The 1,153,433-nt window shown below is 41.8% G+C and overlaps 8 protein-coding genes, 4 long non-coding RNA genes and 1 other non-coding gene across 63 annotated transcripts in view; 7 read left to right on the top strand and 6 right to left on the bottom strand.

Annotated features, from left to right (window-relative positions):
- Positions 1-280,558: 280,558 nt before the first annotated feature.
- On the bottom strand, positions 280,559-347,512 carry LOC135973814 (uncharacterized). The gene is made up of 3 exons (XR_010590845.1): positions 347,452-347,512; positions 291,945-292,064; positions 280,559-280,779 (listed from the first exon to the last, which is right to left on the bottom strand). It is a non-coding gene; the product is annotated as an uncharacterized LOC135973814 (long non-coding RNA).
- Positions 347,513-372,082: 24,570 nt separating this feature from the next.
- LOC135973813 (uncharacterized) lies at positions 372,083-374,622 on the bottom strand. Its single transcript, XM_065558866.1, has 2 exons — positions 373,647-374,622; positions 372,083-372,652 (listed from the first exon to the last, which is right to left on the bottom strand). Exons 1-2 carry the CDS (start codon positions 374,221-374,223, stop codon positions 372,177-372,179), a joined length of 1,053 nt encoding a protein of 350 aa, XP_065414938.1. The 5' UTR covers positions 374,224-374,622; the 3' UTR covers positions 372,083-372,176.
- A 47,209-nt stretch (positions 374,623-421,831) lies between these two features.
- Positions 421,832-449,011, top strand: ERCC4 (ERCC excision repair 4, endonuclease catalytic subunit). Of its 2 annotated transcripts, none has more exons than XM_065559956.1 (11): positions 421,832-422,147; positions 423,917-424,097; positions 426,144-426,339; positions 427,688-427,895; positions 434,291-434,471; positions 434,843-434,971; positions 435,998-436,108; positions 438,941-439,523; positions 442,068-442,166; positions 442,931-443,043; positions 446,111-449,011. In XM_065559956.1, the coding sequence occupies exons 1-11, from the start codon at positions 421,974-421,976 to the stop codon at positions 446,842-446,844; spliced, it is 2,709 nt and encodes a 902-aa protein (XP_065416028.1). In that variant the 5' UTR covers positions 421,832-421,973; the 3' UTR covers positions 446,845-449,011. The 2 variants fall into 2 exon arrangements, with proteins under 2 accessions (XP_065416028.1, XP_005306816.2); XM_005306759.3 differs by having other exon boundaries at positions 438,941-439,529; positions 442,074-442,166.
- Positions 449,012-457,869: 8,858 nt separating this feature from the next.
- Positions 457,870-488,807, top strand: LOC135973811 (zinc finger and SCAN domain-containing protein 29-like). 4 transcript variants are annotated; one of them, XM_065558864.1, is made up of 5 exons: positions 457,870-458,891; positions 464,859-469,459; positions 476,533-476,745; positions 476,980-477,172; positions 481,381-484,672. In XM_065558864.1, exon 5 carries the CDS (start codon positions 482,486-482,488, stop codon positions 483,554-483,556), a length of 1,071 nt encoding a protein of 356 aa, XP_065414936.1. In that variant the 5' UTR covers positions 457,870-458,891; positions 464,859-469,459; positions 476,533-476,745; positions 476,980-477,172; positions 481,381-482,485; the 3' UTR covers positions 483,557-484,672. The 4 variants fall into 4 exon arrangements, 2 of the variants coding, with proteins under 2 accessions (XP_065414936.1, XP_065414937.1); XR_010590841.1 differs by lacking the exons at positions 476,533-476,745; positions 476,980-477,172; positions 481,381-484,672 and adding exons at positions 484,679-484,714; positions 488,238-488,807 and having other exon boundaries at positions 464,859-464,882; XR_010590842.1 differs by lacking the exons at positions 476,533-476,745; positions 476,980-477,172; positions 481,381-484,672 and adding an exon at positions 488,238-488,807 and having other exon boundaries at positions 464,859-464,882.
- Positions 488,808-504,225: 15,418 nt separating this feature from the next.
- MRTFB (myocardin related transcription factor B) lies at positions 504,226-679,569 on the top strand. Of its 10 annotated transcripts, none has more exons than XM_042861634.2 (16): positions 504,226-504,358; positions 565,341-565,538; positions 631,579-631,644; positions 634,665-634,720; positions 636,818-636,893; positions 639,073-639,234; positions 639,806-639,987; positions 653,202-653,348; positions 657,697-657,944; positions 659,839-659,992; positions 662,421-663,443; positions 664,959-665,114; positions 667,545-667,694; positions 667,983-668,120; positions 669,754-669,814; positions 673,488-679,569. In XM_042861634.2, exons 2-16 carry the CDS (start codon positions 565,385-565,387, stop codon positions 674,021-674,023), a joined length of 3,309 nt encoding a protein of 1,102 aa, XP_042717568.2. In that variant the 5' UTR covers positions 504,226-504,358; positions 565,341-565,384; the 3' UTR covers positions 674,024-679,569. The 10 variants fall into 10 exon arrangements, with proteins under 10 accessions (XP_042717568.2, XP_005306809.3, XP_005306812.2 ...); XM_005306755.5 differs by having other exon boundaries at positions 504,227-504,358; positions 639,803-639,987; positions 653,205-653,348; XM_005306753.5 differs by having other exon boundaries at positions 504,228-504,358; positions 639,803-639,987.
- LOC135973812 (uncharacterized) lies at positions 666,852-722,655 on the bottom strand. 2 transcript variants are annotated; one of them, XR_010590843.1, is made up of 5 exons: positions 722,445-722,655; positions 718,023-718,077; positions 701,388-701,567; positions 694,159-694,391; positions 666,852-667,367 (listed from the first exon to the last, which is right to left on the bottom strand). It is a non-coding gene; the product is annotated as an uncharacterized LOC135973812 (long non-coding RNA). The 2 variants fall into 2 exon arrangements; XR_010590844.1 differs by lacking the exons at positions 666,852-667,367; positions 694,159-694,391; positions 701,388-701,567 and adding an exon at positions 710,994-712,896.
- A 554-nt stretch (positions 722,656-723,209) lies between these two features.
- Positions 723,210-723,281, top strand: TRNAT-CGU (transfer RNA threonine (anticodon CGU)). Its single transcript has one exon. It is a non-coding gene; the product is annotated as a tRNA-Thr (tRNA).
- An 8,530-nt stretch (positions 723,282-731,811) lies between these two features.
- On the top strand, positions 731,812-855,778 carry LOC135973809 (uncharacterized). 4 transcript variants are annotated; one of them, XR_010590837.1, is made up of 7 exons: positions 731,812-732,511; positions 835,716-835,793; positions 837,604-837,847; positions 841,025-841,197; positions 845,344-850,228; positions 853,790-853,845; positions 854,110-855,778. It is a non-coding gene; the product is annotated as an uncharacterized LOC135973809 (long non-coding RNA). The 4 variants fall into 4 exon arrangements; XR_010590839.1 differs by having other exon boundaries at positions 837,604-837,717; positions 853,790-855,778; XR_010590838.1 differs by having other exon boundaries at positions 731,831-732,511; positions 850,125-850,228; positions 853,790-855,778.
- A 1,988-nt stretch (positions 855,779-857,766) lies between these two features.
- On the bottom strand, positions 857,767-871,283 carry LOC135973810 (uncharacterized). Its single transcript, XR_010590840.1, has 3 exons — positions 870,577-871,283; positions 863,549-863,606; positions 857,767-863,304 (listed from the first exon to the last, which is right to left on the bottom strand). It is a non-coding gene; the product is annotated as an uncharacterized LOC135973810 (long non-coding RNA).
- Positions 871,284-884,596: 13,313 nt separating this feature from the next.
- On the bottom strand, positions 884,597-1,039,406 carry PARN (poly(A)-specific ribonuclease). Of its 13 annotated transcripts, none has more exons than XR_010590833.1 (25): positions 1,038,912-1,039,115; positions 1,038,131-1,038,208; positions 1,037,102-1,037,181; positions 1,034,768-1,034,835; positions 1,034,595-1,034,676; positions 1,033,016-1,033,076; positions 1,031,842-1,032,007; positions 1,031,113-1,031,178; positions 1,030,686-1,030,724; positions 1,029,207-1,029,249; positions 1,028,359-1,028,439; positions 1,023,456-1,023,512; positions 1,021,681-1,021,758; positions 1,016,314-1,016,357; positions 1,015,778-1,015,820; positions 1,012,251-1,012,326; positions 1,009,766-1,009,876; positions 1,009,610-1,009,679; positions 994,555-994,610; positions 989,185-989,271; positions 986,762-986,828; positions 974,929-975,003; positions 926,738-926,927; positions 911,854-912,047; positions 884,597-885,539 (listed from the first exon to the last, which is right to left on the bottom strand). XR_010590833.1 is itself a non-coding variant. In XM_065558855.1 (24 exons), exons 1-24 carry the CDS (start codon positions 1,039,090-1,039,092, stop codon positions 885,487-885,489), a joined length of 2,079 nt encoding a protein of 692 aa, XP_065414927.1. In that variant the 5' UTR covers positions 1,039,093-1,039,406; the 3' UTR covers positions 884,597-885,486. The 13 variants fall into 13 exon arrangements, 8 of the variants coding, with proteins under 8 accessions (XP_065414927.1, XP_065414931.1, XP_065414930.1 ...); XR_010590832.1 differs by lacking the exon at positions 986,762-986,828 and adding an exon at positions 927,904-928,047; XR_010590834.1 differs by lacking the exon at positions 926,738-926,927.
- A 5,400-nt stretch (positions 1,039,407-1,044,806) lies between these two features.
- BFAR (bifunctional apoptosis regulator) lies at positions 1,044,807-1,062,609 on the top strand. 4 transcript variants are annotated; one of them, XM_065558852.1, is made up of 8 exons: positions 1,044,807-1,044,924; positions 1,052,260-1,052,595; positions 1,053,454-1,053,655; positions 1,054,010-1,054,173; positions 1,055,371-1,055,515; positions 1,055,970-1,056,140; positions 1,060,025-1,060,227; positions 1,061,311-1,062,609. In XM_065558852.1, the coding sequence occupies exons 2-8, from the start codon at positions 1,052,315-1,052,317 to the stop codon at positions 1,061,501-1,061,503; spliced, it is 1,359 nt and encodes a 452-aa protein (XP_065414924.1). In that variant the 5' UTR covers positions 1,044,807-1,044,924; positions 1,052,260-1,052,314; the 3' UTR covers positions 1,061,504-1,062,609. The 4 variants fall into 4 exon arrangements, with proteins under 4 accessions (XP_065414924.1, XP_065414923.1, XP_065414925.1 ...); XM_065558851.1 differs by having other exon boundaries at positions 1,044,866-1,045,005; XM_065558853.1 differs by lacking the exon at positions 1,044,807-1,044,924 and adding an exon at positions 1,050,458-1,050,917.
- Positions 1,062,610-1,100,037: 37,428 nt separating this feature from the next.
- Positions 1,100,038-1,126,097, bottom strand: LOC101940500 (alpha-N-acetylgalactosaminidase-like). 11 transcript variants are annotated; one of them, XM_065558847.1, is made up of 11 exons: positions 1,125,966-1,126,082; positions 1,122,707-1,122,754; positions 1,120,363-1,120,451; positions 1,118,941-1,119,062; positions 1,118,071-1,118,239; positions 1,114,050-1,114,224; positions 1,112,817-1,112,994; positions 1,109,340-1,109,434; positions 1,108,162-1,108,323; positions 1,105,112-1,105,309; positions 1,100,038-1,101,874 (listed from the first exon to the last, which is right to left on the bottom strand). In XM_065558847.1, the coding sequence occupies exons 5-11, from the start codon at positions 1,118,223-1,118,225 to the stop codon at positions 1,101,605-1,101,607; spliced, it is 1,233 nt and encodes a 410-aa protein (XP_065414919.1). In that variant the 5' UTR covers positions 1,118,226-1,118,239; positions 1,118,941-1,119,062; positions 1,120,363-1,120,451; positions 1,122,707-1,122,754; positions 1,125,966-1,126,082; the 3' UTR covers positions 1,100,038-1,101,604. The 11 variants fall into 11 exon arrangements, with proteins under 11 accessions (XP_065414919.1, XP_065414921.1, XP_065414920.1 ...); XM_065558849.1 differs by having other exon boundaries at positions 1,125,922-1,125,981; XM_065558848.1 differs by lacking the exon at positions 1,125,966-1,126,082 and adding an exon at positions 1,124,961-1,125,090.
- Positions 1,126,098-1,126,379: 282 nt separating this feature from the next.
- The window catches only part of ZC3H7A (zinc finger CCCH-type containing 7A), a 47,759-nt gene continuing 20,705 nt past the window's right edge, over positions 1,126,380-1,153,433 (top strand). For 2 of the 9 annotated variants that reach the window (XM_042861628.2, XM_005306745.5), the window contains exons 1-10: positions 1,126,380-1,126,518; positions 1,139,903-1,140,006; positions 1,141,616-1,141,655; positions 1,142,538-1,142,735; positions 1,143,972-1,144,130; positions 1,148,796-1,148,876; positions 1,148,963-1,149,004; positions 1,149,846-1,149,879; positions 1,150,847-1,151,133; positions 1,152,412-1,152,619. In XM_042861628.2, the coding sequence (XP_042717562.1) occupies positions 1,139,939-1,140,006; positions 1,141,616-1,141,655; positions 1,142,538-1,142,735; positions 1,143,972-1,144,130; positions 1,148,796-1,148,876; positions 1,148,963-1,149,004; positions 1,149,846-1,149,879; positions 1,150,847-1,151,133; positions 1,152,412-1,152,619 (1,117 nt within the window). In that variant the 5' untranslated portion in view covers positions 1,126,380-1,126,518; positions 1,139,903-1,139,938. Of the gene's footprint in view, positions 1,126,519-1,126,554; positions 1,126,693-1,126,848; positions 1,126,990-1,139,902; positions 1,140,007-1,141,615; positions 1,141,656-1,142,537; positions 1,142,736-1,143,971; positions 1,144,131-1,148,795; positions 1,148,877-1,148,962; positions 1,149,005-1,149,845; positions 1,149,880-1,150,846; positions 1,151,134-1,152,411; positions 1,152,620-1,153,433 lie in introns of those variants that run through there. The other 7 variants (XM_065558840.1, XM_005306746.5, XM_008172829.4 and 4 more) reach the window with 6 other exon arrangements.

The raw sequence follows: 1,153,433 nt of genomic DNA, 5'->3' as shown, positions 1-1,153,433 counted from the left end.
TTGTCCAAGTTCACGGAGCTAGTCAGTGGTAGAGTCAAGAATAAAACTGGAGTCCTGACTTCAAGGGCCAGTTCTCCTCTTACTTATATGGGTGTAAATCAATGGTAACTCCAGTGAAGGCAGTGTAAAACTGGTGTGGGATAAGAATCAGGCAATAGGCCACCTGCTTTAATGAATAGAGAGCACTCCTTTATTCAGCATAAATACATCCCAACCCAAAGTTAATTAATGGTCAGAGTGATCTGCAGTGTGTGTGTCTGTGTATGGAGCCAACCTTTTCCAAAGTGGGGTGATTTGTCCCATATCTACTAAAAATACATTTACTTCTGGAACTACATAGACTGTCAAGTGAGGTCACAATTATTCCTAAATCAATATATTCAATTCAGATTTAAGTGATCTCAATTAATGTTGCAAAGTGCTTTGAAGAAAAAAGGTGCTGCATAATTGCAAAGTATTATGATTATACTAAAATTCTAGACTCTTTGCTTTCTTCTGTGATAATAAGCAGCACAAGCAGTATCCACTAGAATTTAGAGACTGTTTGAAGTGGTATCATTTCTAAAATACTATTTCAGCAGATTTAGGGCGTAAGTAAAGGAGAGGGAGGAGAGAGTCAAAATGAAAGAGAAAATGTTATCACTCTCTCTAAAACTAAAGAATGCGTAAATTGAAAATATTTAAATTAACTTTTTGAAATTTATAAGAAATTCAAAAGACCAGACTTAAAAGCCAGCAGTATCTGATAAAATGGATGCAGCTGACATTACCTTTTTAGCTTTATAAAGGCATTTGAAAACTCAAGCTTTAGGGGATCAGAAGGGAAAAACAAAATGGATCAAAAAGGGTGGTCAGTAACAAAACATAAGGACTTTACAGAATTAGTGAAGGCAGCCACACACTGTTCCATTTTTGAAAGCACTCCATTTTTTTTTAAATAGGATTAGGGTCATTCCTAATTGTTTCTAGAATAAAGGTTTGTGGTGTTTATTTGCTGGGCGCCGTCTTTTCTGAGTGATTAGCTTTATGAAGATTAGGTACCAGTAATTTCTGAAATGCCACATGTAAGGTAATTAGCTCACAGCATGTTTCAGCTTGTGCTGCCCATGAGAGGAGTTTATTGGGTCTCTGCTGAGAGGAGGATTATAGGAGCTATCACAAACAGGGAAGCAGTAAGTTAAAAGAAAGTTAATTCTTCATCCCAAAGTGGATCTATGTTGGCTTAAAACACTTGGTAAACTACTGTAAAGAAGCTCACTCTGTACCACTGCCTGTGGTAGAGATTTAAAAGAACAATATAGACTTGGTCCTTTCGCATAGCAAACAGCAGATGCAAGAGAAGACCAACATAGTGGCAGCCACGTCATCACAGGTTGGCCTCAACATCCACAAGGACAAGACCAAGATCCTCAAGATTAACTCCATCAGTAATGACCCAGTCACACTGAACGGAAGCCCTCTGGAAGAAGTTCAGTCCTTTACCTACTTAGGCAGCATCATCGACCAACAGGGTGGCACAGATGCAGACATCAAAGCAAGGATCGGTAAGGCAAGAGCAGCTTCCTTACAGCTCAAGAACATCTGGAGCTCCAGAGAGCTGTCTTTGGCAACAAAGATTCGACTGTTCAACTCCAACATGAAGTCAGTCTTATTGTATGGAGCTGAAACCTGGAGGACAACTAAAACAACCACCAGGAAGATCCAGACCTTCATAAATAGTTGCCTTAGAAGGATTCTCCAGATCCGTTGGCTAGACACCATCAGCAACATCTACCTCTTGGAGAGGACCAGTCAACTTCCAGCAAAGGAAGAAATTAGAAAGAGAAGGTGGGGCTGGATAGGACACACACTACGCAAGCAGCCAACCAACATCACTAGACAGGCATTGTGGTGGAATCCCCAAGGCAAGCGGAAAAGAGGCAGTCCAAGAAACACCTGGCGACGTGACCTTCAGGCTGATAGCATAAAAATGGGCTATAGCTGGAATCAGTTAGAGCAAATGACCCAGGATAGAGGACTCTGGAGATCTGTGGTTGGCGGCCCATACCCCGATTGGGGTGACGGGCATGAGTGAGTGAATGAGTGACAGTTTGTTTCTATTTTTGTTCTGCTAATGAAAAGTTTGTGGTGCCTCAAGTTTCAGAGAGCTTTTGAATGATGGCACTTCGACTCAGTATTAATGCAATCATATAGAACATTTATTCTGAGTTGTTTTCTACACAGGGCTAACCATAATCCCAATCCAGCAAACATTTACATGCATGCTTAACCTCTCCTAATGGGTCCACTTACATGTATGAAGCATATGCATTAGTGTCTGTGGGAATAAGCTCTTGAAGTCCTGTACCAGAATACACAAAGCATCATATTAAACCTGGGTTGGATCATATGGGATGGTGATCTCATTTAGCTGCTTCACCGTCCTTGTCATTACGGTTAAAAGAATTTTCCATCTTATTACACTACCTTTTAGAGAAAACCCTTTCCATAAATTTCATCTGTTTTATTATGAGCAAGATTTTTTTTGCCTCTACTTACATGAAAACCCCTCACCACAGTATATGTCAACATACAATGACTCATTTAATTGGTGGGTGGGAATATATGTTAATGGAAAAGCTAATGAGACTATCAAACAAATTACCTGGTAGGACTAGGAAGGACTGAAACTACATTTTAAAAATATGATTACTAAAAGACAATCAACATATTTAAATATAAGGTGTGGAATAAAATGGAGAACGTTGAAACTTACTTCTCCATAGAAAGATGCTATGCAATTTAAACCTACTTTATAAAGGGTTTAGACAAGAATATTGTGGTTGCCTTAGGCTATAACCAGCTGCAAAGCTTCAGGGTTGCTATAAATAAGGTTTGTTAAAGTTCTTGGATGGAAAGATAAAACAAATAGAAAGTTAAATCTAGGTAGAAATAGTGTTGAAACATTATAATTATTCAGACCAGTTTTTAATATTGTATTAATTTTAATGACCTCATTTATCAAAAGTCTTATGAAGAGGATGACTAAACCCTAAATGGAGAGAGCTTAATGTATTCTGCCTAAAACAACAAAGGATTTCAGGAATTCATGGCTCATGTTTATAACCCGACACACGAAGTAATCTGACTCATAATTCTCTGCTCTGTAACACTGAAAATCAGGGATGATGCTAAAAATGTCAACCTATGCTAGGAAAAGCAGAAGTACTAATAAAGCTTGAGTTAACTCTTTTAAGGAGTTTTAAAGATGTCTCAGTGGCACTCTAAAGCAAAATTTGACCTCTTTTGTTTCCTATTTCCCATTTTAATATAGGATATCTCTAAATTAAACAGAAAACGGTATAAAATAAAAAATCAGCAACTCCACAGAGAAGAGAAAGTACAGAAAATTATGAGCAGAATATTAACAGTCTTCATAAAATAAAGATAGGAAGCAAAATCAGAAGACTAAATTCTCCTTTGTTACACCTGTGCAACCCTGTTGGCTTAATTGGGGTTGTATAGAAGTAACTGACAAGAAAATTTGGCCATATATTTTATTAAAAAAAACAAAAAACAATTATTTATGTTATATGGGGCAATCGGTGTATTTCATATAGTAGTTGCATTTAAAATGTTCATTCTTACTGATATTACAGGTTTCAGAGATATTCTGTATGCTAAAAATGGGGAATAATGCTAGAACCTCTAATATCACTACAAATATGTGATATTCAAAACTAAATGATATTTTAAGAATATCCACTTAAGTTTGAAATCTATTGAAGGGAAGTAGTTGCTGTGAAAGGCAACATGGAAATTTTCTGAAAAGGTGTAATTTACTTTACATTAGCTGTATCCATCAACAATGATTTAAACATCATAACTAAGACATTGGACTTTCCTCTTCAAATGAGGATAAAATGGTTCTTTTCCAATTCATACTGGGGCTGCTTTATCTAAATACAGATCTCAACAGTATATTCTGTATCCATTCCACATGCAAAAATTCATGCTGGTATCAATGGAATCTCCACATGGGGAGCAAGGAAAGCATTGCCAATAAGATAGCTATAGTGTGAAATGAAGAGAATTTTGCCCTATTCTTGAGAAGAATATGTATCCTGAAGTAAAGTCAATTTATTTATTACACTTTTGTTAATAAATGTTCCTTTAAGTTGAGGCACATTTTTCATGTAAATCCCATTTCTCCTTTCCTTGCGTTGATGGCCGTTGGAAAAGCATTTGATGAAGTGAATTGGGAGATTCTATTTCAGATTTTAGATACCTTTAATATGGGCATGGAATCTCTCTATTGATTGAACATTTTATAGCCTAATCCTACAACATCAGGTATGACAGTGTGTATTGGGACTGGTTCGCTTTGTCTAAGGAAACAGAGAGCATTGTCCTCCATCCCCTTTCCTATTAGGTTTAATTCTGGAGCCATTTGCAAAAGAGATGTGAATGGTTTAAATAAATGGAAAATAAACATTTTATTTTGATGATTCTATGCTTCTGCTGACATTTTGCTGTACTTAATACCTTAGCTGATAAAAGCCTTGGCTGGGGAATGGGGGTATTTGATTTTTGGTAAATATATTTTCCAGATTTAACATTAATTTTAATAAATATAAATTATTTGACATGGCCAGTCTATAGTCTTATCACATTTGTAATTGACAATTTCAATGAATAAGTGAAGGTGCTAAACACCAGAGAAGCAACCCACAAGTTTGGGGGTCAAGGCAAAAGGCAGGTTACAAACAATGTCCACTAAACTAAAGCAATTTAACTGCATGGCTTCCTGCAACCACAACCTTCCCATTATCTCAGGATGGATCTGTTCCCTGAAGAGACCTTAGCCTCAACAGAAGCAGAACTCTCCAGAACTTTTATCCTTTTATAGTAATTAACTCCAACCATATTTCCAATCATGATGTAAATTGCTTGGCAACTCCTTAAATGAGGGCACAGGCAACTATGGTAGATTTTCTGCTCAGGAAAATATATAAGCCTCTTCTGACAATCAGAGTACAGGGTCTAAACACAACATCGCAAGCATAGTAACACTTGGTACTTTACAAATATTATCTAGTTCTCAGCATCCTTGTGCATCAGGTTAGTATTGCTACTCCCATTTTACAGGCTGAGAAGCTGAGGAAGAGAGGCTAAGTGACTTGGCTGAAGACACAAAGGAAGTCAGTATCAAAACTTGGATGTAGCGTTTAGAACATAAATCATTATCCCATTGAAGTCAGTAGCCAAACTCCCATTGATTTCAACAGGACCAGGATTTCACCCCAGGAGTTCCCAGCTCTGAATCTTCTGTAACACTAAATCTTTCTCTATCTACTACCTTGCAATGTTAGTAAAAGTAAATAAATGAAGTTGTCTATTTTTTAGTGCTTTTTTACTCTAAGAGGTGATTGTGATGTTGCCTCAACAGTGAGAATGAAAACAATGCCCCAGCAAATGAAATTCATCATAGTGTCGTCATCTTAGACTGTGATCAAAATAGCACATATACCACAGATTTATTTGGTGATTAGATTAAATTAAAAAATCAAACAAACCAATGTGAAGTAAAATGGAGAGTGCATCTATGTCCCTTTTTCCTTTGAGTGTACAGGGAACCAATATTAACAAACAATGAGAAGGCTGTAAAAGAAAGGCAATTTCACGGAGCATCCTTTTGTTCTCATATTATGAGGGTGGGTATGGTCAGTTTTCACTAATTCTTTCTAACGTTGAGCACCTCCATCAAGTTCCCTAAACCTTTTTCATTCACAGTCCTCTAAACTTTACAGTCTCGCATATCAAATGTTAACACTGCCACTCTACTAGCCATTCTGTAGATCTTCTTGACACCTTTCTTGTGCGGAGGCTGCCAGAACCGAACATGGCGCTTCAACTAAATGTTTCATGGTGGGATATAAACATATTCTATAACCTTGTATATCATCTCACAGCAAAAATGGAAGAACAGCAAGTAGAGGGGTAATTTGATTCAGGGGTTATGCTGCCTCCTCTCCCCCCATCGGCTTTTTTGGAGGCTTAGTGCAATCTACTGTACAAAATGAAAAAGCAAACAGTGTGGTTTTGGTTTTTTGGCTTTATTTTTAAATTATTGCACTGGATTGTGAAATTAAGCTCAGCAGGAAAGAAAGTTCCTGTACAGATTTCCAAAGGTATTGCATGCTCTGGTTAATTGTGCCAGCCTGGAGTGGCTGATTAGCATAATTAATCTAAACCTCTGATTACCCAAAGGAGGGAGATGTTCCTGGATGCACAGGTGAGATATAGTGGATGACTCTCTCAGAGGCAAATATACCATAGCTAATAGTAAAGAATTCAGAGGCTTGTTTTGTTTTTGATTTTTTTAAAAGGGATAGGAACGGAGTTAAGATAGGGAGAGTCAGTTTTAGCCCAGTAGAGTGTAAGATGGGAGGACTGCTTGGTGATAGGGTCTGGGCTGTAGGAGGAATGACACTAATAAGATAAGGGAATCAAGTATAACTATTTATTGGCCCAAAAACTCTATTGTACGTCAAAGCCAGTACCAGAGACCCTGGAGAGTGAGCCCAGGAGGAAGCCGAACAAATAAAATGATAATATTGTTTAATATTATTACTAATCACTTGTATTATAGTAGCACTAGATTATTAGATCCCAAGACAAGAAGCATAAAATCAGAATCGTCGGCCTGGAAGGGACCTTGAGAGGTCATCTAGTCCAGTCCCCTGCATTCATGACAAGATTAAGTATTATCTAGACCAGTGGTCTCCGACCTTTTTACACCCAACATCACTTTTTGAATTTAAGGGCAACCCAGGATCTACCCCGCCCCACTCACTCCATCCCCGCTCTCTCCCTTTCACCGGGCTGGGGCAGGGGGTTGGAGTTCAGGAGGGGGTGCAGGCTCTGGGCTGGGGATGAGGGGTTCGCAGTGTGGGAGGGGGTTCTGGGCTGAGCCTGGGGGTTGGGGTGCAAGCTCTGGGAAGGAGTTTGGGTGCAGGAGAAGGCTCCAGGCTAGAGCACAGTGTTGGGGTGCAGGAGAGGGTATGGGATGCTGGCTCTGGGAGGGGGCTCAGGGCTAGGGGTTGGGGTGCAGCTTCCCACTGGGAGGCACTTACTTTGGGCAGCTCCCGGTTGGCAGTGCAATGAGGCTAAGGCAAGCTCCCTGCCTGTCCCAGCCCCACACCACTCCCGAAAGGAGCCAATGTGCCCCTATGGCCCCTGGGGAGGGGCTGGAGGGCACATGGCTCTCCACACTGCCCCTCTCTGCCAGCAGCGCTCCCTCAGCTCCCATTGGCCACAGTTATTCACATGCTAAGAAAGTTGTAATGTGTTTTTCCTCACGCTTCAGAAAAATCACATATCTTGGCTTTGATGTCAGAGCCATGAAATATTCCTTTTTGGGGGTGGGGTCGGGGGGGGGGGACTAGCTGGCAGTGGGATGTTTACTCTGTTTCATATGGCATATACATGTGTGGAAAGACCAGTCATATTACAATTAGATTCTAACTTTTCCATGGGAGAAGAATGTTCTCTTTTATTGTAATATACACTATGAGCTGGTCTGTACTAAAAGATTAGATCAAGCCAACTATGTCGCTAGGGGGTGTGAAATATCCACATCCCTGAGCAACATAATTAAGCTGCCCTGAGTGCCTGTGTAGACAACATTAGATTGATGAAAGAATTCTCCTGTTGGCCTAGCTACTGCCTCTCTGGGAGATGGATTTAATACAGTGATGGGAAAATCCTTCCTGTCGCTGTAGTAAGGGAATGAGTACACTACAAAATTAAGTCGACCTAACTTATGTTGGCATACAGCCGCCACAGTAATTACATCACTTGTGCATGTCTAGACTCTTTCCTCCTTGTGTTGGTGGTGCATGTCCTCAGCAGGGGCGCTTGTATCAATTGTTCTGCCATGGTGGGGCATTGTGGGATGGCTTTTGAAAGCCAGTCACAGTCAACATAAGAAATTCAGTGTAGACACTGCGTCAACCTAACTTCTTCAACATTGACTCTATGCCTCTTGTGGAGGTGGAGTTATTAAGTTGGTGTAGCGGGGCAGTTACGTCAGGAGGAGCAAAATTTTAATGTAGACATTTACATATGTAGGTTGATGTAAGTTGCCTTACGTCGACTTAACTCTGTAGTGTAGACCAGGCCTAAGTGTGTACACTGAAGTGCTGCAGCTGTGCTGCTGTAGAGTTTGAAGTGTAGCCATAGCCTACATGTTCCATACATTCTGCCCACCAGAGATATAGCAACTCAGCATATTCTCCTCAGAAGCATTCATTGCATTGTAAAGTGAATCAGTCACCAGTACCCAGAGCTATTACAGTCACTGATTCAATAAAGCAGCTTGCTATATTTTTCACTGTCAGCTCTCTAGCATCGAGCCGTTTACTTTGTTTAATTTAACCATAGATCCATTTTCTATGTTTAAAAGTAAAGCCATCCAAATGCTAGCATCAATTTATAACAACTCTACAAATTAAGACAAGAAACAGTCCTGCATGTTAAGACGGTGATTAACTCTTATTCAGCAAACTGAGGTTACACAACATGTCTAATACTATCTGAAATGGCTCCAAACTGCCATATTTGGGTTCAGGTTCCAGCATCTCCAAAGTTCAAAGTTGTTTGAGCCACACCCATCTCTAAGCAACACAAGTGCTTCTCTTGTGCTTTCACTCATTCACACGTTACTTTGTTCTTTTCTGCATGGCCAACTACTCACTGAGAACTAGACCGTGCTTCAGTTTGTGTGCAGAACACCCATTGACATGGGTGAGGACTGACTCAAGGGAATGCTATCCATGGACACAATAGTCAATACAGCCCATAGCACTAGAGATTTCACCTATTGTGCATTTGCTCTCAGGTTATACTTAAATACACTTTATGGGCTAAACCTGTCTTCCTGCAACAAAGCCTTAGTAACTGAGCAGTGCACAGGTGAAAGCCACAAGGATCTGATACAGAAATTCCCCCCCACACACACCCTGTAGAGCAGTAGCCCCAGCAGGTGTTGCAACCACTACTAAGGGTATGTCTACACTACGGGATTAATCTGAATTTACAGAATTCGAATTTTGGAAACAGATTGTATAAAGTCGAATGTATGCGGCTACACTAAGCACATTAATTCGGCAGTGTGCGTCCATGTACTGGGGCTAGCGTCGATTTCCGGAGCGTTGCACTGTGAGTAGTTGTTCCCATAGCTATCCCATAGTTCCCGCAGTCGCCCCTGCCCATTGGAATTGTGGGTTAAGATCCCAGTGCCTGATGGGGCAAAAAACATTGTCGCAGGTGGTTCTGGGTACAGCCTCACCCCTCCCTCCATGAAAGCAATGGCAGACAACTGTTTCGCGCCTTTTTTCCTGGGTGAACACTGCAGACACCATACCACGGCAAGCATGGAGCCCGCTCAGCTCAAGACAGCAGTCATGAACATTGTAAACACCTCGCACATTCTCGTGCAGTTTATGCTGAACCAGGACCAGAAAAACAAGGCGAGGAGGAGGCGGCGACGGCAGCGCAGCGACAAGAGTGATGAGGATATGGACATGGACATGGACACAGAATTCTCTCACACCGCGGGCCCCGGTGCTTTGGAGATCATGTTGTTAATGGGGTAGGTTCTATCCATGGAATGCCGATTCTGGGCCTGGGAAACAAGCACAGACTGGTGGGACCGCATAGTGTTGCAAGTGTGGGACGATTCCCAGTGGCTGCGAAACTTTCGCATGCGTAAGGGCACTTTCATGGAACTTTGTGACTTGCTGCCCCCTGCCCTGAAGCGCCAGAATACCAGGATGAGAGCAGCCCTCACAGTTGAGAAGCGAGTGGCGATAGCCCTGTGGAAGCTTGCAATGCCAGACAGCTACCGGTCAGTCGGGAATCAATTTGGAGTGGGCAAATCTACTGTGGGGGCTGCTGTGATGCAAGTAGCCAAAGCAATCACTGAGCTGCTGCTACGAAAGGTAGTGACTCTGGGAAATGTGCAGGTCATAGTGGATGGCTTTGCTACAATGGGATTCCCTAACTGTTGTGGGGCGATAGATGGAACCCATATCCCTATATTGGCACCGGAGCACCAGGGTACACAGTACTTAATCCGCAAAGGTTATTTTTCAATGGTGCTGCAAGCACTGGTGGATTACATCACAAGTACTCAGGGCAAAGTAATCATTAAAAAAAGCTTGCTTTTAAAACAAGTGTTATATTTTAAAAGGTAAACTCACCTGAGGTCCCTTCCATGGGGTCATGGTCTTGGATACTGGCTTGGGAGGGTACTTCAGTCAGGCTGAGAAAAAGATCCTGGCTGTTGGGGAGAACGGAGTGCTGTGTGCTCTCCGCAAGCTCGTCCTCCTCCTCCTCCTCCTCCTCTTCCCCGTCTGCAGAATCCTCAGGTGTGGCTGATGAGATTACCCCCGCCTCGGAATCCACGGTCAGAGGTGGGGTAGTGGTGGCGGCCCCCCCTAGAATTGCATGCAGCTCGGCATAGAAGCGGCATGTCCGCGGCTCTGACCCGGAGCGACCGTTTGCCTCCTTTGTTTTTTGATAGGCTTGTCTGAGCTCCTTGACTTTCACGCGGCACTGATCTGAGTCCCTAGTGTGGCCTCTCTCCATCATGCCCTTGGAGATTTTTTCAAAAGTTTTGGCATTTCGTCTTTTCGAACGAAGTTCTGCTAGCACTGAATCCTCTCCCCATATAGTGATCAGATCCAGTACCTCCCGTACGGTCCATGCTGGTGTTCTTTTTCGATTATCAGCCTGCATGGTTACCTGTGCTGATGAGCTCTCTGTGGTCACCTGTGCTCTCCACACTGGGCAAACAGGAAATAAAATTTAAATGTTCACGGGGCTTTTCCTGTCTACCTGGCCAGTGCATCCGAGTTCAGATTGCTGTCCAGAGTGGTCACAATGGTGCACTGTGGGATAGCTCCCGGAGGTCAATACCATCGAATTGCGACCACACTAACCCTAATTCGAAATGGCAATATCGATTTCGGCGCTACTCCGCTCGTCGGGGAGGAGTACAGAAATCGATTTTAAAAGCCCTTTATTTAGAAATAAATGGCTTCGTTGTGTGGACGGGTGCAGGGTTAATTCGATTTAACGCTGCTAAATTCAAATTAAACTCATAGTGTAGACCAGGCCTAAGAAATAATAACTGGCAATTGTGCAATAATGGAACACTTGTCATACCCATTAACCCCTACTCCACGTGTGCTGGGACACCAGAGAGTGTCTTGCAGCACATACTTCTGTGGCACTCAGGGAATGAGGTCCTTTGTGTAGAGCTCCAAGCATTCTGAACTCTCCCCTTTCCCCCACAGTGACAGCAGATTGACCATCAGGGCTCTCTGCAGCAGCAAAGAAGGGTCAGGCTTAAGTCCTATACTATACATTTAGGTATTTATGAGCAGAAAAGGCTGGGTGTCCATTGGCTAGTAAAAACCAAACAACAAAAAGAAGTACCAAATCCCTTATGGCACCTATAAAATGACATAATTGCATGTGTCTCTATGTCTAATAGCCGCATTCACCAAATATAAAACAAAATCCCTCCACACTTAGAAAGGTTATTACTATCTAAAGAAAAGTAAACACTGTTCAGCACAGCATATTACATACATCCTGTCACAACCCATAACACTCTAGCTGCCCAAGCTCAAAAGCTGTATGAATGTTGTCAGTTGTGTGCACTTGTGGCATTTGTTTCCATGGTGGATTAACAAGGTGAGCCTTCAGGGAACGTATAATTATAAGGGAGACCATTCCAAGCCTAAGAAGCAGCAAGAATTAAGTGGATTCCAGCTTAAAATATGAATACTTCTACCAATCTTGTAAAGTCCACTATGACATACAGTAATTAATTTTGCAAGGTGCATGTGAATACACACTGCCTGAATCAAGCCTTCTCTATTAAAACCTGTGGGCCCTAGTCACTATGAAAAGCCTTTTCATGACTTTTCAACTCTAAAGCATCCAAACGTGTGTACACTCTCTGTGGCTGAAAGAAACAGGAGGAACAAGAATCCCTGTCAAGGATAATAGTTTGCATTTTTTTTTCTTTCCTCTTTTTCTCATTGATGTAGCCAAAGGATCACACATCAGGATATAAATTAAATGTGAAATGCTGTTTGAGAGCTTCAATTACAGACAGACTTACAGATGTTCTAAAGTGAGCAAAATATTAATCTTTTCTAGTAGCAAACCTTTCAAAAGCATGATGTGTAATAACTGACTAGTGGACCAGGCGATAGATTAAATTCACGGCAAGGAACATGGTATTAAGATTGGACAGAGTAAAGTGGGGTGTTCCATAAGAGAGCTTATTAATTAAATGACTATGATACTTACATAACTGAAATAATGCTCTATATTAAAGTCATTTTCCTAAAGACTTCAAAAAGCAGTAAATGAATATCAGTGGACCACTCTATTCAGGTTCTAGAGTTGACCTTGTACCAAATTAATTGCCATCTGTTTCTGCTTACCTGCTCCTTCTGCTGGTAGCGTCAATATACCCGAGCAGAAAGAAGGAACAAAAAAAGTTAGTTGAATGCTTTTTCGTAAGGAAAAAATTTAATTAGGTTAAAACATTTCCTTGATTTTATGCTTCTCCGATGCATTATGTTCTCCAGATTTGCAAACTAGTATGTTACCAGAGTCAACACTAGCCCAGACCATTTGTATGTTCAAGATTTTTCTCATTCTTTATCCGCCCCCCCCCAAAAAAAAATCACTACTTAAATTTCAGTTGCTCTCAGATATTAAATACAAGTCAGGGGAGAAAACATGTACATTAGCAAGACTGTGTGATATTTTTTCCATACAGAATCTCCTCTCAAAGCCCTTCCATGGTGACCTTTTGCTCCAGCATGCCACTTTCTTGAACAATGAAATTAAGATTGCCTTTAATTGCATGCCAGCAGCTAAACGACAATGTTTAAAAAATTAGTCTGTCATAAGATAGGGCAGTAGAAAAGTGGATGTGATGGTAAAAATAATTGCAAAATATCTGCATATATAAGGTGACCCTTATTTTAAAGTTGCTTATTTTAAGAAACATCTCCTATTTGGTGCTCAGTGTGCCAGAAAAGTCAATATAGAACTCGTCCCATATTTCACCAGTGATGATTGAAAGGATAATCACAGATACAAATGTATGATTTTGTACCATGAATAAAACATTGCTTTGTCTTATATGGTTTATCTTACCTTTATTACCTTGGTCATTCTATGTAAACAACAGTACAACTTCCGAAAATATATACATATCTATGTCCATGCTATATTGGACCATTTAGTAAATTTTACAATACATAATATTAAGTGCAGTTACTATCATTAAAAAAATCACAATGGATTAATCTTTCCCACCTGGTAAATATTTCCTTCCAATGGAATTTATTATAACAAGGTTTTTAATCAAATTAAGTAATATAGTTCATCAATAAAAGAAACCACAGTTATAATGAAGAAGTATAAACTCAGCAGGATATTTTTTTAAAACTGACCCACTTGTCAACACAGGTAGTATTTTCATGAACACCTAACTTTACGACTCCACTAGCTGTTCTATATTTAACTTTAAATGCAAAAGAGCATAATTCACAATCATATCATAAAAATGTAAGATGAAAGTGACAAAGTTTGCCTGCATGTACTCTTTTTCTTTAACACTCTTTGCATTTGATTCAGTAGGTTTTAACTGAGCTTCAGTCACAAAGCAGAGGAGTTTATTTATTTATTTATTTATGTATTTTATGGCAAACAAGAAAGTACAAAAGGATTCTATAAAAAGAGAATTTTCCTCATTCTTGAGTTTGGCCAAGTCTTGATTTAATCCATCAAATCTACCAAACTTTCAGACACCCCTTTCATCTCAACTCCATTCTAAAGAGCCTGAGGTTTGTTTTGACAGGACTGGTTTTCCCTTGAACTGCAAAAAAAAACCCAAAAAACAAAAAATCAGTATGTTGTTCACGATTCAATAAAGGCAAAAAAATAGTAATTGTCAATGCAAATGTGCTGCCTGCTAACTTGGAAAACTGCATACAATGTTAATAATGAATCATGCTCTTAGTCTCATATGTTTTTGTAGAAGCACTTTATGAAGAGTTGACTGAACCGGATTATCAATTTCTATGTGCATGTGGTGACACAGTTTTTTCCTAAATGCTAACTGCTGATAAGTGCAGTGAGATGATTTAGTTTACAGTACTCATCTACCAAGTGCAAATTTGTTCATTTTCTTCCTGCTCCATTTTACAGACTTCTAATTCTCAGTAAGTGGGAACCCTTCAGAGACCTCGTCAAACTAGGGGCAGCCAATCACTGAAAAAAGTGAATTTACCTTCCTTCCTTCTTCCCGCTGCTCCACATACACTGCTTTTTAAAGCATAAAACAAATGAGAGGCAATTCACAGTTAGAACTCTGAAGAATCACAGTTAAGGTGCGACGTTTAGAAGAGCATGTGTAATACAGATGAGTCACCACTAAAGAAACCAAAAGGAACCTAAATATTTGGTCTATTTGCCAAATTCATATATTTTTTTCATACCAGTAAGTTACCTGGATCTATGAGCTAATCTATCTGGATGATGATGTAAGACCAAAAGACCCCATTTTAAACAGGCTGATCTTTATAGCTTGGCACTTCCTCCTTTCTGAGGGAGAAAAACAAACCTTTGAATAGACAAGGTGGGTGAGATTATACCTTTTATTGGACCAGCTTCTGTTGGTGAGACTAGCTTTCAAGCTTACACATAGCTCTTCTTCAGGTCCCCTCACCCACCTTCTCTCTCCAATATCCTGTGACCAACATGGCTACCTCAACACTGCATACAAACCTTTGAATAGTGATCCTTGGTAAGTGTGATTCTAATAAGTAGGATGAGAATTCTATTCATCTTGAATTATATTGTTGCATCAGCCTGCTATGTATAGGTGTCCTTTTTATTATTATTACTATCTCTGGGAGTGCGGATATGGATAAAGATCAATACCTAGAAGTCCAGGAAAGAGGAAAAATTAACAATGAGTTTTCATCACTAGGATGGTGAGGTAGACTTTGTTCATCACTTCAGTCAAACAATATTTCAAAATGTGGGGTACTTAAGGAAAGCAAGTCGCTCTGTCTCTTCTTTCACCCACCTTCTCTGCATGCACCCTTACCTCCAATATCTGCTTTTAAAGGCATTTGTGATAATAGCTTTGGAAAGGAGTCCAATCCAGCTGTATGCACCAGGTAACAAGATGCTTTTGTGCCCCTTTTGAATGCCTCTAAGTTTGAGAAGACTTAAATGAGCCATTTCTTCTCATCATTAAACATGGGAGTATTGGGGATATGGATGCAGAGAAGAAATCAAAGAAGACTAAGGGGAAGGAAATAACAAATACAAAGGCAGATAAAGAAAAAAATGTTTATTTCAAATAAAACTGCCTTCAAAATTCACTTTTTCTCCTTTAAAGAAGCTACGTTATTTAGATGTATTATTCTGTTTGGGAACATTAACACATTGGATCTAATTTACAAATTTTAATGCCAGCTCATTATTTCAGTGGTCAGACAATAGAGTATATGGACATGATTAACAAAAGAAGAATGCCAGAAATAATGATTGGAATAGGTAATGAGGTCCAATTTTATGCTCTTTCTTCTGTTTCTCTATAAAAAAATCTATAATTAGTCTGGCAAATAATGATTTGCAGAAATATCATTCATGTTATTTCATGCAAAATCATTAGTGGTATTCAGTAGTATTTTTATTACCAGAGCTCTTTAACAGCTCAGAACAACAATTTACTTATCTTCAGGAAGCCAGTCTATTTCTTTAGATAAAATAAAAATGGTCTGAGACCAGGGTTGCCATAGATACAGTAGAACCCTTCAGCATTGTGCTAAAACACACCTGTTTTCTAGAGACTTTAGGAATTAACCAGGAAGCCACATTTCTAAATAAAACAAGGGCAGTGCAAATAATGTTCTATTCCAAACTCATCTGACCTGCTGTTTTCTACACCACAGGTCATGCAGGCTTGAAAGAATCAGAAGACCGGAAAAGAGAATTTAACTCCTGGTGATCCATCTATGAGCAAATGGTGGAAAAATTCTGTTAACATTTCTTGGATCATGTTTACTGCCTCTCTCAATTACCTTTCTTTGACAATTCATTTTATTCACATAAATATCTGGTGAACACTCACATTCAACAATGTGACCTCTTCAAGCCCATCTCCCATTTTTAGAGGCTACAGTCATCCATACAGGGAAAAAGAAATAATACCATGTGACTAAAGAAACCAATCAGACAGCTTAAATATTGAACAGCAAGTTATCAAAAGATCAGCAAAACATTTGCAAGCAAATACACTAGTTGAAATATGTTCACATAAAACACTCAAATTATTTTGAATGATGAATTGGTATACTTGCTCAATTAAACAAATAATTAATGACTAATGACTAATTAATAATTAATGATTAAGGACTGAATTCAGGTCCGGGTTTAAGAAATTCCTCCCATTTTTGAGTTATGCAAAAATGGGGAAAACAAACACTTTCTGATGTAAAAAGATTAGCACTTCTTCCATGCACACAACTCAAATGTCTAAACTGTACAAGCTAGTTCTTGCTGAATACCAGTCTCCAGCCGGGGTTATAAATAACAACGAATTGGAGGGAGCAGCAGGGGTCTTAGAGGAAACCTATAGGCTCAAGTGCAGATTGTCCTATCGTTTCACACAGATCTTATGGGTAGAGCTTGTCATGAATTTTCTGTCAAAATTATTATTGACAGAAAATTCAGTTTCTGTAAAATCAAAATCTGCCACAGGAAAATTTCACTTTTGCTAACGTTTTTCAATTTTCTATTGGGAAAATCTAAACAAAATATTTTATTTCAAGTCAGTTGGACCTGACTTGGAATATTTCAGTTTGTTGAACTCACCTGAAACATTTCATTTCTATTCAATTCAATATTAAGTTGCATTTCCCTATTATGACGCATTGCCTCATAGGAGTTGTAATTTGTGTCTGTTTCTCCATCTCTCTCTCCTCCACCTTCCCCAGCCCCTATTCTCCCCTATGGGCTGAGCTCTCTGGAAGACTACATCTTTCCTTATACAAGAGGGACCAAATTGACTCCCTTCTGATCAAACCTGTGTAGTGTATCATGGAAGTCACGTGGCTACAAGTGCATCATGGGAGATGTAGTCCAGCCAGGCAGCCTAGCTCTTAGGGGTGAGTGGGGGCATCAGGCTCCTGAATTAAAACTCCAATGAGATAACATACCACAATAAGAAAACAAAGATAAAAGCAGCAAAATGAAACATTTTGATTTGGGGAAAGGTCAAAATATTCCATTTCAACTGAGTGTCAAAACAAAACATTTCACCATTTCTGAGTTGAGTTTTTTTTTTAAATAATTTGTTCCACAAAATAAAAGATACATTTCAACATTTCATCCTGATTTGGAACATAAACAAACGTTGACATATTGGAATTTCTCATGGGACAGAAATTTAAATTTTGCTCAGCTCTACTTATGTGCTTTCATGGCTAAAACACTGCTTCTTCTGCAAAAGGGCAAATGGTGCCTCTCACAATGAACTTGGAATAAAAAACTATGAAAGTTCCTCCCTGTGTTTTTGGGTAAGATCTGGCTCAATATTGAAATTTTAAATATAAAAGTCTGGAAACAACCTTAACTCACCAAACATTGTACATAAAGTATGGAATATCACTGAAGGCAAGCGCTGTTTAAATACATGTCTAATTCTGGTCTCGGATCTGCTTACACAGTTCCAGTTTGCTTCAATGGGACTGATGTGGCTGTGTATGCAAGATCAAGTTTGAGCCCTCTATGTTCAATGTGGATAAATTACGATTAATATGATGAGACTGTTCACACTGTGTTTCCTGACTTTTGGGGACCTTAACATTCTAACATTAATGAGACAAATGTTTGTATTTAATTTAAGTACTAGTGCCCTCTGCTCGCTTTTGAATCCTGTGAAAGATGTGAGAAACCAATAATTTGTGTGGCTGCGAAAGACTTAACATGAGACTATCGTCTATTGCTCTCGGAAAGCATTGACAGACAGTTTGCTGAGTAAGGTCTCCCCTTTTTTGAAGTGTGGGGCTTAAAAATAAACAGAACTGATCAATATGTATGTCCTAAATTCAGGAATAGGAAAATATGCCATATAGGGAAGAGGATTAGTAGGGGAAAGGCAAGATAGAAGTCAGTGAAGGATAAGAATAACCTCACTAATTGCCCCTAAGTCCTAACAGTGGCCCTTGAAAACACTATCAATTTCACTAGAGCTGTACAAGAAGTAAATATCTGCTGGCTGTAAAAATCCAGGTATACCATGCACTATGGATCTGATGTCTAGAGCTGCTGAGAACCTGCAGCTCCCATTGACATCAGCTGGGGTTGTAGGTGCTCAGCACCTCTGAAAGCAAGCTCTATACAAACATACATAAAGAGAGAAAGCAAAATTTAGAAGAGTGAGATTAACCTTTACCAAGGGCACTAATCAATTTGTATGCTGTCCTTCACGGAATGATCCCAGTCTGTTTTTTTTTTAAATTTGTTCTCTTTCTTAATTATATACACAGTACAGTGATAACTCTTACTGGTAGGCAAATAAGCAGACAAAGATAGCAGCACACTTCTCTAGTGAAGAGATTATAAGCAAAAATGCAGTACTCATAAAACTTTAGCAGAAGGATTCATGGCACCAATTATCATCTCACTCTCTTATATCCATTGCAATCCATTCTACATTAGAGAGGGCATAGGAAAGGTCAGGCCTGGAACAGTACAAGAAATTACAGAAAACAGACAATGAAGCAACTCAATCAAAAGGAAGCATATCAGAGAGCAAGGACACAAGACTCTACTACCTTTGAATCTTGGAGCCTTCCACACTGCAAATCAAGTGCATTAACAGAAATGAAATGTTTTTGTCTTTAAAGTATGGAAATCACCTTTCCCAGTCCTTTCAACAGAAGTTTCATCAAAGTCCCCAACAAGTGGCCCATAACATTAGATGGGAAAGCACATTTGTTCTATCCCTGGGGAAGAATTAACTGTAAACCTACATCCCCCCACCCAAAGCTATATTTTAAAAGGAGCGTGTACATTCCAACCCAAAACAAAAACATTACCAAAACACTATGCTATATATACAATTCCACCCATAGGGAGAGGATGAGAGAAAGAATAAAACCACATAACAGATTTTGTCAGGTTGCTTAATGCAATTTCAGTTCCAGCTCATGCTAAAGCCACAGATCAATTTGCTTGTGATGAATGTCAAAGAAATATTAAAAGGTCATAATGTGTTCAAACCAATTCACTTGTTAGTATAGATCAAAAGAAAATGTTGATGGTATTGTTTTCACTTATCTGTTGATTTACATTATGTGTATCCTGATACTTAATTAATCCTAGATCAAAGAATGTATTAGTGTTTAGATGAGAATTTACTTAATGTGTAAAACTGCATGAAAACTAATGAAGGATTGTTTCTGGCTATCACATTGTCCAGGAAAACTAATGAAAGATTGTCTGCCTGGCTGTAACTAAATGCATTATGTATGTCTCTGTAATTGCGTTGCCCATTAACCAGGACTGAAACCTTAGAACTGTAAATGAGAAGCATACTAACTTCAAAGTATGGGCCATTGTGATCAACAATGGGAAATCTATGGACCCCATATGGTGATGGAAACATATGCCAGACTGCTTTCCAGGGAAGACAGCTATAAGAATGAACCCTGGGAGCAATCCTGTATCTCTGAGCTGTTTGGACACTTTCGGGGGGCATTCCAGATACACGAAAGAGATCCCCAAAGTTGTTTGGGTTTCCCTGAGAGACTTATGGAAAACCAGCAGATTACTATACCTCTGCTACTGTTGAGTCTGAACTTTTGATGAGCTTAAACTTAACCCAGACTTGATGTCTCTGTCTGAACTTTTAATCAAAGCTCTGACCTGCGAACTACTCATGACACCCCCCTCCCCTTAAGTAGCCATCTCCCCTTTTCTCTTTCTGAATTTACATTTTAACCTGTTTTATCCTGTAGAATCTTGATTGATTATACATGACCATTATGATCTGTTAATCACTTTGTTTACTTCTGTGTATAAATATTGATGCTCACCCCTAATAAACTTGCCACACTTACTCTGAAGCTTTTCAAGCTAAGGATAGTGTGAGCCCGTTGATCAACGAATTGGTGTCTGGTCTCTGACAGATTGTGAGCCCCATACCAACTCTGCACGAACTCGGGTGCTGGAGAGGTGAGTAAGGACTTGCTTTTTACCTAACACTACCATTTGGATTTAAAAACTCTGATTCACCTCCAATGAATTTTATCTGCTTTAACCTCTGAATAACTCACATTTCTTTTTCTTAGCTAATAAATCTTTAGTTAGTTTACTAGAGAAATTGACTACAGCATTGTCTTCGGGGTAAGATCAAAAGTACCCATTGACCTGGGGTAAGACCTTGTACCAAACCTGTGCCCAGGGGTGAATTTCACTCCAAGCGAATGGTGAGTAGTGAATACTGATAGTAATATCCCTGGTGAATAGTTGTGAGGAATCCACAGGCTGAAACATAAACAGTGAGGTGGCAAAATTTGCAGATGATACTAAACTGTTCAAGATAGTTAAGACCAAAGCAGACTGTGAAGAACTTCAAAAAGATCTCACAAAACTAAGTGATTGGGCAACAAAATGGCAAATGAAATTTAATGTGGATAAATGTAAAGTAATGCACATTGGAAAAAATAACCCCAACTATACATACAATATGATGGGGGGCTAATTTAGCTACAATAAGTCAGGAAAAAGATCTTGGAGTCATCGTGGATAGTTCTCTGAAAATGTCCATGCAGTGTGTGGTCAAAAAAGCAAACATGATGTTAGGAATCATTAAAAAGGGGATAGAGAATAAGACTGAGAATATATTATTGCCCTTATATAAATCAATGGTACGCCCTCATCTCGAATACTGCGTACAGATGTGGTCTCCTCATCTCAGAAAAGATATACTGGCACTAGAAAAGGTTCAGAAAAGGGCAACTAAAATGATTAAGGGTTTGGAATGGGTCCCATATGAGGAGAGATTAAAGAGGCTAGGACTCTTCAGCTGGGAAAAGAAGAGACTAAGGGGGGATATGATAGAGGTATATAAAATCATGAGTGATGTGGAGAAAGTGGATAAGGAAAAGTTATTTACTTATTCCCAAAATACAAGAACTAGGGGTCATCAAATGAAATTAATAGGCAGCAGGTTTAAAACAAATAAAAGGAAGTTCTTCTTCACGCAGCGCACAGTCAACTTGTGAAACTCCTTACCTGAGAAGGTTGTGAAGGCTAGGACTATAACAGAGTTTAAAAGAGAACTGGATAAATTCATGGTGGTTAAGTCCATTAATGGCTATTAGCCAGGATGGGTAAGGAATGGTATCCCTAGACTCTGTCTGTCAGAGGATGGAGATGGATGGCAGGAGAGAGATCACTTGATCATTGCCTGTTAGGTTCACTCCCTCTGGGGTACCTGGCATTGGCCACTGTCGGTAGACAGGATACTGAGCTAGATGGACCTTTGGTCTGACCCGGTACGGCCTTTATGTTCTTATATTTGCACCAACCAATGGTATAAAGCAATTTTGAACAAATAAATTTGTAAAATAACAAAATCTGTTCAATTCACACAAAAAAAAGGGGGGGGGGATTCAATTGGCTGAACAAACCATCTGCTACAAAGAGTTTGTCCCGCTCTAGAGTAAAATACAAGTATTTTCTTATTTAACCTTGATTTTACACATTCAAATTGTCGAGCCTGGAAACTACGACGAATTTAGGGTAGTGTGGATGCAAATCGACGATATTGGCCTCCGGAGCTATTCCAGAGTGCTTCATTGTGACCACTCTGTGTGCTTCTGAATGAGAAGGTGAAAGTTAGACAGTGATGACTGTTTTGTCCATTATCATTTACTTAAGTGAAGGTGCACTAGTCTGTTATACCATTTTTCTTTTCTTCCCCCCCCCTTTTTTTTTGGTAGAGGTATTAACAGTCTTAAAGATTTGTACGTAGGTATGTGTCGGCAGTACCGTCACTTCAAACTTCCACCAGGCAAAGTTCAGGTTTTAGACAGTCCTGTGAAATCCTGCCTTTCATCTTTGCTTCACTACATTGACTGAGCCACTCCATGGGCTGCTTTTCCATTGAATTAACATCCATTGAGCAGAAGTAAAATACAACGTTTCAACTGAAAACAGTTTACAAAGCATTCTGGGGGTTTTCATCTTTTTCAGAAATGGATCCAAAATGTCTGCTGCACATGATCAGACTTTAACAACAACATCTCCAGCTCATCTCATAGAATCACAGAAAAACAGGGCTGGAGAGGACCTTAAAAGATCATCTAGTCCAGCCCCCTGCACTAAGGCTGGACTTTCCTTGACGAGTGTTTGTCTAACTTGTTCTTTAAAATCTCCAAAGATGGGGATTCCACAACATCCCTTGAAAGCCTATTCCAGTGCTTAAATATCCTTATAGTCAAAACGTTTTTCCTAATATCTAATCTGAATCTCTCTTCCTGCAGATTACCCCCATTACTACTTCTCCTATCTGTGGTGGACACAGAGAATAATTGATCCCCATTCTCTGTCTAGCTGCCTTTATCATATTTTAAAACTGTTCTCTGGCCACTGTATCTGAAATAAAGTAGATGGTTGCTACCCATCCTGCCAATGGGCAGCAGGATATAGACTGGAGGCTTTGATTAAAAGATGCTAGAATGTAATAAAATGGATGCAGCATATGTTTTTAATATCTATACCAAGTAATCGCTGTTATTCCCTTTCCCCTATAGCTCTACCTGATACTCTAGCTCAGGGCTGTAACCAGGGCGGGGCAAGTGGGACAGCTGCCCAGGGCACAAAGCCATGGGGATGGAAAATGGGGTGGAGAAATGCCATGAAAAAACAGCAGGGGGTGCAAATATGCTTGCTCACCCCAGGCACTAAAATGTGTAGATACAGCTCTGCTCTAACTCATAGTTTTACTTGCCCTATCCTAAAAGTACTAAAATAGAACCTCAGGATTTTTAAACAAGCACAAGTCAACATTCATTTAAACAGCTTAATCTAATATACCACTTTGGATTCCTGTACACTGATATTTGCTCAGTGCCTTGATTTGTTTCCAGTGGTTTAAAATAACCACCTTGATGACTTGGTGCAATTTTCTTGGAAGGTTTCAATTAGAAAGCTGAGCTCCACTGAAGCCAACTTGCACTGTGAATTCTGTTATATTATTAATGTCATCTGATATCAAGATTAGCTCCCACTCAGTACTAAATCTATTTTAATATCACTTGTCCTCTCCTGAATGTGTCAGATCCCAGCCTGAGCTACACTGTATTGCAATTTTTGATTAGAATTTTTAGAGATTTGTTCAGAGGATTCAAATTGTCTTATATAACATAAAAGACATCTTCAGTGAAAGAAAGAAATAGAGCGTCATGTAGTACAATAGCACTTCTGAATTTTCTCTTTTCCTGTGATAAATAAGGAGTTCTGCAGGAAATGCTATGTGATCATATAATTGGGACTTTGAATCATTACCTCCCCTGTACCTTTTCATTTTCTCTTTGGCCGTTCTAAAGATAGTCTCTTCTATTTAAGGTCACTGGACTGGTATGAAGATGTGAAGTACTGTTGGAATGGGTTCACTAGTGCAGCTCTTCTCCCACATGGTCTGAGGCTGATCACCATAGCAGATTAATGTCTTTCTAAAAGAGACACAACCACAAATTGTTGCACTCGATGCAGGAATCACTGGGTGAAGTCCATAACCTGTGGTATGCAGGAGGTCAGACTAGATCATCACATGTCTTTCTGGCCTTAAAAATCTATTAAAAAGATGCTTGGGCACTCAGGGCCAATACAAAATCCACTGAAGTCAATGTGAGTCTTTTCCAGGCTTCAGGGGAGTTTAGAATGGGTCCAAAAGCACTTGGGAAGTGTAACAGGGCCCTGGTTCTGGAGTGCGTGCATGCATGTGTTCCTACAATGTGTTCCAAGGGTTGGCCCTTTAAGATTGAGGGACTACATTCGGGGAGCACATGATAGGTATCATGTGACTATAGGCCGCAAGCAGTGCCTGCTATAAATAAAGATTATCCCTATAGGGAGACCAAAAATCAGAGAAGGACCCAGGAGTGGGGCTCTCCACAGTAGCAAGGAAGGGCTACCAAAAGAGTAGGCTATGCCCTCCCTCTCCCCAGCGGTGGAAAGCTGGAAAAGTCCCTGTCCCTAAGCATTTGGTATTATTTTGAGCTTTTTGTATATTCTTAATAAACCCACACCGAGGAAAGAGATGTGGAATGTGACTCAAGTATATGGCTGTTATTTGGGCTGCCCCAGCTTGAGAATCTGCTCACTGGCTTTCAGGGGCAGCAAGAGCAGTGGGATGCTGTTTTTATTAGCTGGGCCATTTCATAGCTCCATGTGGAGTCAGAGAGAAAACCTATGAGTAGGGGAAGAAATTAGGAAAGGAAACTAAATTGAAATGAGAGATTGAGCCCAAAGGAAGAAAGACAGAGGTGGGGAGGAGAATTAGATCCTACACAAGGACCTTAGCTGACACATGGCAGGGGCTAGGTCTTCAGCAATTTTGAAGTGAAATTGTGTGGGTATTTTAATGTTTAAACTGATTTCAAACTATTCAGTGTCTCATTGGGGTTCTCTTTATTTCTCTTACACTTTGTAGTTTTTATTTACCATTGGGAAGCACCACTGCAGCTGTTTTGCTGCATTTGCTCAGGGGAATGTCAGAATGTCACCACCCGAATGGCTCATCAGCCTTACTCATGCTGCTGTCAGTCATGCCAGGGGCAGATCACTTATTATAAGTCAAGACAACCTGCAATATACTTGTAGCCATATATCCGCCCCAACAGTGACAGGCTGATATCTTCATCAGAGTAACTGCAGCAGCTGACAAATTCACAGTTCAATTGTTGCCCAGCTTTAACTGCTTCCTTGCTTTAACAAAGTACTAAGTATATGATGCTTGACGTGAACACGGGTCTGCTTGGAACATCCCATCTTGACCCACTTGCACTCTAATGACATCATATGGAGGTTGTAATGATGATCACTATGTAGTAGCTTGAATAAAATTTGGAATAAAATACAGCAAAAGTGAAGGGATGCAGGCTCTAATGCAGCCTGTGGAATGTTCTGTTCAGCACAAGCATATTTATTCATTGTACATGGACCGTAACTATGGATTGCATACAATTTACCATCTGGCTCCACAGGAAATGGCATCGAGCTCCTAACACGTGGGATAGCTCCAGGGGTTCTATGTGAATACTTTGCCTGACAATCGTTTGAATGATATGTCTCAGCCTGCCTCACTAATTACATACCATAAGTTAACTTGACTATCATATACTTAGCCATAACAATAAGTTGGGGCTAGTGAAGCATGAGTCCACACCATCACTACAGAGAAAGAGATAAGGAAACTTGAACTGATAAATAAATTTAGGTTTGAAACAAGGATAATAAGGAGGCAGGAGTCTGGCAATCTCAACTAGGTCCAATAAATAATTTCTTAATTGTGGATTTAGAACTGGAAGGGACCCTGAAAGGTCACTGAGTCCAGCCCCCGTCTCACTAGGAGGACTAAGTACTGATTTTTTGCCCCAGATCCCTAAGTGCCCCCCTCAAAAATTGAACTCACAACCCTGGGTTTAGCAGTCCAGTGTGCAAACCACTGAGCTATCACTTCCCCCTGCTAGATAATCATTTATCATGCAACAAAAAGGAACACTCAGGAATACAAAACAGAGAGCTGTGTAGGAGTCAATAAGCCCCTAAGCAAGGAAAATGCCTATTTTCATGGGCATGACCCTTCCAATAAAATACAAATACAATGTTATATTTTGTGCATTTTTAGAGTATCAGCAGAAATTATGTGTGTCCCACGAGAAGTCTATAGGGCCCCAATTCCACCAGTTCTCTCTGTAAATATTATTTACACACCCAGGCAGAGCTCTGCATGCAGGATTGGGGCCTAAGTATTTTGTCAATTGAGTTGTGAATCAGCTCATTTGAACAGCATTACATACACTGATTGAGAAAGGTCACACTGGATCCAATCCTTCATCCCTTGTTCAGGCAAAAGTCCCTTGTAATTGCATGTAAATGCAGTATACAGGGTTATTAGCATTCATTTCTGAGGGCAAAGGTATAGCAGAAAAAAATAAACAGAAGAGGAAAAATGAGGTGGGGGTGGGGAGACACTAGATGAGCTCAGAGAATAGTTTGCTCAAGAATAATGCAAATTCACTACCTGGAGCACACAGCAGGGCCTCTTCCCTAATGACTCTTCTAAAAATCCTGGAGCATCTAAGGAGCAGCGAAGAAGAAGCATGAGATCAAATATATAGGAGATCCCAAGCCTTTAAGCTGAACAGTATGAATGAATAATTCATTTTATTTATTTATTTCAGTTTTTAAATGAAGTGCCTAGAAATCTCTGTAGGTACATTTATACTAAAGAACATATTCAAATCTTTCCTCACACACTACAACCCAGACAATCTCAAGGCAGATGGGTAGTGGCTCCTTTAATGCCCGCTCCCCTCAGGAGTTGGAAAAGGATGGCTGTAGGGTTGCCAACCAAACACTCTTGCCCTGCCCCAAGGCCCTGCCCCTTCTCTGAGGCGCCACCTCCCGCTCATGCCATCCCCCCTCCCTCCGGCACTCACTCTCCCCTACCCTCACTCACTTTCATTGGCCCCAGTGATGAATCAGTGGTTTATGTGCTAAATTCTTCCTACTTATTCCTTTCTTCAGAATCACATGAACAGGTCACAGAAGCCAGTAACTGGATGTGCAGGCATAATAGTGTGCATTTGTCCAGCAGGCAGGTGGCTGGTTCCCCTGGAACTTCACTGCTGGGCCTCAGTGGCAGGGCAGCTGTGAACTGGTATGGATGGATGGAGGAGTGAGGGAATGATGTTTGGATCCGCATGGATTGGGCCCACACGTAAGCAGCCAGTTCCCCTGGTGGTTCACAGCTGGGCCTCCATGGTGAGGCAAATCTGAGTTTGAATGGCAAGAGATGTTCTGGGACCAGCTGATGACCGTCTTACACTCTTTAGCAGCTGGGAAGCAGCCACCTGAAATAATTATTGTACACCTGGATGAAATCCCCTGGGATTTTGTTAGTGGGTTGACTTAGTCATCAGGGCACAAGAGAGATTTAAGACAGATCCACGACCTTTTGCCAGGAGTGACTGTAAACGGATCTGAAATGCTGCAGCGATGGATATGGCAGGGAGCTGCCAGGCTTCTGTGGGCTGACAAGGACAGAAGACATGACGCATTTGGAAAGGGAAGAGTCAGTATTAACCAACCAAAAATATACTATTTGGCATCTGGGTCATTCAGGATGATGGAGTATATCCTTCTGATGGGGGAGTGGATACATTTTTGGCTGACAGCTATCTGGGAACCTGACTGGGAGTGAGAGGGAGGGCACTCAAGCTCACCGTTGGCACCACTTGTGGCAGGAGTCCAATGCAGGTACTCGTTCCATAGGGGGGTTGGTTCTCTCATAAACAGGAACTAAGAGGCGAGGGAATGGTGCTGGTACAGTAAGGAGAGAATGTCTGGTACAGTGAGGAGAGAACCTCCTTTCCTCAGCCACTTTAGCCTCGCACAAGGGTGGATAGAGGAATCAGCTGTGGAGGGATGGGGTTTGATGGCAGCCCTCGACCCCGTGGAAAAGATTAAGAAAGGGATGATGATCTGCACTGTACTAGTTATTGCTGGTAGTTCCTAGATGAGTTAAGTTTATGAAGTTGTAGCCTAATTAAACCACATCCCTTGCGTCATGCTCTTTCCTTGTTCAAAACAATTGCTTGTTCATGTTTAAACATTACTGCCCTTAGCCACCTTACTCTCCAAGCCCACCCCCATCCTTGAAGGCCTGGGAGAACAGATAGGCTCTGAAGGTTGACAACTGCTGGCAGAAGCAAGTGGTATGTTCAAGGGCTGCTCAATCACCCTGCCAGCTTCCCCTCCCATTGAACCAAGGGGCTGCCAGCTGCAGAGCTTTTGCTAATCTCCACTGCTGATAATGTAACGATAAATGGTAGAATTGCTGTGCCAAATTCTCCACTGGCACAACTCCACTGACATTAGGCCAGCAGAGAATCTGGCCTACAGTCTAGACCAGATCCCAGTGCAACATACTGATCTACAGCGACACAATTTACAAGTACATATTCAGTAGGCAGTGGCATTCCTGCTTCATTTGTTCCCAAGCCAAATACTTCGGCTGTAAGTGCCTCTATATTTCAATTCATGGTAAGAAAAGAAAAAAGAGCAACTTCCAGTTTTGTAAACTAATGCATATTTCCTTTTAACCCCCCCTGTAGGTTTATGTGGTAAAGATCTGTCACAACAGAAAGTTTAAAGTAGTATCCGTTTAAAAAGAATAAAGTTTATGCAAGTATTAGGCCTCTCGTTAAATAGTTTATGGTGCGTGGCATCTTGATAATGTCAATGAGCATTCCTAGACACATTAGATAAATGCTGTGGTGTATAAATAAGTACAGAGTGATGCATCTAATTTTATTTTCATTTCTCAAATATTCTTAACAATGTTCTTAACATTAAAAATTTAATGTTCCAATAATATTTACATGTCCATCCCTCATTTCACTTCAACTAGCGCACAGCAGAATTCTTCCTCCTTTTTTTCCCCATTTGAAAAATGATTTTAGGTGTCCAAATTGACACACTGGAGCACCTACCCTTGGAAAGTCATGCTCCTTTTCCCACCCCTCAAGATGGACATCCAAAAATCACAAGTAAGTTTTGAAAATCTTGGCCTTCCAGTCTTATCTGGAATGTGCCCAACAAAGTATACTGAATGATATTCAGTTCATCCATCTCCAAAGTACTGTGGACTAATCATCTATATTGCTATTTCTTAGATTGTAAGATCTCTGGGGCAAAATCCATGTTTCCATATGTGTTCATGGAGTTCCATTCACAATGGGACCCCATCCTAACTACAGTTTCTGAACTCTACTGTGGTTCTAGGTATTCTTAACCTATAATTTGGGCCTCTCAGCTAATGAGATATTTTTAAAAATCAGCTTAATCAAGGATTCAATTGCTGTTGTTTTTAATTTTCAGTTTCATCTAGCCCCCTCAACAGAAGAATTTATCAAATAAAGATAAATGTAAGCCCTAGAATCAAGATAATGGTATTTACATTCAAGTTGAATTAGAGTTGTATCCAAACTACAAAGTTATTCAGCTTCACATATGCAGATTGAAACTCCAGAATTTGAAATTAACATATAAGCTGACATCCCTCATCCTGTAACAACCTCCCTTCTGCACCCCTTGGACCACCACACATAGGCATGACACTTTGGAGTTTCTAAGCACCAGTGTGTTATTTATTAAGTCCCCTCCACCAATTCACCTATATAGCTTTGTGCAGCAGTGCACAAGTGGAAGTAAACTTCCCCCTTAGCCCACTCTCCGGGGAGGGAGAGGGCAAAAATCTCACCATCCTGTATCCCTTGGCCCAGGCCAGCTTCCCTCCCCAATCCCCCCTTCCCCTCCTGTTTAACTGTTCCCACCTGGTGGGCTGATTGCTCTCATCAGCCTCCTCCTGAATTAAGCCAATGAGCATCCATCCCACTAACTGAATGCACTGGGGGGCAAATAGCTAGTACCTTTGTGAGCAGAGTGCTGGAGTAGCTCTAGGCTCCTAGCACTCTGTTACACACTTCCTCTTCCCCTTGCAGGGTGTCCAGATGTGGGATTTCATTTCAGCATTCATGAATTGGAACAATATTACCAATGAATTCATTACACACAGATATTTTATTCAAGCCAAGTACCTAAGTAAAACACACAGCATTATGACAGAGTTCCTGTAACAGATTTAGAAAAAGAATATACTATTTAATTGTATGTGAAGTATATTAAAAAAAAAATAATGAATTGCTCAGCTTGCTACCTACAGCAATTGTGGGGTTAAGTTACAATATTATTTCCTGCTCAGTTTTACAATCCTGACCCGAGTTCCCATTTTACCTTGGTTAAAAAGAAGAACAAATGTACATTTTCCAGAATTTGTTTTGCACACTATATATACAGCTGTACAAGAGCTTTTCATGCTTGCAATTTGTACTGCAATTACAAAAGACAAAAATATATTGAGTGATTGAGTGAAGCACATTTACTTTAAAACTTACTGTACCAAAATCAAGAGACTGACTCAACAGCAATACTGAGATCAATGCAGTTTAGGAGGGCTTTACTCATATAGCAAACCTCTCCTTTGAAGAGTTTTCACAGCTGTTTTGAATCTTCATGCCCCAAGAATGTTGCCTTTTCCTTTGCAAGGAATGGTTTGCTCATAATCATAAATAACATTCCAGTTGTTTGGCTATCATCATATAAACATCAATAACTGATTTTGTCTTGGAACACTGTTCTAACAAAGAAAATTTCCAAGATAAGAATTTAGAATTGTACAAACATGATGTATTGGTAGCACTAATCAATGCAATGGATAGGGTAACATGTATGTTTGGCAAAAAACAAATACACAAAACAGTTGAATTTCTGCTTGTTAACATTAAAATCTATTTATATAGGGATATTATTAATTTTAAAAAGTCATTATTATTTATGCCCACAGGATGTCTCTGCTAGCAATGCATTTTAATGAAAAATCTGAAAGGCAAGCAATGGAAAACTGTGTTCTTTTATAACAATAAAAATGCACAAAGGGCACCAGAGGAGACTAGTATAAAAATTCAAAACCTTGGTGTCTAATTCTTTTTTTGGGAAAACTCACATTTATACCTGAAGTGAAAGTATTTAAATAAAAAAAACTTTATTCCTACCTCAGTTCACCTTGCTTCTAAAGAAAGTCACATTTTGTAAGGAAACTGTGCTAGCTATAAAACTTTGCCTCATTGCTGAGGGTTCCCTTTACATACATTCACACACAGCTCCCTTTATGACAAACAGCCCACTGCAGCAGAACCATCAATCTTTACATAGATTTGCCTCTGGGCATGCCTGCTTCTTCCCTTTTTTCTCTCTATCCAGGTACTTATATGGCCCTCATAGCTACATTATCACAAAAAGAGGAATATCCCTGTGTGATTTCATGCATTCTGATTTCATGCAGGCTATCGGAGCACTCTCTTCAAGGGTCTGAGTCAGCCACCCTTATTCTTGTTGAGTACTATGATCCCATTCAAATCAAATGCACCACTTGCAGAGTTAGGCATTACTCAATGTGAGTAAGGGTTGCAAAATCATGCCCTGAAAGAATTCACATTTGTGTGAGTTGTAAAGAGAGGCTGTGAGAAAGAGGCTGCAGAGACTTTCAATTTCCTCATACTGACAGGAAAGGTTTAAACCTGCCATCCCCCACTGTCTGTTGCTATTAGTCACAGTAAAAATAGTCAGGGCTGGAGGGTAGCAAAGAGATAGCAACAAGATGACATGAGACACGAGGGTACTTTAAAATGACAGAACACATTAATTGGTAGACTCCTGCAGCAGCTCATTCAAGAGTTTTAACGATTAATGCAGATAACATTGGGCACGTCTTAAAATATAGGAAACTAAAACAAAATTACTAGTACCCTGTGTGTGACTCTATCATCAAGAAGGTTGTGAGGTTGAGATACTTGTATTCCCTGATTTATAGGAACAGCCTTTGATGGACCATTGGATTATTTTGTCCTTTAACGTTCCCAACTCTCTGCTACAAAACAAAAAGCCAGCCAGGATTCTGAGTGTTGTAGTACTGCAAGATTTGTATAGTCTGCTTAGAAGCCATGGTATCTGTATTACACTTGCTCCTCAAGGGCTAGCCGTGCCAGGAGTTAGAATGGAGAAAGCATGCCACTCTGTGTGGTCCACACTGGACTGCCTGCCCTAGCACACTCAAAAGAGTACAGACCTTTCCTTATAGGAGCAACTGGTGAGGAGTGTAAGGATAATAACTGTGAGAACAGGGACAGGGTAGTACCCAGAGGCATTCTTGAGGCACAATGTCTCCTTATGATGCACCCTTAACGATGGGCCACATGTTCCAATTACTGTCTAGCCCTAAATCCATAGTGCAATATGAAAAAGAGCAACATAAAAAAATAAGTATCAGAGGGGTAGCTGTGTTAGTCTGGATCTGAAAAGCAGCAGAGTCCTGTGGCACCTTATAGACTAAATGTGAGGAGAGCATGAATAAGAGAAGCAATAAACTGGAACAAAATAAGAGAATGCAAGATTTGTCTTTCTTGACACAACCACCAGCAGGGGCAATCTGTTTAAAAATGAATTATCCAGAAAGAGATACAAAATCAGAGCCATTGTGGCCATTGTTCTGCTTAGCATTAAGATCCACATAACTGAGCAGAGTGAGAATAACAGTGACACAGTAGATCTGCCTTAGTATAATACTTTGCATTTCTTTACCACTTGACACTCACAAAGTATTTTACAACCATTGATGGCCTGATTCTGTTGCCCTCACCCATGTTGAGCAGAACCACAGTGGACTAAGATGCTACACAATGTGCAGAAAGGTGAAAGAATCTGTCTCTAATTCATTCAGCCTCACAGCTAGAGTTGAATCTGATTCCCAGCTCTCAAATCATTAGGCCATTTAGACCCTGTTTCTCAACCTTCATTGAGTAGGTAGATTCCTTTCTGTGAGGAGATTGAGTTAATATATTTTGTACATAAAATAATAAACAGCTTAAAACCTTTCACAAACCCATCCCCATAATATGAAGGAAGAGATAATACATTTCAATTTCCTGAATTAATGAGTGATAATGATAAAGGGTTGTTTTTAATGCCGTAAAGAGTGTTGATGGATGCCGATAAATAATTTACTTGGCAAATTTAACAAAGAATAAATGCGGCGATTAGCATAAGGAAGGATTATCTCCATTTTGTATGTTAAGATCATTCACTGTGGCTCTCCTCCTATCCTGCATATTCCTTTTAAGGCTTAGTTTTTCCTTCTGTCTGTTTCTTTTTGCTAGGCAGTTGGACCTAACTTGCATATTTTCATCATAATCTCTGCCCAAGAGAACTTTGTGGCATTGTAGCTAAGAGTTAATGTTCATGAGAAGTGGGCATTTTCCTGTTTGATAGAATCATCCCCATGGAGTAAAAACCTCACACCCTTCTGCATCTACACGCAAAATGTTAATTGCCTCTGTTTCGCTTCTTTCACATTACTGGTTTTGATTTCATCTAGATCATTCACTTCATTCAACAAGCAATAGCCTCCTGGGTACTGTACTAAATTACAGACACAAAAACAATACCAGATGGTGTCCATGGATCACTTCAAGACTAACTGAAACCCTGACCACATAATTTTACAATGGTGTTTTATCAAACTCTGAACTTCTGACATTTACCTTCTCATTATCCCTGACAATGTGCAGAGCAATGAATTTAACATTAACACTGCAGAACCAGCTTTAGTGCTCAACTTAGAATTCCATTAGTAATATTTTTACTCTTCATCTCAGTGTGATTTCTGGGTGGTGGGAGCTGAAACCTGCTTGCCTTACTAATGTGAGTAGGCCCAATGACTTCTTCCAACAGCTAAGTTTTAACACACATCTGCAATAGGTTCATTATCTCTTGACACCGGCCATCATCTTCCTTGGGAGTTTTATTCAATATGTACCCCCTGACTATATGAGAGAGGAAACAATGGCAGTTAGCCTGGCTTTATCTCAAGGGTTAGTGTTTATAACAAATTAATGTAGCCAGAAAGAATAGAAGTTTTCTGGTTTCTTATCACATGTTGGTATGCCGTTCTAGCCACCCAAAAGCATTCTCCCATTAGTCAAAACTACAGTCTTTCTTCTGAGCATCTGTGCAAGCAGTAGGGGAAGTCAAGCTGGAAAATAACAAATTATTCACCAGGGACCAGGTACTGCCCCTAGACCCTGTCCAGGATATGTGAAAGTTATATTCCTCTTGCTGTTACAAGGAGTTGTATAATTGCACTTTCCTGAGTCATCACATTCATGCCTATCCCTCCTCAGACTTCCCACTAGAGCTGAAAAGTAGCTTGAGTTTCCCCCAGGGCACTACCAGTGGTGCCTGGGTCAGTGATGCTAAATAAATACATCAATCACCTGGGGCTATCCTAACCTCTGCTTGCAGATCCCTGCAGCTTCCCATCATAAATACCTCCATCATTGGATTTTCTGCCATTGGAGTCCCTGCACCTGAGGTTACACTGAGCCTAGCCTAGAATACATTTGTAAAATTCTTATACGCTTTACCTCAAAAGCTTCTTAATTAAAGAGAGACTGTAAATAAGCACAATCAGATTGTTAGTGTGTCCTCACCATGAAGGGAAGCCCAGGAGCCATGCTAAAAGGGACCCTCCCCACATATCCATTTAAAAAAAAGAATTGTGTGATATCAAATCCCCTTGATCATTTTTCAGGAAGTGGAGTATCGTGTATCACACAGGGTAATGGCTTTTAGAAATGTTTTTGTTCACTTTAAGATAATAATTGTGACAAAGTAAGAAATAAAAGATTCAAGGCTTGTGTAAACCCTTCACACTGCCTACAGCTGGAGCATTATTTAAATAGCCTTCTACTCTGTTCCTTAGCGATTATAACCACTTAGGAGTTTGATTATAATTTTCTTCTAGGGGCTCATTTTATAACTAGGACCAATTTGATTCATTATCCCTCTGTCAGCATCAGGAGACTTGAAATCAGCTATCATTATAATCTCACTTTCATTTTAAAGATAAAGTAAAAAAAAAGAAAAGAAAAAAAGTCACCAGTGAGATCACTTTATGGATTGTCAATTCATGAACTTCATTAGAGACCACATGCTGTTCCCACAAAGGCATTTGAACCCATAGAAAAAAATCCCTGCTGTGTCTGATGTTCAAAAACCTCATCTCCAGTGAGCTTTAGGGTTATTTTTTCCCCTCTTTTTCTTGATGATTCTCACACCTGCCATTGGAAAATTCAAGGAAATCTTTACAGAAATGATCTTTTAAAAAGCAAAAGAAATAATATTCCTAAATGAGGAGAGAACTAAAGCTAAATAAATATTGTATTGCAAGCAGTTCTTTTTGATCTATTGTTTCAGAGTTAAATAAATCTGAATCAACGGATATATGTGTGATAGTACGTGCATGTTTCATCAGCTGAGGATGGAGTATGCTAATGTTAGAACCAAATGATTAGATTTAACACAAGAAAAACCTTATCCCTGAACAATGAGCAAATTAAAAAACCCACCACACTAAAAAAAATTTCACACCACAGTTTCTCTCCATGTGTTGTCCCATTGCATATTTCAAGGCTGGTAAATGATATATGTTATGTTTCTTCCATACACAGAGAACCACCACCATATACCCTCAGTACAAATGACTGTTTTCATGTTGCTTTTCCTTAATCCAAAATATCTTGACAAGAAATCAGTGTGTCTTGCTCCTCGTTACAAACTGCAAGGGCTCTGAAAACAAAAGGGTTGCATGGATGGTTCTCGGAAATATAAAGGAGCAATACACAAAAACAAAAGCACCACCACAATCTTAGGCCAATATTAATTGCAGCAAGTCTTCCAGTTTCAGAACAAGATAGTAACTTAATGATTAGCTGGTTGGGTCTTCTTAGCAATATCACATGAATGTTTAAAGTCCACTTGAATACAAGCATGAAGAGCCTGATCTAGCAAGATGCTGACACCTCTCAGTTCCCTTTGAAGTTAGTGGGAATTAAAGGTAATCACTTCTTCACAGCAGAGCTTCAGCACCTTGCAGGATTGGGCCTGAAACACAGGCAAGAAAGCCTTAGCACCAGACAAATGTACTGTACCTACATAATAGATACCAACATACATAATATGTAACTGGGCTCTTGAGAGTGGGGTGGAGTGGATGGAAACATAGGGTTGATTAAGATAGGGCTAGGAGCCATCAAAACAAAATTTCAGGTCCTGAATAAGACATTACGCTCTCTCTACAAGCTCCTTTTCCTGGGCCCTGCCTAGAGACTCCTTGACAGGTGGCAAAGCTCTTCTTCCACTCCCCTTCATCCAGACAAACTTTACCTTTCTGCTCATCCTAGTTCCTAACACACGTCCTTGATAAGAGCTTTGTCTTCCCTTCCCATCACAACAGACAGTCTCTTAATTTATCACTGCTATAGCAGGGCCATCTTAGAACACCAAGCCCATGTCCCCAAGATCCAAGGATTCCATCTTAACCTGCTCCAACAAGGCATTTCAAAAGCTTTTTTGTGCTTCTGCCATTGAATGCCATGTTCAGTACAGTATTGCAGGCTTTAGAAACATGCAGCTACCAGAAGCTTGTAACCCAAATGCTACCCTTCTGCACTACTCCTACAATGGGTATTAAATACAGGTATCTGAGGGCAGAATTTGCCCCCACTGGGATCTTTTTGTATTTGCTCTCTCATTTTTATCTGGCTCCCTGCCTCCCCCAGGCCTTCAGTGCTCTGCTTAGGGTGACCATATTTCCCAAAGGGAAAACGGGACACTGCATGGGGCTGACCTGAGATGCCTGCCCGCTCATGCTCCCCCTCACACCTCCCCTGTAAGGCTGGAGTTGTTGATCGCTGTAACCCTGGCTGCCCCCACAAGAGGCTGTCGCTGGAACCCTGACTGCCCCCCGCACAAGCCCTGCTTCTCCCCCCCCCCACCGCAAGGGGCTGGCATCCCCCCCTCGCACCCTGCACATTCCTCCGCACTGACAAAAGTGGGCATTTGTTCTGTTTGCTCTTCCCAACTGATCAAGTTTTGCCAAAAAAATAGGGATGGCCAGGACAGAGTTTAAAAAAGGGACTGTCCTGGCCAAAACAGTCACCCTAGCTCTGCTGACAATGGGCATCCTTGGCATTGAACTTGTACTTATAAAAAGCAGAATCAGGCACCATTAATAGCTCTCACTAGTTTTTACAAATGAAATCAAAACCTTCTAGAGGACATCTGTCACTTATGAAGCTCTACTGAGCCAGACGCCTAAGCAACTGACCTTTAAAAGAGAATTTCACATGGCTCAGCTGCCCCCCCCACCCCTTCTTCCCTCTTAGCTGCCCATGCCTGGCTCACAGTAATACTTTGAGGGAGTAACCAGGCCATTTTCAAGTCAGTGTTCTTCCTGTAAGCAACTATAGTGGAAGTACATTAAGTTCCTGATATAGCTTTTGAAATAGGCACTTGGGGCCAGCCAAATGATGTTAATGGCAATGCTGCACTTAGATGGAGGGAAGCATGTTACACTTTGATTTAAAACTGGCTCAACCTTTGCAAAAAGAAAGTAAGACTTGGAAGTGGCTTTATTCTGTAAGAGTCTGGTGAACTTAGTTGCTGTGTCAATGAGAGATAGGAGGAGAAAGATGGGGAAAGTCCAAACCACAGGTGGAAGTCCTGGTATCTAATCCAGAGATTTAAATAGAGTTTAAATTAATGTTCTTCCATTTTTTGTTTTTCTGATATAAATCACTCTTCATATTAGAAAAATATAGTTTTTTCCATAAATTGTTTAACTTATAAGTAGTTTTCAAAATGGGACAGTATCTCTTATGTCCATGAAGACAAGCAGTGGAATGTTATATAAAAACATGTCAAGTGATTGCCAATATATGGATTAACAGACCAGAAACACATGCCCCAGTGTATCTTAATGCTCACAAAATGAACTGAACACTGTTTTGTAAATAAGCATAGGAAATGCATTTTACATTGACATATTATAGTATATTCTTGGTATGGTGAGGTAGGTATTTTGTAAATTCTCATTTTCAGAAGAGATTGGCACATGCTGAAAATTGGGATGAAGATCCTTATTTGAAATTTCCCTAAATTTGGTGATGAGGAGATCCAGGCTGAGAGGGACTGTCTGCAACATTCTGGTCCCAATCGGGCTCAGAATTTGGATTCTGAACACCTTAGAAGATCAGGGTTGCATGGATCCAAGGATTGGGGACCATCACTAGCTGCCAGTGGTAGAAAAAAGGAGCATAGGTTCCAAATGAAGGAAGACTCCATACCATCATTTAGTATTAACAAACATGCGTAAGAAAAGTGCCCCAATCCTCTTTATGTGGCTTACCCACCATTTGTGACAAATATTGAATTCTCTGATGGGTTAGCACTTGTAAACAGCAGGCAGGACTGTCAGGAAAATGAATTTTCATTCAGCAAAATCCAAATGCAGCTCCACCCAGGTATTTTCCTCAAGGCTCAGTCAGCTTGAAGCAATGAACAAGGAACCTCAAACTCACCACTTTGTCTGTTTTTCTAAAACAGTCTCAGTTTAAATTGATTGTGTCTGAACAGTTATAAACCTCCTTTAGCAGCAATCTCAGAGGTGTTTCAAAAGTAAGTTACCAAATGTGGGTAGAGTTATGCTAAAAAGCAGGACACAGCTTAAAGGAAAGCATTATAATGGCATTAAGTTGCAAAAGAATAGCTACCCTGATGCTATGGGAACAAGATTAGGGCCTTATGTTCGCTATACATTTTTCAAACATAATGGGCTTAGCCTTTAAGGGAAAGGTGCTAGCGATACAGCTTTGGCATCATGCACTTGGCATCCAACCTGCAGAATGGCATTAGCATTAACTCCAGAGGAAGCCAATTGTTTGCTATGATTCTGGCATATAGGGAAGGTAAATACACATTCACATTCTAGAATGGTAGTGGTTTGGAGAGGCCTGGAAAAGCAAACCTAAACATGACCAGGACCTTGAGCTTTGCAACCTCTGCCCTGATTAACCCTGCCCTGAAACTGGGATGGTGGAGGCCAATGTGCTCTTGCCAATGGCTGCGGGAAGCAGATGGACTGTAAGAGTCACCTCCACCACCAGCCAATTACAACCAGCCATTCTACCATTCAGTCTCCGGGACTTTTTGCTAGATGATACTGTAAATAGCCTCATTGTGAATATGCTCACAAGAAAACCCAGGGTATTTAACAGACACATGCTAGCCGCTGTTCCATAGCGCCAAGCTTATTAACAAAAGTGTGTCAGATGAACAATTACTCATAAATGCCAGAGAGACACAGATTAACCACACCATGGAACAGTAGGAAGTTGCAGCTTCTGCCCTCAGAAATTAAATTAATGTAAAAAACAGAGTTGCAAAGGCAGGGCAGACATTGCCCAACACCAGTTTAGCTCCCCAGATACTAGCATTGCTAGAGTCTTATTAAACTGACAGCTTAATTTGCAGTGTTGAAGTAAACAAGAAACTGGCAGTACACCATGGCTTTTACTGATGAACTCTTCTCCTGCTATATGTTCCAGCAAGTACAACATAGGAGGATCTCCCATTCAGCATGTCCAATCCACAGGTTAAATCCTTAGAGTGGTAGTAACAGGATGAGGATTAGCTAGTTGGACCCAGAAATTTGACGAGGTCAAGGATGTCACGTTTAGGCCATCCTTGAACACCTCATTTTTATCATCACATGGATGAACTTCTGTAGTGAAGCAGTTTGAGAGTTCCAGTCATATCAATGGAGTGCCTGACATTTTCAAAGCTATTTGGCATCCCACAGGATGCAGGAAAGGGAAATAGAACAGACAATGACAATTTATGAGGGAATGCAACATATTGACAAAAATTTGAGGTTTAGTTTGTTATCAGATTCCAGCCTGGGGATTATTCTAGTTGATAAATTGTACAGCACAGTGAAAAAAAAGGTTCAGAAATATTTGCTCAAATGTTAATGAATTAGCTTTGACTGTGCTCACTCCCCATTTGTATCAACTTTCCACTAATATTCTACCAAAATGGCAAGAATATTTACCTAATTCAACTCATTTGTAAGGAAGTACCGCAGAATATTCAGAGAAAGTTTATTTCAAATTTAGAATCACAAATATACAAACCAAAAAATATGTCAATTGGTCCAAAAATCACCTGAAACTGATGACTTTCTGGATGTGCTGCATGAATAATTTATTTGGTTGGGTTTTGGGGGAAGGATGAGAGTATGTTCCTGGGTAAGATGGCGGTGAGTGCCTTTTCTGGGTTTTTTAAAATTTATTTACTGGCTGAGGTAAATTGTCTGCATTTGATTATGCTTGCTGGCATAGTTAATTTATATAGTAGTATTTAATGCTGCTGGGTGATTATTGCTATTATAAGTTTAATTATTGTTAGGGGGTTCAGAGCATCTGTATAGACACTTCATTTTCATTAAATATAAACAAACAAAAACTCACTCTTAGAAGCAGGCTATCCAATCAGGGGATAGAAATATGCCATGGGACCCATGTGTCTAATCAATCTGGCTCCAAATTTCACATATTTAATATTAAACTCAGAGTGAAAAAGAGCAGGAATTATTCACAGCAATTACTCTGTGGATAACTATTTACCTCTCTCCATTCTGAAAACTGACCATTTATTCCTACTCTGTGTTTCCTATCTTTTAACCAGTTACCGATCCATGAGAGGACCGTCCCTCTTATCCCTCTTATCCCATGACTGCTTACTTTGCTTAAGAACCTTTTTTGAGGGATTTGGTCAAAGGCTTTTTGAAAATCTAAGTACACAATATCTACTGGATCCCCCTTGCCCACATGCTTGTTGACCCCCCTCAAAGAATTCTAGTAGATTGGTGAGGCATGATTTTCCTTTACAAAAACCATGTTGACTCTTCCCCAACAAATTATGTTCATCTATGTGTCAGACAATTTTGCTCTTTACTATAGTTTCAATCAGTTTGCTCAGGACTGAAGTCAGGCATACTGGCCTGTAATTAGTGGGATCACCGCTGGAACCTTTTTTAAAAATTGGCATCACATTAGCTATCCTCCAATCATTTAGTATAGAAGCTGATTTAAATGTCAGGTTACAAAGCACAGTTAGTAGTTCTGCAATTTCACATTTGTGAATACCATCTGGTCCTGGTGACTTATTACTATTTAATTTATCAATTTGTTCCAAAACCTCCTCTAGTGACACCTCAATCTGGGACAGTTCATCAGATCTATTACCTAAAAAGAATGGCTCAAGTTTGGGAATCTCCCTTACATCCTCAGCCATGACGACCGATGCAAAGAATTCATTTAGTTTCTCCGCAATGTCCTTATCATCCTAGAGTGTTTTTAGCATCTGATGTACTTAATTTTTTCCCTATTACTTTGAGTCTTTGGCTAGCTGTTCTTCAAATTCTTTTTTTGGCCTCCCTAATTATGTTTTGAAACTTCATTTGCCAGAGTTTATGCTCCTGTCTCTTTTCCTCATTGGATTTAACTTTCACTTTTTAAAGGATGCTTTTTTGCTCTCACTGCTTCTTTTACTTTGTTGTTTAGCCATGGTGGCACTTTTTTGGTCCTCTTATTAGGTTTTTTAATTGGGGATATACATTTAAGTTGAGCATCTACTATGCTGTCTTTAAAAAGTTTCCATGCAGCTTGCAGGGATTTAACTTTTGGCACTGTACCTTTGTTCTTGTTGAAGGTTGCAGTGGCTCCAGGGAAGATAAGCATTACAAAAGCTCTGGAAGCTGGTGAAACTGCATGTGTGATATTTCCAGGAAGCCAATCCACAGCTTAGAGAGAAGTTAATGTTCATCGAGGAAAATGTTCTGCAGTTGATTTGGGGGAACATGATTTATCACAACTTGGAGGTACAAAGGTAGATACAAAAACCTTTGCAGTTTAAGGTGCCCATAGTGCTAAGCCCACACATACTACATTTATGAATCCTATACATCAAGCACTTTGAACTATTCAGTAATTATTAACAGTAATAACAATGCTGCATGCCACATTGTTTTAATGAGATAAAACATCAAGTTTAAGTTGCACTCATTTATCTTCATCTCCACCTACCGAAGATTCAGTCAATAATCTGTCATTAGCACTGTGTATGTTGTGCAGAAAAACTGCTAAAAAAATATAAACACCAACGTCTGCATTTCTTTGCTCTTGTTTTACTCTTAAAGCAAAAGATTTTCCTCAAAGAAAAACTGTCATAATGGAAATATTTTCTCATCTAACTCTTAATCTTAAATCAACTGCGTTGTGTTTTCCTCGAGGACATCAAGAAGGTATGTGCAGCTACACCTGCTGAATACCTTGGGGAGAAGTGAGCTATTGGCAATTACAAGAATGATTTGTCAATGTAAATTCATATTTAATTAAAAGAGAAGACATTTAATTTGCTCTGTAAGATAAAGGCAAAATACGATTTGATCCAATTATTCTTTAATGTTGGAAATTAATTTAGTGCTTTTAACTACACAGTAAGTCATATTCCATTGTCATCTTCTTCCCTTTCAAAAAGTTTCATTTAAGTTTCTTTGAAGGTGTCTATCTATTCGAACAGGACTCAGGGCCATGCAGCCTGTGGTGGGAGATCTCGGAAGCATTACAGCCCAGGCAGGCACAGTGTACCCAGGAGTCCTCTGGGAGTATGGCCCTCAGGATGCCACATGCCATTCCCAAATGGGACTAGCTTCGGTGGCCAGTGCAGAGAGGGGGCTAGGCATATCCCCACCTCTCTCCACCCCTCTGGGGAGTCTAATGCCTACATTGATTCAAAATGTCCACTTGCTCAGGGCTGCACAAGATTATGTTTGTACCCAGTTCCTGCAAAAGGAGTAGCTGTTCACCCACTGAGGAGCCAAGCACAAGCAAGTTCTCATTCTTTTACTCCAAGATTTTTTCAGACTAATATTAGCATTTAATAAAGAAAATTGTACACCATGTTCCATCCCATCATGTCTGCAAATGAGACACGTCTATTTCTTAGTTATACTGCACTTTGACATCTGTGGAGAACATCGGAACTAACATACCAGTTCAGACCGGTGATCCAGTCTCCATTTATTTCCATACATGTCTGACAGAGGGCAGTACCAAATACTTCACAGGAAAGTGCAGGAAACCCCATAATGAACATTTATGGAATCACATGTCTGTGGGTGAAGTGAAACCTCACAACGAGTGGAAAGGAAGGATGTTCCAGCAGTTAGGGCATTAGCCAGGGACTTAGGAGACTTGGATTTGATACCCTGCTCTGCCACATACTTTCTGTATGATTTTGGGCAGACCACTTAGTCCCTCCATACTTCTGATGCATAAATGGGATAATGTCTCTCTACCTCACAGAAGTGTTATGAGAAGTAATACATAAAAGATGATGATGTGCCATATAAGAATCTTAGATAGATGGCTGGGTAAAGCCCTTCAACCATAGTGTTATACTCCTTATACATTTTAATCCCATTTTACATAGCTCCTATTAGTCTTCTAGTTTTGACAGATGGCTTTCATATCTGTTAGAATTTACATGCCTTAGTGTGATATTTTGTGATATCATCGGTCATTAAGGAAGTTGGTATTGCCAAAAAAAGTCACCTTCTCCTCATATTCAAAGATCTGGTATAGGTGGTGTCTCTAAAATAGAAAGGCAGATTTGGAAGCACTTGGTGCTTTAAATTTTTACTTTAATTATCTGGAGGCTGTCACAGTTCAGGGTGAGCTGGACCTCTCTCCCCCTCACTCTGTGGGCATCCCTTCCAAGTATCAAGCCTGCACATACACTTTTCCCAGGGTGCAATCCTGCAATCCACTCTACTTGTCTACCAACCATGTTTCCTCAGCAGTTCCCAACTGGATTTTGCCCCTCAAAACTGGGTTTTGCCCACTTCACTTAGGAAGTCGTGACTAGTAGGTAAATGTAGTGACTCATGACAGCTTTTTCCACACAAAGTGTTATTTATTTATCCATGGAACTATAGTAAACAAATGAAAAAAGGGATAATACAACAAAAAGGCAAAGCCTACCCTTTCCCTCAAGACTTAGGCTATGTCTACACTACCGGTGTAAGTCAACCTACACTACGCAACTCCAGTTATGTTGCTAATGTAGCTGGAGTCAATGTACCAGATTCCTGGTCAAGCCAGACTCCTGATTCCAAACTGGTTGAGGTAAACTTCAAAGGAATTAGGGCCTGGCAATTAATTAATTAATTGGCAATTCAGTTAGATTCATTGTCTGCCTTGACTATAAAAATCACCTAGGACAGAGATAATCCTTAGTGCTGCTCCATATAGTAGCCCACATTACAAACACACAGAAATGCACATAATATTCATAAAAAAAAACCATACAGCTATCTCCCATGTTCTTCACACAGACTAATGACATAATATCTGTACACATAAGTAAAAAGTGTATATATATATATATATACATACATACACACACACACACACAAATGTTATGAAGATAAATGTCCTCAAATAACCAGCTTTGAAAGACATCTACATCTACAAATGTCTAGATTAATGGCCAACTTTCAAAGGTCTTGCTTAGCAATTAACTTGCTTCATTCGTTCTCTGTGTGAATATGAATCAACAGCCTCTTATCAGCATTTTCCACGCTCCTCATCTAGTAGTATGTTTTAACCCTGAAAAGATTGTATTAGAGCTTGGGTGTGTGTCTGCGATTGCTATCTTTGCAACTAAATATACAATCAGAAGAATTTATCTCCTGTAATTCAGAGTAGATGTGCTTCTTCAGTAATTATGTGTGTAAACTATGTGTTTCTGTAATTGAAACTCTACAGGGTACAATAATTTATTGAATCTATAATTTATTACAGCACTTCTCCAGCTTGTGTTGCAATCTCCTTGCTTACCCTCCACAAAGTGTTTTAAACATTAGTCACATTTTTAAAGTAAATTTTATTGTCCCACAGATAGTGACAATTATAGCAAGATCTAAAACATGAAAGCATCCTATACACTGAGGGGAAGAGCTGAGAAAAGGATTTAGCATGAATTTCATACTAAGACTAAATACCTAGAATTGAACATTTTGTTTTATCTCCTCCTGAATTCTTCCCACCCACCTCTGTTGTATTTACTCAATAATATATTAAACAAACCCCGATTCTGGAAAATACGCACTTCACACAATAGATATTTATAAAGAACCACCTGTTTTCACATATTAACCCTTCCATATTTCATCCTCTCCTATAGGATGTCTTCCTGAAAGAAACACCTGCATTTTAAAGGAAATTATAGGAAAGCACTCACATCATACCCCATGAATGCAAAGCTCTTGGGAACAGGTGGACTTAATCACCACTAGATGTACCTCACACAATGGTCATCAGTTCCTTCTGCTAATCAGCATCACCTGGTAGCTTCCCCCAGCATTAAACCACCTAAATCTCATCCATTTCTCTATTTTAGAGAGACGCTGTAAAAGTAAGGAAACTGAACTGTCTGGATCTGCTAGAAAGGAGATGTTGATGTTAGTGCTTAGTCATCTTTCACTGAAGCGTACAGTGTAGTTGTAGCCATGTCAGTCTCAGGATATTAGGGAGACAACCTTACCCACCTTTCCTCCTTGTTTGAAACAGCAGTAAGTACTGCTGGGTGGGCAACTGAATTTCATTTCAGTGAAAAATTTCAAGGACATTTTTTCATCATGAATTGGGATGAAAAGCTAAAACAGATGGTCCATGGAAGTGAAATTTTGCAATATTTCATTTCAGAAACATTGCAGTGGCAATGTTTTGGTATTTCTGAAATTAAATATGCTCCCCAGGCTCCTAGCCTCCCTAGGAACTTCTAAGCCTGGGAGCCCTGGTTCCACAGTAGCCCACCAAGTGGGCTGCTGGGGAGCTGGAGCATAGAAGCCCTAGCTCCCATGTTTCCCACAAGGTGGGCTGCCGAGAACCCTGAGCTCCATCGGAAATTTCATTGGCATACATGTTCCCATAGAATGTTTTGATTTTGATGACCTGGCATTTTCCAATAGAAAAACAGTTAGAAACTTTCTAATCAGCTATAGGAGTAAGTCAGGCTGTGCACCTGAACCCCCTCCTGGAGGGCTGCCTGGCCTATAACAGCCCAGCTCCAGTAGGAGGAAAGAGAATCCAGAAAAGTTGCCCCTTTACAACAGTGGTTCCTTTTCCCTTCTTGGACCTAGAGAATCCACAATGGTGTGACACATCTCCAGAGGGGAAACACCCACCTCTTCCATAGGTTTTGAAACCTCTCCCACTTGTGGTGAGACTTTCAAGGAGACTGTGATGGGCTTCACTCACCACTCTAGCTCTTCCTGTCGGCTGTCACGGGAATTAGCACTATTTGCCAGGGCGCCCTCCTCTGGTGGTGCACTGACACCATTGCTTTCATTCCAGGACCCACACCACTCCCAGGACTGCAGTGTCCTCTTCAGTGACACTGCCCTCCAGCTGTGCCACACTCTGTGTTCCCCCTTCTGGGGGGACCTGCAATCTCTGTCCAGCCACTCCCTCAGTGATGACTGCAGCCCATTGTCCCAGGACCACTTCCCATATGGCTCCAGCACACTCTTCTGCCTTACTTCAGGTCCTGAGCTTGCAGGCCCTAGCAGCCAGACAGGAGCTCTCTCTAGCTCCCCCAGTCCCTGCTTGCAGCACTGCTCTGTCCCAGGTGATGGCAATCCTTCCTCATGCTAGGGGCCTGGTCTTAGCCCCTTGAGCTCCAGTCAACTACTGAACTCTGCTCTGCCCTGCAGCCCTTCTTATGAGAGCCTGATGGACCATGATTGGCTGCTCCTCTGAGCCAATTCCTAATTGGCTGCCTCTGGCCAGCCTCCCTGGGGCTGCTTTTAACCCCCTTTCTGCCAGTGAGGGGCAACTATCTCATCAAAGAGACCCAATAGCTGTCCCAGTACACAGGACTGCTGATACACCACTGGTGGAGGAGGAGATGGCTCAGGGTGGACACTGGCAGCTGGTTACTTCTGGCAGCAGGCAGTGCTCCACCCCTGCTCCGAACCCTCCTGCCGTGGTAATAGGTAACCGTTATGCTGTTCTTGATACAGGAAAGAAGGAATCACCCCCTACAGTAAAGGAGGAGAAGCCTCGTACCCCTAAGGCTGGGAGGTCTGCTGCCACCACTGCGAATAGGAAACGTAGGGTAGTGGTGGTCGGAGACTCTCTGCTGAGGGGGACGGAGGCGCCCATCTGTCGCCCTGACATTTCATCTCGGAAGGTATGCTGCCTGCCGGGAGCCCGTATCCGAGACGTTACGGAGGCATTGTCGAGAATTATCCAGCCCTCTGACTACTACCCCATGCTACTCATCCATGTGGGCACAAATGATACTGCGCGGTGTGACACTGAGCGGATCAAGAGTGACTACAGGGCTCTGGGAGTACGGGTGAAGGAGTTTGGAGCGCAGGTGGTATTCTCTTCAATTCTTCCTGTCAAAGGTAGGGGCCCGGGCAGAGACAGATGCATCATGGAGGTGAATGCCTGGCTGCGAAGATGGTGTCGCCAGGAGGGCTTTGGCTTCCTAGACCACGGAATGCTATTTGAGGAAGGACTGCTAGGCAGAGATGGCGTTCACCTTTCGAGGAGGGGAAAGACCCTATTTGGACACAGACTGGCTAACCTAGTGAGGAGGGCTTTAAACTAGGTTCGACGGGGACAGGTGAGCAAAGCCCACAGGTAAGTGGGGAACATGGAGACCGGGGAGATGGGTCGGAAATGAGAGGGAGTGTGGGCTATATTGTCAGAGAGAAAGGAGGGTCAGGACAAAACTGGGAGGAAAGATCAAACCAGTATCTTAGATGCCTATATACAAATGCGAGAAGTATGGGGAATAAGCAGGAAGAACTGGAAGTGCTAATAAATAAATACAACTATGACATTGTTGGCATCACTGAAACTTGGTGGGATAATACACATGATTGGAATGTTGGTGTGGATGGGTACAGCTTGCTCAGGAAGGATAGACAGGGGGAAAAGGGAGGAGGTGTTGCCTTATATATTAAAAATGTACACACTTGGACTGAGGTAGAGATGGACATAGGAGACGGAAGTGTTGAGAGTCTCTGGGTTAGGCTAAAAGGGGTAAAAAACAAGGGAGATGTCATGCTAGGAGTCTACTACAGGCCACCTAACCAGGTGGAAGAGGTGGATGAGGCTTTTTTTAAGCAACTAACAAAATCATCCAAAGCCCAAGATTTGGTGGTGATGGGGGACTTCAACTATCCGGATATATGTTGGGAAAATAACACAGCGGGGCACAGACTATCCAACAAATTCTTGGACTGCATTGCAGACAACTTTTTATTTCAGAAGGTTGAAAAAGCTACTAGGGGGGAAGCTGTTCTAGACTTGATTTTAACAAATAGGGAGGAACTCGTTGAGAATTTGAAAGTAGAAGGCAGCCTGGGTGAAAGTGATCATGAAATCACAGAGTTTGCAATTCTAAGGAAGGGTAGAAGGGAGAACAGCAAAATAGAGACAATGGATTTCAGGAAGGCAGATTTTGGTAAGCTCAGAGAGCTGATAGGTAAGGTCCCATGGGAATCAAGACTGAGGGGAAAAACAACTGAGGAGAGTTGGCAGTTTTTCAAAGGGACACTATTAAGGGTCCAAAAGCAAGCTATTCCGCTGGTTAGGAAAGATAGAAAATGTGGCAAAAGACCACCTTGGCTTAACCACGAGATCTTGCATGATCTAAAAAATAAAAAGGAGTCATATAAAAAGTGGAAACTAGGACAGATTACAAAGGATGAATATAGGCAAACAACACAGGAATGCAGGGGCAAGATTAGAAAGGCAAAGGCACAAAATGAGCTCAAACTAGCTACAGGAATAAAGGGAAACAAGAAGACTTTATCAATACATTAGAAGCAAGAGGAAGACCAAAGACAGGGTAGGCCCACTGCTTAATGAAGAGGGAGAAACAGTAACAGGAAACTTGGAAATGGCAGAGATGCTTAATGACTTCTTTGTTTCGGTCTTCACCGAGAAGTCTGAAGGAATGCCTAACATAGTGAATGCTAATGGGAAGGGGGTAGGTTTAGCAGATAAAATAAAAAAAGAACAAGTTAAAAATCACTTAGAAAAGTTAGATGCCTGCAAGTCACCAGGGCCTAATGAAATGCATTCTAGAATACTCAAGGAGCTAATAGAGGAGGTATCTGAGCCTCTAGCTATTATCTTTGGAAAATCATGGGAGACGGGAGAGATTCCAGAAGACTGGAAAAGGGCAAATATAGTGCCCATCTATAAAAAGGGAAATAAAAACAACCCAGGAAACTACAGACCAGTTAGTTTAACTTCTGTGCCAGGGAAGATAATGGAGCAAGTAATTAAGGAAATCATCTGCAAACACTTGGAAGGTGGTAAGGTGATAGGGAACAGCCAGCATGGAATTGTGAAGAACAAATCATGTCAAACCAATCTGATAGCTTTCTTTGATAGGATAACGAGCCTTGTGGATAAGGGTGAAGCTGTGGATGTGGTATACATAGACTTTAGTAAGGCATTTGATACGGTCTTGCATGATATTCTTATCGATAAACTAGGCAAATACAATTTAGATGGGGCTACTATAAGGTGGGTGCATAACTGGCTGGATAACCGTACTCAGAGAGTTGTTATTAATGGTTCCCAATCCTGCTGGAAAGGCGTAACGAGTGGGGTACCGCAGGGGTCTGTTTTGGGACCGGCTCTGTTCAATATCTTCATCAACGACTTAGATATTGGCATAGAAAGTACGCTTATTAAGTTTGCGGATGATACCAAACTGGGAGGGATTGCAACTGCTTTGGAGGACAGGGTCATAATTCAAAATGATCTGGACAAATTGGAGAAATGGTCTGAGTTAAACAGGATGAAGTTTAACAAAGACAAATGCAAAGTGCTCCACTTAGGAAGAAAAAATCAGTTTCACACATACAGAATGGGAAGAGACTGTCTAGGAAGGAGTACGGCAGAAAGGGATCTAGGGGTTATAGTGGACCACAAGCTAAATATGAGTCAACAGTGTGATGCTGTTGCAAAAAAAGCAAACATGATTCTGGGATGTATTAACAGGTGTGTTGTGAGCAAGACACGAGAAGTCATTCTTCCGCTCTACTCTGCTCTGGTTAGGCCTCAGCTGGAGTACTGTGTCCAGTTCTGGGCACCGCATTTTAAAAAAGATGTGGAGAAATTGGAAAGGGTCCAGAGAAGAGCAACAAGAATGATTAAAGGTCTTGAGAACATGACCTATGAAGGAAGGCTGAAAGAATTGGGTTTGTTTAGTTTGGAAAAGAGAAGACTGAGAGGGGACATGATAGCAGTTTTCAGGTATTTAAAAGGGTGTCATAAGGAGGAGGGAGAAAACTTGTTCACCTTAGCCTCTAAGGATAGAACAAGAAGCAATGGGTTTAAACTGCAGCAAGGGAGGTCTAGGTTGGACATTAGGAAAAAGTTCCTAACTGTCAGGGTGGTTAAACACTGGAATAAATTGCCTAGGGAGGTTGTGGAATCTCCATCTCTGGAGATATTTAAGAATAGGTTAGATAAATGTCTATCAGGGATGGTCTAGACAGTATTTGGTCCTGCCATGCGGGCAGGGGACTGGACTCGATGACCTCTTGAGGTCCCTTCCAGTCCTAGAATCTATGAATCTATGAATATAATTTCTGTCCCAACCTCTTTTTTTCCTGCAATTCTTTTCCATGTGACTCTCCATGGAAGGCCACAATTTGGCACTAAGTACACTGCCCTGCACTGCCCTCCATCAAATGCACACATTCTTTTACCATCTCACCTTCAGACTTTTTGCTATTTTATCTACATTTAGACATACATTTCTTTGTCTTCCATTCATCGTTGCAACCAATAAAGCCAAGGAAGAAAATGAACTCTGAGTAATGTACTGAGATTCTTTCATAAAATTCTTTAAAAGCTAATTATTCACCTTTGAATAATTTGAGGCACAGTGCCAAAGCTCTAACCTTCTCCTAAATTCTAAGGCTTCTTTTCTTTACTATTTAGTGACATTATTGCTCACAGCAAAACATCATCCACAGCACCATATGTTAGTGAAGAACCTCAATAAGTTGCAGCTATTCTTCTCAATAAGGATAAGAATCTTCCCTTCTTTTACTAGGACTTAGATAAGGCAGGTGACCAAGACTGGACTAAAGCGTACGTGCTACAGGTCTGTGCCTAGGGCCTCAACTCTGGACCTAAATGAGAAGGTCAGAATCTCAGCTGTCCATTTTTTTTTTAAACAAAGGAATTTTTTAGCCCTTATGGTTGCAAAGAAATGCTTAATAACGTGACCTGAGTGTAACTGATGAGGTGACATTTGCCTGAGGCTGCCGACCACCTGTGACAATAACTTTTAACAGGGTCACCGATGGCACATATCTCTCTGGGCTATTAAGTCCATGACTCACTGCTCTGAGGGACCCCCCCAATTCCACAACAGCAGGGAGCCTCAAGTATGGCAGGAGAAGAAGAGCACAGTGAGCTCAACCCACTCACCCAAGTTACTTGAGTAAATACTGGGGCCACTCTACTTCCACCTCAGCCTCTCTCCGGGATTAAGGGAAGATAGATTCCTGCTGCTGCTCCTGCACCTCTAAGAAGGGCTCCTGCCACCACATCTACAAGTGGAGGGGTGAGGTCTCAGGAGAGCCTTGTGGCTGTGTGTAGAACCTTGCATTACTTCAAACAAGCCCTATAGGTGCCATCTCCATTTCATTTCTTTATCTGTCTTTCAGCATATTCTGAGTAAGGCTGGCAAGGATATGCAATACCTGAAGAGGACTCTTCTGCTTTTATTGGAAGACTTTTGCGGCAACTGCTGCTGCACTTATAAAAAGAAGAGTACATCCTCAAGGTCCTGCTTTCTGCTATTTGAGCAGTTGCAGGTCAACTGAAAAGCCTGAAATAACAGTTGAGATTAGAGAATGTTGGTAGCTTAGTCTGTGGAATCCAGTCTGAGTTAGAGCTATACCTTGAAATATTAAGTACTCAGTAACACAGACCCAGTGAATCACTCCTGGAAAATTCTTGAAAGTATTGTTTAGCTCACACCCCATCTTAAATATTTACAGCTTATAAAAAGAAAAAAATCTACATTTTACAATGAGTTTTTGCAGATTTATAACCTTGATACCAAGGAGCCTGTCAAGGCTGGATCCCCACTTTGAACTTTAGGGTACAAATGTAGGGGCCTGCATGAAAACTTCTAAGCTTAACTACCAGCTTAGCTCTGGTTCCGCTGCCACCATTTCCCAATTTTTCCCTCCCTGGGAAGCCCTGAGAAACCTTTCACCATTTCCCTGGTGAGTACAGATCCAAACCCCTTGGATCTTAAAACAAGGAGAAATTAACCATCCCCCCTCCTTCCTCCCACCAACTCCTGGTGAACACAGATCTAATCCCCTTGGATCTAAAACAAGGAGAAATTAACCATTCCCCTCCTTCCTCCCACCAACTCCTGGTGAATCAAGATCCAAACCCCTTGGATCTTAAACAAGGAAAAATCAATCAGGTTCTTAAAAAGAAGGTTTTAATTAAAGAAAAAGGTAAAAATCATCTCTGTAAAATCAGTATGGAAATTAACCTTACAGGGTAATCAAACTTAAAGAGCTCAGAGGACTCCCCTCTAGTCTCAGGTTCAAAGTACAGCAAACAAAGATAAACACTCTAGTAAAAGGTACATTTACAAGTTGAGAAAACAAAGGAAAACTAACACGCCTTGCCTGGCTATTTACTTACAAGTTTGAAATAGGAGAGACTTGTTTAGAAAGATGTGGAGAACCTGGATTGATGTCTGGTCCCTCTCAGTCCTGAGAATGAACACACTCCCAAACAAAGAACACAAACAACAACCTTCCCCCCCCAAGATTTTAAAGTATCTTGTCCCCTTATTGGTCCTTTAGGTCAGATGCCAGCCAGGTTACCTGAGCTTCTTAACCCTTTACAGGGAAAAGGATTTTGGAGTCTCTGGCCAGGAGGGATTTTATAGTACTGTACACAGGACAGCTGTTACCCTTCCCTTTATAGTTATGACAGAGCCAGATCCTGCTCCTCTAGAATTCAGTGTGAGTTTTGCCTAATGACTTCAATTAGAACAGAATTGTTTTCATTTACTCAGAGATAATCTAGGTTTAAATGACCCAAGCTGGTACCTATAAGTATAATGAAGATATCCAACTTGCCTGCAAGTGCTTATGCCAGATTCTGTGAATTTTTTGTTTGTTTTCCACGAATGGAAACATGGACTGTAAAAGGCAGTTCTAGAAAAGATGACTTCACCACAAACATTGCCATAAATTATGTCATCATCTCAAGTACCACTTTGAGGGGAAGGATAGTTCAGGAATATTAATGGGCCAATATGAAGATAGGTTACACAGCCTATTTGTTGTAAATTTCACTCATAGGAATATTCATCATGAATTTCAGAGTAACTCCTTAGCTACAACAAGGAACTGGATCAGGCAGGCAGCATGTTAATAATTCATCCATTAACACTTAACCTTCAGAATTTCTTTTTCAGTAAACACTTAGAGGTGACTTGACTTCCACTGGTTCAATCCATCGTTATTTCAGATACTTCCTTACTTTAAACAGGGGTTCAAAGCCATAGCAACAGAACCACCCTCATCCTCTTAGGCTGTAATCGCTTGGGACAGAGAACTTGTCTACCTTGTAATTAATAAAGGCCCTAGCACAGTGGGGCCCTGATCCTAATTTGGGCTTCTGATTGCTACTGTAATGTAACATTTTAAATGAAACAAGGAAGAGTTTATTAGAAAATCTAATCTGCTTAATGCATGTTGTGAAAAATGGACAAGTAAAATGTTCTGAATGAACTACAGTTATTTAGAATGCAATAGAAAAAACTAATACTCCCATTTCACCAGTGTGAGGATGGTGATGTTCAGCTAAGATCAGTGCTACCTAAAATAAAGATATATTCCACATCTCATTGCAATACACAGAAAAAGCTGTTTATCAACATGAGTAGAAGACTGAAAAATATGGTTATGATGAGTGGGATTGAACAGACATAAAATGCAAAATGGAAAAAGAAGCCTATTCTCTGATTTCTTGAAAGGAATGGAGATACATACTACATAGTGGGTTTTGGTTACTTTTGAAGAGTTACGGGTAAGTACCTTTACTTGTAAGTACCTTTACCTGTTTAAATATAAATATGATAGTCAACAATCACTTCCCTTTTCATTATTATAAACCTCTGTAATTAAAAACAAGCTCTCCATTCTGATTAGAGTTTCTACTGTTTAGTCTGTATGTTATTTAGGGCTTGTCTACACCAGTGGCTTTCAACTTTTCCAGCTTTTCAACTGTACTCCTTTCAGGAGTCTGATTTGTCTTGTGTACCCTCAAGTTACACCTCACTTAAAAACTACTTGCTTACAAAATCAGACATAAAATACAAAAGTGTCAGCATACTATTACTGAAAAATTGCTTTATCATATAATTATAAAAAAATCAATTGGAATATAAATATTGTACTTACATTTCAGTGTATAGTATATAGAGCAATATAAACAAGTCATTTGTATGAAATTTTAGTTTGTACTTAATTTGCTAGTGCTTTTCACGTAGCCTGTTGTAAAACTAGACCTCTGCATACCCCCAAGGGTACACGTACTGCTGGTTGAGAACTACTGCTCTAAGTCCTTGATTTTGAGATATCTGGTGTAGGGGTTCTTTTTGTTGTTTGATTGTAGAGGTCCTAGCACAATGGGGGTCTTCAGGTACTGCTGCAATAGAAATATTAGTACATAATGTAGTACAGTACAAGCACACAAATATGCATTATGAATAGCTGTAACCCAAATAAGAGGTCTCAAAACAAAGCCCATATCCCTTCAAAGTCCTCTCTTATTTTTCAGCCTTACAATATGAAATCTGCACATTTGCTAGAGCCCAAGTCAGCTGTACTGAAAACTTTTGCAGATTGCATTTACGTAAAATAAATTTTTCTTTCATCAGATGGCCTCTACCACTTACCCGGTGATTTTTTTAATAAAAACAACCCTATCTCACCTTCTGTTTCATGTAAAATAAAGATACTTTGATCATTGTCTTCACCACTACTTATTTACTATCATTCACACACTGGCCCTAGTTTCTTTTCAAAAGATAGACAACGACTTGTTTATATTGTTCTATATACTATAGCAGCAGTTCTCAAACTGTGGGCAAGTTTGTTTTAATGGGTTTGCCAGGGCCAGTGTTAGACTCACTAGGGCCCAGGGCAGAAAGCTGAAGCCCGAGCCCCACTGCGGGGGCTGAAGCTGAAGCCCAAGTTTTTAAGTGAGGTGAAATCAGACTTCTGAAACAATATGAAACAGGTGGATAAACAGGCAATAGTAGAGACAGGTGTGTTTGCATATGTTATTAGTCACACCTGGCCACTAGCCTAAACAGCAACTTACTCTAATACTGTATCATTTTCTTCCTGACTCCATGACAGAAAAGAAAATTACTGTATAATATCTGTTGCTCACTAGGCATTTCTAAGAATATGTGATCAAATCTGGGATGTTTTTAATTTTCTGGAACTTATGTTCAAATGTTTGTGTTTCCAAAATGTCAAATGACTATAAACTGTGGGAGTACAAGGGGATTTTAATGAAAAAACACTAGGCGACTTCAGCTTTCCGGAAAACATTTCCACTTTCCTTGGTGAAATGGTTTTTCTGTTGCTAAATTCTTTCCCACGGGACAGAATAGGAAACAAGTTTAGTCCAAACAGATGGTTGGTTTGACAGCAGCAAACTACAACTGAGAATTAAGCCATGTACAAAAATCTGGATCATGATGGACTATTTGCCTGCATAAGAGTGTCTCAAGACTCTAATTTGAAAGAATATTTTGGAAGCCTTTTGTTAGTTTGTTCAGTTGAAGTACAGAGGATGAACAGACTCTGTAGTCAGCAACAAACAGGAAGTGTGAATCAATTCATTAGGAAGCTATTCACTTTTTCTACTAAACTAAATGTTCATTGGCTTAAGACTCCAGGCTCTGGTTCACGTCTCTTGAAATTTCTGATTTGTTTCAGTTTTCCTTTAAATCCTCATTTTGCTTCTCTTTTCACTAAGGCCATGTCTACACTACAAAATTATGTCGACCTAAGTAACGTCAACACACAGCCACCATAATTATTACATTGCTTGTGCATGTCCACACTATGCTCCTTGTGTTAGCAGTGCACGTCCTCACCAGGAGCACTTGTATCAATGTAGAGCGCAGTGCACCATGGATCGCTATCCCACTGGGCAGCTCGCCACCATCCAGCACAGGGAGGTTTTGCGATGCCTCATGGCAAACCTGGAGGTCACTCCTTACTGTCCGCCATCTGTGACAGAAGCATGGATTCTGAACAGTTCTGCACTATTATGCGTTGCGAGTACAGGGCACCTGATCCTGCAGTATTTGCAGAGCTACAAGAGGAGGCTAGATTGCTGTGGGACATAGAAAGAAACAATTCCAAGTTGTTGGCAGCCTCAAGGAGCAGCAGCATACAATGGAGCATCAGTTCTGGGCCCAAGAAACAAGCACCGGCTGCTGGGATCGCATTGTCATGCAGGTTTGGGATGACAAGCAGCAGCTGCAGAACTTTTGGATGCGCCAGTCCACATTCCTGGATCTGTGTGCTGAACTCGCCGCAGCCCTCCAGCGCAAGAACACCAAAATGAGATCCACACTGACAATTGAGAAGTGAGTGGCAATTGCAACACCAGATTGCTACCAGTCAGCTGGGAATCAATTTGGAGTTGGGAAATCCACCAGGAGGGCTGTTGCAATGCAAGTGTGCTTGGGCCATTAATCACCTCCTGCTATGCACGACAGTGACTCTGGGCAATGTGCAGGATATAGTGGATGGTTCTGCAACAGTGGGTTTCCTGAACTGCAGTGGGATGATAAATGGCACGCATATCCCTATTTTAGCATCAGACCATCTTGCCACACCATACAGCAACAGAAAGGGCTGTTTTTCTATTGTAATGCAAGTGCTGGTGGATCACCCAAGATGCTTTACTGACATCAACATGGGCTGGTCAGGGAAGGTGCATGATGTACACATCTTTAAGAACACAGGACTCTTCAGAAAGTTGCAAGCAGGGACTTTCTTTCCTGACAGGTGGATTACCATTGAGAATGTTGAAATGCCAATATTGATCCTGGGAGACCCAGTCTACCCCTTGCTCCTATGGTTCATGAAGCTGTACACTGATCACCTTGACAGCACTGATGAGTGCTTCAAGTACAGGCTGAGCAAGTACAGAATGACAATTGAATGTGCCTTTGGCTGTTTGAAAAGTCACTGGTGCTGTCTACTTACCAGATTGGACCTCAGTGAAAAAAAAGCCTAATGGTTATAGCTGCCTGCTGTGTCCTGCATGATATCTGATTTTGAAAAGTCAAGATACCAGGGCTATAAGAAGAGATCAACGTGGAGCCAAACAGCTCAGGGATGCTGTGAAATACCATTTTAATAGTGAGCCAGAGTATGTTGCTTTAGTGGGCTCTACGTGGCCTTGCTGTGTTGAAGACCAGTACGAACCTTTTAGTGAGTGCTGTATGTGTAGGAATATAACATTGCCAATGGACCTACTAATATTGTCTGTGACTTATATTATGAGTTCTGTGACAAAATGAAGTAACAGGAAATTGGTGGGTGTCATACCAGCTCAGCACAATCGAGTATATGTTGCAAACTAATAAAGTTAAAGTATGTTACAAAAATAGAATTTTATTCTGTAACCATACAAATAAAAAACACTTATAACTTAGTAAAACTTAATAAAGTAAGGGGAAGGAACAGTCATTTCCATTTCAGGTATACATACACCAGCTGTGTCTTTCACAGGTCAGTGTGTGTGCAGCTGTGATTGTCTTTAATGTCCCGTAGAGCAGGGGCAGGGGAGGAGGGAGGGAGTGTTAATGGTAATGCAATGGCCCCTTATGCCACATGGAATGTTGAGGGTGGGGGGTGTAAAGAGGTCCTGATATAGAGTTATTTATGGGCTGCAGAGGGACGCAAGCATGGGATTGTTGAACTTTCAGGTCCACCAGAGTCTCCAATATCTCTGTTCGCTGCCTGAGAAGCACAAGCATCTCCTGCTGCATGTTCCTCTCCCTTTCCAAAGCCTTTCTCCTCTCCACTTTATCCTGGTCCATGCTGTCTGCAAGGATGGGCCTCCAGGCCCTGTGCTCACTCTCTGATGCAGCACTGGCTTGGAACGAGTTCTCTTCTTTCCCCTTCTTATCTGGTTCAGGTGTTCTGCTGGTGAGGAGGGGAAGACCCTCAAGCCCACAATACCAGCAGCTGAAGTTACAACACACAGAGGTACTATTGTCTGTATTCACAACCAAGATTGAAACTCAGGATACTGAACTCACTCCCTTTGATCCACACAAGTTGTAAGCACTACATTCTCACTTCTCCTTGGGATTGATACAGCACAGCACCAGTCATGGGACTAGCCATGGTGAGTATGTCCCAGGGTGGGGATTGGGGAAATAGCTCAGACATGAGTATATGTGTATAGGGCAATGGAACTGAATATTAGCACCATTTTCCACAGGCGGTGGATATCTCACGCCTGAGGATAATGGAGGCAGAGAGAGCACAGCTACTACAGGCATTCCGTGGCCATATGCCACTAGTCTGTGTATTGCAATGGTGCCTTCTGAAGTAATCACTGAATGGCATGGGAAAGTGTCCTATTGCGGCAGAAGAAATAAGGCAGCCCTCCCCAGAAACCTTTGCCAGAGGATTGCAGCATGTACCCAGAAGTTGAACACAACAATCAAAAGTTGCTAGGTGTAGTCACCAAGCCGGGCAACCAGGAAAAGGAATTTCAAAAGTTTACAGGGCTTAAAGGGGAGGGGAGGTTCCCTGTTCCCCTGGCTAGTTCACAACAGTGACCAGAGCAGTCAGAGAGGGGCATTCTGGGACATCTCCTGGAGGCCAGTAGCAGTCAATGTAAGTAACACAGTGTCTACACTGACACTGTGTCAAGCTAACTATCAACTTTGACTCCATGCCACTCAGGAAGGTGGTATCATTAAGTCAGCACAGCAAGGCAGTTACATCAGTGGGAGTGAAATTTAAATGTAGACACATCCACAGCTAGGTCAACATAAGCTGTCTTGTGTCCACTTAACCATGTACTGTAGATCAGGCCTAAGACTATTCTTCCCCCTAATAAATTATTAGACACTCTATAGACTCCTCTTCACTTCCATTGAAATCAATCTTCTGTGTTATATGACCAAGGTAGAGTCACAGAAAGAGTCACTTTCTTCTAATACTGGGCAAGGAACTTTTTAATTTAAAATAAGTCACTCTGACTGAATGTATGTGATTGTATAGGAAATGTCTGTGTGTACAAAAAGCCATAGTGGCTAGAAACATTTTGCTTTGTGGTATTGTTTTATGTTTAATTATGTCTAACTGGCATCCTATTACTGAGGCCTATTTTTACTTTGGTACTGCAATAAAAATACTAGAAAACATCATTGTTTCGTTACACTCATTATGTGATCTTGTTAAGCATGACTATTATTTCTGTCCAAATAGACCCCAAATTGTAACTTTATGCTTTGTTTACCTCCAGTTAAGTTATTTACAACTGAACATATTCCCTGCTAATGTAACAATAGCACCAATACAGCCAATGAACTATAACAGCTCAGTAGATCTTACAATTTAACCCAGCTGTGATTATCTTAATTTCTTTATGAAGCAAGAGAAATGAGCCAGTACTGTATAGTATTAAAAAAAATCTATTTAAACCTGGCAACCTCAAGATCTTTGTTGAATTGCAAAATAGTCTCTGAGCATAGCCCCCATAATTCTGTACTTCTGGAAAGGAAAAATTAACATCACTAAGGTTTAAAAGAAAAAGCACAAATGTTCCCAGCTCTGCTGTTAGTCTCTGTAGGTTGCTATGTTTCTGAAGCTATTTTAGGCACGAAAGCCTATTCAGAACATATCTGGATACCCACAAATGCTGACAATTGTATGGGGGGGGGAATAGGTCAATTTTTTCCATGTTATTGAAAAGATTATTTTCAAGTGGTAGTTTCTGATAAAGAAAAAAAAAGGAGGGTTGCAAAGCAAATCTGGCGCTTTAGACTTCCACCATTTGTGTTACTTATGTAGTAAAAGCGAACATACACTGTAGTGATGCCCAAACACATGGAGCTGAATTAGAATGATTAACTTAGGCACTGATGCTTGTTACTAGTCATTTATAGTGTGTGTCATCTTAGAAGTTGAGTCCAACAGAGTTCTCTCTGATTAGAACTTTATGGAAAATTAAGTAGCGCTGGCACTTTAACATTTGTAAACTAAGAAATTGCTTTGGTGATGTTTTGGACCACCTTAATATTAGAAATGAGTCCAAACCAATCCCAAGCACTAAGACTCCTGAATTTTGCCACCAGCCCACCCTTCTTCTATTCCAGCCTTGCTCTCTCTAATAAACATGAAACAGGAATGTACACTTTGTGTTGCTTGCCCTTGCACATCTTCAGGTAACATTCAAGGTCAAATTTCTTTACACTTCTAAGCTGACTCTTTCAGCTTTTTGCAATTTGCTTAGTCTCTTTACTTCAATTTTCCCGTGAGATAAATCATTTAGAGCTGGGTGAATAGCGAGAAAAGATACCCTTGAACAGTCAGTGACATTAAAATAGAATTGTGCTTACACCAAGTTTACATCCCTTTTTTATTTACTGCTTATAAACATTTGTGTGAACGAAGTTTTGTTAATATGAACATTAACAACATTTCAGGCCCAGAACAGAGATTCATTTACTAATTACACTAAATGATAGCTGCATTCGTGGAAGTAGTTTCTCATGAAGGTTGGGCCTTGTAGTCTGGGGAAAAGAAACAATACCATCTGGCTTAGGCTACCAGTCATGTAGCTCTAATATCAAATTGTGAAAATAAAATACTCAATACAATTCTCACAGCACGCAATTTGGAAGGAATCCGTGGCCCGAAATCTGTTCCATACAAAATACTAATTGACAATTCAAGTAGCCAACAAATTCATAAAAACTGTAGTCTGTATATGGACACTTTGTAACCAGGAATAAGAATTGCATTCATCAATACATTATTTATTGCGAGTTGATTGCCTTGCTCTGATAATATCCACCATATTTCACAGGAAGTGATGTGAGGATTTAAGTTTATGTCATGTTTAGAAGATGGAAAATGCAATAAGGGCTAAGTAACATTGTTATTATTGTTGTTTCAGCTTGCTCTGATTACTTCTGCACATATATTTAGTGCTGTTGCAATGCTAGTGTGTCATGGTGCCCTAGATAGTATTCACCCTCAGTTACTATAACTACTGCTGAAATAGAAAAGCTTATATAGTTTTAGATGACATTGTTGATTGCATAACAATTGCTGCATTTGCCTGCATACAATCAGTGAGCTACACGCATATAATTCATTGTTCTAAATAACATGGAAAGTGCTAAATTAATGCCAATAAAAATACAAAATAATACTATGCCTACTCCTGCCACCTGTACTCAAGACAAACATATCTGCAGTTATTCGATAAAACCTGGGTTTCTTCCCATATTTCAAAAATTTTAGGTACTGAAAACTTTAAGTTATTGCAATACCTCATATGAACAGCCATGTGAATCAGACTTCAGGGATATTTATCAATTAGCAAAACATTCCAAAAAGGAAATTCTCTTTAAACGGACTTTGCCTGTATTTTTCTTCAGTGAAAACTAAAGCGAAGAGCGTTCCAAAGCAGACACAGAGAGGAACAGCATGTATTCTCGACTAACTTCTAGCAGAATTAATGCTAGCCCTTCATTCTCTGTGCCATCTCCATGAATAAATGATCAGGCTTCATAAGTATGCAAATTTATTACAGCTCATTAGTTTCTTTCGAGCACACTATTAATAATAAAAAGTTTTCATAAAAAAAGAAATAAAATCCATTAGATAGTAGGTTAAAAATGTGGACAATTACATCCTATGGGATCTATTTCCCCCTTGATTCACTAAACTCCCATTGACACTAAAAGGAGCTCTGCTCTTATCATGTATTTTTTAATACCTTCAGTACAGGTATAAAAAAAACAACAAGGTAAAATGCAGTAGTTTCATGTATATTTAGAGTTTTACAAGCTTGAACATAATCAGAACTAGAAATGGGCAGAATCAGCCACTTTTCGTTCATATGGCTTTTGGTGAATATTTCTGGCAGGTCTGGATTGCAATTTCAGGACCCCCTCCTTTCCATTTTAAGTTTCTGGTTCAGATGAAGCCAAAAACTTGGGGCCTGATATAAATCAGGAAGTACTTCACTCAAATCAATGGAGTTACAGATGTGAAACTGTAATGAGAGGAGAAGAAGGTCTCCAGAGTGAAACTTTGTGTTTCTACAGCTTTGTTTATGGACTGGTGATGTTTGTTAGTTCTAACATTCTTAGCTAGACTTATTCTCTTTGAGCAAATATTTCACCAGATCACCACTTGATCATGACATATACAACATTGTCTCTTTCCACCACCGATGGCAATCTCTCCTCGTCATCATGAGCTCTCCAGAAGGGAACATCATGCCAAGTGCAATTTATAAAGGAAAAAAGACTGTGTTGTGGTACTGCAACACACTCCATGATTGCAGATGTAAATAGACTTAAATAGTAATTCAGCATGGAATCATGCTTCTCAAACTTGTGCTCAGGAAAACATTCAATCCATATCTTTTCCTCTTTCAGAGTTATGGCTGAAAATTGCAGTTAGGAATAGGAAAGGACCCACTGCCTACAAAAATAACATCTGCTTTTCCAAATAATCCATTAGTTATCTCTTTTGCTGCATTTGTTTTTGTAATCACAAATTTCTAAGATCACAGGTTAGATGGTGCCTTTAAGACAGCCCCATAGGATAAGGGATGTGGAGGTCCACCACCCCAGTGGGAAAACCCAGACACATTGCTCTGAAGTTGACACAATGCTGCTGGGAGTACAACTGCTACCATTTCCTTTGGAAAAGTCCAGCATGTGCCCTCCATCTCTCTTCCATCTGCTGGCTATGGCCAAGGAAGGGTGGGAAGCACCACCATTTGCAACTCCTACATTCATCTCCTTTAACGAGCCTAACATTACTGTCAATGCTAGATTTAGGCATCTACACCCTATGTGCTAGGACTGGGATTGTGCTTGGCGTTTGTGCAAAGCACCAGGTGGAAGGGAAGGCTCCTTAGTCTTCTTCCCTCTCTTATGCACTACTGCAGGCTAAGACACAAGCTAGCCATTACTGTTTGTCAACAGAAGCTTCCTAATTACTAACAACTCCCTGGCCATCTCCAGCCTGATTCATGGCCACATCCTACTCCCTGTAATGGGGCACACTCACCTCTCATAAGCACCCTCTTGGCCGAGTATGTACGCCTGCACTCTCTCACTCTCTCTCTGTGGTATGTCTACAGTAACTCAGCCCTCCAGCCAAGTCATACACACTCTGTCTGTGTGATGAAAGCAAAGCAAAATCCCTACCAGGGTACAAGTCTAACAGGGGTCTCTGTCGTCGCCCTCTGTCATGTCTCCCTGTACAAGAGTTTTGCCGGGGCTTGACCCTTTCCGGGCTCCGGGGAGCCACACCGACTCACTACACACCGTGGCTGGGCCCTCTGTCTGGAGGCCGGGTTCCTCGTCGGTCCTCGCTGTCCTGAGAGACACGATAAGCCCGACCCGAGCTTCGGGAGGACTCCAATGTTATGTCAGGGTTCAGGCCCTCAGTCAGGGCTGAGCAACAATATAAAGTCTTTATGCCCCGCCCTAGGTCAGGGCGGGGCAACAAATGCTGGGGCAGGCCCTCAGGCCCTCAGTCAGGACTGAGCAACAATATAAACTAAGACTCAACAGGCCTGGGAGAGGGGGAGACTGCCACCCACGGGTTGGGTGGCAGGGGGGATGCAGGCCCTCCCACTCCACTGCGTTCCAGCCTGGGGCCCTAGCAGCGGCAGAAGGTCTGCTGCTTAGTCAGTGGGGATCCTGGCCGCAACACACTAACATAGGCTCTGGCAATGCTGCAGTCAGATTGAGGTCGGCTGCCCCCGGGCTACTTCCACACTCCCCCTCTGGGCCTACCTGGGGGCCGGTGTCGGCCTCAGGGAGATCCTGGACCATGGGTTCGTCCGGCCAAGCGTCGTTCGGTAGGTCCGGCAGCTCCTCCAGGTACAGGGCGCAGGGCGGGCCCGGCGGCTCCTCTGAGTAGTGGGCGCAGTGCAGGCTCGGCGGCTCCTCTGGGTAGCGGCGGCCGCCCCGGGCTGCAGAGGTTTCCCAGCCCCGAGCTAGGCTGGAGACGTCTGGTCTCTTCGGCGGCTGGGGCCTGACTGAGTTCTGAGGGCCAGCCTTTATACTTCCGGGTCGCTGCCTGACCCCGGGAGGGGTGGGCTCAGCGCTCCCTGGCTCCGCCCACTGCAGCCTCCAGATGGGCTCTTCCCCCTCTGGGGCGCCGGGGAGCCACACTGACTCACTACATACACCCCCCCTCAAGTCTGGCTCCCGTTCTTTGGGGCCAGACCCCTCTGTCCCCCCAAGGCGGGAAAGGAAGTCTGCGTTTGCATGTTCCTTGCCAGCCCTATGCTGGATGGTAAACGCGTAGGGTTGCAAGGCCAGATACCACCGCAGTAGTCGGTCATTGTTGTTTTTCATTCTCATCAACCATCAGAGGGGGGGCATGGTCTGTGACTAGCAAGAACGGCGCCCCAAGGAGGTAGTATCGTAGGGCGTCACAGGCCCAGTTTTATGGCGAGCGCCTCTTTCTCGACCACGGCGTAGTTCTTTTCACGGGGGAACAACTTTCGGCTCAGGTATAGAACCGGTTGGTCCTCTCCATCAATTTCTTGGGATAGGACAGCCCCCAGCCCTACCTCTGAAGCATCTGTCTGAACCCCCGGTGGAAGTCGGGGCTGTATAGGACCGGTTCCTGGCAAAGACACGTCTGGAGTATCCGGAAAGCGTTTTCACACTCTGGGGACCACCATATGTGCCGGGGGCTGTCCTTTGTCAACAGTCCAGTTAAGGGAGCCGCGATGGATGCAAACTGGGGAATGAAGCATCGATAGTACCCGACGAGTCCCAGGAACTGTCGGACTTGGTGTTTCGTGGTGGGGGTCGGGCAGGCTGCCAGGGCTTGTACGTTCCCGACGAGGGGCTTCACTCATCCTCCCCCTATGGTGTACCCAAAGTATGTGGTTTCCTGCCATCCGATGCGGCATTTCTTTGGGTTGGCTGTCAGTCCCGCCTGCCGTAGGGCTCTCAGGATCTCTGCCACCTGTTCCAGGTGGTCTTCCCAGTGCCGGCTATAGATCCCAACATCGTCCAGGTAGGCGGCCACATAGTCATAATGGGGCCGCAGAAGGCAATCCATTAGTCGCTGGAACGTCGCCGGGGCCCCGTGGAGGCCAAAAGGCATCCGGGTGAACTGATACAGTCCCGTCGGGGTGGCGAATGCGGTCTTTTCTTTAGAGGAGTCATCGAGCGGGATCTGCCAATACCCCTTACTGAGGTCGAAGGTGGTGATGAACCGGGCCTCGCCTAGGCGGCCCAGCAACTCGTCTACCCGGGGCATCGGAGAGGCGTCGAACCGTGAGATGGCGTTCACCCATCGGAAGTCTATACAGAAGCGTCGGGTGCCGTCAGGCTTGGGCACCAAGACCACCGGGCTACGCCACTCACTCTGCAATGGCTCGATGACTCCTAAGGCCAGCATGGCCTGTACTTCTTCCACCTCCTGACGCATCCGGCATGGCAAGGGTCTGGTCGTCTCACGGATTACCTTCCCTGGCTCGGTCTGGACCGAGTGACAGACCAGGGTCGTGTACCCGGGTAGGGCCGTGAAGGTGCTTGGGAAGGCCTGCAGAAGACATTTGGCCTGCTGGTGCTGCTCCTCCATAAGGGTGTCGCCGAGCACGGGGCCCGGGGGGTCCTCGGTCTGACATGCGTGGGGCCTGAACTCCGGCTCTGGCGGGTAGGGATTAATCAGCAGGCCCTCCCGCTCCTGCCATGGTATCAACAGGTTTACATGGTAACGCTGCGTCTTCTTGCGTCGGTCGGGCTGGCGGATCTCGTAGGTGACGGGCCCCACCTTCCGAGCTACCTCATAGGGCCCCTGCCAACAGGCCAGTAGCTTCGACTCGCTCGAGAGCAGGAAGAGCAGGACCCGATCACCGGGTTCAAGTCACGCACCTGCGCCTCCCAGGTATAAGTCTGTTCCTGCCGGTTCTGGGCAGCTTTTAAGTTTTCACGGGCCAGGGCCCCAGCCTGAGCAACGTATTCCTGCAGCTGGAGGACGTAGTGCAGGAGGCCCTGAGTTGGAGAAGGGGACTGCTCCCACGTTTCACGCATTAAGTCCAACAGGCCCCGAGGACGGCGCCTGTACAACAGTTCAAATGGGGAGAACTTGGTTGAGGACTGGGGTACCTCGCGGATAGCTAACAGCAGGGGAGAGAGCAACTGATCCCATCAGCGTAGCTCCTCTGGGGGGAATTTTCGAACATTTCTTTGAGAGTCCGATTAAATCGTTCCACCAACCCGTCTGTCTGCGGGTGGTAGACGGAAGTCCATAATTGTTTGATCCCCAGGAGCTTGCAAACCTGCTGCAGCAGGCGGGAGGTGAAGTTAGTGCCTTGGTCCATGAGGATTTCTCGGGGCAACCCCACCCGTGCGAAGACCTTCACCAGTTCTCCGGCGATGGTCCGGGCGGTGGTGCTCCGCAAGGGAATGGCCTCCAGGAAACGGGTGGTGTAGTCCACGATAACCAGGACATACTGGAACCCCAACGCACTCTTTGGGAGGGGTCCCACCAGGTCCATGGCCACCCGTTCAAATGGTGTTTCCCCTATAGGCATGGGGACAAGGGGAGCCTGGGGTACCCTATGCTGAGCAGCTACCTGGCACTCCGGGCAGGAGCTACAATAGTTCCTCACCTCCTGGTGAACACCAGGCCAGAAGAACCGGGTTAAAATTTGGGCAAGGGTCTTCTCCTGGCCCAGATGCCCAGCCACCGGGATGTCTTGCGCCAACTTCATCACGGCACGCTGGTGACACCTCGGTACCAGTAGCTGCATTTGGGGCTCCTTCGTACGGGCGTCACAGTCTACCCGGTAAAGACGGTCCCGGCGTAATTCGAAATGGGGCCACTGGGTCGCCCGCTGGAGGTCGATGATAGTCCGTCGATGGCCGCTAGTTGTTCATAGGCCCCACTAAGGGTGAGGTCAGCTCTCTGGTCACAGCAGAAATTGGGAGGAGGGGCTCAACCTCGGGCCCAGGCCGGGGGTCATTGGCCTCTCCAGTTCCTGCCTCGGGTTCTGGATCCTCGGGCTCCTCTTCCGGTAGTGCCCCCTGGGACTCCCCCTCCAGGGCTGGGGTGACCGGAGGATCTCCTCAAAGGCGGGCCAGTCCCACCCCAGGATCACCGGGTACGCCAGTCGAGGGGCTAAGCCCACTACGATTCGGTGGGTGACGCCAGCCACTGTTAACCGGACCCAGACACTAGGGTACGGCCATACCTCCCCATGGATGCATTGCAGGTGGATTGTCCCCATGTGGGGGTCCGCCTGGGGTCCTAAAACCTGGCACACCAGGGTCTGGCCGCAGCCTGAGTCGATCAAGGCCTGGGTGGAGTGGTCACCGACAACTACTGGGACCGTGATCTTGGGGGCCTGTGGCAGCCGGGCCCTGGTGTCCCCTGCGCAGACCTGGCCGAAGCTACAGTCCATGTCCGTACAGTCCCGTTGCAAGTGCCCCGACTTCCCACAATGGAAGCAGGGCCCTAGTTCAGGACGGCCGCCACGGGAGGGGGCTCCCCTCGGACTCCTGGGGGGCTCCGGGGAACTCACTCGGCACGGGGGTGATTGGCCCAGTCCGAGGGGGAGGTTCCGGGCGTCTGAGCTGAGGCCCCGGGCGGGCCTCTTGCCCGCGGCCCAGATTCCGCGGTCTGGTCGGGGCGTCCCCTCTCCGTTCGGTGTTCAGGCGTTCCGGTCTGGGGTTCTGAGCTCGGAGACCGGGTGGGCGGTCCCTGTAAGGTAGGGGGCCAGAAGGGTGGCCCCTTGAACCTGGGGCCACCCCGCGACCAGCGCCACCCGTTCGAACGTAACCAAGAACGCCTCAGGGTCATCGTCGGGACCCATCTTGGTTAGTCGGACTGGGACGGCGGTGTGGGGCGACCCCGTCCCGTCCCCTGGCCGCAGGTCCACGGGGGGCGACATCGCAGTCACAAGTTGCTGCAGCCGGTCCCCCAGCTGCTGAATGAGCTGCTGCTGGAGTTGAGCGGCATGCTGCTGCTGCTGCTGCTGTAGCTGGGCAGCGGCCTGCTGTTGTTGCTGTTCGAGCTGGGCAGCTGCCTGCTGCTGCTGCTGCTGAACGTGGGCGGCCTGCTGTCGCTCCTGGCTCTCAGCCAGCAGTTGAAACAGTCGCTCCATCTCCATGGTTCTCGGGGCGGGGGAAGAATCTTCCCCGTCAGGCCCTTCTCACAGGGCCCAGGGATCAGTATCCCCACTTCTGGTACCACGTGTACAAGAGTTTTTCTGGGGCTCGACCCTTTCCGGGCGCCGGGGAGCCACACTGACTCACTACACACCGTGGCTGGGCCCTCTGTCCGGCGGCCGGGTTCCTCGTCGGTCCTGAGAGACGTGATAAGCCCAACCTGAGCTTCGGGAGGACACCAATGTTATGTCAGGATTCAGGCCCTCAGTCAGGGCTGAGCAACAATATAAAGTCTTTAGGCCCAGGCCCTAGGTCAGGGCGGGGCAACAAATGCTGGGGCAGGCCCTCAGGCCCTCAGTCAGGGCTGAGCAACAATATAAACTAAGACTCAACAGGCCTGGGAGAGGGGGAGACTGCCATCTACGGGTTGGGTGGCAGGGGGACGCAGGCCGTCCCACTCCACTGCGTCCCAGCCCGGGGCCCTAGCAGCGGCAGAAGGCCCGCTGCTTAGTCAGTGGGGATCCTGGCCGCAACACACTGACATAGGCTCTGGCAATGCTGCAGCCAGACTGGGGTCGGCTGACCCCGGGCTACTTCCACACTCCCCCTCTGGGCCTACCTGGGGGCCGGTGTCAGCCTCGGGGAGATCCTGGACCATGGGTTTGTCCGGCCAAGCATCGTTCGGTAGGTCCGGCAGCTCCTCCGGGTACAGGGCGCAGGGCGGGCCCGGCGGCTCCTCTGAGTAGCGGGCGCAGGGCAGGCCCGGCGGCTCCTCTGGGTAGCGGGCGCAGGGTAGGCCCGGCGGCTCCTCTGGGTAGCAGGCGCAGGGCAGGCCCAGCGGCCGCCCCGGGTTGCAGAGGTTTCCCAGCCCCGAGCTAGGCTGAAGACGTCTGGTCTCTTTGGTGGCTGGGGCCTGACAGAGTTCTGAGGGCCAGCCTTTATACTTCTGGGTCGCCGCCTGACCCCGGGAGGGGCGGGCTCAGCACTCCCTGGCTCCACCCACTGCTGCCTCCAGATGGGCTCTTCCCCCTCTGGGGCACCGGGGAGCCACACCGACTCACTACACTCTCACAAACTGTCCCTGCTCCAGGATAGAGCAGTGCCCCAAGGCTCCCTCCCTGGCAACAAAGTCTTCACCCTCTTAGGGTCTTTCCAACCACAACTCTCCAGCTGGGCCACTGCAGTTCAGTTCCCCTATTTGGGGTGGCTTAATATCCAAGACACTTCGGCCAGTGGCTAACTGGGGTTTGGGGGGGACCTGGGCCCACCCACTACTCTGGGTCCCAGCCCAGAGACCCTGTAGATAGCAGTTGTCCGCTGTGTCCCTTTATCTAAGTCACAATGCTGCTCTAATTCCATGGGCCACTTTCTTGCGGACCTGTGCCATCTTCACCCTTACCCCAAGGCCTTGTCCTGATAGAGTCCCCACAACCAGCTCAGGTCCCTTTTCACTATCCCTGGCTTTGGGCAGCAGTACCTCATCTGAGGTCCTGCAGCTCCCTCAGCCAGCCACACACCATCCACACTCCTCAAGCTCTAGCAAGGAACTGAAACTTATGCTGGCCTTGCAGCTCTTCTTATATTGACCTGCTGGGCCCCAATTGGCTGTCTCCAACACAGCCACTCTAGGCAGCTTGGAGGACCCTCTCCACTGCCCTTTTCTGCGGGAGTGGGTGGCAGGGCCACAAGGTCTCCAGCAGGGGGCCTCAGAGGGTCTGATATATCCCATCACACTCCCGTTGAGGTCAACAGCAAAACTCCTGTAAAAGTGTTCCATTGTAGCGAGGAGGCGTGGCCTCTCTCAGATGCGGACGTGGACCGAACACTGAAAGCTGCCTGGTGGTGGAGCCAGGAGGGCCATACCCCGCACGCTGGAAGCAGAGGGGCAGGACAGGAAGGGGAAATATAAAGGCTGGCCCAGAAGCTCAGTTGGGAAGAAGCTGCTGGAGGAGAGAGATGTTTCTTCCCTGCTGCTGGAGTGGAGCCCTAAAGCAAACTGCTGTTACCTCAAGGACCAGCATGAGCTTCCAAGGAGCCCTTATGCTCTTGATGTGGAGGAACTGTTACTGCTACCCTTGGCAGTGTACCCTGGGGAGATTGAGGATGATCCCTGGATCCAAGTATGCCCAAGGGGGAGAGAAGGAAACAACCCAGGGGAACCAGGCGATAGTCTGCTGGAGAGTGAGCATGAAATCAGGTCAGGGTGTTGTGGGTGGATCCCTGCTGACCCAGTGGCAGACTACTCTACCACTGTTAGGGACCTGGGTTGGGATCCGGTAGAGTTGGGTGGGCCCGCATCCCCCCTGCCACCCAACCACTGGGGTGGCTATACTCCCCTTCTGTAGGTTAGGAGGCCTGTGCTTCTCTGCTCACCCCAAACCTGAGCCCCATAGACTGTGTGTGGTGCTCACTTGATAGACTAGACTGGGGCTACAGCTCTGCCTGATTGCAGGCCAGAGCCCTGACTGCTTGTTGCCTTGGAGTGCTTAAAGGATGAATAGACTGCTTTTCAGGTCAGAGCCTTGGCTGCGTGCCGCTGGGTGAATAAACTGCTGCTGCTCTGCCCGGCTGCAGACCAGACCCTTAACTGTTGGCTACACCGCCCTGCTTAACAGCTAGGTGGATACACTGCTACCACTCTTCCTGGTTACAGGCCAGAGCCCAGACTGTGTGCCCGCCCTGCTTGCAGGATGGGCCCCTTGAGAACCGCTAATTTCTCCCTTTTCCCTGTTTGGAGAAGGCTTTAGCAGACCCAAATTGCAAGAAGGCGTGGCCTCCCTCAGACACGGATGCAGAGGGACAGCCCTGCCAGCCTACATCCGTAACCATGGCAATTCCCATTGACTTCAACAGCCAGAATGGCCCTCTCTTTCGCAGACACCAGAATTGTATCCATGATAAGCTGAGAGACAAGAGTTGTCCAGACATCACTAAAAGAATCAGGCAGAGGTGGAAGTCTGCTTAGGGAACACTGCACTTCTTTTTCCAAACAAATGTCTTGGTCACATAACAATGATGGGGAGGAAAAAGGGAAATACCATTTCTTCAATAAAACATTAAATTTGTAAATATAAAAGCTTTCTGGAGTAGGGCTGGGTTCTTTGTAAAGGAAATTGATTTTAAGGGGATACCATTCTCTTTCCCTGTCTTGTATAATCTCTTTTCTTTCTAAATAAAGGTGAAACTATATGTCCACATACAGTAACACTGGTCTACAATTTTTGAGAAGTTGTCTGCTTCAGAGATAAACTATGCTATTTATTATGTATTTTGATATGCTGAATTCAAATATGAAAATTAAAACAACTGATTGGCTACTGTTTCTAAGATATTTAAGTTTTTACATTTTATGTCTATGTATATTGTGTAGATAGTGGAGTTTTAATTATAAATTGTAAACCTAGGTCTTTTCATGTGTTTATGGTTGCTTTACATGATAATATTTCACCTGTCCTGTTTATGTAACACTTTAAAAATCAGCAAAAGAGTTATATAAATAAAATTTATTATGAAACAAAAGGCAAAAAACTATTATGTACATAGTTTAGTCGATTCAGTGTCTACTCGGCGCTTCTTGGCTTGTCTCTTGTATTCATTAAATGGAGCATCTCTTGTCACTGTCCAGCAATCGTCTGCAAGCATTGATGGGCTCCATTTGCCCTGATAGCATTTCTCCATTGTTGCAATGTCCTGGTGAAATCGCTCGCCGTGCTTGTCGCTCACTGCTCCGCAGTTCGGTGGGAAAAAATCTAGATGAGAGTGCAAAAAATGTATCTTTAGTGACATGTTGCAACCAAGGCTTTTGTATGCCTTGAGGAGGTTTTCCACCAACAACCTGTAGTTGTCTGCCTTGTTGTTTCCGAGAAAATTTATTGCCACTAACTGGAAGGCTTTCCATGCCGACTTTTCCTTGCCACGCAGTGCATGGTCAAATGCGTCATCTCAAAGAAGTTCACGAATCTGAGGATCAACAAAGACACCTTCCTTTATCTTAGCTTCACTTAACCTTGGAAATTTTCCACAGAGGTACTTGAAAGCTGCTTGCGTTTTGTCAATGGTCTTGACAAAGTTCTTCATCAGACCCAGTTTGATGTGTAAGGGTGGTAACAAAATCTTCCTTGATTCAACAAGTGGTGGATGCTGAACACTTTTCCTCCCAGGCTCCAATGACTGTCGAAGTGGCCAATCTTTCTTGATGTAGTGGGAATCTTTTGCACGACTATCCCATTCACAGAGAAAACCAGTACTTTGTGTATCCAGTCTGCAGACCAAGCAAGAGAGCAACAACCTTCAAATCGCCACAAAGCTGCCACTGATGTTGGTCATAGTTTATGCACCTCAAAAGTTGTTTCATGTTGTCATAGGTTTCCTTCATATGGACTGCATAACCAACTGGAACTGATGGCAAAACATTGCCGTTATGCAGTAAAACAGCTTTAAGACTCGTCTTCGATGAATCAATGAACAGTCTCCACTCATCTGGATCGTGAACGATGTTGAGGGCTGCCATCACACCATCGATGTTGTTGCAGGCTACAAGATCACCTTCCATGAAGAAGAATGGGACAAGATCCTTTTGACGGTCATGGAACATGGAAACCCTAACATCACCTGCCAGGAGATTCCACTGCTGTAGTCTGGAGCCCAACAGCTCTGCCTTACTCTTGGGTAGTTCCAAATCCCTGACAAGGTTATTCAGTTCACCTTGTGTTATGAGGTGTGGTTCAGAGGAGGAGGATGAGAGAAAATGTGGGTCCTGTGACATTGATGGTTCAGGACCAGAAGTTTCATCCTCTTCCTCTTCCTCGTCTGACTCAAGTGAGAATGATTCTGGTGCATCAGGAACCGGCAGTCCTTCTCCGTGAGGTACTGGGCGGATAGCTGATGGAATGTTTGGATAATGCACAGTCCACTTTTTCTTCTTTGACACACCTTTCCCAACTGGAGGCACCATGCAGAAGTAACAATTGCTGGTATGATCTGTTGGCTCTCTCCAAATCATTGGCACTGCAAAAGGCATAGATTTCCTTCTCCTGTTCAACCACTGGCAAAGATTTGTTGCACAAGTGTTGCAGCATATGTGTGGGGCCCACCTCTTGTCCTGATCTCCAATTTTGCAGCCAAAATAAAGGTGATAGGCTTTCTTAACCATAGTGGTTATACTGCGCTTTTGTGATGCAAAAGTCACTTCACCACAAACATAGCAGAAGTTATCTGTACTGTTCACACAAGTACGAGGCATCTCTGCTCACTTTGGCTAAACAGAAATGTGTCCCTTTGCAAAATCAAACACTGACAAATAAGAGAGCACGACACTGTATGATTTCTAGAGCTGATATAGGGCAATTTGTTCAGCAGAGTGATGTAAGCTTCGTTATGATTGCATCATCCATGACTTCTAGGAATAACATGATACAATTCATATCATGTATGACGCAATACCAGCTTCAGATTGCATCATTCATTGTTTTGCCTAAAAGGCAAGTACTGTCCAAACCAAGTCATAGATTTATTCATAGATCCAGTCAAAGATGTAGTTTAGTCATTTCTGGTTTAAATTGAGATCCCTTCCCTTTATAACTCACTTATCCTCCGCCATTCCCAAGTCAAGGGTCGTATATACTGACCCAATAGCATATCTTGAAAACTAGAGCCAATCAACAATTTTAAGCATCATTTTCGATCTCAGTGACCCAGAATTAGTAAAGTTTGACTACATTTATTTCAGAAGCATTTTGGCTGTAGAGCAGTGTAATTAGCTGTATTGATGATCCGTGCACAAGAACTATTTTAAAAGTGTGTCCAATTAAAAATTCAATTGCCTGTTCCTCCATTATTCTTCAGAAATGAAGAGAACAATTGAAACTTTCCATCAGTCATCTGGCACATTTCAGCTGGTCTTAAGAAGTCAAAAGGTTTTTCAGAAAGTAAATTTTAACTTAGCATAACTTAGATTGTAGAGAAAAATCACAAGCAACTTTCCTCCTGTTATGCTAATGTCAAACAGCCTCTTAAATATAAAATATTAACAATTCTAAAATGAAAAAGCAACCCACACCAAAATATATGCATGCTGATATGACAGCTGCCAGAATGGATAAATGAGCAGGCTTTCTGCAAAATGCCCTAAGGAGTTTCATAAACATATAAGGTATTGTAAATTTGGGTTGGGCTATGTAATTTGGTACTTAGCCACAGATTATCAGACCTCTAGTGAACCATTTGATAGTATTTCAGAATTCTAGCAAATAAACATTTCAACTCTCCTGAGCTGCAGTGGTCACATAGCTTTCTTCCTAGGCTGCCGATGGACTTCAGTGTGCAGTTTTGCATGTCAACCCATGTCAAGTAGACTGCAATGGGTTGCAAGTAGAATGCAAATAGGGCCAGATTCAAAATTCACTGTGCCTTTCCACTGACTTCAATGGTCTTTGGATTAAGATCCCAAATCAATTTTTTTATATCAGCAAAGAAAGCAAAGCATAGTTTTTTACTCCAGTGCATGCATGTGCTTTACTGGTTCATGTGGTATAGCTGCACTTGGTGAATTCACTGAGGAGCAGGCCCTCAGCCATCCCACCAAAGCTGGGGAAAATTGTGACACTGATTCAATAGGCAACTCAAATCTCTGTCAAATCTTAGTCAAAATCAACTTCATAGTAGAATTTTGTGTTGTGTGTGTGAAGGTATTAATATGGGATCTAACTAATTACTTCACAATGAATGAGGAAGATGGAACAACCCTCCAAGAGCACGCTGAAGTACTTTCCTCCTGACAGCCAAATCACTGAACATATTGGTGAGGAGAGGAGTATCTTGGATCGATCCCCAAAAGATCTCTGATTAGCACTCTTCACAGAGAGCCAGAGAACACTGTTAACTCAAAAATGATTAAGAATACAGGACAAAAAATGTAAATATCCAAAATGTGGACAGCTAGAGAGAACATGAAATACCATGTTAATTTAGCATCCACAGAAATGTCTCCCTGCTTGCCGACAGCTCTCTTCTTGTAGGCTACTTTGTAACTGGCATTACCATTTAGTTGTTTCAGGCTCAATCCAACTCCCATTAATGTCAGTGAGAGTTTTGCCATTTACTTTAATGGGAGTTGGATTGGGCTATTAGCAAGCAGCATGGCATATACAAGGGAACCTGCTTGCACTGACTTCTTTTTTTTAGGGGACTTTAATAAACAAACAATTTTACTATGAGCAGAGATTCACTACAGCACAACTCCAGAGAATCATCTTTTTACCCTCATGTCTGAAGGCAGCCAGGGCTCTATCCTACTTCAACTCTTCTGACTAAGCAGAGGAGCTGGTGCTAATCCCTTTTACAGTGGAACCTTCTTATAGCTGCAGGAAAAGCTATCTACCTCTTCCACTTAAGGAAAAGTCCTATAGAATTTAACAGAGTATGATAGCCTGTCTACAGACCTTTTGCATCATCTTATAGAATTCTTAGAGAATTGAATCCCTCATATAGAATTCTATAAGATGGTTCAAAATAGTTGTGGAAAGGTATCATTTTCTACTGAATTCTACAAATATTTAGGGTAGTTGTAGCCATGTTGGTCCCAGGATAATAGAGAGACAAGATGGATGAGGTAATATCTTTTATTGGACCAACTTCTGCTGGTGAGAGAGACAAGCTTTCGAGCTTACACAGAGCTCTTCTTCACCTCAGGGTCAGAAAACCGGAAAGAGCTCTGTGTAGACTCAAAATCTTCTCTCTCTCACCAACAGAAAGTGATCCAATAAAAGTATTATCTCACCCACCTTGTCTCACAAATATTTAGACTAGTTTCTACTGGATTTCATCCCTGACTTTCCCATAAGGGAGCAAAATGAAAATCCCTTGGAATACATTGAAGTAACATGGGATTCCATTTCACTATTCATTCTACTGTATTCATCTTCCAGCCAAATACATGTTTTATTGTATTTAGTCTTAAGAAATTTAATCTGTTTACATCAAATTAGAAATAACACTTGTCAACCTCTGCCCCTGTCCCTATTGATTTTAATGACTTTTTTTCTGAATTAGCATTTTAATCTCTTTATTTGTCCTTTTCCCTCAGCTTTATATTTGATCCCACAGCATATTGGATAAGAGTCATTGCCTACCATGGTGCTTGTATATTTTTGTCTTTAAAAATGTAAGATATTTAAGAAGTTTGTTTTATTAGTAATTATAGTTAATTGCTAAGATGAACAAGGAAAATAGCACATAAGAGGTTTTTTTTAGAAACTAAACAATTAGTTTTAGGTTATCTTTACCATAAAAGCAGCAACATATTAGCAAATGATTTCCCCTTTCATTGCAAAAACTGAATTGAAAAGTCTCACAAGTAACTCATAGCCAAAACAGAGAAAGACTATTATTGTCAATACTGAAACTAGTTGGATCCAAACTTGGTCTGGAATCAAAGAAGTATTTCTTTCACATTTTTGCACAGTTCTGGGGCCCAAGACCTTCGCAAAGGAAAACACAGATGGAGGCCCTATTTATGCAGAAATCTCCAAACAAACGTCAGAATTCTCATTCATATCCTCTTCAATTTCTGTTAGAAACCAGAACACACAGTACATTCATTTTCATGAATTGTTGCATGTAGATAGGGCCTGAAAGGCTCCTATTAACTTTAGTGGGCTTTGGATCAAGCCCATGGCTCTTGATGTCAGCCACAGAACACACTTCTGAATCCCACTTTGGAAGATGACATAACACCTTCAAGTCCTGTGTGTGTAACCCAAAGACTGTCACCACATGGATAAAGGGAGACTTTAATCACCCTGATATCTGCTGGGAGAGCAATACAGCGGTGCACAGGCAATCCAGGAAATTTTTGGATAGTGTAGGGGACAATTTCCTGGTGCAAGTGCTGGAGGAACCAACTAGGGGCAAAGCTTTTCTTGATCTGCTACTCACAAACAGAGAAGAACTAGTAGGGGAAGCAAAAGTGGATGGGAACCTGGGAGGCAGTGACCATGAGATGGTCGAGTTCAGGATCCTGACACAAGGAAGAAAGGAGAGCAGCAGAATACGGACCCTGGACTTCAGAAGAGCAGACTTTGACTCCCTCAGGGAACAGATGGGCAGGATCCCCTGGGAGAATAACATGAAGGGCAAAGGGGTCCAGGAGAGCTGGCTGTATTTTAAAGAATCCTTATTGAGGTTGCAGGAACAAACCATCCCGATGTGTAGAAAGAATAGTAAATATGGCAGGCGACCAGCTTGGTTAAACAGTGAAATCCTTGCTGATCTTAAACGCAAAAAAGAAGCTTACAAGAAGTGGAAGATTGGACAAATGACCAGGGAGGAGTATAAAAATATTGCTCAGGCGTGCAGGAGTGAAATCAGGAAGGCCAAATCACACTTGGAGTTGCAGTTAGCAAGAGATGTTAAGAGTAACAAGAAGGGTTTCTTCAGGTATGTTAGCAACAAGAAGAAAATCAAGGAAAGTGTGGGCCCCTTACTGAATGAGGGAGGCAACCTAGTGACCGAGGATGTGGAAAAAGCTAATGTACTCAATGATTTTTTTGCCTCTGTCTTCACGAACAAGGTCAGCTCCCAGACTGCTGCACTGGGCAGTACAGCATGGGGAGAAGGTGACCAACCCTCTGTGGAGAAAGAAGTGGTTCGGGACTATTTAGAAAAACTGGACGTGCACAAGTCCATGGGGCCGGATGCGCTGCATCCGAGGGTGCTACAGGAGTTGGCGGGTGAGATTGCAGAGCCATTAGCCATTATTTTTGAAAACTCATGGCGATCGGGGGAGGTTCCAGATGACTGGAAAAAGGCTAATGTAGTGCCCATCTTTAAAAAAGGGAAGAAGGAGGATCCGGGGAACTACAGGCCAGTCAGCCTCACCTCAGTCCCTGGAAAAATCATGGAGCAGGTCCTGAAGGAATCAATTATGAAACATTTAGAGGAGAGGAAAGTGATCAGGAACAGTCAGCATGGATTCACGAAGGGGAAGTCGTGCCTGACTAACCTAATTGCCTTCTATGATGAGATAACTGGCTCTGTGGATGAGGGGAAAGCAGTGGATGTGTTATTCCTTGACTTTAGCAAAGCTTTTGATACAGTCTCCCACAGTATTCTTGCCGCCAAGTTAAAGAAGTATGGGCTGGATGAATGGACTGTAAGGTGGATAGAAAGCTGGCTAGATCGTCGGGCTCAACGGGTAGCGATCAATGGCTCCATGTCTAGTTGGCAGCCGGTTTCAAGCGGAGTGCCCCAAGGGTCGGTCCTGGGGCCGGTTTTGTTTAATATCTTTATTAATGATCTGGAGGATGGTGTGGACTGCACTCTCAGCAAGTTTGCAGATGACACTAAACTAGGAGGCGTGGTAGATACACTAGAGGGTAGGGATCGGATACAGAGGGACCTAGACAAATTAGAAGATTGGGCCGAAAAAAACCTGATGAGGTTCAACAAGGACAAGTGCAGAGTCCTGCACTTAGGACGGAAGAATCCCATGCACTGCTACAGACTAGGGACCGAATGGCTAGGTAGCAGTTCTGCAGAAAAGGACCTAGGGGTCACAGTGGACGAGAAGCTGGATATGAGTCAACAGTGTGCTCTTGTTGCCAAGAAGGCTAACGGCATTTTGGGCTGTATAAGTAGGGGCATTGCCAGCAGATCGAGGGACGTGATCGTTCCCCTTTATTCGACATTGGTGAGGCCTCATCTGGAATACTGTGTCCAGTTTTGGGCCCCACACTACAAGAAGGATGTGGAAAAATTGGAAAGAGTCCAGCGGAGGGCAACAAAAATGATTAGGGGTCTGGAGCACATGACTTATGAGGAGAGGCTGAGGGAACTGGGATTGTTTAGTCTCCAGAAGAGAAGAATGAGGGGGGATTTGATAGCAGCCTTCAACTACCTGAAGGGGGGTTCCAAAGAGGATGGAGCTCGGCTGTTCTCAGTGGTGGCAGATGACAGAACAAGGAGCAATGGTCTCAAGTTGCAGTGGGGGAGGTCCAGGTTGGATATCAGGAAAAACTATTTCACTAGGAGGGTGGTGAAACACTGGAATACGTTACCTAGGGAGGTGGTGGAGTCTCCTTCCTTGGAGGTTTTTAAGGCCCGGCTTGACAAAGCCCTGGCTGGGATGATTTAGCTGGGAATTGGTCCTGCTTTGAGCAGGGGGTTGGACTAGATGACCTCTTGAGGTCCCTTCCAACTCTGATATTCTATGATTCTATGATTCTATGAAAGGCCTTTTGCCTTATACAGTATTCCAAGCTCTGATGGAAATTAATTTTTCTTTGACTTATCCACACTCCATTGCTCTGCTCTATATGTCAGTTTGTTTCTTTCAGCTCCATTCCCTTTGCACCAAACATGCTCCACCCAATTCTCTCTTCTTTGTGATCTCTTTTGTTTTCTTACATACACACAAGTTTCCTCGCCTTGTCACTGGGAATAGCCTCTTCGTTCCCATCTCACCCTCTAAAACCCTCCTTAAAAGTCACTACTCTTTCCTAGCATTTCATGGCTGACCTCTTCTCCTCTGTGCCTATGTTCACTGTTGATCTTTTAAGCATTACTGGTCCAAACATTGCACACCCAAAACTCCCACTAAGGCCAAGTATTCAAAGACTGGACCAGAAACCTATCCTATCATAACCTTTACATCAGATCTGTCTACATTAGAGTGTAAGTGCTTCAGAGCAGGGACAGGGACCAACATTTTCCAAAACAAGAGCCTAAAGTTACACTATAGTTTACGTATTTAGGCATCCAAATAAATGGCCAGGTTTTCAAGAATGCTAACTACCCAGTAGCTGTCACTGAATTTAATGTGAGCTGCTCTGAATGCTTAACATTTGAAAATAAGATCACTCACATAAATGCCTAAAACTAACATAGGAATCTAATTTTTGGAACCCATTTTTGGAAATCTTGGCTCTTGTGTTCCTATATGTTTGCAAGGGATAATGTATACCTAAGGCACTATATAAAAAATACATTATAACAATTCTACATTGTTTCAGTGTCAACACTTAAATATATTTATCATCTAACATGATTCTGAAGTTAACATCTATTTAAACAACTTTTTAATCTAAATAGTAAACCATAATACACAGTACTAAGTTATGAAACTATGCCTGAGGGTAGACTTGCTTATTACCAAGGGTTCTGTGCATTCACATCACACACAAATTGTACTCTGCAGTAAATTTTAATTTATGTTTTTCTTTACCACTATAAACAATTTTATTGCATTCCTGGGAAAGAATTGGGTCTTGTTTTGTGGCTAACTAGAGGCCTTTAATTCCCCGATACTTGTGTTTGTGCTGTATTTCCATTAACTTTTTGCCACCTATGGGGTTATAAATTAACACATTCTCACCACTCAGCTAAATTTTAAAAAAGGAAACAAGGAAAAAAGAAACTACTGCCGATCAAAAATATTACTCGGGTTTTTTTTTTTTGTTTTTTTTTAAAGAGCTAATTTCTGGAGTAAATCAATGTAATACCAATTGCAGAGCTGTTTGCAATAAAATCTTGTTTTGCATTCCATTGACATAAACTTACTTCTTTAATAATTCCTAAAAGAAGTAGCACAAGACTATGTATACTTTTCTTTTCTCTGTCTTTGTTAAACTGTAAGCGCCTCAGTACAGGGACTGCCTTCACTTTTGCAATGAACACTGCCAAGCATATTGTCAGATCTTATTAAGAATAGTGAAAAACAACAGCATTGCAGACAACCAGCTAATAATCATGTGCTCATTGCCTACTCAAACCTAAAAGACCCAAGGGCAGTTTCAATTTTCAGGTCATATTGCAGAATGTAGATATGATCAATGTAATTAGAAAATTATTGACTAAAATGAGCTTCTCTTTTACTAATGACATGGAAGATGGTTTAGCTTTCAGATAGATGTTGATATGCAGCACTGGGATTTGGGTAATATGCTGGAATGATGGCAGTAGTGATGGATAAATATTAAAAAAAAAGTTTACATGTTCAACTATGGTTTTGATCTAAAGTCAGGAAGTACTTTCTAGTGGTTAAAAACTGGAATGAGAACCAAGAGAGCTAGATTCTATTGCCCTAGACTTGCTGTGTGACTCTGAGCCTCCATTTCTTCAGCTACAAAAGGTACATATACTTTTTATAATACCTGCCTCAAGGAGTGACTGACTTGGACTTGGAATATAGGGCTTTCACCTCTGCCTTCCAACTTTGGCAGCCTCCTACTGCAGTCTTATCTTCTTCCCATTTCATTTTAATGCCTTTCAGTTCTGCTTCTGTTGTGTGTTTCCAAGTTGTCCTTGGTCTATCTTGTTGCCTCTTGCCCTAGAAATTTCTGTCCTGTTATGTTGCTCGGTTCTTTCCTCCATGTGTGTCCTAGCCATCTCCGTTTTCATTCCATAACTTCCTGTCCTATCAGTTTCTGTTTTCCTGCTCCAAAGCTCCTCATTTCTGATTTTTTTCTGGCCATCTGATGTTGAGGACTTGTCTAAGGCAGCTGTTTATAAAAAACCTGGAGTTTAGACAGTAAGGTCTAGATAAACCTCCAAGTTTCAATGCCATATAGTAAGATAGACTTTATAAAGGTGTCAAATATTCAGAATTTAGTTCAAAGCATAGATGCTGGAACTAGGGGTGATTTCTATTAATAACAGGGTTAACAGTTGGGTTCAGTGGCTCTCAGCCCCCACAATACAAATTGTTCCAGCACCTGCTTCAGAGGGCAAGGTTTCTGTTTCTCCAGATCAGCTTTAGGGTTCCAAAGGCACGTCTGGCTTTCGTTATTCTGGCTTGTGTCTTCATCTGTTCCACCTGTTCTGCTTACGATGCTATTGAGAATGAACCTCTTCTATGTCAGTCCCAGAAAGTGTTATTGATGTTTCTTGCTGTGTGTTGATTCTCACAGGTTTCTCTGTGTTGGTTTTAAGCCAAAGTAACTGGCTGGAGATTGTTTGTTTTAGCTTACGTATATCTGTGACTGGAAGGTTATGTCATCTGCAATGTCGAGTCTTCTACCTTCTGTGTGAAAGTCCACTGTATGCTCCTTAGTTGTTCTGTGATCTTTCATATTACCCTGCCCACAGGGCTGGTGCTACCATTTAGGCAAACTAGGCGGTTGCCTAGGGCGCCAAGATTTGGGGGCGCCAAAAAGCGGTGCAGCCAATTTTTTTTACTGCGTTCCTATGCCCCCTCCCTGAGCGCACGGTCGCCGCTCCACTTCTCTTGCCTCCCAGGCTTGCAGCGCCAATCAGCTGGGAGGAGAGGAGAATTAGAGCGGGGGCGGTGTGCTCGGAGAGGAGGCAGAGCAGAGGTGAGCTGGGATGGGGAGCTACCGCAGGGCTCCCCGGGGGGGGAGCTGCCACTGGGGGGAGGCGCCTCAGGGCAGAAGGGGGGGAGCTGCCACGGGGGGGAGCACCTCAGGGCGGAGCGGGGGGTGGAGAGCTGCCGCAGGCTGGGGGGGGGTGCAAAGTGGAAGTTTCGCCTAGGGTGCAAAACTTCTTTGCACCGGCCCTGCCTGCCCATTACCAATAGGAAGTTCCTGGGTGACATAAAGCATCCTTGTCTAATGCCAATAGTTACCTCGAATGGCTTACTCAGTTTGTTAAGTATTACTAAGTATGTTACAGAATCATAGGAATGGAAGGCTGGAATGGACCTTGAGAGCCCATCAAGTCTGGCCTCCTGAGCTTAAGCAGGACCAAGTAAACCTAGACCATTGCTGACAAGAGTTTGTCCAACCTGTTCTTAAAAACCTTCAATGATGGCAATTCCTCAACCTCCCTTGGAAGCCTATTCCAAAGCTTAACTACCCTTACAGTTAGAAATGCTTTTCCAATATCTAACCTAAATCTTCCTTGCTGCAGATTAAGCCCATAACTTATTGTCCTACCTGCAGTGGACACAGAGAACAATTGATTCCCAACCTCTTTATAAAGGCCCTTAACATATTTGAGGACAGTTATTAGGTCCCCCCTCAGACCTATTTTCTCAAGACTAAACATGCTCAGATTTTTTAACCTTTCTTCATAGGTCAGATTTTCTGAAGTTTTTATCATTTTTGTTGCTCTCCTCTGAACTCTCTCCAATTTGTCCACATTTTTCTAAAATGTGGCACTCAGAACTGGACACAGTACTTCAGATAAGACCTCACCAGTGTTGAGTAGAGCAAGACAATTACCTCCTGTGTCTTCATACGACTCTCCTATTAATACAACCCCCGAATGATGATAGCCTTTTTCACAACTACATCACATTGTTGACTCATATTCAATTTGTGATCCACTATAACCCCCAGATCCTTTTCAGAAGTACTACCACCTAGCCAGTTATTCCCATTTTGTAGTTGTGCATTTGATTTTTCCTTCCTAAATGCCGTACTTTGCATTGTTCTTTATAGAAATTAGGTTGGTTTGGCATTATTTGTTCTTGACAAATCCATGCTAGCTATTCCTTATAATCCTATTATCCTCTAAGTGCTTACAAATTGATTGTTTAATTTGTTTCAGTATCTTTCCAGATATCGAAGTTAGGCTGACTGGTCTATATTTCCCTAGCTCATCTTTGTTTCCATTTTGAAAGATAGGTGCTATGTTTGCACTCCAGTCAACTGGGACCTCACCCATCCTCAATGAGTTCTGCAAGATAACAATGGTTCTGAGATTCTTTTCAACTAGTTCCTTAAGTCCCCTAGGATGAATTTCATCAGGCCCAGACAACATGGATACATCTAACTTATCTAAATATTCTTTAACCTGTTCTTTCCCTATTTTGGCTTGCATTCCTTCCCCCTTGTTGTAAATATTAATTGTGTTGAGTATCTGGTAACCATTGGCGTTTTTAGTGAAGACTTAAGCAAAATAGACATTACACAATCCAACCATCTTGATTCATCAGATATTAGCTCTCCGATCCTGCTAAGTAGAGGACTTGCACTTTCTTTTTTGTTGCTCCTAGTGTATTTAAAGAACTTCTTCCTATTTCCTTTTGCTATTTTCATAGAAGATATGAATGCTATTCACAAACTTCTGGGGTATTCCATAGTGGCATAATTCTATCAACCATGTCAAAGGCTTTTTGGAAATCTATAGAATTCATGTAGAGCGCTGACTGGCAGAGTTACATAGCCTTCCTGTTCTTGTCATAATCTTGTATCTACTGCTTTCTTTAGTCTGTCCAGGATAAAGATATCTAAAACTTATCCAAACTATCTGAATCTCTTCTGAGAACAGGATCTCATGATATTTAAGTTTTTGACAGAGAGAGACACTAGCAGATGGGGGGAAAACGTATCCAAATGTTTCAGAACGTTAAAAAGAGGTTTAATTCAAGTTTGAATCTAGAAATGGGTGGAGTTCCCCAATCTGATTCAACTCCTCCCAGATTATCCATCACATTACCATGGCTCTATCATAGAATTACAGGAATGTAGGACTGGAAGGGACCTCAAGAGAACATCTAGCTCATTCCTCTGCACTGAGGCAGGATTAAATATACCTAGACCATCTATGACAAATGTTTGTCTAACCTGTTCTTAAACCTCCAGTGACAGCGATTCCACAATCTCCCAAAATAACCTGTTCTCGTACGTAACTATCTTTATAGTTAGAAAGTTTTTCTTAATATCTAATCAATATTTTTGTTGAAAATTAAGCTGATTACCTCATCATACCCTGGGTGGACATGGAGAACAATTGATCCATGTCCTCTTTGTAATAACCTTATACATATCTGAAGACTTATGGCCTCCCTCCCACACATACAGTTTTCTCTTCTATAGACTAAACATGCTCAATTATTTCAACGTTTCCTCACATGTAATGTTTTCTAAGCCTCTTATTTCTGTTGCTCTCCTCTGGACTCTCTCCAATTTGTCCACATCTTTTTAAAGTGTTGTGCCCAAAGCTGGACACTGTACTTCAGCTGAGGCCTCACCAGTTCCATGACCTACATATGACACTCCTGCTAATACACCCTGAATGACATTTGCCCATTTCAGAGCCCTCTGTAGGGCATGCCAGCTCCTTAAACAAATGATTAGCCCATGGCCTCCTTCAAACTCCCCTTGAGACTCTGCAACAACACTCCGCAATTTGCTCAGCCAGCAGCAAATCCTAGTTATCTTCTCCAATGAGGTGGGGGAGCCTGCAGTCGAATCCAATAAAACTGGAAAAATCCACAACCTTATTGCAGATCCTCTTGGTCCTTGTTCTGCTCAACCACTTTGCCCTCCAGTCTGGCTCTCACGCCTCATATTTATAAACTCCTTCCCCATCCCTTGAGTTTCCACTGCTTCCACTCTCAGAGTGTGATTGTGGGTGTCTCCTGCCAGCTGCTTGCCCACAATGGAAGTCACCCAAGTAGCTTCAAACAGCTAATGATCATCTCCAGTGCCTGCCACAACCAATTTCTGAATGATTCTAAGCCATCCAGCAGAGTCACCGTGTGCAGCACTGGCAAGCCTGTAGGCACAGAGTCCCCTAAAACAAGAACTATGTCCTACATACTGTTCCCTCCCCTATTTACCCCTCTAAATGCTACAATGCAAGTATGTGGGTTACATACTTATAACACAATGACATTTTCTGTTTGGAAAGCACCCATTTGAGGGGCCTTTTGCTTTCTGTTGCCATTTCCCCTGAAGGAATATTTGTACTGAGACATCTTGCTGAAAACTCTGGCTTCTTTCCAGATCAATTTCTACTGCTTTTCACTTGGCTGTCTGATTTTCTTATTGCTCCACCTCTCTCATTCCTGATGCTAGAGGACGTGTGTGACATATGGCAGTTGAGAAATCAATGTTGTGACTGGACCAGCAGAAACCATGAGAATTATATGGATTTATCATATGACCTTGCTCTACTCTTGGAAACTGCCTGTCATACTGTGAATCAGTGTGACTTGACAGGTCTGATAATAAGATTTTACTATTCCAGAATGTGTTGAAAAGAAGGCTCTCTTTCAGCACATGGAATGAGATGTACTTTCTCTCACAAATGGAAAGGTTACAGCTACATTAAGGGGCTTGTTTAAACTGACAAGAAACCCAGAGCTAAGAATGACACTTCATTTTTAATCCACCTTGTATTACACAGGTCTCCAAATTGTGGATTTAATTTTACCATGAGACAAATTCTGCCCTTAGGTACATGCATTCACCTCTGTAATTGCCAGCCAGGAACATCTCAAGGCAGAGTTTGGCCCACATGTACTGCAAGGACCACACCATATCTCTAAGATTAGTTTAATGATGCTTTGTTTCTTTTAATTTGACCTGATTATTAGTCAATATGTATGTATGTAGTTTCATGGGTAAAAATGGAAGATGTGGTGTGGTGTCCAAGGACTTGTCTACACAGTGCTTTAGTCCACAACAGAGAGGTGTAAACTGTAGTCCACACTAGCATGTCCCGCACTAACTGGCCCATGTGAACCCTGCTGGTGTGCATGAAAAATTCCCTACTGCACATTAATGTAGTCCCATTTCAAACAGTACTATGTTAACGTGCACGAGGAAATGTTTAGTGTGCACCAACGGTCCACACACTACTACAGACTAAAATGTACAGCCCGCTGGTGCAGATTAAAGAGCCATGTAGACATGCCCTAAGTTTCACATAAGAATTTAGAAAGGAGTGATACCAGACTCTGCCCAGCCCAATTACCCTATACAATCATCAGGCCTAAGCAGTCCCCTAGGGGGATAGTTTCAGTTTCTTAGAGAGCCAGCATGACCTGACACACATGTCAATAAATGGGACCTAAATAAATAAGCCACCATCTGACTAAGTGGCAGTTAAGAAAGCACTGGCCCCAAAGCAACTAAAGTGTCTTTCATTCTGGATATGAAAGAAAATGTGCCAGCGATTCCACTGAGTCCACTAGGGACTTTGCTATTGCTATTAAGTGGAAGATATTCAGATATTATGAAGATGAGGCAATATAAAAATCTGTAGAGAAATATATAGATACTGATCTTACAAAACAAATAGAGGAAAATTTAGCTTTCCATGTCAAACTATTGGCAAGAACAACAAATCTGATTACTGAGAAAGGAAGTCTGAAATCACAGTGTACAGGTACCATTTCATCAGCTAAGACATCCTAATTTCAGTACTCTCCGGAGACCTGCAATAACCATTTTCTGTTTGAGCACCTGCGTTAATTTATTGTTGACATTTTAAACCCTAATGTATTTCTAGGTGTAGTCACAGATGGCACACAGTACTGTTTGGTAAGCCTTCCTCTTGTGGCCCTGACTAAGAAGAATTTATGCTCCATTCAGCCCATAGACTCGGTATAAAGGAAGTTCGGGAGGTGTATGTGTGCACTGGTGAGTCAGGAAAGAGAAAAGGCACAGGCAATAATTGGGAACTATTAGCCTAAATACTGTAAGACATTTCTACAAGTACAGAGCTCTTAAGATCGAGTAGAATTAGATATAACTTAATTTTGGTCACCTGTAAGGAAGGCTGTTAATTTTATTACCGTGCATATTCCTACTAATCTAATTGTGGCTCCAGTGTTGGAATAGAGATACAGGAATTCCTTTATGGAGGAGTGGCAGAACTTGGGGGATAGGCTAGTGCCCCTGCAGTGGAAATATTAGAGGGGTGGATCTATGTCTCTACTCTCCCAGTGTTTGGGAGATGAGCACATTAAAGGGACTTTTGGGTTGTCTGACTGAAGAACCTGAGGGGAAAAGGACACTGCCCGACTTACTTGAGGGTGGGTCTTTCGCTCATGGTTTATGTTTATGAACCCTAGTTGCGGTGATTTACCAAATTAATGCTGAGTTACTTCCCTCCTTTTATTAAATTTTATTGCTACGAGACTGTGCTTGTGAGAGAGGAAGTATTGCCTCTTAGAGATGCCCAGGGGTGGTGTATAATTGTCCCAGGTCATTGGGTGGGGGCTCAAGCTGGTTTTGTGTTGCATTGTTGAAAAGGAACCCCGAGATACTGAACCCGGCTCTTGTTGCTGCTGACTCCACCTAGCAGAAGGGTTACAACTGTATGTGAAGTTATGAAATTTTGCTATATGTGTGTTACTGAAATATACTGTGAGGTTGGGAACACCCACAATCGGCCTTTCAGGTACAACAATGGAGTAGCCAGATGCACTGATGGCCCATTGAAGGGAATCCGCTCTCCCAACAACCATCTATACTTGACCCATGTCATAGCAAAAGATCTTTTCAGTAAGCTAGAAGAAACTATGCAGAAGGGAAGTGAAATCATGATTTGGCCTCACTCACCCCACAACTCAACACCTGGAAACACATCTGGAGGACAAAGACTGAACTGGAGGAGGGTGGTCCCGGGCTGGAACGCAGTTCCTGCCTGTGTAGTGAAAATCTGTGATCTGTTTATGTACCAGGGTGAGATATTACCTGATTCAAATCCTGGTTAGTTTATAAAACTCAGATTGCAAATTTACTTTCATTTCTTAGGTAACCAACTTTGATTTCTATGCTTACTACTTATCACTTAAATCTTTCTGTAGTTAGTAAATCTGTTTTATAGTTACTTAACACAAGGGTTTTGGTTGAAGTGCTTGGGAAATTTCAGCTCAGTTTACAAAGGCTAGTCTGTGTCCTCTCCACATGGGGAGAGGGGTGGCCTGGATAATGAACTTACATTGCTCAGGCTTCTGACCAGGGCAAGATGATATAGTTCTGGGGTGTAATGCGGGGGGGAATTGGCTGGAGACTCTCTACTGTTGGTTCATGAGTGGCTGGCAAAGCATTCATGTAACTTGTGTGTCCCTGCCTGTGGATGTCTGTGTAAGTACAGTACCTGCCAGATGTTTGTAATAGCAACAGCATCACAGTGTGAGAGGGATAGCCCAGGTAGGTGGGACAGAGGGGTCAGTGGTCCCACAGTCCAGGTTGCACCCTGGAAACCCCATCACAGCCTGGTCCCACCAGCTAGCCACCATGCTACTAGTGGAGACACCTGGCCCAGGGGAATGGCAGGAGCACATTCACCGGCTACTGGGGCAGGGTGGGGGATGGGACAAAGTTCCAGAACCTGGCTGGTGGACAAGGAGGTACACTGGGCAACAGCCTCTGGGTTGAGGACAGGCCAGTGCACCAGCCCTGGAGTGGGAGCTGGGTGGGGCAGTGGGGTCAGCACACAGGGGGGCAGTTGCCTAGGATATGCTGTACAAATGGCAGTAGGAACTACAGGGATGCCCCTTCCCAGCCTGTAGCTAGCTCCTCCCCCCCCCACCCCCCAGTCTCTATTGCCCCTCATTTCCCCACTTATCTCTCCCCCCCTCCATTCATAGGGAAGGGTTTAGTGTTTAAATGAATACGTTTGAAGGGGGGAAGCTCCCTGTGAATGGGGGGGATGGAGGGATAGGAGGGGGAATAAGGGGAGCTAGAGACTGTGGGAGGCAGGCCAAGCCAACCATTCCAAGCTGGGATGGAGTGTTGTCTCAATAGTTCCTCCTGCCATTCCTGCACAGTTCCTCAGCAGCTGGCACCCTATGCATCAATGCCCCACTGGCCTCCACCCACATGCCAGGTCCCTAGCCCATCCCCCACCCTGGTTGCTGCCACATGTGTTCCTGCCCCTCCCCAGGGCCTGGTGTCTCTGCTGAGACCCACAGTAGCTGGGAGGTGGGTTTGGACTGGACCAGGGAGTCCTGTCTGTTCGTCAGTGGCTGGCCAGATATTGTGCACCACCAGCTGGCAGCTGCTTCGGCCCCTTCTCTGGGTCCTACTTTTGTGTTGGTGTTCGCAGGGGAGGAACATAGCCGTGTCCCACTCTGCTCTGGCTGCCACAAGATATTGTAGGGGAAGAAAACATTGTTGGGGTGGAAACATGTTCCCTCCCCAATCTTTCTATTGCACTGGTGCTAGCCCTCCTCCCCTCAATTCCACCAGCACAGCTTTTGGACATCTTAGATATGCTCTTTACCTCTGTAGAAACACTGTGTATCACTCGTATTGTTTTCTTTGGTTACAAGAACCAGACAGAATGTATAGACCCTTTTATACCTGTCTATTCTCTTTTGCAGTTCTGAGAACAGACTGTGTTGATTATCCTGCAGGCTTTAGATAATCAGAACTACCCAAAAGGGAAAATGAATATGTGAACCAGGAAGCACTCACAAACCATAAGGTTGCCATCTGTTCAGATTTTGAAGGGACAATCTTGCTCACTGTAATTGGTATTATCAAAGACCACATGAGAGAGGGACAGCAAAAGTCTTTTGAGGGAAGCCTGAGAAGAGAAAAAAGCTCCAAGACTTCCACAGAAAGTAGAAAAAGTAAAGACATGTGAGACTGAAAACTTGACAACCTTAATCAACTATTACCATCTCATTTACATATGAGAGCACATGCAAATGCAAGTGAAGAGAGTAGAAGCTTACTGAAAATTAAGAACCTTAAATAATAAGCTATGCACATTTAGTATTCTATTTACTCTCTTCTATTGTTTTCTTTCCTAAGTAATTATGCATGCTATTAAGGTCACAACAAATACCTCTGAGAGTATCCATTAAAATGAGATCAAAGGAATGAGCACATTTCAAAGAAAACCTGTTCTTGATGCACGATATAGAGTTTGGCTAGATTTGCCTAAGGTTTGTTTTACCCATGTTTTCAAATATCCAAATTCTGTGTCAGCCTGGGGCAAGATGCCACAGTGAGTTTTACCATCAAATGGTAAACATATGGGACACCAGAGTTTGGGAGCAAACAGAAGCCTCTTGCTTTCCAGGCTTACAGAAAAAAAAATTTGTAATAGCAGTAGGGGGAGTGAAGAAAGAACAAAGAGTAGTGCCAATAAAATTCTCCCTTCCCAGCATCCCACACTTGCTACCTACTGCATATAGCAGTAACGTTAGTGCTCTTGGTGGTTGTCCTAGATCAGGGATCGGCAACCTTTGGCACGCAGCCCATCAGGGAAATCCGCTGGCTGGCTGGGACAGTTTGTTTACCTGCAGCATCTGCAGGTTCAACCAATCGCAGCTCCCACTGGCCACGGTTCGCCGTTCCAGGCCAATGGGGGCTGCGGGAAGCAATGCGGGCCAAGGGATGTGTTGGCCACCGCTTCCTGCAGTCCCCAGTGGCCTGGAATGGTGAACCGTGGCCAGTGGGAGCTGCAATTGGCCGAACCTGCGGACACTTCAGGTAAACAAACCATCCCGTCCTGCCAGCAGATTTCCCTGACGGGCCACGTGCCAAAGGTTGCCGATCCCTGGTGTAAATCATTCAAGTTAATAGTGCTACACTGATTCATATCAGCTGAGGATCTGGGAATTGGTGTCCGTATCAAGGCAACCAGACAATGGGAAAAGCTACTTCTGGCAAGGGAATTGTTCAGAGCCAAAAGGAAATACAACATCCTTGGTCTTTCATCATCATTGCTACCATCTTTTTCAAGTAGAGACAAGGCCACACCCAAATCCCCCAACGTTACTGCTCAGGTCCATCTCTAATAAAGGTTTAGTTACTTGAAAAAAGTGTTCTTCAGTCTCTTCTACAAATCTTACCAGCTGACTTATTTTCTGACAACCTATTTACATCATTCTTCATCTACACTGTTGCGTCTCTACTTTTTCATTTTCATAAGGTGTGCATCAGTTACCACAATTTCTTTCATGCTTGTCAACTATTATTCTGAATAAGGCAGCATCTATTTCAGATATTCTCACTGCTTTTAACTGTTAACTTGATATATTTGTAATGGACAGATGAAACTACAAGCATGGACCCGATGTCATACACTTGCCAAAGCCAATTAAATGTATATCTGAAGGTGAAATTGGCAAAAATAAGAATGCAGTTCCACTGCTTCCTACTGCCTCCCAACCTGGGATAAACATCAATAATTGCACAGTGGCCTATTCAAATGGGACAGCCTCAGTTTCACACCTTTCTCCAGTTTTCAGGGACTCTATCCATAAAACATGCTTTAAAGGACTGAAAGGCAAACAGGATTAAGGAATCATTTTGGCAGCATAGATAGGAACATTTTGGGTGAATATAATGTCAGAAATGACCTTATTTGTACTACAACTACAGGAGTTACTCAGTATAGATTAATATAGGATTTGCTACTACTCTCTTCTTGATTGAATATATTCCTATATTAACCATTTTTGTAATGGTCCTGACAAAAATAAAATTATTGTAAATTCTCTGTGTTCATTTATAGCTCTTAAGGTTTAGCTGATGCAGTTCATCCTTATTAACCCACATACATTTTCCATAATATAGTACCTTGTTTTGGGTCAGATTAGGGGTTGAAATAAAATCACTTTCAGTTGAAAACAACTTTGATTTAACTTAAGGGGTTATTTGAGTTGCTTTTTCCCCAATAATTGCATGACACTTAATGCAGCAATTGGCAACTTCAAGTGCTATAAGTGCTGTAGTTAATGCAAATCCAATATTGGTTAAGAGGTGAGTTGATTACAGTCTACATGGGGAACAAATATTTGATAATGGGCTCTTCAGTCTAGCAGAGAAAGGTTTAACATGAAGTTCAAGCTAGACAAATTCAGGCTGGAAATAAGATGTAAATGTTTTTAACAGGGTAATAACTACTGGAACAATTTACCATGGGCTGTGAATTCTCCATCAATGGCAATTTCAAAATCAAGATTGGATGTTTTTCCTAAAGATATATCTAGGAATTATTTTGGGAAAGTTCTATTGCCTGTGTTACACAGGAGGTCAGACAAATTATCACAATGGTCCCATCTGGCCTTGGAGTCTATGAATATTATAATAGCTCGAGAGTCCATTGTGAAGAGAAAGGTCTTCTGATCTTTGCAAATGAAAATGGAATTTATGACCACAAATTAAGGAGGTGACTACGTTGTTTGGTTCATTATTACCTAGAACTGATATTGCAAGTTAAGTACAGCAAAACCCAAAATGGATCCTAAGATTATAAAAATTAACAAGGTAACATTTGCTTTCAGAAAAATAGCTGATAAGCATCCTAAATATGGGGGGAGAAATCACAAAGGAAATCTCTCTTTTTTTTAGACTGAGAAACTGTAACACAACCAAGTCTAATAAGTTTAAAAAGTGTCTCTTCATGCTCTTGTACTTTAAATATCTTCATTTCAGAAGCTTTTCATCTCAGGATACTTTGGAGGTTCAAATCCTGTCTTAGGATTCTGTTCAAGAGTGAAAATTAGTTTGTGCCCTCCTCTTTTTGCCTGGTAAATGTTTGCCACAATTGGTAATGTCTGAATAAAAAGATCTGGACTAAAAGATAGCTACAGGGCCAGTTTGAGGTGCACTACCAGAGAAGTGCAGAGATGCTTTGGGTTAAAAGAACCATAAACAATTTTCATCTACAACTTCGATTTGAGCCCAGGCATCTAGTAATGCAAAGCTAGCACAAGTAAGTCCCTACTCAAGCCAGACCTTTGGCTAGTTTACATACTAATTAGCTGTTAATAGCCAGATTCATTCTAGCATAAGCAGGTTCAACTAGCATAGCTGCAATGGAGCCATGCCCATTTACGCCAAAGGTGAAGCGACCCAATAATCATGTGTGTCAATACATGTTGCTTCTTTAATAAGCTAAATTAATAAATGTTACAGAGAAAGTAAATTGGGCACTTCCATATACCCTCTCTCATAATATAAGAGGCACAGGGAAAGCCAAAGAAATGGAAAGGCAACAAATTTAAAACAGATAAGGAATTTTTTTTTTTACATAATTTATAACTATTCTGTGGAAGAAACTCACTTCCTCAAGATATAAGCTAAGAGTTTTGTAGGATTCAAAAAAAGGGTAATGGGAAGCTCCAGTTACATTAGTTAGACTAACATACTGAATAAGGAATATATCCCCTCATACTTCAGGGCATAGACTAACTACTAATAGAAATTAAGAAGAAACTTCCCAAACTGTGGTCTGTAGAGTACTCGCTGCAGACAGCTGGCTGGACACATGGTGCTGCCTCTTCGCTTTCGTTCCAGCTGCTAGACTGCAATAAGCGATAGCTAAACATGCATCTCTTCCACAATCTCTTATTGCCAAGCTTGCACCCTGCAAACCCATTTGATCTTGTTTGGGTGCTGGTCACATTCTCCCAAAATAAAGTTGATGCCTGCTAACCCCAATGCCTGGGCTTTCTCCCCTGATATTACACATTGCACTCTCCTGCCAAATCATTTTTTGAGCTATCTTTCTACCATGGACCTCCAGACCTGCCCTCTGCTGGCTATATTCCCAGAATTGTGTTATATTTTTAAAAAAATCTACAACAGTTTACTAGTAAATATTTTACATGCAAAGAAAAAAGATGTGTACATTGTGTCCAACCATTGTCCTTCATATATATATATAAGGTGAATTATTTGTATCAACTAATAGTAACACCATATATATATGGTGTTATTATTAGTTGATACAAATAATTCACCTTATATATTTTAGATAAGATGCATCATTTATTCTAACCTTTAAAGCTCACATTTAATATTATGATGACATAATTTTAAGACTTTAAATGGTGCTTCTGGGACCAGGAAAGGTTACATTGTATAGACAAGTGCTAATAATTTAAGCCTCTGTAATAAATGATAAAGTTAGAAGAGCAATATAATTAACATTTGGGGAAATAGATGCTTGGCTCTCAGAAGCTCAGCATAGTAAAAACATTCATAAAAGAAGAGTATCTATTCATATTCACACTTTTGGAAACCTTATTATCTCACAGAAAGGAAATTGCTTCAGCCCTCAGCACCAATATTTTGGAACATTTCACTTTTAAATTCCTTTTAAAAGCAGTGATTCAAAAGCTTAGGTATGATTACATGGGGATGGCACTGGGATCATCAACATATTACAAGTGATGCAATAATCTCCTCTTTGTCTATCTACTTCACTAAAAGAATGTTGTTTGGAAGGATTGTATGCAAGTAGTTTGTATTGAAGGATCTGCTATTTGCAAAAGTAATATAATCAAGAAACCTATTCTTCCTAACAATTCTATACTAAATTCCCTTACTAGAGCTTGCAAATGGGTACTTTTTTGGAGAAGGTAAAATATCTTTCATTATGGCCCCAATTCAGTAAAGTATTTAAGACTGTGCATAATTTTAAGCAAGAATAGTCCCACCAAAGTCAATAGGAGCACTTACATGCTTAAAGCTTAGCACTACAGTTGGTCAAACATTTTTCACCAAAATGAAAATTTTAATGACAAAAACTCCATGTTAATAAAAAAAATCAGTTTGTCAAAAAATTGAAATCTCAAGACGCTAACATTTTTCAATTTTCATCAATAAAAACCCCTTTTGGTTTGTTTTTATGACAACCTGAATTTCAAAGAAAACAAAAAAAATATTCATTTTCCTTGCAACTATTCACTGGCCAACTTTATGAAGTACATGCTACAGTACCTGGCTGAATTAGGGCACATGTGGAGTTCGAGGGGGATAATTTTACATTGAAAATTACTTAATTGTTAAAGAAAAAGACAAATTTAAACAGTTTGGGTTTTGCGGTTTTAAATTTCAAATTAATTTCTCTCTTTAAAAATATCCCTGGCAGTTTGGGACTTCAGAACCTTGCCTAGTTTGAACCAGACACACTAGCCTGCTACAAACATAGACCTAGGTCTGAACCACGTCCCCTAAAAGCTACAGGCTTAACTGAAAACAGCTTAAGAAGTGTTCCTGTCTCCAACACTCAGATGCCCAGTTCCCAATGGGGTCCAAACCCAAAATAAATCCGTTTTACCCCATATAAAGCTTATACAGGGTAAACTCATAAATTGTTCGCTCTCTATAACACTGATAGAGAGATATGCACAGTTGTTTCTCCCCCCCCCCCCCCGCATTAATACATACTCTGGGTTAATTAATAAGCAAAAAGTGATTTTATTAAATACAAAAAGTAGGATTTAAGTGGTTCCAAGTAATAACAGACAGAACAAAGTGAATGGCCAAACAAAACAAAATAAAACACGCAAGTCTATGCCTAATACAGTAAGAAAGCAATTACAGATGAAATCTTACCCTCAGAGATGTTCCAGTAAGCTTCTTTTACAGACTGGCCTCCTTCTAGTCTCGGTCAAGAAATCACTCACACCCCTGTGGTTACTATCTTTTGTTCCAGTTTCTTTCAGGTATCCTTTGTGGGTGGAGAGGCTATCTCTTGAGCCAGCTGAAGACAAAATGGAGGGGTCTCCCAGGGGCTTAAACAGACTTTCTCTTGTGGGTGAAGACCCGCTCCTCTCTCCTGTGCAGATTCCAGCTCCAAGATGGAGTTTTGGAGTCACATGGTCAAGTCATATGTCCATGCATGACTCAGTCCTTACAAGCCCGGCCACATTCTCAGGAAACTCAGATGTGGATTGGCATCTCAAAGTTCATTGTTAGCTTAAGTGTTTCTTGATTGGGCACTTACTGAGAATAGTAAGGAAGCTGACCAATTGCTTCACTGAGGCTACTTAAAATTAAACAAGTACATAGCCAATATTCATAACTTTGAATACAAAAATGATACATGCATACAAATAGGATGAATATATTCAGTAGATCATAACCATTACAGAGATATGTTACATGGCATATGTAACATAGAACATATTCCAGTTTTGTTATATATACATTTATAAGCATATTTCCATAAAGCATTATGGGGCAACGTCACACATGGTGGGTTGTTTTGTTTTTTTAGAGGGGGTTAGATAAAAAACAAAATCTCCATCATCAAATGCCTTTAGAAGTTTTATTTCAGCTAATGCCCGTTAAATCTATGCATTATTTTCAGTAAATAATACAGTCACTACAAATTAAGGACCAGATTCTGTTCTCCCTCACTCTGATGTAAATCCAGAGTAGCTCCTGAGACTTACTCTGGATTTCCATTGGTACAGTTGAGAGCAACATCTTGCCTACCATAATTTTTACAAGGAGATTTTTGTTGTCATTATATTTCACATTGATAAATCTTCCACAGCTGCTAAATTTTTGTTAATAGATTTCTCTTTTATATTCCTAATTCTTTGCCACACATCAACACACAGCTTTGGGCATCAGGTGGTTCAATGAACCCAAGTAGTCATTGGAGTGGATATTATTATAGAATAGATGTCTGTTTTGGTAGACCTATATGGCTTAGGTCATGTGGTAACTTTTTTCACTGTTTAGGTTCTGGCTGACAATGTTAGGTGGGCGAGGAGGACCAAGTAAAGTTATGGGCACATCCTCAGCTGGTGTAAATTGTCATATCTCCATTAGCTTCTGTCAAGGCTGATTCCCAAACTGGGATGTGGTACAGCCCTGTAGGCAAAGAGCAACTGCTGCAACACTAGGTTCCAATCATTGGAGTGCTCATTCACGAATTTACGTATCATGGCCCCCAAAGTCCCATTAAACTTTTCCAGTAGGCCATTTGTTTGATGGTGGTAAGGGGTGGTTCACCCCATGAGCTTCCCAAAGATGTTTCATGGTCCCTGCCAGAAAGTTAGTTCCCAAATCCATAAGGATGTCTGAGGGCCAACCTACCCTGGAAAAAATGTCTGCCAATGCCTGGCTCACGCTTTTAGCCTGGTGTTGCTTAGAGCTACTGCTTCCGGCCATCGGGGGGCAAAATCCATGAAGGTCATTATGTATAGCTCTCCTCTGGGTGTCTTCTTAGGGAAAGTACCCAGAATATACACAGCTACACACTGAAATGGAACCTCAGCCTTGACCTGGTCTTGGTGCCTGGTCTGGCACACCTCACAAGACCGGACATAGGTAGAAACGTCCTTGCCCATTCCTTCCCAGTGAAATGATTTCCCCAAACGGTCTTTGGACCTGTTCACCCCAGCATGACCACTAGGGTGATCGTGGGCTAAGCTCAAGAGCTTTTCCCTATACTTAGTTGGAACTACCAACCGTCTCTGAGGATGCCAGTCCTCCTTGTGCCCACCAGAAAGAATTTCCTTGTATAAGAGTCCTCCTTCTACAACAAACCTGGACATACTGGAAGAGCTGAGAGGCAGTGGGTCACTCCGTGCTGCCATCCAAGCTCCCTTGAGGCTTTCATCCGCTTCCTCTGCCTGGAACTGCTCCCTTGATGCTGGAGACATTAATTCTTCGCTGGGTTATGGACTTGGGGTTGGTCCCACTGGAAGTGATGCAGGTGATGGGGGTGTCTCCGTCAATTGTGAACCGCTCTCTGTTGGTGCACTAGGTCACATTTCAGGCTCCAGTTGAGCTTCTTGCGCCGGTTTAGCTGCTGCTGCAGGTGCAGGCTCTGGGGCTCCCTTTGGTGCTGGCTCCCTTGACTCTGGTGGGGTTGCAAGCACGGGCTCTGGTGCTGACTGCTCTGCCAGTTCCAATCCTTGGGCTGGTTCTGGCTGGGTCCCAGGAACTGGATCTACAACTGCTACCATAGACTCTGGTCTGGGGTCTGGTTTCACCACCTCTGGCTGGGTCCCTGTAGGAGGCTCAGGAATGGAGTTCGGTGTGCAGGCCAGTTTAGCCTGGCTGCAGGTGACCATCTGTAGCGGGGTGGTTACCCCGCTCCTGCCCTGAAGGGCTTAAAACAGTCAGGGAGCAGGGCTGGGGCAAAGGAAAAGCTACTAGGCTGATTGGGGGTGTGGCCCAGCTGTGGCTGCTTCCCCAATCAGGCCTCAGCTGGCCCTATATAAGAGGCTGGGAGCCAGGAGCTCAGCAGACTCTCTCTGCCTTCAGAAGGAGAAGGGCTTGGCTGCAGTGAGCTAGAGAAGAGTACCTGAGTGGAGCAAGGCTGGGGAGCTCCAGCCTGGAAAGCCCCAGGCTGTGTCCTAGTGGGAGGCTAAGGGGTACTGGTGGTTGCAGAGGGCAGCCCAGGGGTAGGCCAAGGCAGCAGGTCCAAATCCAACCTTGCCTGTGATGAGTGGCCTATACTGCAGTCTGCCCCAGGGAGTGGGAGCTTGATGGTGACTGGCAGTGGCCTGGTACTGAGGTGAGGTAGAGGTAGTGGGTGGGGATTCCCTGGGGAGGGGAGATCCTAGGACTGAGGGGTTCCTGCTAGGGGGCAGCACCCCAGGTACAAGGGCACTGGGGTCCTGGGAGGGACACTGGGCCAGTGACAGGCAGATCACTGGCCTGCAGAGGGCGCTCCTGGGTCAATGAGCTAATTCCCAGAAGAGACCAGCAGGAGGTGCCGCAGGGGTGAGTCTGCCCCTCTATACCATCCCCGCCCTTTTTGTTAATCTCACATGGTTGGCTAAATCTTCTCCCAGCAGCATGGGAGTGGGATAATCATCATAGACTGCAAAAGTCCATATTGCTGACCAGCCCTTGTACTGGACAGGCAACTTGGCTGTAGGCAAGTTAAAAGAGTTGGCCTTAAAAGGTTGCACCGTCACTTGGGCCTCTGGGTTGATGAATTTAGGGTCTAACAGGGATTGTGGATAGCTGACACCTGTGCTCCAGGGTCTCGCCACACAATATTCTTCCTCCTGCTCACAGTTTCGGTTCGCTCTGGGGGCGTTTGCGAGGCATCGTTGAGACCCCGGGGTGATGAGTTGCAGTCGGCTGGTACTCCTGAGGGAATTGGCCTTCACATGCCCCAGCTCATTACATTTGAAGTGTTGCCCAGCTGACTCTGGGCAGGAGTGAGGTGGGTGGTTGGAGAGTAGGATGGTGGGAGGAGAGGGCATCTGGGGTTTCCCTGGCTGTGTGGAGGGCTCCTCCTTGCGAGGTGGGGCCTTGGACTGACTCCAATGGTGGGGTGTCATCTCGGGTTGCCCCTTCTGGTATCCACACCAACTGCTACTAGCTTTTTTCTTCTCTGCTACCTCCACTCATTTGGCTCCGATCTCCTCACATCTCCATTACAGTTTTGGGCTTCCCATCTAGGATTTACCTTTCTATTTCCCCAGGAACACCCTCTAAGAACTGCTTCATTTGTATTAGGAGAAACAGATCTTCCAGAGACTTAACATTTGCTCCCGATATCCAGGCATCCCAATTTTTTACAATGTGGTAGGCATGTTGGGAAAATGCCATGTCTGGGTTCCACCTTAGGGCTCTGAACCACCAATAGACATGCTCAGGTGTTAGCCCCATCCCAATTCTGGCCTTTTGTTTAAAAAGTTTGTACTTGTTCATGTGTTCTTTAGGCATTTCAGCTGCCACCTCTGCTAAGGGTCCACTGAGTCGTGGTCTCAGCTCCACCATATACTGATCTGGAGGCATGCTGTATCCAAGGCAGGCCCTTTCAAAATTTTCTAAGAAAGCCTCTGTATCATCGCCTACCTTGTATGTGGGGAATTTTTTGGAATGGGGAGCAGCACCTAGAGAAGGACTGTTAGGGTTGACCCAGCTTAGCCTTTTCCAGCTCTAAGCACTTCAGCTCCACTTCCAAGTGCTTTGCCCCTCTCCTCTCCCCCACTTCCACCTCCAAGCACTTCTCCTCCGCTTCCAAGTGCTTCATCTCTAGGAAGAAATTCCTTTCTTCCACAGTTGGAACTCGACCTGGGTTAAGGGCATCCATTTTGGCCCCAGGATCTCAGGTGGGGGAGGGCTGGGAAGTCTCTGGTCCCCCATCCCCTCCCTGCATTCTGTCATGGAGCTGGATGTCTGGGCTGGATCTGGGTCTGTCTCCTCTGGGGGATGCAGCTTTGGGAAGACTGGTTGCTCTATGGCCCAACCACACCCTCATGCACAGGACTGCCCTACTCTAGCCTAGCTATTTTGTTGCCACGAAGCTGGAGAAAAAAAAATAAACTGCTTGTTGGACTCACTGGCTTGGCACGCTGAACCCTTTTCGTGTCTGTTCCCCCTCAAGCAGCAAAGAAAAGAAAAAAGGAAAAAAAAAACTCTCTGGCTTTGCAGGCTGCCAAAAGGAAAAATGTGTCCTTTTAAAATCCTGAGGTCTGTGCTTCTGGTTCAAAATGATCCTACTGCTCTGCCACCTTGTCAAGGATGATTCCCCACTCTGGCACTTCGAGTGCAGAAGGTGGGGGCCCACAAGGATTTTAAAAATTAATACTGGCCACTCCAGGCTTGTATTAAACTCCCAAGGTTACAGCTTTTTTCTGACCTTGGATGGGTAGATGCTGCCACCACCCAAGTGCAAAAAACTCCTTTGAGAACCCAGGAAGGCGCAATTAGGAATTCCTTCCTGTAGGGTATCCTCAGGCCCTTTCACCCCCTCCCCTCCAGGGAAGAGCTGAGAAAGAAAACAAAGGAAATCAGCTGTTGCCACCAGCTAATTAAACAACATATGCACAACCCTCTTAGGACACACAAATCCAATCCTGTTCTTAAAAAAAGGTAAATTTTATTAAAAACAAAAAGAAAGAAAATACATTTGGAACTTAAGCTTTTTGTTAGATTTAAAAAAAACAATTAAGCATCAAAATAGCTCTCTTGAGGTCCATCTTAAAGGTTACAAGTAAAACAAAAGCATCTGGGGTTAGCACAGAGGAATCCATAACACCATTAAGGTCAGAGAAAGACACCTCCCTTCCTATAACATATAACTTATATGTGAATGGTATCATAATTTCAAATATTTTTTTCATTAAATTCCCACTTTTAACTTCCATTATCCTGAAGGCAAATTCATCCTTACAGTTCTTCATTCCCCATTGACCAGGGTGGGAAATGCTGGGGTCACTTTCAAGCACTTCCTAAGGTTAACAAATTCAAATGTTCCAATTACATCTAGGCTGGGTCAACAGAAATTTTGGTTCCTGGTTTACTAGCCACCTGAGAAACTGAAAAGGTTGCAAACTCAAGCATCCTTATTAGAGGGCAACTAGCTTTATTATACACCAAGTTGCTTTGAAAAATATAGCTTAATGAATACAATCAAACTACAGGGCTGGCTAGGGAGAGGTATTAGTCAGCTCTCATTGTTGATGGTCTGGAAAATCCCAGAGGAACCCTATTTTAAAACGTTGATCAATTCCTTATACTTAATGGCAGTACAGAGACATATTGTATGGTTTTTCCTGATGGGGAATTTGCCTTGTCATGGATAAGATTGAAGTTTACTACCTCTCTCATTTCTCCACTAGCGATTAAAAGCCAGTGGTTATACTACTTATTTCTCTACCAACGTTTTCAGAGTTTAATGTCATCTAGTAAATTGAGGTCAGGAAACTAGTTCAGAAATGTAAGCCTCCAGTCTGTTCTCTTGATCCTTAAGTTTACTGATGCCCATTAGCAAACTGCTAATGAAAGCTCTCCCAACTGTATTAAATTGCTTCTGCAGTTCCTAAAACAACCCATTCGTAACCCCAATCCTTTCAAGAAAAAGAGTGAATTAGATCATGACGTACATTCCAATTATTGAGCAGCGTTTAATTTACTCCTTCTTGCCAAAGTGCTCAAGTGGGTCACAGCCAGACAATTGTCTCGATACCTTGTTGTTAGCAATCTTTTAGAGTGTTAACAAGCAGGTTTGCAACCCATTTGTTGTACAGAGTGCATTGGTTTGGTGGTGAAAGTCCCGTTTCTCAATGCACATGATAATTCTATATACACATGACCAAGCATTATCAGATTTGTATGACTAATTTCTGATTGCATTTTGGTATCATTGATCTTGCAATCAAGCTGAAGATAGGTTTTTCAGCAATGATACCAACTTGTGGCTTTATTTACTTAGCCATATCATGTTTCTTGTATATTCTCCTGGGGTTTCGTTTTTGCTCCACTATTATTCAATGTTTACACATTCCTTTCAGATTAAATGACCCAACAGAATAGGTTAGCGTTATATATAGTATTATTTGAATAATAATAGTGCTTCTCTGCAATTTATTTTATCACCTGTTTTTAAATATTAAGGCATGATATTTAATATGTTCTTAAATTAAATGTAATTTAATGAAATTGTTATATACATGGGGCCGACATACTCTACATCTTTTGATCTCCGTTAATTTTAGGGTTCTCTCCTCTCTTGGTGTTAAGTTTATGAGCAGTATCTGTGTGACCTCCTACAGTGCTTGACTTTAGTATTCCAAATTGTTTGATTAATAATGTTCCATTAATATAGAATGCAGCAGTTGGAATTTTGTTTGGTTCATGACATTCCATGACAGATCAAATTTTGTCCCAGTTCCTCTGATTACCATTTAAGTTTTACATTAATTTATAAAGATCTTGAGTTGACTTGGAAAGCCCTTCAAAAACAGGAACCAATTTGCATTACCTCAGAATGAGTACTCCTTGCTCCTCTTGTCATCAGTTGGACTGATTTAGATCTATCAGCTTCAGTGCCAAAATATGTCACCTGAAATGACAACCTACAGTAAAGACAATAGCATGCACTTGTTGTTTGGAGTTAATTGCCCTGGATAACAAGAATGTTCCTACTCTCATTTTGTTTAAGTGCAAATTTAAGATGTATTCTATTTGTTTTAACTTGTTTTTTAATTTATAATTAACTGGGCTAACTGGATTATGTAACTTTTACTGTAATGTTACTGTATTATTGTTTGAGATTACTATCAGCTGTAGAACTATTAGTGGTTGCAGTTAGTTATATTTTTTTCAAAAGACATTTGCTGAAATGGATCCAATGTAAAAACTTTTTACAGGATTCTAAATTATACCAGTCTGACTTTTTATACAACCACTGTACTAATATAGTGGTTCTCAACCTGTGGTACATGGCTAGTCACATGTGACCTTAGCAGCTGAAGACAAGAGTAGAGTTTGCAATATTAAACAACTTTATTCATATTACTTTTCCATGGAAGAAATTGCATTGATAGTCAACTGCATGCGGACAGGGCAGCGGCCTGGAAGAGGCTGCAAATAGGTAACTGGCCTCTCTCTCTCTCTCTATTAAAATGCACTCTGCACTATGAAAGTGATTGAAAACTCCTGACTGAATCTGTTTAGCAAACTTGAGTTTTTTCAACACAGATTCTTCTGAGCCCAGTGAATAGAATCAGATATTTGCCTCCCTTAACTCCCTCCCCCCACCCCATCACTGCTAGATCAAACAGTATGGATTTCTTACTAACTTGATTACCTACACAATTTCCATTTAAATGAATAGAATTACTTAGTTTAAGGAGAGGGATACTTTATACGTGCTCTTCTAAACCATTTATACACAATGTTGTCATTTTAAAATTGTATGGCCCTATGGGACCAGCTTCCACCTTGGATCGCTTCATCAAGAGCAAGTCTCTGTTCCCATTCAAGAAACATCTTACCATCAAAAAGCAAAATTTTAAAAGCTTCTATTGAGACTACAAAGATTCTCCTTTGGAGAGAATCCTCATTGCCTGTAAATGAGACTTTCCAAATACTGCGATGTGATATCACATGGAATGGGCAAGTGCTCTGTGGCTGTAAACTGATGGCACTGTGCATCTTTGAATATTCTGCATCTTGGAATACTAAGCATTTCATCTTGTAGTGAATAAACTACTTTTTTCTTCATAATCCTAGTTGATTCTCTTGTCCTGTATTTTTTAAACTTCTGATGGAATCCTTTGGGGATTCTGCTCCTCTTTTTTTATAGTGCTCTCCCTACTTTGAGAAACATCTCCAACTGGGAACATGGCAATAGGCAAACTAGATGGGAACTCCATGCTGTTTCTTTGCTAAGATGTAGATTTTTCACCCATGTCCCTTTTCCTGCCAATGAACAGCCACTTAGCAGGTGATGGCCCATTTGTCCTTGTTTACACCTGGCTCAGGCATCAGCTTGCCCTTTCTATTTGAGGAACTAGTTTGGCCACGCCCCAGACTTGGAACACGTTTTAGTAACACCATACAGTGGAATTTTATAACTTTACATACAATGTTGCCACACATATTTTATCAATAATGATCAGCAAATTATGAGTTTTCAAATGATATCTCACAAGGAATACTTTGAACACAGATTATTACAATAGTGTGCAAGGAGTGAATACAGGGGTACGTACGATCACAGGGATATGCCTACATCAGAACTGGAGGACTGGGCTTAAATTACATTGCAAATCATGAAATTCAGGAGCAGATTTAAGATTCAGAACAAGGGCAGCAACTTCTACTTCTGTTCAGCTGCATTTACTTGAACTTCATGACATTAAATTTTTATTAATTGACCTTTATTCATAATGATCTTACAAAAAAGGTATCACACAACAAGGAGCAAAAGACCAGTGGTATGGTTAACACACTGGGCTTTAGACACAAGCAGACCTGGGGTCTAGTCCTAGCTCTGCTACAAAGCTTGTGTGATTGTGGGCAAGTCACTATCTTTCTGTGCCTCAGATGCCCGCCTAGAAAATGGAATATTTTCCCACCTCACATGGTTGTTTTGAGGATAAATTGGCTAACAATTATGTGATGTTCAGATACGATAAAGCCAGGGGTTATATTAATAAATAGACCATATGGAAAAGACTCTATGTTACCAGGAGACAGACAGTGGGATTTGAATCACAAAATGCCACCTCAATTTATTGCACTTAATCATCTCCTTTTATTTTCATTGCTCTAATGCGTTGAAACAAAAGCCTCAGTTTCCTTTCCTCACAATAAAAAGCTGTTTGTTCACACATTATCAAAATGTATTCATCTGCTTCATACATACAAAGATCACACTGACACCACTTTGTAATTTTACTTCTATTTCAGCTTAATTCATATTTGAATTAGAGTTGTGTAAAATGTTTCACATGTAATGCAGATCCAGGCAATGCTGCTCTTTTTCTGATGTTACAAAAAAGGTGGACATTCTCCCTCCCACATTCTCTTATTGTTGTCTCATGATATTACTTGCTGTAAGCAAGAAGCAATTATCATCATGAAATCCCAGTGTGCTTAGTAAACATGGGGAGTGAAAGGCTAACAAAGGACCTGGTATCACGTTTGTTTTTGCCAACATACCATAGGCATATACCATGTGAGAGTGAGAGGAATAATGATGGTTTCAGACATAAATCCCAACATGCATTTGGCTTAGAGATATCAGCTAAAATCAAGATAATCAATGGTGAGGTGTTAAAGGATAGATGAAAGCATACACAACAACAGAAAATGGTAAGCACTGTAAGTGTACAGAAGGAAGATATGCCTTGGTTAAGATTTTTAAAACAGTCTTACCCTCTCTAACACACAAAAGTTAATTTTATAAAAAATGCATTAGGATAATACTCCCTCCTTCCCTAGTGAACAATTCATTTTACAATAGAACCTCACAGTTACGAACACGTCGGGAATGGAGGTTGTTCCTAACTCTGAAATGTTCATAACTCTGAACAAAATGTTATGGTGTTCTTTCAAAAGCTTACAACTGAACTTTGACATAATAGAGCTTTGAAACTTTACTATGAAGAAAAATGCTGCTTTTAACCATCTTAATTTAAATGAAACAAGCAAAGAAACAGTTTCCTTACCTTGTCAACTCTTTCCCTTTATTTTTTAGTAGTATATGTTTAACAAAGTGTGTACTGCATTTGCTTTTGGGGGGGGGGGGAAGAGGACGCTGCTTCCTGATTGCGTACTTCCAGTTCCAAATGAGGTGTGTGGTTGACCGGTCAGTTTGTAACTCTCGTGTTCATAACTCTGACATTCTATTGTATTTTATAATGGGGTGACTGAAATCTCAGACACTTGATTTTTTAACACGAATCATAGTATGGTTAGAATTCATGCAAGTCCCACTTCATCAGAGATTCTCCAGTGACTCAAAACTGCTCACATGACAATTCAATCACATGCATGAGGCATGCAATCGATGCTTATCTGCTTACATTCTTCTATGACTAAAACTGCCTTTAAGGTCCTGACAACAAAAATAATTGCATTAAAAAGATGTTTTCACTCTGCAAGCACAGAGCTCTTTGCAAAAGGAATACAAAGAATGAAGAGCTTTTATCTTTGCACTTAAAAGACTACATATAAAGGGGTGCTTTTTTCCCCAACAATGCTGAGGGTAAAAGAATACAATAAGAATTCTGTGTATTCAAGCTCTCTGAAATATCGATCAAGAAGATTCTTCTCTTCAGAATTTTTTTTATGTTTCTTTTCCTTACAATGAAAACTTCACACAATTACAGTAACACTGTTACTAATGGGAAGAAGGCTTAGAAAAAGAAAGAAACACTTATTTTACCTATCTAGTTGAAACCCAGGAATTAAAAGAGCAAATTAGGTGGATAAGCCCAGCAATACACTTCCTATTTCCCTTGGTGTCTGCCTTAATTATTCCTTCAGTTAGCAAAACTGATTTAGATCTAACATGCCTGTCTTAGATCATCACCAGTTGTGAAAAGTAAAGCTACCACAGAGAATTCAAAAATACGTTGGCTCATCATGTGATGTTCATTTTTTCATGTATCATGCTGCAAAATGTTATAATGAAACATCAATGCACAGTGCTAGGGAAGACAGAGTTATGGCACAGACAGCGCCCGGTGTTAGGGGATGGCAAGCAGGCAACTGCTCAGGATTCGGCTTCAGCCCTGGGCACCAGCAAGTCTAATGCTGGCCTTGGGCATGGAGTTGTTAGAGAAGGCAAACTATGGAATTTGCAGTGGTATAGACTGAGTAATTCTTCAACGACTGTTGTTTAAATAAGTGTGGCAGTAGCAGTTCTTTGCTATATCCTTTGATGGATGCAAAGGCAGAGCAAGCAAACTTCCAAATTATGAAGTGGGGGGGAGGGGGATAGACAAAAGCCAAAGGGATAAATTCACCATTGACAAAAAAAGGGACAGTTCTCCACTGAAAAAATTCAAGTTGGCCCGCATATGCAACAATAAATTTGAATCAATGTGTCGAATTTTGTTCAGTTAAATCAGCGTGTCTGAATCTGATTTTCCACTCACAGTAATTGTACACCCATGTAACTCCATTGACTTCAATGGTGTTACTCCAGTTTTATATCAGTATAAACAAGAGATTATTTTGGTCCTATGTATTTAGTCTACCAGTAGCTGATGCTACCATTTTAAGAGCCTCCGGAGTTGTGCACCTTGAAGTATACTGGTCTGGAAATACGTTCGTTTTCCTGTCCCACAAAATGTTTTGACATTTCCAAATATTTTCCCATCCTGAATCAGGTCAAAGAATCAAAATACCAAAAATTTTCACAAACCAAAAATCTGAAAAAAAAATTGGTTCAAGTCAATTGTTTTGGACATTTTGTTTTGGACATTGAGACATTTCATTGTGATTTCAACCATTTTTAAAAAAACAAATTCAACTCAAATTATCTTAAATTTCAAAATGAAAAGTCATTTTAAACCAGATGACTGAAAATTTTCATTTTGAAAATGTTGAAATGGGACATTTTGATAATTTTGAAACTTTTTTCAGAAAATTTTTGACTTGAATAATTCACTGAAACTGACCCTTTCCCAAATTTTTGTTCTAATCAATCCACATTTTTGACCCCAAAAAAGTTTAAGGCACTTGTGTATTTTTGTCTTTGACTCTGCAAATCATTGTGATGCAGGAGTCAATATAAAAGGAAATCGTTTTACTTGTTTATCATGATTTATTCATTTAAACTAGGCCTTTCAAGCAATTAAAAATTAATCGAATTAATGGCAGTTTTAATCACACTGTTAAATAATAGAATACCATTTATTTAAATATTTTGGGGGTTTCTACATTTTTCAAATATATTGATTTCAATTACAACACAAAATACAAAGCATATAGTGCTCACTTTATATTATTTTTATTACAATATTTGCACAATAAAAAAATAAAAGAAATAGTATTTCATTGCATACAAGTACTGTAGTGCAAACTCTTTATCATGAAAGTTGAATTCACAAACAAAGAATTTTTTTTCCCATTATTGCACTCAAAGATAAAACAATGTAAAACTTTAGAGCCTACAAATCCAGTGAGTCCTACTTCTTGTTCCTTCTTTAGAGGAGTCTTGGGTTACTGAAGGGGTGTCACGGGGTTGATACACCCATCACCCTTTGCGTTTTGGTGGTTGCATCTGTATGGCTGCCCCCGATCTTGGGGCTGTGTGGCCCTATGGCTTTAGTCAGTGATACAACCCTTACGATCAGGGCAGCACAGCCTGATGGACGGAGTCAATAACAGCCCCTGCTATGGTGCTGTGCGGCCCATAGCGGCCAGAGTCAATAATACGGGGAGTGCTAGGGAGCTGGTCCACCACCCCGGGATGGATGGTGGTCAGGATGGGGGACCCAGGCCTGCCCTCTCCACCGAGTCGCAACCCAGGGCCCTGTCATTGGCGGGGTTGCCCACCACCCGCTCAGTGGGGATCCTACCGAAACACACCAAGCCTGTCTCCGGTTCTACAACCACTTCCCCACCAAGTTTCCCTGAGTCACTTCCTACCCGACTCTCAGCAGTTCATAGTCTCCGGGTCTCCAAGATGTCTCCCCTCTCTGTGGCATCTCAAACCTGCGTATAGGGGTCCGTCTCTGGCTGGCTGGCCTCCGCATCCTGGCATGCAGGAGGTCCTCCCTCAGCAGTCAGCAGCACTCCTCTTTCCTCACCGGGGGTCAGCGCAGACTGAGCTTCTCTGCTGCCTTTAATATCCTGTCTCCAGTTGGATTGTGTCCAACAGAGCCAAGGGGGCATGGCCTCCTCAGCCAAGAGAAAAGGGTTAACCCCTGTTGCACTGGTGCGGGGTTGATATCCCTTGTGACGGGGTGTAAGATTTTTTTATCTAAGAAAGTCAGCATTCTGGAGATGGGAGGGGTGTGAGTTGTGCAGAAAAATGGTGAATTCTTGATGTTGCTCCTATTGGGTTGGGTTTCTGAGCTTGCCAGGCTCACCTTCTGTCCAGAGAGGAAGAGTTTCATCTTAGAAATCTGCATTCAGTGTGCGGGGAGGACATGGGTGGAGAAGAGGAGAGACCAAGCAATGACTTGTGCAGGAGAGTGAGGGAAGTGTCTTGCTGCTGCTTCTGAAAGGGTGGTTTCTGGTACTCGACTCCTCAGGCTCACCTCCTTTTCTCGAGCAAGGCGAGCTCCCTTCATGTGAGCGAGCCCTTGTTTGCAAGGGAGGGTAGATTATACCTCAGGGACTCAACATGTGGCAGGGGAGGAGAGGCTAGGTAAGGTGACCAGATGTACGGTTTTCCACTGGAACACCCAATCAAAAAGAGACCCTGGCAGCTCCAGTCAGCACTGCTGACTGGGCCATTAAAGGTCCGGTCGGCGGTGCTGTGGCGCTAAGGCAGGCTAGTCCCTACCTGTCCTGGGGCACTGCGCTGTGCCTCGGAAGCGACCAGCAGTTCCAGCTCCTAGGCAGGAGCTCTGCACGCTGGCCCCACCCCGAGCACCTGGCCAATGGGAGCTGGAGGCGGTGCCTGTGGCAGGCGAGAGCAGCCCTGCCCTGCCCTGCTGCCTAGTGTCGGCCCTGCTGGCCACTTCCAGGTCATGCACAACGCAGTGTCAGGACAGGCAGGCAGCACTGCACCGCTGACTGGGAGCCGCCGAAGGTAAGCCCGTGCCCGAGCCCCAACCTCCTGTCCCAGCCCTGAGACCCCAACCACCCAGAGCCCCCTCCTGCACCCCAACCCACTGCCCCAGCCCTGAGCTCCCCAAATCCTGGAGCCCCCTCCTTCATCTCAAACCCCTCATCCCTGACTCCCCCCCCGGGCCTACACCCCCAGCCCAGAGCCCTCAACCCCCCCACCCCAACTTCCATCCCAGCCCTGAGTGCCCCCCCAAACCCAGAGCCCCTCCTGCAACCCAACCCCCTCATTGCCAGCCCCACCCCAGAGCCTGCACCCTCAGCTGGAGCCCTCATCCCCTCCTGCACCCCAAGCCCCTGCCCCAGGCCAGTGAAAGTGAGTGAGGGTGGGGAAGAGTGAGCCACTGAGGGAGGGGGAATGTAGTGAGTCAGGGGTGGGGATGTGGGGAAGGGGGCAGGGCCTCATGAAAGAGGTGGGACTAGGGAGTTCAGTTTTGTGCCATTGGAAAGTTGGCAATCCTAAGGCTGGTACCAGGCCCCTGTTCTCTATGGGGTACCTCCATAGTGAGGGGTCTGTGGGGGGAAATGAGGCATGCTGTGGGGGAGGGGTCGGTCCCTGGAGCAGGAGGCCAGCTGGTCAGGATCCCCATCTCTCCACCGGAGCCAGGATGGGGGGCACTTCCTCTTTTCTCTTCTCTCCCGGCCTCCAGAGACGGATTGGGTTACTGCGACTGAACGGACACTGTCAGGTCCCTCCACAAGTCAATGCCTCCTTACCCGCCCAGAAGTATGTGATCAATGCCATTAAAAAAATTTAAATGTTAATTTTGTTTTCAGTTAATTGCAGGCATTAACTGCGATTAATTAACAGCCTTAATTTAAACCATTCTGTCTAAAAATGTTATGAAGCAAATCCTACAGAACTGGAATACTTCTCTGTTTTTCATGAAAGTAAAGAAAAATAGCAACATTCCTTCATTTCTGGAAGACTTCTTGGTTTCAAAGAAACAAGATGTATCAGAAGCCAACTATCCCACACATTTGTTTTTGGTATGTGGCGGTGATAAGGCAAAGGAGTCCAAGCTTCAAAACATTATCAAAAGAAGCCTCCTTCCTGTGTCCTTGACAGAGACAGACAGAACAGACATGTGTACAAAAAGTCAGGAATCAATACTGGCTTGTTTTCCTCCTCTGAAACTTCTGTCATGTCAAGCTGATCAAACCACTCTCCTGAAATCTCTTTTTCCAGAGCAAAACTGCTCTCAGCTGCACCATCTCTTTCACCTTCTCTTACCGATTGATAACTTATTCTGCTCAGTTTCCAACCTACCAGTTTTCCCACTCACCTTTACTTTGGTCTTCTTTCATATGGCACTGTACTTCAGTACCTCTGTAAAATCAAAATGAAGATAATCAAAACAGCTTCAAAAATCACCTTTTTAAATGTCAGTATTTTCCAAAATTACTCTAGGTTTTATCAAAATAGTATCCCTATTCAAAATATCTCCTTCCACCCACCCACATTACATTGTGAAATAAATGAAAGAATGTGCATGACCATCATTGTCTGAGATTAGCATCACAATATCTGATACCCCCTCAGAATAATGAGATCTGGTGCAGTAAAGCATAAGGACAAAATAATTCATTAAGCAATACTCTTAGAAGAAACTCAGGCCTGCTTTTTGTTGTCCTCCAATTGTTGCACTAAACTTCCTGATTCGTTCAGTCCTGTAGTAAAGCTACAGATACAGAAGAATGGTGGCCATGCAAGTATTTAAAAAGCACAATGTGTTCTAAATCATTAAATCATTAAAGAAATTTCTTTTTTGTAAGTTTTTCTAGCAAGACTGCAAGTGTAAAAATATTGAACAGATTCCTGATCCCGGAGGGGCCTAGTTTCCTCATGTAATAAATTATGTAATTAATTTAAATTAATGATTCAAACCTTAAAAAAACTAGAACGTTTTCAACATTCTCCTGTCAATAGCTGATCTATTGCCAATTAAGCAACAACTTTGCTTTTTATTTAAGCCAGTTTCTCGCTAATGTTCTTGATGTTAACAAAAAGTCAATGGGAGGCTGTGATTGCTACATTGACAATGCACAATTGCCTCATAGAACTTAGTTCAGTGTTTCATTAGTAAAAAAAAGGCATGTTTGTGCAACTACTGGTTACAAACATCATGTGTGTACTCTTCAAATTTAAAATGTAACCTGGTTTAGTTAGTTAGCCTATAATGGATGATAACTACTGCATTTCTTCTGAGCAGTTACAACAGTACTACAAGAGCATGGTGATTGTAACAATGCAAGGAATACATTATATATCAGCTGTGGCCAAACTTAGTGACCCTCCGAGCTGCATATGACCATCTTCAGAAGTTCGAGAGCCGGGGTGCTCCTGCCAGGGTTCAGGGCTTCAGCACCATGGGAGGAGCCTGATGGGGTTTGAGGCTTCAGCTCTGCTCCTGCTGAAGCCCTGAGCCTCGGCAGGTTCATCCTGAAGGGCTGAAGTCCTGAGACCCCCCCGCCCCGCTGAGCAAAAGCCCCTGCCCCATCACCCTGCTGCAAGGCAGAGGTCTCAAGCTCCACCCCCCCTCCCACATCTGGTGGAGAATAGGGAGTGTGAGGGGGCTACGCAAGCCATACTTTAACAGTAAAAGAGCCACATGTTGCTCGTGAGCCACAGTTTGGCCACTCCATTATATACTACATTTCATTGCTTGGAGCTTTACTGAATTAAATGTTTTTTTCGTTGTTTATTAAGCCAAGGTGCTATATATAAACACTACATGGCCTGGATCCTGGTTAATAGAGACAGTCTTGCCTCTTGTGCTCCAGCCTGACATATAGGAAGCTTACAGACTCAGACTAATGGACTTTAAGACCAGAAGGGATCATTATGATCATCTAGTCTGCCCTCCTGCAAATCATAGGCCACAGAACCTCACCTACCCACTCCTGTAATAGACCCATAACCTCTGGTTGAGTTACTGAAGTCCTCAAATCATGAATTAAAGACTTCAAGTTACAGAGAATCCATAAATTACACTAATTTAAACCTGCAAGTGACCCAGGCCCCATGCCACAGAGGAAGCAAAAAAAAAAAACAACAACAACAACAACGTCTCTACCAGTCTGATCCACGGGAAATTTTCTTCCTGATCCCAAATATGGTGATCAGTTAGACCCTGACCAAGTAGCTAGACTCACCAGCCAGACACCCAGGAAAGAATTCTCTCTAGTAACTCCGAGCCCTTTCCATCTAGTGTCCCATCACCAGTTGATGGTGTTATTTGCTGCTAGCAGTCGAAGATCGGATACATGCCATTACAGGCAGTCTCATCATACCATCCCCTCCATAAACTTATCAAGCTCAGTCTTGAAGCCAGTTAGGTTTTTTGCCCCACTGCTCCACTTGAAAGGCTGTTCCAGAACTTCACTTCCCCGATGGTTAGAAACCTTTGTCTAATTTAAAGCCTAAATTTGTTGATGGCCAGTTTATATCCATTTGTTCTTGTGTCCACATTGGCCCTTAACTTAACTAGTTATTTAACTCCTCTCCCTCCCTGGTATTTATAGTGAGCAATCATATCTCCACTCAGCCTTTGCTTGGTTAGGTTAAACAAGCAAGCTCTTTGAGTCTCCTTTGATAAGGTAGGTTTTCCATTCCTTTGATCATCCTAGTAGCCCTTTTCTGCACCTGTTCCAGTTTGAATTCATCTTTCTTAAACATGGGAAACCAGAATTGCACATAGTATTCAAGATGAGGTCTACCCAGTGCTTTGTATAATGGTACTAACCCTTCCTTGTCTCTGATGGAAATACCTTGCCTGACACCTCCTAGGACCGCATTAGCCTTTTTTACAGCCGCATCACATTGGCGGTCCATAGTGTAACAAAGCCACGTTGGTCCTGTCTCTTCCTCAGTCCACAAATTATGCGGGGACTCTTTTGCCGGTTCAACCCCCTGTGCAGTTTATTTACAGTTGCATCCCACCACCTTCACAGCATAACTAAGACCTTTCCCAAGCAGAGAAGAGCAATCTCTCTCTCCCTCTTACTACCTGCTTCCCCCCTGTGCTCTTTCTTCCTGTGCTTATTTGTGGGCTCTTGACTAATGGCTTAATTGGCCTTTCTGCCCTGCCCACAAATTTTGCACAGCTTTGCATAGTCAGTTCCAATCTGCCTTGCCTGACTGGAGCTGCTGTGAAGAGTGCTGACTCAGGCCTTTGTACCTAGCACTCTGTCACAATAGTCATCCTGTGATCAACCAATACACCTGGGTCTTTCTCCTCCTCTGTCACTTTCAACTGATAAGTCACCAATTTATAGCAAAAATTCTTGTTGTTATTCCCTAAGTTCATGACCTTGCACTTTGCACTATTAAATTTCATCCCATTTCTCTTACTCTAGTTTTCAAGGTTGTTCAGATCTTCTTGTATGATATTCAGGTCCTCCTCCATAATGGCAATACCTCCCAACTTTGTGTCATCTGCAAATTTTATTAGTACACTCCCAGTTTTTATGCCAAGATCATTAATTAAAATGTTAGATAAGATGTGTGCCAAGACTGACCGCTGAAGAACTCCACTAGTAACTTCCCTCCAGCCTGACAGTTCATCTTTCAGTATGATTCACTGTAGTCTCCTCTTTAACCAGTTCCTCATCCACCTTTCAATTCTCATCTTAATTCTCAACTTCTGCAATTTAATACTTCCCCACGTGGATCTGTATCAAATGCCTTACTGAAATCTAGGTAGGTTAGATCTACTGCATTTCCTTTGTCAAAAAGTCAGTTCTCTTCTCAAAGAAGGAGATCAGGTTTGTCAGGCACAATCTACTTTTGTAAAACCATATCGTATTTTATACCAATTACCGTTTACCTCTATATACTTAACTACTTTCTCTTTCCAAATTTGTTCCTAGACTTTGCATACAATTGAGGTCAAACTAAAAGGCCTGTAGTTTCCCAAATCCCATTTTTTCCCTTTCTTAAAACTAGAAACTATATTAGCAATTCTCCAGTCATAGTGTACGACCCCCGAGTTTACAGATTTGTGGGCTTGCAATTTAATATGCCAGTTCCTTTAATATTCTTGGATGGAGATTATCTGGGTCCTCTGATTTAGTCCTATTAAGCTGTTTGAGTTAAGCTCTTGCTATCAGTCCTCAGATTAACTTTGGACTGCTGGAGGATAGGGTGAATTAGATTCTGTTTGCAGTTATATAAGTGCAATTTCAGAGTAACTCCACAGAAGTCAATGGCTATTCTAGATTTATACCAGTGTAACTGAGAACAGACTAAGAGTCTGATCCATGCTGTCTCAATGGGCTCCTGAGTTCTGGAATTTCCTTCCCCTTTTGGTAGAGAAGGACCCACATAGTTGACCTTCAGGCGACACTGAAAGGCCTAGTTATTCACTCATGGTCAAATTCTGTTCTCACAACAGTGAAAATCCAGCTTTACACCTATATGATGGCAGTATCTAATTCTCAGATACTACAGTGATGGACACAGTTACAAGAATCTAGGTAGATTAGATAGTTTAAGGGGATGGCTAGTCAGGATTTTTTGGGGGGGGATTTGCATGGCTTCTCTTGAATTGACTTGCTTTGTCCATTTGCAGTTGTGACACTAACACACATGTACACATATCCAGAACTTGTGATAAGTCCATTTTATAAACTGAAAGATAAAGACAGACATATTTGGAGGTTAAACCTTGAATATTCAAACTGATTTTCAGGTCAAGCAGCAAATGAAGGTAAATTCTGGATGGGATTTTCTGAAACACTCAGCACTGGCCCGACTCTTTGCTCCAATTAGAAGTCTTTAGGTGGAGTTAGGACAGTACTGAGCACTTTTGAAAATTCAACTCCAAAAGTACACTAACACGCAGCAAAAAGTGGTGAAACTCTAATAAGATTCAGGTCCTTTTGAGAGTCTCAAGAAGTCTAAGGAAATTCTGATTGTTCCATAATTTAAATTAAACACTTCCACGTTCAATGTAAAATTATAGCACAGTACATTCACATTGATATTTTGACATTAAGGTCAGTATAATACATGACTGGGGAACAGAAATCCCCAGGTGGGCCAGCAGGGAAAGCAACTAACAAGAGTACTTAAGTTAAAGAATTCCCCCTTGTCTCTGGGGAAAGAGAATCACTCCAAATGGATAGGTTCCTGAAGCCTTGCCAGGGTGGTGGAAAGAATAATCTCATCCTAGTGGCCCCTACGGAGGGTCATGGTGAAGATCTCTGTCACTCATCCCTCACTTGAGCCCAAAAGGATAGGGTAGTGACACTACTCAATATATATTAAGTGGCATGCAAGAAAGGGGATCTTATTCAAAACAACTTTGTGTGTCACCGTGTATTATCACTTCCAGTCATATGCGGATACTTGGTTCCTGTAGAGGAGCAGACTCACCCAGCGGCACCTCCTGCTGGTGACTTCCGGGAATTAGCTCTTCCAGCATCCTGGAGCACCCTCTGCAGGCCAGTGGTCTGCCTGTTCTCTGGCCCCCATGTCCCACCCTGGATCCTGGTGCCCTTTTACCCTGGCAGTATCCCCTCAGTCTTAGGGTCTCCCCTCCCTGGGGAACCCCCACCCACTACCCCCACTTCACCTCAGTCTTGGCTACTGCCCAGTCTCCATCTAGCCCCATTCACTGGGGCAGACCGCAGTATCAGCCACTCATCACAGGCAAAGGGGTTCGGACCTGCTGCCTCTGCCTACCCGTAGGCTGCCCCCTGCAACCCAGTACCTAATAGGCCTTACCAGGCCTGCAGCCTGGGGCTTTCCTAGGCCAGAGCTCCCAGGCTCCCTTGCCCTTTCCCCAGCCCTGCTCCACTCTAGGCATTTAGTTAAGCTCCCTGAAGCCAGGCCCTTCTCTCTCTGAATGCAGAGAGAGAGACTGAGTGCCTGGCTCCCAGCCTTTATATTCAGGCCAGCTGTGGCCTGATTGGGGCGTGGCTCAGCTGCAGCCGCTTCCCCAAACAGCCCAGCTTTTAGAGCTGCAGCCCTCTTTCAGGGCTGGTTTCAAGCCCTCCAGGGCAGGAGTGGGTGTCCATTCCGCTACAGTTCCTTAAATGTCACATAAAGCACTCTTATCTGTTACTCTCAATCAGAGCATTCAGTACTTAGTTTTGAAGCTACTGGTACCATAATGACTAAGTTTACATGAAAGGGCCACTTACTTTTTTTCTCTGATTCCAATGTCCATGTAATTGTTTATAGGATTTAGTTATCACACTACACTTCTGTACTTATTTAAAAAAATAAAAACAATGACAACAGCCTAACATCTATGAGCAAGCAATAACTCAAACCTAATATAACAGGGGAAATTGATAAGGAAATAGAACTCGGCTTTGAGTTTCAAAGGAATTAAAAGGTATATTAAATAGTGGGAGAGAGGCTGGGATGATTTTTTAAACTTAGTGCCTTTCTTTCAAATGTCCTTAACAAAAAAGTACTGAGCTGTCCAATCTCCTGCTTGTTTTTCCTTTTGGTTCTGATTTGCTAAAATACAGTTTTGTTTAAAAAACCCATAATTTTCATTAAAATACTCCTCAGCTGGTATAAGTTAGCACAGCTCACTGACTTCAATGGAGCTTCAATCATAATGCACTGACTTCAACGGAACTATGACAATTTAAACCAGCTGAGGATTGGGCCCCTCATATGACGTCTATGAATGTTAACATTTATTACAATTGCCTATCAAGTATACTATAAAACCCTATATTTTAAACTCATTACTGATCAAGCAGAAGAATTCCTAGATCTTCCATTGATGGCTTCTGCTGGTTAACCATTTCTCAGCTGATTGGCCTCAGTATCCCATGAGGTAAGAGCCTTTCTAAACATTTCTTAAAAACTAATAATACTTTACTAATGTCCACTAAGACAAAATTAAGACTGAGTTAAGCATAGTAATAAACTTGCATATGTAATGAAATCAGTCAGCAAGGACTTACACAGAGAAATGTAAGAGTTAGTCCTTTAAAAACACTTGCTAGTGAACCTATTAGCAGCTGAAGCATGAAGCTTTCTTGGCAGTGTGCTGTGCTCCCTGTCTCAGGCACCAGAAGAGTCTTACTGTTTTCACTCAATAATCAAAGATTAATGTAGTGTTTTCATGACAAAGGAATTTATACCACCCATTTTGCCTGATGTGTTTGTGGATACTTCAAGCACTCATTTCAATACAGTATGGACATGTTTATGCATGATGCTCATTTCCTTGCTCATTTGCTTTAAAGAGAACTCATTTCTACTATTATCTGACAGAGAAACTGAATAAAGGAAGGCTTTGTCTTATTAGGCAGAAAAATCCCATGTACATCCCCGAGGTAATCTAATTGAAATCAGGGAAGTCAATGGAGTTACACGATGGAAAGAGTTAGTCCAAAGTGTTTTGGTTATGTATTTTTCATGAGGTTCCTCACCTTTATGCAAAACAAAATTGATCTGCAATACACATTATATCATCAACATTTTTCTGAAAAGAACTATCTTTGAATAGGCAAAGTACAAGAGCTAGTCAATGGAATGTGAAAGAACAACTATAGCCTGATAGAGTCAAGAAATCATATGAGAATTACCCAAAGCTTTCAGATCCTTCTGCAAAAGTGATTCAACAGAGTTTTCTCAACTTTGGACCCTCAGGCAAGAGCACAGAAGAAATGGTTACCTACCTTCCCGTAACTGTTGTTCTTCAAGATGTGTTGCTCATATCCATTTCAATTAGGTGTTTGTGCAACGCATGCACAATTGCCAGAAGGTTTTTCCCCTAGCAGCACCCGTTGGGTCAGCTGTGAAGTTCCCTGGAGTCGTGCCTTCATGGCGCCGCATATAGGGCCCTGCCAACCCACCGCTTCTCCAATCCTTCTTGCCGGATTACTCTGACAGAGGGGAAGGCAGGTGGGTTTGGAATGGATATGAGCAACACATCTTCTCCGAGAATAATGTGGCCCCCTCAAAAGGTAGGTCTTGTATTGTCTGCTGCACCTCAGCAGGTAGGTCTGAGGCCTGTAACCAGGAACAGCGACACATGTACCATCCGGCCACGGTACCAGAAAAAGGGTCTGGGTCATGTCCAGCCCCTGTCCTCTGTGCCTGCTCCTCCTCGATACCTATGAGTCTGCATCAGAGTTGGACACCGAGGAATCAGACCGCAATGACCAAGGCAGTGCGATTCCAGGGGGATGGTGAGCATCACCGTGACATTGAGGGTTTACCTCGGGATGGCACCGGTGGCCTGTGTGGTGCCGGTGGCTTCAGGGTCAATGGTCTCTCAGGCACTGGTGAGTGCGGATCCGTCAGGGCTATAAGGTCCTGGGCCGCCTCAAAAGTCTCTGGGGTAGACGGAAGGTCCAGGTCCTCCTCCTGTCCCTCTTCCACTGGCGCCAGACTCAACGGGCCCACTTATGTACCCGGAGTCAGTGGTGCCGCTTGTTGCACCGCTGGAGAGAAGTGACCTGGTATGGGTCACATTCCCTTAACTGTCTCACGCTCTGGCGCTCGAGAGGGGGAGCACCCCCTGTCAGTCTTCCTGTGCGTCTTACAAGGCACAAGTTACTGGGAGCAGTGCCAAGGCTCACGTGGTGCTGTCTTTGGTGCTGGAGAATGCTGGTGCTGAGGGTCTCTAGTCCCAGAGTCCTTCCTTGGTGCATCCTCCCTAATCGAAGAAGGTGCACTGCGTACTGATGCAGAGGAACCCAGTGCTGGATCCCCGGGCCTCGACTCCGATTGTGGTTGCACGGCTGCCTCCATAAACAGCAGCTTTAATCTATGGTCCCTTTCCTTTTTAGTGTGGGGATGAAAACTCCTGTAGATCTTGCACCTGTCTATTTGGTGCACCCAGGCACTTTAGACAGGCTGTGTGTGGGTTGCCTTTGGGCATCAGTTTTTGGCAGACCCCACACAGTTTGAACCCCTGGGACTGAGGCATGCCCCGGCCCAGACAAGGGAAAGGAAAAAAAACAGGGAGAAGAACCCCTGATAACCACTAAAATTTACCTATCTAAACTACAACTATAACAACTGTCTAAACTATTTACAAGAAAAATTAAGCGAAAGCTACTAATATATTTCCCCAAACTTCACCCTGAGATGCTACTGAGATCATGACATTTACACCTTGTCACGGAGGGTCCTGCGTGTCGAGAGGGGCCACCCCTATTGGCCCAGTGCAGGGTTGGTACACCCTGCCGCATAATCGTTTGAACTCCCTGTGGGATCAGGCAATTGCAATAAGAAGTGCTCGGGATGCCTGGCAGGGGTGAGCAAATAATCAGTCCACAGCCCCTGTGTGGGACAGAGCAAAAGCAAACCGTCTATGGCCCCTGAGCCTCTTTGCTGGGGCAGGCAATAGCAGTTGGGGGTGTTCAAACCCTCTGGGCAGGGCAGAACAAACAATCAGTCTGTAGCTCCCAGGCAGGACAGAGCAAGCAGACAGTCTATGGCCCTGAGCCTCCTGGTTGGGGGAAGCAATAGCTGTTGGGAGTGCAGACCCTCTGGGTGGGGCAGAACAAGCAATCAGTCTGTAGACCCCTGGTGGGACAGATCAAGCCCTCAGTAGCCTCACCTAATGGCAAGTGGGCAAGGGGGGTAGGGGAACCTGGGCCCACCTTACTCCACCGGGTTCTGAACCAGGGCCCTATGAAGCTGGAAAATTCACAGTTAATGTTTTAAGCATCAGCTCATAAAACATTCCCTGGCTCACTTTCTACCACAAGGCTCATCTCGGGCATCTCCTCAGCCGGCAGTGGCTCAGTGTCCCAGTCGGTCTCCGCTGTCGGCTGGTCGTCCACAGTGTAGTCCAGGTCCATATTTCCCACATCTGGGAGTGTCACAGGTGCCTCTGCAGGAGCATGCAGCACACGTCCTTCCTCCTCCTCAGCCAGCCCAGACTCAGTTGGGCTGCCTCCTTTATCTGTCCCTTCCACCTGGAGCATGCGCAGCAAGCAGGGGTGACGGGGGTGTGATCTCCTGGGCCCACAGTGACTGGTCAGGTCCCGTTGGCCCAATGTAGGGTTGGTACACCCCATCACACCCCTGTTAAAGGGATGGTGCATTAATAATACTCCATTTATCATCTGGCTGTAGTGCTCAAAACACTCTAGGCTGGTACACTCTCCTGCTATAGATCCAATAACAAACAAACTGTAGAACCAAAGAAATCAAGTTATAGCTATAAGGCATCATCAATCATTTAAGACGACGTAATCATAAAGAAGTAGTTAAGGGGTGGAAAACTAGAATAGACACCATTGTGCTTCAGTGTTAGTAGGCAGCAGTGTTGGTTTCCTTGATTTTATTATGCTGTGTGAAGACAAATAATAAGATCAGACTTTTGTGTTGTGAGACTTTTTCTATCTCCCGTCTCTTAAAACTTAGACTGATTTTACTCTATAGATAAACATATGCACTAACTAAATTAGACCTGGCACTCATGAACTTTAAAAGCTGTGTGCTGAGTTATGAGCTGAGCAATTGCACTATTATCCCTGTACTGCACAATGAATAAATCATTATATAATGAAACCTATATAGATAGATAAAATCAAACACTTTTCTTGGTTGAACTTTCAAGGAGATTTTGGTATTCCAATGGAATTAAGGAAGGGCTGATCCTACTGTCTTTGTTAAACTTAAAAATGTGTGCCCCACCTTGGTTCCATTTTATGCCACCCTATCTTCCCATTTCTTTGCTCCCAATTGTCTGTTTCCCCTTTTCTCTCACCTGAACGCTGACAGAACAGTTGAAGATGATGGAGTACATTTCTCAAGTTATGAAGGAACCATAAGTAATAGGCAAATTTTCTGTTAATGTTTCATAGAATCATAGAATATCAGGGTTGGAAGAGACCTCAGGAGGTCATCTAGTCCAACCCCCTACTCAAAGCAGGACCAATCCCCAACTAAATCATCCCAGCCAGGACTTTGTTAAGCCTAACCTTAGAAACCTCTAAGGAAGGAGATTCCACCACCTCCCTAGGTAACCCATTCCAGTGCTTCACCACCCTCCTAGTGAAATAGGTTTTCCTAATATCCAATCTAAACCTCTCCCACTGCAACTTGAGACCATTACTCCTTGTTCTGTCATCTGGTACCACTGAGAACAGTCTAGATCCATTCTCTTTGGAACCCCCTTTCAGGTAGTTGAAAGTAGCTATCAAATCCCCCCCTCATTCTTCTCTTCTGCAGACTAAACAATCCCAGCTCCCTCAGCCTCTCCTCATAAGTCATGTGCTCCAGCCCCCTAATCATTTTTGTTGCCCCCCGCTGGACTCTTTACAATTTTTCTACATCCTTCTTGTAGTGTGGGGCCTAAAACTGAACATGGTACTCCACATGAGGCCTCACCAATGCCAATTAGAGGGGAATGATCATGTCCCTCAATCTGCTGGCAATGCCCCTACTTATACAGCCCAAAATGCCGTTAGCCTTCTTGACAACAAGGGCACACTGTCGACTCATATCCAGCTTCTCATCCATTGTAACCCCTAGGTTCTTTTCTGCAGAACTGCTGCCTAGCCATTCGGTACCTAGTCTGTAGCAGTGCATGGGATTCTTCCCTCCTAAGTGAAGGACTCTGCACTTGTCCTTGTTGAACCTCATCAGATTTCTTTTGGGCCAATCTTCTAATTTGTCTAGGTCCCTCTGTATACTATCCCTACCCTCCAGCATATCTACCACTCCTCCCAGTTTAGTGTCATCTGCAAACTTGCTAAGGGTGCAGTCCACGCCATCCTCCAGATCATTAATGAAGATATTGAACAAAACTGGCCCCAGGACCGACCCTTGGGGCACTCCGCTCGATACCGGCTGCCAACTAGACATGATGAAGACACTAACTAACCCCCATTTTTGTCCAATGACTACAGAGATGTTAACTGGCCACTTCACCTTGAATGGTCTGTTACAGTATGAGTTAATTAGTTATGCTAAAAAATCTTTTTCACCTTGTATTTAGCTGTAACGCTCTGTGTACCTTTCCGAGACCTGAAGAACACCTCTGTGTAAGCTCCAAAGCTTGTCTCTCTGATCAACGGAAGTTGGTCCAATAAAAGCTATTACCTCACTCACCGTGTCCCTCCATACAGATGGAGGGTGCCCGTGAAATTATTTTTCCTCATTAGAGGATTTTAGCCCTTTATAAAATGTTATCAAAGATGTTTCCTGCTTATAGAGAAAACAAACCATTTTACATACATTACTGCAGTATGTGTAACCCTTGTGACAGGGATTGACAGCAGTCAAAAAGGGCCAGGTTCAGTTTTCTAGGGTTTGCCTTAAAGTCTTAACTAACTCCAACTTGCGACCCATCTAGAAACGTGGGAAAATACGTCTATCACCCTGGGCGTCCAGATGGGAAATACTTCCCCACTTCCAAGCACTGAGTCCAAGGACTTAAAAACAAGAGAACTTTATTAGAGGAAGAATAATGGGGTGAATAACAGAATAAATTTTGGGAAACCAGCAATTAATAAATCAACAAATTCCATGAGGTAAGACACCCACACCACAGGGTGACTTAACCAGAGTTCCAGCCTCTGTCCTCCTGGCAATTGTGAGTGGTTGGTGGGTCTACTCACTTCCCTCCTCCCCAGCTCCCCACTCCCAGTTAGTTGTCCCAGGTGAAGAAGTCCAAGGATGCTGGCAGGCCAGTGTTGCCTGAGCTGCTCTGAGAACTCTACCACCTGACCCAGATGGGGTTAGGTCAGCTTTAATTGCTGGGTAGAGAGGCTCACATCAGAGTCTTTAAGTAGGCTGCTGCTCTCTCTGGACCTTCAGCCCACACTGCTCTACTCTGCTCCAGTTGCCACTGCTCTGCCTCATCCATCACCTCCAAGTGCTGCCACCACCACTCTGCACCACCAGTTGCCTCAAAACTACCCTCGGGTCTACAATAATCAACATTTCTACAGCAGCCTCAGCTCAGCTCTTTAGAGAGAGATCAGTGGCATCTAGGACCATTTACAGAGTCCTTACCACCAGAGGGCACTCCCAGCAGAAGACAGGAACCGGCCACCCAGCCAACCTTCCTCTCTACTCCTTTTTAGTTCTGTCCGGGCTCCCTTACCCACCTGGGCCTGACAACAGTCTCAGCAGGATGATCACAGACACATCCAATGTCGATATCTTGTCTTTGTATTTCCCAACAAGGTCAACAGCATTTTATTGCCCCCACACTCAAAATTTAACTGTATTTTTACCGAACGGTCACATAACTAACATGCAAATGAGGAGTAGCCCATTCAGTCAATTCTCCTTGATCTCCAACAGATGTCGGCAGAGAACTCCCTTCCCACCAGAGACTGGGCCCATCTGCAGTTCTTAGTCAGCTCTGGGCCACTCTTCTCCCACTTTATCAACAGATCACAGCAGAGAGCTTATTACTTTCCAAGGATATATGCTACAGAGTTTCCATATAGAAAACCAAAGTCAAACAACATTGATGAAAATGCAATAAGAACATGCTGGCTTCTTAAAAAGAGGCTGTATAAATTCTAAAATCACTCATTTTTACTCTGCACACAATCTCTCAATAATTCTAGCACTCATGTTGGTATTTTCAAGCCTACTTTCTAATACTAATGAAATCTATTTATGAAAACTTGAAGAAATAATTGACTTGGAATGAAGCAAAACAGCTTTTTTTATGTGGATACAGAGAGACTCTGATCTGACAAGCACAGGTCCAGAAACTGCTGGGAGAAATCTGTACTATTTTCTACAAACTAGACCTATGTCCCTCATGATTAGTGAAATCCTGTAAGCTACGTTTGAGATCACTATTGACAGAGATTGCAAATCGCTCTTTTAGGCAGGGCAACCTACAAGCAATTCTATGCCAACTGGGTCTGTGCTCAAGAAATTTTCTCTTGAGATTACCAAGCTCAAAACTACCATAAATCTTACCCCAGCCCTACATATATCTGCCACAAGATAAAATGCCTAGGACAACATCAGCCATTTGCTTTCAACAAAGCAAAAACACTTGGATGAGAAACAGCTGGATCTATCACATGGTTAAGATTAACTCTAAAGTTATAATTTCAGATAATGTGACAATAAATCTCAAAAGAAAATAAAAGTAACTTTGCCCATTACATGAATATTTGGGGTTCCTGTGTAAGTAGAAAAGTGAGCATTTGTGTGAGTAGAAAAGTCCTAGCTATGCATTATATTTATTTGGGAAGGACATTTGGAACTGACTGAGCCTTTCAGTAATTAATGGTTTGCATTTCTAACTTTAGAATTCCTTTTGGATAAATGGTCACTGACAGCCCCTTAACTTTTGGTTAATATATACACTGACTAAACCTGTATCAAACAGACATATTTCCACACCACTACCACAAATTACTTCCTCTGTATAGTCTAGAACAAGTTTTCAACTTGGTGATATACCTGATTTATTGCAACTTGATTTATTACTTCTTGATAACTTTAAGATCCTATATTAAATTCATTCATTTAACCTTCAGAAACATCATTCTATAACCTTCTTTGTTAATTATCTATGAATTCTTATTTATCTTTCCATTACATTTTCATTAATAACACAGATTTGTAGGAATTATTGATGCTATTCATAGCTAAGCAGTCCTAATTCAACAATCCATGAGGAATATAGTATAAGGTATTCAGATAACTAAAATTACTTTTACTGAATCTATCATAGTGCTCTCACAAATTATTCTATGGCATGTACAGTGTAGTGTGTGCCACAGAATTGTAAGATCTGATTGTCAGAGATGGTGAGCACCTGCAGCTCCCAAACACTTTCGCTGAAGTTGTGAGATCTCAACACCTTTGAAATTCAGCCTATAATGTGTATACTAGGTTACAAGGAGAAAGAGATTCCTATATGACAACGGGTAATGAAGGTCATTTTGAGGTCTTTATCACAAATGAGAATTTCATGTGTATTTCTTCTTTGTTACAGTCAGATTAATTTTAAGTGAGATTTTGACATCTTCTAGAAAAAGTGTGAAAAAATATTTCTCTCTCCCCTTTTTTAGGCACAAAATCTCAGAGGAATAATACAGAGGAGCAATCATATTACTGCTCTAGAGACATCATTATTCTTCTCATGCCACTTTTTACTTCCCTCAAAGATATGTAAATGGATTACCTGAACAATGGCAGCAATGGTACTGTAACTAAGGTGATGTCAGCAACTCAGCACTTCTAGGATAATAATCTGCTATTTTTAGAAGTTCATAGCTCATAGCATGTATTTATGGGCTGAAATTTGTCAGATTAGGGACGCGACCAGGAACATATTTCTTACAAATCTGGCCTCTCCCATTTTGTCACTTAAAGAAAAATCTTTATTATTATAACTGTTGGAATTGTCACTCTGAACAGGTTTTAGGGGGCAGGTTACCATTTGAAAGCTAGTTTCCTATGAAGAAGGTCCATTAAGGACCACTATGCCAGATAGCTACAGGTTTTTAGAGTAGCTCAAATTGTTTAAACTTATTGAAATAGGCACAGAATTGCTGGGGGGGGGGCTGAGGGGAGGGTTTGAGGGGAAAGGGAAATGATACCAAACTATAGTTTCATTTATCACCCTTAAGAATTGGAAGTTTTCCCTTGCCCTTCTCTCCATCACAAGTGAACAAATTTTGGATTATTTGAGCCCCCTTTCCATCACCCATTGTTTCAAGGAAAAGACAGAGAAAGTGCCTGTGACAGTCTGTATCCCTTTGTTCACCCTTTTTGCAAGACTAGATATATTTCATACAAAGTATGCCTTGTGAAGTGTCATTTCAAAACCCATAATCTGCTGATCATTATTGTCCTAGTAAAATATGTATGGCAATTTTATGTAAAATTATAAAATTCTACTGTATAACATTACTGAGATATGTATCAAGTTTAGAAAAGCAGGCACAAACCAGTTCCTCAAAGACAAAAGACAGACTCAGCCAGGGGTCAACAAAATCAAATGGACGGCCATCTGGTTAAGTGGCCTTTCATTGGCAGGAAAAAGGTGTAAGTGAGAAATCAACCTTCTGTCTACTGAACCTTAGCTGGAGATGATTCTCAAATGAGAGGAAAACATATAAAGAATGGGGAACAGATGCCCCAAATCATCTCTCCCTTCATCTCTACTCATGACATCAACAACACCTGAAGGAAAAAGGAAGCATCACTGGATTGGGGAGAGATCCTGGCAGAAAGGAATTCAGCCAGTAAGACTACTAGAACATGTGGTCAGAGAGACCTTTGCTTTGAATTCACTCTAGCTTGTTAAGTTTGGTGTAAGTTGCATTTTATTTTTTATTTCTATGTAACCAATTCTGACTTTTATGCCTCATTACTTGTAATCACTTAAAATTGATCTTTCTGTAGCTAATAAACTTGTTTTATTGCTTTATCTAAAAACCAGAGTGCTTCTATTGAAGTATTTGGGAAACTCCATTTGAGATAACAGGATTTATGCATATCATTTTCTATTAATAAAATGATAGGCTTTATATAAGCTTGTGTTGTCCAGGAGAGAGCTGAGCAATACAAGACACATTTCTGGGGGAAAGCCTAGGCCTGGGAATTTGCTAGTGTTGCTCTGCAGTGTAATCCAAGGATGACTGGCTATAGTACTCTTGCAGTATAGCTAGGCATAATTTACATGCTGGAGACTACATTGAGCAGGCCAGAAGTGGTTACTCTCACAGCAAAACAAGCTCCCCAGGTTGGACAGCTGAGGGGACACAGCTGTTCAACAGTCCAGACTGTACCCTGGGGAATGTCACAGTGACTCAAGGGACCTTCATCTCTGTTATCTTGTGTCACTGTTACAATGCCAAAAAAAAAGGTGTTCCCCCCCCCACATTATGACTTTAAATGTTTCTCAAACTCAAGCCTAGCTTGCACACAAATTGCAAGGAAGAGGATCAGTTTTTGCTAATGACACAAAATATTCTTCTGTCATGATTTATGGAGTGCTCACCCATTTCCATAAGAAATACTTTGTTTCTTATTAAGAATATTTGTGTTTCAATAATATTTTTCCCTATTGCAAGGAAACAGATTTCCTTTCCTTTCACTTATTCTCCCAATGATACATATATTAAAGAGTCATTTCCTTTTTCTCTGCTTTGCAAAACAACACAGACTTATAAATGTATCATAAATAACATATAGTACAAGAATAACTTATATTTGTTTTAATTTTACCTTTGTGACAAATGTATTCTGATTTTAATTGTAATCCTTGTGAACACTAGCTAATCACTGTCCTTGAAGAATAGCTTCTTATCCAAAATTATTAATATTTATATTAGGAAATTTAGTGCAGATGGACTGACAAATCTTGGAGAGTGGCATTCTCTATTTACAACTCAACTGGTATATGCACAGGCAGTGGTGATGCCAGCTTCCCTATATTGCCTTGCTAATGTGCCTCCATCCATCCTGATCTAGAGGGACCACTTCAAAGGATGATGGAATGATTCACTCTCCATGACCATTCGATCTTTAGCCTATCTGCTGGGACTGTCATCTAGGGTGCTAATTAATGCCAGTTGCACATGTGATTTTTGCCCCCTAGGAACTGGATTTGACCATTAATTTATTTCACAGATAGTCTGTCAAACCCTCTAGTAACTGCTGAAACTTTATATTAGAAAGAAGAGGCAAATATTGCAGATTTGCCCCTCCTCCATTTACTGACATAAGTTTCCTGTAAAGTTTAAATATTATGGTAATTGGCATTGTGTTTATATGATTGTTAGATAAATTGAATAGATAAAACATAACTAAGGACAATGTCATTTCCTCACTTAAAAGGGAAAAAGAGTTAGATTTTGAATTTGAAAAGCAAACAGAACAATTTGAATGTATTTTAAGGAAGAAGGTGTCAGAGGAAGAAGTGAGGTCAGAAGCCATCATCCCTTTAGAGAAGATGGCACTGCTGTAGCTACAAAAGACAAGAAACTTTATCATTAGTATTGCATTAAAATCCTGTATTCAGGGTTATCATTTCTGACAAATATGTCAGTTCTGCAAAGAAATGAAGAATCTTGGGGACCTCATCGCTAATGCATCTTTCACAGGTCAGCTTCCTGCTGGCGAGACAAAGGTAATGAGAGGTAGAGGGGAAAGAGTGGAATAGCCGGAGTGATTTTATTAATACAGTACTGAATATTTATGGGGGGGGGGTTTTCTATCCCCTCATTGCCACCCAAACTCCAAGGATCATACCATAGCCAGGTGGGTATACATCATTTTCACATTCTTTGTGAGCATGCTGCTATTTTGACATGGGGTTTAAACATCAACTTCCTTATTTCTACTTTTACCAGAGTCAGCATACGATGTGCTACAAAAAGCAAACCCATCCTGATATTTAAACCTGTCTACTATTTATTTGTTATGATAAAACATGAGAGGAATAGTAGTTAAGGTAATTAAAAAGTTTCATGATGACAAAATGGAGCAGTCCATTTAGGAGTGTCCTTAAACAAGGAAGTGGGGAAATGACTCGTGATACAGCCCATAGCAGTAGGAACAACATTACAAAAAAGGACTTAGTCCTAACAAAAATATTCAAACTTTTTTTTTAAACTGAGACCTTGTCCATCTCTACAATATAATAGCAACATTGGGTGAAATTCTCATATCTGCTCTGGCCTTTTTATGCCATGTAAACAGGCTGCAGTAGTGTAACAGGGACCTAAAAGCCCAGTTTTCCCTGGCACAGGCACTACAAAGAGACCATACAAACACCTCATGCCTTATCTGGCAGTATTTACACAGCCGATACAGGAGCTACCGGGCAGAACAATGTGATGCCATGCAAGCAGCCCTGCTGGAAGACACAGAGTGGAGCAATTCGCAGTTGCTGGCAATAGTCACGCATCACCTTGACGTGGTTGAGCACCGTTTCTGGGTCCGGGAAACAAACAGTGACTGGTGGGACCGCATAGTTATGCTGCTATTGGATGACGAGCAGTGGCTGCAGAACTTTCGAATGCGTAAGGACACTTTCCAGAAACCGTGTGAGAGCTTTCCCCAGCCCTGAAGCGCGGCAATACTAAAATGAGAGCTGTTCTGACAGTGGAGAAGTGAGTGGCGATAGGTCTGTGGAAATCTGCAATGTCAGACTGCTACCGGTCAGTGGGGCATCAGTTTTTCTAGTGGGTAAATCTACCATGGGATTTGTTGTGATCCAAGTTTGCAGGGCCATCAACAGACTTCTACTAAGAAGGGTAGTGACTCTGGGCAATATGCAGGACATAGTGGATGGTTTTGCTGAGATGGGGTGCCCTAACTGCAGTGGCACGATGGAACGTGATGGAATGCATATCCCTATCTTGGCACCAGACCACCTTGCCAAAGAGTACATAAACCAAAAGGGGTACTTCTCAATGGTGTTGCAAGCGCTGGTGGATCACAGGGGCTTTTTCACTGACATCAATGTGGGATGGTCAGGAAAGGTGCATGATGCCTGCATCTTTAGGATCACAGGTCTGTTCAGAAAGCTGCAAGGAAGGGCCTTCTTTCCAGACTGCAAAATAACCATTGGTGATGTTGAAATGCCAATCATGATCCTGGGAGACCCAGCCTACCCCTTACTCCTATGGCTCATGAAGCCGTACACAGGCAGCCTGGACAGCAGTAAGGACCAGTTCAACCATAGGCTGAGCAAGTGCAGAATGGTGGTGGAATGTGCCTTTGCCTGGCATCCAATTTTGAGCAGCCATACACCAGGGCAATAAGAAGAGCACACCAAGGTGCTCTGTTTCTCGATGAGACTTTGAAAACCATTTTAAGCAATGAGCCAGAGTAATGTGACACTTATCTTTGTTCTTCCTTACTGAACTGACCCCTCCAGTGCATTTTCTCCCTTGTAAACTCCAACCACACCAACCACCGTGTGTTGAATGAATAAAGAGCTTTTTCTCCTCAATCCGTTAAGTTTTATTATGTACACAAACACACAGAAACAGCAAAGAAAAATAAGATAATTTGGGGCAAAGGGCTGATAACACTGTGGGGGGAGAAACAAGGGAAGCTTGCTTACAGATGCACTGCAATAACAACCAAAGGTGTAGGAATGGGCACCTTCTGGTCCTTCTATCCTCCACTGGTGTTGAGTGCAAGGGACACTGAACTTTCCCACCCCTGCCCGCCTCATAAAACATTTTGGGGAGGAGGATGTAGAACTTGGCGATGATGGCAGCAGGTTCAGCATAGGCTACAGAGGGACTCTAGCATCCAGCTGCCTTTCTTGAACCTCAACCAGACCATAGGCGCCAACTTTCTCAGCGCCAGTGGGTGCCCACACACCCCTGCCCCTTTCCCCGCCCCTGGCCCTACCCCAACTCCACCCCATCCCCGCCCCTGGCTCCACCCCCATTCCAACCCCATCCCCAAAGTCCCCGCCCTAACTCCACTCCCTCCCTGCCCCTATTGGATCCCTTCCCCAAATCCCCGCCCCAGCCCCACCTCTTCTCCCAGCGCGCCGTGTTCCCCCTACTCCCCCCTCCCTCCCTGCCCCGCGAATCAGCTGTGTCGCGGCACAAGCACTGGGAGGGAGGAGAAGCAGGAAGCAGCGGCAGGCTCACGGAGGAGGCGGAGGTGGAGGTGAGCTGGAGCAGGGGGGCGGGGTAATGGGTTGCTGACGGTGGGTGCTGAGCACTCACCAATTTTTTTCCATGGGTGCTGTAGCCGCGGAGCACCCACGGAGTCGGCGCCTATGAACCAGACTCCTCAACATATCTGATTGCTCCTTCATAATTCGCAGCACAGTAATCACAACCGCTGGCTATTGCAAGAGTCAGTTTGCTGCTCCAGCCCTGGTGAGTAAGGCCACGAGGCATGGGTGAGAGAGCTTGTGCTGCTGCTTTTGTGAAGACATCCTTGGGATCACAGGTTGGAACTTGAGAAAAGCCTCCTTTCCCCTAGCAACCTGGATGGTGCTTGAGGACTGGAACCAGTGGAAAGCCCCCAAATAGTTTGTTTTTTTACAAAATCAGCACCAGGTCAGGAGGGGGGGAAGGAGACAAACAAGAAGCCACCACACACACACCCATTTTTTTCCAATGCTGCTTGCAATACATGGTGATCCCTTCCAACCACAATGATGGCACATTTGAGAAAGCATGGTTGTGTGACCCAGATTTCATCAAACAGGGGGGTGGATTACTTGATGAATTGTTTGCTGTTTAAGGGCTAACACTGAAAACTTTCCCCGTTTCCCCCAGGCGACCCTATATGATATCACTCTCCCGAGTGTAACAGAGGTGGCAAGGAAGCAAATGCTCCAAGCATCTGGGTACAGACCTGCAATGCTGTGTGCTGCAACGATGCCAGTAGAGTTAATACTGGAGTGGCGCAGGAAAGTGTCCTAGTGTGGTGGACAAAATAAGGCAACACTTCCCAGAAAGCTACTGCAAAGGATCGCAGAGTACCTCCATGAAAGCTTCCTAGAGATCTCCATGGAGTATTCACGGGCCATCCTCGTGCACATAAACAGTTTTTTTCGGAGAACACCCTCTGCATAGCTGGAGTGACCACCGATACTCACTACACCTATTTTTGTTCTGATTAAACATAAAAAATAATAGCATGTAACCCCTACAGTTTGATTGGAAATGTGTACTCACCAGAGATGCCTTCCCTGACATCACGCTCCACCGCCAAGTGGTCCAGTGAAGGGATAGGCTCCAGGGTTAAAAACAATTCTTGGCTGTTGAGCAGAATGGATCCTCCACTTGCCTGCCTCACATTAGAATCATAGAATCATAGAATATTAGGGTTGGAAGGGACCTCAAGAGGTCATCTAGTCCAATCCCCTGCTCAAAGCAGGACCAATTCCCAACTAAATCATCCCAGCCACGGCTTTGTCAAGCCAGGCCTTAAAAACCTCCAAGGAAGGAGACTCCACCACCTCCCTAGGTAACGCATTCCAGTGCTTCACCACCCTCCTAGTGAAATAGTGTTTCCTAATATCCAACCTGGACCTCCCCCACTGCAACTTGAGACCATTGTTCCTTGTTCTGTCATCTGCCACCACTGAGAACAGCCGAGCTCCATCCTCTTTGGAACCCCCCTTCAGGTAGTTGAAGGCTGCTATCAAATCCCCCCTCATTCTTCTCTTCTGCAGACTAAACAATCCCAGTTCCCTCAGCCTCTCCTCATAAGTCATGTGCTCCAGACCGCTAATCATTTTTGTTGCCCACCGCTGGACTCTTTCCAATTTTTCCACATCCTTCTTGTAGTGTGGGGCCCAAAACTGGACACAGTACTCCAGATGAGGCCTCACCAATGTCGAATAAAGGGGAATGATCACATTCCTCAATCTGCTGGCAATGGCCCTACTTATACAGCCCAAAATGCCGTTAGCCTTCTTGGCAACAAGAGCACACTGTTGACTCATATCCAGCTTCTCGTCCACTGTGACCCGTAGGTCCTTTTCTGCAGAACTGCTACCTCGCCATTCAGTCCCTAGTCTGTAGCAGTGCATGGGATTCTTCCGTCCTAAGTGCAGGACTCTGCACTTGTCCTTGTTGAACCTCATCAGGTTTTTTTGGCCCAATCCTCTAATTTGTCTAGGTCCCTCTGTATCCGATCCCTACCCTCTAGTGTATCTACCACGCCTCCTAGTTTAGTGTCATCTGCAAACTTGCTGAGAGTGCAGTCCACCCCATCCTCCAGATCATTAATAAAGATATTAAACAAAACCGGCCCCAGGACCGACCCTTGGGGCACTCCGCTTGAAACCGGCTGCCAACTAGACATGGAGCCATTGCTCACTACCCGTTGAGCCCGACGATCTAGCCAGCTTTCTATCCACCTTACAGTCCATTCATCCAGCCCATACTTCTTTAACTTGGTGGCAAGAATACTGTGGGAGACCGTATCAAAAGCTTTGCTAAAGTCAAGGAATAACACATCCACTGCTTTCCCCTCATCCACAGAGCCAGTTATCTCATCATAGAAGGCAATTAGGTTAGTCAGGCACGACTTCCCCTTGGTGAATCCATGCTGACCGTTCCTGATCACTTTCCTCTCCTCTAAGTGTTTCATAATTGATTCCTTGAGGACCTGCTCCATGATTTTTCCAGGGACTGAGGTGAGGCTGACTGGCCTAGTTCCCCGGATCCTCCTTCTTCCCTTTTTTAAAGATGGGCACTACATTAGCCTTTTTCCAGTCATCTGGGACCTCCCACAATCGCCATGAGTTTTCAAAAATAATGGCTAATGGCTCTGCAATCTCATCCGCCAACTCCTTTAGCACCCTCGGATGCAGCGCACCCGGACCCATGAATTTGTGCACATCCAGTTTTTCTAAATAGTCCCGAACCACTTTGGAGTTCTTTCTCCACAGAGGGCTGGTCACCTTCTCCCCATATTGTGCTGCCCAGTGCAGCAGTCTGGGAGCTGACCTTGTTCGTGAAGACATTCTCCTCCTCCTCCTCTTCCTCATCAACAATGTCCTCCTCATTGTTGCTTAAGGTCACCCAGAGTTCCTGGGTGGTACCCACAGAGCATTTTGGGGTAGTGGTGGGGCTGCTGCCACGAATTACATGCAGCTTCTCATAAAAGTGGCATGTCTGTGGGGCAGAACCAGATGACTGTTCGCTTCCCTTGTCTTCTGGTACTCTTGCCAAAGAGCCTTTATTTTCTCTGGAGTAGCCCTTCTCCTCCATGCCCCACGCAATCTTGGCATAGATGTCAGCATTTCTTCTGCTAGATCGGAGCTCTGCCTGCACAGACTCTTCTCCCCACTCAGAAATATGATCCACCATCTCCTGTGTACTCCATGCTGGAGCGAGTTTGTGGCCTTGAGTCTCTATGATCAGCTCTCCATGCTGATCAAACAGGAAATGAAAATTCAAAAGTTCCTGGGGCTTTAACAGGGGGGCAGCTGTTTCCTGTGTATCTGGCTGACGTGCAGGGGAGTTGAAAGTGCTCTTCAGAGTGGTCACAGTGGAGCACTGTGGGACACCTCCTGGAGGCCAATTCATTCGAATTACAAAATGCAGTGTCTACACTATCCCCATGTCGACCCATGGATGTTGAATCAAGTGCTATACCTCTCACGGAGGTGGAGTACGGAAGTCAACTTTACAGGCCACTTTGATTGGGGGAAGGGAGTCGGTAGTGTAGACACATACATCATTAGATCAACTTAATGTGGCTTATGTTGGCCTAAGTTTGTAGTATAGACCAGGTCTATGAGCTCTATGCTGCCCTTCTTAGAAGTGTAACACAGAATCTCCCCCATTATCTAGGGTTGGTATTATCCATCTACTTCTATTACTGGAGAAGAGTATTTACAACAGGGAAGTGGGCATAGCTCTTCACTGAAATCTGCTTATTTTACTGGATTCAGTGCTGACACACTATTATGGACCACTGCTAGAAAGTAGCTTCTTGTCACCTTAAAAATACCCAAAACCAGAAAATAAAATAGTGTCAACAGAGCAAATGGTAAGTCTGCAAAACTAGCAAATGGATTATTTCCAGTTTTGCCAAGGGGGTGCTTAGAAGCACAGATAACTCTGCTAAGTACCAGAGCTATGTCACAATTCATTTCCAGTACATGCTACATTTTAGATAGAAGGGTTCTGGAGACAAGCAACAATAAAAGAATAGTTAAGGGACTGAAAATATTGGGACTGTTTAGTTTTGAGAGGAGATGAATAAAAGAGCTCCTGATAGAGTTATAAAGTGTGAAATAGAGAAAGTAAGTCGGGTGTTCCTGCTTATATTTATCCTTTCACAATACACCATGAAGGGACTTCTTCAATTAAATTGAAAAGAAACAAGTAGAATCTGATGAAAGGAAGTATTTTTTTTACACAGTGCATAATTAACCCGCAGGACTCATTATTTCAAAATACAATTGAGGGCAAAAATTTAGTAGGATTTTTTTTTAAGTATTAGCCATTTCTGTGAATAAGGAGAAAATAGGATATGAAAAAATTGAAGGATACAGAATCATAGAATATCAGGGTTGGAAGGAACCTCAGGAGGTCATCTAGTCCAATCCCCTACTCAAGGCAGGACCAATCCCCAACTAAATCATTCCAGCCAGGGCTTTGTCAAGCCTGACCTTAAAAATCTCTAAGGAAGGAGATTCCACCACCTTCCTAGGTAACCCATTCCAGTGCTTCACCACTCTCCTAGTGAAAAAGTTTTTCCTAATATCCAATCTAAACCTCTCCCACTGCAACTTGAGACCATTACTCCTTGTTCTGTCATCTGGTACCACTGAGAACAGTCTCGATCCATCCTCTTTGGAACCCTCAGGTAGTTGAAAGCAGCTATCAAATCCCCCCCCCCATTCTTCTCTTCTGCAGACTAAACAATCCCAGTTCCCTCAGCCTCTCCTCATAAGTCATGTGCTCCAGCCCCCTAATCATTTTTGCTGCCCTCTGCTGGACTCTTTCCAATTTTTCTACATCCTTCTTGTAGTGTGGGGCCCAAAACTGGACACAGTACTCCAGGTGAGGCCTCAGCAATGCCAAATAGAAGGGAATGATCACGTCCCTCGATCTGCTGGCAATGCCCCTACTTATACAGCCCAAAATGCCATTAGCCTTTTGGCAACAAGGGCACACTGTTGACTCATATCCAGCTTCTCGTCCACTGTAACCTCTAGGTTCTTTTCTTCAGAACTGCTGCCTAGCCATTTGGTCCCTAGTCTGTAGCAGTGCATGGGATTCTTCCATCCTAAGTGCAGGACTCTGCACTTGTCCTTGTTGAACCTCATCAGATTTCTTTTGGCGCAATCCTTTAATTAGTCTAGGTCCCTCTATCTATACTATCCCTACCCTCCAGCGTATCTACTCCTCCTCCCAGTTTAGTGTCATCTGCAAACTTGCTGAGGGTGCAGTCCACGCCATCCTCCAGATCATTAATGAAGATATTGAACAAAACCAGCCCCAGGACCGACCCTTTGGGCACTCCGCTGGATACCAGCTCATGTTCAGGGCATAAGTCAGCCACTAACTGGGGTTAGAAAGAAATTCCCCCTATGGAGAGATTATGCCATAATTATCCACTATGAGTGTGGGGTGGGGTGTAATATTTTATTTTATTTTGCACCTCCCTACAGCATCTTTTACTGATCATTGTTACAGACAGGATACTGGGCTAGACAGAGCGCCGGTATGAGCGGGTATGGCATTTTCTATCTACTTGCATCCTAAAATCTATAATAATTTGACTTTGTCAAGGTAACCTGTGGGGATCAATAATAACTAAAACAAATTTATAAACATTAGCACAATCAACCCAAGTAAATTACCAGAGCAAAAAATAAAAGCACAACATCCTCTTCCAAAATACATACAACAAAACAACACCAGACAAAACAGAGAATGTAACCAAGAAAATCTTTAGGGGAAGTTCCATTCATGGATCCTAAGTAGAAAAAGCAGTCTCCTGCCATATCAAGATTATGCTTTGGGATAGTCGAATCCTGCTTTTAGTTATTGATATAGGCTAAAAAGTGCTTTTAATAATGCTTAAATTTTCTTAGTCTTTTGCCTACATACATATATTCCTCTCCAGCTGTAACATTCAGTAAGCACAGCAGCTGTCTGCAATCCATCTAACCTGAAACACCCAGCCATTTCACTCTAAAACATTCAATGCATGTGTTTTTAAAAATAAGTCATGTAATATTCTACATTATTTAAAACCTTTCATCATTCTTTGAAGGCTACTGTAAACAGTCGCTGCAGGGGAGTTCATTTAAATATATTCCCTTTGAACTGCAAATTGTGTATGATAGAAAACAGAATGACACATACAATTTTACCTTTTTTCCTGCTAACTGTTGTTTACAAATGTTATACGCTCTACTTTAGAATTCAAGGCTTTTTCAAGCCTCAGGCAGATAATTATCATCAGTGCTGGAATGAGGAGTGTGTGGTAGTATAGGCACAGTGCACTTGATGGGCTTTATTGTTTTCTGGGGGAAATTAAGTGCCATTCAAAATTGGCAAGCAAGACCATTTGAGGCAGAGATTCCCAGCTTCAGGAAAAAGCAACTCTGATATCAGAATCAGTTCCCAGTAGTGAACACCCTGAACAGGGGAGGTGAAAAGGCATGGAATATTCTGGATACTCAAACACTCCAGACTTATTTCTATAAGGTCAGAAGATCACTACAGAAGAGGCAAAGCAGGGCATAAAAATTTATCACAGCCATGTGTCCTGGGAGTTGTTCAGCTGCCTAGACTACAACCATGATGGTACCTGAGCATTTTGTTAAGAGCTGCATGTTAGGAGCTACACACAAGAAGCCATTTGCAGTGCACAACACCACAAATTTTATTGGTCCTACAAGACCCAAGAACAATGTTGTATATAAAGCACTCCTGCAGCAGCTCCAACAGCTCCAAACAATTCCCAGGATTGGACACAGCACATTTACTTAATTAAATAATCATTTTAACAATAAATGCTAGGAATATGTTTTTTTAAAAGTAGTGTAAGGTAAAGTGCAAATACTTTCAGGATCACAATGTCTTCCAGACACCAAGCCATATTTATTCCTTGGACGAATTTGGGCCATCATTTTGAAAATACATTCCTGAAAGACCTGTTATCAGATCCCCACTTAGTTATCCCTTTTCTTATCTTTTTGCAGTGGGTCAAACATCATTGCATGCACTATTCAGCGTGTGGGCATACTATGGATTTATATAGAGGCATTATGATATTTTCTGTTTTATTAATCTCTCCCTTTCCTAATGATTCTTAACATTCTGTTAGTTTTTTGACAGCCACTGCACATTGAGCAGATGTTTTTGGAGAACTATCTACGATGTCTCCAAGATCTCTTTCTTGAGTGGTAACAGATAATTTAGACCCCATTATTTTGTATATATAGTTAGGATTACATTTTCCAGTGTGCATTACTTTGCATTATCAATACTGAATTTAATCTGCCATTGTGTTGCCCAGTCACCCAGTTTTGTGAGATCCCTCCGTAAATCTATGCAGTCAGCTTTGGACTTAACTATCTTGAGAAATTTTGTATCATCTGCAAACTTTGTCACCTCACTGTTTACTCCCTTTTCCAGACCATTTATGAATATATTGAATAGCACTGGTCCCAGTACAGATCCTTTGGGGCAGGGGTGTCCCTCTTTTAACCAGATCCATGAGAGGACCTACCCTCTTATTCCATGACATCATATGGGACTCAAAACCTTCTTTGGGCAACTTTTTATTTTTTAAGGGCTTGTCTATACACTTGGGAAATTTACCTAAATAGCTATTCCAGAATAATTATTCCAGAATCGCTGTTTCAGTATAAATCCCCATGTGGACACTTACATTGTGGAATAAGAGTGCCTTTTTCTAATTTAGCTTGATCCAATTCCAAATGTGATTTGGACTGTGGCCTCAGATTGTTTTAATTCAGCTCTGGGACCCAGAAGAACAACATTTCAGCTTTTGATATTGTTAGGTACACCTGATGCCCCATCCAGTTTGTTCTGTACAGAGTTCCTGTTTTTCCCTCTCTAATATGGCTAAAATTTCACTGTTGCTCTGACATTGTGAACCCAATACTACAGCTATGACACACTGCCACTGACTTCACTGGAAGTTCCACACATGGAATATTTAGGATTAAGCCCTAAAATTGGGATTTTCAAAGAAGCCTAAAGGATTTAGCCATCCAGCTCACACTGAATTTCAATAGGAGTTGGGTATTAATTCCATTAGGCTTCTTCGAAAATCCCAACCTAGATATTTACACACCCTGAGCACATAGGGCTATATATATCTCTGTGTGTTTGTTACACATACATGCTGCATCCAAATTTTATGAACATGCATATGCGTGGAAAATATATTGTACCAAAAAAGAACACATTCTAGCATAATTGCATCAAAACTGACTTTAACAACTTGCATTTCAAAAGCTTCCTTGGATCCATATTCTGCCACCGATAATTAGCTTGCATGCGTCAATGATTACACCATTGTTATTTGATTTTTATTTTATTTTATTTTGCCACCAGGAAAATGTTTCAATAGTACTGCAGTAAGGCAAGTCAAAAACTATTGAGGCGATAAACTGAGTTTCATTCTAAATCTGAATTAAGGATTATCATGTCTGTTATAATATACAATGATTCAGAGGTTATTAATTTCTACACTGAGTAACATATTGAACATCAAAATGAATATCTTGCATTTGTTACATTTTTCCAAGGTTTTTCCAGGGTGGGTTGGTGGTGGGGGGTTTTTTTAAGTGTAAAATTATTATTATTGATTTACTGGGCCAGTTTCTCTTCTCTATTCTTCTGCATTTATGTTACTCTGGCTGTGCAAAGAAACCAAAATAAGACCAGCTGGGAATTTCTCCTAGCGTATGAGAACCCTCAGCTGGGATGGCAAGTGGGCATTGGATACCTCTTGTCTTCTAAAAAAAGAACAGGAGTACTTGTGGCACCTTAGAGACTAACAAATTTATTAGAGCATAAGCTTTCGTGGACTACAGCCCACTTCTTCGGATGCATATAGAGTGAAACATATATTGAGGAGATATATATACATACACACACATACAGAGAGCATGAACAGGTGGGAGTTGTCTTACCAACTCTGAGAGGCCAATTAAGTAAGAGAAAAAAAACTTTTGAAGTGATAATCAAGCTAGCCCAGTACAGACACTTTGATAAGAAGTGTGAGAATACTTACAAGGGGAGATAGATTCAATGTTTGTAATGGCTCAGCCATTCCCAGTCCTTATTCAATCCTGAGTTGATTGTATCTAGTTTGCATATCAATTCCAGCTCAGCAGTCTCTCGTTGGAGTCTGTTTTTGAAGTTTTTCTGTTGTAAAATAGCCACCCGCAGGTCTGTCATAGAATGACCAAACAGGTTAAAGTGTTCTCCCACTGGTTTTTGAGTATTATGATTCCTGATGTCAGATTTGTGTCCATTAATTCTTTTGCAGAGAGACTGTCCGGTTTGGCCAATGTACATGGCAGAGGGGCATTGCTGGCACATGATGGCATATTGTCCATCTGCTTGCATTTGGAAAGGAAGATGATGTCTGTCTGTATCTGTGCGAGTTTTTTCATGAAGTTGATGGATTTCCACTCCATACGGCTAAATGCAGTGCCTTGCATAATCTTGCCTTCTGTTTGCTATGGGGAAACACCATGGAAGATCAAAGATATGTAATACATTGACTGTAGGCATTTAAGGCTTTTACTAATTTCTAACTTGGAAATACAGCTTGGGGGAGGGGGTGGGAATTAAACCTAAGTATTTTAAATTAATTTAAAATCTCTTATTTGGCTAATACTTATATAGCACCTTTAAATACATGAGAATACTTATCTGAATTTGGATCATTTAGATCTTTGTTCAGAATGAGGAATGCCTCATAAAAAAACACCACATGGTTATATTGGCCGGTTGGCAAACAGGGCTGCTTGAGAATCAGAAGTTGTGGCAGACCGGGCTATTTAACTATGCTGCTAAAGTGACTGATTTAAAAAACAACACTGTTTGATGTGTTTTCATACCAGGCTGCTTCTAGGCCTGGGCAGAGGATCCAAATAGGTCTCTCAGTGAGTTTGTTTGTTCTTATTAAAACTTCCTTAGAGATTGTGAGATTTGTCATAAGGATTTCTACACCTCATTTCAAAGATACACACAATCAACTCCTGCTTCCTAACCTAATTTGTAAATGGAAATTGTATACTACAGCCATCAAATTTAATTTAAAGAAACTGCCTCCCTGTCTCTCACTTTGTTGCCAGATCATAAGCCTCAGGCTGCCCAAGCATATATTTAATTAACCCTTTGACTGCTGTACCATCCTCAAAGTCACAAGGTTGACCCCCCAAAAATTTTAATTAAATCTATATTAACAAAATATTAATATTCATGAAATGATATTTCCAGTTCTGAAATGCAGCTCAACAAGAAGTTCACAGGTCCTGGTGCTACAGCAGAGAACATTACAAAAAAAGCTTCTTCCAATAGGTTTGTCTAATATGAAACATACTCTGTTTCCATGCCACCACACAGGAGATGTTTTTTGTACATGTATTTCAGGCCCGGATTGAGCAAATATGTGATGACGTGGTACTCCAGCACCTCCTTTTGCTGGCTTCTTATTCTGTAGAATCTAAGTTTTTATTTTTAAAATAGTAAGTTTCTAGCTATTGTGGTTGCTGAGGTAGCTTTGAAAATATGAACTGAATGCATATGCTGTAATGATGTCTGTGCAGAACCTGTTGCTAACTATTTCTCTGTTCATTAAAGCACATAAGAAAGGAGAGAGAAGAACTGCACAATCTGTGCACTATGTACGGGGAGTGACAGCTCATTTTGGCATCATGAGTGAGTGAGCTTGGGAGATTTCTCACCCCCCACCCCACCCCACCCCACCCCCAGCGCCCTGCAATCAAGAAGCAAAGTCCAACGATGTTCACAAGGCATTTGAGCCCCTCCCCCTCCCCCAGTTGTCTGCTAAACTCAAGATGTCTAGAGGGATTTACAAGCCTCACCAAGCAGAAGCCAAGCACAAGGAGTCCAACAGAATTCATGGGAGTATTCGGATCCCACTGAGCCAAGCCCAAGAACCCAGAGAGAATGTATGATCGTATTTGAATCCCTCCAGACAATCCACTTCTGTGATGTCTCATATAGGTAGCACTTATTTTGTGGGCAGAGTTGGAAGAGTCCCACCAGCTTTTTACCCCCTCAGCCTCACCCCATATGTATTGATGCCCACTGAGCAAACAAGAGAATCAATATATTTAATTATAATTAGTAGAGATGGGGGAACCATTTCAATTAAACCAGGAACTGTTCCAAGATTTTTCCCATCCTTTGAAGTGAACCAAAACCAAATCACTTCTGAGGTTTATAAAGTTAAGCCCCCTTCCCCTTTCATTTTGGGAATAAAATCTGAGCTTGATGTCTGGACAGTCCCAGGTCAAGATATCACCCAAGGCTAGAGAGCTCCTGAGATTCTTCACATCTTGTGAGAAATGTGGCATGTCTACTTGGGAACCCATCAGAAAATCCTGAAGCAAAGGGGCCAGATTCATCCCTGGCATAATTCAACTGAGTTCAAAACTTGCCCATAATGTAATTCATCATTTAATACATTGCCACCATCACTAGCAATTTCCTAATAACTCTATATTTTTACAGGCTAAATAGAATCATCACTTATACAGGGATCATAATCAGAGTTCCTGCCAACTCATGTGGCAACTGAAGAGCAGTCATGATAAAACTCTTATTTTGTCATGGAGGTCACAGAACCCATGACATACAGCAGCCTCCATGACTTTGGCCAGTACCCCACAACTCCTGGCCTCTGTGGGCAGTAGGGCCGCCCCAGAGCTCCCGGCCTCCATGGGGGTAGGGGGTAGCCTGCAGTTCCTGGCCACCATGGGGACCCCACAGCTCCTGGCCACTGCTGGTGATGGGAGCCACTGGGGCTGGTAGCAGACCCCGCCACTCCCGCAGCTGCTTCCATTCATTTTTCTTTATTGCCCGTGACCTGTCCATGACTTTTACTAAAAATATCCATGACAAAATCTTAGCCTTAGTCATGATAGATGGCTTTAGCTTTCCCTAAAACCAATGCTGTCATCTTCACTACAGATTTATCAAAATACTTAGGGGCTGATTTAATGCCCAAATGAAGTTAGCAGGAAGATTCCCATTGAATAAAATGGGTGCTGAATAAGGCTTTTATCTCCTGTTGAAGTCAATCAGAGGTTTGCCATTGCTTCCAGTAGAAGGAGGACTGAGTCCTTAATGGGGTGGGATTACTATAGAAATATCAGTTTACCTGTTTATAACTTTACTCATGGATCTTGCCTTACAGAAGTCCTACTCATTGATTACTCTGCAACACTGATTGCCAGTTAATTGTTTGCAGCATCTGTACATTAGTTACATTTTCCAACAAGATGTCATGAATAGGGCCCTACACCTGCGCCTGCTCAGTCTGACAACCTAATGAACTGAGCTGGGCTGAATTGTACACGTGAGAAAATATGGAAGTTATTTACTTCAGTATTTGTAGATGAACAATACAGAGCATTGTGATATCATCTTGATTTTTTCAATATTAACTTCCAATTTTTCTCTGTACCAAAATAATTGGAAGAACTACCCTAATACTAAAGATGAAAGATAATGTTTTCACCTCTCTTAGCCAGAAGGCCGAGAATTCATCTTCTCCCTCAGTACATTACAATTACCACTTTCTCTTGTCCTACCCGTGTTGTACTTTTAAATAACATATCCTCTTGTCTTGTATTGCCTTGTCTTATTCAAAATAACATATTGCACGGTCACTGTTGTCTTAGTAATAGTTACTGACTAATGCAATTGAGGTGAAGTAGCCAATACACTATTAACTTTACAGTTTATTGGGTTTAGAATTCATAAAATAGTGTTTGTAGGAAATTAAGTGAACTGAGGGTGGGTCTGGCATCACTGATTGCTTACAAATTACTCCCTTTATTTTCAAATATACTTGAATTCATAAATGCCACAAGCAACATAATAATCCAATTACACTGGATTATTCATAAATATCTGATGCTTATATTTGACATTTGATATTCTTGTTTAGAAACAGATTAGGTAAGACATATAGTTTTCTTCCAGGTCCCTAATTAGAAACTTTTTTAAAGACAAGGTTGATGATTGGCAAATAGCAAATAATACATTTCTAGTACAAATTCATGAAAATTTCAGGAATCACAAGAATTCTCATGAATAGCCAATCATTATCTAAATATATGCAAACAACAAACAATATGCGTCTATAAATACCAGGAATAGAATTGGAAATATTTATTTTCATAATGGCTTAAAATTCACTCTGATGCAAACAGACAGCAAAAGGTCTATGCACCAGTGAAGTCCCACTTAAGATCTGTGTTCTGAGAACTTAGTAAAACTACAGTGTGCATAGCTCTTGTCTGCATACGGGATGAATTGCATCTTCTTTGATCAGTCCTTAACAAGTTTCTCAATATCATCAGTCATTTACAGTTATATTTTTCAAAAACCTTCATGAGAATTTAGCCACACACTTTGCCTTAAAGCCACACAGCTTTACATTTCTATGCCATTCTTGGAAAATTGTTATGTGGATTCTACCACCACAGTATCTGTTAGCAAGAAAAAGGAAGAAAAAAATCTAGATCCCTTGCTGCTCTGATCTATCAGCCATGCACATATGTTTAATGCTTAAGGTTGTCAACCAAAGCCTCTTAAACATCTTTTTCTCTCTGCCTGCCAGCCTTTACTAGTTATACATAAACAAAAACATGTCAGTAACAGGATCAAAAGTAATGAATTGCTGACCTCAGCCTATGATGTTGGATCCCTAGAAGCTAGCTAGGTCCATCTGCCTCGGTGCCAGTGAGGATTTAAATATTATAAGAGAGTTCTCAGGATTATGTTTCCATATACATTTGGAATGCTATAGGGTGTAAGCATGAAGGAAGCAACACATTTTTAACTTACAGAGAGGCAATGGTAACCTTTCCTGTCAAGTGAAGTACTTTGTTAAAAGCTAGCTTATTTCTTTGTACATTTAATGTGGAAGAGGCTACGGTTACCTAGGGCCCAGGGAAGTGAACAGTAAAACAAAATCAGGCAACTTGGCTTTTTGGCTGGTTTTACATTAAGGTAAAACATTTTTTGCTAGTTTTACATTATCATCTTTTGCAACTTTTGCTTACACTGAAAATCTGCCTTTATAGAGCGAAATCATTTTTCACGTAGTGACACTGGAATGAGGGTATCACAGTCAGGAGAGGGAAGGATTTAACTTGCTGCACCACTCAGTTTCAAATTGATTCCTACTATTATGGTAGTTCTTCAGGGCACAATTTTTGTTCTTTTTAATATCTTATATAATGCTGTGCCCAGTGTCAGTATTTATTGCAACCAGTATTGATCAACTACCACAGTAAGTAAAGGGCAAGAGGAGCATGTGGGGGAGGAGGGGAAATCAAAAGAGACATTTCACAAGTATTGAGAAACCATTTTTGCTTCTATTACTCAGTTGTTGGGTCTCATCTGTAATTTTGCTTTCATATTGGCATTCATAGCAGCGGAGGAAGTTAGCTGAAATGATGCTTTATGTAGTTGTGGAACAGCTGAATGGGGTATACTGAAAGGGAATTTACATTTACCAACTAGATGATATTAGGCAATAAATCATAAGGACAAAAGAGAAGCAATGCTGTGGTAGATAAAGGAGAGAAAAGACAAGAATGTATCAAAGAAGTATCTATCATAGAACGGAAGTCATAACCCAGGAATGACCGAAAAATGCTAACACACCAGCAAGATATAATTTCATCATATCATTCAAAGTACCTAATAAGGAATTGAAACTTGCCTCTGTATGACACTTTTTGGGGGTTTACTCATCATCCACTGTCCTAGCCTCTAAGATAGACCCTGCTAGAGCCACTGCCAAGGTTTCTACAGTACTAACTAATAATCTTACATACAAGCTATCAAGTGAGCAGTTCCAGTCACCTCAATGAGACTATCCTGATGCATAAAGTTATTAATATATTTGAAGGAATGGGGACATCTCTACTTAAAAGGACAGACAATGGAAAGAAGGATTCATATGCTGCTCTCAATACCCACCATATGTATTTGAGCTGGTTGGAAAACGGGACGATTCAGAAAGATTTTTCTAAAAAAATGTATGTTTCAATTTTTCATTGAAATATGTCTTGTTGAGATTTTCTGACCAAAACTAATATGTACACTATGCCCTGTTTGGTAGCTCTCTTGATAGGATGTAGCCTGTGAGCAAAATTTAGAACTGCTCCTTCTCTTTATCTTAGTTACTAACTGGGCTGTGGAGACTGATGCTTTGGGATTCAACCCAGATCTGTATAAGGTTGTGTAAGACACCATCTGCCCTGCAACTCTGGGTGCCTTGAATGCTGTGCTGCTGTGACTCACAGCCCTGGCACCAACAACCAGCATACAAACATGCAGATCACACCCTGACTTCCACCACCCAGTTACTTTTTTCAGGGTGATCCCAACATCCCCAGTCCTGAATGTCCCAAAAATCATCTGCCATATAGTATCCAACTCTCTCCCTGAAAACGTACTGAAGTTATTAAGTTCACTGGTTCCTTAAAGAAACAGTACTCAGCAACTTATTACCTTAACCAGGGTTAACAAACACTGTCTTTTAATCAAAGCACTGAATTGATTATGGTAAAAGTAAAACAAGTTTATTAAACAAAAGGTCATAGGTTCAAGATGGTTTCCCTACTTACAGCAACTTCTCCAGTGTGAGTGGCTGTTCCAGCCAGGCTCCATGCTTACAGAATCAAAGTGCTGGTTTCTTTGTTCCCTCAAGAGATGGATGACAAAATGGCTTTCTGTCCTTGCTTATATCTTCCAAAGTTCAATGACCTTGCTTCAGAAGGCAGGAAGCCCACATGGGGGTTCAGCTTTCTGTGTCCCCCAGGGAGCTGATGACATGTTAATTTTTGCAGTTTCTTCCCCAGCGTGAAAGACAAGAGGCTATCTCCCCCACTTGCTAGTTTGATGGTTTTCTTTACCTTTTATGTAAATGTACTTTCACTGTCTCTTTCTGACAGCCAGGCTAGTCAGACAAGCAAATGCACATTCTTTTATCTAAGGCAGACTGTGCTTATGCATTGCCCGCCAAACACATTTTAAGAACATAATTATAACTCTCTGTACACCCTCATACATACAACATGCAAGAATATTAATGATTAGTGAGTTTTTAATTTTCCAGAGATATACTACATGCCACCTTTTGGGTATATATCATGACAACAGTGTGTGAGGTGTAGGGAGTATATCAGGCCTGGCAAAAGTTGTTGACACAGAGTAGTGAACCACCAATGCATCTCTGTGTTATTGGAAGAGACAATGGTATCCTCACAGAAAGTCACAGAGCTATCCAGCTGGCCCAGGGCAGGATGTCTCAAGACAGCCAGGTGATGTATTTTACTGCTGCTGTAAAAATAAACGGCATGCCACACACACACCACAGCATGTACTTCTGAGAACAGTAAAATTTCAGAAAGGCTGTAGGCCTGAGGTAGTATTCAAACCCCCTTCAAACCATGGAGTGCCAACAAGTGTTATCCAGAAAATCCTCAAAAAAGCTTTTGGGGGGTATCCCACCGTGTGTCTACATGGATTGGAGAATGGAGGCTCCATTACATTATCTTCCCCACCATCAAACCCATGCAATACAATTCAGGATTATCCCATAATTTACACATTTCTACTTATTTAATTTCTCGGATATATACAATGGTTTTTGTCACTGTCACACCCCTGTTTGAGCTCCTCTTATTGTTCATTCACCAGACTGATGTCTTTGGATCCATGTGCTAGGTGCATGTGCTTTAAGCTCCCCCTGGCTCTCGGGAGGTTCCAGGCACTGTTTTCTCCTTTGGCCTCTAGGTTCACTCCCTGGGCATAAAATGTCTATCTAGTACCCCTTTTCATCAGAAGTGGGATGCTGCGGTCCAGCTGCCCTAGGTCCTAAGCCAGGGTTAAACCTCCCCTCCCCACCCCTCCCCCTAGAGTCACCAGTTGCTTAAGCACATCCTCCCTAGAGCTCCACTCTAGTGGGCACTCCCATTTACAGTTTAACCCTTCAGGGATGCATTATAGTTGAAGCAAATAGACATAGGGATTTCTTAACTAAACACTCTTTTCTTTAGATGGCACAAGATATACACAGATCTAGGCAAATAAGAATCACATGTATGCCATTCCCTGCCTCTTTCCTCATCATCTGCCCAGCTTCCTTGAGCTTCAGCTGGTCCTCCCATTAAAAGGTTCCTTCTCCCTCTCCCCTTTGTGCTCCTTTCTCTCTTTAGCCTCTGAATTTTTAAAAGTTAGCATTAACACCTTGCTTCCTTTGTTCCCTCTTTGTGGATTTTCCATTCCTTTGAACCCTACTCCTCCTGCAGACAAGGTGGGGGAGAACTGGTCTTAGCCAAATTGCAGCTATCACATTGTTCTGCTATTTATGGCCAGACCTGTTCAGTTATTGATAGTCTTTAACAACTGTCCCATTCAGAGGCAGACAATGAGGTACCCCTCCCTGTCTCCATAGCATCAGTTGCATCTCTGGAAAGAAATTATCTCCTTGAGACCAAGAAGGTAGAGAGAGTGTAAACTGAGTCACACCATTTTTATAAAATATAGACATTTTTCATGTTCTCCACAGTGACTATCAGACAATAAAACACTTTGTTTTGTGACAGCTCATAAATGACAGTTGACAGAGCCTTGAGCACCAGCTGTTTTGGCTTCTTCTCATTTGCTTCACAAATGGGAGGGACATTTACCTAATTCTGAATAAAAATAAAATACGATAAAGAATGTAGAAGCTGTGTTCTGAAATTCAAAATGTGTTGATGTTGAAAGCTACTAGGAGGTCTAGCCACCATTGTGTGGCCATTCTTCAGCAGAGTGTTAGTGTCTTTAATTAAAAACTTGTAAGACGGTAGCATGAAATCAATATGGTTTACAGCAGGTCCCAAACTCCATGGGAGCTGATCTATTCTTGGAGCACTATTGTTGCAATTTGTTTTCAATGCCTCTGGCCTTGCCCTAGCTTTAAGGCAGCAGCTAGCAACAGTGAACAATTACTATCCATTCCCTTTTACCTACTTGGAAAATGAGCTTTTGTCAGCACTGTGCATCTCTGTTTGTTCAGTTACTTTCTTGCATTCCACTGAGGATGTGTGGATACTTTTTTTCCATGGCAACCAGACAAGGCAGGGGAGCACTTCAGTTCTATTTGCATAATATGGGGCATCACAAAAAAATCACAACCTTTAAGAAAACATCTCACTATGTAAAGTACTACAGCAATCCCCTTCAGGAAAATGAGCGTGCAATACAGCCTAGATTGGCCAGACCTCACTTATCCAAATCCTGTTATCTGAATCAAACTCATGTCCCACTTCGGGTTCAAGATAAGTTAGGTTTGGATAATTGTGGCAGTTCCTGATCCTGCCAAACACTCTGGGAGTACTTCCTGCTGCTGTCCCTGCCAACAGACATAATGATAGCATTTGGGTATACCCAGCCTACCACTTTGCCTGTCTAATATGCCCAGTAAAGCATTAGTATATAAAGTTTAAAATGTTATGCACAAAGCCCCTGTTACTATACCAAACTTTGGGAACGCTGAATAGCTGTTTATAATCAGGGGAGTCTGCCACAAATATTTCCAAGAGCGATGCTTATTCCAAAAATCTGATAATATTTGGAGTCCTGGCCCTTTAACATTTCTCAGTACCTTAAAAGGATTTCCTGCCCTGTAGGGTAAGTTCAGTTAACACTGAGTTTATGTAAAACGGACACTCCTTTTCTGAATGATGAGGAATTTTTAAAGAGTCAGGATTGCCTGTTGGTGTACATATACATATACTGTTTCTTAGGATAGGCACATGTCATGAAGTTCAGAGCTTTGTCTTTCCACACCTTTTTTCCTTTTAATTTAAATTCATTCATTTTCATATGTGATTCAACTCTCTGTCAACAACAACAAAAATTAAAATGTCTTTCTAGTGAAAGGGAAGCTTGTGGTATCATTAGGAATATAAAAAACCCTCAGTACCATCAGAAGCCTGCTTGGCACAAGCGAATAGCTTGTACATGGGGTGTGTCGAGCACATATATACATATATACACACAAATTGCATATACGGGGCAAGATCCCTAGCTGGTGTAAAACAGCTCCACTGAACAGCATTTACACCAGCTGAGGATCTGACTTACTGTGCTTAATTTCAGTTAAATTTCCTCTCAGACTCCCGTTTGTCCCATTTCAATATATATATTATTCACTCTGCTTGATCTCTGCTCCATTTTCCACTTTACTCTTTGACTAAGTTTTTCCCCCCTCTCTCTTCCTTTTCCACCATATCTCCTAAGAAGAATATGAAACCAGTAACATTAGCATTCAAGTAGGTTTTAAATTAGGCAAAATGAATTAGGCCATCCCTATTAATTACATTAAATGTATAGTCCCTTTGTTGTCCAGGAATTAGAGTTGAACCTTTACAAGAATGGAAAGTTAGTGTGTTAAATGAAGTCAGAACCAGCTAAATGAGTAATGAGTGACAATATCCATGGGGTACCAATTTCTATTACTCTCTGAACTAGAGCTAGCAGATGAGGAATCTGCTTTGAGGATGGTCTAGGCACTTGTATCTCAGGATTTGCTCCTATGTAGTTTGAAAGAAGCTGTTTTCTTCAGTCAGCCTGAAAGCTTTGCATGCTGGGATCTTTTGTGCCTGCTGGATGCTATGTGGTTCACTTTTCATTGCTCCAAGTCACTATTATATGCCTATTTAAAAAAAACACAACAACTTGTTACTGGACTTACAGCTGTGTTTTACAATCTGGTTTTAACTCAACGGTTGTGGATCACATTTGTATAAAATGTCTCATTCCTGCATTGTTTCAGCCTACATGAATGCATGATTTAAAAAAAATAGTCATGACAGGAAGAGATGCCATCCTATAGCAAAAGAAGAGGGAGTCTCTCAATGGAGAATTTTCAGGTATAGTTGAGGTGTACCTCATTTTCAGGTATAGTTGCAGCAGCTAAAAGGGAATGCTTCTCCATAGAACCTATGGTATTCATGGCCTCAGGAGGTTATAGAATTAACTACTGTGAGGAAAATTCTGCAGGCAGTGTACTGTTAAAGCAAAAAGGTCCTTTTAAAGAAGGCTGAATGACAATAACAATAATAATGACATTTCTAATTATTCATACTAAAATCAGGGCAATCTAATCTCAAATTTTATGGCATAAGGGATAAGGGGGGAATTTCCCCACCACCACCACACTGCACATCTTTACCTGTTAGTTTTCCTCTAGCCTTCTTCTGAAGCAACCCTGGCTCCTGTTACAGCAGGATGCTAATCTTGATGGACAGTAATCTGATTCAGTATGGAAAATCCTGTCTGTCCTATGTACTTAATGAGACATTCAGTGAAGGATCCAAAGGGGTCACCCACTTCAACAAATCTATCTTCAAATTTTAACGCAGTATCACAAGTACACAGTTAATGCCAGAGCACGAGGGAAGTCACAGATCCAGCAGTGATAAATAAACTACCATAACAAGTCAAGACACATATGCACCTCAGTCAAAAGTCCCAGGGCTCAGTGTGAAAGATGCAACCAAATTTGAAACAGTTTACTTCGCTCACACAGGCACTGACTAAACAGTCAATGGTTCTCTATGCAGCCTTAATTTAATCACTTTACCTCACAATTTTAAAAAATTAGCCTTTGCCCTTTTGATTACTGTATGAAATAAAGTAACATAGAAAATAATCAATGGTGATTCAATCAAAGTGTCTGCATTGACCCGCATAATACTTTAACTAGTTTTAAAACAACTTCTCTAGCTACTGCCCTTAGGCCAGAGTGTCTCTTTTTACCACGTGGAGGGGAGCCTGAGGTACAAGAAGCTGCAGGCTCAGTATAGAGAAAGCAGGACTCCTGTCCCTAAAAGACCCTGCAATTATTGGAAGGACAGATAGACCAACTAGGTGACCCTTGTAAACATAAAAGATGTGTGGAGTGGTTAACAGTCCATCCCTGAGGAGCCGAGAGAGGACCTGCTGACCCTCTTCTGCCAGGCAGCAGCATTGAAAAGGGGGGCTTGCAAGATGAATACTGCGAAAGACAAAGTTGCTGGGCAATAGTAAAGCTTGTTGGTAGGAAGTGGGTAACTGATGGGTATTTTGAAGATGGTGCAATCTTGACAGTTGACCCAAGATTTCAGATATTCTTGTCAAACAAAGGCTGGGGCTTTGAGTTCCCAGCCAAATATAAAGCTAGGCAAGTTGTGCATGGTTTCTGACTCACACAGTCCTAGTGACAACCTCACAAAGGCTTCACTGAATTATTGCCATTCATGGAATTACCTTCTGGTGAAATGCTTCTGGAGATAATGTCCTAGTCCAGCAGAGAGCATGAATATATCATATATGGCTAATTGGGGCTATGTTGTAGAGTTTGTCAGAGGTAACACACTGGGCTAATTCAGTCCATTAAATTCACTGGAGTTATATCAGGAATGAAAATGGTCCAACACTCAGCTTCTCTCTAGTAATCACTTAGGTAGGTGATTCTGTCTGAATGGATGTGTAAAGTGAAATTATAATTCACTTTCTTCTGTGTGATTCTCAAGCTCACTCATGCATCAAAACACATTTTAAACTCAAAACACATGTGAAAAGTTTCATTTAAGTGACTTGCCTAGCATTGCACAGGAACTCTGTGGTAGAAGGAAAGATAGAACCCAGTTCTCCAGGGTGGCATTAATTTGCCTTATCTATAAGACTGTCCTCTCTCTTCCTGCAATCCCCTGCTTTATTCAGAAAAACACTTTCCATTTTCTGCAACAAAGGAATCAGGGATCTTACACACAACAGCCTCGTTCAGTAAACAACCCTGATTCAACCCCAGAGCAGAATGGAAAAAAATAGCAAATGATCATGTAATTAAAGACTGTATCATATGCAAACACAGAGGGGAGCTGAATTAAAGTTGCACCGGCAACCTTAATTCTTGAATTTTCCTTATTGTTGAATGCTTGACTTTGCAATATTAATGTTCTTTTAATGTAATTTCTTGTGTAATTTCCAAACTGTTCATGCAGCATCATATTGACACCCAAATGGTTTGTCATCGGGGGTGGAACATTTAGGTCCACTGCACAGACTTCTGCCACTTGAGTTACTGGAGTAAATCATACCAGTATAGGTTTTTAACCTCTACGTGGACATGTGCTACAGGGAAATGAAACATTTGCCAGTAGATTTCACATTGACAGCAAAAAAGAGACAGGCTCCCTGCTCTCAGTCCTAGTGTCTAGCACCAACCTGGCCCAGTGCATCCATCATAGGGAAAGTCTGTCTTCTCCCATGTAGTCCTGGGCTGGAGGGAGTAGGCTCAGTTGCTTTGTGTGGGTGGCACATGTTCAGTCCAGTCACATGTAGGAGCTCTGAAAGGATGAAGCATCCTCAGTCATTCTGTAGAGATGCTGCATGTGCACTATGGTCAGGACTAAAACCTATGAGGGGATGACACATGCTTAGTGAGGATGGAATCTTCTAAGATTTTAGCTGTTATGCTCTAGCAAGTCTACCGAGCATGTGTGAACTGCAATTTTTCAAAGACTGAAAGTTGGCCAAAACTGTGGGGATATTCATGGGGATGGCGAAGGCACATCCCTGACACAAAGGCCATCCCACTGCCAAATTTCAAGTTTGTGCTCCAAAGCATGTGGACGCTACAGCTTTCCAAAGAAAAGGTCACCAGAACTGTTTTAATATTTAAAAAAAAATTTTTCCTAGTCTCATTCTTGGAAATGGCTGGACTGTTATAGCTGATATTTTCCAAAAATAATTAAGCCTGAGGCAGACACCCAGGATGGAAAACTTTTAGCCTGAAAGGTTAAAGATGGCAAACTTCTAAGCAACTGAAAATAGGGTATTCTAATGGGAAATGCTGGGCAACCTCAATATAAGGCTACCCAGCCCTACCTATAATATATATAGATGAACAAAAGCCAGGTAATGTAAAACCCATGGAAAGGAAAGACCCATACAAGTAAAAAGGAACAGATATTTTTACAGGGAACAACTAACACAACACAACTTTTTTAAAGAAATGAATGGTAAACAGATACTCTCCTATATGTTTGGAATGAATAATCGCATTTATTAAATTAGTTTGTAAAGTCCGACATCTCATAAATAAGACATAAAACTAGAATCTCATATGAAAGTAATGCAGCAAACAGGGCCGGCTCCAGGCACCAGCTTAACAAGTAGGTGCTTGGGGCGGCCAAGGGAGAGGGGCGGCATGTGCAGCAATTCGGGGGCGACAGGTCCCTCACTCCCTCTAGGAGCGAAGGACCTGCTGCTGAACTGCCGCCGCCAATCGCGGCTTTTTTTTTTCCCCCCAATTGCCGCTGCTGGTTGCGATTGCGATCGCGGCTTCTTTTTTTTTTTTTTTTGCTTGGGGCGGCAGAAATGCTGGAGCCAGCCCTGGCAGCAAAAGTTAGACAAGTAGGAATAAATATAGCAAACAGAAGACTGCAGGAGAAAAAAGTAGCAAACTTGCAATGAGCCAAGGGAAGAGTTCTAACAGTCAACAATGAATCTCTAAAATAAGACATGGCTAGAGTGTTTGCAAAGGATTTTTCTGAGCCATTGCAATTCTTTTATACAGCTCCACTATTTTTCCCAATCCTCCTTCTGCAATTCTCTAGCTTCATTGCTTCTTTGTTAGCTCTGATCACTCGGTCTGCTCTTAGCTTCTCTGAGCACTTTTCAGATACTCCCTGCCACTCCAATCCTCTTTCTGAGCTCTCTGGCCATTACCCCATTTGTGTTTCTCCCATTCTACAATCCTCTCTGAGCTACTTTTTCAGCTACCCCATTTCTCTCTTTTGTTTTTCTCATCTGTTCCAATCTCCTCTCAGGGCACATCAACACTGCAAAAACAAAAACCCCACAGCTGCGAGTCTCTGAGCCTAGGTTAACTGACTTGGCACCCAGGGCTCATGTTCTGGGGCTAAAAATAGCAGTGTATACATTCCTGCCTCAGGTCTCATCATTCCCACATGGGCTGGAGCTCGGGCTCTGAAACCCGGCAAGGGAGTGCCTAAGTTGGTTGACCCAGGCTCTGAGACTCACTGCTGCTGCTGTTTTTTTGCAGTATAGACATACCCTTAGTTCCCCTCTTCTATTGTCAGCTATTCTCTCTCAGCTCCCCGGCTGCTTAAAATCCTTCTTCAACCCCTATAAGCCTCTCAGAGCCTCCCTCTTAGTTCCCCTGTTTTCCCTTTTTATTCACAGCTTTCCTCTCTGTAACATCTGCTTCTTCTTGCAAGACTTCACTGAATTACAGCATTCCCTTTGGATTCTGCACAAGCCATATTATTAGATAATTATTTCTCCTTTCTCTTTCCACCCTCCTGTGTTTTCCCACTTCCCCTTATACTACTCACACTGCTTAGTGGTTTCCTCTTCTAACCATCTGCTATATTCAAGTGAATGGTTGCAAACAGATGTGACCAGAAAACAGACCAGGCAAGAGGATAAACAATTCAGTAAGCTGAAAGGGAGAGTGGCAAGGAAGGACCTAAGGCAGAGGAGGACAGAAAACACCACTGGGGTTTAAAGAAGGTAACATATAATTTATTTTTCTCTTTTTCCTGAGAAAGAGTCAGAAGGAAGTATAAATTCTAGTTCTAAACACATCTGGGTTTTCCTTCTCTTATGGCAACTGCATTAGGACTACTGAATACCTCTTATCTATCCTGATAGCCAAACACCCTGTCCTATCAGTGCAGGTCCAAAAGGCAATTCAGAGTCTTGCACAATAAATCCTTATACATTTCAATGAGCAAAAATCTATTAAGCAAATGTACTTCCAAGCAAAGGAAGGATTGGGGAACCCGATTCATTAACCAAACAGTGAATTACACACTCTGCCTGTATTTTGGGGATTAGAACTGAAGGCTTGTGCAAAAGCAGATGGATATGTGAACTAAAGTGAAGGAAGAACATATGTCATTGTGAACAGAAATCAAACAGGGACTTGAGAACTGCCCCCCCCCACACACACACACACACCAGTCAGTGTGCTCTCATCATTCACATGTTATAATTTTTGTAATGAAAAAGCAGAAGTGCTGTCTTCAGGTGAAATTCATCTCTGTGCAACACAAGGCATAGACATCATTAAAGCCCCACCCAGAAATGTTCTGGCTGAATTTAAATTGCACAAACTTTTTGAATTTGAATACACAACCTTCCCATACTCTGAGGGCCTAAATGGATTTGATTCCACTTGTGCTGGCACTCTCCACAAGCATGAATTTCACCAATACTATTTTTTTCTGCAGGACAAATTCTAAATTTTTTGCTCAGTTTTTCCTCAGTCTTTATTCAGGCAAAATTTCCAATGGCCTGGTTGAGTAAGGCCTTAGTAAAAACTGAGCAGTGTGAGGGCTTTGGCATTGCATGAATAAAATGGAACAAAAAGAGAGGAACAATAACACAAAACAATTAGCTTTAATGGTATCATCATGATGTATACAAGCCATAACTGAGTAACCATGTGATCTTATTGCTGTATCCACAGTCCTTCCTCAACCGTGCTCTCTATTATTTTTCACTCTCACTGTTTGCATCAATTCTAAAGTTAGATTGTAACCTACTTAGGCTGGGAACATGCCTTTCTGTTGTTCTGCAAAGCACCTAACACACTTTTGAGCATTGTCAATAAAATAAAATAAAATAAAATAGCAGCAACCCTCCAGCCAGGATTTCCAAAGGTGACTCATGATTTTGGTGCCCAACCTAAGATGCTTGAAGGGCCCATTTTTCAGAGGATGGGCACTCAAAATGTTTCAAGTTGGGCACCAAAAAAATCGAGGCACTGAAAATCACTAGTCATGCTGATGTCCAATCTTCTTATCCCTCCTCAATCCCAGATTATAACTATTTAATATTTTTCTTCTGATACTGAAAAAGCTGGCATTAATGGAGTTACCAGTTCATCTAAAAATGTTTCTCCTAAAATGCAATAAGAAGTCCCAAAGTGTGTATTTTTATTTTAATTATAGTATTTCATTCTTCACTATCTGCATATGATATCACAGAGCTTGCCTTTCATCCTGTATAAATGCAAGGTTTTTTAAAAACTCATCAGTCAGTTATCAGATGCACAAAAAGGAGCACCTTTTGCACAGTGCATCCTGGAGAACATTTGAGAGAAAATAAATTAAATGTGTGTATTCAACTGGACTAGGAAAAGCAGAACAAAGCCAAATTGAAATATGTCTCAAATTTGTTTGAAATGTTCAAAAGTTGTTCAGGAGTGGATGTAATATGTGGTGCTAGCAGGGTCTAAGACCTTTGCTCACTACAATTAGAGTATGTCATATTTGGGTATTTAACTGTGGTACCTGCAGATTGTAAAGTATATACACACTCATGAAAGCTGATGCCAGACAGCTTCAAGGGTTCTGATTCTTGAAGTGCTTTGATCAAATTCTGACATAAATTTGGAGTTTCACAAACAACCAATAAAGTGACTTAAGCACAGGAATGAAGTGCATATGGATTTTAGTGCCTATCAGTAGCACTTCGGAGGAAGCTGTACATTCTGAAAAGTGTTTTCCAGGAATCAAATACAACAATGAAATCTACAAAGCATGAATTAAGGTACACTCCAGCCAGCAACATGTAAACAGTGATGTTTCACTCTAACTGCATTTCTAAGAGAATGGAAGGCTGATTTGATAACTATGGAGAAGAAACAGAGGGGAGTTGATAATCGTTTTGTGAAGCCTGACTTTGCTAACAGAAGAAAGATGAATAATTCTGGTATTGACCTTCTGAGGCAGAGAGCTACTCATATTACCCTGGCACTTAGCTAAAAGCATTTCAGTTTCAAACAACTGATGAACTTTCAACCTTCAATCTCACTGATACATGTCAACCAAACTAAGACAGATGAAATAAATAATGACCAAAAATGCTGTGTATCATCCATATAACAAGCTAAAAGGACACAATTTATGGCTTTTCACTGAGGTTTTTTGCCATTTGTCATTATTAAAGATCCCATAGCATTGTTCACAATGGTAGCAGTGTTACCTGTTGTGTCCTGCTCAAATTGTAACTCAAGTAATTATAAGACCGAGGAGTACTTGTGGCACCTTAGAGACTAACAAATTTATTTGAGCATAAGCTTGTTTGTTAGTCTCTAAGGTGCCACAAGTACTCCTCGTTTTTTTTTGCTGATACAGACTAACATGGCTACCACTCTGAAACCTATCAAGTAATTATATTCTGCTTACTGAAGATTACCTCTATGGTTGCCATTGAGTCAAGTACTTTTTACTTCTTATCATCAACTCTGATGTAGTGTTATTATAAGCAGTTGTTAGATACCACCTCAAAGGACTGTGAAGCAATTCTTACTATATAGATCGGGGTAGGCAACCTATGGCACACACGTGGAAGGCGGCATGCGAGCTGATTTTCAGTGGCACTCACACTGCCTGGGTCCTGGCCACCAGTCCGGGGGGCTCTGCATTTTAATTTAATTTTAAAATAAACATTTAAAAAACCTTATTTACTTTACATACAACAATAGTTTAGTTATATATTATAGACTTATAGAAAGAGACCTTTTAAAAATGTTAAAATGTATTACTGGCACGCGAAACCTTAAATTAGAGTGAATAAATGAAGACTCGGCACACCACTTCTGAAAGGTTGCCAACCCCTGATATAGATAATGGGTGAGTCTGTTTATAAAATACTTTGGAATCCTTAGGGTTGAAAGCCAGTCTATAAATGTAAGTCACAATAATCACTCTTTTGTTTAGTGGTAGCAGAGTTAACTTTCTCTCTCTTTTCTTTACACTAAATGTAATCCCTTTATTGCTTTGCTCCTACTTCTATTTCTATTCCTAGTCCAACACCGAGTATAGATTTGTGCTAAATGTTACATTTTTCAAACTCTTAGCATAAACTGTTCAAACCCTTAGTCCCAAACCAGTTATTTTTCATATCTATTTCTCTTATCCCCTAAAGACCATATTCAATGAAGTCCTTGATGGCAGCAGGAGTTGTGTGCATGGATTGAATACACACACCCTTATTATTTACAATAACATAATTTTGTGTTTCATGCCTATCAGGGACTGAAGGTAATCAATTTTGATTTATGGCTATTGTTGAGATTGATGGTACTACCTATTGCTATGTTTGCTTGGCATATTTGTTAGCATAGTAAAGTTATTCTTTATGGGCCCAATCTTGAGGTCCTTACTGAGTTCTTACTTAGAGTAACTGACTTATTTTAGTAAGAATATAGTATTGATAAAGAGATTTGTGCCTGCATTATGCCAAAATTCTGCTAATATTTAAGGGCTTGTCTTCACAGAGAATTAGTGCATGACAAGTCAGGTTATAAATCTTTAGCACACTATTCTGCTGTGCACTAGTTGCTGTGTAGACCCCAATTCCATCTATTAATTCCAATTCAGAACAAAACAAATTTCAAATTGTTGGAATTTCCCATAGAGCAGAAATTCTGGTTTCCAACCAGCCATAAGAGACACCCCGAGACAAAAATAAAAGTCAGGACAAACATAAATAGATGATTATTGCAGATAGCTATTTAGAATATTCAAATAAGGTAACATTAATTTCATGTGGCTAGGAAGAGAAATTATAATGAATTGATAAAATATTTTTACATGTAGTTTAAAAACAGACTAAAATGATTTCAGAGATATAAAAGAAGCTACAGAAAGAAGACTGAATGTGTCAGCTGCTATATAAAATATAACTGTGTCAAATAAAGCTTAAAAAAGAGATGCTGGAGAAAGACTGTCAACTTTTGACATACGTATCAAATTACACTTAAGTCTTTTATGTTTCTAAATGTACTCCTTGGGGGTCTATTTTTAAAAGTTCATCAATGAAGTCATAAAAATATGATTTAAAATAACTTATAACATGATCTTTTAAAAACTGAAATGAAAAGCATCCTCAGAATACCCATAGTATTCATTGTTTTCATAAACTTTAACTATTATATCACAAAATGACAAAGCACATCATATTATACATGACTTGATATGATATTACATGTCATTACATACTACTATTGCCATAAAGTAATGTAAAAATAATAAAAACAATGCAAAATGAAAAAAATCTAAACAAAAATTTCCTTTTGAAACAAAACTGATTTTTTCTGAAGCAATTTTCAAAACAGATTTTTTTAAATTTCTATTTCACAGGAAATTTCAAAAATATTTGTATTCAATTCAGAATAAAATCTAATTCTGAAATGTTGAAATTTCCTGCAAAACAGGAATTCCAAGTTTCAACCAGGTCTACTGAGAACAGATGCCCTTTGACAGAAGAGGATGTTAAAGAGTTTGAAAGCAAACGGTTCTAAGCATTTTCCTCTTCCTACCAGCAACACCCCAGTCTTTACCCTATTGTCTTTCATGCATATACTGATTTTGCGTTGGTATTGAAAAAGCTGCTTTTGGTGCTGTTTATGTTTGAGATAAATGATGTGTAGAGTGTGTGTACTGTTGGCACTTTGTCCCCTGTTGTTTCATCAGTTCTCCCAAAACTTTCATATAGATCAGGGGTAGGCAACCTATGGCACATGTGCCAAAGGCAGCACACGAGCTGATTTTCAATGGCACTCACACTGCCCAGGTCCTGGCCACCTGTCCAGGGGGCTCTGCATTTTTTTAAATGAAGCTTCTTAAACATTTTAAAAATCTTATTTACTTTACATACAACAATAATTTAGTTATATATTATAGACTTATACAAAAAGAGACCTTCTAAAACATTAAAATGTATTACTGGCACGCAAAACCTTAAATTAGAGTGAATAAATGACGACTCGGCACACCACTTCTGAAAGGTTGCCGACCCCTGATATAGATGTTGAATAAGATGCCTACTAATCTTGAACTGTGAACTTGTAACTATACCATCACATAAACTAAGTAGGGTTAAACCTAGTCTGAACTTGGATGGAAGACGTCCCAGGAAAACGTAGGACCCTGAAGAGTTGGTGAATCTGTATATGACTCTTTCCTTTCATTCAGTACAGATCCACTGTGAGGTAATATTAGGGGCACTGTACTATTGCAGTGGGGGAAGGAATAGCTCATAGCATGTTAGAGAGACATCCCTCTGCTCAATTTGGGACTGGCAATACCAAACTCTAAAGCAGTGGTCTCCAATCTTTTTACGCACAAGATCACTTTTTGAATTTAAGTGCAACTCAAGATCTACCTTGCCCCTTCCTTGAGGCCCCGCCCCTTCCCCAAAGCCCCACCCCACCTCACTCACTCCATCCCCCCTCTCTCTGTCACTCACTCTCCCCCACCGTCACTCACTTTCACTGGACTGGGGCAGGAGGTTGGGGTTTGGGAGGGGGTGCAGGCTCTGGGCTGGGGCTGAGGGGTTCGGAGTGTAGGAGGGGGCTTTGGGCTGAGCCTGAGGCAGGGGTGCAGGAGACAGTGAGGGGTACAAGCTCTGGGAGGGAGTTTGGGTGCAGAAGGGGGCTCAGGGCTGGGGCAGAGTGTTGGGGTGTAGGAGGGGGTACGGGGAGCTAGCTCCAGGAGAGGGCTCAGGACTGGGGGTTGAGGTGCGGTCTCCCACCGGGCGGCACTTATCTTGGGCAGCTCCCAGCCAGTGGCGCAGTGGGGCTAAGGCAGGCTACCTTAGGCAGGCTGCTCCAGAAGGGGCCATCGTGCCCCTGAAGCCCATGAGGGGGCACTTGGCTCCACGTGCTGCCACTCTACAGGCACTGCCCCTGCAGCTTCCATTGGCCGCAGTTCCCCGTTCCCAGCCAATGGGAGCTGCGGACGTGGTGTTTGCAGGCAGGAACAGCATGCTGAGACCCCTGACCCCCCCTCCCCCAGGCTGCGGGGGCATGCTGGCCACTTCTGGGAGCAGCGTGGGGCCAGGGCAGGCAGGGAACCTGCCTTAGCAGCAGCCCCGCTGCACCGCTGGACTTTTAATGGACGGAGATTGCGATCAACTGGGAGACTCTCCAGGATCGACTAGTCGATCGCAGTCTACGGGTTGGTGACCACAGAAGCGTAGCTAGGGGGATGCAGGGGAAGCAGCTGCTTCCCCTCAGCAAATTTGCCAAAAGCGGCGCCTTTCCAAAGGCGGCCGCCAGCCGGAGGAGCGAGGCGGGGTGCAGGCTGGCCGCCAATAGCACGGCCGGCAGCCATGGGGGGACAGTGGGCGCACACGCAGCCGGAGGAGCAGGGGGGCGCAGCATGCGGCCCGGCCCCGCAGCCATGGCCGGAGGAGCGAGGGGGGGCACAGGCTGGCTGCCCGCAGCGTGGCCGGCAGCCAGGGGGGGCGGCGGGCCCGTGGCCGGAGGAGCGGGGGGGGCGCAGCTTGGCGGCCGGAGGAGCGCGGGGGGGGAGGGGCGGTCAGCCATGTGGCAGGAGGAGGAGCCAAGGGGGGCATGGCCAAAGGAGGATCCAAGGGGGGGCGCCTTTTTTAGGTTTGCTCCCCCTCCTCTTAAAAGCTGGCTACGCCACTGGGTGACCACTGCTCTAAAGGAAGTCCTGCTCATTCCTCCTTAGAGAGACACAGGGTACGTCTATACTTACCTCCGGGTCCGGCGGTAAGAAATCGATCTTCTGGGATCGATCCCGGAAGTGCTCGCCGTCGACGCTGGTATTCCTGCTCGGCGAGAGGAGTACGCGGAGTCGACGGGGGGAGCCTGCCTGCCGCGTGTGGACCCGCGGTAACTTCGAACTAAGATAGTTCGACTTCAGCTACGTGAATAACGTAGCTGAAGTTGCATATCTTAGTTCGAAGTGGGGGGTTAGTGTGGACCAGCCCAAAGGGATGAATGTACAGAAATCCCAAACAATGATAGTAATGATTATAATCTCAACAAGGTCAGATCTAGTACGAAGCTTTCCCATAACAATTCTTGAACTTGTAAAGACATTTAAGAGCATTTAAGACAATTGATGTACTTTATAATGACAAAGAAGGTTTCAAACAAAAATTGCACTGCTGAACACTTTTAATCCATACATATGAGGCCTGTAATTTTTTCCAGCTGGTTAACAACTCAAATGAACACCTACAGTAGGATTAATTCTATTAGTACATTGCAGATAATGTCTTTCATTAGAAATCATACATCATCTGTCTTATATTGTCTAGCTAGAATGCATAAATTCTGTATGCATGCATGACAAATGAAGGCTCCAAGTTCAGTAACAGTGCTAAAGTTTTAATGAGCTACCTTGTTGTCCCTTTACAATAGCTGTGCATTTGGACTTTGAGTAAATATTACTGAATTAGTGTAGAAATCTGATTTCTAAGTGGGACATGAAGAATAATGCTGCCTTGTGCAGACTTTGGTAAATCTATAAACTTTATGTATTTTTGTCCTCTACCTCTCTCATTATAAATTCAGACTTTCCTCAGTTGAAGAAATTCAGAGGACTCTGCAGTTGAATTCATGATTACTATCGGACTTCCAGGAAATGCAAGTTAGTAGGCTCCATTGGAAAACTGGCTTTTCAGGTACAGATCAAATTTAATATCCAAGTGAGGTGAAGAATACAACTGTCTACAACACTCTTCAGATGAAATACAAGGGAAGGAGATACACTAATCAGTGTTTTAATATAAACAACAGGATTTGTTTTTTGTCTCATGTTTCCTTGTATTCCCTCTTGTCTGTTTCTTGAATCCATCTGTTGTGTCTTGGCCTTTATTTAGATTGTAAGCTCCTTTGGGGAAAGAGATGTATTTTTGTTATGTGCTTATACAGTACATAGCACAATTGGGTCCTGATCTATGACTGAGGGCTCCCACAATAATAATAATAATTTTATCCTTAACTTTAAGCATGTCAATAGGACTTCAGCACATGCTTAAGTGCTTTCCTGAATTGTGGCCTCGGTTCACTCAGTGGTTAATTTTTCTCTCTCAGCTTGGGAGGTTTGGTTAATATTGGTTATATTTTATTTCTGCCAACCTTTTTAATACAGCAAAAGCAAAAAAAGAGGAATTACACTTGGCTAACAGAGGGTAGCAGTGGAAGGAAAGTTCTTGGAAGCTAGAGGATAATTTCAATATGAATATATGGCAGCTCTTCTGATCTGAGAACTCATGGCCCTACTCTGGATTGGGATCTCAATGAATATCATCAGACTTTACATTTTTTCCAAAACACTGGTATCCATATGCATATCTATAACTGGCCAAACCTTCCCAACATACATGCATCCATATCTATCATGAATCTTTGCAATCACTTGAGGAAACATGCCTGATTCTTCTCTCACAACAATATTAGCTGCATAATCAGAATCAGGCACACAGTATGCACTCATGAGACAATTCATAGAATCATAGAATCATAGAATATCAGGGTTGGAAGGGACCTCAAGAGGTCATCTAGTCCAACCCCCTGCTCAAAGCAGGACCAATTCCCAACTAAATCATCCCAGCCAGGGCTTTGTCAAGCCGGGCCTTAAAAACCTCCAAGGAAGGAGACTCCACCACCTCCCTAGGTAACACATTCCAGTGTTTCACCACCCTCCTAGTGAAATAGTTTTTCCTAATATCCAACCTGGACCTCCCCCACTGCAACTTGAGACCATTGCTCCTTGTTCTGTCATCTGCCACCACTGAGAACAGCCGAGCTCCATCCTCTTTGGAACCCCCCTTCAGGTAGTTGAAGGCTGCTATCAAATCCCCCCTCATTCTTCTCTTCTGGAGACTAAACAATCCCAGTTCCCTCAGCCTCTCCTCATAAGTCATGGGCTCCAGACCCCTAATCATTTTTGTTGCCCTCCGTTGGACTCTTTCCAATTTTTCCACATCCTTCTTGTAGTGTGGGGCCCAAAACTGGACACAGTACTCCAGATGAGGCCTCACCAATGTCGAATAAAGGGGAACGATCACATTCCTCGACCTGCTGGCAATGCCCCTACTTATACAGCCCAAAATGCCGTTAGCCTTCTTGGCAACAAGAGCACACTGTTGACTCATATCCAGCTTCTCGTCCACTGTGACCCCTAGGTCCTTTTCTGCAGAACTGCTACCTAGCCATTCGGTCCCTAGTCTGTAGCAGTGCATGCGATTCTTCCGTCCTAAGTGCAGAACTCTGCACTTGTCCTTGTTGAACCTCATCAGGTTTTTTTTGGCCCAATCCTCTAATTTGTCTAGGTCCTCTGTATCCGATCCCTACCCTCTAGTGTATCTACCACGCCTCCTAGTTTAGTGTCATCTGCAAACTTGCTGAGAGTGCAGTCCACACCATCCTCCAGATCATTAATAAAGATATTAAACAAAACCGGCCCCAGGACCGACCCTTGGGGCACTCCGCTTGAAACCGGCTGCCAACTAGACATGGAGCCGTTGATCACTACCCGTTGAGCCCGACGATCTAGCCAGCTTTCTATCCACCTTACAGTCCATTCATCCAGCCCATACTTCTTTAACTTGGTGGCAAGAATACTGTGGGAGACAGTATCAAAAGCTTTGCTAAAGTCAAGGAATAACACATCCACTGCTTTCCCCTCATCCACAGAGCCAGTTATCTCCTCATAGAAGGCAATTAGGTTAGTCAGGCACGACTTCCCCTTCGTGAATCCATGCTGACTGTTCCTGATCACTTTCCTCTCCTCTAAATGTTTCATAATTGATTCCTTGAGGACCTGCTCCATGATTTTTCCAGGGACTGAGGTGAGGCTGACTGGCCTGTAGCTCCCCGGATCCTCCTTCTTCCCTTTTTTAAAGATGGGCACTACATTAGCCTTTTTCCAGTCATCTGGGACCTCCCCCGATCGCCATGAGTTTTCAAAAATAATGGCTAATGGCTCTGCAATCTCACCCGCCAACTCCTTTAGCACCCTCGGATGCAGCGCATCCGGCCCCATGGACTTGTGCACATCCAGTTTTTCTAAATAGTCCCAAACCACTTCTTTCTCCACAGAGGGCTGGTCACCTTCTCCCCATACTGTGCTGCCCAGTGCAGCAGTCTGGGAACTGACCTTGTTCGTGAAGACAGAGGCAAAAAAAAAAATCATTGAGTACATTAGCTTTTTCCACATCCTCGGTCACTAGGTTGCCTCCCTCATTCAGTAAGGGGCCCACACTTTCCTTGATTTTCTTCTTGTTGCTAACATACCTGAAGAAACCCTTCTTGTTACTCTTAACATCTCTTGCTAACTGCAACTCCAAGTGTGATTTGGCCTTCCTGATTTCACTCCTGCATGCCTGAGCAATATTTTTATACTCCTCCCTGGTCATTTGTCCAATCTTCCACTTCTTGTAAGCTTCTTTTTTCGTTTAAGATCAACAAGGATTTCACTGTTTAGCCAAGCTGGTCGCCTGCCATATTTACTATTCTTTCTACACATCGGGATGGTTTGTTCCTGCAACCGCAATAAGGATTCTTTAAAATACAGCCAGCTCTCCTGGACCCCTTTGCCCTTCATGTTATTCTCCCAGGGGATCCTGCCCATCTGTTCCCTGAGGGAGTCAAAGTCTGCTTTTCTGAAGTCCAGGGTCCGTATTCTGCTGCTCTCCTTTCTTCCTTGTGTCAGGATCCTGAACTCGACCATCTCATGGTCACTGCCTCCCAGGTTCCCATCCACTTTTGCTTCCCCTACTAATTCTTCCCTGTTTGTGAGCAGCAGGTCAAGAAAAGCTCTGCCCCTAGTTGGTTCCTCCAGCACTTGCACCAGGAAATTGTCCCCTACACGTTCCAAAAACTTCCTGGATTGTCTGTGCACCGCTGTATTGCTCTCCCAGCAGATATCAGGGCGATTAAAGTCTCCCATGAGAACCAGGGCCTGCGATCTAGCAACTTCTGCTAGTTGCCGGAAGAAAGCCTCGTCCACCTCATCCCCCTGGTCTGGTGGCCTATAGCAGACTCCAACCACGACATCACCCTTGTTGCTCACACTTCTCAACTTTATCCAGAGACTCAGGTTTTTCTGCAGTTTCATACCGGAGTTCTGAGCAGTCATACTGCTCTCTTACATACAACGCAACTCCCCCACCTTTTCTGCCCTGCCTGTCCTTCCTGAACAGTTTATATCCATCCATGACAGTACTCCAGTCATGTGAGTTATCCCACCAAGTCTCTGTTATTCCAATCACATCATAGTTCCCTGACTGTGCCAGGACTTCCAGTTCTCCCTGCTTGTTTCCCAGGCTTCTTGCATTTGTGTATAGGCACTTAAGATAACTCATCGATCATCCCTCTTTCTCAGCATGAGCCAGGAGTCCTCCCCTCTTGCGCTCTCCTGCTTGTGCTTCCTCCCAGGATCCCATTTCCCCACTTACCTCAGGGCTTTGGTCTCCTTCCCCAATTCATGAACCCATTTTTTTCTCAAATAGGGCTGTCTACAGAAGTTGTTCAATATATTTGAAAAAAAAATCTAAAACATGTTTGTTTTATAAAATGATGGGAATTGTACTTATCCACAAAAACGGATTTTCAGTACTAACATGTAATGCAGCTTGTTTACATTTAGTTCTAAGCAAGCAGAAGTATAGATGAAGAGATAATAATCAGTATTAGGCTTAGGATTTCACCCAGTTCTATCTTATTTTGGCATAGATACTGTCCATGTGACTTTGGTCCTTTCATGTGTGAAGAAATATGGTACTGTTAAATAAACATAATCAAAGTTTCTCCAACACAATTCTTCATCACATCTGATGTTTACTTCAAGTAAACTCTTTCTCCATTCTGAGTCTTGAAGTCTTAGACATGTTGACAGTGATAATGAAAGATGTCAAAACAGGGTGAGAGAAATTAACTTTTTTTAAGAACTGAAACTTTATACACACACAAACACACTACCAATGATTTAGAAGGTCTTCAACAATCTTCCTGCAAAATCTCACTGAATACTGAGGCTCAGAACCCTAGAGCCAAGAAACTCCAGCTAATCTTTAAGGATGAGTGAATCTCAGAAGGTTCAGAGATCATAAAAAAATCCAAAAAGTTCATACACTATTCAAAATTTATCTGAACTTCTCTACTCTGAAAAACTATCGTGAAAATGTCCACAGAACAGTCTTTTTCTGAAGATTCTTAGCAATTTGTTTCCAGTTTAAGATGCGTATCCCTCAAGAACACTCTCACACAACATCCCCGAACTTTCAGTATCACAAAGAAACCAGAAGGAGAAAAATGGCTTCTCAATCTACTGCAGGCTCCTCTCCTTCTGGGTGTATTTCAATGGGGATACATCAAAGAAGGCTACAATAGCTGTGCAATTTAACATCTCTCTGTGCCAACAAATGCAAATCAGGCTGTACATCAGAAGTGGCTGAAATCAGTGTCCAGGTGGTAGCAGTTGGTGGTCTCAGTCCTGTTCTTAGTAGACAGGTGTCCATATAACAAAACAGCCCTCTCTTCACAATAAGAGAGGCATCCTTGTTGGCAATCTCAGGCATGAGGTCAAAGATTGAATAGGCCAGGTGAACTAACCTCTTGCAGGGCAGTAGATGAGGATATTCACTGGTGGACATTTCTGGGGAATTGTGCTGATGCTTCCCCTGTTTTGGCTTCTCTGTGGAAAGGAGACATCACTCTTCAAAGTGGCTTTCACCGGCGTTAAATTCACTTTTTACAAAAATTTACATGACAGAATTGCTTCTAGGGATGATAACAGCAAAGTAACCAGTACCCTTTCTCATATCCAGTTTTCATTTGACACTTATTAACAGGTTTACTACTACCACCTCTGAAGGACTGTGTGAACAACAATTTATAGTGAATTTCACAGCATGGCAACCAAAAGGCATTTGAACATTCTATTGAGCATTTAAAGTAATGTAGAAATATCAACCTCCCTGTATCATTCTGGGAAAGCATTTCAGAAGAAATGGACAGGGCACTGACAACATTACAGAGTACAGCATCTATTATTGCTATAAAATACATACTTCAAAGACATAAAGTACTGAAATTTATCTTCGAGCAAGGAGTCTTACAATCTCTCAAGATGAACCTTTTCAATTAAAAATCAAAGGATTCAATATTTGACAGCAGCACTAAAACTTTAGAATGAGCACTACCCAGATATATAACTGAAGACGTGACTTTATAGTCCAATATGTCCAAAGTGAATTCAGAATTATTCAGTGAATATTTAAAGTTTTACCATAGCAGAATTTGATTTGCTTGCCTGTAGATAGTTGAGTTTTAATTATTTATTTTTACTCGTTTGCTGAGTAAAAGTGCAGCTGCTGTGCTTTTATTGTTTATCATTTATATGCCATAAAGGACAAAACAGCTGAAGGCTAACAACACTGAAGGGCAGAAAAAACATGGGCATTTGGCTGCTAAACCTCTGTTCATCTCTGTACTGTGACACTTCTCTCTGGAGTCAGTGCTTAGCAATAAACTCATTTAATTGTTCAATGTCAGTATATCACCCCACAACTAACCTCAAGTCAGGTAGGTGGGAAATGATCTAATTCCCAAAACCCCAGTCACTGAGTCATGACACAATGAAAAAATTAAGTTCTAAAGCAGATCTAAGAGCTTGTCTACACTTACCAGAGGATCGATGCTGCAGTCAATTTAGCGGGTCTACTGGTCTTTCCAGTAACTATCACCAAGTCATTTAAACCTGGACTGCATTAAGTACTGGAGAATTAAGTCTGGAAAACACCTGTATTGGCCGAGACATTGGCTAGATGCCCTAATAAATCTTTTCCATCTTTTTTAATGATTCTATTGTTTGACTACTTAAGGCATCTTTTCTTGTTTGTGTCCTATTTAATAAGAACATTTTCAAAGCATCAGTGTGTTGTTTCTACAAGTCTAATTTACATTTTCCTAATCAGCAGCAATGACAAAATTTGAGGGCAACTTACATCAATAACACGTTCTTTTTGCTTCCTAGCTAACTATGCATATTTAACAAATACCTCTTTGCAATCACTGAAATCTACTTAAATAAGTAGTGTCTGTACACACCAATGTTTAGTCATTGCAATTTTTGTCCTTTGTCCAAGGGAGGAATTGATAAGGAAGGAATTCACCATATGCATTATGAAATATTCATCTACAGTGATGCAAAGCAGATTTAGTCACTTACCAACATATATTGTGAAAAACTTTTTGAAGATTTTTCACTTTGGGCAGACCGTGGGCAGCCCATGTTTGAAATGTCACAAAATGCATTCCAAGGAACCAGGAAGGTAACCACCTCATCTCTTGTTGCACCTGACAGGGGTAGATGCTGTGTGTCCTGAATTCCCATTGACTTCAGCACTTTACACAATCAGGCCCCCTCTGAATAGCAGAGGCCATGCATCTTTGTGTAACTTTCTTGTGGAATCTTACACTGGAGGCTTGATAGAAACAAAACTCGCAGTGACTAGAACAGGAGAATTTGTCTGTATAAAGACAGCAGGATTGTGTCCACTGTGACATGGCTCACAACTGGGAGACTTTGAGCACAAGGGTCAAATCCCGTAGGACCTTTGTCACTGGCTTCAGTGTGACCATGCTTCAGACCCAGATGAGAAGTTTGCAACCGCTCCATCAGTTGAAAAGTTGATATTAAGCTATTCAGCCCCATGATTCCAAGTGAATATACCATCTCATTCCGAGCTTCTGAAAGGCTTACTTGAAAGATTCAGGTAATAGATTCATTTTAGTAAGTCACACATTAAAAAACATATTGTATCTTTTCCTTGCTAGAATTGCTGTCTTGTGTCTTTGGTGAGATAGTAGAATTAAGATAAATTTGGAGAAAAATATTTTATCTATAGCACATAAATATTTATAAGTAATTTGCTCTTTGAGGAGGAACAGCCCTAAATAGAACTGCCTGGGCAAGTATATCTGTATTGGAATGGAAAGTAATTGTTCTGGCTAGAATCCCATACTCTGTAGCATTTGCTGGTTGCAACACATACATCATTATATAGGCTACCTTTGGGAGACATCCAAAGACCAGTCTGTAGCCTTCACATCTACTTATTATCTTATGGGAATGTGTGCTGTTAGCTATAGAACAAAACTAAACTAAAACTGTGTCACACTTTCAATCTAGATAGGTAATTAAATCACCAAAAACAATGGACAAACAGGAAGGGCCCCTTGCATTTTAGAACATACATATATAATTATATTCAAGCTGTGAGCAAAGTAAAGAGAATTCAGGTTTAAAACTGAAAACTATGTCTCTGATGCACCCTGTTATACTGTAGTAGGCACTGCAGCATGCAGTTTCCCAGTCTGGGGACTTTGCAGACACAGACAAACTATACAGCCTAAAAAAACAGGAGTACTTGTGGCACCTTAGAGACTAACAAATTTATTAGAGCATAAGCTTTCGTGGACTACATATGCATCCGAAGAAGTGGGCTGTGGTCCACGAAAGCTTATGCTCTAATAAATTTGTTAGTCTCTAAGGTGCCACAAGTACTCCTGTTCTTTTTGCGGATACAGACTAACACGGCTGCTACTCTGAAACCTATACAGCCTAAAGTTCTGCACTGTTACCAGCTTTTGTGGTATTTAAAGCTAGATGGTGGCTATAAAGCCAAGCCCATAAGGTGTGTAGAGGTGCACGTGCTCCTGGAGACATCATACATTATGCAGACACAACAGGCCCAAGGACCATACAGAACAACTCAGAACAACACATTTACGCTGGGCCAAAGGTATGCAAGTCTAGTCCCCCAGCACAACAAATGAGCCAGGCTGCTGTAAATTACTCCATCTGTGAATAGCTCTAGAGGTGGCAGGGAGGAGAGTTGCTATGGAGCCACTTTGTTAGCACTGTGACACCAGATGATTCTCCTACATTGGGATGGCCACATCAGATTTAGAGAGAACATTTTAAGACACTCTAATGTCATCATTACCACAGCCCCAGAGATCCGGGTCTTTGTCTTCAGTGGGAGTTCAAGGCACTCAGTACAATGCAGGAGATGCTCAGCCACACACTGGACCAGGCACAATACCTCTTGGAAGGTTAGGTAGACGGACCCCTGAAAGACACTGGCAGAGTGCATCATGTGCTCCCTCTCACAAGAATAACACACTGGTTGATACGTAGGGGAGGAGGTAGAGCCATGGCCTCAGTCCCACCCATATCCCATTAGGGAGATGAACTCTTGTGTTCAGCACTGACTTTGAATGGGTATAGCATTCAGGAAGTGCAAGGATTGTGGTTGTTCTAAATCCCATGCTGGAGCGGAGATGAGGGCAAGGCTTTTTGCACACTCTCTGACACCCCTTCCAACCTCTGCAGGGACCAGTCATAATCTAGTATCTAGAATATTCTCCCGCTGTTAAATGTGTGCAACTTCCATTGACTGATTACTGGTTTCTGGGGAAGTTGTGTGTATGTCTCATTTTGTGTCTTGGCTTTGAGTTTCATCTTTTTTTTGTTTGTTTTTGTAGGTTCTAGTCAGGCTTTTCCCTGAATTAGTTGAATGTATTTGTGAGTGTACTGTCAAAGAGAGGAGGAAGTTTTATCATTGACATGCTATGGCGTTCAAGGCTTCTTTGGGTTTAATGTCATGTAAATGGACCCATTAAGCTTTAGGAGTGTTTGGACAATGACCTAGAAATGCCAGGAATAACCAGGTATGTGGCTATATTAAGGACACAACTTTATTAATTCAATAAACCAATCAGAAGTAAAAGAGAAGTTAACTTACATAATCAAAGCCACCCCAAAAAGAAAGATAGGCAGAAAAAGGAGGAAGACTCATCCTGCCCAGGAAGCAGGGCGTGGGGTAGGCATTCACAATGAATGTATAATAGCTTCTTATTAATTTCCAAGGTACTTAATTTGTAATCACACTTTTTTGTATTAGGTATACTAGATCCATGCAACAGAATAAAAGATGAGTAATATCTTAGGCCAACGAAATTCACCTCCAGTGAAGAGGGCCAGCACAGGCCTTATGCACCACTTAGGCCTTCAATACAGGGGTGAATGTCACTTAGTATTGCATACTAACAGCAAATCATCATACCAATTGTGTAGTTAAAAAAAAGCAGTGAGAAGTATGTTTACTACATGAGTAGTTATATTTAAAGCCTGAATATTTTGGACATACTTGAGCCATATTAATCTCAATGAATGAATACACCCATCACGTGCAAAGATGAAGCTCTCCATCAGTTTAATAATTGGTGAACCTGCCTTCTTTCTTGATTACTTCTGCTGCACACCCCCCCCCCCAAAGAAAAAGTATTTGTCATGATTCATGGCAGAAACAGATGCTATCTCATATAAAATCATAAACAAATATCTTTTCTGGCTGTGCAAGCTTGGATAAGCTATATGTATGTTGTGCTTCCAGTCAAATTATTGATTTAATACAAGTAATTCTGTATTGCCTTATAAAAATGGCTATTAGTGAGACAACCCAAGAAATTAAATTTATCGCCACGGTTAGTGAACATTCTACAAATAATCTGTATTATAATAGAAAGCTTAGGCCCATTCCTACCTTATCAGGACTTGTCAGAAAAAGTGATTGACTTTGATTATACACTTGAAAGATTATAAAATGGTTGGATAACTTCAGTGGAATGCAGTGAATTACACATTGAAGTATTCATACTGATTCACCCTAAAATTTTGCTATGTACCTTTAACATCTAGCCCTTCTTTTTTCAACCATAGTTAAAAAGCAAAGAATACAGATTTATGAAATCAAAGTAAAGGAACAAACATTAAAACATTAAAGCACTTCAGAAGATGATCGAACCCCTTCTGTATAAAATTCTCCTATTGCACTTCTAGAAAGCACTTGTCTTATAGAAATGATTCATTAACTTTCTAAGTGGTGTGTTTTCTTATTTTGAGCATTCATTTCACAATATGAAAATGCCTTGTCAGATCAGTCCTAGACACTATCTATTAAAATGTTAAGTTACACCTGATACAATATAATTATAGCACTTTTGACATCTTTGTGTAGCACACACATGCATAACGCATATTTTGCTGGTGTTATTCTTACATTAAAGGGAATAAACTAAGTTTTAAAGTTGTAAAGAAATGTTGTAATGTCAAACTGAAATTTACTATAAAATTTGACCTTAGTTTCCACAAGTTTCATTACAAAACTAAACCACAGCCATGCTACAAAACAGTCTCACAGAAAAATTTGTGACCATGCAGAGATAGCCCAAAAATTTTTTAAGCCCAATTTGTCTGGCTTTGTATGTTTAAACCTGATAGTAACTATATTTCAGTTTTGTATTAAATAGTTCACAGGCCTCTATCTGCAATACTAATGCACAGAATGGCAATTTATACCACTCTTTTATTGAATAATACCTTGTTCCTTTTAGTCAAAAGCACATTTAACATTCCTGAATGATGGGCAATTTTTGAAGTTTCAAAGACATATGAATTCTAATATACTCTGGAAAAAATGTGAGTTAACCCAGTAGCTATTCATAGAATCATAGACTTTAAGGTCAGAAGGGACCATTATGATTATCTAGTCTGACCTCCTGCACAATGCAGACCACAGAATCTCACCCACCCACTCCTGTATCAAACCTATGTCTGATCCACTGAAATCCTCAAATCCTGGTTTAAAGACTTCAAGGTGCAGAGAATCTTCCAGCAAGTGACCCATGCCCCACGTTGCAGAGGAAAGCGAAAAACCCCCAGGGCCTCTGCCAATCTGCCCTGGAGGAAAATTCCTTCCCGATCCCAAATATGGCGATCAGCTAAACCCTGAGCATGTGGGCAAGACTCACCAGCCAGACACCCAGGAAAGAATTCTCTGTAGTAACTCAGATCCCTTCCCATCTAACATCCCATCATAGCCATTGGGCATATTTACTGCTAATAGTCAAACACCAATTAATTGCCAAAATTAGGTTATCCCATTATACCATCCCCTCCATAAACTTATCAAGCTTAGTCTTGAAGCCAGATATGTCTTTTGCCCCACTGCTCCCCTTGGAAGGCTGTTCCAGAACTTCACTCCTCAGATGGTTAGAAACCTTTGTCTAATTTCAAGTCTAAACTTCCTGATGGCCAGTTTATATCCATTTGTTCTTGTGTCCACATTGGTACTGAACTTAAATAATTCCTCTCCCTCCCTGGTATTTATCCCTCTGATATATTTATAGAGAGCAATCATATCTCCCCTCAGCCTTCTTTTGGTTAAGCTAAACAAGCCAAGCTCTTTGAGTCTCCTTTCATAAGACACAAAGAGTCCTGTGGCACCTTATAGACTAACAGAAGTATTGGAGCATAAGCTTTTGTGGGTCAATACCCACTTCGTCAGATGCATCAGATCCAGACTAACACGGCTACCCCTCTGATACTTTCATAAGACAGGTTTTCCATTCTTTGGACCATCCTAGTAGCTCTTCTCTGTACCTGTTCCAGTTTGAATTCATCCATCTTAAATATGGGAGACCAGAACTGCACATAGTATTCCAGATGAGGTCTCACCAGTGCCTTTTATAATGGTACTAATACCTCCTTATCTCTACTGGAAATACCTCGCCTGATGCATCCCAAGACCGCATTAGCTTTTTTCATGGCCATATCACACTGGCGGCTCATAGTCGTCCTGTGATCAACCAATACTCCAAGGTCCTTCTCCTCCTCTGTTACTTCCAACTGATGCGTCCCCAGCTTATAACAATAATTCTTGTTATTAATCCCTAAATGCATGATCTTGCACTTTTCACTATTAAATTTCATCCTATTACTATTACTTCAGTTTACAAGGTCATCCAGATCTTCCTGTATGATATCCCGATCCTTCTCTGTATTGACAATACCTCCCAGCTTTGTGTCATCCGCAAACTTTATTAGCACATTCCCACTTTTTGTGCCAAGGTCAGTAATAAAAAGATTAAATAAGATTGGTCCCAAAACTGATCCCTGAGGAACTCCACTAGTAACCTCCCTCCAGCCTGACAGTTCACCTTTCAGTACAACCCGTTGTAGTCTCCCCTTTAACTAGTTCCTTATCCACATTTCAATTTTCATATTGATCCCCATCTTTTCCAATTTAGCTAATAATTCCCCATGTGGAACTGTATCAAATACCTTACTGAAATCGAGGTAAATTAGATCCACTGCGTTTCCTTTATCTAGAAAATCTGTTACTTTCTCAAAGAAGGAGATCAGGTTGGTTTGGCACGATCTACTTTTTGTAAAACCATGTTGTATTTTGTCCCAATTACCATTGACCTCAATGTCCTTAACTACTTTCTCCTTCAAAAATTTTTCCAAGACCTTGCATACTACAGATGTCAAACTAACAGGCTTGTAGTTGTCCGGATCACTTTTTCCCCCTTTCTTAAAGATAGGAACAATGTTAGCAATTCTCCAGTCAAATGGTACAACCCCTGAGTTTACAGATTCATTAAAAATTCTTGCTAATAGGCTTGCAATTTCATGTGCCAGTTCTTTTAATATTCTTGGATGAAGATTATCTGGGCCCACCGATTTAGTCCCATTAAGCTGGTCGAGTTTGGCTTCTACCTCGGATGTGGTAATATCTACCTCCATATCCTCATTCCCATTTGTTATCCTACCATTATCCCTAAGCTGCTCATTAGCCTCATTAAAGACTGAGGCAAAGTATTTGTTTAGATATTGGGCCATGCCTAGATTATCCTTAACCTCCACTCCATCCTCAGTATTTAGTGGTCCCAATTCTTCTTTCTTTGTTTTCTTCTTATTTATATGGCTATAGAACCTTTTACTATTGGTTTTAATTCCCTTTGCAAGGTCCAACTCTACATTGCTTTTGGCCTTTCTGACTTTATCCCTACATGTTCTGACCTCAATAAGGTAGCTTTCCTTGCTGATCATTCCCATCTTCCACTCTTTGTAGACTTTCTGCTTTTTCTTAATCACCTCTCTGAGATGCTTGCTCATCCAGCTTGGTCCACAACTCCTGCCTATGAATTTTTCCCCTTTCTTGGGATGCAGGCTTCTTATAGTTTCTGCAACTTTGACTTGAAGTAATTCCAGGCCTCCTCCACCTTTAGATCCACAAGTTCTTCAGTCCAATCCAATTCCCTAACTAATTTCCTTAATTTTTTTAAGTTAGCCCTCTTGAAATCAAAAACCCTCGTAACAGATCTATTTTTGTTTATCCTTCCATTTAGTTTAAACTGAATTAGCTCATGATCGCTCAAAGCAAGGTTGTCCCCTACGACCATTTCTTCTATGAGGTCCTCACTACTCACCAAAACCAAATCTAAAATGCATCCCCTCTTGTTGGTTCAGCAACTACTTGGTGAAGGAATCCATCAGCTATCACATCCAGGAAAATCTGAGCCCTATGATTATTACTAGCACTTATCCTATTGATTGACTGATGTCTGTTGACCAAATATGAAATTAGTTTTTCTCTACATACTGAGCAATATGTCAGACATGCTGTGCACTGTAACACAATTAGATGGAGGATTTTTGTTTGTCTGGCAGAGGATAAGTGAGAGAGACAGAGAGAACAGTATTTTGAGGTATCTATCTTCCCATTTTGCATGACTGACACTAGTGTTTTTAAACTCATGATTACAGCAACTCAGATAAAATAAATTGAATAATTTCATGGATTTCAAGATAAAATACATCATTTGGCTAATATTTTAATTATTTGCTCAGTTAACAGAGAAAAGCTAATTATTTGTTAATATATACAAATTTCCTCAAGATTTTTCAGAAAAAAATGGGAATAACCAATTCTCCTTGAAAAAGTAGCCACAATGGGAGAAAATAATACTTTAATGACGGATGATGTTATGTTCACCTCTTTTTTGTCAAACTGACAATTTTGGCGTGTGAGATATTTTTGGTGTCATAATTTCACTCTCCTGGCACCTCTCTACAACTGAAGTCTTGTGTCCTAAAGCCACCATCATCGAACTCAGTAAAGAACAAGGACAATTTTCCCCAAATAGACAACTTCCATTGAAATCCAAGAATTGAAAGTGTCGGTTTAAAAGAGAAAGAGGAAAGAAAGGAAGAGAAAACAGGTCGAACATAATGATGATTGGGACAGTACGGGGAGGATTTCAGAAAATCCCTGATCAGTGATAGCGTACAATAGTATTCCAGCCCTTTCCCTAGTTTCTCCTATTGCCACATGCTTCAGTTTCTGAAATATTAATTCATATAAGTCATGTTTTGAACCAAATAAAAGATGAAAGCTCTGAAAAATGGGTAACCACAGTACTATTAGTCCTAATGTTACAAAGCCTTCTAATTTACTTGAACTAAGTTCCTAGTTGTTATCTCTGGAATTTATTAGGTGGAAGGGAATAGCTGAATGGTATTATTCCTTATGGTACACCAGGGCCATTTTCAATTTAGCATCATAATCTTACCTCTGTTTACAAGCATCTACTGAGAAAGATAAAAAGTGATGAAAATTCCACCTAGTTTGAAACCTCCAGAGAGTAATCTTTCCTAAGAGGCAGATATTTATCACAGAAATGTAGGCTTGGATAGGACCTCGAGAAGCCAACAAGTCAAGCCCTATGAGTTTAAGCAGGACCAAGTAAACCTAGACCATCACTGACAGGAGTTTGTCCAACCTGTTCTTAAAAACCTCCAATAATGGGGATTCCACAACCTCCCTTGGGAGCCTATTCCAGTAGTTAACTATCCTTGCAATTAGAAAGTTTTTTCTCATATCTAACCTAAATCTCCCTTGCTGCAGATTAAGCTCATTACTTCTTTTCCTACCTTCAGTGGACAAGGAGGACAACTGAACACTTTCCTCTTTATAGCAGCCCTTAACATATTTGAAAACTGTTATCAAGTTCCCCCCTCAGACTTCTTTTCTCAAGACTAAACATGCCCAGTGTTTTTAACCTTTTTTCATAGGTCAGGTTTTCTAAACCTTTTATCATTTTTGTTGCTTGCCTCTGGACTCTCCAATTTGTCCACAGCTTTCTTAAAGTGTGGCACCCAAAACTAGACACAGTACTCCAGATGAGTACACCAGTGCCAAGTAGAGTAGGACAATTATCTTTTGTCTTATATACAATACTCCTGTTAATACACCCCAGAATGATATTAGTCTTTTTCACCACTGGATCATTTTGTGAGCCACTATAACCCCCAGAACCTTTTCAGCAGAATTACCAACTCCCCAGTTATTCTCCATTTTGCATTTGTGTATTTAATTTTTCCTTGCTTAGTGTTGTACTTTGCACTTGTCTTTATTGAATTTCATCTTGTTGATTTCAGACCAATTCTTCAATTTGTTAAGGTCATGGTGAATTGTAATCCTGTCCTCCAAAGTGCTAGCAACCCCTTCCAGCTTGCTGTCATCTGCCAATTTTATAAGCATACTCTCCACTCTATTATTAAAATTGTTAATAGAAATATTGAATAGCACCAGACCCAGGGCAGAACCCTGTGGGACCCCACTAGATACATGCTCCCATTTTTGATAGCAAACCTTTGAGTATGGTCTTTCAACCAGCTGAACACCCACTTTACAGTAATTGCATCTAGACCACATTTCCCTAATTTATTATATTTGTTTAAACATTCCATTTTGTTTTAATCTATCAAGAGCCTAATCTTTCCAGTAGATTTAGGTTCCAGAACAACAGAAAATGCCCACATGCTGCTGTTAGTTGTATATACTAGTCCTTATTTTAGCATGCCATATAAGTGTTCATTATTGTTTCTTACCCCATTAGGGGATGCTAACATGCAGGTTTTTTATTGCATCACCTGTTCAATGCTTAAATCAATGAGACATTCACCACTGTACAATCTTAGTTCAACATTAAACAGTTTCAGTTCCAATTGAATCTCCAGGGACTTTATTCTCATTCATTATATAGAGGTACATACACTCTTGGCTATTCATTGTTAGGATTAGTAGTCACATTACAATGGTGTTGATGTGTTTCTCATCCCCACTAGGAAAACACATTAGGTCTGCAATTTGCAGGAATTTGAGTTTATCTTTCTTTTATTATGTAACTTACTATAGCTATATACTGCAGTGAGCTTCCTAGGAAAATCTATGCCCCAAACTTTTAGGTTAACAAGATTATAAATAAAATATTTTTAGATTAGGGAAAAAAACATTGTGGTTAAAGTCCACTTACAATTTTGTGAATTGAATTTACTTCTCAGTTTCCACTTATAAACTACAATTTTCAATTTTCAATACACTGCAAATATTTCCAAATCCTGACTGATTCAATTACTGTATTGTCTGTAAATCAAAAACATATGCTGTACAGTATCAGAGGGGTAGCCATGTTAGTCTGAATCTGTAAAAAGCAACAGAGGGTCCTGTGGCACCTTTGAGACTAACAGAAGTATTGGGAGCATATACCCTCTGTTGCTTTTTACATATGCTGTACAAACACTTTTGTTCTACACTGTCAATTGACTAGGAAAACCAAATCTCATCTGAAAGAGGATTTTGATCACTTCTTGTGTAAAACTAGAGGACCGTATTAAAGCATAACTGAGCCCATCTGAGGCAGCTCCCTGGAACCACAGGAGCTGAGCAGGGACTTCCTTCTCCAGGGGCAAAAGGTCCCCCAAACCCTTCTTTCCCTTGATATGTGTTATTAAAAAAAAATGTGGACCAGGTACCTGGGAAAGAAGAGAGAGAGGCAGCAGGAGCTATAGATTTCAGAGTCCCAGGATCTCTGATGTGAGAACCTATACTCCATATAGATTAGATTCTGGATCGTGGCTCCAGCTGCTTTTCCACTGCTTCAGCAGTGAAAGTCTGCTGATCTGATTAACTATGCCAGTAGGAGCCAATTCAGAAGCATCCAAAGCAGGAACTGCTACACTGAAAGCGAGAGGGTAAATGGGACCCCCTCTAGTTCACCCCCCCCCAGATTCAGAAGACATCCCCGTGACACATACACACACACTATTGGGGCACCAAACCTCTGGGGGTTGCTGTTTCTCTCTCTTGCCCAATGGCTATGAGGAAAAACTGCAGAGAGGAACCAACTGGTAAGAGCAGGAGCAGACAAAGCAGGAACCTTTGGACATTCTGGAAATTTCTACCGTTTTGATAGAACAGTCTCTGCCCTGTGCTGACTGGCGGTTTGCTCCAACCCTGTTCCTCCCTCAGAGTCGCTTCACCTCAGTTTCACTCCATACATGCCCCTCTTTACTCTCTTAACCCTGCCTTGTCTCCCTCACTTCCCTTCCCTTTTAATGGCCTCTCTCCCTTCATTTTTCTTATTGCTTAGCTCATACCATCCTAACTAACTCTACCAAAAAAATCTGCAGAATGAACATGATGTTTGCTGCCAGCACATTGTTCACTCTGTTGTGCGTTCTACCCTTCCCCCCACCCTGTGACTTTCTTTTCTGTTTAGATCGTAAGCTCTAGGGGCAGAGACTGTCCAAAATGTTTGTGCCTAGCATGATGGGGCCGCATTCTTGGTTGGTCCATAGGCACTACCATAATTAACATGATTAATAAAAAATTGAATGGGAATTCCCCTAACATAAGGGGAATCTTTGGGTGGTGTAGATGAGTCTGGTGTCTTTATATCACAACCCAACTTGCGGCTGTCGGAGAGTACATGGCTGGGTGGACAGGGTTCTGGCAGGCATGACTGCACTTCTAAAATTCCTGACTTCCAGGACAACCTTGGGGCCATGGGAAGCCAGGTTCCAGTTAGAACAGCTTTGAGACTGCTCTGCATTATGCCAGGGATGAGGCTGGTCCCTAGTTACCTCCTGAAGCAGAGGCCCACAAAGATGGCATACAGTGACCTTCCCCACTACCCCCGCCCCCAACGCACACACACCTGTGCCATGGTGTGCCATGGGCATAGCTTGTGCATCAGCCATAATTCAGAATTGGGGTCATGTTGTTTAGGTGAGATAGAGTTGTCTTAAAATATATCTAAATACACTGGCATTTTCAGACCTAGTCCATAAAGCCAATGCCACTGGTGACTGTCATTCTGGCACATGAGCATGCCAAGAATTGTATTGACTGAGCTGCCAAGAACAGGTAATTGATGACACGGTAGGGCAGGCACCACACCATTATCTGCATACATTACTCTGCTTTTAACCTTCTTTGTCTGATGCTTATCGGCAGCCATTCTCTTCTGCCTTACACTGTTGACAATTAACCCTATATTCCTTTGGGTGATCTAAATGGCCCACAACTTTTGAATTCAGAAAATCAGAAACATAACCCTTATTTGAACACTCAATTTATCTGACGTGAAATGGCAGCATTATGTTCTCTCCCAGATCAGCACAATGGCAACACACTGATACACTGTGTATAAAACCTGCTGATGCGCGTAATTTGCATTAAAATATAGAAACACAAATGAAGACAGATAATATATAATAAAACTCCTTCTGAAGAATGTATTGATTCTTTTCATTGCCCTTACTGGAACAATGCAGAAGAGCTGTCATAAGTAATAACTGGAAAGTTTTTTGAGTGTCGCAATAAAACTCCTTTTCTGCATTATGTAAAAAATGAGATTGTGGAACCAAATGAAAGAAGAGACTACTTGTTGCGTAATGATAAACCTTAGGGATGAAGGCAAGTGACAGATGAACATATCAAGATTTATTTGGCATATAAAAGGACAAAACTAGATATTATGGTGACTGATGCTTTATATATACCATAGATACAAACAATTATCATAAATCCAGATTAGATCTATTCAACCCTCCTTTACACTACCATAATTCTGTGGTCTTCAATGGAGCTACTTCAGATTTACACACAAGAGTAAGTGAGAGCAGAATCAGGTCCCTGTGTCTTATTTTATGTTCCAACTTGCCTCCTAAATTATCTGCCACTTAGATATTTATCACTAACAGTGTGCAATATAAATCATCTCTCATGGACCTCTGTTTGTCTAACAGCTTACTCAAAACTCAACAGAATATTCAATTTTGTCAATTACACTTTGTTTGCAAATCAGTGCATATAATTTAATTCATACTGTAATCTAAAAAAGTACAGAACCTGACATAAGTGTTTAAGGTTGAACTAAGCTTTTGTGGATGTGTGATGCCTTTTCATTTTAGCAAATGGTGAGCAGGTGATGTAATGAGAAGTGTCCACTCTGCAAATAGCTTTCAGATGCATTTTTAGCACAATGCACACAGAATTGGGCACACAAACCTGAGTCCTAATGCTCCATGATCCACTCTAAAGATGTGCCCATTTAAGCAGAAATAAAGAAAAGAGTTGCAAGTAAATTAAAATGAAAAAGTAATATCTGGTGCTTCAAACATTCAAAGATTGTTCCACTCCAAACTGACAAGAAAAAATATCAAAGCTTTTCCTAAACAACACACTATACTAACAGATAAGGTTGACATCCATAAATGATTAAACATTGTACATTTCTTAAGAAGGAACTGCATTTTTACTTGCTTGCCAATTATGTCCTTGATTTTGATCTTGGTGTAAATTTGGAGTAACTACAATGAAATCTAAAGGTGATATTCATTATTGGTGGAACGCCAAAGCATGTGGCCTCATGATAGCTGCTTTTTCCTTATTTCAAAACTAAAAACATTTTGGAAAAAATGGTAATATTTTTTTTTAAAATGTGCTCACAACTTTTCCCCTTTTCAACCCACTCTACTCAATACCCTTCTGTACGTTATAGCAACTTGACAACTGGCAGTGACTTTAGAGACCAACCAATATTAGCTATGCTTATCCAAATATGAATTTCAGATACTGTTATTTTACGTAGATTTTGTTTCTAAACCTGGTGGCTGCTAGATGATGGTTGTTAGGGGAGGGTGAACCTAGAAAAGTCTAGGTAAAGTTTCAAATTTGGCCTGACCTCCAAATAAAGTCAGATTTCACATCGCCTGAAAAGCCAGCACTGAAGCTTTTATTCGTAGCTTTCCTATTTCCAGATGCAAAATTATACTCAAGCACCTTTGGTAAATCGCAGGATAGTCCAGCTGAAATCTCTAAATCAAAATAATCTTTCAGAGAGTCCTCAACCAAGAAACGTTGTGGGTCTCTGCTCTTCTGGTTCTGAAATATCAGAGCAAATCACTTAAATGGTACAAAGTCACTACCTTTGGTGTCAAGCTTCCTCTTATTGAAGCCAACCAGAGGTTTGCCATTGACTTCAATAGGAACAGGAACCAGGCCTTTATTTGCTGTTGATTTTCTCTCCAGGTCACCAGAGTAATGTCTTCTATCTAGGATAACTGCATTTAGTTTTGGAACAAGGCAATGGGGGTCAATGCAACAGTGAACAGTAGAGATCAGAAAACCAAAAGCAGTTGCTTAGGTTACACAAACCTATTAACAGGTGGTACAGATAAAAGTGGCAGACATGTTTCCTGGAGTTGTTTGACTTCAACCAAAACAATCTCTAAGTCAGTTGTGAACAGATGTCCAAATGTTGACTCAGAAGTGAGGAGGACAGAGAATGAGAAGAGTGACTTGGCTAGAGTTCATGGAAGAAAATTAATGTCTCTTTCTACAACACTGAACAACTCCCTTCCTCCCCCCCCCCCCGCCCCCCAAAATGCATTTCCTGCTGACTAACTGGGAAATACAAAAATGAAACACTCTCCAATATCTGTCACACCAGGGAGGATCCACCTGCTGTAAATACCACTTCTCAGTGGCAAAAGTCAGCATGGCTAGTGAAGAAGATCCATTTGAGAGAGATTCCATAACACAGTTATAATCCTGCCTTATTTTCACTACTTAGCTTGTTCTTTATTTGCTTCCAAATGTTTTTGTTTGTTTTCCCTCTTCATACTGCCACACTTAAGTTGTACAGAATGTTCCCAGGACAAAGAAATTGGCCCACTACTCAAAGCTATTGGGTAATTAATTTGGCTGCTGAATAATCAATCCAAATTGTTTTAAGTTATTCACAGTCAAAATCATTTTGCAGTTAAGCTAAAAAAAAAGGGAGACAAACTCCTGACCATTAATGGTGACTGGAGTTGCTTAATGATGAACTCACACTAGGTTCATTCAGGGCAGTAATCAATTCCTTATACGTTCTTCACTGAAGGCTCTATCCATCAAATGTAGCTTCTCCAAGAATGACAAAACTGCTTGTGCCATAATGATTTTCCTTCATGTTTATCACTAAGAAGCTAATCCATCACTTGGCAAGTACTTGTTTGCTGTTATTCTACCTTCAGGTCTTTTAAGAGTCAATAGCTGTCTGTGTTGACTAGCATGACCTTTACCTTGCATACTTATGCTGTAACATCTTTGTGAGTGCACTTATCACATACACCAAAGCCCAACTTATTAACAACACACCACTTAAATGCTAAGAAAACATCTGTTGCTACATGAAACAAAACATAATGCTTATGACATTTGTGCTTGTTGGATTTTGGAAGCAGCACTGCAGCTACTGCAGACAATTTAAACTTCCCCTAAAGTTAAACAATGACATTAATTCTGGCAGGTTTTCCAATTTTGTATTCTACATGAAAAGTTGTGGAAAAAATCATAATGTTTTGCCAAGTGAACCAATACATATTCCTTTTACATGGGAATCTCTACTATGTATAGTTGTTTTCCTGTGTTTATCAGTAAAACATAATAAATCATTCAAATCAACTCCATTTGGCCCCAAATTGAGATTGTAAAAATATATTTTATATGAGCATAGAAAGATTAATCAGCACAAATATATCAACTTTTGAAAAACTCCCACGGAGCTCTGGGCCCTTTAAATCACTGCGGGGAGCCCTGGGCCCTTTAAATCGCCACTGGAGCCCGGCTGCAAGAGCCCTGGGGCTCCGGCAGTTGGGCTTGGGCAGGGATTTAAAGGGCCCGGGGCTCCGGCCGCTGCAGGGAATCCCGGGCCCTTTAAATCCCCACCGGAGCTTGGCTGCCAGGGCCCCGTGACTGGACCGGCTTCTCCAGCGGTGATTTAAAGGGTCCATGTGCTCCTGCCGCTGCAGGGAGCCCCGGGCCCTTTACAGGGCCACTGGAGCTCCAGCAGCCAGGCTCCGGTGGGGATTTAAAGGGCCCGGGGCTCCCTGCAATGGCAGGAGCACCGGGCCCTTTAAATCCCCACCCAAGCCTGGCTGCAGGAGACCCAGGGTTCCAGCAGTGATTTAAAGGGCCAGAGGCTCCGGCTGCTGCAGGGAGCCCCAGGCCCTTTAAAGCGCTGCCCGAGCCTGGCTGCTGGAGCTCTGGCGGTGATTTAAAGGGCCCGTGGCTCCCCGCAGCCCTTTAAATCGCCGGTGGAGAAGCCTGTCCAGTCTGCCCCGTACCGGCTTACTTTCACCTCTGGTTCAGTTCCCAACTCTACTACAGCTTTTCTTTGTGACCTGGGATAAGTGAATTAACCTCTCTGTACCTCGAGTCCCTATCTGTAAAATAGGAAACAGGAAAAAAGTTCTCCATCCTTTGTCCTGTCTATTTATATTTATACTCTTTAGGGCAGGGACTGTCCTACAAAGCTTACAAAGTGGCCAGTGATCAAAAGTATTCTGAAACAGGAAGGGGAGCTCTCACCATCCAAGCTAAGCAGGAAGAATTGTTGTGAAGGGGCATTTTTTACCCAAATGAGGAGGAGCTTCCGTTACTCTAAATCCTGCAAGGGGGTCAGGAATGGACAAAAAAAATCCACAACTTTCAGTTCAATACTGGCAAATCTGCCCTGACTATTTCCTTTAGAGCAGTGGTTCTCAAACTTTTTTTTTTTTTTTTTTTTTTTGGTAGACCACTTGAAAATTGCTGAGGGTCTCGGCAGACCACTTAATGATCTTTCCAAATGTTGTTTGTACCGTTAGCTAACTATTGTAAAACGCTTTGGATAAAAATGCTATATATAAAAAAACTTAATTAATGTTTTTTTGTTCTACAAATAAAAGCACACCATTCATATTTTAATATTTTAATTTTAATGAGTAGTTTTACCTTTCTAATGCGATGGATGTGCCCTCTCTCCCCTGCTGTGGCAGCCTCTGAGCTGGGGCTGGGAATGAGGGGGTTCTCTCCCCGGCAGCTGCAGCCCTGGAGCTGGGGAAAGTCTCCTCTTTCTCTGGCCGCCGCAGCCCTGCACATCCCAAATTCCCCTCACCCCCTCTTCTCACCCCACTGCCTCCTCCCACCTACCCCCCCTTCTCCCCAAGGCCACCACCTCACCTTACATGTGCGTCTTCTCCAGAGTCCAGGCACCTAATTAGTGGAGCCACACCTGCACAGCTCCACTAATTAGGTGGGTGGCCCTTCATTATCTTGTGTGCTGCCTCCCAGGCATGCACCTTAGAGGGAACTACCTACAGATCACAGTTTGAGAATCTCTGCTTTAGAGGCCTCTTACCAGCCACCAGAACTTGTTGTATCTCTACTACTCAGGAGGACAATTCTTTTATATTACATGCGATTATATACACATACTCGCTCTCGCTCTCTCGCTCGCTCTCTCAGCAGAATTGGTAGCATTCCATATTATTAAGGTTGCCTGATTTTTCCTGTTATAAGACCCTATGTTCAGTTAATTATAACTTTGCTAGACTTCAATCGTTCGGGCTGACATTTTCCGTGGTGGATGTCTGCCTTGAGCTGAGGTTTTTTGGAAAACATCAGCCAAAATATTTCAGCCATTCCCGAGGATGAGGCTGGGGGGAAATACATTGTTTTTCAATATTAAAATAATTCGGGTGACCAGGAGAATTTAGTTCAATTAAGCATCATCCTGGTATAATGCAAGTTAACGACAAAGTGAAACAAACATCTACCCAGTGTAGCATCCATCCAGCTGTTCTCAAGAGGATACACAAAGTTAATGAGCATAATGAATCTTATTCAGGATTCATTGATCACAATTAGCATTAAAGCACTGATCAGCTTCTACCTACTCATCATTATGGCTGAACCTCAGTAAGGGTAATCTTCATGCTTTAAGAGCTGCCTGAAATCCCTGTTATACTAGCACCCGGAGCTAATATCCATAGAGCTGTTCTCAGCACATATGATGCGCTAAAGATTCATATGTCCATTCATATGCCCCTTCATGCTTCAACCACCATTATAGAGGACATGCGCCCACGCTGATGACGGGTGCTGCTCGATAACAATCCAAAGCATGTTTATTTTCATTATCTGAGTCAGATGCCACCAGCAGAAGGTTGATTTTCTTTTTTAGTGGTTCAGGTTCTGTAGTTTCCGCATCGGAGTGTTGCTCTTTTAAGACTTCTGAAAGCATGCTCTACACCTCATCCCTCTCAGATTTTGGAAGGCACTTCAGATTCTTGGATCGAGTGCTGTAGCTATCTTTAGAAATCTCACATTAGTACCTTCTTTGCGTTTTGTTAAATCTGCAGTGAAAGTGTTCTGAAAATGAACAACATGTGCTGGGTCATCATCTGAGACTGCTATAACATGAAATATACAGGGCTGCCCGGGGGGGGGGGGCAAGCGGGGCAATTTGCCCCAGGCCCCGGGCCCCACAGGGGCCCCCACGAGAATATAGTATTCTATAGTATTTCAACTTTTTTTTATGGAAGGAGCCCCCGAAATTGCTTTGCCCCAGGCCCCCTGAATCCTCTGGGCGGCCCTGGAAATATATGGCAGAATGCGGGTAAAACAGCAGGAGTTCAGTCACAAATTTAATTAATACATTATTTTTAACGAGTGTCATCAGCATGGAAGCATGTCCTCTGGAATGGTGGCCCAAGCATGAAGGGGCATATGAAGGTTTAGCATATCTGGCACATAATTACCTTGCAATGCCGGTTACAAAAGCATCATGCAAATGCCTGTTCTCACTTTCTGGTGACATTGTAAATAAGAAGAGGGCATCATTATCTCTTGTAAATGTAAACACACTTGTTTGCCTTAGCGATCGGCTGCACAAGAAGTAGGACTGAGTGGACTTGTAAGCTTTGAAGTTTTACATTATTTTGTTTTTGAGTGCAGTTATGTAACAAAAAAAAAATCTACATTTGTAAGTTGCACTTTCATGACAAAGAGATTTCATTATGGTACTTGTCTAAGGTGAATTGAAAAATACTATTTCTTTTGTTTATCATTTTTACAGTGAAAATATTTGTAATCAAAAATAATATATACGTTGATTTCAATTACAACACAGAATACAATATATATATATGAAAATGTAGAAAAACATCCAAAATATTTAATAAATTTCAATTGATATTCTATTTTTAACAGTGCAATTAAATCTTGATTAATCATGTTCAATTTTTTTAATTGCGATTAATTTTTTTGAGTTAATTGCATGAGTTAACTGAGATTAATTGACAGCCCTAGTATGAACCTTTATTTTCAACGTTTTAAAACTGTGAAAAATATTGTATATATATTTAAATTTTCCAGGCTAGAAACTAGATTTGTAGGAACTTTTATTTCCTTTCTTGGTAGTATATGAATAAAATAACCACCAAAGGAACAAAACCTTTGAAATTAGCATACAAGTTGAGAATGGCCACCCCATCTGAGAAGGAAGGGTGTCACGTTTAATCAAACTAGTTAGACCAGGTGTTTAAGAAAAGATTAAATATTTTTACTAGTTTTAGATTTTCCTTTTCTGCTTTTTCTTTAGCTAAAGAACAGTTGTTTTCATGAAATTTGGCAGGAACTTGACCTTTTTTCAGGGAGATAAATTACTTTTTCATAACATTGGATCAAATCAGCAATTCAATTCCATAGATCAACACAGTGGGAAATTTGATCAGGATAGATAGAGGGTTCCACTGAAAACAAATTGGTTCCAAATAAGATGAACCAGCCTCAGTGGAAGAACAAAGCATGTTGCAGTTTCTGTAAGGATTTCCACTTGAAAAATAGGAATGGATAAACTGGTTTAGGTAAAAAGGCTTGAACTTTCACTTATCTCTCCCACAACCTCCAAACCTGAACTGGAAACTTGTCCATTACAGTTAGTGTAAGTTCTTGTAACCAAAACAGACTTTTAGATTATTTCCCTCACTTCTCCAACTTTTATGGTACAGTAGCAGCAACATCTTTTTTAGTATATAGTGCTAGAGAGAGCGGCCATAATTAACGGTAGCTGTGAAAATAATGAAATAAATAGTAATATTATGCAATCTGTGTGTGTTGCAAGGAAACATTGGACTGAGCTGGGAAATTCAGAACTGATTCTGAACTTCAGATTGTGATCAGATCCAAGGTTGTGATCAGATCCAATGTTTGTAAGTGATTGCGCACAGTGGGCACTGATCTGTAACCTTCACTTACACTTCAGTAGGACAATTCCTACAAGTACTGCAGAACTCAAGTTAAGTATGGGTTACAAAATAAAGGTTGAGTGTAAGGGGATAATGAAAATGTCATTATAAAACACTTTTTCACAAAGACCTGTGTAATCTTTTTCCTCATGTCTGTCATTGGCATGCCCTGCCATCATGACAGACACTACCCTGAAAAGTAATTCCTGATTTTCTGGAATCTAACACACATGGGAACAAATCCTGAATCCCTGACCCAGAGAGTCATTTCTTAGGTCCTGATCCTACAAACACTAATACACCAGCACATGTAGTAATTCTGCTTGAAAATGAATGGCAAAATATGGCCATGAGTAAGGATTTCAGACTTTAACTCTGCTTTTCATAATATCCTCATTATACTGATGGTAAAAACGGCATATCAACCAGTTTATTTTGTATATGCTCTCCTAATTCTTATAAAATAATAATTTGCTTCTTTTTTTGTTAAGTGCCAGATTATACAGTCCTCTCCTTTAATGACCTAGTTAGTATTAATAGTTGAGCATCATGGCATCAGTCACCAGAAGAAGAGCAGTGGGAAGTTTAACAACATTAGCTACCAGATTAAACTAAAGTTTGCCCTGGAGTAAAGAAATGGAGAAAATGTTGCGATCAGAATGGACTAACCCTTGTGACAGGGCATTTACTAATGCAAACTGCCAATCTTACATCAGTGCTAATGTTCACAGATAAGCAGGATTTTCTCCTCATTAAAAACTAGCTTCTAATGTTGCAGAAATTTTACATTGTACATAATTATTCTGGAACAAGTTATGTTTTGTTACTTCCTGTTTTCCAATGCAGTTGCTGCTCTTAGACTCCAGCCTTCATTTACCCAAAGGCAAGACTAAAATCAGCTGATTCCCCAGAGTTCAGAAGACAAACAGCATCTTGGGAGCGAGAGAATAAACAGCTCTGGGAATGCTGAATAATTGAAACAAGCTACATCTGCACTGATTTCTCCCTACCCCTCCTTTTTTCCCTTCTGAATTCTCTGCCGTTGTAAAGACTCACTCTCTCTCTCTCTCTCCTGCTCTTTCTCCAGATAAAAACTGCACACCCTAGACATAGAAATAAAGCCAGGCAATAGTAGAATATACAATTCAGAGACATTTTTATGATAGCTGATGAAAATCATGAAAATAACTTGTACTAATGTAGATTATTTGGATTTCACTTGTATTCATTTTTGCTCACCTGAATAACAGATGAGGTGACTGAAAATCAGCAGACTATTATTACATCATATCAGCTCCATCCAGCATAGCCGGCTATGCTATTAAGAAGTCAAGTCAGCCTCTTTTTACCACTAAAAAAGACTGCTGTTTCAGAAAGGATCTCCTTATGGGAGAAGTCCTACAAAATGTATTAGGGATGAAGCCTATAGTTTAAAAAACTATAGCATTTAGCTAAGAACATATCCCTGCTATAGAAAGCTCAGCATTCTCTATATTACATTCTAGGACTTTTCCATAAGAGATGGTGAGGCAAGGAAACAGCGCCTTGGAAATTCACAGGGATTTCCTCACATAAGATACTGGTGGCTGATGATGCAGAGTTCTGCTTTGCAATATGTATCTAGGAATGAAAAATGCTGGTTGAGACCTTACCAGGGAATCTGACTCCTAAGGAAGGAAGACATAGTGCTATAAGGCTAGGGAGTACTATGAGACATTAAACCACCACATGAGATGATTGGGCAGGAGTAATAACCCTCCACACACATGTTCAAAGATGCATGGGCTCTGTTTGTCCTATCAGGAAATTTTGGGTCCCAGGCCACTATACATGGGACAATGACCCCTCCAATGCTCTTTTTTCTCTTAGATAGGTGAGTAAAAGCAAACAATGAGCAGGCATCTGCCACAATAAGCTCATTCCTTCAATGGGCTACATTGCAGCCTGGCCCCCTGTGGAATCCAATTCAAGTCAATGAGAATCTGAAGGATTTCACAAGTTAACATTAGCAGATCCCACTGCAGAACACAGGGCATGTTGCAGGTTGGAAGGAACCAACTTATTTTTAAAACATTATTGCATCCAGGAAAAAGAGACCACAAAAAAGGTGGTTAGGACTGTCATTATCATCAACATGGGTGGAGACTGAAGGGAGAGTAGTTATGTCAAAAGAAGCATATATTATTATCTTTTCTTGTAATTCTTCACACTATACATTTTCTCTCTGATGAAAAGGGATGATGTGACTTTGCATAAAGTAATAATACTGTAGATAAGCATGAAAAGAAAACTGATTATAGGTCAGATTCTGAAGAAGAAGAAGAGAAGAACAGGAACAAAAGAGCAATGACATGCTGTTACCATGAACACCACAGATATTATTTTGCTCAATAGGTTTAATCCCATTAAAGTTGCTGCTTCTTCAAATGATGCCAGTGCTCCAGCAGAAAGAAGCATAAAACAAAATTGAGATTCACTAAGCGTAACAATGAAAAGTGTTTTAATACTTTAAGTAAAAGTATTCTCTGTGTGGAGCTGTACTAGGTTTGGCTGTCTTTGGTAGTAAGGAAACTGTCAGAATTTTAACTAACTACTCAAAACTTTCCTCTTATCAAGGGAACAGTATAATTCCATCCATCAGAGGATCACAAAGTGCTTTACAAACATCAGTGAACTTCCCTTGAGATAAGGACTTAGTATTGTCCCCATTTTCAATGGGAAAATGGAGCAGAAAAATGTTAAGAGGTTGGCCCATGATCACACAGGGTATGTCTTCACTGCAGAGTTAACTCGGGTCATCCGCATCCAGACTGAACATCCCTTGTTAGCCTAGTCCAAGTGTGAGCAACCACACTGCAAAGACATGCCTGAATTACTGTGTCCTTTTTGGTGTTGCGCTCCCCCGTATGTGTCCCTAAGACTTCTGGGGACAAATGCTATGGGATTCTTTGTGCTGCAGTAAATTAAACTGCTCTATGATTCTTTGCCAGTGAATTGTCATCCTGGCCATGTGTGGGAAATTGTGACAAGGCAATGGTAGACTATTGGTACTCAATCGATTTAGCCCATGTCCTCACTGCAAGGCGGCAGGTCACTAGCCCAGCATCTGAACTTTAGCCTACAGCCTTAGATGAATCAGCTGGCCTGGGCTGAAAACATCACTAAACTTGGATGAGATGATTGGGGAGGGGGGATGACAGGAGGGCAGGTAGGGGCAACACATGAGTAACAGCCCACGTGAACCCTGGAGTGAAGATATCCCCACAGTGTGTCTGTGGCAAGGTTGAAACTAGAACCCAGATCTCACAAGCCTGTGGCTTCCCACAGAACAAACTGTCCTCTTTAGAGAAAAATCAGGAAGGTGTAAAGAAAGTTACTAAGTTAAAACTTTTGAGAGTTACTCCTATACAAGGGGCAGATTCTGCCACCATTATACACATTGAATAGTACCCTTACTTTGCAAGTAGTTCCACTAAAATCAATGTGGTTTTCATATTGTAAAGTACTGCTCAACATAAGTGTGAAAATTCTCTCCTTTCTCTTCAAGTTGATATGAGAGATGAGATTACTGAAAGAAGCAGCCTCCCTTTATAACCCAAATATGCGGTAAGTAGAGAAGATCTAACTATTTTCTGAAAAGAGGTAGATCAGGCATTTTCTGGAATTATGACTCCAATACCTCTGTAAAGGCCAATTCCCAATCAGCTTCCCCCTTGCTTTGAGGTGGAGGGAGGTAGTAATTTGCAGCTGGCCAGAACCAGCAGCAAATTGACATCCATGCAGTAGTTCAGCTCACTGGTCAAGGCCACAGAGGGCACAGCTAAGTCTTTACTCCCTCTCTCCCCACCTTCTTTGGGTGAGGAGGGTTAAGAGGCAGTGCTTAATTTGTGCCAGGGCTTGCCAGGGCTGAGCCCCAGCACCTCTAGTTGTGGCAGTTCACATCAGTTGTGAAAGTAAAAAAAATTGCTTGAGCCCCAGCACCTAATTGCTTGATCCCTGGCACCTCTTTCATTACAAAATAAGCACTGGGTAGAGTGGGAAGTAGTGGCAATGTGCCTGCCTACTCCCGGACCTAAGGTCAAAGTGGTCTGTACAGGGACATAAAGGGGAGAGAGGCTGACTACCTTTTGTGCCCCTGCGTGGGTACATAGACCAAATCACATTCTATCCCTTTGACTTCCATCATAAGAGCCAGGCCATGAAGTCATAAAAATACACCAGAACCATAAAGCCCAAAGATACTAGTAAAGCCTGTGACAAGAAAGGAAAGATCCTGCTTTAAGTGGATTGGTTTTGCAATCCTGCCCATCCTGGCGAGTCATGGACCCATAGCCATTCATGGACACATCTTCCATGAACTTATCTAGTTCTTTTTTGAACCCTGTGATAGTCTTGGCCTTCACAATATCCTCTGGCAAAGAGTTCCACAGGTTTACTGTGCGTTGTGTGAAGAAGTACTTCCTTTTGTTTGTTTTAAATCTACTATTAATTTCATTTGGTGACCCCTAGTTCTTGTGCTATGAGGAGTAAATAACACTTCCTTATTTACTTTCTCCACACCAGTCATGATTTTATAGACCTCTATCATATCCCCCCTTAGTCCTCTCTTTTCCAAGCTGAAAAGTCCAAGTGTTATTGATTTCTCCTCATATGGAAGCTGTTCCATACCCCTAATCATTTTTGTTGCCCTTTTCTGTACCTTTTCCAATTCCAATATATTTTTGTGCCTTTTTATTAACTTATCTATGTAGTGCCACTGAGTACATCACTTCACAATAAGTAGAGCATGCCAGACAAGTAAGAACCCAGCACCAAAACAGCTTACAATCCAAAAGGAACACATGGGTTCAATACAGTACAAAGCAATATGGAAAGGGGACTGTGCAAACTGATGGGTGAATAGCCATTGTGTCTCTCGAGCTTCCTTTTTCCTCTAAAGGATCCTTCTCTGAACTACCAGCAAGTCAGGCAAATTACAGGGTGTATTCTGTTGATGAACGAACAGTTCTAGACATCTGATTTAAGTGCTCAGTGCATATATTTGCTATTTAAGTCAACCAGCAACAAGGTAGTTTCATGCATAATTGAGAGGAAAAAAATAGCAGGGATCACACTTAAAACAGAGTAAAAGTGTATGCAAATTTAAAGTTTCCTTCTAAGTTTCCCTAAATTCCATGCAATCCTTTGTGGCAACCCAAGCAGGGACTGTACTGATGACAGCTGCCTTTGTGAGTTTGCCAGAGAGCAGCCGGCTGCTTTCCAGCAAACCTGTAAAAACAAAAGTTACTACAAATTCGTTACAAGCATCAACTGATGTACAAAGTATCATAATTTGCATAAAATTGCATTTACTGTGCTAGCAGTTATCACCATTACTAACAGTTCAACTCCAGCAGCTAGAATTCTGGATTTTAACCAATCTGTCTGTTTAACATTCTAAAGAAGTATTTTCAGATGTGTCTAAGCTTCTTAACAGCCACCATCACTTAAACCACTTTGAGATTATTCTGCTATCTTTGAGATTTAAAATAAATTGTATGTGTTCTCTACTAACATTTGTACACTACCCACTTCCATTATCACACTGGAAGAATATTTAAGCAGCATTGTACTGTGTTTTTTATAAACTTCATCCCATTAATATCATTAAATGCATTCTTAGCAGAATAATATGGCATTATCTACCAGACGCAGTCATTTCATAGACCCCTACTTAAAACATGTATAGCCTTATTTTTGCAAATCAAACTGTGTGAAGTGTCCCTTTGCAGTTAGGGAGAGACGTTTAACTCAAAATGCAGTCCTTGATCCAGCATCCTCCTGGAGCCCCAGTGGTTTCAGTATGTCTTTGAAGCCACCAGAAATCAGTGCAAGCCTTATTCAAGTCTCATTATGTCAAGAAGCAAGTGCATCACAACTGAAGGGTGGTCTTCATTTAATTCAGCCATCAAGATGCTTATGGGATCTTATTACCATAACTGACCCACTGTTCAGAGGGTTACATGGCCCTTCTTCCCTCCCTTGTCATCTGTGACTGATCCACAGTGGGATAGCTGGCCCTGTTAGCAGGTGGGTAACAGAGTTAGTCTGTTAGCTCAAGTGGTAGTGTTTGTACTGCAGGCCTGAAAGTCCAAGGTTCAAACCTTCCTGCTAGTCTCTATTGGAGTTGCTACTTAGCCTTTGTCCTTCCTCACCACATCCCCTCCTCTACTGCTTGTTGGCTTAATTCATGTCTCAATTTTAATTATAAAGCTCTTTGGGTCACAGACAATGCACTTTCAGGTACTACAGCACAATGAACATTAATAATACAATGTGTACCCTCTCTCCTCTTACATTCTGCCTATCAACACTAATGGTATTCTGAACTGGACTATATAATGCATTGGGATGGAGTCAAATTCTGAACTGGATTATTAGTTGATCAGAATCATTGTTTTACATCATTGCCTTTAAAAAATTGGTAATTTTATAAACCTGCACTTATTTTTGTCACATCTATTCAAAAACCTTTTTCTTAACTTTAAACCTATGAGTGAAATAATTAAAATTTCACACCAAAATCTGATTACATAATTCTAGATTAATTTTGCCTTAATTCTCCAGTTGGTAAGAGAAAAAGGGTTGTACAATATATGCTAGACACTTGCCAGCAAAAAAGGTACTTTGTCATCTCAGTGAATGAGAAATTACATGCATACCACCCATTAGGGATGAGAAATGTGCAAGTGAGCCCCTGGCACAGAAATGAAACTATAACAACAATGTGAGTAGGAGGAAAATACCTGTCCCTTTTATGCAGGCTATCCAGCTTTGAATTCCTTTACATATGCGGAAAGGTAGAATTGTAATTATAACTAAGTTAAAATGTAACATTAGAACTGATGGGAAGGTAAAAAGGTGCATGAAGCAGGGAATGTTTATATCAAGAAACAATGCCTTGTTTAGACTTCCAAACAGTTTCCTTTTATTCCATCCACACTACCATTTTCTACTGTAAGTGAAAATAAAATAATGTAGTTTTAATATTTAAAATGTCCTGTCACCATTCTGATGAGGGTACTCAAATCTCATCTGTGACAATAAGAAAGAAATTCCCCTTACTCTTGGTGTGTGGGGGAGAAGGGGTACCTTTATGATTAACAGTAATGGTATCATATTAACATATATCTGGAGTACACTACTTCCATATTTATGCTGGCATTCAATAACTGCCTGATATATATCACTAACTACTGGATAAGTTACTGTGGTTTAACAAATTTTGCAAATTGAGAGCAAGAGTGTTCTCTATAACATGACAAAAAATTTTAAGCAGAATTGCCAAATATAGCTCTGCCACCAACTTCCTGTGTGACGGTGGGCAAGTCACTTAACCTCTGTGTTTCACTTTCCCCTCTGTAAAATGGAAGTGATAAAAAAACAACACTTACTTACCTGCCGAGTAAGTGTTATTCTTTGAGATGTGTTGTGCACATATACATTTCATTGTAGGTGTGTGTGTGCCCAGTGCACTCAAGTTAGAGACTTTTGTCAGCAGTACCACCAAGCGGTGCACATGCTTCTGCTCTGCATGTGCTCTCAAATGAGGGCATAAACGGAATGTGGCCACCATTTCCCTTTCTTTTGCACTGCTTTATATGATGTCCGAAATAGTGGGGAATGTGGGAGGGTCAGGAAATGTATATGTGCACAACACACCTCGAAGAACAACAGTTACAGTACAGATAAGTAACTGATTTTTCTTCCTCCAAGTGATTGTGCACATATACATTCCAGTGTAGTTCCCTTATGAGTGGAGGAACTTCAGATCATCTGAAATGAGACTGCAACACAGACTTGCCAAATCTGACATCATCACAAGAAGCTTGAGTGATGACATCATGAGTGGAAAAGATATGCATGGACGATGGCATCACTGCCTTGCAGATACAAGCTATTGGAATATTGCTCAGAAAAGCTGATGAAGTGGACTGAACCCAGTGGAGGAGCCATTAACATGGCGATTTCAGTGGCCATTGAATGTGAAGTGTCAGTGGCAGCTATTGCTGAACGAAGAGATATACAAGTTGTAAAATGACCCTCAGAAACCTAAACTAGAAACTAGTTCCTATATTCCATTGGCAACTTATCAGCAAATTTAGAAATGGCAGAAAAATTAATAAAATTATATTTAGGCCAAAGAGCCTGATAATTATAATTCTATGATAATTGGCAGCTCTCATTTGAAGTATGGCAGTGGAATAAACCTTACAACCATATAAATCTAATCTCTTAAGTCCTTATTTCTGGGAGTGACCTTCGATGGGTATTGACCAGACTGCTTATTTGCAGTTGTGACCACCCAGGAATCAGGTACTTGGTGGGTAACTAAATAGACAGTCTTCTTGAGGCTCTTGGTATTGTCTGTCCACTTGCTTAGCCATAGGAGGTATAGAAGCCAGGGTCTGCCAGAGAGTCTTTTGCTGAGTCTAACAAGGCTTCGTGGATAGGAAATGCCACGCTTTCTGGAGCAAGAGTGTATAAATGTTTGAGAACGATGTGCAGATTCTCCTGTACAATCTCTATCTGGACCCCTAAAGAGGTAGCCACGTACCTCATGAGGTCCTGGAAAACTCTGAAGTCGTTTGGGGAGTAGGGGATGTTGACTCCGGAGCAAACACTTCATCAATGAAGAGTAAGAAATGTGGGAAGGAATGTCGAGTGACTCCTCCAATAATTCTCCCTCTTGCATAAGGTCCAGTACAGCAGGTTGAGGAATGGTAGCAAGATGCTGAGATGATGACCACTGTGCTAAAGAAAGAAGAGACTTCCTCCTAGAAAGTGAATGAGACAGAAGCCTAGTGTCTCTCAGAGCAGCCCAAGACCAATAAGGACATAGAGGGTATGACCAGGGGTTCTCACAACAAATTTTGTGGTGGCCTCTGAGTGCAGCCACCAACTCTTGCTGGTGGTCACTCTGACAAACCTGTCTCTCTGTCCCTGCCTCCCATGGCCCTTCATCGAGAAGGTGGGTCGGGAACTCACTGTCTGCCTGCGGAGTCCCAACCTCCCCATGCCCCAGTCAGGCGGGAGCGAGGGAGATTTGCAGGGGAGTGCCCTGGCGACCACCTCCACTGAGAAGAGCTGCCTACACTGAGAAGATCTCTCCAGCACTGTGCACATGGCTCCATGTGTCTCCAGAGGCACTGTCCATAGACCCCGAGGAGCTGTGTGGTTCAGGGCACCGGTCCCTCCTGGCGGCACCTGCCTAAACACCAAGGTAATGCATCTTGCTGTCCTTGGTAACAGCTATTCAGGAGCAACAGCTGGGTGCTGCAGGTAGGGGCTTTGCTCTCCCCAGTCTCCGCCCGTGCTTTGAAGGCTGTTATGGCCGCAAAAAAATCCACCAGTGGCCACATCTGAGAAACACTGGCAGAGACTGAGTCATCCATGGTGGGGGGACCCCAAGCTGTAGCTTCCCTGTAGGGAACTTGGTCCAAGTCTTTAGTTCCGGTATTGGAAGACCTGTAGGGTGAGCTGAAAGATCTGAAAGGAGAAATAGATTCTTCCCTTTCAGAGTCCAAAGAAGACCCATAAACCTCTTCAGAATAGGGATGAGCAGTTCCTGTCAGGATTCTAGGTGGTCTGGGCATTAGAGACAGACAAGGCTGAAGAACAGTATGCTTTCGTGTATCTATATCAGACTCTTCTAGGTTCTACTGCCTGCTGCATGGACTGATTAAAGCTCCTGTAGGATAAAATGGGAGAAGAGGCATAGATAACAAGACATTACTCACTAGTGATCCTGTCCCTATCCTTTCTTCTTCCATCCTTTATGCCACCCAAGTGTAGCTTGGAGCAGTATCTTTCTTGTCCTCACTTTCTTATCTCTAAGTCTTGCTTTGGAAGCCTCTTTAACTGGAAGAATTGGGGCAGACTGCAGATGAAGTACCACACTTGATTTTTTGTCTCCTACTCCCTGATCTGTGGGTCAAAGCTAATCATCAAGTCTGTTGCCAGGTACGATAGGAAGAGAGAAGAATAAAACAAAAGGATTATTGGAGTAATTTGGAGTAATTCTTTCATTTCCACACTCCAAATTATGGGGCTTCATTTTAGTAAACTCTGGATATATATATAATGGAAAGGGATACCTCTAAGCATAATAGATACACACGCTATATAACTACTCCTGGGGGAATTTTGAGCCACTGCACATGTGCAGAAACATGCCCCCCCCCTCAGATTCTCTTTGCTTCCCCACAGAAAAATGGTTTCTGTGGGGAAGCAAAGAGCAGCTGCAGCAATGCTTACTCGCCCCTCCTCAGCAGTGCGGGCACATCTGTTTAAGCAGCTGGGGGAGACGTTAGTTACTGCAGGGAGGGGAGGGGGTCTGGGGATGTCCTGGCTGCCCAGGGACATTAGTTCCAGCTGGGCGGAAGTGGGAGGAGGATGAGGAGGACGGAGTCAGAGTTCCCACTCCCCTGCATGGAGCAGTCGGGGCTGGGTCAGATCAACCCCCAGAAACCTCCCCTGGCTGCAGGAAGCTCTGCACCACGGAGGGACTTGGCATGGATGAGAGTGGGTGCAGGGGGGGATCCGGAATCACAGGGATTAGACAGATGGGGGAGCAGCACGCCCCATTGTTCCTCAGCCACGGGGGGGAGGGGTCACTATATGGAGAGCTGCTCCCCCTGTCCGCCGAACCCTCATGCATCTAGATACCCCCACTGAGCCTCCCTCCCCACTGACTCCCCCTGCATCTAGAGCCCCCTGCACCCAGAACCCTCCCACCCAATTCCCGTCATGCATCAGGAGCCTCCTGCACCCAGAACCCCCCCACCAAACCCACCAAAACCTCCCGAGCCTCATTCCCTGCACTGGGAGACCCCCCCCACACCCAGACCCCCACCCAACTGAGCTCCAACAAGCTGCACCCTGCCACCTACCCCACCAAGTCCCACTCCCCCAGCACCCAGACCCCCCGCTTAGCCCTAACTACCTTCATCTGCAGTCCCCTGCAGAGTCATATTCCCCCTGCACTCAGAACCCCCAACGAGCCCTTTGCATCCAAATCCCGCCTGCACCCAGACCCTGCACCAAGCTGCCCGCACCAGATTGCACCACACAGAACCTGGTGCTCTTGAGGGAATTCTGCACCAAAAAATAAAAATTTGTTCAAAAATATTAAAATTCTGCAAAATTCTGCATATTTTATTTGTCAAAATAACACTAACACAATAACAATATAATCACACAATTTTCAATTATTTTGGTAATTTATTTAAAAATACTTGTCAGCAAATAACTAAAAATTGTGTGATTATGTTGTGTTATTTTGACAAAGTGTGCAGAATTGTAAAATATTGTGTGTATAATTCTTAATTTTTGTAGCAGAATTCCCTCAGGAGTAATATATCTACTAAAAATGCAATGTCCAGCTCACAAGGAATAATAATACACCTTCATTTCTGAAAAAGGTAAATGTTTTTATCTCTTTTCATAAAATTAGGAAAGTGTTGCTGTATCCAGCATCTCTTTTTGTCTCAGCTATAGCAGTCTGCCATCATCCAAGTGAAATTTAAGAAAGATATGCACAGTAAGTGTGGCACTGTTTAAAAAAAAAGAAAATTCTGCAAAACTGGTGTATTATTTCCAAACAGTGCTGCTGTGATTCTTTTTAGCACAACTGAACATGTTGGAATTTAGGTAAGCAGGAAGTAATTAGGGATATGGCTAACGCTTTGGCCATAACAGTTCTATTATTGCAGAAAAAGCTAGAATTCATAATAGTCATAAATAGCCAGAACTTCCATTTTAGATTTTACTTGGAAGTTAGCAACTCTAGCAAGAGTGCCCACACCCATTAAAGTTGTGCTGGGCATTGGTCTGGTACCAATTCAAAGGAAAATGTCACCTACTGAATCACTTTTGGTACCACCTGAATATTCTCCCATCTCTGAATGAACTCTGCAGGACTTGCTAAGGTTTTGAGAGCTGACAGCAAAACAGCTCAAGGTCCTATGACTCTGGAGGGGACATGACAGTTTCAAACCCATTACAAACATTTTAAAAAAATGTTAACTGGAAATTCATATGGAAAAGAAATTAGTGAAGATCGAAAACACAGGCAGTGTCCTTTTAAATATAATACTTTGGTAACAATTTTCATACAATTTTCATGACTAAAAGATATTTGTAAAAGATGTACAGTGATGTAACAGAATACATTCTTTTATTAATTGAGAATTGATGAAGGCACCAAATTGAAGTGAAATGAAATACCTTTTCTTAAACATTAATACATGTAATACATCACTCTTGTTGTCCATTATTGTGTCTTAATACTGGCTAAAATGATGAAATGGTTAAGTGATCTCATAAATAATGATATAATGATTAAAATGAAGTAGACATTAAAAAACAATAATGTTGCTTAGTCATTTTCTTGGCATGAAAATTTCCTGGCAGAAAGAAGTGGAAAACAATTTTATTTTATTTAAATAAAGATTGTAAAAGTAGCTCACTATCAAGATTTGTCTGCAGATTGTTCCTTATGTATAAATTTGCACCTGTGCAGAGAGCCAGCACAAAGCCTATTTTGAAGGCTTAAGAGGTGCATGGGCCTTGTGCTGGCCCTCTGCACAAGTTTAACCCAGGGGTATTGCTCAAAGTTAGCATCAAGATGGATTCAATATCAAAAATATATTTGGCAGAAGAGCCCCAGACACTGCTCCTAAAACAGTCCTACCACTGGGACACACACATAACACTGCTCCATTCAAAACAATATGCAAACAAAATATCAGAGTCACAAACTTACTGCCATGTCAACTTTACAGACCATTCATGGGTGTTAATTTAAAAGAACAGCTCTTGCAGATGAAAGATTTGCCAGGGAAGAGCAACTTTGGGGCCTCAGCTGGGACAGCGTACATTCCTGTAGCAAATTCCAAAGCAACAGGACTTCATTAATCAGCGCATCAACCATAACACAGGACTTCTGCCTGAGGATTAGCACCTGCACCCAGCCTGAACGAGAAATTAGGGAAGTGGGAAAGGAATTCTTTCCCCAGACAGTAGAGATGCTTTCTGTCCATCACTATCTCTGAAACTGCAGTAGCCGACATCTCCCACCCAGGGGACAAGGAAAGGAGGATTCACAAAGCAACAGATCCCACAGCCCCACTTCTCCCTCTGCCCTAGTCTGTTGTTGCCCTGCTACCAACCACCTCCTGCACGCTGACATGCAAGAATGCCATTCTGTGGCAGTTTCCATGCCGAACTCCCCAAAACCCATCCTCTACTTGTGTAATGGAATGTGTTAGTTTTACTGGTAAGGGAGCATAACCATAGGGTTACCATATTTCCACAATCAAAAAAGAGGACACTGGGGGGAGGAGCCCTGCTCTAGCCCTGCCCCTGCCTTGCCCCGCCTCCATCCACTCTCTCCCACTTCCCACCCTCTGACTGCCCCCCTCAGAACTCCCACCCCCCCGCTCCTTGTCCCCTGACTGCCCCCTCCTGGGACCCCTGCCACTAACTGCCCCCTAGGACCCACCCCCTATCTAAGCCTCCCTGCTTCTTGTCCCCTGACTGCCCCCTCCTGAGAACCTCCCACCCTAACTGCCCCCCTAGGACCCTACCTGTCCCCTGACTTCCCTGACCCTTATCCACACCCCCCACCCCATATTCACACCCCCACCCCCAGACAGACCCCCGGGACTCCCATGCCCTATCCAACTGCTCACTGCCCCCTGACAGGACTCCCAGAACTCCCGACCCATCCAACCCCCTCTGCTCCCTATCCCTGACTGTCCCAACCCCTCTCCACACCCCTGCCCCCCTGAGAGCCCCCCCCAAACTCCCGACCCATCCAACCCCCCCCGCTCCCTGTCCCCTGACTGCCACCCTTCTCCAACTCCCCGGCCCCCTTACTGTGCCGCTCAGCTTAGAGCAGGTGTCTGGCTCCGCGCCCCAAGGAGTGCCCCACCTAAGCGCAGCCGAGTGGCGTGCTGAGGCTGTGGAGGAGGGGGGAAGCGGGGGAGGGGCTGTGGCCGCCGCTGCCAGCCCCACCACCGCGTTCCCTCACAGGCGCACAGCCCCACCCCTCAGCGCTGCCGGGCGGTGTGCTAAGGCTGCAGGGGATGGGGGAAGCCGGGAAGGGGCTTTGGCTGCCGAGGCCCCAATGCGAGCGGTGCTCGGCTGCCCTGTCAGCCGCTTTTCGGTCGATAAATAGCCGACCGGGGGCGGAAATCCCGGACATTTTTAGATTTTTAGAAATCCCCCCCGGATGGCTATTTAAAGAGCGAAAAGCCAGACATGTCCGGGAAAATCCGGACGTATGGTAGCCCTACATAACCATGGAGTAGAAGATAGGAGTAGCTCCATAATGAGCACATAAAGCAAGCTACAGTGCCCTGCCTAAAATTCTGTCCTAGTCCTGCCACAGCCTACAAAACAGCCTTAAGTGTATTTCACTCCACAAAAATGGCAATTTTAAAAATAAAGTATCTCGTGAACCATCACTTCTCTTCATTCCCCTTGCACTAATGGGAATACAGGAGTCCACCCATAACTGTGATGCACACTGCACTTTCTGCTACTGCTGCATTTCACTTTAAATGCAGACAGAGGTCAAATGTAGTTTACCATAAATGTCAATTTTTTGTTAAAGGGATAAAAGAGACTGAGTACGTCTGTGCAGTCTTTGCACTGAGTTAGCAGCTTATATAAGTTTAGAAGCAAGAATGATAGATGAAAATAAGTGCTGAGATGTTGAAGGTCATAATTTTCATGATTTAGGTGCAAGTTTTATCATGATTTTTCAGTTTTTCAGTTTAGAATCCAGCAGAGGTTTACGACAGCTGCACGGGTTTTTTTGCTTTAGAGTACTCCAGACAAATATTAGTAATCTGTCTCTGTCTACTATGGCTGAAGTTGGACATAGTCAGATATCCCTTTCATTAACTCATCCCCCAAAACAATGCATGGTTCCAAGTAGGTATAAACTGCCACATTTTTATGACAGAAATGTTGGAATGCTGTGGAAAACTGCAAGTTAACTTCTGACTTGTTGGGACATGTGTGGCTCATTATACTTCACACTTATTATTCAGGAGATGGGAATAGCCCTCTGGATGAGGAAGCGAGAGCGCAGGACAGATAGGTCCTTAGGGAAGAAAGAGACAAAAAGTTTAGGCTGGGGAAAGGAATCCTAGCAGCAGCCAAGCCTGTGGAAAAAGCTTAGGTTGGGTTTTATGTGATGTTTTGGGACACCCTTTTTGTTAATACAACCAGACCCCAAGAAATGATCAGTTTTCGTAAGAGATGTATAGAGACTATCAGCTTCCACATGGTATCCTTAATTTTAAAAATATCAAGAAAACCCAGCACAGAAGTGGGATCTACTCCATGAGTCAATTTTTTTCCTAACATGGAACCTAGCAGCAGGTATATATTGAAAGCATTTTACAGCAACCTCAAATCCATTATTTTTGATGCTACAAAAACTACACTTCTTGTTACCGTAGCAGCCCAAGAGAAACATAATTAGATGTATTCAATAGATGACCAATGTAAACTTGCCACAGCTTTTAATTACAAAAAACATCTGTGAAAATATATATGCTATTTTTTAAAATAGGACAATGGCTCATACATTGACTCTAAACTAACTTCATTTGGGGAACCCAGCAGTGATCCAACTTTAGAAAGCAGAAACCCATCCAGACAGATGGCAGAAATTGCTAAAAGCTACAATCAAGTCATAAGCACACTGAAGAATCATAGACTCATAGACTTTAAGGTCAGAAGGGACCATTATGATCATCTGGTCTGACCCCCTGCATGCTGCAGGCCATAAAACCGTCCCTACCCCTTCCCTGGACTCTGCTGTTGAAGTCCCCAATCCTGTGTTTTAGTGACTTCAATCGGCAGAGACCCTCCTGCTAGTGATCCCTGCCCCATGCTGCGGAGGAAGGCGAAAAACCTCCAGAGGCTCAGCCAATCTACCCTGGAGGAAAATTCCTTCCCGACCCCAAATATGGCGATCAGTAAGACCCCGAGCATATAGGCAAGAGTCTCTAGCCTGACCCCTGTTAGCCATTATACTATTTACCTACCATTGCTTGGTTTTCCTTGACTGCTATGTTTTACCGTTAAACCATTCCCTCCATAAACTTATCTAACTTAATCTTAAAACCAGACAGGTCCGTCGCCCCCACCATTTCCCTCGGAAGGCCGTTCCAATATTTCACCCCTCTGACGGTCAGAAACCTTCGTCTAATTTCAAGCCTGAACTTCCCCACGGCCAGTTTATATCCATTCGTTCTCGTGTCCACATTAGTACTAAGCTGGAATAATTCCTCTACCTCCCTTGTATTAATCCCTCTAATATATTTAAAGATAGCAATCATATCCCCCCTCAGCCTTCGCTTTGTCAGACTAAACAACCCAAGCTCCTCTAGTCTCCTTTCATACGACAGGTTTTCCATTCCTCTGATCATCCTAGTCGCCCTTCTCTGCACCCGTTCCAGTTTGAGTTCATCTTTTTTAAACATGGGAGACCAGAACTGCACACAGTACTCCAAGTGAGGTCTCACCAGCGCCTTGTACAACGGAAGCAGGACCTCCTTATCCCTACTAGATATACCTCGCCTAATGCATCCCAAGACAGCATTGGCTTTTTTCACCGCCACGTCACATTGTCGACTCATAGTCATCCTGCGGTCTACAAGGACCCCTAGGTCCTTCTCCTCTTCCGTTACTTCTAACCAATGCGTCCCCATCTTGTAACTAAAATTGTTATTAGTCATCCCCAAATGCATCACTTTACACTTTTCACTATTAAATTTCATCCTATTTCTGATACTCCAATTCACAAGCTCATTCAAGTCTCCCTGCAGAATATCCCTATCCTCCGAATTTACAACGCCTCCCACCTTCGTATCATCCGCAAACTTTATCAGCCCACTCCTGCAATCGGTTCCGAGGTCAGTTATAAATAGATTAAATAAAATGGGTCCCAAAACTGAACCTTGAGGCACTCCACTAGTAACCTCCCTCCAACCCGACAGTTCACCCTTTAATACGACCCGCTGCATTCTCCCCATTAACCAATTCCTTATCCACCTCTGGATTTTCATATCGATCCCCATGTTTTTCAGTTTAACCAATAATTCCTCATGGGGTACAGTATCAAACGCTTTACTGAAATCCAGGTATATTAGGTCCACCGCATTTCCCTTATCTAATAAGTCCGTTACTTTCTCAAAGAAGGAGATCAGATTCGTTTGGCACGATCTGCCCTTCGTAAAACCATGTTGTAATTTATCGCAATTGCCATTAACCTCCAGGTCCTCAACTAGTTTCTCTTTCAGAATTTTCTCTAACACCTTGCACACTACAGATGTTAAACTAACAGGCCTGTAGTTACCCGGATCACTTTTTTTCCCTTTCTTGAAAATAGGAACCACATTAGCTATTCTCCAGTCATGCTTCCACACACTTTTACATAGCTTTGAGGTATAGTATATGACCAGGAGTGCAAGTAGGGTGGTACGCTCCAGTATGCAGTACTGGCAAGAGATTTTTAGCAGGTACAAGGTACCGGAAAAACTTGGGGAGGCTAGCCTCCTTCCCCCTTCTGCTCATTCTTTATATGAGTTTAACAGGCTTTGTTTAAGTTTGTTAGCATATGTATTGTGCTGTTAAGTTGGTCAGGAGCCCTCAAGAGGGGAGGGTGGAGGGGACAGAAGGTGTATAAGCAGTGTTTTTGATTCATGATCCAGCCTCTGGACTATGAACATATACTGATGGGAGCAGCCTAGCCAAGGGACTGAGGACTTTAAGGTAATCTGGAGCCTTCATATTTCCTTGATCCTTTGCAGATGGACTTATGAGTTGGATACAGTACAAAGACTGTTCTAGCCTCATTGATTGCTGATTTCTCCCTTGCAATGGACAACGATCAGATGTCTGCTAACTTTCTCACATGAGTCAGCAGCCTTTGATACCTGTGGTATAAGCAACATAGCCCTTGCTTGAGTGGTTTTGTTCTTTCCTCTCCAAATGTCAAAGCCTGTTCCTATTGAACTCAATAGCAAAACTTCTTTTGATTTCAGTGGGAACAGGATTTGGCCCCAAGAGATCAGAGAATGTGATTTTGATCAGTTGCTTATCTGCCCAGAGACAGTTCTCATGCATGTTGTGCCAGGCTGATTTTGAGAAAAAAAAAAGGCATGGAGCTTACTTTTTAAAACAAAGGCAGAAAGTAGCAGTAGAAATTGGTAAAGTGTATTTTTAAATAGCATCATAATTAATATGTATTGTGATGGGGCAAGGCCAGATGGCTATAATAAAGTAGTGAGGACCAGGTATGTTAGCCCCAGGCTAAACAAATCCCTGGTACCATGATAACCAAATGGCAGTTGCTCCAGGTTAATTAAGACACCTGGGGCCAATTAAGATCCTTCTAGAAAGCAGTGGAGATAGATAATAATAAAATAAAATAATAATAATATATTGAGATATACCTATCTCATAGAACTGGGGGGAGGGATAGCTCAGTGGTTTGAGCATTGGCCTGCTAAACCCAGGATTGTGAGTTCAATCCTTGAGGGGGCCACTTAGGGATCTGGGGCAAAATCAGTACTTGGTCCTGCTAGTGAAGGCAGGGGGCTGGAGTCAATGACCTTTCAAGGTCCCTTCCAGTTCTAGGAGATAGGATATCTCCATTATTTATTTATTTATTTATAACTGGAAGGGACCTCAAAAGGTCATTGAACTGGAGAGAGTTGCTTGGGACAAGGATTCAGGGGCAGGGAAACAGCAGGGTAGCAGGAGACTGAGATTAGATGAGGAGCCAGGAAGGAAGACTAGGACTGGTGGGACAAGGAGGCAACCAGTTTTGCACTCACCTTATAGTAGCTCCATCTAGGTTGCATTTCCCTAGTTTGTTTATGAGAAGGTCATGCGAGACAGTATCAAAGGCTTTACTAAAGTCAAGATATACCACATCTACTACTTCCCCCTATCCACGAGGCTTGTTACCCTGTCAAAGAAAGCTATCAGGTTGGATTGACATGATTTGTTTTTGACAAATCTATGCTGATTGTTACTTATCACCTTCTTATCTTCTAGATATTTGCAAACTGATTGCTTAATTATTTGCTCTATTATCTTTCCGGGTACAGAAGTTAAGCTGACTGGTCTGTAATTTCCCGCCCCGGGTTGTCCTTATTTCCCTTTTTATAGATTGGCACTATATTTTCCTTTTTCCAGTCTTCTGGAATCTCTCCAGTCTTCCATGACTTTTCAAAGATAATTGCTAATGGCTCAGATATCTCCTCAGTCAGCTCCTTGAGTATTCTAGGATGCATTTCATTAGGCCCTGGTGACTTGAAGACATCTATTTTGTCCAAGTAATTTGGCCCAATATGTTGGCCTGTCATTAAGTGATAAGACTTCTGAGTTTTCCTGACTCTCAGCTGAATATTGAATGGCCAATATTTGACAGAAAAGGCAAACCTCATGGCCCAAAAGCAATTAGACACAACACTGTCTGCATTCTCTGTGCACTGGGAAGGGATTTTTTTATTCTATTCATCATTCACAACTTGGAATAATTCCACAAAGATGGATAAGTCTCCTTAATATAAAAAACAGTAGAGAGATTTGCTTTGTTGTTTTTGTTGATTTGAAAGTTTAGGCACTTTGAGCACAGAGAAAGATGCATGTTATGTATGTCAACTAAAAAACACAATTAGCCAGATTAATTGTGGTGGTTGATATGACTCACAAACACTTTCTGAGACGTATGTAATTTCTAGTAGTCTATCCTCTGAAACTTTAGGTTATATCCCAGTACCTGAATCTAAAACTGGAAGAATCTGGGGGGAGGGGGAAATCACAAAGCTGAAAAAAATTATGAGCCCAATTAGCTGGGAGAAAGAATTGAATCAGAAAAATGTGAGTGATCATTGGAAACTGTTTAAGAACACCTTACTAGATGCCCCAAAAGCCACAATCAAGGAAGAAGGCCATATTGGTTAAAGAAAATGATCTGGTTTAGAGGGGAAGTGAAGGCAGCTATAAAAAATTAAATAAATTATATGTAACAAAGGGAAGAAAGGGGAAGTTGATAGCAATTAATATAAAACAGAAGCTAGGAATTTAAACAATTGATAAGGGAATCAATGAGACACAGAGAAATATATGTCCAGTGAGTTAAGGGCAATAAGAATTTTTTTAAGTATATTAGGAAGAAAAATAATCCTCACTGTGGTATTGGTCCATTATAAGATGCAAATGGCAGACTTTTCAAGAATGCAGAAAAGACAGAAGTGTTCAATACATATTTCTATTCTGCATTTGGTGAATAAACAGATGATGTCATATCATACGCTAATAACACTTTCCATTCCACTAGTATCTCAAGAGGATGTTAAGCAGGAACTAGTAACGTTTGCATATTTAAATCAGCAGGTCCAGATAACTTGCATCCAAGAGTTTTAAAAGAGGAGACTAAGGAGTTCACTGGACCATTAATGTTGATATGTTGATTTTCAATAAGTCGTGGAACACTAGGGAACTCCAGAAGACTGGGAGAAAGCTAATGTTGTACCAATATTTAGAAAGAGTACATGTAATAACCCACATAATTATAGATCTGTCAGTCCGACATCAATTCTGGGCAAGATAATGGAGCAGTTGATACAGGACCCAATAAAGAATTAAAGGAGAGCAATACAATTAATGCCACTCAAAATGGGTTTATGGAAAATAGATCCTGTCAAATTAACTTGTTATCTTTTCTTGATGAGATTACAAGTTTGGATGATAAAGATAATAGTGTTGATGTAATATATTTGGACTTCTGTAAGGCATTTGACTTGGCACCAGATGATATTTTGATTAAAAAAACTAGAATGATATAACATTAACATGGCACATATTAAATGGATTAAAAGCTGGCTAGCTGATAAGTCTCCAAATGTAGCTGTAAATGTGGAATCATCTTTAAGCAGGTGTGTTCCTAGTAGGGCCCTACAGGGACCAGTTTTTGGACCTGCTGTATTGAACATTTTTAATCAATGACCTGGAAGAAAAAAATAAAATCATCACTGATAAAGTTTGACAATGACACACAAATCAGGGAAAGGGTAAACAATGAAGAGGGTAGATCACTGATACAAAGTGATGTGGATCACTTGGTAAGGTGGGCACAAGCAAACAATATGTGTTTTATTATGTAAGTATATATATCTATGAACAAAGAACACAGGCCATACTTATGGGATGGAGGATTCTGAAAAGGATTTGGGGGTTGTGGTGGATAATCAGACAAACATGAGCTCCCCGGGCAAGGCTGTGGTCAAAAGGGCTATTGCAATCCTTGAATGCATAAACAGGGGAATCTCATGTAGGTTATCTTATCTCTGTATTTGGCACTGGTACGACTGCTGTTTGAATACTGTGTGCAGTTCTAACATCCACAATTCAAGAAGGATGTTGGTAGATTGGAGAGAATTCAGAAAAGACCCCTAAGAATCATTAAAAAAAAATGGTCTTACAGTTTCAGACTCAAGAAGTTCAATCTATTTAACTTAACAAAGAGGCGATTTGATTACAGTCCATAAATAACTATTTGGGGAACAAATATTTGATAATGGGCTCTCCAATCTAGCAGAGAAACATATAACATGATCCAATGGCTGGAGGCTGAAGCCAGACAAATTCAGACCAGAAATAAGACTTAATTTTTTTTTAAACCGGGAGGGTGCTTAACCACTGGAACAATTTACCAAAAGGCTTGGTGGATTCTCCATCACTGGCCATTTTTAACTCAAGAATGGAAGTTTTTCTAAAAGATACACTCTAGGAATTATTTTGCGGATGTATTCTAGCTTGTGTTATAGAGGAGGGCAGACTAGATGACCACAATAGTCCTTCTGGCTTTGGAATCTATGAATCCATGAAAATATGCTGGCTGACAGTCTTGTAAACAACTGAAAGCTGGCATCAATATGTGAACTACTGCTGTTCTATCTGCAGTACATGGCACGTGGTAGTTACTCAGTGTATAACGCAAAGGAAAGCCATTAGAGAGAAAACTCACACAACAGAGCTAGGAATGGTACAATAAAAAGGGTGCCTTGTAGCACTGCTTACATGATTTCCTGCTTATTAGCAAGAATATTCAGTATGAGATTGGATGACATGACTGAAAAACATTCCCTGAACCCGAAGCTGTAAAGCTTTCTGTTCCTCCTCCTCAGACTCAGTTAAAAAGAACATACTGTTCCTTTATCTCCCTTTCTTTTCTGTTCATGGTTTTTTTAAATATTTTTCCTCCTTCATGTTATATTGATGATGCTTACTTCACTTCTAAGTAGTTTTTTCTGGGTAAGTTCCTTGGTTGTTCAATATCTAACCTGCACGCTTTTCTGGGCGAGGGAATGGGGGGAAGCGTTATTGCAGAAGGTTAGTCAGGGGAGTCAGGCAGCCCAGCTCTTCAGAAGGATTTTGATGTGGTGCTTGGGCCATCGCTAGCTGGGAGCATTATGGTCATGCTGTGAGATTCATATTTGTAAACCTGCAATATGGTAGATATGTTTTGTAATTTTACTGTAGCCTAACATCTGAACAGCTCAGCAGCAGTAAAGAGGTTTTGCATTCCCAGAGAGAATCCTTAGTCCTAGCTGCAGTCTAACTCCTAAGACCTACAAAAAAGTGTTGATCCACTGCCTGTTTATGCCAATATATAGACTTCTCCCAGGCATTAGCCTCAGTGATTACAGTCTGAAATCATACCTTTTAAATGCGTGAGAGAAGGAAGAACACTATGGGAGCAGTATAATTAGGTTACTCCATTTTAGACTGCAGCTAGAACTCATGCAGGATCAATCCATATACATACAGATTATGTCAATAAATTGCAATATATTTTATATTTTCTATATAATAATATATGCAATATAATACTCAGATTTAAAATACCTTAATGGAAGCCAACTCCCTTTCACATATTTAACTCGCATAAAAACTCAGGGCTTCACTTTTCATCTATGATCTCAATTAGGCCTGCTCTAATTATTCATTGCAAATAAGTTTTACAATTAATATAGTTTTGGTTTCTTTTAATAAAGCATTTCTATACCAATCCTGATTTCTACTAATGTATTGGTTATTCATAAGTGTCTCCTGAATAGTTTTTGCACACAAATTTCAGCCTACAGCTTGCTCATGAAATATTCACTTTGTTCATAATTCCCACTATCTGATTGGTTACTTAAATCACATAGTACTTTTCCACTATTAATTGATAGAAATATTTTTAAAATGGAAGATGGAAAATAACGAATAGCACACTTTCTAGTACAAATTTTGGATAAACAATCATTCACACTAAATTAATTAAATATAGGGTTTGCATAAATATTTGTATTCAATTAAAGTACAATTACTTACCCTATAGTAACTCTGGTTCTTTGCAATGTTGTGGTCAGTGAGTTCTTGTAGTCCCTCTGTAGTGGGGTGGTCACCCGCTCCTGCCCTGAAGGGCTCAAAATCAGCCCTGGGAGAGGGCTGAGGCTGCGGGAGGGCTGCTGCTGAGGAAATAGCCACAGCTGGGGCCACGCCCCAATCAGGGCCCAGCTGGCCCTTATAAGAGGGCAGTGGGCCAGGAGCTCAGACAGAGTCTCTCTCTAGCTTGCTAAGAGAGGAGGGCCTGGCTGCTAGGAGCTGAGCAGGACACCTGAGTGGAGCAGGGCTGGGAAAAGGCTAGAGGAGCTGGGGAGCTCCAGCCTGGAAACTCCCCAGGCTGCAGGTCTTGATAAAGGCTGGAAAGGTAGTGGGGTTGCAGAGGGGCAGCCCAAGGGTAGGCACAAGCAGCAGGTCCAAACTCTCCTTGCCTATGATGAGTGGCTTTTACACTGCAGTCTGCCCCAGTGAGTAAGGGGTTAGATGGTGACTGGCAGTAGCCCAAGACTGAGGTGAGGTGGGGATAGGGGGATAGGGGTTCCACTGAGTGGGGAAACCCAGACTGGGGGTTGCTGCAGTGGGCAGAACCCCTGGGTAAAGGGCACCGGGATCTGGGAGGGACACGGGGGCCAGCAGCAAGCGGACACCTGCCTGCAGAGGGTGCTCCGGAGCTGGAAAAAGAGCTAATTCCCAGGAAACCAGCAGGAGGCATTGCAGGGGTGAGTCTTGCACCATTACACCCTCATTTATAGGAAGGGGTGATTCTGGCTGAACAGGCAGTTGTCAAAAGATCAAACACTTTATGAGAATTTTCCAATATGACTAATATTTCTATCTCTAGCATCTCTGGAATTCTGATAAGGAGCTCCTGGAATGAATAGAAGTCATCTGGTACCAACACCACTTCATTAGGTGGTGATGATGAGAGGTTTTTTGGTGGTGAAGCTGGATGCTGGTGTTGCTCAGCCCCCAAATCCAGTTTTCTTGGTGGCCCTCTGCCTGGCACAGGTGATCTGGACAGAAAAACTAAGGGGAAAGTGCTCTCTTCCTTTTTTCTTGAGGGTAGCGACCGGCTCCGAGAGGTATAAGATGGTGGACCTAGTAAGGCCATGTCTGGCTTGTCTGATATAGTATAGTCCAATGCCATTCCTGTAGAGATGATGGTTGGGTCCTGTAGGGAGAGTAAGGAGGCCTCTTCATGACATCAATCACAGATCATAGAGGAGAGGGTTTTCTGTCCAAGGACAGCAAGAACATATACCCCAATGATGGAAAGGAGAAATAAACCACTTGTGTGGGCAGAACTAAGGACTACAGCTCTCTCAGTACCAGGATCTGTATTGGTACCAGCAGGAGCTTTTGTGCCAATGGGTGTCTCGGTTCTTTCCGAGGTGAATCATCTGCTATAGGCACTGATATTGAGGGGGGCACTGCTGGATCTAGGCTCAGTGTTGGAGAAGTCCACCCAAGTGTATTAGGCTGCTCCTTATCTCCAGCCCTTGGCAATGTGCAGGACTTGGTAGATTTGCCTCCAGAAGCTTTACATAGTTTGTCCTTGTGGGAAGACACTAAGGCCTGATTTTTAAAGGTATTTAGGCTTTGCTGTGCTCAGCATCACAATGCCTAACTGTTTTAGGAGCTTAAGTCTCATTTTCAAAAGGGATTTGAGCATTAAATCCCCATTAACTGTCTACAGGATTTAAAATCTGGGCCTAAGCTTTTCCTGGAGTCTCTGCCTCTGTGTCTGGTGTGGCCCCTCGGTGCCATACTTTGGTACTGGAAGGATCAGTGTCTGTAATGCCAATGAATTTGACTTTGGCACTGGTGTTAATGCCAGGTCCTTTCTTGGTGCTGTCTTCTCCAGGATGGTCTTTGGGGTTGCTTGTCTGCTAGACAGGGCTTTGGATGAAGTCCGTCTGTCTGTTGTTGGGACTCTGGTGCTTGTCTCCTCAGGATCTGAAGGAACATTCATAGATTGCTCCAAAAGAAGACTCTTCAACCAGGCGTCACATGACTTACACGTTCTTGCAGAGAAAGATATGCATACCCAACATCTACTCTGTATATGGGACTATTCTAAGCAGAAGAGGCACCTGCTGTGTCCTTTCCACAGAAAGAGTACATCACAGGATGAGCACAGCTTGAAGCCAGCTGGTTTTGAATCCACCATGTTGAGAAGCCACATACATGGGAATATACAGGGTGGTCTGACCATAATATTCAGTTCAGACAGGTCAAGGATGCTCATAGCAGGTGTATATCAGCCACTAGAGGGTCCCGGGGTTGGGACCCAGAGTAATGGGCGGGCGTGGGTCCCCCCCATTCCCTCTTGTACTGCGCCTGGCCATGCAGTGGCTGAGACAAATTGCAACCAGCCCTTGAGACAAGGGGCTAGACTTTGGAGGCTGTGGTTGGCCACTGAGGCAGGTGCAAGGACTGTTGCTAATCCCAGAAGGGAGTGAGGATGGACTAGGGGGCACTGCCAGTGGGCAGTGGCCTGAAGAAGGACACCGTCAAGCGGGGAGCAACGTGGGTCCAGACGCCAACAGAGGACAAGAGACCAACGGGACACTGCCAGCAGAGCACGCTCCCCATAGACGGAGCTAATTCCCAAAGCGACCAGCGGGAGGCGCGCCACGGTGGTGAGTCCCAATCCCGTCACATCTGCAATCAGTTACATAAAAAGTAACATTGTTTTGTGGCACTAGTCTCTCTCTTATAAAGCTACCTTAAAAAAAGGATTCAGCTATATAAATCTATTTCTATGACACATACAAGAATAATGGCACTTATTAACGGTGTATGAATTCAACCCAAACATTTTCCCAACAAGTGGGAGAGTTAAGCACATTCAAGCTGAACCCATTTAACGAAATCTATTATTTCAACACATTCAGTGAATGAAATCCTGTGCTGGCCAGTACACAGATGGAGAGCAGAGATGCTACCCTATGTATCTTCTACCACAAAGCTTTATCCACTAAAGTAGGATTCCCTCAGGTAGATGTTCTCTGGATGTTTTTTGCTCATCTTCTGAATAGCAGAATCTCTCTCCCCAGGTAGTTATACTATACTTATCACATGTTGCAAGCCACTGAGCCTCCTATGTTACAGACAACCCTTCAGAATGGGGCTTGTGGGTCTGGAGAGAACCTGCAATGCTACTAGAATGTGGGGAGAAGAAGCTCCCTATTCACTTTATACCCCAGCTCCTGGAGGATTGAGCCCTGTGTATTTCTATTATACCAGACAAAATAAGCACGAAATAATCAATCCTTGGTTACTTTAAGGAAACATGAATATTTTCTAATTAAAAGTATCAGTTGCTCTATTGTAACTTAGTTCTGACAGGTACATTAAGTACAATATAATGATGTTGTGCAATTATGACATGGAACCTAAACAAAAGAGCTTGTTTGGTTTTTTTGCTGAGTATTGTAGAACGTACTTGCATACAAAAAAGTGGGAGTGCCCTCAGTGCATTCTTGCCAGATTATATTGAGAAATGGAGTGACAAAAACATAATGATGTGTAGGGACCAGGACACTCAATACCAAAAGCATGGAATGGGAAAAGATGAGTGGAACAGGGAGAGGATATGCTTACTCTGTCCTTGCTCCTTACCCACAAAGTTAGGGCTGTCTTCTTATTTCAGAGAGCTGACAGCTTTTTCTGACCATTTGATATTCAAGGGGCTCTTCTTCACAAACTCCATTCAAGCTACTTTTAGGCTGACTTTTTGTTGGTCGTATCCTCAATTATTATTCTCTTCCGTTTTTTTCCTTTTAATTTATTTTCTGTACATGATTTTCTTGACATCCCTCAGCTTGATATTGGATTTTCTCTGAAGCAAGCATCCACCTTATCCCCTCATATTCCCCTTTGCAGGTCATTTACTTGAAATAACCAACAGCAATTAAACTAGACAGCAAATAAGCTGTAATAATCAGAATTTGATGTAAGTTTCAAATGAATATGGGTGTACAATGTGTGTCACAGTAGGAACCCAAATTACACCACTTCATCGTGGCTCCAAGAAGTAGCCTACAAAAGTTATAAATGAGTGTCCCGAATGAATGCTCTGGGAACAATTCATTGCAATTGCAGCAAGAGTGCTAACAAAATGAGACCTCTGGCTTAAACAAACACCTACCAATGTGGGACAGTAATAATCTAACCAAGGATAAGTGTCTATCTAAGTACACAGAACTTCCAACAAAGTACAGGGCCCATGACATCAACTGATGTTGCATTACCTAACAAGAGCTGCATGTTTACTTGCTGGTTAGAGATCCTGCATGAAATCTAAGCTGGAATTGTCATTAACGGTAAAAGATCATTCTGAAGTTGAGGATTTCAATAGCTCAGACATAGGTTAGGGGTTTGTTACAGGAGTGGGTGGGTGAGATTCTGTGGCCTGCATTGTGCAGGAGGTCAGATTAGATGATCATAATGGTCCCTTCTGACCTTAAAGTCTATGAAGTTGAGTTGCCATTGTCTGCATGGAGATGAGATGGAGACAGTTTCAGAAAAAAAGGAACATATCCACCATCCAAAGACATATTCCTATTTGGGACATTTGACATCCACATACAGAACTACATGCACTCGACAGCCAGAATGCCTGTGGTCTTAAAGCCTGAGTAATGGGACAGCATCAGCTTAACAGAGAAAATGCAAATGAAATCACCATTGCAATTAACGTTCACTGAAAAAGATTTTCTGGGGATATATGCGCTCACTCTTCTCCATCCCATCTGCAAAGGGTCAGTCCACTTGGGAAATTTTACTTCAGTGGGAAAATGAGAAAGTTCCAATGGATTTTAGACAGACCTGTACAAAAGCTTTGATATAAAACTCCCAAACCAAGTTAATTACAAACCTGAAACTTACTTTAAGTTTCTGAAAAGTTCAGTTTTACAACCTTTCAAAAGAACCTGAATCAAGTTTGGGACAAACCTGTGGCATTTCAAGAGAGCCCATTCTCTCCATGGGTTCTATCTCCCTATTCCTCACTGTGGAGTTTCAAGAGACCTTCCTGCTGGAACCTACCCGGAGAGGGGATTTATTATCTCTGTTCTAAAATAGGCAAAATTTTGGGGGTTCAGGTGGATTTTGCTTAAAGTATCAGAACTCATTACTCAAAGCAAGATGTAGGGGTGCAAATCCATGTGAAATGAAGCCAAAGCTCAGTTTTGCAAACCATAACCACAGAGATTTGCATAGTTCTACACACAACAGGGCACTTACTGAGTGGCAAGCTGGGGAGTAAATCTACAGCATTTCAGTGTGCTACGCACTCACTGTCTGCAAGGACCCTGCTGCTGCACATGAAAAGTCCCCTAGTGCCCATTGACATGCTGTGGTTTTAAACAACAGTATGTCAATGCACACACTAGGGAACTTTTTGTAAGCAACAGCAGGTTCCACAAGGACAGTAAAAGCATAGAACGCTGGAGCGCTGTAGATTTATGCCTCAACTTCCCACATAGTAAGTGCTCATGTAGACATGCCCACAGAGAAACAATAGAGATTTATTACATACTCATATGGAGTCAGCTGGTTTTTTTTTTGTTTTTGTGTGTTTGTTTTTAATCAATAGCACCATTAAGTCAAAAGCAGAAGACAAGCAGTCAAAAAGGACCATATCTATAGAGTGAACTAAATCTTCAGCTGGTATAAGTCAATGGAGCTACACCAGTCTATACCAGCTGATCTGGCCCAATAAGTGTAAAATTTATTCCCACATTCTTTGTAAAAGAGCCAAAGTTCATACATAAAAACTGCTATAACAGTCTACTTCAGCCAATTTACTGTAGCCCTCTACAAAGGAACTGATAATCCAGGAAGTTCATCTCCTTGAAGAAAACCAGACATTCTCCAAATGATGTAAAGCTATTTTTTAAATAAATTAAATAAGAGTTTTTTTATTCCCAAACTCCAAAAGAGTTCAAGGAATCTTGCTCAAATTTTCACTTTTGATCAGAGGCACAGCTTAGAAAATTTCAGCCCCAAAGGTAATGGAAACTATGAGCACATGGTGGGGTGGCAGGAGTAGCTATTTGCTATTTGCAGCCTTATGATGAGTATATAGCAGGGCATTGAGAGATTGGCAGTGTTTTGTCTAATCCCAAGAAGGTACACTGGGATTTACTTCAGTACAGTCATTAAATTACAGTGTGAGCAAAGAAAGCAATTGATACATCAGACTATAACCAGAAGTCTCATAAGTATTAGTATGGAGTGGCTTGAAAAGCAAAAATTTAACCGCAAATGGGGATTTCTTCTCTATGAAAATGTTCTTAGTTTTCTCAAAACTATACTTTAGGATTTGCTAACTCATAGAGAGAGATTACCCAGGTGGAAAGCAGAGCCATTGATATACAGTATACATTCTACTCAAAGCATATATATATATTAGAGAAATTTCATGAATATATATATATATATATATTCATGAAATTTCTCTAATAGGAAACACAAAGGACCCAGAGATATTCTCCAAATGATAAATGTCAATCAAAGAACAATGTAACAGAAGTTCCAAATGCTAAAAAAGTTTTATATACTTAAAATAACACTAGGAAAGTATTCCTATCTACTTGGTTTAATTCTCTTAGGAAAAACTCAGTTACTCACCCAATCAAGGCAAAATCTTCTCCAATCATCCCAGAATTGCAAGCACTTTTGAACAATTTTTCACAAGATTACAGGCATTTTCAGAGGGGCAGACTCAACACATAAACTTCTCTGAACAATCTGAGAATCACTTTCCATTGGGATGGCCCAAGACAGTACAACCTATAGCAAGATAACTGATTTCACAAAAAGGTCCCATAATGGCATCAAGGGCAAGCAGCATATAGCAGAGCCTGAAAATGAATACTGTTGATATTAGAACATGTACAGGGGCAGCCCTAGACTAGCTGCCAGCAACTGGCACCCTAGGCAAACCATGCAATCAGCGTCCCCAAACCCCAAGGGAAGATCTAGGCTGAGGTTTTGGTAAACTGGGAAACATTTGGCCCCTTTTTACCTTTTAACGTTTTTTAAGAGTTTTTTTTTTAAACAGAGGCTTAATTATTCAGTTTGTCCATCCATCTGTCCAACCAATGTTTCTGAGATCAGATAAAATAGAGACATGAAATTTTCAAACTAGATTTGTACATGACAGCTAAATGATATTTCAGTACAATTTCAAATAAAAATGCATTAAAAATGTTAATTATAATTTTTATTATTACAAATCCAAAATCATCCATTATGCTATCCTACTTTAACTGCCATTACCACCACATCCAATATAGAAAGAAATAAGAAAACTCTTCAATGAACTTTAACCTGTATTTACAAATCACTCCAAATAAAAAACACTCTGTGCTCTTAAAACATGACTTGTCTTGCTTTAAGTTTTTAAAATTCAGTCACTAGTTCTTTTAGATCCAGTTTTCCAGCTATTTCATGCTCTATTGACATCGTGGCAAGTCCAACAAGTTTCTCTTGCACCATTGTTGAACGCAGATATGTTTTTATCAATTTTAACTTTGAGAAGTTACGTTCCCCACTAGCTACGGAAAGTGGCAAAGTTAAAAGAATGCGTAGAGCTATAAAAATGTTTGGAAAACTGTCTGTGAGTTATTTTCACAAACAAACTTCAGTACTTCTTCAGGAGTGGAATGTTTCTTAAGTCGTCTTGAAAAAGCCTCAAGCTCACTACACAAATCTGTAGCATCAATGTCTTTTGAATTTTCATGAGTCAATGGCGACTCCAGTTTTAAACAAAATTCTCTTATCCATTTTGCTATTTTCTTTTGCAAGCTGTGGCTATCCTATAGAAAGCCAAATACTGACTCTAGCTGCTGCATCTGTTGAAATCTTTCATCAACCGAGTGAATAGCAATATCAAGGACTGCGAAGTAGAAATTCACTTTGAACCTTTGTTTTGGATTCTGAATGGGTGTGTCTCATCCTTCATACGAAAACTGCTGTTTCTTTTGCCGAATGCGAACTGGCTCTGGTTCAAATTCTGTTGGAAAGTCTATTTCTTCAGGAAGCTCGAGAGAATCTACCAGTGTTCCTTCGAACCCTTCATCACTTCTGAATTCCTCCAGAATATTTTTAGTTTGCTGCAGTTTTTGAATAGCAGAATGTATGTTCAAGTTCTTTTCCTGAAGCTGCTTACTAGTGAGATTAATCTCGAAAAGGATATTATACCACAAAATGAGTGAAGTCACAAATTTGAACTTGGAAAGGCCATTTACAAGCATCTGCATCTGAACATGCCGTATTGCCAGATGATCCAGTAAAGGTAGAATCATCAGAAATTTCAATTAGGGCATCATAAATGTTTCCAAGTTCATAGCGAAGAGGCTTCAAAGCATCACATCTTGTCTGACTAATTGGTTTCACAGTTAGAGAATTCACATAACTAGTCAGAATCTCCCAATGGCGTGTTAAGCCTGAGAAAAACACAAACACGTTGCACCAGGTCAAAGAAACTGCTTGCCTCCAAACAGCATCTCGCAGCATCATTGACAACCAAATTCAGAGAATGCACACTGCAAGGAACAAAAAAGGCCCTAGGATTGATTTCCATCATTCTCCTTTGCCATTGTCTTTACCCTTCATATTACTCCCATTATCATAGCCTTGGCCACATAAGTTTTCAACAGATAATGACATTGTTTCAAGCTCTTGTAGAATAGTTTTAGTCATAAATGCTCCAGTCGTCTCCTTCAGTGGTACGAAACCCAAAAAATGTTCCTTTATGAGCATTTCAACATTATCTTCATTTGCAGACGTTTCCATATCCACAAAACGAATGATCACCGTCATTTGTTCAACATGACTCACATCTGGTGTACAGTCCAGTATTATTGAAAAGTATTTTGCAGAATGGGAAGCTTCTACAATTTTCTTTTTAATGGCATCCTAGAATACTCAAGGAGCTAATAGAGGAGGTATCTGAGCCTCTAGCTATTATCTTTGGAAAGTCATGGGAGACGGGAGAGATTCCAGAAGACTGGAAAAGGGCAAATATAGTGCCCATCTATAAAAAGGGAAATAAAAACAACCCAGGTAACTACAGACCAGTTAGTTTAACTTCTGTGCCAGGGAAGATAATGGAGCAAGTAATTAAGGAAATCATCTGCAAACACTTGGAAGGTGGTAAGGTGATAGGGAACAGCCAGCATGGATTTGTGAAGAACAAATCATGTCAAACCAATCTGATAGCTTTCTTTGATAGGATAACGAGCCTTGTGGATAAGGGAGAAGCGGTGGATGTGGTATACCTAGACTTTAGTAAGGCATTTGATACGGTCTCGCATGATATTCTTATCGATAAACTAGGCAAATACAAATTAGATGGGGCTACTATAAGGTGGGTGCATAACTGGCTGGATAACCGTACTCAGAGAGTTGTTATTAATGGTTCCCAATCCTGCTGGAAAGGCGTAACGAGTGGGGTTCCGCAGGGGTCTGTTTTGGGACCGGCTCTGTTCAATATCTTCATCAACGACTTAGATATTGGCATAGAAAGTACGCTTATTAAGTTTGCGGATGATACCAAACTGGGAGGGATTGCAACTACTTTGGAGGACAGGGTCATAATTCAAAATGATCTGGACAAATTGGAGAAATGGGCTGAGGTAAACAGGATGAAGTTTAACAAAGACAAATGCAAAGTGCTCCACTTAGGAAGGAAAAATCAATTTCACACATACAGAATGGGAAAAGACTGTCTAGGAAGGAGTACGGCAGAAAGGGATCTAGGGGTTATAGTGGACCACAAGTTAAATATGAGTCAACAGTGTGATGCTGTTGCAAAAAAAGCAAACATGATTCTGGGATGCATTAACAGGTGTGTTGTGAGCAAGACACGAGAAGTCATTCTTCCGCTCTACTCTGCTCTGGTTAGGCCTCAGCTGGAGTATTGTGTCCAGTTCTGGGCGCCGCATTTTAAAAAAGATGTGGAGAAATTGGAAAGGGTCCAAAGAAGAGCAACAAGAATGATTAAAGGTCTTGAGAACATGACCTATGAAGGAAGGCTGAAAGAACTGGGTTTGTTTAGTTTGGAAAAGAGAAGACTGAGAGGGGACATGATAGCAGTTTTCAGGTATCTAAAAGGGTGTCATAAGGAGGAGGGAGAGAACTTGTTCACCTTAGCCTCTAAAGATAGAACCAGAAACAATGGGTTTAAACTGCAGCAAGGGAGGTCTAGGTTGGACATTAGGAAAAAGTTCCTAACTGTCAGGGTGGTTAAACACTGGAACAAATTGCCTAGGGAGGTTGTGGAATCTCCGTCTCTGGAGATATTTAAGAGTAGATTAGATAAATGTCTATCAGGGATGGTCTAGACAGTATTTGGTCCTGCCATGCGGGCAGGGGACTGGACTCGATGACCTCTCGAGGTCCCTTCCAGTCCTATAATCTATGAATCTATGAATCTATGAATTTGCTAGGATTTGAATCAGTTCATTCTGCATATTTTTTCCTAAGTAATGAACCTGTGTTTCATGATCAGTTATTTTACGTAGATGCTCCTTCATGACTGGAAACAAACAAAGCTAGGTATTCAACAAATTTTAAAAAGTTTACATTACCTGGAGTGTATAATTTTTCATTTCTACCGTGGCCATGGAATGCTAAATTTTACCCACTGAGAACTCTCACTAAAGCAGACGCTCTAATATTTGTTGCCAATATTCTTTTTTCCCTTGATCACACACAAATTTTCTTCATTGATAGTTTTTCCTTTTTTCAATCCTAATTCAAGTTCTTTCCAATTTTGAAAACATTCCAAATGTTCGGTACTTCTTTCATGTGAAGAGAGACTTGAAGATATGTTTTTCCAGGCCTTCGAACCATTTTCAGTAAGTGATGTACCAACTGCTTGATTTCTAAACAACTTGCAACAAAAGCAAAACACTGTCCTTCGACACTGGATATTGTAACCAGTTTCGATGAATTTCTTCCCCATTAATTAGTTTCCTCTTGTAATGCTGAGCAGAGAATTTTCATTTATTTCCAACCTTAGGGAAGGGAAATTCATGAACTTGTTCAGGTCCATGTTCCACGAGAATTTGCCGCACACCATCATCACATTTGGGTCATGAAGCTGGGTCCCCATACTGTAACTTGTTTGTAACTTCCTCATCCTTTCTTCCTTCTATTTCATTTACTTCAATTTCTGCATGTCTCTCTGAAGGTGAATAAATTTTCTCCACTTCCATATCAGTCTGATGCTGTGAGCTGCCTTCATCTAGAAGTAAGTTTCCATCATCTTGAGTTTCCAAACTGCTTTTTTGTGGATGTGAGCTAACCTCCTCTCCAAGTAAAATTCCTTCATCTGGATGCTGTGAACTGCTTCCATCTTTATTTGAATTAAAGAGAAAATATTTCAGGAAGAATCCCTGCTGTTTTGCTTGGTCCTTCCTTTTGTTTATGATATTCAGCTCCTGAGGGTTTTCTTTTTCCTCTTTCTGCCATGGGGCATTTGAATATTGTTATGTACTGTGCTCCTGACTGCAAGCATTATAGCATTAAGGATGGCTGACACACTACATGGTTGGCAATTTAAACCACATTGCAGCCATCCCAACACGTCTTTTCACTGCTTAAAGGTTCAATGATTAGTAACATACACTCACTTACCTATTAAAACAGTTAGTTACAGCATTTACATGGAAACAAAATGACCTTTTTCGACATTATAACCCGACACTGGTTGTTTGGAAAGTAATCCCCTTCCCCACGGTTACCCACTTGGAGTGTGACATCATCACTTTCATAGTCTATTAAACGTTAATGCTGTTACTTTTCTTTTATGGACCTTATTTATTACATGTGAACCAGTTATAACAAAGAAAATTTCATAATTATACAGCCCAATAATAACGCTAAGGTTTAATAATGCTTAAAGATACTCACATTTTGGATTTATAATGCTGAATGACGTTATTCTTTATTCTTTGGCACCAAGAAACAATTTTCCACCGTATTCACTCGATTCTTAACCATCTACCAGTGACGTGTGTTAAAATGACCGTTTGACTTGTATCTACTTGCGATATCTCCAGTCTACATGAATTTCCGGCTATGCGACCTTGATGTATATTCGAGTTAGGTGTCACTAGCATTGCAGCTCTTGCCGCTGGCGGATGTGTTTCATTATGGCTGAGTTATTGCTTATCAAAATTGCAGAGTGGGTCATCTTGACCCTATGTCGCAAAATGAAAAAAAATCGCTAAAATATTATTTATTTTTGCAGTAAATAAAAGATTTGACATATTAATAAATTCTCAGAAATGCAGAGAAATGAATTATAATTCATGTTCCCTCCGTACATGCACGGAAATTGAAATAATGACATCTTTTTTTTTATTTGATTTTTTTCCTCAAATTTGGCGCCCCATTTAACTTGGAAGCCTAAGCGACCGCCTAGTTTGCCTGTATGGACGGGCCACCCCTGAACATGTAATACAATTAGAAAATAATGTAGCAATTAAAATCACTAAATTCATGTTTTAAGCATTATGGTCTCAATCCAGAACATGGCCTTCTGACCCTTACAAGTATAGGACAGACCCAGACACTGACCTAGATGGAAATATGGCTTACCTCAAAAGCCAAAACAGATGCTCCCACTCAGTGGAAGCAAGTTTATGCAATGGGGTGGCTCACTTCTTATACTACAGTTACTCTCAATATGCAGGACTGTCCATTGCCCACATCATCGTGAAGAGTCCAGGAGCCATGATCTTCACCCATACAACAAAGAGGAAAGAGAAAGACTGCCTGCTACATCATGTGCCCAGTGTAAAAGCTGGAGCCCCATCTCTGGAGTGCAAGAAAGAGAGAGTTTGAGACACAAAACTGTGGCAGACCAATGATACTAAAGTTAAACCAGCATAAACTACACAAATGTCACTATAATTACCTATGAAAAAGCAACAGCCATAAGGTTCCATGGATATTGCTAAAGAGGGGAAACCTTCTCTGACTAGATTTCTTCACCATCTATTTATAGAGTTTTAAGGATAAGGGCTTTTTAAAGACTATTATAACATAGGATTCCTTTGTGGTTTGTTTTTCTGGCAAAGGTTTTGCAGTTAATTGGGAGACTACTTCAATAATAAATCAGTGAAATGTTTTCAGTTAATTTTTTTAGTACGTTTTCAATAATAAAATAAAATATCAAGGTACATATAATAAATACAATACCCAGTTATAAGGGTCAAGTAAACCCAGAAGAAGAAATAAAGATGCCATCACTGCAAACATGGTATTCTGAAGGAAGACAGTGTTTGGCAATGACTTATTCAATAGATCAGGGGATCTCAAACTTTATTTGATGCCCTCCCCATTTTGAAAATATTTCAGGCTCTGATGACCCTCCTCCCCCACACAAAAGTGATAGCAAATTACAGTCCATACTCATAGGCACACTAAATGAAGTATGTAATCATTATTCCTGCAGTTAAAGATGCCGAAGCCTTTCAAAAAGTGTAAAGCAACAGTTTTCAGGAATAAATAGGTGGATATTTAAGAAACATACTTTCTGACAAAAAATAAACAACAGTATACAGTTTGGGGAGCTGGAAGCCTTTTCCAGCAATAATCATAACATTATCCAAGGATTGTGGATTTATATACAACTATATACAAACAAGTATCTGAACACTTAATGCAAGGGGTGCTGCTGTTTTCAGAGTGGTAGCCGTGTTAGTCTGTATTAGCAAAAAGAACGAGGAGTACTTGTGGCACCTTAGAGACTAACAAATTTATTTGAGCATAAGCCTTCGTGGGCTAAAACCCACTTCATCGGATACATGCAGTGGAAAATACAGTAGGAAGATATATATATACAGAGAACATGAAAAAATTGGTGTTGCCATACCAACTATAACGAGAGTAATCAATTAAGGTGAGCTATTAGCAGCAGCTCCAGGAAACTGAAGCAGCCCCTTATATCATCCTCCACATTCAGTTTTGCCCAGTATTTATTCTTTAAGTATGTCAAAGCTGAGAAACCAGATTCTCATAAGTAAGTGGTTGTGAATGCGAGAAGCACTTTACTTGCTGCAGTTGAGATTTGGGGATAGTCTCTTCAAGGGAAAACCAGAAGTGAGCCAGAGGCTCCGACTGGAATCCCTGCTTCAGAATGGAATCTCACGAGATGTCAATCAATTCCTTTGAGCTTTCAAGGTGAGATTTGAATTTGGAGACAACTGGTAGTCAAGTGGGTTTCTTATTCAGTTAGGTCACAATCAGCAAAATATTTCAAAAACTGGGCTCAGAGTGTAGAGAGATGTTCAGCTATGTGTTCTTTTATATCCCCAACAGTGACATCATTGGATGAGATTTCCAGGAGATCGTTCAACATTGAAAACATTTGAATTTTTTGTTGTTGACTTGTGACTTCCAAAGATCCAGTTTTTTAGTAAAGGCATTAATTTTGTCATTGAGTTTGAGAATGTTTGTTTCTTTTCCTTGTAGTGACTCATTCAATGAATTTAAACAATCAAAAATATCTGCTAGATATGCTAGTGCTGCCAACCCATTTGATGTTACTTAAATGTTTCTCCAGGGTAAAATCCACTTCAGTCAGAAACAACGAACCTCAAATCTCAATTCAAACAGACAGGTTAAAACTCTTCCCTGTGACAGCCAGCAAACCTCTGTGTGCAGTAATAAGTGCTGGTGCCCTGATCCCATTTCTCCACAGAGACTTGTAAAAAGTCAGGAATTCAGCAGTTTTGCTTTAATAAAATTAATGATTGCTACAGCGTCACTCAAAATACAATAAGGATCCACGTTCCTACCAGCAAGAGCCTTCCTGTGAATCATGCAGTTTGTCCACTGGGCTTCTGGGGCCACTTCTTTAAGTCTGTTCACAAGCCCACTCTTGGTACTAGACACAGCTTTTGTGGCATCAGTCCAGATCCCTACACAGCTGTTCCAGTTAATGTGCTCCCCTGCTATAAAGACATCGAGGAGCTTAAATATTTCCTCTCCCTAGTATATGTCAGCAGTGCCTGGCAGAAAAGAAAGTCTTCTTTTACTGTGTTTTCCCAAATGTACCGAACATAGACCAGTAACTTTGTTACTCCTGAAACATCGGTGTATTCATCAATCTGTTAGGAAAAGAACTTGCTCTTTTTAATTATTTCCACCACTTGCTCTCGTATGTCATTGGACATATTGTCAGTACGACAACTCATTGTATCATTTGATAGTGGAATAGAGCTCAGCTGAGCGGTAGCATCTTTGCCAATCATAATCTCACACATTTGTTTAGCTGCGGAATAATAAGAGATTCGGCTATGGCTTTTCTGAGACTTTTTTGCCCTAGCAATTAAAAGCAAAACAGCATAAGACACCTCCAGAGTTTTGGCTATCATGGTTGCTGATTTACATATAACAGTTTTTTGTTGCTCAAGTTCATGAATTTTTCTTTCAAAAAATTCCACAGACTTCTCCACATATGTAGAATGCTTATTTAGTTTTAGGCTGTTATCGGCCAAAACTTCACAAAACACACTGGGGACTTAGATTGTTTTCTGAGCCAGCATAAGTAAATCCAAATGCCAAATAAAAACATCAGTATTTTCTGTTTTTTCAGTTTTTATTACCGCATTTATGACTCCTGATTCCACCATCTATGTCGGCTTCACCTCCCCTCCTGGTGCCACATACAACAAAACGATCCATTGATTTTACAGAATTAATTTATTTCAGAAATTACAGTACTGTATATTTTTTTATTTTGGCTACCTATTTTTTTCCCACTGTTAGAGTGTGGGTGGGCCATCTTCAACAATACTACAAAAGTGGTACGTCAGCTTCCATGACAACAAGGCCCATGCTTAGGGAAGTGACACAATCACTTTTAGCAGACCAGTAAAACACAGCACAAGGGTGGGTCTTTATGAGAGTTAAGTAGCTGTACAGTAAAACACAGCAGGAGGTCTGGCTGAAGCTGAAGTCTGAGCCCCACCGCCCATGACTCATGCCAAAGCCCGAGGGCTACAGCTTCAGCCATGGGTAGCGGGGCTCAGGTACAGGCCCCCCGCCCAGGGTGGCGAGGTTGGGGCTTTGGCCCCCGCACCTGGGGCGGTGGGACTGAGGCAGGCTCAGGCTTTGCTCCCTCTCCTGGGGTCGTGTAGTAATTTTCATTGTCAGAAGTGGGTCGTGGTGCAATGAAGTTTGAGAACCCCTGATCCAAAAGTTACTGCAATATTTTTGTGATCTCATGACCCCCGCCCTCCCCCCCACACACACACACACACAATATCCTTACGACCCCCTTTTGGATTGGGACCTCTAGTTTGAGAAATGCTGCAATACACTATGGTAGAGAAGTGGGGGGGTGGGGGTCAGATCACATGATTTGTTTCTGCTCCTTGGATATGACTAACTCTAAGAATGTGTTTTTCAGTATAAATATTCAAATTTATTACTTCAAAATTCATTTTTCATGAATTAGCTTGAATATTCTACTTAAAGACAGTTTCCACAAATATTCCTGCCAATAAACTGTGTTAGAATATTCAAGGAAAGCAAATACAAAAGGTGAGCAGACACATGAAGCAAATTCAATTAAATATTGAAAAATATTCTCTAATCCTGAGTAAAGTCTTCTATAAACTGCTGCCTACACCCAAAAGTCTTTGGGCCAGCACGTGGATCCAATATGTTTTAATAATGTATGGAATTTGGTATACCCCTTTAAGGATTATTCCTTTACACCATAATAAGACAATATGTCATTTTGTTGAACCACATTATTAGACAGTGCACATTTTCTCTAAAATTATAATTTGTATTTAACACCAACACATATTGGTATGTGGAATCACAGGAATTATTTGTATTTTCCTTATAGGGTTAAACCTTGATGTGAACTGTTTACATGGTGCCTGCCTTTGTCATCTGTTCTGGGAATAAAGAGAAAACAGTTATATTGAAAAGATGTTTTTTCTTGCACATTACAATGTCAGGCCTTGCTCCAGGGATACCCATCGTTTGTCTTCTGCAAATAACAACTCAGATCCTCAGAGTCCTCTGCTTGGTTTGGGAAAATGTTAGTTCACAGCTTGTCCTCAAGCACCTCTTTATAACAGCAATGAAAAGCCAACTTAATAAAGCCTTGCATGCTGGGCTTGTGCATTATGAACTGAATTTATGAACATTGCAGTCATAATATCTTGAAATCACAGCCTTTCCATCTGTATTTCAGTTAACAGTTTGTATGTGGTATATAAACAAATTCACAGACTATAATACAAATATATCATTTCAGTAAAAAGTAATGACCATAAAAACAGACTCATAGATTTCAGTAATGATAACTGTTCATATGTAGGAGGAATTCCAGTCAGATCAGATCATCTTTTACCCTTCTAGAAGGAAATCATTTTATTGTCCAACTCACCTAGCTTTGACTATGGTCTAATTAAGATAGCATTTGTATACAACAGAAAATCCTTAGTGTGCATCACAAGTTGATTAATGTGGAATTTTTGTACATCACTTTCTTTAACAAGCCACTGATTTGAATATCAAGTTTTCTCCACTTCTCTGCCACCTTCACTACACAAGTGTGATGGACTACGCTACTGTCTTATGTGCAAATTGTGAGCTGGAGAGCTATCTTATTTCAGTAGGCTGAGCCGTCCCCTCTACATCTTCTTTTTCTCTTTGTTCTTACAATTGTTATATTTGTTGGCACAAAATAATGGGCAAAAATCTGATCTCAGTTACACTCATGTCAATCTGGAGAACTACAAAGAGGCCAATGAAGTTACACCAGATTTACATGGCTGTAACTGCGATCAGAACTTACCCCTCTTCACTCAGTTGATTAAAACTAGAACTGTCTCTTTAGGTGTTTGCCTCATTGAGAAAGAGAAAGGCACTCAATGTTATTCTTGGTATAATGCAGTTAGAAGCATTTTATCTACTTCGCTTTTATAAAAAGTGAGCATCAACTGGATTAAGTAGCAAGATACTATATGCAGGCCATGGACAGACTGGGGCAATTCAACCCATTGCTTCCTGAGCATGATTCATCTTTCACTTACATTAGTATATAACTCTGCTGACTTCAAGTTAATTACTCTAGATTCTCACTGCTGTATGCAAGGGGAGAGTCGGACCTCATGCATAATAGTTGCATTGCTAGGAATTATTTGCTGTATTTTGCTCTTCAGTATGTGACTGAGTCCAACTGCATATACACAGTATTGCCATCTCCACCCATTCATAAGTCATTAGTCAGGCCCTCAAACAGCATGAGACTGATTTTAAAGAAACCCCCCACAAGATTTTAAAAATATGATATATTAATATATGGGGGTCAGGGAGTTGTAAACTGAGCCCTGCCACACAGGACTGAAGCAGAAGCCTGAGACCCACCACCCCGGACTGAACCCCAGGGGCTTTGGCTTCAGTACTGGGTGGTGGAGCTCAGACTTTGGCTTCAGCCCTGGGCCCCAGTAAGTCTAATGCCAGTCCTGGTGACCCCATAAAAACAGGGTTGCTACCCACTTTGGGGTCCTGACCCACAGTTTGAGAACCAAGATTATGCAGTTTTCCTCAGCTCTTTCAGCATTAGCTGTAGCTGGTCAGTAGTCTCTCCAAGTAAGGCAATATTATCTCCATACTCGAGATCCTCTAAAGATGGATCTTGAAATTTCAAACCTCATCATCTGTCCTCAGTGAGCTTTATCATCAGATGTTCTAATAGACTATTAAATAATGTAGGTGAGAGAATGCATCTCTGGCATACCCCTGATTCTACCGAAAACCAGCGTGTAATACAGTCGTTGACGCTTGCACAGCTAAATGTATCAAGGTGTAGTTCCTCTGCTAGGAACACTAACTCCTCAGGCAACCTATACTGGTATAGCAGTATCTACAGTGAGTCAAAAACAGCTGCAAAAGTGGCCCTGCAGTTTTCCTCTATAGGAACCACCCATTCTGGCTCTCACCCACTGGGTCTAATCCTTAGATCACTGTCTCCCCCCAAGTGCCATCAAATGGACTAACTGGGCCGTCAGAATCCCTGTTTACAATTTATTTCAGTGTAATGTATACGTCCCATCACGATCCTCTTATTAAGTCACACTACTCACCATACAACTTGAATATGCAAGTACAAGTGGCATCCCTTATGGTCTTTGCTGTAGCAGACCCTGGAGCAATAAATTCAGTTGTTGGTTGTCTGTAATTACAGCTTGACCCATAATTGTCAGCAACCCAATACATCCTGAAGTACTCTGCCTTAAGTTCACAAACATTATAAATGACACCACATGCCCCAATCATATGATCAAATGTATGGCATTAAACACTACAGTCAAACAAGTCAGTAAGGAGCACCCTCTGGCCTTTAGTTGGCCAAAGGCATATTCTACCACCATTCTGCACTTGCTCAGCATGTAGCTAAACTGCTTCTTGTCTTGGTGGAGCACATCAGGATAAGGCTTCATTCACCAGGGCAGCAGAAAGTACCCTGAGTCACCTAAAATCACAGTTGACACAGATACTCCATTGATGATGTTCAAAAGTTCTGGGCATACTGCAAGTCATCCCATGTTTCAATTAGGGTTGCCAACTTTATACTCGCACAAAACCGAACACTCTTGCTCTGCCCCCTGCCCTGCCCCTTCTCCAAGACCCAGCCCCTTCTCATTACATCCCCCCTCCCCTGTCACTCGCTCTCCCCACCCTCACTCACTCATTTTCACCGGTCTGGCTCAGGAAGTTGCGGTGCAAGAGGGGATGAGGGCTCCAGCTGGGGGTGCAGGCTCTGGGGTGGGGCTGGGTATGAGGAGTTTGGGGTGCAGGAGGGGGTTCTGGGCTGGGGATGAGGGGTTTTGGGTGCAGGGGGGCTCTGGACTGGAGCAGAGGGTTGGGTGCGGAGGGGTGTGAGAGCTACAGCTGGGCATGCAGGCTCTGGGGTGGGGCTGAGGGGTTTGGGATGCAGGAGGGTGCTCCAGGCTGGGAATGAGGGATTTGGAGGGTGGGAGTGGGATCAGGGCTGGGGCAAAGGGTTGGGGAGCGGGGCTGGGGTGAGCACTCCAGCTGGGGGTGTGGGCTCCGGCTGGGGTGCAGGCTCTGGGGTGGGGCTGAAGGCTCTGGGGTACAGGAGATTGCTCCGGGCTGGGACCAAGGGGTTTGGAGGGTGGGAGGGGCATCATGGCTGGGGCATGCAGTTCTGGCACGGGGAGGTTAGGGCTCTGGCTGGGGTGCAGGCTCTGGGGTGGAGCTGGGGATGAGGGGTTTGGGTATAGGAGAGTGATTTGGGCTGGGACCAAGAAGTTTGGAGGGTGGGAGGGTGATCAGGGCTGGGGCAGGGGATTGGGGCACAGGAGGGGGTCAGCGGTGCAGGTTTCAGGCAGCGCTTACCTCAAGCTTCTCCCAGAAGCAGCGGCATGTCCCCCCTCCAGCTCCTATGCGGAGGCATGGCCAGGCGGCTCTGCACGCTGTCGCATCTGCAGGCACCACCCCCACAGCTCCCATTGGCTGTGGTTCCTGGCCAATGGGAGCGGCAAAGCTGGCACTTGGCACAGGGGCAGCGCGCGAAGCCCTCTGGCTGTCCCTACGCCTAGGAGCCAGAGAAGGGACATGCCGCTGCTTCCAAGAGCCGCGTAAAGCCAAGGCAGGCAGGGAGCCTGCCTTAGCCCCGCTGGACCGCCAACCGGACTTTTAATGGCCCAGTCAGCAGTGCTGACCGGAGCCTCCAGGGTCCCTTTTCAACCGGGTGTTCTGGTCGAAAACCGGATACCTGGCAACCCTAGTTTCAATCACAATGTGGTCTTGCCTATGTGTGTTTGTGTTCCTGGCCCAGAAATGGTGGTCTACCTAGGCACCATCAGCCGTTAAAAACTGCATCAGGTCCCATTCAGTTGCTGCTGTTGTGCTGCTTATAATTGCAAGCTGTTGTCTCCATCTTCTCTGGCCCAAAACAGCCTTTGAAACCCTGCCAACATCTCCTGGCAGCAGCTTGTGCAGAGGCACAAAAAAAGAAACACTACCGCCATAAAAAGCAGAAGCTCTTGGTCCTGGTAATTAGGTAGAGTAGGATCTATACCTTTGGCACGTAACACCATACCATCATGACAGCTGGGTTACTACCAGAGAATTAATTTTGGGGCCTAGACCATTTCCTTTCATAATTCCAAGAGTGAATAGACAAATTGCACCAGAACACCGTGTGAATGACAGCATAAAGCAATGCTCTGACTTATGACGCTACATATCTCTGAATACAAGCCCAGATAGCTGTATTGTTTGTCATGGCAACATGCAGACATGGGGCATGACAGCCACGTGCTAATATTGACAATGTGGTCACGCAGTAGCAGGACAGGTTCCCAGGAGTTGACAAGCATGTGATTACTTACCCTGTGGTTAGTGTACAGCGTAGACAAAACCTAAGAAAGAACAGAAGCTCAGCAAAATAATAATAGGGGGGAGGGATAGCTCAGTGGTTTGAATATTAGCCTGCTAAACCCAGGGTTGTGAGTTCAATCCTTGAGGGGGCCACTTAGGGATTTGGGGCAAAAATCAGTACTTGGTCCTGCTAGTAAAGGCAGGGGGCTGGACTTGATGACCTTTCAGTTCCATGAGATAGGTATATCTCCATATATTGTTATAAAAACACTGCAGGTGATACAATGGTCTAGACCAAAAGACTTTCTAGGAATGTTTTAATTCCTCTATGGGTGATTATTCCTGTGACTTGGAATTTTTATCCATATACATTCTACTGTGTGGTTCTCTCCACTCAGAAATGCTTTCTTGTTAGATTCTATGGAATCTTGCAGGTAAAGTGCAACACCTCTGCTTTTGATTATCTGCTCTTCTTGTAATTCTTACAGCCAGCTAATATTATTGTCTTGCATCTTTTGGTAGACACACACTACATTGTGAGATTTTTCAGGGTGCCTAAACTGACTCTTGATGCCATTTACTGATCACTGGAAGGACACCTGATGTCTGTGCCTAACTAATTAAAAATAATGCATTTAGTAGCTTCCCGCAGTGTTCCATGTAGATCAAGCTGAAAGGCAACATTTGGCTCTGGATCTGAAGGTCTCCTAAATTTGAGGACTACTTTCTGGGATTTTGGTAAGAGGTGTTATCAGACATATGGTAATAAGGCTGAGATTCTCACAGTCTACTGTCAACATCCTGAAAAGAGTAATCAGGACCAAGGCTCAGAGCAGGGTCAAACCTGAGGCTGAGAGTAGCACAGGAGTTCGTAGTCAAGTTCCAGGTCAGGATCAATACCAAGGATTAGAATCCCAGTCAGGTTTCATGGCCCTGGTCAGGAAGTGAGGTCTAAATCAAGGCAAAGACAAAGTCAAAGCCAGGAGTTCAAGAACAGTGAGCACAAATGATTGTGGCAGTTACAGGAGATCTGCACAAAGTCCTGGACACTGCTTGGACTGTCCCTTGGGTTTATATAGGGCAGGGTGCCAATCAGGAGCCATGAGCCTGCTGCCTGTTAGACCCCTTAAGGCAAGACTTCCCATGGTCTGTATCCACAACAGGTGGTGAGTATTAGAGCATAAGCTGGTTATAGCTGTTATTGGGTAGTTCACTATCTGGTAGATCTGGGTTTGAGACCCACAGCACCTTACACCTACTAAAAGATTTAGCCACATGACTTCCATTGAAGCTAAAGAGAAGTGTGAAGCTACATACCATAGTTTTCTTTGGAAACTTTGCCCTGAAGAACTTTAAATCAGAAAAGAGTCTTCAGGATAGTCCTCAACTCTGCTGCCTTCTTCAGCAACAATAAGGCAATTAAGCCCCAAGGACTCCCATTCAAGAGCCTCTCTAAGCATTCACCACACAGGTTACTAAAGTACATTTTAAAGTTCTTCTTTCCTTTATTGCAAAGGCACCTGCAGTGCCCTCATGTTTGGTTTTGCTTCTTGGCTTTTGACATTAAAGTCTACACAGCCTGTATCTGTAAAGAATTTTACCAGCAGTATGAGTAAGCGATGACACAGAGGCCAAGCCTGGCTCAGACTCCCTGATGATGATTGATGATGCATGCCCCACAAATAAGGAGAAGCTACCAATACAAATGATGTTACTGAGCAATTTGTGTGCTTCTTCCTTATAGGCTGCAGATTAAGAGAGGAGAAGTGGCTGTCCTCCAATCCTGGTAAGGGTGGCATATTGCAATAAAAAGAAGCTTTCTGTGCAGAAGATAAACCATCTACTGTCACTGCTGCATCTGGAATTAGTAGGGGATAGTGGAGTAAAAGAAAGAAAACTGGTAATGCCAATTACAGCTGCTATTGCCTTGGCAATCTCTGAAGTCCTTGCCCTGACTTTACAAGCACCCTCAATTCCTTTCCTCTTAATTAAGGTTACCATATTTCAGCAAGCAAAAAAGAGGACGGGAGGAGCCCTGCCCCTGTCCTGCCCTGGCCCCGCCCTATCCTGCCCTAGCCCCGCCCACTTCCCCCCCTCAGAACCCCCAATCAGAACTCCCCCCTCTCCTTGTCCCCTGACTGCCCCCTCCTAAGACCCTCTCCCAAACGCCCCCCAGGACCGTACCCCCTACCTGACTGCCCCAACCCTTATCCACACCCCCACCCCCACACAGACCCCCGGGACTCCCACGCCCCATCCAACCACTCTCCACCCCCTGACAGCCCCCCCCAGAACTCCCGACCCATCTAAACCCCTCTGCTTCCTGTCCCCTGACTGCTCCGATCCCTCTCCCCACTCCTGCCCCCTGACAGCCCCACCCCCAGAACTCCCAACCACCACCACCCCGCTCCTTGTCCCCTGACTGCCCCCTCCTGGGACCCCTGCTCCTAACTGCCCCCCAGAACCCCACCCCTACCTAAGCCTCCCTGTTCCTTGTCCCCTAACTGCCCCCTTCTAAGACCCCCCCCCCCAACTGCCCCCCAGGACCCTACCCCCTACCTGTACCCTGACTGCCCAAAACCTTATCCACACCCCCACCCCCAGAAAGCCGCCCCCGAACTCCCGACCCCCCCCGTCTCTTGACTGCCCCCTCCAGAACCTCCCTGCCCCTTCTCCGACCCCCTGGCCCCCTTGTCGTTGGCCTTCGCCTAATGTCTCTGTGAGCTTGCTCAGGAACGGCCTGAGCCTCTTGTCCCGGCACGCTGGGCAGGAGGAGCGGAGGAGGAGCTCCAGACTGCCGGAGATGATCTGCGAATGCAGGGAGGGAGGGAGTGATCTCTGCTGCAGGGGGGAGGAGGGGCTCTGTCTGGCTGTTGGAGCCCCATGTAAGTGGCACCATCCGGCCGGCTGCCCTGTTAGCCGCACGCGCTCTGCATGGGGGGGGGGGGGGGGAAGTCCGGACATTTACAAATTCCCCCTGGACGCTATTTTTAGCTCAAAAAGCCGGACATGTCCAGGGGAATCCGGACGAATGGTAACCCTATCTTAATGGTGCTGCATTTGCCATGACAGGCACCAGCACATACCCCTAGTTTTTGCTTTGTGCATGGAATCTCTTGCAAAGCTTTATTAGTTCTGGTAAAAGGAATGAGGATATTCTCTCTCCCAGTTGTTATTGCTGTTACTGTTAGATTCACCATCCACAAGCTGCCTCCCAGACTGCAAAGGGTAAAAACTGAAAATATGTGCTTCCAAATTCAAGAAACTATAGAGCTGTTTGTGTAATGGTCTGAGCAAATGGCAAGGAACTATCCATTTATGCCAGGAACTCTTGAGTTCTATTATTTGTTTGTACTGTGATGGTGGTTAGGAACTTCAGTCATGGACCAGGGTCCTATTGCGATGCTCTGACACTTATATCCTGCACATAGCTTTGCAAAGTCACTTAACCTCTCTCTAAAAAAGGGAAAATAGTACAGCAATATTCCAGGGGGATTGATTCTTCACTCTCTTGCACATTACATAGTCATTTACATAAACACGAAGTGGGCATAAACAGCTAACAAATCAAGTTCTCCATGCTCTTATGTGGGTGTAAATGGCTACACAAGGTGCAAAGCAGCAGAGAATCAGGCCCCAGGGGTTAATTTGCCACAAACTACATATTTTTGCAATATGTCTCCAGATGTTTCTCATAAGACAGTTAGAATTCCCTCTCTCTCCAAATATTTCTATCTGTGACTGAATATTGCTAGTCCCATGGCTAGGAATCAATCCTGAGAAAATATGTCACATCAAGAAGAATTCATCCTTTGAATGTTGGTTCTCCCCTCAGGGACAATACACACATTTCATTTTCACCATGCACAGTTTCGCTTGTGAAAGCTTCTCTTATTCATGCCAAAAACTCATACAACTGTACTGGGGAACATTTTAGCTGCCAGCTTTTTTTCTTTTCCTTTTGCAAGTTCAGCAAAAAACAACAACAAAAAAACAGTTCTCCTCAACATACAAAATGCTTTTGCACAATAGCTCTAACTGCTACTGTCACATCCTCTGTTGCTAGAACCATTTATCAGCTCTCTCTTACTGACAGGGCAAGGTTCAATCTCAGAATATTACAATGCTAGGAAAGTGCATACCAATATATAACATAGGAACTCTGGGTACAGCAGGTCATTAGACATTCTTGGTTACTTTGTGATACTTGAGTTGTCTTGTGAATATGTTTTTATTGAATTTTTATACAATTTAAATTTAAATTACAGGTGGGACAATGGGTATAACAGCCTCAAACAGAAACTAAGGGTATGTCTTCACCCGATATGGCGGGTAGCAATCGATTTATCCGGGATCGATATATTGCGTCTTGTTAAGACGCGATATATCGATCTCCAAACGCGCTCACCGTCGACTCCGGAACTCCACCAGAGCGAGCGGCAGTAGCGCAGTCGACGGGGGAGCCACGGCCGTCGATCCCGCGCCGTGTGGATCCCAGGTAATTCAATCCAAGATACTTCGACTTCAGCTATGCTTTTCGCGTAGCTGAAGTTGCGTATCTTGGATCGACCCCCCCTCCCCCCCAGAGTAGACCAGCCCTAAACAGTACTTTAGTGTCAAAGAATAGGGTGCATCCTGTGGGTAACAGTACGTAATACAAATATCATATATTGTCAGGAATTAGGGCCAGGTGGTTAGGTAATCATCCATGTGCCAAGATTTCACATTAGATAGAGAATAGTACTCCAATCTTGAAAAACAGATATGGGCTGGGAGCAAGATTCAGCACCATGACACTTGTCTGTGTTATTCTGTAAGGAAGGTGCTTAGACCTGATCCAGGATAGAATTAAAGTACGCAGTTAACTTTAAGCATGCAGTTAATGGGACTTAAGTATGTGTTTAAGTACTTTCCTGAATAGGAGTTTCAGATACCAAGGTGATATGCATGGTTTCACAGCTCCAGTTGAGCACCACCTTTTGGCCACTCACCAGACTGCTGTAAAGTCTTCCACCAGCTGGATCCCATGTGTTTTAAGTAGGGCTGTCAAGCAGTTAAAAAAATTAATCATGATTAACTGCGATTAATCGCATGATTAATCACGCTGTTAAACAATAGAAAACCATATATTTAAATATTTTTGGATGTTTCCTACATTTTTCAAATATATTGATTTCAATTATAACACAGAATACAAAGTGTACAGTGCTCACTTTATATTTATTTTTATTACAAATATTTGCATTGTAAAAAAACAAAAGAAATAGTATTTTTCAATTCACCTAATACAAGTACTGTACTGCAATCTCTTTATCATGAAAGCTGAACTTACTTTTTTGTACACAATTCTACATTTCTAACTGCATTCAAAAATAAAAATAAAGTAAAACTTTAGAGCCTAGAACAGGGGTGAGCAAACTATGGCCCATCAGGGCTTTGGATCCGGCCTTCAGGATTGCCACCCCTGTGGCGCCGCGCGCCACTCGCAGAAGCAGCCAGCACCACGTCCCTGCATCCCCTAGGGGAGGGGGGAGCAGACGGCTCTGCGCTTTGCCCTCGCCTGCAGGCACCACTCCCTACCCCCACAGCTCCCATTGGCCGGGAACGGGAAACTGCAGCCAATGGGAGCTTCGGGGGAAGTACCCACAGGCGAGGGCAGCGTGCCGAGCCCTCTGTGTCCCCCCCACCCCACCCAGGGGCCACAGGGACATGGTGCCTGCCTGAGCCCCGCTGCCTGCCACTGCCACCCTAGAGCCGCTCCAGGTAAGCAGTGCTGGGCCGGAGCATGCACCCTGAACCCCTCCTGCACCCCACACCTCAACCCCTGGCCCTGAGCCCCATGCTGCAACCCACACCCCTCCTGCACCCCAACTCCCTGCTGTACCCCTCCTGCATCCCAACTCCCTGCCCTGAGCCCCCTGCCGCACCCCTCCTGCACCTCAACCCCCTGCCCTGAGCCCCCAACCCCTGCCCTGAGCCCCCTGCCGCACCCCTCCCTGCACCGAGCCCCCTCCCACACTCCGCAACCCCTCCTGCATCCCAACTCCCTGCCCTGAGCCCCCTGCCGCACCCCTCCTGCACCTCAATCCCCTGCCCTGAGCCCCCAACCCCCTGCCCTGAGCTCCCTCCTGCACTCCGCACCCCTCCCTGCACCGAGCCCCCTCCCACACTCCGCAACCCCTCCTGCACCCCAACCCCCTGCCCTGAGCCCCATCCCACACTCCATGCTCCCTCTTGCACCCCAACCCCATGCCCTGAGCCCCCTCATATACTCCGCACCCCTCCTCCACCCCAACCCCTTGCCCTGAGCCTCTTCCTGCACACCACACTCCCTCCCACATCCCAACCCCCTGCCCCAGCCCTACATTCATGGCCCTGCATGCAATTTCCCCACCCAGATGTGGCCCTCAAGCCAAAAAGTTTGCCACCTAGAAAGTCCACTCAGTCCTACTTCTTGTATAGCCAATCGCTCAGACTAACAAGTTTTTTTACATTTGCAGGAGATAATGCTGCCCGCTTCTTGTTTACAATGTCATCTGAAAGTGAGAACAGGCACTGTTATAGCCGTGTCACAAGATATTTATGTGCCAAGTACGCTAAATATTCATATATCCCTTCATGCGTCAACCACGATGCGAGAGGACATGCGTCCATGCTGATTATGGGTTTTGCTAGATAATGATCCAAAGCAGTGCAGACTGAGGCATGTTTATTTTCGTCATCTGAGTCAGATGCCACCAGCAGAAGATTAATTTTCCTTTTTGGTGGTTTGGGTTCTGTGGTTTCTGCAGCAGAGCGGTGCGCTTTTAAGACTTCTGAAAGCATGCTCCACACTTTGTCCCTCTCAGATTTTGGAAGGCACTTCAGATTCTTAAATCTTGGGTTGAGTGCTGTAGCTATCTTTAGAAATTTTACATTGGTACCTTCTTTGCATTTTATCAAATTTGCAGTGAAAGTGTTCTTAAAATGAAGAACATGTAATGGGTCATCATCTGAGACTGCTATAACATGAAATATATGGCAGAATGCAGGTAAAACAGCAGGAAACATATAATTCTCCCCCAAGGAGTTCAGTCAGAAATTTAATTAATGCATTATTTTTTTAATGAGCATCGTCAGCATGGAAGCATGCCCTCTGGAATGGTGGCCGAAGCATGAAGGGGCATACGAATATTTAGCACATCTGGCACGTAAATACCTTGCAATGCCAGCTACAAAAGTGCCCTGTGAATGCCTGTTCTCACTTTCAGGTGACATTGTAAATAAGAAGCAGGCAGCATTATCTCCTGTAAATATAAACAAACTTATTTCTCTTAGCAACTGGCTGAACAAGAAGTAGGAGTGAGTGGACTTGTAGGCTCTAAAGTTTTACATTGTTTTGTTTGTGAATGTAGTTATGTAACAAAAAATCAACATTTGTAAATTGCACTTTCACAACAAAGAAATTGTACTACGGTATTTGTGAACTGGTGAATTGAAAAATACTATTTCTTTTGTGTATCATTTTTACAGTGCAAATATTTGTAATAAAAAATAATATAAAGTGAGCACTGCACACTTTGTACTGTGTGTTGTAATTGAAATCAATATATTTGAAAATGTAGAAAAGCACCCAAAATATTTATTAAATTTCAATTGGTATTCTATGGTTTAACAGTGAGATTAAAACTGCGATTAATTGCAATTAATTTTTTAAATTGTGATTAATTTTTTCGAGTTAATCATATGCGTTAACTGTGATTAATTGACAGCCCTAGTTTTAAGCTTCCAGAGTTTTAAGCTTCCAGAGTCCAGTCACTGCCCCTCACAGGAGGGTCCCTGGGCACACTCTCTAGGTGTAAATCTTCTATCTGGTCCCCCCTCCTGACAGCTTAACGCATGGAGCCCACTGACCAGCCCCTGGAACAAGTCCTGATCCCTCAGACTCCCATCGTAGCTTTTAAACACTCCCTTTCTCAAAACTCCATCTAAAGAGGTGAGATTTCTGGTTTACCTCTTCAAGGGAACACCTGGAAGGGATAAACGCTTAACACAAAGAGACAGATTTTGCACAAGAGTCTAAACCACCATTGCACTTTCTTTAACTGCATGAAAAATACCAAGATTTATGCAAGAGTAATAAACCCTAAGCAAGTATCCCTGCCTCAGTTTCCTCACCACTCCAGAGCAATCTTTAGGTTGGGCTCAAGGTCATCTGGAGCTATCCAGGGTCCTGCTGTTCACAGTCCTTGAGTTGGGTTCTGAAATATGGAGCCTTCCCAGACCTTGGCTCTCCTTCCCAGACCTTGGCCAGTCCATCCCTTCCCCTCTCCTGACCAAACTTGTGTGGCTCTTTCGAACCTTCCCCTGTGAATCATTTTAGAACCTTCTGAACCTTCCCCTGTGAATCATTTTAGAACCTCGTGCTCTGTCTCACTCTGTCCTGCTTGGAGAATTGACACTCTCCAACCCCTTTCCTCCTCCCTGAAGACCAACTTGGCTGAACTTATTTCCCATCTCAGGCACCCTCCTTAGCATAACTATTGTGGGGTCAGAATACAATCATTAAGATAGACCACTCTCCACTGTCTATGGTCTACTCTAGAAGATGTGATGCAGCCTTTGTCTGCTCATGCTGGATTCCACATTTACAGAGGGAGATTCGGTGATGCAGCAATCTTCATAGCAACAATTTTATAATATCAATCAGAATGTATAAGTTGTACAAACAGATCCCCCAAATCATTACACATGGTCTAAGAACTAAGGCCCTAATATCCTGCAAACTCTTACACACAAGTAACTTTATGTACAGATTAGTCCCATTAATTTCAATAAGACTATTCAAGTGCATAAAATCACTTGTGTGTATAAGAGTTTGAAGGATCACGACTGTAGATAGCTGGAGAGCTAAAAATAAGGGATTACAGAATCATTTTCTCAGTAGTGCGCAGAGTATATGGTTGATTTATGTTTTTTCCCCGGAAATCTGTTGGAAAACAGCAACATGAATGCCCAACTCTAACAAAAAATCAAATTATGCCAAATATTTGGAGCCATTGCTCCAAGACACCTCATTCTTACAGAAATATTTCAGTTGTTCTGTTGCCAATGCCAGTGCTGGAACGAATATTAGTCTTGTAGGTGACAGCTATGCTGCCAAGCCTTTGTTTTCAGGGAAGCTGTAATTTGCATACCTTTCAGCATCTGCTTTTTCTCACAATTACATTTTATTAGCTTAAACTTCTCATTCATGCCCTTTTTAATAATACTTAGTACTTACATAGCATCTTTTTCACCATAAGCACTCTGCAAATATTGACTTATTAATACCTACATCATCTCTTTCAGGGAGAAAAATACAAACTATTCTCAGTGTGCAGCTGAGGAAACTGAGGCAGAGAAATTGAGTAATTTGCCCAAATTCAGAGATGGAAACAGAAGTCAGGAAGTCCTGGTTCACAGGTCTGTGCTCAGAACAGTAGATCACTCCTCTTCCAACCATCCTTTTCTAGAATTATCCATATGCTCTTTCCTGTCGATATCACCAAATATTCTACTGCACTGCAAAATCTACTTAGTAACACCTGTTTCAATTAAAATAAATCTTAGTGCCTTCTTCTGCCCATGTACACACACAAAATTATATGAGCACTTGTCTTTGTAAATCTTTTAGAAATATGTCTAAGTGTGCTGAAATGCAGTTATCTATCCTGAAGAGAATTGTACACATGCTTAATGGAGGGTTTTTTGGGGAGCTGGGGAGAAACGGAAATAAACTTAGCTTCCCATTTTGCCATCGTTTCTTGTATGTGTTTTTAGTAGTAAATCAACACAACAAAAAAATTATTATTGATAGTTCTGCACAGATATTATGGTGAGTAGGCCTGTAAAAGTACCTTCATATATTGATAAATGCCATGCCGCCCATGCTACCTTTGAAGTACGCAATACATTCTAGGGCATGTTTTAAATAATTCCCTTAAAACTTACCAACCTGTGCCTTGATTTCTGTCTTTACATAACCAGTTTTTGTCAACCTCAGATATTCTTTTCCTAAACTTTTAATTTATTTTTGAAAAGTTAGATGCAGTTTTGATATTGGAAAAAAAATTGACAGAGAAGTATATATTCATATGTAAAGGGTTATACTCAGGACTTTTTTCTACAGAGGACAGATGGAATCTATCTGATATGACAATTTTCTTTGTTACTGTTTTGGGATTACAGCAGAATTGTAGCCAAACTAATTGTGCTGTGATGGTTAAGGTTGCATCAGCATTTTTATTTTAAATCTGTTTTTAGGGAGTTAATTCATAAATAAAACTTTATTCAGGGTGGAAACCCTGACATACAAGAGTGTGTTTATTTTAAGAGAACTTGAAAAAGGAATCTTGGCTTGATTAATGAAAAGAAGGTTGTGTTGTCAGTAGCTACCGGTGGTGCTCTGCTCTTGTTCGATGATGATAACAGTCAGCTGCGTGCGTGTTCCCTCTGTGTGCTGCCCCGGCTCTGCGCAGATCGCTGACACAGCAAACCCCAAGATTACCCCCAAAGACCACAGACTCTAGTAAGGTACGAAGGAACCCGAGCCAGGTTTATTGTCAAACAAAGCACAGTAATAGTTTCCCGTAGACTCTACAGGACATACTACGAATTTGTGCCCCCTGGCAATGGACCGGCTCAGTCAGTGGCGGGACTTTCTACTGCCCCCTAGGCCAGACAAAGATGCGCACTCCGGGACCTACTTTTATACAGTTACAGGACAGATTACTCATCCCTACTGACGTATTGAGGTATGGCCCCTGGGCTCATTAGGGTGCTATCTCCCCCTTTTATCATGTTGTTTCAAACAAACAGATCTATCCATCATGCTGTCCTTTTGACCCTGTCTTTAAGATGCACCTGCCTGTTCCTTGTTATGTCTGTGGAGTGTCCTCGTATCGGGATGTCCAGGTGCCATCTTGGCACAAGTTCCTCTTATTAGCACTTATACGTGAATGCACCTGCTTCTAACAACCCTCTTTTCGCCAACGTCTGTGAGCGGGGCCTGCCTCTGGCTCACAGCCCAGCTTTTGCTTAGCAATGCCTGGTTCAGGCTTCAAGCCTCAGACTGGGCCTCTGACACAAGAGTTTGTTTCAGGGCCTCATCTTACTACAGGTTGCTGATTAGTAATTCATAATTTGAACTCATAACCCCTCCAATGTCATATACATTCTTAATTAAAGGAATTTGTCAAACCTTTTGTTGATAATACAGCTTAGTCTCTATTGCTAACTTGCAATTTAAAAAAAAATGAAAACCACCAGACACAGAGGGTTTAAATATGTAGTATGAGGGTACTTCTCATTTTTCTATGGATAGTCAAAGATTTTTATTACAATGAACATGTGTAATTATCTGTTGTGTTTAAACAAGAGTCCAAAGCACTCTATCAATTACATAGTGCATGTTTGTAAAAAAAAATAGCCTGCAGTATACATTTATTTATCTCATTTTAATTATATATAGGAGGTGGCTTAACCTAATTTGAAAGCTTTTGCAAAAGGCCCACATGACCACATAATGTATGAACTGTTCCACAAGTTAACAATATTTGCTGGGGTGGGAGAGGGAGTAATCCTGTTTTTTAATATTCCCAAGGACCTGGAACTGCTCTAGTGCATCCATTACCAAATATGCTTTGTAAGCCTCTCTGAGACAAAAATATTGTCAAAATTCAATACGAGTCAAAGGACAGCAAGCCAGAAAATTCAAAAATAAGGATGAGAGACCTTCAACCTCATTCTGTTCCCACTTACCCTGGTGCAGCACTACACAATACTCATGAGATGTGAACACCTCGTGGTGAGAGTCGGTAACTGGCTTGGATAGCCAGGCGGATTGCGGAGGACGAACCCACATCCCACATTTAGTGGGGTGTGGGATGGGGTTGGGCAGCCCCATATGGTGCCACATGGATGCCCCCCTGGTAAGGGTAGCCTCCCCCAGGTACGGGTTGACTCCCCCTGGTAAGGGTTAGATTCCCCCTGGTAAGGGTAGTTTCCCCCAGGCACGGGTTAGTTTCCCCCTGGAAAGGGTAAGTTTCCCCCAGGTACGGGTTAGTTTCCCCCTGGAAAGGGTTAGTTTCCCCCTGAGAAGGGTAAATCTTTTAGCTATGGAAAAAAGTAATTTATATTTTTATACCGGATTGGCGCTGGACCGGGTTAATAACGCCCCCGCTGTTGGCTTTGATGCCCCGGCTGACAGTGTTAAATATATTAGGGGTGTGATTAGGGTCGCTGGACCAATGGATAAAATGGTGTGGACTATAATGAAGTCTCATGAGAATGAGAGTGAGAATCAAGTCCTCCCAGTGGAGCATGGAGAGGAGGTAGAGGAGAATGTTTGTGATGATCATGGTGAGGAGATTTTATCTATCTTACCGATGGTTTTTACAAGGGACACTTTTAATGATTTAACTATGGACAGTTTTAATCCAGATTTTAAGTATTTAAGTACATTTGATGATCCATATGTTAGGGAATCAAGTACTGATTTTAATAGGGATCGTAATAAGGATCTTAACAGTATTGGTAGTAATATAAATATATTAGAAAGTAGTTCGTGGAAGGATGGGGTTTTTTATTTAGAGTATCCCGTTGATAGTTTTAATTGTCCAATATGTCCCCAGATATTACCAACATTTGGTAAATGGGCCAAACACATTAATGTGGTTCATAAAAGTAAAGCCATACGAGTTGTATGTAGTAAATGTGGAAAATCTTCTCAATATCATAATATAGCTTGCCACTACCCCAAGTGCATACCCAAGAAGGCGGATACCCCAATGAAGAGCCATACGTGCTCGGTCTGTGGGCTTGGTTTTCATACTAGATCTGGATTGAGCCAACACTGTAGACATAGACACCCTGCTGTGAGGAATGAGCAAAGAAAAGAAGATATGGCTGCTAAAAGTAAGATCAAAGAGGGATCGACTAGATCTCGTATATGGACTAAAGATGAGGTTGCGCAGCTTATACAGTTGGAAAGGAAATATATTGGGAAAAGGAATATAAATAAATGTATTGAGAGCGAGATGAGGACCAAAACGAATAAACAAATATCAGATAAAAGACGAGAATTAGCAAAGAAGAAGTTAGTGGTAACAGGAGATAGGGAGGAAGTGACTGAGGTAGAGGACATTAGAGTAAATATATTAGAAATTCCGCCCCCAAGAGAGAGGATTTTCCCACTAAAAGGACATCCAGAAGTGGATTTAGTGGAGAAAATATGTAAACGGGGAAAACAAAGTAGGGAGGGAAGAGAAATAATAAATAGTTTAGGGGAAATTGAAGGATTATTAAAGGAGGATTTAACAAAAGCTCTCGGATGGGCAATGTTGGAAAAATTATGTTATTCATTAGTAGAGGGACAGGACCCTAGAAATGAAAGTCAAATAGAGTTGAGGAATAAAGGAAAAGGGAAGATTAGAAAGGAGGGGAGAAGGAAGCAATTTAATGCAATTAGGAGATATGCTACAAAGAAAGCTAAGTATAAATTCTATCAACAATTATTTGATAAGGATAGAAGAAGATTGACTCGCATTATAATGGGAGAGCCAGATAAGGCTAAGTGTGCTATCCCTATGAAAGAAATTGAGGAATACTATGTAAATATTTTGGGAACAATTGGACATGGTAATATGATAGGGTGGCCATCATCCACAGAGAATGCGGATAATGATATATTAATGAGTCCGATCTCTGTGGATGAGATTAGAATAGCTTTAACAGAAATAAGAAAAGATAGTGCTCCTGGCCCAGATAAAGTAAAAGTGAGCAATTTGTGGGATATTTTTAATCTAGACTCCTTAATACTTACAAAAATTTTTAATATATGGTTTCTAAATAGACAGGTACCAGATGAATTTAAGAAAAATAGAACGATTTTAATACCAAAGACACAAGATGAGGAGGAAATGAAGAAGTTAACATCTTGGAGACCATTGACAATTGGGTCAGTTTGGATTAGAATCTATACCAAAATATTAGCAAAAAGACTGGTGGAAACAGTTAAGATATGTAGTAGACAAAAAGGGTTTATATCCGCCCCTGGGTGTGAGGAAAATATTGCTATATTAGATAATTTGATTAAAGGGGCTAAACGAAATGGGAATGAAATTGCAATAGTGTTCGTAGATCTGGCTAAAGCATTTGATTCTGTGGGACACGGACATATAATAGCCGGGTTGAGAAGATTTGGTATAGATGAACATTTTATAGATATTATTAGGGACCTTTATGATAATTGCACAACTAGGGTATGGGTGGGTGATGAAGCTACTGAGTCTATTTTAATTAGGAGGGCGGTCAAGCAGGGTGACCCGTTGTCCCCAATTTTGTTTAATATTGCTATGGATCCCCTTTTAACTAGATTAGAAGTAGAAGGAAGTGGTTTTTATGTTAAGGGTAATAGTGTCACGTCATTGGCTTTTGCCGATGATGTGGCAATTTTAAGTAGCTCATATAAAGGAATGATCAAAAATTTGGGTATCTTAGAGGAGTTTTGTAAAAATACTAATCTCTCTGTTAATGTGAAGAAAACGAAAGGCTTTCATATTTTAACTAAACATAAAACCTATGTAGTTAATCCTAAGGATAATTGGCAGATAGGGTCAGAGAAGATTGAATATGTTCAACCAGGGGATTTTGAAAAATATTTAGGGGCTAGAATAGATCCCTGGATAGGTGTAGGGGGACCGGTACTTAAAGAAAAATTGAAAGATTGGAGTGAGAATTTAATTAAGGCCCCATTAAAACCGGCCCCAAAAATATTAATTTTACAGACATACATCTTACCGAAGCTATTTTATAATCTTCTTTTAATAGAACCCCCTTTTAATCTTTTAGACGATCTTGATGTGTTAGTTAGAAAAATAGTTAAAGAGATTTTACATTTACCTCAGTGTACCACAGATGGGATATTTTATTCTAGAGGTAGGGATGGTGGTTTAGCTCTCACTAAGTTTAGTGTGCAAATCCCAAATATGTTAATTCGTAAATGGAGGAGACATATTGTCTCGAGAGATGATTGGATGGACCTATCTTATCTATATGCAGGAGAAAATCTTGTGGATAAAATATTGTCATTTAGTGCAGTAACATCTCATCCCAAGAAATGGAGGGAAGAGGAATTTTTAAGATGGTCGGAACTGAGATGTCAGGGAATAGGGATAAAATATTTTAAAAATGATTTAATTAGTAATTCGATTTTTAGAAACTCTAGTAAAGTTAAATCGTCAGCGTATATCGCAGCATTGCAGCTTAGGGCAAATATTTATCCTACTAGGGAGACATTAGCAAGAGGAAGAGGAGGTGTGAATGCTCTTTGTAGATGGTGCGGTAAAGTGCGGGAGACTGTTCCCCATATCTCAGGACAATGTTATAAGACTAAGAATGCTAGGATAAAAAGGCATAATAGAGTAGTGTCTGCAGTTGTGGATAAGGTTGGTAAATTAGGGTGGAAGGCAATGATAGAGCCCCATTTGAGAAATAGTAAGGGTGAGTTAAGAAAGCCGGATATTATATTTATAAAAGGAGATACAGCAGTGGTGGTTGATGTTACAGTGCGATGGGAGGATAATGCCGGAAGTTTGGAACAAGCCCACAGTGAGAAGGTGGCTTATTATCTTGAGTTAGAGGAAGAAATTAAAAACTTAACGGGAGGTAAAAATATCCACTTCTTTGGTTTTGTGCTTGGGGCACGTGGCAAGTGGAGTGAAGGTAATAATGATTTGTTACAATTATTGGGAATGGACAGAAGTAAAAATTTTAAGGAGAGTATATGTAGACTTGTTTTATATTCCACTATTGGTATGATGGCTATATTCAGTGACAGGTAAAGATCCCGGAGTTTCCATTCCGTGTATCTTGCCAAAACTAAATTTTAGCTATTTTGGTTTCCATGCTCTAAATTTTCAAATTTTTAATATTGTTTTGAACATTAACATATTTAGTGTTATTTAATATCTGCCCTTCAATAGAATGGTTTTAACTATATAATAAATACTTATTAATGGATGAAATTCCAATTTAAATCATTAGTTTATTTATTTATTTATTTTAACTACTGGATGTGGATGCGGACTGGCCGCGTATAGTAACCAGGAAAGGGCAGGTAGTCACGCCTGTACATAAATAGGGGGTGGAGTTCTGGAGGGAAGTTAGGAGCAGGGGTCCCAGGAGGGGGCAGTCAGGGGACAAGGAGCAGGGGGGGTGTTTGGGAGTTCTGGGGGGGGCTGTCATGGGGCAGGAGTGGGGAGAGGGATCAGAGCAGTCAATGGGACAGGGAGCAGAGGGGTTTAGATGGGTCGGGAGTTCTGGGGGGGGCTGTCAGGGGGTGGGGAGTGGTTGGATGGGGCGTGGGAGTCCCAGAGGTCTGTCTGGGGGTGAGGGTGTGGATAAGGGTTGGGGCAGTCAGGATACACGTAGGGGGTAGGGTCCTAGGGGGCCAGTTAGGATGGGGGGAGGGTCTCAGGAGGGGGCAGTCAGGGGACAAGAGGCAGGGAGGCTTAGGTAGGGGGTGGAGTCCTGGGGGGCAGTTAGGGGCAGGGGTCCCAGGAAGGGGCAGTCAGGGGACAAGGAGTGGGGGGGGAGGGTTGGGGGTTCTGAGGGGGGCAGGAAGTGGGTGGTCAGGGGCGGGGTTAGGACAGGACGGGGGCGGGGCTAGGGCGGGGCTCCTCCCGTCCTCTTTTTTGCTTGCTGAAATATGGTAACCCTAGCCTGCACCCCACCCCCCCAACCCCTCAACCACCTGCCCCAGCCCAGAGCCCCCTCCTGCACTCCCAACCCCTCATCTCCGGCCCCACCCCAGAGCCTGCACCCCCAGCCCAGAGCCCTCAGCCCCCTCCTGCACCCCAACCCCCTGCCCTAGCCCAGTGAAAGTGAGTGAGGGTGGGGGAGAGCGAGCGGCAGAGGGAGGGGGGATGGAGTGAGCGGGGAGCAGGGTCTCTGAGAAGGGGCGGGGCCTCAGGGAAGGGGCAGGGTGGGGATGTTTGGTTTTGTGCGATTAGAAAGTTGGCAACCCTACTATGCACCTTTGCTATTCCATTTTCTTTATATGATGCCTTTACAGTGACCATAGTCTTCAAATTATGCTCCTCACAGACACCTGTGCAATTCCATTGCTTTCAGTGAAGTACTGATTGGAAATTTGTAAGCAGTTCTGCTGATGATGCACAAGATGAAAAAGACTATAGTTCGCTCACCTGCAGCTGTATTGTTTTGGAATGGTAAGGGTTGTAAAAGGCAGTAAAAAATGTATTTCAGTCTGTAAAGTGACCAAATGTGACTGAAGAGAATCAGGAGATAGATCTGTTGAATATGAAGGTGCCAGTTTAACCTTCTCTTTTCATAGCAGAACTGCATTTCCACAAAATCCATACCACCAAAACCTTGCCCAGTATTATTTGTACTAACTTAATGCTCAGGATTCCAACATTAGGGACCCATTTTACTGGTACTATTTGGAAACACAATAAGATATAGTCTGGGCCCCTGAGAGCTCACAGTCTAAACAGACAAACGGTGTGAGGGGCGTACAAAGAGGGGAAATGATTTTCCCAAGGTTAGCAGCAGAGCCAGGAAGAACCCAAGTCTCCTAAGTTCCAGTCCACTGGCCTGTTCACTGGATCACTGACAATTATATGTCCCCACAGGAGTAGTTTAAGTGAAGTTTGCATAGTGCAGAACACTTTGCATAGTTCCTCCACCATGGGCTAAATTTCACAATAAGATTAGTTCTTTGTATAATGTTGTCAACCAACCATGTGCATTTGGCCTTTTTCTTTTTAGGCTTTTTTTCTTCTTCCTTGTTATAAACAAACTTCCAAGCCAAGAGGAGAAATATTAGAGAAGGACTGCTGAACAGCAATTGTTACCTGAATGCAACTTGATCTGTAGGTGAATTTACAGAGGCAGGCAGTGCCTGTGCACCTGAGCAAAGAACTGGGCCGTGGACTGCAATGGCGATTAATGCTCTTTATGAAGTGGAAAAAGACTCAGATGAGGCAGACACGTTGCTATCAAAAGAAACTAATGTTATTTTTGCTTCAGGAAGGAATGTGCTGTCAGCATCTGTAAATCATTTCCACATCAAGGGGTATTCAACCTTTACATTTAGGACATGTGTTTCCCAGATTTTGTTCAAATGAAATGCCTCTCCTGAGCCTTGTTTATCTGCCTATTTCTTCTCTTGTCCATTTCATACCCTTTTGTTGTTTAGCATCTGCTCCCTGTGTTGAATTAAGTTAGTCCAGTGAGTCCATTCAGTCCAGCTTAGCTCAGCATTTTTTCATCTCACAAAACAGTCCTTTCTGTTGAATTCCCATGCATTTGGAAGGTACACACACACACACACACACACACACACACACACACACCTGTGCACATACTTCCAACTTTTAATTATTTACAGTGGAAAAAATCAAGTTGTTTTCATGACAATTGCTGGCATGCAAAGCATAAAATATCAACTTGGCTGTCAGAAGTTATTTGTCTCATCTAACTGAAAAGTGCTACCAGTTTAAATACGCACTTTTAAAAAAACAACACTTTTTTATTGGAAAGAATAAAATCACAAGCCATTTTGGTTAGGGGGTTGGGTTTTTTCTTAATTTTTGGTAACAACAGTAAATCTATCTCTTATTAAATCAGCATTTCCTCCACTTCATTATAGAACTGAAACAAGTGAACCCACAACTGAGAAAGAGCTGTGGGTACTGAACATGGTGGGAATTTTCAAAATAGTTTAAGAATGTTAGGCCCTCAACTCCAATTGACTATCAATGGAAGTAGGGAGCCTAACTCCCTTGGCTCATTGAAAATCCCAGTTTATAACTTCAAAGAAAAAAAAGGAAAAAGAGTTACACTGAAAGTGAATTTTTACAGACATACATTTATCATACATATATACCAACAAAACATACATATGCAGAGATGACAGCGATCTGATAAAATGCAGAACGATGGTGCTATTGCACATAACAACATGCAAGGGCACGCTGCAAAGCCTATGACGACCAATCCATTGCCACCCTTCCAACATCCTCTGAGCAGCTTCAAACAGCTGCCATTTTGTATTTAAGATCAAGCTGTCCAAGATATGCTTCCTTCATTTCCTCCAAAATCAAACTGACTTTATTTGGAATTTTGTATTCTTCAATTAGAGAGCATCTACCCCAAAACTCTGCATGCACTTGAGAATCTTAAAAACATGTTATTGAACAAAGATCCTTTTGTAACCCCCCAAATCAAATCAAATAGCCCATTGAAAACTGAAATAAATATATAAATAAATAAATTGACTTCACCACAAAATCCTCTGAGTGGCACATAACCGCTTACTCATCCCTACCTATCACCCATCTCTTTATGGGCAAGGGAGAGTAAGAGGGCCTCGCAGCACAGACTAAAAGGTTATCACACTTGGGCTTCTACAGGAAGAAGCAACTTCCAAAGGCTTGAGGACTTGAGATAATAAAATGGTAATATTCAGTCCCAGTGGGGTAAAAGGTGATGTATGTCCAAATCTACCTTTAGGTCACAGGTAAAACTAAGTTTAGTACTCCACAGTCCACATCACAAGCCCACCACAAAGATGGCACAATTGCAAACTCTGCTTCAGGAAGGCCCACTACTGGAGGAGACAATTTCATGAAATCGCCCTATTCCTATTATGATTTAAAAGTCACTTTACTGGAAAGAAGCACATAATACACAAGTTAGCCTTAGAACAGGGGTTCACACAGTAAAATTTTTGGTGGCCTCGAAGTGTGGCCATCAACTCTTGCTGGTGGCCATGCTGACAATTTTTCCCAAAATACTTAATTAACTTAAGGAAAAACAAATATATATGCACATACACATGTCCAAATCATTGTAATTTATTGAATCTTTTTGCAGACTCAATAATAAAAACAATGTACAATTGTCTCTCTTCTTTACAGGACCTAAATGGAACAGAAACATAAATAAGGTGTTCTGCAGGTTCTTGTCTTTTTTGTTGTTGCTTCTTTTCCTTTTTTGTTGTTGTTGTTTTTTAAAGACTTGTTAGCTAGTAAGTCTGCTGCTGTGAAAAGTGATATTAACAAACATACAAATATCACTTTTCACAGCAGCAGACTTACGCAGTCCTAGCCAGCCTGTGGACAAATTAAGACTTGGATGGGGAGATCGGGAAGTGGGGGACGGGGGATGGGGGGGAATGCATGATGGGCCGGCGGAGGCAGCGGGGACCAGGGGCAATGGGGGGGGTGAGCCCTGCACCCGGGGGTTGGAGCCCTGTGGCCAGCGCCTGCTGCCCACCACCCCGAGGCTGGAGCCCAACCCTACATCCCCAGGAAGGTCGGGAACTCAATAGTTGCCTCCTCCTCCAGCATTTGTGTCTCCAGAGGGAGGCAGGGTCCAACCCCTGCTGGTGGCCCACGGGGAGGGACCTCTGCTTTGTTTCACTGCCCAGGAGGCTATGGCCGCATTTGAGAAATGCTACCTTAGAATATACTGCTACTTGCACTACACCAGCTAAATTCATTCAAGTATTGCCTTATATAAATGCAGCTTTTGCACTGTAATTTCTGCTATTTGCTCCATCAAATATTGCAAACTGGTCCACAGAGCACACATATTGAATACTGAGGCACAGAGTACAGAAGCATGATACACACTACAACTTCAGAATTCCTCAGTTAGATAAAGAGGTACTATTTCAAACTACTTTAACAAGTGGTAAATCAAATACATTGCTCATTATTGCAGCTACAGTGTACAACATTACTTGCACAATATTCATAACCATATGGTAAGACAGAGCTGTGGTGCCTGAGGCACTGAGAACAGAAGAAGATTTTAAAATGGTATCTTATTGCCTTAAAACAGTAAGTAGGATTACAGACTCCTCTCCCAAAATGTACTCAGGGTGCAAATGCTCCATTAGATTGTGGGTTATTTCCTTGTGCAGTCTGGTGGGTGTATGTATTCCTACAACTCTGATCCAGATTCCTGCCTGGCTTGAGGCTCTGCTCTATCATAACTTTTGAAATATTGTTGCAGTATTCAGAACAGCAAAGCACACACCCAAACACAACAGTGATGGGCATCAGAGGCAGACCTGCCACCACTAGAGTGCCACAAGACATGAGGATCCTTGGTTAGTCACCAGAAATTCTGATTTTACCAGGACAATTTTGAAAGTGCATCTGTTGTCCACCAAATATCCTGGCAAATCCTTCAGTTCTTGTGGTTTACAATTGGGAGTGTCCTTCATATGTTAGCAGGCCCACCCATCTTCCTGGGTTGCTCTGCTGGCTCTCTGCTACATTGCAAAAAGTGTAATGTTAATTAACGTGTCAATCATTTGTGCCCACAGTTTATCCATTTAATGTCTAAATTCCGGATTGCACCTTCAAATCATAGGCCAAGCTGTCTCAATGATCAGTCTCAGGTGAAAACTGGTCTGAAAATTCAGGTCTGAAAATCTGACCCTATATCTTTTTCACTCATACGTGATGCTAAAGAAGCTTCAAAGAGACAGTGAAGCCAAATATAACCTGGCCTAATGTAAGAACTTCATTATTTCAAAACTTACAACTTTTTCACAATGAAGGGGAGCCAGATTCTGCTCAGTTATGCCAGTACAACCTCCACTGACTTCAGAGCAGAATAAGACCTGGCAGCTAGACATCAACATATCCTTCAACACTTACCCCATTAGGTTCTCATCCAATGTCTCTACTAGCTATAAGAAGAACAGGAGGACTTGTGGCACCTTAGAGACTAACAAATTTATTAGAGCATAAGCTTTCGTGGACTACAGCCCACTTCTTCGGATGCATATAGAATGGAACATATATTGAGGAGATATATATACACACATACAGAGAGCATAAACAGGTGGGAGTTGTCTTACCACCTCTGAGAGGCCAATTAATTAAGAGAAAAAAAACTTTTGAAGTGATAATCAAGCTAGCCTAGTACAGACAGACAGTTAGATAACAAGTGTGAGAATACTAACAAGGGGAGACAGATTCAATGTCTGTAATGGCTCAGCCATTCCCAGTCCTTATTCAAACCGGAGTTGATTGTGTCTAGTTTGCATATCAATTCTAGCTCAGCAGTTTCTCGTTGGAGTCTGTTTTTGAAGTTTTTCTGTTGTAATATAGCCACCCGCAGGTCTGTCACTGAATGACCAGACAGGTTAAAGTGTTCTCCCACTGGTTTTTGAGTATTTTGATTCCTGATGTCAGATTTGTGTCCATTAATTCTTTTGCGTAGAGACTGTCCGGTTTGGCCAATGTACATGGCAGAGGGGCATTGCTGGCACATGATGGCATATATCACATTGGTAGATGTGCAGGTGAACGAGCCCCTGATGGTATGGCTGATGTGATTAGGTCCTATGATGATGTCACTGGAATAGATATGTGGACAGAGTTGACATCGGGGTTTGTTACAAGGATAGGTTCCTGGGTTAGTGGTTTTGTTCAGTGATGTGTGGTTGCTGGTGAGTATTTGCTTTAGGTTGGGGGGTTGTCTGTAAGCGAGGACAGGTCTGTCTCCCAAGATCTGTGAGAGTAAGGGATCATCTTTCAGGATAGGTTGTAGATCTCTGATGATGCGCTGGAGAGGTTTTAGTTGGGGGCTGAAGGTGACAGCTAGTGGTGTTCTGTTATTTTCTATGTGCTGGGTTTCTGTGTGTTATCATAGCTAAGACCCTAACCAAGACCCTTATTGTTTCTGCATCAGTACCAGGTGAAGCAAAAAGTCTACTGGCCGAGGCGGGCACCGCACTAAGCTTGTGTCAGGTGGAATTTGCTCACTGTGAACAAAAAACAGACACTATTTAACATAAAAACAGACCTTGAGTCTAACGGTTGTATTTCTGTATTTCACTGTACGTCTATCACACAGGTCTCAACCTACATATCTGTAGATCTACAGAACAAATTCTAGCAAGGGTAATGTATGAACATGCCAGAAAACCCTCACCCCACAGCAGGAGTGCAAGACATTTGACACTCCAAGACTGGACATTGACTCTTGCCAGCCCAGTGAAACCTTACAGTGACACTACTCTGTAGGGCAGGTCTACATTTACAACGGTGCAGTAGTACAGCTGCACCGCTGTAGCACTGCAGTGAAGATGTTACAATGCCAACAGGAGAGCTTCTTCCGTTGGTGTAGTAAATCCACCTCCACAAGAGGGAGTAGCTATGGCAACAGGAGAAGCTCTCCTGTTGACAGAGAGCTGACTACAATGGGGATGAGGTGGGTAAAACTGGGTTGCTCAGGGATGTGGATTTTTCACACCCTTGAGCGACATAGTTATATTGATGTACATTTTTATAGTGTAGACCTTGCCTTAGTCCCTCTGCAGTAGGAGTCATAAGAGATGTAATGGAGTATAGCCTGCTGCTGGGGGCCACAATTCACAAGTGAATGCACCTGTGACACTGACACAACACCAGCCACTGTGCACAGCTTCCATATAAATCATTACTTTTCTTGGTAAGTACAGACTACACAGTGTGGACTACTGCAGATAGTCAAAATTGAGGCACATTCCTATTTCGGAGGAGAGTTATGTAACTTGCTCTGTATTTGCCAGAATTCAGCTCTGTGATATTCATATGTCTGAAACACTGATATCAGTCCCGATTGTTTTCTGGAAATTGATCTTAACAGTCTGCTTATTTTAAACTTTGTTCATTGGTGTTGGATACTAGGCTTTTTTCCCTTCTTCCGAAAAGGCGTGCATAGGTTTTATATACTCAAAGATGCATAAGTCATTATAAAATGATGTAATTATGGGAAGGACATGTAACTGAAATGGATGATATTGAATAATAAATAAGGGTATACACTAGGGATGTAAATACCATTTAAAAAGCTAACCGCTGAAACGATTTAAAATATTTCGTTTAAACAGTTAACGGGGCCGCTGCTCCAGCTGGGCGGCACGATTGGGCCCACTCCGACCGGACGGGTGGCGCGGGGCTGCTGGAGCTGGCAGGCCGGGTGGCACAGGGTTAACCGTTAACGCCAGTTACATCTCTAGCGTACACCTTCATCATGGGAAGGTATGGGCTCAGCATTGGTCACAATCTCTCTCCTGCTCTTTGTTCCTTAGCAGATTCCTCTCGGAGGCCTAATATAGCACTGAAAGATGCTATCACAGTTTTGGCACTACTAATATATCGTGAGAGTCTAAGACCCACTACTAAGGTGCCACTACAGCTACTTTCTCACAGCAGCGGACTAAAATTGCCATTACAATGTATTTTCTCTGCTGCTTATGCTGCAGCACAGGCAACTCATTTAGGCAGCCTTACGGGGTAGCATGGATATACCAAGACAATATTTCACACATTTTCATACAATGAGATATAGAAATTCTCCACTTGTAGCTGATTGACAGAAGTAATCATACATATGGTACATTCTGTACCTACTCTGCCTTTGGAATCCTGGACTGAATCAACAGAAAATACATAGAAGTCATACAGTGATTTGCCCTTGCAAACCACTTTATACTTGCAGAATTAGTACTTTGTTAACTATATTAAAAAGTCATTGATTCAGTGCCACTAAGTGTTCATTATACGGTAACATTTGTGATCTGCCAAGCTAGTTAACAGCACACAAAATGTTTTAAACCATTAACCAGTTTGTAGTGATATTCTTTTAATTTTTTAAAGAAAATCACTGTCCTCCCCAAATCCCCTTTATATATATTCTTAGCAAAAGCTATCAACCTTTGGCCTAGCATTAACAGTGATTTGTGTACTGACTGTACTCTGTATTCTTAAAATTGGTTAATTGGTAAAGCCAAGTTTTATTTAAAAGAACAAAAAGAAATTAAATTTTAATTCAGTTCCCCATGGTCTTGTTAATTATAGGGTCTACTACTTGACGTACACATCTCCATAGTTTCTCCATACATGTTGCCAGCCATTTATTTAGATAATAGTGTTGCACCTTTTTGACCCTTGCAGATAGTCAACATTTGGGGTCTTGGGGATATTCCACTTGGAAATAGAAATTGGTGATAGTCAGGTATTTCTTTAATTCAGCTTTGTTTATTTATAAAATATTTACAAAGTCCTGTCTCTCTGAACACAGAAGGAATCAAATAGCAAGAAACAGCTTCTTTCGCTCTCAACACTAAGGGTATGTCTACACTATGAGAGTAGTTCGATTTTACTTAAATCGAATTTTTGGAATCGATATTGCAAAGTCGAACGTGTGTGTCCACACTAAGGACAGTAATTCGACTTTGTGAGTCCACAGTAACGGGGAAAGCGTCGACATTGGAAGCGGTGCACTGTGGGTGCACTGTGGGCAGCTATCCCACAGTTCCCGCAGTCACCGCTGCCCATTGGAATTCTGGGTGGAGCCGCAAATGCCTTCTGGGTAAAAAAAATGTGTCCAGGGTGCTTTTGGGTAACTGTCGTCATCCGTCCATCACTCCCGCCCTCCCTCCCTGAAAGCGCCGGCGGGAAATCAGTTCGCGCACTTTTCTAGTCAGTGACAGCGCGGACACCACAGCACTGCGAGCATGGAGCACGCTGCAACCATCGCTGCAGTTGTGGCCGCTCTCAACGCCTCGAAGCTTATCATCCACCTTTCCCTGAGGCAGATGCAGATAAGTCAGGCGAGGAGGCTACGGCACCGCGGTGAGGGCCTGAAGTCTGAGAGTAGCACAGACCTCTCAGAAAGCACGGGACCCAGCGCCGAGGACATCACGGTGGCAATGGGTCATGTTGATGCCGTGGAACGGCGATTCTGGGCACGGGAAACAAGCACTGAGTGGTGGGACCGCATAGTGCTGCAGGTCTGGGATGAATCCCAGTGGCTGCGAAACTTTCGCATGCGGAAGGGAACTTTCCTTGAACTTTGTGAGTTGCTGTCCCCTGCCCTGAAGCGCAATGACACCCGGATGCAAGCAGCCCTGACTGTCCAGAAGCGAGTGGCCATAGCCCTCTGGAAGCTTGCAACGCCAGACAGCTACCGGTCAGTCGCGAACCAGTTTGGGGTGGGCAAATCTACCGTGGGGGTTGTTGTGATGCAAGTAGCCAAGGCAATCGTTGATGTACTGCTGTCAAAGGTAGTGACCCTGGGAAACGTGGAGGCGATCATAGATGGCTTCGCAGCGATGGGATTCCCAAACTGCGGTGGGGCCATAGATGGAACTCACATCCCTATCCTGGCACCGGACCACCAGGCCAGCCAGTACATTAACAGAAAGGGCTACTTTTCCATGGTGCTGCAAGCACTGGTGGACCACAGGGGACGTTTTACCAACATCTACGTCGGATGGCCGGGCGAGGTTCATGACGCTCGTGTTTTCAGGAACTCTGGTCTGTTTAGACGGCTGCAGCAAGGTATTTACTTCCCGGACCACAAAATAACTGTTGGGGATGTGGAGATGCCTATAGTCATCCTCGGGGACCCAGCCTACCTGCTAATGCCCTGGCTCATGAAGCCCTATACTGGCGCCCTGGACAGTGAAAAAGAACTCTTCAACTACCGGCTTAGCAAGTGCAGAATGGTGGTGGAGTGTGCTTTTGGCCGTCTCAAGGGGAGATGGAGAAGCTTACTGACTCGCTGTGATCTCAGCGAAACCAATATCCCCATTGTTATAGCAGCTTGCTGTGTGCTCCACAATCTCTGTGAGAGCAAGGGGGAGACCTTTATGGCGGGGTGGGAGGTTGAGGCAAATAGCCTGGCTTCTGATTACGCACAGCCAGACAGCCAGGCGATTAGAAGAGACCAGCGGGACACGCTGTGCATCCGGGAGGCTTTGAAAGCTAGGTTCCTGAGTGAGCAGGGTAACCTGTGACTTTTAAGTTTGTGTACAGAGAAGCTGAACCTGCCCCCGTTTCTTTACCCAGTTAATGTTGACTATCCTCTCCAGTTACATACCCCCTTCACCCCCTTCCAACACATGTTTCGAAATAAAATCAGTTCTACTTTGTTAATGAACACCGTTTTCTTTATTACTGTTTTTGCGGGAATTTTTTTAAACTGGGACGCAGACTGTGGTGGGGAGCGGGTGTAGTGTAGTGACGCAAATGAAGCTTCTAAACTCAAGGATTGACAGGCTCCGCTGTGGTGGGCTGGTTGTTTCAACGGAGCCTGTCACCCCTCCTGATCGGGACTGTGTGTATGGGGGGGCTATGTGACTTTGTGGCAGGGGGAGGACGGTTACAGATCTCCTGCTGCGTGGCTCTGTGATCCTGCATAAGGACCGCCGCTTAAGATCTGTAACTGCCCTCCCCCGCCACAAAGTCACAGAGCAACCCACCCCCCACCACATAACATGAAAACCACCTCACAGACTGACCAGGGTAACTAGTCACTGCACTGTGTATGTGCCCTGCTGCTGTACCTGCCCCCGCCTATGTACCCTGCCAAAGGTGACTGTCCTGTCCAATTACCAACCCCCTTTCCCCTCCTCCTCCAAAAGAACATGATGGAAACAGTAGTTAACATAAATGTATTTTTTATTATCAACTACGCATGGAACTGGGAGGTGAAACTTGGACGGGGGCTTGTGTCAGGCGGGAAGGAAAGAACTTGTCAAATTTTGGGGAATGAGAGCCTTCTACTACTAGAGCTCTCTGCAGGGGTGGAGTGAGAGTTAGCACGGACTCTGCCGCCCCTCCTTCTTTGGACTTTGGGTGAGGTGGGTATGGGACTTGGTGGCGGGGGAGGGCGGTTAGAGATAGACTGCAGCGGGGCTCTGTCCTCCTGCCTCCATTCCTGCAGAACATCCACAAGGCGCCGGAGCATGTCCGTTTGCTCCCTCAGTAGTCCAAGCAGCGTTTGAGTCGCCTGCTGGTCTTCCTGCCGCCACCTCTCCTCCCGATCCATGTTTGCTTGGTGCATTTGGGACAAGTTCTCCCGCCACTGGGTCTGCTGTGCTGCCTGGGCTCGGGAGCAGGCCATAAGCTCCGAGAACATGTCCTCCCGTGTCCTCTTCTTCCTACGCCTAATCTGCGCTAGCCTCTGGGAGTGTGATGCCAGGCTAGGTTGTGAGACAGTCGCAGATGTGGCTGTGGGAATGGGAAAAAGGGAGTGAATTCCTCAGAAAGATAAATGTAGTTGTGAACAAAGAACATAGTCTTTCTCTGTGAACAAGACCATGCACAGCACCTATCACATGCGCACTCAGCACAAGGTCGAATTCTCGGCCTTCGCATTCAGTGCCTGGGGTCTTGCACAGCACATTTGAGAAGCGGGGCAGGACAACGGAATTTCTGTTGCAGGCAGACATGGTAAGCCATAGACTTGTGGCAGCTTAAAACTTTAATATTAGAAATGGCCTCCTTTCACATTGAAAGCAATGTCAGTCCCTGCTGCCAGCAATCCGGCAAGCAGGAACTCTGCCCCTGTCCCACCCCCTCGCGGCTGTCCCCGGGAACGATCCCTGTAGGCTGCCCCTCTCCCGCCTCCACCGCGTGGCTGCAAACCAGCGGTTACAGTTCTGTAAAAGAACGGGCAAGCAGTCCCAACACTAACATTCCCCTACCTAATTCAAAGCAGGTCACCATGAGCGACATCACCCTCATGAGGATCTCTGACAGCGAGAAAGAGAGAATGCTCCGGGATAGCCTCCAAAGACCAGGGCCGTATGCCGCCCTGCTGTGCAGAGCAATGATTCCCGAGTACTTGATTGTCTCATGGCGCGGCAATGTGTCATACTACGGAGGACCCAATAAGGCCGCTCTCCCCAGGAACCTGATGCAACGGCTTTCCAATTACCTCCAGGAGAGCTTCATCAAGATGTCACAGGAGGATTTCTGCTCTATCCCCGGACATATAGACTGCATTTTACTCTAGCTGCACTAGCAGTGACTAAACAGTAGAGCGGCTTGGGCAGGACAATCATGCAAAACCGGACATTGTTAGATTTTTTTTCAATAGTTGCACTGCCCATGACTGAACCGTTAAGCGCCTAGGGCAAACTAATCATGAGAAACCCATTTTTGTTATTGTTAATATTCCTGTTCTGTTAAAAATAAATGTTTAGATGTTTACAACACTTACTGGCTGATCCTTCCCCAGATTCTGTGTCCGGGGTAACGGCTGGGGACGGTTGGTAGGGGATCTCTGTAAGGGTGATGAAGAGATCCTGGCTGTCGGGGAAATCAGCGTTGTGAGCGCTGTCGACTGCCTCGTCCTCCTCATCTCCTTCCTCATCTTCCCCGTCCGCTAACATGTCCGAGGAACCGGCCGTGGACAATATCCCATCCTCAGAGTCGACGGTCAGTGGTGGGGTAGTGGTGGCGGCCGCACCTAGGATGGAATGCAGTGCCTCGTAGAAACGGGATGTCTGGGGATGGGATCCGGAGCGTCCGTTTGCCTCTTTGGTCTTCTGGTAGCCTTGTCTCAGCTCCTTGATTTTCACGCGGCACTGTGTTGCAGCCCGGCTGTATCCTCTCTCTGACATGTCTTTAGAGATCTTCTCGTAGATCTTTGCATTCCGTTTCTTGGAGTGCAGCTCGGAAAGCACGGACTCATCGCCCCACACAGCGATCAGATCCAAGACTTCCCGATCAGTCCATGCTGGGGCCCTCTTTCTATTCTGAGATTGCACGGCCATCACTGCTGGAGAGCTCTGCATCGTTGCCAGTGCTGCTGAGCTCGCCACGATGTCCAGACAGGAAATGAGATTCAAACTGGCCAGACAGGAAAAGGAATTCAAATTCAAATTTTCCCGGGGCTTGTCCTGTGTGGCTGGTCAGAGCATCCGAGCTCGTACTGCTGTCCAGAGCGTCAACAGAGTGGTGCACTGTGGGATAGCTCCCGGAGCTATTAGCGTCGATTTCCATCCACACCTAGCCTAATTTGACATGGCCATGTCGAATTTAGCGCTACTCCCCTCGTCGGGGAGGAGTACAGAAGTCGAATTAAAGAGACCTCTATGTCGAACTAAATAGCTTCACGGTGTGGACAGGTGCAGGGTTAATTCGATGTAACGGCGCTAACTTCGACATAAACACCTAGTGTAGACCAGGCCTAAGAACACTCTTTTTGCCTGCACCCCAACCCAAAAACCTCTCCCCAGGTTTCTTCCAGGGTCAGACACCATGCATTCAGCTGCTTGATCTGGCTCTGAGTCCTTCCCAGTTTTCTGTCTTCTGCCTTCCCTCACATACTACCCTTCCCCTCCACCCCAACAAAAAATAAATAAATAAATAAATAAATAAAACCCAATACTCGGCAAAAAGACCCTCCATCCACACAATCAAAAACTCCTGGGCAGACTCTACTACGCCTTGTTTTAGGTGAGGCCCCTTAACTGTCTCACAACTATCTTATATGAAGGGTGCTTTCAGATATCAGTTTCAATTAGATTTTAACTCGACCCATAACAAGGTTTCAACCAGCTCGTACCACACATATCCCACCAAGTCCACACCATGATGGAACTGTGTCACACAACAGCGATTATAAAGTATTCCAGTATCTCTGAAAACTGATGTTTGCAGTGCACATCCTGAAAGGTGCTGAATATCCTCAACTCCCAGAGTGCCACCAATTTATCTGAATTTAACACCTTCCTGGAGAGAGCAGGCCCTGTAGAGGGGCCAATCTCAAACCCGCAATGAATGATGCAGATTTACTCTATTCCCCCCCCTCAACTGGACACAAAACTAGTAGAGATACTAGTGTACTAAAATAATCTTGACCCCTCTTGTGCAGCTGTGGAGGGTAGCATTACACCAGAGGAGGACAGAATTTGAGGAGGATGCACAAGAGGTATATATACCTTGTGGAACAAGGATTCCAGCTCCCCACTGCACATTGCCTTGCAGGAAATAGATGACAGAAGAAGGACAGGCTAGGAAGGAGCAGGGGTGGTAGAACAATTTGTATAGTGGGGGTGCTGAGACCCAATGAAACAAACTGTAAACCCTGTATATGATAGAAACCATTTTAAGCTGCCGCACCTCCAGTACCCCTACTTCCCGCACCTATGGCAAAGATTAGAGGTGGAGGGGAGAAGATCCACCACTTCTTGAACCCACCAACGAATATATTCCAGTAGCTCTGAGGGGCCTCAGTCAACGGCAGGGACCCAGTGTGTGAGATACTGTACAAAACATATAGCAAAGGAGAATTCCTGCCCTGAAAAACTTAGAGCAGACGTAGTAAATAGGTGGACCACAGGCCAAATCTGGACCACCAGATGCTTTTGAACAGACCCTGAAATCTTTTTATTTACTTATCATTATTGGGTTTTTTTAATTATTTTCTCTGAAGTCTGGACCTTGACTATATCTTGACCAAGAAATTTGGATCTTGAAAAAAAATAATTGACTACCCCTGTCTTATAGTCTAAGATAAGACAGACAGGGTGGGAGAAAGTAAATATTAATTTTCTCATTTTACACATGGGGAACTGAAGCACAGAGATTAAATGACTTTCCCAAGGGCAAGTAGGAAGTGTGTAGTGGAGTCAGGCTTCAACCCAGATTGCCAATCCAATGCCATCTTTTTCCTTTCAGAGTTTGGCACAGGTGACACAGATGCTACTGCAGCCTCAGAACTTCAGTAAGTGGCTGCAAAGTAGCCACTCCACAGCTTGGGAGCGAGGATTCCTTCTCCCTGTTCCCCATGGAGTTCCCAGCTACTCAAGCTGTGCTCTGATTTACAGTATTTGCCATAAAGGAATTTCAGCCAAAAAACAGCTTGATTGGCTGAAGCTCCCGAGCTCTTCTAAGTTGGAAGATAGAGAGTGCATCAAGAAATAGAATGGCTTCCATAGCAACATCTCTTTCTCTCAGGTATTTCTAGGGCACCTGTCGCTGTGGTATCTAAGTGCTGATTCTATTCCATGGAAACAGTTGCAGAGAGTGAGTGTTGCTTGCAGACTTGTAAACAGCCTTTTACATTATTTCAGAAAGTGAATCTGTATTATTGCCAGACTAGTATCTTGTGAGGAAAGGCAGAAGAACATGTGCTCAGCTGCTGTTTTTGCACAAGCACCCAAATGGATAACCATGTAATAATAATAAAACTTTACACTTCTACAGCACCTCCCAACCAAGGATTTCAAAATACTTCATAAACATTAATGGCTTAGGCATCACCATACCCCTTCAAAGTGAATATTATGAGCCCAGTATTACAGATTAGAGCTTGGCTACACAGTGGGGGTGTGATTTTTGAATTGCGCTAACTTGTTGCAGATTAATTGGTCTGTGTAGACCCTGCTGGTGTGAACTACAGGTTCTCAAGTGAACTTTAATACAGTACTGTTTCAAACAGCACTACGTTAAAACACACTAGCAAGGTCGACACAGAGCAATTAATGTACAACATGTTAGTGCACTTTAAAAATCACACCCCCATAGAGTGCATTATCACACCATATCGGCAAATCCTCGGAGTTACTGAAGCCAGAGAGATTAAGTGACTATCCAAGGTCATACTGTAAAGGCACAAAATGGATTCCAGACCTTTCAGTTCCAAACCACAAGACTAATCTGCCTTCCAGTTATGGGAACTACAAGTAAACTCACATATTCCTCACAACCTCCCACACTCACTTCTTGTGGGAAACCCCCAATGCTAATTTGTTACATTAAAAATGCTATCACGCACCTATTTATATCAAATAAAACTTTATACAATAGAACTTCATTGTGTGCCACACCCAGTGCTTTAAGTTTTGTCTATTGCCATTATAATCTTTTTAAATGTCTTTTTCAGCACAGAACAACCCCATGTCCCAATGAAAGAACTCCACTAACTCTTATCTCTATGAAGAATTCTACCAAAGATAATAATTAATTAGTTTCCACACTCCTGTATTAATTATTCTGATGAAGAGGAGAACTTGACCCATTATTGAGAGGCCTTTATTGAGGGGCCTCTAAGAATTAGTACTTCTGGAAATCACTCTGTCAAATCCACATTAGTGAGCAATGTCTTCCATCTGGCATGTGTGAGCTACATGTCACTGCTAGAGCTGGGTGACATTTTTCAGACAAATAGTTTATTCATGTAGTTTTGGTTAACCTGAAATTATTCATGAATTTAAAAAGAATTCACCAAATAGTTTCAGTCCCCCCCAAAATTTTCAGGACTCACATGTTATTTACAAAATGGCAGCGGTAGCAGCAACGGGAGATGGTGGTGGTGGTGGTCTCCTTATAACATTTTGCTCAGTGCTTAGGGCATTCATTGCAATATGGGAGACCTGTGTTCAAAGCCCCCTGCATCCTGATGTGGAGAAGGGATTTGATCTTGGGTCCCCCTCCTCTCAGGAGATTGGACTATTGGATATTCTGGGATGGGGTGCTCTCAGTCTCTCTTGTTGAAGCTATTTTACTGTGTATAAATAATTAAAAAGTCACTGAAGCAAGGACTTGAGCCTGGGTTTCCCACATCCTAGATGCGTGCCTTAATCAATGGGTGTTAGAGCCATTCTCCCTCTATGTCCTTGGCCACTCACTATACACCATCAATCATAGTGGAGCAGTTTGTTTATGTTCACCAGGATGTCTCATGACTCCTCTGTAGAGATTGTGATGAAACTTTCACGGAGGTACTCTGCAATCCTCTACCAAAGGTTTCTGGGGAGGGCTGCCTTATTTCTTCTGCTGCGGTAGGACACTTTCTCATGCCACTCAGCGATTACTTCAGCAGGCACCATTGCAGAACAAAGGCTAGCAGCATCTGACTCTGGGCAGCATCAGGACACCAGCAGCAGTTGTGCTCTCTCTGCCTCTGTTACCCTCACGAGTGAGATATCAGCTAAAATCACCACTGCCTGTGGAAAACGGTGCCACCATTCAGTTCTATTGTCCTATACACACAAACTCATGGCTGAACTACATCCCCCATTTCCCCCCTCCCCCACACACACTTGCAGCTTTCTGAACAGTCTGGTGTTCTTAAAGATGCATGCATAATGCACCTTCCCTGACTAGCCCATGTTGATGTCAGTAAAGCATCCCTGGTGATCCACCAGTGCTTGCATTAACATAGAAAAGTAGCCCTTTCTGTTGATGTACTCTGTGGCAAGATGGTCTGGTGCTAAAATAGGGATATGCATGCCATTTATCACCCCGCCGCAGTTTGGGAACCCCACTGCAGCAAAACCATCCACTATGTCCTGCATTGCCCAGAGTCACAGTCCTGAATAGCAGGAGGTGATTAATGGCCACTGCGGTGGACTTCCCAACTCCAAATTGATTCCAGACTTACTGGTAGCCATCTGGCATTGCAAGTTTCTGCAACGCAATTGCCACTCACTTTTCAACTGTCAGTGCAGCTCTCATTTTCATGTCCCTGTGCTGATGGGCTGGTGCGAGTTTGGCACACAGATCCAGAAATGTGGCCTTGCACATCTTATGCTAAACTCTTACAGACATTTCACTGAGAAGCTCTAGTACCTCCATGCTGAGAAAGGGTTTTAAATGTGGTGGTGGGGGGGGGGGATCATCCTGTTATCAAGAATGTGCATTTTGCTGCTCCTGTAAAAATCTGCCCAAATTTGGCCAAGTTGTGAGTCTCTGGAAATCAGAGTTCATAAATGCTCAGTAGAGATTTGTTAGAGTTTGGCATCCAAATTTTCTAAAGATTCCACCTGCACTGTATGTGGAAACTTATTGACTTCCAAATGGCTCATCATCAGTGTTCGAACCTTTAATTCCGTAGTACAGACCTCTGCCACTTGCTCTAACAGAGTAACTGATAGCAGTAGTTGGCTGTCATCCTCTACATTGGCTGGCCACTAGAGATGAGGCATACATTTCGCCTGTGGCTATTTGCCGACAGCAGAGGAGTGTTGAGACTCAGGAATCCTGGGCTCTATTCTGAGTTCTGAAGAAAGTGTGCTTTAGTGGCTACAGTCCTTTCTGTCCTCATCCCCATGCTAGCCCCAGTCCTCCTTCCCCCCACCCTTCAGCTTCTTGTCCAAGTCTCTCCACTTGCTAAATCCCCCAGCTTAGCTTCTTGCCCTTCTCCACTAGAGTCAGGATGCATCTTCCTTCTATTTCACATTGCCTAGGTGCCAGCTGGGGGAGCATTGAGAATATAGAAGACACAGTCTCCCTGCCATCCATTCCAGTGCAGGTGGAATCTTTAGAGAATTTAGATGCCAAACTCTAACAAATCTCTACTGAACATTTATGAACTGAGATTTTCAGAGACTCACAACTTGGCCAAATTTGGGCAGAAGAATCTGCATCAGAGCACCTACCAGGATACACAAAGGAATTGGAAAATGCAATAGACACTAAACAAGCTAAATTGTGTGAACAAAACTTATCCGCCGTAGATTTGCTGTTAATCTTGTGTCTTTTGCTACTTCATCAATGGGTCAAGACAAAGGAGTTAATACTAGTGGTAAAGCCTTTAAAGATGTGGGACATACCTGATTTGTGGAAGAAACTTTTGTACATGCTAGGGATGGTGATAAGACAATCGCACAAGCTTATACCTGTAAACAGGCTGGTAGCTTGGCACAGCAGCAAAAGCATAACAGGCCTATGCTGCTGTGTGGAAGGGGAAACTGAAGCACACTGCCTCATGGCATTGCTGGCTAAATGCCAAGACACCTACACTTTAACGGATATTGCTGTCTGCATTCTGTTAGCAACACTACACCCCAACCTATTTTCAGGCACCCGGGGACCAGGAACCCCAAACCTTGCTAGAACACTTGTGAATGACATCATACGGTTTAAAGGTACTGAAAGGGGATGTGACCAGAGACAAACAGGGATTTTACATCTACTGCCTCTGCCATGGACAGTGTCCAAGTCTCTGGCAGTAAGTTCAGGAGGAGGGTGTGATGTTGCACCCCATAATGCTTTATAGAACTATGCTTATGAGTGTAAATATGACATAACTGGAATATGTTTTATGGTAGATATGCCATGTAATATATCTTTGCAAAGGTTATGTTCTACTGCATGTCTTCATCCTATTTGTATGCATGTATCATTTTTGTATTCGAAATTATGAATATTGGCTATGTACTTGTTTGATTTTAAGTAGCCTCAGTGAAGCATTTGGTCAGCTTCTTGAGAAAAGACTATTCTCAGAAAATGCGCAATCAAGAAAAACTTTATGCTGACAATGGACTTTGATAGATGCCAATCCACATCTGAGCTTTCCTGAGAACGTTCTGGCTGACATATGAACCATGGCGTCGGCCTGTAAAGAACTGAGTTATGCATGGACATGTGACTTGCCCAAGTGACTCCAAAACTCCATCTTGTAGCTGTGATGCTGCATAGGAAAACAAAAGGAGTTTGTATAAGGCCTGGGGAAACCCCTCCATTTTGTTTTCAGCTGGCTCAAGAGATAGCCTCTCCACCCCAAAGGAGGCCTGAAAGAAACTGGAACAAAGGACAGTAACTACAGGGGTGTGAGTGATGACTGGACCCAGAGTAGGAGGAAGTCTAGTCTGTCAAAGAAGCTTATTGGAACATCTCTGAGAGTGAGATTTACCTGCATTTAGTTTCTTAGTATATTAGGCTTAGACTTCTGTGTTTTATTTTATTTTGCTTGGTAACTTACTTTGTTCTGTCTGTTATTACTTGAAACCACTTAAATCCTACTTTTTATACACAATAAAATCACTTTTTGCTTATTAATTGACCCAGAGTAAGTAATTAATTCCTGGGGGAGCAAACAGCTGTGCATACCTCTCTATCAGTGTTACAGAGGGCGAACAATTTATGAATTTACTCTGTATAAGCTTCATACAGAGTAAAACAGATTTATTCAGGGTTTGGACCCCATTGGGAATCTGGGTGCTAGAGACAGGAGCACCTCTTAAGCTGTTTTCAGTTAAGCCTGCAGCTTGTGGGGGACATGGTTCAGACCTGGGTCTGTGTTTGTAGCAGGCTAGCGTGTCTGGCACAACCAGGCAAGGTACTGAAGTCCCAAGCTGCCAGGGAAAACTGGCTCAGAGGTAGTCCTAGCAATCAGGTGGCAGTCCCAAGGGGGTTCCTATGTCCCAACCCCTCACACATACAATCATAATATTTTGTACTATCAAGGATTACCATTAGGCATATGCAGAAGGGTGGCAAATTAAGGTTGCACAGGCAACCCAAACACTGGCATTTCCTAACTTTTGGTGTTTCCTAACTTTCAAATGCTTGACTTTGTAACCTTAACATTATTTTCATGTAGTTTTGTGTATGGAATATATAGACTCATAACAGGATACATAACACAAACATACCTAAATACCTGTGTTATGTGTGTATAGATTTTAGACTAAGCACCAGTGTCATAGGTTACAGAGACAAATAATAAAACTATGGTATAAGTCCTGATCCTCGGGTGCAGCCAAGCAGAGCTGAGTGACACTTTGTTCTCTCGTCATCCCAAGGGGCTGTTTTAGGCAGAGCTGGCTGGGAAACTGAAGAAGAGGTTAAGTACCTTGTACAGTAACTGGCATTCTTCAATATCTGTCCCCCAATAGGTGTTTCACTTCAGGCTGTGCGCAAGCCCATGCACTATTGATCATAGATTTTTGTCAGCAGTGTCCTCAGATATGCACCTGTGTGCTAAATATCCTCATGCTCTAGGGCCTGGTCCCCACTAACCCCCCACTTCGGACTAAGGTACGCAAATTCAGCTACGTTAATAACGTAGCTGAATTCGAAGTACCTTAGTCCGAACTTACCGCGGGTCCAGACGCGGCAGGGAGCTGGAGTACCGGCGTCAACGGCGAGCACTTCCGGGATCGATCCGGGATCGATTTATTGCGTCTAAACCAGACGCGATAAATCGATCCCAGAACATCGATTGCCTGCCGCCGGACCCTCCGGTAAGTGTAGACGTACCCTAGTACAAGAGTATATAGAGGAGGATGGAATCGCCACCACTCCACTTCTTTTTGAACCATGAAAATCCAGTAGGAAGATTCCCAGGCAGAAGGGAAATCATTGGCAATGATGGTGGAAGAGACATAGCCTTATCTGGCGAGGAGGATTTGTGGGAAGACGGTGTTGTTTTTCCCCTGATGGCTCTTGTTCCTCTTCAAGTTCCTCTGGTGCTTGTTGCTTTTGGTGTGTCTTCTTACTAGATGGGACCCTGTACAGATGGTCACCAGAAGGGGTCTAGAAATTCCAATAAGCCCACTGAGGTGGGACATAAGAGAACATAAGAAAATAAGAACAGCCATACTGGGTCAGACCAAAGGTCCATCTAGCCCAGTATCCGGTCTTCCGACAGTGGTCAATGTCAGGTGCCCAAGAGGGAAAGAACAGAACAGGCAATCATCAAGTGATCCATTCCCTATCGCCCATTCCCAGCATCTTCCAAAAAGAGGCTAGGGACACCCTCCCTGCCCATCCTGACCAATAGCCATTGATGGACCTATCCTTCATGAATTTATCTAGTTCTTTTTTGAACCCTGTGTGACAGACCCAGACCAGTGGGGTACAGGAGTCTGGTAGAGGGCAAATATACTGGTCACTGGATGAGTAGTTTTCTGTTCCCTGAGTGACCAGAGCAGGGGCTGCACTAGAGTAATCAGGAACCTGCTAGAACCAGTTAAGGCAGGCAGGCTAATTAGGACACCTGGAGTCAATTAAGAAGAAGCTGCTAGCATCAATTAAGGCAAGCTAATCAGGGCACCTGGGCTTTAAAAAGGAGCTCACTTCAGTTTGTGGTGCGAGTGTGAGGAACTGGGAGCAAGAGGCGCAAGGAGCTGAGAGTGAGAGGGTGTGCTGCTGGAGGACTGAGGAGTACAAGCATTATCAGACACCAGGAGGAAGGTCCTGTGGTGAGAATAAGGAAGGTGTTTGGAGGAGGCCATGGGGAAGTAGCCCAGGGAGTTGTAGCTATCATGCAGCTGTTACAGGAGGCACTATAGAACAGCTGCAGTCCACAGGCCCCTGGGCTGGAACCCGGAGTAGAGGGTGGGTCCGGGTTCCCCCCAAACCTCCCAATTGACCTGGACTGTTGGTTCTTCCAGAGGGGAAGGTCTCTGGGCTGTTCCCCAACCCACATGGTGAATCTCTGAGGCAAGAAAATCCGCCAATAAGCACAGGACCCATCAAGATAGAGGAGGAATTTTGTCACAATATATATAAATGGAATTCAGATACAATTTTTACCACTAAAAGGATCAAACAAATCTTGCTTAAACCATGTAAAAAATACTTTAACTCCTCTTTTAATAGACATCAAATCTCTTTCTAACCCTCACTTAAATTTAAGTATTAAAACTTTAATTAAAAAAAAAAGAAAAACTTGCTTTACATTGCTGAAATTCTATTTATGACAAACTGCTGCCATGTGTATATCACATGGAATGTCAAAACAAATTGCATCACATTTTGCCCTAAAAAGGTGCAGATTTTTTTTTAATAATTATAAAAAGTAAGTTGTTTATAAAAACCTAAATTTGAAACCGCTTAAGCACAGTTTCAAAAACTTTGAAACATACCATTCAAGTTATTGTTGTAGGAAGAGAGCCTGAAACATAAGGCCTTGTATCAGAAGCCTGGTGTGAGGCCTGAAGCCTGAACTAAAGTAATGGTCAAGCTTTGCTGATATAAAGCAAAGTGAGCAGAAGTCAGGCTCTACCTGCCTGTAAACTCACAGAATCTGGCAAGAGCAGGGCTGATATTGCAGAAACAAACATTCCTAAGAAGTGCTAAGCACAAAACACACAGGCAAACAATTTCAGAAGGATGGTACCAGAACACCCGATACCAAGTATGGTACAAAATCCTCCCCTCCAAAGGTAATGAGAACAGGTCAGGATGACAGTGTGATGGATAGAGATGTTTTGATCAAATCAAGTACCATGTACAAGGTAATGGCTGGTAACAACCCATATCAGGGGGCAGTAACTGAACACGTCCAAGGGGCAATATGTAGCTTGTTTGTATTGATGTATAAAATGAAGTCTCAGAGGGAGTGTCTTTGGCTGGCCTAGGGGAAAGTCCTGCCATTAACTGAGCTAGTCCATTGCAGTAGGCATACATGTGTTAATGTACCTGTAACCATTGAGCCAGGACATTAGGACTGTGCTTCGTTGACAATACACCTGACCGAGCTCCTTCGCTACAAACGAGTCTGTGGTTATTGGGCAGTGTGATCGAGGTCTGCTGTGCTAACTCTGTGAAGAGCTGGGACAGCACACAGAGAAAACATACATGCAGCCAAACATCTAACAACATCTATCAACACTTATTTATGTCAGGATTATTATTGCTTTTTGAAAACATTTAACAGTAAAACTTCTCACAGCACTGACAGAAAGCTGATACAACAGTGACAGTCTGGTGTATGTGACGTCACAGAACAACATAACCTGTGAGAGTGTGATTCTCTGACCTGACTTGACCGGGTGTACTACACCAGATTCAGCGTGAGGGAGATAAACCCATATAGGAAAGAGAAGCTCAAACAAAATAATTAGCAATTTCCCAAATTGGCTACTTTTGGTAAACTGACAAGAGATTTACCTTTTTTTTTTTTTTTTTTTTTTTTGCCCAATTCAATCCTGCCCACAATAAAGTACATTTCACCCACTCCTGCTATTATGGCAGCAGGTCCTGTGGGACCCGTGGGATCCCAATCCCGCTGCAGGTCTCTACTCACTGGTACGCTTTTTGGGATATCAGTTCTTTCAAGTTGCTTACCACATCAGCAGTGACAGTCAGCGGGGCTTTCTGAGCAACCAAATCCCGGGTATGGGGTGAGGTGACAGACCCCCATGGGTCTGTAAGACCCTGTTTATTATTAAATGTAACTATTTTCACTTTCTCAGTTGGGCCTCAATTTCCATCTCAAGAATTATTTGTCACAGATGTTTAGTTTCACAGCTGTTTTAAAAATAACAAAAAATTCTTACAAACATTTGAACTCTTTGGTATTACACCTGTTAAATGACACTGTACTCCTTCCCCAAAATTCTCATGATTCTTGCTCTGTTCTTTTCTCAGTTAAGACATGAACAACAAAATGATGAACTAGATATTTTTGGTCATGATTTTCAGGAGTGACAAGTGATTCTGGCTGCCTCCATTTTAGAGTGCCCAACTTGAGACACCTTATAGAGGCCTGATTTTCAGAAGGCCCTGAGCACCCATAGGAATAAATATGTAAATATTGGGGAGATGTTCAGATACTCTCTCTACGGTGTCCATGTAAGTACCGAGATCTTTTTCCAATGAAGCAATGCAGTAGGGTGAGTTAATTAATGCTTTTGTTTTACTAAAAGTGAGAAGAGACACTTTTTTTTCTGAGGTATGTGTGAGTCTGGATACCTGATTATCTGAAAGTGGTTTGGAAGAAATGTTAGGTCAGGTACTTTAGTATCCTCACCCATCTGGAAATCAGATCTTAAATCTTCCAACAAGTTTCTGATTGTTACACTCTCCATATATTGTTTCAACTATTTTTATGCAGACAACTGATAAGGGAATATTTGTGTGACACACAAGGCAAAGAGATATTTTCAGTGATGTAAAGAGAAACTTATAAAGTGCTTTTTATATATGCATTTCAAAATTATCAAAAGCATCCATCACATATGCAAATTTAGAAGATACTTTTAAAGAGAACATTCCTGCAAGGAGGATTCTGAAGGGGGAAAAAAAACAACAGAAGAATCCTAGTCCTTATGATCCTGCATTGCAGGGAGTGGGATGTGAGTCCTTTTTGAGATACACACACGATGGGAGCTCATGAGAGATAGCAGATTCCCAAGCCTATCTGAGATGAAGGGGTCTCCTATAAGAATAAACAACTAGCCTTCCCTTTGCCAGGGTGAGATGTGATTTTGCATTTTATTTTTGCAGTGTTCTGCCCATTGCTTCCAGATGATGGAAAAGCAAACAAAAGGATTCTTTGGCTTCTGTGTTCTGGTTCTATGTATAGCAGAGAAAAGTCAGAGCAGTTCATTAGAAATATTATAATTAAGTCATGCAGTCACCAGATGTGCAACAAAAAACAGAAATGGGTTCAGTTCTGAAAATTACATCACAGGCAAACACATGCTGTGAATACACAGAGAAAACCCACAGCAAAATGCAACTTTTTCTGACAGACTTTGGGAAAAATGTGATTAGCATGTTATTTGAATAATCTAATTTCCCATTATGTCCATTTTTATGATCACATAATAGTTGGTTTAATGCAGTTTTTGGAGTAACTCATTGTAAAAGTTCTCTTTTCCCCCCTCTTTTCTTCTAATTAAGAACCATAAAAGTTGGAAATGGGTGGAATCAAAATAATCGATTCCTGTTGGTGCCATATCCCAACTATGATAATAAACACCTAATTCAGAGAACTGTAGACTGTTGGTTGCTCAGAAATACATAATTTTTTCTTTTGTATGGAAAGAGAGGTGGCAAGTTATAATAACCAATTCCAGATTACTGAGCCAGTGAATAGCCTCAGATATGGCTTGGTGTAAGTCTGAGATGCCATCAACAACAATCAAAGCAGGCACTGATTTACAATGTGGTCCACAGTTTCTGACTGGTGCCTATAGTTACAGTGTGCTGTCTATCATCTGCCAGAAGTGTAAAAGATGACAGCATCTGCCATGTGATGTTCTGAAATGGTTCAATGCAGACCATTGTTTCTGGGGAAGGTTGAAGCCTGGAAGTTCTATGGTGGGGTAGGCAATCACTGAAATGAGTGAAGTCAGTGTCACAACCTACAGTCCCCATGTTAGGTGGTAACTATAGGAGTCATAGAAGTGGCCAGAGTGTGCGTACATCTAGAATGTCAGCCTTTTACACTTCTTGGGTATTACCTCACCTTCTACTTTGTTACCTTTCCCATTCTCCAGCCTTTTCTTTATTTTACCCCCTTTATGGTTTTACAAGGTGTCAAAGATTATTGTTTTATAATTTCCACTCTTTTTAAAATCTACAAACCTCTGAAATCCCCCCTCTCTGGAGAGGCTCAGAAGGTTTTGAACCAGTTTTGTAACTTGCAACCTCAAAACAGCTTGAACAAGCTTTCTATCTCATCCCTTGGGTTGTTCAGATTTACTATCCAATCCCATCAGCCCATAAAGCATGATTCCTTTATGGCAGGGACCATAATTCCTATAAAGTATATCTTACCAAATTGCCATCTGGCTTCATCATATGAGTTACTACACAAAGTGCGGGGGTCTCTGAACAGAGCTATTTCCGAGCAGATATTCTCCCACCTCATCCACACCATGTTGTAAGGGGTATCAAAAATTCCCCTTCCCGAATCAGAACAGTCCCTTTCCCTCTGCTCTGTTGCTGCTACTGCCTCTGAGGCTATAACAAGTGCTACTACGCTGCATGCTCAGAAGTGCCATGTGGGGCTGGCTGGCTGAAGGTGCCGCCTCTTCCCGTGCCAGGCAGAGGCTGCTTCTGAGATGCAACAGAGAGCAGACATCCACAATGGCTTCCTCTGAAGGGCATGGGAAACCCATGAGAAATGGGGCCTGCTGTAGTGCCCCAGATTTGAGCAGGAGAACGTGTAGGCCACCAAGTCCAGGCAGTAAGAAGCAAAGAATGAGGGTAGGGCAGAGAAGAGGGGAAGAAAGGGGGAGTGGAAAGGCCTGGAATAAACAGAGTGGAGCAAGGAAGTAGGACCTAGAATGGGGAAGGAGGGAGAGCAAGAGGAAAAGGGAAAGTCCAGATTCTGGAAGCTTCAGAAAGAGAAAAGAGATGATGTGGAAGTGGTAGAGAGGCAGTGGAGAGACAGGAGACCTGGAGGAGAAAGGAAGCAAAAACTTCTCCCCCTGGGAAACCAGTGCACCTAAGACTGGCCCTGCCATCCTGATAGCTTTACCATGTGAGGGGCTATTTTCTGCCATCTTTGATGGACTCACCATCATCCCATCTTACATCAGGCCCACACCACATATCAACCAGGGATAGGAACCTGGCCCTTTTCACAATAGTGTTTCCTTTCATCACTGAACACCTCAGTCAGTAGGCATTGTCACAAGAGAAACATACAGCTCTCCCTCTCCATGGATGAGTCTCTGCCTACTGCACAGAATAAACTAGAAAAGAAACTATTACTTACCTTATAGTAATTGAATCTTAAGATGTATTGTCCATTGTCCACTGTTGGGTGCAAGTGCACGCAATACATGTGAATTTGTATTCTTTTGCCAGTACTCTCTGATGGAACCATTCCTGCATCCTGAGTGTCCTCATGCCTCCCATCTGTGGGCATGAAGTGTGGGGTGACTCCTACCATCCCTCAGATCCTTCGCCATTACAAAATCCAGATATTGTATGACCCTGTAAAAGTGGGGAAAGAGGGTGGGTTGTGGAATATATATATATTTATATTTATAATATGGACAACCACCGTTACTGTAAGGTAAGTAACGGTTTCTTCTTCAGGTGCTTGTCCATATATATTTCACTGTGGATGATTCACAAACAGTAATCTAAATCACAGGAAGTGGATATTAGATGTCTACCTCAACAATGATTGTAGACAGACCTACTAAAATGAGCATCAGATCTTGATGCCTCCACTATGGAGTAATGCTGCATAATCATATGCACTGGACCCCAAGAAGCTATCTTACTTATCTCTGGTATTGGAACATTTCTCAAAGAAACTACAGAAGCTGCTTAAAGTTGTGGTGAAGTGGGCTGTCACTCTCAATGGTGGGTCTAAGTTGGCCATTTCATAGCACAACTTAATATATTTAGAAACCTAGTCTGAAAGTATCTGCTTTGATATGGCATGACCTGGGAATTAGAAAGCAATGGGAATAAAACCCCTCTCTCCTTTGTTCACAAAGCACTTCTTCCACGGCTCTGAGAATTAGTAATGGCTATATCTCTTGAATGTTAATTCCCTGGTAAGAATGACATGGAAGGTAAACATGGGGCTGGGGAGGGTCTGAAATTGGATAGAATAGCTCATCACTATGACTTCCAGGACACAGTGATACATAATAATAGTGTTCCACACCCTACAAAAATAAAATAAATGGTTTCCAAATGGAGGGGATATAAGAGGGAGACTCACCACTCCTGACCAAAGAGTCAAATTTGCTGCTTTGACAACACGGGCTAGTGAGAAAACATGGAAGCGAAGGGAGATGGTTTCCTTAGACATTTCTGGCACTTCTTGGGTGGCTAATGACTAACTGTTAAGTACATATCTACATACTACACAGTGGAGAGTCTACACAGTGAGAAAAAAGGTCAAACACTGCAAGGTCTGTCTAGTAGCCATGGGCAGTGAGAAGCAACTGAGGGAAAGATGGGGTGGCCCTGCTTTTATGCTCTTTGATTAGAGGCACAAGAACACTCAGGGGACAGCTGTGGCCCCAATGGACACTGCTGGACAAAATAATCCTAACTCAAGTGCACAGGGCGCATGAGCACCCAACTGTAAGCACTTGAACAACATCAAGATTCATACCTGATTCTGTTCCCACTGAAATAAACAGCTACATCCCATTGACTTTAATGGAGGCAAGCTCAGACCCAAAACAAGAACTGATCCCCTACACGGCGAAATATGATGATATGCAACCAGGCAGCCTGCATAGTGCTTCTTTCTCACTGTTATTAAAATAAACTACAGTAAGAATTTGTAAACCCTATAAAAATGAAGACAATCTGCTATTATTCAGCTGCACAAGATATTCAATTATGCCCATGTAGAGGATCCACAGATTGTTACTTGCAGAGCTGACACATACATGATTGCCCAGGCAAAAATCAATTCTTCTATCACTGATTCTATTCCTGGAGTCTTTTGGGGGTGGGGGTGGGGAAGGGCAAAAGGAGAATTAGGCTCCAAGTTATGGATCTGAATATAAAATAACTAAGCTAGAATAGGGAAGTAAATTAGACAAATAGTAAGAAATAGTAACAGGTAAGCATAAAACAAAAAAATTGAAGAAACCCAAAAAAGGGGTAAGTGACATGCAGAGAACAAAGAGAAATTAGCAATTTAAGAAGAAAATGCCAAAAGATCTGCAGAAATAATTTGGACTCGTAGCAAATCAAACTAAACAATAACTTGGTTACAAACAAGAGCTGGGGGAAGTGAAGGGAATTTCAGGAAAATGTATCACATATTTAATGTGTGCACTCTATTGGCAAGTTAAAATTGTAATTAAGTGAGCAAGAAACCTGTCATTAATTACACTCATAGGCACCACTAAGATTTCTTAAATGAAGTTGCCTGCATTGCTGCACCTCTAACAGAGTCTAAGTGACAAATTGAGGGGCAGGCTGCAAATTAAAATGTTCATTCTTCAAGAGTCAGTAGGGAACCCACATAAAAAGTACTTGGAATTGTTGTTGTTTTTTTTAATATCAAATTATTTTTCCACAGACAGCATAAGTTATAATGTCTCTGTGTGCAACTGTAACTGAATGGAGAGCTCGTTTGAATATAGTTGTAATACAGGACCCCAATGTGTGGCCCACAGATATCAAAGCTCAATTCAAACCTGGACGTGGTATCCCTAACTCAGTCAGGCTCTCAGAAAGGAGATGACTAACATTGCTAACATTAGGTTCTCCATCCTCAGATAAGCACAGCCAACTTAGAACTCTCCATTAAAAATTAAAAAGCCTTGCTACATTGGGTGTCTCTCCAATCACATCATGCATCTTAATTTGATTACCACTTCTGCATCTCTCCTCCCAGTACCTACAACTCATCCTTAACAGTATTTTCTGTTCTCTGCAAACTTTTCCACTAATTATCCTCATTGCTGCCAGACAACAGACATAGACCTCTGCATACTCCCTAAGATACCCAGCTGCATAAATGAAAGGGAATTAATTCTCCGCTCTTACATAGTGTGGTAATTTTATACTTTTTTTAGCTAAACTTAACTTTATATTAACACATGTTGGCTTGAGGGAAGTTTTCTGTTTTTTTTTTTTTTTTTTTTAGCCCTCACAAGTTAGACCCATAAAGTTTGGATAAGCATCCAAAGGAAGATCTCACAACTTTTTGCAGATTCATTCTTCATTATGGCTGCTTGGAATTTTGGAATTTAGAGGAAAAGATGTCCAAGTTTTGAATAAAAACACTTTTTTTTTTAAATGATGTTTTTCCTATTTTTCTATCAGTTCTGCCCAACGCTAATTACACAGTCATCCTCTCAACTCAAAAATGCTTACTAATCCACTCCCTGCTGTTGTATTCTTAGGGACAGAATTACAAACATTAGCTCATACACCCACAAAATGTACATTGAGAAGACGATAGGCATGGTCCACCAAACCCATCCAGCATGAATTGTTTACTGTAAATCAGGGGAAGTACTTGACTCCAGTCAGAAAGCCACACACACAAAAAGTTTCAGCAGCGTTCTTCATCTGGTAGAGATGAGGAATTCGTAGCTTCATCGAACTTACCGCAAAGCTACTTTTGGCTTTCATTAGTTCAGCCTAGGGTGACCAGACAGCAAATGTGAAAAATCGGGACAGGGGATGGGGGGGGGGGGTAATAGGAGCCTATATAAGAAAAAGACCCAAAAATCTGGAATGTCCCTATAAAATCGGGACATCTGGTCACCCTAGTTCAGCCCAAGTCCTTTATCATAATCAGCCGGGCCAACAATTTATACTTTTGGTCTCCCTAATGGAGCATTTTAGCAAGCACCAACAAAAAGTTGTAAGATCTGATTTTCAGAAGTGCCAATAACCTGCAACTTCCATTGAGTTCAACTCGTGGTACAAGTGCTCAGCACATATGAAAAACAGGTAAAATATGTGTGGGCAAAACTAGTAACCAAGCACACTGCATGAACATTTGCCCAAATTGCATGACTTTTTTTTCCAGATGCAAAAGCTTTCTTTTTTATACAAACAGTGGGTGTGCATGCAACTGTTGAGACCAAATGTGGCTCTTACTTTCTACTAAAGAAGCTAGTGAAGAATGGGAAGAGTCAAAGGAATAAAATTATACAGCAGCTACACTAAACTTCTTAGAAGTTAGTGAATCAAAACTTTGCCTGGCTTTAAAAATACAAGAAGGTTTTATAAAGGAATGTTACATGCAATGATCCTTACACGATCCATCTTCTGAGCAGATCTACTGAACACATTTTCAAGGCGGCATGGTGAATAGGGAACTACAGCAGGAGTCAAGAAACCATGGTTGTGTAATGAACACTTCGGCTAACCTGCTATGACATTGTGCAAACAATTTGGTCTCTCACTCTCTCTCTTTCTGCTCACATTCTTTGCCTTGTTTATTTAGATTGCAAACTCTGTGTGTACATACAGTATAGCACAATGGGAGGCCCCCAATCTTGGTTAGTGCATCTAAGCCATAATACTAATAATACTAATTCTTGTAGTAATACTAGTCCAGTAAATTGATGCAGAGCTGAAGAACATGGCCTTGCAGGTATCAGAAAGATATCTGAGATAATTCAAGAGAATTGTTGTGCTATGCTGTAAGATCTGGGGACCGTAGCAGCACCACCTACCTGGTCTGGTTTTGGCTAGCAGCTGCCTCAGTTTCTTCTCAGTTCCAAGGCCTGACTACCTGCCTGCATTCTACATGTGTGAGGTGCTGGTCTGTCCCCGCAGCCTTGAAAGGACACACTGCTACACCCCGTGTTTCAGGTCCATTTTACAGGGCACCATTTTATTAATTTAAAAGACTGTTACCTTTTGTACCTGTTGTTCTTCGAGATGCGTTGCTCATGTCCATTCCATTGTAGGTGTGTGTGCTCGTCACATGCACCGGTGCCGGAAGTTTTTCCCTCAGTGGTATCTGTAGGGGACTAGCTCTGGTGCCCTCCGGAGTGGCGCGCATAAGCGCCGGTATAAGGGGCGCCACCGGCTCCCCACTCCCTCAGTTCCTTCTTGCCAAAACTCCGACAGAGGGGAAGGAGGGTGGGTCATGGAATGAACATGAGCAAGGCATCTCGAAGAACAACAGTTACAAAAGGTAACAGTCTTTTCTTCTTTGAGTGCTTGCTCATATTCATTCCATTATAGGTGAGTCCCAAGCAATACCATGGGAGGCGGGTAGGAGTTCATGGCTGTGTCGATTGCAACACAGCTCTGCCAAAGCCAGCATCATCTCTGGCTTGCTGGGTGATGGCATAATGCGTCATGAACGTGTGTACCGGAGACCACATGGCGGCCCTGCAGATGTTCTGGATAGGGACATGCGCCAGGAAGGCAGCCGAAGACACCTGAGCCCAATCGAGTGAGGCTTCACTATTGGTGGAGGCACAGCCTGCGCCAACTCATAACAAGTATGGATGAAGGCAGTGATCCAATTCAAAATCCTCTGAGAGGATACTGGAAAGCTCTTCATCTTGTCAGCTATCATGAGAAAGAGCTGGGTCTATCTGTAGAAGGGCTTGGTGCATTCCAGGTAGAACACCAGGGCACACTTGACATTTAGAGTGTGCAGCCGCCTCTCCTCATTGGTCATGTGAGGCTTTGGAAAGAACACCAGGAGGAAGATATCTTGGTTGACATGGAAGTGCAACACCACCTTTGGCAGGAAGGCTGGATGGGGCCACAGTTGGACCTCGTCCTTGTAGAATACCGTGTACGGGTGCTCCGAAGTGAGGGCTTCAATTTCCGAGACACACCTCAGCGAGGTAATAGCTACAAAGAATGCAAAATTCCACAACAAGTAGGAAAGGGAACAAGAAGCCATAGGCTCAAAGGGCGGGCCCATGAGACTGGAGAGGACCAGGTTGAGGTCCCACTGGGGGACCGAGTCCCGGACCAGTGGAAAGAGTCTTTCAAGGCCTTTCAGGAACCTAGTCATCATGTCATGCGAGAATACCGGTCTACCTGAATGCAAGGGAGGAAGGCTGATATAGCCACCAGGTGAACCTTGATCGAAGAGAAAGCGAGGCCCTGGGGTTTTAAGTGAACAGGTAATCCAGAATTGACTGCAGAGACTACTGGGTTGGGGAGATACTCTACTCTGCTGCCCAGCATGAGAAACGCTTCCATTTTGCTAGATAAGTTGCTCTCATGGAGGGCTTTCTGCTCTCCAAGAGAACCTGCTGTACCTGACTAGAGCAGGCTTGTTCCTCTGGATTCAGCCATGCAGCATCCAAGCTGCGAGGTGGAGTGATGTGAGGTTCGGATGCAGCAGCCGACCATGATCCTGCGAGAGCAGGTTCGGGCGGCTGGGAAGTGCCCAAGGGGCTGCTACGGCCAGGTTCATGAGCATACCGAACCAATGCTGGCGAGGCCATGCTGGGGCAATCATAATGCCTTGTCCCTCTTGATCTTTAGGAGGACTTTGCTGATGAGCAGGATTGATGGAAAGGCATACATCAGGTTTCCTGAGCAAGGCAGGAGAAAGGCATCGGAGAGTGAGCCTCTGCCGAGGCCTTGCAGGGAGCAGAACTGATGACACTTTAGGTTCTGCCTGGTGGCGAACAAGTCCACTCAGGGAGCTCCCCACTTCTGAAAGAGCATCCTGACAACCTCCGAGTGGAGGGACCACTTGTGATGAGAGAAGAAGGACCTGCTGAGGCAATCTGCTAGCGTGTTCTGGACGCTGGGGAGGTGCGAGGCTTCTAGGTGGACCGCATGTTGGATGCAGAAGTCCCACAGGCAAAGGGCTTCCTGGCACAGAGCTGACAAATGAGCTCCCTCCTGCCTGTTGACATAGAACACAGAGGCCGTGTTGTCTGTCAACACCTGCACTACCCGACCATAAAGGTGGGGAAGGAACACTGCACAAGCTAGACGGATGGCTCTGAATTCCCTGATGTTTATGCGTAGCGAGAGCTCCTCTCGACCATAGCCCCTGCATTCGCAGTGTGCCAAGATGCGCTCCCCATCCAAGGTCGGACGCATCCGATATCAGGGAGACTGTGGGTCCTGGGCTCGCAAATGGCACACCTTCCAATACCAGCACTGGGTCGGACCACCATTGCAGGGAAGTAAGTACCCATGACAGGATTGTGAGGAGCTTGTCCAGGTGATGCCTGGCTGGGGAGTAGACTGACGCCAGCCACATCTGGAGGGGGCGTAGTCTGATCTTGCGTGCCGAACCACGTACATGCATGTGGCTATGTGCCCCAATAATCTGAGACACACCCAGGCAGTGGTGAGCGGGTGGGTCGTGACTTTGGCAATCAGATCTGACATTGCCCTCAACCTGGCCTCTGGCAGGAAGGCTCTTGCTCGAGTAGAGTCGAGGACTGCTATGATAAACTCTATTCTTTGAACCGGAACCAGTGTTGATTTTTGTTCGTTTATCAAGAGGCCTCAAGCTTGACAAGTGGCACATCTCGACGCTGCGCTGGACATGGACCTTGGAGCGGCCCTTGATGAGCCAGTCATCGAGGTATGGGTAAATCTGGATACCCCGACATCTGAGGTAGGCCGCCACCACCGTCATGCAGTTCGTAAACACCCTTAGTGCCATTGCTAGGCCAAAGGGGAGCACTGTTAATTGGTAGTGGGTGGTCCCAACTTCGAAATGTAGGAACCATCTGTGTCCGTGAAATATCGATATGTGAAAGTAAGTGTCTTTCAGGTCGAGGGCAGTGTACCAGTCTCCAGGATCCAGGGAAGGAATTATGGAGGTCAGGGAGACCATGCAGAACTTCAACTACTTGAGATACTTGTTGAGGCTCCACAGGTCGAGAATGGGACATAGCCCCCCTTGGCTTTGGGATCAAAAAATAAAAGGAGTAAAATTCTTTCCCCCTCAAATGCAGAGGGACTTCCTCCCCAGCTCCCACTCACAGAAGGCCCTGCACCTCCTGAGCGAGCAGATGCTCATAAGAAGGGTCCCTGAAGAGGGATGAGGGTGTGGGGGGAGGGAGGGGTAGAAATAAACTGGATGGTGTACCCCCCTGATACTGTGCTGAGGACCCACTGGTCCGATGTTACAGAAGCCCAGGCCAAGAGGAAGGGAGACAGACAGTTGGGAAAAAAGCAGGGGTGCTGGATCCAGGACATAGGCTGGAAGGTCGCCCTTGAGCGCATCCTCAAAATGCCTGCTTATTACCCCATTGGTTGTGGGTAGAGCTCGAGAGAGCTGAGGGTGCCAGCTGTTGGCTTGTCAGTGCTTGCAGCTCCTACCCTTTCTGTGGAAGGGATCTGTTCGGGATTGGCCCCCGAACCTGTGGGAGTGCTGCGGTTTGAACCACTTTCTTGCAGGAGCTGGCATGTAAAGGCCCCGTGAGGACAAGGTAGCCCTAGAGTCTTTCAGGCCATGGAATTTGCTGTCTGTTTGTTCCGCGAGCAGTACCAGGCCATCAAAAGGGATGTCCAGGACGCACACCTCATGGAAATGGCCAGAGCCATGCTCCAGGTCGCGGCGTCAGCTGTATCTGAGGCTGCTTGGAGGGCTGCCTTGGCCACAGCTCTGCCCTCATCCAGACAGGAACTCCTTCCTGGGCTCCTCTGGAAGCGAGTCCTCAAACTTGGGCATGGACTGACAAATGTTAAAGTCATAGCAGCCAAGTAGAGCTTGACGGCTGGCTGTCGAATAAATTTTTCTGCCAAAGAGATCAAGCCTCTTCACCTCCTTTTTCTTAGGGGTCGATCCCGATTGGCCCTGCCTATCACGCTTATTGGCTGCCGATACCACCAGTGAGTTAGGAGCAGGGTATGTATATAGGTATTCAAATCCCTTAGCAGGGACATAATACTTTCTCTCCACCCACTTGCAAATGGGGGGTAGGGAAGAGTGAGTTTGCCGCAAGGCTTTGATCACTTTTACCACTTCCTCGTGAATGGGTAATGCCAACCTGGAGGGGGCTGCTGCACTCAAAACATCAAACAGGGAGTCGGAGGGTTCTGCCAACTCCTCGGCCTCTAACCCCAGGTTCGAAGCCACCCTCTTAAGAAGCTCCTGGTGGGCTTTAATATCATCCTGGGGGACTGTGTGGGAAGGTCCCGCTATCGTCCCTTCGGGCGAAGAGGATGAGGAGGTGGGTAACGGCGGCTCTGCCACCTCCATGGCTTCCGCTAGCGAGCCCCAGCTGGAGCTGGCTGACCCTGGGGATCTTGGTCTAACTCTGCTTCCAAGTCCGAGGGTGGGCGGGAGACAGTCGTTGACTGTTTCTCAGGTGCCTCTGAGACTGATTGGTCCCCCTGCGATGGTTGAGGAAACCCCCATGGGTTCCATAGCTGCCAGAGAGCCGGCGATTGACCTTGGGGCCATGCGGGCACTGGTGGTCCTGATGGAAATATTGGTGCCCCTGGTGGGTGGCCCTGGCCTGCCAGTAGATCTTCCTCTTCACTCTCTGAGCCTGAGGAGGGAGCGACACGTCTGGGGGACCAAGACGGTGCCAATGCTGCCTGTCTACCCCAATCCCATCGGGCTTTTCCATGTACTGGGAAGACAGCTCCCAGTGCCATGCCTCTGGTGACCAGTGGTGGCATTCCACGGATCGGCGATGGTACCTTGGAGATCGATGCCTCACGCTTCGAGAGTGGTGCTGCTCCGTGGATCAGGAGCGAAAGGATCGACGTCCCGGCTCTGGGGATTGACGTCTTGCCCGTGGGGATCTGCACCAGTGAACCGGCAACAGGACTCTGGGGAGTCTCTGGAGTGGTGCCGCGAGCTTGGAGATCGACCCTGCCACTCTAGGGACTGGTGCCGGGACTCCGGGGACTGGAAATGCGCCTCCATAGGTCTGTGCTAGACAGTCAGCGAACGATGCCAGGATCCCAGGGAATGCTGTCTAGAGTCCGAGGAACAACGCCGGGAACTCTGACAGGTAGTGCTGCTCTGATGAGTGCTGACGGGGCATTCCCTGCATTGGGGAGCGGTGCCGCACCAATGGGGACCACTGGAAAGGTCCCAGGGCGGGTTTACCTGTCGAATGGGGCACCTTGCTGGCCTGCGTGTGTGGCACCAGAAGGGACAATATGTCCTTAGTGGCCTGAAAGGCTTCCAGCGTAGATGGCACTGCCAGATGCCAAGTGCCTCTGCCGCTTCCAGGTGTGGCAGGCAGGTCACTAAGGGGGCTCGAGAGCTCAACAGGTACTGAAGCCTGGCCACCTTCCAGAGGGGAAGAGTTGCGACGCACGGGTCTTTGCTTTCCTCCGGCTCTTTCCTCCCCTTTACAGGATGTAGGAGAATGCCCTCTCAGTCTTTCTCCGCTTTTTAGTCGGTACCGGGGATGGGGATTGGGGCCAGTCGGAGGCCAGTGCTGGTGGTGCGCTCTGCACTAAAGCTGTGGTGCTTTGAGCAGAATTCGATCTGGCCGGCTCTGAGGCCAGTGCAAGGGCCGACTCTATAATGAGCGCTCTAAGTCCAATGTTCCTCTCCTTTTTGGTTCAGGGCTTGAAACTCTTACATATGCAACACTTGTCACTCACATGGTTCTCCCCCAAACACTTCAGACAGCTTTCATGGGGATCACTGACTGGCATAGGTTTTTTTGCAGCGGTCACAAGGCTTAAAGCCAGGAGACCGGGGCATGCCCCATCCCTAGGCTAAGTCCCGCAAGGGACTAACTAACTACTTCTAACTTATACACTAAGGGAACTAATACACTACTCAAACTTTCTAAGAACTATCTAAAGGAGAATTCGTAACTAGGCACAGTTGGTAAGGAAAGCTTGCGGAGGCAAGGAGACGTTGCAGCACCATCACTGGTGGTAAGAAGGAACTGAGGGAGGGGGAGCCAGTGGCGCCCCTTATACCTGCGCATATGTGCACCACTCCAGAGAGTGCCAGAGCCAGTCCCCTATGGATACCACTGAGGGAAAAACTTCCAGCAGTGGTGCATGTGGCAAGCACACACACCTACAATGGAATGGACATGAGCAAGCACTCGAAGAAGAACCAAAACTCTCAAAGTTACATAAAGCTCACAATAAATGCAGGCTTCTTGGGACTCAGAGGCCTTTTACTCTGACCCCTCCAGCCCCTTTCCCTATTTCAGGACTAGTCATGGGAACTAGTAACCTCCTTCCTGCAGCCCCCTTCAAACCTTTATAGGGAACACATGACTCTTTCCCAGCTGGGTCTGATAATTGAGCAGGGCAAGCTGACCCAAGCCTGACTCTTAAGGATATGTATACATAGCCTATGGAAATGAGTCTCCCAGCATGGGTCAATAAACTTGGGCTAGCAGGGCTCATGCTGGCGCTCTAAAAATAGCTGTGTAGACAGCACTTTGAAGCTGCAGCTTGGGCTCTGAACTTCAAAGCGATCTCTACACAGCTATTTCCAGAGGCTATTGGGCTCACATGTCTATCAGCCCTGGCTGGGAGACTTCCGCACACTGTGTACACATACCCTTAAGTGCCAGGCGACACTGTTACAGGGACACATTCCCCTCTTTATGCATGCACACATATAAACACACACTAATCCTGTACCTCATGGGACCTACACACAAAAGTTCAAAGAGAAGCCTCTTATGTTTATGTGGAATAATCCTCCCTTTGATATGTCAATTTTATTGCACAAAAAGGTGGAAATTATATTCAAAAGTAGAATGAGTACTTACCCTTCAGAACAAATAAGCTTTACAAAAATCTGACTTTCATGGTGTTGGTATAATATCCTTTAATTAGATGTCAAAGCAGCAATCAATAGACATATCAAGTAAAAGCTGAGGGCCATGAACCTGAGATGGGAGAGGAAGAAAAGGAAAAGAAGATGATATGATAATATATGAGGTATAAAAACAGGTTTGTCATCACCTAGTTTCCCTGAAAATCATCCTGTTCCATTACCAGATGCTAAGACAAAGCACCTGCTAGGGAATCATAGAGAGGAAAATGCCACAAATCCTCTCAGAAGACATACAGCAAATCCTGCAGCCTCAATGGATTACCATATGTCTGTGGGGGTGAGGGGGAGTCAGAGAGGCAGAATAATCACATTGCAGATGCAGCCAGCTCTCTAAAGTGGTTTAGAAAATGAGCCAATGAATTATTTAATTGAAAAAAGGAGTATTTCTACACATGGCCTCCAGGGTTGTGGTTACCCTGATGGCAGATATCAGGCAATTCAAATGAACATATTTGTCTGTCTTTCTATTTGATGTATGTATAGAAACAGCACGCTAGTAAAATGTGAACTTTTCACAAAATACTGGGGCTTACAGCACACTGCACTTAGTACAACGTTCTCCCTCTTCATTTAAAAGATAACTGTATTGGTGCAAAAGGCATCACTTTATTTAGTGATTAGCATGCAATGTTGGAGGCTGCCAGAAGATGCCACTATGTTTTCTGTGAGGATTATGTTCAGAGACGGACTCTATAATAAAGGCCAGGGAGTTAAAGAAAGCTGTAGAGAAAGGACGGGGTAACTACAACCTGTTTGTGCCAAGTCTGCATCCACCCTGGTTCAACATGACCACAGAACTCTACCTCTCCGACTTCATTTCTCTTGTTAACTCAGCCTGGTGTGGAACATGTAGATTTCTGCCTGCTGTAGTTTCATAAATTTTGCAGCAAATGCTTTATATAGTAGGGTGGAGGTGGGGTTGGCAAGAGAAGAAAGGGAAATGGTCAGTTTCAGAAGAATTTTACAGTATCTTGGATTATGCTAAAAAATAGTGTCACTCTATGGTGAATTCAGAAAGCTGGAACTTGCACTGTTAACATAAGAAAAAATCAAAGGGAACAGTATTTGCATATTGGGAGATGGGGTTAAAATAATCCATTTCTTATTTTTAAATTACCCTGTTTATTAAGGTATAAACTAATATATGCTTTTTTGGGTCCTTTTCAAGTAGTATTGGTTCTGGTTGGGGGAAATGAAGCATAGATGTAGTAGCATTAATTTAGTCTGGTGATAAAGTCTCCTTGTTTGCTAATATCTAATCTTTTGAGACTCCATTTCCTGATATACATTGTTGCTAATGTTATATTACAATATCTAATCATGTACAGCATTGCTAATATCTATTTGTAATAAAAAAACTTTTTTTTCTTTTTCCTCTCAGGACAGCATATTTATTTTCATCAATGGGAAGGAAGACATATTAGCATGACTGCAAACTTCTTCCAAGAAGATATATTAATGTCATCTGAGCAGTTTAAGGCTAAATATATAATACCTTATATACACTTTTATGGTTATCTGCAAATTAGGCATTACATCAACTCAATTTTTTGCTTTTCAGCTGATCATCATATTTTCTGCAAAGGAAATTGCGCAGGCAGAGGGTGGTTCCCCAGGGGATTTCTTCATTTTACATATTTCTAAAATCTGTCTCCAAAAGATAATAAGAACAACATGAAAAATCTGTGGGACAGGAGATCTTGAGGAAGGAAAGGTTACTTACCTGTACAGTAACTTGAGTTCTTCAAGATGTTTTGCTCCTATGGGTGCTCCATCACAGGGTGAGCGCATGCCCGTGCACTCTTTGTCGGAGACTTAAATTAGTCCATGGGTTTGCATCTGGGCACTATGCAACCCTGAGCTCCAGTTCAAGGGCATACAGAGAGAGGTGGATCTGCCAGCACTCCAGTTCCTTCTCAACCAGGAAGCCAAAGATGCTATAGCAGATGACAAGGAGGGCACACCTACTGGGACAAAACATCTTGAAGAACTCAAGTTACTCGTACAGGTAAGTAACTTCTCTTTCTTCTTTGTGTTATTGTCCCTAGGGGTGCTAGACTGCAGGAGACACCCAAGCAGTTTCTCAGTGTGGAGGCGGGTGCTGAGAGGCGGATCCAAGACAATTCAGAAGACTGCCAAAATACATGTCAGTCCTGGAAGTAGGCAGGATGGTGTAATGCTTGGAGAACCTGTGAACTTAGGAACAGGCTGCTGCCCTGCAGATGTCCAAGATGGGAATGGCTCTAAGAAGGGCTATGGATGTGAACCAAGCCCTGATGGAGTAGTCCATTACTCTACGAATGGGATGCACTCCAATAGCACCACAGCAGGGAATAATGCAACTGGAAACCCACTTTGACAGCCTCTGAGTAGAGATTTGTTGTCCCCTCATCCTTTCAGCAAAGGATACAAACAGTCTGGGGGCAGTTCTGAAAGTCTTTGCCCTGTCAAGATAGAAGTCAAGTGCCTTTCTGACATCTAAGGTATGGAGGCTATTCCCTCCCTCCCCCCTTGAGGCATGAGGTTTGGGATAAAATACTGGCAAACAAATATCTTGATTAATATGAAACTCTGATGAGACTTTGGGGAGAAAGTGAAGATGCAGGCATAAAAAGTAGTGTATAGTGGATCAGCCATGAGCGCCCCTAGTTCCCCTATCATCCCAGATAAGGTGATGGCTACCAGAAAGGAAGTCTTAAAGAAGAGGTGAAGGAGCAAACAGCTACCCATCAGTTCAAACTTCCTTAAGTTGTTGAGGACAAGGTGACAGTCCCAGGTGTGGGGTTCTCAACATGAGGAAATAGATTAGGTAAGCCTCTAAGGAACCTAGCTGGGGTACGGTTGGTGAACACAGAAACCTTTTCAAGAGGCAAGTAGAAGGCTCTAATACCAGCCAGATGTACCCTGACCCAGCTCATTCACAGTCCTCCAGAACCCTTCTAGAGCAGAGGTGAGCAAACTACAGCCCGCAGGCCACATCCGGCATGCAGGACCCTCCTGCCTGGCCCCTCCCTTGATGTTCCCCCTCCCGCGCAGCCTCAGCGCACTGCACCGCCGGCGCAATGCTCTGGGCAGCCGAGCAGCGCAGCTGCAGAGCCGCGGCCTGATGCGGTGCTCTGTGCAGTGCAGTGGCGTGGCTGGCTCCAGCCACAGCTGCGCCGCCAGCCACCGGTGCTCCAGGCAGCGCAGTAAGGGGGCAGGAAGCGGGAGGTTTGGATGGAGGGCAGGGGAGTTTGGGGTGGTGGTCAGGGAGCAGAGATGTGGATAGGGGTCGGGGCGGCCAGAGGGTGGGGAATGGGGGCGTTAAATGAGTGCAAGGGTCCCGGGGGGCAGTCAGGATGGGGCAGCAGGGGGCAGTCAAGGGTTCTGGGGGTGGTCAGGGAGAAGGGGTGGTTGGATGGCCTCTTCATGCCTCCCCACCACATTTCGCCTCTTCTGAGAACCATCCAGAAACCAGGCCTTGAGGTATAGGATGAGAGGTTATGGTGGGTTGTGGTGCTCAAATTCTATCAGAAGATCCATTCTGAGAGGGAGATGCAGAGATGCCACCATCAAGAGGTGAAGCAGGTCCAGGTACCACACTTGTATCAGCCAAGAGGGTGCTATCAGGATGGCCACTTACTTGTTCTTACTTCAGTTTGATCAGGGTCTTGAGAATCAGTGGCATAAGGGGATAGGCATAAAGAAGAGTGCGCATCCAGGGAACTAAGAGGGCATCTCCCATGGAATTGTGACTGACTCCCCCATGGAGCAAAAGAGTGATATTTTGTGTGGTGTTACAAAAAGATCTGTCTTCAGAAGGCCCCAGACTTGGCAGTTGCTGTGAAAGACCAAATTGTTGAGTTCCTGTTGCCCTGGATTTGAGGGTTGTATATACCCCAGAATGTGATCAAGCTAATTGCAACCATTTTATGTGCACTCAGCCACTATGAATTAATGAAATAGAACACCACAAGTTAAGGTTAATTTGGAGACAGGCTTTCAGAAGCAAGGTCATAACTACTGGCAGTTTTGCTAATCAGTATGGGAGGAGGGGAGGAAAAAGTAAATAACTGAGAATGAAAAAAAAAGATGTGGATGGATAGCCTTGAGTCTAGACCCCTCTGATAGTAAAAGATTATTGAAGGTTAGGAAAAGTAGAGGCTTAGTAGGGATGATGATTTAGTAGGGGTCATTATGTTCTATGTGTTTAGTAGAAGTTGGTTATAAAAAGTTCAGATAATAGAGTGTATTTGGGAGCAGTCCTTGGGAGCCATCCTGGGAGAGATGTTTTCCTGACATCTTTACTCCCCCGGCAGGGAGGCGTTTGGCCAGCGCTGTCCTGTCATTGATTACTCAATACAGTCTCAGAATATAGGTAAATATCTGGGATGTTCTAAACCTATTGCTCATGTCGGTGCGTGCTTAAATCTAATAAACTGCTGTGTTAGACAAAAGCATGCTTACTTGCATTACTCCTTGATCAGACAGAATCACTGAGTTCCTGTTGATTTATTCCTTTCACCACCTGGAGTGAAATAGTTAAGTTGGCCCTGTTGGGGGTTCTGATAACTCTGGGTTACATTCCCACTACTGATTCTGCTGGAAGTGTCTGCTCAAGAGTCTGTTCAAGACTCTGCCATGATGGTTTGGATGTCCAGTAGGTACATTGCGGAGATCTTTATGCGGTGGGAGGCCAGTTCCCCAGCCTTAGAGATTCTGTGCATAAGTACAGGGATCTTCCTCCCCCGTGTTGATTCAATATACTGCCACCCTGTTGTCTCACATTATTCTGACTGAGTGGCAGTCCCCTAAACCCAGGGGACTAGTTTGTCACTTTTGACCTATAGGATGCATATTTTCAAATCAGTATGCATCCCTTCCACAGTTGTGTCCTGCACTTTGTTGATGGCATGGGGCATTACCAGCATCATATCCTCCCCTTCGAAGTTTCCACTGCCCCAAGGGTATTTACAAAGTTCCTCTCTTTTGTAGCAGCTTACCTGTGATGATGGGGCATAACTACCTTTCCTTACTTGGACAATTGGCTCCTCAGGAGTTGCTCCACCCTGGAGGTCCAGTCAATGACCAGCAAAGCCTTTGCCTTTTTTCAATCCCTGGGTTTGCACATACACCTGGAAAAGTTAACCCTTACACTAGTTCAGCAAATAGACTGCATTGGAGCCACTTCATGTGTACGAGCCACCTTCTTGCATCCACCACCAACAAAGATGATTACAACTGATGCCTTTCTCCTAGACTTGAGAGACCATCTCCAGGAATTCACAGGCCGAGGCAAACAGACTCTTCAGGAAGCCTCTCTCTCTATATCAACAACCTGGAACTGAGGGTAGTTTGCTATCAGTGCCAACACTTCCTCCATGCCGGAATGCCACTCAGTCAGAATAATGTGAGAAATTTATGATTTTTTTAAATCCTATGATTGTGAAATTGACCAAAATGGACTGTGAATTTGGTAAGGCCCTACATATAGCTGTTTAGGATCCTGAGGTCTAAGATCAGCCTCCAACATCTATTTCTTTTGGGGACCAGGAAATATTTGAAATAGGATCCTCTTCCCACAAATTCCTGGTGAACCAGCTTGATTACCCCAGGCCCAAGAGAGACTGGCTTTCCTGCTTTAAGAGAGCCTCATGAAAGGGGTCCCTGAAGAGGGAAACAGAGGGAAGAGGGGGGGAGTAAAGCAGATCTGAATAAAACATCCTATGCAAACCACCTTTAAAATCCACCTGTCCAAGGTTTTGTGTTCCCAAACAGATAGAAGAGAGGGAGAGAGGGTATCTGAAGTGGGGATGGGGGGCGCTGAGCCATGGGTTGGCACAGCATAAAATCCAGAGAGGGGGTGGTAGTGACCTTCAAGCAAGTTGTCAAAATCACTATTTAGAGGAAGGTGCAGGCTGGGAGTTCACCATAGAAGAAGACTTTTCTTTTGGGGGCCCTTTCTTTCTGAAAATTGATTTGCTCTTCTTTAAGATCAGACTCACTTGATCAAAGATCAAACATGAACCTGACATGACTGAAGACCAATTTCCTTGATGAGCCTCTCAGGAGCCAATCATCCAGGTCTGGAAAGATCTGACTTCCCCTCCTCCTGAGAAAGGCCACCACCACCTTCATGCATTTGGTAAAGACAAGTAGTGCTGATGACAGGCTGAAGAGGAGAACTGTGTACTGGTATTGATGGTCAGTGATGAAGAATCTGAGGAACTTCCTGTGACCTGGGAAGATTGCCATGTGAAAATAAGCATCCAGAAGATCGAGTGCAGCAAACCAGTCATGATTCAGAGCGGGAAGAATAGTAGCCAGGGTACACATGCGGAATCTCATGTACTTAATGGGTTTGCTGAGAATGTGGAAATCAAGGATAGGTCTCATTCCTCCCTCGGATCTGGGGATCAGAAAGTACCAGGAGTAAAATCCCTTTCCGAGAAGATGATGAGGAACCTCCTCTGTAGCTCTAGGAGTATACAGGCTTTGTACCTGCTGTAACTCACGAGGGGGTCCCTAAAGAGGAATGGTAAGAGGATGGGAGAGGAGGGAATGGATAGGAACAGAATGGCATAACCCAATCCCATAGTGCTTAGGACCCATAGCTATTGTCTCCCAAGCATTGTAAAAGTGAGACAGCCTGTTCCCAAGAATCTGGGGTATACATATGTCACCGACAAAAATGCCAGTCAAACAGACTCTCTAGCCAAAGAGTGTAAAGGATGGGTCATCTGACTAAAAGCAGTCCTAGAAGATTTCCTCCTCTGTGATTTATGCCCCTTTCTGGGGAAATCTTGCTGCCTCGCAGGGTAGGAGAGCTGACAGAAATATCACTGAGGACGATATTGCTGTTGTTGTTGGTTCCCAAAATGCCGTCTCTTTGCAGCCTGGATATAAATCCCCAATGAGAGTAGAGTGGTCTGGGAGTTTTTGAAATAGTGTAATGTCTTATCAGTTTTCTCCGAGAATGGAAAGCGACCAAACAGCAAGTCTTCTATGCTTTGCTCAATTTCAGGAGCTAGACCACAGTTATACCATGAGATTCTTCTCATCTTTATAGCTGAGACCGTGAGCCTAGACAAACCATCCACTAGATCCAGGGCTGATTGTAAGGATGTCTTGGCCCCTAAAGGACCTTCCATAACAAAAGACTTGAACTCCTCCCTGGAGAATTCTGGTAACTTGTCCACAAATATTGACATAGTCTCAGATCACAAAATCATATTTCGATAATAGAGCCTGCTGGTTCTCAATGCACATCTTCAAGGAGGAAGTAGAATAGATCTTTCCCTCCCACAAATCTAGCCATGGACTCTTTTTCTTTAGGCATAGATTTACATCTTCCCTGTCTCACTCACTCATTTGCTGCCTGTCACAATCAGGGAATTCAGAGCTGGAGGAGAGAAAAAAGATTCAAAGCCCTGCATTGGCACGTAGTATCTTTTGTCAGTGTGCTTTGCTGTAAGTGTTAACAAAACTGGGGTATTCCATCTCACTTTAGCATGCTCTAGTAGTGCTTCATTTATAGGGAGAGGGCAACTCTTCCAGGAGTCAAGGCTAGAGGATATCCACCAGCACAAACTCAACCTGAATACCTAAAGCCAATGCCATGGGTTTGAGCAGATCCTGATATGATCTGAAATCCTCTGATACTGGAGAGGTGGACATGGGTACTACTGCATCATCCAGCGACAAGGATGATAATGTAGTTGGGGACAATGGAATCCTTTGAGGAAGGACATCTGACTGTCCCAAAGGTTCAGGATGCCCTAATGCAGAGGGATCCCCCTCTGCTGGTAGCTGCAGATCTGATGGTTCCAGCTGGGAGCCTATTGAAAGTACATGTGATCTCGTCCTAGAGTGAACAGATGAGCGGAACTTCGCTGAATGAGGGACTTCGGCAGGATTCCATGGAGGCCACTGTGGATAAGGATATGACATCAGTGGCCAGTCTGAATTAGGCTAGGGTCCCTTGTCTCTGCTGTGGGAACCATACCAAACCCAATACTGACTGATTCCCGCTGTGTCTCAACAACCTTCAAGATGGAGAGTGAGGTGGGGAAGGGGAGGTAGATTATTCTGATCTTGACTATGAAGATCCCTTCAAATAGCTTGATGGTGCTGGTGGAGCCACTCCTGATGGGGCTACCAAACGTCCATTGTTATCCCTGGCCCAACCCGACTATGCCATCAGTACCGAAGGAAGAGTCAATGGCTCCTTGAATAGTGGTACCAGCCTTGTACTCATACTGGGACCCAAAGAGGCATCGGTACTGAAAACAAAGCTGGTCCCGGGCCAGCAGATGCAGACTGCACCATAGTCAGCATCAGTACCAAGGATTCTATCTGTCTCAACGATGCCCTCGGTGCCAAGCAGAAAGCAGACAACGCCAGTGCATTCTGGGTAAACTGTGGTTCAGTTTGCCACCAATCCAGGGGGAGCTGAGGACACCATGGATGATGCCACTGCAGTCAGATGGTCTGGGTAAGAGGTGAATCAGAGTGGAAACCGACAGTGCTGCCACACACGTCCAAGGTACCGGACTCAACGGGTGCCCCTGAGATGGTACCAGAGTTGATGGTACAGACTCCCCCTGCTCCTGCCTTGGTAGCAGAGGGTAGAATGATTGCTCTGCTCTATCCTGCAATTTGGCATAATATGACACACAATCACTGCTCAGGAGAGGTCCAGAACACTTTTAGCAATAACATTTTCAGTATAGAAATGGCACTATTGTGTTCATCATTATCAGAGTAAAACATCAAGCCAGTCAATTGCTTCTCACTGATTTAAAAAGAACACTCCAAAACCAGGGTGGGGAGAAACATTTGATTCTCTTGTTTTTAGTATTGAAAATGGTAATATACTTCATTGACAATTATTTTAATCCCCTCTATCAAAATACAAAAGTACATTTATGAGCACTGTTGTATATTTGTGAGATTTTCTTCTACAAACTGCAAAGTGGGGATTACTCTTGCTCTCATTTTAAAACTGTTTACTAGACTTGGTTGGCATGGTTTAAAGCAGTACATTCTCTCTGGTAGGTTCTAGCATTTTCTGCTGTGCCTTTCAGGTTGATAAGGGATGATAAAGTTGCAATTTTCTTTTTCATTTTGCAGTACTCCTTATTCTTATTTAATGAAGCATAAATATGGATAGCACTTTCCTCCTCATATTTAGTTGAAAATTTTTGATGACTGAAAATGCACTTAGCTGCAGAAGTGACTGCCTTTAACTAGTCTTGAAAATAGTTTTCTTTCCTCTAAGTATTGTTATATGGAGACTAATTGTTTGCTCATTTCTGAGGAGTACCTTTATGGTTTTCATGTTCATGAGCCACTTTCTCTCTCTGAAATAATCTATCCACATTAATGCATGGTGTTGGTTTTAGAGAAGGAATAAGGAAAAGCTTACATAGTGTTTAGCTTGAACAAGAAAACATTTTCCTGTAATAAAGATGGGGAGGCTTGTACAATTATTGGTTAAGGCTAAACTAAAAGATATGTTCTGTGTGTAGATGCTAAGCTGTTCAGTGGTTGCTCACACATATTATTCCCTTTTCTTTTGCAGAAGGGATGGGAAAGGATGTGCCACTAAAACAAAGGTATGATATTTTACATGGTTTTCTTTAATCATTTTTTCCCTTTTCTCCAGTTGGCAGTACAAAGAACTCTGGAGCTGGAAAATTTATCTATATATATTCCAAAAATGCTCTTAGAATCTGAACTGCGAACACATACAAACTAAAGATTAAGGACTAGACTGAGTCAAGATGGGTCAGGGTGTACATTATAAACATTCCTGCACCAGCTACTCTACTTCCATTCCAAGAGGACGGGACAAGCAGTGTTACCAAGTAGCTTCCCTTTCTCAACATTTCCTCCAACTATCATTTACTCACTTTGGATTGTGCTGCTCTCTGTGTGTCTCCAGTGGAGGACAGGTTGAAGCCACTCTATGCTGCTGCATTCTCTTTTTCTAGTGCCCTTTCTGCTGTCAGGGCTTATGTCAGCAGAAAGAGGATAGAAAATTAAGTGAATCAGCTATATACCTGGATAACATTTTCACTTTGTTGTTTTGTCAAAATGGGAGGCTACCTCCCTGCTCAGCATCCCCACTCTCCACCACACACATAAAACTTGACTGAGCTAGCACACACAGTTCACTATAGGTAATGAGTCTGTGGCTAACGGTTGCTCCAGGCTCATCACACAGCAGGTCACAGATAGAAGGCTACAAAAGTGAAACATGTATAACTCACAAAAAAGACAATAAGGGGAAATGTAATCCTGTAAGGGAGCTTGGCCAAGATCCGGGACATGACTTGTTTACAACACAAAGATTGGAAATGAGTCAATGTGATGCTATAAAAGAGGCAAGCTAGAGATGACTGGGTGACCCATAGAACTGGCAATGAGACACTGAGCTTTTCTTCTCTAGGTCAATTGTTCAAACCTGATTTAGGTTGTTAATGATGACCAAAAGTCATTACCATCCTAATATGGTTTGCTGTTCTATGTGAAAGTAGTTAGTGTTGCCAGATTAATTCCTATTGATCCATATGACCACCACAAGAGGTCCTACTTGACATCCTTGTTGGCACTCTTAACAGGGGGCTGTAGGACTGAATTCACATAGAAAGCAATACCTTGGAAGTAAGAGGAAGTTCACTAGTGGGGTTCACTGTGTTGTACAAATGTATGCTGTGGATAAATAGGATTCAGTCTCCAGGATTATCCATGTGGTACCTTTTCAACACAAGATTCAATAAAGAAAAATAGGAGAGGTTTCAGCTGAACATGGAAAAAGGCTTTTTCACCGTGAGATGCACTAGAATGTGAAACATGCTGCCAAAAGGCCAAAAGCCAAGGGCTAGCATCACACAATTCAAGACTGGTTTGGATATCCATACAGTATCTGGTTATGGAAAATAACCAAGAACATTTGGATAACACGGACCATAAACAGGCCAATTATTTCTGCTGAGATATAGAGTACGGGCTGGGCAAACCTACCATTTCTTCTGTCCAAAATGGTAAGGTTTTGTATACAGCCATTATTGTTTATGAGCATTAAAGCTGCAAAGCATTACTAATCAGTCACTTTGCAATTGTTTGCTTTGACTGCTGATTCAATTATAAAAAGCTTGAAAATGCCAAAATCTTTATGTACAGTCAGATTTGGGGGAAATTTTACAGTGTAGTACCCCATTCATTGAAGTCAGGGGGTTAGGGGACCAGGCAATATAAGCATAGAATTTAGCCAGATGTATTCTGTGAACTCATTTCAGCTCACAAACCACTAAGATTACCTGACAAATATTTCTCCCTACCACTATAAGATTTTTCAGCTGCTGAAGATGTTCTAAGGAAATCGTGAATGCAGTCACTAGCAAAACTGTAGACATCATAATTTCTAGAGGAAAATATGCTGGAAATAACTTTTCTAATTATACAATGCAGGAGTCCTTTAAATAGTGAAGTGTCTTCACATTATCCCCAACCACAGTTCGACAAGACCTTCGGTTCCTACACTTGTAAAACTGACATATTACTTTTAAGAACAGGAAAAGCAATATACACATATTGGAAATTACTCTCTCATCTCTGGAATGATCTATCCCCCCAAAGTCTCATTATCCTGCTTTCACAGAAGGGATCAGAAAGCCTTAGGATTGGATACACAAGTAAATATATGTATATTGTGTGTGTACGCATGCATATACATATATGAGCATGCACGCGCACACACACACGCACACACACACGCACCCCTCAACATGATTATTTATCAGAACACAATGTGGTGAATGATGCTGAAGTGCTGGATTGAGTCAGCAGCATCTGTGAAACAGATCGTAAAATGAATTACAGCCCAATATGTGCATCTTATTTTATTTGTTCTTGAAATCCCAGTTTTACAAGTTTAGGTAGCAAAGGCCTTACCAAACTTCAGTGTTAGATGACAAATTTTCCTCTAAAAATTGGACACATACAGTATCGAACTTTTCCTTCATATAAATTGTTTGTGCTTTCATTCCCAAAGCAACACAGGAAAGCATTTCTGTTAAAAGTTTATTGCCATATCAGGTTAAGAATTGAGCAGCATTATCTATGTTCACTAGAATAAGCCTGCAATATAATACTGTGTCTGTGCAAAAAAAAGGGGGAATGAGGGGGATAACAATTCTGAACACATCAGTTAGCGCCAGTTAAAGGAGAAGGAAACATTTAGTGAAAAAAATCACACGCACCACCAATTCTACATGGGAGGACAAGGAAAAGGGAAATGGAGAAAAATTAAGCTGTCATCTATCTATCTATCTATATGTTGTGTGTATTATATATATACACATATATGTATGTGAAGAGTTTAGTATTTACATATGAACTCTCTATTATTGTTTTCGCCATTTTCATTTGGCAGGAATAGAAAAGGGAGACTGTAAATTGCAGAGCTTTTGTCATTTTTATCCCTTAGTATGCATTTGGATAATGGAGCATAACATAAAGGCTTCCTCTTCATCATATGCCTAATTATGGCCCTTTTAAACCACATATGAAGAGAAAGATTATGCTTTTTCTTCCCCAGTCCTAAAGTCTGAGTGTGCCATATTTGTGGCACTGCTGGCTGGCCTCTGCAAAAGCTTATCTGTGACCAGACTTGTATTTCTCTCACAGCAGCACAGGGAGCTGCTACTACATAATTGGGCCATCCCACAAAAGGCTTATTCTGTACATTAGAGCCCTTTTAAATGAATGCCTGTATCTGGCAGGAAGAGTTCTATCCCATGCACTTTCAGAAAGCTACTAACCAGAATAATCAGGTCACAAAAATTGAAAGCTCTTGTGTTGTATTGGAGCAAAATGACAGCTGCGTTCTGCATCTAAAGTGACTGCACTTCAAGTCATTTTACATTGACTTAACTCCGCAATGCTTGGGTTTTTTTTAAAGTTTCGAGATCACAAAGTACAAAAACTTTTATATAAATACATTATGAATGCCTTCCTATCTTTCCCTGCATTTTATTATTGGTCTGGGTTTATGACATGACTTATGCATTCCAGAGATACCGTATATGCTGCTGTTTCCACACATAGGGAAAGTACTTAATCCAAAAAGTAAATACATTGCTAACAAAAAAAAATGTCTGCACATTTCTGTATCTGGTGAACTCCAGGGAAATACAAAATAGACTACATTTAGCATGTGTATGATACAATGCAGATCACGTATCTGGATGTGTAGCCAAATGAACAACTTTTTCCATTGTAGAAGTAAAAAATATTAAAACCCACAAAATACTCCAAAACCAGCTTTCCCCAGTTTGAGGCTTTAACAGTGTATGATGGGGCGCCTGCCCCACACTGGGCTTTAAGGGGTTAATAGAGCCCTAGGGAGGCCGCACAGGAGGCAGCCAAATCAGAGAAGGGCTGAAGGGAGCAGTCAATCAGGGCCAAGCAGGCTCATATAAACAAGGAGTTGCAGGGCAGAGGAAGACAGTTCTCTGCTAGGAGCCCAGGGAGGAAGGACAGTATCTCTGGAGGGCTGAGAGAACTGCTAGCACCCTGGACAGAGCAGTGCTGCTAGTAGGGACCGGGGGAGTGAGCGACATCTCCTGGCTGGCTGCTGGGGTTTGCAGGCTAAGGCCCTGAAGCAAGGGCAAAGAGGATGCTGGGGCCACGAGGAAGTGACCAGACAAGTCGCTGCAGTAGCCACTAAGGAAAGAGGCTTAACAGGGGACTGCAGGTCCCCTGGAAGGGGGTGCGCAATGTGTGTTGCTGAAGAGGATGCAGCAGTCCTGGGAGAGATGTGGGTCCTAGAGGAGGAGTGATGGTGGCGAGGCACCAGCCGAAGAGGGTACACTAACATCAGAGCCGGCTCCAGCTTTTCTGCCATCCCAAGCGGTAAAAAAAAAAAAAAAAGACCAGCAGCGGCACTTCGGCGGCAACTCAACCGCACCGCTTCTTCTGCGGTATTTCAGCGGCGGGTCCTCCCGCGCTTCCTGTTCGGTGGCAATTTGGCGGCAGCTCAAAGAGGAAGAGAGTGAATGAGGGACCCACCGCCGAATTTCCGCCGAAGACCCAGACGTGCCGCCCCGATACCAGATGGAGTGCTGCCCCTTTGAATTGGCCGCCCCAAGCACCTGCTTGCTGGTGCCTGGAGCCGGCCCTGACTAACATTTTGAGCTAATCCCCAAGACAGCCAGCAGGAGGCACCAGAGTGAACTCCATTACACAGTGGAATATATCACAGATACTTCCCTAAAACGTCATGTCTTTTTGGAGTTACATACAGATCATATTAGAAGGTTCTGCTATGCCCTGACCACAGATATCTACAAAAGAAGATCTCAATTAGTGTTTCTTAGGGCAAGTACACTACAGCTCTACATTGGTGCAGTTGCACCGATGCAGATGTACCACTGTAGCGTGTCTGGTAAAGATACGCTGTGCCAATAGGAGAGCAGCCTCCCGTCAGCATAATTGCTCCACCTCAGTGGGAAGTGGAAGCTATGTTGGCAGGACATAGCACTGGTGTGGACAGCATGAAACTTGCATCACTCGAGGGAGGAGAGGCTTTTTCAGACCCCTAAACAACGTAAGTTAGATCTACTTAAGCAGTAGTGTAGACTTCCCCTTAGTTTCGTTCTCCCTTTGCTGGTTTCCTTGAGGGATTCAATCCACACGAACACACAGGCATGGGTATGCCTGTGGGAGGAAGGGAGGTCTTCTACAGCTGTGGGCAAATGTTTACCTATCCAAAACATGAATATAACTGAGGTTGTCTCTACTAACTTTCAGCCTAATTATTCTCTAGGTTCCTAGATAAAAAGGTAATAACACTGGTCTACAATTTTTGAGAAGTCGTCTGCTTCAGAGATAAAATGTGCTATTTATTATGTATTTTGATGTGCTGAATTCAAATATGACAATTAAAACAACTGACTGGCTACTGTTTCTAAGATATTTAAGTTTTTACATTTTATGTCTATGTATATTGTGTAGATAGAGTTTTAATCATAAAGTGTAAACCTAGGTCTTTTCATGTGTTTATGGTTGCTTTACATGATAATATTTCACCTGTCCTGTTTATGTAACACTTTAAAAATCAGCAAAAGGGTTATATAAATAAAATGTATTATGAAACGAAAGACAAAAAACTGTTATGTACATAGTTTAGTCCTATTCAGTGTCTACTTGGCGCTTCTTGGCTTGTCTCTTGTATTCATTAAATGGAGCATCTCTTGTCACTGTCCAGCAATAGTCTGCAAGCATTGATGGGCTCCATTTGCCCTGATAGCGTTTCTCCATTGTTGCAATGTCCTGGTGAAATCGCTCACCATGCTCGTCGCTCACTGCTCCGCAGTTCGGTGGAAAAAAATCTAGATGAGAGTGCAAAAAATGCATCTTCAGTGACACGTTGCAACCAAGGCTTTTGTATGCCTTGGGGAGGTTTTCCACCAACAACCTGTAGTTGTCTGCCTTGTTGTTTCTGAGAAAATTTATTGCCACTAACTGGAAGGCTTTCCATGCCGTCTTTTCCTTGCCACGCAGTGCATGGTCAAATGCATCATCTTGAAGATTCGTGAACTTCTGAGGACCAACAAAGACACCTTCCTTTATCTTAGCTTCACTTAACCTTGGAAATTTTCCATGGAGGTACTTGAAAGCTGCTTGTGTTTTGTCAATGGCCTTGACAAAGTTCTTCATCAGACCCAGCTTGATGTGTAAGGGTGGTAACAAAATCTTCCTTGATTCAACAAGTGGTGGATGCTGAACACTTTTCCTCCCAGGCTCCAATGACTGTTGGAGTGGCCAATCTTTCTTGATGTAGTGGGAATCTCTTGCATGACTATCCCATTCGCAGAGAAAACAGCAGTACTTTGTGTATCCAGTCTGCAGACCAAGCAAGAGAGCAACAACCTTCAAATCGCCACAAAGCTGCCACTGATGGTCATAGTTTATGCACCTCAAAAGTTGTTTCATATTGTCATAGGTTTCCTTCATATGGACTGCATGACCAACTGGAATTGATGGCAAAACATTGCCATTATGCAGTAAAACAGCTTTAAGACTCGTCTTCGATGAATCAATGAACAGTCTCCACTCATCTGGATCGTGAACGATGTTGAGGGCTGCCATCACACCATCGATGTTGTTGCAGGCTACAAAATCACCTTCCATGAAGAAGAATGGGACAAGATCCTTTTGACGGTCACGGAACATGGAAACCCTAACATCACCTGCCAGGAGATTCCACTGCTGTAGTCTGGAGCCCAACAGCTCTGCCTTACTCTTGCGTCGTTCCAAATCCCTGACAAGGTCATTCAGTTCACCTTGTGTTATGAGGTGTGGTTCAGAGGAGGAGGATGAGAGAAAATGTGGGTCCTGTGACATTAATGGTTCAGGACCAGAAGTTTCATCCTCTTCCTCGTCTGACTCAAGTGAGAATGATTCTGGTGCATCAGGAACCGGCAGTCCTTCTCCGTGGGGTACTGGGCATATAGCTGATGGAATGTTTGGATAATGCACAGTCCACTTTTTCTTCTTTGACACACCTTTCCCAACTGGAGGCACCATGCAGAAGTAACAATTGCTGGTATGATCTGTTGGCTCTCTCCAAATCATTGGCACTGCAAAAGGCATAGATTTCCTTTTCCTGTTCAACCACTGGTGAAGATTTGTTGCACAAGTGTTGCAGCATATGCGTGGGGCCCACCTCTTGTCCTGATCTCCAATTTTGCAGCCAAAATAAAGGTGATAAGCTTTCTTAACCATAGTGGTTATACTGCGCTTTTGTGATGCAAAAGTCACTTCACCACAAACATAGCAGAAGTTATCTGCACTGTTCACACAAGTACATGGCATCTCTGCTCACTTTGGCTAAACAGAAATGTGTCCCTTTGCAAAATCAAACACTGACAAATAAGAGAGCATGACACTGTACGATTTCTAGAGCTGATATAGGGCAATTTGTTCAGCAGAGTGATGTAAGCTTCGTTATGATTGCATCTTCCATGACTTCTAGGAATAACATGATGCAATTCATATAATGTATGACGCAATACCAGCTTCAGATTGCATCATTCATTGTTTTGCCTAAAAAGCAAGTACTGTCCAAACCCAGTCATAGATTTATTCATAGATCCAATCAAAGGTGTATTTTAGTCATTTCTGGTTTAAATTGAGATCCCTTCCCTTTATAACTCACTTATCCTCCGCCATTCCCAAGTCCAGGGTCGTATATACTGACCCAATAGCATATCTTGAAAACTAGAGCCAGTCAACAAATTTAAGCATCATTTTCGTTCTCAGTGACCCAGAATTAGTAACGTTTGACTACATTTATTTCAGAAGCATTTTGGCTGTAGAGCAGTGTAATTACTCCAAATAAACCAATATTATCAGTGACTCAGATAATTCAAAAGCAGCCAGCCAAAAGTTATTGGCTCAAGCTGTAAATGATACTACCTCTAAAGACAGTAAATAATCCAGAAAGTAAGTGAAATATAAATGCTCTGAAAAACATCAGTTAAAAGGCCAAATCCAGTCTGAATTTGGGAGTCATTTTGATTTTAAAATCAGAAAAGAACATATTAGGAATAGTTTAAATGAAATAATGCATTAAGGTAATTTTTTTCATAAACAAATAGAATATAGCCACATATTGGCATTTTATAACTAATTCTACATTGTATGTAAACCTTCTGTCAGGTGTTCTATAGAATAATATAAGTTCCAAGTTCAAGTAACAATATTCCACTGGTCACAGTCAATGCTCATTTCCATGGTAAAACAGGTCAAGGCTCAACTGGAAATATTCTCTCTGTCACCTACTCCCAGAATAATACGTTAAAGGTTTGATTTACCATTCTGGTGCTTCCCATCTCAACAAGTGACAGACACTGACTCAGCTGAGGACTGGAATAAATTAGCAGGGCAACACCTCACTGAAAGAGTTTAATAAATATAACAAGAAAACCAAATTACCATTAATGGAGCTGATTTAAAAAAACATCATTTGGAATATTTTTGTGAAGTGTGGCAACTTCACTCAACTATTTTAGTTATCGGATCACATTATTCGTCTATCACAAGAATTCAAGTAATAGCGGGTTTATTCATTAAAATGATTATGGATATTTAAAGTTTCATAAATGTTGTCACAAAAGATAGGATTCAGAAAACTGAACGTGTTATTTATTATTTGTCCTCTACTAATTCTCCTGCTTAAAAAGTTTCAGTGATGGTACAGAATAAATACCATGCAAAGAATCACGAGAGTGAACAGTGGAAGCCAATCATTCACATAGGTTGAAATATATTCATATCAACAAATCAGCAAATACTTGCCAATACTGAAAACATACATTGAAACCATAGTTGGTTTGCAAATTTTCTAACAGAAAAAAGGGCTTACTTATTTGACTGATATCAACAAGCAATGCATGATTGTACACACAAACACTGAAATGGTGACAAAGCGAAGGATGAATCCAACTGCAATTCCCATCTCATTCCAGCTAGAACAAAGGGAAAAGTCACTTTCCAGCAAAATATTGTTAGTGCATGTGATGAGTGATCTTTCTTGCCTAGAAGCCCTGCAGTTTGAGTGAAGATGCTATTACCATTTGAATCTTTCTACCATGGTTCCCCACATCTATAATTAGAAAATACAAATGGCCATGCTGGGTCAAACCAATGGTCCATCTAGCCCAGTATCTTGTCTTCCAACAGGGGCCAATGCCAGGTACTTCTGAGGAAATGAACAGAACAGGCAATCGTTGAGTGATCCATCCTCTACCATCCACTCCCAGCTTCTAAACAAGGAACACCCATCTAACCCTACCACAGAGACAACCTGGGGTGCTGTAACCTAAACAGGAGTCTCATCAGGAGACAATTCATATCTGGCTCCTTTACTCTTATTCTCCTCCTGACAGATAGGATAGCACCCCTACATTCTCAAGAGAAAGAGGAGTCCCTTCTTCCTTAGTACACTCAGCAGAACACAGGGCACTGCTCCACTTCCTCTCATCCCACTACAGACCAGCACAACAGATAAGCCCTCTCTCTACCTCAGCAGGAGTTGTGGGGAGAAAAGGCAAGTGAGATCCAGTCAGACTTACTCTTCCTTTCTTCTCAGCCCATGTGCTAGGTCCCTGATGGGACAAAAAGCTGGTCCCTGATGGGACAAAAAGCTTGTCCCTCAGGGAAGGTTGGGATGGCAAGCAGCTCAGGTCAGCAAGAGAGATTTTATTCTCCCTATGGAACAGAGGATAATTTGCTGACTGACAACCCATAGAGGGATCACATTTATACAACGTTAAACTTAGGAAAATTTTTTTCCTATTTAAACAAATTGCTCTTTTCTGAATATTCCCCCCACTCCCTGCACTTTTCACATTTGGTCAATACACATGCACATGAAGAAGGTGAGTTATTGACAGAAATAGTTGTCTCAGCATTGCAGAAGACTTTAATGTGCTCAGCCCATCTTTAACAGTTCTGTGCAACATTCCTGCTTTCCTTTCCAAATATTTAACTTTAAATGTTTAAATGTTTTGTTTTAACTCTCTACAAAGGAGAAGAGATGTTTAAAATAGTACAATAGATATAACTAGGACTAATGGGATGAAATTAAGTAAAGCATTTAAACTATCAGAAATAGCCTAGTCATTGGGATATATATATATTGCTTTAGAAAGGTGAGAGACTAGATAGCATATGAGCTTTTCCCTCCCTAATTTCTATAAGTCTTTCAGTTATGTAGTAAAGAAGATTCCAGCTCTCTCATTCAGAGCCTGCAGGGAAAGTGAGTCTCTGAGCCAAAAGAGAAGTCTTAGAGTCTGCTCTCACAATATTACCCAGGTATAACTCCACTAACTTCAGAGGAGTTACTCTTGATTTATACTGATTTAAGTCAGAGGAGAATCAAAACCTAGGTTTTCCTAAAGAAACATCCAGTTTAGATATTTAAGAAAACCGGGTCTTACACAGTGTGTATTGGGTTTTGAAATACCACATTATGTGATACAGGGCAAAATTCATTTTCAGTATCCTTCTGGGACAACCTTGAGTTTATTTTTTGTTTGATATTGTTTGTACATTCCATCACATTTATTTGCATCTATCGTAGTGGAAGGTAAAGGGCAAGGGTCAGGAAGTGTTTTTGCTTTTCTAGAATTTACTTAGGCTTGTGTTAGTCATTTGGCATGTTCTAATTCCCTTTTACATCAGATACCTTAAATGTTTGTTGTGTTTATTTTAAGTTCCATAAATGTTTGGGCCGGAACACCTATATACAAAATGTATGAATTATACTGAGTAATCCATACCACAGAGCGCTCCTAACTTTAGACCAAACAATGCTTATCCAGTTAAGTAGCAAGAATAAAGCAACAGCAGGACATTTTGGCTAACGATTAGTTGGTTGGGTACCCACAAAAAGGTAATTCTATTAGCAGCATGTACTTTGCCACAGCAAGTACTCTGCTGCCTATATATCTGTATCAAGAACAAGGAAAGACTAAAATGCAGTTTTATTTTGAAAGCAGGAAGTCACTTTGAACAATTATATTCAGACAAAGACAAGGAGAAAATCTGCTAATATCATGCCCTCCCTCAGGTATATATTAATGAATATTACATTTTTCAGATAATATGTTTAAGTTCCTCAGAGAAAATATGAGACCTTACATCCTTTCCTAGGTAAAAGCTGACCAGTTGTAGATTCTTTTCATTTATTTTTCTATTCTCCCTTTTGCATTTGTGGAATTGTCATCCATAATTCATTTGTGCTGGCTGGTATGATGTGTATTTGCTTAGTAATCAGAACATTCTTCAGATGCTTCAAATTGTGCTCATTCTTTCTATTCTATTCCTCCTGTAAACAGTGCTGCACTGATAATTATGAAAACATTTTCTCCTTCTCATATAAAACTAAGTAATCACATAGCAATTTTAACTTAATTTACATGTCTGAGCTCTGCCTCCTGTACATTAATTTGCTTCAAGGGTTCTCCTAGCTACAAGAAAATAAAGCACTTTTACTGACGATAATAGTACTGAACCAAAGGCAAGCCCCTTATTTCAGTAAGTTAGTAGTTCCTAGTTACCTGCAACATATAACATTTAACTACCGTTTAAAATAAAACAACAAATATTGAATATACCAGTCTGTTGTGCTAAACAGCAAGAAGACCCAAGTTCAGAAATGAGCTCAAGATCTCAGGCCTCAAGGATTAATGATAGTTGAACCTCAAATGGTTCAGAGTTTCATTTTCATTCAGATAAGCATCTGATGCCTGTATGCTTATCAGAACTATTCAAAATTAGGATTTTCAAAAGTCTTCAGCATTGGCCTCTCGCTACTCCCAGTGAAGTTGATCCTAAAACTCTCTGACTTCAGTGGAAGCAGAGTCAGGCCAACACAGAGAATTTCTGGAAATTCTTAACTGTAAACCTGGATTGAAAATCTCATGAGAACAAGCTTTTCCTTTGAAGGCCAAGATTTTATTATTATTTTTAAAAGGGTGTCTAAAAAGTTAGTCTCTTAAAAAAATGTAAGCACCGTCACAGTGCTAAAATCCAGCAGCTGAACCAAAACTCTGGTAACTTGGAGTATGTCTACACTGCAATAACACACTTGTAGCAGACCCATGTCAGCTGACTTGGACTTGCAGGGCTTGGGCTGCAGGACTATAAAGTTAGTGTAGATATTTAGGTTCAGGCAGGAGCCTGAATTCTGGGACCCTCCTCCCTTGCAGGCTCCCAGGACTCAGATTCCAGCCCAAGCCCAACTGTCTACGCTGCAATTGTATAGCCCTGCAGCCCACGCCCAAGTCAGCTGACACAGGTCAGCTGCAGGTGTTTTATTGCAGTGTAGACATACTCCGGCACTAACTAGTCCCCTCAGAGAAGCCCTGATTGACGGGTGGAATACTCATAATCAGATTGTGGGCTGATGAGTTAAGGGGCTAATTATCCCAACTGATGGGAAGGTAGTTAAAAAGCACAGGAAGTGTAAAAGGAGAGAGGACTAGCAGAGCCATGGGGAAACAAGATCTCTCTCTGGTGAGATTGCTTCCTCTTCCTTTACCTCTCCCTGGAGAAAGGGCTGAGGACTGAAGGACATCATAGGTAGAAGTGCAGCATGGCAGTTGTGATGGTGGTAACATAAATAAAAATTCATGGAGATGCTCACCATCAGGAGGCATCAGAGACTGTTTGGGACCCCAGGGTGAGAGCGTAGCCTGCCCTGTTACAGGCACCTAAATAAGGTGTCTGATTTTTCAAAGATGCTGAGTACCTAGTATCTCCCATTGATGTTAGTGAGAGCCACTGGAAGCTCAGTACTTTTAAAAATCAGACTACTTATTTAGATTCTTAAAAATGAACTTAGGCCTGGTCTACACTACGAGTTTAGGTCGACTTTAGCGTTAAATCGAATTAAGCCTGGACATGTTCACACGACGAAGCCCTTTCTTTCGTCTTAAGGGGCCCTTTAAACTGGTTTCTTTACTCCACCTCCGACGAGGGGATCAGCGGGTCAGAATTGGGGTAGTGTGGACGGAATTCGACATTATTGGCCTCCGGGAGCTATCCCACAGTGTTTCATTGTGACCACTCTGGACAGCACTCTCAACTCAGATGCACTGACCAGGTAGACAGGAAAAGCCCCGCAAACATTTGAATTTCATTTCCTGTTTGCCCAGCGTGGAGAGCACAGGTGACCACGCAGAGCTCATCAGCACAGGTAACCGTGATGGAGTCCCAGGATCGCAAAAGAGCTCCAGCAGAGACCGAACAGGAGGTATGGGATCTGCTCGCCATATGGGGAGATGAATCAGTGCTAGCTGAACTCTGTAGCAGTAAATGAAATGGCAAAATATTAGAAAAGGTCTCCAAGGCCATGAAGGACAGAGGCCATAACAGGGACGCATAGCAGTGCCACGTGAAAATTAAGGAGCTAAGGCAAGCCTACCACAAAGCCAGAGAGGCAAACGGAAGGTTCGGGGCAGAGCCGCAAACATGCCACTTCTACGCGGAGCTGCATGCCATTCTAGGGGGTGCAGCCACCACTACCCCAACCGTGTGCTATGACTCCGTCACTGGAGAAACACACAGGGAAGAGGGTTCGGGGTACGAGGAAGATGAGGATGAACATAATGTAGATAGGTCACAGCAGCAAGGAAACGGAGAAACTGGTTTCCCCAACAGCCAGGATATGTTTATCACCCTGGACCTGGAGCCAATAACCCCCGAACTCACCCAAGGCGTGCTCCCAGACCCTGAGGGCACACAGGGGACCTCTGGTGAGTGTACCTTTGTAAATATTACAAATGGTTTAAAAGCAAGCGTGTTTAATGATTAATGATTAATTTGCCCTGGCAATCGCGGCCAGTACAGCTACTGGAAAAGTCTGTTAACGTGTATGGGGATGGAGCGGAAATCCTCCAGGGACATCTCCAGAAAGCTTTCCTTCATGTACTCCCAAAGCCTTTGCAAAAGGTTTCTGGGGAGGGCTGCCTTATCCCGTCCGCCATGGTAGGACACTTTACCACGCCAGGCCAGTAGCATGTAGTCTGGAAACATTGCATAACAAAGCATGGCAGCGTATGGTCCCGGTGTTTGCTGGCATGCAGACAACATCCATTCCTTATCGCTCTTTGTTATCCTCAGGAGAGTGATATCATTCACGGTCACCTGGTTGAAATGGGGTGATTTTATTAAGGGGACATTCAGAGGTGCCTGTTCCTGCTCGGCTGAACAGAAATGTTCCCCACTGTTAGCCACACGGTGGGGGGGGAGGGGTGAAGTGATCATCCCCGATAATTGGGTGTGGGGGGGGCGGTGAGGGGGGTTAGTTGGGTTTGTGCTGCATGTTAACCCGGAAACCGCAGCCCCTCCTTTTACATTGCAAACCCATTTTAAATGGCCAACCCAATGGGTGCTTGGTATGGGAAATGAGGGCGCTACTGTTTGAAACCATTCCCACATGTTAAGGAGGTAAAAAAAGCCAAAAGACTGTGGCTTACCATGGCTGCCTGCAAGCTGAAATCTGTTGCCTGGCACTGCGTGAGTGATCTCTCACACCAAACCGGCAGGCCCTCAATATAAGAGGAAAAATGCGACCTTGTAACAAAAGCACATGTGCTGTGTAATGTGAACAGCAAAATTTAACGTGAAAGAGTGTACCCATTGTTCTCTAAAATGTGTCTTTTTTAACCACTCCTCCCTTCTCCTCCACCAGCTGCAAATGTTTCTCCTTCACAGAGGCTAGTGAAGATTAGAAGGAGAAAATGGCGGACTCGGGATTACATGTTCACGGAGCTCCAGATGTCCTCCCATGCTGAAAGAGCACAGCAGAATGCGTGGAAGCAGTCAATGTCAGACTACAGAAAAGCACAATATGAACGAGAGGAGAGGTGGCGGGCTGAATCGCGGGATGAACAGAGCAAGTGGCGGGCTGAAGATGATAGGTGGCGTCAGCTTGCAGACAGAAGGCAAGAGTCGATGCTCCGGCTGCTGGAGCATCAAACTGATATGCTCCAGCGTATGGTTGAGCTGCACCCCCCCCACCCATCCCAGGCTACCTTGGCAATTATCCCCCTAGTTGTGTGATGAATTAATAAAGAATGCATGAATGTGAAGTAACAATGACTTTATTGCCTCTGCAAGCGGTGCTCGAATGGGGAGGGGAGGGTGGGGTGGTTGGTTTACAGGGAAGTAGAGTGAACCGAGTGGGGGGGGGGGCGGAGGGTTCATCAAGGAGAAACAAACAGAAGTTTCACACCGTAGCCTGGCCAGTCACAAAACTCGTTTTCAAAGCTTCTCTGCGCACCGTGCCCTGCTGTGCTCTTCTAACCGCCCTGGTGTCTGGCTGCGCGTAATCAGCGGCCAGGCGATGTGCCTCAACCTCCCACCCCGCCATAAATGTCTCCCCCTTACTCTCACAGATATTGTGGAGCGCACAGCAAGCAGCAATAACAATGGGGATATTCTTTTCGCTGAGGTCTGAGCGAGTCAGTAAGCTGTGCCAGCGCGCTTTTAAACGTCCAAATGCACATTCCACCACCATTCGGCACTTGCTCAGCCTGTAGTTGAACAGGTCCTGACTCCTGTCCAGGCTGCCTGTGTACGGCTTCATGAGCCATAGCATTAAGGGGTAGGCTGGGTCCCCAAGGATAACTATAGGCATTTCAACATCCCCAACGGTTATTTTCTGGTCCAGGAAGCAAGTCCCTTCCTCCAGCTTTCGAAACAGACCAGAGTGCCTGAAGACGCGAGCATCTTTCGTTGATGTTGGTGAAACATCCCTTGTGATCCATCAGGGCTTGCAGCAGCATTGAAAAGTACCCCTTGCGGTTTATGTACTCTGTGGCTTGGTGTTCCGGTGCCAAGATAGGGATATGGGTTCCGTCTACTCGCTCCACCACAGTTTGGGAATCCCATTGCAGCAAAGCCATCCACTATGGCCTGCACGTTTCCCAGAGTCACTACCCTTTATATCACCAGTTCTTTGATTGCCCTGGCAACTTGGATCACAGCAGCCCCCACAGTAGATTTGCCCACTCCAAATTGATTCTCGACTGACCGGTAGCTGTCTGGCATTGCAAGCTTACACAGGGCTATCACCACTAGCTTCTCAACTGTGAGGGCTGCTCTCATCCTGGTATTCTGGTGCTTCAGGGCAGGGGAAAGCAAGTCAAAGTTCCATGAAAGTGCCCTTACGCATGCGAAAGTTTCGCAGCCACTGGGAATCGTCCCACACCTGCAGCACGATGCGGTCCCACCAGTCTGTGCTTCTTTCCCGGGCCCAGAATCGGCGTTCCACGGCATGAACCTGCCCCAGTAACAACATGATTTGCACATTGCTGGGGCCTGTGCCTTGTGAGAGGTCTATGTCCATGTCAATTTCCTTATCACTCTCGTCGCCACGCTGCAATCACCTCCTCGGCTGGTCCTGGTTTTGCTTTGGCATGTTCTGGCTCTGCATATACTCCAGGACAATGCGCGTGGTGTTCATAGTGCTCATAATTGCCGCGGTGATCTGAGCGGGCTCCATGATCCCAGTGCTATGGCGTCTGGTCTGAAAAAAGGCGCGAAACTAGTATCTGACGGACGGAGGGAGGGGCGAGTGACGACATGGCGTACAGGTACAGGGAATTAAAATCAACAAAGGTGGCTGTGCATCAGGGAGAAACACAAACAACTGTCACACAGAATGGCCACCCCAAAGATTGAACTCAAAAAAGACGGTTACTCACCGTTGTAACTGTTGTTCTTCGAGATGTGTTGCTCATATCCATTCCATTAGGTGTGTGCGCGCCGCGTGCACGATCGTCGGAAGATTTTTACCCTAGCAACACCGGCGGGTCGGCTGTGGAGCCCCCTAGAGTGGCGCCTTCATGGCGCTGAATATATACCCCAGCCGACCCGGCGCCCCCTCAGTTCCTTCTTGCCGGCTACTCCGACAGTGGGGACGGAGGGCGGGTTTGGAATGGATATGAGCAACACATCTCGAAGAACAACAGTTACAACGGTGAGTAACCGTCTTTTCTTCTTCGAGTGCTTGCTCATATCCATTCCATTAGGTGACTCCCAAGCCCAACTTAGGTGGTGGGGTCGGAGTGAGACATTGCTGTGTGCAAAACTGCTGATCCGAAGGCAGCATCGTCCCTGGACTGCTGCACTAGTGCATAGTGTTCTGTAAACGTGTGGACTGACGACCAAACCGCAGCTCTACAAATGTCCTGGATCGGAACTTGCGCCAGGAAAGCCGTCGAGGAAGCTTGGGCCCTCGTGGAGTGAGCGGTGAGGTGTGGTACTGAGACACCTGCCAGGTCGTAGCAAGTCCGGATGCAAGACGTAATCCAGGAGGATAGGCGTTGTGAGGAGACCGGTGATCCTTTCATTCGGTCGGCCACTGCAACGAAGAGTTGCGTCGTCTTTCTAAAGTGCTTTGTGCGGTCAATATAGAAGGCCAGGGCCCTTCGCACGTCCAGGGAATGCAAACGTTGATCCTGGCGAGTAGCATGTGGTTTAGGGTGAAAAACCGGGAGAAATATATCCTGGTTGATATGAAATGGAGAAACCACTTTAGGGAGAAAGGCAGGATGTGGACGAAGCTGCACTTTATCCTTGTGGAAAACTGTGTAAGGGGGCTCGGATGTAAGCGCCCTGAGTTCAGAAACGCGCCTTGCTGAGGTGATGGCTACGAGGAAGGCTGTCTTCCAGGACAGGTACAGAAGTGAACAGGTGGCCAGTGGCTCGAATGGAGGACCTGTGAGCTTGGAGAGAACCAGGTTGAGGTCCCACGTCGGAACGGGCTGACGTTGTTGTGGGTACATCCGGTCTAAGCCCTTGAGGAATCTAACGACCATCGGGTTAGAGAATACCGAGGACGCGAGTTCCCCTGGGTGAAAGGCCGATATAGCGGCCAGGTGAACTCTAATTGAAGATATCGCCAACCCTTGCTGTTTTAGGGAGAGGAGATATTCCAAAATAAGAGGAATAGGTGCGTGCAATGGGGACGTGGCTCGTTGTTCGCACCAACAGGAGAACCGCTTCCACTTGGCCAAGTATGTGGTCCGTGTTGAAGGCTTCCTACTGCTCAGCAGAATCTGTTGGACAGAGTGTGAACACTGTTGCTCTGCCTGGGTGAACCATGGAGCAGCCACGCCGTGAGGTGGAGTGATTGCAGGTCGGGGTGACGCAGCCGGCCGTGGTTCTGCGTGATGAGATCCGGATACAACGGAAGCGGGATCGGTGTCTGAACCGAGAGTTCCAGCAGCGTGGTGTACCAATGTTGTCTCGGCCACGCTGGAGCGACCAGAATTACCTGTGCCTGGTCTCTGCGCAATTTGAGCAGTACCTTGTGGACCAGAGGAAACGGAGGGAAGGCATAAAACAGGTGGTCTTTCCAGGGAAGGAGAAACGCATCCGAGAGGGAGCCTGGGGCTCGACCTTGCAGGGAGCAGAACACGTGGCACTTCCTGTTGTCTCGAGATGCAAACAGGTCTATCTGGGGAAACCCCCACTTCTGGAAGACGGAATGTATGATGTCCGGACGGATAGACCACTCGTGCGTTTGAAAGGACCTGCTGAGTCGGTCCGCTAAAGTGTTCTGGACTCCAGGGAGGAACGATGCCGTGAGATGGATTGAGTGGGCGATGCAGAAGTCCCACAGGCGAATGGCCTCTTGGCATAGAATTGACGAACGTGCTCCTCCTTGCTTGTTGATGTAAAACATGGCCGTGGTGTTGTCGGTGAGAACTAACACACAGCGGCCCCGTAGGAGATTGAGAAATGCCTGGCACGCCAGGCGCACCGCCATCAGTTCCCGAACATTGATGTGTAGGGCTAGCTGAGGTGCAGTCCACAGGCCCTGGGTATGGTGCTCGTTGAGATGGGCGCCCCAACCCAGAGATGAAGCGTCTGTGACCAGGTGCAGAGAGGGTTGTGGGGCGTGAAACGGCATCCCTTCGCAAACCACATTGTGATCTAGCCACCATGTGAGGGAGGTCAGGACCGAGTTCGGGATTGTGACCACCATATTCAGGCTGTCCCGATGTGGGCGGTATATTGATGACACCCAGGTCTGGAGTGGGCGAAGCCGAAGTCTGGCATGCCTGGTTACGTACGTGCAGGAAGCCATGTGACCCAGCAGGGTAAGGCACGACCTCACCGTGGTAGTTGGGAAGGCCTTGAGTCCTTGGATGAGGCTCGTGATGGTGCACAAAAGCGATTGTCTGGCAGGATGGCTTGTGCGCGTCTGGAGTCTAGAACCGCACCGATGAATTCTATTCTCTGGGTAGGTTCTAGAGTGGATTTGTCCTTGTTGAGTAGGATACCCAACTTGTTGAATGTGCGCACTATGATGTGGACGTGATCGCGAACTTGTTCCTTGGTGCGACCGCGTACCAGCCAGTCGTCTAGGTACGGGAACACCTGTATCCCTTGCCGACGAAGGTACGCTGCCACGACAGCCATACATTTCGTGAAGACCCGTGGGGCCGAAGATAGGCCGAAGGGAAGGACTGCAAATTGGTAGTGCACCCTGTTTACCACGAATCGGAGGAAGCGTCTGTGAGGCGGGTAAATAGCAATGTGAAAGTATGCGTCTTTCATGTCGAGGGCGGCAAACCAGTCTCCAGGATCGAGGGAAGGGATAATGGCCCCCAGAGAGACCATGCGGAACTTCAACTTTACTACGAATTTGTTGAGTCCGCGCAAGTCCAAGATGGGTCGCAGACCTCCTTTGGACTTGGGGATGAGGAAGTAACGGGAATAGAATCCCCTGCCCCTTAAATCCACCGGAACCTCCTCTATGGCCCCCATGGCGAGGAGCGTAGAGACTTCCTGTATAAGAAGTTGCTCGTGAGAAGGGTCCCTGAAGAGGGACGGGGAAGGGGGGGAGGAGGGGGGAAATGAAGGAAACTGGATAGCGTATCCCCTCTCCACCGTGCGGAGGACCCAACGGTCCGAAGTTATAAGGGACCAAGCACGGTGGAAGTGGGAGAGGCGATCCCGAAAGGAGGGGGCTGGATCCTGGGGGATGACTGGGGCGCCGTCCTCGACCGCACCTTCAAAAGTTCTGCCTGGGCCTGAAGGTGGTCTAGGTGGCCCCTGGTTCTGGCCAGGTTGAGGGCCGGTCCACCTTCTTCTACCACCTCGCCCTCGCCTCCGGGCCGAGTCCTGTCTCTGACGAGGCGGGGGGGGGTAGAAGCGCTGAGGCTGCGGCCTAAACGGCCTGCGCTGGGGGCCCACAACATGCATCCCCAGGGAGCGCATGATTGTTCTCGAGTCCTTGAGGCTCTGCAGGCGAGAGTCCGTCTTATCTGAGAACAATCCATGACCCTCAAAAGGCAGATCTTGTAGGGTTTGCTGCAGCTCCGGAGGCAAACCCGAAACCTGAAGCCAGGAGATCCTGCGCATAGCGACACCCGAAGCCAGGGTCCTCGCCGCTGAGTCTGCAATGTCCAAGGAGGCTTGCAAGGAGGTCCGAGCCACCTTCTTGCCTCCTCTACCATGGCTCCAAACTCCTCCCTGGACTCTTGGGAAATCAACTCCTTAAACTTCCCCATAGAGTTCCAGGAGTTGAAATTGTAGCGGCTCAGTAGCGCCTGTTGGTTCGCCGCTCTAAGTTGTAGCCCTCCGGCTGAGTAAACCTTGCGGCCAAACAGATCGAGCCGCTTAGCCTCTTTTGATTTAGGCGCTGCAGCCTGCTGGCCGTGACGCTCTCGTGCATTCACTGATTCCACCACCAGTGAACACGGTTGGGGGTGGGTATACAAGTACCCACAGTCCTTAGACGGGACAAAGTATTTTCTTTCCACCCCTCTCGCTGTGGGTGGAATGGAGGCAGGAGTTTGCCATATCGTATCCGCATTTGTTTGGATCGTGCGGATCAGAGGTAACGCCACCCTCGATGGGGCATCTGCTCCAAGGATATTCACGATCGGGTCGTGAACCTCCACTATCTCCTCCACCTGTAGGTCCATATTACGGGCCATCCTACGCAGGAGATCCTGGTGAGCCCGAAGATCTATCGGAGGGGGACCCGTACAGGAAGTGCCCGCCACTGCCTCATCCGGAGAGGAGGAAGAGGATGCCTCCGGTGGCACTGGATCCAAGGGGGGGTCCTGATCCCCCTGCTCTTGGGCCGGGGCATCACCTGCACTTGGGTCCATGGTGTCGGGTGGTGTGGACACTGAAGCCTCCATGCCCCCTGGCGGAGGCCGAGAGATGGTGGACTCCGGGGCCCTTCTAACGGAGTGACCCGAGCGAGAGGTCGAAGCTATTGGAGCCCCTTGCGCCTGATGGTACGCCCACGGGGTCCAAAACGACCAGTGAGATGGTCCATGAGAGTGGTCCTCTGCCATCTCCTGCCAATGGCCCAAGTTTCGTTCCTCGGCTTGCCCTTGAGGGGGATATGCCGATCTCGACAGGTCCTCCGAGGAGCGAGACACCGATCTTGACGGCCATGGCGGTGCCGAGAGAGATGAAACGAGCCCCGTGGGCTGTGGTGCCGCACGGTGCCGGTCTGGAGATGACCTATCTCTGCGCGGTGCCGGCGATCGGTGCCGGGACCGCGATCGGTGCCGATGACCTCGTCGGTGCCGGGAGTCGGATCTGGACCTCGACGAGGACCTGGAGTATGCCCGGTGCCGGGAGCGGCCCCTCGACGTCGAGCGTCGACCGTGGCGGTGCCGAGAACTACGTCTCGACGTTGATCGGTGCCGACGATCATAGCGGTGCCGAGACGTAGAGCGGTGCCGCGAAGAAGATCTTGGCCGCGAGTACGACCGGTGCCGAGACGGTACTCGGTGCCGGGACTGCGAGCGGCGTGGGGACCTGCTTCGGGACCTGGATAGGTGCCGAGGTTCCAGCCCTTGTGATGGAGGGCGCATCAAGGCAGGTTTCCCCCTCGACTGGACCGGGCGAGTCAACGGTGCCGTCGGTGCCGGTGGTTGAGGCGGTGCCGGCTCCGTGAGAGCTATTAAGTCTCTCGCCGCCGCGAAGGTCTCTGGCGTCGACGGGAGGCACTGTATCACCGCCGGCCTCGGTGGAGACGCCGTCTGCACCGGACTCAACGGCCTCGGCGCCGGAGTCGACGGTGCTGGAGGCACCTGTTTCCGGTGCTCCACCGGCGTACGCGGCTCTACCCCCGGCACTGGGGGAGCCAGCGTCTTCGGCACGGAGGTCCCCGTCTTATGGGCTTTCTTATGCCCTGGGGATAATGACCGGCGCCGAGGCACTTGCCGTGCTTGCGGTGCCGACGAGGTCCGGTGCCGGGAAGGCTCATCTGACGCCACTCGCGTGGTCGTCATGGCCGGTGCCGCCGGGGCACTGCGCACCGAGGCGCAAGGTGCCGGGGCTTGACTTGTGGATGGAGCGTCCGGAGTAAGTGCCGCCTCCATCAGGAGTTGCCGGAGCCGAAAGTCCCGCTCCTTCTTGGTCCTTGGTCTGAAGGCCTTACAGATCTTGCACTTATCTGTTTGATGGGACTCTCCCAGGCACTTCAGACAGGAGTCGTGCGGGTCGCTCGTGGGCATAGGCTTAGCGCAGGAGGCGCACAGCTTGAAGCCGGGAGCGTTGGGCATGAGCCCGGCCCCGCGGCCGGGGGAGAAAGGGGGAGACGACCCCCTTAATCCCCTGAACTATTAAAACAACTAGACAACTTTTAAAACTACAACACTAGGACTATAACTATAACTATAACTACGAATAATGAAGTAAGCTAGGGAGAGTGGAGAACAGCTAAGCAGCGCTCCACAGTTCCAACGACCGTCAGGGGCGGTAAGAAGGAACTGAGGGGGCGCCGGGTCGGCTGGGGTATATATTCAGCGCCATGAAGGCGCCACTCTAGGGGGCTCCACAGCCGACCCGCCGGTGTTGCTAGGGTAAAAATCTTCCGACGATCGTGCACGCGGCGCGCACACACCTAATGGAATGGATATGAGCAAGCACTCGAAGAAGAACCCTGGGTTTAGCAGGCTGTTGATTTCACGGAGGGAGGGGGAAGCAAATGAATACAGAACAAATCTATTTTTTACATCTTAAGCTGGCAGACGACGGTGCAGCATGACTGATAGCCCTCGGCATCTTCTGGGTGCTTGGCAGAAAATACTGGGTGCTTGGCAGAAAATAGCATACTACGACTGATAGCCATCATCGTCGAGATTGCCCAGGTGCCCATGATTGACAGCCACTGCAGTACGACGACGACGGATACCAGTCGTAATATACCATCTTCTACCAAAAGGCAAGGGGCTGCTGCTGTGTGCAATGCAGCCCCACGTCTGCCAGCCCCACATCTGCCAGCACCCAGATTGCCGATGAAGGCTACCAGTCATACTGCACCGTCTACTACCAAAAGGCAATTAGCTGCTGCTGTGTAGCAATGCAGTACCACGTCTGCCGGCACCCAGAGGACATATGGTGACAGTGAGCTCAGGGCTGAGCTGAGCGGGCTCCATGCTTGGCGTGGTATGTTGTCTGCACAGGTAACCCAGGTAAAAAGGCGCGAATCGATTGTCTGCCGTTGCTCTGACGGAGGGGGAGGTGCCTGACGACATGTACCCAGAACCCCCCGCGACACTGTTTTGCATCATTCAGGCATTGGGATCTCAACCCAGAATTCCAATGGGCAGCGGAGACTGCGGGAACTGTGGGATAGCTACCCACAGTGAAACGCTCCAGAAGTCGATGCTAGCCTCGGTACTGTGGACGCGGTCCGCCGACTTCATGCACTTAGAGTATTTTATGTGGGGACACACACAATCGGCTGTATACAACCGATTTCTATAAAACCAGCTTGTATAAATTCGACCTAATTTCGTAGTGTAGACATACCCCAAATGAACTTAGGAGCTTAATTTTAGGCACGCATTATTGAAAATCTTAGTTAAGATCTCCAGAGCTTCTGCTTCATCTCCTGCACAAGACACCAAGAGGATGCAGTTTTTCTTGTTGTTTTAGCCCTTCTGATCCAGTCCTGGCTGGAAACAAAAAGTCGAAAAAACCATAAGTGTTTCTGTACTGTGGAAAATGTTTGTTTAGAGTTCAGCTATAGAAATGGGCAAAGGTTGACAGCATTTAATGACTTAAAATTTCTGAACTGGTTCTCTTTTTCTGCTGTGGATGACCAGTATGTCACAAGAACACAGATGTTGATTCTTAGAAGTGTTATAAAAGAGAACTGGTCTTGACTCATCACCTCACAGCAAGTGGAACAATTCCCACATTTTTCATCCAAATTCCCCACTGTTTCAATTAAAATAGATGGTATAAATACTTTCCTACTGTCATGCATTTATCATAAAAATCTTTAGAGAAAGCAAGACAGTACCAGAGGTAAACAGGAAAGCAATCTGAAGTATGAAAGGGAAAAAAGTTATAAGAAATATATGTAAAAAGCTAAAGGGATACTCTACTGTTTTCACTTCATCTTTATAACTCTAACTGTTCTAGTCCCATAACTAATAATGGTGTCAAGTTGCTAAAACTTTTAGCATTGAGAATATACCAGGCCTACCAGCTGTATGATAAGCTAGCTGAAATACAATTTGAGAGTTGGTCAGTTGGCCCTGTGTGTTATTTGAGAGACAGACAGAATTAATTTGGGGCTACACTTCCATTCTATTCTATCTAGTTTCTTATACTGCCCCCCTCGCTGTAGTATCTGAGTGCCTCCCAGCAATGCATCAGTTTCCCCCTTTGTAAAATGGGGATAATAATACTTACCCTATTTGTAAAGCACTATGAGATCTACTGTTAAAAGCACTAGGAAGGAGTTACTAACATACGTAGGCTGGTAAGGATTGGGAGTGGCAGAAAAACACTACTTGATGTCTAGAACAAGAGGACACAGAATCTATGCTTGCTCTGCAGTAACCCCATGATTGAATAACTGTAGTATTAAAAAGGAGTCTCATCCAGAACTGGTCCAAAGGAAATTAAATACAACATGAAGCCTTGAGGGAGAAAGGCTCAAAGGAAGCCGGTGCTACAGAAGACATGGAGACCCTACATTTACTGAAGATATTGGAAGAGGAAGATAATTCAAGGTGCACAGATGGTTGGCCTGAATATTTTACTTTGCCCCCCCCCAACCCCTTGTTTAAATAAAGGAATTTTGAAGGCTCCAAATATTTCAGCTTGGAAGAAACATGCCTGAATTTGTAGCAGTACAAAATGTACCCAAGCAACCTTAACATTTATTGAAGGCTTATGTGCAGCTATTTCTCAGTATATGAAAATCTTATCAGACCCTAATAAAGATCACAACTAGATAACCTGGAGGATGAAATGGAAATCATCTTTTCAATTTTCTAAGATAATTGAGGGGTAAGTTTAGAACAATGACCAGGCAAACAGCTTCTATGTCTTTTTTTCAAAAAATGTTGTTACACCTTGTGACAAAAAGTGCCATTCCTATACCCCCAAAACTTGAAGTCACACCTGGAAAGGTTTTGGATTTATTAAATACACAGCTGAATCATCCCACAGGAAAGATTCAGTCTTTGCTCTGAGAACAATGACACTTTCTTACATTTATAGAAATGTCCTCATACTCTTCCTTCTGTTGTATACATAGGCTTGGAAGGATTAGATTTTTGTTGGTAAATGTGGTAAACTTCAATTCACTGTATACAAACAAATACAAAATTTCCATTGATTAATCTAGATTTACAGATAGGCTAAGTAAGAAAAAGACTGCTTGAGAACTTTATTAGGATTTGATTTAAGGATATTTACTTTGTATATTTTGAGATGTAATGCTGACAATTTATATTTTAACAGTTAAAGCTTTAACTTTTGGAATCTTAGTGTCTACTGTCATTAAATAATTGTCTCCCCCCTCATAATTTTGCGTAACTGTGAAAATTTTAAATTGATACAAATTCAAAAAAATTCTTATAAGCAAACATTGATATCCATTGAAATAATAAAAAAAATTGAATTCTGCCAAGCCTATGTATACCACATTGCTATCAAGCTCTTGTGTGCAGCAAGATTTATCAGTTGGATCCCTAAGGCTGAACTTTCATCTTTCTACTAAAAAGAAGATAAAATATAGGGAAAAAAATGAAAACAAAATATTCATTTAGTTCACGTTTGGTGAATGAATCTCAACCGGCAACCAGACATTGCTGGGTAGGAACCACCATTCCCCAAGGATTCTGATGTCCTTCTATAATGCTAATTAGACTTCTCAAAATATCCAAGTTCCAGTACTTTAAACAGGCAAGAGCATTTTATAACAGGGAGAGGAAAACATAACATTATCCCCTGTGTAAAAGAATAATGCAGAGATGAGGGAAAGCTCAGCGATGTATCATAATAGATGGCTAACCCTGCAGCACATTCCTCCAGCCAACCAAGTATATAAAGGACAGAGCTTGTAGGGTTTCTGTATTTGTTCAAGCTAAAACATTCATGAGCTTGTAATTCTAACACAATGGCTAGCTAGCTCCTGGAGACACAGCCTTGATGCTCAGCAGGGACATTCTATTCTAAACTGACACATTTCATTACAGTTTCACAGTATTTACAGGTCATTTGGGGCATATCAAGGGCTCAACTGCTGAAGCTGATCAAGTATTGGTTGTAGAATGATATATATTTTACACTATGCTGTGGAAAAGGAGATAGATCGTGTACACTACATTTTTTTCTAAATGTTCCTATAAATTTCCAAACAAAAGAAATTTGAAGCCAAAAATAAGATGGGGGAGGGAGAGATTGTCATCTTTCCAGCTACAACTGGGTCAAAAGGCACTCAGAATTCACAGTGATGAACAAACTATAAAAATGAGAAGGCACTCTGTAAAGCATATTAGAGAACTGGGTTAGTCAAGTTGTGTTGGTCAAATATACATTAAATAATGTTAGGAAAATGAATGTTATTAGAAAATATAAAGGAATTTTTGTTTTTGTATGTGTTTATGCTGATACAGCACTTCAGATTTTGCTAATCAGAAAATTGGTTTCTGTGTCTTACCTGTAACATTTTTGGCCTATGCAGATAGCAGGGTAAAGCAGAGACAAGAGAGAGCTGTTAGCTTTGCAGTAAATCGGGTGTACACCCCCTCCTCTCACAATAAGACAAGCTCACAAATAAAAACCCAAAGCCACAAAAACAGACCAGTAAGAAGAATAACAACCTGCTGTAAAATAAGAACTGCATGGAGCCAGTGGGAGTGACAGCACAGAACAGATGTGTTAGAAACAGATGGATAAAAGCACGTTTTAGTAGACTAAGCAAAAAAAAGTAGTAGTTTAGGTTAGTTATTGTGATCTATGCATGAGAATGTTTTAATTAGTGGTTTAGAATGGAATCTATATAGATAAAGGTACAAAAGAGGTAACTTGGTGAATTGAGTTTGCATGAAGGTACAGACAGGGGATAAAAGATAGATGGCTCACAGTAAGAAAGTGGAGAAGACACAGGGGAAGAATATATGGACACAATAGAGACCAGAGATTTGACAAGGGTCACCGTGTCCTCCACGGAGGTAAAGATCATTTACTTTTCTTGCCGTATCTGTTTTTCACGTATATGTAATTCATAGGTGATAAAAGTTACCTTTTTGTAACTGGTGTTCTTCGAGATGTGTTGCTCGTGTCTATTCCACAATAGGTGTGCGTGCTCGCCACGTGCACCGGTGCTGGAAGTTTTTCCCCTAGCAGTACCCGTAGGGGGGAGCGCCCCCCGCAACCTCTGGAGTGGCGCCTGCCTGGCGCGGTATAAGGGGAACTGTACGCTCCCCCTGCCCTTAGTTCCTTCTTGCCAGACAACTCCGGCAGAGGGGAAGGAGTGCGGGATGTGGAATAGACATGAACAACACATCTCGAAGAACATCAGTTACAAAAAGGTAACTGTCTTTTCTTCTTCGAGTGATTGCTCATGTGTATTCCACAATAGGTGATTCCAAGCTATACCTTCTGGAGGTGGGTAGGAATTCACAAGTTCTCAGGACGGAGTACCACCCTGCCGAACCCAGCATCATCCCTGGTTTGGAATAGTGCGAGGTGAACGTGTGAACCGCAGACCACTTGGCAGCCCTACAAATGTCCTGTATAGGGACGTGGGCAACGAAGGCAGCTGATGAGGTCTGCACCAGAGTCAAGTGTGCCCTCACAATGGGCGGTGGGGGGACAGCTGCCAGCTCATAACAGGAGTGGATGCAAGAAGTGATCCAGTTAGAAAGCCACTGAGAGGAAATCGGCTGGCCTCTTGCATGCTCAGCTGAGGCAACAAACAGTTGCGAGGACTTTCTGAATGGTTTGGTCCACTCGAGGTAGAAAACCAGAGCCCGCCTCACATCGAGCGTGTGGAGACGGCGCTCCTCACTAGTCGCGTGAGGCTTGGGGCAGAGGACTGGTAGAAAAATGTCCTGACCCATGTGGTAGACGGAGACCACCTTCAGGAGGAACACCGTGGGGAGGGGGGATGGGACGGGACTGAGCTGGACCTTGTCCTTATGAAAGACCATATACGGCGGCTCGGAGGTCAGGGCCCTGAGCTCCGAGACCCGCCTGGCAGACGTGATACTAACCAGGAAGGCCACCTTCCACGAGAGGTGAGACCAGGGACACGTGGCTAACAGTTCAAATGGGGATCCCGTAAGACGAGCCAGCACCAGATTCAGGTCCCATTGTGGGACCAGGGGCTTAGAATATGGGTAAAGCCGGTCCAAACCCTTAAGGAACCGGCCGGTCATAGCATGGGAGAACACAGTGTGTCCTTTCACCGGGGGATGGAAGGCTGATATGGCGCCAGGTGCACCCTGTCTAATGAGGGCACCAGGCCCTGGGCCCCCAGGTGGAGGAGGTAATCAAGGATAAGCTGGATTGGGATGGTTGTTGGGGACACACCTTAGTCCGCCGCCCACCTAGAAAACCAAGACCACTTCACCATATAGGAGCGGCGAGTGGAGGGCCGTCTACTTTCGAGGAGGATCAGCTGAACCTGTTCTGAGCATGTCCTTCCTTGCCACCTAGCCACTGAGAAGCCACGCCGTGAGGTGAAGAGCTGCCAGATTGGGGTGGAGGAGGCGGCCCTGGTCCTGAGAGAGCAGGTCCGGTTGGAGCGGCAATGGCCCCGGAAGAGCCACCACCAGGCCTGAGAGGGTCCCGTACCAGTGCTGCCTGGGCCACACCAGGGCAATGAGGAGGACCCTGGCTTTGTCCGTCTTTATTTTCTCCAGGACCCTGCTGATCAGAGGGAACTGGGGAAAGGCGTAGAGAAGCTGGCCTGACCAGGATAGGATAAAGGCATTGGAGATAGCGCCCTACCCTAGGCCCCCCCCAGAGCAGAACCAGTGGCGTCATCGGTTCTGCTGGGTTGCAAATAGGTCCACCTGGGGAGTTCCCCACCTTCGGAAGAGCTCGTGGGGCACTTCTGGGTGTAGAGACCACTCGTGCTGAGAGGAAAAGTCTCTGCTCAAGTGATCCACCCTCACATTCCGGGTGCCTGGCAGGTGAAAGTCTTTTAGGTGGATGTCGTAGCAGAGGGCAAAGGTTCGGGCCCCGCCTTGCCTGTTGATATAGAACATTGAGGCCGTGTTGTCCGTGAGGACCCTGACTACCTTGCCCTTCAGGTGCGAGCGGAAGGCCATACACGCACCGCCCTGAGTTCCTTGACGTTTATATGAAGGGTCAGGTCTTGCAGAGATCACAGGCCTTGGGTCTGAAAATTCCCCACATGGGCCCCCCAGCCAAGGTCCGATGCATCGGACACCAGCTCCAACGACAGGGCCCTGTCCCTGAACGGGACCCCTTGAAGCACGTTGCTTGGGGCGGACCACCACCACAGGAAGGTGATCACCGAGTTCGGCACGGTGAGGACCTTGTCCATTCTGTCCGTGGCCTGGGAGAACTTTGAGGCCAGCCAGAGCTGGAGGGGCCTCATCTTGAATCTGGCGTGGCGGACCACATATGTGCATGCCGACATGTGACCTAGCAGCTGCAGGCAAGCCCTGGCTGTCGTCACCAGGAACCTTTCAGGGTCTCTAACCTGTCTGGCGGGAGAGAGGCCCTGGCCAAAGTTGCGTCCAGGAGCGCCCCGATAAACTCTATGCATTGGACCTGGACTAATGTGGACTTGGTGTTGTTTACCAACAGGCCCAGGGCGGTGCATGTGGACAGGAGGAGTGCCACATGATCCCTTACCTGCGATCGGGAGGTGCCCTTGACCAGCCAGTCGTCCAGATAAGGGAATATCTGGACCCCCCGGTGCCTGAGGTAGGCTGCTACTACCGACATGCACTTTGTAAACACCCTGGGGGCAGTGGACAGACCAAACAGGAGGACCTTGAATTGGTAGTGATTCTGTCCCACCACAAAAATGGAGGAAGTGCCTGTGCTCTTCGAATATGTGGATGTGGAAGTACGCACCCTGTAGATCGAGGGCAGCGTACCAGTCCCCGGGATCCAGGGAGGGGATGATGGAGGCCAGGGAAACCATGCAGAACTTGGGTTTCACCATGTACTGGTTCAGGCCTCGCAGATCCATGATGGTCCTGAGCCCCTCTTTGGCCTTCAGGATAAGGAAATACCAGGAGTAATACCACTTGCCCAGGAACTCCTTGGGCACTGCCTCAATCCTAGTTCCAGGAGCCGCCTGACCTCCTGCTCAAGCAGAGCCTCGTGCGATGGGTCCCCCAAGAGGGATGGGGGTGAGGAGTGGTTGGGCAGGGAGGAGGTAAACTGAAGGGTGTAACCTGGGGAGATGGTGTTGAGAACCCATCAGTCCAAGGTGAGCCGCGACCATTCCGGGAGCAAAGCACAGAACCAATTGGAAAAAGGGAGCTTTACTGGGGGTGGATCCCTGCTAAGAACTGGTGGGGTACCCCTGAGCGTCCCGTCAAAAACGCCTTTTACCTGCTTGCTTGCCCTTAGAGGACCCGGGCTAGGGGGCAGGCCGAGACTGCCTTTTCGGGTGTTTTCTATAGTCCCGCTGCTTCTTATGGGCGGCCTCGTATTTCGGGAGGGCGGCCTGGGTGTGAGCCTGCTGTGGCTTGAACTTGGGTTTTGCCGGAGCAGGGACATAGAGGCCCAAGGTCTGGAGGGTTGTGTGGGAGTCTTTCATGCCGTGCAGCCTTGTGTCTGTTTCCTCAGCAAACAGAGCCTTCCCATCGAAAGGGAGATCCTGCATTGACGACTGCGCATCGCTGGATAGCCCAGAGAGCAGGAGCCATGATGCCCGTCTCATGGACACCGCTGAGGCCATGGACCGTGCGGCCGTGTCCGCTGCATCCAAAGCGGCCTGCAGGGATGCCCTTGCGGCTGCTGCCCCTTCCTTCATGAGCACCTTAAACTCCTTTTTATCGTGCTCCCAGAGAGAGTCCTTGAACTTGGGGAGGGATCCCCAGAGATTAAACTCGTAGCGACCCAGGAGAGCCTGATGGTTTGCTACTCTTAGCTGGAAACCTGACAATGAATAAACTTTTCTCCCAAAAGTATCCAGCCTCCAAGAGTCTTTGTTCTTAGGGGTTGGGGCTGGCTGCCCCTGCCATTCCCTGTGGTTGACCGACTCGACCACCAAGGAGTTGGGCGCCGGGTGGGTATACAAATACTCGTGCCCTTTAGTAGGTACAAAGTACTTGCGTTCCACCTTCTTAGAGATGGGAGCTAATGAGGCTGGTGTTTGCCACAGGGCATTTGAAATTCTTGCCACCCCTTCATGGGACGGTAAGGCCACCCCAAAGGGGACAGCACATTGAACGGGGAGTCTGAGGGCTCCTCCATCTCCTCTGCCTGGAGGTGGAGGCTCGCTGCCACCCTTTTTAAGAGGTCTTGGTAGGCCCAATAGTTCTCCTGCGGGACAGGAGACATGGGGCCGCAATCAGCTCCTCCGGACGGGGCAAAGAGGCCGGTGCAGTGCTTTGGGTGTCGGCCGGCACCAGAGGATTCACCACCTGGTCGGACTCCAGGCACGGTGCTGAGGACATGGGTCCCACCGACTCCTTTCTTGGCGGTCTAGGGATGGAGGCCGACGGTGCTTCGACGCCCCAGCCACCAAGCGAGTCCTCACCAGGGGCTGCGCCGAAGGCCACGGTGCCCACTGGTATCACTGAGCCGGCCATGATGCTCGGTGCCACTGCACTTGCTGAGGCACTGGCAGGGCCGGCTGTTCGGGCTGGCTAGCCTGGCCTGTAGACGGGCGGCTGTGAGCGGAGGCCGGGCTGGCATATGACCCGCTGCTGCCTCTGGACTGGGAGTAGTGGCAGTGCCGGGATCTACATTGGCCACAGGACCGCAATCTCGAGGCAGAGGAACGGCACCAACGGTAGTAGCTGCTCCGCGAACGGTGTTGACTGGCAGACCCGCGACAGCAAGACGCTGGCGATCGACGCCCAGGGCTATGGTGCCTTGGTGGAGACTTGGAGCAGGAGTCCGAGCAGGAATGGCTTCGACGGTCGTGCCACGACCGACTGCGGTACCTCCTTCGAGACGAGGACCGTTGGCGATGTTCGCCATGGTCCCATCAATATTCGCTCCGTGAAGACAAGCGGTGCCGGGAGTCCCAGTCGGACAGCACCCATCCAGACAGTCTGGCTGGCATTGAGGGCGATCCACATGGACTGAGCCCTGAACGGTCACTGGGCAGTGAACGGTATTGGGAACGTTCCCTTGACCGAGAGCGGTACCGGGCCAGCGGCGACTGCGGCGATCCCAGTGGCAGCTTGCCTCTGGAGTGTGGGGCCGACATCGGCGGAGCTCCAGGTCCTGGCATGGACATGACGTTCCTGGCCGCCTGAAGGGCTTCGGACATAGATGGCATCCAGACATCTGGAGAGGCCTGCTCCGAAGGGACCGGGCTACTCCGCTCAACGTGAGTCGGAGGTTTAGGGCCCGGTGGGGATCAAGGGCTACCTGACATGAGCCTAGCCTCTGTCTCAGACTTCCCTCGGTGCTGTTGCGAAGCGGGAGTCTTTCCGGTCCTCTTGGAGTGCCCCGTGGAATGGGAGCGGTGCCAACTGGTCGATGGTACCGGAGGGTCTCCACGTACTGACGCCGTGGTGCCGGGTACCGGTTTTGAGCGGCATGCTGGGGCCAGTGCCGACTCCATCAGGATGGCCTGCAGCCTAAAGTCCCTTTCTTTTTTGGTCCACGGCTTGAACGACTTGCAGATCTTGCACCTTTCGCTGATCTGGGTTTCTCCCAAGCAGCGCAGACAGTCCGCATGCGGGTCACTCCTTGGCATAGAATGCCTACAAGAGTCACATGACTTAAATCCCAGGGTGCAGGGCATGCCCCAGCCTGGGCTCACTAACTAAACTAAACTAACTAAAATAGCTAACTGACTACAGGTAGTAATGAACGAACGAACAGTTCTGGGGACAAGCTGCAGCAAAGCTGGAGCTGAGCAGTTCCGACGCACCTTCACTGGCGGCAAGAAGGAACTGAGGGTGGGAGGAGCACACAGCTCCCCTTATACCGTGCCAGGCAGGCGCCACTCCAGGAGTTGTTGGGGGTGCTCCCCCCTATGGGTACTGCTAGGGGAAAAACTTCTGGCACCAGTGCACATGGCGAGCACACACCTTAACTGGAATAGATCTCATTTGTCAGCCATCAGCAGAAACTTAATGCCTCAAGAAATGGTAACTATATACCCATGTAGTGTTACACCTCTTGTAAATTGACAGAATGACTATAAAAAAAATAGTTGCAGCCAGCAAAGAGATTTCATCAAGGGAAAATATTTATAAAAAAATAAAATGAGTCAATAGATTTTAATCAAGAAAAACTCCCCAGCTCAGGATTCAGCCCAGGCCTATGAACACTAGTGTGGAATCCTCTGCCTCCCAAGCAGCCGACTTATTTTTTCAGGGTGAATAAAAAAAATTAAATGGAATTTTTTTGTTATTTAAATTATAAGAAGATTTTCTTCTTAAAAATAAACCTGTTTAAAATGAAATCTCAGTTTACTACAAAATATGTTAAGGCCTAAATTTATGATCTCTTAAAAATAAAAAATAAATATGCTGAATCCACAAGCCTCTATCAAAAATTTAGAGTTAAAGAGTGCTTTTCTGTATGAAGAAAGATGTTTTTCACCTGATTTTAACTTTTGAGGTAAAGGTTCACAAATATGGTACAATAGGTCAGCCTAAGAAACTTAGGAGACTCTCATTTTCTTATGTGAGTAAGCTCCAGTCACTTTCACTTAGGCATATATGAAATTTTTCACAGCATGTCACTTTAATTCACTGACTACAGTTAATCCCCCATTTAATAAATCATTTAGTCCTAAACAAGAAACATGTTTTGATAGGAGACATTTAGGTATCCAAAATATTTAAGTTTGTTTTGTTAAAATAAAAATACATTTTATATGCTGTTTTGTGAATTTAATAAAATTCCAATTGCCATCCTAATGAAATTTGACACAAATCATGAGAAAAATGTTAATTATCTAGTAAATAAGCAATATGTCATTCGCCACTTTCTAATATACTAAAACTGTATCGTTAATAAGAACCTGACAATATTAAGCTATATAATTGCTTAAATAAATGAATATAGTTACAGTGTACCCTCCTAGGTAGCAAAAAATGTACCAAATCTTGTGTAAAGATTCTATTTAGTAATAACCATAAAACCCATGTTGATTTATATCAGCCAATGAGAATGCGCCTTTCTTTAAAAAATAAATGAAGTACAAATGGAAAAGCTGATTAAAATCAATGGTTTAAATCAAGGCTATCCACTTGGTGACTTAAATCATCTTGCTTTAAATCAATCCTCCCTGATTTTTTTTTTCTCCTGGGCACCTGCCAAGTGCAGGGGGAGGATCACTGAAGTAAATCCCAGTTCCATCAGGAACCAGTTAACACTCCACAACCACCTCAACACTTATATGATGGGTAGTTTTTTCTATTAAATAATGAATTTTGATTCTTACAGGTGTGATCTCAACATTGCAGTGATTGTATCCTCACCTGCCAAATAATTAATTACTCAATACTTTTAATTGGGGAAAGTAATTGAATGCATTATGCACTAGACAAACAAATAGATTAATTTTCTGTGAAAGGGAGATATCAATACTCAACCCATACTATCATGAAACACATTGGTGTCAGTCTGGATCTCTTTGTTTCTAATAAGTAGGCTGTAATTCCTATTTCGATCCTTGTGTCCATTACTGGATAGAGTGTTAGATTTATGACAGCTCATGGAGTGTCATTAATCCTAATCTGCTACAACTAAAGAGCACTTTCCTGTAGCCAAAGTGGTAGGGAGCAAACAACAAGCTTTGTGTAAAACATGTTGCCCTCTATTGGCTGGCCCAGAGTGGAAAAGGAACCTGATGCTATTCTCCACTAAAGGAGTTATTTGAGTCAAGTAGCAGAGGCCTGAGGTTTTGGATTCATAGTGAAAATTCTAGTGCCAGCTCCCTAACGGTTTGAGAATGTGTGACTGTGGCACTCTGTACCTCAATGCTGCACCCTGGAATCCCCATATTAACCCATGTCATATAATTATGATATATTTCATACAAAGCATGCCATGTAAGATATCATATGAAAGGTAACAATCTGCTGAAACATATTGTTCTGTTCAAATATGTATATCATTATTGTGTATGAAGTTATGAGATTTGCTGTATGGTTGTTACTGAACTATGTTGTAAATTTGAGAGTCTCTACTGCTAGTTCCCCAGTGATAACAAGGGTGGTGATCCACTCCCAGGAGGGTGTTAAGCGACCATAAATCATCAGAGGAATTGTAAACAAGGGACTTACAATTCTGTAAGAGAAGCACCAAACAATAGGAGATTGCTCAACCCTGTGACTTAGCAAAGCCCACCAGGACATGTCTGGGCTAGTGTTTTCCAGGCATGTGGACTGAGGATATAAAACAGGGGATGGTGGCATCATGCATTGGCCTCTCTCCTCCACCACCTATGCTGGAAGCAATAAGAACGCTGGAAAGAAAGACTTGAACTGAGGAGACTGGCCAAAGGCCTAAAGGGGAAGCCTGCAAATTAAGAACTAAAACCTGCCTGCAACATCCAGTGGGTGAGAAACTGCATGACCCAAATATTGCATAGTCTAACAAGGTTTAAGATTTAGATTGTGTGCTTTTATTTTCTTTGGTAATTATCTGATCTTTTGTGTCTACCACTTATAATCACTTTAAATCTATCTTTCTATAGTTAATAAATCTGTTCTATATTTTACCTAAAACAGTGTGTTTTGCTTGAAGTGCTTGGGAAATCTCAGCTCAGTTTACAAAGGCTAGTGTGTGTCCTCTCCACATTGCGGGAGGGGTGGACAGGGCCCTGATGGGCAAGATGGTATATTCCAGAGGTGCAAGGCTGGGGGTTTGGGAGATTTGCTGGTGCCTTTCTCTGTGTGATTCGTGAGTGGCTCAGGAGCATTCATGCAATTTAGCTGGGTGTGGGGCTCCACATGCTGTTGGGCTAAGTGATAACAGCACCTGGAGGGCTTTGCTGCTTGTCACTAGCAAAGCATTATGAGACAGCCCACGCTGGAGAGTTAACGGAGCACAGTGGTACCCCAGTTCCAGGTTGTACCCTGGGGATCCCCTCACAGTGACTTAAACAGTAATTTTGTGTTGGTAGCTCATGGATTCATTATAAAGGGACCATACTTTTGGAGAAGAACACTCCCTCTGCTTAGAACAATTTAGTATCTTGGATAGCTACAATCTGATGGCCAAAGATGACAAACCATCATATGAGGATCACAATAGGCATTTCCCCAATTACCTTTTCATTGTACCTAAAGGGCTGTCTACGAAAACTGCACCAGTAAATGTCAGTTTTGCTTAAGACAGGTTTAACTGAAATAGTCAATTTGAAAGTTTTAATTAAAAAAACAAAAACAAAACCCACCATTGAAACTGAAATAAAAGAATCCACAGCCTATTGGAATGGTATAAATGTATCTGTTTAATAGCTGTTCAAGACATACTGGTGCAATTTTCTCTACAAGGCTTAAAATTAAATCACTGGAGAAAATATTGAGTTATTTTAACTAAGTGATTAGTGAACTATAAAATATTGTTTCATGTACGTAGGAATGTTCTACCTAAAACTTTCAATTAGTAAGCCTCATAAGTATGGGAATACTCATGGAAATGTGAGAACCTGAGACAGAGTTCCCAAATAAAATAGGTTAAACATTTTGTTTAAAGATAAACAAAGACGTTATTTTAAACACGTTTCAGCATGCTGCACCGTCTCTCATTGGGCAGACACTCTTCCTTTAATTATACAGCCTGAAAACTCTGCCAGAAAATCCAGAATGTACCAAACAACTATTCTTTTGTGTTTGCCTTACCTGGGTTATCAAATGTTCACTTCTTAACGTAGGAACTTCCAGAGATTACCACACCAAAGATGCCAACTCATTTGTCAGTTACACACAGTATGGTACTACAGTGCTTGGGTGGCATAACAGAAGGCAACATAGGGCTTCTATTTTGGTTTGTGTTTACTGGATACATAATTATAAGCAATAAACACATGCACCTTCCCACCCTTCTCAGAAAGCCACCTTTCACACTTTATTATTGCTTATTAAAGCCTACCGCTGACTTGATTGAAGTGTGTGGGCTGCACTATACTTACCTGCAAATAAAGCACCTTCGTTTGATTATTTAAGTTGTTTCAGTAGCATTCCCTATTATTACATGCCTCCTTTTCACACTGTGAACTTCACACTTTTAACTGCTTTTGTGTTTCATTTATAATCTTGTTTATTGGTGGCACACAACTACAGTTTGGCTAGTAATGCCTGTCTTTCACCTTTCACGCTTTCCCTCATGGGATGCAATTCAACTTATATTATTCATGTGAATAATCCATTTCTGAAAATCTTTCAAGAATATCTCAACCAAGCATGTTTTAATGTTTTAGATTCTTGGGGGAGGGAGGAGGGGAACAGTTACATGTTGCATACTAAGGGCTTCAAATGTCCTCTTCTAAAATTGCTACATTTTCATATTATGAATAATGTATGAACATTTGTGACACATATACACATAGTCATAGAATATAAATTATGTCTATACAATCCAGATGCAATGAGGATCTAATTTATATACAAATAAACTATTGTCAATACGCACACTCTGGCTCCCACCAAAATCAGTGACAAAACCTTTACTGATTTCAAAGGAATTGAGTTAAACCCAAAACAGTATTAAAATGTGTACGTAAGAAAATTAAGTAATAGGAAATAAATTATATTTTGAGTACATCAGCTTTATATAGGTATAATATATTGTCAGTCTAAATAAAAAATGCATATTTATTTAGGAGTGCCATATTTTCATTACATTATTAACAACAATTTTTACCAAACTAAATGCCTACAATGGCCATCATTTTGCTGAGCAAATACTATATGTTCCCTGATTGCAGACTTCATAACCTAAGAAAAGGCAAATATGACAAGTCATAATACCTAGTTGTTGTTTATCATTTTTCATCCATAGATCTCAGCCTTTCTAAAGGAGACAAGTATCACCATTTTATAGATGAGGAAACAGAGGCACAAAGAAGTAAAATGACTTGTCCAAAGTGACACAAAAGGCTGATGGAAGAGGGGTGAATAGAACCTAAGACTCCCAATCCAGTGTCTTACTGGCCCACTCTGCTTCCCAGTAGTCAGACTGATGATAAATAATAGTATATGACGAATAAGATGACAAGAGAGTTATAAAAATATTACGAACTAGACTGAGCCCATTATGAGTAGGGGCTGGTGCAAAGTTGTACCTCTGCAGGGAAAGCACAGGAAAGATTTGTGGAAAATCCCTGTTGTTGGCTTCTTCAACTTCTTCCTCAAATCCAAGGAAGGATTTGTTCTTCTCTTCAGTGTCTTGGCACAATTTATGTCAAGAACATTTTGATGTTAGACATCTTTCCAGGCCTTGGCAGCACTGTAAAATGCTGCCTTCAGATTCAGTGACTTCCAGACACTAACCATATGATCTCTCCTGTCAACTGTATTTCAGTAGTAGTACTTTTCTGTAGTTCTATTTTAAAAGTCTAAAGCAGGGGTAGGCAACCTATGGCATGTGTGCCGAAGGTGGCACGCAAGCTGATTTTCAGTGGCACTCACACTGCCCCGGTCCTGGCCACCGGTCCGGGGGCTCTGCGTTTTAATTTAATTTTAAATGAAGCTTCTTAAACATTTTTAAACCTTATTTACTTCATATACAACAATAGTTTAGTTATATATTATAGACTTATAGAAAGAGATCTTCTAAAAAAGTTAAAATGTATTACTGGAACACGAAACCTTAAATTAGAGTGAATAAATGAAGATTCGGTACACCACTTCTGAAAGGTTGCCGAGCCCTGGTCTAAAGACAAATTGGCCCAGTATAACAAAAGGTGTATTAGAGGTAAGCTCATGGTGACCACCTTGCTGTCATCTGTTAACTGGTTCTCCTCAGGAGGTGAAAGCAAATTGTCAAACAGTAAAATCATCTTTTCCTGCAACTGTTGCCACAAACAAGTTAGGGGAAAAAATAGTTGGTGGGCTACAATATTCCACCTTTTGCTATTGTTGGAATGAAGATTTCCAAAATTGGTTTGTGTTAAATTAAAATATTTTGATCCAGGGAAAGCCAATTTTGCTGCTCGACAATCTAGTTTTCATCCAAAGGAGCACCATCTAGCAGCAAATCTGCGCTTTGCATATCATGTAAGCGCAGGCGTGGCTCCACTAATTAGGTGCCTGGACCCTAGAGAAAATGCACATGTAAGGTGAGGTGATGGTCTTGGGGGGGGGAATACGGAGTTGTTGGCAGGGGGCAGTGGGGTGGGAAGAGGGGGTGGGGGGAATTTGGGACGTCCAGGGCTGCAGTGGCCAGAGAAAGAGGCAACTTTCCCCAGCTCCAGGGCTGCGGCTGCCGGGGAGAGATGGCCCTCCTTTCTAGCCCTAGTCGGGGGCTGCCACGGCTGGGGAGAGAGGGAGAGACTCTCCCCTCCTTCCCAGCCCCAGCTCGGGGATTGCTGTGGCAGGAGAGAGAGGGCACATCCATCACACTAGACAGGTAAGACTACTGATATTAAAATATGAGTTGTGTGCTTTTATTTGTAGAACAAAAAAAGTTAATTATTTTTTATATAGTGCTTTTATCCAAAGTGCTTTACAATAGTTAGCTAACAGTACAAACAACATTTGGAAAGATCATTAAGTGGTCCGCCGAGACCCTCAGCAATTTTCAAGTGGTCCGGAAAAAAAAGTTTGAGACCCACTGGTTTAGTATAAGTAGCATTGGACTTATTTCTAGGGACCATTCAAGACAGAGTGGCCCATTACAACCTCTGCAGTCATAGGACAAAAAGAGGGGGTTAGTGGGTTACAGATTGTTGTAATAAGCCATAAATCCAGCATCTTTGTTCAGTCCATGATTTTTAGTGTCTAGCAGTGTAATGAATTTAAGCTCCCAGGCTCATCTTTTGAAAGTACTGTGCACGTTTCCTTGGAGGATGAGTATTGATAGGTCAGATATAAAGTGATCGCTTTGTGAAAAATTTTCACCCACAGGTGACAGTTTTTGTCTTCTGTCATTGCCCTGTCGGAGTTCACTTGAGAGTGTAGTGATTGTCTGGTTTCACCCACATAGTTGTTACTGGGGCATTTAGTGTATTGGATGTATACCATGTGTTGTGATAGGCACATGTAGGATACATGATTCTTGAAAGGTGTGTTGTGGGGGGTCTTGATCGTTGCAGTGGAGATATGTCTGCAGGTTATGCTCCTATTGTTCTAGCAGGGTCTGGTGCCACTTTGAGTTGGTGTGACCTGGTCTGTGGGGCTTGCTTCTAATGATGAACTTGGAGAGGTTGGGGGTTGTTTGAAGTCTAGAAGAAGGGGTTCAGGAAAGTTTTCTTACAAGATGGGTTCCTCATTGAGTCTGGGTTGTACTTGTTTGATGATACCTGTATGGTTCCAGTGTAGGATGGAAGGGGACAAGTAGAGGTGTGTGGTTGGAGGGGGTTTTATTTCTGTATTGAAGCAGGTTCTCATGGGGTATTTGGGTGGCCTGTTCCATTATGCAATGTTCTTCTTTGGTGGAGTGTCCTTGTTCGGTGAAGGCAGTTTTGAGTGCGTTAAGGTGTATATCCTGGACTTTCTCCTCAGAGCATAAACTGTGGTATCTGAGTGCCAACAGATTTCTTGTATCAGAGGAGTAGCTGTGTTAGTCTGGATCTGTAAAAAGCGACAGACGCATGCGACGAAGTGGGTATTCACCCACGAAAGCTTATGCTCCAATACATCTGTTAGTCTATAAGGTGCCACAGGACTCTGTCGCTTTTAACAGATTTCTTGGTTTGTTTGGGGTGGTTATTGGATCTATGATGGTAGGTGTGGTGATCCCAGGGTTTCTTGTATTTAGTTGTCTGTAGGATCTAATAGATGAAGCTGATCGTGGTGTCCAGGAAGTTGATGCTAGTGTAGGCATGTCCCAAAGAGAGTTTAATGGACAGGTGGTGGCGGCTGTTGTTGAAATCTCCGAGGAAGTTTAAGCTATCTGTCCAGAGGATGAAAACATCATCGAGGTATCTCAGGTGTATCATTGGTTTCGTGGTATCCATAGTTAAGCATACAGCTATCTACATAACAGTGGACTCTTGTAAAGATCTTTCTTTATCCTAACATACCTATGACCTCAAAGTAAGGGCATGGCTACACTTGCAGATGTAGAGCGCTGTGAGTTAAACCCATCTTCGTAGAGCACAGTAGGGAAAGTGCTGCAGTCTGTCCACACTGACAGCTGCAAGCGCACTGGCATGGCCACATTTGTGGCACTTGCAGCAGCATTGGGAGCGGTGCATTATGGGCAGCTATCCCAGCATGTAAGTGACTGCAACATGCTTTTTAAATGGGGGAGGGGTTGTGGAGTGTGACAGGGAGTGTGTTGTGTGTATGTGAGGGGAGAGAGAGTGGGTTTTTGGGGTGCTGAGAGTGTATCAGCATGCTGTCTTGTAAGTTCAGACTCCCCTCTCCCGCCCTGTCTCTCTCTCATTCACTCAAAGCAAACAGTAAATGTTTGCTTTTTCTTGGAGCTGATAAGCAGCCAGCTTCTCTGAAACGGAGCTTTGAAAGGCATTTCCACATTCCTGCAGCCGATTTCACAACAACAACAAGAGTGGCCACTTGACTTAAGGAGATTATGGGACATTTCCGGAGGCTGATCACAGCGCAGTAACACAACACCTTGTTCACACTGGCGCTGCGGCGCTCCAGCGCAGGCACAGCAAACATTATTCCACTTGTCAAGGTGGAGTACCAGCAGCGCTATAGCTGCAAAGTCAGAGCGCTCTACGTGCCTTGCCAGTGTGGACGAGGAGTGAGCTAGGGCGCCCGGGGCTGCTTTATTGCACTGTAACTCGCAAGTGTAGCCAAGGCCTAAGATTGCTACATTAATTCCCAAAAAAAGAGAAAGGAAACATTTCCCAAGAGTCAGTAGAAGACGAAGGATGGTCTTGTGGTTAATGCACTGACGTGGGACTCAGGAAATCTGGTTTCAAGTCCCAGCTCTGCCACATACTTCCTGTATGACATTGGGCAAATTACTTGACCCACCTGAGCCTCAGATCCCAATCTGCAAAATGGAGATAATAGTTACTTTCTCCAGCCCTATGTCTTCTCTATTTAGATGGTAAATTCTTTGAGGAAGGAATTGTCTTATTGTATTTGTTCAGGGAAGTGGTGTTTGTACACAATGGAATTCCAATCTGTCTGGAGCCTCTAGTCACTCACGGTATGTCTACACTGGGATAAAAGACCCAAAGACATGACCATGGCTGGCCCAGGTCAGCTGACTCAGGCTCATGGGACTCAGGCTGCAGGGTTAAAAATTGTTGTGTAGACATTCAGGCTCAGGCTAAAGCCCAAGTCCTGGGACCCTCTCAGGCCAGATGTGGGTTTTTTATTCCTGTGTAGACATAGCCTAAGATACAGTACATAATAACAGAGATTGTCTTTACTGAAGTGTTAGCTTTAGGTATAAATCAAGTGTTGCCCCTAAACCAATTCTCACTCACAAAAATCTCTAGCTAGCTGGCTCATCAGGAGGTACTGGTTGAAGTTCAAGCTAATAATGCAGTGAGGATACAGCCACTGGCTACAGCTTGAGTTAACACAACTCATTAATTGCTAATCCAATCACTGTGTAGCTTGCGTGTTGTTTCAGTGTGTATGCCTACACAGTAACTGGGAGGTGCGATTCCCAGCACCAGTAAACTTGTATGTACTAGCTCTGCTCGAGCTAGCATACTAAAAATAGTAGTGTGGCAGTGGTGATGTGCAGCAGCTTGGAGTACATACATAGGGGGTCATATCTTGGGTGGCTAGTCTGAACCACCACCTGTCCCACCATGGCCACGCTGTTATTTTTAGTACACTAGTTCGGACAGACCTAATGTCTGTATGTCTATCCAAGCTGCGAATCACACCTCCCAGCTGTTGTGTAGACATACCCAGTGTGGCCCTCTCACTCAAGCTAGGTTAGCTCGGATGTAGTCACTTGAGCTAACTGTTTCAGGAGAGACAAGCCCAGTGTGCAAAACTGATGGACAGAAGTACAACTAAATAAACCAAACTATTAAACAGAAATTGGAAAAATCAATTTAATGTAATAGAAAGCATGTAAATCAGTGAGTAATTAAACAGCTTACTATTCAATTCAATTATTTGGTCCCAGCATCCCTCATGATTCTGATGCCAACACAACCTTGTACACAGTCTATATGATTCCCCTGCCCCACACACACACCGCCGCCACCAAAAAAAAAATATTTTTTTTAGAAGACTCATATTCCAAAGAAATCTGCATTGCAGAGACATCACTAAAGTACATAAAGAAAGGACAATTTAGAAAACATCACACACTAGGAAATTCATTCTGATCTGCTATATAAAAAATATAGATTTCCTTTTCTCTTTAAATAAACAGTTATCTTTTTAGGATTCAGAAGCCATCTTGGTAAACTCAATGATAGTTTTAGTTTCCATCATCTGACCATCTAGAATAAAATTTCAACAACTTTTTAGCATAATAGTGAGAAAGGAAAGATGGATTATAGTGATTGTGCTGTCCTTGTACGGTAACCAAAGGATCATTTGCCAACAGAGTGAATTTCTTCCAAAAGCAGAAATCATACAGCTCCATCTTGTGGAATATAAATAAAGTTTATATGTATTCAGGTCAGTTTGGGTCCCAAACTTATGTCCTGGGGATTTTTTAGGTGTATCAGCCAAGATTTTACCTACTGCAGATTTTTTTTCCCTGAAAGCAAGGATGTGTGAAAATTATGCTACCTCAGAAAGTACAGAAAAGTTTGTCTGGGTTTTTTCCATTTTTATTTTTCTGTCAGTTTATATTGATGTAAGTTTCTCTCAACCAAATCTATATTTTAACAATTTATATTTTGCCTTAGTGATTCAAAGTCCCATCTGCTCAGTTTTCTTTCCCTCCCCTCTCTTTCTGCTGTAAAAGACTGAATTCCTCCAAGAAGCAGCCTCTGTAGGCATGCCATATATCAGCACCGAAAAGAATAGATTATTAGCCTGATTGTTTTTCTCAGCAGTGAGTAATCACAGTCCATTTTAGAGGTCACAGATACAGTGCAGCAGAACTTCTCTCATTCCACGTAAATCAGAGGACCCAAGTTGCATACTCAACTCCCATTGAATCCAATGAAGTATGACAAAACTCATCTCACATGAAGTGCTTAGCTCCTTGCTGGATCAGGTCCAGTGTCTTGTCAGACATTACTGCAAATTTTGGAGCCAACAGTGGCTTTAAACCACAGTCTTACATTGCAAACTATGCAGAGCATCACTGCGCCACAGTGATAGCTCCAGGGGGCACTGTACATCAGGGAATTCAAACATCACCCTATTACTGGATACAGTATGCACTCCATCACACAGGCTGGTTCCACTGCTAGTTAACAGGTAAGGCTAGGTCTACACTACGGGGGAGGTCAACCTAAGATACGCAACTTCAGCTACACGAATAGCGTAGCTGAAGTTGCGTATTTTAGGTCGACTTACCTGGCTGTGAGGACGGCGGCGAGTTGACCACTGCCACTCCCCCGTCGACTCCGCTTCCGCCTCTCGCTGTGGAGGAGTTCCGGACTCGACGGCAGAGCGATCGGGGATCGATTTATCGCGTCTACACTAGACGCGATAAATTGATCCCCGATAGATAGATCGCTACCCGCCAATCCGGCGGGTAGTGAAGACGTGCCCTAAGAGTAGCTACGGCCCTGCATCTTCCTTGCTATCTCCTTTGAGGAAGATATTGTGGCTGTGTGGAGACAGCCTCAGTCTTTCTTAGAACACAAGGGGTCATATGTATTCTCATGTTGATTTGTGCACCTGCACAGGGTCATGTTAGTGAATATTGTTACCATTAACAGCAACAGGTAAATCCCTAACAGAAGGTTATCTGAGTGCAAACTACGATTTTAAAAGTGACTTGCAAAAGAAAAAAGGGATTTGTGCCCTTTTTACTTATAAACAAGGCTTGTGATATTATTTAATGTTTGTATTGTGATAGTACCTAGAGGCCAATGATAGCAGTGCCCCACTGTGCTAGGCACTGTACATACATGAAGTAAATGACTGTCCCTGCACAAAAGACTTGACAGTTTAAAAATTTAAGAATTTTTTTGTTTTTTAAATCCCAGAATCATTTAAAAAAAAATCAAATTCCTGTTTTAAATGGAGATCTCAGCTAGAAGAGTCAGACAGGGAGTATTTTTGGCCTTTATATGAAGGGTAATGAAACTTTAAGCTATTTTCGTATGACTATTTTATAACCATTACAATTAAATAGGTCCTGAACTAAAATCTTAAATCTTTATGTAGTCTGAACAACAAATCACTTCCATTCACAATAATAATTATTCACTTTGCTACCTGGTGTCATTCATCATCTAGCTCTCTCGTCATCCAGAAAGAGCCCTCTGCTGAAACTAGGAGAGAAAAAAGACTTACATTAGAAATTTTTTTTTAAAGTGAAGGAAAACATTTTATTGGAAAAATCTTTGAGGCCCTGTCCATACACCATCAATAAATAAAAAGTGACAAACTCATTATTTCCTCTGAAGCTCATTTTAGAGAATGGATGACCAGAAATCTCTGTTTTTCCATTAGCTTTTGTTCACAGTTCAGGGTATACAGCACACCAGTCACCACCATCACTTTACAGGAGGAACACTGAGGGGGCTCTTCAGTAGAGTAGTAGAGTGGGGATCCTCCCATATTCCCTCTTATAGAGGATGATCAATTGCTTTTTTTTCCCAAAAGCCCAACTGAAGTCAATGGAGGACTTTTCATTACTTCAATGGGCTTTCTGGATCAAGCCCAATAATGAATGACTAGTAAAACTGAGAATAACTGATTTTTCAGTTTGCTGGCAATTAAAATAATTAAAAAAATTAATTTCTGGTCGACCCGAAAATAATTTTTTTCAGCAAATTGCAAAGTTAAAAAAATTGGATCCAACAATATTTTTGTTGGACCCAAAACAATTTTTTGTTTCAATTTTGAGTTTTCTTTTATGAAAATGAATGGTAAATTTCAAAATTAAAAAACTTATTTTGAATTGAAAAGTTGAAACGTTACATTTTGAAAATGTTGAAATGACACATTAAAAAAAATAAAAATAATCAACCTGAATATGCATTTTTGGCCACACACAAAAAAAAGCTTTGGTCAAAAAATTTTATCCAGCTCTAACAACAAGCCTTGCTATTAACCAAAACATTACTAGGAAAATCAGAAATTGAAAAACATGAACCTGAATTCACTGAACCACTATTCACATTCACATTTCTAAGGCATCCATTGCCATGCTATCTGGAGGCCTTTTACATCATTTTTTAACTATCTAGATTACTCATGGGAAGTGCGTGTCTAAAAACACGCTGATCAATGAAGTCCTATCAAATGGGAAAAGGTCACTAGCCATTAGCAAGTAATCCAGTATAAGGCATTAACAGGAGAGATAGGTTTCTGGAATGGTACTGTGTACTTGGGGGCAGAACACATTTTTCACCAAATTCTGTCTCGCACTCTCTTTCACTGACTAACAGATTAGCCTAGCTCATTTTCAGAGAAGTCTGCGGAAAAGCAGTAAGCAGCATGACTCACAGGAGCATTTGCAGGGGTCTGTGGGAATATAATTCCTACTAATTTACAAATAGATATGCATAAGTGGCCACAAATGACCACAAACATTTCCCTCAAGTCTTCTTATTTAATTAAAAGGATAACTCGTCGCAAAAAAAAATTTAAATTCGTTTTTAATTAATTCTCAATGTGAGAGCCAGAAGCCTTAAGTGAGTGAGGAAGGAGGCATGCACTAGAGCTTCTGCTGGTGCTCATGTGCACCAGATCTGCATGATGAATGTCAATGTTCAGCTTCAGAAGTTCCTAGCCGATTCTATTTGAACAGGACTGATTTTATTGCTTATTTGAATCAGCTACCTCGCCACCGCCCAAAACAAAGCAAGTTTATTGTGTCATTATACTTGTAATAGCAGTGTTCTTAAAAAGAGATGATAGACCAAAACCCAGCTGATGTATATTCTCCTTACCACATTACCTTCCCTGCCCCCCAAGACTCAGATATATCTGGATCTCTGTTCATAACCATATACATAGTAAAGTAAAAAAAATCCTTATAAGACTGAAAAATCTGTTTCTGTGGATCCTGTGTGCCAAGACCAAAAAAAAAAAAAAAAAAAAAAATTAAGGACAAAACAGTTTCTGGAATGGTGTCTTGATTCTTACCCCTCACTGAACATTCCATCTCTTTATGAGGAATTGACTGAGACTATTCATCACTGATTCACTCCAGTGGTTTCATCTCCCATGCTGAGATACATTTTGGCAGTGCCCCCTCCCAGCTACAAGTCAGAGCAGTAACTCTAGCAATGACTTTGCAAGAAAAATATCCTGTTTCCTGCACTGAAATTCTGGATCTGTATGAAGTTTTAAGAATGGTATTAACTTTTTGAATCTTTTTAAACTTAAGTGCTTTTGTGCTTCTGAAAGGTAAGACACTGACAGCCCTGGAAACCAGAGTCTTCTGTTTATCAGAACAGACATAACTCCGGCCAATAGCAATTCAAGGTTCACACATTGCCCCACAACCACTGTGAGCCCTGCCCAGGAGCGAGCTCTGAAAGTGAAAGTCTGCAGTAGTTCATTCTTCTTACCTAGTCAGTCCTTGGGATGCTCTGCAGAACCTGCCAACAAGGATGCCGATTTGTGCTCTGGACACCTCTCCACTATAAACTGGACTGAAACCATTAATTCATTTCATATTGGTCTTCAAAGAGACTTTATATGGTAGGGGCTTTCAATTGCTACTAACATCACCTAGATTCAAAACAGTAACCCAGAAGTATATATGTTTTATATCCCACCAATTCCTCCCTGTATAATTTTCAGTAATGTCCTTATGATTTTTGAGGAAGGATCAAGTATCCTACACTAAAAAGAGGCCATTTGTACAATAGGGCTGCAATTATTATTTTAAGTCTTCAAATATTGGGGTGAAAATTATATTCATCAGAAAGAGTATAAAATATTAGGGTAATATTCCAAAACATCTGAAACAAAAGTATAGTAAATAGAACACACAAGCAGTTGCAAACACTTCAAAACTATTCAGTTGCTTTAAAGTCACAATCTGGGTTTAGTTAATTTATCTAGAAAACAGCCTGGCTAGCTCTGAAAACTCAAATTAGGTCAATGGATGTGAATAGCTTAGTGACCCCATCTCCTTATATTACTGCACTGATTGCCATTAAAATTCAACAGTTACCAAGACACAGTATCAGAAATAAGACAGTATTTCCTTTTCAAGGTTTAAAAAAAAATTACAAGTAGATATTACATTTTTAATCAAGAAATTCTGGTTGGAAAGCAGGACAATGCACCACTATGTTGTACCAGGCGCTGCCCTGCTCCACTCATTTCCTTCTCCAATATAAGGATATTTTATTTGGAGCATTAAGGGCCCAGTCCTGAAATCCCAGAGTAGCTACAATGCCTATTAACCTAAATGGGAGCCTTGGTTGCACAAGGAATCAAAGATCAAACCATAAAACAGCATGAATTAAAAGGTAAACACCTGGCCAACTTCAGTGGTATCCAGTTACAATACAAGTGCTCTTGCTTTACTATGCAGAAATATGATGAGCATCATTCTGTGAATTTTAAATGTCTTTAATCAATGCTCAGGGGTTTTCCAAGAACCTCATATTTTTCTTTTGCAGGATTATGAAGAGTTGCAAAGGCCCTACTTAAGGCCCTACTTAAATCACATGATGATTGTCAAAATTGCAGCTGAGTTGTGCACAAGCCATGGAAAATCTCAAAAAGGTAATAATGGACCTTATTATTTGTGGTAATAAGGTCCATTATTATTTTTCTGTGCTTTTCCCCTGCTGGCTGCTTAGGACTGAGAGAGGGGGCCCAGGACTCACAATGGAAACCCGGGGCTCAGAGCAGCGGCTCCCGCTGTCGGCCATCCAGGGCTGAGAGTTGGAGCTTGGCACTGAGAGCAGGGACTCCTGCTGTTGGCCAGAAAAATTTGTATAGTGGGGGGTGCTGAGAGCAGTTGACCCAAATTGTAAACCCTATATATGATGGAAACCATTTCAAGCCAGGAGGTGCAGCCACACCCCCAGTCCTCCTAGTTCCAGCTAGGGTGACCAGATCACCACACTAAAATATCAGGACACATTGGGGTGCCATCAGCCCCACCCACAGTCCACCCCCACTCCTCCCAGACTCCGCACCAGGTCCCGCCCCCTCCCCGCCACTCACCCCTACGGCACCAGCTTCCCCTCTGCCGGGTGGGTGCTCAACCACCCACCGCCTCTTCCCGCCCCTGCACCGCCCTCGCTCTGCCCCCATTCCACCCCCTTCCCCCAAGTCCCCACCCCTGCCCTGCCTCTTCTGTCTCTTCCCCTGAGCGCGCCGCGTACCCACTCCTCCCCCTCCCTCCTGGAAAGCGCTAAGAACCACCAAACAGCTGTTAGGCAGCGGGAAGCAAGAAGGGGGGAGGAGGGGGGACACGGCGTGCTCAGGGGAGAGGGGGAGAAGGAGGCGAGGAGGGGGGAGCTTGGCTGCAATTTTCCCCCAGGGGTGCTCCAGTCCCGGAGCACCCACAGGGTCAGCGCCTTCCTCCCACTCGCCTCCTTACCTGAATATCGGGACAAATGGCATCCCGATCGTACATTGATCGGGACACGGGACAAAGGGTTAAATATCTGGACAGTCCAGATTTTATCGGGACATCTGGTCACCCTAGTTCCAGAATATGGGGATGCCCAGTTCTGTATTAAGGTGCTGGAAATGGCAAATAGATGCATAGAATGAGTATTTGGGAACCTAAGTGATAATCTAAGCACCTAAATGAGGAAGTAGCCTCCCAGATTAGGCTCTCAAGGTTGAAAACTGGGCTCTCTAGTGGTCGTCCCTCCCCCTCTGGGTTGAAGGGAGGCCACACTGCCTCACTACATCATCATGATTGCTGCCTAGTATCAGAGGGGAATTAGTAGCCCAGGCATTAGCGTCCCAACCAGTTAAATAGGGCTGAGCCCCCAAATGGGCAACAGGCTCCAGCCCCTAGGCAGGAGCTGGGCCCCCACAAAGGAGTCTCTATGCTCCGGCACTCAGGCTGGGCTGAACAACCCAGAGTCTATAGACCCTTGGCCCTTTAAGCAGAGCCAATGCAATAATCTGTAGCCTCTGAGCCCTCTAGCCAAGAGCAGGGCAAACACAGCAGTCAATTAAGCTCTGAGCCATTGGTGCAGAGGCAGAGCAAAAATCCAGGAGTCAGGCATCCTAGCTCTGGCAGACAGCCAACAAATGCAGGCCTCTGGACCTGGAGAGGGGAGGCTGCCACCCCAGGGGTGAGGTGGCAGGAGGGTCATGGGCCCACCCTACTCCACTGGGCCCCGACCTAGGGCCCTAACAATGGTGGAGTATTCCACCACTGGGTCAGCAGAGAATCCAGCTGCAACACACCAACCATGCTTCAGGCAGCACTACAGCCAGACTGAAGTCGGCTGTCCCTGGACCACTTCCGACCCTCCCCTCAGGCTGTACCTGGACCAACGGGGTGTCCTCTGGCTCCTCTGGGTAGGTGACCAGCAACAATCCTGGCAGGTATGAGGTAAATGCCGATTCCCCAGTGTGCAGGTCATCCCTGGGCTCAGCAATAGAGTCAGTAGACTGGAGCAAGCAGAGCATGTCTGTCTCTCTCAGCATCCTGGCTCCAACTGAGCTAGAGGCTCCGCCTTTTATACTTCCTGTTCCTGTTACCCACTTCCAGTGAGAGGGGCAAGGCAGGTTTGACTCCACCCACTTGGGCAGAAAGGGTGGTTCCCCATCTCTCGTTTGGAGGGAGGCCACCCCACCTCACTACAAGCTCTCAGAAATCCCAGTACAAATGTCTGTCAGACAGTGCTGGTAGCATTGAGTTTTTATACAATAAATAATAAATTCAGAAATTCATAATACATGAAGGCAGCCCCTGCAGCCAAGAAATAAAGTGTGTGTTTGCTTTACAATGAAAGCTTAGTGTTGAACTAAAAATAATGTTGCTTGTTTACTCTTTAAAATAATAATAATGCAGAAACACAGTATAGGAAAACTAGAACTGATTATCATATCTAGAATGTGCTTATTTTTATATGTTAGAATTCCTAAGTTTTCTTTTGTTTTTTTACACCAGGATTAAACAGCTATGAAATCCTTCATGTTCCTGAGAGCTTATGATTGTTCGGCAACATAATAAATTATTAAAATGTGAAGTTTATAAGCTAACAAATGGAGTTGATAAAGGCTCATATTACCATGAATTGTGCTTCACTTAAAGAAGTCAGACTGAACTCTAAATCAAAGATTAGAAGGGAGTTTTCTTGAAAAAAATATTAATAATTACTCTGGGAACTCAAGCATTATGAGAATTCTTCATATGTTAGAAAATAAATGGTGTGTTTAAATAACTGAGAAGAATACACTTTTCTATATTCTTCGAGGTCTTCTTGTAAGTGCCATACAATGGCTACAAACAGATAACAGTTAAATGTTGTAAGTTTAGAAACTGTACAGGAAAGGAACAAAGATTGCATTTGAAAGTTCTTTGCTGCAAACTGTGCTACCATAGTATTTTTTAATGTGCAGCTGACTTCCACATGTCCTAGGGTAACAACAAAAAATAGATGTAATATTAATCTACATTTTCCTATATTTATTTGTAATTACAAGATAAAAGAGTCTCATAGTACAATATAACTTGTGTTTTCATTCTATTTATATGTGGTCACTGAAACACTGATTTTTTATTTTATTTTAATTCAGAATATGTCTGAACTGAATGGAGAATAAGAATTAGAGAAGCCATGCTTCAAAATTTTACTGCAGTAACTGCAATATCATCAGACTGAAACTGGTAAAAACAATGCTGATAACCTTTAAAGGTACACAAAATTTTCAAGTCACCCCTTCCTTCCCCTTCTCTCCCCACAGAATGCCTTAATACCAGTTAGCAGTAATAAAATAGATAATTTAATAGTCTCATAGCCAATAAGATCTACACATCCAAATGCTGGATATAAACACTCTATTAAGGCACCCATCTGAAGAAAATGGGCTCCACATGTGACCTTTTTCATACCTTTACCAGCAATGCACAATTTATGACAAGAAAAATAGTTTTATTCTGAACACACTAGACAAATCCTTATCCCTTGCCAATAGGAAAATAAAACAGCAAGCTAGTTACACCCTGGATTTTATCCTTGAGTTTCTTTTTAAGATTGTATTTATAGTACTACTCTCAGAAAACTGCAGCTGCTTGCAATGGTGAGTCCTGATCCTGCATCCGTAGTTAATGTAAGTTTTTTCATCAACTTCAATATTAGCAGGATTGGTCCTACACACGGGCTTCTTGAAAGTCAGTTACTTGGTTGAATGATAAGGTTTCCCTTTTCTCTCTTCTAGTTACTCTTCAAAAACACATTTCCACAATAACTTCTCCTTGTAACAAGAGATCTTGAAAGTCCTTTCAATTTTCTGTTACAATGGATATGCTTGATTGTAGATCTCTTGTCCTTGTGTTCTTTTTCATCGTGCACAAAGCAGCTCAAAACTGAAATACCGAAGCCTTGTCTTCAGGACCATATGAAAATTATACATCTGCTAAATTTGGAGATCTCTTTTCCTAAAATGGCCTTAGAAGCTTGAGGCCAAACCATTATTTCCAAATTCTGCCCATTGATATGCGCACACACCATCCTTTGAGTGCAATAAGAGTTATGTGTATATTTCTGATTGGAGAATATGGCCTTTACGCCTGTAATCTAACCTCAAGTTTTTGTACAAAGCCATTGACACATTATTGGGAGTCAGTCAATGATACTAATGGGAATTCCACATGTGGATCTAGGGTAGTACAGGGCTCTTAGAATTCTTCCAAGAATCAAACTTTTGAAAAGGGTCCAAAGTAAATGGCATTTGCTAAAGCTCTCATAGCAATAATTTAAAGAGAAGACTTGGTTGAAATGAAGTCGATTTCTTAACAATAAAAAGCTTAATTACCTAGCAGACAGATCCATTTCTGTAAAAGATCAACACAATTTCAACAGAAACTCTCTAATTTATAAGGGCACGTCTTCACTAGCAATGCTAAAGCACTGCCAAGGCAGCGCTTTAACATGGCTTGTGTAGTCATGGCATAGCGCTAGGAGAGAGCTCTCCCAGCACTATAAAAAATCCACCTCTACGAGGGAAATAGCTACTAGCACTGGGAGTGCAGTTCCCAATGCTGGTGCACTGTCTAAACTGGCACTTTACAGCGCTGAAACTTGCAGCGCTCATGGGGTGTTTTTTCAGACCCCTGAGCAAGAAAGTTGCAGCGCTATAAAGTGCCAGAGTAGACAAGCCCTAAGCTAAAATGCTTTTCATGCTGCCACCCTGTCCTCTTATTAACACTTCAGTTCTGCAAAACTACACTATTCATAAAGAAAAAACATTAGACCCGTAAGATGCTTAATTAACTACTTGTTGGTTTCATAAATACAAGGAATCTGGTGTGGAATGGGCTGCAGAATCTCAAATATAATTATACTCTGCCAGAAAGTTACACAATAGCTACCTTATCTTAGAGGTAACAAACAAGTGCTGCTGGAGGTTTGACAAGGGAAGGGAGGGAAGATATGAGGACAGATGAAGCTAAGAAAATCCACAATTGAAGAACAGGGTTCTAAGTACCAGGCTATGATGATACACCGGGAGAAAGCAATTAATTAAAAAAATAATGCACTGGATTGAACTTGAAAGAATGTGAGAAAGGTATCAGATAGCATATTGCACCAGAAAGAAATTATCTAATAGTTTTATGTTGGCATAAAGAATGTGTATGCCCTTTGTCCTTGTCTGCACATCTCCTCAATGAATTACAATGCTGAAAGGGCTTCAGTATCAATTTAAATAGGTTGTTTTCCTTTCTTTTCTTTGTAGAAGTAATGCAAGTTTAACTGTGCACAATAGTTCACTCTTACACTGTATATGGCAGCATTTTTTAAAAAATGATGCATATAATGGGCATAATCATGCATTCCAGGCACATCCAGAAACATCAGTGAAGTAGGACACCTGGGAGCAAAACCAGCATACAACTGGAGCAAATGTGTGAATCAAATATGTGACATATGAAAGATGAGGGAGAAGGGAAAAGTTTAAAGGTATACAATTTTATAAACGTTTTCAAAAGTCATATTTGGTACCAGCTACCTCTATCTGCCTCTCTACCTATCCATCATTAACTGGATGATTTCTTACACCTGTCACAGCAGAACAAAGTAAGATATTATTCAATAATAAATATCAGTGCACAATATACAAGTGTTAGACACCAGATGAGCAATAATTGATGCAAAAAACAAACCAAGATCAAAGCTATTAAATAATCTATACAACAATTTGTAAAAGTAGGGGGAGGGAAAAAAGAATTTGAGCCCTCGCCTACAGTTTCCTATCCATCTTCCATCAGTAATGGGCAGAGTTTGTCCCCATGCAAGAAGCCAGCTTGTGCTTCTTCAACCCACAAATCCCAATAAGATTAAGGGTAAGGCTACGATGCTATCATGGAGATCACGGATTCCGTGACTTTCTGGGACCTCTGGGACTTCTTTTGGGGTAGGGCTGGAGCAGCTGTCAGCCCCTGAGCCGCCAGAACAGCTGACCGGGGCCAGCCATGGGGCCACCAGAACAGAGGCCGCTGGAGCAGCAGCTGGAGTTGGGTCAATGCTCTGGGGATGTAGCAGCAGTCAGCCCCTGCTGCAGGAGCAGTAACGTGGCTGGAACAGTTGCAAGGCCCGGCAGTCCTCTGTTTGTCCCCTGCCCTGCCTGCCTCCCTTCCCCCCCCCCCCCCCCCCCAGGTATTTTTTGTAAAAGTCAGGGACAGGTGGTGGGCTTCCATTAATTTTTGTTTATTGCCTGCCACCTGTCCCTGACTTTTACTAATAATACCCATGACAGAATCATAACCTTCATTATGGTGTATTTTCAGGAGGCAAGGGGCCTCTCTTCTTGCACATGTCCCCTTGCTTCCCATTGTATAACCTGGCCCCATCAGCTCCTGCTTGATAGCATGGTTTTTCAGGAGTTGTATCTTCCAATGATTCTCCCAACTTAAAGCCCCACTAAAAGAGAATTGCTGCAGCTTGGAAGGAAGTAGTCACAATTTAATACAGTCTCAGGCTGCATTATACTGTACCAGATTCTCCAGCAGTTCTGCGGCAAGCGGCAGGAAGAATACAGGAAACTCCCAAACCACTTCATGTCATCTGGCTGTTCCCTTCAGATTTACCAAGCCCAAACCCAGTAGATCCCTGCAGAGCTAGAGGAAGCAGTCTAGCTAGCTGGGACTCTCCCCTTCACGCAATAGGCTCCCTTCCATACACAATGTGAAGGGCGGATATGGCACTTAGAGAACCACTGCTGATTTACTCCCAATTGATTTCTGGAACAAATGATAAAAAAAGGAGCTTGCATGTAATGTCTGTTCCCTAATGGAATTTACGAAGTAATATATTTTGGGGAAAATATATGGCCAAGATTTTGAGGAAAAATAAAATATATATTTTAAATAAGAGGCTTAAACCAAAGTCTGTTTAACAGTCTATGGGACAGTAACACCTCTTGATAGTCCATTTGGGAGTTTTGAATCCCAACTGTTACCTACACTAAATGAATAAATAAAATAGTCTTTAATTCTTAGGGCCCAATCATGTTTGGGGTAACTCCACTGACTTCATTACAGTTACACGAGGGATGAATTTGGCTCATATCTAATCCCTGCCTTTGTGTTCATTGTAGTAGTTTTGGTCATCCAAAGCTCCAAAGTTGACTACATTTATGGCACTTACTAGATCTTATAGTTAATATCACAGGGATTTTAATTTTGTTCAAATTTCTTAATCAAAAGCAGGTTTTATCAGTTTGGAGGGTAGGGGGACCCATGGGGAAGGTAAAATGCCGATTAATATTGAATAGGAGTAGTTCAGTCATTGCTATTTTTTCCTCTCAAGATTCTTCCCTAGATGGGCATGATGCAAAGCTCAGTCAGGTCAATGGGAGTCTTGCAGCTTCCTGAGTGTCATTAAAGTACTTCAAATACTTAACTTAGAAAGGAAAAACTAAATGCATAACTACAAAATGGGACATAACTGGCTAGGCAATAGCACTGCTGAATAGGATCTGGGTGTTACAGTGGGTCACAAATTAAATATGAGTAAACAATGTGACACAGTTGCAAAAAAGGCTACTATTATTTTGGGGTGTATTAACAGGAGTGCCGTATGTCAGACATAGAAGGTAATTGTCCTACTCTAGTCAGCACTGTTGAGGCCTCAGCTGGTATGTTGCAGTGTATTTTCAGGAGGCACATCTTAAACATGTGGATACCATGTTTAAGAAAGATGTGGACAAATTGAGGGGAGTCCAGAGGAGAGCAACCAAAACGATAAAAAGTATAGAAAACCTGACCTATGAAGAAAGATGAAAAAAATTATACATAGTGTACTTAGATTTCCAGAAAACCTTTAACAAGGTCCCTCACCAAAGGCTCTTATGTAAATTAAGTTGTCATGGGATAAGAGGGAAGATCCTTTCATGGTCTGAGAACTGGGTAAAAGGCAGGGAACAAAGGGTAGGAATAAATGGTAAATTTTCAGAATGGAGAGGAGTAACTAGTGGTGTTCCCCAAGAGTCAGTCCTGGGACCAATCCTATTCAACTTATTCATAAATGATCTGGAGAAAGGGGTAAACAGTGAGATGGCAAAGTTTGCAGACAATATTAAACTGCTCAAGATAGTTAAGACCAAAGCAGACAGTGAAGAACTTCAAAAAGATCTCACAAAACTAAGTGATTGGGCAACAAAATGGCAAATGAAATTTAATGTGAATAAATGTAAAGTAATGCACATTGGAAAAAATAACCCCAACTATACATACAATATGATGGGGGCTAATTTAGCTACAACTAATCAGGAAAGAGATCTTGGAGTCATCGTAGATAGTTCTCTGAAGACGTCCACACAGTGTGCAGCGGCAGTCAAAAAAGTAAACAGGATGCTAGGAATCATTAAAAAAGGGATAGAGAATAAGACAGAGAATAACTTATTGCCCTTATATAAATCCATGGTACGCCCACATCTTGAATACTGCATACAGATGTGGTCTCCTCATCTCAAAAAAAGATATACTGGCATTAGAAAAGGTTCAGAGAAGGGCAACTAAAATGATTACGGGTTTGGAACGGGTCCCATATGAGGAGAGATTAAAGAAGCTCGGACTTTTCAGCTTGGAAAAGAGGAGACTAAGGGGGGATATGATAGAGGTATATAAAATCATGAGTGGTGTGGAGAAAGTGAATAAGGAAAAGTTATTTACTTGTTCCCATAATATAAGAACTAGGGGCCACCAAATGAAATTAATGGGCAGCAGGTTTAAAACAAATAAAAGGAAGTTTTTCTTCCCACAGCACACAGTCAACCTGTGGAACTCCTTGCCTGAGGAGGTTGTGAAGACTAGGACTATAACAGGGTTTAAAAGATAACTAGATAAATTCATGGAGGTTAAGTCCATTAATGGCTATTAGCCAGGATGAGTAAGGAATGGTATCCCTAGCCTCTGTTTGTCATAGGGTGGAGATGGATAGCAGGAGAGAGATCACTTGATCATTACCTGTTAGGTTCACTCCCTCTGGGGCACCTGGCATTGGCCACTGTCGGCAGACAAGATACTGGGCTGGATGGACCTTTGGTCTGAGCCAGTATGGCCAGTCTTATGTTCTTAAGTTCTTAAATTGACATGTTTAGTCTTGAGCAAAGAAAACTGAGTGGGGACCTGATAAATCTTCAAATATGTTAAGGGTTGTTATAAATTGGACTGTGATCAATTGTTCTCCATGTCTACTGAAGGTAGTACAAGTAGTGATGGGTTTAATCTGCAGCAAGGGAGATTTAGGTTAAATATTAGGAAAAACTTTTTAAGTATTCCATTAATTAAGCATTGGAATTTGCGTCCAAGGAGGTTGTGGAATCCCCATCATTGGAGTTTTTAAGAACACACTGGACAAATACGTGTAAGTGATGATCTAGTTTACTTGGTCTTGCCTCAGCCCATGGGACTGGTCTTGTGGATTTCTTGAGGTCCTTTCCAGCCCTATATTTCTATAATTCTATCCAAATTCCTAAATAAACACAAAATCTGCAACTTGTACCATATAACTGTTAAATTAAAAAATGACACAAGAAGGCAGGAGGAGGAGAAGGGAGCTCTAAGTACATTTAGCTAGTTGTACTTACTATGAAAAACCACTTATATCACATCAGCTTGCCTGTATCATTTTGACTTAAAATATCAGGGAAGCAACATCATGATATAATGGCAGAACAAAAATGCAGTTCTGCTTGAAGCACTTTGAAATTCATAAAATATGGGAAAATTAAACTAAAAGGCAAGAACAGCCATTTTTTTCAGATTTTTTCTTTCAAGGTGCTTTTGGGTATCACTTTCTGTAGGCTTCCCAAATAGCCTACAGAAAGTAGCACCAGAACTCACAGAACCACGACAGTTGTAACAGACATTTGTGCTATTTTCTTATTTTGTTTGGTCAGAAACTAAATTTTAAACCTCTTAAATGTTGATTGCTGGAGATCTTGGAATACCTGCAAATATGTATGAGAATATCAGCAATTTAATTCATTGTCCAAGCTATTTTAGACTGATGCTCGTGTCGTGTATGGGAAAGCAAGGACAAGGCCTCCAAATTTATCAGTGGCAGCAACAGTCCTTAATGTTGCCAAGACATGAGTAACAAAGTGCTATTACCTGTATGAATGGTAATTCACTAACAATACTGTACAGCTCACATGTTTATTTCTTCTACATCAAAAACAGTAAAATAGTTCTTTTTATTTTCTGTACCTCATGAAAGTATTTAATAACCACAAATATTGTTGTTTCATTTCTTGCTTCCTCCCAGTAATCTGCTATTAATGAACTACAGCTGATTGCAGTCAATCCCAACCAACCCAGAGTATTTTACAGATTTTTTCATTGTAACTCATTTAAAATTTGTAAGATTTAGGTTAGCTGAATACATTTAGTAGACATGTTATGCACGTAGTTACCATTGTGAGATGACATCAAAGTAATGTTACTTTGACAAATTGGCATGTGTTTTTTTTTCCTATCCCAAAAAATATATTAAAAGCTTTTAAGTTTCAAGAAAGCTGTAACCTCAAAGACTATTTCAGAAATAATATTCCATTTCAAACATTAGCCACCTGCTTTTCATTCTTTGAGTGCCTCGTTGTCTACTATACTGTCATAATGCAAAAGTTTACATACAAAGCTAACACTTTGATTTACTGCAGGCTCATATTTAATATGCTTTTTAATGCCCCTGTTTATAAACAATATTTCATGCTTGCTTTTTTATTTTAAAAGGTGGCCTTATTTGCCAACTCTGGGAACCTGCTTTGTAATCCCATGTGGGCATAACATAATAATAGACTCCATTAAAATTTGTATATATACCTTTTGTTGCACTTGCTTATGTATGGCATTGGCATTACTATTTCATAGCTCTCCTTTTGACCCATAGAGGAACAAGTCCATTTAGCCATTTGGCTTTTTGTCAAATGTTCTCTTGCTTTCAGAATGAGGGTCCTGGTAACACAACTCCAATGCTGAAAATCATGTTAACTTGAATCTAATTCTGTGTTAAATGGGATTTTTTTTTTTTTAAGCAAACTGTCTAGCTTTGCCTGTTTTCATACATTTGTGAGAAGTCTGATTCTCGTCTCAAACATAGACAGAGAGAGAGAAAATATTCATGGGTTGTTAATTTTTGACCCCTTCAGCGATCAGCTAACAATCTGCAAGCATGTGATCTAATTACCAGATCGTGGTCCCTTTGTAATTTCAATTGTTGTTTACAAAAATAACCAAAATTCAAAACAGGGTAATGGAGTAACATTTAGATCTTTAGATATTTTCCATTATACATGATCTGGGAGATTGTTTTCCCTATAAAGGTTGTTCCACAACTACATAAATCTAGGTAAGTGAGATGCCTGTTTTTTCTTAAATTATCACATTGCTATCAGCACCAACAAAGACTTACTTGTGTCAGTGTGAAAGGGTGCACATATTGTAGACCGAGGCCTGGTCATACTACAAAGGTTGGTTGAAAAAAGTTGTCTTTTGTCACCAAAGGTTTGCATGCGTTCACACACAAATTTGATTCCAGCTGAGAGGACCCAGCTTTTCTGTTGCACAAATAACAAACACCACAAGTCTTCAGCAGACATTTTTCCATCAGCTACATGCCAGCGTGGATGCTGCATTACCTGTACTGGTGAAAATAGTCCTCCAACAGCAGCCCCATAATGCCTGTCTCTGGGGTGCTCTGATCACAATTCTGAACGCTGCTACATAAGGGTCATAGTGGCCAGAAGCACATCCCCTTTAAAATTCCTATTGTGTTTTGTAAATGCTTCCTTTATAAAGAGGTCACCTTTATAAGCACATTTAGCCCACTTTTGTGAGCAGACAACTATAGCTCCTCATAAAGATAAAGCTGCCTAGACCAGGGAAGAAGTCCTGAATCTCATCTCCATATCCCTATCAGTAAAAAAATTTTGAGCACGCACCCCCTGCCACGCCGGCTCTACCATCTTTGCCAAAGCAAAAAAAAACAAAAAAAACTGCTTGGACTCCCATCACGAAACAAAAAAAATAAAATAAAAGCACTCCTCCTGCCGCACACCCCCAAGGATCCTCTTGCGCACCCCACTTTAGAGACCACTGTCATAGAGGACACTACAATGCCTACCCTCTGTGTCTTCTGCCAGCGCCAGCTCTCACAGTGATGATGAGCAAAACCAGCACAGGCAGTCAAGTGTGCACGAGCTGTACCATTTTAACAATGGCAGCATCTGTAAGCCAAAAATAGTTCTGTTGGCCAAACTTTCTAGCGTAGCCATGGCCCAAGTCAGAGAGTTAATCCTTGCCCTGCCTACAAAGAGAACCAGGCATACTGCCAACTCCACCTCAAAAAAGCTGCCCTACCCACATGCTGGAAAAGAATGATCCCCACCTGGGCTCATTAAGGCAGGGATATAAAGGGCAAGGTATAATAGGCTGGAGGAAGATATCCTGAAGAAAGGTAAAAGTCCTCCCCACCCCCGCCCCCAGCTGATTGAGGAAACAGGGTCCAGCAGTTTCACTGACCAAGCCTAGGCTAGACAGCAAAGAAATCTTGGGAAACTGACTGCCTTGTATACCCCGGCTCCATTCTGAGCCGTGCTCTGCTCCCACAGAGCCAAACGAACAACAGCCTCCCTGAACCTGAATCTATTGAGGATTCTCCCAGGGTGGAGAAGTCTCCAGCAGGTATAGAGCTGAATCAGCCAACACCCACACTATTTCCCCTGAGCTCCCAAAGTATGTTGTGCTTTGACTCTCCGTATCTGGCAGACAACACCTTCAGAGCCACAGCCAGCAAGTGTAGAAGTGGCCAGAGGACTAAGGAGATATAATCAGCTGTCTTGCAGCCCCCACCCTATGCTGAGCATCTAGGCCTTTATATTAAGGACTGTTTATTTCCTTTCCTCCCTCCTTTCCCATCCCCATTCACTGAATCAAGCTGTTCTTGGTTTGGCATTTTGCTCTCTTGCTGGGCCACTCTGAAGAAAGTCTCTGTCTTGATTTCCCTGTACACTGGTACTATGGAGAAATGTTCCAAGCAAAGGGTTATTCCTTAAAGGGACAGGATATGACATTTGATTCTCTTTTCTTTTTTCCTACCCTTTTGCTTGTACTCTAGGCTACAGGCATAGGCCCCACCTACACACACAGGCACACAAACACAAAACAATATCTAGCACTTAAAATGACTTTTGAAAATAAATTATTACCATCTACACAACATTAGTATTGCAAGTAGCAGTACAGCATGTGTGTTGACTTACATTAACCCTTGTTATGATTATGATGGGCTGAATTCATCATTGGTGTATCTATTAGATACATAAAATTGGCATCAGCTAAAATGTTTAACAGAAAAGGAACATGTGGTGTTAACTTTTGTTTGACCAATATATTGAAAAGAAAATTTAAGTTTTAGCTCCAGCACAGACTGATTACTATCATTACTGGAAACAGACTTTCGTACCAAACAAATTAATAAATTCAAACAAAACCTCCTACTTAGGAAGGAAAATTACACACATGTCTCTGAATGAAAGAAGTGATACTCTGAGTCAGGATTTGAGCAAAAAAATCAGATTGAAGCACAGGCTGGTGCAGAGTCACAGCAGACTCAGAAGCAAACCAGCAAAGGAGGGACCCTGTCCTCCCATGCATATTTGATAGGGATTTGAGTTAGGCAGAACTATGGCATGACTGAACATGCGGCAAGTTTAAGACTTTGGCTACAAGTGAATGGCTTGTTGACTAACAACTAAGAAAGGGAATGCAAAGGCACCTGGAGGGACAGTGATAATTTAATGTGGGACGCAAAGTTATCTGCATAATGAGCAATCATCAGCAGGGAAGAAAACCACAGTATGTGTGGAAGGTAGGTAATTGTTTACTTAAATTCAAACAAGAAATGGAACACTCACTGGATACGGGAGACAGTGAATGAATCTGTAGTCCAGTGGAAGTAGAATTTGAGCACCATTATTGTCAATGTGTTGATGAAATATAGCATTAGGGCTAGAAAGGAAGTGTTGCACAGGAAGAATGAGGTTTCCCTTCCCCCACCCTCTACCAAAGATTGAAGGTCACCAAGGTTGTGGATTAGATGTTGGGGATGTGGAATGACAAGACCATGGTGAGGTGGGGGCAGGAGCGCCGTCAGCTTTTTTGCCGCCCTCGGCGGCAGAAGTTCCCGCCCCCGAAATCCCGCCCCCGACAGAAGCGGCGGAAGGTCCTGCCCCCAAAATGCCGACGATGACCGGGGCGGCGGGGCGGCCGAAGATCCGGTTGCCGCCCCCCAAATGTTAGCGCGCTAGGCGACCACCTAGGTCGCCTAATGAGTTGCGCCGGCCCTGGGAGGGGGAATCCAAGAAGGTGAGGAAGAGAAACAGGAAAAACAATGTAATGCATCATGCCACTTTAAGGTACACATGCCCTTCCATGCAGAGCATTTCTCTATTCTGGCCAGAATACAGGAAATCAGGACTAGGATTTCCTTCATCCTTATCCAAAAAATAAGAAAGGGAAATAGCTTCATCATGAGCAGAAAATGAAAGTGCTCAACTTGATCACTGGATAAGCAAGGTGGTTATTTTCACAGCTCATCCTTGTTTCCTATCCCTGTATCTGGACTTGGTGAATTTGACTCCCTCTTCCTCTCAGGGCCCCTTCTCCAGCTCTCCACAGCCTTCTTGATATTTCTCTGCAGTGCTGAGACCCTAATTAATCTCCTTCCTGCCTGCCTTCATGTTGCATATGCATAACCCCACCACAAGATTTTTTTTTTTTGGTAATTCCTCACTACCCCACCCAAACAATAGTAAAAGAGCTTTCTCAGCAAGAACAAAATCAAATTATTTTGATATTTGCAGGCCAAGTCTTTTTGAAGATATGAACCCAGGAAAATGTTTAAGAGTCAGACTTTTTTAAGCATTGTAACTTCAAAAATCCTTTTCTGATATTATTTTCTACATTTCCCAGTAAATTTCCTCTCTGGGATGAGAAATGGCATGTGAAATTTCAAAGGTTTATTTTGGATGTTAGGAAGGAAGGTTTGGAACTTAGGACTACAATACGAAGCCAACTCTATGGAATGGCTACCACCGCTGCACAATAAAAGGTTTCCTTGAGGATCTGAAGGATATAAACAAATAGTCTCCTTTTAGAACTAACTCCTGAATGTACTGCAAATTTAATTTAAAACAATATTAAAAATAGAACAGCTCACAGATATATAATGTTATGCCCCTCGGAAGGAAAACCAAAGAGATGTCATAATTTGGTACATACCTAACTTTTCAGATACAGTTAAAAGTTATTGAATGTAAAAGCCATTTGATTATAAATGCAAGTAAGAATATAAGTTTCAATACTGCCTCTTACGCTTCAAGATAAATCCCAGGGAGCTCATTCAGGCCTACAAGTGCTACTGAGAGAATGTTTCAGATACCATTTATTGAACAATGTCTTGGTATCCTTGATAGTGTTTCTGGGAAATCTGACTCATTTAAGCTAGAATGCAAGAGACCAGCAAGTATTGCATCAGAAAGCAGAATCAATATTAGGATCATTCAATCATTTTCTTTAAAATAGGCCCCTGATATTGGGCTATCTCCCAGCTTATTATGCAACATTACTATGACTGCCTAACAATAAAATATTCCAAGAAATTATTGAGACTGACCTGAATTGTCTATATTTTAATCCCTTTGATTTTCTACCCAAATTCTCCCTATGCAGGGTAGTTGCAACTGGATGTTATTGTTGCCCAATTTAAGCCAAGTGTTAAGCCAATATTCAAGGCCTTGTCTGATTGTTTCCATAAAGACCAAAAATTGATCAGAAAAGTCAGGTATTTTTTGGTGTTTATTGATAAAGAATGCACACAAAGTCCTGTTTCCCTGAATATAGTAGAAACAGTCAACAGGAGACGGTTTCCTGTTCAGAAATCCAACCCTTTCTTCCCAGTGAGTACTCTACTCAAAAGCAGCTCTTTTTTTTGCTTCCTGCTGGGGTCACAGTCACACTTCTTCTCTTGCTGTCTGCCCTCTGCTCACTTACTCCCTGCTTTCTGGTTCCTTTCACATACACAAACACACGCAGCTGCAACCAAATCAATGTCCCAGTCCCTGAATTTGCAATTAATGTCCAGAGAACACCGTTGGGCTATATGGCTTAGCTTCTATTCAGCCTGGCCATGTTGGTCCATGCCTTTGCCAGTGGCTTCTATTGTCACAGCTAAACAAAGGTAGGGTTACCATATTAAACAAATAAAAAAAGAGGACCCTCCACGGGGCCCTGGCCCCGCCCATGTCCCACCCCAGCCCCACCCCAACTCCGCCCCTTCCCCATCCTAACTCCACCCCCTCCTCCCTCCCACTCCCAGCCACGCGAAAAGGGCTGCCCGAGCGCTACCGGCTTCACGGTTTGCCGGGCAGCCCCCAGACCCTGCGCCCCCGGCCGGCGCTTCCCCAGCGCAGCTGGAGCCCGGGAGGGGAAGCGCCCAGCTGGGGGCGCAGGGTCTGGAGGCTGCCCGGCAAACCGTGAAGCCGGTAGCGCTTGGGCTTCGGGCAGCCCCTATGCCTCCGGACCCTGCGCCCCCGGCTGGGCACTTCCCCTCCCGGGCTCCGGCGGCGCAGGGTCCGGAGGCATGGGGGCTGCCCAAAGCCCGTAGCGCTCAGCTCTTAAACAGAGCCGAAGAGTCAGGGGAGGAGCAGAGCAGCCGTGGGAAGGGAAGTGCCCAGCCGGCATTTTCCCAGACATGTTCGGCTTTTTGGCAATTCCCCCCGGACAGGGGTTTGATTGCCGAAAAGCCGGACATGTCCGTGAAAAAACGGACGTATGGTAACCCTAACAAAGGAGCTTTTAATTACTCATTCGTATAGCCTGAATGAAAGTTGTTTAGTACACCACTGACTTCTATACCTGGTCTATGATTGATGGCTGTCATTAAGACCTGCCAGCATAGTTTCTTCAATATTTTTCTGGAGTTGCTATTTGCCGTGCACTGGTGGCTGTACTAGCAGTAGATGAAGTGACTCCTATATGTACAGCTTGTACAATGGGTGAACATTGTCATGAAAGGCACAGAAATGTATCATTTCTAAAAGAACCCCAATAGATTATACTAAATCTGTCCTTTTTTTGCTTGTATCAGGCATGCTTGACGTTACAAAATGGCCCTGAGAGAGTTTAACCTAACTAAACAGACTGTTAGTGTACAAAAAAAAAAAAAGCTGCTTTCCTTTAGAGGCCCTTTTATCATTAAAAATTGATAAAGACTTGACAGTTTATTAAATGTTTCAAAGCATCCAATCTGTTTTGTCTTCTTTGCAATGGATTACATTAGGATGTTTTTCCAATAATAAAAATAAAAGAATTAACCAGCCTCCCACCAAGCCACTCACAGCACTGTGCAATCTAACAGATTTTCAAAAGCACTCAGCATTGGCCTAACTCTGTTCCCCTTGAAGTCAGTGGAGGTTTAACTTAATTTAAATGGGAGCTACTTTAACGGAGTGCTTTTGAAAATCTTGCTCTAAAAATACAACAGAAACAAATGGAAAAAAATTAAAATTCAAGCAGCTAAACAAGACAAGGGGAAATAGGAGGATAGGGAAGTAAAAATGGTGGCCAAGAAATAACATCATTTTGGGGAAAACAATAGTTCATAGGTGGTTTTTTTTTATAAGTGGGAAGAAATGAACTGAGGGATTTCAAGTTCCACACCATATATCCCATCCCAGTGAAGATGAGAGCTACCATTGATCTAAGGCATGACAGCAGAATCCCTAACAGCTGGTGGCATCTACCCTTTCCACCAGGATAGTACTCAAGAAGGTCGCAAGGATAGCCAGAGTGTATACCTGTAATGGCTCTGAACACCAGTTGCAAGTGCTTATAATCAGTTGGGTGCATTTGGAAAACCCAATGCAAGAAGGTGTAAATTAAACCTCCTCACACAAGCAAATAGCCTTGTACCCCAGAGGTGATTTACTCCCAAGGAACTATACTGATCCTCCCTCTCTGTGAAATTTCTGGTAGGGTGACTCTCCTCTTACTCCTGCTGAACCTCCACAGAGGCTCTGCTGCAAGATTCTCTAGGCTACCCTGGCCACAACCATTTTTGGACAGTACTGCCCATTCATGTCATTGTGCCATCCCCCAATAGCCCTACTTCCCATAACTGACACTGTAGCCATTTTGTGCCAGGTCCAGGAACCTCCATCAGGTTTATGCCCTCCAGTAATTTATACCCTCTAATAAATTACTGAAGTTAACAGCCAGAGTCAGAAAGCCAAATTGTAGCCTTTGAACTAGAAGAAAAACATATGAATGATACTGGAAGGGATTAAAATGAGAAATAATTACAGGCCCTTCTCCCTAGATAAAGAGAATTGGTCAAAGACAAAGAAGTTATTTCTGCAATTTTTTCTGTTAAAATGTCGAGGTCTCACACATTTAAGAGTGTGATGTTTCCAAAGCCATTCACAGAACATGAAGGTTAATCAGTTGTCTCATCCTACCGCTATTCAACCTGGGAAAAGCTGTCCAAATTAAACATTAAAATTAAACAAACTGAGGATGGCAATCATATAGAGCTACATATAGATCTTAGATCAGAAACTGGAAGCAAGTCTCATCTCGTTCTGTTGTTTAGACATCCAGGCTGAGATGAGGGTTGAGGGAAGAGTTCAAATGCAGAAAATGATTTCCCAATATGGAGCTTCTGTTCAAGTTAAACTCTTTGTGTTTCTTGAAGATTTGCACTTATTTGGCCTAAGAAAATAATAGTGTATTCCCTATCTGCACTGCACTCATTGAACCTTTGTTTATTATTTCACTTACCCACAAAAACTTAATTTCTACAAAAACAAAAAGACGGGGGGAGGGGAAATCTCAGGCTCAGCATAAAGAGAGATCTCTGAGGCCTTGTCTACACTACGAGAGTAGTTCGATTTTACTTGCATCGAATTTTTGTAATCGATATTGCAAAGTCGAACGTGTGTGTCCACACTAAGGACAGTAATTCGACTTTGTGCGTCCACACTAACGGTGATAGCGTCGACATTCGAAGCGGTGCACTGTGGTCAGCTATCCCACAGTTCCCGCAGTCCCCTCTGCCCATTGGAATTCTGGGTGTAGCCGGCAATGCCTTCTGGGTAACAAAATGAGTCGAGGGTGCTTTTGGGAAACTGTCGTCATCCGTCCATCACTCCCGCCCTCCCTCCCTGAAAGCGCCGGCGGGAAAACAGTTCGCGCGCTTTTCCAGTCATTGACAGCGCGGACGCCACTGTACTCCGAGCATGGAGCCCGCTGCGACCATCGCTGCAGTTGTGGCCGCTCTCAACGTCTCGCAGCTTATCATAAAGGTTTCCCTGAGGCAGATGCAGAAAAGTCAGGCAAGGAGGCTACGGCACCGCGGTGATGTCCTGAAGTCTGAGAGTAGCACAGACCTGTCAGAAAGCAGGCGACCCAGCGCCGAGGACATCACAGTGGCAATGGGTCATGTTGATGCCGTGGAACGGCGATTCTGGGCACGGGAGACAAGCACTGAGTGGTGGGACCGCATAGTGCTGCAGGTCTGGGATGAATCCCAGTGGCTGCGAAACTTTCGCATGCGGAAGGGAACTTTCCTGGAACTTTGTGAGTTGCTGTCCCCTGCCCTGAAGCGCAGTGACACCCGGTTGCGAGCTGCACTGAGTGTACAGAAGCGAGTGGCCATAGCCCTGTGGAAGCTTGCAACGCCAGACAGCTACCGGTCAGTCGCGAACCAGTTTGGGGTGGGCAAATCTACCGTGGGGGTTGTTGTGATGCAAGTAGCGAAGGCAATCGTTGATGTACTGCTGCCAAAGGTAGTGACCCTGGGAAACGTGGAGGCGATCATAGATGGCTTCGCAGCGATGGGATTCCCAAACTGCGGTGGGGCCATAGATGGAACTCACATCCCTATCCTGGCACCGGACCACCAGGCCACCCAGTACATTAACCGAAAGGGATACTTTTCCATGGTGCTGCAAGCACTGGTGGACCACAGGGGACGTTTTACCAACATCTACGTGGGATGGCCGGGCAAGGTTCATGACGCTCGTGTTTTCAGGAACTCTGGTCTGTTTAGACGGCTGCAACAAGGTATTTACTTCCCGGACCACAAAATAACTGTTGGGGATGTGGAGATGCCTATAGTCATCCTCGGGGACCCAGCCTACCCGCTAATGCCCTGGCTCATGAAGCCCTATACTGGCGCCCTGGACACTGAAAAAGAACTCTTCAACTACCGGCTGAGCAAGTGCAGAATGGTGGTGGAGTGTGCTTTTGGCCGTCTCAAGGGGAGATGGAGAAGCTTACTGACTCGCTGTGATCTCAGCGAAACCAATATCCCCATTGTTATAGCAGCTTGCTGTGTGCTCCACAATCTCTGTGAGAGCAAGGGGGAGACCTTTATGGCGGGGTGGGAGGTTGACGAAAATAGCCTGGCTGGTGATTACTCACAGCCAGACAGCCGGGCGATTAGAAGAGACCAGCGGGAAGCGCTGTGCATCCGGGAGGCTTTGAAAGCAAAGTTCCTGAGTGAGCAGGGTAACCTGTGATTTTATAGTTTGTGTACTGAGAAGCTAAACCTGCCCCCGTTTCTTTACCCAGGTAATGTTGACTATCCTATCCAGTTACATACCCCCTTCACCCCCCCTCCAACACACGTGTCGAAATAAAAATAGTTCTACTTTGTTAAAGCACACCGTTTTCTTTAATACTGTTTTAGCGGGAATTTTTTAAAACTGGGACGCAGACTGTGGTGCGGGGCGGGTCTAGTGTTGTGATGCGAATGCAGCTTCTAAACTCAAGGATTGACAGGCTCCGCTGCGGTGGGATGCTTGTTTCAACGGAGCCTGTCACCCCTCCTGATCGGGACTGTGTGTATGGGAGGTCTATTTGACTTTGTGGCAGGGGGAGGACGGTTACAGATCCCATGCTGTGTGGCTCTGTGATCCTGTCTAAGGACCGGCGCTTAAGATCTGTAACTGCCCTCCCCCGCCACAAAGTCACAGAGCAACCCACCCCCCCCAACATTACATCAAAACAACCTCCCAGACTAACCGGGGCAACTAGTCACTGCATCACTGCACTGTGTATGTGCCCTGCTGCTGTGCCTGCCCCCGACTATGTACCCTGCCAAAGGAGACTGTCCTGTCCAATTTCCAACCCCCTTTCCCCTCCTCCTCCAAAAGAACATGATTGAAACAGTAGTTAACAGAAACGAATTTTTTATTATCAACTACACATGGCATTGGGAGGTGAAACTTGGACGTGGGCTTGTGTCAGGCGGGAAGGAAAGAACTTTTCAAATTTTGGGAAATGAGAGCCTTCTGCTACTAGAGCTCTCTGCAGGGGTGGAGTGAGAGTTAGCAGGGACTCTGCCGCCTCTCCTTCTTTGCACTTTGGGTGAGGTGGGTATGGGACTTGGTGGCGGGGGAGGGCGGTTAGAGATGGACTGCAGCGGGGCTCTGTCCTCCTGCCTCCGTTCCTGCAGAACATCCACAAGGCGCCGGAGTGTGTCCGTTTGCTCCCTCAGTAGTCCAAGCAGCGTTAGAGTCGCCTGCTGGTCTTCCTGCCGCCACCTCTCCTCCCGATCCATGTTGGCTTGGTGCATTCGGGTCAAGTTCTCCCGCCACTGGGTCTGCTGTGCTGCCTGGGCTTGGGAAGAGGCCATAAGCTCAGAGAACATGTCCTCCCGTGTCCTCTTCTTCCTACGCCTAATCCGCGCTAGCCTCTGGGAGTGTGATTCCAGGCTAGGTTGTGAGACAGTCGCAGACGGGGCTGTGGAAATGGGAAAAAGGGAGTGAATTCCTCTGAAAGATAAATGTAGTTGTGAACAAAGAACATAGTCTTTCTCTGTGAACAAGACCATGCACAGCACCTTTCACATGCGCACTCAGCACAAGGTCGAATTCTCGGCCTTCGCATTCTGTGCCTGGGGTCTTGAACAGCACATTTGAGAAGCGAGGCAGCACAACGGAATTTCTGTTGCAGGCAGACATGGTAAGCCGTACACTTGTGGCAGTTTAAAACTTTTATATTACCACTGGCCTCATTTCACATTTAAATCAATGTCAGTCCCTGCTGCCAGCAATCCGGCAAGCGGGAACTCTGCCCCTGTCCCACCCCCTCGCGGCTGTCCCCGGGAATGATCCCTTTCGGCTGCCCCTCTCCCGCCTCCACCGCGTGGCTGCAAACCAGCGGTGACAGTTCTGTAAAGGAACGGGAAAGCAGTCCCAACACTAACATTCCCCTACCTAATTAAAAGCAGGTCACCATGGCCGACATCACCCTGATGAGGATCTCCGAGAGCGACAAAGAGAGAATGCTCCGGGAAAGCCTCCAAAGACCAGGGCCGTATGCCGCCCTGCTGTGCAGAGCAATGATCCCCGAGTACCTGATAATCTCGTGGCGCGGCAACGTGTCGTACTTCGGAGGACCCAATAAGGCCGCTCTCCCCAAGAACCTCATGCAACGGCTTTCAAGTTACCTCCAGGAGAGCTTCATCGAGATGTCCCAGGAGGATTACTGCTCTATCCCCGCACATATAGACCGCATTTTACTGTAGCTGCAGTAGCAGGGAATACACAGTAGAGCGGCTTGTGCAGGACAATCACTGAAAACCGGACATTGCTAGATTTCTTTTCAAAACTTGCACTGCCCCTTACTAAACCGTTAAGCGCCTAGGGCACACTAATCATGAACAACCCATTCTTTTAATTGTTAATATTCCTGTTTTGTTAAAAATAAATGTTTAGATGTTTACAACACTTACTGGCTGATCCTTCACCAGATTCTGTGTCCGGGGTAATGGCTGGGGACGCTTCGTAGGGGATCTCTGTAAGGGTGATGAAGAGATCCTGGCTGTCGGGGAAATCAGCGTTGTGAGAGCTGCCAACTGCCTCGCCCTCCTCATCTCCTTCCTCATCTTCCCCGTCCCCTAACATGTCTGAGGAACCGGCCGTGGACAGTATCCCATCCTCAGAGTCCACGGTCACTGGTGGGGTAGTGGTGGCGGCAGCACCGAGGATGGAATGCAGTGCCTCGTAGAAACGGGATGTCTGGGGATGGGATCCGGAGCGTCCGTTTGCCTCTTTGGTCTTCTGGTAGCCTTGTCTCAGCTCCTTGATTTTCACGCGGCACTGCGTTGCATCCCGGCTGTATCCTCTCTCTGCCATGTCTTTAGAGATCTTCTCGTAGATCTTTGCATTCCTTCTTTTGGATCGCAGCTCGGAAAGCACGGACTCATCGCCCCACACAGCGATGAGATCCAAGACTTCACGATCAGTCCATGCTGGGGCTCTCTTTCTATTCCCAGACTGCACGGCCATCACTGCTGGAGAGCTCTGCATCGTTGCCAGTGCTGCTGTGCTCGCCACGATGTCCAGACAGGAAATGAGATTCAAACTGGCCAGACAGGAAAAGGAATTCAAATTCAAATTTTCCCGGGGCTTTTCCTGTGTGGCTGGTCAGAGCATCCGAGCTCGCACTGCTGTCCAGAGCGTCAACAGAGTGGTGCACTGTGGGATAGCTCCCGGAGCTATTAGCGTCGATTTCCATCCACACCTAGCCTAATTCGACATGGCCATGTCGAATTTAGCGCTACTCCCCTCGTCGGGGAGGAGTACAGAAGTCGAATTAAAGAGACCTCTATGTCGAACTAAATAGCATCGCAGTGTGGACGGGTGCAGGGTTAATTCGATTTAACGGCGCTAACTTCGACATAAACGCCTAGTGTAGACCAGGCCTGAGAGTACAAAACTAGCTTGCTGCCCTGCATCTTTCAATTCTATAGAGAGGAAAATGCTGTTTTCATATTCCATTCGTACACAGAAGAGTTCCTCTAAGTCATTTCCCTTTAGCTTGATACAAAAGGAATTTATAGACCTTAAGATTACATCTAGCCTCATATTCCACTGTTAGTACACAAGTGTACTGTATTATTTCTTTTTGAAGGATGGCACCCAAGTCTCAAGACAGTTAGAAGTTTCTACATATCCCTGAAGTCTTATAACTTTGTCTCCATTTCTGTATTGATTAATACCCAGAAGAATGAAAAGAATATTTTTGCTTTAAAATTTTCCCTTCTAGTTTTTTAAAAAAGCCAATTAACATTTTTGTCTTTATATCTCATTGTTAATATACTAATGCTGCCCAGTCCCCTGAGGAAACACATGCATATCTGCAGGGAAATATCTAATTCCTCCCCGGGAAAAAAGGAAAGAAAATACAATCTGGGCACTTCATAAAAAGAATTAAAACAAAACTCAACATCTTTAAAGTTTAAGACTTTGGTTCCTAAGGGTTCCTCTCTTGCTGTACACAAAGCACATACAAACTGACTGAGATAACAGAAGTAATGAAACTGGTAATACAGGAAGTGCTGTCAAATGCATAATATAAAACTAAAAAAAAAGAGAATTTTTTCTCCCTCCATTCACGTTTAGTGATAGGAATCTTAAGTTTATTTAATAATAGGCTAAAATATTCAGCCTGAAATGTCCTTTTTTTAGTTGATGGCATCTAACTATTTTGTGGCTTCCCTCAAAAAAGTAGAGAAAAAACACATCTCTGACAGCTGGAGATTCACTAAGTCTTACAATGCATAATTCATTCTCTAATATAGGATATAATCATCTATGAAGCTCAATTTTGATGAGTGTCTGTAGCTGGAGAAGAATATAACACAGTACTCCAACATGTGGGATACACATTGCCACAAGTACAGAGATTAGTAGCTCCCACATGACCATAAGATCTTGTTCCTTCCCTTATGCATCTTTAGGGAGGGTATTTGGATTAGAATCGGTCATGCTGCAAGCTTGCTTCTCATTTACACATCCAGCATTGTGCAAATTAAGAAGAATGTATAATGTATAGACATAAGGGCTAGTGATAGTGAGCTGATGGGCCAAATGGTAACCCTACTATGACTAGACACAAACTGTCCTGGATACAAACTCCCTAAAGTACAGTGTGTTCCAGCTGAAGCTCTGCCTTAGCTCATCAATGGAAGAGGGGTAAAGCTTTTCCAAGTTCTATGTCTATTTGATTGCTGAGTTTTGATTCAGGACCATTCCTGATGCTAACATATCTGCCATAATGAACCTCCACCCTTCAACCTCTCTTCTAACATTGATATTTCTTAGTTTATTGGGAAGCTATAGTGATCTTTCCATACGTAGGGGTGCAACTAAGTTTCCATTATAGGTAAAAAAAAAAACCTACCCAAAAATTTATACTGGCCTTATAATAGGTACCTTTTGTTTGGGGCTGTTTAAAAACAAGTTTCCTACAAAATTTGAAGTGGACAGGACAAAGAGTTTGTGAATTATGGCAACCTAAAAACAGAGCTGTTAAACAAAGTTACAAAGGGGTACTACAAAACGTTATTGATACAAAGTATGCTTCTTTTATTCTGTAGTGCCCATTTCTGATATTTTTAATTAAATGAACAGAAGTTTGGAAGCTGAAGATTCTACAGTGGTAGAATTAAGTTAGTTTGGATGCCTTGTTTGAGACATTAACTCTAGACTTTGTGTTATCTACCATTTGGGCTTTGTAAAGTGTATGGACATTAAAATATGCCTTGAAAATATGTTGTTTACAACCTCTCTCTCTCTCTCTCTCTCTCTCTTTGTCCTTTTAACTATGTGGTGGCAATCACTCTTATGCAAATTCCAAACCTTATCTTCCTTGGGGACCTAAAGACAATAAGAATCAATAGGGCCATCCCAACAGCTGGGACATAGTGTCTGGGGAGTACTAATTAGGCTAAAGCTAAAATACACAATTCCCAGGAAAGCAAAGCTCTGATGTTTGATAAGGAATTTTCCAACTGTTGTTAGTTTCTCAAACCAAAGACAGCTAATAATTTACTTATGGAAAAAGACTTCCATCTCTCTTAGTCCAGCTAAAGAGAACCCTTGCCAGGTGACAGACAAGAGTAAATGTCCCGTTTCCTCTGCAAAGTACACTATTGTCTCCTATATGTTGATTAAGAACCAGATGAGAAGAAAAACAAAACATAGATTTAAACCAGTCAGGAATAACTTGTGGGTGACTCAAGAATCTTAAAGTTACAGAGGTCAAGTAACCATATTTTAGATTTTAACTAATGCTATATGTATCGTTTCCTTTCTAAATCCAAGCAAATTACCTAAGAGAATTAAAATAATAACTTTAAGCAATTGCCATTTTGGCATTGCACCTGACCTCCATCCTTCACCTTGTGCCCACAAGACAGGTCCATATCACCTTTTTGGGCTGGGCCCACCTGGGTTACATGGGTGGCCCAATCACCAGACACTCGCCTGATCCACCCCCCACCAGGGGTAGGTCCTGGTATCCCTAGTCCAGGTGAGGTTCGTGTGGTCAGGACCTCAGCTATTCAGGAGGGCCTCGAAGTAGAGCCACTACTCCTCCAGATCAAGAGGAGCCAGTTGAGGTGGTTTGGGCATCTGATAAGGATATCCTCTGGGAGATTTCTGTTGGAACTCTACCGGGCACGTCCTACTGGAAGGAGGCCTTGACACCAACTCAGGACATGCTGGAGGGATTATATCTCCTAGCTGGCCTGGGAATGCTGGGGAGTCCCCCAGGAGGAGCTGGAACCTGTTGCGGAGGAAAAGGAAGTCTGGTCCTCTCTACTCTCCATGCTGCTGCTGCTGCGACCCTCACCAGGAAAAGCGGCATGATGATGATGATGAAGAAGAAGAACAAGAAGAAGAAGCAGGAGCCACCACCACCTTTAAGCAATTAGTTTTGATATTTTAAATTTGTCCCTTTTGGACCAATCTATTCAAACAGAGAAGGGAATTATAAATAAGAGCATCCTTACTCCTTGGAGAAATACTGGAAATGTTATACATGTGTTAGGTACTCAAGAACAATGATTGATGTCATAAGTAAAATGTTATAAATACTGGTGATTTGCATTGTTCGTTGGTGTAACGGCTGAGCCTGAACCCGCGTCTATAACAATTGTTTGCAAGACTAGTGGTACACACCTAGAACAATGGCTGTGTCTACCCTTGAGTGGTTAACTTGATTGTATACTGATATGGTTCTAGATTAATTAATAAATTGTTAATTGGTTAAGAATAACCAAGTGTCCTGATTACAGAAATACTGTTCAAGGATGTAAAAAGAACCTACCACTAAAATTAGTAAACTAATGTTTCCTGAACTCAATAATTCTTGGGATTCACAGAATAATAGAAATGTAGGATTGGAAAGTACCTGGAGAAATCATCCAGTCCAGCCCCCTGCACTGAGACAGGACCAAGTAAACTTAACTCATTTCTGACAGGTGTTTGTCTAACCTGTTTTTAAAAACCTCTCTGGGAAAGTGCTTAACTGCTTGAATAGTTAGAAAACTTTTCCTAATATTTAACCTAAATCTCCCTGGCTGCAGATTAAGCCCATTACTTTTTGTCCTACCTTCAGTAGACATGGAGAACAACTGATCACAGTCCTCTTTATAGCAGCCCTTAACGTATTTGAAGATTTATCAGGTCCCCGCTCAATCTTCTTTGCTCAAGACTAAACATTACCAGTTTTTTCCATCTTTTCTCATAGATCAGGTTTTCTAAACCTTTTATCATTTTGGTTGCTTTCCTCTGGACTCTCTCCAAGTCATCCACATCTCTGCCAGAGCGTGGCACCCAGAATTGGACACTGTACTCCAGATGAGGCCTCACCAGTGCCAAGTAAAGTGGGACAATAACCTCCTGTGTCTTACATACAACACTCCTATTAATACACCCCATAATGATATTAGCTTTTTTAAACAGCATCACATTGTTGGTTCATATTCAATTTGTGATCCATTGTAACCCTCAAATCCTTTACAGCAGTACTACCACCTAGCCAATTATTCCCCATTTTGTAGTTATGCATTGATTTTTCCTTCCTAAGTGAAATACTTTGCACTTGTCTTTATTGAATTTCATCTTGTTGATTTCAGACCACTTCTTCAATTTGTCAAGATTTTTTTGAATTCTAATTCTGCCCTCCAAAGTGTCTGCAACCCCTCCCAGCTTGTTGTCATCTGTAAATTTTATAAGCATACTCTACTCCTTTATCCAAGTCATTAATGAAAATATTTATAAGCATACTCTACTCCTTTATCCAAGTCATTAATGAAAATATTAAATAGTACTGGACATAACACTGATCCCTGTAGGATCCCACTAGATACGCCCTCCCAATTTGTCAGCTAACCATCGATAACTACTCTCTGAGTATGGTCGTTTAACAAGTTGTGCACCCACTGTGACGATCTGCTGGGGTGCCCAGAATTGTGAGTTAGTTTGTTACCCCTCTCAACCTCAGCAAGTGAGAGTTTTGCTACTACTAAGCTGTGTGACAACTCCCTGAAACACCAGCTTGTCTGCCTTGCCAACAAACTCTCCAGGACTCTGTGATTCCAAACCTTGCTTTGCAGATAACAAACACTGGGCATAATGAAGCCAAATAAACTGTAATTCAGTTTCTCTGTGTTAGTATAGGGGAGGCAAGGCTCCAAGATTACCGTTACTGCTGTGGATGTTAACAGAACCTTGAGTCAGTATGTAGGAAAACTATTGTTTTATGGCTTTGTGTTCTGATACTTTGTATTTGCTTTTATTATTTTAAAATCATGATTCATGGGAATGATGATAATAAATAATTCCAAAATAGCAGACCCAAGGAACACTAAATTCTAACTCTGCAATCAACATTCTCCAAGATCCACAGGAGGGTTAGTCTGCACTGGCCTTCCATTCTATGGGTATGTGAGAAATGAAAAGGGATGGGGGGTAGCTCCCTTTTATGGACCCAGCCAGCCAGTTAGCTATAAAATCCCTCTTAGTAGCTGTTCTCTACTTGCTTTATCTGTAAAGCGTTAAAAAGTCTCCCTGCGATGTGGGGACCTGACCAAAAGAGCCAATGGGAAAACTAGAACTTTTTAAAATTGGGAAAAAAACTTCCCCTTTGTCTGTCTGTTGTTGTTCTCAGGGAGAAGCAGAGACAGGGGTGGAACTATGCTGTAGGAAGCTTGGTGCCAGGTATGAAAAATCATCTGAATCTCAAACCTAGAAACTACTCACTTGAAACCCCCAGATATGTAAGTAGATCAGAAAATGTCTAGGTTTTTTAGGTTTATTTCTTTATGGCTTGTGGACTCCTCTGTGCTAACCCCAAATGCTTTTGTTTTGCTTGTTTTAAGCTAGACCTCAAGAACTATTCTTGATGCTTAATCCTTGTATTTGTGCTTTTTAAATCTAGCAATAGTCTGATGTATTTTCTTTCTTTTTTTGTTTTAATAAAATTTACCTTTTTCAAGAACAGGATTGGATTTTTGTGTCCTAAGAAGTTTGTGCACATGTTGTTTAATTAGCTTGTGGCAACAGCTGATTTCCTTTTTTTTCCCCTTTCTCAGCTCTTCCCTGGAGGGAGGGGGGGTGAAAGGGCTTGAGGGTACCCCACAGGAAGGAATTCCCAACTGCGCCTTCCTGGATTCTCAAAGAGGTTTTTGCACTTGGGTGGTGGCAGCATCTACCCATCCAAGGTCAGAGAAAAGCTGTAACCTTAGGAGTTTAATACAAGCCTGGAGTGACCAGTATTAATTGTTAGAATCCTTGCGGGCCCCCACCTTCTGCACTCGAAGTGCCAGAGTGGGGAATTAGTCTTGACAGGGTGAATTCCCCATAATATAATAAAGCAGAGTAAGCAAACTGAAAAAGCATAGAGGAGAACTATACTTCCATAGATCACAAACATTCTCATTATTCAGCCAAAAGAACTCTTCAAAGCATATCTATAGTCTTTAGATCATTTCATGTACTTCATTACATCTATTACTAGAAAAAAAGTCAGCATGTCTTTCATATGCTGTTTCTGTGACATTTGTATCACTGAATGTATTATATATATTTATTTATGTACTTTGAAATAGATTTTTCCCCATTGTATATTAGATTATCCCTGTTGAATTAACAGTAATGTATAATGCTTCACATTTCAGCTTTGCACTTTGGTTTTGTATCTTGGTGATCAATAGATTTAAAGGTTACTTTTAGCATATTCATAGACTCTTATTCTCCTTGATATCCATATGCACTTCTCTTGATATGCACGTGAACCTCCTCTGAGATTTAATGAGAGTTACTCATGTGCACAATGTAGGATGAACAAATACCCCTAGAGAACTTAGCTATTTCACATGGGGAAACAAATTTAAGAAACTGACCTTTTTTCCCTGAAGAACAGAAATTGGCACTCATGTACCTTTCTTGGAAAAGTCTCTCACTAATTTTTCTCTTGTCTACAATAAGTTTTTGATCACTACTAGAATTCTTTGTGGATTCCTGCCTGTTCATATAATTCGCCTTACTTTCTCATTTTGTGCTGTTGCAATAAAATTAGTAAGCTTAGTCTAACTCTCTAACTAGGCACAGTAGCCATTTCCCAGATACATCACCTGCTTCATAATATTTCAAGCTATCTCTAACTTGACAGTTAATTTACTTTGTTAATTTAATTCTGCTGTTAATTGCATTGTAGTCTATTGTAATTCTACCAGAATGTATGGACATGGACTCCTCTGTTTTAAAAAGGGAGAGGACAATGGCCCTTCCCCCTCCTCTTGCCTCTGGTGCTTGTGGCTAAACAGGTGGCAGTTATTCTTTCTTGATGATTTTCCTGTTTATCTTATGATGATTTAACACTTTTCCCCCCCTTAAATGCCTTTTTTTATTTTAGAGCCGATAATGTTCAACAATTGTTTAAAAACCTAAAGATTTCTTTTATGAAAATGATTCCCTGTCAGGGAGCAGAGGAAAGATGGTGCGGGGCTCCTATGAGCAATGGGAGGAGTTGAAAAATTTGCATTATTTAATGTTTTCTCATTTACAAACTGTTGTCTTTATTAGATTTTTTTTTAAAAAGCCTTTACCTCCTAGGTTCCTGACTCAAACAGACATCTAAATGTGATCATATCACTGTGTACCTACATGTTCATCTTTAAGCTTTTGCATTAAGATGAGGTCCTTTAATATATGTGAAATATAAACATATCCAGTAGAGCTAAAATGAACATCACAAAATCTGGAATGTTAAGTTTTTATTGCACTCTTTCCAGCAGGAGAAAATGAACTATAGCTGAGAATTCATTTTAAAGGTTTACTGGTCTATAAAGAGAGGGGGAGTGAATTAATTTTTCCTTCACCTGAACATACAAAGGAACCAAGCACTTTGAGATCTGAGAAGGGTCCTGGCCAGAGAGTCTGGGAAGCCATGCTGGAAAAGAGACTTCTGTGAACAAGCGAGTCTGGTTTGTTAAATCAGGTTTTAGTCTTAGAAACATATTTTTACTTTTGTTTACTTGTATCCCTTTCTTTATTACTTATGCTTGGTATCCCATGTCCTTAATCCTATGTCCTTCTGTTAAATAAACTTGTTTTACTTTTACTGTAAACAAATTCAGTGCATTGATTGAAAGGAAGAGTGTGCTAGCCCCGTACACGCTCTTTAAAGAAGCTAAGAGCTTAACTTCTATGAGCAGCCAGTAAGGGTGCTGAACACTGCAGGAAGACATCTCAGGGGAAACTCAGAAGCTGGGGTTCACTGTTTGTTTATTTGGCTTCGGTAAGTTCAGTGACTCATAAGAGAAATTGGCACTCATGATTTATAGCAAGCTTCCTCCAACGGGGAACTCAAACTAAAGCTAAACCTTACTATCAAATAAATAATAATAAGTCAAATTATAGCTATTCTTTGAAAAAATCCTACCTATTCTTAAATTAGCAGCTCAAAAATATGACCAAAAACCATTTCATATGTTTATATCCTTAACATATTCCATCTCTGAGGTCATGTAAATTACTTGGATGCGATGAGCAATGTCTGTCAGCAAGGATCAGCTTATACTAAGTGTCATGGGATGTGAACTACAACACTGTTGAGTAACCTATGCTCCAAATTTGCCCCTTTCCCTCACACAAAAAAACAACAAGAGGTCTCAACCAAGACAAGGCCCTTTTGTGCTAAGCTTATACTAAATTACAGTCCCCATCAGAAAGAGCTTACCATCTAAGGGCACGTCTACACTGACAAAGTTACAGCGCCGGCAGTTACAGTGCTGCTCAGGCCTGGTCTACACTACGGGTTTAGGTCGACTTTAGCAGCGTTAAATCGAATTAAGCCTGGACACGTCCACACAACGAAGCCCTTTCTTTCAACTTAAAGGGTCCTTTAAACCGGTTTCTTTACACCACCTCCGACGAGGGGATTAGCGATAAAACTGGCCTTTGTGGGTCGGAATTGGGGTAGTGTGGACGGAATTCGACGTTATTGGCCTCCGGGAGCTATCCCACAGTGCTTCATTGTGACCGCTCTGGACAGCACTCTCAACTCAGATGCACTGACCAGGTAGACAGGAAAAGACCCGCGAATGTTTGAATTTCATTTCCTGTTTGCTCAGCGTGGAGAGCACAGGTGACCACGCAGAGCTCATCAGCACAGGTAACCGTGATGGAGTCCCAGGATCGCAAAAGAGCTCCAGCATGGACCGAACGGGAGGTACGGGATCTGCTCGCCATATGGGGAGATGAATCAGTGCTAGCTGAACTCCGTAGCAGTAAAAGAAATGGCAAAGTATTAGAAAAGATCTCCAAGGCCATGAAGGACCGAGGCCATAACAGGGACACACAGCAGTGCCGCGTGAAAATTAAGGAGCTACGGCAAGCTTACCACAAAGCCAGAGAAGCAAACGGAAGGTCCGGGGCAGAGCCGCAAACTTGCCGCTACTACGCGGAGCTGCATGCGATCCTAGGGGTGCAGCCACCACTACCCCAACCGTGTGCTATGACTCTCTCACTGGAGAAACACACAGGGAAGACGGTTCGGGGAACGAGGAAGATGAGGATGGAGGTACTGTAGGTAGCTCACAGCAGCAAGGAAGCGGAGAAACTGGTTTCCCCAACAGCCAGGATATGTTTGTGACCCTGGACCTGGAACCAGTAACCCCCGAACTCACCCAAGACCCTCAGGGCACACAGGAGACCTCTGGTGAGTGTACCTTTGTAAATATTTGTAAACATTACACATGGTTTAAAAGCAAGCGTGTTTAATGATTAATTTGCCCTGGCAATCGCGGCCAGTACATCTACTGGAAAAGTCTGTTAACGTGTATGACGATGGAGCAGAAATCCTCCAGGGACATCTCCAGAAAGCTCTCCTTTATGTACTCCCAAAGCGTTTGCAAAAGGTTTCTGGGGAGGGCTGCCTTATCCCGTCCGCCATGGTAGGACACTTTACCACGCCAGGCCAGTAGCACATAGTCTGGAATCATTGCATAACAAAGCATGGCAGCGTATGGTCCCGGTGTTTGCTGGCATGCAGACAATATCCATTCCTTATCTCTCTTTGTTATCCTCAGGAGAGTGATATCATTCACGGTCACCTGGTTGAAATGGGGTGATTTTATTAAGGGGACATTCAGAGGCGCCCGTTCCTGCTCTTCTGAACAGAAATGTTCCCCGCTGTTAACCACGTGGTGGAGGGGAGGGGTGAAGTGATCATCCCAGAGAATCGTGTGTGTGTGTGGGGGGGGGGGTTTACTTGTTTGTGCCGCATGTTAACCGGGAAACCGCAGCCCCTCCTTTTACATTGAAAACCCATTTTAAATGGACAACCCAATTCATCCTTGATATGAGAAATGTGCTGCTGTTTGCAACCTTTCCCGCATGTTAAGAAGGTTAAAAAAGCCAAAACACTGTGGCCTACCATGGCTGCCTGCAAGCCGAAATATGCGACCTTGTAATGAAAGAGTGTACCCATTGTTCTCTAAAATGTGTCTTTTAACCACCTCTCCCTTCTCCTCCACCAGCTGCAAATGTTTCTCCTTCGCAGAGGCTAGTGAACATTAGAAAGAGAAAACGGACGAGGGACGATATGTTCACAGAGCTGCAGATGTCCTCCCACGCTGATAGAGCACAGCAGAATGCATGGAGGCAGTCAATGTCGGACATGAGAAAAGCACAATATGAACGAGAGGAGAGGTGGCGGGCTGAATGGCGGGATGAAAAGAGCAAGTGGCGGGCTGAAGACGATAGGTGGCGTCAGCTTGCAGACAGACGGCAAGAGTCAATGCTCCGTCTGCTGGAGCATCAAACTGATATGCTCCTCCCCAAGTTCCATAGCCTCCTCACCCAGACGCCCAAGAACACGGTGGGGGGGCCTCCGGCCACCCAGTCACTCCACCCCAGATGATCGCCCAAGCATCAGAAGGCTGGCCTTCAATAAGACTTAAAGTTTTAAAATGCAGTGTGTCTTTTTCCATCCCTCCTCCCCCACCCATCCCAGGCTACCTTGGCAATTATCCCCCTACTTCTGTGAGGAACTAATAAAGAATGCATGAATGTGAAAAAACAATGACTTTATTGCCTCTGCAAGCGGTGCTCGAATTGGGGAGGGGAGGGTGGGGTGGGGTGGTTGGTTTACAGGGAAGTAGAGTGAACCGGGTCGGGGGGGGGGGGTTTGGAGGGTTCATCAAGGAGAAACAAACAGAAGTTTCACACTGGCCAGTCACAAAACTCGTTTTCAAAGCTTCTCTGATGCGCACCGTGCCCTGCTGTGCTCCTCTAACCGCCCTGGTGTCTGGCTGCGTGTAATCAGTGGCCAGGCGAGTTGCCTCAACCTCCCACCCCGCCATAAAGGTCTCCCCCTTACTCTCACAGATATTGTGGAGCGCACAGCAAGCAGCAATAACAATGGGGATATTCTTTTCGCTGAGGTCTTAGCGAGTCAGTAAGCTGCGCCAGCGCGCTTTTAAACGTCCAAATGCACATTCCACCACCATTCGGCACTTGCTCAGCCTGTAGTTGAACAGGTCCTGACTCCTGTCCAGGCTGCCTGTGTACGGCTTCATGAGCCATGGCATTAAGGGGTAGGCTGGGTCCCCAAGGATCACGATAGGCATTTCAACATCCCCAACGGTTACTTTCTGGTCCGGGAAGAAAGTCCCTTCCTCCAGCTTTCGAAACAGAGCAGAGTTCCCGAAGACGCAAGCATCATGTACCTTTCCCAGCCATCCCACGTTGATGTTGGTGAAACGTCCCTTGTGATCCACCAGGGCTTGCAGCAGCATTGAAAAGTACCCCTTGCGGTTTACGTAGTCAGTGGCTTGGTGCTCCGGTGACAAGATAGGTATATGGGTTCCGTCTATGGCCCCGCCACAGTTTGGGAATCCCATTTCAGCAAAACCATCCACTATTGACTGCACGTTGCCCAGAGTCACTACCCTTGATATCACCAGGTCTTTCATTGCCCTGGCAAATTGGATCACAGCAGCCCCCACCGTAGATTTGCCCACTCCAAATTGATTCCCGACTGACCGGTAGCTGTCTGGCGTTGCAAGCTTCCACAGGGCTATCGCCACTCGCTTCTCAACTGTGAGGGCTGCTCTCATCTTGGTATCCTGGCGTTTCAGGGCAGGGGAAAGCAAGTCACAAAGTTCCATGAAAGTGGCCTTACGCATGCGAAAGTTTCGCAGACACTGGGAATCGTCCCATACCTGCAGCACGATGCGATCCCACCAGTCTGTGCTTGTTTCCCGGGCCCAGAATCGGCGTTCCACGGCATGAACCTGCCCCAGTGACACCATGATTTCCACATTGCTGGGGCCTGTGCCTTGTGAGAGGTCTATGTCCATGTCAATTTCCTCATCACTCTCTTCGCCGCGCTGCAATCGCCTCCTCGGGTGGTCCGGGTTTCGCCTTGGCATGTCCTGGCTCTGCATATACTCCAGGACAATGCGCGTGGTGTTCATAGTGCTCATAATTGCCGCGGTGATCTGAGCGGGCTCCATGATCCCAGTGCTAGCTATGGCGCCTGGTCAGAAAAAAGGCGCGAAACTAGTATCTGATGGACCAGGAGAAGGAGGGAGGGTGGGAGGGAGGGAGGGAGGGCCGAGTGACGACATGGCGTACAGGTACAGGAACAGGGAATTAAAATCAAGAAAGGTGGCTGTGCATCAGGGAGAAACACAAACAACTGTCACACAGAATGGTCCCCCCAAAGATTAAACTGAAAACCCTGGGCTTAGCAGGCCGTTGATTTCACGGAGGAAGGGGAAGCAAATGAATACAGAACAAATCTATTTTTTACATCTTAAGCTGGCAGCCGACGGTGCAGCATGAGTGATAGCCTCTCCAGTATGATGATGACGGATACCAATCATAATATACCATAGTCTGCCAAAAGGCAAGGGGCTGCTGCTGTGTAGCAATGCAGCCCCACGTCTGCCAGCCCCACGTCCGCCAGCACCCAGCATCGCCCTCTGCCTCTTCTGGGTGCTTAGCAGACAATACTGGGCAATTGGCAGAAAATAGTATACTACGATTGGTAGCCATCATCATCGAAACAGTAGCATGTCTGCCCAGGTGGCCATGATTGACAGCCACTCCAGTACGACGACGATGGGTACCAATCATAATATACCATCGCCTACCAAAGGGCAAGGGGCTGGTGCAATGCAGCCCTACGGCTGCCAGCCCCACAGCTATCACTCATGCTACACCGTCTACCGCCAAAAGGCAGTTAGCAGCTACTGCTGTGTAGCAATGCAGTCCCACGTCTGCCGGCACCCAGAGGACATATGGTGACGGTGAGCTCAGCTGAGCTGAGCGGGCTCCATGCTTGCCGTGGTATGTTGTCTGCACAGGTAACCCAGGTAAAAAGGCGCGAATCTATTGTCTGCCGTTGCTGTGATGAGGGGGGAGGGGCCTGACGACATGTACCCAGAACCGCCCGCGACACTGTTTTGCATCATCCGGGCATTGGGATCTCAACCCAGAATTCAAAGAAAAGGCGCGAAAGTAGTATCTGACGGACTAGGGGAAGGAGGGAGGGCGGGCCGAGTGACGACATGGCGTACAGGCACAGGGAATTAAAATCAAGAACGGTGGCTGTGCATCAGGGAGAAACACAAACAACTGTCACACAGAATGGCCCCCCCAAAGATTAAACTGAAAACCCTGGGTTTAGCAGGCCGTTGATTTGACGGAGGGAGGGGGAAGCAAATGAATACAGAGCAAATCTATTTTTTACATCTTAAGACGACGGTGCAGCGTGACTGATAGCCCTCGGCATCTTTCTGGGTGCTTGGCAGCAAATACTGGGCGCTTGGCAGTTAGTGTATGACGATGGTCTTCAGGCCTATTGCACGATCTGCTGCTCGGGGAAGACTCTGCTAATGTGCGATGACCCAACTTGTAATAGGACGGTTAACAGTCGTAATACACCATCTACTGCCAAAAGGCAAGCCCCACGGCTACCAGTCTACTGCACCGTCTACCGCCAAAAGGCAGTTAGCAGCTGCTGCTATGTAGCAATGCAGTCCCACGTCTGCCGGCACCCAGAGGATATATGGTGACGGTGAGCTCAGCTGAGCTGAGCGGGCTCCATGCTTGCCGTGGTATGTTGTCTGCACAGGTAACCCAGGTAAAAAGGCGCGAATCTATTGTCTGCCGTTGCTGTGACGGGGGGGGAGGGGCCTGACGACATGTACCCAGAACCGCCCGCGACACTGTTTTTGCATCATCCGGGCATTGGGATCTCAACCCAGAATTCCAAGGGGCGGCGGAGACTGTGGGAACTGTGGGATAGCTGTGGGATAGCTACCCATAGTGCAATGCTCTGGAAGTCGACGCTAGCCTCGTACTGTGGACGCGGTCCGCCGACTAGAGCACCTAGAGCATTTTATGTGGGGACACACACAATCGGCTGTATACAACCGATTTCAATAAAACCGGCTTCTATAAATTCGAACTAATTTCGTAGTGTAGACATACCCTGAGAGCTCAGAAGGAAAACTGCTGTTGTGTGTTCACACTGACAGCTGCCTGCACAATAGCGTGTTCACACTTGCGGCACTTGCAGCGCTATTTGGAGCAGTGCACTCTGGGCAGCTATCCCACAGAGCACTTCTTTTTCTTTTGCCTCTAAGACTTGTGGGAAGGTGGAGGGGGTCACAGGGCATCCTGAGTCCTGTCCCAATGCCCCGTCATGCATTGCTTCACATCCCAGCAATCCCTGTGCTTCTGTCCACATTTGGCAGAAGAGGTGGAATGAATAGACAAGAACAGAGAGATGGTAACAAAAGTGGGAAATTTTATTAAAGACTAGTCATGTGCAAAATCTGTAGCCAATCAATAGCCGTAATCACAAACTGCCACCTGTTTAGCCACCAACTCCAGAGACAGGATGAGGGGGAAGGGCCATTGTCCTCCCCCTTTTTAAAACAGAGAAGTCCATGTCCCCCCACTTTTGAAAGCCTGAATTTGGCAGAGGCACAAGGATGGGGGGCCGGCCACCCCTCTTCCTTTGGTCCCTGACTGGAGCTGGGTGACATGACAGCGGAGCCCCTTCCCTGCTAGCATGATGGAGGCGTGGCCCAGCCAAATTTGAGTGAGTGGCATTGTGACCTGGTGCACGGGGTCACAAGGCTACTCAAATATTGGTTTCTCTCACACACACATTGAAGTCCTTCCAGCACCCATTATCAGATGGTAGTTTTCTGTATGCATTATGGATAGGTGGAGTTCAAAGGAAGGACTTGAAGAATAATTTTACTAATTACTAATATAAAATTTACTAATTTTTTCCCCTCTTAAAGACCTTGTGTTGTGCTGTCAGGTTCATTAGAAAACACAACCCCGCTACACAAAATGCAGAAAGCCAACAAAGAGAAATCTGTGCTGCTTAAACTCTCCATAGGGGCAAACATCTTAGCGCAGCACTAGTTAGCTGCTAAATTGATGCTATCCTTAAGTTGCAATATTAAGTATTGTCTGGCTAGCTTGTAAATTTCATCTGTCAAAATGACCTGGTATTAGTTTAGCAAAGCTAATATGGGAGAGGAAAAAGAGGTGCAAGGGAGCTTTTTCTTCATGGAAATAGCTTCTCTGAGTAAAAGAAAGATTTGATAGATGGACTTCTAAATCGTGGGCTACAAGAGAGTCTTGGATGCTCCTTGCAAACTAGATTAGATAGCGTATGTAAAAGTAAATAATGTTCAGTAGGCAAAGAGGAGAAAAGGCAAAAGTTAGGGAATTGCTTAAGAGATTAGGAAAGCCAGTTTACCAGACATCTATGTTACAGAGCTAGCCTGGTACAAGATAACAAAAGAAAGAGTGAGGAGAAAAATGTGCAAAAACAATTTCTCAAAAGAGCAAACAAAAGTAAGATGAAGGCAGGGAACTCTAAAATAATTTCTAATACTGTAGTTACTTGGCACCTTATATACCACAGAGCTTCAAAAGCATAATAAGACCTAAGGGAAATGCAGCAAAAAATGAGATTTATTCTTATGTTCTGGGAATGCCCAGCAGTAAGATAGCTTTAAAAACACATCTGGTAGATAATAAATGGGAATCAGAACTGTCATTTTTTTCCCCAACTAAGTTATGTTTTTTTGAAGTTCAGAGAACAAGCAAAGCCATCCATAAGATACCAGCTATCGGTTTAACAGATGCTGACATATTATTCTCAAAAACTGAAAAGCTACATTCTTGTTTTTAGAGACTTATTTTGAGCTAATATTTTTTCTCTGTGCAATAGATGACTAAAAAGTATCTGTCATTTGGTCAGATGCAGATACAAGGAATGCATATTCATATCAAGCAGTTAGCATTTACTGTACAGTCTATAGCTAAAGCAGCGAGTCTTTCACAGCGGTCACGGAAGTCACGGATTTTGTGACTATCTAGGACCTCTGACTTCTGCAGCGGCTGGTGCGGCTGACCCCAGGGCTGCCTGAGCAGCTGGGGCAGCCCTGGGGCCAGCCGCACCGGACGCTGCTTGGGCGGCCCCAGGCAGCTGGTCCTGGGCACTGCCCAGGAGCAGCGGTCTGAGAGCAGCAGCGGCGCCCCAGGTCACCCTCTGCCCAGAGCAGCAGCAGTGACCCGGGCTGCCACCACCCACCCGGAGCAGCAGCAGCGGTGGGGCTCCAGGCCGTCTCCCCCAGAAGCAGCGGCAGGGCCCCAGACTGCCCCCCAAGCCCTCAGGAGCAGCAGCAGCGGGGTGCTAGGCCTCCCCCCCCCCAGGAGCAGCGGTGTCCGTCAAAGTGTCCCTCACCCCCCCCCCCCCGAGCACCTAAGATTTAGTTAGGGGTATTTATAGTACAAGTCATGGACAGGTCACAGGCTGTGACTTTTTGTTTATTGCCCGTGACCTGTCCACGACTTTTACTAAAAATACCGGTGATTAAATAGTAGCCTTATCTATAGCACTTTTCATCCTCAAAGGACTTTACTCACATTAGCTAATTAACCCTTATGACATCCTTGCAAAGTGAAGTAAGAATTATCTCTATCTTCTTTAGATGTGAAAGCTGAGGTAGCAAAGTTAAGTAACTTGCCAAAGGCCACAGAGGCATCAGTGTCATAGGGTTAGAAGTCAGCAGTTCCTACTGTGCTGTCCTATAGCTTATATTGCTAAAAAATGCTTCTTCCTGAAATACACATGGAAGGTAGTAGATGTAGATTTTCTGGCATCATCTACAAAAGAACTCGAGTTACTTCTCAGGAAGGCATAATTCCCCACAGAGCTCCCTGGTACTGCGGGAGTACCAATACTACTTCACCCTCAGAAAGTACTGCATATTTGTTCTACTTCCCAGTGTTGTGAAGGGTGGGGCCAATGCCATCATCTGTTTTCTTCTTTCCCTAAGATGCTTTGCAGCATAGGAGGAAGTCCTTCCATTCTGGAGAGCCCAGTGAGTGCAAATAGTGTATGCAGGCTGCTCTGAGGGAATGCTTGCTCCCTCTTCCTCTTTACACACCTGCAGAACCACCAAGTATAAGTTGCCCCTAATTGAGAATTTTTTATATTCAAATACTTTTACACTGAATATTTTCCAGGTATGGGATGGTTATCAAATTGTCCTCATTATGTCACAATATTAAAACAACCAGGCAAAATAAGCCAGCTATCAGGAAACCTAAGAGTTCTTGTAACAGCTAGCTAAAGCAAGCAAAGCCCCTCCATAAAGTCCAAACTGTTTGATTTTATATCCTCTCTGTGGAACTTCCCCAAAAGACCCCATGCCATGACCACTTGTCCTTGTCACCCATGACAAGGCAAAGAAGAAATACAACAGTCAGAATGAACAAAAACAAAAAAACCCAACAAATCACTATTTAGCAGTTCCCATATTTATTTACATGTGAAAACGGAATGCTTCATTTTTGCCACCATATGATGCTCTAGAGACTATAAATCAACAGCACCCCCAGACCCACTTTCCTGATCAAAGATTTTGGCCAACAAGTGCTAAACGACAGAAAATCTAGACTTTTTGGCTTTTTAACAAAGACAAAACCTGTCCTTGAGACAAAAGAACACAAGGGGAAGGCAAAAATCAGGTCTCCAGTTTGCAATCTGCAATTGGTTTCTCTGTCTATTTTTTCCCTTAGAACTACATAAGAACAAGCCATTGTCTCAAAAATAAAAAAGAGAAAACAGGATACCAATAAAATAAAGCCTATTTACCAGAATCAGTCAGAAATTTTACTTCTCCCAGCTAAAAAATGGCCTTTTTAAGATTACAGTTATTTGGCTTTGCCAACTTTAAAGGGCCAGCTGCAGAAGGCATGCTGGGGGAAAATTCCTATAAGAGAACAGCCCTGAAGTGAGGTGGATTAGTAGATATGAGGAAGTTTTCACTGAAGTGGCATGGCTCAATGTCACAGGTTTTATGTAAGGTATCAAGAAAGGCAGGTGTGTGTGTGTGGTGTGTGTGTGTGTGTGTGTGAATCCTTCTAATGGCTTCCCATTGGTTTTTCTCTAGATTTCTTTAAAGTATTAGTTCTACAGAGAAAAAAGTTAACTTTTCTAAGGCTATTTATACCAAATGCAATCAATAAAAGCTCGTGGATCTTAATTCAGTTCATAACAGATAATGGACTACACATAAAAAAGTACAAATAAAATAAAGTTATTATCAAATTTTTGCTTGTACATCCTGTTCTTGCTGAGACCAAAAAAATTGAATAGGCATGGGAATACTCACTCCCAGAAGTGATTGCTCTAGGCAGGGCCGGCTCCAGGCACCAGCCGAGCAAGCTGGTGCTTGGGGCGACAGCTTGTAGGAGGCGGCATTCCATCCAATCCTAGGGCGGCACGGCCGCTTTTGTTGTTGTTGTTGTTGTTCCGCTCCGGCCACCCTGTAGGGGGCGGTGGCACGGAGGACGGGAGCGCCCTGCAGCAAGCCTGGCAGGGCAGCCCGTGTCCTTCCCTCCCAGCCGACAGGAGCGGTGCAGAGCTCTCCCGGCAGGGGGCACGCCGGGAGGGCCCGCGTGGCAGCGCCCCATTGAAGCCCTGGCCACACCCCTTCTCTCTCTCCCCCTACTACCTCCCCCTCCCCCTGCTAGCCGGGGCACATCTGCAGCGCAGGAATTCCCCCTGCACCCTGGCTCTGGCCACGCCGCAGGATACTTTTGCTTTGCCATTCTGGCCGCCGCGGGTTTTTTTGGGGTGGGGCCAGAAAGCCAGAGCCGGCCGTGGCTCTAGGTTAGGGCACAAGTAAACTGCTGCAACAGTGTAAGAAAGCTAGTTCTGTTGCTGTCTACACTATATGTAGTATGTAGCTAAACCAGCAAGGCTCCGTCTAGCTGGCATGTTTCATGAATATTAGCTTTGCATTTTTCTTGGGGGGGGGCAAGGAGGGTGAAATTAGTGAAGTATCAATTATCTTAGCAGCAAAATTCAGAACATTATTTCAACCAAGCAACTGCAATTACCTTCAGCTATTAAGGTGTTAAGTAACCTATTATCAATGTGATCCTACACTGCCAGTGATATTCCTTTTCACTAATAGGTTACAACAAGCACTCTAATTAGAAAAGTCAATCATACAGTACAATAATTTCACATTCATAGCTTACAAATTAATATGAAAAGGTTTTTAATTGTCCTGTTAGTGCCTTTCCTTATAAAATTACTCTCTTATTGGAGAAAATTAAATTTGATAATATGCTTCAGGGAAAAAAATACAATACTAAAAAAGCTTGTGTAAGACTGGTGTGTTATATTAAACAGTTAGGGAGTAATGACTTTTAACAGTGAAGTTAAACACAATGTCGATTTTGTCACTTTTGGTTTTACTGCATTGCCCTCAAAATCTAAAAACTTACTACTCCAATTTAATGTCACTGGTCTGTACTTCATGTAAAGGTGTGGTTTTTTGGTGGTTAGCTGTTCATTGTTTTTTTCAAATACCAAATATTTGATCTTTGGAACATGTTTTTCAGAGCAATATGTAACCTGGTTTACCCCAAAGAGAGTTGCATAAGCAAAATCATACCAATTCTTTTTCAATATAATATTTTAATGGATATTTGATAATCACAATATGATTCCTTACATCTCTACCTGATTCTCCTACCTGCCAAAATGCAAGCTCTTAAGATTTACATATCAACCTCATTTTTTTTCTTTGCAGGATATTTTGAAAGCCAATGTATATTTTGTATGAAGTTGTTAGACTTTACTAGAGACTTGCCAGGCTCAGTCTGTGAGTATGAGTATTCATAAGTACATAAATCTACAACTATTACTTTTACATTTTACAACTGTTCTGCTGCTCAGGAAAACGTGAAAGGACAGCTGTAAATAAGCATTTCATCCCATGTTCTATAACTTTATGAGCATAAATTTGAGCTGGTGTCTGCAGTCCAACTGCAATAAAAAATGATCTAAGTAACATAATTGCAAGGTTACTTGTTTCTATTAAACTTTAGAAAACTAATGTTATTAGGGTAAATAATTTAATTCTATATTTGCAGTGCCATCTGGAAGATTTTAAGGTTTGTAACATTCTTCACCAATGATCAGAAGGTATTAAATCTTCCACTAAAATTTCAAAACACCATTTCTACTTTACCTGCATGGTGTCTAAAACCTATATGGGTCATCATCCTGCAAACTCTGACTCATGTACACAACAGCTTTTTGTATATTTTTGTGCTGACACCCTTTCTATTGTATCAGCAAGCTTCAATTCTGTTAATTCTTAAGTTATGAATCTGCAAAATAGCTTTCCTACTAAATGAGTAGTTGGATAATTCTGAGCAGACATGGTCATTCCCCTTAGGAAATGTTTGATAGATTTGAACTGGTCAGCAGTTAGCATTTCTGTCTACTGATGTTATGAACAGTACTTCAGAAAGTATTCATGTTTTTGACATTCTATTTTCAATTGTTTGATATGTTTCTAAAACAAAGAAAAACCTGGTTAAACTTCCAAGGTTGTTATAGGTCAGAAAATAACTGATATGAAGATACTTTACACATGCACCAATAATATTTTTTATAGACTATTCACAGAGTGGAGGAAAAATGAGTCAGAGTTAAGATTGCTCAGGGTACTTTAACTAAGAATGTCCATATTTTAAATAGCTAGATTTCAACATTATTAATTTTCTAGCATTCTAACTGGGGGGAAGAAATTAAAACTACAACTACTCCATTAACTTCTTCACAATTCCTGTCTAATGAATGCTTTTTGTCTGGGAATTTCCTTATTATTTAAAAAAAGTGTTCAAGAGCTGATAAATAACAGGAACCATGTGGGGATTCCAAGCCCGGCAATGGTCTGGAGGAAGTCTGTAGAGGCACCAAGAGAGCCTAATGATCAGAGGAGCAGAAGTTTCATCTTCTTATTATAGAACTGAAGCCTAAAGTTAATTTGTGATGTCAAATAGAGGGTAGTGCTTTATTAGACTGCTAAAATATCAGCAAGTGCTTCTGAGTACACTCACTGTTATTTGTATTTAAGTAGTCCCTAGCTGGGAAACAAAGGCACAGACGGGCTAGATGCACATAGGGGACTTAGACTCAGGATTGCAGTGTCTAATGTTTAGGTTCCCTGCCACCTAGTTGAATCCACAGCCCTGAGTTAGGCATACAGGCTCCCTATACAATGCATGGAGCAAGTTAGGTGCCTAAGAATGGGATCCACAAAAATCAGCACTCACAGGGTACGTCTACACTATGGGATTACTCTGAATTTATAGAATTTGATTTTTGGCAACCGATTGTATAAAGTCGAGTGCATGCGGCCACACTAAGCACATTAATTCGGTGGTGTGCATCCATGTACCAAGGCTAGCCTCGGTACATGGATGCACACCACCGAATTAATGTGCTTAGTGTGGCCGCATGCACTCGACTTTAGGCTTCAGTTCTATAATAAGAAGATGAAACTTCTGCTCCTCTGATCATTAGGCTCTCTTGGTGCCTCTACTGTGGGTAGCTATCCCATAGTTCCCACAGTCTCCCCCGCCCATTGGAATTCTGGGTTGAGATCCCAATGCCTGATGGGGCCAAAAATTTGTCGCGGGTGGTTATGGGTAAATGTCGTCAGTCAATCCTCCCTCTGTGAAAGCAACGGCAGACAACCATTTTGTGCCCTTTTCTCTGGATTGCCCGGGCAGACGCCATAGCACGGCAACCATGGAGCCCGTTCAGCCTTTTTTCACTGTCACCGTATGTCTACTGGATGCTGCTGACAGAAGCGGTACTACAGTGCTAACAGCAGCAGCTGCAGCTCCTTGCCTTTGCAAGTTAGCAAAGACGGTTACCAGTCCTACTGTACCGTCTGCTGCTGTCATGGGTGCTCCTGGCCGGCCATAGTGAGGTCGGTCAGGGGCGCCTGGACAAAAATGGGAATGACTCCCCAGGTCATTCTCTTAAGTTTTGACTAATGGAGAGTCAGTCCTGCCTAGAATATCAGGCAAGCCTACTAAAGAACCAGAGAGGCAAACGGCTGCTCCGGGTCAGAGCCCCAGACATCCCGCAGAAATGATGAGCTGCATGCCATTCTAGGGGGTGCCCCTACAACAACCCCAACTGTTGCTTCCCTCTCCCCCACCCCTCCCAGGCTACCTTGGCAGTTATCCCCCCATTTGTGTGATGAAGTAATAAAGAATGCATAAATTTGAAACAACACTGACTTTATTGCCTCTGCAAGCAGAGATCAAAGGGGGGAGGGGAGGGTGGTTGGCTTACAGCGAAGTAGAGTGAACCACCATTCTGCACTTGCTCAGCCTATAGCTGAAAATGGGAAACTGTGATAAGCACTAGGATAGAAGCACAGGCAGGACTGAATCTCCATTTGTGTGTGGGCCTTTGGTTGACACTGGTAAAATACAAAATGTCCCAGGATATGTATGTTGGGGGACAGTTCTAAACAGCAGCTTTATTTTTTTTATTTGCAGCAAATGTAGAGGTCTAAGTATCTGATTGTGAGCCCTGGGAGCAAGGGGTAGATGCAACCGCGTGGTGCTGCCGACTGGGAGAGCAGCCTGAGGCAGAAGACTTCAGCTGGCATGATATTCCAGGCAGGACTGAATCTCCATTACACAAAACTTAAAGAAGAGAATGACCTGGAGTCATTCCCATTTTTGTCCAGGCACCCCCGACCGACCTCACCAAGGCCAGCCAGGAGCACCCATGTCTGCCCAAGCGCCCCCGACCGACCTCACCGAGGCCAGCCAGGAGCACCCACGGGATGACGATGACGGTTACCAATCATACTGCACCGTCTGCCGTCCGCAAGGCAAGGCAAGGGGATGCTGCTGTGTAGCGTTGCAGCACCGTGTCTGCCAGCAGCATCCAGTAGACATATGGTGACAGTGAAAAAAGGTGAGAAATGATTTTTTTCCCTTTGCTTTCACAGGAGGCCTGACGACATATACCCTGAATCACTCGCGACAATGTTTTTGACCCTTCAGGCCTTGGGAGCTCAACCCAGAATTCAAATGGTTTTCGGAGAATGCGGAAACTGTGGGATAGTTACAGTCATCAGTCGCCCCTCCCTCCGTGAGCATCCATTTTATTCTTCAGCTTTCTGGTATGCTTGTCTCAGCTCCTTAAGTTTCAAGCAGCACTGTGTTGAGTCCCTGTTGTGGCCTCTGTCCATCATGGCCTTGGAGATTTTTTCAAATGTTTTGGCATTTCGTCTTTTGGAACGGAGTTCTGATAGAACAGATTCATCTCCCCATACAGAGCTCAGATTCAGTATCTCCCGTACAGTCCATGCTGGAGCTTTTTGATTCTGGGACTGCATGGTCACCTGTGCTGATGAGCTCTCCATGGTCATCTGTGCTGATCAGCGCTCCACGCTGGGCAAACAGGAAATGAAATTCAAAAGTTTGCAGGGCTTTTCCTGTCTACCTGGCCAATGTATCTGAGTTCTGATTGCTCTCCAGAGCAGTCACAATGGTGCACTGTGGGATAGCTCCCAGAGGCCAATAGTGTCGAATTGCAGCCACACTAACCCTAATTTGAAATGGCAATATTGATTTCAGCCCTACTCCCCTCGTCGGGGAGGAGTACAGAAATCAATTTTAAGAGCCCTTTATGTCGAAGTAAATGGCTTCGTTGTGTGGACGGGTGCAGGGTTAATTCGATTTAACGCTGCTAAATTCGAACTAAACTCGTAGTGTAGACCAGGCCACAGAGGGGAGCTGTCTGAGCTAGCCAATAGCAAATGTTGAGGAGAGGGTTGGGTTCTAAGCCCTGCCCCTCAAATGGTCTTAGGCACCAGGACAGAAGGAGAAATGTATCTCCACTGTTGGGATTCACAGCCATGATCCCATATAGTTAGATACATAAGCCCTTTCTCACCAAAAAAACAAGAAAGAAGAGGAAAGAGTAGTACTGCTGCTGCTGTTGTTGTTGGTACCCCATGGGTGCTGGAACAATTTTTATAGTGGGGGTGCTGATGATGGAAACCACGTATTTGGTGTTTGTTGTTACTATTTCAAGCCAGGGCATGGAGTAGTACCCCCAGTTTCAGCACCACTGTGGTACCCTCCTTATAATCCTTAATCCAGTGGTCAGAGCACTCACCCAGGATGTGGGAGATGATGTACAGCTATTCCATGTTTTATACAATGCCTAAACAGTCATTAGAACAGGCACTTGAATGTGGGTCTCCCACATCCCAATGAGTGCTGTAATCAACAGGCTTAAAAAGTCATTCTCACTTTTTCTCTGACCCTATATTTAATTTCTCATACAAAATGGAATAGCCTCAACAGAAGAGATTGAAACATACCCCATAGCCAGCAGTTAGGGCACTCACCTGCAATGTGGGAGACCAAGTTCAAGTCCCTGCTCTGCATCAGGTAGAGAGGGGGTGCCTAAATCCCTCTGTGGAACTAGCCTAAATTGATTTATCCAGGGTCACACAGCATATCAATGACAAGATAGGATTAAACCCAGGTCTCCCGACACCCAATTCAAGGGCCCTCCCTATCCACACTGCTTCCCCTACTACTTAACTGATTTTTTTATCATAATTTTTTTTAACCAAGCAAAGGTACTTGTCCCCACATTACTATATCCATGCCAAGTTTTGTGTTTGAGACGTCAGCTATTTTTGCTGTAGTCTTACCTAAAAAGCAAATTTAGATTTTTATTTATAAGGAGAAAAGTAACTTTTTACTCTCCTTAATGAAAAATCATGTGAATGGTCTTTACTCAAACTTGGGAGGGAAAATCACTTTCAGGCAGATATCAACTATGGAAAGTGTCAGTCCCTAAGCTAAATGTTCTGGAAAGTGAGGAGAACATAAAAAAGGTGTGACAGTGGAGGATCTATAATAAATCTGAAGACAAATGGCATATAGCTTTTGAATGTACAGATATATTTCCTTTATTTTACATCTGTATGTACAGTAAACCCTTCTAATTTTGTTGATCTTCAAATAAATGTTGTCAATATTTAATAAAAGCTTACTTTTATGGGGAACTTTCATAATTAAATTTAAAATTAATTGTAACTATGCTGCTACTGTAATCTTAACCTTTAATCACTGATGATCTTTATCTTCCTCTGTAATGATTTGTCATTTGAATAAATACTAATTCCCTGAGCAAAAACAGCTCATTATTTCTAGTGGAGGGAGCATACTCACTAGAGAGAGATTTAGCCATTGCTGTAATGATATGAAATGATTTTGATAGTATTAACTGCAGGACTTTAGATTTGCTAGTTTGTTAAGATTCTTCCGCTAATGAGTTTGGGGGCTAATATGATGATAGTCAAAAGATAATCTACTTAGAGACAGCTCATCAAAATAAGTGATTAAGATCTCAAGTAGATTAATGTAGTAAATACAGCTGGCCTTGTGGGAATTAATGTTCAGAAATAGGGTTAGGCAAGATGAAAAGCCTCAAGAATGTACCATGGCAGATGATATTTGTTAGGGGGCTTATTCCTTTACCCTCTCACTTCCCTGGTCCTTCTCGCATGAACAGAGAGCAACAATACCCGAAGTCCAAAGGCGCAAACAATCTGATGTTTATTGGGGTGAACTTTTAGCAAGCATGATTCCAGTTTCCTTCCTCAGTGTCCCACTTCCCAGCTCTGACACCGCAGAGCCATCCCTGTTCCCGTTCCCTGTTCCCATTCCCCCCTTAGCAAAATATAATTCCAATTTCCCCACCCCCATTCCCTGTTCCCATTCCCCCCTTACTTCCTGATTGCAGACTATATAGTAAAACTTGAGTTCTGCTTAGCTCTAAGTTCTGAGTTCTGCTTAACCAATCATTTTACTGAAATTTAACTAACCAATCCTAACATACTGTAACATGGTTATTTAACCAATTATATTCCACCACCTTAATTGGTTTACACCCAACAAAATTAATTATACAGCAGACAAAAACAATTACAGAACCAGACAAAGACCATGCAAATAAACATACAAAACAATACAGAAATGAGGATTTCACAACTACATCTATACAGACATAAGGGTTTTTCAGCTGTGTCTATTGATAAGTAAGTTTTCTGTCTGGTAAAAACTATCAAACTAAATTTTCTTTTACATGTTCTAGGCTCTTTCCTTTCTCTGAAGGTAATAGAAATATCAAAACAAAATTGTATTCCTAACAGCCCAATAACACCTTATTTCCATGTAACTAGTTTAAAATGTAAAAATGTAACCGTTCACTTCCCAGTTTATGGCTGCCTCTGCTGCTTAGCCAAAGGCCTTACTAAGCCTAAAAACAAAGCCTCAAACTGTTCCTTACACATACAAATAGTGATTTTAATTCTTTTTATACCTCTATAACTAGCTAAGTAATAAGAATACACGTAAATTCTTGAAGTATAGGCCTTTACAGACAGGCCTAAATATCTATATCCTAACAATATTCACTATCTGAGCACTGTATAAACCAACTTTCTCCAATTAAACTTTAACGTGTGTGTATGTGTCTGCAGTGAAAATCTGTATTAGTGTGGTGTAATTGTTTTATCAGCATGAATTCAGAATGACTATATTATTCACAAATAAGGCTGCAATTCTGTCATGGAGGTTCTGGTGGATTCCGTGACTTTCTACTACCTCCGTGACTTTCACAGCTGCAGTGGCCGATGTGGCTATCTGCAGGGCACCTGAGCAGCAGTCCCAGGGGCAGCCCCGGGGCCAGCTGCACCAGCCGCTGCTCGGGCGGCTGGCCCTGGGGGAAGACCCTAGCAGCGGTCCCAGGAAGGCTGGCCCCGGGGAGTGCCCGAGCAGCGGTCCCCGGGACATCGGAGCTAGGATAGCTGGGGGAAGTCAGCCCCTGCGGCCAGTGCAGGAGCTAGCCATCAGCCTTGGGGCCCCCACAGCAGCGGCATCCTGGGCCCCCCTAGAGCAGCAGCACCCGGGCCCCAGGAGCTGCTAAGTTTTAGTCAGGGGTATTTATACAGTAAAAGTCATGGACAGGTCACGGGCAATTAATTTCTATTTATTGCCTGTGACCTGTCCATGACTTTTACTAAAAACATCCATGACTAAATCTTAGCCTTACTCATAAATGGCAAAGCCACAAGTCATGTAGGTCATCCAAAACCAGTGTCAATAAAACCTTGATGCCACATCACACTATCATATACTTTCCATATGCCAATATGCCATATGTCACAGAAATACTATTTTACAAACATTTTGGAAATGGAGCCATGTGATAATGTATCATGCATTTGACCTTCTCACTGTCTCTGCCTGTTAATTATCTCCACCAGGACTACTTCTAAGTCTCTACCACTGATTAAATATCAGTCAGTAGGAGAATAAGCTGTCCTATATTAGGAAGTTAGAGAACTCAATAAGCTCAGTTTATACCCATATGTATAACAGATAGCATTCATGGTGCCTTAACTGGAATTACATAGTAGCTAGCCTTTAAAATTGGAGGCAACATCTGCAGCTACATGAAACAGGACAGCAAAGCTACCATGGACCAGCAGCAGTAAAGGTGTGTGATGGTTTTAATTTCAAATTACTTTCTAAGGATGCTCAATAACTCGTAGTACAAAATTTGACATATTTCTGCTTCTTAAATCCTAGTCCTCACACAAACATTTGATTAAATATTGTTTTTAATGGGCATGCAAATAAAATTTAGATGAGATGTGGTATAATTATTTTGAATGTCATATTCAATGTAGTATGAGTTGTGCTTAGGGTGACCAGATGTCCCGATTTTATAGGGACAGTCCCGATTGTTGGGTCTTTTTCTTATATAGTCTCCGATTACCCCCCACCCCCGTCCAGATTTTTCACATTTGCTCTCTGGTCACCCTAGTTGTGCTGTACAAAAATAATCTAATCTAAGGACCAATATGAGGTTTGTACATCTAATTTATTTAAAGGGACACTGTAGATCAGTGGACTGACAAGCTAGTACCCCATTCCCTTCAATCCACAAGGGTATTTGTAAAGTCCTTCTGACGCTTTTGATTAAATCCTGTGTAGCAACGGGGGACAAGAGGGCACAATATCCCCTTCCTGATCTAACTTGCAAACTGAGGACTCCCCCGGCATGGGGTAATCTCATATGTGTGGCCCTTCCCTATCCCTCCATCTGCCAATTTAAAAAGCAAGCTAGGTTGGGCTTAGTGTGTTTCAGTGATGCCCAGCAGGCATAATGGTCTCATGGATGCCATTGCAAATGGTGCTATATAGCACAGCCATGAATCAAATCAACCCTCAGCTGGCCGCAAGATCAGGAAACTGCAAAGATGGTTTTGAACTACATTTGTCCCTATTCACCAGCTGAGTTGAGCAGAGCTCTGCTGCACTTTTTCTTTCTACTGGCAATTCTAAACCTAGCTTCAAACCATGCCATGGACAGAGAGGGTTATTAGTGGAATCGAGGAGGTTACTTGAAAAAGTTAATAAGATCTTGGATTCTTAATAAGAATTACTTTTCATTGACTTAATAAAAAATTGACTCATGAGCCTACAGATAATCAAAATAGGCAACAGGGGGACAAACTGCAATCAGTACAAGAGCAAGTAAATTATTTCAGAGGAAGAATGAAGTGGAGGTCAAAGTACAGGCAAAGTTACATCAACCATCGGAAAAAGAACGAAAAGGAGCTTATACTGTTCCTATTGGACCTGAAAACAGAACATTGTACTACAGTCATGAAGGAGAACTCATCGCTTCAAATACTCAATTCTGCTGGGAATAGTCCCATTGTTATCAGTGAGACTACTCCCCTGAATAAAGGCTTGCAGGATTGGGCACTGAGCTTTTCATAAGTGTAACCTTCAATTGCTAACCGACAGGAGCCGTTTAAGTCTATGAGAAACAGGTGGAAGTGACTGGGAGAATTATGCCGAAGTGCTGAGTCCACTCACCTTTTTGTGATTCATGGAAGTCAATGGGATTGCTTGAGTGAGGACTACTTGTGTAAGGGAATGCACGATTGGATACCTAAATAATGGTACCAAAGACTTGTTTACAGTGCATTCACAGAAGAAACATCTGTGTCATATTTGGCTGATTCGCCTGCATTTTACAAAGCACATTTTTATTCTTTGAATGTGTCTTGTATTTTTAAGTCTTAAAATACTCAGTTTGCAAAACCCTATCAGATTATTCTGGCTCTTCCTGAGAATGTGGTTGTATCAGTTGTCAGGCACATTCAGGGCCAGATTTAGGGGCATGTGACCCAGGCAACTGCCTGGGATGCCAGGCCTTGGGGCCCCTGGCTCAAAGTGCTGTTTTTGTTGTTAGTGACAAAATGGAAAATAGAACGTTTGAAATAACATGTTTCAGGTATTCTGTATGTGGATTCATTTTTCATTAACCTCCTAGAACATTCTGGACCTTTGTAGAATCTCATGGAACCTTCCAGACTTTCTGAGAACTACATTTTCCTCAAACCTCCAAGAATGTTGTCAGTCATGCCTTCATGAGTATATAAGGGGCGGGACGTCACCAGTCAGTTAATGAGATATAAGAACAAACTGAAGTGAAGTGAGAGCCCAGCTGTGATACTGTCAACCTTGTTTTACTGTGTAATTGCGAAAGTGTACTTGTGTTTTAAGACTTGAAGAGTGTAAGTAGTAACTAATAAAGGACATATGTAATGAGATGCCAGAGATAGCTATCAAACCCTTATCTACATGAAATGATAAAGAAGAATCAGCCTCACAAGTTGACAGAAACACAGTGAGAAAAACTGCACACCACAAATCAATACATCAGATCCTGGTTTATGGCTGGTGATCCTATACTATGCTGATATTGACTGGACAATTTTGAACGGGCCAGGCAAAAATCAAGGATATGACATTTCCAGTAAATGATCAGAAGCAACACTTCTCATAGTCACACTGCAAAAGAGTGCTCGAAAATGGTGAGAAACTGAATTGGCATTCGCTAGTTTACTCAAAATCAACTCACAAAGTGTTCTGTTTTTGTTGCAAAATATTTGACAAGAATGCCAAATTGTTGCTTGCACTTTCTCGATATAATTACTGACATAACTTAGCTGATGCTCTGAAGCAACATGAAGTCACCCAGCCATTTTACGGCCTACTCCAAATGGATGGAACTCGAGTCCAGGCTCAAGCTGAATAAATGCATACATACAGAAAACCAGTTCATTATTAATGTAAAAACCCAGCACTGGAGGAACTGAGCATCTGATCTCAATTACCCTCTTCCTTGAAAAGAAGATAAGTTGTTCACTGAACACAACAGTAATTTCATTGGTTTGGTACAGCTCCTTGGGAAATACGACGATGTCATGTGTGAGCATCTACGTTGAGTAGTTCATAAAGAAGCTATGGACTATTACTGAAGCAAAACAATTCAAAATAAATTGACTGACCTTATGCAAGGAAGGTGCTTGATAACATATTGACACGTCTTGTCAAAGTGAAGTATTATGCCATAATAATAGACAGCACTCCCGACATAAGTCACAGTAAAAACATGTCATTTACAGTACGATTTGTTGATGAGGATGGCTGTATACAAGTAAAGGATCACTTTATCTGTTTCAGTGGACAATTCTACTGGAAAAGCCTAACAGAACTGTTTATAAACATTTTGAGTGAGAATAAAATAAAGCTTTAAGACTGCCATGGCCAAGGCTATGACAACGGCGCAAACATGAAGGGAAGGAACAGTGGCATCCAGGTAAGAATCCTTGCGCTGAATCCAAGAGCTTTCTTTGTGCTTTTTGGCTGCCATTCCCTCAACCTGGTTGTGTCAGATGCAACATCATCTTCTTTAGATTCAGTATCTCTCTTGGGAGTACTGCAAAGTATATATGTCCTATTTTCAGCATCGACTATCAGGTAGAAAATCCTCTTGGATAATGTTACAAATCTGATCATAAAGCCACTAAGTGACACTCGCTGGGAGATCCGCATTGACAGCATAAGGCCAGTGAAGTACCAAGTGGCAGAGGTTTATGATGCCCTGATGGAACTGGCGCAGTCAAGTAAAGTCGAGGCTAGAATCCAACAGGAGGCGCAAAGCCTGGCAAACCAGATCTCTAACTTCAAATTTCTGGTCTCAATTGTGGTTTGGCATGATATCCTGTTCCATGTAAACATTTGTAATGCCTTGCTTACAACTCAGTTGATGGACATCACAACCACTACTACTTTGATGAGAAGCTGCCTTGATTTCATTGTGGCCTACAGGGACAACGGATTTTGAAGATGCCATCACTGCTGCCAAAGAAATGGTGGAAAACTTAGGAGTTGAGCCTGTCTTCAAGGAAACGCGTATTCATTGGAAGAAGAGACAGTTTGGTTACAAGTGCAGAGATGAGGTGATGGGAAGCTCAGAAGAAAAATGCAAAAGGGAGGTTTTTTGCTCGCTCATTGACACTGCTCGAGTGTCCACTGAAGAAAGGTTTGGACAAATGAAGCAAACTGGGGGGGAAGGGAAGGGGTTGTATGATCTTAGTAAGCTGCCATCGGATAGGAAAATACTCTTGGACTATTGTACGGACCTTCACCAAACACTGACACCTGGGGAATGTTCGGACATCAATGATAAAGACCTCTATGTCAAATTGGACAACACCCATCACATTTTGCCACACGGGAAGCACTCTTCACTCCAAGTTCTCCAATTCATTCATGATACACACCTGAAGGCCACTTGTCCAAATGTGTGGATAGCTTTGAGGATTCTGCTCACACTGTCACTAACTTCACAGAGAGCCACTCACCCCATTCTCTCTGCTGGATGTACTGAGCTCTGATAGTGAATTTTCCCCAGATAGGGCGGTGGAAGGAAATACAAAAGAAATGTCTACTCATTTAAAAAGAATATGAAATAAGCTCTGCAAAGCTTGTCTGACTAAAGTATTATTTTTCTTATTGGAAGCCTTCCTCAGCTCTTTGCAAATCAGTAACAAAAGGTTAATTGCATAATATATAAGAACTGTTATCAGTTTTCGGGAAAAACTGTTGTCATTACACAGGTAATTGACTTTTATTCTCAGCTTCTTGCTTACATCTTTTCTCTCCTCTCGTAATGATTAATAACTTGTCAAAAGTCAAAAATATAAAAACAATTAGTCGTCAAAAGCACATATCTTCAAGAGAAGATTAGTGTTAAAGATTAACATTTTTCTTTGATTCCCCTAGTAATTACTGATCCAGATAATAAGCATATCTTCAACTGACTCATATCACATTACTATGCAGGTGATCTCATTTTCATAGAATGTGAAAGTCATGAGGTAAATACTGCTATTTATGCATTTTTTAAGGTATCACTGTTTGAGTAAGTGGATGCCTGCCTTGATACATTGGTAATGGACTACACTGCCTGCCTCGCTTATGACATCAGTTTGAAGCCAGTCTAGTGTCTTACAAAACACCGTGCAGATAGGCCTTCATGTCTTCCTGGGGCTTCTTAGGGGATCAGGGCCTAGAAAGGCCACCATTAAGACACTATGTCAATGGAATTCTGTGTTCTTAGCCCAGTGGTCAAATTTTCCCATAAGAAAACAATTGCCAGATTTTTTCACTCGTAGGCAACCACATTGGCCATCTCAGCAGAGAAGCCAAAAACCTAATGGATGTGTAAATGTAAGATGTGAGGCACATTGTCAGGACATTCTGAGCAGTCTTGCGCTATCATTCTCTGTACCGCATACTTATTATGTAGTTAAAATGAGTAGTTCAGCACACACAGCTATCAAACTAGCACCTTTCATAGGCATGAAACTCAAGTTAATTAAACATAATTTCACTATTTAAAGAGTGCAGTTTTTTAAAAAACATGAGGAAAAGGTATGTACTGGGATGGATAAGAAAATAAGACCAGTACGTGAAAAGAAAAAACTATCTTTTAAATTTAATTGCTGACTTAGCCTTGCTTTGAATTTTCTTATTTATGGATACAGCATAAAGTCAGAATTAGTTAACATGCTTCTTATTTCTCAATTAGCAAGAAATGCACATTAAAAATTAGGGCTGTCGATTCATCACAGTTAACGCACATGATTAACTTAAAAAAATTAATCGCAACTGTGCCAGGCCTGTTACCGCAGCCCCCCTTTGGGGCAGGGGTAGGATGGGGTGTCGGCGCCTCACCACTCTACAGTCCTTGTGGCCGCCCCTCTGCGGACGGTCTGTTATGGCCTCTCGGCCTTCCTCTCTATTGCCCCCCTGTCTGGAGCAGTAGCGTGGCCTAGCAGCCAAAGTTCATAGAAACCGCCTTTCGAGCGGGGTAGTGCGGCCTAGCAGCCAAAGTCTATAGAAACCCCTTTTCAAACGGGGTAGTGCGGCCTAGCGGCCAGAGTCCATAGAAACCCCCTTTCGAATGGGGTAGCACGGCCTAGCGGCCAGAGTTCATAGAAACCCCCTTTCGAATGGGGTAGCACGGCCTAGCAGCTGGAGTCCATACAAGATCCCTCACAGTTTGGGGGTGATGGGGTAGGGGGACTCGGGCCCGCCCTTTCCACTGAGCCCTGACCCAGGGCCCTGGTAGCGGCAAGCTTTCCTTGCCACTCACTCGGCGGGGATCTGCCCACATCACGCCAAGCGTCAATACAGCTTTAACACTGTTTATCTTTATAGTTCCCCTGGGTCAATTCCTACCGTGAATACCAGTTCCTCCGCGGCAGGGGGTCCTCCGGTCTGTTCCTCCCCGGTGACGCCCTCCGTCTGGGTCTCAGGTAGTGCCTCGGCTTGGCTGCCTCCCGGGTCTTGGCTTGCATGCCCTCCCTCTGCAGGAGCTAGTGGCGTGCATCCTTCTCCTCCGGCAGTCAGCCCAGACTGAGCTGGTCTGCAGGCTTTTATATCTGTGCTCCAGTTGGAGCATGCCCAGCAGAGCTTCCAGGGCGTGGCTTCCTCTGCTAGGAGAGAAGGGTTAACCCCTGATGTACCAGTGCGGGGCCACTCTGCCCCGTCACAGCAACTAAAAAATTAATCATGATTAATCGCTGTTTTAATTGCACTGTTAAACAATAGAATACCAATTGAAATTTATTAAATATTTTGGATGTTTTTCTACATTTTCATATATATTGTATTCTGTGTTGCAATTGAAATCAAAGTGTATATTATTTTTATTACAAATATTTGCACTGTAAAAATGATAAAAAAAATAATATTTTTTAATTCACCTCATACAAGTACTGTAGTGCAATCTCTTTGTCGTGAAAGTATAACTTACAAATGTAGATTTTTTTTGTTACATAACTGCACTCAAAAACAAAACAATGTAAAACTTCAGAGCCTACAAGTCCACTCAGTCCTACTTCTTGTTCAGCCAATCACCAAGACAAACAAGTTTATTTACATTTACAGGAGATAATGTTGCCCTCTTCTTATTTACAAAGTCACCAGAAAGTGAGAACAGGCATTAGCATGACACTTTTGCAGCTGGCATTGCAAGGTATTTACGTGCCAAATATGCTAAACATTCGTATGCCTCTTCATGCTTCGGCCACCATTCCAGAGGACATACTTCCATGTTAATGACGCTCATTAAAAAAATAATGCGCTAATTAAATTTGTGACTGAACTCCTTTGGGGAGAATTGTATGTCCCCTGCTCTGTTTTCCCCGCATTCTGCCATATATTTCATGTTACAGCAATCTTGGATGATGACCCAGCACATGTTGTTCATTTTAAGAACACTTTCACAGCAAATTTGACAAAACGCAAAGAAGGTACCAATGTGAGATTTCTAAAGATAGCTACAGCACTCAACCCAAGCTTTAAGAATCTGAAGTGCCCTCCAAAACCTGAGAGGGATGAGGTGTAGAGCATGCTTTCAGAAGTCTTAAAACAGCAACACTCCAATGTGGAAACTACAGAACCCGAACCACCAAAAAAGAAAATCAATCTTCTGCTGGTGGCATCTGACTCAGATAATGAAAATGAATATGCGTCGGTCCGCACTACTTTGGACTGTTTTCGAGCAGAATCAGTCATCAGCATAGACGCATGTCACCTGGAATGGTGGTTGAAGCATTAAAGGACACATGAATCTTTAGCGCATCTGGCATGTAACTATCTTGTGACGCCAGTTACAACAATGCCATGAGAATGCCTGTTCTCACTTTCAAGTGACATTTTAAACAAGAAGGAGGCAGCATTGTCTCCTGCAAATGTAAACAAACTTGTTTGAGCGATTGGCTGAACATGAAGTAGGACTGAGTGGACTTTCAGGCTCTAAAATTTTACATTGTTTTATTTTAATGTATGTTTTTGTACATAATTCTACATTTGTAAGTTCAACTTTTATGATAAAGAGATTGCACTATAGTACTTGTATTGGGTGAATTGCAAAATACTATTTCTTTTGCTTTTTATAGTGCAAATACTTGTAATCAAAATAAATATAAAGTGAACACTGTACACTTTGTATCCTGTGTTGTAATTGAAATCAATATATTTGAAAATGTAGAAAAAATCCAAAAATATTTAAATAAATGGTATTCTATTATTACATAACAATGCTATTAATCACAATTCATTTTTTTAATCACGTGATTGATCACAACTAATTTTTTAATCGCTTGACAGCCTTATTAAAAATGTAAATAATCTAAATTGGCGTGTTAGCACAAACATCAAACAACATACATTAAATCTTCTAAAAGGTAAAAGTTTGGGCTCAAAGAGAAAAATAAATTGAGTTATGGGGATTACATAGTCTTTTCTACAAGGACAAATTACTATCTAATGCAAAATAGGTCCTTGCTGTCAAGAGAAAAATGGGATTGTAATACTTGACTCCTGATCCAAAACTCACAGAAGTCAATGGAAAGACTCCCATTAACTTCACTGAGCTCTGAATCAGGCCTTTGGAGATGTGATGTTTGCAATCACTTTTATGTTGAAGACCCTAGGGAAAAATGCAAAATGGGAATGTCATGAAGATAAATGTGCTAATTAGTGGTATCTAAGTACATTAGACCGGGAGTGGGGGAGTATGAAATGGGGGAGACTTTATAATGTCAGGGAAATTTTGAAACTAAAGTGGAAATACGACTAACTGTTCCATTTTAAAGCTCCTAAATAATTGTATTTGTATTAGAAACATGTTAATTAGTCAGATACCATCTAACTGCTAGAAATCTACTAATTTAATGCTAATAAGAAATATAAAACCTGATACTTACAAGAGTAAGGCTTTACAGTACCACATTTAACTTCAGGGATATCACTCCCCATGGGAAGATTCACAAGCTTAGGCACCTCTGTTATGTAGCTAAAACTACATAAACACTAAAATGTACTGAAATTCTGTTCAGCTATTTTTGTATACATCTATAATATATGTGCAAATATGAATTAATACAACAGTATGGTATTTTTCTTGGTACTTGTCTTGTATTTCTCTACCTGACAAAATATTTTTGCCACTCTGTAGTTGGAATGCAACAAAATAACAATTAGTTTTTGCAAATAAGTTTTATATGGAATTAATCTAATGTAGCTATTAATGAATATGTTTACTGGTTGCATACAAAATGAGCTTTACTTTAGAGGCTTCAGTGTTTGATATATATAGAATTTGCTGAAAAATACAGAATTATATAACTCTGTATTCCCTTAGCCAATATTTTCCTTGTCTTTGAATCCTTACTTACACATCACAGTTAATATAATGTTCTTGCCACTTCATCTGTTCTGTTTCCTACTACTTCTTTTTCTTACAATTATGCATTATAGTAATAGTTTAAAAACAAGTAAAATATAAAGTTTTTAATATAATTAATTTAATTTAAAATAATTACACAAAAACAGAACACCACAAAATATTTTAGCCCTAGATATTACTCCAACAAATCTAGCAAATGACAGCCCTCTAGTGGCTAAATGCATGTATGAGCATACAGGCTATAATGTACGAACAAACCATACTCTAGTACTGTACTTGGTCTAATTAAGAAAGAATATGTAATGTCTAATATAGATCAAAGCAAATGCTCATGCCTTTAAATTAGTCTACTATTGTATCTGGGCCCTTAGGAATGTATCTGATTTCTAATACAGACAGACCAAGGGAAATGGCTGAATATAAGTCCTAAATTATAATTGGGGAATATTCCCACATTTCTCCACCATATTATGTTATATTGAAAAAGATATCATTAGTGGCCTGCTGAGTAGACTAAATATAAAGTTCCTACAGACTTAGCATAAATACTTTCAGTGGCAGAAGAATAAACTCACTTCTTCATATTTAGAACGTCTCTTTCACGTACATGAACACACATTACGGCAGTATTTAAAACCTGTACTGTTGTCCTGTATGGTTGTGGGTGGTACCCAGAATGAACTGGGCAGCTATAAAAAAATCTATAATCTAGTGTTTGTAATGATGATGGTCCAGTGTTGGGAATGATTTCATGAGAAACTTGTAGGTAATTTGTGTATATTTAAGTAACAGTTCTGGAACAAAGCTTTTTCAAAGTAATCTTCTGATCTGAAGACTTTTCTCAGTTTAGATTATCCAAACCCAAGGATTCAGCAGATGCTCTGAAAGTGTAACTTGAAGCAAACATTTCTACATTTCTAACATGATCCAACTCAAGTTAGAAACGTGATATGAAAATTTCTTGACGTTAAGTTGGAGTCAGCAAACACACGGGAGGAAAAAAGAATGCGATTTTTGGGTGTCTCACTTTTCAATGTTCAGCCTAAAAAAAACCATCACCAACTCTTCTAAGGACACTAATAAATGTTGCTAAAATCGTATGATTTAATACATTCTCTTTTGGCTTTTCTAGATATAATTAATTGGCAAGGTAGAATTACCAACAAGCCTTCCCCCCATTTTCTTTGGCCTCTTCACCATAGAAAGAGATAAAAACAATATTGGAAGAATGGCTTGAAGTTTATTTTTTTATTATTTGATGTATATATTACGTGGCACCTATCAAACACTCTGGGTTCTGCACAGATGCATGCAATTATCCTTCTATAATGGTGGTTTTCTTAACTTCCCAGCATATCTTTAAAAAAGGGAAGACGCTTGCTTCTGAACATTTTGCCTTTCCCCCACAAGTCTGACACACACAACATTAACACCCTCTTCTACCCAATGAATCACCCCCAACCAATCAAAATTAAAAAATTACTCTGAAATAAATCAGCCTAGACAAAGTAAATTAATAGTCTAATAAAAATAATAATAATAGAATAAAATATTGCATTAAATAATCAATTAGATCAATAATAAATAATAATGATAATCTAAAATATCAGTATCAAAACCAAAACCCTACACAAGCACAGTTTTTACCCTGGAAAGGGAGAAGTGCCAGAAGGTCCATGGAGTTCACGAAGGATTTAGTGTAGGGATATTAAAGAAGGTACTAACAGTGATTCCCCCAAGTGACAGTGACCCCCTCATAATTTATCCCCACACTTTAAAATCCAACAGTTTCACCAAGTACAAAAATCTCTTGGGTCTTCTGTTAAAACTTGTAAGCTACTGTCTGTAGAAACCATTGATTGTATCTATCCTGTGAAAGATACTTTATTACTATGTAAAACTTACAAACAAGTTAATTGACTTTGTTCTTGAAGTAATTGATTCAATGTAAACAAACACTATAAGCCGTTAAGTGACTTTCACTTCATTGTAATAGCAACGGCTCCTGGGACAGACCCCCACCCTCTGTGATTAAAGGGCCGGGAGTCTCAAATGAATTAGCACACACCCCGAAAGTGGTGGAAACAATAAATTAAAATATGGTTAAGATATGGAATGTATGCTGATGAATGCTTCATATACATGAATGGTTAGGGAGGTGCCAGCCTAGAAAGGGAGTATCCATCGGCCGAAGAACTTGTCAAGTGGATGACCAGACAACCCCCGGAGGGTAAACTGGAATTCACCCCATCACCTGGAAGGATGAGAAACACAAACTTTGGAAAGTTTGAAGCCACCAGGAATGTGTCCAGGAATGTGCCATCTGCTGATTGAGTCAGCAACAGCAGAATGAAACAGCTCCCATAGACTAACATAGGAATTAATTCCTATAAAAATGGACTCTCAAGACTGATGACTTTGAGTCTCTGGTTCTGCTGCCAACCTCCAGGAGCATCAGGTGCACCTGACACAGACTCGGCTCCATCCTCATGACAAGATACCTGGCCAGTAACTTGGCATGAGCAACTTCTAGGCTGGTAACTATAACACCTATACAGAACTTGAATAAATGATTGTGTGAATGAATGTGTGTGTGTGTGTGTGTGTGTGTGTGTGTGTGTGTGTGTGTGTGTGTGTGTGTGTGTAAGGAATAAGTAGTGATAGAAATAAGTAGTCAAACAACGTTGTTTACTTTTATCTTTTGCTTTATCATTATATTTACAATAAATGTGGCATCTTTGCCTTATCCCTCTTAATAAGATCCTGCTGGTTTTTATTTTATTGGTATAACATTAGCTATCACTATTGATTTTACATGGACGGCACTCAAATATTAGTGATGGGCAGCATAAAATCCTAAATTAACATATTTTGTTTTTTGGTTAGAGGATATTAGCAAGTATGAATATAGAAATTATAATAGATTAGGATGGATTTTATGGATCTATATACACATGTAGTCACTCCACCAAAAACTTTCCCTGGCTAGAACCAGACCAGAATCAGTGCCCTACCAGGACAGTGAACATGTATTCCCTTCCTCATAGGTCATCAAATATGTTTTTCTTTTCCAGATGAGCCTAGAAAAGGCGTTTTGTGACAAAGCCCTCTCTTTGTCCAGCCACACTTAGGAAAGCCCTGATGTGTGTCAATAGGCTTTTCTGTTTCATGGAACATCCTATCTGGAGCAGAAAAATGCTATCTATGGACTGGCAAATATTCTGTACAGTCATATCTTTGACAGGAAAAGCCAAATCAGGATCTACAAATAAGTTCTGGTAAGTTCTGGTTATATAGAGGTTTTTCTAAATTCATCTGGAGTACTGGCAAAAATATTGGGATGGGAAATCTGATTAGATACCTCCTGACAGTTACAATAGTTTGACATTGCAGTGTAGATAGAATAACACCACAATTCAGCCATGTTCCCTGGCCTACTGGGCAAGGCTACAGCAAGATCTCCGCTCCCCCTTCCCAAGCTAGGGACTGGAGAGGAGCAGAGGATTGGGCCAGTTGCTCAGAAAGAAAAGGGGAAGAAGAACTGCCAAGCTTTCTGATCCCTCCTCCCCCCTTCCGGAGAGCTCTGTCTCCTTCCTGTAACAGGCATGATTGGCTGCTTACACCCCGGGAGGCAGAAAAGTATGGAAAGCAACCAATCAGAGGGAGATTTCCCCCAAGCAGGGCTGAAATATGTGCCCTACATGTGCCAACAGCACTAGTTGTATTTAAGCAATACTGAACTTTGAGACTAGTAAAGTAGGATGGGTTGATTTAAATCAAAGCGATTTAAATCACAGATTTTAATGATGGTTTAAATCATCAATTTTAATATTGTTTTGCTTTTGTACTCTTTAGTTACTTTCCTACGGAAAGGATACATTCTCATTTGTTGGTAAGCATTAGTTGATTTGCAAATAAATATACCCTTTACACTAAATTTAGTACTACTTTTTGCTAACCAGCTGGATACACTATATCTATGCACATTTATTTAAGCAACTATATGGCTTAATTTACATGTATTCAGATTCTTAAATTTTACTTTTTTATTGTGTTAGAAAATGGTGAATGATGCATTTCTTATTTACTAGATGATGATGATTTTTTTTTTACCTGTGATTTGTGTCAAGCTCTGTTTGGATGGAAATTGAAATTCAGCTTTTTTTTTTTTTAAATAAAACTAACTTCAATGTACTTGACACATAACACAAAGAGAGTTTATCAAAACATGTTTTGTATTTAAAACTAATTGAATTATTAAACAAAGGAAGTATTAGCCTTAGTGAATTGAACTGTTTGAACACATATGCTTCAAGATTTTAGAACTAGTAGAAATCCGAAGAAGTGGGCTGTAGTCCACGAAAGCTTATGCTCTAATAAATGTGTTAGTCTCTAAGGTACCACAAGTACTCCTGTTCTTCTCACACCTAGTTTTTATTCATAGATTGGAAGAGGAAAAACAACTTTTCCTGCTTTTTCAACTCCCAGTTGGTTTCTTAACTTAGTCATTGAACTGAACTAGTTGAATAAACTGACTTTAAGAAAATATTTCTCTGTACCTGCAGAGAAAGCATGGGCTTTCAAAAGCTCATTTAACACTTCAACAAACTCTGGTTCCAGGTACTTAGCCAGTGACTTCACCAGTATGTTGGTTTGATTTTTTTTTTAAAAACTCTAGCAGGAAACATGTACCACTTAATACTATTTTTGTATTTAACAAATTATTTTAATAGATTATAAAAAGTTTAGGCCTTAACATAGGTTATCACTTTCAAATTTAATTTTAAATAGGTGTATTTTTTAAAATATAAACCTGTATTTGATTTAAGTTTAAAAAAATATGATTTAAATACAAAATAAATTGTTTTTTAATCATCCATTGTTATCCAGCCTGTAGTAAAGAGACAATACAGCAAGAATAAAGAGACAGTAATTCAGAACTCCTTATTATGCAGTGACTGAGAATAAAATATTTTAAAGTTTCACTTGCTCATCTTAGGGAGCCTAGGCTCACATTTTAAATGTTGATTTGGTAATATAAGTAGGTGGTGCTCCCAAAATGCTCTGAAATAAGCACAGCCATAAACTGAGCCCCCCTTTCTTTGTCTTTGAATCATAAAATATAAACCTCGGCCTAAACTTTTTCCCAAATGTGGAAGTTCCTAGGGTTTCCTTTTTCTTGGTCTTTGTCGTGCGATTCCTGTGTCTCAGAGACACATTTCAAGTCCTCTTATGCTCCTAGAGTGTTGCAAGTTGGACACTGACTATCTAGCCTCAGAGTATCTCAGCAAAATTAGCTCTGCCTCCGTATACACAGTTCAAGTACCTGACACAAGGATTACTCTGTACAAGAATCCTGCATCTAGCATCAGGCACATGGATGCAGACAGCTCTGTGATTTGCAGTTTTAGGTTTTGCAACTTAAATCTAAATCAGTTTAGAAGCTGAGATGCAACAGGTACATATATAAACTTTCTGGTGTCTTACCACATGCAGTAATAAAACTTTGAATATGCTCAGGAAAGTTAATGACGCTCAAAGGTCATCCATGAAACCGGTATCACTTGCAACAAAAATGTAGTCATTCATTGTGTAGCTTTTACTCTTCATAAGAAAGAATGCCCTGTTATGTGAAGCTTTGCCCTGAGCAAATAAGCAGACCTACCACTTACCACTTATTCTGGCTTAATGTATGGTAAATTTTAAGAATCTCCCGCAGGGCCGTCCTTAGGATTTATGGGGCCCTATGCAGTATTATTAAACTGATGCCCCTATGCACCACTGAAAGCGGTCCCCAGCCGGTGCCACTGACCCCAGTGTGTCGAGGGGGCACAGCCACCACCCCCGCCCGCAGACCCCCAGAGTCCCACCATTGCTGACACACACCGAGCTTCATACGCAGCAGATGCTGTGGCAGTGGCTCAAGGCGGGCTTCGCGCTGTCACATGGGGGCTGCATCTTGCCAGACCCCTCGGCCCTCCTGCAGCCCCTTGCCACTCCAGGCTCACCCTGAGCATTTTGATAGTAAGTACCAAGCAGTAATAACAATAACAATAATACAAGTAAGTATGTGTGTGTGTGAGTGTGTGATTGATTGTGTGTTGGGGAACTGTGTGACTGTCTGACAGTGTGTGGTGATACTATGTGTGTGTGTGTGTGTGTGTGTGTGTGTGTGAGACAATCTGTATTGGGGGACTGTGACTCGTGAGAGGCAGAGTGTATGTGGGTGTGAGAGCCAGTCTGCGTGTGAGAGAGATTCTGTGTGTGTGTGTAAGCAGAGTCAGAACGGGCTCTACCCTGACATCTGGTGGTTAGCTGTAGAAAAGGACTTCAGGGGCTGATCTCATTTGCATGGGCACACCCACCCTGCCTAGCATGATGGGACTGTTTGCCCAAATGGTCACTTTGGCTGTTGTGGGATCCCCAGTCTCTTTGTTATTGGGAGAGGAGTAATAAAGTGTTTTTATCCTGGTTATGTGAATCAAGGACAGTAGAACTATACTTGGCATTTTATGACAGAGGGACTTGCCCTCAACTAAGTAGGACTCGCTAGGCAAGGGACATGGGTTCCAAAAGCCAGTGGATTGAGAGAGGCTGATGATAGGTATATGTACTTGGTAGGGGCATATTTAAGGGTCTTAAACACCACTTTTACCTTTCTACTGTGTAATAATAGAGCTAATTTTGATTCCATTAGGAGTCTTGTTATATGCTATAGAGTGGAAATTGCTAATATCTAGATCTAAGCATTAAACCTAGTGGTGCACCAGCCCTGAGGCTTCCCTATTACTAGCTGAAATCACTGTAGTTGAAGTTATGAAGGGCTGAAATAACTAAAAGCTGTATTAAGTAGGGGAGGTCTGAAGACATATTGGTGAGTAGCTAGCGGGGAGGAGTGGTTTGTGGTGAAGATTGCAGCAGAACCCCATGGAGAGGCATGGCAATTGGCCATTGACATGAGCCATGGAGCATGTAAGGTTCCTCCATACCTTCTCCCGGCTTCCACCCAGGCTGGGAGGTAAACTCTGCAGAGGAACTTCTGAACTCGGTGGGGAGGGGGGGGCTGCACTGACCAGGGACAGAAACTGTGGGAGGGGTGACTTTGGGTTGCTGGACTCAAAAACCAAAGGGAAAGGACATGGCTCAGTCTGCTTGGGGGTGGATCTTCTGGTTCACTGTTTGTGTTTATAAACCCTAGTTTTGGTGTTTTCCCAATTTAATGCTGAGTTGTTTACCTCATGTTATTAAAGATTTTTGCTACACCGAGACTCTGTGCTTGCGAGAGGGGAAGTATTGCCTTTTTGAGGTGCCCAGGGGTGTGTGTGTAATTTTCCGAGGTCACTGGGTGGGGGCTCGAGCCAGTTTTGCATTCTATTGTTGAAAGGGTACCCCTATATACTGAACCCGGCCCTTGCTACTGTCAACTCAGCCTGTCAGAAGGGTTACGTGTGTGTTAGGGAAGTGTGGGAGACAGTGAGCGCACTGTCACTTTACGTCCCCCCCACCCCACCGCTCGGCCCAACTCCTTCCCCCGCGACTCACATGGAAGTTTGGCTCCTCCTGTCCTGGCCCCGGCATGGCTCCCGTCGGAGACCAAGTGGCGTAGGCAGGAAGGGTCCAGGGAGGGACTACGCTCCAGGTAGCGGTGGGCCAGGCCACCGCGCTACCAGCGAGCGTCCGCACCACTCTGGGCTCCCCGGGGCTGGGGCGGCAGAGCCAGAGGCTGGAGCCCTCGGCTGGCCGGCTGAGGAGTGAGGGAGGGGGTGGGGTTGGGGTCGGAGAGAAGCCCAGCGCAGGGGAGGGCCTGGAGAAGAGAGGATTCCAGCCGCAGCCAGTGAGGGGAATGGTGCCCCAAATTTTTGGTTGCCCTATGCAGCCGTGTATGCTGTGTATGCATAAGGACGGCCCTGATCTCATGCTGCTAATGAAGACATTTGTAAAATCTCACTCTTTTTTATGGTCTCACTCATTTTAAACTGACATTTCTCGGCACTCTTGTGGAACTCTCCAGATATTTGCTATGAGTGACTATTTGTGTGAGAAGCAACAGAGGGTCCTGTGGCACCTTTGAGACTAACAGAAGTACTGGGAGCATAAGCTTTCGTGGGTAAGAACCTCACTTCTTCAGATGCAAGACTCTTGCATCTGAAGAAGTGAGGTTCTTACCCACGAAAGCTTATGCTCCCAGTACTTCTGTTAGTCTCAAAGGTGCCACAGGACCCTCTGTTGCTTTTTACAGATTCAGACTAACACGGCTACCCCTCTGATATGTGTGTGAGAGAGACTATGTGTGTGACTATGTGTATGAGTGCTATGAGTGACCTTACAGTACCAGCCAACCTATTCTTTTCTTAACCAAGAAAGGTATGCAGCTACCATTTCCTTCAACAACAGCAGATAGGGTGACCACACAGCAAGTGTGAAAAATCAGGACAGGGGGTGGGAGGTAATAGGTGCCTACATAAGACAAAGCCCCAAATGTCGGGACTGTCCCTATAAAATCAGGACATCTGCTCACCCTAACAGCAGATAATCTTTAGTTTAAAATTCATTCACTCATCCATATGTCACAGACATAATCATTGTCTGAAGATCTGTACTATGGATCTACCAATCTTGCACAATTGGAGGGAAATAACTTTTTTGCAGTTCCCTCCTTCTTGTGGTAAATGATTTGGCAATGTAAGTTAACATAAGACTGATTTTTTTTAAATAATTTTAAAAATGTCTTAATTTAAATTATCATGTATTGCAGCATAGGCCTGGTAACAAAAAATACTAATACTGGTGTAATAAAGAGCAAGTACATCTGTATTAATATGTAAATTATAAAAGTGGAGTATGGTAGGGAACTAATCTGAGACAATCAAGTGTAACCCACACACCTTCTGGGTGTGGTGTTCTGTCCCATCTAGTGGCACCGAGACCACTTAGAGATTAATGAGTTTGTTCTACAGCTTTAGCTAAGGCCTATATGGCTTTTAGCTTATGCAATAGAGGCTCATGCATTTTGCTCCAGACATCCTGCCCGCTGACGACCAGAGTCTGTCGGTGTTACACAAGCAGTTTTTGGTTTAATTTAAAAAAAAAATCCCACTTACCACAGAGCTGGTAATATGCAACAGTTTAGAATACACAATTCTAGAGAGGATTTGCCAGATCACAGCAGACAACTGCTTCAGCAGGTCTGGTAAATGAATGCCACCTGAAGGAAGAAGAAAGAGCTAAACCTGGGGCAAGTTTGGGGGATTACTTCCCACTTCAAATATGGAAGATTTGGGGCATCTCCTACACTTTCATATAAATGAAGGAGCTGTAGGATAATGTGATTTGATTGTCCATCTGCCCAAAGGAGCCTGCGTGATGATCCTATGCTAAGTCACAATTCTCCTTCCACACTCCCAGAGGGAGACTTGGGCAAGTCTGGAGAAGATGCCTTCACAACTGAGGGAGATTCAGGGAAAGTCTAGAAAATTGCACTTATATTGCAGGAGTCTCATAGACTCATAGACTTTAAGGTCAGAAGGGACCATTATGATCATCTGGAGACAAGGTTGTATCTTCCCCTTGCCTCTTACCATGTTAAGTTTTGTGGCAACTCTAAGATGCCTCCTTCCCCTCACTCACTCACTCACCCCTAAAGGCTGTCTGGGAGTCTTCTCTTACACTTGAAGGACAATCTGAGCAGTTTTTTCTCCCGAGATCAGAGACTGAGAGGCCAGGGCTGGATTAAGGCACAAGTACTGTTGGCCCGGGGCCCTATATACCTATATATATATACACCCTATATACCGAGGTCACATGATAGAAACAGAATCTCAGCTTTCATTAAAAATATTTCTACCCCCCATACATGTAAAGAGAAACTTGAAAACATGACCCAAGATGCCTGGCTGAGTCTGCAGACAGCCTGAAACAATGGCTTCAAGGGCTGTGAACTTTCTCATTCATCTTAACTCTTCAACTTGCTGCCCTCCTCAGGAGGGGCATACCTAGGGCTCCAGATTGCCTTAATTCCTCCCTTGCTGTGGGTGGCTCTGTTTACTCTTTTCTCCCTCTCCCCAGGAGGGAAGCTGTGAGGCACCTCCTACCTGTAATTATTCAAAAACCCAAACCCAAGGTTTTATCTTTCAAACAATCATGCCCTTGGGACCTGTCTCCTGCAGGTCGGGGATCGCCACACTGCAAGGGGACTGGAAGGGTCTCAGCTCCCCGGCCCGCCTGAGGGAGGCTTGAGGGACTGAATCTCTTTCCTCTCCTCTCCTCTCCTGTATGGAGTGGGGATGGGGGTGCGGCTCCTCCCCTTCTTTCTGCTCGCACGTGAACACGGCTACGGCTTTAGGAGTTACCTCTGCCTCCTCCTGCCCCTTCTAAGAAGCAGGCTGCGGTGGGAGTTACACCCTTGGGGCCCGGGAGGACACACGCCCCACGGTGCGGGAGAGCGAGGCCGCTCCTCACCCCACCCCCCACCCCCGAGAGGCTCCCTCCCCTCTAGCGTTTGCATCCTGCAGGTGGCGCTAGTGCAGCGGCTTGGCGCCCGTCGCTAGGGCGAGGAGCCTTCGCCTGGCGTTTGGGTTGACGGCAGAGGTTTCACTGCTGCTAATGCGCATGCTCTGCTCTTCTGGGGCGTGCGAGCGCAACGGCTGCTGGTCTGTCAGCCCAGCCGGTCATGGCGGCGCCGCTGGAGCACGAGAACCAGGTTTTCCTGGATCTCTTCCACCAAGACGGGCTGGTCATCTGCGCCCGCGGCCTGGGCATCGACCGCATCCTGCTGCGCTTCCTCCGCCTCTACTGCGAGCCGGCCAGCCTGGTGCTAGTGCTCAACACCAGCCCGGCCGAGGAGGTGAGGGGCGGCTGTCCGGGGCGTGGGGAGAGTCACTGCCTACTAGGCTCCTTTGGGCGGGAGGACAGTCCCTCAGCTCTCTCCTTGGGGGTCAGTTCCCCCGACCTGTCCCCAACCACCTCTCACTGGGGTGGGAACCTTTCCTCCCGCCAGGGGGCGTGGGATATGATCGTCCTGACACACAGATTCGCGCTCCTGTCCCCAAAATCACTCCCACGGCGAGTGGGATGCAATTTAAATCCCTCCCTCACATACACACCTACCTGCCTCAAATCCCCCTTTAAGGGATCGGGGTGCGATTTCTCCCCCCAAACCTACCCCCGTGTTTCCTCATATTCAGAGTGCATTCTCCTTCCTCAGGAGTTTCAGGTGGTGGCCACTTTCCAGAGCGGGTATGTCAATCATCTTGGTACCTGGAACTAGTTGTGATGGGGAGGGGGAGCTGCCTTGAGGTGTTGGTGCTGAACCAATGCCTCAGCAACATGGTAGGAGATACGGTGCTGCTGAAGTTGCCGATACACTTCGATCTTGATCAGTGGTTATTAAAGATTGTGTTTCATTGATGGAGATGTATGTTGAACGGAATTGGGCAAATACTGTACACAAGTATTAGTGAACAGTCAATCAAATAAAAACTTTGTTTGCTTTACTGTTAGCAACCTGACCTATTAACTACCCATAAACATTTGTATAAGCAAATACTTGCTATTAATTAGTTACTACATTTCACTACACAGTTGGATTTCCGTGTAGAATATAGTGACCCTTTTGTTTAGTCCAGTAGTTTTCAACCTGTGGTTCACGAACCCCTGCTGGTCTGCAGACTATGTTTAAGATTTCCAAAGGTGTCCACACCTCCATTCAAAATGTTTTAGGGGTCTGCAAACGAAAAAAGCCTAAACCAGTGGTTTTCAATCTATGTCTACACTACAGACCTTACAGCGGGACAGCTGTACCTTTGTAAGGTCTCCCATGTAGGTGTGCTTTGCTGGCAGGAAAGAGCACTCCTGCCAGCATAATTAAACCATCCCAACGAGCAGCGTTAGCTGTGTCCACAGGAGAGCCTCTCCTGCCAACATGGTGCTGTCCACACCAGCTCTTTTGCCATTGAAACTTATGTTTATCAGGGGTATGGTTTTTTCACACCCCTGACTGACAAAAGTGGTAGTGTAGACAAAGCCTGAGTCTATATGTGTCTATTTTTAAGAGTTTTAAGATCCTTTAGGATGAAGGGCCCTAGACAAATGTAATATCATAATACGTAAGCACAGAAAAACATGATTATGATCTTATTTATATAGGGCTTTTCATCCTAAGGATCCTAAAACTTTTTTAAAGACAGATACATAGGCTACACACATGGGTCACTTTATTCTCTGCTGAAATGCAGCTATGTGGTGAAACATATTCTTTGTATTGTGATAGTAGCCATACTCATGGATCAGGACCCCATTGTGCTAATCACTGTACAAACAGAACAGAAAGACCGTCAGTCCTTCACTCTTCTATTTATCTAAGTTACTTTTAAAAATAAGACTTAAGGTCTTAAGTCATTTGGATGCTTTTGAAAATGTTACCCATAATACTTGACCAGAAAAATATCTGTTGCATCTAGCTCTGTAGGTAATCATGGCTACTACTTTGTAGATTTTTGATGGCAGCCCCCAAAAAATCAACAAAGACTATAGAAATCTGTAATTTTTTGCGTCTGTTTAATCAAAGCATTTACCCTGGTGAAATACTGTGTTCTAATCATATGTTTGGTGTAGGAGTATTTTATTGATCAGCTGAGGTCAGATGGAGTTGTTCATCTTCCTCGGCGTGTTACCAATGAAATTACAAGCAACTGTAGATATGAAGTTTACACACAAGGTGGTGTCCTCTTCGCAACAAGTCGAATTCTTGTGGTGGATTTCCTGACAGATAGAATTCCTTCAGATCTTATAACTGGTAAGAGTTTAGTGAAAGCAAGCTAAGAATTTTCTATTTATACTCCTTTTACTTCACTTATACACACAGGGATTAGTTCTGCAACCCTTACTTATGGGTAGTCCAATTGATGGGTGTAAGGGCTGAAGAATTAGGCCTTTGTGAAAGTTGCAGTAACAATGCCTGTGTTAAAGGCAATGTGAAAAGCTTGTAGCCTTTTATTCTGCTTTATATGAATTAGACTTGAAAGCTGTTGTGTGTTTTTCTAGTTGTTTTATTAATATTAGAATTTTAGATCTTGTCTAGCCTAGAAGACACACTAGTGATTGCAGAGCTAGTACAATAATTACACAAGACCCCCAAAATTGAAAATTGGAAGAGGAAGGAATTTTTAGCCAGAAAATAAAATTGTGGATTTTGTTAATGCTTAAACATAATTGATAAATGCACACTTTGGAGAAAGTGAATCTTTGTTACAGATCCAATATTCCATCCCTTCAATAAATGTGTGAGAGCTCCCACTATGTTAGAACCTTTAAGAGGTCCTACAGCAAAACCGGGGTAGATGAGTCTTGACATTCTTGATATTTCTAGTTCGAAGAACAAACAAGAACCTCCCAACTCCCATCTTTTAGGCCTTTGTACAAAAGAAATAACAAAAAAGGCATAAACCAATTTTTAAAAAATCCTTTGCAGGTCATTTATAACTTCGTCTTTTCTTTTGATGCTATTACCACTAGATGTCAGTGTGACCATAGCTATTATAGTTTAATTTACTGCTATACACATTGGCTGGAATATTAGAAATGGTATTGGATATAATGGAAAGGATGGAATAATTCTAGAAAAAAATATATGTGAAGTTCTCATTCCTTTTTAAATGTATCTAATATCTCTAGACATGCAAACAATGTATCCATTTCTTTTATGAAAAAAAATCTTACATTTTACAATCTAAGCATAGATTATAAGGCCAGAAGGGACAGTTGAGATCTAGTCTGAACTCCTGCATAACACAGGCCAGAGGACTTACCTGAATTTAATTCCTGTTTCAAGTCCAATAGCTATGGCTGAACTAGAGAAAGTCTTTTAGAGAAAACATCCAAGGAAATATGTTCTAATGGTTAATTGCTCTCTGTTAAAAAATTGCTCTTCATTTCTAATCTGGACCTGTCCAGCTTTAACCTCCAGCTATTGAATCTTGTTATACCTTTGTCTGCTAGACTGAAGAAACCTCTGTGATAGATATTATGAATACATGAGATATTCAAAGACTATTGTGTCAAGTGTATACATCAGGGTTTCTCACCACGACCCCCCCCTGACAATAACGTTACTACATGACCCCAGGGGGCTAGGGGCGTTGGCACCCAAGCCCTGCCACCCTGGGTGAGGGGAAAGGGGGCTGCAACCTGAGCCCCATTACCCTGGGTGGGGATGAAGCTTGGGCTTCAGCTTCAGCCCTGGGTCCCAGCAAGTCTAATGCTGGCCCTGGCAACCCCATTAAAATGAGGTCTGTGAGGGTTTATGCCCCTCATTTCAGGGCAACACGGCCTAGTGGCCAGAGTCCATAGAGCTGTCCCTAGTTACAGGGCAGCATGGCCTAGTGGCCAGAGTCCATAGGATTGCCCCTAGTTACAGGGCAGCACGGCTCAATGGCCAGAGTCTATAGGGTCGCCTCTGGCTGCGGGGCAGAGCAGCCCAATGGCCAGAGTCTATAGAACCGCCCCTGGTTGCAGGGCGGAGCGGCGGACGGCCCCAACAACAATGTAGAACCTTGCCACTGGCTCAGCGGGGGGGTCCTACTGAAACACGCTGAGGCTTACCGGGGACAAGGTACCAGTCGTGTCCGTCCCCGCCCCCCCTCCTCCCCCAACACACACACACACACACCCGAGTCGCTCAGGAGACACTTCAGTTCCCTGCAACGTCAAGGGCGGTGTCTGGTCCTACATGATTCCATATTTGCAGAATGTTAAAAGAATAAAACATTTTTGTGGAAAAATAGACACAATATTTTAACTTTTTCTTCCATTAGTGTAACTTGAAAACCTCTTCTTCTGCCAGGCATTTTGGTATACAAAGCACACAGAATCATTGAGTCTTGTCAGGAAGCATTTATCTTGCGACTCTTTCGCCAGAAGAACAAGAAAGGGTTCATCAAAGCTTTTACAGACAATGCCATTGCCTTTAATACTGGCTTTTGTCATGTGGAAAGAGTGATGAGAAATCTCTTTGTACGGAAACTTTATCTTTGGCCAAGGTAAGATGCCTTGCTACTTCATAATGTATTTTTATTAACGGAGTGTTATTTTTTGGATTGTGGTAGTTTTTCTTAGGCTTATGTCTTCAACATCCAGCTTTAAATCAAAAGCTAAGATCTTCTTTTAAATGTATATAGCGTCTGAAGAATATCTGCATTTGACTGATGGAAACTAAGGCACAGAGTTTGATGTGCTTTAGGTCTCATAATGAGTCAGAGCAAAACCTGGAACAGGATCAAAATCTCTTGTCTTACTCCAGGTGAGACAATGAACATTGAAAATGCAGAGAACATTTTTTGCATTGGATAGGAAAGTCATCTGATGTATCCCACTTTACTGTTTCTTTAGCCCACTCTGTCAAGTGGTCCATTCACCTTTTCCTCCTGTGGTCTGTCACATGCCACTGTAAGCAGTAACTTCAGAAGCTTTTGTTTTAGTTGTAGAAGGGAGCAGAAGTGGGCTTAATTGGGGCAGGAAAGGGTGAACAGGGGCTGTGCACAATGCTCTCTTGCTTCTAAATCATGAAATCCCCTCTACAAGTTGGAGGTTCAACGGGTCAGGAAGATGTGCACTTAAATTTGGAGGGGGCAGACAAGACGAGCAACTGCTCCTTATGCCGTACTCCATTATCAACATTAATTCCCTTGTATGTACTGGGGTATAAAATAGCCGAGAGGAGCATTATAAAGGGGTCCTGATACTTGTATGGAGGGCTGGGGGTCTACAGGATTTATTGGTAGATTCTTGGGCTACACAGGATTTAGACCCTATTCTTCTGCCTGCTATATGGGATTTTTCCTTTCCACTGGACTGCAGGATTTGGCCTATCCATGGTTATTCTGTTGAATACAATGCAACCCCCTTTATCTGACCCACCCTTAACCATCTCTCCGTATTTACCAAACAACCAGGACTAGGGCCAGAAGCGGGTGATCTCTCCTGTGGCCCATAGATGGTGCTGCAGCATTGCATTTTCCTATTCTCCAGTTTATCTGGAGTTTTGATGATCTGATCTGGCCCCAGTCCCAATTAGACCAGATAAATGGGATTCTACTATATAATATTGTAATTCTCCATCTCCTTATGTGTATGAGCTTTGTTATTCTATTGATACTTGACAAGGACTAATACAGGTGTGATCAAAGCATAGTTTCTTGAGGCTGATCGTACACACTGGCAACTACCCTCACTTCTATAGAACACAGTGCACTTTTCAGTTAGCTTGGTGGTTTAACTTACACTGATTCTAAACCTCATTTTATGTGAATGTATTAAATAATTATGGCAGTAAGCCTGTAAGGATTCTGTACTGCTCATATAAATCTTCATAGGCTATTTTCTCCCTAGGTTTCATATAGCAGTGAATTCATTTTTAGAGAAACACAAACCTGAAGTGGTGGAAATACATGTATCCATGACCCCTGCCATGCTCACCATCCAGACCTCTATACTGGACATCCTGAATGTGTGTCTGAGAGAACTCAAACGCTATAACCCAGCTCTTGAAGTAGAAGACTTATCATTAGAAAATGCTATTGGAAAACCTTTTGACAAGGTAAATTTTGTTTTTGTTTGCTATGATGTAACTGTAAAGAATGCAGGTAATTTTACTAGTTAGCATTCTCTACAGTAATGTACTGTTATAATTCCGAAAAATAACTAGAAGCAATTTAAAACCTCACTTTCAGCATGCTCCTTGCCATTGTAAATTGAGAATTGTAGTAATCTGTAGAGTTGATTGTGTGTAGTTGCCACTGTAAAATTAGATTGTAATCTCAGGGACCATCTTTTTGGTCTATGTTTGTATAGTACCTAGCACAATGGGGTCCTGCTCCATAACTAGGGCTATGGTAACACAATAATAATAATGAGGCAATTTTTAACATTTTAAAGACTAAATTATTTTTATGTAGCTTAGCTACTTAGTCTTTATTATGTTTAATTCCTTATTTTTTGTAGTTAGCTATATCGAATGGGAAAATAAGATTTGTAATTACCATCTGTTACTGTGTACTAATGTATGCAGTGTTGTAGTTGGATTGGTCCCAGGATATTAGAGAGAAAAGGAGGAAGAAGAGCTCAAAAGCTTGTCTTTCTCACCAACAGAATTTGGTCCAATAAAATATATTATCTTACCCACTGTGTCATAATAGCATTTTAAAGATTTAAGATGGCTATACAGTTTCTGCTCAGAATATGTCCTCAATATTAAAGAAGAGATAATACGGTATACAGTACTTCTTTCTTGACAGCATGCTCATGTTCTTATTAGTAGGATCTCTTCTTATGCATGGAAAGCAGCATATACTCCGGTGTATTTGTTTTGTATCGAGTTGCTATATGTCATTAACAATGTTTTATATTGCCATTGGTAGTAAAGCTGCAACTTGGTTGATGTACTTTTGCAGAGTACAACCACATACTTCAACATTCACTTTGTGACACAGTTTACTTACATTCAGTATCTCTGCTTTTATGTTAACATGAGGCTTTCTGGCTTTTTGTAGAAAATGTTTTTGTTTTATAAAAATACCAAAATTGCCCATCTCTAGGGTACTCGTCTATGCTGAGAATAAGATGATATTATGGTGCTTTCTTCTTTCACTGAATAAAGTGTACTGAATACTAAGGCCACAGGGCAGTTCAAGTGAAATTAGATAGGTATGTTTGTCTCTTTCCTTCTCCCAGCAGTTGTGTTTGAAGTAAAAATCTACACTTAATGCAGTAGAGGATGCAGATATCTGTTAATTGTTCAGTTGTGTTTTATATAAAATTGCATATATTTCACTAAATTTCCAAGATACTCATTTACTTATTGTAAATATTATAACTATTAAATATGTTTTTATTTGGGTACTTTTGGCAAAGGCACTATAATGTGTTTTGTTATAAAACTTCTGTACACTTGTAATGATACCTGTACTTGGACACTATGGGCCTGATACAATGCCTATAAAATCATAGGACTGAAAGGGACCTTGAGAGGTCTTCTAGTCCAGTCCCGTGCTCTTAAAAATCTCCAATAATAGAGATTTCACAACCTCCTTCGGCAGTTTATTCCAGTGCTTAACCACGCTGACAGTTAGGAAGTTTTTCCTAATGTCCAACCTAAACTTCTCTTGCTGCAATATAAGCCCATTGCTTCTTGTCCTGTCCTCAGGAGTTAAAGAGAACAATTTTTTCTCCCTCCTCTTCCTTGTAACAACCTTTTATGTACTTGAAAACTTTTATCATGTTCTTCTGTCAGTCTTCTCTTCCTCAGACCAAACAAACCCAATCTTTTCAATCTTCCCTTATAAGTCATGTTTTCTAGACCTTTAATAATTTGTGTTGCTCTTCTCTAGACTGTCTCTCAAATTTGTCCACATATTTCCTGAAATGTGGCACCCAGAACTGGACACAATACTCCAAGTAAGGTCTTATCAGCTTGGAGTAGAGCAGAATTACCTCTTGTCTTGCTTACAACACTCCTGCTTATACAACCCAGAATGATGTTTGCTTTTTTGGCAACAGGGTTAGTGTTGACTTATGTTTAATTTGTGATCCACTATGACCCGAAGATCCCTTTCCAGAGTACTCCTTCCTACGCAGTCATTTCCTATTTTGTATGTGTGCAACTGATTGTTCCTTCCTAAGTGGAGTACTTTGCATTTTCCCTTATTGAATTTCATCTTATTTACTTCAGACCATTTCTCCAGTTTGTCCAGATCATTTTGAATTGTAATCCTACCCTCCAAAGCACTTCCAACCCCTCCCAACTTGATGTCGTCTGCAAACTTTATAGGTGTACTTTATGCCATTATCTAAATCATTGATGAAGATATTGAATGGAACTGATCTCTGGATATGCCCTTCCAGCTTGATTGTGAACCACTGATAACTACTTTCTAGGAATGGTTTTCCAACCAGTTATGCACCCATTTTATACTATCTTCATCTTGGTTGTATTTCCCTAATTTGTTTACGAGAAGGTCATGCAAGACAGTATCAAAAGCCTTACTAAAGACAAGATATACCACATCTACCTCTTCCCCTCTATCCACAAGGCTTGATACCCTGTCAAAGAAAGCTGTTAGTGTAGTTTGACATGATTCTTCTTGACAAATCCATGCTGACTGTTACTTATCACCTTATTATCTTCTAGGTGTCTGCAGATTGCTGCTTAAATATTTGCTCCATTATCTTTCTGGGTCCTGAAGTTAAGCTGACTGGTCTGTAATTCCTTGGGTTGTCCTTATTCCCCTTTTTATAGATTGGCACTATATTTGCCCTTTTCCAGTCCTCTGACAACTCATCCATCTTCCATGACTTTTTGAAGATAATCGCTAATGGCTCAGATTTCCTCAGTCAGCTCCTTGAGTATTCTAGGATATATTTCATCAGGCCATGGTGACTTGAAAACATGCAACTTGTCTGAGTAATTTTAAACTTGTTCTTTCCCTATTTTAGCCTCTGATCCTACCTCATTTTCACTGGCATTCATTAAGTTAGATGCCCAATTGCTACTAAACTTTTTGGTGGAAACAGAAAGAAAAAGTCATTTAGCACTTCTGCCATTTCCACATTTTCTGTTGTTGTTCCCCCTCCCCCCTTGAATAACGGGCCTGCCTTGTCCTTGATCTTCCTCTTGCTTCTAATGTATGTATTGAATGTTTTCTTGTTACCCTTTATGTCTCTAGCTACCGTATTTTCCGGCGTATAAGACGACCTTGTAACCCAGGAAAATCTTCTCAAAAGTCGGGGGTCGTCTTATACGCCGGGGGTCGTCTTATAGGGCGGGTGCTGAAACTTCCGAGCCAGATTGGAGAATCTGCGGTCACCGCATATGGTGGGGGGAGCTCAAAAACGGCTGCGGCCGCATGAAAGCAGCAAGGGCGGAGCAAGCTGCAGGCGTCCGGGACACCCGGGGTATGGAAAAAAGAGAGAGAGCGGCGCTGTGCCCAGAAAAACACGCCTCTTTCACCCGTCTGGCCCGCCCTTGTATCCTATTACCGTACCTCCTTCTCTGCCTCTCAGATCTCGCTCCTGAGGACTGCAGTGAAGCGGCGCACGCGCGCATGTGCGAGATCTGAGAGGCAGAGAAGGAGGTAATAGGATACAAGGGCGGGCCAGACGGGTGAAAGAGGCGTGTTTGCGCTACCGCTCTGATAGTCTTGGAGACAGGGAGGGCTGGGCAGGCAGGGAGAGCTGACCAATCCAAGCAGGCTTTGTATACAACAACCAGCCAGTCGCCGGTAAGGTACATCGCTTGCCATGATTGGCTGGTTGTTGTATACTGGGTACCACATACAGTACAGCACCAGTATCTGTACCTGTTCATACAGTATAGCACCAGTACATACAGTACAGTATACAAATGTCCAACAGTCAAAACCCCATCATGGCTCCACCAGCAAGAAGAAAGAAATATGAAGCCAGTTTCAAACTTAAAGTTGTAAACTTTGCCATGGAACATAATAACTGCGCTGCTGCAAGACAATATGGAGTAACAGAAAAGATGGTTCGGGACTGGAAAGCAAATGAAAAAGCATTAAAGAGTATGCCAAGGGGTAAGTGTGCATTAAGAAGAGGCACCCCACATTGGCCAGAACTCGAAAAACATGTAGCATACATGGTGAATGAGCATCGCCAAAACGGTTATGTAGTGACACGAAATAAAATACGTTTGTTTGCACTTCAGTGGGCCAAATCTAACCCAGATCACAGCAACAGATTTAAGGCCACTGTATCCTGGTGTACTAGATTCATGGAAAGGCATAATATGGTACTGAGGCAAAAGATGAAAATTGCCCAAAAATTACCTGCAGATCTTGATAGCAAAGTAAATAGTTTCCATCGATACGTAATACAACAGTGCACTAAACATGGCTATGCGTTAAGTAGTATTGGAAATATGGATGAAACTCCAATGAATTTTGATATGGTTGGAAATAAAACTGTCCATCAAAAAGGTGAAAAAACAATTTTAATTAAAACAACAGGACATGAGAAGTCCAGTTTTACAGTGGTACTAGGATGCACAGCTGATGGCGCCAAACTGAGACCAATGATTATTTTTAAAAGAAAAACAATGCCGAAACTCAAGTTCCATGTTGGTTGTTTTGTACATGTGAATGAAAAAGGCTGGATGGATGAAGAAGGGTAAAGCTATGGCTTGATAATGTATGGAGCAGGCGACCAGGTGGACTTATTCAAAAATGTAGTCTACTGGTGTGGGATATGTTCAGGGCTCAATTAACTCCCAGCACCAAGCAAAGGCTTGCAAGACTAAACACAGATGTGGCAGTTATTCCTGCAGGATTGACATCGTTGGTACAGCCACTGGATGTGTGCCTAAACAAGCCATTTAAAGATCGCATTCGAGAACAGTGGAATGAATGGATGGTTAGCGGCGAAAAGTCATTCACAAAAGGAGGAAACATGCGTGCTCCACAGTTGGATGTTTTGTGCAAGTTTGTCATAAAAGCCAGGAATGATATTGATGCAGAAACAGTAATCAAGTCTTTCAAGAAGTGTGGCATATCAAATTCATTAGATGGTATGGAGGATGACTACTTGTGGCAAGATGAAGAGGAAGCCGAAGCTGAGACCACACCATCTGATACGGAATTCGATCCATACGATGACTGCCTTACAAATGTATCACAAGATGTCATTGATGTACTTATGATATCAGATGACGAACAGGAGGATTTTGAAGGCTTTTAAAGGGAAACTGTCACGCCAGCAAAACCTGTAAAAATACCGTAGCTTGCAGTTATGATGGGCGTTGCTAACTCGCCAGGGACTTGCCCGGCACTTGCTCTCTCTCTATTGTTTGTTATCTTCCTCCTATCATCATCAGTTCCAGTTTGGTTGACAGCTTAGAAAACAAACAGCATGGCAGCTCCCATGGGTTTATTGTCTTATCCTTCCTTTCAGCTTTAGAGTGAATTAGGAAAAGTTTAATCCACTTGCACTGTTTTATGTTTACATGTTTGATGACAAACAGCCTTATGTTTATAAGTGACAGTTTTCCTGCTAAGTACCTGCATGTCATAAGCATTTGAATTAAAATTACCATATTGAAATCAAATCTGATGTTTTTTTAATTTTTATTTGGTGTGCGTTGGAAGAGGGGTAGTCTTATACGGCGAGTATATCCCAAACTCTATATTTTAACTGGAAAAGTTGGGGGTCGTCTTATACGCCCAGTCGTCTTATACGCCGGAAAATACGGTAGTTTAATCTCAATGAAAGTCAGTGGAAACATTCAGTGGACATTGATTCAGGCCCTAAATCTATTACAAAGAAAAGGGGCTGATGTGTAGAGCCCGTGTGGTTTTTTCCAGATATGAAATAACAGAAAATAAAACAAAGATTAAAACAAAATAAAATGAAAAATTTACCCTGCAGTGGCAACTCCTGTCCTGCAGGACTGAGCACAGCTCCCCGCTCCAGGCATTGCGACCTGGTGTGCATGTCCACAGCACCACTGGGGTTTGGCCTGGCCACCTTCTATCATCATGACAGAAGGGAGGTCAGGCCAAATTTGAGTGAGTGGTACTGCTACCCCGTATTACAGGTAACAAAACCTGGAGCAGGATGCCAGGCCCAGCCCCATAACACAGGTTCCACTGTTCCAGGGTGAGTGGGGGATAGGCTTTCTCTGCAACCACCCCCTCAAGAGCCTTTCACACCACAGAGGCAGGAATCAACACACATACACCCAGGGTCTCCTCTCCTCCCTCCTGGGGCAGGAACCAAACACACCCCCAGGGCCTTCCACCGCCCAGGGGGCTGGAGCCATACCCCCTCCCCATGGGGGAGAGGGAAGAATGAACAATAAATTCCTGAAAAATAAAACAAAAAAATATTTTAAAAAGTTTCATGAGGCTCTACTGATGCATTCCAGCATAGATTGCTGCAGTTTGTGTTTGCAACACGTAACTTTCCAATTTATATTTCTAGACAATTCGTCACTATTTAGATCCTCTTTGGCACCAACTTGGAGCTAAGACAAAATCTTTGGTTCAGGATTTGAAGATATTACGTACTTTGCTACAGTATCTAACTCAGTATGATTGTGTCACTTTTCTTAACCTTGTGGAGTCATTGAGAGCAACTGAAAAAGCATTTGGTCAGAATTCAGGTATGAGGCGAATAACATCCTAGAAGTTAATACATGAGTGAAACCTTGATTGATTGATTTATTTTTGAATAATCAAAAACCCGTACTAGCCATACTAAAGTTTCTAATTAAGCTTATGTACTTAGCCATAAGGACGGAGGTTTTATTGACAGTTAATGCTTTCACCCTCCCACTTAACTGCTGTTACTTAATGTATAAAATATATCAGAAACTTGCATTTTTGTATCTTGCAAGGACAGTAATTATATAACAAGCATGTAGCGCAAGTGTTTCAGATGGAAGATTTTGGGCTTTCTTTTTTTGAGGGGGTTGAAGTGGGCATGTTGCAAATGTCTAATTGACTATTAATATTGTCTTCCTCTACCTTTTAGGGTGGCTATTTCTTGATTCGAGTACTTCAATGTTTGTAAATGCTCGAGCGAGAGTTTATCGCATTTCAGATGACAAAATAAGTCAGAAAAGCAAAGTGTCTGAAAAAATGGATATAAAAGAGGAAAAAGGTATTGTGAGCATTTCTAATGCTGACTTCTTTGTGAACCAAAAACTCAAATTCAATGAATTTGTCTTTATTCTGAAGTATGTTTACTAAAAGATCCCTTCAAAAATCTTCTTCAGCCAAGTTACTTCATCTCTAAATGTCAGAGTCCCATCTGTAAAAGGGGGATAGTTGTGCTTTAAAGTATTTTGTGATCTACTACTGGAAAGCCTTATATAGGTGTTAGGTAACATTAGTAGTTTGTAAGGAGGTCTAAGGGCAAAGCACACACCGACTACCTAGAAGCATGAATTTACTCCATGCAGGACTATCTGCTGTTGCTAATTATAAATCCAAAATATAAATCAAAAGTTCTTAGTCTGGTACACTTAAAAAGATAGGTTCATAACTTCAGAAAGAAGGCATGAATTCACTGGTTTGTTAGTTCAGTTTACAAAACTATGCTGTTTCTAATGTTCTGTACATTTGTATTACAGTATCTCCTAGATACCCCAACTGAGATCAGGACCCTGTTGTGCTAGGTGCTGTACTAACACATTGAGATATAGTCCTAGCTCCAGAGAGCTTACAATAGACAAGACAAGACAAAGAATGGGAGGGGAAGCAAAGGCACAGAGAGGTAAAGTGACTTGCCCAGGTTGCACAGCAGGTCACTGATGGAGGTCCTGTAGAATTGTTCTTGAGCCACTAAAGTGTTTAGTTTAATATTAGTCTGATGTTATTTTCATTTTATATAAATGTGTGTATAGTCACAGTTATAAAAGCAATCTTATAATTAAGAGTTTTTAAATTAAACAAATAAAATATGAATGTTTATCTTTGTTTCAAAATAGCATTCGTCCCTATCCATAAATAGGTTTATATGATAGCTATACCACCCCCCAGCATAACAAGTTGCAAATGTGGGCTCTTGTTGAATTTGCCAAGAGCCATTACATTATCAGCATCTAACCCATTATTTTGAAGCTCTTAGGAGTATGTTGATGTGAAAGCTGCTATATTAAATTAATTCTCCTTTATTGTATTTCAGAATTGAAAAGGGAACTGGTCTTAGAAAGCAACCCAAAGTGGGAGGCCTTAAGAGAAGTATTGAAAGAAATTGAATCTGAGAACAATAACAGTGAGGATCTTGGCGGACCAGGTAAGAGAGTACTAAATGTTTCTCATTGGTTAATCTTTTTTTTAAGAGAACAGAACTGCAATTATGTATCTGAAATATATCTTACCAAAGGACTAGATGTGTAATATTTATGAATTTGAGAGAGAAGTTCTGTGTAAAATAAAAAGGTCTGAGCTTTTGAAAGCACTGTAAATTTATGAGCTTGAAATGTGCCTTTGAACACATTAACACATGAAAGTCCATAACTTAAAATCAGTGTTGCAACCAACATTTTGTGTTGACTACTCCTTTATGATTGGCATCCTAGCCCTCTCCCACTCTATCCTCTGGTGCCATGGTTGCCACCATCTTATCTTTTCACTGTCCATTTTCTTATTCTCATTTCATTTCTGATATGCCTCTTTTTCCCATGCCCCTCTAGCCCTGGTGGCTTCCCCCAATCTTTCCTTTCTCCTGCCTTGTTTGACCTGGTAGGGACTCTCTCTGCTCCCTGTCAGGCCCTCTTCCACTCTTTTTTGCCACACAGTACTTTAAGGAGCAACCCTATGCAGTATCACCTGGAGGAGGCTGAGAATGCACACAGGGACTCTAACTTGTGGAAATACCTACAAGTTGGGAGCATGCCTGCCTTAAAAAAGTATCTCTTAAGCCAACTAAACATAATTATGGTAGTCAAGTGGATAAAACAGTACAGACTATTAAAATTTTTACCGCAACTGTCTTCTCCTCCCACCACCACCACCTTCACTCATCTCTTATGGTTTCTGATTAGAGACAACTGTGAAGTGAAACAGGTTAGGAGCCTATATTCCTAATCAATTAGATTCTAGAGGTAGCACCATTGCAGATGTGTCTACTGTAAGAGTGTTTTGCTAGGATAGGAATGCTGAGATATATATATATCAGCAAATTGGTCCTAGTGAGGATACTGCTAAACCATCAAAGGAGTGGTTTGTAACAATATAGTATAATCTCCTGCACGAGTGGAAAAAAGCTATACTGGTAAAAGCACAGTTTTGCTGGTATAATTGCCTCTATGCTACGACATAGCTGTGCAAGCAAAAGTCTGGTTAGGGCTCACACCTCTTTGAGCCCCTGAACGACAGTTATATTGGTAGAAGTCTGTCGTGTAGACATATCCTAAGTGACTTAGCAGCACAAGGTCCATTGAGTTTTAATGGAACTTGTGCTCCTAAATCATGTGCTTTTATAAATCCCACCCGTAATCTACCTAGATTAAGATATTTCCTGGACAGGCAGACTCTTTGTTTAGACCCCTCTAGTAGCTTGTATATAGTGAAATATCAGTGAAGGGATTGAATAGGTGTGTAGTCTCTGCAAACTTAATTAAGTCTCTTGCATACAAGCATATCTCTATTTCAAAGAGGGTACAGGTAATAAAACTGGTCCCGACAACGGCTCCTGAGGTGAAAACATTCCTCTCCTCTTTATTGCTAAGTGTGAGGTAGATGATATATGATTAAGCCATATGTGGAAAATAATTTTTCCCAGACAAAGCACTTAATTAACCTGTATTTAAGGATTAAAGACTCTAACTTCATCCCAAAAATCCTTGAGAATAGCTTTCTCAATAAAAAAATATAAAAAGAGACGAACATTACCCTGGAAGTTCAATGTTAACCTTCCACTTTATCCTCAAAAAATCCAGACCCAAACATTCAAGTGATGCCAATACTCAGTTAAGGTCACCAAGCACCCTTAACTCTGCTTCCATTGTACCACCATGAAAACAACTAGAATCTTTGAAATAACTATATTTGTCTATTGTTACATGGTCATGTCAATTACCATGACAATTAGTATACCTTATTTGTAAGCTTGTAGTGGTTGTACATACTCCAGCCTTCTGAAGAGGAAGTCCTACAGCACTTTTAAACACTTGACAAGTAGAGCTCCCCCTCAATAAAACCTCCAAAGCCATAGGCGCTACACAAGAGTGTGACTTACTTGCACTTCCTAGGTGTGTAGCTTCCTTTCCAGGTTTGGGGGGACACCATGATCTTGCTCTGGGTTTAAAATCTGGTGGAGTTGAACTACAACTCATTCCATCTTGTGAAGCTTGGACCATTGTGAGAGTGCGGCACCTTACTTGGCACCCCTCTACTCTCTGAGTGCTGTAGATGCTGGATTGTGGGGGTGGCGCATAGTTGCTCCTGACTAGCTCCTTTACTGTCTCACCTCTTCGTTGAATTATTCTTCCCCTAAACTGTACCAAATTCTATTGGGAGGCAATGAGGGGGCACAAGTACTCTTTTCTCCCCTCCCCTGGTGCTCTTATGGTAGCATCAGCTGGCCCCACCCCCTGCTGAGGTCAGAGTCCACCTGAAGCAGCTTGTGGGGAAGCTTCAGTCTGCAAAAAGAGAGTCAGGGACTCCAAACGACAATACCATTATGTGCTTTTGTGTGTTCTGGGCTCATTAATGCAGATGGAAATGGTTGAAAATTAGAACAGTTTCAGTTAATGTGTTGTTTTTCATTTCATTCCATGGTGGGGGGGGAGGGGGAGTTACACTATATGCTACATCTGTCTCATTTCAATTGGTCAGAAGAAAAACATTTCTGATTCTGACAGTTTAGGAGTAAAGAACAATGAACTTTCATTGACTTTCTGTGATTTGATTTTTGTTCAGTTCAAAACAAAAGATCATGCAACTTAGACTGTCCCCAAAATTCCAGAGCAACTACTAGTAAAAAGTGTAAAGACATTTGGCAAGCGTACTTCTGAGATCATTTTAAAACAATTTATATCTCTGCCCAAGAGGATTCTTGTAATTGGATATAAAAAAGTGCAGTGTAACAAATTATAAATATAATATTATTTCTTGACTGCAGGGCAAGTTCTTATTTGTGCCAGTGATGACCGAACGTGTGCACAACTGAGAGAGTATGTTATTGCTGGAGCAGAGGCACTTTTAATGAGGCTCTATAACAAAACTTTTGGGAAGGATGAAAGAGCTGGAGAAGCATGGATTAAGGATAGAAAAGCTGTCAAGTCCAAAGGAAATGCCAGATCGGACAAAGGACCTCAAGCCAAAAAAGCCAAAGTAGAGGCCTCCTCAAAACAAAACAAAATCATGAAGAAACAAGACTTGACTCTAACCCAAATGATGGGAAAAACAGAGGAGGAAAACATAAGCGAGGAGATGGAGGGCTATAAGGAATTAAGCAGCAGCGAAGAAATCAGTATAGAGGAAACCAAACCTGAAGATTTCCATCTAAACTTAGCATCAGATGCTTATTATGGTATCTTCAAAACCCCCCTAACTATTATTCATCCATTGCAGGGTTGTAGTGACCCCTATGCTCTCACTCGGGTATTGCATGAAGTGGAACCAAGATATGTAGTACTATATGATGCAGAACTAACTTTTGTTCGGCAGCTGGAAATCTACAAGGCAAGCAGGCCTGGGAAGCCCTTGAGGCAAGTTGACTTGGTAATAACAGAATGCAGTTGCTCTAATTTTAGCTCTTTAAAAAATCAAAACCAAAAACAAAATGTTCATTGTTGAGGTCTTTTGGAAGTGAACCCAGAAAATCAATTATTGGCTTTATTTAGTTTTCCTCTATCTAATTCCTAATCTGTCTCTTTTTCAGTTTAAAAATTGAAAAACATGTAGACTGTAATTTACCGTTCTTAAAAAAATTATATATATATATATATATATATATATATATAATTTTATTTCTCCAGTGGATGTCAAACCCCCTTAACAATTTATCAATACACCAGTAGTCAATTACATATATTGTACCCTGCTTTAGAGACCTCCCATTAAATCTTGTCGATATTCTTCTTGGGTGGTGTAGGGGAGGTTTAGTACTAGGTATGTATAAAACATTTCATGTTGGCTGTACATATAAATTTTCTCTGCTTCCCAACCAAGCTCCTCTGTTTATATATTTGTATGCTCCTTCTGAGCGTTTATTCTTTACACTCATCCTGAAGCCTAACCCTGCTGTTGGACAGATTATTCTGAAACATATTGTTAGGGCAGGTACAGGAAAACATGATTAGGAAATTAGGATCATTCTGCTTCAAGTTTTCTAATGTTAATGACACTTCAAATATGTCATCAAGAAAACAACACTTGGATATATCTTGAACATGGTGGGGAGAGATGGTGGAAATAGCTCCATGTAAGTTGTTCACTCTGGATAAATTGATAAAATACAAATCTTGCATTTATTGCAGCATAAAGGATACAAACTTAAATGCAAAAATATCAGGAAATGCAAAAGTTAAAATTGAACACAGTGCTAACTCTCTGCCTCCTTGAACTAGTGAAATAGTCTTGATTTGCATAACTGCTTGACTTCTCACATGCAAGGTTAGGCTATGATTTACTGAAAGTTAATCTACAATAAGGTAGGGTGTGATTTTTAAAGAGGATTTACTTTTTCTGATTAACTCCATAACACTCTTATTCTAGAGTGAGAGTGGCGTATTCAAAATTAGCTTAATCCACTTCCAAATTAATCAGGAATAGTTAATCAGAAATAGCTATTCCAGAACTCCCGATGTAGACAAGCCCTTAGATCCACAGGTATTCTTTTATGTATAGCAGTGCATGAGAATCACTTAAATCATTAAATGTACATTACATACTAGAGAAGAAGTACAGTAGCACAGTCACTAGCATTATATACTGGCATGTATAAGGGATTACAATGAAATTACAACATTAATTTCTATAAAAACATTGCTATCAATGTGGTGTCATTAATTTGATTTAGGATAAATACTCTGTGTAATTGATTATAATTATATATTTAGCTGGAAAAAACACTTATCAGCTATGTAAAAATTCAGTTTTCACCTTGTATTTGTAAAGCTAGCAGTATAGCTTGTAATTTTCAAATCAGTATACAAGTATAAATATGTGTACACCTTGCAGTTGAAAGAACAGTTTTATAGAGAAAATAATCTATATCTAATACTGAGTTAAGGTCCAACTGGGGAGGATGGGGTTAAAAGTGTACCTAAAATTGCAGCAATCAAAAGATATTTTAAATGTGTAGCTGCTGGGCCATTAGTTGATGTATCTTATTTTTAAGTATCCAATTTATTGCACCAGTTTGTGGAGTTGCATGCAGTCAAATAATGTCAACCCCAGTCCTTCAGGAGAGGGCAGGAAAGCCAGATGCAGTAAATATCACATGGGCGAAAGAACCGATAGCTTTTCCCACACATTTTTGGAAGAGGTGCAGAAGAATATCAACTGACATAATTGTCTGACATTTTGATACAGCAAAAATTGAACACGGTTCTGCTGAAGACATGCTGAAGACATTTGTTGATAGTTTTATTAATATTTCAAACTAATTACAGGTATCCCAGTAGAATCCATATGAGTTGTTTATGTGCATGTTTATAGAATAGAAACTTAACTTGTCCACATGTGTATGTTTATGCAAAATACATGATGGCTGTGGTGAATGTGATACTTACCTGCAAAAGGGGACCTGATGATTCCCTTTACAGAGAAGTTATACTAAATCTCAGTTGTTGTTTTTCTCATAACTTATGTTCTTTCATAGTGCTTTCTTTAAAGTATTCCCACCTCTTCATTTATTTTATAAAAATCATTCTGAGAAGACTGGATGTAACTGCAAGGAAGACATGACCTCTCAGTTTTTATTTCCTCCTTGCTTTTTGTAAAAGGACTAGCTTGTCTTGTAAACCAGCTCTGAGTAGGGAACTGTCTCATCCACTCCAGTTGCATTCCAGAGTTTAACACTTATCCTTCTTTTGGAAAAATGGGAGTAGTTTGGATAGAAGAACTCTAACAGATGAATTTTGATCAGTTTAACTTTAGTAGAAGTGTAAATAATGGAGTCTATTTTTAGTCAAATATTTATTTTTCAAGCACTTAAAGCTGCTTATCTCAAATACTGATGTTCATGTTGGTTTCAGGATAAAATTGTGTGTGTTGTGACCTGAAGTATATTGTTTCCTGACCTACAGGGTTTATTTCCTTATATATGGAGGTTCGACAGAAGAACAGCGCTACCTCACTGTGCTGAGAAAAGAAAAAGAAGCTTTTGAAAAACTCATTCGGTAATTTAAAGTGGGCTTGCTAGCTTTCTAGTACATCAACTGTTTCATGGTTGTTGTTTTTTAATGTCCACTTCTTAAATATAGGTTTTTTCTTATTTATGTAAAATGTCTGTGTAAGCTTCCAGTTTTACTAGTTTTTCAACATTAATCAGAGAGTCTTCCACAGTCCTCTTCTGAAACATCTGTTTGCCCCAAAAGTCAGAAATTTGACAGGCTCAAGCAGCCTTTTGGATGATATTCACAGCTGTGTACCAATATTGTATGGGAAACTAGCTTAAATTTTGTTCTTGGTTTCCAGAATAGTAAGTTTTGCAAGATACCGAGCAACTTGTGTGGGTTTTAATGGCTTTATGTAGTAGTTTCATGGGAGGGAAAGAGCATTAAATTTTGGGATGGCACCACAGAGTTCAGTGTTTGTGCTGATATTTAGGGCTAGATTATGCTAATGTCATGTGTTTAGTCCCTTATTTCAGGAGGAATCCCACACAAATCACATGAGTCTCCTTCACAGAGTAAAGTACATGATGAATAAGGATAGCAGAATCTGGTCCTTAATGATCTGGAAGATAAAATAAATTGCAATTCTGATCAGATTTGCAGGCAATATACTTAACTATGTGAGTTCTTTGTTGCTGTTTAGCCAGATAAAAAATATTTTGTAGTATTTGTCATACTTTTATCCTTGAAAACCCAGGCCTAAATAGCTACGAAATATAATGCAAGTAATTCCAAATGCTTCTGTTCCTCTGGTAATAATTCTTTAGAGAGAAGGCCAGCATGGTTATCCCTGAGGAAAGAGAAGGCAGAGATGAAACAAACTTGGATCTCGTAAGAGATTCTACTTCTGCAACTGTTTCTACTGACACACGCAAAGCAGGTGAGTTTTAGCAATTCCTGGAGCTACTTGTAGGGCTTTGGGTAATATAATGAGAACTGTTTGACAGAAATATCTAGCATATTGTTATTTCAGAAATCTGTCGTGCATGCTCTTAATGGCAGTAACACGTTGGCATTTGAGTTCAGATCTCTGTCCTCAGAGTCTAGGAAGTGCTACAGAATCAGTGCACCCTGCCCTTTAGAGGTGAAAATGGAGCACCTTGGATCACTGTAGAAATGTCATGTAGTAAATCTAACCATCTTTGCGGCTGAGTATTGTAGAGAGTCACATCCTACGCTCCTGGATTAGAGGGAAGATGTCATGGCTTGCAGTGTATTGATTTACTGTTTCAAATTGATTGATAAGAGCTCAATCATTCACCTGTTAAAGTAATAGTAAAACTCCAATTGATTTCAATGGCAAAAGAACTTGTCCCTTCTCTCTCATTATGAGATTTTAAGGCAGAAAGAGAATGGGAGTGACAGCAATATCTTTCCACAAGAGCAAGATGCAACTGTTTTATATAAGTCAAGGTATAGAGGAGAGTGAACACAATGAGGTCTAGGGGTGGACTCCTCAGGGCAAGGCTACATGTGCTGCAGTAAGAGGGAAAGTGGCTGGCTTTTTTTTTTTTTTTTTTTTTTTAGCAGTAGGAAGAAGGTTAGGGTACTAATCAAAGGCTCAGATTTATAAAAGACATGCAGGAGTTAACTATCTAAAAGATCAACTAATAAGGATAAAAAAGGAACAAGTTAGAATATGATTAAAGTGTAACTAAATTCTTGCATAAAATCTTGTGTCATATCCTTTCTCTGAACACTTGTGTGAATGTGTTATCTACTTCGACCACATGCATTTCAGGACAAGAATCTGTCTTATTTTGTGCTTAGCACACCTTTGGGTGCAATTTAAAAGGATTTCGTACGGAGCCTGACATAATGCTCCAAGATACCTGTCAGAGCATTTAAAAATACATAGAGCAAAAATCAGCTCTGTTGGCAGTGGGTGCAGTTCCCATTATCTTCATTGGGAGCTGAAATCACTTGCTCTGGGACTAAATTTGGTCAAATTTGCATGCAAAGCCAGGTCTGTGGCTTAAATGTCCTGCACTGCCTTATAAAAAAATCTCTCTTTTGACTGAAAGTCTAGTTGCCTGGGCCAGTAATGTTTGGAAGTGCTGCAGAAGCGGTGCTATAAGCTTTGGAAGGTGGCAGGAAGCAGTGCTGTGCAGCACACACCGCCAACTCCTCTAACTCATAAAGTAGCTGTATTAACTGACTCTGTAAGGAGGCCTGTTTATTTCTTCTCAGCCAGAGTGAATGGTGCCTGCTGTGTGAAGACTTAAGAAGGGGGGAGAGTTTAAAGTGATGCTGTCCTTTTAAAGCAGAAAAGTTGGGCCATCAGGGCCTTCTGTTCCTTTGATAGATGTGCAAAATTCCCATTGACCTATAGAGTGAATAGGTTTCATTTGCAAACTGAACACAGAATATACTACTTAGAATGTAGAAAGATAAACATATGTTGGAAAACTAATATGAATATCCAAAAACTTGATAGAAAGGACTGTTCTTATGGTAAACAGAATTCAGCCAATACCTAACAAATGTGCAAAAACAGCCAACTGACAGCTCTGTTGATGGAAGATTAAGGTTTAGTTTTCAACCTCAAAAGCAAATGTATTCATTAATTTTGGGTATTCCACAAATAGTTTCTTCAAAGGAGAGAAGAAGCCAGTGAAGGGATTCAAATAAGGGGGAAATATTGTCAGAGAGGTTGCAAAAGGAAGAAGATTTTTGCTGCAGTGTTTTGGATACAAAGCAGAGAAGAGATACATAATACATCCTCAATACGTGTCTCTTCTAAGCTTTCTATCCAAAACACTGCAGAAAAAAAATCATCTTTTTTTGCTGTACTCTGACAATGTTTGTCCTTATTTCAGTCTCTTCACAGTTTTTTCTCTCCTTTCCTTAGAAATTCAAACTCCTTGTTCTCATCTTTGCCCCTGCCATCATCTTCACAGTTCTGCCCCTGCCTACATCTTGGCTCTCATTTCCTTCAGCATTCCTCTCTTGCCATATGCTCTACCTAATCTGTTCTCCATTATGCTCCATTTGTCTCCTCCCACTTTCAGTTTAATACTGACCACCCTCCACCCACACCTGGAACTTTAGTTTGTGTGACAAACTAAATTGCTTTTATATTTTAAATCCCTCCTTAAAACTTGCTACTTTCACTTAGCTTTCCATCACTTATATCTTTCCCAGCCCCATCTATACCAGCTCTTGAGCCAAACTTGTTTATATTCAGGGGTGGAATCTTGTCCTCCTGCAAATATGTAAAGGCCCAGATACATCAATAATATGATAAACTATCCCATTTGGGTGGCGAACGGTTGGTAGTAAATATGAACAGCTTCATACCCAATTGTCAGTGTTCCTTGCTTTTTAGAGTTTAAGGTAAGCATAATTTTCTTTGAGTACAACTTTTTTTGCCTACATTTGCCCAATGTGTTTAAATAGATTTTTGTCTGCAGATGGGTTAAAATTCTCATGATCAGCAGTTGAATCATAATTACTCAATAGCCATTTACTATAGTTTAAATTCCTCTCACAAGGCTCACAGATCTTGCAAAGCCTTTTTAGTAAATTCTTATATATTCTCAATACAGCTGCATTTTAAAACTTTGTCTAGTAGGTGCATGCTAGTTTGTTTGTTTTTTAATTAGTGATAGGCTGATTCAATGGTATAGTAAATTCCATACTAAGGATCTCTGGGGTGAAGGGGTGGTATGCATCCATTATGAAAGCAATGAAAATATCTTTAAGGTGTTTTTTCAATTTGAGGTTTTAAAAAAAAAACCAACACTCTGGATGTGATGTTAGTGCCCTAATATTCAAACTATACTACATATTGGGTTATAGGATTTTTCTAATTCATTAATTAAATGACAAACCCTGAACATTGAGATTTTAGAAAAGTATTTGCAGAATTTTAAATGTGTGGTCTTATGCAAAATACAGCAGTCACTCATATGAAAGAGATTCACTATAAATTGTTTATTCATTAGGTGGACAGGAACAGAAGAGCGTTCAACAAACTATAATAGTGGATATGCGAGAATTTCGCAGTGAGCTTCCATCTCTGATTCATCGTCGTGGCATTGACATTGAACCTGTTACTTTGGAAGTTGGAGATTACATTCTCACCCCTGATATCTGCATAGAGCGGAAGAGTATCAGCGATTTGATCGGTTCCTTAAATAATGGGAGGCTCTATTCCCAATGCATTTCTATGTCTCGTTATTATAAGCGACCAATTCTTCTGATTGAATTCGACCCTAGCAAATCTTTCTCTCTCACTTCACGAGGCTCTCTACATCAAGAGATTTCCAGTAACGATATTACTTCTAAACTCACGCTTCTTACTCTTCATTTCCCAAGGTTACGTATTCTGTGGTGTCCGTCTCCCCATGCCACTGCTGAGTTGTTTGAGGAGTTGAAACAGAACAGGCCGCAGCCTGATGCAGCAATAGCAATGGCCATTACAGCAGATTCTGAAATCGTTCCTGAGTCAGACAAGTATAACCCTGGCCCACAGGACTTCTTATTAAAAATACCAGGTGTAAATGCCAAAAATTGCCGTGTCTTAATGAACCACGTTAAGAGCGTTTCAGAGCTGGTAACTCTGTCACAGGACAAACTCTCGGAAATTCTGGGCAATGCTGTCAATGCTAAGCAGCTTTATGACTTCATTCACATATCCTATGCAGAGGCCATTTCTCAAGTGAAAACCAAAAGATGATTGATTAGGCCATATTGATGTGCCTTAAATAGTACTTTGGTAAAGTTTATTAGATATTAATTTTCTCTTGGTATAGACAGTTGTGTCCTATTAATGTCATTCCACCATATTTCAACATTTCCAAGGTTTTTATTGTTGAAAACAAGTTTTGTGTACAAAAGACAAGTTGTCTTTAAACAGCATTAATTAGTGCATCATTTTATTCTTCCTAGTGTCTTTGCCATCTCTGGAGTAGTTCAGCTTTAAATGAAGGGTGTCCTAGGACCTACCAAAATCAGGTGCTAAAGGATGAAGAAGAATCTCTTAAAATAAGAGAAACTGGCTATAGACATGTACACTGTCTTGTATAAGTGAAGATGTGTTAAATTTCAGATTGGTGGAATACGGGTGCCATTTTGCATAATATGTTGCTTTTGCCCTTAATATCCATAAACCACCCTTTCTGTCAACATGATATGAATTCCCTAAATTACAGCTCTTCCATTGACAGTGGGGCAGCTGTTAAAATGCTCATAATTCTGTGCCTCTGGTTAAAGAAAAATAACTGTGGATGACTCATTAACTTGACAATCCTCCTTCCTATCAGAAGTTTCTGTTTTGGTCAGAAATATGACTACATAAAAGTGGCACCCTCTTGGGTTTGTTGGTCTTTCTGTTGTATGAAAGGATATTTTTTCTAGCATATAAAATTATTGTTCAAAAGTGAAGTTTTCTTGAAAAGTGAACAGTTTTTAAAACCTGAAATCCATTAAATGTCTTAATACTTGGCACTTGAGTGCCTTGAATGGAAGATACATACATAGATTCAGTGCTGCTACTTCTTTTCACCTGAGAGCTGACTTTTAGCATTTTTAGGTAGCACAGAATAGGAGTAGAAATCTAATTTCTCTGCAATAATTTCTGTCACTTGTTATAAAAGAGGTATGCTTTGTGCAGAACTTTGAAAGGACAGTTGCCTCTCAGAGCCTGCTTTTGCCAATGGGGATAAATGCAGCTTCCAGTCACTAAGCACTAATGCATTAACACTTGACATTTACAAAGTCTTGACTATGTACCAGTTAAGAGTAATACATATTTTAGCAATTCACTGATTTGAAACCTGCATGTACTACAGTACAGAAAAAATGTATATATTTGCTGTATTTGAGTTTGACATTTTTGGCCTCATGATTTTTACTGTGCACTGTCTTTTAGTGTTTACATACATAAGTATTTAAATTACCTATGAATTTGTCATTAAATGCTTCATTCAGGGACTCATCTAAGTGTACTATTTATGGCAGGCCTTCAAATAGAAAATTTTATTCTGCAGAAACCAAATTCAATATGTTTTGGTTCTAGGTGAAATAGACCAAAAACAAAAGCTTTGCAGTTACAGCTGTAATGCTGTGCTTCTGTCACCCCATTTGACTAGTTATTACAGAGGTCTGCAGGATTTTTGAAAGTGTGGAATGTGATCCTCCATTTCCTTGCTTTTCTCAGCTTTTTAGAACCCTAACAGTCTAACTCTTTTCCCCTTTGTATAAAAAAGTATTGCTTCATGGCTAAATGTAAAGCTCTTAGGCCAGAAATCATAAGTAGCTGCTGTTAAGTATCATAAATCACACAAGTGATTGTAAGAAGAGAAGAAAAATCATGTCTATTAATCTTCTTATAAAGATTATGGCTGTCATGAACGTTTATCCTGCAGACTCCTTCAGAAAAGTAAACAGTGGAACAAATCCAGGATGCACATCTGTATCTTCTGGTGTTTGGATCACTAAGGAGTACAAGAACTGTCATTTTAGTTGTACTGCCTGTCAGCTAAATCAGCTCCCTCATACGTTTCTCAGAATTGCACATGGTGAAAGTGAAGGGCATGAAAATGTGACTTTGACAGTGATACAATAAAGGTGGTATAAGTAAATCAAGTATAATATTTAAGTTGCTTTTTGTTTCTATAGAGTAAATTTAGCATTACTTTATACTGGACTTCTGTGTTTTTTAAGGAAAAATAGCATTTAGTATTGATACAGCATTATTATTTGTAACATAGTTATGCCCAAAGATCCCATACAGGACCCCATTGTATTAAGGTCTAGATATATCCTTAGGACATGTTCCCTGCCCTGAAGATCTTATTCTGTAATTTCCCCACAAATTAATTAAATGTGTTCATTTAAAGGAATTAATTTGGTGCAGTTGTTCTTACCAGTGCCTGACTTTTTTTTCTTTCTATTTATGTTGTGCATTTACAATGGTCAAACTTACCTTTAGTTTGGGGATCTCTGAGTTCTAACTCTCCACATTTTTGAAGACTATATATATCTAGAAGTGGTGATAATGTATAACATGTTTCTAAAAGAATATGCCAATCGGAGATGAGCTATTAACTGGCTGTTGTAATCTTATTTCTACAGTCTGATTTAGGATTTGTCTCTAGAAGGAGTTTGCTGATAAGCTATACTAGCAAATCTTTCTAGTGAAGACACAGCTTATACCAGTGAGTTCTTTTGCCATTGTCCTGGACATTCAGGAAAAAAAGACAAGATGCAAGGTTTAATTACACTGCAGCTTTATTAATTTAACTCATCTGGCAACTACTGGCAATAACTCATACAGTGCTTTTCAATGATTCTTTAATCATTTCCTGCTATCAGCTGCCCACCCCTGGCCTCCACAGCTGGTTCCCAGCCCATGGGTGGGACAACACCACACTCCCCTCATATGAAGGTAAAGGGGTGTTCTCTCCTCACTCTACCAGACATTAGAAGCCTTAACCCTGTTCACCAGCTTCTTTGAGGGATTTCTTCTCCATAGTCCACTTCCCTATCCAGTTTATCAGGGAACCAGAAACCCTATGGAATAAGTACCTAGTCAGTATAGGTTTTAGAGGGGCTCAGGCTGAGGAATAAGGTTTATATAACCTCCCCCAGCTGTGCAGAGGCCAATGGCTTAGTGCCCCCCTGCCCCCAGGTGATACTTTCCACCCACTTCCCAGCCATCACCTCCTAGTCCGTAAGGAGGGGGAGTTCTTAAAGGAGCCCACTACCCTTTCTCCTGTCCAGACAAAGCCCCTGCCTTGAGGTTGAGAGGGTTGCGGTATAACTTATTCTATTTCCCCAAATGAGCTATACTGGCAAAAGAACTTTTTTTCCTGGTATAGATGTGTCTACATTAGGACTTGTGCTGGTTAGCAGTGTCTAGAGCTCTGCAAATCCACGGATATCCACTTTATAGCTGTAGATATCCATGGGCCATTTTTGCAGATCAGATGCAGATACAAATTTTGAATCTAGAGTCCTGCAAATCTGTGGATATCCACTTTATATCCATGGATATCTGCGTCCGTGGATCATTCTTGCAGATAGGATGCAGATGCAAATTTTGTGTCCACGCAGGGCTCTAGAGTTGTCATTTTTCCCTGCCCCATTTCTAGCTGACAGCTATATTGGCAAAAATTTTAAGTGCAGACCAGACCTTGGTCTGAAGCTTAATATTATTTGTTTAATATTTTGCCTTTAGCTACCAATATGCAGTCACCTTCTAGCAAGGGAGTGACATTGCCAAAGAGAAAAAGAATAGGAAGTTCAAATATAAAGGTGTTCCCCTTTGTCTGATTCAAGATCTTGTTTTAAACATAATAGTATAAACAAAAGCTAAGTAGATCTTTTTAGAGGAGTTTGTCTCGCCAAACTACTTCAGTCATGCAGGATTCCAGTTCTTTGACTATAAGGTGGGCCATAAAGCAAATATCTGTTAAAGAAATGGGGATATTAAAAGAATACATTCTCCATGTGTTAAATAAAAACATTGTGTAAGCAAAAGTAATAGAGGACTGTTAGAGAATTTGCCTGTATGCTCATATTCTTTGCCATGGAATGTTGTGAAGGCCAAAACTATGACTGGGTTCAAAAAAGAACTAGATAAGTTCCTAGAAGAGTGTCCCTAGCCTCAGTTTGCCAGAAGCTGGGAGTGGATGACAGGGGGTGGATGACTTGATATTGCCTGTTCTGTTCATTCCCTCTGAAGCTCCTGGCATTGGCCACTGTCAGAAGACAGGATACTGGGCTAGATGGACCATTGGTCTGACCCAGTATGACCATTCTCACCTCCCAGTGCCTGTCTTCAGACCTAATTTTTTTACAGTTAAGTGTAAAATCCTTAATAGCAAAGTTTATAAAGAAAATTCTGACCCTTTCATAATAATTCTGTTAAGTGCTGTTATAAAAAGCTGGATGCATAGACTGAGCCTAAATTAATTTTAATTGATTAATATGGGTTTGCACAATATTCAACTTTAGAAAATTTTGCAAGGTCCTGAAGCCATGATGTCCTTTAGAACTCAGTAGTGTAAAATAAAAGGTAATTATGCTGCCCCGTTTATACTCCAGTCACTGTGGCCATAATTTGGATGATTGCCAACATGATCCCAAATTGAATTAAATCACTTTCTCTTTGATATACATTCCAGATGTTAAATAGCTGTGAGCTGTGTGTTTCACAATGAAAATCTAATTTGTCTAGGTATGGAACATATTTTCATAATTAGCAATTGTAGAACACTTTTTATTCTTGTATCTCAAATTATTTTACAAACATTTATACTGAAGCTACACATCTTAAATAGTGAACCCATTACCCTCCCACACAGTTGGTTAATGAAAAAAACAGGAATAAAACACAGAGGACATTCACTATCCCTGGCAATGGCCTTTCTAATTTCTAATGTTTTACTTCTGTTTCCTTTTTAGTTTCAAATTTCATTGACAGGGAGCCTTTCTCTTCGACTATGAGGGGAGGGAAAAGTTAAACCTGAGTCACCTCTTAGCTTTTCCTCTGTTAAACTAATAAATATGACAGCTTGACACAGTGTTAAAGGTAAGTCTTGTAAGGCTAGTAGCATAGAATAATTAGGTAACTCCTGTAAGCAGTAATGATATTTTGTCAAGATTAAATGTGAAAATTTATAAATTATCAAATGTCACATACTTTACAATATGAAAGAAAACAGACTGGCAAAATCCCCAAATATTGGAAGAAGATCCCAAGTTATTGTTTCTGGCCTCTAATGTCTACACTGTAATTAAACACCCATGGGTGGGTCATATCAGCTGATTTGGGCTGTGGGGCTATATTGCAGTGTTAACATTTGGGCTCGAGCTGGAGCCTGGACTCTGGGCCTGAATGCCTACACTGCAGTTTTACATCCTTGAAGCCCAATGGCTGTGAGTCCACTGACATGTAGTGTAGATGTACCCCAAGACCAAAGAGGGAGGGGATGAGTTAGGGAGCTCAGGCACTCCATGAAATTTCACCCAGAAACCAACTGAGACTACCTGTGGCTCCAGGAGCAATTTAATTGACTGATAAGTCAGCTGTGAGTTTAGGCCTAGTTATCTTCTTATTGGCTTCAATGGGAACACAAGTGGACCTCTTAATTTGTTTATTTCCTAGTGTAAAGCTCTGTGGGGCTCTCACAAGGAAAAAGGAAAGGACCGTAGTAAGGGATGATTCAAAACACACTGTCTTTGCTTGTGGGCTAGTGTTTGCATAAGGCAATGGAAGTTTAATGTGTTTTCACTAATTTACTGCAGTTAACTTGGCTGATATGTATGAAAGAAGCTGGTGCTAAATAAATAGAGAGGAACTCTTCTGAAATTAAGCTGCTTAGCATTATTGTCTCCTTTTTTTTATTTGCTATATTAATACCATCTAATAGAGGTGTCTGCAAAAGATATGTTCTTCTAAGTTAATTGCACTTAAAGTAGAATGGCAAACAGAGAGAGAGCTGTATAAATTGACAGCTGTGATATGGTAAAATTGTATGAGGGAATATTCAAATGCATTTTAAAGCTTCAGCGCTGAATTTTGTTTTGAAGCTCTTGAGTCCTTGATATAAGTTGGTTCTAATGAGCAGACTAGCCATCTCCATTTCAGTTTTGATCTGCATTTTACAAGCTTCTCTGCAATAAATTTATGAGGTAAGAAAATGTGCTCAGCAATGTTGTCTTGGAAACTGAGCAAATGTTCAGCAGTTTAGCCAGCCAATCCTCAACCAAGAGTGTTCTTCTTTCGTTGTACTGATCTTACGGTAACCAGGGCTACTGCGCTGCTATGGTGATTTGTTATTGTCTAAACAGAAAATGGTGCTGCAGTGTATCAAAATAGGCAGTATATATGTTAATTTTACTGTGACTCAAACATGGCAAAGGTACCCTTTCAACACCCAGCGCTACTAATTTAGCAGCTTTTTTTATTATCTAAAATTGTGTTTAAAAGGACACTGGTATTTAGGTTGCAAATTTGACCTATATTCATTTGGCAATGGTCCCATCTGTAAGAGTTTCCCATCTGGATTTGCAAGTTTAAGTTTCCCTTATAGGGTCCTCTCACTGAATATCATCTTTTTCCTCAGCATTTGAAATATACCACCTACTGTCCTTCTAGTCAAGGAGAAATAGACCCCTCCCTAACTCATTCCTGCTGCTCTTTACTTTGCAAATGGGATTGTTACCCAGCAATGCAACCTCTTCTCCCAGAACTAAATATACACAAGTGAAGAATTAGAATTTGAGACAGCGAATTAGGTGGAAGTGTGGTGTCTGGAGGTGGGGGCGGGGGCAGTAGGGAGAGGGAAAAGATCTGCAACTGGTTCTTGCTTGAAAACTTTTTTTAAAAAGATGGCTTTTGTTGTCGCTCACTATAAACAAATAGGTGTCTGTATAGTAAGCCACAGTATCTTAGTAGTGCATGCACTACTCTGTTTTTCAAAAGAAAATCATTCATGTCCTTTCTGTTTAGTAAATGGTTATATTTAGCAAGGATTAGTTCCAAAACCAGTGAAGCAAGTTTTGGAAAGAAGAAGGTACAGCCTTTTTAGATGATATCTCTACATGAAATCAAATTTTACACCTCAGTCTTTAAAGTAAGCCTTTCAAAAGCACTTGACGGGAGCAGAGTTTCGGCCAGTGCTGTGAGAGATTTTAAAAATCCTACCGTAACACCAAATGCATCTCATGTAAATGTTCTGTAAAACTAGTTTTAAAAAGGTACAGTTCCTCAAGGTCTAAAATTTTCCATCAATAACTATATTTTAATCACTTTTCTGCTTCCATAAACCCCAATTCAGCAAAGCACTTAAGCACGTATTTCAGTCCTGTAGAACTTGACTAGTAAGAATAAAAAGTGAATTTCATTTGTATCTTTAATTGTATAATTCTGATCCATGCTTTCTTAGTGACATACTGATGCATCTTCCTGTCAAGGAACAGAAATCGTATCGTATGTGTCTTTTGTAACACACATGGATTCAAATTTCAAATGTATGCCACAATCTGTACTGAATTATTTGCATACTGAAGAAATAGGCAAACAATGACTAAATTTGAAAATACTAGAATGTTTGTGCAGGCACTTTTGTGCATCAACCTTTGGCCCCAAAAAGCAAAAATTTTTAAATAAATTATTCTAATTGTTTGTTCAGCTCTACTTTTCCCATTCAGTCCTTTTGCTTCTCCCACAGGGGACATGTATGTTCTGTCAGCTGTTTTCTACAGAATGTCCACTTAGATTAATGGAATGTTACAAGGATCTATAGTAACAGGATGCAGCAGCTGCACTGGCGGCCTGCTGTGTGTCACACCCTGGAACATCTTTTAGCACTGAATGAAGTAATATTTTACAGTTTCTCTAATAGTACTTATATTTGATGACCTCTGCTTATGTTCTTCCTAAACTTTGTTCATCTTTCTTACATTTTTACTTTTGTGTGCCATAATCCCAATTTTTCTGTTCAGTCCTGATCCAAGGCCTGTTTCCTTGTCCCGTTGTCTCCCCTTAGTAATGCTGCTTCTGCATTGCTGTGATCTCTAGAAAACTCTTTCACCATGTGCTGAAGGAGCAAAATGTTTAAAGTGGAATGGCAGCTACTGAGCTCAGTGCTTAACTATAGGTTCCATCGGAAGGTCTTGAAAGGAACTTTTGTAAGGAATCATGGAGATGGTGTGCTGCCCCAAATTCTCCCTCTTCTATGTCCACGTTATTCCACTGTAAGCAGTATGATAAATCCACACATAAAGCAGCCAATTAGCCATCATAGAACAGTGTTTAGAAATTCAAAAGTCAAACTGGCTGATCTTGCGAAGTGCAAACTGCTTCCTACAAGCACTCACAGACGGGGTTCAGCCTCAATAGAGCTGTCTCCAGTATTTAGCATCTTGAGGCATGGATCAAAAATGTATTATGCTTCATTTTCACTTAGTTCATAGTCCTGAGACTAATCACAGTGGGAAAATTGACATAGAGAGAACACAACAGCAAGTTGTCAGTTCTTGCAAACTGTACTTCTGATTTTTTTTTATTTTTTTATTTATTTTGAAAATAGAGTGAAACCAGACTGACCTTGGATATAATGGAATTACAATCAACTGTATAAAGTATTCAGAGCCCTAGAAATAATCAAACCTTCAAAGCATTCTTCTACGTATAACAAAGTTCTGGGGATCTATTTCACATTTAATGCACTGGAGCAATATGATAGCATAAACCAGTTTTCAATGTCAGCAGTAAGAATTATTCCTTTATAAATTTATATAAAAAATTATTTCAGCACACTGACTAGGCTGGTATGTGGTGGTACAGCATACTAGCATTACTTTAGTTATACTGCCACCTTGTTCTCCAAAATCTAAGTTTGCTTTTTGTGTTTTAAATTAGTCTCTAGCTGTTTTTGTTGCTAAGATACACTTTGTTCATGTTTTTTGAGGGTAAGTGATGCAGTGAGAGCTGCTTGCATTTGCAGAACTTGAAACAATACTTATGAGAGGTCTGACCTACTCCATTCATTTATTGAAATTAATACTTTGATATTTTAAGTGTCAATATCACTAACTATTTCACTGCTCCTCAAAGCATGCAAGATAGAAGAGAGAGGATCGTATTATGAACAATTTATTACATGATAGCTCATTTTGGCACAATGTATGAATAGGTTTGGGGAAATGGCTACAGAGGGCAGCAGGCCATCTGAGCCAATGGGGAACCCATACAGAAGTGGTAAATAGTAGAAACTGGTGACATGGCAGTTTTCAGCCAGACAAGGTAGATGAGGTAATATCTTTTATTGAACTAATTTCTGTTGGGGTGAGAGCGATGCTTTCGAGCTACACAGAGCTTTTCCTCAGATCTGGGAAAGGCAGTCACTGTCCTAGCTAAATACAAGATGGAACAAAAAGAAGAACAGGAATACTTGTGGCACCTTAGAGACTAACAAATTTATTAGATGGAACAGATAGTTTAGCATAAGTAGTTAGCACATATTCTAAGGTGAAATGTCCCGTTAACATCCCTGTAGTCATAGGACAAAAAGGGAGATTAGTGGATTACAGATTGTTGTAATTAAGACCATGATTTTTAGTGTCTAGCAAAATTGTAAATTTAAGCTCCCAGGCTCATCTTTTGAAAGTGTTGTGCAGGTTCCCTATGAGGATGGGGACTGAGAGATAAGATATAGAGATAAGATATAGATATAAATTTGTTAGTCTCTAAGGTGCCACAAATACTCCTGTTCTTCTTTTTGAAGATATAGAGTGATCACTTTGTGCAAAGTGTTCACCCACAGGTAGTGTGGTGGTTTTGTCTTTTATTATTTTCCTGTGTGAGTTCATTTGAGAGCATAGTGATTGTCTGGTTTCACTAACATAGTGATTATTGGGGCATTTAGTGCACTGAATGAGGTACGCCACATGTTATAATAGGCAAGTGTAGGAGGACTCATGGCTCTTGATAGCTGCGTTGTGGTGGATGTTGTGCTGGAGCGCCCAAGAAAAAAATTTAGTGGGTGCTTAGCACCCACCGGCAGCCAGCTCCCCCGACAGTGCCTCCCGCCAATCAACTCCTCCTCCTCCCTCCCAGCGCCTGCTACAATCAGCTGTTCCGCAGCTTGCAGGAGGTGCTGGGGAAGGGGGGAGAAGCAGGGATGGGGCGCACTTGGGGGAGGGGTCAGAACTGGATGGGAAGAGGCAGGGTGGGGGTGGGGACTTGAGAAAAGGGATGGAGTGGGGGGTAGGGCCTGGAGCGGAATGGGTGTTGAGCACCTCTGGGTAAAGAAGGAAGTCTGTTCCTGTGATGTTGATCATTGTAGCAGTGGAGAGATGTCTGCAGGTTTTACATCTGTTGTTCTGGCAGGGTCTGATGCTGCTTTGAGTTGGTGTGTCCTGGTCTGTGAGGCACTTGCTTCTGATGAAGAGCTTGGAGAAGTTGGTGGGGGGATTGTTTGAAGGCCAGAAAGGGGTGGAGAGGGGTTGGGAAACATTTGTTACAGGATGGGGTCCCCATAAAGTGTGGGTTGTAGTTGTTCGATGATACCCCATATGGGTTCCAGTGTGAGGTGGCAGATGACAAGTAGGGATGTGCAGTCAGAGGGGGGTTTATTTCTGTATTGAAGCAGGTTCTGTCGAGGTATTTGGGTGGCCCATTTCATGATGTGATCTACATTCTCTGGTGGAATGTACTTGTTTTGAGTGTGTTAAGGTGTCTATCCCAGACTTTCTCCTTGGAGCATATTCTGTGGTATCTGAGTGCCTGGCTGTATATAACAGATTTCTTTATGTGTTTGGGGTGGTTATTGGATCTATGATGGTAGGAGTGATGATCCAAGGGTTCCTTGTATATAGTTGTCTGGAGGGTTCCATTGCTGAAGCTAATCGTGGTGTTCGGGAAGTTGATGCTAGTGTGGGAGTGTCCCAGGGCATAGGTACCAACTCCAGGGGTGCTCTGGGACTCAAGCACCCACAGAAAAAAAATAGGGGGTGCTCAGTACCCACCAGCCACAGCTGTTTGTTGGGGCCGTCAATCAGCTGTTTGGCGGCTGGTGGGAGGCACTCGGGGAGGGCGGAGAGCAGCGAGCGGTGAGTGGAAGGCCTGCGGGGGAGCAGGGGAGGGGCCTCGAGGAAGGGGGCAGAGTGGTTCGGAAGAGGTGGAGCAAGGGTGGGGCTTCGGGGGAAAGGGCAGGGTGGGGGCAGGGCCTTAGGGCAGAGAGGGGGTGTAGCACCCCCCAGGAAAAATAAAACTCAGCACCTATTCCCCAGAGAAAGTTTAATGGATGGGTGTTGGTTGCTGAAGTTGTGGTGGAAATCTGTGAGGGAGTTTAAGTCGTCCGTCCAAAGGATGAAAATATCATTGATGTATCTTGAGTATATCCTTGGTTTCATGGTGCAATTGTCCAGAAATTCTTCTTTAAGGTGGCCAGTCAGAGCCAGTGTTTTCTTTCTGTATGTAACAATACTTTACCTTAAACAAATATTTGTAAGGTTTAAAGTTTGTAAAGGGATTTGAGATGCTGACACACAAAGTTCAATAGAAGTTTAAAGTGGTGGGAATTTCTTTTTTTTTTTTCAGTTTTCCACTGATCTGACAGATAATTCAAGTGGTTTGGGTTTGTAAGTCTACAAAAGTAGATGCACAGTTGTCACAGACACATGAGTTCTGACTCATATCCAGCAGGCTCTTTGACTTCCCTTTATTTATCAACCTTTACTTTGTTTTACTTTACCAAATAATTCACAACACAAACACACAATCTGCTGTGCTGGGTAACTTGAGCCTGTGTGTTTTCAGCATCTGTCTCTGTGACAGCTACCCCTGATAATGTAAACTAAGCCCATCCCCATTTTATATATAGAAACTGTTTAATTTGTGGACTGCACCAAGAATAAATAATGAGGTAATTCTGAAGATGATCCCAGAACAGTCAGCTTATGAGCAAATCAGAGCCATCTTTTTTCCTTTGTTTTTAGAAGTAGTTTAATTGTCCAAAGTAGAATGTAAGTTTAGGAATAGTATAGTATTTCAGGGAAGAAGCATGAGGGACAACATTGTGCATATAAAGGTCCTCCTGAATGCTTTGTTTATTGAATGTAAAACATGGTAACATTGAAATACTAAGGCCAGATTCAGGATTCAAACCACATTGAACAAGAAGTTCCTTCCATACAGAAGAGAAAAACATACTTTCTTTCAGATATTCTCAATCAATTAGTGGAACCTGCAGTCAGATTTTTCTCAAGGTACTGTACATATGTTTATTTTATGTGACTACAGTTAGAACTGGAGACTTATTTGAATTAGAAATCTGATAAGCCATGTCATTATTTACATAGTAAGCCTGACAAAAAGATTTATTTGGGCACAGTCAAATCCCTTTTATCACTTGGAATTATGCTGTTTACTTTTCATTGGCTGCAATAGCCCATTAGGGGCTTGATGATAAAAGGTCTTTCCCTCCTGACTTTGCTTTGTGGTATTTTGCTGTGTTCCAGCTAATATATCAGACATTTATATGGTTTTCTTTTTGTTTGTCTTGGTCTGTACACAAGCAGAAAAGATGATCTCATCAGGATTGTGCGTAGCTCAGGGAGACTTATTAGATAACTCCACTGCAGAGCAGCATTGGGTAGGTCACTCAAAAACCTGTGTTGGGGTTATTTTTTTTTTATTTGATTGGAAGTTTTCTAATGTCCTGATGATAAAAAGTTAATTTTAAGAGACTAAATAATGGTACTTCACAGTGATTGGTATAAAATCTCCTCTCAGTGACATAATTTAACCAAATTACCCAGGTGTTGCTGAGAGCAGAATTTGACTTTCAATACGTTTTACAAACATAAACGAATCCTGATGATCCCATTTTACATATGGGGAAATTAAAACAGAGGTATTAAGAGCCTGATTCTGCAATTGGTACATTGAGTAGTCCCTGCTCAAATGAGTAGTCATCCTTGGGGGCTATTTAGGGGCCAGTTCTGCCACTCCTTAATCACACTAAGCGATTTGCCCAAGACACGGAGTTAGTATCAGAGCTTATCAAGCATTGGAACTCAGGAGAACATGGCTTCCAATCCTTTGCTCAAGTTACTGAACCATAACATACTACCATTCCAGAAAGGAACCCCCTAACTCCCCCATCCGCTTACCAAACTAATCAAAATTAATTACTGTATCTTTACAACCGACTTCTTCTTTTTAGATACTTTAGGCATATATAGAAAGAGAAGTGGGATGTGAAGGGATAGCACAGTTTCATAACTTCATCATGTACTGTCCTTTTTTTATTGGCTTGTTATACAACTTTTTCTTATGTGAGTTTATTGGTGTTGAATGATATTGGATTGGCAGCCATAGAGACTCAAGTTCTCTATCCACAGAACAGGACAGCTGCATTCTCCCATCTGAATCTAAGTTTTAATTAAAAATCTTCCTAGACAGTGATGACTTGTATGCACACAAAAGTTGTATCTCTTTAATTATGTTGGTGTTATGAGCTGGGTGAAACCTTGTTAAGGGTTGAGTTATAACCCCATTGAGATTGACCTTCAATTAACATAACTGTAAGCATAAGCCCCCACATAAGAGATAAGTTGTGTGTGTGAAACTGCCCAGGAGCTTTTGTTGTCTTATTGCTTTGTGTGTGGGGCGGGGGGGGGGGGGCAGATGGGGAAAGAGATCACACAGAAGCTGAGAACTGAGCAAGAAGGAGAGGCAAGAAATCCAAGCAAGAGCCTGTAAGCACAGTGTGACCCTGGAAATAAGGTAGAGAGAGAGAGTGCATTTAGGCTGGGTGTTGGCTAAAGAGGCTTGGGGGCTGTAAGCTAAGAAACTGGTCCTTTTGTTCTTGGTTCCTTCTGCATTCAGAGAGACAGGATTCTGTACATAATTTGTAAATAAACAAGATGGCATCAAAGAAAATACCAGACTCCATCAATATTCTGCTTCTACCTGGAACATCCCCAGGGCCCCAAAATTTGACTAGCCACTCGTGTCAAAATAACGCTGGTATATTTAAAGCAGTACAACCCCCATAGCATGGACATAGTTATACCAGTATAAATCTGCGTATATAGGTTTAGTTTATTACCATACAGGAAAGGTAATAAGTTATATCAATGTAAAGTACCTTTATTTCAGTATAATTGTGCCCACCCTAGGAGTTGTACCATATCAATTAAAAATCACTCTCCTAACTGACAGTTATACCAGTACAAAACTGTGCATAGGCCAGGCTGGAGGACTAGATTCTGATGCCCCTGCTTGTTTAAGTAGCACCTTATTCTACGAGTAGATCTACTGACTTCAATCGGACCTCTCAAGGGGAAAGGCACTATTCACTTGGCATGCTTAAGCACCTTCAATCCCACTGAAGTCAGTGAGACTCCTTGAGTAAGCAAGACTCAGTAGAACTACTCCATGTGCTTACAGTAAAGCACATGCTTAAGTACTTTGCTAAATCAGGTCCAAAGTCAGCCCCAACCGCCAGTAATCTGTAAAAGCCTGAAGAAATGTATTCTTTGTATTCAGCAAGAATCTGGCCCTGGCTAGGACTGTAGAGTTGTCTCTATCACTCAAATAGCCAGGCCAGGAGCATGTGACTCTTCCCACTCAACCTTCTCTCAAAATGCACCATTACTTACTGTAAAGTAAATATATAAGCAAATTTGATTGGCTATAGGAAGTAGTCCATTTATTACAGACACACCGAGACAAAGGACCACCACTTCATAGTTTCTTAACTTTGAATTTACATACTGCCAACCAGTTCCTGAAGTCCCATATCTGTCCTTACTGATACTTTTAATCCTGTCAGTCCAAAGTATATATTGACTTAGAGGAGGAACAGGAGCCAAATTATGGCTCTGTAATAGTCATCTACTGATAGCTTTCTAATTTGTTCTGTCCTTAAAGATATGTTGCATGAAGCCCTGACTTATGAGGAGAGGCTGAGGGAACTGGGATTGTTTAGTCTGCAGAAGAGAAGAATGAGGAGGGATTTGATAGCTGCTTTCAAGCACCTGAAATGGGGGTTCCAAAGAGGATGGATCTAGACTGTTCTCAGTGGTACCAGATGATAGAACAAGGAGTAATGGTCTCAAGTTGCAGTGGGGGAGGTTTAGGTTGGATATTAGGAAAAACTTTTTCATTAGGAGGGTGGTGAAGCACTGGAATGGGTTACCTAGGGAGGTGGTGGAATCTCCTTCCTTAGAGGTTTTTAAGGTCAGGCTTGACAAAGCCCTGGCTGGTATGATTTAGTTGGGGATTGGTCCTGCTTTGAGCGAGGGGTTGGACTAGATGACCTCTTGAGGTCCCTTTCAACCTTGATATTCTATGATTCTATGAAAAGGTGAGTAGCTCACCTTCACTGCCAGTTCTCTAGGAAGCGCTTTCTGTTGCCTATGTTAGAATATAGACCATACTTATGGGAGTGGGACTCTATCCTGTGAAACAGTGACTCTAAAAATGATTGGGGAGTTCTGATGGATAATCAGCTGAACATGAGCTCCCAGTGAACCACTATGGCCAAAAGAGCTAATGCAATCCTGGGATGAGTAAACTGGGAAATCTCTTATTTGGCACTGGTGTGACTGCTGCTGGAATACTGTGTCCAATTCTGGTTCCTACAATTCAAGAAAGTTCCTGATAAACTGGAGAGAGCTCAGAGAAGAGCCTCAAGAATCATTAGAGAATTGGGAAACATGCCTTATAGTAATAGACTAAAGGAACTCAATTTATTTAGCTTAATAAAGAGAAGCTTAAGGGGTGTCTTGATTATAGTCTATAGGTGTCTGCATGGGGAACAAATATTTAATAATGGACTCTTCACTCTAGTAGAGAAAGGTATAACACGATCCAATGACTGGAAGCTAAAGCTAGACAAATTCAGACTGGAAATAAGGCATACCTTTTTAAGTCAGAGTAATTAACAATTGGAACAATTTAGCAAGGGTCATGGAGTATTCGCTATCACTGAACATTTTAAAATCAAGATTGTATGTTTTTCTAACAGGTATGCTTTAGGAGTTATTTTAGGGAAGTTCTATAGTCTGTGTTGTACTTGAGGTCAGACTAGATCAGGGGTGGGCGCCCACATAAAAAAAATAGGGGGTGTTTAGCACCCACCAGCCATAGTGGTTCTGGCAGCCCACAAGGCTGGCCACCAATCAGCTATTCGATGGCCCCTGGGGCTGGTGGGAGGCATTTGGGGGAGAGGAAAGAGGAGGAGTCTGGGGAAGAGGTGGGGCAAGAGCAGGGCCTCCGAGGAAGAGGCTGAGTGGAAGTGCGGCCGCAGAGCTGGAATGGAACCCCAACTGGGAAAAATAAAATCAACGCCTGTGTGAGCAGCAGAATTGGGTCCAGAGTGAGTAAGCATTCCTTTACAATCAGTGAGGTTCTGCAGGGAAGCTGCCACTAGCCACTTCATTGCAGAGGGTGGGAAAAAGAAAAGCGGTACCACCAGCAACCTCAGATTCTGACTCCCCATCTCTCTCTCTCTCTCTCTCTCACACACACACACACACACACACACACACACACACACACACACACACACACACACACACACACTTTTAAAACTGCTGTAGACTTTAGCACATGACAAAAAGTATACATCAGAAAGGTCCCTATATGTACAGTATCTGTATTTCTTTTGCTGCCTATTACTATTTAGTGTTTACACTTTTGTTACACGGCATATGCTGGAAGTTACACAAGCCAAAAAGGTTTTCACTGAGGTAACAGGTTAGTAGAATGCAAATATGTTATTAAAATAATAGGTTTGGAAGGTTACAGGACTCATAATTTTCAAGAAGTCTAAAGTGCAAATTCCTTGCAGGTTTTACTTGGCCTGCTTGCTCAGAAGAAGGGATCCAAAAGAGCACTTTGCAATGCATGTTCATTTATATGTCTGTGATCAATACAGATCTTTGACTTGTTACCTGCAGGCTGTACACCGTAGTTAAAGTCATGCAAAGTATTAGATTCATCTTCAAAGGAGAGTAATATCATTTCTGAGACAGATACAATTTTGGACCTGGCAACCATGATGTCCAAACCTTTCTAAACTCATCTTTTACAAGAGTGGGTGGGTGAATTTTTGTGGCCTGCAATGTGCAGGAAATCAGACTAGATGATCATGATGGTCTCTTTTGGCCTTAAAGTCTGTGAGAATCCACCCATATAGTGGAAATGAAGGGTAAATTTGAGAACATTGTGGATTAATTTAGATTTTACTTTAATCTAAAAATACATTTCATAAACCAGTTCTTTGAAGACAAATTAATTATCTTGCAAAAAGTAGACAGTCTGGTTGTTCACTTTATATCATGTTGATATTTTTCATCAAGACAGTAATTTTTGCAAACTTAATTAGACATTGGATGGTTAAGTTCTCTATTTTTCCCTTCATAAACATATTTATGACTTTTTCTGGCTAGGATCTAATATGTCCCTTTAATCCTAATTTTAATTTTAATTAAATGTAACTTGATTGCACATTTGTAAAGCTGGTTGACTTGTGCAACCAAATTTGATTGTTTTCTTTTACAAATATTTTTTGAAAGACAATTGTAATGAGCTTGAAGGAGATTCTATCTTTAGACTTTATTTACAATAGTCATATAATGAGTGTGGACTCATTTCTCTGGGCAGTCCTTCAAACCTCTTTACATATTGTCTCAGTGTTACTAATGGTGAATGTAATTGAAGTTTCCATTTGGACACATTGGTTTGGTGTTTTATGTCTCTGAAATGCAGATACTAGAAATATGCCTTGTACCATAAAATTGCACAGGTTAGAACTTTAATTGGTTAAATAAATTTAGGCCTCTCCATTTATAAAACATAATTTTCGTGGAAATCCTCCAAGTTAGGTTGTAGAAAATCTCATCATGGTAATGCTGGATTGAGATTAAGACACTGTAATCTTTAGAACAATATATGTGTAAAAGCTTTAACAAGCTAACAAGTTCTTGTTCATATTTTTGTAAGTCTCAATGATTGAAGGTATCAAATTTATTTTACCTGAAATACTTATGACCACTGGAAATTCTTTAGAAAACCTATTCAGAAATGTAGTGTTGTGCAATGGATGTAATGCAATAATTCTTTGTAGTTCTATAGCATCTTCCAGCTAAAAATCTCAGTGTTTTACACACAGTAATGAAGTCAGTCTCAAACACCCCTGTATTCTTTTCTCTTTCTCACAGATGGCTCATCTGAAGAACTGAGAGGTAAAGTGGCATGCCCAACGTGACACAGCAAGTCAGTGACAAAGCCTGAAACAGAACCTAGATACTGACTCCAAAACCCCATCAAAAACCCATCTTTCCTGTCCCCGCATCCGATTCCTTATTTTGAGGGTACTGTGCTTTATTGCCAGCTACAGGGCTAAATCTTAGTTTTACTAAGGCTCCAATACTTCATCAAGATCCACCAGCACAAACCCACGTATCCTTGTGGAGCCCCATTGAGATCAATGGAACTCTGTAGGGGTGTGAGCTGGCAGATCCCAAAGCAGGCCTAAGTACTTCAGTTCTGACTCAGTCCTTAGCTAAAATGCCCATTGACTACAATGGATGATTTGCTTGAATAAAGAATGTATTAAAACTGGGGAAGGACATAAAGATTTAACCCAATGAGGAAGAGAGAATGCAATTATCTCGTCAATTTTAAAGTGTCTTATTTGATTATAAACTCAACTTCCAGAGCTGACATAGGGATTTTAATATGTAATGCTTAACTTTCAAATAAGTGGAAACCCCTTAATTTGGATACTCAGATCAGCGGTTAGGTACATAATGAATTATTTTTAAATTAATCTACCTAACAAATTAGGAATCTGGATATCCTATAAGCAGGGTTTAAAGTAGACTGGAAAAAGAGTGGGAGCTCTCATCACCAGCTAAGGAGGAGGGGGACCTGTAGGGGAAAGCAGGGCCGGCTCCAGGCACCAGCCCACCAAGCATGTGCTTGGGGCGGCGCCTGGAGGGGGGCGGCGCGGCGGGGTGCTCTGGCCCGAGAGCAGGGCCCCGACTGGGCTCGCTGCCCTCCCCGCGGCGCTTCGACCGCCGGGGAGAGTGGAGCTGCAGCGGGCTCCCCGCCCTCTGGCCGGTCGGGGAGAAGGGGGCCCCAGCCGGGCTCGCCGCCCTCCTCCCAGCACTGTGGCCGGGGAGAGTGGAGCTGCAGCGGGCTCCCCGCCCTCTGGCCGCTGGGGAGAGGGGAGAGCCTCGGCCGGGCTCGCCATCCTCCCCCCGGCGCTCTAGCCGCCGGGGGCTCTCTGCCCTGCCCCCGGCGCTCTGGCCACCGGGGAGAGCAGAGAGCCCCGGCCGGGCTCTCTGCCCTGCCCCTGGCGCTCCAGCCAGTTGGGGATTGGGGGCCCGCGGCCGGGCTCGGCGCCCTCCTCTGCCCTGCTGGGGGGGGGGGAGGGCGGCGGGTGGCTTTTTTGCCTAGGGCGGCAAAAAAGCCAGAGCCGGCCCTGGGGGAAAGCTGCTTACGCAAGACAGGAAGAAGAAGGGAAGCTCTCCCACTTCTTTCAGCAGAGAAGAGGTGGGTAGTGCCTCTCACCACCTCTGCTCCGTTCTTACTTTATCCCCTCCCTATAATGTATTAATATTTGAAAACTGGGCCCAGAATGTTAGTTTATTGTAAATGTAGGTGGTTAACTCTACCATTTGATGTCCAGGGATTTGAGGCTGCACTGCCACCATTAAGCTGATGAGACTTGTCTCTGTATCTTTTCCATCATACCCAAATACAGTAACTCCTCACTTAACGTTCTCTCACGTAATGTTGTTTCGATGTTAGGTCCCTGCTCCATTACAGAACATGCTTGTTTAAAGTTGTGCAATGCTCCCCTATAACGTTGTTTGACTGCCTGCTTTGTCCACGACTGGCAGTCCCACTATCAGCTCACCTACACCCCCCTATCCCCCCAGTGCCTCCCCCTGCTCCGCGCCTTCCCCCTGCTCCGCCCCCCCCCCCGCCTCCTGCCCACAGCAATCAGCTGTCTTGCGGCATTCAGGTGGCTGGGGGGAGGAGCGAGGACGCAGCGCACAGGAGGCGGGGGGGAGCAGGGGGAAGGCGCTGATCCGCAGGGTCCACTGCCAGGCGCTGAGGGGGGGCATAGGGGAGCTGATGTGGGGCTGTCAGCCTGTTTAATACATGTATTAAATTGCTTGTTTAAAATTGTTTAAAATGTATATAATGCCTTTTATCTGGCAAAAAAAAAATTCCCTGGAGTCTAACCCCTCCCCCATTTACATTAATTCTTATGGGGAAATTGGATTTGCTTAACATGGTTTCGCTTAAAGTCACATTTTTCAGGAACAGAACTACAATGTTAAGAAAGGAGTTACTGTAATGTAGTCGTCTATTTTCTCAGAAACTGATTAAACAGAGACATAAAGAAAGATGAGTTGACTGAAGTTAAATCTAGATAAGACAGGTAGTCCTTTGTAAGAGTATTTGATAGGAAATTAGGTGGAGTTGTGTCTGCTTTGAGGGGTTGAAGGTTGTTCCAATTAGGAGGAGAAATTGGCGAGTCAGGTATTTCTTTGGTGTAATTTTGTTTATTTAGCAAGAATGTACAAAGTCCCTGTTTTCCCCTGAATGCAGGAGGAATTAAACAATGGGAGACTGTGTCCTTGTTCACAGGTCCAAACCTCTTTCAGCTGGCACCCCAACCACACATCGTGCTTTCAGGCTGTTTCTGCTTGGCTTTCTTTTTGCTTCTGTCTCTCTGGCTTGCATCTCATTAACACACGCTACCCTCTTACCCCAAAAGAGTCACCTAGCTAAGCCTCTGCCCACATAGTCAAATGCCTGAGTGGTCTTGGATGTGCCTCTATTTTGGCTAGAGATGTGGACTGGTTTTTGTGGTGGTGGAGGCCACTTAACCCTTTCAGCCACCTGATTTCAACAGCTTCTTTACATTTATCTTGAATGTAACGTGACCGTTATGGCTGACAGACAGCAACAAAGTGTAAACAACCCAATAATAGTATGCTTCCAAGTCTATTTCTAACTTTTGGCTTTGGTTTGTAAAAATCTATGTGGCTACCTTTGAGACTGCCTCTGACAGACTGTCATCAGCTGAGGTGCTTTTATTGGCAGCCCCAAGATTTTAATTCTGGGATATTAGGAGCAGGACATTTTTGGTAGAGGTTCCATGTCTTTACGATTTGCTCCTATGGTGGTTTGATCACAGCCTATGTTTTCTGACGTGCGGGTCAAAGTGAAAGAGCCAATTGTTTAGCTAGCCTTTAGCCCTGAAGCAGTTTTGGATATAAGACGGCATCATGTACACAAGGGTAATTTGGGGTAGTGGTCTGAGCTTTCCTCCCCATTGCAGTTGCTGGAAACTTAATTTGAGGAGTCTCTGCTGTTGCAGCCAGGTATAATCAGTAAGTTATGAATTCACTAATATTCATTTTAAGTTTTTATAGATGTGAGGTTTGAGAAACTGTATTAAAATACTTATACAAAAGAGTTAAAAAAAACTTAAATATCTATATCCTCTGATCTTTTAAAGTCTCAATGACAGTAACTGTTAAGAGGAAAATTAAAAATGAATGAGAAATACATGATTGTTTGCAATATAGAAGGCAAAAGTCCCCTACAATATGTTAGCCATTGGAAGCTTTTTATTCCTGCTGCAGAAAGAGAGAGGGAGACAATACATTTGACCTTCAGAGTGACCCTTGTTCAGCCTAGCATGTAAGCAACATTTTAAGTTATAAATGTTCACAATCATTAAAAGATAACACAACTCTTATGCAAAATGGCAAAATTGAAATCCTGAATTGAAATTGAAATCCATTATTGGTAACTGTGGAAACCTGAATTATTGCAAGAGGATAAATAAGTAGCTCAAGATGCAAATCATAGAATACCAGTGTTGGAAGGGACCTCAGGAGGTCATCTAGTCCAACCCCCTGCTCAAAGCAGGGCCAATCCCCAGACAGATTTTTGCCCCAGATCCCTAAATGGCCCCCTCAAGGATTGAGCTCACAACCGTGGGTTTAGTAGGCCAATGCTCAAACCACTGAGCTATCCCTGAGTGTTACAACACTCTTTGCAATCAATGGGCTGCATCCTTCAGGATTGAAGCCCATTTCTCTCGCTTTATCCCACTAGCTAAGGGATAAATTATTTGCATATTGGCTTCAAGGGGAGCCCCACACATGTACCCAAGAGCAGAATTTGATCTTTAAGGCCTTGTCTTCACTACTGGGACATGGGTTTTACCATGACTAGCTGACGCAATGCTGTACACCATTTGTCCTTGACTATACTGACTATAGTTAGCATCTTGGTTAACGTGACTCTTCAAGCTCAAGTTCTAACATGATAAAATTTTGTAGCAAAGACAAGGCCTAAGTGTTGATTGTGCATCTCCACAACTGAGTCCAGCTTGCTAAAATACTCAGTGGTGTCCCAGATGCTCTGCCTTTCTCACACCTGATTATTATGCTATTGGTAAGGAAGCATCAAAAATACAGGACACCCTATAGTATTTGGAGTAATTATGAGTAGAGGATTAGAATATAAATTGAAGAACCATTGTGATCAATGAAGGAAGGGTAGCTCCCATTTATGGACACCCAGCCAGTCAGTTAGCTGTTGGTGGCCGCTTGCTTTACTTGTAAAGGGTTAAAAAGTCCCCAGGTAAAGGAAAGGGAGTGGCACCTGACCAAAAGAGCCAATGGGAAGGCTAGAACTTTTTTAAATGGGGGAAAAAAGCTTTCCCTTGTTCTCTCTAGGCTGAAGAGATGGGGGCAGCTGGAATGCTATGTAAAGTTTGGACCAGGTATGAAAATTCATTGGGACAGGGAATGTTTAGATAGGTGTATTTCTTTTATTTTCTGTAAGGCTTGTGGACTTCTCTATGCCCCAAATGCTTTTGTTTACTTGTAACCTTTAAGCTGAACTCCCAAGAAAGCTATTTTGGGTGCTTAACCTTTGGAACTGCTCTTTTAAAATCTAGCAAAAGCCTAAGTTCCAGATGTATTTTATTTCTTTTTGTTTTTAATAAAATTTACCTTTTTTAAGAATCTGATTGGTTTTGTGTCTTAAAAGGTTTGTGCATATGTTTTTCAATTAGCTGGTGGCAACAGCTGGGTTTCCCTTTTGTTTGTTTCTTTCTCGGCTTCCCTGAGGGAGGGATGGAAAAGCCAAGGGGTCTCGGGGAAAACTTCCCAAGTGAATTTTTCCAGGATTTGCAAGAGGCAGTTTTTTCACTTGGGTGGTGGCAGCTTTTACCAAACCAAGGCCAGAGAAAAGCTGAAACCTTGGGGGTTTAATACAAGCCTGGAGTGGCAAGTATTAATTTCTTAATACTTACGGGCCCCCACCTTCTGCACTCGAAGTGCCAGAGTGGGGAATCAACCTTGACAAGCATATTGATAGCACTCTTAATCAGAATCCATCTCCTTGAGCCCACACCTCTCACAAGTCAAATTGTAAGACTGAAGGACAATTTAATCATGCATTCTTCCATAGTTTCCCATACTAATTACTGCTATTAGTCTCTGTTCACATATCAGTAAATGCCTTTTCATTTTTTTGAAACAAAGGATTTTCCTTTTTGTATAGCAGAGATATGTTTAATCCAAAGCAGTTGTTGTAGACCAAAGACACACTCAGCTGAGAGTAACAACTTGTAGATAAAACAGAGGCTTTATAGAAAATGTTTTTTTCCAGAATAATGAGAACTTGAAGAAGAAACTGTTTTTGCACATGAGAATGTTTTCCTCTGGCATTATTAGAGCATGCTGTCAATCTTTTTTAGAATCATCTGGTGTAAATTGACAATTCACTGAAGTTTTCTCAGCTTTGTATATGACAAAAAATAGAGTTCAGCACAGTGTCTTGCTTTGGGTGTAAACGAGCTAAAACAATGTAATTCTTTAATTTATACTTGTAATTTGGATGTTTAGATGTGTTAAAACTACACTATAAAGCCAAAATTCACCACCCTGAAGAGAGACTCCAGCCCATTTAAGACTCACTCACAACCTACATTGAGTTGAGTAGTGCAGAGTGCCTTGAGCATTTTTTGCTGAGGTGAATTTTTTCCACATTGGCACCTGGCACATGTCATTTACACGTTAATGCAAATCACTGCTTCCTCAGCTAATTGTGCAAATGATTGTTATGATTAGGTATACACACTTAATAGAAGCCTAGAAACTTGATTGACATCATTTACAGGTATTTTAAAGTCTAGGTTTTCACAGACAGCATTTACAAATAATAAATTAGACATCAGTCACTAATTTATAATGATACTCTACCCCACCCATTCCAGGCACTCTAGATTAAGCCAGCATGAGTGATTGAAACACAAACTCTTTAGTGTAATGATTCTTACCACATGTCATATTCTGGGGATAATTTTTTAGTGAAATAAGGGATATCAACTTTGGATCTTGATACACCTCTACCCCGATATAATGCTGTCCTCGTGAGCCAAAAAATCTTACCGCATTATAGGTGAAACTGCGTTATATCGAACTTGCTTTGATCTGCCAGAGTGCACAGCCCTGACCCGCCCCCCCCCCTCCCCGGAGTGCTGCTTTACCACCTTATATCCGAATTTGTGTTGTATCGGGTCGCGTTATATCGGGGTAGAAGTGTAGTATGTTAGGGTCCGAGGTTTCTAAAACTTTATTGCACCGCAACTCCGTTCTGACAACAAAAATTACTACATGACCCTAGGAGGCAGAACCAAAGCCTGAGCCCGCCCAAGTCCTGCTCCCCCAGGTAGGGGGGCCAAAGCCTAAGCCCCTCCATCCTGGGTGGGGGGCCCAAGCTGAAGGCTAAGGGCTTCAGCCACAGGCAGGGGACCTGTGACATGACCCTGCTACCCTGGGCAGAAGCCCTCGGGCTTCGGCCTCAGGTGATGGGGCTCAGGCTTTGGCTTCTGCCTCGGGTCCCAGCAAGTCTAAGCCAGCCCTGGCACACCCCCCCCCCATTAAAATGGGGTCGGGACCCATTTTGGGGTCCTGACCCACAAGTTGAGAACCGGTGTGTAGGTAAAACCAAATTAAGAAGCATAAGCAACCTTAGCCTAATTGGAGTTTTGAAATAATGCACATGAAGTAAAGCTGTCCTGATCCATCTCTTTTGTTTTGATACACAAGTTCTGAAAGGAAGATGTGTGAGAGGAGTAAGGGCATGGTAGTTGATTGTCATTGGTGGAGACAGCAGCATGCCAGCTTTTAATAGGATTATTGATAAGCATGGCACAGAGGTGACCAGCCCCCAGGGGTAAGCAAGCACTATCCAGGGCAGATGGGCAGCAAACTGGTGAAGCTTTGGCTCTAGTCTCTCAGATAGCAGCCAGCACCGCGGATTCAACATGGGCATTGGGGCCAGGAATCTGTTACTGGCCTGGACCAGTTGCATGGTGCCACACACCTGAAACAAGGAGTGTGGGTGGGAGTGGGGACAGGGAAGGAATTGTGCTTAGATGGGTACCTGATGCCCTTTTCCCAGGGCAGACTGGGAGTGAACAATCTAGCTCCTAATTTGCAGTGAGAGATGATGTAATCATCTTCTAATTTTCTCCATCTGTTGCTAAGCAGCTCTCTTTAGTCACAGGGCTTGACTTACAAAAAGAATAGCAGCCTCCACAGATTCTGCTATTTTTACATTTTAAACAGTTGTTATGCCAGGCTTGTGTGGCACTTTTATTTTAAAATCCTCTATTGCACAATAAGATGAGCCCTGGGATAGCTGCATCTTCCATGACAAAGAAGTCTGATACCACAAGCACAGTGAGGCAGGACAGCCTGAGTGTGGGCTTGAAGCTACAAGACACTGAGGGCCCCATAACTCCTGTTGACTAAAATAAGTTCTCCACAGTTTGCAGGGTGATAGTTTATATGAGAAATTGTACTTGCCTCATGCAGAAAAAAAAAGAAAACCACACATCTGCTATAGACCATTGGACATGGATGTGAGTTTGCCTGAATAAAACCTCAACATTTTGCCCAGGGTGATGGTGAATTAATTTTGATTCATTCTTTCCATTTATAATAAAGATGTTCTAACTGTTGGGCACCCATCCTGTGCTTTGGCACTCTGACAGAAAGTAAAAGTAACAATCAAATCATTGTCCCATGTAGCAAATTAGACTGTTCATTCCATCAAAAGTAAATAGCTAGCGGCCAATGTTCTAACTAAATAAAAACTCCCCATTTAAAACACCCCCCTCCTCAAATGCCTGGAAAAGAGTATGAATTTGAAGCATGAACAACAAGTTAAATAAATCTTGGTTCTTGAAGACCAAGTGGGAATAGATTTAGAGCTGAGAGTCCTACTAACACTTCCCCCTTGTTTACAGCAAATGTTGCTTCTGATTTGAGAGAAAGGTGGTCTCAGAAATATCTGTACCCCAAACATTTAGTGCTTCAAAGATTAAAAACAACACCCTGACTCCATCCTAGAAACTCAGTGGAAGCAGTGCAACTCCCAGGCTACTGCTGTAATGTGTTCTGAATCTGACACACCACTCAGAAAACATATTGCTGCATTCGACACCGGATTCAGGACCCAAGTACTCTTAAGATGTAAAACCCATTATACTAGTCATTTGGGATACAGGTTAAATCGAATGAATAACTATTTCAGAGCATGAGCTGTTCATATTGAGCTTCATTCTAGCTTAATGTTCACAATGTTTCCTTTAAATGAACAATCTCTAATTAAAGTAGAAAGCGTTTGACACACAGTGAAATTTTTACACATGAGGCTCATGGACTGAAGGAGTAAGAGGAAGTGCTTGTCTTCTGTGAATTGTTGCACAATCTAGGGAGTATTTCTTATGCTTTGAGGGAAAGAACTCTCCCAGACAGTGGATAGACATAATCTAGTGGGTATAGTAAAGGTTCTGGACCCAAGAGATATGGGATCTTTTTCACTGCTCTACTATTGATAGCCTCTATATGCCTCAGTTTCCTCATTTGTACAATGGCGATAGTAATAATTACCTTGGACTGCCAAGTATCGTGCAGCTGGCAGCTCTGTTCCACTTTACCACATCTTATCTGGATCCTCATACAGTCAGCTGTGTTGTGTGGAGGCAGAAGGCATTTGAATGCACTTCTGCTTTTCTGCCTTATTGGGACATTGTAGGATATGCTGAGCAGGCCTGCAGGGTGGTCACTGGGTTTTTCCCTGGTGCACCCAGCAGGGAAGAAGCAAACTACAGCAGCCATAGGGGCTGGGTGTGGCAGCAGATAAGGGCACTCAAAACTAGCCCCAGGGTCTCACAGCCAAACCCTAATTACTACCTACCTCCTCTCAGCTCTCTAAACAGAACCCTTCCCCAAAGATCCTAGAAACCTTCCCAGATAGCACCAATACACTCACCCACCTATCCCAGTTACCCTCAGAGAACACCTAGCTATTTCCTGGACAATCTGACCCTTCGGCCTGCTAGACAGTATCCAGACACGTTAACATAAACCTACTCCAGCAATCTCAGTACTTTTCAGACACCCCCAATTCAAGAATCCCCACTGTCCAGCATTCATCTGTCCAGCATCTCTGAACAGCTTCCCAATCCAAGCCATAGCTTGTGCAGCTATGTACCAACCCGACCCCTACTTAGGGCAAGGTGTATTGACCATAAGTTGAAATGTATGGTTATATGTAAATTAGCATACTAAGTAGTTTGCATAAAATCTCACACATGGAACTACACAAAACCTAGCACAGTGGACATCATGAAAAGAGGGCCCCTGTGGCGGATCCAAGTATGATGGGGCAGCTTAGAGCAGAATTTAGGGATGGAAGGATTTTTGAGAAGTGAAAGTGGCTGGGCTGAGACATGTTTTGGGGAAGAGAACAATGGGTTTGGCCAAGAGGGAGAAAATAAGATGAGTTTGGAGAGAGAGAGAGGAGAGACTGGAGGAGGGTAATGGAATAAGAGACTGAGATTTTGGGGAAGAGTTTTGAGATAGAGAGGAGGCTCAAAGGAGAGTGAGGAGACAGAGGAGTTTGTAGGAAATAGAGGAGTCTAAGAGACATTCTGGAGGGGAAAGAGGAGAGACTGGGGGAGTTAGTGGGAGGGTGGAAATGCAACCTGACTTATGAATAGAAGTAGGCACAATTTTTCATCTGAAACTTTTAACGGTGAAAAGGAGTGAATTGTTTGTGTTGAGGGGAAAAAATAAAAATAAAAGAATTGAATCATTTTGTTTTGACATTTTGAAATGAAATGTTTCATGTTTTCCTATTCTAATCACCTTTTGGCATTGCCTTTAATTTTATTTAAAAATAATCAAACACCATTAAACACTCAAAATGTTAACAAAACATTTTATTCAACCAAAAACCATTATTTTTTGGGCTTTTCAGTTTGCTGAAAATTTTTCGAAATTTCAGCCTGAAACAATTAGGAGGGGGACAGGCAGAGAGGGGAAGGGGAACTGTTAATGAACCAAAATAATTATTGAACAGCTCTGCTTCTGAAGACTGCTACAGTATGGGAATAGAGTTGGACAAAGATGGCATCATAGGGAAGACGGGCTGGAGGAGGCCAAATAAGTGCTGGGTTTTAGGGGTGTTTTTAAATAGGAGTGCGGAGGGATGGAAGGATGAGAGAGGAACTTGTTTTGCAACTTGTGTTTGGGTTGCACAGAAGGGAGGTGTTCTCCTGGTGCTGTGGCCCTTTCCCTCTCAATATTTTGACCAAAATTACTTCATTGCTCTATTAATGTTTATAAAGCACCTTGAATGGAAGGCATTATAAAAATGCAAAGTATTACTATTAGGATTTGGGAGGTGATTGATCCAAAAGAATTTAGGAATAAAGGATATGACAGATTGTAACTAATCTTTTTTGTACTGCCGTATTTGACAGCTGTTTTGTTTTCAGTACTTTTCAAAACACAAAATGATGATGCAAATTAAAAAAGTATTAAAAATTCATGTGTGAATATTGAGAGAAAATTGAGGACTGAGAAAACAACTTTCAAAATTTAAAGTTACCTTTTTACATGTTGTTATAGTACTAACACTAAACATATATATATCTCCCCACCTGCACCTACTGCTGGCCATGGAGGAAGTGGTGAGGCAGCCTAATGATACTAACTGATAACTACTGCCTCTTAGAGACATTATTATAGTAAAAGGGTGTATGGATCATTGTCAGTATTGCAGATATATGATGTGCAGCTCTCAAGATTTTTGTATGGCTTATGCAGGGGTATTAAGGCATTGTTCTAATTGTTCAGGGAAAGGTCTGCATATCCAGAATTTCCAGTGTATGTTTGCTTATTCAGTTGCAGTCCTAACTTCAAAATTCCTGGTTTTATATGTTTCGGCATTTTTGGTTTGTTGGTTTGTTTGGTTTGTTTGAAACTAAAACATTCCATTGTTCCCCCCTTGTAGCCTTAACTCCAATTTAACATTTTTTTTTCAATCTGGGGAGCATTGAAAAGTATCAGAGAAGCTCTTATTGTTTAGCATCATTAACATTCAAACATCAAAAAATGAATGGAAGATGTACAATTTAAACTTCATTAATAAAATCTATTTCCTGTGATAGTTTTGGTCAAACTTAAAAACACACTTCTGTTGCAGTTAATTTGATTAACTTTACTGTGATTATCAGTACTATCACTTAATTTTGTAACAACCGTTTGTTTTATCATGCATTGTAATCTTTGTTTTAAACATAACCATATGTATGACATATTTTGTTTTCTTTTGGCTATTTTACTGGAAAACTATTAAGACAACATCTGCTTTGATTTCTTATTGAACTGGGGCAAAGTACAAGTCACAGCCTCCCTATTGTTGTAATCTTGAAGTTATTGGTGAAATATTTTCTTGCATCTCTTGACCCCTTTTGTTTTCTTCCCACAGAAACTGATTCCAAACCTCAGCACACTGCTTTAAATGCTTGTTGCATGTCCTATAGGACAAAACTCCTTTAGTATATTAGTATGGCACATAAAATAACTCATTAAGTTGCTGATGATATCCAGTGTGCAGTATGTGATACAGGTCAGCATGACCTAAGCTGGCAGTGGAAATTCTGAAATTGTTTATAAGATAATTCTGAACAAACTGTTTTAGGTAAGATCACTCACAGGCTAAATTCATTCTAAGTGTAACTCAAGTTAATTCAGTAAAATTACTCTAGAGATTAATTTGGCCCATTCTTCCTTAACAGCTGTTTTTTAATTGAGTAGCTTGGAAATAAACATGTATACAGCTTATCTATTAATAATTTAATCAGTGATTTAGTGGAGGAGAAAAAAATTTATTGTGCTCTGAAAAATACTATCCCCTTTTTCTCACAATATACAGAAATGTTGGTGTTATGCTCTTCAAGTGGCCAAGGGATGATATGCTCTTGCAGTCAGTAGAGCACATTTCTTTCTATGTTAGATAGCAGTCAGATTTAAGATATAAGACTGACCCAGACTGGGGCATCCTACTAAAGATGAGCTGGTTCAATGAAAGAAAAAGTTTCTTTGATTTCAATGGGAGTTCAACATATGTAAGTATATACTTGTAACATGATAAGCTGCAGCACAGACTTGGCAAGTGATAGTCTAAGACTATAAGAATTATGGAACAGGAGCAGTGTCATTGTATGTGTTACAATAGACAGCATAACAAGACATTGATCATGATTCGGGCCTCCATGCCCTTATTCACTCTGCGTTATGTATTTGCGAAGGTTTTTTAAAATATTATTTTAGATTTTGTTGTGTGCATTAAAAAAAATGTTTTTTGCAAGACCATGCCACATAGTTCAGACAAACACCACTACTTCCATGATCCAGTGCAGGCCAACTTCAAATGCCAGTAGTGTTCCATATTGATTATAACATGAGCTGAAAATTGCATGCTGAGTATCACATTGTAGGAACCAGTGGTTTATACCAGTGGTTAGGGGGGATCTAAGTGCCAACTCCCTCTTCTTGGTCTACTGGTAGTCAAGGAGGGAAGGAAGACACATGAAAAAGAGCCAATACAATCTCTACAATATACCTGAGTGAAGGCAGGATTGCAGAAATAGTCTCAAATTCTGGATTTTTTTTTATCGGGATTGCAGAAATTCAGTTTTGTAGCTGGGAGCACATTTTCATGAGCACTTGAATTTAGGCAGTTTGTTCTTCATGTTCTGCAATAGACGTAAACCCTTTTCAACTTCTTCAAGAGATTGTTCTAGCAATATATATTCCCTTATTGTTTGTACAGAGGTGTCTCTGTATTGCAGTAGCATATCCCAGTAGATACTAATTATGGTTGGCAAGGTAACCAGTGAGAGAAACACCTGTCATTGAAACAGCATAAACTAGAGTGTGTTTTGAATAAAATAGTTATTTGCGTTTGATAAAATACATGCCATGTGCTTTCTTGAGAAGGAGAATACAAATACAACTCACAGAAAAAGTTTGAAGATGGGGCTCAATAAAAGAAAAGTAGCTTGAAAATGGACACTAAAAAGATTTCTTTAATGTAATGCTTTATTATGAAAGTTAATATGGAATGTAGGTTAATAAATGGAAGACAACCTTCGGCAATGATACTGTGACAAGTCCCTGGAATGGCTACTAAATACAGACATGTACAAAAAAAGAAAATTAGACAGGAATCGTTGTGGGTGCTCAATACATGGATATAAGAAGTGTTTTTAAAATAATTAATACTAAATTGTCATTGCTGGTTAATCTAGTGGTGCACTAGCTATTCATTTACTGGCACTATAACTACACCCACATGTAAGTATATAATTAATCTTTACCAATGAATCCCTTTCTCATATTTGGAAGATGCATTAATTAGAAAATAATATAGAAAGATATTCTCATCTGTGCTTTATGCATTTTGAGGCGGTGTGTCCTATTTGTGTTTGCAGGGATCAGTTTTTACTGCTGATGAGAACAGTAACCTAATCATAAAACCTGTCAGCTGTCAGTATCCTTGGATACCTTTCAGACCAGCACTCAGTAAGAGACAGCATTCTTTGTACTGATGGGTGGTCTCTTCCTGACCATAGACTGGGGATATGATTAAGCCCATTTGTTTTCAGTTTAAAATGATTTTTACCAAAAAATCCCCGGGTTTTACAAAATGTATCAGTGTTTATTACCACAACAACAAAAACAGGTGAAAATCAGTGCAAAAAACTATTAATTTTTCTGGGTAAATATCAGGGTTTATTTTGGTGGACAGAAAGACGGGGGGAAAGTATTCAGTATATTAATGCTTTGCATTTTGTTCATCAATGTGGCTTGCTTCAGTTTTTCTGATTTTCACCCTACTTTTCTATCTTTCAAATATATAAAAATAACTTGTTTTATTAGGAAAATACAATATGTTGCATGAGATATATGTATTAAGATAATACATTAGTCTGTGTGTATATGCAAAGCTGCCTGTTGAAGTCAGGCTATGTATTAGTCTAGAACAGTGGTTCTCAAACTTTTTTTTCCGCAGACCACTTGAAAATTGCTGAGGGTCTCGGCAGACCACTTAATGATCTTTTCAAAAGTTGTTTGTACTGTTAACTAACTATTGTAAAGTGCTTTGGATAAAAGTGCTATATAAAAAAACCTTAATAATAATTAATGTTTTTTGTTCTACAAATAAAAGCACACAACTCATATTTTAATATCAGTAGTCTTACCTTTCTAATGGGATGGATGTGTCCTCTCTCCCCTGTCGCAGCAGCCCCTGAGCTGGGGCTGGGAAGGAGGGGGGTCTCTCCCTCTTTCCCCCACTGTGGCAGCTCCCGAGCTGAGGTTGGGAAGGGGGAGGTGTCTCTCCCACCACAACAGCCACACAGCTGAGGCTGGGAAGGAGGGCCGTCTCTCCCTGGCAGCTGCAGCCCTGGAGCTGGGGAAAGTCACCTCTTTCTCTGGCCGCCGCAGCCCTGCATATACCAAATTCCCCCTACCCCCTCTTCTCACCCCACTGCCCCCTCCCAACTTCCCCCTATTCCCCCCAAGGCCACCACCTCACCTTACATGTGCATCTTCTCCAGGGTCCAGGTATCTAATTAGTAGAGCCATGCCTGTGCAGCTCCACTAATGAGGTGGGTGGCCCTTTATTCTTTTGTGTGCGGCCGCCCAGGCGCACACCTTAGACGGAACTATCCGCAGACCACCTGAATGGAGTTTGTGCACCACTGGTGGTCCGTGGACCACAGTTTGAGAACCTCTGGTCTAGAAGATACACACAATAAACAAACAGTCATGCACACAAGCTCTGAAGTGCATGCGCATCTGAATGTACTGATGAATCTCACACCCACCATGTACACTTTTCAAGCTGTTAGCAGATAACGGTTTAAAGATTTAACACACTAAAATGGGAAGAAAATGAAAATCTGTATCAGAATACGTTTCAGAACACAAAGAAGTATTCAAAAGTTTTAAAAAAATGGGAGAAAAGGATGAAGTTGACTGAATGCCGTGCAAATGGTGTGGCCCAATTATTAAATATAAATATTTATAGGCTAATAGTTCCAAGTCTACAACAGTAAACTGTTTATTTAAATGAAAAGTTTTATTTGGCTATTAGAGATATATTGTTTTCTTAAACTCAGAGGTGGCATTGTGTTTTGAGTTCTGTTTTAGTTCTGCAGCAAACTACATTGATGAACGAAATTCAAAGCATTAATATACCGAATACTTTCTCCCCCGTCTTTTCATCCACCAAAATAAACCCCGATATTTACCCAGAAAAATTAATAGTTTTTTTCACTGATTTTCACCTGTTTTTGTTGTTGTGGTAATAAACACTGATAAATTCCTGGGAAAATTTAAATAAAATAAAAACAAAGGGCCCCAGATATGATCCATACTCATCCTGCTGGACTTCTCTATAGTCTTTGATACTGTTGATCACCAAATGATGCCATTGTACTTCCAAGTGATACTGCTGCAACTGAGATCAGTGGGAGCTGACCAGTTTAAGTTGGAACGTCTTTTGGTTTAAGTGACGGAGTAATGGCAAACTCTTTATTTTGCAACATGCTTCTTCTCTTATTCAACCAGAGCCTGGACTTATTACCCTACCAGACACACTGTAAACCCATGTCTTTTCTCAGATGTTTGAGGAAGGGACTGTTTGAAAAATGTTGGGATAGTATTCTGGCAGTTTTGAGGTGTGAGGTTGTGTGCGGAGTTTTTATGGTGATCATTATTGCTGGCAGTAAATTCAAGATTTGGTCATTTATTTTGTTCTTCTTATTGGCATTTTAATGTGGGTTTGAAATATTGTAAAAGGACCCAGAACTATGTAAATAGGTTACTAACTTTTGGGCACCAATTTAAAATGAAATAGAGATTTTTTTTTAATCTAGAATTTTGTTTGTAGAATTAACTGAAAATAACTGCTGTAAAATGTTAGCATTTAACTGTTACTAGGCCTGATCATGAGATGTTGTCCGTATGGGCCAAGCTCATACTCTATAATATGGCTTAAATATTGTTGAAAGGTGTCTGATTCCTGAATGATACTTTCAACAAAATCACATAGGTTTGGGTTTGTTTTTTTAACTATACCCTTCCCTCAAATACAGTGTATGGGTGTATGCCAAAACATATATTTGTTAGAGATCATAATAACTCGTTGGAGATGAGGATTATTTGGATTCCAAGAGGAAAGATGACTTGTAAGATGAAGAATATATGAAGCATGAAACATAATCCATATTTTTATGTCTTACTGCTACAAATCCAAACATAACAGGACATGTGACACCAAAGCAGGGGCCTCTGACCCATCAGCTGTCTCCTTCATTAGATTGTTTTTACAGGTAATCACTGTTCAATGTTTATGATATGTTTATTTAATCTTTTATTATCAAGAAGAGATGCATTCATATCACTGGTTTCAGAGTAGCAGCCGTGTTAGTCTGTATCCGCAAAAAGAAGAACAGGAGTACTTGTGGCACCTTAGAGACTAACAAATTTATTAGAGCATAAGCTTTCGTGGACTACAGCCCACTTCTTCGGATGCATATAGAATGGAACATATATTGAGGAGATATATATACACACATACAGAGAGCATAAACAGGTGGGAGTTGTCTTACCAACTCTGAGAGGCCAATTAATTAAAAAAAAAACTTTTTTCTTCTTTATTCATATCACTGACAGTGATATAACAAATACATCCATTCTGTGCTGTTAAGGCCTAATACCAATGTTTGGACTGCTCCAGTTTCATAACTAGTTCTAGGTTTACTTTTATTACTCTTTTTAGTTATAGGATTGAAAAAATCTTGATCCTTCATATAGTTGAACCTCCTTTTCCTTGTAACAGTTATTCATGCCCAAGACAGGAAAGGTGGTGCCTAGGAGATTAGCACTATTGTGTTGGGTTGGACACTTTCCATGGAATGAGTTTTTGGGACTAACTGTTTTTGAATAGTTATTTGCATGCTTTCACTTCTTGGCTGGTTATGTTGGCTGGTATCACTGTGCTTCTGTTAAACAATGCACTAGCATTAATTGTGTTAATTAATACTGTTAACCAGCTTTTTTCCCTTTTGTTGTTTCTCCGCTTTCAGAAGGGTAGAGCTCCAAGTGTTTAATAAGATGAGCTGTTATGTATCCACTTTGTTCTACACTAGAGTTTTGTCAACCCAACTTAAGCTGACAATCAAAAACAGGTATAATTACATCATGTGTTCATGTTCACACTACACTCATTCTATCGGCAAAACACGTCCACACTTGGTGCTCTAGCATCGAGAGTGAGAGCAATGCACTGTGGGTAGCTATCCCACTGTGCTACTCGCCAGCTTCTGCAGCTAGGAGTTGTGGAAAGACAGAGTGGATTGCGGTGCATTATGGGTGCAAGCTCAACATCCCATGATGCAGTTCTTTTTGTCCCAGCATTCCATGGGCTTTCGACTGCATTTAGCAGCATTTTTCAATGGCCCCTGTTTACTGTGCACCTGCTATCTCTGTCTGAAAGGATGGGTCCCGCGCTGCTCTCTACTGTTGTGGTCACTGTTATGAACACATCGCAGATGGTCATACAGCATATCATGAACTTCCTGACTGAACTGGAATCAGAGTTGCCTGACCTGCTATGTGACATGGAAATAAACAACACCAGATTACTTGTGGCATTCACAGAGCAGCTGAACATGGTGGACCGTTGCTTTTGGGCTCAGAAAACAAGCACTGAGTGGTGGGATTGTATCATTATACAGATCTGGGATGACAAGCAGTGGCTGCAGAACTTTCGGATGTGGAAAGCCACCTTCCTGGAACTGAGAGCAGAGCTTGCCCCAGCACTGTGGCACAAGGACACCAAAATGAGAGCTGCCCTCTCAGTGGAGAAGTGTGTGGCGATCGCTGTGCAGAAGCTGGAGACTTCAGACTGCTACCGGTCGCTCACAAATCAGTTTGGAGTCGGGACATTGACCATTGAGGCAGTGTTAATGGAAGTGGGAAGGGCCATTAATCACATCCTGCTTCGAAGGAGACCGACTCTTGGCAGTGTGCGTGAAATAGTAGATGAGTTTGCAGCAATGGAATTCCCTAACTGCGGAGAGGCGACAGATGGCACACGTATTCCAATTTTGGCTCCGGACCATCTAGCGATGGAATACATCAATATAAAGGGGTACTTCTCTATGGTATTGCAGGTGCTTGTGGATCACTGTGGGCATTTCACTGGCATCAACGTGGGGTGGTCCAGGAAGGTGCATGATGCACGCATCTTCAGGAACAGTGGCCTGTACAGAAAGCTCCGAACAGGGACTTACTTTCCAGACCAGAAGATTCCACTGGGGGATGTTGAAATGCCCATAGTGATCCTGAGAGACCCAGCATACCTGTTACTCCCATGGATCATGAAGCCTTACACGGGAAATCTGGACAGCAGCAAGGACACTTCAACGATAGGCTGAGCAGGTGCAGAATGACCGTGGAATGTGCCTTTGGCAGATTAAAAGCACACTGGCACTGCCTTTATGGCAGGTTAGACCTAACTGAGGAAAACATTCCCATGGTCATAGCAACCTGCTGTGCGCTCCATAATATTTGTGAAGCTAAGGCTGAAAAGTTTCCCCGGGGGTGGAGCATAGAGGCGGATCGCCTGGCAGCTGAATTTGAGCAGCCTGATACCAGGACTATTAGAGGGCCACAATGGGGGGCTTTTTGAATCAGGGAGGCTTTGAGGCAACATTTTGATAATGAGCACCATTAGAATTGTGATGATTCCTGATGGGAATTTGTAGTCAGCAAATGATCAAACTATGTATTACTACCAGCACCAACCACCAAGTATAGGAATCAAATAAAGATTGGTTATCTTTCAGAGTTTGTTTTCATTAAATACCAATTAACAACACACACACAAGGCTTGATGGGAAGGGAGATAACATTGCAGGGCAGTGTAGGCTTTCATGGCTGTGTATAAGTCCAGCTATTGTTTTGGAAACTGTCCAAGGGGTGTGTGTGGAATGAATGAGGTACTGCGATGTTATTGGAAGTTGCAAGGAATGTGTGGGAGGAGTTTGCTCCTCCATCACTTTTATCATCCGTTCATGGCCCTTTTACAATGCGCCCCTCACTCTCCTTTCTGTCCTGCCTTTCTATTTTAAATTTTTCCTTCCACTCCCTATGGTCTCTTTTTTCAGCCTCTGAGGATTGGAGTACCTCTCGGAACATGTCCTCCTTGCTCCGCTTTGGTCTCTTCCTTATCTGGTTGAGGCACTTCGCCAGTGTGTAGGGGGTTCCCCTGAAGACCACATCCGCAGTAGCACAAGAAACAATACACAGAAGCATGATTGTTAGTTCATACAAAGCATTGAATCATTATAGTAAAATACATCTCTTTTAACATACGAATCACATTCTCATTGTCCCTTGGCAAGCACACATCTCGACAAACACCCTAAACACAGTGAGTTCAGCCCAGCTAGGGGTGGGGTGTTCAAGGTGGGGCAAAGGGTCTAGATATTTTTTTAAGTGGATCAGTGTAAGTGACTAGGGACAATATAGTAAATTTCTGATACCATTTTCCACAGGCAGAGGTCATTGAAGCTGATATCTCACTCTTGAGGGTAAGCAAGGGTGCATCTCCTGCATGCATGCAACTTCAGGCCTGGTCCCTATGCTGCTCGCTTGTGTGCCACTTTGGTCCCTGCACAAGTGATTGATAAGCAGTGTGGGAAAGTTTCTTACAATGTGGGAAGGAACAAAGCAGCTCTGTCAAGGAACCTTTGGCAGAGGATTGGTGAGTCCCTCCAGAAAAGTTTCCTAGAGATCTCAGGAGGATTCTTGTGAAATCTCAGTGTGCATTAACACACTGTTCCACTGCACTGCTTAGCTGCACAGGGGAATGTGGAGCACACTCAAACACAACTAGCTTTGTACATTTCTATCCCTTCACCCACTTGTAGAATATACAGAGTGAAGGACAGCTCTGCCTGATATAGCTGAGCGGCATCAACTAAAATTAATGGAGATATCCTATCTCCTAGAGCTGGAAGGGACCTTGAAAGGTCATTGAGTCCATCCCCCTGCCTTCACTAGCAGGACCAAGTACTGATTTTGCCCCAGATCCCTAAGTGGCCCCCTCAAGGATTGAACTCACAACCCTGGGTTTAGCAGGCCAATGCTCAAACCACTGAGCTATCCCTCCCCCCATTGAACTGAAAAAGATCACTTACCAGAGCTCTCTTCTCCTGCATCATGCACACCAGAGACGGACTGCTGAGACTGACTAGACCCCTCTGGAGAGGAAAAGAGGTCCTGACTCACCACACCACCAGACGATCCTGCAGTGGGCTCCACATCATCCTTCAACTCAACCTCCTCGTCCACGACTTCATCCTCCGGATTAGGTCCACTGCCTCTAGCTCCGCCAAAGTATCCATGAGACTCTTGGAGGTGGGGTCACCGACAAGGATGGTGTCCAGCTCCTTATAGAGTGGAAGGTCTTTGGTGCAGCATCAGAGCAACGGTTTGCCTTCCGGTACACCTACCTCAGCTCCTTTCCTCTTTGCATGGCACTGCTGCCTGTCTCATTCATAGCCCTTATCCAACAAGCCATGAGAAATCTGCCCATAGGCATTGAAGTTCCTAAGGCTAGAACAGAGCTGGGATTGCACAGCCTCCCTTCCTCACAGTGCCAGTGGATCCAACAATTCAGATGCGTTCCAAGAGGAAGAGCATTTGCCATGTGGAGCTGCCATGGTCAGATGGCAAGATGCAATGTGAGCTGTCCACACCAAGCAAACAGGAAATGGAATTTCAAAAATTCCTGGGCCTTTAAAGGGGGAAGGGCGGGTGCCTGTGTACCTGGGTGCAGGCAGCAGAGTTCAAACTGTTGACTAGAGTGATCAAAATGGGCATTGTGGGACACCTCCTGGAGGCCATTTACAGCAACATAACTAAGCATGGTATCTACACTGATACTTTGTTAATATAACTTTGCCACCTCATTGAAGTGGTTTTATTTTGTCGGCAAAGCACGAGAGTTTTGTCAGCAGAATGAGTATTGTAGTATGTACACCTCCACTGTTTTATCAACAAAACCTGACTTTTGTCAACAAAACTATGTAGTGTAGACAAGTTAGTTAATGGTGCTTAAATACAGGGTGTGGTTATTGCCCTCCTCTAAGGCCTGGTCTACACTAGGCGTTTATGTCGAAGTTAGCGCCGTTACATCGAATTAACCCTGCACCCGTCCACACCGCGAAGCTATTTAGTTTGACATAGAGGTCTCTTAAATTCGACTTCTGTACTCCTCCCCAACGAGGGGAGTAGCGCTAAATTCGACATGGCCATGTCGAATTAGGCTATATGTGGATGGAAATCGATGCTAATAGCTCCGGGAGCTATCCCACAGTGCACCACTCTGTTGACGCTCTGGACAGCAGTCCAAGCTCGGATGCTCTGACCAGCCACACAGGAAAAGCCCCGGGAAAATTTGAATTCCTTTTCCTGTCTGGCCAGTTTGAATCTCATTTCCTGTTTGGACATCGTGGCGAGCTCAGCAGCACTGGCAACGATGCAGAGCTCTCCAGCAGAGATGGCCGTGCAATCTCAGAATAGAAAGAGGGCCCCAGCATGGACTGATCGGGAAGTCTTGGATCTGATCGCTGTGTGGGGCGATGAGTCCGTGCTTTCCGAGCTGCGATCCAAAAGACGGAATGCAAAGATCTACGAGAAGATCTCTAAAGCCATGGCAGAGAGAGGATACAGCCGGGATGCAACGCAGTGCCGCGCGAAAATCAAGGAGCTGAGACAAGGCTACCAGAAGACCAAAGAGGCAAACGGACGCTCTGGATCCCATCCCCAGACATCCCGTTTCTACGAGGCACTGCATTCCATCCTAGGTGCGGCCGCCACCACTACCCCACCAATGACTGTGGACTCTGAGGATGGGATATTGTCCACGGCCGGTTCCTCAGACATGTTAGCGGACGAGGAAGATGAGGAAGGAGATGAGGAGGACGAGGCAGTCGACAGCGCTTACAACGCTGATTTCCCCGACAGCCAGGATCTCTTCATCACCCTTACAGAGATCCCCTACCAACCGTCCCCAGCCATTAACCCGGACACAGAATCTGGGGAAGGATCAGCCAGTAAGTGTTTTAAACATCTAAACATTTATTTTTAACAGAACAGGAATATTAAGAATAACAACAATGGGTTTCTCATGATTAGTTTGCCCTAGGCGCTTAACGTTTCAGTCCTGGGCAGTGCAACTATTGAAAAAAAATCTAACAATGTCCGGTTTAGCATGATTGTTCTGCCCAAGCCGCTCTACTGTTTAGTCCCTGCCAGTGCAGCTACAGTAAAATGCGGTCTATATGTCCGGGGATAGAGCAGAAATCCTCCTGGGACATCTCGAGGAAGCTCTCCTGGAGGTAATTGGAAAGCCTTTGCATCATGTTCCTGGGGAGAGCGGCCTTATTGGGTCCTCCGTGGTATGAAACGTTTCCGCGCCAGGAGACAATCAAGTACTCCGGGATCATTGCCCTGCAGAGCATGGCGGCATACGGCCCTGGTCTTTGGAGGCTTTCCCGAAGCATTCTTTCTTTATCAGTGTCTGAGATCCGCATCAGGATGATGTCGCTCATGGTGACCTGCTTTGAATTAGGTAGGGGAATGTTAGTATTGGGACTGCTTGCCCGTTCCTTTACAGAACTGTAACCGCCGGTTTGCAGCCACGCGGTGGAGGCAGGAGAGGGCCAGCATACAGGGATCTTTCCCTGGGACAGCCGCGAGGGGGTGGGACAGGGGCAGAGTTCCTGCTTGCCGGATTGCTGGCAGCAGGGACTGGCATTGCTTTCAATGTGAAAGGAGGCCAGTGCTACTATTAAAGTTTTAAGCAGCCACAAGTCTACGGCTTACCATGTCTGCCTGCTACACAAATTCCGGTGTCCTGCCCCGCTTCTCAGATCTGCAGTGCAAGACCCCAGGCACTGAATGCGAAGGCCGAGAATTCGACCTTGTCCTGAGTGCGCATGTGATAGGTGCTGTGCATGGTCTTGTTCACAGAGAAAGACTATGTTCTTTGTTCACAACTACATTTATCTTTCTGAGGAATTCACTCCCTTTCTCCCATTCCCACAGCCACATCTGCGACTGTCTCACAACCTAGCCTGGCATCACACTCCCAGAGGCTAGCGCAGATTAGGCGTAGGAAGAAGAGGACACGGGAGGACATGTTCTCGGAACTTATGGGCTGCTCCCAAGCCCAGGCAGCACAGCAGATCCAGTGGAGGGAGAACTTGTCCCAAATGCACTGATCACACATGGAACGGGAGGAGAGGTGGCGGCAGGAAGACCAGCAGGCAACTCAAACGCTGCTTGGACTAATGAGGGAGCAAACGGACATGCTCCGGTGCCTTGTGGATGTTCTGCAGGAACGGAGGCAGGAGGACAGAGCCCCGCTGCAGTCTATCTGTAACCGCCCTCCCCCGCCACCAAGTCCCATACCCCCCTCACCCAAAGTCCAAAGAAGGAGGGGCGGCAGAGTCCGTGCAAACTCTCACTCCACCCCTGCAGACTGCTCTAGTAGTAGAAGGCTCTCATTCCCCAAAATTTGACAAGTCCTTTCCTTCCCGCCTCACACAAGCCCCCGTCCAAGTTTCACCCCCCAGTTTCATGTGCAGTTGCTAATAAAAAATACGTTTCTGTTAATTACTGTTTCCATCATGTTCTTTTGGAGGAGAGTATGTCTGAAGGGGGGTAAGGGGGTTGGTAATTGGACAGGACAGTCACCTTTAGCAGGGTACATAGGCGGGGGCAGGTCCAGCAGCAGGGCACATACACAGTGCAGTCACTAGTTACCCTGGTCAGTCTGGGAGGTGGTTTTCATGTTCTGTGGTGGGGGGTGGGTTGCTCTGTGACTTTGTGGTGGGGGAGGGCAGTTACAGATCTTATGCAGCGGTCCTTATCCTGGATCACAGAGCCACGCAGCAGGGGATCTGTAACCATCCTCCCCCTGTCACAAAGTCACATAGCCCCCACATACACACAGTCCCGATCAGGAGGGGTGACAGGCTCCGTTGAAACAACCAGTCCACCACTGCGGAGCCTGTCATTCCTGGAGTTTAGAAGCGTCATTTGCGTCACTACACTACACCCGCTCCCCACCACAGTCTGCGTCCCAGGTTTAAAACATTCCCGCGAAAACAGTAATAAAGAAAACGGTGTTCATTAACAAAGTAGAAGTGATTTTATTTCTAAACGTGTGTTGGAAGGGGGTGAAGGGGGTATGTAACTGGAGAGGATAGTCAACATTAACTGGGTAAAGAAACGGGGGCAGGTTCAGCTTCTCTGTACACAAACTTAAAAGTCACAGGTTACCCTGCTCACTCAGGAACCTAGCTTTCAAAGCCTCCCGGATGCACAGCGCGTCCCGCTGGGCTCTTCTAATCACCCGGCTGTCTGGCTGGGCGTAATCAGAAGCCAGGCTATTTGCCTCAACCTCCCACCCCGCCATAAAGGTCTCCCCCTTGCTCTCACAGAGATTGTGGAGCACACAGCAAGCTGCTATAACAATGGGGATATTGGTTTCGCTGAGATCACAGCCAGTCAGTAAGCTTCTCCATCTCCCCTTGAGACGGCCAAAAGCACACTCCACCACCATTCTGCACTTGCTCAGACGGTAGTTGAAGAGTTCTTTTTCAGTGTCCAGGGCGCCAGTATAGGGCTTCATGAGCCAGGGCATTAGCGGGTAGGCTGGGTCCCCGAGGATGACTATAGGCATCTCCACATCCCCAACAGTTATTTTGTGGTCCGGGAAGTAAGTACCTTCCTGCAGCCGTCTAAACAGACCAGAGTTCCTGAAAACACGAGCGTCGTGAACCTTGCCCGGCCATCCGACATAGATGTTGGTAAAATGTCCCCTGTGGTCCACCAGTGCTTGCAGCACCATGGAAAAGTAGCCCTTTCGATTAATGTACTGGCTGACCTGGTGGTCCGGTCCCAGGATAGGGATGTGAGTTCCATCTATGGCCCCACCGCAGTTTGGGAATCCCATCGCTGCGAAGCCATCTATGATCGCCTCCACGTTTCCCAGGTCACTACCTTTGACAGCAGTACATCAACGATTGCCTTGGCTACTTGCATCACAACAACCCCCACGGTAGATTTGCCCACGCCAAAGTGGTTCGCGACTGATCGGTAGCTGTCTGGCATTGCAAGCTTCCAGAGGGCTATGGCCACTCGCTTCTGGACAGTCAGGGCTGCTCGCATCCGGGTGTCATTGCGCTTCAGGGCAGGGGACAGCAACTCACAAAGTTCAAGGAAAGTCCCCTTCCGCATGCGAAAGTTTCGCAGCCACTGGGATTCATCCCAGACCTGCAGCACTATGCGGTCCCACCAGTCCGTGCTTGTTTCCCGGGCCCAGAATCGCCGTTCCACAACATCCACATGACCCATTGCCACCGTGATGTCCTCGGCGCTGGGTCCCGTGCTTTCTGACAGGTCTGTGCTACTCTCAGATTTCAGACCCTCACCGCGGTGCCGTAGCCTCCTCGCCTGATTTATCTGCATCTGCCTCTGAGAAAGGTGGATGATAAGCTGCGAGGCGTTGACAACGGCCACAACTGCAGCGATGGTCGCAGCGGGCTCCAGTGCTGTGGTGTCCGCGCTGTCACTGACTAGAAAAGTGTGCGAACTGATTTCCCGCCGGCGCTTTCAGGGAGGGAGGGCAGGAGTGATGGACGGATGACGACAGTTACCCAAAAGCACCCTCGACACATTTTTTTACCCAGAAGGCATTGGCGGCTCGACCCAGAATTCTAATGGGCAGTGGGGACTGCGGGAACTGTGGGATAGCTGCCCACAGTGCACCGCTTCCAATGTCGATGCTTTCCCCGTTAGTGTGGACTCACAAAGTCGAATTACTGTCCTTAGTGTGGACACACACGTTCGACTTTGCAATATCGATTCCAAAAATTCGATTTAAGTAAAATCGAACTACTCTCGTAGTGTAGACATACCCTAAGAGACTAGAGAGACTACTTCTTTGGTAGTCATCTTTTTTTCCCCTTGGGGAATATGGGAATTAAGATGTCATAAGAATGGCCATATTGGGTCAGACCAACGGTCCATCTAAACCAGTGTTTTTCAAAGTTCAGGTCGCGATCCAGTACTGGGTCGTGGCATGTAAGGCACTGGGTCGCCTTGCTCAGCACCCAGGGACCCTAACGGTTCTAGTCAGCACTGCCGACCGGGACGTTAAAAGTCCTGTCAGCGGTGCTGCACAGCTAAGGCAGGCTACTACCTACCTGTTCCGACACTGCGCTGCGCCCCGGAAGTGTCTAGCAGCGGGTCCGGCTTCTAGGCACCTCCACCTAGAAGCCGGACCTTCTGCTGGCCGCTTCCGGGACGCAGCACAGTCTGCGGTGCCAGGACAGGCGGGAAGCCTGCCTCTGCACCCCTGCTGCGCTGCTGACTGGGAGCCACCAGATGTAAGTTCACACCCCAACCCCATGCCCCAATCCCCTGCTCGAGCCCTGAGCCCCCCAAAACCCAGAACCCCTTCCTGCACCCCAAACTCCTCATCCCCAGCCTCACCCCAGAGCCTTCACCCCCAGCCGAGTCCTGACCCTCTCCCGCACCCCAACCCCCTGCTCCAGCCCTGAGTCCCCCCAACCCAGAGTCCCTCCTGTACCCCAAACCCCTCATCCCTGACCACACCCCAGAGCCTGCACCCCCAGCCCAGAGCTCTGACCCCCCCCCACGGCACTCCAACCCCCTGCCCCAGCCCTGAGCACCCCCAAACCTGGAGCCCCTCCTACACCCCAAGCCCCACATCCCCTGCCCCACTCCAGAGCCTGCACCCCCAGCCCAGAGCCCCATCCCACACCCTGAACCCCTCATTCCTGGACCCACCCCACTGCCCTCACCCCCATACCCCAACCCCCTGCCCCAGCCCTGAGCCCGCCCCCCAAACCCAGAGCCCCTCCTACACCCCAAGCCCCTCATCCCTGGCCCCAGCCCAAAGCCCTAACCTCCTCCTGCACCTCAACCCCCTGCCCCAGCCCCCTCCAAACCCAGAGCCCATCCTACATCTCAAATCCCTCATCCCCGGCCCTACCCCAGAGCCTGCACCCCCAGCCCAGAGCACTGACCACCTCCCGCACCCCAACCCCCGCCTCAGCCCAGAGCCCCCTCCCACATCCTGAACCCCCCATTCCCAGCCCCACCCCACAGTCCTCACCCCTATACCCCAACCCTCTGCCCCAGCCCTGAGCCCCTCCCACACCCCAAACCCCTCATCCCCAGCTCCGTTGGGTTGCGGGCATCAACAATTTTCTTCAACTGGGTCCCCAGAAAAAAAGTTTGAAAACCACTGATCTAGACAAATATCCTAGCTTCCAACAGTGGCCAATGCCAGATGCTTTAAAACAAATGAACAGAACAGGGCAATCATCAAGTGATCTGTCCCCCATTGTCCAGTCACAGCATCTGGCACTCAGAGGCTTAGGAACACCCAGAACGTGGGAGTGCCTCCCTGACCATCCTGGCTAATAGCCATTGATGGACCTATCCTCCATTAACTTGTCTAATTCTTTTTTGAACTCAGTTATGGTTTTGGACTTCACAACATCCCCTGGCAATGAGTTCCACAGGTTGACTGTGTGAAGAACTTCCTTATGTTTGTTTTAAACCTGCTGCCTATTAATTTCACTGGGTGACACCTAGCTCTTGTGTAATGTGAAGGGGTAAATGACACTTCCCCATTCACTTTCTCCACACTATTCAGGATTTTATAGACCTCTATCATATCCCCCCTTAGTAATATCTTTTCCTAACTGAACAGTCCCAGTCTTTTTAATTTCTTCTCGTATGGAAAATATTCCATACTGTTTAATCATTTTTGTTGCCCTTCTCTGTACCTTTTCCGTTTTTCTTTTGAGATGGGGCAAATAGAACTGCACACAGTATTCAAGATGTGGGCATACTATGGATTGATATAGTGGCATTATTATATTTACTCTCTTATTATCTATCCCTTTCCTAATGGATCCTAATATTCTTTTAGCTTCTTTGACTGTTGTTGCATATTGAACAGATGTTTGCTGAGAACTATCCCCAATGACTTCATGATCTCTTTCTGGGGTGTTAATGGCTAATTTAGAACCCATCATTTTGTATGAATAGTTGGGATCGTTTTCCAATCTGCATTACTTTGCATTTATCAACATTGAAGTTCATCTGCCATTTTGTTGGCCAGTCATCCAGTTTTATGAGATCTCTTTGTAACTCATCACTGTCTGCTTTGGATTTAATTATCTTGAGTAATTTTCTAACATCTGCAAACTTTGCCACCTCACTGTTTACCCCTTTTTCCACATCCTTTATGAATATGTTGAATAGCACTGGTCCCTGTATAGTACAGATCCCTGGGGGATACCGCTATTTACTTGTCTTCATTTTGAAAACTGACCATTTATTCCTACCCTTTGTTTCCTATCTTTTAACCAGTTACAGATCCAAGAGAGGATCTTCCCTCTTATCCCAGGTCTGCTTAGTTTGCTTAAGAGCCTTGGTGAGGGACCTTGCCAAACGCTTTCTGAAAGTCCAAGTACTCTATATCCATTGGATTACCCTTGTCTACATGTTTGTTGACCCCTCAAAGAATTCTAATAAATTGGTGAGGCATGATTTCCTTTTACAAAAGCCATGTTGGCTCCCCCTCACCCCAAAACAAACTGTGTTTAATCTATGTGTCTGATCATTCTGTTCAACTATAGTTTCAGCCAATTTGCCTGTTACTGAAGTGCATAGGCGTGCGCAGCCCATTTCATTAGGGTGTGCACCCAGGGAGCCCCGCCCTAGCCCCTCCCCATCCACTCCCTCTTACTTCCCGCCCCCTGACTGCCCCCCTCAGAAACCCCAACCCCCCCTGCGCCTTGTTCCCTGACTACCCCCTCCTGGGACCCCTGCCCCTAACTGCCCCCAGGACCCCACCTCCTATCTAAGCCTCTCTGCTCCTTGTCTCGACTGCCCCCCTAGGACCCTACCCCCCTACTTGTCCCCTGACTGCCCTGACCCTTATCCACACCCCCGCCCCGGGACTCCCACACCTATCCAACCACTCCCCGCCCCCTGACAGAACCCCCAGAACTCCCGACCCATACAACCCACCCTGCTCCCTGCCTCCCTAACCCCTCTCCACACCCCTGCCTCCTGACAGCCCCCCCCCCTAACTCCCAACTCACCCAATCCGCCCCGCAGCTCCTTGTCCCCTGACCACCCCTTCCAGAGGCCCCCCCACCCTAACTGCCCCCCCAGGACACTCCTTGCTCCCTGTCCCCTGACCCCTATCTACCCCCCGCCCCCTGACAGACCCCGGGACTCCCATGCTCCATCCAATGCCCCCTGCTCCCTGATTGCCCCCTCCAGAGACCCCCCCGCCCGGGATTCCACCCCTATCCAACCCACCCTGCTCCTTGTCCCCTGACTCCCCCCACCCCTCATCCAACCCCCAAACGCTGCCCCGCGGGAGCACACAGCCCCGGCCCCCAGAGTACTGCACACGCGGCGGCATGGCTCCAGGAGAGGGGGGATGGTGTCTGCCTCCCCGCGGAGCCAAATGCTGCCCCGCGGGAGCACACAGCCCCGGCCCCCAGAGAGCTGTGCGCACGGCGGCAGGGCTGCAGGAGAGGGAGGAACGCGGGAGAGGGGCCGGCAGCTTGCTGCGCTCGGCCGGGCGCTCCAGCCCGAGAGCGCAGATCCCGCGGCTTGCTGCACCTGAAGAGGGGGACCATTTGCCCACCCCTGCACTAGGGTGTGCCCGGGCACACCCGGCACACCCCGTGCACACGCCTATGCTGAAGTGAGACTTAACAGCCTGAAATTGCCAGAATCGCCTCTGGAGCCTTTTTAAAAAATTGGCTTCACATTAGCTATCCTCCAGTCATCTGATACAGAAGCTGATTTAAGCAATAGGCTATATACCACGGTTAGTTCTGCAACGTCATAATTGAACTCCTTTAGAACGCTTGGGTGAATGCTATCTGGTCCTGGTCACTTATTACTGTTTAATTTATCTATTTGTTCCAAAACACCTCTATTGACACCACAATCTGGGACAGTTCCTCAGATTTGTCACCTAAAAAGAATGGCTCAGGTGTGGGAATCTCCCTAACATCCTCGACAGTGAAAACCAATGCAAATAATTAATTTCATTTTTGTCTTCCTTGAAAGCTCCTTTAACAGATTGATCATCCAGTGGCCTCACTGATTGTTTGGCAGGCTTCTTGCTTCTTTGTCATGCTGTTCATATCTCATCTGCTAATATGTAGGTTGTTTATTACCCCTGCCTTTTAATCATAGAATCATAGGATTAGAAGGGACGGCAGGGGTCATCTAGTCTAACCCCCTGCCAAAATGCAGGATTTGTGATGGCCAAACCATCCAAGACAGATGGCTATCCCGTCTCCTTTTGAAAACCTCCAGTGAAGGAGCTTCCACACCCTCCCTAGACAGTCTGTTCTATTGTCTTACTGTTCTTATACTTATAGTATTGTAATGTGAGGTCTAGAAATCTTTGCTCCCAAAGATTTTACTTTTATGTATGATTGATTGCAAGAAGAATCTTCAAGATCTCCAAATCATTGGTCTTTTTCAAATTGTGAAACATATCATAGTGGAGAGATTGCTTCTGGAGCATTTCCCTGTTCAACTTTCCAATCAAGTACAAAGGTAATTAGATGGTTTGTCCTTTTTGAAATTATTCACACAGTCTACTTCTTGTCTTAATTTAATTTCCTCCTCCCATATGTTCTGTTCCTCTCTCTGCACTGTTCTCATATACACGCTTCTCTCCCATCTGGTCTCCTTCACCCCTACACATGTTGTCCAGTTTCCATGCTTCTTGTAATAGTTTTAGTTCTTGAATAACTTTTCACTTTTTTTCTATACTATTTTCTCTCATCTATTTGTGTAGAACTATAATATCGCTCCATCTTCTTTAATTTTATTAATGTTAAATTCCTTTAACTTTTCTTCATACTTCAGAGAATTGTCAGGTCTGTAGGCCAGATTCTAGTTTGTGCTCCATTTTCTTTGTACCAATCAGGTGGCGCAATGAACTCTCAGCTGCAGGGCCGGCTTTAGGAAGTGCGGGGCCTGATTCGAACAGTTTCGACAGGGCCCCGGCAGGGATGAATAAAAAAAAAAAACCGTAAAAAAACACGTGGGGCTTGTACTCACCGGGCGGCGCTCCTAGTCTTTGGCGGTGGGTCCTTCACTCGCTCCGGGTCTTCGGCAGCACTGAAGGACCTGCTGCCGAACTGCTGCCGAAGACCCGGAGCGAGTGAAGGACCCGCTGCCGAAGTGCCGCTGAAGACCCGGAGCGCCACCGGGTGAGTAAAAATTAAAAAGGAGCCTCTAACCAGGGAAGGGATTCTCAGCCACTTCTTACCCTCCTCCCCCCCGGCGGCCCTGCCAGTGGACGCGGGGCCCAATTCGGGGGAATTGGTGGAATTGGCCTAAAGCCGGCCCTGCTCAGCTGGCATAGAGCTGGCTTCTCACCCTAGACTAGCTTGTGTTCATTTGAAGGAGGAAGCATGCTGGGGACTTGGCAGAACTCTGCTTCTCCTGTCCTCTACTAGCATAACTTAGAACAATCTAGGTGGGGCAGCACAGAATCACAGAGCAATGAATTGGCTCCTTGATGGCACTCCCATCTCCTCCAGTGAGTAGAGATTGCTGTAGAGGAGAAGTTAGCTCTTTATCTTTTTTGTTGCTCATTTTTGTATACTAATGTTTTATTAATATTTTAATGAAGTGCTCGAAATTGTACAGAGCTTCTTTGAATGAGTTTATTACAGACAGTTTATTACCTCTGTAATCTTAGATTCATTTTTGACCATTTTTGCTGCAGCCTTGCAATCTGTCATTCGTTATCACTATCCAATCATCTTCTGTAATTTTCTCCAATGCTGATTTCAAACGGACATTCTCTTGATTTATATTTTTGTTTAGCTCACGCTGACGTTAATAGCTCCAGATTAATCTGTATTTTTCTTTTTCTGTATGCCAATAGTTTTAATCTTTTAATGCCACGACTACAGTGGAATCTCAGAGTTACGAACATCTTGGGAATGGAGGTTGTTCATAACTCTGCAATCTTCAAACTCTGAACAAAATGTTATGGTTATGTTTTCAAAAGTTTACAACTGAATGTTGACTTAATACAGCTTTGAAACTTTACTATCCAATAGAAAAATGCTGCTTTTAAATATCTTAATTTAAATGAAACAAGCACAAAAGCAGTTTCCTTACCTTGTCAATTTTTTTAAACTTTCCCTTTATTTTTTTAGTAGTTTACATTTAACATAGTATTGTACTGTATTTGCTTTTTTGTTTTGTCTCTGCTGCTGCCTGATTGCATACTTCCGGTTCCAAATGAGGTGTGTGGTTGACCAGTCCATTCATAACTCTGGTGTTCATAACTGAGGTTCTAATGTAATTTATATCTTGTTAATTTATTAAAATTGTCATATAACTTTATTAATCAATTCCATTTGTTGTTAGCCATGTGTTGTGACGTTGCACTCCATATGTTTCATGGAAATATGCTTATGAGTGTGAATATGATGTAACTGGAATATGCTTTATGCAAAAGGTCTTTTGTAAGGTATCCTAACAAAGGTTATAATCTACTGAATATATTCCTCCTATTTGTATGTATGTATCATTCTTGTATCTGAAGCTAGAAATATGCAGTATAACTCTGAGGTCCTATTGTAATTATGCAAAGTGTGGGCCATTAATGATGGTTTAGAATCTTGATGGCTCCCATTGACTAGGACAATTGGTTGTAAATGGCTCTGTTTACTTACAAACCTTCCTGTGTATGTGTTGGCCAACCCAGGAAGAATGGAGGCTGGGGTCTCACAGGACATGTGATCATGTCACCTGATACTGGAATCCATCTTAAATCTGGAACTTTTCCATTTAGAAGGAGGGGTGGGGACCCAGAGAGACAAAAGATTCCCGCCTTGTGCCAAAGCTATACAAGGGGGTGGAGCAGAACAAAGGTGGCTTGTCATGAGAAAACCCCTACTTAACACCTAAGATGTCTGCTGGAACTAACAAGGACTGTAACAGGGGAGAGGATTGGGCCCAGACTAGGAAGGAGTCTAGTCTGTGAAAGAAGCTTATTGGAATATCTCTGAGAATGAGATTTTACCTGTAATCAGTTTCTTAATGTATTAGGCTTACACTTGCATGTTTTTGCTTTATTTTGCTTGGTGACTCGCTTTATTTTGCTTGGTGACTCACTTTAATACCTGGGGGAGCAAACAGCTGTGTATATCTCTCTATCAGTATTATAGAGGACGGACAATTTATGAGTTTACCCTGTATAAGCTTTATACAGAGTAAAACTGATTTATTTGGGGTTTGGATCCCACTGGGAGCTGAGTGTCTGGGTGTTAGTGATAGGTGACCTGCTGAGCAGTTTTTGGTTAAAATCTGCAGCTTTGGGGGCGTGGACCAGACCTGGGTCTGTTGCAGCAGGCTAGCATGTTTGACTCAACAAAGCACAGTTTTGGAGTCCCAATCTGGCAGGGAAAATGGGCTCAGAGGTAATCTCAGCATGTCAGGTGACACTCCCAAGGGGGTCTCTGTGACCAAACCCGTCACACATGTAAACATGACATTTTGCAAAAAGAGACTGTTTTCTGCTTGATCTTTTATGGAGGGGAAGAGGCTATTGCCTTCTCTATAACGGTTAATAGAGGAACAAATATAGTGGAATAGTATGTACCCCAATTCTGGAACATAAATATAAATTCTGGTGCTGCCCTCCTGCTGCTTTCCATATGGATAAAGTAAGCAAAATCTTTTCAGCATGCTTTTTTTCCTGGCTCTCCCACAAGTGATTTGCATTATTCCCTGCTCCTACCCCCAAAGTGGCTTATTTAGACAAAAAATGCTCTTTTCTGCAGGAATGCAAGTTTCTCTGCTTCCAGCTTTCTAAAATACTCTGGAGACTATAGTGATGGGAGTTCCCGGGGTGCAACCTAGACTGTGCGACCGCTGAGCCCTCTGTCTCACCAACCTGGGGTATCCCTCTCACTCTGTGATGCTGTGTCAAGCCACAAACCTCTGGCAGATACTGCACTTACACAGACACCCACAGGCAGGGACACACCAACGGAGTTACATGAATGCTTTCCCAGCCACTCATGAACCAACAATAGAGAGTTTCCAGACAATTCCCCCCCTGTTCCCCAGCCTTGCATCCCAGAACTGTACTGTCTTGCACTGGCCAGAAGCCTCATTAACCAGTCCACCTCTCCCTCAATATGGAGAGGACACAGACTAGCCTTTGTAAACTGAACTGAGATTTCCCAAGCACTTCAATCAAAACACCCTATTTTAAGTAAAATATAAAACAGATTTATTAGCTACAGAAAGATAGATTTTAAGTGATTATCAGTAGCAGGCATAGAAATCAGAGTTGGTTACTTAAGAAACAAAATAAATTTGCAGTTTGAGTTCTACAAACTAAACAGGATTTGAATCAAGCAGATTCAATAGATAGCACAAACAGGTCACATATCCTGAATAAACAGGCTGGAACTCTTTTCTGGCCTCCCGTTCAAAGTCTCTGTCCTCCAGATATTTATTCCTGGTGTTGAGTTGAGGGGAGAGAGAGGACGAGTGATGATCTTACTTCCCCTCTTTTATAGTTTCTTCCATCTTGCTGAGAAGGTCTTTGCTGTGAGATGGGTTAGTCAATCCCCATTGGTCAAATGTCTCCATTGTCTTTGTGTTCTTTTGGAGAAGTCTCCATTGTGTACAGTTCCTGGAATAGTGGATTCGTTCCTTGACTGCTGTTTGGCTATTCCACTGTTGCACCTGAAAGGCTGGCTGTGGGTGTTCCCAACATTTTTCAGTAACATATAGAGCAATACTCCATAACCTCACATATAATGACAGCACATACAATCAAACAAGATATTAATATTCAACAGGTCGAGACTTTTAAAATGATACCTCACAAGGCATATTTGGGACAAAACATATCATAATTATATCATCATGGTGAATATGGGGGTTCCAGGCTGCTGCTTTGAGGTACAAAGTGTCACAACTATACTGTATCTAAAGGAGAGATTAAATATCATGCCCTAGTACACAAATTACTAGATATAATATAACCTAGATCTTATTAGATTCTGTAGGAAGGTTACCGACTCTAACTTAGGTTGGTCATCATAGATTATTTTTATAGTCTCCTTTATTTGGTGTCTCATGTCCCATATAAAGTCAATATCTGAGACACTCTTCTGTATTTCTGCAATAATTATGTAGATGATCACATACTCTTATTCAGATTTTTGATTTTGAACAATGAATATAAAACATTGTCTGCCATTTCTTGAAAATATTTTTTATTTTTCCTTGTAGTTCCCTTTCCTTGAAACACATGTGGTTACCTGACTTACCTAAATTGGAAATAACATCTGAATAGGTTCTGAATCTGAATTTTGTCCATGCGATCTTTCCCTGGTAAAGTAATTGCAAATGCAGCCATTAGAGGTTATCATGACAACTTATCTTAATGCATGTAAATACATAAGGGTATTTGGCAGATATCTTAATTTAGGTGCTTTGTCCTCCTTCCTATTCTTAGGAAAACAGACATTATTGGTCCTTCTCCCTTCTTTACTCTCTAGTCAGTAAAGAATGTCTATGAAATGCAAGATGAGATAATATTAATAAAGCAAATACCCTGATTAGTCAATGAGTTTGCAGAAGAGGAAATGCCATAACTTAATTTCTTTGGCATTTCCATATGACTTTTCATCTTCAGTACTGTTAACATTCAAATGCTTGTGGCTGGAAGCTAAGGAATGACAAATCATATTATTTTCCTATTACACCTCTACCTCGATATAACACTGTCCTCGGGAGCCAAAAAATCTTACCGCGTTTAGGTGAAACCGCGTTATATTGAACTTGCTTTGATCCACCAGAGTGCGCAGTCCTGTTCTTCCTCCCCGCCCCCCGAGCACTGCTTTACTGCATTATATCCAAATTCATGTTATATCGGGTCGCGTTATATCGGGGTAGAGGTGTACTTCATAGGCTTTTTGTGCATTTTAGAATTCATTAATGAGGATTTTTCGGTCTAAATACTGGAGCTCCTTAGAACAGAGTTTTATTCCAGTAGACTTGATTTTATTCATTTATTTTATCTGAGAGAACATCACAGAGGATTTAGTCATCTTTAGAAAGAGAATATGCATGTCCTCATACTCCAGATACCATTACTTCAAATGCTTGATATTAGAGCTAGGCATTAGAAAGTGTAAGAGGTTAGGACATTCATGTTTTCAGGAAGGGTCCAAAGAAGGGTTTAACTCTTAATACTCCCCAAGTTCAAGTAGTGGCCATAGCTGTGATTTGATAGAGCCTATCAATTTCTGTATATAGGTTGCCCCAAAATTTGTTAAAGGTTTACACTAAATTATACCTGCTCTCTTTTCTGAATAGTTTGGAGTTCCCTGGATGATTACACACTTAAAATAAGCCTAAAATACTGTCAATTACTTTTAATTGTGGTAGCCTGTATTCTAGCATCAGAATTATAAAATAATGTCTTTCAACACTCTTGTTTTGTCAGTTCCATGCAACTAAAGGGCTGCCTCCTGCACCTACATGATAGGTAATAGGGATAGAGTATCCAGAGTATGCGTCTGATGAAGTGGGTATTCACCCACGAAAGCTTGTGCTCCAATACGTCTGTTAGTCTATAAGGTGCCACAGGACTCTTTGTTGCTTTTTACAGGATACTATGTAAGGCTATCCTTAGTTTCCTCTTAATGTCCCCTTAGAGGCGATGTTTATGGGATATATCCCATTAAATTTGCAGAGCCAGAAGATCCTTAGGGAACTCTTTTTGTAACCCTGTGGGTCCCTGGGTCTACGCATTGCTCTGTGGATCCACTAACTTCTGGGAACCTGCCTTGGTATGCCAATGTTATGGCATCCCATTGTAGCTGTGCTAGAGAAATCACAGAAGGGATATCCTGTAGCTTGGAAGTAGCTAAGGGAAGTGGGGAGCATACCATGCTGTCTTTGTTGCCTCACCTTCTGCAGGACTAGGAGGCACTTTATTTCCTAATTTCTCTCTCCTTCCCTTATGGCCCATGTAATTGAGGGAAGCATAGGATCCAAATCAATTTTGAATAAAATCTCATGAAGTACTGGCAACCTTCCATATTGCTCCATAAAATGCATTTCTCTTGTCATGCCAAATCCTTGGTTTATATTAGAGTAATTTGTAAAATTAACCAGCCTTGGTGAATCAATAATCCTGAGTTTCTCAATTTGTTTTATGATTTTGTCCTTACAGACTTCAGTCTACATTTAAGGCCACATTCCCATGAAAAGGGCGCTTGAAATAAAAATCTCTCTATTGTCTGATGCAAAAAAATTAACTTCACCCACTTTATTTTTTAACATTAAAAACAAAATGTAAATGATTAAAAGTTTGCTTTCTTTCATGCATGTACATATGTTGTGGTACTATGGCATCAAACAACTCTATCATAAGCTCTGTAGGGCAGGGACCAGTTTGTTTTGTAAGCTTTGCTTAGCACAGTTGGCTCCAGGTCCATGACTGGGGGCTTCTAAGTGCTACCATAGTACAAATAAATGCTGCAGGGTGCAATTTAATAGAGCTGCAACTAGGTTTTTAATTTGTGGTTTTGCAGAAAAATAGTTGGAACTCCAGAGGCAAGATTTTTGTATAGCTGTGATGCAGATTGTGCAAAGCAGAACAGCACTGGTTCTACCTTAGTAAAACATTTATTTCAGTTGGAATACTCAGTTTTCACTAGGGTGGAAGCAGAATTGGTCTCTGCACATGCAATGAAAACCATTATATTTGCATTTTGAAATACTCAAACTTGCAGCCTGAATATCATCCAAATGTAGGGTTTTTCCCATTACACATACACCGCTGCAGTCTTCTAATTCAGCAGTCTCGCTGTGCATTGACCTTTTGTAGGGTGACCAGACAGCAAGTGTGAAAAATTGGGACGGGGCTGGGGGGTAATAGCCTATGTAAGAAAAAGCCCCAAATATTGCTAGTGTCCCTACAAAATCAGGACATCTGGTCACCCTAACCTTCTGTGAGAGCAGAGTAGAAATCAGCATTTGTATTTCCTGGGGTTTTGTGAACATTTATTTTTGACTCTCCTCTCACGCCCATTATGATCCGTGCACTTATGCACAGGAGCATTTGGCCTGTGTGTATTTTGTGCGTTGTTTAATCTGGTTCTAGTCTGCAGTTGTTTGGTTCAGATGTGTGGCTAAGGATTAAGAGAAGTGTATGCATGTAGTATAGTCTAGGTTCAGAATCATATGCCACCTTTCACAGAAGTCCTGGAACAATTTATAGAGTGGGGATGCTGAGAGCCATTGAACCAAACTATAAACCTTGCTTATGATGGAAAGCACTTCATGTCAGAAGGTGCACCAGCACCCCTAGTTCCAACATTTATGGCCTTTCGCTTTGAATTTCAGATTAGTATAAACCCAACAGTTGAAGGGAAATACTGTGGGAACTGCTCTGTTTTGTCTGGGCCCTGTTGCCTTCCTCATCCCAGTCTCACCCAATCCTGTGGAAATCCTCAGGAGCCCTGGGGGAAAGGTCTCTGGGTCTGGGCCTGGTCTAAGGTGAGTACTGACCCTGGTGTAGGGAGGGGTGGGTGGGTGGCTGGCTAGGGACAAATCTGTCCCGTGCACCCACAGTAGCAGGGAGATGGAATGACACACCCTCGCTCGGAAAGCGGCGGCGAGTGTAAAAGAACAATCGGGTCCCCCTGCACCGCTGAGGTGCCTGTGTAGCCAAGTGTGAGGGGCGTCGGAAAGCTGCAGTGAGCATGAGACGCAGCTCCCAACCGCCCCCTCTCTCCAAACGGGCTGCTTCTGCAAGCCGCAGGCTGCCGTCTGAGGAGAAGAAGGGGCGGGGGAAAGCAAGAGTGAAAAGAAGGACCCGGATGGAGAAGCCTGCCCTTCCCTCTTCTCCGCTTCCCACATGTACGAGGCGGCCGGAGCCTGGAGCGCGCGCGCGCGCGCACACACACACTCCCCCACCCCTTCTACCCGTAGACCAACGATCTGGGCACGCAACCCGCATCCGAGAGAGAGGTCTCGGCCGCAAAGCTCGCGAGAGGACATGTCCGCGACGGCGGCGCGAGAGGGTGAGTGAGGGGCGGACGGGCAGCTGCTGCTGGGTGCTTCCATGTGGGGTCCGCGGGGGAGGATATATCACGTGACCGGCTGTGCGGCAGCTGAGGGCGGGGGGATTATTTATTCCCCTCCCCCCGTCCGCTTACTAAGAGATGATAGTGGTCTCTGGGCGGTGTGCTCCGCCCCAGGGTCAGGGTAAATCTGGGCAATGTGTCTCTAGGTTGGGACTGGCTGAGGCAGAGGGCTGTGAGTGGCAGCGAGGGAGCTGCCGGCCCCTCCTGAAGCAGCTGCTGTCTCCCACCAGTCTAGTGGAAGGTCATGCGACAGGGTGACCAGACAGCAAATGTGAAACATTGGGACAGGGGTGGGGGGTAATAGGAGTCTATATAAGAAAAAGATCCAAAAATCGGGACTGTCCCTATAAAATTGGGACATCTGGTCACCCTAGGTTGTGGAGGCCAATGGTGTGGGGGGCAGCAAGCTGTGCACCCCAGCCATGGACAAGGGTCAGGATGATGGTGCTGAAATGAGCCTGTTTCTTGTGTAAATGCAGCAGACCCTCTGAAAATAGAACCCATTTCACTGTGTTCTGGGCTGGGGGCGCTTGGCCTTTGGGAAGCCAGCGCCAGGTGAGCAGGAGCGGTGAGGCGGCTCTAGCTTAGATTTTGAACAAAAATACATTTTTTAGAGTCTGTAAAGTGTGCCTTATTTCTGTCAAATAAACAGGGCTTGTCTACACAGGGAAATTGAGTGGCATAATTATACATGTATGACTATAGTGCTATAGTTGCACAATATAACACCCACCCACCACACACCAACACTGTCTGGAATAAGAGTGCTTTTTTCTGCTTTAGTTTATGTGGTCTTCAGATGTGGCACTCTTACTCTGAATAAATGATTCTGCATAGTGCATTAGCTGTGTAATTATATCAGTAAAAAGTTGTGCCTGGAAATTTCCCCATATAGAAAAGCCCTTTATGTTCTAGTTTTATCACAAGTTGTTGAACTAGATTCAGGAATCGTTGGATGAAAAGTATGATCTTTGTTACACAATAAATTAGACTAGGTCATCACATTGATCCCATTTGGCCTTAAAATGTATGAATGGAAGAGAGAGGTTTGTCTTGTTTAAAGCATAGGACTTGGAGTCAGGAGATCTGGTCCTGATGACCAAGTCACATAACTGTTCCTCTAAATTTACTTTCTTATGAATGGGTTAATAATAGCTACCTGTTTCACAGGGCTTTTTGAAATACTTAATTATTTCTGATGTGCTTTGAGATCCTTGGACTTTTGTGCAACTGGGATTTGGTTAATCAGCATTGTATGTAAAATAGATAATGTATTTGCAGCACATATGTATGTAGGTGTAAAGCAGCTTAAAATTGGTGAAAGATTTTGGGATTCTCTGCACAGAAGGAACAATAAATAATTATGTTACAAAAAATGTCCACACATACATTTGTTAACTTTGCCTTATCCATGTTTGTGCAACTTTTATGTTCAATTTTGATTAATTTTCCTTCATGTGCTTGAGAAACCTGACTATATAAATTTCTCATCCAAACATTGGAGATAAACGATATTATAAGAACGGTCTTACTGGGTCAGACCAATGGTCCATCTAGCCCAGTATCCTGTCTTCCGACTGTGGCCAATGCTAGGTGCTCCTGAGGGAATGAACAGAACAGGTAATCAAGTGATCCATTCCTTGTTGCCCATTCCCATCTTCTGGCAAACAGAGAGTAGGGACATCGTCGCTGCCCATCCTAGCTAATAGCCATTGATGGACCTATCCTCCATGAATTTATCTAGTTCTTTTTTGAACCCTGTTATAGTCTTGGCCGTCACAACATCCTCTGCCAAAGAGTTCCATAGGTTGACGCTGTGTTGTGTGAAGAAAAACTTCCTTTTGTTTGTTTTAAACCTTCTGCCTATTAGTTTAATTTGGTGACCCCTAGTTCTTGTGTTATGAGAAGGTGTATATAAAGCTTCTTTATTTACTTTCTCCACACCAGTTATGATTTTATAGACCTCTATCATATACCCCGTTAGTCGTCTTTTTTCCAAGCTGAAAAGTCCCATATGGCAGCATTTCCATACTCCTAATCATTTTTGTTGCCCTTTTCTGAACCTTTTCCAATTCCAATATATCTTTTTTGAGATGGGGCGACCATATCTGCACGCAGTATTCAAGATGTGGGTGTACCATGGATTTATATAGAGGCAATACGATATTTTCTGTCTTATTATTTATCCCTTTCTTAATGATTTCCAACATTCTGTTTGCTTTTTTGACTGCCGCTGCACATTGAGTGGATGTTTTTAGAGAACTATCCACAATGACTCCAAGATCTCTTTCTTGGGTGGTAACAGCTAATTTAGACACCATCATTTTATACATATAGTTGGGATTATATTTTCCAATGTGCATTACTTTGCATTTGTCAACATTGAATTTCATCTGCCATTTTGTTGCCCAGTCACCCAGTTTTGAGAGATCTCTTTGTAACTCGTCACTATCTGCTTTGGATTTGAATAATGAAGTAAATATGAGAAAATCACTATGCATTTGGATCTTGGACATTTCATAAACAGTAAAAACACTTCGAAATTATCACAAATTATTTGCTCAGCTCTCATTAGTATGTATAAAGTATTGTTAAAATATTACTCAATACTATGAGTACAATATGTGTTTTCGTTTATGTTCATATGTAAGGGGAGCTGTGGCTCTTCCTTAACATTACATAGGTTTCCTCTTCAGATGGAAAAATTCCCAACTTTTGAATTAATAAAACTTGTTATTTTGGTGACCTCTTCAGCAGCAACATTTGGCACTTTATGAAGTTCTGTTTTAATGTTTGGTGTTCAGTCTAGTTCTGTTTTGAAGTTGCTTGATCCCACATACTTGGCTACTGCTAAATAACATGTTTGTACGTGATATAGCTTATGTTCAGAACTTAATACTGTCAATGCAGGTTTTTCTCACGCCAGCTTACAACAAACTGTATGGGAATTGAGGATGCCCAGTACCTTGCAGGAGGTGCTCTACTGTTCAGAATTGGGCCGTGTCTGAAGAAAGTTAAAGAAATTAGCCATTTAAAATTAGATTGGACAGAACACTAGAAAATAATCTTGAAGGAGCAATCCTATGGTGGCTTAGAAATGATAAAATTACAGGTTTTTTCCGTCTCTAATTTGTAGGATTTTGTTAAATTAATCATTGCAAAAATTTGAGATGTGTTAGTATATTAATGTTCAGACCATGTTTAGAATTTATTTGAATTAAACATTCAGTAAATCAAATATCTTATTTTGCAAAACAGTCTAGCAAATCAAGATGGATTCTTGTGCAGTGGAATGGTAACAAACTATTATAGTGTAACATTTGGAAAGGGAGTATATTTTTATTTTGAAAACTGTAATTTAGATTATCTAAATAAATGTTTGGGTGCAGGGGAGAGGAAACAGTACTCCAGAGGTTATGTTCTAATATATCATCTCCATTCTCATCCCCCTTCTCCAGCTCCTTTTTCTAACGACTGTAGCCCACGTCCTACCGGCTTCGTTGCCCTTTTCTTAGCCTTCTACTTTCAGACATCTATCCCTTCTTTCAGTTGTAGGGACAATAATAATAATTAATTAAAAATCTTTAACTTTCACAAACATTTTTTAAAAATGCACATAACTATCAAGACTCATGCATTACTAACCAGAATAACTGCACAATCTTATAGTGAGGACCCTACCCAGTTCATGGTCCATTTTGGTCAATTTCAGTCATAGGCTTTTAAAAATAATCAGTTTCACGGTTTCAGATATTTACATCTGAAATTTCACTGTGTTATAAGCATCGGGGTCCCAACCCAAAAGAGGGTGTGCAGGGGTGTTGCAAGGCTATCCTGGGGGGGGGGGGGGGAGAGTGTTCACGGTATTGCCACCTGTACTTCTGCGTTGCTGCTGATAGAGGCACTGCCTTCAGAGTTGGGCAGCCGGAGAGCAGAGGGTAGTGCAGAAGTGAGGGTCGCATGGTATTGGGGGGGGTCACCACTTTTTGGGTGGGTCCCTGTGGTCAGGATGGCGCTGTGGTCCCTCCTTCCCCAGCCAGCACAAGGCCCCTTTAGCCCCGAGCACTGGGCCTGGAGCTGGGGAGGGGCAGAGCTGGGGGCAAGGGTGCCGGAACCTTTGTAGAAGCTCCACAGCCACTCCCTATTCAGTGCCTCCACCCGCCCCCCCCCCCGGGGCTGGGGAACGATGGGGCAGGAAGTGGGTGGGGTTGCAGAGCTTCCTGCAGCTGGGGGAGGTTCTAAGAGGTGGGTTTGACCCGGCTCCGGGGGTGGCCCTTGCAGGAGAAGAGGAAGTCCCATCCCTCCCCAGCCCTGCTAGGACTAGCAGCTGGAGGCTGGATGAATGGTAGGAGCCCTGGCTGGGTCACCTCCATCCCTGCCCATCCCTGGCAGATTTCACAGGGGAGACCAGATTTCAAGGTCCGTGACGCATTTTTCATGGCCATGAATTTGATGGGGCCCTACTTATAGTTTTACATCTGGGACCTTTCACACAGACCTGATTACAGGGTCAAAGCCAAAGTTGGTAAACTTAGTAATTAGCAAGATCTGCATATAGTTACACAAACATGAAACACCATTTAACACCTGTAACCCTAAAGATAATGATTGAGATTTTTCGAAGCTAACCAGAGGATTTAGCTACACAATTCCTATTAATATTTGTGCATGTGTATTATGATAATTTAAGTCATACATTTCACTCATTGTCATAGCAAAAGTGCCAGAGCACAAACATCAACATTCTTCCTTTTAAATGCCAGCTTCTGAGAAATTTCTACTAGCCAAATACCCAAATCTCTCTCTTCTTAAAGCAGTGTCACAATCTCAGCCCAACTGCCAGAAATCAGTTGTCATAGCAAAAGTTCCAAAACACAACCACCAATCTTCTTGCTCCTCCCCTCACCCCCCGCTTTCCCCCCCTCCCATAAACTTCTTTATTCTTCATACTGGGAATCTGCAACCCCCCTAAATATGATTTGATTACAAAAGAAAGAAGTAGTAGTGTAGCATTTTAAATGTTTCAGGTGTAAAAACATTCCAACTCAGGGATTGTGCACATGATCGAGAATTTGAATTCAGAAAGATTTCAAAGCATGGTCAGACTTGAAGTATTGCATGTTATACCGTAGCTATGGAAAAAGGGTGGGAAAAAGCACCTCCGGCCTTGATCTCTTGGTTAGATTTAACTGGAATGACAAATGATCATAGTGTTATATTGTGAGTCATGTTATTCAAGGTGCCAAAGAGTCAGATTTGAATGCATTGAAATGAGTTTTACTATGTAAATTTGTAATTCAATAAAATATTTTCACATCACAAAATTAGGATACTAGAACTTGAATCAAATCCACTTGCTCAGAACAGCTTGCAGGATCAGGGTCTTGGTTTGTAATTTGTAATGCTTTTTTGTTGTGCTTTTTAAATACATATATAGATTTAAACATTAGTTCTTGTGGAATTATTTGTGATCTTTAATTTTTAGTTTTAATGTCAAATCTATTGTAAATGTGTTGAAATAGAGATATAAAAGGGGGACACAATTTTAAATATTAGTATTAAGGCAAGTCAAGTATTGTGTTTTGTTTAACATAGGGAACTATTTTAGGTTTAAGAGCTCATTAGTTTCCTTTATTGCACAACATAGACTTCAAAACAGCTCTAAGGTGTAATTCCTGTCAAGTAGAACTTAAAGGGATATTCATTAATTTACTATTTTACCAGTATCTGAAAATGTTTTATGTACTGTTTTTTCATGTAACACTTAAGTTTACTACAACTGAAGTAGATCGTAAAGGGGGAAAACTATTTTTGCATTTGAGAGCACTTTGTGTATAATCACTTTCAACAGTTTCCTGTGTACAGTCAGTTAGTTTTCCATTTTTTGTTTGCTTGAATTTTTAATGCAGCATGGAGGGGGAGAGAAATTTTTAAAATTATGAAGTGGGATTGTTAAACCACAAAATATTGTTAGGGGGACTGTGGAAGGTATACTGTCTGAAACTATTTTTAAATTGCATTGTGAAATTGACTAGATTCCCAGTTGATGGTATCCCTTTAAAGATTTGTGATCAATATGGTTATGTTGTTTTTTGGTAGAGTTTTGTGTTTCTCTAGAGCAATATTTTTTAAGATTGTATAACAGCCATTTTTAAAGTAGGTTGGGGGTTCTTTCAACAGTTGTCAGTATTTGATTTGTCTGTTGTCCTTTAACCACAGTCTGTAAGTACCTACCTGGGGCATTAGAAATTTTGATAATAGAGGCCTTTTCATCTAATAGACAAATGTATATAAGATTAAATGGCTGAAAGTTTCAGCTAGACAAATTCACATTAAAAATAACATGCACATTTTAAACAGTCAGGACAATTGGAACAATTTACCTAGCAATATGGTAGATTCCCCATCACTGGTATTTTTAAATCAAGATTTGATGTTTGTCTAAAAGATGTGCTCTGGTTCAGATAGGAGCTAATTCAGGGAAACCTGTGGCCTGTGTTACACAAGAGGTCAGACTAGATGATTTCATTGGTTCATTCTGGCCTTTTAATCTATTAATCTGTATATCTACATTTATATATGTTTGCATCTTTAAATAATTGTAGAGGATTTTTGGATGATATTTTATATTTTATTCCTTTTATACTTATGAAACCTATATAGTTTAATTTATGTCAAGTGCTTTCTCTTGGTCTGATACCATTTCATATTAGTGATCATCCTTCAACATGTATGTTTCCAGTAGATCTCAAAAACCAAAGCTACAGTTTAAAATAATTTAAATTAAAAATAAAATTTGGCAGTGCTTATTCAAAAATTTGTCTTTTTACTATGTATTGCTATGTACTAGGTAACTTACATTTGCTTTCTGTTAAGAGGTAATGTTGCTTGTTAGTGCACAGGATTGTGACTCAGGACTCTTGAGTTTATTCAGAACTCAATCAGTGCTTTGCTGTGAGAACTTTGGCATGTTGGTTAAATCTCTGTGTATTTGGTTTACTCTTTAAAACTAGTGTAATACTTATCTAACCCACACAAGCAAGTTTCACCACACCTAATGTTAGTAAAGTGTTTTGATGTCATCAGTTGAAAAGTGCTATAGAAGTGCAAGTGTTATTAACAATGATTATTAAATAAAATGTTGGTACAGGCTTCAGTTAGTTACTCACTTCCAAAATAGCACCAGAGCACTAAATAGTCATGCTTTTTTAAAATCCCTTCTGCACAAGACCAGATATCTTTTCTTCCTTGTGGATTAGTGGTTCCATTGCATGAAATTGTGTGATTGGCAAAACACTAGTTTAACAAATCTTGGGAAAACAAGGGACTTGAGCTACTTAGCAAACCAAAAGAACCTGGAAAAAAATTGCAGTTAAAAATGTCATGAATTTCTTAATTACATGCTTCAGGTGTTAAACTGTTACAGAAAATAAAAGAGAAATGACTGGATTTTTTCCATTAGTTATTTGAATGAAGAGAGAAATGGAGCTTTGTCACTGTTGACTACAAGCGTGTTTTAGGTGTACATGGCAACAAGACGCACAGAACTACTTTGAATGTGGAGAAAAAAAGAGAAGCATTGGTAAAGCATTGGTAAAGGGAACAGGATCAGACAATCAAGTATCGGGGGTAGCCGTGTTAGTCTGTATCCACAAAAACAACAAGGAGTCCGGTGGCACCTTAAAGACTAACAGATTTATTTGGGGAATGTTGAAGTGTAGTGTTAAACCGTATTACAGTATAATGTTCTGCATTTATGCAAATTTATCTGGCATGCGTATGAACCAAGATTGTACTTAATCACTGAACTGTGTCTGCAGATGACATTTACCAGCCAAAGAAACTCCTTGATAAAATTTAAGTTCTAGATTTAAAGGTCTATGTTTTGAATGTTGTATTTGCCGAATGTCCTCAATTGTAACAAAGTGCAGTGAATATTCCCAATAGCCAGCTGTCACGGACTCACAGGTCCTGCCCACTCTTGGCCCGTAGGTCCCTGGGGGGAACCCCCTTCAGTGCGACAGCCCTTCTCAGGGGTCCACTTTCTCTCCCTGGGGTTAAGCATCTCCGCCTCCTGGAACCGCACCTCTCTGAGCCTTAGCATGCCTGTCTCTCGCCGTGGGCCCCCTCAGGGAGTCCACTCGCTCTGGACCCCTGGGGCCTCCACTCCCAGACGGAATAATGCAACCCTGCTGTCCTCTAGACCGGAGTGACTCTCAGCCAGTGTAAAACAGGAGGGTTTATTGAGCGTCTGAACACAGCATAGGAAACTTTGAGGGCCCTCAGGCCTGGCCTCCCTCAGCACAGTACATCTAAATCTCCCCTGCATCCAGGTGGGCTCTGACCACACTCTCTCTCCAGTCCCGAGCCCCCATGCTTTCCAGCTGGGTATCTGATATCACCTCCCCCAAGCTCTGCCTCTGTCCATTGTCTTCTATCCAGGTAAATAGGGTTGCCTGGGCCTTCTTTCCTCTCAGCCTTCCTTTGTACCCCTCTAGCTGGAACTGGCTGGTCAGGTCACCAGGTCCTCTCTTCACAGCCCATTGTCCTCCCACTGGCCAGAACCTGCTGTGACTCCCGAGCTGGGCCTCCCAGTCACCAGGTCACCAGTTGCTTGGGTATCCATTCTCCAGGCCATTGACTGGGATCCCAAGTTCCGTCGCTGGTCCTCTGTAACAACAAACTCCCTCTCCCATCCCCTCGTTAAACCAGTAACACCCAGGGAAACTGCGTCCCACCCCCTCTGCATGCAAACCATTGAAAAAAACAAGGAAAAAAACCTAGAAACCCCCCCACTTCATCACACCAGCGTCAAAGGGATAGTCAACACACCATTTGTTTAAAATGTATTTAATCAACTGGAGAAGTCTGCTGGTGCATGGAGCATGTCTCTAGGGATGAAAGGTTAGGTTTTGTTTGTTTTAATGTTCAGTTTTGCACAAAAAACCCCCCAAAACCCCAAACAAACAAACAAAAGTAGCTCAAAGGGTAAACAAAAACATTAGTATTTAAACAAGTTAGTTAAATCTTGGTTGTGGAACAGTATAAAACTGGAAACAATGGTAAGTTATGGCATTCAGTAGGGCAGGACAGCCAGCGTTTGAGTATGCATGAGTTGAGGGAAGCAAAATGCCAGATTCTGTGCTCTACAGCAATGGCTCTCAACCTTTCCAGACTACTGAACCCCTTTCAGGAGTCTGATTTGTTTTGCGTACCCCCAAGTTTCACCTCACTTAAAAACTACTTGTTACAAAATCAGACATAAAAATACAAAAGTGTCACTGCACGCTATTACTGAAAAATTGCTTACTTTCTCATTTTTACCATATTATAAATCAGTTGGAATATATATATTGTACTTACATTTCAGTGTATAGTATATAGAGTAGCATGAAATTTTAGTTTGTGATGACTTCACTAGTGCTTTCTATGTAACCTTTTGTAAAACTAGCAAATATCTAGATCATGTACCCTCATAAGACTTCTGCGTACCCCCAAGGGTACCCGTATCCCTGGTTGATCACCACTGTTCTACAGGGTCTTTCTTGGTACTTGGAAGGCATGATTCAAGATTGGACTTTCTGGTTGCCAAGTTGTGGAAGTCTGCATAACTGGAGGTTTTTGGTTTTTATTTTCATTAAGTTAATAAATCCCAGTTTTGTATGCTTAAAATAGATAATGAAACTAAGATTTAGTAAACTTGTGTAAGAAACTCGTATTCCTATGAAAATTTTTGTTCTACTTCCAAACTCTTATCATTTTATAAAAGTCTACTTTTAAAGCCCAACATGAAGTCATTTTATTAATACATTTAGTCATATTTGTGAATGTTCCTGATATTGTATCAACAGTATTGAACAAAACTTGTTTTCTGAGTACATTTTGTTTCTTTGTAACCATTTTATAAACATCTTAATAAGAGATGACAGGTGTGAATTGAAATTATATCCAAAATTTTATCGAGTCAGTTATTCCCAAACTGAAATACTTCTCTGTTAATTTGATTTTCCAGTCTCTTGCAAATCAGTTAAGTTTTGTGGAGTAAGTTAAATCAATTATGCATATAACACTTGTGACAGTAGGTAATTACCTGCACTGATGTTAGTTATGGTAAGCATACAAAGAACACTTAAATTGCCTATGGCTATTCTGTCTTCTTATCAATCCTTTTCTTAACGGTTCCTAACATTGTTAGCTTTTTTGACTACCGCTAGACATTGAGCAGATGTTCTCAGAGAACTATTCACAATCATTCCAAGATTTCTTTCATGAGAGATAATAGCTAATGCAGACCCCGTTGTTTTGAATATACAGAAGGAATGGGGGGTGCTGGTAAGTGAAAAATTCTGGTTAACTAAGAGGGAGGGAGTTTGGGTGCAGGAGGGGGATCGGGGCAGAGGATTGGGGCACGGAAGGGGTTTTGGGGTGCCAGATTCAGGGGGCACTCACCTTGAGTGGCTCCCTGTAAACAGCGACCTGTCTCTGCTGTTCCTAGGCAGAGGCGTGGCTAGACGGCTCTGCGCATTGCCTCCGCCCGCAGGTGCTACCTCTGCAGCTCCCATTGGGCGTGGAGCCAATGCTTGGGGCAGGGCAGGAGCAGTGCGCAGAGTTGCCTCCGCCTAGGAACAGCAGGGACAGGTCGCCGCTTGCGGGGAATCACTAGAGGTGAGCGCCCGCTGGATCTAGCACCCCGAAACCCCTCCCATGCCCCAACCCCCTGCCCTGAGCCACCCCCTGCACCCCAACTCCCTCCCAGAGCCCACACCCCAACTCCCAGTTCCACACCCCCTTCCGAACTCCGAACCCCTCGTGGCCGTTTCTCTGCCTAGGAGCAGCAGGGACATGTTGCTGCTTCCAGGGAGCCATGGAGAGTCAGGTAGGGAGCCCGCTGGGCCCGCACCAACCAGATTATAAACCGGAGTTTCTATGAAGATTAGAAATGCTGATTTACAGAGTTTTCTGGTTGGTGCAGGGCCGGATAACTCAGCTTTTACTTTTATATAGTTGGGGTTATGTTTTCCAATGTGCATTACTTTTCATATATCAACATTGAATTTCATCTGCCATTTTGTTGCCCAGCCACCCAGTTTTGTGAGATACCCTTGTAATTCTTTGTAGTCCGCTTTGAGCTTAACTGTTGTGAGTAATTTAGTATTGTCTGCCACCTCATGGTTCATCCCTTTTTCCAGATCCTTTATGAATATATTAAACAGCACTGGTCCCAGTACAGCTCCCTGGGGAACACTGCTATTTACTTGCCTCCATTTTGAAAACTGACCATTTATTCCAAACCTTTGTTTCCTATCTTTTAACCAGTTACTGATTCATGAGAGGACCGTCCCTCTTATCCTGTGACTGTTTAGTTTGCTTAAGAGCCTTTGGTGAGGAACCTTGTCAAAGGCTTTCTGAATGTCCAATCCCATATCCACTTGATCACCCTTGTCCACATATTTGTTGATCCACCCTCAAAGAACACTAATAGATTGGCGAGGCATGATTTCCCTTTATAAAAGCTGTGTTGACTCATTCCCCAACAAATTCTGTTCATTTGTGTGTCTGATCATTTTGTTTTTTACAGTTGTTTCAACTAATTTGCCTGGTACTGAAGTTAGGCTTACTGGTCTGTAATTGCCAGGATTGCCTCTGGAATCTTTTTAAAATATAGGCTTTATGTTAGCTATCCTCCAGTCATCTGACGCAGAAGCTGATTTAATAGATAGGTTACTATCCACAGTTAGTAGTTCTGTAATTTCATGTTTCAGTTGCAGTTGATTGTGTGTAACTGAAGGGTATAATTTGGCCCTAAATGTTTAGCAATAGGTGTTTTCAAGGCAGGTCCTTTAAAGCCAATGAGCACATAATACATCTAGTCACAATCAGTTGCTAGGTAAAGCCGTGGCTGTCCCGCACAAAGAAGATGAGGCAAAGAGCTGCTTGATCTGGACATGGCAGAGAATAAATACAGGCACAGGAATGGATTTTAAGTGGCAGGTTGCAACTTTATTAAACTTAACACAGGGGAGGGGCGCTACCCGCCTGTGCACCCATAATCTCACATGTCAGGCATTTGAAGTGGTTCCAGTGAGGAGGGGTTACAGAGTTCCCACCATATTACCAATAACTTGGGGCAGACTTTCTCAGCCTTCCGCTAGAACTCAGCTTGCTCCTCTGAATACTGCCACTGCCGCCCGTGAACAGGATAGAGCGTACTAATATTGGGGGGGGGGGGATCTCTGCCTGTGAAGGCCTCAAAGTCTTCTCCTATCCCATAACCACGAGGGGCATCAAAATTCCCGGTCTTTTATTTCTGGAAGCCATTTCTTTTAGCCTTTTAAATGATCTGGAAACTGGCCCCAAGTTGCAACAAACTAATATCCCTACCAAGTAATACCATGAATTACTAAATCCCATTCCTATTGAACCTAACTGTGCTTCCAGGATGCTGAGAGGAAAGTGAAAAAACCTACTATACTTATGCCAGTTTGGCCCCCAAAAAGAATATAAATTCTTTCTTGACCCTGTAACAGGTTGATTGTTTGGACCTGCTGTATCAGCAAGACGCAGCTCTGACACTACAGTTACAGGGGGGGAAGGGCTTCTGAAATAGAGCAAAACAAGGCTCCACGTGGCCAGGCCTGGGGTTGAAAGTAATGAAAAGGATGAGCAGGGGACCAGTCAGCTCCCTTCTTCCCCAACTGGCCAATGAGTGGATAAAGCCTCTGGAGGGAAGGGGCCATTGTTGTGTCCCCCAATGAGTACTCTGGTACTCTCCTTCCCCTTTTTACTGGGGCTGTCCCAATCGCTGCCTGTCACATCAATATGACGTTGCACTCCATATGATTTTATGAAAATATGCTAATGAATGTGAATATAATGTAACTGGAATATGCTTCATGCAAAAGGTCTCTTGTAAGGTATCATTACAAAGCTTATAATCTACTGAGTGTGGTCATCCTATTTGTGTAAATGTATTATTCTTGTATCTGAAACTAGAAGTATGAAATATAACTCTGAGGTCCTATTGTAATTATGCAAAGTGTGGGCCATTAATGGGGGTTTGGAATCTTGATGGCTCCCATCAACTAGGACAATTGTTTGTAAATGGCTCTGTTTACTTGCAAGCCTTCCTGTGAGTCAGGCCAGGAAGAATGAAGGCTTGGGGTCTCACAGGACATGTGACAGTGTCACCTGGTACTGGAATTCATCTTAAACCTGGTGCTTTTCCATTTAGAAGGGAGAGTGGGGCCCCAGAGAGACAAAAGATTCCCGCCTTGTGCCAAAGCTATATAAGGGGATGGAACAGAACAGAGGAAGCTGCAGTCATGAGAAATCCCCTAGCTACCACCTGAGCTGGAACAAGGACTATACCAGGGAAAGGATTGGGCCCAGACTAGAAAGGAGTCTAGTCTGTGAAAGAAGCTTATTGGAACATCTCTGAGGGTGAGATTTATCTGTAATCAGTTTCTTAATGTATTAGGCTTAGACTTGTGTGTTTTTGTTTTATTTTGCTTGGTAACTTACTTTGTTCTGTCTGTTATTACTTGGAACCAAATCCTACTTTTATATTTAATAAAATCACTTTTGCTTATTAATTGACCCAGAGTAAGTAATTAATGCCTGGGGAAGCAAACAGCTGTGCATATCTCTCTATCAGCGTTATAGAGGGCAGACAATTTATGAGTTTACCCTGTATAAGCTTTATACAGAGTAAAACTGATTTATTTGGGGTTTGGATCCCATTGGGAGCTGGGTGTCTGGGTGCTAGAGACAGGAGGACTTCTTAAGTTGTTTTCAGTTAAGTCTGCAGCTTTGGGGCGCATGATTCAGACCCTGGGTCTATGTTGGAGCAGACTGGCGTGTCTGGCTCGACAAGGCAGGGTTCTGGAGGCCCAAACTGGCAGAGACAATGGGCTCAGAAGTAGTCTCGGCACATCAGGTGGCAGTCCCAATGGGGTTTCTGTGACCCAACCCGTCACAATCAAGTTTTCCACATGTTGGGCAGATTGGCCATATCCTAACCTCCATCTCTTCATGAGGCTGCAATGTTAGGCAAAAATAAAGCAACTGTGAGCACAGTGAGGGTGAAGATTAGAGATGAGGACTGCAATTATCCCATAGTAAGGAGTCTGACTGCGGTGCCTTCCAGCTGTTTGGAGAACAGCTGGTTTGATCAGAATTGGCAAAGCCAAGTAGAGTGTCTGTCCTGTTTGTTTAATAAAGCTGTGATCTTTATTTTTCTGAAACAAGTGTTTCTGCTGCTTCATTAGCTGTGTGCCAGGCAGCAACCAGCATCATGCCTAGTAAACGACTAACAATCCAAGTTAAGCCTATTTGTATTTGCAGTTGGCAACCATGAACCTTTCATCTCTCAGCATCTCTAAATAAAACTGTTCCATGCTCTATTGAACACAATGAATCAGACACGCTGGCACTGGTTCTTAAGCTGTTCTTCATAAGCTGAAGTTCAAGATAGCTTTCAGTAACCCAGACAATAATGGAAAAAAGTATGGTTTTCATTATGCAGTACAACCTTGAAAACTTCTTTTTTCTGTGATAAAGATTCTGACAACTGTAAAAATCTTTGTGTGGGCTTGTTAAGGCTTTGTTTTAAACCACCACCATAAAACTCTTTAATATCCTAAAGCTCCAAAGCAAATGGAAGTTATAGAGCTTATTAAATAGTTTTCAGATATCCTAGTTAAATCCAGATGTTAATATTGTCAGTTATGAACTCATAGACTAAAATGAATATGTATAACCATTGCACTCAGTATATAGAGTTTTAACATACATAATATTTGGGCACTTGGCTAAATATTAATGACTAAAGCCATTAATTGAATGTTGTTTTGAAAACTGGATTAAATCTGGGCATAATGCCAAAAGCAGCACAATAGGAGATAAGTCTAATTATGCTCCCTCTGAATTGTGAAACACAAACAAAACAAAAAACCACACTTGTATTACTTTTATCCTTGTATGAAACTGAAATCACAGACAAGAAGTAAATAGTCTTTATTAGTATCCTCAAGAAAGCTTGGCCAGTTGCATTTATTTCCAGAAGGCTGTAAATAGTGTTAACTTTCCAGCAGGCTTCTAACATTGTTTTTATTTGTTTTAAACAGTATTTCATTGCAACTCTGAATGTACTAATTCAAAATTTACCATTAAAAAAGAAATTTGCAATATTATAGTATCAGACCTTGTTATAGGCTCTACTTCACGAGTAGCTTGAGATGCATTCTAACTTGCATCTTAATCCATTACCTGCTACAAAAATGCAAAGAATATTGATTAATACAACAGTGTTGGAGCTGGCAAGCTGAAGATAAAAATGACCATTTTAGGCAGTAACATACTTAAGTCTTATCTTTTTTTATAAATCAGTTATTACCATTGCTAGAAATATAATTTCACTACACTGTAGCTGTACTGTGTCTTTTTTAAAAAAACGAGGATTACTCGTGGCACCTTAGAGACTAACAAATTTATTTGGGCATAAGTTTTCGTGGGTGGGTTTTTGCCCACGAAAGCTTATGCCCAAATAAATTTGTTAGTCTCTAAGGAGCCACAAGTACTCCTCATTCTTTTTGCTGATACAGACTAACACAGCTGCCACTCTGAAATGTGTCTTTTTTGTGGCTGTTCTTCCAATGCAGTTAATGTAATTTTGCCCCACCAAAATAATCAGACTATCTACCATCTACCATGATACTCAGACTGTAGCTCTCAAGCGGCAAGTGGCTCTTTAATGTGTCTCCTGCGGCTCTTTGCAGCACATGATATTAAAACACTGTGTGATTTAATTTTAACCATTCAGGATGCTTTTACTAGGTTATTAACCAATTGTAGTTGATATAATAATACTTGGTCAGTCATTTTGCTGTGAGAATTGTATATAGATGAAATAGTTCTCCTGTCATCCTTTTTCAATATGAATATGTAGTAATATAATACATGAAACAATGAAGTTATACTACTGTGGCTCTTTTGGGTAATGTTGATCACTAATTTGGCTCCTGAACCACTGAAGTTTCAGTATCGCTGATGTTGTGAATTAATAATAGTCAAAACACCAGCTTTCAGTTCTAGGGAAGAAGTGCTAAAATGTCTAAAGTCTTCAGCATATTAATTTTTAGCCAGTTTTATGGCAGCATTATTAACCCAAGAAAATAGAGTAAATTATTTAATATTTGTCTTAGTATTTTTATTCATAGATATATTCTGAAAAATAGCTCTGCAAAAATGTTCCTGTACATTCGTGATAAAGGAACTCCCTCTGCAATTGAATCACAACTTTATAGCAACTATGATAGAGAGGAGCTAACTGTTCTCAGTGAGAAGCCAGAAAATAGAATTGTAAAGATGGCTAGTCAAGTACAAAGACTAAGTAAACTAAATGGATGACTGAGACCAGTGGTGACCAGGTAGTTGAGGTAATATCTTTTATTGGACCAGTTTCTGTCGGTGAGAGAGAAAAGTTTACGCAGAGCTCAAAAGCATCTCTCTCACCAACAGAAGTTTGTTCAATAAAAGATATTACCTCACCAACGGTGTCTCTAAAATCCTGGGACCAACACGGCTACAGCAAGGCTGCATGACACCAATGATGTCACATTAACTTACGGTTGGTGCTTTACCTATATAGCATCACACGTTTTATAAGTCTGGTATAGAACTCAAACCATTGTTCATAAAATACAAGGTTCTAGAATACAAAGTTATAAAAGTTGAACTTCCCTGGCAATTATGCACAATATCTTGGAGGAGCGTATAGCAAGGGTGATTAATGTGATGCCTTAAACATGAGGAAATCACCAGCAATGTATGCTCCAGAGCATCAAACACATATACGTTACATTTATGTGTATCTTTTTTCTTACACTTTTACAGTCCATAGTGGTGAAAAAAACTTTTTGCAGTCATGTCTGAAATGAGAAATAGATGTTGAAGACTTAGATTAATCTAATGTTAGGGATGTAAAATGTTAACCGATAAGCATGAGTCTTATTGGTAAGGTATTCCAGTTAACGTTTAAACTCTGCTGCAGGACTCTGCTGCCGGCCATGGATCCCGGATGGCATCTTCCCTCCCCGGGATCCCAGCTGCAGCCCCCCGCCACCCCCCTTGAGATCCCGGCTGCCCCTCCCCCCAGGAGTCTGCACGCAGCAGCAGCAGAGTCCTGGGTATGGGGCTGGCAGCCAGGACCCCGGGTGTTCAGGGTGGCAGTGGAGCCTGACGGTTAAACGTTTAAACCAGTACAATTTTAATAGTTTAAACGTTTACTTTTTAAAACACTATTTACATCTCTATCTAATATAAACATTAAAATTAGTTGTCCAATTTTTATAATCAAACTTTATAAAAATTCAGAAACAGAAAACTTTTAAAAAAGAGTTAAGGTTGTCAGTGTGTTCCAGTGGAGTTCAGTGAACACTCAAAAGAAATTGTAGACTTCCTTTACAAAATTCTGTTCTTCTTGAAACTCCCAGTGCATTAACATGGGTGAATATAGGGTTGCAGCCAGTTCCCCACTGTCATGTAATCCATTGTTCAATGGCACTCCACTTCACTTGCATCACCCACCAATGTTACTTTGTCCACTTGTTTTGTAGTGAAAATATTCTGTTGGAGGTATACTATTGATTTTATGTATTGTATATTGAAGCCACGATCTTGCGAAGACTTAAGCACATGCTTAATTTTATGCACTGTGAGCAATCCATCTGACTTTGAGACTGCTCACAGTGTGTAAAGTTAAGCATATGCTTATGCCTATGTACGTTTTGGAGCCTAAATGTGTAGTAAAGTTTTAGAAAGTAGTCACAAACTAGATTAAATTATAGAATTTTGAGCATAAATTTTTAGTGTATGTGTGGTCCTTCCTGCATGAAAATATGATAGATTCTTTCAACTCTGTATTTATAGATGGTGTCTTTATGGATAATTTGGTAATAACTATTATTATTATATAACTTTGTCTCTGTACTACAAATAGGACATTCCTAGTTGCTCATACACTGCGTCCTGCTATATTTTATCTGATTTCTCATAGCCAAATACGTTCAACAGTTAAAAGTGAAGCTATAAAAAGCTTTCTTTAAATTTAAATATTTTTATGTTTTTAAATCATTAATGGACTACCCATGTAGCCATAAATATTACCAACAAAAATACATTGCTAAGTTTTCCATTTTAATTGTTAGACATGTCTTTTGTTGTTTTATTATTTATATTGATTACCTTTGATATTTTACATCCTTGTCAACTAATGTAGGTTCAGCTGGGCAAATAAGAAAAATCCTTTTACTGTAAGCAAGCAGAAAGCATTTGCTCAATAAAGCTATCAACTTCTGCAAAATATATGTTTAATAAATTTCTGGCCCTTATGGTCATGAAGTTGACCTTCCAAACACGACTCAACAGTAACCAATGCAGTGTTGCCTTCTAAAGCCTTGTCTCCACGGAGATGGTATATTCTGTAGTTAGTGCTCCTTAAAAGTGCCTTATCTCCACATTAAACCTATTTTCAGTGATTTATTTGGTATTTTAGGACATACTAAGTAATCTTCCTTAGAAGATAAGTAACTTCACAGTGAGTTTATTCGTCTAAGATTTGTACCAATTCCTAACTATTGTGTTAATGGCAGTCCTTCAGCTAGTATCCCACACTGCACTGCTTCACACCTTGGTTCCAGTGTGCCCTCCACCGCTCTGAGTTCATCTTAACTGGATATAACTTCTCTGTTAAATGTTGGCAAGCAGCCAGGAGTGCCCCTTTCCCATACTCAGCAGTAGTGCTGGATTAGATTTTCCTCTTTGGACACATGCGTGTCTAGTCCAATCTGGATAAGAATAATCAGAATGAAGACATTTACAGGGCACTATCAGAGAAAATGAAGGTGAGAGGGCACTCCGGAAGCAGGTTCCATGCCAAGTCAAAGCAAAGGAGTTCCAGCAGAGTTACCTGAAGACAAGGGACCATAACAGGACGTCCAATAATTCTCCCCAATACCTGCCCATTCTATGAGGAACTAGACTGTATTTTTGATCACCAAACCCGAAGTTGATGTGGTGGATAGTGTCACAGGGAAGATGGCAAGCACCCAACTGCTCCCTTGATCCCACATATACCATGGAGGCTGACCAGGAGGCGAATAATCAGGGCAGCCAAGAACTGTATGGCTGGGCAGATATATACAAGAAGCTCATGTGGGCAGCCATACTGAAACTGCCCTGGAGGGGAGCTCTACTACCACCTGGCTGATAGTTGCTAGAGAGGAGAGCAGAACTATCCATCCACTCACTTCTGTAATACACCCATAATCTCTGGCTAAATTACTGAAATCCTCAAATCATGATTTAAAGTCTTCGAGTTATAGAGAATCTACAATTTACTCTAGTTTTTTTTTTTTTGTCCCCACTGCTCCCTTTGGAAGGCTACTCCTGATTTTCGCTCCTTGGATGGTTAGAAGCCTTTGTCTAATTTCAAGCCTAATCTTTTTTAAATAACTCTTCTCCCTCCCTGGTATTTACAGAGAACAATTCTATCTCCCCTCAGCCTTCTTTTGGTTAGGCTAAACATGCCAAGCTCTTTGAGTCACCTCTCATAAGGTAGGTTTTCCATTTCTCTGACATTCTAGTGGCATTTCTCTGCACCTGTTCCAGTTTAAATTCATCTTTCTTAAACATGGAAGACCAGAATTGCATATAGTATTCTAGATGAGGTCTCACCAGTGCCTTGTATAATGATACTAACACTTCCCTATCTCTACTGGAAATACATAGCCTGATGCATCCTAGGATTGCATTAGTCTTTTTTCACAGCTGCATCACACTGGCGGCTGATACTCATCCTGTGATCAACCAATACACCCAGGTCTTTTTCCTTCTCTGTAGCTGCCAACTGATAAGTCCCCAGTTTATAGCAAAAATTCTTGTTAGTCCCAAAGTGCATGACTTTGCACTATTAAATTTCACCTGCCGTGATCAACCAGGCCTTGCAGCACCATGGAGAAATAACTCTTCCTGTTGATAAAGTCTTTTTTCTGGAGGGGGTGGGGGAGAGGGAAATAGGCACATGTCCAATTTAATAGCCCTCTGTAGTTTGGGGACCTCAACCATGCTAAGCCATCAGTATCCTCTTATGCATTGCCAACCTTTATGACACTGCACTGCAGCATCTACCTCACAAACCTCCATGATTAGGCACTGCATTTGATCTGCCAACACCAAACTGGTTAGCTACTGACAGGTGGTGGAGAGCTGCTTCACACTGAGGGGAGCTCATATTAGTCTCCTGCTGCTGAAGCTCCAGGTTGAACTCTGCAGAGATTTCTAGGAAAGCTGTTTTTGTCATCCTGAAGTTTTGCCACCACTGCTGTTCATCCAGTTGTGCATCACTCCCCTGTCCCACCAGTCTTTGGTAGTTGGCCAAACACAGAAGTGGTGGTCTTGTGGGTAAAGGTCCTTCAGCTGCATGCTGTGCAGAAGTAACTACTCAATTTCATCCTCTTCCAGTAGCCATGTCACTGCAGTATCAACAGCCCAGTGAAACCAAATTCATCATCCTGGGCAACTCAAAATCCATGTGCATCATCCTGTTCATATTAATGACTGCATAATCACAGTGCTCAGCACTGGGTCCTCCATGCTGTTTGACACCAGTTAAAAAATGGTGCTGGCAAAAATGAATGGTTGCCAGGAGAGGAGTTATGGGAGTTTTAGTTTCACACCAAGTCTCAGAATTCCTATAGTTTCTGGTATGCATCCCAGAATGAATGAACCACATTTAAAAAATAAAAATAAAATAAAAATGCAGAATTGCAGAACAGTGCATCATGGATATCTGCTCAGAATGCTAAACTGTTAATTCGACCCAATGCAGAGCTGTGTGGGCTCAATGATAAATCATGAAAGTACTACAACAAAGTGGTGTGGAATCACTTCAGTCAAATCACTGCATTTAGAGTCAACGAACAATATTGATGTAACGTCACTGTGTAGACCTGCCTTATGTCTGCAAACAGCTCTAACTGACCACCTCTTCAGCTACAGTAGAACCTCAGAGTTATGAACACCAGCGTTACAAACTGATAAGTCAACCACACACGTCATTTGGAACTGGAAATAAATACGCAATTAGGCAGCATCACAGACTATCAAAAAAAATCAAATACAGTATTGTATTAAACGTAAACTACTAAAAAAATAAAGGGAAAGTTTAAAATAAAGGTTTCAGAGTAGCAGCCGTGTTAGTCTGTATCCGCAAAAAGAAGAACAGGAGTACTTGTGGCACCTTAGAATTTGTTAGTCTCTAAGGTGCCACAAGTACTCCTGTTCTTCTTTTTTAAAATAAAGATTTGGCAAGGTAAGGAAACTTTCTGTGCTTGTTTAATTTAAATTAAGATAGTTAAAAGCAGCATTTTTCTTCTGCATAGTTTCAAAGCTGTATTAAGTCAATGTTCAGTTGTAAACTTTTGAAAGAACTATAATGTTTTGTTCAGAGTTACAAATAACTCTGAGTTTCTACTGTATACAGAACTCTGAGGAATCAAGAATCCAGTCAGTTTCACTCTGTCACTGAGGAAAGCTATGAGCAGTAGCTTTCCTATCAGGTGCTGAAACTATTCATAGAGGAGAAAGCCCTCAATGCTAACTGGGGGAGGAATAGAGTCAGGGGCACTAGAATGCGGGGGGGGAGGGGGAGGCGGGAAGGGGCCGTGACCCTCCCACTTTTGCAGGTGGACCGGCCTCTCCTGTTTAGCTTTTGCCATGGGCCCAGTCCCCTGCCTCTCCTCTTCCCCCAGAGGCCCCAGGTTGGAAGTTGCAGCCAGGCCATGGTAAGAGCTGTGTGGATAGCTGTAGGGGAGCCATGGACCCTCCACTTGCCCTGGGGCTCTCTCCCCCAGCTCTGGCTTCTGTTTTGGCCGGGGGGTGGGGTCTTGGGGGGAAGAGGAGGGGCAGGGATACAGCCACTCTAGTAGTTTGTTATATTTTTAAAAAACTGAATAAAAATTGAATGTAAATGTAGTAAGCAATTTTATTTTAAATTGCAAAGGCCTGGTCTTGGGGAAAGGGTTGGCATCACAGATACTTTTCACCCTGGCTGTCAGGCTTAGTAGTTGTTGGGTAGATTTTTCAGGCCCTGTAAATGGGCTTATCTGACATTCTAGACAAAGCTAACCTGACAAGTTAGCATGTGAATATTCTAATTGGAGATGGAGGCTCAGATTCCACAGTGAATGCAGCCTGACTAGTGTTTTTCCCTTTTACCTGCTAAATTAAAATAAGCCTTTAAAATACATTTTTGTATAATTAATATACAATAAAAATTGCAATTTGGAAAATATTTAAATACTGCCAATCACAACTTAGGGGATCCAGCAGTTTAAAGCAAATGAGTTATTTTTTGGAAGATCATGGTTCTGTTTTTTGTTTTTTTAGTGCATCGTGGAAGCAACTGTATATTGACAGTTGAGAGAGATCTTTGTGGTATTATGCCAAAGAATCTTGGAAAAGCAAGCAAAAAGAAATACTTTTTTGATTGTGTTCAAGCTTTTTGGCTCACAGGACTGGCTTGTAGAGCTTACTTAGAGTATATGATACTTTATTTATTGAAAAAATATATAGCATGTTAGCCTGGGAAGAGGTACTGCTCTGTAGAAGAAACTTGATTGCTCTTGTTGAAGTTCATAAAAGGAATCAATGTATGGTACTCTTCTCCTTTGAGTGTTTATCACACCAGCATGTCAGTTTTAAGAAATGACAGTGTTTTAGACTTTTAATGCAATTGGTTGAAGTAGATCTATTTTGTGACAGTAAGTGTTGTTAGTATGCAAAGTGTGCTCGACTTTACTTCTTCACACCCCTGACCGATGTAGTTAAACTGACCTAATTTTCTAGTGTAGACCAGACCTTAGGAGTTAAAATGCTAAAAATATGGGTGAAAGAGATGAGGTTTATTGACTAAATTATTCTAACTTTATAAAAAACAGTCCATTATTAGATATTAACAATATTTTGATTCATGCTTGTCTGTAAGTAGATTTCTAGTTTATACATGGTCACTCTGTACACATACAGTATGTAGTAAATTGGTACTCCTGAGCACACCTGATTGTGTATTACTAGATAAGAGCTTTATTTTGAATTTATTTCTAATTAGCATTCAGTTTATTATGAGATTTGGAGACTAAATAAAATCCTGGCCCTATTGAAGTCACTCACAATTTTATTATTTACTTCAGTGGAGCTAGGATTTCACCTTAAATATCTTACTTTGGGACGCCAAATATAGTGTTTAAAAAAAGGATTAAATCTGTGCTAACCCTTGTAAGAATCAAAAGAAGAAAAGTTAATATTTTTGGAAAGAAATTTCAGTTTGTTTATAGCAACAGAGGGTCTTGTGGCACCTTTAAGACTAACAGAAGTATTGGAGCATAAGCTTTCGTGGGTGAATGCCCACTTCATCAGATGCAAGTTTGTTTACAGAAATTCTTGTGAAATATAGAATTATATTCATGGAGGAAGATGCAAAGTGGAATGTTCTACAGGAAACAGTCCTGCAGTTCCTTCCTCTCTAACTTGAATCCTAATGCTTTCCTCACTTTGTTTGATTCAGTGGCTTAGATTACATGCACTAAAATAAACAGAATTGCACCTGCAGTTTAGTTATAAATGGGGACATCTTGAAGTGGCTAAGCAAACAGATGAAATCATGAAGTAATTTAACCTTTTATGAAGTGCTTCCAGAAAATTCTATCAGCATTAATTTTAAAAAGTAAAGATCAAGGCTAAAGGACCGTTAGAGTAGGAAAAGAACAACCGTGTAAAAATAAATGGTTTCAAATGTTTGATCTAGTGTTCTGACAGAAGTGAATGGAACTGATCATTTTTAAATTGCATGGACTCCTCATCAAAAGGATCTCAATATTTTTTGTCTTAATGATTTTCTATTCGGAAAGACACACTGACAACATTTAAGAGGCTGAAAACATTTAATCCTTATTTGTATTTTTGCTTCTACAATATGTTTAAGCCAGATATTTATATGATCATTTTTGAGTTGTCAAGAGTATTTTAAATGCTACAAAATATCTAAACTCCCATTTTGATTTTACATGAGATCAATTTCAATAACTCTATAAACGTCACCTACGTGCTAGTTGTCATTACACTGCAGTTTGTCTGCATCCCATACAGTGTCATCAAACTACCCCTATTTTTCCCTTTAACTCCTTTCACAAAATTCTGTCATAGTCCAGAAGAAATAGAAAATTGCCTTAGAAAATTAAACCTGAGCTTCCTGAGTGATGTGTAGAATGCTACCAATAGTCTCTTACTATCAAAACAAATTATGCAAATTTCTAATTACAAATAAACAAATTTCTTGTATTGGAATATTAGAATTGATTGCTTCTGTTGTGGTAATGCATTTGCTTTTGAGAGAGAATAGTAGACAATTTTATAAGAAAAGTTATTTTGAATAATTTGAAATGTATAAACATTCTAAATGGAATGTTTAGAAAATATAAACACATTTTTAAAACTCCTATAACCCACTTAAAGTAATATAATGACAATTGTTAAATAAATTTAGTGTTTTGGGGGAACACTCTAGTATAGATTCAGATTTTTGATTGGCCTTTATATTTATACTTGTGGGATCAAAGCATGTGCTCCATTAACTTCTGAAACCTTCTGGAAAGCTGTGTTGTTGAGGTTACTCAGCCCTTCCTCCTCCATTGCATAGTGTCCTGAGAGTATAAAAAGGCTTATGACCCCTCAGTTCATTCTAACCATTGAAGGTGTAGCAAGATCGGATCTTGTTGCTTTGCTCTTTTTTTGTTCTTTATTTTTTTTCCCCTGCCCTTTGGGGAAAAATTTTGTTTATAGTTAATTTTAGTGAGCTTCTTTTTTAAGAAAGAAGAGAAGATGCCCATCTGGCACATGATCTTTCTGGATCCCCAGTAGCAGGACAGGTCAACTCATAAAGCCCTATTGACTGAGGAGGCTTCTCAGACCCGGTTGACTAAGTGGCTGTCGGTAAGTCCAGCATTAATTTGAGGATCAAGTAGCTGTCAAGGTCCCTACATCTGTCAGGTGGACCTAGGAGACCTGGTTATGAGGCCTGTTATCTACCACGGATCTGCAAAACCCAGATCCGGGGCAGCCAAGCCTTGGATGCAGATCCACAACAAGGCCCAAAGAGAGTGGGGGCGGAGGAGAGATGGATTTGACAACTATGTATCTGGACCGAACATCACAAGCCAAGCCTGCATCTGAAGCTGGCAGCCAAACATGGATCCTGGGCCAGAGCCCGAATCCAGATTCAACAGACAGATGTGAAGGACTGCCATGCATAATATCCAAGAAAGGATCTGATTACCCAGAGTCCAGTATGAGGATCTGACATATTTGATTATTAAGAGTCACTTGTTTAGTGGCATCTCACTACTGAGACCCCAGGTCCACCAGGTCAGTAGAGTCAGGTATTGCAGTTCCAATACCGTAATTGTTCAGAACCACTTGCCTTACTGATGCTTTGCCCTACATAGTGGTGTGAGCAAACAATCCACTGTGGAAGTCCTGGAGCACAACACTGGAAAGGGGAAATACATTGCAAGCTTCCGATCTGATCCAGGATGGTGGATCTCTGAGTTACAGGAAAATGTTTTAATGATTTGCTTTCTGCTTGGCCATTTTGAGCAGCGCACACTCAATGCTTTGCTTGTGTAGGAGAGGGATTTTCCCCTGCTGATGCTTCATCTATCAGACTCTTACTCTGAAGGCTAGTAAAGAGGGACAGATCAATTCTTAGACTCTTACTATTAGAAGCCTTAGAAGCCAATGTAGTCCCAGAGCTGTCAGTTCCCTTTGGTGGGCATAGGACCTATTGAGATTCTTTTCTCCTTGCAACCAATTACTAATGGCTAAGTTGTCTAGAAGAAATTTTGAAGGGACTGTCATCAGAGCTTCTTTGTAGCCCTTGAATGCAAAAGCCAAAAATTCATACTTAGAATCCCTTTTCTTCCTTAGGGAGTTAATAGGAACATTGTCAAGATTCTGCAGAGAAGATAGAGAGCTGTAGGTCTAATTTGGATTTAGAGGTGTATGTGAGTGGTCATGACACCTGTGACGGTCACACAGATCCCCTTGAGACTGTCACCTGACGTGCTGAGGTTACCTCTGAGCCTGTTTTCCTTGCCAGCTTGGGACTCCAGAACCCTGTCTTGTTGAGCCAGACACGCTAGCTTGCTGCAACACAGACCCAGGGTCCATTCCACGCCCCCAAAGCTGCAGACTTAACTGAAAACAGCTTAGCAGATTACCTGCCTCCAGCACTCAGACACCTACCTCCCAATGGGCTCCAAACCCCAAATAAATCCGTTTTACTCTGTATAAAGCTTATACAGGGTAAACTCATAAATTGTCCGCCCTCTATAACACTGGCAGAGAGAGATACACAGCTGTTTGCTCCCCCAGGTATTAATCACTTACTCTGGGTTCATTAATAAACAAAAGTGATTTTATTAAGTATAAAAAGTAGGATGTAAGTGGTTTCAAGTAATAACAGCCAGAACAAAGTGAGTCACTAAGCAAAATAAAGCAAAAACACAGAAGTCTAAGCCTAATGCATTAAGAAACTGATTACAGGTAATATCTCACTCTCAGAGAAGTTCCAAGAAGCGTCTCTCACAGACTAGACTCCTTCCTAGTCTGGGCCCAATCCTTTTCCCTGGTAAAGTCCTTGTTAGTTCCAGCAGACATCTTAGGTGTTAACTAGAGGTTTTCTCATGACTGGCAACCTTTGTTCTGCTCCACCCCCCTTGTATGGCTTTGGCACAAGGCGGGAATCTTTTGTCTCTCTGGGTCCCCACCCCTCCTTCTGAATGGAAAAGCACCAGATTTAAGATGGATTTCAGCATCAGGTGACATGGTCACATGTCCCCGTGAGACCTCATTTTTCATTACTCACAGGCTGGCCCACACATACACAGGAAGGCTTGCAGGTAAATAAACCCATTCAGAACCAATTGTCCTAGTCAATGGGAGCCAACAAGATTCTAAGCCACCATTAATTGCCCACAGTTTGCATAATTACAATAGGACCTCAGAGTTATACTTCGTATTTCTAGCTTCAGATACAAGAATGATACATACATAAAAATAGGATGACCACACTCAGTAGATTATAAGCTTTGTAATGATACCTTACAAGAGACCTTTTTCATAAAGCATATTCCAGTTACATAATATTCACATGCATAAGCATATTTTCATAAAGCATATGGAGTGCAACATCACAACACCCACATTGGTATTTCCATGATCTGATGTCATAATTATGGTGGTGGATTCAGGTGTTTGACCTCTCACAGGAGGATGTTTTATAAAAACATTATTTGGCCCAAGGCTACTGACCTCCAGTTACAACTAGCTCTCAGTTCTAAGCCAGAAAAGATACTTTTCAGGTCCAACTCTGGAATATATCTTGGATTGGGTAGTGCCACAGGTAGCCCACCTCCACATTGTAAGGGGAATAGAAACACCTAGGGCCTCCCATCCTTTAGCTTTCTTTGTCCCAATAGAGCACTCAATGGAGGCATTGGCCCAGTTTTCAGAAGGTTTCAGTAAATCTAGCTTCAATTCTTCTCATCTTGGAAGGAACAGTCGCACATAAAGTTGAAACATGTATCACCTATGTTTAATAGTGTTTGAGCTTTGTTTTTTGGCTGCAGTGCAAAAAAAGTTTGCCACCTATCATAACTGTGTAGCTTTACTAATACCCAGAGGAACACCATAATCACCCTGAGTTCCAGAGGCAAAGCCTTTTTCTAATTTCCATAACTTCCAGATGAACTTCCCATTTGTGCCATCGTAGTGTCAAAATAACAAGTAGCAAGCACTATCAGACAGTCCCGAACGAATCACTTTCACATCTTCATTTATCTGTGTCTCTGCATATACCTCTGATCGGAATTCACAATAGACTTTGGTCAATAAAACGGTACCTTGCCCTTGGCTTTTCTATGGGCAGTTAAATGCCTGTCTCTCATGACTTTTCTCACTGAATGTTTGGGTGTTTGTATGTAGATTTGACTCTCATTAGAGTGTCCAGATAGTTCTTATGTAATAGTATGTATAAACAAGGATACTTTCATATCCACTTATTAGAAAATGTGGGGTCACTGAAGCCTTGTTATATTCCAGCCCTGTAAACTTTCCTGCAGTGCACAGGCACCTTACTGATGCAGTTATGCTATAACTTTAACATCAGGCTATGTCTGAAGTCTTAGCAGAGCTCTTCATGACACTACCACCTTTTCTTGACACTAGGTATACCTGAGCTCCCTCTCTACTTTCCAGATGTTTATTTGCTAAGATGGGAGGAAAACATGCCCTCCAGGAAATTCCATTATCACCTTGCTGCCATCAGCAGTAATAGGTTTGGAGGGTAGAAAATATTCTCCACCTTGATCTCCATCTCCAGCCTGACTCTGAATTGCTGGGACACTTGATTATGAATGTTACTCTGAGGTCTAAAGGATTCTATTGAAAAGCAGGAGACCTTGATCTGTCAAACCTACTCTATAGATTGAAAGAGATTCCCCAATTGAGCATTTCCTAAACAGGTGGAGCTGATAACATCCTTGGCTGTTAGTTTGTACAATTATACCTGGAATACTAAAAATCACAAAACAAAAACTTTGACATCTGCAAAGTGATATATGGTTGTCATTTCTGTTCCAGTCTCTGAAATACAGATCATCAGCCTTTCTCACCTTGGAATAACCTTCTGGATACAAGTCCTCGTTCTGAATCAGGAGGCTTTGGGCTGGTGTTCCCAGGCTGCTTTTCTATTGCTGTCACTATTGCCCATTGACTCTTGCATTGTTATGCATTGCTTCCCTCCTCTCATGCTTCCTTTCGTTGCAGAACATGCTGTCCTTTCTGTCATGAGCCCCTACTTCAGGACTGATCCAACCCATTGAAGTCAGTAGGAATTTTTCTGAAGACTTTAATAGGAAGAGGATTGTTCTCAAAATTATGGCAATAACTGGGAGAAATGGAATCAAGCAATTGTGTACTCAGCTGCTGCGTTGAGAGCCACATGAGTATTTTTTACTGTGTTGTAGAATATTGTGCCAGGGTAGCATGTACTCCACTGATTTTGTTTTTGGCCATCCTTGTAATATGACAAAAGAAGAAAATGTTTGCTTAATATCTTTCTTTGATGCTTATTTTCTGGGGAAAATTTTATTTTGGCAAACCATTTTTCATGTATTATTTAAGAGTTTTTGATCCAAGTATCAGAAATTATCAGTTTATGTATTTTGCCAAAAGGTCTGTGTAGAAAGTCTTAGACCTTATAACATATTTTACTGGAGTGTTGATTCTTTAAAAGTAGAGTCATTTTGCTGGAATATAAATAAATGTGTAAGGACACTGATCTGTGTTTCAGCTGTCTGTTCCTTTCTAAGAGCAGGTCTTCACTACAGGGGGGGTTGATTTAAGATACGCAAATTCAGCTACGCGAATAGCGTAGCTGAATTCGACCTATCGGAGCCGACTTACCCCGCTGTGAGGACGGCGGCAAAATCGACCTCCGCGGCTCCCTGTCGACGGCGCTTACTCCCACCTCCGCTGGTGGAGTAAGGGCGTCGATTCAGGGATCGATTGTCATGTCCCAACGAGATGCGATAATTCGATCCCCGAGAGATCGATTTCTACCCGCCGATTCGGGCGGGTAGTGTAGACCTAGCCTAAGAAATCACATTTGGTGTTCACAGCTTGATTGGAAATTGTTCAGTCTCTTTGAGTAGTTGTGACTTTCATTTATATTCTCTGTTGAAGGTATTGGAGAGCAGCTAGAATTCCAGTTTTGTTTGATTTGTACTTGTGTGGATGATTGCTGGGGTCCCCATGACAGGCTTTGGTATTGTGGATTGACTTTGTAGGGTGAGAGTTCTGTCTGATGTCTTGTTTTTCAGTGTCCGTTCATGTCATCAGCAGTAAATGTACCATTATGAAAAGTACAGCTCTTTCAAATTGGTGTAAAAGAAAGATCAGCTCTCTTTCCGAGGAACTTGACATCCATGCATCAGTTCTGATCATAGCTATGCTTTGCCCGCAGCCCATACTGTAGCTTTTTAAAATAGGAGCTGAATTTTCAGATGTGTAGCAATGGTATCTTTTATTCTGTTAAAAATGTGTACATCTTGAATTGGCTTAGCTTTCTGAGGGCCTGTGCATTTGAAGAAATTGACTGGAACTATTCCATGCCCAAAGAGCAGCTTATATACTTGGGATGATGTGGCATGAGGTGGCCACTAGTGCTCTATCTTACAACTGCTGCCTTCAAGGATCAAAAAATTGAGAGCTAGGGGACCCTCAACAATGTCATGATAAGGAATAAGACCCAATAATTCTTCAAGCTATCATCAGAAAAGCAGAATTACAACGTAAGTAATTTTCTCTTAAAGTCCTTTAACTCACGTGATTAACTCAAAAAAATTTATCGCGATTAAAAAAATGAATTGCGATTAATTCCGCTGTTAAACAATGGAATACCAATTGAAATTTATTAAATATTTTTGGATGTTTTTCTACATTTTCAAATATATTGATTTCTGTTACAACACAATACAAATTGTATCGTGCTCACTTTATAGTATAAATAGTATTTTTCATTTCACCTCGTACAAGTACTGTAGTGTACTTTCATGATAAAGAGATTGCAACTTACAAATGTAGGGTTTTTTTGTTACATAACTACACTCAAAAGCAAAAAAATGTAAAACTTTAGAGCCCACAATGTCCACTCAATCCTATTTCTTGTTCAGCCAATTGCTAAGAGAAACACACTTGTTTACACAGGGCCGGCTCTAACTTTTTTGCCGCCCAAAGCAGCAAAAAAAAGTGCCACCCCGCCGTAACACCCCCCCAGCGCTGCTCTGCCCCACAGAACCCCCCCCCACTGAGCGCCACGCTGCCGAACAGCCCCCGCCGCGCTGCCAATCACCCCCCGCCGAGCTGCTGAACCCCCCCCCGCGCGGAGTGCTGCCGAACACCCCCCCGAGCGCTGCGCCGCCGAACACCCCCGCCCCCTGCGGAGCGCCGCACTGCTGAAGCCACGCTGAAACCCCCGCGGAGCGCCGCACTGCCGAACATCCCCGCCCCCCGCAGAGCGCCGCGTTGCTGAACCCCCCCGCGCGGAGCGCTGCCGAACCCCTCCCCGTGGAGCGCCGTGCCGCCAAACACCCCCCGCCAAGCTCTGCGCCGCCGGAAACCCCCCCACCGAGCGCCGCGCTGCCCCCCGCCACCTCAAGATTGGCCGCCCCTTACCAGGTGCCGCCCCAAGCACGTGCTTGGTTGGCTGGTGCCTGGAGCCACCCCTGTGTTTACATTTATGGGAGGTAATGCTGCCCGCTTCTTATTTACAATGTCACCAGAAAGTGAGAACAGGCATTTGCATGGCACTGTTGTAGCCGGCATCGCAAGATACTTACGTGCCAGATGCGCTAAATATTCATATGCCTCTTTATGCTTCGGCGATGGTTCTGACATCTTCTGCAAATGTAAACAAACTTGTTTGTCTGAGCGATTGGCTGAACAAGAAGTAGGACTGATTGAACTTACAGGCTCTGAAGTTTATATTGTTTTGTTTTTGAATGCAGTTATTTTTTTGTACATAATTCTACATTTGTAAGTTCAACTTTCATGATAAAGAGATTGACAGTACTTGCATTAGGTGAATTGAAAAATACTATTTCTTTTGCTTTTTTACAGTGCAAATATTTGTGGGCACTGTACACTTTGTATTTTGTGTTGTAACTGAAATCAATATATTTTGAAAATGTAGAAAACATCCAAAATATTTAAATAAATGGTATTCTATTATTGTTTAACAGCGCGATTAATTGTGATTAATTTTTTTATTTGCTTGACAGCCCTAGTTTTGTATAATATGTATCATGACAGGGCCTAGATCCTGGCTGAGGCCTGTGGGCACTTGTGCAATACAGGTAATAAATAATAATGAATTGTATGCATTGCCAGGAGCTCCTGATTATGTGAAGATGTCTCGTGACTACTGTCAACAATTAATAATATTTCTCCTCTGTTTTGCTAGTTTTTTTAAAGTCTAGTTTTGGTTTTGTAGAACAAGATGCACATTTTCTTGTTGCTGTTTATCTTACTCCATAAAGTCATTTTTTCGTAAACCAAGATGTAACTTTTTATTATTTTAAGTAAGCGATTGTGCATACCTTTCCTTATCAGATTGTAACATGAATTTTGATTTCACAGCTCACGTCTATTAAAATAAGTGTTATTTTGGATAAAATAACCATTTTCATGGGAAAATTTTTATTTATATGAAAGAACCAGTATATTTTACAGAAAAAAAATAAAACTGTCTACTGCTGAAATTACAAGGAAAACCACAGGCAGCTCTAAGTTGTCTTCTTTTTCAGTATTGGTTTAGTTATTTCTGGTAAAAAGAAAATGTGACAGCCTAGAACTATTTGAGAAGGACAAGGAAGGCTATTTATCTTTTCAACTGGCTTTTTCATTAAAAGGCTCTAATTTAGCTATTGGGGAGCATGGAAAGTGGATTAAGGGGCTTGAATTTTAAGCAAATATTCATGACTTGAACAAAAGAAAGTGTTGCTGTCAATCTAACATTCATGGGTGTGGTTAATTAGAAGAATTGCATATATAAAAATATTGTATCCAAGCTCTTTTTAAGTGATTATATATTCTAAGTGGCAAGACTCATTTAAAAGTCAGTCTTAGGTATGGTATCTCAGTGGTGTATTGATAACATCTAGAGCAGGGGTTCTTAAACTTCATTGCACCGCGACCCTCTTCTGACAATAAAAATTACTATGTGACCCCAGGAGCAGGGACCAAAGCTTGAGCCCCCTTGAGTTCCACCACCCCGGGCGGGGGGGCCAAAGCCAAAGTTGAAGGCTTTCAGACCCAGGTGGGGTGCCTGTAACCTGAGCCCTGCCACCCAGGGCTGAAGCCTCAGACTTCAGCTTTGGCTCCGGCAAGTCTAACACCAGCCCTGGTGACCCCATTAAAAAAGGGTCCCAACCCACAGTTTGAGAACAGCTGATCTAGAGCATTCATTGCCTGTAGGTGTTCCAGATGTTGGACTGATCATTCAAAGATATGAATTTATCCCTACCAAAAAACTGATTCTTGTTGCTGCATTGTTTATATTAATTTTTAAATAAATGCAGTTTAGGTACATAAGGAAACATAAAACCAAGCTTAAAAATCAATTACTTAGCAAACTACTTTTAATTTTGTTTTAGTGCCAGAAGCACAAAACTTATTTGGTGATTCAGTTAAATAAAACAATACTTTTTTATACTAGTAAATGGTTGAGAATTTAAAAAAAAAATGTTAATTTTTGGGAAAATCTTTTAAGAATTAATTATTTAGATGCTTTCTACATAAGATCAGCATGTAAAAATAAGCTTTAAGTAAGCCTAACCTGCAATTTTATAACAGAAATTCTCTTTGTTAGGTGACTTCACAACTTTTGGAAATACACTCCTCTCTATAATCTGTAGAAAATTATAGAAACTACTATCCTGAACAGTTTAAAAAAATTATATGACTATTTGAAAAAGAAAACGTCAAGCTTTTTGTAAATGTAGTTAATGGCATATAAGAATTAACGGAGACTATAACAAAAGGTGAAGGAAAATATTAAGTGTGTATATACACTATATACCAAAGAAGATCTGGAGAAAATGTTAACGGATACAGTGTCCTTGTGGCACCTTAGAGACTAACACATTTGTTAGTTATTTGGGCATAAGCTTTCGTGGGCTAAAACCCACTTCATCAGATGCATGGAGTGGAAAATACAGTAGAGAGGTATAAATACACAGCATATGAAAAGATGGGAGTTGCCTTACCAAGTGTGTGTGGGGGGGGGTCAGTGCTAACGAGCCAATTCAATTAAGGTGGAAGTGGGCTATTCTCAACAGTTGACAAGAAGGGGTGGAAATCACTTTTGTAGTGCTAATGAGGCCAATGTAATCATGGTGGCCCATTTCAAACAGTTAACAAGAAGGTGTGAGTATCAACAGGGGGAAATTAGTTTTTGTAGTGTCCCATCCACTCCCAGTCTTTATTCAGGCCGAATTTGATGGTGTCCAGTTTGCAAATTAATTCCAGTTCTGCAGTTTCTCATTGGAGTCTGTTTTTAAAGTTTTTTTGTTGAAGAATGGCCACTTTTAAGTCTGTTATTGAGTGTCCGGGGCGATTGAAGTGTTCTACTGGTTTTTGAATGTAATAATTCTTAATGTCAGATTTGTGTCCATTTATGCTTTTGCATAGAGACTGTCCGGTCTGGCCAATATACATGTTAGAGGGGCACTGCTGGCACATGATGGCATATATCACATTGGTAGATGTGCAGGTGAACGAGCCCCTGATGGTGTGGCTGATGTGGTTAGATCCTATGATGGTGTCCCTTGAATAGATATGTGGACAGAGTTGGCACTGGGGTTTGTTACATGGTTTGGTTCTTGGGTTAGTGTTTTTCTGGTGTGGTGTGTAGTTGCTGGTGAGTATTTGCTTCAGGTTGGGGGGCTGTCTGTAAGCAAGGACTGGCCTGTCTCCCAAGGTCTGTGAGAGTAAGGGATCGTCCTTCAGGATAGGTTGTAGATCCTTGATGATGTGCTGGAGAGGTTTTAGTCAGGGGCTGTAGGTGACGGCTAGTGGCGTTCTGTTACTTTCTTTGTTGGGCCTATCCTTTGGTAGGTGACTTCTGGGTACCCTTCTGGCTCCGTCAATCTGTTTTTTCACTTCCCCAGGTGGGTATTGTAGTTTTAAGAATGCTTGATAAAGATCCTGTAGGTATTTGTCTCTGTCTGAGGGATTGGAGCAAATGCGGTTGTATCTTAGAGCTTGACTGTAGACAATGGATCGTGTGATGTGGTCTGGATGAAAGCTGGAGGCATGTAGGTAAGTATAGCAGTCAGTAGATTTCCGGTATAGGGTGGTATTTATGTGACCATCGCTTATTTGCACTGTAGTGTCTAGGAAGTGGATCTCTTGTGTGGACTGGTCCAGGCTGAGGTTGATGGTGGGGTGGAAATTGTTGAAATCCTGGTGGAATTCCTCAAGGGTCTCCTTCCAATGGGTCCAGATGATGATGATGTCATCAATGTAGCGAAAGTAGAGTAGGGGCGTTAGGGGACAAGAGCTGAGGAAGCATTGTTCTAAGTCAGCCATAAAAATGTTGGCATACTGTGGGGCCATGCGGGTACCCATAGCAGTCCCGCTGACTTGAAGGTATAAATTGTCATCTTTGTAAGACCAACATTTTGCAAATACATCATTGTTTATGATTTTAGAGGCTTCCTTAAGATATTGTTTGGATGGTAAAAAGCAACAGAGAGTCCTGTGGCACCTTTAAGACTAACAGATGTATTGGAGCATAAGCTTTCGTGGGTGAATGCCCACTTCGTCAGATGCACGTAATGGAAATTTCCAGGGGCAGATATAAATATGCTGGCAAGAATCAGTCTGGAGATAACGAGGTTAGTTCAATCAGGGAGGGTGAGGTCCTCTGCTAGCAGTTGAAGTGTGAACACCAAGAGCCAGACGTGTACCCAGAAGCATCCTGCTACAAGACAAGCCCAAGAAAGAAACCAACAGAACTCCACTGGCCATCACCTACAGTCCTCAGCTTAAACCTCTCCAATGCATCATCAGTGATCTACAGCCCATCCTGGACAATGATCCCTCTCTTTCATAGACCTTGGGAGGCAGGCCAGTCCTTGCCCACAGTCAACCTGCCAACCTTAAGCATATTCTCACCAGCAACCACACACCGCACCATAACAACTCTAACTCAGGAACCAATCCATGCAACAAACCTCGATGCCAACTCTGCCAACAACACCATCACAGGACCTAACCAGATCAGCTACAACATCGCTGGTTCATTCACCTGCATGTCCGCCAATGTTATATATGCCATCATGTGCCAGCAATGCCCCTCTGCTATGTACATTGGCCAAACTGGACAGTCACTACGTAAAAGGATAAATGGACACAAGTCAGATATCAGGAATGGCAATATACAAAAACCTGTAGGAGAACACTTCAACCTCCCTGGCCACACAATAGCAGATGTAAAGGTAGCCATCTTACAGCAAAAAAACGTCAGGACCAGACTCCAAAGAGAAACTGCTGAGCTTCAGTTCATTTGCAAATTTGACACCATCAGATCAGGATTAAACAAAGACTGTGAATGGCTAGCCAACTACAGAAGCAGTTTCTCCTCCCTTGGTGTTCACACTTCAACTGTGAATGGCTAGCCAACTAACCTCGTTATCTCCAGACTGATTTTTGCCAGCATATTTATATCTGCCCCTGGAAATTTCCATTACATGCATCCGACGAAGTGGGCATTCACCCACGAAAGCTTATGCTCCAATACATCTGTTAGTCTTAAAGGTGCCACAGGACTCTCTGTTGCTTTTTACAGACCCAGACTAACATGGCTACCCCTCTGATGTTTGGATGGAGATATTTCTACGGTGGTACACGTGCCTGGCAAAGTATTGGATATGATGCTTGTAGGTGAATAAAGACTGACACAGGGATGGATTTAAGTGGCAGAGTGCAACTTTATTATCTTTACACTACGGAAGGGTGCTATATGCTCATCCCACTCCTATCTCTTATGTATTAGGCATTTAACTGGGTCTAGTGAGGAATTACAGGACTCCTACCATACCCCAGAATTCAATTCTGAATCATCTTGCCCTCCCTCTCATAAGGAGGATATAGAGTACCACAGGGAGAACCTCTTTATGCGAAGACTTCAGGTCTCCTCTTCTCCCAGAGGCACAAGCCCTACTAGCAAAGTCACATGTATCTCTTACCTCTGGGAGCTGACCTTTTCAGAATTGCCAACCTCAGGAGATCTAAATCATGAGTCATACCCCCTCAAAAGATCAAACATCATGAAAAAAAAAAGAGGTATTTTTAAAAAAGAAGATTATATTGTGTTTTATTCAGTCTTTCTTTGATTTTTGCCATAGATGTATAGATGCCATAGATGTGACAAATAGTGTTGTCCACTCTCCCAAATGTATTGGTTAGGGCAATTTTTGGCCCCTGCTGCTCTCCCCCACAAAAGGTCTAACATGAGCCAATGGCTGGAAGTTGAAACTAAGATGAATTCAGACTAGAAATGAAGCATACATTTTTAATAGAGAGGCTAATTAACCATTGGAACAACCTGCTAAGGCCTGTGGTGGATTCTCTGTTGCTGATACTTCTTAAAGCAAGATTGACTGTTTTTTCTAACAAGTCTGCTATAGTTCAGCCAGGAATTAATTCAGGGAAGCCCTGCTATTCAGGAAGTCAGACTAGATGATCACAATGGTCCCTTCTGGCCTTAAAATCTATGAATCTGTTCATTCCTTGCTCAGCAGTTAAGTTTGTTCCCCAGCCTCCCTTAGTTCAGCCCCCTTGACTCCATCCCCCTCAGTTCAACCTCCCACCTGTGACTGTGGTGCCTGGAGAAGCCTCACTGAGATTGCTCAATCAGGGCAAACTGCAAAGGATGGGGCAGACGATCCCCCAAACTGGTGGTTTATTCTAATAATTAGATTGACCAATCCAGCAACAAAACAGCTTCTACAATACCTTACTGGTTACCCAGAAGCCAAAAATACAGTTTCCCTTAAGCAATCTAGCCCAGGGCTCCCCCCCCAGACAGCCAAGTCAAATATGGTGAGGATTACTTAAAGTCTTACTCACAATATATAAAGTTCTAATAATCCCAAGAGATCGGACACATTACCCACCAGGTCAGTGAATACTTCAGATTTTACCCAAATATACACTTACAGACAATTCTTATTAACTAATCTAAAATTTATTAAAAAAGAAAAGAAAGAGTTATTGTGGTTAAAGATCATTTTACATACCGATATGAGTAAAGTCCATGTGCAGAGTCTGTTTAAATTCTTCCATAAGGAATTGTAGGGTAATCCAGAATGGAGCTGGAGACCTCAGTCTTGTGACTTTAAGCTTCTCCTGACCAAGCTTAAGCAGATCTGAGATGACAGGCCCAGGCCCTAGAGTTCTCTGTAGAGCTCTGGCAGGTTATGATAGCCTCTTGACAGCAGATAACACAGCAGGGGCTTTCCTGGATGAAGAATAGGCAGTGTATATCGTTGCTTTGAAGTTAAACTTCTATTTTCTATGTGTACACAGGTAAACTAGTAGTATTAATTAACATAAGGCAATTATCCATTCAAGCTATCCAGGCATTCCATTATGGCAAAGACAATTTAAACTGAAGACAATATAAGTAAGATTATTTCCTCCAATATCTTACATCTTTGATCTTAAGGTTAATTGAAACATTCCCAAGCATACTGTAATTTAATTAAGAAATAAAAGGGAATTAGCATCCACAAGCTAATTTGTTACATTGTTAACATCTAACAAGATAAAGGTTAAACACAGACAAATACAATTAGTATTTACCTCTAATTCTAACAATACAGAATTCTCATCCATTTAACATGGCTTAGATAACGGTCTACAAGGAAATGGCTTTTCAGTACTTCTCTAATATATTTTCTTGAAGGTTGATCTTGGATCACTTAGCATGCTGGTTGTTTAACCCTCTCTGTCTCAGTGTCACACCCCCAGGGCCGGCTCCAGGCACCAGCCTGGCAAGCAGGTGCTTGGGGCGGCCACTGCAGAGAGGGGCGGCACGTCCAGCTATTCAGCGGCAATTCGGCGGATGGTCCCTCACTCCTGCTCGGAGCGAAGGACCTTCCACTGAATTGCCGATGCAGATTGCAATCGTGGCGCTTTTTTTTTTTTTTTGGCTGCTTGGGGCAGCCAAAATCCTGGAGCCGACCCTGCACACCCCCAGTTCAGTCCGCAGAGCCTCACCTCTGCTCCTCCTGTGGTTCTTAACCCACCTTTCCCAGGCCTGGGGAGCTGCAGCAGGGTCCCCTCTCTATCTTCCCAGGCTTCTGGCAGAGATTAACTTTGTGAAGGTCCTGGAGCTTGTCATTCATGAAAAAATTGCAAAATTGGCAATTTCGCTTTTAGCCTATATCAGAAGTGGGTAAACTATGGCCCGTGGACCACGTCCAGCCCACGGGACCATCCTGCCTGGCCCTTGAGCCCACGGTTCGTCCCCCCTCCAATCCAGCCACGTGGGCAGTGCTCTGGGCGGCGGGGTTGCGCGCTCCTGCCAAGCAGCAGGGCAGCATGTCTGGCTCCAGCCGGGCAGCATGGGCGGGAGGTCCCAGGGGGCAGTCAGGGGACAGGGAGCAGCGGGTGGTTGGATGGGGCGGAGGTTTTGGGGCACGGTCAGGGGATGGAGGATGAGAGGGGTTGGATAAGCGTGGGAGTCCCGGGGGGGCCTGTCAGGGGGCGGGGGTGTGGATAGGGGTCAGGGGACAGGGAACCGGGGGGGGGTTGGATAGGCGTGGGGTCCTGGGGGGCCTGTCAAGGGGGGCGGGGGTGTAGTTGGGGGTCAGAGTAGTCAGGGGACTGGGAGCAGGGGGGTTGGATAGGGGGTGGGGACCCGGGGATGATTAGGGGCGGGAGGGTCCCGGGAGGGGGCGGTTATGGGACAAGGAGCAGGGGGGGTTGGATGGGTTGGCAGTTCTGAGGGGGGGCAGTCAGGGGACTGGAAGTGGGAGGGGGTGGATAGGGGTGGGAGCCAGGCTGTTTAGGGAGGCACAGCCTTCCATACAGTTTTGCAACCCCAATGTGGCCCTCGGGCCAAAAAGTTTGCCCACCCCTGGCCTATATCCACACTGGGAACAAGTTGTGATGAAGTAAACATTCCTTAAAATTTCTAATATTAAATTTTCAAGTTCTACCTCTTGTAACCCAACTGTGCTTCCATGTTGCTTTAAGGAAGGTGAAAAAACCCATGGGGCCTCTGCCAGTTTGACTCAACAGGAAAAATTCCTTCCCAATTCCAAAACAGATGACAGATCCACAGTATCCTCAAAACACACTCCTCTACTGCAACTACATGGGAGGAGGAATGGTGGGGCAGCTAAAGGGGACAAAAGGCCCCAAAAGTCTGGGAGGAGATTTAAATTAATGGGGGGGAGGTAGTGTGGGAACAATCAGCTCCCAGCTCTCTCCCTGCTGGACAATGGAAGGTAGACAGTCCATGGAGGAGATATGGCCAAGCCCTGCATTCTCAAGCATGAACTACCCCTCTTCCCCTTCTTTCTGGGCTGTCTATCCCACTTCCAGTTCAGTAAATATTCCTCACCCAGTGAGATGCAGAGGAGGTAGCAATGTGAGGGTAAATCCTTTTATGTATTTCATGGGAGAAAAGAAAGTGCATTTAGATAATGTTCGAGTTATATGCAGATTAAGAAGAGGGAGCTGACTTTTTCATGAATCCGGATGAAGTTTCAATCTAATATAATTAAAATAATTCTTTACATAAACCATTTTTTGCCACATTTTGCCAGCAAGTATTTAGACAATATATCTGTTACATCTAGTACTATAAAGTGTAAATAAAAGTTTTATCAATATATAAACTGTCCACAAATACTGTTGAAAATTGGGGAAAAAATGCCATTGACTAAGAGCGGCTTTTCTACGTAGAGACTCTTTGGGAAGCTGGAGTGTGAATCTACAGCAAACTAGCTTGATGCGTGCTAACTGGCAATTCTGCAGTGCCCTAAAAGTTCTGCAGTGCACATACAAACATTTTAGTATATCAAGTTTGCAGGATGTATGCTTTTTTCCCCTTTTTAATATGTTGCCCAGGAAATGTGCATTCCTCTTTTGAAGATAAAATGTCCATGTTTAAAAATAAAATAAGTACTTGTCTTTGGCATTTAAGAGCTATTGCAACCATCTTCAATCTGTGAGAACACTTATGTAAGCTTGCTATACAGTACATCAGTTCTTTTAGGGCATTCTTCTAAGGCAGTGGTTCTCAAACTTTTGTACTGGTGGCCCCTTTTACATAGCAAGACTCTGAGTGAGACCCTCCTTCCCAATACATTTAAATCATTTTTTTATATATTTAACACCATTATAAATGCTGGAGGCAAAGCGGGGTTTGGGGTGGAGGCTGACAGCTCGTGACCCCCCCATGTAATAATCTCCCAACCCCCAGTTTGAGAACCCCTGTTCTAAGACATTATTGCTGTACCATTGTCAGATAGATTAAAACCAAATATTACTAATAAGCTTTTGGTGAAATTCCAAAATGGATTAACAGGAAAATAATTTTGCTGGTAGAAGTTAAAAACAGAAACATGCACGATGATTTTGGATTCTGTATGTGCTGTTTGTTCTAGTCCCCATTTTACTACTCTGTCAGTTTTGTCCGGTTGTGTGGAAAAACACCAGGAAATCCTTATTTTATTGGGAGGCTGAATAAAGTCTACCAGTTTATTATATTAAATGCCACATGCCTTAAGTTTTATTAATGTGTATTTCAATATTTTATATACAGAAACATTTTAAACTCAGAATGGAAAAACATTTTATGCAGATTGGCAAACTTTCAGATGTCTCAAAAAAACAAAAACAGAACCCAACAAAGACAGTCAATGAAGTGACAACTCAGTGCAACCTGTCATATTAATATAATAAATCTCATTTAAGACACTCATCATTATTTGAATTAGTCATATAGAAATATTATAAGACAGCACAGAAACTTTAAAAATATTTGTATATTTCCCACATACCAATATTTCAATATTGAATAGTAGAGAGTTATGGGATATTTATATACTTTTATGTTTAAGCAGATGAAAGTTAGCAGTTAGATAATAGTTAACATATGTGAATGCAGATGGCAAATATTAAGTAATTCTTCAGAATGCAAGAGATTTCAAATAAAGCAAAAAGGGGAAGCAAATGTTACCTTTTTATTTATAAAAATGTAATATTTTGTTAAACTTTTTTGTTTTTATAGTTTTCACAGTGTGTGTATTGTTATAAAGTGTAGCATGAAGTGTTTTTGAAATAAAGTCTAGCAGTTGTTATTCCAACTGCTGCTGTATATACAGTGCACCATTCTTCTTTATTTATACTAAAGGGCTGGATTAGTGTACTACACTTTCAATAAAGCTCTGGTTTTTACTTTCGTAGTAGGTGTCCATTGTGTTGGTAACTATTCAGAACCAGTTTTTAAAATTAAGAATGAGGTGGTCAGTGCTCAGCTCTGGTTAATAATGATGATTGTGCCTCTTATTTTAAAAATATATCCATAAGTTCCTTCTAACCTTATTCTTTGAGTATTAAGAAAAGAGGTGAACAGATTATGAGTCTTTTAAAAGGCGTGACTTGTGATTTAAGTATGAAATGTGACTTAAGAAAGCTGAGAGTTCGAGGATGCCCTGGGGAATTTAAGACTATTTTATGGTGAAGTAATCTGTGGTGATCATAATTCTTGATTGATGATAAAATAATATGATGTATCCTCTGTGTTGCCTCTGAAAGTTAAAATGTACATTCTGAAAAACATAGAAGTGATTTAATCTTATAGGCAAAACAGCAGTGGATGATCGATAAAAGATCTGTCTTGATAGGTGTACTTGATTTTTGTTAAGTGTTCTATTGTTCGTTTTTTGTAAAGCTGCATCTGAAAAAAGCTTTATCTGAAACTTCAGATTTTTATCAATAGTTTTTAATCAGTAGGTGAAACCTAATGTTCACAAAAAAATTGATAAAGTCGTAGGCTAATTTGAGAAGTTATTTTCTTTAGAATTTTGAGCATTTGAATACTCTCTTAGAGTCAAGTGGACTTGAAAACATTTGCCAAATGACTGGCAGTATGTGTCAATACCAATCTTAAAACTATACTCTTTTTCCCAACTGCCTTTCTCTGTCTAACCATTAACAATTGGCTACAGGCCCATAATGTCCATGAGAGAGGTCTTCTTGCTCTTCTGCTAACTGTCACTCCTCTCCCACCCTGCCATTAAGGACAGAAGCACTGCCTTCCCCAATCTCATGGTACAAACCATAACACCACAACATCTTACACATTATCGTTCATATATGGTCCACAATAGAATCTATCTCCCTTCATAAATGGAGTATAAGCTGGATACTCCATTCACTAGCTCAGTAAGGATCGGACATCTAATACTCCATGTATGAGTTAAAGACCAACTTTTTCCATGTCCATCATGAATGTATGGGCAATAGACCACTTCTACTCTATACATTTATGTAAAATAGGCCTAAGATAACCCATATCTCATATAGGACCAGAGGGTGGGTTAGGCTACTTATATAATTTAACAACAAAAGATCATGCTATTGAAAAATCATGCATTCAGCAAAGATGATTTAAACTTCTTTCATGTGGCAACTAATGGAGTTCTGTTATCAGTTAGGGGAACACAAATGAAAGTAAAGGGGCAGAGTTAAGGTACTTCTTGGACAGATCTCAGTATGTTCAGTTATCCTGGGTTTTGTCTTTCTACTTTCTAATGCTCATTTTACTGATGTTCTGTAGGTTATGGCACTGCGTTTGTTGTGTTACTGCGGGGGGATAGACACTGGTCAGAGAAATATGATTGTTTCAGTCTTTTCCCTTTTCTAACTTTTAGCATACACCATTCTTCTTCACCTTTGGATAAGATTTAAAGTGTGCTTTCTCAAAGAATTAAATTTGAGGCTGGGGGAACAGAACGGAATGTGTGGACAGCTGAGCTAAAGGCCTCTCTCTCCTCTTTGGGGGTGGGGGTAGTCTTATGTATTTTGCTACTGAGTAACTGTGTCAGAGGCATACAAGATATATTGGTTCTTCTTAAAGTGATTGTCCACTCTCCTAATGCACATGCACCCATGTGCGCATTATCAGATTCTTTGGGCCAGTAACATCTGTTATGACTGCACCTGTGCCTCTTAGAAGTCCTCATGTGTTGTTCCCCTCCCTCCATGAGGACATAAAGGGCAGGGCTGGCCTAAATGCCTCTCAGAAACTTCCTGCTACCTCTGGCAGTGAGGCAGTGTCCACCTGCTTTTCTGCAACTCAGTTGCAGTTCGTGTTAGTGATTAGTTAGTTAGTTTTTAGTTTGCCTGTTCTTTTGAAAAGAAACTTCTTTATTCATTTTCCTTAGATAGCAGGGTCAGATTCTGAGACCTTTATTTCTTTAGACCACTTATGACTGAAGATTGCTTTTTTAGTATGCAGTACATCAGCTGGAAGGGTAAGGGAGATACGGTCCTTCATAGCTGGTCTCTTTTTCTGTCTCATACGAATAGGATCATTCAAAGGTCTCCTCTCAAGTTCCGACCCAAAGTGGTGCTGGCCACTGACGTAATCCAATAGCCTCCTGTCCCTGACTGCAGCGCTGGCAGGAAGGGGTTAAGCTGTAAGGAGGCATTGTGTACTGGGGCCCCTAGGAACATGACTGCAGGGGCTTCAGCGGCTGTGGAGCTTAGCCAGAGGTGGCTCAGAAAGGGAGGGCGCCCCCTGAAGGAGGAGCAGTGCTGCATGTGGCTGCTGCCTCGGGCACAAAGCCCCATACTCCCTGAGGCCAGGATCCAGGCAGAGCAGGGCAGCAGAGGGGATGAAGAGGGCTCTAAGGGAGCTGAGGGAGGAAGCAACAAGGAGGGGAGCATGAAAAGGTAATGGGTGGGCAGTCTGCTTGTTAGTCACCAAGAGTGGAATCCATGTGAGCAGTTGCTCGAAGAAAGAACAGTTACTTACCTTTTATGGTAACTGGTTCTTTAAGATGTTCTGTCCATATGGATTTCATAACCTGCCCTACTTCCAACTACAAGGGAAACCTACTTTTCTGGGATTCTGTATTGATGAAGGAATTGAGGGGGTGGGGGGTGAGTGGGACCATTCCATCTTTATGCCCTCGGATGTGGTGCACAAGGGCACTTGAGGCTGAGGCATGGCCCCAACAGACACTGCTGACTAAAAGAATCTGATATTGTACTTGTGGGGTGCACAAATGGACTCCATATAGACATGCATCTTGAAGAACCACAATTACTACAACATAAGTGACTGTTCTTTTTGTTACCCCTCTTCTTGGTGACCTGCTTTAATAGCGAAGTTGTGCAAACTTTTTACTAAGACCCAACTGTGAATCTTTTGGAAGAAGTAGTTTTCTGGTATTGGCCTTCTGAGGTCTTCTAATTGATACTGAATTCTAATGGTGGTGATAGAGAAGAGACGCAATTTTTTGGATAATGTTTGTTTGTTTTTTAACATTCTTCTCCTTCTGGTCACAACAATGTTCTTATACTGTGTGTAACCATGGTAAACAGGAACTGGGGGTTAAGAAATTTGTTGCTAAGTAAGGTACTTCTGTTCCGTAATCTGTACATTCCATTAGGCAAGTCAGCTTTGTGAAATAACATTCTTGCAAAAGAAAACACAAGTGAGACCTAATTACAGTGGCACCATTCACAATTGCTATACATAAAATATAAATCAGCTTAAAAAATTACACACACAGTCAGCTGAATTTAGGCATTTAAGGCACATTTTTTCATACTTCTTAAACCAAATTAACAAGTGGACATTTATCAATTTTATTTGCTTTTCTGCACTTCAATAACTCATTTATTACTTTAATTAAAAATAAATTAATCTAGTAATTCATAATGGGGGAAGAGAAGTAGTAAAGGTAGGATATAACTTATTAAGCACTAAAGTTTTAATACAAAGTGGCATTCCTATTGACTTCAGTGGGATTACTTGCATGAATAAGGAAAATATGAATTTGCCTCTGACTCTGAAAAATGGCTCCTAAGCATAATTTGTAGCCAATAAAATTTCATGAATGTGAGTAGGTATTCAGTTAGATTTTTGTGTGAATTCTGCTCTGAAAAGACCTGCTTAGTTAATAATGCATTTAATTTGGATGGGGGGATGGGAGTTTGAGGAGAATATGATGTCAGGAAATAGTATGAAAGCTTAGCAAGTTACGCTTCCTAAAAATTAAGAACAAAGAGGTGGGGGGATTGTAGAAAATTTAAAATAAATGTGCCTAAATCTAAATGATCTCAGTTTCAAAGCACCAATTGGTAACTACAGAAAATAAAGAAAAGAATATATATAGCATCAAAATGTTCTGTATTCGCTATAACTATCAAAGGATTTATCATGCAATTCAGGTTATAGTGATTATTTGATAACGAGTACTCTTACTGCAATTTTAACCTCTTTCCTTAATCTAATTAATTCTATTCAGACTGAAGAGATTTACAAATATATAAGTAAGATTTAAAAAGAAAATATTCTGAAGATGGCCTTTGAAATGCAGGTTTCCTTCGAGTGATTGTCCATAAACATAGTGCACTTATTTGCTCCATGCTCTCAAGTTCAGAATCTTTTAGTCAGCAGTGGCCACTGTCCATCTGGTGCTTATGTCGGTGTAATTTATGTTGCTTGGGGGTGCATGGCTTATTCACACCCCATAGCGACGTAAATTATGCCAGCGTAAGCTGTAGTATAGACATAGCCTGAGGCTCCAGTTAAAAATTAGGTTGACATAGCTGTGCCTGTCGGGGTGTGAAAAACTCACACTACTGATTGACAAAACTATGCTGATCAAACCCCCCAGTGTAGATGCAGCTGTGTTACTGGAAGAATGGAAAATCATTCTGATTACTGCAGTTATTGTTTTGTTGAAGATCAATATTTGCATTAGAAATAAATAAGAGAAATCACTAAAACCCATCCCAACAGTCACAGCAGAGGAAACACACATATTAAAAGTACCTCATGCTGTAGAATACTGACCTGTACGTTAGGTGCACAGCTTTTAAGTGTGCACATCCAAGCCGTTTTTTCCCATGTCCCCTGCTTTCTTTTGACTTCTTTTAGTTTGTTTTGGGAAATTGTGGTGCTTGATGTGAATCAAATAACTCAACAGTAATTTATAGTATGCGTAACAGATGTACAGGAGAGACCTTCCAAATATAAGTGTATTGAAGAAAGTAGTTAAATTAAATCCCCTCTTGAAATGCATTCTTGCTTCAGACAACAGGTATAAATTGTATGAAATTGGTTATTTGAAAAACATCTGAATAAACTCTGTTCCTTGCTGTTCTTACCTATCTTGTGTGACGTTATTTGTCAGTCCTATTAAATATAAGTGGTGTTATAACTTTGTTGGTCCCAGAATATTAGAGAGACATGGGGGGTGAAGCAATATCTTTTATTGGATCAACTTCTGTTGATGAGAGAGACAAGCTTTCGAGCATCTTCAGGTCTGGGAAATGTACTTTGTCTATACGTCAAACACTACAGCAGTGCAGCTGCACTTCTGCGGCTGCAACACTGTAACGCTTCAGAGTAGACGCTACCTATGCCAGTGGGAGCAATTCTCCCGTCAGCGTAAATAATCCATCGCCCCGAGAGGCCAGGTATACATTAGAGACTGATATAACTACATTGCTCAGGGGTGTGAAAAATACATACCTCTGAGCAATGTAGTTACCCCGACCTAACCCCCCATATAGACAGCGCTATGTCGATGGGAGAGCTTCTCCCATCAACATAGCTACTGCTTCTTAGGGAGGTAGATTAACTACGCCAGTGGGAGAAGCTCTCCCATTGGTGAAGGAACGTCTTCACTAAAGCACTACAGCAGCGCAGCTGCAGCACTGTTTGTGAAGAAAAACCTTGTGAGATGTAGCTTTACAGATGTAAAATTCTAGTGTAGACCAGGCCTCTGAGTGTCACAGTTAAATACTAGGTGGAACTTGTTTAGCATAAATGGTTAACATATATTTCAAGGGACCATTCAAGGTGAAGTGGCCTGTTAATACCTCTTCAGTTTTGGGGAGAGGAGTTGGGGTGGGGGGAGAGTGTTGTAATAAGCCATAGATCCAGTGTCTCTATTCAGTCTGACTTCTATGTCCTCATCCTCTAAGGAAAACTGCTATACAACTTCAAAACACGAGCCTAGGAGCTTAAATGAATAACTTTGCTAGACAGTAAAAATCATAGAATGAATAGAGATTCTGGGTTTATGGCTTATTACAACAATCTATACCCCACTAACCCCCCTGTCCCAATTACTCCCCCGCCCCCATGTCTGAAGAGGTGTTACCAAGCCACTTGACCTGTATTGGTCCCTTGAAATATGTATTAACTACTTATGCTAAACAACCTGTTCCATCTTGTATTTAGCTGTGATGCTCTGAGTACATTTCCCAGACCTGGAGAGCACTGTGTAAATTTGAAAGCTTGTCTCTCTCTCCCTCTCCAACAGAAGCTGGTCCAATACATATTATCTCACACACCTTGTCTTTCTTACTAAATATAAGCCAGTTATTCCAAGTCCCATTTATGACTATCAATTTGACATTAGAAATGTTTGCAGCACTCCGACATAACTGAAATCAGGACTGCTCTGATCAGAGATCATTCGTGTATGTATGTACATCAGTGTGTACATCCAACTGAATTTTGAAGATGAAACTAGGATCTTATTGAAGCTCAGTGTTCAAGTGAAGCAGTTTTTTTGTGGTAGAGCAAGTGCTGACAGTATTTTCTTCCAGGACATAATGGCAGGGACACTGGGTTTTTATCACCTGCTTCTGGTGCATTGAACAGGAATCATCCAGTAGGATCAAGAGGCATATTTTACACAATTAGCTGTCTCTGATTGAAGGGATGGGAACTGATGCACCTCTGTCTTTTTGTCTTCTTTTATGGTTCTAGAACCATTGTAGTAGTAATGGATGATTCGTGGGTGAATTAGGAAGGAGTGGAAGAACATTTTGACTGCAATCTAGAGAAAATGAGCAATAGTAAAAAACAAAATCCTAAGAGGGATAGATGAGTCATAGGAATACAAAGAGAAAAGCTTTCTAAATGATACACCCACAGAGTCTGTCATAAGTAATATTTTTACTTTGCCTCCCTTATATAATTTTTCAAAACCTGTACCGATAACATCTGAATTTATTCCTAAGGCCCACTCCTAATTTGACAAGGGATGATTTGGATACTTCAAAAAGAAAAGATGATGCAGGTGGATATGTTCTACTGTGGACATAATCCAGTGTTGCTGGTGAATAGCATACGAGAAAATGACTCCAGTTTTGAGTAGAGACATGTACGTATTTATCTTGATGGCTGTACAGCTAATCAAGGACTGGTATGATCTGTTTCAAGCTTTTGGATCTGTTTCCTTTTGAAAAGGTGAATTTGAGAATTACCGGTCAATTTATTTCATTCCCATGTCCCATTTTCTTTCTTTCGTCATCATCTTTCCCCATCTATATACTTATGTCATCTCCTCTGCTTTTACTATTACATTTGTAGGTTTTTCCTATTTTCTTTAACAGATCTCACTATTCACTTGATTGAGTTGCTCTTTGTCAAAATTAATCTTTTTAATGAGTCCCAGTGCCATGCTAATTAGCACTGCAAGAGCACGTTCAGCTGGGTCAAGGTAATGAGGTGAGAAGTGGCTTTTTAAAATACTTTTAAAAAACAAAACGATCACTGTCTTTTATTGTGTATTTGTAGAGGGCCTGGCACCATGAAGCTTCAATCCCAGTGGGTTGCAGCTATGATACAACAAATAGTAATAGTGCTCAGCAAAATTATGTTAAATCTCAGACAAATATTTCTATGCAACTTCAATAAATATTAGCAAAGTTGTTAAGCAAAAGAGGGTGCTTTTAAAAATTGTTTGTCTGAGATTCAAGGTCAGTGTGGTTTTGTTGGTATAAAGTACATTTTTCAGTTGTCAAGTAGCTGCCAGTTTGTTGAATGCCAGAGGGGAAACAAACACTTATTTTTGCTTATCATTTTGTTCTGTGGGACATGATAAACTGGTTGGATAGGTTTTTGTAAGTCTGAGGCAATAAAACGCTCTTTTTTTCTGCCTTGCTATTTCAAAGTTTTTCTTGCATTTGGCTTCTTCAGTAGCTTTTTCAATAAACTAGTGGGGATTTAATTCTATTCTTTGTTTCTGCAGTCCAAATGCATTACTTTGACTCTAAGTGCCACATGTACTATGTGCCATGGGTGGCTGGTGAACCTGCCGTTGGGGGAGGCTAGTCCCTAACCCCTCCCATTCTGCCCAAGGTCCCACCCCTTGCCCTCCCCTTCTGCCCCCACTCCCTCACAGGAGCCCAACCCAGAGCCCCCCCCCCACCTCCCAACCCCAGAGCTCTGGACGGTGTGCCCCCAGCCCCGGAGCTCTGGGTGAGCCCCTAACCCAAGCGCCGGGTGGGCGGCATGGCCCAGCACCAGCTGCCCCTGAGTTCTGGTGACCTGCCCCAGCCAGCCTGGGCTAAGGAAGAGTGGGTAGGATGAAGGAACAGCAGGAAGGAGCCTGGGGCAGGGCATGGGTGGGGCCACACCAGGCTGTTTGGGGAGGCACAGCCTCCCCCGGCCTATGATACGTGCTGCCCATGCTGTGTGCACTCTCTCATGCGTTTCACATTTGTTTTTCTTCCCCTCCCCCTCCCCCCCAGGAAATACAGGTTCTAAATAACATGCATGTGGGATTACAAAGACCGTTTACAGATATTTAAGTCCTAGTATAAGTACAAATATGAGGTTGGTGTACTAACAAATAACAGAATTTCGAATTATTTTTATGGCATACTTTTACTGTTTAACTAGTAGTGAAAGCATGCAGTAAGACTCATTGGGCTCTATTGTCACTTAGGAATAAATTGCCAGGAGAGATGAAACCCCTATACTTGTAGACCCAAATGAGAGAATATGGAGTAGTCTGAATTCCATTCATTGGTTTATTAGACTTCTGTTTAAAAGTATCAGGTGTGAGAATGCAAAACTGAACAATGGAACCAATACTGAACTCAGTTCTAAAGTATAGCAGCAGTGAGCTACTGCTGTACACCTTTGTATTCTGTGTTGTAATTGAAATCAGTATATTTGAAAATGTAGACAAACATCCAAAATATTTAATAAATTTCAATTGATATTCTATTGTTTAACAGTGCGCTTAAAAGTGCTATTAATCACGATTAATTTTTTGAGTTAACTGTGATTAATTGACAGCCCTACTTAAAATACCTAATCACAGTGGTGTGAAGTCTGTTAAGGTCAGTCCCTCAGACCCTTGCAAGCAGAATCCTCGAAGAAGCAGGGAAAATACATAAGGGAGACTTTGAAACCTACTGTGTTCCCCGGAGCTGCATAACATGCAGATGGGATGAAGAAGTAGCAGGGATATGGTAAGTGGATCCACAACAAATGGCACATATCAGCACAGTAGGGTGCAGAGTATCACAGCAGCTACATCATGCCTTAGCAAGCAAACTGTGCAGGTACTTCATGTCCTACCTTTAGTTCGAAAGTGGGATTTCTCCCTCCCTACATCTACCTAGTTTTTTTATGCAAAAGCCTTTTACTCAAATTTTGCCCAGGAACAAAGATTTTAATATTAATTACTGGTGCCCCATTATTGTTAGATATGTATTGTGGGATGAGTTACATTTCATTTTTTGTAGTGGAGCCATTCAGGGTATCCCTTGATATTTTTTTAGTGGATTTGTGTATTTTATAAAGGTGTTTCCTTTAGAAAAATATTAGTGTAAATGTATAAATATAAAAAGTAAAGTATCCTTAAAGAATTAAGAATACTTTTGCTGTGTATCAGCATGAACTCACTGAAGTAGAAAAACAGTCCGTTTCCACATGATTTTGAACATGAAATGATATGTTTTTAGCCCTTTTCGACTTTCCTTAAGCTTTAGGAATGTTGAGCAATATGAAGATGGATTTCATTGTATTCTCATTGGGCAGCCCTGCCTCGAGTGCCTTCCTGTGGCAGGTCACAGAATGACTGGTGCACCTGCCTCAGTTGTCTCTCTCAGATATTCCAAGGACTCCACAACATTCTCTTGTAACTCAATAATACCCTCCTTGGGGCCAGTTTATTACAAAAACCTCATGCAAAATAATCCATAAAAATCCTCCAAATAATCCATTTATAACCAAGCTATGTATAGTCCTTAAAATTGCACATCCTGTAGTCCATTTACAAAGAACAAACCACACTGTAGCATCTTCCACCACACCTAGGATTCTTATCAGTCCTATTCTCCCTCTGCCAGGACAGCAACCTCAACCCTTCCAGCTGGAGTGCAACCCCATTCTTCCCAACAGGAACCCCGATAGCCTCTCTACTTGGAAATCATCCTTGCCAGGGGAGCATCCCTCAGGCCTTCTCACTGTTCCTATAGGTCCAGTTCTCCAGCATGGAGATGTCAGTGGATAAGCCCTGTTTCTTCACTGCCTTCATCACTCTTCAGCCCATGGCTTTGGCTTTCCAGTTTAGACATCAGCAGGCAACTTCCTCTGATGCTCTCTGGCCTTCAGTCCTCTGGCCCTGGCACTCTGGCTTGGGGAGGTCAGCCAGTAAACCGCTCTTGCTTCTCCCCTGCCTTCAGCCTTCCCTCAGAAACCATCTACAGCTTCCTTCCAGGAACTTCTACAGTTCCCCTCTCTTTGGCAGCTCTTTCTTAAAGGGCCAGTGTAGGGTGACCAGACAGCAAATGTGAAAAATCGGGACGGGGGTGGGGGGTAATAGAAGCCCATATAAGAAAAAGACCCAAAAATCGGGACTGTCCCTATAAAATCGGGACATCTGGTCACCCTAGGCCAGTGTCACCCTGTGACCAGTATAATCTCAAATACTCCTGAGCTTTTAAACATTTGTGGGGGACGGGAAATGTACCAACATATAAAGGAGTTGAGCTCCACTTGACCTTTTGAAGGTGGTGGAACTTGTAGATATCTGACATATTATTTTCTTTCACTAGGAAATTTTCCTCCATAAAAGTAAAATTCCCTTTGTATGTTTCCTCTTTACAGGTTGTGATATGAAATTACAGTATGAATTTTTGCATTTCCCCACAGTTCAATTGCAACAAAGCTGGTGGTACTAATTCTTTGCTTCTTCCCCTTCACACCCCCTGTAACCTGTTTTATTCTGAGAAAATTAGATTAATAAATTGTCAAATAACATTGTTACATGTGAGGATAGGTTTTTCTGTTGTTGTTTTTTGTTTGTTTGAAAACAAATTAATGGATTTTTGGATTAGGAATAGTTTTGTTTTAGAAACGTATGATGACAACTTAGTACTTAAGGAATACCAAATTATGATTTATGTAAATATTTCAATAATGTAATATTTAGCACTTCTGCAGTACTTTCCATATGAGGATAGAAAAGTGTTCAGCTACTCCAGTGACAAGATCCATATATAATAGCTAGCTAGCATTTTACAAGCACTAGTGAGTTACTCTCAATTCCCTGGTGAGATAAATTGCACACCCCATTTTACAGATGGGTAAACTGAGGTGCATAGACATGCAGGGACTTGCTCAGACTGTCACAGAATGTCTGTGACAGAATTGGGTGTATGAGCCCAATCTCCCAGTTCCCAGTCTTATGCCTTAATCACAAGACATTCCTCCTGTTTAAAACTGACAGGTACTAGATGTGAAAGCACAGGAATTACTTACGTGATTAATTCAAATGAAGTTAATTGGTCAGAATCTTTTATAATGTAAGCGCGAGCACACACACACACGGAAGAAGGTCCAAGGGAATCAAATTGTGAAAAACGGAATCTTTCAAAGTAACCCTATGCTTGTCACAGAGAGGATAGCTGCTGTTGGAGCTTCCTTTACACAGTGTTAACTCTCACATGGGAGCACTGCAGACTCTGAAATTGAAAAGTTATTTATCATCCCATCGTTTGTTTTTATATAAGTCTGAATAAAAGCTGCCAGTCATGTAAAAGTAAGTTAATATGGAAGAAGAGCACAGGGGAGAGGACTTCCTGTAATTGTTTCCACAGCCTATGCTGTTCTAAATGCCTCTGCTAAATCTGTCAGTTAACACAAACTGTGGTGGTCAGTTGATGATGTGGGAGTGGAACCCCATAAACTCAGTATGAGGAGGAGGGTAAGTTGAGGTCCTCATTTCCTTGATTCCTGTTAGCTTCATCTATACAGCCAGTCAAATTCTATACGTGTCCCTAACCTATCACCTCTATTAGATCCTCTTCCACCATGCTTCTTGGAGGTTCCTGGTTCCCTTTATCCCCATTAGATCCTGAATTTCCCACTTACCCCCCTTTAGCTCTCCTCTCCCCAAGTTAGCTCCTGTGTCAATGCCTTCCCTATTAGCTCCCATTTCCTGATGAGCCTACTTTCCTCATTGCTCCCATGTGTCCCATTAGCTCCTTGTCACCCCCTTTTCCTTCGGGAGTTTTTCGCACAGTATGAAGCACTATAATGATTTCAGTTTGATTTAAGGTTCTGAAAGGGAAAAAAATTGCCGTTGTTCTCTGATGAGCTATAATCCTCATTACAAGAATCAGTTCACATGATTAAGGTTGATACACGCTAGCAGCATGTATGAGACGGCTGACTATGTAGATAAACAGAGTGCTTCATTCACCGGGGTTGCTTTTCACCAGTGCTAAATTGGCACTTTTTTTAAAAGTTGAAAATAGATTATATGCAAAATACATTTAAAATTCCATAAAATGCCACATGTAGTTGAACAGAACTTGGCAGCTATGCTTCATTGAGGTGAACAGCATGAATAGAGTTGCGGTGAATTGCATGCAACCTTTGCTTCTTCTGTTGTTTGCTTGGATACTGTTGCTTCTCGACAAAAAAGAAACTAGAGTGGACTACTATGCTTCTGGAGTGCCCCATTGACTTCCTGGGGGCTTGTCAGAGCCACAGGAGTCTGTCCAGGTGATTTTTATTTTCAGGATTGGATCTTATGTTTCTGTTGGATTGGACTCCTAATTTATTTTTCAGATGAAAGTTTAGCATTTGCAGAATATTGTTCAATGAGTAGCTGCTGCAGTCACCATAAAATTGTTGAATTTGTAGTTTTTCATACTCCCAGTTTTCTCCATAAGAGAGAGAGAGCTACTGGGGATTCATTTGCTAACTCTTGTACAGTGTTTTGAGGATGTGAAATGTTATATCACTTCTAATAATTGATTTTTTTTCTCCTGTTTTTGTTCTTAAGAAGAGGAGTTAGGTTTTTTTGGAGAATGTTGCCAAAATTAAAAGTATCACACACTCCAGGCTATCAGAGTGGAGTTAACTCACCTTTATTTAACATAGGCTGCTTACAAAGGAGAATCAGTTTTAAGTATTTTAAGTCTGTGTACTCACTTAAATAGGATCCATTACAACTTCCATAGGAATTTTAGGCTCCCATGCTCTGTGATATCACCAGCTAGCATTACACAATGTATCTGTGAAGCTGGGGATGGAGAATATGCACTGATGCTCAAAAAAGTTAGTGATTTTTTTAATGTCCTGTAACATTATTACCCAGCCGTTTTTTCTGAACTTGAACTTCTCACTGAGAACTATGCACAGATCGAGTTTCAATGTTCTTCTGGTTTTGAGTTCTATGTGGGGAAAAGAGTATAGCAACAGTGTATTAAAATGGCATAAGTCTGTATTTTCTCACCTTTTCAGAACCCAAGAAAGGCTAAAGGGATTTTGCTCAACTTTAAATATATATATTTAGAGAGAGAGTCCAAAAGTGACAGTTTTAGAAAGTTAAGAGTGAGTGAAAATGCGGGGATATAATGGAAACTGGTTTTGGAATTTTAACAATAGCAGTGGTTACCATTTGACTATTATTCAAAGTAGTACTGTGGGGGAAGATTTCAGTTCATGAGCTTTCCAAGCATCATTCCAAATATAAGGAGCATCCTCTAAAGATGTGCTGGAAAGAGAAAAAGTCCTGTTTTACTTATTTATTATATAAGACAGCATGAGAGGGTTTTGGTTTAAAACTATTTTTTACTTCATATTCTTTTACATTGGAAATTCTGTTGTCTCTTCTGGAATGTTCTATGCTGGAATAAGAAATTGTGACATAGCAAGAAACTAAAAACTGAGCAATTGAGAGAGAAAGGGATTTTTAGTCAGCCTATTTAAAACTTTTTTTTGTTAATGCCTACTTAACTCCACTGTGTAATGAGCACTTGGCTGAAAGGTTGTCTTGATAAAAGTTTCGTTGTGCCACTCCTTCAATAAAGATAAATAATAAAGTAAGAGCTCACAGTAAACATCTGAGCCCTCCCCCTTTTCCTCCCCGCTCCCCGGTCACCCAGCTCCCCACCCTCCAAGAATTCCTCCAGCAAATCCAGGGAAGAATCAGAGTGGACATGCTTATAGTTTCTAAGGCTTTGTCTACACTAAAAAGTTAGACCAATGTAAGTTGCCTTGCAATGACATATTTGTGCATGAGTCTACACTTAAATTTGTTTCCAGCTGATGTAAGTGCCTTGTTACAGTGATGCAGTAAAACCACCTCCTTGAACAGTATAGAGCCCTGGTTGACCTACTGAGGTTGACGCAGTGAGAGTAGATGCTCTGTGACCTGTGTTGACCCCAACAGTCCTCCAGTAGCTGTCCCACAATGCCCCATTCTGTATGACAGTGACAGCTCTGGTCACAGGTGGCAACTCCACTGCTTGGGGGTCACAGAGACCAGAAGCCACGGACACCACCTTTAAAACCCAGTATGTTTTTGAAATTCCTTGTCCTCGGTTGCCCACCTTAGTGAGCACACCTAGGAGCTCTCCCTTGTCTGCAACTGCTCAGCCAACCATGCCAACTCCACACACTAGACGTGTTCCTACATGGAGTAGGCAGGAGGCATTGGGTCTCCTGGTTCTGTGAGGAAGAGAGGCTGTGCAAACACCACTATGGACCAGCCATAGAAATGTGGAAATCTATGACTTGATTACACAGGGGATGCAGGCAAAGGGGTATGACTGGGATCAGCAGCAGGTGCCTTGTGAAATGAAGGAACTTTTCCAGGCATACCACAAGGCCAGGGAGCTAACAATAGATCTGGTGCTGAGCTGCAGACCTGCCACTTTTACAATGAGCTGTATGCCATACTTGACGGAGACCTCACCAGCACCCTGCATACCACTGTGGCTATCTCTGAGGAGACAGAGACACTGGCTGTGAACTGTGAGGAAAAAGGAGGGAGTTCCAGCCATCCAACGAGGCAGGACCCATTTGAGACTCCCCACCTAGCCATTTCCACTATGCAAGTGTGGCTGAGCCTGATGGAGGGGAAGGAAACTCAGGTAAGTGTGTGCATGCATTTTTAAAGATTGTGCCCAGCCCACCGCCAAGTTAACAAAACAGAGTTATCAACTTTTCATTGTTTTACTCATACAAGAAGAGATAGATGTAGAACAAACAGAGATAGAGTTGGCATCTGCTTTTCATTCTCCTGTTGGGTTGCGGGGGCATGCGGAACACTTGGTTTATGTACTTAGAGATGTCCATTTTGTTCTTCTGCAACATCTTGGTGAAGCTTTCATGGAGATACTCTGCAATCCTCTCCCAAAAGTTTCTGTGTATGGCTGCCTTATTTCTTCCTCCGCGGTAGGACCCTTTTTACACCACTCTAGTTCAACTGGAACCGTTGCAGTAAACAGTATATGAGCAGTATATGAGCCTGGGTGGCTTAGTATATAAGCCTGGGTGGCTTAGTGATGCCAGTAGCAGCTGTGTTCTCTGTGTCTTTGTGACCCTCAGGAGTAAGGTATCAGCTAAAACCATCATCACCTGTAGAAAATAGTGCCAGTATTCAATGCCATTGCCCTATACTCATACCCATGGAATAAGGGCTGTAATGTTATAGCTTCATGCAACAGAACAGCCTTCCCTCCATTGCCCCTGGCAGGCCATACTCACTATGGCATGGTACGCCAAAGCTGTAGTGTCAATAAGCATTTCTTATTAAAAGTGTTTATGGGAATAAGGGAAGGAAGTTTTGAAACTTATTTTCCCCTTTCCGTGATGACTGTAAATCCAATTGCACATCTGTCTGTTTTTATCAGCAGCATCTGGCATGGCAGCCTTGAGAGGTGCCCACCTACTACACCCACAGAATGCCTGACCTGATGAGGAGGAGTTGGAAGAGGACTAAGGAGGATGTGTTCTCTGGGATCCTGCAAGCCAGTGATACACTGGACCATGAGCAGAGGGCTTGGATGGCCAGTATGACCAACAGCATGGAGAAGTAAAGTGAGAACAGGAGAAAGGAGAGGGAGATGCATCAGGACATAATGGGTCTTCTCAGGCAGCAAACCCAAATGCTGCAGACCCTGGTTGACCTATAGGTCCAAAAATCCCAGACTCCCCACCTTTGCAGTCTTTGGAAAACTCCATGGTTGCTGTTCCCTATACACCCCAACATACAATGTGGTATTACAGGCCACATCCTTATCCCTATCACTCCATGGCAAGGGACAGCAGGGAAAATCACATATTCTCATACACTGACCTGTGAGGACCACAGCTGATGCATGGGTAGCCACAATGGACTACATTTGTGCACACAAATGGACCAAAATATTTACTCCCTTTCCAATTTTAAAGTTCCACTCTGTTAATTTATGTTAAAAATGTGTATTACATTGCCTGTATTTTTTGCACATTGTTTTCTACACTGTTTTTCCCACTCTGTAAAGTTCTATTTTTGGAGAATCAAATTATTGTTATTAGTTCACAATAAATATTGCAGAATGCATAGCAGTACTCAAAGCAAACAGTACTTGTAAATGTACAGCAAGCATCACCTAATTCTTAGGTTCGGGAAAATACTCAGTCATATTTATAAATGTACAGCAAGCAGTACACTGTTCCAATCAGCACCCAAATCTCCAGGCCCAGAGAACAGTCCAGCATAGAACGCTACTTTGGTTGATTGGCAGTTTTTCCCTTTTGCCTCACAGCTATTATTCAGGACACAACAAGCAGCTATAACTATGGGGATATTTTTTTCACCAAGATCCTGTCTAGTGAGTAAACACCACAGTCTCCCTTCTCCCTTCAGTCTACCAAAAGCCCATTCAACAGTCATTCTGCACCTGTTGTTCCGGTAGTTGAATTTTTCCTTGGTATTGTCAAGGTGGCCACTGCATGGCTTCATGAGCCCCGGGAGCAAGGGCTGGTCACCAGAATCACTATTGGCATTTCAATATCACCCCTGGTAATTAGCGATCGGGAAAGAATGTTCCTGCTTGCAGATTGCTGAACAGTCCTGCGTTCTTAAAGTGAGCATCAGGCACTTTCCTGACCAGCTGATACTGATATCAGTGAAACGTTCCCAGTGATCCACCAACGTTTGCATAGCCATAGAAAAGTAGCCCTTTCTGTTGATGTACTCTGTAGCAAGGTGTACTGGTGTCAAAATAGGGATATGCATGCCGTCTATTGCCCAGCCCCACTTTGGGAACCCCATTGCTGCAAATCCATCCACTGTCCAGCATATTGCTGAGAATGACAATCCTGCATAGCAGGAGATGATTAATGGCCCTACAAGTTTGCATGACAACGGCAGCCACTGTGGATTTTCCAACTCCAAAATGATCTCGGCACTCATTTCTCCACTGTTACTGCAGCTCTCATTCTGGTGTCCCTGTGCTAGGGAGCTGGGACGCGCTCAGCACACAGATCCAGTAATGTGGCCTTTTTCATCTGAAAGTTCTCCAGCCACTGCTTGTTGTTTTAAACCTGCATTACGATGTAATCTCACCAGTCAGTGCTAGGTACTTTGGCCCAGAAGTGATGCTGCACAGACTGTAGCTGCTCCATACATGCCAACAACAACCTTGAATTATTTTTCCCTGTGCACCTTAGAAAACAGTCCTTGAAGAAATCATCATGTCCCCCATCATTATAGTACTTGTACATCTGCAAATATAGGAAAATTGTGCATCCTGTATTTGCAAAGTTCATGAGAATAGTGCAGAGCTCTGCAGGCTGCATGCTTCTATCAGAAATAGCAGACACCAAAAAGTGCTGTTGGGGTTTGTGGGATTTTTTTTTAAAAAGGCACAAAAATTATGGGATATGAATGGCATTATAAGATGGAGAATATTGCATGCTGAGAAGCTGACTCCTAGCTCCCAGAGATCCCATGGCAAGTCATTTCTATCCCTCAACACACTGAAAATTTCCCAAAAGGCGTTGTGCCAGATGATGGCACACTGGGATACCGACTCTGGTGTACTGCACTTTGCATTGACACAAGCACTCCTGGTGAGTATGGGCAGCGCTGACACAAGTGTGCATGCACCTGAGCAATTTACAAACTTTGGCGGCTTACGCTGATGTAATTTGTGTTGACCAAAGTTTGTAATGCAGACATGGTCCAAGTCAAATAAGAAGCAGGAAAACAAATTCTGCTTTTTATACATCATAAAGCAGCAAAAAAGAAAAAAGTAGAGGGGACTTTTAAACTTTAAACGACTTTTAAAAAAATCCTTTGAATGTCTCCTTTATAAAAGTCAAAGCATAATTGACAATATGGTAAATCTTTATAGCTACAAAATCTGTGGGGTATGTAAGAAGCGATATCTTAGACTAGGGATTCTCAACCTCTTTCAAAGTATGGACCATGACTTCAATATGGAGTGTTGCGTGGACTTCTTTTCAATTGCGAAACATTCCTGTAGCAACTACAGAAATTGTTCATGTGGAAAAGTAATGTTAGGAAAGTATTTTATATATATTTTAGCTTTTTTAAAAGTAGCAGCTGAAATCAGGAGGCAGACCATCACCATGTCACCTATCACTTTCACAGGCCACCAGCAAGTGTTCCACAGACAATCACTAGTCCAGGGACCACGAATTGAGAACCATTGCCTTAGAGCTTTGTATTAAGGAACTCTTCACCATTATTTTTATTTATTTGGTATCAAGAAGGTTTTATGATGGAGATCTTCAGATTTGTCTTTTGTGATAAAATATTTGAAGCCTCATAGCATCTTAAGCATTAAATAATTGTTCTGACTACTGCATTTGCATATAATTGCATGATATCTTTATATTTTTCCCTTTTTTTCTTACCAGATTCATCAACGTGCTGTAATTAAGAGGCCAGTTGCCTGGACACAATGGACCACTTAGGGACAGCAGACGCTGAGGATGATTCAGGATCATTAACAAATCTTGCTCCTAGTCCTCATAGTGAAGCAGTTGCTCATGAATTTCAGGAACTCTCATTGCAGCCTAGTCAGTATTTACCTCCCCTCACTGAACGAAAGAATGGTGAGTACAAAACCGGTTAGAGGCAGAGCCTCCCTGCTCTGTCATAAAGAAATGTGTATTTTCATAAGTAATAATGTTTTTAATTACTTACTTTCCTCAAGTGAAATATTTGTTAAGCCTCTCCATTTATGTCCAACAACCATATTAAAGTATGAATGTTATTTTTATTTGTTGTGAAATGTGTCTTGAACAACTTCATTTACCACTGCAAATGGCCTAACTTTGAACACCCAACCTTGAAAATGTTGGCCAATGCAAATAAAAGGTGGCTCTTTGTTTACATGAATGAAAGATATAATCCTCAGCAAATACAAAGAGAAAGTATGAGTTAATCAAATGTATGTTTCCTTCTCCTGGGACATAGTTACATTACCAAACAACTGAAGATAGTTATTTCAAATAGTTATTTTTTGTTGAAAAATTAGAGGTATTTAAACTTGAGGTTTTAAAGTAAAAGGATTATTTCACGGACTAGTTTAAGGATGAACGTTGTAGGGAAAATGAGGTTTACATTTTAGGAATGTTTCCAGTATCTTTCTTCATTGTTTATGTTGGCACGGCAGCTTAGTAGAAATGTGTTTCCACTGCTACAGTAAGCATAGGAAGAATTAGGTTTGAATCAAGATGTACGTTAGTGTTCACCATGAAATGGAGTCATAATTATTTTAAAGCATGTTGGATCTCACAAATATGTTGCTCATCACCTTTTTCTACTTGGCAAATTTGTCTTAAATACTTGTTTTTCAACACCTATTGGGAATATTCAGTTTTCAAATTGGAATATTAAATTGTATTAAGTTATGTAAGTTGTATAACATTGGAGGAAGGATACAGGTTTAATCAAGGAAAAGTTAGGTAGTGAGAAACTTCCACCACTTCCTTTTTCCATAGCAAACTTAGCTTAGCTTATGTTCAGCTGGGAAGAAATCTTCCCCTCCCCTGTTGTAAATCTGTGCATCACTCTCTCGTCCACAAGTGTGCTGATTTTAAACATATATCAGCTATTTAACATACTATTGATCCATAACTAAAACAGTTCATGAACAGTTTAATGTAACTGCAGTTCAGTTCTCTTGTTTCAGGGGTCTAAAACTTTGGCTCTAGATCACTTTTGGATGGATGAGCCTTTAAAAAAAAAATCCCTTAAACTTCAGAAAGAAACACATAATTTTGAGATGTTAATCCTCACTACGTACTATCTGGGACTTGGTTTGTACTGAAGTCCTTTTATAAATTTATCTGCAGCGAGACTGGTAGTTCATAACTACGGCTAGTTTTTAGGTATTTTTAGTAAAAGTCATGGACAGGTCACGGGCATTAAACAAAAATTCACGGCCCATGACCTGTCCGTGACTTTTACTATATACCCCTGACTAAAACTTGGGGAGGGGCAGCCCTGGGGACACCATGGGTGCTGGGGGTGGGGCGACCCGGGAAGCGCTGCGGGTGCTCAGGGTGGGGCACAGGTTCTTGGGGAGGTGTGGCCCGGGGGGACACCGTGGGTGCTCGGGGGGGGGGGGGGGGGGAGGAAGGTGTGGCCTGGGGAGGGCACTGCGGGTACTGGGAGGGGGGTTGGCAGGGCTGGGGCAAGTTTCCTACCTGGCTCCTGGGAAGTGGCAACCTCTAGCTCTTAGCTCCACGTGGTGCCAATGGGAGCTGTGGGGGCGGTGCCTGTGGGCAGAGGCAGCATGTGGAGCTAGGAGCTGAGGGAGGGGAGTTCCTGTTGCCCTTCCGGGGAACTCCCCCCAGGTAAGCACTGCCCCGCACTCCAATCCCCAGCCCCAAGGTCCCCCCCGACACAAACTCCTGCTGCTGGGGAGCGGTGGAGCCCTAGACTACCCTAGCAGGAGCCAGGGCGACTGGACCAGGACTGTCTGAGCTGCTCAGGCAGCTCCTGCGCCAGCCGCACCAGGCTGCTATAGAAGTCCTGGAAGTCATGGAAAGTCATGGAATCCGTGACCTCCATGACAAACACAGAGCTTTATTCATAACTATACATCTTAAGCACCTATGCAATACAGCTTGAGAGTTACCATCACTTTCTTGGTACCAGCTATAATGAAATCTGTTTAACAAGCCTTGAAAAATTCCTATAAAAACAAATTATCCCAACAGAAAAAAGTAGCCTTATGAAATGGCTTACCTTAATAATAATGAGATTCTTGTATCTGTATGTGCTTGCCTCCCACCCCCCAACACATTCATTTATTGTCTCCCCATATCTCTGAACAGTCTGATCTGTATTACCTTGTGGCTGTCTACTTAGCTCTTTTTCTGATCCACAGGATATTATTGAGGCCAAGAGTTCAACAAGATTCAAAGAGGGATTAGACATTTTTATTGGTAACAAGAATCCACATTTATAATAGTAATTACTAAAAAGATTTGGAAGGAATATAAAACCTCATGCTTCAGGGTTAAAGCTAATCTCTAACTATTAAAAGTTAAGATTAGACTTTCACTGGGGCAGATTATCACACATCTGCTTAGTGCAGGATTTCTTGTACTGTCTTCTGAAGCATCTGCTGCTGGCCACTGTCAGAAGCAGGATATTATACTAGATCAGGGGTGGGCAAACTTTTTGGCCAAAGGGCCACATTGGGGTTTCAAAACTGTACGGAGGGCTGGGTAGGGAAAGCTGTGCCTCCCCAAAAAGCCTGGCCCCCGCCCCCTATCCACCCTCTCCCACGTCCTGCCTCCTGACTGCCCCCGTCAGAACCCCCGACCCATCCAACCCCCCCTGCTTCTTGTCCCCGACCGCTCCCTCCCAGGAAACCCCGCCCCTAACTGCCCTCCCCCTGGGACACCACCCCCATCCAACCCCCCCCCCCCCCGCTCCCTGTCCCCCGACTGCCCCGACCCCTATCCACACCCCTTCCCCTTGACAGGTCCCCTAGAACCCCACCCCCCATCCAACTCCCCTGCTCCTTGTCCCCTGACTGCCCTGCCCCCTACCCACACCCCCGCCCCCTGACAGGCCCCCCAGGACTCCCATGCCTATCCAACCCCTCATGTTCCCCATCCCCTGACCACCACCACCCCAAGAACCTCCGCCCCATCTAACTGCCCCCTGCTTCCTGTCCCCTGACTGCCCCCCAAAACCCCCTGATCCATGCCCCCTTACCATGCTAGAGCCAGGCACGCTGCTGCGCTGCTTGGCAGAAGCGGCGGGCCAGAGCACTGGCAGCGCAGCAAGGTGAGGCTGCAGGGGAGGGGGGAAAGCAGGGGAGGGGCCAGGGACTAGCCTTCCCGGCCGAGAGCTCAGGGGCTGAGCAGGACAGTCCTGCGGGCTGAATGTGGCCCGCGGGCTGTAGTTTGCCCACCTCTGTACTAAATATACCATGTGTGTGACTGAGTGTAGTATTTTCTAGGTTCCTATGAGTCTGCTCTCCTGTGAGTTAGGCAGACAGCACTGCGCTGTCACAGGTATTTTTTTTGCATTTGGAAGGTTGTTTTTATAATCATGAGTGCTAGAACCGTGAAAACTTTTTTTTAAAAAGAAAGTGTAATTTTTTAAAAAGTTGACAGCATTCACTCAAGAAAGATTCGTCTTCAACACGAATGAGTGTTTTTTTCCAGCCTGTCTTCAAGTTACATTTTATGCATGTTTTTCTTTGTGCCTCTGAAAGAACTTCCTGATTTTGTTCCTTGTGCGGATTGAAGTGGATTACTGTGCATGTTGAGCCTTGATATACAGTAACTCCTCACTTAAAGTCGTCCTGGTTAACATTGTTTCATTATTAGGTTGCTGATCTATTAGAGAACATACTTGTTTAAAGTCGTGCAATGTTCCATTATAAGGTTGTTTGGCTTGCCCTGCTCTACCCGCCTAGGGCTCCTGCTGGGAAGCGGGGTCAGGATGCGGGGGCTTGCCCCATTGCTTCGGCCCTTGTGTCCCGACCCTGCTCTCCAGCAAGAGTGCTGGGCGAGCAGAGCCGGGCAAAACCCCACGCCCCAACTCTGGCAGGAGAGCTGGGCGGAGCGGGGCAAGCCCCTGCGACCCGACCCTGCCTCAACTAAGCTTCACAATCATCATTGGTGAGTACAATATTAAATTGTTTGTTTAAAATTATGCACTATAAGTTTTAAATATTTATATAATGTCTTTTGTATGGTGAAAAAAATTCCCTGGAACCTAACCCCTCCCACCCCCATTTACATTATGGGGAAATTGGATTCGCTTAACATCGTTTCGCTTAAAGTAGCATTTTTCAGGAACATAACTACAATGTCAAGCGAGGAGTTACTAGTACTGAGCTTTTAATTTTATGAAGGGTAGCCATCAATATATGTATCCACAAAAACAAAATTAAGCTCCTAAATGTGCCTGTAGACCATGTTTACTATTGTTTCACTGTATACATCTATCCTGTTTGCTGTATTTTCTTTCTTCAGTTACTTTTTGTGAAAAAGCAGCTCACTTGTAATCCAACCAATAAAACCTAGTTACCTTGTGCTTTAGAAACTGAATTGTGTAAGTTAACTTTTTAGTTCTTCCTTTTCAATGGGCCATTGCTTTGGTGAGTGTGCTTCTAATGACTTAACAGAATTCCTGCAGAAGCTGTTTCAAGCCTGTTTTGGTGTTGTGTCACAGAGGTGATGGTAGGGTGACCAGATCACCCAAGTCAAATATCGGGACCTGGGAGGGGGCGGCGGGGGGGAGTGGTGTGACGCGGGGGGGCGTGACGCTGGGGGTGTGTGGCCAAAAACAAACAAACAAACAAAAAAACCCACCCTTCCTCCACAAGCACTGGAGGGAGGCCCGGGAGACGCAGGGGAAGCGCGGGGCCAGGGTGAGTGCGAGGCCGGCCTGGCCCCAAGCAGGCAGGACTCAGTCGGGTGGAAGGGAGAGTAGGGGGGCAGCCTGTGGTGCCAGGCGGTGGCTGTTCTTCCCCCCCTGGGCAGTGGGACTCGGGAGCAGCCGCTGCTGAAGCTCCCACTGCCGCAGGGGGCGGAGGAGGAAGCGGCCGATGGCCAAGCTCGGCGGCTGCGGCTCTGGCACCCGGGCCCGAACCTCCCAAGCCCGGGCCTGCTGCAGGGACCCAGCAGCGTGCACACTGCGCCCAGCCCCTGGCCTGTCGCATCTGGGCTGCTGCCCAGCTGGTGCTATCCCTGGGTGGTCCCGAAGTGGGGGCAGCAGGCCCCAGCCCCACCCCCCCCGTCCCGCTCGGGTCCCGCAGGGGAACAGGCTCAGGGGGTTCGGGCCCGGGCGCCAGAGCCGCAGCCGCCGAGCTTGGCAATCGGCCGCTTCCTCCCCCCGCAGCAGTGGGAGCTGCAGCAGCGGCTGCTCCCAAGTCCCGCTGCCCGGGGGGGAGAGAACAGCTGCCGCCTGGCCCCGCGGGCCGCCCCCTACTCTCCCTACCATCCGACTGAGTCCTGCCTGCTTGGGGCCAGGCCGGACTCTTACTCACCCCGGCCCCGCGCTTCCCCTGAGTCTCCCGGGCCTCCCTCCAGCGCTTGTGGAGGGAGGAGGAATGGTGGGCCTGGGGAAGAGGCAGGGATTTGGGGAGGGAGCCAATGGGGGGAGGAGGGGGCGGAGTTGGGGCAGAAGGGGGGGGCGCGAGCACTTCCGGGCTCCAGGCTCCGGAGCATTTCCTTGTTTGTCCAGTGTCCCGACCGCACATTGGTCGGGACGCGGGACAAACAAGGAAATATCGGGACAGTCCCGATAAAATCGCGCCGTCTGGTCACCCTAGGTGATGGGCACTTTCTCTTAGCACTTGCACTGCTCAAAGGAATGTTTTTGTAGAGTGAGAGCTAATATACAGTCAGCTTTCATCTTGACTTCAAAGATAGTTTCTTGCTTGTTTGTTTTCCTAGAGAGAGGTACAGTAAGGTGCCTTGATGGTGAAGTTGGGTGTGGGGAGGAGAATAGGGAATAAAATGGTACAGAAAAAGGCAACAAAAGGAAAAGTAATTATGAAAAACAGTGATTCTTCTTCAAATAGTGTCCTTCTTGGTGCTTCACTGTGTGTCTGCATCCCTGCACTACCGATGGGAGAAATTTGGTAGCAGTGTCCGTTCAGCCTGCACATGTGCTAGCCCATGTTCTGCCGTGAGGCTAACCGGCATGGGTGGGCGAACCCTCATCAGTTCCTTCTCAACCGCCCCTGACAGAGACGGAGCTTCAACTGTCCATTCACGGATTGTAAACTTTTTTAGAAATGCTAATCTTTAGCTTCCTTCTGAAGCTCTTTTCCTTCTTTTCTTCATTTACGTTTTTATTTGGCCATTGCCTAAAGAAAAAGAAAAGAGTTTATTCTTTCATCAACACCTGATTGTGGGGGGACCCCTCTGGACAGGGTGTACATGGCTCCCCAGGCTCCAAGAAGTGTCTCTGTTGCAAGGAATCTATCCCAGTGACTGACGGACACTCTGTGTGCACCCACTGTCTGGAAGAGAAACACATCCCACAGAAGTGTGGTTTGTGTCAGCTACTGACAGGTGAAAGTGGGCCTGTACGGAGGACTAGTAAGAAAAGGAGACTGGCTGAGGGAGGGAGAAGCCTGCCCCCTGCATAAGAAAGGTTTAAACTCAGCTGTTCCCTGCACCACCCCCCCCACCCCCACCCCCCGGGGTTAGGAGCCGTTTCTGGCATGCTTGTTAATTTCACTCACAGTTGCTGGGGGGAAGGGGAGGGGAACGGTGTGTGTGACCACGGCAGGGGCAGTTCTTTTCTGTCCCCGGGATGAGGGGATCTCCTATACACAGAAAATACAATCAAAATCAGGAACCATTTCCAAGTTCAAATCTATCCCATTCTCTCCCCAGCAGAGGATCATGGTTGTGATGTCCAAACTGCTTGCAGATCCTCTTTGAAATGTTACTGTTTAAAAAAACAACAACACAAAAAACATGGAGAACATGGTGGGAAGATGTGTCATGATGATCAGGGTTTATTTTGGGCAAAGCAATTTTGCTAAAGCAACTAAAGATTCACAGGGAAAGCAAATAGCCTCCATAGACAAAACCACAAAGGGATTGGAGGGGAAAACTGGATATTCAGGGAAATTATTGTGCCTCCTTTGAAAGAAATAGTAGTTTTCATTCCACCCTCTTTATATATTGATTTAAACACCTGAAATGTCCTTAGGACATAGGGCGCAATCTCAGATCTCTTTTTGTTTTGTCCTGCCTGCAGAGTACAGAGGCTGAAATTGACAAAATTTTCTCTAAATATCTTGTATATTTCATGAAGGCTATTCCAGTTGTCCTTCATTCACCCCTGCCCTGCCTTCCCCTACTACTAGCCACCCATTGGTGTGCCCCTTGCACTCTTTTATGTGCCTGGAAGGGAGATTAAAAAATCCTTGATATCTGACTTGCTAGGAAATAGAGAGGATCTAGGGAAAGTGGGGCACTGGTGGGCATGATGCAACGCAGTCCCTTGCCCCCCTGGCTCCCTGGCTGGCTGGCTGGCTGGCTATGTTTTTTGCCTTGGTTACTTACTCCTTGGCAGACCCAGCCCAGCAGCATCTGCTGGCTCTCTGCAGGCAGCAGCAGCCCACAGGGGCCGGTTGCTGGGGTCGCTGCGGGTCGGCGGCAGGTTGTAGCTGCATTGTTTGTGACACATTCATACACATACACATACATACTGTATGTATTACTATCCCGTGGGGAGGGCGCCGGTGCCCTTTTGAGGGGTGGGGGGACAGGGGAGACAGTATTTCTGCTGCTCACACCTCAGGAACTTCTGTAAGAGGCAAGGTCTGGCTGAGCATTGGTGGGCACCCAGCTTTTGGGTTGCTGCTTAATGGTGTCCCCAGGAAAACTTCCAGCCTCAGCAGCTGCTGCTCTCTCTTCCAGGCTGTGGGAGGGAGCCGCCCGGGAGACAGGGGAGGAGACGGAGGTCTGGGGGGCATGCGGCAGCAACAACACAAGCAATAGGGGGTGGCAGGTGGGGGCTGCAGCTCCAACGGGAACCACTACCCACACAAAGCCGCCCCAGCCCCCGGCTCAGTCCTGGCACGTGGAAGGTGTGAGTGGGCCAGCCCAGCGGGGGCAAGAAAGGGGCATCCATGGGAAGGACTGGATGGAGCAAAGCATCCTTATAGCAACTCCCACATTGGGCCATACAGCTGCTCTTGCTGCTCTCCCTGTTGTCGTGCCATGCCTCGAGGTGAATGTGCTGCACGTCGGCCCTTTCCAAGCCACAATTTCACATATGGCATGGGATTCCACTGAGTATAAGGAGATCCCACACATGAAATGAATAGCAAGTCCGCCACATGACGAGTGGTAAGTGCAGTCCGTTTCACTGTAATGATGTTGTTCATTGCACTGAATCCCCTTTCGCAGTCAGCATTGCTTGCAGCAAGGGTGTCCACTGCAAGGACGAGTCTTTTAAGTTTACCAGGAATGTTTTTTCCTCCAAAAGCCTTGAATTCAACAAATCCCTCAGTTGATCAGCCAATGCTCTTATTTCCTTTTCTCCGAAATGGGGATTCTCTGGATTCTCTTGCCATTTTTCGGGATTCAAAACTAACAAATTGTTAATTAAGTTCTTATAATTGGAAGACCTTTCTTCACGTGTGCTTTGATCGGCTTTGTTTGAGGCAGTTGTAAATAGCAAGCCCACGCGATTACCATGTGGGGGTACCGTATGGCACTCAAAAGCTAACTTTGGAACATCCACATGAATGTCTTCCTGGGAAAACAAAATCTTCTTGTCTTGCTTCACAGATCTAAATCTACTTTGATCCAGGTATATTCTAAATGTATATGTACAGTATGGATGGATCTCTCAAAAAAGATAGCTCTTCAGTATAGGAGTTGGACCAACAAATAGCCCCCTGGGGAAGGATGGACTCCATTAAGCAGCACACATTAAGCAGAAGTTCCTGAGGTGTGTTAGCTCAGAAACACTTGTCTCCCCCCCCCCCCCCTTAAAAGGGCACTGGCACCTTCCCCACAGGACAGTAATACATACAGTATGTATGTGTATGAATGTGTGTGTCACAAACAATGCAGCTGCAGCCTGCTGCCGACTGCCCCGACCCCAGCAACCGGCCCCTACTATTGTATTACAGTAGTATTGGAGATCCCCTCATCCAGGGGGCAGAAAAGAACTGCCCCTGCCATGGTCACACACACCTTCCCCCTGCCCCCCAACAACTGGGAGTGAAATTAACAAGGATGCCAGAAACGGCTCCTAACCCCAGGGGCTGAACTGCCCAGGGAACAGCTGAGTTTAACTATTCTTATGCAGACAGCAGCAGCAGGCATCTCTCAGCCAGTCTCCCTGCTCACTGCAAGCTAGAGCCTAGAGGTGATCCCCTGCTGAGTGGGGAGTGGGGGAGGAACGCAGAGCCTTACTGTCTGCAGCCTGGCTGGAGGAGGAGGGGGGAGACCAGAAACCAAGGTGACAGTGAGTTTTCCCCTTCCACCTGCTTTTATTAGCTCTTGATTTAAGCTGTGCAGCCAAATGCTTGTATTTGTTGTGTATTAGAGATCCCCTCATCCTGGGGGCAGAAAAGAACTGCCCCTCCCATGGTCACACACACCCTTCCCCCCGCAACAACTGTGAGTGAAATTAACAAGGATGCCAGAAACAGCTCCTAACCCCGGGGCTGCTCAGGGAACAGCTGAGTTTAAACTGTTCTTATGCAGGAGGCAGGCTTCTCCCTCCCTCAGCCAGTCTCCCTGCTCCCTGCTTCAAGCTAGAGGGGAGTCCCTGCAGCTGCTGCTGAGTGCCAGGCAGGAGGAAAGCACGGCCTAGCATCGGCAGCCTGGCTGGAGGAGGAGGGAAGACATGGAGAAAAATGTGACAGTGAGTTTTCACTTTTTCAGGCTTATTCCAATATTAAAGTTTTATTACAGACAGTATTTTTAGTAGTAGTAGCAGCTTTATTTTCTATATCTCTGTCATGCAATGGGAGGGATCCATGAAGGATATAGGAGAGGTGGGATGCTTGCTTGCGATTGGACCATATGGGTAAGAAATGTAAATTACTTTCACCCCTGCCAAACCCCAGGGCTCCCAGCTGCCCCTGCAACTGGTAGCTCCGGGGGTGATTTAAAGGGCCCGGGGCTCCTAGCTTCAGCCGGATCCCCAAGCCCTTTAAATCCTGATTTAAAAACCCCAGGATTTAAAGGCCCCACCTCTTCTGGTAGAGGCCACACCTCTTCCGGTTGAGGTCCTGCCCCCTCCGCAGGACTCTGGAGTACCGGTAAGTCCTTTAAGTTACTTTCACCCCTGGCTACTGAAGCCCAGATCCAGAAAGGACAGAGAACTGAGGCTCAAACCCCTACTCATGGAGTCAGCCCTTCAACCACCCAAATTGCAGCGGGAGACCTCACCACAACCCTCTACTTCAAAGAGACCTGAGCCCAAGGAGACACCCACGATCCAGTCACATAAGGCCTCTAAGAAAAGGTTCTTGAGTCCCCATAGCGAGCCCCAATTGAGCTGAAAATGATCTCCAGCTCGATCAGTGTCATTGGTACCAATGGCACCAAAGCCGTCAAAATCTGGTACACAGGGCTTGCATGGTACTGTCCTGACAGAGCACGTTGGGTTGCTTAAGAACCCAGTTGGCACAGGCAAGGAACAATCAGTACCACCAAGGCAAGAGAAACAGAAAATCTGCTGCGGGGAAGGCTCTTGTGGCATGGATATCAGCACTGGTAACACCTGTGGCACACCAGGCACCAGTGGACCATACTATCGAGTCTGTATCACCAAGTCCTTCGGTACAGGCATCTCGGCACTGACAGCCACCACCAATACTGATACCTTTGGCACTACCCAACTTCTGGTGTGCGATGGATCTTGTGGTGTCTGATGTACCGGACTTGTCTCTTCTCAGTACTGGGACCCTGTTACTGAGTTCACCCAGAGCCTTTGACTCGCTGATGACCTCTTGCCATGCACCACTCTTTTCATCTTCTGAATCAGAAAGTGAGCAAGAGGATGTGGTCTCCCACCACTCTTCTCACCTACCGTATGGTGCCCAATTTCACTATGAACCTCCATCATATCATCCTCCTGATCCACAGGCTCCCTGGTTTGGGCAGCCATGGTACCAACCACTGTGTCCTTTCCCACACTAATGGGCTTACTGGGATCCCTGGCAGGCTCAAAGACAACAGGCTCCCCATTGTTCCAGTGTGGCCTAACAGCAACCAGAGACAGCCTACTTCAGCAAGATCATATGGCAGACCCCCACACCTGTCCCACCAACATGCAAGCGGGCTGACAAAAAATGTTGCATGCAGGCGAAAGACACAGAGTTTCTCTTCTCCTACCTGCCTCCCAATTCAATCATAGTGGACATGGTCAATTTAAAGGGCCATCAACACCAATTTAAATCCACCCTCTATGACTGGGACTGGAAGCACCTCGATCTTTTTGACAGGAAAATGTATTCCTCAACCACTCTCCAGTTCTGCGTTGTGAACTATCAAGCCTTAATGGAAAAATACAATTATCAGAATTATCTGAAACTGAACTCTTTTATTGAACAGCTTCCTGATATTTACATAAGGAACAATTCAAGGCCGTAGTCAATGAAGGCCAGCTGGTGACTAAGACATCCCTCCAGTCTGCACCTGATGCAGCTGACATGGCAGCACACTCCATTTCTACTGCCATCGTGATGAGATGAGCCTCTTGGCTTCACCTATCCGGTTTCCCAAAGGAGGTTTGTACAACTGTGGAGGACCTTCCTTTTGAAGGGACAAAACTATTTTCGGAAAAGACTGATGCCTCCCTCCACGTCTTCAATCCCTCAGGATCTACACACCTGGGTATAAGAGAATATATAGCCCTCAGCCACAATTCAAACCTTGGTCGTTGCAATATCAATCTCAGAGGTCATTTGAACCTCAGAGGAAGGAAGTCCAGGTTCCCCAGATGGAAACAGTTGGGATCTCAACCCACTTCCTCTCAACCTTCCACCTCAAAGCGACAGTTTTGATGGGTTGGTCAAGGTGCCATAGACCATTCTCCTCAACATCACCTCATGCTGGAAAACCTCTTCCATTCCTTCAGAGTCCATCTCACCCTTTTCTGCAACACCGGGAAATGGATAACTTCCGACAAATGGGTACTGGAGATTATCCGAGATGGACATCCATTTTACAACCACCCCTCCCCCAAATACGTTTCCCCATCTCTCTTCAAGGACCCTTCTCATGAGAGCCTATTATGACAGGAGGTAAACCATCTCTTCCGCGTAGGAGCTATAGAGCCAGTGCCCTCTGAGCTAAGAGGCAAAGGCTTCTACTCTCGCTAGTTCCTGATACCGAAGAAAAAGGGAGGTTGGAGACCCATACTGGACCTCAGAGCACTGAACAAATTTATCAAAGCTCAGAAGTTCAAGATAGTCATATTAGCGACATGAAGCTGGCATTTCTGATCGCCATCACCTCAGCGAGAAAAATAGGGAAGATAGCGGCTCTGCTGGCACATTCCCCCTCCTCCCCGTGTTCTTCTCTGACAAAGTCATACTTAGACCATATCTGAAGTTCACTTTCAAGGAGACTTCCACATTTCATATTAACCAACTTATTCAACTTCCAACCTTTTATTCCAAACCTCAACAGGATAATAGGGAAGCTATCTTCCATACGCTCGGCATGAGGAGAGTCTTGGCTTTCTATTTGGACAGGACAAGAGCTTTATCTCCAAGACTTTTCCTCTCCATTACAGATAGGTCAAAAGGTACAGCGATTTCAGCTCAAAGACTCTCCAAATGGATCTCGAACTGTATCAAACTCTGTTACTAAATGCATAATGTAACACCCCCATCTTCAATACATAGGCATTCTACAAGGTCAGTCTCCTCGTCCATCTTCTCCAAGGGTATCCCTATATCAGAAATCTGCAGAGCAGCTATCTGGGCATTTGCACATACTTTTGCAGAACACTATGCCATCCTCGGCGACTCTGCTGCAGACTCCAGATTTAGTGCCACAGTGCTATTGCCTATAACAGACTCGACTCCAAAGCCCCAGCCTCCAATGGGGGGGTACTACTCAGAAGTCACCTACAGTGGAGCACCTATAGGGACTTTACTTAAAGAGGAGGAAGTTACTCACCTTGTGCAGTAACTATGGTTCTTCAAGATGTGTGTCCCTGTGGGTGCTCCACAACCCATCCTCCTCCCCTCTACTTCAGAGTTCTTGTCAATGACTCTGCGGTAGAGAAGGAACTGAGGAGGGCTCATCTGTCCATGCTAGTTAGCCGCGTGGCAGAGCACAGGGCAGTGCATGCGCAGGCTGAACAGACACTGCTCCCAAAATTCTCCAATCAGCAGCGCAGGGACACAGACACACCTACAGTGGAGCACCCATAGGGATACACATCTTGAAGAGCCACCCCAGTTGGTCCAGTTTGGGGTTGGTACACCCCATCACCCAGTCGTCAGGATTTCCTGTTAATTCAGGCTCTGGTCTCCTGGTGGGGCCGCGTAAACAAACAGTCTGTAGCCCCTGAGCCTCCAGGTTGGGACCGAAAGCCACAACTGGAGTTCTGGCCCTTTGGATGGGGCAGAACAACAATCAGTCTGTAACCTCTGGGCGGGGCAAAACAAACAAGCAGTCTATGGCCCCTAAGCCTCCTGGCTGGGGCAGGCAGTAGCAATTGGGGAATTGGCCCCCTGTGCAGCTCAATACAGCAATAAGTCTGTGGCCCCTGGGCGGGGCAGAACAAACAGTCTATAGCCCCTAAGCCTCTGGGCTGGGGTGTAGAGCAGACAACAGCCATGCCTGGTGGCCTGTGGGGTGTGGTAGGGGAACCCGGCCCTGCCCTCTCCATCAGCTTCTGATCCAGGACCCTATGAAGCAGGGGAATTCCCCTCTAGGGGTTCAGGCATCGGCTTCTACTACCTTCCCTGTATCACTTCCTACCACAAGTTGCATCCTGGGCATCTCCTCAGCTGGCGGTGGCTTGGTTTCAGTCTCTGCAATCAGCGAGTCAGTCATCTGCAATATAGACTGGGTTCTCGGGCTCTACCACCTGGACCATTGCCAGCGCCTCTACAGGAGCTTGCAGTCCACGTCCTTCCTCCTCCGCAGCCAGCCCCGACTGAACTGGGCTGCCTCCTTTTAACTGGCTCTTCCACCTGGAGCATGCACAGCATGGGGAAAGAGGGTGTCACCTCCTGGGCCCACAGTGATTGGTCTGTTCCCCGTTGGCCCAGTTCGGGGTTGGTACACCCCATCACACAGAGCATGAAATTTTTCACAGCCTATTCGTAGACCAGGCCCAAGTCCTTCCATCTCTATAGAGTGATTTATTTTTTTCGTTCCTCTGACCCAGCCTGTCAAAGACCAAGTACTTGTCATCCTTGTCTTATTAGAGAGACATGGTCAATGAGATAACATCTTTTATTGGACCAACTTCTGTTGGTGAAAGAGACAAGCTTTTGAGCCACACAGAGCTCTTCTTGAGGTCTGAGAGAGGTACTCTGAGAGTCGCAGCTAAATGCAAAGAGAAACAGTTTGTTTAGCATAAGTAGTTATCTCCCATTCTAAGGGACCATTCAAGGTGGATTATCTTTATTGTCTGCCCATTAATGTCGAGAACATTTCCTGAAAATTTTGGAATTGATCAGATGCAGCATTCAAAAATCGTCACAGACATTACAGACAGAGAAATTCCACCCCCTTGAGCGTTAAACCTTGTTTCCTCAGCCAATGACTTAATTGTTGCAGCTTCCATAGTTCCTTTTCATGAGACCTCCTGTTCTATAAAACCTTCCAAAAGTTGGCTGATCTTGTGTATATTTTATTTCATAGTGGAAATAGTCAGGGTTACAGTGGTCTATCTGGTTTTTTATTTTGTTTGTTATAGTTGCTTCTTTAGAATGTGTTTAAAGCAGTTCTGAACACGCCTAAAGAGAAACAACCTATACATTTCTGCATTAATTTATAATTTCTTCATTGAGTAGATTATGGTAGACCATAAATATAAGGAGATACTGTCAAGTTCAATAAGCCAAAGAGGTAATGTCTTCAAAGTAATGGCTTGAAAGGTGTGACTTTTTTCACAGGGAGAGGGTTCCTTCCCCCTCCCTCCCCCACAAATTTCTATAACCTCTACTTACACAACTAACTTTTACTTAGGCCAGGAGTACATTGACTTGTCAATCCTTCAAGTTCAGAATAAAGTTTTATAGCAGAGAGACAGCTCTGCTATAGTTCAGGTTACAACGAGCTTTCTGTTTAAAGCTCAACTCTTCTAGGTGCTATAAAATCTACACGGTTACTTGGTGTGCCTCCTGGGGACATGGGTTTCTGTTAATGATCCCAATTTGGGTCCATTTGACCAAAGGTTCCTGGGATACAACTGCCCGGAGGGGAAAAAAGGCTTTTCTTAAAATTGATGGATTCTGGCAATCTATTTTTACTCACAGATGAAGATCAAACCAAGACTCAGATAGGTGTACCTGGGTCTCAGACACTCAATGATTACCCCCAACAGTGCATAGCTTCCCTCCCCCCCCCCCCCCCCAGCATATTGGGGGAAATAAAATGAAAACTTAATTTGAAAAATATTTTGTTTGTCTATTTGGGGACACTAAGGCCCGGTCTACAATCAAGTCAACCCAGCTAAGTCATTCAGGGGTGTGAAAAATTGACACCCCGGGGCGACCTAGTTAAGCTGACCTAGCCTCCGCTGTAGACAGCACTAGGCCGACAGAAGAATTCTTCTGTCAACCCAGCTACTGTCTCTCGGGGAGGTGGATTATCTTCGCCAATGGGAGAACCCCTCATTGGTATAGGTAGTGTGTATACTGAATTGCTAAAGCAATGCAGTTGCAGCACTGCAGCTGTGCCGCTGTAGCATTTCAAGTGCAGACTAGTTTTAAGGCTAATGAGCCTATTTGTGTTTGTGCCACCCAATGGATTGTACTGAGCAGGCATGGACAGAGAAGTTAACGGGATTGTTAACCTGCAAAGATTCTTACTAACTGGATGGCACAAGGCACAGTGTAAAAAAGGAGGAAACCTAGTCTGTATGTTCTAATAAATAAACATGCAACAGATGAAGACAGTCTATTATAGAAAACCTGGTGAAACTATCAAATTACAGACATTTTCAGTAGTCTCAGTCACTAAACTAAAAGTAATGAGATCTGTATAATACTAACAGATATTCTCCGTGCCAGTAATTCGTTCTATTAATTTGGACTTTGACTTTTTAATAAAAGACTGAAATCTGTGAAGTACATGTGTCATGAATACTGCTATGAGGGTATTTGCGTTCTGTAGATATGCAGTGCAAAATGTTTTAATTTAATATGTTGAATGATTTTTTCAGTTCGTTTATATTTTTAAGTGACATTAGCCTATAGGGAAAATGTTTAAAAAATGAAATTTATATCTAAATCAAACTTTAAAAGTGTGGTTATGGATGCAAAACTGTGTGTGAGGTTTTATAATTTATCATCCTTGAAAATTAAAATGAAAACATTCTACTGTAATCCTTGAAACAAAGTGTACTAGGATTTATAATCTTAAACCTAAATCCTAATAGAAATGCAAAATGTTGCAATCAGTATTATTTTCTTTTCTTTTGTGTCTCTGAAGTTATTTTCAGTGTTTTGAAGAAACAGTGTCAGTAGGAAAACAAATGACTGCTAACATGTGAAAATCCTCCTCCCCAAGCATTTGAATATTATGTACTAAGGGTTGAGAGAGTAAACTGAGTAGGTACTGATTTCCCATTAAGTCTGCCTTTGTCATTGGTACTGCCAGTTCCCACAATCCTAGCATTCCCAGAGTATCAGTCAGTGTCTACAAGGAACAATTTTCAAATATTAAAGCATGTGAAAAGCCATACAGGCCAAAACTCAGAGCTCTCTAGAGACTCTGACCTCTTAAAGGGAATATATTCTGACATTTTCACAGGCTACTTGAAGGAATTCCAGCAGGGTCATTCCATTTGGTAAACTTCTAAACAAACTCTCTGTCATTTTAATCTGATTTATAGATTTTTTTTCTTTTATTATCTGTTTATTGTGAAGAGATTAAGATGGAAGATGTGATTTATAACTGAATCCGCTTAAGGCATCTAGTGTATATGAAAAAATCCTGTGCTAGAGGTTTTGGCATTTAAGTAATTACAGAAGATATGAAAAGTATGCTTTCCTTCAGAGATCTCTTGATCATAATGTCTTATTTTGATTTTTGTTTCCAGAAATTCCAAATGGATAACTAAATGTTTAGCTGAAAATGAACGCTGTGTTAATACTTCAGTTCAACTTAGTTCCGTAAAAATGATCTTTGAAAGTGATATTGCTAGAAACAAGTCTTAACCACCTGTCTATAGTCATTTATTGATGCCTACCTTAGATTTGATATTACATTAAGGAATGTGCTTGGGATCTTTTGGACACATAAGCAAACTACTAATTTATGTTTAATACAGCATTGTTTGAGATTTTATTCCTATTTTTAAAATTACTAAACTGAACTCCATCATTTAACAGTGTCTTAAAAATCCTGTTGCTCCATCAGAACCCCTTTGGAAACCAATTGTGGCATAGGGGATAATTTAGTAGTTTGCTAGAGGGAAAGGATATTTGGGGTGTGTGGAGGAAAAATAGATTTGCCTTATATCAGCAAACTAAATTGTTTTCTCAGATACATGTGATGATTCTCATTTCTTTTATATACAGTATATATCACATCACATGTATCTAAGAAAACAATTTTACTTAGTTTGCGGAGTGCTGACTCCCGGCCTCCCCCCTCCACTGCCACTCTAACCACTAGCACCCATAATATGTGTGTGTGTGTATGTCCTTAATGAGCAAATTTTGCATGAATTTCATTGAGAGATTCTAGAGTGTTGGAAGAGCAGAGTATTTGAGATAAGCTGCAGACCTAAAAAAAGATAACAATATAAATACTTCAGAAGAATGATTGACTGCAGTGGAGGAAAATCTTAATTTTTGTTACTTTTTACTTACAAGTCATGAATAATATAGGCAACAGAATCTATTGCTCAACATAAGACTAACAAGGTGTGTGAGGTGATATCTTTTATTGGACCACGCACTCAGATACCACAGAATGTGCTCTGAGGAGAAAGTCTGGGATATACATCCAAACATTCTTAAAACTGCCTTTATGAAACAAGGACTCTCTACCAGAGAAGTAGATCTCATCATGAAATGGGCCATCCAAATACCTCTGAGAGAAGCTTCTTTAATACTGAAATAACCCCCCTTTGATGGCACACCCCTACTTGTCATCTGCCACTCCTTATTGGAAGATATATGTGGTATCAAACAGTTACAACCTATTGTTGATGGGGAGTACATCCTGAAAGAAATCTTTCCTGAACCCCTTCTTCCGGACTCCCTATCCTCACCAAGTTCATCATCAGAAGCAAGCTCCCCACAGATCAGGACCCATCAACTCAAAGTGGCATCAGACCCTGCCAGAATAACATATGTAAAACTTGCACACATCTCCACTGCTGTGATTGCCTACAGCCCCCACTACATATTTCTCAAGATCCATGGGTCCTACACATGTCTATCACAACATGTGGTATATCTCATCCTGTACACTAAATGCCCCAATAACAACTATGTGGGTGAAACCAGACAATCAGTATTCTCTTGAATGAACTCAAACAGAAAAATGATAAAGGTGAAAACACCATATCACCTGGGCAGAGGGAACACTTTTGACAAAGTGATCACTCCATATCTGACCTCTGAGTCTCATCCTCAAAGGAAACCTGCACAACACCTTCAAAAGATCTAGAGACTATAAATCATGGACTGAATAGAGACACTGAATTTATGGCTTATTACAACAATCTACCCCTCCCACCCAGTCTTTTTCACCCTTCTCCCCCATGACTGGAGAGATGTCACTTCACTTTGGTTGGTCCCTTGAAACATGTGTTAACTACTTATGTTAAACAATCTGTTCCACTTTGTATTTAGCTTTGAAACTCTGGATATATCTATACTGCAATAAAACATCCACATCTGGCCCATGTCAGTTGACTCAGAGTCCCAGCGCCTGAGCTCCAGGGTGAGCCCAGGTGTCTACCCTACTATTTTATATATTTCCATGGGAATTCTGTGTCAAAAAATTAAAAAATCTGTGCACAATATTTTAAAATTCTGCATACTTTGTCAAAATAACACAATATAATCAAGCTAGTTTCAATTTTTTTGGTAGTTTATTTCAAAATACCTTTCAGCAAGTATGTCTGTAACAATACAGATAAAAAAGAATCAGGAAATGTTTTTTGACAAATAGATCCCTTACTAGGCATATTAATAAAGAACTTTGAGTAATAATTAATTTAAACTACAATACAGAAAAATATTTCCCGCATCCCTCAGAAGCAGGACAAAGGCTTGGGGAAGTCAGGGGTGATGGAGGAGTTGAGGGAGAGGGAAGTAATTGCTGGGAAGGAGCCTGGGAGTGAACCTGGAGGATTGTTGAGTGTTTGTGTGAGAAATATGGAACAATTTTTTGCAGGAGAAAGGGATTGTTGGCTGACCCCTAGCCTCTCCCATTCAGTCAGGTACATCTACCCCTGACCCAATGTGTCCCTGCACTCCCACTCAGCCACTCCTTCGTTCCTGTCTCCATGTGGCCCTGCACTCTCCCTGTTCCTATGTGTCCCTGTACCCTGATGTCCATTCAGCCCCTGGTTCAGTGCTATCATCCCATTAGCTCCTGTGCCCCAACTCAAGTCTGTCCCCCCACTAGCCCTTCTGAACCCTAGTCTGTTATCCCCCATCAGCCCTGTGTGCCCCGCTCTGTCTGTCCTCCCCCATATCCTGTGCCTCCTCACCTGGTTCCGCAGGCAGGGCTCTGTGAGGAATGCAGCCCTTCCCTCACCCTAGCTGTGGTTGGCTGCTCTGGCTTGTGAGCTGGCTTCCCTCTTTTCTGGTGCCACAGCTACCCCCCTGGTGGGTGAAAGGTGTAACTGCAGCACTTCTCCAGCAGAATCTATTTTCTGTGGAGAAAAAAATCTGCAGGGGACATGAATTCTGTGTGTGCACAGTGGTGCAGAATTCCACCAGGAATATTTATAGATCTGCAGACTGAGTCCTGCAAATCCATGACCCAGGACAGCCATGGTTGTTTTATTACATTGTGGATATTACCCACTGAGTACATTTCCCAAACCTGAAGAGGAGTTCTGTATAAGCTCAAGAGCTTCTTTCTCACCAACTGAAGTTGGTCCAATAAAAGATATTACCTCATCCACATTGTCTCACTGATATGGCTACAACAACACTGCATACGTCATAAGTCTAATATAGTCAGCTGAAGAGAAACTTGTGAGGTGTCACTCCACCCTGCAGGGATTTGAATTGATAGGAAGAATTTGTCAGGTTTGTAGCTCTCTTTGAGGTGGTATTTTTTATTAACAAACACAGAGATAGTTAGGGTATGTCTACATTGCAATCAAAGGTATGAGTGCAGTATGTGTAGACATATTTGACCTAGCTTTAATCTAGCTAGTCCAAGTACAAATAGTGGTGAAGCTGTGGCAGCAAGGGCTTCAGTTTGGGCTGTATAACTCTCCTGGCACTCTGGGTACTTTGGCAGCTAGCTGGCACAGAAGTCCATGCTGCCATGGCTTCATTGCTATTGGCACCAAGTCTGGGTTAAGGTTTTATTAATAGTCTTATAGTTGTCTTTAAAGCAATTTCTTCAGAAACAATATATATATTATCTGTGTAAGAATTTTATCCAACCTCCTTTTTGTAAATATATATATATATTTACAATAAATATATGATATATATATTTACCAAAAAGGAGGTTGGATAAAATTCTTACACAGATAATTTACTCATTATTTGCTTTCACAACAACATGTAGGAATCTTTGAAGGAGACATTTTAAGTTACGATACCTTCCATTGTTCATGATTATTCAGACAAAGTAGAACATGAAGTGTGGTTGTCTACATGATTGAGTAACAAGGAGTCTGGTGGCACCTTAAAGACTAACAGATTTATTTGGGCATAAGCTTTCGTGGGTAATTTTTTACCCATGAAAGCTTATGCCCAAATAAATCTGTCAGTCTTTAAGGTGCCACCAGAATCCTTGTTTTTGTGGCTACAGACTAACACGGCTACCCCCTGATACATGATTGAGTGAAAAGCATACTTTTTTAGTACATTAAGTATACTTGGAATACTATTTTCTTATGAGTTACTACATGGAATCTGTTTCTTCATCACTCTTGTGTTGAGTTAGTGCTTCCTAATTTGACAAAGAAATAAATCCTGGGACATTAAAGGGAAGATTAAATAAATCTATATGTCTGAGTAATAGAGAAAGTTCTTTCATCCAAGCCTGATGCTAATGGAATAGCCAATACATTTTTAATCTACCCTATGTTGTTTGTGTTCTGTCCAGTTTGAGGAATAGCTCTCCTTTTTGTTTTTGTTTTATTTGCATGATTAGAGGGCAGGGAAAGGGGAGTGGATTCTATATGATAAGTTCTCGACAACTTTGGTGAAGTGATTGTTAGTTCATTTACCTCCTGTTTTAATGGAACTGTAAAATTGCTTATAACTGTTCATGATTTCATTCATCAGCTCATTGATACATAAAACTGAGGTTACCGTGCTCTTATTTCCAGACTGGGGTGCATTGCTGAGATAATGATGCTTTATTCTTGTATGCAATGTGTTTCTGGAGAACCTCTAATAGGTGTCTCCTCTTTCAAGTAATGACGTTTCTGCAGGCTCTGGCATGGCAATATGAAAGGAGAGCATTTGTAGGCTTGCAGCAAGGTAGTGGGAAGAGAGAACGTCATGTATTTATTTTTGTCAGATATTTTTAATTGTAACGTATCAAGTATTAATACAGTGTTTAATAATCTGGAATTTTTAAATTAAATTTGTTCATGGAAAAATAGGCCACATAATTTCCACTTTTCTGCTTCAGAATCTAGAGGTGACAGATACAGAAATGGGCTTTAAAGATGCATGGAACACGATACAACAGAGCCTAGAAAAATAAATGAAAATAAGCTAAGGACACTTTCAAATACATCATTTACAGAATAAATAAATTATAGAAAAGCGTGAATTTACATTACTTCTGTTCAGCTTTTTAAATCTGTTTGTGACTGCATTTTTCCACTAGTGAACAGAGTACATGGGCATAAAAATTCTTATGTAGATGGAGACTATTATATTCCTTATTTTGTATCACAGTTTTAACTTTTCAAACGGGAATGTCTAAAGAGATCCATCTACAGGTCAAGACTGTAGGAGCAGGATGCCTCATGGGAAAGAATGTGTCATTTGTATTCACCTGCCTGAGGCCCATGATACAAAAAGACCTGATGTTAAGAATAGTCATTCAGTGATTAATTAAATAATAGGTTGTGATAGTTATCATCAGAAGATGCCATTCTCCTCAGCAGTGTAGCTTATCACAGATGCCTTGAAATTTTTCACAGCTGAACATACCACTAGGACGGCTTATAGGATGTTTTACAATACCTGTGATACTACTAGTGCGTTGTAATGGGAGAATTCAGTCCTTCTCAGTGGATAGCACTACAGAGCAACTAATTGTAGTATGGGCAATATATTAGGGAAGTGTGGGCTGCAACCCAAAGATGGGCTGCCACACAGTCCCGGGTGGTCCACTGGTGTAATTGCATTCTCCAGTCAAGCTCTTAGTACCTTTAACTCCATGTGACTCATGTAATCTAAGTAAAAGCTATATAAATGCAATATTTTGAGCTGTATATGTTGGACAGAGTATAGAAAAAAATATTTAAAAAAAAAAACGGGTTGCAGTATGTCAATTTTAATTCTTGCAAGTACAACAGTGTGTTTCACTGCAAGGTATCCTAGCCAAGTACACACACTCCACCATTTACAACCATAAAAAAAATAGCATGGATTGATTTATTTTTAAAAAATGAGAAGGGTGCACTGGTGGAGAAGGTAACGAAAGTCCCAGACCATCTAAATCTACACGAAGTGAGCCAGTCAAAAAAATAAAGAAAGTGGAAAGCAAATATGATGACACATACTTGAAAGTTTGGATTCTCCTTTACCGGATCAGATGAGTACCCGTTTCCTCAGCGTGTTATAATATAATTGTTATTTAAAATTTTTATTTACAATATTTGATTCTTTTCTAATTAGTAGAGAGTAGGATTGGGTCTTTACTTACACAGCACAGAAATTCAGATTTTACACTAAAATATTGAAAACACAATATAGTGTTCAAAGTTGGACAACTATTTTGTTTTAAAAGCAACAAATAATACAATATGTTATTAACCCTATGTTAACAATTTTGTTAAAGTTGTGGGCCTTAGGGAGAAAAGTTTGGGAACCCCTAATATATAACATTTAATAATTTAAACCAAAATGAAGACTAGGGAGACACCCACTCGTTGAAGATAAGCCCGCAACTGTTGTTCCAAGTTAACTTATGCTGTAGCTAGTAAAATTTCTGCCATGTGTACACAGAAGTTATTTGTACTCTGTTGGTATAGGCCTTTATTATCAAGCGTTAAAATATAAAAAATAAAAATGCTTTTCAGCATAAAAAGACCATCATGTTTTGTTGTCTGACTGTTAGTGACTGATGTTTCATGCAATGCACACTTAAGACACTATTTATTGTTCAGTGTAGCCTTCCATATAATTCTGATTGTGTCCTGACTACTGTGCACATTAAAGTAGTTGTTTGGAAGAAGATGCATGTTCATTTTAACAAAGGTGATCCACTCTACATTCCTTTTCAGAGATTCGAAGTTCTGCTGTCAATTATTAGAACACCTTCTGCACTAAACACACTCATTCGTGGCAGTTCAGATAAAACTCAGCTCCTTGAAAAAGTGCAGGCCACAAATCCATCTTGAGTTGCCAGTACAGTAGCATTTCAGTGTTGGCAGATGTGAAAGTAGCTTGAAGCTAACCTTCCACCATCTGTGCAGCCTTACAGAATTCTTAAGAGGCAGGTCACCATTCACAAGTCCAAACATCTAACATAATACAGATACTAGCCTTGTAATAATGGCACAGGTGGAACAGAACAGATACTCAAACAGCAGTTACCTTAGGACATGACAGTTTAATATGATACAGTGAGGAAATATCAAACGTAAAATTATTTCAGTTAAAATTGCAGTTGATTCCCTTCCCATTGTTTAAAAATCAAAACAATAGAGCAAGTAGGACATGAAATGAAACAAAATAGTCTTCAGGAGTGCAAAACCACTCTATTGGAATGGAGCTGAAGTTCCATGTGACCCATGTTCCTGATTAAATCCTGGAGCTAGGGAATGCAGGCCAATCAGCATCCCTCCCCCCTGTTTGGCCAGTGGGTCATAGAGATGCCAAGGGCTGGGGGACTAGTTGGTGCCCTCAGCGAATGTCTTCCACCTCACTCTTGGGGCTGTCACTCTTCACTGCTGATCCCATCTGCTGAGATGGGTGGGTGGAATTTCTCTGCAGCTGGGCTGTCTGTTTGCCTTTACATCTGTAATCAGTAAGAGGCTTATGTAGTCTTAAAATTATAACAAGAAATCAGTTTGGTTAACCTTCTTTGGCATATAACTAGAAACAAACCATGTGTGACAATTTTAAAGAAAAAGTATTATTTAACATTATATATGAAATTTTGATCCAATGAGCACTTCTTTGAGTGACAGTCTCTATTGTATTCCACTGTGGGTTACGCATGCACGCCATGAGCTTGAAATGAAAGGATATGAAAATAGTGGATATGAAAATAGTGTCCATTGGTCCGCGCATGCGCCCTGGCTTGCCTTTTGCCTCAGACTGAGGCAATAAACAGCAGAGCGAACTGACCACCCCGTCAGTTCCTTCTCACCACCACATGATCCAGGTTGGAACATTTAGTGTCATCAGTTCTGACATAGTTCTGAAAAACAATATTAATCTGTTGTAAATAGTTCATAATTTTAATAGTTCTTAATTTTGATTTAGTAGTTTTAATATTTTTAGAATCTTTTAAAGTTAGATTAGGTTACGGGGATCCCCACCCCTCTGTGCCCCATTCAGGTACCAGACTATGCGCAGAACTCCAGGCTTCAAACTCTGTGCCTCCTGCCCACGAACCTTCTTGTTCAGTGATGACCATCAACACTGGATCTGCTGCCTAGGAGAAGCTCATGTTGTGGCTCAGTGCATTTGACAGTCCTTCTCCAGCCGTACCCTGGAAGGGTGGGCACTCTGCAAGTATCTCATGGAGATGGCCATCACACTCCAATTGGACCCAGGCTGGGGAATACTCCCGGTACATTGGCCTCAATCAGCAAGGAGTGTGCCTCCTGCTGCAAAGTTCAACTCCAGTGCTGGAGTATCCATCCCAACAGACGCCATGGCGGGGCCTAGCTGGGAAGTTAGGAAGCATTCTCATAATCATGGGACTAAGTCTTCTTCCTCTAACTTCCCTTTGATGAATCTCACCTCTTCAAGCAGAAGATGGATGAGTCCCTACACACCCGGAAGGTCTCTAGGGCTACCCTTCAATCGCTGGATATATACACACCTGCCCCTAAGAGGAAGTTTCATCACCAAGCCACCTCATGAAGAGATAGGGCCCAACACTTCTACCATCAGAGACCCTACGAACCACTGCATAAAAAGCCAAGGACTAAGAAGACCCACTTCCCTATGCCCTCCACACCAGCCTTGGCATCCTAATCCCAGACCCTGACCTGACAATATTTTTCATAGAATATCAGGGTTGGAAGGGACCTCAGGAGGTCATCTAGTCCAACCCCCTGCTTAAAGCAGGACCAATCCCCAGAGAGATTTTTGCCCCAAATCCCTAAATGGCCCCCTCAAGGATTGAACTCACAACCCTAGGTTTAGCAGGCCAATGCTCAAACCACTGTGCTATCCCTCCCCCACTCGAGCTTGAGAGCCCCGAACCATTGATCCCAACATCTCCCAAACCCAGTACTCCATATGGGGCTTGTCTAGCATTTTTTATTGATACCTGAAGTACGATAACAATGGACAAGTTTGTGCTGAATGTCCATCCACTCTGACAATACGATTGAGTTTGCAATATTACCTCCTCCAAAACCCCCTGCCCTTTCTCTCTTCTTGGACAAATCTCATGACAGTATTCTTGCTAAAGAGGTGAATTCCTTATTGCAATGAGGAGCAATAGACAGGCTACTTCTTCATCCCCAAAAAGATGGGTGGTTGGAGATCAATCCTCCACCATGTCAACCACTTAATTCGCAAACTCAAATTTTGCATGGTCACATTGGCAACAATAATTTCATCTTTAGAAAAGCGTCTTTGATTCACAGCTCTCAATGTGAAGGACGGTTTACTTTCATGTCGACGTTCATCCTGTCCACAGATGATTTCTCAGATCTTTGGCATAGCCACACTTCCCCCTCCCCCCCCCCCCCCCCCCCCCCCGAATCTTTACCAAGCTACTTTTAGTGGTAGCAGCTCACATCAGGCATCATAGTCTCTTCATTTTCCCCGTACCTTGGCCACTGGCTCCTCACCTCCAAGTCTCACCAAGAAGCCTATAGATTGACTTCTGTGAATGATGTTCCACATCCTTTCCTCACTGGAAGTCAGCATAAACATAGAAAAATCTGTTCTTACCCCTACACAATCTTTATTAACCTTTTTTTTGCCAAGACACAACATTGGCCCTCACATGTATTTTATCCCATTCTTCTAACCTCTTTCTGGTCTTTAGATCATTGAGTTCCTACGGGCAAAATATAATGTCTTATTTTCTGCTTTGAAAGTGCTACCAAAACCTAAACAATAAAATTAATAGGAAAGAAAATGTATTTTTAAATAAGTTTTAATGCTTGTCTGATAATATCACTTTAACTATATTAAGTCTTTTAGAAAACATTTATTAAAGAGGCAGAGTAGACCTGGAAGTCCAATTCATTTTGAAAATTGGTCTCAAAGTACCACTTAAAAAGTATCAGAGGGGTAGCCGTGTTAGTCTGAATCTGTAAAAAGCAACAGAGGGTCCTGTGGCACCTTTAAGACTAACAGAAGTACTGGGAGCATAAGCTTTCGTGGGTAAGAACCTCACTTCTTCGGTTCTTACCCACGAAAGCTTATGCTCCCAGTACTTCTGTTAGTCTCAAAGGTGCCACAGGACCCTCTGTTGCTTTTCACTTAAAAAGTATCACACATGAGGAAGAAATTGGTAAATGCAGTGTGTGTGTGTGTGTGTGTGTGTGTGTGTGTGTGTGTTTTAATAAGAGAAAAAATGAATCTTCTAAAGATCTTCTGGAGTTTAAATATTACATAGTTTAAATTCCCTTCACATAACAATTTTCCAGGTACTGGAATCTGTATAATTATGGGCCTTATTTTTAAAAGAGCTTAGTTCTCATTTAGGAACCAAAATAAGTGTCCAAGTGGCCATAGCACATTGAGTGCTGAGCTCTCTTGAAAATCTGGTCATAAGTGTCAGAGTGGGAGCTGTTGGCTGTTCAGTGCTTTTGAAAGCTGGCCTTTTTCTTTGTGCCTGAACGGTGGCTAATCTATTTTGAAACTCTGGTCCTAATTGTTGGTCCTGTACATTTGAAAAACTGCTCTGCACTATTTGAAAATATGGCCTCTCTAAACAGGTTTTATTTTTTGGAGGTTTAAGAGTTAAAATAAAGTTTAACCTAATTTGCTGACCACATCAGTGCTCTCACATGCCCTATTCTGAGATAATGATTTCATTGGTGCATCTAAGCATGCTCTTTTCATGTGAGCAGCAGTACTGTAACTGTTCAGTGAGTGCACTGGCAAAAGTGCTGTTCTCATGTATTGTTAGAAATTCTGGAGATGCAGGTTGATGGTACTTGTTCATGGATTGCAAGCCCTTTGTTGGAATCGTGTTATCTCATCCAGGTTATAAAATGGCTTTACTGGATTGTGGCATATCTGCTTTCATTGGGAGTGCTTTCAGACTAGGTGCTATAATTTGCACTCTTCCATTCTCCTTGCTTCAGAGATTTTGCATGCAAATGTAGTTTAAACTTTAGGGTCATCAATATGAGTAAACTCTCAGCTGGTTTTCCGCAACCATGAATTAATTACACACTTTATATTTGTACTGTAAAAGTGCAAACAGTTACATTTTCTTGTACTTTTTAAAATGGGGTATATATTGAAGTTGTGTTGTAACATGTTTAAAATACTTGTTTACTGAAATGACATGCACTGGACAAAGTTATAATTTTTTTAAAGTTAGTTTGTGATATTGGTAATGTTCACTGTACTAAAAATATAATAATAGGAATATGATCTTAGTAGACATGTCAATTTTGCAGCTGGTATGAGCCGATACAACTCCATTACTACATATGCCAGTGTCTTTGATATACTTTCTGTCAGGGTGGATTAAAAATCAATTATTTAAAAAAAAATAAAAAAAATCAGATTTATTTTTAATTTAATTCGGATTTTTTTTATTATCAGATATTTTTGATAAAATGCTTTTTGAAGAAAAAAACCTATCTAAAGACTGTTTTAATTAAGATACATTATAGCTCAAAGATATCTCATCATGGAATAGGGATTATAAATTCTAATTTTATAATATGAGACAATATATTCATGTAATGTTTAAGAAAAGTTTTGTAAATGAGTTCCAGTAGTTCATGGATTAGGGACCCAATCGGGGTTCCAGGGGCTTCTGTATAGATTATTTAGGTTAATCTTTCTATCTACCCAATGAGACTCAGTGCTCAGTCTAGAAGATTCCATCAGAGATGCTTAGTTTTTCAGTTCTCAAACTGTGGATTTGTGTCTCCAGAGATAACATACTTGTTAACAGCAAAAATGTTTTAAAATAAATAATATATAGAGGTGAGAAATAACAGACCTCAACCCTATTGTCCCTCTGCAAATTTGTGTACACAGAGTCAATCCCTTACCTCTCTCTAAAAGTGCAAACTTTCAAAAAGTTAAATGATTAGAAGATTGTTGGGGGCAGAATAGATCTGGACAAGGAAAGAAGTCTGGAGATAAATATGAGAAGGGAGGGACAAGCAGTAGAAAGAAAAGTGAAACTGTTTGAGCAGCATGTTCCAGAAGTCTTTAGGTCTTACTGAGTGTAGCCTTCATTGATTTGAGATCTACCATACCATTCTCTCACTAGAAGGGAAAACCTATAATGGCAGCAGGCCGTAAAAGAGACCCAGTTTGGGAATAAGAACTATTCAAGAAATATATGTTTGCTGATGATGTTTTAAAGAAAATCACACCAGTGAACTGGTGGAAGTCACTTAAGCACCTGGATTCAGAGACTGTTGAAGTGATAATCTCACTTTTAACAGCAGTAGCGTATTCTGCTGGTGTAGAAAGAATATTTTCTTCCTTTGAACTAATTCATTCCAAATTGAGAAATTGTTTGGGACCTGAAAAAGCAGGAAAGCTTGTTTTTCTTTTCCAGACTATGAACAAACAGGAAAATGAAGGTGAAGACGACTGAGTTAGCTGCAGAAGCCAAAAGGTTTAAGTTTCTCATGTTGACCTGGCTGACATAGTTGATTTAATTTTTTTTTAATATTTCATTTAACTATTTTAATTAAAAACAATTTTAACAAAAACAAACCTGATTTTAAAAAACTTGAATGTTTAACTAAATTCAAAAATTCATATGCTGGTTTTGTTAAAATATTATATGTTTGCTGTTGAAGAAAAAAATCCAGAATACATAAGGTTGTTGTTTTAGTTAAATAAAACAATGTAAATGTCTGTCTGGTGATGTTCTCCTCCTAATACAGCATGGCAAGAAAATCCTCAATATTAATGATTAACCTGTTGAATTGGAGATATTTATGAAGTCATTGGGAGGTGAACTATCTGCTTCAATTACCTTTGGTAAATGAAATAACCAAACAATCTTTAATTTTCTGATATAGCTGTAAAACTAATCTGAAAAGTTTTCAGAATAAATCACTTTAAAAATGTATAGTGTGTACCTTCTAAAAATGAAAACTACATCTATCTCTGAGTTGTGAAGAATATGTATTAAGGTTATAACAACCAACAAGAATGCACTTTTATGTAGAAATCCATGATTGAATCGAGTCTTCCTGACTAGTGATTTAAATCAATTTGATTTAAATCAAATCCACCCTGCTTTCTGTAGCATTAGCATTTTGATTTCAGGCACCAATGCATTTTTTTTTAAAAGGCAAGCAAAACAAAAATAGAAAATGTTAAGTTTATCAATTTCTTTTTTTAAAGTGCTGGAAAAATATTTGGTAACATACACATCACTTTTTTATGTTTATAACTAATTTGTGGTACGATTTTGGTATCATGTTGTTTAAAAAATGATGTACCCTACACACTTGAAAACAGAATTATTTTAAATAAATTTTATTTTCTAGAGAGTAGTTAGGAAAAGAGGTTCTTGAAGACAGGACTAGGTAAAATGAATGAGTTAACCCTTCAGTTTTTATTATCTGTTGATGTAGAAAAATCTGTAATCTCTCTCAAGGATTGCTTGTTTTGCAGAATTCACATAGCTCCTATCAGAGCACTAGAACTAATCTTGCTAACTCTTAAGCATGTGAAGAATATTACTCACTTGAGTAGTCCCATTGAAATCACTGGGCCTACTCATATGCATTGTGTTTGCAGGATCAGATCTCTGTATTATACACAATCACTTGTTGAAAACGAGTGACAAATGCAGTGGTATAGTTGTGTAGCTGATGAAAGTTAGTTTATAGAAGGGATTCTTTTAGTGGTCACAGGGTTACATTTAATGGGTTGAAGAGATGAAGAGATTTTATTGTGATATGGTACTTTTTTGTCCCTACAGTCCTACAAAATGCTGGAAAACTGAACTGTACTGTTGTACAGTGCAGGAAAATTAGAGCGGAATATATAGTAGAGAAAACAGTGTACATGTGTTAATTATATACAGTGTGTGTGCACTGTTTTTATTATTGTAGTGTGGGGAAAAAAGTAGCTTTGTTACATCACAACAGAATAAAGTTAATTTTTAAAACTGTATGTAGTGCATACTGTAATAACTCCAGGAAAGCTACTGATGTTTAAAATGTCCACACATCTAGTGCAGACCCAAACTCTTACGCTCTTGCTTAGCTATTTCAAAGTTAAGATATCCGCTTTAAAGTTTGTAAATTAAAGGATGAAGAGACCTTATAAACTGAAAAGAAAGCATTTCAAGTATTGTATAATAGTTGAAAGACTTCAGTCTTTTTTTGTTTGCATTTGGTATATATGCTTTCATAACATAGGTTCCCTAGGTTGTGTTTTACTGCATAACTGTTAAAGCAGAGCTATAATTAAAGTAAAAGTAGTTGAAGAGCAAAGCAGTAACTAGCATACTACTAATGCTACTTTTTTTTTAGTCTCCTCTCTATTACAGCAGAATGTAGGTAAGTCAATATTCTTGTTAATGGAGCTGCATCAGTAGATCTCCACTTTAGGAGTATTACACCATGTCTAGCAAGGCAGACCTGGTATGCGACTCCTGCATTGGAGAGCTACAGAGACAAAATGTTCAAAGACCTCTGTGTACAAAAAAGTTACTTTTATTTCAAGTGTTTGGTGAATGTTTTGTAAAAAACACACGAGTGTAAACTTACCTATGGAGGAGTGACTGCCTCCATAATACCATATTGTGTCCTAATGCACAGTATACATTGCATGATTTCATTTAGAAAGAGACAGATGTAACGAAGTAAAATGCCCATAGTCTCCAAAATAGTCAGTGGAATTGTCAGAAAACTCCTCATCCATGACTTTATCTCGGCTAAGCAATCTTTCCTTTGGTGGGAGGTCTTTTTTAAAAAAATGAAATTAATCAAACTAACTGTACATGTTGCCATTTTATCTGTCAAAACTATGGCCTTCGGAGACAGATATTATTGAAGTATAATGGAAATCATAAAATGCCAACATGGCATTTGCAAGTCGTGGTGGGAATCTTCTTTAGTCTCTTGCATATTAGGAAGTGTTATAAATTCTGAAGGTGCCTAAGAAAATGTCATGATACAGCTGCATTGAATATTGTTCAGAAGCATGTATTGAATAACAAAGCCTTTTTTATTTAATGGTTGCTCCTTATTGCGTTTGGGGTTTTTGTATGTGCATGTGTGTGCACACGCTGTTAATGATAGTATACATAATAACTGCTTTGAAATACTGATTTATATATTATAATAGAGAGTTTTAAAAAAAATTAGGACATGCCTGACCTTCAAATTGTATCCATCTAGCATGGGTATATCTGGGAAATGAAGAATTTGAAAACCCAGAGATTTAAAGGAAATCATTCCAAAACAATATGCAGCACTGATGCTATTGGAATGAGTGTTAACTGCTATTTCATTTAGCTTTTGCGTTCATGCTCAGTTTGAAAATATTCCTCTTTTGTGAATTTTTATGCACATCACTTTACCAGAACTATCTGAAGACAGAATTGTCATCTCATAAGTATTAAAGACTGACAAACCTTTAAAAAAATGTATGCGCTATGACGTCTGTTGTTACAACAGACTGTGTGTATAACTAAGTAAAACGTGATGGTTTATAGGGAAGGAGAAGTACAATTAATGTTAAAATGTTACTATTGTCAGCAAAACTGGCAAACAGCCCAAGGTTTAGTACCTGAAATAATTAGAAGAACTTTGCAACATTGTGCTAACATTTAACATCCCTAACTGACGCTTCCTGAAATCATTTGTGGACATTTAAGGAAAAATAATGAAACAGAATAGCTTGTGAGCCTTAATAAGATTCATTCCTTCTGTCTTCCTCCCTCTATTACTTATACTGCGTGTGCTGCAGTATTAACAGTTCCAAATGCAGCTTTTAAAATTAGTAGTATGATCTGTTTTTCTGTTTAATGATTCAAAACCAAATTTCCATCTAGTTGAGTTGTGTTGATTTAGCAGATGAATTTTAACATTTGAGTATGATATCTTAACTGGCGGTGTTTTAATTATTCTTCTTTGTGAAGTTCTTGCCTCTGAATCCTTGTGGATCTGTTTAATAACCTCCTAATTAATTAATTTTGCTTAATTTATCTGATTTGTACATGGTAATAATAGCTTTAAGAAATGTGTGTGTTTCATACACTACAGTGCTTAGCTATTATTTTATTTTACTAAGGTGGTAGTGGGACATTCACCCAAATACCCATGATTTTCCTCAAAATACTTGATTTTCCATGTAGCCATGTAAGTTACTCAAAGCTGTTATTTTTGGTGATTTCATTCCCTGAAGTACCATCCAGGAAAGGCTTACTTGTTGGAATATTGGTAAACTTCTATTTTCTTGGTGGGTCACTCAGTTAATCAAAATACTGAGCCTGCCTTCAGTTAGGTAAGTGTTACTTCATGTTCAAGGTTATAGGTTAACAAAGACTTTATTTGAGATCTTGGGAAGATTATCTTTCATGACACACGGTGTGACCTTCAGCTCTTAGTAGGAATTCAAGAGAATGACCACCCTGCACAGAAAGCAGGTGGGCCGTTTTCCAGGCTTGCCAGAGGAAGACAATAGTGCTTTATGGTGGGGGGAGAACAAAGTCAGAAACTGCTGCAAAAAGGTGGTGTTGGTCAGCTTGGCAGCACTGACTCATCCCCTTGGAATGTAAGGGCAGAAGGCTTTAAAGGTGCAAGCTCTGGCGTTGGAAACCACTTTCTCCATGCAGCAGGCAAGGCAGCACCCACCCTCCCTCCCCTTGAGGTGTGATTATCAGGTGGGTTTGAACCTGCTGTGGGCATTGTGCTAGTCACTCCTCTTTGGGGGGCTGGGAAGGAATTTTTTCCCTCACCACCATTGGCTTTGGTAAAGTGTTTTTTTTTTTTTTTTTTTGCCTTCTCCACAGCGGGTGTTAGGGAACACCTATTATGGTGAACACAAAAGTGTGGTAGGCTATATGTCGCAACTTATTTGGTAAGTGTGGGGTGGATGTCCAGTCCAGGTACTTCATAGGGAAGGCATCCAGTGACCAGATAAATGGCCTGGTAAAGGACTTAAAAAGGAAGTGTGGTTAAAGGAACGGAACGGCGTGGGGTTTGGGGCTCGTATGGTTGGAATGGCAGGGAACCAACCCCCCTTTCTTATAGCCCATCTTACCTCTCCTACAAGGAGGGGAGGGAGATGCTAAGGTCCCGGCAATGGATTTGCTGGAGGGACCTGGATGGAAAAAGAGGGGGAGCTCATGGAAGCCCCCTCCCCGGATAATTAAAGAATAAACAGAGGTTACCTGCACTATACAGTTTTATCTGCCGGGTAATCCTAGACATCTAATAATAAAGTTGCGGCCTGATTAAATCCATATCAAGTGCCTCCTGTCCTTCTTTTGGTATAGCTGGACAAACTGTTCCTTGCATTAGAATGCCCAAATTATCTAATGCAGCATTATCAATCTTTTATCCGCATCATAACAGAAAAGGTTTTTTCATGTATTTTCTACCTTTCCATGTACTTATGGTGGTAGAACATCCCTGTGGCAACTACAGCATTTACTTATATGGAAAAATAATATTAGGAAATTATTTTATGTCTTAGCTGTCTTTTAATGGTTGCAGAGTATTAGTCTCACTGTATTTCTAAGCTCTATGTTTGTGCATTATTTTCAATGAAGATGTCTGCAGAATTGTACGTAGTTCTGAAGTAGTTAATTACAACTGCCAATGGCAAATATAGCCAGGTTGTGCATTATTTTTGTGGCACCCACAAAAATGCCTTTAAAAATTCTTGTCAGTGACATGCAGTTAAAAATATGTGTATAGTATTGGAACAGTGTTCTCCAAGAGAATATAACAATTAAAATATTTGTCAGGTTTGAGATCATAACTCCTTTAATATGTCACTTTAATATAGCAATATATAGTAAAAGATATAATTTTTACAACAGGCACATGAAAGTATTGATGTATAAACTGTCATATTTCCAAACTTTGAATAAGGATAACAGTAGAGAGGAACATCTGATTGCAGTCTTCCCAGTAATACTGGCCTTCTTATCTTGTTCCTTCCTCCTATCTTCCTCTCTCTACTTTATCTCCTTTGCTTTCATCTTCATTCCAGTTTTCAGAGATCTACATGCAGTCTTCAGGATTCCTTAATCATTTGCTTGCTACCTCCCTGTGTTCCCAGTGCTAATGTCTTCTCTTTTGTGACATATGAAGTTCAAGTGATCACCCTCTAGTATTTTTCATGGTAGATTTTCTTGTTAATCATGTTTGTATTTGATCTGAGTCTGTTCTCTGAATCATTTTGGAATTGTTTCAGGATCAAAATGGTATTTAAAAACCCCACTTTTTTAACATACAAAACATATAATTTCCCCCTAAATCTTTTTTGTTTGTATCTTCGGTTACTCTGTTATCAACTCAGTTTAATTAATAATTTGCTCACTATTTTATTGTATTTTATAGCAACAAAGAATCTGTAAAATAATAGTCTGGTGTATCTGTAACTGTGTAAGAATATATTGACCTTGCCAAATTTTCATATAGGTCCCTTGAGCAATGTTTGTATTCTTCTTGCCTGGAAGTCCTTTTTTGGCTGTGCCTAGCTTCTCAGCAGTATAATTTTTCTCATGCGTAATAAGTGTTTGGACTAAGGCAATGGGAAAATTGAGTTGATTTATGCAGGACTTCTTGCATAGTAAGGTTTTTTTGTTTTTGTTTTTTTGCACAGTTAAAATTAGTATGAAATCAGATGTATTACAGCACAAATGAATATGATCTTATATATTATGGATTTAAGCAAAATGTCATTTAAAATAGACATATATCATCTATTGTAAGCAGTTTGTAAACATCAGATTTTTAGAGGGCAGAACCAGCTTAAAAACAATTATGATGCACATAATTATGATGCCTTTTGTCTCTGAAATAACTAGTGACATTCTTTTCTGTGCTTGTCCTATATGAGCTAATTATATTTTTTGATCCTTAAAAACATAAAGAATTAATTCTGTCTCCAAGATGGACCCATTTTTCTTAAGACTGGTGGTTGATTGATAGGGTTTCCAACTGTCAAATGCCAAGATAATAATGTTTTTCAGTAGTCTTGAAGTCTCTACACGTTTATATCCTCTTATGTATGAAATTTTGACCTGGTCTCTATTTTCCATCTGCTTCCTATCTAAGGAAGAATACTGAAGAAGATAGTGAAGGGAAAGGACTTTGCTATTCATCTGAATTGTGCCAAACTCATTCATCATGAAGTCCTTGCCATGTCAATAGCTTCCCTATTTTGGCTTATTCTCCAAAAAGATCTTTTAGGTCAGGAGTCTGCACTCCGCTGTGTCTTACAGCATTTCAGGTTTTCCTGAAAAGGCAAGGTGATTACTACTCTTTTCAATTTCCAATAAAAAAAATCTACATCATAAGTTTGTTATAGTATGTGGAAAAGTCTTCAACTCTTTTGCAAAAAAAGAAAAGTGAAATCATTGTGCTGCCCAATTGTGGACAGTTCTTGTGGTTTCAGACTGAAGTGCTCCATCATTAGACATAAGTTAGGGTCTGTGGGATCTCACCCCACATATTGAGGGTTTTGTTTTGTTTTGTTTTAGAGTAGCTAGCAGCACTTCAGAATGAGGTTCCCTCTGTCTCACTGGGAGATGAACCTGGGCCTGAATACAGTTCTCTGAGTTTGTTAGAAAGATTCTTTGATGCAAAAGATGGCCATTTGATCAGCTAGGAGAGTGGGGAGAATTACAGCACTCTTAGGCATGTAGCTTTAGTTAATTTACCTCCAATACAAACTGCTCATTAAAGCTATTCCACATTTTAAATCTAAGATCCTTTCAAATTTTCACTTTAGTTAGGAAATCTCCTTACCCTCTTTGCATCCTGCAGTTAGTAAGGAGAATGGAAAAGGCTTTAGCATTAAGAAGACATTGCATATTTGCCTTACCTGCACCTTAGTATTCAAGAGGTCCAATTCTCTCATTTTTGTATTGTGATGAGAGGATAAGAAAAGTGGACAATGTCCATTCTTTTGGCTTAACATAAGAAGACTTGAAAAACAAAATTAAGAAAAAGTAACCTTTTCTCCTGTGGCATATATAGTAACTTTAAAACTCAAAATGTTCATATTATGCCAGTTTCTGAAAACACACATTTCCATAACTTTGAAGTCAATGGGCCTACTTGTGAGAAAACTTACACTTGTGCTTGCACGGTTAGCGCCAAAGAGAATTGTCAATACTTCAAGATGTCTTGCATACCAAATAATTTTTAAATACTTCTTGATATAGTAAACAGCAAAATATTTAAAATCTTCTTAAATATTGTTGAAAAACTTTGCAGCCTATGCTATTCTATTTAAAATTAAATGTGATAGGTTATATATTTTCTGTATTTTATTTTCCTGTGAAAACAGACTGGTTAACTCATCCTCCTTATTTGACACATAAAGTTAATTCTCTAGTCATTACATCAAAATCATTTCAAAAGTTAGTTGTGGTGCTGCAAACAGAGAACTGTGGCTTTCAGTATTACCCATCAGAACTTAATAAATCCTTAAAAGATCAAATATTCTTTCAGACATTCTTAATATTAAAGAACGAGGGAAAAGAAATACATAAAGAAGTAGTTTTTCAAAGAGCTGAAGTGCTAGCCTCCCTTGATGAGGATGGGAATTGTGCCCATAAAATACACTCGAATGAATTGTTGGCACAATTCAGACTACTTAAATATACAACTTGTGCCTGCAGTCAGGTGGTTAGAGGTGCAAATATTCATATTTTCACCCATAGTTTAATTGCAGTTGTAAATTGTGTCCATTGAAAAGGAGGGGTACCCACTTGAAAATGTTGCCCAAAATTATATATAAGTGGAAAATTTTCTAGGCAGACTGGTTAATAATCAAAAAAATTCCTTTTGAACATGTGGTAAGGTAGAGGTACATTATAGATACATAGAAATAGTTACAGAAGACCAAATTCTTGATTGGTACACTTAGTAAAGGGAATTTTAGATACCTGTTTGAGCATTGCACTTGAATATTCATTTTTAATGCACAGAATGGAGTCACCAAAGATATAGGGAAAGTATTTTGTGCTCACATTAGCACATAGATCAAAACACCTTAGTTTATGAATAAGGATACAGTTTGGTCACAGAGGTCATAGATTCCTGACTTTAATGAACCTCCATGACTTCTTCAGCTTCAGCCCCCGCTGCAGCCACTGTGGCAGGGGCTGGAGTTGTCAGCCCCCACCCTTCCCTGTGGGGCTCAGGCTTCGGTCCCCCTAGGCAGTCAGCTGCCCCTCCTGTTTCCTACTCCCAGTTATTTTTAGTAAAAGTTACAGACAGGTCGTGGGCTTCCGTGATATTTTATTTATTGCCCAGGACCTGTCCGTGACTTTTACTAAAAATAACCATGACAAAAATCTTAACCTGATTTATGAACATACAAGTACTCTTTCAATTGTATACTCTTTTGTTATGTGACAGGCAAAAGTTGTTCATAGAATTAAAGGTATGTTTAGGAAATATTGCAAGGTCTTACGACTAAGCCTCTTAACATTTAAGTGATCCTGACCATATTTTTTTTTAAATAAATGTTTGTCCTTTAGCCTTGTATTGAAAATCACAGCTGTAAAATATAACTTTGCTTAAGCTGGTCATCTACACATTTAAGGATATATGCTGTATTAAAACACATGCACACAAGAGGATTGCAGTTCAGTGGAATTTTGCAGCCAACAATAAACTGAGAACACACATCATTACTGCAAAATATCATAGGGTTTACTCATATTTGCAGCAGAATAAGTTTGCCATTACCACAAAAATCAAGTCCTGGTGCTGCCAAAGAATTCCAGGGAGCCTGAAGAAAAACTACTTCAGCCTCCTGGTTGACACTGAAAAGGTATGTTGGTGACTAATATAAAAGATAAAAAGGTTCATGCTGGTGAGAATGGGAAATCAGAAGAAGGAAATGCTCTGGACTGACTGCTGGAAACAAGAAGAAAAGTTACTGCCTCATGAGTGTAATGCAAAAGGAAAAAATAGAAATCTGCAGTTTTAAAAATTCATTACAGGGAGTAAGATCTGTGTGTAGCAAAGGTAGTATATGTACATTTTGTAACGTGAACAGTATCACATGAATCAGTTGCTTTCAAATTGTCCCTTGTTTTTAAGATTTGCAGCTATGCTGAGTAAATATGCTTTTGCAAAATAGGACCTGCTTTATTCTTTACATAATTTTCTTTATATACAGCTGTTTGTTTACTGATTAAACTTAATGAGTAATAGTTCCACAGCCTCCAGCAGTGTTTAGAAAGAGAGACCACAGCAACTATTTGTCTTAGGTATCAGCAAAGGCTGCTCCTTCAGCAACTGCTGGATTTATTTTTAACTGCTTGACTCAGTGTTTGTCAGATGATTCTGATGATCAAGCTGCATACTGAAACATAAAAGTACGGAGGAAGCCAGGATAGCTAAAAGGGAAAGGAGAGTGGTTGTCTGGGAAAGGGGGTGGGATTTGGGAGTTGTGCTTCAGACGCTCTGTTTCCCTGTCTGGAAGAGAGTTAAGGGCTTCAAGCAGATTGAGTGTATTTGTAGGTCAGACTGGGAAGTAAAGAGTAATGGCTGCTTTCAGCTGCTTAAAGACATAATTGCTCAATTACTGTGAGAAGGAAGCGGGGAGCAGAGTATCCTGAACAGTGTACTGCTGGATAGCAAGTTGGGCTTTTTCCTATGTTGGATGTTGCCATTCAAAGGAGTCTCATCATGATCGATAGCTCCAAGAAGCAGCAACAGGGCTTTCCAGAGATTTTACCTACTGGAGCTATTGAGACATTGAAAGAAAAGGAATGTCTTGAGGTGAACAGCCAGAAAAGTCTCAAGGAAGGTCAGTTACCTGCTGTTTGGGCGGGGGGGGGGGGGGGGGGGGGGCAAAAAAATGCAGACATACCACAGTAGATTCAGTCTGTAAGTGCCTGCTCTAAAATTCTCTACCTTTTTTTTATGCATGCATGTAAATACTCTGTTCCCTTTTCAGATCTTTTAAAGGGCCAGGTTCATTATTATTTATTTTATTAAGTAGCTCTCAATTAAATGCTAATGGCTGAACAGTAATTAAGTTCTAAAGGAAATTTAGTAGTAAGTGATCATTTCAGAGTGATACCCAAATGCATTTGTTCAGTTCCTGGCACATGTTGAAATGTGCCCTGAAAGGATTTCACAAATTGCCTTTAACTAAAGAGAATAGAACTAAGGATTTTTAAACAACGATGTGTGTCTTCCTCATTTTTAGCAAGGGATGCTGTTGCTTTCTCCTTACTGCTGCCTGTTTACACAGTTTGCTTTTTTTCCTGTTTTATAATTTTGTTTTAAATTTGTTTTTCAGCTACATATTGGGAATCTAAGCTTGCATTGTTTTTTAAATGGTTCTGCACACTGTGCAGTTAATTGGCAAAGCAACATTAACATGAATTAGCTTGTAACAGTCCAGCAATCTACTGCGGCATATAGTATTATCATTCAGTACTGACAACTATTATAATTGCCACCTCATATGTATCTTGAGTAGTTTTCTTAGTATCATTCATTGGGCTGTAGCGGAAATTTTGCCAAGAGACTGCTGGTGCCCAGTTCCCTGATGTACTTGGAGATAACTGGATCATACGGAAGGAGGAGGAAGAGGCTGATAGAGCCCCACTGCCTAGAGCACAGCTCCTCAATTTCAGATGCTGTCATCCTCAACATAACTTGTAGTCCTTTGCAACTGAAACTCCAACAACATTTACCCTACCCAGGCAGCAAAAAAACCTTCTCTTTTTTAGTAGACAAAATTTCTTCTCCCCCATATGCCTTCTTGCATTGGCCTTCCTCATACCACTGGCCTCTCTGGATGATCTGTAGTTGAGCTAGAGTGCTCACCTTGGTTCTTGTGAGATAGAACTGACATTTTGTCCCTTCAGGAAACTCTCCCTTCTGAATTGAAATAATGTAAGCATAAGGATCTAAAATATATTGGTAAATTTTAGGAAGGGAAAATTGCATTGAGGTTATTACTAGACCAGATCAGAACATTCTTGCTAGTTTTTCCTAAACAAAAATATTGAAACTTTTCAACCAGCTCTAGATATGACCAAGGAGAAAACATATTTTATATTATTTGTTGCTTTTAAAGACAGACTACTTTTCGTTGACATGTGGAAAAACACCAAGATAGAAAGAAGTGTTCAATGTCTGTGTGGGTAAATACTTGTAGCTGAGAGCATAACAATTCTGCCCCTTCTACTGTAGAAGGCAGCCAATATCAATGCAGTAATAAAAAAGACAGCGGGTACATTTTCTTGCCATAATGTGTATCATCACAATTACAGGCTTCTTGCAACTCCAAACTCAGTTAAAGTAATCAAAGCTCAATAGAAAACCTGCAGTGGGGAAATAGGGACTAAGGAGAAAAGGCAGCGGAACTTGAAGGGTAGAGAAAAAATACGTATTGTAACAGAAAAGATGGGGAAGAAAAGAGAGCTATAACATGAGGAAATAAAGGGGACGAAGAGAAGAAAGCAGTGAAAGAACCAATAAACAGAAGAGTGGAATGGGTTAATAAATAACCATGTAATTAACATTCTTTGTTATATATTTTAAAACAGACTGCACCAGAACTGCACATGATATATAGAATAATGTACTCCAGCTGTACATTACAAGGTTGTAATTCCATCAGAGTGGTGACAAACCACAAGTATTGAATCCTGCAATAGCCTAAACTTATGTATGTCTTGGGGATTACATTATTTCATATTAATGTGGTTGAAAATTGAGGTTTCCCCCAACCTCTTTTTCTTTCTTTTTCTGGATTTTTTCAGCAGCCTTGTGTATTTGCCTTCCTTCCCCCTACAAATTTTTGCCACTTGACATCTTGAATTTTAAAATGAATTGCGCACTAAAAGGTACATAAGTATAGTAAAGAAAAAAATAACTTATTAATTTTATTTCATTCTTTGACATTAATTACTGAACAATGAAGGAAATTTCAGATTTATTAATGTGGTTTAGGATGCCATGTATACTAGATTGCAAATCTGCCTTGATGTTCTAGTGACACAAACAAAAAGGTTCAGCTTTGTTGTTGTAATATATAATGTCACCAGAACATTTTAAGGGCTATACTAATGTATGTAGTTCAGATATATAGTTCTATATTATTTTTTATGTAAATGACACTGTAAATCATTTATTTGAACTATATTTGGTAGAACAGGATTTTCTAAAATAAGATTATTTGAAATTTTAATGATTACTCTCCTATTGAAATAAAGATTTAGCTACTTTCACCATCCTTTACCTTGAAATCATTTTGGATGGGTGATTTTACAGATGGTATTCACTAATGGTGAGATCCATGGCGATTTTCACAGGAAAACTCAAGAATGAAGAAAGTAGAATTCTGCTGGCAATCCAGTATTGGTTAGGTGTTTTATTGTAATTCTAGATGATGATAACCTTTTGAAGGTCCTAATGTGTTTTGCTTAAGCATGCTGAATTTAAAACCCCTGCACAGTAAAGTTAATTTCCCACTAATCAAGAATATTGTAAACTTCTCCCTTTTTGATTAGTTATCCTTTATAAGAAAAAAAACGTTTCTGTTGCTGAGTGTTAAAAATTACAATGAAAATGAAACCCACACTAATTTAAAAAGGCTACTGTTTAAAATAAAGGGCATTAGGAGTTTAGATGATGAAATTGTTTTTTTGCTTACAATAATAAACACCTTACAAGGTACATTTCATAACTTCCTGTTGCAGACCAGAGGGAGGAAATTCTAACTACCCTACTTTCCTGTAAACAACCTCAGGCAGGACTATTTTGCTTTCCATCCATTTTCAGTGAAAAGAATTCAAGATCTATATTCTACATGTAGAGTTGGCTAGAAATTTTCACTGTATTAACAAACAAGAAATCTTTTAAAACTGTTAGTGTAATTTTATGGTAATATCTAATCTTATAATTGTATTTCAACAACCTTTTCAAAAATGTCAGAAGTGCTTAAGTCACAAAGGTCTGGTCTACACTGGGGGGGTGGGGATCGATCTAAGATACGCAACTTCAGCTACGTGAATAGCATAGCTGAAGTCGACGTATCTTAGATCGATTTACCTCGGGTCCTCACGGCGCGGGATTGACAGCCGCAGCTCCCCCATCGACTCCGCTACCGCCTCTCGCTCTAGTAGAGTTCCGGAGTCGACGGGGAGCGTGTTCGGGGATTGATTTATCGCGTCTAGACAAGATGATAGATCGATTACTACCCGCCGATCCGGTGGGTAGTGAAAATGTACCCTTAGAAACTTAAGTCCCATTATAAGTCAATGGGAGTTAAGTTCCTAAATGTCTTAAGTGCTTTTGCAAATTTGATCCTAGATTCTTCTATTGTAGAATAGCATATTTATATTACAGTAGTACCTACAAGGCTCAGCTGAGGTCAGGACCCAATATGCATACTCAGAAATAAGAGACAGTTCTTGCCCTGAAGAATTTACAATCTAAATAGACACAAGAGAAAAGGTAGAAGAAAAGGAAAATAGTATTATTCACATTTAAAGAACAGAGAGTTCAGAGCCCCAGTCCTGCAAAGATTTATGAATGTGCTTAACTCTATGCACTGTGAGTAATCCCATTTAAGACAGTGGGACTACTCACAGGACCTGATTCAGGAAACTGTTCTTCTTCAGCAATCACTTTAGTATGTAAGTAACTTCAAGCACATGGTTAAGTCCCATTGATTTTAAAGGTAAGCACATGCTTAAGTACTTTGCTAAATCAAGATTACTGTGCATAAAATTAATCATGTTTACATGAGTCTTTGTGGGATTAAAGCCACAGCGATGTGTCAGGGAGTAAGTCTGGTAGATTTGGAAGTTGAACCCAGGTTTGATGAGTTCCAGTCCAGTACCTTAACCACAAGACCATCCTTCCTCTCTGGACCTTAAGCCTACATGAGGACGTGTGAATGAATTTTTTTAAAAAGAAAGAAAGTCTCAGCAACTGTTTATCAAATGGTTAGAAAAATACCCAGAAATTTAGAAAGCATAATTTTTGCTTATATGTCTGTACAGAATTTCACAAAACCTTTGGGGGTTTTTAAACATTAATTTCTCTTCTCTCTCCACACAAAGCAGATGAAGATTATTTTCTCATTATATAAATTTGGAAAAAATTGTGAGAAGTTTAGATTTCATATCTAGAACAGTCCTTGCAGCAGGGATTCTAACAACCTAAATTTGAAGATAAATTTATGTCCTGACTTGTTTCCAAGCAATAAATGCTCCATAGCAATAATATATGACACAGATTGTCCCGTTCCTCAGTTATTGATGAAAGACATGATAGACCTTCTGAGTTATATTGTCTAATAGGTTTTTTTTTTTTAATGTCAGAAAAATTGCCTTTAAATGATTTTCCTTTCAGTGTACCTTTTTGTTTTCTACCTGCATGCAATGGAGCGCTTCCTCTGGAGACACTTACACAGTGATGTTGGCTGACATACAAAAGCCTGCAATCTCTGTGGTACAGTTTCCAGGGGTTTATGGGTTCCTGCAGGGTTTTTCAGAATTTCTTTCAAGAATCCTGAAAAGTTTCTAGGGAACTACTGTATCATGCATAGAGATTCTGTAAGCTCTGCAAAGCACTCAACAGTGTAAATTCCAACTGTTTGCACTTATTCACTACACTTTTCAGCTGATGAAACTAAAAGGAAGAAAGGACACGCTCCTCAGAATGTGAATGCATAAAAGGCTCTAGACATTTCCAACTGGTTTTGAAGTATGTTCTGTTATTTACCGGAAAAGGAACTTTGTGTAAAATGGATAAGCAACGTATATATTAATTTAATAATAATAATAATAAAGAACTCTATACAGAACTCTGATTCTAATAATTTAAATTACCTTAACACACATAAAAGTCTGATTTCGAGCCTATTAATGTATTCTTGTGCTGAGTTGAACTTCCTTTGTCACAAACTGTCAGCAAACTAAGATGGCAACTTTCTACTTCATAGTGAATTAGTGATTTTTATTATATTAAATATCATTTCAGATATTATTTATTTACTTCTTCTAATAGACAGGAAGTGAAAACAAAAACCTTTATTACATTTAAGTTTTGCCTGTGAAATCCTATGCAGTTCATCTCTAGGCACTTCCCCCAGATCACAGGCAGCTTAACACTTCTGTTATAATGGATTCACTCTTTCTGCAATGGAAACCAAAAGAATACGGTGTTATCGTCAATTTGTGAATGCTATGGAAACCAAAAGAACACAATGTGATCATCAAATTTGTAACTTTGGAAACATACAGGATGAGTAATACAGAGTGAGGAAACAACATATTCCATAATCCTTCGCAAGCCTCAACAGTGAATAATAAATAGCAGAAAGAATAGCTACTCTCCAAAACATCCTAATTTTTACATTTTGAATTTTCAGTTTAATATATCCTGCAATTAAACATTTTCTGAAAATTCCTAACATTTCTAATATTTAATTCCAAAGTATTTTATAACTATATAAATATGGTACCACACCATTGAAATGCACATTCCTTGGAGATGGAGGGTCGCAATTACAGCATTTTGGTATAATTCCCTTCTCTTTAGGAAAGTGCCATGGAATCTTTAAAGTCCATGCAGAGCAAACAGGACCTTGTTTTTTTTTATGTAGTCAAAATATGCACTTTATAATTAACTAACTGTTGCTCCATTTATGTAGTTAGGAAAGATAAAGTGACCTTCCTTGGATTTGAACCTCTGGCGTTAGTATTCTAGGCATGCCATACTTTATGTCTAGAGTACAGTATTCAGTTATATCATTCACTTAGCTCTTGATACACTATTTTGTGCTGCTTTATTGTGACTTTACTCTCTGATTGTGTCTTATATTTCAAAGTCACAATGTCAAATAACTACAGTTACAGGTATATTGTTACTTTAAAAAAGTATCTCAGTCCTGTTCTTTAGAAGTGATAGATCTATCCAGAGAATCTTTTGTGTCCATTGTTACTGTGGCTCTATATTTCATGCTCAGCATCCTAGAGAGACTTTGGCTCACCAAGAGCAGGACAAGTTGCTTTAAACTAATTGCTGTTTCACAAAAAAACAAAAAACCCACCACAGACTTTGTGGAACAGCAATTAGTTTAAAGGAATCTGTCCCGTTTTCAGCGCTGTCTGTTTCCATGGCAGCCAGAGCCGCAGCTAGCGGCAGAGTTGTCAGAACTCTTGTTAATTTCCAAGGCAGAATGCTGGAAATGCCATTTTCCCAACATCATCCATGTTCTTATCTAAACAGCTAATATCTGCAGTGTTTTAACTTTGGGAGAAATAATTAGAAAATAGTACAGAGAGCATTTAAAACATATATTTTTCTAGCGACATTATTTTATTTTTGCCTTTTCCCCAGGTGTAATCATTTGAGAGGTTTATACATTATTTTACTAGTCCTTTCCCAGAGATTTACAGTTTTTATAACAAATCCCCTAAACAGCCTGAACTTTCAACAGCCATTTGGATATCTCATTTCATAACACCTACTTTAAAAAACAAACAAACGGTGTATGTTCTATCTGAAATTCATAGGATTTGGAATTAGTGCTAGGATTACTATGCACAATGTGAGCTCTGGTTTTGTTCAAGACAAGGAGCAGTGATGAAAGCCTGTCAATCAGTATAGATAGCATTGTTCCTACAGGACAGCTATCAATTTATTTTTGGCCTCTTTACATTCCAGTTCTTTTGATTACATATGACTACTTGGAGACACCTTTTCCATAGCATACAAATTACCAATTCATCCCATGAATACCACAGCAGCTGAATATCATTTATCTTGACTTTGATAATGGTGTATTTACTTAAGATGCTTTAATAATACCATACCCTGTATTTTCATCAGTTCTACCTTTCACACAATTATCATTACTCCAGAAATAAGACAAATGAATTTGTCACTCTTCAGTAGACCATATATAAAATGCGATGTGACGTATTGATGATTATAAATTTGCTTCTTTATATATGCTTGCCTCCATGTATTCAAACAGCAAGGCATTCAATGACATGCTGCAGGGCCTTTTTCCATTGTTGCTGTTCATTCTTAACCTTTTGCCCCCCTTTGAATCTTACAGTATGTGAACGCTTAACAATATTCCCTGTTGGAAGATGGAGTGCAATTAAACTACTTTTATGTAATCCACAACTAGACTGAAATATATCTCAGAACAGTAAGGTACATTCTGTTACATATGTGGTTGCCAGAGAACCCCTTCCTCCCTACACACCATCTTCTTTATTCCTTTTTTCTGTAGATGTAGAGACTTCTTGATATGCTAACACTAAATGAATTAATAGTCGGAACTCTAGCCTCTGTGGAATAGATCCTCACCTGGTGAAAAGCTGCACAAAACCACTGAAGTCAATAGACAGACCTATTCTGATTTTTAAACCAGTTGAGGATCTGACATTCTGATTGTAAGGAATTAACATAATTGAAAAAAATAAGTACCAAAGAAACCACTCAGTAATAATGGAATAAAGGTAAACAGAATTGATTTTGTTAGAAAGTAGTCCTTTTAGGTGATTAATATATTGACTCCCATTGTGTAAAATTTATAAGGAGGCTTTACTAAGAATCTGAAAGCCAAATTTAATGTTGCAATCAAAATGCTGATTTTAAAAAAAGTACACAATCTAGCGCTAACCAGTGATTTGGCTGATAGTTCATAGCTTTTGTTCAGAGGCAGTTTTGAGACTTTATTCCCTCGATTAGCAGCGTTATGGAGGAAATATGTCAGATTCTATAAGTTACAAAACAGTTGTGTCTGTCTTCAGTAACCTAGTTCTTGCATTGGTGCTAACATAGGCCTTATTTCTCCAAACACATACATATATGCTTACCTTTAAGCACGCTAGTAGTCTGATTGAAGTGAATGGAAATTATAACATGCTTAAAATTATGTACATGCTTCAAGACTTTGTGGGTTGGAATAATTTACCAAAGTTTGTAGTGGATTCACCATCACTGATAATTTTGAAATCAAGATTGGATGTTTCCCTAAAAGATATACTCTAGAAGTTATTATGGAAAAGTCCTATGGCCTATGTCGTACTGATGATCAGACTAGATGATCACAATAGTCCTTCTGGCCTTGGAATCTATGAATCTAAGGTTCTGGCCCAGGGCCTTTGAGACAGTGTGATTCTTGGCTCTCTCAGTGGTATGAGTGATATTATGTGGATAATTATGCTTGATTCAGGAAGTGGTCATCATTATTGTTTGTCACTTCAACACCATAGCCAAGACCCAGTATTGTCACTTCTTCTTCGAGTGCTGTCCCTGTGGGTGCTCCACTCCAGGTGACGGTGCGTCCCGGCGCCGTTGATCGGAGATCTTTGGTAGCAGTGCCTGGCTGGGACTCGCGCGCTCAGCTGCTGTCTTGCGATCTCATTAGAGTCTGCCTGAGTGCACGCATTCCGCGCCCCCCTCAGTTCCTTCTCAGCCGTCCTCGGTGAAGGAAACAATTACAAAGAATATAGAAATGGTAACATCCCAGTTGTTCCCTTCCCTTAGAATAGTTACTCAGTTTAAAAACAAAACAAAAAAAAAACCCAAACCTTTTTTCCTCAAGCTTGTCTCCCGCAGAGACACTCTCCCCCAGCATTCCTAGTTCAGGGGCTTCAGGATTTAAGAAATGTGCTTCCTGTTAGGACTGTATGCCAGGGTCCGATGGACACTCACATTGTGTGAAGTGTCTCGGCGAGACACACGTCCCTGCCAAATGTGTCCATTGCACGAGTCTCAAAACCAGTGCTCGTTGTGAGAGGGACCTGTGGCTGAAAATGTTTCTCATGCAGAAATCCCTGCAGCCGCTTCTGGAGACGGGCAGTGTCAAACCCTCTCCCTCACGTTCACTGGCCAAGTCCGAACCAATTGGGAGCATGGCATCACCCTCTCAGGCGAAGAGGCAAGAAGCCCAACTGTCTCCAAGCAGAGACTTTCACAAGGGTAAAGGGTCTCCTGTGAGATCGTTCCCCTCAGTACTGACAGCGCCGAAGGCAGGTGACTCCGACCGTCCCAGCACCTCAGCCATGGCTCCCAAGGAGCGCAGAGGCAGGGACCTGACTTCCCGTGCCAGGAAGGTCTCCTCAGCACCGGTCCCTTCAGCACCGAAAATAGACCCGGTGCTGACAGCGTACTCTGCCTCAGTGCCGAAAATAACGTCGGCACCAAGCCTGCCTGCTGCTCAGATAGCAGCAGCAGACCTCCCGCAGGGCGCCTACAAGAGACCCATGGCACCAGGAAAAGCCAAACAAAAGTCTATGCACATCTCTGAGCACAGATCGCGCGCAGTGGAGTCAGAGCCTAGGGAACAGCAACAACAGTTCCTAAGTCAGGATGATCTTTCAGTGGCACCTGAGCCTAACTCTCCACTCCTGGACACACAGTGCTCACTCTTTGACCAGCTGCTTTCCCCACCTGACCTGGCTACCTTTACTGACAGCGATATGCAGCAGCAGGCAGAGTGCTCCCCACCTGCCTCTCCTCCTCCACCGGAACCTTTTGCACCTCAGGTCACGGCTCACAACCACCAACCTCAGTTTCCCTACTTCGCCCCCCCGTGAGCGGCACCTAACTTTTCTTATCTGATGCCTTGGCCACATTGGTACCCTTGGCCAGCTCCTACTGCCACTCGCCCTCATGCTTCTTCCACCAGACCACAAGCTCCTTCTGCGCCTCTATCTCCATCTCAGTCAACTTCTAGAGCACCTGAACTCCCCTCTGAAGAGGTGGGCTGTGGACCATATCCTGATTCATCGACTCCTAACTCTCCATCAGCTCCAGACGGAGCTCTCATGCCTCCACCTCCACAGAATGTGGACGACTTCAAACAGTTCCAGGAACTTTTCAAGAGGGTGGCACTCAGCCAAGACATTCCTTTAGAGGAGGTCCAGGAGACACAACACAACTCCTCAAAATCCTCCAACCCTCTGGGCCCTCAATGATCGCGCTTCCCACAAATGAAGCACTCCTAGAACCAGCTGATACTCTCTGGCAGATCCCAGCCTCTACCTTATAAACTTGCAAAAAGGCTGAACGTAAATATTATGTTCCTGCTAAGGACATAGACTTCTTATTCTCCCATCCACAACCAAATTATCTTGTAGTGGATGCAGCGACTCACAGGACGAAACAGTCACACTACCGGCCCACCCCGCAAGACAAGGACCTCAAACGCCTTGACATCTTGGGCTGCAAGGTATATACCTCCTCCACTCTGCAATTCAGAATTGCAAACTATTCTGCCCTACTTGCAAGCTACGACTTCAGTAACTACAATAAACTCTTTGATTTTACCTCCCATGTTCCAGAGGACGGGAGAGCAGACTTTAAGTCAGTATTTGTCAAGGGCCAATTGGTCTCCAGAACGGCCACTTACAAGCATCTCTGGACATGGCAGATACAGCTGCCCATACAGCTGCAACCGCAGTGGTTATGCACAGATCTTCCTGGCTTTCTGCATCCGGTATCCCCAAAGACCTGCAGACCAAAGTGGAGGACCTTCCCTTTAATAAAGACAAACTCTTTTCTAAGAAAAACGACGAAGTCCTTCACACCATGAAAGATTCGAGAGTGACCCTGTGCACTCTGGGCATCTACCCATCCCTTCCCACGAGACAACAGTATCAACCTTACCAGAGGCCACGCACACAACAGTATCACTGGCCTCAGAACAGACCATATGATATACCCAGGAATCGCCCTAGACCTCCTAGGCACAGACAAAACCAAGCGCAAACAGATACATCCCACCCATCGGGACATAAACAACAATTTTGAAGCGTTGGTCGAGGGTCTGCACGACCACCCCTTGACTCCACGACCTACTTGCCCATTTGGCCACCACCTCCAGGTTTTCCACCATGCCTGGCAGCAGATTACACAGGACCATTGGGTCCTGGAAATAGTTCAGTCCGGTTACTCTATCCCTTTTATATCCTACCCTTCTCCCTTCCCCGTCCCTCTTCAGGGACCCCTCTCACGAGCACCTACTTCGCATAGAAGTGGCTCATCTTCTACAGCTAGGTGCAGTGGAACCTGTGCTAACACAACACAAGGGAAAGGGTTCTACTCCCACTCCTTTCTCACCAAGAAAAAGTCCGGGGGATGGAGGCCTATACTAGACCTACACCGACTGAACAAATTCATAAGGGTACAGAAATTCAAGGTGGTCACACTGGGCACAATAATACCTGCACTGGAACAAGGGACTAGTTCACTGGCCTCGAATTACAGGACGCCTATTTTCATATATTCATTCATCCACCCCACAGACGCTTCCTACGGTTCACAATCGGTCACGACCATTTCCAATACAGGGTACTCCCTTTCGGACTCTCCACAGCACAGAGAGTATTCTCCAAGATCCTAGCTGTAGTCGTGGCCCACCTCCACAGACATGGGATCATACTTTTCCCCTACCTAGACAATTGCCTCATCAAGGGCAACTCATACAACGAGACACTTCAAGCTACCCATTTCGCCATCTCCGCCTTCCACAGCTTGGGCCTGCAAATAAATGTCCAAAAATCCACCCTGACACCTACACAGCAGATCGAATTCATTGGAGCTCACCTGGACTCAATTCGAACCAGAACCTCTCTCCCACACAACAGATTCCTCACTATCATACACCTCGTACATACGCTCTATGTTCGTCCCAGGATACGGGCAAGTATTTGCCTGCAGCTCCTTGGCCACATGGCAGCTACCACCTTTGTGGTCAAGAATGCCAGGCTGCATGTGAGATGTCTTCAGGGCTGGCTCAACTCAAACTACAAACCCAGCAAACACAGCCTCTGCATGCTGCTAACTACTCCAGCGAATGTACTAGCTTCCCTGCAATGGTGGACAAGACCAGAGAACCTTTGCATGGGCATTCCCTTCCAACAACAATCCCCCATGCTCATGCTTACCATGGACGCTTCCCTGATTGGTTGGGGAGCACATCTGGGGGGGACACACGGCACAAGGCCTTTGGTCTGCGCCAGAGATGCGTCTACACATAAATCTCCGAGAGCTCATAGCAGTGAGACAAGCCTGCCTTCACTTTCTTCCCCTCATAAAGAACAAATCTATCCGGGTCCTAACTGACAATATAGCATATATGTTTTACATCAACAGATGGGGGAGCACGATCGCACTCCCTATGCATGGAGGCCATCCGATTGTGGAATTGGTGTATACAACACCACATACAAATTATTGCGTCGTACCTACCTGGCTGTCACAACACTACCGCCGACACACTCAACAGACAATTCTCCAAAGAACACGAATGGGAATTGCATCCCGCGATACTACACCAGCTCTTCTCCCAATGGGGCACCCCGTCAATAGACCTCTTTGCCACAACCCAGAATCACAAATGTCACCTATTTTGCTCCAGAGCAGGATTCGGGGCTGCATCCCTAGGATGTTGTTCCTTATCTTGTGGAACAACTCTCTCATATACGCCTTTCCACCGATCCCTCTGATACACAGGGTCCTGCACAAGATCAGAGACGACAAGGCCCAGGTCATACTCATTGCCCTGGCTTGGTCGAGACAAACATGGTATCCTTACCTGCTCCATATGTCCGCTTGTCTTCCACGGACTCTCCCCAACAGACCAGACCTGCTTTCTCAGGACAATGGACGAATTCTTCACCCTCAGCTCCACCTGACAGAAACTCCTTCATGGTTCAAAACCCACGAATTAGCCTGTTCTGAGCAAGTCCGATATGTCCTCCTGCATAGTAGAAAAGACTCCACTCGTAAAACTTACCTGCAGAAGTGGAAGTGCTTCTCCCTGTGGTGCTCAAATAAACACTTATCACCCCATATTGTGACCCTCCCTAACATCCTAGACTATCTCCTGAAACTAAAACTCTCAGCTCCATCAGAATACACCTCGCGGCCCTTACCACCTTCCATGATTCGTTAGACAGCTATTCACTCTTTGCCCACCCCACCATAAAACGCTTTGTCACGGGCCTACAAAATCTCTACTCCGAGATTTATCCATCGGCAACTGCATGGAATCTCAATCTCGTTATTCGCGGCCTTCTGAAACCTCCATTCGAGCCCTTAGCTACCTCATCTCTTCTTCATATGTCCATGAAGGTAGCTTTCTTGTTGCTATAACATCAGCAAAGAGGGTAGGGGAAATAAGCGCCCTGATTGCCTACCCCCCTACACAACCTTATCTAAAGACAAAGTTACCCTGCAACCACACCATAAATTTCTCCCTAAGATGGTGTCCACCTTCCACCTTAACCAACCAATGTACTTATCTACATTCTATCCCAAACCTCATGAGACTCCGCATGAGGCGACTCTGCATATCCTCGACATCAGACAAGCAATTGCTGTCTATTTAGACAGGACTAAACCATATAGTAAGTCCTCGCGACTATTTGTCTCCGCTAACAAGAGATCAAAGGATGCAGCCATTTCTAAATAACGCCTTTCCAAGTGGATCTCTGACTGCATCAGATCCTGTTACCGCATTCAGAATGCTCAACCGCCCGAAGGCATCAGAACTCATTCTACTCAAGCCATGTCAACATCCGTTGCCTTCCTCCATAATGTACCCATTCCTGATAGCTGTAAGGCAGCCATGTGGTCATCCGAACACACATTTACCAAACATTATGCTATCATTCAGGATACCATGGCACACACCATAGTAGGTCATACAGTACTGTCTACAGTACTCACTGCCGCAACTCCAAAATCCCACCATCCATAGTGGGTACTGCTTCACATTCACCTGGAGTGGAGCACCCACAGGGACAGCACTCAAAGAAGAGAAAGTTACTCACCTTGCAGTAACTGAAGTTCTTTGAGGTGTGTGTCCCTGTGGGTGCTCCACTCCACGCCCTCCTCCCCTCTACTTTGGAATACAGTTCTGACCTCTCCATGGAAGAGAAGGAACTGAGCGGGGCGCGGGACGTGTGTGCTCAGGCAGACTCTAATGAGACCGTGAGACAGCAGCTAAGTGCGTGCGTCCTGGCCAGGCACTGCTACCGAAGATCTCCGATCAACAGTCACAGGATGCACCGTCACCTGGAGTCGAGCACCCACAGGGACACACATCTCGAAGAATCTCTGTTACTGCAAGGTGAGCAACTTTCTCTTATCTTTCTGTACTTCAGCCTCTAGCTTAGTGGAATATGTCCATACAGTGGAAGTCTTGGTTTATGCACTTGTTTTTGTCTCTTTTTTTTTTTTACTGGAGACATCCTGCATCGTGTATGGTGGTGTAATCCATGCAAGGTAGTATAGCAACAGTGTAGGAGTCAGTTACAAAGTCCCTAAGATGTTCCTACAGGATTGACTGAATTCAGTATCAATTTTGTGTGCATGGCTCAAGCACGACCATACTGGGGCACAGTGCTCCGCAGTTGACCCTCCCTCCCCCTCAAGTACACCAGATGTTTATAGTGCTCAAGCACTGTACTATCCCACAATATCTGAAGTTTTTGCTTAGCCTGATGGTGTTTCGGTGAAAGGTGTACACTTGTTTCTTGCTCAGAAACTATGTATGATGATAATTTCTGAGTATACTCAGGAATCCCGCTAAATTGTGCTCAGTGTCCTTAAATCTTTTCGATTGGATGGCAATGCAAAGATCACTTGCATAAATGAATCTTCACATGTCAGGGGAATTCTGGTTGGTGTAAATGTTAAACAGCTATGGTAATAGCATTGATTCTTGGGGCAATCCATTGCTCTGAGTGTGTCATTGACTTTTTTGATCGCCCATCTCAACAAAGAAATGTTGATTTTTGAGCTGCAAGGAGATGACCTGGAGCATCTTGCTATTTCTCAAAATGCTTGCCAGTTTAAATGGAAGTACACAATTGTTCACAGTGTGATAAGCAGCTGACAGATCAACAAACAGAGGCCCTGTCATTTTAAATGTTTCATTATCTGTGATCTATTGAGTTAGGTTTGCAACTTGGCCACAGCATGAACATCCTGGGCAGAAACGGGCTTGGTCATTAGGCAATTGTCCTTCCACTCTTTGCACTATTCTGCCCATTGTCACCTGCTCATATAGCTTGTAGGTTGAGTTGAGTAAGGATATTGGGTGGTAACTCTTCACAGATCATCATCAAACATGTATAGTCTACTGAGGATCTTTGATCCAGCCAGAGTGACTACACTTGATAGCATTGTACCAGGCATTGTAGAGTGAAGTTCCCAGATCTGGCTTATTCCTATGAATCCACAAATGTCAAGCCTCAGGGCCACCCCGATGCTAGTTAGGGCCAAGTCATGCATGCCTTTGCACATTGATAAAGAGAGCATGAGGAGCTGGTATGTTTTTGTCCATCCTGCTGATGTGACTGAAGAGCATGCAACTCTACTTTTGAATATAGTGAACAATGGAGGAAGGCCAAATTTCTGCAAGATTATGGCATTTCGCACAAAATCGAACCACTTTATGCTGGGATTTGGCACTGACATTGCATATGGAATGCCTCTAGCCACTCCAAGTCTCCCTATTAGAAGGTCTAGTTTTCTGACTCATCTAGAAATACAGGAAGTATACAAATTTGAGAGATTCTGAATTTTGTCTCAAAACAGAGATGCTTTTGCATCCGTGAGACGTGGAGTTCATGCAGTAGGAAGCATGAGCTGCTTGTTGGAGCACATCCAGTTTGATCTCTGCTTGCATCCTAGGTAGATGAACTCATAAAAACGCGTGTCAGTGTTCGACCCCCCTGTACCAAGGGTTCTGGTGCTTCATGGTAGAGGAACTTGATCTTCTGCCATGAGATAGTCAACTCCATAATGTGTGTGACATCTTGGAAACTTTGAAGGGCAGGGCTGAAATTCTCTGGCTCCATAAGCAAAACAGCATTGTCATCATAGTTTTGTTTGGTGAACAGTTCTTGACCAGCCTTGATTCTGGTATGTGGAATGGCAAGTCTTAATATCCAGTTGATATTTTGACAGAATAGTGCCAGGGCAAGAATGTATCCCTGCTGCACACTTGAGGTTGTGCGGAAACACTGCTCTATTGCACCAGTACCAGAATGAAGGTCATACACCAAATTTAGCATAACATCTGAGACACCAAGTCGTTTCAGTGCAACCAAAAGTGCTGACCTGCCAGCCAAATCAAAAGCCACTTCGCTGTTGATATATGCCACATAGTCTTTTAAAAAAGAAAGAAACATTGTCAAAACCACCTAGTTGTGTAGATCTGGCTTGTGTACACAAGTGTTCTTATTACTTTTTACCTCATCTTCCTGGCCTTGCTCCCTCTGTCTATTGCAACTTGTCCTATTAAAGTGTACGTTCTTTAGGGCAGGGAGCAGCTTTTATTGTTTGTTTGTGTATCACCTAGCACAATCGGCCTGATCCTGATTGGGGCCTTTAGGCACTTCTAGAATAAAATATTGATAAATATGCAGCACGGCCCCCACTCAGTATGGTAGAGCTGTGTGTGGGAATTATATGGCAATGAAATGTGATCCTGAAATGATTGACTGAGCATTCTGATGCAGTTGAAAAAATAAAGGGGAGGAGAACATTTAATTCCTGTTAATAATTTATCATGCACAAAACAAAATCACTATTGGGGGATGGATTTTTTTCATATTTTTGACTGGCAAATTTTCCATAATCACTTTGCTCTACATGGAAAATATGTTGATTTTTATTTTTTAGGGCACAGGTTCCACACTGAAACCCTGGAGAAGGCTTAGCCTGTACTGTTTTTCTGACAGGTATAAAGTATCACTAATTCTAACAATTAGTGGAAATTCTGTTAACCTTATATATAGGTTACACTTATGGTGCTGGTTGTTCCAATGATCTCATGTCATCAGAACATGCCTGTTCTCTCCTCAATCCATGTGATATTAGTGCTGAGTACTGCTATAATATGTCTTGTTCCTGCCCCTTTGTGTTATCTGTGCTGGAGGACAGGATTCAAAACTGCAGCCTGACACTGAGGCTTTGGCACAGCAACAGTTTTCAGAGAAAGCTGAGCAATTCAATCCCTTTTCAGTCAAACTATTTTTTAAAATATATTTTAGGAAATACTTATGCCTTAAGAGCTTTAAAGAGGTTATTTGGTTTTGCTTTTATTGGCAGACATCAGTGTTAGTTCTTTCCTTTTTTCCTCCGGACCTGGAAACTTGCCAATAAAAATCCAAATCCTTAGGGTAGTGGGTGGAGCAATGGGGAAATAGACAAGTATGCCCTGTCCCCCAAGAAATAATCTGTATATTTGATAATAGCACAAATGGATGTTGTGGGGAAGATTTGCACTTTAAAATAAAATATTTCATATGTTTTTGCCAATCATAATTGTAAAAGTTGAGACTTAAGTAATTAAGGCTAGTCATTATAAAGAATGCCCAGTTCACTCTATATATAGATGGAATAATACCCTTTTGTATTACCCACTTCTCTCACATTCACTAATTTAACCTAATGTTTAAGTCACTAAAAAGTACACTGCTGTTGAGTTTCAGAATTGCCTTGAGATTGTGTCCCAGGAAGTATCTTCTTTCCACTAATTAAAGGCTAATTCTGCCTTGACATTTTTTCACAAATTCTGCCTAGTTCAGCAGCCTTCTTTGTCACTTTTGACTGATCTATTTATATCTGTGTGGGTATCAGCTTCCATTGACCATGGTTCTTAACATAGCCTCAGAAATGTTTTGAACCATGTAAAGGTTCCTTCAGTGAAGAGCCAACAGTGTAATGACTGCTGTTGAGCATAGAATTGGAATTGGATGCAATCTTGCCCTTGTACGAGGTATTAAGATGAATTTTCTCGTATGTTACTCCTTTCCTAAGTTGCCACAATAGCTGCTATTTCAGGGTTTATTATCCTAGCTATTTAAAAAATAACTTCAAAATACCAAACTATTGACTGGATCACCCTCTCTCATGTTAAAACCTGCGTAAGAAGGTGAAAGAGGAAGAAACGTTTTTAAAGGATTCCATTGCTGAACCTCTCACATATAGTGCTCCCTTGGAGTAAGGGTTTGCCCCTTCCCCCCATAATAAGCCACACTTCAAATCCCATATGTGTCTCAGGAGGTCAGTGCTATGCATATGGAGGCCCTATGTCCCCAGCTCTAATAGATCTATACTGCCAGGTTTCCCCTCTCCCATGGCTGCTGCTGACATCACCAGCCCCATTATGAAACAGTTAATAGAAGCTCTGGTAGTACTCCTTTTCCAAGTAAGCTCCATTGGGAATGTTGTGTCTTCCTCCCTCCCAATCAGTCTGAGGCTGCCCACTCCCCTTCCCTCATTCTCCTTCCAACTGTGGATCCTGATCCCACAGAGCCTCATCCACGTTGCCTTGGAAATAGTAGTCTTACCCCTTCTATGCAAGAATGGGAAGATCATGTCTGTGGTGATCTGGGGGGAAACAATCTGACGCAGTAATTAACAAATAAGTTGACATACCTAATTTGAGTGACAGTATTTAAGATATACAAGTGCAAAACCAGTATCTCAAACCAGTAAACCTCCATCCCTTTCATGTAGTTTATCAGCCAAACTGATTTGATAAAAATATGGTAAAGCTATTTGTTCCTGCACTAAGACCCTGTACACCAAGTTCTAGCCTACAGTATTTTTTTTAAATTTTGAATAATTTAGTGTTTGATAAAGTGAGAAACTAATAGTACTTATTTGAGCCAGGCTGAAGGAGTAGATACTGTGCAAGCTTCCCACACACAAAGCTTCCAGTCCATACTGCTGTTCCAGTTTGGGGAGGGCTTTCAAACAGAGATTACCAATCATACAAAATTGTGTTGTGGTTTTGTAGTGTGGAGACCAATCCTAGAATCAGAATTACTTTTTATATTGGATATTATAACACCTGAAAATGTTTTAAAATAGCCTTAGCTGTTCAAAAAGGTTTCAGATGATCTTGTCAGGAACCCAGAAAAATGTAGGAAATAATGTAATCAAATTATAGTTCTGTGTGCTGCAGTTTCTAGCTTCTCTAGGCCTAAGGTGATGGGCCATCATAAGACTCGTAAGGGAAGACTCAATAGAACCAAACAACAAGATGAACAGCCTAGTAGGAATTGGAAACATCCAAAATCACATTTTTTTACATACGTGAACAATCTGTCTGTTATGGTAGATGGATCCCATTGGTGACTGACTGGATTCCTCATACCTTTTGTAATAGTACCAGCATTCATTTTCATGTTGATCCACTGTGTTAGCCGGTGCTGGAATCCTATGGACTTGTGTCAGGTGTAGCTTGTTATCTCTACCCAGGACATCAGAATAACTCATTAGGCAGAGAGAACTTGGGTGTATGATAGAGACGTCTCTGGAAGGAAATCCTGGGGAGAAGCTGAGGATGGGGTTTACATTTCTGTTGTTGTTTGAATTCCCAGTGAAGCTAATCCCAAGTGTGGAGTAAAGTTGGTCTAAATACAATGGTGTATTTGTACTCTGTTCCGGCCAGGACAGGAACTCCACCGGCTTTTGCTCTTTACAAGCAATGTCAGAAGAATCATTAAGTTTAGAGAAGATAGGTGAAAGCCAATTTATGTTTGCACACATGATCCGCCCATGGCAGAAAACAATTGATTCTTTCTGGAGAAAACTTTGCACTGAGTAGTCATGACATGCTGCTTCTAAATCATATTGTTTGAATAGTAATGCACGAACCCAACCTGTATAAGTATGACACACTTATATTTTTAGAGGTATTGTCCATTTAGTCTTATGGTAATTCTGAGCTTTCTTCGTTTCCATAGTTACATCAGATAGAAGCCAGTACTAGAACATACAGTGTTATTTAATCCCTGGGCACCAGTTAATGGATTCCTCAGTGCTGTGTGCTAATGCAATAGGAAATTGTTAGTGCTAATCCCAGGGTTTAAGGTTAATTTTATAATGTTAATTCTTCTTCGAGTGCTGTCCCTGTGAGTGCTCCACTTCAGGTGTTGGTGCGTCCTGGCGCCGTCAATCAGAGATTTATGGTAGCAGTATCTGTGCGGGTCGCGCATGCGCAATAGGCTTCTCACAGTGCTATTGGTGCCACGTCTAGTGTGCGCACAACCTGAGCCCTCCAGTTCTTTCTCAATCATCCTCGGCTGAAGACGGAGCTCTGGGGCAGTGTTCATTACTCTTCCAAACCTTTCAGAAAAAAATAGATTAGTTAGTCATATAGAAAGTTGTAGTTAGTGTTAATGTTAGTTTTTATTACCAAAAAAGTTTACTTTTATCCAGTTTACCATCCCTGCACTGGGGGTGGTTAACTGTTAAGATGCCTGGCTCCCCGGGCTTTAAGCGATGCGGTTCCTGCCACGAAGCAATGCTCGTTTCGGATGGACACTCTTTGTGTGTCCGATGTCTTGGGGCCTACTGTAGCAATGGAAAAATAATCTTGATGGAGAAAACTCTCCAACCTGAGCCAGACCTCCTCTCCGGGCATCCCCCCCCCACCCTTCACCCCCTTGCAGGGACAGGAGACATGCCTTCCTCTAAAAGACCAAGGAAGAGGGCACAGATGTCTCTGCAGAGAGCACCGCAGAAACAACAGCGGTCTCCTGCCAGGTCGCTACCCCCGATCCCGACACATGGTCAGTTGAGTACCTGTGATGCTCCGGGCACCTTCGGCACTGCCAAGTCCCAAGCGAAGGAGGTGGAGTCAAGGCACAGACGGCGACAGGCCTCCTCCATGGCACCGAATTCACCCATAAGGGACCCGGTACCGAGCGTCTCCTCAAGCACCATGCCTCTGCCCCCCGGCACCGACATCGCAGTCAGCACCGGTTGAGAAAGCCAAGTCAGCACCAACCACGCTGACTAAACCAGCAACCCCTGTGGCTCTGTCCCAGTTGCAGCCTTGTGGGGGGCGGGACTCGGGGCTCTCCACTGTTCCACTCACGATTTCAGCTGGGGGGTAGGTGCGCCGGGGTTTTAGCTATGGGGGGGGGCACTGAGGCTGAAACCGGGAGCAGAACTGCACGGAGCACCGGCGCTCCCCCTGTAGCTAATGCCCCAAGTTCCGGCGACCCCTGCGGGGCTGAAGCCAGGAACAGAGCTGTGGCTCTGAAGCCCCAAGCCCCAGCACTACCCCTGGATCTAAAGCCTTGAGCCCTGGTACTCCTGCCTGGAACTCCAGCACTCCAAGGGTCAGAAGCCCTGAGACCCCACCCCTGCCCAGAGCCCCGACCACCCACATCTTGCGGCGGCAGCCCCAACCCACCTGTGGCTGAAGTCCTGAGGTCCCCCCCCCCCCCCGGCAGCTGAAGCCCCAATCCCTGCAGACCTAAAGTCCTGAGCTCTTTCCCCCTCCCCTTCCCCTTCTCCCCCTCCCCGCTGGGCCCTGGAGTTTTTATAGTATGTTGGTGGGGGGCTCAGAAAGAAAAAGTTTGAGAACCCCTGCAGTACGTATTTGCTGGGTTTGGGTTTTTTTTGGTCTCCTTTGCTGCCTGATTGATTACTTCCAGTTCCACATGGTGTCCAGTTCAAGCGTGTTCTGAGGGCAGGACTATAAAAAGCAGACCTTGCCACCTCAGTTGTTTCCAACCACAACATAAGAACATAAGAATGGACATACTGGGTCAAATCAAAGGTCCATCTAGCCCAGTATCCTGTCTTCTGACACTGGCCAATGCCAGGTGCCCCAGAGGGAGTGAACGGAACAAGTAATCAAGTGATCCATTCCCTGTCACCTATTCCCAGCTTCTGGCAAACAGAGGCTAGAGACACCATCCCTGCCCATCCTGGCTAATAGCTATTGATGGACCTATCCTCCATTAATTTATCTAGTTCTTTTTCAAACCCTGTTATAGTCTTGGCCTTCACAACATCCTCTGGCAAAGAGTTCCACAGGTTGACTGTGCGTTGTGTGAAGAAATACTTCCTTTTGTTTGTTTTGAATCTGCTGCCTATTAATTTCCTTTGGTGACCCTCTAGTTCTTGTGTTATGAGAAGGAGTAAATGAAATTTCCTTATTTACTTTCTGCACACCAGTCATGATTTTATAGACCCCAGTCATGTCCCCACTTAGTCATCTCTTTTCTAAGCTGGAAAGTCCCAATCTTATTAATCTCTCCTCATATGGAAGCTGTTCCATATCCTAATAATTTTTGTTGCCCTTTTCTGAACCTTTTCCAATTCCAATATATCTTTGGATATATATAACAAGAGAGATTCAAAATCCTTAGCAAGTTAGATAAGTGCCTTGTTTTTTTCTGTAAATCGATAGTTATCATAGTGTTAGTTTGGTGTTACTAGTAATTTGCATGGTGGATTTGAAGAACCGGAAACACTAATTTAGGCACTGTCCTGCAGTTTTTCCAGCATCTGACACCCATACTTGGTGCCTAAAATGTTTAGGAGAGGGGCACTCTCCTTCTTGGTGTACTATATGCAGGACATTTACACTGCGAGCTAGAAAGGAGAGGCAGAACAGACTCCAAGCCTTCTTCTATAGGAAGCCTTGTTGGCTAAAATCTCTGGATCTGAGAATGGAAATAAGAAGCCTGGATTGCTCCTAGGACCTTCTTGGTTCCAAGAAGCCCTCTGCATCTTAGTCTTCTGCTTCAGCTCTGAGCTGAAGATCGAAGACTAACCAGTCAGCAACAAAAATCTCAGACTCACTTTCAAAAAGGGTACTGTCACTAGCTGAAACTGGCTTGGACAATAGGCATTCTATGCCTAAGTCTCTAAGGAAACGGGACCTTCGATTCCAAGGAAAAAGAAAGCCAAGATCAAGCATCTTTCTGGGCCTGGTATTGTCTCCTATTTGGGAAACTCATCGGATCCTTCAGATCGCGAACGTGCAGATCCAAGACAGACGGGAGACTGAGATTGCACTTTGCAGTCAGTACCTGAGAAATCAATAAATCCCTATATTGCATTGGCACTTACACCTTCTGAGGTAGTTTCCACACTGGTACTTGTGGAACTATACTTATCAAATCCATTTTGAGTTTCACCAATAGAAAAGAGAGGTTTGGATAAGGATCTGACACAACAATCTTCTTCTCACAAAAAAATAAAAAAACACAAGGCGGAGTCTTCATCACATGGATCTTCTGTGATGCTGGTGCCACCTCTCAGAACACGTGCTAGAAAGACTATCTCTCCCTTGTCACTACTACAGATTCCTACCTCTGTGGTATCACCAATTTGTTCCTTGTCAGATCCGGGCTTGAATTCACATTCAGAAGAGGAGGTGGATACAACAGTTTACCTGGAGCCTCAACCTCCAAGCTATTTTTGGGAGACAGACTATCACAAATATGCGTTTTCTCATGACTGAGATGGTACAGAACTGGACAAAACATCATGAGTGGCAAGTACCTCCCTGGATGCCGTGGTCATATTGGCCAACTCCAGCGTTTCTATTTCTATCTCCTTCAACAGCAATTACCTCAGTTCTGCATGGGGGCAAGAAAATTTCAGTGGCTCCAAGGGATTCAGTGCCAAAACATTAAAAATTCTGTACACAATATTTTAAGATAAATAACACTATATAATCACTCCAGTTTCAATTATTTTGGTAATTTATTTCAAAATATCTGTCAGCAACTATGTCTGGACACTCATTTCACATAGAATCATAGAATATCAGGGTTGGAAGGAACCTCAGGAGGTCATCTAGTCCAGCCCCCTGCTCAAAGCAGGACCAATTCCCAACTAAATCATCCCAGCCAGGGCTTTGTCAAGCCGGGCCTTAAAAACCTCCAAGGAAGGAGATTCCACCACCTCCCTTGGTAAAGCATTCCAGTGCTTCACCACCCTCCTAGTGAAATAGTGTTTCCTAATATCCAACCTAGACCTCCCCCACTGCAACTTGAGACCATTGCTCCTTGTTCTGTCATCTGCCTCCACTGAGAACAGCCGAGCTCCATCCTCTTTGGAACCCCCCGTCAGGTAGTTGAAAGCAGCTATCAAATCCCCCCTCATTCTTTTCTTCTGGAGACTAAACAATCCCAGTTCCCTCAGCCTCTCCTCAGAAGTCATGTGCTCCAGACCCCTGATCATTTTTGTTGCCCTCCGCTGGACTCTTTCCAATATTTTCACATCCTTCTTGTAGTGTGGGGCCCAAAACTGGACACAGTACTCCAGATGAGGCCTCACCATGCTCCGTGTTTCAGAGTTTGCGGTTTTGGATCAATGAAAAGACATCTCTACTGATACCTTCACAGAGTATCTCTTTCATAGGAGCAGTTCTAGACTCCAGAACAGTGAAGGCTTACCTTCCAGAAGACAAGAATCCATCTCAGAAAGCGAAGTTCTTTCTCTCCCTTCTAGGTCTCATGGCATCAACCACATATGTTACACCCAATGCGAGACTAAAGATGAGATTTCTTCTACACTGGGGGCGGGGCACAAGAAACTTCAAACCTGAAGACACATGAACCTAATAATTACTATTCCAAACAAAATCCAGAAAACTCTCTTGTGATGGATGGATCAGGAGCAATCCAACTGGCACTCAGATCTTTCCTCCCTGAAGTGAAAGGGTGTGGGTTCAGGTGGCCACAGACAGCATGATAGCAATGTATTATATAAACAAACAGGGAGAAGCCCACTCTTTGCAGCTTTGCAAAGCGGCAATAAAGCTTTGGGAGTGGTGTATTCATCACAAGGTTTATATGGCAGCACTGTGTGAACCAGGATCCCTCAACCAGTTAGTGGACCAACTAAGCAGAGTGTCCTCCCAGATGCATGAAAGGTTCTTGAAAGAAATTGTAATCAGGGACATTTTTGCTCTGTGGGGTACTCCAGATATTTGCCAAAAGGTTCAACACCAAATGCTGTTTGTTTTGTTCAAGTGCAGGAGACAGCAGTGGTACACAGATTTACTCCTTCTTTCAAAGGGAAACTTCAAAGTACTTCCACTGTTACTGGACCTTCTGTCACAGCAGCAAGGGAAAATGTACCATCCAGATCCACTTTTGTTACATTTGACAGCATGGGCAATAGATCTTTGATAGAATTAGAGAAATCTTTCTAAAGATCAAAGGTATAACTGTTATGTCATTTAGGGTACATGTAACCAAAACTGCAGTATACCAATAGATGGTAAATCTGTATTCTCTCGTAATATCATTGAAGTTTCTAAAAGTTTATTAAATCTTTATCCCCCCTATTCCTGTTCCTGCTTGGAATTTAAACGTAGTGCTTTCACAGCTTATGTTTTCTTCCTTCAAACCATTATCTACGTGTTCTGCATTTTATCTTTCAATTAAGACTGCATTTATCATAGCAGTAATGTCAGCTAGGAGGGTTAATAAACTTGTGCCTTGATGGCTGACCCTCCATTTACAGTTTTTCATAAAGACAGTAGTTCTTTGTCCTCACCCAAAGTGTGGATTCCAGAAATAATTTCGGACTTCTACGTTAGCCAATCCATTATTCTATCAGTGTTGGTTTTTCCCCGCCAAATCACATTCAAATAAGAGTGGAGTGAAGTTACATTATTTGGACACTAAAAGTGTTATTGTTCTGTTTAGATAAGATCAAGGATTTCAGATTGTCACACAGATTGTTTGTTTCATATGCAGGTAACTGTAAAGGAAATCCCATTACGGCACAAACATTGTCTAGATGGGTCAAACTATCTATAATAGAAACTTATAAGAATTCCTAACATTATCTTCTTTCTATGATTAGGACACACTCTGCTAGAGCAGTGGTAGTATCCATAGTGTATCAAGACAGGTCCCAATAATTGAAATTTGTAGAGCAGTCGCATGAAGTTCAGGATGTATCTTTACTAAACATTATGCACTAGATATTGCAACTAAGTCTGATGCTCTAATAGATCCGTTCTGCAGTCCTTATTTAGTTGTAATATTGTAATATTACCAAAGATTTTAAAAAGTAACCTATAGGCCTATTATACAATATCCTGTGTCTGTTACTGAATGAACATAGTCAAAATATTTCTAAAGTTGAAATATTTGACTTCTTAATTAGAATTTATATTGTTCTTTTCTGCAGCTTTAAGTAGGAGAGAGTATCATAGCATGTGAATTAATGATTGCTATTTTCTTTTGCCAGTACTTCAGCTTAGGCTGCAGCAAAGACGGACAAGAGAACAGCTGGTGGACCAGGGCATCATGCCACGTAAGACTAATTTTATTTACAGTAACTTGTATCATATTTCAAGACATAAAATAATTGAAGATGAAAATTTCTAAGGAAAGCTGTCATGATAACTTTGTCATTTGATGATATTCATTTAATACCTACAGGAAAATTATAGCTAATTTAAATAAGAGGTATTTAAAAAACAAGATAAAGTCAGTAAACTAAATTAATCTGCAGACAGAATAGCCACTGTGGTAGCGTCCCTCTAGAGTTGGAGACATTTGAAATAAGAGCAGACCAATGATAGAAAATACTGGGCCTAATTATTCTTTACAACATTTTAAACTGTGAGTAACTTCACTGCAAATGATTGAATTACACCAATGAAAGCAAGTGGACAAATAAGGCTTTCTGAATGACTTAGGAAGTCATTTCCATCTCTAATTCTATGATATAGTCTAAAACAAAGTTACTGTTTATTAATTTAGTTACAAATTGAAAATGTAGATAATTTAGATGCTGTTTATTAATCAGGTACAGTTTGAAAACTCAGTTAATTTAGTTATGTTAGTTGTATTTACAGTAATATGTATCTGAAATTACTACATTGTATTTTTAAAAATATAAGGCTTCTTTGTAAATGATTTCAGTACTTTAAAGTAAACTAACTATATTTGGTCCTAAGGTCCATTTTTCCCCTTGACTTTGCTTATTTAGGGTTAGTGCCAGCACAAAGGTACCCTAAAGTCAGTTTACTCAATAGCAGAAGATCCCATGCATAAAGGGTTTGAGTGGCATAGAGCTGCTGTTCCAGCTCCAACACCACCACCGCTCCATCCCCCAAGAAAAAGGAGAGGGCTCTGGTTGTGGTGTTTTTATGCCGTGGCTATCCCTGACTGCCGTAACGTTCTTTAGGGAACATAAGCAACTGGAACAAGGTAGAGCAGCCTATAGCTATTCTAACTTATGCTGGGGGACCAGCTGGGTGGAAGGCAGCCCTAGGATCAGGGGAGTGCAAAGACAGATTAAAGCCACCTTTGATACCATCATCCCTAGTTGCACTGAACACTCCCCACCCCCCTGAGCATCTTTACCTTAGTCCATTTTTAGAATCAGTGGAAGTTGACAATGTCTAGTAAGAGAAGACTGGACTCCATAGATTATGGACCCCATTAGAAAAATTATTCTTTATTCAATAAACAAATATACCAATTTAAAATTACAAAAATGCATTAGTTACAATTATTATAAATAATATTCAAGTCTTCACCATTGAAGTCACAATTCCTTGCATGGCTTCTTGAAACTAATCTCTTCTTAGAGGTTTCCAGTTACCCAACACACCTGAGACTGCTTCACTATAGTATCCTCTTAGCCTTTTCAGTACAGTAGTGGCTTATCAGTAAGGCTACGTTTTAGTAAAGGGTATTTTTAGTAAAAGTCATGGACAGGTCACAGGCAGTAAACAAAATTTCACGTCCCATGACCTGTCCGTGACTTTTACTGTATACCCCTGACTAAAACTTTGGGGGTGGGATGGCACTGGGGGGGGCAGTCGCTGGGGGAGCATGGCTGAGGGGGTGCCACGGGTGCTGGGAGGGGAGAGGGTTGGTGGGGCTGGGGCAGGTTTCCTACCTGGCTCCTGGGAAGCGGCAACCTCCAGCTCCTAGCTCCACACACTGCCTCCACTCTGTCCCAAGCTCCGGTTCTAAAGCTCCCATTGGCTGGGAACCACGGCCTATAGGAGCTGCAGCGGCAGTGCCTGCGTGCGGAGGCCGCACGTGGAGCCAGGAGTTGAGGGAGGGGAGTTCCTGTCACCCTTCCAGGGAGCCCCCTTCTCCCCGCAGGTAAGCACCACCCCACACCGCAATCCCCAGCCTTGAACCCCCCACACCCAAACTCCTGCTTCTGGAGAGCGGGGGGTTGAGACTGCCCCAGCAGCAGCCAGTGCAACTGGCCCAGGGGCTGCCTGAGTTGCTCAGTCGGCTCCCAGGGCAACTGCAGGGGCCCTGCAGAAGTTAGGGAGGTCACAGAAAGTCAGGGAATACCTTCTCTCTCAAGCACAGCTGGGCTTTCAGCTACAATGTTGCAGACTTCTTACACTGTGGAGTGGGCTCCAAGGAGGCACCTTTCTTTTTCTGTCTGGGAATCAACAGACTTCATCAGGAAAGTGAGGCGATAGCACTTTAAAAAATACAAATGTGTCCTTGATTTTTTCCCTTGTTTATATTTTCTTGAAAATTGCTTCAGAATGAAACACAACATTATGGTGCTAGTCTATTTTAACTGTTCTTTCCTTTGAATATTTTGTGTTTTTACAATGTTTAAAAACAAATTAGTGCAGACAGTTCTTAGTAAAAGACCATTTCTTTACCTGTCTGAATGTTTTGTGCATTGATCTTTCCTGTATTTATTATTAGAGAAAATAAATCATAAGTGAAGGGTAATGTAGTGGGACAGATAGACAGCTTCAGTATTGTGAATGGTGGCTGATAAAATTCTACCATAGAGCACTTTATTGGTAAATAGCTAGGGGACACCAGCATATGACATGGGTGACATAAAATATTAGAATTTATTAGGGCATCACAGTGTACCTTAAAATATTCTAATGTTCTCTGCATATGCATGAGAAGTGGAGTTTGTTTTGCCTTGATGATCCACTGCTTTGCTTAACTACAAATCCCAATTTAGAATCTATACCTGTGTTATATCAGTGAGTTACAGTAATTTTCTATGTGAGAAAGACTTAACCTGTACATATTTTAACAATGAGCTATAATCTCAGAGTGGAATGCCTCCCTGTGCAGAGGGCCAGCACAAAGAATATGCAATACTTCAGTCCCACTTAAGCTTTCTGCACAGGGATGAATTTAACCTTCAGGAAATACAAGCAAATAATAAATAGAAAGAGTCAGATGTTGGGCTAGTAAAGTGGAGTCCCACATCTGATGTAGTTTTGAGTGCAAGATGCCTATCCTTAACTAATACACTGATTAGAGCATTTCATTTGAAAACCATTTCCTGTCAGTTTAACTCTTTCTTTCTTCTCACAGCTTTGAAAAGCCCAGCTGCATTCCATGAGCAGAGAAAGAGCTTGGAACGAGCCAGGGTAAGGGATCTAGTTTATACTTTTTTTAAAACTATCAACATACTGTTAATATCTGAAAAAAGAAAGCTAGTTTATTACTTATGAAAAACAAAAATAGATCAGTAATGTGAGGTAGGCAGTTCTCAGACTGCATGGGACATTTTATTATCATTGTAAATAGTCTATGGTAATATTCTGGAAGAATCCTTAAAATTGAAATGCAACATTTGTAGCAAATCTCTTGTGTTGAGGGCAGTATTCTGAATTCTCCACCGGTCCCAGACAGGTTGGGGGTTTAAATGTGATGGTACTCTACTCAAGGTCTGCCCCCCAGTCCAAGAAGAGCACTGTTAAAATGACAGCAGAGAAAGATGGCAGGTTTTGTGCAAGGAGGCCTTGTCTGTGCTGAAGTTTTTAGGCACCAGTGCAGCTGTATCAGTGTAGGTAGTCTGGTGGCTAAAACTGCATTGTGGACAAGCCTTAATGCAGGCAAGAGGAAAAAAATGCCACCATCATATTATCCATCCTGATATTTCTGTGCTCTAGGACTACAATAACAGTTGTAGTGCCTGCCTGCTTTCTCTGTAGATTGATCCAGTTTTGGATCATGGTAAAAGTATTGTAAAATTTACTGACCTTTCCCCTGCACCAATTCTTGCTAATTCTCCCTTCCCCACTGGTTGCCATGGAGATACACCAAAGAACAGAGCTCCGTGGTGCATGGGTTGCTACATACTACACAGAATCATAGCAGTTCCACTCCCCTTACATTCGTCCACAGATGTGGAATGCAGAATATTGCCCTTAGATCTATTTTCAGTCTGCCTGTCTTCAGATTTAAGAAGTCACCACTGATCTGGATCACATTCAGAATAACCTTAAATTATGTAGAAATTGATGGGGCCATTGATACAGCTACTGCCGTGTACAGTACTGTTTCAGTCCACCTCCTCGTACTTTTATATGGAGGATAATGGACAAATTGACATCTCCTAATACATATCCTATATAACACTGGTAGGTCAGCTGACAATTTTTATTAAAGACAGTTTAAAAACTTTAATAATAATCTGGACTCTAGGACAAGGTTAGTTATGCCTGAATTACTCTGCACAATCCAGTAAGAGTCAGTTATTGTGCCATAACTTCATAAAACTGGCAAACTTTAAACTGTGAAGTCTAGTCATCTAGATCTTCAAACTTATTCCAAAGAGATGGGTTTCTTTTAAGAAAATTAATAAGTATGTTACTTTGCACAGCAGATTTTAATAGCAAAGGTCTGAACTGTGGTAATATGGCATGGACCTGCATTATGGAATAGCGTATCTCTGGATTGCTCCTGGGTTGCTTACGCAGGGATTGTGACTCAGACACTTAAGCTGTCTCTGGTTCTTACACGGGATGTACTAATGTGTGTAGAGAAGGCTCTCTATGTACCAACACAAGGGCCAGGAGCAATTTGCTCATTAGTGCTGGCTGCTGCTTTGAAGTAGGGATGTCACTAACTTTCAAGTAAAGAAAAAAATTGACTTTTAAAAGCAGTTCAAAGGCAATTTCTGTCTTGGTTACTGTAGTCATTTTATGTCTGTACCAGTGTGCTGCATTTCCCAAATCCCAGTTCAATCACACCAATTAGATTTAGATTTCAATCTCCCTTTCTTGCTCTGTGTGTTTGGGTCGTAGTTAAGAGGAGCGAGTGGGGGTATTAGGCAGAGAGTCTGTTTAAGGTGGGTCATTTTATGGGATCCTTGTTATTTGTAAACTATTCAGGGGAAGGGGAACTAAGTTTTATCCTAGGCAATGTAAATTGCTAACTATACTTACTGTGCAATATAAATACTTTAATAATCACAAACATAAAGCCACAACCTAAGCTTTAATGCAAAGTCTTGCCAAAAATTCTAAAGCTTTAATGGCTTTCTTCAGAGGGAAGAATTTTCAATGCAAAAGAATAAATCTCTCCCCCAACAGAAAACAGTGATACTCAGCTACAGGAATATAAGCCAAGCAGCAATATATTCATAAATCCAGTTCTCGTAAAAGTTTGTGTGAATGAACAAATTGCTTTGTTCTATAGTTATTAGCATTAGTATGATGCTTTTTTTTTTTTTTTTAAAGACTGAAAATTTTCTGAAGCACAAGATTCGCAGCAGACCAGATCGATCAGAATTGGTCAGAATGCATATTCTGGAAGGTAGGAACCCATGTATCCTGTTTTTCAGGCTAACGGTTTATTTTAGTTTTGGGCTATCTTACTGAATCAAGCTTTGTTAAGAGGTACTTATTAAGGTGCAGGACTGTTTTGCATGCCAATCTGTAGTTCAGCTAATTGGTACTCCATGGAGACTTGAACCAGTGGGGAGGAATCTTTATCCTTAATCCATAGGACAGCAGAGAAGACACTCCTGACCACTGCTCTCTTCTCAGCTGTGAGGAGGATGCTGCTATAACCACAGTTTCTCTTAAATAAAACTTGTGTTGTATCATATAAAGTTAATTGCTGTATTATCTATCTCCTATCTCATAGAACTGGAAGGGACCCCGAAAGGTCATCGAGTCCAGCCCCCTGCCTTCACTGGCAGGACCAAGTCCTAAGAGTTGTACATAAAGTATACATTGTTGCAGTCTTTCCAGGAAGCCCTGAAACAATCTTACAATTTTAAGGGAGGTTTTCCACAGTAGATTAACCATTAATGAGCTCATCTCTGCACATTTTGTTGTCTTGCTGTTCAGGTAAATTTAATACTCAGAAATAATAAAATCAGTTTTTGAATGGGACTGCATTAGCATGTTTTAATATTGAAATCCCATTGTATGTACAAACAGCAGTAATAAAACCAAAATGAATTAACAGTATTCCATTTGGTGAAATAGTCTGCTGTTTTTCGTTTTCAGAACATGAACTTGGGATACTACACTCAGATCAGGATTCTTCATATTGACAGGCCATCTGCATTTTGTCATTAAAATTAGCACGCAACAAACATCTAACAACCTTCAAAATTACATTTTAAAATTAAGCCTTTTATAGTTGAGTTTGGCAAGAGAGGCTCCAAAAAATTTGTTTTGAAGTTGAAAAACAACAGTTTAATGGATTTCATTCATATTTGTTCTGGGAAAACTGTCATTGGGGCTAAAATCATATCAAGTTTCTGCCCAGTATATTGGGAAACAGCCAAGACGTTACATTCTGAAAACTGGGGTTTATAATAGAAATACCAACTCGCCCTTAACTAGAAGATTGCTGCTATAATGTATACATTTTTACTAATGTGATCTGCTTTTAGATTTATGAATCATACTAGTTCTGTGTGTCATACTTTTGGTTTCACACACATGATTACCATATATGCTGATATTATTACTGTAGAATAAGAAGTGCCTGCATTCTTTAAAATGTCCCCGATGGGTTTTTTCTTTCCACTTCAGCCTACTTAATGAGTCTAGAAGAATAAATTGATAGTCTTACTTTGGTGACAAAGGCCCTGATTCGGCAAAGTGCGTAAGCAATTGTGTAATTTAAAATGACTTCAGTGGGACTACTCAAGTGCTTAAAGTTAAATAGGTGTTTAAATTCCTTGCTGAATTGGGGCAAAAGTAATTGAAGAGAGTTTTTTGGGTCAAATTTGATTCAAATTTTAGCTTTGTAAAAATATGCTCATAGAATCAGTGAGGATTTTTTTTAATAACGAAAATCTTTTCAAATAAACAAGATATTTCACTGGAGTGATTTAAGCAAATAAATATTACCCTCTGGAGTTTTCAACTCAAACATAACCCGGAGAATTGCAAGTGAAATTGACAAGAAACTGGCTATCATCAAATGCAAAATTGTGTAGTCTTCTCCCTAGTGAAAGAAATGTCAAAAGTAACCAGTACCATATCATAAATTGTGAAGTTGTGTAAGTTGTTTTAATTATTTCAGTAACATAGACAAGGACACTTTTGTAATAAAACATTTAAATCTGATGGTGCCTCTCTAATAGGTCAACACCATTTATACAGCTGCTTATACTAATAAACAGCATTTTGGTATCCTGTCCATCTGTTGTAGTGTACAGTAAATATTACACATCTTGTTTATGTTGTGTAGATTCTGTAGCTACAGATTGCATCCTAAATTGATGATGGGGCAGGGTCCCTTGATCAGAGTGCCTAAGACAATGGGGTGTTGATTTGGGATCCCCAGGCACTACTATAATTTAATAATAAAATTAATAATTATTATTAAATACTATGTTGGTTGGTTGAGCCTGTATGACCAAGTTTTTGACATGCATGGAGGTATGGCTTTGAAAATCAAATGCTATTTTGGTGGTCTTAATATGAGACAAAATAGTTAACAGAATCATTAAAAGTTTTATCTCTTTTAGAGACATTTGCAGAACCCTCACTGCAGGCAACTCAGATGAAACTGAAGAGAGCTCGGCTGGCAGATGATCTGAATGAGAAGATTGCTCAGAGGCCTGGCCCTATGGAACTGGTGGAAAAGAACATCCTTCCTGTAGACTCCAGTGTTAAAGAAGCAATTATAGGCAAGTAGAAGATCTACAACTTGGATCTGTTATCAGTAAGGCAATATGAGAAATTAGTAATTTGAACCTTAACTTTAAAGGTTAGTTGAAAAAAAAAATAGTTAATTAGCTATGTATTATGTCAACTTCAAAGATACCTATGCCCTATCAGCACTAAATTGAGCAAAGTAATACTATTTTTATTCAAACTCAGTTTTAAATGTACAGTTGATTGGAGTATAAGGCTATGTCTGTCTTACATGAGTGAATCTTTTCATTATTAAAAATAATTAAAAATTGACGCTACATAAATGATTCTTATTTAGTCACCTCCCATCTTAAGGGAACATCCCACTAAATGCTCAAATATATGGAATACAGTTCTTTTTATTCTTTCTTAGAAGACCATCACCATTGAGCAACCAATTTTTGGACCCTTGAATATCTTTTAAGATGGCTTTTATTGTGTTAAAAATAACATTTAGATACAAAAATAGTATGCTAGTTGATTTCCAACATTTCATGGCTCCTCTAACTAGCTAAATACTGACTTTTGAACTAAAGAGTTTATTTTTTGTAAACATCCTAGCAGTTGGACAAGAGAGTTATCCCCAAGCTTTGGATGATTACTCATTTGATGAAGACAGCAGTGACGCTTTATCTCCAGATCAGCCTGCTAGCCAGGAATCCCAGGGTTCAGCAGCGTCTCCTGGTGAGCCAAAAACAAGTGACTCACCATCATCAGTCACACCGAACACTACTTCTACCACACAGGTACAGTTTATAAATGTGAGAATCAAATCACAAACCTATGTATTGTAGTACTGTATTGCAGTAAAGAGAGCACTGATAAAAAAGCACATTTACCATACATGATATTTTACTTTCTGCGTGTTTTTGTGACATTTCACTTAAATGATGCTCATTTTAGGTACTGTTGATCACTGTTGGAAAACATATTTGACCAAAAAGAGGTATTGAAGGCTCCGAACATAACATAGGAAAAGGAGGAAGCAAATAAAGAGCACTAGTTGTGTTCTCACCTTTCTTTATTTCCCTCATTTTTTTCATAAATATTTATCATTTTTAACTCCTCTTTTATTTTATCTTTCCTACTGGCCACCATCTCTGTGTCTCTTTCTATGATATATATGACCCTAGAAATACTACTACTTCTTGAACACCAGATTTCATTCATCACACTGCCAAGCAACCCACAACTTCAGGTAACTAAACTAAAGCAGGCTGTTTCAAGCTTTTAAAAACTCTCAATATTGTTTTTTCACATTTCCAACGTACTTCAGAGATGACATTGAATTAGATATTTGGGGGAGGAAAGATAATACCCAGTTAAAATCAGACACAAAAAACAGATAAACCTTTGAAAAAGACAAACTTTCATACTGTTTTCAAGCTCTCTGTGTAGTCTAGAACTGATGATGAATTAAATTATCTCAGATTCATTGCTTGCTAGTATCTGTAATTATTGGATCCTTTTTAATGGACTTTAGAGACACTTGTTTACCTAGATTACTTTGCAAATGCTTGCAGTAAAAGAGTTCAAAAAAGAATTTAGGGTTCAAAAAAGAACGAGATAAATTCATGGAGGATGATAGGTCCATCAATGGCTACCAGGATGGGCAGGGATGGTGTCCCTAGTCTTTGTTTGCCAGAAGCTGGGAATGGGCAACAGGGAATGGATCACTTGATGATTACCTGTTCTGTTCATTTCCTCTGGCGCACCTGGCATTGGCCACTGTCGGAAGACAGGATACTGGGCTAGATGGACCTTTGATCTGACCCGTATGGCCGTTCTTATGTTGCTGCACTGGAATGTGAAGAACCCAGTTTGCTGTTCCTAGGTTCCAAGAGTGAAATCCTGGCTCCCTTGAAGTCAATAGCAAAACTCCCATTCACTTCAAGGAAGCCAATATTTTACCCCATGCTTTTTCCAGAATCTGTAGAACCTTTGCAGTCATCCCAGAAGAATGTTTTGTCTTTAATAGTAATGGTTAACTGCAGTTGCTACTGGCTTTTTAGTACCTTTCTTCGTTCCAGATAGTTAACTTGTATAAATCATCATAACTCTATTGAAGTCAGTCAGTGGAGCTATGACAGTCTACATCAGCTGGGGATCTGGCCCTGATCTCCAGAAAAGATCACAGAAGTAATGAAGATGTTGTTTTTTATATTTATATCGTTTTAAAACCGTGTAGATGTTCAGTATTAAGAAACAAAACAAACTTGCTGTTTCTCATCTAAGCTAGATTTTCTTGTTTTCTTGCATTATGTATCTAAATTAGATTTTCCAAAGAAGAGTGAAAGTAAGGAAACCTGTAATACTAAAAGGAACAAAACTGGCAGATGCAACATTTCTCTAATCTATAACAAGATAACTGAATGAATGGTATTTGTTTTAAATAGATTAACAAAAAATCAAATGTAGATTTGACTCAGTAGCTTCAAAATAGTACTATCCACTGCCATGGAGAGATCGGAGCTTAATTGTTAGTCTTTGTAGCTTATGTTCTTAGGTCAAAGAAGCAACATTGCTTCTCTCAGGTGCTTCATTGACTGGTCCAAAGGTAGTCTCCTTCAAAAGGATGGCAGTTTTGTGTCTCTGACAGTATAAATTATTAGATCTAAAAGGAAAACAGATTGCCTCTTCAGAAGTAGAGGCGATTAAGATTGATCCAAATTACTCCATTAATAAGCTCCAAGGGCCTAATCAGTGTCATCTCATTACATTGGTGTACATCAGTAATAAACCCACTGTAAATTATCAATTCCACTGTAAATATGAAAGGAGTATTGGGACCATAGTGTCTTGTTTCAAACATTTTTCAAAAATCATGTAGTAGCAGACAGGTGGAGGCATAATGCTGTACTTGAATTTATTTTCTCAAAAGCCTGTCTCAACCAATTTGTAAAATTTGTAGACTTAAAGAACTAAACACCAAGTTACCCTATTATTTTTTTGGATTATTAGTCTAACCGTTTATACTATTTAGAATAGGGTTGTCAAGCGATTAAAAAAATTAATTGCGATTAATCACGCTGTTAAACAATAATAGAATACCATTTATTTAAATATTTTTGGATCTTTTCAAATATATTAATTTCAATTACAACACAGAATACAAAGTGTACAGTGCTCACTTTATATTTATTTTTGATTTAAAATATTTGCTCTATAAAAAACAAAAGAAGTAGTATTTTTCAATTCACGTAATACAAGTACTGTAGTGCAATCTCTTTATCATGAAAGTTGAACTTACAAATGTAGAATTATGTACAAAAAATAACTGCATTCAAAAATAAAACAGTGTAAAAGTTTAGAGCCTACAAGTCCCCTCAGTCCTACTTCTTGCTCAGACAAACAAGTTTGGCTACAATTTGCAGGAGATAATGCTGCCCGCTTCTTGTTTACAATGTCACCTCAAAGTGAGAACAGGCATTCACCTGGCACTGTTGTAGCCAACGTCGCAAGATATTTATGTGTCAGATGTGCTAAAGATTCATATGTCCTTTCATGCTTCAACCACCATTCCAACATGCGTCCATGCTGATGGTGGGTTCTGTGCAATAACAGTCCAAAGCAGAGCGGACCGACGCATGTTCATTTTCATCATCTGAGTTAGATGCCACCAGCAGATAGTAGATTTTCTTTTTTGGTGGTTTTGGTTCCGCATCGGAGGGTTGCTCTTTTAAGACATCTGAAAGCGTACGCCACACCTCATCCCTCTCAGATTTTGGAACGCACTTCAGATTCTTATACCTTGGGTCAAATGCTGTATCTATCCTTAGAAATCTCACATTGGTACCTTCTTTGCGTTTTGTCAAATCTGCTGTGGAAGTGTTCCTAAAAAGGACATGTGCTGGGTCATCATCCAAGACTGCTATAACATGAAATAAGTGGCAGAATGCTGGTAAAACAGAACAGGAGACACACAATTCTCCCCCAAGGAGTTCAGTCACAAATTTAATTAATGCATTATTTTTTTTAATGAGCATCATCAGCATGGAAACATGTCTTCTGGAACGGTGGCAGAAGCACAAAGGGGCATATGAATGTTTAGCATATTTGGCATGTAAATACCTTGCAACAGCAGCTACAAAAGTGCCATGTGAACACCTGTTCTCACTTTCAGGTGACATTGTAAATAAGAGGCAGGCAGCATTATCTCCCGTAAATGTAAACAAACGTGTTTGTCTTAGCAAAGGAAGGAGGACTAAATGGACTTAGGCTCTAAAGTTTTACATTGTTTGTTTTTTGAGTGCAGTTATGTAACAATTGCGTGAGTTAACTGCGATTAATCGACAGCCCTAATTTAGAAGAAAATATATATATAATATAATATAAAATAAATAAAATTTGGAGTTGCATTTTAAGCACTCATAAGATCTATCCACTGGTGAAAACTAGAACAGTTTAAATACGCAAAATGGAATGTTGAGATGCTTGATTCCCTCTTTCACAGTTCATCTGAACTGCAAAAATAGCTTGAGTTTTGCAAACAAACAAAAAATCTTCACTATAATGTAGTTGTGTGGTCTAGAAAGCACAGTAACACTGTCTGACCTTGAATATTTCTGCATCTTTGAACATCTTATAAAAATGCAGATGGAAAACAACTTGCCAGATTATCAATGGAATGAACATCATTTGCCCTGCAAATTAATTTTAAGTTTGACCAATTCCTAAAACAGAAGGCTATGTGTATAATATAGTCATCTGAGCACTGTTATCATGAGTGCCTCTCGCTGGATTCTTACAGCCAGTTTTGGTATCTCCAGCCTTTGAGTTACTCAGTAGACCATTATTTATGATGCTTACTTGTATTAGATGTTGCCAGACTGTTGGTTTTCCTCTAGTGTTAATTCTTTGTGCCATTTTGGTCCTTGGCTTCTTTGAGACAGCCAGCATGGATGCCCAATTAATATAAGTATGGTCCTGGGCTTTTTTGATAGGGGGACATTTATCCACTTGGAACTGGAGACCACCAACTCATTTAAAGTAGGTTACCAGACTTCCACTAGACTTTCACATGCATCCGAAGAGGTGGGTATTCACCCACGAAAGCTCATGCTCCTATATGTCTGTTAGTCTATAAGATGCCATAGGTCTCCTTGCTGCTTTTACTAGACTTTTAGTCACTATTGATCAGTAATGAATTTGAACTTAAGTTCAGTTCCTTTCAAGTCACTATTCCCTAAATAAAATTATCCCTGCCTTTTTCTTATTCCTCGTTACACTACCAACACCTTATTTTTTCTTTTCCTATGTCTTGCACTTTTTATCCAGATTTCCTCCTTATTACATATTGCTGCACTCATGAACACTTAAATGTTCAACCCAATATCTTGCAAGTTTTTTTTATTTCTAATAATCCATTGATAGTGATGGTTGGGATTTTCTGGTGCTTACACTCATACATTCTTAATTGTATACTCTAAAATAAATGTGCCGCTTTTGCAATGTGACTAAGAATAACTATTTTACAGTTTATGGAAAGATTTAAGGAGGAAACAATTTTAATGCCAGAGTGATGGGTATTAATGTAAATCTGTAATATCTCTTTTGGTTAGTGATGGCTGTAATCTAGTGCTGGATTTTCAGAACAACTTCATAGGGAGCTCAGGGTGTTTCATGAAGGTTCTATACAAAGTACAAAATACAGAACTGAGCATTTTGGAACATTTTCCCATTTGTCGTTTAAACTCGCTTTATATCGGTACACTTATTTTTAAACTGAGCCAGTTGACTTTTAACATGGCCCTGACTCTTGTAAAATTGCAACTACTTTACTATACTACATGGCAGAAACTGGAATTATTCTGAACCTTTTTCCTAACCGCCACCATGATACAATGCAAAAAAGATTGCAAATTTCAAATTCTAGAAAAACATGTCTGTCTGAGGCAGCTGATAGTATACATCATTTACAGTGCATTCCTTCCTGAGGTGCAAATTGTGACATGAATTAGGTTCCATATGGAAAAAATTTAATGTGTGTTGAGTGAAATGAAAACAAACCACATGAAATCAGATCAGTAAGTGAAGAGTTAGGCTCCTTATGGATAGTTAAATAAAAATACTTGAAGCAATGCATGCCAAAAGCCATTCAAATGGTAAGTGTTAGATAGATACATGGTAGCAACAACAAAACAACAGAGCACTTACAGCTAATTTGCAAAGCACTTCAAATGGGGCTTTAAATCTTCTAGTTGCAGATTTTACACTGTGTTCCATACTCTTCTACATATACATCTAGAAGTATAAAACTGCTCCTCCACAGACTGAAACAGATGCTTATCTTCATGTTCCTTTTGAAATATAAGAATAAGGGCTCACATGTGGAACATGTGCCTGGGAATTTGCTCTTTCACTCTGTTAATTTCCTCTGACAAACTTTGCATTTTATTACAACAGAAAATATAACGAATATTTTGAAAACAATGGAGTATAGTCAGGACTCTTTGAAGACTTCCTCCTGTACATGTTTCCAGGCCTTAAAGCATTAAAACATTTATGATCCCTCAGACAGATTGAGTGATGACCCAAAAGTCATCTTGCTTTCACCTCAGATGTTTGCATCTGGTAAGGATTAGGTGTTTTGACCTCATTACTTCAAACATGTCAAGTGATGATAACACTGCTTAATAGCCAATTTATTTTTAGACCAATTTCTGAATACTGAAGGACATTGCTCGATGAAGCAATGTGAAATGATTACTTTCCTAATACACTCAAACTAGCTGTTAACCTGGTGCATGTTCACTTTCAGTTAATAGAGAAAGTGCCGAAATAACACATCTGTGATGGGAAATGGGAGATTTGTTCTTTTATTGTTGTCTTTACATATCTCCTTTAAGAAATAGAGAAGTGGCAACCAATCCACAATTAAAACCTGTTAAATTAGAAAACATGACAAGAAAGTGAAGGACATTGTTTGCCCTTTCCTACCCTGCTTCCCCACCCCAAATAGAGCTATTGTAAAAATGAGGAGTCCACCAAGCTGCATATTTCATATGGTTTGCAGCCCTTTCAATTTGCAGCTCATTGTCAATGTGAGAACAGGTAATTGACTGTGTGGCAGTGGGACTGTTCAAGTTCAAGTAACATGATGTTTGCTTGAGAGACAACAGTTTGATTCCTAGTATCAGTGAAATGGCAGGGTTTGTTTGGTTTGGGGTGTTATTGTTTTTTAATAGTACTAATAAAAAGCCATATTCTGAAGGGAAAAAAAGAAGAAATGTTGACTGGCTAGGTCAGGGAATTACACAGGACTACCACTTTAAATTTAGTTCATTGACCTCTGATGGCTGTAGATTTTGTTCCATGCAGGTAGGATACTGTTTGCGTTTGACCTTGCACTATTAAGAAAACCTCGAATATGGTCAGTTTTGTAAAATTCCATTCATTGAGAGTTGGCTGTAGTATCATTGCCTAGGTAAGTATAATCATGGGTACTGATACTACTGCATGCTTTAGGATTTAAAAGGCTGAATAAGGAAAATGAGTAGTGCTGCAGTTACTCAAAATACGTTTTATTTTAGCTTTTTTACAAGTATATTGTTCACAGGTAACCTCCTTCTCTAGAAAAAACATAGATATGTTACCACACAGCACTTCCTAATCAAGCCTACTTTATTCTTAAGGTAAAAAGCTTTACAGAAAAACATGTTAAAAATGATAAAAGACCCTGTATATATGCTAATAAGCTTACCAGAATTAACCTTAACATGGACTCTGGCAGGAGCAGTCCTTCAGCTCTACCCAAGGGGAGCCCTTGTGGTTACCTATTCATCACAGCTTCAGCTCAGAACAAGCACCCAGTCCCTTCCAACCACACACTGAGAATGTCTGAGCCCAAGGCCCATTCTAAAACCAGGCTATTTATTTAAAATCCCTTTCTTTGTCCGTTGGTCCCTGGGGAATGTAATTTGAATTAATAAATGCGCACCTTTCCAGTGGGTGGCTTCAAAGGGCTGATAGCAGAGGAAGTACATTAGCATCTCCCCATAGGTGCTGACTACATGCCCTGGGCTGGAGCACCCACAGAACAAAAAAATGGTGGGTGCTGAGCACCCACAGGCAGGCCCCCCCCCCCCATCAGCTGTTCCGCAGCATGCAGGAGGCGCTGGGGAGAGGGAAGTGAGGGCGGGGTGCACTTGAGGGAGGGGGCAGAATGGGGTGGGAAGAGGCTGGGCAGAGGTGGGGGATTGGCAGAGGTGGAGTGGGGGCAGGTCCTGGGGCAGAACCGGGGGGAGCACCCCCCGGCACATTAGAAAATCATCACCTCTGCATCTCCCTCTCTACTAGAAAAATACATACAATGCCATAATAACACATACACTTTGTATTCTTAATACAATGTACCCCAAAGATATTAATCCTGATTCAATAAGGTTTAACTTAGTTCAATAAGGTTCGTTCAGTATATTGTAGGAAATTGTCAGTCTGTCACCCCACAAGAATTGGCAGAGAGATTCAGGGTAGATATAATACCTCAGAACTACCTTTCTTATTTTGTGAAATGAACTACATTTCAAGTTGATGGTGTCCCAGTGTCCCTTTTAGTTGTAAACAAACTGGAGGGAATTTAAAGAACTGAGATTGAGGTCTGCAAAGGTTATAAAAACTAATTGATATGGACACAGTGGTAAAATGAGGATAGACACATGCATGGAATTAAGCGGCAGACCCCAACTTTTATGAAACTTTAACACGGGGAGGGGGGGGGGTGCTACCCAGGCATGTAATTGGTTCCAGTGCAGGAGTTACAGGGCTCCTTACCATATAACACATAATGTGGGTAGGCTCCCCTCAGCCTATACACCAGGACTCAGCTCTCTCTGAGTCCTAGCACCCTCCCTGGTGCAAGGGGGACAGAGGGTGCAGCAGGGTGGGGACCTTAGCTTACAAGGGCCATAGTCTGACCTCAGCCCATGAAGGACGCAGGGTCTCAACCTGAGCCCAACACCCATCACCGAAATCCCAGGTCTTTTACCTCTGGGAACCTTTCGTTTTATTCTCTTAACTATCCTGGGAACCAGTCACAGGGGCCACCACTGACTAGCTTGGTCATTTCCCACCCAACTATGCTGCCTAGAGTCACAACACCTGCCCAGTCCATGTCTACACATGCTGTAGCAGCATGTCAGCACTTCCATCTGACAGATGTACACCATCATCCCTTCTCGCTGATTGTAAGGGATGTCCTTATGCTGTATCACTGAACACTCTTTCTCCAGGAATATCTTGGTACCCCCTTATTTACTTTCTTTCTAGCGTTGTCTACATGGGTTGGGTCTGCTCCCAATCCTGACCGGCCTATCAGTGAGTGCAGAAGAGGCATGAGCTGATCCCACTGCATGCCTCTTCTGAATGCAAACAGCTTTGGCCCTGAAGCCCACTGAGATCTAGCTGCCATCCTGAGTGACCTCTTGTGCACCCAGTTCACTACAGGGTGCTCACAAATCTAAATGTGCACAGTCTGGGTAGCTGCTGAAACAAACACAAACATTAAGTTAATTACATTTTGCCGTTCCCTGCCATCTTTTCATTGGTGTAAAACTTGATTTCCAGCGCCTTATTGCTTGCACCTGCCACAGGCCAAAACCTTTTGCAGCTGCTAATGTTGCTGCCCTCATCCTGGAAGAATGAGTACCAAATTTACCCGCAGTACCGCAAATATTTTCTCAGTACTGCGCTTACTTGATGCCTTGTCAGGAAGCTGCCATCACCATGTATAAATAGCGAGCCTAGCTGCAGGCCCTGAATTTTTAGTGACGCTTTTATCGCCTTTACAGGGCACAAACGCTTTTCTGCACATTTCTTCGATGCCACATTAGCCCCTCTCCCCTTCTGGCCTATTAGGTAGTACCTTAAACACAGAAACACCAGTCCTTGCAGATAGCTGTATGTCAGTTACATTTAATGCACGCTGGGACCTGTCTGCAGCTGTTTTAGGCACCAGTTCACCCGCTCTCAAAGTGCCAGAGAAGGCAACAACAAATGCCACCTTAAATAACATGGTCTCCCTCTCAGCTGCAGCCCCAGACAGAGCCTTTGACAGCTCTGTCAGGGTTTCCAGTATTATGAGTAACCTGTCCTCCCTCTGATGCACTAGCCAACCAGAGATAATGGAGGGAGCCCACCTGTGGTGGGTCACAGGCACCACATATTGTGCCATCTGGTGTGTGGGTATGGGCCACCCACAGTGCAGTCCTTCCGGTACCCTAAATTCCATGGACTCTGAAAGGCTTATAGACCCTCAGAGTCCACAGGACAACCGAGTCTTCGACTAGCCTCGCAGCTGTCATGAGCCAAGGTCCCGGAATTGTTGGCGCATTGCCCGTGGATCCCTGCTGGCCAGTGGCAAGTTTCCGAAATCTGTCGTCCTGAAATTGACAGAGGATTGGCAACACCATTATCCATTTCCAGAACATGCACTGCATAAAAAAGGATGTTAAACTGCAGGCAGTGTAAAATGAAGGCTCTCACCAGCCTTGTTACCCAAGCAGTCTTTGCCAACAGTCTATTTATAATATGGATCCTGGCCACGCCAGAAATCGGACTTTCTTGTTCTGAATGTTTTCTCCCCTATTGACTGCCACCGGTGTAGGAAAAATCTCAAGGAAGGTGATGTCCCTTGTAATACCCTGAGCCATCCGGCTTTCTGGCCCCCTTTGTGCACACCACTCACCTTGAAAGTAAAGTAAACCCCAAAACCGATACCTCCCAAGGTAGATTATACCTACAGTTCAGTCCTGAGCAACCAGCCCCAATGCCATATTGAAACCTCCATTTAACTCATCCAGGAATCTTTCCCACTCTTCTAAGTCTTCCTTCATTTCCCTTGTCATTCTGGTAAAGTGATGGGGTTTTCATGCTCCAGAGAAAGCAGATGCTAGATGAGCACAAAATGCCCGATGGGGAGGATCACCCTCAGGCAAGTTTAGGTGCCCTATGACCACTTATAGTTCCTTCAGAATAATTTTCTTTGTCCCTTTCAGAGCCCATATCCGTGCCCTGACCAATTCCAACTTCTCTGTAGATAACCTAGAAACCAATGAACTGAGTCCAGTTCACAGTGCCCAGGTATGTTAAACTTTGGGCAGGGCTTTCTGTTTTTTCTGTGGTGAGGGGGGCCCTGAAGCATTCGACTACATTCTGAAATGCCTGAAGCACATACTGACCTGTCCCTAATCTTCCTGCACTTGAGAAGATGTTGAGATTGTGTATGAGACTGGCCTGTTTCACACAGTGCCTATCACCCACTCCAAAATAGAGCTCCATCATTTGAAAGTGGCACATGACACTGAGTGCCCCATGGGTGTGGCTTTATCAAAATAGTAGTGGCCTTCAAACTGAAATCAAAGCAAGTTGAAGTCCCTTGGATGCATTGGAAGCAATCAGAATGCAGATTTGATGTCACATTTTGGCAACATTGCCCCAGGGCAACACTCCGTAACCATGCTACTGCAGCATCAAATGACAAGTATCTGACTGAACACAGGTAGGGGTCAATATAATCATTTTACCAATGAGCACTGGGGGTAGGACAGGTGATGGATAAGCCTGTATTCCCCCTTCGCCTTCTTCAGTACCACACTCAGGGAAGAGGAGCAGTTCTGGCACTAGACTATATGGGAAGGGACCTGCCACTTTCACTGCTGCCACCTCCAAGGTGATCTCTGCCCTATCTATATGCTCAAAGCCTTTAGTGGACTTCAAGTTGTCTATCCAAGAGTGGCACCTCACTCTCTCATATGGGATTTGATAATCAGCTGAAAATCCGTTCCATAAATAAGCTATGTCTTTTTTCCCCCCAGGATAGTTCAATAACAAATTCCATAGCCCTGTATCTTAATTGAGAAGGAGCCTGTTCCATTATTACTACCTCTCCCTGTAGTAATTCCTGAAGTACTGGGACCTGGAAAACCCCCTTTCCTACAACCTTGTTGGAACTGCCCTTTACCCCCGAAACAGGAGAGTGTGCTGTGCCTACAGCAGTGTTTGTACCTGCCTGGGGTATGAAAACATTTCCCGTCATTAATGCAAAGTACACATTGGCTTTTATACCCATATTTTGAAAATGAGGTTTTGGCACTAACAACTCGCTGTCTGTGAATGCCAGCTAGGCAGGGTGATAAGGAATCATACCTCCAGCCAAAAGTGCCTGGTCTGTTTTACCCCAGGGTAAATCAGGCTCCTCTGCCACCCTCTGTCTAAATTCTCTGTCATGCCTTAATCATGCTACCCCACCACATGTAGCATAAGCCATCGCTATTAACTCCTCAGACTTGAAGAAGGAGAGACACCTCTTGGGGCTCCCCACACAAATTATACTCACATAAATGTGGAAGGCTGCCAACTAGTTCAAGAGTTTGTCACCTTAGGTCTGCAGAGTTTGTCCTCACCTTTTTTTTCATATGTTATTTGCCCCCTCCTCTGTCTGCTTTCCCCTGAACAGCAAGGTAAATAAATTCACAAATTCCCTTTCCAACCTTTTCTTTAAGCCCTTTAGACAGATGATTCCCGAGTAGGTGACTGGATCCCACATAACCTGTAGGGCTTTAGCTGCTGTGTCACCTGCCTATGTTTCATTAGGAATAATGCTACCTGATGCAGGGGGCAGCTCCCTAGTTGCTCGGTTTCCTTTGTGGGATATTATGCTCCCTTCCTCCAAACTTGTGAGTGTCACCTCCTCCTCTGAGAGTGGCCCACACTTGTCAGGCAGGCTGCCCAACCTATGGGCCACTAATGCCAGTGATTTTACCGGTCACCCCATATCCATTGGAGTGGGTGTCCAAGGGAGGAGGGACCAGAGCTATCACCCTTGCCCCGAGTTCCAAGATTCACAGTCCTCCCCATCAGTATCAATGAGCCTCTGGGGACCCACTACCACATCCTAAGGATGCCTGTTGGACTTTCGGCAGGTTATGGGAGTGAGGCACTGGCGTCATCCTTGTCCATTTCAGTGAGACTTGGACCCTCACTTTCTGCAAACACAGAGCCTGAATCTGTGACCTAGACCTCCTGTATGAGGGTTCAGGACCTCATTTGGGAGGAATGCATTCCTCTGACTCACCACCATCTGCAAAGTGAACTGTCCCTGCTGAGGTCCTGACTCCTGCCCAGCTGCTCTCCTCCTCTTGTGACTCTTCTGTCAAGTCATTGATCCTCACTTGATCTCCCTTCCTGTGAAGACTGAGCACATCCTTCCTCCACGGGAGCTGCACTCCCAAGCCCACTATTCCCCAGCAAAGCTTCTGGAACAGTTGGCACCTGTGCTGGGCTAAATCCTGGGAGCTGGGGAATGCTGGCCAGTCAGCACCTATCTCCCCCAGCTGGCCAATGGGTGCCAGAAACTCCCAGGGGGAGGAAATACCTATTGTCCCTTGGCGAGTGCCTCCCTAGGACTGCCCCTTTCACAACTGGCCCCATCAAGTTCCCGCACCCGTTGATGCAGGTGGATGGCATTTTGTAGAGCATGACTGGGAGACAACGGCTGTGCAAAGGAAGGAAAATAATTATTTATCATGTTACAAGGAATATGAATCAGGGGGAACGGGATGAAACTAAGAGGGCGAAAATTTAGGCTGAATATCAGGCAAAACTTCCAGACAGTGACACTTATAGTACTGTATATAAAGGCTTGATCTTTTGCTGTTACCTTCAGTGAGAGCTGGAGAAAGTCCTAAGACTGTAGAATATTCTCTGAAGGGAAGCAGCGGAAAATCCCATCATTAGAGATGTGTAAATCTAGACTAAGAATTCACTAAATATATAATACATCAACAATCCTGCATAGGCTGGGGAAAGGACTAGATGGCCTAGTTAATCTTTTTCCAATATCTTTAATTCTGTGTGTGTGAATTGGTCATACTTTGTTTTATTTATTTTTTTACATGTTTTTGTGATGTGTTCTGGAAGTGTTCAGGTGCTGGATTTTAATGAATGTTTCTTTGTTTTTCAGCAGTATCTCTCATTAACCTCTGCAGTCCCTGAATTCCTAAAGCCTGCCCCCACCACTGAGCAGCACACTACACACTCTACAACTACTACTACCACTCTGACCACAAATACTCTATCTGCAGCAAAGCCTGGGCCAACTCTGGTAAAGGTAGGTTATAATGAAGGCATTTGATGTCTTTGCTTTAAATCTGCTCTCTCGAATCCTGTATATAATGAAATTGAATATATCATAGTGTTATAGTGCTTTGATCTATGTATATAAAATATCCTGCAGTGTTCAGTTGAATATACAGTGAAGTCAACTGAAAACTGGCATACTGTGTTAGATTTGCCATTCATAATTTGCAGGCTCTGCAAAATGCTTACGAGCCATCCATATACTGTAGTTGTAGATAGACCCAGCAAAATTCTGCACACTGAATCATGTAGTAGGATTCATACTACGGTTGAAGTACAAAAGAAAATGCAAAACTGAGACAAAGACTGCAAGTACTTGCCAAATTGCCTTGATACTTTGTATTTTTTATTGGTGAAATTCATCCCTCCCAACACAGAGTCCAGCTATTCTGGCTTTGCGTGGGGGACTAAATGGGAACAAGGAAATTGCATTCACACCCCGACCCACAAACAGGCCATAGGGCTGCAGTGCATTCTCTCCCCAACTATTTTCGAAGCCTGTGGACTGGATTGTGCCGCCATGCTGCCTTGTGGTGGTTTTAGATCACCAGATCCTCATAAGTGAGAATCCTATAGGCCCGTTCATAGTAGCCCCTTCTGCACTAATGTATTTGGAGCTAGCATGGAACTTTTGCACAAATTTAGATGTCCCTGTGTGTAAAGGTCTACAGTTCTCCCCTCTTGGAGCCTCTGAAGGTGTTGTGGAAGGCATTATAGACACCCTACACATCAGGATGAACTTCACTGTCATATACTTTTATAAGGGATGTGCTGTGTTGTTGTATTATACTGGTATACATTTGGAGGATATTCACTGAAATTCATTCACCAACTCACTTATAGTGCAAAACCTTAACAACTTCAAACACCCCAAAATGCATGATTGTCAGGAATCAGGGCCAGTAGCAGAGCCAGTCTCCGGGCAACCTAGCTGAGTGCAGCCAGCCTGTAGTAGGGTGCCTGCTTGGCTACACTGCCTGATTGGTTGGAAGAGTCCACAGACTGGCTCTTAAGCCTAGTAGTAGCAGCAGTTCAGCAGCCACTCAAAGCATTTTCCCATGGCTGCAATAGGTCCAGTGCCTACTTGTTTCCAGCCAAGTTCCCACTTTTGTCTCCAGACTTGCCTCGCTCCAGGTAACCTGGTCCTGACACTTGGCTCCAGTTACTGACTTTGGTTTTGAACCTTTTCTCTGGTGTATGGCCTCTGACACTGGTTCTGACCCTTGGTTCCGATTCCTGACTACCGACTCCTGCTCTAACCACTAGGCCCAACTCCTGGATCTGTTCTAACCATTGGGGACGACTGTCCACATCCTGGTCACTGATCATTAGTGCACATATGTCAACACAGATTTTCCCCTTTCAGAATTTTTGTGCTGTATATCTGTCTCCAGTTTTTCACTGGAAATAGCTTCCAAGAGTTCACTTAAAGAGTGCCCTGTCCAAAAGGAAGTTTTTTATTGGGGGCACAAGGACCCGCCAGTGAGGGTATAGCTGAAACAATCTGTATGTAAACCCTACTTTTGGGATTCATAGACTTGCATGCGTTCATGTTCTCATTTGTTTCTTAGTTAGTGTTCAGGCTTGAAATACAGAAAATAAACCTATTTTAAGAAGTATGAATCCAACTGCAAATAATTAAAGATGTTCAGAAATCCATCTCCTAAATTTAAATGAAAGGGGAACAGTTAGTAATATTCCCAAGTCATGTGCTCTTTGGAGCAGTCCTCCAAACCAGGCACTGATAATTACTGATTCTTTTGAACACTTTGTATACTGCACACTCCCAATTGCATCTCAACCCTGCTTGGAGACTTGGAATTTGTTTTAGTTCTCTCCTCAGAGATGAGCTTCCTTGAGGTAAAAAGAAAAATTATATCCCAGGATATCTGTGGATATGTTTTATTCCAGAATCACATTTTGCATACTGTTATGAGGAAGAAATATCAGCAAATACCCGCCTCAGCCAGGTTTGGTGTGCTGCCAACTGGATCAGTAATCTCCAAAGGAATGAAGATTAGGGCATCCCTTGCCAGCTGAGATAAAGTCATTTTATGAGGCATTTCCGTAGGATAATTGAGAAACAGCATTTCAATCAGTGGTGACAACTGTAAGTTTAGTTTGTAGTTATACTAACTAAGCACCTTAGAAACACAGTTTATATATATATATATATATATAAGGTCTGTCAATTAATCATAAGAATGGCCATACTGGGTCAGACCAAAAGTCCATCTCGCCCAGTATCCTGTCTACTGACAGTGGCCAATGCCAGGTGCCCCAGAGGGAGTGAACCCAACAGGCAATGATCAAGTGATCTCTCTTCTGCCATCCATCTCCACCCTCCAACAAACGGAGGCTAGGGGCACCCTTCCTTACCCATCCTGGCTAATATCCATTAACAGACTTAACCTCCATGAATCTATCCAGTTCTCTTTTAAACGCTGTTATAGTCCTAGCCTTCACAGCCTCCTCAGGCAAGGAGTTCCACAAGATGACTGTGCATTGTGTGAACGTCTTCAGAGAACCACTGGGAGAATCACAGTTAACTCATGCGATTAACTCAAAAAAATTAATCACAATTAATCGCAGTTTTAATTGCACTGTTAAACAATAGAATACCAATTGACATGTATTAAATATTTTGGATGTTTTTCTACATTTTCATATATATTGTAGTCTGTGTTGTAATTGAAATCAAAGTGTATATTATTTTATTACAAATATTTTCACTAAAAACGATAAACAAAAAGAAATAGTATTTTTCAGTTCACCTCATTCAAGTACTGTAGTGCAATCTCTGTCATGAAAGTGCAACTTACAAATGTAGATTTTGTTTTAAATTACATAACTGCACTTAAAAACAAAACAATGTAAAACTTCAGAGCCTACAAGTCCACTCCGTCCTACTTCTTGTTCAGTCAATCGCTAAGACAAACAAGTTTGTTTACATGTACAAGAGATAATGCTGCCCTCCTTATTTACAATGGTACCAGAAAGTGAGAACAGGCATTTGCATGGCACTTTTGTAGCTGGCATTGCTACAGGTATTTACGTGCCAGATATGCTAAAAATTCATATGCCCCTTCATGCTTCGGCCACCATTCCAGAGGACATGCTTCCATGCTGATGATGCTTGTTAAAAAAAAAAAAGCGTTAATTAAATTTCTGACTGAACTCCTTGGGGGAGAATTGTATGTCCCCTGCTGTTTTACTCACATTCTGCCATATATTTCATGTTATAGCAGTCTCAGATGATGACCTAGTACATGTTGTTCATTTTAAGAACACTTTCACTGCAGATTTCACAGAACACAAAGAAGGTACCAATGTGAGATTTCTAAAGATAGCTACAGCACTTGACCCAAGGTTTAAGAATCTGAAGGTGTGGATCATGCTTTCTGAACTCTTAAAAGAGCAACGCTCCGATGCGGAAACTATAGAACCCAAACCACCAAAAAAGAAAATCAGTCTTCTGCTGGTGGCATCTGACTCAGAAAATTAAAATGAACATGCGTCGGTCTACACTGCTTTGGATTGTTATCAAGCAGAACCCGTCATCAGCATGGACGAATGTCCCCTGGAATGGTGGATGAAGAATGAAGGGACATACGAATCTTTTGCGCATCTGGCACATAAATATCTTGTGACCCCGTTTACAACAGTGCCATGCAAATGCCTGTTCTCACTTTCAGGTGACATTGTAAACAAGAAGCGAGCAGCGTTGTCTCCTGCAAATGTAAACGTACTTGTTTGTCTGAGCGATTGGCTGAACAAGAAGTAGGACTGGTGGATTTGCAGGCTCTACAATTGTTTTATTTTTGAATGCAGTTTTTTGTATATAATTTTACATGTACTATGCAGAAGAAAAATTCTGCTTTTAACCATCTTAATTTAAATGAATCAAGCACAGAAAATTTCTTTACCTTAGCAAATATTTTTTTTAATTTTCCCTTTATTTTTTTAGAAGTTTACATTTAACACAGTACTGTGCTGTACTGTGCAGTACTGTAGTGTGCTGTACAGTATTTGGGGTTCTTTTTGGTCTCTGCTGCCTGATTGAATGCTTCCGGTTCCGAATGAGGTGTGTGGTTAACTGGTCAGTTCGTAACTCTGAGGTTCTATTGTATTTTCAATTCCAAATGGCCACAAGCTGAGCTGATTACTCTAATGGACAACAGTATTTCTTGCCATCTCATTTTTCATAACTGACGTGTTCCTTTATGCCTCAACTTCATTTTTCATCCAATTGCTTTGTAAAGATGTCTGTGTAATAGCTGTCTTATTTTATAATTTTGTCTAACTTTGTCTCTAAACAGCAAAGTCACCCGAAGAACCCAACTGACAAGCATCGGAGCAAGAAATGTAAAGAACCTAAGCCTAGGGTGAAGAAGTTGAAGTATCATCAATATATCCCACCTGATCAGAAAGGTGAGAAGAACGAGCCACAGATGGACTCCAATTACGCTCGTTTACTACAGCAACAGCAGCTTTTTTTGCAGCTGCAGATCCTGAGCCAACAGCAACAACACTACAACTACCAGACCATTCTACCTGCACCGCTCAAGTATGTGAAACTTTGTCCGTTTTTTTCCTTTAAAGGGATCGATTTGCTTTTTTCTTAAATAAGGAAAAAATATACAGTAAATGTAGAATTTGTATTTTAAGGTTAAATTATGCATGTTAGGCACCAACCCTGTATTAGGGGATGGTGACTCATCATGATTTGAGGTGGTTATATGTAAAGGTAGGTCAGTGCACATACCCTCTATACTACCTATTCCTCAGTCTCCAATTCTCTGCATCTCTTAGCAGCATACATAGTGATGAGACTATAGTTTTGATTTATTGAAGGGACAGTAAAGTCTGATAAACCTATAATTGGACCTACTGGCTTAATTTTGCTCTGTGGACATTGCAAGCACAGCAGCCCCTTTATTTGTCTGCTATATTTTTCTAATCAAACATGTTATTTACATTCACAAGAATCGTGATCTCTTATGAATGCTTGTAACTTTCAACACCCTGCCTGTACACATGTTATGACACAAGCAGGCAGATCAGAGACAAAACACGACCTCTATGCACATTTTGCTATTGCTATCACAGTGTTTTTGTTGCTGTTTGGGGCATTTTGGAGGGGCTGAAAAACTTTTGGATAAGAAGGAATGTTGGGCTTTGTAAGCTGCGATAGGGAGGTTAAAATTTGGGCCTAAAATCCTGTCTAGGTACTTTTTACACTCCTCCCTTTCTCCCCTCACCATAGTATATGAGTGACTCACAAACATCATTAATCCCCAATATGCCCATGAGGGAGAGAATCTAATTTACAGCAATGTAGCATTCTGTTTCCAGCCTTTCTTAACAACGGATAGTAAATAACTAAAAAGTATAATCTGAGAGTAACAAATGACATTTGTATAATTGCCATGTATCCTATCTTTGGAAGCAGTGATGTGCTCTGTGATATCCGCTGCTCATTCTGTTACATGTAGAGACATCACAAAAATATTTTTATCTTGAATCAAATTGAACAAAGAAAGTGCAGGGAATTTTAATTAAAATCCATTTTAAACTGATATTAATACAACAAGCTTAGCCCTGTATGCTGTAATAGCAGTTTGTTCTTTGAGTGCTTGCACATGTTCATTCCAGTGTAGGGGTGTGCACACCCTGAGCACAGTTGCTGGAATTTTTTCCCTTAGTGCTGGTATCTGTCGGCTTGGCTCTAGTGTCTCTGGTGCCGCACGCTCATAGCGCCGGTATAAGGGGCCTTGCCATGCCCTTTCAGTTCCATCGTACCACCCATGATGGTTGCTGGAACTTCCCTCGTTGCTCAGGTCTGGACATGATCACACAGGACCATGCTGCTCCACCCAAACCTTAGCTCTCTTCATCTGATGGCCTGGAACCTTCATGGCTGAACCCCGAAGAACAAGCTTGCTCAGAGCAGGTTCATAGAGTCCTACTGGGCAGTAGAAAACCCTCCACTAGGGTGATGTACCTGGAAAAGTGGAAATGATTCTCCATCTGGTCTTCCCAGCACGGAGTTCTCACTATGCAGTCCTCATTGCAGCTCATTCTGGAATGCCTTCTGCTTTTAAAGCAGCCAGGCATGGCCTTTTCTTCAGTCAAGGTCCACCTGGTGGCCATTTCAGTCTTTCGTTCTAAGGTTGACAGTAGGTCGGTTTTCTCACATGAAATGGTAATTCATTTACTTGTAATACTAACTGTACGCTACATAAAATACCAATATATTTTCCACAGCAAACTTTTCCTCTGCAAGCAATTCAAGAAGCATCTAAAATATTTAATGAGTCCAGCTGTGTTAATTATGCATCTGAGGAAAAGTCAATTTTCTGCCATTAAGTGGATACATTTTAAATTTAGTACTACTGCTTCTTAAAAGTAAATAACATATAACAGCTAGCACTCATATTTTTATGCTTTTTTACTTGCAGACCTCTCAGTGACAAACAGAATAACAACGGGAATATACCACTGACCACTTTGAGCAACAGCACACCTACGCCAGTAGCCTGCACACCAAGACAGAACAGTAATATTCCCAGCAGAAAACCAGGACCTCTTCCTTCAAGCTTGGATGACCTGAAGGTAAACATGAAGAGGGATTTGTCTATGTGCAAATATCAGCAAAGGTTATAACTTGCAAATTGTTACTGACATTTTTATAGAAATGTTTTTGTCATTTTCTTTTACTACCAACCTAGATTTTTTGCTTTTATTTAGTTTTTTCCCCCTCCAGTTTCTAAGAAGCTCCTTTCTTGTCCAGAGCATTTAATAAATTTTATCTAATCCTTACAACACTTCTCTACTTCACATAAGAAAGGAACATAGAATAGATTATTTGCATACTTTATCTGTTCAGTATATGAAGGCTTGCCTGGGAGAATTAAAAAGAGGAAGCTGTTCAGTTGAGGTTCGGAGCAGGGAAACCTTCAACTAGACTTAAAATACAAAGCAAAATGGAACAGGGTTTTCTGTTTGGCATCCCAGCACCAGTCATCTCCTTTAACATTACCAATTTCAGTAATGCTGGACTATTTGCTATCTCTGAAACAATCTGGATTGTCCATCAGTTGTATAAATGTCCATAGAGCAGCAATATCTGCTCATCATTCCCCAATCCAGGACCAACTTTTTTCCCCACCCTATAGTGGCTATATTCTTGAAATACCCCATGCATGTTTTTCCCCCAGTTCAGGAATTTCCTTTGTCTTGGGCCATCTATATAGTATTAGGGTTGATGAGTCCCCCCTTCGAGCCCTTAGTAATCTGATTCCTATACCAGCTGTCAATGAATACTGCCTTGCCTTTCTGGCTTGAAGAGTAGAGCAGATTCAGGCCCTCATGACAGATCCTCTATACAGAGTATTTCATAAAAATAGGGGCACTCTTAGATGTCACCCCAAGTTTCTACCTAAAATTATTTTAGATTCCATATAAACCAATCTATTCATCTCCTGGTTTTCTTTCTTAAATCTCACTCGATCCCAGGAAAGCTAAGTCTCATACACTTGATGTAGCAAGGGCACGGTCTTTTTACTGAGAACAAAATGATTCAAGAACATGCCCAAACTATTTATGGTCTTTGCTGATTGAATTAAGGGGCAAACTATCCTCACAGAAGTTATCCAAATCAGTCTCCAGCTGTATAAGCCATGTTATGAACCAGCCAGAGTAGATCCATCAGGCTACGTTAGAGCCCATTGCATTAGGGCTCAGGCAGCATCTGCTGCCTGTTTGAGGAATATTCCTGTATCTGAAATATGTTGAGCAGCTACATGGGGTTCGCTGTACACATTTACAAGATGCTATTCTTTAACACAGGCTTCCAGAAATTGGAGGCAGTTTTCTAGGGTTCTCCTGCAGTATTTTTTAAGTAGAATTCCTAGTACCCACCTCCATGCAACCAAACAACTGCTTGTTAGTCACCAAGAGAGGAACCTGTGAGCACAGTCACTCACAGAAAGAATGGTTACTTAGCTTACAGTAACTGTGGTTCTTTGAGTCGTGTTGTCCACACAGATTCCACACCCCATCGTATTTTCCTGCAAATATAGAGTTCTACTCCTATGGCATTGGTGAAGGAACTGAAGGACAGGTGGGTCTACTTTGCCCTGTATATTCTTGGTTGGGGGCACTTAGAGTGCAGGTGTGGCCCTAACAAACACTGTTAGCCAAAAAAACAGTCTTTTGCACATGAGATACATGTGAACCAAGAGTGGAATCATCAACAACACATCTCAAAGAACCACAGCTACTGTAGGGTAAGTAATCATTTATTTTTAAATCAAAATTTTGGTGGAAAGAATTATATAAAACACATACTGTAACTTACCCCTTCTGTCCATAGTTCACCCCCAGTGAGTATGTCAGTATACTTATTTGACTGGAAAATCCAGGCTCTCTCCACCAGAAGTTAGATAGCTAACTTGCTTATGCTTTTCATTCTTGTGAAAGAAACCCAGATGGCATATGGTAATAATTGGTCAATTTCTAACTAAAGGTGACTAATGCACTGAGTCATCCAATCCTCCTGATAAATTTCTGATACAATAGGTCCCATAATCTTGTCTCATGCTGGCATAAGAAAGTGACTCAACATGCCAAATTTTGTGTATTCAGTGCTTTAATGTGCACATTTGTCAGATACCATAGATTTGTTTCAGAAGTTTTCAGTCCAAAATGAAGAGATGATGTACTTTCATACTTCCCAGATGAGTCTTGTTTGTGTTAAAGAAATATGCAGTGTACTTACAGTGCTATCTGAAATGTTTGTCCATTGTATAGCAATGTAATAGTATTAAAATGAATTTTTGGCTTTCCACCAAAAGGAACTTGTTCATATAGATATGTTTCTTTACATAAATGTTGCTATAAAGAATCTCTTTTGCCCACAAAAGACCAGTGCATAATGATTAGTGAATATGCTGAATATGCTTTTAGCAAAATGCAATGCAAATAAAACAACATGCTGGTTTGGTTTTGTTTTGAATACTAAGTCTTATTTTATCCTCAGGTAGCTGAACTGAAGATGGAATTGAAATTAAGGGGATTGCCAGTGTCTGGAACTAAAACAGATCTTATTGAGCGTTTAAAACCCTACCAAGATCTTAATAATAATAATGGTGTCAATACTAATAAAGTGGTTGCAATAACCACTTCTACTGGTGTCATCAGTAACACGGGGGAGGTAACTGTGGCATTCCCTGTTACAACATTAAATAAATCAGTGGGGAGCTTCCCTTCAGAAACATCGTCTGCTGGAACTGGCTTCAAATTAGCACATACTGAAAGCATTAGCTCCCCTTTGCCCATTTCACCATCTCCTTCAGAACAATCAAGTCTGAGCACAGATGACACAAACATGACAGATACTTTCACAGAAATGATGAGCATGATGTCACCATCCCAGTACTTAAGCACTTCACCTCTAAGAGTGACTGTGAATGAAGACAGTCTGAGTCATGCCAGTGGAAGCATTTCAAGCATGGAGCTTGATGCAGCAGAAAAGGACCGCAAGCTTCAAGAAAAAGAGAAGCAGATTGAAGAGCTCAAAAGGAAGCTGGAACAAGAACAGAAACTTGTGGAAGTACTGAAAATGCAACTGGAGGTTGAAAAACGGGGTCAGCAGCAGCAGCAATCCCAGACTCCTGTTAACTCCATAACTACGCTGGATCAGAAACAATTAAATGCTGCTATCAAAAATGAAAATGCTCTCACTGATTGCTCTAGTCCAAGGCAACCAGTATCTGTAACCAGCCATTCTTTAGGACAGCCAGTGTCTACTGGTGGCCAGAACCTAGTTGCTAAAAAGGCTGTTGTTATCAAACAGGAGATACCTTTGGCCAAAGCTGAACCACAGAATGTAATCTCTCAATTCTATGTGAGTTCACAGAGGCAGCCACAAACTGCAGTTGTTGCCCAGCCTCAAGCTTTACTAACTACCCACGGAACAACACAATTGCTACTCCCACTGTCTATCCAAGGACCGAATTCAGCCACTTCAGTGCAGCTACCAGTGGGCAATATACAGCTACAGGTATGAAATGTTTTCTCTATCTTTAATCATTTAAATTACCCATTATGGTTGTCAGCCATGCTGCTCAGTTTTTATATACAGAGTAGAAAAGCGCTGTTTATATTCTTAATAATTGTAAAAATATTGACTTTTTTCATGATTGCGTTAGCCTTGAGTAGAAACTATCAAGAGCCAATTGTTTCAGTTAGCTTCTTTTCCCATACTCAGGCATTTCCTAGATGAGTCCTTTTTGCATTCTAACAAAGATATTTTGAAAAATTTCCTTGACAATTATTCTTCCAAGGATTAAGCCTACTAGCCCAAGAGGCAAGTACCTGCAGTCCTCTATCCCTTTCCACATGCACTTCCTCCTGCCCCCCCGTAAATCAACTCTGACTTTCCACCACCACACAAGTCATCAGTTCTTCCCTCAAACATAAAATCAGTTCTGATGCTCATCCCTCAGATAAAATGAATTTTCACACTCACTTATCTTCCAATTAATCAATTAATTAAATTAATTAATTCTGGCCTCAACAACCACATACCTCCCACTTGCTGGGATCTCCCCTGCCAGTGTAGCTTCGGAAGCCCTATCTCCTTGCTTGGAACCTCTGCTACCTTCCTGGATATGCAAATAGCTCTTCTGCACATGGGCCACTCTGCTCCTTGCTCCCCTAACCTTCAGGTAAAGCAGGAGATCCAGCCCCTTTGCTCCAGCAACCCCACTTTACACAATATAAATCAGTTAGGTGATTCTAGTGCAACTGATCTGCATGACATTCTGTACTACTGAAATGTGAATGGAAACTTTGGAGTCTCCTTGATCTCCTTTCATTCAGATTTTGTAGTAGTGACATCACTTAGTTTTAGTAGGCTACCAAGCTAAGACGGAAAAAACCTGATGACTTAAAAGTATCACCTATCATACCTGCATGCAGTGATGGTGCACTATGTTTAGGAAATAGAGACTGCCCAGATTCTGCTGGGGGAGAATTAGCTTTGGCATAGTAAAGTTCTTAATGTTTTGGGGTTGTTTTTTTGGAGGGAGGGAAGGGATTTACATTACCATACATTTGAGGTTCAAGGAACAGGTGTATAGAAAGGGGTTTCTCAGTTGTGTACAAATATTTTACTATATATTCATGTGCTATTGCTGTTTCATTTGCTGTCTGTCTCAACAAGAATGTGGTGGAGTTTTTCCAGACTGTACAGAAAGTATCCTATTCAGTTTTTCTGATCTATACTGGATCAGAACATATAACTCCAAATGCTGTTGTTTGCAAAATGCGTATTGGGACTTTTCTCCCAAGTCCAACTGTGTGTTTTCCCATCTGCTTCTATTTTACTTTTACATACTCAAATATTGGGCTGTAAATGGAATCTGTGGAATCAGAAAGTGAAACAATATTCAAACCATGTGACTTCTTGACTGATTGTAAATTACCACAACTGAGGATTATTGATTATGCCATAACTATACTGTAAATAGCTAAAAATGTTGAATGTCATTGTGTAAATTTCATTTGTCTTTAGGCTCAGTCACAAGCAGGAATTCAGGCTTCATCACAAGTATCTGCGCCTGTTTCATCTTCTGGTCTAGTTCAGACAGCACCACAGATTCATGGTCCACCATCAAAACAAAATACCGTCACCCAGTATGTGCTCAGTCAGGCCCAACAAATCAGAAAGGTTTGTGACTACTGATGAGATATAAATGTGAAATTATTGTATACTGTAATTTGAGGCATTTCTGTTACCATTTGCTACATGGGTAACCTATGTGCTCTATTAGGACATGTTGTCAGATGCTACCGGTGTGGTGCTCTGCTTTCTTCTATGTTGATATCACTCGGCTGCGTGCGTGTGTTCCCTCTGTGTGCTGCCCCAGCTCTGCGCAGATAGCTGACCCAGCAGACCCGAAGAGAACCCCCAATGAGCACAGAGTCTAGTAAGATGCAAAGTCACGTTGACCAGGTTTATTGCGACCTTGGACACAGTTGCAGTTCCCCGTAGATTACTTAGTCTACCGGGCATACTACGAGAAAGTGCCTCTTGGCAATGGACCAGGCTCAGTGGTGGGACTTTCCACTGCTCCCTCGGCCGGACAAAGACACCACCCCAGGGATACATTCTTATACACAGGTACAAACGAGTTACACATCACTCCTGACGTATTGAGGTGCAACCCCTCTACGCAGCAAGGTACAACCCCTCTACGTAGTAAGGTGCCGCCTCTCACCTTGTACAGATTGGTTCGATCAAAACAACTCTATCCATCATTTTACCCTTTTGCCCCTGTCATTGGGATGGGTCGGCCTGTTCCTTGTTATGTGTGAAATGTACAAGTATTGGAGTGTTCTGATATTTAGTGTTCAGTACTTTTTAGGTATGTATCTTTTTGCAGCATCAGCCCTTTCCTTGCCAGCTTCTGTGAGCAGGGCCTGCCTCTGGCTCACAGCTTAACTTTGCTTTATATTAGCAAAGTCTTGACCATTACTTTAGTTCAGGCCTTAGGCCTCATACCAGGCCTCTGATACCAAGGTTTATATCTCAGGGCCTCCTCTTACTACAGGACATATTATCCTTTCTAAGGCAGACAACCTGGTTTACTGGATACTATACAGTGGACCAGAAAGAATGATTCTGTAGCCCGGTGGTTAGGGTGCCCATCTGGAAAACCTAGGTTCCTGGCCCTGCTCCAATGAATATTTAAGTATTTTATACAAAGTGAAACAGCTTCTACGGGGGAGATTGAGAGAGATCTGTCCCAGAGTACCCTATACTCTGGTGGTTAGGGCACTCACCTTAGAGCCAGGAAACCCTGTTTCAAATCAGTGTGTGGGGATTTGTACCAAAGTCTCCCACATACCCAGTGAGTGCTCTAACCACTGGGCTGTAGAACATAGAAGGGATGAATTTCCTCATATTTTTTGGTGAGAAAGGCACCTAAGCCGGATCTGGCCTAACTCCAGGGGTGGATTCAGGGTTGTGAATGCAGAGTGGAGGGAAGTACCTCCCTGCAGTCCACAATTAGGTGCCCACTTCCCTTTAAGGGCCAAAACTTAGACCACACCCCTTTCCGACATTTTTTGTGCCTACTTTAGGCAGCTTCCTGCTCAGCATGCTGGCTTGTGTGAATCCTGTTCTTTGGTACATAACTTGGGTCTGTAGATTCCACTACACCCCAGGATGCCTACATTTTAGGGATTGCACTGCTGAGTCTAAGTCACCTTTCTGGACCTAGCTGTTAACCGCTCTGTGCACCATATTTTCCCTATGTGAAAAAATGGGGCTGATGGACCTTAAACTTTAATAAGGTAGGTATCATGAAAGAAAACTACTATATTAGTACTAGCTGTTGTATTTCTTTGTTATTAAGCATATGTTATTGTATTGATGGGAAAAAATGTTGTTCCCATTTTTCCATTTATTTCTTTAGATTGTGCTCAAATACCAGCTAACCTACTCAAATAAGGACTTTTTATCTTAAAGGGGTAGACATTACTGTCTTTATGTAGTTTTGATAATCCAGATTTACAAAAGGGCATGTATTTTAGATATGCACTAGGAGTTTATATCATCTTTTTCTAAGAACTAGTTTGAAATTAAATCAGGCCAGAAATTAGTACAATTGTGCTTTATTGGTGGCCAGTAGGTGGAGATGTTGTTATTTTAAATTGTTTCATGCCTCAAACGTGCCAGAAACCATGTTCCTCTCAGTACAACACTGATAGGTCATGTGCTTCCTGGAAAATCAGAGAGGAAAGCAGTTTAGATTTTTTTTAAGTATAATCATCAGCAAAAGCTATTTTCCAGACTCTTCAATCAGACTGAAGCAGTATTATAAATTTCAGGTGAGTGAAGGCTCAACATTGCACAGTGATAGTCTCTCTTCAGGAACAGCAGTGGTGACAGTTGCTCCAGACTCTTCTGCCTGATCCACTGAAAAATACAGACAATTATTGTAGTTATAGAAAAAACACTTTCCCAGGTAGAAGTTAAGCAAACAAATACATAAGTAAGAAAGCATAATTGCTTTTACTTTCCCTAATGATTTTAATGTCATTTAACCATAATTGTGAATATAAAAATTTTTGATAAAATATTAATCCTTTACAGGTTTTCCCATCTAGTACATCAAATACAGTATTTCCCTATCAAAATCCACCTGTTACAACACTACAGCAGCCTTTTATCAATAAGGCATTAAACACTAGCCTTGATGCTGGGAAGAACCAGGTTCCCTCAGTGCAAAATGGACCCAGTAAGGTAAGATTTGCTCACTTCTCCACAAGACTGGTGCTACATTTTTTATTAAGAAAATGTAAGCATGAGGAATTAGTGTTGGGTGTATATGAATATTTTACATAAAGAATACATACAATGTCTAATCTAGCTGTAAAAAATAACTGATAGTGTGTGATTACTTTTAACTAGATAGTTATCTGACTTGAGAACTAGGGTAAATCTAATATTTATATAGCTGATCCCCTTAAGAATAGTTTACTTTACCAATATGGTACACTTGTTTGTTCATTATGTTGTTGTTTCACACAGCCTGACTCACCACCTGAGTCCCAGCCATATATCATACAACACTCTCTATTCAACAATCCAGTAGCCAAGACAAAAGACCCTCCACGTTATGAAGAGGCCATAAAACAGACCCGCAACATGCAGGCATGTCAGCGAGAGGTAGGTTAAATAAGAGAAAATAACTATCAGATAATTTTTTCCCTTTTTACATAGAATTATTAGAATCAGTGTCAATGTGTTGGTCCGAGTGCTAGGATTTTCCTGCATGCACTCCATTGCTTAGACCAGGGTCTCAAACTCAATTTACCTCAGGGCCAGGGCCAGTGCCAGTCCTCAAATCCTCTCAGCAGGCCAATAATGTCACTGAAGATGGTGTTCAGAAAAGAAAACGTTTATATTGTATTTTTTATTTTGAATTTCTTAGCAATAATAAAACTGTCATACAACTTTATACAGTTCTTCGCCTGCCAGAGAGTTTTTAGTGTTTGCCAGACACCTGGCAATGCTTCAGTTCTGTCAGTTTGTTGATGTTTGGCCTCAGTGACTGAGCAGTTGAAACCTTCAGGATTGCAACAAGGTGTGCATCAGATAATTGTGTTCAGTATTTTGACTTGTTAATAGTCATTGTGGAAAAAAGTGATGCTGCCTCCATGGCTGACTCTGCCCAGCGACTAGTGATGGTATCTCTGTCCCTCTCCCCCAGCCAATGGGAGCTGCGGGGTGGAGGAGGAGCATCTGCAGCAGACATTGCCGGCAGCGTGTCTGCCTGCGTCTCTTCTCCACGGGCTGCAGTGGGCAGGTTCTCCGGCTGCAGATGGCCCGGGGGCCAGGACTTTGAGACCCCTGGCTTAGACCTACACTATTGACATTTGGATATATATAGTGATCTTTTACTCCAAGAGCTCTGTTTTTTCATGATTCTGTTAACTGAATTTATCCTTTAGATAAAATTATTTCAGATCTACAAAATATTGGTTGTTTGTTTATTAGCTGTATGGAAATTATTAATATTGTGATATTATCAAATCTGACACCTTGTTACCAATCTAGTAATAATTACCCTTCAAATGACATTGCATGTCTTCAGCTCTTTAAAGAGTTTGTCTGACCCATAATACCTTGAAAATGGCTAAGCTGTATTTGATAAGTGTACGATTTATTATTTTTCCATTGTTTGTATTTGTGTAAAATTTTTCAACAACATTTAAAAGGTACATTAGCAGGACCACTCAAAAAGATCCCCTAATTTTAATGAGTATTGTCAGTACTATTATGAGGCATATTGGAGGGTGAGCCTTAAAGTGTCACCATGACATCATTCAAGACAGTTGCAAGGCAAGATGCTCATTTGCTTTATTTGTATTTCATTGTAATAATTTCTTTAGAACATTATTTTAAAAAAAATGTGTAACCAGTAGCCCACCCACTAGTCTTGGCTGGTGCTTACGTGGTAGAAGAAGCCTCTGTTTAAAAAGCTATTAAATACATCAACATTACTTACATTATTTTTAAAAAAATATTTCTCCTTGCCTTTCAGCATTTTCCTGATTTGCTTTATGCTAATCCCCTCAGTGACAAAACTGTAACACATATGACAACCCCCATCTAATATCATTCAAAGTATTATTTAAAAGCATGGCATTACTCCATCTTTTATTGGTGAGGCTAAAGTCATTTAAAAAAAAATCTAGAGCTATAAGCCAAGCTAATGTTAATAGTGTTATTGAGGGAAGCTGGCATCAGTCACATCTTATATTAGGGTCTGCATGACAAGAAATTCTCTCTCTTACAGATTTCAAATGCACACAGTCAGCAGATGGATGATCTCTTTGATATCCTCATTAAGAGTGGAGGTAAGTCAGATTAACACTATGTGTAATGTATAGACAAAACTATTTAAAAAACCGACAGAAATTAGAACAAGAAATTAAGATGCGACGGGAAGAAAGGAGTAAGGAAGAAAACGGGGCCACTACAGCAGAGGGGTCTCCTCTGCTGGAACAAGTGGCTATTTAGGTAGCAACCATGGCATTTATTATTCCTCTTCAATTCTCTAAGAACAGTGTACCTAAATGCAAAGTATTTCAAAGGCCAAAGTTCTACTACCACTGAGGAAAATAATCATTGACCCCTATGCCCCAAGCTGACTGCTGCTGTAGAAGGCTGTCAATTGTTATACATCAGCTTTAGACCGTGACAAAAATATCTTAGTAGAGAGTATACAAGTAGTTCTACATTTTAACTAGACAACTATTTATCAAGGTTTCAGCTCTCATTTTGAGGCAAGTAAAACATTCATTTCAGGGGTATGTGGGAAGTAAACTACTTATGGTTCTGATCCAGTTCAGACTATAGGGGTAATTAAAATCTGCTTTCTGTAGATTTATATAGATTAAATTTTGAAAAAAGTGATTTGTATTTAAAACAAGAATTAAAATATTTTAATCCGATTACAGTATCTAAACTGAATCAGGGTATGATTCTCTGTTATTTCAATAAAGCTCTTCAATGTCCAGCTGTTCATAAAGCAGCCCCAACAGGGAAAGATGAACAATTGATGTCTTACCAAGGTTTTCTAGGGTACTCATCACTATGGTGTCTTGAGTTTACTAGCAGGTTCCAGCTAGTAATAAATATTGAAGGACGATGCTATATCCAGAGTCTTACAAACACATACTTATGTAAATTTAATATATTCCTCATCTGCCATTCTAGAAAATGTTTCCTCCCCATTTCTCTAGAACAGTGTTTCTCAATGACTGGTCCATGGACTGGCGCCAGTCCCTGGTATCAAAAAGGTTGTGAAACACTGCTCTAGAATACTGGCCATTCTGCTCATGCTGCACAGACTTTTTCTGGGCTCTTTCACATACCTCTCATGACTCCATGCAGCCCTAATCTTAGAATGTGAGCCAGCCTGGAGAACCACTTCAGTCACTTGCTGCGTAATTTATTTAAGTGGTAAAAGCTCTTAGTCGCTTCCCCTTTCTAACAGGGTTCAATCATAATCTCCAGGGTCAGTATCCTTCATGTGGTTCTAGTTCTGCCGCTATAGCTCTTGCGTATTACTGACTATCACATCAAGCCAATTATGGTTGCAGAGTTTTTGCATCTGCCACCTGAGAAAAACCTGCACTCTAATTCTCACCATTCATTATGTCTGCTAACAGTAGTATAGCATAGTGTTTGGTAGAATGGAAGAAAAGGAGACACACAAAGGAAAACTTCCAAGATAATCTGGAAAAGACAATATATACAGAATAAAGCGTGTTTCCATTGACATTTTCTATTGTAGTGTACAAAATTAACACATTAAAACCTAACCATCAAAGAAACTATTGGGGGAAATAGGCATAAAATGTGCACGCACACATATATTAGTTAATGGCTAACGTCCTGTCCCATTTAATCAAGTAAATTAAAATGTGACATAATTAATCTTCCAGTCAGCATTTAAACTAAGATTAAAGATCAGAAAGCAACTTTGAACAAAAGAATTTTGCAAACTAGCATTGGCATAAAACATACATAAAATTCATTGTATGCAGATAAATGGTTAATAAACTGAGAAGAAAATCTTCTGATAGCAAGCAATCAATAGTGTAATGTTGAGTGTTGCTTCCATAAGGAATTGATGAGTGCCAAGATAAAAAAAACTGATTGTTCGTTAGTAGCTGGAATTTCAACTATATCCTAAAAATCTACAGTATTTCTGCTAGTCAAAATTAACTGAAGAGTTTTAAGAATAAATAAGAATTGAATTACACAATGCAGGGATTGTATAATCTGAAAGCAAAATAGCTGCCTTTATAGACTAACCACAATATAAGACCTTTGTAATGACCAACTGAGACTATTACACAAAAATTCAAACATCTTAATACAGAACAATCAAGCTTTGTTTAATGTGCACAAATAGTTCTAATGCTCCCCAAAAATCTTCATGATAATGGTTCTATGCTTCTCACTTCCAAATGATAATGTAAAGTTATAGGAAATGGTAAAGAACACATTATTATGCTTACTCAGATATATACAAACATCTGTAGCAGAGGGTGAAGAAATTATGGTTTGATCAGTAAGAGTCATTTGCCAATTCCTGTAAGTTTTGCAAAAAAATTAAGCAAAAATACTGTGGCAGATATTTTCCATCTTCTTATTAAAAAGGAAAGACCCCCATTCCTGGGCTATTGCCCTAACCTAAATGAGCTTTGCACTAAAAACCTTTGCCAGAATAATGTTGGCTAAGGATGTGTTTTAAACATTTTTTTATACCAACAGAAGCCCTCTTGCAGATGCAGTTATGCTGGCAAAAAAGTGCTTTTGCTGACATAGATAAGGCCCTACTTGAATTGCGGTTGAGTTGCAGACAAGCAATAACAGACCTTATTATTATGGGCGTCTGGGGCTCCTATTGTCAGCCTTGCACACGGCAGGGCACCTGCTGTCAAAATTGCAGTGGAAGCCTAATATTGCGGAATCCGCAATATCACAAATTAAGCTGGGCCTTAAATATAGCTTATTTTGTTTGGGAAACTAGTATGAACTATACCAGCAAAAGCACATTTTTGCCATTAGAAGCTGTCTCTCTACTAGGAAGGTTTACTAGAACAGCTATACCAGCAAACCTTTTTAGTGAAGACTAGACTCGAGAAAACTGTCTGGATTGGTAGACAAAAAAGCTTTTCATTGTCTTCACTTAAAGTTTTATGCACAAAAACTGTTTGTGAACTCTGTTCCGTTAATAAATGTACAACAGAGGAATGATCTTGCAACTAGTTCCATTGACTTTACTGGGGCTATTTGATTAAGAGCAGCAGGGTTGAAGTTTAGAAAGAGCTACTAAACAAGGCATAAGAAAATATAGGCATACTTAACTTGTAAGGTTAAGTAAATTGTTCCGTTAGCCTCCTCAAGGACTTGTGCAGTTACTGCTTAAGTAGAAATGTCCTTTTAATAAGAACAACACTACGTGAGCTCTTGTTCTAAGGTAATATTTGGTACTAAGTTAGTGAAACAGCTGTATAACTGTGGTAAAATACACTTGGACATAGCACTAGTATTTCAGATCTTCAATTTAGAAAGACCATGGACATCATGTCAGTTCTCCTCAGATGGATATAATATTTCTGACTTGCTGAAATATTACTGAAAAGATGTGGAGATCACTTTAAAAGAGATTGTGTCTCCTTATTAGAATTATTTGCTGTGTTGTTATTGCCATGTTGGTCCCAGGATATTAGACAGATGTAGTGGATTAGGCAGTATCTTTTATTGGACCAACTCCTGAAGAAGTGTTCTGTGTAAGCTCAAAAGCTTGTCTTTTTCATCAACAGAAGTTGATCCAATAAGAGATATTATCTCACCCACCTTGTCTCATTATTAAAATGATAAACAACTTCACATGCTTAGTTTATATTTACAGTTTGTACCTCAAGAAAGTATTTAGTAGTTGAATATTTGAAGATGCCTAATCTTTGTATGCCCTTTATTTTCATGGATTTATTTTAACTTTCTTTTATACAGAGATTTCCCTCCCTATAAAAGAGGAACCATCTCCCATTTCCAAAATGAGACCAGTTACAGCCAATATCACCACAATGCCAGTGAACACAGTGGTATCTCGCCCACCACCACAAGTCCAAATGGCACCGCCTATGTCTTTAGAACCAACAAACAGTTTGTCTCTAAGTTTGGAGAACCAACTTGAAGCTCTCTTGGATGGAACTTTACCTTCAGGTAATGAAATTCCTCAACTAACAAGCAGTCGCGAGGACAGAGAATCATTTTCTCTGATTGAAGATCTTCAGAATGATCTGCTTAATCACTCCAGCATGCTTGATCATGCTCATTCACCCATGGAAACAGCTGACCAACAATTCACTGCTAATAGTTCCTGTTTATCTCTTGACCTTCCTGACACAAATTTAGACAATATGGAGTGGTTAGACATTACCATGCCCAATTCCTCATCGGGGCTTACTCCTCTGAGCTCTACTGCCCCAAGTATGTTTTCCACTGACTTTCTAGATCCACAAGACCTACAGCTGCACTGGGATTAAGCTATAGAGGTGCAGCAGATGCAAATTTGACTTTATCTGTTTACAGTATATGTCCTTTATGACACAATTCTGGTTGCAATTAAGGTAAATTACCACAGAATGATTGGGAAGGAGAAATGCTTGATGCTAATTCTGCATTTATGTTGAAGTATACAAGCAAGTTTCTTTACCCTTCTATCAATAATGCAGATCAGAGCCATCTGGGAATTATACTTCACAGGTCAAGAGAGAATGTTTGTAGTTATTGATGAAAAGTACCACCCAGAAGAAAGCAGGAAAAAAAAGTGTATATAGGAAATAGCATTGAGATATCTTCATAATGCTCAAACGAACTGCAAAACGTGTGGTCATTTGATTAGACTTTAAACAGAAGAAAAATAGTGCAATCAGATTTCAACCTACTGTACCAATAAAGAGTAAACATTGTTTGAGGGAAGGTAAGATATCACTGCACTTGATTGTTCCTGTGGACAGCCTGAGCCAAGATCAAGAGGCATTGTAAGGGCAAAGGCAACTAAAAGCACTGGCTGGTTCAGTGAAATTTCACTTGTCTAGAGTCTTTAAATTTGTTCAAGTTGTATTTGTATTTTATTTTATTTTCTGTGACTTTTAGAAAACTCCTCTTACTCTATTTCAATTTTAAATCCTGAGGGAAGAACTTAACTGCAGCCAAAGGGATATTTTAAATGTAATTGCACACAATCCACTGTAGCAAGGCCAGGTATATTGAGAACACTGAATTTTCTATAGCAACACTTTGGATTTATTAGATATGTGTATATCAGACAGTTATTTGTATACTTTTTACCTTTGTGACTTGTACAGCTTATTTTTGTGGAGGCAGAGTAGCAGTGGTCACCAAACCAATAGACTATAGTATTCTAAGAATATTTAATATCCAAGTTTACTTCCATTGTTTCAGAGACTATTTGCTAGAGACATTTATCTAGCCAAATATCTCAAAGAATCATTTCAGGATATTAAAATGTTTACAGGACAATACAAGAGGAGTTCCATATAATTGTTGTAGGCCCTGATCTTGCAAACATTTATGGACATAAGTAAGACATGCTGACCTCAATTAAAATTTTTGCAGGATCAAGGTCAGAATTCATAGGATGTACTGACAAGATGGGCAACTTTCATCTCTTAAGATAGCAACATACCAACTCCCTAACCCCTGAACATCTTAGGTAAAAGTTGTTCAAGAGCAATGAAAAAGTAGAAAAGCTTCAAGATGTAAAATTCAACACTATTAAGGATTAATCCTTCAAAAAATAGAATAGATGATTGTCGCAAAAAACAGTACTTAGTTGTGGGCATGCTGGATTGGTGGTGATGGGCATGCAGTAATAAATGACAACTCCCTAATTTGCTCCTTGTAGAATTTCTAACTTTTTAGAAACTAACATGAAAATACTTTGAAAAACAAACCAGAATGCAAATATAGGAATGAAATATTCTAGAACTCTATTTTATTTCTCATACAATAACTTTAACAGTATTGCTGTAACTAATACATAAATATTCCCACAAAATTAAGATTAGAAATAAAGTAATTTCTGGATTGAAAATGGGTCTCAGTTCAGAAACAGGTTTCAGAGTAGCAGCCGTGTTTGTCTGTATCCGCAAAAAGAACAGGAGTACTTGTGGCACCTTAGAGACTAACAAATTTATTTGAGCATAAGCTTTCGTGGGCTACAGCCCACTTCATCGGATGCATAGAATGGAACATATAGTAAGGAGATATATATACTATACACATACAGAGAACATGAAAAGGTGGGAGTTGCCCTACTGACTCTAAAGAGGCTAATTAATTAAGATGAGCAATTATCAGCAGGAGGAAAAAAACAACTTTTGTAGTGATAATCAAGATGGCCCATTTCAGATAGTTTGACAAGAAAGTGTGAGGATACTTAACAATTGTTTTTTCAGTTTCAAAAATAACATTTAGCAAGTGTTTAGTGCACAATGTGGTATGAAAGCTTATGCCATTTTGCAGAGGTAAACTGATATCAAAGAAATGCTGGAAACAAACTAAAAGTGGCTGTACAGTAACCATTTTAACTGTACAGTAACCATTTTAATAAGCATACCAAAATGAACTTCTAGATTATAATAGTCCAAATTCTTATAACTTCCTAAATTACCAATCATGAAGTGTAAGCCATTAGTTCTGCTTGGGCAGAGTTCAGTTGACTAAGTATAAACATAGAAATTCAGACTAATGGATTACTTTGCAGACTTGGGGACTAAATTAGCCTCTGTACTTTTTGGGATAGATCAGATCAACATTTTAAAATTAATTTCATATAAAGCTATGTAAATATTTGCAAACACTTCATAAAAGGCCACACTTATGAAGATGCCAATTCATACATATAGTTTGGTTTTAAACATAAACATTCTAAGAAAATGTCTGTGATAGTAACAAAAAGCAAAGAAATTCAAAGTTAAGGGATAGGATGCTATCCTTATTCCTCACTGTTGTGCCTAGATACTGCCAGGAGTAGTTGTGCATACAATACTTGGGTACAATGTTACATATGGACTGTCTGCCTTAAGTTTTAATTGTCTTGGCTTTGGTATTATATACATTGTTACTTATGTGTAGTATTTTGCTTTTAATATTGATGACTAGAGTAGGGTTCTTCAGACAATAAATACCCTGACCTTTACCCATTCCACTTGGCGACACTCTCTTGGGGGCTGATCCTATGAGGTGCTAAGTGCCTCCTCTGAGCTCCTGATTGTTCTCAGATTTTACTGAAACAAAGAGAGTTAAAGGCACTCAGCACCTTGGAGGAATAGATGCTTGGTCTGGTAGCTAGACCTGTGTATGAAATGTATATTGTTCTATGCTACTATGTTAGTATATTATGTATGATATTGTATGAAAAATGTGCAGTGTGAAATGTGACAACAGACCAAAGATGGTAGTAACAAAATGGCCCCTTTTGTCTTTGCCTTCTGTTTAAATGATGAAGGCGATTTTAACTAAAATCAGTTTTCTAGCTGAGGAAAAAAAAATTTTTTTTTGATGTGCATGTAAATATAGCTTCATACTGGCAATATTGTATAGTAGATTGCTATACAAATACCCTTATTGGCAATGTAGAATGTTAACAAACCCATAGGAATCTGTGTGCAGAAAAAAAATCCCATATATCTAAAATGTGCTGATACCAGTACAGAATTGCTTTCTACTTATATTGTCTCAATTCACGTAAAACTAAGGGATTATTATACTGTCCTTGAAATAGAAATGTGATTTTGTATAATTCAGAATTACTTGTATTGTAAAACCTTACACACACACACATAGATATATGTATGTTTGCTTTAGAGTGTATATTGTGAAATGTGCTACAATATTTGCCATATTCATACATACATGGCATTGTGGAAAAATTTTCTTGTGCATGTTTTAAATGATCATTTTTGTAATATAAAAAAGACAAATCTTTAACAATGACTGTACAGACTTGTGACTGCTACCACTACAGTGGTATTTCTCATTGTGAGAACAGTTGCACTCATTGTATGAACAGTTGCACTTGCAAAAGAATGCACTGATACCAAATTCACCAACCTAGCGAAAGTAAACTAACAAAACATGGTTCCTGTGAACTGCGCTGTTAGTGGACAATAACGTTACAATTAAGGATACCATTTTTATCACTAAATTTACCACAGAAACCGTGTTTCTTCTGCACTTCTAGTGCCCTTCAATATTTAGCGAGGCATATAAGTTTACAAGATACGCTTACATGCCATTTTTCTTGAACACTAAACAGTTAATTATCTCTGTCATAAATGTAAAAGGCTTTTGAAGGGCAGAATTTATGGCAATTGTTCTCTGTGCAACTTTAGGACCCAATTCTGAAACCTGAACTTGCAACAGTGAAGGTTTTCAGAATCAGGTTTTTAAAGAGCTAAGTGCCACAGAATTTAGGAAGAACTTCCTACTCCTATGCTGAAATCTTTTTTTAAACAGTTATTAAAATATAGTTAGTTCACCGAGGTAACCTTAAGGTAGGTAAGCAGGTATATAAAATAAGCAACGTATGGATGTTTTCTATTGGTATTTGCCTATCTGCCAATATACAAAACACATTTGTATGGCTGAAAATTGTAACAGATAGGCAACGTAATTGATAACCCAGCACAAGCTGTCCAACTGCTCTAGAGGTCATAAAAGATGACCCACTGTAATCACAGAATACTTTAACTGGAAGGGCCTTGTAAAGCTGACTAATGCACAATCATTTATTTGGATTGCATCCTAATTTTTTTTTTAAAACTGGAAAATAAATATTAGAACATAGTGCCACAGAATTCTGAATAAAGAACCCTTAAATGTTGAAACACTTTACTGTTGTAGAACTGTTAAATTTTTAAATCTGTTTTTCTATCACCTTTCTTGTCAATCAAATAAACATAGCTGTAAAGAGACTAAGTGGAATGTGAAAAAAATGTTCATAGGAGATACACTGCAACTAGAGAACATGCATAAGAGGATCATTATCTGAGCTCTCAAATCTAATTAACCTGTATATTTAAGCAACAGTCCCCTTTTACATCAACTTATTAAATGTAAAAGGAAATTGGAAGCAAGCACTGAAGTTCATGCTTCAGTGCAGTTCCACATTAGAAAAGGAGAGACATTGTTACTGCATTCTGCAATGTCTGAGATTGAATGCAAGGAATTTTCTTATCCAGTGTGTAAACGTAGCTTTAGAAATCTTGCAATCATCATGGTAACTGTTTGAGGGCTACATTTCAGCAAAGAATAGTACCAAGTACACCTTTGTACTACAGTATAACAACTGTTATTTTTTTGGTAAGAATACTGCTTAGATAATCAAAAGGAGATACACAGCCTCAAATAAAATAATAGGAACCAAAGCATTGTCATTTATATCGCCAAAGGAGGCATTTTGTATTTTAAAGGAAAAAAGTCAGTCCCAAAAAGTATTATCCACTTACTTAGTTATACTTTTTAAAAATTAAGGATGTAGATATTTCTGAAGTTGTTTTTGATGTTAACAGCACAAATTTGTTGTTTTGTTTGAGAAATTGTATTAAGTAATATCTGGTTTCTTTCTTCATTGTTGCTTGCAGTAGAAATAATGCTTAGCGTGATAGGTGTTTCTCTTCTTATTTTCATAGTCACAATTATGTCTTAGCATCTCACTTTATGAAAAAAGAAGAAAGATACTAATCTGTAGAGCTCTCTTCATTTAAGCACTAGTTTATTAAATAAAAATTATGGCAATCAGGATGTCCATTTATGTATTGCCTTTCTATAAGAAACCATGATGCCTTTGTATTTGCTGTTTGCACCCCTGAGATAAATTCCATATCTTTGAATGCCATATGTTTTGCACATTGTACTGTATATATGTAATGCATACTGTATTTTTATATGTGTAGTACATTTAACAAATATTTTGTACATAGTGGCAACATTGTAGCTACTGAGGAAATGTTTGACATCAGCATTTTTGCTATGTGTCTCAAATAAAAAAAGATAAACTGTGTACGTTTGTTGTTCATGCCTGACAAATACTATCATTTCAGATAGTAATCAGCAAAAGCAACCAAAAACATGCCATCAGAAATATTCTTAACTCCTGACCCCCTGCTACAGTAACACCTGGGTAACCACAGCCCCAAAAAGGAATGAGAATAAAAATATCTAGCTACAAATACCCTACAGATGTTTTTTAAAACTTAACAGCATAACAAACTGAAGCTTTAAAATTTAACTTCCTTGGGAAAAAAACACAACAGAGATATTTGTAAAGGAGTGAATACCAGACCAGCTGCATGTTCCATTCTAGAAATTTAGCAGAAGATCCATACTGTACATAGTATATTTTATATCTAGAACTATAGAAAATTATCTTCCCAGCACCCAGACACCATGATTTTAGGCAAGAAAATGAAAATCAACTAGAACTTTCCTTTGAAGACCAGAAAAAATTTAGATGTCAAATACCAGAGAATCTTAGAATCTCAGGGTTGGAAGGGACCTCAGGAGATCATCTAGTCCAACCCCCTGCTCAAAGCAGGACCAATTCCCAAATCATCCCAGACAGGGCTTTGTCAAGCCTGACCTTAAAAACCTCTAAGGAAGAAGATTCCACCACCTCCCTAGGGTAACCCATTCTAGTGCTTCACCACCCTCCTAGTGAAAAAGTTTTTCCTAATATCCAACCTAAACCTCCCCAACTGCAACTTGTCCTTGTTCTGTCATCTGGTACCACTGAGAACAGTCTAGATCCATCCTCTTTGGAACCCCCTTGCAGGTAGTTGAAAGCAGCTATCAAATTCCCCCCTCATTCTTCTCTTCTGCAGACTAAACAATCCCAGTTCCCTCAGCCTCTCCTGATAAGTTATTTGTTCCAGCCCCCTAAGCATTTTTGTTGCCCTCCGCTGGACTCTTTACAATTTTTCCACATCCTTCTTGTAGTGTGGGACCCAAAACTGGACGCAGTACTCCAGGTGAGGCCTCACCAATGTCGAATAGAGAGGAATGATCACGTCCCTCGGTCTGCTGGCAGTGCCCCTACTTATACAGCCCAAAATGCTGTTAGCCTTCTTGGCAACAAGGGGGCACACTGTTGACTCATATCCAGCTTCTTTTCCACTGTAACCCTTAGGTCCTTTTCTGCAGAACTGCTTCCTAGCCATTCGGTCCCTAGTCTGTAACAGTGAATGGGATTCTTCCATCCTAAGTGCAGGACTCTGCACTTGTCCTTGTTGAACCTCATCAGGTTTCTTTTGGCCCAATCCTCCATGTGTGGAAGCAAACTTTTACCACTTAGCAAGAAAATGGACAATGGCTTTTGGAGATGATTAGCAGGGTCATATTGCAGTGGAGCATAAATTCACCAAAATCAGTTTTACTCCACACTCACAATCATCAACTGAGGAACAAGAAAAAATTGTGTTTCTTAATTACCAGGGCTAAATAGCAAATTCTTATAACTACTGGCATTATAAATACTGTATAGTCATCCCTTCTATAAACTGTAAACAGAAAACCACAAACATGACAAGTTCACTTAACGTTTTGGGAATCAGGTGTGAGAGTAATGTTATTTCCATTACTTTAAAATGCAAATGAACATTTCTGTGCAGCTCTTTGGAAATTCCACTGCTGTGGATCACTAATCCTACTGTTCACAAATAATTGTTATTGAGAAAACTGGTATCAAATACTCTCCAGTTTATGCTGTTAATGTCAAATGGTTTAAAATTCACAAAGTGTAGTGCTTTTCTAGAACAGTAAGAACCCCTGCATAGCTGCTGAGTATTTATCTGTTTCAAATGGAATAGAAAAGAGTCATGTTCCATAAACACAGGAAATATTTCTTCAAGACTAACAATCTTTCAGCTATACACATAGCTTCTGTTTACACACACAAGGTAACACAGGGGCGGGCAAACTTTTTGGCCTGAGCGCCGCATCGGGTTTCGTAAATTGTATGGAGGGCCAGTTAGGGGAGGGGGTCGTGGCCCGCCCCCCCCAGGACCCCTGCCCCATCCAACTCCCCCTCCTTCCTGACTGCCCCCCGGAACCCCTGCCCCCATTCAACCCAGTTTCCCCTCCGACCACCATCCGCACCCCTGCCCCCTGACCACCACCCTGAACTCCCCTGCCTTCTATCCAACCCCCCCCCCAGCTCCCTGCCCCCTTACCGCGCTGCCTGGAGCATCGATGGCTGGCGGCGCTACAGCCGTGCTGCCTGTCGCTGCCACCATGCAGCACAGAGCACCAGGTCAGGCTGGGCTCTGCAGCTGCGCTGCCTCAGGAGCTCACAGCACCGCTGCCCAGAGCATTGCGCCGGCGGCAGAGCAAGCGAGCTGAGGCTGCAGGGGAGGGGGGACAGCTGGGGGCTAGCCTCCCGGGCCAGGAACTCGGGGGCTGGGCAGGACGGTCCCGCGAACCGGATGTGGCCCACAGGCCGTAGTTTGCCCACCCCTAGGGTAACATGCTACATGCAGTATTTATTAGCAATCATCAAACTATAAAATTTAAACCATAGTTCCAGGAAGGTTTGAAGCATAGTTCAAAGGTTGACCATCTTATATAAAATGTAGGTATATGAGACTCAAGTCATATTCTTTGATACTATTCTTGAGCTTGATAGAGTTCCCCATTTAAAGCACACCAAATCTCTTCCCTCTCTCCTGTTTAAAAAAAAAGATTTGAAACACTGATGTTCTACAAAGCCTACCAGCCAACAATCAAATCTACATTCAACACTCATCATTGTCTATATATCTTTTCAATGGTAAGCTCATCAAGGCAGAGACCTTATTTTTGTAAATTTTGCATACTAAAGGACGGTGCTGTTATTTTTTTCATAATGCATGGCATCCCAATACATGCCTTAAAATGACAGTCTATATTTGAGGTCATATATTCCGTTCAGCCCACACACAAGTAAATTACAAAGTCCTTAAAAAACCAAAGAAGAAAAATTAAAAACCAAAGCTAAGTAAGCAATGATCAACCCTATTTTAACAAATCAGTATAAGATGTAAAAAATAAAACATTTTAGGAAATACTGCTTCACGTGGTTATAATTAATTTTAAAAGTGAAGATACTCTGGAAGTACTCATTTTTACTTGGCCACCCAGATAACAACTAGCTGGCATGAAAGCAACTGAACAGTCAAGCTCTGGCAGTATTTTAAAGCCAAATAAGCAATTAGGTAATTCCATGCATAGAGATAATCTCTGTTCTTTGAACAAGCCGAAAATAAAATTTTAAATAAATGAATCATCCGCAGTCCCTGACACAGAATGCAAGAACGTCAAGTCATACAAAGCTAACACTGCATGACTAAGGAGAAATGTTTAAGGCGACAACTGAACAGACTTTAATCCAAATTTACCTATGCTAAGAAAGAAAAGCCAGCAAAACCGAGGAAGCTGAATTAAAGCACAGAGAAAACTGCAGTACACTACAATATGTACTGATTGTTTTTGACAGCAAGAGAGAATGAGTAAGGCTGGATGCTGTTTTGGATTATTCATGCAGGTGACAGAAGAAAATGTCTTTCTAACTTGGGTTTTCCAAAAAAGCCCTATCACTGTAGTAACAAAGTACCAAGTACGGTGATAGAAAGCTAGTTAGATTTAAACCATGTCTACTGGCCAAGAACTGAGATGTTTTAAACTCCTCACTGGCCCCTCCCTTTGGCTGTGTCATCACTACATGCAACAAGGCTGGAAGGATGCACTTGACACTCATAACAAAATAGCCACCAAATATGGGTTGAATTTTTTTTAAATGGGATTTTTCAATGACAATCACATCATTTTGGAAAAAAGATAAATAGATCAATTATTTGAAGAAAGTGTCTACTGGGTTTGGAGGAATTTGACACCCAATAGATTCCCCTCAATATCTACAAAATAGCCTCCCTGGTGTTGACACCAGGGGGTGCTACTACCCCTGAAATGGATCTTTACTGGCTCCCAGTGGAGCAGATTACTGTCATACCAGTGATAAAGATCCACAGAAATTATCTACAATACACAGAAGTTTCTTGAGAAAGAATTACACAAGCAGTAAAGGGTTATATTAAGCATATAACTCCTATGTTAGACATTAAGAGCTATACATTCCTCTTAACGAGTCTCTCTTTCACAAACAGACCCTGTGATAGCCTCACACAGTTCCTGCTTGGGAAACAGAGAAGGTGGTTACCGATTTAATAGATGGCTTCTTCTCTCCTGGTCTGTTCTTCTCAGCCCTCTGGTCTGTCTCAGATTCACCCAAGGCAAGGCCTTGGTTGCCTTGAGACCCCTCTGGTTCACAGTCCTACTTGAGCCCACGGAGTAGAGTTTTGGCTACTCTGTCAAGCAGCATTGCTTCTTCAAGCGTCAATTAAGGAATCCCAACCACAGTAATTTACTTTGCTTGATTCTTATACTCTTTCCTCTCAAAGGAGTCACATGTCTTAAAAGCATACCCAGTGGGTGTGAGGTTACTAATTTTTACCTAATTAGTGTTTTAGAAGGAGCTTGGGGGGTGGTACCAAACAAAGATCACCCCACATTTACTCACGCATTATTAATTCACTCTGGCTCTCTGCGTGACATCCTTGCAGTAAGGTCATTATAACCAAGTCGACCTGTGCTCCATGCTGGAACTTTATACGTGTGATACTTACTTTTGCATGGGCTCATATTTGCCAACCAATAGGTTCAATATCGATCGTACATGCAGATTTTGCCAGTTCTTTATCAAATTTGCTTCTGCTTAAAGGGAACCTGCCCTCAGGATTCTCTGCAGCCATTCAGCCACATTTAAGTCATGTCAAGTTATGCTCACACCATTCATTCAGTATGGCCACACCAATTTGGCACCATCCCAACACCAGAGCACCAATTAAAGTTCAAAGTCCATTAAATTTTGTTCTAGGATGAGGATGATCAGAGTTGCATATGCTGTAATAAAACAGTCCAACAGTTCTCAAATTGTTGGGACCCCAAAGTGGATCGTGACCCCGTTTTAATGGGGTCACCAGGGCTGGAATTAGACTTGGTAAGGGCTGGGGCTGAACCCGAAGCCCTGAGCCCCACTGCCCAAAGCTGAAGGGCTTCAGTCCTGGGCGGCAGGACTCAGTTTATAGGCCCCCTGCCTGGGGCTGAAGCCCTTGGGTTTCGACTTTGCACCCCCTGCCCCCCGTGCCCTTGGGGCAATAGGGTTTGGGCAGGCTCAGGCTTTGGTCCCCCCTCCTGGGATCATGTAGTAACTTTTGTTCTCAGAAGAGAGTCATAGTGCAATGAAGTTTCAGATCCCCTGAAATAGTCTGACAGTATTTGAACCCAAACATAAAAACTCCTTTGATCTTATGTATTACTACAGTAATGATGCTTTTAATTAGTTAGGCTAGTCTTTCTACTGCAACAGTCTGTGTGTGGAAGAGAGGTATCGCCTATGGTGGAGAAATTAATACAATGTATCATTGCTCTTTATCATTTCCTATAGACCTACACTAATAAATTTCAGCTGTTAATTTAAAAACCAACATGGCGTAGTACTTAAAGAAATAAAGGCTATTAACTTTAAATCTCAAGTCTTTTAACCTCTCCAAGTTCATCATCAGAAGCAAACTCCTCACAGACCAAGACACAAATTCAAAGCAGCACTGGATCCTACCAGAACAACAGAAAACCTTCAGACATATTTATACTTCCCCACATCACACCTTTCAAGATCCATGGATGCTACACATGCCTATCACAACATGTGGTGTACCTCATCCCGTGCATCGAAGGTCCCAAAACAACTATGTGGATGAAAACAATCACACACAAATAATTAATGACAAAAATACCCTATCATCCACATGCAATCACTTTTCACAAAGCAATCGCTCCATATCTGACCTCTCATTCTTTGTCCTCAATGAACACCTACACAACACCTTCAGAAGACAAGTCTGGGGACTTAAATTCATAACTCTACTGGACACTAAAAACTATGGATTTAGGGTATGTCTATACTTAAAACACTGCAGCTGCACCACTGTAGCACTTCAGTGTAGACTCACTAAAGCATTGGAAAGGGTTCTCCCATCACTGTAAAAAGCAACAGAGGGTCCTGTGGCACCTTTAAGACTAACAGAAGTATTGGGAGCATAAGCTTTCGTGGGTAAGAACCTCACTTCTTCAGATGCAAGTAATGGAAATTTCCAGAGGCAGGTATAAATCAGTATGGAGATAACGAGGTTAGTTCAATCAGGGAGGGTGAGGTGCTCTGCTAGCAGTTGAGGTGTGAACACCAAGGGAGGAGAAACTGCTTCTGTAGTTGGATAGCCATTCACAGTCTTTGTTTAATCCTGATCTGATGGTGTCAAATTTGCAAATGAACTGGAGCTCAGCAGTTTCTCTTTGGCGTCTGGTACTGAAGTTTTTTTGCTGTAAGATGGCTACCTTTACATCTGCTATTGTGTGGCCAGGGAGGTTGAAGTGTTCTCCTACAGGTTTTTGTATATTGCCATTCCTGATATCTGACTTGTGTCCATTGATCCTCTTGCGTAGTGACTGTCCAGTTTGGCCAATGTACATAGCAGAGGGGCATTGCTGGCACATGATGGCATATATAACATTGGTGGACATGCAGGTGAATGAGCCGGTGATGTTGTAGCTGATCTGGTTAGGTCCTGTGATGGTGTTGCTGGTGTGGATATGTGGGCAGAGTTGGCATCGAGGTTTGTTGCATGGGTTGGTTCCTGAGTTAGAGTTGTTATGGTGCGGTGTGTGGTTGCTGGTGAGAATATGCTTAAGGTTGGCGGGCGAGGACTGGCCTGCCTCCCAAGGTCTGTGAAAGTGAGGGATCATTGTCCAGGATGGATTGTAGATCACTGATGATGCGTTGGAGAGGTTTAAGCTGAGGACTGTAGGTGATGGCCAGTGGAGTTCTGTTGGTTTCTTTTTTGGGCCTGTCTTGTAGCAGGAGGTTTCTGGGTACATGTCTGGCTCTGTTGATTTGTTTCTTTATGTCCTTATGTGGGTATCATAGTTTTGAGAATGCTTGGTGAAGATCTTGTAGGTGTTGGTCTCTGTCTGAGGGGTTGGAGCAGATGCAGTTGTACCTCAGCACTTGGCTGTAGACGATGGATCGTGTGGTGTGTCCGGGGTGGAAACATGAAGGTAGGCATAGTGGTTGGTGGGTTTTTGGTATAGGGTGGTGTTAACGTGGCCATCGCTTATTTGTATTGTGGTGGCTAGGAAGTGGACCTCCCGTGTAGATTGGTCCAGGCTGAGGTTGATGGTGGGATGGAAGCTGTTGAAATCATGGTGGAATTCTTCCAGGGTCTCCTTCCCATGGGTCCAGATGATGAAGATGTCATCAATGTAGCGTAGGTACATAACCATCACTGTAGTTAATCCACCATCCCAAGAGGTAGTAGCTAGGTCAGCGGAAGAATTCTTCCACTGATGTAGCACTGTCTGCACTGGAGGTTAGGTTGACATAGCTACATCTCTCCAGGTGTGGATTTTTCACACCGCTGAGATGCGCAGCTATGAGGACCTATGTTCCCAGTGCAGACCTGTCCTTAACAGAGAGATTGTTTTATAGCCCAATACAACTTGTAACACACAGCTGCCATCTAACATTCCATTCCCTTATGACCGCAGAAGTGTTAATTGCCCACTTCATTTTAAGTGATCTCCTACAACATGTGTGAACCACTTATGCTTAACAGTCTGTCCCACCTTGTATTTAGCTTGGACACTCTAGTTTCCTTCTCCAGATGAAAAGCTCTGTGAAGCTCGAAAGCTTGTAAGAAGTTGGTCCAATATGATATTATTTTACCCACTATGTGTCTCTCATATCCTGGAACCAACGTGGCTATAACAATAATGCAAATTTTAAATCCTAACCTTTTTAGAGATTAATTTATAGATCCTTAAGCACATTTTCTATACTGCATCTTAGGTATAATGCTTTTATTTAGGAGCTGCAGGGCCAATATCCTCATGAATTTCTTCACTTACTCTATTTCCTCAGTTAATTGACATTTGAGAGGTTTTATTAACCATCAAGAGATTATTCTATATCCTAATAGCGTGTGGTCACTTTAATGGGACTAGGAATCAGGGCTGTTACCCATTCTACAATTGTGCAGTGCCTTAATTGGGCATTCATAGCTGATATTCTGATACTCAATTCACCATTTAGGCACATCAATGCCCATCTCCTGTGCTTCTGCACCAACGTGAGCATCCAAATGCAGGATATGGACATCACATTTAGGGTGCCATGCTAGAAAAATGTGTTGTCATCAAAGGAGAGAAATAAAAAAGCCATTTCCAGCTGGCTCATCCCCATAATTTAACTCTAAAGCAACAAGTACTGCATTATATTATATCTAAACCAATTGTGTTACACGTCACAAGCAATAGATTCAATGCCACAAGATCTTAAGTGCCTCTTAAACTTTGCCATTGACTACAGTGGGATATGAAGGACATTCAACACTTTGCAAGACAAAGTTCTGTCATATATTTGTGATACAATTATATAAAGTTAACCCACATGTCCATTCCATTGTAGGTGACTCCCAAGCAGTAACCCCGGAAGCGGAGTAGGAGTTCATGGATGTGTCGATTGAAATACAGCGCTGCCAAATCCAGCATCATCCCTGGCCTGCTGGGTGATGGTGTAATGCGTCGTGAACGTGTGTACTGACGACCACGTGGTGGCCCTACAGATGTTCTGGATGGGACATGCGCTAGGAAGGCCATGAGGACACTTGTGCCTTTATTATGGGTGGTGGCTAGATCTGCGCCAACTCATAACAGGTCCAGATACTCAAAGTGATCCCGTTAGAGATCTTCTGTAGGCCTTCCATCCTGTCTGTGGTTGCAATAAAGAGTTGGGTCGACTTGCAGGAGGCCTTGGTGCACTCCAGGTAGAATGCTAGGGTGTGCCGGACATCCAAGGTGTGCAACCTCTCCTCCGCAGTTGAGTGTGCCTTTGGACAGAGAACTGGGAGAAAGATATCCTGGTTAACATGGAAGGGAGACACCACCTTAGGCAGGAACGCCGGGTGAGGTTGCAGCTGGATCTTGTCCTTGTAGAAAATTGTATAAGGGGGCTCCGAGGTGAGGGCTTTAATCTCAGAGACCCGTCTCACCGAGGTAATGGCTACAAGGAAAGCTACTTTACATGACAGGTGTGAAATGGAGCAGGAGGCCAGGGGCTCAAACACAGGCCTCGAGAGGACGAGGTTGAGGTCCCATTGCAGATTCGGGTCCCAGACCTGTGGGAAGAGCCACTCTAGTCCTTTCAGGAATCGGATGGACATGTGAGAACACCGATTTGCCCTGGATCTGCTGGTGCCAAGCCAATATGGCTGCCAAGTGCACCTTGATGGAGGAAAGCGTGAGGCCTTTCTCCTTAAGGTGGAGCAGGTAATCGAGGATGGACTGCACAGACGACCATGTCGGGGAGATGCCATGCTCCTCCGCCCAGCAGGAGAACTGCTTCCACTTTGTAAGTTGCTCTGGTGAGGGTTTTCTGCTTTTCAAGAGAACCTGCTGTACCTGGCTGGAGTAGGCCCTTTCTCCCAGGTTCAGCCACTCAGCAACCAAGCCATCAGGTGGAGGAAGGGAGGGAAGGTTCGAGTGTAAGAGTCATCCAGGGTCTTGCGAGAGGAGATCCAAACGGTTGGGCAGCAGCCATGGGGGAGCCCCGGCCAGGGCCATGAGCATGCCAAACCACTGCTGGCGAGGCCATGCCAATCATGATGACTCTCGCCTTGTCCCTTTTGACCTTTGCTAGGATCCTGCTGACCAATGGAATCGATGGGAATGCATATATCAGATCCCTTTCCCATGACAGAAGAAAGGCATTGGAGAGAGAGTTCCTGCCTACGCCCTGGAGAGAGAATTGCTGGCACTTCCTGTTCTGTCTGGTGGCGAACACGTCCACTCGGGGATCTCCCCACCTTTGGAAGTGTACCTGGATGACCTCCAGGTGTAGGGACCACTCGTGGGGAAAGAAGAAGGATCTGCTGAGGTGATCCACCAGCGCATTCTGGACGCCGGGGAGGTGCGACACCTCGAGATGGATGTTGTGCTGGATGCAAAGGTCCCATAAATGGAGCACTTCCTGACAGAGAGCTGACGAACGGGTTTCCTCTTGCCTCTTGATGTAGAACATCAAGGCCTTGTTGCCCATGAGTGTCCGTACACTTTGATCGGAAAGGTGCAGCAGGAAGACTCCGCAGGCTAGGCGAACTGCCGTGAGTTCCCTGACGTTTATGTGCAACATCAGCTCCTCTGGAGACCACGCTCCTTGAGTCCGCAATGTACCGCGATGCGCTACCCAGCTGAGATCGGAGGCATCTGATATCAGATACACTGTGGGTCGTGGACTCTTGAATGGAACTCCTTCCAGGACCGCCCTCGTATCAATCCACCACTGCAGGGAAGTGAGTACCTTCGGTGGAATCGTATCAACCTGGTCCAGATGGTCTCTGGATTGAGTGTAGACTATTATCAGCCACTTTTGCGGGGGTCGCAGTCTGAGCCTCGCATGGTGGACTACATAAGTACACGCTGCCATATGGCCCAACCTGGGGCAGACCTGGGCTGTGTTGAGGAGATATGCAGAGATGCTGGCAATGAGACTCACCATTGTCTTGAACCCGTCCTCGGACAGAAATTCTCTGGCACAGGTGGAGTCGAGGACCGCTCCAATTAATGCTACCCTTTGTACCGGGACAAATGTTGAATTCTCCTCGTTTATCAACAGGCCCAGGGCACGGCATGTGACCTGCAGCACTGAGACATCGTGCTGGACTTCACACCTGGAGCAGCCCTTGATGAGCCAGTTGTCGAGGTACAGGTAAACCTGGATACTCCAATGCCTGAGGTAAGCCGCCACCACTGCCATGCATTTGGTAAACACTCTTGGGGTTGTACCCAGACTGAACAGGAGCACCACGAATTGGTAGTGAGTGGGACCCACCGTGAAGCACAGGAATTGCCTGTGTCCTTGGAATATCGATACATGGAAGTTCATGTCTTTCAAATCAAGGGCAGCGTACCAGTCTCACGGATCCAGGGAGGGAATGATGGAGGTCAGGGAGACCATGCAGAACTTCAACTTCTTGAGAGATTCGTTGAGGTCTCGCAGGTCTAGGATGGGTCTCAGACCCCGTTTGACTTTGGGGATTAGAAAATACCAGGAGTAAACCTCCTAGCCCCTGTACTCTTGAGGGACTTCCTCCACAGCCCCCACTTGCAGAAGGCCCTTTACCTCCTGAGTGAGCAGGTTCTCGTGAGAAGGATCCCTGAAGAGGAACAGGGAAGGAGGGTGGGAGAGAAAGAAACTGGAGGGTATAAACCTGCGCCATGGTATCGAGGACCCAACAGTCTGAAGTTATAGCGGCCCAAGTGGGGAGGAAAGGAGACAGGCAGTTGGAGAAATGCAGGGAAGCAGGATCCAGAATACAGGCTGATAGGTTACCCTCGGGCGCACCCTCAAAATGCCCACTTGCCACCCTGTTGGTGGCAGGTGGAGCTTGACTGGGCAGAGGATGCTGGTGGGTGACCCTGCCGGCATCTGTAGCCCCTGCCCTTTTAACAGGCAGGTTCCTATCTGGGTTGGCTCCCAGAGCCCTGGAGCTGTTGCGTCTTGACGAGCTTTCTGGCTGGGCCGTAGAGTCCCAGGGTTTTTAGCATCGCCCAGGAGTCCTTTAGCCCGTGTAATTTCATGTCTGTTTGTTCAGCAAACAGAGCCTGGCTATCAAACGGGAGGTTATGAATCAATTGTTGGACCTCTGTCAACAGACTCGCCGAGTGCAGCCAGGACGCCCTCCTCATTGAGATGGCCAAGGCCATAATTCAGGCCGCCAAGTCCACCACATCTGAGGCCGCCTGGCGGGCCACTCTACCACCTTTCCCTCCTCGAGGATCACACAGAACTCTTTTTTGGGGTCCTCAGGCATCAAATCCTCGAATTTGGCCATGGACTGCCACATATTAAAGTCGTAGCAGCCATGCAGGGCCTGGTGGTTGGCCACTCGCAGCTGGAGGCTCAAGGACGAATAAATCTTTCTTACAAACAAATTGAGCCGCTGAGTCTTTGTTTTTAAGGGGTCGCTCCTGGTTGGCCCCATCTTTCCCATTCATTAATGGCTGAGACCACCAGGGATCTTGGGCCAGAGTGCATGTAAAGATATTCAAAACCTTTAGCAGGCATATAATACTTGCATTCTGTCCTTTTGGAGATAGGGGGCAGCGACGAGGGCATATGCCACAAGGACTTTGTGATCTTTGCCACCCCCTCATGCAAGGGCAATGCCACCCTGGCTGGGGCCATCAAGGTGAGGACATTGAACAGGGAATCCGAGGGTTCCTCCAGCTCCTCAGGATGAAGACCCAAGTTCGAGGCAACCGTCTTTAGTAGCTCCTGATGGGCCTTAGCATCATCCTGTGGAACTGGATGAGGGAGCCCTGTAATCGCCTCATAAGGCAAGCATGAAGAGGCACAGAGGTTCTTCTTCGAGAGATGTCCCTGTGGGTGCTCCACTCCAGGTGTTGGTGCGTCCCTGCGCCTTTGCTCGGAGATTTTTGTAGCAGTACTCATATTGGCCACGCATGCGCAGAGCCTGCCCCCCGCTCTGAGTATACCTTAATAGTATGCATGCGCGGCAGGTCTCCTCAGTTCCTTCTCTACCGTCCCCGGAGCTCAGCAGACTCGTTAAGAAATTATTTCCTCTGGTTACAATTGCCCTTCTAGTTAGTTAGTTTGTTGCTAGTTCGTTGTTAGTTATAGTTAGTTACCATTTCTATCTCTTTAAAAAAAAAATTCGTTCCTGACAGCCGCAGCCACTTCGGACATGCCTGGCTCCACAGGCTTTAAGCGCTGCTCTACCTGCAAGGAACCTATCCCTCTATCAGATGGACACTCACAATGTATAAAATGTTTGGGGGAGACCCACATCCCCCAAAGATGTGTCCACTGCAGTAAACTTAGCTCCAGGGCACAAAAGGACAGGGAGCTTAGACTGAAACTGCTCCTCCTTCAGAAATCCCTAGGGTCAGCTTCAGACCCAGGTGCTGATTCCGGCTCCGTTGCCTGCCACAGCCCCCCCTCCCCACCTCAAAGAAGCACAAAAAAATTGAAAAAAAGGGCAACTTTTGTCACCAGAGAAAGCCAGGCGACATAAGATTTCTCCAGGCAGGTCTACAGCTTCTGTGCCTGTGCTCCCCTGCTTGAGCACATTTGACGAGCCGGGCTCCTCTGGCACCACGCGAAACCCGCCTGAGGCTGCGGCGGCGACGCGAAGCTCCGGTGCTGAGGCTTCAGGCTGCCAGCTGCCTGCCTCTCTTCTGGCACCGTTCGGCACCGCGACATTCCACAACCTGCCTGACCCCCTGCAGGCTGATATTGCTCTCCCAGCACTGGCCACGGCACCGACACCTGCTGGGCTGATTGGCAGTGAGCCCAGGCTCAAAACACCGGTGCAGAGGAATTTTTCCTCACAGCAACTTCCTCCTACGCAGCCTTCACCTCACACAGGAGCCTCAGCACGGCAATTTACTCAGGCAAGAGATCTGTTTGTGTCACCCATCCTGCAGTCACCCCTGCTGAATGACTGCTTCTCTCCAAGGGCTGAGTCAGGGGCTGAACAGCCTTCCTCCAGTGAGGAGGAAGCTCACCGTATTTTTCACCGTATCAAGACTCCCATCCCCAGACCCCAGTCAACAGAGGTCATAGAAAAATTACCACATCCTATTCTCGGGATCCTGCCCCCTGGGGTGTGAACCCCTGGGTGGCACCACCTATGCCCACCCACCACCTGGCAATATTGGGCCCCAAGGGCATCGTACCCTCGAGAACACACGCGCTATTCCACCTCAACCAGGCACAACACCTGCCTAGCACCACCACCTGACAAACCTGCCAATGACACAAGACACCAGGCAGCACTGTCATACTTGCAGGATCAATCAAATCCTGCTCCTATTCCAGTAGAGCCGGAGGCAACGCCTGAAGAAGCCTTACTTCCCCCTCCTCCAACATCGTCGGATGATTTCTCAAAATTCCAAGGCCTTTTTAAAAGAGTTGCGAGTGACTTGAGAATTAACTTGGAGGAAGTCCCTGAACAACAGCATGAGTTAACGGACATCCTACAGCCCTCTTCTTCCTCTAGGATTGCATTACCAATCAATGTCACCCTTTTAGAACCTGCTAAGTCCATCTGGCAGACTCCAGCTACAAGCCTACCTACCTGTAAAAAAGCGGACCGCAAGTACTTCATCCCTTCTAAGGGCTCTGAATTCCTTTTTACCCATCCAGCGCCAAACTCGTTGGTAGTAGACACAGCGAACCAAAGGACCAAACAACAGTATTCCCACTCCACTCCGGCCAACAAGGAACGTAAATGCTTGGACCTCTTTGGTCGTAAAGTGATGTATCCTCAATGCTACAATTTCGTATTGCTAATTATACCGCAGTTCTTGCAAAATATGACCACAGAAACTATAATAAATTCCTGGACTTTATTGATGACATTCCAGAACAGAAGAAACAACAATTCACAGCTCTGGTGTCCGAGGGACAAATCATATCACGTACCGCTCTTCAAGTGGCCCTCGATGTAGCCAATACTGCAGCAAGATCGACCACCACAGCAGTGGTCATGTGCCGAGGTTCATGGCTCTTCTCCTCTTTCTTTCCTCGAGAGGTCCAGAGTACCATTGAAGATCTTCCCTTTGACGGTGACAAACTCTTTGCTTCCACCACGAACGACGTACTTCATTCAATGAAGGACTCAAGGGCAACCCTCCGGTCCTTAGGAATCCAAACCCCTACGACCAGAAGGCGAAAATATAGATATCAACCTTACCACCATCCATGCTACCCCGCATATACACAACACTTCCATAGATCAAAGGAACAACAACAACAACAGCAACGCCAGAGACTGAGATTCCAGCGTCATCGTCCCAATAATAAGCAGATTTGAAGCCTTGGTCGAGGGTTTAGAAAACAACGTTCCCACTTAAGCAAGTACACCTATTTTTAGACACCGCCTACGACCATTTTCCCATCAATGGCAGAACATTACCACTGACAAGTGGGTTATAGAGGTTGTTACAATTGGCTACTCCTTCCCCTTCCTCTCCTTGCCTCCCACCCACCCACCCTCCCCGTCCCTCTTCAGGGATCCTTCTCACGAGCAACTGCTCCTCCGAGAAGTGCAACATCTCCTTCAACTGGAAGCAATAGAAATTGTGCCCGAACGACACAAAGGGAAGGGTTTTTACTCCCATTATTTCTTAACAGAAAAGAAAACTGGGGGACTGGGAGTGGCTGGCTCACTACAGAAGCAGCTTTTCCTCTCCTGGAATTGACACCTCCTCATCTATTATTGGGAGTACCGTCCAGAGTCAAAGATTCTCTACTGTGGTGTCAAGTATCAGGGGGTAGCCGTGTTAGTCTGTATCTACAAAAACAACAAGGAGTCTGGTGGCACCTTAAAGACTATTCAAGCCCAGATTAATGGTGTTGAATTTGCAAATGAATTTTAGTTCTGCTGTTTCTCTTTGAAGTCTGTTTCTGAAGTTTTTTTGTTCAATGATAGTGACTTTTAAATCTGTAATAGAATGACCAGGGAGATTGAAGTGTTCACTTACTGGCTTGTGTATGTTACCATTCCTGATGTCTGATTTGTGTCCATTTATTCTTTTGCGGAGGGACTGGTATCCCTGATGAGGCCACAGCAAGCCTGGTGGCTGAGCTTTGTGACTTTGTCCTCACCCACAACCACTTCAGATTTGGGGACAACTTATACCTTCAAGTCAGTGGCACTGCTATGGGTACCCCTGATTGAATTGGCCCTGTCAACACTGGTTCTCCACTTGTGAAGTAACTCCCTGCTCTCCATGTGTCAGTATATAATGCCTGCATCTGTAACTTTCACTCTATGCATCCGAAGAAGTGAGGTTTTAACTCACGAAAGCTTATGCCCAAATAAATCTGTTAGTCTTTAAGGTGCCACCAGACTCCTTGTTGTTTCTACTGTGGTGGACAGTCCAACCTCTGTTCTGGAGTCCCCTTTCTCCAGGAGGCTTCATCCCTCACACTGATTACCGATGCATCCCTGACAGGATGGGGTGCACACATGTCTCACCACACAGTCCAGGGGCTATGGTCTTCAACCGAAACCTCCCTGCACATAAATGTCCTAGAACTTCGAGCCATACGCAATGCATGCCGTCACTTCCTCCCACTAATCAGGAGTCAACATGTGCGCATAATGACAGACAACATTGCCTGCATGTTCTTTGTAAACAGGCAGGGAGGAGCTCGCTCCCAGTCGCTTTGCACAGAGGCTATGAAGCTCTGGAATTGGTGCCTTGCAAACAACATCCGGATATCAGCTGCCTATCTTCCCGGAGTGATGAACACCACAGCGGACGAACAAAGCAGACACTTTCCCTGGGATCACGAATGTGAGATAGACGAGAGAACCATTCACAACATATTCCATATTTGGGGTCACCCAACCATAGATCTTTTTGCAACTGCAAAAAACACGAAATGTCCCAACTTTTGCTCCAGAGCGGGACTGGGCAAACATTCCCTGGGAGACGCATTCATGATCCCATGGCACCAGAACTTACTCTATGCTTTTCCCCCAATACCAGTTCTCAACAGGGTCCTGATAAAAATACGAACAGACCATGCACGGTGATCCTGATTGCCCCGTCGTGGCCCAGACAACCGTGGTTTCCATTCCTCACCAGAATGTCGATTCGACCACCAATTTCGTTGCCCCTCATCCCGAACCTCCTGTCATAGCAACACAGCCGATTTCTCCACCACAACCTATCCATGCTTCACCTCAAAGCCTGGTTCCTACATGGTTCTCCCAAAATGAACTAGATTGCTCTGAACAAGTTCAAAGAGTGCTCCTACATAGCAGAACACAATCTACTCGCACCACCTATCTAAGAAAGTGGAAACAATTCACACATTGGTGTTCAGCTAAACAACTTTGTCCCATGTTAGTATCTCTCCCACTCATACTTGACTACCTATTGGACCTTAAGCAATCCGGCCTTTCTTTCAGCTCCATCAGAGTACATTTAGCTACTATTACAACCTTTCATGACAAAATTGATGATACCTCTGTTTTTGCTCATCCAATCACCAAGGGTTTCCTCAAGGGACTCCAAGCCCTATACCCAGACATTAAACTGCCTACCACTCCATGGGATCTTCATTTAGTAATATCCTGCCTAACTCAACAACCATTTGAGCCCCTAGCCACTTGCTCCCTTTTACACCTTTCGATGAAAACAGCATTTTTAGTGGCAATTACCTCCGGCAGACGGGCAGGAGAAATAGCAGCTCTTATGGCAGACACACCATATACGCTATTTTTCAAGGACAAGGTTACCTTTAGATTACACCCCAAATTTCTTCCAAAGGTGCATTCCTCATTCCACATTAATGAGCCGATACACCTACCAACCTTCTTTCCGAAACCACATGCAAACTCGTTCGAAGCCACAATGCATACATTAGATGTATGCAGGGCCTTGTCCTTCTATTTGGATAGAACCAAACCTTTTAGAAATTCTTCTAGACTTTTTGTCTCCATCGCGGACCGTTCCAAAGGGACTCCTATTTCTACACAGAGACTTTCAAACTGGATTTCTCAGTGCATCCAATTGTGCTAGCAGATGAAGAAGGTTACACCCCCAGCCGGCATCAGAACTCACTCCACTAAATCTCTGACTGCCTCTGTGGCTTTCTTACGCAAAGTTCCCCTGGCTGACATCTGTAAAGCAGCCACTTGGTCCTCTGAACACACATTTGTTAAACACTATGCCCTGACACAAGGCCCTCTCTCTGATACACGTGTGGGTACAGCTGTACTATCTACTGCATTCCTATCAGATCCGAAGTCCCTACCTCCTTGAGACACACTGCTTTTAAGTCACCTGGAGTGGAGCACCCACAGGGACATCTCTCGAAGAAGAAGAGGAGGTTACTCACCCTGTGCAGTAACTGATGTTCTTCAAGATGAGTGTCCCTGTGGGTGCTCCACTACCCACCCTCCTCCCCTCTACTTCGGAGTTGGGGTAGCCTCCGTTGTAGAGAAGGAACTAACTGAGAAGACCGGCCACGCATGCGTACTATTAAGCTAGATTTAGAGCGGGGGGCCAGGCTCTGCGCATGCATGGCCGGTACGAGTACTGCTACAAAAATCGCCGAACAAAGGCGCAGGGACACACCAACACCTGGAGTGGAACACCCACAGGGACATCTCTCTGTTCATCCCAGTTGTGATGGTGCCAATCCCGACGCTGTGATGGGGATCTGTCAGATCGTGATGAGTCCCCACATCGAACTCCCGGAGATTGATGGCGTTCAATGGATCGGCGACAGTGGCCCGGCGATCTACGCCTCACACTTCTTAAGCAGTGCAGGTCCATTGAGAGGGAGAAAGCGAGTCAGCCACTGAGGTGGGGAACATCGACCCAACCATAGTGACCCATACTGGCACTCCGGCGACCGGTAGCGAGGCTCTTGGGACTGTTGGCTTGTGACCCTGGGGAGCAGCTAGGTCGGTCCCAACACCAGGGCTGCAGGAATGGACACATCTCCATGGGTCAGGTGATTTGCGTCTGAAGCCCAGCGAGTGGTGTCCTGAGTCCGGAGACCGGTGGGGCTCCATCAGGCCGGCCTCCCCATGTCCGAGGCTTGGCACCTCTTCATGGGCGAGTGCTGGCGGGACACTCCCTGAGGAGGGGAGCAGTTCCATGCTGATGGGGACTGCTGGAAAAGTCCCAGTGCAGGTTTGCTCTTAGAACAGGGCACCACCGTGGCCGGTGTGCGTGGCACCAGTAACACTAAGATATGCTTGTGTTGACGGCATGTCCATATGCCGGAGGCCTGCGTCACTGTCCAGGGTAGCAGGTGCGTCCCGGGATGGGCTAACCCACTCAATCTGAGCCTGGGCCCAACTGTTGCTCAGAGGTGAGGAGCTGCCCTTCTCAGGTCCTTGCTACCCAGAGGCCCTCTTCTTTCCTTTATGGGATGTCAGAAATTGTCCGCTCCCGGACTTTCTTTGCCTCCTGGCCGGTACGGGAGAGGGGGATCGGTGGCGATCCAAAGACGGTACTGCGGAGCACTCCATACCGATGCTGCAGTGTTGGGACACTTGTCACTGATATGGGTCTCGCTCAGGCACCTCAGACAGCTACTATGAGGATCGCTGATGGGCATTGTTTTTTTACAGCAATCACAGGATTTGAAGCCTGGGGATTGGGGCATGCCTCATCCCTAGGCTGAGTCCCATGTTGGACTAACTAACTAAACTAAGGGAAACTATTAACAACTTAACTATTTACAGGGGAAAGTTTGTATCAACAGATTGAGAAAGAGAAGGCTTGCCAAAGGAAGAAGATGTTCCAGCACCATCACTGGTGGTAAGAAGGAACTGAGAATGGGGGGGAGCTGGTGGTGCCTTTTATACCGCGCCATATGGACGCCTCTTCAGTAATAGTGCCTGTTCAGCCCTGTGCACTCCAGACATCCTCGCTGTTCCTTTTCTACCACAAATTCTTATGAGACGGAACTCCAAAGCAGGGGGGAAGAAGGGCAGGTACTGGAGCACCCGCGGGGGACACACCTCGAAGAAGTTCAGTTATTGCACAAGGTGAGAAACTTCTCCTTTTTCAAGTAGTGTCCCTATGGGTGCTCCACTTCAGTATCCCGGGAATGAGGAAGGAACTTCAGAATTGGGTATAACACTAAAGACAAAATTGCACTGCCAACCACAGCATCTAACCTTGCAGCAGACCCAGTGTCTGAAGAAAGTATGTAATGAAGCCCAGGTTGCTGCTCTACAGATTTTAGCCACTGGAACATCTTTCAATAGTGCTAGAAGTAGACTGGGGTGTTGAAGAAAGGCCTAGCACCCCAGAAGAAGGTTGAATGTTGGCAGCCTCATATCAAGAGATAATACAGCCAGAGATCCACCTTGACAGTCTCCAAGTTGAGATTGTGGGTCCTCTGGATCTCTCCACAAATGAAACAAGCAGCTTGGAGTCTTACTAAAAGGTTTGGTTCTGTCCAGATAGAAGACTAACACTCTTCTGACATCCAAAATATGGAGAAAAACTTTCTCCTTGGTCTGGTGTGTTTTCAGGAGAAAAACTGGAAGATGAATAACCTGGTTAATATGGAATTCAGAAGATGCCTTCAGTAGAAATTTAGGATGTGGTCGTAATGAAACTTTCTTCATGAAGAATATTGTAAAGGGAGAGGTCTGCCATTAAAGCCCTCATTCCACTCTTCAGGCACAAATGATGACAAACAAGAATGCCATTTTCATTGATTGATGAAGATGGGAACTGGTAGCCATTGGCTCAGACCGAGTGTCATGAGACAATTAAACACCAAATTTGTAATTTTATAATCCCATACAGCGGTTGCTTTTCAAAACTGTGGGAAAAGGTTCATCAATCCCTTTCTAAATATTGCTGTTGTAGGGTTAGCAAACACTAAGAATCCTCCAACAGAGTAATAAAAGGCTGGTATAGCTGCCAAGTGAACCTTGACAGAACTCATGGAGAGACCTGACCTTTTCAATTCCAATGGATAGTCAAGGACAGCAGAGACAGAAGAAAGTACAGGTGAAATCTCTTCAATTTCTGAAGATAAGTATTTTGCGTAGATATCTTGTTACTGTACTTCCTATACTTCTGCAGAACAGGAAGTCTCTATTCCTGAGAACCGTCGAGTAACCATGCTCTGAGACAAAGAATTCCTAGGTTGGGATGAAGAGTCTGAGGGAGTCCTGAGACAGTAGGCACCGAATGGACGAAGCCTCAATGCCAGAAAAGCAAGGTGAATAAGGTTAGGGTAATTGTCTCAGCCAAGTTGGAACAACTAAAATGGTCCTGTCTTTGTCTTGTTTGATCTTGTTCACTCTCAAGATCAAGTGTTGGAGGATACGCATGGAGAATGCCCTTCATCCAAGGCAACAGGAAGGCATTCCCTAAGGACTGAGGACCCTATCCTCTTCTGGAACAGAATTTTATATATATCTTGTTGGTGACAGTGGCTAAGAGGTCCACTTCTAGGAACCCCCTAATCAGAAAAATGTGTTTGAGAACCTGCACGTCCAGCTCCCACGTGTAATCTTGGGAGAAATGCCTGCTAAGATCATTGGCTGTGGTGTGTTGTATGCCTGGGAGATAAGAAGCTGAGAGAAGGATGTGATGGGCTATTCACCAGTTCCACAGCTTTACATTTTGCCTCCTCTTGAGAACCGATGTAGAACATACAGGCTATGTTGTCTGTCATGACCATGACAGACATGCCCCTGATTAACAGAAGAAAGTGGATACAAGCATTCCTGACAGCTCTTAAGTTTGAGAAGGTTGATGTGCAAGAGAGACTCCTGAGACATCCATTTGCCCTGAATGGTGTTTCCCCCTAGGTGTGCCTTCCATTCCCTAGAGCAGGGGTCGGCAACCTATGGCACGCATGCCAAAGGTGGCACGCAAGCCGATTTTTGATGGCACGTGGCAGTGGGTTGAGACGCTCAGCCCACCGCCGCTCTGGGGTTTCTACCGCCGGCTCCTGCCTGCCGGGGTCCCACTCCCGGTCCCACTCAGCGCCTGCTGCTGGCCTGGGTGAAGGAACCCCAGCTGGCAGCGGCTGAGACCCTGGCTGGCAGGAGCCAGTGGCCGAAACCCCAGAGCGGCGGCAGGCTGAGCCACTCAGTCATGGCTCTGGGGTTCTGGCTTGCCAGCTGGGGTCCCTGCTGCAGCCCCACTCACCTTGCTTCCGGTTGGAGTTCCAGCGCAGGCCCTCTGCCGGACAGGATCCAGGCCTCCAGCCGCCAGCTCCGCTCACCTTAGCTGCCGATCTGGGGTTCCAGCCGCTGACCTCCTGCCAGCTGGTTAACAACTCATCACTCAGAAGCCTATGTACAGTCTCTTCTTTTGATATACTGATCCCTAGGAAGAGGAGACCAAGGTGGACATATGATAGTTATAAAATTGGACCAGTTGGGATCCCTGCTAGGGATGTAAAAGGTTAAATGGCTAACTAGTCAACCAGTAAGCATTAGGCTTATTGTTAACCGGACCTTAACCGTTAACCCTGGCGCCGGCAGGACCCCGCACCATCGGAGCAACCTCTGTTAACTAGTTAAATGATATAATTTTAATTGTTTAACCAGTTAACTTTTTAAATTGATATTTACATCCCTAATCTCTGCCTGGTTTGAGATCTACTACCAATTCTTTTATTTGCAGGTGTATATATTCTTAGAGACCTAAGGGAGGTCCTTGAGTCTTTTAAGGTATGTAAGGATTTGTCCATAGACTGAAAAGAGTTTGAGGGCATCACAAGGTTTTCCACGATATATTGGACTTCCCTAGGAAAATCGAAGAACTGCTGCCAAGATGCTCAATACATGATGACAGCGATGGAGATATATCAAACCATGTCGTCTGCACCTAGAGAGGCTTGGAATGAGGTCCTTCCTCAGCTATGAAGGCTCTGAACTGTTCTCAGTGTTCCTCAGGAAGATGTTTGATAAAGCTATTGAATTTACCATAATTGAAGTGGTTGTATTTCACCGGCAGAGCTTGATGATTTATGATCCTGAATTGCAGGGTTACTGCAACTGTATAGATCAAGTCGCTTTTGGTCTTTATTGTAAGGCATGACGGCACATTCGTTGACCACCTCCACAAGTAAAGAATTTGGTAGTGGGTGGGAGAACAAAAACTCTGAATTTTTAACAGGCACACAACATTTTTTGTCTGCCTGCTTAAACATAGATGATGCTGTGGCAGGGATCTGCCAGATGGTTTTAGCAGATTCCAAAAGAGCCTCATTGATTGATAATGCAATTTGTCAAATGGAAGATATCCAAAAGTTTATATTGCAACCTTGGACCTCCTCTAGAGGAATCCGGAGTTAGCAACACATTTCATCAGCATCTGTTTAAAACTGTGTCAAAGAAGGTGGTGGAGGCATTCAAACTTCATCTAGCAATGACAAAGATATTTGTACCAGAAGCCTCTCTAGCTTGAATCCTGGTGAGATGTTTCCTGAAAAATGTTTTGGTTCCTTGAGGAAAGTCCTTAGTGTGATAGAGTCTCCTTTACTAAAGTTTAGAAATGCATTTTGTAGGAAAGCAGATGCACTGTAGAGAGGACACGTTCAGAAGAGGAGACATGCAACTGCACTGTTCTCTCAGTGTCCTATAGTTAGACAATTCTTGCAGTAGCATTCACCATGCCCTCGCAGGATACTGAATCTCAACCACTTCTATGGGAGTAATTAAAATAAACCAGTCTCTGCACTCAATTATACTGGTATAAATAGAGAGTTCAAAACAATAAAGGGAATGCAAGAAAATGAGAGAAAAATTAGAGAAAAATCATATCCTTAAGGAGCAGGAAGGGCAATTAGTGAGTCCAGAAAGAAGAGTGAGTACCAGAAAGAGGTACAAGCTCATATCCTGGTTGATTGGTAGATCAATGCTTGTCACTGGCCTGACCAGATGAAGACTATGAATCCTGCCAGTCTGCACTAGGCCAGAGAATGGTCTTTTGTAAGATCAGAAAACAGGTATTCATCTAAGTATTCAAGAGTGTGTATGAAATCAAAGAGTTCCTGTAAACATTCGAACCAGGCACAGAGAGTCTGCTGCATGTGTTCCATTTAATCTGATTTAATAGTTTATATGGTTCCATTTTGTTATTTTAACCTCATTTTTTTAAACTGAGTGCAACATTTTCTTCTTTTATAAAAATTACTTTTTAAGACCTCTCAGTAATGCCAGAACAGTATATTAAAACATCATCTATAGATTCCTGGACTGTATTTTACCTTGTAACACAGATTGCTGCCTTCATCTGAATTATACTGTTGCAAATATATATACTGAGAATGCCAGAGTAAATTTATACTGGCACAGTAACCAACAACAAAATACTGTGGTTCTTATTATGCTTTACAGTAGTGTTTGTCTCTAATCCAAGAGCAGAGAAAATGGCTTTGACTCCACATTTTCTTTCATAGAGGCTTCCCTTAATTGTCATCAAAACAACAAAAAGAAATATGTATGTCAGTGTTAAAGCAAATAGAACAGGTAGTAGATAACCATCGAGTGCAATAAATCAAGAAGTGCTACAAAGACATAATAAACCACAGAAGGGAACAGAAAGTGGTTTGTGATGTAGTCAGGAATGCGCACACGCATACATGCACACCCACACACTCACTCAACTCTCCTACCCTCCTCTGAACTCTTTTATGGGACATGGTTATAAGAGGTGTATTAGATGGTGGCAGAGACATAGTTTGGGATGAATTTACGTTCTGCACATCGATCCTAAGTTGTATGTTTTTAGGACAAATAGAAAGAATCTCTGCTAAATTATTAATGTATATGTATACACAACCTATCACCTCATATAGTTATCTCTTTTACGAAACTGAACATGGTTAGGGATGTGCAAGCTTCATTCGCTTTTTATTTTACCACACAGCATTGAACTTCATCAGATTCTTCATTTGATTTCTTATTAGTAAATGGAGATTTGAGAACAGTTATAAACCAGCTAGATTAGATGCAATCCCCCTACTATTCACCCACTTTATTACTTTACATAATACTCTCTAAACTACTTTGATGACTGAAGAATGGGGCCCAATGTAACAAAACCTAATCTCTCATATTATCAACTGAAAAGTATCTAGTAATAGTACATAAACTAAAACCCACTAGCCTCTACCCCTTTCTCTTCCCCACCACCCTCATGTAAATTTTCTCACAGTACCTTTCACTATGAACTTGAAGCACACATTTAAAAAGTTACTTGTCTACACACAACACAAATACAGCTATCCAAACATTGTACTGTAAGCTTTCTCCACAAAAACACAAGAAACCATGTACATTCTGTGACAGAGAGCTCAATCTTTTAGATTATACATTGTGTATTACAGAATCTATAGTTCAAATTTATCAGATTGTTTGGTCTTGAATAGTAATTCTGAATGTACTCCGTCACCAAAGGAGTTTTTAGAAAAAAAGTTACATAAGATAAGGTAGTATTCACATTTAATATTATGATGTCAACATCCGGACAATAAACCTGGGGTAGCCTGAGGTTATGCTACAGGAGCCTTTTTCAGAAGCCAGAACCTAGTTTTCAGATGAAACTGTGAACATATGAAAACGTGTTCAATGTATGACCATTATTTTGTTAGTGTCTTTACGTTCTGCGATGTTCTACTGAGTGCAACCCTAGCTTTTGTATTCAGCTGATTGTGCATTTTATTAGAATACTATTACAAGAGTGCCAAGATCCTAATTATAGAGGTTGGTTGACTTTTCAGTCCTCTTCTCAGTATGATAAAGTTCTCCTCCTCCTTTTGAATGATCAAACCTTTTTCTTCTTAAAATACCATTACAGAGGTGAACTGTCTATTCTTTCAACATTCTCAGCCTATGCATCTTCTTTACTATCTATTTCCTAGTCCAATGTCCTAACTACTCAGCATTATGATTACCTCCTTACACTGTATTGTTGTTTTTATTCCCATAGTGCCTAGGAACGCCAGTCATGGACTGGGACCCCCATTGTGCTAGACCCTGACCAAAAAGACAGTTCATATTCCAAAGAGCTTGCAATCTAAGTATAAGACATGAAACAACAGATGGATACCAGCAGGGGAGCACAGAAAAGCAGAGTTTTGACAAGAGATTTAAATGTGGATTATGAAGTAGCTTTGCACATGTTTACAGAGAGCACCTCCAACCGTGAGGGGCAACATGGGAGAATGCACAAAGTTGAAAACTTTACACATGGATGATGGAAAATGGCATTATGAGCCAATTAGAGGCTAGAGTTGATAGCTTGACAGCAAATAAGAGATGATATATAGGGTGGGGATTGACAGAGACAGGCATTGAAAATAAGTACAAGTAGCATATGTTTGATTTGATATAGAAGGGGGAACCAGTGGAGGTATTCAAAGGGGGTGATATGCTTCACAGTATGACATGTACTGAACATGGCATTCTCCAGGAACAGGAGTAAGATACATTTGGGGAGACCTAATTAGAATAGGCTCTGTGTTTCTCATGTTTACCTGCAGGAAATTGCTACTTTTGTATCTTGTTGGGTCAGATTCTGATGCCTGTTGTACAGGTTAAAGCCAGAGGGAGTCCATTCAAATTTAGGAAGTAAATGTGGCTTTACAGAAATCAGAATCTGGACTTCCTATATCTAACTAGCAGACTCACCAACATTATCTAGAGACAGTGGAATTTACAGAAGAATTACAATTGTGTATTATCAACTATGATGTGAAACACACACAAATGATTAAGGACCTCATAGACTAGACATTTTAAAACTTATGACCTGGCTCAGGACTAATGCCGAATGAATCTTGGAATTGCCAGTTTGTGGCAAGTTTTGCTATTCTGAAAATTTGAAACCAATTTTTTAAAAATTTCCTGCAAACTGGAAATCCTGAAAAAAACAATCATTTTGGAAACACAGGGTATGTTTACACTGCAAATAGACACCCTTGGCTGACTTGGGCCAGCTGACTTGGGCTTGTGGGGTTGGGGCTAAGGGCCTGTTTAATTGAGGTATAGGTGTTCAGGCTCAGTCTTCAGACCGAGCTCTGGGACCCTCCCATCTTGCAGTGTCCTAGAGCCTGGTCTCCAGCTCAAGCTCAAACATCCACACCGCAATTAGACAGTCTCTTAGCCCAAGCCCTGGGAGCCCGAATCAGCTGCTTGTGGGTAAGCCACAGATTTTTAATTGCGTTGTAGACATACCCACAGAATGATAATTTCAGTCAGCAGCTGCCAGGAAGTCCTAGGGTCTGCGGTTCCTGGGAAGCTCTGCCATCAGGGTAACCCAGATAGTCAACTGGCCCAGGAGTCTGGAAGCCCTTGGATCCCTGGTCTGGGATAGTCTGCATGATGGGGCTGTCCCCAGAGCTGTAGACCGTGGGACTCAGGAGCTTATCTTAGGACTTCCAGGTTCACGACTCCACAGCAGGGATCCAGCATGAGTCAGGGTTCTCAGAGTTTCTAGGCTCTCTGCTATGGGGTTGGGAGACAAGACCCAGTGAGAGACAGGCTTTCAGGCTTCTGGCTCCATGACAGGGTTGCTGGAAGCTCTAGCATGGTTGGCTATCCCAGGCACTGGAAGCCTGGGGTTTATGACCCCAGAGCTGCGGACCCTAGAGGTCTGGGTTCTGTGATGCATCCTCGGGGCAGTCCATATGGCAGGGCTGTCCAAGAGCCTTCTAGGCATGCTGACAGGCAGGAAATACCCGTCCTGTGATTTGACAAAAGTTTGTCAAACCTGACTCACTTTTGCAAGAAATTTCAGGTTCAGTGAACATATTTCCACTTGCCCTACTTAGGAGGAATTGTAGAAATGGAAGATGAAGGGAGACAGGAAAACTCCAAGGAATTAAGTGACAGGTTTTTTTTCAAGATGACACTGAAATATGTATGGATAACTATCACCTTATTCAGAAAGATATTCTAAACTCAGCCCATTAGCAACATAATACAGTGCAAAATATGGTAAATAGGTGCAAACCAGGGCCGGCTCCAGGCACCAGCTTACCAAGCAGGTGCTTGGGGCGGCCACTTCAGAGAGGGGCGGCAAGTCCAGCTGTTCGGCGGCAATTCGGCGGACGGTCCCTCACTCCTGCTCGGAGCAAAGGACCTCCCGCCGCATTGCCGCCGCAGATTGCGATCGCAGCTTTTTTGTTTGTTTGTTTGGCTGCTTGGGGCGGCCAAAACCCTGGAGCCGGCCCTGGTGCAAACAGGGGTTGGGGTATTACCACTATTGACATTTATAGCTCAAGGCTCCCTTACTGAATTTTTATAGTGTTTTAGATGTTTAAATCACATCAAACAATATGTTAAATACCTGACTGCTTGCGCTAATGCTTAGTATCTCGATATTTGGTTTTAAGCATGGGTACGTCTCTAGTGTAGATAACACATAATGTATCTTCTGTTTCTAGACTGATGGCGTCAGTTGTAAGTTGTTGGGGTTTTTTTTTAAGTAAATTATCAGTTATTTACAGATCAGAGATGAAAAAGCCAATTATAAATAAACCTTTTGAATTCAGAGGAAACACCCAGAGGTAAATTACTGAATATGAGTCAAATGTAGTGATTGTCACAGGACCAAAGGTTCTGAAGCTACCTTTCAGTGAAAATTTTTTATTTCACCTGAAGTCACTCAAAAGGAGTAGCAGAACAGGGCACCAGGAAGGAGGGAGCACAAAGCATACAGGATCAAACAAGCCAGAATTGCTTGGTTTTAATTATGAACTGAACTGGGGTCAGGAGGAATTTGCAGAACTCCCTCTCTGGCTCTACCTGTTGTTGACTAAAATGACAAAAGCCTCAGACTGAGCTCCTAGTATGTATGTGGGGACCCCTACTATCCTACTGGCAGTCTAAAATTTCTGACTGAGAAAGGAGGCAATAACTGCAAGATCTGTATATGTCACCTCTGTTTGACTTTAACCATTTGTAAAGCAAAGTTATAGGCCAAGATGTTAAAGTTACTTGTGATTTTTGGGTGTCCAAGTTAAGATATTTTAAAGGGGTCTAACCTTTCAGAGCTTGGGTGCTCAGCATTTTCAGAAAATCAGGCTCCTTTAACATATCTCAAGTTGGGCTCCTAGAATCACTAGCCACTTCAGAAAATCTTGTCTATAGTCTCCAGAGTAATTCAGTTCAAATATACTCCTATGACTTGTTCTGTTTACTGCATTGCAAAGTAGTGCAGTGTGTTTCGTAATAACAAGGTTTTTCTCTTACAGGTGAGTGTTTTCAGTAACAGCTCACATTTTTCCCTCAGAAGTAAACTGGAAATTCCAAACATCCCCCCCCCCCCCCCCGCCCAATGTCAACACTCTAGCCCAACGAATGTGTTGCACTCTGGGAAAACTCTACTGCCCATCCTAACTATGACAGTGCTACTGATGGGCATCTGGTGCCATAATAATTAGTTCCTTTGGTGGTTGTCTCAGTGGAATGACTGCAGCCTGGGAAGACTTTATACTGAACTACCATCTAATCTGAGAATTGGGCTCTCCACCTCTAAGCTCAGTCACACAGGCAGGAACATGTGCACCTGTTCTCAGGCTAATTAGGACATCAGGCTACAGGGCTGTCAAACTATTAAAATTAAACTTTGCAATTCTTAATTTTTAAAATGGAATGTTTAATGAGGTGTTTTTGTTTGGTTGTTTATTTTTATGTTTGTTTTGAAGTTTGACATAAAATGTAGATTTCAGAGGAAAAACACAGACCCTAGCATGGCTGCTGCTGGCTGCAGTGCAGTGAAGTGCACCCCCAGCGCTTGGGGCGCAGTGTGCGCCAGGACCTTCCCCCAGGGATCCCTTATTCCTGCGCCCAACACACCCCAAGAAGCAGGGATAAGGGATCCCTGGGAGGCTGCAGGTAAATTTTGGGGCTGGCTCCCACTCGCCACCCTCATAGTGCACACTGCCTAGATACCCCTGCACATGCAGTCCCAGGGCAGGTGCAGGGCCATGGGAGAAAGGACCAGAGAGCAGAGCAGGGATCAAGTGCTGCCCTGCAGAGGCAGCAGCAGAGCTCCCGGCTCAGCACAGCACGGGAGGGATGACTCCCAGCATCCTGGTGGTTGGGAACCGCCTCCCACTTGTCAGCTTTGCTCCCTGCTCCAGATAAGCTTCGTGCAGGAGTGAGGAGCCGGAGTGGGAAGGGTGAGTGTGTTTGGCCAGGCACTAATGGCACTTCCGGCCCCTGTGCTGGCTGCCTGCAGTGCTGCTTCTCTGCCACCGGAAACTCTGATACATCCACTGCGCTTCTGGGACCCAAGTCAAGTTGGGACCATGTGCACACAGGAAAACAATAGGGCTCAGACCCTAGGTCCCAGCTTAACACAGGCTCGGACCCTTCAGCCCTGCAGGGTCCTGGGACCCGAGGTTAGCACAATTGGGGTGTGTACGCAAGGGAGTTAAACTTGAGCCTGGGCTCAAACTCGTACTTACATTGTTGTGTAGACATACCCTCACAGCCCAAGTTAACTGACTCGGGCTCACAGGGCTCATGTTCATACAGGGCTAAAAACAACAGTCTAGATGTTCCTCTCCAGCCTGTGCGGGAACATCTACACTGCTGTTTTTAGCCCTGTAGCACAAGCCCGAGTCAGCTGACCTGGACTCTGAGGCTGCATGCCGTGTTTGAGTGGGGTTTTTTTGTTTGTTTGTTTGTTTTTTTGCAGTGTAGACATAACTTCGTGGCTTTTGTCATGTTAGCCTTGTGGGACATCAGTCTGACCACTGTGTGCAGATTGCTGTGCTTGTTTTTTTAAATCCCCAATGAATGAACAACAGTCAGGGTCTTCGTTTGTTTCTGGCATGATTCTCCTTCAGCTCTACTGATGCTTAAAAGAGGTGGGAACCTTAGATCTTCTGTAGCAACACTGCGGGTATGTCTACAGTACTAAATTAATTCAAACTTGTTCTATTCAAATTTTTGGAAGCGATTTTATACATTCGGTGTTGTGTCCCCCCCACTAAAGCGTGTGAATTCGGCAGAGTGCATCCACAGTACCGAGGCTAGCATCGAATGTCGGCGCGGTGCACTGTGGGAAGCTATCCCACAGTCCCCGCCGCCCATTGGAATACTGGGTTAAGCTCCCAGTGCATGATGGGGCAAAAACATTCTCGCGGGTGTTTCTGGGTATGTGTCGTCACTCACTTCTCCCTCCGTGAAAGCTACAGCAGATGGCATACTGCCAGCAAACGGTGCAGTACAGTGCACCGCCTGTCTCCTGGTACTATGAATCCACCTTGCATGTCCTCTCATCTTTCTATCTGCTCTTTTATCTAACCATTTCCCGCCTTTTTTCGGCTGCCACGAACCAAGCAGCACAGCTTCTGCTCTCCCGCTCTTGCATCGCTAGCTCATTTTTCCACGTTGTCGGTCCTGGGCTCCCGTGGAAGCTATAGAAGGCAACAATTTCCCGCCGTTTTTCGGCCATCGTGAACTGTGGAACTCTGGTCTGTTTGAACAGCTGCAGGAAGGGACTTACTTCCCAGACCAGAAAATTACTGTTGGGGATGTTGAAATGCCTATTGTTATCCTCAGGGACCCAGCCTACCCCTTAATGCCATGGCTCATGAAGCTGTACACAAGCACCCTAGACAGTAGTGAGGAGCAGTTCAACTATAGGCTAAGCAAGTGCAGAATGGTGGTAGCATGTGCCTTTGGATGTTTGAAAGCGCGCTGGCGCAGTTTACTGACTCAGATCTCAGCACAACCAATATTCCATTTGTAATTGCTGCTTGTTGTGTGCTCCACAGAATCTGTGAGAGTAAAGGGGAGACATTTATGGCGGGGAGGGAGGTTGAGGCAACTCACCTGGTGGCCAATTTTGTACAGCCAGACAACAGGGCGATTAGGAGAGCGCAGCAGGGCACGCTGCACATCAGAAAAGCTTTGAAAGCCAGTTTCATGACTGGCCAGGATACGGTGTGACAGTTGTGTTTGTTTCTCTTGAAGTTACCCGCCCCCTACATATATGAAAGGAAATAAAGTCAAAATTGTTTAAAAAAGGTTCTTTATTATTTGTTGCACAACACATTGAAACAAATCAGAAGGTAGAGCGGGGGGGGCTATTGGGTTGGGTGGGTGGAGGAGGAGGGAAGGACAAGTCCAGAAACCAAATCAAAAGTTCGCATATGCCAGCTTTCTGCTGCTTGGGCAATCCTCTGGGGTTGAGTGTGTGGGTACCCGTAGCCTCACCTCCCCCCCCCCACGTGTTCTTGGGCATCTGGGTGAGGAGGCTATGGAACTTGGGGAGGAGGGAGGGTGATTATACAGGGGCTGCAGCGGCAATCTGTGGTTTTGCTGCCTTTCCCGCATTAGATCCACCATACAGCGCAGCATGTCAGTTTGCTCCCCCATGAGCTTGACCATAGCGTCCTGACTGCTCTCATCACCCTCCTCTCTTCGTGTTCCTGTAATGCTTTACGGGACTCAGCAATTTTTTGCCTTCACGCATTCAACTGGGCCCTATCAGTACGGGAGGCCTGCATGAGCTCGGAGAATACGTCGTTCCGAGTTCATTTTTTCCACCTTCTAATCTGGACCAGCTTCTGGGACGGAGTAGATAGGGGCCACGTTGAAATATTTGCACCTGTGGGAGGAGAAAAAGGGAGGGTAGTATTTTAAAAGATACATTTCAGAGAACAAAGGGGACACTCCTCTGTGAAACGGGCAATTCATAGTACACAGCACATGTTCTTTCTGCACAAGTTAGCATTTTGCCTCTTATACTGAAGTGCCTGCCACTTTGGTGTGAGTAAGCCATCACACACGACCGGGCAACAGAATTCAGCTTGCAAGCAACCTAGGGCCATGTGGGGTTCTGCTTCTTCTACATTCATTTCTATGCTTTCAAACTACTGGGCCCCCTTTCCCATAGCAAGCAATGCCTGGTGGGCTTGCCATATAAAAGGAGGGCCTGCGGGCTCTCTGGGATGATCGCTTCACAGAACACTCCTCCCTCCCCCTCCCCCTGCACGGCTCCGATGAGGCTCTGAGCAGGGATGAGCCCTTTAAACTAAACGCAAACAGCCCAGCACAGCTGGGTTTCCCCCCACCCCACACCGCGTGGGTCCGATCAGGCTCTCACTCACCATAAGTACCTTCTCCAGGGTCTGGGAGCCCGCTTTGGGAGTGGGGGGAGGCTATTGGCTCCAGCATTAAGAATACTTCCTGGCTAGGGGGGAAAACGGATTCCCCACTTGCCACCTGTGCACTGTCCTCCTCCTCCTCTTCATCCTCCAATGACTCTTCCTCCTTGCAACTCCCCCCTTGCAGGTGTCCACAGACAGTGGTGGGGTAGTGGTGGCGTCACCCCCCATAATTGCATGCAGTTCACGGTAGAAGCGGAATGTATGGGGCTGTGACCAAGAGCACCCGTTCACCTCCCTGGCTTTTTGGTACGATTGCCTGAGCTCCGTGATTTTTGTATGACACTGCTCTGTGTCCCCGGAGTAGCCTCTTTCCGTCATGGCCCTGGAGACTTTAGCCTACGTATTTGCATTCCTTTTTTTGGAACTTAGTTCTGCCATAACAGATTCGTCTCCCCAACATGCAATGAGATCCAGTACCTCCCGTTCGGACCATGCTGGAACTTGTCTGCGAATCCAGGACTGCATGCTCTCTTGTGATGGTGGACTCTGCATGGTCGCCTGTGATGGTGGACTGTGCTGATGGTGACCAAACAGGAAATTAAATTCAAAAGTTCCCGGGGCTTTTCCTGACCACCTGCCTAGTGCATCGGAGTTGAGAGTGTTGTCCAGAGTGGTCACAAGGGAGCATTCTGGGATAGCTCCCGGAGGCCAATAATGTCGAATTGCGTCCCCAATACCTTTAACCCGGGATTGCAATCTTGATTTAAGCGCTACTCCACTTGCCGAGGTGGAGTAAGGAAATCTGATTAAAGAGCCCTTCAAATCTGAAAAAAATTTGGTCGTGTGGACGGAATCATTTTTTTTTAATTAACTCAGCTAATTCTGAAATAACTGACTAGTGTAGACCAGGCCTGAGACATGGCTTTCTTCCCCTTTTAGCTACAGAGGAAACATTCATTCCAGCTAACACGGATATCTCAGTGGTAAATGATGTGGAAGTAACAGCACTGCCACAAATAAAGAGACACCACATCTGACAAGCAGCAGCAAGATTAGTCATCTATTGTGTTACAGAGAAAGCACCTCCACTGCAGAATATTATGCTGGCTCACGAGAAGCTGATGAGCCACGTTTACAGGAAACAAGGTAAGTTTTGGTACAGGTTGTAATTGATCAAGAACATATGTACAAACTAACCAGGTTTGAAAAGTAAAAGTTATAAAACTCTTTTCAGTTGCTTATAACAATTACCAGTTTTTAATCATTTGGGCTGAAATTTTCCATACTGGGTGTCTGCCTTGGGCTAATAAATGTATGTATTTTTAATTCCAGCTAAAACCATTCAGCCATTTTCAAAAATGATGTTAGGGCAAAAATATACTGTTTTACTCATGCTAAAAAAAGTGTACAGCCCTTTTATTAACAAGCTGTAGCACATCCACCCTATGTAGGGGGGACTTGAAATTTGGCAAGGAGTTCTGATGTCAGGAATGTGGCGTTTGCAATCCCAAAGCTACAAGTCTGTGAATTATCTCAGATATACTCAGTAGAGACTTGTCAGAGTTCTGCAGATAAATTCGCTGTACTTTCAATGCACTACCTACAGGGCCCAACAGTATAGAAGCAAAGAAACAGCCTTGATTTTAATCCAGAGGGGACATCAGCTGGACTGTGTGATGGGTGTGTGTAGTGAGTGGAATGGGACAAGGAGAAGGGAATGGGGGATTGATAGTCAGGGAGAGAGGTGGAGGAGGCAGACAGAGCAGAAATTGGTTGAGAAACCTTGCGGGGAGGGGAGTGCAGGAAGAGAATGGGTGGAAAAAATGGTGTGTCATCATGTAAATAAAGACAGTGTCGTAATTCACATGCACAAGGGATGAAATTAAGGTTGCATAGGGAACCTTAAGTCTGACATTTTCTAACTTTTACTGCTTGACTTTGCAACTGTAACACTCTTTTCACATAATTTTTTGTGTAAAATTATATAGACATTAGAAGAGGACTGGGCTTTTAATTAGCCAATTTAAGTAATACAGAACTATACCTCCACCCACCTAATTCAATTGCCTTTATGAACCAAAATTGTGTTCTGTGAACTTGCGCATATAAATAACTAAGCCTTTGCTAATGAGATTTTTCTTCTCTCTTTTCTTCCTTGCTCTTCCTCATTTCAGTCAAAAACTCAGGAAAACTACCTTCTTCCTTGAATACCTCCCCATTTCTATAAATGCTATTAACCTTGTTCCCAACAGTATCAACCATACCTTTGCCATTCCCCATTCCCTTATCTGCCGCTCTGTAGCACTGGACTCAAGCAGCACTTACCCTCACACTCGTGGCTTAGAACTGTATGTGTAAGCAGCCCTGAAAATATAATTCTAAGACTTCAAAAGAACTTTTGGGATGCAACTGGAAAAAACAGCTGACACCATCAAATACATTTTAACTTCTGTTTGAATAGGTTTTTCATGTACATGAAAAATCAGACCCTGTGTACTTTTTTTGTTTCTTTGTTTTAATATTATAGTGGGATACTAGCACTACTACAGTAAAGGTTGAGACTAGCTTATTGTTTATTGTAGCCTTTTCTTTGAGTTAAACACCTTCTTTCTGCAGTGTGGCTGAGATGGGGGTGCTTTGTGTATGCCTAACTTCTATTGCCTAGAAAATCACAGGAACAACATTGCGATCCACAAACCCTGAGTTAGACACCTAGGCTCACTATACAACGAATGGGCAGACAGAGGCACCATAGACTGAGATCCACTCAAGGTGAGGAGCTGCCTAAGCTAGCCAGTGAGAGATGCCAACAAGGGAGGTACCTATATCTGCTTGGTGATCAACAAATGGGAAACCATTTCCTAGAGCAGGGGTCGGCAACGTTCGGCATGTAGCTCGCCAGAGTAAGCACCCTGGCGGGCCGGGCCAGGCCAGTTTTATTTACCTGCTGACGCGGCAGGTTCGGCCAATCGCGGCCCCCACTGGCCGCGGTTCGCCGTCCCGGGCCAATGGGGGTGGCGAGAAGTGGCACGGGCGAGCCATGTGCTGGCCGCGGCTTCTTGCCGCCCCCATTGGCCCGGGACGGCAAACCGCGGCCAGTGGGGGCCACGATCGGCCGAACCTGCCGCATCAGCAGCTAAATAAAACTGGCCCGGCCCGCCAGGGTGCTTACCCTGGCGAGCCGCGTGCCAAACGTTGCCGACCCCTGTCCTAGAATCAGGCAGCTTGGGAGCCTAAGCAATTTCTTGCAGAGTTAGGTACCTGCCTCACTCCACACAAAATGGCAAGAGGAGGTGGAGTAAGTGGGAGAAAGGAAATATCAGTAACTCCATTTTACAGATGGGGAACATTGGGGAGAAGGGGAGAGAAAGAGAAAAAAAATTATTATATATATATAAATAATTAGAGTGATTGAAGAAGGGGGACTGGACCTCCCACATGGGCGCCCTACCCACAACTAGATAACTCTGTAGTCTAGTTGTGGGTAGGGCGCCCATGTGGGAGGTCCAGTCCCCCTTCTTCAATCACTCTAATTATTTATCCATAGTGGAACAGCTTCAATAGAAGAGACTGAAGGAACCCTACACCAGAATATCTCTCAGTGCTCTCCTGAGAGGTGGGAAAGCCCTGTTTAAATCCTTTCTCCCCCTAAGGTATACGAGGGAATTGAACCTGTGTCTCCCACATCTCAGGTGTGTGCTCTAACTACTGGGGCAAAAATTTTAAAGTGGGCAGTGGTGGCAGCAGCACCACCATTTCCACCAGATTTTGAATGGGATCTGATCTGTTAGGCACTGCTGAACCTGCCTACCAGAACAGGCACCACACACAATTTAAGAGAGCAAGTGTCCATCCTTACCTGGTTGAAGATCGCTCTCGGACTTAGATAGGAGACAGGTGTCTGGATGCTTAGACTGAGGCAGCGGTGCAAGTGCCCAGAGGCAGAAATTTAGAAAATGAGTGCGTTTAGGTGCCTACAAGATTCAGCAGGAGTTTCGTGGATTACAGTGGAACCTAATCCCACATTTAGGTGCCTAAGTCCCTTTGTGGACTGAGGCCCAAGACTTCTCAGTTCTGTTACAGGATCTGCTACTGACTCACCCTGGGCCCTTGAAGAAGACACTGAAGCCAACATTTTCAAACTTGGGTGCCGACATTTAAACCCCTAATCCAGCAAAGCATATACCCTTTGAATAAACCATTTAAGCCTGTTCTTAAAGTTCAGCAATCAGCACCAGAAGAGTCAGTACTTTTTTGTTTGTTTTGTTTAAAGAGGTGTCAAACTCCCACAGACTTCACTAGCAGCTGCAGTTGCTTTGCTCCTCCTGAAAACCAGGCCACTTATTTAGGTGCCTATATACAGATGTAGGGGGCTAACTTTAGGTATCTATATTTCAGAATTTCAGTAATAACTTCTCTGTGCATAAATGTTTTCACTTGTAAAATAGGGATAATACCCACATGTCTCAAAAGGGTGTTGCAATACTTAATAGGTATTAATTAAATAATTAATGCGATAGAGTTCTTCAAGGCCCTCTAATGGAAGGCAAAAAAATATAATTATTGAACCTCATACTCGGACATCAAATGCGACTATTTGAAGGGAAGACAGAAAGATCACAATCATGGGCCACATTCCATTAATGTTGTCAATAACATTTCATTAAAAATGTCCCTAAGTGACTGTTAAGTCTCTCTCAGGTTCATACCTTGTAGCAGTACTAATGCAGACACGTTTTTATTTTTGGAAGTGTTCCGACAGAGTGTGTTAAGATTATATAGTCACTCACTGAATTTTATCAGGTTAAAATAAAATCAATCAAAATAAATATTAAAAGTTTCATTTTTAATAAAATGACTTAGGTCCTTGAATTTTCATCAAATGAAGCAGAATGCCACATTAACTAGTGATTGAATTAAGTGGAAGGCACTGTGAGATGCACCAGAAGTGCATGACTGGTATGAAATATCTCCATGAATGAGGAGCAAAGACAAAATTAATGACTGATGCTTGCAAGAATAATTTTATATATTATATATATATAAAAAAAGACTCTCAAACATCTATACAAATTTTTCAGAAACAAAATATAAAAGTATGGTTTATGGTTTAGAAAGCCTTGTTGTCTAAACAGGAACCCAAACAAAACCCTGTTTCTGCCTCTCTGCTGAACACTCCAAACCCAGTATAGGGTGTTTATCACAGGCTAAGGGAAATAAATATTTGTAGGAGCCTCTTGTTTAAAACACGGGCAGTACATCACTGGCACCAAGACATATCTTCATCTGTATTAACTTAAATACTCAGGGTTTACTCAAAAACACTTGATTTGTGGCAAGTCTGCCATGCTTTCTGACTGGTTATCCACCACCTGAATATAAACTGGTTGTCAAAACTCTTGACAAGACTGCCTGGCACATAAAGAGGTATCAGACAGTACTTGAGGCCATATTAGTCACGCAGATAGGATATCTTATTCCTGAGTATACGCTAATAACCCTCTTTAATATTCCAATATAATCAAAACTGCAGTTATGACATTACGATCATAACACATCTTGTGAGCAAGAGATATCTGTTTTGGATTATCTGATAATTGATAAGACATCATGAACTAAACAATGATACTAAAGAAACACAAAACTTCAAAGTGTATACAAAACATTATTTTTCTTTTAAATGAGATATTTTATCAACAAACCTTTGTCTCATCTTTCTGAAATCTGAATTTTAAACTGCAAATCAACTCAATCTCCCTGGAAAACAGAATGAAAAGAACATGTCACAAAATCACCACATTAAAGCAGTTAAATATCAGTAAAACAATCTGGAAAAAACAAACTATGCTCCAGAAAGTGCTTAGAACCTATTCCAAACCTTGCTGAACATTTAGATGAATTCCAAAATGTTACTGTTGGCTGTTCATTTGCTTCTTTCTATTCATAAACACTCCATAAACATATGTTTATAACTATTATTAAAGCTTTATGAATTATTATTTATTACAGTAGCGAGGCCGCAATATCACAGAGTAAAGCCCCATTGGCAGGGCCGGCGCAACCCATTAGGCGACCGAGGGCGCTAACATTTGGGGGGCGGCGACCGCGGCGGCCGGATCTTCAGCCGCCCCGGTTGTCGGCGGTATTTGGGGCCAGGACCTTCTGCCACCTCTGTCGGGGGCGGTATTTCGGGGGCGGGACCTAGGGTGGCAAAAAAGCTGGCGGCGCTCCTGCCTATTGGACTATGTGCAGTACAAACATGTAACAGGAAGTCAGATCCTGAGCCAAGGAGCTCACTCATGCTCTAGGGTTATGCCAAGACATGAGCTAAAACAAATGTGGGTGTGGGCAAGACAAGTAACAGTGAAACAAGCATGTTTTGCATAGGTGACAGCTTGCCACCTGCCTAACCATTGCTAGACAGCATTGTTTTGGAGGCTTCAGAGCAGAGTTAAGTCTTCAGGAAGCATTTGAAGGAGAACAACATGGTGGCTTTATGGATTTTGTCATAGAGTTTTTTTTCCTCCATGAGTAAGAGGTGACACGGAGGAATACAAAAAGGTGTTAGTGGGAGAAGTGGACTAAACCTTTCCTTTTTATTCCAGAATCAGCTAGGTGTTGCCCGGGTTCAGATTTAGACAGCATCCACACACTGAAAACTGCTTTAAAAACTCCTTTTCCACAGGAATGACTTTTTTTTTTTTTTAAATAAACACCAAGATACCTTCTCCTAGGCACAGCTGCTTCTCAGGGTATGTCTTCACTATTGGCCAGATCGGCTGGCAGCGATCGATCCAGCGAGGATCGAATTATCGCGTCTAGACTAGACGCGATAAATCGATCCCTGGGTGCTCTCCCGTTGACTCCTGTACTCCAGTTTGGCGAGAGGCGCAGTCAGAGTCGACGGGGGAGTGGCAGCAGTCGACTCACCGTAGTGAAGACACCGCAGTAAGTAGATCCAAGTACGTCGACTTCAGCTACGTTATTCATGTAGCTAAAGTTACGTAACTTAGATCGATCCTCCCTGCCCCCCCACCCCTCCAGTGTAGACCAGGGCTCAGTTTCCTTCTTTGAGAAAGCTCAGCCCACAGCCTAGATTCTCTCCCCCTTATATCTGGATGGAGTGCTGAGATATGAACAAGAGTGAGTCAGCAAAAGCCACTTAACATTTTCCCCAGTAGCATGAACACCTTCAAAAATGGTAGGAGTGTTTCAAGTAAACACTAAAAGCCTGTTACACTGCTGTTTAAGTTTGATGTAGAGCAATGGCTCTCAACTTTTTCAGACTACTGTATCCCTTTCCGGATTCCGATTTGTCTTGCATACACCAAGTGTCACCTCACTTAAAAACTACTGCTTACAAAATCAGACATAAAAATACAAAAGTGTCACAGCACGCTATTACTGAAAAATTGCTCACTTTCTCATTTCTACCACATAATAATAAAATATAAACATTGTACTTACATTTCAGTATATAGTATCTAAAGCAGTATAAACAAGTCATTATCTGTATGAAATTTTAATTTGTACTGATTTTGCTAGTGCTTTTTATGTAGCCTGTCGTAAAACTAGGCAAATATCTAAATGAGTTGATGTACCCCCTGGAAGATCTCTGTGTACCCCTGCTTGAGAACCAAGCATATTGATTTTAATATAAAACAGAAACATCACTTGGCTCACTGGAAAATTCCTCCTACTCAGATAGAGTCCTTAGGAAAAATGATTCCAAAGGCTCCTTCTTCCAATCACTCCTAATTCCAGTGATTCCAGCAATGGGGACTGCAAGAGAAGTCACAGAACTAGATATACCACTTATTCCAGAACATGTTAGAGATCAGCCTGAATGGCATATTAGAAGTATGCAGCGTAAGTGGGGTTTCCCCTTACAGACACAGAAACCTACTGATGCCTCCATGCCAAACCCATCTAGGAGAAGCAGAGTAAAAAGAGAAACAGATATGGAAAATGTAAATAGTTTACCATCCAACAATGAAGAAACTAAATATTTCCTTGAGATCCACGTAAAAAAGAAAATAATTCAGAAAAAATGGGGAACTTCCAAAAAAGTAGCAGAATCATTAAGAAAATGTATGCTCCTAGCACCACAGTTCCAAGTAGAGATCATGACAGGAAATACAGGAAAAGCCCAAAATTAACCCACGTAAATGTTAGAGGTCATGAGTTTCTCAAGTCCCTGGATATAAATTTCCTATTAGATGCAAGATTATTATGGTTTATCTGTGAAGGAAACTTATTGTGATAAAGTAATGCCAATATGTGCAATTCTTTTCTTGACTGGACAATGAATCAGTTCTTCATTTAGACCGTTATTTTTGAGGACGGCAGGGATTCAGGATTCATACACCAAGAGGGCAAGGAAGGTTACTCTTGAACATAGGCAATCACTACTGAGACAGCTTAATTTTGCTTAGACTCATTGCACCAGGTAGAACCTTTTGATTTTGTCTGGCATCAGCAATCAGAAAGATCATACTTTACAAAATTAACCAAGGAAACACAACTTAATTTGGGTGTCTGGGATAATTCTCCTCAGAGGATTTAATAGGATTTCTCTGGGCATATCTACACTGTGTCTGGGAGCAAGCTTCCACGCCTGGATCCAGACTCAAGTGAGCAGAGGCTGCGCTAGTGTTCTTAAAAAAGCTGTACAGATGGTGCTTTAACTTTGTGGCTGGGGCTGGAGCTCAGGCTCTCAAAGTTTCCCCAGCTTCAGAGCCAAATCTTCAGTGTCTATACAACTATATTTAGAGCACTTGTGTGAGCCCCATTACCACAAGCCCATGGACCTGGGCTTGGAGGCTCACTCCCACATGATGCATAGAGTTTGAGTAGAGCAGCACGCCTGATTGTCGATTTATCCTCAGAGATATGCTTAAGGAAGATCTATGGAGGTGGTTCTCAAACTGTAGGTCACGATCCAGTACTGGGTTGCGGCGGCTCTGGTCAGCACTGCCAATCAGGCTGTTAAAAGTCTCATCGGCAGTGCTGCCCAGCTAAGGCAGGCTAGTCCCTACCTGTTCTGACACTGCACTGCGCCCTGGAAGTGGCCAGCAGCAGGTCCAGCTCCTAGGAAGTGGGGCCAAGGGGATCCGCACACTGCCCCTGCCCTGAGCACTGGCTCCGCACTCCCATTGGCCCCTTCATGGCCAATGGGAGCTGGGGGGGCGGTGCCTGCGGGCGAGAGCAGCACAGAGCTGCTTGCCCACCTCCACCTAGGAGCCGGATCTGCTGCTGGCCATTTCCGGGGCACAGCATAGTCCGCGGTGCTAGGACAGGAAGGAAGCCTGCCTTAGCACCCCCGCTGCAATGCTGACCGAGAGCCACCCAAGGTAAACCTGCACCTCAACCCCCTGCCCCAGCCCTAAGCCCCCCCCGCACCCTAAACCCCTCATCCCCAACCCCACCCAAGCATGCAGTCCCAGCCCAGAGCCCTGACCCCCTCCTGCTCCTCAATCCCCTGCCCCAGCCTAGAGCCCCCTCCCACACCCTGAACCCCTCATTCCTGGCCCCACCCTGCAGCCCTCACCCCAATCCTCTGCCCCAACCCAAAGCCCCTCCCACACCCCAAACCCCTCATTCCCAGCTCATGGGGTCACAGCCATCAACAATTTTCTTCCACTGGGTCGCCAGAAAAAAAGTTTGAAAACCACTGATCTATGGAGTTGGGATTGACCCTTGCCCTAGCACTAGAGTAGGGGTCTTCAACCTTTTGCTTTCTGAGCCCCCGTCCCCCAACACACCTGCCCCCAACATGCTATTAAAACTCCATGGTCTACCCGTGCCACAAGAATTGGTTTTCTACATATAAAAACCAGGGCCAGCACTAAGAGGTAGCAAGCAGGGCAATTGCCTGGGGCCCCACGCCACAGCTACATTGCTCAGTGAGGTGCAGCCCTGGGGGTTTCACCCCATGCACTGAGGCTTTGGCTTTCTGCCCTGGGCCCCAGCGAATCTAACACTGGCCCTGCTTGGCAGCCCCCAAAAAACCTGCCCACAGCCCACCGGGGGGCCCGACCCTGTAGAGTGGAATTTTTCAGTCTGAGGAAAATCTTAACACTGTACAAAAGTAGTAGATGGATTTGTGCTGTGTCTGTACTTACGTACTAATATAAAAAGACTGACATCTACTGGCAAACAATAATAGTTATCCCATTTGTATATTCCATAAAACAGTTACGGTGCAGAAAGCTCGCGACTGCAGTTTTTCTCAGGAAGTACCTACCTCCCCGCTGAACTCTGACTTTTGCCCCACGCCGACTGAGGCGGAAGCATCTCAAGTGACACCCCCACCCCCCATTCCTACACCTCAACATAGACCCCTCACCCCAAAACCTGTCTCCCACTTCTCCCCCAGGCACCCCCTTATCACCCCACTTGTGCAACGTGAGTGTGCAAACCCCCCCCCCGGCTGCGGGCCAAGCGCTGGTCTCCCCGTATTCCCTTGACCCGTTCCCCTAGAATGAAGGGGACGCTCCGTGCCCCCCCCCCGGCTCACGTTCCCGCCCGTAACGGAACAAGGGGAGGGAATTTAACACCCGCGTCCTCCTCCCCCCCACAGCCTGGGCGGGAAACACCCCCTCACTCTCCCCACGCCAGAGCGTGAGCAGCCCCCGCGGAGCGTCCCTTGTGCCGGGAACGGCGGCTAAGCCCCCGAGCTCACTAGTGGGCAGCGAGACAAGAACGCGCGGCCAACAATACTGAGAGCCCGCGTTAACAAACCAGTGCGCATGCGTACTCGGACCACTGAAAGTGGGAGGAGCTGGTGTTACTAAATGCTGCGCACGCACTCGGAGGTATCTCAAGAGCACGCCCACTGTCGGGAGTGGTGCCAGCATATATAGCTGTCAAGCGGCGATTTTAACGCAGGCGCGGTGGCCAAGTGGTAAGGCGTCGGTCTCGTAAACCGAAGATCACGGGTTCGAACCCCGTCCGTGCCTGACCCACTTAAAGCGGGTGGTTTTCCCGAGAAGAATTGCTGGGATCATTTTTAGGGGACTCTAGGAAAGCTCAGTACCATCCAGCAGAACCGAAAGATTTGGTACAGCCGCACACAGGGTGTTTTCAGACACCTCCTTCTGTCTCCTGAAAACCCACGTCTGTAGCTCGCCCGTACTGCATTTGTCGCTGTCACTTTCCTCCTGACTATTGTTCAGTCCAGGTCTATGCCGTATCTACCCAGCTATAACTGTCTCCATCCCTGCTTTCTCTCTGAATCCTAATTTATTCTTATGCCTCCTTCACCCCAATTTCTTGGCACTCTCACCCAACATGCAGCAGATCTAATGCCCCTCAAACTGGAGAAATAAAGAGAGGTGGCTCTCCCAAGCCAGGTTGTAACAGCACTTGGGAGTTGTGTTTCTTTACCTTACAGGCTTGCCTTGCTTCTCCTTGTATTTTCAGCAGCCAGGAACTGAAATGCGATGAGAGAAAAAACAAGTTGTGCAGTATTTCAGGCCTATAAACACATACTCTGAAGGAAAACAACAAACAAAACACATTGAATACCACAAGTGCCAATGCAGACCAAAGCAACAGAGGGTTGCTTTTTACAGATTCAGACTAACATAGGGTGACCAGACAGCAAGTGTGAAAAATCGGGACCAGGGTGGGGGGTAATAGGAGCCTATATAAGAAAAAGACCCAAAAATCGGGACTGTCCCTATAAAATCGGGACATCTGGTCACCCTAGACTAACACGGCTACCCCTCTGATACTTGACACGAATGCAGACCAAGAAGCGGAGAGCTTTCTTGGACGTGCAGACCACGGTGAACTCCCACTCTACTCAATGGACCCGAGCCTTCTTCCACTGAAATCAATGTCAAAACTCCCATTGATTTCAATGGGAGCAGGGCTTACCCGTTAGAGCTCTTCTCAGACTTATTTGGCTCTCTAGTCTAGAGTACCTTCTCAGGGGCCTGATCTTGCATGCCAGGTGAACTAAAAAGGAATGGGATGTTTGATACCAGCAGCAGGAATATGGGATTGGTCCTAAACTTTATGAACTGATTAGTAGGGTTACCATACGTCCGGATTTTCCCGGACATGTCCGGCTTTTTGGGCTACAAATTCCCGTCCGGGGGGAAATCCCAAAAAGCCGGACATGTCCGGGAAAATCGGGACGTGCGGGGCCGGCGGTGCTGGGCCGGGGGCCGGGGCCGGGGGTGTTGAGCCGGGGGCCGGGGGCAGGCCGGCGGTGCTGGGCCAGGGGCCGGGGCCGGGGGTGTTGAGCCGGAGGCCGGGGCCGGGGGTGTTGAGCCGGGGGCCGGGGGCAGGCCGGCGGTGCTGGGCCGGGGGACGGGGACGGGCCGGCGGTGCTCGGCCGGGGGCTGGCTCGGGGCTGGCACTCCAGGGCCCGAGCCGACCCAGGCTGGAGACGCAGGGGGGGCCAGACTGGGCCGCGCCTCCTCCCCCCACCCCACCCTTACCTGCTTCAGGCTTCCCGCGAATCACATGTTCGCGGGAAGCAGGGGAGGGGGCGGAGTTGGGACGGGGACTTTGGAGAAGGGGTGGAGTTGGGGCGGGGCTGGGGCCCCGTGGAGTGTCCTCTTTTTGGACACTCAAAATATGGTAACCCTACTGATTAGGAGAAGATTGTTGGTCCATACAAAGCACATAAAGACCACTACAACCACACACACACTCCCCTCTCTCATGCTTCAATACACTTATGTGTAGGTGTGTAGCCATTCTCAAAAGTTGTCTATCAAATTTGTTGGATAATGATCATAGAATCTCAGGGTTGGAAGTGACCTCAGGAGACAACTCCCCAGACAGATTTTTGCCCCATTCCTAAATGATTGAACTCACAACCCTGGGTTTAGCAGGCCAATGCTCAAACCACTGAGCTATCCCTCCCTGCCCAATAAATAAATCATAAATAAATCATAGATCATAATAAAAGGAGCAGTATGTCACCTATAAATGTTTCTCTCTGTTTTTAAAGAATGTAAGTCCTGCTTTTATGTTGGTTATGGGGAGTGGTAAAATAGGAGATAAATTTATCTGTGTCACTAAATAGAAGTATTATTGGTAAGTAGGTTTGGGTATAATGCTTTATTTTACACTGCAAAAATATAAAAAGTATTTTGTTTACAACTGCATGGTCAAGATAAAAAGAAATGTAAAGTGTACTTAATTGTGTTAATAATGACACAACAAATTTAAGATGTGAACCATTTGCAGTTCACTCTTTACTATTTGTTTACATTTTGAATTTCACCCACCTGGGACAATTAATGTAATCTGGTCAGTTTCACTTTTGGTTTTGATCAGTTTTACTTGCTTGTTCTCAGGCATTTCTACAATTTTGTTGTCTGAGTTCAGAACTTTACAATTTTTTCAAGCCATTAGTTTTTTTCACAAGTCATATTAGGTCTGGGTAAAGCTTGTTTTTAACTTAGTTGGTAAATATGTTTGGTAGAACAAAAATAATGCATCCTGCAGTTTGATTTAAAGAACAGACTTTTATTTATTTTACATTTGGCTCTTTTTGCAATGGTACTTTTACTGTGTCATACAAATAATCAAACCAAAATAGATTATTGATATGTAATCCATATGGTGTAAAATACAGGGTTCCTGAGAATTAGCCTTTTGCAATCAATCTAGTCTTTATTATCAACAGAATTATCACTGCCAGCATGGATTTTTAATATTTAATATTCAAGAGAGCCGATGGTCCACCTGACGGCCTACCTGAATGTAGATAATGATATAAAACTATTAGTAAAATTAAACAAAAATCTCTTTGTATCAAGATTAAATTTTCACGAGACCAAAAAGTATGATTTTTCATTACACAAATCTTTCATAAACCAATTTAAGTTTGTATGTAATCATTAGATAACTAGTGGCATTATTTTGCTAAAATGTTAAAAAAGCAAAAATCATATTGTATACTTGCTACCTTACTGTTGTACTTTTCTACCTGTGAAATACAATGAAAATGATTCCCACATGGAAACATTCAGACTGACCTGCTAACAGAAAAATCACATTGGATAGTTAAATGTTTACTTAGATTACTCCAATAAGGGATTATGTCGACTGTATACAAATTGCTTACTCTCATTGTGTCCGATATCAGTGGCAGTTTTTGGTGCAAAGGCAATGCAGGAATACAACACGAAATGTTTTACAGTGAATTATCTTTTTTTAAATATTTTTATAGTTAGCTGTCAGACATTCAGACATAACGTCCCTACCCTTCCCTTTAGAGCATGATGTCCACAGATACTTTCAAAGTTTAACCACCAAACAATGAGATTCATAAATCCAAGACATATCTTTTAATTCCCTAAAGCATGTTTTTCATTCACTACAACCTCAATAATAAATCTAAAGTAGAATTGCACAGTATGATACAGTGCTTGTTTAAATACATGGTTTTTTTTTCTTGAAAGAACTGCAAAAAAGGGGCAAGACTATCATAAAGGGTATATGAAATCCTATAACTCCACTCACCATCCATCATAAAGATGGTCTGGAGCCTATGTACACTCAAATTAAAAAATACAGAGCCAAATCCTGAAAGCCTTACACAGACTAAACTCCCACTGCAGACACTGGGCATTTTGCCTGAGTAAAACCTGCAGGGCAGGTCCCATAGCTGTTCACCTGAAATTATATATTGATTTTGTATTGGAAGATGATCTTCTAAAATCATAGGAGAATTGTAGCTATTGTAGAATATAAACTGAAGTACTACAACTCTAGTTAAGACATGTGGGTATAATTTAAAGAAAAATATTATGGCAGACTTACTGCAGTGACATGTAGATTTAATTTACATCATGTCAGACTGAGCTCCTCTTTAAAATTTATCATGCTGTCTTTTTCTTTATATCATATCCAAATGACTGTTTCTTCACATTCTACTAGGGAAGGTGTACTGATAGAATCATCTCTATTTCTAGCATAATTTACCCGATATTTTCAGTCCTTGGCAAAAGAAATACTTAAAAATGCTTAAGACATAAGGACTCAATCCTGCTCCCATTTAAGTCACTCAGGAGTTTTGTCCTTGACTTCATTAGAAGGGCCCTCGCCCTTATTAAGGCAACAGATTTTTAACCTTAGTAATCCAGTATAATATTTAAATAGTTTCTTCATTCATATGCTGTATTATATTGCATTATGCAAGCCCAAAAAAGCTGGAAAGGGTGCCAGTAGCCAATGCAGCATTGTATGCCCCTAACCATGCTGCCATTGATAGATTGCACTGGGTGGAGCACATAGAGGAACTGCAGGTTTTTCTGGCTCCACCCTTTATCTGCACTGCATCTCTACTGCTCCTGTGAGCTGGGGAGGAGAAGAAGGGAATTTAACAGCTGCAAATGATAGTTCACTTCCACACATTTTCACTTTGAAGGAGAATTCTGCTACTATGCATTACACTTTCCGTAACAATTATGCAGAATGAATAAATGGATAATTGTTTTATTTTTTTGCATGTTTTTGGTTTCTTTATTTGATATATCTTTAAAATACGTATGATCCCTACAGAAATTGTCCTGGGCACTGAAAGGAGCACCAAAAGGGGCACCAACCAAGAGGCCAAGAATAGTTCACCCTTTAAAGCCAAATTTTGTTCCCTTAAAGAAAAAAAGAATTCATAGAAGAAAATGTTTGACAGATCAGAATAGTATTAAGGATTTATACCAGATTGTTGTCACTGATTTTTATTAATCCGAATTTGATTAGCATTAAATGTGGAACATGCAGTGTTCAGTTGAAACAGCATGATCCTAATCTGTGTGCAATATAATCCAGATATCAAGTAATAATGAATGTAAATAAAGTTGCTTGAAACTAGCAAATACTCACTCAAGCAGGAATATGCTTTGGCTGTGTCCAGCGCCATGCCTAGCCTCTTTGTAGACTCCTCTAAGAATAGGACTAATTTGCACAGAGCATAAGGAAGGGGGCTGTGAAAAAAATGTGTACAAGGGGTTTGCCTAGCCAGGGTATTCCTACATGTATATGATTATAAACATATGGCTCACACCCCATCAGGACTTTCCAGCTGTTATATAATTTATGAAGGATTTGTGGAGCTGTGATTTTTCCATTAGGGAAGAATTTAGGCAGCCAACCAGCACCCTGCATTTCTGGCTGCGCTCTTGCTGGCATGTACACATGTGCAGTCCCAACAGGAACTCAGCACAATAAAAGTTAAAATAAAATTAAAAACTGTAATTAAGAATTGAGTTAACTTAGATTTTCTAAGCACTGTGCAAACAGGTTTTATAGCACTACTCCCATTAGGCCAGGGGTTCTCAAACTTGGGGTCAAGACTCCCTAGGGGGTCATGTGGTTATTACATGGGGTTCATGAGCTATCAAACTCCACCCCCAAATCCTGCTTCACCTCCAACATTTATAATAGAGTTAAATATATAAAATGTGTTTTTAATTTATAAGGATGGTTGCACTCAGAGGCTTGTTGGGGGAAAGGAGTCACTAATACTAAAGTTTGAGAACCACTGCATTAGGCTAACTTCTGCCCTTGGAAGTACATAGGCAGCCCTCAGTAAAGTCGGGGGGGGGGGAAGGATTTATTTCTGTGGTGGAACTGGGGACAGCACAGGGACCAAGTGGAGGGCAAGGTGTCTCTCTTTTCTCAGGGCTTGTGATGGTTCAGTCTTCAGAACAGTTGACAGCAGACTGTATGCTGTCCTATAATGTGCCTTGGGTGCAATGACCCTCTGACAGGGGGCACTCACCATTGAGCAGCGCCTCCTAATGGCTCATCTGGGGAGTTAGCTCTGCCATCTGCTAGCACACCCCTTACTGCGGTTACTCAGTCCATCATTCCACTCACTCACTCCACAACCTCTCATCCTCTGGGCCTACAGTGCTTTCCTCTTGATAACTTAGCCTTCAGGCCAAGTCACATTAAAGTTCTCCCCCTTTTGGGATATCACAAGTCCTTTGAGGCAAACTGTCCCAGACAGTCCATTCCCCACTGTGGCTGGTAGGGAAACCCAGGACCATCTTCTACACCAGGTTCCAGTCCAGGGACCCAGGAGCTCTGGGCTTTTACCTAGCCGTTACCACTCCTTCCCTACTTTCTCTTTGCAGCTTTCTGCTCATCCCTCTTGTATCAGCAGGTTCAACTACAGGTTTCCTTTCCTCCCCTAGCCTGCCAACTTCCTTTCTTTATAGATCCTGCCCAGCTCCCCAACCCCCCCCCCCCCCCCCCCCCCAGCTGGACTACATGTGCAATTAGGCACTAGCACTCCCTAGGTTTCCTCCCGGTGCAGCCTAAGGTTAAATGGACTAATTTACCCTTTCAGGCCTTGTGTGACATCACAGACGCCTATGAATTGCTCTGGCAGCAGAACTAGCCATGATATAGGAATACCCCAGCCACATACCTTCCTAACTCTGACATGTCTGCAGTGTGCTTCCTATCCTGGGGCACCTGCCAGCGGGAATCAACTTTGCAACTGCTGGGGATCCCCCTCCATCAGGAGAATTTGGGGATGAGGGGTCTGGTCAGGCTTCTCTTGGCCCTTTTGTGCCATCACAGCTGATGCAAACAGGGCATAAGAAAGTGAAGAATTAGAGTAATATGTGCACATTTAAGGGCAGAATTTGGCACATTGATGTTAATGGGAGTCATGCTGCTAATATATCCCTGCCTTTAATTTATCCTTTAGCATCTCTCACTGTTTCATTCAATATAAGTAAAACTATATTCTGTTCTGAAACTCCAAGCACTACCCAATCACAATGGTGAAAGAGGACTGTATAGCAGTTTTTAAACTGAATTTCCTTGCTTTTGTCAGCTTAAGTCAGACCCTTTCTACCTCTTTGCTTTAAAAAGTTAGTTAATTTTACATGTGACAACCAATATGACCAACAGAGGACAGCAAATACATTTTTTTTAATGATCAAAGGATTCTAAACTTCAGACTGTCATCCACGTTCCCCTGAGGATATTAATTTGAGTGACAACAGTAACATCTCAAATAGTCTGATCATCTTAAAAAGTCCTTTTTGCAATTTACAATAAAGCTGTTTTGGATTTTAAGAGATTGTTTAAAATTTGCCACTTAAACAGGTATTATTATGAATGAGACTGTGTAGGTGAACCTATTAAATTATGGATTCTGTTTTTTATGTCATTGTTTATTCAACACAGAGCTGACAGTTAATACTCACAGCACACTTCAAGTGGGATTGTAGCTCAGATAATTTTTTTTTCATACTATGCCTCTTTCAGGATTGCAGATGAGGAAGATATTTGTAATTACATTTTTATTAAATGCAAGCTTTTATTAAAATTAAAACAAGGCGGGGCACAAACCCAAACAGCAGTATTTTTGTATTTACTCTTGGGGGTGTAGATGGAGAGATTTCCTGGATCATGTCGAAAATTTGAACAAAAGCAAGACCACCAAGGGGAATTTAATTATGAAAATTCAAATGACCAACTAAAGTTAAACACATTGAAACCTATTATCTTCTTTCCCCAAAAGCTGGTCATCATGGTTTTCTACAGTTGTCACTGCTATTGTTGGAATACAGATTGTTTTCCAAATCAGGAATGCATTGGAATCCTTATTTAATTAGTACTAATAAGAACACTTTTCTCTTTTTAATGCCTTACTTCTGAGAATCTTAAAATACTTTTCAAACATAAATTGAGCCTAAGAACATTTCTACACTTCTATTAATTAATTATTATTATTTATATTACTAGGGACAAAGGTAGACAAAGTATTTTTAATACTTAATTGGGATGATTAACGTGAGTAAAGATTTAAAGGACTGGACTCCAAGACATTAGACACATGCACAAAGCAGGTAAATATAAAGATTTATGAGAAATACGTGTAATAATAGTAAGTGCCTTCATCACAAAGTGCAGTGGTGTTGTGAGAGCTAATTTACAAGGTGCTTATGGGGCCTGATCCTGTGAGTTGCTGAGCTCACCTTTCATTTAAAGTCAATGAGAAGTAAGCTCCTGGCCTGATTGGGGCCTTATCATGCAAATTATTATTTATGTGAGCAATAATAATAATAATACTTTGCATGTACACAGCAATAGCTTCAGTGTTATTCAAGTGAATAAAGATTTGCAAGTTGGCACACACAGTGCAGGCTGGAAATACATCCCTGTATCCTGTGATGTAGGTAAGTATTATAAGCACTGAAATCAGCATTTTTCATATATATATATATATATATATATATTCCTTTTATTTACTTTGTGCTGTGTATGATTTAAGGGGAGGCAGTAAACACAAGAGACAGGCATCTATAAACATCTTTAGAAAATGAGGAAAGAGGTTTACTGATTAGCTTTCCTTCACATATGACACTCCCAGATCTTATCTGAGAAATGGGAGTTAAGTGCTTTGCTATTCTTTTTTTAAAAACCATTATCTGATCAGAGAAGCATGAAAAGCACTTTATTGCTCACTTGATTTTTTTTTTCCCTCCCTGGGCTGGGAGCCCTCTGCAGGAAGTGAAGCTGAATTTCACAAATCTTCTCTTTCTGACGTCTCCCGAATTTCTAGGAATGCCCCTTCCCTGTTACTATATTTGGAGGTAGCTTCTAGGAAAAAAATAATTTTCAGACGGTCTTGGACTCACCACACCTACTATACAAGGACCCACTTCACCTAAGATTCTCTGACAAGGACCCTGAAGGAGTTTAGAAGCCAAATGACTGGGATCATCAACTCCAGTGACAGAGCTGCATGTCTTTGTAACAGTGTTGCAGAAATGAGCATGGAGAGGGAATAGGAAAGGGGAGAGAGGTGTCTTTGTGGCAACAATGAGTGAATCTTCTCTAGTTATCTCCTGGTTGCTGGGTTTTTCCCCCTGCACTTTCTTTTGCAGTTGAAAGGAAGATGATTGTTTGAAAATTATTAATAAATGCTCATTTCCCCCCCTTCTCTTTTTCACTCTCCCTCCCACCCCCCCTTGATGTGGCCTCTTGTTTAGCTTGTGGCGTGACCATGATGAAGAAATTTTTCTGGGAGCCTGGCAGTGTGATCTTTTTATGTAATGAGTCAGGATTTTGCCAGGGGAAGGAGCAGGGTTTGAGGATTGAGTGTTTGTCTCCTTTCAAGAAGAAAACTGACAGGCGAGATGCACCTTTTTCCCAGGATCCTTTTTTCCCCCTCCCCACTTCACAGGAATGACAAGTGGTAAGTTGTATTTTCTTTTGACCACCTCCTGGCCTTGTAATATACCCCCCACCTTGGTTCTAGACAGTGATTCCCAGGCTTGATGAGACGCGTGTCCTAAGGCACGTCTCCCTTTATCTGGTGATCAGCAGGTGTGGGGTTCGCCGGAGCACATTGCTTGGGGTGGCGGGCGGCGAGAGCTGCTGGAAGGGGGGGCACGGTAATTGCTGCGAGGTTTGTGTCTGTCTCGATCGAAGAGCTGTAGCTGCTTTGCTGAATGGGAGTTCGGGGGCTGCTGCTTGGAGACTGCTGGGGTGTGTATGGGGGGGGTGTCTCTTTCCTTTGCATTTGCCCACGCTGCCATCATACCCCACGGGTGGATGGGTGGGTGGGTGGATGGGAGGTGGGATTGCCAGGCAGTGAAGAAGGTGGAAGCACGGACAGAGTAGGGCAGCCGGGCTCTCTCGGGACCACGCGCTAGACAGTGTCTGAGATTCAGCAGCAGCTCAGCTGCAGTCTCCCTTTCCCGAGGAGGATGCCTCCTTGCCTGTCCGCAACAGTCTTTTCTTCCCCAGATCACATTTAATGTAAGCTAAGCATTCTGCTGGGAAAGGTTGTTCGCACTCTGGACTCTTCCTTTTGTGCGTGCGTGTGTGTGTGTGTGTGTGTGTACACCCCTCCCCCCCACTTCATTTAAACGTGTATATCTATAGGTATATACAATTCACACACAAGACAACAATTGACTGAGGCTTTGGTTTTCGATCATACAAAACATGAAAAAGTATAAACAGCAAATGTCTCATCTGATGACATAGCTATTTCAAGACTGTGTGAATACAGGCATACCCCAGCACTACCACCCTGTCTGGTGTGCTTACATGTGCTGACAGCCATGTGGACTAGTGGAATTATTCGTGTATGGTTTATTCCAGCTAGATTATTTATTTCATTTATTGTTTTAGAGATAGAACACATGAATTCAAATATATGTGCTATAGGGTACGGATCAAGAGTTTGTAAGTTGGTCTTGGGTATCTAATGTTGGACCCCATGTAAATTTTTAGGCACCTAAATAAAAGTGGTGCTGATCACCTGCAGGTCCTATTTGAGCTACAGATGCTTTGTATTTTTGAACATCAGGCCATCCATTCAGGTATCCAAATGTCAATTCAAGTGTCTATCTTTAGGCATTTTTGAAAATTTTCGCTGAAGGATCTTAACAAAAAAAAAGTACTGTAAAGGCAAATAAATTAAAAATGTATAAGTTCTTAATTGTAGATATATGACTTGCAGTAGTTAATAAGATTACAAACAAACAGCAAGCCATTTTATTAAATTTACAAATAAAATAAAAATAACACCTGTTTTTACAGGCCATATATCTCATTTTAAGATTTCTAGCTATTCAGTATTTCACTGGAGCTTTCAATCATTTTTATTTTAAGATATATTTGCTCAGTTTAGTACAATTATTTTCTATAATAATAGAAAACTTATCAACCTTAATGCTTCAAAGTGAGTTTAACATGCACTTTATTTTCACTTTTAATATGCATGAGTAAAATTCTCTCTTTTAAAATAGTGTACACAGTGAGCTGCTTCAGTAGTCTAACTGAAGTGAACTATAATGTTTTTTAATGACTGAGTTTATTAGAACTTTTGCAGGAATAATACACTGCAAGTTTTAGGAACATATTCCTCTGAGTTAGAGAGCCACATTTTTCTGTTATTTTAATAAAGTATTATAATATTTGTTACCCAATTAAGCATTTAACAATTTTTGACAGTAATGAGAGACAACGCTCTAATATTTTTCAACTTTAGTTTGAAAAAAAAAGGAACACACAAGAAACTGTTTTTCATGACAGGGGATGGATCACTTGATGATTACCTGTTTTGTTCATTCCCTCTGGGGCACCTGGCACTGGCCACTGTCGGAAGACAGGATACTGGGCTAAATGGACCTTCGGTCTGACCCAATAGGGCCATTCTTATGTTATGTAAATCTTAGCTAATAGATATAAATTGGGTTGGGTCTAATAATTTACAATATTATTCTCTGTGAATTCTGAGTTGTTTACATGTGCTATAAAAAGTTGGAAAATACTCCTAACTATGTAGTAAAAAAGTCATGAGACATCATAACAAACAGTAAGCTCTGGTAGCCCTTCCTGTTTTTCAGTAAGCAAAGAGAATGTGCAATGTGACTTGCTTATGCTGTCCTGTTTTAGCTGTCAGAAAAGTTAGCCATTATAGCAAATAACCATTCAGTTAATTGGGCATATCTTTTAAAGAAATTTTACTTAAAAATTGACTTCTGAAGATTGTGGTTCCAGAGTCGGGGTTTTGGGGGCGAGATGAGCTTATGTTTTATCCAACTGGCCCACAAAGTCCCGCTTTTGGTGGTCACTTTGTTCTGCAAAAGAAACCTGTACATTATAACTTTTACAGATGACAGTAAACTAATACTACACTACTACTGCACTTAGTACAAGAATATTACACACGTTAAATAAATAACAATAGTTTAACTTTATTATTGTCGTCAATGTAGTAAATGGATAGAAAATGCTTCTACCTCTTGGGAATTAAACAGAAGGAAATGTTTTTTAATTGTTGACATGGTTTGTAAAAGCTTCTTTCTTTTCAAAAAACAGTAAAAGCCTATTGAAAAAAAGTTCAAAGTTGTCACTCAGTTACTGAATAAGATCCAAAAAAATGACCATTTGAAAGAGGGAATTTTGGCAAAAAGCAAAGCTGTTCATAGAACACTAATAATGACAGGTTAAAACTTTTTAAAAATCCTGTCGTTATTAACATTTACACTATTTTTTAACTTGTTCACAAAATGCACCTCTCTCAAATTAATATCTTGATGCAGCCTGAGTGTGTTTGTGTATATATATAAAGCTTTACAGATTGCTGACTATTGTATGACATTAGCCGTAAAACATATTTTCAAGGTAAATATACAATACATTTGCAATTTGTAAAAATTCCCAAATCCATTCAGCTACTTGCAGTTTGATATTGATATCCTTTAAAAAAAAATTGGGATTCTAATAAACCCTTAAGATTTGTTAGTAGAAAAGCTGTCTTTTTTGCAGCCCTGAATATATAGTACATAGGTTTAAGAAGTAAAGAAACGAGTTACAAAATATCTAAGTTTATAGGAGATTATATACATGTTATGTATGTACAGAACACACACACACACACACACAGAGGCAGATCCTCAGCTGGTATAAAATGATCATATCTCCATATTTATACCAGCTGAGGATCTGTCTCATACTGTACATAAAAGATGAATGTATTTATGCGTTGTCATATGCTGAGCTCAGAGTTATTTATTTCAGCTGCTGATTTTGTATACACCACTTAAGATTTTCTAGTAGAAAAGTTGAAAATCCTTTTAAAAGGCCTGGTAAATCATCAACATTTGTACAGTGATATACTGTTAAGATAAAGCTGTTGATATGTGCATATTATTTGATTACAGATAAGATTTGCATACTCAGTCAAATAGAATATTTTGCTAATTGAAGGAACTACACTAATACTTCATGGAAAAGTAGATAGCTATATAGTATTCTCTATACATGTGTATGAGAGTTATAAGAAAGAGATCCCCACTCCATATATAATAAATGGATCAACATAGGTTTAAGATTGAAAGGACTATTGAAAGAGATATAGGACAGAATTTTACATTATTGGATACCTTTTAGCTGTTACTTAATATGAAAGCTTTTGTCGTTTAATAGTAGCATTTATGGTAACACTTTAATTTTTCCTGTCCCCTTATATATTTAACTATAGATAAATGTATTTAACTAGTTTTCCATTAAAGTACTTAAAAATTATGCTAGGAAATACATTACAGTCAAATGCGATATTATGTGTCACTGTTTTCAGCCTTTGCTGGGTGGACCTCCAATTGTTTCTTGGAAAATACTTTGAGAAGTGAGGACTAGAGAATTGTGAAGTTTGGAAGGAAAGTTAGTCTACTAGAAAATCTTGATCTTATAAAGTGGGAAACAAGAACAAAATGTAGAGAGGCTCTCCAAAGAGTGTTAGGAACCAACTCTTTTCTGATAAAATTTAGCAATAATTTCTCTCCAGACAGTGAAATCCAACTTTCATTTAAAAGCTCTGAGAATTAAAATATTTGTCTTTGTAATGCTAAATGCATTCAGTAAAATGTTTCCATTCTTATGCATAACATTTTGTTACCCAGATATATTTTTGCAATTTTTAAAATAGATTTTAATTTAGTTTTTCATTGATAGTACACAGATTTCATGCATAATCTTCCTAGCAGCATTCAGCTAAATATAAAATAAGTAGAGTGTTTAAATTAATATACTTAAACTCTAAAATGTCAACAAGCATAAAGAATATGAGTCTAACCCTGAAGGCCTTCCTCATCCAAAACTCCCACTGACTTAATTTTTCCATTAGTAAGGACTACAGGTGCAGATCTTGTCTGTTTCCAATGTATATTAAAATGATAGATTCAGATGTCAAACAAATATACTAAACACAGAATCTCTATTTTAATGTTAAGTTGCCACAAGTTGGTAAGCCAAACCAGTGACGCGCAGGTAATACAGTGATGGATACCATGAAATGCTTGTAATAAAAATTAAATTGCAGCTTTGTCCCTTCACTTATGCTGTAATGCCTTTTTATCCTATAAGGCACAAGTGAAGGGTGGAATGTCAGCCTTCACTCTCACTTTCCTAGGATTTATTTGTATTTTGAGCTTTAACAATTAAAAATCATGGGACAATTTCTTTATTTTGCTGTTTAAAATGAGAAAATGTATTTTATGGAAGATAATAAAATACTTATATGCTTAAAATGATTGTTTGCAATCAAAAATAATGTATTTAAAATCAAAGCTGTTTTGAATTATTAAAGTTAAAAAAAAATTATCACCCCAATAAATATCAATTATTTTTTACTTTAATAACTTTGAAATCACCTAACTAGTTTACTTTTGTTTTTTGTAAAATATAGTAAAAAAAATCATCATATTTCATCATATTTGCACTTTCAAAGCAAACTTTTAAGAGGAATATATAAACCTTTGAGAAACAGTGAAAGGATGAACAACAGGTCCAATCCTGCTCCTGTTGAAATTAATGGGTAAACTCACATTGAAATCAGTAGAAACAGATCAGGCCCATGACCTGCATTGCAATGACATGACTTGTTCTAATATCATAAGGCCTGACCTTGAAAGTTGTGCAGCAGCCTCACTTCTCTAGAGTAGTAATTCTCAACTTTTTGTGTACTGTGATCCCATGTTATGACAGATAAGTTTCGGGATGCCCCTCACATTTAGCTGTAGTTAAAGGGAGGGCAGTTATGACCCCCGGTCTGAAAACCAGTGCCCTGGAGCAAATGAAAATTTTGCCTTAGTAAAGACTGAAGGATAAGGATCATCTTCCTATGATGTTATCCACAGCGTTTTTTCAGAGCCAGGAAACAGATTATCTTTTATATGATTTGGGGGCCAAATTCAGCTCATCATACTCATGTGATTAGACTAATTGACTTCAGCGAAACTACTCTCATGAATATAGCCAACAGGATTTGGCCATTAGAGTACACAGAAAAATTGTTTATGAATATATGGAAATATTTGCAGAACATATCTTTTCAAAGATCAATCATCTTTATGGTGCCTTTATAAAAACATATTTGCTGCCATGTTTGGCAGATTATGCCACAATAAAATTTTTTGTTCTTAGAGCTTGTTGATAGCTTTTACAGTATCCAATGAGGATTCTAAAAAAAAGCTGATCTGACCAGGAACCTGCACTCACAGTGGAAGAAACTCTAAAAAAGTAATTGTATTGGGCAGGCTACCAACTCCATTTCAGACTATGCAGTTTGAGGATGTAAAGCTAGTGAATTTAGCTTATTTAAGACAACATTTGTCCTGTAGAGAGTGCAAGTCAATTAATGATTATGCAAACCGCTTGTTGTGTGCAGTGTCGATATTTTTCTCAAACAATGCAGATAGTTAGGGATTGGGGGAAAGATACAATTATGGCAAAAACAGACAAAAGATCAGTTTTTGTCTGTTGCCAGCATGCCCAGCTAGTTTCTGCTTACTAAGGTTTTAGTGCAAGGGCAGTGTTTATGTAGGCAAGGAGTGTGTGTGTGCGTATGTTCAGCATTGTTGGGGGAGGGGGGCGGTTTCAGGACATTCCTGCAGCATGCTGTGAGGCAGAAAGCCGGGGTAAAAACCCATCTTCTATTGTTTAAATAGCTTTCGTTATGTGGACCTGCCAAACATGACAACATGTCAAGAATTGTGGCATTTAAGAAGGTTGCCAGTGACTTCTGCGTCTCTGTGATACAACAGATTTAAAAAGCAACCTTCTTAAGTTACCACCATTTTGGTTATCACATGTATTCAAAAAGAATGGAATCACACCTCCCTATAGAAAAGCTTCAGTGACTTAAAGGGTATTTTTTTCTTTTCCTGCTTGGAACAGATTTGTTCACTGGTAAGATCAAAAGAGGCCTTAAAAGTGTTGTAGTAGTCCTATGTGATTTCCTTATCATTAGAATGCTTACATCATTTATACATGTTAATAATGTTAAGCAAAGCTATTTCTCGCTTTTAAATTAACACTGGTGTAATATTTGAATTTGGTTGTCAGCAGGAAAAGGAAGAAGTTACAATTCACCAGTGTAATTTAATATTTATGCATTTAACCTACAGTAAGTCAGTTATCTTTGAGCTTCTATCTCCTTGGGCTCAGGAGGCCAGAATCTCTTCAATGGATTCAGGGCCTCTTTAAATTTATTGGTATAAATTAACAGCCAGACATCTGTCTCTTGCTGGTAATATTTTTTTCCTTCCATTCTGTAGGCTAGGAAGGAGAATTTTAGAAACAAACAAACAAACAAACAATCTATCCTGTCATCTATGACAGGCCAGATTTAAGTAGGCTTAACACAGGGGGAATAAAAGCTCTTTGGCAGGTTTCATGGTAGGCCCACAAGGGTCAGACAGGGAGAATGACAGAAAGAAGTATTACAGCTGCTAGTTTTACTGGTGATATATTTTTATTTATACTTGCTGTTATTATTTGACTGGATGCATTACTTGAAAAGTGAGCATAATATTTTGGGTTGGTTGTTGCTGGGTTTTTTTTTTTTTTTTTTTTTGCTTTCATTGTTAGTTCTATAAAACCTCTCTTTCTCTAGTAATTAAACTTCTCTCCTCTAAACTTTTGTAACATCATCACTGTGCCTATTGCCATCCTCAGATACATAGGCGTAAATCCCAGAGAAGCCTGTATGCCTGACACTGATTGCATTTATGCTGGTGTAAATCAGGAGTAACTGCACTGAAGTCAATGGAGTTACACTAGCATAAAATCAGTGTCAGATAACAATCAAGTCCCATGTATCTGAGGGCAGGATTGGGCTCATCTTCTGTAATATATTATGCTTTAAGATAAGAATAAACAAAGAGCACAGGTACTGTATACTACCCTATATTTAGTAAGAAATCCTTAGAGGTTTTTAAGGCCCGGCTTGACACAGTCCTGGCTGGGATGATTTAGTTGTTGTTGGTCCTGCTTTGAGCAGGGAGTTGGACTAGATGACCTCTTGAGATCTCTTCCAACCCTAATATTCTATAATTCTATGAATTGATAATCATAATATTCAGCATATTCATATTCATATAGCACACGTATTGTGAGGCTACCTCACAATAATCCAGAGACGAATCTGCCTATTATGTAGTATTTATAATGGATTATTTTATAATTTTACCTTTGTATTTGACATATCAATTTAATATGAAGCATTAACCGCATCAAAAGTAATATCTGCTTTTTGGCAAGATTTATAAATACGAAGATAGATCAGGTGTTCACAAAAATTTTATTCTCAACCCATTTATGTTATGTTACAGTAATCTTTCACCTTTTGTGGAGATTGGAATATTTCTTACCCAATAATTTCCTTTCTGCTAACAGCGTCTCCCACAATTCTGCTACATCTGGGCTGGTCGCTCCCCTACTTTGAAGCTCCTGGCAGTTGTTCAAAGTTGCAATGCTGCACACACTGACCAAGCCCCTATGTTTCTGCTTGCCACCAGATGAGACATCCCAAAGTTGTGTAAAACTAGTAGAAAAAATATTAGTAACAAAGAACTCCAGAGGTAATCTGATACAATAGGCAGGTGGCCTACATGGTAATGATTAGGGCCCTACCAAATTCCTGACCATGAAAAATGCATCACGGACCATGAAATCTGGTCTTCCCCCGTGAAATCTGTTTTTTTGTGTGCTTTTACCCTACACTTTACAGATTTCACAGGGGAAACCAGTGTTTCTCAAATTGGGGGTCCCGACCCAAAAGGGAGTTGCAGGGGGGTTGCAGTATTGCCACCCTTACTTCTGCGCTGTCTTCAGAGGTGGGTGATCAGAAAGCGGTGGCTGTTGGCTGGGTGCCCAGCTCTGAAGCCAGCGCCCCGCCAGCAGGAGTGAAGAAGGAAGGGCGGCAATACCATATAATGCCATCCTTACTTCTGTGCTGCTGCCTTCAGAGCTGGGCAGCTGGAGAGTGGCAGCTGCTGACCGAGGGCCCAGCTCTGCAGGCAGCAGCGCAGAATTAAGAGTGGCAATACCATGCCATCCTTACTTCTGTGCTGCTGATGGCAGTGGCTCTGTCTTCAGAGCTGGGCTCCTGGCCAGCAGCCGCTGCTCTCCAGCTGCCCATCTGTGAAGGCAGCGCCTCTGCCAGCAGCAGCACAGAAGTACGTGTAGCAGTACTGCAGCCTCCCCCTACAATAACCTTGCGATTCCACCCACAACTCCTTTTTGGGTCAGGACCCCTACAATTACAACACCATGAAATTTCAGATTTAAATAGCTGAAATCATGAAATTTACTATTTAAAAAATCCTATGACCGTGAAATTGACCAAAATGGACCGTGAATTTGGTAGGGCCCTAGTAATGACCCAATTAAATAGCTGACCCTGGGTTCAGAAGCCATCCAGGGTGGGTAAAGTTGTAGAAGACATTGCTAACTGGAAATTATTGGGTAAGAAATTTTCCATTCTGCAGCCCAGGCTCACTACTTCTCAGTCCACAATTCTGCTACATCTGGGAAGTAGCAAGCAGTGAACAGAAGTAGGGAGGGTTAAAGAAAGAAAGAAAAAAGGGACCTATCCCAGTAAGAATTGCTCAATTTCTGGGCCACCAACTGCAGCGACTTCCTGCCAAAGGAGGACTCTGAAGATGTCAGAAAGTCCACTTCACAGTGGCTGATAAAGGTGTTAGCCAAGAACCAAATGGTCATCAGCCACTCTTCAGATTTCTGATGTGGATGCACTCGTTTGTTCTGCCCATGAGGTTACCAGGGATCCTGTGGAGTTTGCCTTGATTGCTTACGGAACAGGTACATCTGATGCTTTGTAGGCCTCAACAATGCATAGACTAATCCATCTAGTGATGATGACTTAGAAACTCTGAGTTCTTGGCATTTTGGATGGAAGGATATGAACAGGGCACCTGATTTTCTCGTTGATTCTGTGCACTTGAGTTTACTTTAGGGAGAAACGATTCCAGAGGTCTCAGCACCACTTTGTCAGAATGGAACACAATAAAGTGCCTGGAGAGATAAGGCTGCCAGCTCTGACACTTGCCTAGTAGACATAATGGCAACCAGAAAACAGGTTTTGGTGGACAGGAAGAAAGTCGATACTGAAATCAGGTTCAAAGGGATGATTTGTTAGAGCTTTTGGTAAGAGCAGTAGGTCCCAATTTCAGGAAAAATGGTCTGAGTGCGAGCCTGGCTAGCCTGCGTGCTTAGAGAAACTTGGATATCTGGGGTTCTCTACCAAGAAACCTATGGGTCCCGCAAAGAGAACACTATTAAGAGTAGATGCCTGATGAGGTATGGTACTGAGCTGAAGACCTTTATCCATCTCTTGGAGGAAGTCCAGAATGGCAGAAATCCCCAGATCTCTAGGCTCGACACCATGCTGTTGGCACCAGATGCTGAAGCTGGACCAGGTGAAGGAGTATACTTTCAACATAGAGATTCTCCTGGATGGGAACAAGGTCTCGATCATTCTAGAAGACAGGCTCAGGGTGTTAGCTGAATTCAGTCCAGGTCTGAGTAGAGAAAGGAGAGAATGTCCGGTCTCTGCAGAAGCCACAGTGGAGGCTCCAGTTTCTTCTCTATAAGGACAGAAAACCAGGGTCTCTTTGGTCAATAGGGAGTTATCACTATTACTGTCACCATTTTATCTTTTGGACCACTTTCCTTAGTAGTGGGCAAGGTGGGAACACGTATAGCAGGCCCTGTAGCCATCTGTGCGACAAGGCATCTGTTCTCACGGACTTGGGGTCTGTGTCCCTTGTGAAGTATTTTGGTTGTTTTACATTCGTGCAATTCGCAAACAAGTCAGCTGAAGGGAGACCGAATGTCTGCACGATCTGATCAAAGACCCCCTGATTTAGGCACCACTCCAAGTTGTTGCACCTGCTGAGCCAGTCTGCCTTCTGGTTAAAGTCCCCTTTTATGTGACTCACTTTGAGGGAAAGGAGAGATGTCTCTGCCCATCCCACTATTTCCATTGCTTCTGTATGTAATGCATAGCTCCTTGTTCATCCTTATTTGTTATATATGCAACCATAGTTCTATTGTCTGACTAAACTAGGATACGGCTTCCCTCTAGGTGGGTTTGGAACCTCTACAGAACTATCTTGACCACTATCTTGACCACTCCAAAAGATTTACATTGTAGGCCTTTACGTCCAAGTTCGTTGGGTGGTTTGGAGGCCCACATGTGCTCCCCAATGTTTCAGACTGGTGTTGTTTGTGAGGACTATGGAGTCTGGAAGGCATATAGGGAGGCCTTTATGGATATTCTCTGGCTCTATCCAACTATTTAGGGATGTGAGCATCCAGTTTGGGAATTGCACTTGTTCCATCATGCGCTTCAGGGAGTGGTCCCAGACGTAGGAAGAAAGCTTAGAGATCCCGATGTGTGTTGTTGCCCATGGAGTGATCCCTATAGAGAACACCAGGAGGTCCAGAGGCTGAAGACATGGCACAATGGTAGATCTCCTAATAAGATCCTTGATCTTCTGGAACCTCCTGAGTGATGAATAGATTTTTGCCACCAAGGTGTCTATGTCACTCCCAGGTGAGATACTTCTGATGAGGGAATCAGATAATTTTTCTTGATGTTGATGACAAAGCCTAGTGTCTGCACAAACTCCCGAGTCTGAGTAGTGTTGCCATGAGCTGCAGCTTGGGTACTTTGTGATCTGAGACTGGCTGTGATTATCACCAATATCTCTAAACACTCAGGGCCGGAGGACAAACAGAACGGAAGTTTTCGGTACTGGTAATGGTTTATGCCTCAAGCAACTCTCCAGAGTTTGCAGTGTCATGGTCATATGGGAATGTGGAGATAAGGCTTTTCCAAATCCCCTTGGGACAGGGATGACAGCATAGAAATTAAGGTCTGCATCCAAAATTTTGTTTTCTTCATCTACTTGTTGTGCCTCTTGAGATCAAAGATGGCTATGACAATGCCCTCCACCCCATCCCCAGTGCTTTTCTGAACTATAAAGAAGATAGATTAGTGCTCTGAGAATCTTTCCTCTGAGGAAACGCTTTCTATCGGTCCTATATCTGGAAGATGAAAAAGCTTATTCTGGACCAGATTGAGCTTTATGGGATCACTGGAGATGGGAGACTGGATAAAAAAAGGATGGGGTGGAGCCTTTCGCTCGAGGGAGTCTCTCTTTCTCATGATCTGCTTTACCCACCTGTCTGTAGCCTGTGCATATTATTCCTCTATGAAATGGGAAATTCTATCTCCTAAATTCAATTCTGGGCAGAGGCAGACTCGCTCATTGTCAAAAAGTGGTTTTGCAGATTGCAGAACCATCTCAGAGCTTTCTGCCTGAACCTTAGTTCCAGGACTTTCCTTGGGAGAATCTTCTGTCCTTTCCTTGATACTTCTGTGAGAAAGATAGAAGAAAGGAACATCTCTGGCTGAAAGTGGGTTTATATTCCCGCCTGAGAGCTCTTAGTGGTAACGGAAGGGACTGCTTGGATTTTGTTACATTTTTTGCCACTATCTTGTCCAACTATTCCCCAAAGAGGGGGGAATCTGCAAACTTAGCTGAGCATAGGCCCTGTTTAGAATGAGTATCCACCTTCCAAAGACGGAGCCATACATGGTGCCTGGCCACTGAACTGGATGCCATAGCCTTGTCTGAAAAATCTTATTGCGCCCATTGAGAAATCAGCCACAAATGCTCTTGGAAGGGAAACTTTTTTGAGTATGGAGCTGAAATTAGGGTGATCTCTGTCCTTCAAGGCCCTCAGGTCTTCCAACCAGGAGAGTGATACTCTTGTAAAGCAAGTAGTGGTGAGTGATGCTCTGAGAGTGGCCGAGGAAGCCTCAAAGTCCTTTCTGAGCGCGTCCTCAAATTTTTTATCTGTTGGGTCCTTTGGGAAGAATTTCCATTCTGATGGGAAAAACATGTCCCTCGCTAGGGATGCTACAGTGGTATCAATCAAGAAGGTTGTTGATAAATTGGAAAGATTCAGAGAAGAGCCATGAGAATGATTAAATTATTAGATAACATGCCTTATAGTGTTAGGTTCAAAGAGCTCAATCTATTTAATTTAACAAGGTTAAAGGGTAATTTGATCACAGTCTATAAGTATCTATGTGGGGAACAAATATTTAATAAGGGGCTCTTCAATCTAGAAGAGAAAGGTATAACATGATTCAATGGCTGGAAGTAGAAGCTAGACAAATTCAGACTGGAAATAAGGCGTACATTTTTACCAGTGAGACTAATGAACCACTGAAACAATTTACCAGATTCTCCATCACCAACAATTATTAAATCAAGATTGGATGTTTTTCTAAAAGACCTGCTCTAGGATTTATTTTGGGGATGTTCTATGGCCTGTGTTTATAGGGTGTCAGACTAGATGATAACAATGGTCCCTTCTGGCCTTAGAATCTGTGAAACATTTGGGACCTCAGCAATAGAGTTCTTTGGCTCTTCCATTTCATAGAGCCTGAGATCAATTTGTTAATTTGTTTGGCCTCCTCAGGTCTGTCCCATGCACTCAAAGGAGGAGTGCAGGGGAATTGTGGATTCAAGAGAGGATTGTGAGCAGTGAAATTTACTCTGAAGCTTCCCCTCTTGAATCTATATCGACGACACCACCTTTTTGAACAGGGCCTCAAACTTCTTGGAGGAAAAATCTTTGTTGTGCTTTCCCCTGGTCCTGCTTGGGTTCAGAGTCAAAAAGCTCCCCTTCCTCAATAGAAGAGGGGAGGAGAGGAAGTCAGAGGATGAGTACCTTGTAGTTTTTCTGCTTTTTCGTCCCCTTCTTGCTGGTTTTGAATCTTTTTAGCACATTTTGTGGGCATAGGTGCCTTGATGTGGCCTTTTGTGGGGGTGGGCGATGGGGTCTCGCTGGCAGAGCCCTCCGGCTCAAATTAGGAAGGAAGGAGCCTGCTTCATTTCCCAAAACACTTAGGATCCACCTAAAGACTTGGGGTGAGAGGAACCTGCAGCCCTGCAAGCCTCTTGCCTTTTCAATCCAGGGTTACCCTGGCACTTACCTCCTGGGCTGGCTGAATGAGGTCCTCCTTGTCCTTAGAGTCTCTCCTGGCTCTGCACTGGGTCTCCTGGTTGGGTTTTCCTTCTGAGGCGTCATGGCTACTTGGATGGGCGGGGACCCCAGAAGCCGACCAACTCACAGCCCCATGTCCTAACGGAGTTAGGGTCGGCTAGCTGGGAGCTGGCTTGGCACAACTCACCATCTGCCAAGCCTGGGAAGGCTGTCTCACAGATAGAGCACCATTTGGACTTTGCCCAGTGCTTTCACAGCTGCTGTGCCATGCTTGAAAAGGGGCAAAGAAGTTAGCAGGGAGGCACTGCAGCAGAGACTCCAGGTGGTTACAACCATCACACTGCTTAGATGGCTCCAGGGAGCAAGAAAGGAGGCTAAAAGAAAGGAAGCTGCCTGTCACTGCCCAAGAATGTGAGGAAATTAAAATGCAACTATAAAGGACGGGAGCTAGATGAGCTGCTAACCGACCACTGCTGCAGAGGCAAAACATCTGGTGGGCAGTAGGAGCAGGGGGTGTGGCCAGCACATGTGGTGCTGCAACTTGGAACCGCTTTTGGGATCTGCAGAATGGAGCGAAGCAGCCCAGAATTGGGGGAAAGGCTGGGCTGCAGAAATATACATACTGTCGTTTATAAAATGCTTCTAAATCCTTTAGATAAAAAAGTATTATAGAAATATAAGATATTATTTATTTGCTAATGTATAGTTTAAGTTATCTACTCCACTAACTATCAAGATGTGTTTAAAGTCAGTCCTTAAACAGAGTAGCTGATTAGCTGTTATTGGGAACTGTTCTGTTGTATTTTGTACCTTTATTATAAGTGAAAGAATAACCAGAAATTGTCTTGGGTGTCTGCATTTTTCATAGCATATTTTCATTTCTTCAAATGTTACAAAGTTTTAGTTTCCTGATTTAGAAGCCACTTCTGTGAATGAACAGAACTGCTGAATGTATCCATGAATATGAATTAAGAAGTGTTTGGCAAATTAGAAAGTTATACATATCAGTTTCCTACAGAGTGGACTAACAAGACACTATGAAAGCTTGAACTGTCGTTGGGAAAATGTTTGTTCTAACTTTTTAAAATTTCTCCTTTTAGTTTCACTCTCGATGCTCCAGCAATCACCACTTCTTGCATGGCTCATTACCGCAGGGAAAATGAGGGACTTTTGGGGGCAGATGTGTTTCCATTACACTATCATAATGCCCCTAAAAATCCTTATTACTCTTGCAGTATTCTTCTGTGTTGCTGGGCCTGGTGTGAACTACTTGAAGACCTAGTTTATAAGTGCACCTATATTGCAAAATCACTTTAAAAACTACAGAATTTTAATTTGTTTATTTTATTTTTATTTTTAGTTGTGTTTACTGATGCTTAAAATAGAAATAGCAAGATGTGCAACCACCTGTTGATAAACAAATGTAATAAGTCATAAATCCAAGGGACCTGCTGATACCTAGGTGGTACATAGGGAAAAAAATAAATTTCACCAGAAGAATGAGGTTTAAAAACAAGCTTTACTTGTTTGGCAAGGCTAATTTCACCTTCGTTTAATATGAGATCTCAGATTGTATGACTCTAGGATCATTAACTCTATGACATAGATATTTCTCAGTAATTTAGTATGCCCACTCTTGAATTACTTTGCTACATTTGATCCCACTCACAAAGAGCTTTAATCTGTTGCTGATAAGAGTACATTTGAAGCAGTTTATCCAACAAACAGACCTTCCCAGTATGGTTCCTCTATTAAACCCATCCAAAACTATTGTGAAATTAAAATCAAGGGCCTCACAGAATCCCAAAATCAGCAAAAAATTAAGGGTTTAACTCTGAAATTACACCCCAGGTCATCACCTATTCAATGCAAGGGAGCTCTGCATTGGCAGAACTCCCACTAATCATGTAGTAGGGTGCAACCTCCATGGCATTGTCTTCATCCCCTCTGATAGATCACAGAAGTTGTGGGGGCTCTGTTGGTTCTACCCCTGCTGGGTTTTGGCTGGGGAAAGGTGATATCTATGTGTTGCTATTACCACCTCATCCTACAGAGTTTTACTAGGCAGCAATGAGGGACATCTGCTGGAGGTGTGCTTCTGAGGAAGGGGCATAGTAGAGCCACTTGGAAGTGCAGTTATCCAGGCTGGATGGATCCGGCATCTGCCCATCTGTGTGAATCCTCTGGATCTGCAGAGTTGGGAGGCCTTATCCTAATCCGCTGGCAGGCTGCGAGACAGTTTGTTTACATCGACGGTCCGCAGGCACAGCCGCCCACAGCTCCCAGTGGCCGCGGTTCGCTGTTTTGTGCCCACCACTGTGGCACAGAATTCAGCTGCTGTGCCCATCAGAGTACCAATAAATGGTTAGTAGTAAATGTACTCTTTAATTCAGGCACCAAATTAGGAGGAATAATATCCTTTTCATCTGAGATTGTCAAAGAGCTTTAAAAAATATTAATTAAACCTCATAACATCCCTACGATCTAAGGAAAAGAGCTGGTCAGAAAGCAGAAAATTTTAATGAGTTTTCTTTTTTCCAGCTTTGCTCTAAAATTTCACCTCAAAGGAAATTTTCTCGCCAGTTGTAGTAGGGAAGTCTTATTATCTCCATTTTACAGATAAGGAAATGGCCACCAAAAGGTGAAGTCACTTCCTAAAATTCAGACAGAAACCCCAGTGGTGAAAACTACAGCACAATACTCCTGACTTACAGGCCTGTAGCTACAAGACCATTATTTCTCGACCCTCAGACACAGGGATTGGATAACTGGCATGACACGGTACCCGAGGTCATATGAGAGTGCTATGAGCCTTGTGGTGTGAACTACAAACATATGACTAGGAATTGGCCTGAGGCCCATATAGAATTTAAAGCTGTGAGGATTATTTGCAGGTTGTTAGATCTTTAATTAGCTTGTTAATGTTATTAATAAAGTTTCAGTCATTTTGGAGTGTACTCCACAAGTTTGCTAATGCTGAATAGAACTCTTGACTAAAGACCCAACATCAAACTGAGAATATACTTAAAGGTATGTGAATCTACCCACTGTTGGAGAACACTACATTATTAAAGAAAAGTGAGGGGAGTCTTCTTAAAGCCATATTGGTCTGTATTTCTTTGCTATGGTAGACAATAGTGTAACTGAACGGGGATTTAATTATTTGGTTTTGTTTGTATGTTTAGTTGTTTTTTGTCTTTTGGGGTTATCTTAATCATAATAATAATATCTAAAGGACATTTTAATGGTTTTATGCATTAAAACTGATCTGTTTTGACACTTGTCCCATACTGTAATCTTACAGTAAGGATTTCAGAAAGTCTTTTAATTATTTTAATGCACCATATAAATAATGCTATATTTATCATATGAAACTACTATCAAGGAAATAAAAAAACAAGAGTCAAAATGAAAACCTCTTCTCATGGGTGCATATAAGGTCTGATACAAATCACCTGTCATACAAGCACATGTGTTTCTTTACACAAATTTTCCATTGTTGTATCATAAGCATTAGAAAATGAGAGTAAAGTGTGTGTCTTGAAATGTGTATTTTAAACATTTGAGCCCAGTGTGTGGTACGAACTGTGTATTCTAAACAGCTAAATAACTGTACTTTGAAACAATCAATACTTTCCGTATAAGGGACGCATTCTTGAGAGACAGCTTACTTTTTTGTGTGAGAGGAGGGGAGGCTGCATTTGAGCCCTGTCAGACTTGACAAGCTCTCTTTTTACCTTTTAACTCACATAACTCAATAAAAAAGTATAGGATTTATTAGGCAGAATTATTAATTTCTTGGCTTGTTAGCAAGTCACAAAAAGCTTAGAGTCTGCTTTTGCCCCAAACAAGGATTGCAGAACTCCTGTGCAAAACTGCCACCTGAAGTTGACAGAGTTTTCCTGGTCTGTAGGCTGCAAGATAGGGCCTATAATATTATTTAAATATTTTTTTTAAAATGTCCTTTTTCTTTTTTTCTTCTTTTTTTGATTTTTTAATGCAAATAAAGGGAAAATTCCAGTGGAGTTAAAGTCTTTTTAATGGTTTCTGTTGCTTTTAGTTGTAGATTTACAGACCCATTGTTCTGTTTCAAAAATTAGTTGGTTAACTAGAACCAAAAGGAATCAGGTGAAAATTTTCAATTGAAATTTCAACTCTGGAAAAATTATCAAATGCTTATAATTTGCCCAAGAAATGAGAAATAGAGAGATACTTCAATTCTTTCACAAAATGTGAGAAGCATTAAAAAATTATATGCCTCCCATATACAAAATTTTTGACATTACATATATATAAATAATGAACAAACAACACAGATCAGACACAAAATGGAAATGGTAAAGAAAATTAAATACAAATATCACTTTAGTTTTGGAAAGAGGCGTTACTGACTCGATCCATTGTGAGAACTAACTCAGAATCTAAACCTATCTATCTGGATATTTAAAAGTTATTGCCAATGTAACACTTGACTCATCTCTTTTAAAAATCCATTTATTTATTTATTTTATATATGTATAGGACTATAGATTAACTGGATCCAGTCCTTCACTCGATGAAGTCAGTAGCAGTTTTGCCTTAGGACAGCGAGCCAAATCCTAGGCCCCATGAGCAAAACTATGCAGGATATAAGATCCCAAAAGTAGCAGAATCTGAAAAAGAAAAATAGTGCAGAAGGTGATAGGGGACACAGGCTACAAAGCAGTGGTGGGCAACCTGCAGCCCGTGGGCCGCACATGGCCCATCAGGGTAATCCGCTGGCAGGCCACGAGACAGTTTGTTTACACTGACCGTCCGCAGGCACAGCTGCCCGCAGCTCCCAATGGCCACGGTTCGCCATTCCCAGCCAATGGGAGCTGCAAAATCTGATTTTTTTTCTTTAAATGAAGCTGTTATTGAATTAAGGAAACAGAAATTCATAATAAAAATCAATAAACTTCCACTAATAAGGGGTCGGTCCCACCACTTATCACTCAGGCCAAACTGCCGCTGACTTCCTGTATTTGTTTATTTTTCACTCAGAGAACTCAAATACAGTAAAATAGGCTGGGGGAGGGGCTGTTTGTTTATATTTTAAATGTGTATAAACAAATTTATTCCCAGGCTTACACCTTCAGTGCCAAGATGCTAGATGAAATGGATTTTACTGTCTGTTATAAACTACTGCAAACAGAGGTTATTAATAGTAGCGCTGACACACCCTTAATTATAGCTGGATGAAGTTTTGCCACTATACTGCGTGTGCGAGTTAAGAAAATACATGGGGTCACTGTAAATATCTAAGATAATTTCAAGGAAATATATATTTCAGAATCAAACTTTTCTGAAGATGGAGTGACTTAGAGTAGACTTTTAAGAGTGTACTACAGAAAATGTACACATTAAAATTTAAGATAATTTCATGATCTGAATTAAATTAACAAGTAATTCTGCATGAATGCTTTATTTACTTTGCTAGAGACAAAACAGCAATCAAACACTTGTAACTGATGATCTTATCTAGTAGTTGGACTGTAATAGATAATATTACCAAAGACACTTTAATGGATCCTTGAAATCCTTACTCAACGTGATTTATTAATGGTTTCTATTGTGTTCATTTTATAGATGAGACCCATAAAAGGGACAAGCAGCAGCTTCTTTCCTTTTTCCCTCCCCTTCTAAAGATAAGCTATATGTCACATATTCTTTTGAGAACAGAAGGCTAAACCTTTATTAGTATTTGTTAACTCTGGTTTTCAGATTCCACAGTGATGAGCATAACTTAAACAGATATAGACTTGAGATAGCAGAAGAGGCAGTGACCATATTGAGAATGGTTTCAGACTATGGTTTGGGTCAGAGGTTGAATCTGTGGTAGAATTTAGATTCTGCTTTCAGGTTGCTAAAATCTGGAGAACTCTTGTAAGATCAACTGCTTTCATGAAATTTCTTCTAATTTGTACCAAGATCTCATAAGAATTACAGTTTTGTTCTTTAAAAAGCAACAGAGATGTATCTGATGAAGTGGGCATTCACCCACGAAAGCTTATGCTCCAATACATCTGTTAGTCTTAAAGGTGCCACAGGACTCTCTGTTGCTTTTTACAGATCCAGACTAACACGGCTACCCCTTTGAGTTTTGTTCTTGAAGATTTTGGCTGCATGTGAATACAAAGAGGAAAATAAACCCCATTCTGGTTTTAGAACAGACCTGCAAACCAAAACCATAGGGTTAGATTCAAATCCAGGGATTAGAAATTGAGGCCCAGATGGGAGGTAGGCACCTAAATACCTTTGAAGATCTCTGGATCTGAATGTCTGAAATTCAAAAGGATTTGGATTCCAGGTTTGGCTATAGAACAAAACTGGGCCCAATCACAGGACAGTGCAAAACCCTTTCATTTGAATCTCACTCGCAAGCAAGGTCACTGCATCCACTTTCATGTGGACTGTCCTTAACCATAATATTTTTCTGGAGCTGCTCTGTTCACCTCTTCTTTGAAAATTATCCAGTTAATAAGCCGTTCGAAGAAGTCCAGAACCCAAATGTAGCTCCTTTTCAAGATCTCAAAGGCACTAATACCAAAAATTAAAAACTGAGCCACAGCTGCAGTTTCCTGATAGCTCTGCGTCCTGATAACACCATGATCTGGGTTGGGCAACTGGGAAAATTCCACCGGCTGCTCAATTACAGATGAATGTTGTGCGCCATTCTGAGCGCCTTTCATTACCATTTAGTTTAGTCATAGCACCATCAGTATAATCCCATTTTCCTCTCTTATTCATGACCTGCCTGCTCTAATGAGAAACCAAACGTGGATGCTCATCAGCATAGGCAATGCTATCCCTCCAAGTCAGATACAGTACTTCTGCCCATGGCTATAAATGGGCTCTGTTTTGCCTACTCATTTTGAGAGGTCATCAGTCCCTACTAGGTGTATGTCAAGCAGGAGGGTACTGCCATGTTATGAGTTTTCAGTAAATTTGTGGACTGTGCCGCAGGAATCCATGGCTTTTTTATCTCCAGGCTAGCCTGACAGGCTGAAGTGACCACATCATACCTGTGTTCTGCACTGGCTTCACATTTGCTTGTGGGTGCATTGCAAGGTGTTGATCATCTATAAAGTTCTAACTGGCTTGGCATTTAAATAGCTGTCTCCAAATAGATGGGATGGGGAATTGGTGTGTTTTTAGATCCATGTTGTTTGGTCTTTGGTATTATTTTAATTTTTTATACCTGCACTGCGATGTTGCAGGACACACATTTAATCAATCAATCAATCAATCAATCGATGGATTTTTAGTGTAATTATTTGTGGTGATATTATTCTTAAAAGGAACCAACAGTTAATTTTACACACCTAAAGAAAGAACAGTAATAATTTATCTAGCAGTGACTGAAAACAGGACTGAAGTTTGTGCTGTAACAATGGGATCCATTTAGACTGCATAATATTTTTTGTCAATACGTTGTTTTAAAAGGTGTGTTACAAATAGGGTATATGAATACTTGCATAAAGTGAGCATAGATGCTCTACAGGCTTTTAAGAATGCATTTTAAAAATATTTACCTATTTACATGGAGATGCAATCTCACCGTATTTTATTAGTCCACCAGCTATTCTAAGTGTTGCTTTAAACGGTATAAAAATCTAGAAACTCAACAGCATTACATTAATGGCACCAGCTTCTGACATATTTCAGACAGCCATCTTAAAAATTATGCTGTTGTATTAAGAAAATGTTTTAAAAGGTAAGACTATGGTTTCTTTTCTCCCTTTATTAAAAAAGGGTAGAAGCTGTTGGGGAGAAAGCTAAGTTGGATATTCTAATTCTCCCTTACCTTTCTGCTGTTTACTGTACACCCCTAACACATCATGCTCTCACAAAACATTAGTTAGTTATCTGTAGATTTCAAATCAATGTAGGTACCCCTAATCTATCTGTTCCCATAATTAATTCTGAAAATGTGTTACCTGTCTTGGCTATAAAGATAATAATAAAAAGCTTTGCACAATGATTATTCTGCTGCCAATTCTTTTTCAGGTTGTTTTCTTCAATTAATTCTCTAGTGCTTTTATATTAGTTACAGTTCTGCTGTAAAATTCATGTTTTTAAAATGCTATTTGGCAAAATATATCAGTCCTGCATTTTAAACTCCTATGGAAATGCAGCAAAGTATCTTCATTGTTTTCTCTTTTACTAGGCTTATGCACAACTTTACGAATGGGCAAACTAACGTAACAGGTTTATGAAGGTGCAAATCCTGCTCCTTCCTCTATGAAGACTGAGGCTCTGTCCATAGCAGAACATGTGTGTTTTCCACTACACAGAGCCTGGGAGAGGCTGGGAATCTAGCAAGGAGTGCAAAAACCCTGCCCACCAGAACCCATGTCTGTGGGCTCTCATAATGAGCTGCAGAAAAGTTTTGGGATAATGGTTCAGAGGAGTGAGAACAGTATAGTGGATCTGTTCCTTTACAGATTGAATGGCCTTTGCTGCCATGTTAGTGGGTCAGGTGCAAACACTAATGAGGTTGCAGCTGTGACTGCAGTGAATGGATCTGAATTGTGGGGGTGGATTCCTTTCCAAAAACTCTATATTCAAGATATGTAGGGGAAGGAGGATTTGGCCCTCAATGTTTAACACCTCTGAGTAAGTTTATAAGACTGATTACTACTCTAAAGTTCAGTTTTTGTTTTGAAATATAACTCCCCCAACTTGCTGATAATAGTGAATCATTAGGAATCAAGACCCATGAAAAGCAGAGGAGCTCCATGCCAAGGTGGATCAGCTAACTAGACAGGTGTTTAAAGCTGTGTTATTCTTCATTTCTCCACAAAACATACCTCACGTATTTCAGACTAAGGCCTTGAGCATGCACTATGCAGTGCACAAGCAGACTTATGAGCCTGCATGGAATCACAGCAGTCTGCCATGCACTACATGATGTGGGACTGGGGCATAGCATAGGATAACACCTTACGTAAGCAAGAAAGTTAATATCTATACAGTAACATAAGTGTGAAGTGTTTTACCCAAATGTAACCAAGACAGATCCTTTCTCCAAGAACCAATAAATATGGGCCAAATCCTGCTCCCACTGAAGTCAACATTGAATTTTGACATTGTCTTGAATAGGAGCAGAACCAGGTACTAAGCGAGACATAGCACAGCATGGGTTGACAGCAAACAGTGCACTCTGGGACTGGGAGCAAGGATGTAGGAAGGGAAGCAAGAGCTAGCAAGTTCAATACTGAGTCTGATGCCTTATCATTTACTCATCTCATGTCTCTGCAGTGGTCATGCACTCCATGCTCAACCAAAATTGTAGTCACGGGGGTATGTCAACACAGGGATTTTTTGTATGAACAAGGACTGCAGGATAAGGTCTTGTTTTGAAGGCAGGGCCGGCTCTAGGTTTTTTGCCGCCCCAAGCGAAAAACAACAACAAACAAACAAAAAGATAACCTCCGGGAGCGCAACTGCTGAAGGAAAGAAAAAAAAAAGTTGCCGGAATGCAGCCCCTGAAATTGTGCCACCCCAAGCATGTGCTTGGTTTGCTGTTTGAAGGTAAAATACCATAGTGATTGGAGACCACAACAAGACTATTAACCATAGAGGGACATGATGACAGACCAGAGTATCAACCTTAATCTACGTTTAATTTGGTCCTGTCAGTTTCTTTGTTAGTGTTTGTACATAACACTAATGTTCTTAAAATTATTTTTGTGCAACTTTTTTAAAAGGAAAAATAATGATTCACAGGAGCAAACTAGCATGTAGACAACAAAACCAAAGGACAATCTGCTAAATAAATATTGATAGCACACACAATAAAAATCCTCATGAAATATGAGAAACTGCTGTGGCATGGTCACACCAAAAAAACTTGTTTCTCAAGGTACCAACATTGATTAGACTCTAATAAGGATTATGCATTTGTCCATTTTTTTTTCATTTTGAATTAATTTAGTGCATGTGAGATATGCCAAATTAACATCTGGGAAGTCTGGTGTTGGCCATTTATCCAAAGCACAGAGAACAGGAATATGAGCTTCTCTATACTACCTACACTACACTATAAAAGAAGATACTGCAGTATTCTGTGGTAAAAGCCTAAAATACTGCAGTGTCAGTATTGTAAGCCGTAGACTTTTGAACCATTACTGTAGAGTGCTGCAGTACTCTTTATTTTGTCATGCTTTTTCTTCTTCAGGCTGTAGTTATTGGTTAACAAAAATCTTCAGCATTAGAAATAATAAAAACATTACCGCCGTCTGAATCTTGGAGAGAAAAACCATAAGAATAAAAAATAAAACAGAGCAAAACAAAGTCCCTTTAAGATGCAAGCCATTTGCCAGCTTCTTTTTACAAGAACTTTCATTTCTGCTGTTTGCCTCGAATGTATCAAGAAGATAAACATTTTCTTGTTGCAAGTTAACAAACACCACCATGCGTGACAGATAGATAAGCACTAACTAGAGCTGTATCTGGAGTTTATTAGTTCATTTGAAAAAGGTGCAAATATTCTGGAGAGTTTTGATCTGTAGTTGAAAAATAAAAAATAATTGGTCAGTGCCCACTACGTCCCACTGAAAAATGTTTTCTGCTGTTCTTACTGGAGCTTTTATTGCCATAGCTAACTTATCTCTCTGTCTGTGGTAAATGCTTCAACATGTCTGCCTGCTATGTGTAGCATATACCATTGTTAGGTGGTGATACATGTTTTCTAATATTCTAAATTCTGCAGTTATATCCAAGCAGTTCCACTGAACTCTGTGGGATTACTCAGGCATAACAGAGCAGAATTTGACCCAGGGACTTTCTGCACACTAAAAATTATCGTTTTGTGCAACACCCTATATATCTTCACTTTAAGTGAGGAGGTGGGGTTTTTTAAGAGTTACTGAAAGTGAAATACTAAAAGCATTGACTAGTTAGTCAGGCATAGTACAAACTTCTCCTGCACTTCCCCATGAAACTCTGCCTCTTATTGTACCTTGATTCTTCCCTGAATTTTTTGTAATGCAAACAAATGACAATTGGATATTAAATTGATACTACTCCATTACCATTACTTGTGACCAAGTCTATACTTGAACTCAGATTTCCAAGGGTAAAATGCTATCAAAACATTGTTCCACATATATCCCCAATGTAGACTGTGGTTATCTTTTCTCAGCGGTATATGCCAATATGATATGAATAGGGACATATAACTAGATGATGCATGGTGACATGGTATAAAGGTTTTATTGGCAAGAGTTTGGAATGGTTGTATTAATCTCTAGTGGGGAAGCCACAAGAAAATCATTAAGGACTTTCAAGTAAGTCTCAATAAATCCCTTTATATCATACCATCATGTATTTTCTTTAGATCACACATTGTATAGAGAAGCTCTTTCACAAATGTTTTAAAGAGTTTTAAAAAATTCTGTCAGCACTGTTTTTTATATTCCTTCCCCTGGAAAGCTAGGCTACCTTAGCACTATGTACATTTGCAATCTGCACACAGCTGGATGCTAGATAAATAGTAATAAAATGGTATGTAAAGAAGATAACCAATACATTTCAGAAACTGCTAAAACAATTGTGAAGAATGGTGTGAAGATTTTCTTAGGCTGAAAAAAGATAGTTGCACTCTTCCCCAAAGAAATACTGACAAGTTATTTTCACACCCTGTCTCTAGACACGGAGTGAAAGGAAAAAGAACACAGGCAGGGTGGATTGCAATGTGTAACTTTAGTAAGATATGATCAATAATCAGGGCTAATATTTTCAAATTCTTTGCAAATAATTCTATGCCCCCTTGGAAGCCTAGGATAAGGGCAGGGAGGAGGGCCGGTGAATCTCTTTAGATATGATGGTTGCTTTGCACTGTGGAATGTAGATACCTTTGGCTATTCATATGAGAATTGTATTCCATGCCTTGGTTTCCCGCTGAGGGTATACAAGGGAATACACAGAAGGTCTTTCAAGACTTTCTGCTTTATTTAATGCAAAGCCACAGGAGAAGAATCATGCACAGGATGTTTATTGAAAGGAATGAGAAAGTGTTGCTCTTCCAACAACTGAATGTTCATGAGCGATTATAACACAAATGTGATGACTTGGTGAAAGTAAACAAACATCTGTCCTGAAGGAGAAACAGCAAAGTCTTTTTTTGGTTCCATGCATTCTCACAGACACTGAATAGCATTCTGTTGCAAGAATGAAGTTGTGTTTTTGCAGTTAGGTTGGCTTCCCTGACCATACAAGCAGTTTTCATGGTAGCAACACAAGCTATTTACCAAGTTAGCACTAGTTACCTGGTAGTGACCATTTTTTAGCATTACACTGAAATTAATAGACAGTGCCCACACATTGTGCTGTGGTATTTTCAACTAATTGAATAAATAACTTCTGCCATCTCTTATTTCTGTCTTCTGCCATTTCCAGAATGTTAAAGGTTTTGCAGAAAAGTAGACTCTGACCCTACAAAGAATTCCATGTGGGTTGCCCCAATAAAGATGGGGGGGAAGGGAGAATGCCATACTGGGGTAGGAGTATACCCATGCAAATTGAGTTGCAGAATCAGGCCCTCAGAGAGAAGCACATTGCAATCCAGATGTTTTATGTATGATATGGGAGATAGTTCAGCTGGAGAAAAGTATTTTGTGGTTGAAAATGTCCGGAATAAAAATATATAATCTAGTGACTCTGAGGCCTAGAAGGTTTATGTCAAGTTATTAAATCTTCTATGAGTCAATAGCTTCTTATTGCTCAATGAGACAAGAATGCTCGCCATCCCAGCTCTGAAGCGTCTATCATTTCATGCCATCAGTCCTCTACTTATAATCATTACAGTGTGTAGCCACTGCACATAGACTGCAGAATGAGGAAAGAGGGATTTTAATGCACCAGCATTCCTCAGATTTTTTGCTCTGAAGCAGCAGAACTTATGTATGCCTGTATCATGAATAATGACTTGTGAGGAGAAAAAATATGAAATGTGCCAATTTAGCTGGCTGTGTGCCTGAAGGAACAACACCCTGTTTCAAGAATAAATTGACTTTCAACTGAATGCCAGTAGTTTTGCTGCAGGTACAGCAAGGGCTAAATCTATCACACATACAAACCCCTTTCCCCCACACGGATGGCATTTCTCTTGTGAACTCTAGAAATATTTTTCCATGGTTTGTGCAAAAACCCAAATGGTTGACAAGAGATAATACGTAATTTGTTGTTTGTCTCCTTTAGGCAGTAGAGAATTATATTGTCTGACTAAAAGTGGTTTCCCGTGTGCTAGGATGGGTTTATAGTTTGGGTAAATATATTGTATGGGATTAAAATCAAAATCAAGTATCATACAAATCCCACTGCCACAAACCCTGGGAAAGTATAATTGACGTGCTTGAAGGAGACATTTAAGAAAGGTGCTTTTTAGATCAATTTATGTTATGTAATCTCTCAAAACAAGTAGCGAGGATCTGATTTCTGAAATGCCCTTCATGAAAAAGGAAAGTTGTTTAGGGGCTGAATTAACAGCAGATTAAACATCTCCTTTAATTTGAGGACAATGAAAACAAGACATATATCCCTTTTGATGAGGAGCTGCTTGCTCTGTAGCATGGCCATATTGAACCAATACAAAAACCCAAAGATCCAGATCGTCACCTGGGGCAAATCAGCATCATTCCATTGACTTCAGTGGAGCTATGTCAGTTTACACCAGCTGAAGATCTGTTTTAGATAGTCCCAGATCCTAGAAAGGAGTCTACAAGATTTTACAGGCAGATGTAACCTGTTCTGGAAGATATATACCAAAAAGTAATTTATGGATGGTCTGATAACCCTTCTAGATAAGTCTGAGTTTTTTAGGACCTGACCAGAAAACTGTGTTGTGCGGGGAGGGGTGTGTGTGTGGTGGAACAGCACTATCTCTTCTCCCCTATTTATTCTATCAAGACATAAGGCAAGTGTATGGATGTGGCTAGGAAATATTTAATAGTTGTTGAGCCTAGTAATATTTGTGTTTGGCCAGAACAAATTACATTTTAATGCAATTTTTTAAACCCAAGTTGCAATTTTAAGAAAATAAAATCAGTGAATGCTTGTTAAAATATTTTACTTTCTAAAATATTTATAGTGTCAACTTTAAATGCTGATACAAATTTGTAGTTTTTATTATTTTTATTTTTAAAAGACAATACTCATTGTCTTTTAAAATATTTGAGACAAATTTTAGATAGCGATGCATTTCTTACTGGCCTAAATTTTGTATGAAGGCCCAAATCTCTATGGTGCTGAATACGGTGGCAACCTGAAATGCACGGAAATACATTTAGAAAATGATTTTTTATAAACAACTGAATGACATATAACAGTTTTGATTGTGCTTAGTTTTAATATGTAATTTAAATATTAAAAGCTGTGATTTTTTCATGCATTTCAGTATTAATTATGCTGCATTTTAATGTTTAATTTAATTTTTAAAAGCTGTAGATGTAAATGTCCATGCATTTCAGGCTGTTGCCTAATTTTTATTTCACTGCATGATCCAGAGTGGTAGAATTTTATATGCACTTTGCACTGGTATAAATGACAACAGAAAATTCAGGGGAGAATTGGCCCCAGTGACTCTAAATTCTGCAAGAATCTTCTTCTGGCTTTTGTTCCACAATGGATCCTGAAGCCAAATAGAAATTATGTAACAGTCTGAAAGCCATGGAAAAAAACTCACACCATCTAAAAATTATTAAATATTTAAACGGAGATGAATCAATGCTGTTGTGCCAGCAAACATTTAAACGCATGCATAACTTTGCTTTCAGGAGTAGCCCCATTGATTCCAAAGAGCAGTCAAATTCAGTTTCCTCTTTTGTTTGTGTTTGTTTTCACTCAGTACCCAAAAGGCCTTTTAATTAAACCCCAAATACAAAACCTCTTCCCAAATATCAGTAAACTTTATGTCCATGATGAATAAAAAATGCTGTTCTGATATTCAAATTCTTACGACTTTCAATACACCTGCCATCCCAATATTTTTTACACACAATTAAAAATCCCATACTTAAACTCCCAAGAAATACAGTCATGGCAATTTAGCCAGAAAAGGAGAGAGAAATAGGGAGGATGCTTAAAGAAAGAAATAATGCTGAACATTCATAAATCTTCATGAATTCATGAAGAATGAATGTGAAACTTGGAGAAGAGCAACATTTAAATCCTCTCAGAATGGTAGTAACAAATATCTCCAACGGTCAGCGATGGGACACTAAACAGGGAGGACTCTGGATTACTACAGATAATTCTTTCCCAGATATCTGGCTATTGTGACTTGCCGACATGCTGAGTGTAAACTGATCACCATATTTGGGGTCGGGAAGAAACTTTCCCCTGGGGAAAATTGACAGACACCACTGCAGCATGGGTCACTTGCAGATTTAAACTGCAGTAAATGATGGATTCTCTGTAACTTGAAGTCTTTGAATCATGATTTGAGGACTTCAGTAACTCAGCTGAGGTTATAGGTACCCACCCTGGTAAGGCAAGGGCTAAGGTGTTCCTCTGGACACAGGAAGCCATGTCCCATCACTCCTGCTGGGCACATTCCCAGTGGAGGGAGAGGTCGGAAAGGAGCAGCTCAGCTCAGTCCAGGCTGACTGAACAGGAGAACAGCTGGGTGCTGCAGCCTCCTGCAGAGAAGCTGCTGGGGCTCCAAGCAGCCAGGCCCAGGATTCACAGTCAAGCTGTTGCAGGCCTTACAACTGCAGGGTCTGAGGATGTTGCAGAGAGGGGAAGATGCTCCAGAGAGTGACCTGAGATGATGCCAAGGGTGACCCAAGACCCATGGCACAGATAGAGGAACAGCAGGGGTAGGAATTGATCTAGGGTACTGCCATAAGGGCGCCTGTCCCTAGGCCACGTATCTGGACCATTATTTTGAAGGGCCCTGGGATGGAACCTGGTGGAGCAAGGTGGCCAAGGTTCCTCTACCCCCAGCCACTGACTCTTGCCGTTGGGCGACATTACTACAGACTAACTGCAAGGCCGGCAGCAATGACTCTCCACTGGATGACACTGCCACTGGGTCTAGCTGGTAAGCAAGGGGGCCCCGGATGCGCACCGTTGGGTGACATTGCTCCTGACTCTAGCCACTAGGCAAGGTGGCCATCGTCCCTCACTATTGGGTGATATTGGTACTGACTTTCATCATGGGAAGACATAGACCAGAGTATTGCCACTAGGCAGTACTGCTGGCCTTGGACATAACCTCCCCACCAAAAAAAGTCTCTGACAGGAGTCGATTAGAGAGGTTCTGTAGCCTGCAATGTGTGGAGGTCAGACTAGAGGATCATGATGGTCCCTTCTGGCCTTAAAACAGTGGTGGGCAACCTGCGGCCCATCAAGGTAATCCAGTGGTGGGCTGTGAGACAGTTTGTTTACATCGACTGGCCACAGGCACGGCCGCCCACAGCTCCCAGTGGCTGCGGTTCACCGTTCCCGGCCAATGGGAGCTGTGGGAAATGGTGGCCGGCCCGCGCTCCTTCCTGCAGCTCCCATTGCCCGGGAATGGCGAACTGCAGCCACTGGGAGCTGCGGGCAGCCATGCCTGTGGCCAGTCGATGTAACCAAACTGTCTCATGGCCCGCCAGTGGATTACCCTGACGGGCCGCATACAGGCCGCAGGTTGCCCCCCACTGCCTTAAAGTCTATGACTCTATGTGTTCTCCAAGTATAAAAAATATCCATAAAGATTACTCCTATGAGGTCATTTCATCTGAAATGTTTATATATATTTACATATGTAAGTGGTCATGTTTGTATTTGCCAGGATAATAATACACTAAAAATGTATAATGTAAATTTGATCACTCAAGGCCTGATCCTGCACAACTGAATTCAATGGGAATTTTGCTGTTGTCATACTTGATAGACCACCGTTGTCCTCCTGCCATATTGCAGCAATTCTGACCTGCTTAAGCTGTAGGCCCCTGGATTTAAAAGAGAAGAGTCTGGCAGAGGTTCTGTGAGAGGCAGCCCCATCTTTGGAACCTACCCCTCCACATGGTCTGAAATAAGTGGGACTGTTGACCTTCAGGGCATATTGCGAGGAGTGTCTATTTACTTGGACTTGTGTAAGCCAGTACAGAATGCAGAGCAGACTCCTCCAGATAAATCCCTTTGCATGCTGAGAGTGCTGCACATGTAAGTCTGAGCCTAGTGATCTGTAGTGCTCATCCCTGCTTAAATAGGTGTTCAATTTGGCCCAGTATGCATACATTCTAATAGTAGTGGTAATTATTTAGATACAAACAGTATCTCTTTGAAGACCAAACAGGTGTTTTGATTAAATTGTATTAAGAATTGAAAGTTCTCCGAAACCGAGTTTTGCTAAGTTGATAACAGACCAAACCATTCAAAGGAAATAAAGAGTTAGCTTTAAAAGAGCTGCTCAACATTGTCTACAGCTTTATTAAATCTATAGGGGTGCAAATATTATTTAGTTATCAATTTTTAAAGATGGATATTTCCATATTGGAGCTGTTATGGGTACACAAGGGATTTGCTTAAATAATTCACTCGCTGATAAATGCACATTAGATAGTGTGACTAGAATAGGATATTTATTATTGTAGTAATGAGACCCCAAGACACAAGAAAGTGGTAGCAAGGAGAGAGATCTTTTTTCTAAACACATGCAACCAAGTTCAGCACCAGAATCATTATCACACTAAAATATAGACTGCCTCAGTGAATAGGCTTTATCATAAAAAATGTGCACTGTGGAGTTTAGGTTCTCTTTTGTAACGAAGATAAAGATTTTTTATGAGATTTATTTGTAAATTTATTACTTTCCATAAAAATATTTTGAATGCTTTGTTAATCCTACTAAAGCAGCAAATGGTATGGAGAAGCAGAATGAAAGTAATAGTCATCTTCCGATGGAAAAATACTATAGCATTTAATAGAGAATTATGTGCTTTCTGTATACTTTCATAGAAATTATATAAACTGTATAGGGTAATTTCTATAGACCCCTATTATTTAATCGCTATGAAAGTTTATAGGAGCTTTCCATAATAGTTGGAGCATAATGTTCATTTTAAACAAATCCTTATGTATAAGAAAAGATGTAAATGGCTCCATTTCTCAAGATTTAAAATTATATGATTATGAGATCTAGTATTGTGGACATCTAGAAAAACAACGGTGTGTTGTGCTGACTATTACAAGTTTCAGAAAAGGAAATAAAAAGCAAGACAATTGGAACGAGTGGAAGGATCTCCACTTAATCTTGTATCCTGACAGCAACTAGTTCAAGATAGAAAGATGTAGTCAAAACTTTACTCTACATATCTGAAACACCACTTCCTCCTGGATTTTCAGATCCACATCCACATTTTTTATTTTTGCCCATCTCTGGTTCAAGGACTAAATTTTTAAAAAGTAACTAAAACAATGAACATATTCCAAATCACAGGAAATGTAGCTGGTTGAACCTGATTCTGCCCCATTACAATCAATGAGAGTTTAAGGAGCAGGAGCTGCTAATCATAGAATCGTAGGAATGGAAGCGACCTCCAGAGGTCTTCTACTCCAGTCCCCAGCACTCCAGGCAGGACTAAGTGTTATCTAGACCACAGGTGTTTGTCTAACCTGCTCTTAAAAGTCTCCAATGACGGAGATTCCACAACCTCCCCAGACAGTTACCCGGCGGATAAGAAGTTTTCCTAATGTCCAACTTAAACCACCCTGGCTGCAATTTAAGATCATTGCTTCTTGTTCTATCTTCAGAGGTTAATAAAAACATTTTTTCTCCCTCCTCCTTGTAACAACCTTTTATGTACTTGAAAACTGTTATCATGTCCCTTCTCAGTCTTCTCTTCTCCAGACTAAACAAACCCAATTTTTTCAATCTTTCCTCATAGGTCATGTTTTCTAGACCTTTAGTCATTTTTGTTGCTCTTTTCTGGACTTTCTCCAATTTGTCCACAACTTTCCTGGAATGTGGTGCCCAGAACTTTCTAAGTGGAGTACTTTGCATTTGTCCTTATTGAATTTCATCCTATTTACTTCAGACCATTTCTCCAGTTTGTCCAGGTCATTTTGAATTTTAATCCTATCCTCCAAAGCACTTCCAACCCCTCCCAGCTTTGTATCGTCCACAAACTTTATACATGTACTCTCTATGCCATTATATAAATAATTAATGAAGATATTGAAAAGAACCAGACCTAGAACTGATCCCTACAGGACCCCACTTGATATACCCTTCCAGCTTGACTGTGAACCACTGATAACTACTCTCCGGGAATGGTTTTCCAACCATTTATGCACCCACCTTATAGATTGTATTTAGCTAGTTTGTTTATGAGAAGGTCTTGTACATAAACCCCTGATTTGCTTCAGCAGATGAAGAGGAAGTGCATCCCTAACTATAGAAGCCATCTTTGCATAGGTGCAGCATGTGACTCCCAACCCACCCCGTAAAGATGGCAGTCTGGTTTTGTAGATTGAATTCAACACAGAGATGCAAAGTGGGTTCTTTCACAGCTCCCTGGATTGTTGCTGCCAGGTATCTCTGTACTGTCTCAGTGATTTACAACTGTGATATGAGGTGGGTAGTACTAGTTCTGTTGCACTTGGTCACAGCTCAAAGTTTGTGTGCTGGACTAAGAGAAAATGGTTCTAAAACCACAAAAATGGATGATTTGGCAGGAGTTTGCAAATTCATTCCCAATTAACTGGAAATAACTGTAATAATATTTGTAATGTCTTCATTGTATGTTTTGTTTTAAAACACTGGAAGAAATGATCATACCCTTTTAGACATAACAAGTTAGCTGTAATGTCAGTTGGAGTTTGTGTATAAGCGCAGTTTGCTCCATACGAGAAAATAAAGGAAAAGCCTGGCCAACCTTCACATTAAGTATCCTGGAATCTGCTATGCAGAAACACTTCCACCTCATCCTGCAGTCTACTGTCTATGGGTGGAATGCTGCACTTGCACAGAGTTCTGACTACAGTGGGGCTCTGTGTGGGCACAGCAACCAGCTCACACACCCTACACTGCAGGATTGAAGTCTATGATTTGTTTGAGTAAAAATTAGTCAGAGTAAAGTGACTACTTAAGTTGATGCACCACACAACTTTTTTGACTATTGAGTTGAAAGACAAGAAAGAAGAAATGAGAAAAGTAGGGACTGCCTCCATATTGTCTCATTAATAAGGATAAGATTTTGTCATGATTATTTTTAGTAAAAGTCAGGTCACGGTCATGGGCAACAAACAAAAATTCACGGAGCCTGTGACTTTTACTAAAAACAACCGTCCAAGCCATGGCAGTGGTGTACGGCCCCAGTGGCAGCCCCCACCACAAGCCGCGGGGCAGAGGCACACAGCCCCCGCCACAAGCCACGGGGCAGGGGCGCATGGCCCAGCTAGTGGCCCCCGCCACGGGGCTACATGGGGAGCATAACCCCAGCTCCAGCCACAGCCAGGTTCTAGCCACAGCTTCAGGTACTGACAGCTGAAGCAGTCACGAAGGTTCGGTAAAGTCATGGAATCCGTGACTGCCATGACCTCCATGACTAAATCGTAGCCTTACTCATTAATAGCTGCCTGTCCTCGCTACTACACTGCCCTATAAGCACTCCAAATACATTTATACTACTTACAGATACCTTGCATGATAAATACTTAAAACTAAACAGGTATAAAAGAACACGGTGGGCATTTACAAAGTAAAATTATTTTAGTAGGCAATAGTAAACAAACAAAAATGAAAAATCACATAAACAAGCCTATGACACATGGAAAACTAATGAGAGGTTAAAACCCAAATCCTCCCTAAAATGAGAAAGCATAACTATACTTAGGGCTTCTCTACATGGGAAAATTTATGAGCAAACTTTGACTGGTATAATTATACGGCTATAGTCATACCAGCATAACGCTCTGGGTGGACACTCTTATCCCAAAACAAAAGTGTCCACACAGGGATACCTGCATAACCACAGAGGTATAATTATGCCAGTGTAATTATGCTGGTAAACTTCCTTTTGTAGAGAAACCCTTACACAAAAACAATGCAGTAATCCCGCTGCATATATATCTCCGTGATCTGAACTATCTATCGGAGATGCATCTTTACTAAACCCAGGTAAAATGTTTGTGGTTTCAAATACAAACTTGAGGCTGGATCTTAACTTTGTAAGTAGCTCTGTGTTTATAATGGAAGAAACCAAAAAACTGGATCTAAACATTCCTGAATGACGTGGTATTCAAATAGTATGACTTGAGAAATTTCTCCCTTCTTTTAAATTCTAGTTTCTTATTCTTTAGCAGGATTCTCTGGCTGTGCCTTTCTCAGTGTTTTTGAATGTGTGGCTTTCTGCTTTAATCCCTGCCTTAATGCTGTGCCTCAAAATATCTTACCTCCTTGGAATATTTGCCTCAGGGGCTTTAAGAAATCTGCATTTTACCCTAAAATCATATATCTAATTGCTGACTCACAGAACTATGTGAAATGCTCAGAAGGAAATCTGATACTACCACCACCAACAAAAAAAAACAACAGCCCTGCTTTCAAGATTTTTTTTTTTTAATGTCAACTGTAAACCCAGGTCAGATTCACAGACATTTCAGTGAACCTGGGCTGATTTATGGTTTCACGTCAGCATAATGGTAAGTTAGGATTGGTGACAGGAATTGGGTGAAACTCAGAGCTTTTGGAGTTTGGGGATTTCACTGAACCTAAGGTATTTGAAACTATGTGGTCCAAAAATAAGAAAATGTCTGCGCTAACCCTTCTGAGACAAAATTACTAAGGTTCACACCAAGTCTTTGCACTGCCCATAAAGTAAAAGTCCCAGAAGCTAGAAGTCATTTTGCTGCAGGAAGCACAGGAGATCCCCCTCTCATTAATGCCTAGTGATTAAGCATCAGAGACTATGTAAATATTGTGTTTGATAAAAGGGGATAGGTGCACGTCCAGGAGGAGGATCTCTACGAAACAGAGCTAGACTTTGATAGCTGAACCACACAATGAGTAAACAAGACTGATGACCTTCCAGAATATTGCTACAGGCAAGCTCTTCGTGCTCATGTTTACTGAAAGGCTTCACTTCTTTTTGTGGGGGAGGGTGAAACAAATCTACAGCCATGTATTTAATTCATGTTCTTTAACAAATGCTCTGCTGCAGTAAGTGTTGCCTTGCTAATCAACATGTGCCCTGCATGAATGCAAGGGGTATCAGCGTATTGTAAGAACAATTGTAAAGGACCTTATATCCATTTATATTGCATGTTGGTTAGTAAGAAAACCTTGTGTAAGCAAGAAAAAGGTACTTGGTCCATTATGAAATGCATGCGTGGGTGAATAAAGAGCATTTCCTGATTATTAGAGAGCTATTTCTGTATTATTCCAGTCCTTGTAGGTGGACTGAATCTAGAGATCCTCTGACATACTGTCCTAGACACCACATTTCAGGTATGTAGTTTCAATTCCAGCACATTTTGAAATGGCAAGAATAGTCAACAAAATATCCAGTAGCAAAGTAAGCTCTCCTTGTAATTTACATCGCTTTGTAACATGTTGACGCACTATTTCACACTATGCACAAGAGACAGTCACAACATATTTTAATTATAAAAATCTCTCTTGTGAAAACATTTTGCTCTATAGAGCTCCATTAAAATACAACCCTTACACACTTCCCTCAACATAGAGATTTCTCAATAGAGCTATGTTGTTGAGATTTAATTTTTCACAGGATGTTTGCATAGAAGATATCGCTGTTGTAATGATGACCAGATTACAGGGTCTGCTTGACTACAGTGTATTTTGTAAAAAGGACATTTTTAGTAAACCACTTTAAACATTAACCTAAGTGAATCACTGTCAGTTAACAATAGAAAAATACTTAGTTACTGTTTGTTATTGGTCAGCAAAAAAAGAAAGGTCAGTGGGGAATTCACTCCATGGATTAAGGCTCTCCAGCAAAACCTTTGCCAACTTGCTTCAAACAATAAACACTTACATATGCACACACTTCAGAACAAATACACCTCTACCCCGATATAACGCTGTCCTTGGGAGCCAAAAAATCTTACCACGTTATAGGTGAAACCGTGTTATATAGAACTTGCTTTGATCCGTCGGAGTGCGAACCCCCCACCCCACCCCCGGAACACTGCTATACCGCGTTATATCAGAATTCATGTTATATCGGGTCACGTTATATCGGGGTAGAGGTGTATTTACGAGCATACTGCCCTGACTAAACTCCCTAACTCCTTTTCCAGCATACACTCAGCTCAGTGTAAAATCTTTGATAGATTTCCTCAGGCAGGCTTTCTTTGGTTATGCCAAAGTCCTGGTCAGGAATTTAGAATTGACATCACCAGAGCATTGCCTCCACCACCACCAAAAAAGATGTACCAATAGGAACACGGAGTTAAGGGCCAGATTTACAGAGTTATTTAGGCATCTAAAGAGGCAGATAGGTGGTGAGTGTGATTTACACTCCACTAGGAGTTAGGCTGCTAAATCCCACTTGGCCCCATCTGCATTTTAGGTTTCTAAATATTTTGGAAATCTGTCCCTAAATGCCCTGAACTGTCACTGAGTATTAAAACCTAAGATCATAAATAAAAACAAATCTTAGTGGTTTTACTCTAGGACTTGTTCCTGAAACTGATTTCAGTTGAGACTAAGGGCTTGTCTTCACTACCCGCCCGGATCGGCAGGTAGAAATCGATCTCTCGGGGATCGATTTATCACATCTCATCGGGACACGATAATCGATCCCCGAATCGATGCGCGTACTCCACCAGCCCAGGTAGGAGTAAGCGCCGTTGACGGGGGAGCCGCAGCGGTCGATTTGCCACCATCCTCACAGCGGGGTAAGTCGGATCAGATACGTCGAATTCAGCTACTCTATTCCCATAGCTGAATTTGCGCCTCTGAAATCAATCCCCTCTCCCCCCGTAGCGTAGACGTAGCCTATGTCTTTAGTGAGGACCAGGGCTGGACAAGCAGAATCTACGGGATGTTAGGATTTGAGATCATCTGGCTAAGGTATATGGGAAAAGCCTGCATAGCACCCACCTAGGCTATATTTGACTACGGTCAATACTGTTAAGACCTCAATTTCATTATCACATAAAAGAAATAATAATACTTTTAAAAAGACAACATTGGTACCATCAGTCACTTCGCATAACTGAATTAAGCCTGAGGGAGTAAAATATGCAATGGGATAAGTGTCTCTCACTTTAGAAACAAAATCAGCATTTTGATGTTTATTTTAAATACATCCTTCTGTATTTATTTAGCAGCAGGAAACCTCTATCCTGTGACAATGGCATTATCTTTTAATTACATATCTGATTTTAAGTAGCATGTTACAGCTGTGCCAACTAACAGTGACATAGTTAAGGATTTGTTAATGTTTCCGCAATTAATCCTGTTTTCAAGTGGGTTTGATTTAACTAAAAATGAAGTTTGTTATAGGTTGAAATAGAGCACTAAAGGACCCAATTCTGCCCTCTGTTATATCCATGCAAATGTGGACACTATTTATCTCAATGTATATGGAAAGGACACACATTTAAACCAAAAAAAGGTTCTACTATTTAAGTTTCAGAGTAGCAGCCGTGTTAGTCTGTATCCGCAAAAAGAAGAACAGGAGGACTTGTGGCACCTTAGAGACTAACAAATTTATTAGAGCATAAGCTTTCGTGGACTACAGCCCACTTCTTCGGATGGGCTGTAGTCCACGAAAGCTTATGCTCTAATAAATTTGTTAGTCTCTAAGGTGCCACAAGTCCTCCTGTTCTTCTTTCTACTATTTAAGGTACATTGTGAAGGGGAATTCCAGATTCAGATGTATTTGCTGACGTCATTGATTAAATGGTGTAAATTTTAAAAAGATTTAGCAAGTGATTATCTTTTGATATGGATCAATGTAAGTACACTGACATCATCTCAGAAAGGTTTTATGTGCAGCACACAATGCTGACAATGGTTTCAATAGGTGCAAATAAGCAACGCACACTTCCTAGGAGAAGATCTGCCTGCCTCCAGAAGGAAACATTGACACCTGCAGTTTCTACTGACTTGCTACGACTGACTTCACAACATCCTTTTGCAGCAGCTGTTCATACACTCATGTCCAGTGCTGCTGTCCCAGGGCCTATCTCAGATGAAAAATGGCATATCAGAAACAACAGCTATGTCCTGGCAGAGTGGCAGCAATTCTAGGCTAGAGGAATAGACATGCTGATGAATTTCAGAAGCCCAATTTATATCCACCTGTTTGCAATCTGTGAAACACATCCTAGACAAAACTGCCACAATGCAAATATTTGGGTCAGCCCAGTCTTCACACTGTGACTGCGGAACAGCAATGTAGATGGTCAAACGGGGTGGAGGAGTGCACAATTAGAAGCCTGGAGGGTGGACTGCAAGACCTTGCTACCTCAATGATGCAGCAGTTAAATGGCTGAACAATCTAGCTATTGACTTGGGAAGCACATGAAAGAAGAAGAATAAACCCCCAAACCACAAATACATGTTTATATAACATCACAACTCTTATACACTTATATTAGGGAATTTATAAAGGAAGTAGACAAGGGGCCAAATTTATCCATAGTTCATCTCCACTGACTTAAATGGGTGAATTTAGTTTAAGAAGTCACCCCTTAACTTTTTTTGATTCGTATTACAAATTTAACATTAGTTTCATACTGAATATAATTTGTTTGTATGTTGGGAAAACTAATGAAATACTCATTACATCTGCTGGGCGGTGGTATGTAGATATTCATTAATATTAAATTATGCGTTAAATTTACCTTGGTTTTCTAAAGAAAACCAATCATCCTTAATGACACGGTTAATACATTTCACCCCAAACTTAGCCTCCCTTTAAAGTTATATGATAGCTGTAAACATGCTTCTTCTTACAGCTTTATGGAAGTGGGTTCTCTCTTATCAATCCTTCCAGGCCTCAGTTGTTGTTTTTTTAAATGGCACTTAGTCTTAGTCCTAAAAAAATATAGCTTCTTGCAGGCAGGGTATCCAGATCACAGCAAGAGTAAAAATTATATTGGCTCTGAAAGGGAGCCAAGCAAACAGTTTTCCAGCTTCCTGTGTTTCTGGGGTAGAATCCAATGCATTGTTTTATCACTCTGTTCTTTATATCTGTTATTTCAGACACTTTGGTCACATCTTGCGCTTTTCACTATGTATTTTAAATTTGTGAACTTGTACTCATAATTCCCATACCCACCAGGCACTTTGCCACAGAGTCAACTTTTGTATAAATATAGAAGTGTTCTTGTTCTGTTTACTCTCCGGAATCTAAAACTTGGATTTGAATAGCAAGCTTTAGAAGCAGGATTCTGAATATTTTATCTTATAGCAGATAAACAAATTTATCTTTCTTTTGCAAATTATGCCCTTGATTTTGTAGCTGAATCTGAAAGGACAAACTCCTATACTCAGACAGAACCCCAATGAAGTCTATGGGGCTGTATGTGGATGCAGGAATCTGCATGCATGCAACATCTACAGGATTGATTGGGGCTTTATATTTCTTTTCTGCTGAGTAAAACCAGAAGTAGATATAGGTCATATCTGACATTTTAAAATCTTTGTTAGATGGTAAAATTCAGAAGGTTGTTTTCTCTGTTTTGCTTAACAGTTTCTTGAAAATAAAAATATTATAGAATAATATACATTATTTGAAAATTATGTAGAAAATTGAGGTAATTTATATTCCTACACATGTCTGTTTCACATGTGTGAGTTTAGAAGTACAAGAGGGGTAAAATATTCACTAGAGACAAACATTTGTCAGGCATTTCGCCAGCACAGACTGGTTTTCATATATGAATTTAAGAAAGGTTACTTAATCCTATCAAATGTTGTAAGACCCAGTCTGTCTGGTGCAAAGGGCCCTCAATTCCCTTTGACTTAAAGGGGAGTTGAGGGTACTCAGTTAATAAGCAAGAATCTATGAGTTAATAATAAGGAGTTAAAAGCATGAGAGATAAAATCTAGTAGCAAATACATGCATAATGTCATAAGTGATAAAGCAAAGAAATAATTTACAGTACTAAAAAAGCTGTTGCTATAATTTGCTGATGTTTAGTATTGTGGTGCTATTTCTAGCATGAAGAAATCAGAGATGGACCAAATTAGCTGAAAGTGCTAAATTAGCTTGTTAACATATACTGACTATCCCATTAATCTTCCCCTGACAAACATTAGGAAAAGAGCCTTTTTATAGCCACATTTTCAGTAGCTTTGTACATTTATACGTTGTTTATGTGGTTTTACAAAGGTAAAAATATTAATTTAAAATTAACACTGAAAATATTTTTTTTCTTTGCTTACAAACCAGATCACTGCCATATTGTACATTTGTTTCTTCTGTATGCACACCTGGGGGAGGGAAAATACCTTTGCTTGCTTGTTGCTTCAGCTGATACGGCACTGTTTGATCTATCATCATCGAGGAGCAAAAAATGCAGTTTGAACGTACATGGCTTCGCTGTCTTCATGTCTTTTTATGTTTTATAGCATAGCTATCTGGAATACTGGTGTGCATGGTATGTTTTAAAAAAAGATAAGTAGGAGAGAATTCAGAATAAGCAGAGGCATGTTCTCTCTGTCTGTGTTTCCTCATTTCCTCACTTTAATTTCTCTAACATCTTACCCACTGTGATAGGCTCTTCTAAAGGAATGGAAAGAACAGCCTCTCCCAAAGGGTAAGTGATTGAACACAGGTTAGCTAATGGATTTAACCTTTTCCAGAACATAGACCTAAGGGAAAATAAAGTTTGGTAGTCACAATATACAGTAGCCCCACCTGCAAAACACTCCATGGTTTAGACCATTTCAGCAGAGTTTTCTTTCTCTTTTAAATGAGTCCCATGACTGGAATAGTTTGAAAATTTGTAAGTCAGTACTAATATGCATTGGCAAAGTTGCGTAGGGGGGGTTGCACAGTGCCTGCTTGCACTGGGGTTTGCTCTTTACAATGATATCAGACTAGTACTTGCTTGAATATTAACTTTCACACCAAATGAGAAGTACCAGAAACCACTCTGGATCTGGCCACCTATGCATTTATACAGTGCTCTTCCATGATATTTTTGAATAATTTAATAATAACAGATTATGAGGTCCTTGAGTTCTTATTCCATATGGCAAAATTCAGTAGTTTTAAAACAAATTGGTGGAAAGGTTATGCTAGTAAAAGGTGCCCAGTAGGGCAGCTCTTTGTTTATCCATGGAATAGAGAGAGTGCTGTCAACAACAGTGCAGGCTTCCTCACAGTACACTGCCCCAATCCTGACATGTAGGAGCCCTTTCTACCAGGAAATTAATAGTTCATTCTCTACACCCCATTCAGATATGGATTCATAGATTCCAAGGCTAGAAGGGACCATTGTGATTATCTAGTGATTATCTAGTCTGACCTGTATAATGAACTTCCCCCAAATAATTCACAGAGCATATTTTTTAGCAAAACATCCAATCTTGATTTTAAAATTGTCAGAGATGGAGGATCCATACCATGAGCTGTAGTAAATTGTTCTAATGCTGAATTATCCTCACTCAAAAATGTACAGTATATTTCCAATCTGAATTTGTCTAGCTTCAACTTCCAGCCATTGGATCATGTTATACCTTTGTCTGCTAGTTTTAAGAGCTAATTATTAAATATTTGTTCCCCATATAGACACTTATAAACTGTAATCAAGTAATCCCTTAAATTTTTCTGTTAAGCTAAATAAATTGAGCTTTTTGAATCTATCACTGTAAAGAAGTTTTCTAATCCTTGAATCATTCTTGTGGCTCTTCTCTGAACTCTCTCCAGTTTATCAAAATCCTTCTTGTGTTCAGTTCTGATGCCCAGAATTCAGTATTCCTGCAGTGGTTGCTCCAGTGCCCAATACAGTAACCTCTCTACTCCCAGTGTTGCATTAACTCTTTTGACCACACCATCACACTAGGAGTTCATGTTCAGTTGATATCCACTCTGACCCCCATGTTTTGACTGGGACTGCCAACATAGAGGCCAGGGAAGGGTGGTTGTGGTTTTTGTGATGTAGATACCTATCATCTACATACTGGACTGAGATAACCAAACTAAATTTGCATAGACTATCAAATTGTTATCAGATTGATACAATTTATTATGCTGGATTTGAATCAGCAACCGATGGGTTTGACCCAAGCCCATTAAAGTCAATGGGACTCTTTGATGTTAGTGAGATATGGGTCATGTCCTATTTCACTTTCCATTAACATTTGAAAATTCTTTTTCCATTTCAAGATTCTGTTATTTCAACAAATATTTTATTAGCTGTGGTATAAGAATGTGGATAAATGGATTATATAATTTTTAATTGTGTCAAAAATTTGCTATTTTTTTACTGAAGTTGCAAACTAGCTGTGGCCATGTTATACATGATTTCTAATTAGTATGATGTAGAACTAGTTTGCATAAAAACAGTGGAATATTAAGTCATTTACTCAGGGAGAAAAATATTCAATTTGTTCCATTGTGGGATAATAGGAGCTGCACATTAAAGCTAGGAATACATGAGAAAGATGGGTCTATTGCCCTAAGTTCACCAATGATCTCCAGAGGACTAGGACATTAGTAATCAAAATGGAAGCTTCCCTTGTAGAATTCTTTTTAATAATATGCTTTTTAAAAAGCTCAGACCTGTTTTATAACATAATTAATGAACAACAGAATATGCCAAGGTTAAAGGGTGATTTGGAATAAGAATTGGGTAGTCATTAGCATGAAGTTCAGTTGGCATATGTTTGTGAAATGTCTACATTTAAAAAACAAAACAAAACAAGAAAAACGACTTTCCCCTCCTCAACTTTCATTTTATACGGGAAACATTCATTGACATTTTTTGACAGAAATAGGACAGGTTCAAACCAGAAACATTTTGCTTCAAATTATAATTTAATTTTTTAAAGCATTTCCTATTAATTCTCATCTCAAGAAATTATATGGTTTTTGGTTCTTCATCTTTTTATCACAGTATTTCCCTAATATGCTAAAATAAACAATCTTGCACTGGCATGGGGATGGGCCTGTAGCAATTAATATGTCTTTTTTGTTTATTAATGTTTATGATTATTTTGTTATTTATTTGACAGTCACAAAACATTTAACAAACCTGTTAACCAAGATTTGGATGTGTGGAAGAGATTTTCAAAGGCACAAATGGGAGTTAGGCACCTAAGTTATGTTGACTTTCAGTGGTAATTTGGCACCTAACTGTCCTTTTTGCCTTTTAAAATCTCACCCATGAGGAATATTGTCACATTGTACTATACCTTAAAGGACTACTAGTTAAAACATAAAAGAATGAGCAAATCAAGAAAATTTCTACAGTCTCTTAGAGATCTGTGTTACTTTCCAGCTTTTATAGTTTGTGCTCCTAAGAAATGGAAATTCCTGAATTACTCGCTACAGACAGAAGAATACCTAAAGATAACTAAGGGACCACTCTGCTGTTCAGGGGCTGCCGTGTGCTCTGGCTCCACTCCCAGCCACAGTCAAAGCGCAGCAGGATTTATTTTGGGAGCCCTAAGTCAGCTCTCTGTCCTCATTACTCCAAGGTGGACAGAACCACAGGCCAGAATCTGAGAGCCTGCTTTCAGTTCTTGCCCAAGGACATTGTGTTGCTGAAATTCAAGAAAAACCTGCAACTATCAAACCTAATTTTTTTTAAGTGCAAAATAGATTTTTTAGAAAATATCAACTTTCTCCCTTCCCCTAAATATCACAAAAATTAAGTCAAAGAAGATGAGTTTAGACTTAAATACCCCAAAATGAATTATGAAGATTTTAAATTTCTCTCTCGTTTGGACAAGCTCTGGCAGCACAGATCGGATTTACTTTATGTAGTGTATGCACTCTTTATTTTTTCATTATTAGCATTTGTTTTATTCTCACTGCAGTTCAATGGGATTGCCAACAAGATATGAATAGAGTGGGAAAGTAAATTTAAGATGGTGCAACTGAGCAGAGTAATGTAGCAAGGGAGAATGTTTTCCTTCAAATCAATTCCCTTAAAGGGACTTTAAATTGAAGATCTCCTCAAACAAAACCATAATGAAACCATTCTTCAAGGGATGTTCTGGTATTTATGATAAGTAGCAGGCTTGATTATGCTGGTACAAAGAGGCTCTTACTCTATCTCCTTCTTATCATTTGTTTGCGTGGTACAAGAGTCTTTTAGACGGCATAGCAAGGTCCAGCCTTTTTACCTATCCGTGCAATTCTAATGCCAATCACCACTAGAACTTTTCTCAACACAGGCCAGATACTTCTATCCTGTGAATTGTGAGAAACTTGGCTGCATGGTTTTAAACAAACAAACAAACAAACAAGTTCACCAAAATTACACATTGATCATATTTCTGCCTGTTGGGAGTCCCTCTTGGGGTATGTCTACACAGCATTTTGGAATGAGTGGGAGCAAGCCTCCCAGCCTGAGTCCACAAACTCGGCCTAGTGGGGCTCATGCTAGTACTCTAAAAATGGCTGTATAGACAGCCTTTTGGAGTTGTGGCTCAGACTCTAAAGTCCACTCCTGTCCTGAGGCTTCATTCCATTTCTCCCTCTCCTTGCTTGAGAGGAAATGCAGCTAATATTGGGAGATTGGGGTTGCACTGAACCAATGGTGTGTCTCTTTACCTATGACCTTGAGTGCAGATGCGTTTGACCCTGATTAGAAGACTGTGGATGAGAACACGCAGCAGACATGCTATTCCAAATAGGCTTGCTCTTATCGATAAGGATTAAGATGAAGGATGTTATAGCCCTGCCTAACACAGTATGCCCGCCTCATGCCTATATTGATCTATGGATGATTTTCTCCTTTTTATTTGTTTACAAATTTATGAAGTATGAAAAGATAAAAAATCATTAAAGTTGAAAGAAAGAAAGAAAGAAAGAAAGAAAGAAAGAAAGAAAGAAAGAAAGAAAGAAAGAAAGAAAGAAAGAAAGAAAGCCATTTTCATTGCTCAACCTTTTGATAACCCCTGACATCATTTGAACAGCTTCTCAGGGAGTGACCCAACTAGCAGGATCACATTCAGCTTTAGCAGATGCATATGCCAAGAAAGAGGATGAAATGGCGCAGGAATGGAAACTCAGCCCCCCTCTATGCCTTGCTTGTGCAATTAGGGTTTGATTCTATAGCAACTCCATATGAAGAATTCCCTCTATTTGTTGCAACGGGAGTTCCATATGCAGAGCAGTTTAAGAATTTGGGCCTAATTATTTTCTTCACCTTGGCTATCAAATATTCTGTCAAATTACACAGAGAGAACATACTTATTTTGCACATGAAATTGGCAGAAGACTCAGCTTTACAGCCTATTAAATGTACCAGCTTTCTCTGAAAAGCAAAACACCAGTACAGGGAAACACAGCAACCTCTATTCCTGAAGCAGCATGTTTGCTTTGACAGGCAGCTACTGATCTTCCAAGTCTTCTCAGTAGTTTCATAAAAAGGGTTGTCAATAATACCAGGAGACAAAACTGTCATCCTCTCATCATGCGGAACATTATCCAAAACTTTGATCTCCTGTTATTTCCCAATAATAGAGCTGACTAAGAGCTTGATTAAGAGTCCTTCCCACCCATCCCATTCCCAGCATAAATTTTATTGCATTATATTTGACATATATTTGGATAATTTAGCAGTATAGGGACATTTACATTTATTAAAAGCAGTTACAGAGTATAGTATTGAAATGAATGATGTTATATAGATAAAAATGTCACATAAAGCAACAATCAGAACAATAATACCAAGAAAACAGAAGAAAAAAAATTAATGAAAAAAAGAATCGGAAGAGTCCTTAGAAAGAAGAAACTAATCTTTGGGTTTAACTATTACATGCCTAGTGATTAGTGCCCAAAGTCACAATGGTTGGTGTGTTAGGCCAAAGAAACTCCCTATGATAACACACCTCCATATATACCCCGATATAACGTGACCCGATATATCACAAATTTGGATATAACGCGATAAAGCAGTGCTCCGGGGGGGCGGGGCTGTGCACTCCGGTGAATCAAAGCAAGTTCGATATAACGCAGTTTCACCTATAACGAGGTAAGATTTTTTGGCTTCCGAGGACAGCGTTATATCGAGGTGTATTATCCTTTATCAACAACTGTTCAGAGGTTCTATTAGATTAAGTTATTCAAGGCCTAATTCAGAGTAATTTTGTTAGGTGATGAAAGTTGGAGCCCTTATATTAATGCAGATACCCTTATACTCAGGCCCTGATCCAGCAAAGCACTCGAAGGCAGCTGTCACAAACTGCTAAACAAACATTAGCTAATATATCATCACAACACCCTTGGAAGGAGGTGAAGTAAGTAGTATTATTCCAACTTTAGAGATGGAGAAACTGAGGAACTGAAGCCAAGTTATTTGGCCACGACTACACAGTCACTGTTAGAACTGGGATGAGAACTCGGGATTTCATCACTCCCAACCTGTGTTCTGTCTGTCAGATTACACAATCTCATTTACTTAAGACACAAATTCCTTTACTCATCTGTGAGTGATTAATACACTGGGAGGTGCAATTTTCTGAATATCAAAAGAACAACTAAAATCTTCTTAGGATAACAGGATTGTTGAAGATGAAAGAGCTTACATTAATGTTCTCATCTTCACTGTTGTTCAGGATCTCAATGATTCATCTCTTTGGAATACTTCATATATTGCAATTTACATTATATTTCCATCATGACACTGACAGTTTGCCAAAACAGTTATTCCACAGTGCTTTGTCTCACCATTATCAGTTCCTAAATCAAATGTATTCAGTCTGCCACAAATCTCCATATTGTGTCTCCACTAATATTTTTGTGAAAATAAGAAAATCCCATTTTTACCACTGGAGATCCAGGCTACTTAGATCACTAGACTCCTTTGGGGTAATCCATGGGTATGCATCATGAACTTTCCATTAGATACTGGCATTGTTCAGATGACCAAGCTAACTGACTAATACTTACAAAGCCTCACATATTATCACCATGTTTAAAAATTACTGAAGGCATTAGTTGATCAAGTTAAGTATTATTATTAATATACTTAGTTCATTCTTGTATAGCACAAGCTATAGAATTTCCTGTCCCCCATTCCTCATTGTAAGATTATTTCCTTCTGTACATAAGCCACAGCAAAGGAACATATAAGGAGAAGACAAAGAACAAGATGAAAAAGAGCCATCCCAAAATTAATCTTGGATAAAATCTTCCCAAAACCAATACATTTTGATTGAGAAGAATGGAGCAAAATAGTCCAGAATAAATGCAAACTGATAACACAGGCTCCCAAAAGAATGAGTTCTCAGCTAAGAATTAAAAACATTAAAATAGCACCATGCATTAAGGTTTGAGGCCTCTGAGAAACATCAGCATGCTTTTAGGTAGAAGTCAGAGACTGTATTTAAAAACACAAAAAAGGTTTAAAATATAATAATCTGAATCAAGCCTCCTCTACTGGGCCTTAATTGAGCAACATGCAAAGCACATGCTTAACTTTAAACACTTAAATTCGAGCCTTGCTGCCAAGGACTTCCCAGGTGACAATGGCCCCTTGAATGCCCCATTAGGATTCCAATTTGGCAAATCACTTAACTGTATTCTTAATTTTAAGTACATAAGTAATCAGATCCTGATTCAGCAAAGTGTGTGAGCACATGGATAGCACTAAGCACTGAAGTAAAATATATTTAGACATGTGCTTATGTGCTTTGCTGAACGAGGCCTAAGAGAGTCCTCCCTTCTCCAGCATAAAGTTGGCTTCAGCCTCTGGTTCTATTAACTTTCCTCTCTGTTTGTTGCTGGAGGTAAGAATAGGTATCCATCTCTACTCCCTTCATCCCATCCACTCCCTGACTTCTCCCTATTCCCTTAATCTGTTCATTGTCACTGCACTCCAGCTCCATAGAATGCTCCAGCAATTACTAAAGATACCCATTCACAGAAAAATTTAACTTCATTCATAGAGGGTAAAGGATTTAAGGACTTAAGAAAGTCAATGGGTCATGCATGCCCCCTCTGCATTGTGGTGAATTTCACTCATATTGCCCATTTAAGGTTTACAATGTTAACAGCCATATTTCCTCATGATTTGGTGACTTGTTACTGGCCTTAGACACTCTAAGTGGGATTTTCTAAGTGATTTAGGAGCACAAGTCCCACTGAATTGTGCTTCTAAATTTTCCACCTTACTTGTCTACTTATTAGAAATTATTAATTTTCCAATAACTTTGGAATATGAATTCACATTCTGTGTTGTCAATCAAAATTATATAACTAGATTTTCTATAAAACGGTGTCTCATGCTGTGAATTCCTGACATAAAGATTAATAATTAAAGCTTGTAATAGTAATTGAATAGAGTTTCTAATTTATAAATTTAACCTGGGTCTACTTTTGAGAAATGTCATGTGCAAGAACTCTGTAAATGCTTATGCAAATTGCACCTAAAATACACAATGCTCACTGTGACTTGAATATGGCACAATATTCTGAATATGGATATATAATATGTGCATGATGAATTTATACCAGAAACTCTTGGGTAAATAAGGAATTAATTAATCACACATTTAGGGTTTAAAATAGTAGATTGATCTAAGAGCCCCATGCATGTTCTCTGGAACAGACAAACATTTACATCTGCTCTACATATATGGAGCCAAATCGTTATGCTAATTACTACCTTGAGTAGCTGGGGGGATGTGTAAGTGTATCCTCCGCTTCAAGCTTCATTTCTTACTTCTCTGCCTCCTTTCAAGGAGCAGGGGACCAGAGAATCCATGCACAGGTGGATCCTCTGGCCCTGACTCCACCTACCCCATACAGAGTTGTTTCAAACAGAAGACATGCACCTTTTGCAAGGCTCTCCTCCAAATCTCGCTCCTCCCAAGTTCACAACAGACCCACACTGTAAGGGAAACTTCCACAGCTGTGGAAAAACAGGCAAGATATGCCTCATGGCCTATGTAGGGTTTTACACATGTCCATTTCTATGAGTGTAATTTGTGTTTGTCAAGTGCCTTGTAGGATATTAAAATTCATTTTACAAGTTTTCACTTTTCAAAAAGAAAGCAAAGAAAGGAGATGTAATGGGCCAAAGTCTCTTCTAAGCTAATTAAATCCATAGAGTGACTCTGTATCTGGTCCAATATAAATGAGAGTTGAAATCAAGCAGTTATATCAGTAAACAAACTCCTGAAAATGTATTAGCATTTCAAGCAACTAAGATTACTTAAGGCAAGCCGGAGAGGAGTTTCATATTCACGTTTTAAAAACAACACTAGAATAATTTCCCTTTGTTACATAGTTTTTAAAGAGTGTTATGGATTGTGTGCGTTTTTCATAGCAATAACATGTTGTGAAGGAGACTATTACTCGAAGATTGCATACCATCGTATCTTTTGAACACAACTATTGAACATAAAAAAAAAGAGGAAAGATTTGAAAGAATTCATTTTCAAACTAAAACCCTCTTTGTGTATAGAAGTTGTGCAGTAGATATGGGATGGACGGATGACCATTCATGATCACAATGATCACACACTATCTTCTTTAAAATTAATGTTTAAAACGGGGGCAATAGTACTGAGGCATAATTTGTTTTTATTAGAGATGGCACAAAATTCTGAATCAAATTCAGCTCTCCAACACTTCATTTGGGAGTGCCAGGTCCAGGAATTTGGTCAGCTCAGAATAAAGGCAGACTCTTTGCGAAGTTTAAAATCAGATTTTGTTCACTCCTATATTAATGAGTGCTGACATAAGAAGTTTTAAGGCCCAGTCCTGCAAACACTTATTGGTGCTTATTGCCATGGTACTCCTCATGGTAGTAAGAACTACGACAAGGAGTATGTGTGAACAAGATTAGGCTTTTGGTTTGGGATCATCTCTAGTTTATAACAGACCCTATAATTTTTCTGTACAAAATAATGTTTGAGGTTTTATCTTTTCTAATTCAAGCAATCCTAATCATATCCAGTATCCCAATACATTATTATTTCTAAATTCTAGTCATGTGTGCCATGAAACACTTTCAGACAAAAACTAAAACTTAAAAGAAATGTATATCCACGATTGTTCCATTCTGTCTTACTCCTAATAAAGCAAATACTGTACTTTTAAAAAATCTGTTGTCCTCTCCTACAGCATGTGTGTTTCCTTTTTAAGCTACCACAGTTGAAATGGCTGTACAGTTAAATAAACTATTACAGGGAAAAGTCATAGAACAAGGCATTTGGGCTTTCAGATGTAAAAGCTATAGTATCGGGTGACTAACTCTTTTCGTCCTGTTCTTCATTAACTATAAGTATTTTAAAATGAATGGTTTTAAAATATATATATATATATATATACACACACACACACATGTGTGCACAAATGTGGAGAAAGCACATTTAACCCAGTCTAACAATTTCTTAAAAAGTTTAAAAAACAAACAAACAACCAAAGCTTGGCATTTGGCAAAAAGACGGCATGAGAGTTTAGTTTAGCCAAATGCTGCCCTACTTTCTGATTTTGGGATCTGGAAATCTGATTTTAAACACGGCACTTTAGCAATGTGGCAAATTTGCATTGTTTGGAAAAAGCGCTATGAAAGATTGTGCTGCTGTGCTCTGATTCTGCCCTTTCATTAGAAATGGTAGGGTGAGAAATTTCATACATGACAATGAACATCAGGCAAGCTTGCACCATGAGCCATATTCAGTAATTGGTGTACAAAGGATTAAAACATTGTCTATGGCACCGGCAACTGGAATTTAAGATAGAAAACAGGCTACTTCTAGTGTGTGTTTTTCTGGATGGCATGAGGGCTACACAGAGCAGATGGTTACAAAAAATGAAGAAAAAAGAGCTCCACTGGGCTGATTCTAGTCATTTACATGGGTATAAATAAGGAATAATTGTACTGAACTTGGTGGAGCTATACCAGGGTAAAACTGGGTAACATGAGGAGTATCAGGTGATACATTTTAAAAATCTGTCTAAGAATGTTGGTCTCTACAAAAAAATGTCTAACAATGAGTAGTATTCCCCCTCATATTGAAGATAGGGAAAACGTTAAAGACAGTTTCATAGTTTAAGATTGCAAGCTCTTTTAGGTCTGATCCTGCAATGTGTTACACATGGGTGATCCTTGTGCTTGCATGCAGCCCCACTGAAGTTAACTGGAGTCTATCTGTGCATATATGACAATGCCAAATTAGGCCTTAGACTGTAAATCTTTTGGGTCTGTCTTTTATTTATATGTCTACACAGTGCCTGACATTATGGGACCAAACCTGGTTGAGGCCTCTGATGCTGCTATGATATCAATAAAATACTTCAGCATAATTTAATTACTAATATTTTCTTACTGACAATCAAAATGATTAATTGTACAAATTTTAACATAGTATAAAAAGTGAGAGTGATAAATGTAAAGAAGAAAATACAGCAGAATTGAGACAATACAGGTTATGCATCATTGTTTTAATAAAAGTAATTTCAATAGTTTTTTTTATCAGTTCATCCTTTTTGGCCCATCTTTGCTTAACAGTTCTGTTATTAATCTAATACAGACTGTGAGTTAATTCTTCATTTTAATTTAGAATGATGAATAAAAATTCTATCAATCTGAGTTAACAAAATTGGCTATTACCCTCATGCTAAGTTTAAGGGACATTCCCACAAGTGCAATAAGTAGGTATTTTCCACCAAGCAGCAGTAACTATATTTATTGTTTCATTTTGTTATGTTTACCTTTGTGAAGAGGCAGTGGCATTGGAACCATTTCCCCAGGAGGAATACTGATCTTAAGATATCTTGTTTCTGTTTACTAATATGAAATTTTGTTTTGTATATCTAATAATCTACAAAATTGAACTTTATGGGCCTGATCCTGCTTCCAATGACGGCAACAGCAAACTCCAGTTGATTTCAATGTTGGAGGAGCCAGCCATGCATAATTTTTTTAAGTGTGCTCTATTTCTTAGCAGAAGCTCAATTTCATTTGTTTGATTGGTTTTATCTATTAATTTGACTGTAGTGTTCTCTCTTACCCCATCCTGGTAGCAGTTTTAAATTGTATCCAGGTGATGGGCTGAAGAATTCCACTTTTTAAAGGTTTTTCTTTTATTGCTATGTTAGTATTTTTCTGTTAACTCCTATTATGATGATTAAATGAATTTAATTGTAAAGAGTTCTTTTTGATTTTTTTCTCCCCTATCCAATCTCTGAGATAGTCATGTTTATTTGACGTACTTTGTTATCAGATAATGCTTGTGTTTGTGCAGAATTCCCATCACCACCACCAATGTTTACATATTAAACAGGGCACTATGATTAATTCCTTGTTCATAACAAACAATGCAGAATAATTTTCTTTAAGTACTATTATGAAAAAAAGCTGTTTGATAAAGAGGAAAGGAAGAGGAGGGAAAGAAACATAAAAAATAAGCACTGAAATCCAAGTTTCTAATCCAGAGGTACAGTGCCAAAATACAGCTCCAGAGAGGCTGATTAATTGCCAGCTTTTCTACCTGTTGCCAAGAAAACATTGCTCTGTTCACTGATCCTGTAATTAAACTGAATTTGTTTTGAAACTGTTTTTCCTGAATTGTGCCATCCTTTGGGGGAAGAGGGAGAGGTGGGGAGTTTCATTTTTACAAGGCACCAATGAAAAGATAGTTCTGGGCTGAAAAAAAAAAGGGTCAAAGGGCAAGAATGGTTTAATCATGAAACAAAACAATGTTGCATATACACTCTAAAAAAAATCCAACATTTGGAAGGAGAAAGCTTTTTGCCTGCAGATGTTTGGTGGGAACCAGAGAACTATAATTTACATCCCTGAAAATATTATTTTGCAGGGTAAATAATCTTTATTGTTATATTTTAATGTCTCATAATGTTATACCAGAAAGTAAGCTTACTATATTCTTGCCTGTCTATCTTATGTTTTATATTAAAGATGTATTTTAAAAATCCTGTAATTTAATTTGAATATTTTGTAGCACTTTTTAAAAAAAAATTTCCATCAGTCCAATCTTTCAAGGACTTACACATGAATGATGTCTCATGTTTGGGTAAATGGAACTACTCATATGAGTAGATTTACTCATATCTCCCTCTCCACTCCATTTTTTCTCAGCAATAGCTGGATGTAGAACATGAAACCATGCCAGAGACAGTTTAGTGAATGCACACTCTAATGAAGCAACCAGTGGCATTCAGAGGATTGAGCTCTGTTTAGTTAATCACACTAGGGATCTGGCTTTGGCCTTATACAGTGTATAATCAAAATCAGAAGTGCTCTAGTGAATACAGAAGACAATACAGACAACTGTGCTTACGCCATTTTTGTTCATTCTTTTTACTCATTATAATTCTACTGTTGAAATGAAACCTTATTCATAAAAATAATACTTGCAGTTATAAAGTGCCTTGCATAGAGAGTGTGAAAGAAGCAGCAGGGGGAAAACATAGACTCAAGTCTTGTCTATTATTAGGGGTTTGCTCCAGTTACAGCCTCCAGTGGCCAGGCACTAGTATAGCTGCACCAGTGCAAATCCCTACAGTAGCCAGGCAAAAACCTCTCTGTAGCTGTGATTTTCATTGGTCCAGCAAGCAGGGGTCAACTGTACCAATGAAAATTATGGTTTATAGCATTTTGGCCTGTGTACATTAGGTATTGGTACTGGGGAAGACACAGTGGTGGATGGGCTTGCATAATGTAAATCCCACACATAAACAATGCCTCAGATATGTTCAGGGAATAGCTCAAGGCCACATTGGGTATGTCTATACTGCAAGTGAAGGTGTGATTATAGCATGGGTAATTTAGCTAGCATGGGTAATAACAATAGAGTAGACATGGAGGCATGGGACTATCAACCAGAGTAGAAGGGACCCTGAGTATGAACTCTGGCTGCTAGCCTGTGCCACTATGTCTACACTACTGTTATTGCCTGTGCTAGCTAGAAAAAAGCTACCCAAGCTAAAATCACACCTTCGTTTGGAGTATAGACATACCCTCTGTGACTCAGTGATAAAACCAGTAATAGAACCTAAGAGTTCAGACTTACAATTCTTCCTCCACTTTTCCTGGTTCTTCACAGCTTGGCACAGTATATGATGATACTGTATCTGTATGACTCTATAACTATTTCCCAGTGAAATACATAGTCATTGATCAAAAAGTTCAATGTATCAATATAGTATCATACAGTATCCTAAAGTATATTTAACTATTTCCCCATCACAAGCTAAGCATGAATTGATAGACTTGTATCCCTGTTTTGTTAACTATTAGGGAACAAACATAAAATGTGTTAGAATTCTTAAAAATGCAGTAATAAATTAGTGCACTATATATCACTGATTTCTCTCTGAACAATTAAATAGACTAGTCAGTTTCATTTTTACTTCGAATAATTTTCTACTCAATTTCATTTTCTGGGTTTTGCAGCATGATGTTTGTGTACAATGTTTAGTTTGCAAACTCTGCAGGGCAACATTTGTTTAAAAACAAAACAAAAACAAACAAAAACCCAAACAAACCTGCTTCCTTGGGAATGTAGAGAAATCATAGATACATTTGTCTTGATCTCCTGAAGTTTATTTTTATAACACCTAAATTTTGGGCCAAATTTTTATTTCTAAATAGCTGCCATATTTCACCCTAGATGTGGCTGCATTTCGGGGTGGATTACATGAGCCCTTGTCCATAGTTTGTGTATCTGATTTATTGGTAAAGCATTTTGGGATCGTAAAGATAAGGCATTATATAGGATACTATTATTATTCATAGTAGAATGATCATGCAGTGACAAGCCCAAAGAGAATGAGGTTGGATATGTTTGTTTTTCTTCAGTAAATTCATGTTACATACATTGAAACATTCCAGATAGGTGTTGAAAACAGGATGAATACAAACTGTAGGTGTGAGATTACACAACTCCTCACTCTATTTCCTGGCAGCATTCTACTTGGAAGTTGGAAGGGTCACAAATTCTGCTTTCTTTTCCATCCCTATCCCTGGGAAACTAAACACATGATCTTTCCAATGCTGAGCCCTCAAGGCAGTCAGAATCCTGAGGTTTCTCTCAAATAATGGGTATTCTCCATGGCATTGAATTTCACAGAGCAAAGTGCAATTGAAAGAGTAATTACTGATCTTTTCCCCTGCAGGAGAAATCTCAAAATCTCAGACATTCCAAACCTACCCCTTGTAGATTTTCAAAGCATCTTCTGAGGTAACTCTGTCATTGATCGATATTCTCTAGCTCTTCTTTCTTTCTGCACAGATTTTCAGTATTCTCTGAAATTTGTATTTCTGATGTGACCCATAAGCTCCAGGTTCTAAACAGCTCTGGTCAAATGATCCCATGACAATTTTTGCAAAAGTAGCTGTGTTATCCCTGGTGTCCTGGGCAAATGCCATCTTTGATAAATACATTCAGCCTAAACTTGGGCATGTTCAGTCTTGAGAAAAGACGACTGAAGGGAGGACCTGATAACAGTCTTCAAATATGTTAAAGACTGTTATAGAGAGGACTGTGATCAATTTCCATGCACATAGTAGAGGACATAAATGATATCTGAGACATCTCCATTTTGCCTCTTTCCTGCTCCACATTCTCTGGACTGTGGATTTACAACTAAAAGGAGTATCTTGAACTATGGTTTGAAGACCTTCCTATCTTTTGGAAGTTACCTGAGAGACTTTTGTAAGCCAGCAGTCTATTCCATCGCTGCTATAGACCTGATATAAGGACTTTGAAATCATGTAAGATCTGAGATATCTATTGACCTGGGGATAAGTGTTGGATCCTTTGGGATTGGTAGAACCTCACATATGGTGAACTGGGTTTTCAGTAACCTCTCACTATATTAGGCCTGTTTTTCTGGATGGGAGCCAAAGGCTAGAATGCCTAAAGGGGACTGTATTTAGATTCTGGTTAACCAGTATGGTACTGCAGAAGCTCTTTTGTTATTGGCTTGGTGAATCTAATTATAGGATAAACCACCAGTTTTGGGGATTGTCTGCCCTATTTCTTGCAGTCTGCCCTGAGTGTTGCATTCTCAGTATGCTCCATCCCTGTCACACTGTTACACACAACACTTTTTAGCTAGTTCATTCCTTCCTAAAGGGATGGCTGCTAGATAACATGCCTACCCTGCTAAAGATCCAATCCTGCAACCCTTATTCATGTGAGAAAGGACTGAAGGATTGGGCCCCATAATTAAAGTGATCAGATGAAACATTCTTTCCAGGACAGGTCCTGTTTTTCAACAGTCTGTTCCAGAAATTTGAAATCTTAAAGCAAGACAATTAAGTGTCCCATTTTACTCTCAGCAGCTCCCTCATTCTTTCTTAATGCATCTGTTGCACATAGCTAACCAACCATTTAAAGCAGAAAGAGCACTCAAGTTTCTGATCTTGGGTCCTGCTTCTTCAGTGCGCTCCAAGCAGGAGGATCTCTGGACCCTGGATGGAGTTTCTCAGGGCTTTAGTTTAAAAAGAAAGAAAAGAAGAGCTAAGGAATACCAACTAGGAATTCTGCTACTTCTGCTCTCCTCTTATATCAGAGCTATATTTTTTGCAGCATTCTATTAAGCTAAACGCTGTGCAACCTTTTCCTAGGCACAGTGTTTGGATGCTGCTAATGTTCCTGTTTCTTTAACCTTTTGCTTTGGTTTTAAGCAGATGTAAAAATCTCTGTAGGATAATTTAATTCCTACAGATGTTCAAGAGCAAAATGAGACACAATCGTCATCAGCAGAAATGGGTCTGCATGTTCCATCAGCTAACGGGATGTCATCTGTGTATAGGTTACAGGGAAAAGTTTGAAAACTAAATGGATGTGACAATTAAAGTGACTATATATATATAGCCAAAAAAAAAAGCATCTTTAAAAGAAGTAATTGCTGAATTCAAAAAGACTGAACTGCTTGCGTTGCTATTTAACAAGGTGATTCAAATCACTGACTCTCTGCCAGGCTTGATTTGAGCTGTGTTGTTTAAACCATCTTGCGATAGCTCCAGGCCACTTTAGTGAACTTTATTTTCAAAGATGTAGGGTGGAGATTCGGGGGAATTATGTGTTGCTGTGACTAACAGCATTTTAAATACAGTCTAGTAGGATGAGAAAGGGATTTTATTTTATATATTTTTGTATCTAGCCATTTTAAAGTCTGTCATTTTTCAGTTTAGTTACTAATTTCCTTTCCATCGCTATAGTAACCATATTTTAACACATTTTTTTTTAGTTTGAGGCAGCCTAGAAAATAGCTTTTAAAATGTATCCTTGAAGACTAAACTAATTCCCAGGACCTTTGCTTAATTTTTGTATAGGACTATCTTTTCTTCCCCACCACATGAAACATTTCTATGTGGAAGCTAAGCAGGAAACTAAAAGAGACCTGATTGCATAGCAGTGAAAAATGCAAAGCCCGAGTGATTCCAATTTGACTCCTCAGAAAAATACTAATGCTTTACCTACTGCATAGGAGCTGTAAATAGTTTGCAAGTTAGTTGTGAGTGGATCTTCTTTATCAGAAAGAAAAAAGTCAACCAGCTGGATCATGACATTGATTTTGAGATCTGAGCATATGGCCATGTTAAAGCAGCTGAAGGGGTAGTAGCTAGGACATAAAGGAATCTGTATGGCTGGGTTTCTAGTCAGGTATATTCCACAACTGAGCCCCACAAGTAAAACAGTTGACTAATCCAAGCTCTAATCCAAGAAGATAATAGGGTTATAAGTAATAGCCAACATGGATTTTTCAAGAACAATCATGCCAAACCAATTTCATTTAATTCTTTGACAGGGTTACTGGCCTAGTGGATGGGGGGGAAGCAGTAGACATGATATATCTTTATTTTAGTAATGCTTTTGACACAGTCCCTCATGACATTTTCATAAACAAACTAGGGAAATGTGGTCTAGATTAAAGTACAAGGTGGGAGCACAACTGGCTGAAAAATCATACTCAAAGAGAAGTTGTCAATGGTTTGCTGTCAAATGGTCAGAAATGTATCTAGTGAGATTCTTCAGGGATCAGTACTATTTAATATTTCCATTAATGACATGGATAATGGATTCGGGAATATGTTTATTAAATTTGTGGATGGCACCAAGCTGGGAGGGGCTGCAAAAACTCTGGAAGACAGGACTGACAAACTGGAGAATTGGTCTGATATCAGCAAGATGAAATTCAATAAAGATAAGTCAAAAGTACTACGCTTAGGAAGGTAAAATCAAATGTACAACTACAAAAGAGGAATAACTGACTTGGGGGTAGTACTGCTGAAAAGGATCTGGGGATTATAGTGGATCACAAATTGAATATGTCAACAATATGATGCAGTTGTGAAAAAGGCTAATATAATGAAAAAATATAAATATGTGCTGGAAATATGTCCTTCAAATGTGTTTGGCAGCTAGGGCTTAAGTCACCCTGCCCCAGACAAAGGAATGTGGTTCCTTGAATGTTTCTCCAATGTAAATTGATCAAGGAGAGCCAATGGAAGTACATTTACATAAGGCAAACAAAGCCATCAAACTAGTGACTGGGGGAGACATGACGGGGGGGAGGACACTTCAAAAAGTAACATGGCGTTAGCTGAGCCCCCTGGTGGGCTTCCTGACTTTGAAAACAAAGATAAACTTCGGGGATATAAGCAGAGAGTGAACCATTTTGGCATCCTTCACCTGAGGATCCAAAGAAACCCTGAGCTTTGGGATCTCTTTTGGATCCTGGCTAAGAACTGGCCAACCATATTGGAAGAATGACAGTGGTGAGAAAACTACTTTGAACAAAAGACTATAGTTTGTTAAGTTAGGTTTTAGTCTTAGAAGCATATTTTACCTTTGTTTGTTTGTAACCATTTTGATCCCTATTTCTTCTACTTGCTATCACTTAAATATCTGTTCTTTGTTAATAAACTTAATCTTGTTTTACTACACAACCTACTCAGTGCAGTGTTTCAAACTGAATAGTAAAGTTCTCAGTCAAATTAACAGGCTGATGATCTGTACTGTCTCTTTAAAGGAGCAGCAAATTGGATAAGGTTTTGTGAGCGCTGGTGGTTGGGCGTATAAAAGCCACAGCGGCGATGAAGGGGTTAAAGAGCTGCTGGCAGCTAGGCTGGCCCATCCCTCCAGCCCTGTCAATCATGTCAATGGTGGAATAAGAGCTTAAAAACAGGAAGTTCCCACCAGTTGCTGGGCAGCTCTGGGAGAGAGAGCGCAGATGGTGGCTATACAGCTCCTAAAGGAGTCTCCTGGAAGATCTCAGGGGAACTGCCCTCAGGAAGGCCATTTACCAGTGTCCCCCCACCCTCCACACTCATGACTGAGCCTACAGAGAAACAACGACCCTGGTATACTGGCTGGGTAAGATAGGTTTGGCAAGTCTGAAGGTTAGCTGATTAGGTGGTTAGTGCTGCCCCTCTCTACCCCTTTTGGGGTTAGGGAATCTGAGAATACATAAAAGGGACGAGGGGAATGGGAACCAAGAACCCTATTCCATCAACACAAAGGGACTGTTTAGCATGATTTGTATAGTAGAGACCCCTACTTAGGCAGCTGAGGATGTGCTAAGAATTTTTCAGTGTCTGTCCAGTATGAGGTGTCTGTCAGCAACTTGAGAATTGTAACAGTGCTATAGTGAGAGGGGCTGAGCACTATGGAAGAGAAGGTTTTGGGAAAACTCTGAACTGGAACGGCAGTTGGTGTCACCCTGAAAGGAGAATCCAGGCTGGTAGAAGCCAGGGTGAGTTCACTGTGCTGTAAGCAGGCTGCTGCTGTCGGCGTCCTGAGCCAAAGCTTTACTGCACAGAAGCAACATGATTACAGGGCAGGTGGTGACACAGCTCCTTACTGGTCTGAGTGAACCCTCATAGCATCACAAAAGGATCTGGGGATTAAAGTGAGTCACAAACTGAATATGACTCAACAGTGTGATGCAGTTGTGAAAAAGGCAAATATACTGGGGTGTATTAACAGGCGTGTCCTATGTATGACATGAGAGGTAATTGTCTTTCTCTACTCAGCACTGGTGAGGCCCGAGCTGCAGCACTGTGTACGGTTCTGGGTGCCACACTTTAAAAAAGATGTGGACAAATTGGAAAGAGTCCAGAGGCAAGCAACAAAAATGACAAAAGATTTAGAAAACCTGCCTTTGAGGAAAGGTTAAAAAACCTGGGCATGTTTAGTCTTGACAAAAGAAGGCTGAGCAGGGACCTGATAAATCTACACTAAGGGCTGTTATAAAGAGGACAGTTATCAATTGTTCTCCTTCTCCACTGAAGGTGGGATGAGAAGTAATGAGTTTAATCTGCAGCAAGGGAGACTTAGTTTAGATATTAGGACATTTTTTCTAACTATAAGGGTAATTAAACACTGGAATAGCCTCCCAAGGGAGGTTGTGGAATCCCTGGCATCGGAGTTCTTAAGAACAAGTTAAGCAAACACCAGTTGGGGATGGTCTCATTTTACTTGGTCTTGCCTCAGAGCAGGAGGTCCCTTCCAGTCCTACATTTCTATGATTCTATAACCAAAAACGTGTAACAGCTTTAAATGCCACTATTCACAGGCAATCCTCTCTCCAACTCGGGCAAACAAATGGGTAAGCTTAGCTGCAAGGCACAGTAGCCCAGTTCTGCAAAAGGAAGTGTACCCAAAGCCGAATGGCTGGAGTCAGACTAAGGCTCTAATACTAAGACCCTGCTTATCTGTAGCTGTTCTAGACATATGTTGCTGTGTGAGGCAAATGTAACTATATTCTGGTGCTGTCTACAGGTCTATCTGATGGCTCATGGTGAAAGTAGTCTCATCTGAGAACAGCCAGAGCACAGTGCACTCCAGCCATGCCACCCCGTTCTCCTTTGTTGGCATGCCCTCAGGAGAACTCTGTGCTGGAGGCTGGGAGAGGGACGGACGTCGATATAGAGCTGTTCTACTTGCTCTATGCCACGTTGGGAACCTTTTAATGGCAGAGGTATTCCCTGACAGCCAGTTCCACTCACTCAACAGCCCATTTACACTCCTGGAATGGCATAAAGGGGCATCACCAGAGCAGAGAATTGGGCCCTATATTTTTCTTCCTTAGTGCCATTACAGTGTGAGAGATAAACTGAGGTTAGAAGTAGCAAGAAAGTTGTGTGTGTGAATGAGATATGCTCCTTCAATTACCACATTAATATGGTATGATTTGGAAGAAATGCTGGGCACAGAAAGTTAACCTGTTTATTAAACCCTTAAGAGTTCTTTCTTGGTCCTCTCTAATAAATGAAGAAGAAGGAGTTGGGAACTCCAGAAGAATTTTAAAAAAAGTTTCTTAATTGGGTTGCTATTGACTTTTCTCTTTGATCCCCCTCTCCAAGTATAGCAATAGCAGCTGTCATGATGTGGCAGGTTTACGGCTGACAGATTTGCATTGGTGCACACACAGCTATGCATACCTGGCACACAAGGGTCAGATTTGTTTTGGAGGGCTTTTTTTTTCTTGCTTAGCAAGCAGCAGTGAGATTTTTATAGGGGATCTGGAATTATTGGCCAGAGGGTGAAGTTTATTGTAAGTAATCTGCCTCTAAAATAGATTCAGTGTTTCAGCCAGGCCACTCTTCTCACTTTCCTGCCCTGAGCCTGTCATTACCAGACCCTTTGTGCTTCATTGCTGCCAGGGCCGGCTCCAGGGTTTTGGCCGCCCCAAGCAGCGAAAAAAAAAAAAAAAAGCCAGCACTGATTGCTGCTGGGCTAGCGATTGCTATCACTGGAACTGAACATGCACAGGTGGTGTATTAACAATCACTGCCTCCATTCTTGACACCAACTGTTCAGACCTTGTTACTATTGTTCCAGACTTTGATCTTTTGACTTGATCTTGACTTGACTTTGACTTTGATCTTTTGACTTGATCTTTTGACTTTTGATCCAGACTTTGATCTTTTGGCAGTTTGTTTAGCAGAGAAAGGTCAGTACCTGTTGGTGTTGGGACATTCCGCATGATCACCTGTTATTTCTCAATCTAGTTTTGAGCCCGGACTCCAGGTGCTATTCTTTAGCAGATGTTTTTTACTGAATAGTTCCCCCATGACAATTGCTGGAGAAGCAACCAATATATTATGTTGCATTAACTAATGGTCCAATTCGGCAACCCCCTATTGACTTTGAGTAGCATAACACCTACTTACTCACATGAATAGTTTATGGGACTACTCACATGATGAGCACTACTCAGGATGAGTACAGGTTGTACTTAGGACTTAAGGGTCTAAATTAGCTGTTACCACTCAAGAAAGAGATCTTGGCGTTATCATAGATTGTTCTCTGAAAACATCTCCTTAGTGTTCCGTGGAAGTAAAAAAAAGCTAAAGGAATGTTAGGAACCATTAGGAAAGGGATAAATAATAAAACAGAAAATATGCCACTATATAAATTCATGGTACGCCCACACCTTGAATACTATGCAGTTCTGGTCACCCTATCTCAAAAAGGATATATTAGAATTGGAAAAAATACAGAAAAGGGCAACAAAAGTGATTAGGGGTGTGGAACAGCTTCCATATGAAGAGAGATTTAAAAGATGGGGACCATTCAGTTAGGAAAAGAGATGACTAAGGGGGTATATGACAGAGGTCTATAAAATCATGAATGGTGTGGAGAAAGTGAATAGGGAAGTGCTATTTACCCCTTTACATAACATAAGAATCTGGGTCACCCAATGAAACTATTTTGCAGAAGGTTTAAAAGAAACATAAGAAAATACTTCTTCACACAACACACAGTCAATCTTTGGAACTCATTGCTAGGGGATATTATGAAGGCCAAAAGTATAACTGGATTCAAAAAAGAATTAGAGAAATTCATGGAGAGTAGGTCCATCAATGACTATTAGCCAAGATCGTCAGGGATGCAACCCCAAGCTCTGGGTGTCCATAATTCTCTGACTGTAGAAGCTTGGGACTGGATGACAGAGGATGTATCACTTGATAAATTGCCCTGTTCTGATCACTTCCTGTGAAGCATTTGGCACTGGCCACTGTGAGAAGACAGGATATGAGGCTAGATGGACCATTGGTTTGCGGCAGTATGGCCATTATTATGTTCTTATGTTGCAAAACTGAGCTCTGTGGATAGATATGCAGTTACCTGATTTCACCAATAGCATCTAAACTAGTCTGAATTAGGAGAAGCCCAGAGCATGCTAAGTTTTCTACGGTGAGCTTTATATACAAAGGACCTAAATTCAGATACACTGGGCATCTGTAGCTTCCACTGAAATCAGTAGGAGCTGTGGCTCCTTAGCACTTCTGAAAATCAGGCCATAAAGTCTCTTAAAAGAAGACTGGTGTGGAGTTACCATTTTTGAGAGACTTTAGCAACTCTGAAAAGCACAATGAACTGGGCAAATAAACAGGCCTGTGCACTTACGCGGCTCTCCAACTCGGAAGGAAATTGGGAAAGATTTGGGGATTTTGATGGTACTTAGATTTCAGTGGATATATTAGACTGCAATGATGTTTTTGGCAGGTGATCTCAGATGCAATGCTAAATTCATCCCTGTTGAAGTCAAAGAAGCTACATCAGCAAGGTGTTTTGGCCTACTGTATCCACTTTAGTTAAATCTGTGGTTGGTTTTGGATATTATTAATCATGAGGCGGTCTCTTTTGAACCTTTGATGGGTGTCTCTCTGATGCTGTTTTATCTTGGTTGTCCTAGGGTCTCATTTTATATAAAACACCCACTGGTTATGAGACTATATGTAATTTTCAGGTTTCACAAGTTTCAATACTGTGGGACAAATGTGGATGTCAGTCTGGATTGTCCTTTCATATACTACATAGAATCTGGAGATGCTCAGAGGCTCTTAGCTTCATTTTTGAGCCTCTGGTCAATAATATGGTTTATCTTAGTTGTGCCTGATTCAGAAAGAATATATGCATTTAGGTTTCTGTATGGAAACAGCCATTACCTGCAGCTGATTTACAGGAAAAGTTCACCCATTCTTTGTGGCTTGAATTTTCAAAGATTCCTAAATGAGGTAGGTACCCAGTTCCCATTGACTTTCCATAGGATTGGGTACCGAATTCCTTCAAGTGTCTTTAAAAATGGGTCTTTTTCTGCTATTGTTTTATCTTGCTCCTTATATTGTCTCATTGTTTTTAACACACATTGGTACTTTTATATATAGTTAAAAATTCCTCGGGTTCATTCCTACCAATTTCTGGGGCTCCATTCCTGCCTCCTTTTCCACAGGTCCCTGTCTCCTCAACACAACAGCAATCACTACCTTATTGCTATTATCTGTTACAGCATCCGTTAAAAGTTTATCTTTATCAGTATGTTTTAATGGCACTAGTGGTAGTCTCCGTTTTAAGCACAGGGAATGGCTGTTCGCATCAGTAATACCTTAAAATGTTTTAAAAAAATTAAAAAGGAAATTTTAAAGCGCATTCAGTATATTAATTTTTCTAAGTCAGTTACACTGGATATGACATTCTAATGTTTAGCATTTAAGAAATGTAGTTCAGCGGCAAAATCCCTAACACAAATAAAAGAAAAAAGGAAGCCCTAGAGTATGTAACATCTAGGATTGGGTCTTATAACTGTAATTGTTGGCCATCCAGACAAGCTTCCATAACATCTGGAGTTATTCCTGAGCATGAAGGCCAGGACAATTACCCTGCCAAGCTCTTTCAGGACATTATTCCCATTTTAAAATAATTTAATTTACTTCCTGTAAATCAATTTTGCATATTGACTACACAATTGCTCTGCTGGCTTTGCTTGCTTTACCTAATGCATCTAGATTCATTGTATGTTCTTGGTTCTCACTTAGACCAATGGATTTTGGATTTCTTCCTATCAACTACAATCTAAAGGCTATAGAACTTAAAGTTGCTTTGCTCTGTGGTTTTGGTTGTCTTTCTATATTACCGCATATGATATTAGGAATGCATAATTGAAGGAACTTTCATATATATATATATACACAACTTTAAAGTACTACCCTTTAATAGACTATAAGAAAATATTTGACACTGCTAGTGCATAGGTTAGTGCAAGTGCTTACTTAACCATACTGACTGTAAAACTATTGGAACTGAAATGGTGTGCATAGATGGAGCTGCTCAGCCCAGCTCAACCCAACCCAGTCCAGGCACATCAGGAGAAGCATGAATTTTGCAGAGTTTGTTTTAGGATTTGTTTTATTTTAGCTCTAGTGGGAGAACTAAAATATATCCCTTGAACTAGCCAAATTCCAGCATTTTGCTCTAAGTAAACATACTAACAATGCCAAGCAATAAAACATTTGGATTTTCCTCTGCTTACCCTTTATGCAGGGCGCTTACATTTTGATAATCAGGCCCTAAATTGATGACAATTGGAATAATCCAAATCAAATAGCATTCCAAAACTAACCCCTCAGTACAGACTCTGATTGCCTATGTGTGTGGTTTTTCCTTGCCTCTACATGAAAATAATGTCATATCATGAGTCTTGGGTGTTCCTTAAGTCCTACCCACAATTTCATGATCCTCACCACAGATTCAAATTTCAAGCTGTGCTCGCGGCTCAAGAATCTCCTGTTAATGTTACAAATTCAGTTCAGTTGTTTATAAACATAAACATGCAGCAATTATGATGAAGCAGCATTGAGACACAGTGACTTCTTCACGAATGAACAAAAGTATAGTATAGAGAGGGATTAGCTCCTACATATAAGAGGCTTATTGTTATTGTAAGCACTTTTTTACTCAATGAGTTTGGATGAAGATTTGAGTAAACCAGCGGGTCCATTTAAAAATGCTTTAGAGATGGTCCAGACATGATGTGAGGCACTGCTTCCTGGACAGCGCACAACTTTTGGTCACTTAGGCATGGATTCACTGAGGTACTTAACCAGCTAATCCCCAGATTTAGGTGCCTAAATGGTGTTTTTAGGCACCACTGCAATCCACAAAACTCCTACTCAGCTGCCGATAAAACCCTGTAGGTGCCTAAAATCACTCAGCACCTACTTTTTTGCAGTAAAAGTTCCCTAGGCACCTATGTTTCTGCTTCTGGGCCTGCACACTCCTGCCTTACTCTAGGCATTCAGGCACCTATCTCCCACTTAAGCCACAGAGCAATTCATGAACCAGAAGAAAATAGGTGCTCCTCTGCCTTACGTGCCAGGCCAATCCTCACGCTCAGAGGTTACTTAGATCTACACAGCCAAGGAGTAAAACCTCCTTCATAACCTTTTTCACAGTGGTTAGGGAATTCACCTGGGATGGGAGGAGACACCTGGTTCAAGTTCCCCCTCTGCCTGAGGAGAAGATATTTGAACAGGGATCTCACACCTGTCAGGTGAGTGCCCACACCACTGAACTACCGAATGATTCTTACTCTCTATAACCCAATTAATATTTAATTAAAGTGGAACTACTTAAACAAGAGATTGAAGGAGACCCCCATCAGCATATCCCATAGCTCAGTGGTTAGGCAGGGCAATCTCCCGAAGGCTGATCCACCTTCAAATCCCTTTTCCTCATCTGGAAGAAGGAGTATTTGAACCAGGGGGCTCCTACATCCCAAGTAAATACCCTAACAATTGGGTTAAAGGTTACAAAGGAGGTCTTCCTCCTCCTTCTCCTCTCTCTTTCCCCCATCTGTTTTATGTAGTGCTAGGCAGTCTTTGAGCACCCCTACCAGCTCAGGCCCCACACACAAGTTAGGTGGAAGAGCACCTATCTTACCCCAGTTCATAGGTTGCAAGCAGAGTTGGGAGCCTATCTCCATGAGAGAGGTGGAACTCAGAACATATCCACTCATCAGCATCTCCCATGGGGGAGCTGAGGTGGCTCCCTGCCGAGCACGCTGGCTTTTGTGGATCACATCTTTAAGATGGTATAGAGAGCCTAGGCAGCTAACTCAGGCTTTGTGGATTGCAGTGTTGTTACTGTGATTTTTTTTCTCTAGATGCCTATAAGTTAGGCATTGTGAGGCTCAGTGTCATAATGCCTATGTCCCTTTATGGATCTGGGCTTTAGTTCCTGGGCTGGGATTGGGAGGCATCAGAAGGTTACACTCAGAGCTTTTAGAAGAGAAGGTACAGCCAATATAGCAATGGTTGTGCAGATCTGTGATTCGCTCCCTACCTAAACAATGAATGAAATGTGCAAAGTCACGACAAGAGAGCACATGAGAAAACATAGTGAAAAGGCAGCCTGGAGAGTAGAGAAGGATAAAGACTTTGGTCCCCATTTTGACCTGCTAATTCTATTGTCTAGTCACTGCCCTGGAGAGGAGAGACACCCCTGCCAGATGCAAATTGACAGACTCAGCAGGAAAAAAGGGAATCCACTCTCGGCTGATTAGGAGCTTTTGGCAAAAGAAAATGCTGTTTTATTCCAAATTGAAGTAAATGTTTTTAATATAAAATATACTGCTTGCAATGAGCTTTGAAAAGCATAAAAAATCAATTTTCTTTGATTGCTACCACATGCCTATTTTTCATTTCATTGTCCTTTTCCCCTGGGCTTCCTGAACAGGCTTTTGCAATCATATAACATTTATTAGAACACTTTATCACTGCCCTATATCAGTTTATGGGATCAAGGCAGAAGAAAATGGAACATCCCTACATGTTTCATGTGGAGAGGGTGCATAGACTGGGTCCAAGAGTTGGCAGGGAAAAGGTTAACACTCTCCCTGAGCAGCGGAAGGGCCACAGCTGCATGCCCTCAATGCATTGATTAGGAGAGAGCCCATCCATGAGGGAAGTGTGGTGGGGCCCATCTGTGGTGCATTAGGTGAGTCTGTCCAAATTTCTATAAGAAAGGTGTGCACTGAGGATTTTGGCCTAACCTGAAATAGGAACCAGACCCTACTTGTGAGGAGGAGGAATATGTTAGCTGGAAAACTGGTTTCTACTTAGAAACCTGGGTACAAGAAATTCCTTTGTGAATTGTTACATTAAAACTGACTGTGAGAAGCCCAATGTTATCTGTGAAATTAGTGAATGATAGTTAGACCTCATGGTAGCAGTATAAGGTTTTGGCTCATAATAAAGTCTGTGAAGTGCACAGATATAGCAACAGCAGCCAGTGGAAAAGATGGGACTAAAACTTAGGTCTGGTCTACACTTCAGAGTTAGGTCGACGCAAGGCAGCTTACATTGACCTATGTACGAGTCCACTCTCAAATTTTGCTCCCGCTGATGTTTGCCCCACTACACCAACTTAATAACTCCACCTGTATGAGAGGCATAGAGTCAAGGTCGACATAGTTAGGTCAACGCAGCGTCCCTGTAGACACTGCATTGCTTACATTGACTGTTACTCGCTTTCAGAAGCCAACCCACAATGCCTTGCACTGACAGTACAGTTGTTACAAGTGCTCCTGGTGAGGATGTGCACTGCCGACACAAGGAGTATAGTGTGGACACACAAAAGCAATTTAATTACGGCGGTGGCTGTATGCCAACATAGCTTAGGTTGACATAATTTTGTAGTGCAGAAATGCTCTCAGTCTCTCGGCTTGCAGTTTAGTGTCCCTTCCATAGAGACCAGGGCATTGTGTAGTGTAGTCTCCCTCCCTCCCCAAAACTCATGTGCAATATACAGGTTTTCACATCATCACAAAATTGCCTGCTGCAGGGACTAGAATCATATTATTCATAAGAACTGGGCATGCTATTAACATCACTGTAAAGGCTTTTTTGGTCCAGGAATGTGCCACTGAACTGTTAGCCTGAATAGAAATAGTCTGAATACAATAGTCTGAGTTCTGCCTGTACCTTAAAATTCTATCAGCCCTGGAGGGACTTTTGGTCCTGCAGGGGGAATTCCATTGACTGAGTTCCTATAAGGCCAGGTCTAAACTCAAAAGTTAAGTCAACTCAGCTATGTTGCTCAGGGGTGTGAAAAATCCACCCCCTCAGTGACTTAGGGCTTGTCTATACTGACACTTTACAGTGCTGCAACTTTCTCACTCAGGGGTGTGAAAAAACACCCCCCTGAGCGCTGCAAGTTTCAGTGCTGTAAAGTGCCAATGTGCAGCTCCAAGCGCTGGTAGCTATTCCCCTCATGGAGGTGGGTTTTTTAGAACCTCCCAGCACTGTGCCGCAATTACACAAGCCACGTTAAAGTGCTGCTGCGGCAATGCTTTCACATTGCCAGGGAAGACGTGCCCTTAGGTAGGTCGACCCAACCCCTGATGTAGACAGCACTAGGTTGACCGAAGAATTCTTCTGTCAAACTTACCTACTGCCTCTTGGGGAGGTGGATTAGCTATGTTGACAGGAGGACCCCTCCAGTCACTGCAGTGAGTGACTATCCTGAAGCGCTGCAGTTGTGCCCTTGTAGCATTTCAAGTGTAAACTAGCCCTAAGAAAAAGGATAAAAGACAAAAATGCCACATCACTCGTGGGTGAACACTTTTCACAAAAAGATCACTTCATAGCTGATGTCTCAGTCCTCATCCTCAAAGGAAACCTGCACAGTACCTTCAAAGGATGAGCCTGGGAGCTTAAATTCACAACTTTGGTAGATACTAAAAATCAGGTCTTAACAAAGACACTGGATTTATGATTTATTACAACAATCTATAACCCACTAACCCCTCTTTTTTTGTCCTGTGACTGGAGTCCACTTCACCTAGAATGGCGTCTTAGAATATGTGTTAATGACACGTGCTAAACAATCTGTTCCACCTTTTATTTAGTTGTGACACTCTGAGTAGTGAGACCCTTTCCCAGACTTGAAGAAGAGCTCTGCGGCCATGTCTATATCTACAGTGGCACAGCTGTACTGATACAGTTGTGTCACTGCAGCGCATCTGGTGAAGACGCTGTATGCCAGGGGTTCTCAAACTGGGGGTTGGGACCCCTCAGGGGGTCACGAGGCTATTACAAGGGGGGTCGCGAGCTGTCAGCCTCCACTCCAAACCCCCCTTTGCCTTCAGCATTTATAATGGTGTTAAATATATAAAAAGACATGTTTTTAATTTATAAGGGGCGGGTGCACTCAGAAGCTTGCTATGTGAAAGAGGCCACCAGTAAAAAAGTTTGAGAACCACTGCTCTATGCCGATGGGAGAGCGCTCTCCTTTTGGCATAAAAATCCACCCCCCCATGAGTGGCATCCTGCCAACATAGTGCTGTGCACACTAGTGCTTATGTCAGTGTAATTTATATTGCTCAGGGGGGTGAAATATTCACTCTCCTGAGTGACATAAGTTTTGATGACATAGGCGGTAGTGTAGACATAGTTGGTCCAATTAAAGAATTACCTCACACACGTGGGCAGCAGGTGAACCGCTAGCTGGGGGTGGCCGGCCCTCAGCCCCCCTCCACCCGAGAACTTGCCCTCCTTCCCCCGCCAGGCCCTCCCTGCCCCAGCCTCCAAGCACAGGGCGGGTGGGTGGCATGTAGTCCCCCAGACCCTGAGCAGAGGGTGGGCATCGCGGACGCCCCACCAGAGCGCAGGGTGGGTGGCACCCCCTCCCTGAGCGCAGTGCAGGTGGCACCTTCTCCTCCCCCAAGCGCAGGGCAGGTGGCGTGCAGGTCCCCCTCCTTCCCAGCCTCCAAATACAGAGCAGGCAGCCCCAGCACCCGGGGCCCCCCCAGCGCTGGGCGGCCCCAGCTACCCCAAGTCCTGGCCGCCCTAGCCCCAACCCAAGTCGGCTTCCCTGAGGAGCCGCCTGCCTGGGCTGGAGCCAAGGGGGAAGGGCAAGCAGGGCTTTGGGGAGGAGCATGGGTGGGGGCCTCGCCGGGCTGTTTGAGGAGGCACAGCCTTTCCCAGCCTATGTGATGCACTGTCAATACTCACCCACCTTGTCTCCCTTTGTAAGAGAGGCACTCTCTTCCTGTGGGACAGTTGGCATTTTAAAGAATAATGTTTTTGTGTTATCACAAAGCTACAGGTGTTGCACACACTCTCTCGGAACCAACCTTTAATTAAGGGAGGTATTCAGAACTAAAGTGCAAGCAGGTCAGACAGTCTGCTTTCTAGTCCCAATCTGCCTCTGAAATCCTGGGCATTATCTAGGAAATTACATCACTATGTGACAGTGCTGACAGGCTAGCAGAATGATGTTCTACCTGGATGCCCAACTGGTTCAGGACACTGATTGTTAGGCATGCATACCCATGGGCACCCAAGAAGGCCAGCTATCCTCTTTCTAGACTATTTCTGGCTTCTCAACTTTCATGTTGCATAGTTGGTTCCCCAGTGATATTATTCTGCTGGTTTTGTGGGCTTAATTTAGACATGAACCTTCTGTTGTTGTATTTTCTTCTCCTCAAGAACAGCCCCTTTCTCTTTCTTCTTGATAGAAACTGAATGCTATGACTAACAAAGTGGATAAGCTTAATCATGTGTCCCAAAATACCAATTCCAAAGGGTTTTATATGTTAATTTGGTAACGTACTCATTTCTATGCATATTGCACACATTCAAGGACAAATGAGATTTCTAATAAATAGCGTGGATTGAACTACATGAAGTGAAAATTACTAACAGCTGGAGGGAAGGTGCTGGGATGGCAGCTGGCCATCAGGAGACAATGAAGAGATAACAACGAGGCAGATAATGGGTATCTGTCCACAGACAAATGCCTTTTAAGTGCAGGAAGCCACGAAATTGGACTAAAGAAAGACAAATTTTTAAAAAAGAAAACAAAGTTATTTTTTAAAAGTCCTAACCTCAAAGCTAGAAGGGCAGAGTGGAAAGTTGGCAATAATCAATTAAGCAAAGCAAAGGCCACATGGTAAAAAAATTAATAAAACAACAATGAATTTTATTTTTATGGCCCCTATCCATTTTAGCATTCCAGGCACCTCATAGAAACAACAGAGTAAAACTACCACTAAAATACTTTCCCAACATTAAAATAAAAAATATTTTATGCTGCTTTTAAAACAGATCAGATCCTGGTCAATTCTCATTTCAAGTGGCTGGGCAATGTCCCAGATTCAGAGGCACAGAGGCTAAAGTATAAACTACAGTACCTAATCTAGTCCTGTAAGCCCTTCAGACCCAAACATCCTACTTCCCTCCAAACTACATGGGTGGGTTTAGACAGTAGAGCTCTTTGCCTAAAAAGAGGCAGAGCTAAAGAGCACAGATCAGTGTGTTTGGCAGCAGCTCTTTTTGCAATCTGCTAATGCCACGTGAGTGCCAGAGAATCACACTGGGAATTCATGAGATCCAGATTCTGAGAGAGCAAGATGAAATACAGGGTGTCAGAAGGTGTCTGTATATATCCTGTACTTGTAGAACAGTATTATGTTTTTAATTGTTATCACAGACAAAACTCTGCTGAAAATGTAAGCTGACAAAAGAGCATGCAGTGACCCACAATAGCCTCAGGACTTTGGATTATAAGAGTCACTTTCAGCTCTCACTTCTTGAGCAGCAGTTCACTATATCTCATTAAGCACTTCTGAACATGAACATTTTTCTTTATTTATTGCCTTTGCCTTGCCAAGATAATATACAGTTATGGTTTCTTAAGACAGAGGTTTTGTTTTATTTATTTATTTTCCCCGCCTAATTCTTGTGTGAGTAGAAGAAATTCTTTGGGAATGAATAGAAGCTATTTGGTGTATAAAATCTTGTCCTTTTTTGGCTCTCTCTCATATCATGTCATCTAGTTATTTTTCTGAATGATTCCAATGTGTTTGCCTCAACAAGTCTGCCTGTTGGGGTTATTATTTGAATGTACTATTATTCTTATCATATTTTTGCAAGCACAGTTCTACACTTCTGTTCTGAAATATATTTTTCTTTATTTTCATATGGTCCTCCTATTAACTGGGAGGAAAAATGGAATGAATATATAGGTTGATACATTGCATCCACCTGCCTTTTGAAATTCTATACCTCTAATACATTTTCTGAATTTCCAATATATTCTCTTAATAACTTGTGATGACGAGGACCTCTGAAAAACAAGTTTTAAGTCAAGATAGTCACCCAAAAATTGAGATAACCAAAATTAATAGACACTTGAAATTTTTACCCCAAATCCTTTTAATCCTTGAATGTGTCAGTTGTCACCATCCCTCTGTGTTATTTTGCCATGTCAAGTGTTAATGTACCATGTTTAATGTCAAATGGATGTAGTAGACTAATCACACAACAGGAGCTGTGGAAGCTCTGAAAAAAAATCTTGCCACTTAATTAAGTGCCTAAACAGATTTAGATGGCTAGCATTAGGCACCCAATTTTCAAAAATTGGCCTTCACTTTTCAATTCATTATTGTATGGCTGCAGGTCTCATACTAACTTATTGGAAACTGTAGTCATATAAACACAAAGGTCCTCATGTGTGTTTGGCTGGCATATTGAAAAATGCCAATCTTAAGGTTAAATCACCTGCTGAAACAGATACGATGATCCTAAGAAAAGCTCATTTTATGGCACACTTTAAAATAAAGTATCAGAGGGGTAGCCGTGTTAGTCTGAATCTGTGCAAGAGGATAAATGGACACAAGTCAGATATCAGGAATGGCAATATACAAAATCCTGTAGGAGAACACTTCAACCTCCCTGGCCACACAATAGCAGATGTAAAGGTAGCCATCTTACAGCAAAAAAACTTCAGGATCAGACTCCAAAGAGAAACTGCTGAGCTCCAGTTCATTTGCAAATTTGACACCATCAGATCAGGATTAAACAAAGACTGTGAATGGCTATCCAACTACAGAAGCAGTTTCTCCTCCCTTGGTGTTCATACCTCAACTGCTAGCAGAGAACCTCACCCTCCCTGATTGAACTAACCTCGTTATCTCCATACTGATTTATACCTGCCTCTAGAAATTTCCATTACTTGCATCTGAAGAAGTGAGGTTCTTACCCACGAAAGCTTATGCTCCCAATACTTCTATTAGTCTTAAAGGTGCCACAGGACCCTCTGTTGCTTTTTAAAATAAAAGGCTTCCTCAGACTGACCGGCTTTCCTGCTGAATGGTTTAGCCTACAGCAGTGTTTCCCAAACTTGGGAAGTCGCTTGTGTAGGGAAAGCCCCTGGCGGGCTGGGTCAGTTTGTTTACCTGCCGCGTCCGCAGGTCCGGCTGATCGCGGCTCCCACTGGCCGCGGTTCGCTGCTCCAAGCCAATGGGAGCTGCTGGAAGCGACGCCCAGTATGTCTCTCAGTGTACTTTTCAAAGTAGCTATAGTATGCAACATAGTGATAACTCAACTATCTAGGGGCCACAGATTTGTTACAATACTACAGAGAACAGTCCTGCACTGGCTGAAGAGAAGGCAGTATGTAAAATGACTCCAAGGCTCTTTTCCATCTCTAATGTCTGATTCTCTTGCTAAAGTTATGTTAAATATGCCATGTGTCTGTATTTACATAATAAATTCAAATCCTTGCAAATCTCTAGTTGCTGCTAAATCCTTGTTCCTTTCTCCTCTCAATTTTTTTTATCGTGTAACACTTGTATAAATGCTCATTCTTTCATATGGATAAATTAGAATTAATAAATTAAAAATCACAGATATCCAACAACTACCTTAAAAAAATCCTAAAAGACATAAAATATACCTAAAACATCAAGTTTTTATATGACTAATAAACAATATGTATACATTGATTAATCAAATAAAAACTTTATAAAAACGAGTCTGTAAACACAGTAACCAGCAATGTAACATTTATATATGAAAAATAGGCCTAAAATCCTCAAACATCTCTAGATGTCCTTGGAGTTGATATGCAATACATTCTTCAGGACACATGCATTCATGCCCTTAATCCATGGAAGGTACAGATTCCTTTGTCCATTTCATTATACATATTCTTGCTACTGATTACATTACTCCCGCAAGCCTTCTTACATGACTACTTAATATAAATCTAAACTATTTAAAATGAAAACATCTGAATTAAGTAAACTAAGCACATCTGGCAAATCTTCCATAAATTTGATAACTTCAGACCAAAATTTGCAAGCTTTCTACATTTCTAAACCATATGCATAAAACTGTGGACCTCTCTCCGCACCACCACATTAGCACTCCTGATTCCAGTAACTCCTTGTTTACATATACTCTCTTCACTGTTCTATTTGGTGAGCAGTGTGTGCACTTACAATGCAGTATGTAGAAGGGATGAAAAGAACCTGGTGATCAAACATATAAAAACAAAACCTTTGCAGCTCTTTCATGTTCTTCAGTAGCCGTCTAGGGAAAGGCAAGAGGAGTCCCACAACAGAAAGACCCAGAGAAAAGCAGTCAAGGATTCTGACTAGACAAAGCAAAGGCCACAGAAGAAAGAACACACTAAATACTTGTACTAAGGGGATGTGATAAGTGATTGAAACCCTCTGGATGTCCCCATAAATTGTCATAACCATTCTCTCTCTCAACCTTGCCCATTGTCTTCTCAGAGAAATTCAAACAGCTGGGTAAAATCTAACCCTTTACATCCTTTGTCTTTTATTTCAAAAATGGGTTTTTTTCCACCTACCATATACATTCACAGGACTGCTTTGGCCCTTACCACAATGGCCAGAGTCTGGAATTTTACAATACGTACCAAGCTATTAGACTTTTAATTTTCAAGTCAATCTCTTAGGCTGAGGATTAAGGGGCCTACTCATGAAATATCAGTTACTCATGTGACATTCCATAATCCTTATGAAAATATGCTTATGAATATGACATAACTGAGATGTACTTTATGCAAGATGGCTCATGTAAGATATCATTGGAAAGGTTATGATTTACTGAATGTGATTATCTAATTTGTATGCCTGTATCTGAAGTTAGGAATATTAACTATGTATACTATATCTGTATTTCAAATGTGTTACGTTGGGTGTCAACCCCAACCAGCCCTTCAGGTACAACAATGGAAAACCCAGACAGGGCTAATGGGCCATTAGCAGAAACAATAGACTGTGAAAGAGCATAAACTTCCTGTGGACCCTGAAGATAGCCATTGCTCCTAGGCTGCCACAGCCATGCAGAGACAGGGGTCCGAGTCACCTGGTGCGGGACACCCTCCTCCCCTTTTGGAATGCCAGTGATTTTCCACTAGAAAAGACAAAGGGTTCCCACCTTACACAAGAGCTATATAAGGCAGGGGACTGACATCATCATGGTTCTCTTCTGCCTCCCCACCCAAAGAGACACTGAAAAAGACATGGAATCTAGAACTGAACAGGGGGGAGAAGGATTGAGCCCAAGTTGGAAGGGCGTCCAGCTTGTGAGCAATAATATCTAAGGTCTCAAAAGAGAGACCAGTGCAGCTGCCTTTCAAGACTTTCTGTAATCTGCCTGCAACAATATCTAGGGTGAAAAATACTATTTGTAACCAATTTCTTTAGTGAAACTAGCTTAGTTTGTGTTAGGTTTAATTTGCTTAGTAATCTGCTTTGTTCTGTTTGCTACCCCTTCTCCCCAAGTGCTGTCTTTATAAGCACTGACTGAGAAGCAGAACAACATGCATTATAAAGTGCCCCTTCCCAGCATGCTTTGTTGACAGGATATTGACAAATAGGCCTCCTTTCTTCCTCTTAAGTGGAGAAATCCTGCCTTGTCCTGAGTCCATTGTCCAGGTAATCTCCCTGGAGCTATTTAAATTCCTCCTGAAACCAAGACTAGGGGAAAAGGGGAGACCTGACTCATTCTTCTCTCAAGGTACCAGTCACAGGGCCCTAACAAGTACAGAGAATAATTCCATCTTGTTAAACAGCACATAGTATTTTCTTCCCCTAGGCTTTTTCTAATTCCCAATGACAGTTTGCTCTGTCACCACGTTATAGTTGAAATGGTACTAAAAGCTGCCAGATTTCAATACAGTTATTGTTTGCGGTATTCTAATGAGGTTGGCAAGTGAAACCATGCTAGAATCGTATTACCATGATGTTACTAGCAGTTTTGACTGCTGTACTGACAGAGACTCAATATGTAAATGTTATCTTTCCTTTTTAATGCATTCATGTACCATGAAGAGGAGGAAGAAAAGCAGTCTGATGGTTGGAACAAAAGAAAGGCAGAATCCATTTGGGAAGTGCTCAGATACTATATTGAGAGTGTCAGTTAAGAAGATAAAATTTATTAGAAGGATTATTCTGTATCTGCAGAATTTCTTACAGTCAAGATAGGGAATGCTACAAATACTGAAAGGTAACCTTATTTATTTATCAAAGGCAAAACTGACAAGTTTGTAAGGGTGATATCAATATGATGGTAGTAGTAAATATTTGTTTGACACCTGACAGAAACTGGAAAGAAGGATTATGACCAACCCCCTCTTAGCTCCTGCTTGGACCACCGGCCTCTGCCCTCATCTTTATCTGCTGCAGCCTGATGGTACCACAACTCACTGGGATAACACATCTCTGTAACTGAGACAGACAGGGGAGCAGGTTTCAGAAGCTATTTACCCTTCAAAACTTCTCATTAGAGATTATAGTGATTTCTTCTCTTTGGGGACATTATGTGAAATCACCCACACAACAGTAATCCTACAAAAACAAGGTATATGAAAAAACAGAGAGAAAATGTAATTAAAACAAAATTATTGGTTTTCTTAACATATCTAGATGTATACTTCTCATAAGTTAAACTAGTTAAGGCATTCTCATCTTAATGATATAAAGAGAAAAAAAATGGGGTATATATCCCACATGACAAAGGAGTTAATGGCCTAAGAGACCAATTATGCTACCTGGCTACACCTGGAGGGACAGCCAGGCTTATGGCAAGATGAAGTCCAGGTTAGGAGGGGCTGCATGGTAACTATAAAAGCAGGAAGTTTAGAACAGAAGGGAGCTGTAGGGAAAGGAAAGAGCTCTAGAATTGAAGGAGGTGGAGTGAAACCCCAGAGGAAAGAGATATGAACCAATGTAGAACCCTGACAGAAAGGTGTGAGGACCATGGATCCTGCAGTGGGGGCTGAAGATCTTTCGTGAGGACATTTGGATTATTTGTTGGACTTTGTTACCTGGGAATGGGTGGACTAAGGGTATGCTTACACTGCAATTAGATACACATGGCTGGCCCATACCAGCTGACTCGGGTTCGTGGGCTTCAGGCTAAGGGGCTGTTTAATTGTGGGTGTACAAGCCCAGGCTCTACCACTCTGTGAAGTGGGAGGGTCCCAGAGCTCAGGCTGCAGCCTGAGCCTGAATGTTTACTCCACAATTAAACAGCCCCTCAATGTCTAATTGCAGGGTAGACATGCCCTAAATGGTGATCTGGTGGGAGGGCTCTCTTCCAGCCCAGGAAGAGACACCTCCACAGTGGCAAAGTTACTGTTGGTAGAGGGTCCTAGACAGGAGAGAACCTGCCGTGCCACTTTCAGCTAAGAGGGGGTGTGCCAGCGGTCAATGTATTCTTTCACATGTCTAAAGCAAGTTCCTGTTCTGAGATTCTCTTGTCAGAATCCACTCCTGTTGCTGTGTTGTGAGTCAGAGTGTCTCCTTCACTCAACCAGCCCATCAAGCCCCACCCCTCCCACCTTCTTAATCAAGGGCAGCACACCCACCACCAAGCAGTTTGCTCTACTTATTTACACCCACAACAGAGTTATGTGGCCTCTATTCCTGTTTTGAAGAGGAGTATATCAAAGTGCCTTGCAGAACTTTCAGTGTACAGCAGGGTCAAGATACCTTAGTGAGTAACAGGGTAGATTTACACTTGAGCTTGCTGGTAATTAAGTGTTGGTATATAGCTAGCCACTGAGGATACAAAGACCTGTGAACACTTACTATTAGCTTCCTGTATCAGAGGGGTAGCCGTGTTAGTCTGAATCTGTAAAAAAAAGCAACAGAGGGTCCTGTGGCACCTTTAAGACTAACAGAAGTATTGGGAGCATAAGCTTTCGTGGGTAAGAACCTCACTTCTTCAGAAAAAGTGAGGTTCTTACCCACGAAAGCTTATGCTCCCAATACTTCTGTTAGTCTTAAAGGTGCCACAGGACCCTTTTTTATTAGCTTCCTGTCACATGCTCAATAACTGAGCTTAAATATTGCCTTTCACAGACACCAATGGCTGCTTTTAATAGCCATTTTAATTCACACTCTTTGATCAATCTCCCCCACATAGATTTTTTTTGCCTTTGTCATCAACTATGAATTATGGCTAGTGGTCTAAACCCTCTATTGCAAAGATACATGCCAAACACAGTTGGGGGAAGCTTTATTTTAAATGGAAACATAAATGCAAAGAAGTTCCTGCTTCTGTAATAGGGGCCAAACATAACAGAGCTCCTCTGAACCAAAGTGTAACAGGATAGGAAGGATGTGGGGGGTGTGTGTGACTTGTTTCAGCCAAGCACCAAAGAAGAAGAGGAACCTCCTCTGCTGGCTTCCAATTCTCCAACTGCAGAATTCATGTCAGGCATTGAAACTGGATTTATGTGTATGGTATGGAAGGCACAGCAAGTAAAACCTATTGGGAAATGCTACGGCACAGACCCAGAGATCTTGGGTTTGAGAGGCAAAAAGCTCAAACAGAAGCCTGGCTGCAGCTGTCTTGGGAACTAGGCTCACTGAAAGCTTCCAGGAAATCGAGAAAGGATACAAGAGAAAACACAAGTGTCACCAAATGCTTTATATACACAATTACAGATTTTGTAAATTCATCAGTGTTTGCCAAACCTCATACTTTAATTTTATTGGAAGAGGCTAGATTTAGTAGCTTTCTAAGTAGCATTTGAATATATTACCTCTCTTTTTTTTTTTTTCCCTCCCTTCCCCTAAAGCCACACTTCTTTAAGTAGGTCCATGGCTTATTCTTGCTGTCTGGCTTGATCATCTCATGTTGGTGAGGTATCACTGTATTTGTTGCAGCGACAGGTGGTGAAGTGCTGTTTTCTCTCTGACATTTCCACTACAACCCTTAAATGCTGATTTTTATGAAGTGGAGTCAATGCCCCTTTGAAAGACCTCAAGGGAGAAACTCAGTAAATCAGCACATTTGTTATAACACTGCATTAATCTACTCAGGTATAATATATCAAATATATATTGTAATGAATTTGCTTCAATTGTGTTTGCACTCCTTTTGGGCAATATTTCATATTCTAGCAAACAAATGCAAGGAGGATTGTTTACTGAAATAGCAAATCTTAAGTGAATGCTGCAGAATAATGGAAAAACAAATTTCACAAGCATTCACACTTGAAATCTGAGCATTACAAAAATCGTGTTGTTGTTTCTATTCCTGTGTCCAAAGTTCAAATTTTGAATAGCAAATATTCACAACAAACTGCTTATGAGAAGCTACAATTATTCAGCAAACATTCCACTGTTTTCAGCAAACATCTCCACAGGCAACCTTAAGTCTACATTTCCTAACTTTTGAGAGCTTGACTTTGCAATCTTAATGTTCATTTATCAGAGTTTTTGTGTGATATGAATACACACTTATAGAAAAAAGTTTCAATAGCTTCAGATAAGTATTCATTAAACACTCTCGCTGCTAGTCTATACATATAGTGTTCCTGTAGCCTATCAACATATTGAAATAATTGGATATAAATAGGTGCATTCTGCAATACAGCATGTTTATGCTACGTGGACATTCTTAGATTGTTTTACAGTAGTCAATTAACAATTACTATTTCATGGTTTATGTTCTTCTTGAACAGCCTTAACAGTTATTGACAGAGCCACTTGGAACAGGACATCCTTTAATGATACTTTATTGTAGAGCTTCCTAGACATTATACACTACACACTCTCCTGAAGGTAATAGTACAAATAAGGGAGACTTCTTGTTAGCAAGAGGCAGAAAAAAATGCCATTCTTAAATATCAGAGAACCTTTCAGCAGCCACATGTGGAACAGGCGCCGTGTCGACCCCAGCAAGCTGTGGGAAACAGTTATTAAATGTCCTCTTTTAGAGTGCTAGACAGTTTAACAGATACAAAACTTTCCTATCATCAATGAGACTCTTCTCCTAAGTGACAAGATTCAATGAGTTCAGTTCAATTTTTGTGAGATATTATGTCACAATCAAATAAGTTGATCATACTAAAAGACAGACAAATTCAAGACCAACAAAAGCCAAGAAATTCAGAGTGAAACATTAATTTCTTGGCAAACAAACAATCCTTTAAACTTTGTGCCTAGACATCAGATGCCAAACAGAGGCATTCATGAAATCACTAATGCTTGTTCAGGAACAATTGTTAAAACATGTATTCTTTATTTGATTTAGAGCTGTTACAACCTGTCCTTGTATAAGTCCATAATAGGAATCTTAGTATTATTTTAATTTATATTGCAGCAGCATCTATAGGCCCCAAAAAGGATCAGGAGCCCACTGTGCCAAACATCGCCCTGCCTCTCCCCTCCCCCCGCCCCCCCCCCCCAAATGACGGTCTCTATCCCAAACAGCATAAGTCACATTTGTGTCCATCTACTAGTCATTCTATAAATCAATAATGGTAAGAAAAGCAATAATTTGCTTATAGAGGAAATGTATATATTTAACAGGCCATGCAAGTGTTATTCTATATTCTTAGGAGCTGATATTTAAGCATAAATAATGGAAATTAGGTGCTTAAATATTTATTAATTTAAATATGAAATGGGACCCAGTTCACATTATAGTATGGACCAATAAATGAAACATTTTCATTCTCAAAAGCAATGATGTTTTTGAATTACAGGAGCACAAAACAGTGTCTTGGAAGGAAAAGTGATAAACTTTTAAAGTCTATTTTCTATGTCCTTGGAGTGCGTATAGTCATTTACCCCTGTGCAATTTGGGCAAATTATTACCAAATTAAAATTCTTCACTCACTCACAGCTGTGATAGCATTTTAGAGCAAATGTCTAATGACTTTGCACAGGTGTAAATGACATCACAAGGTGATAGGCAGTAGAGAACAAGGAGTCCCTCTCCTCAACCATCCCCTATAAATTAAAAAACCCCAATACACACATTGTATATATGTGTCCCTCCTAGAATTTTGTTGGGCAAGGTTCAGCAGAGAGAAAATTCTTATGACAGAACTATACACTCCTCCAGCTAAGAGTTTATAAGGTAAACACCAAGACTGCTTAACTATACTGCAGTGAACAACTCAATAATTAATCACAAGTAATAATCATTAATTAGTCACAAAAGGCATTTTAATATAGTTTGGGATGATGAGGCCTCTGGGAGGTCAGCACTAAACTAACATGAATGTTGCATTATTCCTCTTTGATTGTTTCTCTGACTCCTTCCAGCATTTTGAAGCTGTAAAGCAATATACAAGTACTAAGTAATATTATTATTCTGAAGGGTGACAGGGAACAGTGAGCTGAAGCCAAAGATATGGTCGTAAGGTCTTGAGAAGAATAACAATTTAAGGCTACCTGCATGGTAACTTACAAAGTATTGCAGGAAGTGATGCTGGTAATTTAGCAGCTTTCTCCTCCCACTCAGTCAGTACTATGCCAATATTCCACCATAATTGTAGGAAGTAGTATACAGCTGGAGGTTCTGTTTTTTTCTCCATAACATATATAATTACCAGTTGTTACTAAGGCTAGATCCTCAAAGGTATTTAGGGGCCTATCTTCTATTGAAATCAATGGGAGTTAGGAGCCTAAATACCTTTTAGGATCTGAGCATAAGGACTTTATCCAAAGTCCAGTGGATTCAAGGAAAATATTCCCATTGATTTCAATGGTCTTTGGATCAGGCCCTAAAAATTCATTGCACTATTGCGAGAGTATGAGCACAGGCCAAATTCCACTCTGCTAATTACATCCTGTCAACCAACATCAATTTTGCAGTTTCTACTGATTACATTATTCTTAGCCTCCTAAACTATTGTGTACTATTGCTTTGTACTATTTAAAAGCTGCTACATTACACTGCAGAGATGGCTCCATTTCCGTGGAAATGATCCCTGTCCAAAGTTTGCATATTTTGCAAAAGCATGAGAAGCCTTTTGTAGAGATGAAAGCACTGCATTCAGTAAATGTAAGATTTGTATGATTTCTAAGAGACTGTAAATAACCAAGGAAAATAACAAAAATTGGTATATTTCTAAATAAAAAAAGATTAGATCACAAAATAAAAACATGCTCTGAATGCTAAGAGGAGAGAGAATGGAGATTCATGATCAGAAAACAACAATGCTGCATAGAGTTACTGTAATCCTGTGGATAATGACAAGATACAAATACATCAAATGCGTACAGCATCAGACTTAAATGACTGAAATACAATCAGTGACAAATCAATACTTATATGATCAAGAAAAAAAATGTAAGATTTATTATAAATATAAAGTATGCGTATGAAAGCCTTTCTGCTTTGGAATTCACTCCCATTCTCCTTTTCTTTGAAATAGCCCAAATCTATCAACATTCCAGGCATGCAGCTAAGCTTATATGTTTGTGTGGGCATTTGTGGAAGGCTGAGACAGTTAGAATGGGTATTTTGGTGGCAATGTAAGCCATGGGAGATTCTGATTTGTAATATGTTTTCTAACTGGTAATTGGTATGTAATAGGGAAGGAAGAAATAAGCTGCTCTTTTCATTGTGTAATAATTTTTGTATTGTGTTTTCCAATTAATATCAAGGGCATCTAGAACCCTACATAGGGTCAACAGGGGAATATATTGCCCCAAATGAGTGAGGAGGCAGGAATGATACCACAATTTCTGAAGCATAATCCTTTGTGGTGGTACACATACACACACCCCAGCAATATGGTGCTGCACTGGCTCATCACAAAGTTGTCTAACTAGCACAATCTAACCCTAAATGCAAAAGGTAGTGTGCTGGGTTTCAAATGCCAGATCTGACTCTAATGTTACTGCAGATGGAATCTATCCCCACAGGGTGGAGCATGTTAAAGAAAACAAAAAAAAAGAAAAAAGTTCCCAACAAACACAGCCTTTGATGATTGGTAAGAGGGGACAAGGGCAGGCGATTTCTTTAGACCTGCCATGCCTTAGGAATTCAGTTAAATTCCTTAGACAATGAAACACACCAAAGACCCACCCTTTCTCCCTCTTCTGATAATTAATTCCACCATTTATTTGATGGAAAGGCAAGTGAGAAGCTTTAATGGAAACAAGAATGGGCACTTAAATTACTGTAAAATTCCATGTGAATGGTGCATCTAATTTTAATTAGACACTTCATTTTCCCTTGTATTAAGAAACATGAAAAACTGCTCTAGATGTTAAGATGTCTATTAAAAAAAAAAAGTGACCTGGCTAATGCAGAGAGAGAGAGAGAGAAAGTACACGAGAGAGAGTTGTGCTAAATGTAAGATTCATTTCTTTGCATAAGTCTTCCATCAGTCACTTCACACACACACAAAGCAGGCAAACAAAAAACCCCTATAAACTAGTCACAATTTTTCTCCAACAGGCTGGGAAGAAAGAGAGATATTGTTGTATCTATTTTTAAATACTTGGGATATGCTTAGATACTGCTGTGATGAAGGTCATAGCCATATAAGTACACTGACAGACTGACAAATAAGGTGAGAGAGAACATGCAACAAATCGGCTAATTTATTGAATGAGATTTGCTTGAATTGTTGAATAATTTTTGTTGCCAAAAAAGGAAGGTATTGCCTACTTCCAAATTAGCAAGTAAACAAAGAGGGCTTCAGGAACTTTTACTTGGCTCTCAGTTGTTACAGTAAAACTTATAGTATACAATAAGGCATCTTCTCGTGTTTAATCATAAAGGAACAGTATTTTGTATTTGCTGTTTAGCCATGAAGAACAAATGTATGCAATGTTCTCTCCACCCCAGTCCTTTTTATCTCCTGTATGCCTGTAGATATAGGTTAAGTAGGATTTATTTTTTCCCTGTAGGTCTTCCCTTCCAGGTTGAAAATCTCTTAACGGTTTTTGATAGTCAGACTTTTTTTTTTATACTGTAACATCATACTCGTCCCCAGAGGCACTTTACTTCTTCCTGCTTTTCATTTGTAAACTGTAAATATGAAGGGTTCCACTTCCAAGTTCTTTAGCTTGTTTTGGGCAATGTAATCATTGCTCTGGTTGATCAATGTAATCATCATTGTAAATGATTCTACAGACAAAAGTTGTGAAAATCAGATTTGGGTTTTCACCCATTCAATATGGGTCAAAGTTTATGTTTGCACATTATTCTGTTTTTATCAGCTTCCCTTTCAAACGTGTACTTTAAATAGTTAACTAAGATGTTCAGCATAAATGGCAAAGTCACAAACACATGAATGCGGATTGATTATGGTGTTTTGACAGCAAAAACCGCTTCCAAGAACTGACTGTTGCAGTATTTAATAGAGATGGGCCAAACAAAACCCCAGACCTTCTCACTCCTGAATTTTGGGGCAGTTTGGATCTACAGCAAACTTTGTGACATAGATTTTTCTTTAGATGACTTTTACATCCTGAGATTTAAATAAGTGCCAACACATTAATCTAATCATGCAGTCAAAATGAAAAGCTATAACTTCCTGGTTCCCTTCAACATCACGTATACCATCTGCATGAAGTGTATTGAACCTCATAAGATTACAAGCAAAAATGTTTCAATACACACTGATGTATAAGTTAAGGTATTTAAAAAAAATAATGTTATGATAGTAAAGTATATATATTTCTAATTTACACTTTTAAATGCTTTATTGTATTTAATCATTTTTCAATTTTTGAAATATATAAGGGTTCATGCAATATTCCACAAAGACTTTGAACTAACTGTGAGCTAATAGTCAGACATATAACAATGAAAGAAGAATTTTAAATTAAATCAATTTGATCAGATAAAATTTTGAAACTGCACACCAAACCCTCAGTACTATAAAACAAAACAGAAATCAGCCAGTGACAAGGTCTTCAAGTTATTAGAGAAAGTTTCTTGTAAGCAATTAATGGAATCTGGATGATCCTTCTGCTCTTCTTTGAAGATATACCAGAAAACAAAGAGAAAAGAGAAGTTGTAGGGTGGGAAGTAGCAATAGCAGTTGTTATTTCAAGCCTCCACTCAAATATGTAGTTAGGATAACATCCTTTCATCCACAGAGCATTATCAAATAAGGATCAGTCATTATTTTGAACAACAGAAATAGAAGTAGGTAAGTACATGTGTGTACAGGAAATAGGTCAACTGTGACCCACTCCATCAGACTTGCTGCTGTTCAGTACCACGATTGTCTACTTTCAGATACTCTAAATGTATATTTTATTAAATGCTAAATGTGATATTGTAAGTAGCAAAACAACACTTCCTGAGTACTGTGAAGTTTTCGCCCCTAAAATTTAATTTTGTAAATTTCTCTAACTTCAAAATAAATATTATAATTTAATGAATAACATTTGGAAGCTGAATTAAAGGCCTGTATTATGATATTTTCCAGCTTTAAGTGTATAAGGATTTTAGACTCAGATTCTTCTTCTTATCAATACGTCTTGTTACAAGGATCATATTAAATTGTATATAGCACATGGAAATATATGGAATTTGCCTTTGCCACATTAATGTATCTGGTGTTCCTGACTCATACATATTATGAAATGATTGTGTCCAGACAAGGTCAGAAGTTGGAATTTATACAAGATTTGATATAAAACAGCTGCTGACCATGTGATCAACTGTTCTTCCATACAATTCCCTAATGTGTTACTTAATTCTCACCTCCCAAATTCCAATCTACTTTGATGCCTGTGTATATTCTTTCCACACACAAAAGAAGAGCACTCTAGGTGAAGAGCATATATATGAAGAGCACCACAAATTGAACTCAATTACAATACAGATGTTTGTAAATTTAAGCCCTGTGTGTATTTTGCAAACTGTGCAGAAGTGGGGTAAATTTCAGGGGGAAAAACTCCTGTAAGGTTTTAATGAACAGAGGCCATAGCTTTTTCCAAAACACATACAAACAGGTGCTTGTGTATACGTATTGCTGCTCATGTGAATGCATATATGATAATCCACTTCATAGACTATCTTAGTGGGTGAGCAGGATAGCAAAATCTAGCTCTAGGGTTTCTTTAATGTAGCAGACAAAGGCATAACAAGATCCAATGATTGGCTGTTGATATTAGTAATGTTCAAACTAAAAATAAAGTGCGATTCCTTTATTCAGAGTTGCCTAGCTCGGGCACAAATTAGGGCTATACAGGGACATACAGCTCTAATTTCTGCTAGGGGAAGATGAAGTTTACACAGCTCAAAGTGGTGTTAGTGGATGGGAGACTCTAGCCCTATATATCAATTCAAACACAACAGAGGCAGCCAAAGTAGGGACTGATTCACTAAGGGGGGCAGGGGGAGTAAAATGGGCCCCAGCCAGGGCCACCCTTCCTAACTTTACCCCCTGGATCAAAAACAGTGCAGGGGAGACTCCCCCACACTACGGAGGCATAGGTACTAAGACCCATGTGTTGCCTCCCCTCCCCGCCCCACTATGTGGTCTTTGGGAATACACTGCAGAGAAACACCAGCCAGAGACTCCAGCTAGTAGGAGCAGCCGAAGGAGCAGCCAAAGTCAGGACCACTGGACATTCAAAGCACTTTCTGCAGTTTTAACTGGATTTTCTCTGCCCTGTGCTAATTGTCTGCTTGCTCCAACCCTCCCTTACAATTCCTTCACATCGTATTTTCACTACTCAAAGGTCCCTCTTTTCTTCAATGTCCCCTCTCTCATCACTTTTCTTTCCATGTAGTTTATCCCCTCCTAAGTACTAAACTCACCACCCAAAATAATCATGGAATTAACATGACATTTGCCACTATCACACTGTTCACTCTGCTAATGTGTTACACCGCTTCCCCCACTCTGCATCTGTCCCCCCACCTCCCAAAAACCCAAACCCTCCTCCCCCAATCTTGTTCTTTCCTTCTTTTCTTTCCCTCAGTGGATGGCAGCAAGTAGTTGACTACACTTTAGAAAAAAGTTCAAATACTCAAGATGTTAAGAAAACATCTCTGAAAACAGACCATTACTATTTCTTCTGACTACTGTATGCTTGACGACTACATGCCCATTTGGCAGCTTTAAAAGAACCCCAAGGTTTTGCAGTATTTCAGTAAAACATCTTAAGAAACAATGATTATACTCAGAAAAACATCTTTATTGTCAGTTCATTTAAGTAACTGTGACCAATGAAAGATACAAAATTTGAAACATTCTAATTTTTAAAATTCTACTATTCTAAGTTTCTTTTAACTTAAAAAAATCTTTTTCTGTGATGATGTTTCTGCTGTAAACTGCAATGCCTTAGAAATACTGTAAGATAATAAATTAGCTACCAAACTCCAGTTTTGAAATCTTTGCAGGCACCTAGTGAGTCAGATACATAGCAGAAGTAACAGTTAGTTTACAAGAATGTTGTCTCAATATCTTGAGTAACTGACCTTTTTTCCTCCTCAGTTGTACTTAACTGCTTGTTATTTTAAGGAGCATTAGTTTGCATTTTCCATGTATTCCTAAACAGTTTTCCTAAACAGTTTTCTGCTCCTCCTCATTACTATTTATAATGTATACTTGAGACTGAAACCATCAGAGTACATTGGCATATACTGCCTTCCTACTACTCTTTAAAAAAAAAAAAGAATCCTAAGCAGAAACTTTGGAAATCACACATTAGCATAGTGTTCAATTTAAACTATAGCCAAATAGCTTTGACTGTCATGCACTTCAAAGAGTTGGCAAACCATCATGCAGTATTCTTCCAAGCTCTGATTAATTTCCATACTGGTGAATCATGACCATCAAAAGCCGTTCTGTGAAAAAAAATTCTGCAGGAACTGGCTCTGTCTTAAGAATTTCAATCAAGCACATTAATAAAAATAGAGCCACATAAGTACAGCCGAACTGTGCTTCAGCAAGATCTAGTTGGCCCAATTTTTTCCACCTGAGACCCCCAGCCATAGGGCTGGTATTTCCGCCATACAAGTTGCTTGCTACGAAGCACCTGCTAGAATGGAGATAGTAATTCCAGGTACAGGTTTAACTAATTTCTGTCTCATTACCAAACTTTAATGCACAAGCCTCTGTAAATCTTGTTACCATTTCCTCTCAGTGCATTCCTCCTTCACTGAATTTTAAACTGTCTCAAAAAAACTCATGACAGAGCAAACTTACAAAAACCCTGCCATTGAGCTGAGAGCAAGTGCAACTGCATGCCAAGTGGCAGAATTCAAAGCTAATGAAAAAACTGCTAATATTTACAGTGAAATCACTTTATCACAATTGCTTTCTGAGTAAAATCTCGATTCTCCATGTGATGGGCAATCCCAAGGCCAGACTGGTGAGAGTGCTTCAGATAGAAAGAGAGGGGAAATGGGAGGAAGGAAACATGGATCAAGAACCTATAAAAACTGTTATGTGGTGCTTTTTTTTAAATTCTGAGGTTTACTTGGTAGATAATAGTGAGCTAAAAGCAACCAAAAAGCACAGTCATATCTTGTGGACAGGTATAAATTCTGTAAGACTTTTAAGGGTGACTTCTCCACTGAGTGAAAATATAGGTTAAAATTTAAAACAGTATTAATAGGCTTCTATGATCCTACACATGCTAAGCAAAAAAAGGATTGCATTGGTTGAAACACCACAAGCATGCACTGCCTGCACATTGCCTTGCATCCACACACAACTGCCTCAGACATCTTGTAAACATTGGCTGTTGCTTAGTTTCAATGCTTTGGATGAGGTCTTCAGCACATGTCTCATGGAAATGATACAGTCCAAAGTGGCATAGATATGTGTATTCACAAGTATTCCAGCTGTAGCAGTTCAGCTGATCCTCCTAAATCCATCCCATAATACAATATTTTAATACTTGGAAATCACCCAGAAGTCCTTGTGCCGAGCAACGATGGTGGACTCAATCGGATGAAGGTTTCAGAAGTCCCAGAATGAAACTGATACTAACATGGTTGTAAAGTGCTGTGAATATGAGTACAGCAAAACGATGTTGTGGTTGCACAGTCAAGCAGGACATCCAACAATTTCCTGCAATTGACATTTTCCCGCTTAGTATAGATAAGGAAGGAGCAGACTCTCCTCTGATTTACACTGGTGTATATCAGATGTAACTTCACACAAAAATGTTGGCCGGTGCTGGAGACAGGATACTGGACTATATGAACTAGTGGTCTGATCCCTTAGGGCAATTTCTCCTTTCCTAAATTTTGCCAGATAAATGATTTCTTGTCCCCAGCCCCAGAATCAGCTGAGGCAAAACAATTCAAACTTACAAGAGATGACATTTTTAATATACCTAACAGCTTACCTAAACTACAATCTATTTTACCAAGAAGAAAGAAAAAATATATTCCCCACAGGAAACTGTGGCCATTAAAATTCAGAGAAAGATAATTTAAGGTGATGACACAAGAAAGAGGATTGTCAATCCTTTCAATTACAATCTGGAGTTCTAATTTTATTTCTGTGGGGAGAGAGATTCCAAGGATCAGCAGCAACATGTCAGCTGACAAAGAAATGGTATGAATCAAACGGTTGCTATAATATTCTTACATGTTATGTAGAAATGGGTCCAGTCCAAAGCCCAAGATCCAAAATCCTCAAATTCTAAATGTGTGGATCTGGATCCAAGCTTTCCACTTACAAGTCCTTCTCTAAACTGGATACCCCGTGCAGTTGTTAAACTAGAAACATCTAAATGCAAGAGACCTTCCATAAAATACTAATTTTCTATATGTGTTTTGCTCTACAGCATTTTACTTCATGTTTCTTCTATCTGTAAATAATGAATATAAGATTAACACTTTTTTGTATTTTTTTAAATCATAATTAAAGACAGACATTAATCTGTCATTTCACTGCATAGGAGGTACTCTGTAATTGTGTGTTATATCACAGCCTACAGGGACCCCAATCTTAACAGAGTAAGAGAAAGTATGTAAAAACCAGAAGCACATGACCACAGCAAATTGGGCTAGTTCTATACACAGAGCCCAGAACTGTTCTGGTGGTTTTATGTCAAGCACTTTAAATGTTTTGTTTTCCATTAAGATTTATTTTAGCATGAATTTGAATTAGAGGTTGAAATACCAATGGAGGAAAAAGGGAAAAAAATTGGATGAGCGAAATATGTGGTTGAGGCATCTAAAAATGAGAGAAGGGAGTTCTGTAAAATATACAAAAATTACAATGGAATTGTGCTTGTCCATTTGGAAACAGCACCCTCCACCCGGGGATGGCAAAACTGACATCTGATGTGCAAATCTTTCATTGCCAGAAGCTACATATGCATTTACTTTTAAAAAAATCATATTACATGAATGTTATTTAAGTTACAAACATGCAGAAGTTAGGAAATTCCAAATTTCTGTGCAACCTTTATTCTGCCTTCTTGTGTGTACATCCTGTAGACTGGATGAGGCAGAGGCTCCGTGGAGAAATATGATGTAATAATGTAATTAAAGATTGTGCTATAATGCATATGCACAAGAGGGAAGTTAAAGTAAATCTCGTATTTTTCAACTCTTGCATGCTTGACTTTACAATTTAAATAACTGTTTCTCCTTGGCCCAAGCGGTGAGCCAATATTCAGGGCTTGCTGGGTTGCTTCTGCTAGGAGGAGAAATTAATTATCAGTCAGATATTCCTTTATGTACATTTTTTAAAATAAGATTGTATCAAAGTCCTATTTGCATGAACACAGGAACAACTAGCAGCAGGGAGTTTCCTAGCTCACAGTTTTGAAGCCTGCCCTTCCAGTTATTCCTGTGCCCCAAAGGACCTCAGTGTCTGCTGTCTCTCAGGGCTATGCTCTCTGCTGGATTTTTCTTCCTTTTTGGTTATTCCCCCATCCCCACTTTTTCTCCCTCTAACAGACAGAGGAGAATCCCCTCGGGCTGCATGAGTTAGCTGCTGATTAGCCTTGCATGTGGCCAAATGCCTTAGGTGGTGGCTTCTACTGTCTCTAGCTGTCTTACTTTATAAAGAAGGTGAACTGCTTCTTCGGTTTAGCCTGAATGAAATGTGACTAGCAAATCTATCTTCTTTAACAAGATCTGTGACTGCCTGTAGACCAAAGACGTGTTTGAGGACAGCCATAAACACCTTCTAGAATAACATAACTGTCTTTTAATTTAGGATTTTTGAGGCAATAAATAAAAAAACCCAAACCAAAGTCTATTATGTGCAACTGTAACAGCCCCTTCCACTCCCCAAGTCATGCCTCATGAGCAGGATTTCAACCTTGAACCTTCAGGAATGCACCACAGAATTCTACCACTTGAGCTACAGAACATTAGCTGGCAACAGGAAACAAGCAGTTATCCTGGGGTGGCGTGGGAGGAAATGGCTTATTAGGTCCAGAGGATGGTCAGGGGACAGCAAGACTTGACAAGCCCCAGGAGTAGGGTGCAGTTCCTGACCCATATGGTGCCCTCGGTGAGGGAGATGAGCTGATGGGGCCAAATACTGGGTAAAGAAAGGTTAGTCGGGAGAAGCTCAGCCTGGCTCTATTCCTCTACCCTCCAGACCCCACTGCCACTGTTCCGAAAGTTCACAGGTGTTCACAGTACAGTAACTGCTGCTACTTTAGTGGCGGTGTGGGCCCTGGTAAGTGCTCCTTGTAAAGAGCTGCAAAACCAGGACAACATTTGTAGTGTACACGACCACATTTTATTGGTCATACAAAACCCAGGAATTATGCCATATTTTCTTGTGTGCAATCTACTGCCATCTCATCTATTAACTATGTGTGAAGAGATATCTCTCCTATATTAAGCACTCCTGTGACAATTTCAGGGCTTGTCTACACGAACATTTAGTTTGCAGCAATCTATCCCACAATAGCCTGCCCCAGACTAAACGTTTCCATAGACACTGTTGACACACATTAAGAGTTTGTTAATGAATTTTGATCTAGTTCTCTTTGAAACAGGATTAGATCAAAGCTCGTTAAACTGTACTTCGGCAGGATCTACACAAACCGTCTGCTGCAGGCTAGAGTGGGGTATATTCATGCCCCCAGCTTTCTATGAACTAAATGTTTGTGTGATGAAACCTCAGTTTTTTAGAAAAATCATGTCATTATTACTTTGGCATAATGCCAAAAATTTCCTGAAGCATGGACACAATGAAAATGGTGATTTTTGAGCAGTTTATATCTCAGAAAAATCATGGGGCAAAGTAAAGGTATTTCACTAGCCCATTTCCCCCTGCCAAATTTCAAATGCCAGCTACAAACAATGGAAGCATTAGAGCTTTTTAAAAAAGATCACAAGAATCCTTTATAATAGTAAGTGTTAGGCAACCTAAGTATAGGAGTTGTTCTTAGCTCCTCCTATAATAGAGGAATGAGTCCTGGAAAGCCTGGAGCTCACTTTGGCACTGCACACACACATAAAGATGCCAGCTAAGAGCAATGTGCACATCGCAATACACTGGCAGTTGTCAGTCTGAGGAAACCAAGAGTGATAATACAGTATTTGACACCTCATCAGTGTCCCTTCCTTGCCCCTGAGTGAAATGAGCTGTCAAAGGACTAAACTTAAGCACCACTGCAGAACTTATAAGAACAATAAAAACTTGCAGCAGGTGATACCTCCTATGTTTAATTCCAGCCAAAATAACCTCTTCCCCAGGATTCCCAGTTAGGCAGAAGCACTGAGTCTCCAATAAGTGACTCAAATCTGATGGGAAGGGAAAGTGAGAGTAGAGCAGCTCAGGTGCAAACACTGCTCCTGCTAAGGAGGAGGATTATTAAAATTAGTTCCAGTAGACATGGACAATTCTCTCTTTCTTGGTGTAGAACATCTGTCGGCAATCCCTACAAATCTGACTAGCTAGCCATTTCAACATAGAACATCTGCATTCCATGGAGAGAGACGATAGGGCTGATCTTCTGCAGAACATAAGAACGGCCATACTGGGTCAGACCAAAGGTCCATCTAGTATAGTATCCTGTCTTCCAGAGGGAATGAACAGAACAGATAATCATCAAGGGAACTATCCTGTTACCCATCCCTAGCTTCTAGGAAACAGAGGCTAGGGACACCATCCCTGTCCATCCTGGCTAACAGCCCTTGATGGACCTATCCTGCATGAATTTATCTAATTCTTGCTTGAACCCTATTATAGTCTTGGCCTTCACAACATCCTCTGGCAAAGAGTTCCACAGGTTGACTGTGCATTGTGTGAAGAAATACTTTCTTTTGTTTATTTTAAATCTGCTGCCTATTGATTTCATTTGGTGCCCCTAGTTCTTGTGTAATGAGGAGTAAATAACACTTCCTTATTTACTTTCTCTATGCCAGTCATGATTTTATAGACCTGTATCATATCCTCTCCCCCCCCCTTAGACATCTCTTTTCCAAGCTGAAAAGTCCCAGTCTTATTAATCTCTCCTCATATGGAAGCTGTTCCATACCCCTAATCATTTTTGTTGCCCTTTTCTGTACTTTCTACAATTCCAATATATCTTTTTTGAGATGGGGTGACCACATCTGCATGCAGTATTCAAGATGTGGGCGTACCATGCATTTATATATAGGCAATATGATATTTTCCATCTTATTATCTATCCCTTCTTAATTATTCCCAACATTCTGTTAGCTTTTTTGACTGTCACTGCACATTGAGTAGATGTTTTCAGAGTATTATCCACAAAGATCTCTTTCTTGAGTGGTATCAGATAATTTAGACCCTATCATTTTCTATGTATAGTTGGGATTATGTTTTCCAATGTGCATTACTTTGCACTTATCAACATTGAATTTCATCTGCTATTTTGTTACCCAGTCACCCAGTTTTGTGAGATCTCTTTGTAACTCTTCCCAGTCAGCTTTGGACGTAACTATCTTGAGTAGTTTTGTATCATCTGCAAATTTTTCCACCTCACCATTACCCCTTTTTCCAGATCATTTATGAATATGTTGAATAGTACTGGTCCCAGTACAGACCCCTGGGGGACACCACTATTTACTTGTCTTCATTTTGAAAACTGACCATTTATTCCTACCCTTTGTTTCCTATCTTTTAACCAGTTACTGATCCATGAGAGGATCTTCCCTCTTACCCCATGACAGCTTACTTTGCTAAAGAGCCTTTGGTGAAGGACCTTTTCAAGGCTTTCTGAAAATCTAAGTACACTATATCCACTGGATCCCCCTTGTCCACTTGCTTGTTGACCCCTGAACAAATTCTAATAGATTGGTGAGGCATGATTTCCCTTTACAAAAACCATGTTGACTTTTTCCCAATAAATCATGTTCATCTATGTGTCCTGACAATTCTGTTCTTTACTATAGTTTCAACCAGTTTTCCCAGTACTGAAGTTAGGCTTACCACTCTGTAATTGCCGGGATCACCTCTGGAGCCCTTTTTAAAAATTAGTGTCACATCAGCTATCCTCCAGTCATTTGGTACAGAAACGGATTTAAATGATAGGTCACAAACCACAGTTAGTAGTTCTGCAATTTCACATTTGAGTTCCTTCAGAACTCTTGGGTGAATACTATCTAGTCCTGGTGACTTATTACTAGGGTAATCGGGACTGTCCCAATTTTTAGGCGTCCCGACCGATGTTTGGTTGGGATGCAATTTGTCCCGATATTTCACACTCCTGTTTTTTGTTTGTTTTTTGTTCCACCGGCAGGATGCCGCTTTTTTTTTCCCCCTCTCTCTCTGACGGCAGGACTCCATTTTTTATTTTTTTTATTTTTTCTTTGCTCCACCAGCAGGGGACACCCTCCTCCCCTCCATGTGTCCCGATATTTTCTTCATCCCATCTGGTCATCCTACTTATTCCTGTTTAATTTATCAATTTGTTTCAAAACCTCTTCTAATGACACCACCTCAATCTGAAACAGTTCCTCAGATTTGTCACCTAAAAAGAGTGACTCAGGTGTGGGAATCTCCTCACATCCTCAGCCAGGAAGACCAATGCAAAGAATTCATTTAGTTTCTCCATAATGGCCTTACCGTCCTTGAGTGCTCCTTTAGCATCTCATCCAGTGGCCCCACTGGTTGTTTACCAGGCTCCCTGCTTCTGATGTATTAAAAAAAAAATTTGCTGTTACTTTTTGAGTCTTTGGCTAGCTGTTCCTCAAATTCTTTTTTGGCTTTCCTAATTATATTTTTACACCTCATACCAAATGCCATTTGCTTTAGTCGGGGAGAATTAGGAGTGGGAATCCAATTAACAATTATATTTACGACTTAACTGGGACTTCATTGTACTTGCTGCCTTAATCTTCTTTTACACACCACACACACACACACACACACACACACACTTAATTTCTTCATTGACTGTAACATACAGTTCTATGAACATGAATCCAGTGAACTTGCAAACTTTAAAATAATATTAGCAAATAAGGAAGCTTATATTTAAACACATTCATACTAAGCAAAGCCCTTTTGAGACCAACAAGCCATAAGGCCTTTATCTCACCTCCTTGCAAAATAGGATTACAGCTTTCCAAAGTAAAAATAGTGTAAGAATTTTACAGCAATTAACTAAAATCACAAACTAAAATTAAATCAAGATGAATGCTAAAAGCAATAAATACATACTTGAGGTTAAATATCAATGTATTTATATCAATACAATTGTTCACATTGCTTATAAGTTTCATTTCACACAAAAAATCACACAATAAACAGTAAGCAAAAACAAGCATTCCTTTATTATTTGATGTTTGTCCATCGTTATCTATGAAGACCTCAACATTCTTTCGATGACCGGGCTCTGTGCATCCGGAGATGACTGATCGGTCCGATTCGGGCGTGGAACTTCCTGTCACACGTCGGGCAGACATATAATGGCACTGTCGATGGTGTACGAGCAGCTCTGGACTTGCGCAGCTCACGCTTTTTTTCAGCCTCAGCAATACGCCTTGCCTCAGAGGTATTACTGCCTGTGTGAATGAGGCTATGCCATGCTGAACGGTTCAGTGCGAAGGTTTCCCATGTGGCGGTGTTGATCTCAAAGGACTTCAAAGAGGTCTTCAGCGTGTCCTTGAACCGCTTCTTTTGTCCTCCATGGGAACGCTTTCCCTGAGTGAGTTCTCCATAGAAGAGCTGTTTAGGAATGCGTTCATCTGACATTCTCACAACCTGTCCGGCTCACCTGGTCTGGGCTCTCATCAGCAATGTGAAAACTGACGGCAGACTGGCTCTAGTAAGGACATCAGTATCAGGCACTTTGTCCTGCCATCTGATTTTTAGAAGCTTTCGCAGACAGGAAATGTGGAAGTGATTGAGCCTTCGTGCATGACTCCGATAGACAGTCCACGTCTCGCAGGCGTACAGCAGAGTTGGAAGCACCACTGCTCGGTAGACCTTCAGCTTCGTTGGTAGGCTGATCCCTCGACGTTTCCAAACACTGGAGCACAATCGGCCAAATGCAGAGCTGGCTTTAGCAATTCTGCAGTTTACTTCATCATCGATTGACACTGATCGGGAAAGGGTACTGCCCAGGTACGTGAAGTGGTCCACTGTCTGAAGTCTCTGTCCATTTACAGTGATGGACGGTTCTGAGTACGAAGCGTGGGGAGCTGGCTGGTGCATGACCTCAGTCTTCTTGATGTTAATGGTGAGACTGAAGTTGTTGCATGCAATTGAAAATTTGTCCATACTGGCTTGCATTTCTGGCTCTGTACTAGCATTCAGAGCACAATCATCGGCAAAGAGAAAGTCTTGAAGTACAGTTTCCTTCACCTTGGTGATGGCACGCAGTCGTCTCAGATTAAATAGCTTCCCGTCAGTTCTATACTTCAGGCCTACTCCTTCAGTGCAGTGTTGAAAGGCATCAGTCAAAGTGGTAGAGAATATCATGCTGAACAAAGTGGGTGCTAAAACACGCCCTTGCCTGACGCCGTTGGTGACTGGGAAGGCCTCAGATGTTTCACCGTCATCCAGGACACGAGCCATCATACCGTGATGAAATTGACTTACCAATCGTATAAATCTGTCTGGACAGCCAGATTTCGACATGATCCTCCACAGGCTCTGGCAACTGACAGAGTCAAATGCTTTCATGAGGTCCACAAAAGTTGTGTAGAGTTCACGATTCTGCTCTTCACATTTCTCCTGTAGCTGATGCACAGTGAAGATCATGTCAATAGTCCCACGTCCCTTGCGGAAGCCACACTGTGATTCTGGCAGTAAGCCCTTCTCCAGGTGAGTGATCAATCGGTTCAACAGAACCCATGCAAGAACTTTCCCCGCTGTAGAAAGCAGCGAGATTCCACGGTGATTGTCACATACCTGGCAATTGCCCTTCCTTTTATAGAGGTGCAAGATGGACGCATCTCTAAATTCTTGTGGAATGGTTCCCTGCTTCCAGAAGGACTGAAACAGCTCAGTGAGTTTCCGTAGCAGCACGGGTCCACCGACTTTGTACACCTCTGCTGGTATGGCATCTGACCCTGGGGCTTTGCAACTTGACAGCTGATTGATAGCTTTCTTCACTTCGTCCTCTTCTGGTGAAGCATCCATGGAGTCATTGACTGCAACCTGGGGCATCTTGTCAATGGCCTCATCATTGATGACTGAGGGGCGATTGAGAATTGCTTCAAAGTGTTCAGCCCATCTCTGGAGAATCTGCGTCTTCTCTGTAAGGAGCACAGTACCATCAGAGTTCAGGAGGGGAAAGCTCCCAGAAGACTGTGGACCATAGAGTGTGTTAAGGGCTTCATAAAACTGCTTATAGTCGTTCCTGTCCGCATAAGCCTGTATTTCATCTGCTTTGGCGCTCAGCCACAATTCCCGCATTTTGTCCAGTCGGTTCTGTACTGTTCTGCGAGTGTTGATAAAGGCAGTCTTCTTTGCCGCTGAGGATGGATCGTTTTGATATGCACGATGCAGGCGGTGCTTCTCAGCAAGTAAGGCCTGGATTTCTGCATCATTTTCATCAAACCAGTCTTGCCGCCTGCATGTGGAGGGCCCCAATACCTTCGATGCAGCTGTATGGACAGTGTTGCGGAATCGCTCCCAGTCTTTCTCAGCGTCATCCTCAATACGAAGATCAGCAAGTTCATTCTCTAGGTCTTCCACTAGATTTTCAGTGATGCGGCTGTTCTTCAGCTTCGACACGTTGATCCTTTTGAAAGCCTTACAGCCTTGTGGTCGTCTCTTCGGCATGATACAGAGCTTCATTTTGGATACTATGAGCCTATGATCCGTCCAACAGTCAGCGTCACACATAGCTTTTGTAACCCTGACATCTTGTCTATCCCTTCTCCTGATGATGACATAATCGATCAAATGCCAGTGCTTGGAACGGGGATGCATCCACAAAGTCCTGTTACGGGTAGGAAGGCGGAAGACCGTATTGCTGATCAGAAGGTCATGTGCTGCACAAGTTTTCAGCAGTAACAGACCATTGCTGTTACACTTTCCCACTCCATTTTTCCCCGATGACTCCTTCCCAGGCTGCGGCATCGCATCCGACTCTTGCGTTAAAATCGCCAAGCAGAATCAGCTTGTCTGTGCGGTGCACTGATGATAGCAGAGTATCTAGTTCTTCATAGAATTTATCCTTCACATCCTCTGGGTTGGTCATTGTAGGAGCAGATGCGCTGATTAAAGTAGCTTGTTTTCCTTTTTGAAGCGGAAACTGCATTGTCATGAGCCAGTCATTCATACCCTTGGGGGAACTGGCAAGTTTCCGAACAAGATGATTCTTGATGGCGAAGCCAACTCCAGATTCACAACGCTCATCACTGCTGCGGCCACTCCAGAAGAATGTATAGCCACCACCTGATTCGGATAGCTGTCCTTCATTAGCAAGGCGAGTTTCGTTAAGGGCTGCAATGTCAATGTTGTAGCGTGCGAGCTCTCTAGTGACAAGTGCTGTTCTTCTCTCTGGTCTGTCTGCCGTGATGTTGTCCAGTAACGTGTGCACATTCCATGTGCCAATAGTGATCTGTGTCACTCTAAATTTTGGTTTTGTTCGACCTCTTTTATGGGATCCCCACCAGCCACGGTATGCTGGCCAGGGTAAGGTGAAGCAGGCAATGTTTAGGGCACCTTTTCTAGCCCCCTCCTCGTTCTACGGAGGTGAGCAGTGCAATCCTGAATAGGGCTGCTCAGTCGCTCAAGAAGACGCCAAGCTCCACTGCTGCTTCAGTCAGCGAGGAACGACCATTATGCTCGAGCCACCTATGTGCAGGTCCGCAGCTACAACTCCCAGTGTACCCACACCTGCTGCTTCGTCGCTCGCCCATCACCACAGGACTTGATATGATGTAATATGATATGATATGATGTCGAGACTTGCGCGTGAATTGGATTAAAGTGAGGGAGAGTTGCGCAACGTCAGCCTCACTCTCTCTTCCCAGTTCCTATCTGTATCCAGTGGCAGGACAGAATTCGAGATGGCTGGAGATAGGGTAGGGCGCAGTGGATGACCAGGACTCCTACATGTCTTGTCGTGCTCTTAAGCGTTCCACAACGCTTGCTGTCACCGCCTTCATGACCATTAAACCAGGTTGAACCAGGTTGCCTCAGTCAGCCGGATCCAGCCTTCATATGCAATGCATTTATTATTTACTCTGGAAGTATCAAACCAGTGTTTTGTACTGAGACAAAAAGTATTATAGCAATAATAATGGATTTTGAAATGTTGTAGACTCCCAGTGATATATACTGGTCATCACAAAGGGACTAAACTTCTCAAAATATATCTTTATAAAAAAAGGAGTTCTACTTTTAGTTACGCGAATGAACAAATGCATCCTGGACGCATGACCCAGGGCCAGTGCAACCCATTAGGCGACCTGGGCGGTCGCCTAAGGTGTTAGCATTTGGGGGGAGGCATTTCAAGTCCTTTGGCGGTGACCGCAGCGGCTGGATCTTCGGCCGCCCTGGTCGTCGTCGGCATTTAGGCGGAGGGAGCTGGGGCAGGGGGGCGCGGGGAGGGCTGCCTGCAGCAAGTAAGGGGGGGGCCTGCACCCAGGGGACCCTCTCTCTGCCCCAGCTCACCTCTGCTCCGCCTCCTCCCCTGAGCACGCCACCCCGCTTTGCTTCTCTCCCTCCCAGGCTTGCGGCGCCAAACAGCTGATTGGCGCTGCAAGCCTGGGAGGGAGAGAAGCAGAGCAGGGCGGTGTGCTCAGGGGAGGAGGTGGAGAAGAGGTGAGCTGGGGTGGGGAGCTGCCGCACGGCTACCCGGGCCGCGGGGAGCTGCCGCGGTGGGGGGGCGCCTCAGGGCGGGGGAGGTGGGGAGCTGCCACAGAGCTCAGGGAGGGGGGGGGGCACAAGGTGGAAGTTTCGCCTAGGGCACGAAACATTCTTGCACCCGCCCTGGCATGACCTATATATATATATATTATACACACAAACTTAAAAAACCTTACGTTAAAAATCACATTAACATTGCAAAGTCAATCTCTCAAAAGATAGGAAATACAGTAATACAGGTTCTCTCCTCTCACATGAAGAAATTTCTATAAAAATCATGTGGTTCCAGCTTCTACCATTTTCTTGTGGAAGATACAAATACTATATTCAAACAGAATATGATTCTCAGAGACTTCCACTTCCTTTTACATGTAGCTGGCTGAAGGCAATTGTGCTTTTGTGTTACTATACCAAATGTCCCTTTTAATATATGTAAAGGATTGCTATGAGGCCTTTGTAAGATTACACAGTGTGGTACTCCATGTGCTGCATTTTACCTTTTAGTAGTAATTGTATCCATATTAATTAAAACATTACAGTACAAAAACTGGGTAAAGATTAAAATCTTGAGCCTTCTTAGTGGTGGAATCTTATCAACATACAATTATGTTAAGGAGTCTAGTGGCTGAATGAAAGGCAGCATAAAAGGGAAGTTAATTACCTTATTGTCACAGGAATTCTTTGAGATATGTGGTTCCTATCTGTATTCCAGTGTGGGCATGTGTGCGTTTCATGCACCTGACACCGGAGAATTCTTGCAGGCCGTGTTCTTTGGTCCATGCCTGTGCCCCTGCTCTCCTCATGCTCTGCACCATGGGGATAAAAGGAGGGGTGGACTGACGACCACTTTGATTCCTTCTCTACCATGAATCTTACCAAGATTCGAAGCAGAGGGGAAGGAGGGCGGGTAGTGGAATACAGATAGGAACCACACATCTTGAGGAATTTCAGTTACAATAAAATAAGTAACTTCCCGTTCTTCGAGTGCTAGTCCCAGTGTGTATTTTACTTTGGGTGACTGAGAGGAGGGGAGTGCGAGGATGCAAGTGGTATAGCTACTCATAGGGTTGCTGCTCCACAGAATGCATCTGTGGAGGAGTCCTGGACCCAGACATAATGTCTTGAGAATGTGTGGATGGAACTCCAAGTAGCTGCCCTGCAAATGTCAAGTATGGGTACTTGTTGGAGTGATGCCACTGAGGCTGTTTGTGGCCTTTTTGAATGAGCCCTTACCCTTCATGGAGGAGGGAGATGTGTCAATTGATAACAGAGCAGGATACAGCCAGAGATCCTCTTAAGAGATCCTCTGAGATGAAATAGCCAGACCTTGGACTTTTTCTGCTACAACAACAAACAGTCTAGGCGACTTTCTGATTGATCTAGTTCTTTGCAGGTAAAATGCTAATGTTTGCTGCATGTCGAGGGAATGAAGTCTCCTCTCCTTGCTAGAGGTGTGGGGGAAAAAATACAGGTAAGTGAATTGACTGGTTTATGTGAAAATCTGAAATTATCTTAGGAGTGATTTTTGGATGTAGTCATAAGTGAGACTTTGTTATTATGGAATACTGTATATGGTGGATCAGCCATTCATTAGAACTCCAAATTCAGCAGCCTACCTGGCCAAGGTGATGACACCGAAGGCAACCTTCACTGACAGGAAGGATACAAAGCATGAAGCCAGAGGTTCAAAGGGTGGCTTAGTGAGTGCCAAAGCACTAGGTTAAGATCCCAGTCTAGTCTTGGTTTCCTTACCTGTGGAAAGGTTTGCATTAGACCTTTCAAGAATCTGGCCATCATGGGGTGAGTAAAGTTAGAGTAACCATCTGATGGCAAGTGACACATGCTGACTGCTACTAGGTGAACCCATAGAGAGCTAAGGGAAAGACCTGTCATCTTGAAACTAAGATGACAGTCTAAAATAGTGGAAATATCCAGTGTTTCTGGAGATATATGATTTTGCTGGGCCTAGAGAGAGAGAAATGTTTTTACATGGGTAGGTAACTTTTTCTGATGGACTCCATTCAGCTATTATTAGGAATGGATGCACAGCTTCAGAGTAGGAACGTTCTAGGTTTGATGCCCATCCAACTACCAAGTCATGAGATGAAGTTCATCCATTGTCTGACTCTGCCATTCTCCTGGGTCAAGAGATCCAGGAAAGACTGAATGCTGACAGATGGGTGGGACAACATCTGCAGGAGACTAGGAAACCAGAATTATTTGGGCCATTGAAGGGTGATGAGGATGACCTGAGCCCTGTCCAGTTGCATCTTCTGTAGATCATGAGATAGTATGGGAATGGGAGGGAAGGCATAGTTGAAGTGATCTTACAAAGGTAGTAGAAAAGCATCATCTCTGAGTGCTTTCCTTGAGCTCCCCAGGAGAAATATATGTTTCATTTCCTGTTTGCCTGCGTGGTAAACAGGTCCCAAATGAGGTTTTCCCACTGTGTTGCTCACCAATGAATTGGATAGCTGGCTGAGGCGATCTGCCAGCAAATTTTGTATTCCTGGAAAGTACATTGCCAATAGAGTGATATGGTTTTTGATACACCAGTTCCATAAGGTGACTGCTTTTATACACAGGAGACTCTCTCACTCTTCCCTGCTTGTTTATTTAGAATACAGTTAGGTTGTCTGACATTATGAGTACATGATGAGACTAGATGAATAACAGAAATGTTTTGCAAGACTTTTGGACTGCCTGAAGTTCCGAAAATTTACATGCATTCTTGTCTCTCGGGGCATCCAAGTGCTCAATGCCATGTGACTGTCCATGCGGGCTCCCCAGCCTATCAGAGGCATCTGTAATTATCTTATTGTGTGTGGGGGACAGAAAAGAACACTCATACACACTTGTCCAGAATCTTTCCACCAGGTTAGTGAGACCCTTTTACTGGTGGGAATTGTCACTGTAGTGTTCATTCTGTGTTTACTTGGTTTGGAGCCAAGCCTGCAGGCAATGGAGGTGAAGTCTGGTGAACAGTGTGATGTATGACACCATGTGCCCCAGGAGAGAAAGGCAAATCTGAACCAATATTCGAAGGTTGTGCATAACCTGGTGTATCAGGCTGCTCATGGTGTGAAATCAGTCCATTGGGAGATAAGCCCTTGATCTGACTGAATTTAGAGTTGCTGCTATCAATTCTGTAGTCTGCATTGGGGTCAGGGGGATAAACTTTTCCATGTTCACACAGACTCCTAGGGATGACAAAAGATGAAGCAGTAATGAGGTTGATGCAAGGGCTTCTAAGCTTGTTCTGACACTGAGTGTCTAAACAGGGGGAAGATGGTGAAGCCACTGCCTCTGAACTGTGCTGCTACTACTTGAAACACTATGCTGAAGACCCTGGGTGCAGTTGCTAGACTGAATGGAAGCACCCTGTATTGACAGCGGTCAGGACCCACCATGAATCTGAGGAATTTTCTGTGGGCATGATGAATGTTCATGTGAAAGTATACATCTTTCATATCAAGGGCTGTGAACCATGTCACCTTTTCCAAAGACAGTACTATTGATGCCAGGGTAACCATATGGAATTTTAGTTTGCTAATAAAAAATGTTGAGTCATTGCATGTCAAGAATGGGTCTCCACCCTCCCTTCTTTTTTGGGAACTAGGAAATATTTAAAATAGAACCCTTTTTCCTGATGTTGAAGAGGCACCCACTCTATCACTCCCGGATGCAGGAGAGATTACCTGCTGGAAGAGGATCGCCTCATGAGAATGGCTCCTGAAGAGAGACAGTGAAGGGGACTTTGTAGAGAGTAGGGAAAGAAACTTGATGGTATAGCTAGAATAGATGAGATCCAGCACTTCAGTTGTGGGACAAGAGTGCTAGACATCCAAAGGATGTGTGAAGACTGGGTGAAAACAGCATCAACAGTGGTTTGCAACTCCTGGGCATCCCATCAAAAGTGACTTTTGGCCATTGGTTAGGTTGGGTTGATGTGGAAGGTGCAGGGTATTGTGACTTTTGCACCTTCTGTCTTTTATGAAGGAGGTTCATAGGATTGCTGGTGGTAAAAACAGTTGAGCCATAGGCCTTGGTTTGTAGGAATATATGTGGTATTTCCTCTTTGGTGCTGGTGTATGTATACCTAGGAATCAGAGGGTTGCTCTGGAGTCCTTTAGTGAGTGCAAAGTCTCATCTATCTTTTTATTGAAAAAGTTGATCTTATTGAAGGCCAACTCCTTCACAGTGTTCTAGACCTCCCTGATAAAACCCAAAGAGTGTAGACATGATTCCCAGCACATGACAATGGCAGTTGTCATTGACCTTGACGTGGTGTCAGGTGCATCGACCACAGATTGCAGTGAAGTTCAGGCCCACCAGCCTGTCTTCATCAGTAAGGACCTGATATTGAACTTGGTTCTGCTGAAGTAATTTATCCTTAAAATCTAGGAAGTTTGAATCATTCACAAAATCACACTTAGCCAACAATGCTTTATAATTCAGTATTCTAGACAGGAGGCTAGAGGAAGTAAACACCTTCCTATCCAGTAGGTCCAGACAGTTGGCCTCCTTATCAAAGAGGGTGTCTGCCTGGATCTTTCTGTGGCAGCCTGAACAACTAGGGAGTTTGGTTCAGGATGGGTAAAGTGGAACTCTGATTCCTTAGCCAGCAGAAAGTAATGCTTCTTAGCCTCATGGTGGTAGGAACATATGTTGCCAGTGTATGCCATATAGTTCTTGATGGTTCATTCATTAGAAGCGCTATCTAGCTGGAGCCTGTGGGTTGCAGGATGTCTAGGAGCTTGTGTTGTGTGTTCTGGACTGCCTCTACAGAGATTTGGAGCTTCACCGGCACCATGCATAGCAGCTCTTGGAATTGCTTGTGATCATCCAGAGGGGATGGCAAAGCTGGAGTGACTACCTCATCAGGAGATTAGGTTACCCTTGTTGGTACTATCGGAACGCTCAGGTCCAGCTCATAGTCTTCCTCTTCTATATGCTCAAGAGGAAGCTTTGGTTGCTTTCTTGGATGGGAGGTGATATGACTCCCTATTAGATAGCACAGATCCTGCATATCATGTCTATGGGTACCATGGATAGTGCCAACAGAAGTGATTGCAGCTGGGTTGTGGAGGTCCCCAAGACATGGGGCACCATTGGTTCTGAGGGGGGTTTCCTGATTTAGACGGAGGCTGGTACCAAGAAGCTCTTGATCTCCCGTCTGAACTATCTCCCACAGAGGAGGCAATGACAGTTCCTCTGGTACTTCTGATTCCCCCAATGATGAGAAGGCCAGATCCAGGTGAATTGGTGGAGCCATTGGTTCCATCAAATGAAAGGCCAGGCTAATAAATGGGCTGGAGGCTAGACCTCTCCCATAGCCCATATCTTCTGTTGAGGTCAAAATCTCCCTGGTAAATGACAGCCCCGACAGCAGGAGAAATTGCGGATCCAGGAGAACACAGATGTCTTCCAAAGAGGCATATCTCTCCACTCTTCTTGGATTGTGCAGGGTTCTGTCTACCTGTACAGATAAAGCTCATGTATGAAGGCTCTGGGTTGACAGACCCATATGGGATTAAGACAGTACCACCAGTGGTTGAGGTTCCTGACACAGACTCGATCTCTTGACCTGGACAATACCGCTGGCAGTGTTTTTGCTGGTGCAGAGCCTGGTACTGATAGATCCTTGCTCACATGAGTCTTTTTATTATGGATCTTGGATTTAGGACATTCTAAGTCTTTGGGAGCTGGGTACAAAGATTTGCCCAACCTGGATGGAGTCAGGGGGGAATCCATTCTTTTAGGAGTGGACTTAGAGGAGGATCTGCTCTTGTGCTTATGAGAGCATTCCCTGCTCTTCTGATGAAACTCTGACAGAGGGTCCATAAGCATAATCTCCCTCGCTCCCGAGTCAGGCCTCATGCTAGGGGGTGCGCTCCTTTATGATGCTGCCTGATGTATGAAGGGATGGGGTGTCCCCCAGTCTGGTTCTGATTGGGACCTCAGTCTTTTTCCCTAGGTGCTTTTTAAGCTAGAATTCCTGTGCCTGTTGGGTCTGGCTAGAGAAGGAGTGACAGATACTGTACCTGGTAGATATATGTACTTCTCCAAGATGGTACAGGCAACATAGGCGCCAACTTTCTCCGGCGCTTGGGGGTGCCCGCACCCACCTTCCCCTTTCACCACCCCTGGCCCCGCCCCAACTCCACTCCATCCCCGCCCCCATTCCAACACCATCCCCAAAGTCCCAACCCTAACTCCGCCCCCTCCCTGCTCCATTGGATCCCTTCCCCAAATCCCCACCCCAGCCCCGCCTCCTCTCCCAGCGTGCCACGTTCCCCCTCCTCTCCCCTCCCTCCCTGCCCCACAAATCAGCTGTTTCGTGGTGCAAGCACTGGGAGGGAGGGGGGAGAAGCAGGACACAGCGGCGCGCTCACGGAGGAGGCAGAAGCGAGCTGGAGCAGGGGGGTGGGGCAGGGCCATGAGGAGCTGCTGGTGGGTGCTGAGCACCCACCAATTTTTCGCTGTGGGTGCGCCAGCCCCAGCACTGCTGGGGGTCATTGCTGACTGAGAAAGAGCGGAGGCAGGAGAGGTAATTTTTAAGACCCAGTATTCTGGCCATAATCTGTTTCCCATACTGGGAGCCAGAAGGGGATTCCCTGGGGTGGGGAACATAACTACTAACTATACTAATAAAACTATTAACACTAAAGATAAAACTAGCAAATTTTGAAACATTTACAGATTTGAAAACAGGAAGCTGAAGAGAAAAGGAGAAGCTTCGGACACTGGAGGTTCCAATTTAGGCCATGCGACAGTAAGAAGGAACTGAAAAGGTGGTCTGTTTGCTCTGTCCCTCATATCCAGGGCTGGCTCCAGGCACCAGGCAACCAAGCACATGCTTGGGGCGGCACCTGGTAAGGGGCGGCCAATCTTGTGGTGGCGGGGGTCAGCAAGGCACGGCGCGGCATTCTGCGGGGGAGAGGGGCGCTCCGGCGGCGTGGCGCTTGGCGGGGGCGCTCCGGCACGCGGCGCTCAGGGAGGGGTTCCGGTGGTGCGGCGCTTGGCGGGGGGGGGCGGGCTCCAGCAACGCGGCGCTCGGCGGGGGGGGGGTCCGGCGGCGCGGCGCTCGGCGGGCTCCAGCGGGGGGCTCGGCGGGGCAGCACTTTTTTTTGCTGCTTGGGGCAGCAAAAAAGTTAGAGCCGGCCCCGCTCATATCCTTGGAACAAAGCATAAGGAGAGTAGGGGCTCAGGCACAGACCAATGGACCATACTTTCAAGAATTTTGTGGTCTCAGGCACATAGAGTACGTGTACCCACAGTGGAATACAGACAGGGACCAGCACTCAAAGAAGAATATAGCTGTATTCTGGATAATTAATTGAAGGGTTTAATGGGAGGGTTTCCAATGCATTCAGAAACATGAACTACCTTTCTTTGTACTACAAGTTTCAAAAATTTGAGCTAAGAAAAAGTTGGTTTGGATGGTTTATAGGCTGGATTGTTTATTTGTGAGAATAAAATTGATTAGATCAATATTTCAGGAAGCCATGAATGGGCCCCTAAATTAGCAGATATCTAAATTGATTATAGGGACATCAAGAGTAACTATCATTTAACAAAACTCCTTGATTAGTTACCATCACTAGGCACAAATGGTAAGGTAAATTACATCTCTGAGGCAGGCTCATCTGGGCCGACACACATGGCTTTCACATCTGGGGAAATGCCTCTTACAGACTGGCCTGACAAAAGTAACTGTGACAGCAGTAATGTAAATGGGGACACATTTAGGTTTCTTCAGCCTCACCGCCCACACATCAATAATTCCTTTTGACAAATCTGTCTGCTTTCAGGCAGCCAGACACTGTGACCTGCAGTTGTGAGTACATTACTGGGCAGATTGGCACCTGTTCTACTACATCTTCCTGCTGAGACATATACTTCATCAGGGATTAAGCCAGCCGGGTTTCTGAAATGTTATACACAGGTTTTTGCCACACAAGTAGAAGAACTAATGATTTCAGGACTTCAGGTTTATCTCCTAGAATAAATGAATAGGCATATAGACTGTTTATAACCATTTCTTTTTGCCCTACACATACATGTTGGCTTTGCATTTTGATACAGTACAGGAAAAAAGGTTGCACTGACTTATCTTGGAACTAAAGATCTGCACATGTAGATACTGTCACTGAACTCAACTGGTGAGGAGGTGTGTTGGTTTCTTGCATTCACTATGATCCCTGTCTAGATCTAAAATAACTAGGGATGCTTAGGTCTCAGAGTTCTACACAGAAGCAGAAGCAGATTGTGAGTCACGCAGGAGAAAAAAAAGTCAAGAACAACCTTCTTCTGTGAGAAAAAAGTACAATACAGAAAAGAAATGAATGCAGCCACAGGCTCCGACTTTCCAAAGTGCCGGGGGGTGCTCGACCCTTGGCTCTGCCCCAGACCCCACCCCCACTCCACCTCTTCTCCCAAGGCTCCACCGCGCCCTGCCTCTTCCCGCCCAGTTTTGCCCCCTCCCCCGAGCACACTGCATCCTTGCTCCTACCCCATCCTCCCCAGAGCCTCCTGAACGCCATGAAACAGCTGATTGCAGTTGGCAGGAAGTGCGGGGAGGGAAAGGAAGGCGCTGATCTGTGGGGCCCGCCGGCAGGCACTGGTGGGGAGCTGATAGGGGCACTACCAGTGGGTGCTCAGCACCCACCATTTTTTCCCAATGGGTGCTCGAGCTCTGGAGCACCCACAGAGTTGGCGCCTATGAATGCAGCAGATACACTAATGATAGAGAGTGAGGTGAACTCATTTGTAAACAGACAAGTGTCTTGTCTTTCTGGGTTGCAAATCAAATGGTTGGTGACCAGAGCAGGGCTGTCATTAGGGCATGGCAAGCAGGGCAATTGCCTGGGGCCTGACGCCACAGGGAGCCACACAACTAAATTACATGCTTCAGCCCCGACTCAACTCAGTGGGCCACCCAGCCTGTGGGTCAGTGTCAACACCTCCATGACCATGCCTTCCATGGGGGCCTGATCCTTAGTTTCTGTGTTGGGCCCTAGCAAGTCTAACGCCAGCCCTAGAACAGATGCATCATTCAAAGACATTTTGTTGAGAGCAGGCCACATTTACGAGTCTGCGTGCATTTCTAAAATGTGACCATTTATGCCCTTCTTTGATTTGCATATAGACTATGAAGCTCCCATTGCAGTAGACCCAGGGTCTGTTCTCATTTCATCTGAATCAATCAGTGCATCCCTAATTTACACACAGTCCCATAAATTTTGTTCATGTTGATGACATATTTTCCCCATTCCTATCCATTCTGTGATTTGTTTTTCCCAGGGTGTATTTAATGTTTCTATATTAATGGTTCCTGTCTTCAGTATTATAAGTATCTGGAAACCATCAGCTCTTTATGAAACTTATCTGGAATCCTCTTCCTTTACACAATAATAAAGTAGGGCAGTAATAAAGATAGGTAGACCAAAAGGGAATTGAAAAGATTATTTAGTCTTCTACTTGTTCAGATTATGGCACTGATTTTAAAATTGTGAAGTATGAAGAGAACAAATGTACACTGTCTGGTGGGCAGGACTCTGTGCTATCTTATGCTCTGTGCAAGGCCAGTGATTTTAGTATAGTTTGTAAAACTAACATTAATGCCTACTGAATTCAGAATTCTGACAGTCAACTCTGCTGATTGACAAATTTAATTCTGAGTACAGGTTTTAAAGGATGATACTGCCTTTACTATATTAATAGCCACTGAAGTCCCTACTGTAGTCTGCCAGTTTATCAGAATGTTGATTAGAGATGACAAGCTAGTTTTAAGGGTTATGAAATCCCTGCTGGATCTGAAGTCTAACAAAGTTCATTATCATAAATATCAGGCACACATCATTAACCAAGTAATGACACATTTTTGTTGTAAAATTAGACTGCTAACAGAAGAAAGGGAGGATGAAGATGGTTAGTATATTATCTCAAAAGTAATTTTATATTATCTCCAAAGTCATTTAGTTTTAAGTGCAGCTTTCTAGATTATGCTAGGACTAAGTATTTATTGTAATGCTGCCTAATACAACTGGGATTTAGTCATGAAATTCAGACTTTACAAAACTTCTATAATTAATGAGTGTTCCATTTGTGGGATTAGGTCAGGCCCCTCTCTGCTGTGTATCAGAATACACTGTATTTTTTTTAAATAAGGAGAAATTAAAATAGTGGGATTTATATGGCTGAAAGAATTGGCAACAGTCTACAGAAGTTTTCTCCTGTAGGTAGTTGTTAGTGACCACAAATTCCCACTATCTGTTGGCTATTTGGTGACCTCAGTAAAGTTCCCAAGACATGGTGTCAAGGGCACAAAAAAACCACAAAACACTAGATCTGGAAGTCTTAGCAGAGAGATCCAGGATGGCCGTGAGAACTGTGGATAGGAGACTTCAGTATCTGAGGCTGTTGATCTACTGCTTTTCATAAGTACTAATCTTACACAAAATATGAAAACATCATTTTAAAGAGTCAGGGAAAATAGAAATATGAAATATCCTTTCATGACAAGGAAGCAGATCCCAAAAGGAAACTAAATTAGTTATAGCTTAATTATATAGTTATAATTATTATAGCTTTCAGGCATGGTTCTCCACTGACCGAAGCTAATGGCAGAAGTCCCATTGATTTCCAGGGGACCATGACTGATCACTTATTTGGTAACTTTTTTTTTTTCATATGGGAGAAAGCGGGAACTGGAGAGGAAACAGAAAATGATAAAACAGGAACAAAGAAGAAAACCAGAAAAAGATTTACTGAAACAAAACAGGATTTCCAGTTTTACCAAACCACTCCCTCTCCCAGCTTGTCAGTCATCCTACCTGAATATCCTTGTGTTTATCTAACAAAGTTAAAAGCAAACATGGAAACAAACAAGGGCCATTTCGGATTATCAAAATACGGGTCCAAATTTTGCAGCTTGCATCAGAATATTGCATTTTCATAAATTTAGATTTAAAATATGTAACATTTTTAATGACTGAAATATCCAATTTCCCCTAAAGGTACCTCCAGGAATTCTGGATTTTCTGTTGTTGCATTAAATGTTGAGAGGTGTATGGATTCAGCAGTGACATAGCTGTTTCAGGACTTAGAATGATGTGCTAAAATCAGGTTACAGGACAAAGACTCTTCACAAAGAAAGCTGCACACTGGATTTTGGACAATCAACATTTCAATTTTCCCCTGGAATACAAAGTTGTTGTTTGAAGCCAGAAATGCTTTCTCTGTGCCAACACCACCTCTTATTGGCTTTGTGCACCATCCAGAATTAAAGAACAAGAAAGTTACACCTCATGAATTAATGGGAACAATACACAACAAGATTGATAAATTTGGTGTGTGTCACACAGTGTTTACATTTAAGATGCAAAAATTTTAAGCGCGGGAAAGAGAAATGCCTGCACAGCAGCTCTTTAGGGAATAGCAGGCTGTGAGTTTAACAGATTTCCATTTTGACTGCTGATAGAAGCACTGTGTTTAGTACATACACCCAAAAGGGGGGGGAGGGAGAGAAACAGTTGTGCTTGCAAATTTGGCATAGCTGAGATTGAGACAAGCAGCAAATCAAAAATAAGTGTGCAAACAAAACAAAAGAATCAAAACCAAAGCTCTAGATAATTTTCAAGTAGATTGGTTTTGATAAACTAATCTATTTAGAAACTATTTTGTTTAAGCTTGTTGGGAAAAATTGTTCAACTGAAACCCTATGTAATGATTTCTAATTGTATATATCAAAAACAATTCAAGTTAACACATGAATATAGTAAGCTAGTAAATCTCAAGTTACAAATGTGAAACTATTTTGGCAACTGTAGGAGCTTTCATAGTTATAACATTTCAAATAAGAGTATTTTCCCAAGAGGTGAAACTGACATCTGTTACAATTATGGGGAGAAACACACCCCCAACTCTCTTTTGTTTATAACCTACAAACTAAAAAAGTGTGTGTGTGTGTGTGTATCTCTGTTTCTTTGTGTTTCAGCCTACTACTGAGAAATTTTGGACCCATTTCTGACCTGATTTAAGATGGTACAAATCCATTCAAGTAACTGAAATTGCACTTGCTTGCACAGATTTTGAGTTTGTCTCATTATCTCTAATCAGTTGTTTCCATACATCTCATCATACAGTGTTATTCATTTTAGAATTTGAGGATCTACTTATTTATCAGTTCCAAAGATGCAAATTTAACTAGTGTGCAAAATTAACATTAAGCTTGAATCCTAAATGCATTTGGTCAAGTTTGACCAGCATTAGTAAATAACACTAGTTCATCTACATTTTTCTCCCATATCTACAAAGTTTTCATTAAAGCTGGAGGTGAAACTTTGTTTGCTCTATATGGATTTCCGTGAACATTTTGAGATTGCTGTTGACCATTGTCAAGATAAAAGTATGTTTCTTGGAAAATGGTAGCTAGGAGCAACTCATATGGTATTTCCCTATTGGAAGTTAGGATAAGCTATTTTATGTGGTTTCTCAGAGAGAAGAAGGGTGCTCTGATCTAATGGTTCCTTAAAAAAAGTTTGACCCTTTTTGTCAATCAGTCACATCAAGGAATCACTACTTGGGTTGGGAGAACTTTCTAAAAGTCCCATGATACAGAGTTGCAAACACTGCTGGGAAGTACAGCATGTGTGGACGTACCAAAATTATCCCAGTGTCCATTATGACCAATTCTGGAGAGTGGCGATGCTAGACTGCTTTAGGAAGAAATGTGCTTGAAAATGGTGGTTTGACACCACACAGTTCAAAGCTCCAGTATACACAAGACCCAAGCAGCAACCCAGCATGAACACATCTAAAACACTTGCTGTTTGCCTGAAAAATAATCCAGTGCTCCTGCCAATCACTGCAACACTCTCCCAAAACATATTTTAAAAGAAAACCAAAACCAACCATCTTAAATAACTTTCCAAACACAGGTGCACCAGATATCCCTTTGAGGCCAAGCTGCAGCCTTTCTAGTTTGCATCTCATCCTAATTCATCTCCAAATAGTGATTAATCTTATTTTTCAGTGCTGAACTAGTAGTGATGGGATTTCACAAACTTGCCAGATACCCTACAGTTCAGCTCAGATGCTACCATTACACTATTGGTAGTTATTTGCTACCTTCAGCAAAGCCTGTAACATCCTGTCCTCTCCCTGATTAGGGGCTCTCAGGGCTAAGAAGAGTTTATCATATGTACATCTTATGGTGAGTTCAAACATCAGTGCTGCTTTTTAAGAGAACAAAATCCCTATTCAAAAGCATTCTTGTTTTATGCTAAAAGATTGATGTTTTGCATAGTACTGAAGGAAAAAATAGCTTTGAAATTTAACAATCATGTTACCCAGTGTGCTGAAAGTGAAATTTTATGAGCCTTGTTCAATCTTTTCTATCCCCACTTTCTTCGCCAGTGGAGCTTTGCAACATAGTCATGATTGCCTCCCACTCACTTGGAAAAAAGATAATTGTTTCCAGTGATCAATCAATACTTTAATCCATTTTGCTTTTTAAAGACACCAGCAGTGTCCATTGCCACACTGTCAATGTCAGTTTGGACACAAGGGGTCTGCAGTTCGCTGTCTAAATGAGAAATGTTTGATTAGAAATGCCTGTGATAGCAAAGACAGCTGTGTTTAGTCACAATGTCTTAATACTCCTTCTCATTGTCAAGTTTCAGTGAAGATGAAGATTGAAACCTGAAACCTGGCATGACTGAGCCCTTCTGTTCACATATTAGGACCTTCTTAAATCAACTTTTAAAAAATTAAACCACAATGCTTGTTATGCTAAGGATGTCTTGGCAATGCATAGCCCAATTAACTGTAAGCTTTAAACACAGTAGACTCTTCTTGTGCTCTTTACCATTCTGTGATTTGTCTTTTGGAAACTAACACTGTCCATACAGAGTGTTCCTGGAAAATGCAAACAGATTGGGTTGGGGAACGTGCATTGACTGCATCTGGAACTTCCAGCGGCTTCCTGGACCTTTTTTCCACCTAGTCTTTTGTGTAGCTCCATTTCTGTTCATTGTTCTGATGCTGAAAAGGTCTGCGGACTGTTTTTAAACTCACTTGCCTTTGAACTAAGTGTGATTTACGAAGTGCATATACATTCAAATCCATCTTGGACTACACACTGAACTTAAGAGTAAGAAATTACAATATTCACTTTCAGCTGCCCTTGCTATTTCCTTCGCCCCTCAGTTTCTAGAAGGAAACTGAATAAAACTGATAGGAACTATGCTACTGATATACCTTCCTTATTTGTAATTTTTCATGCAGAGCAGGAAAGCTGTGTGTGTGCTTGGAGTATGAAATTTGTTTATTAAATATATAAATAAAGAGGTTAAAAAACAGCACTAGTCACTTTGCAAAATGTTCACAGCAAAGACTGATATGCAAAATTTTTGATAATCCTTCTAGCAATAATTTCTATGTAAGTGCCTACTGCTCTTTCCTCCCCTAGTGAGCACATTTATACATACTGGAGTCATTAAGATCTAGTGGTTAGACCAAGGAATTAGAAGACATGGGTTCTATTTTTGAGAATCACTGACTCTCAAAGAGACATGGAATAGTCACTACCTCTCTGTGCCTTAGCATCCTCATTATAAAATGGTGAAAACAACCTTACCCAGCTTAGTAAAGTGCTTTGAGATGCATGCTTCCTTTTATTCAGGTAAGTGTAAAGTGCTGGTCTAGGGCTCAAATTGCATCCACTCTAATGAAAAATTGTATACCTAGATTGCTTACCCACTGGTTGGCAACATTTTCTACAGCTCTGAGTTGTTAGAGCCATCTGAAAGTCAAATGTATTAAACTTAACATGAAGAAAAGGTAAAAACCAATATAATGTACAAAAACGTTACAGAAATGCTGTGAGTATCTTGCTACAGTACATGCTGAGACAACTGAAAGTGGTACATGAACCCATGGCAAGGATTCAGCTGAACTCTACTAACGGGACATTGAATGAATGACTCTCATGTATACCCATAGTGACAGACAGACTAACTTTCAAGGCCTTTAAACACTAACTTCGTCAAGTAGACTCGTCATCTTGAAATGAAAAATATGGTTTCCAGAATCAGAGGATTTTAGAAGGGACAAAAAAGCCTTTTTGTTTTCAATAGCTGGTTTCACATATCATGATTTCTCTCTCTGACTATGACTGACAGAGTTCTTTATTTTCAAACATACTCAGACAGAAGGAAAAAAGTTAGAAAGTGGAAATTTCCTTTTGCCACCATACCTCCAGCTTCTGTGACTGCTAACACTGATGGTAATCAAGGAGAGTAGGATATAACCCTGGCCACCATTATTGCAGATTCCTTTCTCAAATATTTTTTTCTTTCATTGCCTCTATACATGACTGAAAAAGTTTGCAGTTGGCTTACTTACTTAGACCTTCCCATGGGGCTTTCTTAATAAGCACTGAACTTATTTTAAGATAACCCAAAGAATATAGCCTCATGTATTCAAACAGTCAAAGGATACTGACTTATTTTCATTTGATAAAAGTAGTCAGAGCAGTGATGAGCACCCAGAATTTAACTGGGTTAATTTTAGGTTTACAAGATAACTCACTAATTATATACATACACAGACAATAAGAGTGTCAATTTATGGTGAGTGTAATCATTATATTATGAGTGCTGACAAAGAGCTCAGCACTGATAATAAATCCTAGGTGAAAAATTCACATGGTTATTAGGCATATCAATTCATATTTCTACATTTCAGTGACAAAACCTTTACATGTAAATATTTTTGTTGTGCTTTTCCACCTCAGTGGTAGACTGCAAAGATCTCACCATTCCTTTTTGAGGGGAACAACAACTCCAGAGCCATTTACTTAAGGAATATGTTTTTGCTAAGAAGGAAATTGATGATCAGGTAAATTACACAAAATAACAAATTGTGAAATCTGCATAATTATTATTATTTTATGGTAACACACAGAACCCACAACCTTGATCAAGGTGCCATTGTGCCAAGTACTGTTTAAAGAGGTAGAAATGGTCCCTGCTCTGAAAAGATTACATTTTAATTGTGGGAGATATGTGTTTTACTTTTATAAATGTTATATAAATTCCTGTGGGTTTGGCAGTTATTGTATTACTTGCTAAAATGTAACTAAGGGTTAAATCAGCCTTAGGGTATGTCTTCAGTGCACAGTTAACCTGAGTGATTGGCACCGGGTTAGCCAAGCCTGGGTCTGAGCATTCCCACAGCAAAGCCATATCCATGTTCCTGTGTCTCCACTGTTTCTGCACTTGCCCAGGTGTGACTGGGGGAACATCTAATGGATCTTTGTACTGAGACACTCTAGGATTCTTTCCCAGTCAATAGTCAGACAACTGTCTGTCCTATGGGGAGGCAAAGGAATTGTGGGAAGGTCATTGGATGGCTTCTAGTACTCAAGTGATTTCGCCTGTATCCTCATTGGAAAATGCGTGGGTTCCAGCCTGAGTGAAAGCCTGAGCTCTAACCCACTCCCCAGCTGAGGAATCTAGCCTGGCCTTAAAGCACCTCCAAAACCAGGCGAGAGGATTTTGTGTGTGTATGATAAGGGACTAAAATCTAGGTAAAAGCCCTTGGTTAATTGTGCCATGAAGACATACCCTTAAGGTACGTCTACTTTGCAAACTTTGGAGAATTTTCAGCTCAGATGGATATACCCACACCAGGCTTGATTGAACTAGCATGCCAAAAACAGCAGTGTAGCCTGGCTACACGGGCAGTGGTATAGACTAAAAAAACACAGGAAAAAATAATCTGATCCTCTACGTGTCTCTCTGCTCAAAACAGACTACCTACCTTTTAGAAAGTATCTTCTCAACATTCCATGAACTCTACGGAGGAGAGTTTCTGTTTAAAGATACAGTGTCCCAACAGTATATATACTTCATTTAAGGAAATTCAGAATTGCCTACAACCTGTATATTTGTCAGGAGAGATTCATGATGATCAAGATTTTCTAGCCCTGAATACTTGCATACCTTCCTAGCAATGAAAGGATTTCCCTAGTAGATTGCATTGTGAGGATGAAAAATTGTGAGGCGCTCAGCTACTACGGTACTGGCTCATGTAAGTACGACTGACCGATCACCAGATAGATTAGACAGACAGATCTCTTGAATTATATCAGGTTTTATCCTACATTATTGTGTTTTACATTTGAAGCTTGAAGTACACATTTCTGTCTTGTTCAAGGTGGGCTATGTGGTTCATAATTGTTAAAATAAAAATACGCAGATGTATAATCTTGTGCAAAGATGTTAAAATACAGCTAGAATGCAGGGGACAAAAAAGTCATAACACTTGTTACTTAGATAGGACCAGAGTAGACAAAAACACAGATCCAAATGCTTGCAGATTTTCATTAATTTCTGCAGTAACAAAGTATAGTATTTTAATATTGCATTCGACTATAATATTCCAGTGTGGGATACAAACAAATCAGTCTGTCAAAAACAAGAGCCATATTTTCTAGGCAATGATGTCCTTCTGTTCAGTCTTCCAGAGTTCCATATTCCACAGCACATACTGCATTAAGTATCTGGCATTCTACAAGATAATGTATAAAGCTGCCTATACAATCAGACTTGCACTTGCTGCTCCCACATTCAGCCCAGTGATGAAAAAAAGTCTTTCATAGCATGAAAGGTGTGAGACTGAAGGAAACGGAATGAAGAAACTTTTGTAGTTATAATTTTGATGTAATCTTTCACAATCACTGACTATTAACATAACCCACTTTCTTCCTAATAAAATGTAAGAAAAGCATTCAAGATGTTTAACTGAACAATGCAAATTCTCTGGGAATTCTTCTTGGTAGATACTTGGGATTTTATAAAGGCAGCAGCCATCGCATGTTAAAATGCATCTGCCCATCCAGAGGCATCAGGGAATAGTTTAGATTATTTTTTTACCATTATTCAACCTAACTGATTACTAATCCACAGAAAAAATTGAGGAGGATGTCACAGTGTGCTATCAATTCTTTATTTACAATTGTAATTCAGTGGTTCTTTTGCCGAGAGCTTTGACAATGCAATTTGATGAAATTATGTTTTTAATCTGGATTGACCTTGATAAGGTTTTCGAAAATCATGGGGAAGACTTCCATTCCTGCTAGGCTCACAGACTTTCCAGAACAGAAACAGGAATAGAAAACACATGAAAACCTATGGGAGATTTCTATTAATTCTTGTGGTCTAATAGTCTCTTCTCTTTCCACCTCACTGAAGTAAAAACTTACCTTTTATCGATTATTTTTCTATTATAATAAACTAAGGTAAGTTAATAGGCCCAATTCCTTTACTCTTGGATTAATCTTGGAAAACACTCATTATTAACATTTATGGCAAAGACTGAATTCTAAATTTACTATCAGTCTGAAATACTAACATTTTAACAAAGTTTGAAAAATAAACAAAACAGATGCATATTGTACAAAAGCTAAGGAGGACATAAGTGATTTAAGGCTTTAGACAAGTGTTGTTTGCCTGCTATCTTGGCCCATGAGATTTCCATGGCTAGAATACCACACAACTGAATCCTGGTCCAATTTAGAGGCCAGGGAATCTTCTACACTGCTCCATTTTCCACTGGCTTGAGATGCCAGCATTTGGCCTTATTCTCCTCATTAGTACTGCATGGCCTCATTCTCCTCAAATATTACCCCTATGCTCATATATGGAAGATGCCACACTCCATATAGTAGTGGTTACTGAAATGAGCATGGTTAAACAGCACAGTAAAGTCAGGACAGAACAGTATTTTAGAGGCAGACAATATCTCCAATCCAAACAATCCTACCAAAAAAACACATAGAATGGGATATATCTTCCAGTGTTCTGCTCAAACACAGCTATCATCTTGTGAATAGGATTCTCGTGCCCAACTATGTTGATCTGCCTCTCCCCAAAATCTGATTGTGGATAGCAATAAGGCCTTACATCCTACCGTTAACTCTGGCCTATAAAATAAAGTGGTATTTCTAATCCAATTCCAGTAACAATTAATATTTTGCACATCTGTAGCATCTTCCATCTCAGAATCTCAAAAAATTCTATAGACATTAGGCCTAACAACCCTGTGTCGAAAAGTATTATCCCCTTTCACATATTGGAAAAAATAACTGAGTTGCCCAAGGTCACACATCTAATTAGTAGAGCAGCTGGGAATGGAATCCAAATGTCATAATACCAGACCTGTTCTTTAACAGCAAGACAATACTCCCAAGACTGTTCTATATCCTTTTTGAATGATTACTCAGAAAATTGCAGAAATTCTTTCATGATTCCTGTTGCTTTCATTTTTTTTTTATTTTTAATTTGTCTTCTTGATCCATTATCTGTTTTGGAATTGCTTTCACACAGGGTGACTGATGAGATACATACTCATGTTACATATATTTGACACTCTCCATGTCCTTAATGTGTTTTCCAGGCTCAAGTTGTAACACAAACCATCGCCTTGGCAGTCATGTTTTCCAAGAAAGTCAGGTAATTATGTTTCTGAGTGTTCACGTATTCTTTGTGAAACATTAAAGTCAAAATCTGAGATCCCTTGTAAAGACTCATGTGCGAAGGCAGGATTCCAATCCAAGAATATCCAAGAAAAATCTATTCCAAATTCATACCTTTTTACATAAGTCTGGGATAGATTAATTTATAAGAGTTACAAAATCTTCCATAAATTCAAATTAAACAACTCAATTCCTAGGAAGCTATTATATATGTCATTTATGGGTCATATTTCAATTTCAGAATTTCACATTGACTCATACCTACTGTAATGCTTAAGCATACCAGGACTGAAAAGACAAGCAAAATTTTCTGCAACAAACGTATCTCCAGCTACCAGCCTAGATGAAACTAATAGTCAAAACATTCATACAAGATCATTGAGACGTCATCAGTAAATGGAGGTCTGAGTCTTCCAGATACAAATCCTTATTAACGCTTTACAAAAGAGAAACATGGCAAGATGGTTTGCAACCAATGAGGAATTACTGCCTTATTTGGTTTAATCTTCTTATTAGAACTTATTCTGTTACCTACCTCTAATACGATCCCTAATCTTAAACTCTTCTTGAGCTACCCTCAGAAATATTTTGTAGCACACTGAAATCCTCTCTACTCATTGCCCAACATCCCATTTTGGAATAATACAATTCACTTTCTCTTAGAAATTGATCACGTCCTTAGTGTTGGGAAGCAGTTTACAAAACACCACCTTATGAGCATTCCCCAAGTTTCAGAACTGATTCTGACTCACATCTCCCATTTTACAAAATACTACACAATGATCTTCAATCAAAAATCACATCTCCTTTCTATTAGAAGACACAATTGCTATATTTGGGGCCAGCCCTCAGATTACATACTAATTTACCCATGTCCAGAGAAATATGGGATGAAGAACATAATCATACTCCGAAGAATGGAAATCTGTTTAAGATATGGCAAAATGCCACATTAATATCTTCACCACCCGTTGTCCACTGCTCAACAAAATTGCAACTAGATCTCATTAGACCGCAGCAAGATACTATTAAAATAAATTAACCAACTGCAAAATGGTTCCAGTGTCACCACACTATGGCATATCTACTACAGACACCATGGTCCTTTAACAAAATTATCCTGCTCTGGCATGGTATCGGAGATTTTCCAATGCCTTTGAAAATCAGCCTTACTTAGAAATGATCTTAAACAAGCCCTCATCCCAGTGGACGATCAATCCCCCTCTCTTTAAACTAATAGAATCAGATCTCCCCAATTCTCCATCATGAGAAGATAAGGAATAATCTGGATTAATTAATGTACTCGAGAGCCCGTGCAAGATATATAATAGCCCATAAATCTCACCTCTGAGGATTTACAGCATCTATTCTCCTACACATCCATACTCCTACTACACCTTTATCTTCTGTATTTTTATCCCTTCCTCTCAATATTTTTTTTCTTGCTTAACCTTCAAATACCCACTTAAATATCTCACCAATTCATATTCATCAACAAGGATCAATAGTTTGGTATATAACTACCTAGTTTATTGTTAAGTGATGGATTATTTTTTTGCTTATGTACATGATATTTTAAAAAAATGTCAGGATGTACAGCAGATTTTTCCATTGCAAATGACATTTATTAATCCCGCTGCAGTCATTTTATTTTCCCAGAGTTTTTGTTTGTTCATTTGGGGGAGGGTTTTTTGGGGGGGGACATTACACAAAGGAAAACTAGTCTGTGCAGTCACATAAGGAAATGTTTTGGTTCATATGAAAAACCATCAGAGCGGAGCATGTTTTAAGGGACGGAAAGAGAAAAAGATCAATGTTATGGATTCTAAAGCAAAATAATTGAGTGTTGGTGGATGTATGCAATATTTTATTTGAACAGAAAGTGTACGTTAATAAAAAGCCCAAATGATGTTTTTGGTAATAGTCCCTCTTCCTGATACAGACTTGTGGCTCTATTTTGGTAACTTTTCCAGCAACAACTGCAACCTAAACATTCATCTTCATTTTGAGGATTCTCTTTTATATTTTAAAAACAGAATGTTACTCTTTTGGAAGAATCAGAAAAAAAATCAACATCTGAATAATCTCTCCAGTAAATGGTTATCTTCATAAATTAGTTATGGAACAAGACAGCTAGCAATAAAATGGGGTTGATATATTAATCACTTATAATAATATATGGAGATATCCTATCTCCTAGGACTGGAAGTGATCCTGAAAGGTCATTGAGCCTCTTGCCTTCACTAGCAGGACCACGTACTGATTTTGCCCCAGATCCTTAAGTGGCCCCCTCAAGGATTGAACTCACAACCCCGGGTTTAGCAGGCCAATGCTCAAACCACTGAGCTATCCCTCCCTCCTTGCAGTAAAACAGGCAGCTACCTATCATCAGGTCAAAATCGGTCTTTGTATCATATTTGAAAGATGACTGATAAGTTCATATGATCTGCACAAGATGCAATTCACAGGATATTTCCAAGATAACTATTTTCTTATGCATGTGATGCTACATTTGTGTATTTCCTAATCTTCCTGCTAAACTGAAAAATTGTCTAGTTTATTTATAGCACCTGCTTTAACTGCTTTGACGACCTAGAGGGACAAGATCTTAATCACAGATTATCGAATCAAATGGGAAAAGAATACATTGTTGGCTACCAAGTTTTCAAACCTGTGTAACGAATACACTACTGGTCAGGAAATACTTGAATCACTCTCTCTTCTAATCAAAATGCGCCAGAAAAGAAAAACAGAAGGAAAAATTTCTGTTGATATTTAAAACATACCTTACATTACTGATGAATTTTCCTGTAGAGGCCTATAGTCTGTAACAATTCTGTTATTATAGTTTGAACTTCAACCACTTTGAAGTTGCCGAATCTCTGAAGGAAAAAAACAACCCACAGCCTCATCTGAAAAGCCATTTGTCAATTGAACCTTTTTGTCCTGATCAATTTCAAATGTTAAAGACAATAATTAAGTTCTATATTTCATTGGAGTTACTCTGAAATTACACCAGTGTAGCAGAGCAGATTTTGATCACTAGATTGGGTCAAATGTGACCTAATTTACCTGCATAGATTTAATAATTAGCTCACCAAGGCAACATTTAAGAATATCTCAATAGCCATCAGTCATTGTCATATTTCTCTTACACGGTCATATGTACAACCTAGATAGAAACCTCAAATTACTGATATTTTACTGTATAAACAGAAAGCAGACAAGCAATATAGATAGTAAAGTACCAACTTCCTTGAGGGCTTTTGGATTACAAAGAGAATGAGAACAAAGTTGCCTGTATTAAAAACAAAAGAAATGGAGTGTTCTACAATCATGGGCCATATCTATCTATCACACAAATGTGTGCTGTATATATATATATGTTTAATTTTACAAATGTACATTCCAATAAGAACCACATTCTCCTCCTGCCTCCCTCCCTCCCCCCCCTCCGGCCCCCGCCACACACACTATGGTGTCATTTGGGGCTTTCTTCCTTCCCTCTCCCATAGTCTTGGAATTGGTCCAGATTAACTTTGAAAACTGTTTACCCAAGGTCTTGGCATGTTTATCTTTTCAGTTTTAATTAAGAAAGCTAAGATTGCAGAGGCAACCTTAATTCTGACATTTACTAACTTTTGAGTACTTGATTTTGTAACCTTAATGTTCCTTAAACATAAGCCTAGATAATTAATTGCACACAGAAATAAAAAAAAAAAAAAAAAAGCAAACAAAAGCCAGAAATTCCATTATGGGGCATCAGATTGACACCCACATGGTTCATCAACAGACCTCTGTCTGCCACTTGAGTTAACAGAGTAACTGACAATAGTAGCAGGATGTCATTTTCCAAGGGGACCAGCATTAGAGGGGGATAAGATACATACTTTTCCAATAGGTTTCACAAATATTTGCCTACCGCAGAGGAATGGTGAAAGTCTAGTTTTGGATTCCATTTCAGGCTGACGAGGGGAGTGTGCTCAGTATTGTCTGTCTCCCACCACTGGCTCATTGGCCCAATCCCATTCTCCTTGTCTGCCCAGTCCTAGTCTCCACACCAGCTTTGCATCTCAGTCTCAGTTTTCCCCTCCTGGCTTCTTATCCAATTATCTTTCCCCTACCTCTGACCTCTAATCATCCTCCCTCCATTCCCCTCTCTCCAGCTGAATCCTAGTCCCAGTCCTCTCCCTGGGTTCCTCATCCAATCTCAGTCCACGGCCCCAGCCCTCCACAGTTCCTTGCCCCAGTCTCCTGTCCTATCCCAGATCCTTGTCAGATCTGTCTCCCCTCTTTCTGAGCACACCTTCTCAGGTGTCAGGCCTCACGTTTTTCATATATTCACAGGTAAGGGCACAGATGACATGATCATCTTGTCTGGCCTCTTGAATATCACAGACTTCCCTGAATTAATTCCTGTTTGAATGAGAGCATATATTTTATCTTGATATAAAAATTGCCAGTGATGGAGAATCGAACACAACCTCTGGTAAGTTATTCCTTTAGTAACTAGTTAAGTATCCTCACTGTTGAAAATGTATGTCTTATTTCCAGTCTGAATTTGTCCAGCTTCAGTTTCCAGTCACTGTATCTTATACATTTGACTTCTAGATAGAAGAGCCCATTATCAAATTTTTGTTCCCCATATAGATACTTAACTGGGGTATAATTATGAGATTCTTCCACACTCCAGTACTTAGGGCTTCCACGGTTCTGACTCAGCAAAGCCAATTGGTTTGGCATCTGCAGTTCTTCCCTTCCAGCGTCTGTGACCAGCCACAAACAGTGTGACCAGAGAGCCTTCTTAAAACCAAAAAAGTATTGCTTAATTTAATCGGCAGGACTCCATCATATCAAATATAAGCTACTTGTCTTCATTCTCAAGGCCCTTCATGGTCTAGCCTCACCCTATCATCTCATTCAGTCTGAAAGTCACTTCCCACCTCCAATTAAGCCATGCTGACAGCCTCCATTGCCCACTTGTAACTGTTGTTTATACAGTGGGAAAACTGGTCTTTTCAGCAACATTATTGATACCCTAAAATTCATCCCAAGGGTTTACAGATACTATCACAACGTAGCTTATAAAAAAGCCTTTTCCCTATGTTTATCTGGCTTTTGTTTTCTTTAAACATATCATAGGCCCCTTTTTATTACTGTCTTTATGTCAGAGTTAACATTTTTCTCTGTGAGGATTAAGGAAACCAGTTCCTCCAATAACTGAAGTCATCTCCATATAATGGTTGTGTCCCTAGATCAGGGGTCCCCAACACGGTGCCCATGGGCACCATGGCGCCCGCCGGGGCATCCATGTATGCCCACCTACTGGCTGCCGGAAAAGCAGCCGCCGGGAAGCGGCAACGTCAAGAAGCGGTACCGCCGAAATGCCGCCGAATTTCGGTGGCATTTTGGCAGCGACGCATCTTGATGACACTGCTTCACGGCGGCATTTTGGCAGCTGCTTGTCTGGCGGCCACGGTCCTTGGCGGCTAGTCGTCAGGCGCCTGCCCCACGGAAAAGGTTGGGGACCACTGCCCTAGATAGTGTCCCTGCAACTGTTGTGTGAGAGGCTTACCTTGCAACGATTCCCTTGCGCTGAAAGGGAATGGCTGCTCAGTTCTACATACTTGATCGAGCCTAACCATCTCCTTTTATTGGCTACTGGGAATTGTACTGTGGCTCTCCCATTACCAAAGCTTCTAGGATGTAGTACTTAAAGTGTGCTGGGCCATAGACCTGGAACATAAAATTTCTAAAATGCAAGCTGGGACACTGAGGGGCACATTCTGCCTCGGGGGAATTTCTTCATATTGGCTGTTTTCCCCAGCTGCCTGCCTCATGGGGAAGAGCAGCCAACCAGGGCTGCTTTGGAAGCAGCCAGTGCTCTCTCCTGCTCCCTTTAGGAGCTGACATCATTGTCACAGGAGGGAAGGGGCAGAGCCCTGCCCTGGACTATTTTTTTAATCCTGCTTCCATCCTGCCCCATAATACTCATTACCACCTGCTTCCACATTGTTTCTTGCATTTTTATTCCGCTCCCTCACGCAAAAACCTTAGATCCCACAAATCCCGCAAGACAGATCGATTAATATATAAACTGATCGGTTGGTTAATAGATTATATATATGTAAATGGAATTCAATTTTTACCACTAAAAGAATAAAACAAAACTTGCATAAACCATGTAAAAACACCATTTTAATTCCTGTTATAAGACATCACTTCTTTCTATCCCTCACTTAAAGTGAAGTATTAAAAGTTTTAAAGTGTTTTCCCATAAATCACCACAGTCTATTTTGTTTGCCCACCCAATCCCATCCGCAACAAAGTACATTTTACCTGCTCCTGCTTGGCATTTGGGTCATGTAGCACCCATGGGATTCCAGTCCGCTGCAGGTCTCTGGGATGGGAGAGCAGAAAGAGCCCAACAACTCAGGGAGACTGCTCCTCCTCTGACCAATGGGATGATTCTTCTGCTTTTCTCCCCTCCACTCTTTCGCCCTTCAACACTTAGAAAGGGGAAGAGGGGGCCCTGCTGCAGCCCCCAGACTGGAACGAGGTGAAGAATCCCAGGACTAGAGGTGATGCTGGGGGGGGCATAATTGATTTGGGATCAGGGCAAAATGAATTTCAGGCAGGAAGACAGGTAGATGTGGGCATGAAGATAGAATCCCATCTACTCACCCACACACACTTTTTTCAGACCATTTTAAGCACTGCTAGACTGGTACTGCTGCTGCTTCAGAAAAGTGCTACTTTCTAATAATTGTTTACAAAAGTTCATTAGGAATTTTGTGTAGATTAGACGTAGCTTGTGAAGTTCCACCCTAGGGAGAAACAGCTCCATTTTGCCAGTTTTCATAAAGAGACTCTGGATATGGAAATGTATTAAAATGAAAAGCATTGTATTCTGAGAACGGTTGGCTTCTACATTAATGGTCCCAAACAGTTTATCTTAATATAGGGTATGTCTATACTACCTGCTGGATCAGCAGGCAGCGATCGATGTAGCGGGGGTTGATTTATCACGTCTAGTCTAGACGCGATAAATCGACCCCGAGCACTTTTCCATCAACTCCGGTACTCCACCGGAGCAAGAGGCGCAGACGAAGTCGACGGGGGAGCATCAGCAGTCAACTCACCGTGGTGAGTAGATCTAAGTATGTCGACTTCAGCTACGTTATTCACGTAGCTGAAGTTGCGTAACTTAGATTGATCCCCCCCCCCCCAATGTAGACCAGGCCATAGTGTTACTACAGAGTTTTGTCCAATTTGGGAAGTAGTTTTAAAGAGAATCTAGTTCCTGGAATTAAAGATTTTTTTTAAACCTGATAGATTAGGAATAATATTTTGTATTTAGTTCATTTTTATTTATTTGCCACAAATAATAAAGCAATGCATGAAAGTATTGTTTTGTGGTTAAAGCACCAGACTAAGACTGAGATCAGAATTAAATGGCTAGCTCTTTCAGACACTTTCTTGGCCATGCCATATAACCATGCTGTGTCTCCATTCCCTATCCATAAAACTTGGGTAATATTACTTCCTTTCTTCCACGCTGTGTGTGTCTTGTGTATTTAGAGTCCAAACTCTTCCTGCAGGGACTGTCTGCTTGGACTGTGCCTAGAACAAGCTGGCCCTGATCTCAGTTCAGGCTGTAGGTAATATTGTGATAATGATACTGATATTAGCCCTGATCCTGTTATATTAGCATCAGACATGCTAACGCAGACACCCACGTGGGGTCCCATTATTTTTATTTGTCACCTCCTTTAGGAAGAGGTATTGTGGAGAGGGCTGCTGCACTGACTTGCTTCACTGGCTTGTAAACTGGTATCACATGTGAAAAAGAGGTTTGCCTGTTAAAATATGCAGCAGAATTTGCCTCCAGCTAGAATGCATTGTAAGCAGTGTGGCAGCAGGTTTCTTAGACTCCATTCTGGCTCCGGTCCTGGATCTCAAAACTTCACGCATGCAGATTTCCAAATGGCCACCAGAATAAAATGGCATCAGCACCTAGGTCTTATGGTGGTGGTGGGCAGTTTAGAAAAAGCTCAAAGAGAAAGATCCTATTTCCAACTCATACCAGTTACTTCAATTAAGAAATCCTATTAAGGAACTGAAAATATAGTATTGAGTATTAAAGGGAATGAACATTTAAAACATGCTTTCAAACAGCGCTTCACTAATCCCTGAAATACTTGCCGGCACTAACACTTCTCAGGCCATTAACTTTCTCACAAACTGGTCATTAAATGGTATAATTATCTCTTCCATGTATATTATTGGTGTTACCAACCACATCTAATGGCCTTTTTAAAAATTCATGCTATTATCAAGTAGAATGGGCTTTCATAGGAAACATTTACATGACAGTAACTTTTACCTTTCTGTTTTCTAGTTCATCCTCCTCCTGCAATGCTGCACTATCAATTAAATGTAATATGTTCATCATAGCGCTCAGCAATCAAGGTGTCATTTCAATTCTCAGTCAGTTACAATTTTATGATGTGGTAGCAATATGCATGCTGTTGCAGAACTATTTTAGCTAATAATCAGCAGTTTCTCAAAGCAGTACTGCACAATATTATGATACCGAAGTTAAATGCAACTTCAGAATGGAATTAAAAGTCAGATACATTGAAATGCAATAAACAGGTTTTCCAAACAATAATGAGGAGGTGATATCTACAGTACATATTTGCTAATGATACCACAACTTCTTAAACACAACATCAGACATTACTACCAAAGTAGTTTAGTAGGACTGTAGTATCTGTTGGGAAAACAACACAGCAGGGCACAGATTATCCAGCAAGTTCTTGGAATGTATTGAAGACAATTTTTTACTTCAGAAAGTGGAGAAAGCTACTAGGGGAGAGGTTGTTCTAGATTTGATTTTGACAAATGGGGAGGAACTGGTTGAGAATTTGAAAGTGGAAGGCAGCTTGGGTGAAAGTGATCATAAAATGGTAGAGTTCATAATTCTAAGGGTAGGAGGGAGAACAGCAAATGTTACCTGAAAGTGAGAACAGGCGTTCGCATGACACTGTTGTAGCTGGCGTTGCAAGATATTTACGTGCCAGATGCGCTAAAGATTCATATGTCCCTTCATGCTTCAACCACCATTCCAGAGGACATGCATCCATGCCGATGGGTTCTGCTCGACAACAATCCAAAGCAGTGCAGACCGACGCATGTTCATTTTCATTATCTGAGTCAGATGCCACCAGCAGAAGGTTGGTTTTCTTTTATGGTGATTCAGGTTCTGTAGTTTCCGCATCGGAGTGATGCTCTTTTCAGACTTCTGAAAGCATGCTCCACACTCCATCCCGATCAGATTTTGGAAGGCACTTCAGATTCTTAAACCTTGGGTAGAGTGCGGTAGCTATTTTTAGAAATCTCACATTGGTACCTTCTTTGCATTTTGTGAAATCTGCAATAAAAGTGTTCTTAAAATGAACAACATGTGCTGGGTCATCATCTGAGACTGCTATAACATAAAATATATGGCAGAATGCAGGTAAAACGGAGCAGGGGACATACAATTCTCTCCCAAGGAGTTCAGTCACAAATTTAATTAACACTTTTTTTTAACAAGCATCATCAGCATGGAAGCATGTCCTCTGGAATGATGGCCGAAGCATGAAGGGGCATACAAATGTTTAACATGTAAATACCTTGCAATGCCGGCTACAAAAATGCCATGCGAACACCAGTTCTCACTTTCTGGTGACACTGTAAATAAGAAGAGAGCAGCATTATCCCCTGTAAATGTAAACGAGCTTGTTTGTCTTAGCAATTGGCTGAACAAAAAGTAGGACTGAGTGGACTTGTAGACTCTGAAGTTTTAGATTGTTTTGTTTTTGAGTGCAACTATGTAAAAAAAAAATCTACATTTGTAAGTTGCACTTTCACAACAAAGATTGCACTACAGTACTTGTATAAAGTGAATTGAAAAATACTTTCTTTTTTTTATCATTTTTACAGTGCAAATATTTGTAATTAAAAATAATATACACTGATTTCAATTACAATGCAGAATACAATATATATGAAAAATAGAAAAACATCCAAAATATTTAATAAATTTCAATTGATATTCTATTTTTAACAGTGTGATTAAAACTGCGATTAAAAAAATTAATCGCGATTAATCGCAGTTTTAATCTCGTGAGTTTACTGCGATTAATCGACAGCACTACTGTTTATCTATAGCTGGTTGCCGTCCATTATTTACAAAGCTACAGTGGTGTCCATTAAAGAGTAAGCATTTGCCAACAGATGTCAGGCATATAGTATCTGAAATAGATGTCATTACAGAAATGTCATTACATAGATGTAAAATTATAAATACCTTAGAAATACCATCCATAGCTTAGAATTCTTGATAGCTACTTCTTTGTAAAATAGAAAGTAAGTGTGATACAGTTTACATAACCTTGTGTGATAAATATTAACAAATATTGATTTTTTTTTAAATGGTAACTACTGTACATGTGTTTTATATCCTGATGGAAATAATATAAATGAAATTTTAGGAGAGAAGCCCTGTGAGTTACAGTAGACACAACTTAGCTGTAGAAAATACTTTCAGAATATGGCTTTATAAGTTGCTTTATTGCTGGGATCTAATTTAATACACCAGAGAGTGAGGTTTAATTTACATTACATGGAAAGTTCCAGGAACTGATAATTTAAAAAGCTTTGGCCTGTTAAGAAATATTTAAATTTATTTCTGATACCATTAAAAAAGTGTTGCTAGTGTGAAATACTCAAAAAATCTGCTGGGTCCAACAAAACGGATGGACATGTAATGGAATGAATTCCTGTGAGCTTAGCTGGGGGTGGGTGTTTCTTAATGGAGACTTATGGGACACAATTTTATTGAAAACTAACAAACATATTTTATTTAACTAGAACTATTGACAAGTCACAAATGGCCACATGTAATACCAAAGTGTTGTGCTCATTTGACCTCTCTCATCCCTGTCCAAACACTAACTGCTTAGCCCCATTTTCTCTTCCTTCATAGGTGGGCCCTGGTTTAAGCAGAAAGCTGCTTCTCTTGCCTGCTAAAAGTCACAGGCCCATCAATTCATAGATTCCAAAGACACATGGGACCACTGTGATCATGTAGTTTGACCTCCTATATAACACAGTCCATAGAACTTCCCCCCAAATAATTCCTAGAGCATATCTTTTAGGAAAACATTCAATCTTGATAAAAAATTATCAGTGATGGAGAATCCACTATGATTCATTAAGGAAGAAAAGATTCAATATATACGCAGCAAATCTGCTGATCCTAAATCCCCCAACTCAAAATCCACTATGCTATTTTAAAGGGTACTGGGCTGTATTTTAGAAATGTATATAAAATACTACCTTAATGCTGCTGAATTTTTCATCTTGTATTTGTTTCTTTCGCTTGGGCTGTCTGATATTTTTGTTTTCAGTGATAAAATAGCTTTTTTATTAAAAAAATATTAAAAATCTGCAAATTATAGCACATGCAGGTGCACATAAATATTTGTATACTTCAGTCAACTGGATAACTGCTTTCAGAAAAAAAATTGTAAGTGTAATCAACCAATTTATACACTAAGGTGTGTGTCCAAGTGTGTCTTCTGCATCTTTGCCATTTTTCAAAATATAGCCATTATCACTTTACCCAAAATGATGAGTTGACTTCAACCTTCTGGGCGCCCCACATGGGGCTTCCATAACCCAGTCTGTGGACTCCCGAGGGTAGAGAAGAAGGTAGACTAGAGTGGCATGAACTGCTCAGAAAACTACTCTGCAGAGGAGCCTGAAATGAGCTAATGCAGTTCTCAAGTGGGCCAGGCCATAGTGGAAAGGACAAGGTCAAACTAGCAGGGAGATTACTTGATTCACAGCTTCTCTTGGAAAACCTCTGCTGGGTAGACTCCTATTGAATGCCAGCTGGAATATAAAGCTAGCTTCCCAGGAAAGGGGAAAAGGCAATACTGTCATCTGTCTTTCCCTCAGGGGTCAAAACCCCTTACAACATAACTGACCCCGCAGAGGTATGTGGGTGCAATTTACAGCCTCCTGTGCCTGAGGAAATGAATTTGGCCTAATGACTCTATAACTCAAATGTTATAAGCTTGAAAACTCTCTTTCAACTGAGGGCTGTCATCCTTGCTTAAACTACAGTATCCTGAAAAAGCAAAATGAATTCAGACAACTCAAGTTCTTTGTATACTTTAAGAATCAGTGCATTCAAAGATAGGAAAAAGAGAAGATGGTTCTATGAATCAGGCAAATACTAGATTTTTCATATCTGTTCCTAGATTACTTATATCCATTCTTGTTTACAGACTTTGAGATCAGAAATGACTAGTTTTAAAGTTGGCAAAGTAGTAGTTCTTGTTGCAGGAACAATGTTAAGGGGGATAATTCTTCGTACAAATGTCAATTTTGGTGTGAATTTTTTTTTTTTTTTTTACTGACCGAAGTAATTAATACTAAGACAATAATATTTTCAGTCCCTCTTGGGAGTTGGTGGTTTGTAAAAGCAGATGATGGACTAGAATGCAACATGCCTGGCACAATTGTCCAAACTTTGGCATCAGTGGAAAACTACACAGCAATTAGATCATGTTGGTTATCAAGTCTGGTAAGTCACTTAACCTTAAAAATGTTTGCATTTAGGCACTAACCTGTCCATGTGCATATACTGCAGCCATTTCTTTTAACAAATGGACATAAGGGCAAGGGAGTTTACATTTTCACAGTTCTACTGAATTTTCTCCTATATTTTATGTAGGAAAAGATGCATTCCACATGGGTCCAGTAACTGTGACAGCCCCTTAATCTGCTGTAGTTCTCAGTGAAGCACATGGCAGCCAATAATTATCCTGATGCATTTTTAAAGGAGCATCATGGATATTTAATAAATAATAAAATGGCATGAACATCTTAATTACAAGTATAATTAAGCCTAACCCTCCAAACATTACTCCTCACACCATGCAGGTGTTGCAATATTTCTGTAAGGCACGGAGATAAAGTTTACTCAATGGGCTAGTGCCTGAGTAACATTTGACTATAAAAAAGCTGTTCTGTCTTCATTTAGTAAATAGACTTTGGAATAATTGAATGAGCTATTTGTGGAATTCTGTTCACTGCAGACATCTGCTCATCTGGCAATAGTCTAAGGATTTTAGAAGCCAAGGACTTCTGATTATCCTGAGTGGTCTTGTGTGTATTCTGAAGCAAAAAGTGCAGAAGGCATTTTTGCTTGTATTATATTTATTATTTCTTAAATAAAGACATGGAATTCAATCAGATGCCAGGAATTTCCTGGGGATCACGACAAAACTCATCATAAATGCTTAGAGAGTAGTAGGGGAGAAAGAGGTCAAATATCTTATCAGTTATTTTTATTCCTTTTAAAACCATGAGATACAGTTCACCACTCCACTCTTTCCTTGGGGAAAAACATTCCCCAAGGAATATTTAATATTCTATATTATTTATCCTTTTAATATAAGGAATGTAGTACTTGCAGAATCAAAATGTACCTTTAAACATTAAGGGGGAGTTGGGAATCTACAATCCTCAATGCATCAAGATTAAATTCCTACATTGGAGTTTTTATATTAAAACACTTTTCTTGGTAGATTATCTGGTCTCCATCTTTTACCAAAACTCAATTAAAATCAAAATTCTCATTAAGAACGTGAAGCCCTTTAGATACACCTCTATCCCGATATAATGCGACCCGATATAACATGAATTCAGATATAACGTGGTAAAGCAGTCCTCCAGGGGGGCGGGGCTGCGCACTCCAGCGGATCAAAGTAAGTTCGATATAACGCGGTTTCACCTATAACATGGTAAGATTTTTTGGCTCCCAAGGACAGCGTTATATATAAAATTTTAGGAGAGAAGCCCTGTGAGTTACAGTAGACACAACTTAGCTGTAGAAAATACTTTCAGAATATGGCTTTATAAGTTGCTTTATTGCTGGGATCTAATTTAATACACCAGAGAGTGAGGTTTAATTTACATTACATGGAAAGTTCCAGGAACTGATAATTTAAAAAGCTTTGGCCTGTTAAGAAATATTTAAATTTATTTCTGATACCATTAAAAAAGTGTTGCTAGTGTGAAATACTCAAAAAATCTGCTGGGTCCAACAAAACGGATGGACATGTAATGGAATGAATTCCTGTGAGCTTAGCTGGGGGTGGGTGTTTCTTAATGGAGACTTATGGGACACAATTTTATTGAAAACTAACAAACATATTTTATTTAACTAGAACTATTGACAAGTCACAAATGGCCACATGTAATACCAAAGTGTTGTGCTCATTTGACCTCTCTCATCCCTGTCCAAACACTAACTGCTTAGCCCCATTTTCTCTTCCTTCATAGGTGGGCCCTGGTTTAAGCAGAAAGCTGCTTCTCTTGCCTGCTAAAAGTCACAGGCCCATCAATTCATAGATTCCAAAGACACATGGGACCACTGTGATCATGTAGTTTGACCTCCTATATAACACAGTCCATAGAACTTCCCCCCAAATAATTCCTAGAGCATATCTTTTAGGAAAACATTCAATCTTGATAAAAAATTATCAGTGATGGAGAATCCACTATGATTCATTAAGGAAGAAAAGATTCAATATATACGCAGCAAATCTGCTGATCCTAAATCCCCCAACTCAAAATCCACTATGCTATTTTAAAGGGTACTGGGCTGTATTTTAGAAATGTATATAAAATACTACCTTAATGCTGCTGAATTTTTCATCTTGTATTTGTTTCTTTCGCTTGGGCTGTCTGATATTTTTGTTTTCAGTGATAAAATAGCTTTTTTATTAAAAAAATATTAAAAATCTGCAAATTATAGCACATGCAGGTGCACATAAATATTTGTATACTTCAGTCAACTGGATAACTGCTTTCAGAAAAAAAATTGTAAGTGTAATCAACCAATTTATACACTAAGGTGTGTGTCCAAGTGTGTCTTCTGCATCTTTGCCATTTTTCAAAATATAGCCATTATCACTTTACCCAAAATGATGAGTTGACTTCAACCTTCTGGGCGCCCCACATGGGGCTTCCATAACCCAGTCTGTGGACTCCCGAGGGTAGAGAAGAAGGTAGACTAGAGTGGCATGAACTGCTCAGAAAACTACTCTGCAGAGGAGCCTGAAATGAGCTAATGCAGTTCTCAAGTGGGCCAGGCCATAGTGGAAAGGACAAGGTCAAACTAGCAGGGAGATTACTTGATTCACAGCTTCTCTTGGAAAACCTCTGCTGGGTAGACTCCTATTGAATGCCAGCTGGAATATAAAGCTAGCTTCCCAGGAAAGGGGAAAAGGCAATACTGTCATCTGTCTTTCCCTCAGGGGTCAAAACCCCTTACAACATAACTGACCCCGCAGAGGTATGTGGGTGCAATTTACAGCCTCCTGTGCCTGAGGAAATGAATTTGGCCTAATGACTCTATAACTCAAATGTTATAAGCTTGAAAACTCTCTTTCAACTGAGGGCTGTCATCCTTGCTTAAACTACAGTATCCTGAAAAAGCAAAATGAATTCAGACAACTCAAGTTCTTTGTATACTTTAAGAATCAGTGCATTCAAAGATAGGAAAAAGAGAAGATGGTTCTATGAATCAGGCAAATACTAGATTTTTCGATATAACGCGGTTTCACCTATAACATGGTAAGATTTTTTGGCTCCCAAGGACAGCGTTATATCGGGGTAGAGGTGTAGTTTGGTAAGTGATATTAACCATAACATACAATAGTGACCAAATTTTGCAGACATATGGATATGATTTGTAACTCATTTTACAAGCATGCATCAAATGCCCAATTATCAAATATCTGAAAGTCTCTAAAGTTGTTGTAGCTTAAAATTTCCCCCCAAAGAATACCAAAAATATGTAGCTCACATCATGGACACACTAATTCCTAAATTTCACTTTTTTAAAAAACACCTCTCTGTTGTAAAACCACAAAAAAACCCATCACACTTAAGCTATTTTGAATACAGATAATGGTGTCATGACAGAAGATACATTTTCTGGACTAGCACCTCATCTCTAAATATACACATATTTGGTTAACTTTTAGTGCACTCTATATAGTTAAGCCATAGATCCCACTATTCATGATGGAGTTATGCAGCTAATATAAATCACTGCTAAAAGTTAACTACACTGGAATATTTGGTGGTAAGGATTTGAATGACCATTTTTATTCAAGTTTATTTTACATTAAATTCCTAAGAGGCTAACTATTTTTACATTAAATGTTTAGCATGAAGTAAAAAACAAATTACATCAGAAATAAAGACAATGAATATAGGACAAGAAAGCAATAATATACACCTCTACCCCGATATAACCCGACCCGATATAACATAAATTCGGATATAACGCGGTAAAACAGCGCTCTGGGGGGGGCAGGGCTGTGCACTCCGGCGGATCAAAGCAAGTTCGATATAACACGGTTTCACCTATAATGCAGTGAGATTTTTTGGCTCCCGAGAACAGCATTAAATCGGGGTAGAGGTGTATACATACTTAACTACTGTTCCCAGTGAATGTTACTATAATATTTAAAGAACAAAAATTTATATTTGGACTATGACAACATGCGGGGGACAAAGTGCAAAGTCACTTGATAAATGAATTTATCACACACTTTTGATGACATTGACCTACCTATTTATATGGCTCTGTCCGGGCATGGATCAGCTTCATAATCAGATGTGGCCACTGCATCAGTTTTCCCCTTTTTTGACTTGTTTTCTCTCTGCTGGAAGGATGAGTTAGTTTAGCCCTCCAGCTACATTAGAAGTCCTCCTTGCTTCTGGGGTAAACAAGAGTCTGAAATCAAATACCACCACAAATCTAATGTCCTCACTTCACTGTAGAAGCTCCACTGATAAATTTTTACCCTACTTGGGCCACAGTTCCTTCTCCCTATGGTCTCATTTTCCCTCCCCCAACCATCTCCCCCTCTCTCAGTCCTTTGCACCTAGGCTGCAGGGTGCAAACCGATCCCTTTCAAGGTGGCTCTACTCCCAGAGCCCTAGGCGGCAAAAGAAATCAAATATTTTGCTCCACTCTTCTGCCCTGGCTCCCCCAACCGTACTTCCTACACTTAATATGGCCAATCCTAAGTGTTCAAATGTCATGAGTAAGATTCCCAAAAAGTAATGATGGGCTTAAAAATAATGATTATTTTTAAATAAATCAAATAATGTTTTTCACCTGCTTTCTGATTCTCACATTTAATTGGAAGCTGCCTATTTTCAATTGGTAAGTAATCTCAGGTTTAGAATTCAACCATAAATACACACATGCCTCATGGGTTCACCCCTTGGAGATGACCCTGCTTACCTCCTCAGGTGTGAGGAAAGAACGGTTACTTACCTTCTGTAACTGTTGTTCTTCGAGATGTGTTGTTCACGTCCATTACACATTAGGTGTACGCGCGCCGCGTGCACGGACGTCGGAAACTTTTTCCCTTAGCGGCTCCCGTCGGGCCGGCAGGGCCCCCTCCTTCCCGCCAGAGCGGCGCCCCGCTCCAGGGTATATATATCCCTGCCGACCCGACCCCTCCGGTTCCTTCTTGCCGGAGACTCCGACAGAGGGGAAGGAGGGTGGGAAGTGTAATGGACGTGAACAACACATCTCGAAGAACAACAGTTACAGAAGGTAAGTAACCGTTCTTTCTTCTTCGAGTGATTGTTCACGTCCATTACACATTAGGTGATTCCCAAGCTTACCATTGGAGGTGGGTAGGAGTCAAGGTACAACTGACGGTAGCACAGCCTGACCGACCATTGCGTCCTCTCTGGTCTGATGATGGATCGCGTAGTGGGCTGTGAATGTATGTATGGACGACCAGGTGGCTGCCTTGCAGATCTCCTGGATAGGGACCTGTGCCAAGAAGGCCGTAGAGGACGCTTGGGCTCTAGTCGAGTGGGCCCGGATCTCCGGGGCCGGAACATTGGCGAGCTCATAACAGGTGCGTATACAATGCGCAATCCATGCCGACAAGCGCTGCGTTGAGATAGGCAAGCCTTTCATACGTTCCGCAATCGCAATGAACAGCTGGGGTGTTCTGCGGAACGACCTGGTCCGTTCCAGGTAAAATGCCAACGCCCTTCAGACATCCAGGGTATGTAGGCTGCGTTGGTGAGGGTCCGTATGGGGTTTAGGGAAAAACACCGGTAGGCAAATGTCCTGCCCCATGTGAAACTGTGATACCACCTTTGGGAGGAATTTGGGGTGCGGCCTCAGTTGCACCTTATCTTTATGGAACACTGTATAGGGTGGTTCCGAAGAGAGGGCCCTCAATTCCGATACCCTTCTGGCTGACGTGATGGCCACGAGAAACGCCACCTTCCATGAGAGGTGCGTGAGGGAGCAAGTGGCTAGGGGCTCAAAGGGAGGACTCATGAGTCTTGTTAGGACTAGGTTCAGACTCCACGCCGAGACAGGCGGGCGCGAGTAGGGGAACACCCTTTCCAGCCCCTTGAGGAATCGGGCCACTGTGGGGTTGGAGAACACTGACACTCCCAACTCTCCCGGATGGAAAGCCGAAATAGCGGCTAAGTGAACTCTAATTGAGGCGGGTGCAAGCCCTTGATTCTTGAGGTGCAGTAGGTAGTCCAAGATCGACGGAACTGAGGCTTGTAAAGGCTGTATGCGTTGAGGCTCACACCAGTGGGAGAACCTTTTCCATTTTGCCAGGTAGGTCGCTCTTGTAGAGGGCTTCCTACTATTAAGGAGGATTTGCTGAACTTGGTGAGAGCACCTGTGTTCTGCATCATTCAGCCAGAGAGATACCATGCCGTGAGATGTAGCGAAGACAGGTTCGGGTGGAGTAGGCGACCTTCGTCTTGCGTGACTAGGTCGCGATGGAGGGGGAGGGTGATTGGATCGGCTATGGACAGCTCCAGCAGGGACGTGAACCAATGCTGGCGTGGCCAGGCCGGGGCGATGAGTATGATCGTCACCCTGTCCCTGCGGGTCTTGAGGAGAACCTTGTGTATGAGTGGGAACGGAGGGAAGGCGTATCTCAGGCTCCCTCCCCATGGGATCATGAAGGCATCTGCTAATGATCCCCGGCTGAGGTTCTGGAATGAGCAGAACTGAGGGCATTGGCTGTTGTCCCTGGTGGCGAATAGATCCACCCGGGGAAAGCCCCACTTCTGGAAGATCGAATGCAGGACGTCTCGCTTCAACGTCCATTCGTGCATTCGGTAGGAGCGGCTGAGGCGGTCTGCTAAGCCGTTTTGAATTCCCGGAAGATACGTCGCGATGAGGTGTATCGCATGGGCTATACAGAAGTTCCATAATTGGAGTGCTTCGTGACAGAGGGGAGAAGACCGGGACCCGCCCTGCTTGTTTATATAGAACATGGCGGTAGCGTTGTCCGTCAGGACTGCCACGCTGTGACCCTTTATGGTGGCGCGGAGGGTCTGACAGGCGAGGCGAACCGCTCTTAGCTCCTTCAGATTGATGTGAAGCAGCTTGTCTTCTCTGGACCACAACCCTTGGGTCCGCAGTTCCCCCAGGTGCGCCCCCCAGCCCAGGTCCGATGCATCTGTTACCAACGTCAGAGTGGGCTGTGGGGCAGCGAAGGGGATCCCTTCGCATACCTGTTGGCGATCGAGCCACCAGCATAGCGAGCTGAGCACCTGGTTTGGGATCATGACTACTTGATCCAATGGGTCTCTGTTGGGGCGATGCGTGTGGGCGAACCACAACTGTAAAGGTCGGAGCCTCAGGCGGGCATGTCTGACCACGTGTGTGCAAGCTGCCATATGTCCCAGAAGCTGCATGCAACACCTTGCCGTTGTCGTCGGGAACTTTTGGACCGAGCTTACGGCTCTGTGAATTGACATGAACCGTGCCTCTGGTAGGCTCGCTTGCGCGGTTACCGAGTCCAGGGTTGCACCTATGAAGTCCAGCCTCTGTGTGGGGACTAACGTGGACTTGGGCACATTGACCCGGAGGCCGAGCTTGTCGAACGTCTGCAAGGCCTGCTTCACGTGAGATTGGACCTCGGCCTCCGACCTGCCCGCGAGTAGCCAATCGTCCAGGTACGGGAACACACGCATCCTTCTCTTTCGAAGGAAGGCTGCCACCACGGACATGCATTTCGTGAACACTCGTGGTGCTGACGCCAGGCCGAAGGGCAGGACCGTAAATTGGAAGTGGCGCTGGTCGACCATGAAGCGCAGGAATCGCCTGTGGGCCGGATTGATTGCGATGTGAAAATAGGCATCTTTCATATCGAGGGCAGCATACCAATCCCCCGGATCCAGGGATGGGATAATAGTTCCCAGGGAGACCATACGGAAGCGAGCTTTGATCAGAAACTTGTTTAGCTCGCACAGGTCCAAAATAGGACGGAGACCTCCTTTTGCCTTGGGGATCAGGAAGTATCTGGAGTAGAATCCTTTTCCCCTCAGGTCTGTTGGGACCTCTTCTACTGCTCCAGCAGCGAGAAGGGTCTGAACCTCCTGCGTGAGAAGTTGCTCGTGAGAAGGGTCCCTGAAGAGGGACGGGGAAGGGGGATGGCAGGGAGGGGGCGAGGAAAAATGGAGGGTATAGCCCGCCTTCACTGTGCGCAGGACCCATCGGTCCGATGTTATGCGCGACCAAGCCCTGTAGAAATGGGACAGCCGGTCTTTGAAAAACAGAGGAGGATCCGGTATGGGATATGGTACGCTGTCCTCGGGCGTAGCTTCAAAAGCCTGGTTTATTCCCTGGCTGCGGCTTGCCCTGGCCGTGACTCTGGCCCTGGTTAGGCATATTGTTACGTCTCCGCCTGTTATCCCTGCCTCGACGGCGGTACGGCTCGTGTCGGGGGCGAGGGTGGTATTGCCTTTGCGGTGGCTGGGGTTTAAAGGGCTTACGCTGCGTTACCGGAGTGTGCATACCCAACGACTTAAGGGTCGCTCGTGAGTCCTTAAGGCTATGTAGCCTGGCGTCCGTCTGGTCGGAAAACAAGCCCGAACCTTCAAACGGGAGGTCCTGCAGCGTGGTCTGTACCTCTGGCGGGAGACCTGAAGCCTGTAACCACGCCGAACACCTCATCACGACTCCCGACGCAATTGTTCTAGCCGCCGCGTCGGCTGAGTCTAGTGCGGCCTGCAATGAGGTCTTGGCCACTGCCATTCCCTCATCCACCAGGGCCGTGAACTCCTGATGCGCGTCAGGGGGGAGGGAGGCCTTAAACTTGGCAACTGATGCCCAGGAGTTAAAATTGTGCCTGTTTAGAATCGCCTGCTGGTTGGCGATCCTCAGTTGAAGGCCCCCAGATGAATAGACTTTCCTCCCGAATAAGTCCAATCTCTTAGCTTCCTTGCCTTTGGGGGCAGGAGCTTGCTGGCCATGCCGCTCTTTTTCGTTGACCGCCGAGACCACCAGCGAACAGGGGGACGGGTGTAGAAAGAGGAAGTCAAACCCTCTAGATGGGGCGAAGTATTTCCTCTCTACGCCTTTTGCAGTTGGCGCACTAGAGGCCGGTGTTTGCCACACCGTCTTATAGTTGGACTGTACTGTCCGTATAATCGGGAGAGCGACTCTGGAGGGGCCCTCTGGGCTCAGGATATCGACTATGGGGTCGTCCTGCTCTACAGTCTCCTCCGTTTGCAAGCCCAGATTGAGGGCTACCCGGCGAAGCAGGTCTTGGTGTGCCCGATGGTCGATCGGGGGAGGGCCGGACACCAGTGTGCCCGCTACCGCCTCGTCTGGCGAGGAGGAAGAGGTCGGGGCCTTCTGCCCATCCTCATTGTCCAGCAATCCGGCATCAGCCAGTTGTTCCTCTGCGGCCTGACCCGCACCGTGGGATTGGGACGGCACCGTACTCGGTGCCGAGTCCACTCCTTCCCGCTCCGGCGGTCTAGAGACCGTTGCCTCCCTATACGATGGCGGGCGGTGCCGCGGGGAGCGGGATCGGTGCCCGGATGGCCCGGATCTCGAGGCCCTCGATGGGGGTCCTTGCTGGTGGTAGGCCCATGGTGTCCAGAATGGCCATTGGCTCGGTTGGCCCCATTGGGACTGATCATAGTCCCTGCTGGCCCGTGACCTATGGGCATACCCGCCGTATCGGTCTGAGTCAGTCCCCGAGACCATGGACGGTGACCTGGAAGGCCACGGTGGAGCCGTAGGATGGTGCCGGTCCGGTTTTGGGGAGTAGCGCCTCGCCGACCTGGAACGGTACTGGTGATCGCGGGACCGAGAACGGCTACGACTGGTCGGCCTTGGGTAACGAACCGCCGACGCTTCGCGGTGCCGACTCGTGCTCGGTTGCTGAGTCGGTGCCGACCGCATGTTGAAGCCCGACTGCTGCGGTGCTTCCTGCGCCGAGGGCAACCGGGAGTCCACCGAGGCGGAGCTTGACCGGGACCGGTTCCTGGAGCGGTGCCGAGATGGCGACCGTGATGGGCGCAACATCGCCGGCTTGCCTCTATGCGGCAGCATCGGCGGAGCGCCCTCAGCGCGTGCCGGGGCCTCGACGGACAACGCGATGAGGTCCTTAGCTGCCTCAAACGTGTCCGGAGTGGAGGGCTGTTCCACGAGCTCCTCTAGCCCTTCATCCTCACTCGACGCGCCCATCCCGGGGCTCGATGGGCCTGTCGGCGCCAGAGCCACTACCGGGGTCCGTGTTGGGGCCGTATCGGCCTTAGGGGCACTCGAGGTCTTTACCGGTGCCGGCCTCTTGTGCGGGGAGCGTCCTCGGGCCTTAGACTGGCCCTTCGCTTTCGCCGGCGAAGACGATCGGCGTCGTGCATTTCCCCGCTGGGTCGGTGCCGCGGGCTTCAGGTGACCCGCCGGTGCCGGTTCCCGCACCGATGCCGGGGCGCTCCGCACGGAGGCAGACGGTGCCGTCGAAGTGGAGGGCTGTAACGCCGTCTCCATGAGCAGCTGCTTAAGGCGAAAGTCCCTCTCTTTTTTAGTTCTGGGCTTAAAGGCCTTGCAGATCTTGCAGCGCTCTTTCTGGTGAGCTTCCCCCAGGCAACGGAGACACGAGGCGTGGGGGTCGCTCAATGGCATAGGCCTATGGCACGTGGCACAAGCCTTGAAGCCTTGGGCGTGCGGCATACCCCGCCGCCCAGGGCCAGTGCCGGGGCTGAACAAACAACCACGGCAGGAACTTTAAGTACTCTAATGAGCTGTTAACTACTGGCTCAACACTACTATTAACTAACTGATAACTGCTAAGTAACACTAATGCCTATTGCTAAGGGACACTCTCAGACGAGAGATAGAGTTGTTCCAACGCCGCCACGGACGGTAAGAAGGAACTGGAGGGGTCGGGTCGGCAGGGATATATATACCCTGGAGCGGGGCGCCGCTCTGGCGGGAAGGAGGGGGCCCTGCCGGCCGGCCGGGAGCCGCTAAGGGAAAAAGTTTCCGACGTCCGTGCACGCGGCGCGCGTACACCTAATGTGTAATGGACGTGAACAATCACTCGAAGAAGAACTATCATTCTTTCCCTCTTCTTAGCTACACAAAATAGGCAACATTCCCTCTCATTCTCCCTCCATGCTCTCCCATTATCTGTTCCCCACTACCCATTACATTCACTCACTCTCCCTGTCCTAGCATTACCACCAGTCCACAATTACCACAATCTTTCCTTTTTTGAAGTGTCTGTCCAAGAAGATCTGTAAGGGAGCTCAGCATATGCTGACAACTGTCTGGTTTTATGGACTCAGAATGATCCCAGATATTCCTTTTTTGTACCTCAGAAGTGGCACACGCTTCCCAACCCACCACATTTTCCTCTTCTGCCATAATACACTCCCTGGCAACCTCTTCCGTTTACCACATGCCTGAAACAGTCCCTCACATCCCTGCTTCCCACAATCCTCCCCACATATCCTGTTTGCCTTCTGCTCCTCACATTCCTCTGACTCCTCAGTTTCCTAGCCTTTTCCTGCTCCTGAGTCGGAGTTAGAGCAGCTCTACATTTTCTGTCCCCTGCTTAGCCCTTACTCTGTAAAAAAGGGATCTTGGCTGAGGTAGGCTTGACATCAGCCTCACTTTCAGGAGCAAAGCTGAAGGGAAACGGCCGCCATCTTGTTAAGGGCAGCCTGTGACTTCAGTCCCACTGATGATAAAGTGAGTGGCATTTGGGATGAGGGAAAAACTTGAGTTTAAAGGCAGAAATCAGAAAGCCATGAGAACTCTTGAAAAGCACCAAACATCACAGACTTCACACTGTAGCCCTCAGTGGATTCCCATAAACACATGTTGAGTATGATAGATTTACTTTTACTAGGGCTGCCAGAAAAAAAAAAAAGGTGCAATCACCAAAGTTCCAATTAATCATTATCCCCTACAAATCAAAACAGTTCCAAACCCAGCCCAGAGAGCCAGGCCAGTGGAGGAGTGTAAGGCCTCCTCACTGCTCTGTATCCTCCTCCTGCAGTGACTGCTCATCCCTGCCAGCAACAGGCTGTTTTTGGCTTGCTCTCCACCTTCCAGTCCCAGCTCTCCTCCACAGCCAACTCCCACGCTCGCTGTTGTCTCCAATCTGCAGCTCCTGCTCACCAGCAGTCGCTCTCTTTGCTGAACCAGGTTTCCTCTGACCTCAGGATGGCACTTCCTTTTCAGAGCCCTCTACTGGCTGCTTGTTGATAATGTAGCTCATTAGTCAGCCTGTGTCCCCAGCATATTCGGTCTACTCCCTCCCAGGCTCCTTTCCCTGCTTGCTCACAGGAGGGATCTTTAATCCCAGCCAGCAAACTACTACTCTCCCTGGCAACGGTGGAGCCAGGTTTTGCAACCAGGAGGGGTGATGGCCAAAGGGGCACTAACCACCTGCAGCAGCACCCTCCTCTCCAGCCCCGCAACCCTAATCTTGTCCCAGTGCAGAAGGCAGACCTTGGGGCTGGGCTCTCATATGGGGCTGTGCCTGGCTCCTTGCTCCATGGCACATGGCACACAGGGTTACGTGACTCCATATGGGTCATGAGGGAGGGCAGCCAGATTTGAGTGACTGGTGTTGCAACCTGGTACATGACCTCACCTGCCATGTCACAACACTGAAAGTGGGGAGCCAGGCCTAGCCCTGCAGAACAGGAGCTGCTACTGCTGCTAGACGAGCTCAGGGCAGGCTCACATTGCACTCCCATGTGAAAGGGCACAACACACACACCTAAATGCTGCTGGGGCATGGTTGCTCCCTATTAGCTTTGCCACTGGTCCCTGTCTCTCTCTACAATGAGCAGAAAGGGCTTGTTTGTAGTCCTCACCCCCATTCCTCAGCAGTCTTTGTTCTCATAGGTAGGAAGAACTCTTTCCACCTCCCCTCATCAACCTGAAGCCATTCTCATATGAAGGGAGAGGAGCAGAAAGAGCCCAACAGCTCAGGGCGGCTTTGCTCCCTCATCTGCACTGTGACCAACAGGGGCAGAATGATGCCTCTGTTCGTCTCCCTACAGCACACAGCCTAGGGAGAGGAACAGAAGAGGGATGAAGAGCTCCTAGAACTGCCCTCTCAAGCTAGGAAGGTGGAAAGGGGACTCACTTCTGCTCTCCCAAACCTGGGGGAGCAAGTAAAGAACCCCAAAGGAGCATCAGTGAGGCTAGGGGAGCTGTAGTGATGGGGTATTGTAATTATCAAGCCCATAAAATGTACCCCTATTGTAAATTTAATTGTAAGACAAATGTAAAAGTTCCTGAGATGTGGCAATAATCATGAAAAATAAATAAAGTTGTTTACAACATTTTGTAACAAGTTCAAGAGAACCAGACAAAGAAGCCAGATTAGTCTAAACCAAGAAGGCCATGTTGATATAATCCAAGGACTATTAAAATTATGCTTGGTAAAAACAGAAGATATGGAACCAGATATTAATAGAACAAAATTGGTGTGACATATTAAGTCTAAATTGTTGAACAAAATGACGAAAGGGATAAACTATGCAGCCCTTTTTGTATTTTATAAAAAGAGATTGAAAAAACATGATCAGTTCAGTTCAGCCCTCCCCCTCATCTCCTGTCCAACCTTGCATCACAGCTCCCCTCGTCTCATCCCCCAAACTGCCAGCACTGGAACTCATCGCAGCTCAGCTGAAGGAGTTCCTTCCAGAGAAGAAGGCTGGCTTGCTCACTCATTTAAGGAACTTCATTTTCACCTGTAAGTACTGAAAGTTATCACATTAGTATGACATACAGTCCTCAGCCCATCAGTGGGGATATCTAATTACCAGCACTGCAAAGGCTTGTAAGATATTGTATTGTATACCCTTCCCTTGCTGTGTTATTTTCTACCACTGTTTTTCCTCCTATCCTATCACACTCATCAGTTATACTACAATCATCCAAATCTGCCTTATAAGGAGAAAATATCCAATCAAATGACAGGCCTGACAGATCATAACCAAGGTCCAAGCAGCATGCATTGTGGAAGACTTGCCAGCCATCCAGTGTTTCAAACATATCAACAATGTATTTTAACCATCTTTTCTATCCTGCGTCTCCTCTATCTTGTTAAGAACAGGATAAGTAAATGCCCTCTACAAATCAGAACTGGGAGTAAAATTAATCCTTTTCCTTTTCATCAAAGAAAGGGAGTTCTGAAAATAAGACTGATGGTTTGCCTCCAAAAGGAGGAAAAACTTGAAAGGTTTTGACTGTTTTGCACACTCAACCACAGTTTCAGTATAAATGCCTGTTTTAATTTCTTGTTCTTTCTTGCGTTTAATCAATTTTTAATCTGAATGAATACTTTTGGCTGTTTGCCATATAACCAAGTAAAACCAAGGCCTTGCTGTTTAAAAGAACCCATTTCATGTTGGAGAATGAAATCTATAGACACCTTTCATGTCCTTAAGATCAATATCCTTTGACATCAATATCATTGTCCACAGGGGACAGGACTGATTTTGAGGTTTGGGGTAGAGTTGCTGGCAGGTAATGGTCAGATGTGGGGGTGAAAGCTCCTGCAGCAGGAGCCAAAAATCAATTTTACTCCATAAATTTGGGAATAGGCAACAATTATTTCTCACACATGGGACAGGCAGGGATAGTTCAAAAATCAAGACAGATTAGAAAACAATATATTTTAAAAAACATGGTATTTGGGGACTGACTCATGATTTTTGATCTTTTGAGGTTGACAATACTGGAGCCAGGTCTTGAGCTGCTCTAAAGGTCCAGCTCACCCTGTAACAGGTTCCTTTTATGGTATTATCCCAATGGTTCTCAAACTTTTGTACTGGTGACCCCTTTAACATAGCAAGCTGCTGAGTGTGACCCCCCCCCCTTTATAAATTAAAAACATTTGTATATATTTAACACCATAATAAATGCTGGAGGCAAAGCAGGGTTTGGGGTGGAGACTGACAGCTCGCGACCACCCCTGTAATAACCTCCCGACCCCCAGTTTGAGAACCACTGTATTATCCAAATTGGTGATTTTCCTACTGAAATAGGAAGACCCTCAGACCTCTAACAGGATCCATCACTTGGTTCTAATTCTAGAATATTCTAAAATGTCAGGCTTCAAAGTCATGATGTCTTTATGAACAAAGTCCATTTTAAGTCACATTTAGTGGTTTTAACTTTATCAGCTTTAATTTCAATCATGTACAGTTGGAATTGTAACTAAGGCAAGTGTCTTTCCAGGCAGAGGCCTACTTCCAATACAATTTTAAAACTCAAGCATTCCTTAAGGTTTTTTGGTAAAATGTGTTGTATACAAATTACATGAAATTGTGAGAGATTTTCTTGGCTATTAATTGGGATAACCTACATAAAACCAGGCTTCAGAGTGGTGATTAGTCTCATTATAATTGGTATGGCAACACCCATTTTTTCATGTTCTCTGTGTATATCTATATCTTCCTACTGTATTTTCCACTGCATGCATCCGATGAAGTGGGTTTTAGCCCATGAAAGCTTATGCTCAAATAAATTTGCTAGTCTCTACGGTGCCACAAGTACTCCTCGTTCTTTTTACATAAAACCACTAATTGTTCATGCCACATCATCATGTTCATGTTTTATTTATAGACATTTTAATTTATTTGCAGTATAGTAGTACCTAGAAACTCTAGTCAAGGATCCCGGAATTGTGCTAGACACCACAGTTATGAAGACAGACAACACTTAATCACATTATTAAGTCTGTAACATTCCACATACACACAAAAGAACCAAAAATCAGGATTGTATGTCGTACATAAATAGATTAGGAAACATTAGCAAAATTGATGCAATATAGGAAGTTTCCTCTCCATTCTAAAGTTACGGTTGAGTGATTTCACTTAAAATAAAGGCAAATTTAATGAATCACAATATCCTTCACTTGAGGATAACATAGGAGGTCTTTGTGATACCACAGGGTAAGGAACTTTTTACGTTGGTGAGGGTCACTTCTTGCCTTATGTTACTGTTTAGAGTTAATCCCTACCAGAACCCTTAAAAGTATAATTAAAGAACTATATACTGACTTCATTCTGCTTTACTGGTTTAGATACAAAGAGGAGTCCTTGTGGCGCCTTAGAGACTAAACACATTTATTTAGGCATAACCTTCATTTGGCTAAAACCCATTTCATCAGGTCCATGGAGTGAAAAATACAGTAAGCAGTATATGTATGAAAAGATGGGAGTTGCCTTACCAAGTTGGGGGTCAGTGCTAACGAGGCCAATTCAATTAAGGTGGAAGCGGCCTATTCTCAACAGCTAATTACTTTTGTAGTGCTAACGAGGCCAATGCAATCAAGGTGGACGTCGCCCATTTCCAACAGTTGACAAGAAATGGAAAAATTGACTATTGTAATGTACCGTATTCAGACTGTTGCTATGGTTTAAAAAAATATGAAACTACTGTATTACTTTTTTAAATATTTACACTACTTGTTTTGCATCAAGGTAAAAACATGAGGCTAAGCTTTTCGAACTGTGTTCTCTTTGATCCATTCACATTTGAGGACTTTGCCGTCTTGAAAACCACATTTTTAAAGAATATAGACATGAAAATCAGACACTGACTGCAGCTTAAGTTGTACACCTCAGCGTATGAAACTCTCTACAAGATGGTGCACAACATGAGTAGTTCTTCCTGCAGAACTCAAACCATGATCGTACTCTCATTGAGGAGGGATTTGAAGCCTCACTTTGGTTTGAGGCCACCAAAGGAACTTGGAGCTTGGTGATCCATACTAACTTTTACTCCTGATATCATAGTACAGAAGACCTAGGTATCCCTAATAGCAACAGAGCTCACTCAAAAAGAACAGGAGTACCTATGGCACCTTAGAGACTAATAAATTTATTTGAGCATAAGCTTTCGTGGGCTAGAGCCCACTTCATCGGGTGCATAGAATGGAACATATAGTGAGGAGATATATATACACACATACAGAGAACATGAAAAGGTGGGAGTTGTCGTACCAACTCTAAGAGGCTAATTAATTAAGAGAAAAAAATTTTGTAGTGATAATCAAGATAGCCCATTACAGACAGTTTGACAAGAGGTGTGAGAATATTTAACATAGGGAAATAGATTCAATGTGTGTAATGGCTCAACCATTCCCAATCTCTATTCAAGCCCAAATTGATAGTGTCTAATTTGCATATTAATTCAAGTTCAGCAGTTTCTCGTTGGAGTCTGTTTTTGAAGCTTTTCTGTTGCAAAATTGCCACCTTTAGGTCTGTTACTGAGTGGCCAGAGAGGTTGAAGTGTTCTCCTACTGGTTTTTGAATGTTATGATTCCTGACGTCAGATTTGTGTCCGTTTATTCTTTTGCGTGGAGACTGTCCTGTTTGGCCAATGTACATGGCAGAGGGGCATTGCTGGCACATGACGGCATATATCACATTGGTAGCTGTGCAGGTGAATGTGCCCCTGATGGCGTGGCTGATGTGATTAGGTCCTATGATGATGTCACTTGAATAGATATGTGGACAGAGTTGACATCTGGCTTTGTTGCAAGGATAGGTTCCTGGGTTAGTGTTTTTGTTCAGTGGTGTGTGGTTGCTGGTGAGTATTTGCTTCAGGTTGGGGGGCTGTCTGCAAGTGAGGATAGGTCTGTCTCCCAAGATCTGTGAGAGTGAAGTCACTTTCTAAAAGACAGGCCCAACAAAGAAAATAATAGAACGCCACTAGCCGTCACCTTCAGCCCCCAACTAAAACCTCTCCAGCGCATCATCAAAGATCTACAACCTATCCTGAAAGATGATCCCTCACTCTCACAGATCTTGGGAGACAGACCTGTCCTCGCTTACAGATAGCCCTCCAACCTGAAGCAAATACTCGCCAGGAAACCACACACTACTGAACATTAGTTTTCCCTATAAAAGCTAGTCCATTCCTGGATTGTCAGATGAACATGCTGCCTTCCACATGTCAGGACCTAATATTTCAAAAGAAAAGGCAAGCAGGAAAATTTAAAAATGACTTTCAAGAATTTGAGGCAGCTGCTATAGATCATAAAGGAACAGTAAAGGGCAGAAAGTTGTTTTTGCTTCACCCCTCACCTCACAGGGGTTTCCCTTTATTGTGTTTAAGTGGGAAGGGGTCAGGCTCCACAATACATATAATCTCATGAAACCTGGTAGTTACTCCATTTGCTAGAATGATGTGTTGGAAATAGATTTACAAAACAAGAATGCGTCTGTCTTAATACCCATTAACCATGCATGAATGGCAAAACAAGAGAAAAGTCAAATAAATGATGTGAAAAATAAAGACATACTGGTTCCTAAGAAAATTTCTTTTATTTTCATTTTATGGAAATACATTTTTCATTTTTATTTCCATGATACAAAAATGTTAAATATCAAAGTTTCTGAAATCTACCAAAGCAGATTTTTTTTAAATGAATAAAGGGCTGGTACAGTTTGCAGGTTTGTCACAGGTTTCAAAAACATTTTTACAAAAAACACAAACCATGGAAAACCAGATCAAGACTTAAGAGTGAAAACAGCAAAGAAAACCCACCTCCTCCCAACATTAATTTCTCTCTCTTTCTTTCTTTTTCTCTATTTTTTTAAGGAAAGTATAAGTTAAATTTTTCCAGGAGGACAAAAGGATAGTATATGTGTAGGATTAGTTTCCAGACAGATACTGGCTGAAGTCTTCCTACTGGGGAAAAAGGACAACACTGTAAAGTTTCCAGGGTAACTGGTAGAAAGCAGTAACCGATACTGAGGTTCATCTGTTCAGGACTACTGATAGTGTACTGAAATTGCCCGAACATCTAAAGATGAGAAGACTTGTGTGATGACTCCCTTCAAGCACAGGAAACAGCCTAACAAAATTCATAATAGTGCTGATTCTTTTTGTATATTTCATAGCCAACATGCCATAATAGGTGACCAAAACACATTTAGTTTTGCTTCTTAAATCTAACATTGTTTACGACAGCAAAGATTTCACATGATCAACAGACAGAACTGTAAACTAGTTAATACACGAGTAAAACTGACAGTGATTGTTCAGTAGACAGTTTAAAAAATTAAACTGATTTTCAGGAAACATACTTCTTTTTTTAACACCACTTTTTATTTAAATTAAGTATGGCTTCCAAGTGGTATACTCTTGCAATTGCTTTGAATCAGCTTCACTTTTTATTAATACAGATGTTGGCTACCACGTGTCAGGAACTTCAAAGAGTTCTGTGGAACCGCTTGTGATGCTTCCTAAGAGAAGAGAAAGATATTTACAACATTAAAAAGTACCATCTCAAAATATTTAAGTGGACTAAGCCACCTTAAAATAGAACAAGTTGTAGCATAATACTTGCAATTCAGGGTAAATTTATAATGCTATAGTTATATGGGGAAAATCCTCAAAGCAAAAATCTACATTTATACCATTATATTTAGCAGTCAATCTTAAGTGTGTCAGAACTATGAAAAGTATGATTACAAACAAATCAAGCTTTGATCCCGGATAAATTACTAAGTTTCAGCTTTAACTGTTGGTTTTTTTGTTTGGCGTTTTTTTGGGGGAGGTGTGGGGGCATTTATGAGTTTAACAAGTGCAGCACACATGGCATGCATCACCAATCACAATTTGCAGACTGCCACGTAAGCAATACTCTAAATAGTAAGACCAAGCATTCTCAGTGCAGATTGAGACAAGACAAGATGGAAGGCTGGTGAAACCCTTCTCACCAGATGAAATTATAAGGTAACAAAGCAATGACCATGGCAAATCATCAAGTGACATTTAAGTACTTTATATTTTCATACAGTATTTTGCAAATCAGATCTAATTTTATTAAAACAGATGCAGCGGCATATTCAGTTTGTAGCTGCAGCATCAAAATTATAATAAATAAAACTGTTAGCAGTACTATCCTACCTCCAAGAATCTGTAATGGGACATGTGCTGTTCAATATATGCATAAATGATGTGGAAAAGCAGATAAACAATGAAGTGGTGCCAAAATCTGCAGATGCTACTAAATTACCCAAGATAGTTAAGTCCAGAGCTGACTTTGAAGAGTTTCAAAGGGAGCTAACAAAACAGGGTGACTGGGCAACACAAGGGCAGATGAAATTCAATATTAATGAGTGCAAGTAACACACATTGGAAAATATAATCCCAACTACACATACAAAATGATGGGGTTCTAAATCATGAATAGTTCTCTAAAAACATCTGCTCAATGTGCAGGAGCAGTCAACAAAGCTAACAACGTTAGGAACTATTAAGAAAGGGATATATAAGGCAGAAAAGATCAGAATGCCACTTTATAAATCCATGGCGCACCCACATGTTAAATACTGCGTGCAGTTCTGATCTCCACATCTTAAAAAAAAAAAAAAAAAAAAAAAAAAATAAAGACATTAGAACTGGAAAAAGTAAAGAAAAGAGCAACAAAAATGATTAGGGACATGGAACAGCTTCCATACGAGGAGTGTTCTTAGAAAAGAGATGAACAAGGTGGGGGCATGGGAGATGACAAACGTCTAAAAAATCATGAATGGTGTGGAGAATGTGAATAGAGAAGCATTATTTACTCCTTTCCATAACACAAGAACTTGGGGGAGATGTGGGGGCATTTAAATAAATGTCACCCAATTAAATAAATAGGCAGCAGGTTTAAAACAAGCAAAAGGAAGTATTTCTTCACACAACGCACGGCCAACCTGTGGAATTTGTTGCCAGGGATGTTGTGAAGGCCAAAGTATAACTGGATTAAAAAAAAAGGTAGATAAGTTAATGGAGGATAGGTCCATAAATGGCTAAGATGGTCAGGGACACAACTCCATGCTCTGAGTGTCCCTAAATCTCTGACTGCCAGAAGCTGAACTGGATGACTGAGGATGAGGATCACTTGAAATTGCCCTGTTCTGTTCATTCCCTCTGAAACATATTGTGCTGGCCACTGTCGGAAGACAAGATACTGGGCTAAACATATAAGATTTAAGAGTTCAGTAGTTTTTGTAAGACTAATAAAATACAATTTTTGCCAAACATTAAGGTCTCGTTTATATTGCTTTGATTGTAAAAAAGCCCAGAAGACTTGAAATATTTTTCTCTGTTTACATTTTTAAAGATTAATACATATATTTTAATTCATTTTTAAGGACTGAAACTCTGTTTAATACCTTTTATAGCAAGTCTCCATAAACTACATTAAGTGACCATGTTGTGACCTTAGGAGCCCTCAATGCCAACTGGCAAAGGGCTCACTGTCATATAACAGCAATTTCTGTCAGGCCTCACTACACCTAACATATTGCTGTCATAATATTTATTTATAAAGAATGTCATGGAAGGTATCTAATGAAAGCTTGTATCATACTAATCATCAGAAGTACTGCGAGATGCATGTACGGTGTTATTCAAGAAGTTGTATGTATGTACTAAGCTATGTTACCAGGCGGGGTTCAGAAACCAGTTTTTCCCAGACAAGGAATATTGATATACCTGTCTTCCTAGATTTCTGATGTAAATTATGCAGGATAAGCCTGATACAATGGGAGTTCATTTGCATCTGATGTAAACAGGAAGATTTAGAGGATCAGAAAGCACAATGAAGCACAAGCCCCTGGGAAGAAGGATATTAACTGGGGATACACTGATATATTTCAGCAGTTTGCTGGACTATAAGAAGGGAGAAGAATCCCTTTGTTATCCATCAATGAGGAAGAAAAAAGTACACTGCTTTCATGAATGAAAGTTGGATCATGGCTCTGGGACTCGTGACTCAGAGATTGCTTCATGTGAGAAACTTATTTTAGACAAAGGTTTTAGCCTGTTAAAAGTTATGATTAGTTTCTTAAAACAAAAAGTATAACATGCTTCTCTTTGTAACCATCACTGCTTCCATTATTCTTACTCAATACTCACTTAAATTTAGGAAATGGGCAGCAGGTTTAAAACAAATAAAAGGAAATTCTTCACACAGCACACAGTCTACTTGTGGAACTCCTTGCCTGAGGACATTGTGAAGGCCAGGACTATAACAGGGTTTAAAAGAGAACTGGATAAATTCATGGCAGTGAAGTCCATTAATGGCTATTAGCCAGGATGGGTAAGGAATGGTGTCCCTAGCTTCTGTTTGTCAGAGGTTGGAGATGGATGGCAGGAGAGAGATCACTTGATCATTACCTGTTAGGTTCATTCCCTCTGGGGCACCTGGCATTGGCCACTGTCGGTAGACAGGATACTGGGACAGATGGACCTTTGGTCTGACCCAGTACGGCCATTCTTATGAAAATCTGTTTTGTTAATAAACCTAATTTTCCTTTTAATAAACCATCATCTCAGTGCTATATTAAGTAGAGCATGCTTTCTCAGCTGAATCATGTAAACTGGTGTGTACACTTCTCTCGGAAGGGAGCAGACACATGCTTCCTGGATTTAATAACTGTAGATACATTTATAAGTTAGCAATTGTTTTTATATATACACCTTTTATCTTGATCTGATTTTTTATATATATATATATATATATATATATATAAAATCAGCTCAAGATAAAAAATGTAATGCTACAAACAAAATTGTCCATGGTAAGTGAGTTGGGTTAAAGACTGTAAATTAAGATTGAGAATGACACCATTACCACATCAATTTGAGCATTAGTAAGGAAGACTGTCCGGTGGATTCATTTATTTACTACATTTGTGCTAGGGAAGAGTCCTGACTTCTCTTCCTTTGATCTTGTTTTTTTTTTTTTTTTTAAACAACTCTAAAGCACCTCTATACATAAGGGGTCAGTGCATCATACAATATTTCTAAAGACAAAAAGGGATAAAGAAAAATGAAGCCAAGAGAGGCCATTCTATAAACAACTTTTAAGTTCTCCTTACAAGTAGGGAGAAATAGAAGTAAGGGAGGAGCAACTTCACCATACAAAGGCTCACCACAACAAAAATGTAATTGCCTGTAAAATTCAGGCACAGCAGTGAGATTTTTAAAGGGCAGTTAGTGTAGGTGAACAGACACCCAACAGAATCTGAAGAAACCTTCTGCTGCTTTTTGAAAAAGCTTCAAGGGTTAAAGCAGTGGTTTTGTAAGCCCCAAAAGGATAGAACTGTAAAAATTAGATTAGTGGTCAGGAGGCCATGTGCAGCTGTTGCAACTTTTTCAGAAGATAGGAGCATAGCCTGCACGAGTTGCACAACCAGACACACCCAACTCATGCTTTCCATGCATAGAACTTTGGCCAAAGATGCCACATTTCTACAGCAAACAGATTCATGGCCTGCCCAGACATCTCAGTGATAAATATGTACTTTGTAGACAAACAAACAGTACTTAGGACATTTCTTGAAGATACTGTGCTGCTTGGAAAGATTAGCAGTAGGAGATAGACAGGAGCAGACTAACTCCATAATCAAAGTCTGTTGCTATTTTATCCAACTTTGTTTTTCTACAGCTGGCTGTGTATGGCACCTATCATGCAGCAATGCTCAGGTTGGGAAGAAAACACCAGCTGATTCAACTGCTATATTTCAAGTAAGTGGCTTTGATGTGCAGGCTCAGAGGACAACTTGGAGAGCCTATGGAACTTCAATGTTGAGTTTTTCATTTGAATTAGAATGTAAATGAGATTTTTACATGGAAATTCTGTAGCTCGGTATGCCAGGGATACAGTATTACTTTCTGGATAAGAATTATTAGAGCAAGAACTGAAGTGACATTTGAGCTAAGACATTCTGATGTAAGATGAAAAATGTATCACTTTCGATACAGGTAGTTCTCAACATGACCAGGAATTGAGCATCTGAATTATAATTTACAGCAGGAATTAGATATAAAGCAGAGCCCCTATCTCAGAACCTCTCAGGACACTGTAGACAGAAATATAATGTTACGGTATTCCCTTCTTAAATACAAATATAGAATTCATTGATTCATAAATTCCAAGGCCAGAAGGGACCATTGTGATCAGTTAGTCTGATCTTCTGCATAACAAGCTGTAGAACTACCCCCAAAATATTTCCAAGAGCACAGCTTTTAAAAAAACATCCAATATTGATCTAAAAATCATCAGTGACTGAGAATCCATCACGACCCTTGGTAAATTGGTCTGATGTTAAATGATCCACACTTAAAAATGTATGGCTTTCTGGTCAGAATTTGTCGAGCTTTGACTTTCAACCATTGGATGGTCTTACATCTTTGCTACACTGAAAAACCTATTATTAAATATTTGTTGACCATATAGGTATTTATAGACCGTAATCAACTCACTCCTAACCTTCTCTTTGTTAAGCTAACTAGACTGAGCTCCTTGAGTCTACCATTATAAGTAGGGCCCTACCAAATTCATGGTCCATTTTGGTCAATTTAATGGTCATAGTATTTTAAAAATAGTAAATTTAATTATTTTAGCTATTTAAATCTGAAATTTCATGTTGTAACTGTAGGGGGTCCTGACACAAAAAGGAGTTGGGGGGGGGGGGGTGTCCGCAAACTTATTATAGGCAGGGTTTACTTCTGCACTGCTGCAGGCGGTGGTGCTGCCTTCAGAACTGGGTGGCCAGAGAGCAGCGGCTGCTGGCCAGGAGCCCAGCTCTGAAGGTAGAGCTGCTGCCAGCAGCAGCACAGAAGTAAGGATGGCATGGTATGGTATTGCCACCCTTACTTCTGTGCTGCTGCCTGCAAAGCTGTGCCCTCAGTCAGCAGCCGCCACTCTCCAGCCGCCCAGCTCTGAAGGCAGCAATGCAGAAGTAAGGTAGTATGGTATGGCATTGCCCCCCTTACATCTGCGCTGCTGTTGCCTTCAGAGCTGGGTACCCAGCCAACAGCCACCGCTCTCTAGCCACCCAGCTCTGAAGGCAGCGCAGAAGTAAGGGTAGCAATACCATGATCCCCCTAAAATAACCTTGTGACCCTCCCCCCCCACACAACTCCCTTTTGGATCAGGACCCCCAATTTGAGAAACTCTGGCCTCCCCCATGAAATTGGTATAGTATAGGGTAAAAGCACACAAAGGACCAGATTCCCCAGGGGGAGACCACACTTCACGGTCTGTGACACATTTTTCATGGCCGTGAATTTGGTAGGTGAATTTACTATAAGGCAGGTTTGCTTTTGTAATCCTTTAATCACTCTTGTGGCTCTTCTCTGAACCCTCTCCAGTTTATCAACATCCTTCTTGAATTGTGGACACAAGAATTGTAGATAGTATTCCAGCAGTGATTGCACCAGTGCCAAATACAGAGGCAAAAATCACTCTACTCCTACACAAGATTACCATTTATGCATCCAAAGATCACATTAGTTCTTTTGAGCTCCCTATGTGATGCTGCGGCCATGTTCAGCTGATTATCCACCAAGACTCCCAAATCTTCTTCAGAGTCATTGCTTTCCAGGTTAGAATCCCCTCAGCCTTAATTCTCTGTTCCTAGAGCTACATATGTACATTTAACCATATTAATTACATAAAGTTTGCTTGTGTCCAGCTTGCCAAGTGATCCAGACCACTTTGTATCAGAGATCTGCTCTCTTCATTTATTTACCACTCCCTCAATTTTTGTGTCATCTGCAAACTTTATCAGTGATGACTTAATGTTTTCTTCCAGATCACTGGTGAAATTGTTAAAATACCATGGGGCCAAGAATACATTCCTGTGGAACTAGGGCTACCATATGTCCGGATTTCCCCGGACAGGTCCAGCTTTTCGGTCTATAAATAGCCGTCCGGGGGGGATTTTTAAAAATCTAAAAATGTCCTGGATTTCCCCCCGGTCAGCTATTTATAGCTAGAAAAGCGGCGGCCAAGCGCCGCTGGGCAGCCAAAACCCCTTCCCGGCTTTCCCTATCCCCTGCAGCCTTACCACGCCGTCCAGCCCCGCAGCTGTCTTCCCCCTCCCCCGAACGCTCCACCCCCTGCTCCTCCCCCTCCCCTGCTTCCCGCGAATCAGATCTTCGCGGGAAGTGTGAAAAGAAGCAGGGGCAAGCGGGAGGCAGCAGCAGGTAAGCTGGGATGGGGGGGGCCGCAAGGAGGAGAGCTCCAGGGAGGCGCGGCCCTGGCCAAGTGGCGCCCGGCTGCCCCAGCGGCTCCGGCACAGCTCAGGGCCCCAACATCCCCAGCCCGGACCCGGCCCGGCTCGGGCCCCAGCACCCCGGGCCTGGACCCGGACCCGGCCCGGGCCCCAGCACCCCGGGCCTGGACCCGGACCCGGCCCGGGCCCCAGCACCCCGGGCCTGGACCCGGACCCGGCCCGGGCCCCAGCAGCCCCGGCTCGGGCCCCAGCAGTGCCGGCCGAGCACCTCCGGCCCGGCCCCAAGCCCAGCAACCCCGGCCGGAGCGCAGTCCGATTCCTGGGCTTTTTAAAGCTGGCCCTGGTCAGGGGACGGGGGGGGGGACGGGGGGGAAGGGAGGGTTGGATGGGTCGGGAGTTTGGGGGGGGCTGTCAGGGGGGCAAGGGTGTGGAGAGGGGTTGGGACAGTCAGGGACAGGGAGCGGGTGCTTAGATGGGTCTGGGGGGGCTGTCAGGGGGGCAGGGGTGTGAATATGGGGTGGGAGTGTGGATAAGGGTCGGGGCAGTCAGGGGACAGGTAGGGTCGTAGGCCATTCTCAGGAGGGGGAAGTTAGGGGACAAGGAGCGGGGGGGTTGGGGGTTCTGAGGGGGGCAATCAGGGGGTGGGAAATGGGAGGGAGTGGATGGGGCAGGGGCGGGGCTAGAGCAGGGCTCCTTCCCCCCCCCCCCCCCCAGTGTCCTCTTTTTTGCTTGTAGAAATATGGTAACCCTAGTGGAACCTCACTAGAAAAATGATGATTCCCGGTTTACAACTACATTTTGAGACCTGTTAGCCAGCTTTTAATTCATTTAAAGTGTGCCATGTTAATTTTAATATCATTTTAGTTCTTTAAATCAAAATGTGATGCAGTACCAAGTCAAACGCCTGACGGAAGTTTAAGTGCATTACATCAACACTTTACCTTATCAACTAAACTTGTAATCTCATTAAAAAAAGATATTGAGTTATTTGACGGGATCTATTTTACATAAACCCATGTTGATTGGCATTATATTACCCTCCTTTAATTCTTTATTAAGTCCAATAACAATTGCTGCATTATCATGTCTGGGATTGATGTCAGATTGACAGGCCTATAATTACCAGGGTCCTCCCATTTACCCTTTTAAAATATTGGCCCAACATTAGCTTCCTTACAGTCTTCTGGAACTTAGACTCATCAAAAATTAACATTAAAAGTCCAGTAAGCAACTCAGCCAGCTCTTAAAATTCTTGGGTGTAAGCTAGACATTTAAAAATCAGCAGGTCTGACTCACTTTAGTAGCTGCTGTTCAACATCCTCCCGTGATACTAATGGGATGGAAGGAGTGTTATCATAGGATATGACTATATCATATGTTTTTCCCCAAATAGAGAACAGAAATATTTATTGAACACTTCTGTTTTTTCTGCATTATTATTGATAACACTGGTCTACAATTTTTGAGAAGTCGTCTGCTTCAGAGATAAAATGTGCTATTTATTATGTATTTTGATGTGCTGAATTCAAATATGACAATTAAAACAACTGATTGGCTACTGTTTCTAAGATATTTAAGTTTTTACATTTTATGTCTATGTATATTGTGTAGATAGTAGAGTTTTAATCATAAATTGTAAACCTAGGTCTTTTCATGTGTTTATGGTTGCTTTACCCGATAATATTTCACCTGTCCTGTTTATGTAACACTTTAAAAATCAGTAAAGGGTTCTATAAATAAAATGTAGTATGAAACAAAAGGCAAAAACTATTATGTACATAGTTTAGTCCTATTCAATGTCTACTCGGCGCTTCTTGGCTTGTCTCTTGTATTCATTAAATGGAGCATCTCTTGTCACTGTCCAGCAATAGTCTGCAAGCATTGATGGGCTCCATTTGCCCTGATAGCGTTTCTCCATTGTTGCAATGTCCTGGTGAAATCGCTCACCATGCTCGTCGCACACTGCTCTGCAGTTTGGTGGAAAAAAATCTAGATGAGAGTGCAAAAAATGTATCTTTAGTGACATGTTGCAACCAAGGCTTTTGTATGCCTTGAGGAGGTTTTCCACCAACAACCTGTAGTGGTCTGCCTTGTGTTTTGTCAATGGCCTTGACAAAGTTCTTCATCACCACCCTTGCACATCAAGCTGGGTCTAACAAAATCTTCCTTGATTCAACAAGTGGTGGATGCTGAACACTTTTCCTCCCAGGCTCCAATGACTGTCGGAGTGGCCAATCTTTCTTGATGTAGTGGGAATCTCTTGCACGACTATCCCATTCGCAGAGAAAACAGCAGTTCTTTGTGTATCCAGTCTGCAGACGAAGCAAGAGAGCAACAACCTTCAGATAGCCACAAAGCTGCCACTGATGTTGGTCATAGTTTATGCACCTCAAAAGTTGTTTCATGTTGTCATAGGTTTCCTTCATATGACTGCATGACCATCTGGAATTGATGGCAAAACATTGCCATTATGCAGTAAAACAGCTTTAAGACTCGTCTTCGATGAATCAATGAACAGTCTCCACTCATCTGGATCGTGAACGATGTTGAGGGCTGCCATCACACCATCCATGTTGTTGCAGGCTACAAAATCACCTTCCATGAAGAAGAATGGGACAAGGTCCTTTTGACGGTCACGGAACATGGAAACCCTAACATCACCTGCCAGGAGATTCCACTGCTGTAGTCTGGAGCCCAACAGCTCTGCCTTACTCTTGGGTAGTTCCAAATCCCTGACAAGATCATTCAGTTCACCTTGTGTAATGAGGTGTGGTTCAGAGGAGGAGGATGAGAGAAAATGTGGGTCCTGTGACATTGATTGTTCAGGACCAGAAGTTTCATCCTCTTCCTCGTCTGACTCAAGTGAGAATGATTCTGGTACACCAGGAACCGGCAGTCCTTCTCCGTGGGGTACTGGGCGTATAGCTGATGGAATGTTTGGATAATGCACAGTCCACTTTTTCTTCTTTGACACACCTTTCCCAACTGGAGGAACCATGCAGAAGTAACAACTGCTGGTATGATCTGTTAGCTCTCTCCAAATCATTGGCACTGCAAAAGGCATAGATTTCCTTTTCCTGTTCAACCACTGGCGAAGATTTCTTGCACAAGTGTTGCAGCATATGTGTGGGGCCCACCTCTTGTCCTGATCTCCAATTTTGCAGCCAAAATAAAGGTGATAGGCTTTCTTAACCATAGTGGTTATACTACGCTTTTGTGATGCAAAAGTCACTTCACCACAAACATAGCAGAAGTTATCTGCACTGATCACACAAGTACGAGGCATCTCTGCTCACTTTGGCTAAACAGAAATGTGTCCCTTTGCAAAATCAAACACTGACAAATAAGAGAGCACGACACACTGATTTCTAGAGCTGATATAGGGCAATTTGTTCAGCAGAGTGATGTAAGCTTCGTTATGATTGCATCATCCACGACTTCTAGGAATAACATGACGCAATTCATATAATGTATGACGCAATACCAGCTTCCGATTGCATCATTCATTGTTTTGCCTAAAAATCAAGTACTGTCCAAACCCAGTCATAGATTTATTCATAGATCCAGTCAAAGATGTATTTTAGTCATTTCTGGTTTAAATTGAGATCCCTTCCCTTTCTAACTTACTTATCCTCCGCCATTCCCAAGTCAAGGGTCGTATATACTGACCCAATAGCATATCTTGAAAACTAGAGCCAATCAACAATTTTAAGCATCATTTTTGTTCTCAGTGACCCAGAATTAGTAAAGTTTGACTACATTTATTTCAGAAGTATTTTGGCTGTAGAGCAGTGTAATTCTACCATTTCCATCTAGTAATGGACCAATACCATTGTTAGGATTTTTTTTTTTTTTTGTTCATAATATACTTGAACTTCTTATTGTCCTTAACTCTGCTGGTCATAGATTTCTCCTTGTGTTCCTTTGCTTCCCATGTCCATTTTCTATACTTCCTAGCTTGTGATTTACACTCATTACTATCAACTTCCCCTTTCTTCCATCTGTTATACATACGTATCTTCTTTCTTTCTTTTTTAAACAGTACCTTCACTTCCCTCTCAACCAGTTTTTTTTATTTTTTTAACCAATATGGCCTTCTTCCTCAATTATAGGATTGCGACTTTTTTTGGACATTTAGTAAAGTGTTTTTAAGCAATTTCCAATCATCATCCACATTTTTCCGATTAAATTCTTTCTCCCAGTTGCTTTGGCTCATAATTGTTTTCAGCTTTGTGAAACTGACCCTTTTAAGTCACCATTTCTTTTATTACTGGTCTGGACTTGATAATATTTGTTACGTACAAACAGAATAAAGTCATGATCAGTTGTACTTAAGCTATCATTAATTTTTAGTTCTGTGATCAGTTCACTCTCTCTCTGTCAAGATGATGTCCAATATAGAATCCACCTGTGGATGCAACATTTTCTGTGTCAGGAAATCATCTATAGTAATTAGAAATTCCAAGGATGTTTTAGTACTGGCAGCACAAGACCTCCAGCATGTTCCACTCAAACTGAAGTCCCCCAGGGTCTCTGAGCCTTTTTTCCCCCCTACACATTACAGATAGCTGCATAAGGAGCCAGTCATTCTGTTTCCCTGTGTGATCGGGTGATCTGTTGCAGATACCAATTAATATCCAATCTCATTCTTTACCTGTTAGGACATTGATCCATAAGCATTCAAGATAATTTTCTTTCAGTTCCTGGTGACTCGGAAACAGGTAATGCCATTTTTGCTGAGTACCACTCCCCCACTCTCTTGCCCATTCTATCTTTCCTAAATAGGTTATAATTGATTTTAACATTCTAATTATGTGAATCATCCCATCAGGTTTGAGTAATACCAATTATATTGAATTTATGTTCATAAATGAGCAATTCCATTCTTCTTGTTTGTTACCCTGGCTCCTGGGATCAGTGTATAGGCAATTAAAGAATGTCCTTTACCACCTTGATTAATTTTGTTTCTCAACATCTGGATTTTGTGCTAAATGAGTACTCAATATCTTTCCTCTTTTTACCCTTCCCTTCTGTCATTGATTTAATGCCCTCCTGACTAAATGAAGGCCAGTTTAATAAAACAGGAAGATGGAAATATATTTTTTATTTTTAAAAAGAGAATGTGGGTGGGAGGAAAAATGGAGCACTGGAGGAGGGATTTCCAACCACCAAAACTTGAGTCCTTAGTATAGTGCTCAGTTTTGTAAAAATATGATCTCAAGACAACTCCACATATGGTGGTATGATCTTTAAATGGTGGCATGAGAAAATACACTCCAGACTTCATGAGACAGCTTTATATATACACATTGAAGGCTAACTCTGATAAGGGACTTTACAAACTATTAAATACTCTTTAAAAAAGTCCATCTACTATTTAGGCAGATACTATAAAATACAAATCGGGCACAAACTAAACTGTGTGAAACTGTGCTGCTACATTCTGAACAAGCTCTAACAAAGAGGGAACTACAATGATTTCACTTCATGGTCAATGGTGCAAGATCCTGCTTGCTGCCCGATGATTCATTCCAAAGCTGTGAAAAAAAACTTAGAAAATTGGTAACAATTTCAGTGCCAACTAATTAACCATGTACTGTAAGCCACTGCCTACACAGTAACTATCCAAATAAAATCCTGACTCTGGGCTGTGATGCTGTCCAGGATTAGAAGAATTGTGGGAGACACTATTAGCAGAAAGGAAACTATAAGGTAGAAGTTTCCCATTCTGTGGCCCAGTGTCTACCACAATCCTGATATGTATGGGTAGTCGTGAGCAATGACGAGGAGTAGGGAGGAACAGAAAAGTGAACATAAAACATAGGAAAGACCCCACCACCACCCATTTTTGAACTATTAAAATGCAAAAGCAATGTCTGGATCACCACCTGGAGCACCTTCCCCTATGAAGAGACAGAAAGTCCACCTTATAATGTCTGATAGAGACATTTGCCCATGGCTATGTGGCCGGTCTGCAGATCTCTGCAGTGGAAGTCCACAGTGTATTGGCCCATGAGGTTGCCATGGGACTACTAGAATGCGCCTTGATTCCTTCTGGAACAGGCACGCGGGAAAGCTTGTAGGTCTCAATGATACATAGTCTCATCCATCTAGAAAGGGATAGTTTGGATACTCTAAGCCCTTGGCATGTCAGGATGAAAGGAAATTAACAGGGAGCCTCATCTTCTTGTGGATTCTGTATGCTTGATTAAAGTCTTCTCCTGACATCGAGGTTATGCCACTGCTTCTCGTATGGATGCTGTATCAATAAGCAGAATGAATGAAATCAGAGGCTCAAAGGGATGAATGGGTAGGGCTTTCAATCCCAGTGCTAGGTCCCTCTTAGAGAAGATTGGTTGGACCGCTGGCCTGGCCAGTCTGATTGCTCTGAGAAATCCGGATACCTGAAAGTTCTGCGAAGGAGCTAGACCATCCTGTGAATAGTACAATACTTAGAGCTGATACCCAGGATGCTATGGTGCTGGGATGAAGGCTCCATGTGCACCTTTCTGAAGGAAATCCTGAGTAGCCAGAATCCCAGGGTCTCTTGGATCTGTGTTGAGCTCTTGGATATGAACTCAGTCCATGTGGAGGAATAGGCTTTTAGAATGGAAACTTCCCTGGAATGGAATGGAATAGAGTCCTGATAACTTTGGAAGATAGCTGCACTCAGCCTAACACTTCTTTTGATAGCCAGGCTGTCAGATGAAAATTATCTGGGTCTGGATGAAGGAATGGACCTTGAGAGAGAGAGAGAGAGAGAGAAAAAACCCACCATCTCATTGGAAATGGCAACTGTGGTTCCAGCTTGTATTCCATCAGATTAGAGAACCAGGGTCTCCTTGGTCAATACAGAGTTAGCACTATTACCCTTGCTGCTTCTTGCTTTATTTTTGGATCACCTTCCCCAGGAGATGGTATGGCGGGAACACATATAGTAGACCTAGAGGCCATCTATGTGACAGAACATCTGTCCCCAGGCATTTTGTTGGAGTCTACTTCCCAGATGAAGAATATTGGCCATTTTGCATTCTTGCAATTACCAAACAGGTCAACTGAGGGAAGGCTGAACATCCATGAGATCAGAGTGAAAACGTCCTGGGTTCAGACATCACTTAGTTCACTCACTTTGAGTCCGCTGAGCCAATCTGCCTTTTGGTTCAGCTCTCTTTCCATGCATATCACTTTTAGGGAAGGGAAAGTCTTGTCTGACCATTCTATTGTCTCCATTGCTTCTGCACATACAGCTACGCTCCTTGTTCCCCTGGGTTGTTTAATATGCGACTGTGGTCATGTTGTCTTGTTGGATCAAGACATGACTGCCTTCTAGGTAGCTCTGGAATCTCAGTAAAGCTAGTTTAACAGCTCTGAGCTCCAACAGCTTGATGCTGTGATTCTTTTCTGAGGAGCTCCAGAAACCCTATGTTGTTACTGGTCCCAGAAGTGCTTCTCATCCCTTCACAAATGGTGTTTATTGTGAGAACCGGCAGGTCTGGAAGATACACAGGAAGACCCCTGTGGACGTTCTCTGGGACTGTTCCTGATTTTAGGGGATCAAGCACCTGGTTGGGAACCAGTACCTGGTCTTGCATTTGCTCCAGGAAATGGTCCCATCCTCACAGAAAAAAGACCTGGAGACACCTGATATGTGACCTCACTCATGGAGAGACCCATATGCAGAAGACCAGAAGGCCCAGTGACTAGAGACACTGCGCTATGGTTGGCCTACATGCATTTGTCTAACATGGATATCAGATCTTGGATCTTCTGGAATCTGTCTAGTGATGGGTAGATCTTCATCACTAATGTCTCCGTCCTCACTCATAGGTGAATTATGTTGGTCAAGGGAATCAGAGCTTTTCCTGGTATTATCGTGAAGCCATGAACTTGGAGGTGATCCAGAGTCCAGGCTGCAAAACTATGTGCTGAGGCCTGTGAGCTGTACCTTGCTGGGACTACTATCAGCTACTTAAGACTCTGGGTGCAAAAGATGGATCAGAAGGAACTGTCATGCTGAGGATTTTGCTGATTAAGAGGAAAATTAATCTAGCTTTCCTTGGAAAGGTCTCCAAATTCCCCGCATTCCCCCAGGGTAACAGTCCTTTCTTGGATACTCTGAGTTGGCAGCAACCAGTGGATTGCTGTGCTGGCTTTGACAGCAAGGGTTGAGGCCTCTGTGCAGTCTCAGCTTCTAATTTCTCTAATGTTTTCCCCAATAGCTCCTCACGTGTAATGCACAAGATCCATTTAGAATGAGCGATGACTATTCATGGGTATAACATGACAATCCTGTAGCCACTAAATTAGAATCCACTGCTTATCACAAATCATATCAAGTGTTTGAACAAGACAGGATCCAAGACGTCTCATTCCAAGAACAGATCATATCCCTGGAAGATGAGCCACTCATTTACCACAAAGGAAACTTTCCTTACTAAACATGTGAAAAACCTCTGGTCTGAACAACTATAGCTGAGGTTTTGCAATTGCTGTGCAGCATGTCGTGATTCTTATGGTCTATAGCAGGAGTGACCAACCTGAGCCTGAGAAGGAGCCAGAATTTACCAATGTACATTTTCAGAGAGCCACAGTAATACATCAGCAACCCCATCAGCCCCCCCCACCATACCCGCTGGCAGCCCTGCCAATCAGCACCTCCCCTGCCCTCCTGCCCGCCACGATCAGTTGTTTTGCAGTGTACAGGAGGCTCTGGGATGGAGCCCGGAGGAGCAAGGGTGCAGCAGGCTCAGGAGAGGGGAAGGGGAAGGGGCAGGGGCCTTAGGGTAAGGGGTGGAGTGAGGGCGGGGCCTGGGGTTGAGCAGTGGAAAGTTGGCATCTGTAGCTCCAGCCCCAGAGTCAGCACCTATGCAAGGAGCCGCATATTAACTTCTGAAGAGCCGCATGTGGCTCCGGAGCCACAGGTTGGCCACCCCGGTCTATAGGGTCTTTTAGACGGAAGTCCCTTCTGAAGGTGTGACTGTACCTTTCAATGGTGGAGCTACTACTGCTCCGAACTTAGGCTCCCAAAATATATGTAATTTCTTTGTTTTTGTATTTTATTTTATATTATATATAAATTAACATTTTAGTTTAACATTTGGTTTAATCAGGGGTCCTCATTTGGATCTTATGATGCTCTCAAAGGAGGCATCAATAGGAAAACATTTATCATAATGCTAAAAAAGAAAGATATTTTATTATTATTAATCAATCCCTTGCAAGCCACTAACTGACATGTCTTGGAAAAGTTCTGTAGGTTTGTTTTTTAGGGTTGTGTGTTTTTTGTTTTGTTATTTGCATGTGTGACAGTTCTTTGCCTGACTATTTTACAGGTGGCCCACACAATAGAGAAGGGGTACCAATACACATGCCTTGATTGTATGAAAGGTATGTGAAAGGCTGCCTGTCCCAGGCCAGCTAAGACCTAAGAAAGTGTTGTATGAGTAACCCAGTGCCACTCCGGGCTTTACATAGTAAATCAGGATAATTTCTGAATACAGGAAGGGACTTCTCACATACCCCTCTATAATCCGACGAAGACACACCTTGTCACGTGTCTCTGTTATGGTCACACGCTGCCTGAAGTGCTCAAGGCTTTAATGTCAATCAGGGGAGGGGTGGCGAGAGCCACTTTACCCCCCTTTCAGAGTCTGATGCCCTTTCCCTGGCAGATAAGAAAGCGGACGATAAGAAGGCACTTCCCATTCTGCTGTTACCTCAAAATCTTAGTCCTTTTCTCAGGCAGAGCAAGGGTCCTCAAGCTGAAAACCATACAGACACAATTTCCATTAGTCTGAAGCCTGAGGCAGGGTTGCACAGATGGCACAGGCTTCTCTGCATGCCCAGACATACTGCAGAGTTGGGGACGGGGATGGAGTATCATATAGAACACGGAGAAAGATTCTGAAGGAGATAAATCCCAGCAAACCCTTCCTCAGGGGCAGAAGAGGTTTAAACCACTGATTTTCACACCATTTCGCTTATTAATAAATTTACCAGGTGCCTTGCAAAGAATACATTTCCTTTTTCCATTCTGGGACCCAGAGTCTCTGGGTTTTGCAGGACTTACTCCAGAGTATCATGAGAAACCCCTCATTCATGGTGAGAAGAAGGGATCTGAGTAGGAGCCCAGCTTGTCTTCCCAGGGTTTCTAGGACCCATTTTTGGACTTGGGGGGGGGGGGGGGGGGAGATCAGTAGCCCAAAAAGGGTCTTAGCTTTTATGGTGCTTTTTTGCCCCAGGACTCCCCTGGGTCAGCCTCCTCGTTCTCCCTGTTCTATTCTCTCCCCCTGGTTGGGTTTTTTCCTGAGATGGAGTATCAGCTACTGGAGGAGAGGTGAGAGACACAGCAACATGTTTGTCCGACTCAGAGGCCCGTGCCCAAGCAGAGGCCCATGCCCTCGCAGGTGGGAGGTGCTGCAGCAGAGGTTCTGGCTTGCTGTGACCACTGCAATGCTCACATTCCAGTCCAGGAGGCGGTATGGAGGCTTGAAAACATGCTTTATCTCCCCCCAAAATGGCTAACAACAACAACAAATCAAGAAGAGAAGGATGAGAGCAAAACACAATGACACCTAACTGCTGTTGTGGAGGTAGAAGATCTGACAGCAGGCAAAAGAAGGGATGTGGCTAGCATAAGCTGTGTTGCAGCTTTGAACCGTCTCCAGAAACTGCAGACAAGAGAGGAATAGCTTATAAGTATCAGAATTGTGGGAGAAGCTGAGCATCAAGAACACTTTCATACAATTACCTTTCAACGGAAAATAAATGGTCAAGTGGACATCAAGACCCTTTCAATTTGCCTTACTGTTCTCAAACAAAATCCCACTGAGAGCATGAAAGAATGAGGCTCCATTTATAGATATCCTCTACCAAACAGCAAGATCATATCTCCTGGGAGATGAGAAAGAGAGACATATTATCAGCTGAATGCATTGCATTTAAGCATTTCTTCAAAGCAGAGACCAAGCCTGCAGGGTCAGCTGAGGAAGATTCACACAATTGTGTAACAGCATATTCATACTCTACCACACATTCAGAAATTATCTCACTAAGAGGTTTTATACATATATTCGACATGGGAAGCTGGATTTAATCACTGATTGACTACTGATACATTAAGTCTATAAGTGTATTTTTCACACTTCAGGTGAACTGTAAACTATCAAGTTTCCAAGATCACCTACATTTAAAGATACAGAAACATTTTTGACATTGTTAATCAAAAAAGGTTAATCCTGTATAAATTCTTAGTGTCTGCACCATTTCTCATGCCACATTTTTCAATGCTTATTCAGTTACAAAAGCTTGACAGAACTTCATTTCAGAAACCATCAGCCACCATCTTGGGATCTCCCCAAAGAAAGGTATTTACACAATTCTTCTAAAAATGACCTGCTACACAATCATAATTCAACAGAGACATGCTCTTAAAAGCTCAAATGCCAAGATGGTACTCGGTTTTACAGCTCCCAACGTACAGTACAAGACAATATTTAGCCTTTCCATATTTTTCAAAGCTATCACCATCAGTTAGGTAAAGGGGTGAAAATTCAACCTACACATTTAGTGCTTTTGTGAGTTTTATTAGAAGCATGATGTTTGAACAGGTTTATGGCAATTCATAATAGCCTTACAAATAGGAATTAAGTTTTGCAGGCTCAATGGGGAAATCTGAGGTCTGTCCTACATTATATGGGATACGAATAGGATTGGGAATGTTCACACCAGACCAAGTTAATATGATCCATGGCTGAAAGCCTTTAGTGATTTTGGTAATCTAAGATAAAATAAAAATCCTTTTGATTTAACTAATTTAAAAAATGAGGTAAACAATTATTGTAGTTCTTATTCATAACTACTTTGAACACAAAAAAAGTTAAGAATTAAGCTTCTTCAAAGTAATATTTAAGGTTAAACTCTTTAGTGAAATATGGTAATTTTAGTGTGTATAGCTGGACATTGTTGCCTTATTTGCTATCAGACAATATTTGTACAGCACTTAGCACAATGGAGTTCTGACCCTGCCAGCCTCTGGACAATACCAGAATATAAATGTTACGTTAGACACACAAAACCTAAATTAAAACAACATTAAGGTTGCAAAACAACGTGCTCAAAAGTTAGCAAACACCAGAATTAAAAGTTATGTCTGCAACCTTAATTCGGCCTCCTTCTGTCAATGCATGATACAGTCATTAATTACACAATTACATACAATTTTTTTCCACAGGAATTCTGCCATATTCAGTGCACAGGATGGACTTGCTCTGGGGATGAACCAGGGCTAGTAAAGAAGACTTGTCTGTAGAACCCCTGCCTCACATATTGCAGAAGTTGGAAGGCATATAGTGAATGAGGCAAGGGATTGCAGGAAGAAAGGAAGGTCTCATGGATAAGGCAGCTGAATGCAATCCTGAAGAATTGGATTGTATCAGTGCCTCTGCCACAAAGTTCCAATGTGATACTAGGCAAGTAATTGAAATCAAACTTTTCACAGGTGATCATTGTGTGTTCCTCATTTTCTGGTTGCCTAACTTGAGAGACTGGGTCTGATTTGCAGAAGCATTGAGAACTTAACTGCAATTAAAGCCAATGGGAGCTGTGCTTTGAACATATATGACTCAGGTCCTAGGCACCTTAAATTGGGCACCCAAAATTAGTGCATACTTTTGACATTAATCTTTTTATGTCTCATAGAATCATAGAATATTAGAGTTGGAAGAGACTTCAGGAGGTCATCTACTCCAATCCCCTGCTCAAAGCAGGACCAACACCAACTAAATCGTCCCAGCCAAGACTTTGTCAAGCCGGGCCTTAAAAACCTCTAAGGATGGAGATTCCACCACCTCCATAGGTAACCCATTCCAGTGCTTCACCACGCTCCTAGTGAAATAGTGTTTTCTAATATCCAACCTAGGCCTCCTGCACTGCAATTTGAAACCATTGCTTCTTTTTCTGTCATCTGCCACCACTGCGAACAGCCAAGCTCCATCCTCTTAGCAACCTTCAACTACCTGAAGGGGGGTTCCAATCAAATCTCCCTTCACTCTTCTCTTCTGCAGACTAAATAAGCCCAGTTCCCTCAGTCTCTCCTCGTAAGTCATGTGCCCCAGCCCCCTAATCATTTTTGTTGCCCTCCGCTGGACTCTCTCCAATTTGTCCACATCCCTTCTGTAGTGGGGGGACCAAAACTGGATGCAATACTCTAGGTGTGGCCTCACCAGTGTCAAATAGAGGGGAATAATCAGTTCCCTCGATCTGTTGGCAAGACTCCCACTAATAGACCCCAATATGCTGTTGGCCTTCTTGGCAACGAAAGCACACTGCTGACTCATATCCAGCTTCTCGCCCACTGTAATCCCCAGGTCCTTTTCTGCAGAACTGCTGCTTAGCCAGTCAGTCCCCAGCCTGTAGCTGTGCATGAAATTCTCTTTCTTCTTAAGTGCAAGACTCAGCACTTGAACTTGTTGAACCTCATCAGATTTCTTTTGTCCCAATCCTCTAATTTGTCTAGGTAATGCTGGACCCTATCCCTATCCTCCAGCGTATCTACCTCTCCCCCAAGCTTAGTGTCATTTGCGAACTTGCTGAGGGTGCAATTAATCCCATCATCCAGATCATTAATACGGATGTGGAACAAAACTGGCCCCAGGACCGACCCTGAAGCACTCCGCTTGATAGTGGCTGCCAAATAGACATCGAACCGTTGATCACTACCCATTGAGCCCGACAATCTAGCCAGCTTTCTAGCCACCTTACAGTCCATTCATCCAATCCATACTTTTTTAACTTGCTGGCAAAAATACTGTGGGAGACCATATCAAAAGCTCTGCTAAAGTCAAGATATATCACATCCACCACTTTCCTCATATCCACATAGCCAGTTATCTCATCATAGAAGGCAATCAGGTTGGTCAGGCATGACTTGCCCTTGATGAATCCACATTGACTGTTCCTGATCACCTTCCTCTCCTCCAAGTACTTCAAAATGGATTCCTTGAGGACCTGCTCCATAGTTTTGCTGGGGACTGAAGTGAGGCTGACCGGTCTGTAGTTCCCTGGGTTCACTTTCTTTTCTTTCTTAAATATGGGCACTATATTTGCCTTTTTCCAATCGTCCAGGACCTCCCCTGATCACCACGAATTTTCAAAGATAATGGCCAATGGCTCTGCAATCACATCAGACAACTCCCTCAGCACCCTTGGATGCATTAGATCTGGACCCATGGACTAGTGCATGTCCAGCTTTTCTAAATAGTCCTTAACCCAGTTCTTTCACTACTGAAGGCTGCTCACCTCCTCCCCATACTGTGCCTCAGTTGCCCATTTGCAAAAATGAAGATAAGACCACCTCCATGGGGTATTACGAATATAAATTCATTAATATTTGTGATGCATTCATATGCTACAGTAATGAGTGCCACAGGAAAGTCCCAAGGAAATAATTCTGTATTCAGATCAGGGTTTGACTAGTGTGCAGTAAATAAGGTACAGTGCATTATGAAGCTAAAACAAAAAATTGAATAGCTGCTCATTAAGTGAGCATTGTCCATCCTGGACACTGAATGAGGCAGGGGTCCTATCGGGAAAAAAAATCATGAAATTAAAGTATCACAGTGCAAATGTACATGGGCATGAAATTCAGTTTGCATAGGTAACCATAATTCTGACATTTCCTAACTTTAAGGTTGCAAACTCAAGCACTCAAATGTTCTTTTAACAACTTTCGTGTGTGTAATCTCCCAGGTTTTTAAAAGAGCAAACTGAAGAAAACAAATTCCACTATGTGGAACCACACTGTCCCCTTTATGGGTCATCAGCAGGATTGGAACCTTTAGATGAATGATGCACAGATACTCAGTGAGGCTCAGGAGCTGAAAGTGGCTCTTTAATTTGTCTCCTGAGGCTCTTTGCAGTACATGATATTAAAACACTGTGATTTAATTATTAACCAATCAAGATGCTTTTACTATATTATTAACCAATCGTAGAATACTTGGTCAGTCATTTTGCAGTGAAAATTATATATATAAAAATAGTAAATGAAACAATGAATTCACAATACTGTGGCTCTTTTGGGTAATGTTGATTGCTAATTTGGTTCCTGAACCACTGAGTTCTGAGTATAACTGCTTTAGATATACATCACAGACCTCTACCACTTGAGTTAAAAGAATAACTGACAGTAGTAGGTTGTCATCTTCTACAGGAACCAGCCACTAGAGGGGGATGAAAAACTTTGCCAATGGGTACCAACTATAATTGTATCCGATATACTAGACAGGAAAATGGTGTTTTCTCCAATGTTGTAGGCCACAATAAAGTAACAACAGTTATATAGAAGTCTTCACATGGCAACGAAATTGCATGTCTAAATACTTAGACCAGAAGCAGCTTGAGTACATTTTGTTCCCCAGGCCATACTGACACACCTAAGCCTGGAGGAGGATGTAATGTATGGTAGACATTGTACATCCCAGACAAAGAGCAAGACTAGGAGGCATGTAGGCAACCTTCATATTTAACTTGTGAAAACAAATGGAGGCTCAAAAAAACCAGGCTATACACAGAGGAGAGGAAAGGAGAGGAAAGAATAGTGATTATTCCCACAAAAATCACTTTCAAAAAGGATGGCTGATCAACAAAGATTAAAAGGAACTCTATGTAAACATAGGATCTCTCAACTATTTAATCCGTGCCCTCATTAAATAGTTATGTTGTATAACATTTCCCCTTTAAATACCACATTTACTGTGGGAAGAACACTTGATAGAGCAGGGATTCCCGAACTTTTGCGGGCACAACCCTATTTTAATGAATTATTTCCCCCCAGGATCTCAGACAGCATGGAAGACATCATTTTGTAGAGCAAAATGGCATCTTCCACACAGCGTGACCTTGCACACACCATACATGTGCGATGTCACGCCACATGGTGGACGCCATTTGAGCAAAATGGCGTGCTTCATGCATTGCAACCTCGCATGCCCCATACATGCAAGATCATGCTGTGCAGAGCAAAATATCATCCTCTACAGGGTTTGCCGTGACCCCATCTTCTGACTGCACGACCCCATTTGGGGATGCAACCCACAGTTTGGGAACCGCTGTGATAAAGACATTATGTGACTACATCTACATCAGTGGACAAAGGAAACTAAACAGCCACCCCCTCCACATTACGTCACAAATGACCAAGTCACACATGTGAGTAGCTCAATAACGAACCTGCAAATGTATTTAAATAGCTTTCAGATGTTTGAGAAGCCAACAGTCAGTTCTCTAGCAGTCTAATTCAAACCTTTAGTTCAAAATACTCAAATTGTGGAGATTATAAAGTATTAATATACAAGTCAAAGGAAGGAACACCGAAACAAAAGGGTTGGTCTACACTAAAAAGTTAGATCAGCATAGCTACATCTCTCAAGGGTGGGAAAAATCCACACCCTTATGAGCCATAATTAAGCCAACCTAACCCCCAGTGCAGACAGCACTAGGTTGATGGAAGAATTCTTCTGTCAATCTAGGGACTGCCTCTTGTGGAGGTGGATTACCTACCGTGACAAGAGAACCCCTCTCAACGTGGTATTCAGTGCTTAAACTGAAGCACTAAGCATGACAGCTGCAGCACTGCAGCTCTGCCGCTATACTATTTTAAATGTGGACACAGCCGAAGTTACCTAGTGCTGTAGAGTCTTACAAGCAAATTGGAATACAAATTACAGCTACAGCTGAGCCCATATGGAAGATGCACACAGAAAACTGGGTATGTTTATTTAAACAATTACAGCCCGAGGCTTGGTTTGGGGTGTGTGGAAAAGATGATTTTGGTTTACTTTTTTCACACATATAATCGACTTTCAAATTACACATCTTCGTATCAAGACACAAACAAGACATGCATTACATGGCAAAACAAAGTGCTCCTTTACTGTTTAGACATATCCAGAATTTGGCAGTACATAACCAAAAAGATTTTTGCAACCTACAATAAAGTGGGTCAGCTAAAATGTTCTATTCATCCTCCAATGTCCAACAGACATGGGAACACCACAACACTGGCAACTTACATTTTGCTCCTTTAGGAAACATTGACAACATTTAATAATGTGGCATTGGTCCCTAAAAGCTTTTTGATATGCTGTACATACAACCTAAAGATTTGTTTAAACTGTAGGCCATTTGCACAAAGCTACTTGCTAAACAGAGTGATTAATATGCAAAGCTTGATCCTGTGAGCATGCCAAAACTTTCACATATCTGTGACTGAAATTGTACAGATACTGAATAAACTGGTTAACAGCAGTGTTCCCTTTACTATGAAAAGAATATTCCTCTCAATGCTTACATTTCATTTTCCTTTTAATCCAGCAGAGTCATGATTCTGTACTCTGCCTTTCAAGTACGTAATGAAGTGACACTTGCATAAAAGTGAAAGCAAATGTGGGTGCACCACAATGATTGTTGACAAATTTTAGATTTGACAACATGCTTACTGCTATCATAAATAGTGTCCACAGATTCTACCATCAGGTTTAAGCTATACAAGTTAATACCACATGAACAGAATAACTCTGAACTGCTCGGTAGTTCAGATGATTGGCCAGTACTAATTTGGAAAACAAAGCAATAGTGGCATAGTCAAGTTTCAAATTAAATAATTCTGATATGATATATGTGGGAAAGTCTTTATTATTTCCTGTATTTAACCTAATTATATTTAATATGCTGCAAATATCTCTATAAAAAGAGAAAAAATTACAATGGATGACATCAAGGCTGGGTAGGAAGGTACTATCACAATTACTACTTTTTGTATTTTGTTGCTTTATCTAGATTCAGCTGCTGGATTTGTTCATCAAAACACAAAAGTTACAAGATCCCTATAACCTCATTATATACCTCCCTTTGTAAGAAGTACATGTAAACAAACACACTTCTGAACTGCTATTAATATGGGAACTTTGTTCGCAAGTCAGTTCAGCATCCCTACTGCCTTCAAAACAAGTATTCACCTGCCCTTAATTAACAGGAGGTAAGTGCACACAATGAAAGAGGAGGTCACCTACTGTTAATCCTATTTGTCAATAGGCTCTTAGTCTTCATGAAGTGGCCAAAACTACATTGATCCCAGACACATCAAGTAAATCCATAATTTGTTTTAGATCGCTAAAAATAGAAGTTACTTAGGCATGACCATTTCAGAATCCTTATGACATGATTATAAAGCTATTACGAGAAAGAGGACTCTATATTTAATAAATCATTTTTATTCCAAATTAAAGTGTAAAACATTTACTATTTAGCTGGACTCCAAATGTTTACTCATAGTAATAAGAAAAAACAATTTATATATGGCATATGACATCCACTTAGCTATACTGAAAATGGGAAGTGGTCAGTTTTTTCCTCTTCTACCTGGTGATCGAGAGGAAAAATGCTTCTTTCAGCCAGTAGATGAGTTTGCTTACTTCAAATAAGCATTGACATTTTAGGAGCTAGGGAGAGAACATGTAATATCTTTAGGGATGACCTGGTTCATATTATGGGAAACTAAACATGATTGACAATGTGTATGCACATGCTCCAATCGGAGGATATCTTATGAGGTGGACAATATGGTGTGGAATATAGAGCTCAAGGTTGGGGATTCAGAATGCCCCAAGTTCTGATGTCGGACTTGATGTGTGACCTTATGAAAGTCCCTTCAGTTCCCTGCCTCAGTTTCCCCATATGTAAGATGTATTTTATTTATCTACCTTTCACAATGTTTTAGGAATCAGTTAATGTTGTGTAGTGCTTTGAGCATTTAAAACCCTATGTAAGTGCTAAATAATATTAAAAAAAGAGAAGTTCATGAACTTAATCAGGAAAGCTGGAAGATTTATTAAAAGCTGAGCATATTTGCAATCAATATAAAAGACCACATAATAAAATACAACCACCGATGTGTCAACCTAAACTATGCCAAGTTGACAAATAAGACTCCATCCACTCAAGCCACTAGCCTAAAACAAAAAAGGTAAGTCTTGCAATATTCACAAGTTTGCTGGACTGACTGGGGAAAAATTGCAGAATCATGCTTCCAGTACCCGAATTTTCAAATTTCCATAGCATAAGCAAAAGTGTCCCAGATGACCCTAATTGTCAAGAGAGTGCATAGCCACACTGGGAGAAAAAATTAGCTCAGATCACCAAGATTATCCCCACAGAGGCCTTTATTTTATAATGGAAAGTAATCTTCTAGTAAATGACCCTTCCTCACCGAGCTTTCTTCTGACCCAAAATCCAAGTCACAAATATTTCAAGTTTCTATCTTGTTGGCATTTTTAAAAAAAAAAAAAAAAACACTGATCAATGCAATCCCATAGTTTTCAATTCAAAATGGGCTTTAAATTAAAGCACTGTGTTAAGATAGAAAACTATATGGATAAAAGCAATGTTTAACATTCAAAAGACAACTTGCACTCTGTTTAGGGTTAAGATGGTTCCAAATAGAAAAAGGACAAAAATGAACGTTCAGCCACATTGCTCTTACCTGTTGGCTCTTGCTCCTTCTTGACTTTTTTGAACTTTTTGGCTCTCTTCCTTCCCTCTGGAACAGACTCTGCATAGCAATCTGTTTCATCAAGCTCTGTCTCTTGGATTTCTCTCTCTTCCATATCATCAGAGCCAGTTTCCTCTTGAATAGGACTCATACTTCTTTTTCCCATTGTGCTGGTAGCTGTAAAACTGAAATTAAAAAAAGCAAGACAACATGGTCATCCAGATAGAATGAATACAGCAAGAGTATTTAATGAAGCAGGTGGGTCTGGCTGCCGTATACTAAAATTAAAAATATTCATGGGCAAGCTATAAATTTTAGTAATAATGACAGTTCACCATATCAACTGCATAAATTGTCTGGAAAATAATGCAGTCTTAAAATTACCTTGCCGGGTGGAAGATTTGTCTAGCACCAGTGTTCCATAAAAGTCATATTCACAATTTCATCTTTTTTAGATGCAGAATGATCCGTTCTTTGTACAAGAATATTTTATATTTTCCCCATACTTTGATCAGGACATTTTTTAGCTCCATAAAAACTCTGATTAAACTAATATCAAAGACAACTGTATTTTATGAAGACACTGTAATGGTTTAACATATCTTCAGACTCTGCTACAAAAGCAGTCTCAGGGCAACACCAGTAAAAACTGAAAAATTGATCTATTTGTTATGGCTCTGAGATGCATATGAAATTAACATTCTACATGCTCACTTTTTCATGTCTCCTTTGGATTGTAAGTAATCTGAAGAATATTTGTTGGGTACAAGAGATGAACCCATCAACAATTAAAATCAGGTCTTAAAAAGTAAAGATTTCCGGCATGTAAAATCTATATATAAAAATAAAATTGCACCTTCTCTTGTTCCTCTATAAACTACTTACCCATAGTATAGTCTAAATGTATCAAGACTTGATTAAAAAACCAAGGTCTGAAGAGAATAATTATAACCACATTTTATTCAGAATGCATTGAAATTATACTGCACAAGACCGTTTCACCTTTTAATTCCACTGTATATTGCCATTAGCGCAAAAATGCTTGGACATAAAACCAAGGTTAGCAAATATGAGTAATGCAGTACTAAAGTAACCTAGCTCAAAGAATAATTACTGTAATGTAATTGCTGTGTATCTGAATATCAGATGTTTGCTTAAAAATATGATGTACATTTTAATGCTTTTTAAACAATCCATTTTAAAGATTATACTAAATTAATGATTGTGAAGCTTCAAGTTTTCTATTAGTTTAAAATGACATCTCACACTGCAGTATTCACCAATTCCTAAACAAACACGCTTACATAAATCAAAATGCAACATCTTCATTAAAAAGCATGGTATCACATGGCTTTTTTGCACTTAATGACAAGGAAATATGGCTCTCCAACAATCCTTTAGATGAATTCCTGTTTAGTTGTATTTTTGGCTTCAAGATGAAATATTTTTTGTAGTGGATTCAGCAGAACTTCTCTCTAACTGAGACTGTCTTCTAATTGGATACCCAAAGGCACTAAAATATGAAATATATGATTAAACATCATGCTCTTACTTCCACTTCTGGGCCACACACACCGCCTGGTCTGAATGAATATCTGGATTCTCCTCTCAATAGTCAGAGAGGAGAGGCCTTCCTTTGGGGTCTCTTACAAGATCTCATTAAGTCACACCATGACTACCATTGACAAACACTTGAAGGCTATTTAGCTACAAAAATTCAGACAGCCAAAAAAGCAGAAGAGAACTATTTACCATATATATATCTACTCTCAACATCATAGTAAATCTGGATTTTGAGTATTAGACTAAAACTGAAGTGACAGAAGAGAAGGCAGGACAAGAGGTTTCAGGCATTCAGAAAACTAAGAACCCAACCATGATTTAAGACTTCTTCTAAAAAATAGCTACCTGTACATAAAAAAATATGACTTCTGAGGAAAAATATTAGTTCCAATGAACAAAAGAAATGAAAGTGTGGGGAAAAGGAGGGATGAGAGAGATTGAATAGTTATGTATTCTGATCCCATAGTTCACAGGGGTACTCAAAGCACCTGGATCTTAGAAGGGAACCTGTTGTCTTTTCACAAAACACGTTTTAAACCAGGATCATGATCCTCCCACACAGCTATGCATGGAAAGAGTTGCTGCAGCAACACAGGAATGTGAGTGCGGCTGCAGCACACTATTACTAGTTTTGGACTGCACAGAGTGAAAAATTAAAAATTCTAGGACCTAATTTCTGCCTGCATATTTCTGGAAGAAACATCAGGTAAGCAGCATAGAGACAGCATAGAGTGCAGAGACCAAAGTGCACAGTCTGTAATAAGACTTGGTAACAGGCAACTTGCTTTCACTATCCCGGTGAAGTGTTCTCATTTCTTTTAAAATAACATTTTCTGTTTTTTCAACTTTTTATTAAGACAAAGTTACAACAAAATGTTAACATACTACATCATACATTACTTATTCAGGATCAGGTTAATATTCTAATTATTTGGCTAAAGATTCTGGGTTGGTGGCTGAAGAGCCTTCTTCCTCCGAGTACTCTAAAATGGACGACCAAATTTCTAAATAACTATTCTCTTTTTGGTGCTGCTCTTGTTTATGTACTTGGTATGAAAGATTTTCTATTAAAAAGGACATTTTACTATACCATAATTTCATAGGAGAAGCCTTATTTTTCCAATAATGTGCAATATAAAGTCTAGCTAACAAAAATATTGTCATTCTGTTTAAAATGTGTAATTTTTTTTTACTGGAGCATTAAGTGATCAGGTGAGGGGATCTCTAGGAAGCTGGAATTTTGTCAGAACATTAATCTCTTTAATAATTTCCTCCCAAAACTATCCAATTTCTGGACAAAATCACCACATGTGCAAGTATGTTCCCCTGTCCCTGAGGCTCCAACAGAGTGCACCACCCTACCAGCAAAAATAGGATTGATCTCCACATGGAGTCAAATGCAATCTTTAAAGAAATTTCTTTGTGCGGTACACAAATTGAAGATGTATATCCCCCTTTCAAATATAGAGACCCTCTCATCCAGAGCAATTGGTTTGTCCAAATCCCTCTCCCATCTTTTCATCTAGGCTGTTTTCTTATAAATATCTTTCAATCAAAATCGTGTGCACGCAACTGCATGCATGCACGCATGTGTGTGTGTACACATGTATGTATATCAGCTTTACTGCCCTTTTCATAATATTTTTATTTCATATATCTAAGTGTTTTCTCAGCCCTACTGTTTATAATAGGTTAAATTTCCATCTCCTCTCTTTTACTTTCTTATGCACTTTTCAATCCTGTACATTTACATCTGTCTTACAAACAAAGTTCTTTAACCAAACTCTCTTCAAGAATTCTCATTTTTGACATATGATGCTTTATTATAATGATCCTCCCTCATTACTGCCTTTCCAGCACCCCAGAGAACACTTTCATTGAGCTCTTCCTTATAATTTTCTTCTAGATATTTCTGGACATTTTCTTCCAGATTCTGAATTCTAATGCAGTCGTACAACAAAGCTCTATTCAACAACCAGGCCCTTTGTTTTTCCAATGAGTTCCAATCTTTTAATCTAATATATACAGGGGAATAATTAGACTGTGTTATAAACACTCAGATTATCTTTTTTGACCAAATTAGCCAAAGTCTTAGAAATAAAAATCATGTCAATCCTGGAATGAGATCCAAAAGTAGAGAACGTGTATGATCCTTGATATCTGGATTCATTTCCCACCAGATATCCATCAGATCCTCATTTTTTAAGTGATGCAAAAAATTTGCATTTACTCATCCTGAACACCCTCCATATACATTGCATTGATCCAGAAGTGGTATTAAGCACCTCACTAAAATCTCCCCCTTCTCCCCCCATCACAGAGTAATATCCTCTTCCATAAAACTTCCTAAATCCCTTAAAAATAAATAAATAACTAAAACAAACAAACAAATAAATAAATAGAGGATAAAACTTGATTAGAAGCCATCAATTTGCTAAGGTGAGAAGTTTATCTTTCAAGGGCTCCTTAATTCAAATATATCTGCCCTATATGTTTGAGCTGTGCTCAACAATAAAAGACATGTTTAACAAAGAATATTGCCACTCCTCTTCTATTAGATTGCTTTGGAGATACATATGGTAGCTGTATCCAAGACGTATTCAGGCATTTATCATAATTTTTTTCAAGTATTTCCTGTAAATAAATTTGACTAGAAAAATCCTTTTTCAGTGGCAGAATTCTCTTTTCCTTTTTATTGGATTGTTCATTATTTAGCATTAACAGTCATTACAATATTAAACTCTCCCAGGAGTACCAAGTCTCCTCTTCTTACCCAGAACATTACCTTTTGTTAAAAGTAGATAGACCAACCAGCCAAATGCCAGGTTTTCATTACATTGCATTTATTCTTTAAATAAGACATTTTAAATGGAGTTCCCATCATACAGACAGTACTCCACAAATATTGTTTTTCTCCTAATTCCTATATTGTTATACCCAGCCTCATTCAGAATTTGGTTTCCTGTAAACTTTTAAATTCTGAGCTCTAATATACTTTTTATTAAAACACATAATATTTAACATTTGTCTGTGTTCTAGGACAAGAAGCAATGGGCTTAAAATTGCAGCAATGGTGGTTTAGGCTGGACCTTAGGAAAAAATTCCTGTCAGGGTAGTCAAGCACTGGAACAAATTGCCTAGGGAAGTTGTGTAATCTCCATCATTGGAAGTTTTTGTCTAACCTGTTCTTAAACACCTGTCAGGAATGGTTTAGTTATTAGTCCTGTCTTGAGTAAAGGGGACTGGACTAGATGACCTACTAAGATCCCCTCCAGGCCTACACTTCTGTGATTCTATGATTCTCTTACCCTGCTTCCCTCCCTCTCTATGCAGTCCCTCATTGTTGCCTGGTCCCCTATAGCTGCAAGAGCCGCGTCTCTCCTTACTTCCTCCATGGGAATGTTAATTCCCTGCTGAACTGTTGTTTTGTTTAAAATATTCTTGAAAACCAAGCCTTATCTAATATTATTAAACATCTTTATAACATCAGCCATTATCTTCGAGTTCACTGATTCTTAAAATTTTCCACCACAGTTGACCCTTCTCCAATTAATATACATTTCTGAATGTTTGTGATAACTCTAAAGTGAAACTTACTTCAACAGGGGAGATTTGGATCTCCTGCCATTTCATTATTAGCTTTGTTTATAATATGAATCAACATTAAATTAATGATATTATACCCATTAAATATACTGTATCCACACAGAGAAAAATATCCTGGATGCTATACAAACTTCCATTTATCTATATCCTTTTATCATTATAACCACATGCGTATATGATCCATTATTTATTGTAATAGTTTAGCCCATTTACTAAGGCTGTCGATTAATCTCAGTTAACCCACGCAATTAACTCAAAAATTAATTGCAGTTAATCACAGTTTTAATTGCACTGTTAAACAACAGAATAATAATTGAAATTTATTAAATATTTTTGGATGTTTTTCTACATTTTCAAATATATTATTTCGCTTACAATCTAGAATACAAAGTGTACAGTGCTCACTTTATATTATTATTGATATTACAAATATTTGCACTGTAAAAGTGATAAAAGAAATAGTAATTTTCAATTCACCTCATACAAGTATTGTAGTGCAATCTCTATTGTGAAAGTGCAATTTATCAATGTAGATTTTTTGTTACGTAACTGCACTCAAAAAACAAAACAATATAAAACTTTAGCGTCTATAAGCCCACTCAGTCCTACTTCTTGTTCAGCCAATTGCTAAGACAAAAGTTTTTTACATTTACGGGAGATAATGCTGCCCGCTTTTTATTTAATATGTTACCTGAAAGCGAGAACAGGCGTTCGCATGGCACTTTTGTAGCCAGCGTTGCAAGGTATTTATGTGCCAGATATGTTAAACATTCATATGCCCCTTCATGCTTCGGCCATCGTTCCAGAGGACATGCTTCCATGCTTATGACGGGTTCTGCTTGATAATGATCCAAAGCAGTGTTTGTCTGAGCAATTGGCTGAACAAGAAGTAGGAGTGAGTGGACTTGTAGGCTTTAAAGTTTTACATTATTTTATTTTTGAATGCAGGATTTTTTGTACATAATTCTACATTGGTAAGTTCAACTTTCATGATAAAGAGATTGTCCTACAGTACTTGTAATGGGGAAATGGAAAAATACTATTTCTTTTGTTTTGTATTAAAAAATACTTGTAAAAATATTTGTAATAAAAAATAAATATAAAGTGAGCACTGTACACTTTGTATTCTGTGTTGTAATTGAAATCAATATACTTGAAAACGTAGAAAACATCCAAATATTTTTAAATGGTATACTATTATTGTTTAACAGCGTGATTAATTACGCGACTAATTCTTTTTTATTGTGTGATTAATTGAGAATCATTTTTAAATCACACAATTAATTGCAATTTTTTTAATCACTTGACAGCACTACCATATACTAATCTTGTTCTTCTGCATCCAGACTCTTCTCTCATGTCTGTCCTGTTGTCTTGATGTATCTTCTTGACCAGTTCTGGTTGTCTCTGATCTCACTGATTCTCAGTGATTTCTTAGTGACCTGTAGGACCGATTCACATTGTTCTGAGCCCATTCACCTATTCCCATGTCCCATGAACACCTATTTCCCTTCTTTTGGATCCAAGATAGACACATCTGTCCTTCTACTTAAACAACAGCCTAAATGGGAACCCTCACGTATATCTTATATTGTTCTAAGTAGTACAGTCATCAGGTATAGTTCTCTTTGCTTTCAAAGGATTGAGGTTACCAGATCTGGGAAAATCTGTATGGACTGTTTAGGAATAATCACTGGTTCAACTCTCTCCCTCATTACCCTCAGTATTTTAATCCTTGTCTTGATAGAAGGGTAAATGGAAAATCATCTCTCTTAGTCTGGGAGCCTGCTGGGGGGATAGGAAAAGGACTCTAAGCCCTCTCAATATAAATGTGATCTTTATTGCCAACGCATCCAGCAGATTTCTCCCTTCAGTCTTCTCTGGAATATCTTTAATCCTTAGAGAACCCAGGAATAACATTTTCCATGTCCTCAAGCTTCAATTCTATTTCTTTTTCTCTTTTTACAGTTATTTGGGTTCTTTCCTCTAGGTTAGTAATTCTGTCTGATTGCTTGTTTAATCCTGTTTCCATATCTGATATTAATCTCATTAATTTCATTTTTCACATCTTTAATGTAAGCCTATAATTCATCCCTCATCTCCTTATTCATCTTTTTGATTTCTAACAGGAGGTCCTTCAGGTCACCCTTAGTGATTGATACTTCTCCACCTGGCTTCAAAGTTAGTTTGTTGGGGGGAGTTACTCTCTTTCGTGACTGTCAACTTTTGGGGGATGGAGGGGAGACAAATCTTTGTACCAGAGGACTGTTTTTTCCTTTCCCAGACATCTACATCTTCTTGTCTTTCCTTGCTTGTTGTGCCTCTCTCAATACAGTAACTCCTCACTTAATGTTGTAGTTATGTTCCTGAAAAATGCAACTTTAAGTGAAATGATGTTAAACGAATCCAATTTTCCCATAAGTTTTAATGTAAATGCGGGGGGTTAGGTTCCAAGGAAATTTTTTGGGGGCAGACAAAAGGCAGTATATACAGTACTGTATTGTGGTTGGGAAATGCCCCTGGCTTACCTCACACAGGCACAGCCCACTGCAGGCAAGGATGCTAGGAAACACCTTCGCAGCAGCAGCAGCTTCCCCGAAGAACAGGCAACACCTATTCTTCTATGTTTAGCATACAGCCGAGAACATTGTCCATGCACAAGGTTCTCACATATTTGTGCCTGATGTGGGACCTAAGGTTCCATGATAGTAGGCAATTATATTTATCCTACAAGACACCTGAACCTAGCTAGTTCTTATTATGCACAAATGCAGTGCATAATCTCATACAACATAAACATACAAAATTTGAACTGCTAACTTGCACGCAGCGTTTCAGCTGAGGGTGAATTTTGAGGCAGAGCTGAATTCTCAGGCTAAGAATCTTAACGACAAAGGTTCTAAACAGCATCAGCCTCCTAGAATAAGAACGTGAATAAAGTATATGCAAAAAAATCACCAAAATCTCAGTTTGTTTCAAAATGTACATATAAACCTGTCATCTAGGTGATAATGGGATTTATAGCCAGAAGCAATCTAAAAGGGATTTTTTTTTAAAATGTCCTTTCCTTTATATATTGTAAACCATTTTTGGTTCTCATGTTTTTCTTATAAAATCACTAGCCAATTTAAAGAAAAGAAAAACCTATCACATATTGCCAGTTGGCAAGATGCAATTCTGGGAACACACTATTACTTCCAGATCAGTGCTGATGAAAGTGTGTTTGGTGGGTGAGATTCTCAGTCTCTTGAGTGAATGCAACCCCCTCCTCTCCCAGCTTTCACTTTGTATTGATCCACACTCTAGCAGTGTTGTCAGCTCTAAAAGAAGCTGAACAGATGAGTGCCAGGGGTGGAAGTGGCAGCAATACAAAATGAAGAGTTTAAAGTTAACTTCTAATCAATTACACTGATCTCAATTCACAAAACTAAGTACATTTAGGGCCACTGTATATATCTGTTAAATTCCAACAGTATGACTAGTAACAGAAATCAAATAGAATTATTCAAGCTAATCAATAGGATGTGGTGGATTTGTAGAGTTCTACAATGCCAGAGAATTAAAGGAACAAAAATGTCACCTTTGCAATGTCATTTCAGCTACTGAACTGCAAAAGTCTACTCACTGTTGGCTGCCGCAATTACTTTCCAAGGGACAGGGCAGATGGACAACAAGAGACTTTTCAGTTTTGCAAGGCACATACTGCTTTACTTTCCTTGCATTACAACGGACTATTTTATGCTTGGAGCGTGGCTAAATACATATCCCTAACTTCTTAGTTCTGGTCCACATAAACAGTAGCCAAGATAAAATGCTTTACTGGCATTTTAGTTTGAACATTTTAGTTTAAGCAGTATTGCTGCTGTAGAAAAGAAGCCATACAGTCAAAAATACATCCTTCCTGCTCTTGGTATGGCACCTTTTTGGTTTTTTAAACTGATAGAAATAATTGTTGCCATTAATCCCATTTTTTATTCATTCTAGGCAAACGACCTGGAAAATGAACCCTAAAAAATTAAAGTTACAAATAGAGCAAGATTATCTTTTCGTATAAAATTTTAGTCTACTTCTCAATTTGTATGATATGGTTTAGCAATATTTTGCAAAGGAAAAGACCTGAAATGGTGCATTTAACATGAACATCAACTGGCAATTTATTATTTGTTAAGCACAGACAGTGTGTGTGCTTTGCGCTGTGCAAAGCACAATAGGACATAATCCCTCCTCCTGGAGCTTAGAATCTAAACAATGGCACTGAAACAAGGGAAAGTGATTTAGTGATAAACAGTTAACGCTGTCAAATGGACCAAGTAAAACTGAAAGAAGAGTTTTTTCTCCCATCTTTCATTTATCTTTGTATTAACAGAAAGCAATTTTTCCAGAAAGAAGTATCATTTTTTAAATCCACCACATCCTTTTAACTTGACTCCTTGCAGTGATACAACATTATGTAGAAGGGAGTATTTTCAATACAGACAGCTTTCACTGTGTAAGTACCATTAGTATTAATGGGTGTTAATGCATGACTTTAGATTTACAGATTGGCTTTAGAATGCAAACCCAAACACAAGACTTCACGTCAATTTCTACAACACTCAAGTAAAAAGAGATGAGCTTGTGGGACAGAGGGTGACTTATTTTGAATTTTTTCTTGTATCACATTAAGAGTTGCAATCCTTAAAGTCATAAGCCATAAAAAGAATTACAAGACAACAGTCCCACTTTGAAGAATGTCAAACTATATTAAATTAAATAAATATTTTATACAATTGGATCGATAATTCATATGAAAGGTCTTGGCAAAATCCAAGTCCAGAGTACAGAACATTATGATACTAGCACAACTGTATTACAGAAATTAGTTGCTGCTTTTGGTGATGTATTGTAGTCAATTTTCAAGTATTGCTCGAGCTGCTAATTTTAGTGTGAACACATGCAGACAGCAGGCATGAATGGGAAAAGTTAATACATTTGCATTATCAACCTGTTAAACTTTAATTCTAACATAAAACTACTTTTAAAAAATATCGTTGTAAAAGAGAATCCTGGGCTGACACCTTGCTTGCCAAGTTTAAATCTGGACTGAATTTTTTAGGCTTAGTCCTAAACCCATGAAAATTGGCATTTATAATGGAAATGCTGATAACTGATTATAGCAGCACGAACAGCACCTAAATAATACTTCTAACACCTACAGAAGGATTAGAAGTTGAGGAAAGATAAATCACATACAAAAAACAAAAAAACTTTAAATTCAATGGAATTAACCACACCAGTTCTCTAACAAACCTGAATTATTGGCTTTTTGATATGACCAACCAGATTTACAGTTTGATTTTTAATATTTACTCTTCCTACTATTGTAACTTGCCCATTATCAAGTCTTGAGTAGACATTTCTCCTGTCTACCAATTAAAATATATTAACCAAAAAAATAATCTATGTTGTTGCTTACAATGGTACATTACCCCCAAATTCCAAATGCAGGTAGGCAGAGAAAGTGAACTGGATTAAGAAGGTTTAATTTTTTTTGAAAACTGGACATTTTGCCTTAAACTAAAAATTTTAAATGAATATAGGCTTATTTATTCTCACCTTGGTACTCAATGGTTAAGGTTTAAAACAATAGCTTTGGTCCAGAAGACTGCTTCATTTAATCCTTCAGTCCACTTAGAAATGTCAAGAACTGTTCCAGTCTCCAGTATGTACATTTATAGGTTCTCACAGGAACACCAGCATAAGAAGATGATTAAACTAATTATATTTAACACCATTCCACTGTCAGACCTCATAGTATCAAACCATAGCTCCAATTCGCCAAGCTTGCACACAACAGAAACTTTTACCTCTGAGGATGCACCTTAAGGAATAATGTGAGAACTTCACCACCACACTAAAAATAGTTATTTAAATTGAATTACGGCCTATTTTACCATCCCGCCTCCAAAGCAATTTCACCTTGATCAGTTCATGAAGGATCAGCAACAGGTTGACCTTTAGCTTGGCAACCCATCCCAACTAGTGACTCCAACTGAGAACAAGGTTGAGAAATTCTAGAGTGACACTGAGAAGGAGCTAGCATCTGTTCAACTCAGAGACATCTTAATTGTACGAGGTGAGCACAATGCATGCAGTGGTCCCAAGAGTAACCCAGAATGGAGCAGCTGTGTTGGGAATTTTGGGTATGGCAAGACAAACAGCAGAAGACTGCAACTCATGCAATAAGCAACTGTAAATGACTTACTATTACTAAATACCCTTTTCAAACACAAACCATCATGGTGATGGACTTGGACACTGCCAGATTTTCAGACTCAATACCAAATAGACTTCATCATGATCTCAATGAGGTGATGTTCTGTTGTGATGGAAAGTCAATCCCTCAGGAAGGCTAACATAAGATCTGATCATAAGTTAGTAATAGCCACCATAAAGATCAAATTGTGAAGCAAGAAACAACTAGCAAGTGACTTCAGAGTCCACTGTAATGTTGATAAACTGAAAGTCTGTGAAAGAATTAAATTCAAGATGACTGAACAAAAGCTACAAGATGCTGATCCTCTACAAGGGTAACATAGATCAGATGCATAGGAGATGTAGTGCTCTATTACATATACCTCGGGAAACAGATCCTAAAGCAGCAGCCTTGGATTACAGAGAAGGTTATCAAGTTGTGAGCAAGCACTTCCGTGTGATTTGAGAAAGATTGAAGAAGCAAAAAATCTGGCTTGACAACAGTGCATCACACTATTGTGGCAAATGCCACAAGAAAGGCCTACCAAAATATCAAGACTCTTTCAAAAAGTTTCCCTGAAGGAAAAATACCATTTTCACCCAATAAGTGAGGTAAGTATAACTGATACTTGTATAATATGAGCAAAAAGAATTTTAAGTTGGAAGTGAGGCAGAGATCTATGTCAGAAGCTTGACTTATCCTGCTGAACCTCCTCCTATGATCGAAGAACTTGATGAAGCAATGCAGACACTGAAAAGTAATAAAGTCCTTGAAGTGGATAATGTACAAGCAGAACTATTTGTAATTAAAAGTGGTGAAGAGGCATTCAATAGGCATACCATAAACTTGTCAATGTGACTTGAGAATTTGGAAGAGGGCCCATCGACACAGTCCCTGATGGTTCCTATATATAAACAGGGGACCCCGCTGTTAATGGAAATTACTGCAGAATCTCATTATTGACATACCTTAACAAAATGCTACCGGACATTATCCTGAAGAGAATTGCATCTAATATTGTGGTTGAAGAACAAACTGGGTTTAGCCCCAAAAGGGGTACACTGGAGGAGGTATCCTAGTACCCGTGGCTGTTCCTACATTTGGACAAAGTATTTGTTGTTAAATGTAAAGATGTCATGAGTGAGGATGAAATGTAAAATGAAACTGCTTGCAGCAGTCTCTCGTCTTCAGGATCTTGCTATAAAGACGAGACATGGATAGCAAGGAAAGAAGACATTAAGAGACTTTCGGCCTTCAAACTGAAATGCTACAGGTAATTTCTGCACACTAGTTATATCTCACATATGATTAAAGAGAAGGAAATCACCCAAATTTATAGCCTAACTGGCGTGATTCCTGGTATTAAGATGACCAAATAAAGAAAACTTGAATTTGCAGGACATGTGGGTAGGGTGGGTCAGATGAGTGGAGGAAGATTGCCAAAGCTAGTTTTGCAGGGACTGGAGTCAGAAAGCACCCATAGGGAATGTGGATCAATGAGTCTGACTGGATGGGACGTGGTATGGCATCAAGGCTGTGCGAAGATCATAAAATGTGGAGAAAGATTAGCCACCAGTGACTCCCATGTGTTGTGTTTAGCGTACATTGTGAAGTGACTATGCCACTTTGCACTGTAAAAGAATGTATGCATGTACCAATGAAATGAAGTCCCATCTGTAGTCTTCCTTGCTAGCTAGCCCATTGTCAACTATTCAGGCCACTGGACTTTAATTTGGGACATGGATTTTGGTAACAAGAGAATATGCAATACAGTCTGCCCTTTAAAGATCAAAACACAAAAAATGCTGTAAACCAGTCATTATGGCACCAATGGGGGGGAGGGAGGAGGCATGGCCAGCTGTAATAATGCAGTCCTAAACCATGGTGAACAGAGCAGTATCAAAATACCTCAGAACTCTTCCAATATTACCAGATTACCTATGCTAACCTATAGGAAGTTAAACTGTATGAAGATGGATTACAGCAATGCAGTGTATTTTACTGTATAAATTCTATTCCTAGATCAATTCATTTCACAGAAAGATTAAGTAACTGAGGCTTCAGAATCTTTAGAAGTCCTATAGTAGATTATGTAACATGCCTTTCTCATTATTCATGCTCCCTCATACTGAATACCCAACTATGAAACACAATTTTTTTTGGAAAACCTAGATGAACTCCTCACCTACCTCCCCAAAGAATCACTTGTGCTCTTCCGTCTCTCCTAAAGATTCCTCACAAACTTTTAAACTCCAAGTTTGACATGCATCAAAATGTGATAAGCAGCCAAAACACCTGTTTTGTTCATATTAAATACAAACACTCATCTACAGTGTAAGTATAAAACCTGTTTTTAAGGATGTTCTTACTGTGAGAGAGAAGCCAGTTTTCTGTACTGCAAAATCCAACACATTCACAGGAGAAGGGGGCGTGGAAGCTACAGATCGCCACATTATTCATACAAAAGGAGAAGGAAGCAGAAAAAGCCCAGCAGTTTAGGATCAGTTTTGCTCCCTATTTGTACCTCCTCCCATCCTGTAAAAACGTCAGGCCTGCAGCTCCCTTGAGATTTTTATAAATTTAAGAAGGAATCTATGAAACAGAGCAGCAGAGACTTTCAAGGACAAATCAGAGATTATATGAATTACAGTAACACTTAGAGGCCTCAGACCTCAGAATTGCACTAGACAGTGTACAGTGAGATCCCCTTGTCTGAAAAGCTCACTCTAAACAGACAAGACAAAGCAAACAAACAGACGCAAGTCCTATAGCAATTTACTGTGCCAGGACTACAACTAACTCAGTCCAATGGATCATTAATGAGGGCAAAAATTCATGGCAACCCTTTAATTTTCACTAGAGACTCAAACAAAATCTAACCTAAAAAATAGGTGGTTAATTAAGGTAGTCACAAAGAATTCTTTCCCTTCTTCCTCCCCACTTTTAGATACACAGAAGGAATTTTCATTATGATTGTTCAGTTGGCTGTTTCCCAGGGAGTGAGAAAGTATGTATTACCCTGTGCTAGCACCTTGGAAAGTCAGCCAGAAGACACTGATAGCAGTACAAGAGGGAGCAGCTCAGGGCTTGTCTACACTGGCACTTTACAGCGCTGCAATTTCTCACTTAGGGGTGAAAAAACACTCCCCAAGGACAACAAGTTTCAGCGCTGTAAAACGCCAGTGTAGACAGTGCACCAGGGCTGAGAGCCACGCTCCCAGTGCCGGTAGCTATGCCCCTCGTGGAGGTGGGTTTTTTAGAGCGCTGGGAGAGTTTTCTTCCAGCGCTCTGCCACGACTATACAAGCCATGTTAAAGCACTGCCATGGCAGCGCTTTAATGCTGCCACTGTAGACTAGCCCTTAGTTTCCAAATCCTAAGAGAAGCCGTCCAGAGTAGCTGAAATTAAGGATAAGTTGTTTTCTTTCCATGTGTTTTATTATTATTATTTTTACTTATGAAAAATTCTCACCTGTTAACACAGTAGTACCGACTCTGGGGAATGTATGGTGTGTACTGCGTTTTTAACCGCTTTCTCTCCATCTCCTTCCAACTATCTTCTGTCCACTTTCTTTTTGCTTGTTTCTCTTCATGTTTTTTCTCAACATATTCTGCATAGGTCTGGATCCTATAACTTTCAGCATACCTGCTGGTGTTTACAGCTATGGGGAAGAAGAGCATTGGATATTATGTATAGAACAGCCTTTAAATACAGCCTCCCTTCCCCTGAAATAACTTACTTTAAGAAGGTGGAGTGAACAGCTTGATCTGTGAATATACACAATTCAAAGTTCAACTGATAGTGGTAAGGAAATGCAATAAGATCCTGCTAATTTTATGATAAACACTTCAGAACCGCAGGATGCACAAGAAATAGATCTATTATGGAACTGTAAAGGACAACTTCCAAGTAAGGGTGCCCACATTTTGCAGTCATCTATCTAGGACAAGGAAACTAGTTTGCAGGAGTGGAGATTTCCATCCTTACTCCCAGTAGATTGGAAGTTTAAATATGACACTCATGGATACAATAGCCTACATTTACCCATACCAAGTACTGTAGGACATGCTACATTCACCCTCCTCATGTGAAGGAAACAAGCTGTTTTGTACCCTCTTAATTCACATTGTTGCACAATAAAATATTTGTACTGTTAGCACTGCTCACAAAAATGAGCCTCACAAAAGGGGTTCATTGGTTTGAAGATTTTTTTAAAAAATTAGAAACCATCAAATCTTCCGTCATTATCCCTTCCAGACTGCTCATTGGCAGAAAAGCCTTCCCGGAATTTTTCCGTTAAGTCTCATTACTTAACCCAACAGGTTTATTTTGCAAGTTTGCCAAGAAAAGACTACATTTACAAAACCTTAGACGAAACCTAGTTTTGATTCCTGCACAGCACAGCTTTAGTTGAGTTGCATTTTCTATTATGCTAAATATTCACTAAAGAGGCAAGCAGTCTATTAATTAGCACCCAGTTACTCCCATTATTGTAGCCCTCTACTGTTAGGATTCCATTTCACGGAAACACTACTGCTAATTTATGGTGGAGCGATTTCTCTCAACACATGCAGAATTAGGATCACTTTAAAAAACACCCCACTTGCATTGCCTGCCTTCGCACAGCAACAATTTACCAACATTCCTTCAAGTCCCAGCAGTTTTACAGTTGTCAGCCTTTAATCTGCAAGCCCAGTTCTGGCTTGAAGCCATCGCTATAATGGATGAATCAGCAAAATGAATTGGCTGTCAGCTGGTGTCCTCTGCTGTTTCCAGTTTAACTGTTTGAAAGAAAGTACTGTAGGGTGATCAGTAACACTAAAGTTTTACGAACAGTTTATAAATTATTCACACACTTTGTGTTATTCTAATTTAGTGAAGTTAGACACAAAATGCTGAAGTTTATTATTGCTTTTTCAGTCCTTTGCAGGAGCCAAGTTGCTCCTCACTTAACATTTTACATTACTGCTATCCCATGTATTTAAACTGGCATGTCTTAATCTCACAGTTCCATATAGGCTGGGAAGCAATATCAATGATGGTGGAATTTATTTTTCTTTTAGGACTGATGTTTGTATCCAATAGATTAAATATTTAAAAGTTTATGCAATTAATAACCCATGAGCCACAGGTGGCATATATTAGTGTTGCTGAAGGAGCATAAACCTTTTATTACAAGCATAGACAGCTGAACTAAAGCATGTTATAGACTCCAGGAATAGTCACGTCTTATTTAATTTCTGATTAATGGGAAAATTGTATAGGATTTTTGTAGCAAAGTTAGGCATTAAACATATACAGTACATCCACACACATTAACATTTTCTATTAACAACAAAGCTTCAGGATCTGTGTCCTTAGAAGTTAAAATTATTCATTGCCCAGAGAAGTAGTTTTAACCCTTTAAATATGATTTAAACATGGTCAAAAATGGAAGAACTTCAAGAAATATATTGAACTCCCCACACTTTCTCATCCCAAAAAATACGTTTAATACAACTGAGGAAAAATCCACAAGAAGTAATAAAAATCTGATGCCTTTTAAAAAAAAAAAATTCACATAGAGTTAATGTTTTTTAACTAAGTGGAGGAATCTGCTCTTTGAAGCCCTGTGTTTTATAGCAGCACATTCAAAAATGTTATATACTGAATGACCTACCGCTTTATGCAATGAGGAGATGAGATTAGCATATACAAAGTTTTAAGAAGCAACACACAGCTGAAACTTTCTTGTATGGCTTTCAGCAATAACTGGTAAAGAAGGGTGGTTCTTTAACTCAATTTGCAGCTATATTAGCAACAAAGATTTTAGAATAGCACTCTTCATGCTACAATAACACCAACATGCTACATTTTGCATCTCCTGCCTAATGGCATGTGTTTCCAGAAGCTGAATCTCCCTATAACACAGGGAGCTCATTAAAAAAAGGTTTGCATTATTTTGTTAGTTGAAAAAGCTGTCCTCTCCCTTTCTATGTCTGAGTTAGCAAGTCTGGTTTAGGATACCAAAAGCAAGCAGCTAAGTTAAGGTATACACCAAACTAGATCCACTAAATGATTATTTTAAAAAAACCCAAAAAAACTGTAATTGCAAACATAACACTGTTATGAAGAATATTTCTAGCACAGCATCACCCCCAGTTACTAGGCAGATTATTAAACAGACTCACTGAGGCTGAGTGATCTAAAAGGAATGTGCACAAACACAAAGATTTTCTTTCACCAAGTCATTGCCCTTGTACAAAACTGAAATCATGCCAGACAGCCACTGACAATATTGAGCATATGAAGTACATAAAGTGGTCCCACACCTAAATATACAAATTAAATGTGTAGATATAAACAATGTGTAATTTTTCTATTACACACAAAGAGCTACATTAAAAAAATTAAAGTTGGAAAAATCAAGCACTGAAAAGTTAAGAAATTGCAGAATAAAGGTTACTGGGGGAACTTTAATTTGGCCCCTTGTATGTATGTATTGTGATGCTGTCTTTAATTACATGATCACATGCTATTTTTTCCACAAAACCCCAGACTTATTCACTGCACAGGATGGACGCCATTCAACTAAATGAGCAACTATTCAATATTTTGTTTTATCCTCATTGAGCAACGTGTAGCTTTAGGACTTATTTACTGCACACTTTTCAACCCTTGTTCTGAACAAGGGATTATTAATTTCCTCATGGGCTTTCCTATTGCACTCATCACTATAGTATCCAAGTACTTTACAAATAAGCTATTTGCACAAAATCCCTGTAAGGTGAAGGGTGATGATATCTTCATTTTACAGATGGAGATCTGAGGCAGAGAAAGAGTAAGGTCAAAAGGAGCCACAAATTTTGTGTGCCCAATTTGAAAAATCAGAATACCGTATACACTCGTTCATTAGCCCGTTCGTTTATAAGCCAACCACCCCAAGATGGATAGGTAAAAATAGCAAAAACTGTATGACCCTTTCATAAGCTGACCGTATATTTCAGGGGTTGGCAAACCTTGGCTCCTGGCCCGTTAGGGTAAACCGCTAGCGGGCCTGGATGTTTTGTTTACCTGGAGCATTCACAGGCATGGAGCCCCTCAGCTCCCAGTGGCCACGGTTTGCCGTTCCCAGCCAATGGGAGCTGCGGAAAGTGGCGCCACTGGGAGCTGCGGGGCTGTGTGCCTGCAGACGCTCCAAGTAAACAAAATATCCCGAACCGCCAGCGGCTTACCCTGACGGGCTGGGAGCCAAAGTTTTCCAACCCCTGCTATATTTTAAAAGCTGGCGTCACAAGAAACACTCAAAAGTTCTGCTAGAATTATTTTAATGTAATCTAATGAAAAATCTGTTATAACAACTGACCAAATATGTATTCATCTTCAAAATTACAGTCAATATTTAAAATCAGTAAATGGACATTTAAAACCAGTAGCTTAGAACAATATAAGATTTTAAAAAGTTTTAAAATCCTTCAAAGTCTGAATCAGTCTCTGATTCACCAAACAGTTCATTAAATTTTGCTTCAGTCACAGCTGCACCTGCATTGTCATCATAGATGTCGGCAGTGTCATCTTCAGACTCAGATTCCTTCTCATCACCAGCCTCTGTTGTGTCATCATCAAATATGGCATCATCTTCTGACCCGTTGAGTGCATTGCTGATAGAAAGATCATTTAGGAAATGCTTTATCATTTCTGAGGGAATGGACACCCACATGTCCTTGATCCACAGGGTGACTAGATTGATTTTGGGCTTCATAAGATTCCCGCCTTTTGTCAACTTCGCCATGCCTAAGCACATCCATTCAGACCACATTTTGCGTAGCCTGTCTTTAAAGGGTTTGTTCAGGCAGACATCAGGCAGCTGTAGAACTTAAGTTAAGCCTCCAGGTATTACAGCCAAAGTAGTTCTCATATTTTTGGCCACATTTTTCACCTCATCCGTCTTGTTCGGGGCACACATGTCCCAAACGCGCATAGCAGGTTTCTTGAAAAGTGCTCCTGGTCTCTTATTCCACACTTTTTCCAGCCATTCCATAGTCCCACTTTCATCCATCCATCCCTTTTCGTGTGCACATATGATGACACCAGCAGGAAATTTCATGTTTTTAGGCAAGGTTTTTCTTTTAAAAATAACAACAGACGGGAGCTTTGATCCATTTGCCAAACCACACCATAAAACGGATTTTTTCATGGCCAGTGGTTTTAATTAAAACTATTTTTGCACCAACACCGGTTACCGTTCTGTTACTCAGGAGATCAAATGTCATCGGTGTTTCGTCCACATTTCCTATTTGTGACCGTTCAAATGCATATTCCTTTCGACATTTTATAATAAACCTTTGAAAAGATTTGATTTTTTTCTTCCAGATCTTTGTTCGCTGACAGAGACCATGACAGTTCATGAAGCAAGTACACCAACCCGCTGACGCGACAAACATTAACAGCTTTACTGACTTTTATTTGTTGTCTTTCGACATTTGCAGAGCACGCAGACGAATTCCAGTTCTAGGGACAATGTACCCATGTTGTCGACATTCAACAACTCAATTATGGAGATCTTTCTCCAGCTCAGGAAATAAAGCGCACCTCGTTGGACATTTTTTCTTGCTTCTTGGCATGTCTTTTAGTGTTTTATTTTTTCGCCATTCTTTTAATTGCTTCTCATTGATACAGAATTCACGAGCTTCTCATTGATACAGAATTCACGAGCAGCAGCGCAATTGTTTGCTTCTGCATGTTCAACAACTTTAAATTTGAATGTTGCGTGATAAGCAGACCTTTTTCTTTTGATTTCACCGTTGTTCATTTTAAATACTAGTATGAAAATAGTTTATTATTATTATAGTAGTTATAGATTTTGTAAGACTTTATATAGGAATGTTCCCTGCTTTATCACTGTCAAATTATTATTGTTCTTTATTTCAAAGCAGCCCTGTAGACTGGAATGTATGTGGGGAGAACAGGCTATTTCAATTTTATTAGAGATTCCATGGATTCTGCACATTATATTTTCATATTGGCTCGAGACTTATGAGGTTCACTGGTAGAAACGCATGAAGAGATCAAATTACACAGTAGCGGACTGACACCAGTGCTATAGTACTATCGTTCATTGTATTTTTCTGATTGGCTCATAAGGCATAGCATTTTGTGAAATGCATGGATCAAATATCATGCAGTTCTGCATCACTGCTCTTTTAGTATTCCTTTCAAGCCAATCTAGTCCACTAAACAAAGCCTTTGCAACTTTAAAAGGCTGCAGTATTCACATCAATAAATGGGTGGGCAAACTTTAGCTCCCAGCCTGTCACGGTAAGCCGCTGGCGGGTTGGGACGTTCTGTTTACTTGGAGAGCCTGCAGGCATGGATCCCCTCAGCTCCCAGTGTCTGTGGTTCGCCGTTCCCAGACAATGGGAGCTGCGGGAAGTGGCGCCACTTTCCGCAGCTCCCATTGGCTGGGAACGGCGAACCGCGGCCACAAGGAGCTGAAGGGCTCCATGCCTGCAAATGCTCCAGGTAAACAAAACGACAGTGTGTTAGATATTCAATTCAATGATTCCATAAAGTTTAAAATGATCAAATTTTGGTGTAGACCCGTTTATAAGCCGACCCCCGCTTTTTGTCACTTTTTTACCAAAAATATTCAGCTTATGAACAAGTATATACGGTACTTTGCATTATATAGCCCACTGACTTCAGCTGCAGGTGTGAGTGCTCAGCCCTACTGAAAACCAGGACCCACAGTTTCGAGCTGGGCACCAAGAAAATGAGGAACCCAAATTAGTGACCACCTGTGAAAAGCTTGCTTTAAGTGGCTTGCCCAGCATCCCACAGGAACTCTTTGGCAGAGGAAAGGATAGAATCCAATTCTACATGACAGCTTTCAACTGCCTGAGCAATGAGACCATTCTCTCTCTTCCTACAAACCCCCCCTCCCCGGCCCATCTCATTCATTACACATTTTCAATTTCTGCAACCCATGAGGCAGGAGAGTCTTGCAGACACCAATTTCTTTCACTACACAACACTGATTTATCTCAAGCAGAGACAGTCTGTGCACTGAATGAGAAAGGGGTCCTTTGGAAAAAATTAGCTGCGAGCATGTAATTAAGGCTATGTCTACACAACAGACCTTACAGCAGCACAGGTGTACCGCTGCAGCTGCGCCGCTGTAAGGTCTCCTGTGTAGCTGCTTTATGTTGAAGGAAGAGAGCTCTCCCATTGGCATAGTTAAACCACCCCCAACGGCATAGCGCTGTCCACACTGGCACTTTTGTTGGTGAAACTTATGTCGACCAGGGGAGTGTTTTTTTCCACACGCCGACTTACAAAATTTTACCGACAAAAATGCTAATGTAGACATAGCCTAACACTGTATATAACACACACACACACACACACACACACACACATTAAGATTGCACCGACAGCCTGAATTCTGGCATTTCCTAACTTCTGAGTGCTTGATTATGCAACCTGAATAGTGTTCTTTTATGTGTGTTTGTGCAATTTAATTATTATTTTTTAATTGAAAAACAAATTCCTTCATATGACATCATACTGACACTAACATGCATCAGTAGGGTTGGAACCTTTAGATCCACCACACAGACTTCTACCAATTGAGTTAATGGAGTAAATGATAGCAATAGAAGGTTGTCATGCTCTTTGTGGAACAAATAAGATACAGAGAGACTTGTTGACAACAGAGGAACAGTGACATGAATTTTGGTTTCCGTTCCAAGCTCTGGAGAGGTGTTTGTTACTGGGCATATACTCCCTGCCCGTTTCCCCAAAACTTCTGCTCCAACACATCCCTGTTCTAGTTCTGTCTCTTCTCCAAATCTAGCTCCTTGTCCCAGCCCCATTCTCCTTGCCTATCCAGTCCTACTCTCCACTCATGCTTCTTATCCTGTACCATCTTTTTGCCTAGCCAATCTCACTCTCCCGGATTGGGCTTGCTATCCAAGTTCCAGTCTCCCCCATCAACTCCCAATCTCATCTCTCCACACACAGTCAGTACCATTTCCTCCTACTTTCTCGTCCAATCTGTATCCTCTCCCCACACTGGCTCCCAGTCTCCCTCAGGGTATGTCGACGCAGCAACTAGACACCTGTGGCTGGCCCACGCTAGCAGACTGGGGCTCATGGGGCTCAGGCATTGTTGCTATGTAGGTGACTTGGCTCAAGCTGGGGCCCAGGCTCTAGGACCTGTGGGGTGGGAGGCCCAGAACTCAGGCGCCATCATAAGCCCATTAGTCTACACTGCAATGAAACTGCCCCGTAGCCTGAGTCCCCTGAGCCCAAGTTGGCTGGCATGGGCCAGCCAAGAGTTTTTCTTTGCTGTGTAGATATACCCTCAGACTCCTCATACAATCTCAGTATACCTGATTCCCCTGCCCTGGCTCCTCATCCCAGTCTTGTTGCCCAGACAGTCCCAGTTCCTCCCCCACATCCAGTTCTTGTCAGATCTGTCTGTGCTCCCCATCTTGCCCATTATCTCCCAACCGTTTTCCACACTGGTTCTTTTCTCTTTGTCCAGCCTATTTCAGTCTCCACTTTCCTCACACAATCTCAGTGTGCCCCCAGCAGCCAACTAACTCCTAGTCTCCCCCTATGCCTCCAGTATCAGACTTCCCTCAACCCCCTTGCTCCCAGTCTCCTTGCCTACCCAGTCCCTTGCCAAGGCTCAGGCTCCTTTCCTCAATCTAATCCTACTATTCCCCCAGTCTGGCATAGTCCCCTCTACATTAGAACCAGACTTCTTTCCTCTCCATGCTGCCTGGGTGTCAGCAAAATGGTTGCTGAGAGTACAGGAGAGGTGGACTTTCTGCTCGGTGTTCTGGTGGTTGGCCCCATCCTGGCCTAGAGCAGCCATTACAGGAAAAGGCCTTCTGAAATCTTGTAGCCTGGTGAAAGCCTGTTCAGTTGCTCTATGCAGGTGCTATCCCTACAGTCTGGTCAGCACTAGGAGCTGTGAGAAGCTTGAACATTCAGCATGTGGGAACTGCAATTTTTCAAAGGTTATAACTTCGCAAAATTTGGGTGGATTTTCAGTGATGGCAAAGAGCACATCCCTGACAAAGTCCACAACCTGCCAAATTTTAAGCACCTGGTTCAAAGTATGAGAAGCTCTAGCATTCCCAAAGAAAAGGTCACTTAAAAAAAAATGGACAAAATATATTTTTCCCTAACTTCATTCTTGGAAATGGCTCACCTGAAGTCTAGCACAAGGTTTTAAGCCACTGAAAATAAGGTCTTAAAATAGGAAGTGTCAGACGACTTTAATAGGTGGAGCTAGTAGCACAACCTAGCATAAAATAAGAGATCCCACCTTTAAGGACATATCCAGGATGGAGACTAATATTTAACTTCTGATTTGTGGTCTACATAGACAAAAAAACCATTAGTGATATGAAAAAGTTCAAGCGGAGATAACTACATTAGGTCTTGCATCACATAAGAGCATCACTTACAAAGATTTCCTTCCTTCAGGTTAAGATCTCTCCTGAAATCATTTCTCTAGTCAGCTGAAACAGAATGCATTTTAAAAATGGTGGATAAGAGAAATGTAAATAAACGGTGTGGATTTATAATGAATTTTTACAGAATTACAAAATCAGTGGATGAAGAGAAGGCAGCAGATTTATTTGTATTTTAGTAAAGAATCTGGTTGTGTCCCAACTTTCTTGAAAAGCATTTTTAAGCTTTTGGCACTAAGATTATTCATGAGGAATGAAAATGGCTGAAAATGAATGGCAGAACAAGGTGGAAATGCTAGAGAAAAGATACAGTGGAAATCCATGAAACACTTACCACTCCTCAATAGAAAAGAGAAAGGATAACTATGGAAGTTGCCTGGTGAAATGGATCATGGATTTCGCAACTCACACTCAAAGCAGATATGAATACCATGGTTAATCATCACCGGCTCATTCACCTGCACGTCCACCAATGTTATATATGCCATCATATGCCAGCAATGCCCCTCTGCTATGTACATTGGCCAAACTGGACAGTCACTACGCAAGAGGATAAATGGACACAAGTCAGATATCAGGAATGGCAATATACAAAAACCTGTAGGAGAACACTTCAACCTCCCTGGCCACACAATAGCAGATGTAAAGGTAGCCATCTTACAGCAAAAAAACTTCAGGACCAGACTCCAAAGAGAAACTGCTGAGCTCCAGTTCATTTGCAAATTTGACACCATCAGATCAGGATTAAACAAAGACTGTGAATGGCTATCCAACTACAGAAGCAGTTTTTCCTCCCTTGGTGTTCACACCTCAACTGCTAGCAGAGCACCTCACCCTCCCTGACTGAACTAATCTCGTTATCTCCATACTGATTTATACCTGCCTCTGGAGATTTCCATTACTTGCATCTGAAGAAGTGAGGTTCTTACCCATGAAAGCTTATGCTCCCAATACTTCTGTTAGTCTCAAAGGTACCACAGGACCCTCTGTTGCTTTTTACAGATTCAGACTAACACAGCTACCCCTCTGATGGTTAATAAGATCCTACAGAATTCCAACTAAAAATCTTACCAAGCGGGAGGCATTACAACTTTTACACTGTTTTCTAAAGAATGATTATCCTAAAACATCATAAGGATAAAAGCTTAGTTTGATTTGTAGTGAAGAGATTGGTAATAACTCTGTTAAATATGCATAAATACAATTTCTCCTAGCAACATTCTCTGACTTGTGTACAGAAGAAAAAGCCTAACTGTGCTAGGAACCATTACTGTACACAGTGGTCCCTCTGAAAGGGGTAATTTTTTTTTTAATGGAAGTGTTTACGTAGTATCTGTAGCACCAGAAACTTACTCGAGAAACATTCCTGGTCCCAAAGAGTTTACGCTCTAGAATGGTTTACTATTGATCTCAATTCAGCAATTGGGAAAGCAATCTTAACCATGGTATCACAAATCCATAATATTAGGTGGTGAGACTCTTTTAGCATTAGTTCTACTACTGTATAAGAATTGGCCCACAAAAGACTAAAGCTGTAACAAATCTTCATTGATTTTAAATATTATGGCCAGCTGCATTATTTTTTTAAAAAGGTAACTTTCATTAAAAAAAATTAAATATGTTTTTTCAAGTAGAGGCAGACGTGTATTTCCAAATAGGTGTGTGCATGCACCAGAGCCTTTTCTTAGTAGTACATGTAGAAGGGTAACGCTCACGCCTTGTGCCTGTAGCCCTTCCCCTAGTGATATGAGGTGGTGTTGCCCCGACCCCCTCTCAATTCCTTCTCACCCCCCATTGGCTAGAGTTGGAGCTCTGTGCAGTTTTTTTATAACCTCACAATTTATCTCAGCCTAGCTTTTATTTCTATTTTGTTACATAGTTAATAGTTAATCAGTACTGTTAGTTAAAGGTTACAATATATAGTATAGTAGTAGTGTTTCCTGGTGATGCCCTCGCCGGGGTTCAAGCATTGTCCTTCATGTGGAGTGGCGATTCCTAACAGTGATCCCACACGTGTTGCTTGCTCTGCCTTGGCAAACCCACCTTAAGTAGTGCTGTTCAACCTGCAGATTCTAAGAGAAAGCCTCAGGTGGTGTAGGACCTTCGCCTTAAGCAGCACCTGCACGAGCAGGCCATGAGGCCTGACCCGGTACCAAGGAGTTCTTCAGGCTGTAGATTGCCTTTGGGTTTGGATAGTGGTGCCACCTCCCATTCTAGGGCAGGGACCACTCTGAAGAGGTGCAGGAGTTGTTCTCCATTATCAATGCCAAAGAAGAGGAGCATAAGATCAAATCGGGAGTGCTCCAGGTCCTGGGGCAACTCCTCTACCTCCCCTAAGAAGAGTGTGAACTGGGGTGTGGAAACCTCTGATTTAAGAGTCTGTACCCCTACGCTCACCCCTTTTACAAGACTATGTTAAATTTTGTACAAAGCATACTGTGTAATGTATCATTTGAAAACTAATGTTTTGCTGATTATTGTGCCGTTGTGTGGCAACATTGTATGTAAAGACATAAAATTTCACTGTGTACTAACAAGGCATGTTCCAACATGTTCTAGAGGGCAGTCACAAACGAGTTCCTCATAGACAAAAGGCTTGCCAATGCCTCAGACAGGTGTCAATGAGATCAAACCAACCATCACCTAATTAAATGGCCACTCTTTGGCCAGAGAGAGTGTGTGTGTGTGTGGGGGGGAAATCTACATTTTGACAAAGGAGCAGTTTAAGGTTCCTGGCCCTGCATCAGGCTATATAGAGCTGCACAAGTGAACTGCACTCAATTTCTTCACCACCACAAAATCCCTCAGCAGAAACTCTGAAGCAGAGAGAAAGAAGGGCAGGTAGTAGAGCACACACCTTGAACAAATCCAGTTACTGCACAAGGTGAGTAACCTCTCCTTCTTTGAGTGTTCTCCCTATAGGTGCTCCACTTCTGATCAGTACCCTCATTTAGAGGGGGGAGATTTGGAACAGAGTCCACGACTGAAGACAACACTGTATTCCTAAGGGCAGCATCTGATCAAAAGAATGGACCACCAAAATGTTTGGAAAAGGTATTACTGAAGTCCAAGTTGCAGCCTTGCAAACTTCCACAATGGGAACCTGCTTAGGCAATACCACAGAAGTACAAAGAGAGCTTGTAGAATAGTTAACAACTTAGAATAAGGTTGCATATTGATAGATTCATAGCAGGAAATAATACACCCAGAAATCCACCTGCAGAGTCTCTGGATGGAGACTGCAGACCCTTTGGATCTGTTAGCAATTGAAATGAACAATCTGAAAGACTTTCTAAATCGCTTGTTTTTGTCCAGTTAGAAACCACCACCATACTGATATCCAAGATGCCTAAGACAGTATCCTTCCTAGTTTTATGTGGTTTTGGGGGGAGAGGGGAAATGAGAGATGGATGAGTTGGTAATGTGAAATTCAGATGACTCATTAGGTAAAAATTTAGGATGTAGGTGTAACAAAGCCTTGTCCTTGAAAAACACTGCACAAGGGAGGACCTGGCCTTTAAGTTGCCCATTTCCCCGACTCTTTGGCTGTTTTCAAGGTAGACCATCTGCCCTGAAAGGTGGGTGTTCCTAGATGTGCCCCCAATCCAACAAATATGCACTTGTTGTTAAAGTGATGATTGGAGATGGTGGATAAAGGAGAGACCTGCACAGACCTTGCAAGGGTTCTTCCACCAATTGAGAGTGTCTCATACTTGACAAGGGACAGATACCAAGTAGGTTAAGAAGAGAAAAGGTAGCCATCAATTCAAAGGGAGATCTCAAGACACTTCAGTACTAAGTTTAGATCCCACCCAGGTGTGTGTTCTTTTAGTCTGAGGAAAAAAGGGTTTTCCAACCTTGATAAATCTTATCATCATGGGATGAGCAAACACTGAGAAACCTTCAACTAAGGAATAGAAGGCTGTTCAGCCAGCAAGGGAACTCTGACAGAACTCCTAGATAACCCGGATTTTTTTTAAATTCCCAAACCGTTTGTTCAGCATATGAACTGTTCTGAATCACCCTTGGAAACAGCAAAGACATAACTTTGCATGACCTTATGCATGATGCACAACAAAGGTACACCTGCCATATGTCCCAGAAATTAAGGATAATTTCTTGTCGAAGTCTGGAGTACTGGAAGTGGTCCTGGTCAACCAGAAACCAAAAGAATTTCACGAGATGGGTAAACTGCAATATGAAAATACGCAACCTGAAGGTTAAGGGCTGAAAACCAATCTCCTGTATCCAACAGTGCAATTATAGCTGCTTTCACAATGTTGTTTAGAAGTCTTAAATCTAGAATAGTTCTCTATCCTCTGTTTTTCTTCAGGAACAGAAAATACTTGGGGAGTAAAATTCCTTCCCCCTGTGCTGAGCAGGAACTGGCTCTATAGCTCCTTAGTAGAAGGGAGGTGATTTACTATCTCAACCAATATTCATGAGACAGGTCTCTGAAGAGGGACAGGGAAGTGGGATAGGAGGAGGGAGATAAAATGAATGGAGTAACCCAATCTTATAAACTCCAGTACCCATTTGTTGGATATAACCGCCTCACATGCAGACAAAGTGGGAGAGATGGTCCTGAAAGAGAGAGAGGTGGATAAACTGGTGCAGCTGGAGATAAGAGAAGCACAGCTGTTCTGGGCCTCAACCAGACTGTCAAAATGCACGTTTTGACAATGGGGGTGATTGAGTGGCTCAATCAGATGTACTGTGTGGTCTCTTTCTTTGAAACCTCGGGTTTCTTCCTTCCTTGGCGTCTCAGTAGGTCTCCAGAAACCAGAAAACTGGACTGAGTAGGATCTCTGGGTTGTCTGGGATCCACTAAACCAGTTTATTTTTAGGTGTAGACAGACGCACTCACTGCTAGGTGCCATGCAACAAATCCCTCAGTCTCCCCCTGGGCAACCATCTAGCTAGACTTCATTGTGAAGCTCCCCAAGTCTAAGGGGTATGCAAACATCTTAACTATCATCAACCACCTGACAAAGCTTTGTACCTGGTTACTCTTCTCCAAGGCAACTGTCCAGTTATGAGTAAACTAGGTTGTCTGTCTCCATGGACTCTCAGAGCTTATTATTTCTGACAGTAGTGCTCAGTTCATCTCTCACATCTGGCAGGAGGCCCTCCGATTGTTGGGACTACGCTCCTGCCTCTCTTCAGCTTAGCAACCCCAAATGAATGGCCAGATGGAAAGGGTGAACCAAATCCCAGAGCAACATCTCCAGTTTTATATCAACCATCACCAGAATGACTGGTTCTTGCTGTTACCTGATGTGGAGTATGCATATGATAATGTCAATCATGCCTCTATGGAACAAAGCCCCCCCGGTTTTTTTGTGAACTATAGGTTCCAACCCCAATTCCACCCTGAATTACCCACATCCTCCCTCAACCCAGCCTGCTGAAAAAGTGTTGATGCCCCTAAACTCATTTTAAAAAGTGTGATACTATTCTCAACTTAGTAACACACAAGTTTATTCAAGAGTGAATTATAATTGATCCATTAAATAACAATGACCACAGTATAATTGAACTTCAACATCCAGGGGGGAAGAATCTGGATCAAAATCTCTAACACTGCAACACAAACTTTTAGGAAGATGATTTTAAAATAGGGAATTATTCATGACCCTAAAGTGAAGAGAGGGAACTAAAATTCTAACACTAAGCACAAAGGCTACTTAAGCAAACCATGTCAGTTACAAAAAATATACATAACCAAGCAAAAAAGAAGCAACAGAAAAAACTTAAAAGGCAAGACTCAAGAAGTTATCTGAGACAAACCTGGTCTCTTTCAGGTAATGGAAACCCAACCCCAATAGAAGTCAACAGAAAGGAGCATAAACTATGGAATGTAAAATGGGAATTAAGAGAATTAAGAAGAGCATTTGAAAAGCAAATAGCCAGACAAAACCAAGAAATGTTAGTGCATCAGAAACAGGAACTGTATCTGAAGCCATTTAGGACTCTACAGGTTAAAACCAACCCACTTAATACGTTGAAAACCAATAGGCAGACAATACAGATTCCAGAAATTAGTGTTGTATGTGCCTCTCAGGTATCCTGGTTAGTAAAACAGGATGACATATCCTGTGTCACTTTGGATTATGGTGTCAAGTATCAGGGGGTAGCCGTGTTAGTCTGTATCCACAAAAACAAGGAGTCCGGTGGCACCTTAAAGACTAACAGATTTATTTGGGCATAAGCTTTCGTGGGTTAAAAAAAAAATGCCAGTAGGAGAACACTTCAGTCTTCCTGGACATTCTATAACAGATTTAAAAATAGCCATACTTGAACAAAAAAACTTCAGAAACAGATTTCAAATAGAAACTGCAGAACTAAAATTCATGTGCAAATTTAACACCATTAATTGGGCTTGAATAGGGACTGGGAGTGACTGGCTCACTAAAAAAGCAACTTTGCCTCTCCTGGAATTGACACCTCCTCCTCAATTACTGGGAGTGGACTACATCCACCCTGATTGAATTGGCCCTGCCAACACTGGTTCTCCACTTGTGAGGTAACTCCCTTCTCTTCATGTGTCAGTATAATAATGCCTGCATCTGTAATTTTCACTCCATGCATCTGAAGAAGTGGGTTTTTTACTCACGAAAGCTTATGCCCAAATAAATCTGTTAGTCTTCAAGGTGCCACCCGACTACTTGCTGTTTTTCAGATTATAGATTGATTTCAGGCACACTGAGTATACTAATTTTGGTGGGAAAAAACTATGGATTATGACAGAAAGGGACAGAAAATACTGTAAATATGCCATTCTATAAATGGACGGTTTGTCTTCACATATAATGTTCTTGTTTCCTCTCTCAGAACTGATATATCAGAAAGAAGATTCAGAGATGGGAGACGGTAGTCAGAGGCACAGAAAACTTAATCTTTTTCAATTTCTTTATGCAAATTTAAAGAGGAGATGAACAACAGGGGATAATGGCAATATATAAAATAAGCAGTACAGAGAAAATTAAGGAGCTAGTACTAGCTACGGTCGGGCAGAGGATACTGGACTACATGCACCACAGATCAGACCCAACATGGAAACTGTTGCACTCCAATTCAGATGCCTCAGCCAGTACTCTAACAGCACAATCTTCAAAGAAAATTCAGATTCTGGATATGCAGACCTGAATGTGGTACTGCAACCCACTCTCCATTTAAGGTTACTTTAAAGATGTTATACAAATACTTCTTTACACATTGACTTTATTCCTACATATGTTTCAAGGTTCCATTTTTTTTTTTAAAGATGACAAATAAAATGGATAAAATGAAAGGAGTTAATCCAAACTGCAACATTTAAGTGACATAGCAAATGCTGCATTTGTCATGGCTATCAATCACATTCCTTAACCTAGAAAGGAGAAACAAGTGGGAAGTGATTGGCTGAGCTAAACTGAAATTGAATCACAACAAACAAAACCAAGTGAAAGTCAGGCAATCCCATCATTAACATAAAAGTGTCTTATGTACAAAGAAGTTAAATGACTAATGATAAAGAGTCAAGTGGCTATTAATGTTTAATTTCCTCACTCAGTAAACCTAACAGCTCAGCTATTTCATCTCTGGAAAAATCTTGAGTTTGAAAAGCCGGTAAGATTGCTGTACACATGCAAAGCCACAACAAACAAGATCAAGACAGCTGCTTGAAAAAGCAATTTACTACTTTACTTCTAAGCATCATGAGTTAACTACCTCTTAAACTATTATGCAAAAACTGTGCTTTATATTCATCAGCTGATAACTATTTTACTCTAGTTGCCAAGGCATGTGTCATTCTACTAGGGCAGTGTTTCCCAAATTTGGGACGCCGCTTGTGTAGGGAAAGCCCTGGTGGGCCGGGCCGGTTTGTTTTGTTTACCTGCTGCGTCCGCAGGTCTGGGCGATCGTGGCTTCAACTGGCCACTGTTCGCTGCTCCAGGGCAATGGGAGCTGCGGGAAGCGGTGGCCAGTACATCCCTCAGCCCACGCCGCTTCCCGCAGCTCCCATTGGCCTGGAGCAGCGAACCACGGCCAGAGGGAGCTGTGATCGGCTGGACCTGCGGACGCAGCAGGTAAACAAACTGGCCCGGCCCGCCAGGGGCCTTCCCTACACAAGCGGCATCCCAAGTTTGGGAAACACTGTACTAGGTACTAAAACTATCGTCTCCCAACTCACTCTCAGCCTATGGGCAGGAAGTTAAAACATCCCCAACCTCCCTTTAAGTACCTAAGGTAAATAGGAAAAACTTTATATATAAATAAAAGAAATAGCATTCTGAGAGATCAGAAAGGCGCACAGTGGTTACACACAGGTATGTCACATCAAAATGAAACTGGAAACCATTATGAAAAACATTTGTGTGTTCTTTTAATAAAGAGGTCTTATAGGCTTATAGGTTAAGGGCTTGTCTACACTACAAAATTTAGTCAATTATCTAATTCGACCTAGAGCCCCCGAATTAATGAAGTCGATTGTGCGTGGCACACCATGCTCATTGTCTCAACCGAGTGAGTCCTCATTAGCAGCACCTCCATCTATGCACAAAGCAGTGCATCGTGGGTAGCTATCCCAAAGTGCAACTTGCCGCAGTGTGTTTTGGGAAGTTTGTGCAATGACTCATGGGACCAAAACATTGTCGCAGGGGAAAATGGGAACATTGCATCGGCATCCCATGATGCCCTGTGCTCCCTCCCTCACATCAACAGTAAACAACCCAGTGGTTTTTTGCGCCTTAAAACTGCCGCACGTACGCCATAACCCCAGACCAAATACCCAGAATTACTTGAATTCGATTAATAAATCAAAGATTAAACAATTTCAGGACTAAGTCAGAAATATAAAATGCCAACAAAAATGTTTTGACTGAGGGCAGCACTGGGAAAGCTTTGAACCAAAAATGCGTTTAGGGAAAGTTTAAAAACTTCACAAAAACCAAGAGCCCAGTCAGGCCATGCTAAGTTAATACTTCCATTTGTAAGGTGTCCATTATTGAATATTAAATTTAAATCACTTTAAGCCACTCTGTAAAAGAGACTGAAATATGATTGAAAAACTATAAACTGGAGATTTGTTTCAGAACTTTTCATAGGAACCAACCTGCACTGAATTACTAACAAGTGAAGCCATTACTAATTACACATCATCATCATCATCATTTTACCAAATATTATTAAAATTTCATTTTGGAAGTTACTACTTTTCTGACGTTTGCCCATATTCCCATATGATTTGGTATTGTATATAGAAAACAGCAGTTGAAAATGCTAACTCTAGTCTGACTATTTTCAGCATTATTTTCTCAGTCCCCCTCCTCATCTGTGGTAACGAACTTTGGGTAATGACCGAAAGGACAAGACTGTGGGTACAAATGGTGGAAATGAGGTTTCTCTGCAGGGTGGCTGGGCTCACTTTCCGAGGCAGGGCGAGGAGTTCTGCTATTCGGGAGAGCCTTTGTGTAGAATAGACACTCCTTCAAATAGAGAGGAGCCAGCTGAGATGGTTCAGGGACCTGATAAGGATACCATCTGGGAGGCTTCCTTTGGAACTCTACCAGGCATGTCCCACTGGAAGGAGGCCCCAAGGCCAACCCAGGACACGCTGGAGGAATAATATCTCCCCAGCTGACCCAGGAATGCTGGGGAATACCCCAGGAGGAGCTGGAACCTGTTGCAGAGGAAAGGGAGGTCTGGTCCTTCCTACTCTCCATACTATCACCGCAACTCTTGCCAGGAAAAGTAGCATAAGGCAAAGAGAAAAATAATTTTCTCAGTTACAGCTATGCTTGTGACGTCTTAATTTACTGGGCCATAAGGTTAGGCAATATCTTTTCTGTATTATACAATGATTTATTAGGTCATTTCATAGCCAGCTTACATATATGAATACTGGGCAGCATCAGTTACATCTAGCCAAACATTTGCCTTTATGCACAGTCAGCATTTCTTTAAAACTGTGAAGCCTTCTTTTAAAAGGTTGGGTTCAGTTTGTATGTTTCATTCACTATCGGTTTGAGATTTTCATCAAACAAAAAATTATGTTTAGGTAAGTTCACCTGCTGACGCAGAATGCCTTACACAATGTTTACATTTGTAGCTTTTATGACTCAAGATTTTAACTTGAAAAGTAGCTTTTATTATAAGGAAAATATAGGTCAAACATTGTCACTGAATTAGACTGATGAATGCAAACATGTATACCAGTAAGAGTGAGAAAAAGACACCATGTATCCTTCACATTGCACATACTTTCACGTTCTGAATATAAATATTTTGACATTCCAAAGGAACTACTGAAAAAATTTCCTCTTGGCAATGAAAACAGATGGATAGTACAGTCCATTAAATATTTCATACTGTGCATCTAAAATGTAGACTTTGTTCTAAAATGGTTTAAATTCTTAAAAGATCCAGTTTTCTTAAATACTGAAGGAATTCCAAGCATTTGACCTTTGCACACTGTTTAAATACTTCAGAGATTGAAACAGAAGCTGAGAAATAAATGAATCTATTCCAAAAACAGCCACACAATGGACCAGCTATAAAATGAAAGATTATCATTAAAGTTACATTTTTGCAATGGAGCATTATAAATGCCAGGGCCCTATATTTAAAGTTATCAGTCAACCAACCTTATTTTGTATACAATACATGTATCTAACTGAAGTGTTGAATACAAATGAGGTGACAGCTGTGAATCTACAGCCAATGAAAAAGTGGTTTGTTTCATATTGATTATAGAAGTCTGCCCCTGTGTACCATAACAGTGAGTCTACAACAGGAAAAATCAGACCTGTAATTCTCCACTAGTGATAACACTAGAAGCTGTAAAATAGACAGGGCACAGGCATTTTAGCAGTCATCTAACCAGAGCAACATTAGATAGTGATAAATGTCTGGTGCCTGTCTCCACTACAGCTCCACCATTGAAGGATGATAGGTTCAACTTCTCCCAGGGTAGATTGACCCTGATTCAGTAAGCAATTCAGTTCTTAGTTACAGTCAAGTACTCTTGATTAGTTCAGTAAATGGACAAGTGCATTGCATCTCATATCCAGTGTTTACTGGTACAGAAATACTCCTGAAACAAAACACCAACACAAGTGCACCATTCAGAACATTTCTTACATCTCCAAAAGATCATTAATATAATACTTTAAATTAACATTTAAGTCTATTCAAGTCTGGGAGCTAAAAGCCTTTCAAATATTTTGGAGCACATGTGTAACCACACAAGAATCCTCAGCCTTTATTACTACTAGTAACAATAATTATATTGTTATAATTTATAAATTATAACTTATAAATATTGCTTATCTTTAAGGCATTTTACAGAAAGTGCTTGAGAATCACATCATTAAGTTCAGTAAATATCCTCTGGGTACCTTTGCTGCAACTCCAGAAGCCCAATTGTCTGCAGGACTCAACCCCAGCTGCAGAATTTGATCAATTTTTTTAAAGTTTGCAATTATAAAACTTGGAAAAGAACCTTCAGAATATGAACTAATGTAGTGTCTCTGCCTGAGTCTGCAGATGGCTTCAAACAATAGTTCCGAGGTACACATAACAGCTTGCATTCACCATAATAGGAGAGGCGTTAACTCAAGTCTACTAATATCAAAATTATTTCACAGTTAATCACTGTAGCAGAAACACCCAGCTAACACATTTGCCGGCTACAGGATACAGCAGCAGGTACTATTGGAGATATCTTGGTGGTTGGTTTCTAGGGTTAGTTTTAACATGCTCAGCCATTATTCCCTCCCTTGGATTAAGTTGTCCCTCCCGCTAAAGAGGGAAGCGATTCAACTTCCCTCCATAAACCTCCACAGCCTCTTGGTGCCATATCTCCAAACCACTGCCTGCCTCTTCCTTGCTGCCAGAAGCACTCAAAGCCATAATGTTTGTCAGTGGTAAAGATAATCTCTTCTATTATATTCAAGGCCCATCACTATGGTATACAAGCGCTTTTCAAAGACTGATGCGACTACTGTGGAACTTTTGAATTTCAAGCCTCAAGTGACTTAACTTATAAAATCAGTGAGTAACCAAGTTGAGATAAAACCCTGAAGCGCTGCTCTCGACTGGACTAAAGAAGTTTTTTACTTCATTTTGGGTAGCCATTTAAATTAGAGCCACATTACCTTACCACTCCAAACATATTCAGTCATAGGTACACAAATTACAAAGAGCAACAGACAAGACTCATACACTTTTTTTATTGCAGACTCTAAATAAGAAGGTTATGCCCCAATCACAGCCTCCAATAGCCAGGTAAAGGAGAGGATTCACAAGACTGAAGTCCACTAGGATCCTTGCTATCCAGATTCTGAAAGTGGTCAAATTAGACAAAGATGCAACGGGAAATAAGATAGATAAATACAACAACGTAATGCCCACTTCAGCCATCTCGATCCCATTTGGCTCTCAGACCTTTACGAGCTCAAGAGGATTAACAATTCAAGTGAGAGTAGTGCAAAAAATATATCACAACTTGAGCTGTTGCAACTGCTCTAGTTCAATGTCCTCCTTCAGTCTAAATGAATTGGACTACCCAAAGTCCAAAGGAAGAAAACATCTGACACAGTAAATCCTGTATGTATCAGGATACCAACACATGGGACAATTTAATAGTTGCTCTTCACCTAGTACAAGTACATCAAATTGAAATTTTAAACATTTGAAAGCTGTGACCACCACACTCCTCAGATTCAGGACAAGGAAGGAGGAGAAGCTTGAAATAAAGAAAACTGCTTGCTACTGCCTGAAAAACAGCTAAACAGAAGAGGCTAAAGAAAAGGATGGGAACAAAGCAAACCACCATTTGACTGCTGCCACCAAAACTTAAGATCTGGCAGCAAGGAGAAGGGGAAATGGCCAGCACATGCTCCGCTGTAGCTTTGAACTGCCTCCAGAAATGAGGCAAACAGCCCATGCATAGCAGAATTGTGGAAGGCACTGGGCTGCAGTATGATAAAATACACCCATACAACCTGACAGACTCAAAGTACTAAGGTACTAATGAATAGCTCAGACTGGTTACACTGCTCTACAGCCAAAATGCTTCTGAAATAAATGTAGTCAAACTTTACTAATTCTGGGGTCACTGAGAACGAAAATGATGCTTAAAATTGTTGATTGGTTCTAGTTTTCAAGATATGCTTTTGGGTCAGTATATACGACCCTTGACTTGGGAATGGCGGAGGATAAGTGAGTTAGAAAGGGAAGGGATCTCAATTTAAACCAGAAATGACTAAAATACATTTTTGACTGGATCTATGAATAAATCTATGACTGGGTTTGGACAGTACTTGCTTTTTAGGCAAAACAATGAATGATACAATCTGAAGCTGGTATTGCGTCATACATATGAATTGCATCATGTTATTCCTAGAAGTCATGGATGATGCAATCATAACGAAGCTTACATCGCTCTGCTGAACAAATTGCCCTATATCCACTCTAAAAATCATACAGTGTCGTGCTCTCTTATTTGTCAGTGTTTGATTTTGCAAAGGGACACATTTCTGTTTAGCCAAAGTGAGCAGAGTGCCTCGTACTTGTGTGAACAGTGCAGATAACTTCTGCTATGTTTGTGGTGAAGTGACTTTTGCATCACAAAAGCGCAGTATAACCACTATGGTTAAGAAAGCCTATCACCTTTATTTTGGCTGCAAAATTGGAGATCAGGACAAGAGGTGGGCCCCACACATATGCTGCAACACTTGTGCAACAAATCTTCGGCAGTGGTTTAACAGGAGAAGGAAATCTATGCCTTTTGCAGTGCCAATGATTTGGAGAGAGCCAACAGATCATACCAGCAATTGTTACTTCTGCATGGTGCCTCTAGTTGGGAAAGGTATGTCAAAGAAGAAAAAGTGGACTGTGCATTATCCAAACATTCCATCAGCTAAACGCCCAGTACCCCACGGAGAAGGACTGTTGGTTCCTGATGCACCAGAATCATTCTCACTTGAGTCAGACGAGGAAGAGGATGAAACTTCTGGTCCTGAACCATCAATGTCACAGGACCCACATTTTCTCCCATCCTCCTCCTCTGAACCACACCTCATTACACAAGGTGAACTGAATGACCTTGTCAGGGATTTGGAACTACCCAAGAGTAAGGCAGAGCTGGTGGGCTCCAGACTATAGCAGTGGAATCTCCTGGCAGGTGAGGTTAGGGTTTCCATGTTCCATGACCGTCAAAAGGATCTTGTCCCATTCTTCTTCATGGAAGGTGATCTTGTAGCCTGCAACAACATGGATGGTGTGATGGCAGCCCTCAACATCGTTCACGATCCAGATGAGTGGAGACTGTTCATTGATTCATCGAAGACGAGTCTTAAAGCTGTTTTACTGCATAATGGCAATGTTTTGCCATCAATTCCAGTTGGTCATGCAGTCCATATGAAGGAAACCTATGACAACATGAAACAACTTTTGAGGTGCATAAACTATGACCAACATCAGTGGCAGCTTTGTGGCGATCTGAAGACTGTTGCTCTCTTGCTTGGTCTGCAGACTGGATACACAAAGTACTGCTGTTTTCTCTGCGAATGGGATAGTCGTGCAAGAGATTCCCACTACATCAAGAAAGATTGGCCACTCCGACAGTCATTGGAGCCTGGGAGGAAAAGTGTTCAGCATCCACCACTTGTTGAATCAAGGAAGATTTTGTTACCACCCTTACACATCAAACTGGGTCTGATGAAGAACTCTGTCAAGGCCACTGACAAACCACAAGCAGCTTTCAAGTACCTCAGTGGAAAATTTCCAAGGTTAAGCTAAGATAAAGGAAGGTGTCTTTGTTGGTCCTCAGATTCATGAACTTCTTCAAGATGATGCATTTGACCACGCACTGCGTGGCAAGGAAAAGACGGCATGGAAAGCTTTCCAGTTAGTGGCAATAAATTTTCTCGGAAACAACAAGGCAGACAACTACAGGTTGTTGGTGGAAAATCTCCTCAAGGCATACAAAAGCCTTGGTTGCAACATGTCACTAAAGATACATTTTTTTGCACTCTCATCTAGATTTTTTTCCACCGAACTGCGGAGCAGTGAGCGACGAGAACGGCGAGCGATTTCACCAGGACATTGCAACAAAGGAGAAATGCTATCAGGGCAAATGGAGCCCATCAATGCTTGCAGACTGTTGCTGGACAATGACAAGAGATGCTCCATTTAATGAATACAAGAGACAAGCCAAGAAGCTCCGAGTAGACACTGAATCGACTAAACTATGTACATAATAGTTTTTTGCCTTTTGTTTCATAATAAATTTTATTTATATAACCCTTTTGCTGATTTTTAAAGTGTTACATAAACAGGACAGGTGAAATATCATGTAAAGCAACCATAAACACATGAAAAGACCTAGGTTTACAATTTATGATTAAAACTATCTACACAATATACATAGACAAAATGTAAAAACTTAAATATCTTCGAAACAGTAGCCAGTTGTTTTAATTGTCATATTTGAATTCAGCACATCAAAATACATAATAAATAGCACATTTTATCTCTGAAGCAGACGACTTCTCAAAAATTGTAGACCAGTGTTATTGAATTATTTCTGATTTCTTATGCTTAAAGCTCAATTAAAATAGATATCGATTAGATTTTGCTTTAAAGCTGTACCAGGTGCTGAACTCTTTCCTCCATCTCACCCCCACTATTCCCAGACTACCTAAATGTAGTCTAAACGTACAACTCAAGATTCCTACAAAGCAAAACTCACTCAGATTCTCCAACAGTACTTATTTACATGTGAACTTCTGCAAAGGAGAAACTAGCTTCATAAACAGATGAAGCTGGCAACCATTCAGAAACAGAATAATCTAATGTAACTGGTTAGAGAGAGCTGAAGACCCTAATATTATATGCCAAGAATTTGTTTTGAAGTTTTTTCCTATATTGCCAACTGACATCCCAAATTAATAATCCCACGTATATATTGGTTTGTTCTTTTAACCAAACGTTTAAACAGTAAAAAACCCAAACTTAATATTTAATGGAAATATCTACTAACACAGGTGGTGTAGTCGTCAATCAATGTACCTTCTTTCCTATCATGTAAAAAGCCTCCCATATATGCAGTAAGAGAAATAGCAATGGTCAGTCGACAACCAAAGTGCTTTCTAATTAAGCAGCTGCCTCTAATTGGTGGCTACAGATGGTAATTGACTATATTGTAGGTTGCATGCTCTGAGGTGAAGGAAAGGTTGCATAATGAGGTAAAGCTCAATTATTCTCCAGAGAACACATGTAATTCAAGGAACAATTTTTATTAGAACATATATAAAGAGATAGATTAAAGAAATCTAAATCACTGTATTTTAGAGCTACATTTATTTGCAATTAATTTGGAAGTGTAATGAATTAACACCAAATAGTTTCAGACAAATATATGTTAAGATAGAGCCAGATAGGAACTAGAATTTATAAAAAAAAATCTTCTAGTCCGATTTAACGTGAACTATGTAAGCAAACAATGTCATGTGACCAGTTTAACACAAGGAGGATCATAAGGCAGATAAAAGGGTGTCTTCAACGAAGAATATCCGAGATATAAAGTGCACTGTTAACATACTGTAATTCCAGAGAAAATCTCAGCATTACAAAAAAGCTATTGCGACAATAAAGGTTTTTGCTTGTTCCATTGCATCATAATATAGAATTATGTCAAGAAGGTATTAGTCTTCAGTCACTTGAATGATTTAGTTGGTTGAACATTCTTGGGTACTTTATAATAGAAAGAACAAAACTGTTCAAAAGCAAAAGAGTTTCTCAATGTTTCAAACCAGGTAGAATGTGGTAATGCTTTTCAAATTTCAAATAGGTTCATATACTGCCTATAAAAATAGTGCCCCATCCTGTTTGCTTTCCGTCAAAATATTTCTCCAACATGTAAAGATTTGTCAGCCTTTGGAGGGCAACAGAAATGCTTAAAAATTAGCATGTTTTTTACATTGAGCCATATGGGATTTGAAAGTAAATTTTACATTTCTTAAAGTAAGATAGAGTTCATATGCTCTCCCATTTATCAAGTATTTTTTACTATGCATTACAGTTACCAGTATTGATATTTCTTCTTTCAGAAACCGATCAGTAGTTTATATATCACTGGGCTTCACAGATACAAAAGCTTCATTGCTTCACACTTTTATACTGGATTTTAGTTCATATTGAACTGTTACATCCGGAGCTAAAATGTTCCCAGCATGCAGATAAGCAAGCTTTCAGTTAATCTGAAACCCACAAATCTACAGTTAACAGGGTTACAAGTGACAGAAATAGAACCAAGGAGATGAAACAGAAAACTTCACATTAACAAAAATCTTTCTTTTAGGTACTGTAAATGTAAAGTGTGACTTTGTATTAATCTATTAAAAATAATTTGACATAATGGATTAATCTGAGATGTCATTTAAATAATCTGAATGTGTTATGGTGTGAAGACTTGAAAAATTAAAAAAAAATCCTCATACAGAAGTTTAAACTAAGAGCTCAATCCTGCAAATTAATCTGATCCAAAGAAGCAAAGGTCCACCTGCTCAGATCCAATTACAACCCTGGAGTTTAATATACTAGCCAGATTTTTCTACAAACTGGTGACAGATTTACACACACACACACACACACACACACACACACACACACACACACACACACACACACACACACAATCTGTATTGCAAGCAGCATTGGTGAGTACTACTATAACCAGAATAGTGAAAACTGACATTTCTGCAATTTGAAGTATATTCAGAAGTTTTTAAACTAACCTGGATGAATGCAGTATTCCCTTTGTTATTCTGATATTCTTAAATGAGATTGCTGGAATATATTTCCATTTTATGCTACTACAAAATCTTCAGTTTTTAAATGTGGCACAGAATTATGTCAATACACACCCTTAATATCTTCAGTACAGTTAAGTGAATTTTGAAATTTGGTAAGGGATATTTAGAGCCGTCTGATCCCAATTAAGGGTTAAGAGATGGTTGATCCTTGTGTCCCTGGAAGGGGCTCAACTTCTTTCCCTGCTCTTGCTGGTAATAATGGAAGTGACCTAAATTTTGGAGGTGTAACTCCTAGTTTTCCAACCCAGCAATGCTTGACAGGAATCAGCCATCCACTGAAACAATAAGTACATAAAGGTGTATGTTTCCACGAAAATCATAAGCAGCTAAACAATTAATATTGACATTAAGATTGATTTAAGTGAATGGGGCAGATTTATACTTCAGGGCAATTATTCAGGATGTCTGATGCCTCAGGTAGACAGCACTTCAGTTTAAGAATAAATTTATTTTTTTAATGTTTTCTGACTGTGTCTAACTTCATACAGATTTAAATTTTCAAATAATTGCTTAGATTCTGCACAAATTCCAGAGCCATGAAATAAAAAAAAGAAATGGGATTTCAACTGTAATAAGCATGAGCGGGTTAATAAATCAAGTGTGGTTACATTCCCCTGAGGAAGAGAACACAAAAATGTTTAACAGCTAAAGTATTAATGCCATAGTTTATGCTCTAGTCTACCACTGAGAAGTGGACACTTCTTGTACTAGGAAGTGGCAAACTACACTAAAATTCTCCCATTCTCTAAGTAATTATGTCTTAACCATCCACCACATATTTTGCAATCATACTCTTGTACATAACTAAAGTCTCTCTCTAAGGTATTCTCCAACTTGGTCAACTCAATTTGCTACAGAGTATATTCAGTTATGTACCAATACAAAAATCTGTCAATCTAAGTTTTCATGTAATATTTAGTATCTTCCTTGCTCTCCATATTGGTTAAAATGCCATCAGCACTGCATTACTTATCCAATATAGCATATTGAAGATAGTTCATTACGCGTGAAGCATATTTTCAGATTTTATTTTGAGAGGCAGCTTTTCTATAACGCATTATGCAAAATGAAATGGGGACTATCTTAAAAACACTGACTGGAAGAAAAAACGAATTCAACAGGGGGCTTTGAAGGTGTGAACTCAGACAAGGATGTGAACAATTCACTGTCGAGGATTTTAACAGCAATCCATGTGGACTAAAGATTTTAAGAGCTTTGTTATTTTAAAGTTAAATAAGATCTAAAAAATGAATTTCAAAGCGTGTAGCTGTTTGCCATAACCTTCGTTTATCAAAGCATTAGGGCTCTGGTGTGATTAAATTTAGAGTATTTAATAGTGATTATATTAAGAAATTAGTGCTCCAAATAAGAACTCATCAGTTACAAACAAAGGTTAATTCATTAGGTACATTTAAACTCGTTCTGCATTTTTCTACTTCAGTATAAAAGCCTTAAGGAAGTGATGCTCATGTATGATAGCCATTAAAAGCAAGAAATACTAAAATCAATACAACTAGCTAGCTAATCTTCTTAAAATATTCAGTATCTACCCAGGATACATTTAGACCAAAAACTGTTACAGTAGAGAAGTGATAAAAATAAGTTTAATTCCACCACAAACTACAGCTCACAAAATATATGTGAAATCCTGAGCTCTGTGACTGACCAGAGAAAATAGGTTAACTGTCTGGACCATAAGCTCATATATTAGTTTTTATGAATACTCAATGTTCAAGTTTTAAAAGAACGAAACCTGTTAGTGGCTGAATCCAATCATATTCAAAATGAGAAATGCAAGAATTCTAAATATACTCCAGGAAATGTAAATTCTAACTTCAGAAATTTAAGATAACTACAGTCTCTATAGTTTAAAGAAAACTGAAAATAAAATTAAGGACAATCAATGTGCAGATTGAATTACATCTGAATCTGATGCTGTTCTTTACACTAAAGATTTATACAGCAATTCATCCCCACATATAAAGTCTCACATAAAAATGTTTATATTCACTTACATTTGAAAGTCATTTACTGATATAAAGGGAACCCAGAGTCTGACTCACCTTCAAAGGAGAAATGGTGGCAAGTATCTTCTGTATGTTTATTAAGGTAGCAGACCAATTAAGAACACACACTGAAGCGACAATGATCTTGTGCTCCCTCTCCTGGATATACCACAGCAGTGAACAGTCACAGACTTATGCACGTTATGTTAAAATTGAAGATGCTATTGCATTACGGAGCCACCAGTGCCCATTATGAACCAAATCAAGCTTCACCAAGAGGTGTATTTAAAAAGGCAACAAACACCTAGTTCTAGTCACCAATTCAGAGCTAGCAAAAAACTTCAAATTCAGACAGAAAATACTAGTCACAAAACCAATTTGTAAAGAGACTTGAGTCCTTTGGCTAGGGAATGCAAGCAATGTATAGCATGAACAAGCAGATTAGGTAACATTTTAAGATTAAGTTAACTCCACCAATAGCACTGATCCTCTCTACATCTGAAATGAAGATGTTTTCTCCCACTTATAAAGTGGGAATACCAAGACAGTTACTCAACACCACAGAGCAAGTCAGTTACAGAGACTGTATTAGACCTATAGGTTCCTGACTCCTACCCTAACCTCTAATAATTCAAGGTGATTGAAGTCTCTCCAACTGCTACATAGAAAAAAAGAGCAGACAAAAATACACCCTGTAGCATATTGTCTATGGCCAGAGGGGACTGCATATCTATAACCTGAAGTTATGAAAGCTGAAAGAGGATGAGATATATAGCTCGACATAACAGCATAAAAAAATCTTGAAAATAAAATTCCAAGCAATCAGAGCATTATGACTTCAAAATACTCTCCTTTAAGAAGATGGAGCTACACAGACTAATACTTCAAAACAGTGGACTTCAAATTTTGTTTTAACATCTATAGTTCAAAACTGAATAAAATGACACGGATGGAATAGAAAAAAATTACAAGAAACATGTCTGATTCACTGGTGCTCCGTCTATCAGTGGGTACTTCAAGCCTGGTCTATAGTGAAATCATCTTAAGATTTTGAAAGAGTTTAGTACTGTAACCTTATTTTAGCATAGTATAACAATTAAAGGTTAAAATAGTTCAACCATCCATCAAAGACAGCAATAAGGGATTTACCTGGATTTGAAGCTGTGAATTTTATTTAATAATAATTTTAATTAAGAAGATTTCATCTGGAAATAATTGACACTTTATAGTAGAGTCACAAAATGCGTAAACACCTATAAGTCTCTTCACACTTCTATGTGCATCACTAAATAGGAAGCATGTATGTCTGAAAAGTCATTAAAGAATGCTGACACAGACATCTAAGACATAAGCCAAATCAGGCCATCTTACAAATACAGAAATATCTTAACATGCTATATCATTTAATTCAACTCCCAATTGTCAAGAGGAATTTATGCCCAATCTTCTATATATCCAGAGTTCCTGTTGCATATGTACTCTAATGCAAGATCTGAACCAGTCAGACAGCTCTTCCGAATTAAGTGTCAACCTCAACCAGTGTTGAATTGCAAAGCGTATTCTGGTTGGTGACTTTCCAAGGTTATTCTTCTCTTGAGCAAAGAAGATTTAGAAGCATTTTTAGATACACTCAGGTTAAGGAATAGGACTACAGTAACTCCTTGCTTAACATTGTCCCAGTTAACGTTGTTTCGTTGTTATGTTGCTGATCTATTAGGGAACAAGCTTGTTTAAAGTTGTGCAATGCTCCTTTATAACATCGTTTGGCAGCTGCCTGCTTTGTCCACTGTTTGCAGGATTCTCTGGAAGAGCTTCCCCTCCTTGTGGGGATTAGAACCAGGGGGGCCAACAGCCTCCCCCACCCCCCCATCAGCTCCCCTAAATCCCTGTAAGGTATGTGGCTCGGCAGCTGCCCAGAAGCAGTTCAGCTGTCCCTCCCCCCACTGCCGTGCTGCTCCTGCACTGCCCTCTGCCTTGGAGCTGCTTCCTGCTTGCTGGGGGAGGGAGGAAGAGGGGTACTGATATCCAGATGTCCCCCTGCTCCTGTCCCCCTCCCCATTCTGTACCCCTTCTCCACAAAGTGGAGGAGGGGAACAGGGCTCAAGGACAGAAAGTAGGGCGCCTGCTGGAAGCTGTTGCTTCCTGTCTGAACTGGTTGATCTGCTTAAAAGGGCAACGTACTTGAAATGGTGTCAGCATACTTAAAGGGGCAATGCATGTCTCTCTCTCTCTCACGCATGCATGCACCCCCCAGCACTTTGGAAAGTCAGCACCTGCGCAGCCATGCATGTGCTGTCAGGAGGAGAGAGTGGTGCACTCCAGCTGGATAGCGTGGGCTCATCACAATGTTCAATTTTTGCAGGGAAGTGTTTGCAGCTACTGCCCTACATTTATTGTGTTTACTCCCTCACAATCATTCATTACTGTGTACAATATTAAACTGTTTGTTTAAAATTGTTTAAAACTTGTACTGTATAGGTATGTCTTGTCTGGCAAAAAAAATTCCCTGGAACCTACCCCCCCCCCCCACCCCCATTTACATGAACTCTTATGGGGAAATTGGATTCCCGGAACATAGTTTCGCATAAAGTCGCATTTTTCAGGAACATAACTACAACATTAAGTGAGGAGTTACTGTACATGTTTATTTCTATATGGTTAATTATTTAAAAAATGAAGCTCACTAAATCACCAGCATAGCAAGAGACTTTTATTACCAAGTAATTCATGAACAAAGGAATTAAAATGAGCCTTATTTGAAACGAAAATAGATAAAGAAAAAGATAGGATCCTTCTGAACATTCTGCAGGCACTGCTTGCTCTCTCCACCTCCTCTACATGGTATCCTTTCACTTGGTTTCAGTGAGCATAACTAAAAAAGGCATGCAAATAGAACCCACAGGCTTTATACTGCAGTATCTGACTTTCTTGCACAAAGAAAGGGAGAGAAGCAGTGGGGAGAAACAAGGATTTTTGTTTGAATACTCAGTCCCTGCAAATATGCAGGGCCTGGCAACTCAGCTACAAGGGCCCAGAAATATCCAGAAGTAGAGTGTGGCAACTATGAGATATGCACAGCAGCTGTTTCTGAAGCTATGTAAGAAGTTTTAATTTAGGGCAAGCAGTCTTGCAGGTCCCCCACTCATTCACTGAGACCTGAGCCAATCAGTGCTCAGGGGCAAGGTAATAAACATAGGAGATAAAGACTGCCCCGGCGACTCAGCAGCTGACAGACACAGGACCAAGAGTGGTATTTGCTGTAAGGGCTGGGTGCCAATTCCTGCAACACTCTGGACACAGGTGAATGCTATTTCAGCTTATTAGGGAAGCCCTCCATTAGGATAACGTTTGATCCACTGCAGGGCACTATAGAAAAAGGACGAGCTGGAAGGGGAGCATTTTTATCCCTTGAAGCTACATAGTCTGTGGAAGTTACATTTAGCTGTTAGCCAACTGCTTGTAACTGGGATTTTGTTCCAGTTAAAGATAAGAGGGAAGATCTTAGTGAGTTGAAAGACTGTACTCAGAGTAGTTATCACCTCTTCTCTGTCAAACTGGGAGGGTGTATCTAGTAGGATCCTGCAGGGGTCAGTCATGGGTCCGAAACTATTCAATATTTTCTTAAATGATTTGGATAATGGAGTGCAGAGCACACTTATAAAATCTCTGACGATACCAAGCTGGTAGGGTAGCTGGCACCAAGCACTTTGGAGAACAGAATTAGAATTTAAAACGATGTCGATAAATTGCAGAACTGATCTAAAATCAACATGAAATTCGTACTACACTTAGGAAGGAAAAAATCAAATGTGCAACTACAAAATGGAGAATAACTGGCTTGGTAGGATCTGAAAAAGAGCTGGGGTTAGAGTGGATCACAAATTAAATGTGAGTCAACAATGTGATGCAGTTGCAAAAAAGGCTAATATTCAGAGGTGTATTAACAGGAGTGTAGTATGTAAGAAATGGGAGATAATTGTCCCATGCTACTTGGTTGGTACTCGTGAGGCCTGAGCTGGAATACTGCATCCAATTCTAGATGCCATGCTTTAGGAAAGGTGTGCACAAATTAAAGACACTCCAGATGAGAGCAGCTAAAATTATAAAAATGTTTAGAAAATCTGACCTATGAAGAAAGGGTAGTTAAACTGTGGAAAAAGCTTCCAAGGCAGTTTGTGGAGGTTTTTAAGAACAAAGTTGGAGAAACACCTCTCAGGAATGGTCTAGATTTACTTGGTCCTGCCTCTGTACAGCAGGCTGGACTTGAGGACCTCTGAAGGTGCCTTCCAGCCCTACATTTCTATAACACTATGATATTCTTAACTAGCTTAACTCATCTTATGGGGATAAGATACAGCCCTCCAGAGTGATAGCCTTATAGAAATCTAGGGAATAACTATTTTTATATGCTGATCTTTGCCAGTTTAGATACAGGCTACAGATTTGTTTCATCAGCATCTGAGTCCAGTCAACTATTAACCCAAAGACTGGAATGCTGCTAGCTGTAAGGATCCTCAGAGTTGCTTGCTAACAAGACTCTGAAGTGTTTGGAGAAGAACAGAGATGCTGCCATTCTTCTCAAGCTCTGAAGAATCCGGGTGACACACTACATATGACCACACTACAGAAAGGGAGAAATCATCTCTAAGAAAATCAGAGGGAAATGTGTGTGCTAAAGTACAGAACTGTAGGTGTTATGTTGAAATTTTCCATTTAAAATGTATGTAACAGTAACAAAGAGGAGAAGTTTGTATAAGGACCGATAACTTACAAATATTCCAAAAAAAAAAAAAAAAAAAAAGCATCTGTGTGTGTATTAAAGTTTTGTTTACTATAGGAACTGTTATTTTAGAGTTGCATTCAGAGTTTACATACAGAAGCCCTGAGGTTTAATTGTGTAATGCTTTCTGGACAATTCTAAAAAGACAGAATTCTGGCCTGTGCTTCAGCAAAGAGTTAAGCTGAGGTCCAAGGAAAAGGGAATGCACGAGTTAAACATAATATCATCTCAGCACCCTCCTCTCTGCTGTCCCGCCTGCCTGCATCATCTATCTATCTATCTATCTATCTACACACATATATACACACACACACACCCCTATCTTGGTATTCTAACAGCAAAAAAGTTTTCCCCAGACTTTTCCCAAAGAGCCAAATTAAAACACCTTCTAGGGCGGATCCTCCTTGTGAAGTTATTTTACTAATGCTAGGGACATTTAGTTTCCAAATTAACTGACTATTTTGATAGGAGTTGAAACAAAAAACAAAACAAAACACCTTTAAGTTTTCAGGGTTTCAGTTTTCAAGACAAAATTCTTTAAAAATTCCAAAAGCAGACAAGAATCCATAGAAACTAGGCTTAACACTTATGTAGTCAATGAAGATCTGAGAAATGTTACAACTCAGATGTTGGCTGTCGACAAACTTGGCACGCATTATTTTTTATATGCTCCAGAACACTGTGTACTAGCCAGAATGTTGGAGAAGTTAGTGTTATGATTTACATATTGGAGCCTCCAACAGTGTTTCATCAACATTTATGCTTAGTTATTTAAAAAGTACTCCATACAAAACTGATGAAAAAAGATGGACTTATTAGCATGCGGGACTCTTTTCCTTAGTAGATGTTTTCCCTCAAAATATGGATGTTCAAGACTTACAGCTAGTTCATTTTTGCTTGGGGAGTTTTGTTAAATAAACTTCAATGCCATATTTGAACTCCATCACTAATTACACGGCATGTTATTGGATTTATCAGATGCCTCAGTAGTGAAGAAAGTGCCAGGTCATAAGGAACACACTTTTCCATAATTTGAAATACCTATACTTTTATTCTGGTTATTTTAGATTAAGAAGATTATGTGCCTCATTTGGATGATTTAGAGGTATCAGATACTAAAAGTGAGCACTGTAAATTGAGAGGTCTGCAAGTGAATTAAGTGAAACCAATAGGCTTTTCAACAACGCTCAAATAGGTAGTTTCATTAAAACTAATTTATATTTTTAAAATATCAGACAACCATAAAAAGCTACCCCATGTAGGACACAAAAAAAATCTAACCTGCATACAAGTAGCATAGCATTTTCTACATACATGAAAAATGGTCTGAGCCAAAGGTCCAAATACTAAATCAAATTCTTCAGAGTTTATAAGACAAAGGTGTTTAACAGTTATAATCAATTACTACTTTTTAAGCTCATGTTACACTTATAGCACTACAGAAAATACTTTTTAACATAAGGATGTGAAAGGGTCCTTTAAAATTAAATTGCTAGCTATTCATAGCCCCTTGTAAGCGGAAAACCAAAATCTGCTCCCTTATCAAGATGTTTCTCTTCCATCATGTGCATGCTGACTGGCATCACTCATGTAGTCTGAGTTGCTAGCGTAGAATTAAGCCTTTTGCTATCATCAGATAAGTTACACGACTGAAAAAACAAATCAGACAAGATACGTCAAATTTCACATCTACCCACAAGTCACAAACTGAGCTCTACACAACTGTTCAACTACCAAGAACAAAAATTAATTTTTGCTATAGGCACATAAGCAGAATGACCTCACCTCACATAGGAGGTGGGGGGCATTGTTTGGCTTGTAGGAAAAGGTGTGTGGCCACTTTAAAGGCTAGATAGCCAGAGAGTGACTTGTTGCAGCAGCTTCAGACTAGGTCAGCATGGAGACACTGCCCCATCCCTCCTCCCAGTCACTGGAAGAGAAGGGATTATTTAGGTCCACGCCAGTGCAGGAAAAGCCCATGTGGGTAGTTTAATACCAGGCTTTGTCATAACCTACTGTGGGCATTATGCTAATAGCTCCTTTCACAGGCGGCTGTGAAGGAATTTTTTCCCTCACTGCAGACTGGCCAAGGTGAGGCTTATTCATCTTCCCCACAGCAAGTTGGGGGCATAGTTTGGGAAGACATGAAACAGGGGTTAGGCTATGATATCAACTCATTACATAGGTGTGGGGCAGATGTCCAGCACAGGGAAGGGATATGGTGATCAGATAAAATGGATTGGTAAAGGATTTAAAGGAGTAGAAACAAAAAGGGACTTGGGGCTCTTATGACTGGTATGGCAGAGAGCCAATCCCCCTCCTTCGTATTGTTTTGAACAGTGCTTGTGAGAGAAGTAAATCTTTTCATACAGGCCTCTCCAAATCTAAGTTAAAGTGCACCAGGAAACTTTTAGTGTACACAAGCAAGGCCAACATAGACCAGTTCATGAATGATGATCTAAGTTTGTCTACACAGTGCGCTTTAGAAATCCCATCCCCGCAGCGTGCATTGCTGCACTACATAGACAAGCCCTTATATCATCTCCCATCATGATTATATTGCAAACTCCTCTTTCCATCCTCTCCAACACATGCAGTTCCCCTCCAGCCACTAATATTACCTTTCTTTCTCAGTCTGATTATGACTATACCTGTACACGATCATGTCTGTTTAGGAGCTGAAAACGGGCCTCAAAATATGGTTGGTATGTTCAGTACATATCTTGTATACAAGAATAATCTATTGGATGCTACCTATAAATTTCACAATTTTTGCTTGGTTATGTTTTTATGAAGATATTCATACATTTTCTATTATGCCAATTAAACTTTGCCTTATTTAAGGTATTTGAAAGCAATGGTAGAGATTGCATAGAGGACAAGAACTATTACCCTGAGAAAAGAAATTGATCTAACATTGCAGATGTTGAAGAGGCTGGCACATGGCAGTGCAGGTATGGGAGAACCAAAAAAGACCTTTAGATGCGCAACACAAGGGGTCACTAGTTCTTACTGGATGTTAAACACAGCCTTTGGACAGTACAAAAAAAAACATGGAACTCTTATGTGTTTGAATGACTGACTTTTGCTGCCAAGCTGAGTGTTATAGAAACAATTAGCTATTTAGAAGAATTTATGGGTTAGGGGAGGAAGAAAGCAGGAGTGGCACTAGAAAAGAGATTGCTAGATATCCAGTTCCCTGCTCCCTGTATAGGGGTTGAGATTGTTGGTCAAAGTACATTTTATGCCCACTTCTGACTTCAGAAAGTGGCGCAAGAATTTAACTCCTGCCAAGTATTCTGAAAAGACTTCCACTTATGCTATGCTAAACACAGTTCTCAATTGCATGCATGAAATTTTCTATAGATCTAGCATTTATGCATTTCATCTATTTGAAGACAGAGCTGGGGCTTATTCTGTTTTCTTTTAAGTGATTAATAACATTTCTAACTTTCTGGTGAACACTGTTCTGCTCTATTTCAAAACGGAGAGGACAAAGCACACACATTCATCTAGCACTATATTCTTTTAATTAAGCATGTGCATTGGCTTTATAAAATAGAAAATAAGATAGTATTCTTTGTTACCTTTTCACATACAAGTAATCCAAGCACATGAAAACTGACTTGAGCAAAATGTAGTAATGTGATATATTTCTATAACTTTTTATAGAAAAAATAAGCTACTAAAGGTAAAGTTACACAAGTTAGAAAGTTTTCATTGTGTTATAATGATTGCTATCTAACTCTCATGTGGTAACACTATGGTGCCAAGTAACTCAGCCTCCAATTTACACACTTTGAAATTTAAAAAAAAAAAAATCAAAAACTGTCTACAGAGTATAGGTCAGTTATGAATTCCATTTGCAATGTCCACATTTTATCTCAAACCTTTGCATTTTGCTGCAGAACATACTTAAAGTTTATATATATACACAAGCAGTGTGTTTGTAGCCATGTTGGTCCCAGGATATTAGAGACACAAGTTGGGTGAGGAAATATCTTTTATTGGACCAACATGAATTTGTGACAGAGATGAGCTTCGAGCTTACATAGAGCTCTTCATGATCTGAAGAGTACCGTGTAAGCTCGAAAGTTTGTCTCTGTCAACAACACAAGTTGGTCCAATAAAAGATCTCACCCAACTTCTCTCTAACACACAACTGGTGTAACAGTAAACTGTACTTTGTTCCCCTTAGCTATATTCTGAATAGCTTGACTTAATGGCACCTACTGGCAGCATCTAACATTAAGAGACTGGAATTTTTATAAGAATACCTGTAGTTTATAAAGCCACTATCAAATCTAGCAGAAAGGAGTTTTTAATCGGTGCATTTTGTATGTGACAGATACACAAGTCATTAACTTTAAGTGCATGTGTATTACTGCTCTTTGTAATTGTAAACTTATTACAAACAATCTACACTCTTTGGGGTTATGCTTTACAGCTTTTAAAAGCAAATGAGAGTACACAAATTAGTTTTCAAACTATTGTGCAGAATTTGCACGCACACAATTAGTTGGGGAGCCTCTCTCTGCTGTCCAAGTTTGAAATACTCAAAGAATGCATGTAATTCAATTGAATTACTTACATATCTTTAAGACACTGCTGGGGGGTTGACAGCAATGAAGGCAGCCTGTTGGCCAGGGTGCAGGGAGAGGGAGGGGGAGGGAGAGGGCATTTGACAATTCCTGTCACAGGCACCAAATTGGTAGTCACATGCATTACAGAGCTCTGCAAAGAGGAAGCTTCCTGCTTCTCCTGAATCATGTTAAATCTCTCCTCCCTTCCCTACGGTGTGTTCTGTTGGTTGTTTCACTAATATGATTTACAAGTAACAGAGAATGGCTCATATTAATATTTTAAGAGGATCTGTGTGGACCTAATTGGGCTAAATTTTGGGCAGGGTTGGGTGTTGGTATGGCTCTTGGACATTACATAGAATCACAGAAATGTAGGGCTAGAGGGGATCTTAAGAGGTAATCTAGCCTATGGCCCTGAACTAAGGCAGGACTAAGTATACCTAGACCATCCCTGACGGGTCTTTGTCCAACCTGTTCTTTAAAATCTCCTATGATGGGGATTCCACAACCTCCCTTCATAACATAATCCAGCATTTAACTAACCTTATAGTTAAGTTTTTCCCAATATCAAACCTAAACTTCCCTAGCTGCAGATTAAACCAATTATCCTACCTTCAACAGACAGAACAACAGATCAAGTCCTGTTTATAAAAGCCATTAACATATCTGAAGGCTTATCAGGTCCCATCACGGTCTTTTCTCAAGACTGAACATACCCAGTTTAACCCTTCCTCATAAAAGGTTTAGAAAAACCTGACCTATCACTGACAACTTGTATTCAATTTGTGATCCACTATAACCCAATTTTCAGTAGTACTACCACCTACCAGTTATTCCCCATTTTGTAGTAGTCCATCTGATTTTTCCTTCCTAAGTGCAGTACTTTGCACTTGTCTATTGAATTTCATCACGTTGATTTCCGAACAATGCTAAGATTTTGAATTCTAAACCTGTCCTCTAAAGTTTTAACAATCCCTCACAGCTTGGTGTCACCCTCAAATTTAATAAACATACACCCTCCCCCCCCATTATCCAAGTCATTAATGAAAATATTGACTAATTCCAGACCCAGGGCAGACCCCTGTGCGATCCCACTAGACATCCTACCAATTTGACAGCAAACCATTGATATCTACTAAGTACTGTGTTTCTGCCCTCTCCATCCAGGAGGTAGAATTAGACCTGCAGGGATTCCCAAACACTTTTACAGAGCTCAGTGGCACTAAGACTTGACCTGGCAGGCTGTAGAATAGGACTACTCATATGGATTTTGGTTAAGTGGATTGGTCATGATCTGGAAATTTTGAAAGGCTCTGGAAGTGATCCTACATGAGGAAGCCATTGAAGATGACCTGTTCTATCTTTGATCCTGTGGTCAAAGGTGATCATGTACCTGTTCTATCTTTACTATCAGTAATGCTGCCCTCAGAAATTATCCTCCGAGTTATCTTGCCTTAGTGCACTGTTGAATAAAGTTGCAGCCACTTATCCACAAATTTCAGATGTTTGTTTTCAATGACTCCTTACCAGTCACAAAGAGAATTTTCTACCTGTTTAAACTGGAATTGCTACAGGAGAAAGTCAGAATTTGTTCTCTCTCCAACCACTACATAGTTTCACTGAATTACTTTTGAAAACTGAATTCTATCTATGTGGTAACAGTTGCAACATGGTGGGTAGTTGACTGCATAAATGAATTTATGTGAAAGTGGCACCTTATTCAATAGACCTGGTCTATGTGTGATCTAGACTCTGCTCACTTCAAAAGCTACATTTATTTTACTTCCATCAGCACAGTACAGCCAATATATCTATGAGAAGATAAGCAGATTCCAAACAGCGTCACATCATTCAAATGGTCATGTTCTGCTTACAGAATCTTTCTTGATCTGTGAATGAAAGAGGACCCAGCTTGACTTTCAGATCCCAAGTTGAGCTTACAGAGCTGGCAGTTAAGAAAAAATGCAGCAGGGAGACTAGAAGAAATATAGAACCCCAAAACTTCATTTACTACCATGCTTAGGAAAATGGACTAATAACACCTTTTATTCACATGTGCAGCACTTCAACATTTATTCTGAAAGCAATGTACTTTCAGGCAACCTTGATGACATTTCTCCAGATTAACAGGCACCTAAGCAAACACTATAAATCCCTTCTCCCATTTTAATTATACACACTGTATCAAAATTAAAACTGGAAGAGACTTAAAACCTTTTAAAATATTATCGTATATAGTTCATAAGCCAAATATTTTTGGTAAAAAAAGTGATGCATCAAAGAGCGGGGGGTCGGCTTATAAATGGGTCTACACCAAAATTTGATGATTTTAAACTCTATGGAATCATTGAATTGAATATCTAATACAAGGATTGGCAACCTTTGGCACACGGGCCGCCAGGGTAAGCGCCCTGGCAGGCCGGGCCGGTTTGTCTACCTGCCGTGTCTGCAGGTTTGGCCAATCGCAGCTCCCACTGGCCGCAGTTCACCGCTCCAGGCCAATGGGAGTGGCAGAAAGCAGCAGCCAGCACATCCCTTGGCCTGTGACGTTTCCCGCCACTCCCATTGGCCTGGAGCGGCGAACCACAGCCAGTAGGAGCCGCGATCGGCAGAACCTGTGGACGCGGCAGGTAAACAAACCGGCCTGGCCCACAAGGTTGCTTAGCCTGGCGTGCTGTGTGCCAAACATTGCCGATCCCTGATATAATACATTGCAGTTTTGTTTACCTGGAGCGTCTGCAGGCATGGAGCCCCTCAGCTCCCCGTGGCCGTGGTTCGCCGTTCCCAACCAATGATGCGCCACTTCCCGCAGCTCCTATTGGCCCCTGACAGGCTGGGAGCCAAAGTTTTCCAACCTCTGAAATATAGGGTCGGCTTATGAAAGGGTCATACAGTTTTTGCTATTTTTACCTATCCATTTTGGGGGGTCGGCTTATAAACAAACGGGCTAATGAATGAGTTTGGTAATGTTATTTTAAAAGGATGAGGATTTTCTGCCTTGACTAAAACCCAGTTAAAACAGAACATATTGTGCTAGAAAAGTGTGTATTATGAATTCTTTCACATGCAGTTTACCCTCAGATTTCTTACTGGCAAGTCTTTCAGGTCTCAAACACTGAACCACCCAGCATTTATGGTGTTGTCGGTCTCATGGTATACTGTAGGTCAAGGCAACACTACCATATTCAATCCTGATTAAATTTCTAAATCAGAACAAAAAAAGCTATTACTTACTCTACAGTAACGATGCTTCATTAAGATATTTTAGTCAGTGTGGATCCCATGCGCTTCAGCAAGACCAAATTTATTTATTTATAGCAGCAGCATCTATCCAGGCTGCATATACTCTGTGCTCCCATATCAGGGAATAAAGGGTGGAGTGGCCACAATCCTCTTAGTTTCCTCACAATTCAAAGCCCATGTAGCTGAGGACTTTGAGAAGTGGGGATCGAGGTGAGTTATGAGACCCCCATTGACTACAACATCTCAGAGAAGCACAGTTATTGTGAGGTAAAGTAACCATTCTTTTTTCAAGTACCTGTCAATGTGGATCTCACTCTAGATCACTGGCAAGAAGTACCCTTCCCAGATGGTGGGTATGAAGTCTAAGTTGTATCAGTCAAACCGACTGGAGTACCACTCTTCCAAACTAGCATCTTCCATTACAGCCATATCAAGTGCATAATGCTCAACAAAGGTCAGTAGTTTGGCTCCACGTGGCTACCTTACTGACCTCAAAAGATCAGCTCACTCTGTAGGAGGCAGAAAGTGTTGAAGTATGCCTTGGTGGAGTGTCTTGACATTCAGAGGGAGACGTTTCCCAGCCAAATGATAGCAGGTGAAAATACAATGTATGAACCATTTTGAGATTCGCTATGAAGAGATGGTTTTGCCTTTTGATGTGCCAGATATGGCCATGAGGAGGCGGGGAGAGAATCTCAAAGGCTTGGTTCTGTTGAGATAATAAAGCGAGGAATGTAGCTTCAATAAGATAACTGGTAAGGTAATAAAACAGTTCAAAGGGAATTCGGAGACTTAGGGTGAGGTTTTGTCACTTCCTTGTACCTCTGGAACGATATGTATGGCAGTTCAGCCACAAGGGCCTGCATTTCACTGACTCTCCATGCTGATATGATAGCTATGATTCAGACAGTTGAATGTGGGGTGGTACAATGAGCATCCTGATACGGGTTCAAAAGGAACCTACATGAGCTCTAAGGTGACAACATTGAGATTCCACATGAGACTTTGGTCTCTAATCAGAAGGCAGACACGAAGGCCCCGGAGGAATTTTGATAACACGGGATGTGAAAAAACAGACTATGACAGTATCAGGACATTGCACACTGCCAGTTGGACTTTAAGAGTACAAAGGCTAGGCCTGCTTTCTTCAGCAGCAGTATGTTGTCCAGAATCTTTATCATCAGGGTCTCCACTGTGCTCACTTTGTTTCAGGCTGCCTATTCGGAAAAATCTTTTCCTCTTTCAGGGGTAAGTCTCTGGTGGAAGCTTTCCAACTTTGTAAAAAAAAATCATCTGAACCGGTCAGTCTTGCTCATCCAGCCTGTCAGGTAAAATGTGTGAGGGCCTGGATGTAATTTCGACCCTAGTTTTGCAATAGTATGTCTAGACAGGTGGGAAGGTGTAGGGGAAACTGACAGCACATCTGCAGGAGATCAGAAAACCAAAACTGCCTCTGCCAATAGGAGGAGACTCCATCTCACATCACTGCAGATGATAGACTTCTCATAGATCACCATGAGTCCTAAAACAGGAAAAAACAGAGAAGACATGATATCTGGGGGCATTTCAGTCTTCTCCTAGGACTTGCCTCTGATCTGCCAGTCTAGATATTGGTAGGTGTGGATTCAGTTTCATTAGATTTGTCGTTAGTTGGTGAAAACTCAGTGCTGTTGAGCATCTCAAGGGCAGAACCCTGTTTTGATAGCGGTTGGGTCCCACTGTGAAGCTTTGGTGTTTCCTATGGGCCAGATGGATGAGGAGCCATGAATGATTCGTGGTTTTGGAATAATGGACACAAGTATTACCGTCCTGAACCTGAGACAGAATATATATCTTTGTGCAGTCTCTTCAGACCTAAGAAAGAACAAAGATTCCCTCTGGCCCCCATTTTTATTCATTATGAAGAAATATCAGTAGAAGCCTCTTCACTGTATTCCTGGGAGACCTCCTCTGTGGCTACTAGACAAAGCAATAAGGCCAATTCCATTCGCAATAGGCTCTTGTGAGAAGAGTCCCTGAAGAGGGATGAGGAAGGAGAATTTGAAGTCTGCCATTTCTAAATCCCTGTTCAGAGAGGATTTACAGGGAAATCTGATTAGCAACTTGCAGTCCAACAAGTGCTTGAACAGGCTAAGGTGACTAAATTAAAATAAAGGTTGTTCTAAAGTTTCTCAGAAGAATCTGGAGAAATGTAGCCTAAGGTAAAATCTAGCAGGTTAGAGAGCAGCTAGGTTCCATCTTGCTGCAATGGGTGGTAAGAGGAACGCCCTCTGTGCCCTTCTATAGGAGCACAAGGTGGAACAGGGCACGTGTGGCTTCGATGGACATTGCTAACCAAAAAAATCCAGTCTCATGCATTTGAGGCTCATGTGCACCTACAGCATGTTTCACACTGACATACACGAAGAACTTGTCTTTACTGAAAGTCCTGCCCATTTCCAACCAACCACCTTGATGAACTATACAGATTTGCAAGGCAGCCCACAAAAGTCAGTCACAGGAAGTCATAAAGGGGTCTTTTAGATTTGTTTACAGTCAACCTACAAAGACTAAAATACAAGATTATATTAATTTTGAGATTTCCCGCTGCTCCCCCATCTCTTCTGAACTTTTGGATAGCATTAGTTCAATGTAAAATTTTCAGTGGTTATGAATTATTATTACATTATTATAGCCTTTCTGCATATGGTCCTGCTTGAGGGGTTCTCATGTAAAACTCAATTAATTTTGCATCTTGGTGTTTGCCACCTGCACAGTGACTGACACAGGCATGGACTTGCTGATGTGAATTCGCACGTTAAGTTAACTGTCAAATTCCACTTCAGAACCAATTTAACAAGTTTGTAAAAGCATTTTCACAAATTCTTCTTTTGATCATTATTAAGGGATAATGAAAGAAAATACCATCCTCAGAATCTGTCAGTATCCTGGAAATGATGCTGGAGATGGAAGCTAGCTTGTGTAGGTCTACCTAAGCTAGAAATTACACCTTCAGATCCAGTGCAGACATACCCTTAAGTTAAAATGACCCATTAGGTCTTACCTTGTAAAAATGTAATGCCTATTTCCAATCCTAAACTTACCTACCAAATCAAATCCAACGAACTTTATACTTTAAAAACTAACCTTTAACATCTCAGAATCTCCTTCTCCTTTGCATCCCTATTGCAAAAACACATGTCCATTCTCTGTTAATCTCTACCTGGACTATCACACCACCCTTCTCTGGTGCCTACCTGGATCTCACCACTACACTGTACTCAAAACATAGCTGCTAAAATCATTTAACATTAGTTGTAGCTAGAGCAGCAAGCACTACTCTCCTCCCAGAGTCCTTCATTCCTTGGAGTTTTCTTACATGAGATATGGCTCAATCCCGTCAACTCAAATTCAATGTCCTGTTCAGCTCTGATCCTGCCTACATGTATGGTCTCTCTGCCCATCACACAACACTAAGCCCATTACTCTATCAGCTCCTCTCACCATTATGATGTGTGCTCTGTTCACTGCACCTGAAATGACCACTTTGACTCCAAATACAATCCAGCCTTCTTCAAGGCCCAGTTGATTAGCATGCTAATGCTGATGCTATTTTCTGCAGTAAATACAGTTTAAGCAGCACAAACTATGATGTAAAGCAAGATATAAATCAAACATCTGCAGCTGGTCAAAATTTCTCATTTGAAACTTTTGACAAATGGTTTGCCAAAAAAATGCCCACAGGACATGTCCAATTAATGACATTTTTGGGGTTTACATCAAAAAACTGAAAACTCAAGTTAGTCAGTTTTTTGATGAAAACCAGGAGATTTACTGAGAACATTTCAATGAAAACTTGTTTTCAAATGTCTTCATGGGAAATGTTTTGTTCCTAACCGTCTGGAAAAAAAAAAAAAATCACTAAGCCAATAAATAAAATGGAATACTAGGCAAGTAAAGTAGTAATCTTACAGCCTTATACTGGGTATGGCTAAAGTTTTTAGAACTATTGCTTGTCTAATATCATTCCCTATCTGTCACATCTAACACCGTAAACCCTTTAATGACAGGGACCAGTTACCTGACCACTAACCATGCCAGCTTATAGCGCAGAATACTTTTGAGGGACTACATAGACAGGCCCTAGTTTTACACTTCTGATTACAATTACCTTGGTTAACTAAAATCACAAAGAACTTGAATGAAAGTAACACACACACACACACACTCACACTCTCTTTAGGCACTAGACAAAATAATTCTGCCTAATTAAAGTGATTTACACCAGTAGTTCTCAACCTATTTACCATTGTGGATCACATATGCAGCTCTCCATGTGTTATGTGGGCTGCATCCACACAATATACATACTACCTATATGGTCCTGCGGATGTCACATGGGCCGCAGCTGTGTGCTGATTGGGCCGCAAACAGCCGGTGGGCCACAGCTTGAGAAGCACTGATTTACACCCTTCTCAGGGTCACTAACTTGATTATTTGAATTAGCTACCCAATTGAGGTGCATCTTAACTTAGGTTTACTATATGGTAGCAGTGAACTATAAAATGTAAATTAATGTATTTTGATTCCCAAAGCAAGCATATGTATATGCAGTTAATTTTTTAAATTCACTCAAGAATGAGCCACTTATTTAGCCACTTTATTTTCTGAAAAAAAATTTTTTTTTTAAACTTTTGTAAGTAAACAGTGCTCTCATTCCACTTCTCATAGTGAGCAGTAATTTCCCTATTGGGGCCGTGTGTGTGTCTAGAGGTCAGTGTTTTAAAGAAGGTCATTGACTACTTATCACTATGAAATTGGCATGAGGATTAAGTAAGGTTACAATGTTTAAACATTAATACAAAGTATTCTGTCCAATAGGATTAGGAGTCTGTTTTCTATTTTCTGTGTCAGAATCAATAACTACTCAGAGAAAAATGCATTCAACAACTCAACTGTTTGGAGATTTGTGACCACGGATACCTCCCCTCATCTCTTTCACTAGACTCCATGGATTTACTCCACAGGTGAGTTGGCGAGTTCCCTGAATGATTGTCAAAAGGGAAAACAACCCATGATATTAGGCTATGACTGTCACATAGCATTTCAGAACAATGCTACAAATTGCATAACACAATAAAGTATTCTGTTTGTAATATCTCAACCAACTACCATAATACAGTTATACTATTAGAGAAAGTTAGATTTAATACCTGAATTTGATTTAAAGTGAATGAAGTTTGCCATCTGAAGTATTTAGGCATATTTCTGCCTATTCAGCTGTACACAGCCTTTGTGTTCTTGCTTTAAGATCATTTGATGTTTTCTTGAACAAGCTACTGATGCGAAAAAGCCTTTGCAAAACTTGGTTTTGGTAATAAGCCAATCAACTCTTTGGCACCAAGGAAAGTCAGCAATAGTGAGCCGCTTGGCAAAGCTCACTAAGTATTTAGTACGATAAGCGAGAGCTAAGCAAACTTAAGATGCTCACGCTAGAATGTGGACTTTACACAAGCACTCAAGTAGAGATAGAACACAGACAGAATCATGTTTTAAGCATGTGAATGTTCAAACATTGGCAGCCCAAATTAAGTAAAAACTAATTTTCATCTTTCCTAAAATGATTTAGTCCTCTTCTACAATAAAGACAGAAGGGTACTCTGTACTGCTGATGCCTTTGATAGATCATGAAACAAATCTAAGCAGATATGTCACACCTTAAGGTAACTGGGGACACAGACAGCTAGTGAAAACCTTCACAATTTTGCTCTACAGAGACTACCATTTGGTAGGCTTAGTGAGGAAGAGAAGAGAAAGAGGAGGAGAAAAGAAACTGGGAGCCAGGGAATTGGGTTTGTTTAGTCTGGAAAATACGACAAGGGACAAAATAGCAATTTTTGAAGTATCTAAAAGGTTGTTACAAGGAGGAGGAAGAAAAATTGTTCTTCTTAACCTCTGAGAATAGGATAAGAAGCAATGGTCTTAAATTGCAGCAAGGGAGGTTTAGGTTGGACTTTAGGAAAAACTTTCTAACTGTTAGGGTGGTTAAGCACTGGAATAAATTGTCTAGGGAGGTTGTGGTATCTCCATCGTTGGAGATTATTAAGAGCAGGTTAGACAAACACCTGTCAGGAATCGTCTAGATAATTAGTCCTGCCACAAGTGCAGGGGACTGGACTAGATGACCTCTCAAGGTCCCTTCCAGTTCTAGAATATGCAGGTAGCAATGTGGATAGGGAAAACATGGAGTTTCAGTATGTTTTACTACAAGAACTACTCAACTAGTTGCAGTGAAGCCTATAAACCCAACACATGCATTGGGGCTACAACATCCTGGTTATCCTCTGCATAATACTGCTTGACTTCACAGTTCTTTGCCCCTTGGAACCTACCCATTCTGCTGGCTTCTTTTATGATGCTCAGGAAGCAATCTGGGCAGGAGAACAAATTAGTTCTGAATCCCTGTCTAACTCAACTGGCTCTAATAGCTCAACAAAATTCCCATACCTGTTTGTACTGCTGTTATGTCAATGGTACTCATACATAAAGAGAAATGGTTGATACAAAGTGACAGCGGCTTATTAAGAGAAACATAGTGGCAAATGAAATTCCTACTTTTTTCCAGCTAGAAGGAAATTATGGACTGAGGAATTTTAGAAGAGACAGTAGCAACCCTTTCAATGTCTGTTTATTGTGCCAACAGGCAAACCTTACAATGAGGTGATTCCAGTAACACTTACCTATTTGTACTTGTTCTGGCTGGCTAAGTGACACAAATGCTGATGTATCATCAATCCAAGATACCTGAATATTACCTAAAAATGCAGATAAAACAAGAATCATCACAACAGTTATGACATTTCACATAATCTAACAGGTTCAATCCATGTACTGATGTGCCATGGGATGGATAAAGTCACATGCCTTCTAGTAACTAGAGTTTGAGATAATTATGTCCACTTGGATCTTACTGTAATGCGTACACTTCACATACATGAGCCCAGAATCTTTTAACCATGAGTGGGCATGAAGCACTGAGCATCCTCAACCTCCACTCATTTCCTTCAGTAATATAGGCATCCAGGTAGAAGACTCAGTTACAAGTGGGGAAGGAGGGTGGGTCAGAGTATCCACATGGACAAAAGCATCTCTAAACCGCTCCACTTACTGTAAGTTAGGTTACCTCTGCAAGCATTTGTCCACCTGCATACCGCTATTAGTGACTGGCCAGCAGTTAACCCAAGGAGCTGGGTGATAAGACTCCTATCTAAAAAACAATAAGACAGACCTGCCTAATTTGATCTAGAAGATCCTACAATGGAGTAGTGATTGGTAAATATATGAGCAAAACTCTAAGTAACTGCTCTACTTCTCAGAAATAGAAATTCTCCTAAGATGAGCCATAGGAGTACCTGCACTAGCTTGAAAAGGGAGGATTACTTTGCTCAAAATGTAAGAAACTTAAATACAAACTGAAACCTAATTTGAGAGCGTCTAGGTGGCAACAGATCATTCCTTGGATTTATTAGCAAAAGCTACCACAAGCCTGCAAGAGTTTCAGCATGACTGTTTTAAATAATGTTATTAGAGCCTTGTCCTCTTATTTATGTGTATAAAACTTAGTTTCTGTGGGAGAGTCAGGCAGCTTGGGAAAAATGCTCGCAGATGTATAAACTAACTTAAATGATAATCTGAATTTCTTTCGTAAAAGCTACAGGTACAGCCTAATTATAACTCTGTCCTTATGGAATACAGCATATCGGGGGAGGGGGCCATCACCAAAGCCTGTTTTTCATTCATTGTGAGCTAAAGTGATATCCACTAAAAATGTTGCTTACAGAGAAATAATATAGCAAATATGATGAAAGATTCAAAAGAAGGGTCCATTAAAAACAGCAGCAGCAGATTAAAATCTCAGGTGAAATAAAGAGCTATTGGGTTGATTTAATGAAGAATGCACCATTCTCACAAAATAAACTGGTTCATGATATAAGGGGGGGAATATCATGCACCCCTCTGTTTATATAATGCATCACCATCATGTTGTCTCTGTTGGGATCTTGCTGTCCCAAAGGAGGGGTAAGAAAGTCTTGCAGACTAGACAAACAGCTCTGAGTAGAAATACATTTGTGTAATTGACTTTGTCCAAGACCATAGACCTGGACCTGAAGGTTGTTTAAGGTCGTTTCTACCCTAGAAAACTTTTGCTGGCATAGCTATACCAGCAAACCCTCCTACTGTAGACACAGTTTATACTAGCATAGGAGTGCTTCTGCCAGCCTAGCTCAATTTACAACTGCAAATCCAATTCCAAAGTAGGCCTTGAGGCATGTGACTAGAAACAGCAAAATATAGCATGCCCAGACAGACAAAGTTTGTCTCAATTAAATCTCAACCACAAATTAACAATCTTCTCAGATCATTACTGATAGAAACTCTGATTCCAAGTGTAAGTTAGTTTAATAATTTTAGGTTTCCATCCTATTCAGATAGGTTACAGAATGCTTTTTGAAGCTGTCAGATAATAAAGTGATGCTCTTTTTTGCTATGATTAAACATCCTGAGCTTTTTATTCTCTAGTTTGCAAGTTAAGTACTGTACCTTTGAGTGGGCCAGGTGTTCAGGATGTAAAATTACAATAATCTGAAGACCCCAAGAAACATAATTGATTCAATATGGTTTCTGACAGCCCCACTGAGCTTTCATAACAGAAAGCTCAATCATCCTGTAAATAAAGTTTATCACTTAAGCGCAAGTTCTCTGAAGTTATGTTTATACTACATCGCATTTCAAGAGGTTCAATCTTCTCCATTATTCTAATAGTCTAGAATGTTTAAGGAATGTGGATCCCTGCCCTCCCGTGGGGAAGAGATTCAGTACAGTGGGGAAAATTATGCTACTAGCCTTTGCAAGTGGCATAACAGTTCTTTGAGTACACCTCTACCTCGATATAACGCTGTCTTCGGGAGCCAAAAAAATCTTACCATGTTATTGGTGAAACCGCGTTATATTGAACTTGCTTTAATCCACCATAGTGTGCAGTCCCCCTCCCCGGAGCACTGCTTTACCGTGTTATATCTGAATTCGTGTTATATTGGGTCGCGTTATATCGAGGTAGCGGTGTATAAGGATTCAGAGTCAGGCAAAAGAGTAGAGAGGTGAGTGCACAATATGCATCTGGTAATAATCTGTTAACGTCACACTAGACAGAAGAAAGCTTTTCCTGGCCACTTTAACCCTGTTCCAAACAGATCTTAAAACAGTTTACTGTACTGATTATGTAATGCATCATCTTTTTTTTCCATATGATTTAATTACGATGAATTCATATTAACTTGTTTCATTGGCATCCAGTTGGATGGTCATGTCGCATCTTTCAAGTCTTCTTGCATTTGCCATTCTACAGTTCTACCCTTCATTACTTGATTCTGATCCAACTGGTACGCATTTTCCTTGATACTTGCTCATTTCACCATTTTTAATCCATCAATACGAGGGATGTTAAGAGATACTAGGTTAAATATTTTGAGGCATGAACATAAAAATCTGCAATCCAAAGTGAGCGAACCCCAAAAGGAATTCTTATGCAATTCCTCATGCTGATCAGAGAGTCCATGCAAAAGAAGTTTGCTCATATTTAAGCTGACCTTTGATTAAAAGTATGTTAACTGAAGAGAAATAGGCTCATAGAAGCAGGAGAGAATAGTAAGCTAGGTCATCCAGCAAATCTGGCAAGCATTCTCGATAAATTTTACAAATATTGTATATTTCATGAGGATGGTGAAAGGATAATAGATGTTTGAAAAATAGACAGCTCTGCTGCAAGTACAGTATTTAGCAAAAACACAGCTAGATGCCAACTTACATACTGCAATACCAAGCCAAATATTTGACATTCACTAGAGTACAGAACACTAGCAGGAGAGGGTTGAGCCAGAGAGTTCTCAGTTTTGAGACATCTAATACAGGCCAACTGTCTTCTACAATCTAAGAAGCGGCATTTTAGCCTAGCCTACAAGGTCACAAGTTGTCAAACAGATTTTTCCCCCCATTAAAAAAAAGTTTACAGCTTAACTTTTAAGTGTTGTTAGAATTTATTTTATCCAAATGTCAGGAGATGAGACTTAAATCCGCCATTTCTGAGGAAAAGCTGCCATGTTAATATTTGGGTTCAATATTTTAGTTTTTAAATTAAAATTATGTGACAACCGAAAATACGGGAATTATCTTTTGGGACAGCACATTGCACTATAATGCCTAAGTGAATTATACATTATTCAAACAATATGTATGGAAGGATATGCTAAGACTCTCCCTGTTTTCATATTAAAGATTGGCTGAGTACTATATAGGTCACCCTGAAGTTGTAAGCAACTTTTGGACACCTGTTCACCTGACACTTTTGGACAGTGGAAACAGTTTAAGTCTTTATCTTGTGGGCAGGGGGGTAGTGCAGGTACTTCTACAGCATTTGCCAGCTAATGTAACTGAGAACAGTTAATAGAAACTATACATTTCAACTTTCTGGCTAGAAGACAGAGTGCAAAGAAAGCAAGAACAGCTAGAAGGGGTGGTCAAGAAATCTATCTTCAATTGGGAATGGAAAGGAAAGGCCAGAAATGCTCAGAGCAGAAACAGAATGGAAAACTTTCACGGTGACCTGTATAACCAATCCTAAAATTTCTTTAATACATGCTGAATTCCTCCAGAGTATATGGGAGGTATCTAGTACATATTACTATATTAGAAGGGTTTAAAAAAAAAACTGGGCAGTTCACCTTGAAATACCATTTTTATTTTTAAAATGCAAAAGTTATAAAGTTAGATTAAATATTAATTTTATGACAGACATTAAAACACTATCATAATTAATAAACCTTGAAGACAAATGCTCAAGCAACAGTGGTGTTACAACCAAGCAACGTGGAATATGAAGTATAGGTGTGCTGGTGTACATAAGGTTTTTCAATATATGTTTCAAATGATGGTTTAAAGTGACTTTAAGAAGTCAAAATCTTATCTATGTAACACCTGAATTATTAAAACTGAATTTTAAAAAATCCAGCGTTATTTGTGCATTTCACATTTTGAACATCATCAAGCTTAGACAATGAAAACAGATTAGCATCCATTTTTCCTCCCCAACTAAATGATTCTCTTGCACTAGCAAAATGCTATGTTAAGTCTGCTTAAGTCCAACTCATTCATTCTGGTGAATTTAAAAAAAAGGAAGAGTTTGGCAATAGTTTGACAATACTTTGAGTCTAAGTTACCTATAATTAGCAAGGACTAAACAAAGGCTATGAATTCAGCATAAAACCTTGGTTAAGTATATCACATTTGTCATCAAATGACACTGTTGAATATTTAATACTATTTCAAGGTAAAAAGAGGTAAAAATAATGTTTTAAGGGATTTCACAGTCCTGTGCCGAGATTTCTTTAGGTTCTAACCAGCACTCATTATGAAAGTTTTAAAAATATCATTTAGCCAGGGTAAGAAAACTCGTTAAAAAAAATGCAGCATGAAACATGTTAAAATCATGACAACAACAACAGGAGGAGTGGTAAATAACAAAGAGGATTGGTCACTGATACAGAGCAATCTAGACCGCTTGGTAAACTGGGCAGAAGCAAACAATACATATTTTAATACGGCTAAATGGAAACGTGTATACTTCCAGGAACAAAGAAGAGGCGGTTACTCACCTGTGCAGTAAAAAACGGTTACTCACTTTCTCGTAACTGTTGTTCTTTGAGATGTGTTGTTCATGTCCATTCCAACCAGGTGTGTGCTCACCGCGTGCACGCCAACCGGAAGATTTTTCCCTTAGCAGCGTCTGTAGCGTCGGCCTGGGCACCCCCTGGAGTGGCACCTTCATGGCGCCCAATACAGGGCCCTGCCAAACCTCCAACTCCTCAGTTCCTTCTTGTTGGCTATTCCAACAGAGGGGTAGGAGGGTGGGTATTGGAATGGACATGAACAACGCATCTCCAAGAACAGTTAAGAGAAAATGAGTAACAGTTTTTTCTTCGAGTGATTATTCATGTCCATTTCAACCTGGTGACTCACAAGCCAAAGCTCAGGAGGTGGGGTCGGAGTCATGCACTGATTGGAGCACAGCACGCCCAAAGGCCACATAGTCTCTGGCCTATTGTGTAATTGCATAGTGCGTTGTATGCATCAAGGACCACATAGCCGCCCTGCAGATTTCCTGGGTGAGGACTTGCGCTAGGAACACCGCCGAGGAGGCCTGGACCCTGGTAGAGTGGGCGGTAATCGGCAGGGCGGGCATCCTCGCCAGGCCGTAATACTCCCGAATGCAGGAGGTGATCCACGAGGAGATACGTTGAGAAGAGACAGGGAGACCTTTCATTCTGTCCACCACGGCCACAAAGAGTTGGACGGACTTCCGGAACAACTTAGTCTTCTTTATGTAGAAGGCTAGGGCCCTATGTACATCCAGTGAGTGCAGCCTGCGCTCCGCATCGGAGGAGTGTGGCTTGGGATAAAAACACTGGGAGGAAGATGTCCTGGCCCATGTGAAACTGGGAGACAACCTTAGGGAGAAAGACCGGGTGAGGTCTGAGTTGGACCTTGTCCTTATGAAAAACTGTGTAAGGGGCCTCGGACGCGAGGGCCCTGAGCTCCGAAACCTGTCTAGCCAAGGTAATTGTCACGAGGAACGCGACCTTGTACGAGAAATAGAGCAGGGAACACGTCACTCTGGTGTTCAAATGGAGGGCCCATAAGTTTGGAGAGAACTAGATTAAGGTCCTAGGCTGATGTGTCTGCAGGAAGAGCCTGTCCAGGCCCTTGAGGAAATGACTGACTAGAGGATCTATGAAGACCAAGAAGCCGTCTGTGCCCGGATAGAAGGCGGAGATGGCAACTAAGTGGACCCTTACTGCTGACAGGGACAGGTTTTGTTGTTTTAGGTGAAGGAAGTAGTCCAGTATGAACGGTATGGGGGTGAGCAACGGCAACTGTCTGCCCAGATGGAGAACCGTTTCCACTTGGCAAGGCACGTTGCCCTGGTGGAGGGCTTTCTACTACCAAAGAGGACTTGTCTGAGATGATCCAAACAGGACAGTTCCACGGTGTTTAGCCACTGAGCATCCAGGCCATGAGGTGGAGCGACTCTAGATTCGAGTGCCGGAGTCGGCCATGGTCCTGTGTGATCAGATCCGGGTCCAGCGGGGCGCGGCCACGCTGGCACTATCAGTATGACTCTGGGCCCAAGTTCCTGTGGATCTTCAGGAACACCTTGTGGACAAGCAGAATTGGTGGAAAAGCATAGAGCAGGCTGCCCCCCCACAGGACGAGGAAGGCATCTGCAATGGATCCTGGACTGACTCATGAGGGAGCAGAATAGCTGGCATTTCTTGTTGCCGCGAGTGGCGAACAGGTCTAGCTGGGGAGATCCCCAAAGACAAAAAGATTGAGCTCACCACATCCAGCCAGAGGGACCACTCGTGGCCATGGAAGGTCTGGCTGAGACTGTCCGCCAGCTCCTGCTGCACTCCTGGGAAGTATGACACCTGCAGGTGGATCGAGTGCTCTACGCAGAAGTCCCACAGCGCGAGGGCTTCCCGGCACAGGGGAGAGGAGCGTGCACCCCTGTTTGTTGATATAGAACATGGCTGAGGTGTTGTCCGTGAGAACTGAGACGCACCTGCCCGCTATGTGAGTTTTGAAAGTGTGACATGCCAGACACACCGCTCTCAGCTCTCTGACATTGATGTGCAGAGCAAGGTCCGCCTGAGATCAGAGGCCTTGTGTCCTGAGGTCCCCTAGATGAGCTCCCCAGCCCAGATCTGATGCGTCTGTCACCAATGAGAGAGAGGGCTGAGGGCCGGCAAAGGACACTCCCGCACAAACCACTTGCGGGTTGAGACCCCATAGGAGGGAGTGCAACACCGGGCGGGGAAGGGTTATGATGCTATCCAGAGCGTCTCGGGCTGGCCGATACACCGACGCCAGCCAAGACTGGAGTGGGCGCAGTCTGAGTCTGGTGTTCTGTACCACATAGGTGCATGCAGCCATGTGTCCCAGCAGCTTTATGCAGTTCCTTGCTGTGGTCATGGGAAACTGTCTGAGGCCCCGTACGATGTGCCCTAGTGAGCGAAACCTGGCTTCCGGGAGCTATGCCCCGGCTTGAGTCGAGTCTAGGACTGCGCCTATAAACTCTATCCTCTGCACCGGGGACAGAGTAGATTTGGCCTCATTTAGGAGGAGACCTAATTTGAGGAAGGTCCTTCTTATGAATTCGACCTGAACCTCCACTTGGGCTCTTGAGCGGCCCTTGATCAGCCAGTTGTCAAGGTAAGGAAAAAAAGTTGCGTAGGAATGCCACGACGACTGCCATGCATTTTGTGAATACTCAGGGAGCTGTTGACAGTCTGAACGGGAGGACAGCAAACTGATAGTCGCCGCTGCTCACCACAAATCTGAGGTAGCGTCTGATGTGGGACTACTGCGATGTGAAAATACATGTCCTTCAAGTCGAGGGTGGCGTACCAATCTCCCGGATCCAGCGAAGGGATAATGGACGTTAGCGAGACCATGAGGAATTTGAGTTTCTTTACAAACTTGTTGAGCTCCTGCAGGTCCAAGATGGGTCTGAGTCCCGCTTTGGCCTTCTGTATGAGGAAATACCAGGAGTAAAACCCCCTTGCCCTGTAGCTCCTGAGGAACCTTCTCCACTGTCCCCACTGAGAGGAGGGACTGCACTTCTTGAATTAGAAGTTGTTCATGAGAAGGGTCCCTGAAGAGGGATGGGGAAGGGGATGGGAGGGCACAGAATTAGATAGAATATCCCCTCTCTACCATGCAGATCACCCAGCGGTCTGAAGTAATTTGGGACCAGGCATGGTAGAAAGGGAATAGACGGGACGAGAAGGTAAGAGGGGAAAAGGATCCAGAGTCCGTACTGGTGAGACGTCCTTGACCGCACCTTCAAAAGGGTGGTCTAGGCCCAGCGGAGGCTTGGTCTGGCCAGAGTTTTGCCCAGAGGAGGGATGTTGCCTCCTCCTACCACTCCTGTTTCGCTTACACGGAGCGTCCTGGTGGTTCTGCGGCTGATAAGGCCAAGGGGCAGACTGATGCCTAAAATGTCTGCACTGGGTAGCTGGTGTGTGGAGCCCCAGCGAGCGAAGAGTAGCCCTCAAACTGTTAAGTCTCTTATCTGTTTTTTCAGGGAACAGGGAGTATCCCTTGAAGGGGAGGGCCTGTATGGTCTGCTGGACCTCGTGGGGCAGTCCAGAGACCTGTAGCCAGGAGCCTCGCCTCATCACCACCCCTGTGGCCAGCGTGCGTGAGGCTGCATCTGCCGCGTCCAGAGCTGCTTGCAGAGAGGCCCGGGAAACCAACTTCCCCTCCTTCACAAGTGCGAAGAACTCTACCCGAGAGTCCTGAGGCAGGAGCTCTGACAACTTAGCCATTGCCGAGCAGGCATTCTGTCCGTAGCAGCTCACAACGGCCTGCTGATTGGCTATGCAGAGCTGCAGGCCCCCCGATCGAATAGACCTTTCGGCCAAATAGGTCCAGCTTCTTGGCACCCCTGTTTTTAGGGGTGGAGCCTTGGAACCCCTGGTGCTCTCTCTGATTGGCTGCATCGACCACCAAGGAGTCTGGGGGAGGGTGGGTATAAAGGTGTTCGTACCCCTTAGACGGTATGAAGTAGCGCTGCTCGGTTTTCTTGGTTGTAGGGGCCAGAGAAGCAGAGGTTTGCCACAGATTTTTGGACATGTCAACTACTGTTTTTATTAGTGGCAGAGCAACCCTGGATGGGCCATAGGGGGCAAGGATGTCCACAACACAGTCACAGGGTGAGTATCCCCAGGCTTTAAGTGGCCCATCTCATTAGCTGCTGGAGAACACAGTTTTTCGAGAGCCGGGGCCGTCAATGTCCCTGCGACTGCTTCATCAGACGAGGATGAGAGGACGGGTAGCGGGCCCTGTTCGCTACCCTCCGCCCCTCTGGGGTCCCTCAGCACATAGTACTCGAGCTGCGGTGCCAGTGCTGATGGGGGATTCAGCACCGCAGCTGGTGCCAGGGCTGACAAATCCGGCGGTACTGAGCCCAACGGTGCCGGCGAGGTTGAAGCTGGAGCCCTTGACGGTGCTGTTGCCTGGAGACATGGTGCCAGAGCAGTCTGCGCCAGCAGTGCCGCTCCCTTGGATGATGGTGCCGCTGATGGTGGTGCCGGCGCTGTCTGTGGCACGAAAGATGCCGAAGAGGTTTCTACAGGGGACCAGAGTTCCTGAGTGGTGTGCCGTAACATGCGTGCCCCCCAGCCCGTGAGGGAAGCATCTGTGGTAACTATAATGGAGGGGGACTCCTGCACGAATGGGACTCCGGAGCAGAGGTTGTGTGGAAGAGTCCACCATGCGAGTGAGTCCTTGACTTTGGTATGGATAGAAGTCTGTTTAGGCCATGCACATTTGGTCTGTAGACCGTGGTCATCCAACCCTGTAGGCACCGGCAGTGGCGTGCATTCTTGACCACAAAAGTGCAAGAGGCCATATGTCCGAGAAGTTGCAGAAAGTCACAGACAGTGGCCTGCGGGCCGTTCTGCAACTTGGCGACAAGATTCTTTATAGTGTTGAATCTGTCGGACGGGAGAGATGCAAGTCCGGTTATGGAATCGAGGTGAGTGCCTATGAACTCTAGTCGTTCAGTAGGAGTTAATGTGGATTTGTTTTTGTTTATTTGTAGGCCAAGACCCTGGAAGCAGTCAATGGTCATCTGCATGGGTTGGATGGCCTCCTCGAGAGTCTGCGCCTTGAACAGGCAATCGTCCAGGTAAGGAAAAATTATGACTCCTTTTTTCCGCAGGTGCGCCGTTGCCACCGCGAGAATCTTGGAAAAGATGCAGGGTGCTGCGGAGAGGCCAAAGGGCAGTGGGAATAAACACCCTTTCCCCTGTGTGGATCAGGCACTGTCTCCACTGCTCCTAGTTGCCGGTGTATGCATGCCTAACGATCTGAGCGTCGCTCTGGAATCCTTCATGGTGTGCAGCACCTCGTTGGTTTGTGCTGCAAATAACTTCTCACGATCGAAGGGGAGAATCTCTACGGTATTTTGTATCTCATGTGGGAAAGAAGAAGAGGCAAACCATGAAGCCTGACGTATCACTACGGCCATTGCGGTGGACCTGGCAGCTGTGTCCGCAGCATCGAGGGCAGCCTGCAGTGCCGTGTGGAAAATAATCTGCCCTTCAGAGACTACTGCTTTGAATTGTTGTCTCTTGTCCTCTGGGATGTCATTAATAAAATCCATGAGTTTCCCGTAATTTCTGTGATCGTATTTGGCCAGTAGGGCTGCGTAGTTTGCCACTCCAAATTGTAGCATGGATGATGCATAAACTTTGCTGCCAAGTAGGTCCATTCTTTTGCTGTCCTTATCAGAGGGAGTGGACCGGAAACGCTGCTGTTTGTTCTTTTGGTTGGCTGCTTCTACCACCAGTGAATTTGGTGCTGGGTGTGTGAAAAGGAATTCTGAACCCCTGGAGGGGACATAGCATTTTCGGTCTGCCCTTTTGCCGGTAGGGGGTATGGTGGCTGGGGCTTGTCAGATATTCTTGGCAGGGTCCATAATGGCTCCATTAATAGGTAGAGCGATCTTGGAGGAGGTCCAAGGTTGTAATAGGTCAGTCAGCTCATGCTGAGTCTCCAACACCTCCTCCAGAGTGATCTTGAGCTCATTAGCCACTCTTTTGAAGAGGTCCTGAAAATGAGTAAAATCATCAGCTGTTGTTGGGGATGGGGACATAATAGCCTCATCCAGTGAGGAGGATGAACTATTATTATTTGGAGAGGTTTCAGGTGCCTCCTTGTCTGCGTGCACCGCTGCAGGTTGCTCCTGTGCATCCGTTGCAGAAGCGTGCACAGGTACAGAAGGAGGTCTAGTGTCGCCTCTGCATGGGCTGTGCCAGCTATTGTGGTGCCTGCTGTAGGACCCCACGGGTTCCAGTAATGCTTATCTGACTAAAAAACTAGGTAAAATGTATAAACACCTATCTAAAGCAAAAAAATAATTGAGCAAGACTGCTGAGCTCCATCTCAGGCCAGGACAGTAGAGAAGGAATTGAGGAGCCTGGGCTGTGTGCTATTGAGGCACAGTCGGCGTGTGGCGGCCCGTGCAAGTACTGCTCTAAAAATCTCCGAGTGAAGGTGCACCAACACCTGGAGCGTAGCACCCACAGGAACATCTCTCGAAGAAAAAGAAGAACGTATGCCATATTTACAGGATGAGGGACTCTATGCTGGGAAGCAGACACTCTGAAAGACATTTAGAGGTTGGGGTGGACAATCACCCGAATGAGTTCCCAGTCTGACGCTGTGGCCAAAAGAACTAATATGATCCTGGGATGCATCAACAGGGGAATCTCGAATAGGAGAGATTATTTTACCTCTCCACACTTGGCACTGGTGAGACCATTGCTGGAATACTACATCCAGTTCTGGTGCTCACAATTCAAGGAGGATGTAGATAAATTGGAGAGAGTTGAGAAAAGAGCCACAAGAATGACAAAGGATTAGAAACATGCCTTATAGTGATAAACTCACTGGCTTGAGCTTCTTGAGTCCAACAAAGAGAAGGTTAAGGGGTGACTTGATTAAAGTCTTGAAATACCTACATGGGAAACAGAAATTTGATAACAGGCTCTTCAGTCAAGCAGAGAGGCATAACAATTTAATGGCTGGAAATGGAAGCTAGACAAATTCAGACTGAATACAAGCTTTAAATTTAACGGTGAGAGGAATTCACCACTGGAACAATTTACCAAGGTCCATCACTGAATTATTAAATCAAGACTGGCTTGTTGTTCTAAAAGATAACCTCTAGGAATTATTTTGGATGTCAGACTAGATGTTCACAATGGTTCCTTCTGGCCTTGAAATCTATGAATTTTTTTTTTCAAACTAGAAAATCTAAGACTGCTTCCTCTATTACTTTAAGCTTCGCAGAGGCTGGCTGATCCTGAAACCTTGTATTGGAGCTCTTCAAAACAAGAGATTTTATTTTTAAAAAAAATCAGAGACCTTGATTTTTTTCAAAAATTATGGACTGTTTATTTGTTAATAGTGGGATGAGATTTATTACTTCTATGACTACTACTGACTTTCCTTGGGGGCTTTTGGCAAGTCACAACCTCATTATCCCTCGATTTCTACCATCTGTAAAACAGAAGTACTACTATATAACATCACCCTAGGATGCTGAAAGGCTTAGATTAAAATGGTTTAAAATGCTTAGATGGTAGGAAGTTCCACAGGACTGACAAAGAAAATGTGGTGACAATATTTTTAAAAAGGTAAATGGGATGACCCAAGCAATAATAGGTTTTTCAGCATGACACTGACCTTTGCCAAACTAGCAAAGAATAATTAAAAAAAATAGTTAATAACAGAATTAAAAAAGAAAAAAGGAGGCTAATATAATACCAATCATCGGAGGTTTATGGCAAATAGATTGTGTAACTTGATATGTTTTTGATGAGATTAAAAGTTTGATAAAGATAATAGTTTCGATCTAATATAGACTTCTGTAAGGCATTTGACTTGGTACTGCATGATATTTTGGTTAAAAACTAGAATGACTCAAAATAAACATTAGCACAAACTAAATGGATTAAAAACTGTCTATCAGGTCTCAAAATTTTGAACAGGGAATCATCAGTAATTCGGTTTCCTGAAAGGACTGGTTCTTGGCCTTATGCTATTTAACACTTTTTCCCAGTGAACTAGAATTAAAAGTCATGCCTGATAAAGTTGCCAGACGATGAAGATGGGGGGGGAGTGGCAAATAACAGAGGACAGGTCACTCACAGAGCAATCTGGATCACTTGGTAAACTGGGCATAAGCAAACAATGTGCATTTCAATACAGCCAAATGTAAGGTCATACATCTAGAAATAAAGAATGCAAGCCATCCTTAAAAGATGAGGGACTATCTTGTGAAACAGCAACTTTGAAATGGACTTGAGAGTCATGGCAGATAGTCAGCTAAACATGAGTTCCGAGTGCAATGCTGTGGCCAAGAGGGCTAATGTGATCCATTGATGAACAAACAAGGGAATACTGAATAGGAATAAATTATTGCTGCTGTATTTGGCACTGGTGTTAGCACTGCTGGAATACTGCGTCCAGTTATGGTGTCCACAATTCAAGAAAGATGTTGAAAAATGGGTAAGGGTTCAGAGAAGAGCCACAATAATGATTAACGGATTGGAAAAACATGTCTTATTGAAAAAACTCAAGGGGCTCAATCTATCTAGCTTATCAAACAGAAGGTTGAAGAGTAACTTGATCACAGTCTCTAAATACCTACATAGGGAACAGAAATTTGACACTGAAAGGATCTTCCATCTAGTAGACAAGGCATAACAAGATCCAATGGATGCAGGTTGACAGTGAGTAGGTTTAGATTGGAAATAAGGTACAATTTAAAAAAAAAAAAATCAGTGGGGGGCAATTAGCTATTGGATTTTACCAAGGGCTGTGCAGGATTCTCCATCTCTGGAAACTTAGATCAAGATAGGATGTTTTTCTAGAACATATGTTCTAATTCAAACAGGAGTTAATTCAGGGGGGTCTTACGGTCTGTGTTACACAGATAATCAAATCTGACTATCACAAATATTCCTTCTGTTTTATAATCTAACAACGAACATGAAGCTCCAAATGAAGATTTAAATAATGAAGATTGTGCTATATATACTATAATATATGGAGATATATCTCATAGAACTGGAAGGGACCTTTAAAGGTCATCGAGTCCAGTCCCCTGCCCACACTAGCAAGGCCAAGTACTGTCCCTAACCGTTTATAGGCTATGCTATAGGCTAATCATGATTTAGCATTATCTACTCTAGCAGCTGAACAGTCTACAATCATGGTTAAAGGGTACAGACAGATCTGTTCAAGATCACCATTATCAAAAGCAGGACAGTTTCCTAGGCAGACAGGAACCCAGCTGCATTACTTACCAAAGGCACTGAAAAGCTGGTAAAGATCACTAGTCTTCCACTCTTTGGGAAATGTAACATGAAGAACATGGTCTCGTTTTGGCTGCACTGCAAGATAAGAATGCATTTAATAATGCTGTCAGGTATTCATATTTTATTTGAATTGTTCAGTGTATCAGAAAAAACTAAAATGTATACTCGAACTGTTAGAGTTGGCAACTACTCATTACAGAAAACTAGTGCATTTACAATTACTGTAATTATGCATGAAAATTACTACTTAAAATCAAACTGGCCCATTTGTATATGCATTTGAAGCAACAGTGCATGAAGCAGTAACTGCTCACAAATTGTGTACGTGCCTTTTTTGCCCAGCGTTGCTCATATGTAATTATGAAAATCCAGTCTCTTACATCTCTTTTACACCAAGTTCAAGGAAACAAAACTTACTGTAAAACAGTTCTTAATTATGTTTTCACACAGTACCAAATACAAATTAGAATATAATACAATCATCCTCAGTTAACCAGTTTAAACCAGGAATGTGAAATTGAGTGCAATTCCCACCACTGCTAAACTGTGTTAAGGAAACAGCTTAGCATTTCTAGTATACTCTCCATGAGTAGCTTACTAAAAATTCCTATTAAGAATTCCTTATAAATCTGGGATTTTTTTTTAAAAGAAGAATGAGTACCTTAATTTAAAAATTCAACTTCGTTTTGGTCTGTACAGTACAGAAACCTATTTTGCAGTGTACAGGCAGTTTCATATTTTAAACTTTTGCTCTGTCAACTTTCAGAACTGCTGGTTATACAAGTGTATTTTAATCTTAAAAAGAAATTTTGAATTTTAGCACTAATACAGGGGTCGGCAACATTCGGCACGCAGCTCGCCAGGGTAAGCACCTTAGCGGGCCGGGCCAGTTTATTTACCTGTTGACGCAGCGGGTTTGGCTGATTAGTGCAGGGGTCGGCAACGTTCGCTGTCCCGGGCCAATGGGGGTGGCAGGAAGCCGCGGCCAGCACATCCCTCGGCCCGCGCCGCTTCCCGTCGCCCCCATTGGCCCGGGACGGCAAACGTTGCCGACCCCTGCACTAATAGATTGCTTGGTAGCTTCTGATCATTTTGGATCCTTGTACATTGAATCCTGTACAATGTAAGCCTTTCTGACAACTTTACTTGACTTCAGATTAGAGTTTAGAAATTGAAAGGCCTTCTATATTAGGTAATATTTTCTAGTTTGTATGGCTCTGAATAGTAATTTTCATATTTAAAAAGATGGCTTCAGAAGTCTTATGCAAAAAACTCTTTCTACAAGGACAAGTAATGCTAAGTGCCCTGGTTCCACAGTGTCCTCTGTTGGGCCCTAGCTGCTCCACCTACCATTACTAGCTAGTATAAGGTATTACATTCTAGTGCACTCCAGCCCTCCACCATATTAAGTGACTGCTCTGTCTAATGCTGGAGAGTACACCTATCTTGACAATGTAACCTTCCCTTAGTAGTTCAGTGCTAACGGAAGCTACAGATCCATATAACAAGCAAGTCTTAACCTGGAGTGAAAGGAGCAGGCTTAAGCACAAAGTATTAATATATGGGCATTAGTGATAAATATAGGTTGTGAAATATGAATGTTGAGGTATATCCGAAAAATATGTACATCTAACTAGTTCAATCAAACAGCTTCTCTCCTCCATGATAAAAAACAATTATATACTGATTTAAGATGAGTGGGATTTACAGGCAACACTGGATAGTGACAATAGAAACCCCTCCACATTTTATATTGCCTGTACCTTGGTTATTTCTTTTTCTATGATTTTGTAACTAAGTTTGCTATCAAAACTCACAGTTAGCACCTTTAAACTGATCATGAATTTAAATCTAGTAGCATACATAACAGTATAGATCAAGGGCTTGAGTCTCTTCTCATTTGCACTTGCTTATTATATTGGGTGAAATCCCAGACTCCGAGTCCATGGCAAAACTCTGATTTCTGGGGGTGGGGTATTCACCTCTCAGTGGAGTTACAATTGATTTATGCCAGTTAAATTGGATAATTAGACTGTTAGTTTGAACACCAAAAATTAACAGTGTGTTTAGTGCTTTGTGTCATAAGTAGTGTCAGCAATTTCAATTTGTGGCATACTCATCTTAGCCTAATATTTGTATGAAAAGAAGAACTTTGTTTTAAAGACACCTACCCTGCTGCTCTCCCTCAATTCAAATCAGCTCTGTATACAAAAATCCATCATTTCTACGGAAACCACTTAGATGATGATAGCTTCAGGTGGGACATAAATGGAGTAATTTAGCCTTTCAGAATAATATTTTAATATTTATAGAAATGTAATTGATAATAAAGAAAATGCACTCCAATGAAGTTTGTTAAAAAGAATATTTAATTTAAGCCCTCCATTATGTGTTAGTATCTTGGAAACCAATCATTAGATCAAAGATCACCAGACAAAAAAGGGAATTTGAATTAAATACACTTATGCTAAAGCTGCAGGGGAAGCCAGATGATATAAAAAATTATGACAAGTTTAACTCTACTATAAGAAAAAGCACAAAATTGTACACTAAGAAATTTTAGTGCTGAAAATAGCCACACCTAAAGTACAGTACAAACCCTGAGCTAAGGCACAAAAATTCAAATTTCATAAACTAGTTTAAGGAAGATCTATTTCTTGTTGTGAAATAGAGTTGATGGTGAATATTTCGAAGGGTTTTATTTAATCTTTGCAACTCAATTAGTCTAGCATTAGAACTGTAAATTTCCCAGTTCAAGATAAAGGTTTGAATAGCATCTATTTCCAAATTAGACAGAATAAACTGTTTATGGTCCTTAATAAATGAACCTTACCACATTTTCTTTTTATTCTTAAATTTTACCCCCTATATTGTAACGTCCTTCTGATGAACACCAATGCCTACTCAGGATAGGAATGTTTCAGTCATTTCACCAGCAACCATTGTTTTATACAGTGTTCTTAATACAAAAGTAATCAATTTTAACTGCTGTGAAAGCCTCTTCATATTCATCACTTCTTGAGATTGAGGATGGGTTACTGAATTTCTCTACACTATAACTTTTACAGCATTAGGATAGCTGAAATATATTTGCTCTATAATTTGGCATAAAGGCAACATCTGTCACAGTTGCAGAACTAGCCACATCTCTGGACTCTAAGTGCACCTCCTTCAGATATGAGGCCTTGTGCTTTTATTTCTGTTGAGTGGAATCATAGGATTCTTCCACTCCTACAATAGGTCCTAGGCCACATCATCCCATTGATCAACTGTGCTTACCCAGCAGGCCCAAGTGGTTTAGGCACCTGCAAGTCTTCCCTTCGGGAGCCTGAGACCAATGTATAATACAGGAGACCAAACAGCTTTCGCAAACCAAAGTATTTTTAAATCTTCTTAGTAGGAACAAAGCATGTCTACCCACCTAAGGTTACCATACCACGGAAGTTTAAGACATAACTACTTCACATCCTCCAGCAATCAGTTTGTTTCCCCTGAACAGCTCCCTAACAACTGCCTCCCCCTCTCTAAAGTGAATTTTTAATAATTTAAGGTGTGTCTACACAGCAGCTGGCTGATTCCCAGCACAAGTGAACATACACATACTAGCTCTATTTGAGCTTGAGTACTAAAAATGGCATTGTGGCTATGGCAGTCAAGCTAGTCGCCCGAGTACAATCCCACCTGATGTCCTGGGTAAGTACTTGGGTGGCTAGCCCAAGCCATTACTTGTGGCATCGCAGCCACGCTGCTCTTTTTAATGTGCAATCTTGAGCAGAGCTAGAATGTGTATATTTACTCCCTTTGGGAATCACAACTCCCAGCTGCTGTATAGACACTCTCTTAGGGGCCTTTTGATCTTTTTGGCAGTCAGACTGAGTTTTGTAATTTTGCTAGCACCTAGCAGTACCAACTTCACAGCTTAGTAGCTCAGGCATGGTCTCTTAATGATCCTAAAAATGTTTACATTGAGGTTGCTTATTTCCCAACTGCCTACTATTAAACTAAACCAACATATGCATACAATAATCATACCAATAAAGCCATACTGTAACTATCCCAATAACTAGGTTACAACCGTCTCAAATTAAATTTCTCTCTGAAGTACTTGTTTCCCTCCAATCAGTGAATTTAATGAAGCTACCATCAAAAGGCTATAGTTACAAAAGGCTATTTTTAGTCAGAATTATTCAGTGCACAGAAAAAAAAATCTTTAAAGAAGGAGGATAAATGGCTATTATCAGGAAGTTTTATTTTGAGTACAAAAGCAAATGTTTCTCTTGAGTGATATGTTTCAAAGTCACTGAATTTTTTTTCCTCCTTAAAAAAAAAAATGATGTGGGTATTTATATTTCAACCTTTCCTATGTTAAAATACTTATTAAAAATTCTAGTCTTGACATGAAATTAGTCTTTTACCACTCTTATTGTGGATTATATATTTACTATTGCTGTAGTGCATATTAAGACTACAAACAGACTTGTGTTTTTCAAGTGTCTGGACAAAGCTGTAGGGCTCCAATGTTTTTTTAAAGAAAACCTTAAGCACAGGGATGAAGAATTTTTAAGCCTCTATCTAATCAAGGTCCAAAACCTTCCCATATTTTTAACCAAATAAATCAAGTCATGAAAGGTTCAGATCTCTAATGTTTGTAAGGATGATAGGGTCCATGCAATGCTTTCCCTCTTGAAGTTATAACCTGGTGTGAAAATGAACCTCTGGCTCAACAGCCTTAATAAAAAATAAATAATTATTCATTAGCATTCTATGGTTTTGAATCCAGAATCAAGGTAACACTGATTCTATTTGAAGGCCTAATTTCAATCCCCATCTAATTTCACCAAAATATCCTTTGGCCTGAAAATTCTTACATTTAGGCTAAACATATTTTTGGTGAACTTTGAAGCGAAGCTGTCAATCTACTGTCATTCACTACCTTGCATCCTTTACTTACTGCAAGAGATGAGACAAAATGGCTATTTAAGACTGCAAACTTTAATTTGGGCCACTTCACTTGTGCATAGATCAAGGATAGAATGATGACTCAAAGCTGTTATCTTCAACTATATTAAACTTGGTACCCACAAGGAGTCCAGACTGATCTAGACAAAACCTGTTTCAATAGTATTTACTGTATAGTGCAGATCCTCCATCCAAAGTAACAAGGATGGTTACTTTTTTTTTATAAAATGGAGAAGCAGTACATTAATGCCACTTGATAAGAGTTGTGAATAGAGCTCAGCTGCAATTTAAGTCCCATGCTGTACCCATGAAATAACACTGTCTTACACTTGCTCCTACAGAGGCCCTTTTTAACCAGAACAGTAGTAAGATCAAGGCAAAATAAAAACAATTACTTACAGTCTGGTCCTTCCAAATTGAGATATGGTATGTCCATTACCCTCATAAGAAATAACCTGAGGCAAAAAGGAGAAGTGTCACTAGCAAACTTATGCCATACAGCTCTCTTTAAGAGGCTATTATAAAACTTAACAACACACTGCTTCTCTAAGGTAGCCAGGAGCAGTACTAGTCACTCTAAGCTATGGAAAGCTTCAGTCCCACTAATAAATTAAAAATCAAAAGATGTAGTGAGTATCCCATCAGCTAGCTCACTCCATGCTGTGCAATTATTTTAAAGTAAATGTTAGTTATCTTACTGACTTGCTCTAAAACCGATATGACTAGTGTTAAGCAACAGAGAATCCTGTGGCACCTTTAAAACTAACAGATGTATTGGAGCATAAGCTTTCTATTACATGCATCTGACGAAGTGGGTATTCACCCACGAAAGCTTATGCTCCAATACATCTGTTAGTCTTAAAGGTGCCACAGGACTCTGTTGTTTTTTTACGGATCCAGACTAACACGGCTACCCCTCTGATACATGCCTAGTGTTATTAAAATAGGAAAGAAAATGTGAATAGTACACACAAATTTCAGAATAATCCAGTAATTTACTGGTAGTGCATAAAAGCAGTTAAGTAATTAAAAATTGATTACAGTGTGGAAGGAGTCAAGAAGCACTAGCTTAAATATGTTGGAGAGGGGGGCCATAGGAGTCAGCTGTTAATGTACTGTAGCTCTGTCTCTTCCTCCTCTACCCACAACTTCCCCAGCACCCTCTGTCCCTATCTACATTGAATGGAACTGGAGAGCTTAAAAACTGATAGCCAATAATATTTTAGTGGAGAACAATGAGAGATCTGTCCAAATAAAAGCTGCCCCCTCTAAACTATGAAAACTACAGGCATGTCTACACTACAGAGGCACAGCTATGGTGCTGGAGGTCTGTAGTGTAAACACTTGCTACAGTGATTAAAGGGGTTTTTCCACTGAAGTAGTTAATCCACCCTCTGAGAGGCAGCAGCTGGTCAATAGAAGAATTCTTCAGTCGACCTAGCAGCATCTACACCAGGGCTTAGGTCTGCTTACCTACGTCTCTCAGATGGTGAGAAAAATTCACAATGAGCAATGTACATAGGTCATCCTAAGTTGTAGGTGTAGATCAGGCCTATGTAATGGAAAGTAAGTTTTTCATAATTTTGATTCATATTTAAATAGTGCCTCTCTTTATGATCTATCTGGTTAAAATTGTTAGCTTCAGCATGCAGTAAGCCAGAAAACAGAACAGGATGACCTGAATGGTTTTTAATTTGATAGAAATCAATGCCACTCCACATTAGAAGCACAAGTCTCTACCTGCATAACAGTTTACTAAATAAGAGAGGGGTATATGCTGCACACACAAATAACCATTCTGTTAAGAGAGAAGCCAAGTGATGCTTGAGATTATAAATGGAATGCATTCTGTCACATTTACTGTCCAGGAGCTCTGAACATCTGAACTAAACATCTACAAGCTATTTTGTCTCTTTCACTAATGAGATTTCCATCCGTATGGCTGGACTTTTTTCATTAAGGTTCATTAAAAAAACAAAAACAAAAAACAAAAAAAGACACACACAAAAACCACACCACGGGAATTTCAGAAAGTGTTAAAACAAGAAGAATTCTCAGACTGATACCAAATTGGTGCTATGTTATTCCAAAGTCACTAGCCCCAGCTCTGCCTTCAGCCCAAGCTCCACTGCTGAGGAAGCCCTGGCTGTGCAGTAATGGAGGGGAGAAAGATTCCATTAATGGGAGGGTGCAACTGGAAACGTTTGCACAGCACTGCTCTAGAACTTGCATAATATTATTAACAAAATATCCCAGAAAATGAAGTACATTAGACCAAGGAAACAGTCCTATGACAACAATTCCACTTAATATCTGATCCTTGCCTCATCCAAGGTGGGTAGAGTTGTGGGAGACACTGCTAGCAGAAAGGAAATAATTGGTAAGAAATTTTCCATTCTGCTCCACAGCATCTCCCACAATACTGGACATCGGGGAAGTAGTGAGGAGTGAGCAAATGTAGGGAGGGTTATGATAAAAATTTTGGTAGATATGTACCCCCTTTTCATGAGCCCAATCAAAGGTCTATATTATTTGGTTATGTTTTTCCCATTAGAAGTCAGAAATCACTGCAACTTTGGGGGGCAAGTCTGGATTCAAACTGATAGTTAAAAGATTTTGTATTTCATTCTGAGCCTTCATCCAGAACTATTCTGTTCACCGATTTTAGTTTGCAAACTGAAGACTATATTTTGAATCAAGATTTTTATACACTATGGCAAACATAATATTTGAATAACTGGGTCTGTTATATGAGAATGACATTTTTACATAGAAAATCTGTACACTGTTTAAGTTCTCTAAAAACTAAGAGAAGGGTAACCTAGTTTAAGTGCTCTATTTTTTAATTGACAGTAACAATTTAAGTGCACACTACTATAGTGTGTTTGACCTAGTTATGCATGTTTATAGTATATTTGCACCTCAAAAATGGAGAAAAATATTTAGTTATAAAAACAATTCTGCAAGGTATGTATCATGATTAAGGCTAAGTTTTTGTCACAGATATTTTTAGGAAGAGTCATGAACAGGTCATGGGCAATAAACAAAAATTCACGGAAGCCCGTGACCTTTCCCCGACTTTCACTAAAAATATCCCTGACAAAATGGATAGCACCCACTGCTACTGGGGCTCCTGGGTCACCCACTGCTGCGGTCACTGGGAGCTCTGGGGTCCCCCACTGCTGTGGGGAGTGGGAGCTGCAGGGTACCCGCCATGGCTGGGCAGCTGCAGGGTGCCCCCACCATTGAACGGGCTGAGAGCTGTCAGCCCGTGCAATGGTGGGGGCAGGGGTAGAGGGAGGGAGACTGGCTGGGAGCAGAAAATGTCATGGAGGTCAATGGAAGTCACGGATTCTGTGACTTCCATGATATAATCGTAGCCTTAATCATGATGAATCCATGTATAAAGAGACCTTATATAAGTTAGCAGTATATGTACAAAATACAAACAAGTTCATTCTGTTAAAAAGTATGTGTTAGGTTGTCTTAGTTCTAAGTTAATGCCCCCTCGCCATTTTAAATTTAGGAGCGATTCCATGGTTGAAAGATACAACAGCTAAAAATTAATGGAGTTATGCAAGGTTACCTCAGAAGCAACTCCATTTGTTTGAAGATTCAGCACAGCCATTTGGCTTAAAGTAAAAATACACAGTACATTTCACAACAGGCAACATAGCTTACTGCAATTCTTCCCATTAGCTCAGCCAAAAGACAAGCTTCTAGGATCAACAAGACCATTGCTAATGGTTTTCAAATCTGCTGAAAGCTTGGTAAAGGTACTGAACTGAAGCATACAAGTAACATTTAGAAAAGATTGATCAACTGCTTGTTCTAAATACTACATTTTATTTAAATTTAAGAAATTGGGTAAATAAGCTTATGAGCAGGTATCCTAGTCTTCCCATGATAAACCCACAAAAATTCTCAGATAAAAATATAAAAATCAGTCTTTTCCCGTGATTAAAATGAAACGCTGAATTTTCGTTCCCTAGCCACAATATACACACACAGACACCAGCTGAACACATCTTCTTGATATATTTACCATTTTAAGCAAGTTCAAAGCCTAACAGTTTCTCAAATCATTCTAATAAAAAAAATACAATTACTATTTGTATGTCTTACATACACTAAATACTTATGTCTATATTCCATTTCTTCAGAAAGTTGGTTTTTTTAAATGCACAAATAATAAAGCAAAAATTGCTTCTATATTAACATTGCTCACTTTCTGAGTTAGTCCTGGCAGCTCAAGTGAAATTTGAGATGCATTAAAACACAAATCCCTTCATGCCATTGAGTAACCTCTACACGCCAGAGGTTTATTGGAGTATGTTTAGCTGTGTAAATTTAAAGTGCATTCAAAAAAATCAACCACAGAGGGGGAGGTTGCGTGCACTGAATAAGTGACACTGGTACTTTCAGTAAAATTTAATTAATAGTTCATATATGTTTTTATTTTTTCACAAAACGTAAAAACTGAAGATTCTATGTAAATATGCAAATTCTGCATTTTTCCATGGCCAATGGATTTCTAGGATCCTTACTTATGAATAAAATACTGTTTTTTGCAAGTCAGTCATCCTTAGCTATTTGACTTACTTTGTATTACAGACATCACCCTCTCTTGTCACGTAGTCACTACTGACACACATTCAGGTTTATCTTAATATTGTGTTGAATAGCATTTATGAAGTCAGAAAGTAAAGGTGCTTAATAGAACTAAACTGGCATTTAAAACTTAAGTCCAAACCCAAAGTATTTATTGTATGATTTTCTGTACGGAAGCTAGAAGCAGGAACTACATTTAATCACTACAACATGTAGTGGAGAAGTAACAGGTGCTCCAAGTTTAACATTGGATTTATTTTTACCGCATGAAAACATATTGCTTGACTGCAGATTTGTACTAGGCTGAAATCTGATTAACTTAAGTTCTAAAATGTAGCTATGTTTTCTTATCTTTATACAGCTACCACACAAGCAAATCATAAATCCACTGGAGAAGTGATGTCCAATATAATGTTGTAAAGCTGAAGCGCTCAACCTGTAGGTCATGACCATATCATCCTCTTGTAGTCTACAAGTGGGTGGGGTAGAGAGGTCTCAAGCCAGTTCTCATGCCCTGATCTTGGTTTTCCTCTAAAGTGATTTGCTTAGTCATTTAAAAATATCCCTCCAACATCAAAACCACCAACCATTCCATAGATTTCAACGGCACATCCCTTGAAGTTCTGTTCAGCTTCCTGCTTCTGACTGAATGAAATAACTACTTTTTATAAGTTAATATGCAATATTTATACCCAAAATGCCCCCCCCCCAACCTCAACACACACCACTTTGCTTTACAGGGAACATTTTTCAACTCAACTGTTAAAAAAAAATAATAATAATACACCTAACTAGATTTACAGATTTTTAACGCCAGAAAGGACCATTGCAATCATCTAGTCCGGTAAATTAACAGCTCCATAGTTTGGAGAAAAGTGCATTTATATATGCATTGAATTAATGTGTTACTGATTTATGAAGTGCTTCTTGCTGTAGCAGCTAGGTGTTAGTTTACTAAGTTAAGAAACCAGTGACAAGAGTTCCCACACCACACTAGAGAATCACAGCAGTTGTTCCAGAAACATGATATTTTATTATGAACACCACAAACAAGTCTGATAAGACTACACCACATACACATCTTACAAGTTGCCCTGGCAGAATGCAAGTCCGATAAAGAAGGCCAGGTCCGTCAACCCAGAAAGCACTGGATTCAGCCCTGCAGAGTTCAACTTTAGAAATAGGAAAGGATCATCTCCCAGCCAATCTGAACTGCTTCAGTGGGGACCAGGATAAAGCTACTTCTCAGATAGGAACAGCCACAACCTCCTGAATGGCCACAGAAACCACTTACGCTACTGAGAAACCAGGAGCATCAAGGGTTTCAAAAAGACCCTGAGACTGTGAATGATGGTGGAGAAAGGCAAATACACAGCCTCAACAGATTGGAAGCTATATTCATAAATAACATTCCTCTGTTTGCTTCCACTTACTAGCTAACACATTTCAGAATTATCCAGGTTGATATGCAGCCAGTTTACATACATGCATATATGATAGATTTCTATATCTGCATCCAAGCCCTCATTCTGGAGTATGATTTTTCCAAAGACTGACCGTTAAAGTATTTGAATATTGTTAGTATATGCAATTTTTCAACAATTTTGAGTTCATACTTTGAGGTTACTAGTAAAGACAGCATTTGGGTCACAAGATTGTGTTATAATGTGACAAATACTTCACTACACTTGGTACAATTAGTACATTAAGTGAACAGTAAGATTTGATGTTCTTGATTAACTCCTTGCTTCTAGGTGCTTAAACTTTGCGTGATAAATACAAGATAAGAACACTGTCCATAGTAAGTGGGTTTTTTGGTTTTAGAATTCATTCAATATTAATTTTAACTCAGTACCAATTACTGTGTAATGATTAGGAAATCTGAACTGACAAACTAAGGTAGCTGCTAGAGATCATGTAATCTGATGAGACAGTAATTTTGAGTTAGCTACTCACTAGCAATAAATTGGAAAAAATATAAAGGGAAAAAAGTGTAATTCCAAAAACCTGAATCAGCTGCAAGTCAATATGATATTAATTCGCTAGACAGTTTTATCATTTAGGCTGTTTAGAAACCAGTTTAGCTTGTAAGAGTGAGATATCTAGCCAGGTTTTTCTTCTTCTTCTTAAGGTGAACCAGTTTTATGTGCCAAATCTATAAAGCATATTGAGTTCACTCTAAAATAAGCTAGTTGAACACTGTTCCTGGAAAAGTAAACAAAGGAATAAATGCATCTGGGCTCTAGTCCTCAGTTTACAGTACTGAATTAAAATATTTCATCTGTAATGAGCTTGGTCACTTATTACAGATAGATGTGTTTTCCAAGGGCAGCCCGTATTTCCACACTGGGATCCAATCACCTAAAGAGCAAACCGCATGCTCAGTGACATGATGGTCAGAGTATCAGTAAGGTTACATTAGTTGCTGGGATAGTAATTAAATGTTAATGTTTTTACTTGTATCGGTTGACTGAATTAGGAGAGCATAGAGATCCTAATAACCATGAAAGACTGAGCATGTATCCTGTAGGGAGGAACACAGTACTAAACATTACGATAAATCTCACCATAAAGTAGATTTTTCCAAGCAAAAGAACTTCCTTCATTGGTACTTTAGGAAACAGTCTATGCTGCAATTGAAGCGTGACCTTTGATAGTTTTAGTTGTGATTTTTAAACTGTAGAATGCCAGTCCTAACTTTTTAAAATCAGAAGCTGGAATTTCAACCACCACCCAGCTGTACTGAACTTGCTAGTAGTTTCAATATTTTCTGCAGCTAACAGCATTAAAAGTATAACACAAGCAGTTTATATGCTATATTATACATATTTACATAAGTTTCCAGATAAGCACATTTTCAATGGTAGTTAATGGATGTTAAGTGGACTAGAATAATTGTGCAATTTATTCAAGATAGTTAAAAATGAATGGAATTAATAAATTACTTGTTTTGAACAATCAGGTTTTGTTTTGTTTTACTTTTTGCTTGAGACAGCCTCACCTTTGTCTTATCAATGAGACATCAGCAATACAAAGAACTATCTGGGCAATACAGATCTAGTGAACCAGAGCAAGTGACACACTAAGCCTTGCAGCAATGAAAAGGATAAAGTGTATGATTCTGCTAACAGACTGGTTTTGAACGGTTAGACTAGACCAACCACAAAACCAATTGCAAAGTGAAAAGTTATATTGTCAGGTGGCAACACTATTTTAAGAAGAGTCTTATGCAAGTAAATATGTGCAGAGTGCTAACCACAAGTGCACTGATATCTGGTGTTTGAGAAACTGAGGATAAGCATCAAATGAGAAATTAAAGAACTCTAAAGTATAAGCATGGCATTTGACGATATCTGCAATAGAGGATTTTTCACACTTGGCTATTTAGATGACCAGAATGAGGGAGATGGATAGTCTGACGATTGAAAGCAAGCACTGAAGCCAGTGTCTGAGTGACTATGACTAGATAAAGAGAAAAAGGATGGGTAGGGTTATTTTCTGGATGCCAGGACAAAAGATGTGAGAGATAAAGGATACCCTGAAGAATAATATGAACTGTTGACACAAATAGAGAAACATATGACAGGTTCTTAAAAATAAAGAACATTATTAAGAACCTAACAGGAGATTTGCTGCACTGACTCAAGTTTTGTGGAAAAGCTACAGTGAATACCTCTACCAGACATTCATTAGAGATAGCTAAAATATTAATATACCACCAAAGCATGCTTAGAAAGAAAGTCTCTTCCACTGACTTCAGCAGACTTTGAATCAGGTTCAATTCATTACAGGTAACTGCTATATAATAAGGTTTTGTTTTTGGTGGGGGCACAGAAGACAGTAAAGGGAATTCAGAGAACTGGCCAACCATAAGTATGGTATAACAGGGTTTTTTGGTTTGAGGGTTTTTTTGGGGTGAGGAGGAACACACCACAGAGGGTAATGAAGGGAATTCAGAGACCTGGCCAATCATAACCATTCAGACACAGAACCTGACATTTTTTGTTCATGTGGTTATGGCATTATTGGTGACTAAAAGTGTATATCATTTTACATTTTTGAAAAAAGTTTCTTCCATCCTCTAACACACAACTGAAGGGATTCTCAAAATTTTCCATAAAAGTGTCCCTATAAGATCCAGCAAGGAAAACACCTGTCCCTCAGAATAGTTTTTCAGAAAGTAATGAGACTATGAAGCCAAAAGTATTATAAAGGAAACCCCCATCATAAGTATATTGACTGCTATAAGGCATTTGCTACTTATCAGAATGTCTGGATGCAACACAGATAGTATTTTCATCAATACCTTCCACTATTCTCCCTTTCACTGACCCCCATTGAGTGTTTCAGCCTTCACTTCAACTGTAAGATTATAAATGTTAACACAACTGTCTGATGAAGACTTCATTTACATTGTAATAAAATACTAATGTTAATTTTTTTTATTCCACAGAAATTTCAATTACTTGTCATAGTATCCCATTCAGTAGTAGCATTTTTAACTGCATTACATTTTAAAACCTCTTCTGGTTACTCTGAATGCTTCATTTAGGAATTAAGTATGCGTGTTTGTTGGAAGGCAATTACTTGCTCTTCACTGCAAAAGCTGAGTAAGCAAATTTTTATGTAGCATGAATATAACTAACTGCTCTAACTTTAAAAATCAGCCAGTCAATTTTCTGTTCAACCTTAATATACCTAACAAAGGAAAATTCAGTCTCCTATGCAATTTTCAGAAAGTGCAAGAAGTAGCAGCAGAATTTGTATTCAGTTTTAATGGCTTGCACAATTGAGATTTTACTAGAAATCTCATTTTCTTTAAACTCCACTATTTAGTAAGACCATTCACCATCATTCACTAAGGACTTGTCTACTTGAACAATTAGAAAGCAGCAAGCCAGGGTCTGAATCTGCCCTGCACTTGCCTGTCCTGGTCTAACTGTCTGTGTGGATCCTGCTGATGCACATTAATAGTTTATCAGAGCGCTCTATTATCAAAGTGCTCTAACTGTTATCACATATCACTAGGACATGCATAGAATTAGACCATAACAGGCTAGTGCAAGCTAAATTCACACCCCGGCTTGCCCCAGTCCAATTAGACAAGCCCCTAAGTTGTCACCAACATGACAATAATATTAAGGATCAAAAATATATCAATTATGGCAATGCAATCAGCTATCTTGTATATTTTAAAGAACAGTTATAGATCAATCCAAAAAATATCTGAAGATACCCTCATCTTTCTATTGACTGATCCGTCCATAGCACATAGGTATGCTAGTCCTTGTTTTCCTTAGTATTCAGAACCCATTAAGTATTTTATTTTAGTGCTCAATCCAGTAATTACTACTTTGCAAGAGAAGGGACTCTCCCTATGACCAGTAGTGATTGTCATGTTGTGTGTGCCAGGAATCTGTCTGAAGAATAATTTTAGGTAATGTTCAAGAATTAAAAGATTACGAGCAAGATTTAAACTTCGTCTACACTAGTAAGTTTTACCAGCCAAACTTTCCTTCCATAGGTAGAGCCCTGCTCTCATGCACACTTCATTTTGAGTCCTGAGACAAAATCCTCCACTTTTGCCTCCTGTTATTTGATTTCCTCCAGTGACATGAAACCTCTACTAATATAGCTGTCCTAACAATGCAAGTACGAACACAGAAGTACCCCCTAAAAGCAGACCTTCAGCATAAGCCCACAAAGCAGCTGCCCCTTCAACAGTTACCTATCTGGTCAAAGTTTTGACCTCTACTACCCAAGAGTCAGTGACTGGAAGTCTGCTTCCCAGTGTGCCCAGAGTGTTGGAACTGGCGCCTCTTTTCCTGTCATCTCTACATTGCAACATGGTTCCAGCTCATCCCTGTAGTGCTGCATGGTTCAGGAGAGAGCTTCTGATTTCCTGAAGCCTGTATCTGTCATTTTTGTTGCCACTTCCTTTGAACCATGAAGCCACTCTTATAAGCAAGACCAGTTAACATACTGTGCTGGTAAACTTTAAAATTGGCTTATTCATAAAGTCATATTTAAATACTAATTGGCACATCAGCTTGACAGTAGTTCTCTATGATCATACATTGTACATCATCTCTATGTAAGTACTAGGAAACCCTCCCCAAAAGAGGGGTTATCATTGACAAAGTGACTTGTATACCAATTCTGAATTGCCAGGAATTGTAGCTAAGGCCTGGTCCACACTAACCCCCCACTTCGAACTAAGGTACGCAAATTCAGCTACGCTAATAATGTAACTGAATTCGAAGTACCTTAGTTCGAACTTACTGCAGGTCCAGACGCGGCAGACAGGCTCCCCCGTCGATGCCGCGTACTCCTCTCGCTGAGCTGGAGTACCGGCATCGACGGCGAGCACTTCCGGGATCGATCCCAGAAGATCGATTGCTTACCGCCGGACCCGGAGGTAAGTGCAGACCTACCCTTAGGTAGAAAATTTCAGCAGATGCAAGACGTTAACCACTGCAGCTACTATATGCATGTGCAACATAACCTTCCACCAGTAACTTATTTGTGACACCACCATTATGTATAAGTTAGTATATTGCTTTGTAGTGAGTGTGCTGCATCCTCGATTGGTAGATTATCCTTGCAATTTATGTCCTCACATTATGTACAAGGAGAAAACATTCAGATGATGTTAGGAATGCTGCTATAATTTTTTGCCCTTCACAACAAAAGAACCAACCATATTTACTAGATTTGAAGAGTAACTGAACAAAGCTAAATTGCATCTGCTCTTGACCAATTTCAAAGCTTTTAAGCCACCATAATATTTAATTGAGTTCCAAATTGGTAACTCAATAAAAGAGAAGAGTTCTCCAAAATGTTCAGGTTTCCACTAGAAGTGCAGAACGGCAAGTGTTAAAGAAAAGCAGCTTCGCTGATGGCAAACACTGGAGAAACCTCTTACACAAGTTGTCTCAGCACCAGCTACCTAAGTGTTATCCAATTCATTCATTTACTCTTAGTAGACAGTTGTTGTCATTAAGCTAATTGTCGCAGATGCTAGTTTACTAAAATGCTGGAGAAAAAAGTTTAGCTAGAATACTACCAATGGGTATTTAATATTAAGGCTACCCTCCTCCCACAAGTTAGTTTTAAAAGCATGTTTAGGAAAACAAATTGTGGCTGATAGCAAGAATAGACAGGCACCAAAAATTATGTATACGCCAGGAATTTATCAAGGTCAGAGATCTGCTTCCTTATAAAAGCACTGATTTTAGAATTGAGATAGTCGCAGTAGTATTTCTTTAAATGGTGCATTTCAAAATACCACATTAGTTAATATAATCAATATTTGCACTTGCATTTAAAACTAAGTTACATCAGTGGGAATGTGGTGCAACAAATGAGATCTGCTACATCTGTATTTTCACTAGTCTGCATGGATTAGGAATAGAGAGTCAGTATCTTTATCCATGATTAGAGATTACCTCTTTTGTCTGTTTGAAACTTCTGCAAACAGACAAATAGTCATTTAAGAATGTCACCTTATACTATGAAATAAATAAGAGGTGCCTGTGCGGAATTAACTAGATTTATGTAATCATCGGTAAATATAAATGTGTTTTCACTACATTAACTCAAACTTGTTTATTTTAATGTTATCAATATAACTCAAACTTTTCCTATTAAGCATTTACAGTCAATAGCTAATGCAGGAAGTCACAAAGAGAAAGAATGTCCGCTCTATACATCTTATGGAGTGTTTTCCAGTCCTTTTTGCATTTGGAGGAAGCCATCTTTAAGATCTTTGAATGAAAATTGCAATAGAAGCGATAACTCTTAGTACTGGGATGAATGTGTTAAAGTGCCTCAACATCCCTATGTGATAGGTTCACAAAGTATTCCTATTTTACAAATAGGAAACTGAGACAAGTCAGTGGTGGAGCCAATAACCCATCTCCTCCAATCCCACTCCAACTACTACAATAACTATACATAACATTTACATACTCTAGCCTACATTTCCCAAAAACTAAAATTCTTTAATATCTGGAAAATGTCACAAACAGAAAAATGGATTTACTATCAATATGGGTTCTCAATCTAACAAACTCATCAGCATGGTTGCTTCGAGACAGTATTTTAGAAATTTTAGATTTGTAGTTTCTTTAGAAGACTCTACAGAGCCTCTTTAATAAGGATATTTTAGTTTTAAGTGTTTAAATTTCATTTATTACTGACTTGGAATTCTCTCAATCCATATATATTTGTGGCAGAGATCTCCAAGTCTAACAAGACCATAGACACTTTTAATCAGTTTCAGTATATTATGAAGAATATAATGACACACTTGGAATTTCTGTAAAAAAGTGTTTTAATCTACAGCTACTGGGAGTGAGCGAACGAACGTGTTAATGTCATGTATTGAACAACCTCTCAAAATACATCTCACTCTAAAGTTATATGTATCACAGGATTAAGTGAGACTAGACTGATCAACGCTGCAGCCAGCTCTCATTTACTCAACTGAATGTATGCAATAAGAGTGGTGTTGAATTCCAGTTGATCACTAATCTACACTTTTCAGTCACTAGTATATCATAGATAATGGAAGAACTTACAAAATGATCAGATAAAATGGCCTTTTGAAATGATAGAATGGATAAGGGGAATTTAAAAGTCTACTTAATGGGCTAGAGTCACAAAAGGACTTAAGCAGCTGCCACTTCGGGCAACTACTGGGATTCACCAAACCATCATTCAGCTGTTGCCAAATCCTGCAGGCACCTAAAGTCTGCAAGCACCTACATTTTTTTCAGTAAAAGTTCTAGGTGTCTGTTTCTGCCTCTGAACATACACAATACTGCCCCATGCCAGGCGTCAGATGCATGAGTTCCAGAGCCATTCACAAGCCAGGAGAAAAGAGGGGTTCCTCCTCCTAATTTGCCTACGGGGCTGATCTGGTAAGCATGCAAACCTCGCCTAGCAGATCGGAACCCTATAGACAAGCTTATACAAAACAACATCTGGGACGGGATGGCTACCTCCCTCATAACTTTTAGCCCAGTGATTCAGGTACTCACATGGGATGTGGGAGAGCCCTGATTCAAGCCTCCCTACCCCCTTCAACCCTCTAACTGAAGGGGAGAAGAGATCTGAAAAGGGATATGCTACCTCTCTGGTGAGCATCCTAAACATTCAGCTGTAGGATATCCTGGTGTGGGACTCCTTCTGTTCTACCTGATGAAGCTGTTCTACTGTGGACAAGTAAAGTCACTGGAGCAGGTCTATTACCTCCCAGGTGAGTGCTCTAACCACCAGGCCACTGAATGATTTATTCTTGCTCCCAATGACACTTTAATTATTTATTCACAGTGAAACACCTTCAGAGAGACTGAGGGAGTCCCACCCATCACAATATCCTATTGCACAGTGATTATTTACTCACACGAAAAGTGGCATATCCCTGTTCAAATCCCTTCTTCCCCTCAGGTGGTGGGAGGGGCGTGAACCAGGGTCTCCCATATCCCTAGTGAGTATCCTAACCACTGGGCTAAAAGTTATGAGGGAGATCCTCCTCCTTCCCCTCCCTCTCAGCTTCTTGATAAAATGGCATAGGTGCCTAATGTCAAGCAAGGGTGTGCAGCTGAGAATCCCAATATAGGAAGGCACCGCCCTGCATCCTGAATTTAGGCATGCCTATCTCAGAAGTACAGGGTGTAGGATGAAAACCTCATCTTGGCATCTCCCATTGGCTAGTTTAGGCAAGGAGCTGCCAGCATGCTGCCTTTTGTGAAACCCACTCTCAGGAGGCTCTCCCCCTGTCCCCTCATTGTATAGGGCACCTATGTGCCTAACTCAAGCTTTGTGAATCTCAGTGATTTTGTAAGTGCCAAAAAAATCGGGAGTGCTGATGCCCCTAAGTTTCTTTGTGACTTAGCTCAACATGCCTTCAATGTTATCTCCAATAAGGTGACAGTTTGCAGATTTGGTTATTTCTTTCCAAAATGTGGTAGTCTTCAGTTCACAACTGTCACTAAATCTCTGTTAAGAGATTCCCCATCATAACCTTACTGTGTTCACATGCCATCATGTAAGATTATTCTACCTTCAGAAGCATGATAAGGAAAGACTATGAATAATCAAAGCATCAGAAACATGCACAAAAAAACCCTTTAGATTTCTAAAATTCTCAATTAAATCTTTAAGATCTTCATGAATATCTAATCCAGAAATAAAAAATGCTGTGAATTTCAGATCCTATGAATTTATTCTGAAAATTCAACGTAACTTCTTTAAAAGTGTATTGCCTGCTATCTTAAATATGTCACAGATATTAAGATTCTGGTCCAGGTAAAGCAAAAGCTGCATCAAAAATACCACTCTGGATCCTTTGGACATACTTCTAGGCTACATCTATCTCTTTTTTTTAAATCAGTGCAGCAACAAGCTTAATTATTGCTCACACTAAATCTATGATACCTAACCTTGCCTTACGAACTATAGAAACATCTAATCAGAGTTATTTTCCTCACTTTGATTATTCCTTAGAACTATGCAAACATTTGCTAACTGACAAAAGTATATATCTCAATACCGAGAATAACAACGGAGCTAGAGCCACAGTTTTAACAGAATCCCTACCATGCTCTCTTGAGCAAGTTGGCAGGCATCTCCCTGCTCAGAAGAAATACTTAATGAATATATGGGAGTTTTTAACTCCCAATACCAACACTTTATGAAATTCTTAATACAAATAAGATATGCCACTAGGGAATTTTAAATGTAAAGAAAATACAAGTGATTAGTTTAAACTGAGGCTAGGGTTTTCAGCTCCACCTTAAGATTATAGCAGGTTTTGTAATGTACAGTGATTACTTACTTGTTAAAAAAGGGTTCAATGAGTTTTGATCTAGCAGATACATGATTTTTCGGAGGACTGAGAAATGAACCTAATAAACAAAGAAGAAATTCAGCATATCACATGCAGTGAAACAGAGCATGGAGGAAAAGTTTTGGGGGAAAAAAAATATAGTACCTAGGTAGTTAGCCATGGAGATGAAACACAGTCCTGTTATGTAAGCATCATAGCCTGCTTCATGAAGTTGTTCAGAAGCTGTGTCATAGCTTGGAAACCCTTCTGCACTTTCTGAAGAAGGAAAAGTCATGTTTACCTAAGGGTACCATGGAAGTGGAAGTTATATTTAACTGGAAACTTACATTTGCTGCAAGTGCATAATGCACTATGGATAATTCTAGTAAGTTTTACAAATTACAAGCAATTTAAAGCTTCACTGACAGGAGAAGGCTTCTAGGAACCATTCCTATTCCCACGGAGTCAAAAATTGTACCACTAGACTCTCCTAGCCCTTCTCACCCAGAGACATTCTGGACCATACTGCCACTTTAGCAGCCAAACTTCCATTGAAACAATGGGAACAGGATTAGTCATCAGCTTATTTCTTCGGATTCTTCTGCAACACATGACATGTACAGCGTGTAATTGTTACTCCACTGGTAGCAAACAGACTAAAATTTTTCAAAAGTGCCTAAGTGACTTCAGCATCTAAATCCTATTTCCAAAGGTGATTTAGGACCACATTTTTTAAAGATACTTAAATGTCTAAATATGCAAATAAGTATCTTGTGGCATTCCGAAAATCCAACTAAGTACCTAACTGCATTTTTAAGCACCTAAATACTTTTAAAAAGTTTAGCCCTAAAATATTTAGAAAGCCTAAGTCCCATTGACAGTCAATTTACTCCCACCCCACAAGCCCCCAACATTAGGATTGTGTAGCCTTTAATACTTAATTTCCCAGTCTGTAGAGAGACATCTGAACAGTTCAAGCAATTTTTTTGAAGGGGAAATGGGACTAGGAGGAGAGAAACAGCTGCTTAAACCAAACTTAAGTACACAAAGTAGAAATGGAAGTCAAGCTTAGTAATATTCACATTACAACAATTAAGGAGTCTTTTCCGCAGCAAAAGTGATGAATGAATATAGCTATGAAGTACACCCCAATATTTAAAATAGGGACATAAATAGGTGTAATAATATAGTATTTTAGCCATATGTAAAGGAAGCCTACCTATATGTAACAAAATAAGCTGACTAACTACCTTATCTAGTATTTTTCCAGTGTCTAACCATGACTCAAAATTCTTAACATAAAGTTTAAAAATCTACAAAAAAAGTTACACAGCACTAACACATAAGTATGCCAATGTTTCACAGCCAAAAACAGTCCTCGCTCGAAAGAGTACATTTCTAAGAAAAAATGTTACTACCACCAAACAGATTCAGTTAACCTGTTTGAGCTGAGTTTAAAATCAAGTTGTCCTTTTAACGCCACAATGCATACCCACAAACACATTTCTCCACAAATGGAACAATTGACAGAAGTATTTCAATAACTTTAAATCATCTTTGCCTTGAAAGTTCTGACCCACGTCTATGGCAATATCAAACTTTACAGTAGTCATTCACTACAAGTGATTAATGTTAACGTATCCACCAAATTTTGATGCAGAACCCAACAAGTAGCAAAATTAATATGATTTCATACAGTCATTTGGTACTACATCAGCTAAAAGAGTTCACCAGGGAGAGGCCAAGTTGTCCCATCCCCAAGTTCGAAGAGGCTACAGTGAATACATTGTGAAAAGTACATATGTGGAAGTAGGAAACTATGTGGTGTGCACCAGCACCTCCTGTCGGTTGGTTAATAGAATGATTATTACAGACAGAAGTCAGAAAGCCTCTGGATTACTATTTCCTTTCTTGAAGCCACCCAAGTTTATTAAACTAAGTGCATTAGCTATGCATATTTAGAATGCTAAACAGAGTAATTCAAACATCTGTACTGCTTAAGACAAGAGACCCTCTCCTCCTGCCTTTTAACATGTTACGCTGCCCAATGGTTTTTCCCCTTTCTATATCAGCAATTCGTGCCCTCTATTTCAGAATGTTAAAACCAGTCTGTCCCTTCTGATCATTTAACATCTCTTCTTTCATGCCACTGCCTTAGAAAAAGTGATACAGCTCCACAGTACTTAATTACATTCTAAAAGTTAGCATGGGATCTAGTTACTACTGTATTTTTCAAAGAGTCCAGCTAAGTACTACTGGTAATTAATTAAATAAGAGCTTTTAGAGTAAAGTACTTACATCTTGGCTTAATTTGAGACATAGCCCAGAAATTATTCACCAAAACCTAAGCTACAGAACAAATGCCATCAGTACAGTGACAGAACAACTGTTCATTCAAGAATTACTATTCTACTTCACTCAAAATAAAGCTGAAGTATAATGCCTAAAACCACAAAGAATAATGATCACAAATGGTATTGCATATATGTAACCCACTGCCAATACTAAATGGAGTTTAAATACCATTTAATTTAGAAAGAGACCATTTTACATCCCAAACCAAGCAATTAGCATATCAATCTTTCCTGCGAAAGAGGAAACCTAGCACATAATTTAGGGCCATGGGACAAACGTTTTTATGCATCCTTACCAACTTCAGGAGGGTTGAATGGAATCTCTTTTAAACGCTTTTCCAGTTCTGCAAGGGATGTGTTGTTAATAATTTCCTAGAAACATAAGGCACAGTATGTGAGGACATCAATGCCAAATGCATTTTACCATATATTGAAATCATATGGATTAGAGGTAACAATTGGGATTTAGTACCGCTGGCCTGTGTGCTCTACAGAGCTATACACAATCCAGTTCCAAACTCTAAAGTCTTGGAATGAACAGTTTGTTCCAACTCAAGTTTAAGGTTCCATGCAAATAATTGTTACAATTACACTATTTCTATCAAAAGCAATTTAGGCTCTGGGAACCCTAAAAAAAACAGAAAAATCAATATTGAGGCACAGTTCTTATCTAAAATTTGGCCCCCTGCTGAAAAAGGAGCACAAACAGCAATTCACAAAAAACAAGGTTTACAGCAGGTTATGGAATTAGAACTGAGCACCTCTTGCCCAGAAAGGATATAGCTAACCAAAAATATTGGTACTTGAGCTGGTGAGATTTTGTTTAAACAGATAGTAAAGAATACATAACAAGGTGTACTGTTGCTTAATGGGATAGCCAAGCAATAGAAATAGACTAACAGTTTAGTTACACTGTTATATGGTGTCTGATTTATTAGAGTTAGCAAATCTTATACATTAGCTTAGTTGACTAGCTTTATTCAATATAACAAAAGTAGTCACTGACACATTACACGAAGATTCTTAAATCTGAAATAAAAAGACAACCTAGTCTAATTCATTATTTGGGTCACTAAATACTTTGTATGTATAACACCATTAGTCTCTCCATTGTACAAAGAGAGAAACATGCAGCAACTTGCTCAAGGTGATAACCACTTTAAGTCAGTAGAACTTAGTTCTCCCTACTCAGCTGCGCTATCATCCTACAACCTCAGCTATCTACAATATATGTAGTAATTTTGTGGTTTGAGTTTAACTCTTATGTTTCAAGACAACCACCAGAAGCCAAGAACCAAACGGAACCCAGACTGGAATACCCTCACTCACAGTGGCCATCCATCCAGTGTAAAGCTACATGGGTAGAATAGGGTGGGAAGGCTTGCACTAGCACTACCTCAGACAGACCTATTCTGAGAACAAAGTTTTAGCCACCAGAGCTGAAAAACAAGATAAACAAGTACTACTGTCTTTAAAAACTATATTAAGAACCTGCCAAATAATTTTCAACCCAGTGGTCAAGCTCAGAATATTTGTTGCATGGCATCCAAAAACCCCAATTAGATGCACAAGGCATATACACAAATGATAACATTATTTCTATTCCCCCCCAAAACCCAAAATTATAAGTACCGTAAAAATTCCAAAGCAAATATCACTGAAATATGTGAGCTAAACACAAAATCCAACATGAAAACTAATATTTTGATAACAAGTCACAAAAGCCTTCAGATCTATTTGGATTCAAACAGTACTGCTCAACACAAGACTGAAATACTTGCTACATAAATTAGTTATTTTTACTCATTAAGACCTTGTCCCCCACCCCTCCCAAAAAAGCTACAGAAGTTATTATTGCAAGGTATGCACCTCTAGAGGCACCTGCTTCATCAGGTCACCATTCACCTTTAGAATTCACTCAGTCCTGGGGCACACAGGAAAGTTTTGCAGAATGATCATTAGCCTAGCCATTCATTCCTCTAACTGGTATGTGATATTTAGGAAGCGTTTTTAATTTCACGCAGACTGATCTCAGTATGCAAGGAGTATATATGTGCCACAGAAGAACAGCAGTACATGTAAGCAACATTTCCTTCCAGTTGGAAACTTCTAAAAGTTAAAGACTGAGAGTTTGCAATACTATAGGGCTTCAGCATTCAGATGAGCAAGCAACTTGCAGGACCTAATATTTGCTGTCATGAATGTGAGAAGAGCAGAAAGTAAGCCGGTCTGGTCCGATCCGGCATACCGGCAAGAAAGTGCCGACCATACTGGCAGCGCCGCTGATGGGGGAGGGCAAAAGGGGCAGCTACCCCGGGGCTCAGTAATTTAAAAGGGTCCCGGCGGCAATTTAAAGGGCCCAGGGCTCCCGGCGCCGCTGCTGCTACCATGTCAGCAGCCGAAGCCCCAGGCCCTTTAAATCACTGCCGGAGCCCCGGGTGGCGCCAGCTGGGCAGCGCTGAAAGGCTGGCTGGGGGATTTTGGCCCCAGCCCTGCCCCCTCCACCTGAGGCCCCGCCCCTTCTGGGGGCCCAGAGCTGCCCGCCACCTGCTTTGCCCAGGACCCCGGCCGCTCTGCGTACCGATAAGTCATTTAAATTACTTTCACCCCTGAAGAAGAGGTCCACAAGAAGACAGACAATTCAGGATGCAACAACTGTTATTCACAAAGCAAAACCATTCTATCAGTCTCATTAATTAGAACCACATTTTAAACAGTAAAAGCAATGTGCTTTTTGAATTAAGGGGACACCAAGTTAATACATAACATATGCAGAAGTTAAGATTTGCAGCCCACTTAGAACAGGACAAAAATATAGCTAACTGCCCATATTTCTTATTCATAATTATGAATTAAATAGGTTTTTTTTCCTTTAGTGCCCCATATTGTTCTGGTACAGATCACACGTACTGCAAGAGCTTGTGTGCCTAGAAAGTTAAGACTACCTTTAAGATATTGGTCCTACAAATATTTTTCCATTTATGCAACATTTTGAATTGTTATCCTAGTGTATATATATACACACACACACACACACACACACACGAGAAGGGTTAGTTGCCTATTTTGTGTATATAAAATAGGGAAAACAATTCTTATAGCTATACCTAAAAAAAATTATATTTTACTATACAGATAGAATTTGGCCATGATGAAATCCTACATTCAAATCAATAGTTTAGTATTACGGATATAAAATCCAGCAACTGTGGTACAACACAGCATTAAATTGAACTTAACTGAATACTCCGTTCAACTGACATTTAAAAAATCTCATTAAAATTACGTTTGAACAGTCAAATGAGTCTATAAACAAAAATGATGCACCTGGGACTCAAAAACCCAGAGTCCTACTAGGCAAAAATCCTGTTGATTGAGAGGATAGTTACCCAAGTAAGGACTGCAGGAATGGGGCTCCCAAAATTCGTGGAAAATCATGATGGATAATTCATAAAACATTTTCTTGTATTAACTCTCAGTAGAAATCGTAGAAGATTAGTTTCGGCAGAGTCAATTAAGAACTTTACATTTGTCCAGGACCCAAAGCTAACTGCTCAAGACCAGCCATCTAGTAGAGCTTTTACCATGAAAGAATGGAATTTTAAAAAGTATTATAATTTATTTTAAAGCTCATTTACTGTAGTTTTAGAAGGGTTAGATGAGAGTTTTTACAACAGTATGAAGTCATCCTGCTACAACAGAGGTAGTATTTATAAATGAAACATTCTATTATTGGTTATCTTCTAGCAAAATATTACTTGTATTTCAGTACTCATTTAAAACACACACAAAAAGATTATAGTTATTTACATTTGTAAGTTACCTTAAAAGGTTGCGTACTTGCCATCAGTTTAGTATCCAGTAGTCTAAAAATGAAATTTAAGAGGTAAGAATAAAGTGTTTTGCTTTTATAAACAATTTTGCTAAACACTCAAGGATATTTTGTTTTACTCAGTGGTAAACAACAACATTAAGATGCTGAAAGTCATTAACACAGATCTTCAGGGAGTATCAGAACTGAGCTATGTCCACTAGAAAAAGTCAACAAACTAAGCCTGATAAAAAGGTGAAACTAGTAACATTAATAGCAAATAATTTTCATACAAAGAATTTTTTGTAAAGGCTTCTCTTTGGCTAAGAAGTATTCTGACAAGGGCGATGCAATCAGCAATGTCATAAATATGAATTAAAATGCAAACAGTAAGATTATTTTTAAACTAAATTGTTCTTAAATCACTGCAAATTGTAATACGAGTCACAACCATAATTTTATGCTTAATTTAGCCAAGAAGATAGCTGGAATTTGACAGTTGATATCCGTGAAAAAACTGCTCAATTGTAATTTGAAGATGAGCCTACCTGGGAAAGACACATGCCGCTAACTCCTTAAACTCACTTAGGTCCTAAAATTCAAAACAAAGTTTTGTTACTATCAAATCCGAACAGCATAAAATTCATAAGGCATTCTACTACCCTGAAATAGATATTGATCAAGAGGTTCCAACTCTTTTATCCACTAAGATTTCTAAAGAAAGATCCAATGACTGTATTCTTTTCTATTTAAGATCGAAATGTACTTGGTTACACTCTTTGGGTACGTCTTCACGACCCGCCGTATCGGTGGGTAGCAATCGATTTATCCGGGATCGATATATCGCGTCTTGTTAAGACGCGATATATCGATCCCCGAACGCGCTCACCGTAGACTTCGGAACTCCACCAGAGCAAGCGGCGGTAGCACAGTCGAAAGGGGAGCCGCGGCCGTCAATCCCGCAACTGTCGATACCGCGCCATCTGGACCCCAGGTAATTCTATCCAAAATCCTTCGACTTCAGCTACGCTATTCGCGTAGCTGAAGTTGCGTATCTTGGATCGATCCCCCCCCCCCACAGTGTAGACTAGCCCTTTGAATGCCTGCTCACACTCACTTTATAGGATTATAACCTTTTAGCTTGTCACTGTTTTTTCACCTAAACCTTCTGCCAGCCATCTCCAATATTCTGCTATGCAAAGATAACTGAAAAGGCTGCTACAGAAGATGAGCAAAAACTTTTAACCTGAAGAAGTTTGGTATAACCCAAACCCCGCTTTCCATTAGAAGCAAGTGCTTTTCCCATCCCATACTAACAATGGCAGCCTCCATGTTCTGTCTGATATTAGAGCTAATCACCTACAGAAAACTGAAAAAATTAGTAAGTATTTCTTATATATTTCATAGTAGAGAATTAATTTAATGTTCATTTTCAGGAGATATTTTACTAATGAAATGCTTAAGCCCTTTCCTAGAAGGGGTTTGTGTATGACAACTCATTCTCTTAAACATTAACTCTTTGAGCCAATGAAGCATATGAACAGATGGTCACCTGGGGCTTCTGGGGAAGGTTGAGAAAACCCATCCTCTGTATTCACACAGAAATGGCAGTGAATCTGCTAGTAGAGGTGAAGAGTCCACTCTCTGCAGCAGAGATGTATACCAGAACCCCACTCTATGCCCAACGAGGAGGGGGGAAGTAATCCAGCTAAAACCCTTATGAGGGGGCAGAAGGGGAGAAGTCATTGTGATGTTCTGGGGATCACCCAAATCAGTAAGGGGTTCTGTCACCACCTGTCCTGCAGCCATGAGTTGCCTTCAGAGCCCTGACACCAGTAGACAGCTCCATCAAACTCACAAAGGGGGTGTGACAATCAGGGCTCAGACACTCCAAGGAGAGAACAGTGGGTCTGAATCTCACAGAGTAAGCAACTGAATCCACAGGTTGTATACAATGTTGTGTACAAAAATATGTTGAATAAGGTCTTTTATGAAAACCTGTAATGTTCTGAACCTGATGATCTGAAATATGTATACAGACTGATTACGAATATACGTATACAGAATACTATGCTCATGATATGTACTACAATTTCAAAAACAACAAGGAGTCTGGTGGCACTTTAAAGACTAACAGATTTATTTGGGCATAAGCTTTTGTGGGTAAAACCTCACTTCTTCAGATGCATCTTCAAATATATCTCACAGCAGACAAGTAACAATCCATCGTACAACCCAGGAAAAGTCAAATAATGTACCATTACAGATAATGGGAAGACACAGATACCCCAGCTACCAAATCAAAAGGGAATTTCCCCTGTTCTGAGAAACAATGAATTACCATAGTCAGGGCAGAAAACACTGCAAGCCATATTAAAAGGGAAGGTGGGGTTTGAAGTGAAAAGCACTGAACTAAGGGACAGTCTCAACAGCAGAAGGGATGGGGTGGAGGGCGCTGCCTGTGAACACAGGATCTCATCACCTAAGGCTAGGGGGCAAGCTGGGAAACTGTTCAAAGGCAATAGGTAAGTTTGTATTAGAAAAAGGAATTTATCTAATATAGAAATGTAAAGCATGAAGTTGCATCTTTATGTTTATATTCCTTAACTTGTTTGCTTTTTCCTTACTATTTCATCTTTGAGTCTGAGATTATTTTATTAAATAAATGTTGTTTATTTTTATCCCAAGCAGGTCTCTGGTGTGCAAACTGTGAGGAGTGTCTGCTAAAGTGAGCTGATAACTGAGGACTGTTTCCACACTTTGGGGGGTAACAAACCAGAAGGGAAGAGTCCCAGTGTCTGGTGGTTTAGAACTCGGGTTAGACAAATGTGGAGAGGCTCAGGACCAGAAGGGCTCTTGGAGTCAGCCTGCAAGGAGTAATTAAACTGGTGGAGGCCAGGCTGAGTCTTTGTTTGTCGGTTGGCTACTAGTGTCAGGGCTCTGAGCCATAGCAGCACAGCATTAAGGCACCCAAAGTTACAAAGTTACAAGGGTGATCCCCGGATAATCAGTCACTACTCACTCTTCCCAATGCCTGAAAATCCCCACCATAAATACAAGTCCTAATTGACTCTGCCCCTTCTCTCTCAGCTGCCAACCTTCTTCTATAACAGAAGCCGAAATGCCTTAATGATGGCCTTGGATTCTGGATCTCCCTATTTTCACAGGGAAAGAGGGCTAACGCAAACTGCAAGTGACAACTTCTGAATGACTCAACAGCATCGAAGGGTGCAGACTCTTGATCATTTGTAGGAGTAGGTAAAGAATCAGCCTACACCATAACTACATTGATCAAAAATCTGAGGACTTCAGAAGCAGTGACAGCACCTCACTTGCACTTTAATAACCAAGAAGGCCATGTTACACCCCTGTCTAAAGATGGTTTCTTGAGCAAGAGACTCCCTATTTGCCTATGTGCCAACATAGTTCAAACAAGCCTCAACCCACTTCTCCCACATCTAATAGCCAAGTCTCACATGCAGCCTCACCTGAAAAAGCCTCAAAGTTTATGATGCCTGTACAGGACACAAGTGACCCCTCTCCAGCCAATCTCTTGCTTCCTCAAAGACTAGTACTGTATCCTTACCCACCTAGCACAAACAAAGGCCAGGCTAGTAGATTAGGACTTCTTAAATAATCAGAACACCCTCCCGCTCCAATATTTCAGTACTGCAATTCCCATCCTTATAATCAATTTGATTTTATCCCCCCAACTTCTGGGATTAGATTTCATAATGTCATCTCCATATCACAACTCAGCTTCTAGCAAACATCACAGAAGAGAACTTTATTTTTAAAATACAGCAGAGGAAAGTAAAACACTTCCATTAACGCTAGAGGCCTTGTTAAAACATAAAATGTAAGGAATTTTAAAAGAAACAAGTATAATGCACCTAATTACCCAGTTAATTGCTGAAGCAGCATTGAGGGCCAAGAGCTGCAAGTACACAACTGACTTCCTAGTTTTCCTTTTTCTGAAACTGAACTTAAAACTTGATTTCCTACAACTTAAATTTTCCACTGCCATAGAGCATTGCAACTCCTGATCACTGAAGACAATTCTGTCCTTTAATAATTATATTCTTCTTTAGATTTATTCATGCTCCATAGGAAACTGCCATTTCCAATTAGCTTTCCTGCACTGTAAATGCTTAGTGATATGGGATTATAAAGGCTAAACGTGATAATGTAACATATCTTTAGTCAGGCTAGGTTTTCAATTACAGTCACTTCATAAAGGTTACTAGTTTTATACTCAAGTCTCAATTAAAAATAGCTCAAGGACAATAAGGACATATGCCCAATTATATATGGGTTGAAAATTTAAAGGACAAATGCTTTTAAAAGTGATTGAGGTATACAGTTAGAAATACTATAGTATATAAAGTCACATACTAGAGTTGATTTTTATTTACACTCAACTTACGTGTTTCAATAACATACATTTAATACCCTGAATCCTCACTTTAACTGCTGCTTTACTTTGAGCAGATGTTTTCAGAGAACTATCCACAATGACTCCAAGATCTTTTCCTTGAGTGGCAACAGCTACTTTAGACCCCATCATTTTGTATGTATAGTTGGAATTATGTTTTCCAATGTGCATTATTTTGCATTTATCAACATTGCATTCCATCTGCCATTTTGTTGCCCAGTCACCCTATTTTGTGAGATCCCCGCTAACTCTTTGCACTCAGCTTTGAACTTAACCGTCTTGAGTAACTTAGTATCAGCTGCAAATTTTGCCACCTCATTGTTCACCTCTTTTTCCAGATCATTCATGACTATGTTGAACATAACTTGTCCCAGTATAGATCCTTGGAGGACCCCACTATTGATCTCTCTCCACTGTGAAATCTGACCATTTATTTCTACCTTTTGTTTCTTACCTTTTAATGAGTTACTGATCAATGACAGGACCTTTCCTCTCATCCTATGACTGTTTACTTTGCTTAAGAGTCTTTGGTGAGAGACCTTGTCAAAGGCTTTCTGGAAGTCCAAGTACACTATAGCCATTGGATACTTGTCCACATTTGTTGACCCTAGGGTGACCAGATGTCCCAATTTTATAGGAACAGTCCTGGTATTTGGAGCTTTGTCTTATATAGGCACCTATTACCCCCACGCCCATCCCAATTTTTCCACACTTGCTATCTAGTCACCCTAATTGACCCAGAATTAGAATAGATTTGTGAGGCAGGATTTCCTCATTGACTCTTCAACATATTGTGTTCATCTATGTATCTGATCATTCTATTCCTTACTATAGTTTCAACCAATTTGCGTAGTACTGAAGTTAGGCTTAGAAGCCTGTAATTGTCAGGATGGCCTCTGGAGCCTTTTTTTAAAAATCAGCATTACATTAGCTATCCAGTAGTCTTCTGGTAGAGGCTAATTTAAGCAATAGTTTATATATCATAGTAAGCAGCTCTGCAATTTCATGTTTGAGTTCCTTCAGAATTCTTGGGTGATTACCATCCAGTCCTGAGATTTCAAATTACTGTTGAATTTATCAGTTTGTTCCAAAACCTCCTCTACTGACACTTCAATCTGGGAGGGTTCCTGAGATCTGTCAACTAAAAAGAATAGCTAGGTGTGGGAAATTCCCCTCCTTTGCATCTCTCGTTGCATCTCTTACTACGGCACTTCATTCAAAGATACAGTTACCAAATTGATGATGGAGATAATTTCAGCCCTAACTGCAAACTCTCCCTAGTAGAGGGTTTAAGAAAACTGAATGAACTATGGGCCAGTATCTCCAGAAAGCAAACAGATTTCTAATAGCATTTTAAAGATTCTATTTTAGTTTGTTCAAAACCCCCTAGTAAGTTTCCATGCACAATAGATTTCAGATGAATTACTTCAAATTTCAGAATACATTTTCTAATTACCTGAAGACTGACAAGGCCACTTACTTCAGGTAGGGGACAGTAAAACTGGTGAATCGTGTGCATGACATCCAGTAGCATGTTGTGTCCAACAACAAGTTTGCCCTAAAGAAAGAGTCCATTATATGTGTGAATGACATTTCAAACTACTGTATACAAAATAGGTTACGGAAAAGGCTCTGGTGCAGTTTCACTCAGTTTTCAATTCATTACATTTTAACTTCAAACTACTATACTGAATGACAAGCATAGTCTTTACAGTTCAAGTATCTGATAATTATTTGTACAGTGGCAGTACCAATAAGAAGAGGGGAGGGGACGATTGTGGCAGGCACTGTACAAACACGATGAGTCCTGTTCTAGAGACCATAGCAAAACCATTTAAAAACCTATTTTGAATATTTAGGTGGAAAGTAAGCAGACCCTGTTGAGCTTTCTTTTACTGTGGTTATGCTTTTTACCTTGTGGTTACAGCCAAAACAAGAGCTATGTCCTTTTTGAAAAAAAAATTAAATGACTCAGAATCTTGTTAGCTCCTATAAGAAATTGGTATTATTCACTTTTTAAAAGATCTAATGAATAGGTGTAGTGAAATTTCATATTACTAAAGACTTTTTAAAAAGGATACACTACACTTATTTTATATCAAAGCATTGCCATAACCAAAAGTCTTAATTAAAGTCAAGTAGAGCCCTGCACGGATACAAAATTTATATCCATGGATGTGGATATCCACGGAGCTGCAGGGCTCTACTAAGAACTACAGCAACGAAAGCAACAGCATGTCGGGCTGCCGTTCACAGGAGCCAGCACCCCACCCAGGCAGCTCCTCTGGCGTGGATGTACCATCTCCAGCCCTGGCCACTGGGACGGGCACCAGGCTCACCGGCAGCTGCCCCGGTCACACTAGTGTGTGCGAGCAGCTTCCATACTCCCATACGGCAGCCCCACATGCTGTTGCTATCACCGTTGTGGTTCCTGATAGAGCACAGCAGGTCTGCACATATGCACTTTAGACCCAAGGATATAAATTTTGTATCCGCGCAGGGCTCTGAAGTTACATACATTAAAGTCATACTTCATTAGTATTTGCTTATTTGTACAATTTAGTAGTAATGGACCTCATACTCTATGTGAATTATCAACTTTTTACTGTTAACTACATTGGGACTCCCTGAGACCTTTTCCACTCGGCTTATCCAGAACACTTCATCCAGTTCTCTGGGATCTAAAAAAAACTCAGTTTGACTCTAGATTTCATCACTAAGGTTCCTTTATTTGCCATACAGCAAAGCTACACTGAGCTTATCAAACAAAAACAGGGAGGTGAATGCAGGGTATATCACACCTCCAAACATACACAGAAACCCTCTCCCTTCATATACATTTACACATCTCATTGCATTTACTATACATGACATTTTTGTATTGGCTTGATTACTTTGCAAAAACCAATCCCTGTGCAGCATGCTGTGTCCATAAATTGTTGATGCTTGACCTCTTCTCTGCATTCCTAATTAATCTTGTCCATTGCTAGTAAATGGTTCCCTGGATGTTCTCCCTCTTACCTTAGCTTGCTCAGACATTCTGTTTTTTTAGCCTACTGACCTATTTACTTATCTTATTTAGCACAAAAGTTCTGCTTTCAACCTGATGATCCGTTTACCTCTCTAATCCTATCCGCCAAGTAATGAGGCCTCCCTCCAAGTGTTAATTACTCATGTCAGGCCAGGCCTCAGCTGAAAACTAAAGGTATATATGAGAAGGAAAAAAAAACACCCACAATGTGTTGGTTAACTTACAGAATTAGCAATGGCATGAATGACTCTGGAAAATCCCACTGCATCACTGAGTTCTTCCTGCAAAATTTCAAGTATCATTAAGTGAAGTATAAATGCAAATAACTGACAGCAATGTCTGTATATTGTGACAACAAGACAATATCCCCGCAACTCCAACTCAAATTAAGGTCCCCCATTCTGTATACTTCATAAAATGATAATCAGATCAGACCCTAGGAAAGGCAAATATTTGTGGAAGTATTATTGTGGTCAGAGTAGGGCACTGGTATCCGCTGTCTCTCTAATGGTGTAAATAAAGACAAGTCAACTTGTGCCATAGATCCCCATCTATAAAATAGGCATAAGCTGGCCTGAAAACTGTTGGGAATGTCTAAGTCAGATACTATAAACTTCTACATAGTATTGCAAACAATGGGGCTAAAAGTAAAACTGCTCAATAGTATCAAATGTTTTTGTTCATTTTCATTTGATGAACTTTGCTTTTGCTATTAGAGCAAGAGTGAAAAAAACTTCTACCACCTCATTTCAATGCCTACATTGCCAAGGAAAAACAAGCAGTGAGGTGTTTTTGTTTAAACAATTCACTATTGCTTTAATTCTACTCTCACTGAAGTCAATGAGACTTAAAATTGACTTCAATAACGGCAGAGTTAAGCCTCCATCGAATGCTTTTCAAAATCTTCCTTTAGCAGTAAAAGTTGCAAGAGGGCAAGCAGAGAGTTGACAGGAGGTGAAAGAAGTCACACTGAAAGTGTGTTTAGCTGAGTCAGAAAGGGGTGTTCAATATCAAGCCAAAGAGGCCTTCCACTTATGAGCAAATAATGCATGCTCAAAACAGGTTGAATTTTTATCCTGAAACATGCATTCAATAAAGGGTGCCTGGCATTTTTCTGCTGAGGACTCAGGACTTTTGTCAGGCCCCAGAGACAGACACAGACATCTCACGACTCAACCATTTGATATTTTAGAGATTTGTCTTGATTTCAGACCTCAGTCTGTAAGGTATTTGGAAGTACTGCTAATCTATACACCATTAGTTTAAAATACTGATCTGTGAGTTGCATGCTGTATACAACAAGCTACTACATTATTCTATAATGTAATCAGCAAAACTGAATGAGGTGCATTTTGGGGCTGGAGGAAAGGAGGACAGGACTCCATTAGATGTCCCTGCTGCATCTGGGTTACAAGGGAGGGAGAAAAGGGAGACAGACTTACCTGAGCAGAGCCAAGGTGGGAAAAGTGGTCAGACCAGATGGAGGCTCTGACTGACCATGTGTACCAGGGAAGGGAGGTATTTATACCCCATGCATACCAGAAGGAATGTGCACTCTCAGTCACTGATCAGCAGCACCCATCTTCCCACCCATGGGATCAAAGTAGGACAGGATTTTATGATCTTCTGTGGGTTTGCGCTGGTTGCTTTTTTCATTTGGAGCTGGAAAGGAATTTTTCACCATCACCTTCCCACAGCAGGTGAGGGACCAAGAGATGCAAGGAAGGAGGCTAGGTCAAGATGTTGCAACTTAGGTAATACATGCAACAGGTGTTCAGTGCAGGTACTCATTAGAGGGGATACAGTTCCCTGATAAACAGGAGTTGGAAATGGATTTAGGGGAAGGAATCCCCTAAGAAAAGAGGGGCTGGGGCTCCAAACATCAGGTATAGTCCCCGTTTTTTTTCAAGCCCACTTTAGTCCCCATACAAGGAAATGGTGATGGGGTCCCAACAATGGACTGGGACCAACTTGAAAAGGGGGAGGGCTGATGGCAGCCCTCAAAAGTGGGAATGATTAAGGAAAGAATGAATCTGTACTGTGTGACTCATTGCCACATATGTTAAGTGAATGAAGTTGCAGCCTAAATGAGTCACATTCATTGCATTTTGTCTTTCTTCCTTTTCTTTCTTCCTTTCTGTGGCCAGAACCAAGGTAGTAGCCCTCTGATTGCTCTTAGAACAATGCATTTTTATTGAGCTAGGGTACAGTAAGGAATATTTTTACATTAAAAGTATTATTTCAACAACATGCTACAATACAAATGTGGTGCACCAACTTCACTTAGAAGCATCACACGACTTCTATTTAAATATAAGTACTCAGTCATTGTAAGTAATGCATTTAAGGCTTAAATGTTTCATACATGTATAACCTGCAGATCTGGTAGAGTAGATTCACATAAGGATATAGATGGGGAAGATGTTTGAGCACTGGAAACCCACTCTTTATGCTCATTCTAATGGTAAGAGGACAATACTAAAAACACTTCTTACTTTATCCATTATTAATCCACCTTAAGAGCTACTAACTAAGAAAACTTTTTAACATTTATGGGGAACCTTAGTCTCTGTAGTTATGGCTGGATAAGTTCTACTGTGACTAGTCAATTAATTCTTAGCACAAAAGCATTTGATGTCCCAAAGAAAAGAATTACAAGCACTAAAAATTCATTAAAGCAGGCAATTCAGTACTGCAAGCCATACATCTGGAACTGTATGCCCAGTTTCAGGACTATCCTGGAAAGACTGAAACAGACAGCTATTAAAGTCTTCTCTAATTTTCATTAAAAAGAATAACTGAGGTACTTAATGTCATGAGGGGTACAATAAAAAAAACTCAGGCCTTCCTTTTGACACCAAGTCAAAGTAAGAAAATAAGAATTATAGAATATCAGGGTTGGAAGGGACCTCTGGAGGTAATCTAGTCCAACCCCCTGCTCAAAGCAGGACCAATCCCCAACTAAATCATCTCAGCCAGGGCTATGTCAAGCCTGACCTTAAAAACCTCTAAGGAAGGAGATTCCACTGCCTCCCTAGGTAACCCATTCCAGTGCTTCACCACCCTCTTAAGGAAAAACTTTTTCACAATATCCAACCTAAACCTCCCCCACTGCAACTCGAGACCATTACTCCTTGTCCTATCATCTGCCACCACTGAGAACAGTCTAGATCCATCCTCTTTGGAACCCCCTTTCAGGTAGTTGAAAGCAGCTATCAAATCCCCCCTCATTCTTCTCTTCCGCAGACTAAACAATCCCAGTTCCCTCAGCCTCTCCTCATAAGTCATGTGCTCCAGCCCCCTAATCATTTTTGTTGCCCTACGCAGGACTCTTTCCAATTTTTCCACATCCTTCTTGTAGTGTGGGGCCCAAAACTGGACACAATACACCAGATGAGGCCTCACCAATGCCGAATAGAGGGGAATGATCACATCCCTCAATCTGCTGGCAACGTTCCTACTTATAGAGTCCAAAATGCCGTTAGCCTTCTTGGCAACAAGGGCACACTGTTGACTCATATCCAGCTTCTTGTCCACTGTAACCCCTAGGTCCTTTTCTGCAGAACTACTACCTAGCCATTTGGTCCCTAGTCTGTAGCAGTGCATGGGATTCTTCCTTCTTAAGTGCAGGGCTCTGCACTTCTTGTTGAACCTCATCAGATTTCTTTTGGCCCAATCATCTTAATTTGTCTAGGTCCCTCTGTATCCTATCCCTACCCTTCAGCATATCTACCACTCCTCCCAGTTTAGGGTCATCTGCAAACCTGCTGAGGATGCAATCCACACCATCCTCCAGATCATTAATGAAGATATTGAACAAAACCGGCCCTAGGACCAACCTTTGGGGCATACCGCTTGATACCGGTTGCCAACTAGACATGGACCCATTGATCGCTACCTGTTGAGCCCGATGATCTAGCTAGCTTTCTATCCACCTTACAGTCCATTCATCCAGGCCATACTACTTTAACTTGCTGGCAAGAATACTGTGGAAGACCATATCAAAAGCTTTGCTAAAGTCAAGGAATAACACATCCACTGCTTTTCCCTCATCCACAGAGCCAGTTATCTCATGATAGAAGGCAATTAGGTTAGTCAGGCATGACTTGCCCTTGGTGAATCCATGCTGACTTTCCTCTCCTCTAAGTGCTTCAAAATTGATTCCTTGGGGACCTGCTCCATGATTTTTCCAGGGACTGAGGTGAGGCTGACTGGCTTGTAGTTCCCCGGATCCTCCTCCTTCCCTTTTTAAAAGATGGGCACTACATTAGCCTTGTTCCAGTCATCCGAGACCTCTCCCAATCACCATGAATTTCCAAAGATAATGGCCAATGGCTCTGTAATCACATCCGCCAACTCCTTTAGCACCCTCGGATGCAGTGCATCCAGCCCCATGGACTTGTGCTTGTCCAGCTTTTCTAAATAGTCCTGAACGACTTCTTTCTCCACAGAGAGCTGGTCACCTCCTCCCCATACTGGTCTGCCCAGTGCAGTAGTCTGGGAGCTGACCTTGTTCGTGAAGACAGAGGCAAAAAAAAGCATTTAGTACATCCTCTGTCACTAGATTGCCTCTCCCATTCAATAAGGGGCCCACACTTTCCTTGACCTTCTTCTTGTTGCGAACATACCTGTAGAAATCCTTCTTGTTACTCTTAACATCCCTTGCTAGCTCCACGGTGTCACTTTAGTTTGAAAATAGTACAAGGAAACACTTTTCAGAATGCAGTTAGCTACTACTAAAGGTTTTCAAATACTGTAGCAAGTTTTTAAGAGACGAGTAATGATAAATATCTTCTAGCTATGCTTGCTAAGATAAAGGTAATATGCTCCAGGACATCAGCAGAGAGTCACAGTGAGCAGGTACAAATATTATCCCCCTCCACTTCCATCATGCACAGCACTGCTTACTTAGTCAAGCATATCCCTGATTTTTCCTTCCTCTGAAGGATCAGATATCACCAATGCAAGAGGCAGGACACTGGAGTTGAGAGGTGGGGAAATTTCAGTGTCATAAGTATGTGGAAGTCAAGTCAGTCAGGTCTCTTCCCCAATTCCAACATTTCAATTAAAATGAACAGTGTTTTCTTTACCTTAAGAAAGAACAAACAAGGATACTAAAAATTTTACCTGTTCTTTTGCTTGTTTCTGCTGTTCTCTTCTTTTGCGCTCTTCTTCATCTACCTTGCTAATGACAATGTATCTTTCCTTCTGAAAGCAGTAATGGCATAAGTAAATTATTCCAGGAATAGCTTGACAAAAAAAGTGAGAAACTAAAAGAAGAATCCCAACGCTAATACATGAACCAATCACAATTTGCTATCTAAATTTCTACTGCAAACAAAGCTAAATTGCATCGGTTATACTCAGAGTTTAGCTGCAACAGTTTACCTATTAATATTACAGTATTTCTTTTATAAGCTAATTTTTTCCTAGGGGCTTATAATTTTAACAAGGCTATCTGAGTTGAACCTACTCACATAATGAATCCTAAGGGAAATATGCTTTTTGGTTGGAATGAAAACATTTATCATACTAAGTTTCCCTATGTTTCAGGGGGGTTTTTTAATCCAGTATTTTCAGGTGATTTGGGGTTCATATTGTTTATCTAGCTCTTTGGGAAAAAGTTAATGCTGAATATCTGCTGCAATTATTGTTCTGTTATCAAACCACTCAGCTGACCAAAACTTCATACTCTCAATGTACTGAATGTTAGATAGCCATTATAGTTTTCACTCATACACTTTTAATATAAATATATGTCATATATTTGTATTTATACCTCATGGATTTTAAAGTCAAGCCACTAAGGTTATTCAAAAGTATTTTATCATAGTTTAATGAAAGTTTAAAAGTTTGCATAACAATGCTTCAGCAGGCAAATTTAGAGGTCAAGTAGCATGAAATTTCATTAGGACTGAGATTTCCCTTACACAGAACAAGCATCTAAGACAGTATGTTGTTAGTCAATTAATTACCTTCTCTGTCTCCAGAGTTTCAACATGGATACCTTTTGGATACCTACAGCAAACAGTGAAAGGTAAACTATAGTTTATGACTAATTTGGCAATTAGTATACTGCAGCTCCATCTTCAACTAGGCTAATTTTCATAGCTACACAACTTGTAGTAAGGTTACAGACAGGCTTAATATTAAATCCAAAAACTATTAAGGCAGCTTTTAACCAAAATGAAGTTGGCAAATTCAAAGTACCAAGGTATTCAATAATTTGGCCTTCTTGTGTATCTCAAGAATTTCAACAATTAGTGTTAGTTTCTTAATATACTATGCAGATAGCTGAACTGTTGCTGAGAGAACTCTAACTCAACTTCTTGACTTCAGTGCAATTAAATCAATCTGTGTAATCTGATGTTGGGTTAAGGTACTGCTTGTGCATTTTTTCAGAAAGAAACTTATTCAAAAAAGCAGTTACTAAAGTTACCCATTCAGGAATGCACATACACGCAAATTCCACATGTTTCAGAGTGGTAGCCGTGTTAGTCTGTATCAGCAAAAAGAATGAGGAGTACTTGTGGCACCTTAGAGAATAACAGATTTATTTGGGCATAAGCTTTCGTAGGCTAAAACCTACTTCATCAAAAGCTTATGCCCAAATAAATATGTTAGTCTCTAAGGTGCCACAAGAACTTCAAATTCACACTGCACAATGAGGGCTCGCTGTGGAGTGTAGGCAAAGCTGTTAAAAAAATCTGCCACAATGATAAAAAAATGCAAAATCCCATTATTTCAATGTGCAGATATCCAAACAAGTATTTTAGAGTAACTTACTCATGTTCAACAAAAATGGTAAGGAAAACATTGTGAAAATATATTTGTTAAACAGCTTAAAGACCTCATCTCATCTCCATTGCTCAAATGGCTTCTTCAATAGCTTTTTTATCTACTTTTAAAATACAATTTACTTCTAAAGATGAGAATCAGCACAAATCAATTTTAGCTAAGAACAGCCTCTAAAAACAGGATTTTAAGAACTACTGCCAACTTGAAACAATCTCCCACAATATCACCCGTAAATATAACACCCTATAGAACTATTTATCGTTCAAATTAATCCCACTATCTATGCAGGAATACATTCCTGCTCTACAGTTGTTTGCAATAACTGCACACTGTACGTTAAGAGTCACATGTTATTACATAATCACTCTAATCTGTTAGTTGTAAATTGAACAGTACAATGTATTTTAATAATTATAAGTGGTAAAATAGAAATATACTCAATTTAAAAAAAAGGATTATAATGAACCCCTAAGAACTCCACGCTTGTAAGCATTAGTTCAGTTTAGCCCTATTACAAGACTGCTTAAGAAGAGAAACAATCTAAATATAATGGATATGAGATTTAGCATAGATCAGCTTTTTATCCAGATTTTTTCATGTTAAAAACAGCACAGATATACAGTAGGTAAGGTAAGAGGTTAACACTAGTAACTTACTTCCAGCTCAAGGTCTGATAAATTAGTTTCCTCTGAAATCTTTAAAAGCAAAAAAGAGTAATGTTATTAATGGTTCTCGTATATAAATATTTCAAAGTCAAAGACAAATTTATGTTAAAAATTCATGCAGTGAACATAAAACAGCTCATGGTGTTATCACATAGTATTTTAAAGGGCATTTAAAGGGCTAAACACTAGTTTAATTTTCCAAGGAGAAATTGATTTACGTCTTATTGTACATATATCTGCCTTTCTGATGAGAATGACTTGCCAAAAAGAAGGGATAAATTTGTTGACACTATCTGCAGAAAGAGGCTTCCACCTCCCTGATATAGCTGGCTAGTAGGTAAAACCTAATTTCTTATATAGAAGACAGTTCAGAGTTCTCTGTTTACCAGAGAAAAAGTGTTTATTTTTAGAAACTGACCCTGTGCATGGCTCCAACTGCAAACTCTTGTTTTCTTCATTCTGTATCAAATCTTCAATTTGCTCCCTGGAGGAAATAGATTAAACAGGTTATTTTTTGCTTTTACTAATACAATACTATTGTCACAAAAACATTTAGTGATATATGCCAAAAGGCAAGGCAAATCTTTTATAAGAAGGATTAATGGAATATTTAAGACATTTATTATTTTTTACATATGTGTGTGTGTGTGTATATTTTTTTTTTTTCATTTTTAGAGACATTAGTATAGTGATAAATATGAAATCTTGAGTGATTAAGAAATCTAAAACAGAAACCAAGGGTAGACTTAAATGCCTTCATATTTGAGGGCCAGAACATACATGGCCATTATTTTCCATTCAAGATCAAAAACTAAGAATTGGATTAAACTTTAGCAGAGATTTTGGAAAACTGACACTACCGTCAAGAGTCAAAAATGTAACTAACAACTTGAGTACCCTTGATGTAGCTGAAGACAGATTACTGAAAGTTGCAGATAAGCAGCAAAAAAGTCTGATTAAAAGGAACAGAAGTTTCCCAGACTTAAACCCTCTCATTCAAAAGAACATTTTGTTAAGACTGACAAATTTAGAATCAGAACACTGGAAACTTCAAGTTTTTAGGCAACTTCAGAATGGAGGACTACCACATAAAGAACAGTGCGCACACATTAGGATGACATGATTTCATTTTTATATTTCCACTTACACCACTCTCTCAATGAATTTTTTCTGATCCTCAGGAATCGTCACAGGACACTTTGTGGCATTAGGGGAAATGTACGATAGGGTCCCTGCACCATTTGCCTGAGAACGTTTTTCATCATACTGCTCCCGTAATTGTCTTTCCTCTTCCTGATTTAAATATGGAATTCCTAAGAAAAACATTGTACAGACTTTATCATTAAAAGCAAGCAAATATTGCACAGCTCAGAGAGGCTTAGTCACTACCCTGGTCATGTTACACCCTAAAAACTGAAAAGAAAAAAAAAAATCTGTATCCCTCAAATATTTCTTCTAAGCTTCCCTTTCCTTATCTCTAGTTGCAATGGATTTCTTTTGAGACAGCCAAAGCAGCTGGCACCTTCAAGTCTAAATGAGTCACAAGCACTTTAGGCCCTGCTCCTGCAATCTGATCCTCACAGGCAGACCCCTATTTCTGCACAGAACCTCACCGAATTTGATGGGCCTTCAAATTGTTGATACATGACTGGGGCTTCTGAGTGCTACCACAAAGCAAATAAATAAGGAATAGGGATCTACCCATATGGATATAGTTTAACTCAAGGCCACAGATTGTTATGGATGTCAAGGAGCTTTGAAGTAGTTGCCATGTATCTCACAGAAAAGATTTGCAAAACATCAGAGCCCTGCAGGTATTAATTACCTTACGAAACCTGCTGAAATAGGGAAGTGTTGAGCAGAAGTGCGGCAATATATAGGTTCCTAAATTGAGGAACAAGTCAAATGACTCTGGCACTGTCATATTAAGTATCACAATTATCTAGTCCTTTGTTTTTTAGTGGGTACACAAACCAAAGTTGTAATCTTTCCAAAAGAACTTTCCTATAGGTTTTACTGCTGGAACAATGGCATTTTCTAGCTTGTCACACTGTAAAACTATCATCACTAAACTATGCTTAGACAAGTAGGCATTCACCTGTTTCTAAGAAAATGTAGATGGACATAGTCACTTTCCCTCCTCCCCCCCACAAACATTGTATAGAACTTCATTTGCATTATTAAAACACCAAATAAGCTATGACCTTAGCAACTTTACCAAAAGGTCAAAAATGTACATGTTTTGCCTTTGGTTTTAAACAGGAAACGGAGGAAAAGAAAGATAGTCTATAAAAACAGGTTATAAAATAAAGAAAGCTTACCATTGCGAAAAACTTTATTAAAATCAAATCCTTGGTTTGCTAAAAAGTCTATACTTGAACTCTGAAAAAGAGAACAACAACAACAAAAAACCAGCTTTGTGACTGATTCTACACCACTGAAATTTCAAAGGTCAATTAAAAAACAACCCAGATATTTTCCTCAAACATATTTGTTTTAAAAAAACCTATACTAACTTTTTTCTTTGTCAAAGTATTAGGTTAGTGAACTCAAGAAAGTTAGTCTGTGCAATGAAATAGTTTATTAAAAGATGAAGTTTAATGAAGTAGAACAAGTCATTTATAATTAAATCTTTCCATCAGTATTTTGTCACTTACTTGCGCGTAACAGATAATCTATGGCTTGCGCACTATGGATAACAATACATCCCAAAACCTTAACATCAAACCCACCATAACACCAATTAATATGTAGTACACTGTTAAAATTATAATAAAAAAAGCCACTTTGAAGCTATGTACCATTTTGATTTTAGTTAGAAGCTATAGAGTCATGATTTTAGTTTGCCCAGAGAGCCAAGTGAAGCTCAGGATTGTTTAAAAGTGTACTCTTTCAAACGAAAACCTTACAAATGCATCTACAGGAGCCATTTTGGCAATGAGATTCATGATATCCAGGGCAACATGGAAACAAGCAAGACAGTAGTTTCTACCACAGGCAAAGCACAATATAATGGTAATAATGGTGGAAAGGAGTGTAAAGCTTTCTACATATGTATCTATTACTATATAGATTTTTTTAAAATACATATGCAACTTTCTGTAATAAAAAGAGAAGTGCATTCTGGGCTCTACCAAGCTACACATGACTTGTACCACTCTTTGGTCTGGCACAAATGTTCAACAACTGTTAGAAAAGAGTCAGGTGGACAAAACATGAGACTATACATTGATGATGTCTGCTGGCTTTCCTTTACTGCTTAGCACTGGCTATGAATCTCAATCTTTGGAATACTGATTATATTTTAAAGATATATGGATGAGAGACTGGAGAAAAATAAAGACATAGGAGAGAAAGAGTTGGGAGGGAGGGACCAGAGGTGGAGGGGGAATGGGAATCAAGTGAAAGCACTGATGTGGCAAAATCTCATGAGTCCAAAAATTCTCACAACAGCTTTGGGGAGCAATGAGAGAGAGAGAGGGAGAGAATAAGAATGGATAGGAAGAGAAAACAAGAAAAAAGCTGGATAAGAAAATACTTTATAATGTCATAAATCTGATAGTCAGCTTCAGACAGTCACCTCAGTCACCAGAAAAAAAACGAAGACCTGTATTAAACAGCAGGAGTTTAAAAAGTGGCATGACCTTTACTTCATTTTTCAACCTAGTTTTCTTCATTTATAGAATATGGTCCCACTAAGACTTTTTTTTTTTTTTTTATACTGAAACTTGCTTCCTTCTCTATGCACTGAGGGGAAAAAAAAATCCATGAAGAATGAATTATACATAGGCAAAAATGCTTGGGGGACGAACCAAAATTGACACCACTACAGAATTTTCCCAAAAATCATTTTGAAAAGTTTTTCAGTAGCAATACATATAAACCTGTTTTTCCACTAACCTGACAGACAAACTTGACATCTGGTGAACTTCTATTGAAGGGTTTTGGAAAAATATAGAAGTTGAATGATTTCATTATGTATCTGTGAAAGGTAAGAGTTACAAATCAAAATAGAGCTTATCAATATTACCTAGTATAAAAAAAGTTAGGAATAAGTCAAGGAAACAACATACTTAGCTTCTGTGTGGTCATATTTAAAACTACAAAGGCCAAACTGAAAAAGCAAGAAATCCATGGAATGCTGAAAAGGAAAAACAAGTGAGAATAATGGTTACAATACATTTTGAAATGCAACTGAGAGGCACTCTGGGAAAAAGTTATTTGTCTGAACCTCAGATATCTGTACCTCATCGATACATATTGGCACTACTAGCTTTACCTCGAGTGAAAATGCCTTGGCATAATACCTTAGTTTAAAAAGGATCTTTAGCTACGTAAGACTCATGTTTAAAAAGAAAATTATTCTTACCAATAACATTCTATTTTTCTTCTGAAGTTTAGCATTTCATTTTTACCTTTTCTTCATTTCTGCATTTTTTTTCTGCACTTCATTCAGCTTGGACAATGAATAGACTAAATTTTCACTTTGTTTCTCCTGCAGTAGGGCAATATTGTTTCAGCTTCCATTATTGCAAAGGTATGAACTAAACCCAGCTTTTTAGAAACAAGTTCTTTTCATTTATATTAAAAGGGACACCACCAACTTGATCTGTTCAACTTCAAGTAAATATCAGAGGGGTAGCCGTGTTAGTCTGAATCTGTAAAAAGCAACAGAGGGTCCTGTGGCACCTTTGAGACTAACAGAAGTATTGGGAGCATAAGCTTTCGTGGGTAAGAACCTCACTTCTTCAGATGCAAGAAGAAGTGAGGTTCTTACCCACGAAAGCTTATGCTCCCAATACTTCTGTTAGTCTCAAAGGTGCCACAGGACCCTCTGTTGCTTTTTTCAAGTAAGTAGTTTCTGAAGATGTACATGCCTCAAGTACCTCCTGACAGCTTTTCTAATGTTACAGCTATCTTTCCAAAAGTTGTTTCTCTTCTCCATTGTTATTCACACAACCCACATGACGTGAGCCTGATAGACTACTCTGGCGGAGACAGTGGAACTGTACACAAAAAGCTAAAAAATCCACAAAGTAAACAAAATGCAAAATAGAACTATTCTTCTAATATCTTGAATTCTAATAATCCTAACTGTAACCTCTAACAATAGCAGATAAAATATACAGATATATGATTTAAGTTTGGTAAATTCTTGCTTTAAAAATCTAGTGTTGGGGCCAACAGACTCTTTAAAGGGACAAATGTAGTAGCTTTTATAGCTAATTGCAAATATGCATGATCATAAGCTTAGCAAGTATTTTACAAGAAAAGGCTTCCTTCCCTTTCTGAGATATAATCTTAGTTTTAAATAGTACTGAAAGCTTTTGGCATATTCCTTCTCATGACTGACAGTCAACCTAACCCCAAGATCTGAGAAGTAATTTAAGCACTTCCAGTAGAAGATAATAGTATTTTGAAAAAAAGGATACCTATTACAGCTTCAATAGTCAAAGTTGTTAAGTGTAAGCTGTTGCCACAACACCATTTCTAAAGGCATGTCTATATGGTAGGTTAGTGCACGGCAAATGGGGGTATAAATCTACAGCGCTTCAGCATGCCACGCAGTGACAGTCTGTGTGGACCTTGCTGCTGCTGCTGCACACTAAAAATTCCCTAGTGCACTTTGTGTTATTGTGCAGCAGTAAGTACATATGGACAATAATTGTGGGACATGCTAGAGCACTGTAGATTTACACCCCAGATTGCTGCATCTTAACTGTTCATCTAAACAAGCCCTAACACCAAGTTGCAATCCTCTCTTTTCCCCCATTTCATCTGGCAGCTGCCCAAAGGGTTCTTGTTTGGTGGTGTGTGGTTTCCTCCTCCCTTCCCCCTGCCCCCTTCCCCTTGTGTACAAGGCCAGATATCAGATTCCCACCTTCCACTATTTGTCTAGCACAAGGTTCTCAAGCTTATTTGATTGGGTCCCCCTTCTTTGTGTCTGTAGTAATTTACACAAACATACACACAAGTACATATACCACCACACAGCTCTGAAGGCAGAGTGGAGAGCAGTGACTGCTGGCTGGGCGCCCAGATCTGAAGGCAGCACCATGCCAGCAGCAGCACAGAAGTAAGGGTGACTATTTTAACCTAATGTAAATTTAAAATCCTACTTGTCTCCACTGTTTCCCTGCCAACATCCCATAAGTAGCCAAATATTAGACTACAGGCAAAGTTAAAAAACATTTAGCCTATTTTTCCTGCTGGAATTCAAGTTTTTAATCTATGAGTACTATTTAGAATGGAGCAAAAGTCTTAATTTGTCTCAGAATAATGCCTATTATGACATACTGATATACTACTAACAAATCTAACAGTTTGTTCAAGTCTCAGATACATTGCACCTCCTACCAAGGATGGCAAAATACTTAAATAGTTTCATTTTAACTCTTAAGTTTTACCTTTTTAAGTTTTTGATACCTTTCTTCTGGTGTGTCAAAGCCATTGGTTAATGTGCTAACAGATGGCCCATCACTGATTCCTAAAAAAATATAGGAAATATTACATAAAAATAAAGGTTTCAGATTAGCAACCGTGTTAGTCTGTATCCGCAAAAAGAACAGGAGTACTTGTGGCACCTCTCTAAGGTGCCACAAGTACTCCTGTTCTTTTTATAAAAATAAAGCTATTTAAAGACACTGGGTGAGGAGCAGCAACAAATGACAATTATTAAGAAGTCTGCCACTATGTCACTAACAGAATATTACATTATATGTGTATAAGTTACCACTCAACTGAAAATAAACGTCTTCCATTACAGGTGAACATCCCTCTTTAAACAAAAGCCAATTAATCTATGTCATTCTACATAAACAATCTGGTGAGTTCAGAGAAAATAACATGCTAGCAGCGAAGCCATGTTCTAGGAAAAACTATGAAAGCCTCACTTGTGGCATTCACCAGTTAGATAAATAATCCTGATAGAATGGAATGTGGTACCAATGACCAGATGTTGATGGGTCTCAAGCCACATTACTGGAGCCAGAACCAGAGTCAACGAAGTGACAAACCAACAGGAGTGTGAAAAATATTGTCAAGTGACTGTTGGCATCTCTTATGCAATACATAACCCATATGTACAGTGTTAAATTTAACATTGACCTCGCTTTTGTTTTAAGTATTTCAGTTTCCTATTCAGGCATCTTAGAACAACAGAAAATTCTAAAGACAGTTACTACATCTAACAGCAAAGGGAAGTCCATAAGCAAAGTAGCTGCAGATTCATACAGCAGATCTCTGTTAGCCCATTTGCTAATACTCCCCCTTCACAAGGGGTGCTGAAACAATTTTTATAGCAGGGATGCCGAGAGCCCTTGAACTAAACTGTAAATCCCGTATATAAGGAAACCACTTCAGGTCAGGGGGTATGGCACCACCCCAGCACCCCTAATTCCAAATCTATGACGTTCACAAAATAATCTTAACTGTACCTGAAAATTCGCCATCAATAGCCAAAAAGTCTGCTTCCTCGATGGCTTCATACACTTTATTTAGGTGATCCTTAAAATCTATAAAGAAATTATTAAAAACATCCCTGAGAACAGGGCTGTTATCATCTCGGGAACCTCCATCCCGCCTCCCACCGCACGGGAGCTAGACAGCAGGGCCCTGAGAGCCACCCTCGGTCTCGCAGCCTTTTTAAGAGACTCAGCGAACCGTTGCAAGGAGAACCGTCATTTTAGAGATAAACGGACAACCCCGGGCCTGCAGAGGAGAGAGCCAAAAATACAGGGCGCCCAACGACTCGGCTCACGTTCCGCGGCTTCCCCGAGAGCACACAGGCCAGGGACCGCGTCAGCGCAGGGCCACAGGCAGCAGCACAAGGGCCGGGCTTTGGGGTGCAGACAGCGGGCCGGAGGTCACAGCTCAGCCAGGTACCGCGGCAGGGCCCGCGCGTGGAGCCCCGGCCCCTGTGAGGCAGCGGCAGGCAGCCCACCTACTGCTCCCCGTCCCCTCACTCTGGGGCGGCTGAGCCGAGCCTGCCCTGCCTGGCGCCCTCTCGCGGGGACTCCCCCCCTCCTCGGCACCAGAAGCCTCCTCGCAGGGGCACGTGCAGCTCCCGAGCACAGCGGAGCCCCGGCTGCTACGGGAACGGGCCGGTCACGGCCCCGAGGACACTCTCGGGGCCCCGAGAGCGGCCCAGGAGAAGAGCGGTGAGGCCAGGCCCTGGGAAACCGGCCCCCACCCGGCGCGCGCCCCGCCGTCACTCACTGCTCCTGATGATCTCCATCCCCGCAGCCCGCACCAGCCCGGCCGGAGCCCTGCTCCGCAGCGTCCTAAACCCGGCTCTGCCCGCACCGAGCACTTCCGGAAACAACCCTCCTCCCCCGCCGGACACGTGAGCGCTCACGTGAGCGGCCCGACGCGGGAGGCGGGCGAGGATAGCTGCCATATTGTCCCGCGGGGCGCCAATCCGGCGTGGCGGTTTGGGCGGTTTGTGCTTCGTGGCTTCTCGCGCGCAGCCGCGCTCCAAGTTCCACAGCGCGAGCTAGGCGGCTGTCCTTCCCACGGCTCCTCGGGGAGCCGCAGCCCACACAGCGGTACCCCCAGCCCTTTTCCTGCGGCATCGCTATTGATAGTTGCACCCCAAGGATTCCCTCAGCCCATGGCGCCCTCCCCGTGTCCCTTCCCTCCCGCCTCCATTTAGCCTTAAGTGTGCCGCCGAAGAGGCTGCCTGACTGCCGTGCTTGGTGCTGCAGAATACATAGAGCCGCCCCTGGTGAGTGCCCTAAGTGTATGGAAGTTTGACCCAATGAAGGGGCTGACCCAAAAACGACACAACTCAACCATGAGCAAAGTTAAGCCTTTGCAGCAGAAATTTTAAACTTTACATTTAAAACAAAGCTTTAGTGTAGGGAATAGTCCTACACTGGTACCCCAACCAGCTGAGAGTAGCATTTTTTCCCATCTCTTAATTTCTGTGATTCTAAGAGCAGTAGGAGCAGAGAGAGAGCAGAATAAGTGTCTAAGGGCTGCTCTATCATACAAAGTCAACCTAACTAGGTCATGCAGCCCTGTGAAAAAATTCACACCCTCTGCAATGTAGGTAAGCAAACGTAAGCCCCTGCAAAGATGCCGCTAGATCAATGGAAGCATTCTTCTGGATTTACCAGACAAACCCCTTCCATAGTGTAGTACATATCTACAGGCAATATCAGTGCAAGTGCAGCTGTAACATTTCTACTATTGCAGTGGTTCTCAAACATTTTGTATTGGTGACCTCTTTCACACAGCAAGCCTCTAAGTGTGACCCCCTCCTTATAAATTAAATTCAGGTTTTTAATGTAATTTAATTTTAATTTAACGGGGTTGGGGCTGACAGCTCCCTGTGCATGGCTGGGCTGGGGGCTATCAGTCCCTGACCCCTACATAACCACCTCATGGCCCCCTGTTTATCAACCCCTGCACTGTAGCCATCCCTTCACAGTGAGAATGAAAAGGTTTAACTTACTGTGCTGTAGGGAGACAAGAAGAGAACAAAGTAAAAACTAAAAAATGGGAGGGAAAGATTTTGACAGCTATGGATTATTATGGATTTGGCTCAATGGAGAAAAGGAAGCTGGAGGAAACAAAGCATATACTTACTGTCCCTGTAGTAAAGATGAAAAGGGATTTCCCACACCCCAAATGAAAGTATTTCACAAACATACACAGTACTAGAAAAATATATGTCTACCTTGTAGGTAATAGCCATCTTCAATATATAAGGTGGCAATTATATATGATACATTTGCACAAGAGTGGGAAATGGAAATGTGGTCTAGTACCTCAGAGCAAACATCCACCTGCTGATTCAACACATGCACTGAAATTTTAGTTGTCCACACTGACAGCAAATTAATTTTTCAACTTTCCAGCAAGATGAAAATTAATCAGGAAGTTTACATCTATTGCTGAGGTATAACGTTAATTTAAACAGATTAAAGTTTGCTGTATGAAAGTGAACTATAATTGGAAAAAATATTTTGCTTTTAATTCTACAGAATATGTCTAAAGAGATCCTTACACTTCTTACTGACTTTTCCTTTCCACAACACTGAACATACCCTTTCAATCCCACCATAGTTCTGTTTTTTCAGTGTAGAGAGACTGAAGCCTGGGATTTTGACTTTCTTCAAAAATGCCTTATCTTTGTCAAACTGCTCCAGTGTAAGTCACCTGGAAAACTTTTTTTTTTTTTGGTTAATAAAAGATTTTAGGGCTTGTCTGTCCACACTAAAGAATAGTACCACTTTATATTGGTGTAGTTAGAGCAACAAAAACTCCTAGTGTTGTTGCAGTTATACCAATATAAAAGTTCTTATCAATAGTGTTTATTCTAGATTATGAATAAAAATAAAATATATCAGTATAAATGCATCCAGACTAGGGCTATTACCACTAACTGTGTTGGGGGAGGAGAATCACACCCCTGACAGACCTTGTTATACCAGTAAAACTTTTACATTGACCAGTCCTTAGTCTATGGGCTCCATATTGGTCCCACTGAGAGTAATAGCCACACTCCAGTTGACTTTCTGGTAGCCTAATATGTCATTTAGGAATGGTAATTCATAGATAATATCTGCAGTTACATTCTGCACTTGTTTAAAAGCATATGAATTTCACCAAGCAACTTCGAACTATATGACAGTACAAGAACTAAAAGAGACCCATATAATGAAAAGGGAAAAAAAACCTGCATCAGTTAACTTTTTTTGTCACACAAAGAAGAGAAAGGACAAGTAATTTAGAGACTCATTGTTTATTTAATACAAAGCTCACATTGCAGATCACTCATAGTAAATATCTGCATAATCTTTGTTCTTGTCTTCTCTACTTTAGATTCAGGAGTCAGTTTAAGTGAAAAAAAACATTAAGGGACATTTACCTAGAGCATTTTTTAAAGTTTAAAAATCAAAGGAGTTTTAAGATTATAAATATAGCAATGCAGAAAGTGCTTAGGGATCTAAACAGTTTTCTGCATAGTTATATTCTGATTAATAATCTAGATAGGATTACTGAAATATTAGAATCTAGAGTGTGGTTTCATTCAGACTAGAATGAATCAAGCTTTGTCCTTGTTCTGTGATTTTCATACAAGATCTGTTCAGAAAAATTCTCCAACTTCTAAGTACATAGTATTGCACACAACCTGGACATAGGGGAGAAAGCTCACTTTTCAGTTAATATTCTTTATTATTATTTGTATAAATGTTTAAGTTTATAATTTCTTTTACATTCAAATCCAGTCCTGCTCAGGCACTTTTCTGAATAGGGATGTTTAAGCTGTTCAGTCGGTCAGGTGACTCCCACTACAGAATCAAGATTATTTCAAAGCAAGCCCCTTAACACAGTTTTTATATTTTATTGTAAATTACACAGCTAATTTGACATTTCTTATAGCCAATTAGCAGCCAATGATACAATTTTCACCTTTCCTTCCCTTAATATATATATCATATTGGGCCGAGGAAAGTCAGTGTAAAATAGCTAAAAGAAAAGGTATATGATAAATTACTTCTTAGAATGATTAATAAACAGTATCTATTTATTTATTATATATGATAATACAACAGAATAAAATCAATTTTGATAATACTTTACCTGAATTTGGGGGACTACTGGATTCTTTTTCCATTTGAAGGATCAAACCAACTGAAAGGTCTGCACTGTCTTTAAGGGGTTTTTGTTTGTTTTTGTTTTATTTTTTTTCTGTTACCATGACAGCATTTATCAGCAAACTTTATAACATAAATATCATGCTCAGGGAACAAACAAGTTAGCTGAGTTGTGTTAACATCATAATTTTAAGGCTCCTAACAAGTTTTAATATTTCTTTACAAAATGAGACATTTAATACATGTCCTGTTATATCATAATGTATTAGTCTATATTTCCTGGAACTCAAGGCTAGTCTATATCTAACAAAAGGTCACAATATCAACTGAAAGCAGTGGTTACCTTAATTAGAATATTTACACTTCCTTCATCAACACAGAAGTACAATCAATTAAAACATTGTCTTCTAACACCTACCCAATCAATTAATTGACCCTTGTAAAGACAGTATAACTGCAAGTTAATTAAATGAAATAAGCAACAAAAGTTTCCACTTCTTCAGACCTAAAGAACAGATTGATTCAATTGGTTGAAAAATATACCATGCTCATAAGGATTTTTTTTCTGCCAACTTGTTTCAGGAGCTCTGATATTTGCTGTTATTTCCTCCAGTGCCTTTAATTTATTTGTTTTGATTGAACTAAAAAGGAATCAAGCAGTCAACTATGGTTAAAATCAAATAAAATTTAACTTGAAGAAATATTATGTACTTGATTGATGGTGTTTGAACTCTTTCTGTCTTAAGTATTAAAGTAGTTTCTTAGGGCCAGATTTTTAAAGGAATTCAGTTGTTGCCTAAAGATGTAGAAAGGTGGCTAGTGGGATTTTCAAAAGCACCTGGAACATAAATCCTATTCTTTCCAAAATCTGCCCTTAGGCCCTAATCCTGAAATGTGAATCATACCTGTGGACTCTAGCACCCATATGGAGCCCCATTGACTTAATTGCATTGCTAGATTTGGGATCTTGTTTTTTACTAGCTTAAGGCTAAAAGGGTCCTTGAATCCAAATTTATTGCTGTGATATCTGAACAGTGATAATTTGGATTCTGATATTAAGAGTTGGAAAAATACATGTGTTCCTGGGCCTAAATGACTCTTGATTTAATCTATGTTGATGGATTGATGTGACTGATTTTGTATAATGCTTGTCATTTGATCCTCAATTTTTTTTTCATATGTAGAATCTTTTTGAGTAGATTATGTATTTTCAGTGAGGAGTTATGTGGTCTTTCTTTGGTTGTTTGATTTTTACCCCAAAATTATGTTTATGGCTACATATTTTATACAGAATTATTAGTGCCTATTTTTAAAGAAACTTTGGTCTCTGAAATAGATAATTTAACTTTGCAATTTGTTGATAGACTTCTTTTCTTTACAAATTACAGCCCTGAACCTGTAAAGACTTAAGTGTGAATTTAACTTTATGTACTATGAGTAGTTTTATTGAAGTTAATTAAATTTAATTTTGTAATATGATTCCAGATGGAGCCCCACTGACTTCTAATGTTTCAGTCCTGTAGATTGACTAGTGGAGCTCTGCATAGACATAAGGGTTTCAGGGTCAAGACCCTAGTCTTTTCATATATGTAAAAGTATATGGTGTGGTTTTTTGTTTTTTATGTGTATATTTTTTTCATATAGGTTTTGCTTTCTCATAGAAACAAGTTACAGAAAGGTGTTTGAAACACCTATGCTTTTTATTATATCCTGTTAATTTTTATGAATTTAAAAAGCAGCATTTTAAACTGGGACACAAGGTTTGATTTAGCCTATCTGAGGGCTACCTCGAGTAAAGATTTGGGATAAATGACTTAAAACAATCAGAATTGGATCTTTCATTCTCTCAAAACCAAGTTTGTTCAACACAATTAAGACCCTGATCTTCCACTCATATTTACTCACATGAGTAAATAATAATAATAATCATGAGTAAGTATTTGCAGGATTGAGCTATGCATTTGCAATACACAAGAGGGTGAACATTTAAATCCCATCAGAATTGCAAAGGCCTTTAATTCCTTCTTAAGGTATTATTCCTTCTTCACTAGAATCAAGTTGGCAGATGTCATAATATATTGCTTAGCTGAGTTAGCTCGCAATCCTGCAAACACTCTTATGCTTGACTTTACTACTGTGAGGATCCCATGTAAATCAATGGGACCACTCACAGTAATAAAGTTATACATACTAGGGGGGAGGGATAGCTTAGTGGTTTGAGCATTGGGCTGCTAAACCCAGGATTGTGAGCTCAGTCCTTGAGGGGGCCACTTAGGAATCTGGGACAAAATCAGTACTTGGTCCTGCTAGTGAAGGCCTTTCAAGGTCCCTTCCAGCTCTAGGAGATAGGATATCTCCATTAAAAATAAAAATTCATGTTAAGTGTTTGCAGGAGAGGGCCTTAACTGTAAGTGCTTTGGGGGCAGGGACTGTTTTTTTTAATCATCTGTTGCCCAGTTCCTGGCACAATCAGATCCTGGCCCATGAGTGGGGATCATGGGTGCTTCTACAATACAAATAAATAACAAGATAACTTTAACCAATTAGGAAAGCCTCACAGGTGGGCCACATACTGAGGTGGAACTCATTAGAGAAGGGAAAGTATAAGGATGGAAAGGACAGAGGTGAGGTTTTTCTTTCCACTTTTAGATACCTTGACCTTTTAGGATACAGAGATCTAAATAAGATTGTACAGAAAATTAATAGTAAGTTTTTGAAGTATATTTTCTTGTTTTCTTATAAAGCTTTTTAACATTGTCAGTTCATAATTTATTTTTTTACTTCCATGTTATTTCAGTATACATTTTCTTTTTTGCATGTTTCCTTTATAGTTTGCTATGTATAAAATAAAGGTTGAACATATTTATTTTCTATGTATACACCTCTATCTCAATATAATGCTGTCCTCGGGAGCCAAAATTTTTTACCGCGTTATAGGTGAAACCATGTTGTATTGAACTTGCTTTCATCCACCGAAGTGCGCAGCCCCCCGCCCCCCCCCCTTCCCCGGAGCACTGCTTTACCGTGTTATATCCAAATTTGTGTTATATTGAGGTAGCGGTGTACTATGAAGCCTATCTGTTTGCCCACCTATTAGAGAAGGACTGAGACAGATGATAAGGTTTGTTTAGTGTAGGCATTCTAGCTCTTATGGGGTTTCACTTTTCATTTCTATGAGGTGGGGAGAGAGAAGGAATTACTGTTACTTGTGATTCTGTTACGTTAAATAACTTTTGCACTACTAATTTAACAGTTATTGGATAGCACTTTGTCATAGCTAGGTCTAGATTTGATCCCATGATTTAAAGTAGTAGCTCCAAATCCTGTTGCCCTTTTTTCCCCTGAGGATTTTTTTAAATTCTTCTACTACTGCTAATAGATCTGCACAGGTGCTGGTAACTCTGGGAGTGCTAGTGCAACATTACCACAATGTTGTAAATGTTCTAAACTTTCATCAACTTTAGAAAAGAGATGACTAACGTGGGATGTGATAGAGGTCTATAAAATCATGAGTGTTGTAGAGAAAATGAATAGAGACATGTTATCTACCCCTTCCTGTAACACAAGAGCCAAAGGTTACCCATTGAAGTTAATGAGCAGCAAGTTTTAAAACAAATATAGTGAAATATTTCACACACTGTCCGTTAAACTTGTGGAACTGACTGCTGGGGAGATTGCGAAGGCCAAAAATATAACTGGGTTCAAAAAAGCTAATGGAGGGTAGGTCCATCAATCGTTATTAGACAACATGATCACAGGTGCAACCCCATGCTCTGGGTGTCCCTAAACCTTTGATTGCTAGAAGCAGGGATTGGCCAACAGGATGCATCACTTGATTGTCTGTTCTGTTCTTTCCCTCTGAAACATCTGGAGTCATCTATTGTTTGAAGACCGGCTACTAGGCTAGATGGACCATTAGTCTGACTCAATATGGCTATTCTTATGTTCTTAATATGTGCTCTGAGTCTTCAAGAAGTTCTATATAATATTTGCATTATGTATGAAAATATTTTTTTAAAAGTTTAATAGACTGTTACCATGTTTTTAAATGACCAGAGGGTCTTATAATTGTATATTGGAGAACTACTTCAGGTATAAAACTTTTATTTGCTATAGGTTTTTTATTTTTAGGCTCTCTTCTTGATGTTCTGTACTAATAGAAGTAAGTTTGTATTGTGATTCTAAATTGGTCCAGGGATGGTGTCTCTGTTTGTCAGAAGCTGGGTGATGGGGGATGGATCACTTAATGATTACCTGTTCTGTTAATTCCCTCTGGGGCATCTGGTATCAGCCATTGTTTGAAGACTGGATACTGGGCTAGATGGACCTTTGGTCTGACCCACTATGGCCACTCCTATGTTCTTAAATAATTGGAAGCTGATGTAGAATACTATTAAATTTCCATCTCTAAAAATTACAAGGGATTTACGCCTCCTGCAATGTGTCTAAGTGCTGCTACTACCCAATATTAATTTCAGATGATGCTATCTGATTAATCATCCCAGATTAAATTTAAAAAAGCAAGTGTGGCAGATAAAGTCTATAAATACTCCTTCTAATAAGCAACGATGGCACTGTATGCCTGCTACTTTACATATAGTACTCGCTGAGTCTGTTCCATTAATAGGGGGTGCCCAGAGCCTGTATTGTGGTCTTTGTACAAATTAAAGGTTGGATCCATAAAGGGATTTAGGTGTTGTAATGCTCAGCATCACAACACTTAACTTCTAGGTGCCTAGAAAAATCACAGGATCAGCACTGCAATCCACAAAGCTGAGTATGGATCCTTGTACCCATATAATAAATGGGTGAGAGAGGCACCTAAGAAGGTAATCCACAAAACTCAGCACCCTAGGTGGGGAGCTGCCTAAGCTGGCCAATGGGAGATTTCCTATGGGTATGAGTTAGGTGCCTGCCTTACCCCACAAACAATGTGGGGGAAGGATGTGTGGTACCCAATTTTTAAACTTAGTGGTTAAGTCTCTCACATGAGATGAGAGAGACTTGAGTTCAATTTTCTCCCATCTCTGCCAGAGGGGGAGAAGAGGGTTTGAACAGGGGTCTCACACCTCTCAGGAGAGTACTCTAACCACTGAACTTTGGGACATTCTGATGCAGGGGCTCCCTTAGTCTCTCCTATTGGAGCTACTCCACTCTTGATTAAATGAAGTCATTGGGGCACAGAGTCATTCCCTTGCTTGTTTGCTCTCTATTTCAGTGGTTAATGTACCCACCAGGGATGTGGTAGACCCTGGGTGTAGTCCTGCTCCTTCAATCACTCTTCCCTGTTGAAACTATTTTACTGTGGATAAATGCGAGATTAAAGAAGCTCCCCCATCAGAATATCCCATAGTCCTTTGGTTAGAGCACTCCCCTAGGATTTGAGCAGGAGTCTCCCACCTCTCTTCTCCCCTGCTGGCAAAGAGGGGGGAACTGAACCCTGGTCTCCCACTTTCCACGTAAGTACTCGAACCATAGTGTTAAAATTTACAATGCGGGCAGTGGCACCACCACCCTCGGCAGCAAGATTTTGAAGGGGATCCAATCCGATAAGTGGCCTTTAGGTATGCCCACCTGATTAGGTCCTGCTGTGAGTTGTCTTAGGTGTTCAATTGTCTATCTTCCCCCTGGTTTGTGACTTCCTCTAGAGCTTAGGCAGGCAATAGGCATCCAAATGTCTACAGTGAAGAGCAGTGTGCATGCTCAGAGGCAGAAAATTGGGCACCTAAGGAACTTTTTACCCTGAGAAGTTAGGTGCTGAGTGAAGTTAGGTACCTACTGGGCTTGGTGGAAGTTGTGTGGATTGTAGTAGAGCCAAAACTGATACTTAAGCATCTAAATATCTTTATGGATCAGGGCCCAAGTAGCTAGCTACACTGATTTATTAGACTCCATGAAATTGCAACTTTGGGTAGGAAAACTTTGTTTGTTTTTTAAATCCAGGTTCATTTTGTCTAATCAGCTTTATGTACTGGTTCAACCTTCTACCCAGATCAATTTCTATCTAAGATGATCTGACCTTTTGGAATCTGTTCAGTGTGCACACATGAATCATTTAAAAAAGTCATTCTTTGTTTTAATGTCAATAAGACTTGCATATGCCTCTCCCATTCTCTGTGGCTTACGATGGTTGCTCCTAGATTACTTCTAGGAGTAGAGCTTGCTGAAGTTTGGTTAGGAGCTGTAAGAATTGTTCCAGAATTCTGGGTAATTCCTTCCCTTAATATTAAATGAGCATACTTTATTTTATTATCTATTATGTATACAGTAACATTACATAATGTTTGGAACCAAGGCCTCCTATGCCCTAGTAAAATACAAGGCACCTCTTCATTTAATCACCAATCATTCAATTAGAGTAGATGTTCTCAAACTTTTCAGTGTGACCCATAACGTGGTCCACTGCCTCTCCCATTCTGTGGCTACATCTCTATGGCAATTGGTACCCTTGGAAAGTAATATTAGAGATTTTAACTCTCTTCAATGCATTGATCTATTTTTTTTGGGGGGGGGGGGGAATCCTATTTCATTTTACTCTTCATTGTCTTGCCCTCTTCCCTCCATATCGTTCCTTTTTCTCTCACTGACTCATCCATATGATTCTCTGCCACATGGTGCTTTTTTCCCCTCTGTTCTCCTGGATATGCTTTACTGCAAGTTGGTCTCTTCTTCTGGTCTCAGGTAAAAAAAGGTTTCCAGGTGACTTACACTGGAGCAGTTTGACAAAGATAAGGCATTTTTGAAGAGTCAAAACCCCAGGATTCAGTCTCTCTACACTGAAAAAACAGAACTATGGTGGGATTGAAAGGGTATGTTCGGTGTTGTGGAAAGAAAAGCCAGTAAGAAGTGTAAGGATCTCTTTAGACATATTCTGTAGAATTAAAAGCAAAATATTTTTTTCCAATTATAGTTCACTTTCATACAGCAAACTTTAATCTGTTTAAATTAACTTTATACCTCAGCAATAGATGTAAACTTCCTGATTAATTTTAATCTTGCTGGAAAGTTGAAAAATTAATTTGCTGTCAGTGTGGACAACTAAAATTTCAGTGCATGTGGTGAATCAGCAGGTGGATGTTTGCTCTGAGGTACTAGACCACATTTCCATTTCCCACTCTTGTGCAAATGTATCATATGGCAGGTAATTGCCACCTTATATATTGAAGATGGCTATTACCTACAAGGTAGACATATATTTTTCTAGTACTGTGTATGTTTGTGAAATACTTCTGTCATTTGGGGAGTGGGAAATCCCTCTTCATCCTTACTACAGGGACAGTAAGTATATGCTTTGTTTCCTCCAGCTTCCTCTTCTCCATTGAGCCAAATCCATAATAATCGATAGCTGTCAAAATCTTTCCCTCCCATTTTTTAGTTTTGACTTTCTCTTCTTTTCTCCCTACAGCACAGTGAGTTAAACCTTTTCATTCTCACTGTGAAGGGATGGCTACAGTGCAGGGGTTGATAAACAGGGGGTCATGAGGTGGTTATGTAGGAGTCAGGGACTGAGCCCCAAGCCCAGCCATGCACAGGGGGCTGTCAGCCCCGAGCCCCTGTTAAATTAAAAATAAATTACATTACGTTAAAAATCTGAATTTAATTTATAAGGGGGGGGGTGTCACACTTAGAGGCTTGCTGTGTGAAAGAGGTCACCAATACAAAAAGTTTGAGAACCACTGCAATAGTAGAAATGCTACAGCTGCACTTGCACTGATGTAGCATGTAGATAGTTACTACACTGTGGAAGGGGTTTGTCTGGTAAATCCAGAAGAATGCTTCCATTGATCTAGCAGCATCTTTGCAGGGACTTAGGGTTGCTTACCTATATTGCAGAGGGTGTGAAATTTTCCATAGGGCTGCATGACCTAGTTAGGTTGACTTTGTATGATAGAGCAGCCTTTAGACACTTATTCTGCTCTCTCTTTCTGCTCTTAGAATCACAGAAATTTAAGAGATGGAAAAAATGCTACTCTCAGCTGGTTGGGGTACCAGTGTAGGACTATTCCCTACACTAGAGCTTTGTTTTAAATGTAAAGTTTTAAATTTCTGCTGCAAAGGCTTAACTTTGTTCATGATTGAGTTGTGTCCTTTTTGGGTCAGCCCCTTCACTGGGTCAAGCTTCCATACACTTAGGGCACTCACCAGGGGCGGCTCTATGTATTCTGCAGCACCAAGCACGGCAGTCAAGCAGCCTCTTCGGCGGCATATTTAAGGCTAAATGGAGGCGGGAGGGAAGGGGCACGGGGAGGGCACCATGGGCTGAGGGAATCCGCGGGGTGCAACTATCAATAGCGATGCCGCAGGAGAAGGGCTGAGGGTACCGCTGTGTGGGCTGCGGCTCCCCGAGGAGCCGTGGGAAGGACAGCCGCCTAGCTCGCGCTGGAACTTGGAGTGCGCGAGAAGCCACGAAGCACAAACCCCCCAAACCGCCACGCCGGACAATATGGCAGCTATCCTCGCCCGCCTCCCGCGTCGGGCCGCTCACGTGAGCGCTCACGTGTCCGGCGGGGGAGGAGGGTTGTTTCCGGAAGTGCTCGGTGCGGGCAGAGCCGGGTTTAGGACGCTGCGGAGCGGGGCTCCGGCCGGGCTGGTGCGGGGATGGAGATCATCAGGAGCAGTGAGTGACGGCGGGGCGCGCGCCGGGTGGGGGCCGGTTTCCCAGGGCCTGGCCTCACCGCTCTTCTCCTGGGCCGCTCCCGGGGCCCCGAGAGTGTCCTCGGGGCCGTGACCGGCCCGTTCCCGTAGCAGCCGGGGCTCCGCTGTGCTCGGGAGCTGCACGTGCCCCTGCGAGGAGGCTCCTGGTGCCGAGGAGGGGGGGAGTCCCCGCGAGAGGGCGCCAGGCAGGGCAGGCTCGGCTCAGCCGCCCCCGAGTGAGGGGACGGGGAGCAGTAGGTGGGCTGCCTGCCGCTACCTCACAGGGGCCGGGGCTCCACGCGCGGGCCCTGCCGCGGTACCTGGCTGAGCTGTGACCTCCGGCCCGCTGTCTGTACCCCAAAGCCCGGCCCTTGTGCTGCTGCCTGTGGCCCTGCGCTGACGCCCATGTCTATTTGTAGCTATTGATGCAGCAAATGAAGAAAACTTGAAGAGCACCTAAAAAAATAAAATGTGAAAGATGACTGTTAATCTGAGCAATCTATTGTATCTCACCCCCAACTCCCCCGTCCCCCGAAATAGATCTGACTGCTTGATCTTCCCACAAAACTTTATCTCAATAGAATAGGTCTTCTGAAATGGTGAGACAGTAGAAAATTAGTCACTGTTTTTGCTGGGAAGATGTGTCCCGTTGCACTGTGACCATCTAATTATTGGGCCCTTATCCTGCATTGAAGTCTATGCTAGCCAGTCCTTGCACAGAGCTACATTTATTTAATGGAGTCTGCCTCTGTAGGAGGCCGGGGACTCTACATGGGAATGTGCAGGGCAAGAATGGGCAGAGGAAATTTGATCATGGTATACTACATGTGCAATATTTTTATGTTAAACTTGTTCAGTGTTGCTTAGCGTGGTGATTTGATGTCTGTTACCCAACAGAATTTTGATTAAATACATAGTTTTCTAAAATTAAAAAAAACATACCTTTGGTTTTATCTTGGCAGGTGCTTACTGGTTGTTGTGGAGGTGTTGGTTATTTTGTATCTGAAGATAAATGAAGGGCAAGAAAATGTGAAGGGCTTAAGGTTTCAGCTATTTTAGCTGGGTAATCCAGAGTCTGCTTTTGATTGTAGTCTGTACTGGATGTATTATAATTGAGAGAAGGTAGAAGGTGTTGCTACATCTGCTAGAATCGGTACTCTAGCAAAATATTTATTTATTTTTTATTTTTGTGAATTTGAGTTAAAACATTGAGGATATAATATTACATGTCACATGGAAAAGTTGGTCATTGTATTAATGCTGCTTCTAATACTTCTTTAGGTTTTGTTAAGGAGAAAATAATTGCCTTTTTCATTGTTTTGCAGAATTAATAATGCCTTGCATGATTTAAAGACTTGGAGTGTGCTTTCTGGTGATCTGATGCACAAAGGGAAAATGGAGGAAGATGTGAAGTTACAAAAAGAGAATGAAAAGTTGAAAGTTAAAGCCGATGCTGCTCCTGAGATCAGCCGTCTGATTTCAGTTAGCGAGTTCTCTTGCCACTGCTGTTATGATATTCTGGTGAATCCCACCACCTTGAACTGTGGTCATAGTTTCTGTAGACACTGCCTAGCCTTGTGGTGGGTATCCTCTAAGAAGAATGAGTGTCCAGAATGCAGAGAAAAGTGGGAAGGATTCCCCAAGGTCAACATCCTCCTCAGGTGATTGTAATGCATCTATGTGGTCTTTCTAACAGCAAAGACACATACATACTTAGTTGTTTGTTTTTTGCTATATACTTTTAAACCCACTCCGTAATCAGAGCTTTCTTGCAGTCTTTAAGGCTTGCAGTCTCTCACAATATGTAATTGTTCTGAACTGTTGAAGTAATCATGTCTGTATTTTGGAGTGGATCTCTGAATTTTCTTTTCAGATTTTTTTTAAATGCCTTAAGTTTTCCCCCCTCACTTTTATTAGTTCATAACAACATATCACAACTAGAAATAATTCTAGTTTTGAATGATCAGTGGTATTAATGTGAGTACTGCTTTAGTTCCTTGGAATAAATTCTGATCTCATTACAGCACAATGCTAGAAGTATTGATTCATTAAGTACTTGCTGGTTTTTTGAGTTACATACAACCTCTTTTATTGCATTTTTTTAAGAAAGCAATTTTCTGAGCTGTGTAAACAATATTCAATTAAATAGTCTACACTGTTGATTTTAGGCTTTACTGTTGGATTTGGCCAGTGCTATTGAATAACAACCTGTTAGCTGTCTTTCAAAAGTACTGAGGTATATCCTGACTATCTAAATTTAGAATAGTGGTTATTGTATAAAACTTCAGTTTTTCTTGTCATATATTTCTTTATAGTGAACCTTAAATGTAACATCTGTGTACAAAAACCTTTTATTCAGCTTTTAACTAATGTTGATTGCCAAAACCTCCTTTCACTCAAAACTTAATAGGTAACTAATAAGCTGTAAAATACACTTTGCAGCTGAGTCCTAGTTCTCGGTGCTGTAGACTTGGGTAGACTCCATGAAATATTATAGTGACTGATATGTGTTTCTCCAGGGATGCTATTGAAAAGCTATTTCCTGATGCCATTGAACAGAGAAAAGAAGACATTCAGCAAAACAGTGATGTAGCTCACAGCCTTGCAGCCTTCCAAAAACATGGAAATGATCAGATTTCTGCACCTCCAAATGTGAGAAGAATTAATCCTCGAGGAGGGGGTTTTTTCTCTGGTGTTCTGACAGCTTTAACTTGTGTGGCAGTAAGTTTCATCCCCATCCATTTTCCAGATAAACATGGAAAACCATCTTGATGGTTTTAAATCATTGACAAACACCATCAGCATTTAATTTAAGCACTCCAGAAAAGTAATGACAAATATTTTTGGGGGTGGTGGGTGGAGTTGGTGATAACTATATATTTCAGTGCCAACTGTGGATGGATAATAAATGGGGGTGGGAGATGTTGAGAACTTGGAGATCTTACTCAAATGTGAGTATTTGTTGTAGTATTTGAGTGTACCCCATCAAACCTGCAAGACTTTCAAACATTTGATCCAAACTTTGTCGATGATGATGATACTACATTCCAAAAGGATCTGTTGGCTGTCTTGTAGGTGGTTCTGCTTGGGTATCATTGGAGCAGCAGAGAATATGAAGATGATCTTCTTGTCCACAAACCTGTTGCTAAATGGACTCCCGAAGAGGTGATTCTTTGGCTAGAACAGCTGGGTCCTTGGGCTTCCCTGTATAGAGAGAGATTTTTATTAGTGAATGGAAGGTGAGGAAAATACAATCGCAAACTGACAAGAGTAGCCATAATAGAACCAGTTAATTGGATAGACTTCATTTTGCATACTATATATGTAATGAAATGTCAAGATCTTGTTTCCCAGGTGATCAAACATTCTGGTACCAAAGGACGTTTCAACCCTCAATTTAATTGACATAATTCTAATAATGGGTGTTAATACGAAGTATGTGATTTTTCTTTGTTTTACCGTTTTGATAGCTTATAGTCAGGAAAGATTATAAGTAAAAAGTTACTAGGTCTCTATAACAGGGTTTGGACAGTTACCGAATGACCCAGATTCTGGAGTTAGAGGCTTAGCGACATCCAGATCATGGGGTTGCATCCCTTACCATTTTGGCTAATAGTCATTGATGCACCTATCCTCCATGAATTTATCTAATTCACTTTTGAACCCAGTTATAGTTTCAGTTTTCACAACATCCCCTGGTTAACTGTGCATCGTGTGAAGAACTTCCTATTGTTTTAAACCTGCTGTCTATTAATTTATCGGGTGATCCCTTATTCTTATTATGTGAAGGGGTAAATAACACTACTTATTCATGTTCTCCATACCATTCATGATTTTATAGACCTCCATCATATCCCCCCTTTTCCAAGCTGAACAGTCCCAATCTTTTTAATTTCTCCTCCTATGACAGCTGTTCCATACCCTTTCTCTTCTCTAGACTCCTCTCCCTTCCCCCACTCTTCCTCTTAACTTGATGCTCCAGTAGATGCTAATTCTTCCATCCTAAATTGATGCACGACCAGTTAAAATTACAGAACAGATTTCTTTTCATGAAACCCAGATTTAAAACATAAACTACTACACTTAAATAGGATCTTATCTTATAGTGTGGTGTTAGTTATAGTGTGAGCACAGCTCTAGGAATAAAAGGCAAGCTATGTTGGCTTGCCTGGCTTAAAACTTGTTTGGTTGCCAAATGTGGGGACAGAATTAGTAAGGGAAGATTTTAATTCAAGCTTGTCAATAAGACCACAGAATGTATTTTATAGGATTTGGGGGCTTTTAGTGTGTTTAAAAGTGTATGGTATGGGACATAATTTCTAAAAGTGATATCTTGGTGATTCAGTATCTAGTTACTATGTTAGAATTAAAATAGTGTCTGTTACGAAAGAGTTGAGCTGTCAGTATTTACCCTTCTGAATTATTTTATTTTGTAGGCTTCTACTAACAATAACAGACGAAGATTTCACAAAAACTCCTTATCATATAGAGAACAGTAGCCATAGAAAAGCCATCATAATGGAATTGGAACGTGTGAAAACATTGGGAGTTAAACCACCACAGAACCTTTGGGAATACAAGGTAAATTTTATAAAGTAATGAAGTGTGTCACTTAGAATAGATATTTTCAAAGACTATTTAGACAACTACAAAGAAACATCTAATTCTTTAGAATGGGATCAAAAAGTGTCGGAATACAATGCAAGGGATAACATGCAAATGAAATCTCTCAAAGGGAATGAAAAACAGGATTCATGTGACTGGTATGGCAGTGAATGCAACTGTAACGGTACTGTTGTATATTGCACAACAAAAGCCCAGAAAATCATAATGTTCAGAAGAAAGCAAGGCAGGGAAGTAGTCTGTGTGCAAACTGTTTAGTTTAAAAACTAATGACTTGATTTCTGTCACATTTGTCAATGCTAAATGATTTTTCAGTGATGACTGCTAAAGCAAAATAAACATACTTCAGAAAAGTCTAAAGCTGACTTCTCATAATAGTATGTCTCACTGTTAACCTTCTGATTCGTTTCAGGCAGTAAATCCAGGAAAGTCACTGTTCCTACTATATGCACTAAAGAGCTCTCCAAGACTCAGTATGTTGTATCTATACTTGTTTGATTACACCGAAATATTTCTACCGTTCATCTACACAATATGTCCTGTGCAAGAAGATGAATATGAAGATATTATCACAAAATTATTAGTAAGTGTTTAAAACATTTATCATTGTGCTAATTGCTTTAAATTGAAGCATTGGTATTTAAAATTTACTTTTCAAATATGCATAGCACATTGCTTATCATTCTTATCTTATAATAAAAGCTTTTGCAGGGAAGTATTTTTTTTTTTTTAAATAAGCTTCATCCTCAAGCTTACTGTATAGGGTGTTGATAGTGTAATAGCTATTAAAGTTGCCCAGCATTTACAGTCTCTAACTCCTTGTTCTTAATTGGTTACTGTTTGGCAGTTATAGACATTCAGGTTTAAAAGAAAAAAAAAATCATGCTTCATCTTGGCCTCAGGTTGACTTAAAAAAAAAAAAAAAAAAAAAAAAAAAAAGTAGCACTGCATGAAATAGTCTCATGGGGGAAAATAGCATTTGATCATGTAATTAAATACTGTTCCATTACAATATTTGAAGGGGGCAGAATTGAAGCTGCATGGGCAACTCCAGCACAGGCACTTTCTAACTTTTGAATGCCTAACTTTGCAAACTTAACTTTTTTTTTTTTTTTTTTTAAACATTTGTTTCTATGTGTAGATTGTGTGTTAATCAATGGTAAATGAGACTAGACATACCAAGCGATTCCTTGCCCAGAAATGGAAAGGCATTGCATCTGTTCCGATGGATTTCTATATTTAAGAGCAAACCTTGTGAAAGCAGATAGTGACAATGTCTAGTTAAATTATGTATATTACTAATTAGATTTCTGAAGTCTTGTACTTTTTAAAGTATAATCTCTTCACTTGGCTTTTCTTTTTGCATTTGACATCTTAGACAACTTAAAACAATTGTTAGTTTCATATTTAGGTTTTACTGCTAAAATGTTTTGGTGTCAGTTTTTAAAACTGACATTCCTTTGAAAAACTTTCCATTGGAGCTTAAAGAGAAATATTCTACTGGTCTTGGAATATGTGTAAACTTGTCCTTACAAAATATAAATATTAGTCTGAATTGGAGTAATCATTGTAATTTATGAGGGCACAACAGTAACAAATGTATGTATTTAAAGATCAGTTTTGTGTTAACTACACTGTTTTCTTTTAACACATGTGGCTTGCACTTTAAAAGAAATCTCATCTGAAGGTTCCTATGTATTTTTCTAAATAACTGATTACTTTAAAAACATGGTATGTTTACCTAGCATACTGGATAAAATCCATTTAATAACTCTAAGAATTGAAGGAATGAGGTGGTAGCTTTCATGTTTTTTGTCCGAAACCATTTTATTTATAATAAAGCCTGTAGTGGCAACAACCACTCCTTAGTTAATGTTGTCTTCTGTCTGGAAGCACAATTCCACTTTATTTCTGTGTCCCTTCACCCTTCTTTAAAATCCTCGAATGTCTTCTGCTTCAAATTTGGCCTGTGAGCACCTTTTTCTGCTACCAAATTTTGAAACTGTTCAGACAAGCTGTTAAGATAAATGCCTATTCACACTTGAAAATACTTACTACTTCCCCACTCTCTGATAACAGCCTGCTGCTGCCAGCTCATGTAGTTTAATTCTGTAGCAACTTTGAAGGTTCAGGACTTGGTTACTGATCTATTCCTTCCCACGCCCCTATTCAACCCTCTGTATTCAAGCCAGGCTCTTCCTCCTCTGTGCTGCCTGGGCCCCACCAGGGTGAGTACTGAGGGCACAGGAAGGACTGTGGGTATGTCCTTTTTTTTTTTTTTTTTTTTTTTTTTTTTCTGGAGATGGAAGGTGTAACTACCAGCTTCAGAAGACGTACCGAAGCTAGTACACTAAAAATAGACGTGTAGCCTCAGCTGCACATGTGGCAAAAGGACTAGCTGCCCCTTGTTCATGTTTAGGGTCTCAGAGGGGATTGTACTTGGGGCAGCCAGCCCCTCATGTTGCTGTACCTACATTTCTATTTTTAGGGGATCAGCTCAACCAGAAATTAAACATTCCAGTGTAGCCATACACTAAGTCTGTGCTCAGTTAAGAGCAGAAGCTGCAGGCAAGTCATCCCTAGTCCCTGCAGCCCTGGGCTGGAGCATGCTCCAATACAAAAGAAGTATTTGGAGAACTTGGTCCCCAGACCACAACAAGCCTTTTCTGCATGTGTAAATAGCAATAGTTCAGAGGCTTGTAACTTAGCCAAACAGAGAGATTTTCTTGGGGATGATAAACAGCACTTCTGTGATGCCAGAGTGACGGTGATGTCAAATTTCAGGTTCTTGCTCCAAAATATGAAGAAGTTAGAGCTTTTCACTGAAAGGACTTATACGTTTTGGGTTGTTGTGGGTGTATTAAACATTGGTTTAAAAAAAACCTAATCTTTTCCTAACCTTGGCCTTGAAAATGGCTGAACCTTTTCAGTCTTAAGCAGTGACCCAAATAGAAAATAGCCAAACTTTAACCATTAGGATTGATAAGTTAGAAAGAAGACTGTTTTCGGTTCCTTCTGATGGAAGGTTGTCCAATACTTTAACTATAGGTGTCACTGTCCCCACCTATAATATTGATAACCTAAATATATGGCCCGAGTTGAAGAAATGCTGACCACCTGCAGCTCCCATTGACTTGGGCAGCAGTTGTGGATGCCCGTCTTTGAAAATCACTTATTTTATTAGCCTAAATATTAATTTAGGTACCTAACTGTAGGCTCCCATATTTGAGAATGTTGACCTGTAATCCCATGTGGATGGGAAAGGTGGATTTCACAGGGAAGCAGCGACCTAAATTCTGCTGAGGCATGTGTCGCTGTGCAATTCTTAACTGTCTGCAGTTTCTGAGAAACTTTTAAGATTGAGAATACAATACGAGTCCTTAATTCTAATCAATACATCCAATAAAATAGGCATAAAGAGAAGGAAGGAGGTTTGAGTCATTACAGGGTCAAAAGTTGAGGCTTGTATTAGGATTCAATATTGATATGGAAAATGAGAATAAACCCTCCTGGTTTCAGGACATGAACCAATTTCTGGCACTAGTTATGAAAAAGTTTCCTTAAGGGCAAGTTTATTTTTGTAACTGTCTGTCAAAGGCTTTCTTACTCCTTCCTTTGAAACATCTGTTGCTGGCCACTACTAGAAACTAGACTGTGGAATAGATGGATCATTTGCAGACATGCCAAACCTGTGGGGAAAAATGCAGAAATTGGGTTTGTTTTTGGCTTAATTGGCTTGTGATTGCTTGTTGGCTAGTTTTTTGGCTTGTTGGGCTTGTAGCTTGTTGCTTCTTTGATCAGCTCCTGGCAAGCAGGGGTAAGGGGGGAGAGAGTCAGGAGTGCACAGCAGGCCCACCACAGTACTGGACTGGATGCCAGGGGGATCTAGTCACATAAAGTGTTGGGGTTCTTGTTTGGGGATTGGCTTGTTTGGCCTTGTTTTGAAATGGGATTAACTTGATTTTTGGTGTATTGTGAAAGTTAGGGTGCTTATTTACCATGTGACAGTTGGCAACTGTGATCATTTGTCTAATCTGATATGGCAGTTCCTGTGCATGTCTGTCTGTATATTTTTAAAAGATTGACTTTCCTGGATTTAAAATGTCAGTGTCTTTTCTACAATCTTGTGTTTTTAAACTCTTAAATTGCTTACACACCTACTCAGTCATTAATTCTAGTATAATGAAGACTTTCTTTAATTTCTTAAACACTTCAGTGATTAGTACTCATTGAAAGGAATCTTACCCATATCTGCAGCTGGTGCTTGTTTGTAGAGTATGCTTACTTATTTGCACCCTCACTTAAAAATTTGTGTGATGGAAATTAAAATTTCCATTTAACTAGCTAGCAAAACTTTAGTGAAGCAAAAGTACTTCCTTCAACCAAGGAAAAACCATAAAGCAATGAAAGGTAAACTGAACTAGTATGTAATTAATTTGATCATTGATTTTCATTTTTTCCCCTTAGGACCTTAAGGATCCTACTTGGAAACAGTGGAGAGAATTCATTGTTAAGTACTCATTTTTGCCATATCAGTTAATAGCTGAATTTGCTTGGGATTGGTTGGATTTACACTATTGGACGTCACGATTTATAATTGTTAATGCCATGTTGCTCTCTGTTCTGGAGTTATTCTCCTTTTGGAGGCTCTGGTCAAGAAGGGAACTGAAGTAAGTCTTGCTCAGATGATTTCAATTTTTTATGGTTGCTATTGAAGATAGAGTGTGGGGAGGGGGCAGGGATAAATGGTGACAATTGGTTATGTTTGTAATTTTGACGATTAAAATGACCATGTTGAAACAGCACCATCAAGGTGAATAAGTATTAGATGAATCTGCCCACAGAATCGATGTATACCACAGTTGGTGAATAATAATATAATTGATATTTTACTTATGGACATTTTGAGTAACTTTTAATCAGTACATCTGTTGATTCTGAATACTAGTACTATACATTCTACTGCTTCCCATAAATTTGCTAATGTTAATTCTCCAGGAAAAAGCTTCAAGTTTCTATTATGGCAATCTTGACGTAAGGAGTGTATGCTAAAGATCCAATGCAAATTAAGATCGTCTAATTGGCTTGAAAATTTAGTATAGTACAATAGTTCTTGGAAGATGATTACTTGCAAAGAATTGCTATTTTTTTCTCAAATTTAGATTACTGTTATTTATTAAGGCTTCACTTAAGATGTTCATCACCTGTTACAGAGCTAGAGCGTGGGAGTAATTACTGTTTACCAGGCACTATTCTAGTTTGTCTTCCAAAATGAATGGCATCAATATTGCTTTATTAGAATAGAAATAAGCAGTCATTAGTGTCTACTTTCATGCTGTGCTTGGAGGGGATGGGCAAAAAGAGGGTTATGTTTTGACAGGATGTTTTTTGTTATCTTTCTACTACTGAAGGACAGAGTAGGCTTTGTGGAGAACAATCTACATAATTGCTTAAATAGAGAAAAAAATTATCTTAACTTGCTATAAACTACTGAATTCTTGTGGCTCAGTAGCAGTATTTTATCTGAGTAGGCCAGGACAGAAGCTACACCTGAAAGGCATCTGTTGGAACCATAGAATGCAATTGGTGAGAATGCAGTAGACTAGGTGGCATCTCACAGATTGAATTAATGTTGTAATGACTACTCATAAGTATTTTTCTTCATTCATTTTGTTTTAATAGCAATGTCTAGAATACCTTCTTTATAGAAAGATGATTCTCTTGCTCTTTTTTTTTTTTTTTTTTTTTTCCAGGACTATTCCTCAGAGAATGTGGAGCCATTTCTGGAAAGTGTCAACCCAGGGACTTTTTGTTGCTATCTTTTGGCCCATTATTCCTCAGTTTGTCTGCAACTGTCTGTTTTACTGGGCCTTGTACTTTAATCCAATTATAAATATTGATCTTGTGGTAAAAGAAGTACGACGTCTGGAAACACAAGTGCTGTGATTTGACATTGAATCTTTTTCTTAGGAATTGAATACCTAAGCTGTCCAAATGTCTGAAGTCAGACATCTGAAAGGAAAACAAATTGCTTTCTTTGCTTGCTTGCTTCCTTTGTGGTGATTGAAAAAATGCTCATTTTGTTAATTTAAAAAAAATTGCCTGAGGTAAGTCCATTTTGAAGCAGTAGGTACCGTAACCCTAAAGATAGGCTTTGTTTTATGTACCATTGCCATAAATAAGGAGGATATTGTAATCTTGAATGGGCCTTGTACAGTTGCTGTAGTCATGCTATTCCATTTTTGGCTAACTATAAAAATCAGACTATAATACTACTCTTGTGCAATCTGGCTAATGCCAAGTTGTTAGGGCCTTTACACTCAATACCTTCTAAACAGTTAAAACTGAGAACTGTGCTATTTTGTAACTTAGCATTTCCTGACAGTTATATATTATTCAAAACTTGCCAGAGGGGAGCGTTTGGACAATCTCTTTAATTGGTTTAATATTGAAAATATTTGAGGCTTTTTGATTCATCTTGACATGCTAGGATGCTACAGTCAAACCCATACATTTATAAACATTTGCCGATAGTGCTCATTTTAAAATTCCCTCTATTCCAACTGTATAACACTTAATTTTCTTTGTATCCCACACCTTTTATAATTGGCAAACATGATTGGCATGACTTAAAGCTGTTTTATTCAGGCCAGTTAATTTTTATCCGTCAGAGCTGACTTAGTGCTTCCTCTCCTAAATCAATTTTTATTTGCTAATTTCTTAAATGAATTCAGATACCTCTCACAGTATTAATCTGGTAAAGCTGCCATGATACTGTAATTGCTTATTGTAGTCTGATGTATGTAGCAAGACCTGTATCTGTAAATACTGAATGAGAAGTGATTTATTTTGTATAAAAACCCAGCCAGGTTGCCATTTTGTTTTTGTGGTGTTTGAGAGAAACAGAGGTTAACTTTTGTTCTTAAAATCCTTTGTACTTATGAATCTCATCTTTGTTGAGTTTGCATTTGTATCATACTATTAATGAATTCCAGATTTGCATATGAACACTTTTAAAAGTTGGACAAAATTAAAGATTTTTTTTTCTAAAACTTTCTTCCTTTAAACTAAAAAATCAAATGTAAAGGTAAAATTTTTTCTTGTCAAAGCTCTTGACATTTACCTTGTACTGTAATTGATCAATAACTTTTAGCAAATCTGCTGGCTTAAAGTTAGCCTGATCACAATGGAAACAAGATTTGTTTTTCAGAAAATGTGGATGTTCACAATTAGTTATGAAGAAAATTCATTGTACAGTACTCGTTAATTTTAAGCTTTTCTGAAGAGAAGCCCCAAAACTTAAAAGTTTTCTTACCTAACCATGCAACCCAGCTTTACATTCCTGAAAGCAAAAACGTTCTCTTCTGAGTATTGTAGTATATAGATCCTGACTAATGGGGATAGGTCTGTGCCCTGCGTGTTGAGTCAGGACCCTCTTTGTGTAAAAGGGGGGGCAGAATACAGGAATCCATATCATGGAGCTGTGGCCTTTGGAAACTTCCTCTGGTTCAAAACACTCTAGGTCCTAATGGCTTAACCACTCATCACATCTGCCTCTGTGGAATGAAGCTTCAGCAGGCGACCGTGGAATGAGGCTGGTATCTGTGTTGCTACTCTATATGTGGGAGGCAAGCAGAATTTTTTCCCCCCGGTCTCTATGGGATTCCCACTCAAGTTGTACAAGGGGACCAGGATTTGACCCATACTTATCAGTTAGTGACTTAATGTCTTTTTTAATACTCAAGTGACTGTGAACAAGACAATGAAGCTAAACAGTCTAATTGTGTTGCCTAGGCCAAGTGAAATTCAAAACTTTTATATAGTAAAAACTTGTTTGGTTATCAAAAGTGTTGCTAATAACAAAGGTTAAAAGCCCTTCCTTAAATTGACAGTGTCACTTTGAGTGTGCCTTTCCCTTAGTTAAATCTAATAATAAAATTTTAGCTTCAGGATTCAAATGAGGTTTAAAAGTAGAGGTTTTCACGCCATCCCTACATGCTGTTTTGCATATGTGGGTGATAGAACAACATCGATGAAAGAAAATGAATAGCTTGCAGTGAATAACGCAGTGAAAGCTGGTGTTCTAGAGGCTTTCCCCATAGTTAACATTCCATTGCTGCTTGTGGTGACAAAGGTTCACAGACTATTAGACATCTGATAAAATCGTTCTTGATATTCAGTCCACAAAAGCTGCTACAGTTTCCCAGCTGTTAAGAACCACAACATTTCCTTTTAGCTTATGCATTATGAAAACTAGGCCTGCACAAATGTTGCTGAAAAAAATCCATCATCATCATTTTTGATAGAAATTTTATTTTTTAAATTCAAAAGCACGTACAGATTTTTATAAATATTAGAGTAGTGTCCTCCTGTCTCACCAAAACTTACATTTTGGGTGATTGTTACCACATACAAAATCTGGCCAGAAAATGTACCTTGGGTAATAAGGGGCTTTAGCCAAACACTTGGCAGCTTTGCGGTCACATTCACACATTATTTTTTGGCATTTGTCTTCTAGTGAATCTGGAAAAGAAAATGAAAACAAAGTACAAATGGTTCTTAAAGTAATTAAAGAACATCAATTGGTAACAATAAGCAGTAAATGTAGTAGTCGGAAAATTGTCCTGAATGTTATTTCCTGTATAAATTGTAACATCTTAATTTTTATAACAAGCCTTTTACTTTAACCAACTGATTTTTCCTCCTCTACTGTTCTTTACATATTTTGAAATTTTTGCTGTACTTGGTTAATGGTAAACCAGAATTCTCCCAAATTACTGGGCTAGACTGAACCTAGATGATGATGATGATACCTCCCAGCAGATGGAGATAGTGGGAGGAGAGGGGAGGGGATTTGTGAGCAATCCCATCTGCAGAGCTCATTTTAGCTGAGAAATTAATTTTGCTAATTGTGTTGGGAGGAGCAAACCCTCAGTGAGGAGTTATCTTTAATCTTCTTATGCTTATGGAGGGATTTTATTACTTTAGCTCCTCTTCAGAAAGGCGTAATGGTAATTGTTTTGTATCCTCCTCTGCTCTAGTCAGAGAGAAGTGTCTCTTCATTTTCTGTATGTATTTAACACCCTTTCAAAAGATGCAACATTAAAAGTTAGACTTATGTACTATAAAATTGAGTTGCAAAGGTGTTAAGACTTCTACAGTAAACTTAACTCACTCATTTTACAACATGACTTGTTAAATAGGCTAACATAGTGTGTAAGGTGCAATATAACCTTACAAAAAGTTACTTTCTGTGTCTTACAAACAAAACCTTTGTGAAACTGTCATGCTACACTAACATGGTCTTTATTTTCTCCAACTCTGGTATTCGATCAGGTATTTGTAGTATACAGTGACCTGTAGAGAGCAAGTACAACTGTCTTGGAGGACCCACTTATATCAGGTGGCTTCTGACACTGTTAAATCAAAGTTGAATTGAGAAGTGTAGAGTGGATCTTTAACTCTGCCCCTGAATCACTCCAAGGTGTTGGCACAGTAATAGCCCAGTCTTGTGGAGCATGGTTAAGATCTAGTCCATGCTATGATATTGAACTGTGCTTGAAACATAACCATGTTAGATCTCAGGGCAGGCTACATCTGTAGAATAGACAAGATCTTAAATGAGAAGAATGCAGAACAGCACTCTCCCTTTCCCTCCTCCACCCCAAATTGTCTCTTTTCTGGCATGTCAGGCACCTTAAATTTAATATTTTGCATCTCACGAGCATGCAGTTAACTTATTTTGGCTGTTACTAGCAGGCTACCTTTAGACTAGAGTAGGAAAATGACGTTTTTTTTTTAAATGGTTAAAATGCGTTGGTTAACATTTTTAATCCTAGTGTAGAAATGGTTTAAAACTTTTTTTAAAAAAGTGATCACAAGCACTAATTGGCAAATTTAAAATAGTGCATTAATCTTAAACATGACCGATTGTCATAATCTAGACATGTCCCCCAATGCAGCATTACATGCATTTAAATATGCTAGACTAAAACTAATTCTCAAATGCACCTGAGCAAAACAAATTTAAATTCAAAATGTGCCTTTTCTATTGGCTAAATGTCATATTTGTAAGAAGGAGTAAGTGGCAGTAAGAAACCTACTGCCGAGACATCTTCCTGTTTCATATCCGTGTCCATATTTTTGTGTGGTGCCAACAGTAATTGCTTTCTAGATGGCTTCAGGGTTTTTGCTCCCAGGGTTTACCTCTGCAGTGGCAATACAGTTGGAACTACAATTACAGGTGAGTAACTTTTTGTCTTAAAATTTGTCAAATACTACAGCATGTTGTGTTTGCCCAGTTTTATGTAATCTTGTAATGAAAAACTTAGTTTAAGCAGGTAGAATTAAACTTGCTGAGACCACTAATACTAAGTTTACAACTTTTGTGGGCTTAATCCTTCCTTCTTTTTGTAAACTTAATCACAGAATAATCTTTTCAGCTTCTGTTTTGCTTTACTATTATGTGCACAGTTATAAAAATACGGGGTCAGGTGACCAAATGAAAGGTCGAAAGCTAAAAGATAGGTACAAGTTACTGAGTCTGGACAGGGATATTAAACAAAAATTACTATGTTAACTTCCAGTCTCCATAGTGTGTATACTTGGTATTAGAAAGGTCTCCTCCCTTTCCCAATCTTCACCTCTCGAAGCCAGAAACCAATTTTGTGCAAAATTTAGCTACATGAATAGAAAAACATAATTTTCTCTAATCTACAGTGGGGACAGGTGTACAATAGCAAAGCATGCTTCCTTCTAGATGTATCAAATTAAGTTGGTAACAGTAACAATGGTAAGAATCAACACACATGCTCTTTTCAGTGATTGGAATTGCCATTAGCAAGTATAAAAACTTTGCGGGAGTTTTCAGGAAGGATTAATGACCTCCAAGATTGACTTCTTTAAATTAAGTCGTTTTCAAAGTAACTGCAATTAAGATATTCAGCAATAAACTAGGTAGAGATGGGCGGGGGGGGGGGGGGAGAGGACAGCAAAGATTTAAGAAATGATACATAAAATAATTGTGGCTGTAGGAGTTATACAATACACACTGCAGAATTACTGAAACAATTTATATTGTAATGTTTGGCTACTGTTGTAAAATTGAGAGAGAAGTTCTACAGAAAAATGTTTGGAGTGGGGAGGGAGGTTAAATTCTAATTACAGCAAAATCTTTCCACTCTGAATCTTATTGTGTGCTGTCAATCTGAGTGAAGTCTTTCATTTCTAATTTCATTACTTTTGATTTAATTTGAGCAAAATTCTGTTTAAAATAACTTGAGTTCCCATATTTCAATCTTTGTTTCTGGCTCTCCACTAAAGATATTTCTTGTGGCTGAGGGAAATAACTTGACTTCCTTCCAAGAGAAGGAATCTTGAACAGTACTCGTAATTCTATTCTGCCTCTTGAAGGTATGTTAAAGCTTACAGCTGAAACTCTGGTGCGTTGAAAAAAATAGTTAAGCAGCATTTTTGTTGAACTTGCATATGAATCCCATGTAGTTCCTCTTTCACATTAGTTTTCCTTATCTGAATTTTAGGGCTTAATGAATTCCTATCCTGATATCCATGGGAGATTTTTCTGCAGGGGGCCTGATGAATTAATTTAGGAAATGAGTACGTGATCAATTTGACATACTGTAGCTATTGTATAACCAGATTGCTTTTCTTAATTTTACATGGTTTTTCCAGCTGGTCATGTCATTACATAGCAATCCTCTTCTGCCCTCCCATAGTTTGGCAAATGTATTGAAGTTTAAATCTTATTGAAGGTGCTGTGAGCAAGAAAATAATGACCCAAGGAATTCTGAAGTATAAATTTCTACGTACACCTCTACCCCGATACAATGTGACCCAATATAACACAAATTCGGATATAATGCAGTAAAGCAGCGCTCCGGGGGTGCAGGGCTGCGCACTCCGGCGGATCAAAGCAAGTTCGATATAACGCGGTTTCACCTATAATGCAATAAGAGGTTTTTTTTGGCTCCCGAGGACAACGTTATATCTGGGTAGAGGTGTATTTTCAAAAAGATGGGCCACAAAAAAAACACTATGGGCATATTGCTCCCATATGTAAACCTCGTAACGTACTGCATTATTACATATATTAAAGCAGTGATTCATAAATTCTAGCCATGACTAAGTGGAGCTTTTCCCATTAGGCTGCAGTGTGAAACATTTTGAGAACCCAGTGGCAAGGAAATGGGTAGCTGGGAGGAAAGGTGGCTTATGAAGGGCTTTTTTTTTTCTTCCTTTTTTCTTTTCTTGTTTTTGGTGGGGAGGGAGAGGAGAATAGGCAAAGAATGGAAAAAGTTTAAGAATCACTGTCCTACAGTGCATAGAAATGATGATCATCCCAGATGTGCTTATGTCCATTTTGAATATTCCGATGTGGAGAAGCATTTCCTGCTATGTGTAAATTGTAAGATGCATTTGAAAGTACTTCAGTTTTCTGAGTCTGCTATTGGCAGTGGATCTCTTGATGAAGATTCCATTTGTGACAATAGCAGTGTAGCATGGTGTGGTTCTAGCAGCATGACGGAATGCAAATTGTATGTGATTAACTTTTTAAAGTTGCCTTGTATTACTGATGAGTTTTCTATGTACAGCATGTGATTCCCTCACTTCAAAGCTGTGGTTATTCTGAAACTCACTGAAGCTAAAACTTTAGAGATGAACAAATTTAGGAGCATTAGGAGTGTTAATAGAAATGGTGCAGAGAAAGAAGGGCCAAAAACAAAGGAAGAAAGACAAAATAAGGAAGTTACAAGTAGCAGACTGGCATTGTGGTGTTCTTTCAGGGACCTGTGCCAGAAAGAGAATAGTTAATTAGTTACTCACCACACACAGCAGCATTGTCTTCACATTCCCAGTTATAGCTCTGTATCTTGGGCTTACAGCCTGCTTGCTCTGCCTTACTGTAGCAACAGTCATGCTTAAAGCAGCACCTGACAGCAATAAAAAGATGGATTTATGTTTATCTCACTATAATATTGTGTGGTCATAATGTTTGTAATGCTTTTGTTGGCACGCTTTTCCTATTAACACAGTACATGCTCACTATAACAAACCTGTTGGGATCCATGCCTTTTTGTTATAGCCAGGGGTTTGTTATAGCGAAAGGACAGTCAAAAGGAATGAAACTGCTGGAGTAAGTTAATGAAGTCGCGTTAGATAAAGGAGTTAGCTTAATTAATAAAATAATGATGATACCTAAGGTTAGGAGTTAGTCACAAAGGTGATTTTAGGTGACTTTTCCACCTTCAGCCATCCTAGAGAGGGTCAGGCTGTCAGCCCCTGCAGCAGCTGGGTTCCAGGCTGTCAGCCCCCACCTCAGCGGGGCTTTGGTTTCAGCCCTGGGAGGCTGGATGTGGGCACGCTCCTTAGTTTCTGCCCTTGGGCTTAACGTGATGCTGAACAAAAATTGTGCATGCATGTGCAACATCTTTTTATATAAAAAAAAAAAAGACTGTCCTGTAGTTGGGATCCAGGGACCAGGTCCGTTATAGCAGAAGGTTTGTAATAATGGCATTATAGCAAGGGTGTACTGTACATAGACTGTGCAACTACAAAACACTAAATGTCTCCATGAACAAATTCTTCTAGATCCAGTCAAGAGTCTTAATGAGAGAATAGATAAAATATAGCACTTAAACAACATTCTTTTGCCATGTTTATTCATATATCCTAAACCAGTATTGAAGAAAACGAGTAGAATATCTAAGATCCACAGTACCTAATCTAGCTGTGTGTGTACTTTTTTGCTCTCAAATGATCCTATCAGGATATTTTGGCAGTATTCTCTAATCACAGTGACCTTTGTGTCTCCCAAGAAACTGCCCAGTGACAGGGCCCAATCACACTACAGCTACGTCCACGCTACATACCTCTTTTGGTAGCAGGTAGTGCATATATGTAGCTCCCCTTTCCAGCATCAGGGAGCTGGCAGAGCCTTGCCCCACTGCCAGAGCTTTTTCCTGCAGTGCGAGGAAGGGCTTCAGCAGAGGGCAGGCAGCTGGAGGCTACATTGCTACAACTAGCAATGTATCTGGTGAGGCATGGCTTAGGCAAGTAGAGTAAAGACAAGTCTGAAGTGTGCAGGTATGTAGTGGAGTACATATCCTACATGGCTCAGAGCCCCACACACTCAACTACATACTCCCTTCAGGTGTGCCTTTATTTGCCTAAGTTGTGCCTCACTGTCTCCATTGCTGTTTAAACCTGGAGGGGATTACATGGGTATGTACACTACACACCATGAAAATAAGTGTGCAGTATAATAGTACACTGGCACAGTTGTCTGCCACAGTTAAGGGCATCCATTTTTGTTTTTTATTACTAATCAAGATAAGAAATGCGGTAAGATCTATTATGAAATAGTATTGTTTAAAGAAAGACATTACTTAAGCTGTAACACTGTCCCTTAATTGTGGTAGAGAACCAAGCAATACCTGTAGAGTGTATGGCCCTACAGTGAACAGACATGACTACTGTATAATCCAGGGGTGGGCAAACTATGGCCTGCGGGTCGGATCCGGCCCCCCAGGGCTTTGGATCCAGCCTGCATGTGCCCTGCACCGCTCTCAGAAATGGCAAGCACCACGTCCCTGCAGCCCCCAGGCAGGGGGGCAGAGGACTCTGTGCATTGCCCTTGCCTCCTGGCACCGCCCCCCGCAGCTCCCATTGGCCGGGAATGGGGAACCGCAGCCAATGAGCGCTTCGGGGGAGGTACCTGGAGGTGTGGCAAGGGCAGTGCATGTGGAGCCCTCCAACCCCCCTCCCCCAGGGGCTGCAGCACTTCCTGGAGCGGTGCAGGGCCGGGGACAGGGCAGGCATGCAGGGAGCCTGCCCTGGCCCGGTGCACGCCGCTGCCACCCTGGAGCCCAAAACCCTCCTGCACCCCAACTCCCTGCCCTAAGCCCCCTGTCTGCACCTTGCACCCTTCCTGCACCCCAACTCCCTGCCCTGAGCCTCCTCGTACACCCAGGACCCCTCTTGCACCCCAACCTCCTGCCCTGAGTCTCCTGCTGCATCCCAACCCTCTGCCCTGAGCCCCCTCCTGCATTCCACCCCTCCTGCACCCCAAGCCCCTTCCCTGAGCCCCCTCATACACTCCGCACCCCTCTTCTGCCCCAATCCCTTGCTCTGAGCCCCTTCCGGCACACCGCATCCCCTCCCACACCCCGCACTCCCTCCCACACTCCAACCCCCTGCCCCGGCCCTGCATACAATTTCCCCACCCAGATGTGGCCCTTGGCCCAAAAAGTTGCCCACCCCTGGCATAATCAGAATAAAAGCAGAATTGTTGCTTAATTGGGATTTATTGGGACAGCACTGATGAATTAAGTGTCATTTAATGAGTGAAATTGAATTGCTAATGTAGAAAAAAATTGGGGGTAACTCAAAGTGACTCACCCTTCCTGTTTTGTGTGTTTGTTTTTTTTTAAAGCCTTCATAATTAGCACAGCTAATATAGAAAAGCTATATAGGAAAGAGTATTTTATTGTAAAATTGCTAGCATTTCATAGACCTTCTCGATTCTTGAGCCAGAGTCACTACTCTGGCAACTACCTTTGACAACTGGGGACATTTTGGGGGGATCTGGAATTAGGGGGCTGTAGGCTCTGCTACAAACTCTGGAGTCTGAACTATGCAATAGTTACTGATACACTCTTTTTGCTCAGATGGAGAGTAGGATGTGTTAGTGAGCCCTTTTTCCTCAGTGATGACATCTGGTCTCATCTGGTGACAAACAAATATAGTATTGCAGTGCGTATATGATTTTTTTTAGATTGGCATGTTTCACTTTTTAGGATCTGGACCTACAAAGATTTAAAAAGTAGTGCTTTGACTCGCAGCACTATCAAGAATTTATTTTTCTTGATTTCACAAATTGCTGCCAACAGTGAATAAACAAGTGATTTTTATCTTTCTTTTCTTTTCTTTTTTCTTTTGCTAAAATTTGTTAAACTAATACTTGGCAGCTCGACATGACCTTTCATCTAAAGATTGCAAAGTGCTTCACAAACAAAGTTTCACAATGCTCCTGTGATGTAGGTAAATGTAAGTATTTGACAGATAAAGAAACAAAGCACAGAAAAAATTGATGACTTGTCCAAACTCCCTCAGCAGGACTGAGGTAGTCAGAATATAGTCCAGGAAGCCATGGTTCCCAGCACCATGTTCTAACTACTAGATTATGGTGCCTCACGGACTTAACATTTATTATGTTTATGGAAAAACAAACCGCCTTTGCCTAGCTGAAGTTGGGGAATTAATTTTTAATCCATTTGTGTTTCAAATGCTTAAATACAGAAGTGTGTTTAAGAATTGCTACGTCTTTCTTTTGATTTTATGAAAGTAACATAGCTGTAGTGATGTGATCAAAACTTCAAGAAATAAAACCGGGAGAATAAGAACGCAACTGCCCTTTGTGAAACCCAAGTATGCATAAAGGTCTTGTGCTTTCTAATTGCTGTCCAAATTGAGAAGCTCTGTAAAGATGTCTTAAAAACCAAGACAAAAGAAGGCAAGTTGTGTACCCACTAAACCCATACCACAAATAGCTAGTCATATTTTATAAGCAGGAAGCTGGCTTGCCACCAGGGGCTCTTTATGGCATCTGAAAAAATATACACCAGAAGGAAGGATTTGAGCTTACAGTGACCACAAGCAAAGATAATAGTCTTCCTTCCATCTGTATTCTTAATTTAGTAATTAAAGTAGCAATTACCTTCCACAAAGTTGTCTACAAAATAAATGTCAGAAGTTGCATTCAAAAGCTTCAAATATCCAGACAGAGGATCATAAAATTTACTCCACGTAGTCAAGATTTCAGTACAACAAAGGAGTTTAAAATGTGATCTGTTTGTATATTCTAGCCCGAAAAATATTCAAAATAAAGTTCTGCTTTCCTGTTGGTTACAATACCATTTACTGTTAGGGTACCAACATCCCCAATTTGGGGTGCAACAGATAATGCAGAGGAGGGGAGTATCTTAGTAGATTCATATTCCCAATGATGATCTTTAGGAGGCATTTTGTAGGTGTTTACTTGGTAGTATGGTTACTACCAAGTGTCGTTTAAGATGGTAACATCAGTATGGATCCCACTGTAACCACTCATGCTCATGTAACCAGATCTTATTTTTCATAGTGTCTTTGGGGCTATGCATGCTTGTGCTTATGTGCTTCCATACAAATCCAAGAGCAAGGAATTTTAATGAATCTGTAAACTCCCTGTAACAGGAGAATTGCTAATATATTTGCTATTTTTAAGAAAGAGGCGGCGGGGGGAGTAATCCAGGCAACTACAGGCCTGTTAACTTGACCTCAATTATATGCAAGGTCTTGGAACAAATTTGGAAAGAAAAAGTAGTTAAGGACATAGAGGTGAATGGTAATTGGGGTAAAATACAATATGGCTCTTCAAAAGGTAGATTGTGCCAGACCAACCTGATCTCCTTCTTTGAGAAAATAACTGCTCTTTTTTTTTTTTTTAGACATTAGATCTTCTGCATTTCCTTTATCTAGATTTCAGTAAGGTATTTGATACAGTTCCACATGGGAAAATATTAATTAAATTGGAGAAGATGGGGATTAATATGAGAATTGAAAGGTGGATAGAAACTGGTTAAAGGGGAGACTTCAGTATGTCATACTGAAAGATGAACTGACAGGCTGGAGGGAGGTTACTAGTGGAGTTCCTCGGGGATGATCGGGGGGGGGGGAGGGGATCTTTTTATTATTGACCTTGCCACAAAAAGCAGGAGTGTGCTAATAAAATTTGCAGATGACAAAGTTGGGAGGTATTGCCAATATGGAGGAGGACCAGAATATCATACAAGAAAATCTGGATGACCTTGAAAATTGGAGTAATAGAAATGCAAGGTCATGCACTTAAGGACTAACAAACATTTTTGCTATAAGATGGGGATGGCAGTTGGAAGTGATGGAGGAGAAAGACTTTGGTGTGTTGGTTGATCACAGGATAACTGAGTTGCCAAGGTGATGTGGCCATGAAAAAAGGCTCATGTAGTCCTAAGATGCATCAGGTGAAGTATTTCCAGTAGACAGGGAAGTGTTAGTACCATTATACAAGGCACTGGGGAAACTTCATCTGGAATAGTGTGTGCAATTCTGGTCTCATCTTTTAAGATGAATTCAAACTGGAACAGGTGCAGAGAACGGCTACTAGGATTATCCAAGGAATGGAAAACCTACCTTATGAGAGGTGACTCAATGAGGTTGGCTTGTTTCTTCTTCTTCATCATCATCATCATCATGTTCCCATTACGCCTCTGGTGTTTAGGGCAGTGACAAAGCTCCTCCAAGGATGAGCACTGTCATTGCCAGGAGGCACTGAAGATGGATTGGCCATGTTCTTCGGATGGAAACTGATTCCATCACTAGAGTAGCAATAAGATGGACACTTGAAGGCAAGCGAAAATGAGGCTGCCCAAAAACAACATGGTGAAGAGCTGTGGAAACCAAGCTGAAAATTCTGGGCACAGCTGGGGAACCATTGAAAGACTTACCAGAAACAGACAGGAGTGGCTTGTGTAGCCTAACCAAAAGAAGGCTGAGGGCAGATATGATTGCTCTCTATAAATACCAGGGAGAGAGAGGATTCATTTAAGTTAAGCACCACTGTGGACACAAGAATAAATGGCTATAACCTGGCCATCAAGTTTACTGTTGAAATTAGGCCAAGTTTTCGAACCATCGGAGGAGTAAAGTTCTGGAACAGCCTTCCAATTGGAGCAATGGGGGCAAAAAACAAGTGGCTTCAAGACAGAGTTTGATAAGTGTATGGAGGGGATGGTATGAGGAGAAGGCCTACAATCGCAGGTAGCTTACCTGCCACTGCTAGAACTCTGAGCCGCCTAACCCCCTGTCCTGAACCCCTCCTGTGCCTCACACCCTTCCTGCACCCCAATCCCTTGCCCTGAGCCCCTTCCTGCACACTGCACCCTCTGCCCCAGCCCTACATTCAGGGTCCTGCATACTATTTCCCCACCCAGATGTGGCCCTTGAACCAAAAAGTTTGCTGCCCACCTCTGGGCTAGATGATGATGATCCCTTCTGACCTTTAAAGTTTAAGTCATAAAGAGTGGGTCAGCCACAAACCTTCCTTAGCTCCCTTGCAATTCCTTAGCTACATGGGCTTTGACTTAAAAAAGCAGGAATGGCGTGTGGGTTAGAGAATCCACACTGACTACAGCATCTCTAAGAATCATAATTACTGTAGGGTAAGTAACCATACTTGCTTTTTCAAGTATGTGTGTGACACATAGCCAGAAAGTGTTAAACATCCTGTAAAATAAATAACCCTCAAAAGATGTGGGGAGATAATGTTTGTATTTTTTGTGTATTTACATATGTATGAGTAGGGTCGACAATGTAATCAACAGTCCCTGTCTATGCTGTATTCTGATTGTTCTTTTGATCTCTGAACTTCCTAGCATTGAAATGAATTGTAAACATCCGATATCTAGGTATTCATCTCTCTTTGAAACATACTGTGAATCAGGGGTGGGCAAATGTTTTGGCCTGAGGGCCACATTGGGGTTCTGAAACTGTATGGAGGGCCGGGTAGGGTAGGCTGTACCTCCCGAAACAGCCTGTCCCCCGCCTCCTATCCGCTCCCTCCCACTTCCCATCCCCTGACTGCCCCCCTCAGAATCCCTGACCCATCCAACCCCCCCTGCTCCTTGTCCCCGGACTACCCCCTTCTGGGACCCCTGCCCCTAACGGCTCCCCGGGACCACAACCCCCCCTGCTCCCTGGCTCCTGACTGCCCCGACCCCTGTCCACGACCCCTCCCCTTGACAGGCCCCCTGGGACTCCCACCCCTATCCAACTGCCCCCTGCCCCTTATCCAACCCTTGCCCGCTTACCATGCCGCTCAGAGCACCAGGACTGGCAGCCGCGCCGCCTGGCCGGAGCCAGCAACGCTGCTGCACAGTCTAGAGCACCAGGGCAGGCCGGCGGCTCTCACAGATAGCAGGGGAGGGGCCAAGGGCTAGCCTCCATGGCCGGGAGCTCAAGGGCCGGGCAGGACGGTCCCATGGGCCAGATGTGGCCTGTGAGCCCTAGTTTGCCCACCTCTGCTGTGAATGGTGGAGGAACAAGTAAATGGTTTTAATTCTATAGCTAAGTACTGGTGATGGACCTCCTTCAAAGTTATCCTAATTACCTTTTGTTCCTGGAGGAACTCCCAACTTGTCCAAGAGCACATGAAATTCTATAAAAGATCCTTGGGTACTGATTCTGTCATCTCAGATCTGCTTAAGCTTCATCAGGAGAAGTCTGAGGCTAGGTCTACACTACCCGCCTGAGTCGGCAGGTAGAAATCGATCTCTCGGGGATCGAATTATCGCGTCTCGTCGGGACGCGACAATCGATCCCCGAATTGACACTCTTACTCCACCAGCGGAGGTGGGAGTAAGCGCCGTCGATGGGGAGCCGCGGAGGTTGATTTTGCCACCGTCCTCACAGCGGGGTAAGTCGGCTCTGATAGGTTGAGTTCAGCTACGCTATTCGCGTAGCTGAATTTGCGTATCTTAAATCGACCCCCCCCCCCTGTAGTGAAGACCTGCCCTGAGTCGCAAGACTGAGGTCCCAGTTATGCTGGTACGCCCTGAATATGATATTTGGATATTGGACTATAACCTATGAACTATTTATGAAAGAACTCTTTGCAACTACAAAGCTCACCATCTGCTATGAATCTGCACCTCAATGAATTGAACTCATGTCTGTATGTATATTGATCTTTTAGCCATACTCTTGTTGTTTTTAATAAATTTTAGTTGTTAAAAATTGGCTGTAACATGTATTTGGGTAAGATCTGGAATATTCAATAACCTGGGAGGTAATGTGTCCGATCCTTTGGGATTGGAAGACCCTTTTCTTTTATATGATGACATAAGATTTTCAGATATCCTCATATTTGACTTGGGTACCTGGATGGAGGCCTGAGGCTGGAACACTTCAAGAGAACTGTGTTTGGATTTCTGCGTAACCAGTAAGGTAATAAAGAAGCTGTTTTATGCTGGCTTGGTAAATCTAAATATTGGAATATCCACCAGCTTTGGGGGGTTTGGCTGCCCCGTTCTTTGCAGTTCACCCTAATTGAGTGACCACAGCTGGCACCACTGGGACCCTGGTCGCAATGTGTCTGTGGATCCTGCTGTAGGTGACTGACAAGCAGTACCCTCACCAGACGGTGAGAGTGAGGAATCTTGGCTGTAGCTGTCAAACAGGGATTGAGGTACTGCTTTTTGAACTCTGTATTTGTTCTGGCTGCCATATCAAGTGCACAGTGTTCCACGAAGGTCAGTGACTTGCTGCATATGGCTGCCTTACTGATCTCGGAGAGATCAGTATATTTCTAACGCAGGCTGAAGAAGTCACCTGGGCCCTGGTATAGCATTTCTTGACACTTTGGGGAGAGGCTTTCCAGTCAACTGATAGCAGATTACACAGTGCATTTCCACTGCTTTGAGATACTCTGGGGCTAGATGACATGGCATTTCTGCACACCAGGTATATGGGCACAAAGAGACCAAGGTAGAAGTCCTGAAAGATTTTGTCCTTGTAATAAAGCAGGGCCCTGGACACACATGAAGCTTCTTTACTGACGAGTGCAGCTGAGGGAAGACTACCCATAGAGTAATAGACTGCTTCACAGGGAATTCTGAGAACACTTTAGGGATGAATCTAGGGTGCAGTTTAATCACCACTTTGTCATCATGGAAGGATATATGTTGCTGTCCTGCCAGGAGAGCTTGCAGTTCTCACTCTCCATGTTGGCGTGATGGCTATGAGAAACACTTGTAATGGTGAAGTGGTATAACAACCATTACATTAACTGTTTGAATTGAGGCTCCATGAGCTGTAGAACAACATCAAGCTTCTGTGGTGGGAGCAGGGTCTCTAACCATAGAGCAGGTATGGAGAAGGCCCTTGAAGAATCTCAATACCATGGAATGTGAAAAGATTGAATATGACTGTATTAGGTGTGGCATGCTGATATTGCTGCCAGATGGACTTTAGCTCCATCTAAAAGGCTAGCCTGCTTGCTTCAGCAGCAGTGTGTGCAGTCCAGAATCTTTGGTATTGGGGCCTCTACTGGCTTCACATTGAGTTCACACTGACTTGCCTGAATGGAAAGTCTTTTTCCACTTCAAGAATTAAGGCTTCCTAGTGGAGGGTTTGACTGTGTAAAACAGTCTCTTGGACCTCTAGGGAGTAATTTCTAGCAGTCCTGCTCAACCAGCTGACATCTAGGCCATGGGTCAGCAACCTGTGGCACACGAGCTGATTTTCAGTGGCACTCTGCTGCCGGCCTGGGATTCCATCTGTAAATGGCTTTCCGTTTTTTTTTTTGCAGTGCACTGTGCAATCTTGTAACTTCCTTCTGTAGCTTTGGCTGTAACACCCGATCTAATTTCAGTTGCTGATGACTTATGACATGCAGGAGACCAGGCTAAATAAGCTGGTGGTCCCGTCCGGCCCTGGACTGTCTGGCTTATCTGGCCCCCATCACTGCAGTAGCTGAGCAATTCACTATTTTTAAGACACTTACTCTCCCGGCAGCCATGCAGGGCAGGTCAGTTCCCATTGTACAGAGGGAAAACTAAGGCACAAAGGAGACATCCACACTGTGATAAAAAACTCGCCGCACCAAGTCTCAGCCTGGATCAGCTGACTCAGGCTTGCAGGGCTAAAATTAGCAATATAGATTGAATGCAAGACCCTTTCTGGGATCTCGGAGGCTGAGCATCTACATCACTCTTTTCAGCCCTGCGAGCCAGAGCCAGCTGCTGCCCATTTATTGCAGCACAGACATATCCAAACAGGCTGAGTGACTGGCCCAAGGTCTCAAAGGAAGCCTGTAGCAGAGGAAGGCAGGGGTGATGAGTTGTATGGGCCCGTGGTGCCTGGGCTCCAGGAATATTCAGGGTCTGGGGACCCAGCTCCACCAGTGTTCAGAGAGGTTAACAACTGATCACTCAGAAGCTGGTGTGCAGCTTAAAGTATCCAAATATGTGCCAGACATTGAAAACTCAGCAAGGAAAAGCACGGGCAAGGGTCACACTAAACTGATAAGATCAGCATTTTAATTTAATTTTAAATGAAGCTTCTTAAACATTTTAAAAACCTTAATTATTTTACATTCAATAATAGTTTAGTTACATAATATAGACTTATAGAAAGAGACCTTCTAAAAACGTTAAAATGTATTAATGGCACACAAAACCTTAAATTACAGTGAATAAATGAAGACTTGGCACACTACTTCTGAAAGGCTGCCGACCCCTGATCTAGGCCATCAGAAGCGATAATTGGATCTGGGAGCAATATTTGACCATAGTTTTATGAAAACATCTGAACAGGTGGGAAGGCATATGGGGAAATGGCTGAGCATATGTCGGTCTGGTAGCCAAAATTGTCTCTGCCAGTAGTGGGCTATCATGATGATCATAGCTTGGCTATCATCCTGGAGATCGGTGGGAAGATTTACTTTGGTGGTGTCAAGGACTGCTGTATAAGGCACCTAGAAGGGAGCCAGAGCTCATATCTCCTTTGGAGCAGAAATTCCTGCACTTGGCATTGTCTGCCATGGCAAACAGTCTATCATGGGAGTTGTGTATCAATGGAATATCAGTTCCAGGCTGGATTTCTTCAGTGACTGCTGATGGCTGGTTGCCACATTCATGTTCAGAAAGTCCACCAGGTTGTTGCTGACCTCTAGTAAGTGCAGAGCTATCTTAGTCACTCCATGCTGACTGCACCATTTCCAGAACTCTAGCCTCCCCTGTAGAAAGGGGATGATGATGATGAAGTGCATCCTTGCCCACAGTGAATCAAGTACTTCCTGTGGACCGAATGGATGGTGATATGCAAATTGGAGCAGTGACCTAGTCTTGAGTTTGAAGTGATGGGATGATGGAGGCAAGCATTACCATCCTGAACCTGTGATGCTGTATATATTTGAGTCTGCTGAGGTCTATAGGCTGATGCCCCCTTTATTTCCTCTAGATACCTCGCCCTAGGTACAACAAAGGATTTCCTTGTCTGGTACTCTGTGATAAAACTGGGTATGCAATCTCTGGTGTGTGGTGGTTGAGGGTATGCCTTTCAATAGGGTGGAAGAGCATAGATTCCCGAAGAGCACAGGGTCACTGTGGAATCTTTCAGTGACTATAAGTAGGGGGATCTCATAAAATTGCAGAGAAATCACACAATTTTTGCAGGTTGGTCGTGGCATAAATAGCATATTTCAAGGATGTGTTACACCCTTATTTCTGTGTTGCAGTGGCATGCCTTCAGACCTGCATGCCCAGGCTGCCACTATCTGCTCGGCTTTCAGAGCTGGGTGGCCCTAGACCATATTTCACAGGGGAAATCAGACTTCCCAGCTGTGAATTTGGTAATGCCTTATACTTAAGGGCCTCAGTCCATTTGCTGAACAGCTACCAACACTTGAAGGGTCAATTCCTAAGTTGTGGCTTCTACCTTGCAAGGGAATATTCCAAGATTTGGCATCTCAGTGCTCTTTGCACGATCACCATGATGGTCATAGACTTGGCTGCCATCATAAAAACTGGCTTTTTATGATGTCTTGGCTCCTCTGCTTTTGTGAGGAAGCTTGGGCAGGAAGAATCTCTCTCTTTCTCTGCCTATTTGGCCCACTGACTAGAAGCCACCCTCAATTGGAGTGAGGCTGCTTAAATATACCTGATCCTTCCAAACAGATCGCAGGCACAGGGCTCATGTGTGGCCCAGATGCACACTATTCAAATAAAATCCAGTGTTGCATGCATAAGGTGTATGCACACCTAGAGTGGAATCCACACTGGCACACACATGTATAATTTATAAATACACTTTTTTTTTGATAACTTGGTCTGTTTGCACAACAGTTTTCCTTCATAGATTCCTTTTTTTTTTTCCAGACACTCATAACAATCTAAAATGCATACTTTTGGGGTTGAAACTTTCTATGCTTGGTCCCATACATTTTTTTTTTCCTGGAAAGAGTAAGAAATATCCTTCCAGCTCTTCATTACAAGAGGCAAGAAGGCTGCATTTTATCCTTGAGAACATTACCATCGTTTCTGATATACAGAACTCAAAAAGGGATGAGCTTTAAAACTTCCTCTGAGAAGATGGATTATAAAATGAAGCCTGTGACACTCAATCAAACAATAACAGTAGCAAAGTGGTGAACTCATCCTATAAAGCTAGTACAACTCATTGAGGTGAGTTCAACACCAAGCCTCATGTACAAATTTCAGTGCAATGGAATTTTAGCACTCTGCAGCTACACCTTGCCCACAGGGCCAGATACTACCCCCATTTATACACCCCACTAGTGTTAAATAGGCTGTAAATCAGATAAGAATTTAGTCTATTTTATTCTCTCCCCTACCCTTCTTGTGGCAAACCAAGTATTTTGGTTAAATACAAATGTGTTTTCTTACCAGTCTACTTTATCCTTAGGCCAGCCTTGCCCTCCCAGACCACAATAGCATCCATAACGTAGATAAGCAAAAGGAGAGCGTCCTGTGCTGCATTTAATGGCTCCAGCTAATTCAAGGATTCCTCTTCGATTCCTAGAATGGGTTTTTCCCAAAGCACCTTTAGAATCTAAAGAAAAAACAAGATACTTCACTCAGTATCTGAATTATCTTTGAGAATGTTCACTATGCACTTGTTATTTGAAACTGTTAATGTTGTCTTTACTCTGAGTGTTAGAGATTTTTAATGTTTAAATGCTGCTTTTTTTTATCATACTAAGAGCGCAGTAAAGTGGTAATCTCATGCTTCCTATAGAGGCCTTGTGTTAAGGTTTAGTGCTAAGACTATGGTCATCTGGGTTTAATTGCCAGCTCTGCTACAGACTTCCTGTGTGATGTTGGGCACTTAAGGCTTGCCGATACGAGTGGCAGGGTAGCAAGAGGTAGATTTACACCCCCATCTGGCACAAACAAAGTGTTCTCATAGATGAGCCCATACTGTCTTTGCCTCAGTTCCCTCCTGTTGTGGAGGATACGTTAACTGAAAGTTTGTGAGGTGCTCAGATATAGGGTAAGAGGCCCAATAGAAGAAACTAGATGGCAAGTGGCCAGTATCTAGACTATTTAGGCCTGGTCTATGCTTAAAAATTAGGAAGGGTTTGGAGGGAACAGGAGGCCCCTGCTGGCAGGGAGCCTGGCCAGCACCTGAATGCTACTCTGCCTGCCAGAAGCCATGGCAGCTCCTCCTGGGGCTGTGGACTAACGAGAAGTCTTGATCCAGCAGGCTTTTGGGGGTGAAGGTGCAAGCTGGGCTGTTTCTGTCTGGCCTGGCAGGGAGCTGCAGTATGGGGGGAGCCAGTGCCACTGCTGGGACCCCTGGCAGGGGAGAAGTAGGACTGGATGTGGGGCAGGGAGGGTTTCTTTCCTGGGTTTCTAATTGTTCTAATAATTACCCTGAGCTAAGGACACAATTATAACTTGCAGTGTTACTATAATGGTATACATGCCCTGTACAAGACTCTTGCATAATCGTGTATAGTGTGCATACAGGTGTAAAAACACAGTGGTGAGTTAGTTCAGTGTAAGAAGACTAAAGTGAAATGGGTGGTAAGAATTAGTTGGGGATACCAGCTTGGCCCCCCAGCCTTTTGGGGAGGGCAGTGATCCCAAAGGGCTGGCCCCCCCTTATTTTTTTATTGCAAAAATAGACCTCCACTACAATATGTCTAGATGTCATTAGGAACTTTTTTACATACCACTCAGTTATAAGTAACAAGAGCTGCATTGTTCATTGGACTAGAGTCCTCTGCATTCTTAAATAAAATTGGGTCACGTAGTGGGGAGGATATGTTGGCTTTAAATTCCATTGTATAATCTATGACAGATTATCTGTCATTATAACAGAAGTAATAGTGGTCATACTTAGACTTCAAAGGAAGACTATAAATGACCCTTAGATGAGAGGATTGGAATAGAGTTTGACTGACACTTATGACCTCAAGCAGTGGGATGTTGGAATATAGGCAGTGCCCATTATAATTGAAGAGACAGAGCTAGAATGCTGGAACTGCAATCTCCAATTTACCAGGACTGTAATTATAAGATTTAACCTACCTAACTTGGCTTTTACCTATCCTGTATACAAGACAATTCATTTATTTGATTTACTAATACACTAAAACACTTCCAAACCGGAGTAGTGCTGTAACCCAGGGTGCCAGGTTGCGACACCCAGATCAGGGAGCCAGCCCAAGGGACGTGAATTGCTGCTGCAGCGTGAAGCCGGTCCCGCCTCCCTCCCTCCCCTGACCTCCTCTCTGCACCATGCTGCAATTAGGGTTGTGCTGGAGCAGAGGGTGCTGCTGCAGATGGTCTGTGCCCCTCAGCAGGGTGAGGAGGAGGAAGTGGCAGTAGAGTTCACCCATTGAACCAGAAGGTTTCATCAGCTACAGGAAAAAATTTTTTATCTACACTGAGGTCTGAGGTGCATAACTTTATAAAATCGTGATGCATAACTAAAGAAATGTACAGGCAGGGGTGGCTCTATGTATTTTGCCGCCCCAAGCACAGCAGTCTGGCAGCCTTCGGCGGTGCGCCTGCGGGAGGTGTGCTGGTAACACGGATTCAGCGGCATGCCTGTGGGAGATCCGCCGTACCCGCAGGCAGCCTGACTGCCGCCCTCACGGTGACAGGCCGCCCCCTCCCCCCCCCCGTGGCTTGCTGCCCTAGGCACACGCTTAGTGTGCTGGTGCCTGGAGCCGCCCCTGTGTACAGGAGCCCATTATAACACTGCCTATTCTTAAGACTGCTTGACACTTCCCACTATAAGACCCTGTCTGCAGTTCCTTACAACTTTTGCCAAATTTTAACCCTTTGGGCTGAAATTTTCCATATTGGGGTCACTCACACACAATTTTGTTGTAAACATTTGAGCCACAATAGTTCAGCCACTTCAGAGATCAAGGCTATAGGAAAATGTTGTTTTGCAATGTTTAAAAAAAATTCTGATTAACTTTTCTCTGAAAATCTCTGACCCCCTTGTTTTAGAGCAGGGATTAGTAATTTGGCAAGGGGGGGCCTTTATGTCAGGGATATGCCTTTTTACTTCCCTATGAAAATCTGTCTGAATTGGCCAAGTTACATACTTCTGAAAACTCTGTTTGTACATGCCTAGTAGAGACTTCATATGCTATCACTTCAATTTTTTGTCAAGATTCAATGCATGCTTAGCTTAACAGCTCCTGGTACTGACCAGATTGTGAATGTGCTGTCTCCATAGAGTGACTGAGCATGCTACTCCAGCCTGAGGCTTCTGGAGAAGTTGAACCTTCTCTGTAATTGTTGCTCATGAGTGGGCTTGGCTGGGTGATGAGCACCATAACTGAGAGGAGAGAGCCTGTCTCTCCTATGCTCTCAATGCCCCCCCTGCAGAAGCCCAGGCAGCATAAAGAAGGAAGCCATCTGACTTGAATGCAGAGGGGACAAGAGCCAGACTTGAGACTGGATGTGTGTGTGTTTGGGGGGGGGGGGGAAAGGGGGGCTTGGGACAAGGAGCCTAGTAGAACCTTCCAGTCCCATTGTGCATTTGCATTATGATAGTATGTGATCATGTACTTAGACTCTTTTCCACAGGACCCCTGCCTCATTCAGGGCACAGGCTGGAGTCCATAATGTAGAGTCACGCTATAATGAAGGAGACTGGCTATAGCATCCCTGATTCATTTGTTGCAGAAATTGGAAGGGGTGTAGTGAATCAGGCAGGGGATTGCAGGAAGAGAAAGGACTATCTCATGGTTAAGGTAGTTAAATGCTTCTCCGGAGAATTGAATTTTCTATGCCTGCTTCTGCCACAGAGTTCCTAGGGCAGGAAAGTCACTCAAACTGAACTTCTCATAGGTGGTCATTAACACTGCTCCATATTTTGTGGGTGCCCAACTTGATTCCCTTGGTCTGCTTTGCAGAAGTCCTGAGCACTCAGTTGCAAGTGAAGTTAATGGGAGCTGTGCTTTGAACAACTGAAATGCTATATAATGCTAAGTATTTGGGAAAATCAGGTCCTAGATGTCTCAAGTGTGGAATCTAAACCCATTGATACTTTAGACCTCTCTCGCTCTCTCTGCCTCCATTCCCCATCATGAGGTGTTTGTGGAAAATAAAATCATTAATGTTTGTAAAACACTCATGCTATATTAAAGAGTACCACAGACAACCCCAGGCTAAAAGTGAACATGGAATTATTAGAGCAGGGTTTGAATAGCGTGCAGTAAATTGAGCAATAAGGAGAAAATAAAATATTGAATAACCGTTCATTAAGTGACTACTGCTCCTTCTGGGCAATGAACATGGGAGGGGTCCTGTGGAAAAATAGTATGTAATTAAAGACTATATCATAATATGCCCACATAAGGGGGCTGACTTAATGTGGTACAAGTAATCTTGATTCTGGCATTTCCTAATCTTTGAGTGTTTTGACTTTGCATCTTAATATTTTGAATAGTTTTATATATACTCCGTATGAGCTATGCACAAATGTGTAGGCTTGCAATAGATATTTTGTCGGGATCTGCAATCTTTAGTTTAAAGTATTGTGTTATGTAAATCTTTTGCATATACCACTGATGCTTTTTACAGTCTTTTGTATTTCTTTAAAAAAAAAAACCTACTTTATATTTGCAACATTATGGTTACAATTAACCACCCAGAAGTCAAGAAACTGAAAAGCTGTGAGTGCCAACTGTACCGTGTCCGTATTGCAAATATTCTCTCTGAAGTTGTAGATTATTTTTCAATTACTGCTTGGACTATCCATTTCTCATTTGTCTGAATTATACGTTGCCCAACTATTTTCTATAACTCCTTGAACTGGTTATTTCTTTTTGAAATAACACAAATTATCGTGCTTTACCCTCACCCCTTTCCTACCCCCAAAAAGCGGCGCCTCCTCGCCCAGAATAATATTTGAAAGTGTCAAGCGATTATAACAGCGCAACCCCCAGTGTACGTAGGAACCCGTCCAGCACAGGATTTGTGTTGAATTCAATAGAATACAGCCTCGCTCTGGGCTGGGGCGCTGCCTAGGGGAGCCTGTAGAACTGTAATAAGACCGAAGTGATTTCTCCCACTCTCCCCCTGAACTTTTCACTCTGGCTTCCCTCTCTCAGCTCTGCGGGGATCCCTCTAACTTGTTTCAGACCAATGAGCCGCAGGCAGCTCCCCCTGTGTTCGGGGCAGTTAAAGCTGCCCCGCGGTTTCTCCACTCACCCGTCGGAAGCAGGAGCAGCAGAGGCAGCAAAAACGCCAGGCGCCGGGGTCCCATGAGGAGCGCCGCGGAGTCGCGCCGGTGGCCGGCAGCCGATGGTGAGTCGCTGCGCTTCTGTCTCCCTGGCGCTCAGCCTGCGTGCCTGGCTCGCGGTCCCTGCAGCGCTGCTGCGCACAGAGAGCGGTGGGTGGGTGAGAACAGCATCTGCTGCCTATAAAGGGTTGCCCTCAGTCTGCCCCCTGTTCTTCACGTCCCCGGGGCGCGGCGCGGGAGGCCCTTGGGGAGGGGCGCCTGCTGCTGCTGCGAGATTCAAGGAAAAGACTTGTGCTGGTACCATTCACTTGGGTAGCAAGAGAACTGAGCTCCATGGCCAGACTGCCGGCTCCTAGAGCCCTGCTCCTGAGGGACAGTCCGCTCTTGCAGCTGTAGTGTAGCTTGGCATTATTTCTGGAGACTTACTATTCATCGTCACTGTAATAATTCCACAAATGCTCAAAGTAAACCCCCCAGGACAAGAGCATAAAATCATGTCAGTATCACAAAATGCAGGGGACAAATATTAAAACCTCTACATGCATCAATTCTGTGTGCAGTCAGATACTCTGCTCTCTGCTGTAGGCTCCTACTTATCCTCACTCTCCAGCCACCAAAAGGATTGGGGCTGAGGGAGAATAGGGATTTTAAGGAACTGAGTCTATTCTTCTATTATTTATTGTGGCACTGCCTAAAGTCCACAAACAGAGATTAGAATCCATTTATACTCCACACTCTACAAAGCAAGAGTGCAAAGAGAGTCCCTTCCCGAGAGAGCTAGCAATCTAGGGTTTAGACAGTATGCAACAGGTGAACATGTTCCAAAAGCAGTTCCAGATTCATAATTTAAGGCAGAAGGGTCCATTACAACCATCTAATCTGACCACTTCCATAATAGACTTCACTTAGTGATGTCTGCATCAAGCTCATTCCTTCTGTTTTGAGCTATAACATATATTTTAGAAAGACTTCAAGTGGTAGTGAATCCTCCAGGTCCCTAGGTAAGTGGTTAATTATCTTCACTGTTAAAAATGTGCAACTTATTTCTAGCCTGAATTTGTCTAGTTTCAGCTTTCAACCACTTGATCACACTACGATTTTTCTGCAAGATTAAAGAGCAATCTATCAGAAATCTTCCCCTCCCCTCCCCCCACCCCCAACAGGTACTTGTAGGCTAACCTTTTCTTGAATAGACCAGATTGACTTTTGTAAATCTCTCACTACAAGGCATGTTTTCTCAGACCTCAAATCATTCTTGTCTCTTTTCTAAACCCTTTCCAATGTTTCATTCTTTTTCAAGTGTGGACACCAGAATGGGATTCAGTATTCCAATTCAATCGTAAAAAAAAACCCCCAAACCTGTTAATGCAGAGTTCAGGTTGCTTGGTGGTGTCATTCCTTTGCACACATATACCTTTACTCTGCCAACCCTACAGCTGCTGAAATATACGAACTCTTCACTGCTTTTTGCAATCACTCACTCTCACCCATAGGATTTAATCTAACACTATTAAAGGACAAAAAGGGGGGGGAAAAGTTGCCCACACTTCCCGCTACTCTCTTTGATCAATGCCTAAATTTGCACACAGATTTTTCTCAAATAACCAATCCAAGGCTTGCCTACTACCTGTCCTCATTTCCCAACCTCTCTGTAGCTGCACCCCTCTCCTCCCTGTCCCCTCCCCCTGTTCTTCCCACCCCTGTCCTCTGGCTCCTCCCCACAGGATATAAGACATTTTGGTTAGATCAGCTGCAGACTATTCTGCTGAGTTCACAGTAAGCCTCACCCATAAAAAAAAAAAATGATGTTGTAATTGAGAACTTGGATGAAGCAACATGAATTATTAAATCTTTATCTTCCAGGTGTCCAAAAGTTTGGACTAGAAATGTCAGTGGCAATGTGTTCACCAAGGGCAATGGTATTGGCACATTCCCATGAACTACCCAGGCAATCATAAAGTGGCTGCATAGAAACTCTCACTTTTTTTTTTTGTTCTTTATTGCTGCATTCATACTGTAATCCTTCCAGACTACATGTCTAAGCAAGCAAAGCAGTGAACATATTCTTAAATATCATTCCCAATTTGGGTCCATCAAAGATTTAGTGGGTGTCATGCTCTACCTGGGGTAAAACTCAACAGATTGAGACCATTTTGACCTTCATTGCATCAATAGTTAGATCTCTAGCTCTGTGCAAAAATCCCCACCTAGAAACTTTTGGGGAAAAGGTGGTGGTGTTTTTTCTTCAGAATTTATATGGTCACAGCCCCTATCTCAAATTACCCCAAATAAGCTGTGACACACTCAGATGTTCTGTGGATCAGAAAAAGAAGAAAGATACATAACCCAACACTGACCATAGCACAGTGTGTTGCTTAGCTCTGGCCTACACTAAAGACCTATATCAGTATAAATTAACTATGTTGCTCGGGGTGTGAAAAATCCACACCACTGAGCAATGTAGTTATACTAGCCTAACCCCCTGCCTAGACAGTGCGATGTCGGCAGGAGAACTTCTCTCACCAAGATAATCCACCTTCCCAAGAGGCAGAAGTTAACAACCCTGACGGGAGAGTTGTCTCCCATCAGTGTAGAGCATCTTCATTAAAATGCCACAGTGGCACAGTTGCACTGATGCAGCTGCGCCAATGCAGCATTTTAAGTGTAGACTTGCCCTTAAGCTCTTCAGAACAGGGACCATCTTTCTCTGTGTTTGGAAAACACCTCACACCTTTTGGGTGTTGCTGTAATATAAACAATATTTTAAAATAAATTATACACCACCTGTAATTATGAAAGGTCTAGGCCTCTATTTCTTTGCAACACAGAAATTTATCACCAATTGATGGATTAAGGGCACATTTCTGACCTTGAGACTAAGCAAGACAACACTGATAGGAATCCTATTCCTTTAAAAATGATCAGCCATGGATGACAACATGGACATCCTGGACTTTGGTGAGCCTTGGGGGCTGTTTGTAGACTCCTAGCTCGAAATAGCACTGGATATGGTGACTTGTCCCCACATATCTTGTAAATATTATGGTACTCGGGGCTGATAATTCATAGTACACTTACTGAGTACATTAAAGCTTCAAAGAGAGGTACAGACATTGCATAAGATTGCCATTGTGCAGACTGGGAAAACTGTGTCATTTGTTTGGTGGCCTAAACAGGCACTGGTCATTCTTTGTTCTGTATGCCATACACATGGACTGACACAAGTATACACAGAGTTGAAAAGGAAATTGTTCCCAATGGTTATATGGGGTTTGAGTATAATGGGGAGAAATTTAAGAAAGGTTTAGTCAACTGGGTAGAATATGGGACTGGGAACCAACAGGGTATCTGGCTTCCATTACAAGCTTTTGCCATTGGCTTCTTGTGTGAGTTTGGACAAGTTACTTCTGTGTGGGGGTAAAATGGGGATATTATATACTGTTTTAAGTTCATAGATGTGCTGTGAGGCTTCAATAACAGTTGCAAAGTGATTTATAATCCTTACTTGAAAGGTCCTTGTGATGTTTTCTTGGGGTGCCCAGGACTGAGAGTCACTTTCTTACCCCCAGTCTCCAGTGAGAGAGACTTGCTGGTGCTTAACTGGGTGTCAGCTCCCTGAGAACACCAGCCTGTTAGCTACCCAAACAATCTTCTCAGGTTCATGCCAGCCCTCGCTTTGCTTTGCAAGTTAACAGTAGGTGGACCCCAGTCCCTAAGATCTTTGATATCCATTCCTGTCACTGGCTACTCTCAGAAATACCAGGTTTCCTGTCCCCAAGGGTACAATATACACACCAGGTTTGTTTGATTCGGCTGAGGATCAGCTCCTGCATAACTCCACGGCACTGACTTCTATTAGAGTGAAAACCAAGGGGTTAAAATTTAAGCGATAGCAAATAAGGATAATGGAAGCAGAAAAGTTGCCTACAAAACAAAATCAGTACATGCTTGCTAGCCTGTTAAAGTTAAGTTTAGTATCAGTCTAAAACAGTCTTCTCTCACCCAAAGCCACCTTGCAGCATTTCCAACCAAGGTTGGTTGGAGTCCTGTTTTCATTAACGTAATCATACTGCCTGATTGATTCTTGAGGTGCAGGATAAAGATGTGTCTTTTTGCCTTTCCCTTAGATTCCCCCAAATCATTGTTTGTCACCAGAGTCAAGATGACCTTCATGTGGTTTATTCCCTGTAGACTTCACATCCTTATGTTGACTTTGTATGCAAACAGGCTTGCATGGTGTTGCTTACAATGCTTAACTTACACGTGAACCAAGGCAGACAGGTGAATGTACATTCCTTGTCTGGAAAAATCTTTTGTCAGTCCTGCCCTGATTTAGACTTTAGAAACACGTGTGTGTGTGTGTGTGTGTGTGTGTGTGTGTGTGTACACACTTTTATTAGTGACCCAGGCTTTTATTAGATGCTTTTTGGATAAATATTAAAGCAGTGTGTCAGGTGTAGTGAATTTGTCAGAACTGTTAGGAGTTGCTGTTAAAGAATCACCAACCCTTTGCCACTTGGCATTGAAGAGTTCTTAGGGTCACAGTGCTGTACAAGTTCAAAATATTCTCTGACCCCTTACTGACCTTGATGGCCCACATCCCCAGCCCCCCCCATGCCCTGACTCCTGCATCTCCCCCCCCCCCCACATCCCCACTCCCACCCTGAGCAACAAACAGAGCTCTTGCACCCCCCACACATTTGCACCTGCCCCGCTCACACCAAATGGGAGCTGCCCCAGATAAGCATTCCATATCCCAACCCTGAGCCCCCTCCCTCATCCTAGCTCCTGGCCAGACCCTACACCTCCAACCCCCAGCCTGCTCCTGCACCCTAACTCCCTCCCAGACCCTGCACCCCCAAGCCTGTGCTCAGTGCACCCCCAAGCCTGTGCTCAGTGCAGAGAGAGACAGAAATAGGCTAGAACCAGGGAGAAGGTAGGTACCTGCTCTATGTGGGCAGGGGTGGGAGGGATCCTGTTTACCCCCTCTCCAGCTCTGCTGTGCTTGCAGTTTACCCCTGGCCCGGCCCCTCCTTTGCTCCAGGGACAAACCCTAGCTTCCGCCCCACTGTGATCTTGCCCCTGGCCTCTGCCTTGCTCCAGCTGGGGACCAATCCTTCTCCCTGCCCCTGGCCATGCCCCACTGTCAAGGTGGATAAAAATCAATGAGAGAGGTGGCACAGACAGGAGACAGGGTCTGAAGTAGAGGAATGCTAAGTGGGGGGAGGAGCAGAGGGACAGAAGCTGGAAATGGGAGTGGCGGTAGGAGAGACTCTTAAATACAAAGAGAAGCTTGTAGAAAAAAGTAAAAATGTAATTAAAAGACCATCCTAGGAAGCACATGCTGTGTTTTTCTGGCTATTTTTAAAGGGACACTGTTAACTTTTTATAAATCACATGTAAGTAAATTTCTTTATCTATGATACTAATACATAGTATGTATGATACTAATACATCTTAGATAATAAAGTGTGCAATGCTAAGAACTTGAAGCTGTAACTATAGCCGAAAGTGGACATGTCATTCCTTTTCATTGCCCAACCTGAGAGAGATGTGAAAAGTAAACAGAGTACAAAATAACAAACAAATGGAATATTTTAAAATGCTTTCAAAGTGGGTTTCAAGCACTGTAGGGAGACGTTGCATTGGTTTTTAAAATAGCTGATTTCCTTAGAATTGTTTTAAATTGTGAGAATTCCATTTCCTTTAATGTGACTGTCTGGTAGCCAAAAGACTAGGAGTAATGGTGCTGAATGAAATCAAATAGAGAGTTTTATGTTAATGAAATATGAAGGTTTATCCTTTTAAACATTCCCATGTCAGGAAATGAAAAAGATGAGGCTCATATAGTAATCTTAATCTGACCATATTGCATACATGGGATATTCCAAACTGCTTGCTTGTATGAGACTTCATATCAACACACTTATAACTTCATATGTAGCTGAGCTAATCTTACTATTAGAATCCTAACTTCTGCATTTCCTATTTGTAAATTGAAATTTGTAACCTTATTATATTAATATGTAATTTATTTCCTCTTTCAGAAGCATTAAAAAGATAAAAATCTAATTGCCTATAGTCAATGTAAAATCTGGGAAGGATGTGCAGGGGGCAGAATCCTTCTTTGGTTGTTCCAATATTTTGTTAAGAAATCGGGAAAAATATCCCCGGTTTATTACATGCTCCACCCACAATTGTTTATGGTGCAAAACACTACTTATCCTTTATGGCCTTTTTGGGAAAACACATGTGACATACAGTTGAAAACGGATGTTCACTTCTGTGGAACATCTACCACAAATGAACTAGAAGTGTGTCTGTTTTTGTTAAAATGCAGCTTTTGTTTTGTTTTGTTTCTCAGTCTCAACAATCTAGTCCACCTATCTCTGCAGTTATGAGGGTTTACTCCAGGGCCTTCTCACGATCCTGTTTTGTGCATGGATGCTACCAGGATAGATCTGTATTTCACATTCAGATGCCAGATGTAGCTGACTGTGTAATTTCGTCACATTTGCTCCTTGGGACAGGCACTTTGTCTTTCTGTGGCCATTGTACAGTAGAGAGTAAGCTGCTGGTGCTAAGCCAATTCTAACAAGCTGTCCCATTTATGCAGAATGCATTTCCACTGCCTTTGTCAAGATCTCAAGCAGCTGGAATATATACTGCAAGCTAGTAAATTCTAACCCTTCACAGTAACTGATTCAAGGCTGCTGAATTTAAACCTGTGCCATAGATTGAGAGGAATTACTTGTTAGAGCAGGACACTGTCTTGTGTGACACATTTTTCAAAGCAGCATGTAATTTTGGATGCCCTCGTTCTTGGATGCCCAATTTTAGACACATTGGGTGTAATTTTTCAGAGGTGCTGAGTAGAACTGGTTGAAAAATTTTTCATCACTTCTGATGAAAAATGTCCTTTCTACAAAATGAAAGTTTTCCACAGGTTTAGGAAGACAGCAACCTGGTCCTTGGTTGAGGAAAAAGTTGAGAAATGCTGAATTCTAGTCCAGTCCCCTGCACTGAGGCAGGACTAAGTATCTATACCAGTGATTCTTAATAGGTGGCCTGCGGGCCACATGTGGCCCGCCCCGGCTTCCTGTGTGGCCTGCCAGCTAACCTTTATAAAAACAAAAAATAAAAAATAAAAGTTAAACTCGCAGCCTGAACACTGCTAGCCTGGGTTGAACTCAAAGGGTGCCAAAATACAAGTTTGGCCAGGGCACTATTTTCCCTAAGGCCAGCCTTGGATGCCACCCATTTTTTCATTAGCAATGGAAGTGGAGCAAAAAATGAATGCAAGTGGGAGTAAATATTGCAAAGTTGATGGTGAAAACTGAGCTTTTTAACCCAAACTGGACATTTGCTTTCCTGTAATTATGCCACCTAATTTAAACACAAAATTAAGGCTGCTTTCCTGTGCCAGCCTATACTCCTGGCAAGGTTGCAAGACATGACAAAATTGAAAATCTGAAGTCTTTGTATCACACTTCAAATGTCATTCTTACAACATCAGCAACTGCACAAGAAAAAGCAACAGCTGCTTCTCTTTGAATAATGTGGATACTAGCTAAAAAGGAAAAGCCTTTCCTGGGGGCCGAGCTGGTGAAGGAGTGCATGTTGGAAATGCTGGAGAAGTTTTTTGTTGGAGATAAAAACACAGGTGACATTGTGAGGCCAGTTCTCCTGTCTGATTCCACAGCAGTGCAAAGATTGGAGGTAATTTGCGAGGATTGTTTGTCAGCACTGCTTTCCGATTTAAAAAATGCCAAATACATGTCCTTTGCTGTGGAGGACTCAAACAATTTTAAGTGACGCTACCCAGCTATCACTGTTTGTTAGATTTTTATTATGGTCAAATTTTTAAGGAAGAATCTTTGTGCTGAATACCATTAAACCTACACCACAGGAGAGAGCATTTTTGAAAAGTAATGTAAGGATAAGGCCTTTTTCTGTAACCATATTGTAAGGCCTTTGTCTGTGGCCATATTAGGAGAGCAGCAACCATTAGCCAAGAAACAGGAAGTCACATCCTCACATTGCATCTCAATTACATTAAAACAATGTAATATCAGGCTGTTAAGAAGGAGATCCTGTTCTAATAGCACCCACTATCACCAGATAAATAAACAGATCTTAAGATGGTTACAGAAAAATTAGTTTGATCGCATTCTGTCTGGCAAGAAATCACTTATCAGTAGTTGTGGTTATGAAATCTTCATTTCTTTGTTTTATCTTTATGGTCCCTACTTCTCTATTGTTTGTCTGTATGATCTGTTTCTTTGTTTCTGTTACATAATTAATTTTCCTAGGTGTAAATTCATTAAGGTGGGGTATGATTGGTCAGAGAATTTTGTTTAGGATTGGTTAGTAATATTTTAGTAAAATGATTGGCTAAGGTACAGTACAGCTAAGCAGGACTCAAGTTTCACTATATATATAAAGTTCTTGGGAACCAACTCCAGCATACAGCCCCAAGATCAGAGCTGCCAGACCTCAACTCTGCCAATGACACCGTGCAGAAACTGGAGTCCCCCAGATGGCCTGATCCTGACTGGCCATCAAGAAAAATTCATCTGTCTTATTGGGAGTGGTGAGCATTGTATGTGTAGCGTGTGCATTCTGTTTTGGTGATTGTTAATAAATAGAGGTTAAGTAGGATATTACTGTGTAAGGCTCTTTCACTGGTAAAAGACCCCGTAAACCCGCAATAGATTAAGCCCTGAGTCCACAGGGAATGGGTGTTTGCCCAGAGGAGTAGAGCCCAGAGCCCATGAAGGGGTAAAGTTGGGTGCCTTTTGCCTGGAGCCCTAGGAACTGGGAAAGGGGGTGCCTAAATTAACTAAGTTATCCTAGAGTTTTGTGCAGGTAACAGTAAAGGGCTTTTTGGGAGGTGGGAGTTCAGATCTGCAGAAAGTAAACTTGCTTGTTACAGATGGAGCTCTCTCCATGACAGGGAAAGAGAAGGGCTTTGCTTCATGTTTGGCAGTGACACACCCTTCATTAAATACACTTCCCTGCATCATTCACCAGACTGTCCTGTGCATGGGAACTTGGAGGGGGGAAAAAAGGGTATTGTGATGAGATTAGTGATCTACATATGCTCAACTTCTGTCTTGCAACATCATCTTTATAAGACGTTTCAGCTGAATATAGTGACCTGTTGCAGCATAATGATGTTCTCTGGTTAAGTGTGTGTGGGGCGGGGAGGGGGAAGGAGGTGTTAGAGAGGTTCTGTGCGCTTGAAAAAGAAATAATACAATTTCTTTCCAACCACAAGACCAATAAGGCTTGTGAGTTTTTGAAATTTATGAATGATGTCCCCTCCAGCACAAGTAGCTTTTCTATGTGATATTACTGGTCACTTGAATTCCCTCAACTTGCAGCTCCGAGGCCGTGCAAGCAGTGTCAGGGATCTGTTTGAAAAAGTGTGTGCTTTTCAGAGGAATCTTGAAATGCTTCAGACAGACGTAACAGGAAAGATATTGCTCTTTCCCACATTGTTTGGTGTTTCTACAAATGAAACTTTGATGAAAATAATGCAAGAATTCCTAAACGGTCTGACTGAAAATTTTAAAATGTGGTTTGAGAATTTTTTAAATTCCAAAGGACTTGCTTTTATTTGTTTGTGATCCATTTGCCTCTACCAATGGACCATGCCCTCCTGAAGAAAAGAACATTCTTGATTTAATAATGAAGGTGCTTTTCAATTAGAGCTCAGATATTCTGAAGGCAAAATCCAGAGAAGTGGGACTTTGCTCAGCAAATTGAGTGCAGAAGTCAGTTTCAGAATACCCACATTCTAGCCATCTATCTCTTAGCTATGTTTGGATCAATGTACTTCCATGAATCTGGGTCTTCTACTGTGAACATGATAAAAAGCCACCACCGCAGTGGCCTGACAGATGAGCATTTTCACCAGCGTATGCTCCTTGCCCCCTGACCACCTACAAACCACTCTTAACAAAGCTTGCCAGAGATCATCGATGTCACCTCTCCTATTAGAGATTGCCACAAACACAGGTAATGTTGGCATATAAACTTTGTTCAAAGATCAAAACACTAATACTTATGTTGCAATAAAGGTCTCTTTTTATTGGCAGCTGAAGTTTTTTTTGTTTTTTATTGTCAGCCTTCTGCGCAAATGGTCCGTCTCTCATCATAAAATTCTCAAATCAGCCTGTGGGTAGAATAATTAAGTATCGCTGAACTAGACCATTCCTGACAGATGTTTGTCTAACTTTTCTTAAAATCCTCCAATGATGGAGATTCCACAACCTCCATAGGAGGTTTTTCCTAATGTCTAACCTAAATTTCCCCTGCTGCAATTTAGGCCCATTATTACTTCTCCTGTCCTCAGTGGATAAGGAGAACAACTTTATCACTTTCCTTTGTTATAACAACCTTTTACTTACTTGAAGACTATGTGCCTGCTCTGCCTTCTCGTCTACTGATTAAACAAAACCCAGTTTCTTTTCAAACTTTCCTCATAGGTCCTGTTTTCTACATCTTTTAATATTTTTTTGTTGCTCTCCACAACTTTCTCCAATTTGTCCATATCGTTACCAAACTGTGGTGCCCAGAACTGGACACAGTTCTCCAATTGAGGCCTTACCAATGCTGAGTAGAGTGGAAGAATTACTTCTCATGTCTTGCTTACATTCCTGTTAATACAACCCAGAATGATGTATGTTTGTTTTTTGCACCAATATTACATTGTTGACTCTTATTTAGTTTGTGATACATTATAAGCCCCAGATCCTTTGCTGCAGTACTACTTCCTAGACAGACATTGCCCATTTTGTATTTATGGCATTTCTTCTAATTAATTGTCCTAATTGAATTTCATCCTATTGAATTCAGACCATTTCTCCAGTTTGTCAAGATCATTTTGAATTTTAATCTTGTCCTCCAAAGCACTTGCAACCCCTCCCAGCTTGGTATGACCTGCAAACTTTATAGGTTTACTCTCTATGCCATTATCCAAATCGGTTATAAAGATATTGAATAGAACCAGACTAGGGACATATCCTTGCTGGACTCCACTTGATTTGCCCTTCCAGGTTGACTGTGAACCATTGAGAACTACTCTGAGTACAGCTTTCCGATGACTTATGCACCCACCTTATAGTAGGTTCATCTATATTTTCCTAGTATTGTTTGAGGTCACGTGAGACCGTATCAAAAGCCTTTCTAAAGTCAAGATCTGTCACATTTATTGCTTTCCCCACTATCCACAAGGCTTGTTAGCCTGTCAAAGAAGAGTATTAGATTAGTTTGACATGATTTGTTCTTGACAAATCCATGTTGACGGTTACTTTATTGCATTATTATCTTCTACATGCCAATACATTGGTGGCTTGATTATTTGCTCCATTATCTTTCCAGGTACCAAAGTTAAGATGCTAAGTCTATAATTTCCTGGGTTGTCCTTATTCCCCTTTTTATAGATAGGTACTATATTTGCCTTTTGCGGTCTTCTGGGATCTCTCCTCTGCGCCATGAGTTCTCAAAAATAATCGCTAATGGCTCAGAGATCTCTTCAACCAATTCCATAAGTATTCTAGGATGTAAATTTCATCAGGCCCTGCTGACTTGAAGACCTCTAATTTGTCAAATGCTGTCTCTACAGAGACACTGCCTTACCTTGACTACACTGACATAAACCCTACACTTCTCAATGAGGTGATTTTATTATGTCAGCATAGCAGGACAGTTACATCAGCAGGAGAAGCATTTCAGTGTGTACATGTTCACTGTTTTGTTGCCAAAAGCTGACTTCTGTTGACAAAACTGTGTAGTGTAGACAAGGTCTAAGTAATTCTTAACTTGTTTTCCTATTTTAGCCTCAGATCCTACCCTATTTACACTGATGTGCACTGTTAGTGGTGTGATTATTGCTAACCTTTTTGATTAAAAAAAAAATGTAACACTTCAGCCATTGCTGTGTTTTTTGTTGTTCTCTCCCACTTCATTGAGTAAAGGGGCATACCCTGTCCTTGGTTTTCTGTTTTGCTTCTAGTATTTTTGTAAAATGTTTTGTTACCCTTAATGCCCCTAGATAGTCTAATTTTGTTTTGTGCCTTAGCCTGTCTAATCTTGTCCTTACATGCTTGACCTAGTTTCCACTTTTCATAGGACTTTTTGAGTTTCAGGTTGAATATCTCCTGGTTAAGCCAGAGTGGTCTCTTACCATACTTCCTATGAAGAAGGTAGCTAGCGGCATAAAGAGTAATAAGAAAACATTTTATAAATACCACATTCTGCCTCCTTGTTCTTCTAGTGTATTAAACAACCTTTCAGCTGTTGAGGTAATATTAAAATTGACTAAAAGCCAAGGCCCAAAAACTTGTTTGCCAAAAGAACAGTTCACCCAAAAATTTGTAACAGGAAAAACATTGATTTGACCATACACAAGAACAAACTGTTTGGACTTTGAGTAAAATAAAATTTCCCTGACAAATTTGCGTTTGCAGAAGATAAGAAATGTTGGCATTAAAAAATCATAGTGTGCCCTCTAAAATCCCCCTTGTAATAGATTAAGGGGGAGGATAATATACACATACTGATCTAAACATTAACATTGGGGGATTGCTATTGATAAGATTTAAAGTTTTGTTAGCTATATTTTTAATAACTTGTAATTATGAATAGTAAGTATAGCTAAAGTAGCATACAGGCCAAAGCTTTGCCTGACATGAGTGTGTTTGTTTTTCTCAATATAATTTGCTGATTTGTTTACTTGTCTTGGCAGTAATATTACTTTAACCTGTTGTGTTGGAAAATGTAAGCAAGAGGTACAAACATGCAGTGATAAATACCCCACGCCCCCCTCACAAACTTAGAAACAGGATGACCCAGGGCAATGTGATCCAGAAACTACAAATTCAGCAGTAAAATTGTAGATATTGGGTAACTGAGGCTTGTGTACGCATAACATGTGGGTTAGGTAAAAATCAATAGGTAATATGTTGAATGGTGGTTGGAGGAAAATTGGGAATGTTAAAAGGTTTAAGAACTCAAGTGAAAATGAGACCAAAACTGGAGAAATGCTAGATCAGAAACTGAAGTATGGGACTGAAGGACCAGACCAGGAGATGAGAAGTGATGACCATCATGGAGGAAGGAAGGACTTCTTGGCATCCCAGGATACAATAACTTGGGTCCATTTACCTATTCAGTCTTGTCTGTTGTCACTTGTGTCTGGACATGAATTTATGCCAGACAAGTAACAATAATTCTATTCTGAAATTGTATTAAAGACAAAAACTTATTAAAACTAAATTGGATGGACTTGGGACTGGGTTTCCCACTCTACCCTCCCAACAGAGGGTGCTATTTATTAGCCTTCTCAATCTCTATCCTGGGTTTCAGATATGATACAGAATATCAAATTCGCCACCTGAGTATATGGGGAGAGCTCCATTATCTTCAAAGCAGGTGTGACCACTTACATAAGTGCTGTAATTGGCCCTGTCGATTGAATCAACTCAAAGTAAATGGTCTGAAGCCCAAGTTCTAAAGTTACATCTTCCTCTTTCCTTCTTTAATTCTAGCAATTGGTCTTTGGTATGAGAGAACAGTAGTGTTACATTTCAACTAAAATCTTTTGGGTGAAGAACATGCTGAAAGCTGAAGTGAATAACTATTGTACTGAAAGTTTTCTCCATATCTGTATGGCGTTAGCACTTACCCAAACTTTCCATAGTAGATAGCTGATCATTTTGTACAATTAAAACTTTTTTCCCATTTGATTTAATCAGAGACACTATTAGTTTTTTCTTTTGCTATAACAATCTTAATTTATCAGAGGGGTAGCCGTCTTAGTCTGAATCTGTAAAAAGCAACAGAGGGTCCTGTGGCACCTTTAAGACTAACAGAAGTATTGGGAGCATAAGCTTTCGTGGGTAAGAACCTCACTTCTTCAGATGCCACAGGACCCTCTGAATCCTAATTTAAATAGCAGTATTTATACTATGCTCTCAATAATAAAATACATGAGCTAAGGTTGTGATTATAAGTGGTTTTAAAAACTCTCATGCACATGTATTTCATACATATTCTGATTAGAACAATATTTAATTTGCATGTATTAAACATCCCTACTTTAATTTCAGTGTCTTTCTAAATGAATGAATTCTGAGAAGTGACCTCACTGCTTTAAGAACGCTTTATTTGTTCCATTCAAAATAATTGTAATTATGACTTTTCATTACCCGGTTTATTGATTTACAGCTGAACAATAAAAAAGGGGTTCCTTGACTCTAAGTATAACAAGATGAAATGGCATAAGATGAAAATTAAAATATTTAAACTGCTTACTAGTGTAACTTTTAGACATGAGTGAATAGATACAATGAGGAGTAATTACTATAAGCCAGATTCTTCCCTCAGCTAAACCAGTACTACGCTATTAACTCTGGAGTAACTGAAGGGGAAATGCATAAAATTAACTTATCAAAAGCCTAACAGTCAAAACTTTACAGAGAAAGTGCATTTTAATTTACCTGAAAACAAATCAGTCCTCACTACAATCCTGTGAGGTAGGAAAGCATTCAGAACTTTATTTTACAGAGGTGGAAACCGAGGCATAGACCAGTTGAGGCCACAAAGCACGTCCGGGGGCAAAGCAGGGGTAATAAGTTCCTGGTTCTCAATCCTGTGGTTTTAGCCCACTAGCGCATGTTGCCTTTCAGTTTATTATATAGAGAATAATAATGCAGTAATTTTTTTTAAAAAGATGCTCATCAAAGTTGATAGGCCCAAAATAGAATGCACAGCCCATCCCACTGCCAAACAACTTGTATTCGAAATACCCTGTTATTAACAAAACTCCATAAATACCAGTGCTCCAGAGAAAGGTCTGCATAGTCTTAAACTGCCTGTCAGTCCCTGTGTTTTCTTGGCTCATGAGTATGGAGCTGGCAGGAAGGGAGACTATGGAGGTGCAAATGTCACGTTTTGTTACTTAAATACATGTTGCAGCAAAACCCCAGCATCTTAAGTTTGTTTTGTTTGGGTCACGTGGCACAAAGGCCAAAAGTTTAAGGACTACATTCTTCCTCAGGCTGCATATATGTGGCTGTCATTTTAATAAGAACCACGTATGTTCATTTAGCCCCAACTGGACTGCAGCCTTAATTATGAAGCACATAGTGAAGAAATTATCAGTTGGGGAACATTCTGAAACAAACTCACTTAAGAAAAAGAAAAGAGGGTGAGGGGAAAGGAGAGAATATCATATTTCAGGTCTGACGGCCTTTGCCATCTCTCTAAATAAAGTTATACATACCATCTATATTTGGGGAGATCAAAGGAAAGGTCTGTAGCATTCAATGTGTTTTTTTGTAAAAAGAGAAATCTCATTCTTAAAACAAGATGTTCCTGAAAAAACAAAGATCAGCCACTTGGTTTGTACTGCTTTGAAAGTGCTGTTTTTCTTCCCTTCTGCAGGCTCAACCTTAACATATTCCGCCAGGTATTTGCTAATCTAGAACCCACAGTAGCAGTTCAAGCAGCTTCAAGATCTTATTTGTCTAGTGCCAGTTGAAAGATGACTGCCCTTTCAAATGTATTTTCGATAATGCACCTGATACCAAATCTCTTTGCTACAAAGCTCCTGTACATTAGCTCCCATCCACAGTGAATGCCATTGTAATTACCCTAGTTAACATCTCTTTATTGCAGTTCAAGTGCTTAGGCTCTCAAGATTGGTTTTGTAAATTAGGTGAAAGAACACAGAGGCCTGAGAAACAGCAAGACTACACCCGTTGGAGTAACTTTTATGTTAATAGTTGTATCGAGGGCAAAATCTCCTAAGAACACGTGCTCCAAAACATCATAGATCTTGTATCCCTCCTTGCAATCCAGGATATCCAGTAGTGCTAAATTGGTTGTGAAAGGTCTTGGCATTCCATCTGTGCCATTGTTCATAACCGCTATGGCAAACTGTCCGTTGAACAGGATTCTCTTCCATACTTCAAAATGACGCCACTGTCAAATAGAAGTATATTGTAGGAATTCATTTTCATTGTTTTTGCATCATCATTTCTGAAACTGGATACATGGAAGTCACACACATCCCTTTGTGCTTACAATACTATTCACAGAAACTGTCACCACTATATAATTACCTTAAAAGTAGCACTACTATTAGTTTGCACTTAAGCTGAGTGAAATCCCTGCGATAGATGTGATGGGGGTACAGATCTGATGTAGATGAACAAAATATGGGCCATCTCTCCTAGCTATTAATTCCCTCAGAGAATAGAAGTGAGAGGTGCTGCTTTAGGGATTCACTGGATTCCAGATGTTACTTATACTGCAACTAAAAGTATTTAAGGGTATGTCTACACTGCAATAGAACACCTGTGCCTGGCCCATGCCAGTTGACTCAGGCTCGCAGGGCTAGAAAATTGCAGGGTAGATGTTTGGGCTCGGGATCCCTCCTCCCTTGTGGGGTCTCAGAGCTCAGGCTCCAGCCTAAGCCCAAATGTCTACTGCAATTTTACAGCCCCGCAGCCTGAACGCTGCAAGCCTAAGTAAGCTGACAAGGGCCAGTGCTGGGGTTTTATTAGTGTAGACATACCCTTAGGTACTGTAGACAAGTGCCTGCCCTGAATGTCTTACAGTAAGTTGACCTCCTACAGCCAAATAAGACTGTCTTAAGAAAATATTATATCTTGCTGTGTTTGGCAGCATAAATCTGCTCGCATTTTTACATCACAACAATGGAAGGTATGCAGGGATCAAAATGCTGACTATTCCAGGTGTTTTAAAAATGTAAGCAAGCTGTTATCGATATTTTTTTATAATCTTATGAATTTGTTCTGTGATGGACACTTATGCTTATTAATAAAGAGCATCTTTATATTTTGGGGGGGAATAATCGATAACTTTCTCCCAGAATAGGTGAAGGGGGAATGTAGTAAAATGAGTAAATGATCTCTGATTCTGACAGCTAGCTTTGTGAAAGAACTGAATGGCACACACTGATCTTTATATGTTGTCCAGGTTGAACCAAATGTTCGCTCAATCAGTAGGTATTGGTGCTGGATGCGTGCATGCTCCAGTATTCATTTCTAGTGTTGCTGATTTTGTGCATCTACTATGTTTTGCAACAGCATCAGTGTTGGTTTTGTGCACATTTTTTGCAACTATCTTACATAATTATCCTACTTTCTCTATATTTAAAAAGTTTTATTGCCTTTGTAGAACTAGAAAATTGCTAAAAATAGGTAAAATAGATTACTTCAATTTGAGTGCTACAAGTAAGTTTTTTTTACCTGGGGAAAAAAAATTCCAGTGCCTAGAGCCTGTATCTATTCCAATGCTGTTAAGTGTTACAATTTTTTTCTTGACAGTGTGCCAACTGTATGAAGTTCCTTGGTTCTGCTTTCTGCCTGTGCAGCTACATGGTAGATACAATTCTATACTTAATCTGTAAGAATATGTTTATACTTTCACTTCATCCACTGTTGTCAATTATATGATTACCCACCCATCTTTCCAGCAGTTCCAAATAATTTTCCATAGTGAGTAAAACAATCAAAAGTTCTGCTTACTTCTAATCTCTTTCTACACATGGGTCCTATTTATCCAGTGTTTCATTCAAACTATCACATAAGACATTTTTCTTGATGTGATTCTAGGCATCTAAATTAATTTGCCATTCCAGGCAGTCAGGACCAAACGCTTCCCTATCGTACTCTACTGTTAAAGCCCTACATATTTCATCTAATGAGCAGCTGGAGTGTTGGGCACAATCAGGGCACAGATATCTGAGAGTAGCTTGCAGTTAGGAAAAGGTCAGCATAGTTCTTACACGGTGCCAGAGACTCCCAGTGGGAGGAGCTACCTATTGTCCCTTGGCAAGTGTCTCCCTCTAGTGCTACTGGGACTGTCCCCCTTTCACTGCCAGCCCCATCATTTTCTCCCACCCGTTGATGCGGATGGGTGTCATTTTGCAGCAGCTAAAGATTGTGTTATTCCATTCTACTGCATCCATGTAGCACCACTGTGTCAACTCTGTTGCTGTCAGTAGGATTGTTTACTTAATTGAGAACACCATGTGACACTGCATCCATTAAGATTATAGTAAGTTTCCAGATACCTTTTCATCCCTGAAGAGAGAACATTTGTGTGTTTAACTAAATCAACTCTTAAAATTGACAAGGCTAGACTGTACACGTCTTTTGCTTTGTGTAACTTTTAAGAGATTGAGACATCTCATTAATGTGGTAATCCTGAAACAATTGTAGTTTTATCATTATGGCAGGATGTATGGGTAGAGACCAACCTAGGCAGAGGTGAAGAGTATTTACCATAGCAGCATTTGCTGATGGTTATGCAATAAAATACTAGCTTTCCCATTTTATGTGTGGCTCTCAGGCTGGATATGACAAGAGTTCAGGCTCTCATACTGGATATGATGGTAAAATGAACTGACCCACTTTCCCCATCCTCCTTTTGAAATTCTTGGTACTCTCTCTAGAGCCTAAGAGCACTCTAAGCATGTATTGTGATCAATCCGCAGATCTAGAGGAAAGTCACACAAACAAGGACAAAAGTTACTCGTAAGCAGAGGCAGAGAAACTCAGTAAATCGCCACTTGAATTACACTGTTCTTGAATCCAAATTGATACTGGATGAAGTGATGTTCTCAGCCTCCAAGAAAGGAAAACATTATATGAAGCTGTATACATCAGCATAGAAACTGATAGAATAAAAAAACGCTAACAAAATTTAGACTGGATGTAAGCTGGTGCAACTCCTGTGGAAGTGTCTTGGCCAAATTCACTAGTGATGTAATTGGCAGTGTAAGTTACTTATGTGTAAACTGGTCATAAAATGGGTGTAAATTCCATTCATATGTATCCAATGAATGTGTAACCTATGTATGCAGAGAGGGAGGGGGAGGAGAGAGTGGCAGGAAAAGTAATTAATTATAGGAGGGTGTAGATTAACACATCTTTCCTCAACCTTTCCAGCAACATTAAATAAGTGATTAAAAACAAATCACTACAACTTACGTTTATTACCAAAGGACTGGAAAGGCTGTTTTAAAAATGAAAAATTCTGAAGCTTCCTTTCTTGGGGAAATACAAGATAAAGTTCATATTGTTAAGTGTGAGTTTCTGGCAGAGCTTGGTGATGGGGCACAGCAGAACCATCATTTAAAAATCAAACCAAACAAAAATATAGAGAGTAGACAACTAGCAAATTGGGTACCTGCATAATGCGCTGTCCCTGAATCCCCAGAGAATCTTGGTTTATATAAATCAACAGCTTGTTTTGCAAGATTTGCTTGGCATCCTCAGAGATTGTCCTTAAATCACTGGACATAAAGAGAGGGGCTGCCAGGATTGCCCACAATGCCATCTGCACTTTTGATTGCTCATAACTCAGGCCAAAGTTACCAATAATCAGCTGAAATAAATCAGATACTGTTAAATGAAACTGTCTGTATTGTAGTAGCGCCTAGGAGCCCTAATCACAAACCAAGATCCCAGTGTCCTGGCACATGACATGGGCTCTTAGGGGTACTGCAAATGTGACTCTCTTAAAAGAATGATAATATACACCAAAAGCCAACTACATTACAATTTAGCGCATTATCCTGCAAATCCTCTATGTGCAGAAATCTTACTGAAGTTAATAGTTTAAAGCTTGCAGAACTGGACTGTTACTTGAATTGTCTTTTATACAACATTTGTCCCAAAATTTGATTTCAGAATGAACCATATCTTCTCCTTCATCACAAAATCCTGTTTCCATAATACCTCTGTGCAGACTTGCAAAATTATCTTAAATTTACCAGCCCATCATTAAAATGTACTTGTCTCCCTTTGCACCCCCAGAGTGAGTGAGCAATTCAGATTTTGAAAGGCTACCTTAATTGCCTCCCTTTGACTGTAATATATTTGTTTAAATGTTTACCAATATTTTTTTGCTAGGTTATTTTGGGGAGCAGTTTTTGGTAGCTACCTCAAGTGTGTTCCCAGCCAGGGTCACACATGGTTCCACTTTGCCACCCTTCCTCTTAAACATGTTTGTGTCACAACTAGAGGAGATCATAAAGCATTCTGGATGTTCATGCCATTGGCATTCCGATTATAATTAAGGGTAGGATTCTGTCACAGAGATCAAGAATTCTGTTAACTTTCTGGGACCTCCGTGACTACTTCTGGGGCAGGGCTGTAGCAGCTGTCAGCCTCAAGGCTTCTGGAGCAGTGGCTGCTGGAACAGCTGACCGGCGGCCAGCCCCAAGGCAGCCGTAGCAGCAGCCATGGCCAACACCAGGCCCACCAGAACAGCTGGCTGGCAGCCAGTCCTTGGGCTTAACATTTTAGTTGGGTTTAATAAAGGAAGGCAAAAACTATGCCCTCAAGCAACACAGCTACTTATAGGGACAACTTGAAGTGGAAGCCTGATAAACCAGGAGGCTTCGCAGCACTGAACTGCAGGAAAACCCTCTCCTCTGGTAAACCATCATCAAATGCTGTGGTCTTTTTTGTTGCTATGATGGAATAGAGACTGGTAAAGCATTGCAGTAAGTAAATTACAAAGTATAAATCACTTTGGTGGTATAACAATCCAACTGTATGTTTTCATGGTCAAAAAGTAACTGCTATGAATTTGGGGCCCTTGCTGCACAATGTGAAGGTCTCCACTACATATTTGGGGCTAAATCCCCAGCAGCAACAAAGCAGAGTTCAGCACCGCTGAGAGGAGGCAGCAAAAGTACCTTTATCCTGGAGCTGGCTAGGGACTGAACTGTCCTTCAGTGCAAGTTAGACTAGCCTGAGACCTGCTCCAGCTTGTAACAGTCTCTTGGGATTGCTGAAGTGCAGCATGCTCCGGCCCTACTCCCTAGGCTGGGAAGGATGATACACAGCCAATGTAGCCAGCCCTAAATCATCTGAAGATTCTTCCATGCCAAGACAATCCTCTGCTGTCCATTTAAAGAAACTTTTAAGGTTTCTTTGCTACATTCCAGTGGCACAAAGAGGCCTTACCGTGGGCCAAGATTTAAGAAAAAAGTTGCAGTCTTTCTTTATTATGCATAGCCGGCTCTGGTGTTCCACACCTTGGTCAGACTGCAATGTGCTTTACTCAGGAATATCCTTGCAGGCCACTTGGATGCTTTACCTGTGCTGAATGTGCTGTGGAGTGGGTTACTGTGAGTAAATTACACCAGTGCTCCATTCACTACACTGGTTTTCATTCTGCTGACAGGTGAAATTTAAATTACTGGATTTTTAAATTTCTGAAGCGCTATCTAATTTTGAGACTTGCAACCTGAAAGAATGCTGCTTGTACCATCCAGTTGGATGAGAAACTGAAGAGCTCTTGTTGACACTCCCTGGGTTTGAACTCTTAAGAACAGGAGGCAAGACAGTCACCATGGAAGCTCCCCAGCTGTAACTTGCTCCCTCTGATGCCCAACTTTGCTGGGACTGAGAGCATCCTGCAAGGTTCATCTTCCTGAACAAATATCCGTTTGATCTCAAGACAAATCTAGAGAGGGATTTTCCACCCAGTAGCTGGGGTGGCTAACAAGGGGATGGCTATTACGTTAGATATTTATTTTTAATATAGGTAATGAACCCAAGGGTCGCACTGATGAGGCATTATAATTTTAGTATGAAAAGCTTTTTTTACCACCCTAATACTTGGCATTCATGTAGAACATCTTTCACTAGATGATCTCAAGGCATTTTACAAACATTAATTCCTAGATAAAAAAGTTAAGGTAGCAAATATGTATCTACTGATTTAAACCAAAAATATTAGAACATTAGTTATTTACAAAATGTTTAATAGGAAATTCTGAGTTAAGATTAAAAACCATTTTGGCTTGAGATCCATGTGTAATTTCTGACTGAATTTTTTTTCCTGAGATAGTTAAATGTGAACACTCTCTATATCAGATTTAAATGCAAAGACAGTGCAACCTTAACTACTGAGCTGCCACCTTATCTCTATACTTATCTCATGCTATAAATACCTCTAATGGTATTATACCATTTTGAAGATGGTTAAGTTGAGATAAAAAGAATGATGCAGTGAGTCAGTGATGGAGGCAGGAGTAGATCCCAAGAGTTCTGACTCTGTCCCTGCTCTAACTGCTGGACATGTTTTCTATGCACAAGTGCATAGTATCAGTCTTGTCCATTGGCTGTTCACAGCTGTCTTATAGAAAGTCTTGCTAAATTACCTTTTTATCAGGCTCTATTTACATTTCAACAGAAAACAAAATATTAAAAAGATAACATCACCATATCTGGATCATTCCATCTTCCTGGGCCAGCTGCAGGTTGCAGATTAGCCTGGTTATTTCCATACCACTCAATAATATTTAGAACACTCTCCCAGGAATCCTGGATGTCACCAAAATTTCTCCAGAGGTTACAAATGTCACCAAGTACGGTATAATTTATCTTAATAAAAACATAAGTAATATATTTATATGTATACTACATATGTGATCATCACATCCATGAAATAAATTATTTTATTTCTACAGCCACTGAATAAACTACATTTATTCTACACCTTTGACCTGTTTCTTGTGCCAGAACTGCTACTGCCATTATAAATCTCTGAGCAACTTCAACAACTCCCATTCTCGGCTGCCTCCTGTTCTCCCTCTTCCCTCCCTTCCTTCTCTCCCCTCTTATTCTGCTGCTTTCCTACCAACACTTATTGCTGTGGTGGGTCAACAATAGCAGAAGTCCACTCTCCCCATTATGACACAATCATCTGGTGCAAAATTAACTGGATCACTAGGCTTCAGAACTGGAACTACTAGGCTGTGAAATATCATGTTATGAGCTGTCAGACAAACAAAAGTAGATGGGGAAGGACAATGTATATAAATACCGGTTTGCTACAGTTTATACTATATTTAAGTGGTATTTTCCACTACCAAAGGTATTGATATAAAACATTTAAAAAAAACAAAGCAGCTGACTTGTTCTCCAGAAAAGCAAATAGGGTTTTCTAAATTTCTAAAGGAGTAAAGAAGTAAAATGTTCCCTAGCACAGAACATTAATCTGTGTTGTTCTCAAACAGATTTTTCCAAAGGAAGAACAACTGATTTTAAGACAGTGGTTTAGTTGCCATTTGTAAATTGAGAAGAGCAGACATCTTTGCCAGGTTATTTTATTTTCAAATGTCATACCCATAATTTGAATAGGAGAGATTGGTATCTACAACGTACAGCTTTCTCCTATAAGCATCTGAAAAGCAGAAGACTTTGGTATTTCATTAGTGCAGTGAGGTTGTTCATCTAACAAGGTGGTGCCACTATGCAGAAATGAATGGAATAGAATAGGACTAGCCTGGGTGATGTGCAGTTCATTCAAATATGTTCCAGCCATTTGTCAAGAGGTCCCAATTAGCTAAATACTGTCAGCTAAAGAGTAATACAATAAAATCAGACAGTGGAGATACCTTTGGGGGAAGCCCTCCTTCATAGGCTGGCCAGCTACATGAGTAAGCGATAGGTCTTCCTGTTTTATTCAGAGCAATGCTCATCTTTGGGTAGCCTAAACAAAATTGAGTATTGGGTATTAATGCAAGGCAATATTAACATATTACATAACAACAGTAGTAGTGTTCTAGTTTTTTTCACTTGCTATTGTTTTACAAAGATAAGAGTGGAGACTCTTCTTTGGTGAATTACATCTGGAACAGGAATTATATATGGAACATGGCTAATTAAAGGTTTCCTTTACAAAGTTACCATTTATGATCACGCTTGCCCCAAACTGACTGTTTCTGCAGATGTAAGAAAAACCATTTTTTGTATATTCCTGTTTTCATGTTATTCAGCAAGAGGCAGATTTTTTTCCAAAATAGATGTGGGATTGGAATAATCTTATAGTTCTGAACCAGTGTTTAAGAAAAGAGCTGAATGGCGTAGTAGCATTGTACTGAGTTGCCATTAAGGAAGTCTGGGTTTGGAAAAGAACCAAGGAGTCTCTTTCTTTAGACCAGCAGAAAACTGAACATCTTGAAGAGATTATGTTCCTGAAAACCCTTACACGTGTGAATACGTTTTTGGGAAAAGAGGTGCTGCAAGTACAGGATCTTGCCCCCTCAGTATCTTTCATTGCTAAGCACCTACTATGACAGTCTGGGAGCACAGTCCTCTTTACCCTATCTGAGACTCACCTATTTAAAACAAATCAAGAGTCACAATTTTACAAACAGTCTCCATTAGCACTCATTATATACATACTGAATGTAGGTTTCAGAACAGTTGGCTTTGTAACACCTATTTTCTTGTGCTTATAAAACTTTATAAAAATGTACTGTTGTAATAATTTGGTCTTCAAACTTACTCTAATTGTGAGCTCAATTGTAAGAAGTGAAAGTTCATAATGTCACAACAACAACATATACAGTAGAACCTCAGAGTTAGGAACACCAGAGTTATGAACTGACCAGTCAACCACACACCTCATTTGGAACTGGTAGTACACAATCAGGCAGCAGTGGAGACAACAACAAAATACAGTACAGTACTGTGTTAAAAGTAAACTACTAATCAAATAAAGGGAAAACAGCATTTTTCTTTTGCATAGTAAAGTCTCAAAACTGTATTAAGTCAATGTTCAGTTGTAGACTTTTGAAAGAACAACCGTAACATTTTGTTCAGAGTTACAAACATTTCAGAGTTACGAACAACCTCCATTCCTGAGGGGTTCGTAACTCTGAGGTTCTACTGTAACAAGAAATGGTGATGGGAAAAGGTGAAAAAGGGAGACAGACTGTGCTAGTTGAACAAAAACACTTACACTGATATAATCCAAGGACTGTGTTAAGAACATGCCTCGCAAACAAGAGGAGTGTAGAACTGGAAATCAATGGACCAAAACTGATGTCAGAAATTATGCCTGACTGCTGGATAAAATAAGGGGATGGGCTATTTCACCCTTCATTCCCTTTTTAAAAGGAAAGACTTTGGGGGGAAAAGTGCTGCAGGCTAACAACCACTGCTGACTGGGAGATGAGAGGACTGGAAGAAGCAAGCTTTACCATCAAGGCTGTCTCCTGGGACTCACTGTTACACCACTGGTCCTTCATTGTCCTAATCCTGATGGAGCTCATGGTGAGACAGGGCCAGAGAGAGAGGGACCCAAAGGACATCACCACCTACACTAACTAAATCCTGAATATCACCTGGGATGTGAGGCTTTGTCACCCTCGCCCATATCCCTTGTTTCTTCTCTTTCCTATCCTCCTTCTTTTGCCATCTGTCTAATAAAAGTCTGACTTAGCTGGCCAAGACCATATATTTGCAACACTGCTATAAGCCTGTGACCAAAGAAGCAGGTGAAAGCAATGCAGTAAACAGGATGATGCTGGTACAAGCTTGCCAGGTCACAAAGTGGCTAACTAGATATTTGCCATGCCTGTGTTTCTCTAGGAGTGAGACAGCAAGTGAGAGTCAACACCAGCGCCAGAAGCTGCATTTTCCGCCTTTCCTATTCTTTTCTCTCCTCATTTGTGTGAGTTTGTTTTGTTTTTTAGAAAATGGGATCTGACTTTAACAACAACAGCAACAGCTCCAGCCCATCTCAACAAACTTTTTCTTGTTTCCCTAAAAGGACAGTTTTAACAAAAAGAAAAACAAACTGTTTTTTTTCTTTTAGTAACTCTACAGCTAAAGGGAAAGGGAATAAGGGATATTGTTAAAATAAAATATTTATTTCATAGTTTGCATAACTGTGTTACTTCTTTTTTTATATCTTTAATAAAAGGTTAAAAAGATTTTATTGGTGTGTTTGTCATGGTACTAGGCAGGCTGAGGTCTCTCTATTCCAAACTATGTTAACTGTTAATGCTGGACAATGACAGAGTCATATTAAATACCCTGGACACTCTGGACCTCTTTATTCCCTCAAAAGTAATACAACGGGACCTTAAGAGACAAAAATATTCAATGCTTCATATTTGCTCCCAAACTTTTTTATTTATATTTTTGGAGCTCTAGCAAAATCCCTTCATTCATTCTGTGTTATCAGTGAGTGGAAAAAATATATTTTTCTGTTGTCTTAAAAAAACCAAAAGCCTTTGACAACGCTTTTTGAACAGGACTTCAGCACAAACGGTTGACTTTTACAACTTGGAAAGCAGGCCATTGTTCTCATCGAGGACTAGTATCTTTGCTTTGTTTGAGTAAGCTGAATTTGGCTGAACAAATTTATGACTATTTTAAAACTTACTAGGCCACAAGCACTAGAACACTATGCTAAGGCTACAGATCTGAACTTAAACATAGGGAGATGCACTGCACATCTTTTGAGGATGCTCAGGATCTGTTATGTGGAGTTTTTAAAATCTTTCACCGGAAGCATCATTTACTGGCTGCAATTTGAGGCAAAATACTAGATGTGATGGGCTGACATGACCAATATTCCTATTAAAATGCTATATTGAAAACGAGAAGGAGACTGAGAGGAGAGATGGGGAGGCAGTAGGAAGCAGACCCAGAATGAGAGGGGCACAATCCTGTTGACTTCAGCTGGAAGTTTGAGTGCTCAGGGACTGCAAAACAAGGGCCTTATTTTGAATCTTGTTTCTTGAGTAGCTACTTAAAATGAGCTAAAAGCTGCATTACGAGGGGATGGGCGGAAACTTCATTCAGATAAAACAAGATCATGAGACACCACAACTCAATACTGAGCTTAATGAATCTAAATTTAGATTCACCCAAAACTGATAAACATATAAATTTAAATTATTTGGAGATGAAATAACAGGGATGAAAAGCAAACCTACTACTTCACAGAACTTGAAGATTTCACAGGCTTTTTTAAAAATGGAATATCCAAGTTTAAGAAGCTTCATTTAACAACAAAACAAAACAAAACTCCTGAGCTAGTCTTTCCCTTGTTCAAAGATTAAACCTAAGAAACAAACCTATTGCTTTAACAGATGAGTTGGAATAGCAGCCATCAAGCTTCAGCATGTCAACTTCCCATTCTGCAAATGTTTTGGCATCTGTATCAATGGTGTCCAGTGTGGTCCCAGGGTAACCTTTGCAGGTGTAGTTACCCATGTCACTATAAATTCCAAATTTCAGCCCTTTTGAATGTATCTGGTAAAGCAAATGAAAGTGATTCTGATTAGTTTATGATTCCAGCGTATTTGTCTTCTAATACCCATTGATACTAAATCTCTCTTCTGTTTGTTAAACATCTTCATTACTTTTCTGAAGTTAGATTTCTCTTGGATGCTCTCTTGTGAGGTCTCTGCCTATTTTGGCAATGATGTTCTGAGAACCTTTGCATACCAGAGTCCTAAAAAGCTGATTGTTGTGCAGTAATGGCTGCTTTGGATTCATGATGAAAAATATAGTTAAAAGGTTAATTATCTGGAGTAATATGTTGCCTTTCATGCAAGGATCTCAAAACAGTTCACAAGGATTAGGATGTAGGTAAGCATTGTTATACACATTTGGTAGAAACAAACCAGAACGGTTAAGTGACTTACCCTATGTCGCACTGTAAGTGGCACAAGTAGGAACAGAAACCAGGAATTGTGGCTCCCAGTTCTCTATGCTAACCATTAGATCCCTGCCTCTCTGCAAAATATGGTTTTCATTCCAAATACACACTACGGCTCCATCCTGCAAACACACACATGCTTATCAGTGACTTCAGTGGAACTACCCAAATGTCTAAACTGGTAAGCACACGTGAAACTCTGCAGGATTGGGGCCTTGCTGGGTTCCACTGTACACAACCACATTGTGTAACTGACCCACTGCACAGAATAATGCATCTTTGCTCATTTGTAAATATATCTACCTTCCTTTCAATTCTAACCCAGAGCATGTTAATAGATTCCTAAGGAATAACATTGATTAACCCTAAGTGTCCACTGATCATCATCTATATGTGCAGGCACAATGAAAATCCAATATGTATTTCCCTTAGAGATATGCGCAGAATCATTCACATGTATTACAATTAAGCTGTTCCCTGTAATTTTTCCAGCTAAGTAGCTTGACATTTATTAGTTGTCATTTAAGTGAATTTTGCAGTAAGTTATACGTAACCTTTTCTAAAAACAGTTTCTTTAAATAACTACGTTCAAAAGAAAATTGCATTTTTAGCACCTACATCTGAGATACCACAGTGAGAAACTTACATAATCAGCAAGGGCTTTAATTCCACTTGGAAACCTATCTGGGTCTGGCTGAAGCCTGCCCTGGGAATCCCTTTCCTTTGCAGACCAGCAGTCATCAAGGTTCACATATTCATAACCCAGCTCCTTCCATCCATCTTCTGCCATCTTGTCTGCCATACTTTTGATCAAATACTCACTGGTAAAAAACAGAAGATTGCATTAACAAAATTGTTGAAATGTTACATTTTGCTTATTTGTGTGTGTTTGCAGGGACCTCAAAGGGTCAGGACCTCACCTTTACATCTCCTCAGAAAAATGGCAATTCCAACCGAACAATGCCACTTCATACCTTGCTGGCTAGCCACTGATTCAGAACAGAGTTACAGGGAAAATGCTCAATTCTGGTTCACCTGCACTACTTCTTCCCGCTCCTGAACTTTTCTTTAAAGGTATCCCTTCCAGATATTTAGTAACCTGTCCCTCCTTGGGGGAGGGATAGCTCAGTGGTTTGAGCATTGGCCTCCTAAACCCAGGGTTATGAGTTCAATCCTTAAGGGGGCCATTTAGGGATCTCGGGCAAAAATCAGTCTGGGGATTGGTCCTGCTTTGAGCAGCGGGTTGGACTAGATGATCTCCTGAGATCCCTTCCAACCTTGATATTCTATTCTTAGTCTATAACAGTGATCACCAACCTGTTGATTCTAGAAACTCTCCCAGTTGATCCCAATCTCTGGCAGTGTAGCAGGGCTGCTGCTAAGGCAGGCTCTCTGCCGGCCCCGGCCCCATGTCGCTCCTGGAAGTGGCAAGGGTAGCCCTGTGGCCCCATGTGGGGACGGGGTCTCCACGCGCTGCTCCTGCCTGGAAGCACCACCCCTGCTGGAAATGGCCAATGGGAGCTGCGGGGGCAGTGCCTACAGAGAGCAGCAGTATGTGGAGCTATGTGCCCCCCACCCCCAAGGGCCACAGGGGGGCATTGGCCCCTTCCGGGAGCGGTGTGGGGCCGGGGTAGGCAGGGAGCTTGCCTTAGCCTCGCTGCACCGCCACCCGGGATCCGCCCGAGGTAAGTGTCGCCTGGCAGAAGGCTGCACCCCAGCCCTGAGCCCCCTCCCAGAGCCAGCACCACATATCCCCTCCTGCACCCCAACATTCTGCCCCAGCCCAAAGTCCCCTCCTGCATCCAAACTCCCTCCCAGTGCTTGCACCCCTCACCCCCTCCCACACTGCGAACCCCTTAGCCCCATCCCAGAGCCCGCACCCCATCCCAACCCCCTGCCCCAGACTGGTGAAAGTGAGTGAGTGGGACAGCGAGTGACGGGGGTGGAGGGATGGAGTGAGCAGGGCTTCGGGGAAGGGACGGGATAGATCCTGGGTTGCCCTTAAATTCAAAAAGTGATCTTGGATGTAAAAAGGTTATAGACCACTGGTCTATAAGATCTGAAGAGGTCAGTCTAACATGGTATGTTAAGGGGATAGAATAGGAATTGATCTTAGACTAGTGTAGTCTACACAATGTGTAGTTCAGAGTATTTGTATTGCTTTCAATGTTCTGTAAAAGTGTGACTTTTAGATGGATGCCTATCAATAGATGGGATTCTAAGAATAATTTTTAACATCTCAATAGCTGAAACATCTTTCGAAAGGATTATTCCCAGGATTATCTGGGGTGTTCAAAGAAACATTTTGGAAATCAAAAGTTGTATTTAATTTATATTACATGGTATAGTAATCTCATAGTACCCTGCCTTATAATAGTTGGATTTAGAAACCTTCCCATTTTAAAGATCAACCATTGTTTTAGTTACTTAACAGGTAGAAAAAATGGGACTTGGCCAAAACATTTCCATCTTCAGCTAGGTTCTCTGTCAGGGTTATAGAAGTGACCAAAATATTTGTCTCCTTGGCTACTGCTGTGCAAGCATTACCAAGTTGATCATAAAACATTTCCTGTTCTGTGAATTATAGGAAAGTACTATGATCTTAACAATGTTAAAACACTTAAGTATTTGACACACTTAGCCTTTTTAGTTTCAAGTCTAAAGTTCAGCTTGCTTTGCTTGTATTTATTAATACAAAACAATGAGGAATAGTCTCTCCCTCAGTTAATCTGAAGCAGGCTCTTAACAATAACATTTCTGAGATATAACAGTAGAGGGAGTTCTCTCAATATTTCCTAGCTGATTCTGTTCTGATTCTAGTTGTATACACGAACATTATTTCCTTCCTGTTGTAGAAACAGCATTTCCAGCTTCCTTTTTTAGACAAATTTAGGCCACCTCCCAAAATGGCAGCAGTGAAACACTATGGTTTTGTCTCAATACACCTCTACCTCGATATAACGCTGTCCTCGGGAGCCAAAAAAATCTTACCGCGTTATGACGAACTTGCTTTGATCCACCAGAATGTGCAGCCCTGCTCCTTCGGAGCACTGCTTTACCGCGTTATATCCGAATTCGTGTTATATCGGGTTGCGTTATATTGGGATAGATGTGTACCTTTCAAAGTAGGAAACACAATTATCTAGCAAAAAAAATGAGGAATCCTTGTGGCACCTTAGAGACTAACAAATTTATTTGGGCATAAGCTTTTGTGGGCTAAAACCCACTTCATCAGATTTATGAAGTAAAAAATACAGGAGCAGGTATAAATACATGAAAGGATGGGGGTGCTTTTCCAAGTTTTAGGTCAGTCTAACGAGATAACACCAACCCAGGAACCAAACCCTGTTACAAACCCTGGTGCCAACTCTGTCCACATATCTATTCAAGGGACACCATCATAGGACCTAACCACATCAGCCACACCATCCGGGGCTCATTCACCTGCAAATCTACCAATGTGATATATGCCATCACGTGCCAGCAATGCCCCTCTGCCATGTACATTGGCCAAACTGGACAGTCTCTACGCAAAAGAATAAATGGACACAAATCTGACATCAGGAATCATAACATTCAAAAACCAGTAGGAGAACACTTCAGTCTCTCTGGTCACTCAATAACAGACCTCAAAGTGGCAATTCTTCAACAAAAAAACTTCAAAAACAGACTCCAACGTGAAGCTGCAGAACTGGAATTAATTTGAAAACTAGATACCATCAGATTAGGCCTGAATAAAGACTGGGAGTGGTTGGCTCATTACAAACCTAAACTTAATTTCCCCAATACTAATCTCGCCCTACTGATACTCACACCTTCTTGTCAACTTTCTATAATGGGCCACTCTCTTACCACTTCAAAAGTTATTTTTCCTCCCTTGGTATCCAGCTGTTAATTGATTTATCTTGTTAGACTGACCTAACACTTGGTAAAGCACCCCCATCCTTTCATGTATTTATACCTGCTCCTGTAGTTTTTACTTCATACATCTGATGAAGTGAGGTCTAACCCACGAAAGCTTATGCCCAAATAAATTTGTTAGTCTCTAGGTGCCACAAGGACTCCTTGTGTTTTTTGCGGATACAGACTAACACGGCTACCACTGAAACCTGTCACAATGATCTAGGAAGTCCATGAAGGCTTCCACAAATGAGATTTTAAGATTAAAGAATAAAAATTGGTATATACAATAGGGACAATAATATAAACATCTCTTCATAAGAGAATGTGGAAGGGGGAAAAACTAAATCCTACAAAAATTCTTTGAACAAAAGACAGATGAAAAAAGGGGAAGAAAAAAAATATAAAAACCTTCAGTAAATGGTGCAGGACTAGAATTATTGTACTTGAGGCCACCTTACAACAGCTATTCAACCATCCTTCTCCTTTGAGGAGTAAAGTATTACATTTCTTTTGTAAATAACACATTAAAATAAGTGAATTGAGAATTTTTTATTCAAAACCTTCTTTTAATCTAGTGTAACTGACTGAACCTGGATTTATTCTTATCCTAAAATCTTACCTAAATCCACGTTGGCATTTATATTACCCCTATCACTATGGCATCTAGCCACCAACGTCCTATTATAGCTAGCACAAAGTTTGAGAAGTTTCCTAACTGTGATATTTAGAAGTCTTTCACAGCCATTCTTGATCAATTATTTCACCTGATGCAGTTTCCAGGATCAGTTTTGCAATCGGTATTGCATCTAAAACGTTCCCAAGGCAGCCATCCCATTGGTGGAGTCCTCAGTAAACCATTATCTAAGGATGAACAGCAGGCAGCCAATCCCAACAGGATGCTCAGAGGAGGCAGCAACATGATTAACAGAACAACTATAAATCAGAAGAATGGATCCAATTAATATCTTCACTTTTAGCGCACATCTGTTGTTCAAAAACAGTCCTACAATTTGACTTGTTCTTAATTGCTAGTTATCTATGTCTTAGGTATTTCTGGGGCTTCTAGCAACCAGGTATCTGAAGGACACCAAGGCATAGAAAATACAAAGATTTCAAAGGCTGATCATGATTAAACATGGACAAATCTAGATATACAGGGGGACATTTCCAAACCTTCGAACAATGATTTATTTGTCTCTTCAATTATCAATAGAAAATTTGCAGCTAAAACCCATTAATCACATTGAGAATACATCATGATAAATATAATTGCACACTTCAAGGATCAAACACTTCTTCCAAATATTAATACACTAAACCCTTCAATATTATTTTTGAGTAAACACTATATTGCCATTTGTTTTCCATTAAAATGCATATAAAGCTTGCATGGATAGATTTTTTTCTACAAGCTTCTTAAAAAATGTATATCAGTATACAACATACAGTTTTAATTTTGGCTGGTGGATCTCTTTTTCACCTTACCATTCAGAGACTGACCTGGGGCAATGACCTTACCTTGGGTTGAAGATGCAAAATATGCAACTCCTTTGGGATAAATTATTTTCAGTAACAAATTTGTTTTAATGAAAGTGGCATCAGGCTTAAGAAAGGGATTGGTTAAAATATCTCACACTTCTCACTTGCTCCCAGGTCTTCACTGCTTTTGCTTTCTCCAGTTTAGATGTTGGTAATGAAATCCTACTCCCAGGGTAGGATTGCCATCATCAATGATGCTGGAGCACAAATGGAATCACTGCAAAGACAGAGAGATAGTCACAGACTGGGACTCTGTATGTTACAGAACGTTTGACTTCCTGGGAGGAAACGGTTGATAAAAAGAAAAAAAAATATTTTTCTAATAACTGCAAGGGTAATTGGTGTCAAGTATCATATAACACTTATCAAATAACACTGAACAGCGCACTGATACACAGATACCCTCCCACCAACAACACAGGAAGAAGAACTCCACATGGACTCCTCCTGAGGGTCGAAATGACAGTCTGGACCTATACATAGAATGCTTCCGCCGACGTGCACAGGCAGAAATTGTGGAAAAACAACATCGCTTGCCTCATAACCTAAGTCGTGCAGAACGCAATGCCATCCACAGCCTCAGAAACCACCCTGACATTATCATAAAAGAGGCTGATAAAGGAGGTGCTGTTGTCATCATGAACAGGTCTGACTACCAGGAGGAGGCTGCCAGACAACTCTCCAATACCAAATTCTACAGGCCGCTTTCCTCAGATCCCACTGAGGAATACACTAAGAAACTGCACCATCTACTCAGGACACTCCCTACACTAACACAGGAACAAATCAACATACCCTTAGAGCCCCGACTGGGGTTATTCTATCTACTACCTAAGATCCACAAACCTGGAAATCCTGGACGCCCCATCATCTCGGGCATTGGCACTCTCACTGAAGGACTGTTTGGATATGTGGATTCCCTACTCAGACCCTACGCCACCAGCACTCCCAGCTATCTTCGTGACACCACAGATTTCCTGAGAAAACTACAATGCATTGGTGACCTCCCAGAAAACACCATCCTAGCCACCATGGATGTAGAGGTTCTCTACACAAACATCCCACATACAGATGGAATACAAGCTGTCAGGAACAGTATCCCTGATGATGACACAGCACAACTTATTGCTGAGCTCTGTGACTTTATCCTCACGCACAATTATTTCAAATTTGGTGACAATATATACCTCCAGACCAGTGGCACTGCTATGGGCACCCGCATGGCCCCACAATATGCCAACATTTTTATGGCTGACCTGGAACAACGCTTCCTCAGCTCTCGTCCACTCATGCCCCTTCTCTACCTACGCTATATTGATGACATCTTCATCATCTGGACCCATGGGAAGGAGGCCCTGGAAGAATTCCACCATGCTTTCAACAGCTTCCACCCCACCATCAACCTCAGCCTGGACCAATCTACACAGGAGGTCCACTTCCTGGACACCACCGTACAAATAAGCGATGGCCACATTAACACCACCCTATACCGAAAACCCACCGACCGCTACGCCTACCTTCATGCCTCCAGCTTCCACCCCGGTCACACCACACGATCCATCGTCTACAGCCAAGCACTGAGGTACAATCGCATCTGCTCCAACCCCTCAGACAGAGACCAACACCTACAAGATCTTCACCAAGCATTCTCAAAACTACGATACCCACACAAGGAAATAAAGAAACAAATCAACAGAGCCAGACGTGTACCCACAAGACTCCTGCTACAAGACAGGCCCAGAAGAGAAACCAACAGAACTCCACTGGCCATCACCTACAGTCCTCAGCTTAAACCTCTCCAACGCATCATCAGTGATCTACAACCCATCCTGGACAATGATCCCTCACTTTCACAGACCTTGGGAGGCAGGCCAGTCCTCGCCCACAGACAACCTGCCAACCTTAAGCATATTCTCACCAGCAACCACGCATCGCACCATAACAACTCTAACTCAGGAACCAACCCATGCAACAAACCTCGATGCCAACTCTGCCCACATATCTACACCAGCAACACCATCACTGGACCTAACCAGATCAGCTACAACATCACCGGCTCATTCACCTGCACGTCCACCAATGTTATATATGCCATCATATGCCAGCAATGCCCCTCTGCTATGTACATTGGCCAAACTGGACAGTCACTACGCAAGAGGATAAATGGACACAAGTCAGATATCAGGAATGGCAATATACAAAAACCTGTAAGAGAACACTTCAACCTCCCTGGCCACACAATAGCAGATGTTAAGGTAGCCATCTTACAGCAAAAAAACTTCAGGACCAGACTCCAAAGAGAAACTGCTGAGCTTCAGTTCATCTGCAAATTTGACACCATCAGATCAGGATTAAACAAAGACTGTGGGCTGGTCCCCACTTAGTCCGGACTTCGGACTAAGGTACGCAAATTCAGCTCGAAGTACCTTAGTCCGGACTTACCGGGGTCCAGACGCGGCCGGAAGTCTCCCCCCGTCGACGCCGCGTACTCCTCTCGGAGAGCTGGAGTACCGGCGCCGATTGTGGGCACTTCCGGGATCGATCCGGGATCGATTTATCGCGTCTTAACCAGACGCGATAAACCGATCCCAGAACATCGATTGCGTGCCTCCGGACCAGCCGGTAAGTGAAGACTAGGCCTGTGAATGGCTATCCAACTACAGAAACAGTTTCTCCTCCCTTGGTGTTCACACCTCAACTGCTAGCAGAGCACCTCACCCTCCCTGATTGAACTAACCTCGTTATCTCCACACTGATATATACCTGCCTCTGGAGATTTCCATTACTTGCATCTGAAGAAGTGAGGTTCTGACCCACGAAAGCTTATGCTCCCAGTACTTCTGTTAGTCTCAAAGGTGCCACAGGACCCTCTGTTGCTTTTTGCAAGGGTAATTGACATCCTTCTACATCTCTGTGTGTGTTTCTTTTACTCTCTGCCTGGTACTTTCAAAACTACATTACAGCCTTAATTGGATGAACACTTAAAAACAGATTTTCTTCTCTATTGGGTTATTAAAGGTCCCTACATAACAACACACGTTTCTCCCAATATTCTTGCCCAAATTTTTCCTTAACCTCTTCTGTTGTGAAGTGTGCTAAATTGATTGATTGAAAGACACAGCGAACCTCAGAGTTACGTGCACCAGAGTTATGAACTAACTGGTCAACCACACACCTCATTTGGAACTGGAAGTACACAATCAGGCAGAAGCAGAGACAAATATATATAAATAAATAAAGCAAATGTGGTACAGTACTGTGTTAAACATGAACTACTAAAAATAAAGGGAAAGTTTTTTTTTTTTTTTTTAAAGATTTGACAAGGTAAATAAACTGTTTCTGTGCTTGTTTCATTTAAATTAAGATGGTTAAAAGCAGCATTTTTCTTCTGCATATTAAAGTTTCAAACTGTTCAGTTGTAAACTTGCGAAAGAACAACCATAATGTTTTGTTCAGAGTTATGAACATTTCAGAGTTACAAACAACCTCAATTCCTGAGGTATTCGTAACTCTGAGGTTCTACTGCAGGTGCATTTCATATACGTATACACATATAAAACATATATCTTTATCAGCTATACATAGTAAAATGTTATTAATGAGTTACATTGAAGAGCAAGAACTTGTAATAGAAGCGGGCAGATTACAACTATGTATAACATGCAACAATGCAAACTGAAACTTCCTCATTTTGTTTAAAATAAAATTCCTTGCAACAACATTTTTTTTCTTAACTATGAAAGTTGTTACGGTTGCCACATGAACTATAATTACACAAGAAGCAATTTAGAGGCATCAAAAGTGAGAGAGAAAACATAATTATCCAAACATTATAGAAGAGTTAATGATCAAGTATCTCACCTATATCGAAAGCAGGCAAGCTGTCCGATCTGTTCCTGGGGAGATCTTCTTCATTAGAAAAAGAAGACACATGTTATCCCCCTTGTTTTAAATGGAGATTTAAAAAAATGTATTCACAGATCTGTCTTCTATAATTTATTCTTTTGATTTCACTGGATCACTTATCTCAGATTATTGTACTAAGTTACATTTAGTGTAAGATCTCCCCCTCTCTCTGAAGCTACAATAGAACATTCCAAGAGCTTTCCATCTGACATATTTGCTCTCCTAGGAGGAAGCAGAAAAGGAGGAAAAATTCCTTCATCAATCTTGGGGGATTCTACAGTGCCCATCACGATAGTATCTAAGTGCTTCAGCAGTCAAAGATCCAACTGTGCCAGCATCAATGGCTATTGTGCTAGCATGTGTGTTGGCCCAACTGTAACTCTGAAACTGAAACTATTACTAAACACAATCGTCTAATTCCAGCCCTCATAGTTGCATTAATTGTCTCTTTTATAGCTGCAATTGTCATGGCCTAATGGTACCACAGAGAATGAGGGTCTAAGGGCTGAATGCTGACCCACTTCTGGATCCACTAAACACAGGATAACTGTTACCTTCATACGCACCAGGGGGCCTCAAGAAGAGAACTTGGTCTATTCAGTATCTTGTTTTCATACTCAGGATCATTCAGTAAGAGTCAGGAATCTGACCAAGTTTCACATTACTGATATTTCTGCCCATTGTTTCTCTCTCTTGCCCACCCTCTTTTCTGTTTCTCTCCCTCTTCCCTCTCTTTGTGTCTTTTCCTGTCTGCATTTCCCTCTCAAAAAGCTCCCATTTTCCATTCCTTCCTGTAGATTTTATTTCCTTCCCTCTTGCATGTGCTAAAATAATCAGTAATGAAATAATTCTTACATTTAAACTGTTATAAGTAGTTTTAAGCATCAACACCCAATTAGATTAATTGGGGGTAGGCAGATCACTCCTTTAAGTCATTGTTTTGAGCTGTCTGCAGATTCAAAGACAGTTTTGTAATGGTTTATGATTATATCCTGTCTACACTATGAAATTTTTATTTGCATATCTATATTGATGAAGTTATGCCAGTGCAAGTCTCTAATGTAGACACACTGCACTGGGATCGGGGCAATTTACTGGTGTCAGCCCCAGCTTGTGCTGGTGCAGCATGCCTAAATTAGGGACTTGTAGTGGTATAACTATACTGATGTGAATTTCCTTAATGTAGATGTTACACTGACAAAACCCCAGCCATCAGGATTGAACTTGGGACCTCTGGAACTAAATACATGAGCCTCTACTGCATGAGCTAAAAGCCAGACTCATTAATCTGTTTTTCTAAGTGGTCTCAGTGCTACCAGATAGGACAGCACACCACACCCAGGAGGTGCGTGGGTTACATAGACAGGACCTCAGTTCGTATGCACAAGGCATATCTTATTATTTGGGATGAGTTTCAGTTGATATGTTTTATTTGCATTTTGATTTTCATAACAAAATCAGAAATGGGAAGAAAAACAGTAGCCACTGGAGTTTGTACATAGTGATGTGCCATCACAGGAGTATAACCTTTTATAACCCTGACCTATGGTATATGACTGGGGCTATGAAATAAAAAAGAAAAATAGCCTTGCCACAGCACAATGGGTGTCACTCTCTTATTACTCCCAAGACCAAAGCCAGTAGTATCAAAGAAGCATTGGCCTGAGTGCTCGCTGTACTCCACTTATATTTAATTGAATATATCATCACTGCTCAGAGTGTGTGGGAGTGAGGTCAAGGATTAAACATGGACAAATCTACATATACAGGGGGACATTTCCAAACCTCCGAACAATTATTTGTCTCTTCAGTTATCAATAGGAAATTTGCAGCTAAAACCCATTAATCACATTGAGAATACATCATGATAAATATAATTGCACACTTCAAGGATCAAACACTTCTTCCAAATATTAATACATTAAATCCTTCAATATTACTTTTGAGTAAACACTATATTGACATTTCTTTTCCATTTGCCCTTCCTTAACATTTGAGGTCAATGAAGGGGAAATGGCATAGTTAAAGGGCAAAAAGCACCTCTATTTTTAGTAGTGGACTGCTATAAGGGAGGGGTAGGACTTTCTAGCAGAATCCTGTATGAAAATAAAATGCATGCTCATTTTAAGCTCCAAAAACCTAGGAGGGAAAAAATTAAGATAGACTGACTCAAAAATAGACTAAAACTGAAATTTATTACTTCCCATACCAGCTCAGACTAGTTATCCATCCAGTCAAGCATCCCACTTCCAGCAGTTATTAAAGCAATGCTTCAGGGGATGCGAAACTCCCTTGCAGAACAAACAGTCAGTTGTACAATGCCATGGAATCCTTTCTGAGTGCTGCAAGCAATCACTCTATGCCACAAAAGGTGATGTTAGTTGGTCTGATTGCACCAGGAGCATGTGTGTGTGCATAGCTCTTACTGCATTGTAGGTAACAAGTGGGAATCATGCAGGATACTGCTTTCCAAACCCGTGAGTGTGTGGGCTACTCGCTTTGTTTGCAGGATGGAGAGTTATACCTTCCCTTATTTTTAACCTATTCACATACACCAGTGGGTTACCATGCAGGACCATATGTGAAATGAAGACATTGTAGTGAAGGCTGCACATTTCAAGCCCAGCATTGTCACTAGTTGGGAGACATCATAGGCACAGTTTGACGTTTGTGCCTGCAGTTGTACCTGTGGTGGTAGACTGGCTGGGCTTGTGGGACAGCGCAGTGCCCCCCACCCCATCAGGCGTGATGCTGTGGGGCGAGACCACCCCAAGACGCGACAAAGGCCCTCTGGCTGATGTCATAAGGATGCATGCCGCATGCTGACCACGCCAACGTGTCATGGGGGCAGGCCCACATTCTGATGGTACCATGGCAGCCAGGTTTATGCCACACCATAAGGCAACCTCCTCCCACCACTGAGCTGCACCCACGTTGGCAGGACACCGTGGCGTAGAAGACCACCCGAGTCTCTTCAGCCCCCACCCACGGTCACGTGGTGCAATGGCGTGTGGGAGGCAGCGCGAGAACCCACGACGGGGAAAGAACCCCCCACATCCCGCGCACGCGCAGTGCTGTCACTGCCTAGCGAGCCGGCCGCCACCCCCCACATTGCAACGACAGTTGGCGGGGTTGGCGACGAGACAGGGCTCGGAGGCCGAAAACAGTGCCTATAAGGAGGGTGGCCCAAGCGATGCGAGCCAGTACTAATTACCGTGTGGTATCGACAGTCTGGCACCCCGTGCTTCCGCCGGGAGCCTGAGGGGATGGTGTGATGGTGAACCTAAGCCAATCGGAGACTCAGAGACTGCCGGCCTCCGCCTATCAGGAGTGGCGTGTCTCCGGGGTGGCAGTTGAGGAGCCAATTAGAGGTGGAGATGTTGCCCGCTCCTGTCAAACATTCGCACCCGGTAGGGAGCGATATAGAGATGCATAGTTTGAGTAACCAGCCAATCGAAGGAATGGAGAGGCAAGAGGGTTCATATAGAGCCAATCGGAAGCAAAGAATCTGTTCGCTTCAGCCAATCAGAGGAGCCGGCCCTGTCTTAGGAATTGTGGAGCCGATGGGAAAAGCAGAAATGTGCCCACACGCGCCAATCGGGCGGGGCTGCTGTGCTTGAGCGGCTGATTGTGGCGCTGGCCTCCCAGCGGCAGAGGGCGCAAATACAAGGTGGCCGGTTTTCATCAGCGCAGCTGCTGAGGCAGGAGTGGAGACGGCGCTGTTGTTGTCGTGCTGAGAGCTCGCCGCCGCCGGACCTAGCGAGCAGGTAGGCGGGGGGCTCAGCGAACGGGGAAGCTGGCGGCTAGGTCCCCCACCCGCGTGGGGCAGGCTGTCCGTTGCTCCTCACCGCCCCCGGCGGAGGTGGGGGTGCTCTCGGCCCACTTCCCCCGCCACTCCCTCGTTAGGGAGGCTGCTGTTGCCCCTTCGCCGCAGTGTCGAGGTTTGGTTTATTCCCCCCCGGCAGCCGGGTTACCCTGGTGCCTCCCTCCTCCTCAGCTCGTGTTAATCTTGTGCTTGGCTTGGTGAAGACCCTCGCGGGTGGTTCTACGGGGGGCTCCTGATAGCCCCCTCGCTCGGGGACGGGCGGGGAGGTGTGAACACGCGACAGGCAATGCTAAGTGCCCGTTGCGAAGTACGGGCCGGGACTCTTTGGGTGTGATCCCTCTGTGGTGTGAACGGAGCGTGTGTGGAACCGCTTCCAACCGCTGACAATGCCTGCTGGGGCTGGAGGGCCCCGGTGAGAGTGGGGAGTGGGGAGGGAGGTGCTGGGGGACAGGCCGCCGCAGCCTGTCAACTCTTTCAGCCTAATTGTGACTTGACAGAACTTCAAAAGCCCCTGTCCACTCAGTCTGGCCAGTTTTAAACAACGATTTTCAGTAAGGGCAGGTGTTTCAGCCGCTCCCGAGTATGTCAGCTATTTTTTGTGGTTTTACAACTGCATTTTTCTATGGCTTTTAAAATGGCAGTTTTCTGCCCCTGTTGCTGTGTGATGAGACTGAGAAGAAAAAATAATTGGCAAAGGAGGGAAGGTGACTATAAGAAACTCATTATTCAGAGACTGATTGTACACAAAGTGGTGTCAAATACACCAAGTAGTATTAAAACAGTATTTTAAGTGATTTTCAGGTTCACCCTAAAGAGTAGTAATGAACAGTCACTAGTGTTACACAGTCACAGTTTGTGGTGTGAGTTACCTTTTCCTTTTGTATATGATATTTATTTCCTGTATGTTAAGAATGAATTTGTTTGTTTATAATTGGTATGAATTAATTTCTACAAAGTTTAAGAAAAACACCTTAATATATGCAAAGTGCTATCACATTCACAAATTGAGCAATCAGGAAAAATATAGAGAAATACTTAATCCTTCAGTTATAGCAAATATTATTTGGAAAGTAGTAGGCAAAAACAAAACAAAACAGAAGTGATTTTAAAGTTGATGGTGTCTCTGTAAAGTCACATTGTCAGTTGTAGGCATCAGATTTAATTAACTGTGGTTATCTTGGTGAAACTTCTGTCAATATAGTTTTCTTTATTAATACTTTTTCTATCTAAACAAATATTTTAAGCATCTTTCTTTATTAAAAACAAACCTCAAGCACTACCCCTCTAAAACAGCCTGAACTTCATGGGAGTGAGAAGTAACTTTGCAGTGCTGATATCTTCTGTTCTAAGTTTTCAAGGGGGGGTTAAAATGACAGGGGAAGTGTGACAGCATAAAGGAAAACAAAACATGATTAGTGTCTTGCCTTGTCATAAGTGGGAAGAATCTAAACATGCTGTAACAAAACACTGCTGATAAATAACTTTTAACATCAGTGTATTATTCAGCAGTTGACATTTAGCTGATTTTCTGTTTCACTTACTATATTTATATGTTTTCTCATAAACACAGTTTAATTTAGTTTCAGTTTAACTACGAACTATTGCAAATAAAGTAGGGGAGTTGGGATATTGCAGTTAAGAGGAATTTTATTAAACAACTCGTCATGGCACAGGACAGTTCACTAATGATTTTTTACGACTAACCATAAGTAACTATCTTAAACTTAATCACTGTGTTTAAAACTAGTAAATACAGATTGTATTTTAAATAATGCCATGTGAATTTTTTTTTTTTCTGCATGAAATGCAGTTTTGATGGGACTGGGAACAGTGGAGACATCCCTGGGTATATGTGGATGAGCTCTCAACCTGGAGCAACTAGGACAGTGTTCCATGTGCTCTCCCTGCTTCCCTCTTCACCTCCCATTTGCTGTCAGTGCTTGTGGGGGGTTGGTTCTCCTCCCCCCCCCACCCCCCTTGTGCTGCAAGACGTGGGAAGGGTATCCTGTACTGAATCTGAGCAGTGGGCCTGGCCTGCCCATCACTGATGTTGGTGATGGGGCCTGGTAACGAGGCCAAGTGATTGGCTTATGCCTACAGCAACTGGATGGGGAGAGAGATTGCTACTCTCTGCTGCCTAGGTGAGTAGGCATTTTGGGATCCCAATTTCAGCCCCACTCTGAATTCAGTTGCTTGATCTCTTTTAATGCCAGAGGCTAGGCTGATGGCCAGTTCTGGGATCTAGAAGGGGCTTTTTCTGATATTGCAAAACTGGCAAACTGCCAGCTGGAGGTGGTTTGGGGAGTTTAAATTACAACTGCCACAACTTTGGCAGGTTCCAATGTAATTGGTGGGTTAGAAAGTGTCCACTTGAGGCCCCTTTAACTCAGTGGTTCTGGACACAGCAATGCATTGTAAGGGGATCTGCCTCCATATCTTTTGCAGCTTGTGGCACCATTCATCTTATCACTTCTACCTCTGGCATAGTATAGAGGAGGATAGAGGGTTGGGGCTCAGGCTTTAAATCAGGGTCCCATGGCTGGCCTGAGGACATGGAGTGGGCATGGCCTTGATACCCACTTTAAGGTTTATGACACCCAGGGCCATTGGTGCCAGTGGAGAATGGCACTAGAACAATCCTGCACGGTAGTTTACAGTTTACCCCGAAATCTAGAAAAGCACATACTATTCATTATGATAAGTGTGTGTTCTGAGTTTCAGCTTTCTAGTGTCAGCTGTTTTCACTAGTGGTGCATGGAGGAGAGAGAGAGAGATCATAATAACTGTTTTCACAAAGGGGGAAGGGTAGTGTGTGTAACTGATATGACTGGTTGAAATAAGACCCCCCCCCCCAAACCAAGACCCCCAACCAAAACAAAACCCCCCACAGATCTTGGGGTAGACACCAACTATGGAAAGTGTTCAACCTAGAAGATGAATGTTTAAGAATTATAATCACACTTTGTACTTGCTTATAATAGAAATTTTTTTAACCTTTGCAGAAGCAGTCACTAGAGCTCTAATAATCTGAATGAAAACTGTGTCTTTTTAACAATCTTGTTGTTCTTCATCATTGAAACTGAACTACAGGGCAGTACATTTGAAAATAATATCGACAAAATTGTTTCCTAAAATCCACTCCAAAATGAAGAATTTTTAAGTAACGTTCTTATCTTACCAGGTCATGATGTGAAGTTATTTTAGTAAATAATTTATCTTTGTTAGCTACTGCACATGTTAAGCATGGGGCATGCCATATTATATGAAGTCTTTTTTACAGTTCTTTGCTCACCTATGTCAAGATATATGTATATCCATATCCCACAGTGCTCTGCAAAGCTAAGCGTAGCTTTTGGCATTAGCGAATATAAAGCCTGTCAAAGGCAAGATACATTTGTTCTGTGTCCTAGTACAGGTACCGTCACAGTTTAAAATATAGTATCCAAAACAGAGATAAGGAGAGGTACAGAACAGCAAGTTAAGGAACTGATACAAACTGGTGGGTAGGATCTTAGGTGACATATAAAATGCTTTATAACTTGTAAGCAATTGTGCTATAAATATAAGTGGTTGGGGGCATAATTCAAAGCACCCCCACTGTGGAAAGCACTGCAAGAAACGGCTTCCCAGAAGGATTGGTATTTTGTTAACTCTTTCCTTTCTGTATTGTACTGCTTTTTTGGGGCTATGTTTGGTTAATTGATCTCTTAAGCATTCTTAATAACAAACCATATGTGTAGTCAACTGGCTACACTTTTAGACAATATTTTGCAGCATTCTATTCGGGTCTTTGACAGTTTTACCCTTTTCAAACAATCAAAAATTGAGAGGAAGTTAATAAAGATGATAGTCTTATTGTTAGCAACTGTTTTCTATTAATTGAGGTTTTCATTAGCTTGACTTAAATTGACTTTTTTAATGCTACAGTCTGAGGTTGCATACATAGGTCTTAAAGTTTGTGATATGCTAATTCTTGAAACTGGTCAGACCTGCTGAATTCTGGCTATTGCCCCTAAATACAGTTTTTTGCAACTCTAGTGTCTAATGTTTCCATTTTATAATTAATGTTTCTGGCTAACAGTTTTCTTGCTTCAAAGAGTCTTTGTGCTAACCTAATTTGTGACCTTGGGCAAGTCTCTTAACTTCTGTATCAAAGTTTGTTTCCCCATTTTGCAAAGGGGGATAATGATACTTGCCTTCCTTTGTAAAGTGCTCCAGGATCTTTGGATGAGAAGTGCTGTATAGAAAATGTGTGGTGCTGGTTATTGGTTTTGAGTTTTAGTAGTTGATCAAAGTGATCTACTTTCACTGACATCCGTCATATGAATATCAGAGGTGGCTGCCTATTTGGTGATAATGCAGTTCTGTACATTTCATGTGGATGGAGTGTACCTTATTCTCATGATGAATTTCTTTCCTAGATCTTCATGACAGTTTTGTTATTGTTGAGTCCAAATTTCTTGTACCTAAAGAAAAATCTCTGGCACATTCTGGATGTTAGAGCAAGCCTTTAAAATGTTCATTGAGTGCATCAGATATTGCAGAAAATAGAAGAGGCTCCTGTCTTGTCCAATGGTGGAGGGAAAGGAAGTGTCCAAGCCTTTTACATCAGGGTGAATCAAATGGGCTATTGAGGGTAAAAAGTGTACTTGCAAAAATTGATGAGGAAAACAAAACCACAAAAATTTGGTGACAGCTTGGGGTATTTAGTAAAAAAGAAAAATCTGATAGTACAGCTCAGGAAGGAGAGGTTGATGCTGAAGACTTCACTTACTACGCTGCCTTCCATTGATGACTTTCTTAGGAACAAGTTGGCCCATTGTGTTTAAGAGTTGCTGGTAGAATGCCCTTCTGGAGGGAGGCATTGCCTTGGTTATTCATTAGTGGTATAAGGTTACTTCAGTGCACTGTCTTTTTCTGTGAAATAGGATGAATTCTTGTCCTTCATGGTGAAGATGACTGTCTGTTCAAAACAGTTTTGCTAGTCAAGATTTAGTGGCTGAGGAGTAATACATATATTTATTTATTTTTTTTTGGTCACCTTCACAGCAGTAATTCAGGAATTTTATTCCATAGTGAGGCAGGGCTTTGGAGCTGTGCTCCGGCTCCGTTCCAGCTCCAGGCAAAAACCTGCAGCTCCACTGCTCTGGAGCTGCTCTGCGCTCCAGCTTCGCTCCAAAGCCCTGCAGGTTCTGACTGGACCTTGAAGTAGTGGTGCTCCAACCTGCTGCCTTTACATTTCATCTATTCTTCTTCATTGGACTGCGACCTTTCGGGAATAGTATGGAATATGAAGGCAATGGTTTTTAACCATCTGTGGTTATGTGGTCTTGTCAAACTAACTGTTCACTGGTTCTATGGAAGATCAACATGGTCCATCACAACTTTTTGGAAATCCACTCTCTGGAGACAGCTTTGTGATGTAGTCCTTAGACAGGGAGATGGAAAAAGTTCTGATCTTTGTCAGAAATGGTGTGTGGACTAGCAAAAGTTGTGGGTACCTCTGTTGTCCTCCTCTAGGCCAGTTGGATCAGTGAACATCTGACTGTGCAAGTCAGACTCAAGATAACTTGGCTGAATCTCATGGTAATAGTGGATATGAGATTTTGTGCCAGTCTTGAAGATGTCATCTGAGCAAGTATTCAAGTCTCCTGGTACAATTAATGTTGGTGATTTAATTATTTATTACAGTAACTCCTTTCTTAACATTGTAGTTATGTTCCTGAAAAATGCTACTTTAAGTGAAACGAAGTTAAGCAAATCCAATTTCCCCATAAGAATTAATTTAAAGAGGGGTGGTTAGGTTCCAGGGAAATTTTTTTTGTCAGACAAAAGACTTTATATATATATATATATATATATATACACACACACACACACACACGCTCTATACGTTTTAAACAAACAATTTAATACTGTGCACAGCAATGATGATTGTGAAGCTTGGTTGAGGTGGTGGAGTCAGAGGGTGGAAGAGGGTGGGATATTTCCCAGGGAATGCCTCACTGCTAAATGATGAACTAGCACTCGGCTGAGCCCTCAAGGGCTAACATGTTAATGTAGCCTCACTCTACAAGGCAGCATGAATGGAGGGAGGGGAGACAGCATGGCAGAGAGCGACAGACACACACATCGTGTGTGTGAGAGAGAGATGCACATTGCCCCTTTAAGTACGCTGACCCTTCTCTAAGTACACTGCCTTTTTAAGTAGATCAGCAAGTTGAGACAGCAGCTGCTGCCAGCAAGCTCCCTTGTCCTGAGCCCTGTAGTGTCCCCCCCTGCTCTGTGGAAATGGAGTGTAGGAGTGGGAGGGGGAACCCTGACATTAGCACCCCTCTTCTCCCCCCGCACAGCAAGCAGGAGGCTCCCGGGAGCATCTCCAAGGCAGACAGCAAGAGCAACAAACGGCAGTGGGGGGAGGGACAGCTGAACTGCCTGGCAATTGATATCCTGCTGGGCGGTTGCTGCACAGGGAACTTAGGGGAGCTGATAGCGGGACTGCCGGTCCACCCTGGTTCCAAGCCCCCACCAGTTAGCGCCAACGGGCTGCTCATTCTGCAAGCAGTGGACAAAGCAGGCGGCTGCCAAACAACATTATAAGGGAGCATTGCGCACCTTTAAATGAGCATGTTCTCTAATTGATCAGCAACAAAACAACATTAACCAGGACAACTTTAAGTGAGGAATTACTGAACTTATTTGTATTATGGTAGGCAGATAGGGGCCTCAGGTGACTGTCTAAACATGTCAAAGGAAGTGTTCCTTGCGTGAAAGACCTCACAATCTAGGCTTCTGACAAGGTATAGCAGGCAGGTGAAACAGACAAACAGGATTAGGGAGGAAATGAAGTAAGTTTTACACACCAGGCAGTAGTCTCAATTCACCACCTGCCTAGTATTGCCAACTCTAGTGACCTTATCATGGGTCACACAGGTTTGGCTGGGGTTGGAGCAGTGTTTATGATGGTGCAAAAAGCTCAGGCCCTCGCAAGTTTCAGCCATGCCTGGTGGGGAAACCTTTTCTGACTGGCTGCTTTCCCCAGTGTCATGCTTTCTGGGGAAGAGCAGCCAATTAGCAAGCATACAGAGTCCTCTCTATCTCCCCTCAGGAGCAGACACTATTCTTCTAGGAAGGAGGAGGGTGCAGAAGGAGCCCAGCAGCTCAGGGTGGCTCTGCTCCTTCTGTCTGTCTTGTGAGCAAGTGAATGGTTCATCAGCTGCTTCCCCACTTTACTCTCCTTCACTGCAACACCAGGTTTTGGAGGGGACAGGAGTGGGTGAAGAACCCCAGGTGCTGCCTGCCAGCCCGGAAGGGGAGGTGGGAGACCCTGCTGCAGCTCCTCTAGGCCGGGAGTGGTGAGTGAAGAGCCCCTGAGGTGCAGGAAGAACAGAGATGAGGCTGGGTGGGGTGAGGGCTAGAGAATTAATGGGATAGTGGGTAGACGGAAGGGGGATGGGCAGATGTGGGGCTGAGAGCTTCTGTAGCAGGTGCCAAAATCATGTTAATAAATTTGGGAGTAGTGGCAACATTAATTGTCTCACATTTATATTGGGGGTGGATGGGTAAAGTCAAGGATCAAAAGATAGACAAATCTCAACATATTCTCTGCTTTTAAAAATCTTGGGTTTTTGGGGGGGCCAATCTCATTTTTTAGGGTTCAAATAATTGATTTTTGACCTTTGGGCTGACAACACTGCTAATATCGATCTGTTCAACAGTGGCTCTGATGCACAACAGCTCTGGCAGTTGTATGTTTGGGAGAAGAAAAGCAATCTGGATAATGCTAGGATTTCCATGTCAGACTGTTCTGTGGTGTACATGCTAGAGAACTCAAGGAGTTCATCCGAGGTCAAATACTAAGGCCAGGTCTACACTAACCCCCTAATTCGAACTAAGGTACGCAACTTCAGCTACGTGAATAACGTAGCTGAAGTTCGAAGTACCTTAGTTCGAACTTACCTCGGTCCACACGCGGCAGGCAGGCTCCCCCGTCGACTCCGCGGTACTCCTCTCGTCTAGCTGGAGTACCGCAGTTGACGGCGAGCACTTCCGGGTTCGACTTATCGCGTCCAGACAAGACGCGATAAGTCGAACCCAGAAGTTCGATTGCTCGCCGCCGAACTACCGGGTAAGTGTAGACCTACCCTAATACTATTGCCACTCCACCTCCCTTGTTCTCTCTGTAAGATTGTATGTACTGAGGAGCCTGGTGGCATGAACTATACCAGAATAAAACTGGTCCTATCATTTGTCAAGGTCTTGATGATATATGCAGACTTGTTCTGTGGTGTACATACAATGGATGGGGTGGGCAAGATCAATCTGTAAATAATGTTGGTATTGTAGACATCATATTAGTTGTCATGAACCTGAGTTTTGGGAAGTTGCCTCTCTTTTTGTGGGAAGGTGGTGGCAGATATGTCCAGCCTGGCTTTGATGTTTTCCTACATGACAGTTCCTTCTTGTATCTCCTCACACTTACTGTGACTGGAATTTGGAAGTTTAATCTATGGAGTAGTGAAGATGGGAAGCAGAGATGCTCACATGCCCAGATAGAAGTATTTGCATGCTGCCTTTTGGCATGTGTGCTTGGAATTGCTTACCATTATGCCATGTGCATCTACTATACAATACTTTACAAAGTTTATTTTGTATCTGTCTTGCCTGTATCTCAAAACACTAGAGAAGTGAGTGATAAAGTCATAGAAAAGAAAGTTAAATATAAAACAGAGGAGAAAATGTTAAAGTATGTTGTCCTAGGCTTTTATGGTGTATTTCCTATCCTGGAAAAGGATCATTGAAGGTTGCCTTTGTACCCAAATGAATGAATAAACTTGGAGTAGTTTGTATCAGTGGCATATTCTTAATCTTAGCTATAATTGACTTTCTATTTTATCTCTTTGGTATCAAGGGTCACAATAAGAAATTCTGTACATTCAGTGGAACAGAGAACTTGAGGTCCTTCCACTAACTTTCTTTATGACTTTAGGGACTTTTTCAACTCTGTGCGACATTTTAAGCATGGGAATAATTCTTATACCTTACAGTGATGATGTAGCTTTTTAAGGTCCTTGGATGAAAGGCATTAGAAAAATGCAAGGTATTAACAGTAAATGCTTTAGGGTTACTTCTAGATTTTAATTAAAGTTGCTCATCTGGAAAATCTACCTTTTGGCTGAAGTATCTTCTAGCCTGGAATTTTCTCAGCCTAGAAGTGTGTGTGTTTAAAGTTTGAACAAATTATCTTCACCTGTTCCACAGGTTGAGTTTATAGGTTGAGCATGGTAAAGGTCAAAAGTGCGTAAATAACAGATGACTGTTTTTGTTTAGGTTTGTTGCCCTTTTGTGAGAACTTCATCGGAGAACAAAATGTTACTCATGGTTGCTTCCTCTTCTTTCTGAGCAGTCAAGAACATTTGTTTAGGATAGGAATCCATTTCCACAGTCCTCTTTCTCTGTAGCATAGTTCAATTGTCAGTGTGGACAGTTAGAGCTTTTTGGATGAAGCTTTGAATTGGCTCTAAATTTTCATTTGAACTGATTAGTATAGATCCATGCTAGTCTAAGTCTATTGGCCCAGCCTGAGAGGCTTGTTCCTGTGGGCTCCAAAATGCTGTGTAGACATACCCTTAGGCTCCTAAATAACTCAAATGCTTTTGAAAATTTTCTTATTTTCTTTAAATGTTACAGTACAGATACCCCAATTACTGTTGTCAGGGGTGTTGTATGAATTATAGGGAAAAAATGTATTCGTGCATTGAAGAGGAGCGAGACCAATTGATAAGGACATGAGAGGCCATACTGGATCAGACCAGTGGTAGCCCAGTATCCTGTCTTCCAACAGTGGCCAATGCCAGATGCTTCAGAGGGATTGAATAGAATAGGGCAATTATTGCATGATCCATCCCATGTTGTCCAGTCCCAGCAACTGATCTGTGGATGCACTTAGCATTTTCCATTGGCACGTTAGACAACTTTTCTAATAGCGGCACACATAATTTATAAACCTATCATGATTAAATTCCCCAAATCTATTTATCATAAAATGATTTTTGGGGAGAAATATATCCTTTTACAACTATGCTGAGTGTAATAACTTTTTAAACTATGCATTACAAATATCTAAAGTATTTCACTTTCAACCAACCATTACAAATTACTTCCTTTCCACATGAACACTTGTTGGACAATGTCTTCTTAGCTTATCAGAATCCTCCTTTCTTCTTGGTTGTCTGAATATGATTTTTCCTGAGGGCTATTCTTCCTATATTAGAAAAAATTAATGAAATTAAATGGGAACTTGATAGAAATATAGAATCCTTTAATTTATTACATACAGTTTTTAAACTTTATAATTTTTTTTAAACAAAATAAATTCAGCTCTGTTTAAAAATAAAACAAAAACCCTTCCTTTTCCTCCAGAAGGAAGCACAGCTTAACTGTACACTTATATGGTAACTTTCAGCATTGAGCAAGTTCTGTTCTAGGAGCAATCTTACTCAACCATAGTTTGAAGAAATATATCTTGCTGTTAATTCCGTCATTTCAGAATCGGTATTGCTCTTGCATTACAGTTAGAGGGCAGATAGAATTGCATTGGCTATTGGGCCACGCTTAGGGCATTCTTGTATTGAAACTGGTGTGCTGTATTACTTTTTTGTCTCTTTTTATATAAGGAGTGACTTATGTGTATTTTTAAGATTGTCAGGAACACCAAGAACATTGAATGTAGACACTCCTTTATTGTAATGGCGGGGGGATGAGGAGAAATAATTTGATAATCTGAACAAATGATTAAACTTTAATGGCTATAGGACCATTAAACAAGATAATAAGATCAATGAGTTAAATTGAATGATATTTTAACTAGGGATATAAATTATTAAATGGTCAAACAGAAAGCATTAGTCTTACCTTTAATCCCCAGCCCTGGGCTGGCCCGGCCGGAGGGCCCCAGCCCCTTTCCCTTTAATCGGTTAACTGGTTAAAGGATCTAATTTTAAGTTTTAAACAGTTAACTTTTTAAACAATATTTATATCCCTAATTTCAACAATACCTCTAGTTTCTTCCAAGACTTAATCAGATTAATTTGTATTAAAGCTATGACACAAAAGACAAATGTCTACACTTGAGCTCTTTCTGGGTTTGTCAAAGGAAAGCCAAACATTGTGATGGATTTTAATTAATGTGTGTTGATCACAAAACTGAGAGGCTTACTAATTAGAATCCAATTATCTTGCATTTAATTCTGTCAGCAGTTAGGAGATGAAGATACGAAAACATCTCTCTAGATTTTGTCTTCATATGGTATCCTTCATATTGGAGGGTATTGCAACATATTTTTCAGTAATAAATGAAACAGTATTACAAGTTTATTTCCCCTGCAGGAAATACAACAGCAGTATTGGTGCAAAATATTTTGTGAGCATCTGGTGGTAGTTTAGCGGTAGTGCAGTGAATTTGTTTTTTGAGAATAGGGTTGGGCATTTGACTGGTCCAAAAATCTCCCATAAATGTAAACAAACTTGTTTGTCTTAGCAATTGGCTGAAGAAACAGTAGGACTGAGTGGACTTGTAGGCTCTCGAGTTTTACATTGTTTTGGTTTTGAGTGCAGTTATGTAAGAAAAAAATCCCTACATTTGTAGGTTGCACTTTCATAATAGAGATTGCAGTACAGTACTTTGTATGAGAGGAATTGAAAAATACTGTTTCATTTATTTCTCATTTTTACAGTGCAAATATTTGTAATAAAAATAATAAAGTGAGCACTGTACACTTTGTATTTTGTGTTGTAATTGAAATCGATATATTTGAAAATATAGAAAAACATCCACAAATATTTAATACATTTCAATTGGTATTCTGTTTTTTAACAGTGCGATTAATCACTATTAATTTTTTTTAATTGCGATTAATTTTTTTTAGTTAACTTTTTTCAGGGTTGTTGATTAAGCGCAGTTAACTCACACGATTAAGACTTTATGATCTCCAGTAGGCTTAACCATAGGTACTTATGCCAAATTACAAAAAAAGTTACTTAACTGAGTTGTTTTAATTCAGAATAATTAGAGACAGAATGAAATGAAGTTATAAAAAATGAAAGAATGGCACCATGATTACTCCTGGGGGAATTTTAAGCCTAAAAATTATGCGCACAATATTTTAAAATTCTGCAAAATTCTGTATATTTTATTAGTCAAAATAACACTAGTTTGTTATTTTGGTAATTTATTTCAGCAACTACATCTGTAACAGTGCAGACACACAATTTCCTGCAGGAGCAGAGTTAAAGAAACCCCTGTTTCCTATGCCCCTTCCCCCTCAGAGCCCAGCAGGGGGGTGCCCCTCCAGCCCAGACACCTGCACCCCTTCTTCCTTCAGAGCTCAGCTGGAGGTTCTCCCCAGCCCCGATACTTGCACCCCACCTCCCCCAGAGCCCAGGGATCCAGAGGGAGTAACAGCCTGATGCTGGGTCCTAGGCTTGTGTGGAGTTTCCTGTATGCCGCCTCCTTCCTTCAGGGTGTGCCAAGAACTGCAGCTGCTGGGAGTCCTCCATCTCCTCCTCCTCCTGCTTTCTCTCCCCCTCCCCACCCTGGTGTCTTCTACTTGTAAGCTAGGCTCTGCTGGGTCCAGTGGCCCCTAGTGGTGGCCAGCACCTCTGCAACCCATTTCTGTGGGAGAAAAAGGAAATCCTGCACTCACAACATTAATTTCTGCGCAAATTCTGCATGTGCAATGGCGCAGAATTCCTCCAGGAGTACTTGATGGAATCAAAGAGGTAGCCATAGCCTATGTTAGGGCATTCTTGCTGGAATATTTGACCAGGGTCAAATAAGTGTTCAACTGACAGCTTGCCAAGCTTATTTGAAACTGTAACATGGTCCTTCGCCATTTAGAGTGGACAAGTCCACAAATAGCCAGAGCACTTACCACTATTTGGTAGTGGTTAGCCTGGCTATTTTTGCAAAGGCACTGACACACTTCACTTATAAATCTATCTAGTCCTTTATGAGTGCAGGAATAACTTTCTCAGCAGATGAGAGGAATAGAAACAGAGATTGGCTGGGAGGTACTCTTTGAAATTGTTGCATGCAACTCGGGCGGGAGAGAAGAGAATGTTGGGTTAGTCACTTGGCTTATACCCACCCCAGTATGAATTTAAGTTTAATGCATTGTCTGGAAAAAATGTCTTCTCGTTCCTACTTCAGTGCAGAATCAGCATTGTTATTGAACCTCGCCCTGGTATGAGATTTGAACCTTCTCGTCTAGAGGCAAATATGCTAGCAAGTGGGCCATGTTAAAAGCCTCTATTTATTCTTTCAGAAACTGCAGAATTAAAAAGTGGATGTGCGGGGTAACATGTCCAGTGTACCTGAAGACAGAAGCATCAGACAGCAGGACATCAAGAAAGGATTGCAATTTATACAGTAAGATCTTATGACAGATGTTCTTATAGGGTTTTGTGTGTGTGTGTGTGCGCGCGCGCGCAGTCCTACTTAAAATGTGGCTAGTCCTTTTATTTATTCTGTCTTTTTAAAGAGTGAGATAAGGGTGAGCTTTTGGCCAGTCAAACTTCATTATGTATGCACATTTCAACATACTCTTGTTTTAAATGTTTAGTGGCTTCAAATTGACCTCCCATTTGCTTTAACAAAAGTAGGAGATAGGTCTCCTGTTTTCATGTGGCATTGTGTGTCATTGGGGTAAGCCAGGTGAAGCACTCTGAAGAGCGAAGACTGTTACTCCAAACAGCAGTTGTCGAATATGGGGAGAGAAAAGAACACCTGTATGTTTGGGGAAGCTGTGGGTGTAGTGCAGATAGTGAAAGTGTGCCCCAGAGGAGCTCAGCAGGCTATTTGTAGTAACATCTGCTGACCTTGAATGTTAGTTGGTAGGGCAACTCCCATCTTTTCATGTTCTCTGTATGTGTATATATATCTCCTTACTATATGTTCCATTCTATGCATCTGATGAAGTGGGCTGTAGCCCATGAAAGCTTATGCTCAAATAAATTTGTTAGTCTCTAAGATACCACAAGTACTCCTGTTCTTCTTTTCTTGAATGTAGAGTTCATCTCCTATCTATGTGCCTAAAAGCCCTTTTAATGTAATACTGGAGGAGGAAACGGTGAGGGCCTGTGTTTTCCCTTCATACACAGCCCCTTCTCAAAGCAGGATATTTGCCTACTCCAACCTGGAAATGGAGTGGGAGGAGAGGCCTTGGAGAGCAGAAGACACGCAAGCTTTCCTCTCTTATCACAACGTGGCAGTTCAGACAGGCTGCTGGGAGAAAGAGCAGCTCTTTAAACCTCAGAGAGAGGAATGGGGTGCTCCAACATGGAAGGCTTGTTTCCCCGCAACCGGCCTACTGAGCTCCTTAGTCCATCCCAGCTATCGCTATTTTCAGGGGAAGGGAAATTCTTCCCTTTCCCATTTATAGTCTGCCACAGATTCTCAGTGGAGCAAAAGTAAGGTGATCCTTCCTGTGCTCTTCTACCTCCCAATATTGTTTAGTTGCAGTTTGAAGCAGAAATGGTCTTGTCTCTCTTCAGTTCCCAGGGCAGCACTGGCTGCTTGAGGAAGTGATTACCCACCCTGTACTGATGTCAGAATGTATCTGATCAGGGTGTGGGAGTTCTATGCTGATTAAAATTACAGAAGTGGGAGGGGGTCAGTTAGCACCCTCAAACATTTTTTTCTCTCTTTCTACCTGTCCCCCTCTCCTGTGTATGTAGGGATGCATTTTCAAAGACTACATTAAGGTTGCTGAATCAAGCACTTGGAAGTTAGGAAATGCCAGAATTAAGGCTGACCATGCACCCTTAATTTAGGCTATTGGTGCATAAGCATTACAATAGTGTGCAATCATGTAATTAACAGCTACTCTTTTCCCTAGGACTCCTGCCTCATTAGTATACAAAATGGATGGTGCTCAGGGAATGCATTAGTTTTGTCTGTAGCACTCAGAACCCTTAAGTTGAATATTTGTTTTTAACAATCTATTCATTTACAAAATTTGCTTATCTTTAATTCCTAGGTCTACTTTACCCTATCCAGGGACACAAGAACAGTATGAGGTAATGGAGTTATTTTCTGAAATCTATTAGAAACATATGATTCTATAATGGGTGGAAATCTCTTCCTTGTGGTGGTTTAAAAAAAAAAAAAACTTGCGAAGTTTTTCTGAGGGTCTAAGTGACATTTTTACTAGTTTAAATAGTGATAAACTACAGTGGTATTTACCTTTCACTATCTTGTCCCACCCTGCCATGTATATAATCAAATATTTGAATGCACAGAAATAACTTGTATAGTAGCTCAGAGAGAGAATTTTTTAACTGCCAGTTCACTCAACCTTGGCTACAAATTTAGATCCTACAATTTCAAGAATCAAGATCGTGTTCTATTTTCAGTAAAATTAGTTTAGCACCTCATTGCTGGTCAGGAGGAAGTAGCTTCACCATATGAATCTACCAGGCTTCTTTCTGCAGTTGTAGATAACTGGTAATTGGTTTTGCAGCTCACTTTCTGTTGATATTAAAACTCTCCTTTCTCAGTGGTTTGAGTCTTGGACATGAACGGGCAATTGGTCTGATCCAAACATTTCCCTTCTGAAACTTTAGTGTGAAATACCAGAATCTGAATTTATTTATATATATATATATATATATATATTATATAAAATATAGTGTGTGTGTGTGTGTGTGCGCGCGTCGTACATCTTTCATGAGCTGCTTTGTCAACAGTTGTGGCCCTACATTTATGCCTAGGTTAGAAATGCCTAAATAATACTTCTCTTGCTACTTTTATATAATGTATTTTCTTTTAACCTGGAAACCAAATCTTTGCATTCAATTTTTTTCCCATTAACTTGTTGTGAGAAAATTGTGAGTTATGTATTCAGAAGTATGAAATGTTTGCAGAGAGTTCTTCTGTTCATGAGTGTTTCTTTGTTCCAGTTATTCATACAAGAGCTTGTTAGAAATCTCTTCAATGAAGGGAATGATGCATACCGAGAAGGTGATTGGGGAAGGTCACTGAGCCACTATACAGAAGCTTTAAACATATCAGATTATGCCAATTCTGAAGAAATCCACATTTCCAATGAAATACTAGAGAAGCTGCATGTAAACCGGATAGCATGTTACTCAAATTTGGTAAGTTATTTTTATTTAAGCTTTTTCTACTTTTCAGATAGAGTACATTAACAAAACATGAAGCCATAGAAAATTCACTAGTAGATAAAGGGCTCTTGGTTATGGTTTGAGAATTGTCAAAACTCGAAACTTCTCTATCTTCTCTCTTTAAATATGTAAGCATGTGTCTTCTAGATATTTTTAGACAATAATACTAGAAGTATCCTACTAATATAAAATGGTCATACCAGGCCCAAATGCTGATAAAGCGATAGGTTCATCCTTCAGATAGGATTTGTACAGCTAATATACCCACTTCCCTACTGTCTTTTTGCCTGTGGGTGGACATGGTTCTTGGGGGGGTGGAGAGGGGGATCTTAATGACCCCCTATTTTCACTGGGCTTTATACTTAGGTTACACGTGGTCCTTTTCAACCAGGGTGACCTATGTAGTTAGCATAAGTATATATAGTACCAGTGCTGCTCCTTAATTGTCTAGAAAAGTTGCTAATGAATGAGGCAATATACTTCCTCCTCACACAAATAATCTGTGGTGCCTCTTCTAAAATTTTCCATTTGTCATTTACCATTAGTGATCCATTTACTGGTACATCAACAGCTATCAAGTACAAAGAATTAATGAACCAAAGACATTATTACTGTTTCTTTCCTGTCCAACTACGTAAAGAAAATCCTGTCTTATTTCCAGAATGAATTTAAAATAAAATCTTAAAAACTTATACTACTACTACCTTTGATTCATCCAGAACTGAACTATCCAGAATCTGTCCAAGTAATAGAGCTGTTTGTCTTTCTGCGAGCCAGATACACTGCACTTCTGTCAAATAATATAAACTATGATCATGAGGCTTAGTACAAGCAGGCTTTAGTACTTTTGCTGCGTGAACTCTCACTTTGTAAGGTAACTACTCTGCCATGCTACCTGGTTGAATTCTGTTTTAGCTGGACTACAAAGAGGGTTCTAGCATACTTTGGCAAAATACTGTCTTCATTTGCAATCTGACTGCACAGCATTCCATGCTTATAGTAAGAACAATAAACCAGCTGGTGAATTTTGGGTCAGAGTTACTCACTTTTATCCAGAAGTAAAACATTAGGAAAGAATAATATCCTAAGAAGATAGCTTACTTGGGAACTGTACAGTTTTTCAGCACTTTTGTTATTTGAATCTACTGCTCTAGCAACAAAATATTATTTGTTGAATAAGCCCTTAAACTTTTTTTTCCTTTCTCACAGAGATTGCATGATAAAGTTCTAGAAGATTGTGAAATAGCTTTAAGATTAAATGAAAATAATTTCAGAGCTCTGTATCGGAAATCCAAAGCCTTAAATGAATTGGGAAGGTATAAGAAGGCTTATGATGTTGTAGCAAAATGCTCTCTGGCTGTACCACAAGTAAGTAAATTATATGTTGTTAAATTTACTTTACAAATAATGTTCTGGAAATAGCTGGTACTTTATGTAGTGCAATGTTTTCTCCAATACTTATTCATTGTACAGTAACTCCTCACTTAAAGTCGTCCCGGTTAATGTTGTTTCGTTGTTACGTTGCTGATCGACCAGGGAACATGCTCGTTTAAAGTTGTGCAATGCTCCTTTCTAATGTCATTTGGCAGCCGCCTGCTTTGTCCACTGCTTGCAGGAAGAGCAGCCTGTTGCAGCTAGCTGGTGGGGGCTTGGAACCAGGGTGGACCGGCAGCCCCCCTATCAGCTCCCCACTCCCCTAAGTTCCCTGTGCAGCAGCTGCCAGCAGCCTAGCAATTGCAGCTATCCATCCCCCCACTGCCATGTGCTGCTCCTGCCCTCTGCCTTGGAGCTGCTCCCTGAGCCTCCTGCTTGCTGTGCGGGGGGTGAGGGGGGGCTAATGTCAGGGTGTCCCCTTCCCCTCTGCTCCTACACCCCGCTTACCCCTTCTCCATATAGAGCAGGGTGGAGACACTGATGGAGAGAGACAGAGAGAGCATGGGGCAGCAGCTGCTGTCTCAACTTCCTGATCCACTTAAAAAGACAATGCACTTAAGAGTGGGTTAGCTTACTTAAAGAGGCAGTGTGCATTTCTCTCTCTCTCTCTCTCTCTCTCTCTCTCTTCCCCCCCCCCCACACACACACAAGGTGTGTGTCTGTCTGCTATGCTATCTCCCCTCCCCTCCATTCCTGCTGCCTTGTAGAGTGAGAGGCTACATTAACAATGTGTTAACCCTTGAGGGCTCAGCCGAGTGCTAGTTCATCATTTAGCACATGGGTTCTCAAACTGGGGGTTGGGACCCCTTAGGGGGTCATGAGGTTATTACATGGGGGGGTTCGTGAGCTGCCAGCCTCCACCCCAAACCCTGCTTTGCCTCCAGCATTTATAATGGTGTTAAATATATAAAAAAGTATTTTTAATTTATATGGTGGGGTCGCACTCAGAGGCTTGCTATGTGAAAGGGGTCACCAGTACAAAAGTTTGAGAACCACTGATTTAGCAGCAAGGCATTCCCTGGGAAATATCTCACCTCTTCCACCCTCTAGCTTTACCAGCTCAACCAAGCTTCACAATCATCATAGCTGTGAACAGTATTAAATTGTTTGTTTAAAACATATACTGTGTGTATGTGTGTGCATATATATAATGTATAGTTTTTTTGTCTGGTGAAAAAAATTTCCCTGGAACCTAATTCTCCCTCCCCCCCCTCCCCCCATTTACATTATTCTTATGGGGAAATTGGATTCGCTTAACGTTGTTTCGCTTAAAGTCGCATTTTTCAGGAACATAACTACAACGATAAGTGAGGAGTTACTGTACCTGTTTTCCGTGTGGAAGCTAAGAAATATGTGGGTTGTGGTTTTTTTTGTTTTTGTTTTTTGGGGGGGAGGAAAAACTAGGGCCCTCAAAATAAGTAGAGCTGACACAGTTGTCTGATCTTTTTCAGCAAGGAAAATTGACTCGTGGTATAGTTTTTTGTTTTGTTTTTTGCTAGTATGTATGGATGCCATCAGTGAGGTTCTTTTAGAGCAGTGATACTCAGACCTCAGTGGTTCAGGAGCCAAATTAGCAATCCACATTACCCAAAAGAGCCAAGTAGTAAATGAAACAATGAATTCACACTATATACTACATATTCATATTTAAACTGTATGATGGGAAATATTTAGTTTTTATTTATATGTATTCTTACAGCAAAATGACTGACTACATATTATTTTATCAATAACAGTTAGTTAATAACATAGTAAAAGCATCCTGATTGGTTAATAGTTAAATCACATTGTGTTTTAATAGCATATGCTGCAAAGAACCGCAGGAGATGCATTAAAGAGCCACTTGTGGCATGGGATCCTCAATCTGAGTATCATGGTAGTAAGAGTTTTACTTTAAAGCAAATGGATTAGGTAACAGTGTTAGAATTTCTGTATAGTCAGTAAAGGGGTTTGACTACTACAGTTGGAAAGTGGCTAATAATATTTAAATATGATTTAGAGGCTTATAATGTAAAGTACAACATTTTACTGGAAAATACTTGTCCCAGTCTACGCAATTAACAAAAGGCTTGGTTCACATCCAGTGCAGTATTCATTGTGCAGTGAGTTAATTTTGAGAGGCTTCAGTATGAATTGAAAACAAATGAAGTTTAAAAAAAAAAAAATCCAGCAGACCACAAAAATTTCCTTTTTGTAGATGGTAAGAAATTTCTTACCATCTGAGCTGTCAACAAAAGGGCCATTATGAATCTTGATGTCAAATATACTCTTAAGGCCATGTTTACACTCACCGGTAGATCGGCACTGCTGTGATCAATGAAACGGTGTCGATTTAGCGGGTCTGGTGAAGACCCGCTAAATCAATGGCAGAGCGCTCTCCCATAGACTCCGTACGCCAGCTCCCTGAGAAGAGTAAGTTAAGTCGGCGGGACCACATCTCCTGTCGTCACAGCGCAGTGTAGACACCGTGGTAAATCGACCTAAACTATGTCGACCTCAGTTAGATTATTCACTTAACTGAAGTAGCGTTACTTAGGTCGACTTACCACAGTAGTGTAGACAAGGCCTAAAGTGAAAACTGCCACTATGGAGCTGTGTGTGGTTTTTATTTTATTTTTCCTCTCCCACCCCCAGGCAGTGGGACAGTTTTGCAATGTAATGAGCACTTTCATTTCTCATTAGCATCATCCGTAATTAAGGGGACTCAAGACGTCGCAGGATCCAGTTCTTGGAGAAGATTGTTTCCGAATCTCTTTAATATTCTGGATTTCCTCTAGCTATTCTAATATTTATTTGTCATACATTCAGAATCTTCAAATAACACTTGTTACTTTCAGAAAACTTCTCAAATGTCCTTTCCTTTAAATACATATTTTTTTAGGGTGCATTAGAATCAGATAAGCTATGCAAATTGGAATTATTTACTTTGGCCACAAGGATTAAATGATGATAGGGATGTCTTTAGGCATACGTCTGCATAGGGCACCCGAAAATTTGGGGCATCCCTTAGTCTTAGTGTCTACCCTCTTTCTATCCCTGTTCTGACCCTTTCTGAAGGCTTCCACAGCTGGTTGCTGCATCCTGGTGATTCTTACTCTGGAGGGGATCTAGTAACTTAAAAGTGAAAGCCTTCCAGCCTGCCAGACCTATTAGCACAACACTGAAACTGTTAAAGAGCTATTCAAGTGGTAATGAAGCCATTTAACAGGCATTTGCCAACCCCCAGATATATACTGTCAGTTTCTGAATTTACTGACAAAAACAGTTGGGCATTACTGTAATATTTACTCAGAACATGTTAGTATACAGGACCTTGTATTAAAATTTGCTTTAAAAATATTTCATTAGTGTGTTGCTGATGATGATGATTGATGATAAAATCACATCTCTAAAAAATCCTTGCATAGATTTTTAGATGCCGCCTGCCCCCCCACCTCCTCTACCCCCCTCCCCCCCCCGGACTGCGAGCCTGGGCTGCCATTGGGCATAGGGGACCAGTTTAATAATACTGCGTAGGGCCCCATAAATCCTAAGGACGGCCCTGAATGATAGACATCTTTGTAAACATTCCTTATTCCAGTAATGTAATGGCAGGTGTTAGTACTAATTGAATATTCTGTTTGTGTTGGATTTTGTGCTGTGCTTAAGACCCGTGACTGTTTCATCCTTGGCATTCTCCCTTCTGCCTGGTTTCAGGTGGCTTCAACCACTGACTAGTCTCCATCATGGATTTTTCTTTTGCTATCTATGCTGTGGAGTGAATGGTTACTTTTTTCTCCATTTTATTCTAAATACGGAGTTATATATATCTTTAATCTGGCACCCTGTTCAAAATGACTCTTTAGAAGGCATGACTGTGAATCGTGTGGCTTTTTTTTGCTTTTCAAGACACAATTTTTGGCAAAGTGGCCAGAAATTTAAAAGTGCTGGGCACACATGACCACTTCCGTTGGCATTTCTCTTCTTAGTACTTCTGAAAACTGGACCACTTAGCTAGGTGTCTACATTTCAGTTTAAAAGCCTAACTTTAGGTACTCATGTTTGAATACCTTGGCCCTAAGGTTTAAAGTAGATCTGCCTTGAGTCTTCTTGTAACTTTGTATGACATTCTGAAAACAAACTTTAAACTGTCAAATATTCTAAATGCTATGTCATCTAAAATATGAATTAACTAGGACAAAGTGAAATATGACTTGATTTTAACACAATGCTTCCAGATACAACAGAGTATATTCCCCAAAACAATTTAAATATTCAGCGATGTTCTTTAATAGTTGACATGCTAATAGAAGTGTGGCCTTCAGTTTGTAAAACTACAAAAAATACTCAAACTGTAGAATCTGTAAATCCCACTTTAAACTGGCAAAGGCCTGTGTCTTTATGGCTCTGAATTCATCTTGGGTAAAATGATATATACCTTTGAACTCAGTTATTGGCAGATGTTTATAATTTTTATTTAAATGTAGGGTTAGAAGCACACTTTAATTCCTGTTTACATTTCTCATTCCAAACAGTTGTATCGCTTTGCCCGAGTTGGGTGGGGGTGTGTGTGTGTTTGTGTATAGAAGTATATAGAAATGTATATGTATTTTGTTTTAGGATGAAAGTGTGATAAAGCTGACTCAAGAACTTGCTCAGAAACTAGGATTAAAAATAAGAAAAGCATATGTCAGAGCAAGGGTAAGGAAGATTTTTTTTTTTTTTTTTAACCTCATTCTGAGTTTTTAATGTCCACTATATACTTACAATGACCTGTTTAATTGCAGCCAACTTCCTCAAACTCAGTTTCTGGAGAAGTATCAATTAAGGTAAGGTTCCACATGTTCACAGTATACATTGATTTTGAAAGAACTGTTTTCTGTATTCTTACAGTGAAGTGAAACTGTCCAGTTAACATTTGGTTAAGATTCCTGTCTAACCTTGTGTCTGGTTTTGCCATGAGTATAATGTATCTTACTCAATCACATGATCACTTTTTAATCCAAGTTATCTTTGTACAAGAACTTCCTTGAATAAAAGTTACAGTTAAAAATGATGTCTTTACTCTGTTTGGTCTTATTAATTATTCGCGAGGTCTTGCTACGTGGATACAGTTAACCATTGCTTTCTGTACTTAATGACAACTTAAGTACTACAGATGTCCAAGTGAGTACAATGGTTCACATAGGTTAAGGATAGTGAGTTGAATGCAGCTCAGACACTAATAAAGATGTACTATGAGACCTGCACAGATGCAGGTGTTAGAGGTATAAAGTCCACCTAAATTGTAAACAGATGATGATAGCTAAAATTAGTAACACATTACATTAGTAAACATGAACATTTTAAAACAGTTTATTTAAATCTAAACAGTAAACGAAGAACTTATCTTATTTTACTAAATGAACATCTATTAAGTTAGTCTCACTTTTGTTAATTTCAGTTTCTCATGGCTGCAGTGCTTGGGTTGCACACATTGCAAGGAATGCTTTTGTTTGAAAAGCCATATTTCTTTGATCTTTAATTGTGGAAATCTCCTGAATTCTCATAAATTTTAGCTTTTGTAAAATTTAGGTCAAACTTAGATTGATAAGGTCAACTTAAAAATGTATGCTTGAAGGGCCTTGTTGCTCTTCAAGTTGATTGATTGATTGTTTTACTTATTTACAGAATTCAAATTCTTCTGTAGAAGATATTGAGTCAGGTGAGTCTTCCTGGACTACAATATTGTTTGTTAATGAAAGGAAGCTAGATACAAAGTGCAGTGCCGATGTGTTTATCATTGTTAAAAAATTGTAAAATTCTTTCTGAATCATTAATTGAGCTCTTCTGAGTTTGACTTCTGTGAAACTGGTATTCTATTTCTGTCAAGTGTTTGTGATCGTACAAAGTGCATTACAACCAGGAAAGCTGCTTCCAAAGATGACTTCAGCGGTGTTTTCTCCCACATCACTTATCATAGGTTATAAGTAAACCATAGTGACTTGTAAAGGTGATGCAGTCTCTACTTCAAAGGGTTAAAAATATTTTTAAAAAATCCAATAGATATAAAGGCAGATCAAAAAAGTTTCTCAAGTCAGTCCATGAAATAACTTCACATATCACTTCTTAGAACAGTGTTTTGTTTTGTTTTTGCCAGCAAACTAAACATAATAGACTGTGGGGTTTTGAGGGATTTGAGTGAATGTTGTGTGTATATGCATAAGAGAATACAGGTTAAGGTGGCTGTGCAAACTTTATTTAAATCTCCTGACTTTGTTATTGTTCCCTCTTCTTTTAATATTGTGTTCTGATATAACTTCTGTAATTTGGAAAAAATAGTGCTGAGGGGGTGGATGTGGTGTGGCAAAATAAAGCATAGCATGTGATAATTTAGGCCACAAGTCTCCCCCTCTCTTCTTGCTTGCTTAGTAGGTCAAAATATGCAAACATTCCAATACACATCTGCATATTTCCAATATGCAATACACACCTGCATATTTCCTTCTGAAGTTAATTGGTTAATACAAACCAATTGTGTGCTTTTCTTAACCATCTATATCTTTATTCTAAAATTAAATTTCTTTAAGGCAAAGCATTTTTGTGCCAGATTAAAAGTAGTGAAAGAATATAAATTTTTTGCAGAACTTTGACTAAAAGTTTTGGTCTTTTTCCCAAATTACCTGTTTCAGATTTATCAGAAGAGAAACAAGAGACACTTTCTACTGTTTCCTCATCAAACTTTGTCCCGGAAGTGTCAAGTGACTTGGCTTCAATACCTGTGCAATCCATATCTTCCGTCATGCCTCTTCAAGTGGAAAAGAGTTCTCTGCCTTCTGCAGTGCTGGCAAATGGGGGAAACATTTCTTTCTCTATGCCAGAAGCATGTTTAGATTGTGGAGATGGAGATGATATTAGTATTGGAGAAGAACTTGATGAACTACTTGATTCTGTACCTGACTCAGATGAAAATGTAACGGTAAACTTTTGTTTTTCATTTTTTCTGGAGAGGAATCATTTCAAATGAAATCTTGTTTTTAGTTTGAGTAAGCAGGCTCACAACTAAGTGTGTAAACTATAGTAATGCCTATTCTATCAAATTGCACCATGTCTTTTGACTCTAATATGAACTTCTCAGAAATGTCATGTTTTCAGTTTCTTCTTAGAATAGTGACAGCATTATCAGACCAATGCTTATCAGGTAATAAAGATGAAGCAGTGTCAGAGATTGAGGTATTTAGAGGCAGTTCTGGAACAGACAGATACATTAAATAGCAGATCACTTAGATCAGATGGTGTATATCTGACAGTTCTAAAAGAATTTGAAAATGAAGTGCTGAACTGCTAACACAAATATGCAATCTCTCATAAAATTGTCTACTCTCTGATGTCCAGTTGAGCAGTTGAGGGGTGGGGGGTAACCTGCCCATATGTTGACATGTTAACTTTAGCATATAGCATTATTCTTGAAGTAAGGAAATATCATGTCAATTCCTGAACAGATTGTAACTGTAAAGTGAATAATAGTTCCTCCCAAAACAGCGTGAATCTAATCAAGATAATACTATTCGTATAACATACTAATGAGGCTGTAGTAAATAGATTCTTCATGCAGGTTTAGTGGACACAATTTAGAATAAGGTTCAATTTTGAGAAGTGTGTGATGATTCTCTATCTTAAAGTGCTTTTTAAAGCAACATTATTTAGAAGCGTTACTCTGAATATTTAACTTTTAGTATTTTAAAATAAACTGAGAAATGTAACTTTCTAAATTTCTGAAATAGATATTGCAAAGTAAAGAAGTTCTAGGAAACAATCTACCATGTTAGAATACGACTTCTTAAAATTCCCCTAGATTTTTTTTTAGGCCTCTTTAATTTCTGCGGCCTCTTTTGTCTATGTATTTAAAGGTATTTAGAAATTAAACTCTCAGGTTCTGGTCCTGCAAAGGTTTTAAACCTGTGCTTAACTTTACATATTGTGATTAGTTCTGCTGAAGTTAATAGGACTATACACCGTGTATAAAGTTAAACATGGTTAAGTCTCTGCAGCGTCAGGGTCTAAAATAATTTAGACTAAAGGACTGAAATGCAAGATATTCTTCATTTTACCTTTACCTGTGCAGAGATGGGGTTTTTGTACTAAAACAAAGCAAATTACTGAAAACTAGACTGTTGCAGACCACTTAACCTTTTTGAAAAAAAAAATTCTGAATGAATATTTAGTAAAAATATTTCTCTTCTTTTTTTTTTTCCAGCAAACCACAGTAGTCAGAGGACCCATTCCATCAGCTAGTGTAGCTCCTAATATAGCCTTCTCCACAACTTTGTTAGGAACTTTACCAGTTGGTGCAGGATTTGTTCCAGCAGCCTCATTTTCAGAAATGTACACACAGCCTCTGGCTTCTTCTTTGGAAAATTTTTGTTCCTCTTTAAATACCTTTCCAATCAGTGACTCAAAAAGAGGTAAGGAATGAGTCTCTGTTTAATCTTAATTTAATAGGGAGTGAGAGAAGTCTGTGAATGGTAGTGAGAAGTCAGCTGTCAAAAAAAACATTAAAGGTTTGTGGTGAAATGTTCAGGCAATTTGACTTGCCTCTTTTTTAAATATATCAAATATATAGTCAATATATACTGTCAAGAATTAAAAATAAAGCAACTGTTCATGTGATATCTATGTAAATGTGTTGTAGGCGCCCTCTGCTGGTTCTGCATGAACTATTAGATAGGTTTTCCTAAAGTTGTTTTGACGAACCTGAGAGGGAAGTGAATTAAAAAAAAAAAAAAAATGCTTAACACTGAATCTAATTAGGTGTAAGTGATGATTAATACTGAGATCAGTAATGAGCTAAATAAATAGGAAATATGCAATAAACTAGAGCTGAAAAAATAAACCCCCTTATATCAGTCAAAAATCTTGTAGTTGTACATTCTTTGTAGAAGAATGGCTATTGCAAAATTTTGGTAGACTCTCCCAAACCATGTCCACAACCAGGGATTTGAAAGTGAACTGTTGCCTGTTTGCCCACCTTTTACATTCTGGACCTCTCTCTCTTCGGTCTGTCCTTACAGTGACTGCCTCAACACATGATCTGTGAGGCTGCTATTAAAGTTAATCCACTGATTAACTCAAGATGACTTACGTTGTTTTTCTGTCCAGAGACTACAAGGCACTTGCATGTAGTGGGAAAAGATATTGACCCCTGTCACCTCTTTAGCAGGTGCAAGTCTTACATCAATAAAATGTGCTGGGAGGGGAAATAACTGAAAAATTTGTTTC

This window comes from Chrysemys picta, chromosome 10 (genome assembly GCF_011386835.1).
Source record: "Chrysemys picta bellii isolate R12L10 chromosome 10, ASM1138683v2, whole genome shotgun sequence".
Classification (NCBI taxonomy): Eukaryota; Metazoa; Chordata; order Testudines; family Emydidae; genus Chrysemys; species Chrysemys picta.
The sequence above is the reverse complement of the archived record's forward strand: the minus strand, read 5'-3'. Positions and strand labels throughout refer to the sequence as shown.

Excerpts from the sequence above, each read along its gene's own strand:
- LOC135973813 (XM_065558866.1), bottom strand. The coding sequence starts at position 374,223 with ATGCAGAGCTCTCCAGCAGTGATGGCCGTGCAGTCTGGGAATAGAAAG. Across the intron at positions 372,653-373,646 it reads ATCTGGTGAAGGATCAGCCA|CCCCGTCTGCGACTGTCTCA; the intron begins GTAAGTGTTGTA and ends CCATTTCCACAG.
- ERCC4 (XM_065559956.1), top strand. The coding sequence starts at position 421,974 with ATGGCGGCGCCGCTGGAGCACGAGAACCAGGTTTTCCTGGATCTCTTC. Across the intron at positions 424,098-426,143 it reads TCCTTCAGATCTTATAACTG|GCATTTTGGTATACAAAGCA; the intron begins GTAAGAGTTTAG and ends TTCTTCTGCCAG. Across the intron at positions 426,340-427,687 it reads AAACTTTATCTTTGGCCAAG|GTTTCATATAGCAGTGAATT; the intron begins GTAAGATGCCTT and ends TTTTCTCCCTAG.
- LOC135973811 (XM_065558864.1), top strand. The coding sequence starts at position 482,486 with ATGGGTGCAAGCTCAACATCCCATGATGCAGTTCTTTTTGTCCCAGCA.
- MRTFB (XM_005306753.5), top strand. The coding sequence starts at position 565,385 with ATGGACCACTTAGGGACAGCAGACGCTGAGGATGATTCAGGATCATTA. Across the intron at positions 565,539-631,578 it reads CCTCACTGAACGAAAGAATG|TACTTCAGCTTAGGCTGCAG; the intron begins GTGAGTACAAAA and ends TTCTTTTGCCAG. Across the intron at positions 668,121-669,753 it reads TGCAGGCATGTCAGCGAGAG|ATTTCAAATGCACACAGTCA; the intron begins GTAGGTTAAATA and ends TCTCTCTTACAG.
- PARN (XM_065558854.1), bottom strand. The coding sequence starts at position 1,039,092 with ATGGCAGCTATCCTCGCCCGCCTCCCGCGTCGGGCCGCTCACGTGAGC. Across the intron at positions 1,028,440-1,029,206 it reads AAACTCTGGAGACAGAGAAG|AAGGAAAGATACATTGTCAT; the intron begins GTAATTAATTGA and ends TACTGCTTTCAG. Across the intron at positions 1,009,680-1,009,765 it reads CTCCATGGCTAACTACCTAG|GTTCATTTCTCAGTCCTCCG; the intron begins GTACTATATTTT and ends TTTGTTTATTAG.
- BFAR (XM_065558852.1), top strand. The coding sequence starts at position 1,052,315 with ATGCACAAAGGGAAAATGGAGGAAGATGTGAAGTTACAAAAAGAGAAT. Across the intron at positions 1,055,516-1,055,969 it reads AGAACCTTTGGGAATACAAG|GCAGTAAATCCAGGAAAGTC; the intron begins GTAAATTTTATA and ends GATTCGTTTCAG. Across the intron at positions 1,056,141-1,060,024 it reads ATATTATCACAAAATTATTA|GACCTTAAGGATCCTACTTG; the intron begins GTAAGTGTTTAA and ends TTTTCCCCTTAG.
- LOC101940500 (XM_005306740.4), bottom strand. The coding sequence starts at position 1,118,225 with ATGTTGCTGCCTCCTCTGAGCATCCTGTTGGGATTGGCTGCCTGCTGT. Across the intron at positions 1,109,435-1,112,816 it reads CTCATCTGTTAAAGCAATAG|GCTACCCAAAGATGAGCATT; the intron begins GTTTGTTTCTTA and ends AATTTTGTTTAG. Across the intron at positions 1,101,875-1,105,111 it reads AGGGACAGCGCATTATGCAG|TGGCGTCATTTTGAAGTATG; the intron begins GTACCCAATTTG and ends TCTATTTGACAG.